Genomic DNA, 1,153,433 nt, shown 5'->3' with positions numbered 1-1,153,433 from the left:
AGTTTTGGGTACATTGGAAAGTACCTCTATAGCTTGAAAATCCACATCCTCGTGCACCCCGGAAGGGCACTTTGCAATACTGTAGGGTACCTAATGCATTGGCTGTGTCTGTATCCAATTTGATGGCTAGTAGAGCCTAGTCTATGTGTTTTCCAAATAGACTGTCCACATCGTACGCCATGTCCAAAACATACAATTGCACTTCTGGACAGAAGGACGTTGCCCTAAGCCATCCTTGGCGTCTTAAAACAGCTGCACCAGTAAGTGGACGAAAAACTGTTTTGGCTATGTCCATGGCACAGTCTATAATTTCGGAGGCTGTGCGCTCTCCCTCAATCAGTACCTTATGAAATTCCTGTTTATTTTCCTCTGGTATAAACCCCAGGATGGCTCCGATATCAGACCACATTTGCCGGTCGTAGCAGCCCAGAATGGCTAGTTCATTAGCAGGCTTGGCAGAGATTGCGGACATGGACAAAAATCTCTTACCAATGGAATCCAAACGACATCCTTCCTTGTCTGATTGAGATGTGATGGGGGTGGAAGTTTTTTTAAATCTTCTTTGAGCCGCTTGGGAAATCACAGGGTCTGGTTTGGGATGTCCCGTAAGGCATGGGGGGAATCCTCGGGCGACCTGTATTTTTTATCTAGTCATCGCGGTACCAGCACTACAGTGGCCAGTGTCTTCATTACTTTAAGTCCTTCCTGCCCGATATGGTCTATAATGGGTATAGATCTTACCAATTTCCTTGATTGCTCTTTAAAGTCATAAAAGAAACAATCTGTTTGCTTGACTATTGTGGGTAGATAAAATGTGGACGTAGCCCTGTCCATTAAATTATGAACAACTCCAATGTCCTTTGGAGGTGAGTCAAAAGGACGCCAAGGAGGAGGAGATGGTGTAGGTATAATATAGTTATCCCATTCATCTGTGGGTGGAGAAGGATTGCGAATTTCTCCCTCTTCAGGCTCTTATTTAGAAGTGGATGGATATTCACTAGGAGGAACAGGGATGATGGGTCGTGGCATCATCCTAGGAGTGGCAGGGGGAGGCAGTATTGTGTAGGAGGTGCTACAAGTGGTGCTGATGGAGGCGGCACAGTCACGTGTTCCTCTTGGGATAGGAACCTATTTCTGTAGTCCGTGAGCATGGCCTGGAAGTCTTGTATTAAAGAAGAGGGTAATTGAGCTGGTCCTTGTCTTGCTGGATCAACATAATATCTAAAATGATGATACTGTGTAGGAAGAACTGGATAGTGTTGGTAGTACTGTTCCTCGTCATAATAATTCTCATCCTCTTCTTGGCACTTGACATTAAGTTCAGTAGGACTATGAGCAGTTCCAAAGGGACCATCATCATCTGGTTCCTCTGTGTCTAGAAGGTGACTTGGAAGGGTTCACTGATAGAATATCGATGTTCATAATATTGATGTTCAAAATATCGGAAAAAATACATAGACTACAAAAATATCGATTCCCATACCTACACAGGTAAATACAAAAATATCAATGTAAAAATTATAGCAGTAAAAAAAGAATATATAAATATTAAATGTATTAAATATTAATAATAATTTTAACAAAATAAATTACATTTAATATATTTTTTTACATATATTTTTTTTACAAAACATTACAAATAAATGTAATTAAAAAAAGAAAAAACAAACATAATTTCTACATATATATATTTACTTTAAAATAATGAATGAACTACTATCTTAAATTTTTTTTTTTTTTTCAGAACAAAATTTTATTAGGTTTTGGCAGTTGACAGCATAATAGAATTAATCCACCGCTCCCTAAGAAGCAGAGAGGCAGTGGGCACAGAGAAAACATCACATTCAAATACAGTCAGCTAATAATCCCCCAGGTCCCACCCACCACTAACCCACCCGGAACCCTCCCTCCACCCCGCACGGTGCCTGCATTGTCCATCTAGAGGAACCTAGCATGTGAGCCAAGTCACCCAAAGTCAGTAAGGACGCGATCTGCGTAGGTGACCCGAGGCTCCGGGGGGTCCAGTAGAAGGCCTCTGTAGTCAGCCCATTTCTTCCAGATCTTAAAATGTTTTGCAGGACACCCCTTTGCCTCAAATATCGGACGTTCTAGTCCCATGTTAAAGTCTAAACCTCGTTTCCACACCTCCAGCAGTGGGGCTCTAGGAGCCTTCCAGGCCCTGGCTATATCCCTCTTGGCCACTATGAGGCCCAAGAGGAGCAAATGCCGCTTGTACAAATTCCCCCCCACTTGTTCCATGACATGGAGAAGGCCCAACTTCGGCGAGCGGGGGAGCTCCCAGCCCAGCACCTCCTCCAGGCACTCCCACACTCCGGTCCAAAATCTCTGCAGTCTCACACACTCCCACACCGTATGAATAAAGGAGCCCACTGCACTGCCACACCTCAGACATTCCGGGGAGGCAATCAGTCCCGCCCTCCACAGTCGTTCCCTCGTGTAGTATGCCCTATGGAGGTACTTGAATTGAATGAAGCGCAAGCGCACCGCAATCGCTGCTCCCCTAGGGGCCTCCAGGGCCTCCCTCCAATCCTCCTCCTCCAAACTCCCCAACTCTCCTTCCCATACCAACCGCAATTTGTCAAGAGATGGGGAACAATGGGTGACCAGCGTCTGGTATATACTGACATTTTTTTTGTTTCCAATTCCCCCATGAACAATTTAGCCTCAAGAGGACTGAATTCCGGCAAAGAAGTCAGGTTCGCTATGGTAGGGGTCAGGGCGTGTCGAAGCTGCAGGTATCGAAAGAATTGGGATTGGGGCATGTCGTACTCATCCCGCAGAGCCTGAAACGACTTCAGGACCGAGCCCCTCATAACGTGACCCAATTGCGTCCCAGCCACCAAAGCCCCGCAGGGAAGCTAAAGCCGGCAGCCGCCCATTGTGCCACAGCGGGGTTTCCCCCGTCAGCCTGTTCCACCATCCCATACGGCGGAGCGCGTTGCGCCACACCCGGAAGAACGTCTGCGAGACTGCCGGGAGCCTTTTGCGGAGTGCCACCGAGTATAAAATCGTATGGAGTGTGTGCTGGTCCATCAGGTATCTCTCCAGGGCGTAAGTCGGGTCGCCGCGATCCCCATACCACCATTTACTGAGGACCAGCAGGTGTGACGCTTGATAGTAAGACTGGATGTCCGAGGCCGCTAGACCTCCACAGTACGTCGAGAGGAAGCATGTGCGAAGCGCCACCCTCACTGCCCCCCCCGTCCACAAGAACCGACCCAACGCCGAGTCCACCTGCCGAAACCACTGCCTCGATACCGGGTATGGATAATTTTGAAGCTGATAAAGGAGACGGGGAAGGGCTACCATCTTAAAGATGGCCGAGCGTCCATAGACATTCAGCGGCATCCTGGACCATACTTGCATGTCCGATCGTATTCTATCCCACACGGGTAGAACATTGCGGGACCACGACACTCCCGGCACGTCCGTCAAAAAGACACCTAGATATTTAAGGCCTCCCACCGCCTCCTGCAGGGCCGAAGCCCAAGGACCCAAGGCACTACCGTCTCCCAGGACCCACAGTTTTGACTTCTGTACATTAAGTGTGAGGCCGGACACGTCGCCGAAGATGCGCATTATGTCGAGGACCCTGGGACCGGATCTGTCCAGGTCCGTAAGAAAGAAAAGAACATTATCGGCATAAAGCGCGATTCTGTCAGTCGGACCCCCCACCCATTCCACCCCACGCAACTGTGCATCCATCCTCACCCAGGCCGCCAGTGGCTCCATCGCTAGTGCAAACAGGTAGGGCGAGAGGGGGCACCCCTGTCGTGTACCCCGGCCTATCATAAAGGAACCGGACACCGGTCCCGCTACCCGCACCGCCGCTGTCAAATCGGTATATAGTAAGTGAATGTAGGACAGAAAACGGGGGCCTAGATTGAGGCATAGAAGCAGCGCCCGAAGATACGGCCAGCTCAGGGAATCAAACGCCCTGTCGATATCCGCCAGTAAAAGGGCCGCCGGGATGGCCGCCGCTCGCGCCGCCTCCACCACCAACTGTGCCCTGCGAATGTTATGTCGAGTCGCCCTGTGGGGCATAAATCCGGCCTGATCCGGATGGACCAGGTCCGATATATAGGGACAAAGGCGTTTTGCCAAGGCTTTTGCTAAAATTTTCGCTTCGAAGTTTAGCAAGGAAATCGGACGATACGACTCAGGGCGACCCGGCGGCCGCCCAGGCTTGCAAAAGACTACCACCTCCGAATGTCGCCAGTCCGCCGGAAGGCGTCCACAGTCCCGAGCCACCTCTAGCGCCTTCCTGTAGCGCATCCCTAGTTGGAGATTAAACGTTTTCATAAATTCGCAAGGGAAGCCATTAGGCCCAGGGGCCTTTCCAGCATTCAGTTCACCCAGAGCCTCTCCCAGTTCCTCCGCAGACAACGGGAGGTCCAGTCAGGCTCGGCCTTCATCCGAGATCGCCCGAGGTGGGAGATCAGCCAGGAATCTGTCAATCTCCTCCGCCGCTAGGGACTCCCGGGGAGCGTACTGCGTCTCATAGTAACGAGCAAAGGTCTCAGCCAGGACCTCCGGGTCAGTGATAGAGCTTCCCGCTTCGTCTCGGAGTCCAGGCAGGGGCTGGGCCTTAAAGGTACCTTGGCACAACCTGTATAGCATCGAGCCGGACTTGTCCCCCCATTGACAAATTCTACTCTGCATAGCCAGCCAAGATTGGCGGGCCTCATCTAATAGTAAGGAATGATACATCTGCTGGAGATAAAGCAATTGCCCCACCGCTTCGCCGCTCTCTCCCGACGTGCAGTCGGCCTCCCGTCTACTAACCCGACTCGCCGCCTCCGCTATGGCCCGCCCGCGGGCCCTACGGTTCGCTGCGCACCACGCAATATCCACGCCTCTGAGCACTGGCTTTAGAGCCTCCCACAAGGTCACGGCGTCCGTATCAGGGCCGTCATTTTCGGTCAAGTAGTGCGCTATAGCCTCCCTCATGTGCGACTGGTAATCATCGCGCTGTAAGTGCCATGTAGAAAGGCGCCAACGAAACGGCTGTCGCTTCGTGTTTAAAAGCAGCGTCAAAGAAACCGGGGAGTGATCCGACAGACCCCTAGGGAGTATTGAGGTAGAACCCACCCGTCCTATCCAGGGCTGGGGGACAAAAAGGTAGTCGAGGCGAGAAAAGGATTTGTGAACAGCAGAGACAAACGTGTACTCACGACCACATGCATGCTGATAACGCCAGGCGTCCACCCAACCCAGCCCCTGCACCAATCTGCTCAATTTTGTCGTAGCCTCAGGCAACTGGTCACCCCCTGGCCTACAGCGGTCCAGTCTCCCATTCATCACGTCATTCCAGTCACCGCCCACAATAGTTAACACATGCGGGATTTCAGCCCAAACATCAAACAGCCGTTCCAACAGGGCGTCCTGCAGCGGGGGCGGCGCATAGACACTGCCAAACACCACAGGCTCCTCCCCCACCTTTCCCTTGACCAAGGCAAACCTACCATGCGCATCTAGCCACTGCGTTTCATGCGTATATTGTACTCGACGGTGTATCAATATTGCAACCCCTCTGGATCCCCTCGCAAACCCTGCATGGAACACCTGATCATAACCATATCTTCGTAAGCTAAGGATTTTGGTGTCCATGAGATGCGTTTCCTGGAGGAGTAGAACATCTGCCTTTTCCTTCTTCCCCATACGCAAAACTGATCCCCTCTTAATTCTGTCGAGCACCCCTCTTACATTCCAGCTCAAAATGCGCAGTGAAGCTCGCGGGGGTTCCGCCCCCTGTCCGTCAGCCGCCATCAGGGGGCCAGAGCTCCAGTCCGTCGGGCATCAGAGGCCACACACATACGATTACCTTCCTCCAGACACCCACATACACCGTGCATAACCTAGGCCTACCCACTCCCACAACTCCCCCTACCCCCCGAACCCCTACCCATCCCCCAGCCAACCCCCCCCCCCTCAAACCATACCAACAACCCCCCCTCCAACCCCCCACCCCATACCTCAGCAACATTGAAGTACCTGTCGCGGTGCAGGCGATCCCAGACCCCCAACGGGAGGTCGGAGATCCACAACACCAATGGATCCCTCCCAACTACCCACCAAGTGTCCAACTACCCTCTACCCAACGTGGGGACAAACTCCGGGAGAAGACCCGCTCTCTCTCGAGCGTCTCCCGACCCATGAACCACCCACATATTGCCATGTATAGAGCAGTAGTCCAGATGGCATGTCCGATATCCTAATCTGTCTGTCCTGCACCTATAAACATCCTCACGGCCCCTCGAGCCGGAAATATCTGCTAAGGCCAGCGTGACACAGGGACTCAAGACTACAGAGGGGAAGAATCCGTCGCTTCAGTTTCCTCCACAGTCTTCTCCTGGGGAGGCGGGCGCTTCTGGGAGCCCGCCCTCCAGTTACTCCTGCTGCGTGATCTGCGGGGCGCCTTCTTGGGCTCCGACGTGGATGACGAGTCCGAGCCCCTCCTCGGAGGAGTGTGCACCTTAACCCGCACCGTTTCGTCCGTCCATTCAAATACATCCTCTGGAGAGTTGAAGAATTGAGTGCGAGATTGAAACACCACCCGCAAACGGGCTGGGTAGAGCAGGGCATACGGGATTTTCAACTCACGAAGGCGTGCTTTCGCTGCCGTGAAGGATTGTCGTTGCTGCTGGACCAGTCTGGTGTAATCCGGGAAAATCAGGATTTTGTGGTTTTCAAACATGAGGGGGTCCTTGGCGCGAGCTTGACGTAGGATGGTGTCCCTGTCGTGATAGTTGAGCAGTTTGGCTATCACGGTCCGGGGACGAGCCCCGGTGGGCGGCTTCGGAATCAGGGCCCGGTGTGCCCGCTCGATGATGAAGCAGCGCGAGAGGGATTCCGGAGGAAGCCACCCCTCTAGCCACTGAGTCAAGAAGGCCTTCATGTTCCCTTTCTCACAGTCCTCCGGAAAGCCTACAAAGCGCAAGTTATTCCTTCTGGCCCGTCCTTCCGCGTCCTCCACCCGCAGTGCCAGGCCCTTTTGGATTCCCTCCATGGCGGCTACCTTCTTCTTGAGGATCACTACGTCGTCCTCTACCTCCATGATCCTGGGCTCAGTTTCCGTGATACGGGCGACAGCGTTGCGCAAGTCCTGTCGGAGCAGGGTAACATCAGCTCCGACCGCACCGATCTTCGCATCCAGCATATCTCTAGATTGCGTGATGGCTGCCATTAGCGCCGCATTATCCGGTCACGAGCTCTGCTGTCCTCCCGAGGCCCCCGCACCCCCACTTGGCCCCCTCAAATTTGTCCATCGGGCCCTGCTTGGAAGAGCCTCCGCTGTTGCCTCCTCTAGTCATTGCGCTCGTGGGGCCCACGCCTGTCAGCTGGGGAGGGCGGGGTACAGAGACAGCCCCAATCAGACCTGTAGTGTTCAATGAGGAGCACCCTCAGCAGGCCCGACGCACTGTGCCACAGGAGGCGTCCCACACCGCCAGGATATCCGAATGCGGCTGTGCCCACTGTCTCGGGAGACGCTGAAGGCAGCTCTGGCCCCCCCTCGTGGCACTCGGGAAAGGCGTCCGCCAGCAAGCCACAGGTGCACGCGAGGGCTATCGTAACTGGCCAGTGTCCCCCACCGCGGTCCGGCCCGACCGCCGAAGGATGGGTTGTGCCCCACGGGCGCCCAGGGCACAGAGGGCTGGTGTAGGATCGATGAAAGGAGGTGGGGTGGGGGGGGGGGTTTGGTTATGGTGGGGATTAGCGAGAGATCGGAGGACAGCCGTCTCCCTGCGCTCCGAGGTCCACAAACCCCGCGGTCCGAATCGGCCGCCGATCGGGGTCAGGCACCTCCGCAGGAGCGTCCCCTCCCCCACCAGGCCGCACACCACGCGGCTCCCCCTTACCGCACAGATGAAGTCCAGGCGCCGGTTCCACCGCCGGGAGGCCGCTAATGCCGCTCACTCGCCGGTCCCCAGGCTGCACTCGAGGATGGCTATGCTCCGCCGCGGCCCCCACAGGTCGCGCGGGCGGGGCGGCGCTCCACACCCCAACCGGTCCGGCGTCGCCTCACTTCCGGGCGGGGCGCCCACAAATCTAGGCCCCGGCTCCGGCGCCCAACGTAGGCCTCACCGCCGTCTCTGCTCTGTGCTGCCGAAGGCGGCAGAAATCATGCCTCCAGGACACCCAAATTGCTGTCGGACCGTCTCCACCTGGGTCCGCGGACAGCCACCCACTTTAGGGCAGAGATAGGTCGGGGCGACGCAGGATAATGGGAAGGATTGCTGGCGGCGGGACGGAGCTCGCTCAAGCCACGTCCGCCATGCTCGCCGTCTTGGCCACGCCCCCATCTTTAATTTATTTTAACACTTATTATATAAAAATAAAATATATATATATATATATATATATATAAAAATAATTTTAAAATACAAACATTAAACTATGAAAAAATATTTAAACTTCCATTGCCCAATACATTCAGTGCACCAGTAGGAAAAGTGTTGGATAGCGAACTAATTAAATTTACTATTTCAACTCCAGTGAGTGCAACAGTAGGGAAAGTGTTGGATAGGGGAGGGGTAAAAATTACTATTCTTACTCCAGTGAGAGCAACAGTAGGGAAAGTGTTGGATAGTGGAGGGGAAAATAATACTATTCCCACTCCAGTGAGTGCAACAGTAGAGAAAGGGTTGGATAGCGGACGGGTAAATATTACTATTCCCACTCCAGTGAGAGCGACAGTAGGATAAGTGTTGGATAGCAGAGGGGTAAAACAATGTATTCCCACTCCAGTGAGTACAACAGTAGGGAAAGTGTTGGATAGCAGAGGGGTCAAAATTACTATTCCCACTCCAGAGAGTGCAACAGTAGGAAAAGTGTTGGATAGCGGAGAGGTAAAAATTACTATCCAGACTCAAACACTTATAAAAAATATTAATTACAAATAAAAAATATAAAAAGAACACATATTATAATATTGATTACATATAACAAAAACCTACAAATATTATATAAAAATAAAATAATAAATATATTTACAATAAAATAATTATTGTAAACTAGAAAATATTTACAAACAAAAACTTTAATTAAAACATAAATGTCTTTATTATATTGCCTACCCTATAACACCACACCAATAACAAAACACTTCAACGTTTTTTATCAGATTTATTTACAAAATTAACATAATTAATAATCAATTAAAAATATTAATAAAAAACTAATAAACATTAATTGACTACACACACTTTAACACTATAATATCCACAACACACACCTAAATTAAACTATAAAATAATAAAACACAATTAAAACTTATTTTAAAATTAAACATTATTACTATTAACAACTAATAATTAAAATGTTTTTAATACCCACCCTTTACCTCTTTAAAAGTAAAAACAACACACACAAACATAAACAATTACCCAAAATAAATATCAAATAGTTAACATTAATTAACAACTATATATTAATTAATTAAACACAAGTTACTCTCACCCTTTACTCCTATAAACACCACAACACACACCTAAAATTAATTACACAAGTACCATAATAAATTAACAAAAAATTAAATAAAATTAATTAACAACCAAATATTAATTCATAAATTAAAAATAAATTACTTCCCACCCTTTACACCTATAAACACCACAACACACACCTACAATTAATCACAAAATCACCAACATTAATAACTAATTAATTAATTAAAATTAATTAAATAATTATTAATTCAGAAATTAAAAATAAATTACTTCCCACCCTTTACACCTATAAACACCACAACGCACACCTAAAATTAATTACACAATTACCATAATTAATTACAAATGAATTAATTACAATTAATTAACAGCCAGTTAATAATTAATAAGACATTACTTTACACAATTAAGACTATAACATCTCAATTCAACAAATATTAAGAAATAAAAATGAATCAATACATTTAATATAATTAAATTACTTGCCAGCCTATTCCCCTATAAACCCACAACCCACTATGGAACTAAAAACACAAAATTCAAATAAAAAAAATGAATAACCACTAAAAATGTAACATATATTAAAAATACAAACAATTATTATACAAAAAAAATACATCACATACATATAAAATATATACTAAAATACATAATAATAATAAACGATATTTAAAAAAACTATGGGGCAGATTTATGAAGGCCTTGCGCCGCCGGTGCGTCACTTTTTCCCATGTTAAAAGTGGCGCACCGGCGGCGCAAGGCCTTCATAAATCTGCCCCTATATTTTTGCAAACGATAATAAACACGATATTTTTAAAATCAATATTACTTACCTTAAGTCGATATTCTTTACCACGATATTCTTGCTGTCGATATTTTTCACCCATGAAATTAATGATTCGATATTTGTGAAACTCGATATTTTGTACTCGATATTCTGTCTCTGCACCACTTGGAAGTAGAGGCAAAATCTTGCCTGGCAATTGGAATCCAGGCCATAGTGATGCTCTGGACACTCTGGTGTGAACTGCATTTGAAGTGATTTGGTCGACGATTGGACCGTCGGTGACCCTGATTTTCTTGTTGATGGCAAAACCATTGTTGTTGTTGTCGTCGAAGCTGTCGACGTTGTGCTCGTCGATGGTGGAACCATCGTCGACTGTGATGGGGTCATCGTCACCGGCATCGACGATGGCAACCTTATTGCTGAGGTCTTCGTCAACGATAAGGATAGTGTCGATGATATTGGGGCGTCAATGCTCGCCATCGCTGTCGTAGGTGCCGTCGACGGTCTCGACGACAAGAGAGTAGTCGTCGTTGATGTTGTTGAAGAGACGTTTGGTGACGGTGAAATCGACGCTGACACAGATCTTTGGCTGGATTTATGCCTGGAAGTTTCTGAAGACTCCAATTTTGCATTAGGAGTCTCAGAATGATGAGGCAAGACTAGCTCCGAGGAAACTTTAGATTCTTTCTCCTTTTTTTTAGCTTCTTTGGTTTGGTCAGATGGGAGGTTTTAGGGTGTTTCTTGACCTCCTCAGGCTGACCCTCAGGTGACCTGTGCCTCTTATGGGATTTAGAGGGCGTGTCATTCTCCTCCTCAGAAGATGCTCTGTGTGTCTTCTTAAACCACAACAAAAGTCAGCCCTCTCTATCTCTAAGAGCCTTAGATGAAAAAGTGCGGCAGATTTTACATTGCTTTGCCTCATGATGAGGATGAAGGCAAAAGATGCAATCCTTATGGGCATCATCAATATGAACCCTTTTTTCCCCCACAGGATTTACAAGGGCAAAAAAGTCCTTTCCTGTCAGACATTGTCCAGTAAGAAAAATAAGACTTATCTGATAGAAATGTTGAAAAACTGAGCAGAGAACGGTGAGGGAGAGCGACCCTTGACCCTGCCTTCAGGCAGGTCCCTCCCCCTTACCGCTCAGCTCCACCAGTGGGACGGTGTGTCCCTGCTGCGTCCTCCACCGCCGCCACAGGTTCGAGGCTCCTCTCTGCCTAGGTAGGCAGGTCCTGCTGACTCTCGTTGCATTTTTGCTTTGCTTTATTTTTCACTGCCTTTACGTTGTTTGCTGTTTATTGTATCCCTGTGTTGCTTTATTTTTCACTGCCTTTACTTTGTTCACTGTATCCCTGTGTTGTTTTCCCTCGCTACCCCTGTGACCTTTTTGCCTTCTGTTACCCCTCGCCTCTCCCGTTTCCTTCCCGCCTCTGCGTCCCCTGCGTCCCCGCCCCCTGTACTCCCATTCGCCGCCCGCTCCCGCCTCCCAGCTGCTCCTCCCTCCCACCTCCCTTCATATGGCGGCCTCTGCGTGACCGTGCCAAAGGCAAGCCCATCCGCGCCTGGACAGCGCCCAGTGCCAGAAACCCTAGCCCCCGCAAACTCTACAACACCCGTCACTGCTACGACTCCAGCACCCTCCACGCACCCAACACCGGACAATCATGCACCTGCTACATGGCCACCCCGAAGTGCACCCAAGGACCCTTCTCCTGCCAGAACTGTTGCTTCACCAAGCCACCGACCAGGAAAGAACCTAACTACCTCAGATGCATTTTCCTCAACACCCGCTCTGCTCGCAAACACGCCGTCGAACTCTGGGACCTACTCGACTCCACGGCCCCAGACGTCGCCTTCTTGGCGGAGACCTGGCTGAACCCCTCCTCGGCACCCGACATCGCTGTCCTGGAAGGCTACAAGATCACCCGCAGAGACTGCACCAACGGAGTAGGAGGAGGAATCGCCTTCATCCACAGGAACACTCTCAGAGTCTCGACCAACACCGACGACAGCCTCAGCACCGCCGAACATCTACACTCCCAGATCCACACCGACCCCAACACCACCCTCAGAGGAACCCGCTCTAAAGATCCCCCGGACCCCGACCACAGTTCAGCGACTCCATTGCCGACTTCGTCAGCACACACGCCCTCGCCTCCAAGGACTACATCCTCCTCAGGGACCTGAACTTCCACCTCGAGAACAACAACAACACAAACTCCACCACCCTGATTGACAACCTAGTCAACCCCGGACTCTGACATCTCCTCACAACAACCACCCACTCCGCCGGCCACTCGCTTGACCCCATCTTCACCGCAAGCCCCCACGTCTCCTTCAACTATACCACCGAACTCCACTGGACCGACAATCGCTGCATCCACTTCACCTTCCGGAAACCCACCACGCACCACCACACCCAACAGATACCTTGCCGCTGCTGGAGCAAAGTCACCGAAGACCTGCTAACCACAACCCTTGCACTGAGCCCACCGACCCCGACACTGCCGCCCACAACCTTAGACAGTGGACGGACGACTGTGCCAACATACTCACCCGCTCAAAAAACCCTCCAACAGCCGCACAAGCAAGAAAGCCAGCTGGTTCATAAGAGACCTCCAGGCCTCCAAGCAAACCTGCCGAAAACTGGAGAAGAACTGGCTCCGTGAACGAACACCGGACAGCCACGCAGCCCACAACAACGCCAAAAAAAAACAAAAAAACAAAAACACAAGAATGCCACCCGCAGACACCACCACCTCATCAGATCCGCCAAAAGGGCCTCCTTCAAAGACCACCGAGACAACAACACACACAACAGCAAAGAGCTCTTCAACATCGTGAAGGAACTCTCCAACCCCACCTCCAACACCAAGAACATCCCACCTTCGCAAGACCTGTACGACTCGCTGGCCACCTTCTTCCATCTCCCAGTTGCTCCTCCCTCCCACCTCCCTTCATATGGCGGCCGCTGCACGGTGAAGAGAGCGACTCTTGACCCCGTCTTCAGGCAGGTCGCTCCCCTTCACCGCTCAGCTCCACCAGTTGGACAGTGTGTCCCTGCTGCGCTCTCCACCGCTGCCGCAGGTTCAAGGCTCCCCTCTGCTAGGTAGGCAGGTCCTGCTGACTCTTATTGCATTTTTGCTTTGCTTTGCTTTATTTTTCACTGCCTTTACTTTGTTCACTGTTTACTGTATCCCTGTGTTGATTTATTTTTCACTGTCTTTACTTTGTTCACTGTTTATTGTATCCCTCTGTTTTGTTTTCTCTCACTTCCCCTGTGACTTTTTTGCCTTCTGTTACTACTCGCCTCTCCCGTTTCTTTCCCACCGCTGCATCCCCTGTGGCCCGTCCCCTGCACTCCCATTAAGCTGCCCCGCTCCCGCCTCCCGGCTGTTCCTCCCTCCCACCTCCCTTCATATGGCGGCCGCTGCGTGACCGTGCCAAAGGCAAGCCCGTCCGCGCCTGGACCACACCCAGCGCCAGGAACCCTGGCCCTACGAACGCCACAACACCCATCTACAAGTGGATCCCCACCAAAACAAGAAGAGCGGTCACCTCCGGCGGCAGATCGTTCTCCCACCTCGCCGCCAAGACCTGGAACACCCTCCCCATCCACCTATGGCAGACCCAAGACCTGCTGACCTTCAGACAATTCCTCAAAACCTGGCTTTTCGAGCAGTAGCAGCATGCCACATCCCCAGCGCCTTGAGACCCACTCGGGTAAGTAGTGCGCAAATTATATGATTGATTGATTGAACGTGCAGTGAAAATCTGAGGGATTCAGCCTCTCTTTGGGAAGGTTCTAGAGGTGCTGGTTACTGATTGGTTGTATTTAAGTTTTGTCCTTTTTTAGAAAAGGAGGTAGATAGGCTATTAAATGCATGGTTGCCTCCATGATAGCCTATGAAACTTCTTTAATTACTGCTTTATTTATATTACCGTGGGAATCCCACTTCAACGACTGGGAAAGATACAAGAATGTGAATCTATGAAAGATACCAAAGGAAATGATGGACGGAGCGTTGACAATACAAGCACTCACCCCAGTCAACTGATCTGGGTTTAATCCATCACCATTCTTTAGCCCACTCTGCCACCCCAGTTCAGACATGGCCATATGCAAATCAGTCTGACCCTGTGCCTCATGGGAACAGTCCAGCCCGAACTGCCAAGCCATGCCTTCCCTGGACCGGAAACAAGCTACCGAGGACCGGTTTCTGGCATTTCAACCTTCTTCAGCCCGGCTTGCTTGAATCCAGTGGCAAAGTGAGCAAGGGACTCACGTCTGAGCATACCCTGCCAACTTATGGCGAACAAAGAAAAACCAAAGGAAATGATGGACGGAGCGTTGACAATACAAGCACTCACCCCCAGTCAACTGATCTGGGTTTAATCCATCACCATTCTTTAGCCCACTCTGCCACCCCAGTTCAGACATGGCCATAGGCAAATCAGTCTGACCCTGTGCCTCATGGGAACAGTCCAGCCCGAACTGCCAAGCCATGCCTTCCCTGGACCGGAAACAAGCTACCGAGGACCGGTTTCTGGCATTTCAACCTTCTTCAGCCCGGCTTGCTTGAATCCAGTGGCAAAGTGAGCAAGGGACTCACGTCTGAGCATACCCTGCCAACTTATGGCGAACAAAGAAAAAACAAAGGAAATGATGGACGGAGCATTGACAATACAAGCACTCACCCCCCAGTCAACTGATCTGGGTTTAATCCATCACCATTCTTTAGCCCACTCTGCCACCCCAGTTCAGACATGGCCATATGCAAATCAGTCTGACCCTGTGCCTCATGGGAACAGTCCAGCCCGAACTGCCAAGCCATGCTTTCCCTGGACCGGAAACAAGCTACCGAGGACCGGTTTCTGGCATTTCAACCTTCTTCAGCCCGGCTTGCTTGAATCCAGTGGCAAAGTGAGCAAGGGACTCACGTCTGAGCATACCCTGCCAACTTATGGCGAACAAAGAAAAACCAAAGGAAATGATGGACGGAGCGTTGACAATACAAGCACTCACCCCCAGTCAACTGATCTGGGTTTAATCCATCACCATTCTTTAGCCCACTCTGCCACCCCAGTTCAGACATGGCCATATGCAAATCAGTCTGACCCTGTGCCTCATGGGAACAGTCCAGCCCGAACTGCCAAGCCATGCCTTCCCTGGACCGGAAACAAGCTACCGAGGACCGGTTTCTGGCATTTCAACCTTCTTCAGCCCGGCTTGCTTGAATCCAGTGGCAAAGTGAGCAAGGGACTCACGTCTGAGCATACCCTGCCAACTTATGGCGAACAAAGAAAAACCAAAGGAAATGATGGACGGAGCGTTGACAATACAAGCACTCACCCCCAGTCAACTGATCTGGGTTTAATCCATCACCATTCTTTAGCCCACTCTGCCACCCCAGTTCAGACATGGCCATATGCAAATCAGTCTGACCCTGTGCCTCATGGGAACAGTCCAGCCCGAACTGCCAAGCCATGCCTTCCCTGGACCGGAAACAAGCTACCGAGGACCGGTTTCTGGCATTTCAACCTTCTTCAGCCCGGCTTGCTTTAATCCAGTGGCAAAGTGAGCAAGGGACTCACGTCTGAGCATACCCTGCCAACTTATGGCGAACAAAGAAAAACCAAAGGAAGCTTGATTCCGGTCCAGGGAAGACATGGCTTGGCAGTTCGGGCTGGACTGTTCCCATGAGGCACAGGGTCAGACTGATTTGCATATGGCCGTGTCTGAACTGGGGTGGCGGAGTGAGCTAAAGAATGGTGATGGATTAAACCCAGATCAGTTGACTGGGGGTGAGTGTTTGTATTGTCAACGCTCCGTCCATCACCACCTTTGGTTTTTCTTTGTTCGCCCTAAGTTGGCAGGGTATGCTCAGACGTGAGTCCCTTGCTCACTTTGCCACTGGAGTCAAGCAAGCCCGGCTGAAGACGGCTTTAATGCCAGAAACCGGTCCTGGGAAGCTTGATTCCGGTCCAGGGAAGACATGGCTTGGCAGTTCGGGCTGGACTGTTCCCATGAGGCACAGGGTCAGACTGATTTGCATATGGCCATGTCTGAACTGGGGTGGCGGAGTGAGCTAAAGAATGGTGATGGATTAAACCCAGATCAGTTGACTGGGGGTGAGTGTTTGTATTGTCAACGCTCCGTCCATCACCACCTTTGGTTTTTCTTTGTTCGCCCTAAGTTGGCAGGGTATGCTCAGACGTGAGTCCCTTGCTCACTTTGCCACTGGAGTCAAGCAAGCCCGGCTGAAGACGGCTGTAATGCCAGAAACCGGTCCTGGGAAGCTTGATTCCGGTCCAGGGAAGACATGGCTTGGCAGTTCGGGCTGGACTGTTCCCATGAGGCACAGGGTCAGACTGATTTGCATATGGCCATGTCTGAACTGAGGTGGCGGAGTGAGCTAAAGAATGGTGATGGATTAAACCCAGATCAGTTGACTGGGGGTGAGTGTTTGTATTGTCAACGCTCCGTCCATCACCACCTTTGGTTTTTCTTTGTTCGCCCTAAGTTGGCAGGGTATGCTCAGACGTGAGTCCCTTGCTCACTTTGCCACTGGAGTCAAGCAAGCCCGGCTGAAGACGGCTGTAATGCCAGAAACCGGTCCTGGGAAGCTTGATTCCGGTCCAGGGAAGACATGGCTTGGCAGTTCGGGCTGGACTGTTCCCATGAGGCACAGGGTCAGACTGATTTGCATATGGCCATGTCTGAACTGGGGTGGCGGAGTGAGCTAAAGAATGGTGATGGATTAAACCCAGATCAGTTGACTGGGGGTGAGTGTTTGTATTGTCAACGCTCCGTCCATCACCACCTTTGGTTTTTCTATGAAAGATACCCCAATACTTGAAACCAGGCTACTAGACTCCCTCAGCCAACCACAACGCTGCTGATTGGTCTGAGAGTTGTGGTTCAGCGCTCAGAGATGGACTGGGAGCCTAGGCATATTCTCCACCCAGGCTGTGCAATAAAGCCCAGTGGAAACATGCTGAGTGCGCATGACTATTTGGGCAGCCCAAGGCGGCCGGCCAACCTGTCATGCGCACTTACAGAGTGCCACCACTCCTTCCCCTGCTCCTCTGACACAGCCGCGCCCCATCCAGCTGAGCAACTATGGAAAAAAAAATGATAATAACAATGTGTTATTATCAGCATGAGTGACATTGATAACTCCTTTAGGACGGCAATGATGGTGATGTATGACCACTATGAACCATTGATTGATTAGAGGTATAAGGGACTAATTGATTTTAAAAAATATTGATCTTGGAAAAAAGACCATCCTAGAGTGCCCCTATTTTATAACCAAAGATCCATAAAGAAGCCTCTGTCCCCCGAAAGAAACAGTTATATACATTGACTATTTCCTTTTTGCAATTCCTCTGAAACCGGCCCTCATTTATTGAAGACAGTGGGAGTTTTTAAGAAGAATTTACAGGATCACATGGCAAAATGAATACCTAATGATGGCATTAGGCATCAATAGTCTTTATACCAGCATTAGACACAAAGATTCAAAACAGCAAGTCGCCTGTAGCGATCTGACCCTACAGGTACTGACTTTGGGAAGAGTACCTCGTTTTTGCCCGGAGCACACACACACTCTCCATCCAGAAAGAGACCACCGCAGCTACGGATGGTGTCCTAGATTATCACATTTTTTGAGCCACATATAAGAAAAAGGCAAGCACCTTACGTGACCTTTGACCTGCTCCAGGCAGGTCGCTCCCCCACGCCGTGACAGCCGGCTGGACTACTGTAATGCCTTGCTGCTGGAGGCTCCGAAATATCTCATTGAGAGACTGCAGAGATGTCAGACAATGGCGGCCAAGATGGCCCTTAAGAAACCACATAGATCATCAGCATCCATGGTCTCAGGGAACTTCACTGGCCCCCCATGATACAGAAGATTCAGTTTAAATCAATGTGTATAGTCTTTAAGGCCTTCAACAGACTGGGGCCTAAACCATTGCAGCAAAAGATTAACTTGTATACCCCTAACAGAAATCTGCGCTCGTCCTCAGCTAAATTAATAATAGTACCCAAATATAAAAGGACTAAACTTGGGGGTAGAGCCTTCAGTGTGGCAGCTGCCAGAATATGGAACACATTACCATATAGCATCAGACAGACAGGAGATCTCTTGGAATTTAGAAAAAAACCTACCCCTTCCCCACTGCTACTGTATAACGTTGTCCTTCTATCAGCTAGGCGCTTGATGCAATTTCCGTGCCCGGCTAGACTAGGGTACTCAGCGCCAGGATGCCCGTTGGGTGACAGTGCGCTATATAAGTCGGAATAACATTAACATTAACACCACCTGTTGTGTCTGTGTTCCCCTGCTTGCTGCTGCTACCACTGCCGCGAGTTCGAGGCCCTCCTCCACGCACAGGCTACCACCAGCGCCTCATCCCTGGTGGCCAGTGGCTGGCCGCAGGTCTGCTTGCACTGTTTTGTTTTGTTGTTTTGGTGCTTTGTTTTATTGTTGAATTGCTCGCTTTTCTCCTCCTTCGGTTTTTACCACTGTTCAATTCTGTGCGCTGTGCCCTCTTTTGCCTTCTGTCCCCTCGCCGTTTCCTGCCCCGTCTTTCCCGCCGCTGTCCCCCATTGCCTCTGTTTTTTAATTATTTCAATTGCCCGTTTTACCTCCTTTCCCTTGGACTCTGTGCCATGTGCCCTCTTTTGCCTTCTGCCCCTCGCTGTTTCCTGCCTGTTTTTCCTGCCGCTGTGTCCCCTGCGGCCCCCCCACTCGCCCATTTGTCCATTCCCTCCTCCCAGCTGCTCCTCCCTCCCACCTTCCTTTCTTATAGCGGCTCCTGTGCGGCCGCTGGCGCTCCGAAGGGGCGCCTAAGGCAAGCCCGTCTGCGCCCGTCCGCGCCTGGACCGCGACCAGCGCCAGAACCCCTGGCCCCGCGGACCCCACAACGCCCATCTCCGCTACAATGCCAACACCCTCCTCACACTCAACACTGGACGATCACACATCTGCTTCCGGGCTGCCCCAAAGCACACCCAAGGACCCTTCTTCTGCCAGAACAGCAGCTTCACCAGCCTCAGATCCGCCAAGCCACCCACGTGTAACAACGCAACCACCTCAGATGCATCCTTCTCAACACCCGCTCCGCCCGCAGACACACCGTTGAACTCTGGGACCTACTCAACTCAACCTCCCCAGACGTCGCCTTCCTGACGGAGACCTGGCTGAACCCCTCCTCGTCACCCGACATCAACATAGCCATCTCAGACGTCTACAAAATCAGGGACCGCGCCAACGGAGTAGGAGGAGGAATCGCCATTGTCCACAGGAACACTCTCAGAGTCTCGACCAACTCCGACGACACCCTCAGCACTGCCGAACACCTGAACTTCCAGATCCACACCAATCCCAACACCACCCTCAGAGGAACCCTCGTCTACAGACCACCCCGGACCCGACCACAGTTCAGCAACTCCATTGCCGACTTCGTCAGTACACACGCCCTCGCCTCCACAAACTACATCCTGCTCGGGGACCTGAACTTCCACCTCGAGAACAACAACAACCGCAACTCCACCACCCTGATCGACAACCTCGGGCTCCGACAACTCGTCACCACCGGGAGTCCTGCGCGCTGACCCGTAAATCCCCCGGGATTTGATGGGGATGACCCGGGGCCTCTTTTGTTGCACGCGACCTCTCTGAGTGCATGTCATTAGGCATTCTCCCTAAGACTTACCACATGAACAATGCAGGTTTGGTTGTTCGCAACCAGGGCATTCTTAACGCTCTCCCTTGGTTACGGCCCACACACGGCAACCAAACAGCATTGCCTTTGACTTTGATCCTGACTACTTCTCCCCTTCCTATTCAGGTACCGACTACTTGTGGTGCCAGCACACTAGAGAAGACCGGTGACGCCCTTCTTGGTCCTAGTAGGGTGAGATTGTCAAGTAACAGTTTACCATTTTTTAATTGATGTCACCAGTTTTCAGTAACCAGTAGTTAGTCGCACCAAGCCTATGCTTACCTTTTAAATTTTAATTAATTTTTCATCATTGATTTTGCACTTTCTATTCTACTGAACAGAGTGGGTACCTTCGTGCCCCCTGTTCATTGTTTTAAACACTGTAACTAAGCTGTGGTGACCTTCTCTGACCACAGAGCAAACTGAGGGATAACTCTCATCCCTTCATGTCTCCCTCTCTTAGGTCCCACCTAGACAGAGCAGGACCTCCCGGCCTGCGCTCCCTCCCACTTCAAGAGGAAGGTAGTATTCGCCCCATCCTCACTGTGTAGCACTATTTCATTTTTAGGTCCTGACGAATTGCTCTCAAAGCATGAAACGTGTTGACCTTCGGGTAGAAAACACACTGCTGGATCTTTGCACCAGCGTGTATCTTTGCCTCACTGTTTTTAGCAAGGTGGTGAACCACACCAATAAAGGTTGCCGTGGATTCACTAACCTTTTTTAATCTTCACCACTTTCATACACGTCTACACTTCCCCTAAAGCCCTTATACCCACATGCACCAACTGGCAGGAACAAAAGATCTCCGATAAAGAGCCCCTCTATGGGTGCCCGTTAGACATTGCAGCACCAGTCTGACAAGGAGCAAAACCCATATGATGAAGCATGACACCTAGCTTGCTGGGTGTGTGAGGGTTTCAATTCCGAAAGGGGAATTTCCCCTCCTTGCTGCTTTATCCGCTTGGTTACGCCGTTTATCACTTCTTTTTGGGGAACAGTGTATTTCCTTTTTGTTGCTATAACTCGTCACCACACCCACCCACTCCGCTGGCCACAAGCTCGACCCCATCTTCTCCGCAAGCTCCCACGTCTCCTTTAACCACACCACCGAACTCCACTGAACCGACCATCAATCATGCCATTTGTATAGCGCACTACTCGCCCGGGAGGGTCTCAAGGCGCTTGGGGGGAGGGGTATGCTACTGCTCGAACAGCCAGGTCTTGAGTTGTTTCCTGAAGGCGAGATGGTCCTGGGTCAGCCGAAGGTGGATGGGGAGGGAGTTCCAAGTCTTGGCAGCCAGGTAAGAGAAGGATCTTCCTCCGGCGGTGGCTCTTCGGATGCGTGGTACGGCTGCGAGGGCGAGGCTGGTGGACCGTAGCTGGCGGGTGGGCGTGTAGAAGGTCAGGCGGTCATTGAGGTACTTGGGGCCCAGGTCATGGAGAGACTTGTGTGCGTGGGTGAGGAGCCGGAACGTGATCCTCTTGTCGACGGGGAGCCAGTGCAGGTTCCTCAGGTGGCTGGAGATGTGGCTGCGTTGGGGGACATCCAGGATGAGTCGGGCGGAGGCGTTCTGGATGCGCTGGAGTCTTTTGTGTAGCTTGGCTGTGGTTCCGGCGTAGAGGGCGTTTCCGTAGTCCAGTCGGCTGGTGACGAGTGCCTGGGTGACAGTCTTCCTGGTCTCGGTCGGGATCCAGCGGAAGATCTTGCGAAGCATACGCAGGGTGTTGAAGCACGATGAGGAGACGGCGTTGACTTGTCTGGTCATCGAGAGGGAGGGGTCCAGGATGAAGCCCAGGTTGCGTGCGTGGTCGATTGGCTTGGGTGCGGTGCCCAGGGCTGGGGGCCACCAGGAGTCATCCCAGGCGGAGGGCGAAGATCCCAGGATGAGGACTTCCGTCTTGTCCGAGTTCAGTTTCAGGCGGCTGTCCTTCATCCACTCGGCGACGTCTTTCATCCCTTCGTGTAGGCAGGTTCTGGCGGTGTCGGGGTCTCTGGTGAGGGAGAGGATCAGCTGGGTGTCGTCGGCGTAAGAGATGATGTTGAGGTTGTGCTGGCGTGCGATGGCTGCGAGAGGTTTCATGTAGATGTTGAAGAGGGTGGGGCTGAGTGAAGATCCTTGCGGGACGCCGCAGATGACTTCGGTGGCCTCGGAGCGAAACGGGGGGAGGCGGACTCTTTGTGTTCTTCTGGCGAGGAACGAGATGATCCACTCCAGTGCCTTCTCTTGGATACCGATGTTGCTGAGGCGCTGGACTAGGGTGCGGTGGCAGACCGTGTCAAACGCAGCGGAGAGGTCCAGGAGGATGAGGGCCACTGTTTCCCCCTTGTCGAGCAGGGTCCGGATGTCGTCGGTGGCTGCGATGAGGGCGGTCTCTGTGCTGTGGTTGGCTCTGAAGCCGGACTGCGAGGGGTCGAGGGATCCGTTCGTCTCGAGGAAGGTGGTCAGCTGTCTGTTGACGATCTTCTCGATAATTTAGCAGGAAAAGGGAGGAGCGAGATCGGGCGGAAGTTTTTGAGATCGGTGGGGTCCGCTGTAGGTTTCTTCAGGAGGGCGCTGATCTCGGCGTGCTTCCAGCTCTCCGGGAAGGTGGCGGTGTTGAAGGAGGCGTTGATGATGTTCCGGAGTTGGGGTGCGATGGTGGAGTCGGCCTTGTTGAAGACGTGGTGTGGGCAGGGGTCGGTCGGTGATCCGGAGTGGATGGTGTTCATCGTGCGGGCTGTGTCTTCGGTGGTCACGTGGTCCAGGTGCGAAGGGTGGCGGTGGGGGGCGTTGGTTCGACGGTTGGGTGCGTGGGTGGGGCGCCGAAGCTGTTGTGGATGTCGGCGATCTTGCGGTGGAAGAACGAGGCGAGGGAGTCGCAGAGGTCTTGTGACGGAGTGATGTCGTTGGTGCCGGTGCTGGGGTTGGAGAACTCCTTGACGATAGTGAAGAGCTCTTTGCTGTCGTGGGCGTTGTTGTCCAGTCGTTCCTTCAGAGATCCACTTCACCTTCCGGAAACCCACCACGCACCACCCCCCATCGCTGCTGGAGCAAAGTCACTGAAGACCAGCTAACCACCATCTTCGTCCGGAGCCCACCTGCTGACCCCACTGATCCTGACACCGCTGCCCGCAACCTCAGACAATGGATCGATAACTGCGCCAACACCCTCGCCCGATCAAGAAACCCTCCAACAGACACACCAGGAAGAAAGCCAACTGGTTCACTGAAGACCTCCAGGCATCCAAGCAAACCTGCCGTAAGGTAGAGAAGAAATGGCAATGCGAACAGACACCGGACAGCCACGCAGCCCACAAGAACGCCACACGCAGACACCATCAACTTATCAGATCCACCAAAAGAGCCTCCTTCAAAGACCACCTAGACAACAATGCACACAACAGCAAAGAGCGCAGACATCCACGACAACTTCAACGTCACAACCACCCTGACAACCACTGAGACCTCCGCCCCCATGACCACCATCTGCACCGACCCCCTGCTGTCCTGGACCAACATAAACAAGGACAACACCATCAAGATCATGAACACCATCCACTACAGATCTCCATCAGACCCATGTCCACACCACATCTTCAACAAAGCCAGCATCACCATCGCACCCCATCTCCGGAAAGCCATCAACATCTCATTCGAGACAGCAACCTTCCCGGAGAGCTGGAAGCACGCCGAGAACCACGCCCTATTAAAAAAATCCAAGGCTGACCTCAAGAACTTCCAGCCCATCTCCCTGCTCGCGTTCCCAGCGAAGGTCATCGAGAAGACCGTCAACAGACAACTGACCCGCTACCTCGAGGAGAACAGCATCCTGTACCCATCCCAGTCCGGGTTCCCCAGCAACCACAGCACAGAAACTGCCCTCATCGCCGCCACCAATGACATCAGGGCCCTGCTGAACAACGGAGAAACCGCGGCCCTCATCCTCCTGGAACTGTCAGCCGCCTTCGACACCGTCTGCCACCGCACCCTATGCACACGACTCCATGACGCTGAGAACCGAGACAAGGCTCTGGACTGAACCACCTCCTTCCTCTCCGGCAGGACTCAGAGCGTCCGCCTCCCCCCTTTCCGCTCCGAAGCCACCGAGACCATCTGCGGCGTACCCCAGGGCTCATCCCTCAGCCCGACATTGTTCAACATCTACATGGCTCCGCTCGCCCACGTCGCCGAATTCATGACCTCAACATCATCTTCTACGCCGACAACACCCAGCTGATCCTCTCCCTCACCAAGGACCCCCTCACCGCCAAAACCAACCTCCACAAAGGAATGAAAGACGTAGCCGAGTGGATGAAGAACAGTCGACCGAAGCTAAACTCAGACAAGACGGAAGTCCTCATCCTCGGCTCCACCCCCTCGGCCTGGGACGACTCCTGGTGGCCGACTGCCTTGGGAAGAGCTCCAACACCCACCGACCATGCACACAACCTAGGGTTCATCCTCAACTCCACTCTCTCCATGACAAAGCAGGTCATTGCTGTCTCGTCCTCCTGCTTCAACACCCTCCGCATGCTCCTCAAGATTTACAGGTGGATTCCCACCAAAACAGCAAAAACGGTCACCCAGGCCTTCGTCAGCAGCAGGCTGGACTATGGAAATGTCCTCTACACAAGCTCCTCACCAACACACACAAGCCAGACCACAACACCGGTCCAACATACCTCAACAGACAACTCTGCTTCTACACCCCCAACCGCCAGCTCCGCTCCACCGATCTCGCCCTCGCCACAGTACCCCGCATCCGAAGAGCGACCTCCGGCGGCAGATCGCTATCCCACCTCGCCACCAAGACCTGGAACATCCTCCCCATCCTCCTACGGCAGACCCAGGACCTGCTAACCTTCAGAAGACTCCTCAAGACCTGGCTATTCGAGCAGTAGCAGCCCCCCCCCCAGCGCCTTGAGACCTTCATGGGTAAGTAGTGCACTTTACAAATGTTCTGATTGATTGATTGATTGAGGGGGAGTTAGCAACCACTGGCAATTTAAAGGTTTCCGGTTGGGTTAAATGCATGGAATTTTATCTTACAGCCAAGTCCTGCATATTTGGCACTCATTGAAGAATGTTGTGCTCTCCGGATTTAGATCAACTAATCAAAAGAAAGAACATTTGCAGACCAGTGACTGCCACCTTAAAACAGTTCAGCAATGAAGTGTGGGAAGTTTATTAATTACTTATTGAAAGATTTTCAGCAGTGTGTACATAGATACAAGGCCATCAAAGTGATTTACAAAAATAAAGGTGATAGCAGGGCACCAGCTCTGAAGCATATTTTCAGAATCTCTGGCAAAATCATGTTCCGCGTTTGGGAAGGCTCCTTCTCCCATAGCATTTAGGCATTTTCTGAGGCCATTTGTAGCAGTCTGGCACAGTCTTTAATTTGTAAAGAAAATAAGTGAAGGGGTTCTCTTCAGGAGGCAGCTTGCACCAGCCCATTTCTCCTAATAGCACTACCTAAAATAGAACTAACAACCATGAAAGTGGGAAGATGATGTAGTGTTATGGCCAGAGCTGCCGACTTCGGAGCTGGGGAACAAGGTTTGAGTCTCAGCGTTGGCTCAACATCCAGTGATTCTGGGGAAATCACCTTATCTCCCTGTAAATTATTGTGTCCTTAACTGCTGCTCATGAAATTGCGCTGGTGTTGATGATTAAGTGCTGGTGTTGGCCGGCATCATCTTGTGGCCTTTCATTGGCAATGCACTAAGGCAGCTGCCTGGTGTAGCCCTAATACAACAGTAATCCTGTGGAGCAAACAACAAAAAAATGAGGGTTAACAGTCCAGAAACAGGCTGCATAACACTGGATAGAGAGTCGAGACGGACTAGCCCAGTAGGTGAGTTTTCAAAAAACGAAACTATAAGATACCATGAAAAAAGAATAGGTTTGTCAATCCTTCTAACTCTTTTGGAAATGTATTTAAAAAATACAGAGACAACACTGGAGAATGATGGTATTAAACAATAATTAAAAAAACGTGTTTTGTAGGCAAACACTTGTTCAATTATGTCAACAGGAAGGTTTGTAAATAATAGGTTTTACCAAAGCTAAATTCTTATTAGTCAGGGGTCTTTTGTCTACACAAATATTATTATTAGAATACTTAAAACAAGGTTCGTCCTATCGCCTTTGCCGATCCGAACTGCCTATCCGATTCGAAGTGCTTACTCTCTGTTTTCTGGTTACTATATTGTCCCGTTCTGATTATTGGTTTCTAAAATACTTCTTTTCTAGTACTGTTTACCTGTGGTTATGAACTGCCTATTTCTTTTGTATTTCCAGTTGCTAATTAGTTGTTTTATGATGCTAGTTTTCCGTAACCCCCGTCTTGCTCAGTGTTTAATTTTTTTTAATAATGAGTGGCGGTGCCCAAAGCACTGCTCAGAAGCCCAGGGTCTGCGTTACTAAATGTCAGCGTGCCGAATACCAAGGCTTCATATTCTTGAATCCATCTCATGCCCCTTTAAACCACTGTCAGGCACTCTCTGCCCCTTCATCTCACTATTGTCATACCCGCTTCCTCCTTTGGTGACTGTTTTTCTGTCTTTCTGTCCCTCCTTTCACGTTTGTGTGTTTTACGCTCTTTTGCTCTGGGGAAATGTCTAATAAGGAAAAATAAATGCTGGTCCCCAAAAATGAGTGTCAGTAGCCCCCCCCCCCCTGGCAACCACGACCTGAAATCAGGCACTGGCTTGCTCCGTGTTCCTACTTTACTTCTCACAGGTGCTGAGACGGGTCTCTATTGGGTTTTTGCCCTCACTGAGAAAAAAAAAGCTTACTGCTGCAGCAAAACCAACCTCCACTGCTTTAAAAGAGATCCGTTATAGATCTTTCACAGTCTGCCTCTTCATTCCAGAACTGAGGCATTTTCAATATTATCCACAGCAAAGCCAAAGTTGTTGCTTATTTCTCTTATGCAGCTAACAAGCGTTGACAAAGCCAATACTCCAGGCTTGTTCTAAGTGTGATGTTACTCGTTATATTGTTGACAAAGCCAACAGTCCAGGCTTGTTCTAGGTGTGATGCTACTCGTTATACTATTTATCTGGTACAATGACAGAAGCAGCACCTTTTTTGGGCGGGACGCTATGCTAAGTACAGATTTTTAAGCTTATGTGTTTTAAGCCACGTCCTTAATTACATCTGCTATGGCCCTTGAAAGACACCCCCCACCTGTTTTTTCATCACACTTAAAGCCATGGGTACTTCTGTCAGTCCTACGTGAATGTCTATGACACCTGTCCCGGTTTTTTAGGTCTCGCCTGAGACAGAGCATGCGCTATCTCTTCGAGACATTTAGTAAGTGGCTTTTAAAAGTGCCACCAGAGGCTTTTGCTGGCCTCCAGCTTGCGTTCACGAGCTCGTGCACGTGCACAGCTGCCATCTGTGTTTTTATTGCTCTAATCAGGCTCCTCTGCTTGCACTCCCCCTCCCTTCTCCCCCTCCTCCCCCTCCTCTTCCGTAAATTTCATTTGTGTCTTCTATCACTGTGAATGCTCCTGTTTCCACCAGGCACACACACCATCAGTCGTCAGTGCACACTTCCACCAGGCAAACACACCACCAGCCGTCAGTGCACGCTTCCACCAGGCACACACACCACCAGCCGTCAGTGCACGCTTTCACCAGGCACACACACCACCAGCCATCAGGACATGCTTCCACCAGGCACACGAACCACCAGGGGTCAGTGCACACTTCCACCAGGCACACACACCACCAGCTGTCAGTGCACGCTTCTACCATGCACACACGCCACCAGCCGTCAGTGCACGATTCCACCAGGCACACACACCACCAGCCATCAGTGCATGATTCCACCAGGCACACACACCACCAGCTGTCAGTGCACGATTCTACCAGGCACACACACCACCAGCTGTCAGTGCACACTTCCACCAGGCACACACACCACCAGCCGTCAGTGCACGCTTCCACCAGGCAAACACACCACCAGCGGTCAGTGCACGTTTCCACCAGGCAGAAAAACCACCAGCCGTTGGTGCACGCTTTCACCAGGCACACACACACCACCAGCTGTCGGTGCACGCTTTCACCGGGCTCAGGCACAACCAGCCATCAGTGCACGCTTCCCCCAGGCACACACACCACCAGCCGTCAGTGCACGCTTCCACCAGGCACACACACCACCAGCCGTCAGTGCACGCTTTCACCGGGCACACACACCACCAGCCATCAGTGCACGATTCCACCAGGCACACACACCACCAGCCGTCAGTGCATGCTTCCATCAGGCACCCACACCACCAGCCATCTCTGCACGCTTTCACCAGGCACACACACCACCAGCCCTCAATGCTCGCTTTCACCAGGCATACACACCACCAGTCGTCAGTGCACACTTCCACCAGGCACACACACCACTAGCCGTCAGTGCACTCTTCCACCAGGCACACACACCACCAGCCGTGAGTGCACGCTTCCACCAGGCACACACCACCAGCAGTCAGTGCATGCTTCCACCGGGCACACACACCACCAGCCGTCAGTGCACGCTTCCACCAGGCACACACACCACCAGACATCAGTGCACGCTTCCACCAGGCACACACACCACCAGCCGTCAGTGCACACTTCTACCAGGCACACACACCACCAGACATCAGTGAACGCTTTCACCGGGCACACACACACCACCAGCAGTCGGTGCATGCTTTCACCGGGCACACACACCACCAGCCGTCAGTGAACGCTTTCACCAGGCACACACACCACCAGCCGTCAGTGCATGCTTTCACCAGGTGTACACACCACCAGCCGTCAGTGAACGCTTTCACCAGGCACACACACCACCAGCCGTCAGTGCACGCTTTCACCAGGCGCACACACCACCAGCCATCAGTGCACACTTCCACCAGGCACACACACCACCAGCCATCAATGCACGCTTCCACCAGGCACACACACCACCAGACGTCAGTGCCCACTTTCACCGGGCACATACACCACCAGCTGTCAGTGCACGCTTTCACCGGGCACACACACCACCAGCCGACAATGCACGCTTCCGCCAGGCACACACACCACCAGCCACCAGTGCACATTTTCACCAGGCACACACACTACCAGCCGTCACACACTACCAGCCGTTGGTGCATACATCCACCAGGCACACACCACCAGCCGTCAGTGCACGCTTTCACCAGGCACACACACACCACCAGTCATCGGTGCACCCTTTCACCGGGCATACACACCACCAGCCGTCAGTGCACACTTTCACCAGGCACACACACCACCAGCCGTCAGTGCGCGCTTTCACCAGGCGCTTACACACCACCAGCCATCAGTGCATGCTTCCACCAGCCGTCAGTGCACGCTTCCACCAGGCACACACGCCACCAGCCATCAGTGCACGCTTTCACCGGGCACACACACCACCAGCCGTCAGTGCACACTTTCACCAAGCACATACACCACCAGCCGTCAGTGCACGCTGTCACCAGGCACACACTCCACCAGCCGTCAGTGCAGCAGGCAGGCTCTTCTCAGAGTTTCTTGTTAAATATGTGTTCCATGCCAGGGATGGAGTGGGTCGAATTTCCTTAAACCATGCTGAGTATGCAGGTGCAGTGCATGAACTCCTGTGTGAGTGAGTCATGCTGCCTGAGGCTCACTCATTCCACACTTGTAAATTACGCCTGCACCAGGCTTTTTCTCATTTGCAAAGTTCTGCGCATGTGCACAGCTAGGCAGCCCCCACACCCCCGGGAATGACGGCTTCCTACAACCAGAATGGAAACAACATTCAAAGCAATGAAAACAAGTTCATTTGATGCAAAGACCTGTTAACAAAAACCATGTCCAGCTATTGTAGATCTGGCAACTTAAACAAAACAGCAGCAAAAAACAAAAGCATTGGCATAGCCAATAGGTCTCGCTTTTTGGAGCCTATAAGTATTTACTTATGCAGAAGAATATCCTTGGTGCAACAACACCAACTGTTGCATGGCTAAACACTTATAAGGTCCCAAATGCAGGACCTATTGGCTATGCCAATGCTTGTTGCTTTGAGAATCTGGTCACCCTACCTTGTGCCAAGTCCAGGCTATAGAAACATCAAAAATAAATAAATACACATAGCTATGGAGAAATCAGATAACCCAAGAACCAGAAAGAAGTTCATACAGGGGTCTCTGTGACAGTGACAAACCTCTGCACCTCCCAGGCTAGTGTTTTACGGTGCCACTCTGAAAAAACAACCTAAAAACATCTATCACTGAGATAAGAACGTCCGTTCCCCGCAACTTTGTGGATTGAAGTCATAAAAAATCGCTCTTCTCCAAACTGAGGGCGTGAGTAAATTGGACTATGTTTCAAAATTGTATTTTGCGCCAACAAGCCACCAAAGTGGCCTCTTTTTGTTGTTGACAGCAGAGCAAGGGTTAAACCCGCCTCTTTCTCTGTTTAAAATGCCTTCCACTGACGCAAAGTCTTATTGGCAAATGATAAATTGCCCAAAACTGTCTTCTGCACTCCACTAATACTAAATGAGCCCAGCTGGGCAGAGGCGTGAGCAATCCGCTCTCCATCATCTCAGCAAGCATCCGTGTCAGTCTATAAATTACCTCAACATCCCAGCCAATCAGAACAGCTTCCCGACACGCCGACGTCCACTGCATCCGGAGTCCTCGCGAGCACGATTCTCCATAGAGTTAAATGTTTGGGTAAAGAATGCCGTGACTGACTGTCCGAGAAGCGGAGTAGGTGATTGTGCGCCAAGCAAACTGTCAGTATTGTGTACATATTGTCATCATTAATCCACGACATTGGTCTTTTTTACAGGCATAAAGGAAAGCGGTGGGAGGAATAAGCATGCCCCCATTTCCCAAATATTGAGTATTTATTTCTACATTTGTGTATTTTGGTGGTTTTAGAGGTGGGGTGGGAGCTGCAGCGAAGAGTAAAGCCCGTTTTGGCAAAATATTTTATATACTGAGAATTTTTTTATCTGGGTCTCTCAGAACTACTTTTGGTTTGCCTTTTTTCAACATTCCCTATAGCAAGGGCCAGTGGAATTATGCAGCAGGTGCGAACCAAACTATGCTGCAGGGATGACTAAATTATGTGGCAACAAAAGGGAAATCATGATGAGGTGTAACGCAGAACATTTTGCGATGGTATTACTTCACTTATTTTTAACTTGTTAACGCTGTCTTAGGATAGGTTTTATCTCACTTAGTTTCAGTTTTACACCTAAATATAGCAATAAGCCATAGGAAGGTTACTGTCAGTCAACCTTTGTGGTGGGCCCTCCACTGCACAGCAACACGTCGTAGCGTTTTTAGTAACGTGTGATCTGTTTGACCTAGAACTAACCCCCAGATACATCAAAGTTATGTTTTGCGAGTCCTTAATAGCGAATTTTAAGGATTCGCTATTAAAGACTCGCAAAACGGGATGCATGTAGGATTCACAATGTTATTTGCGATTCCTACTGATTCCGGCCCATAGGAATGAATGGGGAGTCATTCCTTATTTGCGATTCGCAAGCGAATCGCAAATGTGCCGCAATTTCAAGGGTGCCAGGGTGTCCAAAGGACCCCATAAATGGTAATGTTCACTGGTGTTGCGCACACACATGTCCCAAGGACATGTGTGTGTGTAATACACAACTTAGAAAAATGCACTAAAGTGCATATTTCTAAGTTTTTGCTATTTACCACGTAGTTTGACTTCGCTGTAAATTGCGGCCCCAGATTGCGAATTCGCAATCTTGGAATGGTTCATGCATTGCAGTTAAGGAATCGCAAATTGCGATTCCTTAAATGCAATCGCAATTTGAGAACTCGCAATTATTTGTGAATTCTTAAATTGCGAGTGCATGAACCCTTGATGCATATCAAATGCAATTTTTGCGGGCGCAAACAGCCGAATTTTGCGATTCGCACCGTTTGCGCTCGCAAAAATACTTGATGCATCTACCTGTAAGTTTTTTTTTGTTACACTCTCCAGATTATGCAGCAGATGATGGAGTATGTGGCAAATGTGGCAAATCTATAATTATGTGGAAAAGACCGCAGCTGCAAAATCACATAATTCCTGTGGCCTTACCTTGTCCCCCGTGTCCTAATGTTGCAGGCCTCTTCTCTGGGTACTCCTGCCTCTTCCACAGGAAACCTTCTTCCGCTGCCTTGCCCACACTTCCAATCTGAGAAATCTCAGCTTTTAGTCCCTCCAAGATGCCTGTGTTTTTAAAATACAATTACCATCCTACCCTAGCTGCCCAGCTTTATCTTTTTATTCTTACGGCTGGCTTCCTCCATCCTCCTCGTCCTTCATACTTGGATTGAAGTTAAAACTGAAAACAGAATTCAACGATTCGTTTTTTTTTTCGGTGTAGTACATTCCTCCTTCTAGGAAATGATCAATATCGCTGTTCTATTGTATTTAGTTATAGTGAATTTGGGAATGAATAGTGACTTTCACGCCTAGGAGAAGGACAATGTTGTTCCGTACTCCTGGAGGGATTATTTATTCACAATTTTGTTTTTGTTTTGATCTGTAACAGATTGTCAGAGGTGAACTGCTACCTAGGATCAGTGCTGTGGTAAGAAATGTAGCATGGGATACCCAAATTCGAACCGGCGACCTACCCTGGCTGTATGCATTAAGAAGAGCAGCTGGCCTCTTCGTTTATCCTTCCTTCTGTGTTGCTGTACTCTGATTGTATAAAGCAACTGGGCTTAAATGGTATGTCTTAGTCTGATTGGCGGTATAAAAGGGGGTGGTGATGGATGGAGCCTCTGAACCAATCAAACACTATCGTACCAAGAACGAACTACTTCGGCTACATAATTTACATCTAACTATTGGGAGTAGGACTAATGTTGTAAAGATGTTATTTTTTCCAAAGTTTTTATATTTTTTCCGTGCTATATGTCTAGAATTTTCCCCACTAGTTTTTAAAAATATAGATACTATGTTTTCACGTTTTGTGTGGGGATACAATAGACCACGTAGAGCACTTCGATGGATTACCTTACCTAGAGAACGAGGTGGATGGTCACTACCCAATTTTAAACTATATTATTGGGCCACAGTGCTGAAATACAGTGTCAGCCTATTAATCGCTAACCCGGATGGTCGGAACATACCCACTCCACAAGAACTGATCCTGGGGGATGGGAGCGCTGGCTGTCTGTGGCATCATATAAATGATGACTATTTAAAAAAAGTGAAATTTAAGACCATTTCTAGTGTTGTCAAAGTATGGGGAAAAGTTAAAAAACTAGTAGGTTTAGGTCTGTATTCCTTCTACACCCCCGTGCCACAGAATATGGATCTTCCAGAAATATTCCAGGATGTATGTATGCAGAGATGGATTGAATCAGGGGTTAGACAGCTTGGGTGTTTATTTTCAGTTAACGGAATTAAAGATTTGATGAATTGAAATCAGATTTTAGTTTGACGAATAGGGATTTTTTTAAAATTAATCCAGGTGAGGGACTTTATATTAAAAAAGGGGGGGTGGTCGCATTAAATTTCAACCTTGTCAAATTATAGATAAACTAAGACTAGGAAAAACTCCAAGAATTGGTGAGATATATGTAGGGCTGAATTTATTATTACCAGATGATATGGACAAACATGGGGCGGCATGGCAGACTAGACTCGATGTCTCTCCTCAAGCATCCCTCGACGCTTACGAAATGTCACTCACCTGTTTAATGTCCATGAATCTCCAGGCACAATTTTTTAAAACGTTCTTTTCACTTTACTATTCTCCTGACAAAATAGCAAAATGGGGGACTGGGAAAGGTACAATTTGCCCACGATGCGCACTCCCCGCGGCCGACATAATTCATATGTTCGCCTCATGCCCTATACTAGCAAAAGTATTAGCAGAAGTTTCTGACTTCCTCTCAGTTATCGCACATTGCAGGGTTAACATTACAACTGAAGAAGTCGTGCTGGGTACATCTAGCATCGCCCGACCAAACCAAATACAAGGGCTTATTTTTGTAGCTATGGCCGTCTTCAGGCTTTGCGTCGCATCAGCATGGATAGATCCGTTACCACCTTCGTTTTTACAATGGAGAGCTAGGCTGCTTGCGACATGCAACCTGGAGGTTGCAATTTACAGAAACAAAGGGAGGGATAAGCGGAATAGGGGTATGAAGATTTGAGCGCCACTGTTAGCCTGGATTCAGGAGGAATGATTGTGGGAATAATATATGCTGGCCATTTGTTGCAAATATGATATTTTTCATTCTGTATGTATGTCTTTTCTTTCCTAAAACTGACTATGCTCACTAACATTTTTGATGTAATAAAAAAATTGAGGGGTACCTGTTCTCCGGGGGTGGGGAGGGTGGGGGGTGACCTCTGTAATAAATTTGAAATTCAAATAAAAACTGTTTTAAAAAAAATGAACCAATCAAACACTCACACCCAGTCAACAGATCTGGGTTTAATCCATCACCATTCTTTAGCCCACTCTGCCACCCCAGTTCAGACATGGCCATATGCAAATCAGTCTGACCCTGTGCCTCAGGGGAACAGTCCAGCCTGAACTACCAAGCTATGCCTTCCCTGGACCGGAAACAAGCTTCCTAGGACCGGTTTCTGGCATTTCAGCCGTCTTCAGCCAGGCTTGCTTGAATGCAGTGGCAAAGTGAGCAAGGGGCTCACGTCTGAGCATACCCTGCCAACTTATGGCGAACAAAGCGGTACAAAAGGGGGTGGTGATGGACGGAGCATCTGAACCAATCAAACACTCACACCCAATCAACAGATCAGTCTGATTGGCGCCTCTTTCTTCCAAGCTGCTTCTAATCCCACCCTCTTTAAAAGGCCATTCCTCCTCCTCCTCTTCTCTCTGTCGAAGCACAGCCAACCTTGGGATGGCGGAGCGGATTCCACACGTGGACCCCGAAACCTTCCTACGGTGAATTTGGAATGTGGGTGGGCTCTCTTCCATACCGATGTCTGTCACCTACTGTCCAAGGAAGCCATCCTTGGGACTGTCTCACTGCAGTACTCTGGTCTCCAAGGCAGTGGGTAGTTAGTGATCCTCTTGGCAGACTGCGGGTCTGCACATGCTTTCTAGATAAAACATCCCAAGCAGATTCACTGCATCCCAAAAGGATTACCACTCAGCATCCCATTATGTTATGAATAACTGCAGGAGTTCGTACAGGGGACAAGGAGAATGGGATAAACACCTCAAGTTTATACCAGCTACACTTGAGCTTTATCTAAAGTGTATATTCATCAGTTTGAGTATGAATAACTCTGTTTCCCTTTCTTGTCACTTCTACAAGTTGAGTCCGGGTGACAACTCTGCGTCCTTGCGGCCAGTTCAGACCACTTTGGAAGGCATAAATAATAAATATTGAGAAAATATGCCTCTAAGAAAAATATACAGTATTAAATGGATGTTAGTGATGATAGGAAGGAAGATGTGAAATAGTTACAGTGGCCTCTGCTTTAAAGGGTGATTGTACTGTTGTTATATCTTGTCAGTAGTGAGTAATTCGGTTAGGATACTTGCAGTTGTATGTTGTGGACCACGAGCAGTTTGTGGCCATCCCCCCCCAATGTTACCTAGTTGCTGCTTCTAGTCAATTCAGTTCTTAACCATAGGCTTGAGGGAATATTTGGGTGTCCAATTAAAAAAGTTACTCACCATCGGTAACTGTATATCTGGTGGATCCTATATCTTCCCACAGACTCAGCATCTTCTGAATATTTCAGAGAGCCAGAATGGATCTGCAAATGTTTCTTCTATAGCAACAGCTGTCCAGATTGAGCAGGTGGCACCATGCAGCTTCAGGTGTGACTTTGCCTACCACAGATGTCACAACAGCGAGAGATATAGGGTGCTGATAGACCCGCTGGAGTCAGTTCCTGGTACTTTTACCGCACCCATCCAGTTTGGAGAAGAACCGAGAGAGCATAAATGACTGTGACAGTAATCATAGACAAACTATTGCATACCTTGGGATCTTACTAAAATTGACACAAACTCACAGGGGAAGAAGGAGGCCAGTGAGGAGTATGTGGCAAGTTATAGTATACACCAGATATATCAAAGGTAGATAACTTTTTCTTTCGATGGATACTTCTTCCAGCAGATTCCTCAACTTATGGATGAGTACCCATGCAGTCAACGTAAGGAGGTGGGATTGAGTTGTGCCAATGAATTAAGAAAATCAAGTAACATAGTCCTGGCAAAGTACCTGGTATTACAAGCCTGATTCATGGGTCAATAATGTTTAGGAAAAATGTGTAATTGTGGCCAATTGGTAAACGTCAGACATCCTTGCTGAGGTAAGTTTAGGTGGGGGGGGGGGGGGGGTCTGGATACCATCAGGAGGATCTTTCTGGTCAAAGCAAGAGCAGATCTTATGGTGATTGGTTACTTCTTTGCTCTTCTTGGCTCCAGCGAAGTCCACAAAGAGCTGATCATCACTATGTTCTGTTGTGTGCGATCAATATAAGAAGACATGCAGTCATGCCCCCCTTAAGATGGGAAGAGGAGGAGAAAAAAATGATGGAAAGATTGGTAGGTAAGTCCATTTGAAAAGTAGACAAAACTTTTGGCAGAAAAGCAAGGATATGCCTTGAGAAACGTGAAGACAAAATTCACATCCCACTGATAAACAGTGATCGGAGTGAGAAAAATAATCCACCATAAGTGGCAGCCTATATAACAACAGCTGGTCTTGGGGGCATATTGAGTCCTAAAGGGCAGATAGCCCTTACATCAGAAGAGTGGATCCAAACTTGTACTACCCAACCACCCACATAAATGGATTTCATTCTGGGTTTTCAAGTCATCATGGCCTCCCCTGCTCCTGAGACTACACAGGCCTCTAGTTGGCACTACCCAATCTCCATACATGCAGCAGTGGCATAACAGGACTAGTAAGGAAGACTGGAGACTGGAGCACCAAGCTGAGAAAGCAGGTCCATCCTGTTGGGGTCCATCAGATTGAGGTGCCAAATAACCCTCGCCCGGTTTTGGATGGTCAGTTGGGCTCAATCCTATTCCACCTTCTGCAAAACTATTGCATAATGAGGGAGAACATGTAAAGCAGATCCTGGGACAAATGAAACCCAATGTAATGGCTCACCTGAGTTTACTGCAGGGGTGACTGGATGGACACAAGGCTAAACCCAAACTTCCCTTTCCCACCTCCTTCGCCCAACTAAGTAAAAGCCAACAAGGGAAGGTGGGGAAGGAGTGAAACAAAACAAGGGAAGGAAGAAGGGGTAGACGTCTGCTGGATCTTCTGAGAGAATCTTCTAGAACCTGAAAGGAGAAAGCACAAGGTGAGTACTATACATGGGTAAAAGGCAGTTGACTATGATTACCCCTCCCCTGTTTCTGAGAGATACCTTGAATGGAAGATGCCAAGTATGTGCAAGGAAACAACTCCCAGGGACGATGGAACACCTCCCCTGTCTAGGACGGACAAGGGTCAATAGGTAGTAGGACTGCAGAAGTTAGCATTTGAAACAAGAAAAGGACGATAAGATACAAACCTAGATTAGAGAGACTGTAGGAGTGGTAGGACCTATAATCAAAAATAAGAATGTACCCGCTACTCCTGCAAGTAGGGAAAAACCCACAAAACTAATTTCCCTAAGCAGGAGGAAGCACGAAACAAAAAAGGCAAAAAAGGCAAGGATTAAAGCTATGCAAATTGCAATAGTGAAGATCTGGAATATTTTGCAATAATGATTATACTTTCTTTCTTTACAGCAACCAGAAAATAAAGAGAACCTCCAGTAATGCACAATAAGAACACAGGACCATCAGATAAGTACAGTTCCCAGTGCTTTAAATGGGCCGGTACTGAGTACAGGCACTTCTTCAATGTATCACTCTGAGTACCAGCACTTCTCTTCTTCCAAGGAGAGTACCGGTACTCATGAAAAGGTAGGCTCATTGGCTGTGCTGGTGAGCAGGAGTGGGACGTGGCTCTGGCAGCCAAGGCGTCGCCCCCCCCCCCCCCCCCCCCCCGCCTGCTGAGCTCCAGCAGGGCTCCTTTGAATAATGTCCGGTGCTCGCCGTCATGCTGTGCTTGACAGATCAGGGTCGAGATTCATTTTACCTGCTAGTGTGCGCGTGTGATTTTCAAAGCGCAGCACTTCAGGTAGTGAAAAGTCAGTGCAGGGTAACACTTTGAACATAGAAATGTTATCAGAGGAATCTCACACGTCCTTTCTCTTGATCTGAGGGTTAATGCCCTGACATTGCGATCGAAGAGGCCCCTGGAGCGCTAATCTAACTGCTTTCTGCACTGAGACGCCCACCTTCCTAATGCCAAATGCCTCAATTGGCCGGTCTGTTTCTTATATGCCAATGCTGTGGCAGGATGTTTCATTTCCTGCCAGCCAGCCAGGCCCCAGTGCTCCCATGAAAGTCCCCTGCTGCATGCAGTTAAAGGAGGAAGCCGGTGTTCGAGAATCGATCACCTGCACACCTCCTCCTGACCTCGACATGATGTGCTATTCCTGTGCCTAGCAGAGCCCAACTTCTGCCCTAGACTCACCACGCCATCGTGAGTCTCATAGTGGGAGCAGGTGGCACAGGCAGAGACACTGCACAGGGCTCGCTGTCTGACTCTCTGAAGAAGAGACAGGCAAGATATCTCCGCGGTGCCAGCCAGCAGCTCCTCTCGGTGGATCGTCCTGACAGCCGTAAAGAGATAATTTAATAATATCCTGCTGCTGACATTTAAAATGTTTGTTACGAAAATGATTAGGGGGCTGCAGCATGGCATAGGGCCTTGCAAATGGGCACACTAGAGTTGTCAGTCTGTGCTGAATATGCGCTACGTTTTGTCTAAACTAGCAGTTTTGCTGATTTATTAGTAGTGCAAAGTGTTTAACATCCCTACTAGACAGTGACACTACAAAGCAGCCCTTTATTTTCTCAGCACAGTTAGACTTGCTAAGTCAGAGATAACTCATGGGATCATTTTTGCCGCTGGAGAGAGGTCAGAGTTTTCTCTACTGACAGTTGGCACTCTGACCATTAAGTAGCTTAGATGGGTAATGTGCCTTCAAAAAGGCATAATGTATTGTACTATATTGTATGTGGATAGCTCAGTGAGTTGCTGTTTTTGTCACAGAGATCCCTTTGTTACATGTGATTTGGCCGCACCTGAAGCTGAGGTTGGGGTGGAGGGGGCTGATTTTTATTGAAATTAAATAATAGCTTCAAAAGCACCTGCTGACGAGTTTGACTTCCTTGTTGCTCAAATGAGTGCGATTTCTGATATTTGTCTATTTCCATTGACTTCATTCCATGATTTTAGTGCCAAGAAAGTGCCCCTCTAAGTGTTACACATCTAGTTGTTGCCTGACTCTCGTAAATCCACTGAATCTATGAAAATGTGACACATAAGCAACCTGAAACATTAGCAGCTATACTCAAATGAGTGTCATTTTTTATATTTATATAATTCCCTCATTTTGCTAGTGAGAAAGTGTCACTCATGTCGTTGAAATATCACTCATATTTACAACGAAAATATGAAAATGTCACACATAGTCATCTGAAAACTTGGCAGCTATGGGGTCCATTCAGGCAATGTGCTGTCAACCACATACACACCATTCTCTGAATCCTGGCAATCCCCTGACAGTGGCAATTAAAACAAGCATTTACAATGCAATGGTTTCGCCTTTGGAAAAGTTAGAGCTATTGGCATTGTAAATGTTAAAATTTGTATTTATGATTTGGTTTTAAATACAGATAAATAAATGTCATTTGCATTTACATTGTCATTAGCTTAATCTTTCGCAAATGTGAGACCTATTGTACCCTACGGACGAGCTCAGCAGACAGCAATTACTACCACACACACACACCCAGAGCGCCACACACACACACACACACACACCCAGAGCCACACACACACACACAAAATCCATTAAAATCCATCTCCATTTGCATTTTGGGACTTGTAGTTTCATGCTGTTGGAGCCAAAACGCGGAAAATTGAAGGTGGTATTTATGGAAACAGAGGGTCACTTTTAAGACTGTAAAAGTCTGATTAAAATAAAGTTTCGGGCAAACTGCAGTCTTTAGGACACAAACCCCTTCATATAGTCTGGACAGGGACTGTGGAGGCCGAGGGGGAGGCGCAGACTGTTATAGGTCACAACTGAGGAGGGTGCAGCTGGGGTCGGGAGGGGAGAGCGCTGCGCCTCAGTGCCTTGAACCTTCACTGTGAAACGAGCGGCAATGGCGTCACCAGCTCCAACAACAGCAGAGCGGTTCTCAGTAGCTCTGTGGGGCTTCTTGGCGCTGGCTGCAATATATTGGGGCCCAAGACACTTTCATAAACAGAACAATCACCAACATGAACCCCCACGTAGTGAAAGCACAAAAGACAGCTGTTTTCTAGAAATAAGTACTTTTGGGGCTTCAGATGTGAGAAGAACGCAAAAACTGTTTTAATATCAGTAAACAGAAAAAGACAAAGGGTGTGCTGAAATGTGATCTGACATCATGGAAAAGGTGTCAAAGTAGAAATGAAACATGGCTGTCAGACCGTGGCTTGGAATTTTGAGGCACTTGCCCGTTAGCAATCACTCTCGGCGGGTGGCTGCGGGTTTTTAACTGAAGCTCACATTGTGCAGATTGTAACAGATGGCCAAGGCCGTCCCACCTCACACACCAGAGAACAGCGTCCTCGCATATGCAGAGGGTTTTTACAACAGTCAGTGTGCCAAGAGTACAGGAGATATACAAGGTTCTTTTTCTGTGCTACAGAGAACGATCGCTGCTTGCTATGCCAATGCTTATTACACAGGCTGCCTAATGCCCCCCAAGTCACGTGTAGCAGTTTCAGCCGTTATGGTCTTTCTTACAATCCATCTCCATTTGCATTTTGGGACTTGTAGTTTCATGCAGTTGGAGTCAAAACGCAGAAAATTGAAGCTGGTATTTATGGAAACAGAGGGTCACTTTTAAGACTGTAAAAGTCGGATTAAAACAACATTTCGTGCACACTGCAGTCTTTAGGACACAAACCCCCTTCATATAGTCTGGACAGGTATTGTGGAGACCGAAGGGGAGGCGCAGACTGTTATATGTCACAAGTATGAGGAGGGCGCAGCTGGGGTCTAGAGGGTAGCGCGCTGCAACGGAGTGCCAGTGCGAACAAAATTTGGTACCGCAAAAGTGTCACACTGTGAAGAGCTTTAATACCACATATGCCAAGATACATTCAGCCTTTTCATAGGTGAAGAGTAACACAGCAATGATCATCTTGCTGTAACCCAATTAATTTTACAGCTTCTTATGGCATTAATTAACATAATTAACAAAGTGCAGCGCAAACAATGAAAATTGTATAAAAAAAATTTAAAAACATGCAAAGGGAGAGACACATAAGACCACCCACATGATTTTTCATCTACTACTAATTAGTTTGAATGACAATTCTAGATACATGATGTTCCCAATAATAATCATCTATTGCATCCCAAAGTTGATCAGATTTAGTCCAAGTTGTATGTCGACGCGTTTCGGTAGATAACTACGAATTTAACCACCTTCTTCAGGGCAGAATGATATCTCCCAAACATATATACATAAAACCAGTTAAAACCTGAACAAAAATAGCCAAAATTACTACAATATTCAAAGATTTATTCAGTAATAAATAATTACTTTCTCCAAAATTAAAAGTCTGCACAAACATAACACAAAAGTGGTACCACAGGTCAAAAGTTCAATAACCATGGGAATTTCTGATCTTCTTCACAGCTGATAGCATTCACACTCCACTGCGCACTACGCAGACAAATTAGATCCATTCATAACCAGTCTATACAACGATTCATACTACACTCCTGCAGATCTTTATCGCTCTCTGTCCCCATTTACATTGAATAGCAACCAGATGCCATTCTGTTATGCTCACCCACCTTGTATTCTTAAGCGGCCCTACTAAGGACACAGCTTAATAGTGGAATCCAGACAGGACATAATACATTTCAATCTTTTAGAATTTAAAATCCCAGAGGTATAGCAAAGGAAACTACTAAAAAAGGAAAGGGAAATTCTAAACATCCAAATTATAACACTATCCCCCTCTCTCTTTTTTTCCTTCTTGTAGTTCTAGTGTTCTGCCTGTTTGTAACCCACACCATACACCCACCCGTGATGGGTGGGTGTATGGAGGTAAATGGGCTGGGCGCACGTGCCCAGGCCTGTTCTAGTACCACACACTATGTGTCAGTGGGGTCCAAGGAGGCTCCCCAGCTGTCGCAGGTCCCATTGTGCAGACCCCAAAAAGAGCATGCCTACGTGCGCTGGCGAAGAACAAAGGCCACTGTGGCTGCTGGACGCACTACACGCTTGTTTTTGTTTTGGCGCTAGGCGACCATTCAATTTACAGAGACCTATAGGACTGGCCAAAATAAAAAGAATACTAGTTTTAGAACGGGGTGGGGCTGCATAAGAACGGTAAGCAGACCGACTCCTTAAATTGAAACCATCTACTCAAGCAGGCCCACTCAGGCAGGAAAGTTCCCATTAGCAGGCTCCACACGAGCTGATATTTTTCTAATAATATCTGGACGGTAAAGCGCCGACATGGTGCAAATCGTGACTGATAGCACAGTAGCAATAATGAATGTTTATAAAGCGGCTGGGGCGGGGGTTTGCGTGCCGCTATGCACACCGGGTCCCCTTTTAGAAAGGTAATTCCAGGAATATTTGTATTACACAACAAAGTGCCTTTTGTGCTAGCGCTTGGAACTGAAAGAGCACGGCAGTGCCTGCCGTGCTGCGTTAAAGCTGCAGCTTACACCCGACAAATGTCTGCATTGTGTTAGCCTATCAAAGCAGCTCTGCTCCTGAGTAGAGCGGTGCCGCACAATTGTGACCGGTGCCGCACAGTTAAAACCCACGTCTAGGAATTGCCGTCACTTTCAGTAAGCCCTATAGGGATAGTCAGTGCTGGGTGCACGAGTTATATGGATGGATCTAAAACTCAGACGATTCACACAAGTATCAAAACATGCCCAGCCTGGAGCAGTTTGCTGTTGCGCCTGGGATCAAATCTGGTCAAAGTTGGGGGTCGCAGTCCCACTCATCGCTTCGCAGCACAAATGTACACATTGGTATTCATATACAGGATTCTAACATAGTGAAATAAACTTCTTTCAAATAAGGGCACCTCTGTTTCACTCAGTTGTGTGATCCTCGGCAAACATCTTTGTTCTCGTTCCCCACCCTGTATACTCCTCAGACCAACAGTAAAGGATCTGACAGCGCAAGTACACCCAGTGAAAGAAATATATAGAAACACTGACCTCGAGGACTAGGCCCCGCCCATCGCTTCAATGTAGGCTTCCAGTCCCCCTTAACAAAAGATGCAGACAGCAGTCAGCAAAATAGCTGACCTGGAGGCTGGAGCTATTCACGGCGACACATACATAGAAACGCCCAACATAGTGCAAAAAAACATAATCAGCATTCGAAAGTGCTAGGATATACATTACAGAAAGACTAAAAACCTTATCACAAACTCGCCTCTCAGTGTCTCTGTTCGCTCTCCTTCCCAGCTCCGCGGAAGAAGACAGGAAGACGAGGCCACCCTGAGCCCCCCACCCGCCATCCAAAGCAGACAAAACGAAAAGCACGCCCACCTGGCGAGGCCACAAGGATGGCAAACAAAAGCAGCCGTCCACAAACACATGCGAACAGCAGGGGAGAAGAGAGGCACCGGGGCACACGCGTGCCTCTTTTGAGGACCACAGACTATACAAAGACAGAGCACCGGCACGGCACCCTAGCACCACGTGCACCTGCCATCTCGAGCCTTTGCGGGGAGCCAGTCACTCGGCCTGGGGCATTTACCGAAAAGGACATTGGATTAAACCGCACATCGCACCTGCCAATCGCACCAAAAGAGGGCAAATAAATCAACCCGCAGGTGGAACGTGTCACAAGGGAGTGGAAGTCAAATTGTACAGAAAACAGACATCACTGCTATCCAACAACAGAACACAAATGCTTAATTAAGATAGCTGACGCGTGGACTCCATCGCCGGGTTGGAATGCAACGCCCCGTGCACAAAATTCAGGTATCCTCAACTCACACGCCTTTGGACGACAGTACTGGTAAAAGTAACACTACATGCGTGAGTTCAGACAGAGAATAAGTAAGCGTGATGTGCGCAGCAAACACTGCCCGCACCCTCTCACCATCACTCAACACACCATTAGAGCACAGCAGCGAACATAAACCAGTCGTGCAAAACCGAAACTCACATACGAGCCCTGCCCAAGAGTACACACTGTTCACTCAAAGCTGTGGAGAGGAGGGGACCGAGGCTGACACTCCTATCTATACCAAATGCACTATAATAAACACCCGACACCCCGCGCTACAGACTTCAGTGAGGGGGTCCAGCCGGATAAGCAAAAGGGTTGGCAGAGGACGACCGACCCCAGCCCACACACTCTGAAGGACCAGCCGAGCGCAAACATCCCTAGCACCCCAGGGTCGCACCCTGTTCGGACTGCACGGGAAGGAGAAGCCACCGTTGCACCTTTCGCGGTGGGCAGGACGCTCTACATCCCGGTTCGCTGAAGGGTCCCCCGGATGGCACAGGCCTGCCCGGGCACTGTCCCGTGGGATCTGGTACTCCAGTGACCAGGAGGTACCCACGCGTGTGCCTCTCTGCCCGCCCTGCCCCATACCTGGCAGGGTCTTGTGCGCCGTGTTGCCCATGGCTCGGGTCCATGAGCCACGGCCGACTTCCCCAGCTGCAGCTCCCGCAGTCTCGTTTCTGGAGCCCCAGCACCCCGTAGCTCCCGGCTCGCGCTGCCTCCGCCGGGGCTCGCGCTGGTACTGCCACCGCCTCTCAGAGCAGCAGGGCTGGCGGAGCTCCCGCGGAGCGGGCAGGGCCTCGACGACCGAGCTCCGCCCTCGCTGCATTACTCACCCAACGACTCCCCGCCCTTGACTTCATAATTCCCTTGAAGCAGCCCCCGCACTTCGATACAGGACACGCCCAACATAACAGGCACGCCCACCCAAACAGGACGCTTAAACTCACACAGCCCCCTGCTGCTTTACAGAGAAATTCCCAAGCCTGTGTACCAAACCATACATTTTGTATTTGCGTAGTTTTGAAGCAGTGGAACCGGGCCACAAGGGTGTAGAATCGCGGCCCAGCAGTAGAATAGATACAGTAGAACTTGTATACGAAAGGGGTTGGCGTTACATTAGCAGGATTTCAGAGCGGGGCACACCGGAGAGCGGGAGGGGGGCGGGAAACAGACAGGGGGAGACACAGACAGCGAAAATACACGGAGAGCGGAAGGGGGGCGGGAAACAGACAGGGGCGGGAAACAGACAGGGGGAAGAAGGCACGGAGGGAAACAAAATACACGGAGAGCGGGAGGGGGGCGGGAAACGGACAGGGGGAAGAAGGCACGGAGGGAAACAAACACGGGCTTACCTTCACTGCAAGGAGAGAAAATGGCGGACACAAGCTTCCGGATTTTGAGGATTTGTGGGCGTGGAGGGGGGCGGGAGAGGACACGAACGGCGGGAGGGGGGCGGGAGAGGACAGGGGGGGCGGGAGAGGACACGGACGGCGGGAGGGAGGCGGGAAACGTGCACAGGACAGCGAGGGGGGGGCGGGGGCGGGGAGGCACACGGAGGGGGGCGGGAATGGACAGCGCATCTGAAATCACTTTCAGTGAAAGGGGAGGGAACGGGAAAAAACGAAACTCCGCCCAGGGAAAAAATCTCGGGAACGCCCCCGAATCTGGTCCGGCCTTGACGGACAGATCCGGCACCCAATGGCTAGCCTCCATTTATGGAGCTAGCCAATGAGAGCCGGGGGACGTTCCCGAAGTGCTTATTGTCGACATAGGATTTCACCTGCGCTGAAGAGCTGCGCAGAGCGCAGCCTTCGGCAGGCGAAACCCAAAAAGCCATGCTGAAGAGTATAACATGGCTTTTAACATACCGAAATCGTTTGTGTGTCTGCTTATGTTTGTGCGTTTGCCTGCATTTGTATACCTGTTTATTGTAGGAAAAAAGTTAGAGAGAGAATCAAGACACTCTCAGGAGGTATTTTAAAGAAAATGGGTGGCCCTTTGTGTGTACATGTCTGCTCGGCGACAAAGGTTCATAAATAACGTAGTAGGGAGGGTTGGTGAGTGAGTGAGTGGAAGAGTGAGCAAGGGTGGATGTGCAGATGAATAGATGAGTGAATGGATGGATGGATGTGTGAATGGGTGGATGGGTGAAAGAGCGTGGATGATTGGATAAAAGGGTGACTAATGGGTGGATAAGTGAAATATTGGATGTGTGAATGAAAGGGAGGGAGGATGGATGAAAGGGTGGATGATGGATGAGTGAAAGGAGGGATTGAGTGAAAGGATGGATGGAATGAAAGGGTGGGTAGTATTAAGGAGTGAAAGGGTTGGTGGAGAGATGAGCGAAAGAATTGATGGATGAGGGAAAAGATGGATAAAGAGATGGATGAGTGAAAAGATGAATGGATAGGTTTAAGGATGGGCGGATAGGTTTGGATATGAAGGGTGGACAGACGAAATGGTGAAAATCAACTGAATGATGGATGAAAAACTGAATAGACAACAGAATGTAAAGGGTAAATGGTGGACATCAGCAGGTAAATGGTTGGAAAGGTGGGAATGGATGAATGGATAGATCGATGGAAGAGACAAGAGATATTTTCTGGGGAGGGTCATGATTTGCTTCATTTGCTTGGTGCCATAAGAGCTTTGGTTCAAAGTGTGGGTATTTTTAGTTTCTTCCTACTCACTTGCTCAAAAATATATAGTACTGTGCTAAACAACAGCAATTAACAGTATGGCATTAAGAAGGTGCAACAATTGCAAACACGCATTTGCAATGCAATAGGTCTCGCATTTGCAAAATTTTTGCTATTGGTATGGTGTTTTACAATGCCAATAGGATAAAGTTTCTGAAATGCGAGACATTTTGCATTGCAAATGCTTGTTTGGTTAGGCTATAACTTAAAATAAATAAGTATTTAGTTATGCAGCATAATATCCTTGGTACAACCACATCAACTGTTGCGTGGCTAAACACTTATAAGGTCCCAAAGGCGAGACCTATTGGCTATGCCAATGCTTGGTGTGGTTGTGTGTGTGCCTGTATGTGTGTGGTTGTGTGTGTGTGTATCGCTGTGTGTGGTTGTGTGTGTGTGTGTGGTTGTGTGTGTGTGGTTGTGAGTGTGGTTGTGTGTGTGGGGGTGTGGTTGTGGGTGTCATTGTGGGTGCGTGTGTGTGTGTGGATGTGTGGTTGGGCGTGTGGTTGTGTGTGTGTGGTTGTGGTGTGTGTGATTGTGGTGTGTGTAGTTGTGGTTGTGTGTGGTTTTGTGTGTGTGTGGATGTGTGTGTGGTTGTGTGTGTGGTTGTGTGTGTGTGGTTGTGTGTGGTTGTGTGTGTGTGTGGTTGTGTGTGTGGTTGTATGTGTGGTTGTGTGTGGTTGTGGTTGTGTGTATGTGTGTTTGTGTGTGTGGTTGTGTGTGTGGTTGTGGTTTGTGTGTGTGTGTGGTTGTGTGTGTGGTTGTGCGTGTGGTTGTGTGTGTGGTTGTGTGTGTGTGTGTGTGGTTGTTGGGAATTTTGTATTATGAACTATCTGACAATCTAGCTGGTGTGAATTAAAGGCTGCAGAATGTCAGCTTTTCTGTAACACAACACATTTAAATACCTGTAAAAGAACTGTCAAAACATATAAACATTTATCAGTTAGATCATTTCTATTAGGATCAAAACAATCAAGACACATTATTACTTCATGATGTTCAAATTATAGATATTTGCTGAAACCCAATTTCCATACATTATGTTCTGTGCCCAATATAGTTTTATTAGTAAAAGTGCATCTCAGTGCGAATTTGGCAGCCAGTTCAGTGGAAACCCACCACTGGCTACATACAACACCTTTACCACTTGACTACTGAATTAGCGGGGTCATATGCTATACTTATTCTTTAATCAGCTTTACTTATGCTGGGATTTTTCACAATCACTATTACTTCAGTGATGTAACATTAATGGCAGCAGGGCTTTAAGTGGGATAAATAAACTGGGGGGTCTCTCAAGGGGCCGTGGCTGCTGTAATTAAGGGTGGGGCTTAAACACTAAAGCTAAAAATCTGTGCTTAGTAGAGTGTCCCACCCCACTGGTATTTTGCTGCTTCTGTCCATTTATCCAGACACATAACACAACAAGTAACATTACACCTACAACAAGCCAGGACAATTTTTTTTGTCAATGGGTATTAGTTGCATAAGATAAATAAGCAACAACTATCACTTCGTTGTATAGACTATTGAAAATGCTAGCTGCACTTGTGGGCAAAGTTGTGGCATAAGGAACAGCTGACCTTCATGCTGAGAAAACAGGTTCGAGTCTGACGCCCTATGATTCAAAAAATGAATATACCCTTGTGTAATGTAGCTGGTGCAAAGCGCTCCAAGTTTGCACTACATAAAACTGAAAAAATGAGTCTCTTAGAAGTTACATCAAAGGCAGTGACAGTTTGTACTATTGCAGATTTAAGGTTTTTTTTTCACCCTGACTGTAAAAATGGAGAGCCCGATGGGGAACCATTATGGCACCTGCTTTTAAAAACTGCTGGTGTTGAGCACCGGCAGGGACCCCCATTCATCCCAAGACCAATTAATATTTTTTTTTTTTTGTAAATTTTTTATTTTTGGTGTCAAGAATACAAAACAGGAAAAAAAAGACAAAATCATGAGTGACACCCTGCAATGCAGATTACATATGGGCACAGCAATGTAGGAGGCTAGCACCCCGCAGGTCCAAAGGCCACGTCTAGAATTCTGCCAAGGAGGGTAGCCGGAGCAAAAGCAGGCAATAGCATGCATTGATCGCTGAGTCTTTTCAATTGTACCAGGGGTGTCATATGTCAGGACCAACCAACAAAGAAGCCCCCCTCCCCACCCACCCCACCCCCCCGTGGTGATGACAGCCATTCATACATACAGACATACCATGCGTACAGTTTAAAGCTGAAACAGGTGGAGCGCGCGCACCGAGGAAGGGCAGACTGCTGATGGCAATCCCTGTGAAAGGAATCGAACAAGTGGGCCCCAGCGGAAGATGACATTTTTAAAGTTGCCTAGGAAGATGTCCGCCACCCGCTCCACACTCAGGAGTCTCCACAGTCGGGCGTGCCAGAGAGAAATCGCTGGAGCATCTGGCTTCTTCCATGCTGCTGCAAGGGTGAGTTTAGCCGCTCCGAGACAGAGCCAAAGAATCTGCTTGTCGGCTCCCGTCTGGTGTTGGAGACCGGGGTCACGAAGCCCGAGAAGGACATGTTCTAGAGAGTCAGAGACTGGGTAGCCTAGTATGTCTTTGAGGTGGGACAAAATCTCCCCCCAGTAGGGGCGAATGACCAGGCAATCCCACCAAATGTGGTGGAAATCCCCCAGGAAACCACAGCCCCTCCAGAGCGGTCTGATGAGGTTGGGAAGATACGGTGTAGTTTGGATGGGTACAGGTACCAATCCATCAGTGTTTTGAGATGGGCTTCCCGAAGAGCCACCGAGCGGTTGTGCGCCGTGACATCCCGCCAGAGGCCTGCCCATTCTGCATCGGTGACGTCTCTTCCAAGCAGCTCCTCCCAATGTCCCATATACCGCGGGCGGGGCGATGCCGGCGTAGTGAGCAGCAATTTATAGAGAAAGGAGATGGCTCCCTTCATGGTGGCAGTGCGCAGGAGAAAGGCCTCGAAGACAGACGGCGGTCTTGTGGCCGCATCTCCCACCCCGGTGGAGGTAGCCCAGTGGAGGAGCTGGAGATGGTGATACCGTTCAGATGGAGGAACCCCATAATCTCTCATGCAATTAGCGAAGGTAAGCGGGACGGTACCATGGAAAAGGTGAGTGAGTGCTCTACAACCCCCCTCACGCCACAGTCGGAAGGGACCGTCCTGCAATGCTGGGGGGAAGGCCGGGTTGAAATGAATGGGGGTGAAGGGCGACGGGAACTTCGTCCAGCGATCATCGCCCGAGACTGTGTCCCATACTTTCAGCACCGTGCTAGTGGGGGTACTGATATAGGCATTCCTGGGCCTATCACCCTTGGGCTTCCAAGCTAGGTCCCACACTGACCGACCCGCGATACTCCTGTCCATATGCAGCCAGTGTTTTTCTGAGAGTTGCTGGGACCATTCCACAAGGACCCGTAGTTGTGCTGCCTTATAATAGAGGTGCATATCAGGAAGACCCACTCCCCCCTCCGACCTTGAGCCGCGCAGTGTAAAAAACGAGAAACGGGCTCGCCCGTCTTGCCAGATGAAGCGAAGCATCAAAGTTTTAAGGCGCCTAAAAAAATCTAGATCCAGCGGGATGGGAAGGGCCTGAAAAAGATAAAGAAACTTGGGGAGGAGCACCATCTTGATGGCATGTATTCTGCCTAGCCACGAGATGTATTTGGGCTTCCAGCGGGCCAAGTCAGCTCGCATGGACGTCAGCATCGGGGGGAAATTGGCTGTGAATAGGCCTCCCACCGTAGGTGTCAAGCGAACTCCTAAATACAAGATGGAGCTGGTCGCCCAGGATAGGGGGGTCAAAAGCCGCACACGCTCCATTTCAGTCGGTGATAGTGTAAGGTTAAGGATATATGACTTCCCAAAGTTAACCCTAAAGCCGGCAACCTCCTCAAATTCGGACAGGACCCTCTGGATATGAGGGAGCGAGCGGGCCGGTTCTCCAACTGAGAGGAGGACGTCGTCCGCAAAGAGTGAGATCTTGTGTTGTTCCCCGGTGAAGGGGAGGCCCCGAATCCCCTCGTGCTCCCTCACCACCAACGCCAGCGGCTCAATGCTCAGCGCGAAGAGCAGAGGGGAAAGGGGACAGCCCTGCCTGGTCCCGCGGGAGTGGGAGAAAAAGGGGGATAAGTGGGCGTTAACCGACACCCTGGAACGGGGAGTACTGTAGTTCGCCCGGATCATCGTAATAAATGTATCCGAAAATCCAAAGGCCGCCAGGGTACGGAACAAAAATCCCCAGTCCACCCGATTGAAAGCCTTCTCCGCATCCAGTCCAACTAGTACTGCCGGAATGCGGAATCTGTTGGCTTTTTCAATCAGATGGATCACCCGCCGCAAATTGTCATGAGTCTGTCTTCCCGTGATAAAACCCGACTGGTCCGGGTGTATGAGGACCGGCATTAAATCCTGGAGGCGTCGCGCAATGATAGCGGAATACAGTTTCGCATCAATGTTTAAAAGGGCAATCGGCCGGTAGGAGGAGCAACTGGAGGGGTCCTTCCCGGGTTTAGGAATGACAGAGATCACTGCCTCGGCCATTGTGCCAGATATGCCCCCCGTCTCAGCCATCGCGTTGAAGAGTCCAACCAGATAGTCACAGAGGTCGGCAGAGAAGGTCTGGTAAAAAAGGGCGGTGTAACCATCCGGCCCCGGATCTTTGTGAGGTTTCAAGGCTTTGATGGCGTCCAGAACTTCCTCCAGGGAGAAGGGGGCCGTCAAAAGGTCGTTTCGGTCAGCAGAGACCTGAGGTAGGGACAGGTCTGCGAGATATTTCTGTTGCGCTTCAGGGCCGAGGACATCGCTTCTATAAAGGTCAGCATAGAAACGGCTTTTCCTCGTCCCGATGGAGCGGGTCACCCGCCTCACCGCGCATGCCCCCAATATATTCTCTTTCTCGTTTGTCCCGAAGCTGACGGGCTAAATGTCGCCCCACCTTGTCTCCCTGCTCGTACGAGGTGTGTCGCAGCCGCAGTAGCGTAAATTCCGCCCTGTTGTTATAGTGGGCCCTCAGTTTTCCCCGAACCGCCGTAAGGGGGCGAAGAGTGAGTCGGGTGGGGTTCAATTTATGCACAGCTTCCAGGGAGGCAAGCTCCGCTTCAAGCTTCTCCCGTTCCTCTCTGCGCAGTTTGTTAAGATTAGCGTTTAGGGAGAGGCATGTGCCTCTCAGGGAGGCCTTGCAGGCATCCCAAGTATTGAAGATGGAGGTATCCGAGACGGGGTTCAGGGCCAAGAAGTCCCGGATGGCCGTCCGTAGTGCCTTACACGAAGTAAGGCAGCTGGGAAATACCATTTGCGCAGCCCGTCTCCCTTCGCCGACTAGCGCAACCCAAGTACCAACAGGCTGTGATCTGAGACAGAGAGTGGGAATATGCTCGAGTCGTGGACATCCCCCCCGTAGGGCCTGGCTGAGGAAGATGTGGTCTAGACTGGAGTAGGAGCGATGTACTGCAGAGAAAAAAGTGTAGTCTTGGGAGTGGGGGTGTAGCGCGCGCCAGCTATCAATCAAACCCAGTTCACCAATCTTACTCTGCGTGGCTGCAGAAAACAGTCCGGCATCGGCCCTAAGAGTACCTGAACTATCTAGAGTTTTGTCCCATACCAAATTAAAGTCCCCTAAGAAAATCAAATGACCCTCAACAAAGTTCTCAACTCTATGGAGCAGATCCTGAAGAAAACCATTTTGCCCCGAGTTAGGAGCATACACCACCACAAACGTACAGAGCCTTTCGTGCAATAACCCCTTTACCATCAGCCATCGGCCTTCTCTGTCACCCTGCATTCCCAGTGGTTGAAAATGGAGGGCCGCTCGAAACATAAGGGCCACTCCCCTATGTTTGGTGGGGGCCGAGGACCTATAAATAAGAGGGAAGTGCCTATGTTTAAGACGTAGCTCATCTTTACGCGCCAAGTGGGTTTCCTGTAGGCCCACCACATCTAGCTGATGATCAATCAGATATTTCCAAATTTTCTGGCGCTTCTGCGGAGAATTCAGGCCCTTCACATTCCAAGTAGCAATATTAAGTGGCATAGAACCGGAGTAGTTCCCCCTGCTGTGCAGTCATCTCATCCACTCGTCTCCCCGCATCAGCCAGCACATCAGCTAAGTTCCCCCAGCCCCTCCAAATCTCAGTGTCCCTCCCGCCACCAGAGCCCGCAGAATCAAGAAGTGTTCTATAACCTCCGCAGAACCCCAACCTCTTAGGACAAGGAATTAGTTCCCTGGTAGAGTCAACATACATAACAACCCAAGCATTCCTGTCATCACCACCCCCTTGAACAACCCGCCCGAACGCCCCAACCCCCAACCCCATTCTCCCCACCACAACACCTCCCGAAGAACCCACCCCACTCCCATTCCAACTGCCCCCCTCCCCACCCCCTCCCCCAGAGCCCCCCCCCCCCACCACCCCAGCACACCAGAAACCCCATAGAACAAACACTAACTGTCCCAAAGGAGTAGAATAGTCCGAAGGACCTCCCAGGGGACGGGGTCGGGGACCAATCGTAGGGCCCCCCCAGGGCCAAGGACCGGGGTGTCTTCTCAAAAAGTACAAACATACCCTCGGTACCTGAGTTCAAGTGCCCCTCCGGCACCAGACGGCCAGCAAAAAGTTCAGGCCGCCCCGGAGCTCTGCTGGGAGGACATCTCTGTTACCGAGGCCACGGATGCCACCGCAGCCCCTCTCTCCTGCAGGCTAGTCGTGCAGTCCGGTCGTCTGCGGTTCGCCTCCGAGCCCACTCTGTGCCATGATGAAGATCTGCGCCGTCGTCGCGAAGGCGGGCTACCAGTTCCGGGTGTAGGGGACGTGTCTTCTATGCCCAAAAGCTCTTTCGCCTCTTGGAGAGAACGAATCTGCGCCAGTCTGTTTTGCCATCGGAAGACAATGCGGAAGGGATGGCCCCAAGAGTAGGAGATATTATGTTCCCGCAGATAGGCGGTTACTGGCCGAAATTCGCGCCTCTTTTGGAGTGTCGTGGCTGCCAAGTCCTGATACAGATGAGGTCGATGCTCTCGGAATTGCAAGGAAGGAAGGTCCCGCGCCTTCCTCAGGATTCGTTCCTTCAGCTGGAAGTCATGCACGCAGACCAAAATGTCAGGGGGCGGTCCGCCCCCACGCCTGGGCAGTCCCACCCTGTGCACTCTGTCCATCCTGATTTCTTGCAAGTCCTCTTCGTCCAGAATCTGCAAGAAGAGTGCCTGCACATAGCCTCTAAGGTCGCCCGCCTCGCCGTCCCATGGTACCGCCCGTATCCGGATGTTGTTCCTTCGCGAACGGTTCTCCAGGTCTTCCGCGTGGGCTTGCAGGACTAAGTTCTGCTCCATAAGGCGCAGCACATCTTGCTGCAGCAGGTGAACATCATTCGCCATGCTCAAGTCGTGGTCCTCTAATGTAGCCACACGTTCTCCAACACTATCGACATCCCGTCGCACTTCGCGGAGATCGGACGCTAGTTGAGAGCGAAGCTCCGAGATGTCTTCCTTGATAGATGCGAGGAGCTCCGTCATGAAGGCCTTGGTAGCAGGGGCCTCATCGTCCTTCTGCCCAGGTGAGGCACTAGGGCCAGGAGATGCTGGTGGCTGGGACCCCTTGGGCTGGCTTTCCTTGCCGGGCTTCCCTTTGCGCTGTGAGGCCGACATCGTCGCTATTCCAATTCTCTCGGTAAGGCAGGCAGGAAGCACTGTGCAACCACGCGGACCTCGCTAAGATGGCCGCCTCTGGTCGCAAGTGAGGATGCCACCCCCACGACCACCGACAACGACAAAGCCCCCGCAGCAGAAGCAGAGGACCCAGGCGGCGTGTGTCGTCCCCCGTCTGTGAGCCCCAGATGTAGACAGCCCGGGTTCCGGAGAGACAGGGCGTCTCACTTGTAGCTACCCCTCAGCAGTTCAACCTACCCTGCGGCCACCAGCCGCTGAGGCAGGGCGGCAAGGAATGGGCAGGATTCACTGTCCCACCCGGGGCCTCCAACTCAAGGTCCGGGACCGGTCATCCAGTGACACCCCCACGATCTATTGGTCTCTACAGTCATGCTGGGGCCGTCCCTCCTAGTTGCTGCCACTCCACTCTCAGGCAGGATACATGCGGGAAGCTGGGGGGGGGAACAGGCGGCCCCCTCGATGTTGGATCGCACTTTCTTCGCTGGAGGCTCCCCAAGGGCACTCACGGTTCAAATCGCCGCTCTCCTGCCCACCCGAACGGCTCCACGCCGGTCCCTGGTCGGCCAGACGCGGCCGGGCCTCTTCGTGGGAGCACTCGATTCCAAGCGCTCTTCACTGTGGCCTTTGGGGACAGCACCGGGCACCGCCACTCCACTGCAGTCGCGCCGGGGGCCCAGGATCACGGCCACCCCTGGCTGTCCCACGTAGCTCTCAGGACACCGTGCCCCGCTCCGCTGGTCGAGAGGCCGGTCGGCACAAGTGTCTGCAATGCGGTGCGAGTTCCCGTACTTCTCTGTAGAGCGCCGAGCCGGGCCGCAATGCGCCGGTATTTGTAGTTCCTCTGGCGCAGGCCCAGTCTTTTCGGCCCAGCTTCCGCGCCCAGGCCTCAAGCCCCGGACTTGCCTCCACTGCAGTCCGGGAGGCGGCTCACCACGCGTCACTGCACCGGCTCTGCTCCATCTCCGGAGGCCGCTGCTCCCGTGTCTCGACAGGGGGGGTTCGCCTCTTCACCACAGGAGTCCCTGAGACCCGGTCCGCCCCCGAAAGCCGCTGCTGCTCACAGGTTCCGTCCCCGAAGTCGGCTCTTCCCGGGGTCGCTCAATGTCGCAGAGCGGCCGTCGGTGCACCCGCCTCGAGCACCGCGCCGCCTCCAGGCTTCGCTGCACTTGCTCCGGTCAGGCACCGGACTCTGCCCTCAGGGGGACTCAGGGGCGTCCAGAAAGTCAAATAAGAGCCCGGGGCAGAAGCTGGACAACGCTATGCAGGGCCCGGCGCCGGAGGGACGGAAAACACGTCTTACTCCGCCGCCATCCTGGCCACGCCCCCCAATTAATATTTTAAAGAGATGGGAGGCTCAGCGGCCCCGTTCACATTCTGCGGGGGAGGGGTGACATCATTTTACGTTAGTTCTCTGCTGCCGGACCCAGTGCCACGCGAGGAAATAGAGGTGCAAGGGATCGCAAAATGGAGGCGGTTAACATGCTCGGCACCTTCTCTCCATTATTCAGTCGGGAAAAAAAGTACACGCAGTTAATGAGATTATCCCACTGCTCGTTTTCTCTCCATCGGTAATGAGGTCTTCATTGGGTTAATAAAAGGGGCTCATAATGACGCTTTCTGTTTTCTCTCCATTATTGTCGTCCCTGTTCATTCAGCCTCGCCATCTGTGAACAGGCATGAGCAGTATCACGGATACCGTTCTTTTCTTTCTGCTGATACACGCCAAACTTGTGATGTCATCTGCTTTCCCTTTTCTTTCTTGCGCCTGCTTCTTGTTTTAACTCTGAAAGTTTTCACAGTCAAGCAGGGAAACAAGTTAACCTCTGTGGCTCAACTTGGCACGTCCCAAATAGCTTGTAAATGCTCCATGCGCTCCTAGTCCAGCTGTGAATGTCAGCCCAAAAATAGGCTGTTAAATTGTGGTAGATTTTCATCTCACTGCTTGAAAGGTATTACTAAACAGTGTTCAAGGCAGTCTGGAAGGAATCTCAAACATGAGAAATCAGGCAGCTTCCGCCTTTACGTTAGGTCTCGTCAAAAATCCACGTTTTTTATTTATTTGCACTTTTACACCGCGCTGGAAACACCTGTTTGGTTATGCTTTTTGCATTTTGATGTGCACCGAATTTATCCAAAAGGTGGCTTCATGGCAAGAGCAGATATAAAAAACAAGCGAGTCCGGAAAACAAAAACGAAAAAAAGAGGATTGCGCCGGAGCTTACCTTTATGGGGTCATGTGTATGAAAACACATGGCCCCATAAATATAAGAATCCTTTTGCGACGGGAGTAAGTCAAGTGAGCCCGTCCAAGTGGGACGCATGGGCGTAACACAGGCCCCTGCAGTTCCCGCGGTGCGGGGGGGGGCCCTCACCCTCCAGGGGGCCCCCTCAGCACCGCACTTCTGATGGGGAGCTCTAGATTGAGTCCGGAAGGGGCCCCTTCACTTACCTTGCAGGGGGGCCCCCTCAAGGTTCGTTACGCCACTGGTGGGACGGCTCAAAGAGAGAAAACTCTTTGAAACAAAGTGCTCTTTCCCAATAGCTGGCCGCCGTTTAGCATAAACTTTGACGCCGGCCAATGGGAAAGAGGGGCGGGGCTTAAAACCCGCTAGTGTAAGCGACCAAAAATCATTCAATCTCATGAGCGAGACTGCGGATGTGCGCAGTCCACGCCAGCTCGACCTAAAAAAGGAAATGTTAACATATTATTGCATTTCTCTTCCATTTTAAGTAATGAGTTAACCTGCTTTGTTTATATAAACACATTTATCATGTGTTTTGGAGTATGCTGCAACTATTATAGAAGTCGTTAAGGATCATCATGTCATGCACTTAGCACCGCCCCTAGCCCCGCCCACTCACTACACCTCTAGCTCATTTTAATGAGTACCTGCACTTATTTTTTCCCATTTAAAGCACTGACCGTTCCCATTTAAAACATAATTCTGGAATTAACCAAAACAAAGAGAATGTTATCCTTTAAAAACCCTTTGCCTAATTCTAGCTATTTCAGAACCAGGATGCAAAGGGTTAAGCCAAACAGAAGCTCCTTTGCAACATTGTTACCCGCCAGGAAGGAGCAGCAAGTCAACCAGCCCCTGAATAACACCGGAGGCCCCAGGAAGCAGAAGAACACAACAGGAACCAAACAACACAAATGAGAGTCCGGAGAAGAAACCCAAGGTCAAGCAAGGAGTCAGGTAAGCCGGGAATCAGAATGAGGTGGGAGGCCTGGCGGGATCCGTGTTGGAACGCGAAGCGCGTTACCAGTGTGGATTCCGTCTTTAAATACCCCTCAAGCGCCGCCCTGTCCACTGACAGGAAACAGCGGGTGGGGCTCTCATCTCCGTACTCGAGTACGGGCGCCGCCGGGTTCAGCGCACTCCACGGAGCCCGACACCCAAAGGCATTCCCCAGTGAACCATTAGGGAAGAGTGCATTGCACAAAACAAAGGACACTTCCTGCTCATGATTAGGGTAAAGAGATCCATACATGGACACCAGAATGTTGAAAAGATCATGTCTTTCACTTTGGGATGAAGCTCCTTATAATGGTCCTCTAAAGAGTGACCACTCAGTGTCTGCCCTCATATTGAGGATGGCGCAAAAATAGGCCTCTGGTGTGTCGGTTGATATAAAAGTTGTCAGGTGTCCAGAAGACTCTGAATGGTGCTTCTGGACATGGACAACAGAAAGGCCATCAGAGCATGGCACACCACCTGCGATTCCAGCACATATATGTGCAATAACTCCTCCGACAAGGATAACAGACCCCTTGATGATGTTGTCTAGATGAGCATCCCATCACAACAAGGAGGATGCAGTCATAACCATACTAGCCTACAACTCCTAAGGACTGAAGGGATATTGTCAGGCCCCATTTGGGTGGGCCATAGGGCAGATAAGGGCTACTGGCACACAACTATGGTGGTTGGGGTAATTTTCCTTTGGTGTCCTACCATGGCTCTGCAAACTGGGCTAGGTACACCCTTCCACACTTGGCTCTCAAGGTAGCAAAGATGAGCAGTCAAAGGCTTCTCAGGGAGATGGCGTCATAAGGCAGAGTCAGCACTCAAACAGTGAAATAAGAGATACATAAATTCACTGCCCAGCAAGTACTTATACTAAAAAGAAAGTATTTTAATGTCATAGCAAAAGAAAATACTACACAACTGGATGGTGGATTCAGATACAAGGTACCACAAGTGCACCTAAGGGCTGTAGTTAATTGCTGCACCACCTACAGTGCTCTATCCCAATTTGAGGGTGCCCATCCATGCCTATGCTGACTTATCAGAGCTACGGTCATAGGCAAAGATTACACACAGGTGCGAGTTCACTTCACGAATACCACATTGAGTAATTTGTAGGTCAGTTCGTTCAGTTCTTGAATCAAAGAGTTAACGCTGGCAAATGGTAACTTCCTAATGGCAAATTTATCTTTGTGAATTGAAGACACAGCCTTACAGTCTTTCTATCTTAGGTCCTTGTTACCAGCTCATCGGAGATGGAATTTGGTGCAGCACTGAATCGTGCCATCTATAGGATCGCACTAGTGGCTTCTGCGGCGGCTCAGGACTAAAGGAAGTTGCATGCTTTCTCAGTTGGGCCGTTGGGATGAATAGTGCAGGTTGCATCGGCAGGGGCTCTTGTTCGGGAGTTGCCGCCTTTGGGCTGGTCCTCCACTACAGCAGGGATGATGGCTCTTACAGGATATTCCACATGTCGGGCAATGGCAGAACAAGTCCTTTGGGCACGTCGCAGGGGTGCCCAATGGCATGCTGTGGTTCTGAGTAGTTAGTTTTCTCATGCAATTTGCCACATGAACTGCACAGGGTGATTGGGTGATGTCCGCCTGTTTTCAGTAAAGAAAATGGTGCTGCATTTTTTTTTAAGGTTTTAGATTTTTTTTAATGTATTTGTCTCTTGCACCTCTGCCTACTCTCCAACAATTTTTTTTTACATTCAAAAAAGGAAAGTCTCAAGGGGACAAATTCCCTTTTTTTGAATGTCTTACCACTGCAACTTGGATTCTGTACATTTTCAATGTCTTGCAACTGGATTTTGGTGACAAAAGATTGATAAATCACAAACCGATTGGGCATTTGGAAGGGGTGCCTTTAACACTCCCCTTCCAAAAGGCAAAACGGTATAGATTTGATAACTCATCTTAGCAGTCAGTGAGATTTTACTGACAACTAAAACCGGTCAAGTACATAATAAAAATATTTTTGAGGTCGCAAACAGTGATTCAGACTCTGTGGCTGTAGAAACATTTAATAGATGTGGACCGTAATGCACCTTATAGTTGCAGCTAGGACATTTAGGTGTGACATACAGCAGCATCCTTGTTTTCCTTCCTCAGTTTCAGTCACAAGGAGCTCTCCCACAGGAGCAACGGCCGGGTCTAGACCTACATTCTGCAGTACGAAATAACCACAAGGTCAATATTTTGCAGCCGGCAAAACCGAGATACGCTGCTCCACCAGAGATGTTTTAAGGCATGGGCAAAGTGGGCTCTGGACCAGGGCCCGCCGATCCCGCCAGCTCAGTTCTGCAGAGCCTTGCCCTGCTGAACGTGAATAATTCTTAAACAGATTATTTTAAATGTCATTTTCTTTTAATTTATTTTTAAAATAAGTGATGTGTGAGAGACTATTACAGACATCTTGCAGAGAAATGGTGGGTTTATTTTTCATGCAAAGTCCATTAAACATAGTTTATTTTAGATCAAAATAGGGCCACACACATGAGAATTGGGAGGGTGTCACAGAGATTATTTGCAGTAATTAATATCAGTGAGTTGACATGGAAATCATATGTCACTATCCCTGAATATTAGATGCAAACACATTTGGAATTTGGACAAGTGTGCCTGTGCACCGATGGTGACCTGGCCAAAGGGGGCAAGAGCTGAAATTGAATCATAAATTCGAAACGGTTCCGAACAGGGGCCCCAAAAATACATCTGGCCCAGGACCCCCAAAATCCTGAAGCTGTTCCTGCGCCCCACAGCACTGGCTTTTGAATGCTCTCGGCTGAGTCGCAAGGAATCCCCCCCCTCTCCAAACAACTGCCGATATCCGATTAAAATACAGATGGCGACCAATAAACCCGAGTAATCAATATCTATTTTACTTCTGTCGCACGGCGGGGGTAAAGAGGGGCGTGGGGGTGGACACTAAAGAATTACACATGATAATTGTGCAGCCACAATTAAATTATACATAAAATGGAGGGGGAGCTGGGCAAATTGGGCCGCATGTGCGCGCCTGATGATTTAGTGGCGGGAATGGGGGAGGGGTACCACTGACGCGAAAATCCAGGCCCAGCGGTTTCCGAGGTAATTGTGTTTTTAGGTGGCGCAGATGGTGCCAGCTCCGTTATTCCCTATAAAGGAGACGGATCGCTGTCAGGCAGAGGAGCAATCACGGCAGCGCCGCTGCTTTCATTACGCGCCCAATCCATCAGCCCGCTCGAGGGGCAGGTCCTCTTTCCAGCCAAAATATTAAAAACAAACAGTGGAAGGAAGCGGCTGCCGGCCTCTCATCACGGACTGTCGGGCTAGTTATGTTTTTAATAAATGCAGGGCAGTGAACGGGGAAAAAAGCGGGTTCGTCGGAGGCTGAGGTGGTTCGGGGTGACCAGGGCGGTCTCATAAATTGACACGTGGACGCCCCTCCACTGGAACAGGCTAACCCGTGTTCTGTAGGACACTGAGGCGTGTCGTGTACTACAGGGAGGGCGCGCCACCCCGGGACTGCTGTCCGTTTTGGGGAGAGAGCCCTCAGACCATGCCTGGATTCCTCTGCAAACAAGCACTGGCAAAGCCAATTTAGATTTGTCAATGTTTTTGTGGACATGTTGCACAGCTGCTCTTGAAGTTAAACAACAGCAGCACTACGACGCGACCAGCATTGAGGGTGTCATATCACCTTTTTCTTTTAAACCACGTTGCACAGCAGTTTATTTTTATTTATTTTTATTTAATGCGATTTTATATAGCGCAAACTTTACCCGAAGGTGTCAGAGCGCTTTACATAAGAACCAGTTTCAATACATAAGGATTTAGGATTACATGTGTTACATAAAAGATACAAGCAGAATTTTTTTTTGAAAATGTACAAGTTGTAAAGTCACAAGGAAGAGAGTCACTCAAGGAAGCGATACAAGTGGATAAACTCTAAGCGTCGCATAGGAATGGTAGAGAGTACAATGGTCTACAGCATATACTAGTGATTATAGTTATCTCTATATACATATATATACACAAGTAGTACATTTGGGTGGGAGTAGAGAGGTTGGGAGGGATACAGGGGTATGGAGAAAAGGCAAATCAGAAACATTTGAGGATCGTCAAGGGGGAAACGAGGGAGAAGGGTAGAAGCAGAGGGAATGGACAAGATGGTGGGCCAGGGTGTTGTGCAATATGTAAAATAGCTTAGAGTGGTGGTTAAGTAGCACGAGGATGGGGGTTGGGGGAACAAAACAGAGAGGGTTCCGGTGAAAACGGACAGTGGGGTAAAAGCAGAGAGCCAGGGGGAAAATGGATGGCAGGCGTGGGAAAGGGAGATGGAAAGGACAGCAGAGGGAAACGGCTGAGGGGGGCGCGAGGGGTAAACGGACGGCAGCGGTGGGGAGACTGTACACTGCCATGCACTCTTATATACTGCCCAAACTTTTTTTTTTAAAACAAGACCTTCAGGAAAGCACAGCCAGTGGAAGAACAGTGGCCGTAAACAGGAAGCTATGCTGGGTCCAATGCTCCATAGCGTGGACAGAAATCCATAGAAGACTGTAGGAGGAGGCAAGCAGCCAGCAGGAGGCATGGCCAGTAAAAAGCAAGAAAACGAGAGTGATGTCGATTCCAACCAATGGTAAGTGCTGGTAAGTAATGGGCGGCCTCTAAGCCCATTTTTAAGCTTTTTTTTTAAAAACAATAGCTTTTTGCTGACAGTAGGCGAAACCTAAAAAGGGGACTTCTCTGCTTTCTTTACAATAGATCATTATCAGGTACCTGTAACTTTTAATTGTCCATTGTTTTTGAGAGAAGGAGAAGTGGAAGGGGTGTGGCGCAGCGGCCAGGGTGCCTGACTGTGGACCCCGGGGTTCACGGTTCAATCCCCGGCGATGGTGGCAGGTTAGCCCAGCACCATGTGACTCTGGCCAATAGCTTGCTTAATCTTCCCGAGGGCCCCCAGCACCAGGCCACCTCTCCGGAGGTAGCTGAGATCTTTCCAAATGCTGATATTTCAGTTCATTTGATGTGGTCTAGCGGCCAGAGCTACCTACTGTAGAACTGCGGTATCAGGCTCAAGTACTGACCTCTGCTCAACATCCTGTGAATTACGGCAAATCACTTAGTCTCTCGGTGCTTAAAAAAGTTTAACATAATCTGGGTCTCATGCAACGTGCGCTAACAGCCCTTTAACCAACTGCGGGATCAGTTCTAGTAATGCGCTGCGCACTTGCAGTGCCTTTAGAAAGACCCCACAGGAACCGCACACAGGGCATGGAGGACTGCAATGGTGGTAAGACATTGCTTACATGCACTGTTTACACACAGGGGTAGGCCTTCTTTCACACCCTTTGTTTGGTACCTGCGCCCATGCTTCATTAGAGCTAACAACAGGGCTAGGCTTTTTGACCATGTCTGTTGCATAGAGTCCCTACCCACGGGCAACAGGCACTGTGAATATGGCATGATCATCAGCCATGCTTTGTGTAAGGTACCACTGCTCACAGTACAGGCCTGTGATCACGTGTAGCAGACAATTGCACAGGGGCTGGCTTTCAACCATGTCCTCCACACAGTACGCACAAGCATCATGCACTATGCACAGGCATGCTTGACCTGGTTACACTCAGAAAAGCATTTTACTTCTATCTAACAAGTACTTCCACACCACATTTTAATGTTATTAAGGTCTTCTGAACCCAATCCATAATTCAGAGCCTCAACTTGGATATCTCTACCTCGATGAGCAGATACCACACTTACCTATGCACGCTTCATAGAGGCAATGCTATGTTATCAGCATTGAATAGTGGCTTGTACTGTAAGTCTGGCTTTGTGAATAAGCCATGGCATTGTCATGTCCTGTGGGCAATCCTCCTAAAGGTAGCACCCACATGGGATGGCCTACGCCAGTGCTTGCAGGCACAGGATGAAGGGCATAGCCTGTCACCACGGTCACTGTCCCATGCTCTCCAGAAGCACATGTGGCAAACTCTAACTTGTGGGCATTTAATATCCCTTCTCCAGTGTACACAAGAGTCACACATAAAGTCAGCCTTTTTTTCAGGACATTGCAGCTTTTTCCATCTCTCTTGGCGGTGGCATGCGCCTACCATGCCCCTACCATGGCCCCACAATTTAAATAAGTGGCATAAGGTGTGAGGACCTGCCAGCACTCTCAAAGCTCTTCTAGCCAATTAGCCCAGATTCACATTTCCTCCCCCCAAACCCAATGACAAATATGGCTCCAGTTTCCATTTTTCGACGTTGGACGAATCAAAAACGCACACAAAGCGCAAGACCCCGTCTTCGTGACTCTCCGTGCTGCGGTTTGTTGCTATCATTGACAACTTCTCTATAGGAATTTGGAAATCAAATACAACTGTTAGAACAGCCCTTAGAATAACCAGCGCTTCCATAACCGAGCTGCACTAAAGTTGCGTTGAATGCACCGCCCTCAAATGGGACAAAAGTGATACATACAAAAAAACGCTGATCCTTTCAAATTCATTGAAGCAGAACTACATAGGTCCTACCATAAACACACACACACACACAAACACATAGAGTATCCATCACCCTGTCCAGATTTTTCTTGTGAAAATATGTAATTTCTCTCCTCTCAAAAAGTTCGCTACACAGGCCAAAAAGGAATACATTATAGGAACCCCGTATAATCCAAGCCCTGGGGGAAACAGATTTCCATTAAGGGCTTTTATAGCCTGCTTATACATCTTAAAAATACATGAGCCAGGTTTTCAGGCACACAAAGCCAGTGCATATAAATTGAAATTTTGAGGCGGGTCCCGCTCCAGCCACAGAGCGCAGCTACCCGACTGTCGATTTTTCATAAACATGCGCAATTTATTTCCTTAAAAAAATAATGACAGTGGAAATGATTTGAAATGAATTGAAGTGTTTTTTTTTCTCTTATGGAATTGAGAAGGCAAGAGGAGAAGGTATGGGGAAGGGGTCGAAAAGATTTGAGAGAAATAAATGGTGGAGGAGTGGAAGGGAGCAGGATAGGGAGAAAGTGAAAAAGGACACTGAGGAACAGATGGTCATAGAGAGATGAGAAAGGAAGTGTATTTGAAGAAGGGAGGACAACAGAAAGTGTATGGTTAAAGGAGGTACTGGGAAGGAACAAGGAGGGACGGCCTTTTAGTGTGAAAAATTGAAAAGGATATTTATTATTTTGCATATTGATAAAAGAAGTTTGTTGGAAGGGTATCAAGGACCAAATATAGGTGTTTACGTGTGTGTCTGTCCAGCTGTCTTGTAAAGGAACACGCAAATATATGTGTGGTTTTTTTTGTAGCGCATAAATGCCACCTTCAAGTCACCCTACCTAGGACTCTGGTCTGAAGCAAAGGCTCGCGCCCTCCCAAGCAGCGCTGCTACACAGGTGCTTAATGGTTGGGCAGGTCTGTTCTTGACCACACAGGCTATGTTGCCACCTCATTGAGGTTCATCGGCTCCAGTTCCATCTTAACAGAGGTGCTCCAAAAAGCAATTCTCAAGTGCAAACTTTCTTCAAGAGATTCGTCTTCGGAGTGTTATTGAAAGATGGCATTCTGGGCAGTTTTCTCAGAAACTCAGGGGCATATTACCAAGGGTGGCGATAGGCAATTATTGCCGGTTTAGCGGCCGTTTTCGGCCGCTAAGCGGCGATAATTCTATCGCTCTATTAGCAAGCTGTCGGTAACTGATGTTAGCGACAGTTTTTAGGCGATAGCGAGCGGTTTGGGGCCCGCTTTGCATGTCAGCGATATTTATCGCTAATAACATGCAAAGTGGGCGTACCCAACCTGTTAGTGACTGAAAGCAGTCGCTAACGTCGCTGTCGCCTATTAGCAAGGCAGGCGTAGCGATGGAAATATTCCCGCTATCGCCAAAAACTAACGCCTGCTCAGACCAGTTCTTAGCCATGTTATCCAATAGGAGGTGGATAACATGGCTAAGAGCATTTTGTCGCTAATGCGTGAATATCGCTGTATTCTCAGCGATATTCACGCATTTCGCCGCTATCGCTGGATATTTTAGCACAATGGAGAAAAACGTTACTAATAGCATGTTTTCTCTGCTAACATATCCAGCGATAGGCAGCGATAAAAAAATCGTCGCTAAGCCTATTTAGCAATAATTATCGCTACTTGTTTGTAATATGCCCCTCAGTGCATGGCAGTTTGACAGTGCCAAATGGGGCAGCTTGAAAGGACAAGTGTGTGGGTGTTTTTTCGGTTCTATCTTAGTCCCGGTCCATTTACTGGCCCTTCCAAGCCAGCCCATCTGCCACTGCCAGAATGACAGACTGCAAGACAGTCCAGTGCAACACTGCCCAGGCTTGATACACGAGGAAAGAAGCAACGCGTGTTCATTTATTCAGCGCCAGCCCGGCTTAAAATATAAATACAAATAACATCACTTGTCGGATCTCCACTAAAACATCACATTGACACAAACATTACTCGTTGTTGTAGATATTGAAAGCATGACAACGAGCGCTGGAACCGAGAGATACATGAGAATCCATTTCAGAAACACGAGGGAGAAAACAACATCCTTTCAAGTAAGCAAAGAAGACTGCTCTCCTTTAATACTCATACAGATGCCTAGATTCAATATCAGAAGCCATTGTAAATGTGTTTTACAGGAACAGAGTGAAGGCCTTCAGATAAAAGCATAGGAGGTTCTAACTTGAGAACGCTGCATCTTGCCTGGAAAAACTCTTTGCGAACATCCAATTGCCCAAGTAAGCAACCCTCTTTCAGAGGTTGCAGAATTTGATAACCTACATCTGCAACCATTACTCCATAGGTACTTGAACACTCAAAGCTTTTTTCAAATGAAAAAACAGTTACATCGATTGGACAACCTTTTCTAAAGTACAGGTACAATATATTCTTTACGTACTAAAAAAATGTAGTTGAGTAGGAAGTCAAACAGGCACATGCATCAATATTGCTTTTTGCGATTCCTTAATTGCGAAAAATAAGGAATCGCAATTAAGGAATCGCAAAATGCAATGCATCAAGAAATCGCTAAAAATTTGCGATTTCTTAATATTCCTTAATTACGACTCGCAAATTGCGAGTCGCAATTAAGGAATACCTCCCCATTTATTCCTATGGGCCCCATAGGAATGAATGGGAAGACATTCTTAATTTGCGATTAGCAATTAGCGCCCCTGAAATCAATCTGTGCACATATGGTGTGCACACACATGCCCTAAGGGCATGTGTGCACAACATGAAACTTTGAAAAATGCACAAAAGTGCATTTTTCAAAGTTTTCGCAAATTACCATGAGGTTCAACCTCATGGTAATTTGCTCCCCCTAATTGCGAAATCGCAATTTTTAAAAAGTTTCATGCATTGCATTTAAGGATCCGCAAAATGCGATTCCTTAAATGCAATCGCAATTTGCGAATTTGCAAATATTTGCGAATTCTCAAATTGCAAGGGCCTTCATCCTTCATGCATTCCAAAAGCAGATTTTGCGATTCGCACCGTTTGCGATCGCAAAATCCTTTGATGCATGTGCCTGAAAGATCCTAAACATTTCCCTCCCTTTTTGATTTTCAGATTACACCGTGGTTCAGCCCTGACAATAATCCCCAAAGTCACATGGGGATTGGAAACACGTCGGCATTTTCCTTTTTCATCTATGACGGATTGTAATTAAATAGGACTCTCAAGAGGTTGCCAGCATAAATATGCCCTAGGAGAGACCCTCCAACTCCATTCTCCCCATAGACAGCTCGTCTCTAATAAGTAGAAAAGTATAAGGTCTTCACACTTAGAAAGAGCTTATGTAACATAATTCTTGACTGGTGTAATTATTTGCAATGTTAACCACACAAGATTTGTACTGTTATGTACACAATTGTCAATGTTATTTGTAGCAATTTCACAATATTGTTTACATGGTCATTTGACCTTTATCTGTAAAATGAAACATTTGTCTTTCAAATGCTCCATTGAAAAGTAAAAAGGTTACATAAATTGTTTAAAAAAATATTTTCAAGTGATGAAGTAAGGGACAGTGACTAAATGCGCTGCATCGTAGTCTGCTAAAATAACCAGCAGTTTTGCAAACTGGTGGCCAGGTTCCACATTTTTGTAAACTTTATTACGTCCTACCAGGCCTCCGAGACGGGCGTGACCCCTTTTGTCCAAACAGGCTTGACATGAGGCACTCTAACTAAGGGTGTGGGCTCAGCACTGCGAGGTCCTTCCTCATTGTCATGTTTCTTGCAGTTGAATGTGGCCTGATGACCAGCAGAGACATGCGCTCCTGAAGGGGAGCTTTCAGGGCGATGACAGTTTCTGCTGGGATCCCAGAGCTCTGCCAGGGCAGAGGATTCTGAATCCAGTGGAATCTACTGGAGCACAGGAAGGCTGAGAGGGGTAAGATCCAAGATAGATCTTCCAGATGTCTAAGTGGGACTTATTTACAAACTATACATGGCTATCCTGAAAATCTGACCTGGATTCGGAACCGACGCTGGCCACCCCGCGCTACCACTCTTTTGCATCTGGGGTAATGTGGTCAGACTTCTTTACATTGAGTCATATCCTGGCTTGGCTTTAGATTCTTTGGAGAGAGCGGATATCCTTGTTAGTCGCTCTGCAATCATTTTTCAACAGTAAACCAGCTGAGATAGACACTAAGCTCTGGGAAGCTTGTTACAGTGCTCGGTCTTAAGGAGTAGGACCATCATGAAAGTTTGCATTACTTGGTAACAGCAGAGACCTCTTGTGAGGAGGAGATGTCCGCGCCAAAATAGATCTCTATGCTTTTATATTTCTGGGTGGGATATGGGGTTGTGCCCATTTCTGGGTGCCAAGGGAATGGCATGGGTGCTGGGATGATCCACCATTCACCAGGGTATGCGTGTCAGTGCCATTGAGAGATAAGTGCTGGCCTTTATCTTGCAATGTGTGTGCTAGGTCGGATGTCATTTTGTTATGATGTTCTCACTTCTTCGGTAGACAATGGAGGATCTGGGATGTTGAAAATGCATGTCGCATTATCTCTGCAAATGGCTGCATAGAAATATTAAAAAGTTGGGACAACATATCAGACCCTTAAGGGAACTACAGCCCTAGTCAATGGTGTTGTTTTTGAATGCTCTGTTGATTCCATTCTGACAGAAGGATTAGAGCCACCGTAGGGCCCTACCAGACATGCAGGCACAGTTTCACAGGCAGTCTAGAAATGTCAAATGGTACATGTCTTATAATCGTCCAAGTCTAGCAGGATGAACGCCTGATGCTCTCTTCTGTTCACTCATTATAGGAGGACCTCTCTCATGTTGGCCAATGTGGCGGCTTCACTTCCTGTTGCTGGCTGTCCCGAAGATTGTCAGGTGGGGTTGCAGCTGATGTGAGCCGGTTTCACCCTCCATGATCACTCTAGGGTGTGGGAGGTTGGATATGTTGGATAAGTTTACCACAACTTTTGTGTCCCCTAATAGTCCTTCAGTGAAGAATTTGTATTGCCCATATGAGATCCCTTCGAATCAAACCTTGTTTAACTGAACCAAATCGACAGCTCCAAGATGTCTGGGGCTGAGGTTTGACTGCGGCCATTCCTATTGCTTCTAAAAAATGATGATCTTTCTTTAGAAGCAACAAGAATGACCGCAATCGCACCGTAACCCCAGACATCATGGCGCTGTTAACCCGATCCGTGATGCAGGAGTTTTGATGCCTTGATTGCTTTTGCTGCCTAAAGAACCTATGCTGAGGTCCACTGTCAGAGGTATGATGTGCTCAAAGGGAGATATAACCTGGTTCTCAATTATGGTTTCTGTTTTCATTGAAAGATCGGAGCTTTAGTGATGGGACCCATGGTTACCTAGAAACAAGACACACATGTCTTTGATCTGCGGGTGAAGGGACACTGTAGGCATTGGCAGCTGGTACAGAACACAGGTGGCGGGGGGAATAAAAGACATACCTCAGCACGGCCGCCATCTCTCCTCCTTCATCTCTCCTCTGCTTCTCTTTCTGACTCCCGGAAGCAGGAAGAGCACAGGCTCTCCTAAGCCAATCACAACGCTGCTATCACCAGCATGACTGCAGCGTTGTGATTGGTCTGAGCGGCCTGGTTCGGCGCTCAGACGGAGTGGGAGTCTGTGCATGTACTCCACCCAGGCTGTGCAATACAGCCAGATGGAGAACATGCTAAGTGAGCATGACTGTTTGGCCAGGCAAGACGGCTGTCAAAACCATCATGCACGCTTAAGTGCACTTATTTCTGCCTTCCCCTGCTCTGACAGTCCAGCCCCGCCCTAACCTGGCTCGCACTGAAAAATTAAATGATAACAACATTGTGTTATTATCATTTTATTTTTCCTTTTTTGCACTACTAAAAAGCAGTGGGCCGATGCAGCTCCACCTCAGCGGACAAGCCGCCGCTGACTGTAGAGCTATTGAGACAGGGTTGCTGCATAGTTATTAGACAACCTGTTGCATTCTGGGTGTTGTAGTCTTGCTTTGTCTCCATTGAACCAAATGTACTAACATGTAACAAGTGTCCCAGAGAAGGTGAGTACTGGAAACATGGCGGCTTGGTGTTATTCAATATATGTGACCACCCTTGGATATGTTTTGGCTATTGTGTTGGACGGCAGTATCTATTTCAATTAACAGTGGTGTATGATTTTGGTATTGAAGAAATCTGCCCGCAGCACTTTACTGTTTGCTTAAGCATGCCTTAACATAACATTAGATCTCACATCTTACTACCAACAAATGGCTGAGTGAAGATGAGGAGGAAAAAAAAAAACATAAAGCGGACAATACAACAATATGGTAGCGGGGAGAGGTGTACAAGCTGTGCTGCACACATACTTTTTGCGGTTAGTCGCTAAATCCTTGGGTTGAAAGCACACCTAGGAAATGAGTAATATTATTAAAACACTGCAGCACTTCTTCAAGATTTAGTGCATGCCTCTAAGTGCAGTTTACACCATTAATCAAGAGATGTTATTGGACTGAAAAGGTCCTGCCGGGCCACCTCTGTGATAGGAAGGCTGAGGAGCAGTGTGTGTCAGATATTGGTGCACACTATTACCCTGTGGGGCGTCTTGGTCCCTGAACCATCTTCCTCTTTGTAAAGCCATTTCGAGAGGGCCTTTAGTGCACAGTCCTTGCTAGCTCTAAGCCACGCCATGTGACTCCCGGGTTGGATAATTCCACTGCCTCTGCCGTTCATCCTGTCACAATAGCTCGACAGTGCCCACGTCACCCCAAATCAAAGGCCTGTCAGTCTTCTTTCGAGTTAATCCTGTGCCCGCGACCTCACTGAGGCGCGACATTCGAAGGACTGCAGGAATTGAGCACGGCCTTATCTTCTGAAACCCTTCTTAGGACTCACGAAGGTACAGTTTTTTTTGCCCAGTGCCCACTTGAAACTAAATCACCTCTAGGAGTATGAGAGGGTTCTGGAGGTTGGGTGTGCAGTGCTTTAAAAGGGGCTTGATTTCAACAGCGTGGTTATTTTTTAATCTTCCACTTCCACCGTTTGGGTGTTAAGATGGCAAAATCGTAGAGATAAAATATTTTTTAAAGCAACACAGGCCAGTGCAAGGGAACTTCCCTCAGCTCTACGGATAGAATAAAGGCATCTCACATAGTCGTGGTTTTAACTTCTCGCTCGCCACTTCAAACCTACAAGACCCAGCACTGAGCCAAATTATTCTTAACATTGCCTCTGTATTGTTTTTTGTGTGTGCATGTTTACATAGCGCAAACTCGAGCCAAAGGTATTGGATCGCTTTACATGAACACCAGTTAAACTGCACAAAAACACATTTATTTTTATTGTTTTTTGGGCATGGGTAGGTTATGCGATGTGCCCAGAATCACAGGATGTTGAGCCGATGCTGAGACTCAAAGCTGGTTCTTCTACTAGAACCTGGAATTATATAGGAAGCAAGATCCGAGCTCAGTGTACCTGGCTCAGAGTGACATCTGTCGACAAAACATAAATTACACAGCTGCTATTCACTTTATAAGATTGCTGTCGCCAGCAAACACAGCTGTATACAGTTTCATCCGTACAAAAATACTTCATCTGGCGCTTTTGAGAGCAACAGAAGTCAGCTGCGGCCAGACAGCCATCTTGGGCTGCACACTCCTGAAGCGAGCTTTATGTCTTATACTGTGACTCTCTAGCCTCAGTTTCACAAATAAGAAAATCAAAAAAGCTGGTGGAACGGCAAAACGAATATTAACCTCTGGAAATGCTCTTAGGTGGCATCCCAATCCGGGTTTTTGTTCTCTGCGTCAATAAAGAAGGTGACTAAGTGTATGTGAATGAGTCTTGGCGCTACAAGGGGCCACCTCAATCAGAAATAAGAGGTAGCCATGATCCCTCTGAATTGGAGCACAAACAACACAAAAAACTTTTGGACTTCTTGCATCTCACTTGCGAGGTGCTGCCCAAGTCCTTTATGGCGCAGATAGCTATTTCACGCTACCCTACTTAAAGTGTTTCAGTGAGACAAACAACAAGCATTTACAAATCCAAATAGGTCTCGTTTTTAGTGAGTGCCAAACTATATGTTTTTCCAATGCTTGTTAAAGTATTGTTTGAAAAAAATGTATGAAAAACCATGTAAAAGTACTGGAGGAAATGTAAAAACACATCTTACAGTACCTCAAGAGTAAATTCTGAAATCAATATTTTCAGTTTTTATAAACTACTTGCTTTATTTCACTCGGGAAATCCTGAACATTCTTTGACCCCCACCAAGAAGGAGCAGGGGGTCAGGATACCTACCATTCCGTATTATTTTTTTACATTTTTTGGTGGGTTCTCAGGGACTGAGTACCCCAAGTATTAAGATGGCAGACACAACTTTTCCTTCAGGTTGCCACCAGCAAATCATAATGCACGGTTGAGTTTGTGGATCCGCGGATCGATCTCAGATCCTTGTCAGCATGAAATATGCATAGATTTTTAGCCTTATTTTCTCAACAGCTAATGAATAGATTTGCACCAAACCACAACCGAATATTTTCTGGATAAAGATCCAGCTTTCTGACAAATTTTGTGTAATTCTGTTCAAATGTTTTGCCTGTAGCGGTGTCTAAAGTTCCTATGGAAAATTGCATCAGGGAAATTCGTTTTGGGGCCCCCCTTTTTCTCAGCCCCTGCTTGACGGATCACCCCGATACTTTCCAGGAAGAAGCTAAGGAGGATGATGAGATTTTTTTTTAATGTTTCGTCAAAATTCGTCAAACAGCACCAAAGTTATTAGCACACCAAAAAGCAATTTCCTACTGAAACATGGCCGTAACTGTGGCCCTAACTATAACTTCCCAGTGGCAACATCCACTGGGTAATATGTGTAATTGGGTAATATGTGTGTGTGTGTCTATGTGTGGTGTGTGTGTATATATTCACACAAAAATAAAGGTTAAAGGGACATTATAAGTAGGTGAAAATGTCAGTTCAAACATTCTATTTTAAAGTAACAAAAGCCCCAAAATTCACCAGTTATAATGACCTCAATTTACTGTAACTTGTGCTGTAAAGTAACTATAACTCACAATGCACAGTGTTATCAATGATGTAATTTCAGATGTTGCAGTGATGTTTTCAATTATGTCACAGAACAAGTCATGAGTGATTAAATATGTGATGTAATTAGCAGTGCATGATGAGGTTGCCAGTTATAGTTACTTTAAGGTACAGGTTATAATTACTTGAGATAACTATAACTGCTGAATTTCAGTGTCCAGCGTGGGGTCGGGCTCCTAATACCTCCTCCCCCCACCCCCCCAAATCATGCAGCCAGGCCCTGTGGCCAACCTCATAAAGTGTGTCATTTCAAGTAAGGCAGACTTACTGGTTTTGTCAAGGGGGCAAAATACAAAAAGTGGTTTAATTAAACACATTTAGAAGAGTGGCCCATTTGGGCGCACGATATCGCCAATTCGGGAGAAGTGTGTCCGCATGCTCTCTTCTGATTGGCCCCTGAAGAAGAGATTCTGATTAGCAGGCCCACAGCCACATTAAAGTCGAAAACCAGTAAAGCAAAAGGTGGGGTTACCATAGGAAAGCAGACCCTACTCTCCTACAGGTGTAATCAGTAATGTCATAAATGATGTCATAGAACATGTAATGATTGAAGTAATATGTGAGGTCATAAGCAGTACAAGGCGGGGGTGCAAGTTACAGTAAGCTGTGTCACCCCTATCAGGTAGCTTTGTTTCAATAATAATGCTCTTCTGGATAGTTAAGGCACTAGTACTCATGTGCCATCAAATATTTATTGATTTTCTATTTGTGAAAGACAATTGTGCTCCCACCAGATGGGTATTGTGCACCATCCTTGGTTCCACCAGGCAGGAGTGACCCAAATCAGGTTTTCATTGAACAACTTCTTTGCCAGTAATAAAGCTTCTGCCAGATAGTGTTAGTAATCACCCCAATGACAGCCTAAATACACTGATTGAAATGAATTTGCTACAATAGGATACTTGTAGTTTAATCATAAGATGCTATAAAAAGTAACCCGGAGTTTATCGCCCACTTGCTACAATGTCATTTGCAGTTTGCCATATAAAATGAGTGTGGACTGAGGAATTGAGAAGCAGGCTCTCCATTATGAGATAATGGTCTCCCTAATGGGACACCTGGATAAGAAACATGTTGATCGCACTGTGTCTTTCTTAAAGTTTCCCGCTTCATTATGACAGAAGAAAAGATCTCCATCAAAGGGCCCCCTCTGTGGGTCCTGTTGGGCATGGTAGCGCCCACCCAACGAGGAGCCCAGCCTGATGATGAAGCATGCCACCTTGGTGACTGAAGGCTTGTGCAATACAGAAAAGGATGCTCTGTGGCCATTGAAAAGCATATGAACCCTCAAAATGGGTCTAGCATCCCATGATTGTGAGAACTGCACACTGGATTTGTGTGATATGATTACCGGAGGAGGTGTGCTGGAACGAGAATTCCTCTCATAACCCCTCTTCCTTCTTAGATATTCAACACTTGCAACACATTTGGTTTAACCTTGCTACAATAGATGTCCTGGAATTTATTTATCCTAATTCTACAACAAAAGATGTCTTGAATTCTGTGCAAGATTTGCTATAATGGGTGACTTGGAGTTTATTCAAACCTCTGTATGAAACGTAACTTAGTAATTCAGTGCTTGCCACTGTGGTACTTTTGGAATTTATTATAATTTGTTATCATAGATAACAGGAATTTATCCTAAAGTCCTGTTTTGAGTATATCTAAGACTTAAAGTGATGTAGAACGAGTGATTGGGCCCTAAAGCAACCAAATAAAACAGTGCCCCTACACCTGTTATATAGTAAAATATATATATAGGGGTGTATTGTGCTTTTTACACCTACGGGACGCAGCGCCACTACTCCTACTTCAATAATGAAGCACCTAAAGACTTGTTAGGATAATTTACTTTCAGTTTGCAGAAGACTTGCTTCAGTTGGTTGTCTGGAAGATTATCCTACATTTATAACAGCTGGTGATTTGTCATTGAACATGATGTGGCAGGATAGGCTACTTTTAGTAAACCCTAGGGTTGGTAGGATCGTTCACTGGGAGTATATCCAAGACTTCCTCAGATAGCTTATTTTCAGGTATCCAACACTGTCTAGGATATGGAGTTTGAAGGTTATTCAAGACTTGTTTTGGAGCATGTTTTGTAGTTTATCCGAGACTTGCTCAGGATACGTGTCCTGGAATTTAAGAGACATGCTATGATGATTAGATGACGTTTAACCAATACTTGCTATGTCAAATCATTTAGAGATAATCAAAAACTAAACATACGGTCATTGTTCACAAGACCTGGCAACAACAGGGACTCATTCAGTGGGTGGGGCCTAGTTATTGCACCTGCGCCTGACCCAAGACCACCTCTCCTTCAGGAAGAAGCTGAAGACCTGGCTGTTCGAGCAGTAGCGGCACCCCCCCCCCCCCCCCCCCCCCAGCGCCTTGAGACCCTACGGGTATGTAGCGCGCTTTATAAGTGTCACTGATTGATTGATTGATTGAAAAGCTATAGAGTGTTGAGAAATTGACTAAACTCAGTGCTATGGGTGTCTCCATTGACATGGGTTAGAATAGGATAATTGCTGTTAATCTATGCCCTATCTCCAAGCTATGAACCTACCCGGTCATGTTTTCTGGCCAGTGCCCTTCTTTAGCCTTTAACTCATGTCTGTCTGAAGGGGTGGTGTGGGAAGACGCTCCCCCACCCTACCACCTCATACCAGACTCTCTTTGGCCCTTGTTCCGTCACACAAATCAGATCAGTGAAAATGAAAAAAGAAAATATAAAACAAATATGGAAGCCAAGTGACCTTGCAGGGTCCTTTATGACATTGGCAGATGGGTCCCTGGTTATTCCTCCCCCTCATTTAAAATCGACATATTAATGGTGGCGTGTCACGCATTCTCCCACACCCCCTTTTGCTGTACGGTAGCGGAAGACAATGGCGGCTTGTGTCAATGACAAACAATGTGAGTGTCTTCAATCATTGCGGTTTATAGAATGTGAACATTTTTTTCTTTCGTTTAATTTATAGGTGCTTGCGTTGTCCCCACAAAGCACTACTGTATCACTGGAATCATCAGCCGTAAAGCGCAAAAAGGAGCATAACTTGTATTACCTACCCAGACCACCATGCTCTGCTGGCTCCATAAATCTGGTGGCCAGGCTCGCCGCGCCCCTTCGCCCAGGGAGTGAGAGGTACATGGGATGCAGTGTGCTGGGATGGGTGCCAGCACCCCCACCCTTCCGAATCCCTCCTCCCAACCCCACAAAGTGCCCATCCTGCTGGAAATGCAATTCCTTCTCAAGAGATCCCTCGGGGGCTTGATTCATGACCGGGTTCCAGACGGATGGAGCCGAAGTCGCCCATTGTCCGCAGAGAATTGTCCCATTCATGGGCCTTCAATGGCGGGAGGCTGGAAGCCCTCCCTGCAGCAAAACGCGCACTATTCAGGGCCTCGAACAATCCGCCCTCTCAGGCTCCGCGCGCCGCCCGCTGACCAGTGCAAACGTGCTGACGCGGGACGCCCGGGTGCGTCAGCCGCCCGGGCGCGTCAGCCGCACGCACCCCTGGCGTGGCTGCACGCACCCCTGGCATGGCTGGGGTCTATTTTCGCATCCCACAGCAGCATTTCGGAACCGAGATTTCATTCGAAATGCGCGGATTTCACCCCTTCCACTCGGGTTATTTATTCCACGACCACTTCTGCAGCGCATTGTATTGCTTCGGCGTCTAATAAGAAATCTTCTCGTGGTATACGCCACTGCGCAGCGGGCCACGTGGGCGACGCAAGGCCTCCTGTGGGAGCAGCATATATATCTTGTCCACCGGCCGTACCTGACTTGCTGCTTCGGAGAAATAACGCTGCACGCCACTCTGCCGGCCCCTGAGATACTGGCCTATTTCATTGCTTTCTCTTCAACATTGTCCGCAATCCCACGCCATGCATGTTTTCCCAAAAACCCGGCCTTTTCAATGGAGCCACGTCATATGCTACATATTCGTAAAGTTACACTGACAAAGGAAACCTTTGGGCATTCTTACATGCCACTGCAACCGAGCATGGCGGGAGACTCCAGATTCTTGCAGTGACATGTGGTTTTATGTTGGCTGTCACCCGCCTGAAATAGACTCCGCTTCAATAGAAATCAGTGGGGGGAACTGCATCCTCTGGCTTTTTTTTATATCTACCACTTCCCTCTTCTAAAATGTTGCCATGTAGGTCTTTCTGTTTTTGGAGGCGGGCTGCAAACCCTCGTCCTTGCCACTTGAAGGAAAGGGTCGCTCGCTACCTCACTCGACACTGGGATAGACGGAGAGCATGTGCTGTGTCTGGGGCCGTGCGTAGTTCCCAGCCCAGCGCACCGCAATCAGTTTGTTTGTTGTTTTAAAACGTGCTTTGAAGAAGTCATTTTATTCTTCGACGCACAGTATCTGCGAGGGCGCATCTTGAATGAAGGATGACTGAATAAAGAATAAAGCGCGCGTTAGTGGCGTGGCGGGCCACGGCTATTGACTTCTGCTTATTTGCATTCGTTTAGGAGTCCAGCGCTGCATGCAGAGTTTTGTATAGCTATCTGAGGTGCACTTATCTGCACACAATGGCAAAGCCAATAAAACCGGTGTTAAAAAAGTTCCTTTTAATCCGCACAATTTGTCCTGCTTATGTCATAATAATAGCGTAAGCATTATGTGTTGCAAACTGAAATTGTACACCTAAAATGAAGAAGTTCCATTTCATTATTTTGCTTTTACACTGTAAGTAGTGTAATGGTATAGACAATTTATATGTGAAAGCAGGCACTTTCAACAAACTCCTTTCCTTTTATATTACTAACAAACCTCAAAAAGTACAACATTTGTATGGTGTGTTTATACAAGTATTTACCGAGCACGATTTAAACTGTTACACATTTCTTTTGCACGTGTCGAATTATTTTTTAATAGTAAACGCTGTTTTTATCAGTCTGTCACACAGGCCGTAGAATCGTATGTACAGAATTTCCCGGCTGTTTTGTTCAAGAAAAAGCATCGTTAACATAGCACCGCACTCGACCAACACTCAAAGGGGTAGGGCACATGGTTTAACGCCAGAATGGGCAGTAAAAACACATGCATTTGTGTGATGGATCTTGACCGTTCAGCGATGCACTACATCGAAACAGGACATTCCGGGGGCACGAACGCCTAGCTCCGACGCAGAATCTAACGGGGTGCACCAAAGATCTTCCTCACACGTCACCGGCTTTCTCCTTTTGGTAGGGTGGTGACGAACTGCCATTGTAGGCTGGCCCGACCTCGGAGATGAAGGACACCGATCCCTGCAGCACGCACAAAACCCGCTGTGTAACGGTGGCTGACACGTGGGACTCATCCTGTGCGACGCAAGTCACACGGTGTTGTTGAGGCAACAACCAAAACGCCTGAAATGCCCCCGCTCCATCTGCCTCTGTCTTGTCTGGCATTGTCTAATGGCACTAGGCGTAGATCCTGATGGCATGTTCGGCTCCCGGGCTCATGCACACTGCCCTGTGTACTGCCTAGCTCCGCCCGTCTCGGCATTCCTAAGCAAACACACACAGGGAATGCTTTTCCCCGCCTCTTCACCTTTCCTTTCTCACATCTCACTACTTCCCCGTGTCACTTTCGCAAGACAAGCACCCCTTCTTACTCTTCAGGACGCTGTGAACATTTCACGACATTTCACGCGGCATCTCCCCCTTTCACTGTATTTACGTGTGCAAAGGAGAAAAAAACAGTAGGTCTCTGTGTTTTACGATGGTAATAAGCATTGAATGCTTAGTGTAGCCACGTGAAAACTGATTACTGTGCAATTTGTATCATGTGCTCAGTGCAGCCGGACACAACTGTAAACAACGCATCATTCGTAGAGTGTTCTTAATGGGTAAGACTTAGGCGGCACACACTGGCACATCACACTTAGAGCACTAGACAGACACACATAGTAAACACTGCAATGTTTGCATCATGTGCTCAGTGCAGCCAGACACAACTGTAAACACTGCATCATTCGTAGGGTGTTCTTATTGCGGTAAGACAGGATACACACACTGAGTTATGTGTGTCACGTTTAGAGCAGCACACATAAACACTGCACTGTTTGTATAGTGTTTACTGCAGACACAAAATACATCTGTAAATAGCGCACTATGTGTTTCATATGTTAAGTGCAGACAGAGACAGGCTGCAAACATTGCACTAGGTGTTGCCTGTGTAGGGCAACCAGACATATGTACTGTAAAAATTGCACTATTTGTATCGTGCCTAGTTTGGGCACACACATAATATACACTGCAATTTGAAGAGCATCCTATGCATGATGCAGCCAGACACCTGAACATTATCTGTAAATACTGCACTGCGTGTATGATGTGCTAAAAACACATGTAGACACAGTCTCCAACCAATGCAAGATGTTTATCATGTACATAGTGCAACCAGATACACACACAAACTGTAACACTGCATTGGTTGTATCGTATGTTTTTAAGTTAGACACAAACTGTAAACAATGCACAACTTTCATTACATATTTAATCCAGCCAGACACACAGATAAAATATTTGTCATTATGTGCCCAGATTCGCACTGGGATAGAAAATACGCCTGGGCACCACAGTAAAAGTAGCCCTCATTACTCCTTTCTGCCAGATTGCCTTATAAACCAGCCTGGCACTGTATGTGCCTGGTGGAGTCACACATTAAACGCGGTCCTCTGTATCATGTGGCTAGTGAAACCAGTCACAAATCTGCTGTAAAAAATGCAATCTTTGTGCTCTGTCTTTATTGCTAGATGCAGATCCGAAACAGGACACTTTGTATCATGTGTTATATAGGTTGGTACATAGTCTGTAAAAATTGTAATCTTTGCATCATGTGTTTATTGCAGTTAGACACACATGTAGACAATGCTGCATTGGCATCATGTATGTATATTATACACCAGATTTGTACAGCTGGACCTTCTTGAGTTAAAACTACAGAAATGGACACTTAACTAAAAGCATTTATCATCATGACCAATCGTGTTCCTGCTGACGAACCTGTACTAGTTCCATATCTGATGGAAATATATAGACTGCATCTCATGACCATCAACTCAATACATTTTGCATATTGGGGGTTGGGCAGTGTTCAGTTGACCCAAAGAATGGCTTACATTTATTTTACATATGACTGAATTATTACTTTTTTACTAAATTAACCAGCAATTTTATGGTTTTATACATGTTGATTTTATCTTCCTTCCTGTTTTATTATGGAATGAATTAATAATTCTAATGGTTTTTAATGACTTTGCAATAAACACCTACATTCCTTAAAATGTCCACAGTGCAACCACTCGCATACACTGTAAACACTCAGCTGTTTGGGTCATATGCTGTCTATCAAACACAAAAGGGTCAGGAGCATTAAGGACTGTCAGGGCAGCCTCCAAGTAACTTCAAAGAACCACAAAAGAACGGTCTGCCTTCATTGTGTAGGAACGGCACCAGTGCTTTAAATGGGAAATTAGAAGTGCTGGTACTCACTAATTAGACTGGGTAGGTATTTAGGGGCGTATCTGGGGGCGTGTCTGTGAGCCAGGAATTGAATAATAGCCACATAAGTAAGCTTTAACGCAAATGCTCTGATTGTCATGTTAAGCGCTTAAATGCCCATGGTCCAAATTCGCGCAAAATCAAACTGCCTCCTTACATAAGAGACATGGCAAGCATCAGCTTCTATGTCATACATGCAGAGCCTCATTTTTGACAGTTTGATATTGCGCAAATTTGGGCCATGGGCATTTAAGCGATTTACATACAATCAGAACATCTGCATTAAAGCTTACTTTTTTAAGACCCCTGGTTACAGGATGATGAGCGGACGTTGGGATTCGACCCTGGTTCTTCAGTTCCACTTTCGGCACCTCGGACCATACACTCATTCTTGTTGTGATGCCAATGAGAACCAGAGCCACAACTAGAGTCAAATTTCGGGGGGGGGGGGGGGGGTAATTATTTCACCAATTGGCAGCAGAGATGCAGGGGCTCTAAGAAGGGGTGAGAAACAACAAAGCCTAATGAAAAAGCAATTGGTCTTTTAAAGACCTGTGAAGTACTCGGGTGCGGCTGTGTGCGCGCCCTGTAAGCTGTCTCATCCCGGGCTGCCACACGACGGGGCAGGGGGGTGGGGTGTCTGAAGCCCTTTGATCCCTATGGGCTTGCTCGCCTGAATGGAACCTAACACTGCAGGAGCACCCCAGCGCAGAAATACACATGCTGCCTGTTGCCAGCCAGAGCAGCACCTCATCACATACCCGTACTTCAGGGCCTGAGCCCTGCTGCTTCATGGAGTACCGGTACTCCGATAACAATTGAATATAGGTAGGGACCCTACCTATATTCAATTGTTATTGCGGTTCTTCTAACTGGGGGATTCTTTTTTGAGCTGGAGTACCTGTACTCTTCTTGAGCAAAAATACATTCCGGTACTCAGGGGGAAAACACTGAGAAGTGCCGGTACTCAGTATCGGTGAGTATCGGCCCATTTAAAGCACTGAACGGCACAATAATAGAAAAGGTAACTAGATGGGAAAACCTTCATTATTTAAGGAATGAAGCCCTCACCTAGCCAGTGAGTGGCATGCTTCATCATCGGGCCCCTGCTGGCCCCTCTCCAAAGGAGTAGATACTTCGCTATTATCCATGCGTTTATTGGGAAGCTTAGGGAGCAATTAAAGATAGATAATTATCTATGCCACTTGTCTAGTTTGCAAGGGTGTGTGGGAGTGCAGAGGGGAAAAAGGAGTATGAATGCGTGTTAAAACTATCTATTGGGTGGAATTTATACATTTTATTGAATCCCTTAGTGGCAGGATAAAAGAAACTTGGGGGATAATTCTACCCACAAACAGAGGTCGACAGGTTTCTGCCCATTCAACCCTCCAAGGAGGTGTCAGTGGCATTCCTCAGGACTAAAGTTACCCTCCCTGCTAGCACGGTAAAATCAAGGCACTAGTTTTATACACTACCCGCAGCTGTAGGTATGTATGATGTCAGGTATCCACTCCAGTAACTGAACTATAGGTCTGTAACGAAAACCAAGATACTTACAACATCAATACAAGTTTAAAATAAGGATTACAAGATGGCTGAACCCTGATGGGCTCTTTATGTTGAAAATGTACCAGTGGTGGGCGTTTTTGCCCACAGTGAGTAGCGTCTGTGTCCCAGCAAGGATGCCAAACCATCTTCCTGTTGCCTATCTGGATGTCTTTATTCCTTATAGCGTCCAAAAGAATTAAGAAAATGCACTTAGTGAGGTGTTTGCATAGGTAGTAAAATGCATGCTGCCTACTTCCAAGATGATTTACGGAGTGCCAAAGACTGGCACGACCTTTGACCTTGTGAAGCCAGAGGCTACTCGAGTAAGCGACCATGTTACGCAACGAACGTAATAGATACGTATGCCTGGGCTGAGGTGCGAGATAATTAGGGTGACCAACCGTCCGTAATTTTCATGGACAGTCCGTAATTTCGGCCGTCTGTCCGTTGAGGATTATTTAACGGATGCCATTTGTCCGTAATTTTAACCGGGCACCGGTCGCACCACCCTAAAGCCGGCACAGCTTCCACCCACCTCCCTTCTTGACTCCGATGCTGTTGAAGTCGGGTGTAACAGACTCCGATGCAGTACCAAAACTCAGATACCCAGCAGCATTGGAGAGGCACAGCGGGATGGCAACCCTCACACCTTCAGCCCTTGATGAGCTGTTAAAAGGTGCTTGAAGGTGACTGAGAGGGAGGGGCGGCAGCTTTAGGAGCAGGGGCATCTATTCAGATGCAAACAGGCCTGAATGCCTCATGTCTCTGCAATTTAGAGGGGCCTCACACATTCCCTTTCTGCCCAGGGCCCCAAACATCCTAGAACCGGCCCTGATTACACCGAGGGAGCACGTGGTTCAAACAAACCTCGGTTCTTCAAACATGCAGTCTATAATGTAATAAAATAAAGAAAAGGCGGAATCACACCCACACTGATTAACAAAGTATGGAGGACAATCAGGTAAATCAGTTCTCGTGGAGTATCTCCTTTAAGTACCGTTTATCACAGTGGGGGATGGCAAAAACGAACATTTTGGAAATAGAGCCTGTCTTCTCGTTGTCTTGTCCAGGAGGTTGTGATGAGCCCTACCCCACCCTGGAAGAGACCAAGATGATACTAGAATATTTATTTATTTATTTATTTATTGAACTTTTGTATAGCGCTAGCTGGACCCAGAGGTATCAGAGCGCTTCACAGCAAATATACATAGAACAACAACAAGCAGGAAATAGAGTCCGTGCAACAGTAACTTGAGCGGAGTAAGGGATGGTGATCTGGCGAGAATCAAATTGTTCAAGGTTCCGCTAGAAAGCGGACTACCATTGTCCCGTATGAGGGTCATCTTAGGCACCAGAGTGTTCAAGGAAGAAGGCTTTGAGTAGCGATTTGAATTGCGGGAAGGAGGCAGTCATTCTGATATGAGGGGGGATGGAGTTCCAGATTCTGGGGGCATTCCCCGCAAAGGATTTATTAGATGTTTTTCGCTTCTGTGATTTCAGAGGGATGAGTAAAAGTGTGCTGGAGCTTCTGAGGTTCCTGGACTGACCCGCCCTTTTGAGTTTAGAAGCCAGGTATTCCGGTTTGCCTGTATGTAGGGCTTTATGAGTGAGGCAGGCTGTGCGGAAGTTGGCTCTTTGGACAATCGGGAGCCATTTCAGTTCTTTGAGTGCTGGGGAGATGTGGTCAAATTTCTTTGTTCCTGTGACCATTCTTGCTGCTGCGTTGAGGGTGGAGGTGAGTGGTTCCAGGTGCGTCTTGGCCGTTCCCGTCAGCACTGCGATGCCATAGTCTATTCTGGAAAGCACAAGTGCCTGGGTGGCCTGTTTCAGGTCTTTGGGGGGGAGGAAGGGTTTGATCTTGTGTAGAAGTTTCAGGTTCAGGAATGCGCTTTTGGCGGTATTAGAGATGTGTTTGTTCATGTCCAGTTTGGAGTCGAGGGTGATTCCTAAGGATTTTGCGGAGTTTGTTGGTGTCAGAGAGACATTGAGAGCATTTAAGGCTTTGAGCCATTCCACTATTTGTGGGTTTTCATCTTTGTTCGATATTAGGAGAACTTCTGTTTTTTCTTCATTCAGTTTGAGGTGGTTGGCTGTGAGCCACTGTTGGACCTTCATGAGTGTCGCATTTAGTCTGTGAATGTCTGCTATCGAGGTGGTTTTCAAATATAGTTGGGTGTCATCTGCGTAGAGGTGGAATGGGATGTTGGAGTTCCTTAGGAGTGAAGTGAGGGGTTCCATGTAGATGTTGAAGAGTTGTGGAGAGAGTACTGACCCTTGGGGGACTCCTCTGCTGACGGGGAGGGGGTCAGATTCGAAGCTGTTGATCTTTATTTTTTGGGTGCGGTTGTTCAGAAAAGAGGAGAACCATTTTAAGACTGTCTTTTCGATGCCCGCTCTCTCTCGGAGGGCATTAAGTAAGAGGGAATGATCCACGGTGTCGAATGCAGCCGAGAGGTCAAGGAGGATAAGAAGGCTGCATTGGTTGGAGTCGAGTGACATGTGCAGATCATCTAGGACATTTAGGATTGCGGTTTCGGTGCTGCAGCCCTTCCTGAACCCTGATTGGTGCGGGTCCAATAGATTGGAAATCTCCAGATGTTGGGTTAATTGTGCAAGCACGCATCTTTCCAGAATTTTGGCTAGGAACGGAAGGTTTGAGACCGGGCGGAAGTTGTTCAGGTCAGTGAGATCAAGGCCAGGTTTTTTTAGAAGAGGAGTGACTTGTCCTAGTTTGAGGCAGTCGGGGATGAAGCCCTCTTTCAAGGAGCTGATGGCTCCTGTACCCCCTGTGGTGGATCCTGTCTCCACCGTGGATGGCTTCTGCCCCAGTCCTGGAATGGCTCCTGCAGCGAGGGTGAAGTTCTTGATGGGCCTCTTCTCAAAAAGGCTCAGCTCAAAATTAATATGAAAAGGTGGGTGAGTGAGTAAGTGAAGGGATGGGTGGATGTCTGGATGAATTATTGAAAGGGTGAATGGATGAATGAAAGATTGAATAGATGGATAATGAGAGGATGGATGGATTGATGAGTGAGTGGAAGGATGGAAGAGAAAAGGTAAATAGCTGGATGTATGTGTGGAAGGGTAGCAGGATGGGTAAAAGGGTGGATGGATGAGTGAAAAGGTGGATGATGAGTGAGTGGGTGGATGGATGAGTGAAATGATGGATGGATTGATGAATTGCTAAGTGCAAGGGTGAATGGATGGACGGATGAGTGAAAGGGTGGATGTACGGATGGATCAGTGTGAAAGGGAGGGTAGATGGACAAAGGGATGAATAGATGAGTGAAGGAGTGAAAGGATAAATGGATGAGAGAAAGGATGGATGAGTGATAGGGTCAATGGATGGATTCATGATTGGATGAGTAGATGGATGGGTGGGTAGATGGATGGAAGGAAGGATTGCTAAGTGAAAGGTTCGGTGGAGAGAGAAAAGGAGGATGGATGGATGCCTGAAAGGGTTGATGGGTGGAGAGATGACTGACTGGGTGGATGGATAAGTGAAAGGATGGCTGGATGGGTGAACGGGTAAATGGCTGGATGGATGAGTGAATGGATGGGTGGATAGAAGAGTGGATGGATGAGTGTACAGATGGATAGGGTGAAAGGATGGATAATGGATGGATGAGTGAAAGGATGATGAAGCGATGGATGAGTGAAATGATAGATGGAAGGATACTTGATGGATAGGTTTGCAAATGGTTGAATATGTTTGGATATGGCTGGGCTTACTTATATATTATTGCGCGACCTCTGATGTGTCTGTAAAACGTATCTAATTGTCCTGAAGTTTTGTCCTGAATTTTGACCTCCTGTCCTGAATTTGTGTCCTGAATTTTGACCCTTTGTCCTGAATTTTTACACTCATCGTCCTAAATTTGCACCAATGCCAGTTGGTCACCCTAGAGATAATAGGAACACGGACTGCAGGGGCGTCTGCGCATGCGCTGTCCATCCGCCAGCGTCCTTTCGAGTCTCACTAATGTAATATTTCGAGTGTGAAACAAACAAGGCTGGAACCGCACTCAAGCGACCTAATGTCCAATTCCTGCAGACGCTTTCCCCTCCACTGGTCGAGCCCCAGGCATGAAGTAATAATCCTATAACTTCTGATGCCAGCCCGTAATTAAAGTAACGGCTATCCTGCAGCCCCCTTGGTCAAACCATTACACGGTTTATAGCCTGCTTGTCACTATCACCGAAAGGGATACGCAGCTCAAGGCAAGCCAAAGCTGGTTACAGCATTAAAATGGCCTCCGCATCCAGGCAGCTGGTTGCTGACGTCAGCCTTCAGACGCGCAGAGCAACGTTTGTGAAAACATTTTAGACTGCTATCGTGATTTAAATTAAGATTTTCATCTCAGCAAGGCTGGTATAGTAGACGTTTTCTCATACATGACGACTAGAAAATACCAAGGGCGCGTGCTCCACTCTGAGCCCTCTGAAAGACATCCAGCAACGCTCATCAAAGGCCTAACTAAGCCAGTCCGACCACATCGCCCCAAGCCTGAAGGAGATACAGCTCACCTGCGAGCATGCATCACGGTAAAGACCAGTGAACAATGTGCATCATGTGCTTAGTACAGCTGCACATACACTCACATGTATTGACACACTCTGTCAATTGTAGACATTGCACTATGTGAAGTCAAACACGTACTTGCTGTAAACATGTAGAAAATATCCCACATACTGGAGCAACAGTTCTGTCTCTTTGTATCCCTTCACTTAAAAAAAAAAAGGCATCTTCTTTTTCCTTTGGTTCTGCAAGTGTGTTGACATATGAGTTCCTCCTTCACACACTGTCATATAAAATGGTATTTACACTTGTTACATTGTAATGTGTGGTTCTATTTACAATGTATTTTATGTGTAACTCTTCTATGTCCATTGGTGTCTTGCATGGTATGTTCCACGGCGCGCACTTTGCGAGGATGTATTCTTTCAAAGATGTATCGCTCGTGGTATCTGTGCACCCAGCGTCTCCAACTGATGAATGGTTCATTCGTCAGTTGGATACTCTGCGGAACAGCTGTGCTCCAGTGATTGTTGGATTTCTTCAAGAAATAAACTGCTTCTCTTGAGTTTACATCTCTGGCTTCGACATCATCATTTCATTTAATCTTAAAGAGAAGTACTTTACACACATATCTAACCATTGCTTTGTGGGCCCTACAGAGACACCAGGATTTGCCAAGGATTGGATAAGCGTTTAGTCTGATGAACACCTTCATAACCTGGTGATAAACTGTGAGAAACTCACACTGCCTTCAGCCTCAACTCCAGAGCTATCAATTGTGCCCCATCATGAACACACAACCTCGCTCAGAGGTCACTCAGACACCTAGTCGTGACTCATTTCACAGTAAGCAATATATAAGTGTCATATGTTAAAATGACAAAAAAAAATACAGGAACACATCTGGAAAATGCAAATAATCGTCGGGAAATCAAGATGAAGAAAATGTGAAATGCAGGGGCTTTTACAGTAATTGCTGAGAAATCAATCGATGTTTTTAGCTGTAAAATTAAAGAAATTAATATAGGACCCTGAAGGGACTGATTTCAAAATCAGTTTTTTAAATACTGCTGGGTTTGAGACCTGATGGGGCCTGCCCTGCTTAAAGCCCTACTCGAACTGCTACAACCATCCTGCAATTCAGAAAGTAACCAGAGACACCCCCTGTCAGTGAACACTACATCTCCACATGGTTGGTACTTATACCCACAATCACTCCAATTTCTGGTAAACAATGCTGAACTGTATATTTAGGCTCCGGCCTACGTTCAGCACCGTGTTGCTTTCTAGCTAGGTACGCCCTGCACAAATATATCCCCGCACACGTACATACATTCCACCATTTTCATTGTGTATGTGGGCACAGGACCAGACAAGATAAGTGGGTGCTAGGGTACTTTATTTCACTGTTGGCACACATTTTAGAGGAATGAGCAGAAAAACCTGGTAACTGCCTTAGTACCAGTGCCCACAATCTGGTACATGCTGAATTTGTGAGTGCTAGGCTAAGTCCCTGCCTTAAACATCTAAGAAAGAGCAAGGTGTAGATAGAAATAGTGATAGCTGTTCTGAACCGGGAAACATCATTTACAACGAAGTCTTTTCCACGCATGACGTTATCAACGATCCACTTACCCCGCAAACGTCTCTTCAACGCGGGTGCCTTCCACGACCGTCTTTACCACGCAAGTGGTATTCCTTTTGGTCGTCCTGCTTGTAAGTTCTGCGTGGCCTTGGGGTGGTTGGGGGGGTTTCCCCCCCATAAAAAAATTAAAAATAAAACGAGCAGGCTACATACATTAAAAAAATGCACTACAGTGTCATTTAAAAGTAAAAGAAAAGAGCCGCACCAAAGACGTGGCGTGTACGTCATAATTGTAGTCCTTTTTTAGTTTTGGTAGATGTGTTTTGATGCATATTTCCATGGTGGATGGAAGTAAGAGCTGCTGAACGTAACGTTTTTTAAATGCGATGTTAGAACTTGCGTTCTAAAAAGCTGCGTGGTAAAGCCACTTGCGAAGGAAAATTCGCGTGGTAATGCCATGCGGAGTATTTGTATTCGTGGTAAAGTCATATATTCTTCTGAACCTAGTTAAGTGAATATTCCATTTCTGAACGGTTGCAATCTCATGACAGATACATTCATAATTCCACAGAGCCATTCACACTTGGGTAAAACTAGGCTTATTCTCAACTTCAGTATCCACAAACTGTAATATTTGTTTACTTCTGCTTGTTGTAAATTCAATGCAACACGACAAGGCCGTTAGCTTTCAACACACAGTGAAACAGAATTACTGATTGAGGTCCATGAATGACAGCAGCACATCAGACAGGCTCAATGCGGGTAAAAGGGTGAGAAAGTATGGATATACAGAGATTTAGGGAAACTCAGAGCCATGGAGAACCTAAAGCAAATTAAGTGCCACGTTCTGCCAGCACTATACAAAACATGGTCAGGAACACATTTAGAACATTCTGTTTGGCTTAGTCATTGCAGAATTCAAGGTGCAAATTAATTGTTGCTTTAAGCATTGGGCCCGTGTGAAGTTATGTGACTATAACTCCACACACACCGAGTGATGTTATGTAAGAAACTTAGAATCTTAACAACCTTTGCTCTTAAAAAAAAAAGTGAGGATATTTGCAATACTTGATTTTTCGGGAGAAAGCCCGCAGATTACACTTTTTTGACTCATATTTCTGCCTAACAATCGAAACCTCCACAGAAGACTTTTCAAGTGTTATTTTACAGAATAGTTTTCCTGAAAAAAGTTTTTTTTGCTGGAAAGCCTCTTGAGGGAAGTAATTACAAAATAAGTTTAACATTTTGCAGCAACTGAAAGTGTAGATATCACGAACATTGGCAGATTCGAAACCTCACCCAAACTTCATTATGCCCAGTTATGAATGGGGTTTTGGGGGGGGGGAGCGGCCGACCAGCGGGAGGCCTGCCACCCTCGGGGGGCTTTGGGGCCAGGAGGGAGAGGGGGGGGGGGAGAGAAGCTAGGAGACCACGGGGGATCTTGGGAATTTTGGGCTGGTTGGGCTGCCTTGGGTGGTTTGGGCTGTCATAGGACTTGCTTTGGGCTGGTTGGGCTTCTGGGATTAAATACGTCCATGTTGGGTCACTGGCCACCATTTTAGTGGTAGTGACCCAGCAGTCGGAAGGGCTCCCTGGTCGCGAGTTGTTTCGGCGTTGCGTAGGGTGCTGGTGTGGTTCTGTGGTTGCGACGTGTGTCGTTGTTGCAGGCGAGGGCTTTTGGTTTGGTGTCCGGTGTTGCTGTGCGGCGATGGCGCGTTTACTGGACCCGCGCGTTATGGAGGCGGTGAGGCTGCTCGGCGATGCGGGGCGGCTGGATCTCCTACGTCCAGAAGTGCAGGTAAGGCCGCCGCGGCGCGCTGCCAACGGCGCCGCGGCGGCTGTGGTGGCATGTGAGCCCCCGCAGTGTCGGCCGCGGAGGGCTCGCGGGTAGGGGGAGGGGCGGGAGCAACGCGGAGGGCGAGGCCGCGAGGGGCAGAGGCGAGGCGGGAGAGGGAGGGGGGTGGGGGGAGCATCAGCTGGCAAGACGCGGGCGGGCAAAAAGAGGAAGGCGTCGCTGGCATTTGTGGTGGGGGCCGGGGGGGCACCGGGTGGAGAGGCAGTGGCGGTAGGCCCACAGGAGGGGGGGGCGGGGACAGCAAGGCCGCTGGAGGAGGTGGAGGAGACGGGCCGGGAGGGCCAAAATGCAGAAGGGGGGGCAGGAGCAGGGAGTGGGGAGCGAGGGGGGGATGGGGGCGGGACGTCGCCATTGCTGATCGAGGAATCAGTGGAGGAGGAGGGGGAGGGGGGCGGGGTGGGGGATGCCTTGGTGCTGGACTGGGGGGCTTCGTCCGGTGACGAAGGAGACATGGTGGGCCCAAGCAGGCCGCCGTCCCTGGTGGGGGGGGCCTGGGGAGGGGAGATGGGGGGGAGGAGGGGAGAGGGTGAGAGGGGGGTGGTGGGGATGTGGTGGAAAACGCAGGGGGGCAAACAGACTGGCGTCATTGGTGGGGGGGCGTGTAGAGGAGGGGAGGTGGGGTGGGGGGTCACGGGGAGGAAGGGAGTTGGGGGGAGGCCAGGATTGTTAGGGGGGCTGGGCGTTGCCCGGAGGAGGGGCGGGAAGGGGGGGCTTGGAGTGGCCAGAGCGCGACAGGTTGGGGGTGGGGGGCATGGGGTGGTGGGCCGAGTTGGGGGGGTCTGGGATGGGGACCTGGGGGTGATCCGCGGCAGGCGCCCTGGGGGGAGTGGGGGGGTTGGGGATGGGTGGGCCGGGGGGGTGTGGCACGATAGGCCGGTGACGTGAGGAGGTCATTCGGCAGGATGGGGGAGGGGACCGCAGAGGGGATGGGGCGCAGGGGGAGACGTTGGGGGGCAGGGGGGCGTTATTTCCCTGGCATGCTGGACTCCACGTTCTTTCCTTGGCTGAAGCAGTGGGTGAGTCGCTCGGGTGAGCAGCTTGTGACTCCAGTCCACCGAGAGGATGGGCCGGCTCTGCCTTTTACGGGCGGTCGCGCTTCAACGTGGGACCTGGCAGGAGAATGCGACAGGATGCAGGGCGAGAGGTCCCCGCCCGCTCACCCCCGAAGGGTTGCAACGGCCGCCGGGGGGCAAAGGGCATGTAGCGAGCTGGTGAACATTGAGCGCGGGTCATGTTTGGTCAACAGACGGAGAGTGAGCGGCGATCTGGGTGCGTTGATGAGTGTGTGCAGGGAGATGGCGGGGTTGAGTCGTGTGGAGATCCCGGTGAGCGAGCGCGAATGGTGCGGTGATGGAGAGGGTGAGTCAGAGGAGGAGATCAGGGACGGGGGGGAGCAGTAACGGTGTTGACAATGTGTTACAGGTTCGACCGCAGCTGGACGCGCCCAGGGTAACGGCCCCCTCAGCTCCACTGGTTAGGCGGCGGGATCCAGAGAGTACGCCGACCTTGACGCCAGGTAAGATGGGAGACGGAGCGGGGAGTGATTTGGGCAGGAAGCGCAGTGCACAGGTCTCGGTGGGGATGGAGGCGCGGGAGGAGGACCCGGTATGGTTGGTAAAGGGACGCTATGTGACGGATGCGGGGGTAGGCACGGACGGGGCGCCACCGGTAGGGGTGGTGTGGACGCCAGAGCGGGTGGAAAGGCTGGCGTGGCGGAGGGGAGCGCGGCGGCGGGCTCGGTCGCCGGGGGGAAGGAGAGTTGCGTGGTGCCAGTGCGTAAGCTCACGTACATGTGGGTGACAAAGCCGTTGGGGGCACATCTCTCCTTGGCAACGAAGGAGAAGATATGGAAAGGGGATTACGTTGAGATGTTGAAGCTCCTGCACAGGGAGCTCACGGCCAAGGAGGGGTCTAAGGAGGAGGAGCAGGAGCTGGCCAGGTGCCCTAAGGTGCCGCTGACGATTGACAGATGGTCGGCGGCTTTCCTTATATACGCTAGCGTATACTGCGAGAAATACCCGGACAGGTCCGTGGCATTGTTCAAATATATGGACGTGGTCCGGAGGGCGCATGTGACATATGGTGGGTAAGCGTGGTCACATTATGACGAGGAGTTCCGGGCGCGAATGGCGGCGGACCCGGAGACGATGTGGGGGAGCTGGACTCCGACTTGTACCAGCAGACGATGGGGGGGGGGGGCGAAGTTCGGCCGCACGGTATATACGGCGAGCGGGTTGCCTTTGGTGCCGACCCCCTTTTCGGCTCCCCCCACCCGGGGAGGGATGGGGCAGGGAGAGATCTCCGGCCAGGGCTCCATCGGAGCTTGTTGGGATTTCAACAAGGGGGCATGTGGCCGGCAAGTGTGCTGTTTTCGACACAAGTGCTCCAAGTGTGGACGCCGACACCCGGTGTTGCGCTGCTGGGGACTTGGAAGCGCCCCGGGACAGCAGCATGCGGCGGCAGGAATGCAACATACGGCAGCGGGCAATCAAACCGGGGGGCGGGGGGGATGAAGGGGGGGGCAGGAGCTGTTGGAAAAGGCTCATACGCCGGTTAGGTTGGACAGGCTGGAGCCGTTGCTGGCGGCATACCCGAAGGCAGGTGCTGCGACGGGGCTTCGGGGAGGGTTTTCGGTTGGGGTACGAGGGACCTCGGATTGCGCGCTGGGCGGAGAATTTGAAGTCGGTGCATGCACGAAAGGGTGTGGTGCGGGAGAAGCTGTTCAAGGAAGTGAGGGAGGGACGGATGGCTGGCCCCTTCGCTGAGCCGCCGTTTCCGAACCTGATCATCTCCCCCATCGGAGTGGTCCCCAAGAAGGAGCCGGGGCAGTTCCGGCTGATACAGCACCTGTCATGGCCGGAGGGGGCGTCGGTGAACGATTTCATATCGGCGGAGCTCGCTCCGGGGGCGTTGATGGCGAAGTGTGACATCAAATCGGTGTTTAGGTTGCTCCCGGTGCACCCCGAGGACTACCAATTGTTGGGAATCCAATTTGACAGCGGTATCTTTGCTCGATTTCATGTGCTTTGTTTGAGCGGTTTAGCTCTTTTCTGCAGTGGGCTTTTTCCTGGCGCACGGGCTCTGAGACGGTGATGCACTATTTGGATGATTTATTTTTGGTGGGACGGCCCAGGTCGACGGATTGTCAGCGGCTGCTGCACAATTTTCAGGACTTCATGGGTTACCTGGGGGTTCCCCTGGCGCCAGAGAAGACACACGGTCTGAGTATTGTGCTGTCATTTTTAGGCATAGAGCTTGACTCTGCAGCCATGGAAGCACGCCTACCGGATGACAAGAGGGAGGCAATGCTGGCGCTGGTGAGAGGCATGTTGGGCAAGCGGAAAGTGACGGTAGGTACGGGAGGTGCAGGTGCTGTTGGGTCACCTAAACTTTGCGTGTCGGGTGGTGCGCGCACGGCGAACGTTTTGTCGGCGGTTGGGCTTGGCGTTATCCGGCCTGGCGTTGCAACATCATCACGTCAGGCTGTCGGCAGAGACGAAGGAGGATTGCGGATGTGGTTGGCTTTTTTGGGTCAGTTCAATGGGGTGCCCATGGTGCCTCCGGAGCACTGGGAGTGGGACGTCACGATGTTTTCAGACGCGGCAGGGGTCGGTGGTTTTGGTTTTTACTGGGCAGGCCGCTGGTGCGCTGAACAGTGGCCGCCCCAGTGGCAGGCGGGAGGCTGGAGCATCGCTTTTCTCGAATTGTTCCCATTGGTGGTGGCAGTGTCGGTGTGGGCTCGGGAGCTGGCCCATAAGCGGGTCCTTTTCCGAGTAGATAACATGTCGGTGGTGCAGATGGTCAATAGGCAGTCGGCGCGGGACGCTCAGGTGCTGAAGCTGTTGAGGGTGTTTGTTCTGCGCTGCCTTGAGCATGACATTTTGTTTCAGGCCCGGCATGTGGCGGGCGAGGACAATGACATTGCAGATGCTTTGTCTCGTTCGCAGTGGCAGAGGTTCCATGGTCTAGCCACGGAGGCGGAGGAGAACAAGACGCCGGTGCCGGGGGAGCTGTGGTCAGTGGGAGATGCAGGGTCGTTCAGCTGGTGAGGTCGTCAGTGGCGGCGTCCACTTGGAAGTCGTATGTTCAGGCCTGGGAGGAATTTCAACAGTCAGGTGCGGTAAGGCAAGGGGACCGATGGCGGCGGGAAGAGCAGGTGGTCCGTTTCATTTTGGCTTTGATGGATAAGGGCTTGTCGAGGGTGACAATCGCGGGGAAATTGTCGGCGGTGGCATTGATGGGGAAGTTGTGGTGGGGGTATCGCCCGTCGGCTGGAGAGTGGGGGCACGATTGTTGGAAGGGTGGGTCCGGGAGAGAGGCGCGCGGGTGAGTCAGAGACGGCCCATTACAGAGGAGATGCTGGGGGGATTACTGCGGGCGTTGCCTTCGGTGTGTCGAGATGAGAGGGAGACGGTGTTGTTTGCTACGCTCATGTCTTGGCTGTTCTTTGGGGCTTTGAGGATTTCGGAATTGGTAGGCCTGAAGGGAGGACAAGGGGTGCAAAGGGGGGTTTGTGGAAATGCGAGCGAAGGAGGTAGCGGTGCGCTTGCGGTGCTCCAAGACGGACCAGCGTGGGGTGGGGACCTGGGTGGTGATGGGGCCGGGGAGGCTGGAGGGGGTGTGCCCGGCGGAGTGGGGCGAACGTTTGGCGGCGGGACGGAGGACGTCGGGGGAGGAGGTGTTTGGACGCGGATCGGACGGACGAGTTACGGCTGCTCGGGCATTGTGGGTTCGGCGGCACACCCTACGGTACATGGGTGAGGACCCCAAGGCTTTCGGAATGCATTCCTTTAGAATAGAGGCAGCGACGGACGCGGCGCGTCGGGGGTGGGGAGCGGAGGATATCAAACGTCTGGGCAGATGGAATTCGGATTGTTACAAGACGTATGTCCGGTTGCGGGGGTAGGAGGGACGCTGTAACAGGGACGTTTTCCACCCTCTTACATGTGTGTCTTTGCAGGTGCTGTGGCGGGACCAGCGGCGGAGATGATGCAGATATACATTGTGGGGCATTCATTTGTTAAGAGAGCGGAAAGGTCTGAATGGGACAGGCATCGGAACCTGAATTTGGAATTGGACGACAGAATGTTTAGGTGTCATTGGCGGGGCAAAGGAGGGATGCGTTGGCACGAATTGATGCCGGTTTTGAACACTGTGGTGCGAGGGGGAGTGTGTCCAGATGTGGTGGTGGTACACGTGGGGGAGACGACTTGGTGGTGAGCAAGGGTCTGGCCTTAGTGAAGCAAATGAAGAGGGACCTCCTGGAGATTAAGAAGAAGTGGGCGGGGTGCCACGTCATATGGTCAGAATTCATCCCAAGGAGGGTCTGAAGGGGGCGGAGCGCCTGGGGGCCATAGATAGGGCAAGGAGAAAAATCAACAGAGACATGAAGGACTTTTGCACGAAGGAAGGGATTGGGCGTATGGAGCACCCGGAGCTGAGGTACGGGGCGGTGTATTTTTTCAGAGAGGACGGGGTTCACTTATCCCGTTATGGGATGGAACTGTATATAGTTCAGATGAAGGAGGCACTGGATTTGGCGTTAGGGGTGCGTAGATATCCAAAGGAGGGGTTTTCCTATGGGGGGGTCGAAAGCCACTAAGCGGCTTTCGAGTGGCGCTTTTCCTAGAGTTAAAAGGGGGGAAAAGGGTAGGAGGCCTGGGCTTATTATGAACAAGGGGGGGATCACTGAGTTCAAGGAAGGTCCAATTTGGTAACGAGGGATGGGTCAGGTGGTATGCTGTGGTTATGTTGTGGGTGTTGTTTTATGTGAAATGGGGACAATCATTTAGGGGAGGGGGAGGGGATTTTGGTCAGGTGGTTCTTATTTAGTGAGGGGTAGTTTTGTTCGGCACAGGCCAGGTTTGTTTATTTAGGATGCACCTGCTTCCAATAAAGCGGCCTTTGTCACACTTTATCACTTGTCTGTGGTCGTTGTTTCCCCCCCCCGCCCTCCTGGGTAGGCCCCAAATCTCAGACCCAGAAGGAAATAAAGTATTAACCAATGACAAAAAAGTGACAGTGTTATGTCCAAGCACAGATAGGTGTTCCCGCAACTTAATCAAAATTGATATTGAAGCAAATATTGTTTATAGTCAGGGTACTTACAACCTTAAGAGAACTCCTGTTTGCAGAGAGTTAATCCCGTTTACAGTTGGGTAGGGAGTCACAGCTAAAACCAACGGACCCAACTGCACTCCTTAGCTACAAGCACTTCTGTATTAAGCAGCAATGTTTGAAGAAGGACAACCTCAGATCACTAGGCCTGTATCAATGCGCTGTGAACACTCCAAGTTACGTCTATTAGACAGACAGAGAGTACGGAAAGCCTTTTATGCAAGTGAGTTCTTTCGATTCATCGTGTTATCGATAGAAGGATAGTGAATCCTGCAATCTTGGCCAGAAACTGGTTAAGGTCCAGCCGACACGTGTTTCGTTCCTACTGAAACTTTTCCAAAGCTCACAAGGCTAGTAGTACAATGTGCTGAAGTCATAGCGGGCATGCAGGTAAATGTAAGGAAGAACATGGACCATGGAACGCTTCAAGAAGTCTGGGTAGTCCCATTTTGAGTTCACATCCTGATGAGGTTCTGTTGTAAGTTCTGACTGATATAAATCATTATAAGCAGATGGGCATTCAAGGTACACAATTTAGAGTGCTCTTTTGGTAACAGTAAAATCAAATGCAGGGATCAACGTATTGAAATTGGACTTGCGATAGTATCAAACTGGTCGATACACTGCTGTTTAATAAGGTTCAATGAAATATGATTTTTCCATGTACGAATAGAAGCAGTAAACTCTTCCAAAATTACTTTTGATTAACTTGCAATTAAGTGGTGCACTACCTTATTCTTTTATGGGAAACAAAGTAATGATAGACAGCAGAAGAGCTACCTACAAGACAAAGGGCATCAGCGTGAAATCGCCCAAAAGAGGAACTTAATTAACTATATATTAACATTGCCTATTCCATCAGAGCCAGAAACCCATGCCTAGTTTTAGGACATCCCAGTGCGTGCTGTGGAAGTGTGCTGCTCATTGTCTCAATAATAAACAGATTTGGAAATCCGATAATGCAATATAATGGACAGTAGTAAGCAAGCCAGGAGCCACTAGACAACATCTCAGTTACGATAGATCTAAAATGCTCCCAGCATTATGCAATACTTTTGTTTTATGTGCAAAATAGTTTTGCTTTTTTTAAATTTGGTGTTTTTCTTAGAAACCCTTGAATCATTTTCTCGTAAAAAGGTACTTACAATTTAGAAGTCCTTTTAATCAGCATTCCCGGTCCTCCACAGCAGAAATCTGCCCCAAGGTTGATCTCCCAGCAGAAGTATTGGAGTTCTCTCAGACCTGGCAGGGGTAATGGAAGACATCATCGAGTGGGGTCTGTTCAGTGGTTCAACTTTACACGCGGTCAGATGCAGCATCTGGAAGACAGGCCTTCCTTCACGTACATCTTTCTCAAGCACATCTGCACCTGTCCTAGGTTATTTCACTTCAAATTAAATTGTGTTTGCGGGTCACTTGGACTCCTCAGCGTTTGAACTCGCATCGTACCAGCAGTTAAAGATATGGGTGGTCCCAAAGCAAGTTGCTCGGCAAGTCCTCACAGCCTTAAATCCGAAAAACGAGGAGGTGACATTCAGATTTATTTCACTGTAAAAGGGGGCCTAAGAGGTGATCTTATTTCTTTTAATATCGCACTGGATGGCCTAAAACTGCCTTTACACAGAGTCTCTCCTATTACCCTCTAGTGACCTGCTGGGCAATAGAAACGTGGGAAGCCCTTTTCCCAAAATAAAGCAAATGCTGCTTCATCTCTGACCGACAAATCTTCTTGTCACTTGTCAGAGACTACCTTCACACTCAAATCACAGTATCACATTCTCTCCCCCCCTTTCCTAATAGCAGTTTAGGTAAGTGTGCCTTGCAGTCTCTTTCAGCTCGTCTTCTGAAAAGCACTGCATCTCAAACATCCCTTAAAACCATACCCACAAAACAGCTGATTCAAAAGTTTGTAGAAACAGTCCTTTGAGGCCTCCAATCATCTCTGTCTTGAGGGCCATGTAGTTGCAGCAGGGATCGCTGGTATTATGAAGTGGTGGGGCGGGGGGAGGGCGAGAGGTAACTAAGGAAAAAAGAATGTGAAATATTAAAATTACACTTACCTGCTCCGATGGCAGCCACCTTCCTCCCGGTCCTCGTCTCCCGGACGTCCAGGAACTGCTGCGCACTGCGCGGGCTCTCAGCTCCCAATCCCAGAGCTGCTCACATGATGGGAATGCTATTCACAGCATGTGAGCAGGGCTGGGATTGGTCTGAGCGCCTCGGTTCGGCGCTCAGACATGGGCTGGGAGCTTGTGTTAGTTTCTCCACCCACCTGTACAACACAGCTAGGTGGATAAAGGCTAAGTGTGCATGATGGTTTGGCAGTGCCCAATACTCCCCCCTCCTCCCAGGTGCTGCTGCTTAAGCAGTGTCAAGATGAATGGCCCCAACCCTCCCTCGGCTCGCAGCCTGTAGGACAACAAATAAAATGATCATAAAAATGTTTTTTTGTCATTTTATTTTTGTTGCCACTGCTGTCATTTAGCAGGCGGAGCGACGTTCCTCCGCCATAATGGAGGAGCTTCCCCTGTGTAGTTGTATTCCATTGGCCAGACGCTTCCTTTTGAGCCTCTTGGAATGTGCCTATAAGATCATCTGTCGGGGGGGAGGAGGCGTGGCTACGCAGCAATGAAGACACATGTGCTCGAGTAGAGCTCCATCGGCGGCTCCCCTCTCCAGCTGCATTTTTCCATCCAAATGCATCCGCTGAAACCGGGTGCCTTATTGTCATCATCCGGAGTGCACCGGATGACCTATTGAAGGTTGTGGCAGCGGTGGCGGCTGTGGACTTCCGCGCCGCGTCCGGGGACGCCCAGTGGACGGCTGCTTCTTCGGGGACGAACATCATCACGCGAGCCCGCAGGCAGGGCCCGCCCACTAGGCCTCGCACAGTAGCGCAGATTGCAGCTCCGGGGTCTCCTGCCGCTGCCGAACCTGGTCACAATCCATCTGCCGCCGATCGGGGGGGATCCACGTGGCGCGGTTCTGCTGTATCACGGACCGTCGATTTCCAGCACCTGCGTGTCTGCACGGTCACATGCCAGCTGGCGTATAACAGACTCAGCGCTCCTTCTTCACGAGCCGCTTGGACAACTGCCCTTCCCTGCGAGCGGGAGTAGCCCTAGTTGCCTGGAGACATGGGTCAAGAGAAACGATATCGCACACAGCAGATCGTGAGGTTAGGTGGCGCTTCTGCAGGAAGGGAGGGGGCGCCTGGTGGTGGAGGACATCGGCAGTGGAGATAAGGAGGGTGCAGGATTAGTACGCCTGCAGGAGGGACCAGCCGCGGACTGGCACAGAACCCATGTACTGCCACCCTGAGGGGCTACAAGTGCACGCAGCAGGCCTAAGAATTTCTGGAGCGGCAGCCTACAACTACATATCCGGTGCTCTGCATGGGCACAACCGCCTGCCTGTGACACTCGCAGTGCTGCCCTGCCTGCTGCTGGACCTCCTGCTCGGGTGCCCTGGGACTCATGTTGCGCAGAGGCCGCTTGAAATCTGGTACTGGGGGCACGCCAGCCTCACCCCCGCAGACCCAAGCCCAAGCAGACAAGATGGCGGAGGCAGGTTCACCTGATCCGATGTCCAGCAAGCTGGAAGCCATGCTGGCGGCGGTGGAGAAACTGGGTGAAACGCAGAAACAAATCCGCACTTCTCTGGAAGATAAGATCGAGAAGGTGGTCATTGACCTCACCTTACTCCGCGCGGACAATCGAAAGCTCACGGATCGCACCACCACTATTGAAACCGCTATTGCTGACATTTCCACGTGGGCAGACGCAGCGGACAAGCACATCCAGAACCTCATGAATCATGTGGAACATTTGGAAGAACAGGCCGAAGATGCCGAAGGCCGGGCCCGGGCAAACAACGTCTGAGTGGTGGGCCTACCAGAAGGGATGGAAGGAAGAGACTCAGTGACCCATGTCGAGTTCTGGCTCCGCACGCTGCTGCCCCACAATCCACACATGCTGGAACTAGAATGGGTAGGCGGTACACCACTGATCCCCATCTGGCGCCTGCAACCTGACACCTTGCTTTTCGCACCATTCCGTGACCTATTGGCGACAACAATAGCACAGTACTTTGAGGAAAACACAGACATAGCTTCGACGTCATTGATAGAGGGGGGCGCTTTTAAGGTGGCCGCAAGGGGACATTGCTTGGAAGCACAGGCGGGAATGCGAGTACAGCTAGCAAAATATCTCACCACCCTAGAGATAAATTGGTTGCTAGTGAAAGGGAGGCGGTTGAGGGCTCCGCTGAAATGCTAACACGGAATTGAGCGAAACATGCTCGATTGTTACAACGGCTTTGATGCCTCAACTATGCAGCGCACTCAGCACGGACGCACCACATGGGGGACATGGCAGGTAAATTACTGACGGGGTTAATACGCCAAGATGAGGAGACGTTACCGGTGACGTTTGCTACGCACTCCACAGGGTATTATGGTATACTCACAGCAGGACATACACAGCGAGTTCACACTACACTACGCAGCATTATACAATTCTCACATGCAGGCCACTTCAAATGACGTGCAGGCCTACCTTTCGGAGATTGCCCTACCACACCCTACTCGCAAGCAGAGAGCAGAATGGAATGACCCTCTTCTCCTTGAGGAAGTTAGAGACAGTATATTTTCGCTGTCACCGACTGGATGAAGATCAGCCGACTGAAGCTGAACACGGACAAGACGGAGGTCCTCATCCTTGGCTCCTACCCTTCAGCCTGGGACGACTCCTGGTGGCCTACTGCACTGGGAGCAGCCCCGACACCCACCGACCACGCACGCAACCTGGGAGTCATCCTCGACTCAACACTCTCCATGACCAAGCAAGTCAACACAGTCTCCTCCTCCTGCTTCAACACCCTCTGCATGCTCCGCAAGATCTACAGGTGGATCCCGACAGATACAAGAAGAACAGTCACCCAGGTCCTCGTCAGTAGCAGACTCGACTATGGAAACGCCCTCTACGCGGGAGCCCCGGGCCAAGCTCATCAAACGACTGCAACGCATTCAAAGCGCCTCTGCACGCCTGATCCTCGACGTACCATGGCACAGCCACATCACCCCCCACCTGAGAAACCTGCACTGGCTCCCCGTCAACAAGAGGATTTCCTTCAAGCTCCTCATCCATGCACACTAGGCACTCCACAAGACCGGCCCAGCCTACCTCAACAGACAACTCTTCTTCTACTTCCCCAACCACCAGCTCCGTTCCGCCGACCTCGCCCTAGCCACCGTCCATCGCATCCGAAGAACAACCACCGGCGGCAGATCCTTCTCCCACCTCACCGCCAAGACCTGGAACACCCTCCCACCTCGCCTACGACAGACCCAAGACCTGCTGACCTTCAGGAGGCTACTCAAGACCTGGCTGTTTGACCAGAAGTGCACCCCCTCCCATTTTCCCCCCAGCACCTTGAGAACCCCTCAGGTAAGTAGTGCGCTCTACAAATTCTTGATTGATTGATTGGGTTGTCTAATGGTAGGACGCCGGGACCTGACGGCCTACCGGCAGAGTTCTACAAGGCCTATGCACATGTACTAGCACCACAGTTGCTGAAGATATATGAGGCTGCTGTAGACAACTCTACTCTTACTGACACACAAAATGCAGCGCTGCTAATCTCTCTCCCCAAACCTGGCAGAGACCCTGAGTCCCTGGGATCCTATCGTCCACTAGCCCTCTAAAACACCGAATATAAAAGGTTTGCATCCATACTAGCCAAACCGGTTCAGGGAAGACCTGGCATGGCAGTTCGGGCTGGACTGTTCCCATGAGGCACAGGGTTAAGACTGATTTGCATATAGCTGGGTCTGACCTGAGGTGGCGGAGTGAGCTAAAGAATGATGATGGATTCAACCCAGATCTGTGACTGGGGGTGAGTTTCTGAAAAATTTCAGTGCTCCTCCATCATCTCCCTGTATTTGGTTTGTTTGCCCTAAGTTGGCAGGGTATGCCCAGACGTGGGTCCTTTGCTCACTTTGCCACTGGATTCAAGCTAGCCTGGCTGATGAAGGGTGTTACCCAGAAACTGGTACCAGGATGCTTGTTTCCTGTTCAGGGAAGACCTGGCTTGGCAGTTCGGGCTGGACTGTTCCCATGAGGCACAGGGTCAAGACTGATTTGCACATAGCTGGGTCTGAACTGAGGTGACGGAGTGAGCTAAAGAATGATGATGGATTCAACCCAGATCTGGGACTGGGTTGTGTGTCTGAAAAGTTTCAGCGCTCCATTCATCATCTCTCTGTGTTTGCTTTATGCGCTGAGGTGGCAGGGTGTGCCCAGACGTGGGCCGGCTGATGAAGGGTGTTACCCAGAAAACGGTTCAAGGCTGCTTGTTTCCGGTTCAGGGAAGAACTGGCTTGGCAGTTTGGGCTGGAATGTTCCCATGAGGCACAAGGTCAAGACTGATTTGCATAAAGCTGCATCTGAACTGAGGTGGCGGAGTGAGCCCAGATCTGTGACTGGTGAGTGTCTGAAAAGTGTCAGCGCTCCGTCCATCATCTCCTTGTGTTTGCTTCATACTAGCCAAAGACCTAGCCCCGTTGGTAGAAATTCTGGTTCACCCGGACCAGAATGGTTTCGTCCACACTAGAAGTACCTCCCTCAACATCCATAGGTTTTTCAGGGTACAGAAATAAACAATCTGGCTGTCTAGTGCTAGATTTGGAAAAAGCTTTTGATTCCCTGGAATGGCCTTACCTGGCAGCGGTGTTAAGTAAATACGAGTTAGGGGATCACTTTATGAGTATGATTCAATTGCTCTACCAGTGTCCCACTGTCAGAGTCCAGACAGGACGGCTTATTTCAGACTCCATTCAGGTGAGAAGGGGTACACATCAGGGCTGCCCCCTGTCCCCATTGATTTTTTTCTCTAGCCATGGAGCCACTAGCGACGCTATTCCGAAAGGATGGCGATGAATGTAGCATACGAGTAAGAGACAGTACACATGCTGTCTCTTTATATGCAGATGACTTACTGCTGTACATAGGGGACCTACAGGCCATTCCTACGACTATAGTAGATACCCTCAGAGACTTTGAGAAAATTTCAGGGCTCCGGGTAAACTGGGCTAAATCTGGAGCGTACCCATTTAGTGAAAATATGGTGGAAATAAGCGTATCTATAAATAGCTTCACCCTTTCCTGGTAACCAACCACTTTCCGTTACTTCTGCATTTTCATGTATCGGTCCCCCACAGACATATTAGAAGGAAACCCAATCAGAGCAATTTCCGCAGTTAGAGCTCAGGTACACTTTTGGAAGACTCTTCTGTTAAGTGTCATGGGCCGCATAACACTGACAAAAATGATTATACTACCAAAACTGCGGTACTATTTTTCGAACCTCCCGGTCTATGTCCCAGCTAAAATATTTAGAGAACTGGAAAGTCTATTTCGTGACCTAATCTGGAATAGGGACAGGCCCGAGTTGCGTTGTGGAAATGATATGCCCCCGCCAGCCAAGGTGGGCTGGCAGCTCCAAATATGGAACTGTATTATTTAGCGGCCCAGCTACAGTGGGTAACGAGATGGTTAATTGGGACAGGGTTGGGTGACACAGCTGACACGCAGCAGCCGTGGTCTAAATCTCTGGTCTATCACTTGTTTCACCTCGCTGCTCGTCTCCTACGCCCACCCCAGATATACCTGGCACTGGCGCACAGGTGTTATAGGAGAGGACTATACCTTACACAAAGCGTGACCCCCTATGCTCCACTGATACCGCTCACAGGGACACCTAGAGGGAGAATGGGTACATCAGAAGGGGCACTCATGCACTGGCACGGGGCAGGCCTAGAGACACTGGACGACCTTTATGTTGATGGCTCCCTGTTCTCTTTTGAGGCGGTGACGGCAGACTATGAGCTACCTGCTACGGTGTGGGGAGACATAATGACTGAACTAGAAACACACTTGTTGCTGCAGTACTTACATATCATGGGTGCAGGCTCTAATATAGTACACTGGTTGGTAGAAGCCCTCCTCACGCATACACTCAAACCCATGTCGAGCCTCCGGGAGAGATGGGGCACAGACAGAGGACACCCATGGACAGAGAAGGAATGGGGAATAATACTCACCAGTCCCTCATACATACTGAGGAGCTCGAAATTTAAACTCATACAAACATACATAATACAGAGGGCATATCTCTAGCCGGGCAAAATAAATAGGTATTTTAATACCACCACTTCTGCGTGCCTGCGGTGTCAACACATAAATGCAGATCTCCTACATATGTTATGGTCCTGCACCTTTCTCGACACCTACTGGTCTGTGAACACCGAAGCACTTAAGCACTGCACAGATGCACCACTGGTACACTCATGGGAGGTCTGTATATTAGGCCTGTATACTAGATCCAAGAGAAACAGGGTCAACTCCAGATTCCGAGATTTGGGATTGATTGTGGCGAAGCGCCTCATTACAAAGAGATGGAAGCATAGCGCCCCTCCCCCCGGTAATATATAGCTGGGTGAAATCCCTTACGGTATGGTCACAAGCAGAAAGCACAACGCTGCATCGGTAGGAGACTGCGGTACTATGCAAGTACCCGATAGCGCAGGCCTGGGACACTATAATCACAGTGTTTACACAAGGACACAAAGTAGACACCATTGCCTCTTCACAGGAAGCTAATGAGAATACTGTGGCCACAGACCCATAGATGTATTGTATCTCATGCACCTACTGGGACCTATAACTATACCAGGGTACAGCCTACACTCACTGACACAAGCAACATCCATAGTATTACTCGTGCGCCTGCTGACCCAGGTACCCAGTCGAAGGTACAAGCCAACACATCCCCCCAACGAGCTACTGGATAGTAATACACATAAACCACATGAACCTTGACCTAGCTGTGATAAGTTTTTGATTGCAGTTTTAGTTAAGTTAATAGTTTGATAGTTCAAAATACATATATCTTATTTGCATGATCCATAGACCCCTTGCTTGCAAATGGTGATGTCCATTTACAAGCTACCCCAAGGTAATATACAAATGACCATTGATCATTGTAATTAGCATCAGCCGTGCTTTTTTAACGACTGTGTGGCACATAGGCGACATCACCCGTGACTATAGAAGTGACATGGGATGCAAAGGACATGGAACGAAGTTGCTCTATTTACGATGTTATATGCAGAAAGAAATAACTGTGCCTTGCATTTGTAATTGTATTGCGAACCACAAATATATGTACCATTTAATATTGAATATCCATGTATAACTAAATGCACTTCTGAATAATTCTTACATGATTGTACAACCAAGTATAACAAAAAAAGAAGAAATACAATAAAGATATATATTTTTTAAAAACAAGATAATCTATCGGACCAGACGTCCCTCTTTTAGAACCTGTTCATCAAGCGCACATCAAAACCTGCAAAGATGGATTTCAGGTTTATGGCATGCCTGCTAAAGTTAAAAACAACTGCTTATGTGGGTATGCAGATCATAATCACATGGGACAGGACTCTGGGACTGGCGTCTTCCAAAGCATATACCTTGGTGATTCTGCAGTCCACTTCAGTGACAAATAGAAATTCCACCTCTGATGTCAAACAATCAAACATTTCTGTCCACCAGTCTAGATACATGAAAAAAGCCAATACTGCCCTCAATTCCCCTGACATTATTATGCCCCTTCCTTAATGGTGCATTAAAAAGAATATTCAACATTATGTGTACAGGTTTAGGGATAAGGGTGGCTGCCAAACATGGTGTCAATGCGATAAGATCAAACATTAAACTGACTGTTTGGAACGGTTCATCAAGATGAATGTTTGTATTTGGTATTCCTAGCCAAAAGGCAGCAGAGCAATCTACAGGGTAAAGGACAAGCATAAAGTAAACTAGTGATAAATGAGGTAGATGGCTTGTGAACTATTAATGCACTGTGATGTAGTGTTCTTTAAACATGTATAGCTTCAACTCTTTCCTAAATTGGAGAAGAGATAGGGCAGTACTGATGGATACAGGGATATATTTTTAGATCCTGGGTGCATAGATGGAAAAGACCTGGGGTATTGTTTTTTCTTTTTTACACTTGTTAGTCTGCAGCTGTGCTGAGAACCACAAGTGATGGAGAGCTTGACTGCAAGGCAAGTGAGGCTGCTCATCACGTCAGCTTTGTAAACGATGTATCTGTTTTTGAAGATGGTGCGGGCCTGCACAGGAAGCCAATGGAGTTCCATTAGCATGTAGGTGATCTGATCATATTTTTGCAGGCCCTGGATCAGATGTGCTGCAGTGTTTAGAATGCCATTAAGTGGTGCCAGTGTGGAGCATCGGAGGCCATGGATCAGTATGTTTCTACCATCCAGATGCATACAAGGGCTTTAACAGCAGTTCTGAAGTTGCTTTCTGGTAGAAAATGTTCCACTTTCTTTAGAAGTGAGAGCTGGTACCAGGTTATCTTTGTTTGATTTTGCACTGTGCTCATTGAGGGTGAGGGTGGTATCCATGGTGAGTCCAAGTAGCTTGGGATTCAGTGAAAGTTGAGGTTCAAAGTCATCAAGATTCATGTCATTGAGCCAGGCTTGTAGTGTTTCTTGTTTCTTGTTCTTGACAAATAAAAGTTCTTGGATGGGTTGAGCTTCAGGTAGGGGCTGGACGTCGATGTCTGGATCATGTGCAGCCACTGTTGGAGGCATTGAATGTCTGAAGCAGAGAAGACTTTAAAATAGATATGTGTGTTATCAGCATATTTGTGTATTGTGATGTGGTTATCTGTGAGTAGAGCATCAGAAGGCTCTGCACAGAAGTTGAGGATGGCTGCGACAGTGTGGAACCTGGGGGACTCCAGAGGAACAGGAATATTTTGGGACCTGGCGGTGCCCATGTGAACAAACAGGTGCCAGTTGAAACATAGAGAACTAGAGAAAGCAGGCGCGGCCGGTCCATTTGGGCAGAGGGGTCCCGCCCCTCCACCCTTTGCCCCGTAGGCACAGTGTCTGTCAGGCTGAACAAAGGTCAGCCAGGAGCCAGACATGCACATTTCAGCTTCTCTCCCTATTGGTTTAAGCGCCGGGACGCCCCTTTGCTGGGGCAGCTATGCGCTATAGAAATCTATATAACATAACATAACATAACATGTAGCGCTGGCTCCTGGCTGCCTGAACTGAAATTTGCTAAGCTGAAAAAGTCAGAGCTCCGGTGGGTGTGACGTTCTCAACTCAGCAAAGGTTGCGGAAGCCCTCCCCTCAGTGATGAGGGGTAGCATTACTGCTTGTCTCGCACCTGGGCGCTTCAGTTTTAAGCTCTGATGGGCCCAGGGTCGAGTGTCAATCAGTGAGACTTCATCACAGAGTGGGGTGGGGTCAGTAGTCTCACTGACTCCATCCTACTGTGTGATGACTTTGGGACTGCTGACTTACCTTACTGGATGGCCTTAGGTCAGATAGGAAGGAAGGCAGCAGTCCCAAGCCTTCTAGAACCGCTGAGGCAGCACAGAGCGGGCTGAAGGAACGTGTGTTTTGTTTTCTTTTTAAATTGTTTGTTGCATGCGTGCGTGCATGTATGAATGTTTGGGAAAGAGTGTTGTGAATGAATGTGTTTGTGTGCGTGTGTGTGTGTGTGTGTGTTAGTGTGCGTGTGTGAATGAATGGTTGTGAGTGTTATGCGTATGTGTGCGTGTGTCCCGTCCGCCTCCTTCCCTCCAACGCTTACTGGCCACCACTGAGTCAAAGACATTGCCCATGATTTTTACTTGAGACTCCAGGGTGTTTATGCGGGTGGGATGGTTGACTGGGCCAAAGTCAGCTGAGAGATCTGGCAAAAGCAGGAAGCAGGGGTGATCTTCATATGTGGTCAGCAAGACATCATCTACGATGTGTAAGGCAGCAGTCTCTGTGCTGCAGTCTGATCTGAAGCCAGATTGGTAGTCGTCAGGAGATTTCTTTTATTATAACCTTCATTTGTCATTTTATATACACATGCCGACTGACAACAAAGCAGCAACTCAACGAGACAGAGTACACATGCAGCAAAGCCATCCAGACCCAAATCGATTTCCACATTACAGCAATAAGATACATTAGGGGAGACAAAGACACATCTTGTCATGATAGTAAACATCACAAAGCAAATACATTCAGTTCTTGACACCCAGACACAGCCCTACCCCTCACCGCTATATTCACCCCGTCATCAGGAAATGGTTAGCATAATATGTAGCTGTGCCCATCTTGGTTTGGGATGAAGGAGGAACAAAGTGTGAGCTAGATTTATATATTTCATCTGAACCTGCTGTCTAGATTTCCGGTAAGTTCCCTGGCTTCCCTTCATCATCACAGCCAACAAGTGCTTTGAAGAAAACACAGGGCCGATGTGTAACTGGACACAGATACCCTCAATTGTCAACCCCAATACACTGCATCAGGTCAGAGGAGATCCACTTTGGCAGTGCCACATTCTGAGATGCAGACCACAGCAGCAGGTCCCCTGGTAGATTAAACTATCAATTACAGTTGGATCCCGGGAGGATGGCACACAGAGGGGCCATGGTGCAGCTGAGGGACGACCCCTGCCAGAGGTTCCAACACGCTGATAGGCAAGTCAAAGCTGGTAGCTGACTCACAACAGTAACGCATTTCGGATGCCCATGTAACGGACAGCGGACAGTGATATTTAGAGGAAGACAAACATTGCGGCTTGACCACAGGTCTGCCTTTGTGAAATTTCAGAACGGTTTAATGGGAGATGCTACTAGTGCCACGAAGCATTTCCTCTTGAGCGGAGATAAAAAAATGGCGGTGAAAGCTCTTGGGCATAATTGATCGTGAACTTCAGAGGTTGAGTGGCCTTCATGATCTAGGTTCCTCCGGTAGAGTACTATCAAGGCCACGCTGTTCCTGTATTTATAATCTTTAATTAATAGCATCAACGCCATTCCACCAATTTCAGGAGTGCCATGTAATTTCAAACCTCAACAAGTGTGGCATATGCCTTCTGCTGGTCTGTGCAGCTTGAGTGAACCAGAATATTACAATTAGTGACTGGGCTTCTAATCTGAGTGACAGTGTGTGTGTCTGATCCAGAAAGGAAGAGGTCTAATGGGATCTGAAGCAACATACAGGTTCAGTGAGTATTTTATTGTACTGCAGGATTTATAGAGGGCTTACTACCCTTATGTCTGATGCAGAAGTGCTTGCCTACATGAGTAACATGCTACACCATGCAGAGTGTGTGGTTAAAATGATGCTGTCTTTGTTTTGATCCTATGTGGAAAGTGTTTCTATGCCATGCGTGATGACCACCAAGGTGCGGTTCTCGTGTAACGGGATGCACCGCATAGTAGGGTGTTGAATGATGAAGTGTAAGAGACAGAAGTGCAGGTTTATGGTTTTCAGCATGCAGGTTGCTTTGAACAGCCCTGTGAACCATGGAAGGTGGGCTTGTGCTCTGGCAATTGTTCGACAGTCTTGGGAACCAAGTGGATCCTACACCTACATGTCTGATGAAATAAGGGGGCAGTGTTCAGATTAGCACTAATAACTTTACAATGGCAATTAGGTGGATTATCGACAACACTGATAACTGAAGCCGTCTAAATAGGCATTGCTTTACTTGGGGGAAGAAGCAGTTTGAGCTTTCCCACACTCTCCCATGAATACACTTTCAACCCTTGAGGGACCCTGCAGGAGGGCTGAAAGAGGGGTTCACTTGTCCAGACCCTAACAGCCCATGGCCTCTTTCCTGAAGCTGCCAACTGGGGTACTAAATGGTCCTTGGTCCACCTGCCCACTGTGAAATGGAGCCACACCACTGCTTTGTGTTACATGCTATAAACTTGCTTTCTGATTACGACTTAATGGGCGAAGACAGCAACATCTGCCCCTGGGTTAGTGCTGGGTATGAGCTGGGTCACCCATCTCAAGGAGGCAGACAATGAAGGAAGGCTCTCTCGGAGAAGACGACGACTGTCTATAGAGCATGGGGCTGACGCAGAGTGGCTCAAGCCACCTCTGACCCAGACAGTTGCATCGCCTTGAGAGACGCTAACCCAGACATGACCGACCGGCCTCAGGCCTCGAGTGTGGTCTCAGCTCTCGAACTCAAGAGTCCATCATTTTCCCATTGGCCATGTAAGATGGCAGCCTCCCGCCATTTGAACTTCACCAATGACCCAGCCATGACCCGGAGCTGCCCCGGCTCGGGTTAAGGAGTCTTGTTCAAATTGAAAGTAGCCCTAGACGTCTTCTGAGATGAGGATTCTCTCGTGCTCGGCTCGACTGAATTATGGCATTCCCTTTTTGTGATGCAGATTGGCGGCCACAGAGGACGGGGTGACCGCAGGACCCCACGCTGGTCGCACACGCTGGACCCTGATCTCAGAGGTGGCAGATCAACAATCTTATTTCCAAGACTTCCCAGCACTCGTTTTGCACAAAAGCTTTGATTTAGGAGCGCGGGGGTTCATATAAAGTTGGTGACTAAGGATGCATGTGCTTATGAACATCGCTTTGAATGAAATTGTGTTTTCCACCTAGATAAAAAGCATCAGAATTTAGTTAATTCATAAATGAAACTTTTCTTTAATTCATTTTAATTCCTAATAGAGTGGCATTAAAATGTTGTATTAAAATAAAACATTTGATTACAATGTACGAGTAAAAGTACAATGTACAATGTACGTTTAAAAGTATTTTTCCTCTTTTATGTGTTTCAGTTTCAATTTGCTCAGGAGTAGAGATATCAAGAATATTCTGTAGTTTTTGAGATCAGACAGGTTTCTAATCCATAGAAAGAATTGTGTCCTCCCAAAAAATAACATTCTATTCCATAGTTGAACCTATTTTGCGGACTAATGGCATCGCAGTCTACCATGCAAAGAATTCTTCCTTAGACCATCCCTGACATTCTCACAGTTCATGGTGGCCAAATAACAAAAAAAGAAAAAGAACTGAAATTAATATGTTTTCCCTATAATTAAATAATTTGGGCACAGGCATGATAAGTGCAGTGCGGTGGTGTTGCACAGAGAGGGAACCAGTGTTGCAGCTACCCTGACATCATAGACAGAAATATTCATTCTGGGAAATTCAAGAAGCATTTTTGTTTGCTAACATAAGCATCACCCTTACTTTAAACCTACATCACAGCTTCACATCAACATCTACTCTACTTTTATGGCTACATGACCACTCGACGTCATCAGCACCTTGTATAACCACATCACCACTTTCCATTCATATCACTGATCTAAATTGGACCTCAACTCTATGTTTGGTATAAAATACTACTCATCCTATTGGTATAAGAATGCGTATAAAGAGTTTCTTGTGCCTTGGCGCGACATTGCTTGAGCTCTGTTTAGTGATGACTTTTTATTTCTCCTACACTCTCTGCATTAGGCAATGCCTTCTGTAGAAACTCATGAGCGGGTCACAGGTTCCAATTCTAATTATTCCATTCAACAACCAAAAGTGTAAATGAATAACAAACACCAGCTTCTTTTTATGCAGCAGAGATTGATTCAGCTAGTATATGGTCTTCCTTTGTTCACCTACACTTCCAGATATGATTTTTTTTCAGTATGTGCAGTTACCACGAAGAATCAGGTGGTGTAACGGCAAACAAGCCTGGAATTTGAACTGTCCCATGAACCTCTGGGTATAATCTCTGTAAATCTACATAAAGGATTCCAGGTAAGTGCCAGATGTTGGTGTTTTTAAAGACTGGTCATGTTTTTGCCTTGATTTGTCACTGCATGTCGTAGGGTGTGATAAAGACATAGGGGCATATTACAATAAGTGGCGCATCCCTGCATATCAGCAGGGATGCGCCACTTATTGTGCGCCATGCCTACGCCAACATGGTTGCGCTGCATTTATGATGCGGCGCACCATGGGGCAAAAACGGCACAGATGCGTCACGCATCTGTGCCGTAAAAGTGCCGCATTGCTGGAGTTGCGTCGCAAGCACGACGCAGCTCCAGCAATGCTCGGGGGCCCTATTATTCCAATGCTGCGTCAATCCTTACGCCTGCTTCAAGCAGGCGCTGGCTTTTGACGCAGCATGGGCACCAAAATGACTCAGTGAAATCTTGAAACGCCCCCCCCCCCTGCGCAGGAACGCCTCCTTCTGGCGCAGAACTTTACAACGTGACGCATCTCCCAGATGCGTCACGTTGTAAATACCCCGCGCCTTGGCGCATCTTTTGCGCCGCCGCTGGATCACAAAAGTGACGCAACGGTGGTGCAAAAGCGGCGCATGGGGCTCGTAAATATGCCCCCTAGAGCTTCCTACTGTTTGTTGCTGCATGCTGTTACACTGCGCTGCGAGAGCACAGGTGTGTCTGGACTTTCGGTTATAAGTGCATGGTGTTTCTGCGCCGCACATGTGATATGTACATTGTTTGCCGTTGAACTGCATGTTCAGAGTGCTGCGCATGTAAATAGTCTGTGTGCAGTGCTATTGCAGCACGCTGTCCAATGAGAACGTGGGGCTTGTGCAGTAAGTAAAGTCGATTTGACCTGCGAAGCGTATCATGTGCACTGTACACGGTAGTGTGTGGTGACGGTGTGCAGCATGATGACTAGTGTATGTTGGCATGTGCGCACCACGCTTTAACGCAGCATGCTGCACCGTATATTGATCATGCTAAGAGAGCAGCACATGTGCGTGTGAATTGTTTTATGCTGTTATACCATGAATACGTGGAGTGCAGTGTGTGTGTCAGTGCACTGCGTGTCCACCTGTGAATTCTGCTATGCCGCGTTCTCTCTGTCCCTGTCTTCATCCTCACTCTCCCCATGTCTCTTCTCTTGATGCCGCGTGTCAGCTCACACACGTTTACTAGTGGAGTCCATGTCACTCGATACACCCTATCCAGTGCAGGTTTTCCTTCTATAAGCGACTGGAATATAGAACTTTAGTCCACGTAATTTGTTCCCATATTAAAAGTGATGCACCGGTGGCGCAAGGTAGTTGTAAATAAGCCGCATTGCATTCTGAGAAGGAAGCTTGGGACTGGAACACGGTGTCCGTAATAAAGCTGAGCCACCTTTTAACCTTAGCACTACCTGTGTGTTTCCGCCACAAGTACAGATGAAGAAAGAACAATGCAGGAGAGTAAACGTACACACAAGTGAAAACGCAATGGCCACAAATGGGTCAAGTTAATATAAAACAAGATTTGTCTACACCAGGTGGTCTTGATTTTTAGTTCTCTTCTACAGTCAGCGTTCAGCTGCCTGTTGTCGCAAACATATTGTGTACAATATTTGTATTTTCAGTGGGTTTTAGGCCAGCCTACAGAATAAGATGCAAGCAAATGAGATTGTCAAGCAAGCCAGCTAATAGTAAGCAATGGGCTGATCCAAAGCGCACTGTCAGTATTGGTACTGTCCACAATAGGTCTTCAGCAGCAAACATAGAACAGCTTTCTGAAGGTGGGACCTCTAAAGAGTCCCCTCAGTCAACAGTGGAAGGATAAAACTCACCCAATCACAACATTCTGAGACCAGAAAGGTTCTGTGCAGGATAAATACAAGAATTAGGGGAAAGCCACTGAATTAGGAGCAGACAGCTGAGATAAACTTCAAAGCCATCCAATCATGAGCATAATGTTTACAAAAGCCTCTAAGTATATGTAATGTATTGGAAACATAAGTCTGCCGACAAATAGCTGAAGGTATTTGTATCAAGACCCAAAAAAGCACAACAGTACCTAACAACAGTTTAAAATAAAACATAACAAGGCTGCCGAAAGCATTATCTTTGAAATTGTGGTTGGTTTGCGGTTTGAAAGCATTTCATTTCACAGCTATCAGGGAGAAATGAATGGGCTGGTTATGTTACCTGGCTCCAAAACCTGCTGGCAAATTATGTGCCTTTCACTAAGTACAAACTGCACACCTATGCGGTCATCGACAGGCACACTTTGATCACATTTGACTCTGAGTATCATCTTTGTTCAGCTTTTATGCCCTGCCAGCAGAATCCCTGGCAGCAGACCCACGCTCCACCATCCCTAGAGCCACCAGGCATAAATAAAGATGAGGAGAATTGAATTACTGCTAATGTGTTTGATGAGACAAAACAAACAGTGACACCTAAAGCAACAACAGCGACAAACCAGGCCCGGGTTAAGCTCCCGCATGGAAGGGGCAAGCCTGCTCCCTGCACACAACCCACCAGCTCCAGTCCTGGACTTTATATGAAAAGGGTCGGAAATCAATACCAGGCACCCGCCGCCTGGCACTCCTCAAGGCCCCAACGGCAATCCTTCACCACTGAAATAGCAGACCTTGCCTTGTTCCAGCTAGAGGCAAAACATTTGCAAAGTTCAGAGAAATTCAGGACTAGATCAATCTTAACTATTCAAAAAAGTCTTGTACCAAAGAATTGCTGTTCTTATTAGTAACAATAACTACAACAGCGCTGTCAATATTAATAGAAAGAATGTAGCAGACCATTTCTATGGCACACATCATACCACTTTCACGTTGTTCTGAATTAATCCTGTATTATTGGTAACCGTCACATTTTTAATTCCCTGCCCTCTTTTTTGGGTCCAAAGTGTGTCCGCGCAGACCTTTAGCGAGGCACTCCGCTGCGTAAATGGAAAGAAAAATGAATCTCCTCCTTGAACGCTTGAGGGAAGACCCAACTCGCAGTCTTTGCTTTGTTGTGTGCAAGGACTCAGAAGTTGAAGCACAAGGTCCCTCCATGAGAGAGGGAGCAAGGTAAGGATTGAGGCAGGAAAGAGAAAATCTGAGATTAGAAGCAAGCAATCAAAATAGCAAAATGATGGAAGGGATTGCATGACTCAATCTGAACCTCTGGTATTCGGAGAGGGATCATGCGATTGGTTTTAGCTTGCCTACGCCATTAAAAATGGTATTCAGCCACAATGAAATACATCTTGGCCCTGCCACAGCATGAAGAGTCCAACCTAAAATGCTAGGCTCGCCCCTCGGGAAGTAAGGACTCCATTGGCTCCTTATCCTCTTCTTCACTCTAGTCCGTATTGACAGGAAGATGGCATTCTTTCTCTTTGACCGAGATATAAACATAAACCCTCTGCAACAGAAGCAGCTTGTGGATTTTAATCAAAAACAAAAGGCACCAACTCTGCAAAACCCAGACAAGTGCCTTCTATCCAAGATCCACTCACACCAGGCCTTCCACTTCAAATAACAGGGAGTGCCCACAGGCACTTTTACCAAATGTCCAGAGGACAGACAGTGTTTGACATGAAGTCACCACCCCCATTTCTACCTGCAGCAGCGGCCCGTGTAGGTAAGAGCAGTCAGGTGGTGGTGGTGGGGGGGGGGGGGGGGTGGTATTTTGACTGACGATGACGAGGGAAAATGTATTATTTATTTAATTTTCCCTTGTGGTCCTCTATTGAATCCCTTCCAACCCGGCCCCACCGCTCTTACCTGCACAGGCCGCTGCTGCCGACCTGTAGGGAATTCTCTCAGGCAACTCAATTTGAGCAATGGAGTACGGCACTGGAATCCCAATTGTAAACCAAAGACTATGAGTGGCCATGAAGGGCTTACGGCCACCTCGTAGCATCCCTCAAGTTGCCAAATACATATGAAAATGGCAGAGGCATGCTGTCCTCAATAGGATTTTTGCACACCATGCAACAATGCAATGCCACCAAAAATCCTCCTCTTATTCCCCCTTCTACAACACCGCCTACACTTCTACCTCTGAGGAAGGTATGAAAAAGATGGGGGAAAAGAATATTGTGAGCTAAATTAAGATAAACTACTTTAGGGAGGAAAACTGTTTCTGGCGAGTACCAGATTGTCCAGAAACCTCTTAATGGACTGGAAGTGGTGACAGACAAGTTCAAAGGGACACCTAGAAGTACTTTGTAAACTGTGATTATTTTCACAGAAAGACATTTACCAAAGGCCTATGAAAGTAGCTCAAAATTTGAATCTTGAAAAACAGTCAAAGTTAGTCGCACGTCCCAAACAGGTGAGAGAAATTTGTCGGAAAAGCTCTTCATAAGATGAGCCATGTAGAAACTATTAGCAACCAGACACTCACAAAGCTCCCTAAACACCCTAACAGAGGACCACCTAACTCACTGCATGAAAAAGGTAGTACTTTATCACACCTCTTCAGGATCTTAAAGGAGCACTGGAGCTGGTCAACACCAAGGATCATATGACTCGGGAGATACTAACGTTGGAAGGGGATCCAATGACAGTCTTCGGCCCTTAATGATGAGGCCATATTCGAGGATTGATTGGTTACTGCTAAGTATTGACCCCTCTAAACTTTCATACTCAAGTAAGTGCAGTGCCGATTCTAGAGGGCAAAGGATGTAAGCGGTGCTGGATCCAGCAGAAACACCTACTCCAAAGATGAGGCTAACTTCCATAAGACTACAAATCCCAACATCTCTGTCCTGAAGGTGACCCTTACCGCAGTGGCGTGGCTAGGCTTTGTGCTGCCCATGGCGGTCACTGCTTTTGCCGCCCTGCGGCTGCGTGAAAGAGCAGGAGCAGGGTGCTGGCGCGTCTTGCCTTGCCGCCCACGGCGGGTGCATGAAAGAGCCGGGTGCCGCTTGCTATGCCACTGCCCTACCGCCATCTCAGCCCCCTCCCTCTGGATCCAAGCAAACCACCTCAGGATGTAGTGGAAGACATAAAACAGGCATAGGGGGCACGGAGGACATCAACTCACCTCATGTCTCCTACTCAAAACAAGTGAGGAGTGCATTTTTCCTGTCGACAGAAAGGTTGACCTACATCAGCATAAGACAATACATGTCAATGGGGTGATTAAAAAACTCATGATGGGCTTGGGGCTATCACTCTACTTAGGCAGGCTACCAGAGTGTTGTCCACACCCCTGACATGGATCACTAAGAGATAAAATACATGCATCTCACCAAAAATAAAACAAGCATGTGCAATGCAATAGGTCTCGCATTTATACCAGTTTGAGCTATTAACATTGTAAATGACAATGCCTTTTATTTTTGTTTTCGTTTTTTAAACATAAATAAAAGTCATTGTCATTTACAATGCCAATAGCTTAAACTCTCGTATACCGAACACAAAGGTATTCTATATATCTGCAGTGATAGTGATCTCACACCTATATCTGCAGTGATAGTGAGCTCACACCTATAGCTGCAGTGATAGTAATCTCACACCTATATCTGAAGTAATGGTGATCTCACACCTATATATCTGCAGTGATAGTGATCTCACCCCTATATCTGCAGTGATGGTGATCTCACATCTATATATGCAGTTATGGTAATCTCACACCAATATCTGCAGTGATAGTGATCTCACCCCTATATCTGTAGTGATGGTGCTCTCACACCTATATCTGCAGTGATAGTGATCTCACACCTATATCTGAAGTAATGGTGATCTCCCACCTATATCTGCAGTGATAGTGAGCTCACACCTATATCTGCAGTGATAGTGATCTCACATCAATATCTGCAGTGATGGTAATCTCACACCAATATCTGCAGTGATAGTGATCTCACCCCTATATCTGTAGTGATGGTGCTCTCACACCTATATCTGCAGTGATAGTGATCTCACACCTATATCTGAAGTAATGGTGATCTCCCACCTATATCTGCAGTGATAGTGAGCTCACACCTATATCTGCAGTGATAGTGATCTCACATCAATATCTGCAGTGATGGTGATCTCCCACCTATATCTGCAGTGATAGTGAGCTCACACCTATATCTGCAGTGATAGTGATCTCACATCAATATCTGCAGTGATGGTGATCTCACACCTATATCTGAAGTGATGGTGATTTCCCACCAATATCTGCAGTGATAGTGATCTCACACCTATATGTGCAGTGATAGCGATCTCACACCTATATCTGCAGTGATGGTGATCTCACACCTTTTTACTGTTAGCACATCACTACAGCAAGGCCAATCAAAAGGAGCCCCTTGGGCGTGAAGGGGCGTCTTAAGACCTCATTAACAACAAAGGAAGGCTGGACTCTGGTGTTGAGCAGTGACTAGTTGAAGAGTTGAAAGGAGCTTCGATGGCTGGCAGAGGGGGGGGGTGGTGCACAGGTTTGTTCTGGAGGCAGAGGGGGGAGATGGTGTATGTATATCAGCACAGAAATCTGTTTAAACTAAACATTTGATTTAGGGTGAGGAAAAATACAGAAGTGTGAACGTTTTATTTCAGTGTAGACTGCGCGGTGCCGTTTTGTAATGTCATTACTGGCAGACATAATCATATTTAGAAAAAAAAACCAGACTTCGGAAACATGATCCGTCACTACACGCCTCCTTTAGATAAGAAATACCCTCACGACAGCCGTTAAGCAAATAATCCAGTCCGGATAGGCCGTCCCAAAAGGAGACAGGGCGGTAACAAAGAAGCCTCATTTTCAATCGGAGGCCACCGTTTAGCATAAATGATGACGCCAGCCAGTGAAAATGATGGGTGGGGCTTCAAGTGCCCTTCTGAAATCTCCTCTACCACAATATGTCTTGAAGAGCGATCAGCGCATGCGCACATAGATAGATAATTTTGGTAACCATGTTTTCTGTGTAAACAGCCACTGCTTGACCCAGACCTATGCAAACAAAGTTTTCCCCTATACAAAGAAAGGCCCATGATGGAGAAAGCACCCAGGTTAGCCTTCCTATCCGTAGCCTTAGGCTTCCATTGTAAAAAAAAAAACTCCCCAGAAGAGATCTGTGATACCCATTGAAGAGGCAGATACACACGATAGGCGTACCTCGGGTCTGGGAGGCGACGCACAGAGGATACCTTACTAGGGCTCCATTACTTTAGGATACAGGGTGAAGATAAAGATAATAGCTAACTTTGGAGGTGTGTGTAAGAGGGTGGGAGGGAGGTTGGCGCCTACATATTTGTTGCTCTGCTTTACTGTTTGGCAGAAGCTGGTAAAAGTCCATTCTGGAAGTGCAGTCTGTCTATTCAGTGTTCACATGCCTGTATTCTTTGGTATTGTTATGAAAGTCAATAAACACAGAAGTACCACGGAAGAGGTCTGTCAGCTGCACTCATTACTCAAAAGACATCTTTGATCTTTCCTGGGGCTGGCACTGGGTCCTAGCAGCGCTGAGAGCTTGGTCACTAGAAGCAGAAGGATGGCGGGTCAGTAGAGGAAGGTGAAGCTGGGCCAAATATACCGTGAGAAACAGATGCAGCCTACAGGGAAAACAGAATGGCATGCTATGGCCGATTTATGACGGGTACCTGTTTGCACATTCAAAAGTCACTAATGAGTGTGACAGAACTGATGTACTAATCCGAAGACTACAACACACTGCCATTGTATATGATTGTCTAGAACAAGGTGCCAAACGCTTGATTTAACCCCTTGGGCGCGGCCGCGATTCTGCGCCTGTGCGGCCGTTTTTAAGAGTGGGCAGGATCATGACGGCCCCCAGCCGTCATCAGCACACGCCCACCGTGATGCATGACGGATGGGGGCCGTCAGCAGCATAGAAGGGGTTAATAATATTGATTTCAGCTTTTTCCAGAATAGGTGGTGATCCTCTTCCTGCACTGAGAAAGATTCCCTCTGGGTGATGGCCTCAGAAAAACTCCAAACCTAAGGCCAACCAGAGGAGAAAATCAATGGCCCAGAGCCATTATTGCATGGCATGAATCTGATCTGAAATAGGAAGACGTGCTTGAGCTGTTGCGTAAGATTAAGGAATCTGGGTGCAGTGGACTCAGTCCTTCATATCAAAACCGGGGGAACATGTTTTAATCCTTTAACTACGTGCGAACCAGGTCTTCGACTGAGGACCAAAGTGCTTTTGGAAGTGATATGGTATTTTTAGTCAGTTATTCTAGACTCAGCATCCTTCTTATCCCACATGTAGACTTGTCCGAGAACTTAAACCAAGGAAATGTCTTCTGGGGCACTCAGCCCATCACAGAAGCTTTCAGATAGAAATCAGAACTGCAACAATATCCGAAGAAAGGAGTTTGTAGCAGGCTTCACCCTTTCGTTTGTCATCCGCAAGAGACTGACAATCTCTTAACAAAGAACGGTATGGACATTCGAAAGAGAAGTCACCCCCTGCCAAGGAGTACTATCGGATCCGCTGTGCTGCACCAATACAACTCTGTGGGATAAGCAGTTGGCCAGAGGAAGTTCCTTGGTCCAGTCTAGATAAAAATAAAGAACTTGCCCAAGATCAATGTTGAGGAAACAAGAGTGTGAAATAAATATCAGTCAGTTGGATGGTTTCAAAGAACCAAATTGTCCAGGTGAAGCAGGTGCGTGGTTTGAACTGCATACAGTCTGCAGGATTCTATTGTGCCTCACAGAAGTAAAGGCAACCTGAATATCAGCTTTTGGTCACATGAGGTCAAAGGCTTAAATGTTTTTTGTTGGAGACAGGGGCATGAAGCACAATATTCAAATCTCATGAGACTTTATGCCTTCCGACCATAAAGTGGGAAGCAACAGACTGTAGAGTTTACAAGCCTTAACAAAGGCGGAAAAACCACTCATCCTTTTCATATGTAGGTGCCAACTGGTGACGAATCCATTTGAAAGTGTCTATTTGTATGCTTTAATATGTCAGGGTACTAAAAAAGGAAACAGCAGCAGGTTCTTCGCTAGAGCGAGGGAGCGTGGTCGCCGCCCGCTGCGGCACTAAACGTAAAGAATACAATGACAATGAAATTATTTCATTGCCTCTTTATTTTTCACTTTTAGCAGTGCAGCACCCTGCAGCCGGGATTGGTGGAGACTGGAGGAGCAAGATGGACCCTCCAAAGTGCACATCAAGTGACATGCGCACTTTGGAGCTCTCAATTCAGCTGTCTTAGACAGCTGGGTGGAGACCAAGCACAGGCCTAACGTGCCAGAAGGAGCGTCCAGCCAGGATGTTCCTTCTAATCCTGGCGCTGCTCTCATGCTGATCAGAGTAGGGCCAGGATTGGTTAGTGGAACTTCCTCAAGTCTGGAGCCCCCTGAGCAGACAAAGGAGGGAAAGTAGAGGGCATTGGATGCCCAGCGGGCAATGTAAGTGACTTTATTTTTTATTATTTGCCACTTGCCTTGCCTGCATGCACGCAACCACCCACCCACCACTTAGTTTCCCGCCTGCCTCACTGGGGCACATGCATGCCAGCCGCCCCTGGAAGGAAATGACAATGTGCGCTGAGCACCTGAAAGGATTAGTGTCCATGGTCAGGCCCAGACGTAGACCCTCAGCCACTAGCTTAGGAGCATTATGGATTCTATGGCAGCCTCCAAAACACCCACATGGTGAGAGAGAAGCACACAGTGTGCAAAAGATAATTTCTCAGGATCCAGGTGCTGAAACAGAGTGATAATATATACAGGGGGATCATGGCTATCCTGAGGGAAATGTTTACTCAGAGAAAGCTGAACAGACATCCTCAGACTGAGGAGAAGCCGTTTGGAAAAAGGCCAGAGCACCCTGGGCTGCCCTTAATCTATTGATGGAGCTAAGAACGAAGCAGCACAAGGGGAAAGCATACTTACATTTCCACGACCAGTCATGATACTGTCCTCCAAGGATTGGGAACAGCCAGACATTCAGAGGCACAACAGTCACAGTTTCAGCTGAGATGGGCTGCAAAATATTGGTGCCCCTTTGACACCTGGGTTCAAAACTGAAGCTAAAGATTATCTGGTTTATCCTGCACTTGTGGTGCATGTGTACGCGTCTTCTCAGACTTGCTAGCCTAAGGGTGCGCATCCAGCAATTTGAGACACCTGGCAAAAGATGTCCTTGAAAAAGGTCCTCTACAGATGTGTCATCACCAGCAACCAGCATGTGGAGTGTGTATCCCCTATTTCCTGATGTAGCGAGATAATTGTAATCGAGTAACTAGATTACCATATATCTATATATATATGGATACGTCGTCAACATGTATTCAGCTCTCTGGGCCCAGCCGGGTCTGTAGAGCTTTCGTCAGGACAATAGAACAAACATAAAACATACATAAGGTACTCACACTATTAGTGTAGCTTCCTTTCGCTATTTATAGCGTTTCTTTTTTTGCCACCTTTAAGGCTGTTATTTCATGCTTCAACAAGGGTGCAGGAGTAGCTTTGCGGGGTCTCTACCTCGTGGACCGCGTTATGGGCCCTGTGCTGACTCTGCCCTTGGTCAGCACAGGGCCCATAACGGCTGGGCCCAGAGAGCTGAAACATGTTGACGACGTATCCATATATATATAGATATATGGTAATCTAGTTACTCGATTACAATTATATCGCCCTATTTTTAACCAACAGTGTTATCTCCCTTTCCATTAAAATATTTTTGGAGATTCACTGTTTTTACATTTTCTACACCCTCCCCATTATTTCTGGACACTTCTATTTGGACCAGAGGTAGCCTCGGGTGAGGCAGGCATACCACACTTTTTGACTACCCTATGAATATGCCATGACACCTGATGGGGCGGAAAAACAGATATACCGCATCGCAAAATCAGGTTGCCTATGAGGGTTGTCAATTTCGAACCAATGGTTCTGTAGATACTAGTGTCCATTCCAAATCTTTATTTGATTAATTGTGGATCTGATCAGGGGAACTGAATGGACCGACTATCCTCCTCCCTCTTTGTGTGATTGAAGCCCCTTCAGGTAATGCAGGGGGCGGTGGTGTTCATAAAATGTGTGCATGGGGATGTGAAGGACTACCCGGTGGCGTTTCTCCCCCTTGAAGTAGAAGGAAAAGACACGATGGTTGTGAAAGTGGGGGTCCTGAACACACTCCCAGAACCCCTGATCCTGGGTACTGACAATCCCCATTTCCTGGATCTCTTCAAAGACCAGACACAAGGAGAGGGTAGAGACAAAGTGACCGTCCCCGCCCTAGTGGCTGCCGGACCCTGGGAGGGGGATAGGAGTTTCCGCTTTGCCCAGGCCAACGACACCTCACTGTTCAATGCATGGGAACAGGCCCATAGCGAGACGGCCACCACGCCTGAAACGTACCCGCGCTTTGTAATAAAAGACGACCTCCTATACCGCCAAGCCAAGCAGGAAGACCCCTTGCAGCTGCTGGTACCGTCCTGTTTCCGGGAACAGATCATGTTTTATGCCCATACCCACTTGCTAGCAGGGCATATCGGGAGCGAAAAAACAACACAAAACGTGCTCCGAAACTTTTATTGGCCAGGGATATATCAAGATATCAAAGTACACTGCCAGACGTGTGACCTGTGTCAGAGGAAAAATACACAGAGACCTCCAGCGGTTCCTCTGCAACCCCTACCAATAATAGGAACCCCTTTCGAACGGGTAGGGATGGACCTGATCGGTCCGCTACCACCGACCAAAAGAGGACATAAATATGCACTAGTCATAGTGGACTACGCCACTCGTTTCCCGGAGGCGTTTCCCTTGAAAACACCCACCTCTCGTAACATAGCGGAGAAATTCATGGAGTTGTTCTCACGAGTGGGGTTTCCCAAGGAAATACTCACGGACCAGGGAACCCCATTCATGTCCAGGGTGATGAAGGAGGTATGCCAGCTGCTAGGACTACACCAAATCAAAACCTCGGTGTACCATCCCCAGACCGATGGTCTGGTAGAGCGTTATAACGGGACCCTAAAAGCCGTGTTAAAGAGAATGTTGGCCGTGAACAACACGGATTGGGACTCTCTGTTGCCGCTAGCCCTCTACGTCATTCGCGGTCAGAGACAAAGCAGCTTGGGATGTTCAGCATTCGAGATGTTATACGGAAGACAACCCAGGAGTCTCCTTGAGATGACGAAAGAAGTGTGGGAGACGGAACAGACGGGGGAATCCCGAACCCTGTTGGAATATAGCACGAACCTAAAGAACAAACTGGGTAAAATAAGGGAACTCGCTTTCACTAACCTTGTGAACAGCCAAACCCGTCAACAGGCACAATATAACAAAGGGAAGAAATGGAGATCGCTGCTGGTGGGTGACTGGGCCCTGGTACTGTTGCCCTCGACGGCGAAGAAATTCCGGAACGAATGGCAGGGTCCCTACGAAGTCATCGAGACCATCGGGAAGACCACCTATCGCCTGCGACTCGCCGGGAGGAAAACCCAGATTTTCCACATAAATCTATTAAAAAAATGGCTGGGACCTAAACCGGTGGCGGCCCACCTGGCGACTCCTGCAGCGACCACCACGGAAACCACGTTGGGGGATCTAGTAGTGAACGACGAACTGTTTGTGAACGAACGGGCGGGGTTACAAGAGACCCTTCGCCCCTTTGCTCCCATATTTTCGGACCGTCCCGGCATGACCTCCCTAGCAGAACACCGGATAGAGACACCAGTCGGGACCACCGTCAAACAATGACCATACCGGATACCCGCAGCCAAGAGAGAGGCCATAAGGAGAGAGGTGGAAGAAATGTTGAAAATGGGAGTCATCAGGCCGTCCCGGAGCGAGTGGTCCTCACCCATCGTAATGGTGCCAAAACCAGATGGCAGTAGCCGTTTCTGTATGGACTTTCGGGCCCTGAACGCGGTATCCTCCTTTGACTCGTATCCGATCCCTCGGATCGATGAACTTATTGAAAAGCTAGGGGAAGCCAAGTACATCAGTACCCTGGACCTGACCAAGGGATATTGGCAGGTGCCGTTACGAGAAGAGGACAGGAAAAAGACTGCCTTCGCCACCCCGGACGGCCTCTTTGAATTTAATGTGCTGCCATTTGGCCTCCATGGTGCCCCGGCCACCTTCCAGAGGTTGATGAATAGGGTATTGCAGGGGCATCACCGATACAGCTCGGCCTACCTTGATGATATCATCATTTTTAGCCCATCCTGGGAAGAGCACTTACAGCACTTACAGATAATACTCCAACACTTAAAAGACGCCGGCCTCCACGTGAATTCGAAGAAATCCCGGATTGGGTACCAGAAGGTCAAGTACCTGGGATATCTCTTGGGACATGGGGCCATAGAGCCGCAAATAGAAAAGGTGAGGGCAATCTCCGACACCCCTTTTCCCAAAACGACCAAAGACATGCGGGCCTTCCTAGGGCTCGTAGGATACTACAGGAGGTTCATACCATCATTTTCGGACGTGGCCACACCTCTGACGGACACATTGAAGAAACAGCACAAACGGGTGGACTACCACAGCCCCACCCCTGCCATGTGGAACGCCTTCCAAACCCTGAAGAAGGCCATCACGACAAGTCCTGTATTGACATCCCCAGATTTCAATAAACCCTTCATCCTAAATACGGACGCCTCTGACTTTGGCATCGGGGCAGTGTTGTTGCAAGATACAGGGGTGGGTGGGGAAAAACCCATCCTCTATATCAGCAGAAAGCTCTTTCCCCGTGAGATCCGTTATCCGACTATCGAAAAAGAGTGTCTTGCCATACGTTGGGCCATCGGTAAACTGAGGTATTACCTGGAGGGGCGTCCGTTCGTGTTGTATACAAACCATGCCCCCCTATTGTGGATGAGCAGGAACATTTCCAACAATCCAAGAGTCATGCGGTGGTTCCTGGCCCTACAACCATTCTGCTTTCAGGTCCGCCACAGGAAGGGGTGTGATAACGTCAATGCGGACTTTCTGTCCAGGTTTCCTCTCCCCGATCGGGAGATTCCTAGGGGGGTGGTGTGTGACGATGGGGACCCGGATGCGGGCCCCCCTGGCTTACCTAGTAATGTGTCTCCTCTCTTTCTTCAGCATACGGAGGCATGGAAAACCCCTGACGTCATCAGCAGCCGGCCGGAGGTGTCCGCGCTGCGACCCTGCACCTTTAACTGGGCGGCACCTGTCCTGGGACACACCCCCTACACCGCGGTAAAACCCGTCCCAGAAAGCACACAGGTGTGCGAGACACCCGGAGGAGGCGAAGGAGACTGGTGGCGAGAGTGGAGCGAGAGCGAAGAGGAGTGGAGTTCGAGGGAGCAGGAGGATCAGCGGAGGAGGGAGGAAGAAGAGCGGAGGACGGAGGAAGAGCAGCGGAGGACGGAGGAAGAAGAGCGGAGGACGGAGGAAGAGGACAGACAAGAGGAGTGGAGAGCAGCGGAAAAGTATCCTGAGGAGGAGCGGAGGTCAGAGGATCCGAGGGCGGAGACACCGAGGCCAGCGAAGGCGGGAGACAGAGACGGCGGCAACATCAACAAGCCGGGAGGCCAACGGGACAACGCATCGCCCAGCCACGCTTCCCGCGAAGTGTGGCTTGACCAGGTACGGTCAAGATTCAGCGGGTGGGCGGGCACTAGACGGAACAAGCCGTCCTGAGTACACACACTCTAACCCCTCCTCAGCACTAAAAGCCCCCCCCTCACTGAACCCCATCACTTGACAGGGGTATTTGTGCGCACGTGTGTATCCTCACCCCTTTTCCCTGTACCAAGTCCGAGAGTAAGGACAGTCTGCCTGACACTTGTTTTACTTTCATTTGCCGGTACCGAGAGGCATCGAGACGGCGGAGAGACGGCCTACAACCCCCAGGAGGCAGTGGGAACGGCGGTCCGGAGCGGGAGCCACCACGTCGGAGAAAGCTGAAACCCCGCTCCCATTCTACAGAGTGCCTGTACAGAAACGGAGATTGTGTACAAAAATAAAAGCCTCCTTACCACGAGCCCCCGTGTCTGTCAACCTTTTCGATACACCACTGGAATCCCCACAGTATCATTTTATTTTTCCCTATCAGCTTTCTAGGTATGGGGAAGGCTGGGCTGGGCTTCCCGCAGGGGAGGAGTGGTAGGCACTCTTTAAGTTCACATGACGGTTTGGCCGGCAATCTTGGGCCGACCAAACAGTCATGCGCACTTTGCATGTTCTCCACCAGCTGTAATGTGCAGCCTGGGTGAAGAACATGCACATGCCACCAGTCCCCATCTGAGGGCTGAACCACGGTGCGCAGACCAATCACACGTCGTCATTGGCTAGAGAAGTCTGGAAGCCTGGGTGCTTCTTTTTCCTGCGTTGTGGCAAGAAGGATGGAGGAGAGGAGGTCGCCAGTAAGGTACGCTTAATTTTCTTTTATTTTTCCTTTTTTTTCCTTCTTTTTTTTTAAACCCCATCTCACCACTGCTGCCCTGTATTAACACCCGAGATTCATTGACAAATTAAGACTAGCTTGGGAAAAATATATGTTCATGACAGATGAGGACTGAAGAAATACCAGGATGGCTCCGCAAGAGTCTACAATAGCATACCAGTTTTTTCTTCTCCATAAAAATATACCTCCATGGCACTTATATTACCGGATCAAGACTCCCCCTGGCATGTATTAAATATAGAAACTACATTGGGGATCTCAGCTGCAAACTGAGTCCGTTTTGAGAAGGAGTCCATTGTTCACTAGGAGAGGTTCTGGAGAGGACACTGGCAAAAGATCTAGAGATAGCATTGCTTCACTTAACTATTAATCTGGATCCCAACAGCTATAAGATGGTATTCCTGAGGATGGGGCTAATTGTTGCTAAGAGAGACACGGCTAGGAACTGGTATAAAGAAGAGCCCCCATCATCAGCGGCGCGGAGGAAGGGACTGGATTACTCTATGACCTCTATAAAGCAAGAAGAGGCCCACAAAAACATCTTAAAATCTGAGGAGACTGGTGTCAAAACAGAGGGACTGACTTTAAACAACCCATGGACACATAAAAACTAACAGACTTTAAGAAGAGGTGGGGAATATGAGAGGAACATTTTTAGAAGTCAAATGTGAAATTGCTATTGCTTTACTTTTTCTTCTTTGACTATGTGTTAAATTGCCAATAAGAATGTTTCCTAAAAACTGGTTTAGAAATAGCACTTTATGTTTTGAGGAGATAATGGTAAAACTGGCTGAATTGAAAGTGCTTACCACTGGAAGAGAAAATGTTCAGACTTGCTCCAACAAATAAGGTACCATTGTAAAGCCAGTTTATATATGGCCTACAGATGAACAATAATCAGTGGCAGTGTTGCTGGCATTGCCATGTTTGGCTGCGCTCATGCCGGACAGAGTGCACCGTACTCTAACCCAGGGCTTGGGGAGCCAATGGGGACATCAGAAGCGAGGGTGTCCGCAGTAGGTAGCTGAGCTCTTGTACCTAGCTGCCTGCATGACCCTCCACTTGTGCAATGAGCACAGGCACTATAGAAACTTCAGCAAATTAAGGAAGGAGTGTGGTCACTGACCGCAGGTGGTCAGTGGCCCTTGGAACTGAGCAGGAGGCTACTTTAAGACTTGCCACTCGATGGGCAGCCCAGCCAGCTGAGAAAGCAGCCTCCCAGGTTGTAGTCCCCAGAGGGAATGCCCAGTCTCAGGGATGTGTATAAAGCATAGGGACTTCCTTTTACGTAACAATGTTTGTCAATTATTTTTAACATTGAATGTAAGTCAAAACACACCACATGAAAAACATACTCAATATGTAAATATATATTTTTCATGTATACGCTTCATGTTGTATATGGCTGTTAGATATATAAACCACAAAACAAACAGCAGAAAATAAGTGACTTGAGTGATCAGTGTGAGAAAGTGCCACAATGTTCTGTGCAAAATCACAAACAAGCGTGAAGTTCCTAAAAACAAACCCCCAGATTCATGAAAGTCATGTTTTGCGAGTCCTTAATAGCGAATTTTAAGGATTCGCTATTAAAGACTCGCAAAACGGGCTGCATGTAGAAATCGCAATATTTTTAGCGATTTCTACTGCTTCCTTATTTGCGATTCGCTAATTGCTCATCGCAAATAAGGAATGGCTTTCCCATTCATTTCTATGTGCCTAAAGGCCCATAGGAATGAATGGGGAGTCAATCCTTATTTTCGATTAGCAATTAGCGAATCGCAAATAAGGAAGCAATTTCAAGGGTGTCCAAAGGACACCCTGTTGCACCCCTGAAATGGTAATGTACACTGGTGTTGCGCACACACATGTCCCAAGGACATGTGTGTGTGTAACATACAACTTAGAAAAATGCACTTAAGTTTTTGCTATTTACCACGTAGTTAGACTTCGCGGTAAATAGCAGCCCCAGATTGCAAATTCGCAATTTTGAAATAGTTCATGCATTGCATTTAAGGAATCTCAAATTGAGATTCCTTAAATGCAATTAATCGCAATTTAGCGATTTCTAAAATTGCGATTTTTGCATTTGGGATGATGCATCCCAAATGCAAAAATACCGCTCGCAAAGGGCCAGATTCTCAGAATCTGGCCCTTTGCGAGCGGATTTTGGTTTGATGAATCTGGCCGATAGATAGTACCTATAAACAAATGTCCGTCCTTTTTATGTGCCTGGAGTTCAGCAGACACCCTTTCTGCCCATTAGTATTGATTCTAGGGTGATGTGACTCAGGACGTGGACTGATTAAGGTTGCATCAAAGTTTCCACCCCAGGTGTATGCGTTAGTATGTGTACATCACGTTGGGTCTTCCTCAGGACAGGTCTAAAACATGTAGACAGCCAAAATGTAAGAATTAATTAAAAGAAACTCCTCCTTCCCCCCAGATTGATTATCATGAAAGTTGTTGCGGCTGAGTTCCAGTCCACATTTACAACAATAGACAATTAATGGCTGTTCAGTAATGCTTCTGGCTGATCAGTGGCAGAGACACGGCCTCACATCAGATGACAACGAATTATGGATGAAGGGGACTCCCGTCTAATGGTTCTACTTCATATCTAGGCAGAACTCTTAACCACACGTTCTCTCATTCGGAATAGGACAAGATGGAAATGTTCTGAACTATTGCCAGGCTTTCCTCACATTTAGATACCTAGGGGCCCATTAGGATGTCGGGCGGATTGCCCCCTTCAGGCTGGCGGTAGCCACCGCCAGCCTGGTGGGGGCAATCCGCCCGACATCCTTCCCTGAATTCCCCCCGCCATATTAGTATGGCGGGGGGACCACGGCGGAAGAAAACACCACCCGCCACTTTTCCGCCCCGGTCGCCTTGCGGCCGGGGCGGAAAATGTTGAATATGGTGGCGGTGTCTATGAGACACCACCAGCCATATTACAATGGGCATTTTGCAATGCTTTTCTGCCGCCACGGAAAGGCATGCGGTGGGCCCCCCTGAGTGACGGCCAAAGGGGGGGTGGCACACGGGGGGTACCTGTGGTACCCCCCTGCATTTGCATAATCGCAGCGGCAGGCACCGCGCGGTGCCTGCCGCTTCGATTATGCAAATGCGTGTATTTGTTTTTAACATTGTGGCAGGCGGTGCAGTGAGCACCGCCCGCCACAATGTTAAATTGAGGAATGCGCCCGCCACTGTGGCGGGCGCATCCTAATGCCAATGTCGGGACCCCCGCCGTTTAGGCGGGCGGTCCCGATCTCCGTTAGGGTGGCGGGCGGACAAAGTCCTCCCGCCATCCTAATGGACCCCCTAGTATGTAAAGATGAACTTTTCCGACCCTTCTACACTTCCACTAAACTCAACAAGGCTCGATTTTATGACTTTCTTTTTCGACTGTTACATCTTAAGACGATGTTGATAAACACATATCCCTTCATCAAAGCACTAATGATGCACAGCTATGTCTCTGACTCTCTAATTTGGCTAAGATAACTTGCTCACCACACTTCCTCAGAGAGTTCATTATTTGGATAAGCGGCTGTTCTTAAAACTGAACACTGCCAAAACAGAAATTCTATTCCTCCACTCCTTCGACTCACCACCCTTTGGCCCAAAAAGGCTCAATATTCTATCACCCTGGAATCTCTCCTTCTCTGGTTTGCTTGGCCAAATATCTAAGATGTTTCACCGATCAAAGCTGCAATACAACATAACATGTCCACAGTGACAAGGTCTGCTTCCTTTTTTTGTGCCATATGCTTAGGAAGCCCAAACCCTCCATCCCGCCCTCTGTGTTCAGGGCGGTAGATCAAGTGATACTATTAATTCATCCCGAGGGCTGCCAAATGCTGATTATGTACCTTCCTAAATCCTGTATGGCACCTCTCAAAGCCATCTTAAATTTATCTGCCTGATTGGACCCAGGCATCAAGGAAATCAGGCCTCACCACCCCTCCTCGAAAGATCTTCACTGCCTCTCCATGGAGGGAAGAATTAACTTCTAAGTAGCTCGCATAACACAAGTCTTCTCATGCATGGGTCCTATGGGGTGGCAACTCACTCCTGAGCACAGGAGACTACATCTGAATCTTTTATCGTTCAAAAAAGATTTGAAGGCTCGCCTCTTCAGAATACGCCCCCTCCCGCCCCTCGGACTACCTGGCTAATTTCTTAACTTTTTGCTTTTGTGTTCCATGATAATTGTTGCACTTACTTTTTGCAAAGCATTCTACTGCCCAGGTGGCTAGCTTCACACTAAAAAACAAATGTACAAATACTATCGTGCCCCAGCTTTCTCATCCTTTTACTCCTTCAACACATTACTTCATCCCCACCTCCAAAGTCCAAACATGTTTTCTCTCCTCCCCCACCCAACTTCCCCAGTTTCAATATTTCTCACACTTCTGAGACCTTTTCCTCCCCCTTTGCATCACTGCACCCTTATCATCTCAGTCTACCACCAATTGCCCTTTTTTCTGCACCTTCAATCTTTTTTTTCTTACCCGTATCTTACAATTTTCTTTTATACTGATACGCGTGAACTAAAACTCACCTGTTTTCACCCCCTACAGCACTCCTGTCCTGAGAATTCGAGCAAGTTCACGAAACACCAGAAAGCAAGGAAAAGAGGATAAAGAGACCTTATGAAGAACAGTCAAACCTTTTATTGGGGGGCGAAAACGTTAAGTTAGAATATTCACAGGTGGCCAAAAACAACTAGCAAGTTAACCTATGTCCTTCTTCAGGGAAAGCAAGCCCACTCAGTTATCAAAATGCTGTATTAGTTTTATCCTGAATCTTCAAGAAAGGAAAAACAATTCACATCTATTACTAACAGGTTCAGATATCACTCCAATATAGTGATTCTTGTAAATGTGAGACTTTTTACGAAATCACCCATCTCATTACAGTAATACATTCCATTACAGACTGCAGATATGCACCATTGGAAGTGCATGACCAAAAATGTTAAAAAGAAAAGTACCTGCAGGAGCGCGTGACCAGTGGAAGGACACTGGCCACAGATTGGAAACTGTACTAGGTCCATGCTCCACAGCAGGGACCAACACTAGAAGCGCCTGTAAAGGAAACAGAATGGAACACAATGTACTGTCCAATAAGAAGCAAGGAAATGAGTGGCGATGTCAATGTCAATATGATTGTTTTAGTGAATAAAAACTATAACAGTTTGTATCCATGCAATACTAAAATAACCATCCATGTGCTAAATTTGCTTAGATTAAAAACCATATTTAACTATTGTATTATATTGTAATTGCATTTATATAGCTCTTACTACCCCTGACGAGGCGTCGAAGCTCTTTTTTGGCAAGTAGCACACTACTACAGAAACCATAAGTGGTAAGTGGTGAATTAGTATAGAGGAAATATGAAAGTAATTTGAGTGGTGGATATGTTAGTTATTTGGATTGAGAAGGATAGTGGAGGGATAGAGAAGGGAAAAAAGGTTTGCATTTATATAGCTATTGCTACTCCTGATGGGATGTTAATGCGCTTTTTCTGCAATTAACACGCTACTCTGGAACCCATACAGTGTTAGTGGTGAATTAGTATAGTGAAATATGAAAGGAATTTGAGTGAGTAGCATGCTACTCCGGAACCCATAAAGGATTAGTGGTGAATTAGTATAGTGAAATATGACATTAATTGAAGTGGTGGACATGTTAGTCTGGTTTTTGGATTGAAAATGACAGCGGAGGGATCGAAGGGAAGGATTTAACATTTTTGGTTTTTGTTTGTTTTGGAACTCATAGCAGTAGGAGAAGGCTTGGGATGAGTAAAAGGGAGGTGGAGGAAGTGAGTAAAAGGGAGGTGTGGGGGAAGAGTCAGAGGGAGGGTTCGGAAAGGCTTGTTTGGGGGATCGGAATAGTAAAAAGAGGTATGAGTTGAGGCCAGGAGGGGTGGAGCAGGGAAGAGTCTCGAAAGGGTTATTTTAGGGATCATAGTAGTGGTATGGGGTTTGGGATGAATGAGAGAGTGGAGGTAATGGGTATATTGATAGAGGTATAGGATGAGAAATAGGGTAGTGCATTGGAAAGAGTAGTAGACAGAGGTTTGAGATGAGTCAGAGAGTTGAGCTAGAGAATATATTGAGAGTGGTATAGAGTGAGAAATAGGGTAGTGCATTAGATATGCTGAATTAGAAGAAAAGTGAGAAATAAGTAAAAGTAATAAATATATAGATCGAAAAGTAATAAAGATATAGATCCATAAGTACTTTAAATTAGTTGTATTTATTTTTCTATATTATATATATATATATTTGAAGATCAATAGTAAAGCAATTGTAGATAAACAGTTCTGATAAAAAGATTTACTTATTTATGCAGTCACTTATATACATGTTAAAACATAGAATAATGTAACCACCAGTAATATGTACATTTGTTAAGCAGAACTAATGAATATCTAGATATAATAAAAAAAAAGTAAACATAAGTATTCTACACATTTATACAAAGCAATACACATATATAGGTACATATATATAGTACAAATAAATGCTTACATACAGAGAGATATGCTGTATATTTCTATATGTTTGTGTACGGTAATTATGTGGGTAAGAGCCAATTCTTGAGTAGTTTTTAGGTTTCGCCTGGCGATCCGCTGCGCAGCAGCGTTCGCGCAGGCGAAATCTTTTGAGAACAGTCTGGGGCTTTGTCCCGCCTCTCTGTTCCATTGGCTAGCTCCATAAATGGAGGCTAGCCATTGGAAGAGAGATCTGTCCGTCATTGCCGGAGCAGATTCGTGGGTGTTCCCGCGAATTTTACTCATCCCAACCCTTTTCGTACGTCATGCGGCGGTGGGCGGGCGTTTTTTTTTTCCCGTGATGTTTTGGCCATTTTGGACGTGTGTTTTGCAGGGGTGGGTTGCGCGATTTCAGTCCTTTCCTTATCGGGTAAGCAGCATTTTGTTTATTTACGTCTTTGCGGAGGGTTGCGCGATTTCAGTCCTCTCCTTATCAGGTAAGCAGCATTTTGTTTATTTACGTCTTCGCGTGTCTTGTTGCCGTCGTCCTCTGTTCCCGGATTGCCCGCCTCCTGTCGATCGCTCCCAGTGCCATCCAGCCACATTGCCCAATGCCCACCCGTCCAGTATCATCGCTTGTTTAATGTTCCTTTGGGTAATGTCCGCGCTATATAAAAATGCCCTAAATAAAAATAAGCCTGTGAGCAGAAATGATGGCTACCGCCCGCACGGCTGCTTATATGGAGGAGCAGCGGACCTGCGCGGGAGCTCCGAGCGGCCAGCCCTGTGAGGCGGGAGAGCCCGGCCCCGTCCCGTCCTGCCCTCTGCAGGGAGCGGGGACTGGAGAGGCCGTTGCCGTTTGAAAAAGAGCAGGCTCCCTGCCCGCCTTTGTAATGGGCTGGCTCAGCAGCTGCCGCCGGTGAGCAGATCACAGTCAAACACACCCCTTCCCGCCCCTACTTGTGACCGCGGCCCACCTAAACCTCTCGTTCCTTCCCCCCTCCCAATATGAACAGAAGCCTTGGACATATTTTATTGGAGCCCACACACGTTAACAGCCTCACCGGCATCACCCCGCTGTGTGTGGCCGCTGGCCACCCCGTAACACTGTCCACGTCTCGCGCCCAAGGCACCTCCCTTCCCGGCCCCCACTTGTGACCGCGGCCCGCCTAACCCTTTCGTTCGGTGCCCCCCTCCCATTATGAACAGAAGCCTCTGAAATGTTTTAATGGAGCCCACACACGTTAACGGCCTCACCGGCACCACCCGGCTGTGTGTGGCCGCCGGCCACCCCGTAACACTGTCCACGTCTCGCGCCCAAGGCACCTCCCTTCCCGGCCCCTACTTGTGACCGCGGCCCGCCTAAACATCTCGTTCCTTCCCCCCTCCCAATATGAACAGAAGCCTTGGACATATTTTAATGGAGCCCACACATGTTAACGGCCTCACCGGCGTCACCCCGCTGTGTGTGGCCGCCGGCCACCCCGTAACACTGTCCACGTCTCGCGCCCAAGGCACCTCCCTTCCCGGCCCCCACTTGTGACCGCGCCTGCCTAACCCTTTCGTTCGGTGCCCCCCTCCCATTATGAATAGAAGCCTCGGGCATGTTTTAATGGAGCCCACACACGTTAACGGCCTCACTGGCACCACCCTGCTGTGTGTGGCCGCCGGCCACCCCGTAACACTGTCCACGTCTCGCGCCCAAGGCACCTCCCTTCCCGGCCCCCACTTGTGACCGTGGCCCGCCTAACCCTTTCGTTCGTACGCATTATTCACACATTCAAACTGTAATACACTTGTGCATTCTTCCACAAATGCACACAGACACACACTTACATGAGTGCACATGCACGAACACACACGTACATTTTGGATTATGATTGCATAGATGAGCAGGAGAATGAGTTGCTGACATTTGTTGCATATTGACACCAGCCCTTCAAGGCCTTTTGCACACTATCTCTCTCTTTCACACACTTACCCTCACACATGCACGCACTACTTTCAACACATTGCCACAGATACAAACATATGCATTCTGACATTCACTTGCTTTCACTCACACATGCAGTAAACATTGTTTCTGGTCCATGATTGCCTCAGAGGGCATGATGAAAAAATCCTTGCAGACCAACGAACTAGAGGGGCACATACATTTTTATGCCTTGTGGATCCATGCATATGCACACTCACTCACATGCGCACATTCATACACACTCGTGAACATTCATTCACACAATGATCATGCACACACACCCGTGCACATGTGCATACTCACGTGCACACGCGCACACACACCTACAAACACACACACACCATCACTCAGGGAGCTCCTAATTGAATGTGAGCATTGCATGTCAGCAATACACACGTGCACACACACACACCTACAAAACACACACCATCACTCAGGGAGCTCCTAATTGTCAGCAAGCTGTTTAATGACTGCAACTTAAGGCAGGGTTTTTGGTCCTTTGATAAGAAGGTTAGTTATTAATCATTTTTACTGTTTGCGAGAGATTAAGCTATTGGCATTGTAAATGGCAATGCCATTTATTTATCTGTTTTCAAAACCAACACATAAATAAAAAATTTGTCATTTACAATGCCAATAGCTCTAACTTTCACAAAGGCGAAACCGTTGCATTGTAAATGCTTGTTTTAAGATACGATGGTTATCCCTGGATCTTATATTGGGGGGTAAAGAGTTCCACCATTTGGCTGCATGAACAGAGAATGATGTGCCACCCATTGTTGGTACCAGGGGTGCCTCATGGCGTATAAGTTAGAGTGTTCTCTAGAGACTGCGGCACGTGTTATGCCACCCTGAGTGGGACACAGTAAACCACGACTCCCGGTCTGCCAATGCAGACATGAAGAGAAGAGTAAAACTGCTAACTCAACTTTGCCATTTAAAGTAATATCAAAGCCCAAACTTACCTTTTTTAATGTATGTAACTCACCCTTGTGGCAGGCTTAACGAGCCCCAAGACAGGGCGCTGTGTGTTAAAAAGGGGAACATGTACTTTTACCTCTCCCAGAAGTAAAAACCCTAAATTGTCGTTTTTTCCTGTAAAAAGGCTAGTAGCCGCATTGACAAGTACAGAGTTACAGGCTGGCACTCCAGGCCTGCTAACTTCTGAATGGCACTACTAAGGTTGATACTGTAAGGTATCAAAAGATTTAATGAATTAAATCCGATTGTGCTTCGATTTCTATACTTGTGTCTGGATTTTGCATTCGTTCTACCTTTAAATATCTGTCTTAGCTCTGTGCTTGTTTTATCCATGACTTAGCATGTCGTATGAGTTAAGTACTCGGTGGAAGAGTGCAAGAGAGAGAATGTGTGCGACAGTGTGTGTGCGAAATCATTTGGCCTTCTTACCATGGCGGTATGTCTGACCGTCCGCCTGCAGATTGACTCCAGTGGGGCATTTGGGAATAGGAGCCAGAAGGCACAGCTCATCTCTCCCCCGTGTGCAAAGAAGGCCCCTTAAACTAATGTGTCTAAATGGCAGGAACAGCAAAGACAAAATGCTTCATATAGTGCAAGAAGATGGTGTGCTCAGAGGTAGCCCCTTAGTGAAGCCACACAAACGGCAGAGTTGTACAGTCTAAAGCCTTTGCAAACTTTCCGCCAATTAAAACACAAAGTGCTTTGCATATTGCAGAAGGCTGTTTCACTGGAAGGCTGGCATCTGAGCGAAACTGCAGAAAAACATGCAGGTTCTAAATGGGGCCAAATCCCCCCCGCCCAAAAAAAATGTGATCTGTCACAAAGGACACACGTTTGAAAAGGGTGTTTAAAAGCCAGTATTGACAATAGATCTTCCCAAACCGATATATTTTAGGTGGAGCAAAGAAGGGTGGAGAGGCCTTATCATATAGAATCCTGGAGATTTTAATATTGCTTAGATATGAATTTACCTCAAAGAAATTAAAAGACAAGAAGCGCTTAGCAAAGCAGGAACAAGTTGGTTTAATTAAACGCAGCAGCAGGGAGAGTCTTGACAGAATGCGTCTATGGAAAGTGTCTCGGTGTACAAAGTTTTGGCTGACATTGAATACATCTCGTGAGGTACAATAAAGTAATTTCTGCATTCCTGAAAAGCATCTCAGTCATAAATTAACAAACTCAGGCATCAGATAAAGACACAGATGGCTCTCCATCTCGGGGAGAGATAGTGTGGGCCAGTGTGTATGTCCAGATGTCCTACATCAGGAGAGCGTGATTAGTACGTGTGGTGTGCATTTCGTGCCTGATTGGCTGAGTGTTCCTATTTACATCGAGAAAGGCGTCTGCCAAAATGCGTCTGGTTGCGTGTGTGAGTCGGTAATAAATATATCTGGACTCGCCCCTGTGAGTGCTTTTCCTTTTTGAAAAAATAAGAAGGCTGGAAGCTGGTGGTATCTAGCTTTGTGGGATTTTTGGGGAACGTGAACCTTTGGCCAAACATGTTTTGTTGGGACCAATTTCCTCAGACCTGCTTGTGGTGTAACTATCTATCTGTGGGACCAATCAGTGTTTTCCCTGGGTGCGTGTATGTCTCTGGGTTAAGAGAGACCCCATCTGTGATCTGTCACTCGATAGGTGTGGGTGCGGTTTGCAGAGCCTGCCTGACCACATATCTCTGACTCAGGGTTGATGGGGAGGTTGCCTTGGGTAAATACGACAGCAATGATGGAAGTTCTTTGGAACTCAGGAGAAAAATATGCCAGTCCCTGGTATTACTTTTATCAACATTCTCAACAGTGTGTGTGCAGTTGTCATAGCGTACATTGACATTGTCTTTACTGATATTGATACAGTCATGCTTTCCTAGGTCATAGCGTACATTGACATTGTCATTGATGCATGTCATTCATGCATGTACGATGGCATACATTGACATTGTTACTGCCAGTATCGAGACTGTTGGGTGGGCATAGATTAGGGCATAGATTGACATTGCTTCTTTGAGTGTAGACATGGTTATGCAGGCACAGGTTATGACATACGTTGAAATTGCATTAATTGGTGTTGCCGTTGTTGGGCCCGCACATATCATTGTTTTCATTGATATCGTATTTACTCATTCCAACATTACCATATAGAATCATAATCGCCGAGAAGTAAATTCAGGTATCACAGAGCAGAGTTGATTGCAGTTTTCACTGAGGGGGCATGACAGGAAATGCGAGATGTGAGATGTCGCGAGGAGCAAGGCACTGGCACTCCGGGGCCCATAGTTCCCCCCCGTCGGCCCCAGCAATCAGAAAACCATAGCAGAAACTTTGCAGTGGTGAGCCACTAGAGGCCACGAGAGACAAAGGCAGAGGTTAGAGAGGGGGCACTAAGTTGCAAGCCGAGTCAGCATCACCTTCCACATCCCGAGGCACGTTGCAGTGCCATTGTCGACCTAAACTACTCCTAGTTTCCAGCTACTCTTCAACCTGGGGCCAAATAAAAGACACAAGGCATCCTGGGTAAGTGCTAGTGATAGCGCACTGTGAGTGGGGTGAGAAGAGTGAGGGAAGAGATGCGGTTAGCCACGTGGCAGCAGGTAGAACCCTGTTATGTAATTTGAATTTATAGGGCGCACAGCCACCCCGAGGGGTTTCCCGGCACCAGCCTGGTAGAGGAGGAAAAGGGAACAAAGACATTTCAGATTAAACAGCCATGTTTTTTCACATCTGCGAAAATTCCCATAAATGGTTTCCTTACGTAATGAAATGGGGAGAGAGTTCCAAAGGGAGGGTCATAAGTAAGCAAAGGATCGACAGCGCATACGTTTGATTCTGGGGACAGTAAACTTAGATTGTGCGGTGGAGCGGAGGGAACGTGAGGGCAAATAGGGTTGGACTAAAGATTGCAGATATTGTGGGGCTAGACCAGCTTTGATTTTGAACATATAGCTCAGGGTTTTGAATTTGATACGATTTTCCACCTTTAGCCAATGAAGGTCGTGGAGAAAGCCAGAGATTGGGGCTGTCTTAGGAACCTGGCAGAACAATCTGGCAGCCGCATTTTGCACCACCTGCAACATTTGTATTACAGCTTTGTTAGAAGCCAAATAGAGGACATTGCCGTAGTCCAGCCTAGATGTGACCAGGGCCTGGACTACTGTTCTCTGAGTGGAGAGGGGTAGCATCCAAATAATTTTCTTTAACCATTTGAGAAAGGTGAAAGAAGTTGAAGCCACCTTAGTGACTTGTTGTTTCATCGACAACTGTTCATCAATGATAAAGCCCAGGTTACGAACCTGATGACCAGGCTGGGGTAAGGCACCCATTTCAGGGGGCCAATGCTGGGGACCCCAGAGATATTGTTGCTTCCATAAGATCAAAACTTCAGTTTTTTCTCCATTGAGTTTGAGTAGATTATTTTGCATTCAAGACGCAATTTTTCTTAAACCAGACTGAAGAGTCGATGATTCAGATTCCTTAGATGAAGAGAGGGAAAAGATTATCTGTGTGTCATCAGCATAGGAGAATAGGGACAACCCTGCCTCTTCGGCAACATCTGCCAGTGGGCGAACGTAAACATTAAACAACAAAGGGCTCAATACAGAGCCTTGAGGCACTCCATAAAGGGACAGATGGGATTTAGAGCTGGCAGTGGAAGAGAAACCTGAAACGTGCAATTAGTAAGAAAGGAGTGGACCCATTAAAGAGCTAAGCCCTCAAGACCCAAGTATTGCAGAGCTTTCAACAACACAGTGTGTAACACTGTATCAAATGATGCACTCAAGTCAAGTAAAATAAGGGCCACCGTGTCGCCAATGTCCAGTCGGTGTCACAGCATTTCGGTGACTCCTAATAGAGTATATTCAGTAGAGAACCCAGTTCTAAAATCAGATTGAGAAGTGTGAAGGAAGCTTTGGGACTCAACAAAGGAGGAAAACAGGGAATTCACATGTTTTTCAAGAATTTTGGAAAAAGCTGGGAGCAGTGAGATAGGTCAAAAATTGGAAGGCTTAAATGGATCAGCTTTGGCCTTCTTTAAGAGAGGGCGTACCATAGCATGTTTGCATTCTGGAGGGACTAAGCCCCCCTGTGAGGAGGTGTTGATGAGAACCATAATTAGCGTACATATAGGAGACTCAAGCTGCTTCAGCACAGAAATAGGAAGTAAATCACAAGGATAACCAGATTTAATGCTAGCCAGAAGTTGGTTGAAAGAGCTTGTTTCCAAGAGAGATCAAGCTTCCAGTTTGTTGATGAATGTAGTATTCGTATGAGTCTCCAGCAACGTGGCACTGGTTGCATTAGGGGTGGTATCAGACATGTGTAAAGTGTTAGACAGGTTGTCACTAGACAGTGCAGAATATATTTTTTTGACTTTGCTCACAAAGTAGTGGGCAAGATCCTCATATTGCATTTCAATGAGGGTGAGAGGGGTAGTCTGACTTTCCGACCCGGATAGTTCTTTAACCACCTTGAACAGGGTCTTGGAGCAGTTCTGAGCTTGAGATATTGTAAGAGAAACATACTCAGCTCGAGCTGTTTTGCAGAGAGAATTGTAGTCCCTTATGGCCTTTTTATAGGTCAAGTTGGCGTCAGATGTATAGTTCTTTGTCCATTGTCTTTCCAGAGTTTTGCATTTAGCGTTTTCATTCTTGAGCCTCTCTGTAAACCAGGGGCAGGTGGTTGGTGATTACTAGACCGTTTATTGGATAAAGGGAGACAGGTATCTACTGATTGTAGAATCCAACTTTGGATAGCCCTAAGATCTGCAATTGGCCTCTGTTTGATTGCAGGTGTGCTGTTGGCTTAAGAATTGTTTAATGCTCCAACATCAAGCCTTGCCCAATTTCTAACTTTGGACTTTGCTCCCATCAAAGCTCCCGGGGAAGGGAGCGACTTTTATCAGAAAGGTAACAGAAAAATAATCCAACCAGCACAGGGGGAGGGACGGGGGCAACAGATATCAGGCAAGTTCGATAAAAAATAGGGTCTAGCAAGTAACCTGCCCCATGAGTTGAACCTGAATTGTGGAGTTGGATATTCATTGCTTCAAGATCGGCAATGAATGCAGCACTTTTTGTACATGCAAGGTCATCTAGATGGAGATTCAGATCACCCAAGATGGTAAAGTTGGCGGCATTCAGAAAGTAAGGAGTTATTAAATCAGGGAAGGACAAAGCCCACGGTCTGCTGGACCAGGGGGACGATAAACCAGTATACCCGAAAAGGTGAACTTGGGTGTAAGTATGATTTTGAATAAGGAGGCATCCCAATCAGTGGTAGGTAGATCCTCATTTACAATCAAAAGACCTTTTGTAAATGATGGCAATGCCCCCCCCAACTTAAGTTTCCTGTCCTTTCTGACGATGGAATAATTTGTAGGAAGTGCTGCAGCTACATCAGGACCTGAGCTGTCGTGTAGGTCTCTGTAAGAGAAACAGGATCAGGCTGATCGTTAAGCAGAAGGTCAAAAATATCCGCCTTGTGTTTCGAGATTGAGCAGCAATTAATGCTATAGAAACTAAAACTCTTTATTCAGTGAAGGTATGTTTTTGAGCATAGTATTTCCCTGCAGCTCCGTGTGGATTGAAGTCCCTGTATCACTATGTTTAATTCAGTCTACAGTTATAATCAAGGTTAAACATAGTGCAGTTAGAAAGGGGATTCATGCGATACTTTAGTAGTTGTTTAGCTGAGTAACTAAGTATCTTTGTCCTAGCTGGACCAGTGGTCATGGCCCCTGGTCCCGGTCAGGCGTGGATGGGCACAGAAGGGCACAGATGGGCGCGCCTTTGGCACTCCCGCTGCACGCGTACGCTCTCGGGCCATTAAATAGTGGTCCGAGGCAAGACGGCATGCTCAAAGCTAGAGCGCTAACGTGCAAGGAACGCGAGGCACAACAAAATGGCATCCCGGGGAAGAAAAGCCCTGTATTAAAGTGCAGGTGCAGAGAAAAATGCTGAGTATAACTCACTTAGAGCAAGACACAGATTAAAATAAGCCAACAGTAAAAACACGGCATTTCAGCATTAACAGTGGTCACATAAAATCAAGTTACATGTGTGCAAGGAGAGCAAGTAGGTGAAGAACCTTGTGCACTACGGAAGTGGCCAGACTAGGATTGCATGCAGCTTGTGGAGTCATGTGTACTCCTGCCCCCTTCAGCCACCTCTACCATCTCTTCACTTTTCCCCCCTGAGTTTGGCGCCTCCCCACTGCTGTAAAAAGCTACAGATGAGTTGCCTCGCATTCCCTCATCTTTTGACTTGTTTCGCCTTACTCTGGGCCCAGAAAACTGGGCACCAAGGCCCAGAAAGACTATAAGGACTAAGGCAAAGACACTAAGGGGTCTAATATGATGGCTCATCGCCCAGGGAAATGGAACCGTCCGCTAAGGGTGCGGCGGTCCTGCATGGGCAATTAGGATGCGCCCACCACATTGACGGGCGCATCCTGCATTTTTTGCATTGCGGGCGGCGGTGCTGTCAGCAGCACCCGCCGCATTTCAAAAAAGGCATTTGTGCATTTGCATGCACAACATGGCAGACACCGGGCTGTGCCTGCCACGTCGTCCATGCACATGCAGGGTGGGTACCATAGGTACCCCCCATGTGCCCCCCCCCAACCTCCTGGGGGCCCGCAACGGGTCCCCAACTCAGGAATACGCATGCCTTTCCTTGGCGGCAGAGCACCATTAAACTACTTAATAGTCAGTGGTGGTTGGTGACATTTGAAAGGGATGTGTGACGTATTCACGCATGCTTTTACAACAAATGCCTTTAAAACAGGGGCAATACAACAAATGCGTCATTGCCACACGTTCCATTACAACGCAAATCATTACAACGACTTGCCTTAGGGATGCGCTGGACTTTGGAATAGTATATTTTACTATTCAAACTCCAGTCTGTGCAACAATAGGGAAGGTGTTGGATTTAAAATCCCACTATGCCTTCCCTAAAGCAAGTTGTTGTAACGACTTGCATTGTAATGGAATGTGTGGTAACAGCGCATTTGTTGGCGCGTAAAAGTTCAGGATGAGATCCCCTGTGGCAAGTGAGCATAGCGAGCGAGCCGGACCATGATAAGGGGGAATCTCCACCTGTGAAAATTTGGAAAAAAGAGTGGGAATATTGTGCTTTTTCAAGCAAATTTAGGAAAATAAGAAGGTTTAGTAAAGCAATTGTGAAAGTTCAGTCATGATATCTGTAAAGAGATTTCATATGAAAAAGACATAGGTAGCTGCTTATTCAGTATAACCAAAGAACTTCATACCAGACTTTGAGATAACAATGCTGCGTACGGCACAGATTTCTTTCTTTATTGATATTATTTCTTTATTGACTCTGTTCCATATATGTGATTCTGAAAGGGTACCTTACATTTCTTTTTTTTCTTTTGCATGCGTGTATTCTACTTTTCTTTTACATGCATGCATTCTACCTGCACTTTATGTCTTCCCTGTGTGTAAATGTTATTTAATAGATATTTGAATTGCGTTTGGACTGGTGTTACACACGCAAATTGTTTCAGATTTCATAATGAACAATCATGAACTGAGAGCATTAATATATGCAGTTGCTGAATTACTAATAAAAAATAATTACAATCCACAGCCACCCTTTTTTTTACCTTAGACTAATTAAAGTAGCAGAAAAAAACTAAAAGGTTCTAAACCTATGCCTTGCAGTTTGCATGCCACAGTTTGCTGCTGGTTCATAACTCACTGTGCTATATTAAGATTGTAACTTATGAGCTGCAAGTAACAAAAGGATCTCTGTTTCAAAAGCAGTAACCAACCCACTGAGCTATCCAGTCTGTGAATTGCATATTATGTATTGTGCTTTGCAGGAGGCACATTAACACTCTACAGCACTTTAGGATAAGCCAAAACTGCTGCTAAGCATAAATCTCCAGCAGATACATTAATCACCTGCGTTATCTTGACATTTGTATTATGGGCTGGGAACATAAAGAACTCTGCTCCAGATGCCTTTACACCCTGGATGTTTCAAGCTGCAGCCACCCACCAGGGTGCTGTGTCCTGAAGCCTGCAGCACTAGGTCGTGAAACGCAGCAGGGTCACGTTTATTGAGCCTGAGAATATCACAGTGACGATTACATAGAATATGAAAACAAATTATTATTTATGGAAATCAGACTGTGTCTACCTGGTTTTAAAAAACACATCCAAAGTGTGCTCTGCTGCAAAACTGTATGTTCAGCAATGGAATGGGTTACCAATATTTGCACAAGAAGGGGTGGGTTTACAGGTGTTCAGGGATGGCATGGCTGTAGGTGTGCATTATGCTCTAGAAACAGTGTGTTATAATAAAAAAAGGTCCAGTATCCGAGGTGTAGGTTATGAATGAAGATTTACTGATCTTAGTTGCAGGTAAGTATGTAGCTCTATAAAAAGCCTTATGATAGGCACCACCAGAAGCAGCCTCCTTGCTGTTCAGCCCATACTCAGACTGACACTCGCAACTCCTCACAGGCACCCTAGCATTCCATTGTGTCCCATGCACCAACATTCCACACTGCACATTTATACTGGCTGAGCAGCAAGGACCAGAGAATCAGGGAAGATGCATAGTACAATACACAAGATATAGCACAGCGCAGCTCATGTGCATTTATTTTGCATCAGTTAAGCCAAATGTTTCCAGGGCTCAGTTGGCAGTGTTCAAGAGAGCACCTGCACACAGACTGGCATTCAGTGTGGAAAGTAACCCTTGCACTAGCGTCTTCCCTTGAGCTAGCACATGTGGAAGAGGCTTGGCCATCAATCAAGGGTAGCCGCTGCTATCCCTGGCAGTCCTTTGCTACCCCCAACACTGGCTTTATTACTCTGTTAGATTATGCTCCCTGATGCTCTTTAATGCCATGTAGAAGTTAGCATTCGCTATGCCATTTTCCTTTAGATGCCATTTTCCTGCAGTTCGAAACTAATCCTGCTGGATTCCGAGAAATGCTCTTTGCTAAGTTTTGTTTCTGTAACAAAGAACTGTTAGTGCCAGTGCACAGCTTTCCCTCTCGGTAAAAGGCCTTCTCCCACCTGTCTGGCAGTTTAATCGCAGCGCAGGGTGGAACGGCCTTGAAAATGTTCTGAGTTGTGCAAGATACGGACTAGAAGTATTTTCTCTTTACGATGTTCGTCCACATCTGTTGGGAATATTCCACTGTGGGCATGTTATTAGTTGACCATGCAATGCATATAATGGATCTTAATGCTTAGAGTTTCTCAGTTCCCACTGTAACACTCTCTCGAGATTGTGCAGATGGGGCCCTGCTCTGAGCATGTACAATACATGATTATTGGTGTATTTTCTCTACTGTTTTCTCTGACTCTTCATTTGGCATGGAAGGCTGAGAGGTGGTCAGTGGTGACCTGGAAGGCCCTAATCGGGTTGCTTCCTTCAACTTCTGGTCACAGGGATCATGACAGTAGCCGGAGGGGCGTGATGAAGTGAAACCTGTGATGACATCGGAGGCCCTGACTGACTGCTGACATTTCCACTACTCCTGGCACTTGGGTGAATTGATGAAAACAGAGAGAGAAATGGAAAGCATGGGAAGTGAGAGAATGAAAAAAGTGAGAGAGAAAGGGAGAGAAAAAATGGATGGGGAGAGGGAAAGATAGAGATAACAGAAGGAAGGTACTGAAGAATGGAGAAGAATGACTCAGACATGGAAGTGAAGAAAGATCTACTAGAAAGGAGAGGAAGAGAGAGGATGAGAGAGGATGAACGTAAATCAGGAAGTGGGAGAGAGAAAGAAATAGAAATAAGTAAATGGAATGAGAATGGGGGATAAGAGGAAGCATGAGAAGGAAAGATTGTGTATGTGAGTGTGTAAGAGAGAGAGAGAGAGGGGTGAATGATTTTGAGAGTACTGGAGTGTCAGTTTCAGTGTGCACCGATAGCACAAAAGTGCATTTGAATCTCTGCCTTCGCATGCACTAAACCGTACGATGTTTGCCTTGTCTACTTCCGGTCATGTTATCTGCCTCTCACTCCGGATCTAATACCGACTGGTGCGGCTTTGCTGTTCGCATCCTGCTGGGAAAGAAACAAGCACTGATCTGTGCAAACTTTCCCCTGGTGTTAGCGGGTGGCGGAGCGCGATGCATGGCAAACCTTCTCTGGGAACGCTTGTGGGTGAGGCAAGGAAACAATGTGCCCAGCCTCAGTCCCACAACAATTCTAAGAAGTGTAAACAAAGAAAGGGCTTTAAATGGTCTTGAGACACAAACTGGTGAAAAAAAGGCACGAAGTGTAGAATGAACAATTGTTAACACCCATGAAAGTCTGATAAGAGTAGGTTGGCTCCCTGTCATACAGACAGGTAGTGCCTTGAAAACAACCGATACAACATGTAGGCACAGCGACTGAATGATGTAACAACATGCTGGTTGCAACAGAGACTGACCTGGAAGGTAGAAAGCAGCACAGTGTGCCTTGACGTCTTCCTATCCTGGAAGAGCGTCGGTCACCGGTGCTGGCAGACGGCTGATGTCTCTGGTCTTAGTAGGATACAGATGTCTCTGGTGCTGGAAGTGGGCACAGATGTCCTGCAGAGGTGCGGGCCAGGCTGCACTCACCCCACCTTTCCTCTCTTGCAACCACACACACTACCATGAAGAACACCTACCATCAGGCCCGGCTCCAGGAATTGTTTTTTGGGTGGGCCAAGGGTGCATTCGGGTGGGCCACTGCGGGCCTACTTTGTCACTTCTTGTGGTAGCCTACAAGCCCTAGAACAGCCACGGCCCGTGGAGGGAGTTCCGGTGGGGCAGAAAGGCGGGGCAGGGGAGGAGCAGGGTGGGGGGGGGGCTAAAAACCAGAATATGGATAATTGGAGGTAAGTAAACAATTTAATAAATAAAACGAATTCCGTAGCGCGCCCAACGAAATTCGTTTTATTAATTAAATAGTTTACTTACCTTCAATTATCTATATTCCGGTTTTTAGCACCCTCCAACCTGCCCCTCCCCCGCCCAACCTGTCTGCCCCACCGGAACTCCCTCCACGGGCCGCGGCTGCCCTAGAATACATCATATCTACTTGCAAGCTGTCACCATGATAAAACGGATCAATTCTGTGTTTATATGGAGCATGTGGAGAGTTATTTGAAAGTAAGAGCAATGTCTGGACCCAAGTGCAAACATTCAAATTCCAGCAAGCCAGGATTCAACACAAGTTCTTCCCTGACTGATTATCCACTTTTCTACCATTCCTCTCCTGTGCACCTCCTCTCACAGCTGAACTTGGGCCCCAGCCCCATATTAGCCACCATCCAGCTCGACTTTCATTATTCCCATAAAATACATTAGTAAAATCACCTTCAAATTTAAAACATTGAATATAGCAGTAAATATAATTAGCACACACTTTAATATGTTCCACACTTGCCCTAATGACCTGACTGCTAATTAAATAAAAACAGAAAGGCCATGACAGGCCTTTAGTGCTAGTGCAATAGTCTTTTGTTGTGCCCCACCAATGGCCTCTTTCTCCGCACATACCATTACTACCATCCTCCAACAGTGCCCTTCATCTCTCCATAGCCACTCTCTCATATGCATTTCATTTGTTGTATAGCGCTCCTCATATCAGTGTAGGGCATCACTACTTTACACCACTTACACATTATACAGAGATAATGAATCTACAAGTATGTAAATCAGCCTATAGGGAATGCCACATACGCCAATGAGGATTACAAGGTGTAGGAATCACATGTCATCCATACTGGTGGGTAGTATATTTTAAGAGGGTTTGGGCTGGAGAAGCACAGTCTCCGGATTGAAAGCATACCCCAGTGGTTGGGGGTTGGCTTTACTAATACAAATTTATATCGGCCCAAACTCTTTTTAGCAACATTAAAATAATGAAAGACTGGGGAAGTTCTAACTATATAGTAACACAAAAAGTGAAGTTCTAACTATACCATTCATGTTTGTATGCAGTTCTTTGATGACAGTTCATAGATCACTGTCCTATGTTAGGATTGTAACTTCTGAACTGCAAGTAACACAAGAATCTCTGTGACAAAGGCAGTAACCCACTGAACTATCCACATAAAATAGAGCTTATCTGCATTTCAAAACTACCAACAGGCAAAAGATTGCTCTTCAGCAAGATCATTAATCACCAGTTATCTGGACATTTTTATTGTTGTCTTGCATCCATGGCCATGATAATAATAAAACCAATTTAAATGAAGCATACACAAAGTATATGCCTTGCTGGGCCTGTGCAGATTTAAAAAATAACAAGCATTTGCAATGCAATAGGTCTCGCATTACTTAAAGTTTGAGCTACTGGTGTGGCAAATTATAATGCAATAGCAATTGCTCAAACTTTCAGTAACGCGAGACCTATTGCATTGCAAATGCTTGTTTTTTAAATAAAACTACGCACTCTCAGTGAAACGAGCTCTTTAACATGTATGTTTTTGTGGGCCCTGCTGTCAGAGTAACACAACACAGATATCTACGCCAAGCAGGCAGAAAGCAAGGACTAACTCTTTTATATTCACAGACTCCTTCCCGCAATGTTTACATTTTTATATATTTGATGGAATTAATAAATGCTTTTATTTCTCTGTGTTAAGTGATTTGAATGTGTTTAGCTTCTAAAGGCGTTGAAAGAAGCGATGGATAAAATAAACTTAAAACATATGGTAGGGGCACTGTAAGAAAAGTGTCAGCTACAATTTGTAAAATGTCCTGTTTTAGCAACCTGTTAGTGTCCAATGACTGCTGGCAGCCTTTGAGGGTCGCTAAAGTAATATTTGTGCTTTAAGGGATGCATTTGCGTAAGCTAACCCTATATCCCTTAACTTCTCTGCTGCCACGTTTTGTTATACAGTGCTTAACCGGCATTAGAGTGCTTTACACAAGCACTAGGTAACGTTACAGAAGTTCAGATTCATGTCTACAGGCACGGGTTGATTAGGTATGTTGCATGGAATCACAGGATGTGGAGCCAACACCAGGACTCGAACCTGGTTCCCCAGCTAAAGAATTGGCAGTTGTGGCCATGAGGCCACAACCCATTTGTGCTGAAAGAGGCCCTAACGGTGACCAGTCAGTGACAGAGCAGTATACTCAGACTCAGTCTCAGACTCAGACTTATTCCTAACCAGCTTCAAAAGCAGGAGGATTCTGTTAAGTGACTCTTAAAAACAAGCCTGGCAGCTGTCTGCAGCAGTGTGAGCCTCACACAAATGCTAGCAATAGATATGCAATGCAATAGATCCCGCATTTGCGAGAGTTTAAACTATTGGCATTGTAAATGGCAATGCCTTTTATGTATCGGTTTTGATAATTAACACATAAACAAAAGACATTGCCATTTACAATGCGAATAGCTCAAACTCTTGTAAATGCAAGACCTATTTAATTTCCAAAGAAGCAGGCGCCATTGTCCCAGGCTGCTTGGATAGGGAAAACGCACATGGCCCTCTGAATGTTGCAGGGAAGCATGCCGTGTCTGCAGTAGGAGAAACTCATTAAAGAAAATAGTGCTTACAGACTAAATAAAACATACTGTGTAACAACAGAAGTAAAAGTGCCAGTCCTCATGGGAGGTTACAAATGAAGACAAGGCGGTACCAAGGAGGGACTAACAAGCCTAAGAACCAATCAGAAGCCAGCATTTACGAAGGACAATGACCCAAGACAATGACAAATATGGGCGGAGAGTGGTACGGGCTTCAAGTCCATACTCTAATACAGCATATCTCGCAGAGCAACGCATGCGCTGCTGGTCTCGACCTAAAAACCATTTTGTACAAAACAGTGTTTCCAATGGACTCCAGCACTCAGTTATTAAGGCATACTGAAGAACACACCACACATGAGCAGGAATATTACCCACATGTCTGAAACATCATGAAGGCAAAGGACCACAGTTCAAGGAGACCTGTACCCCAGAGAGGTAAAAGTAAAAAGGCCTATGCCCTTGACCAGAGACTATGCTGAGACCCCTGTCAGTCTCCGTCATCTGGCTAGAGGGCAGTAGACACTATCGCAAAGTTAAAGTGAGGGCAAAACCAGATTGGCTATTTTAGGAGTACAGAAAGTACTTTTAAAAACTTTCAAGATAGCAAGTGGATTGTCTGATACTGCATGTGCTGCAGTTTTGAAATTAAGGAAAGAAATGTTTTATATATTTTCTAGACATCTGCTGCGTATCATGTGATGTAACAAAGCAATACTTTGTGTCAACACAATGCGTCAACCATCTTGCAATTATAGAAAAAAAAGTCTGTCCGCCACTATTGACTTTACCAATAGCCATGGATTTAAATGCCTACAGCAAAGTCAATAGTGGCTACCCAATGACAAGAGGGGTGATGAGAGGGTAAAAAAAATGTAACAACATTAGCAACAGAATGATACATAAGGCAACGAAACAAAAAGCATGGTGGACGAGCTATGGTCTAGGGGTAGGACAAACAGTAGGGAAGAAAGCAGCCAATTTAAAACTACAATAATATTAAAGTAGACACGAGGGCCATCCAATGAAAGAAAAAGTATAGAATTCAATGCTGCCTGCAAGACACAGCAAAAGCTGTCCATAGCAAGACCAGCTAGTCTCTGTCGAGTCACTAGTACATCAGGGAAAACACAAGGGGGCCCCTACGACACCAGGAATCATAGTACACACTATTGAGATGCTAGAGGGGAGGGTTTGGTTTACAAAAAAAGTTAAAAGCAGAAGGCGGTTGACCACTGAATAAGCCACCACTGAGTAATGTGGAAAAGTGTTAATTGCAATCGTTGCCACCCGGCCTCAGGGATGCGGGTTACGAGGCTGTGTACATACTATTTGGTTCCATGGTGAGCGCTAAGGTCCCGCGCAAACAAAACTATGTATACACTATCGTGTGAATTTTGGAATCTGCAATAAAAACTGTTTTACAAAAAAAAAAAAATCAGGGAAAACACAAGGGGAACACCAGGTTTTATTACGATATAGGCCACAAATACGGGCGCCCACAAATAGAAATCATGGGTGTTACAGACAGTTGGACAACTTAATGGGGCTTATTTAGAGCGAATGAAGGCCAGCCTGGTCGGAAATCCGCAGGTAACGCACAAATTCCTACTGCATATGCTCAACACACTGAGCTATCTTACTGTTGTAAAAACAATGGGATGCGTTTTAAAGTATGTTTATATCTGTAATAGGATGACAGTTCTTTAATCAGTGTGCAAGCATGTACGTCGGTCATTCCCGGACACGTAAAGCCAGCTGGACAGTTAGTACAGTCCAGACTCCGACAAGCAACTACAACATTTTTGTTGTAGCAGGGACGTCTTAAACACGAAGCGCTGCAGAAGAAAGGTGTGGGGCCTGCCTGAGACCGGACTGCACATCCGGGGTTGTGAAGATGGTCGTCGGGTGTAGGACGATGTCTTCAACAGAGCACCAGCCGGGCAACTTGACTCCTAAAACACCCCTACAGCCCGGCACTGCTAACAGGTTTTCTAGGCAAAAGCCTTGATGGCTAATCACAACGTCGCCAAGCTTTGGAATCAATGCTCTGTACTCAGGCCGCCTAATGAGCGATACTCTGAGGCTTCCGAAGCCGGAACACAAAACGTCTGTAGAGTAATAATTATTTCAAGAGGTGCCGGGCACCGGCACTACATGGGTCTCTGCATTCAAATGCCGAGCCTGCTCCAGTGGCATACTGTGTGGTCCTTGTACGGGCTGTGCCTGCAGGGACTCAGCCATGTCACGTGCCTCCTGTGGGGCACAGTCCAGTCACGCTGCAAGTGGCGTAGTGGGGATTTGGGGGGGTGGCCGACCAACGGGAGGCTCGCCCCCCCGGGGAAGTTTGGGGCACCAGGGGAGGGGGGGGAGGGGGAAGTTTGGCACACGGGGATCGCCGTAGCGGCGCTTTTGGGCTGGTTGGGCGGTTTGGGCTCCTTTTGGGCTGCTTCTGGACGGGGGGCTATATAGCCGGCCATTTTGTGTCACCGCGCACGTTTGTGGTGCGGTGACACAGCAGCCAGGTCGCAGGAATATTTTGTCGCGTGGGAGTTGGGGCCCAGCGGTTTTGTGTGGCGGCGGTGCGCGGTTTTCCGAGCCGTTGTGTCACGCGGGGGCGTGTGAGGCGCTCAGGCGGTGTGAGGAGTGGTGACCTGTGTCGGCGGTAGGGGGCGTGCGGACTATTGATGGCGGCGACGGACCCGCGTGTCGTGGAGGCGCTGCGGCTCTTGGAAGAAGCGGGCCGCATGGACTTGATGCGGCCCGACTTGAAGGTGAGGCCGCCGCGGCGCGCTGCCATCGGCGCCGCGGCAGCTGTGGCGGCGTGCGACCCGCCGAGGTCGCGGGTTGTTCAGCGGGGGGGGAGGGGGGGCGGGGGGGATTATGGGGGCGGCCGGGCGGCGAACAAGGCTCCGGCAAAGGCTACTGCGGAATCGAAGGGGGGGGCGCGGAAGGCCCGGCAGGCGGGGCGGAAGAGGCCGCTGGTTTTTGTGACCGGAGGGGAGGGGGGGGTGGGGGGAGGACGCGAGGAGGTGAGAGATGTGTTAGAGGCACGGCCGGGTGGCCTGGGGGGTGTGGGGGAGGGGGGTGGGGCCCGGATAGTTGTGGCTGGGGAGGGCGGGAGCATTGGAGGGGGGGGGGCGGGGGGGTGTAAGTGCGGCGGGGCCTGCGGGAGGGGAGGGCACAAGTGGCAGTGGGGAGCGCGGGGAGCTGGTGGGGGTAGGGCTGGGGGGGGCGGTTTCGCCGCTGCTCATTGAGGAGACAGATGTGGAAGAGGAGGGGGTGGGGGGTGGGGGGGGGGAAGACACGGAGCTGGACTGGGGTGGGTCATCGGCGGAGGAGGGGGGGGTGGGGGCGAGGGGGCGGTCGTCGCCGGGGCAGGGGGGCCGGGGGGGGGAGAGGGGCCGGGAGGGGGAGAGGGGCCGGGGTAGAGGGAGGGGTGAGTCGGAGGCGATGGGAGGCGTGAGGGGAGGCGGCGGCTCGACCGGCGAGGGGGGTGGGTCGGGGTGGGCGGTCGGGAGGGGCGGGTTTGAGGAGGGGGCCGGGAGCAGGGCTGGGGGCCCGGGCGGGCTGGTGGCGAGTTTTGGGGGGGGTGCGGGGGGCAGTGGCGTGGCCTGGGGGGAGGCAGGGGGAGTGGGGCGTGGAAGGGGGGTGGGGCCGAGTTGGGGTTTCGGGGGGTGGGGCGGGCCGGGGGGATGGGCAGGGGAAGGGGGTTGGGAGCTAGGAGGAGGGAGTGTCCCGGCGCGGCGCGGAGGCCATTCGGCGGGATGGGGGAGGGGTGCGGCGATGGGGTGGGGGTTTGGCGGAGGGGGCAGCGCGTGGGGGGGCGACGGGGGTGGTTTTTACCCTGGCATGCTGGACTCCACCTTTTTTCCTTGGCAGGAGCTGTTGGTAAGGCGCTCGGGGGAGCAGCATGCGGCTCCCACCCACCGAGTGGATGGGCCGGCTCTGTTTGGTGCGGACGGCCGAGCTCCAGCGAGGGACCTGGCTCAGGGACTTGGCGACTGGAGGCGAGACGCGTCTCCGCCGGCCCCTCCCCGATGGGTCTCTACGGCCGCCGGGGTTGGGGGAGTAAGGATGGACACGACTATTTCTGAGTTGCCTGCGAGTGTGGTGCATAGGAGGGGGAGTGTGGACTTGATGGATTTAATGCGGGTGTGTCGTGAGCGAGCGGGTTTGAGCCGGGTGGAACTCCAGTTGGGGGGCCAAGGTGGTGTGGTACCGGCGGATGGTGAGTCTGAGGAGGAGGGAGAGATTCGGGAGGATGGGGGGGCTGGTAATGGTGTTGGAAGTGTATTTCAGGTGCCGGCACGGCAGGAAGCACCCAGAGTGACGGCCCCCTCGGCTCCACTGGTTAGGCGGCGGGATCCAGCAAGGACGCCGACCTTGACGCCAGGTAAGACAGGTGACGGCGCGGGGAGCGCTAAGAGGCGTTGTGTGCAGGTGTCCGTGGGGTCTGGGGGCGATGGGGAGGATGGGTGGCGGCTTGTGCGGGGACGGTATGTACAGGACGCGGGAGTCGGTACCGAAGGCGCGGGGTCGGGCGGGGCTGCACCGGGCGAAGGAAGCGGGGTTGAGGCGGCGGGCGACAAGGCGTCGGGCGGAAAGGAGGCGGCGGGGGGAAGTAAGGAGAGTTGTGTGATTCCGGTGCGGAAGCTGCCGTACATGGGGTTGACCAAGCCGCTGGGGGCACATCTTTCCGCGGCTACGAAGGAGAAGATTTGGAAGGGGGAGTACATCGATATTTTGAAGCTGCTGCATAGGGAGTTGACATCGAAGGAAGGGTCAAAAGAGGAGGAGCAGGAGTTGGCTAGGCGCCCAAAGGTGCCCCTGACGCTGGACAATTGGTCTGCGGCGTTCCTCATTTACGCGAGCGTGTATTGCGAGAAATTCCCGGACAGGTGCGTCGCGCTCTTTAAATACATGGATGTGGTCCGGAGGGCGCAGGTGACATACGGCGGGTATGCTTGGTCGCACTACGACGAGGAGTTTCGGGCACGCATGGCGGGGGACCCCGAGGCCCAGTGGGGGGAACTGGATTCTGATTTATACCAGCAGACGATGGGAGGGGCCAAGTTTGGCCGCACCATCTACACGGCCAGCGGTTTGCCGCTGGCGTCCCCCCCCTTTGCGGCGCGCCCCACCCGTGGGGGGGTGGGTCAGGGCGCCTCCGGCAGCCAGACCGCGGTCGGGGCCTGTTGGGATTTCAATAGGGGTGCCTGGGGGCGGGCGGCGTGCCGTTTCCGGCATGAGTGCTCTTCGTGCGGACGGAACCATCCGGCGCTGCGGTGTTGGGGCACCGGGGGCCCCCCAGGCCAGCTGCCTCCGCAGGGTGGTGGATTTGCCAGAGGGGGTTCAGGCGGGGGGAGGGGTGGGGGTAGAGGGGGGGGAGCAGGGGCTCTGGGAAAAGGCTCGTACGCCGGTTAGGATCGAGCGGATGGAGCCCTGGTTGGCGGCGTATCCGCGGGCGGAGGATGCTGCAGTGCTGCGCCGGGGTTTTCGGGAGGGTTTTCGGTTGGGGTACGAAGGTCCCCGGATTGCTCGCTGGGCGGAAAATCTGAAATCAGTGAACGCGCACAAGGGCATAGTGAGAGAGAAACTGTTCAAGGAGGTCAGGGAAGGGCGGATGGCGGGCCCCTTCACGGCGCCGCCGCTGCCAGGTTTGATCATTTCCCCCATCGGGGTGGTGCCTAAGAAGGAGGAAGGGCAGTTCCGACTGATACAGCACTTGTCCTGGCCGGAGGGGGAGTCGGTCAATGCGTACATTTCGGCGGATTTGGCGTCTGTGACGTATTCGTCGGTGGACGTGGCGCGACGTCTGGTTGCGGCGGCGGGGCAGGGTGCGCTGTTGGCAAAATGCGACATCAAGTCGGCTTTCCGACTCCTTCCGGTACACCCGGCGGATTACCAGTTGCTAGGGATCCAGTTTCAAGGTCACTTCTTTGTGGATAAGGCGCTGCCAATGGGGTGTTCCATTTCATGCGCACTATTTGAGCGGTTCAGCTCCTTCATTCAGTGGGTTTTTTCCAGGCGCACAGGCTCGGAGTCAGTGACGCACTATCTGGATGATTTCTTCCTGGTGGGGCGGCCCAGTGCGGCGGATTGTCAGCGGCTGCTGGATGGTTTGGCCGGGTTGATGGGGGAATTTGGGGTTCCCCTGGCGCCAGAGAAGACGTGCGGTCCCAGTACGGTGTTGTCCTTTCTCGGTATCGAGCTCGACTCGGTCGCCATGGAAGCACGCCTGCCAGAAGACAAACGGGTGGCGATGTTGGGTCTGGTGGATGACATGTTGGCGAGGAGGAAGGTGACGGTGCGGGACGTACAGGTGTTGTTGGGACATTTGAATTTTGCGTGCCGCGTGGTGCGGGCCGGACGGACGTTTTGCCGGCGTCTGGGGCTGGCGCTGTCGGGTTTGCCATTGCCACATCACCATGTGCGCCTCTCGGCAGGGATGAAGGAGGACCTGCGCATGTGGCGGGCTTTCTTGGAGCGTTTCAATGGGGTGCCGATGGCGCCGGCGGAGGACTGGGAGTGGGAGGTCACCATGTACTCGGATGCGGCGGGCGTCGGTGGTTTCGGCCTGTACTGGGAGGGAAAATGGTGTGCGGAGCAGTGGCCGGACCACTGGCAGGCGGGCGGGAGGAGCATTGCGTTCCTGGAGTTGTTCCCCTTGGTGGTGGCAGTCACGGTGTGGGCAGGGGCGTTGGCACACAAGAGGGTGCTTTTTCGAGTGGACAACATGGCCGTCGTGCAGGTGGTGAACAGGCAGTCGGCTCGGGATCCGCAGGTACTGAAACTGATGCGGGTGTTTGTCTTGCGGTGCTTGGAAAATGACATACTGTTTCAGGCGCGCCACGTTCCCGGTGTGGACAATGACATTGCTGATGCCTTGTCTCGTTCACAGTGGGAGAGGTTCCATGGGCTAGCCACGGCGGCGGAGGAAGTCAGGACGCCGGTGCCGGAGGAACTGTGGTCGGTAGGCGAGGCCGGGTCTTTCAGTTGGTGAAGACGTCGGTGGCTGTGTCGACGTGGAAGGCTTACGAGCTAGCGTGGGAGGAATTCCTGCAGTCAGGTGCGGTGCGGCGTGGGGACAGGTGGCAGCGCGAGGAACAGGTGGTAAGATTCATGCTGGCGCTTATGGACAGGGGCTTGTCGCGGGTGTCAATTGCGGGAAAGTTGTCGGCGGTGGCTTTCATGGGGAAGATGTGGTGGGGTTACCCTCCGTCGGCGGGGGAGTTGGGAACCAGGCTGCTGGAGGGGTGGGCGAGGGAGAGTGGGGCGACGGTGCGGCTGCGCCGTCCCATTACGGCGGTTTTGCTGGCAGGAGTGATTGGCGCGCTACCAGAGGTGTGCAGGGATGTGGGCGAGATGGTGCGTTTCTCTACATTGATGTCATGGCTTTTCTTTGGGGCGTTTCGAGTGTCGGAGCTGCTGGGCGCGAGGGGGCGGCGGGGGGTGTTGTGGGGAGAGGTGGAGGTGCGGGCCCAGGAAGTGGCAGTGTGTTTGAGGCGCTCGAAGACGGACCAGCGGGGGGTTGGTACTTGGGTGGTGCTGGGGCCGGGCGACAAGGAGGGGGTGTGCCCGGCGGTTTGGGGCAGGAGGTTGATGGCTGAAAGTGGCGTGTCGGAGGGGGAGGTTTTTGGGCGGGGTGGGGGGGGAGGAGTGACGGCGTCTCAAGCATTGTGGGTCTTGCGGCGGGCCCTGCGGGTCTTGGGGGAGGATCCCCTGGCGTTCGGGACGCATTCTTTTCGGATTGGGGCGGAGACGGAGGCGGCACGGAGGGGTTGGGGTAAGGAAGAGATACAGAGGCTGGGTCGGTGGAAATCGGACGCTTACAGGACGTATGTGAGGTTGAGGGAGGCGGATGGTGCGTTGTCGCAATGATTCCCGATTCTCATATATGTGTCTTTGCAGGTGCTGTGGCGGGGCCGGATGTGGCTGTCCTGAATTTGTTTATTGTGGGACATTCGTTCGTCAAGCGGGCGGAACGAGCGGAGTGGGACAGGCATCAGGCTCTCAATTTGGGATTGGATCCGGGGTTGTATAGATGTCATTGGAGGGGGAAAGGGGGTAGGCGTTGGCATGAGTTATTGCCGTTGTTAAACACGTTGGTGAAAGGGGGGGTGTGCCCGGATGTGGTGGTAATTCACCTGGGCGAGAACGACTTGGTGCAGTGCAAGGGTTTGGCGCTACTCAAGCAGATGAGACAGGACCTGCAGGAAATCAGGAGGCAATGGGCGGGCTGCCATGTCATATGGTCGGAGTTTATTCCCAGGCGGGTGTGGAGGGGAGCTGAGCGCCCAGGGGCCATAGACAGGGCTCGTAGGAAGATCAATCGTGAGATGCGCGCTTTCTGCGCCAGGGAGGGGGTGGGGAGGATGGAGCACCCGGAGTTGCGCTATGGTGCAAACTATTTCTTCTTGGAGGATGGGGTCCACCTGTCCAGGTACGGCATGGAGCTGTATATAGTGCAGTTAAAGGAGGCTTTAGATGGGGCCCTGGGGGTGGTCAGGTATCCCAGGAGACAGGAGTCCTAAGGGGGGGGTCGAAAGTCGTAAGCGACTTTCGAGTGGCGCTGTCCTAAGGAAATAGGGTGGTTGGCTGGAGGCCTGGGACTGCATGGTAGCGGGGGTTTGGGGTCATGGAGGTCATTAGGGGCATCTAGTAGAGGGGCAGGTTGATGAGCGTATGTTGTTGTATTACTGTTGCAATGTTCGGGCTTACATTTAGGGGTGGGGGTGGGGGGCTGTTAGGCAGTTGTTAATTAGTGAGCAGTAGTTTTGTGCGGCACAGGCCAAGGGGGATGTGTTATACGTGCACCTGATTCCAATAAAAGCGGCCTTTTTCACACACTTCTGGTGTCAGTGTCTTTGCTTCCCCCCCCCCCTCACCTACTGGTGTGCCCCAAAGTCTAGTTCTGGTGGCTGCTCCTGTCGGACAAGCTCCCCAAAACTCTGCCTGTCTCTGTAGGGCAGAATGCAGTGCAACACCTTCTCCTGCAGCAGGCTGTCCTGCCATCATGCCAGGTGCTCTTGTTGCTCAATGCTCTCTCGCCGTGCCTGCTCCAGGAGAGAAAATCCAGTCGCCGTGAATTCTACATTGCCAGATCCACTCAGTGTGCCTGGTGCCCTCTGTTGGTGCAGCCAGCGCCCAGTTACTGTGCTTGTTCAAGTTGCCCCCGAGCCCCTCTTTAGCCCTTCACGTGTGACATGAAAACTCTTCCCATATAGAGCCAAAACAAACAAGCATCAGTTGGGGAAACTGAGCGCAGCAAAAGAAATGATGCAAAGCCGCATTGTTAAAGATGAAGCGCGGCATGCCACGTGGCAATAAAAAAAAACACTACGTTGAGCAAGCGACGCCCAACAAAAGAAAAGACAAGTGGCTGGCATCGTTAAATATTAGGTGCAAACGTTTAAAAAAAAAAATGTTACCTTGCACGCACTTCTACGGAGCAGCACACACTAATGAAACTGTAACCATTAACAAGCATTGGCATAGCCAATAGGTCTCGCCTTTGGGACCTTATAAGTGTTTAGCCATGTAACACTTAATGTTGTTGCACCAAGGATATTGTGCTGGATCACTAAACACTTATAAGGTCCCAAAAGGCGAGATCTATTGGCTATGCCAATGCTTTTTTTTTTTAGCTTTCTGCTTTTGTGAAATAAGCCACTACATTATAAGTATTATTTTTAAAAACATGGCGTTTGTTATCTCTACACAGAAAGCAGTCTAGGTATGCAAGGGTTTGAAGTCAAGTGATTTTTTTGTACCTTTCATCGACCAATCCTGTCCTTTCTGGCACTTGTATAATGGCAGGGTTTCGAAGCTTCATTAACATACAGAGCAGGGACATATGACGGTCATTAGCAGTGCCAGCTTTATTTGCAAACAGACCTGTTAAAGTAAAGTGCGCCGCAGCACAGCTGTCTCCGCAGCCCCTGTAAGTGGACATTTACAGCATAAAGGATGACAAGCGAAGGGAACCAAGAATAAGAGTATGAGAACTAGAGAAAAGAGAAGAATGGAGGAGAGTGGGCATGAGGGTGGGGAGGGGAGGGGAGTGCGGTGACATGGTGGGGGATTGCGAGTGAGGCCTAGAGAGCCGGAGAAAGGGATGCACAGGGGGTGAGCGGATAGTAAAGGGAGGTCGGGCAGGAAGGCAGTGAAAGTGAATAAGACTAGAACGAGAGTGTGAGGGAGGGGAAGGGAAGGGGCGAGAGGGGTAAGAAAGGAGGAAGAGAGTTGGATAGAGAACAGTGAGACTGAGAGGTAGAAGGCGAGGAAGACAAATGAAGTAAAAGAGGGAGGCAAGGAAGGTTTGCAAAGGAGAGAGAGCAGAGGAGAAAGTGGATTAACAGAACAGAGATGGAGAGCGGGAAGTAGAATGGGGATGAGAAAGGCTTAGTGTTAGTGAGATGGGAGAAGGGAAAGGGGAATGAGTTGGAGTGGAATAAAAAGAGTGTGTGTGTGTGTTCGTCCGTCCGTCCGTTGAAATCCAGTATTGAGAAAGACATAAGTAAATAACAAGGAGAAACACGAGAGACGGCCTGCGGCCGTCAAAGTGAAAGTACGAGGAGAAATGCGACACGGCGGGCAGGGGAGGGGGCGGAGCGGGGAGAGCGGCATGAGGGTGTGAAGCAGCAGGGGCCTGAGACGAGGCCGGCTTGCCTTTGATGTGGTAATGCGAGGCAAGCGGCTGGTGGCATTGTGCACGCGCTTTCACGTGCACTGGAAGAAATCGCCTGGGAATCGCCTGATCTCGGTAAGCTCTGTTTAAGCCACAATATATCGAGCTCCCGCTCAATGCGCATGCGCATTGAGATAGGTCGCTCGACCTAAAAAAACGAGTGGTGCGAGCGCGCCACAGGAGACGTGTTTTCAACTATCGCGCCCATGTGTGAGCACGATAATTGAAACCACGTGACGGCCTATTGGTGTCTATTACGCGCACCAAGTGCGTAATAGACACCAATAGGCTGTGGGCAGAGCAATGCGCCCGCCTTTGGCCAATAGCATGCAGTCTTTCATTAAAAGACGCACGATAAGGCCAATGGGGTAGGCGAAATAAGGGGTGGAACGGCAATGATAGAATAAAATACGCGAGACTCCCTTAAGGAATAACAGAGTCCTTTGATTAAAAAACTGTGATCACTTTGTATATGTAAAACGCAACTTCCGCATAATAAGCGTTGTCACAAACCTCAAGGCTCTCTAATGTATTGTATCGAGCTAAGCCAGGGGTGTCATGGCAACGATAAAATTAGACTTGCAACAGCGGATTGTGTCATTACATTGGCCAGTCTGTAAGATGATACTAACGCTATGTAATACCAAACATGCGAGATCACTGTAAATAGAAGTCGGTTTAATATTACCATGAGCTCCGCGACCTCTTTAGATCAAAAATGACTCTTTAGTCTAAAAACGATAATGGCGTAAGAACTGATAATACAATTAATTGAAAATACTGCATTACATTATAGATCTGGATGAAATACGGATCTAATACCCACACAATACGGACGATTGTTCACTGAAGGACACTGCAATTCGTAACGCTGTTGTCAAGAGCATCCATTTAGATGTCTTTCATTTTACTACCTAATGGTAAGTCCCACAGAATAAAACCTTATGTGTGATGAGGGGAGGCGGGTAATTCATCAATTCAAGTAAAAACCCTGACGGTTTCCACTCCCCCGTTTTTCTCCCTGGATGATAATTAGAATAATCATCTCAAAAAAGACCCCAAAAAAAGAAAACGGTGGCTTCCTCGACCCTCAGATGTAAGGATTGTGCAATAAACAAAAGGTAACTAGAACGATCCTGATAAGCAGTCAACTGTCGTCTCAAGTTGTGTCCTACAATATTTTAAGATGAGACCCTTTATTGATTAATCCTTAGAATTCCTCACACACTGTACTGATGCCAGTGTATGAATGAATGGCCTAAGAAGAAAAAACACCTCGAATTGATAAAAGAGGACCTCTGGCTATTCCCTTTTTGGAAAACATAAGGTACAGCAGTACTTTATTTATCATTTATTTTTTATTTCTCACTTTCTGGAAGGTGCATGCATCCAATTAGCACTTTTAGCCTATTCGCCCTGAACAATAGAGTATCCTCTTTAAGTACCACACGGCCCTAAAGAAACCATATGATAACAATAAAAATAGTCTTATAGCATTCTGTAAAAATACCAGGAAGAACTTACGTTTAAATTGTATAAAGGACATGATTTGATAACAATGTATAAAAAACAAAATATGATTACTGTTGATCCTAATTGTATGTTTCTTTCTTAACTAGAAAACTGTCCTGATGAAGGTGTAAAAATAAAACCGAAACGCTGCGTCGACTTGTGTGCAACAACTATTGCTGTTTTTAATATTGATTTTTGTGTAATAATCATTGTTGTTTTTAATCAATTTTGTCCTTCTTGTATCATTTTTTTATATTGCAAGCACTAAAAGTGTTAATGAGTATACGATATTTTTAAATAAATTGTACAATCGTTTCTAATTTTAAGCAACATTGTGTTTGTTTCATTTAGCAAAAACATTTTTTAAACTGTGGTTTCGTAATGTCCAGGGTCTGTGTGTTTCTAAAAGAGTGGTACTGTCACAATTCTCCCAAAGTTGTGGAACACAGGGACTCCCCTCTTTTGCTTTGACTTTTCTCCTTGTCCCTAACTGGAACATTAAGGAGACCTCCTTTCTATTTTTGACTGGTAGCTGAAAAGGAAACACACACGCACGAGCGTGTGCGATTCCAGGTCAGCTCTGATTCTCTGTTTTTCACCTGCTAGAGGTCTCGCGACCTGCTCGTGCACTGCTGTGCAGTGCAACGCATGTCGCGAGACCTAAAAACAAATATAACACATTCTCTTACCTACTCCGTTAGTCAAACTTTGTGTCACAGCCTGATCTGATAAGTAGCTGCAGGGGCCAGGAAAGGTGAATCAGAATAAACTAACTTCTTTTCTCCAGCACTGAACAGAAAACGAAATATCCTTGCAGGATGGTACCTAATAAAGAATTTGTCCCCTTCGCCATGACCCTATTGTTCCTGCACGACACAACCCACCTTTCTAAAAGGAGTTGGGTGATTGGGGATGGCTGTGAGAGAGAGCCCAGGCCCAATCATGCAACTCTCAGAATAGGGAGAAAAACAAGGTTCGGAGGAACGTTTTAAATTATAGTGACCATTTGCTATTGGCCTGCTTGTCTTCACTGCGAGGGCCAAGTCTCATGTTTGGGTGGGCCTGGCCCACCTGGTGGCCCACCTGGCCCCCACGCTAGAACTGGGTCTGCCTACCATTGCCAGGCGGCTGTCTCTCTCCACCAGCGACCCCGCCATCTTGTGTGCTGCAGAGCAGTAGAGCCCGAGACGGGCTTCTGTTTTTCCTTGATGGGCCAGAATGGCAATGTTCTAGCTCAGTCTGGTCCTGACCTGATACATGCAAAAACAAAACACCCTGTTCTCATCCTCACCGACCCGCTCTGCCAGGGCACAGCCCAAGAGCCCATGACGTACAACACCTGCAGTTAGGGCTTTAAGTGAGATGAAAAAACTGGAGGGTCTCTCAAAAGGGCGTGGCCGATGTAATTAAGGGTGTGGCTTAAACACACATACGCTAAAAATCTGTGCTTAGCATAGTGTGCCTCCTCACTTGTATTTTGCTGTTTTTGTCTTTGCATCCAGATATATGATACAACAAGTAACATCACACCTACAACAAGTCAGGACTATTGGCTTTGTCATTGGTTGTTAGTTGCATAAGATAAATAACAGCAACTATAGCTTATATATAATATTGAAACGCTTCCGCTTAAAGTCCTGGTGACACCACGACAATGTTGCTGTTCCTGAATTTCAAAAAGAGAAGGGAAATCTAGAGAGAAAATGACCCTCTTTAAAGGATTTCCCTTCCCCTACAACGCTCCCCTGGCATGATATCATGCCGTAACTTGTCCACTAGTGAGAAGTGAGCAGTGTGAGCACGTGCACATCGATGTGCCTGCTGTCAGGGCACAAAACAGAGCTAGAAAGAGACCTGCATCGAGGCCCGCTTCAAAAATGTGCCCGTGCTCAGCACCGGTGAGACCAGGCCCATTTAAAGCCCTGCCTGCAGTGATAAAAATCCATGATCTGCTTGAGGGAGCTGTAAGATCACACATAGTACATCACGTGACACCCTTGTAAATCACTTTTCAATAGCCGCCAAGGTGTGCAATAATGTCACCAGCAACTAAACCATTCCTGATGCTGTTTTCATATTGTTTGTATTAGTGAACAGCATGACAGCAGCACCCGGATTGGATAGGGCAGGCAGACACGGAGCTCATATAGAGACCAGGAGTCTGCATCTATGTTCCCTCGGCTCACTTGTACAGCATAGGTTGAGACAAGCTGAAGTATGCATGTCAGGTTGGCCGTGGAATACAAAACAGCCTAACTGACATGCGCACTTCATTTCACTGCGATGGGCAGATAGGCTGCCAATCATTATGCTTGGACCAGCCCAAACTACATAATCGGGCATGGTGATAGAAGTCATGGCCGGGCCATAATTAAATTCACTTTAAAACTGCAAAATATATATTTTTTATTTGCAACAGCTGGCGCACAGCGAGGCAATGCTGTGGCGCTCCTATTGACGCACCTCCCTTGGTAATAGCGACACCAAAGACTTACAGTGCTTAGCTATGGCAGAAGGGAGGCATGAAGTGAACCTTAAAAAGAAAGCCAATGAGCAAACACGCCTAACAGCTAACGACAATAAAAGGAGAATAAGTGCCCCACAGAACCCACTGCCCTCCTATCTGCATTGCTCTACCACGAATAACAAATGAGCAGCATAGACATTCTTGTTGCATTAGAAGGCCCTCTACTACTGCTGCTGCCTTAGCTGAAGAGGGAAATGGGAAATACATTATTTTATTTAGCCAAACTCCCTCCCAGCTGCCGAAAAAACACAGTTTATAGAAAATATATTCCCAATGATTAAAAAAATTATATTTTTTTCCCATGTTTTTCATCTCTTCAGCAATACTCTTGTCACAAGGGAGACTTCGTTTTTTGCTTTCAATAACAGAAATGTGCGTTTATGTATTTATTAGCAGTTTTATGGTATTCAAGGTGAAAAATACCCAAGGGGGTGACACAGCGCATACACAGAAGGAACAAAACTTAGTCCTTAACGAATGAAAAGAAAATAAGCCACAGGGAGTGCACATTTACTCCGCTTGTCTATGCTCTGACAAATGGCCCCTTGGGTTCCATTTTTTATGAATATATGCAGATTTCCGAATTTAAAAAAACGCAGCAGTGCATCTGTATGACGAAGGCCTCGAAAGCACAGGCTCTCTCCCGCCAGTAGAGAGGTGAACGCCTGTCCCAGAATGCAGCGGGCGCGTTTACTTCCTGGTTTGGAGAGTAGGTTGACTGTCTCCATCCACAACAATGGCGCTAGTCTCTGCCGGACTGAGTGAGCTTAGAGTAGTGGGTAGCGGGCGCCACCAGGAGGCAAAGGAAGGCCTTAGAGGTTCCGGACGTGTGTCCATAGGTCACAACGCCAAACTCTACTATCTTTTAGTCACGAATCCACCGGAAAGTTTACAAGGAGCTTGATTAGGAGATGCTTCTCTAACGGCTCTCTCAGGCCTTCCCCGGCTGCTGTGCTGCCGGTGGTTTGTTATCGCCACATTTCTCACACTGTACTCTGAAGGTAAGATGTCGGAGCTGTCAGTCAAAGTCTATGGCTCCTCGGGAGATGACGAGCTGTCAGTCACGCTCGGCTGAGAAATTGCTCTCAGGATCTGCAACAGTGCTCCCTCTCACACTGGGGAATGGGATTATCCCTCTCCACAACAAAGCACGCTCCTGCTTCCTCCTTCTTTTGTTCAGCTCCCATTTAAAAATTCTACCTGCCAGGCATCAGTAAAGACCACCCTAGACGAGCCGCCATTTTCAAATTGTGTTCAATATTCTTTGTTTCCCCCGAGGAGGGTGGATGCGACTCACACAAACCATGCCATCACCTTGTGTGCAAAGGTCCAGCCACCTGGTGAGAGGAGCACAGAATACCAAATCTGCCTTGAGACACATGCCTGGTGTATTCTACGTATATTTTTTTAATTAAGGGACTATATATTGTGTTACACCCTCGCTCCGAGGTCTCTTCCGAGTGCTAGGTTTGTTCACATCAAGAGAAGACAGTCACAAGCCAACAGAGTCCAACCAGATTTGAGTGAGGATCCAACAAGCATTAGTCTTGTGTGGCTATCCTCATAGGTTCGGGGCCGCAGACCACTCTTATGGGCATAGTGCGCTGTATGTGCGACTGTGAGCAGAGCAGCGGAAGGGAGATGGGAACCAGGATGTTAACAATCTGACACAATTGCACCAAAAAGATGCACATTTCTAAAAATACTAAGTACAGACTGTATTTGGGTTACTATGAATGGGATTTCAAACGAAAAGTAGTTTTGTATTGATGTAAATAACTTCTAATATAGAGCTACAGCCTAAGAGAATGATGTGTCCCTAGTTAATGATGCTGCACACTACTGTTTGTAATGCAAGCATAGCGTACTCCGTTATTGTGCTTCACCAAAGACAAGTGACAAAGTAATTATACATATTGAGACAATTTTGAACTTAATCATACCAGTGAATAACCAAGAACCTTTTCGGTGAATAAACGGTTTATTTTAAAAATCTAAATTTACATCTCTGAAATGCACACAGCACAACAAGAGCTTTATTTGCAGAGAAATTATTTGTGATAAAAGTCAATGTTTTAAGTAGCTTTAGAGAAGTAAATCTGATCTATGCATTAAATATCATAGATCTATTTCCTGTGCTGACGGGACTTACCAACTAACTAATAAAAACTCTTTGGAACTTTGAGAGGTTCAGGGAAAAAAACTGCCATAGAACCACAATGTAGCACATAAACCTAGGGCTGAAAATGAAGCTGCAGATAAATAGAGCCCAGTCAAATACAAACCATCAAAAGCGGTAATTCGAACTTTAAAATGGAATTTGTGGGGAAATGAGCTCAAAATTGATCAAATTTTATTGATATTCAAATTAAATCACATTTCACTGAGAAGTGATCAGCTCTATATATAACATACAGGAAACAATGCTTCTCTTGAAGAGGCAGCCAGAGAAACTAACAGCAGGATCCCCGCCCACACATACTGTGACTGACAGCATGGGGGCCTGCCTCGCGACCAATCGCCATGAGACAAAGCTGCATGGTACTTTATCATGTTGCTGGATTCATGAAGTCAGCCACATGGTGAGTGTTTAGCACAGACCTGGGAAAGCCTTAGCTAAAGTTAAAGCGGTTAGAGTATGGGACTGCAGATACACCATAAGAGTGTCAAAGCCACCTAGAAGCCAAGAAGAAAAGGAGCTGCCAGTGAGACACGAGCCAGTTTTCAATGCTGTTGGGTGGCCTCAAAAGGTCCTAATGAAAATGGAGTATAACTTTAGTTATGAAATCAATCCTGGGAGAGGGTTTTTGCAAGGTATCATACAAGTAAAATACTTTATTAATGTTTTTACAATTAACTATTTTATATTTCAGGTGCTCACACATGTGACAAAGTGCTTATAGTGACTGAGTGAGAAATTATTAAAAAACAGTTATATACAAAGTGTCACAAACAAGGTTATTCCCCACAAAAATTATATACAATGGAGTAGGGGAGTTTCCTTGAATAGGTCGACGGCGTTTCGATCTAAACAATTCTAGATCATCATCAGGACGTGAGCTTTCTTCAAAAGTTTATTGACAGAGGTTTTCTCATCAGATATTTGGAGAACAAGGTACTGCGGCTGTTGTGACTAAATCCAACTGCCAATATTTCGATACTCTAATCCCAATGTATTGGATGAAGAGAACAATCATGCGAATTCTGATCCGAAATTAATGGCTGTGCAGGGTCCCGACGGGAATTAATCACCGCGGTGCGCGGCGCCGCTATCTGTGCCTCGCTGCTTCGGCGGTCAATCGAGCACTACTGTTTTTTTTTAATAAATACTTCAACCCCAGGTTTTACTAATGGGGTACCCTTGTTTTCTTTAACTAGTTTTCAATGCTGTGCATCTGGTATGCCAGTGGTATTACCACCTCCAACCCCCACATAAAAACTCATCTCTGACACAGTGCCATAATGGTGACCATTTCTTCATTGTCCCGGCATAATGATGAGCCTCCCAACATTTTTGAGCTACTCCGATATAATATTGAGGTCAAAATATTGCAAAGAAATATCATGGACAACAATAGCCACTTAACATACTTACAATTAAAAGTGAAAAATATCAAGCACAAAAATACAGTGGACAAAAATATTGTTATTATATAGGTCAAAATACCGTGACACAAAAAATATTGTGAAAAACCATCCTAGAAAAAAACAAAACATATTTAACTGCACTAAATAAAAAAAATGAAAACAAATAAAAACTTTACAAACTTCAACATAACATTTATGAAAACTAAAATTTTGAGTAATCAAATTCACTATTCCGACTCTGATCTAAGCAACAGAGGGAAAGTGTTGGACTTTGGAGGAGTCGGTGTTACTGTTCCCACTGTAACCTAAGCAACTTTAGGGAAAGTAGGACTTAGATTTACAATTCCTCCTATAGGTTAAGCAACCATAGGGAAACTGTTGCACTTTGGAGGTGTCAGATTTACTATTCTCACTCCAACCTAAGCAACAGATGGGAAAATGTTGGACTTTTCAGGGTTCAGATTTACAATTCCCAATCCTAAATTAAAAAGCACAAAAGAACACACTTAACTACTGAAATGTGTAATTATAAAATATATAAAGATAGTTTCAGCTAATATATTAAACAATCTAACTTAATTTACAAATAATGTTCAGACTATTAATACAAATATTAAAAAGTAACATAATAAATATAAAAATATAAATAAAATAATGTAAGAAAAAAAAGTATTGATTGCGTAAAAAATATAAAGATATCAAAATATAACATAACAAAAGTAAATATATATTAAAATATAAATATATATTATAAATTATATTTGTGTGAAGTAAACTATATTACTAAATACTAAATACAAATACTGCAACATATAATATATATAACAAATAATAAATTACACATTTAATACAAATCTATTTTATAACACTAACTCCATACTTTCCTGCACATCATACAACCCCCCCAAAAAATAATAATTAATAAAACATAAGAAACATAATATTCAAAACATAAAATAACAAAAATATTTCAAACATATTTAACAGTCAAAACAAAACAAAATATATTCATAAATGTTTTATAAATATTTATATTTACTAATTAAAAACAGCATATATATATATATATATGCATGTATATATATATATATATATATATATATATATACACATACATACATACTCACATCTCTGCAACGCACATCCTGCCTTACTCTGCTAAAAACCCAACAGCCTGCAGAAAAAATGGAATATTACAAACACAATAAATAAGTAAAATAATAAAAGAATTAAATATTTCAAAATACTTCAACATAATACATTAAAATGGAATAACTCGGTCATGCCAAACAATTAAAACAACTTAAGTAATTTATGATTACTTGGGTCCCGTGCTACTTGTGTCACTGGAACTAACCTACATCTGACCGAAGAGCCCTAATGAGGGAAACATCAGCCTTGGCTTCCTTTTCTCTGGTTCAGAGATGACCTGGCCCGGCACTGGGGCTAGATTGTTCCTAATGGAGCAAAGTCAAGATTGATTTGCATATGGCTGGGCCCAAACAGGCATGCTGGGCAAAAGACGGATGGGTTGGAATGCTAACCCAAGCGATTGCCTGTGGTTAGACTTACTGCAAGCATTTCTCCCATCACCTTTTGTGTGTTTGAAGAAAGGAGACAATATGGACTATTATCCATTAAAAATGTGAAGTCTGCCATAATTATATGAAAAGAGGCTGAAGACGGGCTATGGTCTACCTGAAAATTTGCACCTAAATAATCCTTAAGTGATATCATCCTTTAAAGAAACTGATTGCTTGTTTTTTTTAATTATCAGTATTTTAAACGAAACTAGGCAACAACATCACCCCTTCGCAAGACCTCTGCAACTCCCTCGCCTCCTACTTCCACAACAAGATCGCTGACATACACAACAGCTTCAGCCCACAAACAACGCTCCCCACGACCGCACCAACGCCCCCCACCACCACCCTCTGCGCCTGGACCCAGATCAACACAGAAGACACCATCTGCACGATGAACTCTATCCACTCCGGATCTCCGACCGACCCCTGCCCCCACCACGTCTTCAACAAGGCCGACGCTGTCATCGCACCCCACCTGCGGGACATCATCAACACCTCCTTCGACACAGCCACCTTCCCTGAGAGCTGGAAGCACGCCGAACTCAGCGCTCTACTAAAGAAACCAACAGCGGACCCCACCGAACTCAAGAATTACCGCCCCATCTCGCTCCTCCCGTTCCCAGCCAAAGTCATCGAGAAGACCGTCAACAAGCAGCTGGCCGCCTTCCTCGAGACGAATGGATCCCTCGACCCCTCACAGTCTGGCTTCCGAGCCAACCACAGCACCGAGACCGCCCTCATCGCTGCCACCGATGACATCCGAGCCCTGCTGGACAACGGTGAAACAGCGGCCCTCATCCTCCTAGACCTCTCCGCGGCGTTCGACACTGTTTGCCACCGCACCCTAGTGCAGCGCCTCAGCAACATCGGAATCCAGGAGAAGGCACTGGAGTGGATCATCTCCTTCCTCGCTGGAAGGACACAGAGAGTCCGCCTACCACCGTTCAGATCTGCAGCCACGGAAGTCATCTGCGGCGTCCCTCAGGGCTCCTCGCTCAGCCCCACCCTCTTCAACGTCTACATGAGCCCCCTGGCGGCCATCGCACGCCAGCACAACCTCAACATCATCTCCTACGCCGACGACACCCAGCTGATCCTCTCCCTGACCAACGACCCCGCCGCCGCCAGAACCAACCTCCACGAAGGGATGAAAGACGTAGCCGAGTGGAGACGACCAGCCGCCTGAAACTGAACTCAGACAAGACGGAAGTCCTCATCCTGGGCTCCTCGCCCTCCGCCTGGGACGACTCCTGGTGGCCCCCCGCCCTGGGCACCGCACCCAAACCGACAGACCACGCACGCAACCTGGGCTTCATCCTGGACTCCTCCCTCTCCATGACCAGACAAGTCAACGCCGTCTCCGCGTCCTGCTTCAACATCCTGCGCATGCTACGGAAGATCTTCCGGTGGATCCCCACCGAGACCAGGAAGACGGTCACCCAGGCCCTCGTCACCAGCCGACTAGACTACGGCAACGCCCTCTACGCCGGAACCACCGCCAAGCTCCAGAAGAGACTCCAGCGGATCCAGAACGCCTCAGCCAGACTCATCCTCGACATCCCCCGACGCAGCCACATCTCCGGACACCTGAGAGACCTGCACTGGCTCCCCGTCAACAAGAGAATCACCTTCTGTCTCCTCACCCACGCACACAAAGCCCTACACCACCAAGGCCCGAGATACCTCAACAACCGCCTCAACTTCTACGCTCCCAAACGCCACCTCCGATCGACCAACCACGCCCTCGCCGCCGTCCCCCGCATCCGAAGAGCGACAACAGGAGGAAGGTCCTTCTCCTACCTGGCCGCCAAGACCTGGAACACCCTCCCTACCGACCTCCGCCTAACCCAAGATCACCTCTCCTTCAGGAAGAAGCTCAAGACCTGGCTGTTCGAGCAGTAGCGGCACCCCCCCCCCCCCCAAGCGCCTTGAGTCCCTCTGGGTGAGTAGTGCGCTCTATAAATGCCTTGATTGATTGATTGATACTAAGCTAATGGATTCTAAAGACTGCAGCTACTAATTAGCTCATCACTTCAGGAGCACTGGAGACGAAAGTGCTGGTGGCAGCGCTGTGCTCAGACTCAGGAGTAATCTCAGAGATTAAGGCTGAGAAATGCATAAGCAACACTCAAATCCGACCCGATGATTACTTACCACCATTAAACCTAGACACTATGTAGGATCATTAACTGCGGTCTAGGAAAAAGTGGCAGCGACAGGAAAGTTTGGATTTTCACATCATATAGCAGCAGGGATACAAGTAAAAGAGCAAACAACAAAACAGAACCTAATATGCTAACCATTCCTGACAGGTATAATGTGAGATCTCTATTCAGAATTTGTCCAATGAGCCTACGTGTAAGAAACAAATCTGACATGACTAGTACACATGGAAGAAGGAAGCTGAGTGGCTCAACTCCTTTTAGCAGTCTGTTTACAAATAGTAAAAACATTCTTATGAGGGTCTAAAACCCTCATAACGTTGGTTTTAGCAACTCACAATGTTGAGTTCTGAAAGTATCAAAGTGAGATGAGACAGTGTTTGCATTCATCCTGTAAACTAGTTACCGCATGGGTACATATTGTGGTTTTTTTCTTACAAAAATAATTGCTGACAGCTTGATTGTACCAATTGTTTGGCGAGTGCAAAAGGCAAGAGTGCCCTCACAAAAATGGTAGAAAGAATTTGCCATAAAATAACACACGTGCTTGCTTGCTTAACCGCAACAAAAAGGTGGCCTATGAGGTTGCTCAAGAACATTATGTCAACAAATATGTAAAACCACTCCTACCAAGTATGCTTTCGCTGACATATTGCTACTCAGATATCTTGATCTTACGGTATATCAACTGTACTTATTAAATGTAAATGTATGTATACTTGTAAAGTGCACTATCACCTTTCAGGCATCTTGGCGTTGTATACCACTGTGGAACCCTTCCTGGCTTTCCCTGTGAGATGCCCCTACTGGGCACCCCCAAGGTGAAACCAGGCATCCTAGCGCTTTCGAGGCCGTTGTGGAGATTAAACAAGCTATTGCCCAGAGTTGCAGAGTGGGACCCATGATTATAGTAGGCACCAAGGCGAGAATTATCGAGTCCGTGGACATTGAGCCCAAGACCCTGCCGCGTCGGGAATTGAACCCTGGTCCAGGGCCAGACCTCTGCCTCAGGGTCTGCCGCTCTAATCGGTGAGCCACACTCCAATGAAAGGAGCAGCAGGGCGCATGCTCGACACCCTATGACTGACAGCGTGGGAGCTGCATCTCGACCAATTGCCATATTTGTATCAATACTGCAAGTTAATCAAAGTTGAGGACAGAAGACGAGCAAAGAAGTTTAACAAAAAAAACACCAGACGTATATAATTTTCCCTGTAACACAGTACAGTAGTTATTCAGCAGTATGTAAAAGATATGGGTTGAGCTGGAAGGAAGAAAGTAAAACAGACTTGCTACAGGTAAAACAGAATGTTGGGCAAAGTCAGAGATTCCCGACGGCGATGAGAACTATCGTCCCTGGGACAAGCCAAGTAATATCTACATTAAAAAGATTCGTTTTCAATATGACAAGAGAACAGAAAATGTGCAGAAATCATAATGGGAAAAAGATTACAAGTTCTGTAGCTGAAAAGCATAACAGAAAACAAGGGGTTTCTTAAGAAAACAGTGGAGGGGACCGAGTCTTGTTGCTATTTTAACTATAGTTAAAATAAAAGATGTCACTGACCCTCCAAGTATATAGATATGTGCATATTTCAAAGCTGTATGAAAGAACCTCTCAGCAACTGAGCAGGCTGCAAAGATGGAGAGTTAAGGGATCAGAGAAAAAATGGAGCCAAGTGCGTTGTACCTTTATGGACCTCTGAATTTGTCGCAACATCATTGAGAAACAGCCCAAATTATCCCATTTAAAAACGGCAAAGGAGTAAAAAAAAATCAGACATGCCTCATCTAGCAGCAAGGACAATTCTGAACGTGTGAAACTATAAAACAGGGAGATCTAATGCTGAGGCCCAGAACCGACATAGATCCACACGGGATGAAGGTACAACAATCTGACATAGCTCTCATAGGCCAGAGTTGGACACCCCGCTATTAAAGATTAAGCCTGAAAAAGAGCAAGCGTGGCACCAACATGCTAAACTCAGAAATGTTCAAGGAGATAAGCATTATCTCAGAAAATAGAATCCCACTGCATGGGTGCCAACAGCGGATAGCCTGGGGTAACACCCAATCCTCGTGGCCTTCTCTTTGGTAGGGCAGCCACTGCTTTACCCACCACAGGTATCAAGACCGTGAAGGTTAGGGGCAGGACCAGAAAGGAAACCGGACTCTAAAACCCCACGTCACTTCCTGTAGTTTTCACTGCTTGCCATTCCCCTGGCTCTTCAGCCGTAAGAGTTTCATAGGAGAAAGAGCTCGACAGACAGTCCTAACCAATAATGTCGAAGAGATGTTTGATATCACTCCTATTACCCCATCCTTTTTGGTGAATTCATGGCAATGAATACTTGAGGCCGTATTACATTAAGTGCACCGGAGGCGCAACCGGCGTTTGCGCCCACTTTGCGCGCCCGCGGTGTTTTGGCATTACAGAAGTGGATGCAGATGCTTACGCGGCCCCTTCCGTAATTCCGATAGAGCGGGAGCATATAAAGGGCCAGCGCTATCTTCAAGTGGGTGTTTCCTCATTTGCATGGGAGTGTGCCCCATGCAAATGAAGGAATCCCTCTGCCTCTGCACCCGCACCGTATTACAGACGTGGGCGCAGAAGCAAAGAAGCTGTCAGGAGGCGCACTGACAGTGCGCCACCTAAAACCGCACTGTCAGTGCGCCCCCTGAGAGCAGACCTCTGGTGGGGAAGGGGGTCTTATGGATCCCCCAGATATCCCCTTGCAGGCAGGTGCAGTCACTCACTGCACCCACCTGCAAGAGGCTCTCTAATCCCTCTTCAAAATACAAGCGGGTTGCCGCCTGCACTGTGAAAACACGGAGTGGCTTTAAAGCAGCAGCTCAATTTTTCACATGAATGCTCTGCACCCAGGGCAGTGCAAGTGGGCGGCTGCCCTGAGGGCAGAGCATTCATCATAATACAGTGCATTTTCCTTCACTGCGCCTGATGCACCGTTTTAAAGGTGCGCCCAGCACAGTGAAGGAAAATGCGCCGCATGTATAATGCGGCCCCTGAACTATAAATTTCCCTCTTAACATGTTTTAGTTGAAAATTGCGTTGAAAACGACTTCACCTTACAAATCGTGCCATGTCGCTAACGACAGCAGAGAACAGCCATTTCCAGATAAACTACATGTTGGGATGACATTATATTGTGTATATCCATAGTAGGGGAATGTATTTAATTTAAGGGTTTTGGAGCGGTGAAGTGCTTACATAGATCACTTTTATTGCCTCGCAGCACCTGAACGTTATTTCATTTCAAAAGTTTTCATTATTTTTCAAATTGATCTTGCCAATGTCCTTAGCATCAGGACATTTCAAAATTATCAGTGCTGACAGAATATAGCAATGGATAAGAGTAAACTTTCACAATAGCGGAGTTGATAATAGTTAATTGGGCCGGATTCAGCGCTGATGACGCCCGGTGCTACTTTCTCTTTTGGAGCCCCCTCAATGACCTCATTCTCTATGCATTTCCCTCAATACCACCCTACAACAGTGCCCCTCATCTTCCCTTATCCTATTTCTCACATGCATTTCAATTGTTTTATAGAGCTACTTATACCAGTTTAGGGTGTCAGAGTACTTTACAACACACACATTGTACATAGACAATGAATCATACATGTGTAAATCAGTCTATAGAAAATGTTTAATGAGACAATGAGGATTTCATCCATACTAGTAGGTAGTATATTTTAAGTGTGCTTGGTCCCGAGAAGCACAAATGGAACAGTGGTTAGGGTTGGCTTTACTAATAAGAATGCATTTCTACCCGTATGAACACTTTTAGCAACATTAAGAAAAGGATAGACTGAGGAAAAACACAATGCTCTAACCTGTACCATGCAGTCTGCATGCAGCCCTTCCTTTGATGGCAGTTCATACGTCACTGTGCTGTATTAGTATTGTAATTTATGAACTGCAAATAACAAAGTGATCTCTGTGACAAAAGCAGTAACCCACTGAGCTATCCACATAAAATACCGTTCTGTGATCTGCACGGTTCACGTTCTATGCAGCAAGCATATTAACCATCTGTGCTACTTTAAGATGAGTCAAAACTGCTACTGAGACAAACTCCATCTTACTCCAGCAGGAACATTATTTAACAGTTATCTTGACATTTTTACTGTTGCCTGAAAACTGCTGGACGCGGAAGGAACTCTGTAGCAGGTGCTGTTAAACCAGCAAGTTTTTTCTAAACACAGCCCCCCCCAACTCAGCAAAGTGAGGCTTAACCAGTCACACCGCCCTAAAGCCTGCCCTGATAGTTAACTATCTGATCAAGCAAATTAACGCTGTTACACTTCACTCATAGTATTGTACAAAGGGCTCGGATGAAACCAGATCACAGAAATCAGGATGTGATACCAGCCAATCTCCAGCTACTAAAGGAGGAGATAGTTTTATGCATCCCGTTCCTCCATGCTGCTCACTGGACCATAAATAACGTGAAAGTTAAAGGTAGAGAGGTCGCAGAAAACACAACGGTAGTTAGTCTAACTGTGCTGCCGAGTTCTACTTCACCAGTCGCAGAGGAACCACCGGGCGCAGCACTGTCAGCCTAAATCCACAAAACAAATTCGAATCCAATTGTGGTATGTTGCCGCCGCCTGCTGGAATAAAAGAATAAATGCACACCAAACAGTGTTCTGCTCACCAGCGCCCTACAAGCACAGTTTAACTTTCATAGAAATATTGTTTGTCGAATAAAATTCATATACATTTCTCCAAAACTATGTAAACAGAACCACTATTGAAATTACTGAGTGGTTCTGTCGCATACGTAGTAAAGACAATGTAGACCCTCTGAATGGGAATTCGGTAGCACTATTAGCATGTTTGAGCTTTTTGGATTCCAGAGTTCCTTGCAGTCTTCTTGAATCTTCCAGCTAGCTCGTATATACCATCCCTGGTCATGGCATGCCGTCCTTCCTTCCCAAACTCCCCAATTTGCCTACTTCTGCTCGTGCCCCCTTTTCACCCTGACACTTCCTGTCCACCAGGGCTTGCAGTCTAGTCTGCCTTCCTCTGAGGCAACTGAACTTCCGCCTCCTATTATTACCTCAAAAGACACCACTCATGCAAGCAGAGGGCACGCCACAATCTAATTGCTCTAAAAATGAAGGGGCATATTATCAAGCCTGGGCGATATGCCGATAAAGCTGCGATAATGGGCTTGATAATATGCTCTATGGAATTCCAATCGAAGCCCATGTTAGATGTGAAGATATCTAACATGGGCTTCGATTGAAATTCCATAGAGCATATTATCCAGCCCATTATCGCCGCTTTATCGGCAGCTTTCTGCCGATAAAGCAGCGATAATTTTATCGCCCAGGCTTGATAATATGCCCCTAACTGCCTTCGCTGGCAAATACTGAAAAAATGACAGCAGGCCCAAAACTACGCCTCCTGCCTTATGGATTGCTTAACACCCCCTACCGTAGGGGTAGATTTTCAAACATTTTGCATTGGGTTTGCGAGCATCACAAAAGTGAAGCTAACCAGCACAACGTGGTGCTCAAAAGTACCCTACAATTAGCGCAAAGCTTTGCATTATTTATCGCCAAGGGGGTGCTACATGAGTGGTACAAGGACGTTCCAATGCAACCATGCATGCCTTTTGACACAAAACCCTATCTACAAAGAACTGTAGACCAGGTTTAGTGCCAAAAGTTAATGCCACTTCAAAGGAGGCACTAACAGGCAAAATGTTTTTATTTCTCCTTTCTTTTCGGACTTTGCATGTGTGGTGCACTGTGCAGCACACATCAAAGTGGGAAACGCTTCGAAACTTGTCTAGGCATGATATTTAAGTATAAAACCTATGCAAGACTCACAGACACACCCTAGTGCTATGGCGCTAAGGTGTGTGCGTGGTGCTCGGCAGCTGATGGTCAGCACCAGCGCTGGGGAGAGGGGAGGAGAGGCGAGAGCCATATCTCTGTAGATATGGCACTCTGCTGCTCCCTCCCTGTCACGCAATGCAGTACAGCCTCTTTGGGTGCTGCGCTGCGTGCATTTTGTGACAATCCGACCCTTAGACCATATCATTCCCACACAAATCTGTGGTCTTCCTACCAATAAAATGATACATCGACTTCAAGACACTCAAAGCAATTTATGGTCCACACTCCTAGCAGACGCCTTGCAAACCCACCAGCCACCAAGGTGCCTAATCTTAGCTTCCTAATACGTGCTGACTTCTATCCAGTAAGAACACATTCTCAAGTTAGATCAGTCAATCACCAAAGGTTCAGCCAATGGAATCCACTCTCGCACCGTCTCCACTGGGACCCAGAAAGACTGGCATTCAGAGGTTATTGAAGACCATTTTCTGTCGCTCCGACTGTGGAGTAGCTAAGCAAGCAGTGTCAATACTGATTCCATGTGCTGTCTCACTCTGGTTCCTTCTACTATAGTCCTCAGAAACAGGCATATGCCAGTATAGGCACTCATCAGATCAGCAGGTGCCCAATGTTGGTATACTTTCTGAATCCATCCCATTTGTATCAGTCTGACACAGCGAAGATAACCTTCTGATCTATGAATTGAGGAGAAAAGGCATTTTTATGGGCAATGCCTTTTAGATATCAGTTTTTAGACAACTTTAAATATATGTTGAAAGCCTTTCATTAAAGTAGTCAGACCACCAACAATTCATCAAGTATCAAGAGCTTTATTAAACGGTGCAGCTCAGGTAAACGAAACAGTATGAGAAACAGCCAGAAGGAATGGGGTACAATCCCCGATTTTCACGTGCTCCCAACTTTACCGAGAAGGGGTACATCGATTTTACCCTGCACAACAATACAAGCATGCAGAGCGAGAAACAAAGCTTAGAATTCAGATGGTTACTGTTACAATTCAGGAGCGTTTACAAACAAGCAGGATTTCCATGTGGGGTCCAGCACATAATTTGTCATTAAAACAATAGGTGCCAGGGCTCTAGCCAGCAAGCCACTTCCGCTTGCACTGCCCATTGCCAATTACAGTAACAGCATGACTAATAAGTCACACTCCTACAAGTGTGACAATTCTGACAATTTGAGTACCCCAAACGTATAAGAATGGCTTTGGCAGCAGGTATTAGTCATTCTTATCGTATATTGAATTAATAACCAACAGTTGTTGTGCTCATCTCTGAATTAAAAAAACAGTGCCACTATGTAGCAGACCCTCATAGGTACTGGTGTTGACAATTAAGTGCTGGTGCCAAGCAATGGAAACCACTGGCTCAAATTAAGCACTGGTGGGGTGAATCCTATTATGTGGAGATGTAATGTTCTCTGAAGTAGTCAGCCTTCAGCTCCTTTGGGAAGATGAAAGGGTTGTGGCAGGTTTGACACGGATAGGCCTCAAGAGAAATCACAGAACCAAAGCACTCCCAACTACAGTCCACAAAGAGCAGTTTCACCCTTCACATTATTTCATATTTCTCCAATTAGAGACAAGAGCCAGATGATTGTTGAACGAAGCTTGTATTTGAACCAGGAAATATGGTTAGGGCTCTTGTTCGAGACCCTGAGAGCAAAGATAAGAAAGTCTTGACTTCTGTTTTTTTGTTGTTGTTGTAATTTTTCTTTCCAGTCTGGTACACTGACTTAACTAAACTGTTCACCAGTAGTGGATGTCTGCTAGGTATGGTGGCAATGTATGTGATGCAGCTTATCTTGAAGATTATGCAGGCTTGGAGGTGGAGCCAGTGCAATTTGGTCATGATTAGAGGGATGCACTGAAACTTCCTTAGGCAACTGATGAGAAATGCTGCTGAATGAAGGATGCTTTCAAGACGTGGTGTCCAGGAGAGAGCCAATTGGGGCATTACCCCATCTAGGTGAAACAGAACTACGACGTAGTCAATTGTTAGGAAGGCGGTGTCCGAAAGTACAGTTTCACTTTAGGAGGGAGTCTACATTCCATGCTTTCTTGGTTTTCTTGTCAATAAGTAGAGGTCAATGTTAAGAGTAAAACCATGTGACGTTAATGTTTGGTGTCAACATGGAGATGAACCAGTCCAAGTTCATTTCAGAGAATCTGCCTTGAATTTGTGATTGTTTGGCACAATTGTCAAGCAGGAGTTTTTCTGGCTTGGCTGGAATGTGTTTTAGGTAGCCTCAAGGCACCCAAATTTGAATGAGATTAAGACAGGTTTTAAGTCGACGGAGGTTGCAAGCTGTGAAGATTTTCAGACATATTTGTAGGTCATTGGTGTGTCAATTGCTTTTAATGCTGTTGTGGGGAAGTAGAGTTTCAAGAGTTTCATGTACAGGTTGAGATGATTGATAAAAAACTGTCAAGCTGTCTACAGAAGGAGGACAGTGCTCAGAACAAGGGACCTTTGCAAAAGAAAATCCTTAAAAAAGGACGGATTCCCATCACTCACCGAAGTGACATGCTTCTTCATCTGGGTCTCCTCCTAGTCACCCACTAGTGTAACCAAGGGCTACAACCTTCTCAGTCGGAGAAGGGAGCTCACAGATGTTTTCAAACTAGTGTAAAGAAGGAGAAGAGAGAAAGCTCTCTGGGATCTCACAGATGTGAAAATGAAATTATGTAAAAGTGATGGGCGCAGTGCATGAAAGTGAGAGTGAAGTTAAAAATGGATAGCAAGAGAATTTTTAAAAATAAGTATCCCGTTATCCATATTAAAAACAGTGCAAAAGCAGTTTTGATAAAATAACTTCAATGATGTAATAACTAGGTCTACATGTTTCAGCCAACCGGATTGTTAATCCTCGGCTTTCTTCAGGACCATAAAAACCTATATTGCTACTGCGTCGTGACAAACAAAAACATATATAACTATAATATGCGAGGTTGGAATAAATACAACCATCTAACCTGGCTTTCAGGTATTCAAATCCTCCGTAGTCCACGGGATGCTGATGGCACCCGTATCTTACGAGGAGTGGACCCCACTTCACCTGGCGACAGCTCAAGAAAAGAGGCCCCGCTCTGTCCATCGGTACCCAGGGCTCCAACTGAGCCGTATGTGGAATGGGGTATCAGCATCCCGTGAACAACGGAGGATTTTGAAAGCCATGTTACATGGTTGTATTTATTTCAGCCTTGCATATTATAGTTATATATATATTTGTGTTTGTCACGACGCAGTAGCAATATAGGTTTTATGGTCCTGAAGGAAGCCAAGGATTAACAACCTAGTTTTTTTTTTTTTAACGACCTTTATTTCATACATTTTATAATAACACAGCTGTTGGCCTACAACCCACCGGGCCGGCCGCATCACTTTCTTACTTTCATAAACATTGCACTCAATACACAGCCCTGTAGCCGACATCCCTGGGGTCCGGCGTCGTCGTAATGAATGACATATATCTGTTATTTAGAAAGTATATCAGAGTACTGAAAAAGGTCTGCATTTTTCTATTACAGTCTTGTCACATAGTACATTTATATAAAACTTTGCACAATCAAACTCGTCGACACACAACACAACAGTAATCCCCTCACTTGTGAGAGTTAAGGCACGCCCATGATCGGGTTACATCTATGAATTTACCATCTAGTGGGATGCACCACGAAGTCCACCATGGCCCAGAAGGATTCTGTCTATTCCTACTCCTCCTCCATTTCCTCATCCGAGTCAGTGTCATCATCTTCCAGTAGTGGATCACACAGGTCACCCCTGTATGAGTTCCACGAGGACCAGACCCCATTCCATTTACGAGGACATGCCCTGTTCACGTATACCGTCCGTTCTGTAATCAGTAATAGGTCCATGTTCCTACACCACTGCGCCACTGTGGGGAGCTCAGGGGATCCCCATTTCTGCGCTATGTCCCGCTTCGCCACCATCATGGCCAACGTACTCCACAACAACCCGTACCAGGATAGATCGTTTGGCTCCCAGATGTTCAAGAGGCATTTTCGCGGTTTGGGAGTCAGTGATATACCCAATGCTTGCGACATTGTACGCATTACTTGGCGCCAGTAGGCGGCGATTAGTGGGCAATCCCAAAGGGTGTGAAATAAAGTACCCTCCTCCCCGCAACTCCAAAGGCAATAGGGGTGCGGAGCTATATGTAGTTTATGTAGCGTAACCCTTGTGTTGTACACTCGATGTAGGATTTTTAACTGGACTAGTTTGAGTCTAGATGAGATTCCTACCTCTCTTGGAGACGCCAGCGCCTCGTTCCATTCTGTCTCATCCATGTCCCCCAGCTCAGCCACCCATTTGTCGCGCAGTTTCAGTGCCGGGTCTGGTTGGTTATTTAGTAGTTTCTTATAGGTGAGGGACGTGGCGCTGTGCTGCATATAGTCTGTATGTTTTACCAAAAAGGGGTAACCCTGTGTCCCTCAGAACCTGGGTAAGTATGATTAAAGACAAAAATGGTTCTGTCGGGTGAAGGAATAAATTGCTTTTGAGTAAAGGCTAAGTTAGCTCATAACACAATATAACCAATAAAATTGATTAAACCTCTCTGAAAACAGATATAGTTCAAAACTTTTATATAAGAAACAAAGCCACATTTACAAAACACCGGAATTACTTCATTCCATTTCAATTTCAAAAACATGTGAAGAGTGACTATTGGTGAGCAAAGTGAATGGTGCAACAAATTCAGTGACACTTATTTACAAATATATACAGTATTATACACGGGAAAAAGGGGGGGGGGGAAAGATTTTTTGGCGTCAGAGTTCTAAGTTAATGCTCCAAGGAGACAGATGGTTACTGTGCCCGTTCCCGGAGGTTTCTTGACCAGTATTGTGTGTCGACGTTTCGACCCTAGTGTGCCCCGATTGGTGGTCACGGCGGGTCTTTATCAAGACAGGGGGGGGGGGCAGGGGGGTCTGGACTCACAGGAGGCAAATGTCACACACTGTGGGGAAGGCCAGTAAGTCGATCCCAAGTTGAAGGAATGCTTTCTCCGGATGAGCCGAGCACCGACTGTCATAGATTGCAGTTGCATCCATGTCCCCCAGCTCAGCCACCCATTTGTCGCGCAGTTTCAGTGCCGGGTCTGGTTGGTTATTTAGTAGTTTCTTATAGGTGAGGGACGTGGCGCTGTGCTGCATATAGTCTGTAAGCAGTCTATCTTCTAACGGGGAGTATTCTGGGACCTCACTGTCAGGTGGTATCGCCTGCAGTAACGCATGCCTTATCTGCACATATCTGTAGGCCCAAATCATACTGTTGCTGAAGAAGGGAAAATGGCATCACCGCGCCCTTGTCCCACAGGTCTCCCACCGTGGATATGCCAATGTTGTCCCATTGTGTGAACCCTTTACTCTTCCTCAATTGCCCCAACGCTTTAGTGTCCCAGAGCGGTGTAAGTTTAGTGATGGTGTCCCTCCATCCCAGCTGCGCCTGTGCCACGTGCCACAACATGACCGTGTACTTCGTGGGTCCCACCAATCGGGTCATCTGACTTCTGTTATAGAGTGTTGCAAGCATACATTCCGCGCCTAGCTGTGCCCTATCTGCCCTGTAAGCAGGGTCATCTCGGGCGCATGTATCCACTGGTTGATGATTTTAAGTTGGGCGGCCCAGTAGTATAATTGCAGGTTAGGCAGAGCGATCCCCCCCTCGTACCAGCTCTTGGTCAACTTGACCTGGGCGATGCGTGCCGGTCTATTGTCCCAGAGCAGGGCATACACCAGAGCCTGCACTTGTCGGAAGTAGGTCGCCGGGACAGGGTATGGTGAATTCTCCAGTGCGTACAGGAACCTGGGAAGTGCCATCATTTTATATAGCGCTGCTCTGCCTAGGAGTGTCAGCGGCAGTGAGGCCCAGTGCTTAACATCCACACTGAGTCGGGTCTTGGGTGGGATTAAATTTTTACTGAGGTAGTCCGCTTGATTATCAGTTATGTAAATACCCAAGTACTTCAAGGGGGATGTGGTTAATTGCAGCGGGCACCGTGCAGTAAGTTGAGGATCTGGCCCCTTCAGTACATAAAGGACGGATTTCGACCAGTTAATAGTATATCCCGAGTACGTCCCGTAGTCATCACACAAGGCCAGTAAGGCCGGTACACTACTATCTGGGTCTGTAAGGTACACTAACATGTCATCAGGGTATAAGGACACACGGTCCTCCCACCCCTCTCTCCATTGGATCCCTCTGAACAGCGGCGTACCTCTGATCAGTATCGCCAATGGTTCTAAGACCAAGGCAAATAATAGTGGAGAGAGGGGACAGCCCTGTGGAGTCCCTCTGGCCAGACGAATCGTGCGGGAGATATGGCCATTTGCCGTGATGTGTGCGACTGGATTAGTGTAGAGGAGACGTATCCACGCTATGTATTTGGGCCCGAAACCCATACGTGTCAGGACTGCAAAGAGGTGCCCCCACTCGACCATATCGATTGCCATCCTTGCGTCTAGTGAAAGAATCACAGCCGGCTCCGATAACGACGGAGCTCTTGCTATCACTCCATGCACTCGCCTGAGGTTGAGGGCAGTACTCCTGTTTGGCATGAAGCCGGACTGGTCTGGGTGTATTAGCTGTGTGAGGCAGGGCATCAGTCTCATGGCCAGTACTTTCGCAAGGATCTTAGCTTCGGCATTGATTAGAGATATTGGGCGGTATCACGTACTTGTTGCGGGTGGTTTACCAGGTTTCAAAATTGATACAATGGTGGTAGTCCGTTGGTCTACGGGGAGCGTTGCCCTGTCTCAGCTCTCCATGTACATATCTAGTAGGGGCGTTCCAAGCGTGTCCGCCATTAGTTTGTACCACTCTATAGGAATTCCATTCGGGCCTGCTGCTTTCCCTGATTGTAACGCGTGGATTGCTGATTGTATTTCCTCGACTGTGAGGTCTGCTTCTAAGTCTTGGGTTGTTTCTGGTGTAAATGTTGGGATTTTTATATGTTGCATACTACTCAGGGCATCATACTCTGTGATCTCTTGATTTGGGGTGTATACTGTCTCAAAGTGATCCGCTAGTGTGTTCACTATCTCTTCTGGGTGTGTATGTAGGTGCCCCGTGCTGGTGTATAATTGCTGAATGCCCCTTCCACTCCTGTCCTTTTTGTCCAGCCAGGCTAGCATCTTCCCTGCCTTGTCTCCTACCTCGTAGACTCTGTGGGCTGTAGCTGAAATATTATTCATCACCTGCAGTCTAAGATGTTCCCTATGTCGTTGCTGACATAGCTGTAGTGTGTGAGTTGTGTCTGGCGTGGGGTTTGCTGCCTGCGCCGCCGTGGCCACTTGTAAGGAGTGTTCTAATTCTTCAAGCTCCTTCCTACGCGTTTTCCTATGCCCTGCAATAGAGGCAATTGCTTGACCACGAAAAACTGTTTTATATGCTTCCCATAAGATCGAGGGGGAGGATACTGAGCCCCCATTCTCGGCAAAATAGTGCGTTGTCACTTTTATCAGGTCTTTCCTGATATTTGGGATTTTTAAATGGTTAGGATATATAGGATAAATTCTCCTTCGAGTCTTTTCCTGACAGCGCATTGTTAGCATTATCGGGAGTGGTCCGAGATCCCACTGGGCAGGATTTCGACAGTATCAATGCCCCGCATCCCATCTCCTACCCCAAAGAAATAGTCAATCCGGGATAAGCTGTTGTGTACTGACGAGTGATAGGTGTATTGTCTCGCTGTTGGGTGCCATTGGCGCCAAAGATCTATCAGGCCCATTGCCCCCAGGAATCCCTGCAGGTTAGTGGGACCAGGTGCATGTGTCCTAACTGGGAATTTATCTAACTTGGGGTCTAAAACCGCATTGAAATCTCCACCAAGGAATGTCTCCCCTACTGGGAGTTTGAGTAGGAACTTTCCCAGTGCCGGCAGAGCTACCGCAAGGAGCGCTGGTGGGATGTAAATCGATACAATGTTCGGAGTCGACCCTCCCACTGCCCATGTATTGCAGCAAAGCGGCCCTGGTCGTCCACCACCTGGCTCAACAATATAAATGGAGAGGTCTTCTTTAGGAGAATACCTGTACCTCTAGAACCAGAAGTGAACTCCGCGTGCGCCACCATTTTGTATCCTCTACGGTCAAGTCGTTCCTGTGAGGTGCGTCTCCTGTAGTAGCACTAGATGTGGGTTCTGGCGATTAAGAGCCTGCATTACTAATCCTCTCTTTATTTTACCACCCAGTCCCCGCACATTCCAGGTCATTATTTTCAGGGGTGGGGTGTCTCCTAGCCGTACTACCCCGTTAGAGGCGATCTCCTGTGAGCGTTGTGGCATGGTAAGGTGTATTTGATTTAAGTCTCTGAGTTGCCCTTATTCGTGTCATGAGTCCTGCTTCTCTGTGGGTGGATCGTGTGTCGTTATGGTCGTGACGGGTCTTGTCGCACAATTCAAAAACGAAAACATTAAAACATTCCCTTCCCCTCCCCCTCCCTGCCTCCCTGCTACACGGACTTAGAACCGCCCGCCTCCCCAACTTAGCAGAGCGCGTAGTCCCTTCCCAACCCATTGTACTTGCTTGTAGGGGGTAAGTAGTTCCGTGATGATAGCGGCCCCAGTTGCCCTCTTTCGCCTCCTTCAGAGTGGAGTCCAAGGGCCTCCTGCCCATCTTGCTAAAGAGTTTGTCACCAGTGTCAGTGTATCCGGGCGTTTACGACTCAGGTTGTTCTCTGTCCTCCAGACCCGATTCCGCGAACAGGTCTTGGTGTGTCCTGGTGATGTCTGCTGACTCAGCTGGTTCTCTGTTATTTGATCTTGTTGTCCCCTGCCCGTTCGCCGAGGAGCCTCCACGCGCCTCCAGCCGTCCAGCCATTCTCTTGCCGCTTCAGGAGTGTCGAAGAACCATACTTTATGATTATCAACTACTCTCAATTTTGCCGGGTAAAGCATGGAGTAAGGTAACTCTTTTGCCCTTAGAGCTTTCTTAATGTCCGTAAAAGTCTTTCGGCGCCAGGCCACCTCGGCTGTGTAGTCTGGGAAGAAGGCGATGGTGGGATTCTGTATTTTAATAGGCGATGAGATCCTTGCTGCTTAAAGTATGGCGTCTCTATCACGGAAGTTAAAGAGTCTAGCTAGTACTGGCCGTGGCGGCGCCCCCGGTTTCGGTACTCCACCGGGGACCCGATGCGCTCTTTCGACAGAAAAGAAGTGTGAGAGGCCCTTTGGTTGTAATTTTGTCTTGATTAAGTCCTCTACGTAGAGATCCATCGTTTGTTTGCCTTCTGACTCTGGTATGCCTAGGATTCGGACGTTGTTCCTCCGTGGCGCCCTTCCTGGTCGTCCAGCCTTTCCTGAAGCTTCTTGGTGACCGCATCCATGCGCTCCACAGCCAGCTGCAGTTCAGAAGTGTCCTCTACTAATGATTTTGTGACCACCTCCACCTGCGCCACCCGTTCTGTCATCTTGTGCAGATATGCCCTTAATAGGCCAACGTCTGGAGAGATAGAACCCACCGTCGCCTGCACGTTGGATAGCATTTTCATTAGATCTTTCAGTGTCACTTTCTTGGCGCCATACCCCTCCGGGCTCTTGCCAGTGGAAGGGCGTCCTTCCGGATGCTGCGCGGTGGCTTTGTCGAAGGCGTATTTTTCAAGTTTTGATTGTGCCGCATTGCCCCTGGGCCCCCTTCCCGCCATGGTTCCTGGCTGTAGTCCCGCTACTGGATTGAAATTGCCGTTCAGTTGTATGCTGGGTACACAAGCCTCTCGTGGTTCAAGGCAACGGAGACAAAATGGCGCCTCGTCCCAGGGTCTCCTTGGTATGTCAGGGTGTGCTGATATGGCAGCGTAGACAGGCAAAGTCACACGGTAGGAATGACTCCACTGTGTCTCCTCCGATGTGTCCACAAGCCTTTTATCCCCCAATTGCCAGTTAGCACCTCTGGTCTGCCTTATGGCAGTATATTCTTTCAGCCACACCGCTCACCTCGAGTCTTGGCTCTGGGCACCCCTGGAGTCCACAGGTGTTTGCAATCAGTCCCCGGCCTCTCGGTAGAACGGTCGGGTTCCCCGCCAATTGGTACCGCGCGTCTCCGGTACGTGAGATGTCTCCAGCGCATGCCCTTGAAACCTGTTTGTAATATCGCCGGCCACTCTGGGTTCTGCCAAGGTCTCTTATTGGGTGTCCCGTGCACCACTGCCTTCCAGAATTTTAGGTGCCTCCGGGGAGGGGGGTTCAGGGAGACAGGATCAAGTGCCGTAATTGAGGTCCGGCAGTAAGGCGGCCGGCAAGCCTTCGAGTCCCGGTACTTGCAGCGCGCTGCAGTCGCACCGCCGTCGGGCCTCCGTGTACTGACTCTCCGATCAGTGGGCAGCAGCGCCGTAGGGTGTCAAGGCAGTCGTCACCTTCCCTCTACCCCGTCTTATGTGCCGACCGCTCCCGTGGTCTACTTCCGTTCCGCCTCGACTTCCGGCGAACGTCCCCGTCACCTGGGCACTTCCGGGCGGCTCGCGGCTCAGCACAAGGACGGTGCCCCGGATGCACGGCAGGGCCCACTCCGTCTTCCCGCTCCACTCCCAGTTCCTCTTGTCGGATTTTGGCCGGAGTTGTAGCGGACAGTGTCCCTCTGTCCCCCCACTCCAGAGCAGCTCCCAGAGGTTCAATTTTGCCGGATTATTAATCGGATTGACGTAGTTAGAGCCGCCTCGTTCACAGAGCTCTTCAGCTACGCCGCCATCTCGGTCGGCTAGTAGCCACGCCCCTACAACCTAGTTTTTTGACAGTTAATATTGGGGAATAGATTTGCGCTTGGTCTTTAAACGTTCCCTGAGACCCTTCACTCCTTGTTTGTTGTTTTTGGAAGATAATTGATGACAGAATGGAGCCCAGGGGCACCCCACAGAGACAGATAGTCTCTGGGATTTTGAGGTCCCATTGTGGATAAAGTCATGGTAGTTGGGGACATAGGAAATGAACAACTACAGGGCCATGTCAGGGAATGCCTATGTATATTTACAGCATGTGGAATAACCTAGTTCGCTGAAACATGTAGACCTAGTTATTATATCATTACAGTTATTTTGTCAAAACTGCTTTTGCATTGTTTTTAATATGGGTAACAGGGGATACTTATTAAAAAAAATTTATCTTGCTATCCATTTTTAACTTCACTCTCACTTTCATGCACTGCGCCCATCACTTTTACAGCAAAGGTCCCTTGTTCTGAGGACTGTCCTCCTTCTGTAGACAGCTTGACAGTTTTTTAGGTCTTTAGCTATAACAAGAGTCTTGGTTGACTCAGTAGACCCACGGATTCTTTAATTGTTTTGACAGTTATTATTGGGGAATAGATTTGCGCTTGGTCTTTAAACGTTCCCTGAGACCCTTCACTCCTTGTTTGTTGTTTTTTGAAGATAAGTGATGACAGAATCGAGCCCAGGAGCACCCCACAGAGGCAGATAGTCTCTGGGATTTTGAGGTTCCATTGTGGATAAAGTCATGGTAGTTGGGGACATAGGAAATGAACAACTACAGGGCCATGTCAGGGAATGCCCATGTATATTTACAGCATGTAGAATAATGCTTGGTGGTTGATTGTTTCAAAGGCTGTAAAGTTGTAATGTAGGCTTAAAAAACAGTGGCCTTTCTTGTCAGCAATCAGGATAGCATTGCCACCTATCTGAAGAGTGGCTAGTCTCTCTGCTGCAACAAGGTGTTGCTTGAATCTGAATTTACCTTGAAAAAACAAAGACAAGAGGCATATGGCAAAACAGAAACAGTTGGTTTAATTAAACACATCAGCTGGGAGTGCAACCCACAGAAACAGGTCTGAGGACTGACTCTAGGTACAATCAATTCATGCTGGCTTTTATACATTTCTTTGGGTTCATTGAAAGTACATTCAGTGATCCTTGTTTGGTAAAACAAATGTGGGCCTTGTCTGTGGAGTCATAAATAAAAGTAAAAAAGAGAGAATGAAGGTGGCCCTCGACATGGGGTGGACACAATGTGGGCCAGTGAGTTGTCTGTCCAGATGTCCGGCCTGAGGGGCACATGATCATTGTGTGGACTGTGTTTACTGTGTCCTGATTGGCTCTGTGTTTCGTAACTCCATGTGGCATCTAACTTTATGGTGTTCGGGAATGCGTGCAATGTGTGCTTTATTGGGGCCAATTTACCTGGACCATTGTGGTGTCGCTGCGCTTATCTGGGGGATGGACCTGAGTTTCCTGTTCGAACGCTTGTCTGCTGGCTACGTGCCACCCCACTTGTGACCTAACAATCAGTTACAGCGGGCCTAGGTTGCCTTTTCACGTATTTCTGAGTCAGGATTGATGGAGAGTTCATGACAAGTGAATTTGATAATAGTGATGCGACTTCAATCGTGTATGTGAGTGTATTATTATATGAATAGGCATTGAATTTATGAAAATCAACAAAGGTCTGAAGCCAGACTGGTAATCTTGTAGGAAGTTATTCATGGTGATTTGATCTTATAAGTCAATTTCGATTTATAATGGAATAGAGACTACCTTCTAAATAGCTTTACAGATAAAAGGTAGGTGGGTGATGGGATGATATGTGGCTTAATCATCATAATTTAGGGTAGGCTTTAGCAGGAAAGGAACATTGCCTTTGTCAAGCGTGTCTAAGAAGTGCTTGCAATTCTTAGGCGGAGTGTGAGAGCATCTCCACTGAGGGATTTCATGAGGGTGGATGGTTGACAGTAATATTTGTAGAAAGTGGCAGTCATAGTTGAGGAAGTTAGTGAATTCAGTGCATGAGAGAAGGGCGAAGGCAGTCCACTTGGAGGTATAGTAGTGGTGGATTGGAGGGAATATAGTTGCTACTGCCTGGAAGAGCACATGTTTTTATTACTTGCCTAGCTAATGGTAGTCTTGTAAGCAATGTGTGTGATGATGAAAGATGTGCATGTAGATGTAAGTGCTTTGAGTTGGTTGAACTAATCAGGAACTTCTGTTTATCTCCAATTTTTTTCATGTCTTCAGTGGGAGTTTTTGTTCACTGAGAGGACTTGTGAGTACCCTGGTGCTGACAGTTTGTGTGAGGAGGCTCGTGTTTTGAGTGGTGCATTGAGGGCCACAAACCTTTTCATGCCACTGTTCTATACGTCAAGGAATTAGTAACATGTAATGTAGATTGGATGGCGGGGCAAGTCTGTTGTATTCATCTTGGGGAAGTCCTTGAAAAAGCAGTAAGTTTATTTTACTCTCTTTGGTTAACCTTGGAGCAATGGAGTGATACATAAATAGATAGGAGGGTGACAAGATTACTTGTTCAATTCAAAGGTAATGGAGACTTGCATTGGATTGAGGATGAGGCAGTTATGACGACACAGAGAGAGTTGACAGTGGAGGCATGTGTTGCTTGAGGCCTATGATTTGAGCAGTGTGTAAAGTGATTCCTTTATTATCTTGGTGTTAGCTAAAGCCTCCAAAGAATGTGAGCTGAATGGACTATGTGGAGGCAGATGTGATGCGATTGATGACTTCTTCAGAGAAGGATATGTGTCAAGTCGAGGTGTCTGAATATATCTGGTTGACTCTGGCTGTCTTGGATGTTTTTGTTTGTTTTTTAAACTTTTTATTGAGCAGGGCATTAAGTTCATGAAAATACATGATGTACTAAAACACATTTTCACTGATACTAACATTAAAAGCAGTTACAAAATTAGATTTACAACCAAAAAATACATAATAGAAAAAGACAAGGAGCTAAAGCTAAAGCAGCTGATTGTGTTTTCATTCCAGGAAAAACAAATACAACTTTGTCCTGGGACACAGTAGCAATAAGAGAACATTCCCAATACTTCTACGTTGTAATACAGATAAAGTGCTAGTGCCATCTTATCGCATAAGAACCAACATAAATACAATACGTTTATATTACGTTTATATTTGGTGGGAGTATCGGTTTCTTACATCCTAGGCCAAAGTGCAAAATGCATTCTATAAAGTATAAAGTGCCAGAAAAGTACAGATGCTGTTAAAGTGCAATAAGAAAAAAGCGCTAGTGCAATTTACCAAAAAACTGCTACATTAATTAGCCATCCCTGGCACTATGATCTCTCTTTAAACTCCATCTGTTCATTAAAAAACTCCAACCCTCCTTGCATAAGCTTCCTAAAATTTTTGAGTTCTTTTCATTTTATTGAACCACTTCAGATGTGAAGGTATTTCCCTAGATTTCCAATTCTGTAAAATTAGGGAGCGAGCGACCATACATGAAATAAATAGGAAGCCCTTTTCTTGCTGGGATAGTATCTTTTCATCTCGACTGGTACCGAACAATACAGCTTCAACCTCAAGCAAAATATTCTTACCGATTGCTTGGCCAATATCCGAAAAAAATTCTTCCCACAATGGCCTGAGTCCTGAACATGCGAAGAAAATATGATGCCACCCACCCTCCCCATCTATTTGGCAACGAAAGCACCTATCTTTTACGCCTGGAAATCTTTTATTTAAAGTGGCCAGAGTTAAATAAGATAGCCATCGTGATAGGAAGGCCATCCTTTTAAAATTTGCGGCACGCAAGGATTTACTTCCTAGAAGACATATAGATTCCCATTTCTTCATATTCAACCTACACCCGGTCTCCCGAATTATTTTGTCCAGATGAGTCTCTAATAGACTATGTCTTTATGTCACCATGGAATTTTGCCTTAGCTAAGGATTTTAGAACACTTTTAGAAGCAATCACAACCCCCGGGAGTTAGAGCTCTTGGGGATCCACCTGAAGCCCTGTGATAAAGTTATTGATCAAGAGATGGGATACCCAAGGCATATTACAACGAGGCTAACAGATGAATATATAGGAAGGCTAGAAAGATTACAACAGAACCTTGATCTGGGAAAAGAGAGAGGACAGGGACTTGACTGGTATGTGGACAAATTAGAACAAGTGGTTTAAAGCCTCTGAGTAGAACATAGAAAAGATAGAAAAAACGTAAAGAGTCACCAAAATGTAACAAAGAGTCATGGAAAGTGGTTTACTGAGGATTGCCTAAAAAAGAAGAAGGAGCTAAAGAGAGAAGTGTGTAGATTAAGGGTAAAATATGATCAGGAAAGGGCAGAGAAACTGGCCCATTTAAAAAAATATATAATATGTTATTAAGGAGTGCAAAAAGGTCCTATAAAGATTCATGCTGGGTACAATTACTGGAGGCAATTGAGACAAAGAATTCACGCCAGTTTTGGAAGCTGGTACAGTCAGCAGCAGAACCCCCACCCGCTTCAATGAATTGTGTGGTGGAAGAAGCGGTGTGGGTGGAATACCTGCTAGAATTGTATAGCCCGGGAAGAGAATCGGCTGCTGGGGAGCCTCAGGAGTAGAGCGAGCTAGTCGAATAGTACAAAGCAGATTTCTTACACCAAGTGTCAAATTTACAATAAAACCCTGAATCTAACAAGAGCAGCAGGACCAGGCAATCTCCCAGCTCTGATAATAAAATCACAACTGAATTGGTGGGCAGAATTCTTCTCATTTATGTTTCAAGTGATCTTAGAATCCGGGAAAATCCCTAACAATTGGAAAGGAGCAATAGTCAGACCGGTGCATAAGAAAGGCGACATGCATACACCAAAGAATTACAGATTAATAAATCTGTTAGATATTGGTGAAAAGATCTTTGCGAAAATAATACTAGGAAGGCTCAAAGGTTGGGTGGAACAGTACTCGAATATACCGGTAGAACAGGAGGGTTTTAAAGAAGCCCATTCCACCATGGACCACTGCTTTGCCCTTTGGGCACTAGCCCGGAAGTCAGTAGAGCAGAATGGGAAACTGTATTGCTGTTTTGTTGACTTCCGGGCGACATTTGACTCAGTGGACCGCAAGTGTCTTTGGGAATGCCTGAGTAAGTATGGAATACCGGAGGGCTTACTGGTTATTTTAAAGGAACTACACACAGGAAACTGGGCCCAAGTAATTAAAGACACACAAGGGGCATTAACACACACAATAGTGGTAGGGAACGGGCTGAGACAAGGCTGCGTTCTGGCTCCTCTATTATTTGCTTTATTCTTGGCCGACCTACCCAAAGTTTTAGAAGTGGAAAGAAGTGCAAGCCCTAGAATGAACGGAAATAAAGTGGCATGCCTTTTATACGCAGATGATCTTGTGATACTCGATCAAATGGAGCTTGGGCTACAAAGGAAATTAAATGTTTTTGACTGACTATTGTGAAAATAATTTTTTCGTTGTAAAAATGGACAAAACAAAGATTTTATGCTTCAGGAAAACACAAAAAAAATGTTGTTGGTTTTTAGGGATATCAAACTGGAGATTGTAAAAGAATATAAATATTTAGGCCTCTGGTTTGACAGTGCCCTTATATGGTGAACCCACATTGAAGCGCAAAAAGCAAAAACTTTTTCCTCAATCTGTGTGCTGAAAAAGTTGAATAAAGAATATGGAGAAATGTCCCATAGACCTATGCTAAACGCATATGATGCTATGATACCTCCGCAGTTTTTGTACGGGGCTGAAGTCCTGTACCTAAGCGGCAAATGTAGATGGGACCAGGAAGAAGGGACGATCCTAAAAACCTTACTGTCTTTACCAAGCTCTGCTATGATCCAGGCTGTAATCAATCAATCAATCATAACACTTGTATAGCGCATTACTCACCCGGAAGGGTCTCAAGGCGCTTGGGGGAAGGGGTCCGCTACTGCTCGAACAGCCAGGTCTCGAGTTGTCTCCTGAAGGCGAGATGGTCCTGGGTCAGCCGAAGGTGGATGGGGAGGGAGTTCCATGTCTTGGCCGCCAGGTAGGAGAAGGATCTTCCTCCGGCGGGGGCTCTTCGGATGCGTGGTACGGCGGCGAGGGCGAGGCTAGTAGATCGTAGCTGGCGGGTGGGCGTGTAGAAGGTCAGGCGGTCGTTGAGGTACTTGGGGCCCAGGTCGTGGAGAGACTTGTGTGCGTGGGTGAGGAGCCTGAACGTGATCCTCTTGTTGACTGGGAGCCAGTGCAGGTCCCTCAGGTGGCCGGAGATGTGGCTGCGTCGGGGGATGTCCAGGATGAGTCGGGCGGAGGCGTTCTGAATGCGTTGGAGTCTTTTCTGTAGCTTGGCTGTGGTGCCGGCGTAGAGGGTGTTTCCGTAGTCCAGTCGGCTGGTGACGAGTGCCTGGGTGACTGTCTTCCTGGTTTCGGTCGGGATCCATCGGAAGATCTTGCGGAGCATGCGTAGGGTGTGAAAGCATGAAGAGGAGACGGCGTTGACTTGTCTGGTCATCGAGAGGGAGGAGTCCAGGATGAAGCCCAGGTTGCGTGCGTGGTCTGTTGGCTTGGGGGTGGTGCCCAGGGCGGGGGCCACCAGGAGTTGTCCCAGGCGGAGGGCGATGGTCCCAGGATGAGGACTTCCGTCTTGTCTGAGTTCAGTTTTAGGCGGCTGTTCTTCATCCACTCGGCGACGTCTTTCATCCCTTCGTGTAGGCTGGTTCTGGCGGTGTCGGGGTCTCTGGTGAGGGAGAGGATCAGCTGGGTGTCGTCGGCGTGAGAATGGAGACAGGAACAACAGCCTGCAACATGCAGATCCAAATGTCACTGTTAAGATTCTGGAAACGCCAGGACCCCGGGGTGTGAAGAAGGTCTCACAATGGTGTAGGGAGGAGATCCGAAGTAGTAGCTTAAAGTGGGCAAGAGAGGTAAAAAAGAAGATCTTAACCACAGCGAGACATTGAATGTGAGTTTAAATCAACACACACTGGAGATAGAATTTACCAAGGCCTCACTTAGATCCCAAGTTCAGGAACAGTCTATGAAAAAGACTTGGTATACCTGAGCACAAAAAAATCAGGGAAAGAGATAAGACATTCTTGGGTAAAAGACTCATGGTATCCGTACCTGGACACCTTGCCAAATTATGCGCTTAGGTGTGAACTACTAAGAGTACGAATCAGAATCAACCCGTGGCTATTGGAGGGAAAAACTAAGGGTGAAATGTCATATGCTGATGGAATTTGTAAATGTGGCCTCGGAACTAAAAATTATATTCTGCATATATTGGTTGATTGCCTCGCGGTTTTAGGATTGAGGAAATAGTTTTTACGTCCGATTTTTTAAAAATATGGAATAAGCTCAAGAGCCCAAGCTATAAATATACTATTAGAAATGTCAAATCTTAATATAGCCATCGCTTTGAGGAACTATATGAAAAGCATAAAAACCTTCCTGAGGGACAGTTCGAAGGGGGTTTAGCAATTCTATCCCTCCTCCTCTTTTTAGTTTTCCCCATCTAGCTTAGGCAAAACATTTTAGACAAAGATATATCTCATTGAAAGGAGTGAAATGTAATAATTACTGCTATTTGTGTATGAATTTGGAATGACGTTGGTTTTTGTAACCTTTTTTTGAATTTTACTGTAAGGGATTTTTAATGTATTGATTGTTTTTATCGTGATTCTTGCAGTGTTTATAGACCATGGTCTAAATAAACAAAGTGTTTCAGTTCAGAGTCTCTATCGCGGAAGCCTGTCCCTCCTTATGTAGCAACTTACACCAGTTTCCCACCCCTTTAATATTGGCCCCATAAAGAGCTATCATGAATTGACTAGGAGTGTCCAAAATACCACTGGTATTCGTTATCAAATTGACAAAGCGTAGATATTCGAGAAAAGTTGGCTTCCGCCCTTGCAGTTATTTCTTGCCAGAAAATGCCTTAACTCGGAAAACCCACAGCCTTCCCAGATACTTATATGCCTCGATTGTAACTGGAGGCCGAGACTCATACATTCTCTTAATTTTAAGTACGGGAGACCAGATGAGCCCGTCTTCTTAAAAAAGGATTGGAGTCTAAGAGAATAATCTTTTAAAGTCTTATAGCGTGTCTTTTTGGGAAGTTTAGAAGTTTTTAAAAACACTTGGGTTAGAGATCCAATTTCTTGTGTCATTTTGTCTATAAAAAAGCTGTCATTAGTACAATTAGATCCTATGAAGCCAGACACTAAATTCAATAAGGCAGCCTCATAGTAAGTCCTCAAGTGAGGTAGTGCTAAGCCCTCTTGTCCTACAGATAATTGGACCACATTTAATTTCACCCTCGGAGCTTTCCTACCCCAAATAAATTCCCTAAGTATAGTATCGATTTTATTAAAATATGACTGATTTATTTTAATCGGGACATTAGAAAATAAAGACATAAGCAGAGGGAGTACAGACATTTGAATCATTGAGACTCTAACCACAATCGAAAGTGGGAGTAATGTCCATTGTTCTAGCAGCTTCTTATTCTTGCCCTTCAATTTTAGATAATTCAACTCAAATAACTGATGATACTGATTAGATACTGATTAGATACGTATATCCCGAGATATCTTATGGGATCAGTTTTTGTTGCTTGTATCCTTAGACAAGATGGAAAGGAATTCACATCAGCATTAAGGGCCAGAACCTCGGTTTTTCTGGCATTTATTTTATATCCGCCTATTTGCTCAAAACTCTGAGAATTCCCTCATAGCTGTTTCGAGGTTCTCTCTGTCGGGAATCAGGTATAAAATAATGTCCTCGGCAAAAAGTTTTAATTTAGCCATACCATGTATCGGGGGTTGGATAGCAGCATTGTTTCCAATCTTTAAAACCAGAGGTTCTATAAAAAAGGTAAAAAGTAAAGGCGAAAGCGGGCAGCCCTGCCTGGTTCCACGGTTGATATTTATGGCTCCTGCACAGTTTGAGTTAATTATAACCTTGGCGGTGGCCCCCTGGTATATATTTCGTAGCATATTAACTACCTGTGCAGGAAACCCGAACCAGCCCAAGGTAAAAAACAAAGTCTTCCAGTTCACAAGATTGAAAGCTTTTTCCGCATCAACCATTATTATACTAGCCGGGATGGAATCCGTGTTAAAATAATCGAGTGCATGTATTAAAAACTGGGTATTAGTTGCCATTGATCTCCCGTCTATAAAGCCGGTTTGATCACTGTGGAATATTTCTTGGGCGGCCCGTAAAAAGCGTTCTGCCCATACCTTCATCAAAATTTTATAGTCAGAATTCAACAGACCCATTAATGGGCCTATATGAATTCACATCTTCCGGGTTTTTATTCTTTTTTACAAAAGAAATCATTATTGCTTCTTTAAAAACCTCTGGGTCTTCACCACCTTTCTTAACAAAGTTAAATAAGTTTTTCAACGGGGTAGCAAGTTCTTTTAAAAAATACTTTATAAAACTCGATAGGAAAGCCGTCCTGCCCACAAGCTTTTGCCCCAGCTGTTGTTTTAATGGCTGTTAAATTCTCAATAGCTTCTACTTCCCTTCCTAATTCACCAATCTGATTATCTGATAATTTGTGGACATTCATATTAAAAACATATTCCTGGATTTGGTCCTCCTCCACTAAATACTCAATAGAGTATAGCTAGTGAAAATGTTCCAAAAAAATCTGTGAAATATTACGGCTATCGGCTATTTCTTGGCCAGTCAGAGGATCCATGATTTTAGTTATTATAGATAATTCTTGTTTTTTCCTTGTGGAGTTTGCCAAAAATTTACCAATTAACTGGCTTTCTTCATAAGCCTTCTGTTGAAAAATTTGTGAATTGCAAACCTCTTCTAAAATAAACAAGTTCCTCAGCGCTATTCTTGCCTGCTCATATCGATTTGGAAGAAGCTGAAGTTGGAGAGCATACTCCCGATCCACTTCGGTTTGCAACTGGGCTATCTTAGTCCTCCGGGTACTGGACTGGGCGGCCGTGTAAGCTATTATCTGTCCACTGGCTGCTGCCTTAAACCCCCACCACACAGAGAAAGGGGAAGCTGTATTCTCATTAATCAGAAAATATTCCAAGATCCACTTTCTAAATCCCTGAACCCATTCAATAGGGTTTGCAATAGGAGACGATCCAGCTGCCAACTTGGACGTTCCCTACCTCTTCCCCCAAGCACCAAATCTATCCCAACATAGGCATGGTCTGAAAAGGGGTTACAGCCTATGCATACATCTTGAATCCGAAGGGATCTGGAAGTGAGAAAGTAATCTATTCAAGATGCTGTCCTAAAGCGGTGTGAGTAGCAGGTGTAAAATTCTTTATCTAGATGGACTTTCCGCCATGGGTCCACCAATTGGTATTCTTGAATAATGGTTCCCATTATTTTCTTTGTATTAGGTTTTAGTTGTTTTTTATTTTCATTCAAGGTGACTTTCCTAATATCCTGTATATAATTAAAGTCCTCAGCAAATACCACCTGCCCGGGGATCCTAACAATAGGTCATTAATCTGAGTCAGGTGAACAATATCATCTAAGACAGGACCATAATAATTTTTAAAATTTAACGTTTCCCCCTGTAACTTGGCTGCTACCCATATCCACCTCCCATGTATAGCCCTATGTACTTGTGTGAATTCCCAGGGAATTTTGCTAGAAAAGTAGATTGCTACCCCTCTAACCGCAAAACCTGTAGAAGCAAAAAAAGCTTTAGAAAAATCTTAGGTATAAACAGATTAGGAGAATTAGATTCAAAATGCGTCTCCTGTAAAAACAATACTTGGGGATTTAATGAAGATAACCATCTAATGAGAGCACCATATTTCCTTTTGTTTAATAAACCATTAGTGTTGACTGACAGGATCTTACATTTACTGGTCTCCATAATTGGCCCTTACTAGTGCATTTCTTATACTTTCGGAACCTTTTACTCGTGCTCTTTTTCCTGCTGTGCCCCGGTTCCCACCCCAGATAAGAAATACCCACCCCTTGAAATGTGGAGAAAAAAAACAACACCCATCCTACCCACATTTCACCCCTCCCATCAGACTTCCTGGGTGTCATGAAATTACACCCTCAGTGACGCTACAGACCCCTGCCCCCCTCCCCCCCCGGCAATCTTAAAGAGAAAAAATCCAACTTAGTGTATACCAGAGTCAATACGCTAAATATTGCCATTGCTACTGATAACTCTCTCTCTATATATATATATATATATATATATATATATATATATATATATATATATATATATATCAATATTCACATGCTAGACCCTGTTGAAATGTCTTTTATCAAAGCCTGTGCTTCTTCCAGGTGTGAAAACATAAAACACTTTCCTTTAACTAAAACTCTTAGTTTTGACTGTTGAGCGATTGATGCTTGCGCGCCATGGGCTTTAAACAAATGCAAGATTTTAACAAATTATTTTCTCCTGCGTGCAGCGGCAGCAGTCATATCTAAAAATATGCGGCATTTGTTAGTCCCATCCACAGGAAACTGTCTTTGCTGAATCACTTTTGTCAGAACTCTCTCCTTGATACGAAAGTCCGCGAAATTCAGCAGAATCGTTCTAGGTATTGTAGAGTTAGGAAGAGGTTGCGCTGGAACTCGGTGAGCTCGTGTAATAGTAAGGTCACCCTCGAAGTCAGGCGGAACCTTCTGTTTAATAAATGTGTTGACCCATTGGAGGGGTTGAGAGCCTTCTATCCCTTCTGGAACCCCAACAATCCGGAAGTTGGACCTCCGAGAATGATTTTCCAGTTTATTCTAAAGGTAGTTTTTCTTTTTAGCCGCCTCTTTTACCTCTCCCATGATCACATTCATTTGATCCTCCAGTGCGGAAATTCGAACTTCTGCCTCCTGCAATCTAATGGGAAAGCCAGATATTACTTCCTCAATTTTTCCCAATCTTTGGTGCAGGGCAGTGATTTTCATTTGCTGCGCTTTTTTAATCTCACAATATTTCTCCCAAGTTTAAATTCAACATGTATCTGATGTCTAGTTGATAAACCCCCGAGGTCTCCATATTTTGACTGGAGTTACTTAGTGAGTCATCAGTGCCAATCCTCATACTGCCCACCTTCGGATCTACCTGTACTAATGCAGCTTCTGGCCATTCCTGCCCTTGAGGTCCTGATTGAGGTTGGAGTTGGGATTGTTGATGCGGCTGTGATGACAACGAGTTTGCAGAGATTTCAATCAAGTTATTTTCAACTTTACCTGCCGAATCTAAGACCTGCGAGGGATTTGACCTAGACATAGTCTTTTCTTTTGCACTCAAAGAGGCAGAAAGCGTATAGGGTGCTGCTATGGCCTGCACTTGAGTTAGATCCTGCTGTTGCTGTTGCACTCCTAGGTGCTCGGTATCAAGATTTTGCTGCATCGCTGCCTGGTCTTTAGGCGCTGATGATCCTGGTGAGATTGATCTTATCTCCGGCAGTGGAGTGTTGGGCAATATTAAAGCTGAGCCCAAGATCAATTAAGAGGGTGACGAGGAGGATTGTTGCTGTGGAAACTGTTGAGGTTGTGAGGTAGTTTTTTTTATAAACAGTGGAAATTTCTTCACTTCTTTTGCGCCTTTTTTTCGGGACGCCTTGAACTGGACTAGTTGATAGAGCGACCGCTTTCATCTGCGCCGACTTATCGTTCTCCTGTTCAACCACTGATTCTACTAGTTCGGGCTGTCCCTGCCCTTGTCCCTGTCCCCGTCCCTCACACTGGGGAGAGGCTGAGGCTAAGGTGGGAGAGGGTTCATCCTCTGAACTCTCAAGAGTGCTGTCAATACCAGGGGAGGAGGAGTTGTTATCCTTGTCTTTATCCTTGGCGCCTCGCAGTGCAGCTTTTTTTGCCAATGCTCGGCGTGTTTTCACTTTAAGGCGAGCTGCAGCATCTACTTTATTAGGTTTACTAGCAGCATTTCCGTCCTTCTGGGGCTTTCCCATTTCCCCCCACTACACTCTTATCTTCAATATGCTGTAATCTTCTGTACTTCTGCTGCTGCCCCTGTAATCTCTCTTTCCACTTGACTCTGGCACTAGATTGCCATCAGATTGTTATTAACTTGCGAGGGATTTTCCCAAAACTTTTTTTTTCCCCTTTCTTAATCGCAAACGTCCTCCCACAACCTCCTCACCTCCTTTCCTGTCTCCTTTACTCCGGTTTTATCTCCTATGTGTCAGCAAAAAAAAACACGCCTCGCGATTCTTCCTGCTGCTAGAATGATAGCAGCCGCAGAGGGGAGGAAAGCCTGAGCCACGATGCACAGTAAAGCTCTGAAGGGCTCTGTCCCACAGGTTGTGTGCGCGCTGACCTCCCCGATATTGCCTCGGCCGCAGCAAAAACCACCTTGAGTGCGGGAGACGTCCGAACCTCGGCGCCCTCGCTTTATTCAATGCGCCGTATCTCTAGGCCTCCGGGCCGAAAGAATAAAAATCGCTGGTATTGTCCTCCAAGAGCAGCACGCCGGTTTGTTACCAGGTGAGCACCGCCATTGCAGGGGGGCGGGGTCTCAGGTCACTCACGGCTACACTGAGGCGTGGTACTCCGTAGCCGGCATCCCCCATCCGCATCGTCTCAACGTTGGACAGACAAGCGACGCTGTCTTGGATGTTGATGGGAAAAGTAGAAGGAGAAAAGTCAAATGATTTAAATGTTGATTATTTCCTTATGGTGCAGAACCAAGTTAACAAACTGTTATCAAAGGACTGGACAATGATTTCCAGAAATACCACCACACCTTTTTCAATCTTTCTCATCAAGAGTTGAATACAGTACAACATCTAGGGAATGATCCTGAATTGATTATAAACCCAGCCGACAAGCGAAGTGCTATAGTACTTTAACGAACAAAAGAGTATAAAGATGAGTATTTGAGACAGTTGGGCAATACCACATATTACCAGCCCTTAAAATCCGACTCCACAAAATGGTTAAAACAGATGATCAAAAAACTAATGGAAGATGTGTGTGCACAGGGCTGGATTTCACTTCATGAATCAGAGTTCCTTCAAGTGGAAAACCCTAGAACCTATTACTTTTATACTAGTCCCAAGATCCAAAATAATAAAATCCCCTCTCCCAGGGCACCGATTGTGTCAGTCATATGATCCATTTTCGAACCACTTTTCAATTTTATTGATGTCTTTCTTCAGCCTCTTGTTCAGTCTATGCCATCATATTAAAAAGACACGAAGGCAGCACTCAACGTACTCCAAGATTTAAGATTCAACTCTGCATCAAATATTTTGGCAAGGTTGGATGTAGAATCTCTTTACATATGCATACCTCAAAAAGAAGCACTTGTAATTGTAAAGCATTTTCTCGAGAAGGGTAAGGCCACAGCAATTACACCAGTGCACTTTGCCATGTGCTGTGCAAAATTGGCATTGACTGAAAATGTTTTCCAATTTGAAGAGCAGTTATACCTACACACCATGGGGACTTCAAGGGGCAGTACATTCGTCCCTAGTGTAGCGAATTTGTACATGCACAACTGGGCATGGGTAGTGGAAACGGCTTTACAATAGATTTTTCAATATGAGCCAAGTAGGTGGGTTTTGTAAAAAGGAATGATTAAACCATATGGTACTTTGTTTTAAAATAAAAGCTTTATGGTAAAGAAAAAAATCTGGGATACCGAATCCAGCATTACGTTTAGGCATTTTACATTTTTTATAACTAATACGAGGTGATTTGTTGTTACAAAGAAATTTGGAGAGAAGTTTATCAACGTCTTTATAGAATTTTAATGAAAATTGATTAGGAATCATGGCAAATGTGTAAAAGATTTTAGGAGCAATATTCTTTTTAATAGATTCCATTCTACCCCACCATGGAAGATGCAATGATGACCATTTAGTTGTTCTGTCTTTAATATAATCTAACACAAAATTACTGTTTAGAGTCATTGTTGCTTTTATAGATGAAGAGAATAAAATACCAAGATATTTAAATGTATTCTTTTGCCAAATAATTTCATTCATGGAAATCATATCAGGAGTACAATAAATATTTAAAGGAAAAAATAATGTTTTATTAGTGTTTAAGTTATACCCAGAAACCATAGAATACTTTGTTATAATCTCGACTAAAGAAGGAAATGAGGATAATGGGCCACTGATAAATAAAAGTACGTCATCAGCATACACTAAGGTTTTAATAATAACATCCTTAATATTGATTCCTTTAATATTATCACAATTTCTTATAGAGGTAAGAAAAGGTTCAATACCAATTAAAAACCATAGCGGAGAAAGGGGACACCCTTGTCTTGTAACTCTAAAAAGGGAGAATTGATTTGAAACTTGGCCATTAATAAATAAACGAGCAGTAGGAGCAAAATATAAAGCTGAGATCATACGGATAAAAGTGTCACCAAAATTGAATGATGATAAAGTATGAAATATAAATTGCCAATTAAGTTTATCAAAGGCTTTTTCAGCATCCAAAGCCATAATTCCTGAAGGAATAGTTAACGTATGACCTTGTTCAATGAAATGTAACAAAGTTCTTATATTATTTGCAGAGTATCTATTTTTCAAAAACCCAGATTGATCTTGATGTATGATAGAATCTAATGCAGGGGATAATCGTGTGGCCAATATTTTAGCATATCATTTACCATCTTGATTATTTAAAGGAATAGGGTGATAATTAGACACAAGGGTGGGGTCTTTATCTGGTTTAGGAAGAACAATAATTAAAGCCTCAGTAAAAGAACCTGAAGTAATTCCTGATGAGCCAAATGTTGTAAAAAGTTGAAAAAGTAAAGGTAAATGGTTGGGACTGAAATTCTTTATAAAACTCCGCTGGGATACCATCAGGACCTGGAGATTTTTTTTTTAAGAGATTTTATAGCAGATAAAATGTCATCCTTAGTAATGGGTGAGTCAAGCCCAATTTTATCTGATTTCGAAATCTTAGGTAGACCACATGATGATAGAAAAGAATCAACCAAAAAATCATCATGAACATCAGGTTTTATTATATAACTTAGTGTAAAAATCTCAAAATTCATTAACAATATCTGTATGAGAAAAAGCAATTTTACCATTGGGGCCATGGATAGAGTTGATTTGGGTTTTATCTTTTTTAATACGTAGGTAATTCTCTGAAAGTCTTCCAGATCTATTTGCATTAAAACTAAATTTAGCTTTGGCCTTAGAAATCTGAATGCCAGCACTTTTACTAAGAATTGTATTAAATTCATAGCGCAGCTGTTGCAGCTTAACTCTATATTAAGGATCATTAGATGTAATAAAAAGTCGTTCATATTTCGCTATTTGTTTTTCTAACTGTTTAATATTTGCATTAAAGGTCTTATTTTTGTGGGCCATAATAGAAATAAGAACCCCTCTAATATAAGCTTTAAAAGCATCCCATCTATTAACCATTGAAGTAGAACCTTCAGGATTAAGCTGCAAATAATCATGAATGGCGGATAAATGTTTTGGTTTATTATGTTCATTGAGAGCTATACCAGAATTCATTTTCCATCTAGATTGTTTAGTAAAGTTTGAATTTAAGTTTAAAATACAAGAAATCATAGCATGATCAGAGACATCAATATTACCAATCCTAGGGGTAATGAAAGAGTTAATTAGTTGTCTTGTGACTAATATATAATCAATCCTAGAATGAGCATTGTGTGGGTTTGAAAAAAAAGTTACTTTTTTTTCCGTAGGGAAATGTAGACACCAGATATCAACTAACTTAGTGGTTTGAAGAAATGATTTAAAAGCAAAATAAACCTTAGGAGGATGGTATTTAGTACAAGATAATCTATCTAATAAGGGATCAGATATGACATTAAAATCACCTGCAACAATTAAAGGTACATTACCAATTTTTAAAACCTCAGTTGAAAGAGTATTCCAAAAAACAGGGTCATCCGCTGAAGGACCATAAACATTTAATAAAAATATGATAGAATCAAGAACTTTAACTTTAACGATTAAATATCTCCCATCCGTATCTGTAATTTTACTCAAAATTTGGCAATGTGATTTTTTTGCAAATAGTATAGCCACACCATTTTTACTTGACATTAGCAGGAGAAGAAACAATATTGTCAACCCATTTTTTCTTCATATAATCTAAGATGTTATCATCTACACGAGTTTCCTGTAAAAAAAAAAAATCAGCTTTGCAACTACCTAAATAATCTAACATTTTTGTACGTTTAACTGGATGGCGTAAACCTTTAACATTTAATGAAACTAGTTTAATATTAGCCTTAATGGAAGAAAAAGAGAGAAAAGGTTAAGAAGAGGAAAGTAAGAAGAAAACACGTATGCAAAGAACAGAGTAGCTCCAGAGCACACGAAAGGGAAAGGAGAAAATAAAACAGAAAAAGAGACAAACAAAATACATAAATATGAACAGTGAAACACACACGCTCTATAAGCATGGCCGGAACCGTTGGAGCCCAAAATATGATGAATTGTTTATGAAATTGCCAGAAGAGATCATACTGGAAAAAAGTTAAGTAGTAGGGCCATGAGTGTCCATTGAATGCTTTAATTGTTGATCTAGAAAATGTCGAAAATCTTCAGGACGCTGAAAGGATTTTGAAAAATTATCCTTCCAGATGAGCATTGTTGATGGATCAAAAAGGCCATATTTGTATCCAAGACTTCTTAATTGAGGGCGAAGACCAGTAAATTCCTTGCGTATTGCAACAGTTTCTTTAGCAAAATCTTGATGAATAAAGATTTTATTACCATTGACCATCAATGACGGGATTTCTCTTGCTGCTTTTTGATCAGAACCAAATGATGATGACGGAGAACTTTAAATATCATTTGTCTAGGCTTGGTATGTTGAGGGTTGCGATGGGAAGGAATTCTGTGAGCCTTATCAACTTCAAATGTTTCTGGACCTTTGACCCTGCTTGCAGGCAGGTCGCCTGGTATGTTGAGGGTTGCGATGGGAAGGAATTTTGTGAGCTTTATCAACTTCAAATTTTTCTGGACCTTTGACCCTGCTTGCAGGCAGGTCGCCCCCACACCGCCACTCGTCACCTGTTAGTCGGATTGCCTAGTTCCTGTGCCCCTTGCTGCCTGCCTCCTGGTTCCTGGGCTTTCCCTCGCCCTGCGCGCCAGTTTCCCCCCCGCCCCCCACCGCTCCCGACCCGGCCTTCCCACCGCTGCCTCCCCAGCACACCCATTGGCCTCCCAGCTCCCGCCTCCCAGCTGCTCCTCCCTCTCAAGCCTCCTCATATGCAAGCTGAGAAGTGGCCGCACAGCGGCCACGCCGCTGGCGCGCCGAAGGCGCACCAAAGGCAAGCCCGTCTGCGCCCGCCTGCGCCTGGACCGCGCCCAGCGCCAGAACCCCTGGACCCCGCGAATGCCACGACACCAGAATCTACTACGAAGCCAGCACCGTCCTCGCACTCAATGCCGGCCGAAACCACACCTGCTTTCAGGCCGCCCCAAAACGGACCCACGGACTCTTCTCCTGCCGCACCTGCAGCTTCACCTGCGACAGAAACACCAAACCTCCAAGGACTGGACCCAACCTCCGCTGCATACTCCTCAACACCCGCTCCGCACGCAAACACGCTGTCGAGCTCTGGGATCTGCTCGACACCTCCGCCCCAGACGTGGCCTTCCTGACCGAGACCTGGTGGAACGACTCCTCGGCACCTGACATCGTCATAGCCATCCCGGACGGCTACAAGACCACCCGCAGGGATCGCGCCAATGGAATCGAAGGAGGAATAGCCATCATCCACAAGTCAACCGTCAAAGTCGCCAACCATGCAGACAACACCCTCAACACCGCTGAACACCCACACTTCCGGATACACACCGACCCCAACACCACCCTCAGAGGAACACTCATCTACAGACCACCCAGACCCCGGGCTCAGTTCAGCGACTCCATCACCGACCTCGCCAGCACCCACGCACTCGCCTCCACGGACTACATTCTTCTTGGGGACCTGAACTTCCACCTCGAGAACAACAACGACGCCAACTCCGCCACTCTGATCGACAACCTTGCCAACCTCGGCCTCAGACAACTCGTCACCACACCCACCCACGCCGCCGGCCACACGCTTGACCCCATCTTCTCGACAGGCTTCCACGTCGCCTTCGATCACACCACCGAACTCCACTGGACTGACCACCACTGCATCCACTTCACCTTCAAGAAACCAACCACGCACCATCGCACCCAACAGCTGCCTCACTGCTGCTGGAGCAAAGTCACCGAAGACCAGCTGCTCACCTCCCTTGCCAAGAACCCACCCACCGACCCCACCAACTCTGACGCCGCAGCCTGCAACCTCAGACAGTAGATCGACGACTGCGCCAACACCCTTGCCCCGCTCAAGAAACCCTCCAACAGCCACACCAGCAAGAGAGCCACATGGTTCACCAACGAGCTCCTGGCCTCCAAAAGCGCATGCCGAAAACTGGAGAAGACATGGATACACGAACGCACACCAGACAACCACGCAGCCCACATAGACTCCACCCGCAGACACCACTACCTCATCAGAGAAGCCAAGATATCCTCCTTCAAAGACCGCTTGAACGACAACGCGCACAACAGCAAAGAGCTCTTCAGCATCGTAAAGGAACTCTCCAACCCCAGCGCCAATGCCAACATCATCCTGCCCTCACAAGAACTGTGCGACTCACTAGCCATCTTCTTCCACCGCAAGATCGCGGACATCCACGACAGCTTCAACACCACGACTGCCCCAACTACGCCAGACTCCACCTCCCCTGTGAACACCACCAGTGCCAACCGCCTGACCTCCTGGTCCAACGTCAACGACGACGAGACACGCAAGGTCATGTACTCCATCCACTCAGGATCTCCGTCTGACCCGTGCCCACACCACATATTCAACAAAGCAGACGCAGCCATCGCACCCCAACTACGGAAGATCATCAACATCTTGTTTGAAACAGCGACATTCCCGGAAAGCTGGAAGCACGCCGAAATCAACGCCCTCCTCAAGAAACCCAAAGCAGACCCCAAGGAACTCAAGAACTTCCGGCCCATCTCCCTGCTCCCGTTCCCAGCAAAGGTCAATGAGAAAATCATCAACATGCAACTGACCCGCCACCTGGAAGACAACAACATCTTGGACCCGTCCCAGCCTGGATTCAGACGAAACCACAGCACTGAGACAGCCCTCATCGCCGCTACATTCGACATCAGACGCCAACTAGACAACAGCAAACATCAGCTCTCATCCTCCTGGACCTGTCAGCCGTCTTCGACATGGTCTGCCATCGCACTCTAAAGACAGACACGCCTCCTAGAAGCCGGAATCCAAGAGAAGGCCCTTGACTGGACCACGTCCTTCCTCACCGGCAGAACCCAGAGCGTCCGCCTCCCACCCTTTCGATCCGAAGCCACCGACATCATCTGCGGCGTCCTCCAGGGCTCAGCACGACGCTGTTCAACGTCTACATGGCCCCCCTCGCACTAGTGACACGCCATCACAACCTCAACATCATTTCCTACGGCGATGACACCCAGCTCATCCTCTCCCTCACCAAGGACTGACACACCGCCAAAACCAGCCTTCACGAGGATGATAGCCGTCGCCAACTGGATGAGGAGCAGCCGTCTGAAGCTGAACTCAGACAACACGGAGGTCCTCACCCTCGGATCCACCCCCTCAGCCTGGGACGACTCCTGGTGGCCGACCACACTGGGAACAGCACCAACACCCGTGACCATACACGCAATCTAGGATTCATCCTCGACTCCTTCCTCTCCATGTCTAAGCAGGTCAACGCTGTCTCCTCCTCCTGCTACAACACCCTCCGCATGCTCCGCAGGATCTACAAGTGGATCCCGACCGAAACAAGAAGAACGGTGACACAGGCCCTCGGCAGCAGTAGACTGGACTACGGCAACGCACTCTACGCAGGAATCCCAGCCAAACACCTACGACGACTACAACGCATCCAAAACGCCTCCGCCCGAATGATGGTTAACGTCCCCCGCCGCAGCCACATCACCCCTCACCTGAGAGAGCTACACTGGCTCCCCATCGACAAGAGGATCACCTTCAAGCTCCTCACCCATGCACACAAAGCACTCCACAACACCGGACCAGCCTAACTGAACAGAAGACTCAGCTTTGACCCGCTCCGCCAGCCTTGCCCTCGCCGCAGTCCCCCGCATCCAACGAACGATCTCCTGCGGCAGATCCTTCTCCTACCTCGCCGCCAAGACCCGGAACACCCTCCCTACCCACATATGGCAGACCCAAGGCATACTCACCTTCAGAAGACTCCTCAAGACCTGGCTCTTCGAGCTGTAGCAGCACCCCCCTCCCCTCAGCGCCTTGGGACCCCCACGGGTAAGTAGCACAAGTACTCTGATTGATTGATATTTAAAAGACCAGGAATTAGATTCTCTAAGTATAGTCGACAGTTAGTTCCCTCAACCTCTTCTGGTAAATTAAATATGCGAAGGTTGTATTGTCTATTACGATTTTCTATATCCAAAAGATGTGAGTACATAGGTGATATTTTCGCCACAAGTGAGGTAAAAGCATCCACTTTGACTTTATTAACTTGTATTTTAAATGAGTTATCAGAAATTTTCATTGACAAACAAGCCATTTCTTTTCGCACATTTTTAACTTCTGTCGCAATAGTATCTGTAATAGCACGAAAGGACTTGAATTTCTTCCAGAATTAAAGATAGTGAAGGTTCAGATGACTCTACCACTTTCGATTTTATTGGAGGAGGTGAAACCTGCTGTCTCCTTTTATTGATGAGAGGATTTTTATGTTAAATTTTTGTGAAGAAATAATTAAAGTTGAATATAAATGAACAATTTGTGAATAAATATAGTAAAAAATAAGAAGCAATCCTCAAAATGACTGGTGCAGCAGCTAAACTGGACTGTGGGTGTGGCTAGGCCCAAGCCAGGCCCTTTCCTAAAATATACTCCGCCCCCTTGACAGACAATCTAGGCAGTACCTTGATGCAGAGCTGGGAGCAGGAACCAGGGAGCTGAAAACACCACTTCTGACTTTCAAAAGAGCCTGAAACCTCCTCACATTGCAGGTAACCTCATATTTAAAGCAGCGACCTCATTTGAAGTAGTATTCTGACAGAATTTCGTCGTTTTGAAAGAAAAACGGGCGAAACGCGGAGGAGCTCACCGGGTGGCGGCCATTTTAATTCGCACACTCGCGCGTCTCTCTCCTGAGATGTTGATAGAGATGAGGTTCCGTGAATTCTGAACCCGTTTCATAATTGTTATCATATCATGACGATTTTAGTATCAGCAGACCGAAAATGGCGAGTATGATATGTACGAGTATTTTCGTCATGTTCGAGTGACGAGATCACCATGAAATCAGGGATTCCGTTCCGAACCATTGGGTTCCATTTTGTGGACGGCAGCCATTTTGTGGTTGCCCTCACATAGGCCGATGACTAAGGCCGAACGGGTCCTTGGGACACGTACACCTTTAGCTGACTTCTGTGTGACCTGGGCAAGCTGACTCCGTTGTCCGAAGCCAAACTTGTTAGACCAGTTCCTTTCCCAGTAGTTGATCAAGATTGAGGATCAAGGCGTAGGATATCATAAACCCTTTATTGCACACAACTATGTCTTATCTTACTTACACCTGTCTCTGCTCCTTTCTTTATGGCCTGTTATACGATGAGGAGGTGCCCGTTTTTATTAGGGGTCCGTTCGACTTATCTGATGAAGAGTGTTGGGCCTTCCCGAGAAATTGATGGTGGGCTGGACAATGAAACGTGGGTTTGTCATGCAATGCTTTTGTCGTGTACACATGGGATTGGTCAACTGTAAATAAGGAATGTTTGCCTGGAGCACAATATTTGGTATAAAAGGGATGGCCTGCTTTGTAAGATTGAGCAGTCTCCTACGAATATACAGCCTTTGTACTTCGTGGACCTCTGTTACTGAATGCAGCCAACAAATTTGATCATTGACGTCACCAAGAAGAGTCCGCGTTTCTGTAATTCTGAGACAGGTGAATCCGGAGACTTTGGGTGTGTCCCCTGGCACCGCTGGGTTCTAAATAACCCGGTTCTTCATTTGGCGCCCAACGTGGGGCGACTTCAGCGGTACCGGTCCAAGCCTGATGATCGTGAGGAGCTTCGTGTGAAAATTCTGGAGGAAGGCCAGCCACTTAATGAACCCTGTATGTCGTCGTGGTCCGAAAGTCTTTGCTGCGAGGTTCCCCGCTTTCCGACGGCTACGAAGGACTGCTGCCCTGACTGTCGCCCTGACTTGGAGCCTTAGCCGATTTGTAGAGCGAGACGATAGACGGTTCTTCTGGTGACGTCATCGATACCTCAGTTAAGTATGAGTGGAGCGTCTCCCAGTCCTTAGTTTTTTTTTGGGTAGCCCCTTGCGATCTTTGATTTGGAACTTTCAAGTACCAAAGCCGAGGGACTCGTGTATTCACGAAACTATCGTATTCGATAATCCTTCGAAGTTTGAAGCTAGACTAGTGAGCGAAGATGCCTGGTCTTAGCAGACTTGGAAATTTGTTTTGTTGTGGTCAAAGTAGGGATTACCAATTGGAGGACTCGTGTCCGGTTCCTCCGATTGGAACTCCAACCTATGAGCTCTATGTGAAGCATGGCATGGGCCCTATCACGTATAATGAAGTATGGACTAGGTACACTAGGAAGGACGGTGTCCTCAAATGGCCCCAATATGGTAGTTTTGATACGGAAGTTTTAGATAATTTAGAGGTTAAACTCTTTAAGAAGCAAGCCCGGCCGGCGATGTTTGACTCTTTCCGCCTAAGGCGAAAGGAAGCCAAACAGAAAGAAATTAAATTAGCGAAGAGAAATAAAAGAGAGAAGGGTATCTCGATAATGCAAGCTGCCATACAGTTTAAGGATAACGAAGAAGAACAGGTGAGTGAGCAGTTGCACAGGCAACGTAAAATGGCGATCGATAAATGCTACCCGGCTTTGCCGCTTCTTCAGCAAGATGCAGTGAAGGAACTTGAGAAAGATCCCTTGATGTCACATTTGTTGAGTTCGCCACCCCCTTATGCGCAGAGTGCTACAGCACCTCCGCAACCTTTAGTTGTGCAACCCCCAGTTATGCAGCCTCTTGCTATTCCACAGCCGCCAGCTCCCCTTCAGTTGGCTCCACTCCTTTGGTCCTGCCTTCTCAAGGGCCACTGACTTTGCTACCTGCTCCGTCTTTGATTCCTGTGACTTTTTCACCCGTTCTTGCTACCTCCTCTACTACTGCTCCTACGTTGACCTTTTCTCAGTCTGCTTTATCTCCTGCCCTGTCGACCTCTCCTTCTGTTCGACAGAGAATGACCAACACTGTTACTAGTCTTTTATCTCCTTTCTTTGGGTCACATAGTACGACCCCTGTTTCAGAACGCAAACAGTTGCGTAGCCAACTGCCTGATTCTCGAGAGAGAGAAATATTGGATCGTTTGATGCGTAAATGGGTTACTCGTCCTTTAAGATACGATGTAGAGTCTGTTATGGATGTCTTCCGTCAATGGGAAGCACAGAAGCAGAGATATGTTTTCGATAAGGTGTGTACTTTCCTTCGTGAAGAATGGGAAGATGATGACGTGGGACAGACTCCGTCTGAGTTGTTCCATATACAGTCTTAGTTTGCAAAAGGTACGATTGTGGGTTCCGATGTTGAGGAAGCAGTTGCGACGTTGTTGTCATTTAGGAGCGAGTCTCCTTCTCAGCCGCTGTTTGAGCCTGATCCCTCCGTCAGGAGAAAAGTGAAACAGTACCCGATGAGAGAAGTCCCTCCTGTATGGAAGGACGTTGTCGCAGCCGATGCCCCTAATAACATTGCTGCCGTACCGGCTCATTTTCAACATGTTTGGGTACATGTTCCATGGAAGCGTGCAGAAGTTTTGGCTCTTAAACAGACTTTGCCTGACCCCCGTAAAAATCCTGCAGGATACTATAAGGAATTATCACAGACTGCAGACTCATGTGTTATGAATCTAGCTGATATAGACATGTTGTTTGGAAATGTAGTTCCACAGCCTTTATGGGGTTTGATTCGTCATACAGATCATGCGCAAGAGTTAGGTGACTCATGGGTTAATATTGCGGCCGACAAGTTGGTGGTGCTAAACCTGACCTTTAGTAGCAGAACTCCCTGGTAAGATCGTTACTTACATGAAGACTTTAATGCCTGCGATGCGTGTAAATTGGGATAAATTGTCCGCGTGTAAGCAGAAGAAAGAGGAAACCGTGTCTGATTTCTTCACTAGGTTTGAAGAGACGTTTATTGACCATAGTGGTCAAGACATGAGTACCGAGGGTGGTCAACGGTTGTTGGTTGATAAATTTGTACATAATTTACTTCCCGAATTGTGTAAGAAGTTGAAGGATTCAGAGAGTTCTTGGGCCGTTTCCTCCTCAGCACAGATATTGGCTACTGCGCAGTACTACGAGAATAGGGATAAGGACGAGAAGATAGAGCAGACAAGAAGACTAAAGAGTTGAAGACAAAGGTTCTTTTACAGCAGGCGTATCCGCCTCGTGGTGGTCAGCGTGACTACCAGCAACCTCAGCAGTTTCAGAGAAACTCACAAAGGTTCGAGTCTTCTCAACCACGTTTTTCTGTAGGCCCTAATCAATGTGCATATGCAAAGAAGAGGGTCATTTTAAAAGTAGCTGCCCTGTTTTGTTACAGCGTATGAATGGTGTTTTTAGCACAAGAGGTCGAGGTGTTCCACAAGCACCTAGAGGTAGAGGACGTGGAGGGTTCCCCCAGAACGCGCGTTCCTTTCCTCCACAAAATTCGATGAGTAGTTTTGATCAACAGAATGGTGCATCTGGTAGGACGACTCAGTACTATGCTGACGACTACTATGTCGAGGGTGAGAATATGGAAGGTGACGATTGCTAGGACGGCCATGGACAAAGAGAGGGAGTTGTTTCAGTTCCAGTAGATCAGAGTGGACCCTATGTTGAAGTGATTACATCAGGTGTGTCAGAGCCTTTTCTGTTGGATACTGGTGCTACGAAGAGTTCTATCATGCACTCTAAACTCCCTGGCGCACCTTTGTCTGGCTTAACGAATGTTTCAGTAGGTTTTTCTGGCGCCCCAGTTAGGAACCCAATTTCTAATCCTTTGTCTCTTTCTGTTGGACCTCGCGAACTTGAAGCATCCCTTATTCTGACGACAGGTTGTGGTGAAAACTTGTTGGGACTGGATCTGTGGAAAAGATTGTATGCAACATTGTATTGTTCTCCTTCGGGAGTACAACTTACGCTGGGTAAGAAAGTGGTCTCCCCAATGTATTTGTCGAAGGATAAACTTCCGACAGAATTGTCTTCGCTTCCTGATATCCTTTGGGCGACTGGCCTAACGATGTAGGTCTCCTGGAGATACCGCCATATGTTGTGACGTTAAAAGCGAATGTTAAAATGCCACGTATTCCCCAATATAGGATCTCTAGTGACGGTGAAAGGGCGCTTCTAGCGATCATTTATGATTTGATTGAGAAAGATGTGATTGAAGAAACGAGAGGTAATGTTTGTAATAGCCCTGTTTTGCCTGTCTTGAAACGCACCGACTCTTCTCAGCCACCTGTTTACAGGTTTGTGATTGATCTTAGAGAGGTGAATAAGATAGTCGTGCCACAATTTCCTGTTGTCCCTGATATAACTGCCTTACTGACAATGATCCCGGCTTCGGCCACTTGGTTTTCAGTGAATGATTTGAAGAATGCTTTCTTCAGCATCCCGATTGCCGAGGAGAGTAGGGATATTTTCAGCTTCTCTTTAGGAGGTCGAAGCTTCCGGTTTAAGCGCGCTCCTCAAGGTTATTGTGAGAGTCCGTCAATCTATAGTCAGGCTTTGAAAACACAACTTGATGCGATTGTATTACCTGATGGTGCTGCTCTTCTTTAGTACGTCGACGACTTGTTAGTTGCTGCCGATACTGAGGAGATCTGTAAAGTAGCTACTTTGTCGTTGTTGCGTCATTTGTCTGATTTCCACCACAAGGTGTCTCTTTCGAAGTTGCAGTATTGTCGACAAGAAGTGACCTACTTAGGTCATCTCTTATCGAAGGAGGGAAGAAGATTGACCCCAGAAAGAATTCAAGCCATTGCGAAAATGAGTGTGCCAATTACACAGAGAGAAGTGCGTGCTTTCTTGGGTATTACGTCATATTGCAGACAATGGATACCAAATTTTTCTCTGCTGGCCAAACCGCTGGTGGCATTGACCTGTAAAGACACACCAAATCCCCTCCCGTGGTCTGAAGATTGTCAGAAAAGTTTTTCCGAATTGCGAAGCGCATTGTGTTCGGCTCCTGTGTTGGGTACCCCCGACTACAGTAAGCCCTTTACGTTGTATGTCCACGAGAGAGAGGGATGTGCGTTGTCAGTGTTGACACAATTTTTTGGGGACAAGCAGCGTCCATGTGCATATTTCTCGTCGACTTTGGATCCCGTAGCTAGAACGTTGCCGAGTTGTTTGAGAGACACAGCGGCAGCAGCTGTTTCTATTGGACAGTCTGCTGGTTTGGTGATCAATAATACGCTGGTTGTGATGGTTCCACATGCAGTGGATACTTTGTTAAACAGGACCAAGACACAGCACTTAACTAGTACTCGATTGTCGGGTTATGAACTGACACTCCTAGCGAGTCATGTGCACATAATGAGATGCAATACGTTGAATCCAGCCACGTTGTTGCCGATTTCAGTAGAGACAGATGTTGTTGAGCAACATGATTGCTTTCTCAGGACAGAGGAAGAAACAAAAGGGAGAATAGATCTTAGGGACACTCCTCTTGCTAAGTGTGATGGTACCTTATGGGTGGATGGTTCATGCTTCAAGCTTCCGAATGGTGATACGACTGCGGCATATGCTGTTACGACTTTGCATACGATTGTTGAAGCTGCACGTATCCCACATAATTCAGCCCAAGCAGCGGAGTTGATTGCACTTACGAGAGCGTGTGTGTTGTCGAAACGAAAGAAAGTGACCATATATACCGACAGCCAGTATGCGTTTGGTGTGGCTCACAGTTTTGGACGTTTGTGGAAGGAACGTGGGTTCCTCACGTCTCATGGAACGAAGATTCAGAATGGTCAGTTGGTGAATGAGCTCCTGGAGTCACTTACCTTGCCATTGCAAGTTGCGATTGTGAAATGCAGTGCACACAAGAAGATTACCGATGATGTTGGTCGTGGTAATGCGTTTGCGGATGAAGTTGCGAAAGATGTGGCGAGGGATGTGATGAGTCGAATGTATGTTTCAGGTCCTGCAAGATGGATTGGTGACGTCGGAATGTGTGAAGATACGATAGAGAGTGTGAAGTCGATTCAAGCTGAAGCTACAGAGAAAGAGTTGAGTGTGTGGAGAGAGAGCACGGGTAAATTAGATGCGAATGGTTGTTGGGGTGAGTTGTCAGAGCATCAGCGATGGTTGTTACCTGATGCGTACGTGCTTGCAGTGGTTACGATGGCGCCTGGAATGGCTCATATCAGTGTGAAAGGGATTTGTAAGTTGTTGGCTCCAGTAAGGCAAAATGCTGAAATTCCTAAGTGCGCGGAGAACGTGGTCAAGAATTGTATGGTTTGTCTGAAGTACAATCCTGGTAAGGGAACTCCAACCCCAGCTGGTCATTTTGCTCCTCCGACGTATCCGTTTGAGGTTTTGCAGCTAGATTTTATTCACATGGAGAGATGCAACAACGTGAAATACGTACTCATGGTGGTTTGTGCCTTCTCAAGATGGGTAGAAGCATATCCCCTGAAAGATAATACTGCCTTGTCCACAGCTAAAGCCCTTGTCAAAGAGTTTTTCCCTAGGTATGGTTTGCCGAGAATGGTCTGGAGTGATAATGGGAGTGAATTTGTGGGTCAAGTAATGAAGAGAGTATGTGAAGGGCTAGGAATCCGCCAAAAGTTCCATGCTGCAAATCACCCCCAATCAGCTAGATTAGTAGAGTGCTATAATGGCACTCTTAAACTGAAACTGGCCAAGATACAAGCGAGCTCTGGTCTTAAATGGCCTGATGCTTTGCCATTAGCACTTTTGTCCACAAGAATGACTGTACATTCCCGAGTGGGACTTAGTCCCTACGAAATCATTTTTGGTCGCCCGGCCAACATATGGGGAGTGCCGAGGCCGACGAAATTCAGCGAGACACCCTGTACTGCTTGATTACTTACATGATTTGACGGCTAAATTGCGTGTCTTACACCAACAGGTTCATGATACACTGCCTCAGGCTTCTGAAGATCCAGGTCATGCCATCGATCCTGGCTCGTGGGTGCTGATAAAGAACTTCCAGCGGACAAAGAACGATCAGCCCCGCTGGATTGGTCCCTACTTGGTGCTGTTGTCAACGCGATCTGCAGTGCGAGTGCAAGGAAAAAAGAACTGGATCCACGGCGTACACTGTAAGAGGGTCCCTTTGCCTCTGCCGTACGCCCGGTGGGTCCAGGAGGGTATTGTTGATTCTGAGACTGAGACTGTGCCTCGTTTTCTGCCTTTTAGCAACGCACATTTAATTGGGACAAGCTCTGAACAAGAAAGCGACGATCTTCTGCAAAAAGCTGTGCCACCGTCAGTTCGTTTGGACACTACTGAGCCTGAACTCCTGTTTCGAGATCAGACATTGCCTGGGAAAAGTCGTTATAATTTGCGCCCAAGAGTCATGGACAAATAAACTAAAGAGATTTCCTTTTATGATCTATTTTTGAACATACAGCTCTCCCATCTGAGAAACTGTTTTGACCGATTTTTGTTTTTCGAACCGCCATCCGGGTTCAGCTGTAGGGTCGCGGCGTCAAGTCTTTGGAGAGCAAGCCGAAGACACAAGGTCGACGGTTCTGGATGGTCCGAGGGCGTTCCCTGGACTGACAGGCGCATTCCTTAGCACGGAACACCCTACCTCCGCGAGCAGCACGGTTAGAGGATGAAGTTTTTCGAGATGGAGAGACCTGTTGAAGAAATGAATTTCAGAGCCAAAATGTGTACAATCATGAGCAGAAAATGTTTTTTAATATTGTGTCTTTGTATGTTGCTTAGCGTAATGATGTTTTTGATGGGATATATAATATTCTCTTTTCAAGTGACGTTTGCACCCACTACACAGCCCATACCCTCCTTCTACTGTTTCCTCACATTCTTTCCACACTCTGCCTGAACATGAGTCCATTAGAAGATTGGAATTTGCTAATAACTCCTTCGTTCAGCTTCTGCACCAACACCAATTAGTAGTGAACACGACTAACTGTTGGGTGTGTGGTCTTATGCCTCATACTACTGATAAAGGTATTCCTTACCTGGTCCTGCCATTTAGCTACAATGGTTCTGTGTGGGCATACAGAACGATGTTCATCTATGCTCGTGAAGTCCACCCCCTACGTTCTGTGAAAGACAATCCGAAGAATAGTGCTCTAGTTAAGGGTATAGTAGACATGATTAGAGGAGCTACTTCCTATGAGACTATCCCGAGAGATGAGACACTAGCGTATATTGGATGGAACGTAACCGGATATGGAGTTAGTCTGAGTGAGAACCAGCGAGCGAAAAGATCCTCTCCGATCTGGATCGTACCCCACCAGGGTCATTACTGTCTGCAAGGTAATGGCAAGAATCCGAGCGCTCAGCTAGGGAAGAGTATCTGTACTGAGACGTATGTTTTTGCATCCCAGACTTCCCCATCATTTCTAGCAGCTAAGGGTACCTATTTTGTTTGCTACGATAGAGCGTACACAGGGTTGCCCCCTGATTTCTCGGGCACATGTTTTGTCTCGTTCCTGTTGCCTCCCACCTACACAGCTGCGGCAGATTACCACAAGACAAGAATTGTCAGAGGTGTCTTCAGTAAGGAAGATACTGCAGGACAAGAATTAGGAGATTTTTTGAAGGGTTTTCTGCCGTTTTGGGGACCTATGGTTAACAGCAGGAACATACGGCAATTGACGAGAGTGGTTGAGTCCACCGTAATTGAAACTGCCGGTGCCCTTAGTAACTTGACTGCTGAGCTCCAGTCGGATCGTCTTATGACTCTCCAGAACAGAGTTGCGTTAGACGTCATACTTGCAGATCGAGGTAGGGTATGTAAAGTGATCCAATCAAGTTGCTGTGTTTTCATTCCAGACAACGCTCCGACAGTGTACCAGGCCATTTCCAAACTGCATAGGATCTCCGAATCTATACACGTGGATAAAGGAGATTGGTCATTGATGGGATGGTTTTGGGAACTGTTATCCGCGTGGGGATGTAAGATTCTGATGGTTATTGGGATGATCTTAGCCGTCCTTTTCCTGTTCTGTCTTTGTGTGCAGTGTGCTCCTGCTATATGTGGCCTTTGTGCTACATCGTGTGTAAGGAGACCTGTATCAAAAGACGTGCTAAGTAATAGGATGATGCTACAACAACATCTTGATGATCTGATGAGTATAGACCTAGATTCAGACTGACATGGGTTTAGGTTATTGCCTATGTAAGGGCAAAAGGAGGGTCTGAGGTTCCGTGAATTCTGAACCCGTTTCATAATTGTCATCGTATCATGACGATTTTAGTATCAGCAGACCGAAAATGGCGAGTATGATATGTACGAGTATTTTCGTCATGTTCGAGTGACGAGATCACCATGAAATCAGGGATTCCGTTCCGAACCCTTGGGTTCCATTTTGTGGACGGCAGCCATTTTGTGGTTGCCCTCACATAGGCCGATGACCAAGGCTGAACGGGTCCTTGGGACACGTACACCTTTAGCTGACTTCTGTGTGACCTGCGCAAGATGACTCCGTTGCCCGAAGCCAAACTTGTTAGACCAGTTCCTTTCCCAGTAGTTGATCAAGATTGAGGATCAAGGCGTAGGATATCATAAACCCTTTATTGCACACAACTATGTCTTATCTTACTTACACCTGTCTCTGCTCCTTTCTTTATGGCCTGTTTTACGATGAGGAGGTGCCCGTTTTTATTAGGGGTCCGTTCGACTTATCTGATGAAGAGTGTTGGGCCTTCCTGAGAAATTGATGGTGGGCTGGACAATGAAACGTGGGTTTGTCATGCAATGTTTTTGTCGTGTACACATGGGATTGGTCAACTGTAAATAAGGAATGTTTGCCTGGAGCACAATATTTGGTATAAAAGGGATGGCCTGCTTTGTAAGATTGAGCAGTCTCCTACGAATATACAGCCTTTGTACTTCGTGGACCTCTGTTACTGAATGCAGCCAATAAATTTGATCTTTAACGTCACCAAGAAGAGTCCGCGTGTCTGTAATTCTGAGACAGGTGAATCCGGAGACTTTGGGTGTGTCCCCTGGCACCGCTGGGTTCTAAATAACCCGGTTCTTCATTTGGCGCCCAACGTTGGGCGACTTCAGCGGTACCGGTCCAAGCCTGATGATCGTGAGGAGCTTCGTGTGAAAATTCTGGAGGAAGGCCAAACACTTAATCGACCCCTGTATGTCTTCGTGGTCCGAAAGTCTTTGCTGCGAGGTTCCCCGCTTTCCGACGGCTACGAAGGACTGCTGCCCTGACTGTCGCCCTGTCTTGGAGCCTTAGACGATTTGTAGAGCGAGACGATAGACGGTTCTTCTGGTGACGTCATCGATACCTCAGTTAAGTATGAGTGGAGCGTCTCCCAGTCCTTAGTTTTTTTTTGGGTAGCCCCTTGGGATCTTTGATTTGGAACTTTCAAGTACCAAAGCTGAGGGACTCGTGTATTCACGAAACTATCGTATTCGATAATCCTTCGAAGTTTGAAGCTAGACTAGTGAGCGAAGATGCCTGGTCTTAGCAGACTTGGACATTTGTTTTGTTGTGGTCAAAATAGGGATTACCGATTGGAGGACTCATGTCCGGTTCCTCCGATTGGAACTCCAACCTATGAGCTCTATGTGAAGCATGGCATGGGCATGCCATGTACTTCGTGGACCTCTGTTACTGGTTGCAGCCAATAAATTTGATCTTTGACGTCACCAAGAAGAGTCCGCGTTTCTGTAATTCTGAGACAGGTGAATCCGGAGACTTTGGGCGTGTCCCCTGGCACCGCTGGGTTCTAAATAACCCGGTTCTTCAGAGAATGCCAATTACAAAGTGCTGATTCTGTTTTTCTGAATGTGTGATCTACTAGTGCAGGTTAACATAATTTAAAGTTCAAATGACTACCCTATTCATTTAGAAGGGTGTTAGGAGGGGCCCAATAGTGAAGCATGCCACCCATTGGGTGGGTGAGGGCTTCTGTCCTTAAACATTAAGAATCCTCCACCCCTAGGATTCCCTATTCCTTGGATCTTATGTCCCACATATCGCATACGGTCAGTTCTGGTATGTTTCTGACAATTGTGGGGTACCACGAAAACCATAAGAGGAATTATTGCAGCATAAATGTAATATTGCTGACTGTTATCAAAGTTCAAAAATCATTTTTCATCCAGGTAAAAAGGCTTTGAAAGGATTACCCCTTTCATCAGGAGCATGCCAGACGGTAGTTTCAAGAAGAGGTTCTTTGCATGCAGAATATACTCATGCAAGAGTTAGCTTTACCTAAGGTGAGGTGCCTTGAAAGTCCAGTATTGTGTAAACTCTGGGGTTACTTCAAAAATATGATTGTAGTAAGAGGATGTGTCCTGTCCTTAATTTGTAAATGAATGAGAGCTGTTGTCCAAAGTTCTGTTCAAAAGTCAGCAGCCAGTGCTACTGAATGTCAGCTTGCCAAATACCAAAGCTGTGTAGTCTTGAATCCACGTCATGCCTCTTTAATCCACTACCAGCAGGGCCAATGGAATTATGTGGCAGGGGTGCACCAAATTATGCAGCAGTGTTGACTAAATTATGAGGGAAGACAGGGCAAATGATGCGGCATAATGCCACAAAATATTTTATAGTATTACTTCATTATTTTGTAATTTGTATACATGATAATACTGTCCGCGCAAAGATTTTATCCCATTAATACCAGTTTAACAACCAAACACATAAATAAGCATCTGAAAGATGACCAGTTAACCTTTGCAAAGAGTCTTCCAACGTGTGCAAATACATAGCGCCACATTTTGAGTAACCTTTGATCCTTTGATCTAGAAACAGTTTTTTTTGGTTAAAATCTGCAGATTATGCAGTAGATGATGGATTATGTAGCAAATGTAGCAAATCCTTATTTATGCGAAAAAAGCAGCGGCCGCTGAATCACATAATTCCAGTAGCCCTGACTACAGACACTCCCTGCCACTGTGTCTCACTCTTGCAGGTTCCTGCTTTCTACTTTTGTGGCGTTTTTTCAGTCTTTCTCTTTCTCCGCCTTTCTGCTATGTTTTTCCCTCTTTTGCTATTGGTGAATGTCCGATGCAGAAAAAATAAGTGCCGGTCCCTAGGAATGAATGCCGGTGGGCACCACCGGCAACCACCGGCTCAAATTAAGCACTGGTCATGCTGCAGATTATAGTTGCTGTAAAATTCATAACAAATGGAAAGCTAATCTACAAGTTTCTGCTTTTACGTCTTCGGTTTCTTGTAGCATCCAACCTGCTGCTCGATGTTTCTATTATTTTGTGGCAGATCTGCCTCCATCTTGGAGATACACATTCACATCAGTGATAGTGGATCCAATTTCAAGAATTTCCCACACGGATCCACTGATCTAAAGTCTTTAAGAAGAATATATTTCTAATGTCTTAGTTTATTTGAGATTGTACCTTTTAATCACAATGCAGGCCGTTTTACATTTCTAGAACAGCTCCCATGGGGATGATGAAACAGAGCTTAGTAAGCAACTTCTTGAGCAGTACCTTTGGAGTTACTGTTTTTCTCATGATGAAGACACACATGGCATTTGGCCATGACAATCTCTCCATGTTTGGCCCACACAGATAATTATATCAGGATTGTGCCCATTGTGACTACCCTGTTGCTGCAGGGTGTACGTGGTTTGCCAGCACTCGGGGCTAGGCAAGCATTGCCTCCCTAACCCGTGGACTGTTAACAATTCCTGGCGCAAAATTCTAAGAGAAAAAAAAATAATCCAATGTTTTTTCAATTTTAAAATGTTACAGCCCCTAAGAATTTTGCGCCCGGGGCAACCGCCCCGTGCATTGCCACCCCCTCGCTGCACTACTGCCTGCAGGTCCATGGCATCGCCAAAAATTAGTATTTATGCAAACCATTGAACCTTTCTCTGTGCTAGTCTACTCTAAGCCAAAGCTGGGGTGAATGCATGTGTAGATAAACACAAAAGACTAGCACCCTTATGCTCCCTTGGGGATTATAAAAACACACCTGTACTGTGACCTCCACATGCAATAATGTGTCATTGATCCTTATCATGTAAAGCACACACGAGTTCAGACGTGTGAGAAGCTTTGGGGAGGCCTGCGGCCAAACATTTGCTGGGTCTTGCTTAGATTTCTGATCCAAAAAGCAGCTCGTAATATCTTTTTTATTTTTTGTAATTTTTTTATTGCAAATTACACAGTTTACACAGCTGTTTTGCGTACAACCCTGGGGCCGGCGGCGTGCAACATATCGATTTCAACGTAACTAACACAGCATTTACGCCGATATCCCAGGGGACCCGCAGCGATTCGTAAAACTTTGCATTTATAGTGTCTTCATTTCAATACGGCTGCAGGTATGACTCAATATATTTGGTCTTGTAAACCAACAGTAAGAACAAAGAAACTCCCCCCTCCCCTTCTGCCATTCCCTCAAGTTACCAGACTAGTACCTGCCACACCTTGGGACAATTTGCTTATGTTTGTGATATGACCCAGCTACAATATTCCACCAACACTATCATCTACAAACAACCAGAAGCCACATAGTATATACTCCTTATATCCCGTCTCAGTGGTAATGACATCGAACCCGCAGTTATACATGTTACTTCACGTGGTGGGATCGCCCCGGAGGTCGCCCCCCAAGTCCAGCCAGCTCGCAAAGGGTTCCCATATATCTATGGGTCTGGGTCTGCTAGGCATTAGTTCCCAATAGAGGGACAGTTGATCTCTGCAGTATGTGGCAGCGTTTAGCCACTCGGCTATCGTAGGAGGATGTTGTTTCTTCCAGTGTATTGCCACCTGACGCTTTGCTAACAACAGCAACATTGACGTGAGTTTGCGGGAACCCTTTGGGATGTCTAACACAAAACCCAGCAGTGCTACCAATGGTGTTACCAGTAATTGAGTGTTAGTGATACAACCAATATGTCTAAATACTTCTGCCCAGAATTGTGCTATTGGTCTGTAGTTCCATGCCAAATGTGTAAATGTGGCGTCCCGAGCTCCACATCTCCAGCACCGTGTGTCTGGGTGTAGGCCCATGCGATGTAATTGAGGCGGTGTGCGATACACTCTGTGCAGAAAGTTGAAGTGGATAAGACGCAACGAATTAATTTGGTGAAAGGTGTTCCAGTTGTGAGCAGCAGAAGTGCCATTGGTTGTCTGTGAGTGATGTGTCAGATTCTTTTTCCCATTCTGCTTTAGACGCAGTGGAGATAATAGGGGAGTCTTCCTGTTTTATGCTATAAATGCACGTTAACAGTTTGCGGGGAGATGGGATTGACAATATATTTTCTAACACTGGCAATGTGGGAGGCTCTTGGGGGAAGTCAACATATCTAGCCCTCGATGTTGCCCTAAGCTGATAATACAATAGCATGTCTGATGCTGAAGGTGTTTGCGATTTGCACATTTGCTGCAGTGACATAAAAGTGGCGCCTGGATACGATCCACTGCCCTTCATCAATTCATGAGCCCTCACCCTCATTGTGGTAGCCTTATCTGTTAGTGGCTACAGAAGCGGATTTCCCCCTCTTGGAATGGGTGGTGCATATAATTCCTTTTGGCCTGCTCTTTTTGCTGTTCCTCTCCATGCCCAAAGCGTTGTTTCCGCAGTGTCTATTTCTAGCTGTGGTCGCTTATAGGGTTGATATACCACCGCGTTAAGTGGGATAGGAGCAACTCTATTTATTTCTATTGCCACATGTGGCTGGTATGGAGTTGGGTGCTGCCAGAAGTGTAGGTATTGCACTTGTGCGCTGTATGTGTAAAGCTCAAAGTCAGGAGCTCCTAAGCCTCCCTGGGCAAATGGCATAGTCAGTAAATTCCATGAAACCCGAGGTTGTCTACCCGCCCTGACTAACTCAATGATGATAGTACAGAGTCGTTTGAAAAAGTGGGTATTCAGTGGCATTGGAATATTCACAAACAAGTACAGAAGTTTGGGTAATATCACCATTTTTGTAATTGCTATACGCCCTGTTAAGGATAACAACAGCTGTTTCAATCGTTGTATTTTGCTTTCTAACCAATCAATCACTCTCCCATAGTTGGCTGACCATATTTCTTGTATAGACCTACTAACCCAATACCCAGATATCGTATCTGGCCCTCAGCCCACTGTATTGTAAATTCTGTGTCGCATGGAACAGTGTCATCTGTGAGTGGTAACAGCATGGACTTTGCCCAGTTGATCTGTATTCCCTTTAGCCCTCCATACCGAATCAATTCCCTCATAACTACATCAAAGTTATCTCTAGGATTCACTAAGTATATAGTCATATCATCCGCGTACATTGATATCAGAAGGCCTCTAGAGGTAAATCCTATACTCCTTTGCGTGTGATGTTGTCGGAGCCTGGCTGCCAGTGGCTCAGTGACAATTGCGAATAGTAATGGCAATAGGAGGCAGCCCTGCCTCGTTCCGCTTGTAATGACAAATGGTTCCGACACCTGCCCATTCACCCTTACTCTCGCCACGGGATTCGTGTATATTATTTGAATTTGTTTAATAAAGATAGGGCTAAGTCCCATTCAGGTCAGTAGGATGAAAATGAATTTCCATTCTAAAGAATCAAAAGCTTTTGTGGCATCCAATAACGCAGCCACTGCCTGTACATGGGGGGCCAGGTGATGTAGGAGTCCAAATACCGTTCTCAAATTGTGAGCGGTTGATCGACCTGGTATAAACCCAGATTGATCCGGCAATGCAGTCTGCGGGAGCATCGGTTACAATCTGTTTGCAAGTAGTCTGGCATAAATCTTAGCGTCCAAGTTAATTACTGACAGCGGACAATAAGAGTCTAGTTTAGTTGGGTCCTTATCAGGTTTCAGTAAGGTGATTATAGTGGCCTCTCGTAAGGTGGGGGGGGGATACCTGTGTCTATTGCCTCCAGATACACCTGCAATAAACGGGGAGCAAGGATATCTGCATATTCCTTGTAAAAAGAAGCAGTTAGCCCATCCGCTCCCGGGGCATTGTCAGCCGGCATGCTACTGATTACTTGCCTAACATCGTCCACTGTAATTGGCAGTTCCATATATTCTCGGGCACCTCTTTTGAAACATGCCAACGCCATAGTATCTAGGTATTCAATTATGTTTGACTGGGATGAATTAGTTTGGGATGTGTATAGCTGTTGATAGAATTGGGACATTGTACATAGAATGTCCGGTGGTGTTCTAGCCACCTCGCCTCTGTCTGTTTGCAGTTCAGTGATGTAGTCAGATCCCCTCGGAGACCTTAGTAGACCCGCCAGTGTTTTCCCGGCTCATTCTCCCTCTGTGTAGCGCCTCGCCTGTGTGTATTTATGCATATATGTCGTTTCCCTTTCTGCCTCCTTCTTAAATTCCGTCAGTTTAGTTCTAATTTGTGCTGAGGTAGCAGGGGATGGATTTATTAGGAGTGATCATTCTAGCTCTCTAATTTCGCGCTCTAAACTATATAGTGTGTTGCGTATGTCCTTGAGAACCCCCATTTTAAGGCTTCCCACAGCGTTCCCGGCGAATCTACTGTTCCCTCATTTAATGTAAAGTATTCATCAATTTTTCATGTAATTCTTCCCGGAAGACCTGGTCTAAAAGTGCACTTGATGGAAATCTCCAGGTAAATGGTTGTATGTATGGCGCTGGTATTTTTCGAACACAACCCCTCTGCACTCTTTATGAGGTCAGAGATCGAAGTACATCACAAGTTGCTCAATTAGCATACGATAAGTTGCACAAATACAGTTTTGCCCCAGGGGCCTCACAAACCATATACTAAGTAAGTGGTATAAGAAACACTTCAGGAATAGTGAATAGGCCTAGGGCCTAGGGAATCGCTGGGGCTACACTACACAACCAAAGGTTAGGGAGTAGGAGACCCACGGGAGACTTGTGCAGTGTCTAAACCCAGTCGCGAGTTACTATTGACTTATAATGGAGAACAAAGAAGTTACAAAGTTACTGTTCTAGGGCACTTCCGGATGGACTACGACAAAACCCCTTTAAACTAGAACACTTGGATAGTCAATACTCACGGGAGCATCAGAGTACTCGAGTTACCTCACCCAGGGAAGCCGGGTGCATAGGTGTCTTTTCGTGTCGGGTTTCGTCGATGCTTTCAATGGAGATCTGCAAAAGAAGTACTGCAGGCGGCCTATGGAAGAGTGTCCGGGTGGATCCAAGGGTGGATCGAAGAACTGAAGAACCTGAAAGCAGAGGGGACGGAGTCTGAGTCACTAGCCAGTGACCAGGAAGGAACCAGGCGACGTCGAGTTGATTTCAGGTGAAGAGGTGAAGCTTGTCTCTGCAGCCACGAGGACCAGGAGGTGTCGACGATGACCAGGAGATGGATTCGAGCTGTCCCACAAAGTATCTAGTTGACTGCGGTGTCAGCATCCGGATTGGACCCAACAAGCCTTGGCAAACGCAATCCACGCAGGAAGTGAAGATTGGCTTCAGGTCAGACCAGCAAGGTCTGGGGAGCTTCTCCTTTGTAGGGAAGCTGGAGCAAGCCTGGACCAACCAGGAAAGCAGTTTAGTTTTAAAGGTTCGTCTTCGGAGGGCTCACTAGCCAACGGGCTAGCAACCGGGAAGACGCGGTGAGCTGAAATGCAGGACTGGACCCTACGCGGCAATCGTGGAGTGTGGAGGGCTGAGCTTCGGTGCAAATGGCGCTCGGGTCTGGGGCTTCTCATACCCCAATGCACAACTGCGAGGGTCCCTTGGTAGTTGCACAGTTAGCAAAATGCAGGATGTCCAGGGTGCCAGGTCCCACGTCTTTTGTGTCCGCCACGGGTCTCAGCTTTGCTGTGGATGTGGGTCAGACTCAGAGAAGTCTGAGAGTCCAGTTCCTGAGTCGCTGAGTCTTCGGGATCCATCGGGAGCGTCGACAAAGCAGACCGGCAAGTTACTGGTGGTGCCTGTTTACACAGGGTGGTCACTCCTTGACCACAAGGGAGATGTCTTCAGTCTTCTAGTCGGTATAGAATGTCGAAGGTCCAAGAGTTTTGTTTCAGAGTTTCGTTCCAGGATAATCTAAAGTCCTGGGACACAGCACCTATCTTTATGCTAAGAAAATGGGCTGGATTACCTGCTAGGTCCCTCCTATGGGTGGACCTGAGAAGGGGGTGGTTACACCCCTTTCCCTTTGTCCAGTTTCGCGCCAGAGCGGGGCTGAAGTGCCCCAGCAACTGGTTTGAACCGGGCTATGCATGGAGCACCTTGTGTGCCCCAGGCAGTGTCTGGAAAAGCATCTTTCCATTCAACCCACCCTGCCCCAACACACTACACTACACCTCCCTCGACAGGAAACCTATTGTCCAGGCCTCCCTTTCTGGAGTTTCCCCCAGCTGCAGGAGGTCAGACTCGTGTCTGTGGCAGCAGCATCCATTTTGTGATGCTGAGGCTCTGTTTAACTTTAACCGGGTAAAGCGTAACATACAGGTCTTTTCCCTCTAGAAGGGTGGAATGCTACCCCCGCCGCCAGAATTGGCGGGGGGGGGGGTAGTATTCCAAAGTGTTTGACACCTTACACAACATGTTTTGATAAAGCCAAACCAAAGTTAGCATTAACCGCGAGGATTATAATGCACTTAAGAGTATATGGTATGGCTATATCATGGAACAGCTATAAGGAGATGGTTCCAAAAGCTGCAGAGGGGCTCATCTCATGCTAGGGCACCCTCTCACATAAAACCAATCACTCTGCCTCCAGGATTGTTAAGGCCTGCCATAGGAGTGACTTATAGGTTACTATGTGTCTATATATAAGGTAGATATAGATATACTATATCTAAGTAAGAGGTAATTACACCACCTTACCCAAGCTGAGTGATCAGCCTGTGGTGTCAGTTTGGATGGCCAGCCAGGGGTGGCATAATACATGCGGCAGCCCCTGGTAGGCCTTGGATGCACCTATGCCCTGGGTACCTATGGTACACTATACCGGGGTATTCCAAAGCAATTAAGGAGACCATCAATATGGAGCAAGGAACGACTTCACTTAAGGCGTTTAGAAGAAAGCCCTCACTCACCACCTAGTGATGACATGCTTCATCATCGGGCCCCACAGAGGGGATCTAACATCCCCTCTGTGTGCTGCAACGCCAGATCTACTGCGGAGCGGGTGGTGGGTAAGGACAGTGCTGTGCAAAGAATATTAAGTGAGTGATGTGAGGTTTAAAAAAAGTCTGTAGTGTATCAAAATTAATTTTATTAGGATCACTAAGGACTTATCAATAAAATGATGTGTAGGAAATACGTCCACAATTATTCAAGTGGTAGTTTCCTTAAGTCAGTCGACATGTTTCAGCCACGAAACGGTGTGAATTTACCTGGCATTCTTCAGGACTTGGTGTGAGTAAACCCTGGCGGTATGGACTCGCTAAGGTCCACCCTTACCTAGGGACGTGAAAGTGAAAATAAATAATGAAAAAGTGCAAAAAATTAGAAAGAAAAGCTGTCTTTCTAATAACTCCTGGTTTAGGAGGCTTCCGATATTACGGTTTCTGCACCTGTTAGGGAAAGAAAGGACAAGGACAAACAAAAAGACAAAACATACAATCAGTTGTATTGATGATCGCCTATTTACAGTCCATTGTGCTCCAGTTGGTGGTATCAGAGACATCATGTGGTTGAATAACAGTATAGTTAACACCACCTTGGTCCCCAGAGTATAGAGCGTTATGGGTAGGTAGTGCTAAGTGCTATACGTGCTATGTACAACGCGTGATATTTACAGGGGTTGTGGGTTTAAAACGCTATCAACCTAAAAATATTGGCGCGATCAAGATCGTGCCGAAAAATTAAAATCAGGGTAATTTCTCACTTTGATAGTGTGATGGTTTCACACCATGGGTCACAGGAGGGGGGTGGAGGCGTAATCGGCACACCCTGCAGTCATCAGAGATAGAATAAAATAAAATAAGGCAATTGCGCGACTCAGATCGGTACTTAGCTCAGTAGAAGGTAGAAGGTTTGTGGCTTTTCTGTACTCACGCCCTCGACGCTCGGCACCCGCGGTATACCTGTAGCGACCCTCTGCTGGACCCCGAAGATGTCCGCTCGAGGCAGCGAGGTCGTTTAAGTAAACACTACGTTATCCTGCTTCCGGGTGGGCGCGGTCAGTCTGCGTCAGTGCGTGATGGCGGACCAATCAGTGCGCTCTGGCGTCAGATGTATTCAGCCAATGGTTGCCGGTAGCGTCGTTGTTAATGGCAACCAGTGGTATGTGCCTTGCCGAATTAATGCAGCGTGGGTCCGCAGCTATTTTGTACACGGCAGTGGCGTTAATTTCTGATCAAGATGTTATGACAAAGGAAATACGATGCCAGAGCATTCATTAGGAATACAAGAGACGTTAGCAGAAACCTGACTGGGTTCTGTATTTTTTTAAACGGCAAAATGCAGGGACGTCATGTCCATTACTAAGTTGTCTGTGAATAGTGTGTAGAAACAAATATTAACAGTTACAGTTCAGGCATAGTCCATATTGGGGAGGCACCCTCAGGATTAATTAAGGACAGAATTCCAAGGAATGTCATCGTTCAGCCCCTGGAGGTGGGTCCCAAGTCTGTAGACCCATCTTTGTTCTTTTTCGAACAGACGGCGATTAATGTTGTTACCAGTACCAATGTGTTCTATTATTGTCCATTTCATATCGTTGGTAGTATGGTTGAGTTCCAGGAAATGTCTACTCATTTTCGTGGTGGATTTTTTGCATCTGATATTTGAGCGATGCTCGCAAATTCTCTGTTTTACTTTCCTCCCAGTCATGCCCACGTATCGCAAATCACAAGGACAAGTGATGAGATAGACCACATTATTAGTGTTACAATTCGTGTGAACTCATTGGGTCCAGGTTCTGCCTGGTTCCAGTTCCAAGGTTTTTGTATGTGTGGTCAGATGGCAGACACTACAATTGGAGCAGGGGTAATGACCCACCACTTGAGGGAGACCCCAGGCGTCAGTTATTGACCTTGGAGTATCAATGATCGTTGATATCGGTCTAGTGTGGACCAAGGCGTCTTTGACGCTTCTACCTTTCTTAAAAGAAAACAAAGGTTTTTCCCAGGTTTTATTGGTACTTGTTAGAATTCGCCAGTTCTTATTGATGGATTTTTTCATTAAGTTAGATAAGGTACTGTATGTTGTCACACACGTCAGAGGAATGTCTCTATCCACATGTGTCTTATCCTCCAGAAGGGCCTCCCTTGGCTGATTGCGAGCTCTTTTGTAGCCCTTATTAAGGATTGCAGTTGGATATCCTCTGGCCTTCAATTTGGTTGAGAGTTCAGTAGATTGTTCCTTGAAGTCATGTAGCTCGGAACAGTTGCGTCTCAGACGTAAATATTGCCCGTAAGGTAGGTTTTCTTTTAACGGGCGAGGATGGAAGCTGGTGTATTCAAGGAGGTTATTTCTTGCAGTCGGTTTGTGGTAAGTTTTGGTTGTAAGTTTGGTTCCTGCGATCTGGATAGTGACATCCAGAAATGTGGCCTCAGTCTTACTGGTTGCATGAGTAAATTTCAGATTGGGGTCAAGGTTATTGATCCAGAGTAGAAATGTCTGGAGGTTTTCTTCGTCGCCTGTCCACAGGACCAAGACGTCGTCGATGTAACAGCGCCATATTTGTATTGACTGGAAGAAGGGGCTAGTAGCGGGTAGGATGTATTTAGCCTCGAAGTCTGCTACATAAAGTCCTGCCACGCTCGGGGCAAAGGTACTGCCCATCGAGGTCCCGGTACATTGAAGATACAGATTACCTTGATATGAGAAAAATTTTTCTTTGAGTGCCAGAGTCGCACACTGTAGAATGAAACTTTTTGAGGCTTGGTGGGTCCAGTTGGTAGAGTCTAGAGCTGCTCCCAGGACCTTGATTGTATCGTCCTGGGGAATGCTGGTGTACAGGCTCTCGATGTCGAGTGTGACAAGGGTAACAGTATTTTCGGCAAAGCTTAGACTCTCCAGTAGTTGGAGGAGACTCTTGGTGTCTTTAAGATAGGTTGGCGTGCTCTGTACCAGCGGCTTAAGGTAGAAATCGCAAAAGCGCGACAGAGGTTCGAGTAAGGAGCCAATTCCGGAGACGATTGGGCGTCCGGGCGGTGGCATCCGATTTTTATGAGTTTTTGGGAGGGTATAGAAGTAAGGGACAGTACTCTCATTGATATTAAGGAAGTCTGCCTCATTCTTTGAGATAAGTCCGTCCTCCTCTGCTCTCCTTACCGGCGCTGAGATCCGTGATTTTAGATCCTCGCTGGGATCGGCCAGCAAGGGTTTGTAGTTTTTTTGATCGTTGAGCAGTAATTTGCAGGCTTTGTCAGAACCTGGACCCAACGAGTTCACACGAATTGTAACACTAATAATGTGGTCTATCTCATCACTTGTCCTTGTGATTTGCGATACGTGGGCATGACTGGGAGGAAAGTAAAACAGAGAATTTGCGAGCATCGCTCAAATATCAGATGCAAAAAATCCACCACGAAAATGAGTAGACATTTCCTGGAACTCAACCATACTACCAACGATATGAAATGGACAATAATAGAACACATTGGTACTGGTAACAACATTAATCGCCGTCTGTTCGAAAAAGAACAAAGATGGGTCTACAGACTTGGGACCCACCTCCAGGGGCTGAACGATGACATTCCTTGGAATTCTGTCCTTAATTAATCCTGAGGGTGCCTCCCCAATATGGACTATGCCTGAACTGTAACTGTTAATATTTGTTTCTACACACTATTCACAGACAACTTAGTAATGGACATGACGTCCCTGCATTTTGCCGTTTAAAAAAATACAGAACCCAGTCAGGTTTCTGCTAACGTCTCTTGTATTCCTAATGAATGCTCTGGCATCGTATTTCCTTTGTCATAACATCTTGATCAGAAATTAACGCCACTGCCGTGTACAAAATAGCTGCGGACCCACGCTGCATTAATTCGGCAAGGCACATACCACTGGTTGCCATTAACAACGACGCTACCGGCAACCATTGGCTGAATACATCTGACGCCAGAGCGCACTGATTGGTCCGCCATCACGCACTGACGCAGACTGACCGCGCCCACCCGGAAGCAGGATAACGTAGTGTTTACTTAAACGACCTCGCTGCCTCGAGCGGACATCTTCGGGGTCCAGCAGAGGGTCGCTACAGGTATACCGCGGGTGCCGAGCGTCGAGGGCGTGAGTACAGAAAAGCCACAAACCTTCTACCTTCTACTGAGCTAAGTACCGATCTGAGTCGCGCAATTGCCTTATTTTATTTTATTCTATCTCTGATGACTGCAGGGTGTGCCGATTACGCCTCCACCCCCCTCCTGTGACCCATGGTGTGAAACCATCACACTATCAAAGTGAGAAATTACCCTGATTTTAATTTTTCGGCACGATCTTGATCGCGCCAATATTTTTAGGTTGATAGCGTTTTAAACCCACAACCCCTGTAAATATCACGCGTTGTACATAGCACGTATAGCACTTAGCACTACCTACCCATAACGCTCTATACTCTGGGGACCAAGGTGGTGTTAACTATACTGTTATTCAACCACATGATGTCTCTGATACCACCAACTGGAGCACAATGGACTGTAAATAGGCGATCATCAATACAACTGATTGTATGTTTTGTCTTTTTGTTTGTCCTTGTCCTTTCTTTCCCTAACAGGTGCAGAAACCGTAATATCGGAAGCCTCCTAAACCAGGAGTTATTAGAAAGACAGCTTTTCTTTCTAATTTTTTGCACTTTTTCATTATTTATTTTCACTTTCACGTCCCTAGGTAAGGGTGGACCTTAGCGAGTCCATACCGCCAGGGTTTACTCACACCAAGTCCTGAAGAATGCCAGGTAAATTCACACCGTTTCGTGGCTGAAACATGTCGACTGACTTAAGGAAACTACCACTTGAATAATTGTGGACGTATTTCCTACACATCATTTTATTGATAAGTCCTTAGTGATCCTAATAAAATTAATTTTGATACACTACAGACTTTTTTTAAACCTCACATCACTCACTTAATATTCTTTGCACAGCACTGTCCTTACCCACCACCCGCTCCGCAGTAGATCTGGCGTTGCAGCACACAGAGGGGATGCTAGATCCCCTCTGTGGGGCCCGATGATGAAGCATGTCATCACTAGGTGGTGAGTGAGGGCTTTCTTCTAAACGCCTTAAGTGAAGTCGTTCCTTGCTCCATATTGATGGTCTCCTTAATTGCTTTGGAATACTCTTGTTTTGTTTATTAGATTGATACTGGGGTGTTAGAGTATCCCACTACCCTACCTCTCCTTTTGTTTTGATATACTTAGCAGCGCACAGCTGTGAGAGCTCGCTCAATTAGAAACCTCTACACTGGTCTCTTATTGAGCTGTTTTAAACCGTAATTTCTCATAACCACTCTCTGTCACCATGTCAAACCTGGGTCTAACGTATTCAGAATCAGAGATAGCTGACATCATCTCTGACACCAATCTATTCGCTGACCCTGCAATCTCACAGGCAATTGCCCATACCTCAGAATGGGAAACACTAACTGAAGTGAAACGTGAGAGGATACGCACTATCCTCCACGGCACTATATTGAAACAATATCTAACGAAGAATGCGGCACCAAAAGGGCTGTTAGTTACTAATGCCCCTAGGATTTTCTTGAATGATGCCACCTTCAGGAAAGAATGGGCCATGATCGCGTGGCATTGTACCCGCGACTGGCTCGTTCTCATAATCAAGACAGCACTGAGGTTATCAGAGACCCTTATGATTGAGATCCAAGAGACTGAGACCCGGTTCAAAACAACGATAACGGGCTTCAAAAAGAAGTTAGATGAAATAAACAAAGACCTAAATGAATACAAAGAAAATTTATTACAAGCCAAAGTCACCAAATTCCAAAAAGACCTGGATAAATTTGAATTTGAAAAAATTTACCCATACTCAGCTGCTGCCTTCACACCACCTCCAAGAAAAGCATCTAACAATGCCCAATCCGATGCGGATTCTTCCATTAGTAGTGGTTCGAGCACCGGCTCCTACAAACAAGGCAAAAGGAGAGGCAACAGGGGGAATCGGAATAACAGAGGACACCCTGGATTCCATAACCAACCCCAAGGATGGCCTATGCCCCAACAAACAATGGATATGGGACAACAATTCCCTTTCCAACAACCACCCTACCCCATGATGGGATGGAACCCGGCCTTCATGCCGCCAACCAATTTCAACCCTCAATACCGCCAGCCTTTTTTAGGAATGGGCAGGAGAGGAAGAGGGAAAAGAAGAGGGCCCAACCAAGTATCGTGGGAGAACACGGACATGGTGAGCAATCACACCCGCAACAAGGAACAGCAACCGGGAACGAGCGGCACCTAAGCCTGATAACAAATCTCTCTGATAAAAGACTATCTCTAACAGAAACCAAGGTCTTAGAAAAGGGACTAGGCTTCATTCCCACCTGCCGACCAGACAAATTCAGACTCCATTGTGAGCTGGGTGCTTTTTTCAGGAAACTGAAACTTAAGGCCTTCTTTGAAGGAAAAGAGGATCCCAATGAGGCCCTACGTAATGGTGACACTGGTCTTAGATTGAGCTTTACCTTTAATCCCCCACCGCACACTGTCCCTGCGGCTATCACTGCATTTGAACAGGCTGTCTTTCACGACCTTGAGAACTGCCAAGACCCTAAATTATTCAATAACTTTACCACTGCAGAATACCACGCATTGCAAGCCCTGAAAAATGATCGTAGTATCACCATCAAACCCGCAGACAAAGGCGGTGGTCTAGTCATACAGAACACCACGGACTACGACAAAGCCTGCAAATTACTGCTCAACGATCAAAAAAACTACAAACCCTTGCTGGCCGATCCCAGCGAGGATCTAAAATCACGGATCTCAGCGCTGGTAAGGAGAGCAGAGGAGGACGGACTTATCTCAAAGAATGAGGCAGACTTCCTTAATATCAATGAGAGTACTGTCCCTTACTTCTATACCCTCCCAAAAACTCATAAAAATCGGATGCCACCGCCCGGACGCCCAATCGTCTCCGGAATTGGCTCCTTACTCGAACCTCTGTCGCGCTTTTGCGATTTCTACCTTAAGCCGCTGGTACAGAGCACGCCAACCTATCTTAAAGACACCAAGAGTCTCCTCCAACTACTGGAGAGTCTAAGCTTTGCCGAAAATACTGTTACCCTTGTCACACTCGACATCGAGAGCCTGTACACCAGCATTCCCCAGGACGATACAATCAAGGTCCTGGGAGCAGCTCTAGACTCTACCAACTGGACCCACCAAGCCTCAAAAAGTTTCATTCTACAGTGTGCGACTCTGGCACTCAAAGAAATTTTTTTCTCATATCAAGGTAATCTGTATCTTCAATGTACCGGGACCTCGATGGGCAGTACCTTTGCCCCGAGCGTGGCAGGACTTTATGTAGCAGACTTCGAGGCTAAATACATCCTACCCGCTACTAGCCCCTTCTTCCAGTCAATACAAATATGGCGCCGTTACATCGACGACGTCTTGGTCCTGTGGACAGGCGACGAAGAAAACCTCCAGACATTTCTACTCTGGATCAATAACCTTGACCCCAATCTGAAATTTACTCATGCAACCAGTAAGACTGAGGCCACATTTCTGGATGTCACTATCCAGATCGCAGGAACCAAACTTACAACCAAAACTTACCACAAACCGACTGCAAGAAATAACCTCCTTGAATACACCAGCTTCCATCCTCGCCCGTTAAAAGAAAACCTACCTTACGGGCAATATTTACGTCTGAGACGCAACTGTTCCGAGCTACATGACTTCAAGGAACAATCTACTGAACTCTCAACCAAATTGAAGGCCAGAGGATATCCAACTGCAATCCTTAATAAGGGCTACAAAAGAGCTCGCAATCAGCCAAGGGAGGCCCTTCTGGAGGATAAGACACATGTGGATAGAGACATTCCTCTGACGTGTGTGGCAACATACAGTACCTTATCTAACTTAATGAAAAAATCCATCAATAAGAACTGGCGAATTCTAACAAGTACCAATAAAACCTGGGAAAAACCTTTGTTTTCTTTTAAGAAAGGTAGAAGCGTCAAAGACGCCTTGGTCCACACTAGACCGATATCAACGATCATTGATACTCCAAGGTCAATAACTGACGCCTGGGGTCTCCCTCAAGTGGTGGGTCATTACCCCTGCTCCAATTGTAGTGTCTGCCATCTGACCACACATACAAAAACCTTGGAACTGGAACCAGGCAGAACCTGGACCCAACGAGTTCACACGAATTGTAACACTAATAATGTGGTCTATCTCATCACTTGTCCTTGTGATTTGCGATACGTGGGCATGACTGGGAGGAAAGTAAAACAGAGAATTTGCGAGCATCGCTCAAATATCAGATGCAAAAAATCCACCACGAAAATGAGTAGACATTTCCTGGAACTCAACCATACTACCAACGATATGAAATGGACAATAATAGAACACATTGGTACTGGTAACAACATTAATCGCCGTCTGTTCGAAAAAGAACAAAGATGGGTCTACAGACTTGGGACCCACCTCCAGGGGCTGAACGATGACATTCCTTGGAATTCTGTCCTTAATTAATCCTGAGGGTGCCTCCCCAATATGGACTATGCCTGAACTGTAACTGTTAATATTTGTTTCTACACACTATTCACAGACAACTTAGTAATGGACATGACGTCCCTGCATTTTGCCGTTTAAAAAAATACAGAACCCAGTCAGGTTTCTGCTAACGTCTCTTGTATTCCTAATGAATGCTCTGGCATCGTATTTCCTTTGTCATAACATCTTGATCAGAAATTAACGCCACTGCCGTGTACAAAATAGCTGCGGACCCACGCTGCATTAATTCGGCAAGGCACATACCACTGGTTGCCATTAACAACGACGCTACCGGCAACCATTGGCTGAATACATCTGACGCCAGAGCGCACTGATTGGTCCGCCATCATGCACTGACGCAGACTGACCGCGCCCACCCGGAAGCAGGATAACGTAGTGTTTACTTAAACGACCTCGCTGCCTCGAGCGGACATCTTCGGGGTCCAGCAGAGGGTCGCTACAGGTATACCGCGGGTGCCGAGCGTCGAGGGCGTGAGTACAGAAAAGCCACAAACCTTCTACCTTCTACTGAGCTAAGTACCGATCTGAGTCGCGCAATTGCCTTATTTTATTTTATTCTATCTCTGATGACTGCAGGGTGTGCCGATTACGCCTCCACCCCCCTCCTGTGACCCATGGTGTGAAACCATCACACTATCAAAGTGAGAAATTACCCTGATTTTAATTTTTCGGCACGATCTTGATCGCGCCAATATTTTTAGGTTGATAGCGTTTTAAACCCACAACCCCTGTAAATATCACGCGTTGTACATAGCACGTATAGCACTTAGCACTACCTACCCATAACGCTCTATACTCTGGGGACCAAGGTGGTGTTAACTATACTGTTATTCAACCACATGATGTCTCTGATACCACCAACTGGAGCACAATGGACTGTAAATAGGCGATCATCAATACAACTGATTGTATGTTTTGTCTTTTTGTTTGTCCTTGTCCTTTCTTTCCCTAACAGGTGCAGAAACCGTAATATCGGAAGCCTCCTAAACCAGGAGTTATTAGAAAGACAGCTTTTCTTTCTAATTTTTTGCACTTTTTCATTATTTATTTTCACTTTCACGTCCCTAGGTAAGGGTGGACCTTAGCGAGTCCATACCGCCAGGGTTTACTCACACCAAGTCCTGAAGAATGCCAGGTAAATTCACACCGTTTCGTGGCTGAAACATGTCGACTGACTTAAGGAAACTACCACTTGAATAATTGTGGACGTATTTCCTACACATCATTTTATTGATAAGTCCTTAGTGATCCTAATAAAATTAATTTTGATACACTACAGACTTTTTTTAAACCTCACATCACTCACTTAATATTCTTTGCACAGCACTGTCCTTACCCACCACCCGCTCCGCAGTAGATCTGGTGTTGCAGCACACAGAGGGGATGCTAGATCCCCTCTGTGGGGCCCGATGATGAAGCATGTCATCACTAGGTGGTGAGTGAGGGCTTTCTTCTAAACGCCTTAAGTGAAGTCGTTCCTTGCTCCATATTGATGGTCTCCTTAATTGCTTTGGAATACTCTTGTTTTGTTTATTAGATTGATACTGGGGTGTTAGAGTATCCCACTACCCTACCTCTCCTTTTGTTTTGATACACTATACCGGGGCTCACATAGGTGACCCAATACCCAATCAGTTATGTACCTAAAGTACATGGTATCAATTTAGAGAGAGAACAGCTGGGCTGTGGGTCTGATTAGCAGGCCCACCGCCACACTAAAGTCGAAAAACCAGAGAATCACAGCAAAAAGTGGGGGTGACCATAGGAAGCAGACCCTACTCTCCTACACCCGGGGCACGCTTCCCCCTCCCGCAGACTCACGATTTTGCACTCGAGGAAGGCTCACCAACTTGCTGTGTGCCCACCTGGCAGATACAACTATTTCCGTCGCTTGTCCTCCGGTCCCTACGCTCCGTGCTCAGGGGTGGCGCAACTCGAGGTCCCGGCTTTGTTTGGCGGCCTCACGGATAGGCCTCTTTCCGTTTCAGTTTCTCTGCCTGCCAGCCTCTCCGTCGCGGCCGAAAAGCATATCCCCTCACTGCCGGCTTGTTCTTAAAATGTTTCTCTGTGAGTGGACCACGGTCCCGTGTAGAATGAACGGATTTTGGCGGATTATTTATACTCGGCCGGCGGAGCCGCTCTAATGTGCGGCCATCTCGCTGCACAGAGAAGCCACGCCCCCCCAGCTCGTAATACCTTAAGGAAAGAAATTCATGAGAAAAAGTGACAACCCAGTGTATGGTGCCGCCTAGTGGTACCAACGCCTTTCCTGCCTTAAGAAGAAATGGGTCAGGCCTGCTTTGTTATTAATATACTATATACAGGAGAGTAGGACCCCAAAACGTGCGGGGCATCGGGCAAGAAACCCAGGATGCTCTCCCCTTGTGACAGCCCCTCTCCAGGTCATTTTACACTAGTTCATCATCTGCAAAGGTGCTCTATCGGTAAAATGTATTTTAACCTTTCCAAAAATATAATCATCCCTTTCCCACGCCTATTATGGGTCAAAGGCAAACAATATTGAATATGAGTATAAGGATATTTACATTGTGCTTGCAGAAATCATCAATTATTGCTTCTGGCAATCTGGGAAGTGCGTGGGTCAGAGGACGCCCCCAGTGCACAGTCAATAATGTTTTTGCTCTGTTAGGGATAAGGGCCTCCTCTGAGATGCACTGCGACACTGAAGTGTGAGCATGGAGGAGCGCATGCTGATTGGGCCCGCCAAGCTATCCCTAATATCCAGTCTTTACACAACTCTTCAGGACTGGTACCGGCCAGCGGTACCTACCAAACAAAGAGTCACATGCTTACTAGACATGTGCTGGGGGCAGGCTTGTGTGTGCTGGGTAATGCAGAACAAGGGTGTAGGAAGCTGGGTTTCTGTTGCAGTAACCCCCCCACTTTTTGACAGACTATTGATGCACTTTGACTTGATGTGCCCTGGGTCCCTGCCAATTAGGTTCCCAGGGCCTGTGTTCTTTCCCAAAACTGTACCTTGTATCCCCAATTGGCACCTCTGGCCACATGTCAGACCCTTGTAAAAGGTACCACCACAGGTACCAAGGGCACTGTGGCCAGGTAAGGCCTCTAAAGGATGCAGCACTTATTGTGCCACCCTTAGAGGTCCTCACACACACACACACACACACACTGCCATAGCTGGCTGCATGTTGTGATGCAGAACAAAGTGAAGAGTCGACATGGCACACACCCCTGTGTGCAATGCCTACAACCCACTGCCCTGGCATAGGTCCACCACGCCTCTAGCTGGGTGCACTACACCAGTGGTGAGGGTACAGGTGCTTGAGCCCTGTACCCATTACAGTGTCTAGACCAGTTCTTAGACACTGTAAGTGCAGTAATGCCATTAAGAATATATGGTGCTGGGAGTTTGTCATTACAAACTCCACAGCACCATAATGGCTTTGCTGAAAACTGAGAAGTTTTGTATCAAACTTCTCAGTACATTAAACCCACACTGATGCCAGCGTGGGATTAAATTTAAAGTGCACTCAGAGGGCATCTTAGAGATGCCCCCTGAAAAACGACCAGCTTCTGGCGGGTTCCCTGAATGGTACACACCAGCCTGCCACCACGAGACATGTTTCTGGACCCCTGGGGTGGGAGCCTTCGCTCCCTGAGCCCAGAAACAAAGCCTTTCCTGTGCTGAGGTTGTCACAAATGTGGCAGGGGAGCTTCAAAGGCCTTGCCGCCTTTGTAACGTGACACCAGCCTCTCCTGATATCAGGAGCAGGCCCCCTTCCTATCGCCCCTCCTTTTCAGTGTGAAGACAGGCGGGAACAATTAGCATAGTCCAGAAGGTGTGCCCACCTCTTACAACCCCACCCCTCGGTGGGGGAGGCGAGGTGAAGCCCACTCTTCAGTGCCCGCCATCTTGCACCTAGCAGGCAATCTCCAATCAGGATTAGGGATTGTGCCCACTCCCCCACGTGGGGTGGGGGAGTGGGTCAAAAGCCCATTGACTACTGACCTTGAGACCCCTAAAAAGCCCCCTAAATACAGTATTTAGGGGGCAGCCCTGAACCATAACAGATTCCGGCAACGGACGAAGTAGAAGGACAAAAGAAGATGCCCAGCAGAGGAGAATGCAGAGAAGAATTGACTTGGCCCCAGCCCTACCAGCTCGTCTGCAGTTTCCAGAGATCCTGCGTCAAAACCCGCCTTGTCCTGCAGCCAGCGACCTCCAGAACCCCTGGGAGAACGGACAGCCTTCGACAAAGACCAGATCTGCCGTGAACAGCAGCTCTGTTCAAAAGCAACAGCCAAGAAAGACTCTGAGCCTGCTCAGGACAAAAAAAACAGAAGCCTGAAACCACCACTGCACCCGACGGTCATCTAAGAGCTGCATGCAAACTGCAATGTATGAATTAGAACGTTATGTTTTTCTCCCCAGTCTTTGATTATCCTAATGTTGCAAAAAGGGTTAATTTGGATAGAAATCAGTTCTGATTATTAAAGAGAACCCCCAACCATGGTATTACGTTTTAAATTCTAAGTTTGTATTTCTGCAGACCAATCACTGTTAAACTATACTGCCTACTAGTATGGTTGTCATGTGACTCCTACACCTTGTAGTCCTTTGTCTTATGTAGTATTTCATATACAGTAATTTACACATGTATGATCAATTGTTTCTGTGCAACGTGTGTGATGTAAATTGCTCTAACACCCTACACTGGTTTGAGTGGCGCTGTAAATCAATTTAAAACAGCCAATCTACAGTTGTTCACAAGGAACTCATTTAGAAAAAGGAATCATTAATATTTTAGCAAGGTATTACTGTCTTGTATTGATTTAAGCAGAATTAGCTTGCAATGTAGTCAATATGTATCACTTTTGTTTTTCTTTTAAGTTATGCTCAATAATTGACTTCAAAGAACACGACTAAAGAAAACTTAGCGCCACAAAACGGTTCTCATGCAACACTCACTTCAGCTTGAGTAAGTGCTTTTATTTTAAATTGTAGACAATTTTCGTAAATTTATACCGTGTATTGACACTATTTACACTTCGCATTACACAGCTGGTACTAAGTGCGCCATGAGCTGAAGTGCACGTGCCACTGGCATCAGAGCACCAGAGGCACGAGGCCCGGAGCAGCCAATGGCGGCGAGGACCAAGAGGGGGATGAGGGAGGGGAAAGAAATGTATAGTGTATAGGTGGACCGGAATAAGGGGCAAAAGATTTTAGGCAGGTAGGTGCTTTCATTTAACTTTATTGGCACGAGAGCGCCGGGAACCGCGTCTGTGTACTTTCGCGGTCTCCGCGCGTCTCCTGAAAATGGCGGCCGCGCTCCGCTTTGTTGCGTCACACCGCAACGACTAGAGCGCGACACTACATATCTCCCCCCTTTAACAATTAAATATTTGTGAACGGAAAGTCCCCAAAGTCTATGTGCTTCCTGGAGCGTCAATCTCTCCCATCTCATAGTCTCTGTACCTAGCCGGTCTTACCACTGTTCTGCCAGCTTGGGTGTGTATCACCGGGGTACCGGAAGTGATCTCAGTGTCTGCTCATGGAGTTCTCGGCCATGGTCTGTCTCCGCCCACGGGCCTGCTCTTCGGCGTCGCCTCTCTGGGACCTACCTGGTGTCCCAGTGTGCACTCCAGATCACTCCTTTCTGCTGACACCATCTCTCTCATGGCTTTTCCTGAGGTTGCTTCTTCTTCCTCCAACGGGAGGACCTCTGCCTGGTTGTCATTGAAATGTTCGTACTGAGCTTCTTCCTCTTTGGTCCACTGCAGTATCTTGTTGCACTTGGACATTCGATCCTGAGACCAAACGTTCCCATCGCTGAGCAAGGCCGCTCTGTTGTAAACCTCCTTCACTTGCATGGTCGCACTGAACTTCCTGTCACCCTTCCTCTTCAGTTGGGCTAGTTTGACTTGGACCCACTCTCCTCTTTCCAAGTTCGTCTCCTTCATGTTCCGCCTTTTATTGTAGTGTTAAGTGTACACTCTTTGTGCTTTTTCCATATTGTGGTGTACCACTGCTAGAGGCCACTTGCTCACTATAGTGCGTTCCTTCCACGCTACATTGTCCCTGGTGAAGGGGTCCCGTCCCCTGAGAATCTTAAAGGGACTGTATCCTGTGCTGGTGGGAGTGATCCTGTATGCCCATAACGTGTTCCTCAACTCTGTTTCCCAGTTCTTCCCTGCACTGATCTCCAATTGTACCGACCCCATGACAACTCTGTTAAACCTTTCGGCTAAGTCGTTGCCGGCTGGATGGTACACCGACGTGTGCTTGACTTTGATTCCATTCCTTCCCATGTAGGCGTTCCACTTCTCTGACGTGAACTGGGTCCGTTGCCACTCAGGATGGAACGCGAGATACCTTCCCTTAGAAATACGGCTGTAAGGAACTTCAATACAGTTTCCGTGTCCATGTCCTCCTGTATGTCGATTTCAGGCCATAGAATCTGTCCATGAGTACCACCACGTACTTTTGGATGCCTTGTGCATCCAGCACCGGACCAAGGATGTCTATCGACAGCTCCTCCCACGGGGTCGTTGGATTGTTGAACTTCCCTAAAGATGGTCGCATTAAGCTCTGGGATTTGTCAGCATTTTGGCATTGTGTACACTCTCTGACGTATCTTTCTATTTGGCTGTCCATTGCGGCCATCAGTACGTTTGTTTCACCCGCAGTTTCGTCTTTACAATGCCTAAGTGTACTTCACTTGGATTGAGAGTAGGCGGGCTACCAAGGTATTTGGTGGTACTACTTTATCTCCTCTGAGTAGAAAGGTGCCCTGGTCTCCGATGGACAATTTATCCTGCACTTCGTAGAACTTCCTGTGTTCAGTACTCAGGCGTCTCTTTTCCGGCCAGACTTGTAGGATGTACTGCCCGACCGTGGTGATGGCCAAGTCGTTCTCGTAGGCGTCTCTCCATTCTTACGCACTGATCACCTTTTCGTGGTCGTCCATGAATGCCACGGTGACTTCCTCTTCTGCATTGCTGGGAGGAGCTTCCTCCATGGCAGAAGCTCTGCTCAGGTAATCTGCCACTTTGTTCTTTGGCCCTGGTATATATTTTACGCCGTACCTGTAGTCCAGCAACTTTAACGTCATTTTTGCAATCCTGGGGGTAGCGTTCGCATATCTGCTTGAGGTGAGCACTTTGACCAGTGGTTTGTGGTCTGTCCGGAGACGGAGCCTCGAGCCCCATATAAACTGGCGGAACTTCTCCATCGCCCAGACTGCCGCCAGCATCTCCTTTTCCACGACACTGAACTTCTGTTCCGTAGGGGACAAGGACCTGGATGCGAAGCTGATGGTTGACACCGCACCGTCTTCATTTTCCTGCATTAGGACGGCGCCCAGTCCCTTTTTGCTCGTGTCCGCGGTGAGTCCGGACAACGCCCGCTGGTCGAATCCATGAAGGGGAATTGCCGCACAGATGTCTTCTTTGATGCTTTGGAACTCCTGTTCTGCTTCCTTCGTCCATACAAAAGATGTTCTGTCTCTGAGGAGGTGGCGCAGGTTGTGTGTCTTTGTGGCGAAGTGTGGCACAAATTTGCTATAAAACTCTGCCATGCCTATGAAAGAGCGAACCTCCTCTTTGTTTGTTGGTGGCGATGTATCCCGTATGGCTTTGGCATTGGATCGTTTGGGCGTAATCCCCTGATCGCTGATTTCATGGCCCAAGTACGTGACTGATGACATTCTGAAACGACATTTCTCCCATTCAGCAGTGAGTCCATACCTCGCCAGAATGTGTAACACGTGGACAGCTTTGTATCACGGTCTAATCGGTCCTTGCCCATTATCAAGATGTCATCTTGAAAATACTGTACCCCATCCATGTCCTTAAACAACCTATGCATCAGTTTTTGGAAGACGGTTGCCGCTGATGCTAGTCCGAAAGGCGTCCTGTGGAATTGGTAGCACCCGAATGGAGTGATGAAGGACGTCAGCTTATGGCACGTGTGATGGAGAGCTATATGGTGGTACGCTGACGCAAGGTCGATGGTGGGGAACCATTTCACACGTTTGGTTTTGGCCAGCATCTCATCGATTCGTGGTAGCGGAAACTTTTCTACTACAATGTTTTTGTTCAGCTCTCTCAGGTCCACACATAGGCGCACGTTGGCATTGGGCTTCCTGACCACCACCAGCGGGGCCAACCATTCCGCGCTGTCTATAGGTTCTATGATGCCATTGTCCTCCAGCCGTTGCAGTTCCAATTGTACTGTTTCTCTTATTGCCAACAGGATGTTTCTTACTTTGTGGCGCACAGGTTTGGCGTTTGCTTTGAGGTCTATTTTATGCGTACATTTTGTCAGCTTTCCTATTGTGCCTCCAAACACAGTGGGGAACTCCTTCTTCCATTTGGTGTCATCTGGCTGCCTTTCAGGGTCTTTCATCAGGACTTGCATGATGCCACCCGGGTTTAGTTGTATGCCTAGCTCGCCCTGGTCAATCCATCCTAGGACAGAGGGTCCTTTCTCCGCTACATATAGCTTGCCTTCTGCCTTCCGGTCCTTGAACTCAAATTGCAGGACTCTGTACACCACCATGGGCATTGGCTCACCCGTAAAATGTGACTGGTCGGATATCTGGAGGTATCAGGTGGGGCCCTAGATGCTGTCTGATGAGTTCGTCCTACACCTTACGTTGCACTATGGTGTACAGGGACCCTGAGTCAGCCACCACTTTTATTTGCACTCTGCAGAGTCCTGTGCGACATACTTGACCGCGGGTCGCCTTTGTTTCCGGCGACACACTTTCTCATAATGCCCCATGATTCCACAGAACATACACTTGGCCCGGAACACTGGGCATCATTTGTCCCCGCTAGCGTGAGATTGACTCCCACACCTGTAACATGAGTTCTTGTCTCCGTTCGTGGATTTCTTCATGGGGCGCTGTCTGGGAACATATCTAGTAGGCATCTTTGCGTTCCCTGCTTCTCCTTTGCCCCTGTCCGGAAGTTCCGCATCCGTGACTTTGTTGACCATAGGTTTCATGGGGTTCTCCCGTTTTGCGGCCTCTGTGCATCTTTTCGATAGTTCTGCCTTCTTCACCATTGCTATGACTTCTTTCAAGGACGCATCTCCACTGACCCATAGCTTGTCCTGGATTGAGGAGTTCGTGGTGTGCATGACAATCTGGTCTTTGATGAACTCGTCATGTAACGCGCCAAACTTGCAGGTGACCGACAGTTGCTTTAGTGCAGCCACATAATCATCTAGAGACTCTCCTGCCTCCTGTTTTCTTTGTTGGAAGTTGTACCTGTCTATGGACGTGCCCACCACCAGTCTATAATGGCTGTCTAGATCTTCAATCGCGTGTTGAAAGACGTCGTCGTTGTCGGCCTGCCGTGCTTTAGGTACTAGGTTTTGGAAGACCCTGATGCCTTCAGGGCCCAGGTTATGGAGTAGTATCCTCTTCTTTCTTTTGCTGGGAAACTCCCCGCCGCTTTCATCTTCCAGCGCTTCCAGGTAATTCATAAAGTATACCTTCCAATCATCCCACTTCATTGAGGGTTCCCCGGGTCTGATCAGGAAGGGGATTGGCGTTGCGAACGAAGAAACTTGGGCACTCATCTCCGCTCTACGTTCTTGGAGCTCTTCCGCCCGTCTGGGACTTCCTGTCGCATTGGATCCATGCTGGCGCGGGGGGCTCCCGTGGGGCGCAGACTCTCCGCCCGCACTATGCTGCCGTGCCTGCTCCGCCAGGGCCGCGGGGGAAAGTGTTGGCGTTGCCTATGTGAGATATGGTCGCCGCGCAGGGATGGAGGGCTGGGTCAGGAGCATGTGGTTGCGTCTCCCCTTAATGCTACACCCGGGCAGCAGTACTCACGATGGTCGCTGCCTTGATGCTTGGTTCCTCTGTGGGTGGCTGTGCGTTGTGCAACTCCCAGGAGGTGGGTCTGTATTCAACTTAGCCGTCAGGAGATCAGACTGACTTGCTCCCTCCTTGTCGCGCTTGTGGGCTTCCCTCACCGGCCACTGGTGTCTAGCTTGCCGGGGTGTGGGGACGTGGATGCGGGCTCACTACTCTGCCACGGTCTCTGCCAGTTAGCCACCTGCAGTGCCTGGAAGTTGCAGTCTCATGGTCCTATACAGTCCTGGGTTGGCTGCCACAGTGATCAGCAGTGGTGGTGCCCGTTTTCGCCATCCTCGTTGCCAATTTGTAGTATATAGGTGGACCGGAATAAGGGACAAAAGACTGTAGGCAGGTAGGTGCTTAATTTAACTTTATTGGCACGAGAGCGCCGGGAACCGCGTCTATGTACTTTCGCGGGCTCTGCGCGTCTCCTGAAAATGGCAGCCGCGCCCTGCGTCGCTGCCTCACACTGCAACGACTAGAGCGCGACACTACAGAATGAAAGGGCCAGTTCAAATGAACTCAACACCAAGCATCAGCAGACTCTGTAGATTCTGGAAAGGGAGAGGCTAGAGGCACGATCACAGGTGGCATGAAGCAGCAGGGGCACAGTAGGCATGAAGAAACAGGGGCACAGCAGGCATGAAGCAGCAGGGTCACAGGTGGAATAAAGCAACAGGAGCACAGCAGGCATGAAGCAGCATGGGCACAGCAGGCATTAAGCAGCAGTATCACAGGTGATATGAAGCAGCAGGGGGCACAGCAGGTATGAAGAAACAGGGGCACCGCAGGCATGAACCAGCACGGCACAGCAGGAATGAAGCAGCAGAGGCACCGCAGGCAGGAAGTTGCAGGGGCACAGCAGGCATGACGCAGCAGGGGCACCGCAGGCATGAAAAAACATGAGCACGGGAGCATGAAGCAGCATGGGCACAGCTGGCATGAAGCAACAGAGGCAAGGCAGGCATGAAGCAACAGAGGCACAGCAGCCGTAAAGCAGCAGAGGCATGGCAGGCATAAAGCAGCTGGGGAACAGCAGGCAGGAAGATGGTGTGGCACAGCAGGCATGAAGCAGCAGGGGCACGGCAGGCATGAAGATGCTGTGGCACAGCGGGCATGAAGCAGCAGGGGCACAGCAGGCATGAAGACACAGGCACAGGAGCATGAAGTGGCAGGGGTACAGCAGGCAAGAAGCAGCAGGGGCACGGCAGGCATGAAGCAGCAGGGGCATAGCAGGCATGAAGCAGCAGGGACACAGCAGGCATGAAGAAATATGGCACAAGAGGCATGAAGCAGCAGGATCACAGGCGGAATAAAGCAGCAGGTGCATAGCAGTCATGAAGCAGCAGGGGCACAGGAGGCATGAAGAAACATGGACACAAGAGGCATGAAGAAACAGGGGCACAGCAGGCATGAAGCAGCAGGATCACAGGCAGAATGAAGCAGGAGGGGCACACCAGGCATGACTCAGCAGGATCACAGGTGAAATAAAGCAGCAGGAGCACAGCAGGCATGAAGCAGCAGGGGCACAGCAGGCATTAAGCAGCAGGATCACAGGTGGCATGAAGCAGCAGGGGTCAAAGCAGGCATGAAGAAAAAGGGGCACCGCAGGCATGCAGCAGCATAGCACAGCAGGAATGAAGCAGCAGAGGCACCGCAGACATGAAGTTGCAGGGACACAGCAGGCATGAAGCAGCAGGGGCACCGCAGGCATGAAGAAACATGAGCACGGGAGCATGAAGCAGCATGGGCACAGCTGTCATGAAGCAACAGAGGCATGGCAGTCATGTAGCAGCAGAGGCACAGCAGGCATGAAGATGCTGTGGCACAGCAGGTATGAAGCAGCAGGGGCACAGCAAGCATGAAGACACAGGAGCATGAAGCAGCAGGGGTACGGCAGGCATGAAGCAGCAGGGGCACGACAGGCATGAAGCAGCCGGGGCACAGCAGTCATGAAGCAGCAGGGGCACGGGAAGCATGAAGAAACATGGACACAAGAGGCATGTAGCAGCAGGGGCACAGCAGGCATGAAGCAGCAGGGGCACAGCAGGCATTCTTTATGCCTCCCGTGCCCCTGCTGCTTCATGCCTGCTGTGTCCCTGTTGCTTCTTGCTTGCTGTGTCCCTGCTGCTTAACGCCTGCTGTGCATCTGCTGCTTCATGCCTGCCAGGCACCTGCTGCTTCATGCCTACCGTGCCCCTGCTGCTTCATGTCTGCTGTGTCCCTGCTGCTTCATGCCTCTTGTGCCCATGTTTCTTCATGCCTCCCATGCCCCTGCGGCATCATGCCTCCCGTGCCCCTGCTGCTTCATGCCTGCTGCGCCCCTGATGCTTCATGCCTCCCCTACCCCTGCTGCTTCATGCCTGCTGTGCCCTGCTTCTTTATGACTCTTGTGCCCATGTTTCCTCATGTCTCCCGTGCCCCTGCTGCTTCATGCCTCCTGTGTCCCTGTTGCTTCTTGCCTGCTGTGTCCCTGCTGCTTCATGCCTGCTGCTTCATGCCGGCTGTGCCAGGCTGCTTCATGCCTCCCGTGCCCTTGCTGCTTCATGCCTGCTGTGCCCCTGCTGCTTCATGCCTGCTGTGCCCCTGTTGCTTCATGCCTGCTTTGCCGCGCCCCTGCTGCTTCATGCCTCCCGTAACCCTGCTGCTTCATGCCTGCTGTGTCCCTGCTACTTCATGCCTGCTGTGCCCCTGCTTCTTTATGCCTCTCGTGCCCATGTTTCCTCATGTCTCCCGTGCCCCTGCTGCTTCATGCCTGCTGTGTTCCTGTTGCTGCTTGCCTGCTGTGTCCCTGCTGATTCATGCCTGCTGTGCCCTGCTGCTTCATGCCTCCCGTGCCCTTGCTGCTTCATACCTGCTGTCCCCCTGCTGCTTCATGCCTGCTGTGCCCCTGCTGCTTCATGCCTGCTGTGCCCCTGTTGCTTCATGCCTGCTGTGCCCCTACTGCTTAATGTCTGCTGTGCCCCTGCTGCTTTATACCTGCTGTGCCCCTGCTGCTTCATGCCTGCTGTGTCCCTGCTGCTTCATGCCTGCTGTGCCCCTGCTGATTTATACCTGCTGTGCCCCTGCTGCTTAATGCCTGCTGTGTCCCTGCTGCTTGATGCCTGCTGTGCCCTTGCTGCTTCATGCCTCCCATGCCCATGTTTCTTAATGCCTCCTGTGGCCTGCAGCTTCATGCGTGCTGTTCCCCTGTTGCTTCATGCCCGCTGTGCCCTGCTGCTTTAAGCCTGCTGTATCCCTGTTTCATGCCTGCTGAGCCCCTGCTGCTTCATGACTGCTGTGCCCCTGCTGCTTCATGCCTGCTGTGCCCCTGCTGCTTACTGCCCCCATACCCCTACTGCTTCATGCCTGCTGTGTCCCAGCTGCTTCATGCCTGCTGTGCCCCTGCTGCTTCATGCCTCCTGGGCCCCTGCTGCTTCATGCCTCCCGTGCCCCTGCTGCTTCATGCCTGCTGTGCCCCTGCAGCTTCATGCGTGCTGTGCCCCTGTTGCTTCATGCCCTCTGTGCCCCTGCTGCTTTATACCTGCTGTGCCCCTGCTGCTTCATGCCTGCTGTGTCCCTGCTGCTTCATGCCTGCTGTGCCCATGTTTCTTAATGCCTCCTGTGGCCTTCAGCTTCATGCATGCTGTGCCCCTGTTGCTTCATGCCCACTGTGCCCTGCTGCTTCAAGCCTGCTGTATCCCTGATGTTTCATGCCTGCTGAGCCCCTGCTGCTTCATGCCTGCTGTGCCCCTGCTGCTTCATGCCTGCTGCGCCCCTGCTGCTTCCTGCCTCCCGTACCCCTGCTGCTTCATGCTTGCTGTGTCCCAGCTGCTTCATGCCTGCTGTGCCCCTGCTGCTTCATGCCTCCCGTGCCCCTGCTGCTTCATGCCTGCTGTGCCCCTGCAGCTTCATGCCTGCTGTGCCCCTGCTGTGCCCCTGCTGCTTCATGCCTGCTGTGCCCCTGCTGCTTCAAACCTACTGTGTCCCTGCTGCTTTATGCCTGCTGTGCCCCTGCTGCTTCATGCCTGCTGTGCCCCTGCTGCTTCATGCCTGCTGTGCCCCTACTGCTTCATGCCTGCGGTGCCCTTGCTGCTTTATACCTGCTGTTCCCCTGCTGCTTCATGCGGGCTGTACCCCTGTTGATTCATGCCTGCTGTGCCCTTGCTGCTTCATGCCTCCCATTCTTTTTAATGCCTCCTGTGGACTTCAGCTTCATGCGTGCTGTCCCTCTGTTGCTTCATGCCTGCTGTCCCCCTGATGTTTCATGCCTCCAGAACCCCTGCTGCTTCATGCCTGCTGTGCCCCTGCTGCTTCATGCCTGCCATGCCCCTGCTGCTTCATGCTTGCTGTGTCCCTGCTGCTTTATGCCTGCCGTGCCCCTGCTGCTTCATGCCTCCCGTGCCCCTGCTGCTTCAAACCTGCCGTGTCCCTGCTGCTTCATGCCTGCTGTGCCCCTGTTGCTTCATGCCTCCTGTGCCCCTGCTGCTTCATGCCTGCTGTGTCCCTTCTGCTTCATGCCTGCTGTACCTCTGCTTCTTTATGCCTTTCGTGCCCATGTTTCTTCATGCCTCCCGTGCCCCTGCTGCTTCATGCCTCCCGTGCCCCTGCTGCTTCATGCCTGCTGTGCCCCTCCTGCTTCATGCCTGCTGTGCTTCATGCCTCCCGAGCCCTTGATGCTTCATGCCTGCTGTGTCCCTGTTGCTTCTTGCCTGCTGTGTCCCTGCTTCTTCAAGCCTGCTGTGTCCCTGCAGCACAGGTCTGCTGTGCCCCTGCTGCTTCATGCCTCCCCATGCCCCTGCTGCTTCATGCCTGCTGTGTCCCTGCTGCTTCATGCCTGTTGTGCCCCTGCTGCGTCATGCCTCCCGTGCCCCTGCTGCTTCATGCCTGCTGTGCCCCTGCTGCTTCATGCCTGCTGTGCCCTTGCAGCTTCATGCCTGCTGTACCCCTGCTGCTTCATGCCTGCTGTGCCCCTGTTGCTTCATGCGTGCTGTGCCCCTGCTGCGCCCCTGCTGCTTTCTACCTGCTGTACTCATACTGCTTCATGCCTGCTGTACCCTTGCTGCTTCGTGCCTCACATGCCCATGTTTCTTAATGCCTCCCGCGGCCTGCAGCTTCATGCGTGCTGTGCCCCTGTTGCTTTAGGCCTGCTGTGCCCTGCTGCTTCAAGCCTGTTGTATCCCTGATGTATCATGCCTCCTGAGCCCCTGCTGCTTCATGCCTGCTGTGCCTCTTCTGCTTCATGCCTTTTGTGCCCCAGCTGCTTCATGCCTGCTGTGCCCCTGCTGCTTCATGCCTGCTGTGCCTGTTGCGTCATGTCTGCTGTGTCCCTGCTGCTTCATGCCTGCTGTGCCCCTGCTGCTTCATGCCTCTTGTGTCCATGTTTCTTCATGGCTCCTGTTCCCCTGCTGCTACATGACTGCTGTGCTCATGCCGCTTCATGCATGCCGTGCCCCTGCTGCTTCATGCCTGCCGTGCCCCTGTTGCTTCATGCCTGCTGTGCCCCTGCTGCTTCATGCTCCTGTGCCTGTGTCTTCTTGTCCGCTGTGCCGCTGCTGCTACATGCCTGTTGTGCCACAGCATCTTCATGCCTGCCGTGCCCCGCTGCTTCATGCCTTCTGTGCCACAGCATCTTTATGCCTGCCGTGCCTCTTCTGCTTCATGCCTTCTGTGTCCCAGCTGCTTTATGCCTGCTGTGCCCCCGCTACTTCATGCCTGATGTGCCCCTGCTGCTTCATGCCTGATGTGCCTCTTTTGCTCAGAGGCTTCCCCCTCTTCATACTGTCATGCCTGAAGGCATCCTGCATACTGGTGGCCTGATCCCGTTCAACCACACCACCTCAACACTGATGTAACTTCCAGGCCTGCATCATTTTCCCAAGACTTTACTTTTTAGATAGGTACAGGAATAGAAACGCAAGCGTCAGGGACTACCAGCACCATGAGCACCAGGACTGTAAGCACCATCTAATGCTACATCTCTCAGGCTGCACGTGAAAGGACCAGTACAGGTCTGTTGGCCAATGAGTGAACCCTTCCCCAAGACAGCTGAATCATCCTTAAAACCTTGTGCATCATCTACAAGTCCAACAGAAACAAAACCCTATTCCACCTAGCAGAGGTGCTACCCATCTTGTGGGACAATGCCACACCAAATGCAAAGACAGTCCAAGCTTGCCAAAAGGAAACACAAGATACAGAGGACCAGAATGGATCATAAGGCAAACCTTCTCAATCTACGCACCCACTTCGAACAACATACCCATTTGCAACCAAACCGCGCTTACCCTCCTGCGACTCAGGAATTACCTGAAGACACATCTCTTCTCAGAACATCTATTAGAGCCACTAGGTACTCCCTCATGCAATTCAGGAAGAATGTGAAGACTCATCTCTTAATTGAAGACTGTCTCCTTGTGGGGTTGCTCCAGTGACGCAACTGGAGCGTCAGGATTGCGTTAATGTGCCTCAATGTTAGGGGTGTTATTTCATTGCCCCAGCGAGCTGAGTAATATTTGGTTTGCCCCCGTACCTCGTGGGGTTTAGGAATAAAGGCTGCCTATGCCGGGCGTGGCCTCAGAGGAGACCTGGACCCGGGCAAGGTGTGAACAAACCAGACCCGCCTCTGTGTGATCTGTTCACTTGTGTGCTTGGGTCACAGAGTCTTGTGGCACTCCTCCTGAATTGCTTGGGTCACAGAGTCTTGAGGCACTCCTCCTGAATATCGCAGCCCGCTCTACCGTCACTTATGGGTCCCCGACACAACACTCTTCACTATTAGTTACCCACTTTTTCTTGCCTCACTGTAAATCTTTGCAACAGTGGACCATGGCTCTAGCTCTAGTGTTCCGCACTCAGTTTGTCCCCAGCTGTTTGGCTATATTCAATTCAATTGATCTTTATTTCGGCACTACATGGCCATAAAAGATTTACACAGCAAACACATTTCATGAATAAAATACATATCAAACCCCGTTTTTAAAACAACTGACGAATATGGTTAATAAAATCAATGCAGTTTTAAAAAGACAAATATGTAACATAATAGCATGCCTGGCTAATGAACATTTGAACATGGAGCTGAAGAGATTACCATAAAAATTCATACAATCAAGCCAATAAAAGAATAAAACCAAGTAAACAAGTGGTATACAATTTTCCCCTTAAAGCTTTAGGCCTTTTTTCCTGCGCGCAAAGTGAATAGAAAGCAAAAATCTGCTGACACTAAATACCATTGTTTGGGTTGTATCAGATTTGATCATTCTTAGTGCCGTCTTACATGACCTTATTCCCGAAAGGTTGCATAAAGGTCTGATCCATTTTCTTCTGGCCGACACATAGGCTGGGCAGAAGAATAGGATGTGCTGGTCATCCTCCTTAAGATTACCCTCGCACATAGTGCATATTTCACTGGTCGTTGGGTCATCAACAACATTGCCCCTTCTGGACCAGCGTGCTAGGGTTGAGTTGGTCAAGAGGTTACCATATCTTAGTTTCATAAAAAGGGTTTTAGCTAGCGGGGGCTCAACTTCGTCTAGAAAATTCTCAAAAAGAGGCTCGTCCTTGAAGCTGGGAAAGTTGTTTACTAGAGTCCCTCCGCTATTTCCATTTATCATTTGGTTATTGATAAAACCCCAAAAAGCCATTTTCACCATTTTTTTAGAGTTATACAGCAACTTTTCAGGATTCTCCCAAAATGGAGATAAACCTATCTTGGTAAACCACAATCTAACATGTTTTAGCCAAGCATTGGAATTCAATACATCTATACCCATTAGCTCTCTTAACCCATTTCTGTAGTCAAGCAATTCTGGTGTTTGCCAGAGTCTCACCCAGAGCATTAGAGGCCGAACAATAGTGTGATGGTCAGTTCTTTTAACATTTAGGTACAACTGAAGTGGTACTAAAGGAGTGCCTTTTGGGGCCCTTACAAGGCTTCTCATGAACTTGTTCTCCAAAATTGTAAAAGCATCCTTTGACACTGGCCCCCAAATCTCGGCACCATAAAGAGCTGCCGATTGAACTTTAAATTTGAATAGTTCTAGTGCTGGTGACACAGCTTTGCTGATTCTTGCACCCTGTTTCCTTAGAATGGGTATAGTGTTCTGAGTAAATATTAGCTTACTTTTCTCAATTTGGTGCCTCCACGTAAAGTTAGAGTCAAGGGTGATCCCCAGATAGGAAAAGTTTTGGACCATTTCCAATTTCTGGCCATTTAATGTTAGATAGCCTTTTTGTGGTTTGATAGGGTTTAAGGCCATACATTTGTTTTTTTTGGGATTGATTTCCAAACCTTTACTGTTGCAATAGTCACTAAAAGAATGAAGTAGTGCCTGTAGACCTTTCTTAGTTTGAGAAATTAAAATGGTATCATCCGCGAATAATAGCGCGGGTATCCTTTCCCCATTTAATTTTGGGGAGTCATTTTTACAACCCTCTAAGTGTGTAGGAATGTCGTTCACAAAAAGGGAAAATAAAGTGGGGGCCAGGACGCAGCCTTGGCGAACACCACGCTCAATGGGTATGTTCTGGGTCAGTTCCCCATTGGGGCCCCATCTCACTTTAGCAAAGTTATTGGCATGCAACCCAACTATCTGAACCAGCAGGCAGTTGGGTAGCCCTGCCGCATGGAGGGTCCTCCATAAAAGATCTCGTGCACTAGATCGAAAGCTGCTCTGAGATCTACGAAAGCAACGTATAAATGTCCCTTTTTGATCTGAACGTATTTCCAGTAAAGGCAACAAAATCTAAAAACTTGGTCAATGGTGCTCACTTTGTTCCTAAACCCAGCTTGAAACTTCGTGAGGACCGAGTTATCTTCCAACCACAAGTTTACACGAAATAAAATATGCCTAGAATACATTTTCTGGAGAATATCCATTAGGCTTATTGGTCGGTAATTAGAGGGTTCCGACCGATCACCCTTTTTAAAAATTAAAACAATCTCAGCTCTCCGCCAACTTTCTGGAAAATCTACACTACATGACAGCATATTGCACAAGTGATTTATGTAAGGTGCCCATACCTTTAGGTCATGCTTGTAGAGATCCCCAGGAATTTTATCTAAGCCAGGTGCTTTGCCATTTTTCACTGCATTGATGGCTGTTTCAGTTTCCTCTATTGTAAATTCCAGGTTAGCATTGGAAGGTGTGGACCATGGAACCTCCTCGCTAGTGACGTTCATGGCTTCATCGTATTTTTTATATAGGGTAGTGAAGTGGTTAACCCACGTGAGTTCGTCAAGATAAACATCTTTGACAACTCTCCCTTCATGGTTCCCATTTGCAACCAGCCTCCAGAATGACTTTGGCTATATAAATACCCTGACAGATATACAGTGTTACAAAAGATGATCATTTGCAGGAGGGAAGCAATAGTTGGACATGGAGACCGAGGTAGAAAGGATTTCTCTATGGAAAGGCGAAATATTGATTAGGTGTTGACATAAATCTTCCCTGTACCACAAATTTGAGTTAATCAACAAAGGGTCTAAGGATTAAGGGATCCTAAACCTATACCAATACCTCTTTCCGTCCGATCTATGTTGTATGGGGCCTCAGTGTTTGTTGGCTGTGTGTTGAAGTGTAGACAAGTATTCCCAGCTTGCCTGTTTACCATTCCTAAACATCTGCTGAGCAGGGGCGTATTTTCGGGGGGGGGGGGGCATTTGGAGTGTGACACCTGCTAAATTAATGAATCCTGAGAGTTGGGTCTAGGGGCCCAGAGTCAGGTCTCCTATGCTGTTGTTGGTCCTCGTTTGTTATTATTATTTATTTTAATCATGAACTTAGACAGCGGCATACCTACTGCAAATCAGTGTTGAACTAGTTCCTCATGGGAAGTGCATCCCATACCCTGGTCATCCCTCCATCGTCGGCATATTGTTTTTAATCGGGATAGTTACGATTCGCACACACTGAAACCCCCTGATTAAGCTGATGAGCACTGATGCTTCACACAGTTAGCCCTATCCCCATTGGTTTATATCTCCAACCCTATGTCTCTCCCCCTTTCTTTCTCCTGGGGCCAATTTTCTTTCCTGTTACATCCTTTTGGACAAGCAGACACAAAATGTTGTCTATCAACTGCCTCTCGTTCCCATTTGGGGGAAGAGCAGGCCATTCATTAGGCACATGCCTCGCTCTTCTTCCCTCCTTTCCATCCTCCCGTTACATCAGGCACTTGTAAACGGCGTTCCCCCAGCATAAAGTGCTACACAAGAAAGCAATGTGACACGTCTGGTGGTCTGTGTCTATGAGTGATTGCATGTCAAGTGGTTTAAGTGCATGGATGCCTGTGGCGTGGTATGCATGGGTGCCTGTTGGTCTGTTGAGACATGATGCAGTGGGGTAGAAGAAGCAGGGAGCTCGTGAACAGGAAACTGGAGCACAGGACTCAGGGAGCAACAACTGGAGAGCTGAATTCGAGTCAAAAGCAGACGCACTGACACAGAGGGCAAGCCATTGCAAGCGGAAAAGTAAGAATGTGAGGACACACCAGTGCTTAATTTGTAATAAAATATTTGCCAGGGCCCTCGCCAGTAGTCCACAGCAGCTTTAGCCATCCATTGAAATACCTATGCAAATACCAACCACAACACTCCTATAAGTGTGATTATTCAGACTATTCCAGGTCCAAGGCTATAGGAATGACTTGAGTGCCAAAAATGTATCGTTTTTAATGTATTTTGAATTAAGAAACTGCTGTTGTTCTACTCATCTCTAAATTATACACACAGCGCCACCACGTGGCAGACAGTTATAGTGCCGGTGTTCACAATTAAGTGCCGGCGCCGAGCCCCGGAAACCACTGGCTCAAACTAACCACTGGGACACACACTCAATGCAAGAGCAGGAAGCTCTCGAATCCTAAGACATATATATGCTCTGTAAAAATGACATAGCCAGGCTGAGAGGCGGCACTTGGAGAGCTAAATGTAAACTGTTGGTTCCATGTCTAAATGCAGATAAATCACAAGTCATCGTGAACCTCAGACCTCTGGAGATTTTAGTTATTCAAATGTCATAGAGCATGGATGCTTTCAGAACCACCAGAAAGTGCATTGAGGGAGCTGTAGTCCTTTGAGTCTGGCGCAAAATTCTGACACGTTTCTGAAAGCAAGAAGGCAGTTTAGGGTTGGCGAAAAATATATGGGGTGTCCCTTACTCATGCAGGACAAAAATGGCCTGCACCTCAATATGGGTAACCTGTATATCTCCAAGTACTCAAAGTTTGGGACCAAACCCTATGGTTTTGAACAATATCCAATCTTCAATATATGATACGTTAACAGACTATATATATTATATTGTTTTCTGGGTTACACGTGTGTGCAGTTGCAAATTACGAGTTCCAATTACACCAACAAATTCGTCTGATATCAGGTACATAAATTTATTATTCCTTAATACAAAAATATATTTCAAAACAAATTTTGCAGAAAATTTTTGGGACATGTCACATCTTTAGAAATACATATCTATGTGGTCAACACAATTTTATACATGAATCATGATTTAAAAACACATTTTCATACACAGTAAAAAACGTTTAAAATACACAATTAAAAAAAGTCAATACGAAAGAATCACAGTTTTTGGTCGACGCAGCGTTTCGGTTTTTCTTATCTCACACCTTCTTCAGGACTGATTCTAGAAAGATTTTTATTAAAAACAATAAGATTACTGTTTGTTGACCAATGTCATATTTTTAAGTTACATCATTCATTTTGTCCCTAATTTTAACTCGCCCACACTCTTTCCAAACGTATCACATTTTGTAGAAATGTATCCAAAATACAGGTCTGTTCTATTTTTCTACCCTTCTGTATTCACTGTTCATTCAACTTACAATTTTTACATAAACAAGATTTCATACATGGTTATCAACCCCTATTGCGGTACTTCGGAGATATATAGGTATTTCTGTGACTTAGGGTTCACGGGTGCTTGTAGGACACATATCCTATCTATTGACATATGTCTATTTGGGTGTTTTAACCCACCATGGAGGTATATTTCTCTCCGATAAGGGCCCAATGCAATCACCTTACCTTTAAAGCTAGTCTTTTTAATTAGTTCCACCTAAATTATGGTGCCGTTTTTGTGCCACAGTCTTATCAGAGCTGGTGCCGGTAGTCATACATAGTACCGTTTCCGAATATCTCCTATGGTGAAAAGAAGGCGTAGATGTACTACTATAGATTTTACATCCTTCTTGTGACATAATGTGCAAACATGTGTTTCCTTATATATATACCTGATCTGGTTCAGGATCTTTTCTTCCACACTGTGCGAGGAAGCCACCGTTAGATTGCAGGACGTAAAGAGTCCTTAAAGTATAAACATAGTGTCATTATTTAAATGGACTCTTAGTCAGGCTTTTAATTAAGACAGTTCTTACTCCGTGGTACTCACCTAATTATTAGTGGTTCAGACTGAATGTCGCGATTTTCACTCAATTATCGTCGACTGCAGGAAGCTTTGGATTTTAATTGTCCTTCTTGCTCCTCTAAGCCCACTGTACTCTATAAAATTAATTAGTAAAGAATTTTAGTCTAAAATATTACATTCTTTCATCTATAGTTCTGTCTTACTAGTTCGCTTTATTTGTTATACGTCCTCCTGGGACTAGAACAGTTCTTATTTTTAAACCTTAATTTTTATTTTTGGTTTCCGAATTTTAGACTCGTTTTTATCACTTGCTCTGTTCAATTAGCATCTGTTGGCATGTCATTGCGCAATTCTTGTTGCTGTATTTCGCTACCACACTATTCTATTCTCCTACAGGTAGTCTGTTCCTATTCTGCCATCTACTGCTGCAAGGACTTACTTTTTCAATTGTATTCGGCCTCCCTGCTCCTCGTCACAGCGGCGTCCGCTCCGTCTCTAGCTTCGGTTTCTTTGCGGGTTCTTGCTGTTTTCACAGCGATTAGTTGCCTCTTTTTAAGCTCCATTGCCTCATTGGTTGTTTCTTTGCCGTGTTCTGATTGGGTAATTTCTATCCTCCCATTGCCCGGATGCAGAGTGTTGTTAACGCTGTCACCATGGTGTCGCGTTGCTCTAAATACGATCTTCTGATTGGTGATACTCTAGCCTATCCGTGCTCGAGCACTCCACAGAAGACGCCATTGCTATGGTTACGTTTTTCTTCCCGTACTTACGCTTTGCATCGGGGCTTCCCGCACCTAATTGGTCGATTGGAAGCCTGTTTGGTGTTTGCAAAACCCTCACCTTCTCACTCCCTATTTATGATTCGAACGCTTCTCCGTTGGGCCGCAATATGTTCCAAAAAGGTTCTAAATTATATATTGTGGATGTTATATTTTATTTTATATTCTATAAAAAACGTCTGTTTGGAATGGACCGGTATCTTCATGATCATCAATTGACTATTCTCTTTAGGATCATACCGGCAATTTCGTGACGTTTTGTTTTTTAAGACTTCCCACGCCTTATTGGTCCATTGGAAAACCTTGAAGATGTTTAGAAGGCTCGCGTTCGCACGCACTGTTTATGTTTCCAGTGATTCTCCATATTCCCGTGATGCATTCTATAGCGGTTCTAAGTCATATGTTCAGGGGTTACTTATTAAAAATAAATAAAATGGTAGTTACAATACCCTTGGTTGTCTATTCTCATTAAATTAAAATTCTGCCGGGAATTGCCATAACCATAATCTTGACATTTTAGTTTTGTTATTGGATAATTCTTTCCCAGTCCTCCTTACTGTTTAGTCCACATCTCACACTGTTGAATTTGGACATGTAAAATTGTTCCCTCTTTTTTCTCTTAGTATTGCTGTCGCCTCCTCTTAGATTTAAAATTACAGTTTCGAGGCCGCACCAGCTCAGATCTTCTACCTTATGACCTGCTGCTACCCAGTGTTCTACTAGGGGTGCACCTTTCTTGTGATTTCTTATTGCAGATTTGTGCTCATTAAGACGAGTCCGTATTTCTCTAGATGTTTCACCTATATAGCATAGTTTGCATGGACATTGTATTAAGTATATAAGGTTCTTCGTACGACAATTAGTGAAGCTTTTGATCGTTACTGTTGTATTTTTAGTCTTAATGGAATTCCCTTTAATGATATTTCCACAGTTTACACATCCCTGGCACGGGAAAGTACCGCTGGGCAGGGGTGCGTTATTGATACATGGTTGTGATTGGTTGGTGCCATCTCTGTAGGTGTGCACCAGCCTATTACGGATAGTTCTGTTTCTCCGAAAGGAGAACATGGGTTTTGGTATTCTCTCGGATGTTTTGTTAGAAATAAGATGCCAATTCCTGTTTATTATATTCTTCACCTTATTGCTGACTTGACTGAAGTTGGTAACAAATATCAGGGGTTGTACTTTGTCTCCTACTGATGTTTTTTCTTCAAAGAAACTGTCACGGTTGTAGTACTTTGCTCTCTTATAAGCTTGTCGTACCAACCTTCTTGGATATCCTCTTTCTAAAAATTTGGTTTTGAGTACTTCGGCATGTTTCTCATAGTCTTTTAAGGCGGTGCAGTTTCTTTTTAACCTCAGGAACTGACCGAATGGAATATTGTTTTTCTGGCATGGGGGGTGGTTACTGTTGTAATGTAACATAGTGTTTCTATCTGTTGTTTTCGTGAATAGTTCAACACTGAGTTTACCATTTGTGTGTTTAATGATGATATCCAAGAATTCACACTGTTCCCGATCTATATGTGACGTGAATCTTAGATCAGTGTCTCCCAAATTAAGCCATTCCAAAAATTCAAGTAGCATGGTCATTTCCCCGGTCCAGATAAAAAAAATATCATCTATATATCTGGACCATTCACTAATGTTTTCAAAGAAGGGCGCTGCCTGGTTGAAGATATGTTGTTCCTCGAACCTAGAGACATACAAGCAGGCCAGGCTCGGCGCACAGGTAGCCCCCATGCTCGTGCCCTTGACCTGCTTGTAGAGGTCTTTCCCAAATAGAAATATATTGTTCTTGAGGACTATTCTGATACAGTCTACAATGAACTGATGATGTGTCGTCAAATCCTGTCCCTCTTGGCTCAACATGTCTATTATCATATTGATTGTTTTATCTTGCGGGATGTTTGTATACAGCGCCTCTATATCTAGAGTCACTAGGATTTGATTTTCCGGATTAAAATGAAGGCACTCTACTTTCTTAATCATTGAGGTGGTATCTTTAATGTAAGCTTTTTGTTCAACCACTAAAGGTTGGAGAAATATATCCACGTACTTACTGAGTGGTTCAGTGAGGGATCCTATGCTCGATACTATAGGCCTCATTGGGGGGTTCTCTAAGTCTTTGTGAACCTTAGGAAGGCCGTAGAGAGCTGGAATAATGGGTTTGTTGTTCATTAGAAAGGCAAATTCTTCCTCGCATATGACATCATCGTCTTTGGCGTGTTGCAGTAATCTTAAGATATTATCTTGTAAGTTGGACCACTCATTTCTATTAGTTTTACTATAGTGGTCCGTTTTATTCAATAGTTTGTTCATTCTATTCTGATAGTCTGTAGTTGCCATTATTACGATACTACCGCCTTTGTCGGCGGGCTTAATCGTTAGGTCCTCTCTTTGCTCGAGCGTTTTTAATGCATCATTTTCAGCTTTATTGAGATTGAAATTGGTCCAGTTCTTTTGGTTAAGGAGAGAGTCTATGCTTTTATCCACTACTCTTTCGAATGTTTCTATGTCTTTGTTTACCATATTGAGGGTCGGAGTCCATCCAGATTTATTTTTCAGGCCAGATTTGTTGGAACTGGGTTGTCTTTCCCTGCCCTCAAATAGGACACTAAGTCTAATCTTTCTAAAAAATTGTTGCAAATCTCTTTCTAGTGAGTACCTATCTATTGGAGAGCACAATGCATATCCTAATCCTTTCTCTAAGACCTTTGTTTGAGTTGGTGTAAGATTGTGTGATGATAAATTAATGACAGCTGCTTTATGTTGTTGATTTAGTCCCAATTCTTTTGACTCCTTGTTCTGGGACGTTGAGGGTATTGGCCCTGTTGGTTGTAGTTTGTTCGGCCCCTCCCCCTCCCTCTCTGCTGTCCATGGTTTTGGTGACGCTGTTCTAAAAAAGATAAACCTTCTTTGTTTGGACCTGCTGAGGTGTCTCTCTCATTTGTGTTTCTCGCCTCATTGTTTTGTTCTCCCTCTGATTCCGAGCTTGTATACGAGGTATCAAAAAACCTCACTCTTTTCTTGGAATGATTGCGTGGTTGTTGCTGCCACGGTTTGCGTGTTTGGTACTGATCTCTAGGGCGGTCATAAAAATCTTTCTGTAAATAGGGATATACTATTTCAGGGTTATAGGCTGCAATGTCTTTGTTGAGTTTATTGCTTTTTTTGTTCGCCAAGTAATCACTATACCCTGACACATCGTTTTGTATATCACGAAGTTTAGATTTGGCCTCTTCTAGGGCTGAGCTATTATTTAATTTTGCCTCCAAATCCTCAATTTCCTTTCTTTCATAGACCAAAACTTCCTGCGCCGTCTCGATAATCAAGAGCATCCAGTCGCGGCTGCATCTGTTTGCCACCAAAGTCCAATTTTCTATGAACTTTCTGTTTGTGATAAAAATCCCGGGCTCATTAGTAATTTGTAGCCCCTTGGGAATAATCCCATTCTTACAATATTCGACTAAAAAATCCGCATGTAACTCTGCCCGTACTACTTTCTTTTTAAGGTTCCATAGTGTTCTCCACTGTTCCTCATCAGATTTATCTAATCTTATCGTGGTGATGTTTTTAGATGATTTATGTATCAGATTATTAAATTGATCTTCCGAAAAACTATATGTTTTAATGCCCTCCATTCGTCTTTATCTCAATTTCGACTGATGGATGCCAAGACACGTAGTCTATGTTTGTGTGTCAGACACGAATGCCTCCCCAGCTTACTAGCCGAGTTAAGAAGTAAAAAAAGTGATGGGAGGCCCCCTCTTACTGGTTATGTGGGACCAGGGGGAAATTGCGAAAAATATATGGGGTGTCCCTTACTCATGCAGGACAAAAATGGCCTGCACCTCAATATGGGTAACCTGTATATCTCCAAGTACTCAAAGTTTGGGACCAAACCCTATGGTTTTGAACAATATCCAATCTTCAATATATGATACGTTAACAGACTATATATATTATATTGTTTTCTGGGTTACACGTGTGTGCAGTTGCAAATTACGAGTTCCAATTACACCAACAAATTCGTCTGATATCAGGTACATAAATTTATTATTCCTTAATACAAAAATATATTTCAAAACAAATTTTGCAGAAAATTTTTGGGACATGTCACATCTTTAGAAATACATATCTATGTGGTCAACACAATTTTATACATGAATCATGATTTAAAAACACATTTTCATACACAGTAAAAAACGTTTAAAATACACAATTAAAAAAAGTCAATACGAAAGAATCACAGTTTTTGGTCGACGCAGCGTTTCGGTTTTTCTTATCTCACACCTTCTTCAGGACTGATTCTAGAAAGATTTTTATTAAAAACAATAAGATTACTGTTTGTTGACCAATGTCATATTTTTAAGTTACATCATTCATTTTGTCCCTAATTTTAACTCGCCCACACTCTTTCCAAACGTATCACATTTTGTAGAAATGTATCCAAAATACAGGTCTGTTCTATTTTTCTACCCTTCTGTATTCACTGTTCATTCAACTTACAATTTTTACATAAACAAGATTTCATACATGGTTATCAACCCCTATTGCGGTACTTCGGAGATATATAGGTATTTCTGTGACTTAGGGTTCACGGGTGCTTGTAGGACACATATCCTATCTATTGACATATGTCTATTTGGGTGTTTTAACCCACCATGGAGGTATATTTCTCTCCGATAAGGGCCCAATGCAATCACCTTACCTTTAAAGCTAGTCTTTTTAATTAGTTCCACCTAAATTATGGTGCCGTTTTTGTGCCACAGTCTTATCAGAGCTGGTGCCGGTAGTCATACATAGTACCGTTTCCGAATATCTCCTATGGTGAAAAGAAGGCGTAGATGTACTACTATAGATTTTACATCCTTCTTGTGACATAATGTGCAAACATGTGTTTCCTTATATATATACCTGATCTGGTTCAGGATCTTTTCTTCCACACTGTGCGAGGAAGCCACCGTTAGATTGCAGGACGTAAAGAGTCCTTAAAGTATAAACATAGTGTCATTATTTAAATGGACTCTTAGTCAGGCTTTTAATTAAGACAGTTCTTACTCCGTGGTACTCACCTAATTATTAGTGGTTCAGACTGAATGTCGCGATTTTCACTCAATTATCGTCGACTGCAGGAAGCTTTGGATTTTAATTGTCCTTCTTGCTCCTCTAAGCCCACTGTACTCTATAAAATTAATTAGTAAAGAATTTTAGTCTAAAATATTACATTCTTTCATCTATAGTTCTGTCTTACTAGTTCGCTTTATTTGTTATACGTCCTCCTGGGACTAGAACAGTTCTTATTTTTAAACCTTAATTTTTATTTTTGGTTTCCGAATTTTAGACTCGTTTTTATCACTTGCTCTGTTCAATTAGCATCTGTTGGCATGTCATTGCGCAATTCTTGTTGCTGTATTTCGCTACCACACTATTCTATTCTCCTACAGGTAGTCTGTTCCTATTCTGCCATCTACTGCTGCAAGGACTTACTTTTTCAATTGTATTCGGCCTCCCTGCTCCTCGTCACAGCGGCGTCCGCTCCGTCTCTAGCTTCGGTTTCTTTGCGGGTTCTTGCTGTTTTCACAGCGATTAGTTGCCTCTTTTTAAGCTCCATTGCCTCATTGGTTGTTTCTTTGCCGTGTTCTGATTGGGTAATTTCTATCCTCCCATTGCCCGGATGCAGAGTGTTGTTAACGCTGTCACCATGGTGTCGCGTTGCTCTAAATACGATCTTCTGATTGGTGATACTCTAGCCTATCCGTGCTCGAGCACTCCACAGAAGACGCCATTGCTATGGTTACGTTTAGGGTTGGCTCCGGTGATAAACTCCAAATCTTCCATAGTTTAGAAATGGTTTCTCCTAGTGGCCAAATGTCAGCCTTGTCACAAAGACACTGTCTTGCCAACTTCTCTTGCACTTAGTCTGGCAGTGACTGGCAGTGTTGTTGCCTTTGTGCTTGATATTTTATTCCTCTTCTGGTGAGGAACAGGGCCGGACTGGGAACCAAAACCGGCCCTGGCAAAGTGGGCCCAAAACCGGCCCCCACCCGTGCGGCGCACTGGGGGATTGCCCAGTGCCCGCTATGGCCAGTCCGGCCCTGGTGAGGAATCATTCCTTGTTCGAGATTGGGAGAACCTTCGAATATTCCAGGATGAACCTCATGGTCCGAATTTTTTAGGTCTGTCTACAGACAGCTTTAGCTTCCATAGCTCACACAATCATCATAAAAAGAGGTTGAGTAAACTATACCAAGAGAGGGGCTTTGGCTCCACGCCAATGTTGATCATGTTCTCTGCAAACATTTCAGCGGACAGCAGTTGTATCAATCCACACATTAAGTAGTTCCATTGCTAATTTCTGGCAAGTCTCAATACCCTTGGTTAGTATCTGCCGCCCACAACGGGCAACACTGCTTGCTGAGAATACAGCAAGAATGCAGGACAGGGCTCCCTGCCCTCAGGTAGTTGTTTGCCAAAGCTTAGTATGGCATGGCATTTAATCCCTTATAATTATTTGTATAGTATTTACAACAGCTGAAGTGCTAATATTATAGAATGGAGAATGCCCATGTTTCATTCAAATCATGACCCTAGTGTCTGCAAGGTAACTGCACTTGTAAGTGCTTGTTTAGTAATAAAATATAGCAAATACAATGGTAAGTGGGCTTCCTAGACCTTTTGGGCGCCTGTGCCACTGAACCTGCTGCACCATTCAAATCATGACCCTAGTGCATGCAAAGACAAAAGAGGAAATCGTTTATAGCCAGTAATACATGTGTTCCAATAAAAGCACAGTTAGAGACCGACTACATAAATATTGTGTAGCTAAACATAAACACAAAAGCTTTCATAAAAAATGCCTTTAAACATATCCAACTCTCCAAAACGGGTTGCTTCAGATGTCATAAATAAAGCATATGCGTTACACATCAAAGTGAAAATGAAGCTTAAATTGTGTTACAATGTGGCTGGCTCTTTCCTGTAAAAATATCTTAGCCTGTGCTCGACAGTGAATGGGCCATAAACAGTGTAACTGGCCCAACATCATCATATGTTAGGCTGACTCTGAGACTGAAATGCAGTTTTGTACTTTGTTCCTGAAAAGGCTGTTTCACAAATTAAATGAACTCACAAAAGTAGAGGAATATTGCAAGAAAGGTGCAAATGTTTTTTTGCAGCTGGAGAAAGAGATACCATTTGAGACGGCTATGTGGTGGGAAAGGCAAGCAAGACTCGATCCAAATGTCTGGCTGTGGGTCGGTCCTTGTCCTGTGGGGAAAGGCGAGCCTAAATAGAGCCAAAACAACATCCAAGCACTTGAAGCTCACACAGTCTGAGATTGAGTTGAGTTTGAGTTTCAGGTAATAGCATTTCAAGCACACACATGAAAAGTGAAGACTTGCCTCAAACAAATATATTCTGTTACTGTGGTTTCAAACAGCACACTTTTAAAACTTATGTCAACGATTATCCATCCATCCATCCATCCATCCACCCACCCACCCATCCACATGTGTGTGTGTGTGTGTGTAGTGCCAATTTGATAGTTTGATTTAAGCCAAGGTGTGATGGTGTGATAATACTAAATCCTGAAATGAGCACAAAGCATGGCCATTTGGTGTTAAAGCGAAGAAAGAGAGGTGTACCCCTATGCCAAATGGCCAAATTGCACAATGTGTAGCCAGAAAGCCCGTTCCCAAGTCCTGGGTTCCCCTCATGACCGAAGTGTGTGATCCAAGGCAAATTGCTTTACTTTACTATGTATCATTTTCCTTGACCAACCAATGTGAGTGCACATTGAGGTAATTCCCTTTGGGATCTGGGTATACAAAAACCTCCCTTGTATATGGATGATATAATTTTGCATCACATGTAATAAAAATGTAGGCCATATGCACCGAGAACATGACAAACTGACATGTCTTGGGTAAATCCTGGCATTGTCAAGACACGTGGGTATTCTGCAAAATGTCATGTTTAAAAACAAAATTTCATTTAATTGCACTGAATGCAGAGATTCCATCGTATGTACTTACATGAGACACTGGTATGTCAAATATACATTTCTTCGTTTTAAAGAGACTTTATCCTATTTTTGTCTGACTTACATGTTGAATCTTTAGATGGCTTGGCCTCTAGCTCTTAGCTTCGAGACATACCCCTGCCTCGGCTCCCTCTTTAAATTTGATGGCTTGCACACCTTTTGTAAAGAGAGGCACAGCAAAGAAGGAGCAGAAGAGGAACAGGTACACCATGAATGGGCGCAAGATGAAGCCACGAACAGAAAATACACAATGAACTGAAAAGAAGGAATGAGGTGTCTCACCAAGGACGGAAACAAGACTCATGCGCTATCTGCAAGACTTACTTTAATCGCTATACAGAGTGTAATCCCACTTGCAAATGGTTTACTCCTGCATTGCTTTTGTTTCCTGACTCCTTATTGGTTGGTGCTCCTGATACATCACTTCCGTTTCTAGCTCAGGAGCAGCGGCCAACTACAGTTTCCTTACGTTTGCAGGTGTTTATGTGTTCCTTTGGAGACTGCTTATTTTATTTCCTGCTAGTGTTACTGTGTGGTATGAGTGTCTGTTGCTAGTACTTTGCACTGTTTATTTTATCACCACGTTGCCCATTTTACCACATGCATAACTTGTATGTACATGGGAGCCGTACTTTATATTTAGCACAGCACCCGCTTTTATGTTTTTTTTACATTTCCATGGCTCCACTTCACGGGCGGCCATGCGCATAAGTTTTATGTACACGGGCATCACACTTTGTTTCAGCACCGCGCCTGCTTTCATGTGTATAACGCCAATATCTCTAAGTCCCGCAAATGTAAGACCTATTGCATTGCAAATGCTTGTTATTCCCTCCTGGCGAACGCCATTGTGAGGTGCACCAGAAGCTTGTAAGCGTTTAAGGCCTGGATACACCAAGGAAGGAGAGAGGAGACATGTCACCAAAAGAGGACGCTGTCTCATTTAGAAAGCAAAGAAGAGACACAAGGGGAGTTGAGGTATAGAGAGAGAGGTGGAGGTATATCCGAGAAGTAAAATGAGGCAAATCAGAAACCAGAAAGGGGGCAAACCAAAGGAAAAAGGAGTAGCACTGAGGAATAAATAAAGAATGAAAGTCACAAAAAGTTAACCCCTTCCATGCGCATGACGAGCTGAGCTCGTCATGAGTTGCGCCGCTCGCATGCCCATGACGAGCTCAGCTCGTCATGTAACGCGGCTTTTTGCAAATTGCCGCACAGCGCAAAAATAGCGGCCGCACGCATACGGTTAAGATAAAGTGCAACATGTTTTCTTTGAAAGAGCGCTACTCTCAGTCCTTTTGGAGAGTGCTGCAATAAATCTCTGATGTAGAGCCAGCTAATCAATGTCTGCCTCAGAGACATAGCTTTTAATCAGCGTCTCAAAGGATTGACTCATGGATCCAAGTACTATTTAATTACAGGAGTAAATCCAAATAAAGGTTGGATGAAGTCCTGGATTACAGGCAAGACTGTTCGACGAAGCTGCAGATCCGAGAAGAGCGCCTGTCACATTGTGCGGTGAATTGTGTTGTTATCAGCTTAAAGTAGCTATGCAAACCATCAGCCAAAGCTGTCTCAATAGGCTGATGTTGTCCCCAGGTCAACCCTTAATAGCTAAAATTGTTCTCAAATATGCTTGGCTACAGGACATGAACACAAAACGATAAAGAAGGGTCCTAGGGCATATTTTTAGAGCTAGCATGGACACATCCCCCGACATTCAACATAGTAAACACAGAGTGCCCACGGGTCTATAATAAGTAAACCTTAATGAGACAAACCAACAAAATCAACAAAATCAGAGTGTGGAAAGAGTGCCCTAGAGGTACATCTAATGGATAAGGATACCCATCAGTCACTGTCCGATACCGCCCTAGTCATCATCCGGGCTTCCTTACACCCCTCTTACCGTGAAACATAAAAGCTGTATATGAGGACTAGATGTGTATGTCCAACAACTTCATTATGAAACACGGGGTAGGTAGGGAGATGTTAAGTCAAGGTATCAAATGATGAGTGAAAAAAGATTGCACTGCATACAAGTGTGTGAATTAGTCAGTGAGTTAAAATTGGGTAAATGAGAGAAACATGAATTTATTATTATCACAATTGCCCAAAGCTAAAAACAGTGCGAAAACATGGCAGTTTTAACAAATATCTGCCAATAAGGTTAGTGTGGTCAACATGTTTCAGCAGAAAAAAAGGACACCATTGTCCTCTGCCTTCGTCAGGACCTTAATAAATGGTTGCTACTGCAATAAGTGAATAACAAGAAGGAAGTGATAAAAACAATGAACCATTCCACCTGGAATCCTAGGTATCTGGACACACCTCCTGTATGCGGATTTCGCAACCACTGTTGAGAAATAAAGTTGGTTCCATGACATAAAAAAGGAAAACAGAAAACATAAAATATTGGTGTCTTTATGTATCGACATCCTAATATGGCACAATCACCATTCAGCCCGGGGACAACTTACCTGATACGCCGACACCGCCAGGAGTCACGAGAGGGGCCAGGTCCAAACGCCGCCACCGCCAGGAGTCACAACACGCTAAGTATCGCGCCGCCGCCCCGGGGACTACATTACCCGGCAGGCTAAGCGGCGGCGCGCAATTCACATGGGACTAGAGCGCCTGAAGGCACACTTAAACAGCGGAGATCCCGGCAGGAGCGGGGGACAACTTACCTGATACGCCGACACCGCCAGGAGTCACGAGAGGGGCCAGGTCCAAACGCCGCCACCGCCAGTAGTCACAACACGCTAAGCATCGCGCCGCCGCCCCGGGGACTACATTACCCGGCAGGCTAAGCGGCGGCGGGCAATTCATACGGGACTAGAGCGCCTGAAGGCGCACTTAAACAGCGGAGATCCCGGCAGGAGCGGGGGACAACTTACCTGATACGCCGACACCGCCAGGAGTCACGAGAGGGGCAAGGTCCAAACGCCGCCACCGCCAGGAGTCACATCACGCTAAGCATCGCACCGCCGCCCCGGGGACTACATTACCCGGCAGGCTAAGCGGCGGCGCGCAATTCACACGGGACTAGAGCGCCTGAAGGCGCACTTAAACAGCGGAGATCCCGGCAGGAGCGGGGGACAACTTACCTGATACGCCGACACTGCCAGGAGTCACGAGAGGGGCCAGGTCCAAACGCCGCCACCGCCAGGAGTCAAAACACGCTAAGCATCGCGCCGCCGCCCCGGGGACTACATTACCTGGCAGGCTAAGCGGCGGCGCGCAATTCACACGGGACTAGAGCGCCTGAAGGCGCACTTAAACAGCGGAGATCCCGGCAGGAGCGGGGGACAACTTACCTGATACGCCGCCACCGCCAGGAGTCACGAGAGGGGCCAGGTCCAAATGCCGCCACCGCCAGGAGTCACAACACGCTAAGCATCGCGCCGCCGCCCCGGGGACTACATTACCCGGCAGGCTAAGCGGCGGCGTGCAATTCACACGGGACTAGAGCGCCTGAAGGCGCACTTAAACAGCGGAGATCCCCGCGTCGCGGGACGCCGGGCGAAGCCCGGGCCAAGGGCGGGCCTGTTTAAGCCCGTTCAAGACCAGACTTGGCCGGGTCGGGCCACCCCCCTGATATTGACCACGCAGACTGCCCCTGTGAGTACTCTGTCATATGGTTATAATCGTATTATAATAGAGTTTAATGCAATGCCCCCTAAGGAGGTTAAGGAAAGAGCGGACACAGCTAATTTCACGGGAGCCATGGATCAATTTATTACAAGGATGAACTGTGTTGTTGACGAGGGGATTTCCATAATGGAGCGACATGTCTCCCAGGAACTGGCTATTGCAAGAAGATCCTCTATGGGACATATTGCGAATGCACATACTCCAGTCAATTTAGGCATAAATGTAGTTAGAGACGCCTCACCAATCTTAGAACTCCCCATTCCACAGCTCCCATTATGTGATTTATCACAGGCCTCACTTGATAGTCATTCTACGGCCTCTGAATCTTTGCTGCTATCCCCCCAAAGGTTGCCCATTGTGCCTAACACAGCAAAGGTGCATAACACTAGACAACAGCGTGGGAAAGACCCGGGGGCAATTCCAAAAAATAAGCAAGGACAAGTAAAAAACACTGGTGGGAGAAAAAAGAATGCTTCTAAAATTATGAAAGAAAATCCGATTACCCTTGAGCAGCCGATTGTAAACCTTGGCCAGGGTCCAGCAGGTCTATCAGTGCCTAGTGCGGCGCACCTGGTAACAAGTGCTGCTCCAATTCAAGGTGACCGGGAAGGGGTGATGATGAATGAGTCAAATGTTATTTATGAGACCCTTAGAGCTCTTTTTGCTCCTCTAGAGGCTAGGTTGACTAATATTGAGGTCCATTTAAAAAGGATTGAACGTGACCTCAAGGGAATAGTAGAACCCCCTCTAAAGGATAGTACAACTAGAACTACTAAGTTACCAGCTAAAACACGTGGGGATAAGGTTCCAGTTGTAGCTGTCCAGAAGGATGCAGTAGCATCGAACATAGCCCATAAGGCTTTGCTACCACTTCCAGTTGTACCCCCCAGTAATGATATAGAACCAGTTAAGATAAATAGATCTCAAGGACATGGCACACCGCAAGATAGCACAGGTGGTGAGATTGCAACCGTCCATTCTAATATAGGGAAAAACATCTTTTACTTACCACCACAGGTCTGCCCACTTGTGGTAATCCTAGCCGGGGTTCCGGAGTTGCATAAACGTGAGGTGGAAACCCCTACTAAATTATACAACAGGGTTGTACACTGGTTAAATTCGAACAGACCATTGCCTCCCCACCTTGTTGGTCAAATACTCATGACCCGGAGGGTTCCATGGGTTGGCCACCTGGCAAAGAACATAAAGGGTGATTGCATTGTGATCAATTTTAATAACCCAAGAATTGTTGAGCATATTTGTAATTGGAGTTATCCTAGTGCAGGTGCATCTATTCATTCCCTTCCATTGACTTATTTTTACCCTCCAGGTCATTTTGCTTCACAACCAGATGGTTGGTCACTGGCACAGCGGAAAAGGAGGGGACCATTACAGGGGGGATGGCTTATGCCTACATTTCATTTGGACCCTATTCCCAGTAACAACCGGTTTGACTGTCTGGAGGCGGTTGATTGACTTGATGCTGAAGTACAAGTACTGGATAGTCCCTCTTCTGCTTTGGGTGGTTGCTCTGCCCATTCATCTGTGTTTCTACTAAGTCCTGAGCCCTTAACTTCAGTCCTGGAAGCTTCAGGGGTTACTAACATTGTAACTAGTCAAAATTTAAGTGTCATTACATGTGTCCCGAATCCCGACAATGTCCATATTAACAACCTCAAGCTTGTTTCATGGAATGTGGCAGGTCTGCGAAACAAGCTTTTATTGCCAGACTGGAATAATTTTATTGAAGGGTATGACATATGTATGTTTCAAGAAACATGGTGCCTTGAACCCTTATACAAACAGGGATTCTCGTGTTTTCATATACCTGCTACCACGGTTGGACGAGGACGTCCCTCTGGTGGGCTTATGGTTTGGGTAAGGGTTGATCTCAACCTGAAGATTATCCATCATATATGCACATCCTTGGACATTATGAGACTCTCCATTAGGGACCCGAATGGTGCTACCACATGGGAATTCTTTAATGTATATGCAAGAGGCACCCAAGGGGGGGCCAAATCGTCCACCATTGCTACTCTATGGGATCTGCTTAAATTGTGTTCTCCTGACTCCTTAGTTCTGATTGCTGGGGACTTTAATTGTTCATTTGAGCCTCTGGCAGCAGATGACATCCTTGGAGTGTATGAGGATGATGCTCGGTGGGGTATCCCGCCACTCCAGCTTACGCCCATAAGGAGATGGTCCCCAGTTGTCATCCAGTTGAATGCCCTTATGTTAGAAGCAGGACTAAGAGCTCTAAATGGTCGTACCACCTCCGATGCTCAGGGGGCAAACACATATAACAGAGTATCGCACAAAAGCAGAATAGATTATATAATGGTGGATGGGAGAGCATGGAAGTTAATGGTGGGCATGGTTATTATACCGTCAGAGGAGAGTGACCACAACCCCCTATCCCTTACACTAGCGGATGTATGGCAGAGAAATAAGAGTATTGTGCCAGATAAGGCGAGGTTGATAACCAAGAGAGTGGTACCATCTAACTGTAAGAGATTCCTCAAGTGGCCCAAGTTTAGCATGGATGAAACTAGATTAGGTGCACTAGATGGAATCCTCTGTGAGCAGTCCTCAAGGCTTGCAGCAGCCTGTAATGGTGCAGCTGGGCCTGCGGAGGTAGAAATTACTTACACTGACACTATGGATCAGATTGGCAAACTCTTCATAGTTTCAGGAATAAGTGCTCGACAACTGTCAAGCCACTGCAAAAATGGTTTGACAGCAACTGTAGAATGAGGAAGAACAACTTGATCCTTGCTATTAAATCGAGCAATCCAGTTGCTGTTCGGGTGGCCAGATCGAACTATAAACAAGCAATAATAACAGCTAAAAGGGAGTGGGAAGAATCCCATTGGGAAAGCCTCAGAGCTGCAAGCCATGCTAAGAACGGTGAGCAATTTTGGGCCCTAGTTAGAAGATCTAACGGGTGTGACCCGGACCTAATCCCCAACCATATCACTGACACTGAATGGTTTGAGCACTTCAGCAAACTCTATGGGGGTGGTGAACCGTCCGGAGCTCCAGAGCATTTGAGCGGTGCCCTGGCTGTTGATTCCGGAGGGATCCCCCTAATTAGAGTTGATAAGAAAGAGGTGCTGGTGGCAATATCTAAGATAGTATCTTCTAAAGCCCCAGGGCAGGATGGTGTACCGGGCGATCTTTTTACAGCTAATCCTGAAGGCTGGGCCTCTTACTTTGTAAATTTAACGAATGCTCTGTTGGAAGGCGCACCTGTTCCCAGTTCATGGAAGGGGGCTGAAGTGATCCCTATCTATAAGAAGGGCCCCAGGGAGGACCCTGCCAACTATCGTCCAATTAGTCTTATAGATGCAGGACAGAAACTGGTTGGCAGGGTACTCCTGGAGAGGATCATCTCCTGGGCTGACGAGAATAATATCATCTCACCCTTTCAGGCGGGTTTTAGGGCCTGCACGGGCACAATAGATCAGGCTTTTAGGCTGGTGCTCCTACACGGGAAGGTGGTTACCATTGGCAAAGGCGGTCTTTATTTGGCATTCATTGACTTAAAGACCGCCTTTGACTTGGTTCCTCGAGACCGCCTGGATGATACTGGAGGAGATGGGGATTCCCATACCCATAGTGAATCTCCTGGCACGCATGCACGATGGTACCTACGCCCGTATTAGATGGGGCACACAGGAGCAAAAAACTAACAGAATCCCTGTGAATCGTGGGGTACGTCAGGGCTGCGTGTTAGCCCCAACACTCTTCACGCTATTCGTGAATGGTGTAGTCTCTTTTCTGCTTGATATCAATGCTGATGCTCCGGCATTGGCGGGTGATACAGTCCCCGCACTGCTCTTTGCGGATGATACGCTGTTGGTATCAAAAACCCCCGCAGGGTTGCAGAAGTTGCTGGATCGTTTCTGTCTGTTCTGTAAGCTTAGGGGCCTTGTAATTAACACCTCAAAAACTAAGCTCCTTTACTTCAACCCGAGTAGGTCGTTAAGATCCACCCTTTCCTTGGATGGGGTGCCATTGGAACGTGTACAGGAATTTGATTACCTGGGAATCAGAATTTCTGATAAAATGAAATGGCAGCCACACATAGATAAAATTACTTTAAGCCACAAAAGGGTAGTTGGAGTGTTGGGGATGGAACACCGTGCATCTACGTCTAAGCCCATTGCTCCTGCTCTTGATATCTATGCAGCGAAAGCTGTAGGCTGCGCTCTTTATGGCGCAGAGCTCTGGGGCTTCGATTGTATGGATGCCCTTGTTACTTCAGAGAACAAGTTTTTCAAGGAACTAGCTTTGCTCCCGAAGGGCACACCTACTAAACCACTACTGAGCGATCTGGGTCGCCATTCTATTAAGCATTCAGCCACTCTACGCCCTCTTTTATATTGGGCTCGGCTATGGAGGACCCCGGAGCTCTCAAGGTACGTAGATGGTTTAAGAGAGGTTATGAATCTTTGTGGTGCCCACAAGATTAGTTGGATTAGAAACATAAAAAAGCTCTTACTTGTAACGGGCCTACCAACAGAGTGGGAGCCTGGGGCATCGCTACCCAAGGCCGAAATCAAGCGAGCTTATTGGTCATGGGTTGATAACCAAGAACAGAGGGACCCAAATCTAGGTAGGCTGACTGAGGCATTTTATCAGCATAAACCAAAGCCTCGTCTGGAGCCCTACCTAGATTTTATCAAGAAACCAAGAGATAGATCCCTCTTTATCCAGTTTAGGCTGGGAACACTTCCCCTCCGTGACCGTACTAGTAAGTGGAAGCCCCCGCACCAAACCCCTTCTGACTGCCCCTTTTGTGAAGGCACCATTGAAAATATCCCGCATGTCTTCTTTGTATGCCCAGCCTATGCTCAACCTAGACTAAAGTGGCTTAAACCGGTGTGCCTATTGCTTGGAACCAGGGACCACTCCGCTGCACTAAGAATTCTTATGGCAGATGTTAGCACCACCATAGTGTGTGGGGTGGCCAAATTTCTGAGCTGGGCCTGGTTGATTAGGCTTAAGGCTACTTGATGATCCAACTTCTGGTTGATTCTTTTTTATATTTATAAATCCTTACAAATCTGCTAATGTTTAATATATTTTTTAATTATTTATTATAACATAACTGAATTTTATTGTAACTTTTGTCAAAAATTTATTGGTATGAACTGTGATTTTATAATTTTATGTGCTTTTATGATATCCTGTATATCGAAATAAAGCTTTGATGATGATTCAGCCCGTGTTATCACATGATTAACAGCCAACAATACAGCATTATAAAATATACAGCTGTTCCTGCTTACCTAGTTAACAGGAGGGTACGGCCTCACCTCACCTGGCTGTGGCTCAGGGGGATGAAGCACGCTCTATTAAAGACAAAAAGAAGGCAAAGGCATAACCAATGTCGCAGAACCTACTTCTTGTGGTAAGTATGTGCATGTCGGGACAATTTTTACCATCCCTGTCAGTAGTGGTTGTCTGGCAAACTTAGCCATAATGAGTCTCATTTAGTCCATCAGAAAAAGTGAGTCTTCATTACTGATCATTATACCTGCATAGGACTCTATCCTTTGTATTTTAAAATGGAAGTCTCATGAAGCAGTTGCATGACCATTTAGTCGCATATAGAGTGCTTTGCTTTCAATGAGCACTCTATCTATATCAAAAATATATAAAACATATGGCACATTTGCAATATCTGTCCGCAACCAAGTAGAAAGATATGCCGTATTGCACTGAGGAGTGGTTTAGTTAGTGCTGCACACCTTGCCCTTGTATACCCCTATCAGAAGAGTATGTACAGTGGCCCGACATGGAAGGACCACCCGATAGTTATGATAGCCCGGTTCTTGCAAAAGTCAGACCGAGGAAAAACAACATGCTCCTACAGCAGTGCCCAAAGTTATACAAAAGTCACACGCCAGCGCCTCCTCTTATAGTAATCATACACTGCCGACTCACCTCTCCGTCGGTATGTCTGGCTGCCTGCCGAACCGTCTCGGGGAGGTGGCCGACAGTGTGAGGACGCCATCTTTATCATCAGATAACGTGACGCGGAACGGCAGTCACGAGATCGTGACCCTGCGTACTTGGACACACGGGTAATGACGTTTTTTGCCCAAAATGTACACTAATTGTGACTACTTAGTCATAAACACGTCGTGATTAGAAGACATTTCTCTGTTTTACTCATCTAATAACGTGTATCACCACCATTCCTTCATCAATATTATTGTTGATGTACTCAACATGCACATATATACATCTGCCATTGTGCATGTTCATGCACGATAAACTTGTCAATACAACTTTATTAAGAGGGTTGCAATGAACATGATTTCAATGTGCTGGTTCTATGCAACTCTGCACCTGGATAATGATTATAAAGCATTGTTGCTTAAGTCTTAGGACAACACACATTCAAGTCTCAGTGTGTTCACCATCAGTCCCAAAAAATGTTTTAATGACAGAGTTGGAATAGACCCGATTGCAAGTGGGCTATAGTGGTACCATACCAAATTAGCATATTGTGGAGCAATAATGTAACCAGGATTTTTTTTTATAAAAGGAAGGCAAGTAGCCCTAACATGATGGGTGTAACTCTGCACTTGGATAGTAATTATAGAGCGTTGTTGCTTAAGTCTTGGAACGACACACATTCAAGTCTTCGTGCGTTCACCATCAAACAAAAACTTCAATGACAAAGTTGTAATAGACCCGATTTCCATCGAGTTGCAAGTAGGCTATAGTGGTACCATAGCAAGTTAGCATATTGAGAAGCAATTTTAAATTTCAGGTTAAGCATCAATGTATCCAGAAGTTCTTTTTAGGGGAGACAGGTAGCCCTAGCATGATAGGCGTAGCATTATTGAGAGAAGTGATAAATAGAGTTAAGATACACTCTCTTCTGTTGTTATCTTAATCAATAATTCTAGAAGAGAAGAGATGAGTCTTGTATGATGGTGTTAAATGTGCACAGTCTACCTTCTCATGAGAATTGATTCACTGCATGCATTTAATGTGAGGTCAACAGAAGAGCTATTCGTCTGAGGTGTTGGTGCCATATAGGAGTGGAAAATTCATGTCTTGCCTTACAGTCACATCCAAGGAATTTCGTTGTTTAGACCCTCTTTATCTGTCCCTGGTCTGAACACCCATTTCTGTTCCTTGATCAGCAGATATTTATAAATATCTGTCACATGGTCCGGGATGAATGGCTGTTCTAAAACCGTCCACTCAAATTCAGTCGGACCATGTTTAGCGTCTAAGAAATGGCTTGTCAGTCTTGTCACTTGTTTCTTACAGCGTATTGGGTCACCTGTGAGTCTAAATCCCATATCTGGTGCCCTAGAATTAAATTACTTCCATTGTAAATCTTTTTGCCACATGATTTACACAGTGAGCTTCACCTCCTCAAGAGAACCCTCCAAGCAATTTTACGCTCTAGTCTTCCCATCCCTCCCAAACATGGCCAACCTCCTTCCCCCTTGACCCAGTACAAGAGGAGTCATGACCCACCCCACTTCCTGTTCAACTACCAATCCTAGTAATCAACCACATGAAGTCGATAGCCAAACAGAGAGGGAGGGATAGTAACTCATGTCGCAAGGAAAACTATACTCGGAGTAATGAAGTTTATCAGTAAGTAACTGGGACATTCTCCAAAGATTGAGCTGTGGGGTCCATATCCGGGCGGAAGTAACTGTGAATCTGAATGCTTGCTTGGTGACGCTCCCTGCTAGCCTCCACTGGGTGGTGCTCTGGACGCGAGCTTCGCGAGGATCCATTTCTATGCTAGACGGTGGGGAATTAATGAGGCCGGCTGTTTGCATTAAGCACATTTCCAAGGAAATTTATTTTCATTTATTATTTAGTGTTTTAAAAGTAAGTGCATCAGTGAGGGGAAAATGCGTATACAATCTTCCTTCAGAGAGGCGATCAAATGAGACTCAAGCTTGCATTGATCAGCCCTCGCTAATTCCTCCACTTTACTTCTGGCTTTCGCGACCCTTTTTGGGACACACAACCAGGCCCTCTGCTCTATTCAAGCACAGGAGTGCATCGTCAATAATTTCACGCAAGCAACTAAAGACAAGGTTCCCACATCATCCTTTCTCTTTCTATGCTTCAGAAATGTTATAGGGAATAAATACTTCAGTTCTCATCGAGAGCAGCCACCTTGGGATTGGGGGAATGTGGGGAAATTGCTCGCCACACCAGCAAAATGAATTTTTTGTAAAGCAATATATCATCAGTTGTGCATATAAAAATTTGTGGTGTTTCTTCGAAAAAAATTTCCTTACTTGACGCTTCTGAAAATTGAGCTAGGGATTTAGACCAAATATTTATTGGAAAATAAAGGAACGAGTACAGCTTAATATTTCAATTTTAGCCATACTGGGGGTTACACTTACAAGCCCCTAACACCACTGGAGCGTCAGTTTTTTGACGCTACGGCGGCTTTACGCCATTATCCATATTTATTAGGTGGCGCTAAGCCATTTAACATGGCTTAACACCACCTTATAAATATGCTCTTTATCGTCGCAGTCTGCTGCAGGAAAGAAGCGTGTAATGGGTGTTGCTCTGGGCGTTCCACCACACCACTCATTGCTTTTTGATGCTGCCCCAGATTTACAATGCTGGGGCAGCTCTAAAAACTAAGGCCAGGTAATGCTTGGTCTTAGAATGGCAATACAAGGAGAATTATTCATTTCTCCTCATTGTTTTGCTCTTTCTATGTGTGCTGCATTCTGCAGCACACATAATTAGAGCACATCACCATTTTTGATTGTTTATGTGCAGGAAGGTGTCCCTTTTTGCACATGAACAATCGCACCTGCAGCACAAGCAACCTTGCAACAAGGCACAAGGGTGCCTGTGCTGGCGCTAGGCACATTTTTTAGTGCCAGCGCAAGGGGAAACGCAGGTGTGAACTGTATTTTTGTAAATACTGTGCATCCCTGCGTTTTGAGAATGTCAAATTTGGCGTAACACCTCGCTCTGACACTTTCTTGTAAATATCCCCCTTGGTTTTCTCGCCCTGGATGTGCTTAGTGGCTTCAGTCTGTGACAAGCCTCCCAGTCAGTTAGAATGGCCATCATACATTCTAAAGACTACTATAGGATGACTCATTGTGGCTAAACTGCAAAGCACATACAAGAGCAGACACCTTCTTAACAGATAGCAGGTCGGCTTCTATAATTACGGGGAAGCACGCACTTCAGGCACACGCGGATCTCAACTCTAAGGGGCATATTTATGTAGAAATCACGCAGAGCAGTGCAGCAAGTCGCCTTGCTGCGTGACAGGGAAAGGGCAGGGCAGGAATGCACCGTATTTAACACAATACAGCGCATTCCTGCCTTTTCCCAGTGCAGGCACACAATATGCTGCCTAGCGCCAACGTTGGCAGTCCTCAGCATGGTGCAAGAGTGCCTGCGTTGTAAGCAGGATTATTTTTGTGTAGGAAGGGGCACATTCCTGCACAAACAATCCCCAGACTCATTTTCCTTTTTAGGTCTCAGCCTGCGAAAGACTGCGCATGTCTTAATGGATCTGCATCTCGATCAATTCACACGAAGTGTGGGGGAGGTCCGGGTCGGGGGTGGCAGCACCTGAGTGAATCATGGCTGCTGGCAGGGCGCTGGGTCCCGGGGAGGCAAGACGGCAGGGCGGCACGTAGCTTGGAACACCGTCGTCGTCGTTTGAATTGATCGAGATGCAGATCCATTAATTGGACTACACCCCCGTACCCGCTTGGATACACGCCCCGCTTCAAATCTAGCCCCGATCGGCTCCCAGGCACCCGAAACCAGGGTGGTGCCGTTTTTGCACTCTACTAATTTGACAACCCCGTCCTGAAGACGATCCCTAGTAAAGAGGATCGAAACGCCGTCGACACCACAGCGCAACCCTTTGGTGTATTTCTGCTGTTCGGCTCATGACAAAAATGGAAAATAATGAATGCGATTGATGTAATTTGTTATTCTTTTGAGCCACCACTGTATATATATTCACCTTGCGCCGCTCACGCTGTTCACCTTGTTCACTTGCGTCGTCACCTGTTTCCACTTGTATATATCACTATACACCAAGTGCCTACGGGTTGTCATAGGATTTTCTCTATACAGTGCTGCTTTAACTGTATATTCCTATGTAATTGTATGTGATACACATTGGTGATTAACAACCCTAAGACAAACCAAATGAGTCTCCTTGTTTCCTGTTTCTGTAATGCTTCCCACATACATGAATAATTGTCTTTTGAATTGATACCTGTTGGGATATTGTTTTCTTAGTAAAAACTGTAGTAGGCTGACAAGACTATAGGCCTAAAAATGCCCAAATCTTAGTAGCCTTTCTACCTCCTTATGTAAAGAGAACTGAAAATAGTTCCAACCAATCAGAAGCACCCTCTAGAACCTTCCCTGCAGAGGCAGTTCTCCTCAGATTTTCACCACACGTCGTGTGGAAGGGTCTCTCCCTGAGTGCCTACTCAGTTTTTTCCTTTTCTCTTCAGAATGTCTGAGAAGAAAGCTCACTTCAAGGCCTGCATGACCTGTGACAAGAAGAGGGTCCATGTAGATGATCAGCATAAGGACTGCATCTACTGCCTACATCCCAATCACATTGTCAAGGATTGTAGGATTTGCCGAACCTTCCCTGCCAAAACCATCAGGGACAGGGAGGCAAGGGTTCTTTTGTGGCTCAAATCATCTTCTACGGATGATGAGGACAGGGCTTCTACATCTAGTAAAAGAGCCAGATCAAGAGACAGCTCTTCTCCTGAGGGGAGGAAACATCATAAATCCTCACATAGAGCTGCTGAACCCTCAAGGAGGCCGTCTTCTCCTCCTTCTGCATCACCCATATCTCCAACTACAGGATCATCCAAACCGCCAGCTACAAAGACAGTGAGTAAAGCCCAGGTTAAGACTCTTTCTCTGGTGTCTTCTCACACAGTTTCTGTCACCTCTTCTACTTCAAGTACTTCATCTACAGTATCTATAACTTCTCCTATAGTGTCCTCAAAAATTTCTACTTCTAAAAAGTCTTCTGGACCTAAGGAGGCATCTTCTGTCACTCCTTCATCGAAATCACCGTCGACGGCACCGTCAGCGTCAGTTCCGTCGACGAAGTTTCCTTAATCTTCAAAATCTTCGTCGACAAAAACCCCGTCGACGTCGAAGTTACCGTCGACGAAGAGTCCATCGACGGCAACGCCATCGAAGAAGAGCCCGTCGACGACAACCCTGTCGACAACCCCGGCGACGACAGCCTCGTCGACGACAGCCCAGTCGACGAAAGTACCTTCGACGACAACAACGTCGACAACAGCACCGTCGACGAAGAGCCCATTGATGGTGACACCGCTGACAACAGCACCGTCGACGTAGAGCCCATCGACGGCAGCACCGTTGATGACAATTCCAGCGACGACGAGCCTGTCTATGACTATCCCGTCAATGTCTCACAAGACCACTGTCAGTGAATTGTCTCTTAAAAGCCATGACTACATCTACGAGAGTTTTGTCTACGCTGCCGCAAACTCAAACCGCAAACTCAAACGTCACCTGTCATGTACACACACTCAAAGTTAAAAACATACCATAGACAGGACTATTCTAATATATCTCCTCTGTTGCCATCGCATATACTGGAAACATATGTAGCGGAAGAGGATTCTGATGAGGATGACGGTGAGGAAGAAGGCCCCTTTGGGATTGCACGCCATCCCTCAGAGTTAAGAATAAAGTTTCAGGAAGAGGATGAAGAAGATGACTACCAGGAACATTATTATCAAGAGGATTTGTCTATACCCGTTCATAGACAGTCACATAACGTTCCAAGACAGGAAGGATCAAGTGATCTTCCACCGTCATTGATCCAAGATCTGCAGGCCATGTTGGCTGATTATCGGCAGAGGTTCCCACCTACATCAGCTGCCAATGTTGAACCCGCCATTCCGGTGACAACACCTATGCCACTTTCAGCAATACAGGACTCTAGTTCATCAAGACACCCTGCAGAAGATATACCACAAGGGGGTCAAGATACATCGTCATCTGATGAGGATGACAGAGAGGAAGGTGAACTACCTCATGATAGCGTACCTGGGGATCCTTGGGATGAATATAGAATCCCCATGCCTTCACCTCCTATGCCACAACCTTCTGATTCTCCGCCTGAAGATATTGGCAGGTTTCATAATATTATGCAATGGGCTGCTACACGTTTTCAGCTTCCGGTTACTATTGAACAGTCTGATTGCTTCCTTCAAGGAAGGTTATAGAAAGGTCACTACAGCTATACTGATTGTAGATTTCATCTGAAAGGAAGGTCTGAATATTATGAAGACTGCTTCCATACCTGCAGTCCTTCCTAGAATTGAAAAGAAGTATCAAGCACCGCCAGGAACTCCGGCCTGTCTAGTGGGACATCCGCGCCCGGACTCTGTAATTTCGCAGGCAGCACAATAGAGGTCGAAGAATCCATCCACTCCCATATCTACTCCACGAGATAAAGAGGGCAGACGATTGGATTTAATAGGCAACAATTTTTCCATCAATGCTGCATCATCTGTCAAGGCGGCACATTCCCTGGCAATCTTAGCTTGTTATGACCGCCCGATGTGGTCAGATTTATTGGAATTTATAGGTCTTATTCCGGAAGACCACCAGCAGGAAGCACGAAAGATAGTGATCGAAGGAGAGAGGGCGGCGTCAGAAATAATTGACTGCGCCTTAGACATTGCAAACACCAATTTCCGGCAACTAGCGGGTGCTGCGGTCCTCAGACGCCAGGGATGGCTTAAAGCAACCTCTTTTAGACCTGAGGTACAGACTAAGATATTAGATATGGCTTACAATGGCGACTCTCTTTTTTGTAAGCATATTAACGATGCCCTGTTAACCATCAAAACAGATACAGATACTGCTAAATCTATTGGCACCTTGCAGTATAAGAGAGGATAGGATCTTTCAGAGCATCAAGAGGTCGCGGTTTTTCTTCGAGAGGAAATTACCACAATCAACAGAACAGACAATACCAGTCTCAATATAAACAACCGTATTACCAGTCCACTTACAGACAGTCGTCTTCGAGCAATTTCTCTCGCCAGGGCGGAAGACGACGCTCGAACAACCAAGGCCATGACTCAAATAAGAGACAATGAGTTTTGCCGGACGCCAGTCACGCCGTCTCCCCTCCCTGTGGGTGCAAAGATTTCAGCCTTTTCCCACCAATGGCGAAAGATCACGTCGGATCAATGGGTCCTCGACCTTGTTCAAAGAGTACACACTCTAGACTTCTTGAAGAAACCACCTACGACTCCGCCCAAGGGTCCCCCTCCCTCTCGTCTTCACTTATTGTTCAAGGAAGCTCTAAAAATGTTCCGCAAGAATGCAATAGAGAAAGTTCCAATCTCGCAGAAGGGGAAAGGATTCTACTATCGTTTCTTTCTCATAAGTAAAAAATCAGGGGAGTGGCGTCCAATTCTCGATTTGCGCAAGCTCAACAAGTTCCTGAAAAAACAGAGTTTCCGAATGGTGACTCTGGCAGAGGTATTGAGATGTCTGAACTAAGGGGACTTTATGGCTTCTCTCGACATGGAAGACGCCTTAATCCATATCCCTATTCATCCCAAACATCGCAAATACCTAAGGTTCACGGTAGCTGGCGTCCACTTTCAATTCAAGGTGCTCCCATTCGGACTTAAATCGGCACCAAGAATATTCACAAAATGCCTAGCTCCAGTCTCTGCAACGCTAAGGTCTTGAGGTATTCAGGTCTTCCCATACCTCGATGACTGGTTGCTCAAAGGTCCATCTGAACTAGCTACGAAACAGGCAGTCAAAAGTTGCCTTCATCTATTGTCAAGACTGGGACTCACTCTCAATACAAACAAGTCACAGTTGCAACCCCTACAGGTTCTAACGTTTCTGGGAGCAACATTGGACACCAAACAATGCAAAGCGTTCTTATCAGAAGATCTGCAGAACAAGTTGCAAAGCCTGGCTCAGTCAATTTCAAGAAGAAGGTCAGTTTCTGTCAGAACATTCGCTTCTATTCTGGGGATGTGCTCTTCGGCAATCAGCTTGGTCCCTCTAACACGGCTCAGAGTGAGACCGTTACAGGAAGAGCTGCACCAGCAATGGCAAGAGGCCAAAGGGTCATTCGACGATTCCATAAAAGTGACAACACGAATGATTCATGCTCTTCGCTGGTGGTCAAAGAAGAGCAACCTGTCTCCGGGTCTCACATTTCTGACCACTGCTCCAGAGTTTGTTCTGACCACGGACACATCCATGGAAGGTTGGTGAGGACATCTCCAGGACCTACAAATCCAAGGTCGATGGTCTCGACAATTTCAACAGAAGCACATCAACAGTCTCGAATTAAGAGCCATCTTCTTCTCTCTGCAAGCATTCCTTCCGAGGATCAAGAACTCCTCAGTGCTAGTGCGTACGGACAATACCACCAGCATGTATTATGTCAATAAACAGGGGGGAACAAGGTCTCTCTCCCTGTCGCAAGAAGCCCAGGAAATGTGGGAATGGCTTATAAAGCATGGCATATCCCTCAGAGCAGAGCATGTCAAGGGAGTTCAAAATTCTTTGGGCGACAACCTCAGCAGGTCTCTCACAGGTTGCCACAAGTGGGAATTGGAACACAAACAAGTGCAGATGATTTTCCGGATGTGGGGCACACCGACTCTGGATCTGTTTGCTACACAACAGAACAGCAAATGCCTTTATTACGCCAGCAGATTTCCTCAACCGGGATCAAGGGGGAATGCCTTGTCCATGCGATGGTCAGGGATTTATGCGTACGCTTTTCCCCCGATACCATTGATACCGAGAGTTCTGCAAAAGATAAAGAGGGAACATTGCAGTCTCATCCTAATTGCGCCTTGCTGGCCGAGACAGTACTGGTTTCAGGAATTACTCCTGTTGTCACAGCAACGTCCAGTGCGTCTGAAACCAACACTCTCAATGCTAACAAGAGAGAGAGGTCAGATTCTGCATCCTGATCCACAATCGCTTCACTTGCACGCCTGGCTCCTGACTTCTTAGAATTCAAGGATCTTAAAATTTCCTAGGACTGTAAGGATGTTCTATCTAGAGCCCGTGCTCAAAGTACTGTTAGGACTTATCGCTTTAAATGGAAGCGCTTTTGTCACTGGTGTGAAGCAAATAATGTTCATCCGCTCCAGGCTCCACCTGAGGATATACTTCCATACTTACTATCACTGGCTAAAGCAGGGCTAGTATTTTCATCTATTAAAGTCCATCTTGTGGCGATTTCTAGATTCAGAAGGAGTTCTACCAGACCATCACTCTGTTCTTCGTCACTTGTAAAGCAATTTTTGAAGGGGCTTTTCAGGACCTTTGATCCAATCAGACCTCCACCTCCGGAATGGGATCTCAATACAGTTTTATCTCAATTGCTGATAAGACCATTTGAGCCAATTCACAAAGCCGAGCTAACATTTTTAACCTGGAAGGTAGCGCTTTTATTAGCTCTCACCTCAGCTTGGAGGGTCAGTGAAATCCAGGCTTTCACAATTTCGGAACCTTTCCTGCATTTCTCTAAGGATTATGTCACACTGCGAACAAATCCAAAATTCATTCCCAAAGTACCGTCTCAATTCCACCTTAACCAACCTATAAAGTTGAAGACCTTTTTCCCGGACCCTGTTACACCGGCAGAGAAGGCTTTGCATTCTCTTGATGTAAAACGTTGCTTGCAGTTTTACCTACAAAGGACTAAGGACATCAGAAAATCTAATTAGTTGCTGGTTGCTTATGGTCAAGCCACGCTAGGTCAAGCCGTAACAAAAGCAACGGTAGCCAGATGGATATCTTCTACCATACAATTTTTCCATGACAAAGCCAACAGGCCTTTGCACAGAAGGGTCAAAGCACATTCCACCAGAACTATGTCGGCTTCTACAGCCTTATTTGCTGGGGTCACGTTGGAGAACATTTGCCGTGCTGCGACATGGAAGAATGTCCACACGTTCACTAAGCAATACTGATTACAATCTGCGTCGCAAGACGATGCAGCAGTGGGACAAGCTGTTCTTTGGCATCTTCTCCATTAAGGTTAGACTTTTGAATATCTCTAATGTTGCATTTCTAATGTTTCTGGTTGTCAAATGCTGTTCTTAAGTATGAAGTATGTTAAGTGATTATAATTATTTCATTTTAGAAGGTTTCTGCATTTATATGCATGTACATATTCTAGTGCTCTATAACCTTCCGGAGCAGTAGGGGATATGTAGATTTACGCTTTGTCTCCCACCTTCCGCAAACGACATGTTTAGGTTTACTGCTTGCTACTCTGATTCAGGCATGTGAATCTATGAAAGATACCCCAATACTGGATAAGAAAACAAGTTACTTACCTGTAACTGCAATTATCCAGTATTGGTACCTTTCATAGATTCACATGCACCCAACCTCCTCCCCGGGCAGGACAGTTCTCTAATGGGGATACTTACTCCTCACTTGTGCTAAGAAAATCTGAGGAGAACTGCCTCTGCAGGGAAGGTTCTATAGGGTGCTGACTTCTGATTGGTTGGAACTATTTTCAGTTCTTTTTACATAAGGAGGTAGATAGGCTTCTAAGATTTGGGCCTTTTTAGGCCTATAGTCTTGTCAGCCTACTACAGTTTTTACTAAGGCACTGCTTTTGTATGTTATATTACCGTGGGACTCCCGCCTCGGTGACGGCGAATGATTCAGGCATGTGAATATATGAAAGATACCAATACTGGATAACTGCAGTTACAGGTAAGTAACTTGTTTTCTTATCCGGGTGAAAAGGCCAGGTGAAGGGTCACACCGGGCAGAGTGACCGCACCAAGGCCTCTTTCCAGACATCAGTGGAGGAGGCTTATCCGGGTGAAAAGGCCAGGTGAAGGGTCACACCGGGCACAGTGACCGCACAAAGTCATCTATCCTGACAACAGAGGAGGGGCCTTATCCGGGTGAAGGATGAGGTGAAGCGTCGCGCTGAGCACAGCGCTGGCCCCCAGACATCTCCAAATGACATTGTAAATCTCACCACTATCTATAACTGAGGGACAGCGTTACGGGTTATTTTTTTTGCTAATTTCGTTAACATGAACCCTAACAGAGATTAATCCATGATCTAGATGTAGATTTAGACATCACTGACTCGTCAAAGAAAGGTGGTGGCTTGGTGTTGTGTGTGTGTCTGGCTCTGTGTGTGTGTGGCTCGGTGTGTGTGTGTGTGTGTGTGTGTGTGTATGGCTGTGTGTGTGGCTGTGTGGCTCTGTGTGTGGCTCTGTGTGTGTGTGGCTCTGTGTGTGTGTGTGGCTCTGTGTGTGTGTGTGGCTCTGTGTGTGTGTCTGTGTGTGTGTGTGTCTCTGTGTGTCTGTGTGTGTGTGTGGCTCTGTGTGTGTGTTGCTCTGTGTGTGGCTGTGTCTGTGTGTGTGTCTTTGAAACACAAATAAAACGCGTTGTTATGTGCAATGTCAATAGCTCAAACTTGCGTAAATACGCGACCTATTGCAATGCAAATGCAATAGGCCTCCCATTTGCGAGAGATTAAACTATTGGCATTGTAAATGACAATGCCATTTATTTATCTGTTTTCAAAACCAACACATAAATAAAAATGTTGTCATTTACAATGCCAATAGCTCTAGCTTTTGCAAAGGCGGGACCGTTGTATTGTAAATGCTTGTTCTAAGTGTGATGCAGAATGCAGCACACATAAAGGAGAAATAATGATATTTCTCCTTATTACACCTCCCGAGAAGGCCTAGCATTTTTGCGCATTCCCAGGTCTACCAGTAATGGTAAATCTGCGAATGCACCAAAATCCATGGGTGTTGCATGGAGTAAAGTAATACAACATAGCGGTTTGCGCTGCGCTGCATTACTCTGGACTTATCAAGCCACTTAGGGCCATGCATGGTGGTATTACCTTGAGTTGATGAATCGCATTTTAGGGTTGTGCCGCGTACGCGTGGTGCAAAGGCCATGCAACCCGTACATAAATATTGTCCTATCTACAGTACACAATTCCAAGACTTCAACCATGAACTACAAGCCTTGAGAAACCCCTAGGCCCACAAGCTACACAGGGCAAACATGCGTTGGCTGGCTTTCAAGCATCAGAAATAAGAATTCTGAAGACAAGAATTAAAAAAAGCCTCACAAAGAATATCTCTTCACATGGCTTCTGCATTATGTTCATAATTTATTTTAACAGAGGAAATTATGTCCATATTGATGATACGGAAAATATATCTATACTCAAATAATGAAGTAAATATTATCCTACTACCCATCGATTTACATATCTGTACTATCAACAGGCAATCACTCCTTACATATATTATCTAACTACAGGAATAGAACCTGAGCCACAACGTGGGTTTTGGAAACACCAAAAGTAACAAGACTATGAATTAAGGGCTTAGATGGCTATAACAGGGTTGCCCCATTGGCTAGACACTTTCAGTCTGGCTGAACCTATAGTCAAATTCTCCCTAAAATGCTTACTATTCCCAAAAACCCTTGATGAAACAAGAATTTGCAGAAATTAATAAAAATATTTCAAACGTGTAATGCATTCTTTGTCAGGCACTCACCTTGTGCCCTGAGCTTGTTGACAATCGTGTGTAGTGTATTACAAAAATTGAAAAACAAATTAATAGAGAAGTATCACTCAAACAACTTTCCTTGCTGGGAGGACTTTTGGAGCAGGCATGGAGGTTACCTGTCTGAGTGTACGTGCAAACTGTCCTCATTCTGCCTAATTTACGGCAAAGTGGTCCAGCTTGAGTCTGTAGGAGGGCCAGCATGCTAAGCCAGTGGCTCTTAATTTATGGTCCAAGAATTCTTGGGAGTCCACAACTCATACTCATGGGGCCTGCAGCTGCATAAAAGATTACATATTAACAGATTAATAAAGTACATATACATAAAAAGCAACATTGAAAGTTTTAAAGCACTCTCTAAACGAGAAGGAATTTGAAACTGGATACAAAAATTAGTATACCTATTTTGATTATTGGGAGCAGCACAAGTACAGCATACAGAATCAAGTCATGATGACTGGTGGCCTCGAGAGAAGCAGCACTGCTATGTGCTGACAAAAAGAGAGCATGCGTTAGAAGCAAAAAAGATAAAGTGATATGGTGGAATGTATCATATCATGTAGTCTTTTCAAAATAAAACTACATATTGAAAAGCTTCACCCTTCTCATTAAAATTCACATTTTTGTATTAGTTTGTTTGTGAATTAAATCAAATATTTTATAATTTGTGCATTTGATATGTTCTTGTTTCTGTATTTGTGTGCATAGTTATGAGGATCAAATCGTAGAAATTGCTCAGGAGGGTGTCTCCTGACTTCAGTACTGATTCAGTGGGGGTCCACAGAGATTAAAAGGTTATAAACAACTGCGCTAAGCCAACTTTCAAGAAAAGATGACACTCACACCCAGACGTGGGTTCCGTGCTCACTACACCACTGGATTCAAGCTAGCCTGGCAGATGAAGGATGATGCCCTGAAACCGGTCCCAGGATGCTTGTTTCGAGCTGGCTTGGCAGTTCCAGCTGGACTGTTCACACAAGGAACACGGTCAAGACTGATTTGCATATGGCTGGGTCCAATCTGGGGTGGTGTGGTGAGCAAAAGAATGTTGATTTAACCCAGATTCTTGTGACTGGGGGTGAATGTTTGCATTGTCCAGCATTCCGTTTATCAATTGTTTCTTTTGCATATGTTTCCCGAAGTGGGAAGGGTATCCCCAGACGTGGGTCCCGTTTGGTGAACACCCATTACAATGCCGGCATCACTACGCATGGCTTTACGTTGCATACATTACAGCGCAAGCGACATTACCACGTGTACACATTGCGACACGTACCATTACATTGCATGCGCTTTTAAAACGCATGCGCTTTTAAAACGCATGTGATGTAATGGCGCTGGAGCAGAGACTGCAATGCTGGAACTGGGAGCAGAGACGGCAACACTGGAGAGGAACCACGAGGAAAGAGAGGTAAGGGTGATTGTGCTTGGGGTGGGAGTAGTGTGGGTAGTGGTTTAGGGTTTAGGGTAGTGTTGTAGTGTATGATAGTGTTTTAGGGTTTAGGGCTTAGGGTATAGGGTAGTGTCAGGGGGTCGTAGTGTATGGTAGTGTTTTAGGGTTTAGGGTAGTGTTAGGGGGTCGTATGCATGAAGGAATGAAAGATGTAGCCGAGTGGATGAAGCACAGCCGTCTGAAACTTAACTCAGACAAAACAGAAGTCCTTATCTTAGGTACCTCCCCCTCCGCCTGGGATGACTCTTGGTGGCCAGAGGCCCTTGGAAAAGCACCCACCCCGACGGACCACGCACGGAACCTGGGCATCATCCTGGACTCCTCACTCTCTATGAACAGACAAGTCAACGCCGTTTCATCATCTTGCTTCAACATTCTTCGCATGCTCAAAAAAACATTTCGCTGGATCCCCACCGAAACCAGAAAAACGGTCACCCATGCACTGGTCACCAGCCGCCTGGACTACGGAAACACCCTATACGCAGGTATCACTGCAAAACTCCAGAAAAAACTCCAACGCATCCAGAACGCATCAGCCAGACTCATACTAGACATCCCACGTAAAGACCACATCTCTAATCACCTGAAAAACCTCCACTGGCTCCCCGTCAATAAGAGGATTACTTTCCGCCTCCTAACCCACGCACACAAAGCACTTTACGAACTTGGACCCGAATGCCTCAACACACGACTTTCCTTCTACACCCCCTCCCGCCAACTACGTTCCTCCAACCAAGCGCTTGCTACCGTACCTCGCATCAATAAAACCACCATGGGAGGTAGATCCTTCTCCTACCTCGCAGCTAAAACCTGGAACTCACTCCCCACTCACCTTCGTCTCACTCAGAACCACCTAGCATTCAGAAAGCAACCTAAAACTTGGATATTCGACAAGTAATTCCCCACTCTTCTTCAAGCGCCTTGAGACCCTCCGGGTATGTAGCGCGCTATATAAATCTTTGACTTGACTTGACTTGACTTGTGTATGGTAATGTTTTAAGGTTTAGGGTTTAGAGTAGGGGGTTGTAATGTAGGATAGTCTACTGTTTTGTACTGTAGGGTAGTGCTGTGGAGTGTGTGTTATTTAGGATACTGTGTTAGTGTTTGGGGGTTATTTTGTGTTGTAAATACATGCAGGGAAATGGGGTCCGTTGTAAAGGCATTTAGTATGCATTTCAAAGGAAATGCGAACTAATGCATCTGTTGTAAAAACATGCATTGTGATGGTACATGCAAACTAAAAACCGCATTGTAAAGGCACACGTTGTTTTGGTTTGCGATGTATTGTCATACATCCGTCCCGTGCTCACTAAACCACTGGATTTAAGCTAGCCTGGCTGATGAAGGGTAATGCCCTGAAACCAGTCCCAGGATGCTTGTTTCTGGTCCAGGGAGGACCTGGCTTAGCAGTTCCGGCTGGACTGTTCACACAAGGAACAGGGTCAAGGCTGATTTGCATATGGCTGGTTCCAAACTGAGGTGGTTTGGTGAGAAAAAGAATGATAGATTTAACCCAGATCCTTGTGACTGGGGGTAAATGTTTGCATTGTCTAGCATTCCGTCCATCAATTGTTTCTTTTGCAACTTTCTAAAAGTAGCATTTTCAAAATTGTGACTTAAAATCCAACTTTACCAATAAAAAGGGTTTTAAATTATAATTCTGTATACATCAAAATCAACATTTCCATCTACTCCGATTCAAAGTAAGTACTTAATAAATGTGATAAGGGGACCCAATATTATCCTGTAGGAGAGGTAGGTGTTGCATATCTAAGGTTTTTCCTATGTCCATGTCACATGCTTTTCCTCGGGTAGCGCTGTTGTACAAGCTCGAGACATGGCAAGGTATTGTATGGAGTTAAAGTAGTGCGTGCAGTGGCATGGAATTTTATGGGTTTAAAGTTACGTGCGCAGTGTAAGAATGTGTTATAATTTGTAGTGGAATTGTTTGTTATTGAATTTGTGAGAGCTTTGCTGGGATGGCTGGCGCATCAGTTGAGTCCGTTAACTCTTATTCTCCGATGCAGTGGCTGTGTTTGCTGTGGGCTCCGTATCGAACTATACATTAAATACAGATTTTTCCTGGAATCATCCTTTGGGTTTATCTTCATTAAAGTGCAAATGCACTTTCCACAGTAGGCCTCACAGTAGTGAAAAACTAATTTAGGAGTTTTTTACTACCAGGCAATGCAAAACTTAAAACGTACACGTACACACAACTTAAAACGTACACAAAACTTAAAACGTGCACCCTGCCCTATGGGTAGTTTAGGCCCTACCATAGGGTGACTTAAATGTATTGAGAAAGGAGGTTTGGCCTGGAAAGAGGTTTATCTTGCCTGGTTGTAATGTCAGGTTAAAAATACACACACAGACTGCAAAGGTAGGCCTGCGACATGTTTAAAGGGCTACTTAATTGAATGGCATAATAAGTGCTGCAGGCCCACTAGTAGTATTTAATTTACAGGCCCTGGGTGCCACTGGTACCACGTTGCTAAGCACTTTGAAGTAAATTAAATAGACCGAAATGTTGCAAGGCCAGTAGAATTATGCTATTGTGCGGCTGCAGATTTTTTTCGCAAAATTAAGGATTTGCTGCCAAATAAACTCTGAAGATTAAGCATCAGATGATGGGTTAACACAAATAATTTAGTTTCTAGCTCAAACGGATCAAGCTTTACTAAAATGTGGCAATATGTGTTCACTTGTGTTGGAAGACCTTTCACAACAATAAACATGCTGTGATGCAGGTTGGCATGCAGAAATACTCAGACAACACCATTAAATTAGGAGAGGGTTTATTGTAAGTTATTGCAATACCTGCTGCTCAGCCAGTGTGACTGGTGTGTGGAATGTTGGGGTGTGGGGTGATGCTTTGGAATGTTGGATGAGTGAGGGGCAGTTGTAGAATGGGCTGAGCAGCAGGAAGGCTGCTCCTGGTGGGGCTCTTCATGGTAACATCTTAATAAACCTAGTACTGTATTTAAACATGGATATATGTCCCCTTCTTCATTTGATTACAACACTTTGTCGATGATTTGACAAAGAAGAACCTGCATGTGGGAACTGGATGAGAGGGGACATTATGGAAACAAGACCTACAAGAAACTAGAGCTTAAAGGAACTACAGAAGGAAGATCCTTAAATGAAACTACATGAGGACAATTTTTTTTAATGAAACTAAGAATTCCTAGTGCATTATATAGTTCTGCAGCCCTGAGCCCCACCACAGACCTCAACATCAGTCGGCCCCAACCAGGGCGTGCTTGAACTACTTACACCAGCGTACAGTGGATTCAAGTCTGTCCGTGAGAAAGAAAGCACTACTAGCAGCGTAGTATCTCAATAGACAGAACGCAGCAGCACTTGGAGACATCTGTGTACATCTCTATTGTGACTAAGAGTTTCAAAGCATTGGTACACTTGCAGGATATGTACTACAAAGATTTTCAAAGGGAACAAGAGTTTTATAGCCAGCTGTGAAGGTATTGGTGATAACAGCTACGTATTTGTGGGGTGATAATGCTGTTCCGCTAAACGGTCTTTCACCGCGGGAGCCCGCACTTTTAAAAGAGTCAAGGAATAGGACATTAACACCCCTTCAGGTGACGTTTTATCTACAATCTTCGGCTGTAATGTCAACTATTTCGGTGATAACAGTTGTTCCAGGCTCACTTTAAAAAAAAATATGCATAGGAAGGCACTCACCTCAACAGTTTTCGCTTGCGCTCATGGAATTTGGGAGCTAGCGCGAGTCCAGTCATTTGCTCGCGCGCCAGGTTTCCTTCGAAGCTAGGGTGTTTCCTGTCATCGGGATATCAAGTAATGGTGAGGAACTCTGGATCAAAACGCTGTTCAGCACGTACGTGACTGGAACCACACGGCGTGCTTCTAGCGTACGTCTGCTGCCATTTTGTCAGCTGGAGTGGCCCCAGAGTATGTTTCCCCAGCAACTGCACTTTCGTCCAAGTAACGCTCTACTAAAGCATAAAGCTAACATCGGGAATGTGGAAAAGCTGGAACTGCAAAAGCTATGGTGGTGGCTTGCGCTTTTAGTGTCGTATGGATTAAAATTTTGCGAACATTCGTGACAAGAATTTTCAATTCTATTAAGGACACAGAGGTGAGGATTATGCTTCTCAATTTTCTTTACTGAAAATTCTCAGCAGCCAATCAGAAAAGTGAAAACAAAATACATACTACAATACCCATAAACCCTAGAGGGTATCACATGGTAACCATAGAGTAGACCGCTATATAAGGAGTGTAAGAGAATAGTACATCCTCTTTCTTTGTGTAAAATAACAGTTAAGTCCAAACAATAATAAACATAGTCCGATATCAGGAAAGAAGAATCCATCCTTCAGAAGGAAATCCACTGGCCAACAGGCAATAACGAAACTTGAAGGTATCTTCAATGAAACAGCATCCAACGTGAGGTCACGAAGAGTCTCTGCAGAGGTGAACGACACCCAACGTTACTTGAGGTCAGAACCTGAAACCGAAAGACAAAGCCGTAATACCAGATCCCCAATAGGAATTACATCATAAGGGAAGGGTAAAAAGAGCATAAACATATACATTATAGTATAAACATTTCAAATCAGACATTACAGTACTGAATTATGGGTGGGATAATCCTCACCTCCGTGTCCTTAATAGAATTGAAAATTCTTGTCACGAACGTTCGCAGATTTTGAATTCTATGTCAGGACCGGAGGCTCCGATTATGCTTGTTCAAAGCTGAGCCACCACAACAGATGCAACATTAACAATAGGTTTGTAATAAAACGTTTTAAATGTAGAGTCAGAGGACCAATCAGCTGTTTTCATAATGTCCAATAAACTGATTCCCATAGAAAAGGCTTTGGATGCCATAGCACCACGAGCAGAATGAGCACCAAATCTAGAAACATCAATACCTGCTTCGCCCATGAGCCAACGCACCCATCTCGCTAGTGTAGCTGGGGTCACTGGGCAAAAAGGCTTCTGCAAAGCAATCAACACTTGACCCGTCATATTTTGACGAAAACCTGCAGTACTCACCTCATAATCTCGGATACATTGTACCACACACAGTTTTGGATTGTCAGGAAATGCAGGATAAGTGACGGAAGAGGTGTTACATTTAGTGCGTCTTGTAAAAAAGTAACACCATCTGGAGAAAACCTACGACCCGCCAGATCAAGAGCACGAATATCAGAAACGCGTTTACAGGAGACTAAACATAGCGAGTTTGGCAGAAAGTTGCTTATGAGACAAAGATTGATTTACCGGCCAGGAATCCAAAAAACGTAAGACAAGGGAGACGTCCCAAAGCTCTGAATATTTAGAACAGGGAGGTTTAACCAACCGGATACCTCTAAATAGTTTACACAACAATGGATGTTCCCCAATATGTTTGCCGTCAATGGGCACATGACCCGCTGAGATGGCTGACTGGAAATTGTTAACAGTGAGGTAAGCAAGACCGGAAGCGGCTAAAGACGCCAGGAAGTTCACTACCAGGGAGACATCTGCTGAAGTGAGATCCACTTCCCGTTGAGAGCACCAATCACACCAACGTTTCCATGCTGTAGCTTTACGTTTGTGGGTGTTGGGCGACCAAGCTTCGTTGATAAATCTGGTAGCGTCTCTCGAAAGGCCTGGGACGTTCCAGCGATCCCCGAAATTCGCCAAGCGACCAGCATGAGTTGACCTGACGTTATCAACGGATGGGGAGATTGGAGAGGGTCTAACAACAGATTCCACCGCTGGGGAAGTAGGACTGGAACCGCACACAACATCTCCAGAAGCACCGGGAACCATGCTTGAGCCCTCCAAAGAGGAGTGATCAGAATCAGTTCCGCCTGATAACACTTGGTCTGGGCCAGGACACTCGGAATCATCACAAACGGAGGGAACGCACAACAAAGAGCCGGAGCCGGGGGCGTGTTATCGAACAGGGCTCGACCGTTCCACAACTCCATATGTTCTAGCCACCACAACATCTCCCACCTTGCCTCCTCCGAGAGAGGAATCTGATCGGAATACCTAAGGCCTTTCTGGAGATGGCGTATCTTGAGCCGTTGAAGTGCTCTGTAATGAAGGGGACCCAGGAAGATCGCTTGTATAGAAGAAGCTAACAACCCGACGACCCGGGCTACCGACCTCAAGGACACAGTCTGCTTGTTCAAAATCAACCTCAACTCCCTCTTGATTGATCTGATCTTCTGAGGGGGCAAGAGGAGTTGACAAGAGAGGGAATTTACCAGAAAGCCCAGAAACTCAACAGTTTGAGAGGGAATCAACACAGATTTCTGAGGGTTGACCAGAAATCCCAAATTCTGCAATAAGTCTACGGTCCAGGCAAGATGTTGTAATACCAGACGAGGACACTGACCCATGATGAGAATGTCGTCTAGATAAATGATGAGGCGAATGCCTCTGGTACGAAGAAACTCGACTACAGGCCTCAGAAGTTTCGTGAAGCAACAAGGTGCTGACAAGAGGCCAAAAGGAAGGACGTTGTACTCGTACCACGTCCCCTGCCATTGGAATTGAAGAAAACGACAATGAGGTCTGTAAATGGGCACTGACAGATAAGCATCTTTCAGATCCAGAAGGACCATCCAGTCCCCTTCCTGAAGAAGATCACGAAGAAGATGGATCCCCTCCATCTTGAAGTGACGATATACAACCCATCCATTGAACTCCCTGAGATTTAAAACAAGCCTGGATCCATCCCCCCTTCTTCTGGACCAGGAAGATGTTGCTGACAAAGCCCTGGGGATGATGAACCGTCCGCACTATGGCCCCTTTCTGCAGCAGAGACTCGATCTCGCTGGAACTGAAGACCTGATCCTAATGGGAAAAGACCATCGGACGCGGGGGAAGAGTCTGAGATGGGGAATGAAGAAATTCAATTCTGTAACCCTGAACCGATTCCAGGATCCACGCATCTCTTGCCATTTGTTGAGAAAAAACTGGAGTCGACCTCCCAATTGAACCTCTGAAAAAGGAATAAGGCTCACCTGAAGCAGCGGTATAGCGTTGACCTCCCTGGATACCACCATAGCGTCCCTTCTTGTTTTAGCTGCGGGAACCACGTGTGGGATAGAAGTTGGCGGAGGAATTGGAGTCTTGAAATTTTCCATGTTGGGAATTATATCCTCAATGGGTGCCTCATTGGTAACTGCGGCTGAACGACCGCCCCCTATGTCGTCCGGCCCTTCCAAAAACCGGACGAAAAGCCTGTTTTAAGGAACCTTGCACTTTGTCTAGGCCACTGAAAGTGGCGACAAATTTCATTAATTCTTTCAGAAATGGCTGGCCAAATAAAAGACCTTGCGCCAAAGGACCCGACTCAGAGGAAGATAAATCCGCTAATTTAGGGTCAAGCTTCAGTAGAATAGAGCGATGGCGCTCACTAGACATTGCACAGTTGGCATTGCCCAATAGACAAACAGCACGTTGAGCCCAGCCAATTAAATCATCAGGATTGATTATTTGCCCTGAAGCCTTTGATTTGAAACCCAAATCCAAAATGTTTGTTAGGGGGGGGGCGGTCAAATCTAGTAATTTGTCCTGGCAGGACCTCCATGCACGATCTATACCTTTCTTAGGATCCTTAGTATATTTTCTCAAATATGTAAGCATGGAAGGATCCACTTCCGGAGTATCTGCCACCTTGTCCGCCAAATCTGGATGCGGACATTCTGACCGCAAACGCGCCCTGACATCTTTGTCAAAGGGTTGTCTCAAATGGGACTATACGTAATCAGCAACCTCAGTAGAGGGAAGCCAAAAGGAAGAGTTAGGATTAATAATTGCAGTGGGATCAAATGTCAGCAAATTCGGATGAGAGGGAGCGTCAATGAACCGCTCTTTGCTTTGCTTCTTGGCTGGGGGAGGAGAAGCCTCTGAGTCAGACGTCAAAGCAGAGGAGGAGGTATCACCATCATCCCTGCGAGGCGAGTCAGAACAGTTGTCCTTGCTCGTAGATACATAAGAGTGTTCAGAAGACAAGGTCTGTGTGAGCTTGGCAAAATCTGATGAGTGTGGGTTCTTAGATGCCTTAACTCCAGAAGAAGCACAGGACTTAGTGCCAGGTACCCAGCCTTGCTGTACAGCATAATTGCATAAATGGCGTTTTAAGGGTTCAATAGCCCTGACTATAGCCTTTTTAACGGAGTGCTGAACTCCCACATCCAGAGCTTCAATAAGCTCATTCTCCAATACCCCAGAGGGTCCCTTCTCAAAATAGTCTGCATCATCATAAAAATATTCAGACATGATAGGCACTGGTAAGTGACAAAATTCTACCCACAGGAGGAAAAGGAGACAATAAGCACTGTCAGTGGCACAGAATAACCTAAATGTAATGACAGTGACAAATAAGGGGGAGTGGCAAAACCCCAGGCAAGCCAAGCAACACAGGAACGTAGAATCCTAAGAGCACAAAGATATTAAAGCGTGGAGGGAGGGCTTGCCCAGCAATACCACTCTAAGCAAAGCCTATGCAAAAGTATCCAGCTCAAAGCCCTACAGCATGACCTGGGCGTCGCCGGGAGGCTGAAAAGGTTGTGGGTTTAAAGCAATACAAGCGCTGCTCCTGCGCTCCAGAAATACCGGTAAACGATGTTTTGAAATTGCCGTTATACAGAAAATGGCCACCGCGCATGCGCGGAACGGCCGAAACCTATGCCAGATCGAAGTCGGCGCAGTCAGAGTGCGCGCGACCTCGCTCTCCATCTCCCGCTCCACAAATGAGCCTGCGGGCATAAAGCGCCCGGGAACCGGGAGGCTGACCGCGCTCCCAACGGCTTGTACAGCCCGTAATCACCACTCGAAGAACAAAGAAACAGACCGCGATACAGTGGTGAAGCATGTGCAGCGAAAGCGCTCGGGACCGGAGATGAAAGAGCACAGACGGCGGGGCCCGCACATAGACTAGGGCCGCCGTGTGAGAAACGTTCTGGAAGGCAGTGAAAACTGGAGCAAACACCAGAGGCTGAGCACGAATAACCTCAGCAGGAGCAATATGAGTAAAGAGAGCGCCAGGAGCGTGCAAACACCAGTAACAACTGCAGCGCACACAGCGTGAGCAAACAACAACACACAGGTAACAGTGAATAAATTATTAGCGCACAAATAGAGTAATCAAGTTACAACATGAAAGCACTAGTAAAAATGATGAAATGCACTTAACTGGCTGCGGAGCAGCAAAGAAAGAGGATGTTCTATTCTCTTACACTCCTTATATAGGGGTCTACTCTATGGTTACCATGTGATACCCTCTAAGGTTTATGGGTATTGTAGTATGTATTTTGTTTTCACTTTTCTGATTGGCTGCTGAGAGTTTTCAGTAAAGAAAATTGAGAAGCATAATCGGAGCCTCCGATCCTGACATAGAATTTTCAATGAGGGTTGCGTTGTGCTCCAGTTCGGCGGCAAGTATGTGTGCCGGAACACATTGGAAAGTGACAGAGTCAAAGTAGTAAGAATTTCATACATGGCTTCATTTCCCATTGGGCGGTTAACTTAAAGCATGGCGTTATAGGAAGGACCACTCGCATGCTGGGATAGGGTCAGAACGCCCTCTGTAACTCTCATGTCAATTTCTATTCCAGCCACTGTGAATTCAACAGACTTGTATCCTTCAAGTGAATGGTTTTGGGTAAAAGAAGAAAGAGAAAACATCATGGACATAGTGCGGCAGTTTTTGCTTATGCTTATGTGGTATATGGAAATATTGGCTATTGTGTTCATAGTATGGTCTTCCTTAATGAGGTTCTCTTTAGTGGGTGGTCGATTGTTCTCAGTGTTATGGCCGTGGTGTGGTATTGGATACGTTTTTGGCTGGGGCGTGGCATTGGATACGTTTTTGTGTATTATTGTTAAAATTAGAAAGTATATGTATTCGAGAGGACTTATTATGCATAGATTAGTTGAGCATGTCTGTCGTATGAGATCTAGAGGTGATCTTGAGCGTTACTTGGTACTAGTGAGATATATATATATATATATATATATATATACACACACACACACACACACACATTTATATAAATATATACTCTGCCTGGGTGTTAATGTTTACTAAGGGTGTGTAGGGTACCGTATTCAGTATTTCTGCCACAGTGTTGTTTCTGGGGTGAGACATGCACACATTTGGGCCACGTTTGTGAGGGATCTGAAATGAGAGTCCTATGGTCCTTAGGTGCACCATGTTCTAGCCACATGACTGGTGGTTGAAGTTTTTATTCCACCCTTCCTACGGGGTAATGGTGAAGGGCAGTGTTTAGCCAAATGACTGGTGATTGAAAAAGTTTTTTCCACCCTTCCTATGGGGTAAGGGTGAAGGGCAGGGTTTTAGTAAAATTACTTGTAGTTGAAATATCTCTTCCACCCTACCTACGGGGTATGGGTGATGGGCAGGGTTTAAGCCAAATGTCTTGTGGTTGATTTTTATTATTCCACCCTACCTACAAGATAAGGGTGAGCGGCATAGCTTAAACCCTTTTACGGGTGATTGGAGTGGTATTCCACCCTTACAGTGGGTAAGGGTGAAGGGCAGTGTGCATGCCAAGGTGTTTTTTCATTCCTATGATATCTTAATTCGCTATGGACGGTTCCCTACTGCGCCTCCAGTGGTTGATTCCCTGCGTGCTGTCTTATATGTCAGCCTGGCCAGCTGGCTTGTTGTGGCATTAGGGGTTTGGTAGAGGATTTGTGGTGTGGTAGAGTGTATGTTGTTTTATGGTTAGGAGAGAAAATGAGTGTATTCCTATTATATGCCTATCTTCAGTTTCTTTCTTTGCTGTGGTAACATGCATGGTCCTTTGCACTTAATATGTAATGGCATGTAGCTTATTCAGTTATGCAACATGTGTGCAGTGTTTTCCACATGTTATTTCCATGCACTTTGATACCTATATTTTGTTTTTTTTGCTGTGGTACCATGCATGGTCCTTTGCAAATAATATGTAATGACATGTTGCTTATTCAGTTATCCATCATGTGTACATTGTTTTCCATATGTATTTTCATTCACTTTTAATTGCATCTCTGTTGCTTTAGTGCAATCTTGCATGCAAGAGACTCTATTGTTATTTTGTCTTTTGTATGCACTTTCCTTCCTCTCGTTTTTGCAATCTGATAGCCTCACATGGAGTAGTTGCTATTGATATGTTTGCTTGTGTAAGAAAGGGAGATGTGTAATACCGGCTGTTCAGCCAGTGTGGCTGGTGTGTGGAATGTTGAATGAGTGAGAGGCAGTTGTAGAATGGGCTGAGCAGCAGGAAGGCTGCTCCTGGTGGGGCTCTTCATGGTAACATCTTAATAAACCTACTACTGTATTTAAACGTGGAAGTATGTCCCCTTCTTCATTTAATTACAACAGTTATATTGATACATAAATGACCCTACCTGGAACAGATGTGGTTCGACGTTCATCCCCGGTCTATCTGGCTCAACCTCCCTCTAGGGAACCCTCATAACACTGACATTCCATGACTTCATTGGGTAACCTGACAAGCTGATTACCACAACATGTGTCCTCCCCAGTTGCTTATTTATGCATTTGGCTGCTAAACTGGTACCAATGAGGTGAAATCTTTGCCCAGACAGTTTACCAGGTGTAAAAATAGGATGTATGACGGTACGACGCGGGCTATTACCACGCGTACCATTACAATGCGGGTTTTACAACGCAAGTCGTTACCACGACTTGCGCTGTAGGGTGCAGGCTTAGGAATAGTTTAATTTACTATTCCAACACCAGTCCCCGTGGATAGTAGGGAAAGTGTTGGAATAGTAAATTAACAATTCCTTGTCCTTGAGCGCCCTCCAGCGCAAGTCGTGGTTACGACTTGCGTTGTAAGAGACGCGTCGTAATGGTAGCGCGGGGTAACATCCGTGTCATGAAGGATGTTCCCCGTAAAAATAACATAATGAAGTAATACTAGAAAAACATGAGTCATAGCATGCAGCATAATTTGCCTTTTCTTGCCTAATAATTTAAACAACCCTGCCTCATAATTTGGTGCTACCCGGCCACATAATTCCAGTGGAAATGGGTGGTAGCCAATTTTACCATGTTGAAAGGAAAGACCACAAGCGCTTTAGCACCAGTTAGCAGTGGCAAAGTGTGCAGAGAGTCCTAAAGCCAGCACAAAAGAAGTCTGCAAAAACAGGAGGATGGAAGGCAAAAAGATGGGGGGAAACCATGCCAAAGATGTCATGTCCAACAAAGACACTTCACACCCGATTCTAAGTCTGAAAATTAGTTTGGCAGATACAACATTGTCAGTCCGTAGGTTGTCTCCACGCTCTCCTTAGTTTCCCTTTCCACCTGTTCAAACAGTTAACAGATTTTTTCTAGGTGATTCCCTATTCAGACTTATTTCTGCATTTTTATTTTCTATTTGTTGCTACAAGATTTGGTCAGGCCCAGATTGGGTACTCGACCACTACCTCTCTCCTGCTACCCAACATGAGTAATACAGAAACTCTAGGTCGCGTTTGACTCCTCCGTGTCGCTCCGCCCACAAGGTAATGCCGCGCGGAGGTATATTTAGCTCGCAGGGCTGGGGAATCAAGTTACGCTCTGGGGATCTGGTGCTTAGTTTTAATTCTTTGCACTAATTCTTGATTCCATGTTGTGTATTATCTATACAATAGCACATTTAGGGCTCCATTGTGACAACCCCGGAAGTGTAGCTGGTAAGTCTCCCCACACCACCGGCTTCTTGAGATAGAAGGTGAACTCTGTGGGTGTGGGATCACCAGGCCATTACAAGTTCGACTCAAGAGGGCTTCTAAAAATGTGGAATTTATTTATTTATTTATTTAGCGATTTATAGAGCGCCTGGTGACCCGGAGGCATCCCGAATCATAATTTCCGGTCTTATTCCTCATTATCCACCGTATTTCACCAGGAGAATCCAAGCCCAGTGTACTAGAGAGCAAGAAATAGACACTGACAGAGACAAAATGGAGAGATGTAAGAGGGCGAGACCGGTGTTGTGTCCTCATTGCCATGTTCATTAGAACGTCATGGTGGAATCCCTGTAGTGTAGGGGTTCCATGCGGAGGGTTCGGGGTCTGTCAGCGGTACAACCGGCTGGCTCAGGAGGACCGATCAAACTTTGACCATCAAAGCCTCAGGGTTGGGGTTACTAATAAATGACGAAACATGGGCGACTACGTAAAGTGGAAAAAAGTCGACTTAGCACACGAGGAAGGAATAAGACGACTCTGGCACTTCACCCACAAGCTCAAAACCGCTGTCGCTAAAAAGCAGGAATGTCATATGTCTCAGAATAAAGCGCCACACATTTAAGAGTTGCAAAGACTTGCAGATCTGCAGACACAGCATCTTCAACAGCAGTAAAATCATTTCAGCAGAAAAATAGGAACATTATGCACAATTCAATACACTCGGAGAGTACCAAAGAGAACAGCTGATGCAACAGAAGAAACCTAGCACTGACTGGCATCAAGGTCAATGTTATCAGCAGCAAAAAAGACAAAGGAACGCAAGATCAGGCATCTACCTACCCCTAAGACTTTCTCAAGTAAAGTGTGATCGGTCACAAGTCAAAATGAAGTTATAATGACTAGTCACAACATACAACCCACCAAGGAGAAGAATCGAAGAAGTCTCTCTAAGAGAGCAGTCAGGACATGAAATAAGAATTCTCAGGAGAAAGCCTGAGGACAGGAGGTGGAGCTGTTTACCTGTGGATTAGAGCGAATAAACGCACTCATTAGCAATCAAGGTCTAATGAATGTGTATTAGTTGGAACATCAAAGACCCAGTCAGCTGTGCTGTGGTCAGGTGGTATCACCTTTGGAAGCAGCCGCAGACCGGACTTCTTGTTAGAGAACAAGCATTTGCAATGCAGGTCTCGCATTTACGCGAGTTTGAGCTACTGGCACTGTAAATGACAATGCCTTTTATTTATGTTTTGTGTTTTGAAACATAAATAAAACGTATTGTCATTTACAATGCCAATAGCTTAAACTCGCGTAAATGCGAGACCTATTGCATTGCAAATGCTTGTTAAAGTCTGACATGGTTTCGGTCCTCCTGGACCTGCCTAGGACAATCCTTATTAAAATGATCAAGAGTTAACAGAGGGCAGGTGAGAGAATTATATCTCCGACCTTTGAGGCAAAGAACACCAGTGAGAGAACACGAGACAGGGAGAGAAAGATGCAGAAATAGGCATGGGGTTGATGATGGGAGAGATAAAGAGGGTGGGAGAGCAAGACGCAACAACAAGCATTGGAAATGCAATAGGTCTCGCAGTAGGAAAGTTTGAGCTATAGGTGTTATTTATTTTTTTGTTTTTTATTTATGTGTTGTTTTTTCTAAATAGCTAAATTAATAGCTTTCTTATTTACAAAGCCAATAGTTATAATTTTTGTAAATGTGACACCTCTAGCATTTGTAAAGCAACATTTTTTGTATTAACGGGACTTATATGTGACTTATATGTATTGATATAAAAAAAATCAATGGCTTTAAAAAACAATTAATAATTAATACGTAAATAAAATGGATTTTATTTTATATTGCCAATAGCTTAAAGTTTATTAAATATATTTAGTGAAGATGCTGTTGTTGCGCTGAGTGAGGGTGAGTGAGGGTGAGGTGAGTGAGGGTGAGGGTGAGTGAGGGGTTGAGGGTGAGTGAGGGTGAGGGGTTGAGGGTGAGTGAGGGTGAGTGAGGGTGAGTGAGTGTGAGTGAGGGTGAGTGAGGGTGAGTGAGGGTGAGTGGGTGAGGGGGTGAGGGGTTGAGGGTGAGTGAGGGTGAGGTGTTGAGGGTGAGTGAGGGTGAGGGTGAGTGAGGGTGAGGTGTTGAGGGTGAGTGAGGGTGAGGGTGAGGCGTTGAGGGTGAGTGAGGGTGAGTGAGAGTGAGGGTGAGTGAGGGTGAGGGGTTGAGGGTGAGTGAGGGTGAGGGGTTGAGGGTGAGTGAGGGTGAGGGGTTGAGGGTGAGTGAGGGTGAGGGGTTGAGGGTGAGTGTGGGTGAGTGAGGGTGAGTGAGGGTGAGGGGTTGAGGGGGAGTGTTCGAGGGTGAGGTGTTGAGGGTGAGGGGTTGAGGGTGAGTGAGGGTGAGGGGTTGAGGGTGAGGGTGAGTGAGGGTGAGGTGTTGAGGGTGAGTGAGGGTGAGTGAGGGTGAGGGGTTGAGGGTGAGTGAGGGTGAGTGTGAGGGTGAGGGTGAGTGAGGGTGGGTGAGGGTGGGTGAGTGAGGGTGAGTGAGGGTGAGGGTGAGTGAGGGTGAGTGAGGGTGAGGGTGAGTGAGGGTGAGGGTGAGTGAGGGTGAGTGAGGGTGAGGGTGGGTGAGGGTGAGTGAGGGTGAGGGTGAGTGAGGGTGAGTGTGGGTGAGTGAGGGTGAGTGTGGGTGAGTGTGGGTGAGTGAGGGTGAATGAGGGTGAGGGTGAGTGAGGGTGATGGATTGAGGGTGAGGGGTTGAGGGTGAGTGAGGGTGAGGGGTTGAGGGTGAGGGTGAGTGAGGGTGATGGATTGAGGGTGAGGGGTTGAGGGTGAGTGAGGGTGAGGGGTTGAGGGTGAGTGAGGGTGAGGGTGAGTGAGGGTGAGGGATTGAGGGTGAGGGGTTGAGGGTGAGTGGGGGTGAGTGAGGGTGAGGGTGAGGGGTTGAGGGTGAGGCGTTGAGGGTGAGTGAGGATGAGGGGTTGAGGGTGGGTGAGGGTGAGTGAGGGTGAGTGAGGGTGAGGGTGAGTGAGGGTGAGTGAGGGTGAGTGAAGGTGAATGAAGGTGGGTGAGGGTGAGGGGTTGAGGGTGATTGAGGGTGAGGCGTTGAGGGTGAGTGAGGGTGAGGCGTTGAGGGTGAGTGAGGGTGAGGGTGAGTGAGGGTGAGGGGTTGAGGGTGAGTGAGGGTGAGGGGTTGAGGGTGGGTGAGGGTGAGTGAGGGTGAGGGGTTGAGGGTGAGTGAGGATGAGTGAGAGTGAGGGTGAGTGAGGTGTTGAGGGTGAGGTGTTGAGGGTGAGTGAGGGTGAGGGGTTGAGTGAGGGTGAGGGGTTGAGGGTGAGTGAGGGTGAGGGGTTGAGGGTGAGTGAGGGTGAGGGGTTGAGGGTGAGTGGGGATGAGGGGTTGAGGGTGGGTGAGGGAAAAATGTGCAATAGCCAGGAAAATCAGCATAGTTACTTTAAAAATGTCATTGAAGTGTTGCACAATATACGTGTTCTAAATTGCGGACTAGTGCTTTATGTTTTGATAGGACGAGAATAATCTTAGGCAAATAATTAGCATCTCAAACTCAAATGGTAAACTATTTTAAACGCGAAAGGGTCTTATCGAGGTCTATATGTAGTCATCAGTTTTCCACAACGGGCTAAAAATAATACCCGCAGATGCAACCATTACACACAAAAGAGCATATGCCTGGCTGTTGCAGTAAAGAAAAGTTATTTTTTTCGATCTTCATGTTGTAGAAGTATAAAAAGCACAAAAACAGTATACAATGGCGGCCTGCAGCCACTACAAAAAGAAGGTGTCATCACTGAATTTACCCACCCCCATTTAGAAACTGCTTGTAACGTCTAATACAACCACCATCTGGCCAGCGACTAAAGTGTCAGCGGCTACAGTACTAAAATAGATTTAAGCCACTAATTCTAGTAGCCCTAATGCCGACATTTCACTTGTGCAAAACTATCATGTATCTTTAAGGGATTTTGATACTTTTAATGCATGTATCTTATAACATTTTATTCGGGACTGTGCATAACGCGAGCAGCTTTTAACACAATTAAGGATCTACATAAAGGGCAAGGAGAGGTTTAGAAAATCGAACACTCGGTGATACTATGTCCTGATGGTGCTTAAGCCAGAAGTAGTATCCTAAACGTGAACCGTATGAGCGAGGTCATGTTCTCAGCAACAATGTTAAACAAAGGCATGCAACAGCTTGTGTTTAGAAGTTGAACATATCGAGGGGAAAAACACCAGAACCCACACATGTGAGTCCAGGTAGGCTTTACCGGAATAGTAGAGCAGACTGTCCTTAAGAGTAGATTTTGAATGACGGAGTGGTAGGCTAAGACAGCAGGGAGGCAGGAGTGAGATGGATGCATAGAAGAGTTGAAGAGAAATTCGAAGGAGTGGAATGAGTGGTACGAGTGGTAATGGGGAGGACAAGCACACGGAGGAGAAGCTCGCAAAGAGCGGATTATTAACTAGATACGAGGGGCTGAGGACGAACGCTTCTGAGTACCACCAAAGGGTCATTAATAAAAGGATTGCACCGGACCGGATACAAGCCAGCACAACCTGGCGGGTGTCAGTATGGCAGCACGTCTGTTCTTGGGCTGACGGGGAAAGGCGCAAACTGCAAGCAACGCAGTCTTTAAACCAGACATGGGTGTGCGATAAGGGTAAGATTATTTAAACCTACCACACAAGCCAATCACCACAAGAGCTAAGCCTGTGATATTGCATTCTGGCAATTCTTCAGGCCACTGAGGGTGCATGGGGAGGGGGGAGGAGGGAGGAGAAATGCGTCTCGGCCGGAGCAGGGGGCGGAGCAGGGAGAGCGGGCTTTGAAATGCACTTCACACGGCCGGCCGGTCGTGAAACTGAAAGCATGGCCGGCCGGCCGTGAAAGCCTTTGATGCCGCAGGGGGTGGAGCGGCACCAGCTGGGAGAGTAGGCAAGGCAGGCGGCTGGGGGCATGTGCACACACCCCATGTCAGAAATGCATCCCAACAACCCAATGTCCACGTGCAGGCAAGAAGGGTTCGATCATTCCAGTCCCACACAGCAGACATACTTGTGGATGTGGTTTTGCTTTACTCTTCTGCAACTTTAACTGGAAACTGGGGAGAAGATACAAGTTATTTGGTTCCGGAGTGGATTACAAAAACAAACCCAGTTACCGTACCTGTGTCTGGGTGAGGGGTTACAGTAAAGCTGTCCTTGCTGCAAGTGTTAAGGGGGTTACAGTAAAGTAACCTGTGCTTAAACCCTGAGCACATCTTCCCTGTAAAGCTGGCACAGTCTGCTGTCGGCGAAACTCCTGCTGTCAGTCCTATGGGGGCTGAGGGGAGGGAAATAAGCAAGAAACAGAGAATCTGCCAGAAGTTTTGAAGTCTGCGAGAGGCAGAGAGATACGAAAGGCCAAGACTACGGGGGAGAGTAAAGGGATCAGGCACCCCCAAGATAGCACAGAGAGCAGACAGTCAGTCGGGAGAAATGCACAAGGCGGTCAGGGGAGGGGGCGGAGCGGGGAGAGCGGCATGTGGGTGTTAAGAAGCCGGGCCTTTGAAGTGAAGCTAAGCTTCACTTCAAAAGGTGTCGGAGGAATGCGGCTGACGGCGATTGCGGCTGTGCACGCGCTTTTAAGCTCAATGCACATGCGCATTGAGCTTAAAAGTCACGGGCACTGCAAGGAATCGCCACGATTCCTTGCTTCTTAGTTAAAAGTTGTTTAAGCCGCAATAGGCTCGCAAGCTCGATGCGCATGCGCATCGACAGGCGAGACCTAAAAAGGAGACTAGAGAGAGAAAAGAACAGGGGTGAACAATGAGGAAAAGGGGAGCTTGAGCAGGGGGAAAGAAAGGAAGACATTGGCGGGGCAGGAAAGCCAGCAGAGAGAAGACTAGAAGAGAAGAGATAAAGACGCGTGGGTGTAACAATACAAAAGAAAGAGCAAGAGATAGTACATAGGGATGCTGGGCAACACTGAAGGGTGCAAGAGAGAACAGTGCAAAAGAGATCATGTAGGCCTGATATTGGAGAAGAGCATATGAAAGCCTGCACATCCATGACCACAAGAGAAAGGATGAACAAGTGACAGTAGACGGGAAGGAGGAAATGTGACCGGCAGCAAAAGACAGGGAAGAGAAAAAGAGGGAGAATTAAGTAGTAAGAGAAGAAAAAAGAGCAAAAACAAAAAATAGAAAGCGTATGTGGATATTTTGAGCCTTACAGTGTAAATGAGTTTCGTCTGAAAGTGCAAATAAGCAATGGCCGATTTTCTATACATGCATGCACAGGGCTGCACTCAACATGTAATAGATACAGAAGAGTTAACCAACAGAAAAGTGCATGGAAATGTGTGAAAAAAGTAGTGTTTCTTGGCCTGCCCGTGTTGTCAGCATGACTGTAGAAGCAGTTGTGTCCTTCCGTCACTTGCAACCCACCAGACTTGGCCTGGGGGCATGCCAATAATGGGATAGGCAGGTGCAATTCACAATAAAATAATCAGGACAGGTCCTCCACCGCTTATGTATGCGTGGAAAGAGTTGGCGACCCTGCTTTTATATATTGTTTCTTTCGGCAGCTTAGCTTCCAAGCAGTCTGCGTTTGTGAAGATAGGAGAAATCCGACAGCTTAGTTGACAGCCTCTTATAGAGAAGACTGCTCTCTAAGTGCTCTCTTGTGAAAGACAGGGCCTCACATGCACACACACCTCACATGCACACACACAGCACTGAGAGCGACCAGAAGGCAGCGATAAGTGTCTAGACTTTTCAACAGTAGTAGTAAGAATAAGACTATTAGGGGGAAAGAAAAACAAGGACATCAACAGTTGACACTGTTATGTAGAGCTTTCTGCCACTGCTGTGTTTTTTAGTACCTAAATAAACAGTACTTATATTACCGACCTCGGAAGGATGAAAGGCTGAGTAAAGTGCTGAATTTCAACGCACGAGTTAAAGGCTTCACATGGATATATCTCTTGGTGACCAGACAGTCCGCCCTCTTACTAAAAGGGTCTCTAGTAGGGGTGTGGTCTACGCGCCAAGGGAAGATGGCGGACCTGGGGTGAGCTCCGCCGCTACGCGGAAGTCATTCACCGTTTTTGTGCCTCTATCCCTGTTTTCGTGAGCGCTGAGCGACAGTCTTTTGCCCTTAAAGTTGCGGTGAGACTCATGACTGCTTTCTGGATGCCTGCACATCGTCGTTGAGCCACTTTCTTTTCACAGCAATTTCTCCTGGTCTGAGACGCGAGCGGCCGCCATTTTAGGTCGCTGCGCTCGCGTCCAAATTCCTGCTCGATATATGCCGTTTTTGAAGAGGAACTTATTCTTATGCCTGCACATTATTGTTTTTTTGTGCAAGAATGATGCTTCTTTATGCCTTTAACGTCTAATATGACCGGCTCCTGACCTTTTATGGCGGATTTTTGACTTTTGCTACCTCAATATTTCTTGCCTTTCAATCTTTCCGCCTGTTTACTCTTTTGTTTGAGGAGATGATGCTTTGCTCTCTTCTGGTGGTCCTGCTTTTTCGCTGAGATGCCTTACCGTCTTTGAGCTGCTCCTAAACTACGGCACTTCTATCCTGTCAGAGACGTGAACGGCCGCCATTTTGGGCCGCTGAGTTCACGTCGGAAGCCCTGACCTATTTTATGTCGCTTTTTGAAGAGAATCTTGCTATTCTGCCTGTTCATCAACACTTCCTTGCCAGAATGTTACTTCTCTGTGTCCTGGATGTTTAAAATGGCCGGCTTTTGGCATTATATGGTGCTCCCTATGCATTTTTTTTTTACAATCTTCACTGCTCCTTGTTCCTACATATTTCCACCTGCATTGATTTGAGGAAGTGATGCTGTATTTTTTTTCCTTCTGGTGGTGCTGTTCATCTTTTGAGATGCCTTCATCTTCAATGAGCTCTTTCTACTCCGCGGCACGTTTATCCTGCCAGAGAAGTGAGCGGCCGCCTTTTTTGGTCGCTGCGCTCGCGCCTTGGTAGGTTACCACTGTTTAGCCGTTACTCTCCAATAATATGAGGTCTTGGAGCAATTTTCTTGTTCAATTATTGCCAATACTCAGTTTTTGAGGAACTTTATATATGTTCTGTGATTATTACTACATTTTGGAGGATTTTTTCAATCTGATCACATCTTCAGCAAATTGATCGATATAAGTATCCTAGTTTGGTTGTATTACGGATCTTCTCTTTTGCTACGACTGGTGATGTCTGGTGCAACTTACAATGGCTAATGACATTCATACTGCTAGATCGTCCATATCTGGGACAAAACCGAAAAGACATAGGAATGATCCGCCTTCTCCCATTCAGTCCACTCAGAATCCTGTTTTAGACTCTATACTAGATGAAGTTCGCAGTCTCCAACCTTTCATGTCCACGACCAACGAAAAATTAAAACAGATTGAGGAGAGATGGATTGTTATGGAAGGTAAAGTCTTGGATCTGGAACAACGTGTTAGTGACTTACAGGATGTTTCTTCAAAGGTCCCTCTACTAGAACAAGAAATTCATAAACTAAAAATCCACACTGAGGACCTTGAAAATCGAAATCACAGAAATAATTTACGCCTTTATGGTCTTCCGGAAAATGTTGAAGGTCCAGATATGGTATAATTTCTACAAAAATTAATTCCAGATCTTCTAGAGCTTCAGTCATCAGCAAGTCCCCTCAACATACAAAGGGCTCACCGCCTGGGTCGTTTAAACCATAATGCTTCCAAACCACGTGGTATCATTATGCTTTTTCTTGAATTCACCGAGTTGATGCATGTACTGAAGACTGTGAGACTTAAACATCGCCTCATTTGGTCTGGCCATAATATTTTCATTTCTCAAGATATCTCCAATGCAACAAACGCACGTCGTAAAGAATTTTTAGCTCTATGCCCTCAAATGAGACACCTCAACATCCAATATGGCATCCTTCACCCTTGTCTATGCAAGATTACGCATAATGGTCGGTCACGCTCCTTTGATGATCCGGAAAAACTATGATTGTATTTACAGAATGCTTCTTCTAATGGAATGGATACTAATAATTGACTTTTCTATTTTCTAGGAATATTCCTTTGAATCCAATTTGTATGTTTTACTCCATGTTCTCATACTATTTGTTTTTTCTCTTATTTAATGAGGTACTCTTTCTTTTTCTCCTCCTATTTACCTGTTATTGAGGTCCGTGTCCTCTGACGTCACTATGCTCCTGTTATTTCATCTTTTTCTTTCTTTATCAGATCTGGCCGCTATGCCTTGATCTGTTCTCTTGCTTCTTTTTTCTTCTTTCTTTCTCTTCCTTTCCTCTCTTTCTTTTCTCCCTTTTCTATTATATCTTACCTTTTGGTCTAGCCTCTACCTGTATTTGTTCAATATTGGTATTTGTCATTGCTTTATTTTTAATATATGTTTGTATTGTGGATTTCTCTGTAACATTTTACATATGTAATCCTCTTATGTGGTGTGTTTTTTCTTGTAGTTCCATCCCTGCAGTGTATCACCTTCACCGTGTTATACCCTCCTAGCCTTCCATTATGTGTAAGTTTGTCACATGGAACGTCCGTGGTCTTGGGAATCCAGTTAAAAGGCAAAAGGTACTGTCCCATTTATCCAAACTCAATTCTCAGATTTATTTTCTTCAGGAAACTCATTGTAATGAAGCAGCGTCTCTTCTGTTAAAAAGACAATGGGTGGGTCAAGTTGTTTTTCTCCTTCATCCAACAAAAAGGGGGGCGTTGCTATATTGTTTCATAAAGCATTGTCAGTACAAATTATATCTACACAAAATGAAGTTGATGGACATTGGGTAATGGCAAAGATTGTGGTACAGAACAAAACCTTAGTATTGCTAAATATTTATGGCCCTGTTAAACCAGATCCTAAATTATGGAATGACATTAAAATTCTACTCTCTTCAGTGGACTGTCCTAATATTATTGTTGCTGGTGATTTTATCCAATGTTTGGACCCCTTTTCTGATAGATTGTCCAAATGTAAATTTCATCCTGATAAATCTCATAAAGCTTTTCAATCGCCCATTGCCTCTCGTCCATTGTATGATGTTTGGAAGACTTGTAATCCTGATGTGCTTGAATATACTTTTTCTTCCAATGTGCATCACACGCATTCTAAAATCGACTATATTTTGGTCAGTAAATCCTTGCTACCTTCTATTCAAACATCTGAAATTGGATCAATTTTTATATCTGATCATGCCCCTGTTCAAGCTATACTAGACCTTTCATTTACTTCCTCCCATTTTAGTCGTTGGAAACGTAATCATTTTTTATTATCAGACACTATTTTTATTAAAGAAGCTACCACTTTTATTAATGATTTTTTTTAGTATCAATAACCCATTAGACACTTCTGTTCCTAACAACTGGGTTGCCTTTAAGGCCGCTTTTCGTGCCTTCACAATTTCTTATGTATCGAAAAAAAAGAAAATTACAAGGAAAAAATATGAGGATCAATTACTAAAACTTAAAGGCTTAGAACACACGTATTTTACTTCTCGATCACCTTCTGCCCTTCATGACTTGATTAAAGCAAAAACTGAGCTTAACAAATTAGCAACTATTGAAGCATGCAATATTTTGCTTAAAATTAAATCTAAATATCATGGAGGTCAGAATAAAGCGGGTAAGATGTTAGCTAATTATTTGAAAGTTTAATTTAATTTAATTTAATTTAATTTAATCTGAACATAAAAATATTGGCCCTATCCTTAATGAATCCACTAATAAACTAGTCTCATCAGATGAGGATATTGCCGAGGTCTTCCATGAATACTATAAATCTCTTAATTCCGATGACATATTTCCAACTAATCAATATTTAAATACCTTTTTTTCAGGTCTCCCTCCCCCACCGTCTCTATCTGATGAATTTCATGCATCAGAGAAAGACATCACTCTTCAAGAGATAACTAATGCTCTTAAATCTTTAAAAAAGTCAAAAGCTCCAGGACCCGATGGTCTATCTGTAGAATTTTATAACACCTTTAATTCGATTTTTGTCACAAAACCTTTGGCACTTTTTAATTCTTTCATTGCAGACGCCAAAGCATCAGGTTCTTTCATGGACGCTTAATTGTTATAATACCTAAACCTGATAAAGACCATTCTTACTGTAAAAACTATCGTCCCATATCGTTAATAAATTATGATTGCAAAAGTTTTGCCAAAATCCTTTCATCCCGACTTGAAACTATCATTCCTCTATTGGTTAAAACTGACGAAGTTGGGTTTGTGAAAGGCAGATTTGCGTCTGATAATGCTAGGATGTTTGCAAATATTATTTCTTATGGCAAAAAGTACAAATTTCCCCTTGCTGCCCTGTCTCTGGATGCGGAAAAGGCATTTTTTTTGTAACTCTTTTTATTATTAATAAAACATAAACAAACAAGGCAATAAACGCAATACAGCTGGATATGCGTTCAGGGAGGAAGGAAAGTGCAGTACAATTTAATATAAATCATCAATGCAAGGGTGGGGCAGAGGGGAAATCAGAGTCATAACACATTGAGGCTTAAACAACACTAGGAATGTCGGGTCAGGGGGAAAGAGGAACATCTGGAATATCAGCGAGGGGAGGTGTACATATATCACCCCGGTAGGAGTTCCATTGTTCCAGATTTTACCCCACTTCTTAGGTCTGCCGCGAGCCACATACACTTCTCTCTAAACATACACCAGTCCATGTTCTCCTTCCATGGCGAGACCGTGGGCGGTCTCTGGGAACCCCACAACTGCTCAATGTCTCTCTTGGCAACCATATTCCCAAGGGTCGCCCACTGCGTCTGCGCCACATCATAGTCATTCGGTTCCCATACATTCAACAGACAACGCCTGGCTTCAGGTGACAGCGCGACACCCGTGACCTCCTCCATAACAGCATGCACTCGATTCCAAAACACAACCACTTCCGGACACTCCCAAATTATATGGAGGAAAGTACCAATTAAACCACAAACACGCTTACACAACCCATCCACAGAATAACCCATACGAATCAGGCGAGGGCCAGTCACATAAATCCGATGCAGGATCTTAAGCTGGACGAGTCGGAGACGGGCCGGACTCGCGACCTCCTTGGGTGAGGATATCGCCGTTTGCCAGTCCTCGTCATCCAACTCTAGACCGTCACTGGTCCAGGCCTCTCTGAGGTGCGCCAACAGGTCAACTCAATCGTTAATCAATTTCTTATATATCAAAGAAATAGTGCTGTCGGGAACATGTCCGTCAAGCACCCGATCTTCGAGTGGAGATGATTCCGGGATAACAGTACCTTCAGGAAAACCCGAACTTAACGCGTGGCGAATCTGTAAATAACAGAAGAACTCCTTGTCACTCAGCTCGTATTCTACCTTCAACTCCTCAAAGGTCTTAATCCTACCCTTGGCCCAGAGATCACTCACCCTGCAAATACCAATCATATCCCACTTCTCAAAACCTTTCGTCTGCCACAAGCTTCCCAGTCTGTCAGACGCATAGAGCGGAGTCGCCCGGGTCAGTCGATCCCTCCATCCCATTGCCGCATTCGCACATTGCCACACTCGCACAGCTATCTTAGTGGGTCCCGAAAGTATCCGTTCAGCAGATTTGGAATAGAGCGCCCTGTTATAATCACCACCCGGTAGCCGCCACTTATCCATCGCAAACGCAGGGTTTAACGCAGGACCATACATTGCATGATTAATCGCCCCCAGCTGAGAGGCCCAATAGTATCGCCTAATATTCGGAAGTGCAATACCGCCGTCATACCAGGGAAGCGTCAGTTTGGCGAGGGCGATACGCGAACGCCCATCCCATATCAACCGCCTCTGCAAACTCTCCACCTCCCGGGAATAGCTCGCCGGAATGACATCAAACGTGTTCTGAAGCGCGTATAAAAAACGCGGCAAGGACATCATTTTAAAAAGAGCTGCACGCCCGAGGGGGGACAATGGCAGTTTGCGCCAGGCCACAACGTCAGATTTTAACCGTTGGAGCGGAGGAAGCAGATTACGATCATAACGGACTGCGGGGTCTAATGTAATAAAGACCCCCAAATACTTAAATCCCATCTGCGTCACCTGCATGGGGCAACCGCGCGGCAGAGAGGGAGCGTCACCGGAGAGTACGTAGACACAGGACTTGGTCCAATTAATCACAAGGCCTGAGTTCCTCCCGAACGAGTTCAATACATCAAACAGTACAATCAGCGACTTTTGAGGCGACGTGAGATACAACAAGATGTCATCTGCATAAAGTGATATTCGATCCTCAAAGTCTGGGGTCCACTGAATACCCCTCATCGATGGCTCCCACTGCAGCCAGGCCGCTAGAGGTTCCAAGGCGACGGCAAAAAGAAGCGGGGACAACGGACATCCCTGCCGCGTTCCCCTCCCAAGAACAAAGGACTCAGAAACTCGACCATTCACTACAATCTGATCTGATCTCCAAAGGTGATGTTAGTTGGGTAAAAACAAATTTTTTACTATTAATGGCCCAGGATCGTGAGTCTGCGGAGTTAAAAAAACCTACCGTTAGGGCTCATTTTCTTCTAATCACATCCCCCTCAATAGAACCTTATTTAAGGCTAGTAACCAAGCCGTTTCATCGCTGGCTACTGACAAGGTTTCGTTTTAACCTGATTCATTTTATCTCGGGGAATTATCAGGTCTGGGCCAAACCAGAGGAGGCCGCTTTTTGCGAGTGTGATCACAGCTCCATTCAAAATACTGCACATTTTATACTGTTTTGTGACTCATACTCCGAGCCTAGAAAAAAGTTTATTCTACCACTCTTAAAAGGTAAAGGGTTTCTCCAGGTCAAACCAGCCATAATGTACCTGCAGCTTCTGAACACCCCATGTGTTATTTTTAACATCGCGAGTTTTTTGGTGGCAGCTGCTAGAAAAAAGAAAATAAGAAGCCCTGTACAGATTTCCTCTTGACTATGTTTTTATACCCATTTTTAAAATATTTATATTTGATTAGATGTTTTTCCTTTCTTATGATATTTGTCACTTTTAATCATTTTTGGTCTCCCATTTGCATTGAAATGTAACATGTTTGATGAACTTTTATGATTTTAATTAATCGATTAAAGTGATTTTGACTTGACTTGACACTACAATCTGAGCCAACGGTTCCGTATACAAAAGTTTCACCCAGCCAATGAAACCAGGACCACAACCAAACTTTGCAAGGGCGGCCCAAAGATACGGCCATTCCACAGTATCAAAGGCCATCGTAGCATCTAAGGAAGCCAAGATGGCCGGTTCACGCAGTGACGCTGCTCTCGCAAGAACGCCATGCAAGCGCCGCAAGTTCAATGCTGTGTTATGATGTGGAATGAAACCAGATTGATCCGGATGGATCAGGTCACTGATTACTTTTATCAAACGGTTAGCAAGCAACTTTGCGAGGATCTTGGGCTCCGCATTTAGCAGCGAAATAGGCCTATAAGAAGCACAGCAATCCCGCAGCTTCCCTTCCTTATGTATCACCACAATGGTCGCAAGTCGCTGATCACGGGGGAGGGAGCGATGTCTCGCGATTCCAAAAACATATCACGAAGATACGGCGCCATTTTGTCAGGACGCAGCTTTTAAAGCTCAATGGGGAGACCATTAGGGCCCATAGCTTTTCCCGAACGGACGGAACGAATAGCGAGAGCCATCTCGTCAACCGAAAGTGCTGCGTCCATCAGGTCCCTGTCTGAATCCGACAAGCAAGGCAATGCAATGTCTCGTAACAGCTGATGTGAATCTTCCTCTGGTCTATCAGAAACTGGGGAATACACTTTACGAAAATGTTCAGCAAAACACTCAACAATCTCAACAGGGTCAGTCACTCGCACTCCTTCTGTTTCCTCAATCACAGGAACCACACGACTCGCCCTCTCCTTTCTGTCTAACCAAGCAATCAATTTCCCAGCCTTGTCTCCCACATCATACAGCCGTCCCTGCTGCTCTCTACTCATAACTCTAGCAGCGTCTGTTACTAACGCCCTATAGTCAAGCTGTTTGAGACTGAGGACATGAACCCTATCATGTGTGATACCCAACTCCAAATCCCCTTCCAGCTCAGCTATTTTGGTCTCGAGGCGGACCACCGCTTAATTTTTGCTTTTCTTGGCATCAGCGATTAATGAAAGCGCTTGTCCACAGATGACCGTCTTGAAAGCCTCCCACAGTGAAACAGAAGAGGAGACAGATCCCACGTTCTCAGTAAAATACTGATCCAGAGACTTGACCAACTCTGCCCGGGTTTTGGGGTTACGTAAATACCACAGATTAATCGGGGCCACTCGACCTTCAGCCCCCGACCTTGTGTCCATCAAAAGCCACAGTGGGGAGTGAACGGAAATACCCCGAGCCAGGTGTCTAACTTCCCTAACTGACAAGGCCTGTGCTGCTGGCATCAAGACATAGTTGAGTCTAGAAAGACTACCGTGAGCACCAGAGTGGAAGGTGTATTGCGCCTGTCCCGGATGTAGCAGCCTCCAACAATCTACCAGTCCCAGCGTCTCCAGAAAGCTACTCAGCCAGGATTGTGATCTCGTGAGGTCCCTGGGGGGGGGGGGTAGCGGTCTTCCCTGCCAGAAACAACAGAATTAAAATCTCCACCCATCACCAGAATGCCTTCTGGAAGTCCCAGAACTACTCTCCCCAAATCAGCGAATGTCGTGGTTTGCAGACCAGGTGGGACATATACAGAAAGCAATGAGACAGTCTTCCCCTCCCACCTACCAGTTAGAGCAGCATAACGGCCCCTGTCGTCGAGAATGATGTCATCTACCTCCAGGGGGAGGGAGCTCCTGACTAGGATACCCAACCCCCTAGAACCGGTAATGAATCCGGAGTGTGCAACAAGACAATATCCTCGCCGATTCATGGCATGGCATGTGTTTCCAATCAAATGTGTCTCTTGCAATAACACTATATCAGGGGAGAGGCGTCTCAGTAGCTGCAACACTACCCCACGTTTTATCCTATCCCCCAACCCGTTAACATTCCAACACAGTAACTTCAACCCCCTACCCCCCATCCCAGAAGTAAATGCAGAACCCACCCCATAGCGAACACAAAACCCAGATCCAGAAGCAGAAAAATACGTTGCCTTGAGAAAACATGAAGCACACCCAAGACATCCTGTAGAGTCAAATCGTCCGGCGCAGCTGAGCCATCACCTGCCACTTCCAGAGACCTACTCACTCCACCGGGGATCTCTTAGGATGGGTATAGCGATCCATAACATTCGATTGAATAGTGCGCCCCCGGGGAATGGTCTTGGTATTTCGTTTCTCGCTATCGGGTTTGCCCGTCATGGTAGATGGTGCGCCCCGGAGGGGCCTTTGAGACCTGGTAAAAATGGCTCCACACAATTCACCCACCGGGATCTCCAAAAGCGAATTTCAGCAGGATATCACCACAACCATAAACACGCAGCAGTTGGTCCACGGTGGGGTTGCGGGGTCCGGCTGTACCCCGGGCTACCAGAGCAGTCCTGAGATGAGAGGAGGCCAGGGAATCAAAAACGAAACCGAAAGTTAACTCCAAGGTTGTGGGCAGAGCCCCGCAGGCCGATGTTGTTCAACTACTGCCTGGGCACCATAATGACTCGAGCCCTGGGCAGCTCCATGGATTAGGCCACAAAAGTTCAAAGTATCGTAGTTGCGGTTCCCAGAGTCCAATTCGATTTCTGAAAGCAGCTATTATATCAGCTGGGTTGCGTCTCCAATAACCCGTCGTCGTAATCAGGATAAAATTCAGGATAGATGCGGGAGGTGGCGAGGGTCTCGGGAGCCCTGTGCTCACGCGGCCATCTCGGATGCGCGCGAAGCTCCTCCTCTGCAGAAAAGGCATTTGATCGTATCAATTGGCAATTTATGTTTCAAACTCTCCAATGGTTTGGTTTTGGACCTTCTTTTATTTCTTATATTAAACTTTTGTACTCTTGCCCTCGAGCCAGTATTTTTGTTAATAATCATTTTTCAAAGTTTTTTTCTTTGTCCAGAGGCACAAGGCAGGGATATCCTCTTTCTCCTTTATTGTTCATCCTATGCCTTGAACCATTTCTAGAGCGTTTCCGTGTTAACTCGCAGATCACTGGCTTCAAACATAACTCTGTAGAAACTAAAATATCTGCTTACGCAGATGATATATTCATTTACATGTCTAATCCTGTTGAATCCCTTCCGCATTTTATGAATGAAGTTCGATTATACTCCAGTATTTCCGGCTATAAACTCAACCTCTCAAAGACAGAAGTCCTACCTTTAAACTCCATACGCTATCAATTTATGTTTAATGACACTAATTTTGCCTGGTGCCCTTCAAAAATCAAATACCTTGGCATTTGGTTTTAGTTATCTCTAATTACCACAATTAAATTCACATTTCATGCACTACTGAATAAAATCCAAACACTTCTCCTTACTTGGTCCCCTCTGTATCGTCACTGGTGGGGCAGGTTGGATACCATTAAAATGATGATTGTACCTCATGTTCTTTATACATTGCCTAGTCTGCCTATTCGAATTCCCAATGTATATTTTTCCCGTATTAATTCTGCTTGTATACAATTTTTGTGGAACAACAAACACCCACGAATTGCTCTAAATAAACTAATTCATCCCAAGGAGGAGGGTGGTGTGCGTTTCTCAAACTTTAAAGCATATCATTCGGCTTTTTTGATTAAGCAAACCTTCGCTTTAGCATATGATTTTGTTGATACTTCTATTCCCAGGTGGGTCATTTTTTAACGTTCCTTATTAAAAGACCTTTCTTTTCAGCATGTAATTTTTATGTTGAACTGCTCCTTTATATCTACTAACCCTGTTTTAAAGTACTCCAGAACTCTTTTATACAACATATTTTCTAAGGATTTTACTCCTCTTCAATGTTTTTCGTCCTCCACTCTATGGCATAATACTTTTCTCAAATATAAAGGTAAATCATTCTTCTACAAATATTGGAAGGAAAAGGGTATTATTTTTGTTTACCAGTTTATTCACCAAAATGTTATTATTCCATTTCATGTTTTACAAGTTCAGTATCATTTAACTGATTCTTGTCTAAATGAATATACCATCATTGGTAATGCCGTACAATCCCATCTTGCCACTTTTCCCCTCCCAACTTACACACCATCTTTATCCCCTTCTACTCCTTTATACCCCTTATTTTCCACTCACAGACCTAAACCTGCTCTTGTATATAAGTTATTGTCCCATATTGAAAATGCGTGGAAAACTGATTTGTCCGTTTCTTTTCCGATTATAACCTGGGATAAATTGTGGTCTAAGTTATTCAAAATTTCTGCTGCTGCTCGTATAACCCAATCTTTGTATTTTATTTACCATAGAGCCATTATTACTCCTGTTTCTATTTCTAAATTTTCACAATCTTCCTCTCCATTATGTTGGTCTTGTTCTAAAGAAGCGGGCACGTTGAAACATCAACTTTATGAATGTTCTAATGTTTTATCCTTTTGGAATTCTGTTTGGAATATCTGTATGTCAATTTTTAAATGCGATGTTACTTTATCATTACAAAATGTTTTTCTAGGTTCTTTATCATCTGATGTTGCTGACTCATCTTCTGTTTCCATGTTATTTGAACTTTTTATTGCATTAGCTTTTAAAGTTATTCTATCATCCTGGAAAGACAATTCTAAAATATCTTTAGTAACTTGGTGGAATTTTATTTGTGATGAACACAGGATTGCTACTGTTTCCTCCATTTCTCTCTCTCACAAAAGTAAATCTGATCTTCTTTGGCTACCTTTCACTACATATCTCTCTACTCATCCTCCCGTACACTAGTTCTTCTCTTTTTCTTTATACTATTTTCCTATGCAATTTTAGTCCTTCCCTCTCCTTCTTTTTCTCTATCTTTCCTCTCTTTTTCCCTTCTTCCTTCTCTCTCTCTTTTGCTTCCTTTCTATCCCCACTTATTACATTATTATTAACTCACATGTTATTTGCCTAATATATTTCATTTATGCTATGTATGTTTCATTATTGCTTCTCCCTCTTCCTACATTTTATTGTCTCCATTTTCTCTTTTATCTTCTGTATTTGAAAAACTCAATAAAAACTTCTTAAACAAAAAAAAGGGTCTCTAGACCCCCCAATGATATTCTGGTACAAAAGGGGGTGGTGATGGACGGAGCATCTGAACCAATCAAACACTCTCACCCAGCCAACAGATCTGGGTTTAATCCATCACCGTTCTTTAGCCCCCCACCCCTTTTGTACCACCACCCCAATGATATTCTAGCGCTCGCATAATTTTTAAGGAACACTGGCCCCCAGTGTGAGAGCGACAAAGAGACACTGTCAGCCGAGGACACCAGCGATTTTTCCCCTCCCCCATGGCTCTACTTCAGGATACCCGAAGAAGCACTGAGTGCCCTGTGAGGGGTTCAAAGAGGGTAGGCAGCAGTGCACAAACCCGCAGTGCCAAATCCCACGAGAGCGCTCGCTCCAGCGCCATCACACCCAACCCCTGGTGGCAAAACACTCGGTAAAAGGCAAACAAAACAATCCATAAATAAGCAGGGGATTACTAGGCAGGAAGTAACACACTACTCACTCATGTCGCCATAGGGCGCATTTTATGACCGCTGAGAAAGAACTTCAATTTTCTTGCCCTTTCCCCCCCCCTGAATACGGCAACGGATGGTGCATTTAATAGTTTGAGGTGAGGTCTTTGTTCAAAGCATCTCCTTATTACGTTCAGAATCCTGCAATATGTCTTAACTCACTGTTAACTAACCTTCTTAGGTCTCGCCTGAGCCAATGCGCTTGCGCATTGCTCCGGCGAGATTATAGTAAGCGGAAAAGAAAAGTCTACCAAAACGGCTGCGGATCGCATACAGTTCATGTGATCTATGCGCGTGCACGGCAGCCACATAACACACCACCATTTGTCTGTGCCTCGGCATCAGACTTCAATGGCTGCCGCTCCCTCGCGTGCACATCGCGCACCACCATTTGTCTGTGCCTCGGCATCAGACTTCAAAGGCTGCCGCTCCCCTGCTCCTCCCACGTGCACATCGCGCACCACCATTTGTCTGTGCCTCGGCATCAGACTTCAAAGGCTGCCGCTCCCTCGCCCCCGCGTGCACTCCACGCACCACCATTTGTCTGTGCCTCGGCATCAGACTTCAAAGGCTGCCGCTCCCCCGCCCCCCGCGTGCACATCCCGCACCACCATTTGTCTGTGCCTCGGCATCAGACTTCAAAGACATCGGAAGTGAATACTTGCACTGCTATCGGCTCAATGTGTTTGCTTAGCTTGTAACAATTCACATTCACTGGTTATTAAAGAAGTTTATTATCCTAACAAATTTACAGTGAACCGCTGCGGCGCTGCACAAGGCATTACCAACATTACGTCCTTATCCGTGTACATCTCTCCCCCACTTGCGCTCTATATTTCTCCCACTTGTGTGCTTCTGTGATATTCACTCTGCCTTGTGCTCTCCTCCCCAACCTCCACTGCCCGCCGTGTGCTGTTTTTTTCCGTTTCCCGCCCGCTCCTACATTACGACCGCTCTACCTCACACCAGCTTTTTTCTTTATTTTAATCGGAGCTTTAAGAAGTTTACAGTGAACTGCTGCGGCACTGCAGAAGGCATTACCAGCGTTACGTCCTTATCCGTGTACATCTCTCCCCCACTTGCGCTCTATATTTCTCCCACTTGTGTGCTTCTGTGATGTTCACTCTGCCTTGTGCTCTCCTCCCCAACCTCCACTGCCCGCCGTGTGCTGTTTTTCCGTTTCCCACCCCGCTCCTACATTACGACCGCTCTACCTCACACCAGATTTTTTATTTATTTTAATTGGAGCTTTTGTGCTAAAAAATATTTATTTTTCTATTTGCCGTCCTCCAAACTGAATTGGAAAATTAAAAAAAAGAAAACTGGAGCAAAACGCACCTATGTAATCTCAGTGAAGTGCGCATACATTCTGATGCATGCGTTTGACAGTGGAATAACTGCACAGCCATTGTGTGGGCATTTTTTATTTTTTGTTATACATTTTTATTTTGATGATTGTGGGCAGTGTCTCAATGCTTTGCAGCCCCACCAAAGGCAATTGGCACAGCTAATACGTTCCAACGACCTGACCTATTTGGTCTACCAATGCTTTTTTCCAGTTTACCCTTCTAGGGATTTTTGCAAGACGGAGGCACAGACCCAGTCTGATTGTAGTGATCGGCTAGAAAATGTCATGGATTATGTTCTATGCCCTCACACCCCCTCACCCTCACTCCCCCTCACCCTCACACCCCCTCACCCTCACACACCCTCACCCTCACACCCCCTCACCCTCACACCCCTCACCCTCACACCCCCTCACCCCCACACACCCCCTCACCCTCGTACACCCTCACCCTCACACACCCTCACCCTCACACACCCTCACACCCCTCACCCTACACCCCTCACCCTCACAACCCTCTCACCCTCACACCCCCTCACTCACCCTCACACCCCCTCACCCTCACACCCCCTCACCCTCATACACCCTCACCCCCATCACCCTCACACACCCGCACCCTCACACACCCTCACACACCCTCTCACCCCCCTCACACACCCTCACTCAACCTCACACCCTCACCCTCACACCCCCCCACCCTCATACCCTCACCCTCGCACCCCCTCACCCTCATACCCCCTCACCCTCACACCCTCACACGCCCTCACTCACCCTCACACCCTCACCCTCACCCCCCTCACTCTCCCATCCCTCTCACCCTCACACACCCTCACCCACACACACCCTCACACCCTCACACACCCTCACACACCCTCACTCACCCTCACTCACCCTCATACACCCTCACACACCCTCACCAGCATAGCATAACAAAACATAGCATAGCATAAAAAAACACAGCATAGCATAGCATAACAAAAAAAGCATAGGATACACAGCCCCTAACCCTCACAACCCTCTCACCCTCACACACCCTCACACATCCTCACCCACCCTTACCCTCACACACCCTCACACACCCTCACTCACCCTCACACACCCTCACACACACCCACACACACAAACCAGCTTAGCATGACAAAACATAGCATAGCATAACAAAACACAGCATAGCATAGCATAACAAAAAAAGCATAGGATAGCAAAACATAGCATAGCATAACAAAACAAAGCATATGATAGCAAAACAAAACATAGCATAACATAATAAAACAAAACATAGCATAGCAAAACACAAGAAAACATAGCAAAACACAACAAGACATAGCATAACATAATGAAACATAGCATAACATAACAAAACAAAGCATAGCATAACAAAACATAGCATAACAAAACATAGCAAAACACAACAAACCATAGCATAACAAAACATAGCACATAAATAACAAAACATAACATAGCATGCATAACAAAACATAGCATAGAAAAGCATAGCAAAACATAGCATAGCATAACAAAACACAACAAAACATAGCATAACAAAACACAACATAGCATAACAAAACAAAGCTAAGCATAGCATAGCATAACAAAACATAGCATAGCAAAACATAGCATAGCAAAACAAAGCATAGCATGGTAAAACACAACAAAACATAGCATAGCATAACAAAGCATAGCATAGCAAAACACAACAAAAAATAGCATAGCATAACAAAACACAACAAAATATAGCATAGCATAACAAAACAAAGCATAAGATAGCAAAACTAAACATAGCATAGCATAACAAAACAAAGCATAGGATAGCAAAACAAAACATAGCATAGCATAACAAAACATAGCATAACATAACAAAACAAAGCATAACAAAACACAACACATAGCATAACAAAACATAGCAAAACACAACAAAACATAGCATAGCCTAACAAAACACAACAAAACATAGCATAGCTTAACAAAACACAACAAAACATAGCATAGCAAAACAAAACATATAATAGCATAGCAAAACATAGCATAGCATACCAAACACAAAAAAACATAGCATAGCATAACCAAACATAACATAGCAAAACAAAGCATAGCATAATAAAACACAACAAAACATAGCATAGCATAACAAAGCATAGCATAGCAAAACATAGCATAGCATAACAAAACATAGCATAGCATAACAAAACACAGCATAGCATAGCATAACAAATCAAAGCATAGGATAGCAAAACATAGCATAGCATAACAAAACAAAACATAGGATAGCAAAACAAAACATAGCATACAGCATCACTCAGCACCACCACAGCATCACTCAGGGGCACCACAACATCACCCAGCGCCACCACAGCATCAATCTGTGCAACCATTAAACAACAACTTGTTCAAATATGTTATCTCAATGTTTCAAGCTTTATTACAAATGTATCAAAAAGATGTTAATATTTCACTTCTGTCCTTGGATTTTCATCACAATAAAATACACTGAACATAATCTTCACAAAAGTTATTTACAAAAGTTTAAGCTATTGCCATTATAAATTACAATAACTCTTATTTAAGTATTAATTATTAAAAAAATTAAAAGCCATTGTTATTTGTAATATCAATACATGTAAGTCACGTAAATACAACACATATTGCATTACAAATGCTATAGGTGTCACATTTGCGAAAGTTATAACTATTGGCATTGTAAATGACAAAGCTATTAATTTCGAAAACAAAACATAAATAAAAAATGTGTCATTTACAATACCAATAGCTCAAACTTTCCTAATGCGAGACCTATTACATCTGCCTACTCTAGGAAGAAGGCTAAAGTAGCAAAGACCCAGTATTTTAAGGGCGGGAAGCCTACTGTAGGAGGGGGGGGTGGCACACCCCTTCATGTACCCCCAGTTACTGAAATAAATAGTCCGAACGACGATGAGTCTAGCCTGGTTGCAACAGAAGGGGAGCAAGCTTTAGATTTAGTAATTGAAGGTGAGAATGACGGGGTACCTGTGTGTGTGGTAGAGGGAAGAGATGTGGAATTTTTGAAAATTGTTTGGGAAACGTTAAAAAAACTCCTAACCCCTCTGGAAGTTAGATTATCACGCATAGAAAATCAGCTGCTTGAGGCAGAAAAGAGCATTCTAACCTTAGCAACCCTTAGTATAGTGGAAAATAAATCTAACAGCATACCTGGTGTAAATAAAACCACACCAGCACCCACTGTTATTTCATCCACAATACCTGTGATCAAACCCATACCTAAACCCCGGTCTAAGGCTCTCGAAACCAAAGTTAATAACATAGTAACTGACGTATCTAAACACTTGCCTGCACAATCTGTAACAGCTCAGAAAGATACGGCTGCCCTGAAGGTTAAAGAACCTAAGACACACCAACATAATCCACAGGGGGTCAAATCTAGTGAGAAACAGCGTGGGGGTTTTATAGATCTTCCCCCAGATGTAAGGCCGTATGTAGTGGTGCTAACAGGTGTACCGGAAATTACCAATCACTATCAGGAAAACTTTGGGTCATTGAGAAATAAGGTAACACACTGGCTGAATGAAAACAGGCCGCTACCCAATCATCTGAGAAGTAAAATTCTAATGGTGCGAAGGGTACCAAGGATAGGTACTTCACATAAATCTATTCCAGGTGATTGTATTATTGTCTCATTTGAAGACCCAAACACAGTACACCATATATGTTCATGGAACAACTATGGGGGGAACTCGCCCATTGAAGTTAGACCACTTACTTTCTTTTATCCCCCGCGAATACGCTCTAACTACGGGGGGAATTGGGCATCGGCTAGAAATTATGTTCGGGTGGGACTGGAGACGGTTGGCAGGGCACTCAAAGTTGGGGGAATGGGGCACCCACCTACAATAGATTTAGATGCCTTGAAGAAGTAGATTGACTCACCCCAAAGATAGTTTGTTCAACTTGTCTTGATGACACATTCTCTACATCTTTCCCTAAGCCCACGTCCATTTCACGCATCCTTGAAAATAGTAATCCACCGGCTAGTATGGTTTTGATTACAGGGGGGGGGAGCTTCCAAATTGTCTAGATATTGACACAGCCCCCAAGCTCTCCAGCGATAAGACAGCCCTGGCAGTACCAGTCGAACATGGCGTGAAGGGTAATCTCTCTCAAAGGGAGGTGTATGAAATATGTAGGTTGCCCTACGATGTGATGACTTTTCCGGTGCCAACAAACCATCATATCTACTAAGTCTGCTTTCATCTCTGAGAGAATCCTAACAGCTCCCAACAAATCTAAAGAGATCTTCAAAGTCCTTGGCGAACTAACATCTGACGCCAGGACACTCCCCAACCTGCATCCCTCTGCTGAGTCATGCAACGCGCTAAACTCTTTCTTCATCGAAAAGATTACCACAATCAAAAACTCCATTCCCCATTCCCCTCCTTAACCACAGCAACACCTCCCCCTATCAATCCATTCACCCTGGATCGATTCCCTATACTCGATTCTGATTCCCTTGCCAAGCTGTCCTCGCGAGTAAAATCTGGCTCCCCGAAGGACTGCTGTCCCCCGTCTGTGCTTCGTGACATCTGTCACACCCTCCCTCATTGTATCCTTCCCTTACTCAACTCTTCCCTCAGTACTGGTACAGTCCCTAGGTCATTCAAGGAGGCCGTATTGGTGCCCCTGCTAAAGAAACCTGGCGCGGACCCAGCGGTTTTTGTGAACTACCGGCCCATCTCCCTCTTGCCTTTTCTGTCTAAGGTCTTGGAGGCACATGTCACCACTTGCCTCTCGCATTTCATCGAGGAGTCCAACTTCCTGGCTTTCAACCAGGCCGGCTTTAGACCAGCCCACTCCACAGAGGCTGTGATCCTCGCCGTGCTGGACAACCTGAGAAGTAAGGCTGACAGAGGATTACCCCAGGCATTAGTCCTTCTTGACCTATCGGCGGCATTCGACACGGTGGATCACAACATCTTACTCCATCGTGTCGAGTCCGCCGGAGTCCGTGGGCCTGCTTTGTCTTGGGTTAAATCCTTCTTAGAGGGGAGATCTCAGGCAGTCAGGCTGGGCCCTTTCAGCGCCACCAGTGCTTCGTCATCTTGCGGGGTCCCTCAGGGCTCCTCCCTGTCCCCCCTCCTTTTTAATTTGTATCTTTTACCCCTCCTTCATTCTTTAAGCAGGTGGGACGTCACCATGTTCAATTACGCGGACGACCTGCAAATCATCTTTCCCCTCACCTCCCCTGATGCTGTTTCCAACTTCCAGTCGGCTATGACACACATTCAGCACTGGATGTACCAAAACCAACTAAAGCTCAATCCGGGCAAGACTGAGCTCCTCCTTCCCGGGAGTAGCGCCACCTATTGGGGCCCTCAGTTCTGGCCTAGTGAGCTTGGTACACCTCCCTCTCCCGCTGACCGTGTGAAGAGCCTCGGGGTCATTATTGACTCCGGCCTCACTCTCAAGGCCCAGGTGAGTGCAGTAACATCTTCCTGTATGTTCCAGCTATACAGGATTCGGAAGGTCGCCCACTTTCTAACCCCTGAAGCACTGCTACAAGTCATCATAGCCTTGGTGATGTCCCGCCTGGACTTCTCAAATTCGATCTATCACGGCCTCCCCAACTCCTTGCTATCCAGGTTACAACTCATCCAGAACCAGGCTGCCAGACTCGCGTTCAATCTTTCCAGATGGCAGTCGGCTCGACCCCTACTGTATCAACTTCACTGGCTTCCAGTCAGTGAAAGAATAGCTTTCAAGGTCCACTGTCTGGTCTTTAAAGCTCTCACTGGTCCATCTCCTGTTTTCCTTAAGTCCCTGATCACTCCCTATTGTCCCTCCCGAGCCCTCAGGTCTACCAATCTTCATCTCTTAGTTGTCCCCCGCGTCAAACTCACTAGATCCGGCGGCCGCAGCTTTTCTTATCTGGCCTCTAAGCTGTGGAACTCTCTCCCTCTCCCCCTCAAGACCTCTTGTTCCCTTCTCGCCTTTAGGAAATCTTTAAAAACTCTGCTTTTCTCCCATTGCTATTAAATTCCTCTGTTATAGCTTCAGGATCCTTGCAGCGCCAGGAAACTCACGGTGACAGTGCGCTCAACAAATACCATATAACATAACATAACATAACATAACACCTCTATCGGATGTAGCTACCCGAAATGAAGGATCTCCTGGCACCAGTCCCAACTCGTTATTGTTGTTGGCTATGGGGAAGGTCCCTGAGGGGGAAGTCCTATCCTTGATTCCGGATGAGGCCCCTAACATTGTCTCTGACCCTCATTCGAGTGATCATGTGCTAGGTCTGGGGGGAGTGGGTGGCGAAGCGCTGAAGGTGCTTAGTTGGAACATAGCAGGCCTTGCACGGAATATTGACATACCCGATTGGAATTCATTTGTAGAATCCTTCGGGATTTGCTTATTCCAGGAGACCTGGTGCTTGGAACCACGCCATAAGGTGGGCTACACCACCTACTTTGTGCCTGCGTTACAATCGCCCGGAGGGAAGGGCCGCCCCTCCGGCGGCCTACTAATTTGGGTGAGCATCTCCCTGGGTCTCTCCATCAGGCCTATAGCCACTAAATCACCTGACCTACAGATAATCTCAGTTAGAGGGCCATGTGGGGGAGGAAGCTCGAATTTTTTAACATCTATGTCAGAGGAACAAGGGGTGGGTCCTCCACACTGTCCCTTACGGGCATTGAGGAGGGTCTTAGTTCTTGTGGTTCTGACTCCCTTGTCATACTAGCCGGGGACTTCAATTGCACATTTGAACCCCTGGCTAGGGAGGATATATTGGGCACTAGGGATGATGATGCTAGGAGAGGTATCCCCCCCCTTACACTAGCCCCTAACAGAAGCTGGACACAAAATGCCACTGACCTAATGCCCTCTGTTTGGAATATGGCCTCAGGGCAACCAATGGCAGATCAAACTCAGATTCCACAGGAGCACATACGTTTAATAGAGTGGGTCACTCCTCGCGAATTGACTTCATTCTTTTGAACTATAGTCTTTGGGTCCATCTGATAGATATGGTGGTTTTACAGTCTTCTGTCAGCGACCATAACCCTCTATTTTTGTCCCTGTCCTCCCTGTGGACGGGTGCGACCCCAGCCCAAACCCCACACGCGTGGAAAACAACGCATGAAGTATGCCCCTCCAATTGTGGTAGGCGCCTAAAATGGAATACCATTGCTGCAAATGAGGAAAAGATCATGGGTGTAAAATCTATAATGTCGAATACCGCAATGCGTTTAGACTCCCTTGGAGTCAGCATGCTTGAGGTTCCAATTTTGTTTGCCGAAACAATAAACGCGTTAGGCGAACTGTTCATGGTTCGCTCCCCAGGCACAAGGGGCAATGCAAGAGGTAGACCCATGGGTAATGCGGGCTGGTTCTCCTCTGCCTGCCGTGTTGCCAAAAGGGAGCTAATCAAAGCAGTGAAAGCAAAGGATGGGGCCCAGATTAGTTTCGCTAGGCGTAACTATAGAAGGACTTTATCGAAGTCAAGGGCCGAGCATGAGAACCAGTTTTGGCACGATTTGAAGGCGGCCAGCTCAAGGAAAGACTCTAAGGGTTTTTGGGACCTAATAAGAGCTAGGGACAAACCCGTGGACTCTCTTATAACATGCAACATAACTGAGGAAGTGTGGTTTGATCACTTCTCCAAGCTCTATACAACGGTTGCGGGCTCCGAGGTTACCCTGATGGAACAGCACCCCATGGTTCGTACAGAGCCCAATGAGGAATTCCTATTCACATCTAAGGAAGTAGAAGGGGCGATTAAGTGCCTTGTCCCCAATAAGGCAGCAGTCCCTGACGGCCTTCCGGGAGACTTGCTCCGCGTTAACCCAGTGGAGTGGGGGAGACTTATTGCCTCCTTAATGAATGCTGGCTTGGCTGGTGCGGCTCTCCCGGATTCATTGAAAGGCGCAGAGGTCGTCCCGATCTTTAAGAAAGGGAGTCGGGATGACCCTGCTAATTACCGCCCTATAAGCCTCTTGGATTCCACGCAGAAGGTGGCAGGCAAAGTGGTTCTAGGAAGGGTCTTGCAGTGGGTCGAGGAGAACCATATTCTTTCAGACTTTCAGGCTGGTTTTAGAACTGGTATGGGGACGATCGAGCAAGCATTTCGGTTAATGATCTTTTTCTGGAAAGTGGTTGTACTGGGCAAAGGCAGTTTGTACCTTGCATTTATAGATCTAAGGACTGCCTTTGACCTGGTCCCACGTAACCACCTCTGGAGTGTAATCGATGCATTAGGTATCCCCCCATACTTACTAAATATGGTGATAAAGTTCCATGCAGACAACTTCGCACAGATCAGGTGGGGTAATCAGGGACAAAAAACATCACGAATACCTGTAAATAGAGGCGTCCGCCAGGGTTGCGTGCTAGCCCCCACTCTGTTTTCATTGTATGTCAACGGAGTGGTGGAGCATTTGCTGCAACATCCTGCAGACGCACCATCCCTGGCTGGCAGGAGAATACCTACCCTCTTATTTGCAGATGATACCCTCCTGATCTCCAAATCACCAGCGGGTCTGCAGAGTCTCCTAACCAGCTTTAAGACCTTCTGTGACTCAAGGGGACTAGTTATAAACACAGGGAAGACTAAGTTCCTGGTCTTAAATCCTCCGAAGAAGTCAGGTAAACCACCTACCCTAGATTCAGTTCCACTCGAGAGGGTCAAGGAGTTCGATTACCTTGGCATTCGTCTCTGCGACTCTATGAGTTGGAAATCCCATCACCAAAAGATGCTGCTGACCCACAAGAGGGTGGTGGGGGCCCTCCTTAAGGAACAACGTGCCTCTTCCCTCAAACCAATTGCATTGGTTCTCGATATCTACAGGGCACGAGGTGCCAGCGCAGCTCTTTATGGGGCAGAACTATGGGGTGTACAGAATGTGGACCAGTTGGCCCGCTCTGAAAGTAAATTTCATAAGGACTTAATGGGCCTCCCTCACAGCACACCAACTCTTCCCCTTCTTTTAGATATGGGCACCCGCCCTATTAGTGATCAGGCGAGGTTGCGCCCACTCCTTTTGTGGACACGTATTTGGAAAGTCCCAGAAATGTCCAGCTACGCAGAAGGTTTAAAAGACATCCTCCTAATGCCTGGCTGGGCTAAGGTCCATTGGCTAAGGGAAGTCAAGTGCCTTCTAATAGACCTGGGCCTTGAAGATGCCTGGATTACTAGAACTGCCCCGCCCAAGTCAATCCTGAAGAATCTATTTTGGAGCTGGGTGATTGATGGCAGAAATAGTAATGCCAACTTGTGCAGGTCCACGGTAGAATTTCTTTTGGTTAAGGAGGTGCATTTCTGCGAGCCGTACTTGGATACTATCCTAAATACCTGGGACAGGGCTCTATATTTTAAATTTAGGGTAGGCTTACTTCCAGTGGGGAAACTCACTGCCAGTTGGAAGGTCCCGGCGCAGACAATTCCCTTTTGCCCTTGCTGTTTGAACAGAATAGAGTCAGTTTCGCATCTATTGTTCGAATGCCCGGCCTACGCAGTCCCTCGCCGCAGATGGCTGAAGCCACTCTGCAGAGAACTTGGGACTAGATCCCATAAGGAGGCCTTAAGAATCTTAAAAACGGACCCTCGGCCCCTGTTTGCAAGTGGACTGGCGACATTTTTAGGCTGGGCATGGCGTATTAGATCCAACAGGCTTTCGTACCTTGTTTGATATGTATCTTAGATTGTTTTTATGTAACTTTCTATGTATTTTGTTGTTTGAACTGTATGTTATTACTCATGCACTGGTTTTTACTGTTTTTTAATGTACATGTATTGCTTTTATGATATGAACTATATCGAAATAAAGCCATTTACTTACTTGCATTGCAAATGCTTGTTAGAAATAGACACGTTGACACAGTCTAAGAGACACAGAATGTTTTAACAGTTCAAAAATCAAATGAGAAAAAGATCAAAGAGGACTCAACTGTAGTGAGAGAGGAAAGGTACAATGGGAAATTAGCAGCGGGAGTGGAGTAACGAGAGATGGAAGATGAGATGGAAGGCAACCAGAGGGAACTATGGGAAAATAATGAGAATAATGAGTTGCGCGTTTTAAACTCTGCTTCGGTGACAAGGAATAGTGAAGGGCGCCCACGCTGCAGAGCTCCACGATCTGTTGTGCTTTGAAATGTTGCTTTTATATTTTCGTGTTGTTTGGTTCAATTTACTCACATTTGCGTTGTGGCCCAATGCGAGCACCTGACGTAATCCCCTCAACACCGAGTATAGGCAGACTCAATGCTTTATTGCATATTTAGACAATACATATTCAGTTCATAACACATCTTCTTATAATGTGAATTAATTAACAATGCACCAACACTACACAGGGGCAAACGCACTTGCATGAAAAGCTATCTAAAACTTTAGAGCATGTTGCTATGAGTATGTATTACCTGCGTGTGCTTTGAAAATTTGCACTGGTGCAAGATTATGCTATGTTGTACATTGCACATTTTTGCATGTTGTGCACAAATAATAGAAAAGCTGCTTTAAACTAATAGCTTTTGCTAGATGATAACTACTAGTATGGGGGAGGTAAACCTTAATGGGTTACATTTCATATATTAATACTCCTTTATGTTTGTTTTGTTCATGGGCCCATCATAAAATGACTGCCTGGGAATCCAGCCTGCCTGAGAATTGTGCTGAAAAAAGAGACACATGCTCAGAACTGCTAAGTGCCTCAAGCAAAGACACAAAGGAGTCAAGGCCACAGTGAACTGTACATTCTTGTTATTGTGCCAATGTACCAGTGTTTGAATAAAGTAGAATTCCTGCATGTGATGTGAAAGGAAGGAGGAAATGGACTGATACATTTTTCTGCCTTAATGTTGCATATTTGTATAATTATTGCTGGTGAAACATAAGACTGTATTAAGAATTAACGCTTCCTTTGTTAAAACTGGCATGGGTTGGATTTCCAATGAGAACAGGATGGTGAGACCCTCATGTCATCTATGCTAACCAATTACGTGCAAGCTTTTCTGAAAACTGCAACATTATTAGTATAGTCAGCCAATTATTAGAGTATACATAATTACCTCTTAGGGGGTGTGTTTGCTTGCTTTTTAGGCCTTGAGCCTCAGGGGGCCTCTGTCTGAGAGGGAGGAGAAGAGAAGAAGCAGATGAAATCAGATATCATATGGGTTAGGTACGCGAACGTCGCAGGTGCAGTCTGGGAGGAGATTGCGCCCGAGGAGAGATAGAGGGAGGTGGGGGTTCTTGCTCATATTTTTTCAGAGAAGTCCTTGCACATCATATTTTTGGCAAGGCAGATCACATTCCTTTGTGGTCATGTGAAGGACGGACTGTCTCGCTCATTGTGAAGCAGCCTCCCTCAGATTGAACAGACCAGGGCAGAGAGTGGAGCTTGATAGAACAGGTTGAGATTTAGATGCTAAAACTCTAAATGTATGCTTTGACTAATTAATTAATTTTGAAAAGATTTATTTGTCTTATGCATTCATTTCTCTTTATGGGAGATTTTTGCCAATTATTAATTATTGATTAGCCTTCTGATTGCCATTTGATTGCTTCATTCCCTTCCTTTATAGAATACTTTGTATGCAACCTATAAAATGTTCTGTAGTTATTCTATTTTTCCTGTTTTCCAAATTCTGTAACCTGATTGATATTTGACTAATGAATAAAGGGTCAGAGAACCTTGACTTTTAACTTGAAAATAAAACCCTTTAAAATACTCACCAACTCTCTTTATTGGCTTAAATATTATTTGTATTTTGATTATTCATGTTTATGTAAAGTCTCCTGAAGGTAATACACGGTTCAAGGGCCCAACACCTTTTCAGCAGTAAAATAGAGGTAAATGAGGTTTTGCCTTGAGAAATTACAGTGAAATTATCGCTGGATCACTCCTACCTGGCAGTTGAAAGCAGCGGCAGAAGAAATTGTGGGTGATGCATAACATAACATTGTAAATGGGTTAAAGTTAATTAAGGTGATGTTTTTCACCTTGGGTTCTGAGCGACATCATAGACAACTCAAGCATCTATTTGAGGTCGATCAGAACCTCTTAGTGAAAAACATCCCAGTAATTCACTGTTACTCATCTATAATTCTATGTTTTTCTCATTTACAAAATACACATTGTACTAGTGCGTTCTGAGAAATTAAACAATGTTTTTCCTTTGACATATGTGGTAATCCATCAGTTGAAGTGTCTTGTATTTTGTTACATTCCAAAAGGCCTTTTTGTGCTTGCAAATGGCCCGATTTCTCGAATCAGACCTTTTGCAAACACAAAATGCCTTCACATATCTGCCCTTTGATTTGAAAACCAGTGATCTGCTATCGACTGCAATGGGTGGTCCTATTAAATACATCTTTCTTTATTACCTGCCAATATTGAGTGTGCTTAGAAGACGTGATGTAATCAGGAAAGACACGAAGGCTGGTAACAATCTTAGTAGGTTTATTCTTTACAACACATAGTCAAGCGTCCCTTGTGCCTCAGCCAGCAGCAACTGGCAAACTGGCAAACTGCCAAGGTCGCAAGGAACGCCATATAACAGTCGAACATTTGGACAGTGAGATTCTACAGAGGCGCGCAGCCTCAAATACAACGGAAATCATAACATACCCCCTTTTCCTCTACACACAGGTAGAATCTAACACTGAGGAACAAATGGGAAAGATATAGAGGAAAGTGTCAGAGCGGGAAAAAGCGGAATGAAAGATGGAGGTACAGGAGAAAACATGAGAGTCTAAAGATAAGTAGAGGCCAGTGAGAGTAAAACAAAAGAGAAGCAGAGAGGTGTCAAAGAAATGCTTAGAAAGAAGAGGAAGGGCTAAGCCACCAGGAAATCCTGAAAGTGGTGAGGAGGCCCCTTGACGCGTAAGGGTCTTTGATAGCATTGAGTGGTTTGAGAAAGGTGTAAATCTAGATTTTAAACATTGAGACTCTGGCGAACACCCAAGTTGTCACCACTGGGACCAGGCGCTCTCACCTCTGCACCAGAACGTTCAATAATTGATGATCATGTGCCAACATATAACCTGAACAAGAATCTCTACCCACACTAGTCCTAGGTGGATTGTCTCGTGAGCAGTACTTGGCTACTCTGCGTAGATTCCACTTCTCCCCATTGATCAAATAAACGTGCCACTGGCGAACCTCTTTAACTTGGAAAGGGTCACAGAATTTACGTACACCCTTAACCCAACGACCAGATCTGACTTTGACCCAATCTCCCGTTTGAAGATTGGTGTTGGACCTCACCTGGAAATGAACAAGAGTGGGTGCAGAAGTGGGTTTAGATACATCACCAACACACACACTCTTCCCTTCCAATAACTCTCTGACCCAAGCGGGTAGTAGCCTGGTAGAGGGTTTCCTTCCATGCATGGCAACAAAGGGAACAACGCCTGTAGTGGTATTTTCAGTGGTGCGGTAAGCCCACACTAATTTGTTCAAGGGTTCGTCAACATCCAGGTTATTGGCGAGAGCAAGACCTATAGCACCTTTAATCATATGGTTGACTCTCTCCACAATACCATTGGATTGGGGATTATAAAGTGCAGTGAGAGAGTGTTTAATCCCACAATGGCGTACAAATTCACACATTTCACCAGAAGTTAACTGTGTGCCATTGTCTGTTATAAGAACAGTGAGATAGCCTTCTTTTTTATAGATACTGCGCAACACTTTTATGGTGACTTCTGGAAGAAGGTACACGATCAACCATCTAGTGTGAACATCCATGACAACCATTGTAAATCTCTTTTTGGGAATAACCCCTGACATCGGTCCAATTAAATCAAGGCAAACACTATGCCACTTACACCAGGATCATGGATGGAACTCGGGACAGACTATGGTCCAACCTTCAACCTCTTCTCACACTCTTTGCATTCGCTTCACCTTTTCAAACCACTCAACCACCTCACCATCCATTTCCGGCAACCAGAACTCGCTCCTGGTCTGCCCCAGATGTCCTTTGTGGGCAATGTCAAATAACCTCTTGCGAATACCAAACGGTGGAACAATCTTTTCACCTCGCATGACAATCTGGTCTGCAACAATGGATAGTTTGTTAATGATGGCATTAACAGGCCTCACATTACAAGGCAAGGTGCTCTCTCTTCGCCCGCCTTTGAGTATGAGTTTGAGAACAGAATTGAGTACCTCATCTTGTACCAAAGCACTCGCCCACTCTTCTTTGCTGACCACACCACAACTCCTATGAACAACATCTTCGACACTGGAAATGGCACCTTCCCTTGCACTCTTGGTCACTCCAATTTTATCTACTTTCTCCCACTCCAAAGACAAACGCGAGGACACTCAACACTGTGGCCCAGTGTAAAGTGCGTGCGCTCTCTGAGTGCGTGTGGTGAGATTGGCCTGCCCTCCCATAGGAATGCATGGGGGATATGTGTGTCCACGGTAATTCTTGGTATGAGGGGAGTGCAGGGTAGAGTTTAGTATGTTGAACTCGTGTGAATAAATGCTGCGCAATAATGTGCGCTGATTTATTGTGGTTATTTTTAGAAATGCCACTTTTAGAAGTTGGCATTTCTATGTGCTGTGTGTCTGCCTCCATGATGTGAATTGCATGTCTGGCTTGTGAGTGACAGGTGCTGGATGATGTCGGTGGCTCCAGGAGCCAGGATGAGTCTGCCCAGTGGTGAATAGAGAGATCTGCATGTAGATTGGAGGGAGGATTTGCACCTGGGACCTGAATAGGACTGTGCCTTCCCCCCACAATGCCGGCTCCGCCCCCTGTGGTGCGTCTGATCCCTGAGCCCCCACCTGACAAAGGAGAGAGGAGCTGAGAAAAACAAAGTGCTCCAAAGCTCCCCATAACCAGTTGTATCTGGTTCTCCCAGGCCCTACACTTTTAGACAAAGGAAATGTCTGTATAAATATAGGGGCTGTGACCCCATGTAAGTGTTCAGTTCTGGAATGCAGTTCCTGCCAGGGCATGCTGCGGCTGGGGCCCAGTGGGGGCTACCATGAGGGCATGCCTCCCTGGGCCCTGCCTTGACCTTTTTCACCTTTGAGGATATCTTTTGCTGGGACTTATTCTTTTTGATTGCTGAGAACATTTTTTGCTGGGACCCCTTTTACTTTTCCTGACCTCCAGGACCTTGAAGGGACTTTGTGCTTTTACCCCTAGCGCCTGGGAGTGCTTTATCTTAATTTGCCCTTTACATTGAGAGGGACAGCCTGGGGGCTGCGCAATGCTGAGCTGCCGCCCCCCCTCTGGGAGGGAACCCCCACCACGGGGATTCCCCTGTGATGCCGGTCTTGCAGGTGCCCATCCCGCATTCCTTGTTTATTGAGCGGGTGCCCCCCCCCGCTTATTTTTATATTTTAAAGCGGCGGGTGCCTACCCTGCATTTTTCTTTCTTTCATGGATGCCCATCCCGCGGGGATGCCCTGGTTGCTTTTAACTAACGGCGGGTGCCCACTCATTGTGATATTTTTATTGTGGGTGCCCACCCCACATGGCCGCGTTATATTAATTTTCAAACGCGGTGCCCACCCCATGTTCTTCTTGGGAAAGATCACCGCTGCAGCCCGTGCCGCAAAACCAGAAGTCAGGCAGCGTCATGCCTGTCGTGGGGTGGGACTTCCGCCTTCCAAGGGAAGCCCCGCACCCAAGGAATTGGCACAAAGAGGAGGAGTGCAGCCGGAAGCTGTGGTGCATGCTTGGGGGAGGACTGGAGCCTATCCCACCTCCCGAGTCCTGGTGACGAGTCCCGGGTCCCAGGAGGGGGCCCGGGTGAAGAGCTGGACTGCCGTGACCCAAGGAGGGACTCCCGAGTGAAGAGGGAGTCCCGCGGGCAGCCACAGCGGGACTAGAGGAGATGGCGCCAGCGGAGAGAGCAGCCCGGTGAGTACAGGCTGAATCCTGCGGTGGTTGGGGGGGTGGTGTCGGGGCACACTGTTGGTGCCCGCCCCCCTGTACCCATGCAGATGCTCTGGTCCCCTGAGCGGCCCCGTTTGCTAGAGGGCCGCTCCAACGTGGCCACCATTTGCGTTTTAAAGTGCCCGTGGGAGTTTGGGGGCGTAGTTGTTTTCAGAGCCCCGCGTGGCTCCAACGATGGCCGTAATTGTTTTAGGAAGGCCCAGAGGGGCCCATGCTTTTATTATTTGGGCACATCTGTCTTCATGGCACAGTGGTGCCAGGGCCCTTTCCCTACTCCCAGCTGTGCCGCACCAGAGCGGGCAGCTGCAACGTTGGCACACTGTATCCAAGGGCACATTGAGAGCCCAGGCCTGCAATTGATTCCCAGCTGCCCAGCAAGTAGTGGGCAGCAGCAACGTTTAGGTCTTTCTTTTCTTTAGGGGCATGTTGAAGTTAGGAGTGAGACGCACTCCTTCCCCCCATCCTTTCACAGCTGCGCAGCACTTAGTGCCAGCTGCAACGTTTATGTCTGAGCAATTGCACACCCCTGATTCCTGCTGCATTGGCAGCCGCCCTGACTTTTAGACCTAGGGCATTTAAGCCCCTAAGAGATGGCCAGTTGGCCCAGGGGACTACTAGGTTTGTAGGGTGCCAGGCCCTAGCGTGATTATAGGGTGCTAGGAAATGTAATTTATGTGGTATGTTTTATGCACCCTGATTTATGCCTCTTGATGTGGTTTTATGATTATGAGGTTTTACCTACAGTGTTATGTTTTATTTTTATCTTCTACTGTGGTTTAGGTATAAGTAATCCCCTACTGCTGTTTATGTTAGTACGTTTATTTCCTAATGTGAGTTATGTTTAGGAGATTATGGTCTACTATGTTTAGGCTTATGAGGTTGGCGCAGAATATATTTCTCGCCTGATATGATACTGTACATGATATGATATATGTTACAGGATGATGTTGAGTATAGTGTTTGCCAGTAATTACTGGATGTGGTCTACTTTTATGAGATGTTCTTACTTTTACTATTTTTTACCAAGTGATGATTCTTACAGTAGCCCACGTGGCCCTGTCATGTGTAAATAATCCCCTGTAAATATTGCCCAGTGCCAGTTGGCACAGTGTATATTGTGTGATTACCATCTAATGTGTTTTATGATAATACAAAGGCTATTTCTATATATAACATTTGTTGTGTTCCTAGTATGTTGTTGCTGTGTGTGTTGCGCAAATGCTTTACACATCGCCACCGGGTTAAGCCAGACTGCTCGTGCCAAGCTACCAAGGGGGAGAGCAGGAGTTATCTTTGGCGTATAACTCCCTTGCCCTGACTAGAGTGGTGGTCTCTGCCTGGCTTTGGCGCAAGCTGTAGCCAACCAAAGGTCCCATTTCTAACACTTGAGTTTTATTTTGTGAACATAACCTTCTAGGTTTCCAAGTTGTTCTCTGAACACTTTCATACCTCCCTCCAAGATGTCCTCAAAAGTGAAGTCATCCACCACCATCACTTGCTCAACACCATGGGGTCAATCTTAATATGTAGGTCATACTGGTGGTACCAACCCAAGATGGGAGGCCCTGACTCAGCCACGTAAACTTTTCCCCTAACAGACCTACTCTTATAAGAAATGTCTGTCAAAATATAACCCAGTATGTCTATCTGCTCTCCTTGATATCCACCTGGATTTATATCTTTGGTTAACAAACTTACATTGGGCCATTCTTTTTGGTATATCCTCTTGGGTACGATGGTGTAAAACAACCCTGAATCTACCCTAAGGGCAACCTTTTTGTTAGCAATCACAAACTCTGCTTTTGGCCTGTATCTGTATCTTCTCTTATCATCTAAATATGAAGAGCTAGTAAGAAGAACCTCCTCATTGTCACCTACTTCAATTTGTGAAGGTTCAACACAAAGAATTCTGTCAGGCCTAGACAAGCACTCACTAAAGTGTGTCTCCTCGGTCAACATGGCAACCTTTCCTTTGTTAACTTCTCTACACATTCTAGAAAAATGACCTTTAGGGCCACACTTCCTGCACTCCTTGCCAATGGCCCAGCAGTTTTTTTAATCTGCTGTGTGATAAGTGCTACCACACTTGCCACACATCTTATTACCAAACTTGCTGGGATACAACTTGCTGCCAAGAAAACTCTTACCACCTTTGCCACAAAATCTGGTGGACGCAGCCACCTCCCCTTCACTTACCTCCACAACAGATGTTTCCCCTTCACCAGTACTGTTCATTTTGGAATCTCTGCGATCCATCTCCTTCATACAGAACTCTGACTCTTCCATTATTTTTGCTATGTCAATGGCATCCTTTAGAGTGGGATCTTTGGCAGCCCACAACCGTTCTTGAGTCTTTCTGCTTCTGCATTGCACAATCAGTTGATCCTGTATCATTTCCTCAGCCATGGGACCAAATCTACATTTTAGGGAGAGTTTACGCAGTCTTGTAACAAAGTCATCGATCGATTCCCCAAATCTCTGTGGTTGAGTATCGAATTTGAACCTCCTCATGACAACATTTGTCTCCTTCGCAAACCTCTTCCCCCATCTTTTCTGTGCTTCTTGATAAACATCTTCAATAGGTTGGCCACGTTCGTTAGTGACAACTGGAAGGTAGTTGAAAATGTGTTGACCCTTTTTACCCAGACTGGTAAGTAAAATCGCTCTTTTCCTACTGGAGCTAAAATCCTGAGCATCTAACGCTTTCAGGTAGTTGACGAAGATGTCGATCCACTCATCCCACTCAATGCTAGGACTACCAGGCTGAGTGAGAAAATGTGGAAGAGAAGAAACTGCTGTGATGTCCAAAGCTGTGACATCCATATTTTAACTGTTGGATTTCAAAAGGAAATGATTAAAAAAACCTGACTAGCACACTCTGGCAGAACAAGTTTTGCAGTGCTGTTTTACTAAATGGAGTGAAAAAGAAGCTTCTTAAATGCTGGTAAACTTGCAAAAAGGGGTCAGCACTCAAAAACAAACTTCCCCTTTACCCACGTGAATTGACATGTATGCAAAAATGGTGCTACGCGAGACTTAGTTACACGAAAATGCCAGAAGACCGACAATAGGAGTCTGTCACTTTAAGAAATGAAGTTCCTCCCACTTATGGAATATGGAAGAGGTGTGGCGCCGCGGCCAGGGCGACTGACGCTGGAATCTGGGGACCACGGTTCGATCCCCGGCTCCGGCGGCAGGTCAGCCCAGCACCATGTGACTCTGGGCAATAGCTCGCTTAATCTTCCCGACGGCCCCCCAGCGCCTAGAGACCCTTACGGGTGATTGTGCGCTTTACAAATGTGGACTTTACTTTTACTTTACTTAGGTGTGTCTCACTCTGCTGCTCCATAATCAATCTCACACACATTCCTCTGAGACGAACCGCTTTACCTCGCAAGTGGCAATACAGCCAGGCAGGACTGCAACGGAACAATCAATGTGGCTCCAGACTCTCCAAGACTGCAAGCGGGATTCGCAAGACAACCAGAGTCTGTCAGCAACAATATTAAACTGTGAAGCTTACAGTTACATGGGTACTGATGGGTCGTGTTGGGGGTCCATTCACCAATCTTCTTACCCCTCAACCAAACAACTTTTAAGACGGTGCCTGGGTAGAACGGCGCTCTCCACCATCGGGTAGGCACTAATGCGGCACGTTGGGGGTCAATTCTCTCATACTTTAACCCCTCAGCACAGCCGCTCTGTCTGCAGTTCCTTAGTTCTTGAGCCATGGCACACGTAGATTCTTTGCTGCTGACTATGTACTTCGCTGACTGAAGCTCGTCACCAAAAAGATGTTGTAATCAGGAAAGACACGAAGGCTGGTACGTCCAGAGCGGCAAAGAGGCCTCCACAATGGGGCAAGGGAGATAAGTACCCCTTGAGGCTCCTCCTAGCCGCCCCGGACGTGCGTCAGCGACCCGCCTCCTTCCCACCGGGCAAGGCCTGCCCTGGTGAGGAGTGGCTGGCCACATGAGTGGGCGGGGGCAGCCCTCTGCGACTAGGGGCCCGCCCTCTTTATGGCCACTGTGTGGCCTCGGGCAAGCGCAGATTCTTTGCTGCTGACTATGTGCTTCGCTGACTGAAGCTCGTCACCAAAAAGATGTTGTAATCAGGAAAGACACGAAGGCTGGTAACGATCTCAGTAGGTTTATTCATGACAACACATAGTCGCAGCGTCCCTTGCGCCTCAGCCAGTAGCAACTGTCAAACTGCCAAGGTCACGAGGAACGCCACATAACAGTTGAACATTTGGACAGTGAGATTCTACAGAGGCGCGCGGCCTCAAATATAAGGGAAATCATAGCGATGGGTATCACACACTCCTGCATACTGGATTAAAATAAGGGTGGGTACTCGTTGTACTGTGTCTTCCCTACTTCCTGCTTTCATTGCTTTCGTGCTCTGCGGCTTGTGGGTGCAAGGGCAATGTTCTGTCTTCTTCTTTATTGTCACCGCTCTCGCGCCTCTGCATTCTGCAGGCGCCAGAGCGGACTGGATTTCCTGTTTCCATTGTTGATGTTCAAACATGCGTGTGTGCTCAGACACTCCTTGTCTGCGCACAGATGCACGTTTGCCTTTGAATTACTGGAGGGTTGAATTGGTAAGCGCTGTGTCAAATGCAAGAAACGTGGTCATTTTCATGGAGTCTGTAGGATGGGTAACAATCAATCTAAAGTCAACAGTATTGAAGTTCCTTTGGATATTGAAACCTCGGAATTATGGAATTATCCTACCAAGTACTAAATCTTGATGTATTACAAGTAACCCATCTGTCAGGTTACCTTAGGAGGCAAATTAACCTTAGACATGATGTGTGATCCTGGGGCCCCTATTTGTTTTTTTTTTAAACATACTTTTATTAGAAATTATCGATACGGTACATCGCTGGGCGTATACTCCACTACATCCATAATACAACGATACATATCATATATCAAACAATAATGTCCATTGTAAAAAAAATGTGATTTACATATACCCAGGTTTTTTCCTCCTTCCATTTTTTGAAGAAAAAAACAAGAAAAGCCATGGGCCTTGCCCATTCTTTGTACATTGCTGTAAGGATAAACCTTGGGGCAAGGGTCCAGAACCGGAGAATACTGCACCAACGTGCTACATAGCATGAAACTTTGAGATAAACAAAAACTCACTTGAGGAAGGGGGGACATGACGGCCGGAAGCTAAAGGCCGTGACGGAGCTCCTCCCACTTTGTGCATGGCGTCTAACTCTGTCAGCGCGCTCGCGGCTTAGCGAGCTCCGATGTTTGTACCGTAGTCGAGTTACCTGGCGATCCGGAGATCCGAAGTTGGTTTACTGTGGTGGGTAACGCTTTTATTCGATATTGTACGGCAGCACGATCTTAATCCGAGTTAAGGCGGTGATCCTGTCAGCGCACCAGCTCCGCAGCGGAGGGGCTGAGCCTCACAGAAAGCTTCTCCTGTATGAGGTACTCAACGCTCTTCTTTTTTTTGTTGAAAGAAGGATTTGTCCGGTTTTTTGGAGAGGGGGGCCTTCTTGTATGGTGGGGGAGCCTCTATTGGATAGCTGATTTTGTGGACAAAAATTGAAAAAAAAAAGTCGGGTGCAGTACTCGGAGCCTTCAGTGGTGTATACCAGATATACGTGCAAATTTTCGCTTTTTTGCAGCTTTTCCTACGTGGTGCCTGCAAGCAAATAAAGGGCCAGGCAGGGTTGGGTGAAAATAAACTGACATTGATATTGGACACTAGATAGTGGAAGATACCATAGGCGGATGGTGACGAGAGGGGGTGGCGCGCCCTTAGAGCCTGCCTGGTTCCGGGAATTGGGGGCTGTTAAGTCCTGGAGGTGTAATCTGGGGAGGCCGCAACAAAAAATAGGCAGAAGGATAACCTACTCATTGAGAACAGTAAGCCTGCCCCCTGGCAAAATACATGTTACTGGATGTTTTTTGAGGAGTGGGGGCTGTTACCACGATTCTATAACCTTCATTTTGGGGGTTTCGGCACAGTTTAGAGACACCGCTCATTATTCAGCAGAATAAAGAGGGAGTAGGAGACATCTGTAGAGGCATCTTAGATATCGCACCCCACGTCCCTACAGTGTTTATTTATCCCTCAGGGATTTCTAACAGTGGTGGAAGAGGGGAGCATTGTATGGAGAAAAACAATCAGGACAATACTCGCCTACACCCCGGCCTCTCCCCAGATAAGTCAGATAAACCAGGGTCTGTGGTATCTAGGACTCTCCCTCCAGTTGGCAGGTATACCCTCCGCAACCGGGCTTCTAACTTAGTGCCAGGTATCTCTAGACCGTCAATCCCCCCCGGTAACTCTTATCACAGCAATATCACAGAAAAGAAAATTGAAGGGGAAGGGCGATCACAGTGGATCAGACACACCGCCAGGAAAAGGGAAGAGCAAGAAAAAGACAAAAGGCGGGCCACCAGCTGTAGTGAGAGTAACTCCATCATTGAAATCCTATTATAAGGTTCTCTCTACTACTACATCAAGCGGGACAAAAGAGATGGCAGTGGCAAAGGCAACAACGAGCGCAGTGAATGAAGATGCAGATGCAAACAGGGAAGAGGCTCCCTCAGAGGAGTCAGCTAAAGCAAATCCCTCATTTTCATCTGCATCCACGCCTATTCAGTTCTGTCCATCTCCGCAACCGTCTCTACTCTCTACAACCAATATGCTTCTGGCTGTGGAACTCTCTAATAGCTTTTCGGCTCTGGATATCCAAGATGTAGAGCAACCGTAGGAAATATCCGGGCACAAGGAGGACATTTCTAACAGTACCTCCCCGGACATTACAACATCTGCACCAATCGCCCCGCAAACTCTGGCAGATATTTTATTGGGCCTAAGAGAGGATATAGGGAGACGGTTTACCACATCAGAGGCTAATCAGACGGCTATCCAGGCCTCTTGTGAGGCACTTGCCCAAAAAGTGGAAGAAGTCTCAAAAAGGACAGACGCCCTAGAAGCAGAAATGCCTAAGATCAAAGAAACCCTTGCTACATCTGTAGTTAATATCGACAAATTGGTCCAGCAGAATTGGGAAATGAGAGAAGATCTCGAAAGACTTGAAAATCATTCGAGGAAAAACAATTTAAAATTCCTGAATATCCCTGAGGACCTTGAGGGAAGGACATCAAGGCATTTATTGTTGCAGTGCTTAAAACGACAATATTAAAATATTCCTCTGACTCAGATCAAGAACTAATGGATGATATACAGAGAGTCCACCGTGATCCTTTCAGGCGAAATACAGCGAAAGAGCATCCAAAAAAGATCTTGGTCAATTTTCTTCCATACGCTATCAAAGAGAGGATTTTGTCGTTGGCCCTCAAAGCAGGCTCTATAAAATCAGTGTCCTTTTCTACACCTTTTTCCTTTACAATCCGCTCTGATATATCACACATTACAGCATCAAGGCAATGGGAAATGGGGAAGAGAATGACAATATTTAATTCTATGGGGGCACGCGCTCAACTGAAATTTCCTGCTTCACTCCGGGTGATGTGGAACAACCACATGCATATCATTTGACATGTGGAGGAAGCGGACAGTCTGATCGAAAAAATAAGATCAGATAATAAAGGGCAAAGTGGAGAAGAGTGGCAGGTAGTCGGGCCGCAGGAAAGGGGCGAAATACATAGTTACAGTAACATGGGAGAGAACTAAGTCGGGCAATTAATTGTTAGATTTGAAGTATGTTACACACCGAATGTATGACGTTACAACGCATACTTTTACCACGCATGCATTTACAACGCGGTATTTACAACGAATACCTTTACAACGCATAGTGCTTTGGGGCGCTGGATATTGAATAGTTTAATTTACTATTCCAACTCCAGTCCCCGTGGACACTAGGGAAGGTGTTGGACAGTAAATTAAACTTATTCCCTATCCTAGAGCGCCCCCCAGCGGGTGAACAGCCTTTACAACAAAACTTTTACAACGCACTACCATTACGACGCAACTTTTACAATGCAAACTATTACAACGCATTGCTCTGGGGGGCTCTCTAGGATAGGGAATAGGTTAATTTACTATCCAATAACCTTCCCTAGTGTCCACGGGGACTGGAGTTGGAATAGTAAATTAAACTATTCACTATCCAGCGCCCAAAAGCACTATGCGTTGTAATGGACTGCGTTGTAATAATTACGTTGTAAAGGCATGCGATGTAAATGCATGCGTTGTAACGTCATACATCCACCCCAGCGCAATGCGTTGTAATGGTTTGCGTTGTAAAAGTTGCGTCGTAAAGGCACTGCGTGGTAAAAGTTGCGTTGTAAAGGATGTAAACCTTACAGACCTATTCCAGGTAACAATCGATGCAAAAAATTTGATCATTTATAATTTGTTGTTTTTTCTTTTTTTCACACATCTTTTTACAACATGCACTGGGTGGGGGGGAGGATCCGTCTAAGAGCGCAATGCTCAGAAAAGAAAGGAGGGTTCCCCAGGGAGGTAGCGAGGGTTTAGGGGGGCAAAAGGGGGGTGGGGAGGGTGCAGAGGGAAAAAAGAATAAAAATATGTCCTCGTTATGCAGACACTCACAAAGACCCCAAATTAAACAATACTGCGTAGATGGTTACATCGCTATTAAGGCAGGAGGGAGGAGAGGTGGATCTTCCTATGACTCATAACAGTATGGATTTTATATCCTGGAATGTTAACGGCCTTCGCTGTATAAGGAGACGCAGGGTGATATTAAAGTATCTTGAGCAGTCTACTGCGAAAATAGTCTTACTGCAGGAAACCCATTTGAGTTCTGGTGAGAGTAAGGAGGTCTTTGGGAAACTTAAATGGATTGGAGCCTTCTGTTGTTCTGAGCAGTCGACATTAAATAAGGGTGTAGCAATTTTAATCAAAGCAATACAAAAGGGGATGATGGACGGAGCGTTTGAGCAAATCAAACACTCACCCCCAGTCAACTGATCTGGGTTTAATCCATCACCATTCTTTAGCCCACTCAGCCACCCCATTTCAGACATGGCTATATGCAAATCAGTCTGACCCTGTGCCTCGTGGGAACAGTCCAGCCCGAACTCCCAAGCCATGTCTTCCATAGACCGGAAACAAGCATCCTGGGACCGGTTTCGGATTCATAATCCTCATCAGCCAGGCTATCTTGAATCCAGTGGCCAAGTGAGCAAGGGACTCACGTCTGAGCATACCCTGCCACACTTAGGGCGAACAAAGCAATACAAAAGGGGATGATGGACGGAGCTGATGATGACATGCATGTTTTAGATACTACATTGTGGGAAAAACAATGCAATTGTTTTACAATGATTGTACTGACAATTTCCTATTGCCTCTTGGGGTTATAACAGTTTATATGTTGGGGAATGGGTGGAGGGGGGGGGGAAGGAAAAAGCAGATGTAAAAACTTCCTGCCGAACAGTTGCAGTTGTCCTTTGTTTTTATGCTTCTATCGCTTTTCGGGTTAGCGCCACCCGACCTCCGGGATCTGGGTTTACTGGCTGTGTAATGTTTTGTCTAACGACCCGCGCATAGCTACTGTCGGAAACAGGACTGTCGAAAAGTAAATTTCTGTACTATACAAATCTGCAATAAAAATATTTAAAAAAGAATGTCCTGGAGTCAGGTTTTACATACTTTAGTAAAAAGCATGGGCATGCATCAAGACTGGACTACATTTTGATGGATAGAGTCTGTCTAGAGGCCTTGCTAGATATTAAAATTTTACCTAGTATTCTGTCCGATCATGCCCCTATTTCCTTTTCAATCAATATGGGGAAGGCTAGGATTTCAAGTAGTCGTAGATGGACCCTAAAAAAAGGACAGTTCTGAATGATCAGGATATAGTTACAGCGATTGCCGTTTCCTCTAATAATTATTTTTTGGATAACACAGGGTCTGCCCCGTTTGAATTTGTCTGGGACGCCTATAAGGCTCATATTCGAGGTCAGTTTCTCAGCCTAACTAGCCTTAGCAACAAAAAAGAGGCAGCTAAATTTAGGACAATAGAAGAGAAAATCTCATCTTTGGAGGCGCGGAGATTAGACGCCCAAGATGATGCCTTGGCACAAGTCTTGGCTGAAATAGAATGTCTACGCCTAGAATATCGAGGTTTATTAGATCAAAAAGTCAAGGCCCAGTGGGCTGCATATTCAATGGAAAATTATGAGTTTGGTGAGAGGGCCGGTGCGGTATTGGCAGGAAAGATAAGAGCAGACCGGTTCAGAAACAACGTCAATAAGCTAATAATCGATGGCCAGGGAACTAGGGGCCAGATGTAGGTAATTCCTATTTACCGATTCATAAATACCGAATTTTACCGATTCGGTATTTATGAATCGGTAAATATGAAGGGGTGAGATGTAGGACATTTTTTTTATTTGATTTACCGAATCGGTAACATTCGGTATTTACCGATTCGGTAAATACCGAATCGGTATTTCCCATTGATTCCTATGGGCTGTGAAGCCCATAGGAATCAATGGGCAATACCGATTCAGTATTTACCGAATCGGTAAATACCGAATCCTGAAAGGGTGCAGGGGGTGTCACTTTGACACCCTCTAGCACCCCAAATACAGGTATGTGTGCCATGTGGCACACATACATGCCCTAAGGGCATGTCTGTGTGTCACATGGCACAGGTGTGCATGCACAGATGTGCATGCACACCTGAATTCGGTATTTTACCACCCAATAGGATTGGGTGGTAAAATACCGACTCTTAAGGGCCTGTGGCACTCTGAAGTGCCACCTACATTTGGATTTACCAAATCGGTAAAAATACCGATTCGGTATTTTACAGAATAGGTAAATTTACCGAATCGGTAAATTTACCGATTCTGTAAAATAATGGCCCCTACATGCCGATTCATAAATACCGGTCGGTAACGGCCAAAATCGTCCGTTACCGACCGGTATTTTGGCTCCTACATCTGGCCCTATATCTTATAATCAGGAAGATATGGAAAAATGCTTTTTTTACCTCTTTTCGAATTTATATCAAGAAGAGGCCTCTCCAGATTCCACCACGACTCGACAGTGGCTGGAAAGTAAGGCTCTCTTAGGCCTAACAGAGGATGGCCGCAATATGCTTAATAGTCGCTTTACAGAAGAAGAAATAAAACTATGTATAAAAAAAATCTAAAATAATAAGGCAGCAGGGCCTGACGCCCTTCCCGGCGAAGTCTATAAAACGCTTCAGGATCTTTTGGTACCAAAACTCTGTGAACTATTTAATTATATATATAGCCCTCAGGGTAGAATTCCGCCGTCTTGGAAAGAATCTACCATTGTGTTAATTTTAAAACCAGGGAAGGATCCCCTTAGGGCGGACTCTTACAGGCCAATCTCCCTGCTGAACGCAGACTATAAAATCTTTACTAGAGTTTTGGCAGGGAGATTGGCCAAACTGGTCCCGTTTTTGATCAACCCGGACGAGAAGGGTTTCATCCCGGGAAGATACATCCACGAGTTAACCTTACAGTTGATCGGTAATATTGATCTTGCCGTGACGCGGTCGGAGCCTTTAGCGGTGGCAGCCTATGACGCGGCGAAGGCTTTCGACCGTGTCAATTGGGGTTTTCTCTGGGATGTTCTTACTATCATGGGGTTTGGAGAGACCTTTATTCAAACTATAAGAGGATGATATGAGGGTGCTTCGGCGGCAATTTTACTGAACGGCTCTTTGTCATCACGCTTTGATATTAGGAGGGGTACAAGGCAGGGGTTCCCCATCTCACCCCTCTTGTTCGATCTCTATATCGAACCTTTGGCACAAGCATTGAGGCTAGACGATCAAATTACACCTTTCAGAATAAAGGAATACTGCTGCCAGTTGGCATTATATGCATACGACCTACTGGTTTATACTCTCAACCCGGTAGAGGTTTTCACCAGGGTCGAGAAGATTATGGCAGACTATGGTCGATACTCCGGTTATTTATTTAACAATACAAAAACAGAAATAATGTGCTGGGGTGTTGACCAGTGGGAGAAAGCAACAAGCAACCAGTTCAGGTATTTAGGCATATTAATTACATCTGACCTTAATAATATAGCGAAAATAAATCTGAAAAAGGTGGCTAAAGATATTGACCATCTATTTTCGAGATGGCAAAACCTTCCCTTAGCAATATATGGTCGCGTTAATCTGGTCAAAATGGTCATTTTGCCCAAAATAACCTATCTATTTAACGCGATTCCCTTAACATTCCATGATAAAATCTTAAGGAAGATCCAGGGGAAGATAGGTAGTTTTATCTGGGCAAATAAGAACGCCCGAATGTCCTGGAAAAAACTGAAAAGAAGACTGATAAAGGGGGAGTTGGCACTCCCGGACCTTGTGTGGTATGCCTTTGCTTTCCAGCTAAAAAATGTCTGCACCCTTTTAAGTAGTCCAGATAACTCTCATTGGGGGCAGATTTTGAATACGATGTTAGATCAGGAAGGGGGTGGCCCTGGATTTTTGTATAAATTTGGCGCGCCAAGATTTTACAAAAAGGTTCGCCTAAAGGTATTGAAATCGGCCTTGATTCTTTGGAACAGAGTTAAGGGGTATTGGGGTATAAAATATTATTCAGATTTTGCCCCCATATGGGACTCCCCGGGTACTCCGCAATGTCTCCAGGATAGCCTATCTCTAGTAGTCAGGAGAGCGGGAATAACAATCTGGTCAGACTCAATATCATCAGAGGGTGTACATCCTTGGGAGGTGTTGCGGTCTAGGATTGGGGACTCCCTTTCAAAATTTAAATATATTCAACTCTGCTCGTGGTATTCCTCTGAGAAAAACCACATAGGTGGAAACTGGGACATCGAGTCTGCACTTTTGGCCCCAACTCATAGGAAGAAAGAAGTGGGATTTTTGTATAGGGAGCTGATTGAGGCAGATGAAATTCGAGCTCCACCATTACACCTTGTATGGGGACTTTCTGTCCTGGAGGTCCCTTCAGCTGATATGTATAATCTCTCCCTTCAATATCTATATAGATTTGTTAAATCTGCTCCCCTTAAAAAGAATCACTACTATGTTATAAATAGGCTTTATTACACCCCTAAAAAAATTGCAAAATTTGTCAACCCACCTCCTGTATGCCCCAGATGTGACATGCCAGAGGCCGATGATATCCATGTCTTTTATGAGTGCCCTATGATTGGCTCCTTTTGGGCCAACATTGAGAGGACACTGGAGAGTGTCTTTAAGATGAAACTTAGTTTCAACGCTGCAAGGGTCTTTTTTGGTTTGGACACTGATCTCAAAAATGGGTTAAGGGAGACACAGGTGGCTTTATTTTTTACTCTTATTCTAATTGCATGTAGGGAAATATGTAAAGTCTGGAAGGATGTTACCCCTCCCCTACACGAAAAATGGCTTCAATCTGTACTAAGAATAGCACGATTAGAAACTAGTACACCACACAATAGGAATAGCACAGTATGGCAACCTCTGATGGAATGGGCCAAGGAAATGAGGCTGGTAAGAAACCCTGAAATTGTCCAATGATTACACCTGGCCCCGGAATAAAGGGGTAGCCGGGTCGGCTCTGGGTACAGCAAGAACTTCACCCCGGGGCGCCCAGGATGGACAGTGGGTTGCGAGTGTTCATTTGTACGTGCCAAGGTGAGATGAGGACAAAAAAAAGAAACTCACTTACATCCCCACCCACCTCCCTCCCCCGTAGACTCAGCAAACAAGAAATTGTCCTATCACATATTCAGTCCAGCTCAGCATATTATTCTAAATACACATTTCAGTATTCTGGCCCCTGGCATTTACCCATTGTACACTACAGGACTCTATCACAGCCCAAGGTCTGTACATCCTATTCCCCATCAGAGCACGCTGTAAGAGCATTACTCTAGTATGTCTACAGCACCAAGCTCCCCCATCAACATATTACATTCCATAGATATAGGTGTCTTACGCAATCCACGTTGTTCCTCTCTTTTCAATTCTGCACCTTCCGACCTGCCCCAACGCATTAGCCCTTCATATCAGTCTTTCAGCGCCGGTGGTCTAGCAGCTTTCCATTTCCTTGTGATATTACGTTTGGCCAAAATGAGTGCCAAATTATTAAATTTAGTGACCGGGCTACCTTGGGGCCCAGCCCCAACATACAGTATTCCAGACAGTCGTTACTTCTCACTGGAGCTATATTTGTTAAAATCTCACAGACTGTTACCCAGTAGTGTCTTAGTCGTGGGCAGTGTCATAACATGTGTATCAGGTCTGCCGCCGGCGATTGACATCGCGGGCACACATCCGATACGTCTTTATTCATGGGGCCCCTATCACTATTATATCTGACATCTTGCTCAATATTAATTGGTTAAACTGTGTACAGTTACAGACTCCAGATGTACAACCTAAAGCATATGGAGATCAAGATATTGACAGGTTGGGGTTTTTCAATTATTGGATTACTTGTTTGGGTAGGTCTGTTTTTACAAACATTTACTTTGCAAAGAAAGGCAGGTCTATTGTGTGTTGGAAGGATTTAGCAAAGCTTGAAATGGTTCCTGGAGCTGATCCTCCAGTCAGAGTTTCTTACATACCTCTTGCATGTGTTCAGTCTATTAATCAAGAAGGTATTGTATTATGGAGCAAATAATTACCACAAGTATTCAGCAACTCTGTTGATTGTGTGAAGAATTTTCTTCATACCATTGTGTAAAAAAAACACCATACCTGTGACTCACAAGACCCGCCCTATTCCTCTTAACATTAGAGATGGACTTAAATCTCTTCTTGAACAAATGATCTGCAAGGGCGTAATTGAAAAATCTGAAGCTTCTGAGTGGGTCAGTCCCATAGTTTTTGTGCGAAAAATGGACAGAAGTATTAGGCTCTGTGCGGGCTTGCGCAGATTAAATAAGTGCATTGTGGTTGAAAGTCATCCGTTACCAAGGACACATGATTTGTTGGCTAATATTGGTGATGCTTGTCACTTTTCCCTTCTTGACTTGAAGTCAGCATATCACCAAATTCCATTGGATTTTACTTCCTAGTTACTTACCACGTTTTTTACCCCCTTTGTGGCATACAAATTTACCAGATTGCCTTTTGGCCTGGCCTCTGCTGCCAGTGTTTTTCAAAGGTTGATGGACACCATTCTGGGGGGCATTGTGGGTGTGCAGGGCTTCCATGATGATGTTCTGATCTTTGCAAAGACACTTGCTGAACACAGTTAAATGTTTAATGAAGTGTTACGCAGATTTAGTGAATATGGTGTCACTTTAAGATCTGATAAATGTCAGTTTAATGCTCAAAAGTTTGACTACTCAGGTCATTCTATTAGTTCTGAAGGTATTTCACCCAAACTGTCTCTTATGAAGGCCAGTCAAGGTGCCCAAATCCCCAGGACAAAGATTCGCTGAGATCTTTTTTTATATCTTAGCGAGTATTATTCCAGGTTCGTGGATGGATATGCTTATGTGGTGCAACCTCTTAGAAATCTTTTGAAGAAAGGTGTGAAACATATTTGGAGTGATGATGTGAAAGCTGCATTTAATTGAGTGAAAAAATGTATTTATTTCAGCGCCTGCCCTTTCCCCTTTTCAAGCAGAAAATGAGTGCATTATTACAGTTGATGCGAGTCAGGTTGGTTTAGAAGCTGTTCTAACTCAAAATATTCAGGGCTTCACGCTTTCTCTCTTCAGCTGAATCTCACTACAGTACTAAAGAATCTGAGGCATTAGCATGTTCCTGGGCAGCGGAGAAATTCAAAATGTTCTTGTGGGGTCCACACTACACCTTATTCACGGATCATAAGCCATTGCTTCATCTTTTAAATGGTAATGGAACTGGTAAATCCTCATTCTATTTAGTAAGGTTCTTGTCCTGGATGCAGGAGTACAATTTTGTGTTGAAGTACATTCCAGGTGGGATGAACACAAGAGCGGATTGTCTTTCTAGATTGCCCATTCAGGAAGATTCTACAGAAAAGCTAAGTAATAATGAATGTGTCATTGCCCTGGTGGATGATGTTGTTTCTAGTGCAGATCTCATTTCACATGAAAATTGGTTGCAGGGAGCAGCTTCAGCTGGGAGGGTCGTTGCTTCATGCTGATAGCAAAGCCGGCCGCCCTCTCTCAAAACCCTTTCTCTAAGGGCCAGGTTACATCTGTTCACCGAAAACCTACACAACCCTTTCGCAACCAAAATGGCTGACCAGCTCACAGAGGAACAGATTGCTGAATTCAAGGAAGCTTTCTCTCTATTTGACAAGGATGGTGATGGTACCATTACAACAAAAGAACTTGGAACTGTCATGCGATCGCTGGGCCAAAATCCGACTGAGGCGGAATTGCAGGATATGATAAACGAGGTGGATGCTGACGGCAATGGAACCATTGACTTTCCTGAATTCTTGACAATGATGGCAAGGAAAATTAAAGACACAGACAGTGAAGAAGAAATCCGTGAGGCCTTTAGAGTCTTTGACTAACAAGGATGGCAATGGTTACATCAGTGCAGCAGAACTTCGCCATGTAATGACAAATTTAGGAGAAAAGCTAACAGATGAAGAAGTAGGCGAAATGATCAGAGAAGCAGATATTGATGGAGATGGTCATGTCAATTACGAAGAATTCGTACAGATGAGGACTGCAAAGTGAAGATCCCACCCCTCCAACTCTTTCCCTCTAGAAGAATCCAATTGAATCTTGTACTTACCTCTTGCAAAAATGTTCATTACTCATTCTGTTTCTGTATAGCAAAACTGAATGTCAAGAAAATCTACTGTCCACACAAATCTGCATGAATGGTTGGTGGTCCTGTTCCCAAAAGATCAAGTTAAGCATCTGTTTTAGAGTCTAAATACTTGTTCGACCTTGATCAATAAGGAAGCACTTTGTGGACTCCTTAAAGTTCCATTTGCTAACTACAATGTTTGGGCTGGCCGGTTTTTCATGCATGCAGCTTGACAATTGACCACAGTCAGACTTTTATACAAAAAAGTCCACTACATTCTAGGGTGGATTCTATTTAAACTTGTAGTATACATTGTCATAGCTGGTTTACTAAAATGGTTTACACCTCAAAATGGTATGCAGCAAAATGGTTGAAGGGTGCATATTTTGAGAAATCCTAAATGCTGAAAGGTTATTCTGTACTTGGCTGAGTTCTCCCAAAAATAAAATTTTCGATGGCATGTCTGTTTAGAATATTGATTGAAAATTGTCTGCATCGCACTGTAGTGAAACGGGTGTTGGCCTGTTAACCGTTCACCCAATTTTCTAATGAACTATCAAGGGAGCATCTTGGTACTCATGTTTTTAGGTTTCTGTAACATGACTTGGAGCTGGTGGAATACCTTAAATATCTGCACAACAATTAAACATGGCTGTTCAAGATATTACAATTATGACCATTCCAAGTTGTAAATAATAGTCTCCTTTTCCAATAAAAGACCATTAACTTAAAATGTTGTTCTAAAAATGTATTCTTTAAAAAAAAAGTGGTAAATTGATAAAATAGTCTGTTACATGTTTTTATTTGTGCAATTAGGTAATGGGCTCATCTTGAACCAATTGGGCTGTTGAGTAGAGATGGGTATGATGAGGTCTCTATACCTTGTCCACAATTTTTAGGAATTGAAATGCCTTTGGCGTCTTTTGGCAAAGTGTTTACAGAGCTACCCCTTAATAAAAGTACATACATTTCATGTGGTTGCTCTTGGGCAGATTTTACTTGCTCAATATTTCTGAACAGTCTACTCTACAGCTTTAAGCTATGTAGCACTTTTGCTCTTCAAAACAACCTGGATTGACATTACCTATTGTTGGGACGGCCAAAGGCATTTCTTGTGAAATCTAAAATTTATTGGTTGCCGGAAATTGGAAAACAATGTGACTTATTTAGTGGTTTATGAACCATTCAATAATGCTTCAACCAACTGTAGCTTTTTGTCCTTGTTACTGCTAAGTAACCAACATACTTTTCATATCCAGAATGCAACATGCATTTTTTTTTAAATGCCCAGTTTCCTTAGGATCACTTATGCAACGAAGTTGGACCTTTTAGGTTTGATTGAGAAATGGGTGTGGAGGGGTAGGGGCCAGAAGAGGGAGCAGCAAAGAATGCATACCTTTTAGTGCGGGGTCTTGACTTTGCCATGGGTGATCATCAAAGGTTGATGTCTTAAACAGATTATCTTGTAAAGTATTTCACAAATTACTCAACTGCATTAAAACTTGGCATACTGGGGTGTGGCTTGCAGCCGGCGAAAATGGCCGCTTGCTGAGGGAGCTCCGGAGTGGAAGTGACCTTCCCTAAAAATCCGACCAATTATCCTGACAAATACCGGGAGGCTGGAGCGCCCGTGTGTTCCCGTGATCGAGCGGCATTGAATGCCACAACTCCGGGGAAAATCCGCAGCTGCAGTCTGGAGTAAACCGAGGCTGTGGAAAGGGGGCCTGCTTCCGTGACGGGAGCCGGGGCCTCGAGTGATCTGCCGGCCCGGAGACTCCACCGGAGGAGGTGCTACAGAGGCATCGTCGGAACGCGGAAGGAAGGTCGGCGTCCACAGTTTGGCGAGTCTGTTCCCCGCACCGCTGGTAAGCAGCACGACGCGGAGGTGGAAGCGCACGACAAGAGCCAGTAGCGCGGGACAGGAGAAGCGGGCGGAGCAACGATCCGCTGGCCGGAGCAGACGCCAGAGGACTGTACTCGGAGGCCCGTCCAGGTACTGCCGCGCACAAAAGCGGGGATTCACAGCGGGTCTGCTCCGAAGGATATCGTGAGATCCTGCGCCTGCCGGCGGACGACATAGGCCGGAGAGTGCAACCGGGGCCTCGCGTGATTGCACAATTCAGACGGGCTCCACGATCGGCGGGGCAAATGGGACGCACTCCGCATTGGGGGCCAGTGTGACCACACCACTCAGGAAACCTCACGACACATCACGGTGGGGGCACTACTGAAAGGCCGGCCTAATTAAAACGAGGTACCCAGAATAATAAATAATTGAGACTGGACCAGGGGGGGGTGAAACAAGTCACGCACTTCTCGCAAGGAGCGACAAAAGACGCCAAAAAGACTCCGGGTGCGCCCCTGGGCAAAGAGGACTATCATACAACAACTACTGAGGACATCAGCACTCGCCAACCGAGGGAGAATTGGCAAAGGGTAGGGAAAGAGCGCAGTTTTGGAAACGGACAGACCCCTGCCTATTGTACCTGCCCCACTGCACCCCGCGTATTACCCAGTGACGCGGCAACTTTGCCCTATCGAACAGCACTCCTCCCCTGGGAAGACAGCATTTATCCGCACTGTAAATCAGGCGCAAACGTACACGGGGGCATACCCACGCTTCTCCTCCCCCTACAGGTCGTGACTCTATCAATAATTCAGGACTGTGGCACAGGACGACAAGCAAGGGAAAAAACTATATTGTAGGGATCTCAAGACCCGCTGGCCAACAGTTGTGGATAGTGACGCAGCCCCTGCAACTGAGCTGCAGTGCCACAATGTCTGGTAGAGGCCCCAGAAACCTTACGACGCAGGCCAAACTTGATAAATACGCCTATAATAAAGACTTTCCCCCAATGCAGGAGGGGAGGACCTCGTCGAGCGGAGTGCAAGGGGAGGGCGCGCCCAAAAAAGTGACATTGGAGGACATAATGGCGGCGCTGGCTGCCGTGCAGACTACAGTGGGCTCAATTTCAACGGATGTGTTGTTGCTCCGTGCTGATTTCCAGAAATTTACCACCAGAGTTGCGGAGGTGGAGCTTACCACGAAATCGCTAGTAGGCGACACAGAGGCACTAAAAAAAACGGTCTCACGACTCGAGACTGAAAACAGAATGCTAACCGAAAAGCTGGATGACCAAGAAGGGCGCTCCCGCCGAAATAATGAGCGAATTTTAGGTATTCCGGAGAGTGAAGGCTCCCAGGCTATGGACCTATTTGTCGAAGAACTGATAAAAACTAGACTGCAGCCCAAGGGGCTTTCGGCTTTCCACCTTCTTCTCCATAGAGCGGGCGCATAGGGTGCCCGGCGGAAAAGCTAAGCCAGGGGCGCCCCCTAGACCGGTGCTCGCGCGTCTCTTCAATTTCAGAGACAGAGATGTCATTCTCCAGGCAGCACGAGTCTCCCCGCAAATCCGCCTACAGAACTCTTCAATCTCATTCTTCCCTGATTATACGGCAACGGTGTCTAAACGGCGTCGCAGTTTTCTGGAGGTCAAAAAAGCCTTGCGGTCACGGGAAATACCCTATTCAATGCTGTTCCCTGCAAGGCTTAGAGTAGCAGCAGAGGGGAAGACTTGGTTCTTCGAGACTCCTGAGGAGGCGTATGACTGGCTTGAAGGTTGGAGGAAGAAGGATGGACCCCGTCGTGGTGGGAGAGACCGCAGTCATCGCACAGAAGAAGCAGAGTTGGGAAGCCCCAAACTCTTCACTCCGCATGATGAGAACTCGCAAAGCGCAGAACAGGGAGCCTCTGGATTGAAATAAACCGGGCAGAAACGGGAAAGACTTAGACTCAGACTCGGCGTATAAGATACAAAATACAGTATCTTATACGCCGGCTCTGGACATGGGGCAGAAACGGGCCCAGCCGGTAAGAGAAGGGTCACGCGCACTCTGGACTTCGTAACCCCTACACGCAAGTACAATGTTGGGGTTTGGGATAGCGCACTCTGCTGAGTTGGGGTGGCGGGCAGTTCTGAGTCCGTCGGGCAGGGAGGGGGTAGGCGTTGCGGGGTGGGAGAGTTCGAAGTTTTAGATTTTTTGTTGTAATTCTTCACAGACAAGACTACAAGGCATGGTGTTTATTGAATAGTACCTCCACACAGGGCATAACAAGGTTACACTACTTATCTTCCACTCCACTTCGACGGAATGATCGGCACACCCGGCATTAATACACAAACAACGTGTCGGGTGGCCCCCGTGGCCCCACTCACGGTGGTCACTTGAAACGTCCACGGATTAGGGGATACAATTAAAAGAGGATTAGTTCTTCGAGCCCTAAAGCATCAGGCCCCTACCCTAGTACTCCTACAGGAGACTCACCTCACTGGAGCGATATGTAAATCAATGGATAGATGGGGGTTTAAAATGGTGGTACACGCAGAATTCTCAGCGGGGTCTAGGGGGACAGGTATTTTAATAAGAAAGAACTCTCCATTTATAGTCAAACAAACAAAGCATGATGACCAGGGTAGATTTGCAGCTGTACACGGTCAGTGGGAGGGCAGACTAGTAACCGTAGTGTCATTGTATGTCCCCCCAGCTTTGCAAAAGGTGGCACTTCCGGCCCTCAGCGATTTCCTATTGTCGCTGCCAGGTGGAGACTTACTAGTGGGTGGGGACTTTAACGCCACGATGGACATTAATATGGACAGACACCCAGCACGGGCGACAACGAATGGAGTCTCTCGCCTACGGAGCATTGTGGAGGCAATGGGACTAGTGGACGTCTGGAGGTATAAACATCCATTAGATAGACAATACACCTTTCACTCAGCAGTTCACAATAGTCTATCCAGATTAGACTATTTCTTGGCGCAGGATTCCACCCTTTCCAGTGTAGAAAACATCACTATTGGCCCGAGAGGAATCTCAGATCATTCCCCGGTAACTCTGACACTTTCCTCCTCCCACACCTCTCACAAGCGAATATACCCAATATATCCAGGCTATTTACAAATACCACTAATACGGAAGGAACTCCGTAACACTACAAAGCATTTCTTCACCGAAAACGCAACCTCAGTAAACTCACCAACGGTACTGTGGGAGGCCTACAAGGCTGTTCTCAGAGGTCAGGCCATTTCCTCCATAACAGAACACAAGCGCGCAAAACACAGAGAGTTCTCGACCCTTGAACGGGAGCTCCAAACAGCTGACACTGCCCACTCGACCAATCCCACGCCGGACTCGGCCCAAATCTCTTTTGCTAAAGCAACAACAACACAAGGAACACCTCAGGCTAGAAACAATGACAGCCCTCACAGCGACAAGGCATAGAATTTATGATGTCGGCGATAAAGCTGGGAAATTGTTGGCGTGGCTAGGACAGGAGGGAACGGGGTAATCATACTATAGCACAGATTCGGACGGCAGAGGGACGTTACACCTCAGACTCTGGGGAAATTGTGAAGGAACTAGCTACACATTTCAGTAGGGTGTACGCATCTTCAACGTCAACCACGGAAGTTGATGCCGCAAATTTTCTGCGGGAGGTGGAAATGCCCAGACTCGAACCCGAGGCCACTGAGGAGCTAGAAGCCGACCTCACTGCGGAGGAGATCGGAGAAGCAATCAAATCCCTTCAATCCGGTAAAGCGTTGGGACCAAACGGTATCCCAATGGAACTTTATAAACTCCTAACACCCGCCCTCACCCCGCACCTACTAGCAATGTACAATGACAGCTTGGAGCAGGGTACGCTGCCTCTAGATCAACGGACGGTCACCATCGTAGCTATCCCAAAACCAGGGAAACCCCCAGTGTAATGCCTCTCATATCGCCCTATATCACTGATTAATGCAGAGTCCAAAATACTGGCTAAGTTAATTGCAAATAGGCTGCAAACACACATCCCTAACATAATTCACCCGGACCAGTCGGGCTTTATGCCAAACAGAAACACTGCACTTAATCTCAGACGTTTACATAGTGTGCTGGCGAGGGAACGTAGTCTGATGGAGAAGGCAGCAGTCCTCTCTCTAGATGCCAAGATGGCCTTCGATATGGTGGAATGGCCATATCTTTTTACAGTTCTTCCACATTTAGGATTTGGCCCTAAATTTTGCGCGTGGATCCGGCTCCTATATGCAGACCCAGTGGCTCGCGTGGCTGTGAACGGGCGACTTTCAGACGTCATCACATTGTCAAGAGGGACACGACAGGGATGCCTATTGTCACCACTTCTTTTTGCACTGGTTTTAGAAACGTTTAAATACCTGGGCATACACATAACAATGGACCCTGCTGCCTTCTTCACCAAGAATTTGGTTCCCCAGCTGGAACGGCTGCGGAGAGATGTCACACATTGGGAGTCGCTGCCCCTTACATTATTAGGTAAAGCTGCCTTATTTAAAATGATGGCCCTGCCCAGATTTCTGTACACGCTGGAAAATACACCGTACCAGGTACCCATAAAGTACTTTAGACAAATAACAACACAAGTATCTACACTCCTGTGGGGTAACAAACCAGCCCGAATTGCACAGGTTAAGCTATGCCGCAGTTGCTATGATGGCGGCATAGCACTCCCTAACATACGCCTTTATTACTGGGCTGCACACCTCAAAGTAATAAATCAGTGGATACACACCCCTCGGACAGACCCAGCATATATGGCTGATTGGGCTCAATAAGGCACAGACAACATGTTAGCGGCCCTATATAACAGGCGGCGTGTGTTGGCACTGGCGGGCCCGACTAAACACACGGTCATGTTGTGGTATGCAGCACTGGCACATCTTGGGTGGAAGGGGGTTATAACCAGGCTTACACCCCTGTGGGACACGAAACAGTTGGGGACCCTCAGAAACAGCAAGGGATTCGAACACTGGGATAGCATAGGTATCTCCACAGTTGGGGACCTATGGGACAAAGGGACGGTCGTCCCATTCGACCAGCTACAGCAGCAATATGAACTTGCACCAACGGAGACATACCGTTATATACAAATTAGACACGCACTCCTAACGGCTCTTCCACAGACCGAGAATTTGCCGGAGGCGTCCCCATTAGAGGATAGGCTCCTTACAGACTTTATGCCTAAACGAGCCACTTCCTTCACCTACCGCAAACTAATAAATAGTATGTCGGACCCCACAGTGACACTAAAAGAGAAATGGTCGTCAGACATTGATGCTATGGATGAGGCAGAATGGCAGATGGCACTCGCCTCTCCTAGGGAGGTGGGAATCTCAGCCAGGCTCCGACTGGTACAATTTAAAATTCTGCATAGAGCCTATCTCACTAGATCCACGCTTCATAGAATAGGTAGGGTGGAACATCCATATTGCCTGCGAGGCTGTGGCAATGAGGGAACCTTTTTTCACACAATTTCGGACTGTCCTCGATTAGCTGAATACTGGCGCCAGATACTGCGCACAATATCTCAAGCACTGAATGTTTCCCTGCTGCCTGAGCCGCGTAGATGCCTCCTCGATATCTGGGAGCCGAATGACTTATCTCGCTATGGGCAAACCTGGGTGACTCTGGGCCTCATGGTGGCCAAAAGGAATGTGGCACAAAAGTGGGGGCGGCAGAGTTACCTTCCTTGGGTGTTTGGTGTAGAGACATGGATACGACAATGATTACAGAAAGAGCTGTATATAAAATAGGAAGTGCCCTCGCAAATGGAACAAAGTCTGGGCTAACTGGAATACATGGTACATTGGTTAACGCAGGCACTGTTATCACACACGCAACTTACTCTGCAGCCATTACGTGACAAGTGGGCGGTAGATAGGGGGAAAGAATGGTCAGATAAGGAATGGGCGATGGTAATTGCGAGCCCCAGATGCATCCCACGCAACGCACGCTTTAAGCTAATACAATTTTACATATTGCACAGAGCGTACCTCTCGCCAGACAGAATCAACCACTACTTCCCGGGTGCCTCAGCGAAATGCCCGAGATGCATGTTGCCAGGAGCGGACCTGCTGCACATGTTGTGGCACTGTCCGCGAATCCAGACGTACTGGCAGACGGCACTTCCCTTACTTGAGCGTAGCACGGCCATGCCAATACCACATACATGGGAGGCATGTCTACTCGGCCTATACAAGAGGACTAAACTTAACAGAGTCCCCTCCCGCTTCTGGGACTTAGGCCTGCTCACAGCCAAGAGGCTCCTCACCAAACATTGGAAGCGCACAGAACCACCACTGGCTGAACACTGGCGCGCCTCCCTGGACAACTTGGCGAGAGCGGAGAGCATAACCCTCCATAATGAGAATACCGCAGGACTGCGGAAATTCCCCATCGCGACTCTATGGGACGAGACGCTGGGCTCCTTCCATCGAGAATGCCAAGCACAGGGAATCCCCTCGAACACTAACCCCCCTGACACACACACGACATAACCAACAGGGCAGACGTCGCGAGACACGGGCCCAACGACCCCATCGTAAACATGCATGAACTTCCAAATTGAGACACCCCTTGCCCTGATGGCAGTGCCTCGGCCTAGCCTGCGAGGTAGCATCCCTCACCCTCACCATGGCCCTCCCGCTGACCGGCATACTGCCCTCCCAACAACGGACAAGCAGTCATGAACGACATGAGACGGTACCTCCTAGCTCCCACCACCTTGACACGCTCTCACCATAACACACGATACACACCTCCTAGTTGACTATCCGATACCCCCCTTCCATATCCCCCACCCAGTTTCCTTTTCCTTCCCCAACTGCATCCCGACTTACCCTTCTCCTTGATTCTCCCGCCTTCTTCACTACTCCTGTCACGGATCTCCCCCTCATCTCCTAGCCGATCTCTTGACCGCACCGACAGACTATCATGGGCTATAACTGTCTATGAGGCGGCTGACACTACCGACCGCTCCCACAAGGAGATGGAAAAGCATTGAATCAACAGAGCGGGGGAGATACACACTATCACATCTGGCATGGCGTTGATCGCCACTGACAACCAGGTTTAGGACCACACTGCGGTGACGGCAGGTTCTCCTGCTCGCCCCGACACATGAGCATGTCGCGACAGTCCCATATCCCGGCCCTGCAGCTACCGCAGCAATATCACACCAACTGCAACGCTAACATCGAGGTATGCGATACCAGACAGTTCCCCCCCCAATAACCGCGACCTCGTAGCGGACACAAGGAGCAGGGACCACTATACCTCACACGTTGCATAACTATTGGGATTACACGTGTACCATTATAGAGCGATTGCATGCGCCATGAACCTGGTGCTACACGGAATGTGATGTAATGCTGTATTTCATGAAATGACCCTGTGGAGATACCATACATTGTTTTAATGTACGTTACAGGATGATGCACAGTTTGTGTTTCTCTCTCTTTTGTGTGAAAACAATAAAGATATATTAAAAAAAAAAAATGTACGATGGCTTAGTACCACAAGAAATTGCCAGTGCTTAGACTATTTTGAAACATTCCTTCCATCGCCTTTTGTGTTTATTGGACTAATGGAATAAGTCACACCTGCTTATAGCACAATCTTTGTGAATCGGGACATACTTTTTAATTCAGATTAATCCCTGACTCCATACTTTAACACTTACTTTATCAAAAGTATTGTACATCACGACAGAAACCATAAACTAACTTGTTTGCATTGTTAAAACATAAAAACACTCAACCATAATATAAATATTTATGTACCTATGTCTTATGTGAGAAATTTCTCAATCTCCAAATCCGTGGCAGGCTATAAGCATCTCTTTGGCAAATATGCCTTCCTTTCTCCACGCAGAAGTTGTGCTCATGCACGCTACCAATACACATTACGTTATTTTCTCGGACACGATTTTCTTTGTTGTGGAATGGAGAACTGCAGGCTTCAGCAGAATAAAAAACAAATCTATATGAATGCGAGAAAAGCTTTGTCTGTATCAAGAGAGAATAAATACTTAACAGATGCGGTGCCGAGTGAGGCGGCTTAAGTGCTCCAACTAAAAGCTGCGGTATTTGTTTCGAAGCAAACTAAAAACAAATCAAATGGAGGAGTCAGGCAAGGTGAGCGCAAATGGGAAGCTTTGTAACAATTGGCGCCATGATGGGAGCAGAGCTACGGGGGTGCGGATTTGTGTCATTCCTGGAGCGCCGAGGACAAACGTTTTCGAAGCCAGCATTATGCTAACAAGGCGCAGGCCTCAGTCAACTGTAACACACACTGTAGTCCACGCATATATTTTCGTATGAGTGATAAACTCTCACACGTAGGAAGTGCACTGCAATTTTGCTGTAAATCTGGCAATTACACCTACAACAGCAGCGAGGGTGTAGGAGTCTGTAGAAATAAATGGGAGCTCGCTGGCCAGAGTAATGTGCTGAGGGGGCCCCATGGAGCTTGGAGGGCCCTCCGCACCGCGGGGGCTGCGGAGAGGGGGAAGCGGGGGGGAGGGGGCTTGTGTTATGCCACTGCCGCGTAGACTGGATAATATGGAAGAACCAAACTGCACTAAAAAAGACAACAGCGCATTTCAAGCACGTACGTACGGCACCCTCATGGGTCCTTTATGTATACTATGAATAGGAAAAACTGTTTTCATGCATGCCATTTGTAATCAATGTATTTATTTCTCACTGGCGATAATCAGAGTTTCTCCAGATGTCTGACAACTTTAAGGGAGCTTATAAAACGAGAAGTGGAAAGCAACACTTGGGAAGGAAGCAGTACAGAGTGTGTGTGATCACTTTCGCGGCCGCTTCGATGTTCTCAGTGGACTGCGCCTCGCTGAGAACATCAAAGCGGCCGTGAAAGTGATCATGCAGGCTGACAAATGGTGCGCGCACCCTGCGCACATGCACTGTACCCGATCCGTCTGCAGACTTTGGGAGCACTTTCAGAAGCCCCACTAAATATCTTGCAAAGCATCGCTTAAGCGGAAGTCACAGACAAAGAAAATCCCCATATCACTGGATGGCCACAAACTCGATGAAGGTGTAGCCATGCACATCTTTTCAGCACAAGTAGGGGCTAGAAGAGACCATCCAAGGAACATTGTCTAGAGGAAACAAGACCTGGGCTGCATTTGGAGCCTACACCAGCTCCTGAACTACCCTGATAAATCAGGACCTCAAACTACTTTCCTTTTTGTTGGAGAAAGGACAATGCTACACCTATAGCGAGTGTGAATGAGTTGGGATATGAGATATGTTTGAAGCATGGCCAACCCAAAGCCCTGTTGGAGCCAGTTTCAGGCTTGTTCCACAACAGATGCTTCAAGTTTGAGAAGTATCAATCATCAATCGCACAGTACTTGTAAAACACAGCTTGTCACCCGTGAGGGTGACCAGGCGCTAGACTGCGGGTTTCAGTAGAAGAGCTAGGTTTTGAGCTTCCTCCTGAAGTCTGTCAGGGAGGGTGATGTTCGGAGATGTAGGGGGAGAGCGTTCCAGGACTTGGTCGCAAGGTGGGAGAAGGAGCGTCTTCCGCTGCAGCTGCAGCAGATGCAATGTGTCTGTGCGAGGGCGAGGTGGGCGGAGCAGATGTTTCTAGAAGGTTGGTGGAAGTTCAAGCAGTGATTCATATATGCAGGTTCTTGGTTGTGATGGGCTTTGTAGGCATTGGTCAGGAGTTTGAAAAGGCATCTTTACTGGATGAAGAGCCAGTGGAGGTTTCTCAGGTGCTGGGTGAAGTGGATCCTCTTGGAAAGGTTGAGGATCAGTCTGGTTGCTGTGTTCTGTATTGTCTGAAGTCGTCACAAGAGTTCACTGGTGGTGCCTACATAGATTGTGTGGCTGTAGTCCAAACTGCTGGTGATGAGGGGGAGCTATTTGAAGAGTGTGGAAGCAGGCTGAAGAGACGGCGTTGACCTGTTGTTTCATGGAGAGTTTGCTTACCAGAGTTATGCCGAGGTTGTAGATGTGGCCTTTCGGTGTGGGGGTGGGTCTGAGTTATGATGGCCACCAGGATTCCGTACAGAGGGCAGTGTGGCTGCCAAAAAATCAGCACTTTGGTTTTGTCCAAGTTGATCTTCAAGAAGTTCTCCTTCATCCCGGCTGAGATGTTCTTCAAGCAGTCATGGAAGTTGGACTTCATGGTGGTGGTGTCCGCTGACAGCGAGGGGACGAGCTGGGTGTCGTCAGCATAGGAGATGGTGTTGATGTCATGGGTTCTGACAATGTCTGCTAGCGGCGTCATGTAGGTGTTGAAGGGGGTCGGACCGAGGGACGCTGCAGAGGGTGCGCTTGGGTTGTGAGGTGAAGGAAGGGAGGCATATTTTCTGGGTGTGACCCGTGAGGAATGATGCCATCTGAAAGTGCCCTCTTTGATTTCAATCTGGTGCAGATATTTGATGAGTGTGTGGTTGAAGACGGTGCCGAAGGTTGCAAAGAGGTCGAGAAGGATCAGGGCTGCTGATTTGTCTCTGTCGAGTAGAGTGTGCAAGTCTTTTATTGTAGCGATCAAGGCCGTCTCAGTACTGTGGTCGTCTCTGAATCCTGATTGGGAGGGATCCAGCAGGTGTTTCTTTCCAGGTGTTCGGTGAGTTGGAGGTTGATAGCCTTCTCCAAGAATTTGGCAGGAAACTGGAGTAGCGAGATGGGGCATTGGTTCTGGAGATTGCTGAGGTCTGCAGAGGGTTTCTTGGGGAGGGTCTGACCTCTGACTATTTCCAGGCATTGGGGGAGGTGGCTCTGCTTACGGAGGCGCTGAGGATGGTGGTGAGCTGGTGACTGATCTTGTCACTTCCGAGGTTGAAGAGCTAATGGGGGCATGGGACAGAGGGTGGTCCCAAGTGGATAGAGTTCATTAAGGCAGTAGTGTTCAATGTGCTGAGCTGTTCCCATTTGGTGAGCTGGTGGTCAGTGGCAGTCTTTGTGGGAGTGGGGGGACTAGTTAGGGGTAGAAGTCCCTGTATATGTTAGCTATCTTGCTGTGGAAGTGGTCTGCTGGAGCATCGCGGAGTCCCTCTTAGGAGGGGATCGAGTTTTCAGTGGCTGATGGGCACGTGAATTCTTTGACAATGGGGAAGAGTTCCTTGGTCTGGTTGGTGTTGGCCCTGCTGCGGCTTGCCAGGGCCTTCTTTTGGCATCTTTGAGTCGGTGGTGGTAGATGTTGAGGGCAGACTTGAAGGTGGCTCGATTGGTGTCTTGTCTGCTGGCGCGCCATTTCCTTTCTAGTTGTTTGCATCTGCATTTCACAGCACTGAGTTCTGGGTGTACCAGCTGGCGTGTTCACTGGATCTACGTGTTTTGGCTGGTCTGGTGGGGGTGACTCGGTCTGCGGCGATGGTGATCCAGGCGTTGACGTTCTCAACTGCCTGATCCAGGTTGGTGGAGACGTCAGGCTGGGTGATGCTTAGGGAGTCTGCCCATTGGTGCTGTGCAACTTTGGTCTAGTTGAGGAAGGAGGCACTGTGGCGGTTGGGGTAGGTGCAAAGTGGGTCAGCCATGGTGAAGTGTACAATGAAATGGGAGACCAGGTGATTTCTGGGGTGTGGCTATATCTGACTCTGTTGCTGGATGTGAAGATAGAGTCCAGCGGGTGTCCTGCTCTGTGCATGGGGGCTGAGACTAGTTGCTTGAGGCCGATGTTGTACATTTGTTCCAGGAAGTCAGTGGAGTTGATGTCTGTGGGGTCGTCGAGGTGGAAGTTGTGATCTCACAGGAAGACGCAGTGTTTGGATTTTCTGGCGAGCGGGGTGATGAATTCTGTGACAGTATCTCTGAGGCCTGTTCTTGGTCCTGGAGGTCTGTTTGTGAAGGTGCCTTTGATGGTGGTGTTGTGGTCGATGTGGAGTTGGAAGTTCAGGTGTTCCATGATTGGTGATGTGCCGTCTTTGGTGATAGTGCAGGTGATTGATTCCTTGTGTACGATGGAGATCCCATCTCCATGTCTGTTGCTGCAGAGTCCGTGTTTCATCTTGTAGCTGTAGGGTGTTGAGATGGTGATGTCCAGGGTCGTAGCTGGGATGAACCAGGTCTCCGTGATGAAGGCCACATCGGGGGCGAGGGTGGAGATGGGGGTCCCAGATTTCGGTGGCGTGTTTGCAGAGTGATCTGGCATTAAGCAGGAGATATCAGAGTGGTTCAAGGGAGGTATCAACTGGCAGGGAGGGTGTGGCACAGGTTTCTGCAAGGGGGATCGGTCCTGGGATGGAGGTGAACCGGTAGCGGAGGCAGGTGAACGGTCTCGCTGTGGAGCGGGCAATGCGCGGCAGCAGTTGTCGCATCCGGGTTCCAGGGCATGGAGGTCTGAGGCAGAGTACCTGTGGTAGTCTGAAGGGCCTGGGTACCTGGCGCTGGGCGCGGTCCAGGCACGGACAGGCACAGATAGGCACAGACAGGCTTGACTTTGGTGTGCCCGCTCTGCGGTTTGCATTTAATAGGTCAGGAGGTTAGAGAGGGGCTGGGTAGATGGGAGGCGGGAAGAGTGGGAAAACAGCATGGGGGAGCAACGGCGAGGCGGACGAGGTGGCACCTGGGCACTGGAACCCGGGCCTGGAGTGCAGAGGTGCAGGAGCTGGGGCAGAGTCTGCTAACTGTGGGACTGGCTTCTGAAGTAGAAGCAGAACGGTGGTCCTGCAGAAAGAAGCTGTCAGTGACCTGAAGGGAGAACTGGCACTCTGGAGTGGGGGGTGTTGGATAGGTTTTTTTTCTGTTATCCTGTTATTGAGTCAGACTGTATCAGTAACCCCTACTGTGTGAACCCCATTCCCCAAACTAATCACATCCATACCACACCACCGATCACATTCAACCAATTACAAATAGCCATTTTGGACACAATCAAGAGGGGGTAAGTCCTCAAAAATGCCTAGAGGCTCGGGCTGACCTCATCCTCCTGCAAGAAATACACCTTTCAGGCAACAAAACTGCATATCTTGTCCGATACAGATGTGGTCCATGTGGTCCATTTGGGGTTTGTGATCAACATGTATGTTCCTCCTCCCCTTGTGATGACATTCCTAGAGGTCATCACAAGATTAGTTGGGAGAGGTCTGTGAGGGGCCCGGGGTGGTGGTGGGCTTGCTCCCTTGGAACGGAGGACCATTGTCTGTCTTAAGTCGGTGCGGAATTCCAAACATGGCGAAGGCCTTGCTCAGGATCGGTTGTACGTTCGTGAAACTCGTGGACTGCGCAAGTTCCACTATGGGATATTTTGTGTAGCTGTCCATTAGTACTACCGTAACTCTCCCATCTGGGAAGCTACCAAAATCTAAGCTGACCCACGCCCATGGTGATGGCGCCGGGTCTTCGGTGATAATGGGTGCGGGGACTTCCGCACCACTTGTCATCTGGCATGCTCGGCAGTTCTGCACTACTGAATCTATGTTGTTCTTGAGATTGGGAAACCATACTTTTTCGCACATTCTGGCTCTCATCCTTCTTGTGCCCTGGTGTCCTTCATGGGCCAATGCCGTTGCTTGTTCTTGCAGTGTTAGAGGGATTACTACTCTCGATCCTCTTAGGATAAGACCATTTCCTGCTATACTTAGTTCGTTGTGTACCTTCCAGAACTGACCTAGGCGCAGGCGGTCAGCTTCGCTTCCCCCTTGGACTTCTTTCAGGAAGTTTTCCCACGACCCGCTCTGGATCGCTTCTGTGACTCTTTTCAAAACCACATCATTGGCATACTGTGTCAGGATTGTCTCAGCGGATAGGGCTTGGGGACAGGCCCATTGCGATATCATGTTCACAAATTCTTCTGTTTGCTTGTCTGGTTCTTCCTCAGATGTCGCGTCTATTGCCGGGTGTCGAGATAAGAAGTCCGCAGGATTTTTTGATCCGGGTCTGTATACAAGGTCCATTTGATATTGTTGTATCTGAATGACCCAACGCTCAATCCTAGGGGGTGGATGTGGCGCTGTGCCTTTGAACAAAGGAATTAACGGTTGGTGATCTGTCACCATCCTAAATGGGTGTCCAGTGATCTAAAGGTGAAAGTGATTACAAGCCCATTTCACTGCTAGGGCTTCTCTTTCAATTTGAGAGTATCTTGCTTTGGTAGCAGTGAGTGCCTTGCTTGCGAATGCCAATGGAGCCCACAACCCGGGTTCTGTCTGTTGTGTGAGCAGGGCTCCTAGCCGGACGGGGCTAGTGTCCACTAATATTTCAGTGTGCCTCACAGTGTCGAAGTAGGCCATGGTGGTCCCGTCCAGGAGTGCCTCTTTGATTTTGGCAAATGCTTCCTCTTCGATGTCCGTCCATTTCCATGGAGCTTCCTTTTTTGTTAGGCTTCTTAGGGGTTCAGCAAGGGTGGCAAGGTTTGGGATGAACCTGGCACAGTATTGGGCCATGGCCAGAAAGCTTCTCACTTCCGATGCTGTCGTCGGGGCGGTAGCATGTTTGATAGCTTGAGACTTCCTGGGGTCCACCTGAACTCTGTCGGAGTTGAAAACGTACCCAAAGAACTCTATTGATTTTTGGAAGAATTTACATTTGTCCTTATGTAGAGTTACCCCATGTTCTGCCAGCCTCTTGAGAGTGGCTTTCAGTCTTCGGTGATGTTCCTCACTGGTTTTTGAGTGTATTAAGATATCATCACTGACGTTTAGTACCCCTTGTAGGCCGGACCGTATTTCTTTTATGGTGTTTTGAAATATTTCGGCTGCTGACGATATACCGAAATTTAGCCTCTTGTATCTCCTTAATCCTAGATGAGTCGAGAATGTTGTTATGTATCTGCTTTCTTCGGCAAGTCTTAGTTGGTGGTATCCCGCGTTAAGTTCTAGTTTCGAGAACCACTGGGCTCCATTTAAGTCTGTCAGTATATCGTCTACCGTGGGTGTGATATGTCTTTCTCTTTTTATCGCTTTGTTTGGTATTCGCATGTCTATGCAGATCCTTATCTTTCCTGGCTGTCGGGGTTTCTCGGCTATCACCATGGGCGACACCCATGGTGTCGGGCCAGTCACTTTTTCAATGACCCCTTGCTCTTCTAGTTGCGCTAATTCTTGTTCGACTGCCATTCTCAGTTGAAAGGGAATTCTTCGGTGCTTTAGAGCAACTGGTTGGATGGCTTTGTCAATGTGTAACTTCACGGGCTTATGTTTGATTGTCCCTAGCCCTTCAAATAGTGATGGAAACAGCTGCAGGATATCTTCAGTCTGCAGTACTTTGACAGCGTTGGCAAACGCAATGAGGTTGAGGTCCTCTGCAGTGTGGCTCCCGACTAGGAGGTCAGCTTCTTTGTCGACGACGTGAAACGTCGTCATAACTTCCTTGTCTTCCGCTTTGACTTGTACCATCATTTTGCCTCGCAGGGGAAGTGGTGTTTGGCTACCATATGTTAAGATTCGGACCTTGGAGGGCGTTAGTTTCGGCCTAGGGTGAAGGTTTTTGTAGTGTTGTATGCCCATCACATTTACCGTGGCTCCTGTGTCTATTACTCCAGTGACCGATGAACCATCAATCTGAATCTGGCATTTTGGCTGGGGTCTCCGCCTCCTCTTCAGGTCTTTCGTGAAGGACACGAAGTAGCATTCGTCGTCCTCTTCGGTGGAGGAGTCATCCAGGCATGTGTGGCGGTGGTGTTGGTTCGTCGCCATCGGCTGTGATTGTTGAGTGTCATCAATGGCTAACTGTCTGACTGCCACAGCGATTGTCCTTTTCCACGACTGGTTTCTTCCACGGAATCCTCCTCGGAATACGCTTGCAAAATGATTTGGCACTCGCAGGGCAGGGCAGCCATCTTGATTGTGTTCTTCTCGTCCACAGTAACCACATGGCGGCCGCCATGGTGGTCTGGACGGCCATCTTCCTCGCCCACCCCGGCCTGGGGTGCGGGCAGCGTCTACCCTTTCAGTTTTCACGTTGGTCCCAGCCTCAGCGTGTGGATTCAGGGTGGCTTCCATCGCTGTGGATCGGGCATCAGACAGTTCATGCGACCGTGCTAATATTAATATCTCATCTAATGTGATGCGTGGTTGACGTAATATTAACGTTCTCAGTGTTTTATTCCGGCACCCTTGAATGAGTTGCGCGGTGACTTCTTTTGTCTGGTCATCCTCGGTACATGTGCTCGCTAGTTCCCTCAGACGGGCGTGGAATGCATCCATTGTTTCTCCTTCTCTTTGCCTCGACTGGCAGAATTTAAATCGCTCATAGTGCGGGTTGAGCTGGGGGTCAAAATGTGCATTGAGTGCTCGCACAGCAGCATCATCATCATTAGCGGCTTCAGTATTTGGGAGGTGGGGAAACAGCTTGTAAATTTCAGTCCCTCCAAAGTGGAGCAATAGTGATTTTTAACTTCATTGTCCTTTTCCCGGGTAGCCACGAAGAAATTATTTAATTGCCCAACCCACACTGCCCATCTCGGTGCCGCTGTCACGGGGTCGATTAGCTCGCTGAAAGGCGGCAAAGCTTGAATCTGGGAATGGGATGACGGTACAGTCGGAGGTCCTGCTGGTTGTGCTGGGGCTACTACTTGTTGTGCTGGGGCCACTGCTTGTTGCTGGTTCCCCGCTGCGGCATTTGGCGGGTTCAACATTGTGATGTGTCTCTGTGTACCTTCTCAGTGTCTGGTACTTTTGCTACTTAACTGTTTATTGTGATTTGGCTCTTGGTTTTACCAAGGTTTGTTTTGTGTCCTTGTTGTTTTATTCAGTGCTTGTTTATTTGTTACTTTGACACGCTCACTGTATTTTGCTCATGGGGGCACTCTTGGGCTCTCAGCCGCTTGTGATTCCCGTTGTCCGTGTTAGCGCAGGGCTCTCCTAGTTGCTCTTCCCGTCAGGGCTCCCTCGCGCTCTTTCTTGCTGGGCCTCGCCGGGTCTGCGCATGCGCGCCTGTTACAGCCGGCAACCGGGCCTCCCAATGACACGGGCTCACCGCTGGCTCTCGCGTCTCTGCCTCTCACCGCGCCGGTGTTCCCACGCAGCTCCTGACACACGCTGCTCATCGGTGTGGTCGATGACGTCGTCGAGTGCCTCGGTCCGAACGATGTTCGCGGCGCTGGGCGCCTCTCGTTAATTTGGTTCTTCGTTTGCCTCGAAGCCTCGTCAGGGTCGCAGGTAACGTGTCTCGCTTCTCTGGGGTTTCTATTCTTTACCGCAATCCCATCCTCGTTGCCAGTGTCAGGGTTCAAAGACGCGGCAATGCAAAAGGGGCTATCGTGGAAAGAATGTACGCAGACACTATAGTGGGCTAGTTGGACCGCAAGTCCCGAGCGACTCCAGCCCATTTATTTATAGCCTTCTGGCCACGCCTGGCCAGAAGGTGATACAATGATGTACGTGTTTCTGGCCATCGATGGGGCTTGGGTAGAACTACTAGAGCGCTACACACACCACCTGTCCTTTTGTGCCAGTAGACACTATGGGGTGGGTGCAGCGCGCTCGCTCCAGTGAGCCTTGAATTTTTATCCATTTTGCACAGCCCAGTGCAGGCGAGCGACTGGAGGATTTCTGCGCATCAGGGGATAGGCGCGGTGCACGTGCTCCATGTGGGTCAGCTTCTCACAGTGCGATGCCAGTGAACGCTGGGGGAAGCACAATGGCGTTAGTTCTGGGCAAGTTAAATGTGGCAAGTCCACGTCTAGTATGTCAGCATTTTCTCTTGTGGCTTTTAATAAACTTCAAGCTTAGCCTGTGGTGGATTTTGGCCTGTGGTTTCCACATCAAATATAGATGATTTGGCATGCTTACCTGACATTCGATATTATGCCATGTGTATTCCTTTTTATGGCTTTGGTACACATGTTTAACTGCATTATCCTATTTGCGGCTTGTCGAATGTACTGTTACGGCGGAACAGTGCTGTGTCTAAATCTTCTCCTGTTTTTGCCAGCAGGCACATTGAGATACTGGGCATGCCTGTTGGAAACTGGCCGGGTAACTCCCTTTTCCATGTTATTGTGTTATAGTAGAATGCAGAGACGTTTTAAGGCATGGGCAAAGGGGTTCTGGCCCAGGGCCTCCATCTTTCTAGGGCCCCATCATTAAGCATCCAGGACAGTCCCAGACAGTGGCATACATTATAGGGCCACCTACACAATATGAAAAGGGGACACCCAGATATCCAATATCTGGTAAATATTCTGAGGCTTTGCACTGAATGGGGGCCCCCTGAAGGACTGGGGTCCCCTTGAAGGTTTTTTGAGCCATCAAAGAGGGTTGTTGATAATCATACTAGAGCTGCTGAGGTTTTTTATGATCTGAAAATGGATAATAAGTTAAGAATTGTTCTGAGCAGGTCCCCAAATAATGTTTGGCCCGGGGCCCCCAAAATCCTTAAGATGTCCCTTGTGGAATGGTCTTAAGGTCTCACACAGTTATGTTCGTGCTGCTTGCATACGGCTAGAGGTCTGCAGTGCATTTCTATGGCCTGGTGGGAATATCTGGGTGGCCAGGGTGGCAGTGTCTCCTCAGCTACCAGGTGATTGGTCCATGGGGCTCTCTGTGTTGAGCCAAAACGGTCTATTGACAGCAGCCTGTGTAGCTATATATTGCTGGCCATGGGCAATTTTGGTTGGGAGTCTACCACGCTGCTGCCGGTGCTGGCATTATGGTACGTTTAGTGTTGCTGTTCCTCGGGCCAGCAAGTGAAGCGGCGCTCCGCTATTCTGTTCGCCCATTTGGTGATTTGAAAAGCCACTCTTGGGCCGGGATGAGTATGTTTGGGATGCCGTGGCTGCCTTCTGATATCCTGGTGCTTTAGCTCAGGATCATTAAAGAAAAGGGTTGATAATGATAAAACATTTTGTTTTGCGCAACAGCTACTCCTAAGACTGTCCCCGCATGTGGGAAAAGGTCTGAAGATCTAAAACCATAACTAATCCTGCACAAAAAGTCAAGTTTTCACCTTTCTTTTTAAATGTTGTACTGTTCCTTGTGGCTCGAAGCTCCTGAGGTGTCTTATTCCATTCTGCCGCTCGTAGGTAGGTCACTGACCTTCCTCCTGTTAGAGCCCTTATTTTGGGCACCGCCGCCAACAGTTTATTAACTGATCTCAGGTTTTTTTTGTGGCAAGTAAAAGCTAAATCTTACTATAAGGTAAGCTGCTCCAGCTTGATATAAAGCCCATGGACTAAAACTACATGCACTAAAACTAGTGCTTCAAACTAAATCCTTTATTTAATGGGGAGCCAGTGGTTATCTCGCAGATTTGAGGACATCTGCGTTCTGATTGGTAGATTCAGAAGCAGACGAGCAGGGGCGTTTTGGAAAACTTGAGCTTACCTACAGCCACTCTGGTAATCCAAAGTATAATGCATTGCCATAGTCTAGCCTTCAGAAAAGGGGGTGGTGATGAACAGAGTGTCTGAATTAAGCAGACCACTCTTACCCAGTCCAAAGATCAGGGCTTCATCCATCACCGTTATTTAGCTCACTGCCCCATCCCAGCTCAGAACCTGGCTATATGCAAATTAGTCTGTCCCTGGCCCAGTGCATCATGGGAACAGGGCAGACCAAACTACCAAGCCAATTCTTCACCAGAAAGGAGACAAGCTACCGGGACCGGTTTCTGGCATTTCAGCCTCGTCGGCCCGGCTTGCTTGAATCCTGATGGAGCAGTCAGCAAGGGACTCATGTCTGAGTATACCCTGCCACACCTATAGTGGCCAAAAACGATTCAGAAAAGGGGGTGGTGATGAACAGAGTGTCTGAATTAAGCAGACCACTCTTACCCAGTCCAAAGATCAGGGCTTGATCCATCACCGTTATTTAGCTCACTGCCCCATCCCAGCTCAGAACCTGGCTATATGCAAATTAGTCTGTCCCTGGCCCAGTGCATCATGGGAACAGGGCAGACCAAACTACCAAGCCAATTCTTCACCCGAAAGGAGACAAGCTACCGGGGACCGGTTTCTGGCATTTCAGCCTCGTCGGCCCGGCTTGCTTGAATCCTGATGGAGCAGTGAGCAAGGGACTCATGTCTGAGAAGCTTGTTTCCTTTCCAGTACAAGAATTGGCTCGGTAGTTTGGTTTGCCCTGTTCCCATCATGCACTGGGACAGGTACAGACTAATTTGCATATAGCCAAGTTCTGAGCTGGGATGGTGCAGTGAGCTAAAAAACGGTGATGGATCAAGCCCTGATCTTTGGACTGGGTAAGAGTGGTCTGCTTAATTCAGGCACTCTGTTCATCACCACCCCCTTTTCTGAATCATTTTGTCCACCATAAGCGTGGAAGGGTATACTCAGATGTGAGTCCCTTGCTCATTGCACCATCAGGATTCAAGCAAGCCGGGCCGACGACGCCTGAAATGGCAGAAACCGGTCCCCGGAAGCTTGTTTCCTTCCCAGTACAAGAATTGGCTTGGTAGTTTGGTTTGCCCTGTTCCCATCATGCACTGGGACAGGAACAGACTAATTTGCATATAGCCAAGTTCTGAGCTGGGATGGTGCAGTGAGCTAAAAAACGGTGATGGATCAAGCCCTGATCTTTGGACTGGGTAAGAGTGGTCTGCTTAATTCAGGCACTCTGTTCATCACCACCCCCTTTTCTGAATCATTTTGTCCACCATAAGCGTGGAAGGGTATACTCAGATGTGAGTCCCTTGCTCATTGCACCATCAGGATTCAAGCAAGCCGGGCCGACGACGCCTGAAATGGCAGAAACCGGTCCCCGGAAGCTTGTTTCCTTCCCAGTACAAGAATTGGCTTGGTAGTTTGGTTTGCCCTGTTCCCATCATGCACTGGGACAGGAACAGACTAATTTGCATATAGCCAAGTTCTGAGCTGGGATGGTGCAGTGAGCTAAAAAACGGTGATGGATCAAGCCCTGATCTTTGGACTGGGTAAGAGTGGTCTGCTTAATTCAGGCACTCTGTTCATCACCACCCCCTTTTCTGAATCATTTTGTCCACCATAAGCGTGGAAGGGTATACTCAGATGTGAGTACCTTGCTCATTGCCCCATCAGGATTCAAGCAAGCCGGGCCGACGACGCCTGAAATGGCAGAAACCTGTCCCCGGAAGCTTGTTTCCTTCCCAGTACAAGAATTGGCTTGGTAGTTTGGTTTGCCCTGTTCCCATCATGCACTGGGACAGGAACAGACTAATTTGCATATAGCCAAGTTCTGAGCTGGGATGGTGCAGTGAGCTAAAAAACGGTGATGGATCAAGCCCTGATCTTTGGACTGGGTAAGAGTGGTCTGCTTAATTCAGGCACTCTGTTCATCACCACCCCCTTTTCTGAATCATTTTGTCCACCATAAGCGTGGAAGGGTATACTCAGATGTGAGTCCCTTGCTCATTGCACCATCAGGATTCAAGCAAGCCGGGCCGACGACGCCTGAAATGGCAGAAACCGGTCCCCGGAAGCTTGTTTCCTTCCCAGTACAAGAATTGGCTTGGTAGTTTGGTTTGCCCTGTTCCCATCATGCACTGGGACAGGAACAGACTAATTTGCATATAGCCAAGTTCTGAGCTGGGATGGTGCAGTGAGCTAAAAAACGGTGATGGATCAAGCCCTGATCTTTGGACTGGGTAAGAGTGGTCTGCTTAATTCAGGCACTCTGTTCATCACCACCCCCTTTTCTGAATCATTTTGTCCACCATAAGCGTGGAAGGGTATACTCAGATGTGAGTCCCTTGCTCATTGCACCATCAGGATTCAAGCAAGCCGGGCCGACGACGCCTTAAATGGCAGAACCCGGTCCCCGGAAGCTTGTTTCCTTCCCAGTACAAGAATTGGCTTGGTAGTTTGGTTTGCCCTGTTCCCATCATGCACTGGGACAGGAACAGACTAATTTGCATATAGCCAAGTTCTGAGCTGGGATGGTGCAGTGAGCTAAAAAACGGTGATGGATCAAGCCCTGATCTTTGGACTGGGTAAGAGTGGTCTGCTTAATTCAGGCACTCTGTTCATCACCACCCCCTTTTCTGAATCATTTTGTCCACCATAAGCGTGGAAGGGTATACTCAGATGTGAGTCCCTTGCTCATTGCACCATCAGGATTCAAGCAAGCCGGGCCGACGACGCCTGAAATGGCAGAAACCGGTCCCCGGAAGCTTGTTTCCTTCCCAGTACAAGAATTGGCTTGGTAGTTTGGTTTGCCCTGTTCCCATCATGCACTGGGACAGGAACAGACTAATTTGCATATAGCCAAGTTCTGAGCTGGGATGGTGCAGTGAGCTAAAAAACGGTGATGGATCAAGCCCTGATCTTTGGACTGGGTAAGAGTGGTCTGCTTAATTCAGGCACCCTGTTCATCACCACCCCCTTTTCTGAATCATAGTCTAGCCTTGACATTATTAGGGCTTGAATTACAGTTGGGAAAGATAAGACATGTAGAAATGTCCTCAAGAGAATGTAGGACCCCAAAACAAGTGCCCACCACTGACCCAATTTGAGACTTAAAGTACCAAAAAACAGAACCAGTTTTTTCTGCAATGCAGGGCTTACTTGCACCTGGATGCCCTCCCAGGTTATTAGTGTGCTGTACAAATCAACATAATAACTGATTATGTACCATCTTATTGTGTATGGGTCTCCAACTACTCCCTTCTATTGTGCTGATCTCCTATAACGCTGTTGTACTGTGTTTCGTGGCCTTCTTTTGTTTAGTTTGGACTTAAAGCATTTTCTGCCGCTTGATGAGACGTTGGTCTCTGTCTCGTGATTAACCTGTGCCTTAGAGGTACAGGTGATGCTGTTGCCCCATTCCACCTGATTGGTTCCCTCTTGTTGACAGTGCTTCATTAATTCAATCAGGTTAGGGCCTTTGGTTCATGTGGGTCACAGGGAGGATGATGGTCTGACATAGTCTTTCACGGTCTCTGGTTGGGTGGTAAGGGCAGCCTCATATGGGACATTGACAGCGAAATCCTTAGGGAGGGATTTTGTGGCTATGGCAGGGGTTATTACAGCGGGGGTGAGTGTGTTTGATGTCCGGGTTCGTACGGATCGAGAGATTGCATTCCTGGCTGTTGCGTCGGCAATTCCGGTTCATGGCGTCCTCCTCTGCTATCATGGCCTTATGGTTTCTCTGGTTGCAGGACTGGTAGGCGGATATGGCTGCAACTTCTTCATTTCTTAGGCTGCCATTGGGAGTGTCTGGCTGTTTGGTGAATGGTTGAGTGGTCTGCCTGGTTGTCCTTCATGGATTGGTTGCACGCCTGGTCCTCTTCTAGTGATTCTTCTTGTTTAGCTGCCTGGGTGCCCAGGAGTTTCCCACATGCCGACCCCCTATTTTAATTCCTTCCATATGGGCTGTCTCTGCCCAGATGGGTAGGGGGCAGGATATCTTTCCCGATGTGGGTCCCTCGGGCAGTGCTCCTGGCTTGGGGCTTTGGGCTGTACGGTCGGCACATGATCTGTGGAAGGTAAAATTCTCCGTCTCTTCCTGCATGGGTGCTTGACTTTCCGTCTCGTGGGTGTGGAGCTTCACTTGGAGCTGCTATCTTATCGACTTCATCTTCCTTCCTCCAGTTACGGGGTTCCTCCCTGCTCTTGTTCCAAGGTGGGTTATCCCAGTTTCTCTGGTTTTGATCGGTCTGGGGTGTATGCTGTCCTTTTTCCTGGTTCTGAAGGTTACCGCGGGAATTTCAGTCAGGGGTATTTTAGCCGGTATTAGGTCTGTGGTGCTTCATCTAATGGGTCGTGCCCATTCCATTCAACTTGTATCCTTACAGCAGCTACTTCTCCCAAGGTCTCTTGGGTTCCTCATGGATGCAATCTTTTTGCAGGTAGTGTTCCTACATGTTCCGGTATGTCTGTGTCTTCAGTGGTTTCTGGGGTTCGCTGTGTGTGTGGGGGGAGTGAGGGGTTGAGACTTTTCCAGTTCCTGGTCCTGTCGTTCAGGTTGTAGGCCTATCTACTGATTTTTGCCATAATGTTGGCTCCACTGATGGCTGTTCTTCTGTCTCATGACTTTTTAGTCTTTGCAGGGCAGTTGTTTCTATGGGCTCCTTCGTCCTTAAGTTCTTCTGGGCTTTCTTGCTCAGCAAGTTCTGGACTGTCAGTCTGTTCACCTGTGCAGGGGGTTTCATTCTCTCTGGACTTTTGCCCTTCTCCTCACATGTTTGCCAAGGTGTGTTGGTTGTGGGGTCGCTCCAGGGTGGACCGGTTTACGTGCCCTGGCATTGCACTTCTTCCCTGGTTTTGTTTCCGGAAGTTGGGAGCATTGGTTTTGAGATTGGGTTCCCAGATGGGTCCTTGGCCTGTGGGCCTAATGTTTGCTTCCCTCCGTTTCCTTGCTCCCGAGGTTTCTGTTTCGGGTTCGGAGGGGGGAGGCTCAGGTTGTTCTGGTGGCTCCTGTGTGGCCAGTTCTGTTTGATTTCCTCTGTTGATGTAGTCGGTGGGGTGTCTGGAGTGGCGGGTTCCACTGGTTTGCTCTGCCCTGTGGTTTCAAAGTCTCTTGGTGCCCTCTCTGGCGATTCCAAGTTGGTGTCTTGGCGATTGATAGGGGTGGCATCATGTTGCAGTCTCTCTCGGCTTCTAGCTCCTCTTTTGTGCTGGCATCCAGAGGGTGTCTGCCAGGTATTCTTCTGTTTGCAACTGGAAGTTGTTTGGGGTTTGGTGTGTTCAAACGCCTGTGGTTCCATTTTCTGTTTCTCTACTTCATTCCTCCAGGATGGGCTTTTCAGACTTTCCGGTCCCCTTGAAGGGGGTCTGGTGGTTGTTCTGGGACTTCTTAGAGAGGTTGTTCATTCTACGTCCATTCCCTCAGGTGGTGTGCCCCTCCTGTACTTTACGTCTTGTTCTGCAGGCTCCTCAGTATGCCCAGTTTGTATCTCCATCGTCTTTGGGACTGTCCCTTCAGACTTTGCAGGTGTTTTTTTCTGATGGCTTTAAAGTCGGCTTGAAGCAGGGGCATTACACAGCCCCTGCAGCCCCCGCTGTGCGGGGGTCCCCAAACTCCAGGGGGGCCCTCGGCACAGCACTTCGGACGAAGAACTCCTGCTAGAGTCCGGAGGGGGCCCCTCCACGGTCCGTGAAATTTATGGACGGTCGGTCACTCTAGACCGGCAAGATCCTATGGCCATTATGGAGTCTAAAAGTAGAAATACTGTGCCCGGTTGCTATGTCACCTTGATAGCCAATCGGGAATCAGAGGGAGAGGATAGCTCATCAAGCACTTCCTCTTAAAATCCAAAAAACCCACGACCAGTTGAAAGGGCCTCTCTTGAAATCCAACGAAAGCATTCCGAAGCTAACCCAAGATTATGCGGCACCAGCAGCACTCTCCTCGAGCATTTTGTAAAACAAAGGAACTACAGGTTATCGCACAACCAACCGCCCTAGAGGAGTAAATAATATTCTTGTGACAAATCAATGACTATTGCCAGCCCTTACCACATAATACTCATATGGACAATCCCCTCTATACGTTGGGAATTTACATTTGATCACAATAATTTAAAAACAATTCAACCTTAAATCTTGTATAATATGTCTCCCCATTCCGCATACCACAACAAGGAACTGTAAAGGCTATCCTTCAGATGGGCCTTGCTTGTCACTTAACTTGGCGTACTTTAATAGCTGCATGTAGCATTGGCTCACTAATCCAATGCTACATGCAACCCAATAAGCAATGTCTATTCTCACAGTACTTAAGAGGGTGAAGGCCTTACCACTCTTCTGACGTAACAGAAGGTTCCTGATTGAAAATGAATACCTACAAATATTTAAAACGGGTGTGAGTTTAAAAGCTGTGCAATGTTTGCATACAGACACACTGATGAGCAAATCCAAATCGCTGTCATACCGTGTTGAGCTATCTTCTTATGTTTCTATAACAAGCATGAGAGAGTGAGCAATAGTAAACAGTTAGGACAAAGAAGACATTTTGAGACCTAACATTGTACATCTTTGCTTCCTGTCTATAGATGTGTTGTTCATCATTCAGGCCTGAGAGGAGGAGGCTGACTGTTGGATGCACAGATACACCGATTGTTGGAAGATGTATATTTTTCTCTATAAATCCCATCCCTCCTTTTCCCCTGGAGTGTCCCATGGGCTATGTGTTAGTGTCAGCAGGCCTTAAAACAGCTCAAGCTGAAGCTTGATCTAGCATCTGAATGCATCTTGTCCACTGGTCAATCTTTTGACACTTTCTAAAGAAAAAGTAGGCTCTGAGAAGTAAGATTTTGCAAGGATCCTACATTTTGATATATATATATATATATATTACCCGGTGGCAGTTGCAACTGGATAGCTATAGTTAGGTCAGTCGTTCCATAGGAAAAGCAGTTTTTTGTTGCTAATTACTTTGTCCCCGTTTGACGAATCTCAATGAAACTTTCCAAAAGGGTGCTACCTTTATACTAGTTTGTGCATGGAAAGCTTTTGGGTGATCCGTCAAGCAGGAGTTGAGAAACAAAGGAGGGTCGGAAACTCAAAAATTCTCATGTATTTTCTGTAGACTTCCTTAAAAAGTGGTACCACAAAAACTGCTGAGCAGAATTACACCAAATTTTTCAGGAAGCTATATCGCAGTCCACAGATTGTGCTTCTTGTGATTTGGTGTGAATCCGTTCAGTAGATTGTTTTAGAAATGAAGGGTCAAAAATATTTGTATATCTGGATGGTTGGGTCTACAAGAGGTTCGAGAGACTCCTACGAAAGCGCCAGTTCAAAAATAGAGTGTTCTGATTGGCCCAGGGAGCTTTATTTCTCTTGGGTCAATTCGCTCCTGCTGGAGCCAGACTCACGCCTTTTCCTACAGTTCACTCCTCTCTTTCGCACAGCCTCTGTGCAAAGATTTTTGAGAACATCAGCCAAAATTACACATGGTCAGTCTCACTTCCACTACGCTGAGAGATACACACCTATATATAGATTTTGTCGACCTTAGAGCTGCCTTCGATCTAGTTGGGTTTATGGGCCTCGCTCAAAAGGCTGGGGGTTCCTGAAGCGCTGCTGCTCCTATTAATAAGGCTTCATCAAGACAATGATGCCAAAGTATGATGGGGTTGAGAGGGGCAACTAACTGACCGAATCCCAGTTCGTAAAAGGGTGAGGCAGGGGTGTGTCTTAACCCTCACCCTTTACTCACTCTTCATAAAGAACATTATTGGGTCCCTACTCAAAGGCAACATAGATGCCCCTAAGTTAGAAGGGGTCTGTGTACCAACTCTCCTATTTGCAGACAACACCTTGCTAATCTCACAAACTCCCATGGGTCTGCAACAATTATTAAAGAACTTTCACGATTTCTGTTCATTCGAAGGGGCTAGAGATTAATATATCAAAAACTAAATATATGGTAGTTAGACTCCACAAGTCCTTTAGAGGTGACATATATTTAGACAAGGAGAAAGTGGAATGCGTCGCCAGCTTTCAATATTTGGGAATCATGCTGGATAGTAAGGCTTCCTGGGCACAGCATATCCAAAAGCGGAGGGACGTTCTCCAGCAGCAAGCAGGCACTATTCAAAAAAGACATCAGGTATCATTCACAAGAGTTACAATCCCTGCTAAGCAAGTATATAAACTTAAGGCACAACCTGCAGCACTTTATGGTGCTGAGAATCGGGGCCCTGCCAATTGTGAGATCCTGACCCTAAGTGCGAATAAGTTTGTTCGGTCTCTCCTTCATCACCTCAGGAATACCTCCCTGATCCCATGTTCTTTGATCTGGCACTGAAAAGGGTGGGCTGCATCACCAGGTTAAGATCTCTGCTATTTTGGGTGAGGCTCTGGTCAACTGAGGAACTTGTACTTTATATGAATGCTGTGAAGAAACTTTTAATTCTAGACAACATCAACATTTTTTTTATGGTTCAGATACATACAACAAGGGTTCTCGAGGCTGAGCCTCAACAAGTTCTGGACTAAGCCACAAGATTTAACTACGTCTTCCAAACAACTAAAACACATCTACTGGGAGTATGTCATAGCAAAGTACCATTGTAATCCCTCGTTAGGAGGGATTAACAGAAGAGTTTTTATCTGTCAAGGTCATTCCATGTTATGAGACATTTTTGGACATACTGCAATAACAGAAGGCAAAACGTTTATACTAAAGTTTCACTGTGGTACATTTGAAATAAGCTCTTTCACATCTAAGTGGTCAGCAGAAGCAAAGGGGAACTCATTGAGATATGTCCAATATATTCCTTAACTTGTAAGGAAATAGTGGTAATGCACTCTTATTCTGCAAGGCCTATGTAACTCCAAGAGCAAAGTGGATCCGACCTTTATGCACTAGGCTTGGTTTTAGATGCCATAGCAATGCTTTAAGGGCCTTGAAGAGGGACACATCAATTGACATTGTGTCCTCTTTGAGCAGGTACTTGTTTGCGGTGGGGATATTGAGAGAAAACAAGGACCTGAAGTTTTAGGCCATATCGCACCGGGCATCTATGTTCTAACTAACTTTTGTTTGCTTACAAAACTTTATATTGATTTTAATTGACGTATAGTTCTTATTCCTTCTTTGATAGATAGACCAATTGAAGGCACACACTTGGAGTTTACTAGGCCCACCATTAGAATGTTGATACAATACCCTCTACATTTGTCTGAAAAATCTTTTTTTTTTTAGAGGGCTAAAGCACTTTATTATGATTTTAACAGAATAATATTGTGTATTAATAGACCTTGTAAACTACTCGATGGTTTTGGTGCCTTTACTTTCTATAGTTGTAGTGTATGTGGGGGCTGTAGATCATATGACCCTCTGTTTTTATGGTGAAAGTGTGTTTTATTTAATGACAGTATTTATCTATGAAGGTCTTAACTAGTGATATATTATTGGATTATTGTCTTTTTTTATGCATTGTTTGTTGGATGAAATTCTGAATAAACATTTGCCTGACCAGTCTCACTTCCATTTTATGAGATCTTTATTGGAATCTGTAATCCCCTTGTGGCACATTAATACGATTTCCTTAATGCAGTGCCAACTCTACTTGCACAATCACATGTAGCTGTTATACCTTGACCTCCAGTCTTTATATGCCTCATCTGCAGAAGTGCCATATAGATAAATCACCATGGCATATGACAACCCTATTTTTCTCCCTTAAAAGAATTGAGAATTATGCTGATTTGATTGCATGACTGAGTAACTCTTTCTCTGGCTGGCCGAGGACAGCCCTTGCTTCAGTTCATGCCAGCTTCCGTAACCAATGGGGTTAACCCAGTATCCCTTATGAACCTGGGCAGCAAATCAATATTATTAACAGTTGGTTCATACGGGTGCAACGTATTTCTTTCACTATCTCAGTGATATCTGTAACATCCAATTGACACTTTACTAAATAAAGATATTTCAACGAAAGATTCTTCCTAAAAGACACTTTCTTGAAAAAAGACACTTTCTTAAAAAACAGAATCCAAACCATCTATATCTTCATGTAACGTTTTATGAATTGTATTCATTCATGTATGCTTCAAACATTCATCATTTACAAAAGGCTGAAAAGGTGAACAATAAGTGCGATTCGTGACATTTAGTGCTCTGTGCTCACGGCGCAAGTGTGACCAGCAATATATACAGGTATTATTTACAAATGGGACATAAAAAGAGGATTTATCATGGCCTATATTCTCCAATATTCAACTGTATAATGCCTTTGTCCATATTCAATACAGGATTTTGTCATTATAGGTCCAATATATTATACGTCGACGTTTCGACCCTCTGGAAGCGCCCTTTTTGGCGTCAAGGCGGGTCTTCCTCAGGACTGTGTGGGACGGGGGAAACAGCCTTCTACCCTTATGCCCAGCCGGGCTTCTGGTGGTGAGGGAACTGAAGGAATCAGCTCTGTCGGTGTGACAGCGACTTCTGTCCCCGACGGTGACCTCGTTAGAAATTGCTTGCTCAATTATGCCAGCAATTGCTCCTTTCTCAATTCTGGTCTGGTGCATATAACCAGCGATGATCATCTGTAAGTATTATCCCATCTGACTCGGAAATTCCATAGTTTCAAAACGCAAAAAGTGCTCTTTCCACTCTATTTAAAGTAACGGATGCAACAACCAGGGTTTTCTACTCTTGCCCTTCCCGGCGTTACTCAAAGGAGTAACGATGATCATCGCTGGTTATATGCACCAGACCAGAATTGAGAAAGGAGCAATTGCTGGCATAATTGAGCATGCAATTTCTAACGAGGTCACCGTCGGGGACAGAAGTCGCTGTCACACCGACAGAGCTGATTCCTTCAGTTCCCTCACCACCAGATGCCCGGCTGGGCATAAGGGTAGAAGGCTGTTTCCCCCGTCCCACACAGTCCTGAGGAAGACCCGCCTTGACGCCAAAAAGGGCGCTTCCAGAGGGTCGAAACGTCGACGTATAATATATTGGACCTGTAATGGCAAAATCCTGTATTGAATATTGACAAAGGCATTATACAGTTGAATATTGGAGAATATAGGCCATGATAAATCCTTTTTTATGTCCCATTTGTAAATAATACCTGTATATTTTGCTGGTCACACTTGCGCCGTGAGCACAGAGCACTAAATGTCACGAATTGCACTCATTGTTCACCTTTTCAGCCTTTTGTAAATGATAAATGTTTGAAGCAAACATGAATGAATACAATTCATAAAACGTTACATGAAGATATAGATGGTTTGGATTCTGTTTTTTAAGAAAGTGTCTTTTTTCAAGAAAGTGTCTTTTAGGAAGAATCTTTCGTTGAAATACCTTTATTTAGTAAAGTGTCAATTGGATGTTACAGATATCACTGAGATAGTGAAAGAAATACGTTGCACCCATATGAACCAACTGTTAATAATATCAGTTCATGCCAGGGCAGATAGTTGGTTCGTATGGGCGCATGCTCCTGCCACCTAAATCTGTGTCATCTGTCAATCTCCCAGCCTTTATGTCATCTGCCCAACAATACAATTGTAGTGTAGTTCCTATATTCCCAATAGGCTCTGCGCATTGGAATAACATAAACGATAGTTTAGACCTAGGACTGAGGTCGACTAGGTCTCTATTGAATATGTTAGACTTAATTATGAATACCAGCTAGCTCAGAGGTCACTAAAAACTTTCTCGAATGTTCAGGAAGGAGTTAACTTTCCTGATTAGACAAGAAGGGATTAGTTTCTGACAACCGCATAAACATGACAACTTTGCTCCCTCCAGAATAAGGAGTATATTCTCCAGAGTCGTATGAAAACAATAGATAGCTATTTCACTCAGTCATTAGTGCATACTTAGTTTCACCAGGAGTGCAGAGAAATAGAGAGACGGGCGTTTTCAATAAAAGGTGTTATTTATTGAACAGTCCTCTTTCTCATGCAAGAGAAGTGAATTGCCACAAATGCAATACTTATCATGAAGTAAAGTGCGTACAGTAAAAGGAGTATTATGAAATAATACTGTAAAAGCATTGATATGGTTTCTGAGCCATATGATACTTTAAAACGGATAAAATATATACATACATAAAATCATTGACTAAACGTACTCAACTGGTGCTTCTAAGATACGCCTACCCCGGTGTACCTGACCTAAGCCTAATACGTGGGAAGGAGTAAGTAAGTTGCAGTTTAAGTTAAGTTAGTTTTTGCCAAGAATCTGAATCAAGAATTCTCTTAAGGATCTAATCAGCTCCGTACCTTGGTTATAGAATGAAGGAGGTCTTGTATCTCTTTCTCAGGACTCGATCTCCCAGCAACCCGCAAGGGTGACTGGAAACACCGGAGCTGGATTTCTCGGCTGGAGAAAAGACAGCGTCTCTCTCAGTGCGTCAAATGGGAGGGTCGGCTTCCTTCGGCACTCACATCAGCTGGGCGTCGGGCAAGTAGATAGCCGCTCTGCTCCAAACCACTGTGTGTTTGCTTAAGGCAACTGTTGGTATATTTATACCTGAAAGGTGCCGAGTTTGACGTAAGGTTGGACATAAGACGTCACTAAGAACTTACAGTTCTTTCTGGACTCCAGGAGTTCTTGTTCAAATCACAACAAAAGCAGGGGGATTTCCTGGGCTGCTGGAGGCTTGGTTTGTTTAAAGAACGCGTTGTACTTTCTAGGAGTCTATGGGAGTAGCCTTGCCGTATTTGGACTGCATTGGCTATGACTAAATATGGATATGATTCTTATGCCTTAATAAGGATATGATTTGTTATAACCACACAAGGGCATGAATCGGGAATATTTAATTAGGGTCCTAGATACATTCACAACACCCACTCCACGTATAATGTCCATCATTACTAAATACTAAGCAATACTAAACATATAACGATGCATGTGTTTTCCAACCCACCCCAAAATACATAAATTGCATTTGAAATGGTGTATGGTATATACACGAAAATGAGTATTTATACTGTATGTTTTTTCAAGCAGTGGTATCATTCAGATAGTGCATACATAAATAGTGGCTGAATGAGTTGCGAAAATTACATTTATGAAATGGCTCTTAATACAGAAAAGAAGGTCGAGACCATTTCATCACATATTTATAAAATACTGTACATGTGCTAGAGGCTAAGTCAAAATATTATCTCTAGAGTCTCAAAAAATAGAAATTCTGTTCTCTAAGAATAGTTCTACTTTAAGCAGAGTACCATGTGCCAGAAAAAGGTAAATATTTTGGAAATGGAAAAAATAATTTCGCTTTCAGGGGAAAAATAGTTCCAATTGTTTTCAGTAGTGTTGTTCATCAAAAACTGAAGGCCGAATTCAGAGTTCAGGGAACGCTGTGTGCTTAAAAGTTATTCTCGTTGTTGGGTGAGAACATCAAATCAGACAGGCTTGCTAAAAATTGGTCTACAACATCAGGTGAAAGTTCGACCAAGTTCGAAAAAGTGCATATGTGGGAATCATTGCCATCATTGATGTCTGGATCAGCAATGCTCACAGAAGGTTGTACCTGTGTGGTGCTGCTTTCATCTCGTACTTCACCACCACCTACTTGTAATGGTAAAGTCTCAACGAATGCCGTCACCAGAATAGGTAGCCGCTGGGGACAACACGTTGCATGAGCCGTTACCGAACCAAGCAAAGTATCGATATCCGTTGGTACTGCTGATGGTAGTGTAAGACAGACGTCCAACACGTATTCTTCTCCGCATAGCAGACATCGAAGCACAGGTAAGATGCAATCTTGCCAGATTGGTCGGAACGAAAGAAACCAGGTAGTACTCAGATCTCTTAGCCGGGCAAAGCCAAGGACTTTAGTGATCCGTTCTCGGTATCGTATAGCTAGGATCATTTCTTCCATTGTAGCCTGAGTTTTGTCTGTGGCTGGGCTTGCCATATCGGAGCAGAAGGAACAAAAATACATTTCCTGCTACGAGTTCCAAAAGAAGAGGCAGGCCGCCGAATACTGAATGCACAAAATTTGGGAAAATGCCAAGAACTGTTTCAAAGGGTGCTAACAGTCCCGAAAAAATTGTCTTAAATACATGTGCGATGCCACTGGTATCTGATATGTTTAAGATTTGGCTTAACATTTCTACGAAATGCACGGGGCAATTTGTCGATAATAGGGTATGTATCTCTGCCGCTGTTCTTGCAACTTGCAGATCATACGTCTCTTTGGACGAGGTTAAAGGCACAGTTGTCTATAAAAGAATATACTTAATTCTGCTTAGAGTATCAATTCGAATAGAAGAGATATTCAAAGAAGGCCATATTGCCGCCTCCATGTCTGGATTTCTGTTTGGATACAATACTTGCATACAACAAGTGACCATGGAAGTAACGCTCACAAGATAGGCTTTTCCTGGCACCATGCCACAACAGCTGCGATCACTTATTATAATCTAACTGCCGTTGGAAAGCTGTCTGAAAAATGACTTTATCCGTGTTGCAGGAGTGCCATGCAGGTGACATGAAAGGTTGTTTGATGAACCTTTGCAGGCTCCATGCAAGTTAATACCTTGACACAGAAGTGTACCGCTTAGTGATTTTTTACAATTGTTACCACTAAGAAATACCTCTTTTTTCCCTTTACTATAACATTTGTGTGTATAAGGTAAATTCCAGGTTGATTTGATGTATCCTTTACCCAACCTTTCATACAGGCCTGCTGGTATATATTCTTGGCAATACTGAAACTGAAAAGTTGTTATCGGAATTGTAATTGTTCCGTGTATTATCCATTCAATGACAGGTCTTTCTGACATTGTAAATTGTAATCTCTCAAGTTTTTCAATGCTCAGGATCGTATAGTCTGCTCCTTTTTGTGCCAAACTGATTTTTTTATCAGTAATGTTAAAGATAGAAAATAATGACGTTGTGTTGATTAGACGCCATGGCACGTAGCCTGAACGCAGATTTTGTAACGTCCAGCCTAACTGTACAATAGAACGCAATTGAGACTGACCATGTTGTAACATTAGTAAGTCCTGCTATATTATATCAATAGCAGAAGATACAATGCTGTCCAGTGAATAAATTCTGGAGGACATTGTCCACTACAGAAAGTAATTTTTCCAAATTAATACGATCAATTTCTCGTATTTTTTCAGCAGTTTCAATTTGCATTACTTTCCAAGCTTCGTTGTAAGCTGCGTATATACCAGCGTATATGAAACGTTTTTGACGCTGTTTGCGAGGTCCCAGTATGAAATCTCGCAAGTCAGCACCGTCTTTAAGTAAAGTCAAGTGTTGCTTAATTTCAGCCAGTGTGGATTTCTGTAGCCATTCGAGGCATAGTTTCCCTACACTGTATGTTGTAACTATCCCTGGATGTTGTCTCTGGGAGTATCTTGGGTCTGGCCTGGTCTGTTTGAACCCCTGTATTTTGTTCAGGAATCTATCTTGACAGTTATTTGTGTCTGTGGGCCGGATCAACCATTTTTTCCAATCAGGATTTGTTCTGTTTTGGTGTAAAATATGGGATACATCTATCTCCACATCTGTAGTGCTATTACTATCAGGTATGGGCTTTGGAATAGACGGTTTGTTTAAGTCTTTTATCTTGGCTAAGCCGAGACAGGTTGTTTGTTGAATTTTGTCATTCAGGAATATTATCTGTTCTGGGAGCATGCAGGCTCTGAATAGGGTTTCTAAACCTTGTACCTGCCAGTCTTTTGTACCCCAGATGGTTTTTGTTTCAATATTGTTTTTCCAAAATTCAAAACCAAATGTAACCATTTTTTCATAAAATGTTTCAGAGTAAATCAATTTAGTATTTGTCAACATGTTTTTCATTCCTGTCTTATTTAACATTTTGAAATAAAACGTTTCTGGATCAGTTGTGTTAAACCCTGAGAAGTATGGGAATTTCTCATAAAATGTTTTCGAGCTGCCTTTTGGCGGTGCTGGACAATGTTCCCATTGGTTATAAGTAAAACATTTCTAGGATTAGCAGATTTATGCAAATAGTGATGACCATAATGATTATAACAGTAAATTTCTTCATAGTTTGCTGAACCCTGCAAATAATCTTGTTCTGTGAATTTTGCTGACATTACTAAATCTGACATCATATTATTAATATTTTCAAAGTCCCAATCATCAGAGAAAGTACTTGGTTTTACAAAGTCACTTAATGAAATCTTGAACTGATGTGGATATTTCAAGAGCTCAATCGGGCCATAGATTTCATAATCCGTTTTGTCCCATGCTACCCCACGAGTATTGGATTGGCTGTGATGTTCACTGATGACAGTTCTCTTTTCTCGATGTGAGAGGATCTGTGAGGCTTTAGGACCAAGTTGATGTTCTGACTTGCTGTGTCCATTGTACTATATTTTCCATCAATAAATCTACCCAAACATAAAACCATGATGAGCCAAAGCAGGAGGAAAAGTACACCTAACACAATCCATACTTCAATCCATGGAGAAATTAGATATGTTTCTTTGAGTTGATGAAAGAGTTCAGTCATTTTTTGTTTAAAAGTTTTTGTTACTGGTGTTTCTTCATGTTCACTTGGATCATTAGAAAAGTCATCAAAATTGATGAAGTAGCCAGATGCTGTTCTGTCAATTGTTGGAATTGCTTCCGGATTTTCTTTAGTCTTTGGATCTTTCTTTGTTTCATTAGTATAGTCTGAAGCTACATCATTGTAGACAGGTGTTTCTTGACGAACTGTTGCAATTTGGGTTTCAAGAGGCACAAGTTCCATGGCTTTGTTACATAGTCCTTTTTTATTTACTGCAGGTTTATCAAAAGTGATTAGTCTTTCAGTTTGAACCTCTTGGATTGTAGTAAGGTTTGGTCTTCTGCTACTTCTTGGGAGTCCACTGAGCCTACTACTTATTATTGGCCACATGATAGTGGTTTTACCAGGTCGATCGATACAACTCTGTTCTCCTTTTTACCTGCAAGGGTCGGTAGTACTACTGATCTTGTTCCGCTGACAGCTAAGACAGGTACTGCTTTTTTGTAAGAAGGCCCAAATTCCTTCTTCACTGCGATCTTCTCTCTGACTAGATCCCCAATCTTTGGAATCCAGACAGGTCTTGCTGGGACAGGTGGTTTTTCTTCAGTGGCTGTTGGCTTTAACTTTGTGTTACTTAGACTTCTTCTTGTTTCATTTAAGTCCTGTAAAACAGCCAAACGATCTTTGATATCAAAGCATTTTTCTTTCACCACTGAAGTCTGACAATCTAAGTCCTGGATTATCATTCTAGTACCGAACAGTAGTTCGTATGGAGTGATACATTTAAGAGAATTTCTTGGCAGATTGTTAAGACTACGTTGGACACTTGTTAAATGTTTGACCCACCCATCACCCGAACCTAATACCCTCGCCGTTATAGATTGCTTTATGTCACGTTTTTTTCTTTCCACTACCGCATTTCCCTCAGGATGGAAGGGAGAAGAGTACTGCAATGCAATGCCCATGCTGGCCATGGCCTCTTTGTAAGCTCGAGAGCTAAACGCAGGACCCTGGTCAGAATGTAGCATGCCAATTGCGTATGTGCCGATAAAGACTTGCAAATCTTTTAAAACAGTTCTGGCGTCAGCCGAGCGCTGGGGCCTACATCTAAGTGAATCTCGTCTTAATAATTATGGAATCGCATTTCTCCAGCTGGATTTCTGCGTATAGATAGCCTGATGCTGTCTAATAGAGGTGTCCTGGCAATTGTCTGGTCCGGTTCACAACTGCGATTTTTATTGCAGTTCTGACAATTCATTGCAAAGTTATAAATTTGCACGCTCATCCCCGGCCACCAGTACTGTGATTGTAATTCTATTAGAGATTTCAAGATCTCTTGGTGCCTCAGACCCATTCCCATGTGTGCTTCTTGAATCAAGTAAGCCCTCCGGTTCGTGTTTGGAATTACTCTATCCCCCACTCCAGGGATTTGAGCAAAAGGAACGGAGTTCGCGTCAATTATGTATTTATTTCCGAGTGGATAATTTAGAGGTAACGCCGCATAGTTGCATTTCATTGAGACTTTTACTGCTAGTAGCGTTTCACCGTCTATTTGTTTTTTAGTATGCTTTTTTGTAGCTACGGAAGCCGGTTGAACAGCTGCCGCCGTGGCTCTGTTAGCCAATGAATTCTCCGCAACGTGAACGCCATCACGTTGATGACTCAGTGTATGTATCACGTGAGTCTTTTGTAGTTCTTTCTGTAAAAGAACTACTTGTTCCCAAAGCTTTTTAGGTCTCGCGACCTATCAATGCACGCAAGCGCATTGAGGGAGCGAGAATTCAAGTGCTCAAAAAACTCGTGAAACCAAGGGTTTCGTTCGTGCGGTTTTCATTAAGTTCACGTGAATCACGTGAGCAAACAAGCACGCGCATTCACGGCCGCACAGCACATCAAAGGGCTTTGCCCAGCGTGCGTTCTGCGGCTTCTCCTCCCCTAATTAGCAGCTTCTCCCATGTCTCTCCGGCTTCCCTCCGGCCATTTGCCACACTCCTTGCCTCTGTCTTGCCTCCCCCTCCATTCTCCTCCCCTCGCTCGCATTCCCGCCCCCCACCAGGCTCTGCTCACAACAGGCAATCCCCCTTGTTTTTAATTCTTTCCTGCTTTCTTTGGCGCTTGTTTTTTTTTTAACCCACGAATTGTAGGAGACTGCTCTCGTCTTGCAGATATAATCCACATCTTGTCACTGTTGTAGGTTATAATATTTACCCAGCTGGGTCAGAGCGTTCTGTCACATTGTAACCTCCACATAGTTGCACCAACAACATCTCAATTGACATTGCAGTAAGTCAGCATAGTCATAGGCATACATCATGGCCATCTTAAGTACTCGCTCATCTCGGAGGTAAAGCGCACTCCTACCAACGACTGATAACACCATAAAGAAGCCAGAAACAAAAAGCATTTGCAATGCAATAGGTCTCGCAATTGCGAGATTTAGATCTATTGGCATTGTAAATGACAAGGTCTTTTATTTACGTTTTAAAAACAAAAACATAAATAAAAGTAATTGTCATTTACAATGCCAATAGCTCAAACTCGCGTAAATGCGAGACCTATTGGCAACGCCAGTGCTTGTTATGCTTTATTGTTGCACCAGTCTCATCTTTGTAACCGTTTTTGATCCATGTCTGCATGTCAATATTGTAAGACTTGACGCAAAAATGCGAATCGCACACTATTAGTGTGGGGAACTCGTGATCGGCATTTTCAAGCGCCATCTTTAAAGATCTTATTTCAGCTCGCTGAGCTGTACAGTTTCTGAGTGATTCAGTTTTAGTGACCATCGGTCTGAATTTACCTAAGCGCCAGCGACCTTTAACAATCGCGCACGCTGCATTGTAAGATTTGTTATCCACATCGTAGTGTTGTGCAAATCTGTCCGTGTAGATTACACAGGTGTACTGTTCTAGAGGCAGAATTTCGATTGGCAGAGGATATTCATGTTCGTATTCCAGATTTTCTAGTTTTTTCATTTTCGGATCAAAAGCGTGTTTCACGTCTTCTGCAGCAAGATAATTTTACCATTGTATCCATTTTGGATCTAATGCCACAGGATTCGGAATGAGTGGTCTTGTTACTGCCTCAAGGGCTGATACTGCTGTTAAAACAGATATGCTCTTGCCTTGGGCTAGGACTCTTTCTTTTGCTACAGCAGTTTGAATCGCAGTTAGAATTTTTTCAGTAGAACTGAATTTCATTTCAGCTTGTGTGTACAAGTGTGATTTATAAGCTATTGGTACCGTTTCTCCCTCATTAGAGGTCAGGTACGTGAATCCGCATCTTCCTGGGATGACTCGGATTACAAGGTTGCGTTCGTTTGCGCGTGTTTGCAGTTTTGTTTTAGTTAACAGGTCTGTTTGTAATGATCTTAACATTTCTGTGTGTTTCTGAGTACAATTAATTGGCTTGAAATCAGGTTTTATTATTTATTAGAGAGGTTTAACCCTCTCTGCATAATTTAGAATGTATGTTCTTCCGAAATTCAGAAAACCTAGTATTGATTGTAAGTTCTTCAGCGTTTTTGGAGCTTGGAGTACTGCACACTTCTCTAAGAAGTTGTCTGCTAGGCTTTTGCCTTCACTTGATAATTCATATCCTAAAAACAGGACAGTTAGGTGAGCAATTCGTGACTTTTTAAAGTTGAATTTGTACCCTTCAGCTGCGAACCCAAGTATTATGGTGTTCACTCTTTTCAAGTGTGTCTCCAGGTCGTCGTCTGTAAGATAGATGTCATCAACATAAGATAATGCCTCATCATCATACATTTGTAGTAACTCCGTTACCCTTGCTGAGAATAATCCTGGGCTATTCTTGAATCCCTGTGGGAGACGGCAAAATACAGGAGAAAGCGGTCAAATATCGGCTTTCTGGTGCTATATTTTGACAGAAGAAACCATTTGAGATATCTAATGTCGTTTTATATTTTTTGCGCACGATGTTATTCATTAGTGCTGCACTGTGTGAGTTTTGTACTGCAAATGTTTTGCAGCAGGAGTTTAGGTGTCTGTAGTCCAAAACTAGACGATATGAATCGTCTGGCTTGGGGACAGGAAACAAAGGATTGTTAATTTGTGAGGTGCATGTTTCAATCACCCCCTGATATTCAAGTTGATCTAAGATCTCCCTGACTTGTTTTTTAGCTTCTTGCTTAACAGGATACTGCCTTTGTGCAGTAGGTTGATTTTTTAACTGAATTTTATGGTGAGCAGAATCCTCATCCCATCCTTCATGATTTTTATATAATGCAGGAGCTTGGGCCACTGCCCATTTTCTAGCAAATGTGTATTTTTTATGAATTGGAATGTGATTTGAGAAGGCAGGCATAATCATTTCTTCGCCATGAGGGCACTCCCTGAAAAACTCTGGTGGCCAGTCTTTCTCAGCTAACAGGATATCATAGCCGTTAGATAAGTTATCCCAAAAGAGACCTCTTATTTCACTAGTTTTGTCCCCCTCTATACGCAATGTTATTTCATATAATTTATGGGGTTTGCTAACTCTGGTGTCTGCAGTTTCCACTTAAATGTATTCATTCGTGTCCACTGTCTCCAGAAGATTCATCAGGATCTTGCAAACTATGGTCACTTCTGCTGCGCTGTCTAGCATTGTCTGGACCCACTCTCCGTTTTTCAGTTGTGTCCTCAGAATCCTCGGCATGTTTTAATTTAATACTAGCTACCTTCTTTTTTGTAAATTTTAATTTTTTACTTTGATGAGCAGGTTCCTTGTCTTTGGACTTGACGTGCTCTTCCTTGTGTTCTGACCGTCCTCTTCTTTCCGATTTCTGTGAGGAAGTCTGAAAAGATCGAGAGGGACGTGTATCAATATCTTGATATCTGTCAGGTTTTCTCAATGTATCCTATCTCTAAGGTTGTATCTTTTCTCAGAGGGCTCCCTGTGGGGAGACTTGCTTCCTCTTTCTGGAGATCTATCTCTCCGTTGAGGGGACCTTCCTCTGGACTGAAAACTTTTTCTCTGGGAGTGGATTGTTTATTACCCTCCCAACTCTTTTTTGGAGTGTTCAGATTATTTTTAATTAAAGTTTTTTCAGGATTTTCAATTAGTTGTGGTTTTAGTTGTTTCCCACCCACACTATCTCTACCTAGTTCTTTATAGGATTTTTCTATGATTCTGGCAAGTTCAAAAGGTTGTTCTGCTATATCTGTTTCTTTCAATTTCTGCAGGTATTTTGTGTCGTCAATTGCCAATTGAACTAATTCTCTATATGCCTTTGTTAATTCTTTTAGTTTAACTAAAAGTTCTTCGCTTGACATTTTTTCACTGTCGGTATGTGGTGTGTAGCTGGCTAGAACCGGCCATGTGGCTCCTGGTCTACCTAGTGGACCGAGCCTGGTAATGTGATTTTGATGTTTTAGGGCACCATTAAACCAGAGCAGGTGCTCTTGGTATGTTAGTGGAATTTCAACGTCCTCGAAAGGAGCGTATTCCTCTGGAGATTCCTCTATTTTGTAATAGTGGAATTTGTGTGTCACAGCAAGTGCTGCTGGAAAATGTATCCAGGAATAGAATACCTGTGTCTGCCGATATTCATGGGCCTCTACCACAAATATGACTGTACCACCTCTCGATGATAGTCCATTTTCTATAAGTTTAATAGTTATAGTTTTCCTTACATTTACCGGAATGATTATAGCATTCGGGTCTTCATTTTGGAGACTTGTGTATTCCGTTGAAAGTTGAGCTGCTATTCTAGCTCTATCCCTTTCTTCGTCACTTTCTCCCATTTTACTGATAGAAAGTTTTTTGTTGCAGAGCAAGTTTCAAGGAAAAAAGATTAGGTGCACAATATTTTGGAACACTGTATCCTTCAACGTTGACTAAACCAAAAACTAATACATAGGATTTTCATCCTACTAAGTTCTGGCGGATATTAACCTTTTACCCACTCCAGACGTCTATTGGAGTTTTTACGGGAAAAAGGGGTCTGTGTGAAAAGCACGACTGAGTTACTCTAGTGTCTTGCGTTAGATTATCGCCTTACCAAACGTTGGGCGCCATGTAGTGTAGTTCCTATATTCCCAATAGGCTCTGCGCATTGAAATAACATAAACGATAGTTTAGACATAGGACTAAGGTCGACTAGGTCTCTATTGAATATGTTAGACTTAATTATGAATGCCAGCTAGCTCAGAGGTCACTAGAAACTTTCTCGAATGTTCAGGAAGGAGTTAACTTCCCTGATTAGACAAGAAGGGATTAGTTTCTGACAACCGCATAAACAGGACAACTTTGCTCCCTCCAGAATAAGGAGTATATCTCCAGAGTTGTGTGAAAACAATAGATAGCTATTTCACTCAGTCATTCGTGCACCCTTAGTTTCACCAGGAGTGCAGAGAAATAGAGAGACAGGCGTTTTCAATAAAAGGTGTTATTTATTGAGCAGCCTTCTTTCTCATGCAAGAGAAGTGAATTGCCACAAATGCAATACTTATCATGAAGTAAAGTGCGTACAGTAAAAGGAGTGTTATGAAATAATACTGTAAAAGCATTGATATGGTTAGTGAGCCATATGATACTTTAAAACAGATAAAATATATACATACATAAAATCATTGACTAAACGTACTCAACTGGTGCTTCTAAGATACGCCTACCCCGGTCTACCTGACCTAAGCCTAATACGTGGGAAGGAGTAAGTAAGTTGCAGTTTAAGTTAAGTTAGTTTTTGCCAAGAATCTGAATCAAGAATTTTCTTAAGGATCTAATCAGCTCCGTACCTTGGTTATAGAATGAAGGAGGTCTTGTATCTCTTTCTCAGGACTCGATCTCCCAGCAACCCGCAAGGGTGACTGGTTTTACCGGAGCCGGATTTCTCGGCTGGAGAAAAGACAGCGTCTCTCTCAGTGCGTCAAATGGGAGGGTCGGCTTCCTTCGACACTCGCATCAGCTGGACGTCGGGCAAGTAGATAGCCGCTCCGCTCCAAACCACCGTGTGTTTGCTTAAGGCAACTGTTGGAATATTTATACCTGAAAGGTGCCGAATTTGACGTAAGGTTGGACATAAGACGTCACTAAGAACTTACAGTTCTTTCTGGACTCCAGGAGTTCTTGTTCAAATCAAAACAAAAGCAGGGGGATTTCCCGGGCTGCTGGAGGCTTGGTTTGTTTAAAGAACGTGTTGTACTTTCTAGGAGTCTATGGGAGTAGCCTTGCCGTATTTGGACTGCATTGGCTATGACTAAATATGGATATGATTCTTATGCCTTTATAAGGATATGATTTGTTATAACCACACAAGGGCATGAATCGGGAATATTTAATTAGGGTCCTAGATACATTCACAACACAATGATCTAGACTTCTGCACTGAACAGCAACCCGAAATGATGCTCTGGTAAAGTTATATGCATACAAAAAGAGCTACCCGAAATTTTTTATTTGACTAATTATGCATCCCTTACAGTTCTACTCAACATGATGTTCATTGTTGGTCATGCACAAAAATGTGACGGGTTGTCCTCACACACCACCAGGTCTTATGCTTCATCGTAGGACAACCTATGCTCTCCAAAACCCCGGATGATGGACAGAGGGCCTTCACTTGGAGTCAGGGAGGCACTTCTAACTAAGAGTGGAACCGTGATCTAAGTGTATTAAAAACCAATGTGGCATCCTAAAAACCTTTTTATTCGTTAGACAGGACACTCAGTATTGAAACCAGTCGTGGGGACAAGGGAAATTAGTACCCCTTCACCACTTTACCATCAACATGTTTGTGCCTGTTGGCTCATGTGAGTATGTGGCATTCTTCAGGATGTAAATACGGGATCCTAGTGTGGCAACCAGCAGTGGCTAACAGGGCATCAGCCCCAACGTCCCCCCCGTGGTGTTTCCCAGCCCAGGCTGCTGCACCTCAAGCTGCTGTGAGCTCAGCTGGGCACTGTCTGGAGTCTTATCTCCGCTACACCCAAGTTTTTTACAGGTCTTTGTAAACTGGCTATCAAGACTTAGTTTTTTTTCTAGTTCCAGTACCCCTTTGCTCCCACTCTGCCTATTCCTTACATTTGTACTTTACATTTACTGCCATCATGTGAGTATGCATAGTATGAAAAGGAATATAAAGTTGGGTTACCAAAATAAAAATTCCAGCCACTTGTTGTTTAAAGAGCCTGCAAAGGCCTTGTATTGACACTAAATAGGGTTATAAATAAAATAGTATGTATTCATTTGTAATGTGAATTATCAGTCATCGATCATTCAGACAGCCCTAGAACACAATTATAAAGGCTTTCTATTTATATTTACTGTTCCAAGTATGCTGAAAATAGACTTTAGGTGACTGCTTATTTTTGTACCGTCTAGGACATCAATATAGGGAGCTGGCAACCCTAATTGCAAGACAGGAAGTTTGTTGCAGGATGAGCACAATATAGATTTCCTCCATCCTCGATCCCTGGACCCTGAATAATGCCATGATAGCAATAGTTTAACATATATCTGAAACGCTACATTAGCCCTCGATACCATGCTGAGTTACTTCAAATGTCTGGGAACACGCCCTGCATTCAGACAACTCACTCCTCATTCTCGCCCTTCACTTTCACACTCACCCTGAACTGACAGCGATCACAATGCACTCACACTGATCACCATGCACTCACACCATTCACCCACTCACCCTGCACTCACAGTGACCGCACTGAACTTATGCCACTTGCCATGAACTCACACCGTTCACCCTCCACTTACCCTGCGGTCACATGAGCACACTGCTCACTCTGCAGTCACAGTGATCACTCTGCCACTCACAATGCACTTGCGCTGTTCACCCTGTACCTCACCCTGCAGTCACATGAGCACACTACTCACCCTGCACTCATGTGACACTTCACTCACCTGTCCCCCTCACTGCTCACTCTGCAATCTCACTCAAACAAGCGCATCATTAACCATACACTCATTTGTCCCACTCTGCACTTCCATTCACACCCAAATTCATATGGTCACCTCAGTCACCCTGCAGTCACTCCTCTCACCCTACTCTCACACTGTTGCGCCACTCACCGTGCACTAACATGGGCACTCCCGTCACCCACAACGCGCAGAGGGCTAATGTGCCTGCTACAAAGAATGTGTACCATGCAGATCACAGAACTGAGTGTGAGTAAACTACGGGTAGCCCTATAAAAAAATTCAATGTTTTCCAGAAAGGGGCTTGTGAGGGATATGCAGAAAATAAATCTGGGAGGCCGTATGTGCTTCTTAATGTTGGCGTTTATTTTGAAAGTCAATACAATAAAAATATAAATCTTGGGCAAAGCATAACAAAATTATTGTTTTGGTTCTGTCATCTGTTCCGGGTTTGCCAGGGCTTCTGCACTCCTTCTTCTTGTCCATTTCTTAGGTCTCAAGTTCAGTCTCCAAAGGTGCATCGTCCCTGTATTACCAGGAGCGAACACAAGGAAAATTGAGGTAAGTATTAGGATCTGTCCAATTGGTGAAGTAATAAAAGTGACCGTCGCCACATCCAGGTGTACATAGCACTTAAAATCACTTTTCTTTGGATAATTATCTTTTATAGCTTCTAAACCTTTCATAAGGAGGGGTGAGGAAAGGAGGGCAGGTTTAGTGCACAAAGGAGAGAAAGAAAACAAATACACACATATGTATATGTATAACTAATTCCATGTCACTTTGTTCTCTTATTTTTAAACTGATTATAGGGACTCTCTTTCAGTCTTCCTGAATCATTTTTATAGCTCTCGTTACGCTATCGCTTTAACCCTTTCACCTGGTGCTCTTCATTTATATGTTTGTTTGTTTCTTTGCTTTCCTTTCTAAATTCTTACTATTTGAAATGAAAAGGGCATTTGTAGAGCGCATGGCTACCCGGAGGCCTCCCAGCGCTGAGACTGACCCACTGTGTCTTCTTGGGATCTATTCTTAATCTTTGTATTACATCAGAGGGCTCTTTTCGGTCCCCCTCTTTATACTCTTCTCCCCGCGTTTCCCTTCTCCACCCCATACTCCCCCCTCAAAGGTACCGTCTCCCCCTGTCCACGTACTGGGTAAGCCGCACCTTTTCCCTGAGTCGCGGTGGGGACTTCAGATCTCCCGGGGTTATACCCTTCTGGAGCCTCGTCGGCACTGTTCTCCTGTTTTCAGCTGCCGAAAGTGAACGTCCGTCTTCTTGCTCCACCTCTTTATTCCCTTGAGTCCTGACTCCTCCTTTCTTTCTGAAGTCTTCCAGATTCCGCCTTCTGTCCCAGGTCCAAGCGTCTGTCCCTCCAGGTCTGTGCTCGTTGCTGATTAGTCTTCTATGCTCTTGGCTCCGCCTTCCAGGGTGGCTCATCCTCACAGGGCTACAGAGAGATGAGGTGCATTGTCGGTGAGTGTTAGTGAGGGAATTCATGGAGAGGGAGGAAATGGGGGAGGGGGCTTCAAAAAAGACTGTTGCACCGTGCACGACCAGTGTTAGAGCCAGCCCTGGCTGGGAATGTTAGCCCCTCCACCGAAGTTCGGATCCAGTTGCAACCATACATTAGCCTTGCCACTGAAACATAAAGAGTTACCTGTGTCTATCTCTTATATATCTGGCACATATGCAGGGCTTTAAGTGGGCCGGGTCTCACTGGTGCTGAGCACCAGCAGTTTTTTAAAGGGGGGCTCGAAACGGGTCTCTATTGGGCTCCGTTTTGTGCCGTGGCACAGACGGTCCATTTTTTCTCAGACTGCAGTGACAGCAGGCACATCGATGCACGCATGCTCACACTGCTCACTTCTCACTTGTGGTGAAGTTACGGCATGACGTCATGCCAAGTGAACATTGTAGGGGAAGAGAAATCCTTTAAAGAGTCGTTATCTCTCTGGATTTCCCTTTTTTTTTTAAACTCAGGAGCAGCAACATTGTCTTGGTGTCACCAGGGCTTTAAGTGGAGCGTTTTCAATATTATAAACAAGCCATAGTTGCTGTTTATTTCTCTTGCCAACCATTGAAAAAGCCAATAGTCCAGACTTGTTGTAGGTATGTTACTTGTTGTATCATATATCGGGATGCAGTGACAGAAACAGCAAAATACAAGTCGGGCGGCACACTATGCTAAGCACAGATTTTTAACTTACAGGTTTTTAAGCCACGCCCTTAACTACATTGTTCACGCCCCTTTGAGAGACTCCCCCAGTTTTTTCATCCCACTTAAAGCCCTGCCCATATGTACCACACTGTTGGGTCTTCTGGGCCCATGGAAGAAGGGCTCAAGAACCCCTGCAGTTACACTTTTATCAAGGTGCGTTCCTCTCTGCAAGCCTATTCGTGTCTGCTCCTTCCTCCCAGTGGGTAAAGGTAAAGTTAGCTAAAGCCGTTTTAGGTTTCATCCCTATATTGCCCTGGTAACACTTCAGTCTTTGGAGTTGGATCATCATACTGAGGGGCATATAATCAAGAACGGCGTTAAAATTATCACCGATTTAGCTGCAGAAAACTGCTGCTAAAGCGGCGATAATGGGCTTGATAATATGCCCTTGAGAATTCCAATAGAAGCCCTTGTTCACACCAGAACATGGGCTTCTATGGGAATTCACAAGGGCATATTATCAAACCCATTATCGCCGCTTTAGCAGCAGATTTCTGCCCCTAAAGAGGCGATCATTTTAATGCCGTTTCTTGATAATATGCCCCTGAATTCTTTCACAAACGGTGCCATCACTGACCCCATCTCACCCAGTGACTGGTTGGGAAAAGGTGAGATTAAATCATGAGAGGCTGTAAGGAGAAGCCGAGCACTGGGGTCAGCAGGGCGCATGGGTTTGATGTACATCAAAGGCATACGTTGCACTTGCGGGCCCCAGGGTTCAGCTCCAAAAACTGGAGAGAACAGAGTAGTAAGGAGAAACGTGTAAGGGACGGGATGAGACAAACAGCAGAAGAAAACAGAGCTGAGAAGCACCTCACTGGGCTACAGGAGGGCGGCCCGGGGGAGACTGGCAGAAAGTGAGTGGAACTGAGGAGATAGTTTTGAGCGTACGAGGGCAGTGGTCAGGGCACAAGTCCTAAAAAGAGAAGTGGGGGGATGCTGACGTCACAACAGGAAGTGACGTCACGAAAGGTAGTGTGCACTCAGTTGCAGTTTATAGTTATCAAGCTCCCGGTAAAATAAGTGGGGGGACGCCGTCCACCCGCGTGGTACCCCGACTCGATCCCTGGCAGTGGTGTAATGCGAAATGATTCCCCCCCCCCTGCAGAATGGGATGAGGGAAGCCCAGTTCATTGACCTGGGCTAATTGGGGCCCCTTGAGTGTTTGGGGGGCCCTCATGCGCTGCAGGGGCTACGTCACACCCCTGAGCGATGGGGCTTTCAAGCTACAAATGTCAGAATCTACGGTTTAACACCATAGCGGTAAAACTGCAGACACTCAAGGGTGACCATGGGCCAGTGTTAGAAGTGGGCGGGATCGGAAGGGCACGGCGTGCCCCTACTTTTAAAAATCATTTCAGTCTGTTCCCCTACTTTGTTTTAAAAAGCGTCCCGGGACTGCAGGAATAGCCCTACTTTTAAAATTGCAACTTTATCTTTCAGCCTGTGTGGTGCACATCGAGGAAGGCCTCTGCAGTGCCACGACCTCCTCCCCCTTCCCCTCTGTGTCTAGAGGCCTGCAAAACAAAACCTAAAGGCCCATCAGTCTTAGGATAGCGCGAAAGCGGCTACCTCTGATGGCCCTGCTGCTGCCGTGAGCCCGTGATTCACACCTCATTTAGTGGGGCCCGCTACTTGCCTGCACCCACTGTGACCAATACAATGGTCACATCAGGATACTTTGGTGTCCCCGCCCTTGACCTCCTCTGTCCTTTATTTTCAGGCTCACGCAGACTGACGATCGCCACCAGGAAAAAACAAGCATTTGCAATGCAACAGGTATCGCATGTTTGCAAGTTTTAGCTATTGACTTTGTATATGACAATGCCTTTTATTTATGTTTTTGAAACATAAATAAAAATCATTGTCATTTACAATGCCAATAGCTTAAACTCGCATAAATGCGAGACCTATTGCATTGCAAATGTTTGTTTACGCTGGCTGTGGGTAATTTACTTGTAATTTTTCTACTTTGGTATATATGTTTATATGGTGGTGAAGCTATTAGTATTCCAAGCCATATGTTTTCAGTTGTGTGTTAACCAGGAGGGCAGGCCTAGGAGAACTCACCAACAACCAATCCATTCTCTGACAGGACTGTCCGACGCAAATGATGTTACTGTATGTAAGATTTGAAGGAGGAGTTATGAGGCACCAGTCTATTTTCTTTGCAGCCTGGAGCCAAGGGAAATCTATTGGGTCCCTGAAATTTCAGCTTGCAGCAAAGCCTTCTATCACGCTGTGCAAGGGATTTCTACTATAAGAGCCCATGGACGGAATGGGCATTGATATTCTACTCATTCTCCACTTTGAATGCGAGTTCCTGAGCAAATGAGCTCAGTTGAGTATTAAAATATACCAGCGCCCCAATGCAGGAATGAAAATCTGCATTACTCCAAGTCTTCCTTGTCCCAACCTTTGGATTCCATCCCTCTTGCTCAAGGACCAGTTTCAAACTTTCCCAGATTACATATTGCTTGGTAGTGAGTCCTTACTGAAACAGGATGACAAGGGGCAACATTTAAAAAAACAACTGAGTTATTTTATTTTTCTAAAGTTCACATCACTCAGTAATCCTTTGGACACTCCGATTCACAACACCTAACAAAGTAACCTTAAACAGAAGTTCAGATTTGCCAGTAATCATGTGGGAAGCCCTCAAAGAATGAGAGATAGTATCGAGTAAGAATCAAACAGGACCAGGTGATAGAAACACAAACTACAAGGCTAGCACCTGCTGTTCATGGTGACTGTCTTTCCCCCAGTTCTAAAAAATGTTTCCTCCACTTTATGGCCTTTGACTACTAGATGTGAAAGGACGTACCAAGGAGAGGCAAATGACTGTATGGGTGCCAGCATTCTGCTCTGTTCTCTACTTCTAATTCTATTTCCTGTGCATAGGTGTACATGAAACCTACAACTATTCATCCATACAGCCTTCTGCCCATCTTAAAATCATCTCTCGAATACTCCTTAGGCGTTATCTGGTACTGTTCGTATACGTGAATTCTCTTCATATGAGACACTCCGGGTTGAACTGTTACGTGCCCGCGCCTGCGTTCAGCTGTGTACATGGGTGACAAATGCTGGCGTTCTGCACGCAGGGTGCATGTAGGTTTCTGTGCAGAAATACATTAGGGTTTCGTGTTAGTGTGCGTAGGTCATAAGGGGGGTGTTGCTAAACGTGAGGGGACACCTAAACTACAGTATACGAGTCATCTAAAGCAACGGCGGCGTCATGCATCACTGTGGGAATGCACGCGCTGTAAAACGACAACCTGCTCGTGGTTTCTCTCATATTCAACAGTTTTGTTCAGTGTTACAAGTTAGTTACAACGCACAGCCTCTCATCTTCCCAAGTAACGACCTATCACCACCTTCCAGCTGATTAGTCCAAACCACCATGGTTAAGAAAACAAGCATCAATCTCTTGTATTTATGGGGCCATGTGTTAATATTTAGAAACAAATGGCCCCATCAAGATAAGAAAGTGCTGTGCGACAGCAGCAAAGCAGGCGACCCAGTCCGGATCGGAAGCCAAAGGGCGTCAACAAAAACCCCTCATTTCCAATGGCAGGCCACTGTTTAGCATAAACGGTGACACCAGCCAATGAAAATGAGGGATGGGGCTACAAGTCCCCTTCTCAAATCTACTCTCCTACAAAAGCTCACACCCAGTGACAGCGTTTTGCGCTGCAACGCCACGCAAGACCTAAAGAAAAGGGCTTCACTGAGGACTGCGTGGCTTGCTGTAAATCAGCTCTCCACCCAGCCAGCACGGCTGTACAAGAGGCCCTCAGCTGGCCCAGCCCCACCAGCCTCTCCTGGAAGCTGTTCGCCATGCCTGCCCAGAGGTCCCCAGCCCCTCCTTAACAGCTCTGCTCTTTTATCTGCACCGGGGCCTGCAAGAGAAGCCTGGACTGCCTCTGAACTCCACAAACATCAAGTAAGTTGGGAAAATGAAATACCTGGTGCATATTTTTTTAAATAACTTGAAAATGTCGAATAACTTATCTGCTATTTTTTAATGTTCTTTTTTTAAATGTGTACCACTCCTTTGTCTGTGTTTAGGGATGTGGTCTTTTAAAACAAGCATTTGCAATGCAATAGGTCTTGCATTACTGACAGTTTGGCCTATTGGCGTTGCAAATAATAATACACGCCAAAACCTCAAACTTTCAGTAACGTGGGGCCTATTGCATTACAAATAATTGCTTTTTTAGGCATGAAGAGACAATCTGGCAGATGCATCAAAGTTATGTTTTGCGAGTCCTTAATAGCGAATTTTAAGGAATCGCTATTAAAGACTCACAAAACGGGATGCATGTAGAAATCGCAATGTTATTAGCGATTCCTACAGATTCCTTATTTGCGATTCGGTAATAGCTAATCGCTAATAAGGAATGGCTTTCCCATTAATTCCTATGGGCCTAAAGGCCAATAGGAATGAATGGGAAAGCCATTCCTTATTAGCGATTAGCTATTACCGAATCGCTAATGTTCCGCTATTTCAAGGGTGCCAGGGTGTCCAAAGGACACCCTGTTGCACCCCTGAAATGGACCTGTGCACAACTGTTACACACACACATGCCCTAAGGACATGTGTGTGCGCAACATGTAACTTTGAAAAATGCACAAAAGTGCATTTTTCAAAGTTTTAGCAAATTACCACGAAGTTCAACTTCATGGTAATTTGCTCCCCCTATTAGCGAATTCGCTATTTTTTGGGGTTTCATGCATTGCATTTAAGGAATCTCATTTTGGGATTCCTTAAATGCAAGAGCAATTTAAGGAATCGCTATTTAGAGATTCCTTAAATTGCGATTTCTGCATTTGGGATGATGCATCCCAAATGCAAAAATACCGGGAGCAAACGGCCAGATTCTGAGAATCTGCCCGTTTGCTCCCGGTATTTTCTTTGATGCATCTGCCTGTAAGTGATTTGCCCAGAATCAAAGGATGCTTCAGCCTCCTGCCAGACCCGAACCTGGTTACCCAGCTTCAGTCTTGTAGGACACCGACATATGTTGATTATGGCTACTTCTAAAGTTGCCCCTCAGTAGCAACCTTGTTCACTCTGAAGCAAGGTGTCAGACAAACAAGGGCTGAAAAAATACTGTAAAAAGGAAAAAGAATCAGTTTCTAAGCATGTGAGCTGTGCTATTGCAAAGCCAGCATTGCAGCACCAGCCTATGGTTCGTTGGTAAATTGCAACATCAGTTCAACTTGACTTGTGTACACATCAATATTAGTTGCAAATTGCTTTAAACCACTTCTGCCACTTCTAAGCATTATGTATCCAATTTAGTGATACTCAAATTAACCGACCTGGGAAAGATTAATTGGTTTTGTCTGCGTGATCCATACACATGAGATGTCAACGACTAGTATTAATTCATTGAGTTATGTTGGCACCTTAGAAATACTGTCCATAGTGCCGGCCGGCTGTTTCCGTCTGCATTGTGTTGGCTACAAGGTGGAAGCCATGCATGGCACACCCTACCACAAGGGTTGCACAAATATGGAAGAGCGCATTTACTCAGGTAGAGAGAGGCACAGGGGTGGAGCTTTATTGAGAACAAGGTCAAGTGTCAAAACATGTGTAATTAACCTGCTGGACAATTTAGTACATGTTTTGACAACATTTTACAGTGATAGTTGTACTGACGACCGCTTACAAATCCAAATTTGCACTGATAAATCAGCTAAACATAACATTTTATATTTCTACCAGACGGAGGGTCTAACTGTTGGTCCAACAATTCCCAGCATAACTACATGCCACTTGTGCAGATCACGAGGCCTGGTCCATAGTGTTTCGCACCTGAGCCTCTGAGCTCAAGACAGCCAGTAAAGTGACTGAGCTGTCCCTGTTCTGTTCATGATGAAGCCTGCAGCCAGTGCTTAATTTAAGCAGGTGGTTGCAGGTGCAGATATTCAGAAGGTTGGTTCCATGAGTTAAACACTCACCGCTGAGATCTGTGGGCCATTAGCCATGCAGCATAATGACTCACTTTTAAAAACACAAAAATCACTGCAGAGTTCCTTATAAACCCAGTCATTTTTCTGCAACAATAAAAATCTTAATATTGTTCATCTTCCTGCTGGAGTGAGATTGGAGTTTTGTTTGTTGGCAGTTTTTAGTTTTGACTTATCTAATGTAGCGCACAGGGTTACTACACCTGCTGCGAAGAACGTGTACCATGCATATCAAAGAGCCATATTTTATGTTCAAAGCTCAGTGGGTTATTGCTTTTTGTTCACTTCCTGAATGAAATTATAATTTTGCCTTTTACTGTCAATATCGCTCTCGTTTTTTGTGAGTAGAAGAGTTGGCCAAGCAGGACAATTCAAAAGGTATCCTTTGCAGGACACTTGAATACATATGAACTATACTATGTTTGAGCAGCTAGCTGGCTGACATGAATATGAAGGAGCCCTTGTGGGTTTCCGTGAATCAGATCAGATTCTTTTGAAGAGGTCTTTCCTCTTCTGAGCCCTGCTTAACACATGTGTACAGGAAGAGCCCTGTATTCATGTTTGAGACAAATAAATACTCATTGATTTCTGAACAATGAGAGTAAAAGTGTTAAGGTAACATGTCGTTCCTGCTTATATTTCACATGCTTTACATAATCCTGCATTCCCTATGAGTGTTTGCCTTTCCCAGAATGTTGTTACTTTTTATAGGCAGTGCATAATTTGAATTGAGTCACATCCAGGTGTTTATAATGGGGCAGAATTGGGTTGTAGCTGAAGACAGTGCGAGTTTCACTCAGTGGGGCAGAATGGTTTTCGGGGGGATAGGATGTGGCACTATGGCCAGAGCTATAGAATTTGGAACTGGGAAACCTGATTCAGCCTTCATGACCAGCCCATCAGACCACTCTCCTGAGAGAGCACATTCCCCTACTAGACCTTAGAAGGACCTACTAGACCTTAGAAGCCCTGGTCTTTTAGAACCAGGCGGTGGACCTTACCGGTGGCCAGTGTTGGTTAACCTTGAAGCCCTGTCCACCACAATCCACACTGAAGTTCACCTCCAGTCTTGCGGGCAGGCCTACAAAGCAGCACACCCTAGAGCAGCAGTGACTTTGCCACTGAGGTCATATGACCCTTGAGGCCAGTCCGCCTCACCCATTGGTGCCTCCATTTGCCTTGTACCAGCAGTACTAATGCAACTCACCATGGATTGGCAATACAGGATTTGCATGCCCACCAGACTAAGGGGAATGTTTACAAGGGCCTTGCATCATGCTTGCACCTTGCAAAGTGCTACATTCACAACGCAAAGTTCCAGGTGGGTAACCTATCCAGAAGGCTGCTGCTGCGTGATATAACCATATATGAGGCGGATCGTTTAATACAGATGCAGATTTTAGTGTTTGAATCAATGGCTGATTCACCTGGGCCCTTTGCTACAACTGCATTAAATGCTGCTGAACGGATACAGTTTGATGGTGTAGGACAGCAACAGAACAAAGCCTGTGTTAGCATCAATAGGGCACAGTTCTTTAGGAGCTTAGCAAATAACCTGCGAAAAGGATGACAATGACTATGCCTTTAATGTTTCTAGATGCACAACCACAAACAATGACGAACTAGAATACAAAGAGTTGGTACATAGAATGAAACTCCTACAACCAGTTTATTGGCCAGATCCAGTAGACATCTTATATGGTGAGGGGGAATTACAAAACCTTTGCAGCAGTTTGCATGTATTTTATACTAGGTAGTACATCCTTGGTTTCATTTCAGAGAGTACAAACAAAATAAAAATTGCATCCCTGGAAGCCCGAAACCATTAGTGCACATTATAGACACCTTTTGTACCTCCACTCCTGAATGTAAACGGGGCTTTAGTGTAATGAATGAGGCGCTCACACCACTGCGGAACAGAATATCAATCAATAGTCTGTCTTCTACAATGTTCAGAAAAATCATGGGGCCTCCTGTCATAGAATTTAAACCTGAATTTTATGTTCAGAAATGGTTAGAAAAAGGGAGGAGAAGTGCAGATGAAAGAAACTGCATGGCTCGGACACAAATGGCTTGGAACATTCTGTGCTGCGTTGGTTGAGTGGGCCCATGGGTGTCTTCCTGACCCCTCCCACCTCTCCGGAGGTGGTGCAGGTCGAAGAGTAGCGGAGGCAGGGCCGCCATCATTATAAACCTAACCTTGTTTAATGTAGATGCTTTATTTACATTTTTATAGACAACTGTTATTGTCTAGAACGAATTAATCAATTTTTTTCACCTGCCTTGAAAGAACAAAAGGCTGAGTTTCTACAGCTGAAAACGAAATATGCCATATGTCCTCAAATCGCCCCAGATCTCCAGACTGCACAGTAAATCCACCGAGCTGCACCTATTTTCCGGGTGCCGAGCATAGACTATGCCTTGGAGTGCCCTGGTCATGCCAGCGTGCGTGCCACGTCATGCCCAGGTTACCTCTATGTTGGGAGTGTATTGGGCTCTCTGGAATGTTCCAGGGGTGCGACCCCTGTCCAGCCGTGCAGAGTTCTTGCTCCCGTGCCGCAGAACATTAATCGCAGAGGCTTCACCCAAAGGGGGCTCGCAAGCCGGCGCCATAACCCAGCGTTGTGCCCCGGACAGAGAAGGGCGGGGGACCACAGTTTGTGCGTGAAGCAGGACAAAGGGGCAAGGGAAGCCCTTGGGTCCCCCCCCCCCACCTGCCACAGGACTATGCTTGCGCCACAACCCCCCCCCCGGCCAATGGGGGCCAGGACGGGATTCGAACCCCCCAACAGGGGGGAACCGACGCTAGAAGGCGAGCTCGGGGGGGGGGGAGCATATAAGCGCTACTCCCCCAGGCAAGCTCCTATCTTCAAGGAGCGGGAGAGCAGCACAGCGAGAGCCTACGATCTTTAACAAATTTAATTTATTTTATTTATTTATTTTATTTATGCATTTTTATATAGCGCGGACTTTACCCGAAGGCGTCAGAGCGCTTCACAATAGGAACAAAAATGAAACATAATGAGAAACATTACACAAGAACAGATTACAAAAGCATACGTTACGTTACATAAGGTAATAGTGACAATTGTGAGCAAACAAAATACATGAGGTAGTAAAAATTGTGAGCAACCAAAAATACAAGTGCACAGGAGGAAAAAGTGACAAGTGTGCAGTTACAAGAGAAAACAAAGTATAATTTGAGGTATAATACTGCAATAGGTGCTAGACGCCAAATGCGTTTCAGCTTGTGCAATGAAATTTGTTTTATTTATTTATTTATTTACATTACTCTGGTTGGCCGTGAGCTGGAGTTTACTACCCCCCACCCCACGGCACGGCACTCCCTCCACAAGCCACTACTGGCTGGCGCTATATGTGCGCCAGCTCTATCTATATTACCGAAACGGCCGTACAAGCGTCTGCAGCCCTCTCTGTGATACCAAAGTGCCCTCGGGTCACTTTCCATGATACGGCCCAGAGGTAAGAACTGCTGAGTTCTGAGCTGCCAACAAAAAAGCCTATTCGCATGACGCAGTAAATAAGTAATCGTGCAGGGCATTGGAACAGCTTCTCCTGCAGCTGTTCTTGTGACAGGGGCGAATGGACAAAGGAGGCAGCCAAAAGTACATCCTGGCTCACCCCAGACTGCACCTGACTCACAACATGTGCCTGGAACTCAGGTGAACACCATCGATCAGCGCTCCAGCTGCCTCCCGCCTACATCCGGGTCAGCCTTGTTGTGCTTCAGCAGTTTACCTGTTTTTTTTCCAGGAACTGCAGAAATGACAAACACAATGTGTAGTTCTGTTTTGAAGCTTCATGCACAAGTAAGTTTTCACTTGCAGTTAACAAATACTTCCCAAATACTCTTGACCTACACATCATTCCACCTGATGGTCTTTACAAAAAATGCCTTTACAGACAAACCTCAACGGTACTTTATTTAACAAGTACATAAAATGTAAGAATTTTCTTTACCATTAAAATGTGTTTCACCCTTTCTCTGAGAACGGTAGCCTAACTAAACTGAACATTTGCCGTAACCCTAAAATAACCCGTGCCCTAAACTATAGTCTTAGCGTCCTCAGCTTAATTTTTTATACATGTTGTTAACCTATATAGAAGTAAATATTTATCTATTGGGTTTATTTTTCTGATGAGTCCTCTGACGTGGTTTCCCAATAAGGGTGTTTCTCTTTAATGACGTACTCTCCTTTCACCATCTACTTATGGGGCCTTCTCTATGAATTCCCTACCTCCTCTGATCATCTAGGTCCTTTGTAAGCAGGAACTCTACATCCCTATGCTGCCCAATCAGCAATACTTATTTTGTCGGCACTTTGCTTGTGGTGGGAAATGGCAGGACTTTTTTACCCGTTTCTTTTTTAACTACCAAACTTCACCCAGAGCATGAGAGAGAAAGGCAGAACAAGGAGAAAAGAGGGGGAAGAGAAAAATATAAGAAGCCCATGTTAGATGCCTTCACATCTAACATGGGCTTCCATTGGAATTCCATAGAGCATATTCTCAAGCCCATTATCGCCGCTTTATCAGCAGTTTTCTGCCGATAAAGCGGCGATAATTTTATCGCCCAGGCTTGATAATATGCCCCTCTGTCCCTTACCACAATGGATGGAGGAGGGGATGGCGTCAGGCCCTCTCCCCACAATTCATCTCTCTCTGCATCAAGGTCTGGGATCAGCAGTTCCCAAAATGCCAATAGCATTCATCTCTGGACAGGCAGTGAAATGCCAGTGGCATCAAGTTCCCAGCCAAGAACTCCTGGCCTGTATGATAAATCTGAAAGGAATATTCAAACAAAAGTATACCCTTGCACCTTATGCTTGACACTGACAGGTGTCAATCAAATTGGTCAAGTCAGCGGAGGTCTTGAGAGCCCCCACGGTAGCATGTCATAGAAGAGACCTGATGGTGCATGTACGCTTTAGAAATTTTCAATAACATAACAGAAAAGAACGGATACATGTGGCCACGTCGGCAGAGGACAAAAATACCTTTATGCAGTTTAAGTATCCTTGGTCTGTAGTCTCCTTCACATGATCAACCTGTCAGTCCCCTGATTACCAGGGTTAAGAGAGGCCGGAAGCTGTCTCTAGTGCTGTATTTATTACAGAGATTTGCATCCCAGTTCGGGACGGGAGGTACACCAGTATCCCTGGGCATATGGACAACCTTCTAGTTTTCTTCAATTTAAAAAAGGTGTGTGATTTCTGACCGAAGTTAGATGAGTCAGCAGAAGGACACTAATAAGCATTTGCAATGCAATAGGTCTCGCATTGACGAGACTTTGAGCTATTAGCATTGTAATGTCAATAGCTTAAATTCTCGCAAATGCAAGACCTATTAATTGCAAATATTTTTTGTTGCTAAGCACCCCATGCCATGTTTGTACATGTATGGCTTGGCAGTTCGGGCTGGACTGTTCCCATGGGGCATAGGGTCAAGACTGATTTGCATATGGCTAGGTTCAAACTGGAATGGCATGGTGAGCAAAAAAACAACGGATTTAGGCCCGGATCTCTGTACTGGGGTGAACGTATGACATTGTTCTGCATTCTGTCCATCAATTGTTGTTTTTGCATTTGTCACCCCGAGTGGGAGAGGTATGCTCAGACGTGAGTCCCGTGCTCTCCATGCCACTGGAATCAAGCTATCCTGGCTGATGAGGGCTGAAAGCACGAAACCGGTCCTAGGATGCTTGTTTCCAGTCCAGGGAGGACCTGGCTTGGCAGTTCGGGCTGGACTGTTCCCATGGAGCACAGGGTCAAGACTGATTTGCAAATGGCTAGGTTCAAACTGGAATGGCATGGTGAGCAAAAAAACAATGTATTTAGGCCCAGATCTACGTACTGGGGTGAATGTATGACATTGTTCTGCATTCTGTCCATCAATTGTTGTTTTTGCATAAGTCACCCCGAGTGGGACGGGTATGCTCAGTGGGACGGGCATGCTCAGACGTGAGTCCCGTGCTCTCAATGCCACTGGAATCAAGCTATCCTGGCTGATGAGGGCTGAAAGCCCGAAACCGGTCCTAGGATGCTTGTTTCCAGTCCAGGGAGGACCTGGCTTGGCAGTTCGGGCTGGACTGTTCCCATGGGAAACAGGGTCAAGACTGATTTGCATATGACTAGGTTCAAACTGGAATGGCATGGTGAGCAACAAAACGATGCATTTAGGCCCAGATCTCTGTACTGGGGTGAATGTATAACATTGTTCTGCATTCTGTCCATCAATTGTTGTTTTTGCATTTGTACATGAATAGACTCCACGCCCCTTTCTTTGGGCGAGCCGCTTCTAAAGTAAGGGGCGCGGCCACCATTAAAGCTAAAGCGCGTTATGTGGCATGTTTACCAAAAAAGCATTTGTTTGAAAAACAAATGCTTTTTTTGTAAAAGCGCCCTACACATCACCTTAATTTTAATGTTGGCCGCACCCCTTTCTTTAGATGCAGCTCATCTAAAGAAAGGGACGTGGCCTCTATTAACGTGCAAGTGCGGCATGGGCTGCTTGGAAACAACCCCAAAAAATAGTTGCATAGCAATAGGTCTCGCTTTAGCGAGAGTTGAAGCTATTGTCATGTACAATGCCAATAGCTCAAACTCTCATAAATGCGAGACCTATTGCATTGCAAAGAAGGGGCCACCATTCTCCCAGCTGCTTGGAAAGTGAAATCACTGATGGCGCACTCAATGTTGCTGGAAAGCATGTCGTGCCTGCAGTAGGAGAAACTGATTAGAGGAAATAGTGCTCTCAGACTGTAAACAAAGTAAAAGGGACAGTCCTCATGGGAGGATACAAATGAAGATATGGCAGTATTAAGGAGGGGCTAACAAGCCGATTACTGAATCAGAAGCCAGCATTTACAAAGGACAAAGACACAAGCCAATGGAAAATTTGGGCGGAAAGTGGGCAGAGCTTCAAGTCCATACACTGTGGCTGCACAATGAGTCTGGTTTAGCCCACATAGGATATATCTCCGAAAGCCACAGGCCTGACATCAGCTTTTCCATGGGAGACTGCACCCAACACTAGATGGGATTAGGCTCATGCAGAGTAGCACTGGGTGGCACAGGAAGTTACTCATCTAGCAGTGGTGGCTTTTGCAGCTCCATGGCATATACCAAGACCCCAAAGGTTGTAGATAGCTGGCCGGACAAATGGACATCCCTGGGGTTGGTCCAGATGAAAGAGCAATGCATACTTGATGTTTACTATGTGTAGCGTCTCCTTAGTTGAGAAGTCATGGACATGTAAAGAATGTAAGAAGAAAGATCTCTTCATTCAAATAGAAATCTGAAACTACTGTGTCCCAAGATATCATTGTTTAAAAGTCCAGTGTATAGGCCTGGCAAGAACCACATAAAGTTCCCATGGGCAGCAAGAGGCCATACTGAAGGAATAAAATGCCTCTGGCCCATCAGATGCCTCTTGCCAGCATTGTTACCTGTGCAGGATTCCCCAGACTTGTTTCCATGGACCCCATTGGTCACATGGAAGGTCTTGCTGGTATCCACCTGCACTGTGTCTCAGCAAAGTAGCATGAAAAGGACATGACATTGTCAACAGAGGATGCAGGCATATGATGCAATTCTCTAAAGCTCAGGCAGGGACCAACCCCTAATCACTTTCGGTTCAAGGGAGGATTTTCTGCCAACTAACAGAATATCAAGTTTTTTGGAGAACATGTTTTGATGTTGAAAGGTCAACTCCTTAAGCACCATCTTCTTAAGCTGATTGATGGTACGGAGGGGTGTAGCCTTCTCTTTCCCAACATGGACAAAAGCCTTGTCCACTCGGGTGGTGAAGGTGGTACCAGATCCAGCAAGATCACTAAATACCCTGTGCTCCATCCAGTCTTCCTGAGAACTCTTGGAATAAGGGTCAGAAAAGGCACATTGAAACATCCTTGTACAGTCCATCATCAGGATGTAAACCAAGATATGGAGTCAGTCAGTCAGAATACTTTATTTCGATAAATCAATATCATGAAAAGGCAATAGTACTATACAAAAACATGCATACAATACATTAATTTTACACAATAAAAACAGAATAAAATACATTAGTTATACACAGTAAAAACAGAGTATTAACCCTTTGAAAATGTTCCGTAATAGTTCATCTAGTGAGATCATGATTAAAAGAATAAAAAACATCAATCAGTTTAGTTACCCTGGCTACCATTTTTCACTGTGCAAACATTATACAAAGTTACATCCAAGTTCATCGAGAAGCAATTAATCAATCATTTTCCTATTTCTGGACCTAACAGCACCCACTAAAAAGCTAGCAACATGAAAAATAATCCTCGGGGTCTGTAGTAATTGCAAGTACAAGAGGGCAGGCTTAACCTGCAAGAACCCAGCCTCCTTTAAGATTGGGACCAAGAATTTCAACCTTAATTCCGTGTAGTGACCACAGAACATCAGGAAATGCATAGTGTTCTGGGTGGAAAAATTGTCACATGAACACGGCATAGCATTTTCAGGGGTGCTCCAATTAGGAAAGTAACCAAGGTTCAGATGAATCATGTTAAAACGAAAGCGTGTTAGAAGAAACCTATGGTATGGGCGGTTCACCAGGTTAAGATAAAATTCAGGTCCTGGTGGGCTAGATATAATAAGGTTGGCCCTCACAGTGTTTTTTTTTAGTTCCAATTCTTCTCTCTCCAGACTCAGCATTTGACCCATTGCACCCTTGATCAGTGCAATGTCCTTTGATGTTATTGACTCTGGTGACGAAAAAAGCTCTGGTCTCCCTAGTTTAAAAAGACTGTTTTTAATAAATGTCAGCCATTGAATCTTGTTGTTATTATCCAAATGGAGACAATCTTTCAATATAATATGATTCAAGGGAATTTCCTGATTTAACCAGGTCTTCATCCAACATATTATAGGAGCCATTCTTATCGTGTCTGAAATGAAGCCCACCCCAAGTTCAGAGTGAATGGTGTAAGAGGGAGAAGACTGTGGCACTGAAAGAACAGATCTCAAAAATTTATTTTCGGTAATCTGTAAACAATCCGGGGCAATGTAGCCCCAAATTGGGCTACCATATGTGGCCACTGCAAGGCATTTTGCTTTATAAATCTTCATTAATGCTGCTATAGGCCTAGCTCCCAATTTTTTTGTAAAACCATGGAGGGCAGAAGTGGTCCTTGCGAGGGAAATGTTTCTGTTTTTTAGCTGCGGACCCCAGTTCCCTATCAAAGGTAACCCCCAAATAAGGGAATGTTGGCACTCTGCAGAGTTCTTCTTTGCCACAGAAAAAAGTTTTAGATTGCTTCTTCCTAGAGCTTCTCCCCATGATCATAATCTGGGACTTCTTAGCGTTTATTTTAAGGTCCAGGGAGCCCATGAAATTCCCGAAGACATCTAGCAGCCGTTGTAGTCCTACCCCGGTCCGCGAAAGGAGGACAGCGTCATCGCGTATAGGAGAACTGGGATACCAAGTTTCCCTATACGCGGGATATCAAGGGTGGCCTCCTTTAGTGCAGGTTCTAGGGCATTGATGTATATCGTAAAAAGAAGGGGAGCCAAGATACACCCTTGCCTGACTCCTCTTTCTGAATTAAAATGGCTGTAACAACGCCCCTCGGTAGTGACCCTGACGGAAGCTAATAAGCCTGAGTGTAAATCCGCCAGAAGATTAACTAAGGCCCTATCGAGTCCCATGTTAAGTAAAATTTTCCACAGCTTTGGACGATTTACTAGGTCAAAAGCCGAAGAGAGGACCCCTCCTTGGCCCTAGTATATTTATCCAGTAACAATTGCAAATTGAGACATTGGTCCAATGTGCTCCTTTTCGGTCTAAACCCATATTGCACATTGGACAGGACCCCTCTGTCATTCACCCATTCATTTAGCAAAATAACCCGTCCCAGAATCTTGACCGAGGAGTCCATGAGGGAAATGGGTCTGTAACAAGAGGGGTCCTGCCTGTCTCCCTTCTTGAATACTGGGATGATAATGGATTTTTTCCAAGAAGCCGGGATGTTATTTTGATTTAAAACGTTACAAACATTGCACAAAATCTTCTACCAGAATTTTGGCGCACATTTGAAGACATCTGCGGGGACCCCGTCAGGGCCAGGAGCCTTGTTTTTTAAAGACAGTTCGATCGCTCTTTCTACTTCTTTGTCCTCAAAAATTACATTTGAGCCCTCGAGACCAGGAAGGATATCACCAATTTGAATTTCAGAGTCTAGGTTAGAGTATATTTTACTAAAGTGTGTTATCCAGGCCTCATCTGTAATGTTAGCCTCAAGTGACGAGTTCTCCTCACCCGAAAATAACGGTTGATTTACAATTTTCCAAAACTGCCCACTATTTTTAAGAATATCAAGGGCAAGTAATTGTGACCAGGCCTCGCCTTTCAGCTCTTTTTTCCTATCTAGGATAGCTTTCTTGTAGGCAGATCTTAGGCTGGCTATTTGAGCTCGGTCTTTAGGGGTGGCCTTCAAAGCCTTAAGTAAATCACCATGTGCCCTAGAACATCTTTTGTTAAACCATCTCTTACCACAATGTGTCTTCTGTTTTGAACCGGCCAGCAGGCTTTGGTTGATTTGCCTACAGATGTTATCAAAAGCGATAACCACATGCGTGTTTTGAGCCTGTTTCTCTAGGCATATGGCCACCTCGTCCTCCACTTTAACCAATACTTCTTGCAAAAAAGTTTCAGGGACTATATTTGACCATTTTAGCCTTTAACAACCATATTTAGGCCACCCTTATGTGTCGCAGTTTTCAAGGTTAAGAGGTCCACAGAAATTTTCTCAATTAGCACCGGGTTGTGGTCACTGAAGACCGAAACCTCAGTCTTATACATTAAAACTTTACTCAACAAAAAAGAAGACATAAAAATATAATCAATAATAGTACCATCGTCTGTTCCTTTAAAAGAGGGCGACCTAACTCCACCTTCCACACATCCCGACTCGTAAAGATTCCATCTTGCAAGGAAGTTTTCAAGGGCCTCCCCCTGTTTAGAATGTTCGAAATGCATGGGAGAAGAATATGGGGGGCCTTCTTCTTCTAAACTGATACACGGTAGGTTACAGGGATGAATGTTAAGGTCCCCCAGGATTATTATTTCAAAAGTATTCACCTTAATACTATAGACTGATAGAAATGTCTCCAAAAAATCCAGATTATGGCTCGTGCGCTCATAGGCGCTTGAATTATAAAAATTTATGAATAAGATCTTAGGGTTATCCGGAGTGGATAATTCCACAATTGAACAGTTCTGGCATCCTGAATCACACTGAATTAGTGTACCCTTTAGGTCAAGTTTAAATAGAATTAATAAGCCTCCCTTAGCTCTACCTGCAACACTACTAATTGCTGGGATGCAAACATGTCTATACCCATCTAAAGAGAAGCTGTTTACCTGGTCCCATGTCTCTTGAAGTGCTATGATGTCATAATTTTTTAATGAATTAATCCAAATATCATTCTGTGCTTTAGCCTTAATGCCAGCAATGTTCCAAGTCCCAATTCTAAAAATAGGTAGTGAAGGCTGTGCATTTGTCCTCAATTCATTTGACTGTCAATCATTTTCCTCCAAAGATGATAAGGGGGAATAACGATTGGTCAATGGAAGAGGTTGATCAAATTGGTTATATGGCCTGGCCAACCTATAACAATATGGGTCCAGTCTATTTGAAAACTGATATCCGCTTTGCGGAGGGGTAACAAAGCCACGCCTTGGGTTGTTTTCGGGAAGCTTAGACTGATCAGAATGTGAATACAGAGTATTATTGAAATGGTTATAGAAAAAACCAAGCGGACGAGCACAAACCATATGATCGGCAATAGGTAAAGAGGCTGCTCTAAGTAAAACTGTGGCAACATGCTGCGGATGCCTAAAATTAACAATGACACAGTCCCCTTTGTTGTACTTCCTGGAATTTCCTATCCAGCTCACTCTTCGGGTGGAGATTATGTCATTGGAAAAGGCAAGTGGAAAACCACAATTTCTGCTCAGCCATGATAGTGATTTATTTTTCAAGGCCTCGTGGGTTTCAAATCGAGAGTCAGTAAGTTGAGAATCCACCTCCGGTACATTTGTTAATACAACAGTATATGGGACACACTCTGGGGGAAGATTTACTGATGCTATTCTCTTAGCCACGCTCCTCCCTTCATTATTCCTCCCTTCATTATTCCCCCCACCCATAATAGGTTGAATACTTGGGGGGGGGTTGTGTAGCTGATACAGAGGGAGGTAGAATGGGTGGTACAGGGGGTGAATGAGCTAGTGCCGCTAGTGTAGTTTGTGCAATATGTGTGACCCTATTCCCCCCGTTACTAGAAGCAGCTGCATCCTTATTGACATTATTGCCAGCCTTGTGGCTCTTCTGTGTATTAATCAAGGTAAGATGAGAGTTCAAGAGACCACCCAGTCTAGATACTTCATGTGTTACCTGATCTAATTTTGCCACAAGAGGTTTAATCATGAGTTCTAGTTTAGATTCTATAATACTGGCCAAGAGGTCAATAAAGTCAGGGTTAAGGTTAGTCATCTCTGCCTTATTTAGGGGCTCATTTCCACCTCCTGTGCTTGTCGAAGGGGTCCCAGCCATTTTGGTTTTCCTTATCCCCCCCGCTTTGCTGGAGCCTTCCTGCAAGCCTGTACTACTCTTCGAGCTGGTGAGGATACCAGTGAAGGTGTTGGGGAGGATTGTAATGTGGTATCCGCAATTTTATCCGACACTTCCAGGACAGCCTGACTCTGTTCTGGGAGTGTTTGGTGGTCACTAATTAATTCCGGGCTTTCATTACAACTACGATCTAGAACAGGGGTAGCTGAGAGGGCGGGCACGCTTGTTAGTGAAGCCGGTGGGCTTACCCAATTTAGTGAGAGACGCCTTTCTTTGTTAATTTTACTCACTACCTTGACCAGGTAGTTGTCCATTGTACCCATCTCAAGAGGAGTTTTGGCCGATCTAAGTTTCGACATAGTTAGGAGTCAAGATCACAGTTACAGTTACAGTTTCAGAGCAAAGTTTTTTTTTTTTTTAGAGGCACCATTACTGTTACGACACACAAGCTTTTCTAAGGATGGCAACGAATAAGCTTACACCAATAAGGGTATACAATGCATAAAAAAATAGTCTCACGGTTTTTGGGGAATCTGGAAGCAAGGAAAGCCAAAGTCCCTGGCCCAGCCCAGCCTCTTCAGCCACGGACGGCCACAGACGGCCCCGCCCTTGTCCCGGGCTTCTCCCGGCGCCTGCCCGCACGCGTCCTGCGGGACGAGGGACTGGCGGTGCCTTTCTGCGCCTCCTGGCGCTGGTCTCTGGCGTCACTGGTGCTGGTCATGGGGTGGGAGGGACCCGGCGGAGCCAAGCCCGGCCGGTGGAGCAGGCTGAGCAAAGCCCGGCCCTCTGCTGCTGGTGCTGCGGAACGGCGGAGCCAAGACCGGCCCTCGGCACCAGCTACAGGTACGATTCCCCTCCTGTCCTCCTGTCCTCCGCACCGACGGTGCCTTTATGCGCCTCCTGGTGCTGGTCTCTGGCGTCACTGGTGCTGGTCACGGGGTGGGAGGGACCCGGCGGAGCCAAGCCAGGCCGGTGGAGCAGGCGGAGCAAAGCCCGGCCCTCTGCTGCTGGTGCTGCGGAACGGCGGAGCCAAGCCCGGCCCTCGGCAACAGCTACAGGTACGATTCCCCTCCTGTCCTCCTGTCCTCCGCACCGACGGTGCCTTTATGTGCCTCCTGGCGCTGGTCTCTGGCGTCACTGGTGCTAGTCACGGGGTGGGAGGGACCCAGCGGAGCCAAGCCCGGCCGGTGGAGCAGGCGAAGCAAGCCCGGCCCTCTGCTGCTGGTGCTGCAGAACGGCGGAGCCAAGCCCGGCCCTCTGCAACAGCTACAGGTACGATTCCCCTCCTGTCCTTCCACCACCCAAGAAGCAAACTCATTATAATTGCTTTTGTGATGGGTTGCAAGACACATTTGGAATGTCATCTAGAAAAAGAAGATGATTTGATTAGAGTTTCTGTAGAGCCCACAACTTCCCAGGAATAGTGTGAGCTGGTTCTAGCATGCAGACAGTATAATCATCTGCACTGAGATTAACTTCACTATCTTGATTCTCAAATATAGGATACTCCAGGATTTGGCAGTGGCCAAGGAAAAGTTACAAGGAGCTTGATTGGAGAGTCCTACACAGGGTGTATAGTGAGAAAAGAGAAGTTATATCATTTCTTGGAGGGAGATTGTGGAGAGGGCTGTAACAGAAGCAGAGATACTTGAACAGCAGCGCTTACAAAGAGGTAACCAGTGAAGACATTTTAAATAGGTGGAAATGCAAGTCCTTTTGCTTAGGCTTACATTGAGGCAGGCAGCCACATTTTGTATCAGCTGATGTTTACTGAGCAAATATCCAGGAAGACCTACAATTGCAGTAGTGAATTGAAGTAGTTCAAGATAAGACATGGGGTGGGTTAAGGCTTTCCTTCTCGAGCAGGGAAGCAGTGGAAGGATTTTCCTGGTCACTTTCCTCATTAAAAAATGGTCGACTTGAGTTTGTCTAAGTGTGCCTCGAAAGTCAAATACTGATCAAAGATAATGGCTAAATTACAAGCTGGGGAGACAGGGATTGGGAGAGAGCAAAGAGGCTTAGACCACATTCTGTAGGACCACATTGAAGGAAATCCAAAAACAAGGATCTCTGTTTTGTCGGTGTTTAATCTGAGTGTATATTAGAGTGCACCCAGTGAGCTACTGAGCAGAGTTTTTTAACTGGTTTTGTAGCCTAACCTGATCGCCATTGAGTGAGACAAGAGTAATCTGCGTAGGTAACAAACCTGAGTTAATGAGAAGCAATCAGCTCTGTATGGGGTGCATGTATGTATATATGGACCCAGAGAAAAATTCATCCAAACATTACTGGATTTTACTGATTTCTGCATGGAGTTCCCAAACTTTACTATCCTGGGTACCTTGAGTAACTTCAATTTTCATTTAGAGCTACTTGAAAATAGTGACACAGAACATATAGTCGATAGCCTTCATAGATTTGATCTCACACAGATAGTAACTGTACCAACCCATCAGGCTAACCATACATTAGACGGAGTATTCACCAACAACTCTGATTTGAATCTAGATAAAGTTCTGCCATTATTCTGGACAAGCCATAAAGTTTTTTTTCTCACACTTAAAAGTCCAAACTAATAAATCCCTTATTCTTAACACTTCTACCACGTTCAAGTTTTGCCCCCTGAACTCTCTTGAGCTGCAGTCCTATATAAGTAAGTAACATCGATTCAGCCACAACCAACTTTCTTAGTTGTATTGACTCCACAGTCACCTTAATGGATCCCCCAAAAATGTAACTAACCGCAGGAAGAATCTGTCTGCCCCTTGGAACTCACCGGATCTAAAAAAACTCAAATAAAAATGTTGACATCAGGAACATAGATGAAGGAAAAACGACTGCTCTGATGAAAAAGTCAAATACAAATCTCTCCAAAATGATTATAAATCATTAATTATCTCGAAAAATCAGGATAGTTCACAGACAAAATAAATACAGCAAAATACTCTACCAGTGAGTCATTTAAAACAGTAAAAATCCAATCCACTTATAATAATAATGTCATCTGTCCTGATCAATCCTTACGCAACAAATTAGCAGACTTCTTTCAGTCTAAGGTAAATCTCATCTTTCAGGATTTTACCTCTAATCACAAGGTTTTCCCCACAGATGCTCATATCCAAATTGGCACCACCTCATAAGTCTGGAAAGCTAATATAGTCATGCTCCCAACGTTGCATATAAGTTCACCTCACCTCTCTGAGGAGAAAGTAGCCAAACTTATTGAATCCACCAAATCTGGTGTGTCTTCTGACCCCTGCACTCCCCATGTTTTACATGGGGTTTTCAACACAGTCAGTCCATCTTACTGAACTGCTGAATAAAATACTGTTCTCAGGACAATTTCTGGCAGCATGGAAAAAAGCCTTGTTATTCCCATTGCTAAAAAAACCTTCTCTTTAACCCCAGGCTGTGAAGGGTTATTGGCCCATTTCACGTCTTCGCCTGTCGGGCATGATATTGAAAAAGGCGATGCATGAGGAGTGCGGTAGGAGAGCAAGTGATGCTAACGCGCAGCGCACACAAGTAAATCGGCTCGGAGGGAGGGAGGAGCAACTGTGAGGCAACGTAACACACAGTAATGCTGCACATTTGCCACATGCAAGATTTGTCAAACATGAATCCCAAAGTCGCACACATCCTACCCCACCCCCAACAAGCCACAACACATTGCCTAAATGCAAGCAGATGACAAACAAATATTAGGGTTGAAAGCTCCTTTGTCTGAATTATCAGGTGGGAGCACATCAATTGGTTACACATAATAACCCTTAGCAACTGACTTCTACCCCCATTCTGCTTAATGCCAGTTTCCTTAGTAACAGTTCATGGAACATTCAACTAAACTGACAGGTCACAAGTTCACCATATTTTTAAGTTCACCACACAATGTTGCAAATGCAAACAGCAGGTGTGGTTGACTGCAAAATATGACCATATCCTTTCTACTGTACCTTTCAAACATTTTTACTAACCAATAAGAAACCTGTTTTTTAAAGAAAGTAAAATGCACCCTATTTTTGAATGTACAAAGTTCTTAAACAGCCAATCAATTCTCTACTTTCTTAAAAACAGCATCTTGTCCATTTTAGATACCTCTCATTCTACCAACTGACTACTTCAGCTACAGACACCTTTTCATTACTTCCAGTCATCCCTTGAAGATGCTTTCAGTGTGGATTGTTGGGCACAGCTATGTTTTCTGGTGCAAAAGCTATGCTGAATGCAGATGTATTGACAAAGACCTAGCTTTGAAAAAAGTAGACATTAAAGGATTGGACAGGGAGGATTAAAGTAGCATCAATTAATGCCTTTGGTTAAAACCTTTTTGCATCTCCAACCCCCTGACCTCATGATTGTGCACTGTGGTGGCAATGACCTAGGCAGATTGACTGGGGTAGGTCTGGAAATGAAGGACACCTTTGCATAATTGATGTTGCCTTTCCCCAAACTGTCTTTGTATACTCTAACAAATGCCAAACACAGAAATGGAACTGGTCCAATCAATTTTGTCCTTAGATTGAGAAAGCTAGAAAAAATGCCAATAAAGCTGTTTCTGCTTACCTCAGAGATAATAGGATGGGCTCCTTCTATAACAACAATCTATGCTTCCATATGGATAGCATCTACAGAAGTGATGGCGTACACTTCACTGATCAAGGCAACAGAGTGTTTCTCAACAACCTGAAGCTCTGCATCCACACTTACATGTAGCTACAACAATCTCCCAATAAAAATAAGGGCTCTTTTTAGAGCCACCCAAGAACCCAACATATAACTAAGCTTTTTAAAAAAAATCTTAATTATTTTTGCTTGGAGCCGCGCACCCATCTCCTTCACACTAGGGGGCCACGCTGGGAGCCGCGCACCCATCGCGATCACACTAGGGGGGCGCGCTGAGCGCCGCACTCGGGTCGCGTCTCCATACTTTGGTGAAAAATAAATTGTCTACTTCCATTAATTTATATTCACCCCAGGGATCCCATCTCCCAGGGCATCCCCAAATGTTTTAAAAAAAAATAAAAGTAGAGGGGCTGAGTGGGCCCCCTCCCGGGCCGTTTTTGACCCCGGGGTCCCCATCCCCCGAGGTATGACCACTCGTTGACTGTGGGGGGAGCCCCAATGCCCCCCCTCTCAGCCTCCTGCGGGAGCCGACATTGCTTTTGAGCAAGGGGAGCTGCTCACATGCAGCTCCCCTTGCCCAAAAGCAATCCTGCTTAGCTTCATTGAAGCGATAGCAGGTTTCCCTGCTCTCGCTTCAATGAAGCAAAGCAGAGTTTGCTATGGCAGGGCATGAGCCGCACGACCCTCATCCTGCCATAGCAAACAACAGTGTCCCAGGGTTGGGCACCCGGGACATTGCAGGAGCCAGCCCTGGTTGGTGGCGGTTCCCAGTGCCACTATGGGCTCCAGGAGGGGGGCCGCGCAGCTCCCCATCCAATAATTCTTAAGCCCCGGGGAGGTGGTGGTCCCCGGGGCTTGAGGGTCCGTAATGGACCACCGAGTTTCAATTTTAAGTGCCCCAGGGAGTTGGTGGTTCCCGGGGTGTGTGGGGGGGGCTCTTTCCCCCAACACTCATTTTTATTTTAAAACAGATCCAAAGGGAGATGGTGGTCCCCGGGGCTGCGGGTGAGACCCTGTGCACCCCGCAGTTTATTATCAAAGCCCCAGGGAGGTGGTGGTCCCCGGGTCAGCATGTAAAGTTTGGGACCCCCCATGCATTTTTTTTGTTTCAGCCCTGGGGAGGTGGCAGTCCCCGGGTCTGCGGGTGGCCCCCGCAGGCCAAAGCAAATTATTTGCTGAGTGCCCCCGGGGCCTGGCCCGCCCAAGGCTTTGAAAAACGAAGCGCAGAAACCCTACTTGTTTGATTTTTTATTTTCAAGGCATAGTCGCCCACCCAGCGCAACTTCGATTTTTTTTATTTAATTTTTTTTTATTGGAGGCCCTGGGGGTCCTTGTGGGATCCCCTGAGCAGGCCTAGGGGGTCACGGTGTTCCTACCCTGCCCCCATTCTTCCTTTTCATCCTCTTTTCCAGTTATCTTCTGACTCGGTAACCATGTCACAAAATGGCTGCCATCACTTCCTGGTTTGGAGTGTTGGCAGCCAATCAGATTGTAGCTCATGCCCGGGAGGGTGCGCGAACCCTCCTCGGTGCTCAGATATCTAATTTTTTCTGAAGCAAGGGCTACCTTATTGCCAAATTTGGTGTAATTCTATTCGGCAGTTCGGGCTGTAGCTTTATCTAAAGTTTCCTTTGGAAATTTTGGGGCCCCCCTTTTTTCTCAGCCCCGCTAAACGAATCACCCCAAAACTTTCAAGACAGAAGCTGACTCGAGCTGGCCACTTTTTTTGAAAATTTCGTGGAGATTCATCAACTGGCACCAAAGTTATTGGGAAAAGAAAAAACGATTTTCCTATGGAGACTAGGTCCTAACTATAGCTACCTACTGGCGACTGGTATTAGGTTATATATATATATATATATATATATATATATATATATATATATATATATATATATATATATCCATCCAAAAGTGCAGGTACCCATTTGGAAGCAACAACATACACGGACTCAGTGTCGAACTTAATTTATTTCACGCACTTGCCAGCAGGCTTTCAAAAGTAAGTCTCTTCATGTAATTCGAGTGCCAAATGCATTTCGAGAGCAAAGGCTCTCTTCCTCAGTGGCAAATTTCATCCAGGTGCTGGAGCACTCCCATAAATGTACGTGACCCCGCCCTCTGAGCTTTGTAAAGAACAGCAGCGTTTCTGGGATTAGTAGTCCTTAGTAAGGAGGGGAGCTAATCAGCGAAATTAATGCAAGTAAAAGCCCAAGTGGGTTTGAAGGCACATTACCATTGTCTGCCTGCCCCGCTTTTCAGTCCGTGATTAAGTGTTCAAGGGGCACTCCTGCTGCGCCCAAAGACGTCCGTGTCCAAGCTCCTCTTTACTCCTGAAGAGCTAGCTCTGCCCTGCAGCATGTTGCTTCCACGACCGGGCGGCCGTCATAAATCCATCCAAAAGTGCAGGTACCCATTTGGAAACAACAACATACACGGACTCAGTGTCGAACTTAATTTATTTCACGCACTTACCAGCAGGCTTTCAAAAGTAAGTCTCTTCATGCAATTCGAGTGCCAAATGCATTTCGAGAGCAAAGGCTCTCTTCCTCAGTGGCAAATTTCATCCAGGTGCTGGAGCACTCCCATAAATGTACGTGACCCCGCCCTCTGAGCTTTGTAAAGAACAGCAGCGTTTCTGGGATTAGTAGTCCTTAGTAAGGAGGGGAGCTCATCAGCGAAATTAATGCAAGTAAAAGCCCAAGTGGGTTTGAAGGCACATTACCATTGTCTGCCTGCCCCGCTTTTCAGTCCGTGATTAAGTGTTCAAGGGGCACTCCTGCTGCGCCCAAAGACGTCCGTGTCCAAGCTCCTCTTTACTCCTGAAGAGCTAGCTCTGCCCTGCAGCATGTTGCTTCCACGACCGGGCTTTTACTTGCATTAATTTCGCTGATGGTCCAGTGGAAGGCAGGAGCCGAAACGTGTAGACCGTCCATTTGATGCACTTTCTTTTTTGCACTGGTGTGTAAATAAATAACGCAAAAAACTATCTGTTGCTGTGCCGTGTCTTTGGTCTACTAAATGTAGGAAGAAGAAGCTGTGGCAATATATATATATATATATATAAACCAACAATGAGGTCCAAAGATCGGAGGGCGCACAAATTAGCTGGTGCTTGCGGCAAGGCAAGACAAGTCCTTGAACATATATTTACCACCAAAAATATCACACAACACTCTCCAAAGGTTTTTTTCTCTTTTAGTTTATTGAGCCATCCTTACTCCACCAAAGTAAGGATGGCTCAATAAACTAAAAGTGAAAGAAAACTTTTGGAGAGTGCTGTGATGATTTAGGCGTACAACGCTGAAACGCGTCAGGACTTGCTGTGTGTCACGTGCTGCAGTGTTGAGACTATTAAAGTCAGCTTTCAGTGATAAGACGCAGTTGGGCTCTTTTTGTTTTGTGAAAAGTTACCAGTGGCAGGATTTCCATTCCTGTCTTGCAGAGCCCGCCCTGCAGGGTCGGGCCCCCCGGCAAAATGGAACTCTTTGTTGGAAATACTTAGAGGGGGGATGACCCGCTTCCAAACGCTTCCAGCCACATTTGGATTTTCTCGGCGACGTGGCATTCTGTTTGAAGAAAGGGAGAGGAGAAGGGTGTTTCCTTTCTCCTGCAACTTCGCAGCTGAAACATACCTGTAACGAATGCTGCAACATTTCTCGCACTTTGCAATGATGGCACAATGCACTGGGGAAAAGAATGCTATTACAGCAAAAAGCCACTTATGAACACTCACCTGGTGCATTCTGGAGCCCGCAGTTGAATCACTGCGGGACAAGGTCCACTTGGAATAAATTAAGGACACACCCACTATGATTAAGGCGTACAACGCTGAAACGCGTCAGGACTTGCTGTGTGTCACGTGCTGCAGTGATGAGACTATTAAAGTCAGCTTTCAGTGATAAGACGCAGTTGGGCTCTTTTTGTTTTTGAAAAGTTACGAGTGGCAGGATATCCATTCCTGTCTTGCAGAGCCCGCCCTGCAGGGTCGGCGCCCCCGGCAAAATGGAACTCTTTGTTGGATATATATATATCGCGAGTTATAGTGAGTCCAACTAACTATAACGTGGGAATTTCAAAGGTTTTGTATGAGTAAAAGGTTCAGCTAACTATAACTGGTGTGAAACCTATGGTTTTTTCAGTGAATTTCAAAGGTTTTTTAAATGCGAATTCCTAACTATAACGAGTGTGAAACCTATGGTTTTTTCAGTAAATTTCAAAGGTTTTTTAAATGCTAATTCCTAACTATAACGATTGTGAAACCTATCTTTTTTTTAGTGAATTTCAAAGGTTTTTTAAAAGCTAATTCCTAACTATAACGTTTGTGAAACCTATGTTTTTTTCAGTGAATTTCATAGTTTTTTTAAAAGCTAATTCCTTTGTATATCGACTTTGTAACCTACGATTATGTTTTTTTTGTTAGCTGTTTTTTACAACAATTAATTATATTAAAAAAAATAATAATTATTTGTTAAATGTATATATTTTTTTAAACATTTTTTCCTGGTGCGCGCACCGGTAAGCTCTTCCGAGAGCGCACCGAGAGCGCTATTTTTGCGTTCGTAAAAAAAAATATGTATGAAAAGTAAATAATAATGGAAGACATTTAGTACCATACTTATAAAAGCAGTATTTTTGTCATACGAAATGAAAATGATTCTGCATTTCCGTAAAGCTATCAAAACGTCACTCAGACGCGCCGCGTAAGCACCCCCGGAAGCGCTCCGGTGCGCGCAGCGTAAGCGCGTCAAGTCATGTGACCTTAAAATAACTCTTTTCATTGGTTGCTAACAGTTTTTTTTACAAAGGATAAAATCCCCACCCATTTCCTTCACTTCTTCTTTCACTTTTGTGACTGCAAGACCTGTCTTTTTGCTATCGAATCTATCTTGGATTATCATGGCTGCCAGAGCATCCAGCAGTGAAGATGACAGAGAGGGATTTATTGATGAAGAGGTTCCTCAGCCGAAGATAAAAGAACACTTCATATGGAAGTTTTTTTCCATTCCAAATGATCAGAAAAAAGTATATGCTCCAAAGGTGGAGTGCAGGATTTGTCACACTGTCCTGTCACGGGGTGACCCCATCAAGAAATATTATTTTGGAAACTCCACTATGATTGGCCATGTGGAGAGGAGGCACCCCCAGAACTATGCCCGGGAGAGTGTCAGGGCTCTGGCACGAGAGGCTCCCAGTGATGGGGCCTCTACTTTAACCGGAGGACCAACTACATCAGTGAGGGGGCGATCACAAGAGCTGATCCCTAACATTCAGCCTGCTTTTAATAGAGGCGTACTTAAATGCTGAGATTGTGATCAGCTACTTTGCTATGGGGGACAAAGTGTTCTGCTCATGGTTCGAGCATTGGAGAACCATCGCTGCCGTTCCCAGCCCTAATTTATTTTTTTTTTGCTCCTGTTGAGCAGTTTACCATTCCCTGTTTTTGTTCAAAAAAAAGGAAAAAAGAAGAAAAAAATAAGTTCTTTTCAGAACTACCTCCAAATCTCATCAAAGAGCTGTATTCTTAAAAAAATGAAAAAGAGTAAGTGAAGTGGAGTGCATTGAGAGAGGAGAGGAAAATGAGTGGGAAAGCAAAGAACGGGACGAGAGGAGAAGGAAAGTAAAGTAGGGGGACTGAAAGAAGGTGAGTGTGGGGAAGGAGAGTGAAGAGAAGGAGAGTGAACATGGGGAATGTGGATACGTGAAGAAAATGTAGTAAAGGAACGGGGTGTGGAAGGGTAAGAAAAGAGCAGTGATGTTTAGGAAAGAGTGGAGATACAGACTGGATAAAGACAAGTGAGTGTAAGACCAGGTAAGTAAGGCAGTAAAGAAACAGAGAAAGTGAAAGAAAAAATAAGAGTAGAAGACTGAACGCCTCATTTTTGCACCTGCCTCACAGTAGGCGTAACACTGACTCAGGCCCTTTAACATGGGCCTGGCCTCATGTGAAAGGATGCATTGCTGGGGTTGTGTCACTTTTGTGACACACTCCAGCAATGCATCACTTTTGCGCTTACAGATACGTCAGAAATACTGACGTATCTGTAACTCCTTGCGACATAATGCGTCATACATTAAATATGACGCATGAGTAGAAGACTGATTTATGAGGCCATGTGTCACTTTTACGCCACCGGTGTGTTACTTTTTGTGACGCACCAGTGGTATAAAAATTGCACCTTGTTGAGTCATATTTACAAAGTGACACATCTACGTAGATGCGTCACTTTGTAAACCCTTGCGCCACATTATACCTGCGTCAGGTGTAATATATGCAAAGGGGGCGTATTGACGCAACAAAGGGTCGTAGAGGTGACGCAGTGAAATCTATGAGATTTCACTGCGTCACTTTTAGGACGCCGTTGCGTCAAAATCTTGCGCCTGCCTCACAGCAGGCGTAACACTGATGCAGGCCCTTTCACATGGGGCTGGCCCCATGTGAAATGATGCATTGTTGGAGTTGTGTCACTTTTGTGACACACTCCAGCAATGCATCACTTTTGTGCTTACAGATACGTCAGAAATACTGACGTATCTGTAACTACTTGCGACATAATGCGTCATACATTAAATATGACGCATGAGTAGAAGACTGAAGGCCTCATTTATGAGGCCATGCGTTACTTTTACGCCACCGGTGCGTCACTTTTTGTGACGCACCAGTGCTGTAAAAAATGCACCTTGTTGAGTCATATTTACAAAGTGACGTATCTAGGTAGATGCGTCACTTTGTAAACCCCTGCGCCACACTATACCTGTGTCAGCTGTAATGTATGCAAATGGGGCGTATTGACATAAGGAAGGGTCGTAGAAGTGACGCAGTGACATCTAAGAGATTTCACTGCGTCACTTTTATGACGCTGTTGTGTCCAAATCTTGCGCCTACCTCACAAAAGCGTAAGACTGACGCAGGCCCTTTCACATGGGACTGGCCCCATGTGAAAGGATGCATTGCTGGAGTTGCATCATTTTTGTGACACATTCCAGCAATGCATCACTTTCCTCTAAACACTCTACATTATTTTTTTTACTCTAATTTTTTACACTGTTTTTCCCCGTGGTGCGCTCAGGGTGCGCGTACCGGAGAGCGCACCCGGGAGCGCACCCAGCGCTTACCCCGCGAAAATTAAAAAAAAAAAAAACTTTTTTTGCCCTTCAGGGTCCTTCTAGGCCCCCCTCAGAAAACCTAGGGGGTCAGGGGGTGTCTACTCTGCCCCCTTTTAATTATATCCCCCTTTCTTTTATACCTCTTGTGTCTCGATTCTACCGAGACACAAGATGGCGGACTCTCCGGACTGTTTAGAATGTTGACAGACACCCAACAGCCAATCAGCTTTCCGCTCACGCACTCCCGTAGCGCGCCGGGTGCGCTCCCCGATACGCGTACCCGTGAGCGCTCGGAGCTCGCCTATAGATATATATGTGTTTTTGAAGTTAATTTTCAAAAAAACACTGGAGCAATTTTCAGCAAATATAGCAAAGGCACATCTGCGTACCAGTCCCTACAATTTTGCCAAGTTTTCGTAATTCCGTTCAGCGGTTCGGGCTGTAGACTTGTCAGACCGTCCTATGGAAATTAACATGGGGAAAACACGTTTTGGGACCCCCCTTTTTTCTCAGCCCCCACTTCACGAATCTCCCCGAAACTTCCAGGGAAGGAGCGGAGCGGAGCTGGCCAACATTTTGGAAAATTACACGCAAATTCCTCAACCGGCGCCAAAGTTATTCCCAATAGAATGTTGCAGATTTCCTATGGTAGCCAATCCTAACTATAACTACCTACTGGCGACCGCCAGTAGGTAATTATATCTATAAATATATAACCAATTTACATGATTATTAAACAATGTAATAATTAATCAATTTTTAAAAAAAATTTATTTCTTACTTAACTTCACACACTATACCCCGACAAACCTAGCAGCACACACTTAAAATATAAATAAAAAAAATAAGTATAACATAATTTACTTGAATGATAATCAATTATGTAATTAACAATTAGTTATTTGTTAATTAATAATTACATAATTAATGTTTCGCCCAATACCCTTAAAAACCTAGCAACCTGCAGCTAAAATATAACTAAAATAAATCAATATAACATAATGCATATCATTTATTATGAATTAAATAGTTAATAATAAATACATAATTGATCATTATTACTTACCTTCCCACCCTATAACCTTACAAACCTATCAGCCCACACCTAAAACATAACTAATATATAAAGTTATTACACAATATACATAATAATTAATTAAATAATGAATACATTAATACTAATTGTTAATTACTTAATTAATTTCCCACCTATAGCCCTACAAACCCAGCAGCCCGCACCTAAGATGAAACAAAAAACAGAATGATTACAGAATTTACATATTTAATAATCAATTCAATAATAAATTAACGATGAATTGTTAATTACTGAATTAATACCCACCCTACTCCTCTACAAACCTAGCAAACCACTAAGATACTACTATAAATTACTATTAGAAATCGCTTAAAATTACAAACCATTGTTAAAAATATAACTAAAAATTATTCAAACAATAATAAGAAATACAATTATATATGAACTAAAACACTTTTAAGATAATCAAAAAACTATATTTTTTACAACTATATTAATAAAAACAATATTAACAACAATGATATTCCAAATAATTTTACCTGGAAAAAAATCAATATTTTTGACAAAGATATTTCGACATCGCAACATTTTTGTATCTCAATAGTTTTTTTCCTTCTATTTCTGTATCCCAATATTTACAAATCAATATTTTGTCCAGGTACCTACAAATATAAAATATGGACAAAAATGAGATACTATTAAGACGATTAATACTTTTTTTAACAAAGCATAGGTAAAAAAAAGTCAATTGTCAAGAGAAAACCGGGAAAAGCAGCTTTCAAAGTAATGGACTTTTTCTTTTCTGACCCTCTTTAATCACTTAGCACCTCACAAGCTGTGCTCCACATTGTAAAGCGTGTTGCAGTGCAGAGATAAATAAGAACACCCTACCAGTCGCCCACCTTAGAGGGAACAATGTATCCTCACCCCAGACACAGACTGATATTCACATTGCGTCGTCCTTGTTCAGAACAGACTCTAGGGGCTTTTCTAGAACCTGTCTCCGATGGGATCCGGTTCTCTTCCTTCATGTAACTGTATTGTCCCAAGTGGTATTACATGGCACTCTGGCAGTGGCATAACAAAACAGGAGCCCCCTCACCCCCCTGCAATATATGCTGAAGGAGCCTCTCACACTCACATCAGTAGTGTTGGAGGGGCCTACCTTCAGTATGGGTAAGCCTGGGGGCCTCCCCGCACCACTGGGGCTGCGGGGGCCATTGTTATGCCCCTTCGTTCTGGTCAGCAAATCCCTAGGTCAGCATGGTCTGTGCCTAGGGAAATGCCTAGCAGTTTTGCTTCCGCTTCTCATTTTAATGGTAAATTCAAAAGCAAGGCTAAGGGAAAATGTTCTAATACAGAAAGGGTATCCCTCAACTAAGGGAATGGTCAAGGGAAGAAGAGGAAAAGGTTAATTCGTACTTCCACTGCACTCAGAGGTGGGAAGATAAAAACATATTTTTTTATTTATAACCCTCACCCACTATAGTAGTATTATGCTTCATCATCAGGTTCACCCTCACTCCTAAAGGTCCGGTGGGCTTGGCCATATTCCAGGGAGCACTTAGAAGACAATTAGTTTTTAATGTTAGGGTTTTTTTTTACATTAAGTTAAAATCCCTAACTCACCCCAGATATCCCTTTATTAGCGGGGTGAGCGGGAATAATAAAAAGAAAAAGAAAGGGGCACTGCGGATGTTGCAGTTTTATGACCCTAATATAAATGCTCCAACATGTTTCCGACCTATTTTATTGCCCTCCGCTGTAGACAAGAAATACTCATCAGTGGGTGGTGGTAGGAAGGCCCTGTAGTCACACTTGCTCCAAGTGGCCCAAGCCTCAGGCAAACCTATTTGTCCTGACCGCTCCCTCCGCTGGTGTATAAGGGCAAATGTTCACCTGTATCTAACTTAATCGTTCCTCAGTTTTTCAGTGACCGTCAAAAGTGTTGACATTGGAGGTTAACTGGTTAAATATCTTGCAAGGATGTGCAATCACAACTCTGACAAGAAATACATTAATTTGCTCTTGCAACCTTAAAAGCTCCTTGATAGGTATGTACCACTCTTAAATCTGATCCCAGCCGAAGCACCCTTTCCATTTGCATGTCTGGGTGGTCCATCTCTGAGTGGGAAGAAAAACAAGCCAAACTGAAAATGCTTCTGGGTTTAGGCCCTCTACAGCACTCCTCGAAATCCTTGACGCATAGACAGTCCTCACGGGAATTATTTACTCAAAATGTCGTTGCTGAGACTGCTTTGGCCTGAAAATGGAGAAAGTTCAATTCCTCTTCAAGGTAAGTATTTGCACTTTCGAGGCACTTCATCTTATCCGCCATCTCCAACACAATTGTGTCTAATGAGTCAAAATCTGATATCTTGCCTATGAAATCCGAATTTACATACCCTTTTGCGATTTCTAAATTGCGATTTTTAAGGAATCGCTATTTAGAAATCGCAAAATGGAATGTATGTAGAAAATCGCTATTTTTTTTCAATTTCTTAGTCTTCCTTATTTGTGAATTCGCAATTAAGGAATATTTTCCCATGCATTCCTATGAGCCAGGAGGCCCATAGGAATGATTGTGCAATATTTCTAAATTTGCGAATCGCATTTTGGGAATTTGCAAATTGAGAATAATTTCAAGGGTGCAGGGGTGTCTCAAAGACACCCTGCTGCACCCCTGAAATTTACATGTGTGTGCATATGGCGCACATACATGCCCTATGGGCATGTATGTGCGTCACATTCCACCTTCACAAATGCAAAATAGGGCATTTTTAAATGAAATCGTAAATTACCACCAACTACAAGTTGGTGGTAATTTGCGATTTCTTAACTCAAATTCACAATTTCTAAAACCCACATACATCACATTTAAGGAATCGCAAAATTTGCGATTCCTTAAATGCTTACGCAAAATAAGGAATCGCAATTTGCGATTCCTTATTTTGCGATTTTGTGATACATTTCAAAATAGGCAAAAAAGCCTTTTGCGATTCACAAAGGCCGAAATTCGCTGAATTTCGGCCTTTGCGAATCGCAAAAGGCTTGATACATCTACCCCTTAGCTCTTTAGGAGGTCCTTGGTTTGGTTTGACTTTATTTCTAAATGCAATCACATTTTGAAGGCATGCAGGCTAGTAACGAAGCAGTCCTTAATTAGGGCCTTTTTAATTGGTGGGGTGGTTGGGTGATGTCAGCCAAAGAAAGACTTCATCAGGAACCAGTGTATATCACTGATCGGCAGAAGTAAAATAACTTAAGAACCCTTCTGTGCATGTGCTTCTTTATAAGAAGGGCATGCTCAACAGAGTGATGATGGCACACAAATTATTGAGGAGACCAAAAGAGATGCTAGAAAGACTGGGGAACTGCATCACCTGACCCTTATATTGCAATGCAGGTACAAACTCGAATGGTCCTCAATGTATTCTCCCACATCAGATTAATGCTCAGAGGGTTAGTCCATAGAAGAAACGACAGAAGGTATATTAAGTCAAAAGCAGGGCAGCAACAATCCTTCCTCCAATGTACACAGATGACCCCTGTGCTTTCAGTAGGTACTTATGTAGGCCAACTTTAAAGTGTTGATACTGTTGCCCATTGAGGTGTGGTAGAAGGTGGGTACCAGCAGGCACCATATAGGGGAATTTAGCCACCTCCCACCCTTTCAGGATGCCTCTAATGTGTGTAAAACAGCCACATCCAACTCCTGAATGGTGCACTCAACAACCTGGCTTTTAAATCATACAGGGTACTCGTAGGAAGCACCTATAATCCTTTGTGTGACCTGCAGTTCACAATACCAAGGTGCTCCCTGTTGCAGTGGCATCTGATATCTTCTTTTCGGGCCAGGACCACATCTCAAGCAGGTACAGGCGAGCTAGGTTGGTGCAGTGCTCCCCCTCCCCCACCCCAGCTCCTTGTCTGTTCTTCATCCTTAGCGATATTGAGTGTGAACCAGTCCACCCCAGGTATCCTACCTACTGGCACTACATAATGCTGTGGGGATGGATACAGCAGGAGTCCACTTGAGTGAGAGAATCTAAGGTGTTCGCAGGCAGTTAACAAGAAGGTGTGCCATGACAGATGCAAACCTATGATCAAGTTACTATTTACACATAGATATATATGTGAGAAAGGGCACTGGTTTTCCCGAAACGCGTCATGGCGGTGGTGCAGGGCGTTATCTTCACTAAATAAAGTATTGCACCAAATCTTGGGTCTGCGTCCGTCTGTTTGGACAAAGAGGAACGAAAAACGGAACTATAAGCATATATATATATATAAAACTGTGGTGACTACAGACGCAAGCGACAAGGGCTTGGGAGCTGTCTTGGCGCAAGAAAGGGAAGATGGTGCCAAGGAAACGATCTGTTTTGCATCCAGGGCGCTGTCCCCGACGGAACAAAGGTACAGCGTAATTGAAAAAGAGATGCTGGCGGTCACGTGGGCGTTGAGCAAGTTTCGTCAGTTCATATGGGGCACGAGATTCAGACTTCAAACGGATCACAAGCCACTTATCAAAGTGTTGACATCATCGGGTCATGACACCGCCACCCCGAGAATAGCGAAGATGACCTTGAAGTTGCTAGACTATACATATGATGTAGAATACCTTCCAGGAACGCAGAACAAGGTAGCTGATTACCTCAGCCGGGCAGCAGCAATGGAGGAGGCGCCGGGTGAGAACCCGGACACAGAGGAGATGGTGGCCAGCATGGAGGATCACGAAATGTCAATCAGTGCACAGGAATGGCAGGCAGCTTACGAGCTCGATGAGGAAAAGATGGAAATAAGGAAACACCTTACCGTGGGCTGGCCGGACAAGAAGAAGCTCAAGGAGGGTGTGCGACGATTCTATGAAATAAGGGAAGAATTGTCCCTGAGTGACTCGGGAATATTCTTGTACAGAGGAGAGAAAGTGGTGCCCCCAGTGACACTGATACCAAGACTGCTGAAATTGCTCCATGAGGGGCATTTGGGCATCGTAAAAACCAAGGCGCTGGTCAAACAGATGTATTGGTGGCCTGGAATGGATAATCACATTGAGAGGCAAGTGAGGGAGTGCGAACAGTGCCAAGGAGCAGATAAGGTGCTTCGCCCACTCAGACCAGCTCTGGGGAAGTTCGACACCCCACAAGGCCCGTGGGAAGAAGTGGCCATTGACATTCTGGGGCCTGTGCTGGACAGCAGAGGAGTGAATAAGTACATTTGTGTGATAATTGACAAGTATTCCAAATGGCCGGAAGTGGACATACAAGAGTCGATGGACACGGAGACGATCCTTAAGTTCCTAACCTCGGTGTTCCTCAGAGAGGGAATACCTAAATCCATTCTTAGTGACAATGGACCGCAATTTGTGTCGGACAAGTGGGGGAGATACATGAAGAGGAATGGGATCGAGGTGAAACACACGGCTGTGTACCATCCGGCTTGCAACGGCCAGGTCGAAAGGTTTAACAGGGTGCTCATGGGCTCCATTCAGGCGGCCATTTCGCAAGGAAAAGACTGGGAGGTGGAAGTGATGAACATGCTGTGGGCCTACCGGATAACGCCCTCGGTGGTGGGGTACAGTCCGTTCCAAGTGCTTAGGGGACGTCATCCCTTCACCCGGGACAATGTAGCATGGAGGGAGAAGACCATCACCAGCAAGTGGTCCCCAGCGGTGGTGCAACACAATCTGGAGAAGGCCCAGAGGATCTATGCAGCCCACTATGACAAGCGACGCAGCACGAAGGACACGGCGTTGGAAAAAGGGGAGTGGGTTAGGATCAAACTCCCCACTCTGCAAAAGAAAGGCGAAAGTAAATTTAGCCAGCCGCTACAAGTCAAGGAGGTGCGTGGTAGGGCGGCTCTCCTCAGTGACGGAAAGGTCTGGTCGCAAGACCGCATGGCCAGAGTCAACAAAATATTAGTCTGGCCCAAGGTTGAGGTGGAAGAGAGTAGCATGAATGACCAGGAGGCCAGAGCCCTCTCGGAGCAGGGCACAGACAACCACGAAGAAAGTGCAAGGGACGACAGTGAAGCGGAAGCCCGGGGAGCCAGGATTTCCGACGGCGGTGATGCACAGGCGAATGCAGAACAGAGAGCAGATGCGAGAGAAGCTGGGGTGGCCCGAGGAGAGACAGAAGTGGGAGAGAACATGCCGGTAAGACACACCCGCAGCGGAAGGGCAGTTATTGTGCCCTCTCGTTATAGAGACTTTGAGATGGAAGGACAATAGCTGGGTGCTGCCCTCCCTGGGTGCCCCACCTAGACAATTCACAGTTGAAGGACATCCAACCTGGTGGGGGGGAACGCTTTAACCTTGTTTTCATTAAAGGGGGGAGATATGTGGTGTGCGCTCTAGTCTATGCGCGCATACGCGATGACGCGGCACGCACTAGACTAGAGCGGAGAGGCGGCGCATGCGCAAGAGGTGGAAAGAATAGGCGCGAAGGACAATAACGGCAGTTGGCGACCGGAGCTTGGGACAGTTAGACGCTCGGCGCCCTTAGCTCTTGTTATTCCCAAATGTTGTGAAATAATAAACCAGTGTTACTCACCCTACTGCTCCAGTGTGCTCTGTGGGAGAAACAAACATTACATATCGCAAAATCCACAGCGTCGGCGAAGGCAATCCTGTCCCCACCGCAGCAACGTAGACACAGACCAAAAATTTGTGCCGAATATTTTATTTGTTGCAAACTGCCGCCATAACGTTTCACCTCCTCAGAGGCTTGTTCACATGACAATGTTTTTCAGGTAAACTGCAGTTTTTAAAGTGAAAGTGCCAGAATTGAAAGTGCATCATGTGACAGTACTGATCATAGACATAAACAAAATACTTACGTTAAACATACTTCGTTTTGTATCTATGGCCTCCAATACTTGTTATGTAATTGTTTATTCTGTAGCCCGAAAAGATCTAGATTTGCCAATGTGAAAGCCAAATGCATCATAAAAGAATAAATATATAAACATGATGATAACAGTAAAATACTTGATCATAAAAACAGTTATTTAAAAAACATATAAATAGAACACATTTTAAAAACTGAATGATCATTAGTGCAAAAATTGCAATTGTGCAAATTGAGCATGTCCACTGAAAGGCGGATGATAATATATGCTTGTCGGCCCCTATGAGTCACCCCCTGTTCTCTCTGTGGAACTCTGGGTGTAATACCTACTGTAGCATTGTATAGGGCTACATATTTAGATTTTCAGGCTCTGTATCTTACATAAAGATAAGGGAGACCAAGATGATTGTGATGGAGTTCACCCCCCGTAATGGTTGGTAAAATACCCAGATTCACAAGTAGCATTTCCAGCCGGATTCGTCTACTTTTCTGTGCCTATAACCTCAAATATACACTGGGTGCTGTCAATCCCCATTCTGGTGTCAAGTAATAACGCCTGTGGCTTGTCTGATCGCCGAACATCAGGTATGCGTATCAATCAATATCAGGATAAATCCCTAGCTTCAATTGGCGAATCGTCATAGTGCTACAAAAAAATCAGGTCACCTGTAAAGGACTGACACCCGTTCAAGTAGGCTGAAGTGTGTATTGTTATAAACAACTGGGGTCTACTGTAGTCTGTCATCTGTACTGTGCAAAAAGTGCTCATCAAGTGCTAAGTGTCAAAAAAACTGGTTTAAAAACTGGGACTAATTCAATATCCGTTAGATAGACTTCAAACTAATTCCATAAATAGGTCACAGGTCCCTGGACTATTATAAAATGTTGTAACTATATCTTACTATGAATGTAGGCTGTGAATATTTGGTACCCCAAAATGGAACATACATATATACAGTGTAAAACTATAAAGTGGTTATCAAATCGCTTTGTAGAATATCTCATTGTTCAGGAATCAAAGGTGAAGAGTAATGCATCCGCATTGCTCCAATCACTTAGCTAAAACACGTATACTGCTACATCTTTACATCAACAGACATCACAGCATGGGTTGCCTTGCCTATAAGGTAACTAGAAACTAATACTTGATGTAATATACTGGGGTTAGGATAGGCATGTATGCAAGTCCTCAGTGATGTTGAGGCCTCCTGGGCTTTTGGAGTCAAGCTGAAGAATGTGTTGAGTTTCTAATTTTCGCAACTTAGACTCCCTGTCCCCGCCCCTTCTGCTTGCATTGACTGCATCTATAACAAAGTATTTTAAGCCTGAATTGTCGCTGCTGTGTTTCTCTTTAAAGTGCCTAGCTACCGGGTAAGTGTTATCATGGTTAGCTATGGCCCAAAGATGTTGTAAAATGCGTTTGTGCACAGCAAGTTTAGTACTGCCCACGTACTTCAATCCACATGGGCAGATAAGAATGTATACAGTGAATTCAGTCTTGCATGTCAATACTTTGTTAATATGATGTTCCTTTTGGCTGAAAGCATCATTGTACACTTTGGTATTGATGCCATGAATACAGGATTTGCATATCTTGCATCTATAAAAACCCTTGTTTGTCTACGACCAAGAGGTTTTTTTGATCACCTCGGGACTGGTGTTAACTAGACGGTCTTTCATAGAGGGTGCTCCGCTATACATTAGCGATGCTGTACGAGGTAGAGTAGGACCAATGACAGGGTCATTCAAAATTATTGACCAGTTACGGTTAATAATTCTATATATGTCAGCATGTTGTTTATTATAGCCGGTAATTAACCTGAAAGGGCCCGGTTGTTTCTTGGCTGAAATGGCCATTGTTCCCTCATTTTCCCTGTCCTTTGGTTCTTCCTGACTGTATATGCTGAGGAGCTTGTGTCTGTCTAATGTCATGGAATTGGTAATGGCAGTATCAATAGTTTTTTCAGAATAACCTCTCTCAAGAAATCTGGATTTACGGTTTTGGGCAAGATGGCGGTCGAGTGAGACCGTAGTGCGGATGGACCGGTGCTGGGGGAAGCTATCGGCAGCCCTAATGTATACACACTAAGCAGGAGAGGATAGGAAACGATATCGTATTCTCTCGTAAGAAGAAGAAAAACTCTAAGCATAACATGAATCGACTGGCATACCAAATAGAAGAATAAAGGAATCAATTTTGCGAGGACTCCTAATGGCGCTGGAAATCGGAACGACGCTAGGTTCCAAGTCCAATGCAGCGTCAGGTGCCTACCTGAAGACTCTTGGCTCACTTATCGGCCTTTCTGTTATCCGCTTTCTCTGCCGGGAGCAGCTCTCTGAGCCCAGGGCGCCTAGGAAGACGGTGCAGGCTGAGAGAACTCGGGGAGCCCCCGTCCAGCAATCTTATCGGGATCCTGTCAGGGAAAGGACCGAGATGGCTCCGAAAAACGCCAGAACCACCGCTGCGGCCAAGGCGAGGGCTGCGGCAGCGGCGGCGGCAAGGCAGGCCCAGGCACAGCTACAGCGTGAGGATGCTCTGAATGAAAAACACCTAGCCGGCAGTAAAGTGGATGCAGGCTCCGGCGGTAAGACTCCGAGGCAGGGATGTGCGGCGCTGAGAAAAGGGAGCACGACTGGCCCTTCAGTTGCTGACCTCCTTCGCCGAACACCGGGGGGAGCACTTCCAGGTCAAACGAGGCAGAGCAAGCCAGAAGATCCCAGTACGGAGAAAGCTCTGCAGAACTGCCCGAAGAATCCAGGGTCCCCGCAGGTATTCAGATGTGAAGTAAGTTCTGATTTACCTACGGGGGGAGTGGTGGGTGTGAAGGGAGCGGACTCTGCAAATCCAAATGCTGCCATCCAAAATGAAACGCTACACAGTTTTCCCTCTATACTTATACCTCCATCTCCAAAATCAGCTGTAAGTGTAACTACAACAACTGCAACAACTGTTATTAATGACAATGATATGGATCCTAATGAGACTGAAACTGATGAGACTCCTGCAGTAATACTTGTGACATGTCCCAATGACATTTTGGATGATATAGTTAGTAGGGATGCGGTTCCACCTAATGAGACTAATACTATGGGTCCTGCTGGCTCTAATCATTCTAATGGGTCCCAAGTCAAATCTTTAGATAAAATGATTCGCAGTGCTAAATCAAATAACACAAAAGCGTTAGATACTGATGCCGAAAAAGACCCTAGTGATTTTTATTCATTTTCAGATGAACCTGAATGGTCCGATGAGACATGCTCTGTATCAACGGAGGGGAGCGATAATGATAATGAGATTGGCCGCGGACCCCAAAAGACAGTACTTAGAAAAAGAAAGGGCCATCACGGCACGACGGAGCTTGTATGGGACAGATTCTGAGAATCTGGCCCTTTGCGAGCGCAATTATTGCATTTGGGATTCATCATCCCAAATGCAATAATCGCTATTACAGAATTCGCTATTGTGCGAGGAATTGCATTTAAGGAATTTCTATTAGAGATTCCTTAAATGCAATTCATCAACCAATTTTAAATTGCTATTTCGCTATATTTGGCCGCTATTTACCACGAAGTCTGACTTCGTGGTAAATAGCGAAAAAATAGATTAAAGCACTTTAGTGCATTTTTTTCTTTTGCATGTTACACACACACATGTCCTTTGGACATGTGTGTGTGCAACTCCAATGTAGATTACATTTCAGGGGTGCTACAGGGTGTCCTTTGGACACCCCTGGCACCCTTGAAATCGCTATCTTATTTGCGATTAGCAATTTGCTAATCGCAAATAAGGAATGTGTAGGAATCGCATTTCTTTACGCAATTCCTACATGAATCCCGTTTTGCAAGTCCTTAATAGCGATTCGTTATGAATCGCTATTAGGGGCTCGCAAAACGGGAGATTGATGAATCAGGCTGTATACCCCTACAACCCAACTTACGGCTCAACTAACGCCCCAACAACCAACTCAACATACGCCGAGTAATGCTTTACATATGGCTCACCATTCTGCTGAACCATCGTCTGGCTCTGGCTCATCTGCTACCCTGGATACAGTTATGGAAACAGTTCTTCAAGCAATTGCAGCACACAGGGAAGAGACTGCACACGATGGGCGCAAGGCCCAAGCCACTCTCCGGAAAGTGCAAGGGGTGGTGCGTAGACTAAATAAAACTGTTAGCTCATTCGGAGACAGATTGACTGACTTGGAGTCTCGTATAGTTTCTAATGAAACTGAGATCGCTGCAAATCATGAGCTAGCAGAGTCACATGAATCAGAGCTGTTGGATGTAAGATGGAAGCTGGAGGACTTTGAGAACCGCCTCCGAAGAAACAACCTTCACGTCCTTGGCGTGCCAGAAACACTGGAAGGGGAGGATGCTGATTACCAGAACTGTCTAATTGGAAATGGGACTTAGAAATACAACGAGCTCATCGTGTGCCTTTGTATGTAAAACAGTCTGCACGACCTGGGGGGTATCCACGAGCAATTCTTGTTTACTTCGGCAATTTCCTCCTTAGGCAGGTAATCTCTGAGAAGGCCAGGCCGGGGGCGAAGCGTGTTAGTGGTGCTATTTCTTATTTTGTCCGCCCCGATTTCTGCCACGCCACTGTGGAAAGGAGATGGCGTCTCCGCCAGTTGATTAAGCCTTTCCAGGAGAAGAAAGTGGCGGCCTACTTGAATAATCCTGCCCGTCTCAAAGTAGTTAATGGGGGCGAAACAAAATTTTTCACATCTGAAATTAAAGCCAAAGAGTATTTAGAGCGTCTTTAGTTTTGGTTTGCAAGCTAGTCCCTCTAAAGTTTATGCCATGGCAGGAGGTATTTAGAAATTCGCACTAAGGTATAAGGTGATTAGTGATAACTAAGGTATAAGGGCATTAGTGATAATACAGAGGAGACGTTCTTGGGGTATTTTCTTCTTCTTTTTGTTTTCTCTTCTTTGCTTCCGCCCTCTATTTTCTGAGCTTTTGGCCCAGGAAATAAAGTGAGCTGCCGATTTAAGTGAAAAAGGCTAACACAAGGGTGTTCGTTTATGGCTCTAGCACTGGTCCTGGGAAGCACACCCATCAAATAGACTCTTATGGAGTCTAAATGCCTTATTTTGGGTGCGGGGGGAGGGGCAGGGGGGGTGGATAGTTGGAAGGGGGGAGAAAGCAAGGGAAAAAATTGCAACTTCATATGTATACTGAATTGTAAAACAATAAAGAGAATGCTTCTTAATAATGATAAAGAGATATTTTTGGAAAGTAACTGTAAGATGCTATGGGGAGGATGAAAATATGCTCTTGGAATGTGGCGGGGCTCAATGATCGAGCAAAGAGAGCTAGTATATTCGAACTAATCAAACAAGGGTCTTTTGACGTTCTCTGCCTTCAAGAAACCCATATTACATGGGAAGATAGGGACTTACTAAGAATACCTGGGTATAACTTGTTAGCGACCATCTCACAAACCTCAAAAACTTGTGGTGTAGCCATTTATGCCAGAGGATTCTTAGGGCAAGCCAAGCGAAAGCTAGCAGACTCCTCGGGTAGATGGGTCATTATTGAGCTAGAGCCCGGAATTACAATTTGCTCAGTCTATGCCCCCAACCATGACGACCCACGCATATTTGAAAATCTAGAGCTAGAACTAGCTTCCTGGCCCAAAGTACTGATATTATGTGGCGATTTGAATATTTCTATTAAGCATGTAGGAATGCCATACAACCAGTTTATGACCACTTATACTGGAAGAAAACCTAAAGTGTATAGAGCGATTTCCCAACTTATGGGGAGCCTGGATTTAGTAGATATGTGGGCTCTTAGGCAACACTCTGATCCGGGCTACACATATTTTTCATTTCCGCATAATAAATATGTGCGAATCGACTATATCTGGGTGGTCAGTGATCATGCTGCTGCTGCAGAAGTTGATAAAAGTCCTAAAACACTCTCGGATCATAATATGCTCACTCTCACTATTAATCTCACTAATATCCACAGGCCCCGTTTTAATTGGACATTCGACAGGAAACTCCTCGCAAATAGAGAATATATCGACCACATAAAGATTTGGACACAGGGGTATTTCGATTGTAATCGATATAGCGCGTCAAGGGCTGTAGTGTAGGACTGCTTCAAGAGGAGAGACTATGAGTTTCGTAGCCAAACAAAGAAAAGAGGCAAACCTGGCTAATCAACAGCAGATGCAAGATCTTGCCAAAGCTGAGCACTAACATACAACTGCTATAATAAAAGGGGAGGAGCTTCATTACGCAAACTGCTAATTCTTAAAACCACAATCAACGGCAGGCTCAATCAGAAGGCAGCTGAGATCTACCAAACTAGCCGCAATAAATTGTACAAAGATGGAAAAAGGGTTGGAAAACAACTAGCCTTGCGCACCCGACAGAAACAGTCACTCAATAAAATCAGCAATATCCATGCAACCGGTAGGATATATACCGAACCTGGTGAGATACTAGAAGTATTTAAGGGATATTACGAAAACCTTTATCGTAATGAAGAGATCCATGAACTATCTGAAATTAAGGAATCTTTACGGCTTTGGCTAATGGAATGTGGCCCAGATAATATTCTAGATGCAGTCACCAGGGATGATTTAGAAAAGGATATTACACAAATAGAGCTACAAGTGGCTCTAGCAGAACTTGCTTTAGGCAAGGCAGCTGGTCCGGACAAGATCCCCCTTGACCTTTATAAAATTTTGGGAGAGATCATTATACCATACATGTTAGATCTTTGTACAGGCATTCAGTGTAATGGTAATACGCCTGTATCTTGGAAGGAGACCAACATAGTGATATTTCCCAAGAAGGGCAAGCCCCCTGAACTTCCCACTTCGTATCGCCCTATATCCTTGATAAACTCAGACTCTAAAGTATATGCAAAGGTCTTGGCTAATCGGCTCAGGAGGGTGGTAGAACATCTGGTCTCCCCGTGGCAGCATGGTTTTATTCCCCGAAAGGGAACTACGGATCATACCCGTAGGGTTATTTCACTATTCGATATCATGACTGCGACGGGGGGCCAGATGTCTATGATCCTCCTTGACGCCGAAAAGGCCTTTGATCGAGTTTCTTGGAAATATCTGTGGGCAATACTAGAGTTTTATCACATGCTATCACAGGGGGAATTTGTGCTCGGCCGGGCTTTGCTCCGCCGAGAACACATCACCGTCACTTTCCACTGACCTCTGCACCGGCCGGGCTTGGCTCCGCCGGCCCGGAACCACCACTCCCAGCAGCCCCGCAGTCAGGCTCCAGGTGACGCTGCTGCCCTGCCCATCAATCCGCGCCAGGAGGCGCATAAAGTTCAGTGCTGACCCTCGTCCCGCAAGGACGCGCGCGGGACGCGCCGGGCTAAGCCCGGGCAAAGGGCGGGCCCTCTGTGGCCCTCCGAGGCACGAAGAGGACGGGACGGGGCCACGCCCCCTGACTTCACCACATTGCTAAGGTACCATTTTTCTGAACTAACTGACAATTTGGCTAGGGTTTACAAACTGGACCTTAGCTGTAAATTCTCTAAAATCTTCGACTCTCTTGAGGCTTTAATATAGCCTAAACATTACACACCCCATGATGACTCATAAGGGGGCGACCAAGAAATCAATCAGCCAGAGAGGCTTGAACGTAGGGCCACAAACTCTAGGAAGGCCATCTCCGTCCACCGCCATCATGAATGATTCTGCCACTTCTAGCATATCCATTGATCAAACGGCCGACCCTACGAATGGTACAGTGCAACATCTTTCGCTGTTGGATGAGTTAAATTTCCTCTGCAAATCAAGCTACGAAACTGTGGAAGCTAGAAACGTAAGCACAAGTTCGTCCCCTTGCCATGCTAAACGTCCCAGTATGTCAACCCCAATCGCCAGTCCTCTGGTACAAATTCCCCAATCCAATTCCAAAACACCACACACTACTTCTCCTCTATCCTCATCTAGTAAAAGGAAGTGGGATGGGGCCAAGCCCATAGGGAATAAACCAAAACAACAAAAACTGTGTTTTAGCTCTCCACTGACTGCGACTAACACCCTTCTAAAATTGGAAGATAAAATAGATCAATGGATTACCTCTTTCAATGCGAACTTTCTGGCCCAGATTGAACTAATGGTTGGCTCACTCATCTCGCCATTAATTGCTAAAATCGCCACCCTAGAGGATAGGTTGTTGGGAATGGAGAAAAGCATTAAGGCCAACCTAACTTGTTCTGAAAATTCTGTAACATCAATCTGTTCCAATCCACCTAGTACTATCAGCAACAACCAATCTCAACCATTGGTCCCTACCCTTCCACCCCCCAATGCACCTAAAGTCAATCATAAACCGGGTCCTTTACAACATACTGGTATAAGAGTAGAACCAAAAAATAACACAACTCACATTCAGCTACCCCCGGAGGCTGCACCCTTTGTGTGTGTTCTAGCAGGAGTTCAAGTAATTAAAAATGGAAAAACTGAGCGGGAACAAGACTTACTCAATAAAGTCATATACTGGTTAACAAAAAACAGGCCCCTGCCCATGGGTTTTGATGGGACCATCATATCTGTTAGAAGAGTGGGCTGGTTAGGCCCCTTACAAAAAGACATTGATGGTGACCTCGTTCTTATAAAATTTAGAAGCAGTTCAGTCGTTCCCTACCTGCGATCTTTGTACCCCCGTGAAGGTGTTGGCCCTATATCCATCTGGGACTTATGCGACTTTTATCCAAGCAGGGTACTCACCCCTCAACTAAAACCAAGGGCAGAGCCAGCACACATGAAGCGCAGTAACTTCCGTGCACTGTGTGGTCATCGCTTTTCCGCCTCCAATCACCCTGTAACAATGTACATCGGCCATGGGTTTGGGTAATCACGAATGCAACTATGACGCAAGGAATTTATTTACGTAACATGGACAAATGTTTTATCTTTATGCCATTTTTTGTTCTTGTACGTAACTCTTGTTATGAGTGTTTTAAATGTATGCTTTTACAATTTTTAAACAATAATCAAACTAAGCTAAAGAACAGATAGAACTATGCCTTTTTAGTTCTTAGCTTAGTTAAATTACGATTGCCAAACTTACCGATACCTTCTGTAGGAGTACAAATTATGTAAATGGTAACTGTATGTAATGTCTGTTTTCTTTTTTATGCATCTTTTATGGTCCAACTGGGCCGAAATAAAGATTGGAAACTGAATTGAAATACTAGAGTTTTACAACTTTGGGGCCGGCTTTGTCAGATCGATACAAGCAATGTATCAAGATCCAATTGCCAAAGTTCAGACGATGGGCTTAGAATCTAGATCATTTAATATTCTAAGGGTTACAAGGCAGGGGTGTCCCTGCTCCCCGATACTCTTCGCCCTCTATATTAACCCGCTGATTTTGAAGCTATTGGCAAGTACCGTAATAAGACCGATTAAAACAGGCATGCATGAAACTAAGATACTTGCTTACGCCGATGACGTGGCGGTAGTACCATCAAACCCCACTGAGGCAATTGGAGAGATCGGAAATATAACTCAGTCTTTCGAGGTTATGTCTGGATATTCTCTGAACCGTGAAAAAACTGTGGTTATTTGTACAAATAATACTCTATTCAATGATCCCAGAAAGGCAGCCAACGCCGTCTATCTTGGCGTTTCTATATCCCCGCAGATTGAAAATATTAACAAACTTAACTACGAACCCCTGTTGGAAAATATAAAAAAGGACCTTTTGAGGGTCAATAGTTTATATCTTTCAATCATTGGTAGGATCAATTTTGTCAAAATGTAATATCTTTCCAAAGAGATTATACTTTTTCCGTGCAATCCCTATAATTGTTGAAGATAAGATGTTAATGGCCATGGAATCGCAAATCTCTAAATTTATTTGGGGGTATGGCAAAATTAGGAGATCCGCGAAATTTCTATCCCTACCACAGGAAAGAGCGGGTCTGGGGTTGTCAAATATAACCCTTTATCTTTGGGCTAGTCTCCTCCAAGGGATGTCTCCCCTATTGAATACAAACCCAATAAGTAATAATATAGCTGGGGTTAGGATTCCCTCAATATACGAGCTAGCTGTAGGAGAGAAAGCAAAGGGCCTTTTGCTGAGACAGATAGAACCATCCTATTACAAGAAGGTCAAGTCCAAAATCATCAACAGCGCTTGGAAGGTATGGAAGAAAGTATCTAAACATATGGATATCTCGAAGATCAACAAATATACATCATTATGGCATTCCTTTCTGCTTTCCAGGCAAGTCAATGACGATATTGCTAAGAGGTGGGAAAGCCTCGGATTGGTATCAGTGGGGGATTTTATAGACGCTGAGCCTGCCGTCAGGTTGTCTAGCCTCCAAACAAAATTTAACATACCGTCGTCTGACCTTTTTAAATACATACAAATAAACACCATACTATCAACAAAACTCCCAAACATCTCAATGTCGAATATACCTATTTTTGAGCTCATAGGGGGCAAAAAAATATTTAGGATAGGCACACTCTATGAATTAATGCTGGAACAACAACATGATGATTTGGAGAGAACTGAATCACGTTGGTCATCAAAATTGAACAATCCGAATGTCGACATTGATAAGGTCCTTTTGCTCTCTACTAGGTTATTTTTAACATCAACCCTCAAGGCCCAACTCTATAAGACTATATATAGCTTATACTTTACACCGGCAAAACTACATACATGGGGGAAAAGAATAGAGGACAATTGTCCCAGGTGCGGTATAGGTCCGGCCCATCTAATACACATGTTTGTGGAATGTAGTAAATTAACTAACCTTAAATTAAAAATTTCAGAATACTGGGAAGAGGTGTTCGGGCATAGAGTCTCTATGTCCCCAACTCTGTTCTTATTAGGATACGAGAATACCCTTGGGCATAGCAAAGAAGAAGAAATATGCTTGTTCCTAGGTATGGCTGTATATAGGTTAATTTTGGCTACCCGATGGAAAGATCCCGATTCTCCTAACTTTCAAGTTTGGTTAACTCGGTTTCTGGGGATATTTAATCAAGAAATGGCAATCTATACAGCTAAGGGTAAAAAGGCTAGACAGCGTGGGTTGCAAATCTGGCACCCTATTACCATCTGGAAATATCGGTTTTAGCCGTATCCAAGGTGTAAAGTTTATTTATTATTTATTTAAACAACAGTAAATAAATATGTTAATGTGATATATCCCTGTGCCAAGAATCTATAGTTTTTATATGCATCAGTATTTTTTCTACTGTATTATGTATCTCTTAATGAATTTAAGTATACTATTGAAATATTTTTGTAACCTTTTTTATATTCTTGTATGCATTGAAGTTGCTAAATAAAAATTATTTAAAAAAAATCTGGATTTACTGTCACATTGTGCTTGCTTAAGATCATTTATTATTTATTATTTATTATTTATTTAAAATATTTATAAAGCGCAAACTGTCACCTGGCAGGTATCCTGGCGCTGGTAGCTACTCTTGTGGTTTATTGACGAGGGTGGACTAAGGCTGGGCGATTTTTTTTTATTTATTTTTTTTTTTTTATAGGGGTGGAGGAAAGAGCCATGTTTTGATACATTTCCTGAAAGGGAGGAGATGAGGGATATGGCGAATGTCGACAGGTAGGCTGTTCCATAGCTTGGCTGCAGCTACTCTGAACGATCTTCCTCCCATCCTGGCCTTCTTGCATCTGGGCACTCTCACAAGGCAGGCAGTTGTGGACCTAAGTGTTCTGGTGGGGGTGTACCAGGTGAACAGACGTTGAAGAGGTCTGGGTCCTATTCCATGTAGTGCCTTGAAGACCAAGCAGAGGGCCTTGAAGGCAATGCGTTGCCTCAAAGGCAGCCAATGCAACTCGGCCAGTGCGGCCGTGGCCGAGGATCTCCTGGTCCATCCGAGAGCCAATTTGGCTGCTGCCGACTGGACTCGTTGGAGTCTGTCCAGTAGTGTCGCAGGAGATTCGAGCAGCAGGGCGTTGCAGTAGTCAAGGCGGCTAAGGATAGTACACCTGACTACTAGTGCCCTGGCGGAGGGTGGAAGTAGGGGCAAGACTTTGCGCAGTGAGCGCATAAGGCCAGAGCAAGTGGCGACTGTTCTTGAGACCTGTGTTTCCATGCTCAATTGATGGTTTAGCATGACGCCCAGGTTGCGAACGGTGGTGACTGGTGGAGGGTTGTTGGAGTTCTCCGGGGGCCAAAACTCAACGGGCAGAGGGCGGGGTATGCGACTCGCAGGGCAGTACATCACCTCGGTTTTCGCGGAGTTGAACTGAAGTGAGTTCCGGTGCAACCAGCTTGCCGTGTCTCGTAGACAATCATGGAAGGCTAGCAAGGAGATGGAATCTTCGCCTTCCCACGAGAGGAGGAGCTGGGTATCGTCCGCGTAGTTTACTGTGGTCATGTTATGTGACTTAATTAACGTGACCAGAGGTTTTAGGTAGACATTAAAAAGAATCGGACTGATAGAGGAACCCTGGGGAACACCGTGAGGGACCGGGGAGAAGACCGATTGGAAAGGGGGGAGGGAAACAGCCTGTTTTCTGTCACTGAGGTAGGAGTGGAACCAAATCAGGGCCGTGCCGTCGATCCCTGCCTCTCTCAACCGCTCGAGCAGGATCCTGTGGTTGACAGTATCGAATGCGGCAGATAAGTCAAGTAAAATCAGGGCCACAGCTTGGCCCCTATCTGCACGCAATCGAAGCTCCTCCATGGCCGTGAGTACCGCGGTTTCAGTGCCATGGGCTGGGCGAAACCCAAATTGGAATTCGTCCAGAAAATGGTGCTGCTCGAGATGGGTTGAGAGGCATTTACTGACCCAGCGTTCAAGCACCTTCACCGGAAAAGGCAGGAGTGATATGGGGCGGAAATTGGACAGACAATCTGGGTTTAGCGTGGGTTTCTTTAGCAGCGGGGTTATAAGCGCTTGCTTCCAGGAGCGGGGAACAACGCCGCAGCTCAGGGATTGATTACAAATCATCCGGAGAGTGTGAAACAGTTCGTGCCCACAGGATTTCCATATTTTCGGCGGCAGAGGGTCAAGGGGGGAGCCAGAAGTGATGCCCTGTGCAACTATTTCAAATTCTGTTTGAGAGATACGAGGGAAAACCAGTAGTTTATTCATAGGAGGACAGGCAGACCTCAAAGATTCAGGAATAGTGGGGTTGATTTCGGGGAGGGTGGGAGAAGTGGATGACGGGGATGATGCCAGATTATTAATGATAGTCTCGATTTTGTCAGTAAAAAACTGAACGAGGCTGTCACAAAGAGGCTGAGAAGGAAGGATGGGGTTTTTGACACAGTCAGGGTGTAGGATATTGTCCAGAATCTGAAATATACTTTTTGGACTGTTGGCCGCATTGGTAATGGTGGAGCAGTAGTAGTTCGCTTTACTCTCTGTAATAGCGGACTTGTAGTCACGGAGTGCCTTCTTCCAGAGGATTTTGTTGTTGTTACAGTATCCGTGTCTCCACTTTCTTTCAGCTTGTTTGCAGGCTGACTTAAGGGTTTTCAAAGAGTCGTTGTACCAGGGAGCCGGAGCTCTACCTTTCGGTTTACAGAGTTTGAGAGGGGCAGCAGAGTCCGCAAGGGAGGTGATTTTCGAGCTAAAGGATCTGTAGTTATCTTCCACCGAATTGGTAATGGCGAAACTGTCCTCCACCTCGAAGATTCTGGAGGAGGTGCTGAGTTTTTCTAACGCTTTCCAGTTTCGGTACGAGAAATGCGGGGACGGGTGAGATTTGGCTTTGCTTGTTGTGGCATTATTGATGTAGAGTTTAATGAGCGAGTGGTCAGTCCAGCTCATAGGCAGGATGTCGCCTACTTGGGTTAGACCTGGGCTCGAGAAGATAAGGTCGAGTCGGTTGCCTGCGGAGTGAGTGGGGTCCTTTATCAGTTGTTGGAGGCCCACACTATCACAGGACAGCCGAAGGTTGTCTAGACCTGTGTCTAGGCTGCCGTTTGGCCAAAGGTTAAAGTCTCCTAGAAGTACTAGTTTACTGTGAGAAGTTGCCATGTTGGTAATAGTCGTGAGAAGGGCTTGCTGTTGCGAGAGAGAGAAGGCCCCAGGTGGGCGGTAACAAATGATTACCGTAAAGGTATCTCCTTGATGGCAGTTTATAGACAAACCAAAGAGCTCGATTCCGGGTGTCGGGTCTATGTCTAAAGTGTTTGTTTGCCACGAGGCTTTGAAGATGACGCCAACTCCGCCACCGCGGCCTTTGGGTCTAGGAAGATGGAGAATGTTAAAGTTTAGCGGACAGGCGGCTGCGAGGTCGGTCTCACAGTTTGCATGTGTCCAGGTCTCAGTTAGAAAAAGTACATCTAGATGGTGTGACTCAATAAGAAGATTGATTTCGGTGGCGTGTTTTGGTAAGGATCTTACATTCAAGAGGCCTCCTACAATTAGGTCCTTGTGTGTGAAGTCAGTTAGTGGGAAGGCAGTTTCTTCGAAGGTGAGCTTACCTTCAAGCGCATACCCTCGAAGATCGATCAAGGCAGCCCGTGTATAGCCGCGGGATGATGGGCTGTGCCGGGCAGGGTTTGTGGCGCTAGGCGCGTCCTCGGCGCGGACGAGCGCAGACGAGCCCGCCTTAAGCGCGCCTTCGGCGCGCAATCGGCGTGCCCGCTGCGCTCGTCCGCTGCGCTTCCGATATTGACACATAGTTTATAGTCGTGACGGGTAGCGTAGGAGGGGGTGTGGCCAACAAGAGGTGGGCGTGGCTGTCATCTCCCTTCGGCGGTGAATGGCGCCAAGAAACGAGTGGATTCTGAGTCCCAGCAGCTAGAATTCAGCTGTTATGGGAGTCAGGAATTGTGCAAGTCAGGCAAGTATTTTTAAAATCAATACAATACACAAAGCAGGTTTAAAAACGAATACAAACACCTCCCGGCTTTTCGCCTCAGGAGTAGCAGCAATGGAGCAGCGTTTGAGTGCAGCGCGCTCTATTTATGTCTGCGGAGGGGGCGTGGCCAACAAGAGGTGGGCGTGGCTGTCGTCTCCCTTCGGCGGTGAATGGCGCCAAGAAACGAGTGGATTCTGAGTCCCAGCAGCTAGAATTCAGCTGTTATGGGAGTCAGGAATTGTGCAAGTCAGGCAAGTATTTTTAAAATCAATACAATACACAAAGCAGGTTTAAAAACGAATACAAACACCTCCCGGCTTTTCGCCTCAGGAGTAGCAGCAATGGAGCAGCGTTTGAGTGCAGCGCGCTCTATTTATGTCTGCGGAGGGGGCGTGGCCAACAAGAGGTGGGCGTGGCTGTCGTCTCCCTTCGGCGGTGAATGGCGCCAAGAAATGAGTGGATTCTGAGTCCCAGCAGCTAGAATTCAGCTGTTATGGGAGTCAGGAATTGTGCAAGTCAGGCAAGTATTTTTAAAATCAATACAATACACAAAGCAGGTTTAAAAACGAATACAAACACCTCCCGGCTTTTCGCCTCAGGAGTAGCAGCAATGGATCATTATTATTGCTGCATACTTTCCTCAACCTCAGCTGCTCCCTGTAGGGATGCTAGATATTAAATGGGCTGGGTGCGCACTTGTGGCGTGGAGAATCATGTTCCCCGCAGTACTTTTGCGATACAATCTGGTTTCTATTGTACCATTGTTAATAAAGACCTCAGTGTCTAGGAGAGGGACCAATTGCTGGCTCATATTAGCAGTAAATTGCAGGTTAAACTCATTGCTGTTAATATCCTGTACAAATTTCTCAGCTTCTTCCCTTGTCCCCCTCCACACAACAAACAGGTCATCGATGTATCGCAACCATTTCACAATGTTTTCATCCCATATTTTCTTGTACTTGACTTTGAGAACCAGTTCTTCTCAGCTGCCCATGTGGAGACAGGCGTAGCTTGGAGAAAAACTGGCCCCCATTGCCACACCTTGTAGTTGGCGATATAGTAAGTTGTTGTACATGAAAAAATTGTTGGTTAAACAATGTTCCAACATTTGAACAATTGTCTTTTTATGTTCCTTGTATTGTTCAGATCTCTGTGAGAGGTAATATATATGACTGCCTTCAAACCGTCCTCATGCTTAATACTGGTATACAGTGCAGAGACATCTAATGTTAGCATCCAAAGGCCGTCTTCCAAGGTTGTTTGTTGTACCTTCCAAAGGAAATCTCCTGTGTCCTGTACATAGGGTTCAAGTACTTTGACATATGGTTGCAAAAAATAGTCAATATAAATTGATCTCTTTCCTAGCATTCCCCCTCTGGCTGATATTATGGGTCTGCCAGGTGGTGTGTAATTGTTTTTGTGAACTTTGGGGATAAAGTAAATTGTGGGCATGATCATCTTTTCAGTTTTCAGATATTTGAATTCATTTTCCGTAAAAAAAAAATTGGCCCGCCATTTGGACAATTTAGAATGGTACTCTTTGTGTGCCAACTTCATGATTGTTGCCGAGGTCCGCTCATAGCACTGTCTATTGTTCAATTGTGAATATGCCTCCTTATCATAGTTAGATTGAGTGAGCAGTACGATGTTTCCTCCCTTATCACTTGCCCTGATTACCAGTTCTTTCTTTTGACTCAATTTCGTGATAAGGGCCTCATATTGTTGAGTTTCTTTGTCATATTTCCGTTTTCAATTTTGTACCTTTCTTTGAAGCTGTTTAAGTTGATGCGTTACATTATCGTGAAATGCATCTACTGTATCTCGAGGCATCATAGGATTGAATGTTGACAATGGCTTGAATGGTGTAATGTCTGGAAATTGAATTGTGTTCTGTTCTCCCACTGTTATTATGTTGTCGTTTACATATGGTACCGAGTATCCCGCACCTTCAGTTTCCCAAAGTTCAATCAGTTCGCCGGTGTCTGATGCTTCCGAAGATGTTACCTCTTCCTGACTAAACACTGTATCAAGCGATTTCTTTTTGTTGTCTAACATGAAATGCTTACGGAGCTTCAATTTGCGGATTGCTTTATAAACATCAAGTCTGGTTGTAGCAGAGAGAATTTAAAAATCATCCAAAATAAATTAAGTCACTAATTAAGTGCATCTCGAAATGATCTCACAACTTGCCATAGGCAAATACTGGCAACTGTTGTGCAGACAATAGTTTATTCAGTTAAAATGAGTCATTAAAAATCCTGAACTGACAGTGCAATTGTCTAGTTGCTCTGAAAGCCATATATATATATCATATATATATATATATATATATTCACTGAAAAAACCATAGGTTATAGACCATATATAGTTAGGGATTAGCATTTAAAAAACCTTATTTTACTCACACAAAACCATTGAAATTCCATATATAGTTAGTTGCACTAACTATATATCGCGCACCCGCAATCCACTGCTGATGATGTCACATATTACATCATTCATGACATGGTCAGTGACATCACTGATGACATCACTGATGACATCTCAAATGACATCACTGATGACATCATCCAGTGACTGTGTGTTTCTGTAAAGTTTAAATATGTTTTACATATTGAAGAATGAGTAGATGTAGAAGTGTCTGGATGAAGGATTTAGTAGGTGCGTGACTGACTGTATGAGTGAGTGATTAAATGTGTCTCACTGAGTGCATGGGTTAGTGACTAAACTGTCTTAATTTGTGCATCATTATGTCTGTTGTTCTGTAAACTGCTGCATGTGTTGGTCAGTAGCTATATGAGTAACTATATGGGTTATTGATTGATTGCCCAAGTATTTGTATGGGAGACTGAGTGTGTGTGTGGCTGGCTGGGAGGTGTGTGACTATGTGCAGATCAATGTGTACTTGTATCAATGATTGTATAAGAGAGTAAGTATGTGTTAGTATATGTTTCAAAATGTAAGGTGCTCTATGTTTAACTGTATAGATTAGAAAATGGAAGTGTGATTGATTATTTACAGGACTGACTAGGTGTGTGAGTAACTCCATGGATGAGTGACAGAGTGTGAGAGTCTGTATAGGTGTATGAGTGCATATGATAGTGTTGTAAAGATGAGTGATTGTATGTATGAATGATTGTATGGGTAAATGAGTGAATGTGTGTGTAAACATAGGAATCACTGAGTGCGTATGTAGTAACTAGTATTGGTGTGTCAATGGTTTCAAAAATTATACTCTGTATTTAACACTGGGTGTAACAGAGGTTATATTAAAGTGTGAGGAGATGCATTGTATTGTCACATGAATGATATCATCAGTGATGTGGTCATTGATGTCAATTGAGATGTCATCAGTGATGTCATTTGAGATGTCATCAGTGATGTCATTTGAGATGTTATCAGTGATGTCATTTGAGATGTCATCAGTGATGTCATTTGAGATGTCATCAGTGATGTCATCAGTGATGTCACTGACCATGTCATGAATGATGTAATATGTGACATCATCAGCAGTGGATTGCGGGTGCGCGATATATAGTTAGTGCAACTAACTATATATGGAATTTCAATGGTTTTGTGTGAGTAAAATAAGGTTTTTTAAATGCTAATCCCTAACTATATATGGTCTATAACCTATGGTTTTTTCAGTGAATTTTCAAGGTTTTTTAAATGCTAATTCCTAACTATATATGGTCTCTAACCTATGTTTTTTTCAGTGAATTTCAATGGTTTTTAATAGCAAATATCATAAGCTGTCGAATGTCAAGTACGTGGTAAGTAAAAACATTTTCGTGTTTATGCACACTGATCTGCTTTGAATGCTGCCCCCCCCTCCCCCTCATTTCTATTAGGAGTACTCTCTCTTTGCAGATAGTGAAGGGTAGTTAACGCAGGCCTTTGCCCTCGTTGTAATCCGTCGTGCCTGCTTCTCTCTCCATTTGATTGATTGTTATCCAAGCATTTACTGTTTTAGAATTGGTTCTCTTTGGTTCATTCTCTATTTACAAACAAGCACAGAGTCGCAATACTCTGTTTAGTCTTTGCAGATAGCGAAAAATCGTGTAAAAAAACAAAAGGAATCGAGCAAAATCAGTAGGCCACTAATGGGATCTCTTTTTGACCTCGCTAAAATAGAAACATTAGGAACAACCCCTCATGACAAACACGAAACTATTGAGATGAACTGAACTCCACACCATGATGGCTGCAATACAGCTCGGCTCCGCCACCCACCCCGCCCAAAATAACGATAAACTCTATGCAAATATTACAAATATATACAACACACCAGCAAAGTAACAGGGTAAAACATTTTATTAAACAACTATTTACATAACTATTTTATACTTTTTGTTGCCCGATCCGGCTAGCTCAATCGATCGAGCATGAAACTCATGCACTCTGATGGTTCAAAGTTTTGAGGAGTGCTTGTAACACTGTCTGAAGCCTATTTGCACTTGCTTCAGCTTCACTATTCTCAAAGTAAAGTGGGGGCTGTTTGAGGACGTGACTGCATTTGTGAACAATGTAATGCGGTGCCACCCTGAACCGCTTGACGGAGGCCCCCGAGGGACGGTGTGATGGCGCGGACTCGGAGGGGGCGCTTGGCTCCGGCTCCCTCCCCAAGTCGTGTTCTCCTGGTGTGGCCTGAGATCGCCCCCGACATAGGTGGCCGGCTCCCGGGATCAAGCAGAACTTTTTGCCTTTTGGTAACTCTTCCATTCTTGACCTTGTCCCACAATCCGTTTCACCTAAAGACACGCTGTAGTGGGGCGCCCCTTTACCATTTCAGTTGCCATTCCGCCCGCTTTTGCTACACTGTGCCTCTTCCGCTATTCAGCTGTTTACCGCCCGCTCTTTCGACTACAGCGTCTCGCTCACCATGTAGTTGAGTTGCTCCCGCTCTAGCGGTGCAGCGATAGCCGGCTGCCACAGTACTCTCAAAATGGCGGCCGGCTCTTCAGATTTGGGCGTGGTCCACTAAAATTGCCCTGCGACACCTTGGAACTCGGACGCTTGTCTGCTAGAGATTGGGCTCCATTCTCGAAAGCGTCCCCTCAGCCTTGAAGATTCTACAAAAGTCTTGGGGGCCCCCGACTCCCGCAGGCTTCTGGTGGGGAGCGGCTAGCATTATTGCTCGTGGAATGTCCACGACGGAGCTACGAAATGGTGGTGCTCTCATGCTAACGCCAGCTTCAGTCTGAAACATCCAGAAACACTGTAGACTACCAATTCGATCAGTTCCGGTAGCGCCCCAACGTGACCCGGTAGAGAAGAACTAGCCCTCCCCTCTTTGACTGATGGTTCTTGTTGCCTGTCCCTTCTGTTGTCATTTAACAGAACTATTTAGCCTGCTGAAAGGGGTTGTGTTCCGACCGCTGGTTGGTGGAGACATTTTGACTATATTCTGGACCAGCGTTGTCGCGTAATGCGTCATATGACGCGCCGCGTTAGCGCATCCGGAAGTGATCCGGGGCGCGACGCGCAGCGCGTAACGTAAGCATAACAGGTCATGTGACTTGTTAATAAAACTTTTCATTGGTTCATTTTACTTTTCTTATTCTAATGATGAAAGGCTTGGTCATATGACCTAAAAATTACGCTTTTTATTACTTTCGAACATTATTTTTTCTTAAATATATGTTATAATGTTCCAGGCTAATGTACTTTCCCGGAAAATTTACAACTGTCCTGCAAGTAAAATATATTCCTTTTTCGAGAAAAAGGGCGTTTCTTCGTCCCATGACGGAGCCGTTGAGCAAAAGAGGGTCGGCCTGCTGTCTTAGTCGCCGATACGCCTGAATATGAGATTCTTATCGATCACTTTATGTTGCAGGAGTAGAAAACACAACAGCCCTTGACCATTTATCTTTACTGCGTTCCTGCGTATTATACCTTTTACCCTTCATGTAATTGGTCTGCTTTATTTCACTTGCCTTTTACTGATTCTAAAACAGTGACTATTATTAAAAACTTTACCAATGTATATACTACTACCATGTTTTCTTTTAAAAACCTTTATTGTGAAAATGTCATTATACAAATACGGGCCTATAACCACGTGGGCCGGCCACGGAGCAAACTATAATCGTATATGATGAGTAGACATTTACACTGTAGAGGAACGTAACGGGCGGGCCATTAGGTTGCAAGAACTAAAGTGTCTAACAGTTGCGGAATCGGTGGACGTACATTTTATGATTAAAATACGACAGGGCCAGTTACAATAAAATTATCTAGATATACATTTGTGGGCAAGTACCATGGGTGACGTTAATTCGAACTTTCAATAGTACAGTAATCAATAACACATCAGAACTTAATATCAATAGGGATATCGAAATATTCAATCTATTCTCGTCCCCGCCCGCCATGTGCTTCAAAACTGCATACGTATCTCGTGATATCAAGGTTGTGCAACCAGTACACAACAAGGAGTTACGAGTCCCATTTATTCCGGCGCCATTTTGTGCGAGGACGGGCAGGTCCAGGATATAGTCAAAATGTCTCTACCAACCATCGACTATGATGATGTTCATATGCTGTATTTATTAGAGTAACACTCATCTGTCCACATGAAATTAATTTGCCACAATCTAAACATGTCATTTTAATCTTTCCAAAGTTCTTCTAAATATTTGGGACCATTTCCCTTGCCTCTGATGCTGTCAGTGCCACTTCTTTGATGAATGTACTGGCAGGTCGGGGTTCTCCTCCAAATCTCTCTTTTATGCAGCACTATAAATAATCGGTGCCACCTCTCCATATGACGATGCATGGTATAGTTACCATAACTATATTTTTTTTCGGTTCCTCTGGAGAGTACATCGTGGCAGATGAAGCGTGTAACGTACCGGGCATTTACCTTTTTTTGCATGTAGAGGAAAGGAAAAAAAATTCGAGCGTCCGAGTTCTAAGGTGTCCCAGGGCCATTTTAGTGGACCAGGCCCAAATCCAAAGAACAGGCCGCCATTTTGAGAGTCCTGTTGCAGCCGCCTGTCGCTGTAGCATCAAGAGCGGCCAAAACTCAGCTGAATGGCAACTGAAACGGTAAAGGGGCGCCCCACTACAGCAGACGAGCCTCCACCTAGGAAGGCCCGTTCACGCCGCCTCCCCCCCTCCCCCCTTCGGGCACCCCACGCCGTTATTCGGGCAGGATTGTAAGATGGCCACACCAGTACGGCAACTTGCTAGACACCACCTCGGTGCCTACCGAATCTCACCGCCTTGTGGTGTCTTCTATTCAGAAAACATTGTTGTACTGCCTTCGACCTATTCGCCGCAAGTGCGCACGCAACTCAGCTGCATAGCTTGCTAGACACCACCTCGGTGCTAACCGAATCTCAGCGCCTTGTGGTGTCTTCTATTCCGAAAATATTGTTGCGCTGCCTTTGGCTCCATTCGCACATCGGTCCGCTACTGACACCATCTCACAGGCCAACGGGGCGCCCCACGCCGACTTTCAGCATTGTAGGATGGCCACACCAGTGCGGCAACTTGCTAGACACCACCTCGGTGCCATCCGGATCTTGGCATCTCAGCGCCTTGTGGTGTCTTCTATTCAGAAAATATTGTTGCGCTGCCTTTGGCCCCATTCGCACATCAGTCCGCTACTGCCGCCATCTCACAGGCCAACGGGGTGCCCCACGCCGACTTTCAGCATTGTAGGATGGCCACACCAGTGCGACAACTTGCTAGACACCACCTTGGTGCCATCCGGATCTTGGCATCTCAGCGCCTTGTGGTGTCTTCTATTCAGAAAATATTGTTGCGCTGCCTTTGGCCCCATTCGCACATCGGTCCGCTACTGCCGCCATCTCACAGGCCAACGGGGCGCCCCACGCCGACTTTCAGCATTGTAGGATGGCCACACCAGTGCGACAACTTGCTGGACACCACCTCGGTGCCATCCGGATCTTGGCGCGTTGTGCTGCCTTCGGCCTATTCGCACATCGGTCCGCTACTGACGCCGCCTCACGTGCCAACGGATTTTCTACGCTTTTTATACCCTATGCCGCATAACAGGTCATGTGACTTGTTTATAAAACTTTTCATTGGTTCATTTTACTTTTGGTTTCCTAATGATGGAAGGCTTGATCATATGACCTAAAAATAACACTTTTCATTGGATGAAAACTTTTTTTTTTCCCAAACGATGAAAGCCCCACCTTGTTTCTGGATGTTTCAGACTGAAGCTGGTGTCAGCATGAAAGCACCACCATCTCGTGGCTCCGTCGTGGTCATTCCGCGAGCAATCATGGCAGCCGCTCCCCACCGGAAGCCTGCAGGAGTCGGGGGCCCCCAAGACTTTTGTAGAATCCTCAAGGCGGAGGGGACGCTTTCGAGAATGGGGTCCAAGACCTAGCAGACAAGCGTCCGATTTCCAAGGTGTCCCAGGGCCATTTCAGTGCACCAGGCCCAAAAAGGAAAGAGCCTGCCGCCATTTTGAGAGTCCTGTGACAGCCGCCTATCGCTGCACCGCAAGAGTGGGCGCAACTCAGCTGAATTGCGGATTTTGACACAGTGGACCAAAAGCGGACGGAATGGCAACTGAAACGGTAAAGGGGCGCCCCACTACAGCAGACGAGGCTCCACCTGGGGAGGCCCGTTCACGCCGCCCCCCCCCCCCCCGGGGCGCCCCACGCCGTTATTCGGAGGGCGGCAACTTACTGGACATCACCTTGGTGCCATCCACATTTCAGCGCGTTCTGCTGCCTTGGAACTATTCGCACAACAGACCGCTACTGACGACCCACCCCCCGGGACGCCCCACGCCGGATACCCAAATCAGTGCGGCACCCAGGCAACATCACCTGGGTGCCGTCCAGAAATCTGGACGTTGTGCTGCCTTGGGACTATTCGCACAACCGACCGCTACTGACCATTGTTCCTTCTTTTTCCCTAAAAATGTTTAAATGTTTTTACTGTTTTTGTTTTGTTGTATATATTTATAAGTTATTAAAGTTTTATAATCCTACTACTTCTTTGGAGTGCTATATATTTTTAATGTGACACATAATTGTAAAAACGTTGATGTACAAAGAGTCATCCCTGGTATCTTCCGCTTCAGGCTCGGTCCCCTCCCCAATCACAATACAGGATGGTTTTCAGATAGTAGGAACGCGTGTGGTGTGACGGATCTCATCGGGTGTGGGCCTTGATCTACTATAACTCCTTTGAAGAGGGGTGATTCTTTACAGCTGGGGCCATAAACTACATCTGCAAGGCTAGCTGATAGCCTGGGACCGGCCTGGACAATCGGACACAGAGGAAGAGGAGTGTCAGAGGGTGCGGTAGTGAATAGGGCGAAAGGGAGGTGTCGGGCGGGCACAGGGTGTGATTCTCAGGGAAGAGCAGCGCAGATGGGGGGGAGGTTTATTGCCCATGCATAAGACAGAGAGCGGGGGTGACCAGTGCCTGGGGGAGATGCTTGCGAGGGTGGGGAGCCATGCTAAGGATCGACAGCGTGCAGAGAGTGGGTCTGGTCAAGTCATCTAAAATGGCTGCCGTGCACGACAAAAGTGTGGCATTTGAAAAAAGGCAAGATGGCGCAGACAATGTTTTTCAACACTTCCTGATTTCCTTCGAATCGAACGTTAACAGACGTTGGGGCATATTACCAAAGTTAAGCGATATTTATCCCTAACGATGCTTAGCAACGAATTTTTTACCGCTAAGCATCGTCAGAAATTATCGCAGATAAACCTTGCTATTATCAAGGTTTATCGCAAATGCGATAAAAAACGGCCGCAATGCATTAATATCGCTGAAAAGTCAGCGATATTCATGCATTACCGAGCTAATGCTCTTAGCCATGTTATCCACCTCCCATTGGATAACATGGCTAAGAACTGCTCAGGGCAGGTGTTACTTTTTGGAGATATTCGCGCTTAGCGCGAATATCTACAAAAGTTGGTAATAGGAGATAGCGATGTTAGCGACTGTTTCCAGTCGCTAACATCTTGGCATGCCCACTTTGCATGTCATTAGTGATAAATATCACTGACATGCAAAGTGGGGCCCAAGATGGTCGCTATCTCCTACTAGCGGTCGCTAACTGGTGTTAGCGACAGCTAGGTAATACGGAGATAATTTTATCTCCGCTTTCTTGGCTTTTAAAGCCAAAAAAGCGGAGATAAACCCCCTTGATAATATGCCCCGTTATCTCTCCCACACTACCGGTCCCCCTGGGCTTAAACGCCGAGATGGTAGGGACTGCATCCCGTGAAGATAGGCCGAGACGTCACTCAGCAGAAAAAAAAGTAAAAAAAAAGTCTATAAACATACAATAAGTTAAAAGTCAATCATTCTTCATTCCTTGTAGTACGCTCCCCAGTCCGCTTCCCGTTACGCTAACCGGGCGCACCCCACCAAAAAAACGATTTTTTTTTTTTTTTTTGCCCCGCGGAGCCCTTTTAAAGCCTCCACATCAAACCTATGGGGTCAGGGAGGATCTACTATGCCCCCTTATGGTCATTTGCCCCTTCGCTTTGGCCTCCTCTTGTCTCTCGATCCTACCGAGAGACAAGATGGCGGCCGCTACGGACTGTTTGGAATGTTTACAGACGCCGGAGAACCAATCAGCTTCGCTTCACAAAGCTCCGTAACGCGAAAAGTACGCAAAGTGGAGCGCTGCCCGGAGCGCTGTTACAGATATATATCTTTTTTTGAACGTTAATTTCTCAAAATCCACTGGAGCACATATATTGAGACCTAGCAAAGGCACATCGGGCTACCAGTCCCTACAATTTTGCCAAGTTTCGTGCAAATCCATTCAGCCGTTCGATTATTATTATTTTATTTTTTTTTTGCCCCGTGGGGCCCTTTTAAAACCTCCACATCAAACCTAGGGGGTCAGGGAGGATCTACTATGCCCCCTTATGGTCATTTTCCCCTTCGCTTTGGCCTCCTCTTGTCTCTCGATCCTACCGAGAGACAAGATGGCGGCCGCTACGGACTGTTTGGAATGTTTACAGACGCCGGAGAACCAATCAGCTTCGCTTCACAAAGCTCCGTAACGCGAAAAGTACGCGAACTGGACCGCTGCCCGGTCCGCTGTTACAGATATATATCTTTTTTTGAACGTTAATTTCTCAAAAATCCACTGGAGCACATATATTGAGACCTAGCAAAGGCACATCGGGCTACCAGTCCCTACAATTTTGCCAAGTTTCGTGCAAATCCATTCAGCCGTTCGGGCTAAAAGTGAGGCCAACCGCCCTATGGAAAACTCAATGTTAAAAACACGTTTTGGGACCCCCCTTTTTTCTCGGCCCCCCCTTGACGAAACCCCCCCAACTTTTCATGGGCTGCTCAGAAACAAAATGTTCCATTTTCCTGAAAATTTCAGCCAATTCCGTCCACAAACGCCAAAGTTATTAGACATAGAATTTTCAAAAATCCCATAGAGAAAAAATCCTAACTATATATACCTACTGGCGACCGCCAGTAGGTAATATATACATATATATATATATATATATATATAAGAGAGAGAGGAAGAGAGAGAGAAAGACCAAAGGAAAAATGTGTTTGGAATCGCTGTGCATACACAGAGTCAAGGCATCCTTACAGTGTCTTATCGTATGAGCAATAAGAAGCGGGCGGAGGTAGTCTCTCTAGCTCTCAGGGTAAAGGACAACGCAACTTAGTGAATTGTAGACTCTTTCCCCCCTAATTCCGCACATCCGCAAGCAGGTTACTAACTTCCACCCTTTTTCCAAGACCTAATATACTGTTCCACCGGCAGGGTGCCGAGTCTGAAATAGATATAAAAGGATATTTTGTAAGGGGGAGGTGGGTGAACATGTCCAGGTACGGTTAAAAAATGAGGGCGGGCTTGAGCGTTCGAAGCTGATCTACCTTCTTCCCTGACTGATTGTTGAAAATTTAATGTCAGAACCTTTCCTTTACGAGCTTACCGTTTGCAAAATATAATAAATTGAGGAATTTAAAATGCTCCCAGAATACTCTCATATGTATTTAAATACATACACATTTTAGCATGAAAGAAAGATTGGCGATTTGGTCTCGAAATAAAACTCACACAAAAAATTGCAACTTCAAATAAAAGCCTTTTACTTAAAAGTCAACAATTTTAGATTTCACTTCTTTGAGGCATCATTTAATGAAACATGTTTGATGCATGCCAATATTGAAAAAACAATACCAGAATCCATGTAAAACCATTATGAGCAACATGAAAATAAAGCAGAGCCCAATTCTAAAAGAAAGTTGCAAAAGTGCACCCCCAGGTGTATGTTCTTGCATTGGTTCAAATTTATGACTTTCAGGAATTCACAAGAGTTTACAGTAGTAGGCATTCCAGCAAACGTGTTTGAAGTCTATTTTCACATGAGCAACTATAAATGCATATTTGTTTCTCATTTAACGTTCTGCTGAGATATTGCAATTTCATTTTCCCTACACATCTTTAATCCCCCACCCTGAAAAAAGTTTTACTCCTGCCCTGTTCAAGATTACATTTTTAACTTTTTATAGAAAAGAGATTGTAGATGAGTTGTTGAATACCCTTAAAAATGTTAGTTTGTGGGTGTGCACAGACTCGCAAGACATTCCAATCCTGGTACTACAGCTTTCTGCTTACCTCTAGCCCCTGTATGTTCATGTATAGTAAGGTGGCAAAATCAGAGCTTCCATAGAATTCGAATTCTGACATAATAGTAGTCCTGACATAATCAGGGAGGCTATTATCTGAGCTGCAATATAATGAGTGCACTACTGTAATTGTCATCTCGCTGCAGGGCATCAACAGGCACTAGTGGAATTTTTTTATAGAACAACTATATTACTGAAGCATCAAATCCAATCCCTTGGACAAGCAGATATTTTATAACATTTCAAAAACCTGATTCCATCATATCCCATGGCTTTTTATGTTTCAGATGGGCTTCCTGGGTCTCAGAGGGTCTTCACTCGCTGACGCTCCACTTTGTAACAGCCTACTGCATAGTGCTGCAGCATAGCTCCATTGTGGTGAAGGAGGAACAGTCAGGAAAGAAGCCTACCATATACTGGCACTGCGACGAACAACACTCACAGGAGGAGCCACACTCAACTCTCCAGGACAATTCTCCACAGACACTGGAGTGAGTAGAGGCTTGGGTCTCTGATCCACACCCACTTATGGAAAATGGCTCAGTCACTCGGTCCAATAAACCTGTGATATTACACCCAGAAGGAAAGACTGTTCAATCAACCCCTCAATGCAAGATTGATTTGAGGATATCCAGATGACGCGCTGTGCTCCATACAACAGTGTTCCTAGAGAAAGATCTGGTCGAGATCCTCAAAGAATTCACTTCTTCCAGTGTTTCACACCATTTCCTAGGATCATAAAGACAGGGTCAGAACTCCCCTCAGCTCTTCAACACTGAACCTAGAAGTAACTTATGTCACAGATCATAGAAGTAACTTATGTCAGGCGGGTGTCCAGAACCATGATGTACCAGCTAGCCTAAATAAACAAGTTACTTCTTTCGAAAACACTTTCTCTGGTAAAAAGTTTATCTATCCGCAGATTCCTTACCATAGAATTTCTGCAGAATCAGGAAGATTTTTGAGCCGGAACCATGCACACTGGTAGGTAGCATTGCTTGTTCTGTCCACACCGGAGGTGCCTATATCACTGGTGCGCTAACTGATGGCAGCGCACCGGTGACATAGGCAACACACCGGTACGCTGACATCAGTCACTTTTGTGACTTTCCATGCCAGGAGTGCAGAGCCACTGTAAGAACTGACTACTGGTGTTGAAAAAAACTAAGGTCCTGAGAAAGATGTCTACAATCGGCTCGCAGGGTGGGGAGGATGGGAGGGCTGGTAAGGAATCTATGGCTAGCTGGAGTCTAGGACACGATTCCAGCCAAACCACCAAACATTCTAAGCACAAAACAAATAACCTCAAAAGGAAAACACGGAGAGGAAAAAGAAAAACGCAGGAAAAACCTAAGGAGTCAGGACAAAGTTTAGTGGTCAATATTTCCTCTGTGACATTATCAGAACAGCAACTGTCAGTGTTGAATAAGGGTACATCGTTCGTTTCCACATACAACACAAACGTCTTGGAGAGTGAAGTATCTCTATTTCGATTTATGAGAATATTAAGATCTACTCGAGCTCGGCGGAGAAGGGTAGGTCATGCAGCCAAGGCACAAGAGATTGGAGTTTTGACCCATGGACTCATCCTTGATGCCTTATCCCGCCGACCCCTCAGGTGGCTGGTAGTTCTTGACTGTTAGGCATAGGACAACCCCCACAGAGGTAATACACACACCAACTCACACATGACACCAGCATGTTGTAAATCACCTTTTTATAGGTCCTGATGAATCGCGGGTAACTACTGCCCACTGCGAGAAACATGTCGACCGTCTTCACCACTAGCCCCATCTAGGTTCACCTGACCTTACTCGTTGACTCCTAGTGAGCTAGCACCCTGTTTTTAATTGCAGCCAGGGGACCCCCAGAATAAAGTTCATTCCGGTACCCTTAGCTACATTTTAATATCCCTTTTCACTATCACATACCACCCTGCCCACACACCCACACCTCACCATAAGGCTGTTGGAAAAAAGATCTCCGCCAAAGAGCCCCTCTTTGAGGTGAGCCCGTCGGGGATTGCACCGCCTCCCCGACGAGGAGCAACCGCCGATGATGAAGCATGACACCCTTCTGGGTGTGTGAGGCAAATCCATCCAACAAAATGGATGCCCTAGGGTGTTACACTTACACCTTTGGTCACGCCAGTTAGCTCTTCCCTTAGTCACGCATAGGAACAGTCCAGCAACCCCTCCTTGTTGTAAATATTAAGATTGAGGCATTTTTTTCACCATGTAGTTCCCTCTAAGGAAACCATGGAGGTCAGTGAATACATGGAATTAAACTTAAAAGCACATTTCAGGCCCGACCACCCACAAATTGTTGGATACATTCGAAGTATTCGTCAAAAAGGATTTGCAAGATCTTAATTATAAATTGAACAAAAAACTGAATTTATTAAGAGAGACGAATATACTAAAATCCTTGACAACTAATGGCGAGTTAACATTCCAATCAGCAGATAAGATAAGAGAGGAGCTTCAGTGGTCATGGATATTACATTTTACACATCTAAAGATGAAGAACACATGAATGATTCCTCAACATATATGGAATTGGACAAAGATCCTACGCTTGAAGTGACACAAGTCTTGGCCACCATTCTTCAAAAGGCGGAAGACTCAGGATGGATCAGTTCTTCTCCTAAATGATTTCTAACCATGCCATATCACAGAAGACCACAGATATACATGTTGCTCAAGATACACAAGAACATTACAGACCCACCGCTCCGACCCAATGTATCGGGATGTAGTTCACTGTTCGAACCACTGGGTAAATACCTATATACATTCTTATAACCATTTGTTCAAACGTGGAGTTCATACATACAGGACATTACACAGTTTCTCAAGATCCCCCATCTTGAGGGGATAGAGGCAGTTGAATGGGCACTACTGAGACAACCATCCATCAAGGCACACAAAGAGTTCTTATTGGAACTCTTACACTTTTGTCTCTACCATAGCTAATTTTTCATGGAAGGAGAAATGTTACCTTCAGCTCAGAGGAACTTCAATGGGATTTGCTGGGGCTCTACGGTATGCCAACACATTCATGGCGAAATTTGAATTTGACCACATTGTGGAGAAATCGAAATGGCAACAACATTTGATCATGTACTGTGGCTACATAGATGATGTTTTCATAATCTGGATAGGTACACCAGAAGCATTGCATCACCAATTCAGGGGCCTGAATCAGATTGACTCAAGAATTTAATTCACTAGTACCATTAATCACACTGAAATTTCCTTCTTGGATTTCTGGATCCAAAAAACTGAGATGGGTTTAAGCACTCGTGTTTACAAGAAACCTACAGATAGAAACAATTATTTGTTTTACCACAGTTTTCATCCCCTGGATTTAATTCAAAACTTACAGTTTTCTCAATTTCTCAGAATTCGGAGAATCACCTCTGATATGGAAACATGCTGGAATACGATACATGAAAGCAAAGTCAGATACCTTGAAAGACAATATCATGCTCAATTACTTGATGATACTGAGGACAAAGTCATGAAAATGGATTGTCGACAACTGTTGATAAAACAAACTAAAGAACCTTCCAACAGAGTTGTGTTCATTTCAAAGTTTTCTACAAAGTCCTTAAGCATCAAAAAAATTATTAATCGAAGATGGGAACTATTACAGAATGAACCAAAATTCAGAGGACTATTTGACATCAAACCTCTTTTTGCGTACACCAGAACTAAAAATCTTAAAGAATCCTTAACAACATGTAACACAACCATTACTCTCAACTATTCAGGAACCAAAACATTTCGGAAGTGCATTCACTGCATCAGAGAGGGAAACACTATTTCGCACCCCAGATCAGGAGGAATCATCAAACTTCGACACTCCACGGATTGTAATTCACAGAACGTGGTTTACATTGTAAATTACCCATGTGACATGCTTTACATTGGAAAAACAGAGAGGAAAATCAAAACTCGAATAACCGAACATAAGAGCATGATTCGGAATGAAAACATCAATTCAAACTTAGCTTTACATTGCTTAGAACACAGGCACACTAATTCAAATAATAGAAGCAGTACATACATACATAGGACGCAACAACGCTCAGTTTTTGCTGCAAAGAGAGGCATATTGGAACAAACGTTTTGATATGTCAGTCCCAAAAGGTTTAAATGATAAAATCAACATGAGTTGTTTCTTATGAGTAACCACAATGATTATCAAATATTTGGTATTCAACACCCAGGCATTCACAGGAACACCTTTCATGAGCACATTCATTTTCATATACTGTTGGGTTCTATTCTGTTTTCTTTTTTTTTATCTGATATTTTCACCTGTCCACTTTGGGTATTTTCATACCTCCCGGTTTGAAATTGGGTAATTCAGGCTAGCTCAATTTTTTGTACGATCGGCAGCACCTTTACTATTTAACGTAAACATGAACAATGGACTTTAACGTTTGAGATTCCATTTGTATTTCTGGGACTGAATATCTTATGTTTTTTTTCTCATTTTTCACTGTGGCAATAATGATTTGCATTGATATTTCTGCTTTTGTATCGCGAAATGGGTATAGGAATAAAAATGGCGGCCGTATATGTATTGAGGCATAGGGCAGAGGAATAGGCTTTTTTTTATTGTTCAAGATCTTTGAACGTTGCTCATGCATGATACATTATACAAGTGTGTGATTGTTTCTTACTTTGTATGTCTGAGACGGGACTCCATTTTAAAATGTTTTTGTTAAACTGAAGACAGCCTTTCATTGACACTTGGTATTTGTATAGCTAACCGGATACATAGTAAAATGGTAGCTGCATTTTGATGCACAGGGCAGAGGAATAGTCCTATTTTGAGGTTTAGGAACGATGAACGCCACCCACAACACACCGCCCAGACATATTTTACGAGTGTATGAATGTCTCTTACTTTACATGTACGAGACGGGTGTAGAGGTCTTGACGGATACGCTAAGAGGTGAGCTATTGTTGCAGTATTACGTCGTTATTTTCTAACGTCAAAGCTCTAATTTCTTCGGTGTTAAGTTTACTTAGCCACTTTCTCACCTGTTTACTTACCAGATTGAGAACATTTAATACATAGCAGGAGTCTTTGTGGGAGTTTCCTCGCTTCTAGAAGTGGTATGTTTACTTAATATGCATTAAATCTTGTTGAACATAATTTACCAACAGGATGACTTAGGCTATAGTACAGATATAACAGTTTCTTTTCAGCTAAATTAACGGAACGCATTGATGCAATGTTTATTTGTAAATCTTTCAATTTACTTAGAGTTCCAAACACATTTGTTTTACACTTAACGGTCTCTTGTTTATTTTACTGCACACCCAGATTGCCACTGATTTATTTTTCACTGCTGACATGGATATTGCTCTAGTTGAAGTAATAGGTGGTTTTGGGTCTATCTTCAGCTCAAGTATACTCCTGGGACATGGATGCCCCACATTGTGTTCTACAACACCTACAAAAATTGTAATTAAGTACACAGTTTTAAATCGTATGTAAGAATAGCTTTTTAACGGTTGTTGCTGGGTTCAAGTTCAAAATGTTGCATTTGTTTTATTTTTACAGTTATTCTATACAGGCCCTGAGGAAGGGAGTTTGTCACAAAATGCATTGGGCAAAACACTGTTTGTCTAGAGCATAATATGAGATAAACATAATATATGATAAAAGAATGTGTTATCAACAAATTGTATGTTTGTGAATGAAAATATTTGTTTTTGGAAATTTAGGAGTGGTCTCTGTATTAGCAAAGATTGCTTGAAGAATTTGAAGATAAGAAAAGAAAAATATGATGTTGGAACCATAAATAAGTTTGTTTATTATTGTGATATATTTCCAAAGCAGTGCTTGCTGTGTCTAAGATACTAGCAGTTCTTAGCTCTCACTTTGTAGATGGAGTCCCTGCCAGATGAGGCGTTAACGAAGGTAAGTAACTTATTCATCTGAAAGAGACTTCTAGCCACAGATTCTCTACCTTAGAATAGATACAAAAGACTTGTCTTCTCTGGAGGTGGATATGCAAAGCTAATTCTAAATCAAAAAGTCCTGCAGAACCGAGCGGGCGAAGTGCCCATCGCAACAGACCTGACTGTCCAGGCAGTAGTGTTTGGTAAACCTGCACAAGGATGCTCACGTTGCAGCCTGGCAGATGCCCAGGACAGGAACTCCGCAAGTTAATGCAGTGGAACAGCCTTAGCTCTGGTGGAATCAGCAAGCAAACCCTCAGGGTGTTGCTTCTTGGCTAATGTGTAGCAGATATTGATACAGAGCACTATTCTGCACAGCCTTCCCCTTCTTAGCTCTTGTGTACCCAATAAAGAGTTGATCGTCCAACTCTTTTGTACGATCTAGACAGGACGACAATGCCCTTTTTGGATCAAGAATCCAGAGTGGAGTCTCTCCTCTTCTTTAAAGAGATGAGGCGGAGCAAAGAAGGTACGCATGGTGATGTTTTCACCAACATGGAAGAGATACACAATAAACCATACAAAAAAGTAATGGATGGAATGTTTGATGTAATCTCAGCCACTAGTAATTACTCAGGGCTGCATCCCAATCCATCGTTATTTTGCACTCAATGCCACCTCAGTTTGGACCCAGCTATATGCAAATCAGTCTTGACACTGCTCCAATCTCAACAGTCCAGCCCAAACTGCAAAGCCAGGTCCTCCCTAAACTGGAAGACTTGCAATTCAGGACCGGTTTCACCCTGGTTATGGGCTAATCAGCCGGGTACAGCTTAGTTTCTACATGGTAGGGAGTCACAACCTGTGGAAGGAAGGAGGCATGTCTCTGGAGGTCCAACTTGTCCTGGTAGACGGTAGTGTATGGAGTTTGTGCCAAGAGTGCCTGTAATTTGCTGACTCTCTTAGCTAATGCCATGGCCACTAGAAAACAGTTTTGATGGTCAAGTGCCTAGCAGAACAATTGTGCAGATGCTCAAACAGTGCACACATCATGAAAGTGAGAACCAGGTTCATATTCGACTGGGGCATAATGAATGGCCTGGGAGAAACATGTGCTGCCAGCAATTAAGAACCCTAATTACAACAGGCAACTTATATAATGAAAGTAGATCCAACAACTGTAAAAAAACAGAAATTACTGAAAGATAACCTTTAACTGTGCCCAGAGCAGACTCCTACTGAGCTAAGCAGAGAGAAAATATAACAACCTGGGATAGAGATGCTGTGGGGGGCGGGAATGTTGTGGGAATCACACCATGTCACAGACATATCCCAACAGGAGGCATAATTCGACATGGTGGAGAGACACTTGGCTGCTAGAATAACATCACAGACTTCGGGAAGAAGGTTGAAAGCTGTCAACTGACACCGCTCAATCTCCACCCATGAAGGTGAAGGGTGCGCAGGTTCAGGTGCAAAACCCTCCCCTGATGCTGTGACAGAAGATCCTTTTGAAGGGGTAGCCTGAGTGGAGGACTGATAGTCATGCTCAATAGTTTTGGGTACCAGACTCTCCATACCAGATCTGGAGCCACAAGAGTAACTTGGGCACAGTGCCCCCAATCTTCTACCAAACTCTGGGACCGAGTGGTATTGGCTGGAAGGCATACAGGAGGCCGGAGCTCCACTAGAGATGAAAAATATCTCAGAGTGAGAGTCGTCTTGGAAATTCCAGTGTGTATAACTGCTGACATTGTGAGTTCTCGGCGGTGGTGAACAGATCTACCGAGGCTCTCCCCACTGCTGTAAGAGCATTTGCATCACCTCCGGATGGAGATGCCATTTGTGATCTACTATGCATCTTCGGCTGAGTTCATCCGCTCTGGTGTTGTGAGTACCCCAGGTGTTGAACCAACAGAGAAATGCCCTGGTGTTCCAGCCATGTCCAGAGACGCAGAGCCACTTGACAAAGGGTCCACGACCCCCAACCGCCCTGTTTGTTGCAAGGAACAAAGGGTTCCTTTCCAGAGAATTGATCACAACATTATCAATAGAAAACAAAATAATTTCTATAGCAGCCTAGAAAAGGATCATATACATAGTTATTTTAATGAATGTTTTAAAAAAAGCACAAAGCCAAAGGCCGGCTTAAGAAAGAAACAGGAAAAAAAAAATGAACAAATTATATACATATAAAACTCAGACATTTGCAAGAAGGTGTCATAAATATAGAAATAGCACCACATAATGTTATTTAGTGCCCATGCTATTTATATCAAACTAAAACATTTGAAATAGTCATGGTGCTTTACGGTTGGGTTGCCTCTAACCATAAGGGCCCTGACTCATCCCATTAATTTCCCTCGACTAGGTCTATCAACAGTAAAAGGCAATGGTCCTGGTCAGCAACAGACGACTGCCCATCCCGCTCCATGTCTGAGTCAGGAATGGAGCTGCCATAGGGCATCAGCAGCACTGGAGCACGCATCAAGGAAGGTCTCGGTCTTCCTGACGGCTCAGCTCTGGATCCAGCAAGAAATCCATGGGGCCCGAATGGCGCACACACGGGTGGGGATAATTTAGGGCCCCTCCTGAACCTATGGGGCCTGAAGGTGTTCCAGAGGGGTCAGCCCCCAAATATCAGGTGCATGGCCTCAACAAATTCTTTGAGTTGGGCGCGGGTCGATCCGGCTCATGGAAAACCAGGGAAGCGTGGAGCAGATCCTGAGCTTGAGGCCTGGGTAGCTGATGTGCCCTCAGTCGAACGACTTTGACGGGTGCGGTGAAGTTTAAGACCTCTTTGTAGTCTCAGACTTTTTATGCTTGTGGGACTTAGGTGAAGTCCACAATGACAGAGTGCGAGGACGGTCACCAGGTGTGGCTCTGCAAATGATCCTGGGACTATCCTCGCGCCGGGAAATCTTGAGCGTCGAGGTCTCACAAGGAGCTTGAGGGATCGCAATATCAGCACTTTCTGGTGCATGGCACGGCAGTACTCACAGGTCTTGAAGACATGGTCACACTCCAAACCCTACAAACACATCTAGCTGCGACAGGCTCCACATGGTTTGAAACCAGCTGGGAAAACTCTCAAAAAGAGTTTATAAAAAGTCTCAAAAAGCCAGTAAAAAAAATTACTGAGGTTAGCTCAGACCGAATCAGCGTAATTTGGTGCAGAAGGAAAAGAAGTGGTGTCAGCGAACCGGGGTGGCACCTATTAAGGTACTGCGCATGTCCGTTTGGGCGTGGATGATGCAGAGCCAAATTACGTGAACTTCCAGTGTGCAGGGGTAGTGCTTAAAAATCCTGCAGATCTAGTTTGATGCCTGAGGATATTCTAAGGTAAGAAATCCGTGGTAGAATCAGATTAGCTATATTATTGGGGGAGGGGCTGCAGGGAAAGTCTGTCTCTTTCACCGATAAATGACAATGTCACAGCCTGAATGCCCATGCAACCAGCACTATGGGTAAAAAGAGATTGCAGAGCACCGGATATTCACTCAGGGCAAAGGGATGCCCTAATCAGCTCTGAGGTGAAATCTTCCATGCTAGAAATGCAAAAGAGGCTCCATGCCATTAACAAAAAAACAGACTAGTGCCTACATATCAAGACCACCCGACCCTGGTTAGTGCGACTGCTCGCCCCCGAGCAGCTCCACCACTAAGTACTGCCCCCTAAGCTCACTGTTGCAGGGTGTTTGATGCCCTCTCCACCTGCAGGCTCCTGCCTGTGCCGCCTCATCCCTGGTGATCCAGTGGGGGAGCACTCTGATCTTCTGCTGTTCTGCCTCTCTTGCCTCTTTTTCTCATTCCTTTCCTTCACTTCCTCTTTCCTCTGTGCCCTCTTTTTCTCTTTCTTTTCCTTTTTCTTGATACGTTTTCCCTGCGTTTTTCACCCGCCACTGCCCCTCCCCCTCCAGTGTGTCCTTCCCACCTCACAGCTGACCCGCCCTCCCGATCCCTACTTAATGGCGGTTGCTGCGTGGCAAAAAGAGCAAAACCACTGACCTGATCAGAGCGACTGCTCTTCCCCTTGCAGCTTCACCACTGAGTACTGCCTTGAGTACTGCCCTCCGAGCTCAATTTTACAGGGTGTTCGAGACCCTCCTCCACCCGCAGGTTCCTGCCTGCACCTCATCCCTGGTGGACCAGTGATATATCACTCTGCTCTTCTGCCTCTCTTGCCTCTTTCCTTTCCATCTCTGCCCGTTTCATCTGTGCCCTCTTATCCTTGATCCATTTTTCCCTGCGTTTTCCCCCCGCCGCTGCTGACCCGCACCTCCTTCGCCCTCCAGTGTGTTCTTACCATCTCCCAGCTGACCCGCCCTCCCCCCGATCCCTACTTAATGGCGGCCGGTGCACGGTACGTAGAGCAAGACCACTGCTACTGCTCTCCCCCCACGCAGCTCCACCACTAAGTACTGTCCCCTGAGCTCACTGTTGCAGGGTGCTCAAAGCCCTCCTCCATCTGCAGGCTCCTGCCTGCGCCTCATCCCTGGTGGTCCAGTGGAAGAGCACCACCTGCTCTTCTGCCTCTCCCCTTTTTTTCTCCTTCCTTTCCTTTCCTTCTCTGCCCTCTTTTTCTCTTCCTTCCTTCTTTTCCATTTTCTTGATCCATTTTCTCCTGCGTTTTCCATCACCGCTGCTGCCCCTGCAGCCCCTCCAGTGTGTCCTTCCCGCCTCCCAGCTGACCCGCCCTCCCCGATCCCTACTTAATGGCAGTCATGCCGCAGGTGCACAGCTGCTGCGCTAAAGGCAAGCCAGCATACGTCCAGACCGCGATCAGTGACAGGGACCCTGGTCCTCTGACCCGCCTCCGCTACAACTCCAGCACCCTTCACGATCTCTACCCCGGACCCAACAACAACTACCAACCCTCAATTGCAAACAACTCCCAAAGCCCTCTCTCCCGTCTTTGCTGCCACCACACCTTCACCCACCTCCATACCCCAGCAGCATCTCCCAGCCTACCGGACATCACCGCTCACCAACCCCCCAACTGCATCCTCCTCAATGAATGTTCCCTACACAGGCACACCATAGAAATCTGGGACCTCCTTAACTCCTTCTCGCCCAACGTCACCTTCCACACAGAAACCTGGACCAACGTCAACTCCGCACCTGACATCTCCACTGCCATTCCCGAAGGATAAAAGATCCTGCACGAGGACCGCCCCATCCGTCCAGGAGGAGGTACCTCAGTGAAGGCATTTAAACACAGGTTGCCTACCGCGCAGCACAGCGCTGACTCCTGGAGTACGGGTTGTGTTCAATACCCACCAGGTCACGCTAGTTTTATTCTTTATTGCTGCTATTCACGTTGTTATTTCTGCAGGGCTGCTATCTTTGACATTTTAATGAGGATATTTCACTAAGCTTACCGGGTTGCAGGGACCACCATTGTTGCCCGTCCTTCCGGACGCCCTGTAGACGCCGAGCAGGGGGGCTGATGATTGGAGGGATAGGAGGCGGGGAGCGTGGCTGTGATTGGGTGGGCAGACTCAGTAATGGTATTTAAACACAGGTTGCCGCGACCGTGCAGCGGACGCGCCACTGGCGTGCCTAAGGCAAGCCTTCCTGCGCCTGTCCACGCTCTGATCGGGCTCAGGGCCAGTCTCCCTGCTTCTGGATCATCAGATGTGTTAAGATATTCACCAAGCTTGCTTAGAAGCTTGGATCCAGAGGGAGGGAAAGCTTGTAGCCCGAGGTTTTCACCTAGCATTAGGCCTGGAGAGTTGGCCGTTATGTGCACTCGCTGTCTTCGACCTCTGCCAGAGATCCGGGTCTATCCCAGCAATTTTCCTTTCAGAAAGGTGAAGGGCCTTCGGAAGCTAGGCGCAAATGTCCCCCTCTGAAATGCTTATTGTTAAACGCCAGGTCGTTGGTTAAACACAGCCTGGAGTGCAGTCTGTTTATTGAGGATTACCAAATCATGATGTTTTTTTTTTACTGAGACATGGACGGATAACATCTCAGGCCCTGATATTGTGAAGGCCCTGCCTGCAAACTTTGTGTGCCACACGTTGGACTGACCATCCAGAAGAGGGGGAGGGCTTGCTGTTATCTATCATAGTAGCCTTGAGCCCTCTTTCTCTATAGCCTCTAATAATGCATGTGAAGCGTTGTCCATCAGTGTCCGCCTCTCCCCCCAGAATACCTTTAAAGCGATGTTAATTTATCGTCCTCCAGGGCCTAGAGGCATGTTTTTGGACTCGCTCAGCGCTCTGTTGGAAGAAGGGTTATGCACAAACTCCTTCACGATTATGGGAGATTTTAATTTTTACCTGGAAGATGCCTTAGACATGGATAATAAAAGAGTTATGGATCTTATGGGAGGAGGAGGGCTAGACCAAAGGGTGGTTGGCCCGTCACATATAGCTGGGCATACGCTGGATGGCATTTTTTCCAACAATTCCGGCCTGGATATACTGGAAATTCTACCCCTTCCGTGGTCAGATCATGCAGCTATCATTTTCACGCTCTCCCAGCTGCCTCAGAATCCAGCTATTCCCAAGCCTAGGGAAAAGATTTCTGTCCGGGCATGGAAAAATATAGATGGTGCTGAGATGTGTAATTTCCTGACATTGAATATTCCCAGCTTTCCAGCAAATGTAGACAAGGCAAAGGAGATGTACTCAAGGTGGATTGAGAGCGTGTGTGACAAATTCACGCTGGTAAAACTTTTCACTCCCAGGAGAGCCCAGCCCTTGGCACTGTCGCTCTCCAACTCGCTACAAAAGCACAAAACAGATTGTAAGAGGCTTGAGAGGATTTGGATAAATGGGTATTGCACCAACAATAAAGAAAAGTATAAAGAAATCCTCACCATATATAAGAAACTGATGTCAGAGGCAAAACGAGCTTATTTCATTGAGCAGATACAGAAGGCCAACTCATCCTCCAGAGAAATGTTCAGGACCATCTCAAAGCTGACTATCCCTACTAAACCTAGCTCTCATAGCAGCCCAGCATTGTGTGAATCACTAGCCTCCTTCTTTAGGAATAAGGTGGAAGGGATCTTTTCCTCCTTTTCCAATGCCCAAGGGGAGGTGGGGGAAGCAGCAAGGAGCCTCGAATCAAGGCAGAGGGTGTCTTCGGACAGATTAGAGGGTTTTAGTCCCCTACATACCATGGAGGTCTTAAACCTACTGCGTGCGGCTCGGTCAGGATCCCCCAGTGATCCTTGCCCGGTTGTGGTACTTAAAATTTGCCCTGAGGTCATCGCATCCACACTTACCCCCGTGTTTAACACCATCACTGACGTGGGTGAGTATCCTAGGAGGTGGAAATCCACTTTGATACTTCCCTTAATAAAAAAAACTAATTTGGATGAAAACAATCTTAATAGTTACAGACTAATATCAAGACTCCCGCTTCCGGCCAAGTTGCTGGAGAAGGCTATATATCGGCAACTAAGCGCTTTCTTACAGAGGACTAAGGCACTCGACCCCACGCAGTTTGAGTTTCGTGCAGGTCATAGCATGGAGCTGGCCTTTATCAAGGCCACTGAGGAGGTTAGAGCGGCAGTTGACTAGGGAGGGGTGGCTGTTTTGATTCTGTTGGATTTGTCGCCAGCCTTCAACACGGTCCAACATGGGGTGTTGATGGACCGGTTGTCTAGAGCGGGGGTGGATGGCTCGGCCTGAAGCCCCCTGAAATCCTTTTTTGCCAACAGAATGCAAACAGTTGACCTGGGGTTGGACAAATCTAAACCTTTTGCCCTCCCTTACAGGGTGCAGCAGGGGTCCTCCCTGAGTCCACTTTTTAATATCTATGTCAGCCCGTTGGCGGCCTTGATAAGATCTTTTGGTCTGCAACTTAAATCCCATGCAGATGACACACAAATTGTGTAATCCATACACTGAGGGTCCCAAGTGGATATGGCAGCGAGATGCCATGATTGTCTAAAAAATGTTGCTGGCTGGATGGCCTCCAACTGCCTTAAACTGAATGCGGGAAAGACCGAGGTCATCATATTTGGGAACAACCCCAACATCTGGATCCCTGATATGTGACCTGAGGGGGAAACATCCTTTACAACACAACTTTTACCACACAGTGCCTTTACGACGCAACTTTTACAACGCAAACCATTACAACGCATTGCGCTGGGGGGCGCTCTAGGATAGGGAATAGGTTTAATTTACTATCCAACACCACGGGGACTGGAGTTGGAATAGTAAATTAAACTATTCACTATCCAGCGCCCCAAAGCACTATGCGTTGTAAAGGCATGCGTTGTAAAAACAGCGTTGTAAAGGCATGCGTGGTAAAAGCAAGCATTGTAATGTCATACATCCGGCCTGAGGCCTTGGGAAAGCTACCAGTCCCCACTGGGAAAGCAAAAAATCTGGGTATTATCATGGACCAAAATCTTGACTTCGGGGTTCAGGTTAGTGGAGTGGTTTCGACTTGCTTCCATATCCTTAGGATATTAAGACTTTTTTTTTCTTCTTACAGTCGATGGTTTCTGGACAGCAGTCTCAGCCCTCATTTTGTCGCGCTTGGACTACTGTAATAGTCTGTACCTGAATTTGAAAAAAAGAACACAGGTACAGATTGCAGCTGGTACAAAACGCGGCGGCGAGACTGCTGTCTGGGATCCCTAGGTTGGCCTCTGTACAAGAGGGTCTCCGGCAACTACATTGGCTGCCTGTAACAAGACGTGCACAATTCAAAGCCCTGTGCACTGTCTTCAAAGCTCTGATGGGCAGTGGCCCAGAGTTTTTGAGTAGGTGTTTTAAGTTGTACGTGCCTGGGAGAGCGCTTCGCTCTGCCGAAGGCAGACTAGCTGCGGTGCCACGAATAAAAAAGGCCAGTTGGGGAGGAAACAGCTTCTCCTACTGTGCAGCAAAAGCCTGGAATAGCCTGCCGGCGCATCTCAGGAATGCCTCGGAGCTCCTATCTTTCAGAAAGGGGCTTAAGACCTGGTTATTCAGGGATTAGAACCTCGCATGTTCTCTCGGGAGTCAGTATGTAGTGCCAGGACGCCCTTGGGTATCAGTGCGCTTTATAAGCTCCTAATAATAATAATGATAATAGTAATACTAATAATCGTCTAAAAAAGCACCCTCCGCATGACCACCGTCCTGGATGACAACAACCCTCAAAGAGCACCTCCACTTCCAGATCCAGACCAACCTCAAAATGACTCTCTGTGGAACCCTCATCTACAGGACGCCTGGCCCGCGCACTTCCTTTACCGACGCCTTCACTGACCTCATCACACGCCATTCCCTCGCCTCCACAGACTACGTCCTAATCGGACACCTAAACTTCCACCTGGACAGCCACGATGACTCAAACACTGCCTCCCTCCTTGCAAACCTCACCAACAAAGGACTGAAACAACTAATCACAGCCCAAAAACACACTGCCCCACGCACACAGCGGGACACTCACTTGACCCCGTCTTCGCCCAAGTAAGCAGCGTCTCCTACAGCCACAACACGGAACTCCTCTGAACAGATCACCACTGTATCCACTTCTCCTTCAAAAAACCCACTGTACTCTAGCACGCCCACTGCCTCCCCTGCAGAAGCTGGAACAAGGTCACCGAGGCCCAGCTCACCTCTGCCCTCATCAGCACCTCACCACCGACTAGGCCAGATGCAAACACCGTGGCATGCAACTTCCACCGATGGATCACAAAATGCGCAAACACACTCGCCCCCCTCAAGAAAGCCACAGGAAGACACATTAAGAAACCAAGCTGGTTCACCCCTGCATTCCAAGAATCCAGACGCTTCTGCAGATGACTTGAAAAGACATGGAGGAACAACACCGCCTACAAAGCAGCCACCACCGCACACCACCATCTCATCAAATTCACATGGGAGAAATCCCTCCAAGACAGAATCCTCACCAACGCTCACAACATCAAATAACTTTTCTCCATCATCAAGTAAACAACAACGTCCCACCCTCCCAAGACCTCTGCAACAGATTCAGCACCTTCTTCCACCTTAAGATTAAGATGATCTACAACAACTTCCACAACCAAGACCACCTCACTGCTCCAGCTCCCACTCTATGCTACGCCACCCAACAGACCCTGCTCAAATGGACCCCACTCACGACAGAAGACACCCTTAAGACCATGAAAAGCATCCACTCCGGAACCCTCAGAACCCTGCCCACACAACATCTTCCACAGAGCCGCCTCTGCCATCGTACCCAAACGTCAATCAACTGCTCCTTCAAGACCGCCACCTTCCCCGATGACTGTAAACATGTCAAAGTCAACCCCCTCCTGAAGAAACCCTCCACAGACCCGACGGACCTCAAGAACTTCAGGCCCATCTCCTTGCTTCCTTTCACAGCCTAGTTCATACAAAAGGCCCTCAAACCCAGCTTGCAAACTTCATTGAAGTTCTCTCAATCTGGATTCTGCACCACAGCACTGAGACTCTGCCTCGACCAGGGCAAAACGGCAGCCCTCATCTTCATGGACTTCTTGGCTGCCTTTGACACCATCTCCCACGGCACACTAGCCACCAGAGTCCATCATGCTGGCATATGCGGCAAGGCCCTCAACTGGATCTGCTCCTTCCTCACCTGCAGAACTTAGCGAGTCAGACTCCCTCCCCACCTCTCAGAACCGACAGAAACCAAATGTGGAGTGCCCCAGGGCCCCTCCCTTATTCCCACCCTCTTCAGCATCTACATGGCCCCCCTCGCAACCATTGTCAGGAACTATGGGCTCAACATTGTCTCTTACGCCGACAACACCCATCTTAACCTCTCCCTCAACAACAAACCCAAAATCACCAAGCACAACTTCCAAGCAGGGATGAAAGCAGTCGCCACCTGGACGAAGAACAGCTGCCTGAAGCTCAACTCAGAGAAAACAGACGTCCTCATCCTTGGATCCATCCTCTCTGCAAGGGACGACTCCTGGTGGCCCTCCATCCTCGGAAATCCCCCACCTCGACAGACCATGCACGAGACCTCAGCATCATACTAGACTCATCGCTTAAAATGAACTGTCAGATCAACACTGTATCCTCGACCTTCTTGAACACCCTCTACATGAATCAAAAGATGTTCAGATGGATCCCATCCAAATCCAGAATAACTGTCACGCATGCCCTCATCAGCAGCAGACTGGACTACGGCAAAGATCTCTATGCCAGAATCGACACAAAACGCCAGGCCGTCCAGAACGCCGCAGCCAGACTGACCCTCGACATCCCTTGTCGCAGCCACAGCCACATCACCCAACAACTCCGCAATCTCCACTAGGTCCCAGTCGAAAGAAAAATAACTTTCACACTCCTCACCCACGCATAAAGGGCCCTTCACAACACCGGACCCACATACCTGAACAACCGCCTCTCCTTCCACGCACCCAAAAGACATCGCTGATCAGTCGATCTCTCTCTAGCCATCGTCTAACGTATCTACAAGACCCGAACAGGAGGAAATTCCTTCTCCTACCTTCAAGCCAAAGCCTGGAACAATCGGTTGACCCCAGCACTCAACGGAGCCAATCCCCCCCCACCCCCCACAGTGCCTCGAGACCATAACGGGTGAATAGTGGCGCTTTACCAACTTTGATTGATTGACCTACATTGACATTATTAAGGAGTTACTGGATATGCAGATGACCTGGATTGATAAGGCCAAGAGCTAACAGCCTGATTCATGAAGCGAAATAGCGCCCGCAATGGCTGCGAAAACGCAATTGCGGGTGCAAAACACGGAATCGGCATTCAAGTACGAAATAGCGAAATCGCTAAAAAATAATAGCGAGCGGAATAGCGATTACGCTGTAAAAGTCGCAGACTCCGGGAAGTCGAGCATTAGCGATACTGAAATAGCGACCAACCACGGAATCTGCGAATTGAATAGCGAAACGCAATATTGTCTCAATCGGCATTCATGAAAGAAATACATTAGCGAAAAAGCGCTAAATCGCACATTTGCGCGGCGCAATTTAAGGACAACTCAAAGCAGGTGGTAACCATAAAAGCCATGATTAACCAAAATTTGAAAAACTGTTAGCCAATCACCAACAGGTCCAGGCCTGACCAATCACACATAAGGACATTCAGCAGCAGCAATAGGCGTTCCACAATGCCTGGGATGTACATGGTGGTGAGGCGGCGAAGGCTACAGCGAGCAGCACGGAGGAGACGCATGAGGCAGGCAAGGATTTACCGGCAGCGGGTCACCTTGCTGGTGCAAACCAGAGAACAGATTTATGCTAAATACAGGCTGAATGGGGAAATGATCACCTGGCTGATACAAGAACTCGACCCCATCATGCAGCACCCAACAAGGCGAAACAATTCTGTGCCCACACATGTGCAGGTATTGTGCAGCCTGCACCTCCTGGCATCCGGCAGTTTCCAGGGCATAGTAGCCGCTGCTGGGGGGATATCCCAGCCCACCATGTCACGCTGCCTCCACACTTTTGTTGACGCCATGCTCACCCAGCTCCACCGGCACATCACATTTCCCACGAGCCAACAGGATTTGGACCTCACAAAACTACAATTTTATAATGTTGCCCATTTTCCCCATGTCCTTGGCTGCATAGACTGTACCCACGTCGCCATCTGCCCACCAGCTGGCACGGAGTATATGTACCGCAACAGGAAGTCGTACCACTCCCTCAACATACAGATGGTCTGCAATGCCAAGACCATCATCACTGACATTGTGGCCCAGTACCCAGGGAGTACCCATGACTCCTTTATCTTCAGGCACAGCGGACTCCACACACGACTGATCAGGGGAGAGTTTGGGGAAGGACACCTACTTGGTAAGTACACTTTGTCGACAATGTCACATTGCTATGAAGTAACTGCGCTGCACAGGCAATCAACATCTGCTCCTCTCATTCAGGTGACAGTGGCTACGCCCTACGGGAATACCTCCTGACCCCTTACCTCAACCCTGCCACACCTCAGCAACGCCGCTACAATGTTGCGCACATCCGGACAAGGAACTGTATTGAAAGGACATTTGGCCTGCTCAAGAGCAGGTTCCGTATACTGCACAAGACAGGTGGGGCCATGTATTACAGTCCTGCAGCGTGCTGCGGCATTGTGGCTGTCTGTGCAATGCTTCATAACATTGCAACCAAGCGCCGGATACCAGTTGACATCTCAGGCAGTGAATCTGAGGGGGACGACCGGCCACCAGCACATGCGCACCATGCACGCGGGGAGAACCCAGCTGAAGGCCACAGACGTCGCAACCACATCACAGCTAACAATTTCTAGCCCACCCCCTTCCCCCACCCCACATATCACAATTGCATGCAAACTGTAATGATTACACAAGGCGTATGTGTGCAGCAAAATAAATGTATTTGTTTGAATCACAAAAAAAAAAGGGTCATGGAAACAACTATTTACAAAATGCAGTATTCATGCATACTGCATGAGACGGTTCATGGCAGGCTTAACTTCAGCCTGCGCCTGTGTCCCTGACACAATGTCATTGGCGCCTCCAGCGCACAATTCCCAGGCGCCTGTGAGGCTCTTCCTCATCCTGGGCAGCTGTAGCAGGCGTAGCCCTGGTGCTGCGCCTAGGTGGGGGGGCCTGCGTGGCAGAGTGGCTGCTGACACTGGAGGCACCCTCACTAGCATCATCACCCCCCACAATTGCCGGTAGCACAGGTGCATGCAGTGCGGTGACGGCGGTGGTCAAGTGCTCCAGCACCCGGGTAATATCCTCGCAGCACTGGACCAGTTGGTGCTGCTGGGTCAACGAGCGCCGCGCAAGCAGGGAGGTGGCATTTGCCGAGACATAATTGGAGCGGCTATAGGTGGACAGCCGGCTCAGCAGCTGGTGGTGGCGCCTGCTTGCAACACTGCGGTGCTTCACCAGCGCTACAGTGTTGTCTTCCATAGCCGCCGTCATGCGGTCCATGGCCGCCGTCATGCGGTCCATCCTCTCGCCGACTCCAGCCACATTGCGGCCTATCTTATGCAGCTGGAGCTGGATGGCTCCTTGCTGCTGGGACTGGCGCTGGTGTATGCGGAGCATGCGCCGCTCCACGCTCATGCAGGCATGGAGATGCCCATTGCCCCGCCTGCTGTTGGGCCGCTGTGTAGCGGATGTGGCTGGCCCAGATCTTATTGGACGTGCTGCAGGTGTTGTAGCAGCTGGTGTTGCAGGTGCGGCAGCCACTGGAGGCACATTGGTGGGGTGCCTGGCTCTGGCAGCCGGTGGGCCTGCAGGTGTTGTAGCAGCAGAGGCGGGGGGCCTGGCCTTGGCAGCCGGTGGGCCTGCAGGTGTTGTAGCAGCAGAGGCGGGGGGCCTGGCCTTGGCAGCCGGTGGGCCTGCAGATGTTGTAGCAGCAGAGGCGGGGGGCCTGGCCTTGGCAGCCGGTGGGCCTGCAGATGTTGTAGCAGCAGAGGCGGGGGGCCTGGCCTTGGCAGCCGGTGGGCCTGCAGATGTTGCAGCAGGTAAGGTGGGGGGCCTGGCTGCTGGTGTTGGCGCTGCTGCAGGGGCTGGTGGCTGGGTATCAGGTAGGGATTCCTCCTCCTGGGCCTCCTCATCGATCAGCAGCCTCTCACTGTCACTGCTATCACCCGCACCTGTGAGGGTAAGTGGATACTCATTAGGTGCATGTGACTGTCAGACGTGCAGATGTTACATGCATGCTGGGTGTCATTCCCTGGGTGGCTGTGTATTTGCGCACTTTGGAACCTTTCTGGCCGCATTGTGGTACTACTACATTGTGGACATACTACGTCTCCCACAATGCTTCAGGGCATTTCCTGATGCACAACATAGGCATGACTAAGGGCCAATGAGTGAGCCTATTTGGTCAGGGGCGGTCATAGGGGACAGGGTCGCAGTCGCATGCCACTTACCTTGGGTGTCTTGGGTGGGGCGGGAGGAGTCCAGAGGGGTCACGCCAACACACGCCTCCCTCTCCAAGGTGTCCTCTACCTGGTCCTCCAGGGGGGTGTTGGGTGGGACAGTCGGTCCACCACCTCCGGTGCCTGATGCCTCACCAAGGCGCTCCGCCACCCTCTCCTTGGCACGCCCTCGGAGGTCGTACCACCGCTTTTTAAGCTCCTCCAGAGACCTGTCCGCAACGCCCACAGAGTTGACACTGGAGGCAATCCCCACCCAGATCCTCCTCTTCTCCTGCTCTGGGACCCTCTGGGAGTTGGCACCAAACAGCTGGTCGTGGTTGGCCACCACCCCTTCTATAAGGTTCTCCAGCTCCTGTTCGGAGAATTTCAGTTTGCGCTTGCGGCCAGCGCTGTTGCTGGGGCCTGGCTGGGGTTCGTCCGACATGGCGGTCGCTATTTCGGCGGGGTTGTGAGTCGCTAACGGCGGTTTAGCGGCAGCTTTCGGTCGTGAACACTCGACTGATAGCGTCACTGTGTTGTTTGGGGGTGGGATTTGGCTGCTTCCTGGTTGTGATGTCATCACGGTGCTCGTAATGCGTCTTCCCGTTTTCCAGATCCCGCGAGATTGCGACTCGCATTCCCGATCGCACGGGATTGCGAGTCGCTATCCCGTGCGATCAGGATTGCGAGTCGCTATCCCGTGCGATCGGGATTGCGAGTCGCTATCCCGATCGCAGGTAGCCGGAAATAGCGATTTTTCTGCGTTTTTTGTCGGTCGCTAACGGCTTTAGCGCCCGCGTGCGAGTCGCTATTTTTTCCCCGAAAAGTACATGAATGCCGTTTTGCGTTTCCTCAATAGCGAGTCGCTATTAATCGCTATTAGGGACACGCAAAACGGCCCGTACATGAATCAGGCTGTAAATTTCTCTATTCCTGAAGATGAATAAAACTCTCACAGAGAACAAAACTTTGAAAATGGATTAAGCTCTAAGGATGAGTTGGGCTACAAATAAAGGTATGATTGAAGGATATGTTGGGGGCAGTACTAGACAGATCACACTTTTCCAGCTTGTTCAATCTGATCTCTGCTCATTTGCACCAAAGCAGGTTTCTGGAGGGCCATTCAGGCCAAGTATAGCTCATTTGCTTAACAAAAGGAAACACAACACTGTGCGTTTACTGGCTTGAGAGAAAAAAACTTATTAACCCACAATGGCAGAAACTGTAAATTTTTCCTAATTTCATATTTTGGTGCAGGAGGCCCGGATATCCTTCAGGAAAGTCAAGATGAATATTAAGTAGTTAAACCTGGACTGTATCATGTTCTACCCACCACACTGGATCCTTTTCTAAAATTCACAGGCTCAGTGTCAAGCGATAGCATCCCATTCCTGGATCTACGAATCTCGTTACAGGACGGTAGTTTACTTACCACCAACTACAAAAAGACTACTGATAGGAACAGTCTTCTCATGTACCAGAGTCACCACCCCAAGGCATTGCGAGATAACCTCCTGGTGGGATAGTTCTACGCCAACAGAGAAATTGTAACACCCTGAATGACTTTGAAACCCAGGCCCAAATTCTATCAGACAATATGACAGCAAGACAATACCCGAAGAGAATTATAAAACACGCACACAAAAGAGCTAAAAACAATTATAAGGAAGCCCTCCTGGAAAACTAAAGAAAAGAAAACTGAAACAATGACATGTGTGACTACATTCACACCCAATTCAAACACTATCCAGAAGATTGTTAAAAGACATTGGAAAATTTTGGAAACAGGGGTTTTCAATCCAGACCCAGCACCCCTATTTGCCTTCAAGCGGACGCAGAACCTAAAGGATATTTTAGTACACACACGTCCCGCGATACCTGCTCAGACGCAATCTACTCTGTAGGCGTTACCTCCGGTAGTAGGACACTACCCATGCGGGTCATGCTCTGCCTATCCCCAGACAACAACAACCAAAGAGATTAATCTGGGAATGATGAGGCTGTGGAAGCAGAAGCGCCACACTAACTGCAACACAAAGAATTGCGTTTACTTGCCAACATGCCCTTGCTCATTGAAATACGTGGGTCATGACCATGAGACCGGTGAAGGTTCGCATCGGGGAGCATAATAGTACAATCCGATGCCGAAAAACGACCATGAAGCTACAGAATCACTGTCTTGAGAAAAAATCACACACCTGAAAGCCTGAGATGGACAATAATTGACTCTAACCCTCAGTGGAGCACTTCTGCACTGTTCAGACAAGAACAACGATGGGTGTTCAGGCTCAAGAGTAGCAAAATGACCCGAATGACGATATCCCGTGGGTGGAACTAGTTTCTTGAGCAATGGGAACCTGACCACCCCATTTCACCAACACTACATGATGGATCTTCAGCTCAGATCCACTGTAATCGTGACGGTAAGGCACCCGGAATGACATGGCACCCCATTGTGAACATCATCTGGATACACACATAACCGCACATATGGGACATGATGCACAACAAATGAGAATGGCCAGGGCTGACAACCTACCAGGCACACCATCATGTATGCCAACAACAGAAACATACTTTATCTTCCACAACAGCTAGAAGATATGAGCACAGGTAGGGTATATTTCTATTACAGAACGTTACAGAGGGAACACCGACATACCCACAATAATTCGCCCATATTCCAATCATAACTGCCTATATAGAAGGACACACCGAATTCAGATCTCCTTGTTTCACCTGTCTACACATGAGGGAAGTCTCTTTTTACACACCAGCTATTCAAAAGCCTTTGCAGAATCAAAAGAACTACTTCCTGTAATTTCACTGACTTTAGGCATAAGCAAACATGGTATTTCAACACCTTCCAATATGGCCACCAAAATAGCACTCCACTCCACTAATAACAACACCACGTCACTACGTGCGCCGATACCACGTGATGACACGCCCGCCCCTCGCCTTCCCGAGAACACGGAAGTAAATGGCTATATTTACCAACCACAAGCGAAACCTGATCAGGCGACAGGTATACAGGCACTCTAACGAGGAAGATACGGTGAGTCCCAACCGCTGCCAAACACTGCAAACTGGGTAATTTAACTGCACCTCGTTACGAGATGCTTAACTTTGGGTGACACATAAATACCTTGCTGTGGGCGCTAGGTGGCACACGAACGGAATGGCCGCCGAGAGGTGAGGCTCCCGTTGACCGGCTCCATTATCCTTTAATTATCCTGATAGCTGCCTGAAATATAAGCCCTGACCTGCGGGAGATGAAAGCTGAATGCCCTGCGCTACTGGCAGTGTAATAATCCTGGCCGCGGACGAAGCCGCTGCACTCTGCAGCGTGAGGAACTTTTCGGGCGCGCTGGCATCGATATGAGCCTGGAGCTGCGCGGCGGGGAGAACGTCTACACGAGTCCCCGGTCAGCCATGAGGAGTGTTGGCCTGAGGAGGTACACAATGGAGGAATGCCTGACGCAGCTTGCTGAACAAATGCTCCACAATATCGGCCGATAGGAGGCTGTTCCTGAGGCCCTGTGGAGTTTGGTCATGACCTCCGCTGCGGATCTGTGAGCGGCCATCTTGTTGCGGACGGCGGAAAGCGGCGGAGGATGTGGATGCCCGACATCTCCTATACCAACTGGTGAGGATACTAGCAGGGATCCTTGGAGGGGAATGGACTGCTCAGGAATGCTGCTAACAATTTGAGAGGCGTAGCGGGTGAACGCCATGCCGGACTGGGAGGCGGTCCAAAACAACCGGGGTTGGCTCTGATCAGTAAGGCTGAGTCTAAATAACTAAACAACAGAACAGAAGTGCCAATACTGATACTCTATTTGATATATTATTCTATCCACCAAAAGAAGTCGCCTGATCAAAGATGGGAAATGCTCTTCAATAGCTATTTTATTTTACAAAATAAATTTATGAAAGTACATTTATTTAAACTTTCAGCATATACTGTCGAGAAACAGAACATTTTATATACAAAATGAGAAAAGGGACACAAAACAGGGCAGTAAAATCAACCATACAATTCCAAAATCAATCATATCACACATCATACTACAAGCATTCATACATTCATACCAGAGTACTTAACCTAAATTGGATGGGGGATAAACCAATGGGCTAAGTATTCGGTCTGCTGTATAAATAAAAGAAATTTCACAATAATTTGATTTAAATCTGATGAATTATAAAGATTAAACAAACAATGGGTGTATAATTCACAGCAGCTAGTGCGGCAACAGATCAACACTAGGGCAATACAAGGAGAGCAGACACTGGACGTAAGAAGGCCTACGCGTTTCGAATCCCTGCGGGTTGGGAGGGATTCTCATCAGGGCCAGATCGCTCTGGAAAAGACAAAAAGGAAAGACCTCTGTGTAAAATTGTTTTTAGAAAATAGAGAGGGAACACTAACGAGCACTACAACACCCAGAGTAACCTCTGCTTACCACAATGGAAGTTATCCAGTGAGAAGGATCAAAGCATAGATGTCACCTGTTAATACAAGTCATAAAAACAAATAAAAGAAAAGAAAAGGAGAGAGAAATCGGAGAAGGTGTGTAAGCTCCTGTTCTTTTAGGATGCCATATAAAAAAATGGGTGATATAAAAGGTTCTTAACAATTACCTCTGTATTACATGGTGGAGTGTCCTGGAGCGTGAGTTTTGGGCAGAAAAGTTCGCCTACAAGGAAATGGGAGGCGGTGGCATCGGAGCGGTTGATGAGCTGCCATATTGTCCCCCATTGGTATCGGACACAGAGATTGGGCAGCTGCAGCAGTGGCATTCAGAGCTATATGGGTCCTGTTCTTTTTCTGTTGTTGGGAATACAGCTGCGGACGATTGCTGAAGATAAAGGCACCCTTCTGTGGACTGCGAGATAAGTGGTATGCTGCGACATTTGTAGGTTGCCTGGGGGGTTGCTGATAGCTACTGCCTTGTATGTGGGCAGCCTCGTTGGGACTGTGAGGACTGAAGAGAAGCCTGGTGTTGGGGATCATGCGGGATTGGGACTACTGTTGCATTGGCTGCCCCAGGTTTTTTCTGGTTAATAGCACTATAGTTGGCGGAGGTGCCTGGCGACAGTCAATTTATACAGTGGTCCTTGTACATGGAGGGTGGCTGTACCTAGTGTGCCCGCCTTGAGTGTTACGCTGGGCAGGCCTGAACAAGATTAAATTCATGCCCTGTATCTGATGGAGGACCCTGTAGCTGCTGGCACTCAGTGATATGGTGCGCTTGCTGACAACCCTCAATACATCTTGGCTGCAGTGCTGTCGTACACTGGAGAGCGACCATCTGCGGCTGCCTTGGTAATCAACGCCGGGCGAGGCTGAGGTCGCGGGCATTTGGCTACTGCTACAACATAATATTGGTGCCCTAGATGAGTGCCGAGATGGGGCGTCCGGATACGCGCCAGCCAAAGCTCACATTCGAGAATAAAAAAACCTCCAAACACCAGCATACAGAGGAGAGTGCTCAGGCGAAAGCCCCTCAGCAGGACTCCACATTCACGGCAAATGAGGATCTTCAATCGATCCTCACAGAAGTCCGGCAGGGATTTGCCACTATGGCAGAAAAAATAGACACGGCGTCTACAAGGATGGATGCAATAGTGCGCACCATTGAGGGGCACGAGACTCGGATTAAGGAGGTGGAACATCGCGTCTCTGAAGTTGAGGACATCAAGAAAGCAACGTCACAGATGGATTGACTGCTCAAAATTATAGCGGACAAAAATGAGGATATTGATCCCCGAAGTCGCAGGAACAATATTCGGGTCCTTGGGATTCCAGAGAGTAATAGCACAGGCCGAATGGAGGAGTATATCGAAAAGCTGCTCCGAGCGGTGGTGGGCACTGAACTGTTGTCCTCTCAATTTGTGGTGGAGAGAGCCCATAGGTCGTTGGGACAGCACCCTCCTCCGGGCAGTCCCCCCAGGCCTATCATTGCGCGCCTCTTGAACTACCGGGACAGAGATGTGGCCCTAAGGATTGCTCGGTAGAAAAAGCAACTGACCTACGACAGCCTGACATTTACAATGTACCCGGATTTCACGACCCATGTTCAGGAGGCGCGAAGCAAATTTCAGGGGGTGAAACAAAAGCTCAGGAAAGCTCAGATAGACTATGCTCTACTTTATCCTGCTCGCCTCCGCATTACCCATCAGGGGACGCAACACTTTTTCATCAATCCGCAACAAGTGTAGGATTATTTGAAACAGCTCAGAAGGTAGAACCGACTGCAGCGAGACCAGGAAGACTCACAAGAATCGCTATCCCCAGAAGGGGATTGAACATGTTGGATTATGTTGGAATGTTGCATGCAGTACTGTTAAAGGTGACAATACGTTTGAAAATGAGAAAATTATCTTAATTCCATCTTGCTTTTTTGATTAAGTCTCCAATAATTGTTAGCATATGTAGAAGGTAGGAGAGATATCTGAACTGCCGGTCACCCTCGGGCTAGACCCTGCAAGGCAAATGTGGTTAGAGTGCAGCTGGGTCTGGTATGAGGGGTTGTTGTGCTACCTAGTTATGCTTCCCATTAGGGAATACCCCATTATAATTACAATGTATTGGGTTCTTTGTGCTCCCTTTTTCAGTTCATGTGGAGAAGGTATGTGCTCGTTTGGCTCGCTTAAGACAGAGTTGAGTACAGGCGGGATGCATTGTTATTATTTGTTGTTGGGAGGGATGGGGGGACCACAAGATTCTGGCATGATTGGGATGCTTCAGTGGGTGGGGGGAGGTAGGGTACTGGGACTTCGCAGCATTGATGACATTGTTTGGGATTTCATACATGTGACGAGAGACATACACTTTGAAGGGGCGTTGAATTATCTTCTAGTGATGCAGAGCTGTATTGGTTGTTGCAAGACGTCTGGGAAGGAGGATGAAGTAGATTTGCGGATCCTATCCTGGAATGTGAGAGGGCTGAATGATACCAGGAAATGTAGACAGGTTTTGGCCTACCTGGATCGACAGCAGGTACAGGTGGCGCTATTACAAGAGACACATATCCATCCTCACTCACATAATACCTTCGCTGTTAGATGGGCCAGTTTTAGACCCTTCTCCTCGTATGCACAGAGGACGGCTATCTTGATTAAAACTCGCGTCCCTTTTGCGCATGCAGGTACACTGGCGGATCCACAGGGGAGTTATGTGATTGTCTGGGGCCGGTTAGGTAGAGATTCTGTAACAATTGCAAACTACTACGCACCTAACGTGGATACACCTGAATTCTTCACAACATTATGGGGCAAGATCTTAGACATAGGATCGACACAAATCTTATGGGGGGGAGATTTTAATGTTGCACTGGTTCCGGCTCAGGATAGAGCTGGAGCAGCGATACATTACAATACTAGGGCTTGTGAGGCGATGACTGGCATAGTGGAAGAGGGGGGCTGGTGGATGGCTGGCGACACTTGCACCCGACACGCAGAGAAGGGACGCATTTTACATCGCACACAGGGACCTGGGTGAGACTTGACTATTGACTGCTTTCTAAGGGACTGAGTATAGGGTTGCGAGATGTTAGACATCTTGCTAGGACATATTCTGATCACTGTCCTGTTAGGGTTACACTCGAGATTCCTGGTTATGGTAGGCCCAGGCCGACGTGGTGGTGCCTCCAACCGACTGCGCTACTTGATCTGGTGTTCTGGGCCGCGTTGGAGGAGGAAATATATGAGATTTCTTTCTACGTAATAAGGGATCCGTGGACAGTGTAGCAGTAATTTGGGAGGCTTTCAAAGTCACAATGAGAGGGCACTGCATTTCCAAAAGTCATGGGGCATGAGGGACATTCAACGTACACTGACCCAGATAGAGAAAGACCTGAAAAGACTAGAGGAACGGTTGCAGAGGGGGGACACTGGGAGAGTACAGGAGGAGTTTCGTTCCAAAATATCTGCCTATGAAGAAGAAGCCGCCAGGGAGGTCCACTTCAGGGGGCGTTATTGGGTGGCACGCCGCTACGGGGAGGGGGAACGCCGAGGCAAGGCACTAGCTGAGATTACACGCAATCCATGTTTCAATACTAACATACTGGAAATTGAGACCTCAGAGGGAGAGCTTTGTCAAGACACAGCAGGCATTCTAGATGCTTTTACTTCCCATTATAAAGTGTTATTCGGCGATGTGGGGAGGTTGACCTTGAGGAGCTCTTTGGGGATGTGGCCATATGCTGGCTTAGCGATGTTCACAGACAGTTCCTCAGTGCCCTCTTCGAGCTTGACGAAATTAGGGACGCCATTATTGCGTTAAAAAATGGTAAGGCGGCAGGTCTAGATGGCCTGCCGGCTGAATTTTACAAATGCTATATAGACATTATGGCACCAGTTCTATGGGAAGTGTTTGAGGAATCCTTGGCTGACGGGATCCTTCCCTCCACGATGCGTGAAGTGGTCATCACATCTTTGCTCAAGCCTGGCAAATCTCCTCAACATTACGATTCCTATAGGCCGCTTTCACTTATTAACTGCTATACTAAGACCCTGGCGAAGGTTTTAACGACGCGTCTGACACTGCTTATGAATGTGATCATTCTCTCTGGCCAGTCTGGATTTGTTCCCGGTAGGGCCACATCACACAATTTACGAACCCTCTTCTCACTGATACAGACAGTAGCGCCGGATTTTGAATTGGCGGCTGTCTTCCTAGATGCCTCTAAGGCGTTTGACTCCGTGGAGTGGAGTTATTTATTCAAGGTCGTCCAGAGGATGGGATTAGCTAAACTATATATTTCCTGGGTGCAGTTGTTGTATAGTCAACCCTCGGCCAGGGTGCTAATTAATGGACATATGTCCACAGCTATCTCCATATCGCGGGGCACCCGACAAGGATCAGATCTTTACGCACAGAATTAACCCCTTGCATGCTGATGACGGCCCCCATCCGTCATGCACTACTGGGCTCGTGTGCTGATGACGGCTGGGGGCCGTCATAAACCTGCCCACTCGTGATTCTGCCGCACAGGTGCAGAATCGCGGCAGCATGCAAGGGGTTAATACGTTTATTATGGGGAGGCAAACAACCACGTCTCTCCTGGGCGATCCTGACGAAACCATACTCTAAAGGGGGCTTCGACATCTCTGATTTTGAGTCCTACTATATTAGTGCGCAGGCGCACTATGCGTATCATTGGATGATGCCCACGCCCTTTATGCCTCAGCTGGCAGTGGAAGATTGGTTAGCACACCCTCTCCCGTTGAGTGGTCTCATACATGGTACTGTAAATGTTTTGGAGCCACCACTCACGACTGTGGTTTGTACGGTGGATGCCTGGAGGCGCATGGCACACATGCTGCAATCTCAGCTATTATATTCACCGCGACTCCCACTCACATATCATCCTAAAATGATACTTCTCAAAGAAAAGGAATTCTTGGCCTTATGCAAGCGTTTACATGTCACCACATGGGGGATCTATTCTGTGATGGAAAGTTTCATACTATAGACCACTTGTTTCAAGGCATACGCCCTACACCTATGGAGGTTTTCCTATATATACGACTGCGTCAGGGAAGGAGGGCGGTACTTCCAGACTTTCCCTATGAACCAGAAATGTTTGCCCCCTGCATTTCCTTCTCAGTTCCTCTGACGGGAAACACTTGGTATCGGGAGTGTATGGAAGTGTGAGAGCACATCAGAGGGGGGTGGAAGGTTCTGCTCGCAGGCATGGAGTGTAGACATGGGACAAGAACTCACTGATGACCAGTGGCAATATTGCTGTGATATTTCGGGTTCTGTGTCGGCTAGTTGTAGATTTAAGATTATTCATTACCGGTTCTTACAGCGCCTCTACTATACCCCCGCCAAAAAATTCAAGTATAAGCTATCTGACAATGACAGATGTGAGAGGTGTAATGCAGCTGGAGAGGGATTTATGCATCTGGCGTGGAATGCCCCAGTGTGTGCGAATGTTGGACACAGGTGCATGAGGCCATAGCCAGTATGTTGGATACTGCTTTTGAGAGGGACCCACTGATCATGCTACTGGGTTACACGGCGCATATCCCTAGGCACAGCAGTAAACTCTTGGATATTTTATTGTTATAGGCAAAGCGTAGAGTGGCATGTCGTTGGGGCAGGGGAAGGGCCCCCAAATTCAAGGAATGGATGCAAGATGTCCTATACTGTCAGGAACAAACTTCGATATATGCTGAATTGATGCCGCTGTCCTCTAGACCAAAGGACATATGGGGACCAGTGCAAACTTATCTCCTGAGTGGCAATGAGGAGGGATTTGACTCGTCCATGGTGCCTGGTTGTCGTAATTGGCATGGCCGCGTTAGCGATTAGCTGAAACTACACGCTGTCCTCCTTAACTTGGCTATGTATGAAAACGCCATTTTGAATGTTGCGGCGGCCATCTTAGACCATAAGCGGCCTCGTGGCCGGCGTGCCCTTTAGTCCGTTGTCCGTTCCACTGACCACTTCAGTCTGCCCAGCAACAGGCTATTTTTAGTACTGGTCAAGCTTGCACATGCGCAGTCCCAACTGACCAGTAAGCCTTCAGGAATGTGCGCCAAACTGACCAGCGGAGTTGTGCCCCCTCCAATGAGCTGGCAGTGTTCCAAAACATGACCATATATGTACATAAATGTGTCCTAACTTGTGCCGCCTACCTTTTATTGCCCCAAAACTGTATATAAATCGGGGTCACACCGGTGTTCGGTGTGATACCTCTTGCATTACCGAAGGGTGCTGTTTGAGTGTACCACCACCCCATGGGGTCTTAATAAACTTGTTCTTTGCCTTTTACAGTTTCCGTGCCAACAGTTCTTGAGTGTAAGTGGGTTATCTTCGGTGCATGTAGGCCTTGGGAACCCTGATTACTTCAAATTGGCGACCACGAAGGGACTCATCGGTGACTCGGATGCCCGAAGGAGAGGTCGTGACGAAGGCTTGGAAACTCGCCATGGACGCGCGCTGCCACGAGTGACCCGAGTCTTGGCTCCCACGGTGTTTCTTCCTTTCCTTCCGATCTGACCTTCCAGGTGGCGCCGGTCCCCGACTGAGTTTTCGATCGTCTGTGTTGCCGGGAAAGTGCCGTTTGGCTGATTTGATCACAAGACCTTGGCAGTTGGAATCTGGACATTTGAGAATTTGGGTAAGAGTTGTGTTCGGTAAGGTAGTCTTCGGACGCTTACTGAAGTTCTATGATATGTGTTCGGTAAGGTAGTCTTCGGACGCTTACTGAAGTTCTATGATTTGTGTTCGGTAAGGTAGTCCTCGGGCGCTTGCCGAAGTCCTACGATCTGTGATTTGACTTGAGTTAGCTAACGTTTGTGAATTTGTGATCTTTGAACTTATATGTGTAGTGCACTTCACATAGGCAGGCATGTAGAGATGTTTCTCTAACTTTGTTTTTTTCCTCTGAGCGGCACAGTTGTGTGAAGTACTGTAAGTGCCATTTTGTACGGTGTCACGCTTTCGTGATACTTTTTGAACATGCCTGTTTTTAGCACACTCCGAGGGATGTGCTGTCTTGGAGAGGGTACCACAATTAGGTTAGCGGAAGCACAGCCGGCTCCCCCAGAGGGAACACCAAATCGCGAGATGTACATCAAACTTGGCCTTCCCCCTATTATGTACAGTAAATTATGGCATAAGTACACAAAGGCCGATCCTGAATTGCAATGGCCTCTACATGGGTCATTCGATTTACGTAAAGTACAGTTTGTAGAGCAATGTTTGTTTCAACGCAGGTCTAGACAAAACATGTTTGATTGTGTGCGAATGTGGGAGAAAGCGGTGCGTGAGCGTATGAAGCGTGAAGTTGCCTTGGCGGACAAAGAGCAGCGCAAGGCTGCTCGGGATAAGGCTTTACAGCTTGAGGAAAAGGAGGCTCAGGAGAAGAAAGAGAGGGAGGAACGGGAACGTAAATTGCAAACGACTGGTCAATTTCCTATTCGCCGACCGCTTTATCCTGTCCTTAATAATGAATTTGATGATTTTTCATTGCTAGATCGGTCACCGCCTCCGTACGTTTCGCCGACGGCTCCAGCTGAAGATCCGGGAGATGATGGGCAGGATAAGTCGGAAAAGAAAGGTGTATCCGCTCTCAGGTTTACTGCGGAGAGGTCCGCACATTTACGTAGTTGGGCTCGTAAAGTGAATAAGAACTGTGTTTCTCAGTCTGAGGTGATTGCAGAGAGGGGTAAATGGTCGGAACTTGAATTAATGTACTTTTTGTCTAGTTTGGCGGATGAAGTTGTTGCCGCGTATCGTGATCTTTCAGATACGTTAGAACCTAAAGCTTTGTCAGTGCATCGTGAGAATTTGGATAAAGGTTTATTTGATCTTGCAGATGTCGATGGCCTATTCAAGCAACTGATCCAATTGCGAGATGAAACGACCAGATTGCGGGAGGAGCGGAAAAGGAGGCAAAAGGAGGCCGAATCGGCGCCTGATGAGCAGATTAAGGAGTGTTCTCTCCGGGGTTCAGATAAGAGTTCTGCGTTGCATGTTATGCCTATGCGTGAAGCCGCGCCCTTGTATGTTCCACCTAAAGGGGAAGGCACAGATGATGATAAATCGTCAAAGGATGCGAAAGGGTATTTTGTATATAACTGGGTATACACGCCTTGGAATAGAGCAGATGTTATGGCATTGAAAAATTCTCTACCTGATCTTCGAAAAAATCCGGCGGCATTTTATGAAGGGGTGGAAGGGGCTATTTCGTCTTGTGTGATGACTCTTGTGGATATAGATTTGTTCTTTGGGTTAATTTTACCACCTGATATGTGGAGGCAGATTCGTAAAAATAATGATGAAACAATATTGGGGGGCACATGGAAAGAAATAAATGCTGCCGATTTAGATAGGGAACCGGCATGTAAGCCTTGTCAGTTAATTCTAGATCTTCCGGCAGCTATTTTGATTAAATTAAAGACGCTTGTTCCCTCTAAAAAGATCGATTGGACTATGCTAACGTCGTGTAAACAGAAACCCGATGAAACGGTTTCAGATTTCTTTACACGTTTTGAGGAGGCATTCCATGATTACAGTGGTCAATCTTTAACAGACGATACGGGTCGGCATCTGTTTGTAGATAAGTATGTGGCTAATCTCCTACCGGAGATTGCAAAACGATTGAAGTCGAGTGAAAGTTCCTGGGCCACGGCGACCCCAGCGTCTTTGTTAACTATGGCTCAGTACTATGAGCGGCAGGAATTGGAGGCTAAAGAAAGTGTAGAGAAAAAGGCGAAGGAATTGAAAACGAAGGTGATGTTGGCGCAGGTTCGGGGAACACAGGGTAGAGGGAATGATAGAGGTAGACGAGGTGGAGGAAATACGTCGTATGGTCGTACGGACATAGTGGAGGATCCGTGCGCTTATTGTAAGGAGTTTGGGCATTGGGCCGAAGATTGTCCGGTACTTCGTGAACAGCGTAGTCAGCGTGGTCGAGGAGGCGGAAGGTCGAGAGGAGGTTATGCGGGAGCGAGAGGTGGCGGAAGTGATCGTGGAAGGGTTGAGGAGAGGGGCCGTGGCCAGGATGAACGAAACACGTTTGATAGGCGGAATCAATATCAGATTTCGGAGGGTGAGAATGTGGAGCATCAGGATTATGTGCATGCATAGGACTGCGTAGGATGGGGTAAGGAATCAGTTGAAGTGCCGGTAGATCAGCAGGGTCCATATGTAACAGCGGGTATTCTGGGTTCTACTGATCAATTTCTAGTTGACACAGGAGCTACACGTAGCGCTTTGTCGAAAAACTTGGTTCCGAGGGCTCCCCTGTCTGGCGAAATGATTACATGTGTAGGGTTTGATGGCACACCCTCCCCCAGCCCATTGTCCAAGCCCCTTGCACTATGTCTTGACAAATACTTTAGTTTTGGTCAATTTTTGTTATCACCCCATACACCAGATAATATCCTGGGTATTGATTTGCTTAAATATTTTCGAGCAACGATACGTTGCGCTCCTGAGGGAGTGAGGGTTATCCTGAATGACAATTATCCTGACCCCGACAGGTTTTACGCCATCTCAGATATTCCAGCCTTGGCCTCTCTGCCGCATATGTTATGGGCGACCTCAGATACGGATGTGGGAGAGATGCGTATTCCACCAATACACATTACTGTTAAGGAGGGGGCCCCTCTACCACGAGTACCACAGTATAAGATCTCGAGAGAAGGTGAACTTGCATTGACACATATTGTTCAGGATTTGATTTCTGCAGGGGTTGTGGAGGAGGTCCCTTATAATGTTTGCAACAGTCCTATTCTTCCGATCCTTAAACGAGATACTGACGACAAAGTCTATCGCTTTATTATTGACTTGCGAGAGATCAATAAAATTGTCATTCCCCAATACCCGGTGGTGTCCGATATTACGACTCTGCTTACGCTGGTCCCACCCACGGCCACCACGTTTAGCGTAATTGATTTAAAGAATGCGTTCTTTTCCATTCCTGTTCATTCTGATAGCAGATACTTGTTTGGCTTCACGTTAAATAATAAATCGTATAGATTTTGTCGTGTTCCCCAAGGTTATACTGAAAGCCCTAGCATCTACAGCCAGGCTTTGAAAAGGCAGCTAGATTCATTTAAATTGCAGTCTGGCGTTGCTCTCATCCAGTACGTGGATGACCTTCTGCTTGCTGCTGACACTTATGCACAATGTGAGGAAAGTACACTTGCGTTGCTTTCCTTTTTGGCACAGAACAATCATAAGGTTTCGAAAAAGAAACTCCAATACTGTAGACCTCAGGTGACCTACCTCGGTCATCTGTTGTCTAAGGAGGGGCGTGCATTAACATCTGATCGAATTCAAGCAATTTTAGATACACCAGTCCCCCGCACGCAGAGAGATGTACGTGCCTTCATAGGATTGACGTCTTTTTGTAGACAGTGGATTATGGGTTTTTCACACATCATAAAACCCTTGCTAGCATTATTGTCCAAAGCTACACCAATGCCTCTAGAATGGACAGATGATTGTCAGAAGGCTTTTGAACAGTTGAGACAGGCCCTTTGTTCTGCACCCGTGTTAGGCACACCAGACTACACGAAACTTTTCACATTGTACGTGCACGAGAATGATGGGTGCGCGTTGTCAGTGTTAGTGCAACTACACGGGGATAAGCAGAGACCATGTGCATACTTCTCTGCCATTTTGGATCCTGTAGCACGAGGGTTGCCTGGGTGTTTTCGAGCGGTAGCAGCAACGGCAGTGGCCATACGACAGAGTGAGGGAATAGTGTTATCGCATAAACTGCTGGTGTTAGTTCCTCACGCAGTAGATGCTCTGCTAAACCAAACAAAGACCCAATACCTCACGAGTGCACGGCTAACGGGATACGAGCTGACACTTTTGGCGCCACATATTACACTAAAAAGATGCGCTACCCTGAACCCTGCCACTTTATTGCCCTATCCGGCCGAGGAGGGTCAGGAAGAAAAACATCATGATTGTGTTTTCCTGACCGAGGAACAGACAAAGGGTCGTGTTGACTTACAGGATGCGCCACTTCCAGATGTGGATGGGGAACTGTGGGTTGATGGATCGTGTTTAAGGCTGCCAGATGGCACGACTTCCGCAGCTTATGCGATCACGACACTTAAGACAGTGGTAGAAACAGCTAGGATACCACAGAAATCGGCTCAGGCAGCAGAGCTGATAGCTTTGACAAGAGCCTGCGAATTGAGTGCTGGCCTATGTGTGAACATATACACAGACAGCCGGTACGCCTTCGGAGTAGCACATGACTTCGGGCTACTCTGGAGGGAGCGTGGGTTTCTGACATCTCACGGAGAACACATTATGCACGGAGAGCTAGTGCGTGATCTCCTAAATGCGTTGCTTGGCCCAAAGAAAGTAGCGATAGTAAAATGCAGTGCTCATAAAAAGATCACGGATAAAGTGGGCCAAGGAAATGCCTTTGCAGACAGCATAGCTAGACAAACGGCTATGTCCCGAACTAGCTCCCCCATGTATGTGATACAATCGCAGGCTGAGCGATTGAGTGATGCTAGAGCAGAAATATTGGACATTCAAAAATCAGCTACTGAATCTGAACTTGCGGTATGGGCAGCAGATGGGGTACTAGATGACGAGGGTTGTTGGAGAAGCAAAGACATGGAGAAATGGAAATTGCCTGCGGCTTACTTGCAGGCGATGGTCCAGATGACACATGGACTGGCGCATGTCGGAGCTCTTGCAATTACTCGGCTGTTAACACGAGCTTGGGAACATCCTGAGATCGCTAATACTGCGAAGAGAGTAGTGCAGACCTGCCTGGTTTGTTTACAACACAATCCCGGAAAGGGGACCCATACTCCGAAAGGAGGGTTCGTTCCACCTTCTGCACCATTTGAGGTACTCCAAATGGATTACATCCAACTCGAGCGCTGCAACAACCTGAAGTATGTCCTAGTGGTGGTATGTGCCTTTAGTAAATGGGTTGAGGCCTTCCCCACGAAAGACAATACGGCTTTGACCAAGGTGTTGCTTAAGGAATTCTTTCCTCGCTTTGGAGTTTGCAAATTTCTGTGGAGCGATAATGGGCCTCATTTTGTCGGAAAGATTGTGGAGTATGTACTGAAGGGGTTAGGGATTCAGCAGAAGTTCCACGCTGTATTCCACCCGCAGTCGGCAGGTCTGGTTGAGCGGTACAATGCTACGTTGAAACTTAAGCTTGCCAAAATTGTGGCGTCTACATCGTTGAAGTGGCCAGACGCTTTGCCGCTAGCACTGCTCTCTCTTAGATCAGTACCCCATTCACGAACTGGCCTTACCCCCTATGAGGTGGTGTTTGGGCGCCCCATGAATATCTGGGGGGTGCCTAAGCCGCGATTAATACATGATGTGCCTTGTGTTATGATGAACGACTATTTGGCACGATTAACAAATGATTTACTCTCTATTCATCAACAGGTTCGAGAAGCGCTCCCTGACAACTCTACTGGAGAGGGCCATGATCTCCGTCCTGGGGATCACGTCATGATTCGGTCGTTTGAGAGAGCAAGCAGTTTGGAGCCCAGGTGGAAAGGCCCCGAACAGGTCCTCCTTGCAACCCGAACAGCTGTACGAGTGACCAACAGGAAGCGGTGGGTGCATTCGACACATTGCCGCCGTGTCTCTCCGGATCTGGTGACCCCTGCTGTGCTGACCGACTACAAGGAGGTTTTGGAGAAAGAAAAGAGCCCAGCTGTGACGTCGGCCGAAGTTGAGGGAGCCTTCCCGGACCACGCTGTTGCCGGACGAGAGCGCTACAACTTGCGTCCTCGATAAGAAGATTTTTTTTGTATTTTTAATGACTGGTTGGTTACCGCTCCAGGTTTGTGAAACGGAAACCGGGAATTCCAAGGGGGGGGGATCAGTTCTGCCAGTGTAGCGACACCCGTCTTGGCCCGGAGAAGAAAACAACGGCTACCTCGGAGTTCAGCACCGCATTTTTCTTTTTTTTTAGGTATACACGTACGTGTATCTGAGACTCTGTGAACAATTTGTGCTATTTGAGACTTTTGCATGAGTATTCCTGAACTATGGAATCAACGGCATCACGAGATAAACGAATATTGGGTGCCTTTCTCTTTGTTCTGACTATTGTGGTGATAGCTGTAATAGCCTGGGTAGTTGAACTTGTGGTGCCTGTACGTGAACATTTGCTGCCGACTACCCCGGCTCCATCTGAACATTTTCACTTTACATTACCCTATCACGAAGAACGACATCGGCAAACCTATCTGAATAACAGTTTTATTCAGATTCTTCATCACACACATAATATGACCAATACCTCAAATTGCTGGGTGTGTGGGATGTTGCCAGGGCACCAGAAAAGAGGGGGCACCCCACTCATTCCACTCCCGTTTTCGCACAATGGATCATGTAACGCCTGGTACACCCTCCTCTTTACCTTGAGATGGCCAACCAAAGGGGGGGTGCTTTTCCGTTTGAACAAAGTATGCACCCATGACAAGGATGGGTTTCCGCGGGCTGAGGGTACTCGATTTGAATGGGAGGAGTACAGGCCTGATAATATGTCTGCCCCACGTGTGTACAGCAACCAGAGAAATGTAAATGTATCCAGCGCACATGTTATTAATGTTATTGCCACTAAAGCCGATTTGTGTATTAGGAATAAGGGTTCGATTGCAGTGGGGAAAAGCGAATGTAACACTACCCTTACTTTTGATAGTCCGAATGGCATCTCATTTGTAGCATCACGAAACACGTACTTCATTTGTGGAACGAAGGGTTACCATCAGCTTCCATTGGGATGGTTGGGCACTTGCTATGTATCGTTTGTGCTACCTCCTGTATTCATTGCCCCACCAATGTATCACAATGATTATACTTTGTATCATGATTTCGTCCTGAATAGGGTTAAACGGACTGTTGTTTTGGATGACATAGACCAAACCGATACTGCTTTGCAACAGTATGTGGACTTCAATTTGGGACTATTTTCCTTCGTGGGGGCTGCACTGAACAGCCGGAAAATAAGACGACTGACACGTGTTGTTGAGGCTGTAGCGAATGACACTGCCATTGCCTTGGGAAACATCACTGAGGAACTACAGATTTCTAGAATTGTTACGCTCCAAAACAGGATGGTGTTGGATGTAGTTCTGGCTGATCGTGGGGGGGCATGTAGAATCATCGGAAGCAGCTGCTGTGTATACATTCCGGGCAATTCTCCATCTGTTTATGATGCCATATCCAAGCTCCACAAGATCGCAGCTGAGATACATCCGGACAATGGAACTTGGACACTTTCAGGATGGTTCTGGTCCATGCTTGCTACCTGGGGCTGGAAACTGTTGACGATTCTATGTATAATCGTGGGAGCAATGTTTTTCATATGCCTATGTATTCAATGTGGCCCAGCCTTATGTTCTATGTGTCTATCAGCTTGCATACCATCAAGACGAACTCTTGCTCATGACAAAATGATGCTTCATAAGGAAGTAACACAAATAATGTTAATAGACATCGAGGACGAACATCCTGATTATGTTCACTATGAGGTAGATTCAGCTAAACGCTAAAAGGGTCGTCTGTCGTAATTGGCATGGCCGCGTTAGCGATTAGCTGAAACTACACGCTGTCCTCCTTAACTTGGCTATGTATGAAAACGCCATTTTGAATGTTGCGGCGGCCATCTTAGACCATAAGCGGCCTCGTGGCCGGCGTGCCCTTTAGTCCGTTGTCCGTTCCACTGACCACTTCAGTCTGCCCAGCAACAGGCTATTTTTAGTACTGGTCAAGCTTGCACATGCGCAGTCCCAACTGACCAGTAAGCCTTCAAGAATGTGCGCCAAACTGACCAGCGGAGTTGTGCCCCCTCCAATGAGCTGGCAGTGTTCCAAAACATGACCATATATGTACATAAATGTGTCCTAACTTGTGCCGCCTACCTTTTATTGCCCCAAAACTGTATATAAATCGGGGTCACACCGGTGTTCGGTGTGATACCTCTTGCATTACCGAAGGGTGCTGTTTGAGTGTACCACCACCCCATGGGGTCTTAATAAACTTGTTCTTTGCCTTTTACAGTTTCCGTGCCAACAGTTCTTTAGTGTAAGTGGGTTACTTTCGGTGCATGTAGGCCTTGGGAACCCTGATTACTTCATGGTGAGTGATGGTGAAATATGCAACCGTGTACCTGGTAATGCCCTATTAGGCTCCTGTCCTTTATATGTTAACAACACTGCCGGTGCAATTGGGGGGAAGTCCACCTACTTCTGTGATTGCTGATAAGTGATGCATAGAAGTGATAACTTCATGTGCCTCTGTGCCTGATTGTGAGTTTCTACGGAATAGCTCTGTATATTGGTACAACGATAGCTAAAGCTAGACCCAGGCATGAATATGCTTCGATACTTCCTGTAACTTGAGCATTATATGGTAGTTGAAGGGAAAAGTAAAGTCTCGATCTCATGTTTCTATATCGCTATGTATGTCACGATGCACAATTTTGTAATGTTGTTTTTCTTTCTTATACTTGAAAAACTATAAATAAAGTTTATAAAAATAAATACCTTGCTGTTCTCCCACATGCAGCCTCTTTCCTCTGCAACCCGACTACTCGCCAATGCGGCCCTTCTACAACGTGGGGAGGGTATGATCACGAATATTATCTGGTGTATGATGTATTTTAGTTGTAAGATGACCCTGCGCCTATATCACTACTATGTTTTAACCCATTCGCTGCAGCGGCAATTCCGCCGCAGCGCTAAGGGGGTTGGGGCGGCTGCGCGGCGCTCCGACGCTTATGATGGAACTGCTCTGTCATGGCCCTCGGGTGGGCTGTGCTTGTGACGGAGCGGTTCTGTCATGGCCCCGCCCGTTCTTTAGAACGTCAGCACAGGCGCGAAATCAGCACCGCGCAGGCGCGGCGAGCGGGCCATGACGGAACCGCTCCGTCACCAGCACAGCCCACCCGATGGCCATGACGGAGCGGTTCCGTCATAAGCGTGGGAGGAGTTAATTAAACACCGCTGTATTTTTAAAGAGGATGAACGTGGCAGATGCGCATACGACCCACTACCCTTACTGCTATGGATTCTTCCCATGTCTATATGTATCTTACGTCACACCGGCACTGTGTGATCTGGCCACATAATTAGCCTGAAGCGCATTCACTGTTACTATGGAATACGCCCTCGCTGCTGCACCCCTCTCATGTACTTGGTTATGAATAACTGACAACACACCTTGACCAAGTGATATGGCCATAAAATAACCTGAGGAGCAGTGCATCCACTGTTATTAAGGAATAAAACCCAGGCTACGCCGTCCCATAGAATGGATTTGACTATGAATGAACACCGGCGCTCCAGGCATTTGTATGTATGTATGTATGTATTTGGCATTTATTAGGCGCATGTATCACCCGTAGGTCTCACAGCGCCATTTAACTTACCTAAGCCAAACTTACCCGTCCATTGCAATTAAGTTTACATCTTTACCCATGTCCCCCTACATTGGCCCCTTCTTGACTAATCGTAACTGAATCGATGACACCTTTTGTGACAAGACCAGCACCACTTAAAATGAAGCAATCGCTCCATTACCCACTAACAACGACAGGGTGATGGACTTATACCCATTATTTATACGTCGTCTTAACGCCTGCCAAATACCTTGACCTTGTGTTTATGCCTGACACCATAGGCTCTCTGTGGGCCTATCACCCAGAGACCCTTCTGCCTGTAGTTGGTCGAAAAAGAGCTTAACCAACAATCACATGAGTAATTTTGAATACGCAATTTGTGCGCACTATACTATGAACGACAGGGCCACGTAATTAGTGGACCCTATCAGTCAATGGAACCTTCTTTCCACACTTCTTATGTTAACAGAGCTATTTGAATAAATCCCATCTAGCTCAGTAAGATCCATTTTTTCTCTTCTTTTCTCCTTTTGTCTCCAATATGTTCGGGTTTTGAGAACACTCATAACACGTGTCTCGGACGCAGAGACGTCTTATCCTACATGACGATAGGTAAAGTTGAAGTATAGGGTGTCTTTTCCTGACTCCCACTAGTTATCTCCTAATGCACATGGTCCTGATGAAGCGCACAGGGATCCAAGAGGGACCAATAGGTTGCACGAAACATGTTGACCCCCCACTCACTTTCAGTACACCACACACTTTTCTCACGGTTTGAGAGCGGTGGGAACACACCGGTCCCTCCCTTTATTTAGTCTGAAGGAGAGTCTCCAAACACAACTACCCTTTAAATTTACCTTAAGGACCCATTATTAAACTTATCTGGGTACCGAGAGGAAATTTTAACTTCACCTGCACCAACTCACTTGGCCAACACACCCACATGCACAAGTACAGCACCCCCTAAAAAGATCTCCATCAAAGAGCCCGCTGGTTGGGCCCATGAGGGACTGCAGCGCCACCCCCACGAAGAGCATTGCCCAATGATGATGCTTTACACTCACAAGAGTGTGTGAGGGCACAAAAGATATCAGGAGGTCTATCCCCACTTCAAGCATGCTCAACAGTTATTTGGAGAAATTCACAAGTCACTCAGAACCATAGCTTGGTTGTGGAGTTCTTGTCCTCTTTTTCTTTAGGAACTTTTACCACTTTGTTATATCATATTCTACCCAGCCAGACTAAAGAAAATCCACTGAGGAAAGTGCTCGTAGCTGAAGTCTCATCTCCGTGTGATTTGTGCTTATCCAGCTTTCCTGCTTGTTCGCTGACCTAAGGGGTCAAGAAGATACAGAAACCGCCTGTGAGGCTGTTCGTCAGCAAGGGCTGGGACTGCGAGACCCAGGCTGCAGCGCAGGACCACCAGAGCGCACCTGGAGTCTCTTCCCGCCCTTGCTCCTTACTGATTGGCTGTCTGCATCAGAGTGGCCCGTGATTGGCTGCCTACCACCTCAACAGCTCGCGGCCCCCGCTTCGCGGGTGCCGCTCGTAGCTGAAGTCTCATCTCCGTGTGATTTGTGCTTATCCAGCTTTCCTGCTTGTTCGCTGACCTAAGGGGTCAAGAAGATACAGAAACCGCCTGTGAGGCTGTTCGTCAGCAAGGGCTGGGACTGCGAGACCCAGGCTGCAGCGCAGGACCACCAGAGCGCACCTGGAGTCTCTTCCCGCCCTTGCTCCTTACTGATTGGCTGTCTGCATCAGAGTGGCCCGTGATTGGCTGCCTACCACCTCAACAGCTCGCGGCCCCCGCTTCGCGGGTGCCGCTCGTAGCTGAAGTCTCATCTCCGTGTGATTTGTGCTTATCCAGCTTTCCTGCTTGTTCGCTGACCTAAGGGGTCAAGAAGATACAGAAACCGCCTGTGAGGCTGTTCGTCAGCAAGGGCTGGGACTGCGAGACCCAGGCTGCAGCGCAGGACCACCAGAGCGCACCTGGAGTCTCTTCCCGCCCTTGCTCCTTACTGATTGGCTGTCTGCATCAGAGTGGCCCGTGATTGGCTGCCTACCACCTCAACAGCTCGCGGCCCCCGCTTCGCGGGTGCCGCTCGTAGCTGAAGTCTCATCTCCGTGTGATTTGTGCTTATCCAGCTTTCCTGCTTGTTCGCTGACCTAAGGGGTCAAGAAGATACAGAAACCGCCTGTGAGGCTGTTCGTCAGCAAGGGCTGGGACTGCGAGACCCAGGCTGCAGCGCAGGACCACCAGAGCGCACCTGGAGTCTCTTCCCGCCCTTGCTCCTTACTGATTGGCTGTCTGCATCAGAGTGGCCCGTGATTGGCTGCCTACCACCTCAACAGCTCGCGGCCCCCGCTTCGCGGGTGCCGCTCGTAGCTGAAGTCTCATCTCCGTGTGATTTGTGCTTATCCAGCTTTCCTGCTTGTTCGCTGACCTAAGGGGTCAAGAAGATACAGAAACCGCCTGTGAGGCTGTTCGTCAGCAAGGGCTGGGACTGCGAGACCCAGGCTGCAGCGCAGGACCACCAGAGCGCACCTGGAGTCTCTTCCCGCCCTTGCTCCATTAATAAATATATCCAGCTGACGCACAGCGGGACGCGTGCGGGACGCCGGGCTAAGCCCGGGCAAAGGGCGGGCCGTCTGGGGCCGTCCGGGGACGCCCGAGGACGGGACGGGCCACCCCTCTTTAATCTTGCCCACCTGCATAGTAACCCACTACTTCAAGGTAAGAAATTAGAGCAATCCCAAATTACCTACAACTAACAAAAGTAATAATAACTGTTCGCACGTGACAACTTACATAAAAACAACAATAAGATTAACAAATGGGCTTCAAAAAACTACGTTCCCGTACAATCTTTATGAAAAGAATGGGGACCGACAATGCTATACGGAAATCCACTGACAAAGCCATAAAGCCCGGTCGTATAACTCAAACGCCGGCAATCAGTACATACTTTACTTCACTTACAGCTAAAGTCACGCAAACATTGAATACCACAGCCCAAGAAGACTCTCTCAATGCTTCTACAAATACTAAGGAAACTGAAAGCACTCCAAAGTTGCCAAACGCTCAATTTCAAGCGGATCAACTGGACCCCGTCCTAAGTAACAAATTATTACATACCCCAAAAGATCTAAAAAACCTCGAACGGGAACCGTCTACCCTAATAACTTCGACACCTTTAAAAAATAGAGGGACTTCAATGTTATTCGGAGACTCAAAAGTCACCAAATTAAACCAAGGCTCACAAAATTCGGAACATACAACAAGCCATAATACGCAAGAAAAAATATCTCCTCCCATTACTTTACTTAATCTTTCTTTGGATCCTTTCATTCTTAACACAAACAATAATAATATTAATACATCTTTACCCATATCTAAAGCTTTGTTTTCGCTGCAAGAGATTTTGGAATCAGTCCTCTCCTTCCTGGGAAACATCCTAGAAAATTCCGACCAAACCTTGGATGTTCAAATAGGGATTTTAAAACATCTAGTAGATGAGAAAAAGAAAAAAGATCTCTTCATAGCAGGGGAAAATAAAAGCTCAGTGACAATCAAACACGATCAAAACGACTTATTAAAAGAATACAATAAAGTTCAGAAGAATAGAACACGCGATTCTGGCACTCAAACCTCCGAGACTCAAATACAACAAATACAAAATCCGGATAACTTAAATGACTCAGTTGTATATTCCCTAAAAAATCTCTTCAAAGAAAAACATCATCAAAAAATTACGCATTATCCAATATTTTTAAAAAAAAAAAGTGTAACAAACTCTCCTGTTAAAGATACTATACTTGAAACTCAGGAAATTCACACTCCCAATATAATAAATCAAGAAGAAGGAGAAAGGATAACCAAAACGAAACAGGAAAATAACTTAGAAGGAAGGGAAAGAAGGAGGAAAAAACCATTAAGAAGGATTCAGAAAAAGAAATCTTATAAACTAAAATTTCAAAAACCAGTTATATCACAAAATTTAGAAGAGGATCAAGTCGATAATATAACAGCATCCGTAAACACGGAAAAGTTAGTCTCTAGCAAAAACTTTGCAGAAAAAACACCACAACTGGATCCAAGAGCTAAAGAATATGTCCCCATCAAACACCCAGAGGAATTAGATCAAACCAATAACAAAAAAAGTAGGGAAGCTCCAAATAGGCATAATCAAAGATATAAAGAACCTTCCTCCAAAATCCTACAATTTGAGGAACTCTTTCCTAGCGATCCAGCTCCGCTTAATAGAGGAAGGTTAATACATTTATTACGACACATCGAGCCATTACACTCATTGAACAGTAATGAATTAGATCTAGTCTCCTTTCCCTGCAAAGACAATGTTAAACTAACAAGGGTAACCTTCTGGTCGTCTGTTCTACCAGAGATCATACTAAAGGAAAAGGAGACACTACACAAACACGGCTATGATGTGGTGGAAAAAAAGGAACAAGTGGTCTGTAAAGATATAATTGGGTACAATGCTCAAATTTATGCACTCTCCAATTCACAAGGGAACCAATTCCAAAGAAATTTCGAGGCGACAGCAGATCAAGTAACGACACATCCCGATCTACTTTCTACTGGGCAAGAAAAACTAAAAATTCTGGTGAATAAAGGACAACGAGCAGTATGGTACCAAGCTCCAAAAAAACCCGAGAATGACAATAAAATTAAATCCTGGGCTTGGGTGTCAGAAACCCTGAATAGTAACAAAACCAAAACCACTCATCAACATTCTGTTTAGCACTGGCACAAAAATTACCTCCTGGAATATCGCAGGTGGCATAAAGAACAAACTGTCCACAGCCATGGGTTGTCTTCCGGATATCCTGTTCTTACAAGAAACGTGGGCAGTCGAATCTATCACTTGCAAAAATTACTTTGTTTACGAAATCCCGGCAACAAATTCTTATAGAGGTCATGCTAAAGGTGGTTTGGCCATTCTACTGAGTGAAGAATTTCTCTGGGCACAGGAATTAGTTGAAACTAACCTAGAAAATCTACAGTGCATTAAGATCTCCACTATGAAACACAGTACGGCCCACCCCAATACAATTCTACTCTTCAACGTTTACGCTCCCCCGGGTAAAAAGCATGACATAATATTCCTAAACATCATGGAAAAAATTGAATCTATAACCGAAAATCATCCTCACTCATCCTTTTTAATTGTCGGTGACTTCAACAGTAAAATCTCGAACTCAGCAATAAATAACTGGGTAAAACAACAGTTAGAAGAAGGCAAGGAAATCACAACCCCGCAATTCCCGGAGGGTATACTTAGCGATAAAAGAGGGAATCTATTATTGACAACATTGACAAAACTTAATGGTGTAATAGTGAATGGCAATATGGAAGGGGATACTCCAGCAAATTACACCAGGCGGGGCAATGGGACTCCATCTATTATTGACTACATAATCAGCAGTGCGGATCTGCTAGACTCTGTCACACACTTGCTTAGCCAGTTTTGCCAAGAAAGCGACCACGCTCTAATGCATTTGACAACAGATTGGCTTCCTAAATCCTCTGCAGCCTGTCACATTATCTACCACAAAAGCAATATAGTGATAAACAGAGATAAAAGACGTATTTTCTGGAATTCCTCGACCATCGACAAAATCACATCACAGATTGATCATACCCAAATTTTGATGAAATCATTTTCTGAAAATCCTGTAGAAAACTTTGAACACATCATAAAAGACTTTAGAATTCTTATCCTAAATATGACAACAAAGGACGCAGCGGGTACCAGTAAGAAGAAGGATGATAACAATAGGCGCACATCCAAGAACACTGAAGTTAAGAAAAAATTAAATAGATATATACGCGCCCAATATATGAGTCCCACACCATACTTAAAAAAGGAAATAAATAAACTAAAAAATCAACTGAGACGCGAGAACCAAAGAAATAAAAAAACTCTACAGGATCGCAATTGGGTCGACATTCAGATCGCAGCGAAAAATAACAACCAACGCAAATATTGGTATCTAATAGGAAAACTCACTGGATCAAAAAAGAACTTACAACCTATCCCGGTCCCTCCAAACGACTGGGAAGTTTTCCTGTCAGATCTTTATAAGTCAAATCCTACTGCCCTATCTGAAAGTAGCGAGGATAATAATAAAGGAAAAGACAAAAGTCCAATATATAAAACAACAGCATTATCGGTTGAACTACACATACGCAAAGCAAGAACCACGGGCGCTTCTGGCCCTGACCAGATTCCAATCAAAGCACTGCAAGTTGCCCCGAAGGAATGGAGTCAATTGCTATATCCGCTCTTTAATTATATTTTAGATACTGGCCAGGTTCCAAAATCATGGCAGGGAAGTATCATCATCCCCATCCACAAAAAGGGAAGTAAAACCTACGCATGTAATTACCGCCAAATAGCACTCATAGATGCCGTGGGCAAGGTATTCGCTGCAGAAATTTTACACCGTTTGAAAGAATGGGCTTTTTCATCAGGCCTGATCCCGATGTTTCAAGCAGGATTTAGACCCAATCATTCGGTAACAGATAACATCGCAGTTATCCAGGTCATTCTTGACAAATATGTAACCCAAAAAAGCCAGGTTGTTTACGCTGCCTTCATTGATTACTCTACAGCGTTTGACCGAGTAGACCGACCAACGTTGTGGAGGAAACTGAAGAAGCTTGGAATACAGGAACAGCTGCTTCAATCTATTGTAAGCCTACATACCAACACTTGGTGCCAAGTCCAAATGGGAGGAGAAAAAGGTTATACAGAAAAAATTAAAACCGAAAATGGACTAAAGCAAGGGTGCCTTCTAGCCCCAATCCTATTCTCCCTCTATTTAAGTGACTTGTGTCATTACCTGCAATCGGGTTCCAACCTACCTCCGAAAATAGCAAATCATAAAATAAATGCACTGCTATACGCGGACGACATCGTGCTGCTGGACCTTACCCCCTTTGGCCTACAAATATCTCTGGATCTGCTGCACAATTACTCCAAAGAGAACTATTTAGTTCCAAATATCAAAAAAACAAAAGTGCTAGCTTTCTCTGGGAGGAAACAAAGCGCAAGATTCAGCTGGTACTTAGGTGGAGAAAAAATAGAAGAGGTGTTGGATTATCCCTACCTCGGCAGGACCCTCTCTAAAAATCTTTCTAATGTAAAGCAGATAAATAACCTACAAAGGAAAACAGATATACACACTGCGGCCCTTCAGAAACTCTATAGCGCAACAGGAAACAGACACTTTTCCACTCTAATAAATATCTACAGAACAAAGATACCACCTGTACTATCCTACGCGACTGAGTATATACCCATCAAACAATGGGCCTTCATGGACCGCAAAGAGGGAAAGGTATTGAGGAAAATTTTGAAACTGTCAGACGCAGTACCAGTCCAAGCACTAAGATTGGAATTATCTGTCACAAGCTCATATGCTGTAGCAATTGCAAATATCATTAGGTGGGCTTACTATCTATTGCATGCAAAAGAGAATACTTTAAGGTCGCTGCTGAAAAAAGAAACCTTTGGGTCTGATACTAAAAAGCAAGTTTTCCAAGAGAATATGACCGAAGCATTTCGTATTGCAAACATTGGTACTGAAGTGTTGCTTACTTGGTCACCAGCACAATTAAAACTGTTTTTAAAATGCTTCACCCCAAAATTAAGCTACGAGATGGACTCTAGGCATTGCAATAAACTACCCACCTATAAACCCTTTGTTGACCTATTAGAATATAAACAAAGTCGGTCTTACATCGGTTTAACCCTGACTCATGGCGCAAGGAGAACAATTGCTATGCTTCGACTGGGCATCCTTCCCGTACTTTCATATACCTCAAGATGGCTTCCGGGAGGATCTCCTTTATGTACTTTGTGCGAAGGCGGCGTTCAGTCTCTGGAGCATGTTTTATCTGTATGCCCGAATCAGAATGTAATTTTAGCCCGTAAAAGATTTCTAGAGCCCATATATCGTTCCAGCAGAATCTCGACGGTGAGAGACCTTATAAGTCTGTGTAAACAACCCCCGAATGAATTTGTCTGCTATAATTTGTATAAATTCTTGAAATCATTTTTACCTTTGTATTGAGAAACTGAATATTTTTAAATATGTAACATGTGGATAAATATTTGTGGTCCTCAGTTGAGTACCAGTACAAAATAAACTTTTTGACTTTGACTTTTGACTTTGACTCACTGAGGAAAGGTCCATGTGTTCAATGACACAGAATCGGCTCTATCATACCTAAAGAATCAGGCTGGCTGTGGCACACTACTCGAGTGAATTAACTAGCAGATGGTGCATTTCCAGTTGCAGCAACAATAACCGCTCGTCCTCACTTCACCTAAATGTCTATAGATTACTATTAGTTGATCTCTCTGCTGGTTCTTTATATGTATATTTTGGCCAACACCCTGGTACTATTCTTCATGTGTCATTCTTTCTTCCCATCAAGAGTAGCTTACATGTCCATGCTTACCATTTTTACTCATGGAATATGTTTTGGAGGGGACCAAATGTTGCTACATTATATGAAACATGTGGTCTTGGAGCTCTGCAACTGTTGGTCTGATGTCTGCATCAAAGCACAGCTCATATATTATGCACCTATAAAGCTTAAACCGACGGCCCATTATCTGCCAAATTTTCTACTGTCTCTTACACCGAGCCTCTATTGAGCATGTCATGGGGGAGGTAAGGATAACATGGCAAAATAAATTCATTTTTGGCCCTCATCATAGATATGTAGACTGGTGCTGGTGACCAGCACTGCATGGCACTCAACATACATCGCATAACCTGAAATGTGAGGGTGATAAATGAAGCACAAAACTAGCATTTTAAACAGACACAGGACCAGCATCTACTCAAACCCTCCTGCCAAGTTACTGCCAAGGGAAAAGCCATAGTCTAAGTCAGAAATTTCAACTGAACAGAAGACAAAGGTTCAAATGGCAGGCCCATCATTAACACGGACACCACATTTTAAGCCAAAGAGGAAACTTTTGGTAATCTTTCAAAATTCTTGAGACAATTGGACGTTTTGACCAATGCACTATGATCTGGAAAAAATATTGCAAAGTGACACTGCAGCTAAATAGCCTTTCATCATAAAAACAACAAGATAGATTTTTGCCAACAATAGGGCAAACTAAAAAATCTGCACCATGGTAGCTTGAAAGGGGTTTACTGCTATAGCCTGGTTCTAGTCTGCATGAGTTGTCCACCTACGAGAATATACTGCCCTAGCAGAGAGACAAGGGACAGGCAGAATATCATTCATTATCTTCTGATAGGTGCTGTTTGCTCACCTTTCAAGTTTTCAGCAATATTAGAATTTGAGTGAAATATACTTCTCCCTCTATGAAATAGATTACCCAGGACAGATAGATGAAATTGGGAAGTAAAACTCAGCTGCAGCAGCTCTGCATATCATGACCATATGGACAGCGCCCAGCGCCAGGAACCCTGAATCCCCCTTCACCTGCAACTAACCAGCACCAAACTCATTGCCTTGAACAGCAGGCACCACAACAACTGCTGCTGCGACTCCATGCACAACAACAGGACCTTTTGCATGCCCCAATGGTCATCTCTCAACCACTACCACTAATTTCTGAAAGAGACCAGAAGGAACGCCCTTGCCGACCTGTCAAAGCCAGCTCCAACCACAGCAAAGAACTCTTCAGCATCGTCAGGGAGTTCTCTAAATCCTCAGCTACGGAAAAAATCAGCCCCCCTCCTCCGAGAAACTCTGTGACACACTGGCGGACTTCTTCAACAAGATCTCCACCATCTACAAAGACTACGAACCTCCAACCCTCGCCCGCCGACATGCTAAGCCTCCTCGCTCCCTCAGTCGCAATCTCCGACAACCGGATCACCACTTGCGACCAGCTCACCACGCAGAACACCACAGACATCATGCACTCCGTTCACTCTGGAGCACCCACTGACCCCTGTCCGCACCACATGTTCAACCTCAGCAACAGAACCATCAGCAACAAGTTCACAGTCATCTTCAACACATCCATCACCTTGCCCACCTTCCTAGATTAGTAGAAACATGCAGAGGTCAATCCCCTCCTCAAAACACTGACCACCGACCCCAACAAACTCAAGAACTGCCGGCCCATCTCCCTGCTCCCCTTTCCCACCAAAGTCCTCGAAAAGGCCATCAACCGCCAACTCACGGAGTACCTTGAGAACAACGATCTTCTGGACACATCCCAATTCGGATTCTGCATGAACCACAGCACCAAAACCGCCCTGATCCCAGCCACTGAGGACATCAGAACTCCTAGGCAGGGGACAAGTGGCTGCCCTGATCCTCCTCTACCTCTCAGCTGCCTTCAATACTGTGTCCCATCATATCCTGATCAAGAGGCTTCATTAGATCGGAATCCAGGAGGACACCCGCAAATGGATTGCATCTTTCCTCACTGGAAGAACACAGAATCCACCTCCACCGTTCACCTCGGAGCCCAAGAACATTATCTGCTGCATCCCTCAAGGTTCAGCCCTCAGTCCTAACTCTATTCAATGCCTACATGAACCCCCTAGCAAACATCGGCAGACACCCCGGACTGAACATCACCTCCTATGCAGACGACATCCAGCTCATCCTCTCGTTATCTCACAACCTCTCCAGATAGACCCACATGATTCCTCACCTAAAGAAACTCAACCGCATCCCGGTCCACAAGAGATGCCAATTCAAGATTCTGACCCATGCGTACAAAGCCCTGTACAACCAAGGACCAGCATACTTCAACCCCCGCATGAGCTTTCATCAACCCTCCAGACTCCTGCGCTCCACCTCCCTCTCTCTCTCTCATACCCCCTGCATCCGCCAGTGTAACAGTGGAGGACGCTCTTTCTCCTACCTCACGGCGAAGTCCTCAAACAACCTCCCCCTCCATCTCCGGACCTCACTCTGCCTCGAGGAATTCAGAAGATGGCTCAAGGCCTGGCTTTTCAACGGATGCCACCTGAGCAGACTGGCTCTCAGCGCCTGGATACCCTCGTGAGTGATTAGCTGTGCTTTATAAATCTGGTTTAATTGATTGATTCTAAACTCCTCTCCTTGTTCAAACATAACACAGCAATCTCGTTGTATGTCAGAATCAGTTTCTAAGAACATCTCCACTACCGCTGAAAAACATATTAGTGAATTCCTGCAAGACAATGAATGACTTATTTTCCAAATGTTTAGCCAGTCCTGGAGTGAACCTGATGCAACAGAATTCTGAATGGATGACCTGACAATAAAGATGATAGAAAAACATCTTTTAGATATTCAAATACTGGTCACACTGCCACATACGTTATCACAGCAGTCTCACCTTTGTTCTTGCATGAAAGAATACAAAAATGCAGCAAGCCAAGAGTCACAGAACTTCTGTGTCGACTGACATGGTGATGCAGTGACTTAAAACAATATTCCTTATGTTCACTAGTGTGTCCCGAGTTGGAAATGCCTTTACCTTGAGAGTATCCCTGACTGCAGGTCTGAACTGAAGACACCAAGTCAGAAACAAACTTCTTCCCCGAGAAAGCCAAGACATGCAAAAGCATGTCTGTATTGCGCACATGTTCTCACGAGGAGGAACAGACTATGACCTAAGGAGACAGCCATCCATATATGGATAGAGAAAATAACCCAGACTATTGAGATGAGCCACCACTCTAGAAGCACCTTCGTAGATACTCCGTGGGCTGACTTCTGGGCAAATGGCAAGGTGGCAAATTAATAATGCTCATCTCAAACTACCAATATTAAGAATGGTCTGTCTTGATAATAAAGGGAACATCGAAGTACATGTCCTTTACTTATAGAGACACTAACTAATCCTGCTGTTGCAGTGCTTGTAATACTTGCTTGATAGCAGCATACAGAATGTCTCTGTTTTGATTAAAAGATTCAAAAACATGAATCCAAATTCGGATGAATTTCCTGCTTGTTAGATTTGGGGGTCTCTAGTTGGCACGGGTAGGTACTTGTGACAAATAGAGACCCTTGCCTCTAGTCAGGGTAAGGGGGTACACACCTAAAACAACCCCTGTTCACCCCCATGGTAGCTTGGCACGAGCAGACAGGCTTATCTAAGAGGCAGTGTATAAAACATTTGTGAACACATACAGTAATCAAGTTACAACACTATAGATGGACACCACACAGGTTTTATATAAAAAATAAGTATTCTTTATATAGACTTATCACAAGACCACAAACAACAAAAATCCACAATATTGTACTTAAACTGGTAGAATTAGCTTAGTTCTCTTTAGTTCTTAAAATGCGACACTTTGAGTCAATGTACCTTAAGAGGCAACACGCAGGGCAACGAAAGTGTTGCTACTATGGAAATGTGTCAAAAATCCGGTGCAAAGAAATAAAGATGGCGCTTTCTCCTTGATGCGACACGCTTCCCGGTGAGGCGGCGGCATCTGCAGCGACGTCACTCCTCTCCCCGGCGATGCGAGATGCTTGACACGATGCAAGCCGCAACAGGCCCTGCGACACACTTCCCAGTGATGTGTCTGCGGCGACGTCGATCCTCTCTCCTGGTGATGCGAGTTGCTTCCACAACGATGGGAGTCGCGACCGGCCCTGCGACACTCTTCCCGGTGATGCAGCGGCATCAGCGGCGACGTTGATCCTCTTCTCCGGCGATGAGCCGCAACAGGCCCTGCGACACGCTTCTCGGAGATGCGGCGGAGTCTGATGCGACATCTATCCTCTCCTCCGGCGATGCGAGGCGCTTTGTACTGCGAATCGGCAGCGGCAGTTCTGCGACACGCTTCTCGATCTTGAGTCGCGTTTCCAGCTCCTTGCGACACGTAAGTCCCCAAAAAGTCCAACACAACTGGAGGCACTTCAGGAAATCTCTTGAGGAGCAGGTGGGTGAAGTCTGTTGTCCCTGAGACTTCAGCAGGAGGTAAGCTCTGTTCCACACCCTTGGAGATCCTTACACAAGTTGATGAAAGTACACACAAAGTTCCTCTCTCCATCTTGTTTGTCCAAAAGTGATCCAATTTCTTGGGATCAGGGTCCCAATATTTATACCCCAAAATCCTTTGTTCTCTGAGGGGAGAGGGGCCTTTGCCTAGTCCAAACCAGTTCCTGAGCACTTTGTTTACAGGACTCCTTCCTTCTATTCACTGTGCAGGGCAGAGACATCAGCCGCCCCACAGGAGGTGGAGCCAGCACAAGGGAGGGAAGGCACAGCCCTGAGGCACTTTGTTGACAGGATTCCTTCTCTTCTTTCAGTGTGCAGGGCAGAGACATCAGACACCCCACAGGAGGTGGAGCCAGCATTGTAGAGGGAAGGCCCAGCCCTATTCAGGTCCCAGGTGCAACTCCTCCCTTCCATCTAGATGCAGATCTCTCTATTCACCACTGGGCTGCCCCAGCCTGTCTCCTGGAATCCCCCAGCCCTGTCACTCACAAACTCCAGACAGAGGAATACACAATCCAGCAGAGGCAGGCTTGAAAGGTTAGGTAAGAAAATACCTACTTTCTAAAAGTGGTATTTTCAAACACAGAATATTAAAACCAACTTTACTAAAAGATGTATTTTATTATTCTGAGTTCAGGCATACTAAACTCGAATTTCTACCATGTTCTCGGAGTCAGTTAGTATTATAAAATATAACAATTCTAACAGCCCATTCTGGCCTATGGAGAACAGGTAGCCTTGCAATAGTGAAAAACGAAAATGGCTGTAATTCACTATTAGGACATGCCACACACGACAGGGCATGTCCTACCTTATATTGACAATGCACCCTGCCCTTGGGCCTACCATAGGGATGACTGATATGAAGAAAAGGGAAGGTTTAGGGACTGACAAGTGGGTGCACTTGCCCAGTCAGCATGACAGTGCTAGACTGCACACAGGCTATGCAATGGCAGACCTTAGACACATTTTACAAGGCTGCTTCTGTTGGTGGCACAACCAGTGCTGCAGGCCCTCTAGCAGCATTTGGATTACAAGCCCTGGGCACCCCTGGTGCACTGTACTAGGGTCTGACAAGAAAACTAAACAGTCAATCATTGAATCACCAATGAATGCATTCATTCACAATAGGAAGCACTTGCACTGTGGCACTGAACAGCAGTGGCACAGTGCCCAAAGCATCTAACACCACCAAAAATACATGAGGCAACAGCAAAAAATGGAAGGGAGACCCACGGCAATGATGCCAGGTCTAACACTATAAGGACCGCGCCCAGCGCCAGGAACCCTGGATCCCCCTTCACCTGCAACTAACCAGCACCAAACTCACTGCCTTGAACAGCAGGTGCCACAACAACAACTGCTGCTGCGACTCCATGCACAACAACAGGACCTTTTGCATGCCCCAATGGTCATCTCTCAACCACTACCACTAATTTCTGAAAGAGACCAGAAGGAACGCCCTTGCCGACCCTGTCAAAGCCAGCTCCAACCAGAGCAAAGAACTCTTCAGCATCGTCAGGGAGTTCTCTAACCCTTCAGCTACGGAAAAAATCAGCCCCCCTCCTCCGAGAAACTCTGTGACACACTGGTGGACTTCTTCAACAACAAGATCTCCACCATCTACAAACACTACAAACCTCCAACCCTCACCCGCCGACATGCTAAGCCTCCACGCTCCCTCAGTCGCCATCTCCGACCACCGGATCACCACTTGGGACCAGCTCACCATGCAGAACACCACAGACATCATGCACTCCGTTCACTCTGGAGCACCCACTGACCCCTGTCCGCACCACATGTTCAACCTCAGCAACAGAACCATCAGCAACAAGTTCACTGTCATCTTCAACACATCCATCACCTCGCCCACCTTCCTAGATTAGTGGAAACATGCAGAGGTCAATCCCCTCCTCAAAACACAGTCCAACGAACTCAAGAACTGCCGGCCCAGCTCCCTGCTACCCTTTCCCACCAAAGTCCTCACAATGCACTCTGCCCTTGGGCCTACCATAGGGGTGACTGATATGAAGAAAAATAAAGGTTTAGGGACTGGCAAGTGGGTGCACTTGCCCAGTCAGCATGACCGTACCAGACTGCGCACAGGCTCTGCAATGGCAGACCTTAGACATATTTTACAAGGCTGCTTCTCTGGGTGGCACACAGTGCTGCAGGCTCACTAGCAGCATTTGGATTACAAGCCCTGGGCACCCCTGGTGCACTGTACTAGGGTCTGACAAGTAAACCAAACAGTCAATCACGAAATCACCAATTAATACATTCATTCACAAAAGGGAGCACTTGCACTGTGGCACTGTACAGCAGTGGCACAGTGCCCAAAGCATCTCACACCCTGATGTTCCAGCTATGTCCAGAGATGGAGAGCCTCTTGACATAGGGTCCACGACCCCACCCTGCCCTGTTTGTTGCAGTACCACATGGCGGTGGTGTTGTCCGTGAACACCAATCAATCAATCAATCATGCTATTTGTATATCGCACTACTCACCCGGGAGGGTCTCAAGGCGCTTGGGGGGAGGGGTATGCTACTGCTGGAACAGTCAGGTCTTGAGTTGTTTCCTGAAGGCGAGATGGTCCTGGGTCAGCCGAAGGTGGATGGGGAGGGAGTTCCAAGTCTTGGCAGCCAGGTAAGAGAAGGATCTTCCTCCGGCGGTGGTTCTTCGGATGCGTGGTACGGCTGCGAGGGCGAGGCTGGTGGACCGTAGCTGGCGGGTGGGCGTGTAGAAGGTCAGGCGGTCGTTGAGGTACTTGGGGCCCAGGTCGTGGAGAGACTTGTGTGCGTGGGTGAGGAGCCGGAACATGATCCTCTTGTCGACGGGGAGCCAGTGCAGGTTCCTCAGGTGGCTGGAGATGTGGCTGCGTCGGGGCACATCCAGGATGAGTCGGGCGGAGGCGTTCTGGATGCGCTGGAGTCTTTTCTGTAGCTTGGCTGTGGTTCCGGCGTAGAGGGCGTTTCCGTAGTCCAGTCGGCTGGTGACGAGTGCCTGGGAGACAGTCTTCCTGGTCTCAGTCGGGATCCAGCGGAAGATATTGCGAAGCATACGCAGGGTGTTGAAGCACGATGAGGAGACGGCGTTGACTTGTCTGGTCATCGAGAGGGAGGGGTCCAGGATGAAGCCCAGGTTGCGTGCGTGGTCGGTTGGCTTGGGTGCGGTGCCCAGGGTTGGGGGCCACCAGGAGTCGTCCCAGGCGGAGGGCGAAGATCCCAGGATGAGGACTTCCGTCTTGTCCGAGTTCAGTTTCAGGCGGCTGTCCTTCATCCACTCGGCGACGTCTTTCATCCCTTCGTGTAGGCAGGTTCTGGCGGTGTCGGGGTCTCTGGTGAGGGAGAGGATCAGCTGGGTGTCGTCGGCATAAGAGATGATGTTGAGGTTGTGCTGGCGTGCGATGGCTGCGAGAGGTTTCATGTAGATGTTGAAGAGGGTGGGGCTGAGTGAAGATCCTTGCGGGACGCCGCAGATGACTTCGGTGGCCTCAGAGCGAAACGGGGGGAGGCGGACTCTTTGTGTTCTTCCGGCGAGGAACAAGATGATCCACTCCAGTGCCTTCTCTTGGATACCGATGTTGCTGAGGCGCTGGACTAGGGTGCGGTGGCAGACCGTGTCGAACGCAGCGGAGAGGTCCAGGAGGATGAGGGCCACTGTTTCCCCCTTGTCGAGCAGGGTCCGGATGTCGTCGGTGGCTGCGATGAGGGCGGTCTCTGTGCTGTGGTTGGCGCTGAAGCTGGACTGCGAGGGGTCGAGGGATCCGTTCGTCTCGAGGAAGGCGGTCAGCTGTCTGTTGACGATCTTCTGGATGACTTTAGCAGGAAAAGGGAGGAGCGAGATGGGGGCGGAAGTTTTTGAGATCGGTGGGGTCCGCTGTAGGTTTCTTCAGGAGGGCGCTGATCTCGGCGTGCTTCCAGCTCTCCGGGAAGGTGGCGGTGTTGAAGGAGGCGTTGATGATGTTCCGGAGTTGGGGTGCGATGGTGGAGTCGGCCTTGTTGAAGACGTGGTGTGGGCAGGGGTCGGTCGGTGATCAGCACTACTCTTCCCTGGACAGAGGGAAGGAATGCCTTGAGTGCAAGATAAATCGCTCGAAGCTCCAGAAGCTTGATATGGAGCCCGGACTCTGCTGGAGACCAGAAGCCTCTGATCTCCGCCTCCATGTGGCCGCCTCATCCCAGAAGTGATGCATCGGTCACCACTGTGAACTCTGGTTGAGGAAGGGAGAGGGATCTCCTGTTGACCCAATCCTGGTTGGTGAGACACCCCTGCAGTTGGCGTGCAGTGCCCCTCGAGATTTGGATGCAATCGGACAGGTTCCCCTGATGCTGTGCCCACTGGAACTTCAGGTCCCACTGCAGAGCCCACATATGCCATATCGCATGATCCACCAGCAGGATGCAGGAGGCCATGAGGCCCAGTAGCCGGAGGGTCATCCTGACTGAAACCCGGGATAGAGGCAGAAATATTGGAATCATAGCCCGAATATCCCAGACTCGCTGTTCAGGAGGATAAACCCGAAGCTGCGTTGTGTCCAGAACCACTACGAAGAAGAGGAGCTTCTGAGAGGGAGTCAGGTGTGACTTTGGCAGATTGATGGAGAACCCAGCAAATGCAGGTTGGCCGTAGTCTGGAGGTGGGAGACGACTGCCTGGGGCGAGCACGCCTTCAACAACCAGTCGTCGAGATAGGGAAAGACTGGAACCCCTGATCTGCGCAGATGAGCTGCAACCACGGCAATCACTTTCGTGAACACCCGAGGGGCGCTGGTAAGACCAAAGGGGAGTACAGTAAACTGAAAGTGCTTGTGGCCAACCGTGAACCGCAGGTAACGCCGGTGGGCCTGCAGGACGGGGATGTGACAATAAGTGTCCTGCAAGTCCAATGCTACCATCCAGTCTCCAGGGTCGAGTGCAGACAGGACCTGAGCCAGGGTCAACATTTTGAACTTCTCCTTCTGGAGGAAGTGGTTGACGTTCCTGAGATCCAAGATAGGACGCAGGCCCTTGTCCTTCTTGGGTACCAGTGGGATTAGCAACCATGACCTGCTACTGGGGCAGGAACTTGTTCTATGGTGCACTTGGCCAAGAGAGCAGTAACTTCCTGTTGGAGAAGGGCTAAATGATCCCCCGACATTCGATTGTACTGAGGTGGCATGGCTCAGTGTGGGGGGGGTAGTCACGAAGGAGAGGTAGTAGCCCCTTTGGATTGTCTGCAAAACCCACCTGTCCGATGTGATGGTACGCCAGTGGGGGAGATGATGGCAAATGCCAACCACTGGCATGTGATGGGCCTGAAAGGTCGGACTAGGAGGGTTCAGAGGCTGCTGCAGAGGGGGGCGGTGGTTGACTACGGTGGTTCCCATGTCCCCGGCCGCTCTGGGGCTGAACAGATTGCGCCCGCCTGTGGGCCTGGAAGGAACGTTGTGCGGCACTCCCTCTGTAGCCACGAAAGGGGCAAAAACCAGACAATGCAGGGCGTGTGGTGGAGAGGCCCAAGTACTTGGCAGTAGACCGAGAGTCCTTAAAGCGCTCTAGCGCACTGTCTGGTTTGTCGCCAAACAGGCGACGGCCATCAAAAGGCATGTCCATCAGGGTGTTCTGGACATCCACAGAAAGATCAGTCAACCTCAGCAAGGCATAGCGTCGAAGGACTACCGACGTTGAAATCATCCTACCCAGCGAGTCGGCGATGTCCAGTCCACAGCAGATGGTAAACTTTGCTGTGTCTCTCCCCATGGCAACTGCATGGGAGAGCACAGCCCAGTCCTCCTCCAGGCACTGAGGCTGCACTTGTGTCACTGTATCCGGCCCAACAGACATGCAGTGTTTACCGACCTTAGTCCCAAGCTGGAGGAACAAAACATTTTCTTCCCAAATTGGTCCAGCTTTTTGGATTCCCTATCAGGTGGAGCGTTAGGGAAGGCGCCTTAGAATGTGGAGGCTTGGACCACCAAGCTCTCAGGGGTGGGGTGTTGGGAAAGGAAAGTGGGATCACCCGGGGCTGGGTGGTGGGTTGGGCTATCATCCTATCCACAGGAGCCCCTGTTTTGGGCCTGGACCAGGTGCCCAAAAGGATGTCTGTTAGGGTTTCATTGAACGGCAGTAGGGGCTCCAAAGAGCTTGCTGCCGGCTGAAGCACCTCTGTCAGGAGGTTAGCCCTACGCAACACCACTGCGTATGACGCTCCCTCCTCCGTAGCCACGGTAGGAGGAGACAACATGCCTAGGTTTGTGGAGGTATCCCCAGGTTCCTCTCTCCAGTCTGGATCATAATCCAACTGGTCTGTTAAAGGGTCACCTGACCCCTTCCAGTCTTCCTGACCCTCCTCTGGCTGCCAATCTGGCTGAAAGTGGCCAGGGTGGAACACAGGCACAAAAGTACCCAATGGCGTCAGTCGATGCCGATCCGGCTCCGTGTCCACATCGGAGCAGAAGCCGATGTCGACGCTGGCTAGGGGTCCGACCGGCATTGGCTGCGGACGTGGAGCCGGTGGAATCGGCACCGGTGGAGGTGTAACGAGGTCGACCGGCGCCAATCCGGATCCAGGCCTGGATCCAAGGGGGCCCTCCGGTGCTGAGGCAGAAGCCGCCGGCGTCGAAGGCCTAGGGCCCGAGCCGAGTCCGTGGGGCCTGAAGGCGCACCGGCGGAGTCAGGCTGCCTTGCATTGATGGAATGCATTGCTTAGTAAAATTGATGAAGCTGGGCAGGGGTAGCTCCCTGTCCTGGGTAGGGAGGGAAGGCCGGAGTCGACCCTGTAGGCTCCGCACGTAGAGCAGCAGGAGGGGCACCAACCGCACCCTTCGTCGCGCCGGCCGACGGATGAGGGGAAGTCTAAGAGCGACCATGCCTCTTCGACTTCTTCTTATGCTTTGACTTACCTGACCCGAGTTCGAAGACTTGGAAGAGGAGTGAGGATGACTCCACGATCGGTCCCTCGACCTACCACGTGACCAGGGCCGACTGCCGGCCCTCGAGGACCTTTTGTGACCGCTCCCGCTAAGCCGTCGGGGCCATGGTTCGGCATTAGGAGCACGACTTGGGGTCATGGTCGTGCTTCAGAAAGTAGAGGCACACGCGGTGCAGATCCGTCACTGACATCAGTTGGTTACAGGAACCGCATGCCTTCCTTGAATCCAGGCATCCCTTGTGCACCAGGAGTCGATAGACTCCAAAAACGAAGTCGACAAAAGTCAAGAAAAAAGTCAATCAAAAAGTGACTGGAGGTTTCGCTCCCTCCGGATCTGTGCTTGCTGGCGCGGAAAAAGAAAGAACTGACCTCAGCGCGCGAGGGCGGTGCCTATGTAGCTACAGCGACATCCTCCCGGCGACCAAAACCGATGATGAATGCGGAGTCGACCGACGCCACCTTCCGATGCGCAGGGGTACTGCTGATTAAAAACTTTGCGAATCCAGTCTGACGCCTGGAGGTAATTCTAATGTAAGGAATCTATAACTAACTGTTTCTTTCAGATGTTCCTCCACACTCCTGATCCTTACTGTAGTCGCTCTTCTTCTCTACCACTTCCATAGTTTTGCGTTCCCGTTGGCTCCTCTGTCTGCTTTTTCTCCCCTTTTCCCTCTGTTACCGGCGTCTCTTTATCAGCCGTTACTCCTCCCTCCGAATCCTGGTCTGCCGGCAACTGGCTTCCGGCCTCTGCTGTGTTGCATAGAACGCAATCCTCACTTCTGGGCCAGGGAATTGCAGGAGCCATGTTGGACAGTTCCCCGCAAATGCCTCGGATTGTTCACAGTCTCACTCTGCAACCATAAGCTGGATTCTTTGTGGCCTTCTGTCCTTTTGGGCCTAGCCTCATGGACGAAGCCAGGGACTCCTGGTTTTCTTTGTCCCGGCACTCTCCACGGAGATTCTCACCTGGGCCTTGTGTGACCCCATCTACGGGCCATCTAAGGTCACTCCCCCAAGGAGCCTCACCCAGCACTGCCACCTGCATAGATCATTCTGGTCAGAGGCCTCTAGAACCCAGTGCTGTATCTCGCCTACAACCTTCTTCCTCCGCCGACTTCTGTAGAGAACCTTCGGGCCCACCCAAGGACAGTTGGGGCCCCTACGAGCGCCAGGCCTGCCCTGCATTGCTGACTGTCTCTCCTGATGAGTGGACAGCACTCCTGGAGACCTGTCAGAGATCTCTGAGGTGGGTGTTCCCCCTGCTTCATTCCTGGGCGTGTTCTCTCTGGCTCCCGGTCACTGAAGCGGGATCCACCAACTGACTCATCTGACTGGGTGGGGGTGCTCCCCTGTTGCAACTACTGGGGCCCTTGGTTGGACCAGGGGCCAGTCCTGTTCCTTCACTCTTACCCGGATACTGTGTGATCTTTTATAGAATGGACACAGACTCTCGGGCTGTCCCTATTTTTCTCTCATCCTGATGTCCTCTGAGGGGGATTGGTGCTGAACTTGGTGCTGAACTTGGGTGGACAAAGTGGACTGTGCCACATCACATACAGGGGTATTTGGGGGAAACCCCCTGAGCAGGTTTTACTATGCATTAGTCTCTTATCTGGCTGTGGCATTGCCCCATCCACTAAGGCCAGGCTTGTGGTTTCCAGACTCATTTCATCTCAGTATGGAGAAATCCTGAGCAACCGCAATGATCATCCCCTCTGGTCAAGAACCAAAGCCTTTTGTGGGCACAGTCAACAACATGTTGGAGCTGATCCTTAAGGGTATCAATGCCTCACGGTTAGCATTGGAAGCCACAATTGACTCCGTTGTGACAGATGCTGGGCTACTCCACGCAGACCAGAGAAAGTGTGTGTAGCATGTCACCCTGACAGAGAGAGAGCTACAAGACCTTCTCCCAACCACTCAAGACCATCACCGTCATCTCCTGGACTTGTCAGACCATGTCTGGGTCCTCGAGGGCAGAGCGGAAGATGCAGAGGGCCGCTCCCAAAAAAACAACATGCTGGTGGTTAGTCTCCCAGAGGGGGCTGAGGGCGAAAACACAGCAATGCTGGAACTGTGGATAAAATCGCTCATGCCAGCTCCAAATCTCTCACCCTTCTTTTCAATTGAGAGTGCATCACATTCCATTCAAGCGGCCTCCTCCAGATGCCCCCCCCCCGGTGCCCTGACTGTTACAATAGAAGGACAGGCACAAGACCCTTCAGGCAGCCCACCTGACGGATCGTATTGAATAAAAGAACCACCAGATCCTACTTTTACAGGACTGTACCATGGTTGTCTCAACATCAGTGCACCTCCTCCTTAAGTTGAAGAGAAAGCTTAGAGACAGGGGTGTTAAAAACTCCCTCCTCTTCCCGGCTAAACATAGTCATGACTGATTGACAGACTAAGTCTTTTTACTGAAGCAGAAGCAGCCTGGGACTAGGTTGATGGGCTTCCTCCCAGACAGGCGAATCTCACCATAGGCCCTCAAAATATATGGTCTGCCACCGGCACCCTTGACCATGATCTTGTCCTCTCATGCCTCTTCCCACTGTTTGGCTTGCCCCGATGCTCTTACTATCTCCTTTATGTGACTAGATGGCTTTTGATTTTCCTGCTTCCACAGCCTGGGGTCTCTCCTCTCCACCTGTCATGCTTGCCCTGCAAGTAACACATTATACCCTTTTGTCCTGGAACATCTGAGGAATACACACAGCTAGACTGCACTATAAAATGTACTCATTTCTAAAGTGCAAGAATACCCATGTTGTGTTTCTTTAGGAGACTCATACTACTAACCCAGAGGTGTCCTTACTCCAATGGTGTGGGCAAATCTTTTCCACAATCTATTCTGCGTTCACACAAGCGTCTCAGATTTGGGTTCGCCCAGGTGTCCTTTTCATGCTGAAGACCACGGTGGTAGACCCTAGTGGTAGATTTGCCATAGTATAAGGTTCTCTGGATGTGGAACCCCTAGTCCTTGGTTGCATCTATGCCCCTAACATGGACCAGTCTGCCTTTTTAGCTATCTTCTCACTCACCTTATCTTAATGGGCGTACCTCCCATGGGCCATTGGTGGGGACTTTAATGTGGTCTTGGCTGTCACCCTCAACAGGTTGCAACCCCTACTTCCTAAGGCCCAATCAGTTAGTAATGCCAAATCTCTGACCTCTCAGCTAAACCACTGGTCCCTTCTAGATCTCTGGCAACATATTTTTTGAATATCTATATCTTCCTCTATAGTTTCCCTTGGTAAATTTAATGCTGCTGGTATGCATTTTTAGGATTCATGTTTGTAAACATTTGGTTTTTAAGGTTCTATTTGACTTTTATTTATAGGTAGGACTGTAGAATTAACTCCTACTCTTTTAATGCTTTTTCTTTTGTTATCTACTTTTGTTTTTTCTTTATTTCCCTTTTCCAATATGTATGTGTCCCTACCCATATGGTCTCACATAACACTAGATAGGATATGCCTATTTTATATTCACCAAAATGTTGTTATAGGCTTACTGAGTACTTTACTCAGATTGAATTTCTCCTGCTTTCAACAAATCATGAAACTTTCCAAAAAAACAAAAAAAGTTCCCTAAATAATTCATAAACGAAAAAATCATAACATATTTTTTCTGCCATAAGACTTATCTTATTTTACAGTCATATGAGTAGTTTAGAATCAAGAAGTGTAATATCATGTATTTTTGTTGGTGTTAAATCATATTTGTAAATTCTCATATATATTCTCTTGTTTCCAGCCCTGAAGAAGCAGTCTATAATCTAAACATGTGTTGGCAACTTAAGTGGCTGTATAATTTTCAGTCCTTTGGTGTCCCTCCCTCTCAACCTACGACATGAAACGGCTCATCTCCCTTTCAGGAAGGGACTTAAAACATGGCTTTTTTTTTAGAAGATCAACTGCTAGCAGTCCCTCTCAGCCTTAACTGCTGCTAGCACTGGGATGCCTCAGGGTAGCCATGCGCTTTATACATGCTAATTAATAATAATAATAATACTTGAATTATAATAATTTCTTTGAATGTTATATCACCAAATTGATGTAGTATGTGTTTATATCTTTCAAATAGAATTATGTAATATAAAACTATTCTGTTGTACTGTGAACTTGTACCTAGACTCCTCATGACACCTTGTTTTTTTGGTTTAATATAGGGCTCGGAAGGATAACTGACTGTGGGTGAGGGTGTTGGGCCCTGGACTCTGGAGTATCCAGGGTTACTCTCAAATATTTTTATAGAGGTAGGATGGTCCCACAAATGAAGACGGATACTAGCCCACTAAGACCCGAAGCATGATCGAGCCATGGAGCATCTTTCCAAGTGTGACAGCCAGGAGTCTGATGAAGGATCTGAAGCAATGGGGCAAAGAATGGCAAGAGAAGTGCAAAGACACTTCATGCACCTGCTGGGTGACAGGTTTCGGGCTGGGCACCTTAATGCAATGTGTATATAAACTGAATTCATATGATGTTAATAACACTCATTCTGGCCTCAAACATCACTCAGGAAGCAAGACTAAGAAAATTGTCTGATTTCACACTACTGTGGTAGTACACTTATGGAAAACAAACCACAGGGTTGTAAATGGAGTCCCACTCAGCCTTTATTCACAAAAACAGATAAGACTGCCATCCATGACAGCAAAGGTAAGGAAAGTGGATGTCTGGACCTCTATATTGCTAGCCTCTCTGGCAAAACAAAGAAAACCGTTGGAGCTTTGGATAGTGCCCTGAAAAAATGACTTCATCCAAAAAATGCTAAGGACTTCCAACAATGACATTCCGTGAACATCAAGGGTAACAAGCCAAAATGAGAGGATTTGAAAATTTGAACAAAAAAATGGCACATGGAACTTAAGTTACTGGAGTTTTTGATTCAACGATGCAGAGTGCTTCTGACCTTAGTTCCGAGATATGTGCCCAAAGAGAAGCGGGCAAAAAACACAATTGAGTGGAACGTGGTCTGAATACTCACCAGTGGCTGTGAGTGCAACTGGTATGCCCAGACATCGGTCTTGTGCTTAATGTGCCCTCGTACTAAAGCTGCACCTGACTGACGAGGTCCAAAAGCCTGAAACTGGTCTGAGGTTTCTTGTGTCGGCCTCCAGAGGTGGCTGGTCTAGCAGTTTAGGCGGGACTGTTCCTATTGAAGAAGGACCAGGACTGATTTGCCTAACGCTGGCCTCTGTTTCGAGTGGCATTGTGGGCAAAAAAGGATGTACTATAATGTGGCCTGGGTAATTACCAGAGGCTGAGATTAATTCAAGAGTTCCAATATTCACTATTTGGTTCTCTCAATATGAGGATGTGCCAAACATCTGATAGGGTGTGAATAAAGACACCTGTGGCACACCAGGTAAGTGTTATAGTTTCCGACCAGAACAAGACTTGTGAGTTTGTTCACAAGCAAGGAAGTTTTTGCAGGGAAAATAATAAGTGACGTTTCCTGAAAGGCCAATATTGTGATGTGGTGCAATATACAACTGCTTAGGAACCAAAAGAATGATGATATTAAGGTTTCTGCTCCTTTGATCTTTTCTTGCTTCACCCTGTAGATTCAAACAGAGGGCCCACAGAGATCAGGAGATGAATTATGTATTTGTTGAAGGATCCTGAGTACTCTGCTAGTGAGGGGTTTGGAGCTGGTGGAGTAGTTTCACCCTGTTTCCCCTGATCTGCCGAGGATTGTGAGGACGTTCCCGGTGGAGGGTTTGGAGCTGGTTCATCTAGTAATATCACAATAGGATCTAGGTGTAAGAGGTTTGTTGGGACCCCTCATGGTAACAGTCTAACATCTACGCTTAAGTCCACACGAATCCAGCACTTCCTGAACTTGTCACCTCAATGTTGCCCTTATGTAGAAGTTCAGGTAGGAGTGCCGTTTCTGGAAGCGGACAAAAAGGAATCATATACAGAACTGAAAAACAAAAGTTTGCCACTGGCTTTCACAGAACACTACATTTTCTATGTTCGAGTACAAAGACATCTTATTTTTCAGGAGAATCGGGTGGTTTGGCTCTTCGCCTAAAACAACAGAGTGGCACTGTATAATTATTATTTGTAGGTATCCAGAACAGGCATACCGGTTGATTGATTCTGGGTCCACGGTGGGGTCTGGTTCAGGGTCAGGTTGTGTGAATTCATCCATTAAAATTGTCCAACTGGTCTATTTTTACAATCCGAGCCCAATGTGCCTACTTTCTCAATCTAGTCGACTGGAAAGAACAGAAGAAAGCAGTTGTCGACTGGAAGTAGTGGGTGTCCCACGAATCACTACTTCTAATAGATATTTGCCACTTACTGGCTTGGATATCAATGACTGACTTGTATGCTCTTGGGAGGTACAGAGAGATTTTGGAACCCTGTCTAATGGAGAGGTTGAATCTGGACCTACTGCCTTTCTGACTTCCTCACATGTGGAAACCAATTTCCTGCATTTGAGTATTTGTTGAAGCAGATTAACAATCACAGGAGGTTGCCACTTGTGTAAAGTAATAAGTCAATGTTTTTGCATATTGGAATCATTATAACATGACGTTCTTTAGTTTATCCTTTTTAAAAGGAAAACTAATAAATGGAAACATGTAGGAGGAATATGCTTTAGAGTAAAAATAGTAGACTAGGCCACCTTACGGTAACCAGGCTACTCCAGCGTTCAGTAAAGCACTTCTATTATGTATAGTTATATCTATTTATGAAAGGAAGTATTAAAGAAAAAAAGATGGCAGATAAAATGAACTGTTAACGTAATCTTATCTAGTTTTCGGGAAAAGGAAGAATAAATCGCCGAGACAGTTTAATGATATGGATTACTGTGTCAAGGTTCATGAGAACTTAGTCCGAACTTTGCCACCATTTTGAACTTTACTTTTTTTCCCCAAGCCTCGTTATTATCTCTTTATGAGGCACCTCGTGTGGACAGATAATAAAAGTGTGCTTTTCCAGGTCCTTTGGTGCAGTTGCACCTAAGCAAGATCGCGTGTTTCAATGGTCTGGTGTGGTTTCAGGAACATGGAGATCCTCACAACCTCTGTAGGAAAAGATTTGGTTGAAGGCCTATCATCCGGCTCTTCGTTGGAAGCCTAATGTACGCACAGTGCTCCCCTCATGCCTGGATCAAATGGGGGAGAACAGCTCCATAGTGCTATCCGTCCCTTGTCTTGTTTGAAATCCTCCTGGTTTGAGAGGGCCTTCTGGTACCGGAGTGCCTCAAGAGTTGTTATTCTGTGCCCATCCTCCAACAGGCATTCACACGAGGGCACATGAAGGATCTGAAAAAAGGGGGCGATTCTCTGATCAGCACTAGCAGCTAATGCCAACTCAAGAGACTGTGCAGTTCCCAAACCTTCAAACTTAAATGAGATGGCTATCATGGTGCAACAAAGTAAAGTAGATCTTCTTTGTAACTGTTAATGACTGTTTCTTAATGACCTTTTATCAGATCTAGTCCAAACGAATGAGAACTCTTAGAACAAATATGAACTAAGAATGAAGCACAGGCCTTGGAGGGGATACCTACAGAGAATGGCTTGGGCATCCTGGAAACAGATGTTAAGCGCATATATCGACAAATGAAGGAATAATATATAATTTTTTTTGAGAACTCAATTAAAGAAAAAGGTTAAAAACCTTTCCGTCCGAAATGGTGAACAACACTGCCTGAAAAAGGGAGGGGCTGAGACCTCCATAGAGTCTGATAGGAAAATGAATAGGTGGGATGCTGGTGATACATAAGCTGGCCCTAAAGGTTTGGGGAAGCACTGGAAGCCGATGCTGGCGCTGCCAATGAAAACGGTTAACATCATGCAGCTTATGCTTTCTCTCGTCCTGCATGTGAGTGCTGGAACATCTGATTGGCAAGATGCCAGAGAACAATGTACATCATTGCATCGAAGCAAGCAGCTATGATATGCAAATGTCAAGGTAGCTAAAAGTACAATGTGAATGCAAGCCTTAAAAGTGAAGCTTATGCATTGCATGGAGGATGCAGTATGTTAATATTACTGTTCCCAAACTGATTGAGAACATTAAAATACAATTCATCACCACACAATCTTAAACATTTCCTTTACATGTCCGGTTATAATACTGGGGTATAAAGATTAAAAAATGCAGGTATACAAAATACACATCTACTGTATTTAATTACAGAGCACAGAATGCTAAGCTTCTATATGCATGTATTTCATGTGCAACTCTGGTATGACCTTAATGCGTGGATTTGCATTACTGACTATCAGATCATATTAAGATTGACTAATAAGTATATATTTTATGTCTCCCAAATTCATGGAATGCTCCACTGGTACCCGAAGACAGGTACACTTTGTATATTCACTACTGGGGATACATTTATCAATTTAGCTCAAGTCATAAAAAACACAGTGCTTAAAACCATAAAATGACTGCGGCTTCCTTGATCCTGGTTGTGGCAGGTGCTTCCTCGCAAGCAACGTAACCATGAGGCATCTAGTACAACTAAGTAGGGTACGTCATCAGAGCCGTTTTATGTATCAATACCGCTCTTTCTTTACAGTTAATATGTAGCAGTATAATAGACCTAGCCAAAATGTCTTCCCTAAATGTACGTAATCCACAGATAAGAGAAGACTGCGTCACAATACGCAAGTACAACTGAACAATGTTTATTGACTGCGCTTGGTAAGATTGTTCTAGCCAGATTAATGTGAAACAATACATGGTTATTTAATGACGGACATCTCAAAACCGGAATAGGAGGGGGGAAAGCAGATTTTTTCCCAAAAAGACATAATAAATAAAAAGGAATCGGATGGTTCCAATGAAACTGAATTTGCTGGGCACTAACTGCAGATAGTTGTTTTGCTCCAAAGCATGGGTGTTAGTAGTTTTTCAAGCATCAAATGGGCAGTATAAAGCCTATGATTTTTCAAGAATGGGCTTTAAGGATTATTTCTTTTCAATCCTATTATTTTCAAATGTGCTGGGGCAATTTGAGGTCTGGACTTTTAACTGCAGAGCTTGCTGGCAACTATCGTTCACATAGTATTACATATAGGACCATTGTCTCCAAGTTCATTAATACACTAATTTCTTGCTTCCATTAACAGTTACCAATTCATCTAGACTGCAACCTATCTTGCCTTTTTCATCTACTCTTGTAGTCTGTCGCAAGCTACTTAAAATTATTATTTCTTCTGGAAACTTACATTTTTAACATGAATGTCGAAATTCAAAAAAACTTGAGGGAAAAAGCATACCTTTTATTTACCTCTTTTTCCTCTAGTAACAAATATAAAAGAAACGGTGTTTCTGGAGAACGTGGCAGAAACATGTTGGGCTTAAATGCAAGTATATCAGAAATGTAACCATCTATACCATGTCCATTATTGTAGTGTACAGCTAATAACTAGGAGTGCACAAAATAAGGGATTTCACTTCCACAGATTTAGCAGAATACTATAAAAAACAATATCATTGAGTTTATTTTTTTGATTTTGGGAAAACAAAATTAAAAAGTCATTGCAGAAGGAAACTTTCACAAACTTACCTTTTCCAAAATGTTTTTAACAAAATAATTTTCTGAAAACAAATGCACATTACTTTTTACAGAGGACGTTTGTCTCCGAAACATAGGACCTTTTTGCTAGTGGTTTAATTCAAATATAGTGCAAATGTTGCAATTTCATGAAATAATATAATGATTCATTACACCCCATTGCACTGGAAAATTAAACTTTTGTACACTCCTATATGAAATAGGGATCAAAACCCCTATTGCGTACAAATAGTTGACATGCTACTGTGGTCAAAAGGAATTTTGGCATAGTCACTGTGTCATTCTACAATAAACCAGGTTCACTTCAATCAGTTTTAATAGGTAAATCAGAGCAAACTAATAAGTGAACAAAAAGAAGAGGCAGGCAACAAACAGAAGGCGCACACAGACAGCCCTGCCTGGTACAGTAAAAAGGGTAATGTTTATTTGTATTCTTCCTTTTGGCTCATAGTAATAACGTAATTTTTTAGCATGTTTGGGTAAGAACAGCATTAGCCACCATGCATTTACTAATACACTACTAATCTTTTCTATTGGCCTTTGACATAGTCTACATTTCATTGCGGCAAAAAGAAATTAAAACTTGGAAGAGGCTTCACTGCGCCGTGTTAATTTTTTGCATCTTTCATAATAGCTTCTGTATCAAATGTGGATGTTTTAGGAATTGTGAGCACAGCTGTCCATAAACTTCCATCCTCTCACACTGCATTGATTTACAAAAGTGTTGTAAAGACCAGCTCATAAAATGAAGGTGTAAAAGGAAGACGACGGAGGCAATCACCTTGCCTGACCCTTTGGCTATGCTTGTAAATCAACAGCAGCGCTTCAGTTTTGATTGCGGGTGTTTACATACTGCATTAAGGACCTTGTAAGAAAAAAATGCATTGGTGCTTTAACAGATGCTGCATTTCTGACTGACCTCTTCGTGAATTTCGATTTTATATCTTTTTTTGTATTTTTTATTCTGTTTTTTACTGAAGCTTAACCTCCCTCCCTTTTTCCCTCCCCAACATCCCACCCAATGAAGACATACAAAAATGTAAGACAAATTTTCAAAGCCTGTTAACTGCCTGTAAACTGCTGGTGAAGATGTCATTCTGCTACTAAGAATGAAATCAATTGATCGATGTAACGTGCGTGACACAGGAGTGGTTTTTGAGGGTTATAAAGCATTCAGAAAACCACACCCTACAAAAAACACAGCTACATGATCACTGAAGGACCAAGCCTATTGGAAATGGCTTTGTGACAGATGTCACTTTTTTTGCAGTATGAGTAACAGATACTCAAAGGGCAGATTAAATTCGAATAAGGGATTGTTTACATAAGAAAACACTATGTGTGGGGTCATTCTTAGCAAGTTGTTCCAGTAGCCTGATGACATCACCAGCATGAGAACTAGATTTACCAATCTTTGCATATGGATCCAGAGCCCACTATGGGACTCAACATCAAGTATGAAGTTTAGCCAAATCTTGCATAGAAGTGGTCATAATTTATTGCACACTGGATAAAGAAAACAATTTATATTTTAAGACCATTTGCAACAAAGCTTTTTTGTCTGACTGTTTCGGGATGTACATTGGCTAAAAGCTTCAAAATTCTAAAAAGAAATAAAAAAATAAAATTAAACATGACAATGGCATTAGCCAGAAGCCATTCTATTTAATTTGTAATTTTGTATTTACAAAAACATGCTGTTGAAATAAAAATAATATATTACAGTATATATATATGTATATATATATATAATCCTCTTAAAAAGTTCAACCACACCTTCAGCTTTTTTGTGCTGTTAACGACATTGCCTTTACATTTGCAAGCTAGTGTTTATTATACATGATAGCTTAACTTACCGGGGACATCTAACATGGTAGATTTGCTCTTCTCTGGTATCTAATACAGTACAACAGCTCTATTGAGGAGTTCACTGTTGACATTTTTTTGCTAGACTAAGAGAACACGAAGTCTGAATTGGCACCAATGTCTAAGCAAAAGAGGTTCTGCAATTTTGTATGGGCGGGTAATTACGACTGTTTTATTTTTGCGGTTCTACCATTGTGTAATATTCATTTTGGTCCAACACAGCAAGTGAAGATTGGCAATGGTATTATTTTTTTATATACTTTCGGAGTGCCCATGGCCCACTGGCTACAACACTTATGACCAACCTGCAATGAAGATTGTTTTAACAAGGTGGAGTAATCAGCACCTCCTTTCCAAATTGCAGATAACACAACAAAACCAGAGTTTTTGCAGAATCATATCATTCTGGGACATGGAAGAATAAAACTTAATATAAAATTAATTTCCGTGGGTTTCCCCCAGAAAATGCATTCTCTTTTGCAAAGATGACCTACAACAAAACGGTCAAAAGTCCAGGTGTATCTCAGCGTTTCAAATGGCTAGCCGGCCACCTTGTTAGAATGCTAAAAAACAAAACAGAGTTGGGTAGGATAAATTGTCTTAAGTAAGGCCGATCATGAAATAAAAGTTTGTTTCAAACAAATGGAAGCGTTTGCATATTTAAACTACAGTATGACCACAGATGCAAAGAAATCCGTACAGCTTAAAGCACCAGCTTGAAACCACCAGGAAAGTAAAATGGAACAATCCCGGGCACACATGCCTCCTCTCCATTCAAAAGAAAAGTGTCAATAGCTGATGTAAATAGGATATGGCCAAAAGAGCATCATCTATATTGAGGTGTTTTTGCAGTTGGCATGACCAAGGATAGATACAATGTTATGCAAGGTCAACTACTAAAAGAGAAGTAGCAAATTCTGCAACCTGAACTGACCTTGATAAGTCTATTCAGCTAGCAAGGGCCCCTACTTCCCCCAAGGAAGTTAATAATGAGGTCAGAAATCCAACCTAATACAGCACTTTTCACACTATAAACACATTTCCTCTTCAGAATGAAGTGTGAATAACAAATACTGCAAAATACAGAGATTTGTTTAAGCCCTAGGTTTTGGTTTACCAGTGACACTGCAGTACAAGTTTTTAGTGTTTACAGCCTCCTCCCAATGGGAGGAAGCGGGCAGCAGCAACAAGTTTGTTTTAATGTGCGACAATGGCTGTATGTAAAGAACTTTATTAAACATACACAAAATTGATTGATTGCTTGTTCCCATACAGAGGGTGTATGAAAAGTTTAAGGATTGGTAAATATTTTGAAGGGCATATATTAAGTTGTCTCCAAATACAGTGCTCAGTATTCAGTGGAGTGCCTTCAACTTATGGCTTTGCCACTGCAGTGGACAGAGTACTGGCGCCTTTGTGGTCTATGGTTCTTCATGCATGATTCCTGATCAGAGCATGCCATCATGCAAATCATTTCTATGCATTGAACAAGCACATTTATATTTTTATATTTTTTGGAGTCGGCCTGAGCAAGTCCTTCTCAGCCTGAAAGAAAACCTGATTTCCCCCATCTTCCAAACTAAGTGAATCCCGTGTCGTTAAACGTATGAAGGGTTACCAAATAAACCGCGACAATTAAGTGGCATGAGCTGAACGCCTCCTTCCGAGTTAGTTTGTTTTCTGCTTAACTAAATGTAACAATGCAAAGATAGTTATTTGTGTGAACAAACATACCCCTTAAGTGGTGCTTTCTGTATTTGACAATCAATAAAATGGAAAATAAATAAATTCCATTGGACTGCTTGGGAAATATACCCGATCCCAGCAGACTTTTCTTGTTGTCTTCAGTTGCACTGACTTATGTGGAACATGCAGTATCCACCTGCCCAAACCAATATAAAATCCTTTGTTCATTACAAGGGTCGCATTATACTCCTTTAAACAGGTGGTGTGTCACTGCTTTAGATGCAACAATGTCACATGGGAAGCAGACTAAGTTTGGTATATATCCTCAGGTAAGTATTTCCATAGCTGTTCTGCATTGATATATTCATGATGTCTGTAAACAATCTTTGCTTGTGAATTTGAATAGGTAAATTGTTTCAACACTTAGATTCCCTGACATCTTTTAGTTTTTTCACTCGATCTCTTCTTCCTTCTTCTGTTTGTTCTTGTTTCTCCTTTTCAGGTTTTGTTACACTGTCATAGGATGGGAGGGATGCAGTGGATGGGGTACCCTCCTTTTTGTCCGGATTTGTACCTCCATTTTCAAGCTTAGTGGAGGCTGGCTTCCGGCAAATGAAGCCCCGGTTAGCCAAGTGCCGCCTGTAGGCCCTCTGGATGAAGATAGCAGAGACATCTTCCTGTTTGCGCCTGAGCGTGGTTGTAATGGGTTCATAAGACACTTTTGATGGGTTTGACGCCACAAACCTCTCTTCCATCTGCTGCCGCAACATATCCAGCTCATCACTGTCACCCAGTACACGCTTAGTGAAGGCAAAAAGAATGTCTAAGCAATGAATCCTTTCCCCACTTACCATCGGCAGGTCCATGGCTATAAGTTCAATGGTGTTTGGCTTAGGAAGTCGAAGAGGATGCTCCAGGGCATCAGCAAAATCTGAGAGTTTACTGTACTGAATGAACTGAGTGGCATCGGGGTCAAACTTCTCCCATATTTCATAAAAGGTTTCAAAATCATCCTCGCTAAGGGGCTCTGCGCTTTCCTCAGTGGCCACGCCAAAGTTCTCTAGGATAATGGCAATGTACATGTTCACCACAATCAGGAAGGATATGATGAGGTAACTGACAAAGAAAAATATCCCCACTGATGGGTTGCCACAGTTTCCTGAGGCAGGGCTCCCGGGGTTCTCAGTCTTGGGATCACAGTCCGGTGGCCGGTTTAAGATGGGCAACAGCAAGCCATCCCATCCTGCAGAGGTAGTGACCTGAAATAAGCAGATCATGCTATTGCCAAATGTTTCAAAGTTAAACATGTCATCGATCCCTCCCTCCTTCTTGGCGTAGGCAAAGTTGGACATTCCAAATATAGAAAAGATGAACATAACCAGGAAGAGCAGCAAGCCAATATTGAACAAGGCAGGCAAGGACATCATTAAGGCAAAAAGCAAGGTGCGGATTCCTTTGGCTCCTTTGATCAGTCGCAGTATACGGCCAATGCGGGCCAACCGGATGACTCTGAATAGGGTGGGTGAAACAAAGTACTTCTCAATGATATCAGCCAGGAACATTCCTATGAGAGAAAGAATTGTTAAAATTTGCTGTAGTAAAAATAAAGGAGAAAAGCTTTTTCTACAATATTAGATTTTCTCTGATGCACAATAATGCTCATTCTGAAACACAAAATCACAGCGCAATTGATATAATAACATTCTTGTTAGTGAATATGATTGATAGAATTGTTCTGTAAACATAGGGCCCGATTCACAAAACTAACTTAAGACAAAATCCTAATCTTACTACCATTTTGGTATTCACAGAAGGCACTTACTCATTTTGATATTCACAGAAGGCACTTACTCACTTCGGTATTCACAGAAGTTAGGAGTCCTAACTTTAGGACTCCTAAATGCCTTCTGTGAATACCAAAAGTCTTAAAATTAGGATTTTTCTCAATTTAGGAGTAGTAAAGTTAGGACTCCTAACTTTAGGACTCCTAAATGCCTTCTGTGAATACCGAAAGTCTTAAAGTTAGGATTTTTCTCAGTATATGAGTCCTAACTTTACAACTCATTAGCTGAGAAAAATACTAACTTTAAGACTTTCGGTATTAACAGAAGGCATTTAGGAGTCCTAAAGTTAGGACTCCTAACTTCTGTGAATACCAAAATGAGTAAGTGCCTTCTGTGAATACCAAAATGGTAGTAAGTTTAGGATTTTGTCTTAAGTTAGTTCTGTGAATCGGGCCCAATGTACTTTTAACTGATACACTAGAATGTGTTTTCACCAAGGACGGAAGAAAACTGGGGTGAGAGAGGGCCTTGCAGGTACAGAGCTATCTATCGTGTTTATATTGGGTATCTTTTAAAGTCTATTGAAGCAAGCTACTGACATCTAGGGGTAAAATAAAACTACAAGCTGCTTTTGCTCCTTTGTAGCCACAGAACGTTAGAGACTCAAAGGCAGAAATGCAAGACGAACCCAAAAAAAGTTATTAATGTGAATATCTGAGAAGAACAAGTTACTTACCTTCAGTAACGCCTTATCTGGTAGAGATTATATCTAGCCACTGATTCCTCACCTTTGATTTTCCTCACACGTCAGACTTGATCCGGAAATAAAATTGTGAGCAGGACCCCTGCGTGCCGGTAGGTGGCGTTGATTATCTTGGTGTGTGACATCGCAGTACCTATATAGGCATGCTGACGTCAGTTTCTCTTCAAGACTTTCCATACCAGGAGCGCAGAGCCATGAAGTACACTGACCACTGAGGTGAAAACTAGGGCCCTAAAAGGGGTTAGCCTTGTCTCTGGAAACCCGTTAGCAGAGAGGGGAGGATGGGTGGGTCGGTAAGGAATCTGCAGCTAGATATAATCTCTATCAGATAAGGCTTTAATGAAAGTAAGTAACATCTGATAGAGACCTCTAGCAACAGATTTCTTGACTTTGAATAGCTACCCAAGCAAAACCACCCCCGGTGGTGGATCTGCCGAACAATGTCATAGGAGGAAGTTTGGCAGGACTGAATGGGAAAAGGGCCCATCCCTACGGATCTGACTGCCCAGACAGTAATCTTTGGTAAACGTGTGCAATGAGGCCCATGTTGTTGCCTGGCAGATGTCCAAGACTGGAACTCTGCATGCTAACGCAGTGGTTGCAGCTTTAGCTCTGGTGGAATGAGCTTGCAAGCCTTCAGGAGGTTGGTTCTTGGCCAGTGCGTAGCAGATTTTGATGCAGAGCATTACCCTTCTGGAAATGGATTGCTTCGGCACCACCAGACCTTAATTCACACCAGCAGACCTTCCTTCACAACAACATACACCATGAAGAGTTGGTCGTCCACCCGGAACTCTCATTTGTGGATAAGGTAGAACGACAATCGTCTTTTTGGGTCCAGACGGTGGAGTCTCTCCTCTTCTTTAGATGGATATGGAGGAGTGCAAAAAGTAAGCAGAGTGACAGATTGACCTACATGAAATGGTGTGACCACTTTCGGTAATATGGAGGCCCATGAGTAAAGCACTACTTTGTCAGGGTAGACTGAGAGGTATGGCGGCTTAGATGATGAGGCCTGCAGCTCACTCACTCTGCAGATGTAATTGCCACAAGAAAGGCTGTTTTCAATGTTAGAAGCCTGAGGGGATAATTGTGGAGAGGCTCGAAAAGAGTACACATTAGGGATGTTAAGATTAGATCAAGTTCCCACTGAGCCATGATAAATGGGGAAAGAGGGAAAAGATGGACAAGACCCTTGAGAAACCTATGTACAATGGGGGACTTACACAATGATGGTTGATCAGGTGCTGCAATTAAAGCAAAAAGAGCAGACAGATAGCCCTCAAGAGTCCCCAGAGCAGAGCTCTTCTGGGCAAGGGAACGTATGAAGAGAAAGACTTCAGAAAGAGGAACAGAAATGGGATCAATATGTTTTTCTGCACACCATGCTGCAAATGTTTTCCAACAGCGGGCATATGCCATTTTGGTGGAGGGACGCCTGGCTGCCAGAATTGATATGACAGACTTTGAGAGGAAGGTTAAAAGCTGTCAACTGCCACTGCTCAATCTCAACACAAGATGGAGGAGTGGATAGGTTCAGTTGGAGAACCCTCACCTGCTGTGGCAACAGAAGGGGCAGCCTGATCAGAGGATTGATGACCATGCTCAGTAGTTTGGGATACCAAACTTTCCGTGCCCAGTTCGGAGCCACATGGATGACTTGGGCCAGGTCGTTCCGGATCTTCTTGACAACTGTGGGCAGGAGTGGTATGGCCGGAAAGGAGTATAGGAAACATGAGCTCCATTCGAGACGAAAAGAGTCTCTATGCGAGGGCCGCCTTGGAAACTCCAGCACACAAAACTGCTGACATTGCACGTTCTCAGCAGAGGCGAAAAAATCTAACCAAGACTCTTATCATTGCTGAAAAGATACCTTGTGCCACCTCCGGATGAAGATGCCATTTGTGATTTACTAGGCACTGGCGTCTGAGTTTGTCTGCCCTAGAGTTTAGAAGACTCTGGTCTCTGATGAAATCCAGACTCCACATCAACATGCAGAGCTTTGAGCGATCTGTCTGGCATTGAAAGCCTTTCTACCCTCCTTCAATGGAAGGCTAGTGCATGTGTTAACGTACAACACCACTGCCATGCAGTACTGCAACTAACAGGGCGGAGTGGGGTCGTGGACCCTTTGTCAAGAAGCCCTGCACCTCTGGACATGGCTGGACCAGCAGGACATATCCCTGTTGGTACAACGCCTGGCTGTATCTCTGAAAGCCAGGGCAGACAAACTCAGGAGGGCTTGGCGGCTGAAGTTGCTGAGGAGTGATGGACTGACCAGACCACTGGCTGGTACCAGACCCACGAGGTCTGTGGGTACCGAGCATTCGACCAAACAGAGGCTGGGAAGAATGCGCGGCCCATAGGCTTTAAGTAAAATGGCATTCCGTAGCCACGAAAGGCAGATTGAGAGTGACATGGGGACACAGAAAGGCCAAAGGACTTGGCCGTAACCCGATAGTCCGTGAAGCGATTGAACACCGAATATGCCTAGTCTACAAAGAGACAGGTGCCATCGAAGGGCAAGTCCATAAGGGAAGCTTGGACATCCCCTGTATAGAAAATCATTCTCAACAAGGCATGCCGCCTCAGGGCCACTGTTAATGAAACCGCTCTGCCTAGTGAGTCAGTTGTGTCGGGTTCACATTGTATTGTGAACTTTGCTGCATCTATCCAATCTGCCTGAGAGAGGATGGCCCGGGCCTCCTCCAGGACCTGTGGCAGGACTCGCACAACCAAGTCCAACATAGTGTGGGAGCAATAGCCCAAAAGGCATGCAATGTTCACAGTCCGCACTGCTAGACTGGTGTAAGAAAACAACATCTTCCCCAAAGAGTCCAGACTCTTGGATTCCCTTTCTGCGGTTTGGTAGGGAATGCACCTTGGAATGTTGAGTCTTGGACCACCAAGCTCTCCGGGGTAGGGTACTGGGTGAGGAAGTTTGGGTCCCCTAGGGCTGGGGGGGGGGGGAGGGGGACGACAATCGTCAGATTCAAAGGAGCCCCTTTGTTGGATTTGGACTAAGTCCCCAAAAGGACATCAGTGAGTGTGGCATTGAATAGGAGTAGGGATTCGGATGAAAAAACTCCAGATTGCAGTACCTCTGTCGAGATCAAAATGTTCGTCTTCACTGCCTCTGAGGGCAATTGAAGGTCAAGGACCATAGAGGCACTCTGCACCACCTCTGCATATGAGGATCCCTCCTCCGTAGCCACGTTAGGGGAAGAAAGCATACCAGTATCTTGAGAAGTATCCATTCCACTGACTTCACCCAGCTCCAGAGGAGTTGGGCTGCCCAAATATGAGGCGCATGGGCTCATGGAACTCTTTCAGTTGGATGGGGGTGGGGGGTTCTCTTTGGCTCCGGGAAGTTGGGGAGGCTCCGAGGAACCAGGTCTTGAATGCAGACGCTCCCTTGTCATGTTGGCCAACAGATGAGTAGAATTCAAAGACCAATTCAACTTCTTGCTCCTTTTCTTGTGCCTCGATTTACCAGAGTGCCCGGGGACTTGAAGTGAGACGATGACGACTTTGGACTCCACAACTGCTCCTTGGACTTTCCTCTTGACCGTGACTTTGATTTGCATGCAGGGCCATCATGAACTTTAGGGACTGCTCCCTCAACGTTTTCAGATTAATAGCAGGTCAATCGGAGCACAACTTCAGGTCATGATCGTGCTCTAGATACCACAGGCAGACAGGGTGTGGGTCTGTTACCGATACCAGTCAACGACAGGCTCCGTAGGGCTTGAATCCTGTCTTCCTAGATAACAATCTTCTAACAAACCATGAGAAAAACTTTAAAAACGCTCAACAAAATGTAAAAAAAATCCAGTCAAATAGTGACTGAGGCGTAGATCTTCTCCTGATCAGCTCAGGCTGGCGTGTAAAGAAAAGAACGGATGTCAGCGTGCCTAGGTGGCGCCTATGTAGATAGCTCAAGGTCACTTCTGGCACGGAAAATGCTGATGACGCACACAAAGCAGACTAACGCCACCTACCGGCGTACAGGGGTACTGCTAATGAAAAATCTTCCGGATCCTGTCTGCCTACTGGGAAAACTCAAAGGTAAGGGATCTGTAGCTAGAAGTCTTTATCAGAAAGACAGAGCTGCAGGTGAGTTTTTGCACAACAGACTGCAAATTCAGAGGTAGATCAAGAACAATTGTGAAATTACTCTTTCTTTTGTTTTACTGTTGCCATTTCAAAGGTGTTTCTGATAATCCACAGTTTAAAACTGGTGAAACGTGTCTTAAGGGAGAATAACAGACTGCCATTACAAAATTTTATTAACCAGAAAGAAAAATCCAACGAAAGTTAAATAGGCAAGGTTAGAGGAGATGAATTGGGGATAGTCTCAAGAGCTTAATGAAGCTGAATTTGTTTAAAGGACGCTGGGAACTGAGGTTCCTTCGAAATTATAAAAGAAATGAAAAGATCTGACAGTCTTCTAATATGAATATGACGGCAAATGTGCTGCAACATATGAACTTTAAGATCACCTTTAAGCCCACACCAATCTTGTTCAGTCTATTGTTAATAAATTAAAATAGAATATAAGTGCCTTAGAGGATACTGGGAAATGTGAGGCAGGATTTGGTCAGTGGTTTAAATTCAGATGAAATCTAACAATTGAGGTGAGATGTTTAAAGAACGAATTTCCACAATTGTGATGGATTTATTGCAAGACAATGGGAGCAATGTTTCTGAAAGAAGTTGAAAAAATAATTGGCTGGGTTTATCTGGAGTTTTAGCAATTTATATACAGTGCAATGTAAATTATTTATGTTAAGTGTTACTTTCAGGCCAAACCATTAGACATTAGAGTTGACCTTTATCCAGCAACTTATTAGCCCGTGCATATAAACTGTAGAACATTACTGTTATAAGAAATCCTTTCAGAATATTTGCGTAACTGTTAGAGTGCCAGTATGCTCATAGTGTCAAACAGAAAGATGATACATAACCAGATTAATAAATTTTAGATGGTAGTGGAAGGGATGTTTCACTCAAGTTACCAGAGAAGTGACACAAATACAATCTCACATATTAGCAAGTCTGCCAACTAATAGGAGATCCATATCATAGTGATTGATCAGACAATACCAAACTCAACGAATGTTGATAAACTGGTGTCAGAAAACATTGAAAGGGGTGGAAGGCTTAGTTCTCAGGCCTTCTAACTTTGCAGAGTTTGCAAAGAATATTTAAAGTGAGTCAGGGCTTAAAAATAATTAAATATCTACTACTCCAAAGAGCAAAGAGTACCGTTGCATGGTTAAATATATCAGGACAGAGATAATGCAGAGTTACATGTTGTCGGCTCTTTTAATTGTAGGCTATGACGTTTTTATACCAATAGCATCTTCAGTTGGAAGTAATAGCATGGGTAATTGTCATTTTGATAGAATTTATTGCTGACCAGGGTAACTAGTTCATTTAAGATAAGAAGAATGTTTTGCTGATGGTCAGACAGAAATGTGGAAGTATGCGTCCTTCAAGTCCAACGCTACCATCCAGTCTCCTGCGGTTCATGGCAGACAGGACTTGAGCGAGCGTGAGCATTCTGAACTTCTCCTTCTTGTGGAAGTAACTGAGAGGACGTAGGATAGGAAAAAGGCGTCTGTCCTCCTTGGGCATCAGAAAGTGGGGGAATAACAACCACAACCTAATTTAAGCATCAGCATCTTCTATATGACTTACTTGGCCAAGAGAGCCAACACTTGGTGGAGCAAGGAAAGATTGTCCTCCATCAGCTTGTCGCAAGTGGGTGGCATGGGTGGAGGGGAGGGAGTAGCCCCTTCGAACGATCTGAATAACCCAGCGGACTGATGTTACTGACCTCCAGTGGGAGAGGAGATGGCGTATCATGCCTCCGACTCAGTTCCCAAGATGGTGTGAGGGCAAATTAAAGGGGTTTAGAGGCTGTGGCTGCTAGGGAGGTGGTGGACTGGCCTGACCTCTAGCTGCCCGACCCACGGGCCTGTGGATACTGCATCCTCGGCCACGCAGATTCTGGAATGCTTACACTCCATGGTGGCTGGGCATGTAAAGACACAGCTGGAAATCCCTTCTGTGGCCGCGAAAGTAGCGAAAGGCAGACTGGGGTTGGTGAGTGGCCATGGAAAGACCAAAATACCTGGCCGTAGACCTGCTGTACTGAGTCTGCCTTGTCTCCAAAGAGACGTGAGACATCAAAGGGCAGGTCCATAAGCAACGCTAGGACATCCCAGGAAAACCCAGTTGTTTTCTGCCAGGCATGGCGTTGTAAGACCACCGACGAAGAAACTGCTCTGCCAGTGAGTTGGCTGTATCCAGCGCACATCGGATTGTGAACTTGACTACAACACTCCCGTCAGCAATATGTTGGGAAGGTGTGGTCCAGACGTCCATCTGGACCATGGGCAGCACCTGCGCTACCGAATCCTACAGAGCATGGGAGTAACTTACCAAAAGGCAAGCAGCGTTTACAGACTGCAGTGCCAGGCTGGTGGAAGAAAACATTTTCTTTTCTAAGGTGCCCTGCCTCTTGGATTCCCTATCCAGTGGACTGGCAGGAAATGCACCAGGATTTACACAGGAGGTGGAAGCTTGGACCACTAAGCTCTCCATGGTAGGGTGTTGTATGAAGAAATTGGGGGCCGCAAGGGCGGGGCAGTGGCAGGGGGCAATCATCCTATACACAGGAGAAGTGTGGCTCACTGGTTAGAGGAGGCAGACCTGGAAGCAGAGGTCAGCCCGGGACCAGGGTTCCATTCCCGGCTCGGCGGGGTCTTGAATCCTAAAATGTCCATGGACTCGACAATTTTCGCTCCGGTGCCTACTCGATTCACGGGTTCACACTCTGCGACTCTGGGCAATAGCTTGCTTAATCTCCACAACGGCCCCTCGCGGCGGGATGCCTGGCTTTCACCTTGCGGATACCCTGCCGGGGTTATCTCACAGGGGAATACCAGGACGGGTTCCCTAAGCAAGTGCTTAGAAACCGCTCGGTGATTATGCACTATATAAATTTCTGCACATTTATATTTACAGGAGCCCCTATGCAGGGTTTGGCCAAGTCAGAAGCAGCACGTCTTTGAGTGCTTTATTAAATAGGAGAAGCTGTTTTGAGGGGGGGTTACTCCAGGCTGAAGCACCTCCATCAAGACATTAGTCTTGACTGCCACTGAGAGTAGGCTAAGGTCCATGACCACTGCCGCCCTTCACACCACCATAACGATTCAAAAAGGTCGTGGTGATGGACAGAGTATCTGAGTTAATCAGAACACTCCTACCCAGTCAAGAGATCAGGGCTTGATCCATCACCGTTTTTTAGCTCACTACACCATCCCAGTTCAGAACCTGGCTATAAGCAAATTAGTCTGTCCCTGGCCCAGTGCATCACACCACCATAGCAAATGAAGCTCCCTCCTCCGCAGCCAGGGTGGGAATAGAGAAAATGCAATTATCAGGAGAGGTGTCCAATCTGCTGGCGTTCGCCAAAACCTCACTCCAGTCCCTATTTGGGTCTAGGGGCCGTTATTATTCAGGATCCAGGAACCCCTCCCACTCCTCCTCAAGTCTCAGACCATAGGAATAGGACTAATAGGGCTCATGCTCCAGCCTGAAAGTCTGTATCAGAGGCGGCATCGGACAATGCCCCTCCGGCTCCATGTAAGAGTCAGGGATGAGAATTGGGTTGGCGGCTCCAGCTTGCAATGGAGTTGACATCAGACAAATTTTCTCCGGCTCTGTGTCAAGATTTGGGGAAGAGAATGGGATTGGCAGTATCGGGACCGGATGAAGGTTGAGGTGGTACGAGCAGTGTCGGTCTGGATCCATCCATGGATCTAAGGGGCCCGACTGGAGACAGGCATAAAAGCGCTGGTGGAGAACCAGTGGGGACCCCTCTTGAACCTACCGGGCCCAAAGGCATGCCAGTGGGAATGGGCCACCCAAATATGAGGTGGATGGCCTCATAGAACTCACAGAGTTGGGCCGGGGTTGCTCCGGGTCCCAGAAACTCGGGGAGGCACAGAGCAGGCCCATGTGTAGGCTCAACCGAGGAGTAGGTCTTGAATGACGACGCTCCCTCGTCTCGTCAGATGACTTCAACAGACAGGGTGAGGTTGAAAACCTCTTCGGCTTCTTACTCGTCTTCTGGTGGGACTTAACTGAAGACAACTTTAAGTGTGACAAGGATCTTGGGCTTTGCGACTGATACCGGGACTTTGCTCTCGACCGGGATCAAGGCTGTTGCGGCATCGCACTTCGAGCAGTAAGGCGCTTGAGGGAGCGCTCCCTCAAGGCACTGGGGTGCATGGCGTGGCAGTCGATGCAGGTCTTAACGATGTGGTCGCGTACGAGGCAACAGAGGCAAACAAGATGCGGGTCCGTCACCGACATCTGTTAGTGATAGACACTGCAGGGCTTGAAGACAACTTTCCTAACTGACATACCAGCCACACCAAGAGAATCTCAAAAAAGGCTTTGACAAAAATGAAAATAGGTCAGTCAAAAAAATGACCAGGTGTAGTAGCTCTCTCCGGATCTGCACTGACTGGCTCGGAAAGAATAGAAATTACCTCAGTGCGCTGGGGTGGTGTCTATATAGGCACCACTCATGTCAATTCTGGCACAGATTACACCACACGGAATAAAACAACTACAGGCACGTAGGGGGTACAGCTCACAAAAATATTTCCGGATCCAGATAATTCTACGGTAAGGAATCTGCGGCTAGAAGTCTCTTACAGATGTATTTTGAGTAACAGTATTGAAGTAACTCATGCCTTTGATTTTTGAGCGTCACGCTTTGCTTGCTGAATAATCAGGTAACACTTCATACATTGTTCATATAGGGCTCCTATTCTTGAGGATATTCATATAAGTGGAGGCAAGAATTCCATCACTCTTTTTCTTACCACTCAGATGAAAGTGAGGAGTGGTAAGAAAAAGAGTGATGGAATCCTTGCCTCCACTTATATGAGTATCCTCAAGAATAGGAGCCCTTTATGAACAGGTCTTTGTATTTATATTGCATGTTGAGAGGAGGGCAACCTGTTTGTTTCTTTCCCTCTATAGCTCCTTATTGATTGAATGAGAACACTTCATACATTGCCTGACTCATTTTAGGAACTGGTTAGCAGTTCTGAACGGCATATAAAAACATATTTTCCAATTGTACTTCTTGACTAGTCAGTAATCACATGAATGGACAAATCCAAGACCAGAGTATATTGTTCATGGGTAACAAAAAAAAAACATATTGCTTATACATATTTTTATCTTGATTTTGCTTAAATTACAGTGAACTCCAAAACCATACAGAAATTGAATGCAAATGATAAAACCCATTTTTAAAACAGCACATTACTAGAAATCCCATCAAATCTATGCATATCATTTCTTTTATTCTTTATATTAATCATTTATAAATGACCATAACTAAATTAAATTCAGTCAAAGACCTGCTCAGATACGAGGGTTGAGAGATTGCGTGTGCTGGTTGCAAAATCAATAACGGGACACCCTTCAGATAGTTACAGTGTTCCCATCAGAGTTCCATCCTGTACCGCCCTTCATCATTTGGGAAAGCCACCATAAGTACACAGGGAAACCCAATGTACGATTTGGCACAGCGTGGTGGAAAACAATGCCCAATGAAATTATGACAGGTAGGTATCAGGATGTAACTAGTAAGCAGTGCTAAATAATGAAAATAAAAGAATTTTTCAAAAATGTGGTGATGTTAAAAAGGGGTAGAAGAAGGAAAATAGATTTATTAGCAACCTTCAACTCCCACTCTCTAAAAACAGTGCAAACAGGTAGTGTCAGCAAATTACTACCTCGACAGTTTATATAGTCACGGTCGACATGTTTCTGCAGCTTTTACCTGTGCCCCGGGGTCACTTGCTGCTTCTTCAGGACCTATCCTGCTACTGCTTAATTAGTGCAAACTAAACAAGGAAACTTAAAATAAAGTAAATGTCACCTTAGATTCTCCTGATGAGAGGACCAGTGGATTTCACAAAACAGCACACACATAAAAAGAAAAAGAAAGAACAAGCCTATTAGCAAAGCTCTCGGGCGAGACTCGAATACAGAGCACAGTCTCGCAGTTAATGGTTTTTAATCCATCCCTTTCCACACTTATTTTGAGATATCAACTTTTCCCAAAAGAGCTCGATTACCACTTGTGTAAAAAAACACTCACCCCATATTATGGAGAATGTTGCCCCACCTCACCCGGCCTTAGCTCAGGTACTACGGAGCCCCGCTCTGTATGAATAACAAACATATAAAAAGAATCAATTGAAGGAAGTACTGTTAGGTCAAGGCAGGCCACTCGATATAGCGTGGTTCACAGAGGCGTCTATTTCTGTCTGCTGACTCACCTATCCGTCGGTACTCCAGACGTCCAACTGGGCTGTCTGTGGGAGGTACCGGCGGTCGGAGTCCGGTTACTTATATAAGCTATAGATCTTGTAAGCCTACATGCACATACCGGAGAACGGGGACGCGCTCCTTGCTGCTAGCGTCAACAGTCCTCTTCCGGGTATTCCCGAGGAGTGTTCCGATTGGCTGACGCGGAGCGTGACGCGGTCGCGTCGCGCCAGGAACTCTGGGCTCTGTGGTTTTGGAACCCCCGTGTATAGTCTGACTAATCAAATCTATTATCTAAAAGGTCTCTTAATCTCCAAATATTATTAACACGCAAAACCGGCGTCATCCCGCAAATTGTCGTGACGCCTTCGTGTGAATAACAAAAAATTCCTAAAAGTTTATACAACGTTTAAAACAGCATGGCGGCAACTTATAATTGACATAGATAGAAGCGCCAACTTCATGTGTCATCAAGACCCCTTCTGTCTCATTTACAAGGTCTCAATCTGTGATGGATGTCCATATCATGTTTAGCCTCTCAGCACATCCGGGTAAGACACAGTCAGATCTTGCCTAGAATGGCCATTGTAATCGCGCTACTCCTGCGCTGTATCCATTGTAATGGACAACAAACTACTAAGCATACACGCACCCAGGCAGCGAACATATTTTCGTCTCCCTTAGTCAACATGCTGGAGGTGCTCTATCTAGAACATCCCCTCCAGTCTCATTCATCTCGTTCTTTAGTCTGAACAAAACATGTATAACACACGTCATACACGATGTCTACAATTGATAGGGCCCCCTCCGGTACCATATCGTAATATGGGAGTAATACTCATAACCCACTCGCCATATAATCATAAGGCACTAATACTCATGGGAAGCAACAGATAGACCTCACTCCGGGCATATCATTCATTCATGTGAAAGCACTGATTATCTGGTGCCTCTAGCTCTTGAGTGACATCCAAGGAATATCCTCATTCAATCCTTGCTTGTCTGTCCCCAATTTGTGTACCCATCGCTGTTCGCGCTGGAACAGGAAGCTCTTAGTGTCGGTGATATGGGCTGGTATCAAAGGCTGCTCTATCACAGTCCAATGCAGCTCAGACGACATATGCTTAGCTATTAAAAAGTGGTTCGTCAGTCTGGTCGACTGTCTTGAGCACCGAATGGAGCTTTTATGTTCACAAATGCGTGTCTTAATTTTGCGAGTAGTCATTCCCACGTATCTCTTATTGCATGGGCAGCTAATTAGGTACACTAAGTTGGAGCTGTTACAATTTGTGAACCTTCGCTGCTCCCACGGTCTCCCAGTCCCTATATCAATAGTTTGGGATTTTGTTGTATTCGGACAGGCTGCGCAGTTCCCACAGGGATGGTGTCCTGTGGCCGCAGGCATGTCCCATAATGTACCTAAAGCTCGTGGTATTTCCCCTTTGGGACGCGTGTGGACCAGTTTGTCCTTTAAACTCTGCCCTCTTTTAAAGGCGAACAATGGAGCTGGAATCGTGTCACCTCCAGTATTCAAAATGCACCAGCGTTTCTTTATTATTTTCTGGATAGCATTTGATTGCGTAGTGAACGTGCTCACACAGGTCATTCGATTTTGAATGGGTTTAGGTGGCAATATCTCCAATAGCCCCTCCCGGTTGTTGTTGGAGGCTCTCTTTTTTGATTTCCGAACTAGGCCTTTGGGATAATGCTTTTGTGCAAGATCTTCTTTTAGGCAATCGGCATGATGTTCAAAACGGTCTTTAATAGAACAGTTTCGTTGTATGCGCAAAAATTGCCCATAAGGTAAATTATCTCGAAGAGATTTGGGATGACAGCTGTTATAGTCTAGTAAAGAGTTACGCGACATCGGTTTTCGGTACAACTCTGAGGCCAAACCGGTAGTCGTGGGTGTAATTAGTAGATCGAGAAACGCTAGATGGACTCTACTCTGCTCCATTGTGAAGCGTAGAAAGCGATTTCTCTCGTTCAGCCATTCGTGGAACCTTGTTAGTTCTTCTTCACTCCCTCTCCAGATCACTAAAATATCATCAATATACCGCTTCCACAGACGCACCTTGTCTGTGAAAGGGTTGTTGTCCGAGAAGATGTGCTCTGATTCAAAGTTATGAACATACAGATTCGCTAACGACGGCGCAAAAATGCTGCCCATGCTCGTTCCACTGACTTGAAGATAGAGCGAGTCTTCAAATTGGAAAAAAATTTCCGTCATGGCTATATTAGCCAGAGTCATAATGAGATTGACGGGAGTGATGGAATCTAGATCTCTCTCTAAGAGGAGCATTTCCATTACTTCTAATGTCTCTTTCTGTGGGATTGAGGTGTACAAACTCTCCACATCAAATGATACTAAGATGTCGGTGTTACAATCAAAATCAATGTCTCTCAACAGTCTTAAGACATCCTTAGTGTCTTTGAGATACGTGGGCATTACACTTACCATTGGCTTTAAAAACACATCGACAAAAGTCGACAGGGGCTCCAAAAGGGAGCCGATCCCCGAAATGATAGGGCGACCTGGTGGTGGACGCTGGGGTTTATGGATTTTGGGTAAGTGATAGAAGTAGGGAATTCTCGGGTTAGCAGTGCAAAGGAACTGTCCTTCTTTAGCTGTTATCCAGCCCTCGCTGAGTGCTTCCTCTACTATCTGTGCTATTTGCCTTGTCAATCTAGCAGTGGGATCTGTGGTCAGCTTTCGATACGCTTTGGTGTTTTCTAGTTGGCGAAGACATTCTTGCCTGTAGGCATCAGAGTCTAGTAACACCGTAGCCCCGCCTTTATCGGCCGGCTTGATGACCAAAGAGGAATTGTTAGCTAAACTCGTGACTGCATCTTGTTCTCCTCGAGAGATATTCTGAAAAGGTCTATGTTCTCTCTCGAACAGTTCTTTCAGATCTTGGTCTACAGCTTCTTCAAACGTGATAACTTTAGCTGGCATCCCTACTGTAGTGGGATTAAACGTTGAAGGTCGTTTTAGGCCAGTGTTATCGTCTCTCATAGTCAATTGGCTAGAATCCTGTTGTTTATGTGCAAACAGATAGTGTAATCTTATTTTCCGATAGAACTTGCCCATCTCTATTTGGGTGAGAAAGGGATCACTCCTGTTTGTAGAGACGAAGCCTAAACCTTTGTTCAGAACTTTCTCTTCCATCACTGTAAGTTGGTGCGAGCTAAGGTTTATTACGATGTTTGACCGCTCGACGTCCCGGCTTGGTCCTGTCCTACTACCTTCCCGCTCCTCAGTCCCATTGGCTGAGCTGGTGGTGGAGGGACGCTCCAGCGCACATGACCTTGTTGCGCCGTCCGTTGGCGTCCTCGCCCTCTCCGGCCAGACCCTAAAAAAGGCTGCTGACCATAATTTTGAAAGGTTTGGTTTGGATCATACATCCCCATCATTGGAGGGTAGGGTCCCCAAGGTGAGGGTTGCCACCAAGGTGGTGGTGGTGGTCCAAACTGTTGACCATAACCTCTCCAATTCCTCCTGTTGTTACCTCTTCCTCTCTGTTTCTTGGAGGGGTCTCCCTGTTGAGGAGTATCCGAATCACTCGATCCGGTGTCGGAGGCGGAGGAACCATAATTAGAACTGACTTTCTGGTTATTTTTGTTATGTGTTGGCGGAGAGTAGTTATCACTAGTGTAGGGATAGATCTTGGTAGTACTGAAGTTCGCCAGATCTTTTTTGAATTTCTCTAGTTTCGTAAATAGAGTTGAATCCCGAAAGTCCTTACTAGTCTTGTTGCCTTCCTCCTGCTTCTTCGTGAAGACTTTACTAGAAGATAGGGTCGCTCTAATTTGCCCTTCTAGAGTCTGGATCTCTACCAGAATGTTGTCCGCTGTTCTTTTGGCCGTCTTGATAATCAAGACAAGCCAATCGCGTGTACAACGCCACGCTATGAGATACCAGTCTCTGAGGAAGTCCTTATCCTCTAGGAATAGGCGAGGGGCATTGGTAACTATCAGCCCACTCGGGGCGCAATTGCCACGCAAGTACTCTGCCATTACAGTGCCATGCACACATACCCTCGCTTGGTTCTTTTTAAGTATGAGAACTTTGGTCCAACCTTCATCGGTATTCGTTTGTGCGATGGGTACACAAATTGGGGACAGACAAGCAAGGATTGAATGAGGATATTCCTTGGATGTCACTCAAGAGCTAGAGGCACCAGATAATCAGTGCTTTCACATGAATGAATGATATGCCCGGAGTGAGGTCTATCTGTTGCTTCCCATGAGTATTAGTGCCTTATGATTATATGGCGAGTGGGTTATGAGTATTACTCCCATATTACGATATGGTACCGGAGGGGGCCCTATCAATTGTAGACATCGTGTATGACGTGTGTTATACATGTTTTGTTCAGACTAAAGAACGAGATGAATGAGACTGGAGGGGATGTTCTAGATAGAGCACCTCCAGCATGTTGACTAAGGGAGACGAAAATATGTTCGCTGCCTGGGTGCGTGTATGCTTAGTAGTTTGTTGTCCATTACAATGGATACAGCGCAGGAGTAGCGCGATTACAATGGCCATTCTAGGCAAGATCTGACTGTGTCTTACCCGGATGTGCTGAGAGGCTAAACATGATATGGACATCCATCACAGATTGAGACCTTGTAAATGAGACAGAAGGGGTCTTGATGACACATGAAGTTGGCGCTTCTATCTATGTCAATTATAAGTTGCCGCCATGCTGTTTTAAACGTTGTATAAACTTTTAGGAATTTTTTGTTATTCACGCGAAGGCGTCACGACAATTTGCGGGATGACGCCGGTTTTGCGTGTTAATAATATTTGGAGATTAAGAGACCTTTTAGATAATAGATTTGATTAGTCAGACTATACACGGGGGTTCCAAAACCACAGAGCCCAGAGTTCCTGGCGCGACGCGACCGCGTCACGCTCCGCGTCAGCCAATCGGAACACTCCTCGGGAATACCCGGAAGAGGACTGTTGACGCTAGCAGCAAGGAGCGCGGCGGCGCGTCCCCGTTCTCCGGTATGTGCATGTAGGCTTACAAGATCTATAGCTTATATAAGTAACCGGACTCCGACCGCCGGTACCTCCCACAGACAGCCCAGTTGGACGTCTGGAGTACCGACGGATAGGTGAGTCAGCAGACAGAAATAGACGCCTCTGTGAACCACGCTATATCGAGTGGCCTGCCTTGACCTAACAGTACTTCCTTCAATTGATTCTTTTTATATGTTTGTTATTCATACAGAGCGGGGCTCCGTAGTACCTGAGCTAAGGCCGGGTGAGGTGGGGCAACATTCTCCATAATATGGGGTGAGTGTTTTTTTACACAAGTGGTAATCGAGCTCTTTTGGGAAAAGTTGATATCTCAAAATAAGTGTGGAAAGGGATGGATTAAAAACCATTAACTGCGAGACTGTGCTCTGTATTCGAGTCTCGCCCGAGAGCTTTGCTAATAGGCTTGTTCTTTCTTTTTCTTTTTATGTGTGTGCTGTTTTGTGAAATCCACTGGTCCTCTCATCAGGAGAATCTAAGGTGACATTTACTTTATTTTAAGTTTCCTTGTTTAGTTTGCACTAATTAAGCAGTAGCAGGATAGGTCCTGAAGAAGCAGCAAGTGACCCCGGGGCACAGGTAAAAGCTGCAGAAACATGTCGACCGTGACTATATAAACTGTCGAGGTAGTAAATTGCTGACACTACCTGTTTGCACTGTTTTTAGAGAGTGGGAGTTGAAGGTTGCTAATAAATCTATTTTCCTTCTTCTACCCCTTTTTAACATCACCACATTTTTGAAAAATTCTTTTATTTTCATTATTTAGCACTGCTTACTAGTTACATCCTGATACCTACCTGTCATAATTTCATTGGGCATTGTTTTCCACCACGCTGTGCCAAATCGTACATTGGGTTTCCCTGTGTACTTATGGTGGCTTTCCCAAATGATGAAGGGCGGTACAGGATGGAACTCTGATGGGAACACTGTAACTATCTGAAGGGTGTCCCGTTATTGATTTTGCAACCAGCACACGCAATCTCTCAACCCTCGTATCTGAGCAGGTCTTTGACTGAGTGTTACTTGTTAGTTGGTGTTCAGTACTTGTGAGGGACGTAGCATTCTTGGTCATTAAACTTTCCCTCTGACCCTCCCTAGTGAAGTTCATAACTAAATTAAGCAAGCACAATTGTACATTTTCAAATGGTCTACTGATCATTGAATTCTAGGGGAAATTGCTCCCAGTGAAAGCAAGACATATAGGTGTTTTTCTCATAGTATAAATCAGACATCCGTCGAATTAAATGTTTCATTTGAGAATAACCAAACCCAGTGATTTCTTATTTTCTGATATGGGGAGATGGTGCAGGTGATACAATGATGTTTATGATAAAAGTGCCAAATAGCAAATGGATGTGATACATATATTCATGAAAAAGGCTTATTTTAGGCAGCTTAAAATTCACTTACATAAAAGGGCAACTCTATGCATGTTTTACATGGTCATGGTCTTAGGGACCTCCCCAGCTCATTTGAGAAGACTTAACATTGTTATAATAATAACTTTAGTTTACATCAACAAATACAAGTATACCCGAGCACTGTAAATAAAACTACATGAAAATGTTGAACTCATTTTGACAGCCTTTTTCTTATTACCAAGTGGCTTGCCAGAGTTGACTCTGAATTCAAGCCTGTGAAATGTAGGTTATATTCTCTGTGAAACATAGGTTTTAAACCCAAAAACTTAATTATAGGTTAGGGAAAACTTTGGTATCATATAGATGTGAGAAGTTGTATGTGTTTGAACAAACTAGTAGATCACAGCAGAACTGACAATCAAAAGAAAACCCTCTTGGATGGATTTTACTTACCTACAATAGAAAGAATCACAACCACAAAGTCGAAAATGTTCCACCCAATAGTGAAGTAATAGTGTCGTAACGCAAAGAGTTTTAGCACACACTCAGTGGTGAAGAAGACGATAAAGACTAAATTGATCTGGTACAGAACATTTTCCATGTATGGGCTCTGGTCATCTGTTTCCACCATCATGGTCACCATGTTCAGGCAGATGAGAATCATTATAAAGATGTCAAATGCTTGCTGGGTGATGAAGTCAAACACAAATCCTTGAATCTTGTTCTGTTGGAATATAGAGGAATTAAAAATAAAACAGAAAATAGTGAAGACAAATTAGCTAAACAGGTCAGGAGAAAGAGATTGCCTTGCATCAAAGATACACAAAATAACAACAGTTGCTGAGTTGAAATGAAATCAATTATTGAACACTTGTAGTCTCTTGTACACCCTGAATTTTCTTGAGCTGTACAAGAACAGTGCTGATTATATAGTCAATGACAAGAACGCAGGAATTTATTAACACGAATAGTCTGTTACTATGTGTTTGAAAAGGACGCATACCTAATAAACAAGTTACTTACCTTTGGTAACGCATTATCTGGTAGAGACTCTATCTAGCTCCAGGTTCCTTACCTTTGAATTTCCCAGGTGTCAGGCAGGATCTGGAAACTTTTGCTTAGCAATACCCCTTACGTGCGACGTCGGGTGGCTCCACTCAGCTCTGCGTGAGGTCATTGCCGTCGGTTATGACGTTGCGGAGCCTGTATTTAGGCGTCACCCAGGCATGCGGAAATCAGTACTTTAAATTTTTTTCCACGACAGAAGCGCAGAGCCACGAAGTCGCTGACGTAGTTGTGTGCAAAGCTAGGACCCTGAAAGGGGGAAACAACCCTAGTCCTACAATATTAATCTGCAAAGCGTGAAGGCATGGGTGGGGCTGTAAGGAATCTGCAGCTAGATGGAGTCTCTACCAGATAATGTATTACAGAAGGTAAGTAACTTGTTCATCTGATAGAGACTTCTAGCTGCAGATTCCTTACCTTTAAATCAGATACCTGAGCCATACTGTCCCAGTGGTGGGTTGCGGACTCACGGCCTAAACGAAGAAGTCTTGTAGCACTGAATGGGCAAAATGTTCGTACCTGCGCACCTGACCATCAAGGCAGTAATGTTTTGCGAACATGTGCAAAAAAGCCACGTCGCTGCCTGACAGATGTCTTGGAATGGGGCACCCCGAGTCAAGGCCGTAGTCGAGGCCTTTCCCCTGGTGGAATGGGCCCTTAATCCCTCAGGGGGTGTTTTTTTGCCAAGGAATTACAGATCTTGATGCAGAGAATAACCCTGCGAAAAATGGTCCTTTTCTGCACTACCCTTCCCTTCTTTGCTCCCACATGCCCCACAAAGAGTTGGCCATCCACCCGGAACTCTTTTGTGCGGTCAAGGTAGAACGGCAATGCTCTTTTTGGGTCCAGCCGGTGGAGACACTCCTCTTCCTTAGAGGGATGCAGGGGATCAAAGAAGGTGGGCAAAGTGAAAGACTGACCCAGATGGAATGGTGTCACAACTTTTGGTAAAAAGTATGCCAGGGTGCGAAGCACCACCTTGTCCGGAAAGGACATAAGGAGGCGAGCAAGGTAACGCCTGCAACTCACTCACCCTCCGTGCAGATGTGATCACCACTAAGATGACTGTCTTGATGGTCAACAGCCACAAGGGACAGTTGTGCAAATGTTCAAAGGGACACAATAAGATAGGTAAGGACCAAATTTAGGACCCACTGCGGCATAACACAGGGCGTGGGTGGAAATAAGTGAGCCAGCCCTTTTAGAAATCAATTTACAATAGGAGACTAGAAGAGAGAGGGCTGGTCTAGCAGCTGCAAAAAAGCAGACGGAGCAGAAAGGTAACCCGTAAGAGTTTCCAAGGCAGAGCCCTGCCGGGCAATGGTTAGAATGAATCTAAGTACAGTAGAAAGAGAAGCAGAAAGAGGGTCAATGGACCTTTCTGTATAGTATAATACAAATTTCTGCGAATGGCAGGCGTATACCATCTTAGTAGAGGGCCGCCTGGTTGCCAGAATAACGTTACAAACTTCTGGAGGAAGGTCAAAAGCTATCAACTGTCACTGTTCAATCTCCACGCATGGAGGTGAAGAGTTGGCAAGTTCAGGTGGAGAATCCTCCCCTTCTGTTACAGAAGATCCTCCCGAAGGGGCAGCCTGATCAGAGCATCAATACTTATTCTTAGAAGCTTTGGATACCAGACTCTCCTTGCCCAGTCAAGATCCACAAGAATGACTTGGGCCCGGTCGCTCCTGATCTTCTTTAGAACCCTGGGCAGGAGTGGTATGGGCAGAAAGGCGTACAACAGGCCAGAGCTCCTCTCACGACAAAAAGCTTCACCTAGCGATAGCTGTCTTGGAAACTCCAGCTAGCAGTATCGCTGAAATTGTGCGTTCTCTTCAGAGGTGAACAAATCTAACCAAGGTTCTCCCCACTGCTGAAAGAGACCTTATGCCACCTCCGACTAGAGACGCAACTCGTGATCCACTAGACATTGACAGCTGAGTTTTTCTGCCCTGGCATTCAGAGAACCGGGTGTTGACCCAACAGGGTTATGCCCTGCTGTTCCAGCCATGTCCAGTGATAAGAGCCTCTCGACAAAGGGTCCACAACCCGACCCAGCACTGTTTGTTGCAGTACCACATGGCAGTGGTGTTGTCTATGAACACCTGCACTAACTTCCCCTTGACAGAGGGAAGCAATGCTTTCAATGCCAACCGAATCGCTCAGAGCTCCAACAATTTATGTGGAGCCCCGTCTCCGCCAGACACCAGTGTCCCCTGCTCTCCACCTCGCCCAGGTGGCCGCCCTATCCCAGAAGTGATGCATCTGTCACAACTGCGAGATCTGGTTGGGGAAGAGAGAGGTCTGCCGTTGACCCAACCGCGGTTTGTTTAACACCACTGCAGATATTTTGCTGTTCCTTCCCAGATCTGACCAACGTCAGTGAGATTTCTCCGATGCTGTGCCCATTGGAACTTCAAATCCCACTGCAGAGCCCGCATATGCCACCTGGCGTGTCTTACCAACTGGATGCAAGAAGCCATGAAGCCCAACAGTCTCAGAGTCAGTCTCACCAAAATCCAGGATAGAGGCTGAAATATCGGAATGGCAGCCTGAATATCCTGGACTCGCTGCTCATGTGGCCAAGCTTGACACTGCACTGTGTCCAGAACAGCTCAGATGATGCTGTCTTAGAAGGAGTCAGGTGTGACTTCAGCACGTTTATAGAAAACACCAGCGAATGCAGAAGGCTCGCTGTAGTCTGGAGGTGGGAGACGACAGGCCGGGCCAATGATGCCTTCAACAGCTAGTCATCAATGTAGGAAAAGACTGACACCCTTTAACCTGCGCAGATGAGCTGTGATCATCCCCTTTATGAACACCTGAGGGGCACTGGTAAGGCCGAAAGGGAGCACGGTAAACTGAAAGTGCTCAAGGCCTTCCTTAAAACACGTTACACAGGTGTCCTGGCAGGATGGGAATGTGAAAATACGCATCCTGCAGGTCCAACTCTACCATCCAGTCTTCTTGATCTAAGGCAGACAAGACCTGAGCCAAGAGTGAGCATTTTGAATTTCTCCTTTTTGAGGAAGAGACTGACGATCCAAACATCCAAAATGGGCTGTAGCCTTTTGTTCTTCTTCGTAATCAGAAAGTAGCAGGAATAACAGCCACTGCCTACTTCTGAAACTGGGACCCTTTCTATAGCTCCCTTGGTCAAAAGAGCCGTAACTTCCTCTTGGAGCAACTTTAAATGATCCTCCGCCAACCGTTCCAGATTTGGCAGAATAGGAGGAGGAAAAGAAGGAAAAGATAGAAAATAGGCCTCCTGGACGATCTGCAAGACCCACTTGTCTGATGTTATGGATCTCCAGTGGGGGAGATGATGATGAACTCTCCCATCAACTGGAGTAGTGTAGTCCTGCAGAATCAGCCTAGGATTGCTTGGAGGCTGCGGTTGCTGAGGGCAGTGTGGTCGACGACTTCTGTCCTCCATTACGAGATCGGAATGCACCGCATCCACGTCCTCCCAGGGCTTGGGCAGTCTGTGCGGGACCGTGGCTGGGTGAAAGGGCTGACGCGGCTGGAAATCCCTTCATTTGCCACAATAGGGGTGAAAGGAAGACTGGCCACGGGGGGTGGAGGACAGGTCCAAGGATCTGGCTGTAGCTCGAGAGTCCTTGAACCTGTCCAGGGCAGAGTCTGCCTTTTCCCCAAAAAGGCGGTTTCCCTCATAGGGCATGTCCATCAAATTTGCTTGGACATCACCTGAGAAGCCAGTTCTTCGAAGCCAGGCATGGTGCCTCAAGGCCACCGTTTTTAAAATCGATCTGCCCAGCGAATCGGTCATATCTAAGCCACACCATATGGTGAATTTTTCTGCATCTCTCTCATCCTTGACAGCTTGGGAGATCACAGCCCGGGCCTCCTCCAGGACTTGTGGCAGCATTTGCGCAACCGTCTCCCAAAGGGAATGGGAGAAACGGCCTAATAAGCATGCGGTATTCACTGACCGCAATGCCAGGCTGGAGGAAGAAAACAACTTCTTTCCAAATGAATCCAGCCTCTTGGATTCCCTATCCGGAGGGGCAGAAGGGAATGCGCCTTGGGACGCAGTGGCCTGCACCACCAAACTCTCTGGGGTGGGTGGGGGGGTGTGTAGGGGTTGGCTGATGAATTTTGGGTCGCTCAGAGCTGGTCGATGGCGGCGTGCAATCATCCTATCAACAGGAACCCCTGTGCTAGGCTTGGACCACGTTCCTAGAAGGACGTCTGTAACTGCTTCATTAAAGGGCAACAGGGGTTCGGAAGTGGAAGCCCCTGGTTGAAGCATCTCAGTCAGGAGATTAGTCTGACCTGCACCAAGGAAAGATCCAATCCAAGGACCGCGGCTGCCCTCTTAACCACTATGGCATAAGATGCCCCCTCCTCCATTGCCACTGTTTGCAGAGTGCATGCCAGTATCTGAAGAAATATCCAAGCCACTGGCCTTCCCAAGTTCCCCATACCAGTCCAAATTCTCCTCAGAGACCTCATGGGTTTCAAGAGGGTCCCCAGACCACTACCAATCCTCTCTTGAGCCTAGCACATCCTCAAAGTGCTCAGGTGACAACATAAAACGTCTGGGTTCTGTCAACGTCGGAATTAGTGTTGATCAATGTTGTACCGGCTCTGTGTCGTCATGATAAGGATGAGGCTTGCGCCACCGATGGGCATCGGTGATGTCGCAGGCAACAACTACAGATTCGATGCCGGGGAAGGTCACGTTGGCATGACTGGTGTCTAACTGGATCCGGGATCGGATCCCTGAGGCCCCATCGGTGCCGGGGCCAGAGGTGACGGCGTCAAACACAATGGGGCTCCTTCCGACCCTGCAGGCTCACCATTGGGGTCGTTCCCCTCAAATACGCGGCGCATGACCTCGTAAAACTATTTAATTTGAGCAGGATTCACTCCGGCTCCCAGAAAGGGGGGGGGAGACGTGAATTCGGCTCTGGCTCTGGCTCCGTCGAACCGTGTCTAGAGCGTCGGTGATCCTTACCTCTCTCGACAAAGGACGCCAGTTGAGGTGAAGATGAAGACTTCTTCCTCAACTTATAGCTCTTCCCCGAGTGTCCCGAGGACCTCGATTGGAAGGAAGAGGACATAGGGCTCTGGGAGCGGTCTCGCGACCTCCGCTTCTTCGATCAGGACTGTGACCTCCTTGGAGTCCCGCTGGACGGTGTTGACTGCCAGGCCGCAAGCATGTTCGCCTTCTCCCTCAAGGTCTTCGGAGCCATTGCCCAACAGTCCGAACATGACTTCATATCATGGTCACGCTCGAGACACCAGAGAAATACGCAATGGGGATCGGTAACCGACATCATGCGGGACCAAGTCCTAAGTGGCTTGAAACCTATCTTTCTTGAAGACATCTTTCGCACACAAAGTCGGAAAAATTCAAACTTTTGACAAAAGCCTGCCAAAAAGCGACAGATGGGTAGCTCTTCCTGGACTGGCGCTGAAAGAAAATATCTGACACCCGCACGCCTGGATGGTGCCTATATAGGCACTGCGACGTCATAACTGCCGCTGACGACATCACAAGGAACCAAATGGAGCCACCCGACATCGCGTGCATGGGGTATTGCTCAGCCAAAGTTTCTGGATCCAGCCTGACACCTGGGAAATTCAAAGGTAAGGAATCTGCAGAAAGAAGTCTAATATATATGTATGTATATATATATATATGTATATGTATATATATATATATATATATATATATATATATATATATATATATATATATATATATATATATATATATATATACTCCAATTCCCTCGAAAGGGATCAAATCCCAACAACAAGGAAACGACTCAATACAAATTACTTTTCTTGTGCTTTATTAATCCGCTGTACCATTACTGCTTTGGTCACACATGGAGCGTTATTTAAACATCCTATTTAAAACCCCAGGAACCTCCGGTAACATGATTACCAGTACCTATTACAACTGAAAACAGACTCGTGTTTTACTTTTCCTACAAAGGATTTTCCACACTTCGTCCACATACTCCAAACCGGAAAAACAACATAATTAAATTAAATTAAATGCATCTTGTTTCTGCAAAAATCATAGTAATCATCTCTTGAAATTAATTAAATTCGACATTCCAAAAATATGCTTTCATTCCCATTGTTTGTCATTGCTGTTCGTTCCACATTGTATCCATTACAATGAGAATTTCAAAATGTTCTACATCATAAAATACAAGTGCACATTCAAATTGTCAACATGTTATAACTCTTGTCACTCGGACTTCTCATGTCTCGAACATTCTTATAGATGCTTCTACCCCATTGGGCCACATATTAATAATCATATGTAGGAATGTAAACTAGATTGTCAGCACTAAAGTGCAAGTGCAATACTTAAATGGCATTTTCTGAAATGTTAACATTTCTAAATAAACTACTGTTACAGTAATTTTCCGTTGTCGTTCACTAAATACTGTGTATCTTTTTAGATAAGATCTCAAATAAATCAACAACATAACATGCAAGTGCAATTGTTTACGCCTCACATTGTGAACCATATACACAAGTGCAATCTCCTGCTGTCAGAACAATAAAGTGCAAGTGCAACACTACCTCCTGCATATCTCCATATTATCATTCTAATGATCACAAATTACCTGAATGGGAACGTCCTGGTGCAAATATATAACATACATAAATGAACTGTAATTATACACAGTTAGAACGGCGGAGTACCGTTTCTTCTCAACATGGTTAGTTCTGTAAAGATTGATGCTATCTTTGCAGATAACGTTTCAATGCCACAAGGACTGACTTTTAATGATATCGCTATTATCTGGCTAGTGATTTGAAGTTATTTTTGATGAATATACTACACATGTGTTTTCTGCTCATGCAATTACAGATTATGCATGCCACCTGATACTAAACTAGTTTGAGCTTCCTCTGTTTTTAGGTCACTCTACCAAATACCTTAAATTAGCGTAAATGCTACCTCTGGCCTTATTCAAGGTGTTCCAGTGTTCATATCTCTGTTACTGCACCACATCTATTTTCTAAGAGCAGTAGATATTTCACTTACATTTAAGTCCACATTTTGAAACCTAGGTAGACCTAGTTTCACAAGATTTCTTCATGGTGAGGGTCTTAGTTCTTTCTCCATTGAATAAAAGACAACCCGCTTCATTCATTCTTTGCATGTAATCGGACAGACCTTGATACAATCCTAATTTGCACTTAAAGGTCTGCACTCTTTCGAACAAGTTTCTGATGCCACCATTAACTCGACTGGAATAAGGTACGTGGCAAAGCTATGTTGCTCAAGTTACCTTATTATGGGTTGTCAAAGGGATATAAACTTATCAACATAGCAGAAATAGGAAAAGGACTATAACATAGGTCTGTTCTCAATTTAACAGATGTCATACACTGTTGGAACATTCCCTAAGGTTTTTCAAATTAATAAGCACCAAAAAGGATCCACAAATGAGTTCATGACTTATGAAGAAATCATGCGGTTGTTGGGTAATCCTATAAAGAAGTCTTGTATTGTAGCATTTGTATAGTGCTTACTACCCCTATGGGGAACACTGACATGTTTACCCACATGGATACCAAACTACATCATGTTTATTGTGTGGTTCGAAGGGTGTCATATTTGTTGTGAGTTTTTTATGGGAAGTGTTGTCATGTACAGTAATTGTGGTATGTATGGAGTGCAGCACCTAACGGTGTGATGATTGTGTCTGAGAGAAAGATGCATAAATTATAGTTGTAGTAAGAAATAACCACCATAGCCACATGGGCAGGTGGATGCTGTATGACGTTCACCAAAAATGGTAATCCATAGAGCGACATGCGCAGGGCAGAGATAAATGAGTAAAATGAATGTGAACAAATTGCATAAGCAGTAATAGTACACCACTTTATTTTAGTTATTTCTTGAAGGCAGGGACACGGGCTACTGCTGACCAAATACACCTTGGAAGGAGGAAAGATGTGAAAGAGCAATCAAGTGTTAACTGTCTGCTGTGCACGGAGGTTGAACCATTATGTCTTTTCTTATTGATAGCTTTTAAAGATATTTGAACCTCCAACCTATATACACATGTAACTATCTTTTCTAAATTGACAGATTCCCCTTTTGAGCTATGCATAAATCCACATCCTTCACAAGAAGCATCCTTCATAGTGACTAGTGCTTCAGCACGGATTCTAGCCATACAATCCTATAAATAAAACATCCTATGGCTAAACATCCACAGTCCCCCCACTATCAGGGCAGCGGATGGGGTGACCTAGGTGCCCGTGCTGTTGGGGCAAGCGATGATGCTTCAGTGCGAGGCGCGCGGCTTACCCTGCCCCCAGCATCACCTGGTATAAGGATCTATGCCCCATCATCTCCAGCCCCAAGATGGCCTACAGAGAGGGCGGGCGAGCCCTGGAGTTTACAAAGCCCAGGTGTCTGACTCCGGCTCGTACACCTGCCACGCCATCAACCTGGCTGGCACGCAGGACAGGTCTTACCAGCTGAAGGTGTACGGTAAGCGTGGCATGCTCCTGGGAAGGTATGGGGAGTACTATGGGATCAGAGGGTCTTCTCCCCATCACCGAACCTGTTGCTCTTATTATATATTAGTAGCTGCTTAATTTGTAAAACAATATGTACAAGGGACCTCGTCAGGAGGGCACTACAGCTTGCACCGCCTATGGCCCCGGCCAGCGCTGCCAATGACTGTACCAACAAAACTACTAACCATCACAATCCTACAAGTGAGGCAATTCAAAGTATTCCAGGCCCGCACAGCTGCTGTAAGGATGGCTTTGGCAGCCAGTATTAGTCCTTTCTTAAATATATTGAGTTGATAAACAACTGTTGTTGTTCGGATCTCTAAATTAACAAACGGTGCCACCATGTGGCAGGCTGTTATAAGTACCGGTGTTGACAATTAAGTGCTGGTGCTGAGCACCGGAAACCACCGGTGGAAATAAAGCACTGATAGTAGACCAAGGTAGAGACAAAGGACTGTATATGGCAAGAATCCATCGGCTCCTTGTGACCTCCGATGCGACTATCCAGAACTCATAAGGGTCTCTGGACCCGTGGCTTTCGGTGTAGCAATCATTTAAATTAAATTAGAAATTTGGGACTCTAATACTCAGGGGTTCTGCAAAGCCTATGCAGAGAGTCTGCATCTGTTTAGAAATTTGAATATTAGCAGTTCAGTAAAGTATATGTGCATAAAAACCAAAATGCTAAATAAATAAACATCAAATCACTACACTATAAATGTGAAAGAAATTTAATTTGAAGCCTACAAATTAAGTTGATAGCCTGACTCTTGGGAACTAACATAAATATAGCAAACAGAATCTAGTATGCATGATTGGTAATCACAACTGGAACGCTGGTGTGGGCCGACAAGACAGAACGCATTCGTAGCAAGACAAGGCATATTGCGATGCTTGAGTTCAGCAGATCACTTCACCTCTTAGAAATAACATTTTACTTTGAAACACTTTATCCTTCTAATTATAATACAATTGCAATTGTTGTATGTTTTGTTAATGAATTAATAATAGCACATTTATACATTTATTACCATTGCAGAGGGAGGGGAGAGTCATCATGACTCATTGGAAGCTTCGTTTTTTGTGAGGCGTAGCCCCTTCCAACACTTCTCAATGGTAATAAATACTATATTACAATCTGCACACCTTCATGTGTGTGTGTGTGTGTACGTGGACATATATATATATATACCCCAAAACAAACCTTTCTAAACTCTTCCCTCTGACTCTTCCCCTCCAAAACCCCTTTTTACTCATCCAAAAGGCTCCTCCTACTTCTATGACCTAAAAAAAATGAAATCACTCACTCTTCTATCCCTCCACTATCCTTTTCAATCAAAATAACAGCCTAACATGTTCACTTCTCTAACTCCATATTCCACTATACTAATTCACCACTAATCCTTTATGGGTTCCAGAGTAGCGTGCTACTCGCCAACAGAGCGTTTCAACACCTCATAAGGGGTTACAAGCGCTATATAAATACAAACCCTTTTTCCTTTTTTACCCCTCCCCCACCCTTCTCAAACCAAATAACTGACTAACATATCCACCACTCAAATTACTTCATATTTCACTATACTAATTTTCAACATTAATCCTTTATGGGTTCCAGATTAGCCTGCTACTCGCCAGAAAAGCGCTTCAACACCCCATCAGGGGTAACAGGCGCTATATGAATGCAAACCTTTCTTTCCCTTCTATCCCTCGGTTATCCTTCTCACTCCAAATAACTGACTAATATCCACCACTCAAATTACTTTCATATTTAACCAAACTAATTCACCACTATTCCTTTATGGGTTTCCGGAGTAGCTTGCTACTCGCCAAAAAAAGCGCTTCAACACCCCATCAGGGGTTAGAAGCGCTATATAAATACAAACCTTCTTTCCTCTTCTATCCTTCCGAATCCAAATAACTGACTAACACATCTACCACTTAAAATGTACTTGCATATTTCACTATACTAATTCAACACTAATCCTCTATGGGTCCCGGAGTAGCGCGCCTCGTCAGGGGTAGTAAGCGATATACAAATACAATACAATACAATAAAATATATTTCATAACTATGAAATGGTTTTGCGGACAACTCCATCCTTGTGTCCGAATTGTAGTATGTTTCATGTTGGTTAATATAAACCTCTTCCGAACTTCTTCCAAGCCCATCATCTGCTGAAAAGAGAGGCTCCCACATCATTGATGTTAAAAGTCTTACGAGTTTTCTTAAACAAGACAAAATATATTTGAAAAGCTAAACAATGTTTTGTGAATTATGAGACCGTGAATGACTATTTGGCAACATCTAAAAGGTCTACTGCAAGATGGACAGTCTTGTCCATACTTGTGAAAACAGGGAGGAGCGCAAGGAAGATATGCCCTACTCTTTATCCTTTTGCTACAAACCAATACAAAGAACACAGCATGTTCCTTTTATGAAGTGGGAACAATCTGTATAATAGTGGTTGTATGGGAAACAAATGTTTTCGTTTAAATAATTTTGTAAAATTGCTCACCACTGTGGCATGCTTCATGCCTAGGCTTGATCCACACCCCATTTCAAATGCATAAACAGGATAGGAAGTGAATGTCTTTGGAAGCCCTTTAGAGCCTCACGATAATGGAATAATGTGGCTCCAGTCTTACGGTGTGCCCAAGAAAAATATTGGTAACACTAACTTGATTACCTCCGAGCTTGCTAGAACCTCATGGCTTCAGGAATATATTACCATTACCTAAGGTTGACTAGTATTTTTTATTATCTAGCTGTAGTAGAATTTAAAACCTGAAAGCTTACGTACAGCATTTTAGATAAGGAGGATCAACATGTTTCTTCTGCCAGTCAAGTGCCCGAAGAGAGGGTCAAGTGGCTATCGCGGACACTGCCTATGAATAGCAAATATTTTGTTGATGTCTGGCTATGTGCAAATTTTCATGTTAAGAAGTGAACAAAGTGTCAAAAGAAATCACACCAGATGGCCTGTGTCCATCCTCTGTGATGTGCTACAGATAACTCTTCTTGAAGGATCTAGGCATCATGACATTTTCAGTGAAGTCAAACAACCCGATACTCCCCAGTGGTAGCAATGGGATGGTAATTCATACAAAATGAATTGACATCTCAATCACTATAGCTAAGCATGGCAGTGGAGCCACTGGCTCTATTAAGGGAGCAGTGTTTGTTTTCAGATTTTACCATAAAAATCCAACGAATCAGATTACCCTTAACTTCATTTCAGATTTTTGCAGCTGTTGCATATCTGACGGCATTTTCTTTCAATGCTCTTTTGACATGGACAGCCTTCTGTTATCCCTTTAAAATAATTTTAGACAAGAACTGGCTTCGTCCAAAAATACTTTCTTGTATCCTTTAAGTTGCATTTGCACCCAGATAGGTAAGTATTTAACAACATTTTTTGAAGAGAATATCTCTGCGAAACTGTTAAAGGATCCAGAGCAAGGAAAGGAATATTGGCATTTGTGGTCAGTAATGATTTCATGATTAATAAAAAGTTACTTATTTGTAACACCAGTTATCTATATGGATATTTTTATAAAACCGAAACAAGCAATGTCTCTGTAAACATGCAGAATCACACAAAAAATCTATGGCTCACTGATTTTGGTATGCCACCGATAAAGGAGACAACTCACACCTACCCCCGGCCATTTGTTTGCAATTCTGGACAAGACAGTGGGGCAGGTGGTAGCTGTTGCACCCTCCATGGCTCACAAAAACCTACAGGCCACATAGGAGTGAGCAGCTCTCAACTCAACGTGGGAGGTGGGGTGTCTCAGGGAGCTGGGGCAGTGGGCTCAACATTCTCCGCTAACTCATCCACACTCGTCAAAGCAGAGGATATGGGGGTGTAAAAGACTACCAATGCACCCACATGCTTTGACTTAGAGAGGGGGATGATTAACCCTCTGCCAGAGCTTAGGCAACGTGGTTGGTGAACCTTAAATTATTATTTTTATAAAGGGCGGGGTCCAATTATTTCTCCACTACAACTCAACAACTTAGTGGAGGGTTTATGTGAATTCATACCACAGCATGACAAAACCTGCCAGGTGTATTGGTTCCTCCATTCAACCCAAACTCAACAACGTTAAATAATGCAGCACTGATTCCCAGGCTGCTGTAAGAGGGGCGGGAAGAATGATTCTTCAATGTGCACGTGACAACATCTTTTTTTCTTCATTCACAATAAACTGTCAATTTGTGTCCACTGATCTCAAATATTTACAGAAACAGATCTAGTTGGTGCATGTGCACTGCAGTGTTTCATTTTCACGTACTCAAATATCAAGTCATAAATCCACCAAGAAATGGTACCAAATAACAAAAAGGCTGTGGAGTCACTAGTATTTTACTCAATAATAGAAAATTCCCGGTCACCTGTATAAAGAGTTTATTATATAATAATAAACTGACCCCACTCACTTAATTCAATCATCTTACTTTATTTTCTCAATTTATTTAATCAAATTTCAACAATAGTTTACAAAATACATTTCTCAATTCGTATATGTACGGTAATCATGATTTACATAAATGTAAACCCTACAACCAACCTTCTACATACATACCACACACACACACACACACACACACATACTCACACATTGATTCACCAACTATCAACTTTCCCCAAATAACTCCTATTGGCCCAATTTGGAGAAGGATAATGTTACTTACCCAGTAAGCATCTGTTTTTGGCATGTAGAGCTGTAGATTCACATGCTTTGCATACTCCTGCAATCTACTGTTGGGTCCAGATCTTTGCAAGTTGTTTTTCTTAGAAGAAGTCTTTCGTAGTCACGAGGTAAGGTGACTCCTCCTTTCGGTGATAGTGCGCATGGGCATCGATTTCATTGTTAGATTGTTTTCTCGCAAGAGGGTGAGACTGGAGTAAGTAAGTGTAATATAGAGCTGTCCATGCTTATAAATGTATAATGAAGAACTGCACCAACTACAGGTACCTGGAGACGGATGGGCGCATATGAATCTACAGCTCTACATGCTAAGAACAGATGTTTAATGGGTAAGTAACATTATCCGTTCGAGGCATGTGTGCTGTAGATACACATGCTTTGCATAGACTACAAAGCAGTATACTCCCCAAGCGGTGGCTAACGTGTAGATGTTGCAGTTGTTTGGAACAGTGTTTTTAGTACTAGTTGGCCTACATTAGCCTGTTGACATGCTAACACATCTACACAATAGTGTTTGGTAAATGCGTGTGGTGTAAACCATGTAGCTGCCTTACATATGTCAGCTAGAGGGATGTTGCCTAAAAAGACCACTGACGCTCCTATTTTGTGAGTGGAATGCGCTCTAGGGGGTATGGTTAAAGTTCTTTTAGCTTTAATATAGAAAGTTTGAATACATTTAACAATCCATCTGGCAATTGCAGATTTTGAGTTAGGATTGCCTTTGTGAGGTGGAGCAAATGCAACAAACAGTTACTTTGCGAAAGTCTTTTTTGTCCTATCTATGTAGTACAGTAAAGCTCTTTTAACATCCAGAGTGTGAAGAGCGCGTTCTGACACAGAATCAGGTTGAGGAAAGAAAACTGGTAACTCCACCCATTGGTTTATATGAAAGGCAGAAATTACCTTGAGAAGAAATTTTGGGTTGGTGCGGAGAACTATCCTATCTTTGTGTAGCTGACAAAAAGGTTCTTCTAAAGTTAATGCCTCAAGCTCACCAACTCTCCTCAGTGATGTGATAGCAATGAGGAAAGCAATTTTCGATGAGAGGAATTGTAAATGGCACTTGTGTAATGGTTCAAAAGGTGGAACGATGATCCTTGTGAGAACAATGTTGGGATTCCACACTGGGGTAGGTGGAATACTTGGTGGTATTACCCTTTTCAAGCCTTCCATGAAGGCTTTGATTACTGGAACTCTAAATAGTGACAGATGTTGTCTATTCTGTAAGTACGCAGCTACTGCTGCAAGGTGCAAACGAATAGATGTGTAAGCTAATCCTGTTTGTTGTAAATATAACAAGTAACAAATAATGTTTTGAATAGAGGCATCAAAAGGATTGAGTTTGTTGTTATTGCAATATACAACAAATCTTTTTCAGTTTGCTGCGTAGCAAGCTCTGGTGGTAGGCCTTCTTGCTCCTTTCAGAATATTCATACAGTCTGGTGGTAGATTTAAATAACCAAACTCTATGAATTCAGGAGCCAGATCGATCGCTAAATTCAGTTCTTTGGGATTTGAGTGTCTGACTTCTACAGGGTTCTGTGTGAGGAGACTGGAGGTAAGGTGCAGTTTTTGATGTGAAACTTGTGACAGCTCCAACAGGGTGGTATTCCATGGTTGATGGGCCCATGTTGGAGCTACCAGAATTAGTGTGGGGGATGTTTGCCTGAGTTTCCGAACCACCCACGGAATGAGTGGGAGAGGCGGAAAAGAGTAGGCAAATATCCCCGACCAGTTCATCCACATGGCATTGCCCTTTGAGAGAGGGTGTGGGAACCTGGAGCCGAAGTTTGGGTATTTTGCGTTTTCGGCTATGGCGAATAGGTCTATTTGTGGAAATCCCCATTGTTGAAAGTACGGAAGGAGAACATGGGGGTGAAGTTCCCTCTCGTAAATTTGCTGCCTTCTGCTGAGGAGATCGGCAATTTGATTGTTTACTCCTGGGAGATGTTCTGCCAAAAGATAAATCTCGTGATGGATCGCCCGATTCCAAATGGCTTGAGTGAGTGTTGACAGTTGGCAAGCGTGTGTCCTCCCTTGCTTCTTCACATAATACATTGCTGTCATGTTGTCTGTTCGGACTAGAAGAGTTTTGGCTATGAGGTGAGTTTGAAAAGCTTTGAGTGCTAGAAAAACAGGTAAAAGCTATAGATAGGTGATGTGGAGGGCCTTGTGCTTGTTGCTCCACTTGCCTTGTATGGTGTAATCTTTGAGATGAGCCACCCAACCGGTTAGAGATGCGTCTGCTGTGAGCACCATCTGTGGAATATGGTAGATGAAAGGCCGACCTGCTGATAAGTTTTGTGGGTTCCACCCGTGCAGAGAGCGATGGGTACGGCCGTCTACCAACCCTAGATCGGTTAAAAGACCCTGTGATTGATTCCATTGACATGCTAAGCACTCTTGTAAGGAGCGCATGTGAAGCCTTGCAAGGGGTACAATTGCGATGCAAGATGCCATCATTCCCAGCAGTTGCAAGAAAACTGGCTGGTAATGTTTGGTTTTGTTGAAACTGCAGAATTGTAGTTTGAATATTGCATATATTGGCTACCTTGGGAGAGGCTAGAGCTTTGACTGTGTCTAGAATGGCTCCTAGATAAGACTGCATCTGTGAGGGATGCAGATGAGATTTTTGAGCATTGATTGTGAACCCAAGTTGATGAAGTAGATCTATTGTGATCTGTGTGTGCTGTAGACATTGCTGGTGAGTGCTGGCTTTGATAAGCCAATCGTCCAGATAGGGGAAGACGTGAATTTGTTATCTTCTGAGATTAGCAGCTACTACTGCCAGGCATATGGTATAAATTCTGGGTGCTGTAGTCACTCCGAAGAGAAGTACCTTGAACTTGTAATGCTTGCCTGCCATCACAAATCTGAGGTATTTGTGATGAGCCAGATGAATTGGAACATGAAAATATGCGTCTTTTAAATCTAGAGTAGACAAAGTCTGATCCATCGACGGAGGTCTAACCAAGCACGGTTAAGCCTCGCTTGGTTAGCCCTAGAAGGCCGTCCACAAAGCTTTCCGATAGAAGGTCGATTCCGATGTCAAAATGATACGTGGAGAAGTGGGAACGCGTACAGAAGCAATACAGTTGAGGTAGAGAGGATTGCGTGTCGAGGGGATCCCAAAGACTGGTTTCAAATCGGAGCGCAGCAATATACGTCCGAACTCAAGGGCGGAAAAAACCAATCTAACAATGGAGTCGATGCCCATGCGCACTTTCACCGAAAGGAGGAGTCACCTTACCTCGTGACTAGGAAAGCTTTCTAAGAAAAACAACTTTCAAACATCCGGACCCAACACTAAATGGCAGGAGTATGCAAAGCATGTGCATATACAGCACACATGCCTCAAACCAATATTTATTTCTTCAACAACAGTTGTGTCTTGGCCAGGGGAATTTCACACACGGTTGACATAGGTTTCCTTGGGATAGTTGATAAATACCATCTTCTTCAAGACCTAGTATAAGTTATTGTCTTCCCTCCTAACAATGGGTGGCCAAGATCTTGGTTGACATTAATGGCAGGCATGAAATAGCTCTATATGGCTCTTCCATTCAACAGTGATGGATGCTCAGAATTGTCGGAAAAACTTGGTGACCTACTTAAGACATCAGAGGAGAGTAAGCAATGAATTCAAATGACAATCACTGGACTAGACACTAATCTTCAGGGCAGCCTCACAGACCTATTATAGTGTAGGCTCTGTGGCCTCAAAAGCTATTGCTGGACTCGCTACACTTCTGATCTTGGCAGGCCTCACAGAACTACTGCAGGATCAGTCGATTCTAAACATTTGTGAGTGTTCATCACTTACAGATCATTTTGAGGCCTCACTGACCATATTCTCAAGCAAGGCTCTAGGGAATCAAGGAGTCATTGCTAGCCTGGCTACACCTCTCACCCGAGCGTAACTCACCAACCTACTACTATAGTCTGTGTTGACTCTAATGCTAGTGCTAGAGTTGCTACAATTGCACATCTGCAATCTCTATGTTTCCTAAAGCCATCATAGAGGTCTTCACTTACACATCTGGGTGAACATCATACACCTACTACACATTAGACTTCTGAAGCTGTCACTAGACTAACTACCCTACTCATGTGGGTGGGCCTCAAAGCTACTAAGGTACTAATACTAATGTAGGCTCTGTGGGTTGCACAGCTACCACCAGTTCTTCACTTACACACCTGTGGACCTCATTAATGCACTGCTGCAGAATCTGAAGATTCAAATGATAAGTAGCTAGCTACAGTTCTCCATCTGAGTAAAACATGGACATTAAAATGTAGGCTCAGTGACTTTAAGAGCCATCACTAGTCTAGCTACACTTTCTTAACTAGGCATGGCTCTGTGGATTTTAAAGATATTGCTAGAGTCCTTTCATTTCCATGCAACAGAGGCCACTCATTTAATTTACAGACAAGATCCCCTATGCTCAGCTAGCAGATTACCAACAAAATGCCAAAGAAGGAAGAATCACAAAACCTCATATCAGACCCCCTGGAATCAACTGATCCCATCATAAATTCCTTCTAGCTACCCAAACCATCCAGCCAAGGTACTAACCTATCCTCCTTCTGCTTTTAAATGTTCTACCATTTCCCCATTCTTCCTGTCTTCTCTCTCTCGTCATTTCAGTATATTCCTACAATGACAGACTACCTACTATCATCCCTACTCCACTGTTACTTTAACTCCCCTAACATCTCCATGCTCTGCTAAACTTTCCATCCTCTTCACCCTCTGCTTACCCCTCTACACTCACATCTTCTGTGGCTATTACATCTACTGCCCATGCATACACATCAAACCCATGACTCATAATTTTCCAGCTCCACCCCTAATACGTACTTAGTAATATAATGGCAGTCATAAAAGAAACAGACTAAGCCATGGCAGCTGTAGCCTACCTCCCCTACTTGAACAACCTGCAGCCTCCAACTACCCAATTCTAGTGTTCACACCTTTCCTCACTCCTCCTCGTCCACACTCCACTGCAAGGGGTAACCAAAACCGCTGTCCAACTGCTACCAAATCAGCAAACAATCACACTTCTCAGGTTTTTCCCACCCTAACAAATATTTCCTCCCTCTCTTAGATGAGCATCAGCAACGTAACTAAAAAGCCTGCCACATTGGCAAAGAGAAAAAGAAAAACCTATATGCTCTCAGAATGAAAAGATCAGACAATGATGGAAGGCCCTCTGACGGCAAAAACAATGAATTTTATGTTATTTATTTTATTTTTTATTTATAAAGTTTTCTATAGCGCAAACATGACCCAAGAGGGTATCAGAGCACTTTACATTTAGGATTGTTACGTTACAAGTTACATCAGATACAAGAGCATAGTAAGGTACAGTGCACATAAACAATGTTTCAATAAATCGTAGGAGGGAGGGGAGGAATGAGTAATAGCGGGGAGACGAGGAGGAACTATGCCCAATGTCCGGCTGGGTAGGTGACGGTCAAGGGGGAAACCGGGGTCAATCTCCTCATTAGCTGTCAAGCAGCTCCACCGGTCATCAGCCATGTTTCTCAGGTCTCAGCGAGCAGGAAAAAACAGTTTTTAGTTTATTTAATTTGGAAGGTGATATAGCGCTATCTAGACCCGGAGGTATCAGAGCACTTAACCAGGGGACCGTTGCATTAGAAGGTACATCAAAATGATTATAAAGCGCTGGCAAGACCAGTAGGTATCAGAGCGCTATAACAGAGGAACATTGCGTTACAAATTGCATCAATTGCAATAGCGTAATAATGTACAGTAAACAACCAGGTTGAGAGGATTTATAGGAAAGGAGGGGAGGGAGGAGCCCTAGCAGGGAGACTAGGAAGAACTGTGTCCAATGTCCAGATGGGTAGGTGATGGTCGAGGGGGAAACCAGGGCCAATCTCCTCATTAGTTGTCTAGTAACTCCTGCGGGCATCAGCCATGTTGCTCAGGTCTCAACATTCGGGGAAAACAGTTTAGAATAAATGTACAGGCAACGAGGATAGAAGTAAAAGAAGAAGGTGGAGGGGAGGGCATAGAAACAAGCCAGAGAGGAAGTTGAGACACAACGGGGAGACAAGGTGAACTATGCCCAATGTCCGGCTGGGTAGGTGATGGTCAAGGGTGTGAACCAGGGCCAATCTCCTCTACAGCTATCTAACAGCTCCACCGGGCATCAGCCATGTTGCTCAGGTCTCCGCTGTCGGGAATACAGGAATAATCAATTTTGAGTAGGTATATTAGCTACAGTTACATAGACAAACATAGAATACAAAGTCCCCAATAGAGAATAGAGGAGAGGACACCATGCTGGGACTCCACGCTCAGGGAAACATCCCCGCTGGATGATGTTGCTGCTGGAATCAACGTGTAGGCGGAGATGGTGACGCTTGGTGTAGTTCATTTCGGTATCAGAGAAGGAACTGGGGTCTGACATAGTGGCTGCCGGAGAAACAAAGGCAGCAGAGGTCGCCATTTTAAAGTCAGAACTGGGGTGGCAGAGTGGGCTAAAGAACGGTGATGGATTAAACCCAGATCTTTTGACTGGGTGTGAGTGTTTGATTGATTCAGATGCTCCGTCCATCACCACCCCCTTTTGTACCGCCATTTTAAAGTCAGGCACGTCAGGACTGGGCCTATGTAAAACCTTGTGTAAGCGTAGATGAGGTGGATAGGTCTCCACCATGATGAAGCCCTGCTCGTGAGAGACCACAGACGGCCCGGATTCCAAGCTGGTGCTGAGAGACCTGGGGCAGAAGAGGTGGGACTTATCAGTCTCAAAAACATCAGGAGCTAAATCCCAAGGAACAATTGGCACACCCACTAGAACCATCACGGAAAGATCGATGTGCCACTCTGCTCACTTAAGTCACACCCAAATCAACAAACCCAATTGCCAGAGGGGTCAGCTCATCCCTTGGCACCCAACACCAGTAAGCACTGGTCCAATGTATCATGCAGCCACTGTGTGACCACTAATCCAAGAAAAAAGTATCAACATGACCATAACAAGTAAAGACTACACAATCTTCCACTTGTAACGAAATAATACATAAGTGATTCCAGTCTACACCTGCTCTTTTTCACAGAATATTGGATGGGAGATGACCCTCCAGTCATTTTACATCAAGCCATTCCAAAGAATAGCTACAACTCTACATAAATAGACCAAAGAGGTGCGGTGAAAGAACAGCTGCAGTCTAAATAAAAATCTGCCCAGCAACTACTAAGATCAAATACCAGTCAACACCAGAACACCAATCCTTACTTTCTAATTTCCGACCTTGACCACCTAATTCCTTATAATCTATGGAGCACCTCCACACAATACAAAACCAGACTGCCTAATGATGACAAGCCTACTCAATAATTTAAACCACTCAACGTCATCTCGTTACTAGCCTACACATTCCTTTGATGTCATGTTTGCATTAAAGGATCTTCTCTCAGTTAAGGAAACACTGTCTAAAACTTGGAGGAATCACCGTATCATTTACTTCAACTTAAACCAGTGCTTCCACTCACAGCAACACATTTAATAACATTTCCTTTAATATCCCATGGAAGAGCTTCAACATCAACGCATTCCTGATAGAATTCCTGCTGGTGCGAACCCATAACTCAATGTTAGTAAGCCAGTTCCATAAATGTCTCTCAGAAGCCCATCACACAGTGGCTCCTTGTAAATCCTCTAGACAGAGGCCACCACAGCAGAAGATGGGATGGCTCAATTGGAATGATCTACAACAAAAAAGTCCAAATTATAGAAGAGGTGGAAAACGCATGGCTGGAATGACAAAAACATGGTACAAAACCAATATATGCTGCACAAGCGGACCAGAAGAAGCCAACAAATCTCATTGCTCATAATACATTTCAGATTTAACCACCCTGACTAACAAAAAAAGTATTCAAATTCTTAAGCTCAAGACAATGCTTCGCTGCATTTTAGCTACGTTCGGGCTACAGGAATGCCATATACATAAATTGGCAAACACAGAAAGCCATACTGCACCCTAGATCATGCCAATAACTTCCCAGACCTGTGCAACTCTGTAGAACACCTGCCAAAAACGAAAAGGGTCTTGGGACACACATTTAACTGTGACAGCCAGTAATAACATCACTCTGTCAGTTGGGTGAATTGTGCAAATCAACACATCCAAAACTATTCTTGTTTCACCTTCTATCCATAAAAGGAGCAACTTTTATCATGAGACAGGCTCAGCCGTCTGAGCTGAACACAGATGCCAGAGCTAGAGGCTGCTGCAGGGGGGACAAGCGGGCAGTGCTGCATATAGTTACAGATGTCACTCTCAGATGGAGTAGGTTGGTTTGCAATTTTGTAAAAATATTTCTGCTATGCTTTTATGTTATTAATACAAGTACCTTGGCATAAGTCTTCTTTTCCATAGAAATTATACAGTTCTATGTTGGAGCTGGTTTAGACCTGTTTTTTTTTGGGAATTTCAACAAGGCCTTTTTTGACTGTTTGCAAAGTTAACACAGCAGGGTGCCTACATCCCAGCGGGCCGGCACTGCGTCCCATTTGAGTTCTCATCTGAGGGGGTGTGGGAAGAAGCACAGCAAGCCGCCTACAACCCATCGGGCCGGCCGCGTAAGGAGGGCATGCAAGTCAGTCGGACAACTATACAGGTCTCCAATAAACATAAATTTCCCGAAAAACATGAACAGGCCACAGTTCTCTTGCCACTGGTCTTCTACTGGGTCAACTATCACTGCCACTTTCCCCCGCCATGTGCCACCATCCCACTCAGTTGCCGCTTCCAACCCTTCAGTTTGTGCAGCGCCAGCCAGCCCGTCTCCTCCAATATCTCATGAGTCCATCTCTTCTCGGCGTCCCTCCCCCTCCCGTCCGCCCGCCTCCTCCGGTAGGTGGTCTTGGTGTGTTGCATCAGTATCAGTATGTTTCAGGAGGTAAGTTTGCAGAGGGGCCCAAATGTCTCGTGGGCGAGATGTAGGTGGCATAAGTTCAGCATAAGTATGAAGTTGGTCTTGAAAGTGTATAAGATCGTTCAACGACTCTTTAAATTTGGGAGCTCTTCCTCTCCCCCAACGGCAGGCAATCCATCTTTATGCTAACAAAAGGGCAGAAGAAGTGTACTTACGAATCTTAACAGGCAGTTGCTCAGTGTACCCCAAAAGCTCTACAAGGAGAGTATCAGGCATGTGCTCCCCGGTCATCTCGTCCAAAGCGCTAAGGACCTCCCTCCAGTATTTCCAGACCAGTGGGCAATCCCAGGCTAGGTGTCCAAACCCGGCATCCTCTGCTCCGCATCGGTCACAGCGGTCGGTGTCACGCAGCCGGAGTCGATGCAGTCGGGCAGGTGTATAATAAAATTGGTGTAGATATCTATACTGTATGAGTCGTAATCTGCTGTTAGCCGAGATGTCACCAGTCTGCTGACAGCAGAAGGACCACTGTTCCTCCATGAGGGGGTGTCGATGTCCCCCTCCCACCTGTTCTTGGCAGGGACGGGGTCCCTCACCCACTCCCCCTCTGTAGTGGAGTATAGCCGCGAGACTACATGCTCTGGGGAATTCTGGTGTAGTAGGACATGCAAAGGGGCCATGATGGGCGGTTCGTGTGGGAAGCAAGGAGCGAGGGCCCGAACATCCTGCCCGAGTCGTACATAGTAAAGGCGTTCCAACAGGGTGGGGGAGGAGGTACCAAAAAACTCGTCACTGGTGCAAAAACCCCCTTATGTGTACAGTTGACCCCAAGTGAGACGAGAGAGCTTTCGTAACATCCAACATCATCCTCCTTCTTGGGTAACGGGTATATTGTGCCGCCCTCGCAATGGTACCAGAGGTGAATATAATAGGGGGCTCTGGAGCCTCCGCGCCAGGTCCCGCCAAGCGCTAGTAGTGCATTGGACGGTAATGGATGCCAGGTGTCTAGGTACCGTGGGGACGCTCAAATATGCAGAATATGGGGTGGGAGCCATATACCCATCCTCCACCGCCAGATGAAGCATGTATGGGGGGGGGGTGTATCTAGTAGGCTGCAAAATGGGCTTGAGCGCATGTAAAATATAATTCCATGTCAGGTACCTCCGGGCCTCCGGCGTCAAAAGGACGCGTGAGGACCTCCCAGGCCAGTCTGGGCTGCTTCCCGCCCCAGGTTAACTGATCAGTTGTGATTTAATACTGTTAAAGAAGTGGCGACTCGGAGGTTGCTTGGCGCCCTCTAGCGCCCCCCTTAGACAGTTTTTTACTTTTGAGTTCTATTCAATTTCAATGTAAACTTTATTTCGATCTTTAGATCATAAAAGTACACAGTAAAAAGAGACGCAAATCAACAGGACATAATTCCGTACTACAATAGCGATAGTTACAATAATTTGGTTCAGGGACATACAGTTAACAATCCGTCATAAAAAGAGTATACTATTAAGATCAGGTAATTCATTAATACAAAAAATAAGATTAAAAAAAGTTAAAAACCCTACATAAAATCTTAAGAAGGCACAAGAAAGCGTATAAACACTTATCTCGACATTATCTATCAGTGACATGCAAAATCTAATTCTCCACAAGAAAAGAAAGATCATCATTATATTGAATCAGCGGCTTGCAACCCTTAAAACACAGGAACATAGTACAAAATACTGGTATATTGGGATGATTTTTATAATTTCCATCCGTTTTTAGCTCTAATATACATCACGCAAGAGAGGACTCTTGATACACAAAAAACTATCAATTGCATAGTTTCAGTCCTCAATACACGTTCTGCCTCTCTACACTACCTTAAATTTAAACTGATACATAGTGGTTTTATCCATCTCGTTCTTGGTGTATCATACTAGGGGCAGAAAAAAAGTATATGTGCATCATCTTCCTTCACTTCACTACGGTGTTTGCAGAATATACATTTGTCATAATCCTTGACGTCCCTAGTACAATCCCATTTTGATTTGTTTCTATTGGTTTGCAGTACCCCATACCTAAATTTAAGGTACAGTGATTTTGCGATTTGTGGGCATACCTCATCCAATAAGGGCTCAAATGAGGCCGTATCTTTGAACAGGAGAAAAGCAGTGGATAGAGAGCCCAGTTTAGAATCATGTAAAAAACGGCTATTAATATAACTCCAAAAGGATAGTTTTACAATTTTACTACATGATCTAGTCAGGTTTGAGGGCTCATCCAAATAGTGAGATAGTCCTATTTTGTTTAACCATGACGATACATGTTGTAACCATGGAATTGCCTTTGAGGCACCAGCTCTCATTATCTCCTGAAGGCCTTTTTTTTATAGTGTACAAGCTCTATTGTGGCCCAAATTCTTACCCAAAATAGGAGTGGGCGCAGTACTGCTAGGTTATCAGTGCGTTTTAAATCAAGGTCAAGCATTACAGGAAGCACCGGTGTCCTATTAGGTAAAGACAGTAACTTTTGAATACATTTTTTTCATTGATTTCAAAATTGGGTTTACAATAGGGACCCCAGAGTTCTCCCCCATATAGGGCGGCCGACTGCGCCGTAAATCTGTAAACTTCTAAGACTGGTGAAACTGCCTTTGAGGTGCTCCCTCCATATTTTTTTGTAATGGGAACACAGTTTTGGGTGAGAACTAATCTACTTTTTTTCTAATTGTGGCTTCCACATTAATTTAGAGTCAATTGTAATGCCTAAGTAGTTAAAACTATGTACATATTCCAGTTTATGGCTATCTAATTCCAGTTTATTTTTAAAAGATTTGTGGGGGTTAATAGACATATATTTGGTCTTGCTAGCATTAATTTCCAGACCCTTGTTAATACAGTATGAATGAAAGGAGTTCAGCAAATTCTGTAGCCCACGAGGGGTTTGCGAGATTAAGATGGTGTCATCTGCAAAAAGTAAAGCTGGAATTATTTCCCCAGCCAGCTTAGGGGAATCATTTTTGCAACCCTCCAGGAAGCTTGGAATGTCGTTTACATATAATGTGAATAGGGTGGGCACCAGGACGCAGCCCTGGCGCACGCCCCTACTCACATGTATGTCCCTGGTGAGTTCGCCACTAGGCCCCCATCTCACTTTTGCATAAATCCCCTCATGCAACCTGATTATCTGGACCAATAATTCGATAGGTACTCCCAGGTCCTTTAGACAAGCCCAGAGGAGTCTTCTGGGTACCAAATAGAATGCGGCCTTCAAATCGACAAAGGCTATATATATAAGCTACCTTGTCTGAGGGTTATATATTTCCAGCAAAGACACTTAAAATCTGAAGACTTGGTCGATGGTACTCGTCTTCTTCCTAAACCCAGCTTGATATTTGGAAAGCAACCCGACTTCTTCAATCCAATCAGTTAACCGTAATAATAAGTGCTTGGCATACAACTCTGGTAGGGCGATAATACGCCGGATCGTGTCTGTTACCCTTTTTAAAAATTGTGACTATTTCTGCCCCCTTCCACGTATGTGGTATTGGTTCAAATTTGACTATCGCATTGCACAGATGATTGGTGTATGGACCCCAGACCGTTAGGTCATGCTTTAAAGGGTCACTGGGAAATTTGTACGGCCCCGGCGCTTTACCGGATTTGACAGACCCAATATTGCGAATTGAGTTCTATTGACAATTATGTGAACAGCCTTTTTTCAGCGGTTAAACACAGATAGGTGGACATTTTTGTAAAAAGTTATACTAATTTTTTAGGCAGGCACAATGGAACAGGGACAAATGTTATAAGTTCGAGAGCAATCATTGGAGTCGAGTGGGAGCTGAGAGCAGACCCCACAGCTGCTAATTCTGCAATATTGGAGGCGGGCAAGACACTGAAAGCCCATAATAGGCTCTATTAAGCCCAATGCCTGGATCTGGCTCAGCTCGAGGTCCTCTTGGAACCTTCAACCCAAAGTGGGCTGAGCTTTCACCAGAGGCGACATGGCCTAGCTGCAGACCATGCAACAAGGCGGACCCAGTTTGAACTCTGGCAAAGCTCACCATGCCAAAAAAAACTGTAAAGTTGTGAAGAGCTCTTGTGTCCTTTAGCAATGTTCATGCTATGTAAAATTGCAAAATATAAAATGTAGATTCTGCCTCTGATCCACGCTATTTTCCTTCCTCCAAGAATTAGGAACAAAGCATTAACCTTTGATGTCAGAAAGAGATACCTCATCAGGTGGCTGAGTTGAACAGAGAGAAACTAGAAAATCCAGGATTAATCCAGACTTTTAGGCTTTACAAAACTGTGTGATCCTAGGCAAATACGTTGTTTCACTGAGCCTCCTTATTATTATATATGAGAGCACCTTCATAAGCATGAGTTCAGGATGTAAACTGTACAAAAACCTCTCATGTTTGATTAAGTAATTGCAAAGTTGCTGGGTCACATATAGGATACACATGACCGCTTACTTTCATCTTAGTTAACCCACAGCATTGGCATCAGGGCGGCCAGGAATATTTGTCAGTCACGAGATAATCGTAAGTACTAAGGTGAAATGAATCCGTGTGTTAAAGAAAGCCACATTATTATACTCTACTTCATGCCTCCTCGCTGTGCCTCGCTGCTCTCTCCACCGTCTTCTCTAGAACAGTAACAGAGCACTCAGGCTCCCTTGAGCCAAACACAACACTGCAATGCAGCGTTGTGATTGGTCTGAGCACAGATAGGTACTGGGGACCTGGGCATGTATGTTCTCCACTCAAGCTGTAATACAGCCTGGGTGGAGAAAATGCAAACTGCGCATGACTGTTTGGCCAGCTCTAGACGGCAGGTCAAACATTGGCCACTCGGCTCAGTTTCCTTTGCAAACCAGCAGCAGCTCATATAAAAGAAACACTGGCCACAGGGAGGAGGCCCGCAGCCCGAACCAGGGCATAAAAGGCACTGCAAACTGGACGTTGCAGCTGAGTTGAACTAAGACAGGCAGAGCCTCCTGTGTTGGGGAATGGTGAGATAGTGCTTGTCGCGCTGATGTCGCCAGGATAGGATGCACTGACCAGTGAGTACGTGTGCGACCATCCTCACTCCCTAACTCGCCCTGCTGCTTTTTTTTAAGACGCCGGAGTCCCTTGCTGTGCTGGAATTGGAAAAAAATGACTTCAGGAACCTATAAACTGGGGCTCAAGATGTGGCAGAGGAAAGGATGGAGTCAAGAGGAGCGGAACATGAAAAGCACAGTCTGAAAGTCAACATATACATTTATTTAAATAAATTAACTGCAAAGAAATTCCCAACAAGGGCATATGGACAGCAAATCTGTTCTTGATTACCAATCAATCAAAGAGGATTACTTAATTGGTCGCAAAAAGGCAGCATTTTAAAATAATTTACACGGTAAAGACACCTGCTGCAGAGATCATTGTGGGCCCAGCAATTTTGAGGGTATGGTAATAGCAGTAAGATATGTCTACTGATTTACCCAGTTCTAGGAGAGTTGTGTGTGTTGTTCAGATACAGTTTTATAGCTTAGAGGTTAATGTGCCTTCTGCAAAGCACATAGTGTAATATTAAGATCACAGATTTGATTTTTACTTAGATAGGTAAGCAAGTCACTGCTTTTGACATTGAGATCATTAGGTCTTGCAGAACAACTTGCTTGCCCTGTTTCAATGAGGGGTAATTTTTACAGCAAAGTTCTTGGAGAGTTGGAGTCTGCCAACTACTTGCCATTTACTGGCCGGATTGTCATTCTTTGAAGCAGCCTCCAAACTGGCCACCATATGCCTCACATCACTTCCTTTTATTTATACAGAGTATGGACCAAGTACTAATGAACAAGTTACTTACCTTCGGTAACGTCTTACCTGGTAGAGACTATCTAGCCACAGATACTTTACCTAGGAATTATCCCCAGGTGTCAGACTGGGTTCTGAATATTTTTCGTGAGCAGTACCCCTGCACACCAGTAGTTGCCGTTGTTCTGCTCTGCATGGCACTGTTGGCACCTTCACACCGTAAGTGATGAGCGCGGTGTCTATATAGGTGCCAACCCAGTGCACTGACGTCAGCTTTTTTCACAACATTCCATGCAATGCTTTGATCAGGTGGAATGAGCAGGCAAACCTTCTGGGGGTTGCTACTTGGCCAATGCGTAACACACCTTAATGCAGAGTACAATCTATTGGGAGATGGTTGGTTTCTGTACGGCCTCCCCTGTTTTGGCTCTGACATATCCCACGAATAGTTGTTTGTCCACCCAGATTGGTTTTGTGCAGTAAAGGTAGAATGACAATGCTCTTTTTGGGTCCAGATGATGCAGTCCCTCCTCTTCCTCTGAGGGATGAGGTGGAGCGAAAAAGGTAGGCAAATGATAGACTGACCTATGTGGAAAAGGGTAACCACCTTCAGTAAGAAGAATGCTCAAGTCGGAAGGCTCAGTTTGTCTGGGAAGAAAGACGTATGGAATTTGGGATGATAGCACCTGTAGTTCACGAGCTTAAAGGCCTTGGGGTAGCTCTTATCCGGATCTGTGCTGACTGGCATGGAAAGAAAAAAACTGACGTCAGTGCGTGGGTGTGGTGCCTATATAGGCACCACACATGTCACTTCCAGCATGGACAACGCCACATGCAGCCGAACTACGCCAACTACCATTATGCAGGGTACCGCTCCTGAAAACATTTCCAGATCCAGTCTTACACCTGGGGATAATTCTAAGGTAAGGAATCTGCAGCTAGAAGTCTTTATTAAAAATGATTTAATTTGACTAGTGTCCTTCCGCTACTCACGCTGTGATTCAAGGCACTTTTAAATAATTTTTCTGACAATCATTTCCACTTCCATGCTTCACTTGTGAGTTGCTTTTAACTTCCCTTCTCCAAGTTTGTCTTAATTCGTTTTGGAATTCGGTGCTTCTTTTTACAGCACAAAACAAATGGCACAGACTATTAAAGCAGTTTGTGACATAGTTTTACAGTTCATAGCTTGTTTTTATACTGCCAAACAAATAGCATAGAACATTGATTTTTTAACGTGCCTCAAATTTAGGCAGCGCTGCAGTTATCCATTTGTCCTTAAAACCTGTGTCCTCTGTTTTATGTGTTTTGTAAAGCTAAATATTTAATGAGGTCCTACACCCATGCCCGTCCAAGAAAACTGTCTGTCAAACACATTAGGGGGAGTAGTTCCTCATGAGTGGAAAAGTCAACAGGGAGATGGAATAACAAAGCCAACCACCAGGATCTCGGGATCTGCAAGGTCAGTTCTTAATGCCCTCACACACCTGGTAGGGTGTCCTGCTTCATCATTGGGCGCTCCTCGTCAAGCCGGTGCTGGAATTCTTGAGGGGCCTGGGTACTGTTTTTCGGAGATCATTTGATCTGTTTCCGTTAGATGAATGCATGAAAAGGGGGCTTGTGTGAAAGATAGGGTGGTGATAGGGGTGTGTGTAAAATAGTCTATGGTAATCACAAGAACATTTTTATGAGGTTCAGGTACCTTGACTAAGTAAAAACAGAGGAGCTATCCTTTAGTAATAATGTAACAATGATAGTTACCAATTAAAGTGCAAGAGCATGGTTGACATGTTTCATGCCTTAGATTGTCATATGGCATTTTATCAGGACCAACAATGTGTAATCCTACCCTATAAAAATCTATAAGACACCCCCCAATTAAAGGGTGCCCATTTGTGAAGTACAATACAGCACCTGATTAGATGCATGAAGTGGATTCCACCTCGAAATAATTAAGTAATTGCCCCTTAGGTAAGGCAGAGGATCCCGGCGTAGCTGCGGAACAGGCATAAAGCGCAGGACATTATCTTATAGTAGAGGTATAACCTTACCTTAGACTATTTTACACACACCCCTATCACCACCCTACCTTTCACACAAGTCCCCTTTCATTCATACAATGCTGATAGATCAAAATATCACTGAAAAATATCCCCTAGGCCTGTCGGGCATTGAAGCGCTGGCTTGACGAGGAGTGCCCAATGATGACATATGACACCCTACCCGGTGTGCGAGAGCATTAAGATCTGATCTTGCGGATCCCCTGAGGGCCCAGTGGTCAGCTTCGTTATTCCACCTCCCCGTGTACTTTTCCACTCACAAGGAACTACTCCCCCTAATGTGTTTGACAGGCAGTTTTCTAGGGAGAAGCATGGGTGTAGGACCTTTTTAAATATTTATTATCCCTCCTTTGTTATTTGTATTTCCACCTCTTCTCGACGCAAAAAAAGTATGTGTCTGTTTAAAGTGCTTCAGTCTTGTGCAGTGGAGCAACTACAAAACTTCTCTTTATAACCCATGCCTAAGTCCTCATTCTCATGCACTTGCAGGTGCCCTAAATTCATATGCACTAAGAGGAAAGAAATGTAGCCTGACAGCCACAGCTCTGCTCCGCTCTACTCCACCCCACTCCATTCCAATCTACCCCACTTCATTTCAATATACCCCACATCAATCTATCCCACTCCACCGCAATCTACACCACTCTGCCCCAATCTACATCATTCCAATCTACCCCACACCACTCCAATCTACACTAATCTACCCCACTAAACTCCAATCCACCCCTCTCCACTCTAATACACCCACTCCACTTCAATCTACCCCACTCCACTCCACCACAATCCACCCCACTCAAATCCAATCTATCCCTCCCTGCGAATCTACCACAATCTACCCCACTCCACACTACCACAATCTACTCCACTCCCCCACAGTCTACCCCATTTCACTCCAATCTTTCGGAAAACAGCCTTTACAACGCGGCTGTTTCCACGCAGGACCTGTACCATGCAGCCGTTACCACGCATATATTGTTACCATGCTTAGCCTTCACCACGCAATGTACATTGGTGAGGGCTTATGCTGGTAACAGTGGTAAAGGCACCTATGTGGTCAAGGCTATCGGCGTCGTTATGAGGAGCAAAGAGATCCTTCCGCTTCCTCTTTCAAGAGTTGCCTCGTCGTCGTCCTGTTACGGTAAGGAGGATTATTTTTGGGATGGCTTTTGTTGCGGGTATTTTTTTGTGATTAGGGCAGGGGTTGGGTATTTTTTAAAAGAGCAGAAGGCTGTGTGGGTCGCACTGGTTTCTAGATGGTGGGCTTAGAAAAACGGGTGGGGGCACTGTGGGTGGTGCTGGAGTGTATTTTTAGTGATTAGGACAGTGGTTGGGTATTTTTAAAAAGGACAGGGACAGTGTGGGTCGCGCTGGGTTCTAAGTTTAGGCCTTAGGGCAGGGTCGTGTATTTATCTTTTTAAAAGGGCGGGGGTAGTGGGGGTCGTGCAGGGGACTATTTTTAGGGATTAGGGCAGGGGTTGGCTATTTTAAAAAAGGGTCGGTGGGGGACGTTCAGGGTCAGGCTTGAGGACTGAGGGCAGGAGTTAGGGAACATTTTTATCACGCCTGGACCTTTACCATACATGGTTTACAACAAAATAAGTTGTAAAAGCATGTGTGGTAAAGGTTGCACGTGGTAAAGGCATGCGTTGCAACGGAATGCAGTGTTGCATCATACATCCCAATCTTTCCCACCCCACTCCACTCCACCCTAATCTACACCACTCCACTCTAATCTAGGGCATTCCACCCCACCCCACTCCAATCCACCCCATTCAACTCCAGTCTCGCCCACACCACCCCAATCGTCACCAATCTACCCCTATAATCTACACAAATCTACCCACTCAAATCAACCCCAACCTACCCCACTCCACTCTAATCAACCTCATTTCACTCTACCCTAATCTAACCCACCCCACTCCAATCTACCTTCCAATCTAAATCCACTCCACTCCAATCTACCCCACTCCAATCTTCCCTGCTCCAATCTACCCCACTCCACCTCAATCTACCCCCACTCCTGTCCACCCGAACCTACCTCACTCTACCCCACTCCACCTCAATCTACTTCACTCCACTAAAGTGGATCTACTTTAGGCTTTGTGGTCAACAAGACGAAGTCGCTTTTAACGCCCTCTCAGACTGTGACCTTTCTGGGGTTCGTAATAGATTCCACCACATCCACCCTAAGCCTTCCTTCCAGAAAATTGTTAAAGATCCGGCACAAGCTAAGACGTACCCTCACCAGACACCAGGTGTCTCTCCGACAACTAGCTCTGGTGGTGGGTCTCCTCTCTGCATCGATTTAGGCGATCTTCCTGGAACCCCTCCACTATCGGGCTCTGCAGCGCCTGACCTTTGCAGAGGGTGCCCCTACTCCCAGAAGGTGTTTCTGTCCGATGAGGCTCGAGAGGAGATCCAGTGGTGGTTAGATCACATGGAGGCCTGGAACGGCTGCACAATTTTCGGATCTGCACCAGATCTGGTCATAGAATCCAACGCCAGCAGGACAGGCTGGGATGCCAGATGCGGCGCTTTCTCTATGGGATGTTTGTGGTCTTCAGAAGAATGGAAATTGCATACCAATTGTTTGAAACTACTAGCGGGTTCCTTCACTTGTTGGACGAGTGATTCTGTTCAGTCATGCATCCTTCTTAAGATGGACAACATCTCAGCGGTCCGCTATATCAACCACTCAGGGGGCACCTGGTCAAAAGCACTTTCAGACTTCGCCACGAGTTTCAAGTATCGGTCACAGCTGAGTACTTGCCCGGATGGGAAAACCAGGAGGCAGACTTCCAGTCCTGCAACATTAGGTATTCCAGCCTCTGGAAGCTCGACCCGGAAACCTTTGCAGTATTGAATGAATGCTGGGGTCCATTCTCTGTGGACTTGTTTGTCTCGAGGCTGGACCATCAGCTACCCCGCTTCTTCAGCTGTAGGCGGGACCCACTGGCAGTGACCACGGATGCCTTCCTCCAGGACTGGAGCCTAGAGAAGGGGTACACTTTTCCCTCTTTCGCAATGATCACAAGGACGTTGGCTCAGGTCTGGCAACAGCAGGCGGAGTTGGTCATGATTACTCCCCTTTGGAGGTCGCAAGTTTGGTTTCCAGTTCTTCTGGAACTTTCCCGGGATTCTCCAATCCTACACCCCCAATTACCAACTCTCCTCTTGAGTCCTGACAAGACTCCGCATCCTCTGGTGCAAGCAAACTCATTGTGGCTCATGGCGTGGCGGATTACAGGGGATGATGGGAGGTCCCAGGCTTTTCGCAAGAGGCTGAAACCTTCATGTCCAAGGCTTGGGCAGACGGTACTGTCAAAAGATACAGATCCGCTTGGGGCAGATGGTCCCATTGGTGTATGCGGCGGGGTCTTGATCCCCTGGACGCAGATGTAGTGCACATTCTGAACTTCCAAGCACAGCTAGCTTCCAGTGGCATGGCCTACAAATCAATAAACACCTTTCGGTCAGCCATTTCTTCCGGCCATATACCGATTAATGAAGTGACTGTGGGCGAACACCCCCTAGTTTGCAGATTGCTACTTGGTATCAGGCTCTCTCTACCTCCAGAACCTCGCAACTCTGCCCTATGGGATGTGAACCAGGTTCTCAACTTGTTTCTCTCCTGGCACCTGAACCATTTTCTCTCTAGGAGAGAGTTGTCTGCTAAGTTGGCTATACTCCTTTGCCTCACCTCCTGCCCTTTTGTCTCGGATGTGCGGGTTTTGAACATCACAAGCAGGATGTTTACCCCTAATGGAGTGACTTTCACTCTCCACAGAAAAACGAAGGGCCACACTAGAGTTATCACCTACCCGGAATTCCCGGACGCCCCAAAATGTGCTGTTGTCAGATGCCTCAAGGAATATAAAGAAATGACTGAGACGTTCATCCTCCGGGAGAACGCCAGCTCTTCATTGCACTGTGTAAGCCTTTAAAGGCAGTATCATCACCCACCATTGCTAGATGGGTTAGATGGGTGATGCAGGAGGCCGGTATTAGCCTTCGAGATCCATTCGGACACGAGGTGCAATGGCCCCTAAGGCATTTGGCTTGGGTGCCCGTTTGGAGGTATCCTCATCGTGGCAGACTGGTCTTTGGACTCTACCTTTAAAAGGTTCTACTTCAAACTGGTGCTGGATATTCCTCGCCTCGTTGTGAGCAAGCTTTAAACTAGCATAATCCTTGCCTTCAGTCCTGACAAAGAATGAAAAATGTCCTAGTTATCGTAACGGAAAGTTTCAATTCTATTAAGGACTCAGAGGCGAGGATTATCCCACCCTAGGGATTCCAGAGAAAGACAGCCCTCCCCGTATAAGAGTAAGTAAACCTGCTTGGCTATAAAGAGTTTTGTTGGACATGTTTGTTCTATTGCACATTAACTGCTTTCACTGCATTTTGGTATGGAGGCTTTAGTAGTTTGTGCTCAAGTAGTAACAGTGTACTCTGTAGGATCTGACGCAAATAAACAGGATTCATGAAGGTGATCCAACGGCTGACATCGCGTGACGAAAGAGGGCGAGGGCCCAGTGAGAGAGGACTATGTTGGGGCTATGGGCCTCCTGATTGGACATTATCAGTCTGCTCTGATTGGATATTGTTGTTTTTTCTCACTACCTTTTTCCCAAGTGTTCATGGGAAATGTAGTTTTGTTTACCTTTAAAGTTGGCTGCTATATGAAATAAAGTGAAAAAAGAAGGCTTAATCCTCGCCTCCGAGTCCTTAATAGAATTGAAATTTTCCGTTAGGATAGCTAGGAAATTTTTCATTATGGTGAAGTCTGACTACCAGGAATGTAACTCACATGAGAGAAGAATAACATCAATAGTAGGCAAAGTATTATTAACCACTTGACTAGCCTCCAAGGCAAGTGGCAGATTAGATTTCACCAACAAATTGAGAACCTCAATATAAGGTAATGCCTTAAGTGCAGTAACCTGTTCCCATTTGTGTCTAACAATCCACAAACCGCAGAGTTGATATAATTACATTAAGGAGCATTGAAATTGCCCACTTAAATAATATTAACCACTTTCATTGTTTTCCTAATAAAATTATCAATTGCTGATTCCAGTTTGCTTAATATTGGGCTAGTTCAATGATCAAGCAAAGATAAAAGTAGCACAGTCCAGCCTCCTCCGGCCTTGGACGAGCCTGTCTTTGCCCGGGGACGTCCGTGCTGCAGGAGTGCCCCAGGCGCTCTATAGCATCATCTTTGCTGTGGGATGAAGTGTTGCTACTGGATTAACTTTATGACACAGCACTGAGCACGAAGTGTTCTCACATTGCTCTGCATTTTAATAATTTAGACCTGTTTAGACCTGTGTTTAGGCATTTTAGGTTGCTTGACGTTTTTAATGTAAATTGTTGTATTTTAAAACGGAATAATTGTAGCAGTCTGTTGAATTGATTTTGCGCATACTTGCACTTTACTCACCCTTCCACATCAGAGGGAATAGGCATTTCGAATCGGACTCGTCCTCGAGCACCACCCGCCATCTTGGGGCTGCCTCGGGACGCGTTCTAGCTCTTCTCCACTTCCGGGAGAGAGCTACTTAGACCGAACGAGCCTGAGGCTCCGTGATAACTTTATGACACAGCACTGAGCACAAAGTGTTCTCACATTGCTCTGCATTTTAATAATTTAGACCTGTTTAGACCTGTGTTTAGGCATTTTAGGTTGCTTGACGTTTTTAATGTAAATTGTTGTATTTTAAAACGGAATAATTGTAGCAGTCTGTTGAATTGATTTTGCGCATACTTGCACTTTACTCACCCTTCCACATCAGAGGGAATAGGCATTTCGAATCGGACTCGTCCTCGAGCACCACCCGCCATCTTGGGGCTGCCTCGGGACGCGTTCTAGCTCTTCTCCACTTCCGGGAGAGAGCTACTTAGACCGAACGAGCCTGAGGCTCCGTGATAACTTTATGACACAGCACTGAGCACGAAGTGTTCTCACATTGCTCTGCATTTTAATAATTTAGACCTGTTTAGACCTGTGTTTAGGCATTTTAGGTTGCTTGACGTTTTTAATGTAAATTGTTGTATTTTAAAACGGAATAATTGTAGCAGTCTGTTGAATTGATTTTGCGCATACTTGCACTTTACTCACCCTTCCACATCAGAGGGAATAGGCATTTCGAATCGGACTCGTCCTCGAGCACCACCCGCCATCTTGGGGCTGCCTCGGGACGCGTTCTAGCTCTTCTCCACTTCCGGGAGAGAGCTACTTAGTCCTCTCTCATCAGGATGCGCAGCGGACGTGCGCAGCAGGCGCGCGCCGAAGACGCGCCTAAGACAAGCCCGTCTGCGCCCGTCCGATCCAGATCCGGGCGCAGGGCCACCCCCCCTTGCCGTGCTGCCATCCATGATAGTATACCAACATTAACCTATACCTCCAGCCAACTAAGAGGTATGAACCCTGGATTAGGTAGGTCCTGCATTATGCTTACGCCTCCTAAAGATCTTACTCCCATAGTTTCATCCTGTATGGGCTGTCATTATACCCTCCCGCCGCCTGTACTTGCAGCTAATTACACTTTACATCTTCCTCCAATTAGCAATGCTCATTCTCGAACTGTTCAGTACTTCAGAGCAGCACTTATCAACTCTCGCTCCCTCCCCAAACATAGTCTATCTATTAAGGACTGTATCATTAACCAGGAATTGGACATTCTGTTCATCACCGAATCCTGGGGTGACGAGGCCTCTGGTCCTGACTTTGTCTCGGCCACCCCCGAAGGCTATTGTGTCGTTAGACAAGATAGAACTTCTGGGCGAGGTGGTGGCTTGGCCATCATCCATAAAGATGCTTATCGGACAAAAATTGAGCTTATTCCAACCCCAAACTGCGAAGCTATCGCGTTTGTTATTAATCTTACCCAGAAGCAAGCTTTTAGAGGGACATTGGTCTATAGGCCACCGGGTCCCCGAACAAAATTCTTAGCTGCGCTTGCAGAAATCACTGAAGCGGTCATAGGATCCTTGGATTATACTATCCTTGGAGATTTTAACTTTCCGCTGGAAGATATGGAAATTAAGGACACTGCCCAACTTATCACAGACATGCAAGCAATAGGAATGCAACAGTTGGTAAGGGGTCCCACGCATGAAGCGGGGCATACACTGGATGGTCTGTTTACAAACAATCCAGACATTGACCTGATAGCAGTACTACCATTGGTATGGTCTGACCACCAAGCCATCATCTTTAGAATTCGAGCAATACAATCCAACCCCCCCCAGACCAAAGCCCGGTTATCACTGGGAACACGAGCCTGGAAAAACGCCGATATTCCACATCTCTCAAATATCCTTAGGACTTCGGTCCCGGAAAGTTCTTGTGATCCTGAAAGTTTGTCTACTAACTTTCAGGGATGGTTATTAAAGGCAGCCAATCAGGTGGCACCTGAGAAATCTTATTGCCCAAATAGAGTTACACCATCGGCCCAGTGGTTCACAGAGGAGTTGCGTCTCCAACGTCAGTATTGTAGAAGTCTAGAAAGACGCTGGAGAAAGCACTATAGCCCCTCTGCTAAGCAAATTTATAAAGATGCTCTGGCGATCTATAAGAAAGCTATCATTATTCAAAAAAATACATTTTTTACTGGTAAAATTGAACAGGCCCAGAACTCAGCGAGGATGCTATTCCAGGTGGTAAACTCTCTCTCTACTCCTCCCACTGGCCCTGCAACTGAACATTCTCAGGAATTCTGTAACTCGCTGGCCAATTTTTTCACCACTAAGGTAATGGACATTTATTCCATTTTCCCACAGCTACCAGCGGAAATTAGGACTGATCCATCCTCCCATTTGGCTGTGACCCATCCTTCTTTTTCTGGTTTCAAGCTAGTGACAGAAGATCAGGTCAGCATTTTAGCTGCCAAGATCAAATCGGGTTCTCCGCTTGATCCATGCCCTCCTGATATAATGAATCAACTTTACAATACCATCGCTCAGCCGCTCACCACCATTTGTAACGCCATCTTTAAAACAGGCGTCTACCCAGAGATCTGGAAGAAGGCCATCGTTAAACCTTTGCTCAAAAAGCCTTCCTTAGACCCCACGGCTACAGCCAATTACAGACCCATTGCTTGCCTTCCCTTTCCCGCTAAAATCGTAGAGGCCATCATGACCCAACAGCTTTCAGAGTTCATTGAACATCATGAACTCCTGGATGATACGCAGTTCGGTTTCCGGAGGGGACACGGAACCGAAACTGCGCTGATAAAGGCCTCCGATGAAATTAGAAACATCTTGGATTCGGGAGGAGCAGCAGTGCTCATCCTGTTGGATCTCTCGGCGGCCTTTGACACGGTCGACCATGCTATCTTGGTCGACCGTGCCACAGACCTGGGGATTAATAATTTGGCCAAAGATCTTATAGCCTCTTTTTTGACTAACCGCAAACAGGCAGTCAAACTGGGCAATTATTATTCACCGACTTCTAAACTGCCATGCGGGGTCCCCCAAGGATCGTCGTTAAGCCCTGCGCTTTTTAACATTTATGTTGCAGACTTGGCAAGGGTCATAAAATCTCATGGGATGCGCCTAACTACTTACGCCGATGACACCCAACTTGTGTTGGCGGTCCATAAGAACGGCCCAGTGGTAGCAGCTAATTTCCAGGAGGGGATACTGGAGGTACAAGCATGGATGCACAGTAATTGTCTAAAACTGAATGCGGAGAAAACGGAGGTTATGACCTTTGGTAACATCTCTCCAGAATGGTCCCCAATTTGGTGGCCTACTCAGATGGGTCCTCCTCCGGTCCCAGTCGCAAAGGTCAGGAATCTTGGAGTGATCTTTGATAAACATCTGTCCTTCAAACACCATGTAAATAGGGTTGTCTCAGCTGCCTTTTTTACGTTGAAAAAGATAAAAAAGCTGCTACCGTACTTACCATCATCAGCTGGAAAAACCCTAATTACCACCTTGGTGTTTTCCAAGCTTGATTACGGAAATGCCCTCTTTCTCAACACTCATAAATATATCTTGAACATGCTTCAATCTGTTCAAAATATGGCAGCCAGAATCCTTCTCAACATTCCAAGGCGCCAGTCCATCTCGGCAGCTATACACCATCTTCATTGGCTAAGAGTGGAGAGCAGGATCAAATTTAAGGCCTTATGTATTGCTTATAAGGCCATTCATCATACTGGCCCGAAGTTTTTAAGAGAGGCATTTCAGCTATACACCCCTATAAGGAACCTAAGATCAGCAGCTAGCTGTTTACTATCTGTGCCCCGAACAAGAACCTCCACTTGGGGAGATAGACGATTCTTGGTAGCAACTCCCAGACTGTGGAACTCTCTCCCTTCACATATCAAAACTGCCCCCACTCTTATCTGTTTTCGTAGGGCTTTGAAGACTTGGCTCTTTAACCAATAAGTTTGTGTGCTGATTACTGTTTCCTAAAGCATCATACTGCGCCTAGACACCCTCGGGTATTAGCTGCGCATTAAAAATTCCATAAATAAATAAATAAATAAATAAATAAATTAACTCTCTCACATGGTGCAATTCATTAAAAGGTCTTCAGTGTTGCAACCATACACTATGATTGATTTATTGCAGTGAGGTCGTGTAAGTAGTAGATATTGCATGGCTGTAAGAACCAGAGGGGGCAGGGTAAATTATCAGAACATGTCTCTCTGAACATGTTTCGCTGAAGCCATGCTGCAATATGCCTGTCTCCTTGAGGCACTTTAACTTGAAGAGCAAACTCAGTTAGGCTGCAACATTTGCTTCCTTAATTATTTAATTGTGGCTAGTGATGCACACAGCCTCTCGTAAAATCATTCTGCTTGTCAGACCGGGTAAGCCAGTAGAGCAAGGTAAGACAGGAGATAATATTTTATGTTAATGTTACTGCTGGCTGGCATTGCTTGAGTAAAAGAAAGGGTTGATAAAAAAGAGAAAAGAGGAGTAAAGAGACTGAGCACTGTCGGATCAGTACTTCTCTTTCAAAGTAATGCTGCTGCTCAAATAAAATAAGAGCGTTGAGGCAGACAGCCCAATCTCAGACCCTGCTGTGTCCAGAGGGTCATTTACATTTATTGTGGTACAAAATATATTGCACGAGGGTCATCCCTGCGAACGGATGCATATGGCGACCTTTCGTGAGCCCCAGCTTGGTTCCTCTTTGTCATACCGCAACGCTGTTATGCCAGGCTTCCCAACGTCGTCAGTGACGGCCATCATGCTATGACGGGAGGGGGCGGCATCTGAGGCACCGCTTCATTCTCAGAGTGGTACAAAAGGGGGGGGGGGTGATGGACGGAGCATCTGAACCATTCAAACACTCACTCCCAGTCAACAGATCTGGCTTTAATCCATCACCGTTCTTTAGCCCACTCTGCCACCCCAGTTCAGACATGGCCATATGCAAATCAGTCTGACCCTGTGCCTCATGGAGGTGGCGGCAGTGATGGGAATCCATCAACTCCAGTGCTTCCATTTACTTCCACCCCCACTCATGTAACCCTTCATATTCCTCCGTGTCACTATTATTCTCATCAATGCCTCCACCACTATTTCCACATCAGTCCCCACATTTGCAGAGTGCTCCATTCTCTGCAATGCTTTTACCGCATCCACCACCTCCTCCTTCAGGCGATTTCAATGAATCTCCTCCATCTTAGTCTTAATGGAGCTTTTCCTCAGAGAAGTATGGGTTAATTGCCACTCTCAATGATATTGGTTTGTGTGATCTGCAGCTTTTTTTTTTATCCGGTTATTCTTTCCCTTCTCTTCAATATATTCATTTATAGGTAAAACAATAAATACATATTTTTTAAAGCTGTGAACGCTATATTTTAAGTATATTTGTTATCAGTTACTCCTTTTTGGGCATAGGCAATGAAAGATATTAGAGATGACCTGTAAAAAATGTGTTTCAAAATTACCGTTACCATCTGTTGGCCAGTGCCATCCTCATTTGTTGACTATGTAGCAGTTCAATGAGTATACAACAATATATACATGCCTCTGCACCCTGGCTCTAATTTAAAAAAGTGCTCCTTATTTAGATATTGATGTAGGATTCAGTCCTTGGGCCCCCAATTATAAGACTATTTAGATGCATCTATTCTGCTATTTAGATGTCGTAATCCATGTCCTTTATAGAAGCTGCCAATGGTGTGGCCATACTTGTTACCTGATTGCAACATGCTTAATTGAAAAGACAGGGCAACAGTGGAGCCCGTCGTTTTACTTTTCCTTTCTTTGCCTTAGAGGGTCAATGAAGGTTGCCCCAAACCCCACGACCCCCCTCCTGCCCACATGCAGCTTGGATGCTATTCCTCTGATATTCTTGTACATTACAAATAATAAAAAAACTGAATTCTAGGGAGAGATCATTCAAACTCCCTGGATCCACGGGAGTGGAAACACGGGTCCAATCACAACTGCACCATGGGGGTTACAGCAGTCCCTAGCATTGCCTTCTGTGGGGTGCTAGTAAGAGCAGATTTGCTCCTTGGCTAGGATTTGTGCAGTAAATTTTCCTCCCTTTTAGAAAGGTCTTTTAAAATTCGTGCAGCGTAATGAACCTTCAGTTTACTAAGTACTTTGAAAATTGTCTGAAGTTGGTTTCTTTTCTTACTAAGCTGAATTACAATGTTCACACCGATTATGAAATGAGTAGGGAAATGCCAATTTTAACTTGCAATACATTTTCAAAATTTACCAAACAGAAATATGTTTGTACTTGAATATGTATTCCTTCTTCCACCGTTGTGGTTCAACTTTGTCAGTGATGTATTACGTACCCATCCATATATATATATTTTTGAATAAATCCACATCTTCTGTAAAAAAATAAGACATTTGCAGCAAAGGTGTTTCATATTTTTGGGATCCATTTCACAGGGGAACGAATGGAGGAAAGGGGGTATGAGCTGTTCCTAGAAATCAAGTTTTTCAGCAAGTAAGGAGGAGCGAGACAGATACAGAAAGAGATGGAAAAATAGGGGGGGGCTGACAGCAGCAGAGCAGGAAAAGTGGACACTGTCCTTGTCTTCTCTGGGTAAGAAGGAAGAGATGAATTCCTCTTCCTTCTCTGCCCCGCCTGTCCCTGAACTGCCAAGAATGGCCAAGCCTTATCCATGGGCCTTGGTTTTTTCTGCCATCCAAGGATGCATTTTTAAAATAAAAAAGTGGGGGAACGGTTTCTATAAAATTAAAAAAGTAGGGGCACGCCGTGCCCTGCCGATCCCGCCCACTTTGACCACTGTCTGTTCGGAGCTTGCACTAAGCTTCATATTAAGATTGGGCGCCTCCCTGTCTTGGTCCTCTCGTTGTTTCTGCATGCCCTTGCGGAAAAGGGGAATACAGAAGAGGGCAATTAGAGACTGCTGGGGAAACGAGAAAAGAGCCATCCTTTGAATCTTGATACCATACCTTAAGGCCCCCTACCCCAGAAAATGCTATCCAGGAAGCGGGAGGTGGCCTCACCCATCACAAAAGAGGATCTACAGTTCTGCCGGGGGGGCACCATTACACACTAGCAAATATGGTCATCACCAAGATTCAAGCTCTGAAATCGGATCCGGCCTCAGCCGTAGCAAATATGCAGAAAGATTTACAAGCACTGGCAAACAGTCGCAACAAATCAAGATGACATAATAGCACTAAGCCAGGAGCAGGAGAAAGCTCAGGATGCCCAAGACAAGATGGAGGAAGATATAAAGGCTCCGTTGGGCAAATGCGCAGACCTCGAAGATAGATCACAGAGATATCAGTTCATACTAAGCTCTATTGCCTGGGTTTGATTTGCTGTGGTCTATTGAGACGATTGAGCATGACAAGTTGTCCACCTCCGGCTCATGACCTACTTACAGGTAAGTTTGAAGAATGCTAACCAAGTTTGTTTTTTTTCCAAGTAGAGAAGGGTTCATAGCCCTACAAAAGAGCTGTAAAGAGAGACAGCAGTTCATAAAATATTACGTTTTCCTGGTTCTACTGGGAGGGGCAGAGTTTGATTCTCATGTAATGTAAGGTGGATTTGTACAGCGCTGCTTGTCACCTGTGAGTGTATCCAGATCCCACCCCCTTTGCCAGGAAAGGGGGGGGATAAAGGAATAAAGGGGAGTTGCAGACAACAACACGTTCAACATCATGTTGGGATGGATCTGATTCCACTTCAAGGGCAGTCAGGTCTCAAGTTTGAGGAATGATTAGAGGGGGTCAGAGGGTGAGAATGAGTATTGTTATAGAAGTGTACACAAGTTCGGTGATGACAAGTAGGAGTCTGTCCACTATGTATTTACATGCACAGTTGTAAAGATTTAATGACTAGGGTTGCTACCTGTAGGCTGAGAATTTTTATCATTAGCACAAATAGTTAAGAGAATTTCCTGGAATGTTAGGAGAATACACTCTCCAGTGAAGCTGCTCAAAAGTTGGCAGAAGGTTACCAACTGGTAGTCCCATATTTTATGTCTACAGGAAATTGAATACGAACTATATGAAACACAGATTATACTCCACCCACTATTTTGCAACAATCTAATTTCTGACGGGTAGAGGCAATCTGGCAATACCTCAAGAACATTGAATGCCAATCCTGTTACTGGACCTCTCAGCAGCTCTTAACACCGTGAACTACAAACCCCTTTTCAAAAGAATAAAGGATACAGGAATATGTGGTACAACCCTAGAATGGGGTCCATTCTGCCTCACAGGAGAACTAAAAATGTTATCTCTATCTTCATACCCATCAGTACCATATCCTCAAAAGACAAGTGTTCCTCAGCGTTCAACACCATGACCTTGTGTAGTCAACATATACTTTGGCACTGTTCCTAACCTTCTAAACTCCTTAAAACAGTTACAGCAATTCATATGACACCGAGGTTATTCTGAAACAAAAGACAGCCAGACCTCGACACATCAGAATTTACTAACTCCCTAAAGGCAGTTAACAAATTGATGCTATTAGACTTAAACACTCCAAAAGCGAGAACTTAACTTGGGGAACATGGATGACTTATGACCCAACTATTGCCTTGCCAAAGGCAAATAGATCTACTCAGACCATGCCAACAGTAGTAAAGACGATGGGGGTGATCAGGGACTCAGAACTCACACTTGAAAGACAGGTCAACAAGGTGACAAAAATGTCTTCAGCATCATAAGAACTTTAAAACAATATTTCCCATAAGTAATCCCAATTGAACCGGATTCATTTTAAAGCACACTTTTTCAAAGAGATTGTCTAAAACCAGTAGGGTTTACAAGCTGTTCTGAAAAAATAATATTCCAACACTTCAGAGTAGCCACAGTAAACAGGAGCATTATTTATTGACAACCACAAAACTGTCCATATGCCTATAGGAACAGATGACTAGTCTATTAGGCCTGCTTTCAAGACTAACGGCTAGATGGCTGGTGCACTCACAGACAATTGGCCTAAAAGCAGCCCCCTATTCTACAGGTTGTAGTGGATTCCCCTGTATCTCTATATGGAAAGTCCAAATATGGCCAAACCGCAATAGGCCTCACAGTTTCATATATTGTGACCGATTCTCAAATAATCTGCTCACAGAGCCTATCTTTAACAATATTAGTCGACAATTTTTACAAGTATTTAAAAGCTGAATGTATGTGGCACAATTCAGGGAAATTTCCTAAAACTCCAACCAAAAATGAGTATATATTCATTGGGACTCTCAATGGCTCCCCACCCCACTGCCTTTCAAAGTACCACCAGTTGTGGTGTGGAAAAAGAAAGTGAGAGAGTAACTGTGCCGCCTGGGTGAGGTTATCCCTTCTGGTGGGCTTGATGACATTTCTGAGCAATTCTGTTGAATTGAATGTAGTGCTCACCAGCAATCCGAAAAAGGTAAGTTTATGAGATCCTAGACCGACAGACAGATATTCCAAAGGCAGTACATTTAAACAAACTAGTATCTTTAAAAACATTATTTGTGAGTCACTTCTGAGAATAAAGAGGTAGAGTGCACGTTTGAAGAAGAAAAATTCCAAAACGATAATGGAACTCCAACAATTTTAAAAAGTGTTTCAGCCAATATTGGTACCATTGGTTGAAGTAAAAAGATGAGACAAAGTCACATTCAAGATATAGTTGAGTTCAGGGTTATTTTGAGTGTGCTATCATCATATAATTCAGAATTTTTCTGCATGACATGAGGTGTAACAGCATATCTATGTTTTATCAACCACTCTACATGTTTTACTTCTTTCCAAATGTTCTTAATTGTAAATGGGAAACTTATTTTCTCAATTTGGCCAGAAACTCCTGTTTTTGCCAAAATCTGGATTATGACGCGATTTAGATACAGTCTATCCATGTAATATGCAGCAATTTAACAAAGCAACGTGCAGGGCTGACTCTTAAATAAGGTGAAGTTAGGCTGCTGCTACATGACACTACCTAGTTGTAAGAAAAGGACACAGAAGGAACTTTTTGTGAAAAGAAATAAGCTTATATTGCCCAAAGCACCAAAAATGCGCGCACAGTAAGTGGCAGTTAGCTGCATGAAAATTAAGCTGTAGTACTCAATATGTTTACTCACCAAGTTAGAAGAGATCATATATAAATATTTTTTTTTTAATAGGACAGGATTATTATCCTAAATTATCTTTAACAACCACATTAACCAAGAGCATACTTACTAAAGGCCTGGGAATTGGCTTCTGTGGCTTCTTTGATCCTAACTTTTTCATAGCGTTGTAGTATTTCTTTTGCTCCTCTGTCATGAAGATGTCTTGACCTCCAAAGTAATGGGCGAAAAATAGAACTGGTTACAATCCCACAATTAACACATGAGAAGTTGTTAGGTTCTTCATAAGTTCTGGCAAATGCAGTTAAAAGGGAATTAAACATTTAGAATATGAAAGATTCCCAATTCTAAAATATGGATTTCACTCTACTACAACTTATAATTATTAAAAAACAAAAAACTAGGTGGGACTGACTCAAATCCTCCAATGCCAAAGAAATCAATTAATTGTTAATCAGAGGCATCAAAACTGACAGCAAAACATTATGCCTTCCTTTTCTTATCAGTCTCTCAGAATAATGCAATCTTCTGTATGTCACATTTGTTTTGTATGGCAACTGATTGTTTCACCTAAATACTTCTCCTGAATGGCAGTATATAACATTTTCTGAGACGATCCTGCCCATCTTATTAAAAAGTTTGGCCCCAGATCCTGCACTTGCCAAATCATCTTGTGTGGTTTCCATTTTAAACTTGTCTGTTTCTTGAACAAATGGAAAGGAGAACAGTAGGAATATGTTTTGTCTTCAGCTTTCTTAAAATTTAAAGCAGTTAGAGAGAAGATGTAAAATAGAATAGAGTTTTGGACCACCTATGGGTGGGTTTTACCTACCCAACCCTGATGTACCCCAATAACCCATAAGGATAAAATGTGACATCTAATTTTGGGAGGGCACTCAACAGAAAATCTCTAAACCAAAACTATTAAGGGCCTCTGTACAAGTTACTTACTCATAATGTTAGCTGTCAATCAAGGTCATATTCACTGAATCAATGAACACTGAATAGTTTCATCTATGTGTAAAATCATGGAATTTATTATGATGGTTGTGTCTAGGAAAGGTCCATGATTCTTGACAAGTGGACCCAAAGCCCAGTCCTTGTATCTCTCAATAGTGGTAATTAATTGCACATTAAACTCTGCACATCTGCATATGCCATAGCATTTCTCAGGTGAATTTGTTATAAAAAAATTTAAGTATCTAAATAAAACCAGGATGTTAGGGGTTAAAAATTATGCAGTAAGATAGAAACACATTGAAGAGGCCTTGTGGCTATTAGGAGGTGTGTTTCTCTGTGTAAAGTCATTGTATCATGCAATCTTTGCTTTTATCATGCCACTTTTGATGTACTGTGGTAGCACCATGGAATGTGACCACTGAACTGTGTTTATTAGTATGGTTGCTCCAATTAATGTATTCACGAGTCACAGTTATATTCTCTGTCATGGCACACTCACACAGACAAATATTTTACACAGTGGTGGACACCACTGTGTGGTTATAGGTAGGACCTAGTTACCATCGGTAGAGTGTTTGGTAAGCTAAACATTTGATGCAGTTTGATGACTCTTCAGGAAACTGTCCCAAACAAAAGTTGAGCCACCTCAGCTCCTTCTTGCAAAGTTATGGTGTAATCTGTCAACAAGGAACAAGGGTGGAGGAGGGGGGCAGATGGTCCCAAAATGCTATTTCCCCATGCTGTTTTCCATAGGAAAATTGAACAGTGATCCTGCAAAGACAGCTGAGCGGAATGACACAAAATTTAACAGAAAGCTAAATCTTGGTCTGGAAAGCGTATTGTGATCTAATGTAAATCCATTTAAGGTTAAAAAACGTTGTCTACCTAGACGGTTGGGTTTGCGGGAAGCTTGCAAGAGTCCCGTGATCATGCAACCTCAAACAATAGAGCAATTTGATTTGCTGAGGGCATTTTTTTCCCCTTCAGATGCCTCACTCCAGCAGGAGCAACAGTCTCCCGTAAACTCCCTCTTGGACTGGCCAGGACTTGGTACCGTGCCCAGAATCTAAAACAAAAATAAGGTAGAAGGGGCAGCCTCAGGGTCCCCAGACTCGCTGGACCTTGTATGTGGAGGGAGGTAAAGTTTAAAAATAAAAATACATTTTTGGGGTGCTTCCGCACCCCAATGGACTCTCGCAGAAGTCCCACAGGAGAGTTGGCTCCAGCAAGAGTCTTTTGCTGGGTTAAAAAAAATGTATACATTTTTTATTTTTTATTTATAAAGGGGCAGGGTTTCAGCAGTGGGCTGCCACGCACAGGCATAGGCCGTGAACGGTGGAGACCGGCAGGTCAAAGCCACACTGAGCACAGCTTTGTGCAGCTGGGTGGTTGCTAATGAGCGCCCTCGCCAAGCACTGCTAATGAACTCACATACTGCAACACTCATCATGTTCTGTGACATCACTAATAAAAAAACTAATGACAACTGAACTCACAATATTGACAACACTGTGCATGGCGGGGGTACAAGTTATAGTTGCTTAATACATATTACTTTTGAATGTTTATTTTTAAATTTGTAAATGTTACATTTAAACTGACATTTTCACTTATGTCACTTTACCCTTTTTCACTGAATTTCTGAGTTAAAAAAAATAAAGTACGATATCATTACCATACCCAACAATGAAGTCAATTTAACTCTTGTTTTTTTCAGTGAATGTATGTATGTGCACACACTTACATACGCAGACATAAGTATATAACTGGGTTGGCGATAGCAACTCTGTAGTTATGGTTAATTCTGAGTTTCCATGGAAAAGAATATTTTGTTTAAATCTTTGGGCACAGTTGACGAAACTGCATTGAAATTTCCAAAAAACAAAAAGATAATTTAGCATAGTTTTGCCATGACAAGTTTTGTTTAGATCCAACCAGGGACGAAATAAAAGGGGAAGGAATACAAAAGTGCGTTTTCATTTTTGTTTTGCTTTCAAATGTTATTGCTTTTTTTAACGAGTATACATCAGAGAAAGCAATACAAAGGGTTCAATTGAAATCATAATGATACATACATTTCAGGTTGAAAGGTGGGGATGGCATCCTTTCTTTCAATTGTCTGGTGCTATATCGGAACAACAGCTATCTTCGGTGTCACAAATTTGCTTAAAGTCAGAGTATATCTAGAAAATGCATATTATCTTATTTGGGTAGTCTTCTAAATTGTGGGGGCACTATATCTATTTAGGCAGCTCTACTGGGTATATAGGTATATGGTTTATTTAGATAACTAGGTGTTTCCCTGCAATTAATCAAAGTTATAATCGGAGTACTGGTGTCATGGGGTTCGGATTTCTGCAGAAACATATTTATTTTGTTTCCAGAGGCAGGGAGGGAAGTTAAGTCTGAAAGTATTCTGATGAACTTATGAATTATGCTCTCAGCCCTCTTCTAAAACAAACACCCGGCCTCCCAAGTATGGTGAGAAATATTTGAGTTCTTACGCTCAAATAATGTAGTTTCAATACTCAGAGTTATTAATACATTTGAGAGTAGGAGTCCAGGCGCCACGGGCTACATTTATACAATGAAAAGAAATGCCTAAGCAAAAGATATTATTCATGGTACCCACCACAGGGGTCTGCTTTTTGCAATAGAAGAGCAGACGTTCCATATTTCATAGAGATTTTAGTCACTTCCAGCAGTTTGAAAGGTCTAACTTGAACAGTCTTTTTGGAGTCGAAAATTATCTTTGTATAGTCCAAGATGTATATTGAATCAGTAAGGTTGATATTTTAGCTTTGACAGAAATTTTTCAATTATCAGACCAGATCTATTTAGCTGGAGGATGTAGGTAGTTTGAGACACAAATTATTCTATTTCTTTTAAATTAGAGTATTGCCTTTTACGTCACTTCTGTCTATGAATTTATACATTTGTGTTACTGTTTGTCCTAGTGAGTATATTTGTCTTAGAAAGATAACAAGATCTGTGTGTGTGTGTGTTTGTGTGGTTTCTTTAGTTTGCACAGCGTTACACTGAGCTTCAGGTAACTATAACCACCAACTTCAAATACATTGTATCTTTGTGGGAGCATCGCAAAAGAAATGGGCGTTTGCGGGGAAAACTTAGCTCTTTCATTTTTAAGATTCCTTTCTCAGTCCAAGATTACCAATGGTTCTTTTTCCCATGTATTTTGATGTAAGGGTGGCACCAAAGTGACGCTGGTTATGAGTCTTATCTTTTATGATAACGTTTTTATCCAGATATTGCAAAGCAGAGATTTATTTTTTAATAATATTACAGTAAAGAGATCTCTTTACATTCTTCATTGTCGAGGTAGGTATAAGGTTGAAGGGTTTTAATTGACTTGTCTCAATTTGTGCCAAAGGTGGTAGATCATCTTTGCCAGCTTGTATGCACGATGTAGCACGATGTAGCGTGTCTAAGAAAGCGATTTGGTACCTGAAAAAGTTTAGTGGCTAAAGTCTTTGCATGTACCTTTGTTTGTAGTTCAATGAGAGAGATGCTAGATTCTTTTGTTTTTTTCCGAAATAAAGTCAAGAGAAAAGCTTATCCAATATTTTATAAATGTTTGTAGACAGCTGGAGGGGGGACAGACTGGTGATAAAGGAACCTTTCAAGGGCAATTATTATTTCATCACACTAATCTACCCCACCACACCATTTGAAAACTTTTGGTGACCAAGTATCAGTTAATTTTTGGAATATAGGGTATTTGCAATATGTTCTCCCAATTCTTAGAGGCTGTTTTTGAACCAGATACCAAGATATTGAATTTGTTTGGATTGTCACTTCAGGGCAGTGTTGTCAAATGCTGATGGAAAACATAAGTAATGTATTTAGGGGAAAGAAGTCCGTTTTCTCATAAGTTATGGAGTATCTTGAAACTTCTGAGAGGTATTCATTTACTCTGATATCACCTGTCGGCTGGGTATACAGTGCTAACACAATGCACTAGATGGAAGACCCCCAAGTTCAAATTGAATTTCACTGAATGCAGGAAGGTCTATGAAACCTTTCTGAAGGCCTTCTCTGGGTCCAGTGTCATGGCATTCGTGAGAGGCTGATATCTTGGATTGTTCCAAAACAGGACCTAATAGTCTTATATTATATATTATTATCAAAGGCCTTGTCTCTGCGGGGTGTATTAATGTTAGAAGGAACTGCTCTAATCTTAAGGCCAAAACTTTAGTATAGAATTTATAGTTTACAATGAGGACAGAGATAGGCTGATTGTTGGTTAGTTTTTATAGAAGTTCACATTAAACCAATTTCCATGTTTTAGTAACTGAATTGCCTTATCTCTGAGTAGTTGACTCTTTGATTAAGCTATACATTATTGTTCTCACTTAATGAAGGCAGTTGCAAGGTATTAAGATCATGTTGATACTCTTTAAGGGGAGCGCAGTAGGGTCATAAAGATTTGAATATTATTTGTGAAAGCAGTCCAGGATATTTTATCATCAAGTAGGGGTTTCCCAGATTTATCTTTGATTACAACACTGTGAGATGTTTTCCTTTAGGTTTGAGAAAATTGATGAAGGTCCTCCTTGCCTTGTTTGAGGATGTTTTCCACATTGCTGTTATTAACCCACATATGGGCTCTACTGCTGGTAATTATTTTACACTCATGGGGCGGAGCTTGCCTGGCCTCAAGATGGCTGCATAGTAGGCAAGCTCCCGATACCGTTGTAACTATTTGACAAGAATCCTCACAAATCCATCAATCAATAAATTGATCGCTACAGAGGCGAACTGAACAGCTGTTGGCGGCCACAACAGAACGGTGCCTTCGTGATCCTCATATGCTCTGTGCGACGGCGTGGCCTACATGGCGCTGGGGCTGCTTGCTGCTATGCTTGCTGTGGTGGGGGCAGACCTGGGCGTTCGTTGAGTCAGCGGCAGCGACCGCCCAGGAGTCGGTGACGATTGTACGCTGCTGGTAGTGGCGTCTGGGCCGCTGGTGGGACGCGGCGTTGCTGATGAGGTTGCGGCCCGTCTACACGGAGAAAGCGTAGAGAGCGGAGACTGCCATTGGGTCTTCGGTGATCCAGCAACTGCTGCACCAGCAAACTATTTGAGACCACAGGAGTAGCCGACAGGCGCATAAGACAAGCACATGAAGAGCAGACCGCTCCTGCAGCGAAGGGCCCGCTCCCCACAGTGATCCAAAAGCCAAACAAGGTGAGGAGTGAGAAGGTGCCCCTTGTGGGCCAACTTAGCCGCCTGGGATTATTCGTACTGACGCATGAGGCGAGTGTATGAAGAGCGGGCCGAAGCTGTAGCGAGATGTCCCCCCACTGTGGTGATCCTGCAGCTGTGTGCAGGGAGGAGAGTTTGAAGGGATGCATGAGTTGCATCATATAACAACTTGAACATTCCTCAAGCAGACTCACACCTGCTCCTGATATCCAGAGGTAAACAGTGATTGGGGTACTCGTGAGTCTTGTAATCGGGGGGCTGGAGATCGACACTACCTATACAGGCTTCTACTGACAATTAGGGCCATGCAGTGAGACCCCTCTCTCGACGTCATTACCGCGGATACAGAGAAGGGCAAGCACCTGGTGCACACTGAACACTGGTGAAGGCTGTCAACATTACAGGTGAAACCATAGAGCCAAGATGGGGAAACCTGATAAGACACAGTCTAAATTTCAATTTCAACAGCGAAAAACCTCAAGAATCAGGGAAGAAGATACAGAGACAGATTTGGAAGAGCGGGGTGCCCCGGGGTCATGGATGGGAGGTGACCTACAGAGAAACACTAGAAGGAATGAAATGAAGCCTTTCCACAATTGATGGGAAAATAGATTCTCTTTCGTACCGCATGGATCGCCTGACGGAACGTTTAGATAAACATGCGGAAATAATCAACATGGTGGAGTGCAGAATTTCGGAGGCTGAGGAAAAACAAGAACAAACCACGAAACTCAGAAGCAAATAAACTGCTGGACACGCTGCAATCCAAAGCTGAGGACCTAGAAATGCATTCTATAAGCAACAATCTACGCATAGTGGGTCGGCCGGAATCCACATCAACAGGGAATATTGAACTTTGTGGAAAAGCTACTAATTACGCTATTGGGACAACACACTTCTTCATTGATATTTGTTGTGGAACGGCGCTTCGTTCCTTAGCGCCTAATCCGCCCCCGGGGGCGCCTACGCCCGTATACTAAATTACAGGGACAGGGATGCAGCGCTGCGTAAAGCTAGAGAATTACAGATACTTCGCTATGAGGGCGCAGACTTATCCCTGTATCCGGATTTCATCCCCAAAGTGCAAGAGGCGAGACATAAATTTGCTCCCTTGAAGCAGAAACTGTGAGACCTAAATATTGACTATGCAATGCTCTATCTGGCCCGCCTAAAGGTCCCAATGCATGGTAAGTCCAAGATATATTTGGACCCTAAAAATTTCCAGCAGGTGCTCGAAACCACTAAGGCCAAACCCAGCAGACAGACACCAGAGGCCAACGAAATGGACAACCTCAGCCCCAGCACACTGGATCAGCAAGACTGACAGAGTGGGCAAGCTCCTCTCGTTTGTATATCACCAGAGGTAATATTAGCCGGCAGGTAACAGGCCAGTTATATTACGAGCTGTATAACTCTATACCTATGGCTGCACTGTAGAGTACCAAATGCAACAAGATAAATGTACATCACCACTACAAGGAGGGAGAAATGATGTGTACTAGTATTGGGTGCACTCCCAATCAAGATAGACTTTGGAGATGCCCTATAATGTGTTTGGAGTCTTGCACCCTCACAGTTAATGTTTAAAATATAGCAAATGTAATGGATAAAGAATATAAGCAGATTGGACAGTAGAGGTGGATCCAGAGCTTTGGCAAGCTGCCGGACATTCACTGCCCTCATGTGTAACACACACCTTTATGGGAGGTATAGTTGGAATGTTCGAAGGGGCCATTTGAGGTGTGGCTAAAAAAGACATGTTGAAGTTTGGGGGCATGCAGTGGGAGGGGAAGGGGGAATGTTATACATGGAACTGCACTGTAGAAGTAGCCATGTTGATATGTTGGAGAACAACCGGAGAAGCAGCAATGTAATAGCAGAAGTAGTCACATACAATGAGTGGAAGTGACAATCGTAATCAGATTTCAGGAAGTTGTGGTGCTTCACTAAATTTTTTAACATGGAATGTCAGAGGCCTTAATAACCAGCGTAAAATACAAAAGGTGGTGTCATATTTGCATATACACCAAATCAACGTAGCGATATTGCAGGAAACCCACCTTGCACCTCACAAAGGCTTATTAACGCAGAGAAGAATGAAAGGGATTTGCGTGGCAGCTGGATTTACATCACACGCACGAGGGGTGCTGATTTGGGTGTGACAGAGAACCAACATTAACATACAGGCATTAGACACTGACCCAGAGGGCAGATATGCAGTAGCACAATGCCGGAAGGATAACTTTAATGTGCAAGTGGTTGGGACATACAGGCCTAATTATGATAACCCCCAATTTTATCGTACGCCATATAATAAAGTCGCTAAATATTCGCTGATGCCTCTACTTTAGGGGGGCGACTTCAACTGCGTACAATCCCCTGAACTAGATTGGTCAAGAGGACTGGCGGGAAAGGCCTCATCCGCCACTAAAGACAAAGCTGCAATAGTGGAAGCAGACGGGTTAGTAGAACTATGGCGTCACTGCTCACCTCAAGGTAGGGAGTACACCCACTACTCCTCAGTATACGACATACACACGCATTGACTACTGGTATACTACACAGGATCTGGTACCATATTTAATGGAATGTGAGCACCTACCGCACACATATTCAGATCACTCCCCAATGAAATAAAAATAAAAAAAAGACAAGATATTGCCCAGGATGTGTATGTGGCATTTCCCTCAGTATTCCTTATTAGATATAGTATTCAGAGAGGAGCTCACTAAGGAGATAGACCATTATTTTAACAGTAACTTGGGTAGTGTCCCTAAGATGACCACTATTTGGTTAGCATTTAAAGTTTATATTTGCGGGTGATTATATCTAAACATGCTGGGGTGCTCCACTCTATCAGGGGCAGATTACATAAACTGAAAATGGAATTAGCTGAGTTAGAGAAAAGATTACTGGAACGCTTCACTCCAGAGGTGTTAGTTCTGATTAGGAAGAGGATAGATGAGTATAATGAAGTAGCGCAAACCGATGTGACACACCTGGAAAAATATGCGACAGCTAAAGTGTACGGGGATGAAGACCTAGCACTACGCTTGCTGCACTGATGCGCCCAGCAATCGGTGCAAATAAGGTAACAAAGATAAGGGTGAGAACGGTGTGTTGATACACGATGCATCAAAAATAGTTGATCGATTTCATAAATAATACATAGACCTTTACACCTTTCGCCCCTCAGGCTCAGAAGAATCAGCAGAAGACTATTTATCATACATTCAAATTAGCTGGCAGGTCGAGACCCTTAGAGAGCGTCTGCTGGCTCCATTGCGTCCGTCTCAAATCATTGCTGCACTCAAAGGCATGCCTAATCACAAGGCCCCCGGCTCAGATGGGCTCACCGTAGCCTTTTACAAGTCCTACCGAGATCAACTAATTCCACATTTGTTAAACCTTTTTGAAGAAAAGGCCAAAGACGGTGCCATGCCCCCCACTATGAGAGAAGCTACAATAATTCCATTATTAAAACCTGGTGAACCTGCGGAGCAGTGTTTATCGTACAGGTCGGTGCCTTTACAGCTCGGATACGTGTGAACGGGTTATTTTCTGCCCCAATTAAGATTACCAGAGGCATTAGACAGGGATGCCCGCTCTCTCCCCTTTTATATGCCTTAACGGCTGAAGCTTGTGCCATAAGAGAATATCACAGTCACTGTGGTTTGCAAATCCCCCAATATATGTTAATATCTGCTTACGCAGATGACACTTTACTGCATGCATGGAAGCCTGAACGGAATATGACACCAATTGTTCAGGAGGTAGAGCAATTCAGGCACCACTCGGGACTTGAATAAATTGGAGTAAGTTACTTGCGTTCTCATTTACTGCAATCACTGCCTCCTATCAGTCAGGCTACCCTATAGTGTGGACCTCAGATCCCATATGCTACCTGGTGGTGCAGATTCACTCTAATCCAGAAGTGGTAATTTGGGAAAATTATGACCAGGCAGTACAGAAACATATGGAGGCAATTGCAAAATGGATCCAGTTACCGTTATCACTACTAGAGCGCATATCGCTCATGAAAATGATTGTTTTTCCACATTTCCTGTTTCATTTTGTATATATCCCAACCCCATTGCCAAGAACATTTTTACACACTTTACACTCTCTAATGATCGGACTTTCTTGGACTGGGAAGGAACCGCAAGCACAATGGGAGACCTTGACCAAGTCATACTGAGCAGGTGGCCTGAGTGCACCGGACTTTGAAGCATACTACTGCGCAACACAACATATGCAAGCATTACATTGGATACACGGACCTCATGAAGCCCACATTTATACATAGAGAGGGAGGAGGTAAACCCATTAACAGTCTCGCAGGATCTCCTCGGTAAATCCAGAGAAGATATCATGTTAGAAACCCAGTAGGGGATACTAGGCAGCAACTACGCCAGGCACCTGATATGCAGAAGATCACACTCCTTATTCACCGAAACTGCCATTGAACGATGCGAGTGGTACAGGTCAGTCGAGAAAAGGCTCTTATAAATGCAATGCACACGCTAAATTTAAGAAGCATGGGAGACTTCTTTTCAGAAGGGTCTGTTAAGACATGGGAGCAGTTACAGGTACCGAATGTCTGACATAATATCGACAGACAGAATATCTACATACAAAAATATCGACACAAAAATATCGAAATTATATCTACATAATGGTAAGTACAAAAATATCGAAAAAATAATATCGTAGTACAAAAATATCGAAATTAAAAATATTGTTTTTTTAAATGTATTAATAATAATGTAAAAATAATTTTAAAATACATATAATTTAACAAATATTAAATAAAAACATTAAAACAATAAAAAAATTAAAAGTAATACATATACATTTAAAATAAATTAAAAACTTAATAATTTAATGTAATTTTATTTTTTTTAATTTCATTTAATTGATTTAAAATAAATTTACATTTATTTTATTTTTACCCTGTACGCCTGTACCCCAAAAACCCAAAACTTACCCTGAACCCTAAAAATACCCCTGTACCCCAAAAACCCAAAACTGACCCTGAACCCTAAAAATACCCCTGTACCCCAAAAACCCAAAACTGACCCTGAAGCCTAAAAATACCCCTTTACCCAAAAACTGAAAACTGACCCAGAACCCTAAAAATACCCCTTGACCCAAGAACTGAAAACTGACCCTGAACCCTAAAAATACCCCTTTACCCAAAAACTGAAAACTGACCCTGAACCCTAAAAATACCCCTTTACCCAAAAACTGAAAACTGACCCTGAACCCTAAAAATACCCCTTTACCCAAAAACTGAAAACTGACCCTGAACCCTAAAAATACCCCTTTACCCAAAAACTGAAAACTGACACTGAACCCTAAAAATACCCCTTTACCCAAAAACTGAAAACTGACCCTGAACCCAAAAAATACCCCTTTACCCAAGAACTGAAAACTGACCCTGAACCCTAAAAATACTCCTTTACCCAAAATTAATTAACATTATTTAATTACCAATTAATTATTAATTAACAATAACAATAAAGTAAATATATTAGCACATTAGCTATAATTATTTTAATTTACTAATTAATATTAATTTTTCCCAAATAATTAATTAACAATAAAAAAATTATATATATTAAAAAATTACTCTAATTAATGTAATTAACTAATTAATATTAATTAATTACCAATTAATTATTAATTAAAAATATGTACAAAATTATATTAATTAATTAACTAATTAATATTAATTAATTACCAATTAATTATTAATTAAAAATATGTACAAAATTATATTAATTAATTAACTAATTAATATTAATTAATTACCAATTAATTATTATTTAAAAATATTTACAAACATATATTAATTAATTAACTAATTAATATTAATTAATTACCAATTAATTATTAATTAAAAATATTTACAAACATATATTAATTAATTAATTATTATTAAATTACTTCCCACCCTATTCCCCTATAAACCCACAACCCGCTCTAATACTAAAACGCAAAATGTTAACAAAATTACTAATTTTCAAACATACATTTCTAAACATATTTAGCAAACATATAAACAACAAAATAAAATACATAACACTAAACAACAAAATTTCGATATTACTAACATACATACCTTAATCTCGATATTCTGTCTGTCGATATTATGGCACATCGATATACTATACCATCGATATTAAAACATCGATATTATTGTATATCGATATTTTAATTTCGATATTTTGTCTGCCTACCACAGGTACCACAGGCAGATGTAACGCACCTCACAAGATATGATTACCACCAAGCAAGACTGGCACTTCACTCTGCATTGGGGGAGAGTATGCATGAGCCACGGGAATACAACTTACTGAGATTTCTGTTACAGACCCACTCCCCTCAGCGCACAATATCAACACGCTATAAACATATTAGATCGGAAATTAACTTCAAGCACATAAAGGCGATGCAGGACTGGAGTGATGAACTAGGTATAGACATAACAGAGGAGCAGTGGTTGTACTGTTGCTCTAGCACGAAAGATGTTTCACAAAATGGTAGACACCACTTTACACATTTTAAATTCCTGCAGAGTATATAATATACACTGGCTAGACTGTATAAATATAGATTGAGAGAGGACGATAACTGTGCAAGATGCGGAGCTGCAGGGGGACACTTCACACATTTAGCGTGGGTCTGCCCTGGGAGCCACAAATATTGGTCAGAGGTGTTTGGGGCTCTGCAGCAAATGGCGAAGACTCACTATACCTGTGACACCATTGTTGGCACTTCTAGGATACACTAAGTACTTACCCAAGTGAACTAGGAAACTGACAGCGGATGGTATATTAATAGCCAAAATAAGATTTTCTATGCGATGGATGAAAGGCCCAACACGTACACTGACAGAGCGGTTTACAGACCTGTCCTTTTGTAATACACAATCAGATAATTATAATGCCCTTATATCAAAATGCTGCAGGCCTAGGACCATCTGGGGACCATATCAAGCACACCTTGCCCTGAGAGCTGCTGAGGAGGAGGATATGGAAGGGCATGACAGATGGGGATTGGATAGATATATTTACAATTGTTATACCTGCAAGGTGCGAAGTACTAAGAAGGGAAAATACTGATCTGCAGAATGTAGCGAGTTGACACCACAGTGAGGGAGCTGAATTATTGAGTAGGCACTGTGCTAAGAAATACATCAAATGTAATTATTCAAGAAGAACATTGTAATGTGACTTACGAGTTAGCTATTTTGGGATTATAACTTAATGTGATAAGTAACACTGCATACTCTTGGTGGATAACGAGAGTACATGGAGAGGGCTACTGTAATGCTTGTATGTATATAAAATGAAAATAAAGCGAATGCATTTTTATTTTATTTTACACTCATACTTCAGGGTTTTTCATTTGTGCATGCCTGCAAACTAACCACTGTAGCTATGGATCCAGCCATTGTGTCAGCTCAATCTTAAATTCTTAACAAATTTAAGGATCTGTTAAGGTGGGACTTGGCATGTTTTTTCGCTGCATCTTAGTAGAGCTCTTTACTGGTACCTATGGAGGAGAGGGCATGGTGGAGAATACAACTCATCTCTTCCCGTGTTTATGAACATTGGACAGGACAGGGTGCAGGACCTGAGTTGGAAAGCAGGGGTCATGCCTCAACTGAAATACAGAACTATCGAGGGACGGTGGAGTGGCGATAGCAAGGAAAAAGATCAGCCCCTCAGCCCCCCACCGCCTCGCAAGAGAAGTAAGAGGATTCACAGGGTGGCAGTTGTGGAGGTGGGTAGCATAAGGGGAGAAACAAAGAGACCAGAAGAGGATACCCTTAATTAGTGACAAGACGTAACTCGGTACCAACAAGCCCTTAAACATAGAGCTAAGTCAGAGAAGCAAATTATCACTGCGATTAAAGAAAGGAGGCATAATTTGGAATGGTGCCCAGTGAGAAGATAATGGGCGAGGGGCCTGGATAACACCTCATGTGTTCACAGAGTTGAGAGACAAAGTAATGTATCCTGTCCACATGGCAGCCAAAATTAGAAGAACTAAGTTGAGCTGTTGATGGGGCCTAAAAGTAACAGTTTGGGCTTAGCACCCGACACCAGCACTTAGCCCCCAGCTGATTTACAATTCTTTTTTTCGTTCAACAAAATTGTGCACCTCTAGTAAAATGTGCCTATAGTAATTATGTAAGTGACAATCCTTAGTTGTATGTTGTTATGGTAAAGTTTATTCAAAAGCAGAAAATCAAGAACATATGGCTTAAAAAAAAAGAAGAATGCATGCTCCATGGTTATAATTCCTTGACATTTCTCTAAAGCAGGAGACTCCTATGTCAAACAAATACGATATGGCCACTGGGAAAGAAGGGGAGGGAAACTGACTGTAGTCTAACAGCTTTCTCTCTGCAAGTCACTACAACGGGCGCTATAAAGAATATGGGAGAAGTGAAAACAGTCATTAAAAAAAAGCTGTCAAAACTTCTACACTGCAGAAGTAGTACCTCAGTCTTCAGAGAGTCTTACTTTCCGTACAGGACAAATTATGGATAATCACTACAAAGTATTGTGGGATACTTATAAAGTTACAATTGTATTCCCTCTTTATGCTTGTCTGCATATTACCATTGTTTTTCTTTTTTTTAATCAAATATACGCAGTGGAAAGATAAAAGCTGCATCACTGTATTTATTTTCCAGTTTACATGAAAATTGCCCAGGTAAAACAAATCCAAGCGGGCATTTGTTATTTAGGGGATTTTGAAAACTGAGATATCTTGCATAGCTGATATGGGCTCCTCATCTAGCTCAGGATAGTCATTGTTATAAATAATAATGAACAACTCGCGATGGAGAACGTTAATTTTCTCAACTGTCCAATTCCTTGCTAGCTCCTCTGAGTCTTGACTGTAAAATCTACTGGAGCATCAATAAGAAAGTTACTTTGCATTGAGAGTTTTAACATGTAAACTTGAGATATGAGGTGGACGTTTGCATGTGCCCCCATTGCACCATAACCCATAGTCTTCAAGCGATGCTGTGCATGTCCGCACTCCCCAAGTCCTGTATGTGACTACAGGAGCCCGGTGTGCCTTCTAGTGCATCTGCACAACATACAGGTCTTACTTATACTCTTTTGTGTTGTTAAACTTCATCAATTATGCTTGTACCTGAGCAAAGTATAAATATATTATCAATGAAATCCTTTTGAAAATGGTAACATTGAACCTTTGGCGCTCATCCTAACTATTGCCTTTTGTAACAGAGCAAAGTAGGCAAACCAGTCACGGTGGGAATCCATTCCTGTGCTGGACAGTCCCAGTGAATCAACGGATTTACAAAACCTTTGTGTGCATGGGCTTCTGTGTACTTAAGATAAAGATTAAAAGGCAACAGACATTCTGATGCTAGCTCCCCCAAAATTCTGCCAGCCACTTTAGTTAATCAGGGGATCTGTGCAGTTGTCCGAGTTGGTGCCAGAAACGCAAGCTCCCATTTTGGGTTTGACAAGCTTGTACACACTTTAGGTCATCTGCCAAAATGTGTTTTAAGTAGGTACGTGGCAGTATCTCATCACACCGTCACTGTGAATGCGTCATCATGAAGCTATGACCACCTTGCAAGTAAGGTAGGCTAGAGTCATGATTGTCTGCTGATGTGTCCTCCACCACAAACCCAAATAAACCATGCTTAACATGCTCTTGCTCCTCTGTTTCACAGTATAACCAACTTTCTATCAGTACACAAGGGTTCATTAATAAATTATAACAAATGCATACTATAACTACATTTTTACATGCAATGAAACCTTGTAACATTAATTGAATTTGCTGAAATAGGACAGGATTAAGGGAACTATCGGGTAGACTCAAGTAAATTAACAATATGTGTTTGGCATCCTAAAACAAAGTCTGACCATAAATTCTAAAAAAAAAGTGGACTTATCTTTTTCTTTTGTTGATTGAAGTTATCAATGATGACACCAATGAAAAGATTGAGGGTGAAGAACGATCCGAAAATGATGAAGATCACAAAGTACATGTACATGTATATGTTGTCCTCGTACTTCGGTTGTTGATGCACCTTAACAGGAGACAAAACGCATCCAACTGTTAAACATAGCTCTAAATGATGATACGCAATACCAGTATTCACTTCCTGTGCAACAGAAAAAGAACTCCAGCTTCCTATGGTGAATTGACAACACTCATAAATCTGTGCACCAATGAAAAACTGATGAACCTGAGGAGGCTAGCAATCACAGCAAGCTTTTAGAGTATATTACATAAGTGATGCACCATTAGTTAGCAACAACATTTTTTGTGTGTTTAATCAATAGTGCATCATTTGTCGTTTACCGCTGATGTCTTGCGGTCCGTCCTACTATTGCTCTGCAACATGGGTCAAGTAAAATCCTTTCAGACCTCGACTCTCAACTAGCAATGGCGAGCAGTCACAATAGTCTCCGGAAGTGTAGTGTGGGGTACAACAAGCTCAGCATTCAACAAACACTCAACAGTATAACTGATGGCCCAGCCCACAGCTTGTCTTTTTAAAAAAGATAGTACTTTAATATACTTTACAATTCGATGCTACACATTACAATATGCAGGTACTCAGTCTCTGGCACAAGGTCAATGGACCACGCAAGGGTATCACCTGTGCTCACCTTCCATCTCCCCTTTTACATAACATAGGGCAAGTCTAATGTAGGTCTCAGGCAAATGAGCAATGCCTCATCCTCCCCACAGACTAAGTGTGCACTCAGTCTCTCAGTCCTAGTTTTCTCACCAAATAGAGTTGTTGTGCTTGTGGAAGGCCTTGCCACTTGCTAGTGCATGTCCTCACTCTGCTCGGAGTAAACACACTAGTTCTCGGCACCCAGTCCAGAACCAGATATGGGTGAGAGGTGGCTGGCGGGAGATGCATAGCAAAGAACAAAGGTGATCTCAGTCAGGATCACATTCGGACATCAGAGAATCGGCCCTCGTCTGGTCATAAGGTGAGTCAGTGTATAGTTGGAGATCACAGGTCATCGCAGGGTCCTTCTTCCACACAGGCTGGCTAGTGAGTCTGCTGCTCCGCTGGAAGGTCCTGGGGTTGAGATAGCAAATAGTCATCTTCGGTTCTCGAGTCCAGCTGGCAGCGGTTGGACCATTTCAAGGTGCTCCACAGTTCAGCAACTGTGTCAAAGTCCAATTGGGCACACTTTGGGTAAGCGCTTTAGCAGCCACAATCAACACTTTCAGCAAGTGCTGTGGACTACTCATTTTAGAGTCCATTCAGGAAATATTCAGCCAATTACCATGGGTTTACCAGCAATGAGGTTCAACAAAACTGCTGGCTAGGACGCACTGTAGGCAAATGCAGCGTGCTAACCATTGCAGAGTACATTGGAGCGGATGTATGTCATCACAACGCATGCTTTTACTCCGCATGCCATTACAACGCAGTTTTTACAACGCAAGTCGTTACAACGACTTGCGTTGGGGGGCGCTGGATAGTGGAATATTTTAATTTTCTATTCCAACTCCAGTCCCCGTGGATAGTAGGGAAGGTGTTGGATAGAAAATTAAACTATTCCCTATCCTACAACGCCCTCCAGCGCAAGTCGTTGTAATGACTTGCGTTGTAATAGCTGCGTCGTAATGGTAGTGCGGAGTAAAAGTTGCGTTGTAAAGGATGTTTCCCCACTGGAGCACATTTCAGGCAAGTGCCATGGGCTTGGCAATAGTATGCTGAGGCACGTGTGCCATGGACTTTGCAACAGTTGGTTCACAAATATGATCCACTCTGGCACATTTTGGGCAGCTGCTGTGGGTCTAACCCTTCAGTGACGGTGGCAGGCCCGATCTGTGAGCATGCCAGTCACACCCTAGGAAGTCTGTTGGGTGGATCTCTGCCCTAGAGTCAATTGCTTCTTGCCTATGCTGGCAGTCAGCTCCTCCTGTAGGGTTGGCTCTCTTCTTCCCTCTTCTCTGGGGAAGAGTTCTTTCAGGTGCCTCAGAACTGGGTGACAACTTTTTCTTAAGATCAGACTCCAGGTGATGTCTTATAACCTCTGTGGAGCTGGCTGTCAGGTAGACAGACACCAGCCATGGTTGCACTGCAGTCCTCTGGGTACTCTGAAGAGCACACCCATCTTGGTAAAGAGAATTTGGAACAATGAGTGGTTCAACAGCTCTCACTTTCATAAAGAAATAGCAGCCAGAGAATGTGTATGCTATGTCTGCACCTTCAGAACCGGTTTCAGGTGCCCTTCTAGGTTGTCGTCCAGACTATAGTTTTGAGTAGAGTAATGCTAATCAAAGCAAGGCATTCTCCAGACTGGAGCACACACAACAGAAACAAAGAGAAGTGTGCATTTCACACCTGGCTATCAACAGCCACACCGGCATTGATCAACAAAAGAGGAAAAAAGCTGGCCTCAACTATAGGACCCTTCACTCTAAACAAAAAAGTCTACAGCCCCACCCTTCAATCTCATCTTCTATAAAATGGCAGTGCTAGGAAGATCAATCAGCAGCCCTCTGCTGTAAAATTATTTAATCAAATTTCTATGGGCAGAGCTATCTCCTAATCCCCCACTTGAAAGTCTAAGCCACTTCCCTCGAGTTGAATGTCAGACATACACTTCCTCTGAGAAAACATCACCACCTCTATCTGGTACATATGAAAATGCTAGGGGCTTCCAAAACATAAACTGCAGGCCTCTGTCACTCTGGTTCACCTATACATCTTCCATGTGTGTGTTGAGAAGATCATACACACAAGGTTAGAGATATTAGCACTAGGATAGGGTTAGCCTGTAGCAGAAGAACTTTACACGTGGGAGCCAGAAGGCTCTCTCTCTCCCGGATAACACAGGAAAAAAAGGTCTTTTCACCACCACTAATTTGTGAAAATATAGTATGCTGCTTTCACCGCTCTACATATTAACTCCTGACAGGGATGGTAGTTCACTGTTGCAAAGCAGAGGGCACTTGGTGCACCCCTCCAGGTCTAGGACAGATCTAGGACCTCATGTCAAGGAACATGCCTAGGCCTTCATGCACATGTTAGATTAGTGTGAGATTGGGTCAGACTGCAAAAACAAGGATACCAAGGACTCACAATATGAATGCACACCATGCAGAGGGGATATTCGTATATCTACACAGGAACTCCTAGAATTTCTGCAACACCATGCTTGAATTTTCATTCTTAATCACAATTATTTTGATAAATGCTGAGAAGGAACAACCCACAGCTTCATATACAATATTCCTGTATTTCAGGTAACATGCTCGTCTTTCCCAATTTGCTCAGTGTAGAGGGCTTGCCCATCAACATTCAATTTTATAATAAGATTTTAAAACATAATCCGTGAATACAATACATGAATTAAAAGATCTATCCATTTGTGGCTTTCAGGATATTCTCTACAGCACCAAGATTCGAAATAGGGGCTGTAGGTTGACATGACAAGCTCAATACTGCTCATCTGCAATGTTGTGGAAGTTAGGTGCAACAGGTCAAGTAGCGCAAGTCCGTAATGTATGTCCTTCATGGCGACCATCCGGCGGTCCCCCGGAATTGCCCGATTAAGATAGCCACAGATGGGTTTAAATACCTGGGGATTTTTGTCTCCAAAGACACGGCCACCAGGTATGAGAGGAATCTCCTGCCACCTCTGCAATGGTTCAAGAGGGACTCGGCCTCCTGGCGGAAGCTACGGTTGTCCCTACTAGGTAGGGCGTCACTCTTTAAAATGATGGCGTTGCCGAGATTTTTATATGCCCTGCAGAATTACCCAGACCTGGCTCCGCAGCCATATTTTGCATCTCTCGAGACCACGCTGCGAGAGCTACTGTGTTCCGGGGCGCCTCGTAATTCCCTCCAGAAGCTTACATTGGGCTGGTTTGATGGAGGCATAGCGCTCCCGGACATTCGTAAGTACTACTGGGCTGCGCACCTCGCGGCCATTAATCAGGGCACGTACTGCGATGGCAATGACCCAGGGTATGGAATGGACCGTTGGCTCTTACCGGGGGGGCAATTTTGAGGCCACGCTGTACTCCAAACCTGGCAGGTACCCGCTTACCGGGTCCACCAACACTCAGTACAAATATGGCACATAGTGCAATGGAAATTGGGCTGGGCCGACACTCTAACTATGGCTACCCCGTTATGGGCTTCGGAAAGACTGGGCACTCTGAGCCGCACCAAAGGGTTCCACAACTGGGACTTGATCGGGATCTCCCACATAAAAGACTTATGGGGTTCAGGTGGTGTTGTGTCCTTTGCATCACTCCAACACACGTATGAGCTCGCTAAAGCAGAATATTACCAATACTTGCAGGTCCCTCCAATCCAACATCCCCCCGGGGACTCTTCCCCCAGCCTCGTCCCCCTTGGAGGACAGATTACTGGATGGCCACCTTCCCGAACATGCCATCTCCCTCACATATAAAAAAATTATTAATAACTCCCCAGACATATTGCAATCCCTTAAAGGGAAATGGGAGTCTGATGGGTTGGAAATAGACGAGGAAGAGTGGAGAAGTGTGCTAGCGTCCCCATAGGAAGTAGCCATATCAGCCAGACTTCGCTTGATTCAGCTTAAAATTCTCCATCGAGTTTACATTTCTGAGACAAGATTGCAACTGATGGGCCACAGTGCAGATGGGCTCTGCAGGAGGGGATGTGGAGAGGTAGGGACATTCTTCCACATTATATTGGAGTGCCCATTGCTCCAGGTTTATTGGTAACGAATACATCACTGCATGCAGGAGGTGTGGGAGGTGGAGATACGAGTCGAGGCAAAGAGGTGTCTACTAAATATTTGGGAGCCCACTGACTTGTCATCCCGTGGGAGGAATTGGGCCACACTGGGCTTCGCAATCGCAAAAAGGAACATTGCTAGGTTGTGGGGGGCAGCGGGGCCTCCGAAACTTGGTCCCTGGAAAACGGACATGGACTGGTGCATGCTCCAGGAGAAGACAGTCTATGTAGCCAGGGGATGCCCACAGAAATGGGTCGCTATCTGGTCCAAATGGAATGAATACAGGGGCCACATTTGCGAACCCCCCCAGACTACCGGGGTTGACGAACCACTCGCATTGTTGAATGTATAATGATGAACTGTAATGAGTAATATCAAAGGTAGACAACCCTTTTTGCTTTGACTTTCCTAAGGTACAATTTTATGTCTTTAACTGTCTGATTGTGACGATCACCACTGTTTTCTGCAAAGTTAATAAAAAGATTTTATTAAAAAAAAAACAGGCCAAGTGGCTGGCTGTATGCAGGAAGAGGGGTCCGCGGATCTGGCGAAGTTTGCTCTTGCAATGGTAGGGACAGCATATAGTGCCTTTTCTGTGTAAATTGCCTGTTAGGGGGTAATATTTTCGGTGCCTTGCATTTCAGACTGCTCGCCCCTACTGATGAACATTGGTGAGCAAAGTAGTGGGATTTGTGGAGTTTAGAGATTAGAAGTGTGGGATTTAAAACACAATGTACTGACTCAACATAAGACTACAATTTCTACTAAGTTTTTACAGGAGAATAAGGGATCAATGCACGAATACGTTACTTAGCTTTGGTGAAGCATTCTCTGGTAGGGACTCGAACAGCAGATTACTTGCCCTGCGAATTTCCCAAGTCTTCTACTGGATCTAGAAGATTTTCATGGCATCTCCCTCGCACGCCGGTAGGTGGCATCGTGCAGCTCTGCATCGGATCGTTGCCGCTGCTGCCGTAAGGATGGCAGATTGTCCTTTTCGGACTCCACCAACACCTCCTTTGCAGATGCAACATCTGGGACACTATATCGGCATCACCTCTATGCATTGACGTCACTTTCTCACTGATTTTTCTTTCATGCCTTTGGGTGCATAACCCATAGCAATGAAAATGTGCCTGTGTGCAGATCTCTAAAGTTGGAATCTTGCAGACTGTATGAGTCCCTTCAACAGATAGATAGAGTTTCTTTAAGAAATGGCTTTACCGATAACTTACTTGTTTTCCTGATAGAGAACTGCAGATTCGTCACCTTGTGAATAGATACCAATGAAGTACCTCCCAATGTAGAGGGCATGTGGAATGGTTCAGACCAGGAAATCTTGCAGGACTGATTGGGCAAAGTTTCCCTCCTGCTGGGCTGGACTATTCAGGCAGTAGTGCTTAGCGAATGTGTGGAGGGATGCCCATGTAGTAGCCAGATAGATGTCCAAGACTGGCACGCAACGTGCAAGCACTGTGGTAGCAGACTTTGCTCCTGGGATGAGAAAACTAGCCTTCTAGTGGCTGCTTCTTGGTTTGCCCATAGCAGATCTTTATGCATAATACAATCCATCCGAATATGGCTCTATTTTGCACCACTTTCTCCTTTCTAACTCCAGGAGAGCCCTCACAAAATTAATTGTCTAATCGATGGTCTCTGGCCCAAATGATGTAAAAACTGAGGGCCATGTTAGGATCAAGATGGTGGATCCACTTGACTTCCTGATGAGGGTGGAATTGCAGCAAAGTGATGGATTGCCTTATGTGAAAGGAGATGACTATCTCTGGCAAGAAAGCCACCCTCCTCTGGAAGAGTTTAGGGTGGGCACATGTGAATCAGCCCTTTCAAGAACAAGTTCCCGACAGGGTGAACTGAAAAGACATGGCTGATTGGATGACCATAGGAAGTCTGAATGCGACTGAAATATAACCCTTAATTGACACCACAGCAAGGCCTTGCTGGGCTAGACAAAGACAAAACAAGAAAACATCAGACAACTGGGCCTGTAAAGGCTGAGTGTCACAGACAACAATCTTCTACCAGCGCCCTGAACATTTTTAGTGGGAGGAAGCTTGCTGCAGCTGCGACATGAGGTCACCCCGAAGGGGAAGCTGAATCGGAGGACATATGCTCATTGATAGAAGTTCTGATTATCACACTCTCCTTGCCCAGATGGAGCTAATAGGATGATGTGAGCCCAGTCTTTCTTGCTATTTTTCAATACTCTGGGCAGAAGTGGTAGAGGCAGAAAGGCGTACATGAGTTCCGGGCCCTAGATCAGATGGAAGGCGTCTCCAAGGGAGAAACAGCTTCTTAGGAACACCAGCATGCAGAAGCTTGAACACTACTTATTTTCTGTGGTGACAAAAAGACTGAACCCTGGTTCTCCCCACTGTTGGAAGACACCCTGTGCCACCTCCAAATGTAGCTGCCATTACTGATCCGCTAGGCAATGTAGGCAGAATTTGTCTGCCCTGGCCTTTAAAGATCCTGTTAGGTGCTGGATGGCCGGAGACATGACTGAGCTGTCAGCTACATCCATAGATGTAGGACCTTGAGGCACATGACCAATGACCCCCCCACCGCACTGCTGGTAGCAGTACCACATAACGGTTGTGTTGTCTGTAAGAATCTACACCCATCCCTCCTATGACGGATGGAACAAATGCCTTCAGTGCCAAGCGAATCACCTGCAATTCCATCAAGTTGATGTGGAGACGGGTCTCTGCCGGAGACCAGAGCACTCTGATCTCTACTTCTCCCAAATGACCTCCTCAATCCAGTAATGATGCCCCAACTTGTTCAATGCATACATGATCCCACTTGCAAGCATCATCCGTGCCCTCGGTATCATTATATCCTATGCTGATGACACCCAGCTCAGACTGAAGTTGACAGATGGATCAAAAACAACTGCCTCCAGCTCAACAGAGACAAGACTGAAGCAGTACTATTCAGCAAAGACACCTCACTCTGGGACTCCACCTGGTGTCCGGTGGAACTTGAACCCACACCAAACCCATGCAAAGAACATCAGAATAGTAATAAACTACCACCTCATCATGACCTGCCAAGTGAACACAGTCTACAACTCCTGCTTCCACACATTTAAGATGCTCATAATCTTCAAAGGGCTCCCCACCAACTCGCAGAACCATCACCCAAGCCCAAATCACCAGCAAGGTGGACTACGGCAATGCACTGTATGCTGGAATCACCGCTCAACTGACCAGAAGACTCAGACCATACAAATCTGTGCAGCCAGGCTCACATTCAACCTCCCACCCCACACTCACATCACTCAGTACCTCAAAGAGCTCTAGTAGCTCCCACTCCACAAACAAGCACTCTTCAAACTCCTTACAAACATACATACAAAGCCTCCCACAACATTGGGCCCACATATCTAGAAACCTACCAACATTTCCACAAACCTACGAGACACTTCTGCTCAGCCGGACTCCTGCTTGCACACATCCCTTGCATATGCAGAACTAGATTTGGTTGCTGTGCCGTCTCCTATCTCTTTACTAAAGTCTGGAATGACCTGCTCCTGCATATCAAAACCTCCTTCTAAGTTCTTGAATTCCGCAAGAAGCTGAAGACCTGGCTCTTCACATAGCCCCGATCCTGCTCAGCCCATGCAGCTCCTGCTTCAGTGCCAGGATACCGTCCAGGTTGAGTTGTGCGCTGTACAAATTCACATAACATCTGTCCCAAACATTGGTTCTGGGTGGGGTAGGAAGAGGCATCAGCTGCTGGTTGAATTGCAGTCGAGCAGCAACCACTTCAAGTCTTTTGCTGTCACCTCAGCACCTGGATGAAATGCGAAAGGTAATCTTAGTTCTGACCCACTGAAACTTCGGATCCCTCTGTAGAGCCTTCATGTGCCCCCTGGCATGCTCCACAGTCAGGCTGCAGGAAGCCAAGAAGCCTCAGAGCTGCTCTTACTGACATCCATGGCAAAGGTGGAAACCTCTGTCTCATTGCTCAAATGACCTGAGCTCATTGAGGCGGTGGGAAGGCCCGGAAGAGCACCATACCTATGATGGCTCCTATAAAGGGGGACTGTTGTGCAGCAGCTGGGTGTGACTTCGGCATGTAGATGAAAAAGACCAATGATGTCTGGAAGGGGTCTACGATTGATTCAGGAGAGTTCGCTAGCAGCAACCAGTCATCGAGGTATGGGAGGACTGGTATTCTCAAACACCGCAGATAGGCTACAACCACCACCATCATCTTTGTGAACACCCAAGGTGTGCTGGTAAGGCCAAAGGGGGGCTCCAAGAACTGAAAGTGCTCTCAGCCTACCTGAAACTGCATAGAATGAATGCAGGACAGGGATGTGGAAATAGGTGTCCTGCAAGTCCAATACCAACATCCAGTCTCATGGATCCATGGCAGACAGAACTTGAACCAGGGTGAGCATTTTAAACTTGTTCAGAAGGCGAAGATATAGGATGGGACAAATGCCTTTGTCCTTTATCTGCACCAGAAAGTAACAGGAATAATAGCCAGTCCGATCTCTGACACCAGTACCCTCTCTATGGCTCCCTTGACCTGATAGCCTGAACTTCCCCTCGGAGCATGAACAAGTGGTCCTCCGGTAGGTGTTGTGGATCGCATATCTGAGGGATATGAAACAATGGGCAGGGAATAAATGTGTTTCACAATCTGGACAACCAATTGGTCAAACCCAGGGAGTTCAGAAAAGTGATATGACCTCCCACTGGCGACGGTGTGCTGCCTGAGGGGGACAAAGCAGTTCTGTGGTAACTACGGGCAGAAGATCATTTTACTTGTTTTCTAGTAATGAAGAGTTGTTTTCCGATGTGTGCGAATACAAAAACATTAGGCTAACACACTGAGGCCAAATAGGTTTTGCATTCCAGTATGAATTTAGAAGTCTACAGAACAGTGGAAGACACACTTCTACCTCTGCTATGATTGCTACTATCGTACTCAATCAATCAGAATAACTGCAAAGCATTTGTCTAAGGAATTTTCACTTACAGTTACACAAAGGGAAAAAGATAGCAAAGAAGCAAAACACCATCGGCCAACTTTGCTTCTCAAAGTGGGCACAACACATCCAGCAAGAAGGCAATGCATTGCCAGCTTGTTAGATACAGTGCCAACCAACATCGATTTATACCAATGTGACTGTAAAGAACGAGTGTGTAGGACATCGTTATGATTCTGGAGTTCTGAGCAGTCCATAGATTTTCTGTCTTGAAATTGTAATCAATAATGAAAGGCAGACATTAAGTCAAGATTAAAGACATGCTTGCACCAGGGCACCTAGCTTGCCACTTGCCCTTGGCCTCCAGCTCCTGCTTGTTCCAGTCTGATCCAGTTTCCGCTTTTTGACCAAGTGACACCGTTAATACCTGGGTTTTCCCACCCAGCTTTTTCCCATTCACCGTTCTCCCCGCCAACAGAAGACCTGCCCACCTCAGGATCAACTTAATACAGGCTGCACAGCTGGCGAACCAAAGACAAGCCCGTCTGCGTCTGGACCGCTCAAGGAACCCGGCCCCAGGACCATCCAACACAACACCACAACTGCCACCAGAGCCAATGAACGCCTTCACTACTGCTACTCCTCCGTCATCTTCTGCGAACTCAACACACACCGGCAAACACGCTGCTGCCGCGCATCCCCCAGCACCACTAAGATCTTTCTCCTGCACCTATTGTGATTTCACCTGTGACACATCAGACGCTGACACCACCACCTTCAAACAACTGACACATGCCGCCACCCCTCACCAACTGTAAGCCATGCTCCTCAATGTCTGATCCCTCAAGAAATACTCCACTAAAATCTGGGATCTTTTCTTCCTGACCGAAACATCTCTGAACATAGCTTCCAACTTGAACATTGCTGCAGTCATTTTACCCACCTACAAAATCATACACCAAGACCGAACCCACAAACCAGGTGAAGGACTCGCAATCATCTACAAAAACACAACTGACTGCACCACCTCCACAGACTCGGCACCAATCTCATGGAACACCACCACTTCAAAATACAAAAAGACTACAGCGCCAACCTTAGAGGAAACTTTGCCTACTGTCCCCATAGTGGAATTCTGCAATTACATCACAGACCTAATGGTTCCCCTCTACATCTGATCAACCAACTACATCCTCTTTGGGGACCTCAATTTCCAGAGAACCTAACTCCATGGCCATCCTCGACAGCCTCAGCAAGCTCGGACTCAGTAGCTCACGCTCATGACCCTATTTTCTCAAACAACAAGATCACCACCACCCACACAAGCCCGCTCACATAGCCTAACCACTACATCATACACTTCAAGATACCTGCCCACCAAGCCATCCCACGAGAAAAACTCAAAGCACAATCAAGACACTGGGACAAAATATCAGAAGAAAATCAGATCAAGACCCTACATGAACGCCCACCCAAGAACTTCAGGAACCTCAATGTCAACACCAAGCTCTTCAATAAATGGCTAGCTGACTGTGCTAACCACACCGCTCCCTCACGACCTACAAAAACAACAAACGACCCAGCTGGTACACAAACGACTTTAGGGAGTCCTAGCACCACTGCAACCAACTTGAAAGAAAATGGAGACTCTTCAAAAACACAACCACAAGATCCACGTACAAAGCCACCCTCAACCTCTACCACCAACTACGAGATGCAAAGAAAAAAGCCCTAACTCTCAGACTCAAAGCCAACTTCAACAATGGCAATTAACTCTTCCCCATCATCAAGGAGATCTCCAACCCTGCACCTGGTAACATTGACAACAACCCATCACTCTCCATAAACCTCTCATATGTCTTCGAAAAGAAGATAGCCAAGATCTACAAGACATACCACCAACAGAATTCCGATTCAAACTCCTCCTACCAGCTGGATAGCTGCTTTATCACCAAACAGCAGTTAAGCAACTGGAAGCCACTCTTGAATAAAGAAACAACCACCCTGATGAATGCCTTCAACTCAGGAGCCCCCTCAGATCTCCAAAACCACCGCAACCTTCCCGTTGTACTGGAAATACAGAAGTCAATGCTCTATTGAAGAAACCAACAGCGGACCTCAACACCCTCAGCAGCTACAGACCTAAAAAATCAGAAAGTCCTCAATATCCAACTCGCAGACAACCTAGAACTCCATCAACTCCTAGACAGCTCTCAAACAGGTTTTTGCACCAACCACAGCACAGAGAGCGCTCTCATTGTGGCCACTGATGACACCAGAAGCATCCTCGAAAGAAGAGAAACAGACACACTCATCCTTCTCGACCTCTCCGCAGATTTGGATATGGTATCCAACAAGTCACTCATCAGAAAGTTTCAGCATTTAGGTATCTGTGGACCGGTCTTCAAGTGGATATCCTCCTTTCTCAAGGACAGAACTCAATGAGTTAGACTTTCCCCCTGCACTTCAGAAACCAAGAAACTCCTCTGCGGAGTCCCTCAAGGATCGTCGCTGAGCCCAACACCCTTCAACGGTTATATGATGCCCCTCGGGGATATCGTCAGAGCCCACAGAATCAACATAGTATTCTATGCTGTTGCCACACAGCTCATCCTCTCCCTTACCAACTCAACCAGCATCGCCAAAGCAAACTTCTCCAACTGCATGAGAAATGTCACTGCTTGGATGAAAAACAACTGCCTCCAGCTCAACACAGACAAAACCGAAGTCCTAAACTTAGGCAACAACCACTCCCTCTGGGAGACCACTTGGTGGCCCCCCCAAACTTGCCCCCCCCACCTCTCCATGAGCAGACAGATCAACGCCGTCTAATCATCATGTTTCCACATCCTGCGAATAACACTTAAGATTTTAAACTAGGTCCCACTGAACACCAGATGAACGGTCTCCCAGGCGCTTATCAAAAATAGACTTGATTACAGAAACACCCTTTACATTGTAATCCCACCCCATGTCCTACGCTGACTCCAGACCACCCAGAACGCTGCCGCCAGACTCATTCTGAACATCCCAAGAAATAACCACATCTCTCCAAACATCAAGAATCTCCACTGGCTACCAATTGAGGAAAGATGTAACCTCAAGCTACTCACCCACGCCTAGAAAGCTCGGCACAACACAGTTCCAAATTACCTCAACCACCGCCTCAACTTCTACCGACCCACCAGGCACCTTCAATCTGTGTCACAGCCAAGAGCATACCTCCCTCTGATCAAGAAGACCAGAAGTGGAGGACCCTCCTTCTCATACCTGGCATCCAAAACCTGGAACACCTCCTGAAACACCTCAGAGCCTCCCCTTCCTCATAAACATCCGAAGGTACCTCAAGACATGTTTCTCTCAGAAGAAACAGGCATGCTCTCCTCATCCCCTTCATCCTGCCAGACTCAGCACCTGGATACCCTCACGGGTGATTATACGTGCTCTACAAATTCACATAACACAACACGTCGCACAACGTATGTGCGGTCTTATTTCTTACAAAAAATAACTGTTGTTAACTTGCAAGATTGCTTTACTTAAGAGGCATCTCTCTTTGTCTTTGCTGTGCAGTATGAAGTTAGAACAAGACAACCACAAGTTTTACTCGCACAGAACCATTTATAAAGGCTTTAACAGGGACAGTAAAATCAAGCCAATATTTTAAGCTTATCTTGAGAGAGTCCAAGAAGCAGATGTTTAACCGTAAGCAGCTGATTTTCTACAAATGAATCTAATCCAATCTCTGCACATTTAAAACAAGCCGATAAACCTCGACGGAAGGAGGTCTGTGGCAGCAATTTGACACACCCAACAAAGCATGATGCAATTAACAATGACCCTAGAGGATGGCCACAATTTTAAACCATAATGGTTATGGATAAGGTGAATAAGTTGACTCTCTCTCTCAAGGGCTGTGTATGGTACACTACATAAACCCGCATTTTCCCCCCATTTTTTGTGTTTTAATTCTAATGAGACGAGACACATTTGCTTACTGATTAATAAGCCACATACATATTGACCTTCTGCATATTGAACTTCTTTGGACACTAAATAACAACAAATATAGAAAAAAGGCTGCATCATTTTTCTTCTCAATATTTCTGCTTACAAGTGTCTTCTTGCTTACATAAACATGACCTTTACACATTTGGTATATGACATAAGTCAGTTAGCTGGTTTAAAAATCTCACACTTCCAAGTTAAAATAAATATTTCATGCTGCACTTATATCAGCATTGACAGTGCATTAATTCCCAAAAACAAGCACATTTTGTCCCACTAAAACACAAATCGCCCATGTTTTACAACCTCACATTACAAGTTGTGCCCTAAACATATATACAAATACCTTTCTCTATATTACGTATAAAACACAGTACATAAACACTGAAACAATCAAACTATGCAGAAATGGGACCAGGACCTTGGTAAACCGCCATTGTCAATATATGGGATTTCCAATATTTCGTAGGCATAAGTTTATAGCAAACATAAAATATGAGGTGATTTATTTTGCAATCTATCAACTGTGTGATATACAACAATATTTCTCTTATTTAGCCTTATAAATTTGATGCCCTGAGTGATGGACATTTGGGAGAACTATCCTAGATTAACAAATGATTGCAAATAGATTTTTCAGCACATGATTAGTGTATACCAGTAATATGTATCTAAAGTATCTTTAAAGCTGCAACTCAATCTGGTTACAAATCATAAGCTATTATGCTTGACACACCCATTTAGCCAAACAACCATCATCAAGCAGGTAAACTAAGGCACTCAGTGCCCAAGAGGACAGGTATCTAGTGCATACATCGATCAGCCATATATGGATGGAATCTTGGAAGATTTTAATAACGTCTGTGCCTGTAGGTTCCTCTCTCGCCCCTCACCATAATCAAAGCCAAATACACTGAAGTGCTATAATTGCCTTCAAACAATAACTGCTCACATAAGGGATGCCTCTAAGGCAGGCTATCCATGCAGACCTATTGCTCCTCCCTCAGCTGGCCACCGAAGATTTGCTGAGTAGAGGACTTATTTGCTGTATCCATCATAGAAGTTGTATTGAACTAAACAGGGTCCCTTTATAGTACTTTATAGCAGTAGCTGACAAGTGGAGCATGCCCTGTCTTTGGGTGGAACACAGGCGGAAACATGCAAAAATCAGCACAGCACTGTAAGTCAGATTCCTGCACATTATTGCCCCAAAAATTCCTATTTGCCACTATACCACTCAACAAAAAATTACGGAGACCGCAAGTAATGTAATTTCATGGAAGGGAAACAACGAGGATAGTTACAGCTCGCTAGTAATGATGGCATTAGGATTTTTCAAATAATTTCAACTTTTCATCTTCCAGACACAATATTTCTGTAAAAGAAGTAAAACATGTTTAGCAAGATTGAGAGATAGTCGCCTCTACATCACGAGGGTAAAGACCAAGCTACAATGTACAGTTAATTAGCCACAGTGCCGAGTGACCAAGTCAAGGTGGTATTGCGGAGAGCACACTGGGAAGTGTAGTGCCTCTCATGGTCTTTCCCTTCTCCATTGCCAGTCTTATGCAGTGATTAGTAAAAGCTAGAAGGAGCAAAATATAGGAACCCATCCATATGAAGTATGACTAAAGTAGCCTTCTATTAGCTTAGGGTCGCACATTAATGTTATTGATGTAGTAGGAGCATCAGTGTGCAACAATTATAACAAACTCAGTAGGTGGAAGGTTAGTATTGTCTAAACCCAAAGCTGGTAGGGGCCACCAAGACTACCCTGATCACCACAAACTAGTTGGCCTACAGCAACATCAGACCCTGAGGAATAAAGAAAATGCCAAGGAGGTCACCAGAGTTACTAAGGGTGTCCATCCACGTACGTAGTGTGCATTCCATTTGGACACTAACATACTTATCTTCTGCTTGCTATCAAGTACCCAGGAAATGGCACCTAAATATTGGACTAGCTAATCTGGGTCTCACATTCTATTGTCTAAATGCAGTTATTCTGGTGAATCAAGTTTCAACACGAGCACAAGAGTTTATCAAGAAAGTCCCTTCCTGTTCACATAGAAGGAGAAAAATTGCTGGAAAAATGTCATTAAGGAAAATGCAGAGATTCTGGTCTCCTGTTGTATGAGGCCACACATTGAGTGTTTGCATGGTCACAGATTCATGCCAGGAGTGAATGAGCATGGACAAGAGACACACAACAGTATGATTACTTATTAAATGGACGAATGAATAGGTTACTGCATGGGTGAGTGAGCTCATATGCCTGTTTTCATCCATCTATATTCACTTAGTTGTTCACCCATCAATGTACTCAACCATTCATACATGCACTCTGCCACTCACTCATCCATCTCATTACGTACCCTTTAACATTTTTTCATTCACGCACTCAACAACCCACATGCTCAAATAAACAAAATCGACAATCAATGAAGAAACACGTTCTTTGAAATGAATACCAGACTTACTGGCCTTGCCAATGCTTATTTATCTTGATGTGGCTCAGATAGACGTCTCTTTCACACATTTATGCTGAAAGAATTATGCAGCGTTTATTTTGATTTCATAGCCATCAATAGAAAAACAAGCAAACTTTACGTGTAAAAGGTAATCCCGAAGCGTGGTAAAACCAGATATAACTGAAACCAACTTACCTTCCTAGAGTCTACAGCAGCATACATGATGTCCATCCAGCCCTTGAAAGTAGCCTGAGAACATAAATGAATTTTAGTTAATGCCACTGCTACAAATTAGCTAAATCATCAAATCTACCAATAACATCAGAAGTTGCACATGTAATGATTTTTACACTTAAATACAGACGGAAATAATCTGCTTCCTTTGTCTGTATATATTTCGAAAATAGATACATAAAAATTTGATGATCTTATGAGTGGCTCGTAGTACTGTCATTAGTAACTGACAGTCAAAAGCTGCGCATATTGATAAGGAAGCTAACTACTATGTGACATCATTTCGTAAGGAAGAAAAAAGTTACTTACCTGTAACTGTAGTTCTGCAGCGTTGGCTTCTTTCATAATTCACGTTAATGAATCATTTTGCATTGTCGAAGTGGGAGTTCCTAAGTAACTTTAATACAGCAGTACAAGGCACTTCCTGTCTGGCGAGGCCCAAACAGCGCCCCTTTATTAGCCCATTCATGTCGATATAAAAGGCCCAAACTAAAACCAATGGTATGAGAGTGCTCCTTGTTTCACCCCTTCCAGAGGTCTTCACACCTCCGATTTCTTAGCACAAATGTGGACTATAAAGAGTAATTAAATGTTTGAGTTGAGCCTCTAGTTGGGCAGGAGTGCAGGCAGCATGTGAATATATAAAATATACCAACGCTGGAGAACTACAGTCACAGATAAGTAAAATTTTTCTTCTCCAGTATTGGAGTTTTCATAGGTTCACATGCTTGAATAAGAAAGCAAGTAGTACTAAAAACGTAGATATATATCTATAACAACAAGAGGACATAGGTGGGCTAAAATAGTTAATATCACATTACTTTAAAAGAGGCCGTAGAACTGCTTGCACCTTCGCGACTACCTCCAAGCAATAGTGCTTTGTGAAGGTGTGCTTGTTTCCCTATGTTGCCACTCATCAAATATCAATAAGCTGTACACTTGTGTGAAGTGCTGATGAAGTCGCCATGCTTTTTGTGAGATGGGTTTTAACTGTACCGCCAGAGGTCTTCCCATTTTTCCCATGGCAGAAACTAATCGTTGCAACAACCGATCTAGAAATTACTTGTTTTGAGACTGGCAATTCCTTACAATGAATGGAGAAAGTAAATAAAAGTTAGGATGATTTTATGAAATCTTTTATTCTGCTCAGGCAGAATGTGATACAACTTTTAACGTCAAGTGAATGCAACATTCTCTCTGGAGCGTTGGAAGGATGTTGAACAAAAGCTTTTACAACAACAGATTAATTCATATGAAAAGTCTGCAAGTGTTACTACTGTCTTAGGCAAATTTTAAGCAGGGTTCCATAAATGTGAAAGAAAATAAGTTACTTACCTGCAACTGCAGTTATCCAGAATTGGTATATTTAATAGATTTGCGTGCTTGAATCATTCCCGTCCTGGAAGTGGGAGTTCCACGGTACAATAGTAAAGCAGTATGCAAAACTATCATAGGCTATAATGGCAATAGTCCATCAGTTTATGTCCTTTTTAAAAAAGGACCACACTTGAACTTACGACAAATCAGGTGCTAGCACCCTCTAGAACGTTTCCAAGAGAGGCAGAGTGCTTTGGAATTTCTAGCACAAGTGGGAATAATATCCCTAGGCATAAGGGGAGCCTCTCGGGGGAGGATGGTGAGTCACATGTGAATCTATGAAAGATACCAACACTGGATAACTGCTGTTACAGATAAGTAATTTATTTTCTTATCCAGTATTGGATCTTTAATAGATTTACATGCTTGAATCAGCATAGGAAGGTAGGTAATTGAAGTACCCTTGGAGGATGGTGAGTAACAAGTAATGGGGCTGTCGTCGATGGAGTCTGTAGATACATATAAAGTTATACATACTGCTTTACTATTGTACCATGGGACTCCCACTTCCACGACGTGAATGATTCAAGCATGTAATATATATGCATAGAGTATATCTACAACAAAGACATATCTTGAAATTATAAGTGTTCATGTCTATAAAACATAGATAAGTAAATATGAATGGAATAACCAAAGCAGTAATAAACAGAGCCTGAAATCCACTTGAATTTGATATGAACAAACACCACTATAAAAAAAGAGGCTCATCTTATTGGATGAGATGGCGTAACACCTCCTGGCCTACGGCTGCGTCACTGTGCTGCGACGACTCCAGGCAGTACTGGTGAGTGAACGTGTGGGCAGTCTTCCACGTCGCAGGACGGGATATCTTTTCCAGTGGAACTTCTGCAAACAGACCAGCAGAAGTGGATACTGCTCGAGTAGAATGAGCTTTAGCTTTCATTGTTAAAAGTTTGCCTACTTTAGTGTCAAAACTGGATTGTAGCTGAAACCCATCATGCTATTGTTGCTTTTCTTACTGCAGTCCCTTGACACGATTGTCCAAACAAGACAAGTAGGTGATGTGTTTTGCGAATATTCTTTGTTCGGTGTAGGTACAATTCGAGACATTGTTTAATGTCCACGGTTTGGACAGCCTTTTCAGCTGTTGTGGCAGGATTGGGGAAAAAAGTTCAAAGTATTACATGTTCGGTGAGATGAAATTGAGAAGAAACATTGGGAATTTATTTTGGATGTGTCCCGAGAAGTACTAACTCTACAGAGAAATTTAGAAAAGGCTCCTGTGTTGTACAGGGCTGTAATTCACTGACCCTTCTTGTGGACGTGAGAGGTAGTAACAGAGTAACTTTCCAGGTGAGCAATTTTAGATCAGCCTTGTGAATGGGTTCGAAAGGAAGCTTCATCAGTTGCGAGAGAGCCAAATTGAGATGCCATTCTGGTGGAGGAGCTCTGAACAGTCTTTTTATAAATTGTTTTATGACTCTTGTTGAGTAGAGAGATAGAGTCTGCGATGAGTGTCTGCATCTTGAAATTGTGGCAAAGTGAACCATGACTAAAGCATGTGCAAGGCCTGACTTGGCAAGTGAGAGGATTAAGGCAAATTCAGATCAGGAGAGGCTTCAAACGGGTGTAAGTCATTTTGTTGACACCAGGAATAGAATAATTTTCATTTTAACTTGAAGGTTATATTTCTGCCTTCTGCTCTTACTTTGCATGTAATATCTTGGCATTCTTGAGTAATCTTTAAGTTTCAAAACTCATAGAAGTCATGCGTACAAGTGGAGAGAGGCTGACTCTGGGTGTGGTATCTGACCCTGGTCCATTGTCCGGAGTGTTTGTGTTGGTGTCAGGCATATGGGACTGTTCTCTGATAGAAGAATGAGCTCTGTCAACCAGTGCTACCCAGGCCACTTGGGGACGATCAAGATCAGGCAACAGTGTTCTGCATTCATATTGTTGAGAACCATGGGAATTAGTGAGAAGGGGGAAAAGCGTATGCATATATTCTGGAGCATCGCTTTGAAAGGACATTCCCCCATGACCCTGGGAGGGGGTATCGACTGGCATAGAACTGGAATTTGGTGTTATTGTTTGTTGCGAAGAGATCCACTGCTGGTTTCCCCCACATCAAGAATAGTTTGTCCAGCAGTCGTTGGTCCAGTTCCCACTTGTGGCAACTGTCTTTGGCCCTGCTGAGAGCGTCTGCAAGGGTGTTGTGTACTTCAGACACGTGCTCGTCATTCAGGGATATGTTGTTAGCCATGAGCCAACTTCAAAACTTGTGAGCTTCATCAGAGAGTGTAAGCGATTAGGTAACTACTTGTTTGTCGATATACTACATGGTGGTTGTATTGTCCATATGGACCAGCACCGAGGATCCCGTTATTCTTGGAAGAAAAGCTAGCTGGGTGAAGATGGATTTGAGTTCCAGGCTGTTGATATGCATGCACCTGTAAAGTGATAACCACTTTCCTTTGAGCTGTAGGTCCTGCAAGTGACCCCCCCCAGCCTTACAGTGAAGCACCTGTAGCGATTACGAAATGGTGTACCAATGGTAGAAACATGAGACCCTGAAACAGATGAGATGCGTGAGCCCACCAGGTTAATGTGTCTATCATCTTTGGGGTTAAGGAAATCAAGTCCATGAAGGACCCTTCTGATTGAGTCCATTAGAGCAGCAGTTCTTACTGCATTGGTCTCATGTTGAGGCATGCCAACAGGACTAGGTTGATCACAGATGAAATCATGTACAGTGGTGCCTTGCACAGCCTCACAGAAACTGACTTTTTTCTTGATATTTTTCAAGCCAAGTCTGTTACCCTTTTTGTCTTTCTTGGGAGAGACTTTGTTCTGGATGGTATCGAGGTCGGCTCCTAGAAACATCATAGTTTGACTGGCAGTGGTGGAGTATTTCCACAGATTTACAGTGAGATCCAGCTTGCGGAAGAGGGACAGGCAGGCTTTTGTAGTTTTGGCAGCTTGCTTTTAAGTTGAAACTTTGAGCATTCAAAGTCAAAAAGGAATCCCTGGACTACACACACTTTTCTTCACACTCTTAATATTCATACACACCAAGCTATAAGAGCAACAACATTTTTATATATGTATCAAACCAACACCAAGATATGATGTTTACAGTCTTTGTATTTTATTAGTTTATGTGTCTTACTTTAAAATTCAGAAGACTTTCTGAAAAGCATTTTATATAAAAAAAGATATTAAAAAACCCATACATAATATATCACATTTGAGACAATTGTTCACAATATTTCATAAGACATACAGTTTTAAAAACAAAATATAAGTAAAAACACAATTTTCTTTTCACTAAACTATCAAAACTTTACAGTACATAGTAAATCACATTAAACAACCCCTTTTAACCCGTAGGTTCAAAAGTTCCTACTAACGTGTTTCACTGACCCAATTAGCCTCATATTATTTTCAAGACAGAAATTACAGTATCCAAACTTTTTGGTATATCTGCTATTTTGTTGGGCTTTTATTGGATTCTATTTTACCAAGCGTCGACGCGTTTCGGTGTTATTTCACTGGTACAGTAACACCTTCTTCAGGACAACAAAATTCATGGGGTCATCGTTTCTAAGTTTCCTTTCTGTGTATATAAGACAATAATGAAATGACAGTTTAAGAAGAGAGTTCTAAAAATTCTCTTTTCTGTAATTTCTGTCTTGAAAATAATATGAGGCTAATTGGGTCAGTGAAACACGTTAGTAGGAACTTTCTGAGGTTGTGGCCTTCTGCACTGGCCTTGCTTGGTATAACTCACTGTGGATGGTTGACGATATGCTTGTTGTTGATAAGCAGGTCTGTATTAAGGCTGGTAGGACTGATATTGGTGGGAATGTTGGTAGCCACCTCTATAGGTTGAGAAAACTCACCCGCACCCCTCGATAGGTCAACTTCCTGTACTGGAGGGTGCCGAGGGACTTCGCTGTGTACGTATCGGTTTTAATTGCAAGAAGAGCATCGTCAATGTGCTTGCCGAACAGTGTGCATCCATCATAGGCCATGTCTAATATCTTGCGCTGAACAACCGGCCTAAAAGAAGTCGCTTTGAGCCAGTCCTGGCTTCCTAAAACAAATGCTACTGCCAATTGACCAAACCCTGTGGAGGCGATGTCCATGGCGTATCTATGATCTCACCGAAGGTGCATTTGGCCTCCTGTAAGATTGTCTTGACTTCAGTTCTTCTGTATTCCAGGATGAGGTCAATGAAGGAACTTTTATCCGATCACATTTGGTTGTCATAGAAGCCCAGAATAGACAGTGAGTTATCTGCATGAACTGTGATAGCAGACATGGTGGAGAACCTTTTGCCAATGTTGTTTAAACAATGCCCCTCATTGTCCAGCATCGCCGATATTGGAGCGTAAGGGTTCTTGGATCAACGTTGTGTAGCCTGAGATGTGTTTGGGGTGTCCTATGAGGTATGCAAGGGAACCCTCTGGTGCTCTGTACTTTTTGTTGATCCAAGGCAGGACAGCTGCCACTGTAGCAGAAGATTTCTCTTCATAGTTGATGATTGTTATTACTCAGAGTGACTTTCTTGTCTGCTCCCTGAAATCATAGAGGAAACAGTCAGACGGTTTGACTGATATAGGAAGGTGGAAACTGGTTAAAGCTCTTTCTATGAGGTTATGAAAAAATCTGATGTCCTTTGGAGGTGAGTCGACCGGGTGCTAAGGAGGTGGGGACGGTGTGGGTATGACAATCATCCCAGTCATCTAGTTGAGACTGAGGTTCAGGAAGCTCACAATCTTCTCTTTCATCATAAGATGGATCATCCCTCTGTGGTGCTACTATAACGGAAGCAGGTGTAATTCTAGGAGTAGCAGCTGGAGGAATAGGTGCCAGAGTAACAGGAGACATAGGATGTGATGGCGTCACCTGTTCCTGAGGTGGTTGAGGGAAACGTTTCCTGTAGTTTGACAGCAAAGCTTGAAGATCCTGGACTAAGGATTTGGCATAGGAAAGTCCTCCTGTCAAGGTGGAGGATCAGGGTAGTATCTGAAGGGATCCTAATGCCTTTGAGCAGGAGGAGGATAATAGTGCTGATAATACTGTCCAAAGTCTTTATAGTCTTCTTGGCATTTTACGTGTAGCTCCGAAGGACTTTGAGCTGTTTTGAAAGGACCATCGTAGTTTAACTCTTCAAGGTCCAGTAAATGACTTGGAAGCAAAGGTGACACTTTGCTGGGCGAAGTAACCTCTGAACACAGGTTATCTATGTGATTTTGACCCTCATCAATAGTGGCGTTGAATGTTTTGGTCAGAGCAATGTATGTATTGTGCATTGATACCTGTGTTGGAGATGTGCCACTCGTAGACAGCATCGTCAAGGGGGCTGTCATAGACGGAGTCATGGTCGACGGGATCATCGTCTGCGGGATGGTCATTGACAGTCATTGTCAATGAGATCTTGGATAGGACCATAGTCGATGCAATCATTGTCGACGGGGGCGTCGACGAGATTTTAGATGATGGTGCAATCTTTGTAGATGAGATGAGAGGGTATACAGAGGCGGTTGTCGTCAATGCCATAGATGGTCTCGACGACGAGACTGTTGTAACAGTCGTTGTTGAAGATCTTGCGGTCGACAGTGTTGTTGATGGAGCCTTGAGGGAGGATTTGTGCTTCATCGACGGATCTGAGGAGGTGGAAAAATGTGGCCATTATGCCTTTTAGGAGGTGTTGATTGCACAAATAAGCTGTCTCTGAGGAGAATTGTTTTGGTTTCTCTTTTTTCTTAAGAGTCCTAAGCCTGATGAGGAGTCTTTAGGGATTTGTTGCTCACCTCAGAAGTCCCTTCATGGGACCTAGTTCTCCTGTGAGACCTGGAAAAGTATCACACTCTTCATCAGAAGATGTTTTTCAAGCTTTGGCTTTTTAGAAAGTATGACAAATCTTGCGCTCTCTTACCTTTTGGTGGGGTAGAGGCAGTATAGGCAATCTTTAAGTGGTTATCCACATGCACTCTTTTCTCCCCACAGGTCTTAAAGGGACAGAAGAGGCCTTTTTTATTAGACCTCATCGATATAGAGCAGGTTGAAATATTCTTGTAGAAGAAAACTGAGCAGAGCTCAAGGAGACTCCCTTCACACACAACATGCGGGGAAATCTGAGGAAATCTGCCTCTCTTGGGAAGGTTCTAGATGGTGCTAGCACCTGATTAGTCATACGTTCAAGTTTGGCACTTTTTTTAGAAAGGGCATAGATAGGCTATTAAACTGATGGTCTATATCCATTATAGCCTATGATAGTTATACGTACTGCTTTACTATTGTACCGTGGGACTCCTGGATTTCACTTACTATTGCAGCAGACATGTTTGCCAGTAGAGTTGCAGTTCTCCATGTGAGATATTTTATATGTGACCTGTGTATTAGTTCAAAAGGGTTTGACATAAATTAGGAAAGAACAGTACTTCATTCCTACACTATTGGTGAAGTCTTTGAAGGGGAATAGACCTTTTAAGATTTTCTTAATGATCCGATATGACCATAGCAATGGTTCACTTGGGGAGCATTTATAAAATGAGATTGCCTCTAGGTGAACTCTTATTGAAGCATGTCTCAATCTTGATCTAGCCTGTTGAATAAATGAATGAGGGATTTATACAGCGCACAGCTACTCTGGGAAGTGTCCCGGTGCTTAACAGGAGGAGCCCTTGGGTACATGCCTCAAAACACAAGCTTATCTATCTCCTAAAACATAAACAGGTTTTAAGTTTCCAGCAGAATGCAGTCTTCAGTGGAATCAGAAGCAGATCATGTGCAAGTTCGTTCCAGGCTTTAGCCCCCTCAAAGGAGAAAGCTTTACCACCCCTTTGGGGCTGTTTAAAGTGGGGAATCGACAAAAGCGAGGCAGATGCAGAATGCAGCACTCTAGTAGGAATATACTGTACACATCTCTTTGCCAGATATAAGGGGCTGGACAGATATACAGCTTTATGAACCAGGACCAGGGCTTTGTTCTAACACCTAAGGTAAGATCTGGTGGGCTTATCCATGGAAGGTGTGCAGAACTTTAGAGGCACACCATAGACCAAACATTTTCCATTTGGAGGTATAGGTTTTATTAGTTGATAAAACTATATATGGCACTAATACATTCCTATGTATCTCTGAGAGACCTCTGCCCTAAAACTCATCAAATTCAGGAGACAAGCTGTCAATCTTAGAGACAGTTTGTTAATGGTAAAATATTTGGCCCCAACATCTTGATATTAGGTCTGCCCTCAAACCTTATAGAATGGGTGATAATTCCGCAAGAAGTGGAGGGTCCTTAAACCAGTACTGTCTCGACCATGTGGGAGCAATGAGAACGGGATGTATGAAGCAACAAAGAAAGTCTTCACACCGAAAACTTTTACAACAAAAGCGAAAAAATGAGGATAGCATTACCATGCCAGTTTCTTTGTCGAAAACCAATATCACTTCATCACACAGGGAAGCATTTCAAATACTGAAACAACAAACCTCATTTTAACGTAAACTTTAACTTCGACTACCATTGCAACGCCAAATTGTAATAAACAGGAAAACATGTTCAAAAGGCATGTACAAAAAAAAAAACTTTTCACCATTTTACATGCGAGGAATTTGGTGCTATGCCAATCAACGTAACCGTGTTCAGGAGAGAAACTGTTCATATCCCGGGGCACTAAAGAGCGCAGTGTCTTATCAGAGGTTGGGAAATTGTCTTTCTTTACAAACTTGTGAATGATCGCAGGTCCACAAGCAAGTATTGTCACAGCTGTGTGCCACTCTATTGAGGTGAAAAGGATGTATGGACGTGCTACGTTATCTTCTTCTGTTCTATTCACAGGAGCCCCTGTGCTGGGTTTGGACCAGGTCCCCAGAACAACATCAGTCAAGGCGTCATTAAATGGCTGTGAGGGGTTAATTAGTGGAGACACCAAGCTGCAGGACCTCCGAAGCCCTATGCCCCACCATGGCAAAGGAAGCTCCCTCCTCCATGGCCAGGTTAAGAGGGGAAAGCATGGCAGGCTCTGGAGCAGTATCCAAGCCACTGGCATCACTCAGTTCCTCATACCAGTCCATTTCTTCAGTATAAGGCGTGACTTCTGAGGGGTCCTGGGTCCCCTCCTACTCTTCCTCCAATCCTAGCACTTCTGAATAAGGCTGAGGTATACGACATGGAGCCCAAAAGCTCCGTCTGTGCCAGTCTCGGCGTCGGTAGTCGCCCGACGGGCTCCATGTAGTTGGCGATATGAATGGGGCTGGAGCCTCCGGCAATGCCAGGAGTCTCGGTGTCAGACACGGAGCCAGGGAAGGTGAAGGAAGTATGACCAGCACTGGTCTGAATCCATGAGGAGCCATGGGGACTGGGGCCGGAGCCGCTGGTGCAAAATCCAATAAGACTCCGTCTGCTGAGCCTGCAGGGCTGGAAGGTGTGTTGACAGGGTTAGACCACCCAAAAATGGTGCACATGGTATCATAAAACTCCTTTAATTGGGCGGGGGTCACTCCCTGTCGCAAAAAGGGAAGGGAGTCGACCCCGGCACATGCACCGCCTCGAACATCCAGACTCCTCCGCCACGTCGGATGACCAACGGAGTGAAGTCGAAACATGCTTCCACTTCTTGTGATGCTTCTTACCAGAGGACTTCAAACGGGAGGATGAAGACGTGGAGCCCCCAGAGCGGTGCTCGTACCTTCCTCTCGACTGAGACCAGGACCAGGAATGAGACCGAGACCTCTGAGGAGACCTCCGAGGTGCCTGACGCCGGGCCACAAGCAGCTATAGGGCCTGGTCTCTTGACTCAAAGCTTTATGAGCCATGGCCTGGCAGTCGGGCCATGACTTTGAACCGTGGTCGTGCCCCAGGCACCGAAGACACATGAGGTGGGAATCCATGACCGACATGGTGCAGTGACAGGCGCTGCACAGTTTGAATCCTGAAGCCTTTTTAGACATGATGGATTCCAGTACACTAAAAAAGGTCGACAAAAATTTTAAAAAAGTCTGTCAAAAAATGACAGGGGGTCGGCTCTTTTCAACTGTTCTGCGCTGGCTGGTGCGGAAAGAAAAGAACGGACGTCACCTCGCTGAGGTAGTGCCTATATTGATGACGCAGACATCTCGAGGACCGAGACGACGCCGGCGATCTCATGCAGAGTTGACCGACGCCACCTATTGGCGTGCAGGGGTACTGCTCAAGAAAAATCTCTCAGATCCATACTGACACCTGGGACGTTCACAGGTAAGGAATCTGTGGCTAGATATCTCTATCAAATAGTTTCTTTTTACAATTGCCAGCTGTCTAGCGTTGAGCATTGTGTGAAAACGACAGGTGTGTCTCAATAGCGGTATAATATAATATATGGATTATAAAATATCCTGCATTAAATCCCTGTGTGAATTTCATGGTAAAGACTAGTGTTGTCAATCACAACAATACATTTCGCTGTAGTGACATGCGTTGAGACGTCTTTTGTAGTAGTGAATAATTCGGAGTAAGGACAGACGTTGTAATGACTCTGTCATGGTGTCGGTTTCGTAGTTAAGACTTTTCGTTGTTAAAAAGCATGTTTCCATTAGAATGAGACTGCAGGGCTCAATCTTCATTTGGCAATTACTTTGACCAGAAGTAGAATTGGTGGAAAAGCGTTAGCCAAACATTCTGCATCATCTTATCAAAAGAGCATTCCCCTTTGAGTTTGGCTGGGGATGCTTCCATGCATAGAAGCAGCATTTGTTGTTGTGTGTGGCAAAAAGATCTATTTCTGGCCTGGGCTGGGCTCAATCTTCATTTGCAATTACTTTGACCAGAAGTATAATCGGTGGAAAAGTGTTAGCCAAACATTCTGCATCATCTTATCAAAAGGGCATTCCCCTTTGAGTTTGGCTGGGGATACCTCCTTGCACAGAAGCAGCATTTATTGTTGCTGTGTGGGGCAAAAAGATCTATTTCTGGTTCTGCATGCAGCAGTTTGCTCAGAATATTGTCTTTCAGTTTCCACTTGTGACAATTCTCCGAATTTCTGCTGAGATAGTCTGCTTGTTCTGCATCTAGCCTGATGTGAAGGTGAAATACCAATGCTATAGTTCATGCGATTCTAGTGACAGTATCTGGGAGTGTGCTCCTCCCTGTTTGTTGATATAAAGTATTGTTGTGGTGTTGTCTATCTGGATCAACATCATGGAGTGTCGTATAAGTGGTAGAAATTATTGTAAAACTTTTCTTACAACACGCAATTTGAGAACGACTATGTGTAGGTATTTTTCTTGAGAGGACCACTGGCCCTTGGCTGACAGTTCTATAAGATGGGCAACCCCCTCCCTCCAAATGACTGATCTATTGTGATGACAAAGTGGGATTGTGGCTAAAGAAACATGGGAAACATCATACATGAATCGGGTTGCACTCCATTTTTTAATGTTGAAGTTTCTCATATTTTCAAAGTTCCTCCTCTATGCGTGCGCACTGGTGACGTGCCTAGCCCCAACTGCACGTTATTACTAAACATCATCATAATGGGGTTATCTTTTAACCCCAGAACCAGTGGCACAGCCTATACTGCATTTGCAAATGTTCATTTTCCTTTTTAGGAAGAACTTTGAAAATATGAGAAACTTCAACATTAAAAAATGGAGTGCAACCCGATTCATGTATGATGTTTTCGATGGTTCTGCCCTACCGGGTTAGCACCCACATTGTAAGAACATGATTAACCAAGGACTCTGGGCAATTGTGCCACCATCCCATGCAAGGCGGACCATCGTTGTTTTCATCAAGCAAGATTATGTTGAGTTTACGAGAGACTATGAACACTGAAATCATAGAAATTATTTTTGGACACCTTACAAACATGTTTTTATTAGGTTTATCATTTTTAGAATTCTGTAAACAGCATGGAAAAGATGCAATGGCTGCGTTTTGAATAAGTATTGAACACTCATTAATTACACGGCAACAGTTAGAGTAAGCAGGTGAAGTGTATTATGGGATTTGGAGTGTTGTAGAGAGATTAGGTGATTACCGTTGGTCCAGGAGAGATAACATCACGTGATAGTAAGGGGAGGAGTAGAGCTTCCGTTTAAATCGAGGAGGGGAAAACGCCCAGTTAATCTTCCGGTGTATGATGTGAGGAGGACGAGTTTTTCAACAGCAGGTATGAGTGGGTCACAAAGAAGAAGTGGATTATATAACTACAGCTTGGGTGTGGTTTACAGAGGGTTGACTTAGAGAGTAGGGAGAGGGGACATGAGCAAGTGTGCAGAAAGGAGACGTAATGAATAAGGAGTAGGGAAGAAAAGAACGGGGGACTAAGAAGGAAGGAAGTAGGTGGTATAATGCACGAAGGGAAGGTAAACCAGAGAAGCTAAAAGAAAGGGTTGGTACACAAGGTGAGGTATATGGATGAGACCGGGAGGATTATACCGCAGGTCATGGAACATGTAAGGCGGCATAGTTTGAGGTTTAATATGAGAATGAAGTACTGGATTCGTTTTTTTTTTGGATCAAACGTAGAGGTGACGCATATAAATTATGAATAAACTGTTACAGTCTGGTGAATATTTGTTTTTTTAAATTGTAGTTATTGAATTTGGATCTAAGGTGTTTACATTTACGAGGTGGTGAGCATTCAGCACATTTATAGAACATAATGAAATTGCACTTTTTCAAGATTTTAATTATTATTATTATTAAGGAAATTTCTAAAGCGCCTGGTTACGCTCACCGGCGTGTTCCCGCGCTATGATGAGAGACAGTGAGGAGGCCAAACTAGAGCCACTACACAAGTGTTAAGCGGAACAAATGGGTTTTAAGAGCTCTTCGGAACTTAGCCTCTGAAGGTTCCAGGCGCAGCTCCAGCGGGAGCATGTTCCAACTCTTGGCTGCAAGGTGTCTAAATGATCTGCTCCCATGCGCGCCTTGTTAATTTTGGGGACAGCTACCAAGCCAACACCAGTGGATCTAAGTATCCGCTTTGGTCTGTAAGGTGTGATAAGGCTCAGTAAGGGGCTAGGCGCCTTGCCCCCAATAATGCGGTGGCATGTGCATAGTGCCTTAAATGCAATCCTCTCCCTGACAGGAAGCCAGTGGAGATCCTCAAAGGCAGCTTTAGAGGCTGCTCTTCTAGGGAGCCTCAGCACCAGCCGGGCTGCGGCATTCTGTAACACCTGAAGGCGATTCAGACTTTTGACCGTAGCCCCCAGATAGAGAAGGTTAGCATAGTCTAGTCGCGAGGTTACAAGGGCGTGTACCAGCGTCCGCCTGGCACCGACAGGAAGCAAGTCCAAAATCTTCCGCAGGTTTTTAAGGATGCCAACACACATCCCAACCACACAACCAATCTGGGGAGTGAATGAAAGATCTGAGTCAAACATTACCCCAAGATTTTTTGCCTGCTGACAAGGCACAGGAGTAATGCCTAGGCATGCTGGCCACCACGCCGAGGACCACACAGACGGGCCACCCCCCACCACGAGCACCTCAGTTTTGGCACCATTCAACTTCAGGCAGTTGTTAGACATCCAGGAGGCAAGCTCCTGCATGCAGGCACTGAAGCTAGATGCCGCAACCTCAGGCGCCCGTGACAGCGAGATGACCAGCTGCGTGTCATCGGCGTATGACACAATTTGCATGCCATGGCTCTCCACAATATTCGCTACGGGGGACACATATAGGTTAAACAGGGTTGGACTCAAGGCAGAGCCCTGTGGCACTCAGATCCAAATTGATCATACGAGAGTAATACTCCCCCTGTCTAACCTGAAAGCCCCTATTGGACAGAAAAGATTGAATCCACTTCAGCGCTGTCCCAATAACTCCACCCTTGTTCAGACACTGTAGCAAGGTGAAATGTGCTACAGTGTCGAACGCAGCGCTCAAGTCAAGTAAGATGAGGGCCATCGTCTGCCCTTCATCTACCCCTTGCCTGATGGTTTCAGTGGCCATAAGCAGCGCGGACTCAGTAGAGTGGCGAGATCGAAAGCCAAACTGAGTTGGATGAAGCAGGCTGGCCTTCTCCACATGGGCCATCAGCTGAAGATTGGCCACCTTCTCTGCTACTTTGGCCAGGTAGGGCAGAAGAGAAATAGGGCGGAGATTGTCCAATCTTTCCCAACTTACATTTAACTTTTTTTGAAGCGGAAGTACCACTGCTTGCTTCCATCTGTCAGGTACGGTATGAGTCCTGAACGATACATCAAGGACATCCCTAATATAGGGCTCCAGGATCTCAATACTCCCCACGAGCAGTTTAGGCGAAGCCGAGTCGCGAGGGGATCCTTACTTGATGGAGCAGCATATCTGCAGCAGGCTTTCTGGGGGAGGAGTGAGAAAGTTCTCCAGCCTATTTTCACCCACAACATCCTGTTCAATCTCTCTGAAATCCGAACCCCTTCTGTCTCCCCCCGAAAAAGTGGAGTATATAGCAGCCACCTTTTCAGAGAAGAAAGTAGCAATACGATTACATGAATCCTCTGAGACACTAGACGGGTCAACAAATGATCCACGGAGAGAGATTTCTTTATAGATCTTAAATAGCTCTTTAGCAGAATTTTCAGCTTCCCCTATTCTTCCTGCAAAATAGGTGGCCTTGGAGCGCCTAATTAAGCTATGATAATTTCTCCGTTTAGCCCTATACTCCTGTTTAGCCTGATAAAGAAAGGCAACCCTCCACCGCCTTTCGAGTTGTTTACATTCCGCCTTAACTCGGCGGAGCTCATTGCTAAACCAGGGGGCGGATTTCTGAGGTCTACTACAAGGGTTCTTTAAATACAGAGGAGCAGTAATGTACATCTCGTTGTGAATTTCAGTTATCCCTGATAAAGGGCCCTCGAGGCTTGAAATGCATTGGATACCAATAAAACTGATTCTGATGAAAATTGCTTTTGTACGTGTTATTGAAGAAGAGGTTCGGATGGCCCACTTTAACATGAGAAACTTCGGGAAATTGCAGATACTTGCATTAGGATGAAATAATCAAAGGGGAAGAGCGAATTAAACATGGAATTGAAAGAGTGAACATGAGTAAAAAGTAAAAAGGAAAATGAACATTTGCAAATGCAGTATAGGCTGTGCCACTGGTTCTGGGGTTAAAAGATAACCCCATTATGATGGTGTAAAGAAACATGGGCCCTAGTGTTGCATTCTGTGCCCACATGTTATGGAATGTAAAGATTTCACCCACTACCTGGCCTGAAGCCTTGCGTGGTTGTAAGATGGTAGCAATGTCAAACGGCTTCTACCTCCCAGTAACAACTGCACGTTTGTTGGACAAAAAATGTTGGTATGGTGCCAGACTGATTCTATGCACCCATCAGGATTCGCTGGCCTGTAGTCCTGCTAGTTCACAGTGCCAACATAAGTACCCTTAAAACCTAGGAGGCTAACAAATGGATTGGGCAACCTCAGAACATGAAAACCCTGACTCTCCAAGGAATGGTGTTAACTAATCTAGAACCTGTTCGCTCAGTCACTTGTGCATGCCAACAGAGATACACAAGAAATACACAAAGAGGCATTTTAATATTTATTGAACAATTGTGATTCTATGGCAGGACCAGAGGTGAGGATTAATGCTCTACTTTCTTTATTTTTCACAACCAGCAGTGTTGAACATTAATAAAAAAATAAAACTATCTTTCCCATGGATCCTAGGGAAAGGTCAACAACAGAGGTGAACCAATAGGCAGCGCAGGCATCCTGAAAGGCACGGGCTGCTGGGATATGTCCTCTTTCTTTTCCTGCTCCACCAGCAGTTAAGTCATTGCCAGTAATGCTTATTATGTTCAATGCTTTTGATCTAAGGATGATTTCGCTCATTTGCGCCAGAGATAATGAATAAGATGAATTCATTGCCTGATGTGGTCCTGGCATCGGCCGACAGGTTGAATGACCAAAATATGCTTCCCCATCACATCAAGAAAATCAAGGGAGATACTCTTTTTAAAGGCGCCCCATCTTTAACAACAAGGTTTTGTTGAGAATGGTGACTGGCGAAAAAACAGTTGCAACTTACGATACAAGCAGCTTATGGCATTACATCGGCCAGGCTTTCAATAAAGTTTTCCTCATTCCTGATTAAATAGATCACAAAACACAGACAATCCTCAAAGAATCCTGCAATTGTCAATAAAGTTTAGCACGAAACTTCCAACAAGTCACATGATCTGGACTCAGTGATAACGCTTAATATACGCGCACATGTCTGCCGGAAACTCACTTGCTTCAGTGATATCGTGGCGAGTGTACGCGGACCATTTATTCTGGACTGAAGGTAACTTTACTAAAACGTAGCAATCCTACCGCTGTGCTTTACTTATCCGGTATGCGCATATGTTAAGCTCTTTGTCTTTCACAGACTGACCCTACGGTCCATTATCATCATCAAAAAACCGCCCGCTGCGAGAGGTAAAATGTTTTGACGTGGTGGACGCGGACCATTCATGCTGGATTGAAGGTAACTTTACTAGAACTCAGCAATCCTACCGCTGCGCTTTATTAATCCGAAATGCGCATATTTAAAGCTCTTTGTCTTTCACAGACTGAACCTACAGTCCACTATCATCATAAAAAACCGCCCGCTGGGAGATGTAAAATGCTTTGATGCGGTAACAGCAAATATTAAGGTACGCCAAGTGCTGCTTTTTCGGATTTCAATTGTAACGGTAGACTGTTTTTAAATTTTTTTTTTAAAACAGTCCTTTTCAAAATCAGTTTATTCCAAAGTAGTTCCACCTTGTCTTTGTAGTTGAAGCCTTCTGTGCAAATTGGTTGCCCGAATTTAAAAAGATGATTCAAACAAAAGCTGGTGCAAGTAAGGTAATCTAATGCTGATAGAAAACATGGCTAATAGATGCTTGACCCGAAGTGGAGTCTGGTAGTGATACTGTCTCTCTTTTTTTGGTTTTGTTTTCAATGTTTTTAGAAAATACTGCATTCAAGTGTGACATCGTTTTTGTGTATATCAAGGGCCAGCAACGAAAAAATATGAGGTAACGTGGTTGTAACTAATTGACAATTTTAGAGTGCTTGATATTGCAAAGTGATGGTAAACACTGCACTTTTTCATTTTTTATTCACAGCTCTCATTCCAGGTCCTGAGGAAAACCCTCAAAATAAAACTTTGGGTTTGAAACGCGTAGACCTTTCTTTTGGGCCTAAACAAGTTCTGTTTGTATATAGAAAAGTATCAGGTCGCTAGCAATGTATGAGAATTGTTGAAATTCATTTTTTCCTGATCTGAATACAAAAACTGTTTAACCAAAAATTCCCCCAGGGTTTGTGTTATTACTTAAACTGGTACCTGTGGTGTTTGTTCTTTTGCTTAACCTTTCCCTTGGTTTTTCTCTCTTCTCCTTTACTTTCTTCCAATGCGGTGGAATTTGAGCTTACTCAAATTTATGTATTGTATTGCTATTTATTTATTTATTTATTTTATTTATATGCTTCTATAGCGCAGGAATCGACCAGAGGGGTATCTCCGCGCTTATGATCTTCCAAGATGCCAGATCGAAATCATAATCATAAAGTGCCCTAGATCTTACGCAGCCGGGAACAGGTGTCTCTTCAGGGATTTCTTGAAGGCATAAAATTTAGTGATTTGTCTCAGGATGAGGGGCAAAGTATTCCACAGAGTAGGGCCCTTGTCTTGCCTTCTTAATACGAGGAACCTGGAGCAATGATTGGTTGCTAGAGCGCAACGAGCAGGTCGGAATATACAGCTGAAATAGTTCAGCCAGATATTTAGGGCCAGATCCATGGAGACATCTGTGGATTACACAACACACTTTAAACTCAATCCGCTGACGAATGGGCAGCCAATGGAGTTTATGCAGAAGGGGGCGTGAAGAGGACCTAGGAGGAGCGTCAAGAACTAGTCTGGCCGCAGTATTCTGGACCACCTGCAGACGGCTCAATTGTTCCTCATTGGCAGATAGGAGCAGTCCATTGCAGTAATCCAGCCTACTGACGGCCAGTGTCTGAACCAGCGTTTTCCTGTAGCAATCATCCAGGAGCGGGAACACACGCCTCAGGAGTCCAATGGTCCTGAAACAGGTTCCCGCTACTAGATTCACATGTTCCTTTAATAGTAACGCCTGGTCAAGCCGTACCCCTACGTTTTTTACTGTCTGCTTAGGACAGGGAGCAGATCCTAGATCCAGGGGCCACCGTTCAGGTGACCATAAGAGGGGGGCTTCTCCAAAAAGCATGACCTCCGTCTTGCCCACATTGCATTGTAGGCAATTGGAGGCCATCCAGTCAGATACTGCTCTCATACCGGTGGCAAATGAGTGTTTAATTGCCAGGGTCGGGTATGGAAGGGAAACAAAAGCTGAGTATCGTCAGCCTACGATACTGGAGTGAACCCATATTCTCTCACAATATCCGCCAGGGGTGAGCCATCTTCAGCCCTGCCCCGGACATGGTTATAGAGACCGAGAAGAATATCATGTGAGACCGTGTCAAAGGCAGCGGACAAATCCAGCAGCACCAAGATCATAGAACCCCCTCTATCCTGTGCCATCCTGATGTTATTGGTCATGGAGAGCAGGGCTGACTCGGTGCTGTGGTTAGGTCTGAACCCAGATTGAGAATGGTCCAGACCACCCGCTGCCTTGATGAACTTAGACAGGTGGGTATTCACATGTTTCTCGGTCATCTTGCTGATATGAGGAAGGAGGGAGATAGGACGGAGGTTGGAAAGGTCTGACCATGGCAGGGCTGCGTTCTTTCGAATAGGGTTCACTACCGCTTTCTTCCATTCACCTGGCACATGCCCTTCTCTAAGGGAGAGATTGATCACAGTTTGAATTCCAGGTAGGAGCAGATTCCCTAGAGAGCCCACCATCTTCGCTGGCAGAAGATCTAGAGGGGATCCTGTTTTAATTTGACTGGCCAGGGAGGCGACATCAGGAAGATTAACCTCCAGAAACGTGGTAAATAGAATATTACCATGCGTGGGTGGCAGAGGTGAAATAGGTGATATCGGGGAGGAACTAACGGTATTGCTCCCAACAATCACTGCCTGTTTAATTTTCTCGTACATAAGCTCTATTTTATTCTCGAAGAACGACGATATGTCATCACACAGGGCTTGAGAAAAGTCATCAGGACTCTCACAGGCCACTGGTTTTACAAAGGACTGTAGGATCTTATAGAGTTCTCTGGAAGAGTTGCCTGCTTCAGCCAATTGTGTAGCAAGACAACTCCTCCTGGCCATCTTTATGTTTTTATGATAGGCGGCCAGGGCATCAATATACATTTTCTTACTAGCTTCCGTGTGTGATTTCCTCCAAGCTTTTTCGAGCTTTCTACACTTCTGTTTCTCCCCTCTAAGCTCTTCAATATACCATATCTCTTGTTTAGATGCTGGATACTGTTTGTGTAGCTTCAGAGGGGCCAGTAGATCCACTGCTTCTAAAAGAGCTTTATTATACTTGGTTAAGCCGGACTCAACATTGTCTATCTCTGTAATGATGGGTTCCTTCCATACCCTCTGTAATTCGTCTAGTGTTACTTTATGCCACGGTCTCCGCAAAATAGCGGGAAGGGATTTTTGATGTGGTATGGCAGGACCACAGAAAAAGAATTCGACCATGTGATGGTCAGACCAACACACTTGAGACGTTGACCAATATTTAATTTTAGGACAGTTGGTGAAAATTAGGTCCAAAGTATGTCCACCGATATGTGTGGGACCCTTATTTTGAATCACTAGCCCTCATATTGTGAGATCTGACAGTAATGATGCAGTATCGGGGTGACTAGGGAGGTCTGCATGAACATTAAAATCTCTGAGGAGAATAACATCTTCTTTGGCTTTTAAATATGGAGCCAGAAATGTTTTTGTCATTGAGCTATGTTTTTGTCATTAATGTAAGGTATTGTCTTCTGGATGTATAAGTTATTGTGGTTCGCGAAAAAATGAATAATATGGACAATGCTTGACAAGAGAGTCCTTTTGCCAAATAATGAACTTTATTAAAAATAAAAAATAAAAAAAATTAAAAAAAAATAAATAAAAAAATAAAATAAAATAAAAATATATTTATTAATTTTTTCGATTGTGATTGTTGCTGAATGAGATGAAAAATAAGGTATCAGTACTGGAGATGTTTTTGTTGTCTTGCTTATAGTTTGGTCCAGCCTTACTGTATTAGGGCCAGAACCCTTTATTGATTGTTTTTTTTCCGCTCATTTGAAGCCGCGAGCTCCCCGAAGCCTTTAAGCCTGCTGGAGTGTTCTCATTGCTCCATTTGCAGATTCTTTCATGGCGGGCAAAGCGTTAGCGCGAGCTACGTGTCGATGCACTGCGGGGACACACGTACTTTCCTGTCAGAACTTTTCCTGTCAGCAGTGCATTCTCCTCTGAGCAGCGGCCAGCGCCGCATGGAAGCCAGACGCCTGTGTGTCACGGGTCTGTATGTGTATATTTAGGCAGCCTGGACGCCCGTTTTAATGAGTCTGTATTACTCCCTTCTCTCCCTTCCTAGTAGGGCTCACATTTGGAACTAGCCTGACGCCCGTTTTAACGGGTCTGCATAACTGTGCTACCACCTTAATAAGGCAATCATTTGGAGCCGGCCCAGGCATACTATTAATCCCTTGATAAGTGGGTGAGTTAGCCCTGGGGTCCTAGTTCGCCTAATTCCCGCGCTTCACGGGCAAACAAATATCAGGGCTTCTAGCCCGCCAAAAGCCTTAGAATCTCAGGTACGCCAAAAACATTTGAGACAGAGGGACACTAGCATTTAGGGCTCAGTCTACCATGGAGGGGGATTATGTTGGAGGAGTCCCTGCAGGTCCTCTCCCTGCATGACGAGTTTTGTGAGGCGGTGGATGCCCTCATCCACCAGGCAGTTGCGGCAGCCATAGGTCCCTTTGAGAGACACCTCATGCAAATAGCATATTTCTATGCTGAGGGTCCCCCCTCAAGGGGCCACTTTCTCCCCTCACTCGTCCTCCGAAATGCAAGCTGGAGTCAGCTATAGGCCCTTTTCTCGCACGCCCATCCCCGGAGTACTCAGGAGCGTTAGATGAGGTAGCTCCCTTGTCCCCATATGGATGGGGATGATGAGGGTGATGATTCCCCCATGAATTGCACTGAGGAAGCGGGCCCCTCCCGGCCCTGGCGCCAGGCTACTGGTGGTGCGGACCCTCCCTTGGACATGTTGGTCCCGGAGGATCTCCTTCACCCTCGCTCTATGGATTCTGGGTGATAAGGTCACTCTGTTTGTGGCGACCCGCCTGGGAAAACATCTGGAGAAGGAGGTTAGGGTCTGTCTGAGGGCGGAATGCCCACAACCCACCCTCGCGGGTAAGGTGGTGGTCACACCTGAGATTGACACTAGGATGGCCACATTCCTTCAGAAGTATATCCGCGACCCTAAAAAAGGGATAGATAGGTCCTGAAAGGCATGCCAGGACAAGCTCCTGGACGCTTGCGGGTCCCTCACTAAGATCTTGGACCTTGTAGAGGAAGCTAAGGCATGAATACAGCGCTCTCTCCAGAGTCTGTGTCCAGCTTGGGGCCAGCGTGCCATCGTGTTTCTGGGAAACGCCAACTGCGCCCTCTCAGCTGAGAGGAGACACTCCCTACTGTTGAAGGTGGACCCAAAGCTTGGGGACCTTGCTTCCTCTGAGGCCGGTGCTGTGGCTGACAGGGGCTCTTCGGAGAACCTTTCGTTAAGGAACTCACTAAATTTGTGACAACCTTTACCACCTTAGACAAGGCGCAGGCTTCCATACAGGTGTTTCACCCGAAGGTTTTCGTCGGGCCGGACGTGGCAGGGGGTGCTCAGCTGGCCGCTTCTACACCCAAGCCCCATCCAGAGGCTTCAGGAAGACACAGAAGCAGTCCGAGCAGTAGTTCTTCCAGTCCAGTAGAAACAACAGGGGCAGAGGCTCCAGAGGCACATCCAGAGGTCACTTTGAGACCCAATCAGGTGAGAATATCACTTAACCTCCAGTCACAGGTACCACTGGTTCCTTCAATTTCAGTGGAAAGGGCAGGTTTACAAGTTCACCACCCTTCCTTTCAGTCTGTCTTCCACACCTTGGTGCTTCACCAAGGTCCTCAAACCCACGATAGAGTACCTCAGAGCTCGGGGCTTCCGGCTCATCATATACCTCGACGATATCCTTCTTTTGGCTCAGTCACCAACACTGCTAACAAGCCAACGGAAGACGACTGTGGCTTTGTTGCCGGGCTTTAGCTTCATTATCAATGAGAAGTCCCTCCTCACAGTGGAAAGACTAACTGCATTCCTGGGTTTTGTCATAGACTCAGTCAGCAAAACTCTGAGTCTACCATCCAGGAAGGTTTCGAAGATTCGGCGGGAGCTCAGGAGAACCCTGGCCAGAACTACCATTTCCCTCCGGCAAGTCGCCAGAATAGTGGGTCTCCTGTCATCCTCGATACAGGCCCTCTTTCCGGGCCCTCTCCACTAAATGGCCCTCCAGAGACTCAAGGCCACCCACCTGAGGAAGGGTCTGCAGTACGCAGAGCAGGTTCCTCCTACAGAGAGGTGATGTTAGAGATGCGGTGATGGTTGACCATATGGTGGCCTGGAACGGGTGAGCCATCTTCAGCCCCGCCCCGGACATGGTTATAGAGTCCGACGCCAGCCAGTCTGGCTGGGGAGCGTGCTGCGGGGATTCCTTTACAGGGAGAAAGTGGTCCACAGACGAGCAGCGGCTTCACTTCAACTGCCTGGAATTATTGGCAGGTTCCTTCGCCATCAAGTGCTGGACGAAAGACAAGGTCAGCTGCAGTGTCCTCCTCAAGATGGACAATGTCTCTGCTCTCCACTACATAAACCACCTGGGTGGCACAAAGTAATAGCAGACATGGTCAAGGAGTTCTGGACCATTTGCCTCGAACACAACGTCTCTCTGACAGCGGAGTATCTTCCCGGGGCATCTAATGTGGTCGCCGATTGGTACTCAAGAGTATGGTCGGGTGGGAGTCTCTGGCAGCTGGAGCCAAGTTTTACGGAGGTTGCACACCCTTTGGGGCCCGTTCTTGATAGATCTTTTCGCCTCTCGCCTTGACCATCAACTTCCCAGGTTCTTCAGCTGGCAGCCGGACCCCATGGTGGCGGCCAAGGACACCTTTCTCCAAGATTGGTCAAAAGAGGCAGGTTATGCCGTTCCCCTGTTCGCCATGATAATGTGCCTCTCAGCTCAGGTTCGCAGACAGCAGGCGAAGGTGGTGCTGATCACGCCTTATTGGAGATCGCAAGTTTGGTGTCCAGCTCTTCTGGAACTTTCCTAGGATTTTCCAATACTTCTACCTCAAGATCTGATGACTCTTCGGAATCCCCAAGGAGATCAACATCCCCTGATCCTGCAGAATTGGATGCCCCTCATGACCTGACGGTTTTTCGGCAACGCTGGAGACTACGGGGCTTATCAGGAGATGCTCAGAACATCCTGGCAGCAGCATGGGAAGAAGGCACCAACAAATTATATAGATCGACATGGTCCAGATAGGTGGGTTGGTGCCTTGGGAGGAGTCAAGATCCTGTGGGGTGCAAATTGGTCCACGTTTTGAATTTCCTGGCCTCCCTGGCAACAGACGGTCTGGCATACTGCACAATCAACTCTTATAGATCCGCGATATCGGCGGGCCATGTCCCAGTGCAAAGGAACTCGGTGGACAAACGCCCGTTTGTTTGTAAACTGATGAGAGGTATTCGCCTGTTGCTGCCTCCGCTACCCAGATATTCTAAGCTGTGGGATGTCAACAAAGTGTTGAATCTTTTTAAGGCCTGGCAGTCGAATAAATACCTGTCTCGAAAGGAGTTATCGGCCAAGCTAGCCATGCTTCTGTGCTTGGGGTCTTGCAGGAGAGTGTCTGATGTGAGGGCCCTGGACCTCCACGGTCGTGTTTTTACTCCCCAAGGAGTCACCTTCCATATTTCTCGAAACACAAAGTCGGGCTCTAGGGTGATCTCGTACAGGGCCTTTGATAAGCACCCCAAGTTGTGCATTGTGCATTGTCTGAAGGATTACGAAAGTTTGACGGACGAGCATCACCCCACGGTGAGAACCCAGTTACTGATATTTCTCAGGTAACCCTTCAAGGCTGTTTCTTCTCCCACCAACGCAAGATGGATCAGATGGGTCATGCAGGAGGCAGGAATTGATACCTCACACTTCGGTGCCCACTCAGTCAGAGGAGCAATGGCCTCCAAAGCCATTTCCCTCGGGACTAGCCTTAAGTATATAATTAATGCAGCAGACTGGTCTTCAGATTCCATGTTCAAACGATTATATTTCAAGCCCGTTGTGGATATGGCCTCCCTGGTGGTTGACAAGCTTTGAACGAGCATAATCTTCGCCTCTGGTCCCGCCATAGAATGAAAAATCTCCTAGTAAACATGAAGGAAAGTTTCAATTCTATTAAGGACACAGAGGCGAGGATTATTCTCGTCCACAGTTTTTCCTGAGAATATCAGTCATTACTCCCACGCATTGACACAAATATATTGACCTGGAAGTGTCCTGGCACTCCGTATGGGAGAAGTATGAGCCGCCTTGTTTTTTTGTGGTCCTATGCAAGACTGTATTTAATGAAACTGAAGTTTTTTGTTTTTTTAAAAATTTTTATTAAATCAAACAAACATACAAAAGAAAAAAACAAAACTCACAAGGCAAAAGTACAGTGTTACATGATCATGAGTCCATGCGGGCAGAGCTCCAGAGTTAGATACATGTATTGCAATCAATTAGCTGGGGTAAAAGGGGCGGACAAGAAAACAAGCAAAAATATGGACGATAAAGGAAAGCTAGATGCCAATTAGGGGGATGTAGAAACATCAGGGTTTACATCCTGTGGGGGAGTACATATATTCCCTCGATAAGCGTTCCATTGGGACCAGATCCTACCCCATTTCCTGGGCCTGCCCCGGGGAAAGGTACACAGTCTTCTCCCGGAACATGCACCAGTCCATGTTCTCCTTCCACTTGGAAATGGTGGGCGGTCTGTGAGATCCCCAAAGCTGAGCAATGTCTCTTTTTGCGACCATATTTCCAAGGGTCGCCAATGCGATCTGTGCGGTGCTGTAATCATTGGGCTCCCAAACATTCAACAGACAACGCCTGGCCTCGGGCAGCAGCGACACACCCGTGACATTCTCCATCACAACATGCAATCGGGACCAAAACTCAACCACCTCCGGGCATTCCCACAATATGTGGAGGAAGGTGCCATACATTCCACAGCCACGCTTACACAACCCATCCAAGGAATAGCCCATTCGAACCAGACATGGCCCGGTAACATACACTCGATGGAGTATCTTAAGCTGGACGAACCTCAGGCGAGCAGGAATAGCGACTTCCTTGGGCGAGGACAAAGCAGATTGCCAGTCCTCGTCATCCAGTTCTAGTCCGTCAGCGCTCCACGAGGCCCTAAGGCGCACCAGCAAGTCAGCTCTATTATTGATCAGTTTCTTGTAGATCAATGAAATCGTGCTGTCGGGTACATGGTCATCAAGAATACGGTCCTCCAGGGGAGAGGATTCAGGAATATCATCACCCGCAGCAAACACAGATAATAGAGTGTGACGGACCTGGGCATACCTGAAGAATTCCGTGTCACCAAGCTCGTACTCCACTTTCAACACGTAGAAGGACTTGACGGTACCTTTTGACCACAGATCACCCACCTTGCTTATACCAATCATATCCCATTTATCGAAGCCTTTGTTCTCCAAAGATGTCCCAAACATTCAGAATCATACAATGGGGTAGCCCGAGAAAATCTGCCACACCAACCCAGTGCCGCATTCGCATCCCGCCACACCCTCACAGCAATTTTGATGGGACCAGTCAGTGTTCCATGGAGTCCCCTGGAGTACAACGCTCTGTTAAAGGTCCCCCCTGGCAAAATAAATTTATCCATGGAGAAAGCCGGGGTAGGGCCCGGTGCGTAGGTCGCATGGTTAATCGCACTCAACTGAGATGCCCAGTAATAACGCCTGATGTCCGGGAGGGCAATACCGCCATCATACCACGGAAGCGTGAGTTTAGAAAGAGCGATACGGGCACGCCCATCCCAGACCAGTTGTCTCTGCAGGCTCTCCACTTCACGAAAATAGCCCGAGGCGATCGGGTCAAAGGAGTTCTGAAGTGCGTATAAAAAACGAGGCAGCGACATCATTTTAAAAAGCGCCGCTCTACCGAGGGGGGATAACGGCAACCTACGCCAGCGCGCAACATCCAGTTTGAGCCGCTGAAGGGGGGTAGCAAATTACGCTCATATCGCCTAGAAGGGTCCAGGGAAACGTAGATCCCCAGGTACTTAAAACAGGTCTCAGTTACTTGAATCGGAAATCTACAAGGCAGTGGAGGGAGATCTCCTACCAAAACGTAAACGCAGGATTTAGCCCAATTAATAATGAGACCCGAGTTCTTTCCGAAGGAGGTCAGAACATCAAAAAGTAAATTCAGGGATTTCCGAGGGGAGGTGAGATAGAGAAGGATGTCATCCGCATATAGCGAGACTCGATCCTCGAAGTCGGGAGTCCATCGGATACCCCGCATAGAAGGCTCCCAACGGAGCCACTCCGCCAGAGGTTCCAGAGCGAGAGCGAAAAGCAATGGAGACAGAGGACAGCCCTGCCGGGTACCACGCCCAAGCGTAAAAACGCAAGACACTTTCCCATTAACTACCACCTGAGCCAGGGGCATCTCGTATAGAAGTTTCACCCAGGCAATGAATCCCGGCCCAAACCCGAACTTCGAGAGGGCCGCCCAAAGATAAGGCCACTCGATGGTGTCGAAGGCCATGGTAGCGTCAAGGGAAGCCAAAATGGCCGGTTCAGTGAGTGTCCCGGCTCTCGCGAGAACTCCATGGAGTCTGCGAAGATTCAGAGCAGTATTGCGGTGCCGGATAAAACCAGATTGATCTGGATGGATCAAGTACCCGATCACAGTAATCAAGCGATTAGCCAATAATTTAGCCAAAATTTTTGGTTCGGCATTGAGCAAAGAAATGGGTCTGTACGAAGTACAACAATCCAGCGGCTTACCCTCCTTGTGGATAACTACGATGGTAGCAAGTCGTTGGTCCGAGGGGAGGGAACCAGACTCCAAAGCCTCAAAGAACATGTCCCTTAAGTAGGGCGCCATTTTGTCGGGTCGCAGCTTGTACAATTCAATGGGCAAACCATTGGGGCCCATCGCCTTACCGGAACGGAGGGAACGAATAGCCACAGCGACTTCGTCCACTGTGAGCGGAGCATCCATGAGGTCCCTGTCAGCGTCAGAAAGGCAAGGCAAAGCGATATCCCGCAGCAGCAAACGAGAGTCCTCCTCATCCCTAACACATACCGAGGTGTACACAGTCCTAAAGTGGTCCGCGAAACACTGAACGATCCCCACTGGGTCAGTAACACACTCTCCATCAGGCCGTTCAATCACGGGAACAACACGATTCACTCTCTCTTTCTTGTCCAACCACGCAAGCAATTTACCCGCCTTGTCTCCCACATCATACAGCCTGCCCTGCTGCTCCCTATACATTATTCTCGCCGCATCACTCACAAGAGCCCTGTAATCAGCTTGTTTCAAGGCAAGGGAATGCAACTTCACACTGGAGACGCCTGTCTGAAGATCGTGCTCAAGTGCGGTTATCTCCGATTCCAATCGCACCACCTCCACATTTGCAGCCTTCTTAGCAGCGGCAATCAAGGACAGGGACTGCCCACGCACAACTGTCTTGAAAGCCTCCCACAATGAAACAGCAGAAGAAGCAGACCCCACATTTTCGTCGAAATAATGTTCAATAGCTTTCACAAGTTCAGAGCGGGTTTTAGGATTGCGGAAGTACCAGGGGTTGATAGGGGTGACCTACCCTCACTGCCCGCCCCGAACTCATAGCGAAGCCACAAGGGGGAGTGATCAGAAATACCCCTAGGGAGCTGACGAATCTCTCTAATGGAGGAGGATTGGGCCGATGGCAACAAGATGTAATCCAATCTTGAAAGACTACCATGTGCCCCAAGTGGAAAGTGTACTGTAGTTGTGTGGGGTGCAGTAATCTCCAGCCGTCTACCAGCCCGAAGGTTTCAAGCAAATCACTCAGCCACATTTGAGCCCTGGGCAAATCCCTAGGAGGATGACGATCAGAGGTGCCGGAGACAACCGAATTAAAATCCCCACCCATGATCAGAAGGCCCTCAGGAAGTTCCAAAAGGACCCTGCAGAGATCAGCGTAGCTCAAGGTCTGTAGGCCCGGGGGGGACATACACAGAGAGTATGGACAATGTCTTCCCCTCCCATCTACCAGTGAGCGCCGCATAGCGCCCCCTGTCATCAAGCCTTACTTCATCAACTTCGAAAGGGAGAGAGGACCGGATAAGAATACCGCCCCCCTGGAACCAGAAGTAAACCCAGCGTGGCCCACCAGACGATATCCACGCCTGTTCAGAGCCTGACATGCATTGCCTATTAGATGCGTCTCCTGCAGGAGAACAATGTCGGGAGAATGACGCCTAAGGAACCGCAACACAATCCCACGCTTAATTCTGTCACCCAATCCATTGACATTCCTGGATAACAGTCTCAACTCGCCACCCCCCATCCCCGAGAAGTACGCAGAGCAGCACCCACACAGGGCCAAAGGATCTGAGCAAAGGAAGAAAACAATACGATGCCTCGTGAATAAAAAGAAACACATACACACACCCCCACCACCCCCCAACTTGAACCTGTTACAACACCCCCCACCCTGCACCCCTGCGTACGACTCCTAAGCCACCCCAACTTGCAGTGTGCCTGTCGCCCCATTATTAAACTAAGCTACGCAAAGAACCCAGGAGGAGGAAGAGTCCCCATTCACCCCCCGCCACCCCCAGGCTAATCTAGGGTTAAAAAGAAGACCAAAGTCCAGACTCCGCTGAAGAATAGAAAAGTTCAGACGCCAGGATCCACGGGGCAACCTTCACTCTGGCGCACCCCCGTCGGCGCCTCCGGGGTGCCCAGTACGTTCGTCTCTTCTAGGCAGGGAGTCAAGCCAGTCACTAACATTTTCCGGGCGATCAAAGAAAAATGTACGCTCTCCATATTCAATCCGAAGCCTGGTCGGGAATAACATGGCGTACTTGAGGCCCAAGTCCCGCAATCGTCTCTTCACACCTTGAAATCCAAGTCTTTGTCTCTGAACAAGCGGTGAAAAGTCAGGATAAAAAGAAACAGAGGCATTTTCGAATTTCACTGGGCCCTTATCCCGAGAGGCCTGAAGAATAGCATCCCGGTCCCTAAAGTGGAATAATCTGGCAATAATGGGCCTCGGGGGAGCACCCGACTTCGCCTTCCCGCCAGGGACTCAATGAGCGCGTTCAACGGCAAAGAATTTGCTAAGTCCGGCGGGAGCAAGATAATTCGTAACCAGATCCTCCACCAGAAGGTCAACCGCCAGCATCTTGGGATTCTCCGGGACACCAATAAGACATATACGTTATTGCGACGGGCTCTGTTTTCGTAATCCTCGAGACGACGAGCCATCAGGTCGTGTGAGGAACGCAGATTACCAATCTCAGTCTGGGCCTCCGTGACATCCGTAGTGAGACTAGAAGTCTTCAAATCCAATGACTTGACCCTCTCGTTGGTCTTCGCCAGATCCACTCTAATCAGCGTGATGTCGACGGCCACCGTGTCGATCTTGGAGGCAAGGGCCTCGTACTGCTGTCCCATAGAGGCCTGCATGTTGGTAATGGCGCCCATGACGTCCTGCAAGGATATTTTCGAAGGCGCTGAAGAGACAGTCTTAGGAACGTCTGAAGTGCGACCAGAACCGCCAGGGGACCCCTTTATCTGCGAATAGTGGTCCATAATGTTCGTCTGGGTTTGGCCCCCACGGAGAGGTGTTTTAATCTTGCGCCTCTCGGGAGCAGGTCCGGTGGCCATATTGGAGACGGGACCCCGAAGGGGTCCTCGCGACCTGGTAAAAATGGCCGGTCGTGGAGTGGCCAGACAGACAACAAGACCAGATCAGATGTGCATAGGCGCCAAGAAAGTCGGAGTTTGGGCACTCAATAGGGCCAGCACTAAACAGCAGAGAGACACCAGGCCAGCCGAAGGTGGATCAGGGCTGCGCTTCCATCAATCCGAGCCGGGAGTAGAAAACGAAACCGAAAGTCAAGAGGGGGTCGACCAGAGGGAGACCCCCTCAGCCGTTGTTGTTCAACTACTCCCCGGCCTGCCAAGCAACTGAGCCCCCGGTCTGCCTCGGGGTGGGCCGCAAAAAGTAGCAGTGATGTAAAAGCGGACCCCAGCGTCCGAAATCGATTTTTCAAAGGATAGGAAGATCAGAGAGGATGTGCGAACAAAAGCCCATCCTCAAAATCAGGATGTAGTCAGGATATCCGTGAAGGGCGGCGCGGGTCCGGGGAGCTCTGTGCTCACGCGACCATCTTGGATGCCCGCGAAGCTCCTGGTGAAAACTGAAGTTTTAATTGAACATTACAGATGACTGTATCCTAATGTTATGCTTTATCCTGAGTGGTATGTTTTTTCTTCAAGATTCCAAGGTTTGAAAGTTCGGGTTCATCTCTGTATCCTATGGCTTCTAGTAGGGTCTAAGCCTGCTAAAATGGCCTAGTGGAATTTGATGAAGGCCAGACGGTCGCAGTCAAGAAAGAGGACATATCCCAGCAGCCCATGCCTTTCAGGACACTTGACGCTGCCTATTGGTTCACCTCTGTTGTTGACCTTTGCCAAGGATCCATGGGAAAGATAGTTTTTTTTGTTGTTGTAATAATGTTGAACACTGCTGGTTGTGGAAAATAATGAAAGTAGAGCATAATCCACACCTCCGTGTCTTTAACAAAATTGAAACTTTCCTTCATGTTTACTAGGACATTTTTCATTCTTGTGTAGAATATATGTGCTGCAATGATTAATAGACAGAAGCAGATGAAAGTGAGCAGTAATATGAGAACAGTGAAAAGGATAAACAATTCCACCATTGTGCAAAAGCAGTGTATGTATATATGCTGGCATATAAAAACTGTGTATAGGGCCATTTGTATCAAAGGGTTTTACCCATTCTGTGCCTACAGGGTGATCTAACTCCCCATTACATGAAGGTAAGTGTTGCAGGTTCCCGTCTTGGGCAAAAATTGGACATCCCTCCTCACAGAGGGAAAACAGGAATGAACTGGGCTGAGACTCTGACAACAGCGACCTCACAGTGACAGCATAGTGCTCCTCTCATTTGAACACAGAAATTTGAATGTATTTATATTAACAATAGCTATGCTTCTGAGCCGAGACCTCAGCCAGGCTGTCATTTTTTAACCTCTTGTGATAGCTTTGCCGCTTTATGGATAAATAACAATTAACATTTGCACAATGCACGTTTAGCCCTTGTACTAAATGTTCAAGGTGTCGTGATAGCGTACTTATGAAGTGGAAATGTGGTTTTAGAGAAACAAATCTTGCAATGTCACACAGTGTGTCAAAAGTCATCATATAGAAAAGAAGGCAACTTAAGAAATGTGTGCATGTAAAATGGCAATGTTTCTTCCTGCTACGTGACAGCCGGTGACTTGTAGCTGTCAATGACGGCTACCATGCTGACCTCTGTGTTGCCCGCTTCTGTGCTTCAATGAGGCTCTACTGTAGGGTTCGGTATGGGACTGTCTGCAGGGCAGTGTTGTTGAGGTGTAGAGTATGGTCAATACTGTTGCGGTTGATATGATGGATATCAGTACGACGGGTATGAATCACAGTGTGGGTACTGTTTTCTGCACCCACAAAAGGATTGTGCGCAATAATGTTGTAATGTTCCTAGTGAGCTAGCTGTTTCGGTTATGAGTTTTAATATTCTAGGGTGCGTCATCAACATGTTCCCCGTAAAGCAGTTCTCTAAAAAACAGCATGTCCATGATTTTTGATTTGACTTGTGGCCTAAATGAAGTGGCTTTTCACCACTCTTGCCTTCAAAAGGGAGGCCAATTAAGCTAATTGGCGGAAACCAATATTTGGCACATCTGTGGCCGATTTACTGAGCACAGCGGAATCCTTCACCTTCTTGTAGGGTGGCCTTGCCTTTTTTTCTTTTTGTTGTCCGCCAACATGTCCAGATGCAGTGCAATGTCTGACCACGTCTGGCCATCACTTACAAAAGCCATTCAATTGGCAGCTCTGATGGATATTGCTGCCATTGTTGAAAATCTTTCCCCACAGATCCATTCTATACCTTTCGCCTTCGGTTGGTGGTGAGCAGGGTATCACTGGGTTTAGTGATCACCACTGAGCACATTGCATTAAGACAAAGTCTGTTTTAAGACAATCTGATGAATTGTTTGGGATTTTAGATTTCTTGGCCAGTCTAGGAATCATTGCTGCAACATTGGCTGTGGTGTACATCAGTTTGACTCCCTCCTGCCAGATGTGATCCATTAGATGGATGGCTTAATTGGCCTCCTCACCAGCTTTTATAGTCATGTATGATATAGCAATTTGGTTGTGACTGCCATATGAAGGTCAAATCTCTCGGTGGCTCTTTCCACCAGGGTATGGAGTTTACCAATGTTGTCCGTTGGTGAGTTAATCAGTGGAGGTGTTGTCGTATCTGACACAGGCAGGACGGACCCATCTCATTCAAATGAGGCAATTTGCCCTCTATATCAGTATACTGATCAAAAAGAACAAACGATCAACAGAATTCTGAACAAATTAAACATTCACCCCCATTCACAGACATCAGTTTAATCCATGGTTGTTTTTTTGCTCACCACACCACCCCAGTTTTGACTGGACTGTTCCCATGGTCAAGACTGATTTCCATATGACTTCCTCAGGTCTGTTAAACGTCAAATCAGTTCACAACACATCCTCCTAAAACCATGTACGATTTTTGAGGAACCCAATCCTTTGATTCTCATAAGCAAATATTTAAAAGTGTGCGATTAGGGCTTCCATGCGAAGTACCCAGTGGCACAATTACCAAGGGCATGCCCTCAAGGTCTGCTCTCGCCGTATACACAAGTTCAATGCAGTAAATTACAATTCTCCTCAGGTCCCGACCGTTATCTTAATATGAGGGTGTCCTTGTGTAAGCCTCCGGAGGCTGTAAATTAGGGTCTCCTCGTGTAAGCCTTTGGAGGATACTTACATGAGGAGACAATCATATTAAAACAATAGTCGGGACCTGAGGAGAGTTGTAATTTACTGCATTGAACTCGCATACACGGTGAGAGTGGACCTTGAGAGAATACCCTTGGTAATTGTGCCACTTGGTACTACTCATGGAAGCCCTGATCACACACTTTTAAATATTTGCTGATGAGAATCAAAGGATTGGTTTCCTCAAAAATCGTACATGGTTTTAGGAGGAGCTGTTGTGAACTGATTTGATGTTTAACAGCCCTGAGGAAGCCGTAAGGGGTACTTTCCCGCTGCGACGAAATGCGTTGGCAATTGGCTACAAGAAAATAAAGAACACAAAGAGGAACAAGAATCCCAGCATCTTTCATTAATTTTGCTAACTGTAATCTGATTATTGTTGTAGTGTGCCTTGAATTTGGTAAAATTGTTTGTTCAATCTTTGGATTGATTAGTTTGGGGGAAGCAGGGTGCTTTCTCCTAATTTCAAGAGCACCACACAAATTTGACGAGTTGTTACAAAGTGGTGTATTACCATGTACAGTGCCTGAGACTCGAGCACCCACAACAGTAGAAAGATCTACCATCTCATTCCAGGTCCTGACATACAGTAGGACATAGTCGATTTTGCTTTTATAGTTCCCCCATTCTAAAAGTTGGTTTAGCCTCTGAGCCCCACATAGAGCGTCCATTGCACACTCTTAGGTCATAGGCTGTGGACAGGTCTACTATTTGAAGGGCAGCAGAGCTCATCTTCATGTGTTTTCTAGGGCCAGTATAGGCTGGAATCCACAATCATTCATTCTCTACCCTGATAAGCTCTAATAGGGGAGTATAAGGCTCAAGGGAAGTATTGATTTCACCTGTGCTAACTGAATGATGGTAGCTTTCCATAAACCTATAAGAGTGCAGAGAGGGATTTTAGAGTTAGAGAAGATTTGTTAAAGGGACTAAATCTGTTGTATACAATGACCAAAAGGTAAGGTGTCCCGGATTCAGGTAGTAATTTAAGTACTAGAAGATCGGGGCAATTAGTGTTCATAATCTTTATAAGACAGTTAAGGGATGTTTTGACCCATACAATGAGTCCTCCCGAAGGCCTGCCAACTAGCAGAACTGTAGCTTCAATGGAATATGTAGTAAACCCCTGCCTATGAACCATTTATACCGCTCAAGTTTCTCGAAAGAGACAGATCAGGAATTTGTTAATGTAATTTCCCCACTCAGGATCAGGCCACTTAGATTTGATTCCCGCTATATTCCAGATAACGAGTTGTATGTAGGATTGTAACTGTTGTCCAGGACGGCTAATGCTTTGATTGGGGGTCGGACCTGCCAATTAGATTTCATAAGACTCAGGCATGGCAGAGTGAGACAAGAAAGTCTCACCTCCAGCAGGGGCAGAGATAATCCCACCTAACCTAGGGGAAGTCTGCAGGTTTAAGTCCAATACCACCAGGACCCTTTCTACCACCCAGGAGGACAAAGAGTTGCTTAGTCAAACAATCTCTGTTAGACCTCTGCAGCTGGGGAGTACTTGGAACAGGGTCTGCAGCTGTGAAGCACACCAGAATTTAAAGATGTGCTGCTGGGGACCTCCATCATCCTAGGCCTAGTGTCTATCATTATATTCTCAATCTTGCTCCTCCCAGTGATGTTAAGGACAGTTAAGATGTAAGGATCCCATATTGGCTTTTCCATAATACAATTGCTCTTCTTCTGTGTCCTTGCTTTGAATTCTAATTTGTAGTGGGGTATTTGCTGCTCCATATGGATCATCAGGATTGGAAGAGAGGTATTGTGCCAGGATAAGTGTGCTCCGGGCATAAGCCCCATAAACTTTTGCTTTGAGACTTTGTAGTTTTACAAGGGGATGCTGATGTGGATGGGGCGCTAAATGATGGTGGTACTGTCTCCTCTGAGGTCAATTGTCAAGTCAACGGTTCAGTCATCCATAGTCTCGTCGACATTTCGGTCAGCTCATCGGCAGGGCAAGCGTCAAAGACATCTATAGCAATTTTCCTTTCTGCTGGCATGCTAACTGTCTATGGCCTTTGACTTGTAGCACTGACGATGGGTCATCGACCACAGTCTTTGGCAGAGCCATTGATGGTATTGCAGACTTTGCCTTTTTTGCCTGAGAAGAGGAAGGAGGAGGCATAGACGTGGGAGAATGCCTCTTTATGTGTTGCCTTTTTGAGTCCTTTCTTGAGGCGTTTTTTACATGGCTCATCAGAAGACTGTTTCTAGGTACCATCCACTTTGTGGAAGCCTAAAGAGTTACAGCTTCCTTTTTGCTCTTTTTGTCTCTTTAGACCTATGGAAGCTCGATTCAGACTTATCCCCGAGGAGGGATGTAGCCCAACGTTGGCCTTTTGGAGACATCTCAAGGGACTTCCTTCTTTGCCCATGATAGGTTTGGAGAAAACGGTCTGCAAATTTCTCAGCCCTTACACGTGTAGTCTGGAAACAAGCAACCCTTTTGTGGCGGTCATCTGTGAAAGCTCATTTTTCCACAGGAGTCACAAGGCTTGAACTGGTTTTTGTTCGATTTGTCAATAACATCTTTTTTTCCAGTTCTTTACCTTTAAACAAGATGGTGATGGTTGAAAAACTACACTTCACGTATGAAAACATCTTTTTAACCCCTTTCTTAGGAGATGTGTGGACGCAACTGATACGGTAGTGGGACTAAAGCTCTATACCTCCTTTCCACACAATGTTGATGTTCAGTAGAAATCTGGGTAGTGAAGAACTCTGGAAGGGGTGAGCCAAGGAGCACTCTCACCTCCTAGGCTGAAGTTTGGGACTTTTACAATTTAATGAATGTGCTAAGAAAGAGGCAGTGTTTGGGACTAACCAGGCATACTTTGCCTGATACGGCTATGTTAAAGTTACAGATTGACTGCTACTTCAACGACAGAGAATCAGTCAAGCATGTGAATCCATGAAAGATCCAGTGGTGCAGAACAGGATTTAAATTTTTTGAAACCAGATCTGAAAAGCACAGAAGCAACAAATCTAAGAAAAGCCAGAGGAATGTATCAAAAGTCAGTAGAAACAAGGACTGTCTATAAAAAAACAAATTAATTCATTAAATTAAAATATCCTCGTCAAAGAGTCTAGAGAGACAGCCATCCTTTCGTACATTTATGGAAATGAGAAAATTAGTGCTAGCAGGTAGGAAGGGTGAAGGCAGTAAAGAGAAGAAGGAACTCTTAAGTTATTTGCTTTCTAAGCCTCAAAAGTGCAGGTGCATCTGATCCTAGATACAATCCTTATGCAATCCTCATCTGAAGTACTTAAGAGGCTTAGGTAAAAGAATGCATTTAAAGGCTCATTCAAATGTTTGCCCAATCCGTAACAGTAGCAAAATGTTAACAAAAATTCTGATAGAAGGTAGGGTCTTTCACAGGACTGGTTAGTCATTTGGCACACTAATTCGATAAATAGTTAAAAAAATAATATCATTAAAATGCTCTGCATTCATCCTTTTGACAGACAACAAGAAACCAATCGTGACACTGCACAACACACTAAAAAGCATAGAATAACAAATCAATAATTTACTATTATAAGTTTGAAACCCCTTTTTTTCTTAAACTATAATAAAAATGCATGTCATGTAATAGTGTATCTCTAAAGAAACACTACCCAATATGTTTTAAATCTTTTGATTCTCCTTTGCATGTATTCTATCCATCTGCACATGGTTGCTCTTCAACAATAGCTCTTATTTAGCATATTTTCAGTCCCAACGTAGCTTATATATAAATTTCTGAACTACATTTTTAACAACAAGAATCTATGTTGGTCCAAAAAGAATACACTGTTAAAACGAATGTAAACTTACTATTTGAAGAAGTGCAAGGTATCCAGCTCCAACATTGTCGAAGTTAATTTTCACATTTTTCCATCGGATTTCTTCTGGGTTTGTTTCAATCAATCTAAAGCATTCGGTCTCATTCTCAATCTCTTCTATTTCAAAACGTGCTTCTGCGGTTTCATTAAAGCAGTAATAGAACTTCCCAGCAAACAGGTTAACCCCCATGATGCTAAAAATCAGCCAAAAGATAAGGCAGACCAGCAACACGTTCATAATGGAAGGGATGGCCCCTACCAAGGCGTTCACTACCACCTGTACCAGAAGAGGAAAAAGATGGTTGAAGTTATGTCATGACTTAAAAGCCACCATAAATCATTCTTACAAGGAAGAGGGATGCTAAAGACCACTAATGATCAGTTACCATTCCAATTTATGGCAGAAGTCATCTGCTATAAAGACCTAGGGAAAAGCATTGGTTGGCCAACATACTTCATTCAGAAAGTTTTGTTCATAAATAGGTACAACTTATTCCTAGAATTCTGGTATATTTCAGGAGTAAGTCATTCCTACCCACACAAAGTCATCCCCTCAAGTGTCAAAGGTTAATTTGGAGACTTCTTCCTAAACATCTCACTTAACATGCCATCCAAATCTGAGTCCGCATTTTTGTTACTATCATTTAAATTATGTGTCGTGCATGTAACAAAGATGGTCTAGGCTACTTTTAAAAACAACAATAAAGTGAGAGACCATCTGACACAGACAAACTTGAAGGCACATTAAATGTTAAACGATACTTTTATCTAGATCTGTTTTAGTTTATTATCCATTTTAGTTTATTATCCATAAGTGTTTTAGGTGAATCATGAGCTATATATAGGGTAATGTATATCAGGATGTGGTCTTTAGCAAATCACCCCTTATTTAAAAGAAAGCCATCACAACACATTGATTTACCTACCCTTTGAAGTACACAGTGACTTGGTGATAGAAATATTATGTGCTATGCAGGCCAATCAAGTTGTCACAGGCAAATAGCTGAACATGCAGTTAATGCTGGCTCAATGGAGAAAAAGCCACATTCCCTCCTTTGGAAAAGCAACATATGGTTAGAACAAAATAAAATGTTTACACATGAAAACATTTTCCTTCATGAAGCAGTAGCGTTAATAATCATTATTCTTTTAAATATATATTATTGCAATGTCCTCTTTTTATCCACTATCTCAGCTAAGATGTTCCATGAACTAATGTCCTCATGTTTTTCCAGATCCTCCTTTCTGCAGCCTCCAATTGCAGCCTCAGACTGCTTCTTCATTTAAAATCCTGGCTTTATTTAGCTCATTTATTCAATTTAGGTACTTTAATGTCTATAAACCTATAACTTCCTTAGTTTATTGCCTCCATTTTGAGTTTGTGAGGCTTTTCCTGCAACATGTGGTTTAAAGCAAGCTTAATACATCTGGACTGACTTCTATTTATCATAATGAAGATGTGGCCTCGACATCAGAAACGATATGTCAGATAGAGCCCCATCTCAGAAACAATCTCCATCCTCATCACCCCATTTTGTTTGTTGCTCCTCCCACACCTTTTTCACATTAAGAGCAGCTTTTCGGTTATCCCCATCTGTTGGAAAAGCCTAACCAACTTTGCAATCTTTAAAACCTTTCCGTTCATCTTATAATTTCCCCTTGATTTTTGGGTCTTATGTATAGCCTTTTCACTTGGAAACACTTAACTTTAATTGCTTTCTCCAGGACCAGTTCACTTCCACAACTTTTTAAGGTGTCTTCTCTCCTTCTAGAGCACTAACCATTCAGTAAATGTTAGCATCATTTGCAAGCAGGAACAGGTTAATGTCCAATCCCTCTGTAATTCACCTTGTGAATTAAACTGTGGGGACCAAGACAAACAAGGGATCCTTGGTCACCTCACACTGGTGAGAATCAATTTAATGCACCCACCCTCTTTACCACTAGTTGATCTTCAAGTTGCTAACCCAGTTTCCTACTCTGTCCCCTCCAAGACTGTTCTTCTTCTTAGTATCAGATAATATGAAATACCATCATCAAAACCCATGCAGAAAATATCTATCAGCCCTGCCATTTTATATGTTCATCTTACCCGGTGACAAAATCCCAGTGATATTTCTCAGGTACAACTTTCTCATTGTTGAACTGTGCTGCTGTGTGTCCTGTAAATCACTGGTTTATATACATTTCACAGTGCTCTTCTCTATAACAGATTTAACTACTTCATTTTCCATTTGGGATCAGATGATTGGGTTGTCCTACAGCTGTCAATCTCTTCACAACTACCATGTTTATTTGGCAGTATGAGACAAGTTAACATTTTCTGTGTATGGGGAACTTAAACAGTATTTGGTATAGGCACTCTCATGATCCATTAAATATCCTGCTATAGAATGTATGCAATCTCAACCGGTGACCTATCCACTGGTTAAGAAAGCAACATCCTTTGTGTAGGTTAACAATCAACTTCTCAAAATTCCATAGAAGTTACTGATTCAAATACTCCTCTTTTTTCTACTCACTTCATGCTCACTCCTGCTTTGTCCCTCATACCATCTAACTAGGCCTGGTATACATTGTGTTAAAAAGGCAAAATCTTGCATTAATTCTAAAGGTTGGGGTTTTAATAACCTTCCCCCTCTAAAGGTTTAGTTTTTTTACATATTTGTTTTTCCAATGAAAGACTGATTTGAGCAGAAAATGTGTTGCAAGAACTGTAAACTGAAGCATACTGCAGAAGCCTACAGACATTTTCTGCTCAAACCAGTCTTCTACTGGAATCTTGTGTGACGCGTGTGTGTGATAGGCCACTGCATGCATTTTTCATGCAAATGCCTGGTGAAATGTATTTCTTAGAATCTTTGTGAAAAATATGCAAGGTAAAAAAAAATGTCATTTTGTCCAGGTGTGCACTAAACTGATCGTTACACAACTCTTCTTACTTTTGCTCAAATACATACATTTTATCTTTTTGAATCATGAACCTAATATTTTCAGAATTTATATGAGACTTTCCTCTCCAGCATTCTGCCCATAGACCTATTCATTTTATCAACAATACTTTCCATTCATTCTCGGCTACATTCCTTAAAACACTGAAGTGATGGCCACCCTTCCCCACCTTAACTTGTCTAGTGGAACATAAATGCTTTTTTGTTCTTTCTTTGTTTTATCTGCATGATAGTTTTAAAACGTCTCCTGAACGGCTCCCTTTCTTGACTGTAATATAATTATGTTGGTTGTGCTTGTCTGAATTTGAGAAGTACTGTCTTTTAATGTATTCAGTTTGTGGTACACCAAGTGTGGTAGTTTATGTGCTTTGCACACACATGCACTTTAAAAAATGTAGAATTGCTTGGTCTATGTTTAGAATACGAAGTGATATTTTCAGTGGCAAATCTTAATTTATTTCCCCTTCCCACTGGAAACGGTATAACTATCTTAGAAACGTAATATGATGGAGCAAACAAAACGGGTGAGCTCCATCATATTACAGAATTACAGGAAGCAACAATAAAGACAATAAGGTTTAACCTTATTAAAATAATTCTAAACATAACCTGTATACAAAATGTTTAAAATATAGCTTCAGACCTAGATAACTGTACACTTGCATTGATAAACATATAATAGTTCTGTGTAACAGCTTTGACTTTCACCCACAAACAATGACTTTTTTGTGTTGTGTAAAGGGTAACTGTAGGCAACTGCAAACCTATATATTCCAAAGTGCAGATAGGTAGCTTACAAGTTCACTATGATGATTTTCTTTGAATGGATACCATGGAATGACTACTAAAAAAAAGTCAACCCAGTCCGCCTTTTCACTGAAATTATATGTTCTCTGTCACTCTCACTATATATATATATATATATATATATATATATATATATATGAGATGAAAAACTACTCTTGACTAAAGCATGATTTCTCTTTCAGAGTCAAGAGGAGTTTCGTCATTAATTTGGGTCTCGAACCCAAACACACCATCTCTTCTGGGGCAGGAGTGTGTGTAGATATGCATGCATTTGTGAGTGTGTGTGTGTGTGTGTGTGTGTTTATATATATGTATATGTACATATATATATATATACATGTGTACATAGATACATACATATACATACATATATGTACATATAATACACATGTGTGTGTGTATATATATATATATATATATATATATATATATATATATATATATATATATACACACACATATATATATATATACACAAACTGACTGGAATGTGTTTTTACCTTGGCAGGAGATACATGCCCACTTATGATCTACTAAAATGTAGGCCCCAACAAGAAGCTGTGAAAATGACCTGGCTCATGAAATAAGTAAACAAAAACAGAGCAAGCATTGCCTTTCAACTAGACAACTAAGGGTTGGAATGGTATTCTATAAAAGAAAAGCTGTCTGTAGCAAAGGATGAATCCCTGCCCACCAAGGAGGAGAAAGGAGGCTATGCACTTTCTTTCCCTGAAATAAATGTCCCCCATCACATTTCTTGTCACTCTTCACTGATCTGCCTTTCACAAATCGCCTCCTTATTTTTTTATTCTAATCTTTCAGTTGTTTATAATGTTGCACTTTATTTAAGGAAAGCTGTTCATTTTAACTTGCGACAATTGTCTGTACTTATTTATGTATCAAAAGGTTAATCTTGAATGAATGGTAATTCATATGAAAATGAAATATAATAGCACGCTGTAAAATGGGTTAATGGTTATAACTTAGCTGTATTTTCTATTTCCAGATGCTGTTTTCTATTAGATCTTTGGATCTCATTGTGCATTTCGCAGAGAATAACTATTCTTAATACGAATCCTTATTTGTGATGCATTTCAACTTTTGAAAAGATGAAGAAATAGGAATTATGTAAATACAATTCCCCTTCTTTATTAATAACCACCAGTACTGAATTGGCAGTTATACCATTAATAATGCCAAAGCACACCAATATTGATTTGGGAATTTAGGAAGTCTATTTTGTATTCCATTATTATTTATACAGCACTTTCCATATAGCTTCCAAGGTCTGAGGTGCTTTGAGAATTTTATACAGCTATCAGAAAATGGAAGATCTTATACTTTCTTGAATGTGAACAAATGTGCATTAAACAATTGTTTCATCTCATCTACAATGTTAAAGCTAACAGTCTTTACACTGTGTCTTTGTAGGAATTACAAGATAATATTTTACTGGGTTAGCATTGGCACTTAGAAATCATGATCAAACATAAGAAAAAAACATAGTAAGAACCTTCCATACTTCTTTATATGCATCCTAACAATCGAATGGCTGAGCTGCAGCCAGCTTACAGAACATGATGGAGGGAACATGGCTTTTATGTGCATATTATGCGATGGCAACAAAAATGCATGCATGATTTCTAATATTACTATCACATCTTCCAAATCATTTAGAAATGCATTCTCTTTAAAAGCAGACCACTATTAAGTAAAGTCAAACAATACAATTATAGTTCATAATTCCTCTGCAAACTTTACAAGCATTTTAATGTACTTTCTTCAACCCAACAATAGATGGAATGATGCCATTTCACGAGAACAAGTCATCAGCTTCTACAGTCAAATTGAAGAAATGACTATCCGGAGATTTTGATCGTTTTATGGTAACACTGTTCCAATACACCTCACTGTATTAATTTATGTATTTTCTGATTTGCTCACAAATTACAATTACAACTATGGTCCGAATTCTTCAGGAAGCCTTTGGTTAGACTTTGTATTGAAAAGGTTGAATGTCATAAAGTTATCTGACCAGTCAAGTACAACAATACAAAGACACTGCTTAGCACGAGACTCATACAGCACAAAAGCACACGCCATACTGGCAAAGTAAAATATGGACTGTTATTACGACAAAGGGAAGATAAGGAAGAGGAACTTTGCTTGTGCTCCATCAATTCACCTCATGTTTGTAATAAGGCTCCTTACAACAAACTCAGGCAAATCTGGACATGAAGAAATCCAGTCAATGAGTGGGTTTCTTCATCATCTGAACCAGGAATTAAGTTCAAGTAAATCCAGGTAGACTAAGATGCACGTTAATGTTTAATAACAAGGTAGAGAGGAGGTGGAACACGCAAGGCTCCTGGCAATGTTCATTATTACTTGGAAGGGGCTGTTGTTCACTGTGCACTCGGGGACTTGTTTCCTAGTTGAGATAAAAATGCAATTTCAATAGTTTGAAGTATGTCTAAGTGAAGGAAAGACAATAAATTCTCATTTTTTGTAAGTTGTGTTAACACCTCCCTCACCACCCCACAAAAATCATGAGCTTAAAGTGGAAAGTTCATGAGTTTCAAGAACACCTAGCCCTTGATATAACTGCAATTATTCTGACCAGACACACTATTGAACCTTCAGTCTGCATCTTCTGATAGGTGAGAATGTAATGTAATGACATTCAAGTTTTAAGAAGGACTTTGCCACACCCTTGTTAGGATAAAATACAATTTTAAGTATGCTATCTAAGTGGATGAATCGCTTCATGCTACTCTGTGTTTCTGGCCATCAGAGAGAGCTGTGATCACATCTCCACACGCAGTGTGGTACCTATGAGAAAAATGTGTATTACTAACAACAAAGACATTTTAAAAGATCTGCTTCAACATAGCCACTGTTTAGTACAACCATCAATACTATACTGGATAGCTGTCAAATGCCAATGGATGAAACTTTACCAGCACTAGTTCAATGATAAAATGCACGAAATGTATCAAGTTTATAAAGGGTATCCTGCAAGGATGACATCTTTATGCAGCCTATGCAGAAAGGTTGCAGTCTTTAACTCAAAACTACCACGTTTCGAAAATATTTAGTGATTTAAGAAGGAACCGTGATACAAACTAAGCCCAAATAAAGAATAAATGTATCTGAAAATAGATAAGATACAATACAGGTTTAGACAAATCTGTTGGTACACCCAAGCCTGCATGATAGGTCATAGTGCTCACAACCTTTTCGTGCCTTCATTCATCGCTTTACCTTCATGTGGTCTCATAGGCAAGACTTCCATGCCAAACCCATCACTTTGACAAAACATGAGGCACTGAAGAAATATACTTTATTAATTGACAACTAGCCCAGTAAACACAATCTTGTTCAGTGCATTTGATAGACAGAAGTGCTGTTCCTAGTGATTCACAATCCAACTTATGTTCCAAGAGGAGGTTTCCTTTTCATTTGACTGTCCAAAAAGCTCTCCCCAAGCATGGAGGGGTAGAGTGAGACTATCATCCTTTACTGTATCTACTACCATCATAGACTTTTGGTTGTCAACTCATAATTTATTCTCAAATTGTCGAACTCTAATTCAAAATGATAGTTTGAAAGTATTGCTCTCACAAGGATAGTATGTCCACATCTCTTCCAATTTTGTGATCTGATAATTAGAATTCAGATTTAACCTGAGAGTTGGGGAAATCATTGCTGCCCACTAAAGAAATATGTATGTGCTTATGTTAGTACTAAAACATATTGAGTGAACATAGCTAAGGAATATGAGAGAGATGTACAAGTTAAAAAGGTAGGAAATGACTCAAGACTGGAAACAAAAAGAGGATGGCGAGAGAGACAAGGCAGCTTCCTTGGTATGGTACAGCCCTAGAAGTAGTAAGGTGCTGGCAGTTTCCTTATTGGGGGGAATGAGCGCCCTTGAAGACACAAGTTTGCAGCTTCTTTTTGTAGTCAAGCAAGACTCATCCATGGAGGTATGCTTTTGGGTGCACAGCTTTATTCACTTTTCCCTGTTCACGGGTTGCCTAAAGAGGGACCCTAGCTTTTCATCTATTTCCAGTGTCGAAATGATGCCTAATTTGTCTAAAAATGAAATACAAGGCACATATGCATTCCTTCTTTCAGGTGAGAGCAAAAGACATCAGGGACCACTAGTAATGGGAACATATATCATACTGTCGAGACACCTGGATAGGATCTTGATTTTAAGTTGGATAACATCTAGTTTTCGGAGTGACAGTGGAGTTTTTAAAAAAGGATTACCCCTTGGATGCACCTTTAAGAAGTTTACATTCCTGATTCTAGCAACTGGATGACTAAAAGTGCATAATTCAGAAGTATCCTGAAGCATCCTCACCCAATGGGTATCTTATCACTGTTGCTAGAGATATGCAGGCCAGCAGTAGCTGGTGACTTTTGTCATGCAAGGTACTGGTCCATGACAAGGATTTTAGTAAAGGAAGATTTACATCTCAAAAAGGCATTGTTCTGCAGTTTGGACGATGTTACAAAACTCTCTTAATGGATTCTGGTGGAACTTTAAGCTACAACAGAAATTTCTTGATTTTAAAATATACAGCTTTGGAGGACGCCCAAGAACTGCTAAAGTTTAAGGTTAAACACCAGCAGGGGGGAAACCAGCACAACCGTCCCATTGGGTTAGTGGCATCAGATTAGATGCCCCCTCCCACCACTTTCCCACATCGTTTGGGGTTCAACTATTTGTAGACAATCTTTGCAATAGAAAAAAACAAAAGCAAGAAAACATGCACAAATAATATCTCAAACCCAAATTGGTAACTATTTCTGAAGGTAAAAATATAAAGTTCTTGTGGACAAAGTTTAAAGCAGCATTTTTGCCTCTGCCAGACAGACTGTCAGTGGTCAGTAAGAAGCCTCTCATGTGTCCCTATTTACCAAGAAACCCTTTAATTCAAGCAATTCTTTTGTGGTACCTTTAAAGTACAGTGACCTCAAGGCATCACAGATCAAAGGGTGGGAATAAGATCAAAGGGAGGATTATCCAAAGTAACACCAATAAGAAAGAGGACATTCAAGCTGGCAGATAAAATCTGTACTGCATGCCATAAAACATGATCCAGATATTCTCTTCTTCCACTCAACAATCAGAAAGAATTGCAATAAAAAAATACTCTCAATACAAGATTGTGTCTCAGGTAACAACTTAGTGAGAAGTCTCATCAGCTCAACTACACTCAGTTCCTTCTGAACAAGACAATAGCCATCTTCTGCACTCAAAGTATTTAACTACTTTAGTAATACAGTTAAAGCATGACCACCATGTCACACATCCATACATCAGCGGGTGTGAAAGAACAGCCCTCACCTCCATGAAGGCCCCACTTTTGAACAGGAGTGTGGTTTGGACTGGAGCAGAAAGACCCAATGCTATCACTTAATCCAAGTAACTTCACAGCACACACCAGATTAGCCAAGAAAACTTCCACTAACTATAAAAACTGAAAAAGTACAGGTTCCTAGAAATGTTTTCCTGATTACTAAATAAAAGAATAAGCCTCAAGTGCCATTCATATTAAGAGCTCTGATCTAAAGCTCGGTCCGGGAACATCAGAGAGCATTACAAGTGAGGGAAACACAATACCTCACTACGAGCAGCGATATTCACTGTTCTTTTGTTCAAACATCTGTAAACCGAGGGCTGGAGATAGCAACCATGATCACTCTCAACCTCTAGAGTTCTCTCACAGACTTCAACTTACAACCTTGCTTTTCTCCTAGTATTTTTTCGATTTTCAACAATTTACCTTTCTTCCCCTGTAGTGTTCAACTTCTAAACACTCATTATTATATGTATTTAAAAACTTGCTGAAAATGTCAATCCCAAGAATGACCTTTCTTTAGCGTTTGCTTCACATCTTTGTTCAGAATGGTGTCTTAATTTGCGGTTAGTTGTTTTTGCTAAGTTAATTGCACTGAAAAATGCAAGCTTTTCAGCTATTTCTTCCTGATCATTGGTCCTAGCAAACCGTTTGGATCATTTTACAATTACACAAGGCCATGTTTCAGTTTTCCTAAGATGTAATTCAATAGGTTGCTATCATTCCTTCTGCGAAAATGTTATTAACAAAAAAGAATACCCTGCATCATTCTATTTTGTACATTCATTACATATTATAACAAACAAGGGTGTTTTAAAAATAAGCCAACAATTTAGTGCAAGCACATAAATCTAATGGTGACCCTTTCAGTCCTCAATATGTACATATGTCATGGAATGCATTGAGCTCCTGGTAGTGAAGGGGTTCTCATGCATTCAAATTGAGTTAACATTGTAGAGGATGAATCTCAAAATGCCTTTTATTAGTGGCATTCAATGGTTAGGCTGTTCAACTTCAATAACAGAATAATAACAGTCATTTCAGAGTGACAGGACAGGGTACCATAAAGCATGGTGAAATAAGGAGAAATCAGAGAGGAAAACTTCACTATCAAAAAAGGCCACCAGTCACTAGGGGACTGGACTGAGAACAACAAGGTGCAAGAAGAGGAATTAATCCAAAGGGATTTGCAATTTAAATTTCAAAGATTCAATTTTTCTTGCCTTGAAATATCATATGACCCCTTACCTAAGCCCACCCGTGTCCATTTTCAAATTGCATGATAAGTGTTCTCCTACTTTGAGAACTCACCCACTCGGCCAATAGCATCATCAGCTTGCAGTTTACATTCTTCTTCTTAGCACCTGGTGATTCTCCCTAAACATCACAGCAGGGAAATCCTCTCAAATGCAAGAGGTACAAGCCAGGCCAAATGAGAACAGCCAATGTTTTACGGCAACGAATGGCATGTCGTTTTGGGCCAAAAACAATGTGATGAGGCAGCTGAATGCATCTCCCTTTCTCTTACGGCAAGGGAGTAAAAACAGAAATAAAGAAACCAAGGAGGAGAGATTAAGTCAGCAGCTGCATCGTGATTCTGTCTTTCAATCCAGTTTGATCAGTTCTAGCATGCTTAAACTGTTCCATAGGCATGCAGAAGGATCAGCTGCACATGGCATCTTACCCTCATCCCTTCAAATCGTGACAAGGCTCTTAGGGGTCTCAAAGCTCTTAGTGTCCTAAGGGACTTAATGGCACCTAGTTCCGAGAAGCCCAGGGCATTAGCTACAAGGCTGACTATAGAGACCTATACGGAAACAGAGAAGCAAAAGAAAGGTTCCAGAGTGTTAGAATCGAGCCCTGGCACAGATGTCACAGCCTGATTTCAAGCCTAAGGGCCCCAGTGGCACACAACACTTGGCTGAATCAACCTGGAAGGAAATATGCAGTTGAGAGAAGCACAAGAAAAAACAAAGGGGAACAATATGAAAGAGAGACGCAGAGACACAGACAAAAAAGGGAGGGTCTGCCGAAAGAGGAGCCCAAACAGATGACAAGAACCTTACCCTCACCCTTTACTGTCTGCAGGTCCAAGCAGCTCCCATTAAATTAAGCCAGACCCATTAAAGATACCTGTGAGAAAGAATATGGATGAATAAACACTGTACAGACCCCCTCCGATTAACTTCTTCAGTGGAGACACGATCATACTTCTGGCTGCAGCTATAATCAAGGCTGTCGCAGATCAGGGAACAGGGCTTTCTTGGGAGTATAAGCAATTAAACCACAGTTTCTCAGTGCTCACCTTACATTAAAAAGCACGGTTTCTAACCTCTTGTAACAAACTAAATATTCCATAGCAAAAGCATTCTCCTCTTGTCGACGATGCTGGACATTGCTTGGCTTAAAAAAAAGGTAAACAGAAAGGGCTACATATTTGCTGGTGAAGAAAAGAGTTGTTAAGCACACCCTTATATGCAATAAACCTGTTCTCTTTTTGTGCAAGACAGGGTTAGTATAATTTTAAATATAAAAGCATGGTGTGACAGATGTATGACGATTAGAAATAAACAGATGTTTTAAAAATCAAATATGACAGGCAAAACTGCATCATATTTAAACCTGGTAATTACATAACTATACAAGACACTTACCTGTAACATGAATTCTCTCACATTATCTCCAACATTTGAATAATACATTAGTAGGAATTCTGATATGATAACCATATTTTTTAGCAAAATGAATTACAAAATGACAGGAGGGTGTAACAAAAAACACACAAGCCAATTGGCTATCCACTGTTTTGTCCAGAAGCTGCTCCAACGAAAACAAGGCACTCTGCGAAAAACTGAATATCTGGCTAGGGATCATTCATTAAGGCATGTCAGAACGCCTAACTTATTAATGATTATGTTGACAACCAATGCTCAAAAATATGGTTAAATATTTAATTACATAGGACAGCTTGAATTAAAAAAAACATCTATTCTGAAGCCTTGTTTTACATTGCCTTATAGTTCTAGTAGCCAGAGTACAAATTTCCTTAAAAAAGAAGTTGCACGTTAAAGCCGTGTCTTCGACTTTAATTCATTGTGTATTTGCCTCTGGATTTAGATGGCCATTAATGTTTCAGCCAAAGCACTAACAGACAACAGGCTTTCCCAGGTGGTGGAATATCCCTCATTGGCTAACAAGCAACTGTTACAGTCTAGAAGTCAATGTGACCATAGAAAATCCTGACCTTTAATTTGTGCTATTATTGCTGATGAAGCAAGCGGGAGGTCCTAAAAAGCTGAGAAGAAAGGGTATCTAAGTAGCTGATAACCTTAGACTAATCCCAAAGAAAGCTAAATCCCTGTGACAGTCATCAAGGATTTGAAAAAAAAAGAGCCCTTTCAGTTGAAGTAATGGCAATGGGGAAGACTGATTTCAGTGTCACAAACTGAATGCCGGGGGTGAGACGCATCTAGATACTGAAAGAATATTAGCTCATATTCCTTTTAAATGAGGTCAGAGCATTTCTAGAAAGAAGGTGCAACGAATCAGATGAATATTTTATTCATGAGTTTCTGTTAAATGTGATCTATTGGATCTGCATCTGCAGGAAACACTCACCAATAAATGTACTTGATAAAAAATGACCAACACAGCAGTTGATTTTTAACAGCCTCCGCGCCTTATCCACCCTATTCTCATGATACCAGCAGAACGCCATTCTCTTTCATTATTTCTTAAAGCGTGGCTAGCAAGAATCACTGATCTCTTGACTCTGTCTGACCATAAACGACTGTGTCTGGCATGGGTGGAAGTCTTGAGGGTGGGGGCTATAGGGGGGCTTAATTAGACTGCTGCAGAAATGAGGGGCAGCAGAGGTACTCAAGCACAAATGGGATTATTTATTTTGGGATAGTTTTATGTGAGGTTTTACTTTCAATCTCAACCTATCCATACAAGACATTGTTTCTTCTGCTACATAACTCTGTGGGCATGGGCAGTATTATTCAATACCCAGCGGAATATCTGTGACATGCATTACTTCTCAAGATGAAGGATTCAAAAGAGAAGTATTTCATCTGCACCATAACCGTTTAGGTAGACAATTTAGTCTATTGCACAAAAATGTTTCTCCAGCTCAGCAATACAATGTGCTTTTGTCAAACAAACAATTGTTTTCGGGTCATTCCTTTATTGTGTAAGGGGTATAAGAACTAGGTGGTTGACAAGAAAACTGTTGGTATATGGAGAATGCAAACTTTCAATTCATAATGGGCTTTTTCCTAATGCTTTTGAATTCATTTGCTAAGGAAACTGTGCTTCAAAATATTGGCTACATCCACAAATGCTATTTTGAGTAAACCCCGGGTGTACCACTTCACAATTATACCTAAAAAAGATCTATCACCGAATGGAATGAGTTAACATTTGCTTTAAATTGTTTAATTCTTGAGAAAAATATAGTGGAGGATAACATCCACAAACCGTGCTTTAGAGGACTTTATGTTAGTGTCTTAACTACAATTATGTACCTTTGAGTGTTTCAATGTTAACTTGCTGAAGTAAGAAATGTTTACGAATAATTAATTCATTATAATTTGTTATAAAATGCATCACTCAGCATTAACATTTTTTTAAATTGGAGTTCTATAAACAAACGGGAGTACCTGTAGACTAGACATTTACACCCCAATCACTTGTGCCCATTTAGATTTGTGAATGAAAATTCAGGTTCTATTTTGGTTCACAGCAGGTCTTAAACTGGTATGAATCTACAGAACATAGGTGACATGCGTAGTATAAGATGCGATCTGACATACTTTAGTTTTTAGCTCAAGAGCACAGCTTGGTCCCATACTTGACATGTGGCAGGTGGAGCTGTAGAAAACTCACATGTTCTCTTTCAAGCATTACTGAGGCAGGTGAAATATGTGTGTTGGAAAAAGCAAAACAGAATGAGTGTGTAGTCAGTTTAAGGCACAAAGCCTCTAACGTAAAGGTGAGGAACTTTTTCACCACCAAGGTGACTCAGAGAGTTAATTTATTGCTGCTGACATCATGTGTAAATCTCAGAAAGGAGAATTCTGCTGTGTATCCTTCTTTAATCAGTAAACGGAATACCATTATATGGGACAATAGTAACATCTGTTATTGACAGGACTTAGAAACAATCGAAGTGTTATATGAAGCAAAATATGAAAATACATGTTATGACAAATATACCATTTTAAGTGCTAAATAAGTAAAGGGTTTAACGCTGGTTTCACTAATTAGACATGGCAGTGAAGACTTTCATGCATCTGTGAACTGGGCAGTAACATTGGAAGTGGCTCCCTAGTTGTCTTTCCAGATTACAAACCGAAGGAGCTATGTGAAGAGATACATTACAACTGTACCCTGAACGATCAGAATGAATGACAAGTAATGTTAAGAAACAAAGTCCGAGAAGCTATGCCTTGTAAAATTCAGAAGATTTGGAATCACTTGTTCCGTAGATTTACAAAACCAGACAAACTAGACTAAAAATACAGAATAATGGAGCATATAGCCAGCAAAGTCTGGTAAACAATGATCAGAATAGGGCACTTCAAAGTACCGCAAACTGACAAAACACATGAGACTTCAACTCAGAATTAAGACAACTAAGCATTTAAAAGGCTGGACAGGATAACAGAGGCAATAGGCATAGGCAGGGGCTACATGGGTTTGCTGATGCCCAAGAGTTGAATATCTCAAGAAACATGAATATTTTTCTGGTACTCACAACTTACTTAGACCTTTTAGAACATTTCCAGTAGACAACAGACTTCCGAGACAACCTTCCTATTGCTCTCCATGGTTGATCATAGAAAGACAAACTAAGCAAGTTGATCAAATATCTTTTAAGCATCTTTGGACCCAGATTTGAGAACCTACAGCTGCCTTTCTGCTTGTGACATTCTACTGGTTGCTGTCGTCAACTAGAAAAGGGAATTCATGTATGAAATGAAGCATCAATTTCTGCCCTAAGTCCAACATGATGAAAGAGATGCAAAGCACTGTATAAAACAAACGAAATTGTGTTGACAAACATTCCAGAGATTGTGACACAATTGAAACGTATGTTAAGAACAGCCTTCAGCACAAGAGAAAGTATAACTTGCAGGCAGATCAGTGGATATTCACAATGACTGGTGGCAATCCTTTGATAGCCCAATCACAGGCCTCCAGCTAGTTGTTCTTGAATTTTGCTAAAAAACATGGTTTTGGGTCCCAACATGACAGAATTCCACAACAACTTGATAACACGAAGAGAGACTGTCTTCAATCATGTCACATTTTAGGCATGCTAAATACATACATTAACAATATTTCTTTTGACTTTACTAGTCCATTACTATTTCAGTAACTATTTGGTCATGCCACCAAGAATAAGGCAAGCAGGTGCCATTAAAAAAATAAAACATGAATACTTATTCAAAAAAACACAAACACATTTACCCATATAAAGCAAATGAAACCTTAAGTAAGTTGATAACATCACTTCATGTGCATACACTGTCTGGTAGATTTCAATTCATTAATTTCCCTGGGGAAATGTCAACAGATTTTTTTACTAGCCTAATTAAGGAAACCACAGTATATTTCCTTGGGAGGAACTATAAACATATCATGCTAAGAAAACAATGTATGAAACCTAACTTAACTAACACGTTAGCAAACAGCCACTCACAAAGATGATAACCTTACACTTTTCAGAGTCTCTTGCTGACGCAAAAATGGCCACATGATAAATTAAGCCAATCAGTTGTAATGTGTAACAGCGTTTGGAATTCAGTTTTGTGTACCTACATCTCAGACCACCGCTATTCCATCTTCCTCTCTGCGTTACACAATTGAAGTTAAATACTGACAACAGGATTTTCACTTCTAGAAATCACAAGACGGGGCTCTCCGCTTAATAACATTAACAGATGTAATAGAAAGTTGGCAAGTGGTCGTAACATGCACAATGTTTTAGACACCCTATTGTGGTATTGTATGTGGATATACTACAACATATTGACTGCAATCGCTCTGCCGTCATCACCAGTGCAAATCAACATGTGAGACAAAATCCTGCTCTAAAGGGAAAACAGGTTGACAGAAAAGTATTTTAAAAAATCCATAAGTGCAAAGGTGAGAACCTTCTGATTCAATATTAAAAATAGCACATGGCCATAGTAATTGTATGCCACAGATGCCGCAGAGGGGAATTTTAGGATGATTAACATATTATATCTTACTGTAATCGGGCAAACTGTGGTAGGTTTAATCCCAATTGCCTGAAATGATCATCTTAGTTTCTCACTTTGTTCGCATATATATAAAAATCTCCCAAAATTCCCATGAGAAATATTTGGTGAGTTTTATGGATGTAAAACAAAAGAGATTCCGTATATTTTACATCATTAAATACAATATTTTTGCACATTGATATGTTTGATTGTTTCTGCTCTCTACCTCTGAACAAATAACACCTTGGATGTTGGTGGTTATACCCCACTTAAAGTGTAGGGTATGGCATAACAATACATCTGGTCAGACTGGCTAAAGTCTGTAGTGCAGCAAGCAGGATTTCAGACATGTTTGATGTCATGTGAAAATAGCTCCCTGTCAGTCTGCAGAAACAAAGTAGGTTCTGTGATCTTTTGATTTCAATGAAATGAAGGTGGTACTCTGCGACCAAATCTGGGATTAGCTCTGACAGGAACAATGCCTTATAGGAATGCAAGAAAGACCAACTGAAAAACCTGCATGTCACCTATTTACCTAACAGAGCAGATTGCCAGTAAGAGAGCAATTTTCTAGGACAGATGTTGATTGGAGTTCCAAAGGAAGTAGTTGAAATGTGCCAACATTATACTGGACATCACTCTTAGGGCCAAACAGAAAAACACCTCCTTTTCATTACCTAAGTCCTCCAAATGGAAGGTTTCCTATCTGCCTGTAGTACCTGTTACAATTGTCAAGAGGTCTGCCAAGTTGAACTCTTATGTCCTGAGCATCCAAGCTGGGAAGTGCAAATAGCAGGCTGTTATTTAGAACCTGTCCTTTGTTAAGTGATAACCGAAAATGGTCTGATTTGCACTGGTTTGGTGTCTGTATCAACATTTCCGAAAACCAGTGCAGTCTCATTTAGACAACTACTGTAGTTCCCTCTTCGATTTGCACAATACCATGAGGATGAGCAGAATTAGATGAAAGACCAAGAAACTTGCTAAACCAGCTAATTGAAAACTGCCCACCTTAGAGCACAAACATGGTAATACGTTGATAAACAAAGGACCCTGTGTTCTGGTCCGGAGCAAACGGTTCCTAATAAGGAGTTCCCCAGCTCTGAAATTTGAGGGACAGCGGTTTACCTATTTGTTGAGCAGGTCTCCTACCTGCTCAGCACATTCGTACAGCTGTTTTTGGTCGTGGTGCACCCTCAGCTGAAATTCAATCTCCAAAGCCGGTGCCAAACGTGAAATGCTTTCAAAGACAACAGAATAGACCTCGTTCCTCTAATTTGCTGGATGCTTTAGAATACGTGGTCATTCTGTCATTCATGCAGGCCACTGCATGAGAGTTTTTCATCCATGGGAGGACTACCTTAAGAGCTAACCTAACCGCACGGAGTTCGAACAGGCCGATGTTTTGGTTTCTATTTAGCTTCACAAAACATTGACATGCATGTCCTGTAGGTTTCTTTCCTACATTGTTAGGTAAGGTTCCATTGCCGGAAGGCTTGGGGAGTGGAAAGAAATAGTGCATGGCCTGTAAAAATCTGGTCACTCTTCAGCCACCACTGGAGTTCTTTCCACAAATGCAGAGTGGTCATGGTGAGATAATACAAGTCCCCACTGGCTTGCTACTACAGCATGCTTAGTTTCTTTGTGATAGGCCTCATGTGGAGGCAGCATTGTAGGTGAAGCAAAATGTGGGAAGGCCTACAGCCCAAGCTGTTTTGAGCTTTCTGACAGTAACTGTCCTTAGGAACAAATCGGAAAACCCAGGGATAAGGGTTAATTCTTTCTCTCTGTGAAAGGGTACACTTCAAATTTAGCAATCCTAGAGCCTGGAAAGATTATGTCTTTTAAACGATGCAGAATAGACTTCCTGATGTTGAGAGCAAGATCCAACTTTGATACTAGGAGTATAGTGGCTTGCACTACCTAGTACACCCTGGCAGGGAGGTTGCCACAATAAGCTAATCATTAAGATACAGGTTCCCCATCAGATCCTGCCTATTTGGTTAAACTGAAATTGGTTTTTTGTACCTGCTCAATATCCAAGGGGCAGACGGGAGAGCAAGGGTAGTGCCTGTTACTGGAAATGTTGACATGAACATGAAGATTAGGTACTTTTAGAGGGACGGGTGGATTGAAAGTACGAATCCTTCAAGTCAATGGATACTAGGAGGTTATTTTCCATGATGAAAAAGAGGAGCCTGTTGTTGTAACTTATCTCCTGGTTCCTTCCCCTTCTTCCTTTTTCCCCCTTGCCTTCTTCCCACTTGGTATGGCCCGTGCTGTTTCCTGAAGGCTGCAGTAGAATGTTGGTTTGTTACTATCCTGTCAAGCAGGGAGCACCAGTGTTGAAATGAACTGAATAAACCGTGTTGGAACCCTACAGCGTGTGGAGTTTATTACTACATTTTGGCGACGGAGGAAACGGAGCTGAGCCAGGGTCAGTGGGGTGCTCTCCCCTGGAATTGTATGAGCTTGGACAAGGAATGAGAATATATGAAGAAATGAATTGATGATTTACCTCGGGCGTTCGTATTGATAGAGCAAGCTTCGCATCGCGACTTGCTCGAGTCATGAACCTCGCCTGTGTGTAATCAATTAATAAAATTTGTACGTCTTACTAATCTTTTATTTTTATACTCGAACGAAGTAGAGGAAGCTTGCTTGTGTGTATTTCTAATACAACTAATCCATGTCCCTAAAACATGGCCGCCGCTTGGAAAATTGCTTCTGCGCATGCGTCAGTCACACTCACGTGACCTGACGTAGTTATAAGTTTGGTGGGAAAGGGTGCGCATGCGTAATACACAGCTTTCGTGAATAACGTGGTGATGCTCTTGTGAACGTGTATATGTTGCTAATATTTCGACTGCATAGTATATTTTTATAATGATAAGTTTAAAGTACAAAATCGTGATGTGTTTTATCAGCATTCATTTCTATGTATTAATTTGTTCTCGCTTACTTTTCATGTACTGCGGGAAATGGGGGTCCGAACCGGTTGGGAGCCATATTGAAGGTCCCTTCTGCGCATACTCGTGGTGCACTGAAAGGTGGCAACATTGGACAGTGGAACTCAGCCAGCTGGCAGCCACAGTCAAGATGCTCATGGGAAAGTCACCTCTGCCCTACGAGAATGGAGAAAGTTGCTCCTTATATGATACATTGTGTGTTGCGCTATTGTTTGCTGTACAGCTTCCCATGGGAACCCCAATCTTGCTAGGCGGTACCCAGAGATGCAAAATAGGCCTCCAAATAGTCTGTTCTGATTGGTGTGTTACCCAAATCCTACCTTAGGACCAATCCAAATTGAGGGATTCTGACACTTTGCAACATTGGGGGGTGGTACACCGTCCCAAAACAGTATATCTACCCTGGGTTCACCTAGGGAAATTGTCCGACTTGTCTGGTTTAGCTGACCTGTCACTGACCCAACGCACTCAATAGGTGACTGAAGATACAGAGCGCTGCGGAGCACTCTGTCCGAAATTTGACCATAGACTAAGGTTTTACTAAACCTTAAAAGTGCTGGCGGAGCACTTTGCTGGGAGTTCGCTGACCCAATCGGGGTCCTGATCGATAGCTGCAGAGAGGGTGGAGCGCAGGCGTTGCTTCCGAACTGCGGGTGCCGGTCCTGTCCTGAGGGTCCTGTCCTGAGGGTCCTGTCCTGAGGGTCCTGTCCTGATTCTAATCTGGTCTTCCTGTCCTGTCCTGGGTGTCCATTCTGCACCTGCTGTCCATTGAGGGGTACCCTTCCTTGAGGGGTTCCTGTCCTTAACTGACCCGTGGCCAGGGTTTGGTTTCCACACCAGTCTAGGTAAATATCACTCTGAAAACTCTGAATCTTGCACCTTTCTGAATTTCTGTCTTTTGCTTTAATAAAGACATACCTTTGCATATGTTAATTTTCCATGCCTTTTTTCCGCAACCATTGAATCATAAAGTCATTTGCATTTGTTTCATAACGTGTTCCTATGTCACCCTACCTGTTAGAAATTATATTTTGCATTGCAGTTTGTCATTTCCTGATATGGTCTAGAACATCTTTACTTAAACTATCTAAAGAACTGTTGCCTTAATGCATAGCGTGTTTTGTTTCTCCTATAGTTATATAGGATCATAGAATTTAACATAGTATAAACTTATTCCAATAAGGAATCTTTAGTACGTGCATAAGATTGTTTCCTTAATGAATGTCCATTCTTAAACTTTCTTCTAAATCTGCATAGCATATTCCCGTTGCATCTCATATCAGAATTTCAATGATTACCCTGACATTATTTCTCTATAGTTATGTATTTTTCATTATCTTGATTATTGACTGTCTTATTCTGGTAAATCTAATGATTTCTGAGAACGAACTTTAGATAAAGACTTTAAAACTTCCAGTTGTCCGTGGTCATTTACAAAGAATTTGAATATTATTTGTTGGGTTTGTATTTTGCTGCCTTTCCTTTTACAGCTAGCTCCCTGATCCATTGTGGTCATAGGTACCCGCATCGGTGGATGGTAAGTCGGGTATTCTGAAGAATAACGAAAGGAACTCACAAAATTATTGATAGTAGAACGTGAGGTCATCCGATCAATGTATATGGTGATTTGAAATATATGGGCCCGAAGCCGGAAGTGGCGAAATTATTGGTCGGGTGACCCGCGCGCTCTATCAGTATTTTTTTGGTAGCAGAGTTATGGTTAGGGAATAGTTAAAGGTTAGGTAGGACTAGTTAAGCTAGCCAAGTCGGTAGCTGATAACATTATTGCTGCTATAAGAGCGACCATTTCGGGGATTTGATCACTCTCTTGAAATGCGTTGCTTTTGAAATTTATGAATTGTTTGAAAATTGTTATTCTTGTTCTTATATTGTTATATGTATTAATCCATGCGTATGTAAAACGGTTTGTTAAGTGTTGTCGGAAATCCCCGGGGGAATTGAATGGCAAGTGGTGAATAGAATCTACTTGCCTCGAGGTCGCAGGCTCAAGGAAGGTTAGGTGCAGGTTAGGTAGAACCGGAAGCACTAACTAGGGCTTTTTCTGAATACATGTGTGAATAAATGTTAGTAACGAGGTTCATTGGCAAAATTCCCATAGTGGCGTAACCTAATAAGGGTCACATCAGAAGAGTAGCAGGTTCATCGGAGCATCGGAGCTTGGGTGAAAGCAAAGGGGTCCGCTCGGATATATCCCGGAAAGAGTGGATGGGTCTAGGGAAGTAACAGGTTCACTGATGCTAGAGTGAAGGGTAGGCGGAAGAGATCTACCCGTAGTGTGTGAAAAGTAAATGGAAGTAGTTTACTTGCAGTAAAACAACTCTTTCCTGTCTAGACACTTGAGCACTGTGGCGAATGTGTATTCGTCGTAAAATAACCAAGTACTAAGCACTTTAGAAAGAAAGAAAGTTTCCGTTACCTTGTGAAGGGAGGGAGTCAGTCGCGAAGCGTCTCTGACGTCACTCCGTGCCGCGCTGGGGTTGGTAGAAACAGCGGGCGGGTAGCGGGGCTGGAATTGTGAAGGAGGGGTGAGCACCGAAGCGTGAGAACTGTCTCGCGAAAAGGCCGCGCACCCATTGGCCGAAAATATTTGAACTCGTGCACCCCATTGGTCGCACGGAATTACAAGACGCATTCTGATTGGAGGTAATTTTGTAAACAAAGTTAAGCGTAGGAATCGTGTGTGGCACTCGTATACTCCAGAGACTAGACCCGATCCAAGAAACCTAGGGTTTGAAAGGGATCAGTGGAAGGCTAATAGATACGACATTATGTACGGAAATAAGAGAAAAATGTCCCTTGTAAATAAGGTAAAGAACTACTTCAAAAAGGACAAGCCGATTAAAACTAGAGAGGGCATTGTTATTCCACCACCAAATACTCCCGCCTCTTTCATGATGTTCGACAGAGGGTACAATACATGTGTGTGGTTAGAAAATTGGGCGAAATACACACAAGATGACGGAATAATGGCCTTTCCGTTAGAAGGTACCTTTAATGGTAGGATCTTATTCAATTTAAGAACCCGAATGAATGAATTACATCCCAGACCGAGACTAACGCAGTATGAGGCATTAGAGGAATGGGAGATTGAGGCTTTCCAAAGAGAAAAGCCCCGAATGGACAAAGGGCTGACAAAGTATTACCCAAAACTGAAACAAGAAACCCGAGACAAAAAGATGAAAGAATGGAGACAGAGCATGATTGTTGAGGGACTGTTTCCCATGATGCCAGCAGAAGATCCTCCTGGGAGGGGAAAAAGGACAGAGAAATCCAAACACTGGGGGCCCCTCGGAGAATCAAATGACGAATTGTTAGATGACATATGCATGAGAAGTCCGCCTCCTTATAATGAAGGACACCGACCTTCGAGTGCAGGAGATATTCCCCGGAGACCCCTACAAAGGGAAGAGGTCAGGTCCGCAAGTGTAGGAGGGGGTTATCTAATTCCTCCTTATACTGAGAGTCTAGGACCCGTAGAAACCAGAAGTATTTACCCAAGGAGACCAATTGGTGGGGAGATGGGACATTCACGGGAAGGAGATTTTTGCTCTCGTCCCCCCTACGGAGGTGAGGTGAGGTCCTTAGGTTCAGGAATGCCGTTATTACAGCCCCAGAATGAGGAAGATCCGAGGATTCTAGGCACAGGAAGTTTGTTTCAGAAACCTAATTATGGCGGAGGACCAAGTGAGACACATCCCACTGCCCCGAGTTATGCTCCCATTCTAACCCCGCAGGTGTTACATGACAAATCCTTGGACAGGTTATTAGAAGAGAAAGAGCGGGAAGCGCTAGCAAACCAGAGAGCTGAGATAATACAGAAAATGTCACAGCTAAATGCAAGTCCTGAAGCCTTAACGATCCCAGTAATGATCGGACCGGTGGTTCCGTTGTACGGGGACCGTCAAGGAAGTCCGAAAACTCCAGTAATTACTCCTGTCACTGCACCGAACAGACCAGAACCATTAATTGTAGATGACCAGACAAGTGAGTGCGAGTCAGAGGTCTCGCTGCTAGATCTGCCCGTTAGAAATACAGGAAAAAGGATACAGAAAAGACATAATCCTTTTAACGCGAGGGAAATTCAGATGGAATCGACCTCAGGTACTAAGAGTGTCACATTGGTGACTCCTGAAGAAATCGAAAGATGGAGTCAAGAATTTGAAAAACAAGCGTCCCCAACGAAACATTTAGATCTCTACAAGCTGAGAATAGAAATAGAGGAATTGATGGCAGGAAACGTAGGATTAGACAGATTAAATACCTACTCCGAAGACGAAATGCTGTTTATCTGCAAGAGTCTCACCCGAAATACCCGAGTGCTTCATGAAAAACTGACAGACACTGCTGCTAGCATGGGAATAGATATTTCAAAATCAAAACCACTGCAGAAACCATATAGGGCAGATTTCTTAGACAAGGATTTGGAAAACTTGAATGTTTCAGGGAAGAAAGCACAGGTCAAGGAACTATTGACCGTATTGCAAAAATGGGGAGATGTGGAAAGGTGGAAAGCCAGATGGGTCAAGAAAAAGGATGAGGCCAGGTCTAGGCAGGCAACTCCCGAATTCTTGCTAAAGGAACCTGGCAAACCAGAACAGTTATGCCCTATGCGCGAAGTACCAGGTGGAAAGTATGTGCACGTTCCATGGTCCAGACAGGATATTGTGTCCTTTACTAACGATTTCCCGAAATTACGAGAAAAGCCCGTGGATTGGTATAGGCAGGTGGAAAGGTTTGTAAAAGTGCAAAAATGCCTGTGGAAAGACCTGGATGGGTTTTTCGATATAGTGGTCCCTGTAGATCTGTGGACCGAGTGTAAAATAGCCATAGCTTGGCCTAGTGAGGAATACACGAGAGATGAAAAAACAGGGGAACCATCGAAGGAAGTAATGAGAAAATATGAACAGGTAATTCAGCATCTGAAACTAAAAGTGCCAGCAAAGGAAACTGATTGGACCAAGATAGATAGAACCACCCAGGAAAGAGACGAGACTGTGCACTCCTTTTATGAAAGGCTGTTGCAGGTGTTCAAAACCTACAGTGGTATAGATAACATCGAGATGAAGGATATGACACATTTTATTTACAGGTTTGTAAATGGTTTAAGACCCGAAATTTGTCAATGGATAAAAGATAACAAAATCTGTTGGCATACTAAAAAGATGGATGAGGTCCTACGGTACGCAAAGTACTGTGAGGACGAGATGGCAGAAAAGAAAAAGGCTCTCAAGGAGAAGGTTATGTGGGCTCAAGTGAAGCTCGCAGAACAGCAGGAAAAACAATTGAATAAAATGGCCAAAACTACTCAGAATCCAGGTCCTGGGGGTGGGGGTGGAGGAAAGCCCCGGCCCAAAATGAGCAGGGAGGAGGCTAAGAAGAAATTTCCCTGCCACCAGTGTGGAGAAATTGGACACTGGCGAGACGAGTGTCCCTATTTGCAGGATGATAACTCCCAAACACCTGATTTAACTCCACAGACGCAGAATGAAAGACCAAGAAAGACCCAACAACAGGTAAAAACGATTCAGTTGCCCCGAGCACCAAAGCCAGTATTTAAGGGAAAATCCACGCAGGGTGAGGACGTAGAAATCTGGGGGAGCAATGAGAACAGAAATGCAGCAACTTCGCAGTATTTACTAAATGATACCTTCTTCTGTGATGACCAGGACTGACGGGGCCTGAGAGGGGAGGACGAGGAGTGCGTACTTGGCGCCTCCTTGCCGGTAGACCAGTCAGGGCCATACATTGAAGGAAAGGTTGACGGAAATGATGTCACTTTTCTGTTGGACACTGGCGCTACCCGTTCTACTGTAAGAACAGTGGACGTTCCAAACCTACCCCTCTCGGGAGAAGCAATCCAAGTAGTGGGGGTATCTAATCAACTGATTAGTACTCCTGTTACCGAGCCCATGGAGATATCAATTGGAAACTTTAAAGAAATGCATAGATTTGTCGTTTGTGATACTAGTCCAGTGAACTTACTGGGACGTGATTTGCTGTGCAAAATGAACTGTACCATCTTTTGCACACCAAAGGGTGTTGAAATTCAGACCCCAGATGAAGATGGCATTTATAAATTAATGTTAATCAGACCCGACTCAGAAATTAAACGAATGACTATGCAGGATTTGCCCAAAGAACTCCAAGAAACAGTGAAGCCAGAGGTATGGGACTTTACCGGGAAAGATGTAGGATTAATGAAAAACGTAGACCCCATACAGATAGCAATAAAGGACAATGCAGTATACCCTAATACTAAACCCTACAGAATGAATGCAGAAGTGAGAGCAGGTGTTGCCCTGGAAATACAGAAACTGCTAGAAGGAAACATCATACAGGAAGTAATGAGTAGCCCATGCAATTCACCCATTATGGGCATCAAAAAGCCTAGTGGCAAGTACAGAGTAGTTCAGGACCTAAGAAAGGTAAACAAGATAGTGGTTCCTTGTTGTCCTATTGTACCGAACCCAGCCTTGATTCTGTATCAGATTCCCTGGGATGCTGAGTGGTTCACTGTGATAGACCTATGTCATGCATTCTTTTCCATTCCCTTGCATCCAGACAGCAAATTTCTTTTCTCATTTGCTTTCAACAGTCACGTGTATGTCTGGAATAGGGTCCCCCAGGGGTACACAGAGAGCCCCCTCTATCTTTAATCAGATCTTGAAAAAATGCTTGGAAACTTTGGTCTTACCTGGAAATTCTGTTCTGGTGCAATACATTGACAACCTCTTGGTGGCGTCCAAAAGTCATAAAGATTGTGTGATTGACACCATTGCCCTACTGAATCACCTGAGTGAGAAGGGACATAAAGTGGCTCCTGAAAAATTACAGTTCTGTGCAAAATCAGTGAAATATCTGGGGCACCAGATAGAGAAAGGCATCAGGAAAGTAACGTCAGAAAGAGTGAGAATAATTCAAAAGATGCAGTTACCCCGTACTCAGAAAGTAATCAGAATGTTCCTTGGGGTGATAGGATACTGCAGGCAATGGATTGTGGGATTTGCAGTCCTAGCTAGGCCTTTGATAAAAATGACCAAGAGAGGAACACCGGATATCGTAGAATGGGATGATGAAAGCTTAACAGCCTTCACAAAATTGCGAGATTGTCTGTGTACAGCCCCTGCGTTGGGAATGCCAGACTATTCCAAGGAATTTGCCCTGTTCTGTGACACTCGCGATAATTGCGCGTTGTCAGTCCTAACACAAGAGCATGGCACAACCAGAAGGCCAGTGGCATATTTCTCTGCCACCCTGGACCCAGTGGCTGCTGGATTACCAGGATGTCTGAAAGCAGTAGCTGCTACTTGCACAAGTTTAGAGCAGAGTGAATCCATTGTCATGGGACATCCTGTAACTGTGTATGTTCCGCATGGAGTGGTGATTTTACTAACAAGAACGAAAACTCAGTATCTCACCCCTAGTCGGCTGACTAAATACGAGAGGATTCTCGTGGGTGCTGCAAATATAACAATTGTCCGGTGCAACATTCTGAACCCCGCCACTCTGCTTCCCAACTCAATGGATATGGAAGATGGGGAGGAAGATGAGCATAACTGCATTGATTTAACAGAATTTTGCACAAAACCACGCCCAGACATTAAAGAAACACCTTTGCCTATACATGACAAGGAATTGTTTGTGGATGGTTCATGCCTAAGACATGAACAAGGAGGCCTGAATGCTGCCTATGCTGTAGTCTCCTTAACCAAAATTGAAGAAGCAGGTTATTTATTTGGAGTAAAGTCTGCACAAGTAGCCGAATTGATCGCCATGATAAAAGCTTGCAAATTGGGAAAAAACGAACGCATATCAGTGTATACTGACAGTCAGTACTGTTATGGAGTTGTGCATGACTTTGGCCAATTATGGCTACAGAGGGAGTTCCTGACTTCATCAGGTACCCCTATTCGAAATGGAAAAGTTGTTCAAGACCTTTTAGAGGCAATCCAGTTACCAAAGGAATTGGCAGTGGACAAGTGTGTTGCTCATAAGAAGGGCCTTGACTCTGTATCTTTGGGAAATGATTTCGCTGATCGAGTGGCAAAATTATGCGCCACGGATCGACTGATAATCAATCCGAAACGGGGGGGGCCGGAAACAGCTGCCAACTTCGAGTGTTTGAAGAAGTGCCTACATGGGATGAAGTGAGAGAATGGCAGCAGGCGACACCCTGGCAAGAGAGAGAGAAGTGGAAGGAAGAAGGGTGTAGTCCAAGACGTGAGGATGGTGTCATCTTGGGCCCAAATGGTATGCCTGTGTTACCCAGACACTTGCTTGGCACAATGGCTAGATTGATACATGAAGGATCACACATTGGTAGGGACGCCATGATTCTGGTATTCCAACAGACTTGGTACAGCAAAAAGTTCAGGAAAGTAGCAGAGTCCCTCTGCCAGAGGTGCTTGTCATGTCAACAGTTCAATGCAGGCAAGAGAACAATGGTGGAACTAGGGAGAATTGGGAGGTCAGGAGGTCCCTTTGTGAAAATACAGGTTGATTTCATCACCATGCCACGTTGTGAAGGGAAGCGATATGTCCTTGTCATTGTCTGCCTATTTTCAAAGTGGGTGGAAGCTTACCCTACTCCCCAAAGTGACGCACTGACCGTAGCAAAGTGTTTACTGAAAGAACTGATACCTAGATTCGGGGTTCCAGTCACTATTGAATCAGATAGAGGCCGACATTTTCAGAATGATGTGATCGACCAACTCTGTAAGGCATTTGGGATCTCGCAAAAACTCCACTGTGCATATCATCCAGAGGCTTCTGGAGTGGTGGAACAAATAAACGGGACTATCAAAACAAGACTAGCGAAATTGTGTGATGCATCTGGCATGACCTGGGTAAAGGCCCTGCCTCTGGTTCTGATGGGACTCCGAAGTATTCCAGACCGGAAGACAGGCCTGAGCCCCCATGAAATCCTGATGGGAAGAGTGATGAGACAAGCGTGGGTACCAGGAAGCAAACTGTTGAGTATTACTGATGATTTGGTGCTTGAATACTGCAAGAGATTGGGTGACCAAGTGCGTTATATCTCTCGCCAGATCGGAGAAGACGTCGTCGCCAATCCAACGACTCCTCTCCACAAACTGGTTCCAGGGGACTGGGTCAAAATCAAGAAGCATACTCGGTCGAGCTGCCTGGCACCAAAGTGGGGACAGAAGCGCCAAGTAATCCTGGTAACGATCACAGCAGTGAAGTGTGCAGGTTTTCCCCATTGGATCCACGCCAGCCGCACCCAGAAGGTACTACCAGACAAGGAGCCTGGAGAAGAAGGCCGTCCAGCAGAGGGGCCTGCAGAAGCAAGACCAGAAGTAACTGGCGACGTACAGCCCAGTACCAGTCAAGCTGAGGGGTCCGCAGACGTTGGTCCAGGGGTAGTTGATGACGAGCTACCAAGAGTCAAGCCTGCTGAGGGGTTCCCAGAAGTTGGTCCAGAAGTAGCTGATGACGAGCTGCCAAGCATATGGCCAGATGAGTGGATACCCTTGATTGACCTCATCGAAGACCCCATCAGAACAAGGGAGCGAATTTGGGAAGGTAGAGAGTGGAATAGAGAGGAAAAGCAAGGCACAGGCGAAGAACCTCAGACTATTGAGATTCACATCAAAACTGAGGAAGGAGAAGGTCAGACAGGGACTGAGCAAATAATTGATACACCTCCCCAAACTCCAGAAATCGAAAAACAACAGATTAGACCTAGTAAAGAGATTCGAGCGGAAGAAAATCAAGGGATCGAAGTGCTCGAACAGGACCAGATAGGATTAGAAGAACGTGTTCAGGAAACAGAGGCAGAGACATTTGAAAAGCAAAAACAAAACTCTCCTGAACAAGGCCAGTTTAGTAAACAGGCAGAAGAAACAGATACGAGCCCTGGAACTAGTCAGATAGGAAGGGAAGAAAAGGAAGCAGAATTGCCACAAACAAATGAAAATAAAAGGGCAATAAAAGAAAACGAAATCCGAGTGCCAACTAAAAGACTTAAGAAAAGAAAGCACCTTGAGCCTGGATTCATAAAGAAATTGAGGCTGAGGATAAAAACGGTAGAAGAAAAACGTGCAGAAGAAAGGAGGAGTTCTCGCATAGCAGAGCAACCAGAAGACACTTCTAAAAGAAGGAGCGATCGAATAAAAAGACAAAACAAAAAGTACAAGTCTCCTGAATGGACGCTCGTTTTGGAAGAATTTGAAGATCTTGATATAACTGACGACAGCGACGGAGAACCAGTTGCTGAGTACTCTGCCGAAGAAGAAGACGAGCCACCGTGAAATTGCACAAAGTAAGCTACTCGTACAGAGACACAAAGAGGGGTCGAGAAACTTCTTCTGAGCCAAAATGTCTGATTCAAACGTGAGTGGTAGACCTAGTCGCAGTTGTTGCAAAACATGCTGCAAGGTATGTGTATGTAGTATAATTATAGTGATATTAGTTTGGATAGGACTAACAGTTTTCATTCCTTTTGCGTTGAGCAAAAATACTAATGTTGACCCTACTGAGATTGTAAATACTGACAATGAAGAGCTGACAACACAGAGTGTAGCAAGACATGAGAGAGCACTCAAACAAACAAAACGAGACCTAGAAGCATCAGATGAGGGAGGACTACATTATCATGAAGTTAAGAATAAGACACATTTAAATGTTTTCGCAAACTTGTTGGTACACTATGTAGAGACTATGGAAATTGAGGATTGCTATGTCTGCATGAAGCTACCTACCTCTGTGGCTGAAGGCATGACATACCATCACCTGCCCCTGACATACGGAATATCCTGTAGCATTTTAGCAAGCTTATTTTACAAAAGAGGACCATTACAGTACTATTACTCTAACAATGACGTGATCTTTTCTGAACTTCCTATACGTGGGAACCTGAATCCTGTACATACCAAAAGTGACGTTACTCGCTATATGGGCGAATACTTTCTGACTATAGGTAATATAGACATAGGTGACGCACACAGAGATAATTTGACCTGCTCTTTACGTGAGCAGAAAAAGATGTTCCTGAACATGGCAGAGAAGAGGAGAATAAAAATACAAAGAAAGGCAGATGACGAAAGACAGAAAACGGCAAAATGGGCTGAGGACATGGAAGGCACCTCAAAGGGTGGGGCGGGACCAGCTCTGTTGCTGGATTTTGAAAGGAAAGGAAAGCTATGTCTTCACCGCGAGAAGACTAGCTATTATAATAACATTTTCATTGGTTCCAGTGAATGTGAACATAATTACAAGGTAATTGGAGGATGGGGTTTCAAAAATGGGTCAGAGCCTGTGTTTCCTGGAATCTATTATATATGTGGAGACAAGGCTTATTTCAAATTGCCGGATCACTGGTATGGAAGCTGCTATTTTGGCATTGTCTTCCCGAAAATATACCATGTGAATGAAGTTGCTGGAAGCAGTGAAAATACTAATGGCTTAGTGCGTAGTAAAAGAGAAAGCGTAGGTGAAATAATGGGTAGTATTTTCAGTGCACTGATACCTGGAGTGGGAGTGGTTCTGAACAGTCACAGAATTTGCAAATTGTCCACCATAGTAGATGTGTTGTCTACTGACACAGCTCATGGATTTCTGCTGGACAATACCGAAATGGTTGCGATCAGATCAATGGTTTTGCAGAACAGACTTGCTCTTGATACCTTATTGGCAAAAGAGGGCGGAGTCTGCCGGATGTTGAAGGCGCAACATTGTTGGACTTATATTCCGGACAAAAGTGTGCAGCTCAAAAGATATGTGAAAAACATTACTAATTTGGAAAAGGAACTCAAACCACTCGAAGTTGACAGTGCCTGGAAGAGACTGGTAGATGGTCTCTCAAATGTAGGTCATTGGCTTGCTAGCTTAGGTAAAAGCTTATTGTTTAAGGTACTGATGCCAATTGGAATTATAGGTCTTTTCCTATTTTTCATATTTGTCTGTTGCAAATGCCGTAAGCACACCAGAAAGCATCAAGTGAATGCCAGAGGAGTGAAACGAAGTGTGGATGAGCTTGAATTAGAGGAAATGAATAATCAGATATACAAAAAGGTGAAAAATTCTCACCCTACCAAAAATCAGAAAGAGAAGCTGAATCGCTTGCTGGAAGAGATAGAGTTGTATAAAGTGTGAGAAGTTGGCATCTGGTTCCATTATTTTTGTGATGATAGTAAATATCATCAAAGAGGGGATTGATAGAGCAAGCTTCGCATCGCGACTTGCTCGAGTCATGAACCTCGCCTGTGTGTAATCAATTAATACAATTTGTACGTCTTACTAATCTTTTATTTTTATATTCGAACGAAGTAGAGGAAGCTTGCTTGTGTGTATTTCTAATACAACTAATCCATGTCCCTAAAACATGGCCGCCGCTTGGAAAATTGCTTCTGCGCATGCGTCAGTCACACTCACGTGACCTGACGTAGTTATAAGTTTGGTGGGAAAGGGTGCGCATGCGTAATACACAGCTTTCGTGAATAACGTGGTGATGCTCTTGTGAACGTGTATATGTTGCTAATATTTCGACTGCATAGTATATTTTTATAATGATAAATTTAAAGTACAAAATCGTGATGTGTTTTATCTGCATTCATTTCTATGTATTAATTTGTTCTCGCTTACTTTTCATGTACTGCGGGAAATGGGGGTCCAAACCGGTTGGGAGCCATATTGAAGGTCCCTTCTGCGCATACTCGTGGTGCACTGAAAGTTGGCAACATTGAACAGTGGAACTCAGCCAGCTGGCAGCCACAGTCAAGATGCTCATGGGAAAGCCACCTCTGCCCTACGAGAATGGAGAAAGTTGCTCCTTATATGATACATTGTGTGTTGCGCTATTGTTTGCTGTACAGCTTCCCATGGGAACCCCAATCTTGCTAGGCGGTACCCAGAGATGCAAAATAGGCCTCCAAATAGTCTGTTCTGATTGGTGTGTTACCCAAATCCTACCTTAGGACCAATCCAAATTGAGGGATTCTGACACTTTGCAACATTGGGGGGTGGTACACCGTCCCAAAACAGTATATCTACCCTGGGTTCACCTAGGGAAATTGTCCGACTTGTCTGGTTTAGCTGACCTGTCACTGACCCAACGCACTCAATAGGTGACTGAAGATACAGAGCGCTGCGGAGCACTCTGTCCGAAATTTGACCATAGACTAAGGTTTTACTAAACCTTAAAAGTGCTGGCGGAGCACTTTGCTGGGAGTTCGCTGACCCAATCGGGGTCCTGATCGATAGCTGCAGAGAGGGTGGAGCGCAGGCGTTGCTTCCGAACTGCGGGTGCCGGTCCTGTCCTGAGGGTCCTGTACTGAGGGTCCTGTCCTGATTCTAATCTGGTCTTCCTGTCCTGTCCTGGGTGTCCATTCTGCACCTGCTGTCCATTGAGGGGTATCCTTCCTTGAGGGGTTCCTGTCCTTAACTGACCCGTGGCCAGGGTTTGGTTTCCACACCAGTCTAGGTAAATATCATTCTGAAAACTCTGAATCTTGCACCTTTCTGAATTTCTGTCTTTTGCTTTAATAAAGACATACCTTTGCATATGTTAATTTTCCATGCCTTTTTTCCGCAACCATTGAATCATAAAGTCATTTGCATTTGTTTCATAACGTGTTCCTATGTCACCCTACCTGTTAGAAATTATATTTTGCATTGCAGTTTGTCATTTCCTGATATGGTCTAGAACATCTTTACTTAAACTATCTAAAGAACTGTTGCCTTAATGCATAGCGTGTTTTGTTTCTCCTATAGTTATATAGGATCATAGAATTTAACATAGTATAAACTTATTCCAATAAGGAATCTTTAGTACGTGCATAAGATTGTTTCCTTAATGAATGTCCATTCTTAAACTTTCTTCTAAATCTGCATAGCATATTCCCGTTGCATCTCATATCAGAATTTCAATGATTACCCTGACATTATTTCTCTATAGTTATGTATTTTTCATTATCTTGATTATTGACTGTCTTATTCTGGTAAATCTAATGATTTCTGAGAACGAACTTTAGATAAAGACTTTAAAACTTCCAGTTGTCCGTGGTCATTTACAAAGAATTTGAATATTATTTGTTGGGTTTGTATTTTGCTGCCTTTCCTTTTACAGCTAGCTCCCCGATCCATTGTGGTCATAGGTACCCGCATCGGTGGATGGTAAGTCGGGTATTCTGAAGAATAACGAAAGGAACTCACAAAATTATTGATAGTAGAACGTGAGGTCATCCGATCAATGTATATGGTGATTTGAAATATATGGGCCCGAAGCGGCGAAATTATTGGTCGGGTGACCCGCGCGCTCTATCAGTATGAAGTTGAGATTGTAAAGAGGAGTAAGACCCGATTTGATGATCTACCTCGGGCGTTCGTGTGAAATTGAGATTGAAAAGAGGAGTAAGACCCGAGTTTATGAGCTTTGGAAAAGGCGAAAGTTCAGGAGGTGAGCAGCTTAAACTTATGAGGAGAGCTGAGCGGAGTGGGGAACGTATTTTTAATCGTTGTCACAGTGTCTTGAAGTTTGAAAAGAAAAATGAGCCTTGGTGACGGAGTTGAAAAGTGAGCGAGGCAAGGGTACGAAGTATTCTCTGTTCCCGCTAGTTATTTTGAGGTGATTCAGCGCAAATAGCGTTCGTAGTGAAACTCTCCTCAGCTCATCGCAGCGCAAGCCTATTGTTCCGTCATTATTATTATAATTCTCCTCAAATTTACAGCGCAAACGCTAGACCAATTGTATAATGCACTGCCGCCGTGTGGCCATTTTGAGCATGAAAGTGCATGAAAATATCCAGTAAGAGCGGCGCATGACAATTCTACCGTGTTTTGGGAAAGTGAGGCACAATCAGTGGCGGTTTCCCTCTTTGGTGTAAATCGCCGGAAGGAAAGAAGTGTAACTCTCCTCAGTGCTATGCGTAGGAACGTAACCACACCGTAGCAGTAAAGCAGCTTCAGTGAGTTTCGACTGAAGGGAGTAAGAAGACCCGGAGATTACGCACATGAGTTACTGCGAAAGGCTTTTGGGTGAGTCTTTTTGGCTGGGAGCGATCTATTCTCTGAAACCCCATTTTGAATTTATGTCAAGCACGCCTGAGCGCTAGTGGGAGCCACCCTATGGAGAATTGAAAGGTCACCGAGTCTGAGTTGAAATTGAAAATAAATAAGAGCAGAAGCAGCCAGGCGCACAGGAGAGCGTATGGTGGTAAAGAGACTTTGAGTATTCAACATTAAAACACGCTGCGCGAGGTCAATGCTCATGGAACAATTACATTAAAAGCTGAGCAAAATTGTTATCATAGCAGATGTTTTCCCTTTGAGATTCTAACTGAACAAGAGCGCGTTTGCGCTTATTAAGAAAATAATAGAGGATTCAATTATATAACGCGACGAATTGGAGCAACAAAGGAAAAAAAAAACAGCTTTGAAGTATAATATTCGAAACTAAGGGAAGGAAAGGTGAAGGTAACACTTTAAGCGTTTCAATCGAGTTTCCCCTCGGATCTCCAGCGGTCAGTCTAGAGCTTCCGTCATAACGTAATTGCGTCTAAAGGCCATTTTGAGTAAGGAAGACACCTAGCAGGGTTGAGAATTAAACGTGGGTGTCATGTCCGTTAGGGTACCTATTCCCAAATTGCACCAGTCGAGTGTATAAAGATTAAAAGGATATACAGGTTTGAGTAAAAGTGGACTGTATTTACAAGGTGAATAAAAGGTAGGAATTTCTGGAGACAAGTATATGTTGTCAAACTTCAAAGGAAACGGGAATAATACAGGCTGTTAAAAAGGAAAAAAAAATGTAAATAAATAAAACAAAAGTTGTTATAGGTACCTAGCAAAGTATTATCGGTCCATCGTTGTGAATAGAATATATATATATATATATATATTTTTTTTTTTGGTTATCAGAAGTTTCGGAAGTAATTTTTTGAGGAGGAATCTTTTATAGCTACTTATAGTGAATGACAACTGTGCTCCAGAGCTATCACGCCATCGCCATGGGTGGCATTGTGAGAATTTAGCTTACCTACACTCTTCACCAATTGCGTGCATAGCTATTAACATAGTACCGTGAGTAACTTACTTATTGAGTTCTACATTTCCGGTTTTATTTCAAAATCAACATAGTTATAAACAAAAGGTATAATTTATCACCGCCTGAGCCATTTTTTGAAAGGGATGGTATTTCTACAACTACAAGGGAAGAGTGGAAGGAATATTTTCGCAATGATGTAGCAATAATAGAAAATGAGGAACAACCATCATCTCCAAATGAAAAGGTGGAAATATTGTTGAATAAATTAGGTGCAGGAGGGGAAGAAGTCTACATTAACATTGAAAAGAAGGACCAGGAGGGTGCTGGAAGGAATGTTGGTGAAGAAATGATGGAAAACACAGGGGATTATTATATGCAACTGATGTCTCTTGATGTACAAAGTTATGAAGTTAACAGGGATAACAAGGATGACAAAGTGGGGATGAACGTGAGTAAAGTTAACCCTGTGTGCACTATCAACTTAGGAGGAAGAGAAATTGTTGTAGTCGCTGATTCTGTGTCACAGTATTCTACGGTGAACACGAGTTTGTGTAGTAGTAAGTTAGCTGAAGCATTGGGATCAGAACTCAAAGAGACCATCATATCCCTTAAAACGTACTTAGGTGATAACATTAACATAATAGGGGGCAAAGAGTTGGATTTGAGATACAAGAAAAGAAGTACTAGGAAAACTATTTACATCACAGAAAATGAACCCTCAGATCTGGGAGGGGCGGAACAAAAGAAATTAAGAATAATGATATACCTAGAAAGTAATGAACACAGGAGTGATCTGGAGAGAAACAACAGTACACGAATAGCCGGGTATGAGCGGTTAAACGAAAGAATACCACCATATAATGTCGAGGTGGCATGGAAAGGAACTGCTTGGAGAGTGGAATGGGAAAAAAATGTGGTTATGGACAAACTCAAACATGGTACTTATAAAGGACTAGAAAGGAGAAAGAATTTGAGCAAGGAAACTGTGAAGGAAAAAAGTGAAGAAGTTAGGAAAAAAAGAAATTAATTTATTAGAAAAGGTAAATGTATGGTAACTTCAACTAAAGGAGTAAAGGAGGAAAAGTGTAATCCTATTCGACACAATTTTTGGAGAGAGTGGCGTGTAAGAATATGGAATGAGCCCATGTCCAGTGGTTCAGGGTCGGAGTATGGAAATAGACCCGAAGTGAGAGGATGGTCAAGACCAGACAACGATGATGTAAAGGTGAATGAGGCCTGTGGTGTTACAAGGCGCAGACGCAGTGCAGTCTGGTCCAGGAAACTACCCAAGGAAAAGACCTTAAAGTTATTATCATTCACCTGGATGGAGGTGATGTTACGAGGGAGAGAAGTATGGAGCACAATAGTAAAAGAGTTCCCTAGTGTCTGGGAAGATTATGAGGAGACTATGGAGGAGTGTAAAGAGGCTCACCATCTGGTTCAATGCCCACTCCTCAAAGTAAACTTATGAACTGACTGGTGGCTGTCTGGTATAGCGGATAAGCAGGAGTTCTAGGTATCTGTTGGTCCTGCAGCACCTGCTGGGGCAGTTCATGTTTCCACTTTGCACTATGGCCTGGACTTTGGTTGGCCATCACAGAACTTATAACTCTTGTTGACAGCAATACCAACTGCGAATTCTTAACTGAGTTTAACTAGAAGTCTGAAGTGTGGGCTCCTTAGGCTATGTCATTGGGGTAGTCATCCCTCTCCAGTGTCCACATTATTTCCGTGAGGACTGTCACTTGTATTATAAGGAGCTTGATGCCTTACAGTTATTTGTTTTTGAATTTAGGGGCTCGGGTGGATGGGAAGTTGGGGGTGTTTAGCCCTCGTATTTCCTTTCTTTATTAGATATTTCCGGGAGAGTAAGTGGATTCATAGTCACATAATAGTTGGTAGGTACGGGGGGGGCAGAGAAGTTAGAGCCTCAGTCAAACCACCCCGTCTCTTTATTTATCTACCCCCCCCCCCTCATAAACAGTTTCTCTTGTTCATAGTGGCCCCTGCCAGTTCTGGCAGAGGTCCTGGGTTCATCCTTCTACATTGACCCCGGTGTTTTCCGGGGCTAAGGTCCTCTGTGCAGGACCCTCTGTTATGCTGGTTAGCGCTTTTGCACTTATCTCATCCCTCTATGCCTTCTTTGTCTTTCTCTCTCCTACTCATTCTTTCGATCTTCCTCTCCTTTTTCCCCGCTCTTTCCCTTTCTCCACCCCGCCTCGATTTACAGTTGTCCCCTGCTTTTTTCCCTTTTCCCCTGTGGCCTCCCTAGGGAGGATGATGTGTTGTAACTTATCTCCTGGTTCCTTCCCCTTCTTCCTTTTCCCCCTTGCCTTCTTCCCACTTGGTATGGCCCGTGCTGTTTCCTGAAGGCTGCAGTAGAATGTTGGTTTGTTACTATCCTGTCAAGCAGGGAGCACCAGTGTTGAAATGAACTGAATAAACCGTGTTGGAACCCTACAGCGTGTGGAGTTTATTACTACACCTGTGAAGAGTGATTAAGAGCCCTTCATCAAAATAGCTTTTGCCTACATATTGTTCTCTGGTGGTTTCTTCATAAAACTGGAGATTTCGTGCCTAACTTGCTTGTCATAGTTTGTCAAGATTGCTAACACCTTAGGCATTTTGTTAGAGGTAGCAGCCATCTGGTTACCACTCTTGCCCATAGAGATCCTTTGTGATCATCTTTATCTGGTGAAAGAAGATTGATGTCTTGAATCATGATTGCTTACAACTGACATAATCTGTCTCCACTTGATTTAAAAGGTAGGCAGGGGGTGTGTCAAGCCTTATATTCTTCTCTAGCCTTGAAAGGATAGCTGAATCTGGGTTTTCATTTGTGTCAGACCTTCCACTCACATTGATCCAAAAGAGATAGCCTTTAAAAATGGTTTTTTATTTAAAAGCACCGTTTTTCAGTTTATAGTTTTTCAGGCTGAGGTAATGTGTCATCCGGTGGAGAATATGTATGACCTCATTTTCTGTATGCTCCAGCTGCTGGCTTGGAAGTAAACTGGAGGGGCATGCAGCAAAGGTTGTGGTTTCTGCTGAGGAGAAATAAATTAAGACAAGGGCAGATGCAGCCATGAAGCAGGTGAACTGTGCCTGATGGAGAAGGTTTGAAGCAGGAAACCGCAGATTGATATTTTCAACTATACATTGGAGGGAAGTTTATGGGTCTAGTGGAAGTTGAACATCGATACGTGGGGACCGTTATATTGTCTTTCATCCCTATGATGAGCAATAGAAGTAGCTCTAAGGAATTGTCCATTCATATGCTATGAATTTGGTATAATTCCTCTTCCAATTAAAGTTGCACATACTAAATGTATAAAGCTAGAAGTCTAGTGGCGTTCCTGTCCTCCTTATGATCCTTCAACCTTGTTGAAGAAAGCTTCAACATGCTGTACATCCTGCTTCTTAGCATCCACTTCTTGATCGCCATCCCCCCCTTCCTATCTATAACAGTGTATCACTGCCACAGTCTGGAGGCTTAAGAATGATGACAATGAGACTAATAGTGCCTGTAAAAGGGATAGTGGATGTAGTTAGTCAAGTGGCTATAACAGAAGTCTCCAAAAGTTGGCAGCTGACAAATGGATCACCAACGGAGTCACTGTCAAGGAGAGAAGAAGAAAAAGTTACTTAACTTTATAAAAGAACCTTCTGGTGAATACTCTGCCCATCAGCAGATGCCTCACCTCTTGAATGTCCCAGGTACTGCAGTGGTTCTCGAAACTTCTGACGCAACTCTCCTGCACTAGTAGGGGGCACTAGCTTCATCTTGTCTATAAAGTAGAGTAGCAGTGATGGCACTGAAACCATTTAACACCCACCCCAGAGCTATGTCACTGATTTCAAAACAGTACCTGGAGGAAGAGGGAAGAGGTGTGGCGCCGCGGCCAGGGCGACTGACGCTGGAATCTGGGGACCACGGTTCGATCCCCGGCTCCGGCGGCAGGTCAGCCCAGCACCATGTGACTCTGGGCAATAGCTCGCTTAATCTTCCCGACGGCCCCCAGCGCCTAGAGACCCTTACGGGTGATTGTGCGCTTTACAAATGTGGACTTTACTTTACTTTACCTCCACCCAGCAGAGGCTCTGAAAGGAAATGTCAGATGAGGAAAACCTATAGAATACTGAGCAAATTAAATGCCAATCCCTTCTCACTCCTGAGTCCAAGCAGTAGTGCTCGGTGAAGGTATGATGAGATGCTTATGTCCCCGCTCTGCATATTTCAACCACAGGAACAACTCTGGCCAAGGCTGAGGAGAAAAGATCTGTTGGAATGTGCTTAAATACCCTTCGGCAACTCCTTTGCAAGGGCCTAGAACATTTTGCTTCCCTTGTACCCTATGAAGAACTGACCGTCAGACCTGATTTACTTTGTGCAGTCCAGATAACTAACTGATCACCTGGAGACGAGGCGGTGCAGACAACTCTTCTCTTTGTTTGAATAGGATGGTGGGTAAAAGGTGGGTTGAGTGATAGATTGACCGAGATGGAAGGGAGTCACCACCTTGGGGAGGAAAGCAGCTTTAGTTCTAGGACAAACATGCTTGGGAACAAGCATGTGAACAATAGCAGAGTGATAAGTGTCTGCAACTCAGTGACATGTCTTGCACTGGAAACAGCAACCAGAAAAAAGTCTTGAGGGTCAGTAAACATAATAGGCAACTGTGAAGGGACTCAAAATGAACACCCATGAACAAAGTCAATACCAAGTTCAAATCCCATTGGGCATTCCAAAGGGGACGTCCCTTGAGGAAGATTCTCCTCAGTCGATCACAAGCCCACTGCAGAATCCCTGGAGATCAAGATCAAATCTGCAAGATATCACTGGTGTTGAAACCACTGCCTGAGGAGGCATCCTGGAGGGCCCTGATGTGCCAGTTTGTGTGTATGGCCATAAGGATGCAAGGATCCAACAGGCCCAGCAGTCACAAGAGTGTCAGGAATGATGTGCAAACTGCCACCTGAAATATCAAAACCCTATCCCAAGTGTCCAGGATCCTGTACAGGAAGGCATGCTAGGATAAATGTACTATCAAGTAACTGCCTGTATGAATGAGTGATGCTGAGAAGGTTCTAAGAGAGACGTGGGCACTTTGATGAAAAATCCCAAGTTGAACTGCAGGTATGTGGTTAACTGCAGGTAATACAACACCACCTGTGGGGAGCAGGATTTAAACAGCCATTCCTCGAGGTAGAGAAATACTGGGATTTCTGACCTACTGAGATGGGCTGCAACTACTGCCTTCACCTTTGTGAACTCCATTGTCAATTAAAACCGGAGGACCACGAGCTGTACCCTTCCACAAAATGCAGCAACCTTTTTCGACAACCAGATGTGTATGTGGAAACACACACCCTGCAAGTTGAGAAACACCATCTAGTCTTCACCTTCCAGTGCCAAAAGAACCTGAGCCAGGTTCAGCATCTTGAACTTCTCTTAGCGTAGGTAAGAACATCAGGAGCATGATCACTTGGTTTGGGTAAAGCCCCCTGTCCTTCCTGGGAGCTAGGAAGTACCAAGAGTAGCATCCCTGGCCAATTTCCTGCTCTGACACCAACTCCAATATTCCTTTCTCCAGTAGGGCTGCCACTTCGTGATGCAGTATTTGCAGGTGGTCCTCTGACTGAAGGGACTGCTGGGAAGCAATATGGTGAGTTGCTGTTAGGGGGGGTTGATTATACCACTTTTTACAATTTGAAGAACTCATTGGTCTCAAATTATGATCCTCTGGCCTACAGAAAAAAGGAAACCCATTGTCCCACTGGGCGCGCATTTACTCCTCACAAGACAAACTACAGAGACTTCCTTGGTGGAGCTGGTGGGGAGTAGGAGGGCTGGTTCTGGCAGCCCCTTCATTGTGCTTGCACTGCCGCACAAAGGTGTTTTCTGTTAGCTTGTATGAGTAGGTTGGTGTTTTGCTCTGGTACCCTTTCAAGAAGCCTTTGAACTTCCAACATGGATGAAAATATTTTGATGAAGAGTGCAGTCCCAGTGACTTGGCTGTAGATCTTCCAGTCTTTAAGCGCTCTAATACAGCATATGACTTTTCTCCAAAGAGGTGCTAACCAAACAGAATGTCCAAGAGTGTGGACTGGACATCAGTCAAAAAGCCTGTAGAGTGCAATTAGGCTTGATGGCTTAGGGCCCTGGAGGACTTCATATCTCGGCCCACAGAGTCGGCAGTATCAAGATCCGCTCTGACAATATACATGCAAGTGTCCTGACCCTCATAGACAATCTGCACTAGATGAACCTAAAGACAGTCAGTGAGGTCATGACACCACCATAGCTGCCATATACCATAAAGAATGGGTTTAGCAGCTATGACAGAGTGGCATTGAGGGATAGTAATGCCAATCACCCTTCAGAAAATATCTTATTGCCCTCTCCTTGTAAGTTCTTGAATTCCCTGTCAGGTAGATGGATAGGGAAAGATTCTGGATTGGATATGGTGATCGACAATGCTTGAACAACAAGATTCTCTGGGGATGGATGCAGACAAAGAAAGAAGAGAGGCCAGATACCCCACTGCCAGCCTGTTGGTTTCTCCCAGATCTCTTTCATAAATTCCAAATGGGCTTCATTAACAGAAAAGCACTGCTCTGTAGAAGTAGTTGCACACTGACTAACCTCAATAAGAATATTTGGCTTGAACATGCCAGAAGGCAGGGGCAGCTTGAGCACCTTCATTGTTTTTCTACGAACAACCCTTCTCGTTCCTTGAGGTAAGTCTATAGCAGTGTCAGCTGATGTATCTAGCCCACATGCATTCTGAAAGGCTAGGTGGTCTGCATTCTCAGATGTGGGGATGGGAGGGACAAGCTCCCTCCTATCCAAAAGTATTGTTTACAGTGTGCTAGCATTATTGGTGTGCACCAACAAGATCCTCCCTACATTTCTCTTCCTCCAATACACGCTAGGCCTCCATCCATTATGACAATTTCTTATTTGGGCCCAGAACATTTTCCTAAGAAAGGGGTTGATGTGGTTGAGAAGGCAATGCCAATGGAATCAGTAGTGGGGCAGGAGGAACTGATGAGGACCACTGGGTCGGAATAACATCATAAAGTGTTGGAAAAGGATCCAAAGGAGCCAAATGGATATTCAGTTCTAAAGGAAACCCTTTTGGCAACCCCGAGCAGAGCCATGTACAGTCCCTTGGGGCCTAACAGCGTTCCAGAGGGGACCGAGGCCCATTTGAACAGTTCCCTCATTGCGGCGATGAACAAGTGGGTCAGCACCCAGTGCCAGGAACTCAGGGTAGCCTAGAGTCAGTACTGTCAACAACACGAGTGGTGGAAGCAGCACCTCAGTGTCATGAGGAGGAACCATCACCATTAATTTTGGCTTTGAAGTAAAAAAAAAGAGGCAGGTTACAAAATCAAGGTGGGGACTTACTGTTTGACCTCAACCACCTCCTAGGAGAATTCAAAATGCTTCTTCTTGTTTTAATGTTTTTTACTCTTCTCCCTGGAGCACTTGGCACTGGTTAAAATCTGGCTACATGTCTCGCTACTCTTCTCACTGTCATCTGACCATAACGATCTTCAGTGGCACGGGCCATATAGAGTTTGGGTTCATCCCAAAGATAAAGGTTGTAAGGGTTAGAGTAATTTCTTGAAACCACAGACCATTGTCGTACGGGTCTGTGATCGACATTTGAATGTAGCACCTGCAACAGGGCTTAAACCTTGAATTCTTTGATGGCAGATAGGTTCCAAACGTACTTCATTATTCATAAGACAAGATTTTTGGAGAGCAAATATCACAGCAAAACAGAGGAGAAAAGCACCTCACTTGTGTTGAAAAGTGCAGATACAACACAACTGATATCAGGGCTCCAGGATTTAAGGTCCAGTGATGCCATGGCAGCTCCCCTTCTGGGGTTGAAATGGAGCTAGTGGCACGAATTGGCGGGGGGAAAGCTATGTCAGAAGCTCCAGGATATAGTCTACCCCTTTGGATTCCCAAGAAGAGAGAAATCTACACGTAAAAGTATCCAGCAGAAACAGTGATTGAGAAGCAGGCAACTGACAATGAGGAGAATAAACCTGGAGAATGGGGAAGGTCAGTGCTGAGCTGTGGCTGCAGACTTAGGAGCTAATGGAAAGAGGCAGCCAATTAAAGTCACAACTGATGCAGTGACAGATAATGATTGAAAAGTCAACACTTAAAACTGGTTTTGCAACCAACCAGTCAGCCAATGAGCTTCTTTAAAAGGCATTTTTATTGAGTCTAGTGAAACAAACTTTTAGAAGGACCAACTGAAAACAGTATATTTTTCTTTTAAAAGTCCCAGGGTTAGGCGTGTCTTCAAGTCTGTGGGCTTTGTTTGCAGAAAAAGTCACGTCCAGGTTGAAGGAAATAAGTGAACAAAGTGTATGGGTCATACATTCCCACAGTAACTAAAGGCTTTGAAGATTTTTTGATTTGTCATATTATGAATAAACTTTCGTGGCACAAACTCCAGTCAACATAAAAGGTGAAAAGTTCTCACTGTTCCCTTCTTGTTTGACAAGAGGTTGACAAAATGGACAGGAAGTTAAATATTGCTTAAAATGTCAAATCAAAACAATCTAAGATCAGAACTTCACAGGAGTCACTTAGAGTTGAGCATGTAGGAGAAGAATTTGTTGAGCCTCAGAACACTGTCTTTGAACCCCACTGGCACAAATGTTGGTCACCTAATGAGATGGAGAAACTACGAGTAGTATGTGGGTTTTACAATGTTAATTAAGTGTGAATGTAGATTCTAATGGAAACACAGACTACAAAGGGATTCCAGTATGATGTTGGAGAATAATTCAAATCAAGCAAATCACATATGAAAGGTCCAATAGTGGAGAAACATCCTCTTCTGAAATGCAAACTCTGCTAATAGCAATGACATGACACAGGGTATTATAATCATTTAGACAGTGGAAGGCATAATAAAGGCACTGAAATGGCTTTACTACAAGGCCTTCAGATAAGAGTTTGAAGGGTGATTATATTTGAAAGTTGGAACACTGATATTTATAGTGGTGGGTGAGCAAGAGAAACATTTTAAGTGAAAAACTGGGGTATTTCTGTTGCACTTGGAGATAAATTCAAGGTTAGATCAATATCATCAAGATTTTCAGAAAACACATTCCAATAGAAGCATGCTGTAAGTTGTGGTATCAAGCCATTGGAAGCGGGTAAGAGATTCCTCTGTGAGTGCTATTCTTAATATTTTTGCTAGGTGCACTTACTTGATTTTTGGAGGACTATATGGCTGGTGGTACTATTACTGACATGCCTGAGTTGCAAGTTCAAAGTTTACTACATCAACGATGAGCTTGCCCTAACTTATAATAAGGCTAAAGGACGATTATGCACTGGGATCATTATCAAACTATTTGGAAAATGCAGTTCACTTTTTGGTAATTGTTTCTAGCTTCCAAATTCTTACTTTCTTGGTTTGTTTGTGCTGCCACTATGAGATGTGACTGCTGTAATGGAAGCTGCTATCATTAGTTGCTGCACAGACCAGTTTATGCCAGAAATGGGAGGGCAATGAAACTACAGTTTTTAGGAGCTGAAGTCAAACAAGAGACTCTGCTAAGGATCAAATAAATGGCTATTGGAACATGGCATCTGAAAGCCGACTCAATTAGATAGTGTCACTAGAAACTGTAAAGTGCAGTGCATGCCACCTAAGCGGCTGAGGCTTATCATTACCATCCATGAGGTACTGAATAATGGTTGTTTTGGGACATGGGGCAAGGGTCATACTTAACATGGTATTAATACAAAAATCAGAATGAATCTTGTACTATCATCGCCCTTTAAAAGGTAGCATTACTTGCACAACTTTGAAGCTAGGAATGTGAATACGTACAGCAACAATGAGGAAGTCCAGCCAGCACCAGGCGTTGGTGAAGAACTTTACAAATCCGTAGGCGAGCCACTTCAACAACATTTCCAAGATGAAAATGTAGGTGAAAACCTTGTCCAAGTATTCGAGCATTGTTCGGATAGTCTTTCGTTGTTCTATATAAATATCTTCAAAGGCCTGCAAAAAAAAGGTTTGGTTGACGCACAACTTTATAAATAATGGATTGAAACTTCATCTTCAATCACATCTGACTCACTATGTTGTGTGATTCATTGTGTTAGTTTCTGAGCCATGAAGTAAAACCTTAAGTAAAAAAGGTACAATAGTTCTAGTTAAAGCATTCAGACCCTAAGTAGCTTACAAATGTCTCCAGGGACAAAAACTGCAAGCCATGAAAAGCACAAAGATTTTCTAGTCCTAATGAACGCAAATTTAAGACATGTAAACTAAAGGACAAGTGTACACTTTTGTAACTCAGATAATTGGGAGAAGCGTTCATATCCCTGCCCTTAGGAACTCAAATGCTAAACAAACACCAAAACTTGTGGAAAGAGTTTTCAAATACTATTTGTCAGGTATATTTGAAATTAGGAGTGTCAAGTAACTTTTTGATAGGGTTTCCGCACTGGTCTACCCAGCTTTACAACTTAAGGGATAATACACAAAATTATGATAGTTTTGCAAGGTTTTGCAGCCCACCCAAATGACCTCACTAGCCCACAAGTCACACACAGCACAACGAGAAGATGCAAGGAAAGGAGAGGATTCTTAAGCACTGAGACAAGTTGGGAGGGATTTCACAAAGACTAAGATGATCTGTTTATGTCTGGAGGTGCTGGAGAGCTGTCAGTAAGAATGAGAAAACACATCGCGATTTAGTAGGGAGTGTGAAAGTGAGGAACTAAGCCAGGATCGTGAAGGTCAATGTATGGCCTTCAGGTGTATTATGGAATTTAGCACTGAGGTTTAGAATGTAGAGTGAAGCAAAGACATAAAAACAAGTAACAAAAGCACTTCTTACCAGGGCACCACTACTAAGGAGAATCATGAAGATGATGAATGTTTCAAACCAATTGTGCTCCACTATAAGAAAGCAGGTCTTTCGCAGGGTCCACCATTGCTTTCCAAAACCATCATCAACGCTGACCTGGCAGACCTTAAACCGTGCAACACAGCCTAGAAGAAACAGGAAGTTAAATAAGTAACATAATAAAATGGTAAGGTTTGAAAGACTTAACCAACTGTCTGTTAATATTTGCAAGGGCATCATTAGTAAAGCGCACAGCTGTTGTTGATGGGTAAAAAAAAAGATTAAGCGACAACATAGAATATAAATATGACATAAATAAAACCTTTGAACATTTTAGTTTAACACCATATTTGTAACATCAGGCACCCTTTTTGCGCGTTTTCACTGCTCATTAAGCTAGAGTTGTAACAGGTACTCTAAAAGGCGAATATGGCCCCACCACATCACCAGCCCTCAGCTAATACATTGGTAAGACATTTGCAAGAAAAATGTTAAAGTTTACTTCTCTTGTGAAAGAGAAGTAAACGCTTCTCTTTCACAAGGCACAATCCCAGATTGCCTAAAAGCAGCCCAGGTATCTCCTATTCTAAAAAAAACTAAAGCAGACAAAGCTGATCTCAATAACTTCTGCCCTATCTCCAACATCCCCACCCTAGCGAAACTCATAGAAAAATGCGTACAACCTCAACTTTGTGCTCAAATAGAGAATTACCAACTCCTTGACCAGCATCAATCTGGCTTTCGAAAGGGGCACAGCACCGAATCGGCGCTCACTCACGTCATGGACGACATCTTAAAAATGCTTGACCAAAACAAAGCCTGCCTCCTGATCCTCCTCGACCTTTCCTCCGCATTCGACATGGTTAATCATGACAACCTCCTTGCCATTTTGATTAATAGGATGGGCTTCTCTAGCCAGGTGATACAATGGTTCTCGTCCTTCCTTCACCACAGATCTCAAAGAGTCAAGGCAAATCACTCACTCTCCCAGCCCTCTCCAGTTCTCATGGGGGTTCCCCAAGGGTCTGCACTATCTCCTATCCTCTTCAACCTGTTCCTGGAACCTTTAGCTAACTCTTTAAACTCCACTAACCGTCTCTTCCACATGTATGCGGACAATACACAACTCTATTTGAAAATCTCTTCACCGGAAAATATCACCTCACTCAACACTACCCTAACATCTACCCAAAACTGGTTAACTGAGAACCATCTCCTGCTCAACACCTCCAAAACAAAATTCCTGCTCATCTCCCCTCCCAACCACATCCCTCAGCTAGACATGTGGCTGAGTCACCTCAATGCCTTCAACTGCACTCCTCTCACCATAGACTCAGCCAAATCGTTCGGAGTCACCATGTACAAGCACTTAAATATCAAAAATCATATCAGCAATGTGTGTAAGGGAGCAAACCACTTGATGAGGACACTCAGAAATATCAAACCTTTCCTTACACAAAATTATTTCAAGCAGGTGGTCCAAGCGCTGGTCTTGCCGAGGCTGGACTATGGCAGTGCTACCCTCTGTGGCTTTCCCAAATACACCCCGGCTCTACTAAGGGCATCACTGAACACAGCGGCTAGACTATGTACAGGCAACAAACGATGAGCACATATCCTCAGTCCTAAAATCTTTTAAATGGTTGCCCTACTAAGCACAAATTCAGGTAAGGATTACTGTTCTGGTGCACAAAGTCCTTCACTTCAATACTCCCAGGTACCTTGCGCAAAAACTTGAGCTATCTTGTGGTAAAAGAGCCCCAAGAAGCGCCATTACTTTCCTCCTGAAACCACTCATCCTTAGCAAAAAAAGAAATTGTCAAAGAACCTTGTCTGGCGCTGCCCCAAAGTTATGGAACTCTCTTCCACCGGAAGTAAGCAGAATCTCCTCAACGACGGCGTTCAAATTGGAAGCCATAAGATTCCTTATGAATACATTCTTACCCTAATTGGGCTAGGCTCATCTGCTCGAAGACACTGTTTTCCTACATCCATTGTACCATCTTTTGTTACTGCTCCTCGTTACCGCTTACTGTGACCCCCTTCATTGCCCATTCATACCGGTTTTATTGTATTATCCTCCATTGTGCAATTGTCCTGGAATATGCGATTAATCCTGTTTTTTGTCTTTTTTACCCCTACTTGATGACATTTGAGTATTTATGTCCTTCCTTCCATTCTATTGTAAAGCTCTCCGATATCCCTCGGGATCTTGTTCGTGCTATATACAACTTTATAAATAAATAAACACCTTCACACTTTGTGTTCTATTGATCCTTAGATGGAATACTAAAGTAATACAGCTATAAGCAACACTATAAATTATTTACAGAGACTGCTGGTTCCTAAAGCATGGTAGAAAATCTTGAGGGGGCTGTAAAACACAGATAAGCCTTCATAAATACTACACTCAGAACACAGTATAGAATTCCCTCAAAATAATTTTACACCCCACATCCAAACAAGCACAGCATGGAGCACTGGCAAAGGAAAACACAGCCTACATTGTATAAAGTGGAATAGGACCACTGAGTTGTCTACAAGATGAAGTTACTTTGATGGTGACCGATACTGCATAGGCTCTTTCTTATTATAAATGTGTGGATATCCATGCCACCTTGTGAAGAGATCAGAAATTGCATTAATTACTACACATGTGTATATAAAATGCAGGAGTTATCCCATTCCTTGCACCTCCTCACCAGTTCCCTCCATAATAAGCAAAGCAAACATGTGTGTTTTTCAGGCCTCTGGATGAAGCCTCAATAGGAACGTACTTGTAAAGGAAAAAAAATCAGCAGATCAGAAGAGACAAAAAATAAGGCAACTTTATTCTACTCCTTTGTCCTGGGAATTTCTTGCTCTCAAGGAGCAGGAGATTTCCATAGTGACTGAGCATTAGAGAGGGAACAGGATAAGGGTACACAGGCACTTTGGTTTTGAGAAAAATTTACCGCAAAATAATCCCAAGAGCCAAATGCACGTGAAGTAGTGCACATGGCTGTCCTGCAAAGGACAGTTCCCTTTATGACTTCTCCATTACTCGCATTAGCAAGACTCATCAAATTGTGATTATCCCTGCCAACTGTTGTTAGGATGGAAACTGCTTCTACTGCGGTATTAATGCAAAGGCTTGCAGACTAGTACACTGTACACATACCTAGGCTATACCTGGCATGTCCCATTCTAAACAAGTATGAAAGCTCTTTACAGTTTTCCTTCAGACTTAATACGAGAAGCCAATCAGTGTGACTTAGGTACAGGATTCTCTTTTAGGAACTTTGAATCAGAAGAAGCATACTACAATTCTCAGTGTTCTTAGTGGTTTCATCAAAAAAAGTTAGGTAAGTGTTCATCATAGGTTCCAGGAGCTCAGGAAACTGGGGATAATAGGCCTGGATAGTTTAGTTTCTGGATAGTCTTGCAGATCATCATGGGATGAACTGTGCACTCTAGTGGGGCTTTCATGGAGGGCCACCATAACAGCAGTAGGTGAAACCTGGGTAGGAATGGAGTATGGGGATGAATGAGAGAGCAGAAAAAATGTCTTCAACGAGTAAGCATTTGAGAAACGTATTGCTGGGCTTTTCCTTTTTTGGACAGATTTAGGAGAACTATATCCTGGCCGGTCCAGAGAAGGATGCTTGTGGTGACGTTCCTCTATATGATCCTCCACTCTAGGCCCTCACACGTGTGTTTAGGAGACATTTCTGCTTCTGATCTTTTAGAAAAGCCTTTTCTAGAAAGTGGAATCTCTTTTCTCTGCATAGACTAAACAAGAAACAGATGGCCGCGGACTTCAGCTGGTATTGGAGGACGGACTAACTCAGGAGCATTTAAAGTGACATCGGAAGTAGCAGTGTAGATAAATAGTTTTCAGGTGCAGAAATGGCAACAACACCTTTAGTTGCAACCTTCAGACTCTGGTAATTATGAGACAGACCTTATCCATTCTGTGGATTTGAATGTGGGCAACAAAAAATGTGCCATCAATTTTGAAAGCTAAGTACTAGGTGAAAAGGAACCTCCTTTTTAGCAATGGTCTACTTGTACTGACAAACCTAGAATGAGGATACTAGTTAGGACTGCAGGAGCTGCATTCTATGAAAACGGATTTAAAAGGCATTCAAAAAAGGCCAATCGAGACACTCAAAAAGTATACAATTCACAAATTGCCTGTGACAAAAGGCTATGCCAATAACCTCTTTCTCTAGAGACAGCAAGGCCACTATGTTCACAGAAAATTTATGATTGAAAGGAGAATGGCTATGTGGAATGGCTGGTTGCAGGTGTAGGAGTGGTAGCAGACAAACCTTCAATTATCAAAGTGGAAGCTCGCATTCCTATACAATCAAAAGACACGTCTGTGAGAGGACTTGGGCAGATGTGGGTGTGAGCATACTGTCCATTTTAGAAAGAGGCTGTCTCCATACCAACTTTACTGCAAACATTAAAACCGGAAACATCAGCTCAGCCTAAGCAAGGCATTTTATAATAGAAGAATTGTTTTTTATCTGTTAAGCAGTTCTGGCTGAAGATCCAGTAGCTTAGGTCCCCAGTTGGCTGAAAGAATGCAGATTTGTGAATCACAGTTTAAGCTTCAAGCAAGCATGAGCAGCTCTGTGGGAGCAGACTTTCAAAAGAAAGAACAGTTCAGGGTGGCAGGACAAGGTTCTGACCACACATATAAGCTCCTTGTGTTCAGTTCTTAGCCTGAGACAGGACTGAGCGACCAATGTTAAGTTCCCGTGAGAATTAGAAAAACAAATATTATTTAATCCTCATCCTCTGTAAGTTTTTGTTCTTTTGTCTTACAAAGACTTAGCTGTTTCACTTTCTCAAAGTAGTTGCTAAATAATTTTTAAGAGCCTACAAAGTATGGCCCAAGAGTAGTCAAGGTATCAAAACAGCCTTCTAATAAACACTCAGAAGTGGAAGAGACTAGGCAGGTCCCTTCACAATGCCAGGCTAGTTTCATATTATCCCAAAATCTATATTAAGCAATATGTTTGCAATCCAGAAAGGGATACTTGCAGCAAAATCAGCAGTAATTGTATTCTGAAAAACCTGACAATTGAGTTTGCACACAACAATGACTATCGGTTTGAAAGAAGTCACGAAAAATAACAGGTTTAGAATATATTCATTTATATACATTTGTATCCTGTCCATAAAGTAGGCTGTAATTGGCATATACCATATGTCCTAATTATGAGTGCTACAATTACTTGTGCAGATCATGGTAGAGAATAGATATTCTGATAAAGTACGTGTGTCACTCGGGGCTACAACAACTGCAGAAGAATAGGCATATTAAATGAATCTGTCCGTGAAATACCTGATTCAAACAGACCAAGCAAGTTTAATGACCAAAGTGAATGATATAATAAGATAAAAGGTTGCTATCATGATGCCAAATATGTTTTTAATTGTTTAAAAGTTAATCTTTCTTTCCAATCTTTATTTCGACCATATGGTCATAAAAGATACACATACAATAAAATCACTTAAATTCTGTCACAGTCATTAAAACATCAATACATGGTATTAAAATCAAAACCAGAAAGTACAATAATTGTTAAAAGTGAGCGATTCTGCAGTCTACCCAGCATTTTTTAAAAGACGACTACGCGTATGCCAAACATTCGTAAAAAATTTGGAAAGTGCAAAAACAATTGGGCCGGAAACATCGCATTTTAAAATTCTGTACATCGGTGCATATTCCCTGCCACCCAAATTCTTGATCAAGGGCAGCAGCCAGTACTTTCTGGCTGCCTTGTATGCTGGGCAGAAAAAAATCACATGCAAATCATTTTCCTCTTTGTCAACGCAAAGAGGACAGAACTTGGCAGAAGGGACTTGTGACCAGGTGCTAGTAAAGGACCGTAAAGGCAATGTGCCGTACCTCCACTGGAGAAATAACTTTCTGGTGAATATGGGATAAACGGGATCAAGGGCTTTCTCAAATATATAAAGATCCTTGATTTGCAGGAATGTGGAGGAAAGGGACCCCTCTGTCTGGGTAGCTATAGCCCTTACCCTTTTGTGTTCGTGGAACAGATTCGCCAGTGCTCTCTTAGAGATTCTTGGTGCTGTATTTGCTGGTTCGGTCCACAATTCAGGGAGCCCCACATCTGTGCAAACTGACTGGATATTTTGGACCCAGGGAATACTGAGCGCCTTAGGGTGTTTTAGTAGTTTGACCAGTTCCGCCCTGTAATCGGCGAGATCGTCACTGCTCCATAGCCTGCGCCAGAAGGCAATGGGTCTTAGACTTATCTCGTCGGCGAGTGGCCGTAGCCCTAAATCAAGCCTCAAATGGAGAAGCGGGGTGCTAAGGGGCAGTGCGGTAATTTGTCTTAAAAACTTATTTTCTGTGCAAGACAAGTTCCGACATGGAATGTGGCCCCACAGTTCAGCCCCGTACAAGATCGCCCCCCTTGCCTGTGCCTTATATATTTGAATCAGGGCCCCCAATGGGCGATAGGTCGAACCGGTCATCATCCGGGAAACACCCCCGGTAATTTGTACTAATTTAAGGTTAGCCCTAGTTTGATGGCTCTCCCAGGTCATGTTTTCGTTGAGCGTCACGCCGAGGTATTCGAACGTGGCAACTCTTTCCAGTCTCGCTGCTCCCAGTAGGGGATTCGGGCGCTGTTTGGGGCTTGGGTTCAATACCATATATTTGGTTTTTGTGGCATTGATTTCCAGCCCTCTATCCTGACAGAAGGCCACAAAGGCATCAAGTATCTTTTGAATGCCCATGGGCGTTTTGGATATCAACAGTGTGTCGTCCGCAAACATTATTGCGGGCACACTGTTGCCATTCAGTTTAGGGGCGTCTGTATAGTCGGTGGCGTTTAGATGAGCGATTATCCCGTTGACGAAGAGGCAAAACAGGGTCGGCGCCAGCACACAACCCTGTCTTACCCCTCTGCCCACGGGAAATCTATCAGTCAGCTCCCCCGACCTCCCACACCTCACCTGGGCATAATTATTATGATGCAGCCTCTGCAGGGTCAATAAAATATCTGGTGGAACGCCCATCCCTGCTAAGATGACCCAGAGTTTTCCCCTGGGCACGAGGTCGAAGGCGGCTCTTAGGTCCACGAAAATCGTGTACAGACTACCGCCCTCGAACCTCACTGTCCTCCAGTAGATCAAATTCAGTCTAAAAACCTGGTCCACAGTCGATACCCCTTTCCTAAAGCCTGCCTGATATGGACTGAGGGCGCCCACCTCCTCAATCCATTCCTGAAGCCTGTTCAGGAGGACCCTGCCGAACAGCTTCTGTGCTACATCTATCAGGCTAATCGGTCTGTAGTTGGCTGGGAGCAGGGGGGATCCTTTTTTGAAAATCGGGACCACCTCGGCCCCCAGCCAAGTACTGGGGATTTCCATCCCACCGAGGACACCGTTAAAAAGAGCTGCGAGGTAGGGCGCCCAGACGGTGGTCTCCTGCTTATACAGGTCTCCCGGTAGCCCGTCGAGTCCAGGCGCCTTCCCTGAAGCCAGGCCTGAAATAGCAGCCATAACCTCGCTCAATGTTATTTGATCCACCTGCAAGCCCTGTCTCACTGGTTCAATTGATACAGGAAGTTCTCCGGACTCAGCGCTATATAGCGACCGGAAGTGGGCCTGCCATACTCCAGGAGCTATATTAGGCACCACTGCCGAATGTAGACTCCCTGATCCCCCATTCACCATTCTCCAGAACAGGCGTTGATCTTGTACTGCTAGGGCCTTTGTGAGCTCTTCCCACTGATTTTCCTCCCATTCTATTTTGGCCTGTGCAAGGAGTTTCTTATAGGCTTGTCTACATTGCTTGAGACGTTCCCCTCCTTTGCCCTCCTTAATTACTCCAAGGAGTTTTGTTTTGGCCCTTCTACAGGCTATGTTGTACCATTGTGTTTTGCCTTGGGGCCTCTCTTTTAGCTTTTGCACTTTGCATGAAAAGTGGGGTGCCGCCGCTTTTATGAGATCTTTATGGGCATCAAACAATTTACTCCTAATATCTATTTTGTTTGCCACACTATCAAGGTCCCCAACAGTTTCCAGGATGGGGGTAATCTCTGCATAAAGCAGTGGGAGTTTATCCTTGTTTGTGACCATATGCTCCCACCTAATTCTTCTCCTGTTGTTATCCATAAGGAGTGTGGGATGGTTCCCTTCCTCATGGATCGCTAGGCCCTGGGGTGCTGGGTGGACGAGGTCTAGCTCGAGAGCATTGTGGTCACTGTCCATCCTATCAATTACCCTAAAATCCTGTACTGTTGACCACCTTGCTAGTTGAACCAAAATGTAGTCCAAGTGTGACTCCCTTCCCTGGCGATTATAAGTAATTTTGCCTGGAGTGTCGGAGTTAGTGCGCCCATTACACGCTCTGAGCCCGTACCTTAACGTGAGGGCAGTAATTTGCAGCGCTAGCGGGGTCCAAGCTTTCGGAGATGGCACATCAGCCCCTGGTACTGCCCACCTATCTTCTTCTACTGATAGGAACCCTTCCTGGAGGCCGGGGAGTGGCTCAAAGTGAGAGTTAAAGTCTCCACCCACCACATAGTATGAATCAGTCGACAGTTCAGATAAAAAGTTCGAGAGTTCATTAAAAGTCGGTGATTCTTTTGCCTTTCCCATTGGCCTGGAGTAGATATTGACCAGCAGGAGGTTAACTTTGTTTGGCCATGTTAGTGAGACCGCGAGGATGTCATCGGAGCTGCATGGGAGCCGTGTTGCCACACAGCCCAGGTGAACAGCAATCCATGTCGCAAGGCCCCCTGATGGTCGGCCTTTGCCTTCCCACCTAGCTGGGATAAAAAAGGATGCGTAGCCTTGATGCTCATAGTCCTCTCTGGCCCAGGTTTCCTGAAACATGCATATGTCACCAGCATACTGTCCATTTTAGAAAGAGGCTGTCTCCATACCAACTTTACTGCAAACATTAAAACCGGAAACATCAGCTCAGCCTAAGCAAGGCATTTTATAATAGAAGAATTGTTTTTTATCTGTTAAGCAGTTCTGGCTGAAGATCCAGTAGCTTAGGTCCCCAGTTGGCTGAAAGAATGCAGATTTGTGAATCACAGTTTAAGCTTGAAGCAAGCATGAGCAGCTCTGTGGGAGCAGACTTTCAAAAGAAAGAACAGTTCAGGGTGGCAGGACAAGGTTCTGACCACACATATAAGCTCCTTGTGTTCAGTTCTTAGCCTGAGACAGGACTGAGCGACCAATGTTAAGTTCCCGTGAGAATTAGAAAAACAAATATTATTTAATCCTCATCCTCTGTAAGTTTTTGTTCTTTTGTCTTACAAAGACTTAGCTGTTTCACTTTCTCAAAGTAGTTGCTAAATAATTTTTAAGAGCCTACAAAGAATGGCCCAAGAGTAGTCAAGGTATCAAAACAGCCTTCTAATAAACACTCAGAAGTGGAAGAGACTAGGCAGGTCCCTTCACAATGCCAGGCTAGTTTCATATTATCCCAAAATCTATATTAAGCAATATGTTTGCAATCCAGAAAGGGATACTTGCAGCAAAAGCAGCAGTAATTGTATTCTGAAAAACCTGACAATTGAGTTTGCACACAACAATGACTATCGGTTTGAAAGAAGTCACGAAAAATAACAGGTTTAGAATATATTCATTTATATACATTTGTATCCTGTCCATAAAGTAGGCTGTAATTGGCATATACCATATGTCCTAATTATGAGTGCTACAATTACTTGTGCAGATCATGGTAGAGAATAGATATTCTGATAAAGTACGTGTGTCACTCGGGGCTACAACAACTGCAGAAGAACAGGCATATTAAATGAATCTGTCCGTGAAATACCTGATTCAAACAGACCAAGCAAGTTTAATGACCAAAGTGAATGATATAATAAGATAAAAGGTTGCTATCATGATGCCAAATATGTTTTTAATTGTTTAAAAGTTAATCTAATAACAGAGCAAGCAATACAACATTACTTTAAAAAACATTTTATAAAACTGGAACAAACGTCTGTTATAAACACATATTTGAAAGTTAGCATTTAGCAAACCTAACATATTTGCCCAAAAAAACAATAATAACATGATTACTGAATCCACAACTAATTTAATATATGTATATATTTTTTTAACTTAGATTGAGTTTAGAGCAATGACTTTCCACATTTCTGGTTTGCTACTTGAGCATAGAGTGTTGATAGATGTAAAGATCCAGAAGTATTCTTCAAGGACAGAGACAATGCCACTCTACAGATGACGCCCATGTTAATTTGCAATGCATCCTTAGCACCGGAGCATGAAACTCTCACTAACTGTAACCTCTGCGTCATCACATTTACCTAATTTCACCCACAGAAAGCCTCCGGCTGCTGGAAAAACATTACGTCAGTTGACGATCTAGTGGGCACACTCCCTGGTTACCTAAAGGTGAACACTCACATACTGATAAATATAACATTTATCACTCGATTAAAAGCCTATATTAAAATATGAGACCTTATTACCACTCACCAATCAAACATTTGCCTTTTCACCGAAACCTGGTTTCATCTGTTGGCCTCACACAGTATCTCTACAGCTATTGCTGCAAACTACAATCTGATAAAACTAGATAGGAAGATCAAAAAAAAGGGGGCGGAGTTGCTATCGCTTCCCGGACCCGGTTAAAGTCCCTTCAATAGACACCATGCATGAGAACTGGGTAGAGCTCTGCATTTTTAACCTATAAACTATTCCCTGTGAATCATGGAAAGGTGCCCTAATATATTGCCCCTTGGTCCAAAAAAGGATCTCAGCCATAAAGTAACAGAATGCCTTGCTGCCCACGTACTCGCCTCCAAACATTTCCTTTTAAGAAGGAGATTTCAACTCCCACGTGGAACTAGGTTAAGATCCAGAAACACAACTACTTCTCTCTGATCAAGAGATGTTAGAGTTCAATCAGAAAGAAACTGGCCCCACACACACTGCGGGACATAGCTTAGATCTTATTTTTTAAAAATGTCCCTAACCTTTAGGTGTGCAATTAGCATCCAAATCCCTATCAAAGAGAAACAGCCTAGTGGGAAGAAAGAATCCCTTAAAAAGACAAGACTGTGGAACAAAATCTCCAATTCCTAATTTCTTCCATCTTTACAACCCAGTATCTCAGTCAATTCTCTGACATAAATAATGGCCTCTCAAACTTCCAGGAGTCAATTTCTCAGACACTAGACGTAGTCACCTTTCTAAAGCTAAACCGCTTTAACTCCACCAAGCTGTTTTCCCCTTGTTTCTCAGGAGATCTAAAACAGTAGAAAATAGCCTGGAGGAAACTGGAGAGAGGGTGGCTCGCCTCCAGATCCCTCCGTGACAAAACCACCCACAAATTAGCACTAAACAGCTATCATAAAAAACTCAAAGCAGCCCAGAAGTCACACATTGTCAAAAGAATTGACAATGTGGGGAACTTATCAAAATAAGGAATATGCTACTTATCAGTATGCATCTGTTCTTGGCATGTAGGGCTGCTGACATTCATATCTGTGCATAGATCGCCGCCTAGTGTTGGGTCCGGATGATTGCACATTGTTGTCCTGGAAGAGTCTTCGAAGTATCATGAGATAGGTGGCTCCTCCCTCGGACTATAGTGCGCATGGGCATCCTCTCAATCCTCAGATTGTTTTTCGCCATTGTGGCAGAGATGGAGTATAGTACAGTAAGAGATGTCCATGCAAAGAGTGAATGCTACAGCTGCGTCAGGCACCGGGGAGGCGGGTGGGCGATATGAATGTCAGCAGCCCTACATGCCAAGAACAGATGCATTCTGGTAAGTAGCATATTCCGTTCGAGGCATGTGGGCTGCTGAATTCATATCTGTGCATAGAATGTATAGCAGTATCTTCCCTAGCGGTGGCCGCCTGTGCCAGCTGCAGCAGTCTGAAAAAGAGTTTTGAGAACAGCCTGTCCTAGAGCAGCTTGCTGTTTGGAATGTACATCTAAACAATAGTGTTTGGTAAATGTATGTGTGGTTGACCATGTGGCTGCTCTACAAATTCCGTGTAAAGGAATATTTCCAAGGAAAGCCATGGATGCCCCTAGCTTGCATGTGGAATGCGCCCTAGGGGGAACTGTTAAGGTGAGTTTTGCCTTTAAATAACATATCTGGATGCACTTAACGATCCATCTGGCTATACCTGATTTTGAAATAGGGTTGCCTTTGTGTTGTGGTGAGAAAGCAACAAACAACTGTTTTGTCTTTCGAAATGCCTTGGTTCTATCTATATAATATAGCAGAGCTCTCTTGACATCTAGAGTATGCAAGGCCCTTTCAGCTACTGTTTGTGGGTTTTGAAAGAACACAGGCAGTTCTATGGTTTGATTTATATGGAAATGGGATACCACCTATGGCATGAATTTAGGGTTTGTTCTGAGAACTACTCTATTTGCATGTACTTGAATGAATGGCTCTTGAATAGTTAGGGCTTGCAGCTCGCTAACTCTTCGAAGTGAAGTAATGGCAATAAGGAAAGCCACCTTCCAAGTAATAAATTGTAGTTCGCATGAGTGTAGTGGTTCAAAAGGTGGTGCCATAAGTCTGGTTAAAACAATGTTCAGATTCCAGACTGGGGAAGGTGGGTGTCTTGGAGGAATTATGCGTTTAAGTCCTTCCATAAACGCTTTAATTGCTGGCACCCTAAATAGTGAAAGGTGTTGCCTGTTTTGAAGATATGCTGCTAACGCAGCTAAATGTATCCTGATGGATGAGTAGGCTACATAGCAACGTTGTAGGTGCAAGAGATAGCAAATGATGTCTTGAGTAGAAGCATCAAGTGGGTTTATATCGTTGTTACTACAGTAAATGACGAAACGTTTCCACTTAGCTGCATAACATGCTCTGGTAGTGGGTTTTCTTGCCTCTTTGATAATATTCATGCAGTCTGGGGGCAAGTTTAGGTATCCAAACTCTAGGATTTCAGGAGCCAGATCGCCAGGTTCAGCTGTTGCAAGTCTGGGTGTTGGATTTCTCCATGGCTCTGAGTTAGAAGATTGGGTGTGAGTCGCAGTCATTGATGAGGCACCATTGACAGTTCTAGGAACGTTGTGTACCATGGTTGCCTCGCCCATGTGGGAGCAACTAGGATCAGCGTCAGCGAATGTTGGCGCATTTTGAGTGCCACTAGCGGTATTAATGGAGCTGGGGGAAAAGCGTACGCAAATTTGCCTGACCAGTTCATCCATATCGCATTGCCCTGCGACTGCGGATGTGGGAACCTGGCAGCAAAGTACTGGCATTTTGCGTTTTCGCTTGTGGCAAACAGATCTATCTCCGGGTGTCCCCACTTCCGGAAGAATGGTTGGAGCACTTTGGGGTAAATTTCCCATTCGTGCATCTGCTGGCTGTGCCTGCTGAGCAGGTCGGCTACTTGATTGTCCTTGCCGGGGAGGTGCTCTGCCATGAGAAACATGTTCCTCTGAATGGCCCATTTCCACATTGTTAGAGCTAGGTGCGACAGCTGTGGTGAGTGTGTTCCTCCCTGTTTTTAAATGTAATACATAGCTGCCATGTTGTCCGTCCGGATCAACACAGCTTTGTTGCATAAGTGTGTCTTAAACGCTTTTAGGGCTAGAAAGATCGCCATCAACTCCAGAAGGTTGATGTGCATCCTCTTTTGTTGTACAGTCCAGAGTCCCTGTACTGTTTAATTTAGGACATGGGCTCCCCATCCTAGCAGGGATACGTCCGCGGTTAACACTATTTGTGGGACAGGCTCTTGGAACAGTCGTCCTTTGCAAAGGTTTTGTGGATTCCACCAATGCAGAGAGTTGTATGCGCGACTGGTCACCAACACTAGGTCCTGTAATCGCCCCTGAGCCTGGTTCCACTGCCTTGCTAGGCACTCCTGGAGCGGACGCATGTGTAGCCTGGCATGAGGGACTATGAATATGCACGACGCCATCATGCCTATTAGTTGCATAAACACTCGAGCTGGTAATGAGTGTTGAGGTCTGAACCTTTGGATCAAACGTTTGCATTCCGTTGATCCGTGCTGCGTTGGGATATGCTTTTGATGCTAGTGTATCTATTGTTGCTCCCAGGTACTGTTGGACGTGGGAGGGTTGCAGGTGCGACTTTGGGTAGTTTAGCGAAAAGCCTAAACTATGCAGGAGATGGATGGTCTTTGACATGTGGTTGGCACATTGCTGGGCTGATGGCGCGTGTATTAGCCAATCGTCCAGATATGGGGACACATGGATGTGTTGTCTCCTGAGATGTGCCGCCACTGTAGCTAGGCATTTGGTGGAGCTGTTGTGACACCAAATGGTAGTACTTTGAACTGGTAGTGCTGTCCTTCAATGGTAAACCTTAGATACTTTCTGTGAGCAGGGTGTATTGGTATATGAAAGTATGCGTCCTTGAGGTCTAGAGTTGCTAGGAAGTCTCCCTGGCGAAGCAATGGTAAGACTTGTTGGAGAGTGAGCATATGAAAGTGCTCTGACAAAATGTACAGGTTGAGGGGCCTGAGGTACAATATTGGTCTGAGAGAACCGTCCTTCTTTGGAATAAGGAAGTATAGTGAGTATACTCCTGTTCCTTGATGTTGGAGTGGGACTGGTTCTATGGCCCCCTTTTGCAGCATACTAATGACCTCTTGCTGTAGTAGCATTATATGTTCCTGTGACATTGGACGGTGCACGGGTGGTATGTTGGGTGGTGTTGAGGTGAGTTCTAGGCAATAGCCATGTTGGATAATTTGCCTGACCCACTTGTCTGTAGTGATATTTAACCAGACTGGCAGAAATTGTTGTAGTCTTCCCCCGACCGGTGTTATATGGTCTGGGGTAGTGCCAAGAAGTCACTGTTTGGTGTTAGTGGAGGATCTATTTGCATTGCCTCCACGACCTCTTCCTTTGGTATTATTTCCTCTGTATCCACCCCTGCTAGAGTTCTTGTTGTATGTGGATTGCGTGTTACTTTTGTAGGTGGAGGATTGCTGTGATGTATTACTGCGCGCTCCTCCTCTATAATTGGAGCGACGAAAGGAGCCTCTGTGTTGTTGGGACTGAAGGGCTCCCATGGACTTCGCCGTTTCTGCGTCCTTTTTCATTTTGTCCAGAATTGAGTCAACCGCTGGACCAAACAAAATCTAGGTTTATGGGCTGATTAAGAATAGTGGATTGGACTTCATTCTTAAAGCCTGATATGCGAAGCCATGCATGTCGCCTAAGCAGTACGCTTGTGTTGATAGATCTGGCAGCTGTGTCTGCCGCGTCTAGAGCACATTTAATTGAGGCATTTGTGATGAGCTTTCCCTCCTGTATAAGTTCAACTGCCTGATTCTTGTAAGGCTCAGGTAAGCGTTGGAGAAGTTCCTCTAAACTATCATAGTGGGCCCTGTCATATCTGGCCAGCAAGGCCTGTGTATTGGCTATTCTCCATGCGTTTGCTGTCTGAGCTGCTACTCTCTTGCCTGATGCTTCTAAAATCTTGGACTCCTTGTCAGGAGGAGCAGCCTCTCCAGTAGTCTGTGAATTTGCACGTTTTCGTGTGTTGGATACCAAGAAGGAGTCTAGAGGTAGTTGTCCCTTGATGTATGTGGGGTCTATAGGTGCAGCCCTATATTTCTTTTCAATTCTAGGGTTTATGACACGTGCCCTAGCAGTGTCCTTAAAAATGTCATTTGCGTGCTTTAAGACGCCCTTCAACATGGGGAGTGTTTTGACATTTCTTTCCGATGTTGTTAATGTATCAAATAGAAAGTCTTCTTCAAGGGCATTAGAATGCATATCTACATTATGGTAGCTTGCTGCTCTATCTATTAGAGAGTTAAAAGCCACTGTATCTTCTGTTGGTGATGGCTTAGTTGGGTATACTGTAGGGTCTGTAATGGGCAGAGTCCCCTCAGTGTCTGGTTCACCTCCCCCACCCCATTGCTGTGAGTTGGGGTTTTCATATGGGTTTTGTGGATAACCAAACCCCACATCTGCTTCCTGATCTTCATCTGGGTTGTAGTCAGAGCGTGCATTTGAGCCTGGGGCATGTGGAGTAGTAGGCATAGCTGGAGAGATAGGTTCAAAAAGTATAGGAGAGGTAGCACAGTCTCTCTTTTTCTTGAGTGGAATTCTAGAAAAGTCTTGAGTAAGCAGAGGTCTTTTCTTTTTTGTGTAAACAATCACTTTCCCAGTTTTTGGGTCAATATATAGTTTTGACTGGTCTTCTGTGGAGGGGTCTGGATGGATAATCTCTTCTTCCACAGTTTTTGGCCTTGGTGCCGTAGGTTTTGGTTTGACCTTTTTCGGTTCGATGCCTTTAATGGGTTCGACCGCTTTTGGTGGTTGGATTGGTTTTTGAGTTTTTTCGACAGGTTTTGTCGGTTGGACGTCTTTTACAGGCTTCACCACCTTCTTTGGACCGAGCGGTTTCGTCGGTTCGGCAGCGTGATTAGGTGGTATCGGTGTCTTCGGAGCCTGCGGCTTTGGCTCAATGCCCCTCTTTGGATCGATGGGCTTCGGCTCAACCGATTTGCTTTGGTCCACCTTAGGTTTCACTTTCGGTTCGACGTTTGTCTTGGGCGTCGCCCTTTTGCTGCCGTCGACCGTTTTTTTGCCTTTGTCGATAGTTGAGCCAGATTTGCTCGATTCGACGTGCTTTGTCTTGCAGGTCCAGTCGACGTGCTTCTGTTTGGGGGTCGATTCGACGTGCTTTGGCCTCGAGGTTGACTCGACGGCTTTTGGCTTCGAGGTCGACTCGACGGCTTTTGTCTTCGATGTCGACTCGACGGTCTTTGGCTTCGAAGGTTGTATTGGAATTGTGGCCTTCGGGTCGACGCCCTTCAGCTTAATCACCTTCGGTTCGACAATATTCGGTCCGAAGACGGTATTGTCGACGATTTTCGGTTTCGATGGAACCGGTGTCGTATGTCGTGTCTCAGAAGGCTCTTTTTGTATGTTCTTAGCCGGGCGGTATGGCGGGGCTATAGAACCAGTATGTTGGTCTTGGCTAAGGCCTGCTGGCGATGCCTCGACCGGAGTCTCTGATATCGGTGTAGTGCCTTTATGGGGCGGTGTACTCACGGTTCGCCCCTTGTCGTCTTCGGAGTCGTCTTCGACAGCTACGATGTCTTGATCGTATCCCTCGAGATCGAGGATTTGTTCTTCCTCGTCGAGGTAATATTCGGAGTCGTGCTCCGAGTATTGTTCTTCGTCTTGATCCGAGTTTACGGCGTTAACTAGGTCTTCCTCATCGTCGAAGATATTCTCGGGCTCTGGTGCCGACCTCTGCATTTCTTGCCTCGCCGCCCGTCGATTCCGGAACGTCTTTTTTGACCGAAACTGGGCACAGGCTAGGCAACTATCTTCATTGTGATCTGGAGATAGACATGTGTTGCACACTGGATGCTTATCTGTGTGCGGGAACTTTGAGTTGCACTGCGAGCAGTATTTGAATGGACTTCGTTCCATCGACGGTCGGTCCACGTGGCGTCGAGAAGGCCTAACGGCCCGATTCGACGACCGGAGTACAACAGATGTTGAAGAAGTGTATCGGTACCGAGCGCTTAACAATACCGACGGATCCGAAGGCCTTTTGGCCGTTAGAAAAGTTTGTGTTGATTCCGAACTTGGAGTGCTGGAAAGTACATCCGAACCCAATGGCAGAAAAAAACAATCTGAGGATGGAGAGGATGCCCATGCGCACTGTAGTCCGAGGGAGGAGCCACCTATCTCGTGATACTTCGAAGACTCTTCCAGGACAACAATGTGCAATCATCCGGACCCAACACTAGGCGGCGATCTATGCACAGATATGAATTCAGCAGCCCACATGCCTCGAACCTATTTAAAGTCTTAAATGAGTTTATGAGGCCTATGGGCTGTACATCTTCCACCCCTGTTTCCCAGGAACAATTTGGTGTCCTGGCATACCATTTTGATGAAAAAAATCGCAACTATCTATATAAACCTCTCTCACAGTCTCTCATTAAACAATACCCTAACCACCATCTCCCCTCCTACCAATCTCCCCATTTCTGTGGAGCACCTCCAACTGTTCACGTCGGAACTTGCGCTGGAAATGATGAACAGAATGAAATCAAGTTCCCCCTCTGACCTCTTCCCTCCCCACATTATGAAGACACTTGCTACCACGCTGCTTCCTGCCAACACAGCACTACTTAACCTTTCTTTAAGCACTGCAACTGTTCCTCTCGCTTGGAAAATGGCACAAGTTTTGCCCATTTGGAAACAAAATAATGCGGACCCTCTGAAACTTACAAACTATCGATCCATATCACTCATACCCTACCTAAGCAAAAATCTGGAAAGCTTAGTGAAGCAACAACAAAAAACAAATGCCATCCCGGACTACTCTGAATCAGGCTTCAGAGCCTCACACAGTACAGAGTCCGCATTGATGGCGGTACTAGACACCATCAAGCTCTCCCTGGTGGTTTTACAGCCATGCTGGTGTTACTCCACCTATCCGCAGCATTCAACACCATCTCACATAGCATCATGGTCCAGAGACTTTTGCCAGTGGAAAGGCTCTGGGATGGCTTCAGGACTTCTTCAGCAATTGCACCCAGAAAATCAACTTAGGACCATTTAAATCTTGTGTCATGCCAATAGACAAAGGGGTACCAGAGGACTCTTCGCGGAGCCCTATGGTTTTTAGCAAATAAGTTGCCCCACTGGCTCAGGTGGTAACAGCCTGCGGCCTAGATGTAAGCTCATATGCAGATGGCACACAAATAATCATCTCCATAGGGCCAAACCTGAACCTGTAAAACTCAAATTCAGAAAATGTATGAGGAAAGTTGCATCCTGGATATCCCACAATTGCTAGGAACTTAGCAGCAACAAATGTGAGATTCTGCTGTTTGGTAAAGCCCATGCACATTGTCGGATGACTGATGGCCGTCCAAACTCAGTATAACTTTACAACCTGAAAGGCGGTAAAGAATTTAGGCATTTGAGTAGACGATAATCTCATGATGAGGAAGCAAGTAGGCTTTTAATGTGGCACCTATTTTGGAATTATGCACATGCTTAGAAATGCATTTCAGTGGTTACCCCTTCACTCCAGAAGAACTCTCACTCAGGCTCTTGCGGTCAGCCACCTGTATTATGGAAGTGCCCTCCTGGTGGCAGCAACTGAAACACTACTATCAACCCAAAACATCAATGAAGAGGGAAAGAGAAGCACTATCCACATGTCCGTTTGACATGTTACTAAAGTACTCGCCCTTTGTTTTCCCCATGAACTCTCTCTAGCCGCACTTTAGCTGATGCGCCAAATGGACGCCTGTCTGTGTCTGCCTCAATATGGAATCATAGCTCCTGTGCTTGGTACGCAGATCCCTATCGGGCAAGGTCCCAGTGAATCTTCAAAACAAACTTCACCCCATCTCCCCTCTTCAAATATGAGATCAAAAGATCAGCTATTGTTCTGTTCCCCCCACTTTCATATATCCAAATATGGCAGCCGATCTGTCTCTTACCTTGGCCCACATCACTGGAACAGATTACCCGTACACATTTGTGCCGCCCATTTCAAAAAGCTTCTCAAAACCTGGCTATTTTAAATTCCCTATACTCTTGTTCCCGTCTCCTACTTGGATTGTGCTCCAGCCGCGAGATACCCCTTCGGGGGTGATTCACTGTGCTATAGTAAGTGTATCTAACATAACATGGCTGATGAGTGGATCTGATTCCCGATTTGTAACCAGGGCTGCTCAATTCATCTTAACACTGATTTATCAAGCAGAGCCTCCGTTGGCTAAAGCACCACTGGCAATGCAAGTAAAAGGAAAGGCATTAGAAATTCACACTTATTGGTCAAACAACATTTGACACAACATCCATCATATGAAACTCAGAAAAAGCACTTACAATTTGATGGGCTCCCTTTTACATTAACATGATAATCATTATCATTAACTACCTTCGGTAAAACAGGCATCAGGATCCAAATATTCCTCTGGTTGATCAACTGGTATTTCTTCTGCTTCTGGCTTTATGTCAATTGTACTTCCTTCCGAAGAGCTGGTGTCATCCGTTTTCTAGCTCAAAGACAAAACAATGGTTATAGAACATTTCGCAATTTAATGCAATTATGAGTCATAAAGTGTGCACTAAAAGCATCAATACTTGCAAAAACATCAACATATGTCAAAAAAGAAGGAGCAGCCTAGATGCAAGACTACTCTCACATAATTGAGATGAGGCACATGCCCCTTTCCTCTCTCTTTGGTGACTGCCATCTTTTGAGAGACTGGTGACTGAGCAGAGGCGAGTCGTACAGCTGTAGACCCTCTTCACAACACATCTGAGGCAGCGCAGGTCTCAAAGCCACCAGACATGGAGTCCAAAGCTTACTTTTGTAGGCAGTGCTGGGCAAAAGTTTACCTGACTGCCAAAAACCATGCATGATATTGTGTCTGAAGCAGGATACTGCAATACACATTTTCTGCTGTTTTTTGCTGCTTCTACTTGATCAGCATTACCAGTATTTCTTTTCATTGACCGTTTATTATCTTCTATGCAGATACTTTATCTTTGAACAATTTCACTAACAATGCCTAAACAACTTGAATCAAGAAAACTGCCTATGGCTGTGCCCATTAGGGTGTACCTGCAAAGCTTAGCAACCAGACTCCCATGTGGCCAAACTCCACTACGCAAGGATTGTCTGTAGGACGTGTCCTGTGGCCAACCTTCGCCCCAGGTGCAGATAGGCTTGGTCAGCTTTCAGTGTAGCTAACTCCCACTGTGCATTGCCTTTGACTGTGCACAGTGGTTGTAGGCAGCAGGGACTGGCCTGCAGACATGCTCTGTGAACAAGTTACTTTGTTAACCTCTCATGCGGAGCTGACCATTTGGCATGGGCAGGGGGTATTGGCTACAGGGACTCACCTAGAGCAGGGTCCTATGATACAGCAATCATGCACTCAAACCCTGCTATCCATGTCCCTGAAACAGTGGTTCAAGGGTAGTGTGCAGTGGGCTCTGGGCTGTGCCCAGAAACATGCCCAGCACCAGTCTCAGTGTTCACTATCTTTGACTATGCAGTGTTGCACTGTTTGGTTTCCATTATTTTCACGAGCCTCATATTATAATGGTACAGTTTTCATTTAATGTGCCCATCAGTCCAAGGTTTTGAGGACCTAATTCCAAGTCTGCGAATCCTACAGTGAAAATTAGATTTGTTTTGCTTTTCTCTTTGAATTTTAAACCATTCCCAACTTCACCCTGTGGTCAGGGGATGTTCCCCCGAGCACCCTGAATGGCCGTACAATTTTACCTCAGGATGAATGATTTGGTGCCCTGCAATTATTTGTAAATACCCATGTCCATCCAAAATGATGGACACCGGTGTTTACAAATAATTGCTATGTGTTACTATGCCATATGATTGAGGTGCAGTGTCGGTGCGAAATAATAAAACTTAAAATCACAACAGCTATACAAAAAGTGCAAAAGATATGAAGTGGGGAAAACCAATGTTAGGGTAACACATAAGTGGCATAATGTGTTAAACCCACATACTATATTGAGGAGTTACTCAAATGTACAGAAACTAATGCTGATTTTTATTTGTATTTTGTCATAAGAATTTTCCGATGTATTACTATAACAGGACAGTTAAGTGTACACAATAATCCTCACCTGGGAAATATATAGTAGGGAGGATAATACGGGATCTACATCCTGAGGAATGCCATAGACCCCTAGGGGGCTAGAAAAATTGGTAAGAGACATGTCAATGACATGAAGCAGAGAGGGTGACAGGGACACTAATTCCCTTAGTACACCCGTAATATACATTTTTTAACCCTATCAAGAAGGACCCAAGAATAAAGTAATATAGAGGGTAACCCTACTAGATAGTTTTAACCAAAACCACTGCCTCTGCATAAATGGATCCCTAGAGTTTTCCCAAAAATATTTTTTTGCTCCACCCTGTATGTTGGCCAGTAGGGTGTAGAAGCAGCCCTATGATGAAGCATTCCACTATCTAGTAGGTGAGGGCAGTATTAAAAACCCTGAGGGTTTTCCCAAAAAACAGACTACCAAATTATCACTGAATTCAAAGGCCTTTCCTTCTTTATGTGTGTGGTAAGGCATTTTTGAGGGAGGACTCGGGAAGGTCTGTTTCCTCTCGTACCTCTTTTTTAGAGTGTGATTAATCCTGTGCTGGTTACCTGTGGCTGCCAGCTAATATGACTGCCTGGATCCTCAAATTTGCCATGGATCTGCATATCAAGTATTAGATAGGGAAAAAAACTTTTAAAATTTGATACATTTTTTTAACATTTTGGATCTTCAAATCCTCCACAGTTCTGGTTCTGTGAAAGATCCACAAATTAACTGACAAGATACACACATTTATCTCTCCAATTAAACACTTGGTCTGCCATCCAGCATAGCATTTCATCACAACTATTTAAGAAAATCTAATGAATGTATTTACATCAGAGTAGAAAAACGCCATATGCTCACTTAAGTTGCAGCTTTGTCAATGCTGATAAGCATGTGGTGGTGAAAAAGCTTGCACGTTTTGTTTCCCCTCCCCAAAGACAGATAAGCAGAAAAACTGACATGCCAGAAATTAATCATATGTCCTTAAGAGAGTGCCAGGTTTCATTCACTTTCATGAAACGGGCCCAAAGCTACAAGCACATGAAAACTGAGCCTTAGCAATAACTACAGAGGCGCTCTTGCGGACACAAATATACATTTAAGTCAATCATGATTAGGGGCAGCGGGATTGGTGACCAATTATTCAGAAACGGTTACGAGACATTAAGACCAATTATTTCTAAAAGGTGACATTAGTATTATCATTTACTTGGTACCTTTTCAAATTGATCGAGGGCTGTTGAAAACACACTAAAGAAGAAGAAAACCCTGAAGACAAAAGTTGGAGCAGGATTCAATTTTTCTATAAGGGCATGCATACACTTTCACAGATTGCCACATTACGGAAAGAGACCTTGCTTAAGTAAATCATACTTTGAACAATTGAAGATTCTAAACCAAAGGTAAATTTACCTCCCATCAGATAAAAAGGCTACTGCCATGTTTAACTCAATGTAATCAGTCCAATAAATCCTACAGAAAAAGTGGGAAATAAGGGATTCACACAAGTCTGACCAATGTTTAGGCCACACTTTGCTACCGATGCATCCAGATCAGTGGCCTGCCACAAGTCATTCAACTATTGCTGAAACCCAGACTAACTGAAAAAAGGCTTCAAAGTAACAATGCATCTTTTCAGTTACATAAACTAGAAGCTACATGGAAACCATGGTTTACAGCATAAAATACCAATGTTTTAAAAATGTACTTAGCCCCTTCTACAAGGAATGCTAAATATTTTACTCATGAATAAATCAATTCATGCCCAGCTTTTAAATGTACGGCATAAAACAACATCACCTCAAAGCCTAATATACTTGAAAGCGAAATCTTACATCTTTGCCTTCTGCATCAGATTCACTGCTGAATTCCTCTGTATTTAGATTTTCGAAATCAGATTCCCCTACTGCAATCGGCACTCGGACAGTCAAATTGGGATTGTGTATAAAGGACATATGGTCCCCCTCAATGAGGTACTTTTCCATACTGCTCCCGATGCCGCTGGTCGTGCCGTTGCCATTTTTCTGGTAATCCATGTCCCTGTTGATGTCCGCCCTTGTATGGTTAGCGATGCAGTTGATCTTTTTTTCGTACAACTCATCCAATGGTTTGATTTCGTCCGCATCTCTCTTTTTGAAGTGAGTCTGTATAAACTCACGGACTTTACTCTTAAACCAAGCTACCCCTTTTTTAATCCGGATGACAGAAATCTGAAGGTTGTTCATTTCTCCATCCTCTTCAGGTGCTGCTAAATTGTCTGCGCTAAAGGAGCTCAGTAGCAAGGCCAAGAATAGGTTAAGCACCTGTAAAACAAGAAGAAAAATTAGAATCTACAAAAATACTCTGTCAATATTACACCAAGAAAAACATATTCTGGAACATGATATATTACAGTGCATGTGTATGTTCATTGAGCTTAGTAGTAGTGAGTCGTGTTGTTTGCTGGACCCTGAACATAAGACGACAATAAGAGATGACATGAAAACTGAGGTGGCACCATTATTATATGCAAGATGAAGGGGATCAGAGGAAACTAGGGGCATGTCTCTCAACAGGAAATAATCATCCAACCAGGGCAGAAATCTACATCAAAATGGATACGAGTCACAAAGAAATTAAATTAAACTTACGTACATATATGTCATATGTGCCCATGTCTTCAAAGCTCATTTGATTACAGACTGAAGTGCACCTATTTCAAGAAATCTAGCAAATAAATGACTTTGTTGCCGTAATTCTTGACATTATTCAAATGAATGATAATGTATCTTCACTTTGGCTAACCAAGTACACAAAACCTAAAAACCTGAACTCATACATACATATGTATACATCTAAACACACACATTTATATATATATATATATATATATATATATATATATATATATACACACACACACACACACACACACACACATTATCTACTAGCAGTCGCCAGTAGGGAGTTATTGTTAGGACCTAGTTTTCATAGGAAGTGCATTTCTTTTGCCAATAACTCTGATGCCGTTTGAAGTATCCTGGCAAAATTTTCAAGGGTAGTATGGCGCTGACTTCAGCAGCTGTCTTGAGAGTTTTGAGGTGATCCATCAAGCTGTGGTTGAGAAAAGGGGGGGGGGTGTTGTCTCAAAACACATTTTCCCCATGCAATTTTCCTTAGGGAATTTAGACACAGCTACAGCCCGAACCGCTGAATGGAATTACACCAACATTGACAGAAAAGTAGCTGTTGGTCTAGAGAAGTGCCCTTTTCAGATTTGTTGTCAATCCATTTAGTAGTTTAGAGATATTAACCGAAATCTAAATTTGTATCTATGGACGTGGATCCTCTGAGGATCCGACAGTCCCATGCTGAAATCTGATTGGCTGCCAACACATCAACCAGAAAGCATTGGCAGCCATCTTGGGACTCAGCTTCAGCTGAGTTCCACAGAAAAAAGTTTAAAAATAAGAAAAGGGGGCAGGGTAGGAATACCCAGATGTGGTGTTGGGCTTTACTAATGTTTATGCCCCAGGTGGGCCAGGTCCTGGGGGCAGGAGCAAATATATGCAGGAAGAGGTGCATGGCACCCCCTTCTATGTCTTAAGGAAGCCCCACGGACCGCCACCTCGATGGGCACTGATTTTAATGTTTGCAGGGGATACCCCTGTGCACACCCCGCACCCTGGGAACCGCCACTTTCCCAGGGCAAATGTTAAATAAATGCAGGCATGGCCCAAGCAGCCCCCCTGCAGCCTTGGTAAATTATACCTCCCTGGGCTAATGATAAAATGAATGCGGGGGCCATATGGCCTCCCCGCAGCCCTGGGAATGGCCAACTGTCCAGGGTTAAAGATAAAATGATTGTGGGGGAGGAGCTCCTATGGCATCCCACTCAGCCCATTGGACTGCCACCTTCCTGGGGCTAAAGATAAAATGAATGTAGGGCCCATACAGCCTCCACCACAACACCAGGGACCGCCAACTCCCCAGGCTTAAGATGAAAAGATTGTGGGGAAGGTGCCACTACGGCCTCCCTCACAGCCCCAAGGACTGCCACCTCCCTGGGGCTACAGATCAAATGAATGCGGCCCCCCTCGTGGAGTCATGGATGTCCCTGGGGACCGCGACCTTCCAGGGCCGGCTTCTGCTACCTCCCGTGGTGTCCATCCTTGGGAAGTAGTGTTTTGATTTTACTTGGTAGGAGCTAACAGTTCCTGTCAAGCAAAAGTAAGCATAACTCCGCTTTCTGCAAGCAGGTGCTGTGAAAGAGCTCCGGCTTGCCGAAAGCAGAGTTTTCATCTGTTTCCTGGCACGCAAATATGTGTGCAGGTATACAGATGAAAACCATTGCTCCCGCAAGCAGGGAGTTGCTATTTAAAGCAGCTTCCTGCTTGCGGCAGCAATGCCGGCTCCCGCAGGAGGAGGGCAGCCGGCTGGGACAGCGGGGACCTTGAGGCGCCCCCCGCGGTACCATTGCACACTGGGTGCACCCAAGAGATGTGGACAAGGGAGGAGTTCTGCGTGGCCCTCCTCCCCATAATATAATGGCTGGGCCTTGGAGGATGGGGTCCCCGGGGTCAAAATCAGCTCGAGGAAGGGGACCACACGGCTCCCCTTCCCCATTCAAATATGGTCTAGCCACTCCCAGACCCACACACCCATTCACAAACCCACTCAGAGACTCACAGTCACTCACACACCTAGAGTGATACTAATGCAGCCACTCCCAGACCCACTAAGACACACACACCCAATGACAGGCCCATTGAGACACTCACACACACACACACTGAAACACTCATGCATTCACTCACACGCTCACTCTCAGAGGTTATAGGTCACACATTTAGAAAAGAAAATTTAAAAACCTTGGAAATTCTCTTTAAAAAGAAAAGTTACAGGGCTGTTATTATGGTTAGGAAATATAATTTAAAAAAACAGTAGAAATTCATTGGAAAAAAACAAAGGTTACAGGGACGTTATAGTTAGAAAATAGAATTTAAAAAACCTTAGAAATTCACACAAAAAACTAAGTTTACAGGCACATTATAGTTAGGAAATAAAATTGAAAAAAAAACCTTAGAAATTCACTTAAAAAACTAAAGGTTACAGAGACATTATAGTTAGGTTCACATTTTACTCATACAAAAACAGTGAAATTCAGCAGTTATGGTTACCTTAGCTAACTAAAACTTACACCCCCTGAATGCACAGCTTACGATCTCACATATATTACTCAAGACATGGTCAGTGACAGCACTGATGACATCATCCACAGAACTACTCACACATCCACTCACATCCCCATAGAACCTCTCATACACCCACTCCCACATAACCCATAACATACCCTCTCACAGACCAATACCAGTGCTTACACAACCAATCACTCATCCATAGAGCCACTCACATACCCACTTACTCACACAGCCACTCACACACCCATACAGCCACTCAGGCACCCACTCACTCACCAATACAGTCTCTCACAAACCCAGTCATACACCCTTACAGCCACTCACAGACCCACTTAATCACCCATACAGAAACTCACACAGCCATTCACTCACCCATACAGGTATTTGCACACCCACCCACACACTCACCCAAACAGCCACTGACACAGCCACTCACTCACCCATACATCCACTCACACAACCACTTACATGACCATTTACACATCCATACTACCACTCACGCACCCACTCACTCGCTCACACTTACAGTCACTCGCACACCCACTCCCTCACCCGTACAACCACCCACACAGCCACTAAATCACCCATACAGCCACTAACACACCCACTCACTCTCCAATACAGCCACTCACACAGCTACTCACTCACCCATACAGCTACTCACATACTCACTAACACATCATACACCCATACATCCACTCAGATATCTACTCACACACTGATACGGTCAAACAGCCATTCAGATGAGTTATGTTAGAAATAGTATGTCTTCTAGTACAGAAAGAATAATAATTTAACTTATGCTGTAGCTTAGTATATATCTTCAAGTCTCAAAAACATTTACAAAAAACTTACACTCACTGGATGATGTAATTTGAGATGTCATCATGTCACTGACCATGTTCCGAGTGACATAATATGTGAGGTCATAAGCAGTGCATTGTGGGGTGTAAGTTATAGTTAGCTCAGGTAGCTATAACTACTGAATTTCACTGGTTTTGTAGTGGCTTGCTTACAGTATATTATCTAAGCTGCTAGCAATGAAGTATGCTATTTATGTCTATTGTATGTTTAAATGGAGCAACAAGATGGCACAAGTTTAGATTGATAAAGGCAGGATCACTGCCGAAACATATCTATATACAAAGCTAGAAAGGGGATATATAATGTGTCATCACATAGTATGATCCTATACTGCCACTGAGAGATGCTAGTGACATTATAAACCACGAGGCAAAAGTCAGGTGATTGTATATGTCACCTGAACCTTAAGGCGCCATTACGGAACCATATTATGTTATCCGTGGAGTACATTTTATATCCAAAGTTGATTTAGGTTTACTTAGCTTAAAAATGTGTGTGGGGGGTTCCAAACAGGGAGTTGTTTACCGAAAACAGTGAGTGAAATGGTGGGTTATGCCAATTGGTTGTCTGCAGCAAAAAAGGGGAAATACTGAAGTAGTTAAGAATATAGGGCTTCAGGGAAAAAGCTTTGCTTTATTAAAACACGCATTCTATCTGGAAGAGTCAGATCTCAAAACCTGCCTCCTTCGAGATAGAAACTATAAGAGAATACAGAATATTGGATAGAAACGGCATTTCACAAGAAGGATGTCATTTGTGGAAAAGAGGAAAATATTGCATAAGTATGATATTATCTCAATGAAACATGGATTTTAAAACAAATGCCTTTTGTAATTAAAGCAGCCAAACAGTTTTATGTTGGGCTGTTTTTACTACACAAAAAGCTAAGTTTACGAAATCGATGGTTTAGGGTTCTAAAGGAATGACGCCAGGGGTGTGAATCATTTTAAAAAACGACTTAATACAATTAAAATTAAAAATGTATCAAGTGAGAGGTCTAATCTCAGCTAAATTTCCTTCCCTTAAAGTTGGTTAGTCTCAGGCTCAGCATGAGTGTGCATTTAGACAATAACAGCACCAGGTCACTTTTGAGCTTCACCACTGCTCTTTCGTTAATTAACTTCCTCTTCATGGAAGGTAAACACCACATACACATTGTTTTTGCAATCAGAATCCAATCTAAGTTGAACTCTCTCCCGAGAACCAGATTCCCCACTCAATTCTACAGACAGAATGTACTTCAAAGCAAGACATGTCTTCACTAAAATACATTTTCACAATACAACACGTACGCAGCTAAACAGCATATTCCAGTATTCATTCAAGTAATTGTTTTAAAATTATATTTCCCTCTTAGGAAGAATGTCTTTTTGTGCCAACTGCAAGAAAATAAACTTGTAAAACACAAAAATACATAACGGGTAATGTGCACAATGAATCAATCAATAAAGCACCTCTACTGTGATGGAGACATTTGCAAACAACTTGACCTTTGTCATCAAGCTTTATTTTTGTCACAAGAATGTCTTAATGGCATCATCAAACCATGGTAAAGGTACCCATTATGCATGTGCTTGTGGATTGAGTCAGTTGAGGATAAAGTTAGTGCACTCATCTCATCACAGTAGTTCTCCAGTAGTGTTTTTACTCCAGGATTCATACGCCTATTTGATTCCTAAAGCTGCCAGGCCAGAAAATAGAATACATTTAAATTTGAAAACAATGTAATATTTAAAGCAAAAACATGTATAAACCACTGCATACCAGAGAAAAGAACAAGAGATCATGTTCTCAGGGCTCACAATCAACAAGTGAAAATCCTCAATGTATCCCATAGATTGCCTCTCGCATGGGCCACTACAGGTTCTAATAGACGGCTTAAGGTATCTCGGCATCTGTGGGACATGAAATTCGCAGAGGGCATGGGATCGGAACATTCAGCCCCAGTTGGATCCACTGCCCTGTAACCTCGGGAGCTGGACCGAACTCCCCTTGTCCATTATGGGACACGCCTTCAAATATAAGATGGTTGTCCTTCTGTATCAACTTTATGAACTACCTGCCATGTTCTCCCTGCCACGTTCCTTTTTCAGGAGAGCATTCTCTCTCCTGCTGTACTTCCTGTGGAAACAGCAATGCTCGAGAATTGTCCTATCCTAATGCTATAAATCTACATCTGAAGGTTGGTGATGTGGCTATGCCCCAGCTACGCAGGGGCGTAACACAGGCCCCTGCAGCCCACGTGGTGCGGGGGGCCCTCATCCTCCAGGGGGCCCCGTCGGCTCCGCACTTATGCTTGGGAGCTCTAGATTGAGTCCCGAGGGGGCCCCTTCACTTACCCTGCAGGGGGGCCACCTCAAGGTTCGTTACGCCACTGCAGCTACATTCCTCCACATGGCGTGGCATTGCACCAAGATAGCCGATTTCTGGATGCAGATCTTTGAGTCGGTGAACAACATATTAGAGGTGTCGCTGGACCCGTCCCCCACACTTGGCCTATTGGGGTATGTAAAGGACACTCCGCCCAAATTCCGTAAACTGCATGCCCTTCTCCTTCTGTTTGCAAAGAGACTGGTCGCTGTCCACTGGGGCAGACAGCGAGTGCCCTCCATTAAAGACTGGGTTAGGGACATTACATACGGGCATGCACAACTGAGTACATTTTGGGAATTGATGCCACCCTCCTCTAGACCCCTTAATATATGAGATCCGTACTTAACTTGGAACGCTGGTTCACAAACAACAGCTGTAGGGGTGGCGTTGGAGGTCTCGCAGACTACATCCCACATGTGATATATGAACACCTCACACCTACTCCCAATTTTAGAGTACAGGAGACGTTGTCTCTGGCAAATGGTTGGATGTGCAAATGTAGTAATGGCCCTCTTAGGGAAGGCTATGTGTAGCATAGCTACCTTTGTGTTAATACGGATAAACTGTGCGTAAACTCTACTGTTTAATTAATATTATGCTTGCGGTTTGTGGAAGATGGATACAGTGTAATTTGTCTTTTATATCATGTACTGAAGTGACTTTATATGTATGCGCTCCTTTATTGATCCCTATAAGACTGGCTTGTTGGGTTGTATTGTTGTTGTTTGAAAAGTCAATAAATAAAAATTTTAAAACAAATCTACATCTGAAGGAAGCATTGTCTCTTTCCCCAGCCACAAAGGTGGAGAACTTGACCAAAAAGTTTGTCCTGTGGTTTGGCACCACATTGAGACAAGTGTCAGATCTACAGAGATTCGAGTTTTGGCATACTATCTGTATCTCTAAGCTGGGGACTTCATTTCTGGTTTGGCGCTAAAATCCTTTGCAGAGCCACAGAGGAATATGAGCTACGGCAAAGTCCGCTTTTTTAACTACCTGCACTCTGGCATGCTTTTACGCCCTACGTAGCAGACTTAGAAGAATAACAGGACAATAGCCCGATAGAGGCTAAGATCCTACTTGACGAGTGACTGTCCATACTTATATACCATTTACACTATTCATTGGTAGTTAATTCAAAAGACTTTGGATCAATTACAGCTGGCGTGGGCTGGGGACTCGGGATCGCTAACGGATGATGAATGGAGAGAGGCTCGAGCCTCCTCACGAGAAGCAGCAATTGCCTCACAGTTTAGACTCACCTGAAATACTTAAACAGAGTTTACTATACGTGGGAAAGTTAGTGGAGGATGGGAATGTTAGCTTTGCCAAAATGTCTGAGATGTGGGGCCCAATGGGGTAACTTGCTACACACTTTCTGGGTGTGGGAAAAACTGCTTCCATTCTGGAAGGGTGTACTTTCGTTTCTGGGGGAGAATGCCGGGATCAAGACTTTCCAGAGATTCCAAGTTCACTCTCGCTCCATATTACAACAGACAGCGACAGTAATGGATATCAGGCAGCTTTGGTGTTGTTGGGACTGGTTGTGACTAAAAGGGACATTATTAAATCTTGGAACTGTGCAAATCCTGTGTCATTGGAAGAATGGAAAACAGGACTAGACCGTTGTATGAGCATGGAAATTCCCATTGATGCAGTCAGAGGGTGTCCGCAGAAGCATTACAAAATATGAGCCAAGTGGTGCCAATACAGTGGAATGTTCCTTGAATGACTCGGAGGCTCGCTCTGTTCTCTGGGTGATTACATTTGGACTAACGAAAGTAGCATGTCAGCTTGAAACTTGGTGAGGGACGGGCAGAGTTGGCAGTTATGCAATGAGCCTTTTTATGTGATCACCCACTAGGCTGCTTTCAGACTGGAAATTATGCTATTTATTTGTGAGGTGCACTTATGTGACTGTGGCCTTGTTCCCAATTGATACGTCCGAGAAAAAATTCAATAAAAAGTAGCATTAAAAAAACACAAGGGATCATGTTCGCTTTGGACTACTAGGAGCATTAGCATAAAGAACGCATTTTCAGTTCATTTTGCAATATTTTGGGGTCCCATTTTAATGGGGGACAGACGTTATGAATCTGAGGAAATTACTCTTGCTGGAGAACAACCGTTCCAGTTAACTGATGTGTCCTTTGGTCTCCGAAGAGTATTCCTTTCTTTTAAACTTTAAAACACATTTCATAGCTGCACTCTTACTATTTAGAAGGGAATGTTTGGGGTGAGTCTACTGTTTAGAGAGTTACAAGACATGTCTGAATTTTTTGCCTACCAGATCTTGTGGAAGATTCAAGGCGAAACCGTTAAAATATGCTTCGGGGTTTATAAATAATAGGTAAGTGCCAGTAAAAGGAAAAATGTTAAAAATACATTTGAGGAAATACATGAAATATTTACGATACCCACCAGGTTGGAATTTAGTACTAATGAGTCAATTATAATTAAAAATATTTTTTTTCAAAGAAAGTTAAGAAAGGTTCGGGTCTATGCACCATGATGACATAATGCTACATTTCACCAAGGAAACATTCCTAGCAGTGCTAGAGTCTGAGTTCACTTTTTGTGGGGGGAGGGGATCTTTTGGGTATCACGCGGAGGCCCTATAAGCCTTTTGATGTCATATGTTGCATCTTCAAATGTAATTTTAACACATCGCTTACATCTTGTGATTTGGAAGAAATGATGCAACATCTGTCTCACTTTCTAAAAATCCTTTATTGTGTTTGAATTTGAATTTTAAAATATTTGTAGAGCGCTCTTTTACCGAAACGGTTTCATAGCGCTAGATAGCCGAGGGTCGGTGGGTAGCGGATTAAGCTGCAGTGGATCTGGAGAACAAGAAGGTCTTCAATTGTTTGCGAAACTCCAAGTAAGAAGGGGACATCCTGAGGGCGAGAGGAAGAGAGTTCCAAAAGGATGGAGCCAGCACTGCAAATCTGGCCCCCCCGGCCTTCTGTTTCCTAAAACGAGGAACTGACAGGAGGGCCTGGTAAGTGGATCGAAGTTCTCTATCGATTTCATTCATAAAACGTATATAGACCTTACATCATCTTAAGGTGCCCACACTATATTGTAGTGCCCCTCAGAGCATCTATAATATGCAGATCCTGAAACTGTATAATTTGAATCTAGTTCAGATGATTTTAATACACCTTTTCTGTAAGAAAGAGGAGTCACTTTTCAAAACTACTTTTTCCTTATGAGAAACCATGAAAGGTTCACTAATCAAAGTCTGGATCTCACAAACCTTTATGCTGGTAAACCACCACAAGAAACTCATTTTCCAAGTCAGAAATTTCAGATTGCTCATATACCCAAGTTCAAAAGGAAATTATAAGCTTTGCATGACCTACATGCAGTTCCTATGTTGGGGCTGCATTCCAAACAGAAGGACATTTCAATTTCTAACCATTTGGCAAACAATAAAAACAAGGGAATCTGAAGAGTGCCATTGCCAATGAAGACATTTTGTAGCCTTTCATAGCTTACAGAACAGACCTCAAGAAGTAATATTTTGCCACAGTCGTACCAGATGCAAACAGTGCAGCAGAAGTGCTTGCTTTACACAAGTAAGTGTATTACAACTGTTGTCCAAGCACCAGGTAAACATCTCTTCTAAGCGTGGTTCATTGGAAAGCTTCTTGGCCTACTTTACATTTTCCAAAAATGACTCCAGTATTTTTACCCTACACAAATGGAACGCACGTACCACAGTGATCATCTGAGCGACTACAGTTTGTGTTACACAATTCTTCCTCACTCCTCAGTAGGAGGTTTGATCTGTCTGGAGTGCTTACAAAGGGAAAACTGGAGCAAATCCAGTTTGAACAAATATGATCATGGTAAATCCAAAGTGTTTCAATTTGATAAGAGGGAATGACTAAAAAGCATACTGCTTAATCTGTTAAAACACAATTCCCAGAGACTGCCGTTATGGCAGCATGAAGGCATATGATGAGCTTTGCAGCCACTTCTATGAACAGGAATTACAGACAGGGACAAACAACAAAAGATAAGGAGTCTAAAGCCTTTTAATAAAGCTTCATCCAGCGGCATGCCTAAGAGGTCTGCCTTTTTCCTCTACATGGACAAAAGATGCTGAACCACACGGGTCCGAAGTAGTTTACAGTCTTGAAATGCTCTAAGGATCTGGTCACATCCTGGTGCTATGTAGAACATACTGGCTGATGATATCTTCACGAGGACCGGTTTTCCTTGTACAACAGAGAACAAATCTTGAAGGGCTAATCATGTTGCAGTTAATTCCAGAATGTTGATTTCCATACCGTTGCTTTCTTTGACTTGAGTATCTTGGTCATTAGGCGTCTTATCTGCATTCTGCATTATTGTGCTGAGGCATCCTTCATCATCACCTCAGGATTAGGAGGTTTGAGAAGGGAACTCCTCTAGAGTCTGCAATTGTTTCCACCAGTTAGAGAGAGTTCAACAAACGATGAGAGATAGATATGGAGTCCTCTCTTTGAATGGCGGCTTTGTCCTATTCGGACCACAGGTACTCTTAAGGGATTCATAAGCAGGTGAGCTTTAGGGAAGGTAAAGAACATGCACAATGACCTGAGGTAAAAATCACTGGCCACTGGTTGAAATGATGAGAATCCTTTCTGAAGCATAGCACTAAGCTTCATAATCACACCACACAGGACGTTTGTTAACTTTGACTTGCGGACTGAAAATCCCAGTATCAACAGCAGTTTAATATTTGTAATGAGTGAAAGCTAGATACTTGGAAAAAATAGAAGGTAGAAGTCTGAAAAAGTTATGTTCCCCCCCTTAACAGAGAAATTATCGTTCTATAGCGTGGCACTTTTGTTTCTTTTGTTACCATTTTTAAAATGCTCCCTTCGATTTGTTTACACAGTTCCAGGAACACTTGATATTTTCCATGCCACTTATATCGCAGAACAGTTGTCCCTCAGGGCTTGCACAACTTTTTACGGGATGAGCGGAAGAAAAGGTTACCGACTGAATGAAAAAAGCCATCAAAACTAGCATTAGGGAACTCAAAATTAAAACTTAGTAAAAGAACATCTAATCCATGAAGGAGAGAGTGGGAAATAATCACAGTTTCCAATATGGAAAAAGTACTGGAGAAGCGAATTCATGCATTCTGCCTGGTAGAAAGATTTGTATTTGGCCAGGGTGCAGAGCTAAGGCGTGTGGACTCACATTTGTACATGGAAAGATTCAAAACATTTACAGGAACAAGGATCTTTTATTCCAATATTTTCAGATCAGTGTAAGGAATTCTCACCCAAATAAGGGAGGAAGCAGGATGATAAAGAAAGTCATTTGTTGGTAGTGCTTCTCTAGAAGTTTAATGAGTCTCCAAGGTATTGCAACAAGAAAAGATGGTGCCAGGTGAACCGGTACGTGGACTTAAAGGCTGCCCTCTGTAATAAAGATGCAATTGATGATGAGTCCAATCTGGGGAAGGGGAGGGACAAGATTAAGGATTATAGGATAATGAAAAATGTACCCAGTCGCCTTCAAAATTCTCCAGCACACTAGGATCCAATTTTCTAAACAAAGGTTCTGAACAGAAATTCAGGTAATCTACGCCTGTAGCTTATCGGTGACAGACACAAATTATGGCTTCTGTGGCACTGAAAGGCATAGCCTAGAGACTGGCTTTTCTACAGAGTTCAGCAGTGATAAGGATTCTGTTGTTTGCACTACGTCTTGGCAGAGACATGATCTAGCTCAAAAGAGATACCTGGTCATTGTTTTAAGCCTTCTCCCACCACTGTCAGATCACTCTGACCAAACAGGTCTGGAGTAGGAGAGCAAGTAGTTCTCCAACCTTCACCCAAATCACTGTTTGTAGGGGGGTAGGTTCCACTAAACTTGAATCAATCGTGCACAGTCTCCCAGCATAAGGTGGTTTCTGTCTGTAATTTCTTTCCCTATGACGAGTGGAAACCTGTTCAGTTCACATTCCCTGAAGGTGCTGGTTTCCACGTTTGTATATTGTTAACATGCAATGATAGCATAGTCGAACAGTAGTGAGAAAAAGCATAAGTACCTCTCATCTATTCCCCCTAACTTTCAATCACACTCTGCGCATATCTACAATCAAGTTCTCCCAATGCTATTAGTCCCGCCTTGTCACATATTAGAGAATATGTTAAAAAAGGAGACATTGAAAAAGCAATAAAATGGAGAAAACAGCAGCATTACTCAGAAGTAGGACAAAGCAACCTAATGTGCAACACAAACTAGCGTTCAGGAATCCTGTCCTGCCAATGCAATACAATTATTTGATAATGTTTCCTTGGTAGTGAGAAGTCTTGGAGTCAAATAAGTCAAAGTCAACTTTATTCGGCTTTCTAATGTGAGATGTTTCTATTTTTGTTGACATTACTTTTAAAAAAAATATAATGAAGACACTTTATTGGATTTATATTTTAATTAAACCATTGTTTTCTATGGCCAAGCCAGGTTCCAGGGACTTCTTCTGAGGCTGTGCAATTTTTTTGTCTAATCAATCAATCAATCAATCAATCAATCAATCAATCATGCCATTTGTATAGCGCACTACTCACCCGGGAGGGTCTCAAGGCGCTTGGGGGGAGGGGTATGCTACTGCTCGAACAGCCAGGTCTTGAGTTGTTTCCTGAAGGCGAGATGGTCCTGGGTCAGCCGAAGGTGGATGGGGAGGGAGTTCCAAGTCTTGGCAGCCAGGTAAGAGAAGGATCTTCCTCCGGCGGTGGCTCTTCGGATGCGTGGTACGGCTACGAGGGCGAGGCTGGTGGACCGTAGCTGGCGGGTGGGCGTGTAGAAGGTCAGGCGGTCATTGAGGTACTTGGGGCCCAGGTCGTGGAGAGACTTGTGTGCGTGGGTAAGGAGCCGGAACGTGATCCTCTTGTCGACGGGGAGCCAGTGCAGGTTCCTCAGGTGGCTGGAGATGTGGCTGCGTCGGGGGACATCCAGGATGAGTCGGGCGGAGGCGTTCTGGATGCGCTGGAGTCTTTTCTGTAGCTTGGCTGTGGTTCCGGCGTAGAGGGCGTTTCCGTAGTCCAGTCGGCTGGTGACGAGTGCCTGGGTGACAGTCTTCCTGGTCTCGGTCGGGATCCAGCGGAAGATCTTGCGAAGCATACGCAGGGTGTTGAAGCACGATGAGGAGACGGCGTTGACTTGTCTGGTCATCGAGAGGGAGGGGTCCAGGATGAAGCCCAGGTTGCGTGCGTGGTCGGTTGGCTTGGGTGCGGTGCCCAGGGCTGGGGGCCACCAGGAGTCGTCCCAGGCGGAGGGCGAAGATCCCAGGATGAGGGCTTCCGTCTTGTCCGAGTTCAGTTTCAGGCGGCTGTCCTTCATCCACTCGGCGACGTCTTTCATCCCTTCGTGTAGGCAGGTTCTGGCGTTGTCGGGGTCTCTGGTGAGGGAGAGGATCAGCTGGGTGTCGTCGGCGTAAGAGATGATGTTGAGGTTGTGCTGGCGTGCGATGGCTGCGAGAGGTTTCATGTAGATGTTGAAGAGGGTGGGGCTGAGTGAAGATCCTTGCGGGACGCCGCAGATGACTTCGGTGGCCTCGGAGCAAAACGGGGGGAGGCGGACTCTTTGTGTTCTTCCGGCGAGGAACGAGATGATCCACTCCAGTGCCTTCTCTTGGATACCGATGTTGCTGAGGCGCTGGACTAGGGTGCGGTGGCAGACCGTGTCGAACGCAGCGGAGAGGTCCAGGAGGATGAGGGCCTCTGTTTCCCCCTTGTCGAGCAGGGTCCGGATGTCGTCGGTGGCTGCGATGAGGGCGGTCTCGGTGCTGTGGTTGGCTCTGAAGCCGGACTGCGAGGGGTCGAGGGATCCGTTCGTCTCGAGGAAGGCGGCCAGCTGTCTGTTGACGATCTTCTCGATGACTTTAGCAAGAAAAGGGAGGAGCGAGATGGGGCGGACGTTTTTGAGATCGGTGGGGTCCGCTGTAGGTTTCTTCAGGAGGGCGCTGATCTCGGCGTGCTTCCAGCTCTCCGGGAAGGTGGCGGTGTTGAAGGAGGCGTTGATGATGTTCCGGAGTTGGGGTGCGATGGTGGAGTCGGCCTTGTTGAAGACGTGGTGTGGGCAGGGGTCGGTCGGTGATCCGGAGTGGATGGTGTTCATCGTGCGGGCTGTGTCTTCGGTGGTCACCGTGGTCCAGGTGCGAAGGGTAGCGGTGGGGGGCGTTGGTTCGACGGTTGGGTGCGTGGGTGGGGCGCCGAAGCTGTTGTGGATGTCGGCGATCTTGCGGTCTAAAATAAACAATGCATGCAAAAAGACCGAGCAAACTTAAAAACAAATGAAACCACATACATTTAAAAGGAACAGTTAACATTGCCCTTTTATGCAGAATTTTTTATTTATTTGAGAAATACCTAAAAAAAACTCTTGGTACCTAAACACACTGGGATTCGGATCTCGAGACTCGTGTACTAAGAAGGTGGGAGAGGAGGACGTCACCTAATGCAAGGCACAAGATTTGTATTCCAAAAGGAAGAAGAAGAGGAATAATACTTCTGGGGATCAACCTGTGCAGGGATTGGAACTATTCATCAAACGTGGTAAAGCTGTGACTAAACTGAGTGTGTGCTCAAGGCTCAGTCAGACTGGGTACAAGCAGAGTGTGGCCCTCTCAATTGGTTAGAGAAACTGATCAGCCAGAGGATCAGTGAATGGATTAAAAAGAGAAGACTAATAGAGACCACAGACAATTTAGAGTATACAGTCAGTCAGTAGGCTTTATTTCGATAATCAAATCTAAAAAAGCAGTGCATTCAATATAAAAGATTCAAAACAGTACATTCTTTAAGATTTCCATAAAAAGATAACATTTATAAATTAGCTAAAACAGGCGCAATTAATAACTCAGATTAAATAATTAATTTAAGCCTTCTTGATCTGATCACCCAGGCCCAACTTAAAAATGTGGCAATGCCACACACAAATAAGGGCCGAGTTTCATGCTTTAAAATTCTCAGGGCTACCATACAATGCATCGTACCCAAATCCCTGCAAATAGGCTTTAGCCATCTAGTTCTAGGGGCTTTATAGGCAGGACATTCAAAAAGTAAATGAGGAACCGACTCAGTCCTCTAGGGGCAAAAGGCACATGTGGAAATAGTTTGCACCGGGATTTTCCAGGTCGTAGTCAATTCTCTCACTGGTAAAATACCCAATCTAAATTTAATAAACAGGGCCCTGTCTCTAGATTTTGATATTACATCGAGATAGGGTTCCCGAGAAAACACATCCTTTACCAAAATAAAGTCCCTAGAGGATCTACAAAGATCGGGGTTTGAGATTCTCTTCCCCGACAGCCAATCCCAATAAATCCTTTTCAGGGTAGATTTAGGCGGGGCAGTCCTCGAATACCATGACTCCCAAAGCCCTAACTCCCCAAGCAGTGATTTTACATCCCGCAGCCAGCCAATCTTTGACCATCCAGGCAGTTCTAATATCTCCCTAAGACCCTCTGCATAACTAGAAAGTTCTGGGACTCTCCACAGGCGAGCCCAGAGGAGCAGAGGGCGCAGCTTTGCCTGGTCTTTGATGGGGCGGCATCCCAAATCCAAAAATAGTGGTAAGGTTGGGGTACTGTAAGGGAGGGACAGTAAATCTTTCAGAAATTTGGATTCTGAGCATGCTAACTGGTCAACATTCTCCGAACCCCATAGCTCAGCGCCGTACAGGGCCCCACTAACCCCTCTGGCTGAATAAATGTCCAATACAGGAGCTATAGGTTTAAAGGATGATGAGTGCTGCTCTTTAAGAAGAGCCCCTACCACCCTTTTATGGCTCAACAACATCTTTTGAAGGTGTGTTGACCACCTCATAGTGTCGGACAGACGGATGCCCAAATAATCAAATTCTTTGACCCTTTCCAAATGTACCCGATTTAATAATGGTGGTTTCCCAAGCTTTTTCGGAGGATTGAGGATCAAATATTTGGTTTTATCTGTATTAATTTCAAGGCCCCTTTACTCACAGAAGAGTTGAAAACTGTTGAGGAGAATTTGTAAGCCCATAGGCGACTTAGAGATGAGCAGGGTGTCATCGGCGAAGAGTAGGGTGGGAACTCTCCTGCCCGCCAGGGATGGTGAGTCGGTCGGATTTTCCAGAAGATGATCCACCACTCCGTTCACGTACAACGAGAACATAGTGGGGGCAAGCACACATCCCTGGCGGACACCCCTACTTACCGGTATTTTTGCTGTCTTCTCACCCTGCTTACCCCACCTCACCCGAGGAAAGTTCCCCGAATGGAGCTTAATCACCAAAGATAATAGATAAATGGGCATTACCAAATCAAGCAGAACCTTCCACCAGTGGCTCCGGGGGACAAGATCAAACGCCGTCCGCAGATCAATAAAGGCGAGATATAAGCTGCCTTTGCCCAATATGACCACTTTCCAATACAGAAGCATCAGTCTGAAGGTTTGCTCGATGGTCCCAGTACCCGACCTAAACCCAGCCTGCAGATCTGAAAGAATTTTATTGTCCTCTATCCATTGGAATACTCTCCCCAGAACCACCTTCCCTGCCACCTTCTGGGACGAATCGATTAGGCTTATAGGCCTATAATTCGCTGGGTCATCCCTATTCCCCTTCTTAAAGATAGGAACGACCTCAGCTCCCATCCATGAGTCAGGAAGGACTGCACCTCAATAGGAAGCATTGAGTAATGAAGAGATGAGTAGCCCCCATTCAGTCAAATTTAAACGGAACAAATCCCCGGGTACCCCATCCGGACCCGATGCTTTGTGGGGTACTAGAGAAGAAATTACCCTCTCCATCTCCTTAGGTGTAAAGGATTGAATTTCACTAAACTCAGCCGGACTCATTGGAGGCAGGACAAACAACCCGCCGAAGTCGGCCTGGGAGGAGGAGTAAAGTTTAAAGAAATGGTTAAACCATGCCTCCTCCGGGATATTACGAGTTAGCAAGGAGTCGACCGGCCTATTTCTTGACCTAACTAGATTCCAAACCCCTCGGGTCCCTCCCGGCACCAGCCTCTTTCAGGTCTAAACAAAACTGGTCATCCCACTCTTTTTTAGCATTATTAATGGCATTTTTGTAAGCCTTCCTAGCCACCCCAATCCTCTCCGAACTCTTAGACCTTACTGCTTCTATCAAGACCCTTTCGCCCTCCGACATTTCTTAGAATACCATCCATGAGACCCTCTAGATTCTCTACACAATTTCTTAGGAGGATCCTTATTGCGAATCACAAATAGCTCACCCAGAGCATCAATAGTATTGCAAAAAAGGGAGGAAACAGATGAAAAAGTAAGGGGACTACCACCAAGACTAGTCATAGCCTTGGACATAATTATGCCTATTCCATGGACCTTTCCCTCATCCAAACTGACCTTTTGCCACTTAAGTCGCCTCCCACAGTTAGCCGGACAAACTTCACCAGTTGTCCGCAAGACTGGAACTTCCCGCGACCGGGAAAGAGCCGTCAACATGGGCAAAAGCGACAAGGAAAGGGGATTATGATCGCTTTCTGTGGAAGGAATAAAAGCCATATCAGACATAAAAGCCCAAAGCTTATAATCCAATAAAAAATAATCTATTCTAGATGAATGGCCAACCCTATTAAATGTATGCGAACCATAAGGGTCCAACTTGGATCTGCCATTAGCCGCCCTTAAGCCATACTCAAGAACTAAGGCATTCAGCTGCATAGCACGTTTAGACCATCTTTTTATGGGTGCTAATGCTAGAGGTGGAATGCCCCTCCTCGTGTCCTCCTCTGCTATCCCAAGGATATCATCTGCAGGAAGGGGCTCGAACGTGCAGTTAAAATCACCTGCAACCAGAACGTACATGTTGGGAGTACACAAGCTAAGATCGCGTTCCAACCCCAATAAAATGGGAGAGGACAAGTCCCTACAGCCGCCTCTGGCGTAGATGTTAAAGATTTCTAAAGACCGGCCTCTAAAGGAACCACTAAGAGAGAGTCTCATTAAATCAAGTGACAGGGAAACACACTGCCTAACATCAAGCCCAAATGAAATGCTGACCCAGATAAGTAGGCCCCCGAAGGACGACCTTTTCCTGAGATAGAGGGAGTAGCCGGAACAAAGTGGGAGGTATACCCTACCTTATAACAAGGCTCGAGGCACCAGGTCTCCTGAAAAATACATATTCCAAAGGACTCCATGAACAAATTCCAGTCCGGATGATCTAGATTCTTGGCAATGCCCACTATGTTCCAGCTGACAATTTTCAGGGGACTAACAGTTTCTCCCTGATCTAATTGCAGCTGACAAATAGACGGAGGTACGACACCAGACACAGAAACAGAAGCTACGTCCCCCAAAGATGCACAATTGCTCTCCGGGTGGTCCAAAACCAAAGCATCCTTGCTAAAAGTACCAAAAAACTGGGTGGGCACAGGAGCCAGAGGGGAAAGAGACATCAATCCATCCCTAATCTGCACCATAGAACAACTCTCAGGCCTAACTATTGGGGCATGTGGCCTCCCCTCTGTGTGGGAAAGAGCTGCAGGTCAACAACCCCATCTCGGCCACTGAGGTGCTGGCCCAACAGAGTGTGAAAACAAGCTATGAGGAGGGAGTTTGTGGTTGGAATGCACCTTGACCCTACCCCCCCAGTTTGGCGTATTCACTTACTGCGGAAAGGCTTGACGAGGGTAAAAGTAGTTCAGCTCATGTGTATTGATTCCAGATTTACCATCTTTGGGAAAGTGATTACAGATAAAACCAGCTACTCTGTCGTCCTTAAAGTTTACTATTATACAATCTCCCCTCAGGTCTTTCGGCCTAGCACCCAACCAACTAACCCGTCTAACATGGAGAATAAGACCATCCAGAAAACTGGGTAACGGTCTATGTTCCCTCATCCAGAACGTGGTCTTATTTTTTAGTTCACCATAAGATTCGTGTTTGCCTGGCTCCAACACAGGAACCCCGGTCAAAACCACAACAAAGGGTTGGTAATCAGGGGGGAGATTAGCAAGGGGAGTAATAATAGTGGAACCCCCCCTACCCACTGTCTGCGTGTTAGGGAGCAAAACTGGATTTTGAGTAGGCCCCCCATTGGGTCCCTTACGAGCTATGTGTAAAACTAGATTTGTCGAGACCTAAAGGCCTTTTGGCCGTAGTGCGAGAGTTGTTAGTATTTACAGGGACTGTCGGTTGATCATGGGTACTAGGAACAGCTTTTCTAGGAAGGGCGGATGTAGATCCTAAGGGAGATACTGCTGTGCTCACGACAGGGGCCCCTACCCCCAGCATTGGGATTTGATCAGACGCATTATCCTGAATAGGAGTACTCTGAGGGGACGAGGTCACCACCTGCCCAGCTTCCCTGATTTTAATTTGAGAGAAAAGAAGTTGTCCCTGGTAGTTTGTTCAAAACTATCCAGCCTCTCTGCCAAACCCTTTACTCTTTGCAGGACTGGAGGATCAAGGATTTCATAAGATGTTCAATCTGAGTCAATGTGAGAATGACAGGATGGGGACCTGTAACAGGGTGAGGCCCTGTAGAAGGATGGGCATGCGGGCTTAAGGCCGGATGTTTGCCCAGTAAGCCAGTAGACAGGTCCCCCATCCGACCTTCTGGACTCATAAGACCCTCATTTACCTCCCTGCCCTGCACCACCTCACCCATGCTCCTCTTAGGGCAAATTCTAGACTTTTTTGAAGGTTTGGTGGTTCTCCCTTTTCTTGGGCTTTTTGTACGTTTCTTTTTGGAAGCAACTAAACCAACTGACCTCTTCGAAGCTGTTTCATTACCACAAGGGACTCTTTTTCCTGGGTAAGCGGAGACAAGGAGACCGGGGGTACAACTGACTCAACCGACCTCTCTTCAGGGATTGGGGCCGTAAGATCCATGGGCTTTAGAGTAGCAGACAACCTATCCAAACTCTTCCTTATAGCAGCGACTCTATGGTCATCCACCCCTGGGGAATCCAAAATCAAAGCCTCAGACACCTGAACAGGGGAAGTGGCTAAACCTATAGGACCCAAAGATGAACATTTGTGGGAGAGAGGCTCGCGGGAAAGACGACGCTCTGTAATAGCAATCTCCTTCTCGATAACCAAGAACGCCCTAGTAATAAACTGGTCCATTGTCCCGCTAATCGAGCCGCCCACCCCCTTCAACACTTTTCCTGAGCGTGTTGACATCAGAAACAACTAGGATAGGAAGAGGTAAAAGAGAGAACAAACTAGCTTTCACCCCAAAAATAGATCTATATTATAACAAGCAGTAAATCATTAGTGGTGGCAATGTCCGAACACAAACATGTACAGCCAGACCTTAACAGGGGGTAGCCCAGTCCAGTCTCCTAAGTCCTCTGGGGGCCTCAGAGGGCCCGCCCTTTGCCTCGGCTTAGCCCCGGGGTGCTCCCGCACGCTCCCGCGCAGCAGAAGAGGCTGTATAATAAGTACCAGACGGCAGGGGGGGGCGGTGCTCCAAGCCCCTCTGCAGGTGCGAGTGTCGGTGAGGCTCATGGGAGATGGAGTCCTTGTTTAAAGATGCACGTTGGATCGCGCCTATGCTCTGCTCCCCTCCAGACGTGAAAGCAAGTTCTTAATTAGCCCCAGCAACAAACTGTCGTCACCAGCGGGAAACGCACTCCACAAACACCTTATGCTGCGGCACCCCATACAGAAAAGACAATGCTAGACTTTAGGAACACAACCTGTTATTAATGACAGAGAATAAAATGTAGGGTTTCTGCCAGAAAATATACTTTTTCCTGGGAAAATCTGCTGCAAACACTTTTCTTGAGATATTTTGCAAAAGCATTTAATTTCACAGGTAGAATTATAATTTTACACAATTCAAGTCATAATGCAAACATGCAACCTTAATAAAGTAACACAGCAGGCCATAAGATATTTCAAGTGAAATGAAAGATAAAGGGTTAAGCAAAGGCAGTCAGGAAAATTTAGTTTTTACAATTAAAGGAAAAAAAGGAATTTGTTACGTACCACCAAGTTCCCGATGACCATGACCATCATGAAGACGCACAAGCACATGGCTTGTCCCGCCACCTCCATACAGTCCCACATGGTTTCAATCCACTCGCCACAGAGTACACGGAACACAATGAGGAAGGAATGGAAGAAGTCGTTCATGTGCCACCGAGGAAGAACACACTCCGAGTTGATTTTGCAGACACAATCCTTGTAACTTTTACCAAACAGCTGCATGCCTACCACAGCAAAGATGAACACGATGATGGCCAAAACCAAAGTCAGGTTTCCCAGGGCTCCAACAGAATTCCCGATGATTTTAATCAGCATATTTAAAGTTGGCCAGGACTTTGCCAGTTTGAAGACTCTTAGCTGCGAAGAGTGAAAAAAGATAAATCATTTAGTTTTTCTCATTGCTCGCTCTCAAACATGAAGTGAAAATAACATTTTAGTAATTAAACACTGAAAAAAAAACATGTCACGATAAATGTTGAGAAATACAGATCTTTTCTACATCCTATTTCAGGAGTTGAAATTCGACATACATATCAGTGCTGTGCAAAAAGGTTTTGTATAGAATAAACAATGCATACAAAAAGACCGAGCAAACTTAAAAGCAAATGAAACCACATACATTTAAAAGCAACAGTAAAATAAATTAAATTTAATTTTACACAAGTGTAGTCAAAACATAAGAAAATAAATTGAGCTAGACACATTTTAGTTCACACCAATGCTTTTATCAGTACATATTTCACAGTGGTAACTTCTTGCTCGCATTGTCAGTAGACGTTACAGATGAAGAACCCTCAAACTCCTTCACCCCACCTTCTCTCACCCGCCTAGCTCTTTGTAAAAGGGAGGACTCTTGAACATGCAGGTCCTTTAGGTTTCCTTGCAGCAGTTTTCATACCACTGACCAGACATGGTCTGTGAGGGTGATGAAAGCAGCTTGATAAACATCGCTGAAGGTACAGTAAAACTGACTAGAAAGTGCCAAGGTGCACATCTTTAATGAGTCACTCACTTTTATGCAAAGACACAACACTCTATCAGAGTTCTAGCCATTTGAAGCAAAGTGACAGAAGTGGACACAAGCTGCTTCACCAGTTTCTAAAATTGCAAATCCAATTGCCTGTGCTTGGAGGAACTGTTATCAACACAGCACGAACATAGTCTGTTTAAATAAAATGGAACAGTAATTTGTCAAGCTTGGGAGGCGTCCACTTGCTGTCATGGCAAGAAGACACAATAGCCAGTGCATGCTACCCAAAATGTCCTGCTGCAAGTGAATATTCCGAGGAAGGCTTAATCTAAGCACCACATAAGGTCACAACAGGCGTTAGTTTATGTAAAATTCGAACGGAAGTTGAGGGCTGCCGGGGCGTAGCAGAAAGGTGAAAGAAAACAAGTTACTTACCTGTAACTTCAGCTATCCAGTATTGGTATCTTTCATAGATTCAGGCCTGTATTTAGGCCCTACTACTGTAATTTACTTTTGGCACTGCTTTTTTATGTACCGTGGTACTCCCGCCTCGGCCTCGGGGAATGATTCAGGCATGTGAATTTATGAAAGATACCCCACTACTGGATAACTGTGTGAAATGTGGGTTAGCACGTGGTGTCACTATTCTTGGATGATGCTCTAATAATATATCGTTTATGGAACAATGCCTGCCCTACTATGAGCTACTATTAGTATATCATTGATAAGGATTCCGCTTAAATATATGTAATGAGGAGCAGACGTTTTCTGGAAGGACAGTCTGCTCACCACCATTGAGCTGTAAACTAGCATTAGTGCACACTTACAAATGGCTGGGCACTCTGTCATGCTGTCTGGAGAGTAAACGTTGCTAATTTTTCATTAGTCCATATTTGCTGGCTTACACTAACACACACTGGAGACATTTTAACAAGTTGTGAATGGCTAATGGCTTTCAAATAATTCTCATTTTGAAGAAGCGCAACACATGACCTATGATGTAATAGGCAAACACAAGGAGATGATGGACGGAGCGCTGAAACTTTTCAGACACTCACCCCCAGTCACAGATCTGGGTTGAATCCATCATCGTTCTTTAGCTCACTTCGCCATCTCAGTTTGGACTCAGCTATATGTAAATCAGTCTTGACCCTATTCCTCAAGGGAACAGGCCACCCAAACTGCCAAGCCAATTCCTCCCTGGACCGGAAACAAGCATTCTGGGACCGGTTTGATATAAAAGGAAAGAACCCAAGATTTGTGCATGTAATCATGGTTATGCAATGTCGCGGCTATGTCCTGCAAAATCAAGCACATTTTTAAAACATTATCTGCTTGGCACACAACTTCAACCATGCCCACAGACGATAACATGCTTTTACAAAAGTTAGACAAGCCTCACCTGAACTAATCAACCACACCAGCATCAGTGATCCCCAAGACTAGTCTGAAAATGTATTAGTAACGCCTTTAACTTTGGCCAGAGGCTGAAGGTGTTGCTAGAACATTACAAGAGCATGGCTTGCTAAATGAGTCGAAAGCACCATCCGAATTACCGTTCGGATTTTATCATCATTCCCCCGGGCAAATTTTAGTCCTTAACAGTGAATACATAGAGAAACGGAACTGTGCAGAACTAAGCCGGTTATTCTGTGATGGTCTATGCACCGGAGTTTGTCAAGATTTTATAAAAAAGGAATGGTGGAACTACAAACTAAGTAAGATCTCGATTTAAAAATAATCAAAAAGGAGCACTGAAAATGGAATACTAATCCACAGGCCCAACCATACAGAGACACTAAGACAAGAGCAAAAGATCACCGTAGCCGCCATTTTACATACAAATCAGCAATTAACAGTATTAAAAAGTGTAAAAAGAAACAACAGTATTACCCTCATGGAAGATTTCTCGCCCTTGGAGCATACAATGGATTATTTACATACACCTCAAATTTCACAGACAAATGTATTTGTATCAAAACAAGGTACTGTATAAAATGCATTAAAGAGAATATCAACAGTAAAGGAGTAGACAGATCCAACGTTTAAGAAGGGTCTCATGTTTGGTGAAGATAAAAAAAATACTTTTTAGAATGAAGGTAGCAATATTTATTCCAGAAAGACTCAGACACGGTGAGTATTTAGGTTGCTCCTGGAGGAGAGGAGGGAAGGTTTAGTTCTGATATCGACTGGAAGTGAATTCCATGCCATAGTCGTAAAATCAGAGAAGAATCTTTCTGGACCAATGAAGTTCTGAATCTAGGTCTCGTTCAGTGCCGTGTATTCTTCTTAGACGGGCGAAGATAGGAAGCAAGACATACGAGTATGAATGGTTGTTTTGTTGTACTGCTTTACAAACCTGGCAGAAAAGTTTGGAACTGATCCACACATTTAGTCCATGAAGCTTGCAATAGAAATGTGTTGTGGTTAAATTTCTGTGATTTAGTAGCCAGGCTGCTGAGTCGAGAATTGCTTTCAGTGGTGCCAAAGCTGCAAGTGCAACACTTACTAAGGGTGCATTTCCATAATCAAGTCTGAACATGATGAGGGCTTGTACATCAACTTTCCCGGGGACTGCTGACATAATATGTTTACCATTCTAGGCCAAGAGATTTTACAATGGGGGAAAGTGAGTAAGAGAAGGAATATACTTTCAAAAAATCCAATATTATTGGGACAAAGTTGCGCTTCTACTGGGAACGCAAGAGGAGGGAATGGGTTGAGCAGCAGGAATTTTTCTGACAATTAATTACCTTTGGTACGCCTTATCTGGTAGAGACTCTAGCCCTAGAATCCTTACCTTAGCATATTCCCCTGGGGTTAGACTGGATCTGAAAAATCTTAAGCAGTATCTCTGCGTGCCAGTAGGTGGTGTCTAGCGGCATCCACATCTGCAGTGTTGAAAGTGATATGCATTTGCCTATGGAGCCACCACCCAAGCACTCTAATAGCAGTTTCTTTTCATTAAATTTCCATGTCAGAAGCACGGAGCCACATCAGAATGCTAATTATTTATTGTATGGCACTAACTAAGGACCTACAGGGACCTTTCTAAGAAGAAAAACCAGTGGGCAGAAGCAGGGAGGTTGGGTAAGGAATCTGCAATTAGAGTCTCTACCAGATAAGGTGTTACCTGCTCATCTGACAGCGACTTCTAGTCGCAGATTCCTTACCTTAAAACAGATACCCAAGCAATGCGTCCCCAGGGGAGGTCTGTAAATTGGCTTGGGCCAAAGATTCCGGGAGGACCTAATGGGCAAAGTCCCATCATGACAGACCTGGGAGTAGTGTTTGGTAAATGTGTGCAGAGATTCCCACATAGCAGCCTGATATAAGTCCTGGAGAGAGAGTATGCAAGCTAACACAGTGGTCACAAACTTGACTCTGGTGCAGTGAGCTCTCAGGGCCTTAATATTTGGCCAATGTGTAGTAGCTTCACCTTGGCGAATTCATCGAAGAGTTGGTCATCCACCTGGTGTTCTGTGGTGCAAAAGTGGTGCAATCACTGTAGAATAACAACACTCTTTTTTAGTCCAAACGATGGAGTCTATCCTCCTGTTTAGTAGGGTGAGGCGGAACGAAGGAGGCCAGCAGGGTGATGCTTTGCCGATGTGGAAGTGAAAGGCCTGCATTCATATTCTGCATCGTCCGCACTGGAAGTGATGTCTCGGTACATATATAGGTGCCACCCAGGTGCGTCGACGTCAGTTACTTTTCATGACTTTCCACGCCAAAAGCGCAGACTCATGAAGATCACTGACTACTGGTGTGTCAAAACTGCAGCCCGATAGGGGTCAGCCCTCTCCCTAGAAATCCATTTGCCAAGCTGGGAGGATGGTTGCGTCAATAAGGAAGCTGCAGCTAGAAATAGTCTCTACCAGATAAGGTATAACTGAAGGCAAGTAACTTGTTCATCTGATAGAGACTTCTAGATACAGATTCCTTACCATTAAATAGATACCCAAGCAATAACATCCCCAGAGGAGGGTCTGAAAACTAATTTTAAATGAGAAAGTCCTGCAGGATCGAACGGACAAAGTGCCCATCCCCACGGTCCGGACTGTCCAGACTGTAATGTTTGGTAAACATGTGCAGTGAAGCCCACATTGCTGCCTGGCAGATATCCAGGACCGGAACTATGCTAACGCAGTGGTCGCATTTTTAGCACTGGTGAAAAGAGCTTGCTTTTATGGATCTCGGGAGTTGGATAGTTCACTTGTGTACTTCCTTGTGTATTTTCACACTGACATGAGAGCCAGGGTCAGATTTTGTGATAGGAAAAGTATCCAAAGATACAGAGGTTTGTAGAGACAAAGCTGTGTGCTCGCTCCCCTTTTATGTATTTTATATATTAAATGTCTTCATCCTTTTTTAATGGGAATTACGGGCGATGTTTCAAAGATCAGTGGGAGACTTGTACCTACATTTTTATATGCGAATGATGCAGTGCTTATGGCACACACTCGGAAGGCGCTGCATTCATTAGTGCATGCTTTTATTGAGTTAATGGCGTTACAGGATTTACATTTCAACATATCCAAGTCTCATATTATGGGCCCATGTGTAGCCAGCTCTCAACCCTATTGGTGAGCCCTAATTGGTTGACCAATCTAAGAACCTTACCGTATTTAGGAGTCACGTTCTCTGCTTCGCGGTCGTGGAACCTCAGCATTACCCAAAGCAAAGTACGACTATCCAAGGAACTTGGTTCCCTTCTTAGTCTTTCACAGCCCCTGGACAGTGGCCAATTGATGCCCCTGATGCAGATATATAAGTCTCAGTGTGTCCCTACTATGGGGCTGAAGTTTGGGGTAGCACGACTTCAGAGATACTTCAACGGGAAGAAAAGAGATTTTGTAGACCGACATTAGCATCCCTGATTTCAACTTCTCATTTTACTTGCCACAAAGAGCTGGGTTTGGGTCATCTTGAGGATTACGCAAGAGCCCTACCAATATTACTATGGCTGCAAATCTGGAAGAATGAAGATGCAGCCCTATCCAGAGAATTATAATGGACTGTCTCCCTTGTGACAATGGTCTTTAAATCCCTTGGTTGTCATTTGTTAAAATGGAAATTAGCAAAATCGGTCAGCACGGGCCTTTCGCTGAGCCAGATACATGTATAAGTCTTATTTTTTTAAATGTCACACTTGCACTTTGTGATCATGAGATTTGTTGACTAAGAAAAATGGATTGAAATATGCAGGTAATGGCATCTCAATCTCTGAAAGCTCTGAATTGCCCACACAAACTATCTTTGACTGTGGCTGGGACACTGGGAACGTTCACTCCTGTCCTGCTTAAAAGCTTACATCGTCAAATACCTGTTGTGTTAGCCCATTGGTTTAAAAATATATCTTACTGTTATTCCATGTGCTTGTGATGGGAAAACAGGTCAAACAATGATGCATTTTATGTTTTTCTATACATTTTATGAAAGCCAGGATGCTTTTAGTGCCACTTTGAAAAAAAGAGTTATCAAAATATTAGGCATGTTAAAGACGCATTTAGGCTTCTCCTGCAACTATCTGACAAAGAGGTTTGCTTCCATGTGGCTGCTTCTTGAAATATGCTGTAAGGGCTGAGGCACTATGCTGCTATAATTATGTTGAGTTGTGCTACTATTCATCTTTTAAATGTTGTATGATATTTTTAAATGTCTTCTTCTAACGGATGTATTTATTTATATTACTTTTATGGGTGAAATTTCACCTGAATAATGTTTATTTGAATTGAACTGAACTAGATTGAGGTTGCTTATTGGCCATTGCATAGCAGATTTTGATGCAGAGCACGGCCCATCTCAGGATGGAGCACTTCGGCACTGCCCGACCTTTCTTTGCACCAACAAACCCCACAAAGAGTTGGCCGCCCACTTGGAACTCTCAAGTGTGGTAAAGGTAGAACAACAACGCTGTTTTTGGGAGCAGATGATGGAGTCGCTCCTCTTCTTTAGAGGATGTAGAGGAGCATAAAAGGTAGGCAAGGTGATAGATTGGCCTACATGAAATGGGGGGACCACTTTTGATAGAAAGAGGCCCTTGTGCAAAACATCAGTTTGTCAGAATGGACTGAGAGGTAAGGCAGATTAGGTGAGAAGGCCTGCAGCTCACTCACTATAACGCATCCAAGGACAGAGGCCAGGATCTGATTCTTACCTGCTTGTTTGTGGAATGTGCATCATGGTAGTGTTGTCTATTTGCACAACACCGTTTTGATGTTAATGTGAGCAGAAAATCCTTCAGCACTAGGTGAACAGCTCTAAGCTCCAGGAATTTGACATTGTAAGAGTTCTAGTTTGACAGGCCATGTTCTTTGGACAGACAAATTGCCCAGGCGCACCTGCCTACTTAAAATCAAGACCTCTCTCACTAATGCCTGAGATGGTAGGCTCTGTTGCAACGGAATGCCCAGGAAAAGATCGCTGCTCTTGCACCACCATGCACATGTCAATCTCAGTCTATCTATTTTCTATGACCACTGATCTCCCAGGCTTGTGGACTATGCATCATATGCAATTGGGCATTCCAAACAATAGCAGGAAGCCATGAACCCAGAAGTTACGAGATTTGATGTGCAGTCGGATTCATAGTGCCATACTGACATGTCAGTAAAATAAATGGCACTTTGTTCTCCGAAGGTTACACTTCTCTTTGAACAGTGACTAGAACTTCTCATAGAAATGTTATCATTTGGACTAGTGTCATGATTGAATTCTGATAAATTATTTGCAGCACCAGCAGATGAAGTCTTTTGTCAATTTAATTTGGGCGTTTGCCTGTATTAGCCAGTTTTCAAAGTATGGGTATATGAAAATATTTTGGTGGCGAAGGTGGGTCGGCACCAATGCCATGCATTTGGAGAAAGTCCGAGGCGTATATACGGTCGCAGGGAAGTTCATGTTGTGGCTTGGATCAGGTTGCTATGTGTGGAATATCATGTATGTCACTTCATGATGGCATAGTATTCTATGCACCAATGGGTTCTAGGGTTTGAACAAGCGACAGTAAGTTGGAAGATTGTTCGCTGTCTCCAAAGGTTTGTGGTCTAATGCTGTAAGCTTCAAATAAACTCTGAAGTGGTATCATTGCTGGAACTTTACATTGAGGATGAGGAAGAAAGGGCACTATGCTTGTGTGTGCAGAGGGACTACACAACAGGGTGTGAATTGTGTGGAAAAGAATTGTGTTAAATGTGAGAAATTATAGAATGCTGATCCCATTGAGATGCCAGAATGTGAGACTGTAGTTGGTGGGAAAAGAATATATGTACTTACTGACTCAGCATACTATATACTATGGTTGGTGACAAAAATTGGGACTCAATATTTGGAAATGAAAAAATCCCATTATAAACCCTTGACATAAATCCTATGGGGTATGGTGGTAAGAAGAAAGATGTGCTGGGATATTTTCTAATGAAGATTCAATTTGCTGATCGAAAAACAGTGGGAAAAGTATACGTGGCAAAAAGGGGTGATAACCTCTTGATTGGAGACATCAAAGGGACGTGGTGATAACGCCATCAAAATACTAAACAGAAAGCCTTATTAATGGCAAATGAGGAGTTACCGGATGAAATGTTTTTCAAAATTTCCTAAAGTATTTGGTAATGATTTGGGATTACTGAGAAATCTTGAACATAAGCTTGTTCGGAAGAATGGTGCAGTGGCAGGTGTACCTAAATTGAGGACAGTTCCTCATATGTTGCTAGCCCCAATAGAGCAAGAAATAAAAAAATTAAAAGAGAAAGGTGTGATTGAAAAAATTAAGTGTTCTGAGTGGTTTGCCCTTATAGTGTTCACTCCCAAGAATGGTGGAAAGGAGTTTCAAATGTGTGTTGATCTGAGGGGGTTGAATAAACACATCTGGGTCGACAGCCAGACATTACTGAACATTTTTTAAATGGTGCAGCTGACGCAAAAGTATTCAGTGTGATGGACTGGTACTTAGCTTACTGCCAGGTTATGCTCCATCCTGACTCTAGACCTCTGACATCTTTTGTTACCCCTCTGGTCACATTCATGTTCATTTGTGTGCCTTTTGGTCGTGCTTCATCTGGGACATGTTTCCATAAGGTTATGAAGAAAGTGTTAGAAGGATTGGACAAAGTGTTTTTTTCCCAGGATGTCTAGTTCATGGCAAGGATAAGCAGGAGCATGATAGTATAGCATGAAATGTGTTGGAGCAGTTGCAAAAAGCAAGGTTCGTTATTAAATAGGAGAAGTGTCAACTGTGACTTACCTGGGACACACCATCTCAGGCGAAGGTATAAGTCTAAGAATTGATTTAGTGAACAGTGTATTATTTGGGCCCCCAAAACAGAAAATAAAGATCAAGTGCGCTCATTTCTGGGGTAGCAGAATTTTGTTCAAAATTCATTCAACATTTTGCCTATCTTTCTAAGCCATTTAGGATCCTACTCAAAAAGAGTTCTCAATTCAGTTGGACTGAGGAGTGTGATTAAGCTTTCAAGAGTACATTGGAAAGTTACCAACTTTGGAACATTTTGATGCCAGTAACAGAATAATTCTATCAACTGATGGCAGCATCAAAGGCTTAGTGGCAGTGTTGGCTCAAGTGGTCAGTGGGGGCTAAAGGTGGTGGCTTTTGCCTCTCATTTATTAAAGGGTGCTGAAGAACGGTATTCCTTTACTGTGCGAGAGGCATTGGCTGTGTATTGGGCAATTCTCCACTTTAAACTTTTTTGTGGGGTATACCTCTCAAGGCAAGGTCAGATCGTCGACCACTTACTTATATCTTCTTCAGCAGAGAGACTGAAAATGTGTCCCTTAGGATTAGATGTTGGTCAGAAGGATTGTCTTGTCACAATTTCATTGTTGAGCATGTACCAGGTACAAAAAATAGTATGGCGAACTGACTATTGAAGTTGCCAATTGATCATTGTGAGGAAAATCGTGAAAGTGCATTAGTGAATTGGGTATGTGAGCCAGCGTTGGATGACAAAGAATGGGTGAATGCCAATTCATATCATTCAGATTTGCTGGTATTGAATGAGTTCATTGTGAAAGGGTGGCAGGCAAGAAAGAAATACTGTCCATCTTAGATGGATTATTTAGTGTTAAGGATGAACCAACCCTAGTGGAAGGAAAAATATTCAGGGGGAAACGTGTGGCACCCCCAACAGTTTTGAGAGAAAAATTGATTAATTTGGCCCATGAAGGGCATTTAGGAAGGAACATGACAAAAGCTAGACTAGGTGAATAGTATTGGTAGCAGGGAATGGATAATGAGGTAGAAGGGGTTGTAAAAGACGTTTGGCATTGAACAAATAAAGATGAAAAAAAACCTCACACTGTTCTTCTTCCCCTGGTTGGTGATCCAGTAGAGGCTTAAGTCTAGACATCGCTGGCCTCTTTGATATAATAGCTCACGATAAACGGTATGTAATATTATTGGTATGCAGCATTTAGAACGCAAGCATTACCACGGAATACCGTTACAACACGGGCGTAACAACGAAAGTTGTTACCACGCATTGCACTGGGGGGCGCTCAAGGATAGTACATGATTTAATTTACTATCCCAACACCTTCCCTACTATCCACGGGGACTGGTGTTGGAATAGTAAATTAAATTAATCAATTTTGCGCCCCCCAGCGCAATGCGTAGTAACAACTTTCGTTGTTACGAACGCGTTGTAAAGGTACGCGTTGTCAATGTATGCGTTCTAACGTCATACATCCAATATTATTAGTAGATTACTCATCTAAGTGGGTAGTCACCAAATGTGTGTCTTTTATAAATGCCAAGACAGTCATTGAATTTTTGAAAGAGGAATTCTCTAAGCAAGGTGTTCCTAAAAGTCTTGCCACAGGTAATGGAGTATAATTTGTGTCACAGGAAATGAGAGATTTTCTCAAGGAACTGTTCATAGTACATTTCAAGATAGCTTTTGATTCACCTCAAGCTAATGGTTTAGCTGAGAGTATGAATAAGACAGAGAAGAGCTATGCGCAGCGTGTACTTCTTAATAAGAAATCCCTGAAATATGTGTTGAGAGAAATGTGATGGGCACACGGTGCGAGGTCTAATATTGAGACATCAATATCTCCATTTGCTTCACTTAGAGGTTGGAAACCTCACAATAAACTTAACTCAGTCTGGTTAAAGTTGACCACAGAATTAGAGTGACATAATTCTAAAGAAGATCTGGTTTTGCATAGATGGGAATACTAAGACATGTATAAAGTGTATTTTGATGCAAACAATTGTATAGAAGAAAGAAGGTGGGAAGTGTGTGATAAAGAAGGGGCGTTCAAAATTCATAGTACAATTTTAAAATAACTTCAATTTAAAAAACTGTTGCAATTTTGGATTCATGAGATGTTTGGAGCATGTCCATGGTAATAAAACTGGATGAATCAACTTTTCAAATTGTGCAATCTAGGAATCATACTATTTAGAACCTGAGTTGTATTAAGTAACTTATAACAAGAAGGATGAAATTCAAGCCTGGTTGGCAAAAAAGACTATATACTGGATTAGCCTTTAGATAACAACTAGCGTCAAGTTCATGATTTAATATTATACAATATTGCAATGTATTTCTACATTTTATACGTTTGATTTGTTACAATGCATTTTCGCCTTCTTTTTAGGTATTGGTTATTATCGTTATACTTTAGGCAATCTTTTGTTATAGTTTTAATTTTTTGTATACCATGCAGGCCGGGAAGGGGATCGGGAAACATCGAAGGTTGTTTGTAAAAGGTGAACCACTAGATAGAACAATAACCTACCCATACCTGGGAGTAGTAATAGATGAGAAGTTCAAGTGGAACCCAGCGGTCAATGCCAGGAAACTTACCTTTCTGAGGGAAATTGTCTCACTAAAAGCATTCTCACAAAGGCTGGGCCAACGTCCAATACAAGAAATGATAAAAATATACAATGCAAAATGCATATCTACAGCAATAGATGGGGCGGGACTATGGGGTTTTGTAAACGTGGATGTGATTCAAAAGATTGAAAATTCTTTTTTAAGATACCTACTTGCGATCCCAAGGAGTACCTCCACATATGCATGTCATACAGAACTGGGATTAGACTATATAACAGACATTATAAAACTACAGCCAGTAATGTTGTGGCGTAGAATATGGGTCACTGATCAATGCCATCTCACGAGATCCATTATTGAAGACACTCTGAGCCTTGACCAATGTAAAAAAATCAAATGGTTAGCCTTTGTCAAAGCAACACTAGCGGACTTGGGCTATAAAAAATACTTTGACTATCCTTCTAGGATAAATTAAATTTCTAAGGTGGACCTAAAAAAGGAATGTCTCGCACATCTGAGACAGCTACGTTTAGTAACAGAGATCCACAAACAATCTGTACAACAAACCATACTAGTGCAGACTGTCTTTGCATCGTAACCCTATTTGTCTTTTAGTCTAACCCAATACGAAAAAATGCTGTTAACTCGTTTAAGGCTTGACATGTTTCATTTGTTAGTCTCCTTCCCAATCCAAAATGACTGGGCGTCAACACGGTCATGCTGTCCGTGTGATTTGGTATCTACACAATCAACCATACACACTATTTTATTTTGCAAATTCTTTGTAGAACCCCGTAGACATTGGTTACTCCCCATTCTAAAAATTTTGGGGGCTTCGTCAATGCCGCCCTGCATTCTTGGCACTCCAATATTTAGAAAATGAAAAATACGCCAAAGCAATTGTACGTTTTCTCAAATTTTGTATTCAACATCGTCGCAACCTATGAACTGTCTTGACTATGAGCGACATTAAGAAGGAGTACAAATCCTCAGGTTCTCAGACGAATGATAAATTGTATGTCACATTTTGCTGTTTTTTAACTGAGTTGTCTTTTTAAACCAATTCTTTTTTAAATTGTTTTTAGTATCCCAAAATTGTGATTTTATTATATAATTAACTTTGTAAACTGTATTTCATGAACTTTTATGGTGTCCTTATCAAATGAACTACCGAATAAAGTATTTTTTGATTTGATTTGTATATTGCATTGAAAATTGTAAGGGGAAGATATATGATGGCATGGCAGGTTGCTATGTGTGGAATATCATGTATGTCAGTTTGTGATGTCAGTATTCTATGCACCTGTAGGTTCTAGGTTTGAACAAGGGAAGTTTAATTTAATTAAATTTAATTGCGGGTTTATATAGCGCTAGGAATCGACTCCCGGAGGAGTATCTCCACGCTTCGACCGCTGGGGAACCCGTCCTGGCTCACCCTGAGAGATGGTCCCTGATGGGTATCTCTAAGGTGCGACCAAGCATCCCCGGCGGTCTGGGAGGGCCGTTGTGAAGATGAGGCAAGCTGATGCCCAGAGTTGCCGAGTGTGGTTTCTGACTAGAGTAGGCACCGAGGCGAGAATTATCGAGTCCGCTGACCCTGGTCCACGACCCTGCCGCGTCGGGAATCGAACCCTGGTCCCGGGCTGTTCTCTGCTTACGGGTCTGCTGCCTCTAACCAGTGAGCCACACTTCTCCACTAGTTGGTTAGTTGGTAGATTGTTTGCTGTCTCTAAGGATTGGTGTTCTTATGCTGTGAGCTTCAAAGAAACTCTACAAATCATCTTTTGAAGTGGTATCATTACTGGGACGTAACAGTTTATCTGCAAATTTCTGCACCGTTTCTGATAAGGAACGATCATATCTTCCTAGGAGAGCCGTAGCACTACTGGCTTGTGAAGGATGGTCTGTGGATTTTCTTTCCAGTCTCATCCATACTTTTGTTCTCTCTATCAAAGACAAGAAGTTGTCCACCTGCTCAAGTACATTTCTTACAAGCCACACCCACAAAGAGTCTGGTTTTAGATCAATAAGGAGGAAGGCTGGAACTTACGCCAGAGGCATATATATTTTGTAAATTAAACAACTTAGACGGTCCACAGTGAAGTGGCTGGTCAACACTGTAGTGTCTGGTACCACAGGGTTTATTAACAGAACTCTCACACACCAACCTAGTTGGTGTCATGCTTCATCATCGGGTTCCCAGCTGAGTAGCCGAATGCTACTCAGCTGTGCTGCTACACCTGACTACAGTGGAGCTGTTCTTTTAAAATGTTTTTGTGTGATAGTGATGAAGTGGTGTAGTTTAAAAATACCTCTGGGAAACCCACTAATAGTTACTTTATTTCCAGTGGCCCAGGGTATATTAAAAATGACGAGTGGACAATATTGTAAGACTTGTAATTTGTGTCTTAATTATCCTTGGTCTACATGTTTCAGCTCTCATTAAAAAAATTAAAATGAGCTTTCTTCAGGACCTATCTACAATAAATATAGGTGAAAGTGAAAAAAAGTGTGTGGTAAAACGATTTTTAACCACGCGTTAATGCATCTTTTGCACACGCGCTAAGCTGTGCATTATATGCTTTGTGAACTGCCTGTAAATTTGGTCCTCTACTGTGCGTATTCCTGTGAAAAGAAATTAGGACAAGACGAGGCTTTCTCCTCCTTTTTTCTCCTTACTAAGCATGTCCTTCTATTTCCCTCTTAGCCTAAGTCCCTCGCTATTTGAGAGGATTCTTTTTAGGTTGAAGCCTACTAGGCAGTGCAGATGTCTGGTTTCTCTAACAACATCTTGAGGACATTCCGAAAGCTTCACTAGGATTGTATTTCGTCCCATGCTTATCATTGGCTTTGTAATTTGTAACTCACTTTTGCTCGCTTTGTATTTGCTGGCTTTATTTGTTTTAGGTTGTCTAGCTCAAATTCGTCCCTTCTCTTGCCCAAACCCATTTTACTGTATTCGATCACCAGTGCTCGATTTCTGTAAACCGGCTTTTTAATGTTGTTTTTATCACATCTGCTGTGCTTTCAAAGACTAATGTCAAATGTTACGCTCTGTCTACCAGGGAGCTTGGTGTTTACTTTCCTTTCTCTGACTTCAAAGTAAGAGGATTTATGTGACAATCATGCTGGCTCTGGGGAGCGCTTTAGGAAGGCTGTAAGATTTTATTTTTGTTCTAGCACATAACATTTAAATGTTTGTAAATGAACTGTGCAGATATTTCAGAAACAGAAAACCCCAAATTAAGCACATTATTTGGTCATTTTAAAGTGTGGTGGAAACAAATATTTTAAAAAGATCGAAATAAATCAATACAATAGATTATGACATTTACCACACATTATCGTTTATGCGCTGTATTCTTTTATCCATAAAACTGTATGTGTCTGTGAATATTTAATGGTGATTCCAATTGAAGCATAGCAGTCTGTAACACAATTGGGCTACCACACTATGCATATTATGCTCTACACCACTCCTGTCTAAGCCACTCCACAGTGTATGACTGCACTTTACTCTGCACAACTCCACTCTTCGCCACTTCATTAAACGCCTCTCTATTATACACCACTCTACTCTATGCCAATGCACTCTGCTACGCACCACTGCACTCTACGCGCTGCACCACTGTATACAACTCTACTATGCAACACTGTACCCTATGCCACTGCACTGTATGCCAATGCACTCTACTCTGTGCCACTGCACTGTACACCACTTTACTAAAAACGAATGCACCTTACGTCACTGCACTCTATGCCAACTACTCTACACCACTGCACTCTGTGCTACTATACTCTGCAATACTCTATGCCACTATAAGCTACTCTGCAACACTTTATGCCACTGCACTCTATGCCATTGAACTCCAAGCCACTCTATTGACTCTGCACCACTTTAATCTTTGCCACTGCTCCCTACGCCCCTCTACTTTGCACCACTCTACGCCACAGTGCTGCTAATTTGGAAAAGGGGTAAGTGTTAGTGACAATGTTGCTTGATTTTTAACAATTTTTTTTAACAAAAAGGCCTAATCGAGACAGAAATATTAAAGCATCCTATGTTTTTACTGTATTAGTCTTGAATTTTAAGTCCTTAACTTGTTATTAACTGTACATTGGTGTGCTAGGGCGTCGGAAAAAGTTTGGGGATCGGCTGATCCAAATTTGTAGGTGTTGGATGATTGCCTCCTCCCTAGGCACCCAAAAACGAGAAGTATTGGATAACATAATATTAACCGTCATTTGTGAGCGCCAGTTATATCCGGGGGTATAATCATTCCAACAATTCTCTCAAAGCAACATGGGATTAGAAACCTTGGGCCAAATGTATCAAACAGTTTTACCCGTTCTGTGCCTTTGAGAAAATGTGTTCGTACATCTGGCCCCTTATCTTTTAAAAGATACAGGCTGCCTTTTCCCTTAGCTCTTTTAAAGTTGAGTCCACCAGGCCTCCTTTTTCTAAATTTGTCCAAAACTCAGTCAGCAATTGTAAAACTTGGACGCTTCAGTGCAGTATTTTTTAGGAGGGCTGAGACAGGAATTGTGCTAAAATCAAGCAAAATAAATCTGCCAGGGATAAGCATGACGTATGCTGTTTTCGTGAATCTGATTTGTAATTTAAGCTTCTGGGGGTTCCGCATGAAGCTGGAAATCATTCTAACATTTTGCTTCAATGAAGATCTTCTGCTGTAGGACTTCTATTGTCATGAAGCAGGCAACCACTCTACGCCTTCAAAAGACAGCTACTGCACAATGAGAACGTATCATTACGGGACTGTTTCCCACTCTCCATGTCTCTGCCACAACCTCTAATGCCGAGAGGAAAACAGCTGCCTCTGGTAAACTGCCACAACCTGTAACTTTAGAATCCCTCCTGCAAAACAACTGTACCATCCTCTGTCCCTGGCAGAGTCACAAGCCTCAATAGCCCTTTCCACAACAAGGGCACACAATGATTGATTCCTCACTGGGCACAGGGTGCCCTCTATATCACTATCAACTGAGGGAGTGAATGACTCAAGAGCAGCAAAGTACTCCAGTAGGAGAACCACCGCCTCACCTACAGGGGACAGGTACCGCATATAAGACCCCGCTGGTGTCTGGTGCCACAACTAGGGGAGCACGCTGGAAGGAATTATGCCGGCTTTCCAGTATGATCAGCTCCACCCCACAAAGATAACAACACAACAGAGTTTAGAGAAATAAGCACAAAAAAAAAAATTCTAAGAAATGAGAAGGATTCAATAAAAAAAAAGAAATCTGCTCCTTGATTTCTAAAGCTTTTTACCCTTCTGACAAAGGTATTGGTTATTTATTTAAAACTAAGGACAGATATGCCAATCTTTGCCAGCAAGTGTCCAGTCCTGAGCATAAGTAGATAAATAAGAGCCGTGAAGCAGAAACACAAGCAGCCGAAAACAGGGCTGACGGGACTGAGGACACAGGAATTGTTTCTTTTTATTATCTGACAAGCTCTCATGTTAGTCATTTGTGAAGATGGATTGCTTCAACTTAGATGCTCTAATCATGCTGATGACATTACAAGCAGTCTAAGTTATTGAAAATGAAAAACAGACCACAATAATGCTCTAATCGAACAGTCAACCCTGAAAGCTTTACAGCACTCAGGCACAAGCTTTCTGGGTATTTCCAAAAATTATGCCCAAATAACTTCAATAGTGAAGGAACTTCACTGGCTACCCATGGATGTCAGAATTAAGTTCAAGCTTGTATGCCCTACCCTCAGAGCTCTCAAACAACAAACAGTGCCAAAAACCTCAAAATCAAAGACGTCATTTGGCGAGACTGAAAAAGATTCATGTGCCACTACGCTGCCACCAAATACTTGTCAGATGTGGCACCCTCCTTGTACAAATCACTACCTGATCGTTAAGCATGTCAAGAAATCTTTACTCTTTTCCAAAAAAAGTGATGGCTGGTATTCAGCTCCCATCGAAGAGTTTTACCGATGTATAGCCTTCCCTCAACACCTTTTGTTTCTTTTCCTTTATTGCCTCCACTCCCACCTGTCTTTCCCTTGTTCTCTATTTTAAAAAGATGGGGTAGCACCGGGCTCTGTGCTATTAATACAAACAAATTGTGCGCTAATCATATCCATTGGCTAACTTAATAAACACTGTGACTGTCCAATTACAAGGATATATTTCATTTTTATTGATATTTGTTTTTTTCCAATATAAAAATATACAAGATATATAATATTCGTTTATCTGATGTATACAGAAATTGTCACACTGTAATCAATTTCATACAAAAACTTCATGCCATATATAGATGATGAGGTATCTCTCAATAAATTTGTCATGTACATCAATGAAAACACTTACAATCTTAGTTTCACATCTCATCACAGCAAAAGCAGTGTAGATTTTCTAGACATTACCCTATTTGTGAACAATGATAAATTGGAAAGTAAGTTATTCCGAAAAAGCACTGCTTGTAATGCAGTTTTGCATGCTAGCAGTGCCCATCCATCTGCACAAATTAATGCAATTCCATTCGGAGAGATGACGAGATTGCGACGCAACTGTAGTCGTGAAAATGATTTCCAAGGCGAGATAAGTAACCTCAAACAACGTTTTATAGTAAGAGGATATGATAGGGCAATATTAGATAAAGCACATGATCGTATTAACAAAGTAGCGAGATCTGAAATCCTTAAACAAAAACCTAAGAGAAATAACAAGAAAAGAAATGCAGAGAAAGTAGCGCTTATCACTCAGTTTAATTCTCACAGCAACCAGGTGTACAAGACTATTAACAAACATTGGAATATTCTTAGGATGGATCCGGACCTTGGACCATACCTGACGAACAAACCCAGAATTGTATACAGGAGAGGACAAACTCTTAGAAATCAGATTAGTCCTTCGATAATCAAGGAACCTGTACCAATAAGAAAAACTCCCTTGTGGTTTCCAGATAAACCAAAGGGTTTCTTTAAATGTACACAATGTTGTGTTTGCCAATTTGCTGATGATAAAAAGAAAAGTTTCAAATATAATTCCCAACAAACTCACAAAATTGATCAATTCATAAACTGCAATACTAAGTTCACTGTGTACTGCATAGTATGTCAGTGTGGACTTATTTATGTTGGTAGCTCCACCAGACCACTCAAAGAAAGAATTCAAGAACACATAAGAGCCATTCGTAACTGCAACCAAAGTTATCCCTTGGCAGTTCACTATAATACAGTCCATGCTGGTTCTGAAATAATTGCGATTAAATTTCATGGCATTACTGAGGTAAAAGCAAACCCAAGAGGAGGTGACAGAACCAGCACACTTCGGAAATGTGAATCTCAATGGCTTATAAAATTACGAGCGGTTGACATGGGGCTTAATTCTGACCGTGAGCTTCATGTCTTTCTTAAAGACTAGCTCATCAGTCATATGTACTTCAGTGTTTGTTATTTCTACATACTGAACTGAGATGTTTTTACAATAAAGTTTTTCACTTCTATATATAAATATGGGGATCTCGCTGTGGACTTTTCTGCAACCAGTATGCATTTATACTATTGTTACATCGTGATGTAGTGTATGTCATTTTCACTCTGAAGTGATTAATGCAGTAATGATAATATGTTTCTTGTTTGATTCGCAACCTTACGAGTTAACACCTAACAACCTGATTATTTGCTCTATCCGTTCTCTTACATGCACGCTTTGGTCTGTTTGCTTACCAGGGGAAACGTTGAAAACTTGATGTTGCTGTTGCCAGTGTCAAAGTAAAATTATTTAAACGTGTCCTTTTAGGTCTAAATGTTAGGCGCAGAGATTGTACTCAATGTTCTATATTATATATTTTCTATTTTTCACTGCACGCTCTAACACTAACATTGAATACAGGCGTTTGCACCCTTTTTTTTTTATATTCAAATATGGATGCCGCCGTTCCTCGGGACTACTCGGCATCGGACTAGTTAGTCCTTCTTCTACTCATTGGGGGAACTCTTTCCCACGCGGGCTATGGCGTTTTTGAATAATTGGTTAGCATATAAAATGCTGCGGGGAACTCGGCTTCGCTTCGCGATATTGAGAAGTTTTGGGTACAGAAATGTGACGGCAGCTAGCTCGGTAAGCACCGATGGGTTTTCTCACTTGCACGACATTAGTTGGCTAAGTGGGTTTAACCTTGATAATACTCTTATAATGTGTCATCTATGTCGTTTCAGCTTCCCAACTTACCATGGTTGTAAACTGACTTTGTGAACTACTGTCCTTTATCGAGTGTTCATATTTGGAACCCGGTTGCAATGATATACCTTTACTTATTGAACTACATAATTTGTTACTAGGTGAGTTTATTTCTTTGGAGTCGCTCCTTACTTGTAGCTTTTTAACGGATACATTTGTGCCAACATATTCACATATTGTATACCGCTCTGTATAAGTTTTGTTAATTTGGTTACTTGTTCATTATATATTTTTAGAACTTGGTCTGGTCTTTTTTGGAACTCACAATGTTCTATACTCATATTGGTGGCACTTCTCGTTTTATGAGTTGCAAATTTAGTTTGAGCCTTACGTGACGCTCACGTTTTTTTTTTTTTTCTCTAATTGCTCGTCTATAGTGTATTTCGCTGAGACGCCTATTCACCTGCGGAAAGGGTGCAACATACCGGGTGACCCTTTCCATCCCCACTACGTGCCGCATTTCTCACCCTGATACACAATTTTTCGATCTTGGGTGAGTTTCTGTACCCTATACCCTATTGTTTTACCTATTTTAGGCAGCTTATTATATCTAGGCCTTGCCTATATTTAGTCTCCTCGCTTTATCCGATACATAGTTTTTTTGTATACAATCTCTGTGTGGCTTTAATACTGGCAGACGTTTGTTTTGACAAAGGCATCAGTAAGCATGGGTTTTTCAACTGTGATCCTTACTCTCCTCTTAATTCATTATATCTCCTCAGATACTAAGCTTCAATGAACATACCATGATTGGTTCTGCTAAATTTTGATGCTCCACACTCATCTTAGGTTGTCCTACTTATGGTGGGTGTGCTTATTCATACTTGTATGTTTTTAAACGGTTTTGTATAGTGTATATAATGACAATATGGAAATCACATGGTCACCCCTTAGAGTTTGGTGTGCTATATGGTGATATCTTTCTCTCATCTGGGACATGTATGTTTTATGCTGTTACAACTTTTTGGTCCATAACAATGCATATGTCATATGAGTTATTACACTGTTTTTCTAAACAACATCGCAAGCAACTTTGTGTAATATTTATTGTAGGCATGGTTAGCATGTGCTAACGTATGTACATATATAGGTTTTTTTAATAAATTCTGTTTAGAAAATGTATATATATGTATAATAATTTTTAAACTTGTTATCACATTGTACATTGTTTATATATTTTTTCCAGCCTTGAAAAAGTCCTTGTGTAGGACGAAACACGTGTTGGTGATCTTTACTTATTGCTGGGAATACCTGTTTTATGAAAAATGAAAGAATAAAGATTGAAGAAAAAGAAATAAGTGGACTATATTTTTGAACCCCCTGTTTTGACAAAGATTTATGTTGATATCATTGTGTCATTAACTCTCTTTTTTGCATAACTCTATAACTAATAGAGCCGGATACATTTGAGATGAGCAGGGCCTTTAATTTATGCCCTAACGGTTATGATCACTTGTTTATAGGAGTGCTGACAATAATTTCTCAAAATTTTGCTTGATGCCATATATAGAATCAACATATTCAAAATTACAATATATTGTGAACATAAACACAAAAAGGGGGACAGAAAGGACACTGGTAGTGATATGTAGAATACCACCAACGCGTTTCGGCAAATGCCTTCTTCAGGATTGTTCTATTTACCAGTGAGTACTGTCTGAAATGATCCAAACTTTTTTAAGTAAATGCTTCTTTCTCTCAGTTAGGGGACGGAATGAACTCCTATATGGTTGACTGAACTATGCAGGCACTCCTCCAAAAAAAAATGCTTCTTAGTGCAAATGATAATCCAAGATTTGGTAGTAGCCGGTATATTTTCTGTATGCGAACCACTGTATTTAGCACTAGAATTAATCAGGACATGTTCCTCCAAAATAGTAAAGTTCTACATATGCAGGGCACGATGGGTGCAACAAGACTGTGTTCGCTCATGGATCAGTTCCCTTGTTAGTCTGTCATCTCTGCACTAGAGTCTGTATCTATATCCAATGGGTTGAATATTTAGGCCACTTTAGAAAATAGAGTACACAAAGCTCTTCTGAAACCTGTGTTATAGAGCCAGTGTATTGTATCAGAGGTTCAGCAGACAGAGAAATGTGGCATAATCCAAACAAGCATTTGCAATGCAATAGGTCTCGCATTTACGCGAGTTTAAGCTATTGGCATTGTAAATGACAATGCCTTTTATTTATGTGTTAAAAAAGAAAACAAAAATAAAAGGCATTGTCATTTGCAATGTCAATAGCTCAAACTCATGTAAATGCGAGACCCATCGCATTGCAAATGCAATGGGTCTCCCATGGGTCCTTTCAAGTCAGCAGTGATGGATAAGCGGCACCTTCCAGTCTGCCAGGACAATGAGGCTTCCGTCCTGCACCCCTCGAAATCGGCCCAACGATTCCTGATGTGACCATTCTATTGGTCACGCAGTGGGGGCAGGCAGGCAGCATCCTAACAAAATGAGGTGTGAATCACGGACTCACGGCAGCAGCAGGGCCATCAGAGATAGCCGTTTTCGCGCTATGGCGCACTGATGGCCCTTTCAGTCTCACTTTGCAGGCCCTTAGGCTAGACACAGAGGGGAAGGGGAGGAGGTCGGGCGCACTGCAGATGCCTTCCTCAATGTGCACGTTGCACCACACAGGCAGAAAAAAAGAACGTTCCCGGTATGCTTGTTTAAATACAAGAAGTAGGAGAACGGATTAGCATAATTTTTAAAAGTAGGGGCACGCCGTGCCTTCCGTTCCCGCCCACTTCTAACACTGTATAGGACCCAGAGGTTAGCAGTGTGATGGGTGAAGAAGTGTGAGAGCCAGGCGCGCATTACGCCCCATCCGACCCTTCACCTCGCACATAGGCTGTTTATGCTAAAAAAAGCCTCTGACTGCAAAGCAGCGAGGCCTGCTCCGCGTTAGCCGCAAGCAGCTGTCCTCCCTCACCTAAAGACTGACTAATTGCGCCCCCTCGCGCTCAGTTTGTGTGGTTATAAATATTTCATTTCTGCCCTCAGCTCCTTAAAGCTGTTTACCGCGCAGAGAGCCTTGTCTTAATACCGCGCAGCAGGCCTGGAGCTGCACTGCGGGAGGGCGCCGCCCACGCCGGATTTCGAGGCAGCGGGGTGCTGGCACGGGATGGACAGGCTGTGGAAAGGTGGCACTGGGGACAGTTTATCAATACAGCCAAGACGAGACGAACCTGGCGGCACCGAGGTGGCCCGATGTATTGGTGCCTAGGAGGAAAAGAGAATGCGGGAGTGAAGTCGGGGTCTGCTGCTTTAGAGACAGCAAGGGTGACTACCAGGACCTGACTGATGCCCGTGTTCTTTCATGGAATCTGTTCTCGTTGGTAATGCAGAAATCAGTGGCGAATGTATCTGTGTCCTACATCTGCCCTATGAAGCTCACTGATACCCGCAGCAAGGGTCTTGTTCGCGCTATATAAAACCTTCAAAATAAATAAATAAATGTTATTTTGTATTTCACCCCGCAAGAAGGGGTGAGGAGGGGTGGTTCGAAGGTTTACCTGTTAGTAAAGCTACTGGTGATTTAATGTTCTTAAGGCCATCCAGGGCTTTACGTGGTATTAAAAAGGTGTTGGAGGGTTTCTAAAAGGGGTTTAGCCAAAATAAAAGTGAAACTAGGAATCTTTTGTGACATCAGTTGCCTTTTTAATTATGTTGCCTAAAACATGTGAAGTAATACCTGGAGTGGCACACAGCGTGCCCACCTGGCCAGTATATGTGCCTCCCTAGGTTAGTGCATCCAGACATATTCCATAGCAATAAAGAAACACATGCCTTAGACCTGTCAAACATATTGTTTTTGCCAATGCTGGTTAATAGTATCGGATAAAAATAAGAACAATTTTGTTGTGAATAATTATATTTGAAAATGTTTCAGTTCAACAAATATGGGACACTAATTTTAATGTAATGACGTGGAAGCGGCAGTGGTCATTTTCCAAAAATGTCCATCTGCATATGTCACACACCACCTCCTTCCTCTTCTGTTACTGTCCTCTCCTGTGGACCCCGGGTCAACTCCCCTTCGCCAGGCGCTCTCTCATAATTGCACATCCATGGCTTGTTTCTCACTTGTAAACTTAGCATTTTGATTTCCTTCCAAAAGGCGTTTACAATTTGCATGTATGTAACCGACACCCTGTGCGCTCTACAGAGAGGCCAATGATTGGATGAGCATATAGTCTGGACACCTGCTAGACCCCCTAGCACTCACTGAGAAAAACTCTCACTGCCTTCAGCATCAACTCTGGAGCTCTTAATCGTGCCCTCTCATGAACGCCCGATGACCTCACTCAGACACCCAGGCCCTCACTACAAATGAAGGGATCATAATGTGTTCATGGATTAGAATTACGAGTTGTGTCATAATTGCCACACCGTCACAGTTGGATCCCCTGAGAATTCAGGTATGCCAAACCTGCTGAAATTCATCAGGGAAAAAGGAAAAAAATCTGATCTGGAATAGTGCAATTGGGGTGCGCCAGAACCACACATCCCACGGTGCATTGGGGTGAATGAGCAGGTCTGGAGCTCGGTGCACCTGTGGGCATGGCGCCCGGTTTCGTCACCTGCCTCTTGCTAAATGCATTATTGTGACAGGTCCCAGTGGTGCACGTGCCTCGTTATCGGCTGGCTCTGATTGCGGAATGCAGTACCAGGAGAGGAGGGTTAATCATTGACGGGCGCGGGTCAAGTTTCACGAGTTTATCTGGACAGCACGGAGTGATATGAAACAATCGCGTCATCAGGCGCAGGTTGACGTTTGTTTTAGGAAGGCCTCGTGCACCCTGGCAACGCGCACGTGAACGGGCACACTTCTGCTCGTCTTTGAACTTGTTTTCCCTGCCCTGGCCTCATCCTGCGCCGAGGTTGTGAGAGTAGAGCGCTCTCCTGTCACTTCCGGGTGAGTGTCTCGAGAAGGGACGGCAGCGTCCGCAGGTCCAGGGTGCTGCACAGTGACGACAACGACTCTGCCCTGGGACTGACTTGCATGGCAACTTATCTGCCCAGCTCCGCGTGAGGCCCTCGGGATCCTGAACGCGCCTCCGGGGTCCGGGAGGCGCCTGCGTCACCCTCGGAAATGATCCACTCCACCAAGCGCGGCCCAGGTAAGCTGCGGGGGTTCGGGAGCTCGGGTGCCAGGGGCAGCTGCCACGGGGCCAGGCGTGGTCTGTGCCAGGGGCGAGCAGCGACGGGGCGAGGCGTGGTCTGTGCCAGGGGCGCACCGAAGTGTTCAGGTGCCAAGTGCGCACCGAGCATGCACATACCGCGCCCTGTCCGATATTAGCCAGGCTGAGAGTGGGAACACCCTGCAGTGCCATGTCGCTCCTTTTCCTTACATAGGTACGGATGCTCCCTGTATGCCTTTACTGCGCATTTACAAAGCAAGAGGGCAATAGGCTCGAAGGATGAGGCTTTCTTTATATGTGAACCACCGCCCCTGCCGCAGAAGGGACTGCAGTTTCAATGTTCAGGACTTACTGATGATGCCTCGAGTGTACGTACAGTGCGTGCATCTAAAATGTTGGGCTTGTGGGGCCTCTGACGTAAAATGGCAGCGTAAGTACTCGCGTCCCCTGGTGTCAATGACTGTGTCGCTGTTCAGGCTCCGACTGGGACAGTAAATATGCCCGGGCCATAAACAAAAGTGACCCTGTAAGTGAATTTCAAAGCTAAACAAGACTTTAGAATGACGGTAAGTGGGGCTTGGGGGGGGCGCTTGTATGTATGCGGCGGCTTGGGGGGGGGGCCCTTCTATGTATGCGGCGGGGGGGTATGAGCGCTTCGATGTATGCGGCGGGGGGGGGGGCTCTGTATGTGTGTGTGTGTAGGTGCGCTCCTGTGTGTGTGCGGCGGGGGGGTGCCGGTGAGTGCGGGGAAGTAGGGGGGGTGCGCGCGTGTGTGTGCCTTCCTGCCTGCGTGTGCATGTGTGTGTTCAGGGAATCTGTGCCAGGGGACGTGCACGGCGCCGGGCTGGGCGTGCGCGCCCACGAGGTCAAATCTCGGCCAGAAAAAGCTCGTGACAGTCTGCTGTCCACATTCCCCCAAAAGTAACTACATAAGTTGTCTCGCATAGACAGCAAAAGCTTCGCTTTTGCTTTCGTCTAGCGAGACCTAAAAAGGAAGGGTGATGATTTTTTGCAGGTCTTCTTGGTGAATTATAAGAACGGTAAACAGCTACAATGACCAACCCTTGTTCTCTACCTTTGGAGAGATTTTCTGTTTTCATTGATGCAATTTCCTTCTTTGTTTCATGCAACTGTTTCAGAGATCCTAGGTTGATCATTTTGTTAATTACGAAGCACATTGACAATGGGTTTTGGCTGGAGTGACGCGATGTCAAATCCTAAATAAATACCTATATTAATTATTTGTATAGGGAAGGTCAGTAAAAATTGTATTCTTGTTTCAGAATTTTGAAATCTGTTCCAAACATCCAGAGGAAAAATACATCGGTTTTAAAATTAACTAAGGATCTTTGTTGTGAATGTTGGAACCTTTCCAGTAATTAAATAACACAAAGATTTACTCTTAGAATCATTACTCAGTCTAATAGCAAAGCACTTCCTTGATATTGTAAAAGTTTCAAAATTATTTAACATAAAACGTATGTGGAGAAATAAACAGCTGACACTGGACACAATATAGCTATACGACATTAGTCATGTTGTGTGTACAACAAAAAAGACAAACTGATTCATGTCCCATCTTTAAAGAAGCAGTCCAAATATCTATTGAACAAGAGGGAATAATGCATTTCTGTTTGCTCCCGCAATCATCTTAAAGTGAAGGTAACGCCAAATAAAACCAGAAGGTTGAACAGTGGAAATTCCTCCCGCTATACATACAAAGACAATGAAAATAGCATCATTTTCATTTTGAAGCAGACACCTTTGTTGTAGGTGTTCATTGAAGGATGGGGTACACAACCAGCATATTTGCCACAATTACTAAAAACAAAGATAACAAGGTGGATAATGTGACCTTATGGTAATAATGAATGTTATTTACCTTCAGTAATGTCTTATCTGGTAGAGACTGTTTAGCTGCAGATTCCTTGACATAAAAATATCCCCAGGCGTCAGACTGGATTCGGAAATTCTTGAGCAGTACTCCTGCATGCCGATAGGTGGAGTAGTTTGTCTCCACGTCTGCGCCTGGATGTGACATGCATGGTGTGCCTATATAGGCACCACCCAAGCATGCTGACATAATTTCTGTTTGGGACTTTCCACGCCAGAAGCTCAGAGCCACAAAGACTTCTGACGCACTGGTGTGCTGTGTTAAGAGATTTGGAAGGGTAACCCTATACACAAATCAGTTCACGGTGAGGATGGGAGGGTTGATAAGAAATCTGCAGCTAAATAGAGTCATTACCAGATAAGGCGTTACTGAAGGTAAGTAACTTTTTCAACCGATACAGACTTCTAGCCACAGCCTCTTTATCTCAGAATAGATACCCAAGAAATACCCCCTCGGGGGGGAGTGTGTGAGCAGATTAGACCAAAAAGTCCTTGTGGACCAAAATGGGCAAATGCCCATAACAACGGATCTGAGTGTCCAGGCTGGAAGGTTTGGTGAATGTGTGCAGTGACGCCCATGCTGCTGCCTGACAGATGTCCAGGACAGGGACTCCACTCAGCGAGCTAACACAGTGGTTGCAGCCTTGGCTCTGGTGGAATGAGTGCAAAAGCCCTCAGGGAGTTGCTGTTTGGCCAATGGCCAACATATTTGTATGCAGAGTACCATCCATCGAGAGATGGATCGTTTCTGCACAGGTTTCCCTTCTTTGCCCCCAACATACCCAACAAGCACTTGATCGTCCACTGGAAACTCTTTGGTACAATCAAGGTACAATGACAATGGTCTTTTTGGATACAGGCGGTGGAGTCTCCTCTTCTTAAGAAAGGTGAGGAGCAGCAAAGAAGGGTGACATGGCGATATTCTGGCATATGCAAGAAGTTCTTACAACTTTCGAAAGGAAGCACAGGTCCTCAAAATCAGTTTGTCTGGATAGAAAGTTATAGAAGGAGGGTGTACAGAGAGTACTTGCAGTTTACTGACCCTCCTGGCTGAAGTTATGGCCGCCAGAAAAGTTGCTTTGATGGTGAGAAAGGCGAACTGTGCAGTTGTACAGGGGCTCAAGGGCGTGCACATGAGAAATGCTTCGATCACTTTGAGATCCCACTGGGGTATGATGAATAGTCTTGGAAGGAACAGATGCTGAAGTCCATTAAGAAACCTAGACACAACTGGTGACTTCAAGAAGGTTAGTCTGGCAACCAGGAGAAAGACAGGATAGCAGATAAATAACCTTGAATAGATCAGAGCCCTGCCAGCCCAGAGAAAGAACATAAAACTTGGGAGAGGGGTGCCGAAAGAGGGTCAATGTTTTTGGATGCACACCAGGTCACAAACTAGTTCCAAAGGCAGGTGTATACTGTCTTCATGGAGGGATGCCTAGCTGCCAGAATAACATCACAGACTTTGTGAGAAAGGTAAAAAGATATCCACTGTTGCCTTCAATCTCCATGCATGAAGGTGGAGGGTAAGCAGGTTCAGGTGCAAGATCCTGCCCTGCCCAAAGGGGCAGCCTGAAGACCGACGCTCATGCTCAGGAGCGCAAGATACCATAGTCTTTATGCCCAACCTGAAGCCACAAGAATGAACTGGGTCTGGTCGTTTCTGGTCTTCTTGAGCACGCTAGACAGGAGTGGTATCGGCGGAAAGGTGTGTAGGGGGCATGAGCTCCACTCAAGAGAAAAAGTATCTCAGAGTGAGAGCCACGAAAACTCCAGCATGCAGAATTGGTGACATTGCACATTCATGGTAGTGGAAAACTGATTTAACCATGGGTCTCCCTAATCTTGAAAGAGACCTCGCACTATTTCCCCATGGAGATGCCATTTGTGATGTCTAGGTATCGAAAGCTGAGTTTGTCTGCCATGGCGTTCAAACCACCAGGGAAATGCCCTGACGTTCCAGCCAGGTCCAGAGACGCATGGCCTCTTGATAAAGAGTGCAAGACCCCACCCTGTTTGTTGCAGTACCACAAGGTAGTGGTGTTTTACATGAACACCTGCACCAGCCTTCCCTTAATCAAAGAATGAAAGGCTTTCAATGACAACCAGATCACCCGAAGCTCTTACAAGTTAATGTGGAGACGGATACCGCCGGAGACCAGAGTCCTTTGATCTCCGCCTCTCCGAGATAGTAGCCCCAGCCAAGGGGTGACGAACTGTCACTATAGTCAGCTCTGGTTGGGGAAGGGAGAGGGGTCTGCTGCTGACCCAATCACGGTTCATCAGAAACAACAGCAGGTCTTTTGCATTTCCCTTCCAGGAACAGGTTGGAGAGATTTCCCTGATGCTCCGCCCACTTGAACTTCAGATTCCACTTCAGAGCCCACATATGCCAACGGGCATGTATCACTAGCAAGATGCAGGAGGTCATGAGGCACAAGAGTCTCAGAGTCAGTCTCACTGAAATCTAAGATAGAGGCTTAAACATTCGAATCATAGCCCGAATGCCCTGTATTCACCGGTCGGAAAGATAAGCATGAAACTGCACTGTGTCCGGAGCAGAGATGATGAAAGGGAGCATCTGAGAGGGAGTCTTTGTAGTGAACCCCAGCAAATCCAGGAGATCCGCTGTAGTCTGGAGGTTGGAGACAACTGCCTGGGGAAAGCCTGCCTTCAACTGCCAATTGTCAAGGTAGGGAAAGGCTGGAACCCCTGACCTCCATAAATGTGTTGCAACAATCACCATCACCTTGGTGTATATTTGAGGGGGACTGGTAAGGCCAAAGGGAAGCACAGCAAACTGAAAGTGCTCTTGGCTCACCATGAACCACAGGTAACGCTGTGGGCCGGTAGGGTGGGGGATGTGAAAACATGCACCCTGCAAGTCCAACGCTACAATTCAGTCTCTAGGATCCAGGGCAGATAGGAACAAAGCTAAGGTGAGTATCTTGAACTTCTCTTTCTTAAGGAAGAAGTTGAGAAAGCACAAGTCTAGAATAGGATGGAGGCCTCCGTCTTTTGTGGGAACCAGAAAGTAGAGGGAATAGCAACCACAACCTACTTCTGATGCCAGCAGCCGCTCGATGGCCCCTTTGGCCAAAAGGGCCAACACTTCCTGACGAAGTAAAGCAAAATGGTTGTCATCATCCAGTTGTAAGTGGGTGGCAAGGGTGGGAGGCGGGTTTCAGGAAAAGTATGGAGTAGCCCCATCTGGTTGATTTGTAAAAACCCCATGTCCGATGTTAGGGATTGCTAATGGGGCAGGTGATGGCAGATCCTGGTATAAGGGCAAATAGAAAGGGTTTTTAGGCTGCAGGTGATTGGGGCGGATTGGTTACTAGCTTGAGCTCTGGCTGGTGTTCTCACATGGTTTGTTGGAACCACGGCCACAAAAAGACTGAGAAGTCTACTGATCTTGGTGCCTGAGTGAGAAAGGATGAGGTTGGTACCCCTCTCCTGTAGCCACAGAAGGGGAAAAAGGCAGACTTGGGTTGAAGGAAGCCATGGAGAGGCGTTAAGACCTGGCCGTAGCACTGCTGTCTTTAAAGCACTACAGCAATGAGTCTACCTTTTCATCAAAAAGGTATGAGCCATCAAAGGGCATGTCCATGAGGGAAGATTGAACATCCCCAGTAATGCAATTGCTTCTCAAACAGGCGTGGAGTCTAAGTGCCACTGATGACGCAATCGATCTGCGTTGCAAGTCAGTCGTATCAAGCCCACGTCTGATTGTGAACTTTGCTGCATCTCACCCGCTGGAAATGGCTTGGGTGAGTATGGCTCGAGCCTCCTCAGAGACCATAGGCAGCGCAACCGAATCTCACACTGTGGGAGTGTATCAGCCCCAAAGGCAGGCGGTGTTCACAGACCAAAGTGCATTTGCTGGCTGAAGAGAAAATTCTCGAGCAAAAGTTTTGAGCTTTTTAGATTCACTATCTGGTGGAGTGGTAAGGAACGTGCCAAGTTTGATCCTGGAAGTGGCAGTTTGGACCACTAAGCTTTGCTAGGTGAGAAAACTGGGGTCCCCCGAATCTGGAGGATGGCGGCAGGTATTTGTCCCGTGCACAAGAGTCCCTGCGGTGAGCATGGATCAGGCCCCAAGTAGGACATTCGGGAGGGCTTCGTTGAATGAGAGGAGAGGTCTGAAGGGGTAACTCCCGGTTAAACCACCTCTGTCAAGATCACTGAGAGCAAATGAAAAAACCGGACCCTTGTTGCCATCTGGACTGCCATTGCAAAGGAGGCTCCCTCCTCCATAGCCACAGTAGGGGGAGAGATCAAGCCAATGTCTGGTGATGCGTCTAACCCACTGGCATCCCCTAATTCCTCATAACAGGTGTCCTCTGGTTCATCTAGGGGGTGATGGAACTAATAAGGGTCTTCAAACCCTTCCTAATCATCTCCCTCTCATGCCTATCAAAAAAAAATACAAAATGTTCCTTTAGCGTTTATCAAAATAAAAAGACACTGGCTCCGACTCGGAGGACATGGTACCGGCCGGCGCTGGTGCTGACACCAGGAGACGCCGAACAGGATCTGTATTGGAGTCAGGAATGACACTACGGTTGGTGGTGCCGCTGCAGGGCTTCGGTGCAATGGGAATGACAGCACACGAGAGGACTCTGGATCCATGGGACCTGACTAGTACCAAGTGTGGACCTGCCGGCGTGTATCCAGAAGGTGTCCCTCCCAAACCCATAAGGCCCGAAGGCACGCCAAAGTGATTAGACCACCCAAATAGAGGTGCATCGCCTCACAAATTCCTTTAGCTGGGCGGGGTCAATCTGGTTCCAGGAAACAGAGACGCAGAGCATATCCAGGCACAAGCTCCGCCGATGACCTCGAGCTGTGTCGTTCCCACGCTTCATCCACTGACTTGGACCAGAGTAGAGACATCTGAAAGTGCTTCAACTACTTTGAATTCTTACATCTGTGGCACTGAGACAACAATCATCAGGAGTGGCTCTACAAGTGGTCCCAGGACTTTCAAAGCGTCCGGGTTCGAGAGCATCACTGGATTGTTCAACGTAGGGAGGCAAAAGAGCTTCAGGGAACATTTCATCAGCGCCTTTGGGTTCATGGCACGACAGTGCTCATAGGCCTTGGATTCGCGGTCCGCTCCAAGCACCACAAACAAACCAAATTGTGGGTCTTTCACAGACATTTGCCTATGACCGGCACCGCAGGGTTTATAACCCGTTGTTTTTTTTAGTTGATATCTCTCACACACACCTGGAGAAAGGATTCTCCCAAAAGTCCTTTAACAAAACTTCAAAAAAAAGCTCAGTCAATAGGTGAGTGGGGGTAACTGTTCCAGATTTGCGCTGACTGGCTTGAGAAGAAAATAACTGATCTCAGCCTGCTGGGGTGGCTCCTATATAGGCACAGTGCACGTCACATCCAGCGCCGATGCCACCCACGCAAACACCACCACCTACCAGCCTGCAGGGGTACTGCTCAGGAATTTCCAGATCCAGTGTTGTGCCTGGGGCGAATTCTAAAGTAAAGAATCTGCAGCAAGAAGTCCCTATCAGATATTTATTGTCCCCTGAAGTCATGGTTTTACACAACTAGATAACTCGATAAACCTAAAGATAATAAAGAGTGTGATTCAGCATGTTTACAAACGAACATCGTGCATATGACACATGAGCACCAGAACTTGTAAACAAAACAAAGGTATCAGGGAATCATTCATAAATTGTCCCTCACAAACTATCAATTGATCCCGAACATAGTGATCCCCAACATAGTGATCCCCAACATAGTTCAAGACTATCTAATGAGGCACTCTGCCTGGCGATAAGAGAGTAACTGTGAGATCAGAAAGCAAGAATGATCTTGAATAAATTTCACGTGAGGTCAAAAGACAAGTTGTGGATGCCATACCCTGTTACGAGTAATATCAATATAAAAATGCACACACTTCTCGCAAGCAAACATACTTTCCTTTTGGGATACATTCGACTGAAATATGTAATTAGATAATGAGCAGAAGCATATTTGGCTTTGAGGATTGCAAATGTGTGCAGCATTTAATCAACTGACCATAGAATTTCACTGTCCTTGCATGGACTAAATAAAGTATGGGACAAGCTGATGTGAGTAGTTGAAGACCTTGAGATACTTTCTTCCCAATTATCAGGCCTACAATATTGTGTAAAAATGTAAAATGCATCAAAATAATGGTTTCAATGAACCTTACTGTAAAAGGTAGAGATCAAAGGGCAGATGCATGTGTTCTGGGATTCTCTCAGAGTCAGAAAAAATAATTTTGGGGCTGTCACTGTGTGGTATGCTGAGATGAGGAAAACAAGGGTCGGCCTTAAAGTGACAGCACTGTTTTATCTGTCTGAATGCATTACTTGTTAAACATTTCCATAAAATGTTTATGTTTTTTCAAAGAGACGAGAAAGTGTTTGTTTTTTTAGCATCAAAGCTATTTATGTCATTGGACCCTTTCTGATTCAAGTTTTTATTATAACATTTTTCTGATTCTTTTGTTTTTGATACGAGTTTTTCCCCCTCTTAATTTTAAAACTGTCTAAAAATCCTGCACACAGACAGAATTATTTTGTGCTAATCAATCTTAGTGAGGATTCTTTGCTTGACAACCATGAATCAAGGCAGTTTTCAAAAAATTTAAATCTCTCTCTTTAAGGCACGACTGAACTCTTAAATTGAGTTTGTGGTTTGAAATGGAATTATAAACTCATACTTATGGCAATCAATCAGGGGGGTTTAAAGCATGCTACTCACCAAGAGGGTCTCAAGGCGTTGGGGACGGGGAGTGGGGGGGGGGGTTGCAGCTCCGGGCAGCCGAAGAGCCAGGTCTTGAGGCTCTTCCCAAAGGTGCGCAGAGTAGGGGAGCGTCTGATGTTGACTGGGAGCTTGTTCCAGGCTTTGGCTGCGATGTGGAGAAGTGTGGCTCACTGGTTAGAGGAGGCAGACCTGGAAGAAAAGGTCAGCCCGGGACCAGGGTTCAATTCCCGGCTCAGCGGGGTCTTTAGTCCTAAAATGTCCATGGACTCGACAATTCTCGCTCCGGTGCCTACTCGATTCACGGGTTCACACTCTGCGACTCTGGGCAATAGCTTGCTTAATCTCCACAACGGCCCCTCGCGGCGGGATGCCTGGCTTTCACCTTGCGGATAACCCTACCGGGGTTATCTCACAGGGGAATACCAGGACGGGTTCCCTAAGCAAGCGCTTAGAAACCGCTTGGTGTTTTGTGCTATATAAATTCCTGTACATGTAGGAGAAGGCTCATCCACCCGCTCTGGTTTGCGGATGCGCGGGGTTTCTGCCAGGGCGAGGTCGGAGAAGTGAAGGTTCCTTTTGGGTACGTAAAAGGAGACTCTTTCATTGAAGTATTTGGGTCTGATGTTGTGGAGGGATTTGTAGGCGTGGGTGATTAGCTTGAAGGTTGTTCTCTTCTGGGGGCGTGGCCACGGCGGCGAACGAAATGGCCGCACTGCCGTGAGGCTCCTCCACGCAGGCTCCCAGTGGCTGCGAGTGGGATGTAATCTGCCACTTTTTCTTCCCCCTGCAACGCGGAGCCGGCCCCTGAAGCCCATGAGACCCCTCGGGCGAAGTTTCAACGCAGAGGGAGCGGTCTGACACGGAGAGGACGGCGGAGGGGATCCGAGGCCTTCGGACCTCGGCGCCATCTTCCCTTCTGCGTGGGCGAGCCAGGTGAGTACTGCTCGGCCCTCGGCCGCAGCGCTTCATTCCCCACTGGCTTCCCCCTTGCTGGTCTCTCGAGAGGCGTCGCCCTGCTGCGCGGTCTCCGCTTTCACGGGGTGCTTGGGTCCCGGCGGGGAGCAGTGGCTTTAGGCCCTGGGCGACGCCGGGGCCGGGACCTTCATTCGGGAGCCGTGCGGGCCTACAGGCGGCGGCTGTGGGGACTGGCTGGGGGCGGTGGGGGTGGAGCGCGTGGCTGCTGGGGGTGCCGGCGGCGACCTCCGGTGTCGCACCGCGGCCCCGCCGTAGGCTGAACGACCTGCAGCCTGCATTTCTCCGTTCCCTCCGGCGCTGCGCCCGTGAGAGGGCTGCTCCCTACACGCCGAGCCTGCATACAACGTGCCGCCCGTTCCACGGAGGGGCCATTTATCCAGGGCTACGTGCTAGGTGTCTTTGGCCACTGCAGTCGGACCTCTTTCACCCCAGCTGGGTCCTATTCCCGACCACCAGGGCTGCTCATCACTCGGTGACAGTGGGATAGGAGCTTCTGTCGGACACACTGGTTCTCTGCCCTCCGGCCCTCGCTCTCACGTGACATTGGCTATGGGGAAAAAGGACCTTGCCCAAAAGAAGCTTACCTTCGACAAGACGCCTTCCCTCAACACTGACCCCCCGCCCGGAGCGGCTGCTGGCGCTTCGGGAATGCAGGACCGTGGTAACGCAGCGTCCATGATGGCCGCCGTGCTGGGGGAAATGCGAGCCGGATTCAAGGCCTTGGACACCCGTTTTGACAGCCTGGACCGGAAATTGTCGGACATCAGTACCACAGTGCAGGCCCACGATCGCCGCCTTGACCTCGCCGAATCCAGAATATCGGATGCGGAGGACGGGTCCTCAAAAGCACTAAAGCGGCTGGAACGTGTTGAAAAACTTCTTAAGGAGGTGGCCATTAAGAATGAGGACTTGGAGGCGCGTGGCCGGAGGAACAATATTCGCATCCTTGGTGTGGCGGAGACGACTGCCACTGGTCGCTTTGACACCTTCGTAGAGCACCTCCTCATTGAACTGTTCGGGAGAGACACTTTCACCCCAGGCTTTGTGGTAGAACGGGCGCATCGGTCTCTAGGGCCTAAGCCACGCACGGGGCAGCTGCCTCGCCCCATCATTGCCAGGATTATGAACTTTCGGGACAGCGACGCTGCGCACCGTGCCGCACGTGAGATGGGCAAGGTGCAGTGGCAGGGGAGCAAGCTGTCCTTCTTTCCGGACTACACGCTCATGGTTCAAGAGGCCCGACGGAAATACACCAGCGTCAAAGCCGCTCTCCGCAACCTTGACTTGAAATACATCATGCTTTATCCGGCACGGCTGAAGGTGGAAGTCAACGGCCGATTCCGTATTTTTGAATCCCCGGCCGAAGCCCAAGATTTCTGTCACGAATACAAAAAACGGCCGGGCTCGGCTCCCGGGTCCGGCTCAACCTCTCCACGTCCTACTGACTCACAGGGAAGTGCTGACTTGTTTGCTAATACTGGCCTGGGCTGACTATGCGAAGACACTGTCGAAACCAATCCTTGCCCGGGGTAGATGATGGCTCAGCCTTGCTGGGGCAAATTTACTAGTATTGTCTCGCACAACGCGCTGCTGGGCTGCCCGCATGGGGGCAGCGTTGCTTCCCCCTATGGCGAATGCCTGTTTGTTCTGTTTTTCTAAGGGTTTGATCCTCTACAGGCTGCAGATTTGTTACACTGCTTTGTATTGCTGGCTATTTAACCGCTGCACCACTGTTCAGGTCTTGTTTGGGTTCTGCCTCTCCGGGGACAGCGGGAGGCTGGGTGGTGGGTGGGGGATGGGTTGTATGTTTTTTTTTTTGCGACACCTTTTATCTATATGTTTGATTGCGAGGCTTGTAGTATTGGCTTGTTTGAGGGTCATACATTGCTCACTGCTTTTTCCTTTCTGGCATGGCCGGGTTAGGTTTGCAGGCTGGCCCCTCCAGGCTAACATTGATGACATGGAATGTCCGGGGTCTGAATACCACCCGTAAACGTAAACAGGTTTTGCACTATGCGGATCGCCAAGTGGACATTCTTTTCCTACAGGAGACCCATATGGTACAGGCAGACACTGATTCCTTTGCCAGGGGTTGGGGCACCCACAAAGTATTTTCCACGTATAGTAGATATGCCCGGGAGGTTGCTATTTTGGTCCACAAACGGATACCCTTGGTCGTCACAGAATGCAAGGTGGATGGAGAGGGCAGATACGCAATACTTTCAGGTGTGCTATATGGTTACAGGGTGGCATTGGTGGGGATCTATGGTCCGAACACAGACTCACCTGCGTGTTTCCATGACCTGTATCTAGCGTTGCTCCACTCAAACGTGGACCTTCTGACGCTGGGGGCGATTTCAATCTATTGATGGACCCTTGCAGGGATAGCACATCTTCTTCCCCGGATCGTAAACCGCTTACTCGAGAGGCGGTGGCGGCCATCTGTTCCCATTTCTCACTGATAGATGTTGAGACCAAACTTCATGCAAACACCCCTGCTTTCACTCACCACTCTAGCTACCACAAGACAAGCACCAGACTCGACTATTGGCTGCTCTCACCGGGCCTGGCAGGATGGGTGACCGATCTCTGCACACTTCCACGTACTCTTTCTGACCACTCCCCGGTGGTGCTTACTCTTGCTGTCCCTAGACTGGGCGGGTATGAACGGCAATGGCGATTCCCGGGCAGAGCCCTAGCAGACCCGGTCTTCACTGAGGAGATCCGTTTGGCTATAGAGGAGTATTTTGACATCAACACTGGCTCTGTGACCACCTGGGCCACTCTGTGGGAGGGGTTTAAGGCTACCATCAGAGGGGTGTGTATCACCAAGCATGTGGGGGCACTGCGGGAGGTCCGGGCCACTCTGGGTCGGCTGGAGACCGAGCTGTCGGCAGTGGAAGCTGAGATCCTTGCTGACCCTTTGCCGAGCCGAGAGGCGCGCCGCCTCAAGCTACTTTTAGAATTCAGGGAAACAGCGGACAGGGAGCTGCGATTCCTGGGAAAATACCACACAGCACGCCGCTACGGCGAGGGGGATCGGCCGGGCAGATTATTGGCCCAGCTGCTACGCCCGCCACGGCAAACTGCGTACATCACTGATATACTAGACACGCACGACAGACACCATTATGCCACCCCTGCCATTTGCGACACCTTCTTGACCTACTACCGCCACCTATACACGTCCGCTCTCACTGAGGATTGCCGGGACCCGGGGTCTTATATAGATGAAATTGCCATGGTGTTTTTGGAGAAATACATGCAGGATTTTCTGGCCCATCCTATCACTCCAGACTCGATCATTGAAGCTATAGATTCCCTGAGGAGTTCCTCAGCGCCTGGGCTTGATGGCTTCACAGCCGATTTTTACAAAGAGTAATTGGTTCCAAGGCTAGTGGAAGTATATGCGGAAGCTCTGGAAGCTGGTGTCCTCCCCCCCACGCTCAGAGAAGCGGTCATTGTGCTGCTGCCCAAGCCGGGTCGCGACCCCACGATGTGCGGCTCATATCGTCCGCTGTCGCTCCTCAACCTCAACTATAAGATCTTAGCGAAAGTCCTGGCGATACGTCTGGCATTACTGGTGGACGCCATTGTGTCACCGGCACAGTCTGGCTTTGTCTACAGGTCTACATCCCTGAATCTCTGAACGCTCTTCTCAGTCCTTCACAGAATTGACCACGCTACTCCGGCAGCTGCAGTTTTTTTAGACGCCGAAAAGGCGTTTGACACCCTAGAATGGCCCTTTTTTCTGGAAGTGATGCGGAGGATGGGCATGCCCCCCATCTTCGTGGCGACGGTGGAACTGCTGTATACAGCTCCCACGGCTCGTATTCGCCTGAACGGTACCATTACCAACCAATTCCCACTTTCTAGAGGCACCCGGCAGGGATGCCCTCTTTCCCCCCTCCTTTTTATACTTGTGATGGATCCCCTGGTGAGCCACTTCCAGGAGAGACATCTCCACAGGGGACTCCAATTCCGCACGGGCCCGCTTCTGGTGTCACTCTACGCGGACGATATGGTCCTATACGTCCGTACCCCGGAAGCTAACCTACAACCTCTATTGCTGGAGATAGCGCGATTCGGCGATTACTCGGGCCTCAAGGTCAACTGGCACAAGTCGCTCCTATTCCCCCTTACCCCTGCCACCACACGATGGCCCTGCGCCCTCCCATTGGAGTGGTGCGAGGACTCTATCAAATACCTTGGGATACATATGCACCTCGACACAGTGTCCATCATTCGCCTGAACTATGGACAAGCCCTAGATTTTTGGGAGGACAATACAGACAGATGGCTTCGTCTCCCCCTGTCTATGGCTGGCCGGATTGCCATTGTTAAGATGGTAGTCCTCCCCCGTTTCTTGTACCTTTTCAACAATATCCCGATTCCCCTCACTGCGATATTTTTCCGACAACTACGCACTGCCCTGCTACGGTTGGTATGGGGTGGGAAAACCCCCCGAGTGGCCTGGCGCACCCTGACACTGCCGTATGAAAGGGGCGGCTTTGGGGTACCAGACTTTTACCTATACTACTTAGTCGCCCAGGGGGCCTACGCTCACTCTTGGTATCACCCAGATGCCAGGATACTGCACCTGCGCCCGGAGGCGGATGCGGCGCTCCCGCTGTCACTTAACGCCATCCTACCCAAAGGTCTCCCTCGAGATCCGCATGACATATACCCGCTAACCACGACGGCTTGGGCCTGGGACAGGCTGAGACGTCTCCTGCACATGGACACTCTGTACTCCTCTGCCTTTCCTCTGCCCAATCCACACTGGCTTCCTATCACAGGCGAATTGGTGGTCTGCCGTTCGCTATCCAAGTTCCAGCTACACACGATCGGTGACTTGTTCCCCGATGGTCACGCCTTCACGCTGACCGAAGACCCCCGCTTCGCTGATCGTACATTCATGGATGCATTCGCACTCACACGACTCAGAGCGATGTTGCGCGCCGTATTTCCCACATTTCCTCTGCCACCAGACGACAACCCTGCACTTACATTCCTTATACAGAACACTTTGGGTGCACACGTGGTGTCCAAACTATATAAACTGTGCTTGGCGTCTCTTCCGTCGTCGGACAGAGTAGTGCGAGCTGCCTGGGAGCGGGATCTGGGCACACAGATTTCAGATGAACAGTGGGAGGCGTGTTGTGCGGTAACCAGGGAGGTCTCCATGAATAGCAGACATAAGCTCATTCACTTTAAATTCCTGCGCAGGATGTATCACACACCGGCATTAGCTCACAGAATCGACGCCAGTAGACCCCATGCTTGCCCCAAGTGCAGCGCCCCTCAGGCTGACTTCGCACACCTGTCTTGGACATGCCCGAGACTACACACATATTGGGTTGAGGTACACAGGGTTTTGGGTGAAATACTGGGTCTTCCGCTGACGGTCACGCCAGAAATTGCGCTGCTGGGCTATGTTGCAAATTTTCCCCGCATGATTCGTAAGTTAGCGTCCATATGCTTCCTCTTGGCCAAGAGAGAGGTAGCGCTTCTCTGGTGCGCCACACGTGGCCCAACGTGCGCCTCATGGCTTCGGAGTGTGGCACACTGCAACGTGAATAGTGTTGAATATTCGGAACAACTACCTACTTCTTCCCGCCCGACTGACATATGGGGGCCGTATCGCCATTACATTGCCAAATTGACTCACGACACGCCATCCCAATCACTCCATCCTAACATACCAACTGGGGTGGGCTAGTGCTTGCGTGTACCTTTCGCTGCTCCTGGTTGCACATGATACCAGTGCGGCTCACATTTACACCTCGACACTGGAGAAGAGTTGCACACCGACTGAAGAACCCTGGTTCTTTGCTGCCCCTAATGGTTCCCGCCAGCGCTGCTGGAGACACTGCCTTAGGCTTGCCCTATACACCGACCATGATAGCTGACTCTCGGCCAGGTAAACTACATCGAGCTACCCATGCCTGTAAGATGCGGTACACGAATCCGTTTTATACGTCAGGCCCGGATCGCTGTCCGAAGCGGTGACCCACACATCAAGAGCTGAACTACTGTACTAGTCTTGCAATCTCGTAGATATGATTTTAGTTTTTGTTTATTTGCTTTCGCTTTTGCAATGTTTATAATTTGTTTACTATTTGAGTTGCCGTATTGGAAAATGTTTCATGTATCACACTCAATGCTCTATTATGCAATCCAATTCTGTACACTGCAGTATCTCCAAGCACTGTTTGCTATGTGGTTGTTCAATTTCTGCAATTGATATGTCCGTGGTATTTAATGCTGTGGATTGCAGCAGCTGACTCAATAAAATGTTAAAAAAAAAAAAAAAGGTTGTTCTCTTCTGAACGGGGAGCCAGTGGAGGTCTCGCAGGTGTCGGGTTGTTTGCTCATGTCTGGAATGCTGAAGATGAGTTTGACCTCGGTGTTCTGGATGGTCTGGAGTTTGTGTAGCAGGGATTTGTTGATTCTACCATAGAGGGCATTTCCCTATTCCAGTCTGCTTGTTATGAGTGCGTGGGTGATGATCTTTCTGGCTTTGGGGGGGATCCACTTGATTGTCTTGCGGAAGATGCGGAGGGTGTTGAAGCAGGTGAAAGCGACAGCATTGACCTGTCGGGTCATGGTGAGGGAGGAGTTGACTATGATGCAGAGGTTCCCGGGCGTGGTCAGTGGGTGTGGGAGGAGGTGGGGGTGCTGAGGGCGGTGGGCCACCAGGAGTTGTCCCATGCAGAAAGGGATGGTCCAAAGACTAGGACTTCTGTCTTTTCTGAGTTGAGTTTCAGACAGCTGCTACTCATCCAAGCTGCAACGTCTTTCATTTCTTCTTGGAAGCTGAATCTGGTGGTTTTGAGGTCCATCATGAGGGAGAGGATGAGCTGAGTGTCGTCGGCATAGGGTACAATGCTCAGTCAATGCTGTCTGACGATGGTGGCGAGGGGGGCCATGAAGATGTTGAAGAGCGTGGGACTGAGCGATGATCCTTAGGGTACTCTGCAATTAATCTCTGTGGGTTTGGAGAAGAAAGGCAGGAGTCTGATCCTTTGGGTTCTGCCGGCGAGGAAGGAGGGGTGCAAGTCAAGGGTTGTTCCCTGTATTCTTGCGTCACTGTTGAAGGCTGTGGAGAGGTCAAGTAGAATAAGGGCTGCGGTGTAGACTTGGTCGAGGAGCGTGCGGATGTCGTCCCTGGCGGCAAGGAGGGCTGTGGTTGCTGCGGAATCTGGATTGGGAGGGGTCGAGGATGGAGATCTCTTCGATGAAGTTAGTCAGCTGGGCATTGACGATCTGTGACTTTGGCTGCGAAGGGAAGGAGAGAGATGGGTCGGTAGTTCTTCAGGTCCGTCGGGTCTGCAGAGGGTGTCTTCAGGAGGGGCTTGACTTCTCCGCGTTTCCAGTCGTTTGGGAAAGTGCCGGATTCAAGGGTGGCGTTAATGGTGCATCATAGCTGGAGCACTATGGCAGCTTTGTGGAAGATGTGCGGGGGCATGGGTCCGTGGGGGCTCCTTAGTGGGTGCTCTTCATGGTCATTGTAGTATCTTCGGTGGTGACTTGGTCCAGGCGGTGATGGTGGGCCAGCTGTCATCGCTGGAGGGAAGAGTGGTCTCGGGAGTCTGCTCGCTGAAGTTGTCATAGAGGGCTTTGATTTTCAGGTGGAAGTAGAAGCAGAGCTTGTTACAAAGGTATTGGGAGGGAGTGGCTTCACTGTGGGGCTTGGTGAATAGCTGGATGATGTTGAAGAGTTTCTTTGAGTTGCTGGAGTTGGTGAGGATTTTTTTCTGGATGAAGGTCTTCTTTGTGGATCTTATGCTTTGGTGGTAATCTGTCATGGCGTTCATGTAGGTGGTCAGGTCTTCCGTGGTTTTGCTGTTTCTCCATCATTTTTCGAGACGTCTGCAAGAGCATCTAACTTCTTGGAGGTCGGTGGTGAACCAGGTGGCCTTCAGGAAGCGTTGTCTGATGTTGGTGCGGAGGGGTACGAGCTTGTCTGCGCAATTAGTGATCCAGTGGTGCAGTTCCTTGGCTGCAGAGTTGGTGACGGTCGAGTCGGGGGGGTCGCGGCTGAGGGTGGAGTTGAGGTGCTCCTCTGCTACCTTGCTCCAGTTCCTTCGTGGAGGGCGAGGTGTGGGTTTGAGAGTGGTGGAGGTGTTGAAAGAGAAGTGTTCGCAGTGGTGGTCCGTCCAGAGGGGCTGCTTGGTGTTACTGAAGCAGATGTTGTTCCCACTTGCAAAGATGGGGTCGAGGATGTTTCCTGCCTTGTGGGTATGGGTGGTGACGAGCTGTTTCAGTCCAATGTTGGGTAGGTTGTCCAGGAGGGTGGTGGAGTTGGGGTTGCTGAGGTTGTCAAGGTGGAAGTTCAGGTCTTCGATGAGTATGTTGTCCGAGGAGGCGATGCCATTGGGTGGGTGGGGGGGGGGGGGGGGGCACGAGGTCAGCAGTAGTAATGACAAACGGAGCACAGGGTCCAGGGTGATCTGTAGGTGAGGGTGCTGCGAAGAGTGGTTCTAGGGCTGGTTTGGATCTATGAGTCATTTAGAACAATAATTTCAAAAGGTATAACCCAAATCCCCACAAACATAGTATAAAAGGAAATGTGAATTATTGTAATGCTAGTTTTGCATCGTAGGGATCTTCATTAAAGTCATAAGCATACATCCCAGGTCATTTTGTGAACAGGAATTACACTTACAACTTACATCTCGCTGTATTCCTTAATCAAAATTGAATAGAGATTGTGAGGCAACGTTCGGTACAAGGTATACTTGGATATAGAAGCTGCTGGTTCCGTAAAGTCCCTTTTCGGAGCATTGTGTTTCATGTTTATGTTTTTCCTTCATGCACTTTCTTTCTGAGTTTACAGCTTTCATTGTTTGATCACAATGCACAGACACTCATGCTGCAATGCCACCTTATGCATTATTGAAGGTTAAATTTACAAAAAATCTATATTGTTAAGACTTTGGAGGTTTTTAACCACAGTTTAAAAATGGTTGATATGCACCTCTCACGGATATAATGTGATATGCTGAAAGTGAAGTGTTCCGGGATGTATTCCAGCAGGAGGGAATCATTTAGGTTTATGACTATCAGTGAAGTTCCTATGGCACAGAAAATTGTCTCAAATTTTCATTTGGTCTGTCATCAAAACACTACAATGAAGGCAATAACAAATATTATACTAAACACTTATGTTTTAAAATCCATTAACTTATATCTCACACTAAAAATTATTGTACAACATGAAATCTCAACCTACCTATTCTTCAAATTACTAGATGTTAAAGGGAAAAAGAGTAAATAGATGTAAGAAATGACAATATGTAAAAAATAAAAAATAAATGTAAATACGTATAGCATACCAATCGAAAAGATCGCAATACAGAAAGACCTTCCACATCCTGCAGGCCCAGCTCCATTAAACTGAGACTGACAATGAAGCCGTCAAAGATGTTCCAACCTTCTTGGAAATAATAATATGGATCCATGGCTACTAGCTTCAGGAACATTTCTGCTGTGAAAATACCAGTAAAAACCTGAAAAAAATAACATTAACTACATTAAATGATCCTTCAGAAATACAAACGTTATACTTTTCAGCAATGTAGCATCTTCAGTCCCATTACTACCAAAGGCTGTCACCCTAAATTTGGTCTAATCTGTAACACAAATCCAGAATTCCGGGGCCACATGCAAGCCATTTAATGGATCTAGAATTGCAATGGGTCTCCTTTAATATTTGTTTTATTCCTAATTACTAAAGTTTAAGAGTTTTCAAATTATACACAACGTCAAACAAATGCCCCAATGCTGCCATCATGGCATGGATACATATCGACAATCCTTCCTGGGCAGTAATGTGATTTTGGGTCATAGTCCTAAAGAGCTCCCAAAGAAGTACTAGGTATGCAAGCAGCATGTTTAGTTTGTACATGTTTTTACATTATATGCTCAAGAGATTGTCCTTATGCTTGTTGATTGACATTTTCTTTTCAAATAAATAAATGTAATGGGTAATTGGTAAACATACACAGCTGTTTAATAACTGCACTTCACAACTCACACCTTAACATTTTAACAGTTTTTCCATACAACTTCAGAAGGCTTTTACAATAAATATCGAAAATACAGTACCTTTACCTTCAAGGTGATGAAATTTCACTTAAGTAAGATATAAGAAAGATATTGTGTCTTACTACATTACAACCTAGTACAAAAGCTAAAATATATGACAAAATTTGGACATAAAACGTTTTATTATTCTGTCTCTATTTATTTTTAAATAATGACAAAAATGCAAATTGTTTGTTTAACAGTGATTCCAAATGTCAGTCAATTCTGGCAGTCTATTAGTTATGCTGATTCACAGGTAATGGAGTTAAAAAGGAGAGAATGTTTCCAAATGAAGCTAAAACAACTTTCCCTGTGCCAGGTTGATACTAAAATGTGCATGTGTTCATCTGAGGTTATTGATTAATCATTTTTGGGTATTCACATTTTTTAAACCTATTATGCATTCAAAAATGAGCATACATTTCTTGGTTAGATCCTTGTGAAACCAAACTAGTTTCTGCATCACTTTTTCACAAATACGAAAATAAATATGGATAAACAGACGGAAATGTCAAAATGTAAATACCTTTCCATGCTGATGTTCAACACTAGAAGTCCTTACCCCTAACACTCCTGGGACGGGCCGCTCACTATAAACTGATGGCACATCCCCGTATTGTTTATGCCTTACAAAACACGCCTTTTTGGTCCCACCTCAATATTTTCTATCCATTGACGCTGAGGTACGTTCCATACTGTGGAATAATGGGACACCCCGAATTGCCTAGGCCAAACTGACCAAAAGCTGGTATGAGGGTGGAATCGCTCTCCCAGCGATTAGAACCTATTACTGGGCCTCGCAATTGGGGGTTCTCAACCACTGGATGCATCGACCCATCACTGACCTGGCATATTATCTCAGGGCACTATATGGGGGAAAAATTACATACCTAAAAATACCCCAACCTCCACTACAGTTTCAATTTGGCATGCGGCAAGGGCCGCGTTGGGCTGGAGAGGCAAAATTACTCAGGCTGATCCTCTGTTTGACTCCAGTCAATTAGGCCTACTCTCGCAACAACCAGGGTTTGACAAGTGGGATCTCATTGACGTTTCGAAAGTGGGCGACCTATGGGTGAGGGAGGGAATTGTCCCGTCTGGACACATACAAGCCCAATATCAACTCCATGAGGGTGAGACTTTCTGATACCTCCAGGTATGACACGCTCTGCATAAAGCAATACACAAAGGCTCGGATCTGCCGGTCTCCTCCCCATTAGAAGACGAAGACAGACTATTAGATGATTATGTCCCAGAAAAGGCGATTTTGTTAACATACCGGAAAATTCTTAATAATTTACCTGATGCCTCTGAGAGACTATGCTTGAAATGGGCTGGGGACGTTGGAGATTTTGACGATGAAGACTGGTGGGAGGCCCAGGCATCACCACGGGAAGTGGCTATCCGCTCCCGTTTTAAGCTTATCCAGCTTAAAATACTCCACAGAGCGTACTACACCAGTTCTGCGGTAGTTAAAATGGATCTGCTGCTGTCCCATGTCTGCCCCAGGAGTGTGGGCAACTAGGTAATTTTTAAGGGCTCGCGTGCGAATGCAGCACAGCTGCTTCGCTAGCGAGCTCTATTGCTGCCGCTTTGGTGCGCGAAGGGAAACAGAAGGTGGCACGCGCAGACAGGTGATGTGTACGCGTAGGGAGTGCACATGCCATCTCCTCCCTTCGTGCACCAAAGCCACAGCACATCTCCTGCAAGCGCGCATTCACTTTCCCTCCCCGCCCCCCGCCCGTTGGCTCTTTGAAGTCATCGCAGCTGGTAGATAGGGGCACATAGAGGGCTCTCCGTGTGGTATGCTCCGTCTCCCTTTGTTTGTTCAGTCGGCGCTGAAGTTACCAAGGAAACTTGACAGCTTGTTCTTTATTTGTGTTGTGAGAGAAGAGTCGTAGCTCAAGACGGGCTTCTCCCTGTCCAGCAATCGCGCTCATCCGTGACAGTGTTGGTAGGTAGGGCTTCTGCACACCACGGACTTCCTGATCTCGAGTGCAAATCGACTTTACTGTGTAAAAAGGAAAGATCCAAACTAAAGTTTGTACCCGGCATGAAATTGAGCAAACTAATTCCCCACTACTGTTAGTCTGTTTAAGTTTAGGAAATGGAGAAAATATATTTTCGCCACTTTTCAAATCTTGAATAAGACCGGGTTTAAGGCAGAATGAGTCTTCATATTCTTAGGTCGAGCCTGGGCAGCGTATGCTATATTGGAGTATGGACTTGAAGCTCCGCCCACTCCCCGCCTATATTTTTCATTGGCTTGTGTCTTTGCCGTTATAAAATGCTGGCTTCTGATTCGTTAATAGGCTTGTTTGTCCCTCCTTAGTGCCGCCTTGTCTTCATTTGTAACCTCCCATGAGGACTGTCTGGCCCTTTTACGTCTGAAGTTACATGGTATGTCTTATTTAATCAGTAAACACTATTTTCTTTTAAGAGTTTCTCCTACGTGCTTTCCTGCAACATTTAGCACACCAAGCGCACTTTCACTTTCCAAGCAGCCGGGACAATGGCGGCCACTTCTTTGAAATGAAATAGGTCTTGCATTTACAAATGTTTGCGCTATTAGTATTGTAAATTACAATGCTTTTTATTTATGTGTTAATTATCAAAACAGATAAATAAAAGGCATTATCATTTACAATGCCAATAGCATTGCAAATGCTTGTTGCATCAATGGTGGGAATGCCCGAATCTCCAGGAATTCTGGTCAAGGGTAGTTTCAGCGATGTCTCGAATATGTCATAAACCGCTTGAAGCCTCCCCCCGACTATGACTTTTGAATATCTGGGAGGCCACAGACTTAACAAGATTTGAAAAGATTTGGGTTACACTGGGCTGCGCGGTGGTAAAATGAAATACTGTCAGAACATGGAAGGGAGGAGTGGCATTGAAACATGCTGATTGGTAAACCAATATGGATTGGTGTATGCAGGGAGAGATGGCGGTGTACAAAAGCAGGGGGTGCCCGGGAAAATGGACCAAAATATGGGGCCCATGGAACGAGAGCAGAGGATTTCTTTGTGCCCTATTGGGAGATGCAACCTCAGTCTTGATAGAGAATGTGACACTGTAAAGGTGCTTTTCTTTTGATCCAATGTGCTGCATGGTTTCAACTGTAATTCTTCTTAATTTGGTAATTGCTTTACGTTTGGGGACTGCATTTGTTTTGTTTGAGTTTGATTTATGTTTTCTATCAATAAAAAGATTTATAAAAAAAAATGTAAATACCATAAAACCAAGAGCTTACACAACTAAAGTTTAAAGGAACAATTGTGTTTTACTTTTGCTTTGGCAACACACATCTTGAAAAAATCAGCACCAGAATTAGACAAAAACAGAACTATATTCTTTATTTCTATAGATGTAAGTACTAGTACCTGACTCTATAGCGCCTACATTGGAGACTCTGCCTTCAAGCTGGGGTGCCTCCCCTTTTTGCCTGCCGGTGAGTGGAGACTACATTTGATCATAGAGGAGCCCTGCTGCATTGCCCTTGTCCTCTGTGCCTCCTCTCCGCCCACCAGCACATGCATGGATTCTCAGTGTAGCACCTCTGCACCGTCAATGCTGATTACACCCAGCTCTGTGACAAAACCTTCTTCAGAGGTATCGCTGTGACCCCTGGCTAGGTCGTTCTACACCGAAGGTCTGCACCGCTGTTATTGCAACGCCCTCTCCGATCCACATCCGCCGGCCCGAACCCTACTCGCTACCTCCTTGGTAGGGACAGAAGCACTTGGCGAGCTGACTGTCTGCAGGGGGCTGGTGGCGTGCTCTTTGATGCACACTCTCTTCCCTCGATGCAAAACTCACTGACAGCACTGCCATTATCTCTCAACGCAACCATTAGAAGGACTCCACGTTGATAGACATATTTGCCTAAAAGCTCCCGTATACTGACAGAGTTACTGAGATTACAACCACCATAAATTACTGTTTAGCTGACACCTCGGCCACGCCTATGGCGCTGCTATTGGAATCGCTGAAGGCAGTGGTACATGGTCTGTTTATAACTATAGGGGCCTGCCTCAACAAGGACAGAAGTACCACCCGAACACACCTGGAGACCAAAGTTAAAGAACTGGAAGAGGCCCATAGGCGTACTGACTCGTTTGCAATGCGGCGCCAACTTACGGCGGCTCGCAAGCAGCTTAAGGCCTTGGACATAGATAGGGAAGAATATGCCCTGCTTCACACTAAACAGAAATATTAAATTGAGGGAACTAAAGTAAGTTGCCTGCTAGCACACTGCCTTTATTCGCAAGCTGTCCACCACAGAGTAGGGGAGCTTCGGGCCCGGACTGTACCATTATCTACTAGGATGAACTTATTGCACAAGAGTTTGGATGCTTTTATGCTGTACTCTACACAGCCGAAGAGCTGGACACCGGGCACATTGACTCCTACCTTGCACAGGTTCATTGACCCACCTCCCACAAGGGGATGCCTCTGCTTTGGATAAAGACATCACCCCTAACATCACCTTCAATCAGGCAAGGCTCCTGGGCAAGACGGTTACAACTCTGAATTTTATCAAATATTTTGGCCATTGCTAGCTCCCATACTCTTTATATAACACCTTTAGCACCACTGGTACCTTGACGGATACCATGCTACTTGCCACAATCAAAGTAATCCCTAAGCACAGTAAGGACCCTGCATATTGCTCCTCCTACAGTCCTATTTCTTTACTTAATGTGGACGCCAAGATTTTACTGGCATCTTGACACATCGACTCGCTCCCTATATGCAAGGCCTGGTGGATCCTGACCAAACTGGCTTCATTCCCCGAAAGGGGCTTTAGCGACAACATGACACATATGTCATCTGCTGGAGAAGACGCTCCACTATTGTGTCCAGGCCCTCCTCCTCTATAGATGTAGAAAAGGACTTTAGCATCAATAGGGGCACCCGACAGGGCTGCCCCGTCTCCTTTTCTGTTTGCCCCCTATATGGAGCCTTTGCCGAAAGGATACATAACATACAAGATATCTCTGGAGTATATATGGAAGACAGAGATCACAAGCCAGCCTTATATGCCAAAGATGTCCTGCTGGTTCTGTCGAACCTAGAGACCTAGAGGTGTTCGGGCTAGCTTCTGTGTTTAAAACTAACCTACAGAAATTTTCAGAAAGAGCAAGCAAGCACAACTCGAACACCAATTCCCATTTGTCTGGTCCTCACAGGGGACACAGTACATCGGCTTATGACTTCATGCTACACCTTGGCGCACTGCTGAACACAACTAAGCTGCGATCTTGGCGACAACATGCTATGATCACTCTAAATTGAAGTGCTATGTTCTTTCCTGGTTAGGGTGCTTATTGGCTGTCAAGATGGCGCTTCTGCTAAAATTTCTTTATATCATGCAAACCATACCACTATAATCCTCCCCACCCTCAAACAGGTAATGAAGAAACTATAACTCCTTATTGATGATTTCATAAGGGACAGGGAGAGGGCACGCATGGCCCAGCAGCAGACGTACCTATCACAATTGGAAGGTGGGCTGGGTATCCCGAACTTATTATGCTAATATCAAGCACCACACCTGTGTTACATGGTAAAATGGTCTCGACCTAGCACCGAAAAGCACTGGTGCGTTATAAATCAAGAAGTGGCAGATATTCATATTTGGTAAATCCCCTGGCTCCTGGAGCAGCACCGACTGACCAGAGTCCATGTCTCCCCATTGCTCTGGGCTATGATGGAATTTTGGGATAGAGTGTAGGTATCTCGGAAATTATCCACTCGAATTTCACCCCAGACGCCAACTATAGGAAACCCTGATCCCCCCCCCCCCCATACTACATGGTTCTGCGTTCACTCAGTGGCAGGACGCTAACTTCAAGAGGGTGGACGACCGTATGATATTGTTGGGCTTATGGACTTTATACAGATTCAGTCTGCCTATGGTCTCCCAGCTGCAGTGCATTGACAACACACAGCTATCCGCCACTGGATATCAAAACCCGCAATTCCCTCTCACGCAAGTAGGTCTCATACACCTTTTGAAAAATGGCTCATTACATGCTCCTCGGACAGACGCCTTCTCTGTGATAGGTACACATTTCTTAGCACTCCACTAACGACTTCAAAATCACCACCACAGTGTTGATGACAGGAAGAATGTGAACGTACATTCACCACTAAATAATAGCGTGAGTTTACACCGAGCTCGGGCTTCTGCCTGTAGCACTTCCGGCGAAGAAATGTTCCTCTAAATCACACATTATTGGTAATATACCAGCAAGGGTTGCCAGATGGAAAGTGGTGGGAGACAGCAAGTGTTGAAAACACTGTGAACAAACTGGCACTCTCAAACAATGTCTTTGGCACTGCCCCAAAATCAAATCCTTCTGGACAGAGGTATTGGCAGCCGTAGATGAAATGTATGACACTAAACTCCAGAAATTCCCCAGCTACATCTTGCTCAGACTACCAAACCCCTTGACATGTCCTTTGAAATCAGTGAGGGGCCGTGCCAATGCTTGCTGCCAAGCAGCTTTTACTCTCTCGATGGGGCTCAGATACAGTCTAGACGAGATTATACTGGCTGCATAAACTATGGGAGCTCCTGGGGATGGAGAAACTGACAGCGGTTGTCACACATACATTACCACTGTCTGATTAAGTGTGGAGACCATGCATACAATACCTCTCTGAGGATTTTAGAGAATGGACTAGCAAAACCTACCTGTGTGTCCGCCAACTAACTCACTCGGATTACATACCTGCTTGAAGGGGTCTCTGCTGAACTACCCTCGGCTCCTCTTACATCATCCCTTCTCTTTCCATTATGAGTGGTGACCCATGTTTTATGGTTTGTCGACATACCCCAATCCCTTCTCTCACCCTTTTCTCCCTTAATGTCCTCTTCCTGCCTCTCTTGTTACCTTCTTAAGTGTTCCTCTTCTGTTGCCCCCTCCACCGGCCACTGGATGTAAGTGGGATGATTTTTGCATTGCGCTGTCGCAAAATTATGAATGAAAAGATTGAAACTATAAAAAATACAAACTTGACTGCATCTTCGAATTTGTAATCGTGAATTGTTCAGTGGCTGAAATTGGGGCTAAATTTTGGGCTTGCATTGCTGTGGCATAAAGCACTCAGTCACTACTCAAAATGTCTTAATCTATGTACTCAGTTCTTCAAGGAGGTTTGAAATTAATAGTCTTGAGTGCTAATCCAGTGAATGATACAATTCACATTTGATGGCATTTTCAATGCCTGCAATGCAGCAGGTTCATCAGTGGAGCCAATGTCCCTTATGTGGATAATGCACTAGACACAGAATCATTTTTTGTTATGATGGGCTGACAGAATACCCTACTATGCTCTATGGAATCACAACTTCAGTTCAGGTGAGTCCGACAATACTCTATCTTGATGACATGCTAATATGAGCTCAACATGCCCTAGACTCTTTAAAACGCTCAAACAGCTTCGTACTTTCCATCATTTAAGAGGAGTCACACACATGACAGAGATTCTACTTAAGGCGAGCAGTTCTTTAAGCCTACTGTTATAACACTCTGAAATAGTGCTTCATTCTTTATTTCATTCTTGAACACAATTGTGGTGATTCTGTGGTGCTGATGCATATAGGCAACTCCCTAAGCTAGGTTAAATATCTGAACTTTCCGGTGCCATTTACATCTCATTGAGATCACTCCTGTAAACTTCAAACAAAAGATATTGCAGTTTCTTTTCAAATACTGTATTCAGAATCCAATTTTTGTGAAGTGATGTTCTTTCCCATCTCCTGAAGTCAATTTAATGATCATGACATATTCATCAAAGTATATCAGGGGAGCTAATTTGTACAACATCAGCTCTGTGAGATCTGCACCTATCATTACTTAGTTTCATAGCAGTTACCTGGAACCTAAACCTATGTTACTGATCCTGAAATGTCTCCTCCCTTTCCCATTCATTTCAAATAAGTGAAGTAGTACAGGCCTTTATGACCCATACAATAACCACGTTTTCTGTATCAAGCAAGGTAAGACTTTCTCTCACTCCGCTCAATAACAATAAAAGCTTGTAGAATAATAGCTATGTAGTGTGATACTGCACTTTTACCGTTTCTCAGTACAGTGAATAACAGACACAACTATTACCTAATGTACAGTACAGTTCTCAATTCCTCCTCCTTGGAAATATGGAAGGCTGAGAGTGCCATGCAGGGATTAGAACTTATGCCCTTCAGATCACTACACTTACCGGCACCGAGCATTCAGCTCAACGAGGTATGCTACCTGTAGGGAATTCTGTCAAAATTGCAATTTCACTATTTTTGCCTACTGTCTTGCTTGATCTGGAGGTGAAGCATATGGATGAAATTGATCCAAGCAAAGGTGTTTATGCTCCATATAAACAGTAGATAGTAAGGAAAATGTTACTTACCCTGTGACATGTAATACCATAGATTCATATGCTTAGCTATTCGTAGCATGTAGGACTGTAGATTCATATGCTTAGCATACTCCTGCCATCTAGTTTTGGGCTTGGACGTGGAAGTGTTTCAAGCCATGAGGTAAAATTACTCCTCTTATAGTCTGTATTGGTAATGGACATCAGCTCTTGTTTGATTGTTCTGGTTCATTGGGTGAGCTTAGGATAGGAGCAGTAGAGAGATAGTAAAGATGAACATCTACGTTATAGCTTGATAAAAATACGTGTTTCAGTAGAATAGTATGTATGTCAGCCAATGGCTTCCAGGGAGGAGGGTGGGTGCATATGAATCTACAGAACTACACGCTACGAATAGATGGTTACAGAGTAAGTAACATGTTCCAGTTGTAGCATGTGTTGGCCGTAGACACATATGCTTAGCACTGAATGTAAAGTGATGCTCCCTTAATGCGGTGGCCAGGGAGTGGCTGACCTAGGTTGTTTGAAAGAGTGTTTGCAATACAGCTTTACCCACTGTAGCTTTTTGGTTAGCTAAGATAATAACACAGTAGTGTTTTGTGAATATATGTGGGTTATTCAATGTAGCTGCTTTATAAATATCCATTAGTGGAATGTTTCCTAGGAAAGCCATAGAGGCTTCTTTTTTACGTGTGGAATGAGCTCTTGGAGCTGTAGATAGCAACCACTTAGCTTTGTGGTAGCACATTTGAGTGCACTTTACTATCCTCCTTGCAATCCCTGCTTTAAATATGGGTGATCATTTGTGAGGTATTGAAAAAGCTACGTCAAGTTGTTGAGTTTTACAAAATGGTTTCATTCTGTCAATGTATCCATAAGCCTGGTGAGAACTGTATTAAGATTCCAGGCTGGTGCTTGTGGGATAGAAAGAGGAATGACTCTCTTTAATCCCTCCAAAAAGGCTTTAATAACTGGAATTTTTAACAAAGTTGTGTTGTTTGTTTCTCATGTAAGCAGCAAGTGCTGCCAAGCGCAACCTAATAAAGGTGTATGCAAGAAATGTTTTTTGTAAATGTAGTAGGCAGCAAATAAGGTCTTGTACTGTAGGGGAGAGTGGTTGGATTTGTTTTGCTGAACAATAATGCATAAATCTTTTCCATTTATCTGCGTAGCATGCCCCTATGGTAGGTTTGCGAGTTTGTTTTAGAATGGTTAAACATTCATGTAGAAGATTGAGGTAACTGAATTTGAAGACTTCACGAGCCAGATTTAGTTGTTTGGCGATAGGGTGTGTGCCCGATCCCTGGTCCTGAGTAAGAAGACATTGCCAAATGAGCAGCTTCTCATCTGGTAGAACTGATAGTTGAAGTAGGGTTGTGAAGCATGCCTGTGGAGCACATGTTGTGGGTATTCGAATGAGTGTGAGGGATATGTGAGGGATGTCTGAGTGACACTCTGAACAACGTAAGGAATGAGTGGGAGAGGAAGAAAAGCCTAAGCAAATATTCCTGACCAGTTGATCCACAGGGTATTGACTTTAGACTGTGATTGAGGAAACCTGGAGATGTATCTTTGGCAGTTCGTGTTCTGCTATGTGGCGAAGAGTCTATCTCTGGGATGCGACACACAAATTATGAGTGGAGCACTGTAGTATGGATTTCTCACTCATGTACCTGCTGTTGCATTCTGCTGAGCATATCTGAAAAGTCGTTTTCCACCTCTGGTAGGTATTCTGCTAGGAGATGGATGTTGTGATGTATGGCTCAATGCCATTAGGGCTGAGCTATCCGCAAGGGCTGTATGGAGTGCCTGCCCTTCTGTTTTTTAATGTAGCACATTGTTGTCATGTTGTCTGTGCGGACTAGGAGAATCTTATGGAGAGGTTGTTGAAAAGCTTTGAGAGCTAATTGAATTGCAAGAAGCTCTAGGTGACTGATGTGTAGAGGGTTCTGCACTGGAGACCACTGTCCGCGTACTGTAGGGTCTAGCAAGTGATCCCCCCCAACGGTGTAAGGATGCATCTGTAGTAACAGTTACTTGCGGAACAGGCGTTATGAAGGGTCAACCCTGCAACAAATTGTTGCTGTTCCACCACTGCCGAGAGTGGTGGGTCGCTGGTCCTACCATCACTAGATCTTGTAGTTGCCCCTCCGCATGAGACCATTGTGATTTGAGGCATTGTTGTTTGGGGTGCATACGCAGTCACATGTGTGGTAATATGGAGACACATGAAGGCATCTTACCTAAAAGACTCATTATTGTTTTGACAGTGAAGTGATTACGTGGTTGGAAAAGAGGCAATGCAAGTTAGAACATATGTACTCTTGCAGGACTGGGATAATCTTTTGCTGGAACCGAGAAATAGCTGCACAAGTAAAGGATGGAGGTGGAATTTTGTAGCAATGAGCGTGAAAGCCAGCTGGTGTAGAAGGCTGATTTCCTTCAGAGTGTCTGGTAGATATTGTTTGCTTGCACTCTTGATCAGCCAATCGTCTAGGTATGGGAATAGGTGTCTGTTCGCCCCTTCTGAGAGGAGCACCTGCTACTGTGAGACATTTTAGAAATATTCTAGGTGCATTAGTCCCCTAAAAAGGCAACACTTTGAATTGATAATGTTGACCAATTACTTGAAAGCGTAAGTAGCGTCGATTGGCTGGATGTATTGGTATGTGAAAGTAGGCGGCTGAGTTTTTTTTTTTTTTTTTTTTTTAAATATATTTTTATAGCAGAATCAGGAATAAACACATCCAACAAGCCAACCCAGACACCAACGGCACCCAGCATTAGGCGGCTGAGTTTTATGGCGGTCATGAAGTCTCCTTGCTGCAACAGTGGTATGACATCTTGGAGCGCTACCATGTGGAAGTGCTCCAACAGGATGTACTTGTTGAGAGGCCTGAGGTCTAGTGTGGGCCTTAAGGTGCCATCTTTCTTTGAAATGAGGAAATACAGCAAGTACAGCAATTATACCCCATGTTCCTGGTGTTGCTTTGAGACCGGCACAGCTTGTACTTCCTCTTGTGGGAATAGGAGATATTCCCATGACATTGCTTGTGCTCGTGGTCGGATATTGGGTGGCAGAGAGGTGAGTTCTAGACAATGCCCATCTTTTATTAAGGAAACGACCCACTGGTCTGATGCCATTTTTCCCCAATCTGCGTGGTAGTCCTATAGTCTCCCCCTACTGGTACTGAGTAGGGGGGGGGGGATGTGGACAGAGTCCCTGTTTAGCGGAAGTGGACCCCTTGGCAGCGGATCCAACCGATCTCTGTTACCTCTGTATTGTGTTTTGTAGTATGCTCCTCAAGTGTACTGTGGTTGGTAGGAGCTGTGTTGCTTTTGAGAGGAGGCTGTGTCCTTCAAGGTAGCATATTTGGACAACTCTCGGTATTGGCCTCTCGAAAGGACCTCTTGTGAGGATAGGACTAAAGAGCACCCATGGCTTTGGTGGAGTCAGTTTCCTTTTCTAGTTTTTCCAACATTTCATCTACTCATGGGCCAAATAGGTGTTCCCTATCAAATGGTATGTTAAGGAGGTATTGCTGGACATCAGGGTTAAAGCCTGATACTCTTAGCCAAGCATGGTGCCTAATGAAAAGGCTGGTGTTACCTTCCCTTGCGATGGTGTCTGCTGCATCCAAGGCACATTGAATTGTTGCACTGGCTATGACCATACCTTCCTCTACTAATTCTGAGCCTCTTTGTTTATACTGATTAGGGGTGGTAGGTGAACTCCGCTCTGCCGGCGGAGCTTGCTCAGTCTTTACCACTCCATGCTCAGCTTAGTGAGTGGAGATTGTCAAAAAGTCCACCGCCGCATAGCAGAGTTTACTGGTGCTGGGCCACCACTAATCCAGAGTTACCTAGAATTGGTGTATTCAGACACCTCAACCAATCCTATCCCATCCCACAGAATTATGAAGTACTGATTGGCTGTGGAGTTGGCATGCGCCTTTGTCCATGACGTTCTTCTGTTACATTCGGTGGTTGTCTCTCATTTTGAATTTTTCTTAGGCATGGGGTGATTGGTTGCTTGTGCCGGGTCAGGCGCGCCAGCCTAAGCTGTTGGCACTTACATTTCTGGATTGGAGGAATACACAGAGAAGGGAGTAGACCAGAAGGGGTCAGTGTCAGTGGCAGCTCTCTCGCTAAGGCGGAGGAGCATCGCCCCACTGAGCAGGTCAAAAAATAAAAAAATAAAAGGATAATAACTCATTGTTATTATTATTTTGTTTTTCCCCTTGCTCAGCTGGGTAGGGACGCGGCTGCTATGCTCAAAGGGCAGGGGAGGAGTGGTTTGCCCACTCCAAGTGCGCAGGACGCGTTTTGCCGGCTGTCTCGGGATAGTCAAACCCTCATGCGCACTTTGCATGTTCTCCATGCAGGGTCCATTACAGCCTGCATGGAGAACACGGTCAGCCTCCCATTCTCTGGCTGAGCGCCAGACCACGGCCCTCAGATCAATCACAATGCTGCTTGCAGCATTGTGATTGGCTATTGGGAGGTTGGGAGCTGGGTGCTTCCTGCCCTACGGTGGGCAAAAAGGACAGAGAGGAGGGTGCAGCGACGACAGTTAAGTGTTTATTTTGTTTTTTTCTTCATTCTCTCCTCCCCCCCTCCAGCCTCTGCAACCTGCCCCCCCCCACGCCGTTAAATACCAGCCACCACTGGTCAGTGTGAAAAAGAATCTGGCATTGTGTACAGCTGCCGACCATTGTGGCTGTATACATCCTGTGTGTCACGTCCTTTAAAGCATATTAGGTTTGTCACAGTTTACTTGTAAGCCAATTCTTGGAAAACATTTACAGGAAGTTGTTACTTTGAAAGCATGCATCGTGTAGCTGTGTATTTTTCTGACCTGAAGATTGGATACATTATTTTGCAGTGCAGTGCTCACTGCCTCCGTGTTTTATAGTACAGTAAACCATAAGGGTGCCTCCGCCTGGGACGACTCCTGGTGGCCCCCTGCCCTGGGCAACGCTCCCAAGCCAACGGACCACGCACGTAACCTGGGCTTCATCCTGGACTCCTCCCTCTCGATGACCAGACAAGTCAACGCTGTCTCGTCGTAGTGCTTCAACACCCTGCGTATGCTCCGAAAGATCTTCCGATGGATCCCCAACGAAACCAGGAAGACGGTCACCCAGGCACTCGTCACCAGCTGACTGGACTACGGAAACACCCTCTACGCCGGAACCACAGCCAAACTTCAGAGAAGACTCCAACACATCCAGAACGCCTCCGCACGACTCATCCTGGACATCCCCCGACACAGCCACATCTCCGGACAGCTGAGAGACCTGCACTGTCTCCCCGTCAACAAGAGGATCACGTTCAGACTCCTCACCCACGCACACAAGGCTCTCCACGACCTAGGCCCCAGGTACCTCAACAACCGCCTGACCTTCTACACTCCCACCCGCCAGCTGCGATCCACCAGCCTCGCCCTCGCCGCCGTTCCACGCATCCGCAGAGCCACCACCGGAGGAAGAGGAAGATCCTTCTCCTACCTGGCAGCCAAGACATGGAACTTCCTCCCCATCCACCTCCGACTGACCCAGGACCACCTCTCCTTCAGGAAGCAACTCAAGACCTGGCTCTTCGAGCAGTAGCAGACCCCCCCCCCAGCGCCTTGAGACCCCTCCGGGTGAGTAGCGCGCTTTACAAATGCCCTGATTGATTGATTGATTTGATTTAACACTGAAGTAAATAATGTTTTTCTTTCTTCTTTTTTGTTATTGTCATTGCCACGATTGGTGTCAGTCACAACCGCACCATATCAGTCTTTGGCACCTGGCAAATTAAATTTAAGTTTTTATTAGGTCACCGTCTTTCCAGACTGTAAATCTGGCAAACAAACTCTGCTTTCCATGAGAAAAATGCTTGGGTTTGAGAGTTTAGGGCCGTGCAATTTTAACTGCAAACTATTTCAGACTGTCTCACTCTCTGCCCAGTCACCATAGCAGCCTGAAATGAAACACGTTAGTGATGGGCACTGGGCATTTGGGGAGGGCTGATCTGAATCCCGTTAAGTTGATGGACAGATCTGATGAGATGATATGGAAGTAAAAACCCTGAATCAGAAGTACAATCACATTTCCAGCAGACCATTTGACTCACTGTGTGATCTGGGACTATTCACACCTGCTTTGATGGTTCTAATACAGTCTATATGAGATGCAAACACCCTATTAGGGGAAAACATTTGGTGTTATAATTTACTGCAACTTTTTTAACAAAGAAGCATTTTTCTGTACTGCGGCGATATACATGTAAAACTGTTTGGATTTTATTTTTAGTATGATCGTACTTGTGTTGGTATAATTACTGACCACTGCTGACATCTTAGTCTTAAATCCAGTAGCCGAAATATTTAACACAGCAGATACATCATGCTTATTTATTTTAGTGCATGCCTCTGACTTCTAAAACAACCCTTTCCGTGTCTCTTTGGTAGCAGTAGTGATCACGTTGCAGTGCAGTACAGGTGTGATGTGCCTCCTCAAATCTTCTACTTGCCCGAATACTACTATAATGCAGAAGAGTAGGGCGGAGCGGACTTTGTGGCATTCCATGGAGTTTTTTGCAACTCTGCGGAATTCAGCCTAGTGCAACTCCACGAGCTACGCCCACCCCTACATTTACTGATCAAGGTGGTTTTGGAGCAATTTTTGCATTTCTACCTACTGTGCTCTGTTGTATCTGGCGAGGAGGCCTACAGAATTGGTGATCCTTAGGTGGTTTGCTGCCTGCGCTGCTGCACGCTTACCTGCAACATCTTATTTCCTTGTCAGTAGGTGGAGCATCCCCAGTGGCTTGTGAGTTATCCCATTATTCGGCCATGTGCAAATGTGTAAATGTAAATGTGTTTGTATTTATATAGTGCACTTCTACCCAGAGGTCTCGTAGCACTGTATTCATACCGCTGTGGAACCCAATCTGGCTTTCCTGTGAAATGTCCACTTCTGGACACCCCCAAGGTGAAGCCAGGCATCCAAGCGCTGCTGGGGCCGTTGTGGAGATTAAGCAAGCTATTGCCCAGGGTCACAGAGTGGGACCCATGATTAGACTAGGCACCGAGGCGAGAATTATCAGGTCCGGGGAAATTGAGTCCAAGAGCCGCCGAGGTGGGAATTGAACCCTGGTCCCGGGCCAGACCTCTGCATCAGGGTCTGCCGCTCTAACCATCGAGCCACGCTTCTCCACATGTGCACCACTAGAGAATCCGGTGTAACATGCAGTTTGATGTAAGCAGGGTCTGTTGGTGGTGGTTTGTATTTCTTATCGATCCGTGGTGTTAGGACATTTGATTTTACGGCGGTTTAAAAATCTCTGAGGTGGGTTTTAGCATACCTTTTAAGCATTGGTATAAACTGGACTGTGCGTTCAGGGGTTGGTCTACGTCAAACGTTCCATGGTTGATCTATATTGAGGGAGTGCCCTGTGGGTCAGGGAAATATGGTCTGCCTTAGGTGTCAAAACAATCCCCTGTACTATGCTCCCCTATGGAAGATGTAGTAGGTGACCCTTGTGAGTGGCAGTGAGGAGAGGAGAAGGTTGTGGTGAACCTGGAAAAGGTGCAGGTGCAGCTGGTACTGGCAGCAGAGGCGGTGGAGGAGATGGTATAGGTAGTGGTGGAGTTGAAAACTGAATGGGGCTGGTGCCCTTATCTTTATGCTTTTTACATGGGGCTTTTGTGGTTGACCTCAAAAGTTTTTTTTTCCTTGGTAATGTCTTTGTAGGTTGGAGAGGTGGTTTGGTTATAACTCTTCCTCTGTCTTGGTTTATCACCAAGATCTCGGTTTGGCGTCAAGCTTTTCCTGTAATTTTGTCAGGATTGGGTGAATTGGGTGCTCTTTTGGTTCAGTAGGCGTTATTTTCAGCGTGGAGAGTGTTTTTGGTGGTGAGGCTTTGGAGGCTGAAGATGTTTTCGGCACACAGTACAGTTTAGGTGCCGAAACTGTACACGCAGGAGTTGTTTTTGACTCCAAGCGTGTTTTCAGCACCTGGGATGTTTGAGTAATGGCTTCAGCTCCAAAGGCTTTTCCAGTGTTGATATTTGTGTTTTGGACACCAGCACTGAAACTGGCTTCGACTTTGTGATGGTCAGTGCCTTTATCTTTTGAATGCCCTTATGTGTTTTGGCGAAGGGACAATAGTCTGATTCTTTGCCTTGTGCCGGGTACCTCTATGGCACAAGGGCATTGGGGTTACCGAAGCCTGTGTATGTGTGTCTGTGTGGGATTGGGAGAATTTTGTCACAGTACTCACGTGCCCTGTCCAGGCTTCGGGGTCGTAGTGAGATTCAGAAACTTCCCCACTGCTGGCGAGAAGAAAGGGAACATACATTGGCACGCCTTGTGCTTCTGCCTCTTCCTTAATGTGGTCCTCAGCATGGAGGGCTTGTGGCTGGATATCGGGTACATCTTCAGCTTGGTGTGACTGCATTGTGCTATGGGCCCAATGCTGCCCTCTTCGTTGCTGAAGTTTTTTCTTGTATCGGAATTCCATGCACGCTTCACACAATGTTTTGTTGTGTTCTGGAGACACTTGCCTTAGCATCTGGCCGCTCAGTACAAAAGGAAATTAAGGAAATGCTGTGGGCATACCGCACAACGGTTCATAGCAACATGTCAGTGACACCCTTTGAGCTCATGAGGGGGAGGGCAGCGGGTACGAAACTAATTCCTACCTGGCTGCATGAGAAAATAAACAAGGTGGGGTGTAGCGTCCCGGGAAAATGTGTCTCTACTAAAATAACCGAAGGGGACCTAGTAAAAGTGAAACCTGGCGGTAACCAGAAGTTGTTCAACAAATTTAGGGGGCCCTACCAAGTAAAGTCGGTAGTTGGCAACTACATTAAGTTGCAGAATGGCCAAACGTGGAACCTCCGCCGGGTGGCACTTTATCAGAAAAGGGTAAAGCCGGTTCCCTCTGTGCAAATCTCTAAGAATATTGTTGCTGATGGGCCTTGCAGACCTCTTCGCCGCAGGGTTGCTCCTGCGTATTTAAAAGATTATGTGTAATCTTGTTTGTTTAAGGGAGGATGTGGGGTTCAATGGCCTGTTTTACATGATCCTGCATTCTCAAGGGAAAGAAATGTATTCATTGCTGCATTGTTTCACTTTGTGTTTCTCCGGTTTTATTGCAAAAGGTTGCTATTAGCTTTTGTCCAATTTGTTCTGTTGCATCCTTTTCATTATCTGTTTAAGGAAAGGAGATGTGTTATATTCACTCTGTGCTTTGTGTTGCTGCCCAGGTCGCGCGCTGAGCTCGCGCTGCCTGACTCTGTGACATCTCCAGTGTTCGGTCCAACGGCTGTCAGTTGCCCGTTTGGTCCCGATCTTGGTGGTTGGGTTTTCCTACATCTTTACTTAAATAAAGACCCAAATCAACACGACGTTGCTGTGCCGCATGTCATCATTTTACAACATAGAGGTTGCAGGCCGGATAGTGATCCTGCCTGGAATGTTCAGCGTGGCACTTAGGGATGAAACTGAAGGGAATCTTTTACATCACTCCTCCTGTGTCGAGTCCGAAAAAATGGAGGTGAAAGTGTGACAGCTGGAGTCAAACCGTGCCTGAGCCCAGGCAGGCAGAAGGAAGCCGTTGAAAAAACAGTAGTTGGCTGTGATTTGTTGATTTCCGTTGCAGGGTAATGAATCAGCGTCTGAAAAAGCTGCTGGTGAATGTGTCGAAGCTTCGATCCCGGAACTCTGAGATAGAAGTCCGAACCTAATGGCAAAGAAAAATAATCTAACAAAGGAGCTGAATACCATGCACAATACAGACTATAGGAGGAGTCACTTTAACTAGTGACTTGAAAGACTTCTTAGAAGAAAAACAACTCCCAAACTTTCAAGCCCAACAGTAGATGGCAGGAGTTTGCGAAGTATATCTATCTACGACCAACACATACTAGGCACCAATGATTTAACTCTTCACCACTGAACTGAAGGGCCTCATTGCTACCAGGCTAGCATGTACATATTTTGACATCTCTGAAGAAGGACTGCTGTTCTGTGTGCTGTTAGAAAACAATCTAACAGGAATCAATACAGGGGATTAAGGTTAAGCTTATGATACTGGGCACTGAGGAGGTGGGGTCAGTATTTCTTTTTCAACAACAGTGAATGATGATACACCCTTCATCTCAAATGTAGCCAGTATATATTGATTGTATAAAGATTATCAGTCTGCAACTGCCATCTACCTCAACAGGCTTCAAAATACTTTGCATATGACAATTGAAACCACAGCATCATTCTGATTTTTTCCTTCCTCATCATCCTGCAATTGGAGCACCCACCTATATGGTACATCCAAGATGCCCATGACCCTTAATGTATGACAATCAGTGTACTTAACTATTAGATATTGCATTCCTGTAGCACCAACAAATAAAAAAACACACTCTAGGTCTTATACCAGTCCAACATCTCAAGTAAGGACCAATTGTTTTCATTGTTTGAAGACCAAGAGCTCTCTTTTTGGTCAGTTGGCAGAAAAACTACAGCTCTAACAGAATTTGAAATTCCGGAATTATTCCCCTTCCCATTTCTAATGAATCTCAAATGTGAAAACTCAAGATGGACACATTTTGGTATCCTCAATAATAATCAGTATAGATTCAAATCCCATTATTATGTATACTTTGCTTAGGTATGTAGGCACAGCATACTAATAATGAAGACTTGAAAAGTAACATGAACAAAAATAGTCCTCCTAAAGGATAATTGAATCAACTTCTACAGGCATTGTTTTACAAACATCTTACCAGATTTCCTACAGATAACACTCCCTCAAACTGTTCTGTCATAGGGTAGTGTTCCATTGCCATGAACAAGGTGTTGAGAACGATGCAGATGGTGATGGCGAGGTCCACAAATGGGTCCATGACAAACATGTTCACATAGCCCTTAAACTTTATCCACATGGGGCAGCACTCCCAAATCAAGTACGTGTTTGCAAACTTATACCAGAAGGGAGGACACTTTTTCTGGGACTCTTCCAGTTCTGAAATAAAAAGGAGAAACGCAACAACTGTTAATTTCAGCCACAGACAAAATTTGATTTAGATGAACTAGCACTATTTTAAATTATTCATTTTGTAATATACAACAAAAAGAAGATTGCAGCTTTGGTAGTGTTTTACGAGATTTCAGACTGATCACGTCAAGGTAGGAGTTAGCAGTCTGGTTGCATATCTCAAATGAACAGCTTAGTAGGCGTCCCATCTACAAGAGACCAACAACCTGATAATGCCAATAAAGCAAGGAGTTTTGTGAGCAGACATTTGTAATGGCACCTTCATACATCCCCATGTAAACGCTTCCGTTTGGCTTTTTTTTTTTAAACACATTTTTTTTGTCTGAACGGACATATAATGCATAGCTCCGACATCCGGAGTCTGCTGCAAACAATAGTGAAGCAACAATAGCATCTACAGACTTTTACAAAGGACACAAACACCCCATCCCTCCCCCCCAGTTGCGCTGCTGCCAATACTTAAATACAATAGAATATCTGCAAAAAGACATGCCAAGTCCATCAAGACACTTCACGAAATTGCCAAAGATCCAGCTGTCAAAGTGTCAGGAGGGTGGCCCTCTCAGGCGGAGGGTCCTAGTCCAGCCTACGGTCATCAGCCCACCTCTTCCAGATTTTAAAGTGCTTACGGGGGCACCCCCTGGCCATGAATATAGGTTGCTCTAGTCCCATGCAGAAATCCATGCCATTCCTCCAAGCGGCCAGTGACGGGGCGTGAGGCGCCTTCCAAGCTTTGGCAATGTCTCGTTTGGCCAATGTAAGGCCCAGGAGTAATAAATGATACTTGTACCGGTAACCCCCGACCCCTTCCATAACATGCAGCAAAGCCAATTTGGGATCATGGGGAAGCTCCCATGCCAGCACCTCAGATAAGCATCGAAACACCCCATTCCAGAATCTATGTAGCGCTGAGCACCCCCATGAAGTGTGTAGAAGTCTGCCCACCTCCGAACCGCACCGGAGACAGTCAGGGGAACCAACCATGCCCGCCCTCCACAGGCGCTGTCGGGTAAAGTAAGTGCAATGTAGGTACTTAAATTGTATCAGTCGCAGGCGAGTGGAGATTGCTGCCGCCCTCTGGCTCGCCAGGGACTCTGCCCAATCCTTGTCCTCCAAGTCACCTACATCCCTCTCCCACGCGGACTTAAGTCTGTGTAAGTCAGAGGAGCAATGATGGTCTAGTGTCTGATATATACGTGAGATTTTCTTATCCGGCAATTCCCCCATGAACAGTTTGGCCTCTAACGGACTATATTCGGGAAGGTGCTCTAGGTCAGTCAAGTATGGCGTCAGAGCATGTCGAAACTGGAGGTATTTAAAAACTGGGAGCGGGGCATCCCGAATTCGTCTTATAAGTTCTGAAAAGACTTCAGGGAGCAGCCCGACATCACGTCACCCATTCTGCGCAGCGCTTGCCTCCAGACGTAGAATACCACCTGTGTGGCAGAGGGAAGGCACCTCTGAAGTGATGCAGAGTACAGCAGCATATGCACGGACGCCGAGCCCATCAAAAACCGCTCGACCGCGTAGGCCGGATCGCCACTATCACCGTACCACCAGTCGTTTAAGACCAGCAGGTGTGCTGCTTGGTAATAAGAGAGCACGTCCGATGTGGCTAACCCACCCCCCGTGTAGGAAGATAAAAAGCACGTCTGCAGCGCCACGCGCGCAATCCCCCCCCCCCCCTCCCACAGAAACCCACCCAGCACCGAGTTGATTTGTTGAAACCAGCGGGCGGAATCCGATGCGGATGGTTTTGTAGTTGGTACACTAGGCAAGGGAGCGCCACCATCTTAAAGATGGCTGACCTGCCATAGATAGTCAATGGCATACAGGACCATACCTTCATGTCCTCGCGCGTGCGATCCCATACCGGGGTGAGGTTGTGTTCTCGGGAGGCAGCCGCCTCCTCCAACAAGTACACCCTCAAATATTTCACCCCTCCCGACGCTAACTGAAGGCCCGACGCCCACGCTCCCACCTGCCGCTGTCCACCGAGTATTCACAACGTTGACTTACCTGGATTCATATAAAGGCCAGAGGTTTTGCCAAAAATCTGCAGAATGCGCAACAGCCGAGGCCCGAGCGATCCAAATCAGTGAAGAAGAACAAGACGTCGTCCGCGTATAACGCTATTTTATCAGCCAGACCACCGAAAGCCTTTAAGTTGGGCATCTATGCGCACCCACGCCGCAAGGGGCTCCATGGCGAGCGCGAATAAATAAGGGGAGAGGGGACAGCCTTGACACGTCCCACCCTGAACAGAAAAAGATCAAGAAACCGCGCCCCCACGCGCACCGAATCCGTACATACGCCAGCTGTACATACGCCAGGAAGTGCGGGCCAAAGTTGAGGCGTCGCAATAGGGCAAACACATACGTCCAGCTCAGGGAATCGAAAGCTCGGTCCTTGTCCGCCCAAAAAAGCGCTGCCTGCTCCCCCAAGCTCCTCCAGGCCGATATCGCAACATGGGCACGCCGAATATTGTGGCGAGTAGCCCTCTGAGGCATAAAGCCCACCTGGTCCGGGTGGACCAGGTGCGTAATGTGGGACTTGAGCCTATTGGCCAGAGCCTTAGCCAGAACCTTGGCTTCCGTATTGAGCAGCGAGATCGGGCGGTACGACGCGTGACTCCCCGGGGGTCTACCCGGCTTCAGAAAGACCACCACCTCCGCGTGTCGCCAATCCGGAGGAAGCACACCGCCCTCGCACGCCTCTCCAAGACCGAACGGAGGCGCGGACCCAGCTGCACGTAGAACCGCCAGAAAAATTCGCATGGGAAGCCGTTGGGGCCCGGTGCCTTACCAGGATTCATCTCACCCAGGGCCGTGCCCAATTTGTCGTCGGACAGGGGCCTGTCCAGGAGTTCCCGCACTTCATCCGAGACCGCATGCGGGGGGAGATCATCAATGAATCGCTGTATTACATCTGCCGCCAAGCATTCCTGAGGTGCATACAGGACCTCATAGTACGCAGCGAAGCTCTCCGCAATTGCTGGGGGCTCAAGTACGGGCACCCCCCGGGGTTTAAGATTTGAGGCAGCGGTTGGGCATGTAAAGTGCCCTGACACAGGCGGTGTAGCATCTTACATGATTTGTCCCCCCACTGGTACACTCGACTACAAGTGGCCAGCCAGGCCTGCCGCGCCTCCTCCATCAAAACCGCGGTATACTGCTGTTGGGCCAAGACTTACTGTCGTCTGGAGGGTCCACCACCCACCTCCCGACTTCTACGCTCCAACGCCTCCAGATTCACCTCGCGCTGCACTAAATCTTTCCGTCGCTCCCTACGGGCCGCCACGCACCAGGAAATATCTACACCCCACAAAGTGGGTTTTAAGGCCTCCCAAAGGGTAGTCAGGGAGTTTACGGAGCCCACATTGGAGGTCAGATAGTGATCTATTTCTTTGGTCATATGCTCCCTGTATTCGTCCTGCAGCAGGTGCCACCCAGACATGCACCACCGAAACGGTTGTCTGGCCGGGCCTACGCTAAATGTGAGGGCTACCGGTGAGTGATCAGACAGGACTCTCGGCAGAATATCCGCTGACAGGATTCTATGGGCCAACCCCCTTGGAACGAATATGTAATCCAATCTGGAGAATGAGTCATGTACCGTGGAGAGATAAGTGTATTCCCTACGTGAGCCATGCTTGTACCTCCAGGCGTCCGTCCAGTCAAGACCTATAACCAGGGCATGTAGTTTAGTGGTAGGTCCCCCCACCCCCCCTCCCTCGTCAGCCGCCCCACTCCGCCACCTATCACTACCCAGTTCCATTACATCGTTCCAGTCCCCCCTACAATAGAGAGGGTATCAGGCATGGCACACCAAAGGGACATGAGCTTCTCCACCAATGGCCACTGTAGCGGTGGCGGGGCATACACACAACTAAGGGTAACCCTGTCTTCCCCTACCCTGCCCTGCACAAAAACATACCTGCCCTGCGTGTCAGTCCAGAGTTTATCATGCACATAGGAAACGCTACGCTGTATAAGAATAGCGACCCCCCTAGATCCCCTCGTGAATCCCGAGTGGTACACTTGAGTAAACCCAAACCGTTGGAGGCATAGTGCCTTCGTGCCTAGTAAATGAGTCTCCTGAAGCAATAAGACATCCACCCCAGCCCTCTTAGCATATTGGAAGACAGCCCCCCGTTTCACCTTGTCCAACACCCCCCACACATTCCAACTCAATATGCGCAAAGCGCCAGGGCCTACCCGCCCTACCTTCTCAGCAGTGGACATAAGACAATTTGACTGTGAAAGCTACAGGTGCCCCCGTGGCTCAGCATGCAGAGAACATGGCAAACAAATAGCAGCGAAAAATGCGCAAACAATCCCCCCAACCCGATCCCCAACACCAACTCCCCTACACCCCGTACCTCCCAAACATGGAAGCACCTGTCGCGGTCAGATCGCAGCCTAGTCCCCAACGGGGGAACAAGAACCACTCCCTCCAATGGATCCCCAAGTGACAACCCATAATAACGGGGCTCTCACTCCCTCCCACCCACTCCTGCTGGGTCAGGCTCCCAGCCCTAGAAAACTGCGCTCCTAAGCATCCATGTTTACCATACATACAGTTCTATACAGGAGTCCCAGGCTTCATGTCGCGTCTGATTGCTGTTCCGGCGCCGGATCCCCCCGGCAAGGCGCAGAGCCAGAGCGTGAGCTGCGTCCAGATTTCAATCTCCTGCGATGGCGCTGCTGACTCCTGAGACCCTCACGGGCCATTCCACTCGAGGAGGAGTCCGATTCTCCACCCTGGGCCGCGTTTACTTCGATATTCACTGTTTCATCCGTACAATGGAATACTTCCTCTGGGGAATCAAAGAACAGTGTGCGGGACTTGTAGATAACTCGCAACTGTGCCGGGTAGAGCAAGGCATACTGAAGCTTGAGGCCAAAAAGGCAGGCCTAGGCTGCAAGAAAGGATTGACGCTACTGCTGCACCAACCGCGTATAGTCCGGGAAGATGAGGATGGTCGCTTTATTATACGTGAGGGAGGCCTTCACCCGCGCCTGCCGCAAAATTATGTCACGATCAGAGTAATTCAGGAATTTGGCGATGATCGGCCGCGGGTGTGCTCCAACTGGGGGCTTCTGCATAAGAGCCCGGTGGGCCCGCTCCACCACAAAGCAGCGAGATAGAGTGTCCGGGGCAAGCCAGCCCTCCAGCCACTGGGCCAGAAAGCGCTCCACGTTGTCACCTTCACAGCCCTCCGGAAATCTCACAAAGCATAGGTTGTTCTGCCGAGCCCGCCCTTCCACATCCTCGACCCTCATGGCTAGGCCCTTTTGTATTTTTTCCATGGCCGCAACCTTTTTTTTCAGCACGGACGCATCATCTTCCACCTCAGATATGAGAGTCTCTGTGCCGGTGATTCGCTCCACCGCATTCCTCAGGTCCTGGCGGAGCAATGTAACATCGGACCCCACGGCCCCAATCTTGGCGTCCAGCATATCCCTGGACTGTGTTATGGCCGCCAGCAACGCCGCATTATCGGGTGCCGAGTTCTGTGACCCTCTGACGCCAGCCGCCTGGCCCGCCTCCGTGAATTTGTTGAGGGTCCCTTGGTGTGGCCGCCTCCAGTACGATCCCGCGTCATCGTGACAATGCAAGATATTTCAGGCGATAGGACTCCCCACTCCAATGCCCGTCACCGCCGGTACGTCAGAGATCAGTTAGACCAACAGGTAAGTTAATAGGCCCATGTCTACAAGCTGCTGACCGCTCGGACTCGGCGCACACGGTCACAGGAGCAAACCCCCGAGCTCCGCAGTGTTGGGCAACCTGGAAGGGCTATGGACCAAGGCGCCGGGCCCCCCGCCAGGGGACCGAAACCAGCCGGCCCCAGTAGGAGCCCCAACGGGCCCCGGCACACAAACCACTCCACAAGCCCCAGGGGTTTCACCAGTCTCCCACGGGGGCCCGATCTAGCCCCCGAGCTCCACAACCGCAGGAAAGGACTGTTGTCCAGGAGGATCGACGTGGGAGGGAGAGGGAGAGGTGGAGGGCTGACGCACCCCACCTCTCTCTGCTGGCCCACTCCACTCACCGCAGTGCAAAAGTCACAGCAAGTCCCACCGGGCCGCGACCACCAGCTCAGCCGGACCCCGGGAGGGCCACCGGCACCACGCCACAGCCAAGGGGCACAATTCGTCGACCAGTAGCGCCACGGGCCCCCTCCTCACTCCAGGCCCACTTAAGCATATGTGTATGCCTCAAGATGGCGGCTGCTCCCACCAAGCCGCCCCGGAGCAAGGCTTCTCTCGGCCCTCATGGGCGTCGTCTTTCCTTCTTCACCACTCCTGCGGCAACACCGCTCCTACGCTGGCCAGGATCCCAGGTGCGCTCAGCCCCTTGCGTGTCAGAGCGAGCCGCACCCGTCTGCGTCCGCCTCGCTGCCCCCACAGGCGCCGCCAGTCAGGTGCCTCCCGCAAGGCCGCGTGAAAATTGAGGTCCCGGCTTCAGGCCTCGCCAGACCCCGCAGGCCGCTCCTCGCCGCCGGAGCTCCGTGTGTCTTCCGGGCCCGAAAGCGCACCGCTGCCGCCACCGGATAATTCCCTCAGGCCAGACGACCCCACAGGAGAATTCAGCGCCCTTGTGGATGCTCAGGGCCAGGATATTGCCACAGGATAGATGATGGCTGGTCGGAGCTCTCGCTCTACACAATCGCCATCGTTGCCGGCTAAGCCACGCCCCTCTTCCGTATGGCTTTTAATAATTAACACACCCGGTGGAGAGATTGAATGAGGTGGCAGTCCTCCATTGTTCCTCTGAAGAAGGGTGTGGATGAGGACACATGTACTGATTACGGAAGGGAAATACCTCAGAGTCAATACCGACTGCAGATGCAATGGCTTCATACGGTATGCAGGGATGATACTTACATGACTTGACACAAACAAATTACTGAGTCCTAATAAATTTTTCAATCAATATAAAAAGCCCCCGGTTGAGAATACATATGTAGAGAGCAGGTAGGGGCTAGACTAGTTGAACGTGGAACGTAGGGTGTGCAATGAAATAGGCTTGAGGTTTTCCTAATGTTTATTTTAATATAAATCATGACTGCTGAGATCACCATGATAATTTCCATCATACCAATGCACAAGATTTATGGCCTAATAAATAACAGCATGCTGTAAGTTACCAACAACTGTGTGTCTAACATTTCTAGGGGCCATGGTATGTATCCATATCTATATACAATACTCCCCCTGCAGATAAGAGTTACTCTGAGAGGGTTGTCAGATTCCTAACGCTCCTTATATGACAAGCATAACGTGTTGTACAGAGCAGTGAGACAAACCTGCCAGTTTTCTCTGAAGAGGGTGCATTAGGTGCTCCTCTTCTTCTTATCTGGGAGAGCTACCTCGCTGTGTCCCTAGGATAAGGGTGTCACAAGAGTGGGCTCTTTTTATACACACCTGGCAGGCCGGAAATATGGATCCACTGTCTGAGATTGTAAAATCAGTTTAGGACAGTTCTCCTTTAGAGTGTTTTTTACAGGTTGGGCTCCAGACATAGCCTTTGTATAGAATGATGCCCCAGACAGGGTCATCTTTATCCTGAAGCACCAACAACAGAGGCACAAATAGGTGTCACATTTCTGCACCTAGCTGTAATCAGCCCAACTAAAAGAAAAATCAGGGAAAGAGAAAAGGACTGACCTCACAAGAGTCGGCAGTTGCACTCTTCCCCCCCCCCAACAACCAACAAATATCAATGTTCTTGAACAGTGACTAGCAGCTCCTTGCTACCAAAAGGCCACAGTGAATATCTAAAAGGAGATGTGTGCCCTCTCCGCATGTGTCAGGGTCTAGGTATCCTCCTGGCAACTACAGGAATGTGAGAAGTATAGTACCAATGTCTGGGAGCACAGTCCTCACCTCCATCTTATACAAGGCCAGGCCAGGGGTATCCAAAATAGACCAAACTGGCTTCCATTTCTCTGGCTGACTCACACACCATTCATGTATAATGCAGGCTACCCACATTAGAACACTTAACATGCTGTTTGGATGTTAGTGGAAAGGACTGGCTAATTGCACAGAATTGGACTTTACATGAGTGGGCCAGAAAGCCTTCACTCTAATATGGCAATGCTATTGTTTCTTAAAATATGGTATGCTGCCAACACTACTTTATGTACTAAACCCATGAGAATACAGTAATCCATTGTCACCAAATGAGGGCAGGCTAGGTCAAGTACAATTTTGTGACCTACACATGTCAGAGACACGCCTAGGCCTCTGTGAAAATGTTCAATTAGCATGACACCAGGTCCAAAAATCTTAAATACTAGATGCAAACAGTCTTCCACTTAAGGCAGGTGAACACGTCTCTATATCATGCTGGTGACATTTCCACCCCGCCAAAGGGACGTCTGTAAAGCAAGACTAGTTAATTTTGGAACCATTTCAATGCCTCTTTCTTTCAATATCACTGTTTTTCTATCTTTCTCTTCCCATTCTTGTTCACTATTCGTGCTTTTTCCTCTCCCAGGGAGGTAACATCTTAGGATGAAAAACAAGTTCTGATTGGCAAATATAAGAGCTGGTGCCCGCCACCTGCACCCACCAGTACAAATTAAGCACCAAGCATCCCACTTAATCCATAACACATCTTACTTTGCCATGCTCAGCTCATAAACACCTTTAGACTGTAGGAAACCAAATCTACCATTACATCATGCATGGACAGACTGGCAGCCAATGCACTATATAATGTTAGACAATTTCAACTTATGAGCAAGTGACCTATCCTCCTGTTTCTCTGCAATAAGTAAGCAGAGCCACAATGAACCCCCTGTAAAAGCAGTGAAATTACTGAGAACATTGGGAGGGCAGAAGAATTAACATAAGTGACTTTATAACAAGGCAACGTAAAATTAATATTCTATTCATTCTGCAAGAAATGCTGTATACAGCACACCATGGTACACAAGGTGGAGATCAGTATGGATTTATTAAATTAGAGATACGGCTGAAGGTACAGTAGGTAATGCAATACACATACTCATATTTCACAACGTAGAAGCACATTTCTCGAGAGGTCATAATTTCAGGTATCACTATCCACATTACAGCATTTTAAGAATTAATGCAGGTAGAACATTCCAGGTCCCAAAATTAGACTACTTTAAGAAAAGTACTACATTACATCTTGAAGAGCACAAGGAAGGTAACAGATTATGCAGAACAGATGGGAATATGAATTATCATTTATTATTGTTCATTTGTTAAGGGTGACATTCACCTGGCAGGCATTTTGGCACCATCAGAGTTTTTATCCAGGATCCAGAATTGAAGTAAGAGTTACCGAAGTTTTTAGGTCCTTTCTGAAACTGAGTAGTCGTCTGTTTCTTCTAAGAGAGAGGGGCAGCTTATTCCAGGTTTGTGCTGCCTTGACCTGAAAAGCTCCACCTCCTACCCTGGTTTTCCTGAACCTGGGAACATGTACTAGGTTAGCTGAGGATGATCTCAGCCTTCTTGCTGGTTTTTAGTAGGTGAATTTATCCTGTAGGTGTCTAGGTCCAGCTCCATTCAAGGTCTTATGGACTATGCGCATTGCTTTAAATATGCCTCTCCCTTTCACTGGCAGCCAGTGCAATAGCTTTTTGAATTCTTATCTGAAAGGAGGGAGAGAGATAGCTTGCCATCTCTCATAAAGATAGGATTCAACCATTTTTAGGACGGTGCTGTCCACCCGATCTCTTTTAATCTATTAAGTAAAATTCAGAGGTTGACTGTGTCAAATGCTGCTGACAGATCTAATAAAATCAGGACTGCTGACTGTACCTCATCGACTCGTCTCCTCAGTTCGCCGAATGCCATTATTAGGGCTGACTCCGTATCGTGGGCTGGTCTAAAGCTCATCTGTTCAGGTTTGAGTAGCTGATTAGATTCTAGAAATTTTCAGTATTTTACTGGTGTGCTTTTCTACAATCTTAGTTGGATTGGGGAGTTGTGAGATTGGTCGGAAGTTGCTAGGATGTTGTGTTTCCGCTTGTGGTTTCTTTAATAAGGTGGTGATTAGTGCTTTCTTCCAAGCCGCTGGAACTGATCCAGTCCTACGTTATTGGTTGCAGATTTTCCATAAGGTCAGATATAGTTCAGGGTGACAACTTGTTTTTCTGTTGATTTGTTTTCATGATAACGTTGATAAATTGAAATTGTGCTTTTTTTCTAAGAAAAATCTCTCGGAGATTTATCTGTGGTGTATGTATTTCTCTATGATTTCCCTGATCACATATATGAAAATAACAATGCCAGATATGGGTCCTTATTCATAGGATATTAAACACTAGTAGAGGAAATTATTGAAGAAATATAGCAAGAATAGGAATATTAATTTTTTATTATGCAATGTTGATTTAATTATATTGTGAATCTGGCTGGATAATATTTTATGTATTGTAAGGATTGTTTATGAGATTTTATTGATGAAAAAGAGGATTTTTAATAAAAGACTAGATATTTTTACAAGAAACAGGTCTCCTAGCTTGGTTGATAGTATGATGAGTGCTGATTAAATGAAAAAAACCTATGATTAAGGAGATACAAGGGGGACAAAATGTTGTTGAGGGATATAGTTAGGACCCCCTCTCTTTCCAAATTTTGTGTGGTATGGGGGTCTAAAATAGAGCCAGAGGAGATTGACAGCGCTAGTGCCATGAAATCTTCCTCATTTAACAGATCTATTTCCGCCAGCTTCGTGCAAGGCTCTGTCTGCTGTAAGGTTATCTTGGGTAGCTCTGTAGTTTTAGTTTTAGGATTGCCCCCCTCTTTTGTTGGGTTCTCTTTGTTAATTTATTTATTTATTTGTGAGTATTTATTAAGCGCAACCTATCGCTCCGAAAGGAGCATCTTGGCGCTGAGAAATTGTGTGTAGATGGAGTTAGATGATGGAAATTCTAAATAGCGGCCATGACATAGGCATCAGATTGCTGATAGATCCAGGTCTTCAGTTGTTTCCTGAAAAGGCTCTCAGTCTCAACCAGTCTGAGGTTTAGGGGCAAGTTGTTCCAAGCCCTTGCTGCTAGGACTGTGAAAGTTTTTCCGCCCCTAGTTTTATATTTATACCTCGGGATCTTGGTAAGGTTACCACCGGAGGATCTTAAGCTTCTTACAGGGTCGTAGTGAACAAAACGGTTGACAAGGTATTTAGGACCAATGTTTTTCAGTGCTTTGAAGACTGTAAGTAGAAGTTTGAAGAGGATCCTCTTGTGCAAGGGCAACCAATGAAGACGGTTTAGTGCAGCTGAGGCTGAGGATTTCCTGGGGAGTTTTAACACTAGTCTTGCAGCCGCGTGCTGCACACTTTGCAACTTCTTCAGTGTGGACTTTTTCACTCCAGCCATCAACCCATTGCAGTAGTCGAGTCGGGAGAGTATTAAAGCGACCACGACCGATTTCCTAGACGCAATGGGGAGGAAGTCAAAACATTTTTTAAGGGTTTGATAAGTCCGAAACAGCAACCTGCCGTGATCCTGACGTGATCATCGAAGGAAAGGGCTATATCGAATTGCACGCCTAGGTTGCGTGCAGAGGTCACAGCACTAGGCGGGGCCTCTGAATCTTTGGGCCACCAATCCTTCGGACGGAAGGGCAGATTTTTACCTAATGGTATGATCTCTGTTTTCCCACTGTTGCACTTCAAGTGGTTTTTATTCAACCACTGAAATACCTCCGTGAGACAATTCTGGAAACGCAGCTCTGTATCCGTGCAGTTTTTGTCGATAGAGACGACAAGTTGGGTGTCGTCAGCGTAAGACGTGACTAGGATCCCATGAGACTCTATAACAGCTAGGAGGGGTGCCATATAGATGTTAAACAATAATGGACTTAATATGGACCCCTGCGGTACTCCCGATGTAATGGTTTTTACGCTGGATAGATAGGGACCTAGTGACACAGATTGGGACCTATTAGTCAGAAAGGATGTTAACCATGCCAAAGCTGTGTCTGTCACGCCAATCTCACGCATCCTGTCAATCAGGATGACATGAGATATTATATCGAACGCTGCTGTGAGATCAAGCAGGATGAGGACGGCTTTCCTCCCCTCATCCTGCAGGAACTTGATGGAATCGGAGAGTTCTATAAGGGCTGTTTCGGTAGAGTGACTGGGGCGAAAGCCAGATTGCTGTGGATGCAGAATGTTATGGTCCTCCACAAAGGCTTTCAGCTCCCAGTACACTATCTGCTCCGTGATCTTACCTAGAGCAGGCAGGAGTGAGATAGGGCGCATGTTAGTCAGGTCTGTGGGGGATTTATTTTGTTTTTTCATTAAGGGTTTCACGATGGCCTTCTTCCATTCGTTGGGAACTACCCCTAAGTTTAAGGAAGCATTAATGATAGCGTTGATATTCGGATTGACTACCTCAATTAAATGATGCAGTATACGAGGGGGACAGGAGTCAGTAGGTGCTCCTGATTTGCAGGCCATGATCGCTTTACGGGTCTTCTGGAGGGAGACTGGTTGAAACCTGCAGAGGGAGTACTGATTGTCGGCTACCTGCTTCTGGAGTTGTTGAGGGGGAATGGTCAGGGGGGGCGGGAAATCCTTTTGAATGGTAGCAATTTTTTCCCCGAAGAAATTTGCAATATTGTTGCACAAAATTTCAGAGGGAGGGATTTCAGGCTGTAAAGCTTTGGGGTGAGTGAAGGATTTTATGATTGAGAAAACCGTTTTTTGCTTCTGGTGTGCGTCGTTGATGGCTTTAGTGTAGTACTCTTTTTTAGCGGATTTTATGCTTGAGAGGTATAGTTTCCTCTGTTGAACATAGAGGGCTCTGGATGCCTCATCATATGTTTTTCGCCACTTCCTTTCTTTTATCCTACAAAGTAGGTGGCTCTCCGTTAAGGCCTGGGTATACCATGGGGCGCTTGGTTTCCTTCTGGAACACTTCAAGCGGTCACCTTTAGGATTGGAGTTGTCCGTGACGATTTGATTTATCCAGACATGAAAATTATATGAGTCAACCGACACATCACCCACCAACTTAGGTGCCTGTACCAGTGGTTGGAGGTTTTGCTTAATACGGTCGGACACCTTTTTCCAGTTTATCGGGAAGGAGGGTTGAGAACACTTTATGGTTGGTGGGGCTTGGACTCTTTGTTCAATGACAAAGGGTATAAGACTATGGTCGGTCCAGATTTGCGGAATAGGAGGGGACATGGATATAGTGCCTAGGTTGGAACAGATACCGTCCAACGTGTGACCGGCTAGGTGGGTAGGTGCGGTCACTAATTGGGACAGTCCAAAAATGTTGAGGGTATGTTGAAAGCAGATGGCGTGTGGGTCGTCACACGACTCTAATTGCAAATTCATGTCTCCCATTAGAGTGAAATGAGGGTAGCGTAGCATGAGTGACCCCAGTATTTCACCTAAGGAATCCAAGAAGGGGGTGGCATTGCCTGGAGGTCGATAGATTAGGCCTGCCGTGAAAGAGGTGGAGGGATTTAGCTTGATAGAGAAACCAATACTTTCACTTCCTTTAAGATGGCCTAAGTCGAATGTGTGGCACGAGAAGGATTTTTTTATGATGAATGCTACCCCACCTCCTCGCCCGATTGGTCTGTCCTGTCTGAAGATGGTAAAATCAGGGGGAAGGGCAGTGGCCAAATCAGGACTAGAGGAGTTATTGAGCCATGTTTCAGTTATGAAAAGAGCGTCGAGATCATGGCACATAATTAAATCGTGAATGTCTTGGCTGTGACAGCCCAATGAGCGAGCATTAATGAGACCTCCCTTGAAGGTGTTGCCACTATACTTGGGGGGGGCGGCGCTTTTGGGCATCACTGTGGACATCCAGGCGGATGTCCATTTACAAAGTGAACATGAAAAGGGGCCCCACAGTTGGTCGGTGGGGAAACAACCCTTACATGTGTCCCCTGTCTTGGGAAGTAGTGCCAACAGTTCCCCGCTGTCATACATGGTGATGGGCGGAGATTGTCCAGCATGCCCTGCGCCCGGCGCGGTCCTGGCGCGGACGGGCGCAGACGGGCTTGCCTTTGGCGCGCCTTCGGCGCGCCCGCTGCGCCCGTCCGCTGCGCCTCCAGGGTAAGTGCTCCATTTTGTAGTGACCGAGGGCGGGAGGGCGGGAGGGTCCTAGCGCTAGACTGGAGTCCCTGTTCCCAGCTCCTCACCTGAGATGGCGATCCCCCAGGCAGCGTCCGATCGGCTGCTGGAGGTAAGGTCAGGCAGGGACTGGCAGCTAGATCAGCCCTGAAATGACCGCTAAAGTTCCGGTTTTGGGATGAAATAACACCACTAAAGGTGCGGCGAAATGAGGGCAAGTAGGAAACAATTCTGTCAATATATCCGGCAGAAGTGCAAACAGGTTTTAAAATACGGCGAATATAAAAGAAATAGCAGCATAAACTGACACAGTCCCGGCTTTCCGCCTCAGGACGATTTTCACATTCAACCAGCACACTCAATTTCATGTCTTTTATGATTAGGTCTACTTTGTTATGGAATAAGTCTGATAGTATATTACATAATTCTTGCATTGGTCCTACTATTTGTTTAATGCAGTGTGGGTGGGTGAGTTCCTAAACAATCTTGATGATCTTTTTTGTTTTCTTATCTGCATAGGTGGTGGTGCTGGTATAATAGATTTCCTTCGCTATCCTGATTTCGGATTTATGGCATTTTAGCCCTTCGTTCAATCGTAACGTGTCTACCTCTGAGTATGATCTTCGCCATTGTTTTACTTGTTTTCCAACTTCCAATGTTGTTTCCTTCAGGGCTTCCATATACCACGGGGCTGAGGGTTTTTCTTTAAGTGTCATCAGTTTTATTGGGATATGTTCATTTGATGAGGAAATAATTTAACTCTGCAAGAAATAATATTTTGATTCTACTGACTCTTCTCCCTGGAAGCAGTGTGTAGTGTTAAAGATAATCCCTCCGTTCAGGTTCCATTGTCTTGCCCAGGCTCTTCCCTGTATCTTTGTTTTAGCAGATTTCAAGTATTGTTTTTGGTTAAGTTCCATTAATTTGAATTTGATCAAAAATTGATCTGCCCAGCTGACAGGGGCCACATCCTCTATAACCACCAAGTTGTGAGGCGCCAATATCATGTCAAAGGTGTGTCCTCCTTGGTGTGTAGGGCTTTTAACTAATTGCTCTAGTCCTAGTGTTTCACATGATGTGAGGAAATCGCTAGTTTGGGTTTTAGTACTATTTTCGGCCCAGATGTTGAAGTCTCTGAGTACTAGTAGTTTTGAGTGAGTTAGAGTTAAACTGGAAATTAGGTTTAATAGGTTTTGCAGGTCATTTATGGGATCACCTGGGGTTCTATGACAAAGAACCCCTGTTAGTAGAGTCTCCTGTTGTCCTTTTAGGGAAAAAACCCAAAATGTTCTATTCCCTTAATGTCCTCAACTGGGAGTATTTCCAGTTCCCATTTCTGTTTGAAAATTATTGCTATTCCCCCTCCTCTTTTGTGGGTTTTAGGCCGATTTATTGCTTTGTATACTTGCGGGCAGGTAAGACCCAAGTCTATCTCAGCACCGTTGGGAATCCAGGTATCTGTTGTTAAAAGTATGTCCCACTCCGATGAGTCTAGCAGCAGGTTGATCTCTTGCGTGTGCTTTACTAGCAACCGTACATTGATTAGATCACATTTAAGGCTCCCCTCTATTCCTCTATTCTCTTTTCTACTCTTGGATAAACACTGCGCGGTCGCTCCAACTTGCGTCCTAAATACCCTTTCCTGTTCCCAACATGGAACAGCTAGACCGCTCACCTCGGCTGTGCCAAATTTGCAGCCATCAAGCGGTTCCGGTAAACCAGCCTGGGGAAAGGAAGGAAAAGAGGTAAGAGACCTACTGTATTTCCCACTCCCTTCTTTCAATTCAATTGCCACAATCAATATTTCTCTCTAACTTCTTCAAATTCAATTGTCACAGATTCAATTTCAAATGCTAAAAAACACAATAAAAAATAAATAAATAGACCTCCGATTTTATGATTAAAAACAGTGCAAGTTTGAAAAATTAAGAAACAGTGCAAGTTTCGAGTAACGCCTAAGGTTAGCATGGTCTCGGTACTTTCAATCTCCTAGATAAACTTATCGGACAAGAATTCTTTTATAAAAAAACATTTTCACCATAATTGTGTCCAAACCATTACAGAAATCTTGTGGATTTTCTCAGATAATAATGTTTCTATCGATAAGTGTGTCTGCCACCTTTGGCATCCCACCAGTGCTACATCTGTTCCACAAGGGAATAATAGGGAATTAAACCAGCAGAGTAATAGATGCAATGAGACATACGTAAAATTGGACAGGAAGGATTAGATTCAAACCAAATGACAGTCTTGAATGGAAAACAACTACTAATGTAAAAATTGCTATAAAACAACTTCCAGCACAGATCAAGGGAATAGAGGCTCAATAAAATTCAGATTTCATTATGACATTTTGTAAAGTCTGAAAAATGTTTTTTTACAACAAGTGTTAAACTGGTTTCTCGTTTAAGATTTGAGTTTTATAGCTAGATAAGTGTGTGGCTTGAGAGACTAGGAGTAGAAGTCTGGGTGGACGAAAAGGTAAGGGCTGGAGTAGGCTGCCCACCTGGGACAGGGAGAACCCTGGCTGGCAAACTAATCAGGGACATTTGATTGATTAGTGTAGATGTAGCAGGACTATACTTGTCATCTGGTATCAAGAGTGATTATAGTAAGGGCAGCACAGTAGGAACCTACCCTTTTTGAAGGCAGATAACCGGATCAAAGATTAGAGGAGTAAAGGTTAAAACAGCTAATGTTCATAATAGGACAGGTAGTACAGAAGACTGGAGAGGATGGGCATATTAACAGAGATAAGTAAATAGGTTATTTCAACAATCTCCACACAAGGCATAGCAAAGAGTTAGTACAGGTGAGGGAAGAGTAGGGTTACATGACTTTCAGGACTCAGGGAAAGGTAATTGAAAATTATTGTGTATTAAAGAAGTAAATTAATTTAATTTATAAAAATATTACATTTGAAGTTAATTAAATATACTAGCAATGTATTTTTTAAAATTAAAAATAAATTATAATTGATAATTAAATTAACTTTTGCGAGGCAAGGAGCTTAAGGAAGTCTCTTCAGCCTATAAATATGGAAATGCAAAATTAGAAAGAAAAAAAACACAATTCACTCAGGTAGTGCCATGTCAAGGTATATCTGAAATTGATGATCCCTGCAATTGCTCCAGATCCCTCGCATCCGTTTGAAGCGTACTGGAGGCAGAGCTTTTTCCTACCTGGCGCCTAAGTACTGGAACAGCTTGCCTAAGGCCCTGAGGGATATTCCTTCATATGGAACCTTCAGGAAACACCTAAAGGCTTTCTTGTATTAGATTACTACAGCCCAGGACACCGCTACCAGTGACGTTTCTCTAGGCAGCGCCGAGATGCCCCAGGGTGATTCGTGCGCTATAAAAGAGTAAATAACATAACATGATAGGAAGTGAAAGTGGGAGGTGGCTGTAAACATTTCTCATCCAGTCTTAGCTGATGGCAGAGGAGATGAAACAACATAATTATTTAATGATCTATGGCAGTGGTTCTTAACCTGTTGTCTGAGGACCCCTAGGGGATCACGAGGCCTACTCAGGGGATCCGCAACACTTTTTCAAAATTAGATAATATTATAATTAATAACGTATATATAAATAAAGAAAAATAATTGAAAATTGTAAATCTTTCTATATTTGATTGTGAGTCACACAAAATATTTAAAAGTTTGAACATTTCTTTGATGTATACTTAATATTTGTTTGTTTGGGTATTGTTTTGAAGTTTATATCATAGAAAGTGCCTAGACCTGGTGTCCATGGCTTCCAATAATGAGTCAGTGGGGGTCCGCAGATTCCATTAATTATTCTGTGGTGGTCCACAGAAGTCAAAAGGTTAAGAACTGCTGATCTAGGGGATATATGGCATTGCAGTGGCATGTGTTTTACCTGAAGTTTAAGCTCTGTTGTAACACAATAGCTTGATTTGATAAAGAGCTCCGGCTCATACAACTTGATAAAAAAAATGATTACAGATCTTGGACGGTAAATATAACTTCTGCTCAATCAAATCATGTACTCCTGTCCACCAACATGTGGTTGGAAACAAAAGCTTTCTCAGTAGTGCTGCTGAAAGCTCTTTTTTAAGTTGATCACATAAGCAATGGCGACAGGTGCACCATCAAGCCAGACCTAAAAATGCCAGTAAAGACAGAAAATCCTGGCACACTTTGTTATCCTAACCAGAAAAAGCCTCCTCAACCTACCTAGTCAAACAGAAAGATATTTAAACTATGTGCAGACAAAAGCTGGATTCATTAATACCACCCAAACCAGAATCATCTTTCCTCAGCCAGGTAAGCTTGTTTTTATCTTTAATTGTTTTCTACTCCACTCAACTTGCCTCCACCTAAAACGCCATTCACATGACACAACTGTAGGAAGCTGGCTCTTTATATGGTATACCAAAAAGAGGTATGCTGTGTAAAGAGTCCAGGTATCCCTTATAAGTGGACATAGGCTTAATCTAGCAATCCCAAGGTGCTCTATCTAGGGTGGTGTGGTTGAGCAGTCTTGGGTTTATCAGAGAGGAGTGTTAGACATAAACGATGCACACACTCAAAAAGGAAATCCACACCAATTTAGAAAAATAAAAGGTATCTTTATATATATTTTGAACCCAAAAACTTTCCAAACAGGCAAGTACTTTTTCAGAATAGACTTTTACCAACTGTAGCAATGTTAACCAACAGTGCGTTTTTACGTGTATTTCATTCCTATGGGTGAAAGAACATTCAATTCATGCATATACTTGCAATGCATTTCCATGGGATCCCGTTCGGTCATGAGGTGGTAGGAGGACAAGGATCAAAGTTCCACCAGCAGATGAGTCGTATTTGCTTTGGTGAGTCTGGGTACAGAGGTGCTTGAAGGGTTGGTAGCCTTGCACGCTACGAGGTAGAAAGGAAGGGGGGGCACCTGTAAATAGGCCGCAAAGGGAGCTCACAAAGGGGGACTCGAGTCGTGAGGGTCCTAGGAGCACGAGGGAACAGTGGGTTCCCTTAGGCCCGGGCTCTGTAGGCAGCTGGCTCTTATGCGTCAAGGCTCTCACTGATGTCGGTCAGAATCAGTAAAGGAGACAAAAACGGGACAGCTGGGCTACCTGCGGTGCTGGCCTCTGCAGTGCTGATGCCCCTCATTGGCTGGTCGTCGGTGAAGTCGTTGGAGTCCGTACTGGACTTTCAACTACCTTTGGATGCAGCAAGGGTCCCATACCCAGGGTTCTGGTGCAGGAAGGTTCGTGGAGGTCCTGGAGTCTTCAGACTTGTCAGGAAGATGTATCTGACCTTCTTGAGTGTACTGAACGTTTCCTGCGCCGCTACTGCTTGGTAGATCCAGTGGACAAAAGCTTATTTAAACCGGACATCAGGGTCAGTGCCTGCAGGCTAGTAGCACCCCTATACAATGGAGATGCTGGTGCATTGGCGAAGTGCTGGTAACCCTCCAAGGCTTGTGGAAGATGCATAACTACAGGACTCATTGGGTCTTAGCAATTGTCAATTGTGCGGCAGGCAGGGTTTGGCGCCATAAGTCCACAGCAGTCTTCAGTTCTTGCAGGGTTCGGCTCTTCAGTGTCCTCTTCTTCTTTTCAGTCAGTGGAATCTGAAGTTCATGAGTCAGGGAGCCCCCTAAATACTAAACTTAGGGGTGTTAGGGGAATGGAGAATAGTAGCCAATAGGCTATTTACCCTTGGGCCACTTCACCCGCTATATGACCACATTCCGTGTAAAGTGGCATAACCCTGTCCTAGGTACCTAAATTCTGCCATCACCAAGATGGCTGAATTGTACTGCAGTGGGGCACAACAGGCAGCTCACATTAGCGGTGTGACTGACCTGGGTGTGCTCTACCCCTATTTCGCGCACTAATTTCCCACCTGGCCTGGTGCCAAATTAAAAGATAAAACTCGCACTTCAAGGCCAACCCTACAGCTTGGGGTTACCTACAGTAGACCAAAATGTCACACTTGTTTAAGTGTGATAGTTAGTGGGTATTGTTGGCACTGCTATTCAGCAGCAGTGGCAGGAGTAGTTGGTGGTATTGGCTGCGGTGGACTACCTTGGGCCCTGGAATTGATATTTTTAGAAATTAAGCACTGGCTAAGGGGTTTAGTCCTCACCTAACTTTCATCATCCTTCAACAACCAACACATTGCCCTTCAATATTGCAGGTTGGTGTCCCCATAAAGATCCATTCTCTCCTCCACTCTTTTCCATCTATATATGGAACCACTGGGAGGGCGCTAGAGGGCGCACGAGCAGCATGGCCGCACCTTCGTGAGGCTCCTGCAGCCTGTGCCACTATCCGTTTACATATCCTGCCTTAACCACCTCCAATGTCGTTGGTGAGATAGTGCAAGACTCCAGACCCAACACTCGGTGCAAGTTTGGTGCGAATCGGACAGTGTGGAACGGAGTTATGCTGATTAGAAGTTTGTACCGGCTGTGATAGCGGAGCCTGGGAGACTACGAGGCGGGGCGCTGTCACTACTGGACTCCGGTGCTTCCACGTGGCACACAGGCCGCGGCCGTTGGAAGAGTGTGCATCCAGTGAGCGCGCTCGTTTATGGACACGGTGCAGTGGGCTTGGAACGCATTTACAGCGGAGAGATCTGCGGTAAGAAGCGCCATAGGAGGAGACTGATCTAGCGCTGGTGGGCTGCCTGCGCGTTCCTATCGGTGATCTGCGCCCCCCCTCCCCCACTCCTTACTCCCGTGGGGACGGCTGAGCGGGGTAACGGGACGGCGACATTACGGAACGTCCACCCGAGGATTGAGGGCAGCGACCGCCGAGGGAAACGACGGCAGGTGGAGTGGCTGCAAAGACAGACGGAATTTGCACGATGCCTGCAGTGGAGATGGCGGAAGTATAGTGTGCGACCTGAACTGTCTTCTCAGCGGCCCTATGGTGTAGGAGCGGTATACTAGTGACAGCGCAATATATCAGTAGAGACGGTGTGCCTTATACAGTCATTGCATGGTCCCGGGGCCGGTAGGGAGTGGACCCAAATACGGAGCACAGAGCAGTGGTGAGGAGACCTGCAAGGTGCGCTGGCGCAGCTCGATGCAAGGCCTGTGCTAGGCCTGAACGAGATTACATGCAGGATCCTGGTGCTGGACTGGTGGCTTTTGGTGGCATTACACTTGGGTCATAGTGAAGTGCCCTTAGCTATTACATCGTGCTGGAGTATTGGAACATCGGCTAAATAGGGACTGAGCTTGCTGTGGTTTCGATAAAGGGGTATTGCCTCAGCAACGCAAGGCGGCACAGCTGTAGTGTTCCTGGGTGCCGGGTGGTGTCACGAAGGATTCAACGGATCTGGCGTGTGGGGCCTGAGTGGTTTGAGATGCCGAGACAGCGGTGCTGATCCCTATGCGCTAAATACCCACTGCATTGGATTGACATACAGTAGAGAAGAGCCACGCAGAGCTAGAGTGGGGCTCGGATTGGGCCAGGCAGGATATCCGAGAATAAGCCGCAGGGACAGAGTGTGGTAAGGGCCGCGCAGATGATCCGTGGATCCCCTGGTGCTTGGTAGTGCGAGACGTTCGGTACGCGCCACTACATGCCCGGAGCCTCTGCATCGCCACGAGGCGGGAACACTAGTGCATTTTCACTACCTGAGGCGCAGTCAACTAAGGGGACCACCATGGGACGACAGGACACTCGCCAACCGAAACTCTCTTTTGACTCGGCCCCAGCGTCGAAAAAGACTGTGAGGACGGTGACGGACTCGAACGGTACTCAGAACCCACCAGCGGCTGGACCTAGCCGAGAGGTGACTGCGCCGGACATGCATCTACTATTGCAGGAAATGAAACAGGGGTTCGCGACGGTGGTGGACAAGGTGGATCGTTTATCCTCCAGGATGGATGCCATTGCGCAGAAGATGGACGTGCATGAGGAACGTATCACGGAGGCGGAGAGGAGGATATCAGACAATGACGATGCCACAGCGTCTCATGCTACCAGACTGTCGCGCATGGACAACATCCTCAAAGTGATAGCTGCAAAGAACGAGGAGTTGGAGGCGCGCAGCCGCCGCAATAATGTGCGCGTGGTGGGTGTGCCGGAGTCCACGAACACTGGGCGTATGGAGGAGTATGTGGAACGCATTCTTCAAACGGCGATTGGGGAGGGCGCTTTTTCCAAACAATTCATAGTCGAACGCGCACACCGTTCCCTTGGTCCTCAGCCTAAACGAGGAGCTGCGCCCCGACCGATAATAGCTCGGCTACTTAACTATCGTGACAGGGACACGGCACTCCGAGCTGCAAGAAACGCTAAGCAATTGACGTGTGATGGAGTTAATTTTTCGCTATACCCGGACTTCACGCCTATTGTGCAAGAACAAAGGAGAAAGTTTATAGACGTTAAAAAAAAGTTAAGGGATTTGCAAATAGACTATGCTCTACTATACCCAGCTAAGCTTAGGGTCACGCATCAGGCAAAACAGTTCTTTTTCTTGAACCCACAGCAGGTGGAGGATTTCATAAAAACACTGCGTCGTGAGCGCAGTAAACGTCCTGCGGAGGAGGAAGCGGAGAATGAGGAGGACTGAGGATTGCGCTGGGATTGCCGAGGGGTCTTCTAGCCTGCTGTGACCTAATGTTGATACTGCGTAGTGGGCTGATGTCGTGCTGCTGCACTGGACATCTCAACTGCAGGACTACAAACTTGAACAATTGAGTGCGACGACGTTGGCATTGGACTACAGGTGGTAAAGTATGCCAGGCAACACCCCCCCCTCCCTCGATTTGCCCCGCTGAGGGCGGTTCGGACTCGGGGAAGAGGAGTAGAGGGTGTCAAAGTGTGTCCCCTAGATGACCCCACCAGGGTGTGCCCCATTGAAATTGTTCGTTACACTGCAGCTGTTGGGGTGTTTGCTAGCGGTGATGGGTGGGGGGTGGGTCGGGATTGCTGGAGAATTGGGGATGCTTCAGTGGGCGGGGGGAGGACTGTGGTCTGAGTTGAAAATGTTGGGTGTTGGTTGTCTTGAAGGGTGTGGGGAGGGAACGGACGTGATTGGATCTGACGTCGATCCTTATTGGTTGACGGTATTCTGGACAGAGGTGACCTGTATTCTCTGGATTGGAGGGGATGGGCGCTGTGAGGGGTTTCTGACTGAAGGGAAGCTTCATCATGTGATGTACGAATACATGAGGAATGCATGGGCAAGGGGTCTGGGGTGGGGGGTACTTTGGGGTGTGTTTAAGTTAGTTGAGGGGACACATGCGGAAGGGGGAATGGCAGAGTTGTTTGTTTGCACTAGACAGAGGTTACACGGGACATTACGGAGTATATGGAGAGCATGTTCTGGCACGCAGGGGCGGTGGGTGGCCTGGGCGGGTAAAGAGACTGCGGCTGCTGTTGACAAGGATATATGACGTTACCACGCGTTCTTTTACCACGCAGACCATTACCACGCATTTTTTACAACGCAGGACCCTTTACCACGAATACCTTTACAACGCAATACACTACAACGCAGGTACTATTACAACGCATACCATTACAACGTAAGTATAGGTAAGTAAATAATATGGTAAAATAATGTAATTATTAATAATATTTTTTTAAATTAATAAATTATTATTTTAATATTTAATATTTTAATTATTTATATTAATATTTATTTATTAATTTTTAAATATATATGTTAAAAATACCCCTGTACCCCAAAACCCAAACCCAGCCCTGAAACCTAAAAATACCCCTGAACCCCAAAACCCAAACCCAGCCCTGAAACCTAAAAATACCCCTGTACCCCAAAACCCAAACCCAACCCTGAAACCTAAAAATACCCCTGTACCCCAAAACCCAAACCCAGCCCTGAACCCTAAAAATACCCCTGTACCCCAAAAACTGAAAACTGACCCTGAACCCTAAAAATACCCCTTTACCCAAAAACTGAAAACTGACCCTGAACCCTAAAAATACCCCTTTACCCAAAACTGAAAACTGACCCTGAACCCTAAAAATACCCCTTTACCCAAAAACTGAAAACTGACCCTGAACCCTAAAAATACCCCTGTACCCCAAAAACTGAAAACTGACCCTGAACCCTAAAAATACCCCTTTACACAAAAACTGAAAACTGACCCTGAACCCTAAAAATACCCCTTTACCCAAAACTGAAAACTGACCCTGAACCCTAAAAATACCCCTTTACCCAAAAACTGAAAACTGACCCTGAACCCTAAAAATACCCATTTACCCAAAACCCAAACCTAAAATATTTTAAATAAAATAATATACTTACCAATACTTACGTTGTAATGGTATGCGTTGTAAAGGTATCTGCGTTGTAAATACCTGCGTTGTAATGGTATGCGTGGTAAAGGGTCCTGCGTTGTAAAAGTTGCGTGGTAAAGGTAGGTCGTGGTAAAAGTTGCGTGGTAAAGGTTGTATACCGTTGACAATGATGATGGCTGAAGTGGAGGGGAGCAAACTGATGGTAATGTCCTGGAACGTACGGGGCATTAATGATGCCAGGAAAGGCAGAAATATTCTTGCATACCTGGACAGGCATAATGTACATATAGCCCTATTACAGGAGACACATTTCCGCCCCAGGTCGGATCCTAAGTTTGCTAGTAAATGGGCCTCGATCAGGAAGTTCGCTTCTTATTCATCGTACTCAAGGGGTACTGCTGTGTTGATCAAAAAATCTATTGCCTTTCATTTGTTGGGTGAGCTACTTGACCCAGATGGCCGCTATGTGATATTGTGGGGTAGGTTGGGCACTGATACTGTTACTATAGTGAACTGCTACGCTCCAAACACTGATACACCGGAATTTTTTACCACGCTGTGGGGGCATGTATTGGGAGCGGGCGCAACACACATCATTTGGGGTGGGGACTTTAATGTGGCACTGGTGCCAGGCATGGATAGATCGGATGGATGCGCTCAATACAACAGGCAAGCTAGAGATGTGCTGCTGGGAGTCGTAGAAGAAGCAGGTCTGGTGGATAGTTGGAGATATACCCATCGAGCATGTAGAGAAGGCACGCATTTTACTTCACACGCTAATACATGGGCACGATTGGATTACTGCTTTGTAACAAGGGGACTTAGTACGGGTTTAGGTAAGGTAACACATTTGCCCAGAACGTATTCAGATCACTGCCCAGTACTGATGGCTTTGCTGATTCCAGGTCACGATAGACTAAAACCTCCATGGAGACTGCTCCCAACTATGTTACTAGACACGGTTTTTAAGGCAGAGCTAGGTGATGAGATTGAGGAATTTTCCCCCAGAAACAAGGATTCAGTCAATAGTGTGGAGATGGTATGGGAGGCTTTCAAGGTCACGGTTAGGGGGATCTGCATCTCTAAGGGCGGGGGTATATTGAGAGACATTCAAAAGACACTGGGCAAGTTGGAGCGGGAGCTTAAAGAATTAGAACTTGGGATGGCAAGAGGTGGAGACCTGGAGCTACATAACACATTCCGAGACAAACTTTCTGAGTTTGGAGAGGAAGCGGCGCGAGAAGCCAAATTTAGGGGCAAGTATTGGGTAGCGCGGCGGTACTGCGAGGGGGAACGCCCGGGCAAAGTGCTGGCTGCCATAACGAGGAAGCCACGCTTCAGCGCCACTATATTGGAACTTGTTGCAACAGGCGGCACGAGATGTCAAGATACAAGGAGCATTCAAGAGGAATTTCTGGCACATTATGAGAAGCTATATACTTCTCAGCAAACTACCGCGGTTGATATGGGATGCTTCCTTGATGACATTGCGTTGTGCTGGCTCAGCGATGGGCATCGACAATTCCTAAGTACACCATTGGAAGTTGATGAGGTACGAGATGCTATCATGTCGCTGGCCAATGGCAAGGCGACGGGATCGGATGGACTCCCCGCGGAGTTTTATAAATGTTACATAGATATAATGGCACCGGTCCTTAAAGAAGTCTATGAGGAGTCGTTTGAAGTTGGGGAATTGCCGGGATCAATGAGGGAGGTGGTTATTACCTCGTTGTTGAAACCGGGTAAGGAACCGACAGATACGGACTCGTATAGGCCCTTATCTCTCATCAACTGTGATGCAAAGATACTCGCTAAGGTTCTTGCTACGCGCCTCTCGTTGATTATGACTAAGATCGTATTGCCGGATCAAGCTGGCTTTGTGCCGGGGCGCGCCACTACGCATAATCTTAGGACACTATTTTCTTTGATACAAACGACTGCCCCGGAACTTCCAGTTGCTGCTATCTTTTTAGATGCGACGAAAGCGTTCGATTCGGTTGAATGGGCGTACCTGTTTACTATATTACATAGGATGGGGTTCCCCAAATTGTTTGTCAGCTGGATTGAATTGTTGTATACCAAGCCGACTGCCAGAGTGGTTGTTAATGGATCACTATCGGCCCCGATGCTGATAACGAGGGGCACTAGACAGGGGTGTCCTCTCTCCCCCTTGCTCTTTGCTATGGCAATTGAACCTCTGGCGTGCCGTATTCGCCAGCTACACAAGGAGAGCGCCTTTACCTGCTTCCAGCGCCAAATTGGCGTCTCTTTATATGCAGATGACATCACGCTTTATGTGAAGCACCCTCAATCCAACCTGAATCCTATTCTGCGGGAGTTTCTGGTATTTGGAAGACTGTCGGGGGTGCGTATAAATTGGAAGAAGTCTCAGTTCTTCCCACTTACGAGCGCCGTCACGAAATTCCAGTTGGATTATCCACTTGAATGGTGTGATACTGATCTCCGATATCTGGGTATAGTGGTCTCTTTGGATAGGGATGAGACGCTCAGAGCAAACTACGGTGTGGCCATCACAAAACTAGCTGATAATGTCACACGATGGAAGGCTCTGCCATTATCGATGGCGGGAAGAGCATTGTTAATAAAGATGGTGGTACTACCACAATTTTTGTACTTATTCCAAAATGTGCCGTACTTCCCTGGTGTGTTTTTCTTTAAACAATTACGATCGGAACTCATTCGACTCTTTTGGGGGGGAAAACAACCACGACTGCGCTGGAACATTCTTACCCAACCTTATGAGAGGGGAGGTTTCGATGTGCCAGATTTTGAGACCTATTATGTCACTGCCCAGGCGCAATACGCCTATCATTGGCTAAAGCCCACTCCATTTATGCCGCAAATTGCTGCCGAGGATTGGATAGCACGCCCTCTTCCTCTTAATGGCCTCGTACTGGGTACGGTTAAGGATATAGATACGCCGATTACCACGGTGACTTGCACCATTGATGCGTGGAGTAGGGTGGCGAGGATCGTTGGTGCTCTACCATTGTATTCCCCGGTACTTCCTCTTACGTATCACCCTTGCATATTGCTATTACAGGAGACAGGATTTCAGGTGATGTGTAGGCGCATGAGAATAGCCACATGGGGGGACCTGTTTCTCAACGGCCGGTTCCGTACCAGGGAGCAGCTGTTTCAGGCAAATACACCTACTCCCCTGGAGGTGTTCTATTACATCTGACTTCGGCAGGGCTTGAGGGAAGTGTTGCCCAATTTCCCGGAGGAACCGGAAGTAGTGGTATCGTTGCATGCCATGATTCTATCAGACAGCCGTCACCTTGTTTCTAGACTCTATAATAATATTAGGATGCAACGCCAAGAGCCGGAGTGTTCTGCACGGCGTCACTGGAGCATGGACTTAGATCAGGAAATTACTGATGATCAGTGGCGCTACTGCTGTGCTCTTACTGCTAATGTTTCGTCTAGCTGCCGGCTAAAGATAATTCATTTTAAATTTCTACACCGCTTCTACTACACACCTGTGCGGAAGCTACGCTTTCACTTGGCAGATACTGATAGATGTGACCGTTGCAATCGAGAGGGGGCGGGATTCTTCCACTTAGCGTGGGAATGTCCAGGAGTTTACGAATATTGGTCACAAGTACAGGCTGCTTTGGGGATTATGACGGCCGGAGCAATTGACAGAGACCCGTTAATCATGCTATTGGGATACACTAGAAATGTGCCTAAGTCTATTCGGAAATTCACGGATGTTGCATTATTACTGGCTAAAAGGCGAATTGCATGTCGCTGGGGCAGGGGAAGAGCTCCCAAGTTCAAGGACTGGATTGATGACTTGGTTTATTGTCAGGATCAGAATAATATATATGCCGACATGACACCAGTGCACAGCAGACCCAAAGATGTCTGGGGACCGCTGCAGATATATCTATTACAAGCTGCGGCGACGTCTACAGACTCAGATGATGTCACATGAGTGCTCAAGACGCAGCTGGCGCTTATGCGTGATCATCTACCTTCCTGATCCAGGAGACACACTAGGGCACACTGGTGCGGGACACTAGGGAGAATAGATTACAGGGGGGACCTGACTCATATCGGAACGTTGCCTTTCAGGGGATGCACATCTGCATTGTCTGTGCTCTATGTTTTATTTGCCTAGACAATATGTGAACCCGATTGTATTGCTGTAAATTTAGCATAACGCTCTACAAATTCAGGACTGCTTGATATGACTGTTCGGATTGCATAGCTGTGTAAATGATCCTCCTTTTTCTGTTTTTCTGACTTTAAAGTAATAGCTACATTGATATGTATAGGATATGCTATGATAATGTTCCCTACCCGATTTACCTGCCTGCCTATGAACGGTGCCTTAATGATATTCACTTGATCACAAGATGTACCTGTGTAACCTGATTGATTGTTTCCTCTAGTGCTGTTTTGCTGAGAAAATTAATAAATAAAGAATTAAAAAAATATATATATATATATGGAACCACTGGCCTCTAGCCTAATACACTCCCAGATTGCATACCACTTCTACGCAGGTGACCCATAACTCTACTTAAAATCTGCATCTCCTAAGGAAATCGAAAATGCAGCAAAAAAACTAGCTGATGGGCAACAATGGATGGCAAGCCATCAATTGAGGCTCTGCCCACCCTTTTGATTGCCCTGCCAAACAGAAAATCCCAATTGCAAACATGACTTAAGAATGCACAATGTTGGATTATTAACCTCTATTGAGGGATGCATCAAATTACCAGGCTTCTTCAAGGATAAATATTTTAATCAGCATTCTCACATCAACTCCTTGGCCAAAAAGGGCAGAATGTCAAATAAAACTATTAGAAATAATTAATCCCTTCATTCTGGAAAATTACTTTAAAGAAGTGATCCAAGTACCAGTGTTCTCCAGGCTGGATTGTGGAAACTCAAAGCTTATTGGAATCTCTTAAATACACACTGGCCTTTTGACCTACCCTTAGAAAGAAACTAAACATCTCAGGTGATCAGAGAGAACACTGGAGCTCAATTCCTTATTGCTTGAAATTTCAGCATTCACAAAGTCCCTAAATCCATAATTTTTTGTTAGTTCGCTGAGGAGCTGGAGGGAACGCTATTCCTTCAAAACATCAAGCAGGACATTACTTTCCGGAAATATAATAATAAAAAAAACCTCAAATATCTGATGCAGCAACCCCTCATCACTTCTTTATGTTGGGTGTTAATAACATTCTGCAAGCTGAAATTGTTTGTCAGCATGTATCAACAGCACCTCCCTCAATTTGGTGAAAAACCTAAGTAGTTATTTATTTGATAGATGTGGATATAAAATGTTTTTAATGTATCCACAGTAACTTATATTTTGTGCTTTACCAATGTAATCCTTTTGCCATTGAAGCAATTGTGCTGAAGTAAAATTCTCTGTCAACCATTGGGTCTAGTATGCGCAAAATAAAACTACTAATGTATAAAATGTATGGAGCGAAAACAGCATGGCAACATCAAAATATGAGCAGGTGAAAAGCAATGGAATCTACAGTCTCCTGTTTGCTGTAGCTCCAGGACAGATAGTCTAACTGGTCTCTTGCCCTAAATGAAGGACAGGGGAATCAAGATAAAAATATACTAGTGGTGTCCTTGACAGCCTGCGATCCCTTGTGAGGGACTTGACAAAGGATTGGAAAACAGTCAGAAACCGATGCATATGTCAAATACATATGGATGAAGACATATGTTTTTCATACCTTCAACTAGTGTGTTGGGCAGAACACTCAATGCACTATTGGCTCGATCTTTTCTTCCGAAGGATGCATTCAGCTGGTCCATGGATACCCGGAGAGAGCGTGAATTGGTCTTTTTAACATCTACCTCCGTGGAGGCCTGCAAAGCGACCACAATGTTGGTTAGTGCTGCCATGGTTGTTCACAACTAGAATCACAAGCACAAGGTAACAACGTGAAAAGTACTTATTACAACTGTGGCTCCTTTTCTAGCCTTGAGGCCTGAGATGTGCTTATGAGCTCATAATTCACTATACTACTGGCTGCACTAAATAAACAGTATTAAATTCCCTAATAGAAACCTGGTGATTATTCTTCCTTTGTTCACAACAGACTAAAAATAAAATAGTGCATGGGTGTAGATTACGGGACATGGCTCCCCCACATACATTTAACTTGCATATTATACACACCCAGACCAAGATGGTACATTGGATACAGCCTGATTTACTGTTCACCTTGAACAGTTTCTACATCTGTTATACACTTCTTTCACTGAACACCACTTTTATGGTAATGCTGAATCCGGTTTACAACCGTTTACCGCCATGCTGATCACTGGATAAGAATTATCAATAAATATAGTTAGATACTTTAAAAAACGCCACCTTAAGCTTGTTTGCCTGAAGTAGCATGTAAAATAACTTCTGTTGGAGACCCAAAATGGCTTAGATGCTAAGTTCCTTTTCAGGCATAAGACTAACAACTACTGAGAAAAAGGAAGCATTCATAAACAGATTCAAATGCATAACTTTAGATTTTTAGATTGAGAATGCCCATTAATGTTTACATGTTTAGTTCTGCTCGTTTCTATTGTACATGATTGACCTGTACAACCTGTATCAGTTGGCTAATGTTGAGATAAACAGAATGACGTCTTGAGTGTCACCATTAACAACACTTTATCGCACCACATTAACAGAACTATCCAATCTTCCAACCTCTTTCTTCCTTAATATAAGATCAAGTAAGTAATTTCCTCTAACCACATCAAAACTGCTGCACATACACTAATCATCTTTTGGCTAGACAGAGGAACCCTATTTTGACTTGCATTTCTCAATCATAGCTCACACTGATCATGACTCAAACGCCACGGCTCGCCTTATCTACTCTACGAGGAAGTTCAACCACATCTCTCCAGTGTCTGAAAGTTCTTCAATGAATGCTAATGGAGCGCAATTATAAATGTAAACATTCGTCCTCAGATAATAAACCAGTTATTTGGATAACCACCCTTTCTAACCAAACAACTGAGTCCCTGGGGAAAGTGATGAGTCAAAAGCAAAGACTCTGTCTTCTTGAGAACTTGAGATGTCTCCTGCGCTAAGTCAGTCCAATATGGGTGCTACAAAAAGCCTCTAAAACCTCTTCCCAGACATTAAGAACTCATCCAAACCTTCTGTAACTCCAGGAAAATGCTGAAAAAGAACCTCGTTAAACAATATCAGAATTAGCCCTCAAGCCACAATATTCATCCCTTTCTCATCATCGCTTTAGTTTTCTCAATTCATGTTGCATTAAGTGATAACTCTCTTCCACTGAGAAATCAAATTAACATCTGCTAATCAGGAAAATGATGAAAATGAACCTCTTTCAACTACATCCTTGTTAACTTCTTAGACACAATCTCCATCGCTTTCTCATCATCTACTTTGTTCCATTTCACAATTCATGTTTGATTTAGTTACAACCCTATCTCTTGTCCTCCAGCTCATGTTGTGTGTCACTGTTTACGAAATATTTTGATCCAATTTAAATATGCTGGTAAATTCTTCAGAATGTTTCTGTAGTCCCCCTCTGACAAATATTTCCTTCCGGCAAAGCTTATTACAGAAGAACATTAAATAAATTACTTAAGAGTAAAGATAACCCCAATAAGGACGCACTGTCTCCTAGGGGAGTTATCTGGATCCTTAAGGGTTGCACAGCATCCAGGGTTGGGTTTATTGATTCCCTGCAAATGGTACAATGGTCCTAATGCACATGTAGGGATAGATAATTAGTCACATCAATGGAATCACTCTGTAGGAGTCAATAATGGGAGTGATAACAAGAGAGTGGATTTTAAAGACCTGTTTTGTTATCCCACAACAGGGAGACAAACATAAACAAGCTTTGGCAAAGCCAATAGGTCAGGCTATAATTTTGGAGACAGATATATAGCCAGGTGCCACCAGGATCATACAGAGAAAGCTATAGCTGTAAAGTGTATGTCATGCAGCTCAATGGAAGCACTGGAGTGGAGGTTTAAGGATACACCTAAAGAGCCACTAGCATTAGGGGACATTTGAATATTCCACTGTGCTAAGCTTAGAGGTGATAAACAATGACTTAAGCCAATGGTTGAAAGAGCCTGACCTAAGAAAGCCAACAGATGAAAGGGGCAGCACCAAGGAACACTGTGTATTGTTGGCAATAGGTCTGTTCGACAGATGCATTGTCAAAAAATCAAACCGAAGAATGTAAAACAAATGCTGGTCACTAGCTTAGGCGGCATGAAATTAGTTCAAGCAAATATGCACAGATGTATGAATAAACCGATCTGTGTACAATGTGCAAAAGTCTATACTAGTTCCTTGCAAGCATTTTGCACACTGTAAGGATGTATGTACTATGGGCGTGGCTAGAGTCTACATGTGCCTCCTTGTCAACTATGCCCCAGTATGGTTTCAAGAAAGAAATGCATAAAGTCCACTTTTTGATGCGTCTTAACATTTGAGGGATATCATGCGGCGATAGACTGCATGGAAAGAAGGGCTCTTACCAAAGCCTAACCAGGCCCTGCTGCTTCGGTGCTACAGAACTGGCAGAAGCAAACTCTAGACCAAACCGATCACTGCCCAGTTCAAAGTGGACTATTTGCACATCTGTTCGAGCCAACTGTCTTATATGAGGAAAGGAGATCCAAAAATTGAACAGATATGGGTACTCTTGGACATACATTTCTGAAACAACAGTTTTGTGGAAAACATGCACCATGCTTAACATACATTTCCCGTGCTAGGTAAAAGTGGAGAAAGAAACAGATTAACATATTAAGCTAACATGCTAGTTTATCTGTGGGATGTGACAGCTAAAGCTTGACAAAACTAATGACAGAGGAAAAAATTATTGGTAGGATTATGGGATAGGATACGATTTAGGCTGCAACTACACAAAACAGCTTGGATTTTACGAACAAGATAGCAATGCAAATAATCAATTGGTGTACAGGAATTGTTACTGAGTGTCACTACCACAAGGTAGAACATTTATCTATCGATTAATTTTTTTGTTTGAGACAGACAACGACTTCTTACAGTTCACGCGGCCTTTCCCAGACTTTCGTGTATTCTGTAGCCCGTTTAGTCTGAAGGAAAAGGGTCTTGGTGCATGTTCAACCAGCAAATCTACAGTGTATTTTTGGCACTTGGGAGATGTGTCTGAGGTACTTTGAAAATGATATAGTTCCCCCAGGTCAGGAGAGTCTGCAACCTACACAAGAACAGACAAGAAAGAGAATATCAGCCATCAGGAGAGCGCTGAAGACAAATCTTTCCAAGGAACCATTCACACTACATAAAACAGCCTTTGAACTAGTCCCTTCATTGAAGGAGAAGGAGCCCACCAATATCTGCTCTTTGGACCACAATTAACCTTCAACATAATCTAGACTTGAGAATCTTCTTCAGCATCATATGTTTGAAAGCTCTGAGCACTGCAAAGCAGCAGCTGGGCGACAAGCTGACTTTATACAACACAATATATTTGAAAAGTATGAAGCCACCACATTTAGGTTTGTGATCAGCGAAAGAAACAGTATAAACTCGGATCAAGGCAGTCCATAACAAAAATAAAATATCTGAACCGGCGCTCGCCATATGACCCAAATTGAAAGAGGAGACATGTGATTTACATACACACTGCAGTTGTGCAACACTTGCTCGAAAGCAATTTCCAGAGGGGATTTTTAGCCAATTATTTTGCCACCCCGGTTCCTTTTGCAATATTACTGCAATTGACGGCAGTTAAAATATAAGCTCAGTCAAGGTCATTCAATCACTATGAGAATTACTGAAGATGAATGACGAGGTATATTGAGAATTAAACTCTGCTAGAGTCGTTTATATTTACTGGCTGCCTAAAGTATATTCCAACATCTTTGCTAAACCTGGACAATTAAAAGGCAGGCTATAGTTTTAAGTGGTTGAATTGATTAGCACTCACCTCAAATAAACAAGATTATCTATCCGTATCCAACCTGTGCAATACACAAACTTGGCATTTGGACACGACAAGCAACAATATTGACTGATAACCAGCGGTTTTGAGCATTACCCCACTCGTAATAGCACTGGTAGTGTCTTAATTTGTGAAACTGAGATTTGTGCATTCGTTTTTCAGTTTCTAATTCAAAGCAAAAATAAAAAGTGAAGTCCTCAGCATCAGTGAACGGGTTTAGGGCGACTTAGGAAATGCCATCAATGCCATCTCTGTGAGCCCACATTTCAAAACCAATTTACCCAAGAGCTTCCACCAAAAAGACAAATTACTCCGGAACAGGATCTGACATTTAGCAAGATGAAGCATGAGAAGTGGCATAGCCCTGATCCTCTTCGTTTATTATCTAATGAGCTAAGACTACAGCCTTCTACATAAAAGTTCGCCACCAATTAGAGTCAAGAGCCAGCAAGTGCTAATCATCATAAGATTTCCCACTCTGTTTTGCACTAGGCGTTATTTCATTTCTGATCCAAATCATTTCCAGGTTTCATTTTGTATTCACGTTTGCTACCAACTCTTAAGCTCTCTTGAGCAAACATGTATTTGGCTGTGGTAATTCTGATCGATTTTGCGTTGCAATCCAGTTATTAAATTCAAGCTGTTTTTTTTCAAGAAGGGAAACAGGGGTCCATTTGTTAACTGAAGTGAAGGCGTAAAAGGTAACTATTGAAAAATAAATAAAAGGCATAACCATTTTGAACCAGGTTTCCAATCACATTCTCATCCGAGGTTAGGACAAACCAATTATCATTCCGTTGGAAAAGATCCATTTTGGTACTGGAGGGCGGCATTCAGAGGAGCAGAAGGGGCTGACCGCCATGCCTAGACTATTCTACTAACAGACTTCCTTACACTGTCATCGGTAGCTGCCTTATCTATTTTCACCTCAGGCAGAAGACGTCCACCAGGCATATTAGCACCTGGACCACCGATGAGGGACACCACGCCATTACAATCCACGGTGCTATTCCTTTTCATGTTCCGTCGCAGGTTCGGGAAGATGCGGGATGATCTACTTCCTTGGCTGTACCCACTGTAACTGTTCCTCCTCTCGTTGGAACGAAATGGGACAAACAGGGAGTCTCTCCTGCCTTCGCTCTCCTCAACCGTGCTGTGCTCGTCATCCGCAAATTCATTTTCTGAAGCTGGTTCTCTGAACCTGCCTTTAAAACTGAAGACGCTGCTTTTGCTGTTTTGGCGGGAAAGATAGGGAGATCCTGGAATGCTAAGCAAAGACTGCAAAAAACAAGAACATGAAATATGAACAGATTTTTGGAGGAAGTTAACTGCGTGATTAAAAGAACAGTGACCCTTTGCGGGTAACGAAGACATTAAGTTCTAAGCAAGAAGATCATTCAAAATAAACATGTAGAAAGTAAGGGAAAAAGTATGCTGCTAATGTTACAATGTCAGAAAATCTCTACAAGAACACTTAAATAACCAATCACGCGTGTGTCCGCTTCCTTTTTTTTCATTTGATTTTGGCTCATACAAAAACAGACATATAGCTCATACAAAAGTTAAATCAATGGCCATAATAAATGTATTTAATCTCTTCTGAGAAAGAGAAGGGAGACTATTCCCCTTTCATTGTAGTTCACATACTTGATTCCAGAGAGCAAGCATACACCTGTTAGAAGGATACAATCAATATCATCATTCACGTCCACAAGGGGCCACAATAATTTGTCTTTTTCATATCTGAATTAAGCCTCAGACACATCAAAAGTGATGCCCTAGTACAGAGCTTCTCAGGCCAGCCCAAGCAGGGCAATCAAATGAGCCCTGCAACAACACAGATGACAGCTCATATGGATTTCTCTGCCAAGCAAGTTACGTCCTTCAGGAGAAAGCCCTAAATCTGAAAAGCATATAACATGGCACTGTACTGGACACAAATCCATTCTACAGATAGGCCTTCCTATAGTTACATTCAAGAGAATATGTTGTAGAAGGCTTTCCCGTTAGTGATTTTACATCAGCATATCTTGAACAAACAGAAATTCTGAATCTAACTAGTGCCTTAAATTGCGATTATGTTGTATAAACTGAATAAAAAGCGTGTTTATTTCAAACAGCGATGCTCAAATAGCCCACAGCTTTAACCAGACTCCTCAAAATTGGCTCATCGCTTATGATTGTCAATGTAGTTAGAAGTGACAGATGAAATAACCAGATCCAGCTTGTGCCTGAGCTTATTTATGTGACATTTTGACTCTTATTCCCACATAGGGGATGGTACTCCTTAGGGACAGAATACATTCACACAATGGCATTTCCAATTTATCAAAATCATAAAAACTACCGATTGAAACCTTTTACCTATCTTGCTAGTGGACTAGAGCCTATTTCTTTAACTCCAACATGGGTTGCTACTTTAATCTGTGGTCAACTGACAGCCTCAAGTACTTGCATCTAGTACCTACTTTGAGCTTATTATTGCAGTCAAGAAACAAAAGCTAGTGATCACGTGAAGTGCACTACTTGCACCTGATCCATACTTATGATCAAACTGTTGTCCAACACGTATTCAGCTTATCTTTACCTTGCTGCTTCTCCACTGGGGTCACATCAAAGTAACAGAGGAAAAAAAAGAGGGCAAAGACGTGCCACGTGCCTTGGGCAGAAATCTTCCTAATTTTACTTGAAATTCTGTCTACATTTTTGGCAGAATATCTTGTTTCTATTTACACTCCACAAGTTGAGTCCTTGGCAAACAGTGTAGCCTATAGGCACTACATAGTCAGTTTGTTAGTATGGTTCTCTCCTGCCTCCAACTGCATGGCAGTTTAGAAAATCAGGACTTTCTTTACAAGCATCCTAACAGAGGCTGTCAAACTCTAACTTACCCGCATGTTCACCTGCAACCAGAGCGCAACTAGCCAAACATGTGACTAATTTGTGTAGGTCTAAAGTTATTGAAACAAAATACCAGTGTTCTATGTGTGTATGCTACACAGCATTGGATCTGTAGGTAAAAGTGTCTTTGATATAGCAGACTAGGCCTTGTACACAAAGCCTTCCCCAAACATTGTTGGACACTTCTTCTTAAACCTTTCATGATGTTTTAATGTTTGTCCTGTGAACGTCTGATCCCTTTCCCTTTCAAGCCCTTAGTCTCCCTGTTGATGAATGTAATTTCTTTACACCTAAAACAAAAAAATCAAACACTGCATATACACTGACAGTTGCTGTTTCAGCAAATTTTCAAACAGGAGTTGAAAGAGGAAGTTTAGTATTATTAGTTTGAACTTTCTGATTCTTACAAAATAACGACGCTCACTCTGAGCATCAGAGACAGGCATGCATAAGGTGCCGTCTTCTAATTTTTCAACGTAAGTACAAGGGAAGGATGTCTTCACGTCACGAAGCACAGGCTAGAACTGACTCAAACGGTATAACATTTCAAGATTTAGAATTTTAATACAAATGCCTCTTGTAAAATACACTCCAAATCAAATAGCCATCATAATCCATACTCCCACCGAAAATTAGCAAAATATCCTGATCTGATAGCACTACAAGGAGAAGGGGTCTGAGAGATTTGAAATTTGCAAACAGCCAGGTTCAGATCCCTTTCACTGAAGGACGATGCACAAAAGCAGAATAATTTAGACCACAATGGAAGGACATAATCTACGTAAGAATTGTTCTACAATAAAATATGTTATGGCAGCGGAACTACAGGGGCTAATGCTTATACAACCTTTTCATTCTAATATCATCAGAATTGGCATTTTATCTCTGCTAAACATTGACAGGGAATTGAGTATAGTTGTATCACAATGGCCAGAGTTTGGGTTTGGACAGATACCGCTGTCTGAAACCTACCTGGTTCATGATGGAGAGCTTTCTTCCTAGCCTGCTGTCAAGACGAAAGCCCCTACGTTTCATCCCATCATCAGACTCTGATTTCACAGCTTTCTCATGGTCTCCTTTCTCTTCCCCTTCAGACAGATCTTTCTGTTTTTTCTTCTTTCTGCGGTTTCTTCGTTCCTTAGCACTCTTTGAGCTGAATTTAGAGAACTCGGAGGAACTTCGAGACAACGTTCCTTCACCTTCCTCTTCGATGGCATCTTCAGAGACAGTTCCTGCTGAGGTAGCCACAGCAGCCTGAGAAATAAAGCAAAGTCATACTGAGTTATGCTGAAAGGACCATGCAACTTTAATCTTTCTGCTGTATAAGAAAAAAATATGCACATGGGGGTTGTCATTTCAAGTTAGAATGGGCACTAAAGATTGGAAACAATATGTATTGTAAGTTAAACGGGTATGTATAGAACACAAATTCTACATAGGTAAAAATAAATGAACAGTAAATTATGTTGGGACGCAGAGCTGACTATCTATAAAAAAGCAATACTGATGCCCAAAATCCACAAGTAAGTGTATATTGCCCTGCTAGATATACATATACTCACAATATATACATATATATATAATATAAATATATAGATTAGATATCTATACACATATCTGTGTGCACGTGTGTGTGAGTATATATAGTGGTGCACTGTTGCCAAACCCATGCCCCAGCAAACCAACGCCCGGATGGTTGAAGCGTTATGCGGGGACTCAAGGGGTTCGGATGCCAGAGTATTCACCTCTACACAACTGCCAAGCTCTACTAACGCCCATGAACACAGAGACTCAACTCGTGTTTCCCCCGTCACGCTACACCAGGTATACAGCATTCTGGGAGTTGGAGTTCTCCACAGACTCTAACACAGCAGATGGTCACATGAGTGGGGGCGGCGTCAGTAAGGAACTGTATAAAGGTTGCCATCATTCGAACTTGGCGCTTTGGACTGGAGGTACAGCAGCTAAAGGCGTCTGAAGAAGGATAATCATTCCGAAATGCATTATGCCCAGCTGTAAGGATATACAATAAAGAACCTCACCTGTATTTCCCCGCTTGGGCTCCTTTCTTTCAAGTGGTTGGAGGATTGTTAATATATATATATATATATATATATATATATATATATATATATATATATATATATATATATATATATATATATACAGACTCACACACAATTTTTTATATATATATAAAAAAATGCAGTCTGCTTCGTGTTTTCAACTTTCCCCTCCCTATGAATAAGATGCTGGAGCATTGAAACGCGTAAGGGACATCGAATTCAGCCGGAAAGTGAACTGGTTTTCAATTAATAAAAGGAGGTTTCCTGATTCTTTGTGGAGTGGCGTCTCTGAGCTCGGGGGCAATCTGGAGTGATATATATATATATATATATATAGATATAGATATATCTATATATATATCAAATTAAACAAGCTTTGGGAAGGGTCTGTCCAATCCAAGTGCTCTGAATTAGAGTCCACACTACAAATGGACTGGCGACAACTAAAATTACTATTGGGCAGTGTTAGTCTTAGTCACCTATTTCAGGAGATTCATACAAGACTCAAGGAGGCCATAAGAAACTGCATTTCATGGTCCTCAGAAGCTGATGTAGCATTTGGGGACTTGCTACAGACTCTCGCTTTCGAGCCTGACTGACCATGCTCAAGCACATACTCGCCTTTACTCTACAAACTGATGCTTCCAACAAAGGATTAGCTGCAGACCTCTTCCAGAAAATTAACAATGTCGAAAGAACCAATCTTTAATCAGTTGAAGACTTCTGCACTGCAGAAAAACCTATTCAACAGAAGTAAAGTTTATTATGAAAGCATGCTATTCAATACTAATACATAGCATAGCTAGCTGCACTTTTGAAACCATCACTGACCATGCCTCATATGCTTGGCTGGAACATCACAAGGACACAAATCTCAGATGCCTCCATTGGTTTCTTGCTCTGCAGCCATTCAACTGTTGGATCTCCCATGGGAAAGGATGATTGCAGGGTAACAGTAATTTCTATTACTCTCTCTGCGCAATGGCACATTTATGCTCCCAGCAGTTCCCATTCCATGGAAAGCAAATAAAACGCATAGTGTGGTCTTTTCTTGCAAGGGACGTGGTGTGGAACACCTGTCCGGGAAGGGAAACAACGTTTACATCACTTGCGCTGCAACGCATGTGATTACAACGTGGTTGTTACAACGACCGCATTGTTGTAACACAAGCCATTACATCGCAAGTCATTTTTACGACTTGCTGTAGGGGGCGCGCTAAACTAAGGAATAGTATAATTTATTATTCCAACACCTTCCCTACTGTTGCATACGCTGGAGTTGGAATAGTAAATTATACTATTCCTAAGTCGAGTGCGCCCCCTACAGCAAGTCGTAGAAACGACTTGCGATGTAATGGTTTACGTTGTGACAACGCAGTCGTTGTAACAACCGCATTGTAATCGCATGTGTTGTAGTGCATGCGATGTAACATCGCATATTCGTCAGGGACCTATGCATTGCTGTTCAGAGATAGCAATGTGGCGGACATGACAGGTCAGCATGGTTCAGTTGTGAGGCACTGATGCTGCTGGTGAGAGGCAGTGGAGGGACCAGCTTCCTGAGTAACAAGAGGATAGACAGAGGGAATGTGCTTGCTGTTTGCATCCTCCTTAAAGGGATAATGAGGATCAATCCTAGCTTCCCCTTTGGGCATGTCTTTGGCTCTGCGTACCCGGCGGATCAGAAGAAAAGGTAAACAAATCCTTCTTATAAGCCACAACCCCTCCAATACTCAAAAGAGGGAGGGTAAGAGCTCTGTCAGAGGGGTTATTCCCTATGATAGGAGGTAACCCACCTCACATAGACATTCTTGTCACCCTAGGGCAGTAGGGCAAATCCATACTACACATAACCGCTGAAGTATTAATGTCTACAACTGATCCTTTAAGACTGCATATTTATTGGAACACTAAGGTAGCCAAACAGAGGAGGTGTCTCCTGCTCTTTGCATCATTTTATGACGTCTGCAACTATAAGCTGCCCACAACTATGCTATAATAATTGCGGGCTGCTTCTTGTGGCAATCTGTTTAACCTCATGTGGTTCAGAAGTCCAGATAACCCACATCACTCACAAACCAAACACAAAAGAATTGGCAATTCCTCATACCAACAAAGTCACATAGTTGACAATGCAATGTTCCTCAAAAGTACAGTATTCTTCACACATACGAATACTCACTATAACAGTACGCTTCTATTCTGCACTCACGTGCACACAATAAGACAACAAAGCCATCTAGTTGTTAAAGAAAAACCCTCCACCAACAAATCTAGCTCGTCAAATATGAATCTCTCAAAGAATCAGCTATACATTTTAGTCAAACCATCACACATGCACAACACTGTTAACAAAATATTTCAGAGAGAAACAAATTTCACATGCAAATACCCGCTTTGGCAACTGAACACAGAAGAAAGTCCATCCACATCCTCTGCACACATCGTCAAAATAATTTAGTTGGCAGTAAAGGCACCCTACAAGCTCATCCCGCTCTCTGCCTGCAAACATTCCTCAAACAGCTAGGAGAACACCTTAATCAGGTCATCAGCCACCCTCACTTCTCAAACAAGTACTACATCATAGCCATATTACTGGCAATTGGGAGCCTCCAAATTATTACACAACCCAGCATAACAGGCAGGGCCAATTGGCAAGTAACCATACTCTCTCAAGGACTGAAATAAAAGGGAAAAAAGATCCATGGTTCCTTCACCCAGACTCAAACACGATCATTGCTCACACCACAAGAATCCTCTTGCAAGCACATCAGGAAAAAGAGTTGCATTATATGGTTCTGACAAAATGCCAACAAGCCACAATGACAGTTATCAAAAAAGGAAACCCCGAAACCGTAAGAAAATGCAACCCGAATTGCTTCTACTGTGTCAAATGGCAGAAATACAAATGCTGATGACACTGCTCTAACAAGACAGATACTGAGTTCTCTGCCATGGACACCAGATAGCAAGGGGCACTGGGGGAGGACAAGTATTTGGCTTATGCCCAGTGCCCACTAAGACTAATATATCGTGCAGGAGAAATCCAAATCTTTGGAATATACACAGTGCCTTGTAAGGCCTCCTGGCTATCAGGCATTAAAAAGGCTACAATGCATTTTTATGTGTCATCTCTAAATCAACATGAATCTCAAATGAAGAATCACTAGCAGTTAAGTGGATGGATGGATGCACTATGTGCTCACAAACAGTATGAGCCTTCCATAACAAATTAAAATAAAGTATTTGTAAAAGAAGTAAAGTTAAAGAGAAGAGTTTGGGATTTCTATTTAAGAGATACAATTAGATCCTTCAACCACAACTAATGTGAGTGACAGTTACCTTATAGGGTATTTTTAGGAGCATAATAGCACATTAAGGATTTAATGTCTAGCCAACATACGAAAGAGAAAAAAAACGTTAACATTGAAAGCCCCATAAGAAAATCTTCGAGTCCTAGGGCATGACTGCAACCATGTAATAAAATGTAAAGCCGCCTGGCAAGGTAAAATTACCTTAGAACCTAATAGAGCCGAATTCCACTGAGCAAAAAGTAGAAAGACTACAACGCTGCTGTGCTGGGAGATGTACTCATGGATGGAGCAAGTGTTTTTGGCACTTTAGCCAAGGCTAACTTAGTGCTTTGGGGGGCAATCTAGTGGCCCCTACTAAATGCACTGAAGGCAGCTGTCAATTTCAGCAACACCAGACTGCTGTAATTCCAGAGCAGTAATAGGAACAGTGCAGCTCGAGTCAACCTTGGTTTGCAGTTCGCAGCAACCTCTGGAAGTCTAGTTCCCCCTGCACAAGTGGAAGGCGTTTGCTGGTCAATAGCTCATAACACCTCAAACACAGCAGGGTAAATCAATATGATTTTCAAAGGAGGATCAGACCTCTTGAAAATGTAGTAACCAGTTATGAAAAATTCCATTTACTTAACATGATTCCATTGGTTTTTCTTTTGGGACTCTGGAGGTTCAGCTATGCTGTGGACTGAGGCTTGCTAAACAAACCTCTACCTCTTGGTGGTGTGCTAAATGGAATGTCTTGCAGGCCCTATTACTGTAGGGCTGACCTTATTTCCTGTAAGTACCTTAGACTGACAAGGGACCATGCCAAAGTAAGTAACAATTAGCCAATGTAAAGTCACCAGTACAAGAATGGGCCACTCTGCCTTATACATAGATAACAGATAGATATCCTCACATTTCACAACAAATATCATGCAGCTTAGACCTGTGCACCGACTACCATGCTATAGACTCAATAATGCTGACAATAAATGAATTCTTAAATTGGATCTGAAGAATAGTAGCAGTCATTTTTAGAAAATGTGAATCCAAGGGTAATATGTTCTGAAAAGATGATAAATCTGCTGACAAATTGTGGTAGCCTGGTTTACTTTTAATAATTAGGAGATATGGCAAATGGTTTGCTTTAGATATCTTAAGTGAATGAATACGATAACACCACCTTGGATAGAAAAGCAACACAATTCACACTTAGTAGCTCAGAGGCAATATAAAGGAATGAGTGAGGGGTTTTCATTAGCTTAATTTCTTCACATTTGTCACTGAAACGTCCTGCTAAAAACTGGCCTACAACTTTGCTGTCACTGAGGAGCCGGAATGCCTTTGAATTGAACTGACGTTGTCAAAATTTGGTTTAAAAAAAGCAAATTTCCTGACCTAGATCACAAACTTATTTGGACCCAACCCTCCTGGAGGCAGTCCAGTTTGCTAACAGAACTTGTGTCATAGGAGGGTGCCACTCAAGATGATGGAGAAGATCAAGTACCAGAGGAAGCTGCTTCGAATTTCAGAGTGTACTGCTGGGAAGACTGTCTAGTTGTAGGGAACCTGCTACAGTTCATTTAAAAAAGACAGACCTATGGGGCCGAAAGAGCAGAAGAAAATAGTTAGGACCAGGGATCTCTGATCTTAAGAGCTACTGCAGTTCAATTAAAATCATCCGAGCTACTAATACTAGTGTTGTAATAGTGACCACATTAGAGAAGATTACACTAGCGGCCACCGAATGCAAGATTACTAGCAGCAATCACTTTAGAACATCAGGCAGGGTTGGCCAGCATAAACAGCTTTATGAATTTGAAAGGCCTATACATGGGTAATGTGAAAAAGAAAATTTTCGTCTTGAACATATGCTTTTTAATTTTGGTATACATATATGAATTCAAGAAGCAAATGCTTCTAATTGACTAGGCTGGACTACACACTGGACAGATACTAACACGTAGCTGGAGAGCTGGATTTCTATAATATCACAATGAGATATATATATATATATATATATATATATATATATATATATAATATATCTATATATATAAAAAAAATCACTGAAAAAACCATAGGTTTCAGACAAGTTATAGTTAGGAATTACCATTTAAAAAACCTTAGAAATTCACTGAAAAAAACAAAGGTTTTAGGGGTGTTATAGTTAGTTGGACATTTCACTCGTACAAAACCATTGAAATTCCCGCGTTATAGTTAGTTGTACTAGCTATAACTCGCGCGCCTGCAGTACTACGGACCTTTCCAAAATAATAGATCTCCTCAACAGTACACTAGCTCAATCACCAGAGATTTGGCAGCCAAGTATGTATACGGGAAAGAACTCGAACATCAACAATATTGTACACAACACTAAGACTACCAGTGAAATACTATACACAATTCATTATAGAAATCAAAAACTTTTCAGTGTGTACATATACCATTGATACGTGTAGTGTACTGAATAGTGGACGCAACCATATTATCTCAGACACTGGGGAATATTACGGCCATGAACCTGTGTTCACCCCCCTCCTTTGACTCCGAGTATTTTATTTTTTAGTATGCAAGTATTTCTTAATGATTGAAAAATGTAGTATAAATAATCTTTCGAGAAAATACTTTGCAATAAAGGAGAATACTCTTTATCTTCTAGAGTGAAAATGGGTTAAAAGTATTTATATTAAGTAGTGCTTTCACCAATTTTCACTCGTGAAGAACAGGAGGATAATCTTCACAAGCACTTTTTTCAACAAAATAATATAATTGTGACTTCAAATGTTAATGTGAATATTAATTCTTTTAATTTTTAAAAATGATTGTAAAATGTAATAATGACATGAAATGTACATAAAAAATAAAGATGAAGTAGTAAGGGAGTGTTTGTCGTAGCACTTGTGTTCTACTTTATCTGAAAGTAAAAAAAGCCCTAAAATTTAAAAAAAGATGATGGGGCAACACTCATATAATGTAAACTTAAGAAATGAGTGCTTATGATAAAATGAAAGAAATGTGGTCCAACGCGTGATACTAATGAATGAAAAAAAAATTGCATTTCACCCATGTGATGAATATAAAAGACTAAATAAAAATATTTTGAAAACTTGTGCATTTTTCTTTCAAGGATTCTTTGAAGAATTATACATGTAATGAAAGGACAAATTACTCCACGCTAAAGGAAAAAAGTCAGAACAATTATGATACAATACAAAATATAATAATATTTTCCTTTACAGTCAACAAACTCGTAAGCAGAGTACACAGTTTAAGTTAAAAACACCCTACCACAACAAGTTTTTGAAACACATCGTAAAATAAAGTGCGTCACAAAATGGGCTACATACATGGTGAGTGTATCATAACGTCACATAGAAAAAACAGGCCAATCAACATTAGGATCAGGAAGGTAGACTCAGCCACACAACAGCCAATCAAATGTTTTTCAAAATCTGCGCAAGGAAAGTTATTGGTCGCTAATACGTCTTCTTACAATGCTTCACAACCAATCAAAAAAAGGTGTTGCAAGTTTCTGTTTTTAACATACGAGCAAATCAGATAACCTTGCAAGTACACACAGCGAGAGGCTATTATTAAAGATGACTTGCTTTCGCAAGACCCCGAAAGACTTCTTCCAGAATAAGTACACACTTCACTGCCAGACCCCATTTAATGATTATCCAGGCTCTCAAGCCTAAACACGTTACAAATCATCTCTCGTCACTTTCTCTTCTTTTTTAGTGTATTGTGCGAGGGAGACTGCGTGACCCTATGCCTAGAGCCCTCGAAGGCCCTGGAGACTACCACACCCCAGGGACAGCTCCTACAATGTCCCGGGGTGCCTACCCCCGGGACACTGCTGTTTGCTATGAGAGGGCGTGAGTCTCGCGCCTTTCGCCCTCCCATAGCAAACTTAGTTAGCATTTTGAAAGACACAACAGTGAAATCTGTTCTCACTTTCAAAATCCAAACCAGATTGCTTTTCCACATGCAAGATAGCATCTCCCCATGCGGAAAAGCAATGCCGGCTCCCGAAGAACACGGGAAGCCAGTGGGACCGTGGGGCATTGTGGCTCCCCCCATGGTCCCCAACATTTTGTCACAAGACCCGGGGGATAGGGTCCCCAGAAATATTAGAAATTACTGATAGGTACTACTTTTTTACTGTAAAATTAAAAGCACAAATTTTCTGTCAAGCGGTTGTAAACATTCGAAACCAGGAACTGTTGGCAGCCGGGGCTAAAAAAAAAATGGTTGTGGGGCGAGGGGCTGCAAGGTGTTGAAAGTCCCAGGAACCACCAATGCCCGGGCTTTATGTATTGTGGGAGGGCCGGTTCCTGCAGTGTCCTGGGGTGTCTATCCCGCCATCCCATAGCAAGGAAATCTTTTCTCTCTTTCAAAATGTAAATGAGATTGCTTTTCCACATGGCGAGCTGCATGTTAGTGGGTCTCCATGTGGAAAAGCAATGCCGGCTCCCAAACGCATACAGGTTTATTTATTTTATTTTGAAAGATTTATATAGCGCGAACAAGATCTTTGCAGATATCAGAGCGCTTTACAAGTACAAGGGGGTGATAGAGTAGTAATTGAGGTAATTAGGTACAAGGTGCATGGTTACATAGGTAGGTCAAAATACAAGAGGTAGGTCACAGGTGAGGTAGTGTCGGTCCAAGGAGCATAGTCAAACAGTTGCGCCAATAGTATAACAGTACAAAAATAAGGAGCATATACTTGTTTAAGCGTGCTTAAAATGCTTTTGGAGATAGCATAAAGGCATAGTTGAGGTAGGTGTGTGCAGGGTGTATAGTCACACAGGTGCATCAGTAGTACGAGAGTAGGGTTAAGGTGGTGTAGGTAGAGTGTGCAAAGTCAAACAGGTGCGTCAACAATATAAAATATACAAAGTGGGAACGTATACAATCAAATAAGTCGATAATACAAGTAATACAAATAGACCGAGGGGTTAGGCAGGTGGTACAGAGCGGATTCATGCGAAATACAGAATAATAGATCATGTGTATTTAGCCATGAGGATCGCTTTTACTTCTTTCTTAAAAAGTTTGTTGGAGGAGATGAGCCTGGTTTCACTAGGGAGTGAGTTCCAGATCCTGGGTGCCATTCCTGAAAAGGAGCGTTTATAGTTTTTTTCCTTCCGAAATCTTCGAGGCTTCAGCAGAAGATTGTTTGTGCTTCTAGTAGTTCTAGAGCCACCAGACATTGTCAGCTTTTGAGTGAGGTAGGCGGGTGATTTCATGTGTACAGCCTTGTGCGTCAAGCAGGCGATTTTCAGATGTATTCTGGCTTCAAAAGGTAGCCAGTTCAGGGATTTAAAGTCAGGGGAAATATGCAAGTGTTTTTTTGAGCCAGTGATGAGTCTCGCTGCAGCGTTAAGAGTCGATCTTAGGGGTGCCGTTGTAGTTAGGGGGAGCCCGCAGAGGGCGGTGCTACCGTATTCCATGTGCGGGATGACTATAGATTGTGCTGCAGTTTGGAAGTCTTTGGCAGGAAGGAAGGGTTTAAGTTTTCTCAAGGTATTGATTTGGAAGTTCGCTCCTTTGGTTGCCTTGCTGATGTGCTGCTGCATGTTGAGATTGGCGTCAAGTGTTATGCCTAAAGATTTTGCTGAGTCTACTATGGTCGGTTGTACATTTAGAGCTGTTAAGTGCTTAAGCCATGTTTGAGCCGTAGAGATTTTTCCGGGAGGTGAGATCAGGAGGAACTCAGTTTTCAGCGCATTGAGTTTGAGGTGATTCTCGGCAAGCCAGGATTGGGTGTTTCTGATCGTGGTGTTCAGATGCATGATGTCCATGGGAGATTGTATTTTGAGATAAAGTTGGGTGTCGTCGGCATACATGTGAAAGTGAACATTGGATGTTTGTAGCAAAGTAGTGAGAGGTTCCATGACTAGGTTGAACAGTGTTGGGGAGAGGGAGGATCCTTGAGGGACGCCTAGCGATACAGGTACCGTATGGCCGTGGCGTCCGTGAACACCTGCACTAGCCTTCCTTTGATGGAGGGTGGAAAGGCTTTCAATGCCAGGCGGAAACCATGGAGATCTAGCAGGTTGATATTCTCTGATCTCCACCTCTCCCAGATGGCTGACCCATCTCAGGAGTGATGCATCAGTCACTACAGTGAGAACTGGTTGAGGAAGGGAGAGTGGTCTGCCTGATCCAGTCGTGGTTCTTCAGCCACCACTGCAGATCTCGTGCAGTTCCCTCAGAGGTCTGGACCATTTCAGGGATATTTAACTGATGCTGCCCTCACCGGAATTACATGTCCCACTGCAGAGCCCGCATATGCCATCTGGCATGTGTTACTAACAGGATGCATGAGGCCCAGTAGCCTCAGTCATTCTCACTGAAGTCCAGAATAGAGGATGAAACATCAGTATCATCGCATTAATATACTCAACTCAAAGCTCGTGAGGATAGGCCTGAAACAGCAATGTGTCCAGAACTTGTTTCTGAAGAGAGCGAGGTCCAGAGGTCCTGGTACTGGATAATTCCTAAAAATTGCAGGAGGAACTTTTGCTTGAGGCTCTGGACCCTTCCAACCTCATATTAAGCCAATAAAAGTAAAGGTGTAAACAAGTGTTCCTCTCTTCCCAAGCGTTTTTTTATTAACAGAAGGATTGCCACTTGCACGGATTTACCCGGGGACTGATAGTGATCGGACACCATTTTGGCTGCACAAAACTTTGAATTTTGAAGCAATTTGGAAAATAAGCAACCTCTGTTAAAATATGCGTTTGATCATACATGATGTTTAGCCTTGAGAAAGCCCTGGCTACATTTGCCACATAGGGCGAAACACGTGTCGGCTGCTCCACTCTATAAAATCTGGCTATACAAAAAAAATTAAATGAGTGAAATGGATTTATAAATTAACCTATGCAAATAAAAGAACCAACTTTATAAATCAGTGTGGATCTCTGTGTTGTACTCCAAGTAAGGACTCATCCTTCTGTTAATAAAAAAACCGCTTGGGAAGAGGAACACTTGCTTAATCCTTTACTGTGTCCAGAACTGCTCAGATGAAATCCAAGCATTTCTTCTATATAGTGATACAAAAGGGGATGATGGATGGAGCGTTTGAGCAAATCAAACACTCACCCCCAGTCAACTCATCCGGGTTTAATCCATCACCATTCTTTAGCTCACTCCGCCACCCCAGTTCTATATAGTGTCACAAATTGAGTGCTTGGGCACATTTTTTCATCTTAACTGTAGATTCACACAGAGCGAGATATGTTTATTTTAGTATTTCATAGAAATGAGATCTGGTTGTGCACCAAAGGCGCCGGAGTCGCGCACCCTACAGATTATGAGTCGCGCATCCAGCGCGTGCACACCAGGGGGCCGCACTGAGCTAGGAGTAACGATCCCCGAGGCTGAAGAGCCCCTCTGAGCCCCCCATAAAATTTTATAATTTTGCTACCGGTATTTAGCCCCCCCGAGGTCTAATTATAAGGGCCCCCCATAAAATTAAATAATTTTGCCCCCGGTATTTACCCCCCCAGGGGCTAATTATAAAAAAAGCTCAGTTTTATTTGATTAATTTTTCAGCAGAGTCCGCGCACCCTACACACACCTGCCGATTTTTTTTCTGGGACCCCCATGCAGGTCTAGAGGGTAAAATTATTTCTACCCTGCCTCCTTTCTCCGTTTTGCACACATATTCCACTGACTTCCTTAGCCTCGCTTCTACCGAGGCACAAAATGGCTGCCAACAGTTCCTGGTTTCGAATGTTTACAACCGCTTGGTAGCCAATTAGCATTGAGCGCGTGATCCAGATGGTGCGCTTATGTTACGATGCCAATCCTCGCACAATCTGTAGATTCACCGCGCCCATAGATATATATGTGCTTTTAAATGTAATTTTCTCAGAAATTCCGTTCAGCCGTTCGGGCTGTAGCCGTGGCTAAAGGTCCTATGGGAAATTGCCTGGGGAAAACACGTTTTGTGACCCCTTTTTTCTCAACTCCCGCTTGACGAATCTCCCCCCAAACTGTCAGGTAAGGAGTGGAACTGAGCTGGCCAAAAGTTTGGAAAATTCGACGCACATTCATCAACCGGCGCCAAAGTTATTCCAAATAGAATGTTGCGGATTTCCTATGGATAGGTCCTAACTATAACTACCCACTGGCAACCGCCAGTAGGTAATATATATATATATATATATATATATATATATATATATACAATGCTATCTATATATTTATCTCTATCTCTAGCTAGTTCTCTATAGCTATTTCTATATCTTTAAAAATACATGTGTATGTGTGTATATATATATATATATATATATATATATATATATATATATATATCATTTTTTCAACAGCATGAGTGCAGACAAAATGTAGGCCACGCCAGAGGGCACTTTTTTCCTCAGCTTATTCCTTGCAGAAAACTTGATGCATTTCGACTCATTGACGTCTTGATTCCACACTTCAGATTGACTGTGTGGGGAAAAGGGACTATAATATAACCCGAGGTTGGGTGCAGGGCCAGGCTGCAGGTCAGGTCCTGTGCCCAAATCCATGCCGCGCACCGCTAAGATGAGGCACGGTGGGCACATAACTTCATGCCATGCACAGCGATGCACATCTTATTTTATGTTAAGAAAAAAAAAAGGAAATTGACTGAAAAAAACAAAGTTAAAGAAGGTGAAAGGGATGTTATAGTTAGGTGAAAACGCCAATTGAAATATACAGGTTTAAAGAACAATAACACAGGCATTCACCAGTTATACTTATCTCAAGTAACTATAACTCGTGCCCTAAAGTAACTATAAGTTCCATATTATATCACTCATGATACATTCTAGGTAGTTTAAAAGAGTATGTATTAACTGATATTTTTATCTAACTATAACATCCCTCTAACATTTTTGTATATATATATATATATATATATATATATATATATATATATATATACACACGCACACACATCTGGCCAAGAGTGACCTCATCGGACAGCCGTAAAGCTTTGTCCCACTTCGTTTTTTATTCTCACAAACAATATCAGCAGATGGCTCCTACAAAACCAAATTATACTCACAAGCTCTCGTCAAGTGAAGTTAGCACCTGTTTTGTAGCTCCAAGATATCCACAAAGAGCAAGCCCAAACTGAACCATTTAATAAAACGAAATACTACAGCCTATAGGGCCACAAGTGCTCTTTGTCCTACTTTCTTTTCAGGTCTTTTACCACTAGCAAATTCTTATTCCAGAGCTCCTCCACACTCTAAGACTTCTTCTGAGATACTGCCTCTATTTCATTTGTGGCTGAATTGCTTGTGTTCATTCTTCAGAAATTACTTTTGTTGTTTCTATAGTCAGATCAATTTATAAAACATATGCGCCTTTAGAGTCAATAAAAAAATGTGCAAATGATTTACCTGCGCATCCTCCTGCTGCTTCTTTAGCTGTTCCAACATAGCTTTGAACTCTGCCTCCTTCTGCTCAGCTTCCTCCAGCGTGGCCTGGTTTTGCTCATCATAGGCCATAGCCACCACAGCCAGAATAAGGTTCACCAGGTAAAAGGAGCCCACAAAGATAACCAGCACAAAGAAGATCATGTAGGTTTTACCGGCTGCTCGCAGGGTCTGGAAGAAACAAAGCATGTTTGTTTGATTCTTTCTTGAATTAGTAGTTTTTTATAGCGGTCCTCTATAAAGGTTACATTTGTTGAAACATTTCAGAACAGACCAAAGTGTAACTTCTCAAATGTAATAAATAAATATAATTAAAACATTAAGGGCCAGATTACGAGTCTGGCGGTCCCAGGGGCGCCGCAGTAGCGGATCAAGTCACCGACGCACTGGTGGTCTGCCCGCCCGATTAAGCAGTCGGACTGCTGGCCCCGCCAGGGAACCGCTGTTCCCTGGCGTAAGATCGGCGGTCGGAGACCGCCATGCATATTATGAGAATAAGCAGTGAGCTACAAGAAGTCACAAGGTCAGGTTTTCTTGGCAAAGCTCTGGAAAACAGATTTTTATTTTGCTACGTCAGCCTAACTCAGGAACTATGTACTTCTATGAGCGGACTGCACTCTACATCACCTTAATATCCTAGTAGCGATGACGGGATCACTTTAGTCAAATCAATTGAGCAACTCGCTGGTGGGTGCACTGCTAGAATGCTATCCTGTGGAGAAACAGGAAAAAAACTCCACATACTGGACGATCCCAATTTGAATAAAATCCTGTATGGTCTAAAATACTCTGTAGCCCCACCGAACAGCTTTATAGCGGAAGTATCGATCTCTATGAAAAATGGGGTTGTTGGTTGGCAGGGGTGTTAGCCCTAGTCAAGCAACAGCCACAATCCCTGACAGGGTAAACCACAAAAAAGTCACTAAATTAACCAGTGCTTAACCTTGGGTAGTTTCTCAAAATCAGACCGGCTTTACTTCAAGCAATGTGTAAAATATTTATGCAGCACTCAGACAGAATTAACATGAAAACACAACACAAGAAACATTTCACCCCTACTTAGAAAAATAGAATCAATTTCAATATATTATTTGACCCCAAAATTACAAAAATCCAATCTGAAGAACCAGCGTAATTAATTTTAAAACTTTTTAGTACAAACTAGTGTCTAAAAAATCAAAGCGCCAACCGCAGACATCTAGTCGCACAAGACCAGGTCAAAGTAAAATAATATGGCAGACCAAGATGGAGCACAGGTCAGATACAAGAAGTGGATTGGGCCCGTTCGGTGCTTACTTTCGGACTTCAAAGACATTTTTGATAAAAAGTTCTGAAAAGGTAAAGTTCATCGAGGCAAGGCTACTGGGGAAGGAGTGTTGCCATCAGGGAGATGCTGGACGAAGTTGCCATGAAGATTTCTACGTCAATTTTTGGAAGTGGAAAATCTCCAGCGGGATGAGTCAGGAAGCTGTAGCCAACGACCTTTCCAGAAGTCCAGATACCCCTTTGAAGAAGGACCTCTGAAGAGGATTTACTGCGGCAGAGAAGAACGTAGTGGAAGGTACTGCAAAGAGAGGCTGACTGGTAAGGCACCTTGGGTGGATCAACAAGCAGGTTGGTCCTGGTCTTCCCTCTGGTCTCAGAGCAGCTTTTTGTCAAAAATGCCCAATTTCCCAAGTTTTGGATTTTGGCTATCTGGCCACTATTAACACCACAACCAAGGGTCCAGGACTGGAGGGAAACCACCTGGGAGCGGGGAGGGGTGTAGGAGTTTAGGACTCACTCAGGCTGGGTGCGGGTTCAAGAGGATGGAAGTCTGTTATGCCCCTGTAGCTCTAAACAGGAGGCCAGTAACTAGCCCTTGGAGTCCCTCTGGTAGTTCTGGTTTCAGGTGAAGAAGCAGGGCTCAAGCAGTAGGGCAGACCTCTGAGGGTTCAAGGTAGACTCCATGCAGAAAAGTAGCCCTTCTAAGTGCAGAAAAGCAGTTTTGTGGAGTACAGAAGAGTGGGTCTAAGGGCCCTATGTTTATACCTGGTGCCTTCTCTGAAGTAGGAGACGTTTCTAGAAGTTTCTCTTTTAAGTGCTTGGGATTTTCTGACTCCCCTACCCTGGCTCCAAACTGGCTGACATGCTGGTGACAAGCCCTTTGTGTGAAGCCAGAGCGCAGCCTATTCAGTAGCAAGGGGGTCTGCGCCCAGCTAAGCCCCCCATCCTGCCAGCAGATAGCCCATTGTGACACTCCTAATCCCTCTATTGTGTGACTGTCTGGAAGTAATTCACAAAGTCTAATTGCCAACTGATTGATTGATTGCTTTATTTTGATATGCATATATCATAAAAGCAGTACAAAAGATAAAAACAGCATGTCGAAAAAAAAGTATGACTGTACATTTGATATAGGAATAAAACACATTAGATCAGCATAAATTAATTTAAAAAGAGGATTAAATTGATATGGACAGTCTTCTAAGTCTAATCAACCAAGCCCATTTTAAAAACTTAGCAACAGCACAAACAATGGGAGGGGCTGTGTTGGTTAAAAGAATCCGGAGGGCAACAGAGTACTGACGGGTACCCAGTTCTCTGCAGATAGGACCAAGCCAACGTGATCTGGGGCGACCATAGTCCGGGCATTCAAAAAGAAAGTGTGGCACCGTCTCTGGTTTATCGGGACAAAGAGCGCAGAAGCATGATAGGGGCTGGGATTTATTCCACCTGGAGCAGAAGTCGGCCAAGGGTAGGGTTCCTAACCGGAATTTGATGTACAGGGACCGATCCATGGCAATTGTTATTATGTCCATGTACGGCTCATAGGTGACAGCATCTTTTAACAACAGAAAAGCTGCGGTGGTTTTGCAGTGCCGCTGGCTACTGAAGCGCTTCACACAAACCCACTCCCCAAAAAGTTTTTTTAAGGTCTCCTTCGGGGGAGCGGAGTGGCTATGCCAGCAGGAATCCAGGCCTAAGTCCCCTAAAAGATGTTTAATGTCCTTCAGCCATTTGATGCTATGCCAACCGTCGGAGTGCATCACCTCAGCTAGACCATTGGCATAAGGTTTTAGCTCAGGCACCCTCCACAGACGAGCCCAGAGCAAGAGGGGTCGAAGACGGGCCTGATCCCTTATAGCTTTGCAGCCAGTATCCATGAGCACTGGGATGGTCGGGCTACTTGATGGGATGGCAAGGAGATCTTTGATGAATTTGTTTTCGGCCTTGCTCAGTGAGTCCACTTTGCCCAGGCCCCACAGTTCTGCTCCATAGAGTGACGCAGGGACCGCACGTGCTTTGTATATATCTAGTAGAGGGGCAACACAGTGTTTTGTTGAGTTGTTGAACTCCTTAAGGAGGGCCCCCCCCACCCTTTTATGGGCCATTGTCATTTTATTGATGTGGGCGGTCCAGCTCATCGCGTCGTTAAGTCGAATTCCCAAGTAGTCGAATTCTGCCACTCTTTCAAGGGGTATGGAGTTCAGAGTGGGAGGGCGGCCAAGTTTGCGTGGTGGGTGCATAACTAGGTACTTGGTTTTTTCCACGTTGATGACAAGTCCCTTGGTGGTGCAAAAGTCCTGAAAGCGGTTCAGAAGTGTCTGGAGACCTTGGGGGGTTTTAGAGATGAGGAGGGTGTCGTCGGCGAACAGCAAAGTTGGAATTTTTACGCCTCCCAGAGTGGGAGCGTCTGCTGGTTCGCCGAGTAGATGATCTACCACTCCATTAATATAGAGGGAGAATAGGGTAGGGGCCAGGACACAACCCTGCCTTACACCCCTCTCGACCCTGATCTTATCGGTCTTTTCCCCATTCAGCCCCCATCTGACCTGGGCATAGGTGTCGGTGTGCAGTTTAATAAGGAGGTTTAGTATATACGGGGGCATCCCTAGACCGTGAAGCACCCTCCAAAGTTCCTCCCTAGGTACCAGGTCAAAGGCAGTCTTTAGGTCAATGAAGGCCAAATAAAGACTGCCTTTGCCCAGTTCCACCACCTTCCAGTATAGTAACAGGAGCCTAAAGACCTGTTCGATAGTTCCTGTACCTGAACGGAACCCAGCTTGCATATCGGACAGGATATGGTTATCGTCCACCCATTGAGAGATCCTCCCCAAAATGACTTTCCCCGCCAGTTTCTGGCTCGAGTCTATTAGGCTTATAGGCCTATAATTCCCAGGTAGATCCCGGCTGCCCTTTTTGTAGATGGGGACCACCTCCGCACCTCTCCAGGAATCTGGCACGGGGCCTCCCTCAACGATTGCATTGAGGAGTGCAGAGATTAGTACCCCCCATTCATCCGGATAGGCTCGGAGGATATCGCCAGGTAGGCCATCCGGACCAGCTGCTTTTAATGGTACCAAGGTTTTAATCTGCTTTGTAACATCCAAAACAGAAAAAAATTCCAGGTCTTGAGCTAGGGTAAAGGGCGGGAGGTTAAAAGGGTCGTTTAGTGAGCCTTCAGCGGCAGAATAAAGGTTTTGGAAGTGGGAGAACCATGTCTGGGTACAGGTCCTCAGGGTGTCGTCGGGACGGTTCCTATTGCCCACCAGGTCCCAAAAACCTTTGGCGTCTTTCCCACGACTGGCAGCCAGGAGGTCCTGCCAGAAATTATCCTCCCACTCCATCTTAGCGTTTTTTTGGCAGAGTGCATAGTGTCTCCTGGCCTCCCTAGTCCTGGACGGTAGTTTGGACTTAACTGCTTCAATGAGAAGTGACTTCGCCTCCCTGCACTTCTGATTGTACCAGCCCTGCCAACTACACCCAGTCATGCTGCAGGCACCAAGTGTCAGAGAGCAGGAAAATGGCAACTTTCGAAATGTGGCATTTTCAAGAATATACTTTAAAAAACAGAATTTATCCTTAAAGAGGATTTTTAATTACAATGTCAGATACCAAACATGAAATGTTTATCTGTTTCCAATCAAACGCTAGCACTTACTAAATATAATAAGGTATCTTCTGTGAAAGGAAGGCCTCACAGTAGAGAAAAACGATTTAGAAGTGTTTCAGTACTAGGACATGTAAAACTTAAAAGTATATGTCCAACCTTTTAGATACAATGCAGCCTGCCCTATTGGGTTACCTAGGAGCTATATGCAATAAAAGGAGGGTTTAAGGCTTGACAAGGGGGTTATATTGCCAAGTCAAGTTGGCTGTTTTAAACTGCATTCAGGCATCAATGGCATGCCTAAGACATGTTTTATGGGGCTACTTACGTGACTGGCACAATAGGTGCTTTAGGCCCACTGACACCATTTAATTTATAGGCCCTGGATATATGGTATTACACACTACAAGGAGCTTATAAGTAAATTAAATATGCCAATCAAGTGTAAGCCAATTTCTCCAAGTTTAGGGCAGTGAGCACAAGCACTTCAACACTGGTTAGCAGTGGTAAAGTACACAGAGTCTTAAGCCCAACAACAAATTATTCCAGTAAAAACGGAGGGAAAAATGCAAAAGGTCTGGGGGATAACCACCCTAAAGCTGACAGACTGGTCTAACAATAGTCATCTACAAAAACAGTACCATCATGAACCAATCCTCAGATTTCAATCTGAGAACATCTGATCACCATTTAGCAACACTGTTTGGTCTTAGGGCCATAAAACTATCACATAGCTTATTATCTGCTACTCATCTCCCCGACTGCTTCCAGAAAGGGATACCTTCACCTTTTAACTACCTATCTCTTAACCCACTCCACGGAAGAATGCACCTTCCTCTTTGCTGTGACTCCCAGAAGACCAGCCGTCACCCACCTGCCTAGCTCTAAAAAAATCAATAGTCAAGTCTTGTTGCAGGGATTCTGCACATACACAGAACTATGCACAGGAAAACAAGACCTCAGTGTATAGGGGTGTACCAACCTATCACATAAGTACCCAAAATCTCAAACCAACTAGCTATAGTGTTTCATTCGTTCTCTTCCAAATATCACAAATCTACAAATGATTAGACAACCCATAACTCCAGACTATCTCAGGAATCACCCTATGCAGCTGTTGTGAGCTCAAGTTATCCCACTTGTCCCAAAATCGACAATTACAGAAGTGACCCCTCTCTCCAAACATGTTGACTTGCTCTCCATTCAGAAAAGTGGTTAATCTCCACACTAAACCTATATCCGAAACTGTTGCTTTCCAAGCAACTAACAGTGGGCCCACTCAAACAAAACCTGCACCCAACCCTTCAGCTGAAACAGCACAATTGATAAATACTCACAACTCTCTCCTACCTCCACCTCTTGGAGAGTACATATCCCCTGCTAAAATCTCTTTTTCACCCACACCAGAAAACCTTACCACAGGATCTTTTCCCCTGGCACACATCCCTCTAAAATCTGTGACAAACTACACTGCAAAGAAGAACAAGTTCCTTTCCTTCCGTAATGCCTTATCTGGTAGGTACAATATCTAGCTGCAGATTCCTTTCCCTAGAATCTCTCCAGTTGTTAAGACTGGATCTAGAAGATTTTTTGAGCACGGTACCCCTGCACACCAGTAGGTGACGTCGATCAGCTCAGTCATTGTCGTAAGCGTCCGCTCCGGAAGTGACATCTGCGGCACCTATATAGGTGCCACCTAGGCGTGTTGTCAGTTCTTTCTTTCCACGCCAGCCAGCGCTGATCTGATCGGCAGAAGAGCTATCCCTCGGTCATTTTTTTTACTCGATTTTATTGCCTTTTTGTCAAGAGTTTTTGTTCTTCCTCCGGGTGTGCGTAGGATATGTCATACAGAAAGACAGGTTTTAAGCCCTGCGGAGCCTGTCACCAACCGATGTCAGTGATGGACCCGCATCTCCACTGATAGAGACTTCCAGCCACAGATTCCTTATCATAGAATAGATACTCAAGCAATACCATCCCCAGTGGTGGGTCTGCGGACCAATTTCACACAAGGAAGTCTTGCAGGACAAAATGGGCGATTTGCCCATCCCTACTGACCTTACTATCTAGACAGTAATGTTTGGTTAACGTGTGCAGTGAAGCCTTCGTTGCTGCCTGATAGATGTCCAGGACCGGAATTCGGCATGCTAAAGCAGTGGTCGCAGCTGTAGCTCTGGTGTAATGAGCTTGCAAGCCTTCCGGAGGTTGTTTTTTGGCCAATGCATAGCAGATTTTGATGCACAGCACAACCCAGCGAGAGATGGTTTGCTTCTGCACTGCCCAATCTTTCTTCCAACCAACATACCCCAAGATTAGTCGGTCATCCACCCAGAACTTTCAGGTGCAGTCAAGGTAGAACTACTACGCTCTTTTTGGGTCCAGACAATGGAGTCACTCCTCTTCTTTAGAGGGATGTGGAGGAGCATAGAAGGTAAGCAGGATTATGGACTGGCCTACATGAAATGGGGTGACCACTTTCGGCAGAAAGGAGGCTCTTGTACAAAGCACCACTTTGTCAGGATATATTGAGAGTTAAGGTGGCTTAGATGATAAGGCCAGCAGCTCACTCACTCTACGGGACAGATGTAATGGCCACCAAGAAAGCTATTTTTAATGTGAAAAGCCTTAGGGGACAGTTGTCGAGAGTCTTGAAAGCAGCACACATCAAAAAAGTGAGAACTAAACTTAGATCCCATTGAGGCATAATGAATGGTGAAGGGGTAAACGTGGACGAGACCCTTCAAAAACCTATGTAAAATAGGGGATTTAAATAAGGAGGGTTGGTCAGGCAGCAGCAAGAAGGCAGAAAGAGGAGATATTCCCTACAATTACCCAGAGCAGAGCCCTGCTGGGCAAGGAAAAGAGTGAAGAGTAAGACTTCAAAAAGGGTGGCAGAAAGGGGATCGATGTTTTTTTCTGCACAACATGCCATAATTTTTTGCCAACGGCAGGAGTGTACCATCTTGGTAGAGGAAAACCTGGCTGGCAAAATTGCATTAAAGATTTCAAGAGGAAGGTCGAAAGCTGTCAACTGATGGAGCTCAATCTCCACACAAGAAGGCAGAGAGTGAGCAGGCTACGGTCGAGGACCATTCCCTGCTTTTGCGACAGAATATCCTCCTAAATGGGCAGCCTGATCGGAGGATGAATGCTCTTGTTCAGAAGCTCTGGATACCAGACTTGCTGGGCCAGATTTATTAAGCCTTTTTCCCGTTTGTAAACGGGCCGATTCTCATGCCCTTAGGGCATGTATGTGCTCCACATGTGCAAACATGCATATTTCAGGGGTGCAACAGGGTGTCCTTTTGGAACACTTGCACCCTTGAAATTGCATACGCAATTTGTGAGTACCTATTGGGTACTCGCAAATTGTGAATGTCTTCCCATTCATTCCTATGGGCCTCTAGGCCCATAGGAATGAATGAGAAGGTATTCCTTAATTGTGAATCACAATTTGCCATTAGCAATTAAGGAATATGTAGGAATCACAATTATTATTGCGAAACCTACATACATTGCATTTTGCGAGTCCTTAATAGCGAATCGGGAAAATTAGCTTTAAAGGACTAGCAAACTGCAATGAAGATACATCTGCCCCTCTGTGCCCAGTCCAGAGTCACTAGAATGACTTGGACCTGGTCATTTTTTTATCTTCTTGAGAACTCCGGCAGGAATGGTAAGGGCAGAACGGCGTACAGGAGGCCTGAGCTCCACTTGAGACAAAAAGCGTCACTGAGAGAGAGCCGCCTTGAAAACTCCAACGTGCCAAACTGCTGACATTGCGTGTTCTCGGAGGCAAACAGATCTAACCAAAGCCCTCCTCATTTGTGCCACCTCTGGGTGGAGACACCATTCATGATCTGCTAGGCAAGGACGGCTAAGTTTCTCCACTCTGGCGTTCAGGGAACCAGTCAGATGGGAACCACCAGGGATATGCCCTGCTGTTCCAGCCATGTTCAGAGGCGCAAGGCCTCTTAACAAAGGGTCCATGACCCCACTCTGCCCTGTTTGTTGCAGTACTGCATGGGGGTGGTGTTGTCTGAACACCTGCACTAGTCTTCCGTTGACGGAGGGCAGGAGGGCTTTCAATGACTGTTGTATCGCACAGAAGGTTGATGTGGTGTCCGGATTCCGCGGGAGACCAGAGTCTTCTGATCTCCACTTCTCCCAGATGTCCACCCCATCCCAGGAGTGACACATCTGTCATTACTGTCAGCTCTGGTTGGGGAAGGGAGAGAGGTATGCTGCTGACCCAATCTTGCTTTGTATGCCACCACTGCAGGTCCTTTGCAGTTCCCTCTGACATCTGGACCATGTAAGAGAGGTTCCCCTGATGCTGTGAACATTGAACTTCAAGTCCCACTGCATAGCCCGCATATGACATCAGGCATGTGTCACAAGTAGGATGCAGGAGGCCATGAGTCCCAACAGTCTATGGGTCTGCCTCACCGAAATCCAGGATAGAGGCCGACACATCGGTATCATAGCCTGAATATCCTGAACTCGCCACTCAGGAAGATAATCCCAGAACTTCACTGAGTCCAGAACAGCTCAGATGAAAGGAAGCGCCTGGGACGGTGTCAGGTGTGACTTTGGCACCTAGATAGTGAACCCCAGCAAGTGCAGGAGGTTCGCCGTGGTCTGGAGGTAGGAGACGACAACCTGGGCAAGCATTCCTTCAACAGCCAGACTTCGAAATAGGGGAAGACTGGCACCCCGGATCTCCACAGATAAGCTGCAACCACCGCCATCACCTTGGTGAACACCTGAGGGGCACCGGTAAGGCCAAAGGGTAGCACAGTAAATTAAAAAATTTAGTGGCCTACCGTAAACCGTAGATGGCGCCAGTGAGCAGGCAGGAAGGGAATGTGGAAATAGAAGTCCTGCAAGTACAACGCTACCATCCAGGTTCCAGGGTCCAGGGCAGACAAGACCTGTGCTAGCGTGAGCATCTTGAATTTCTCCTTTTTGAGGTAGAAGTTGAGGGTTTGTAAATCGAGGGTAGGATGAAGGCCCTTGTCCTTTTGGGGACCAGTATGCAGAGGAAACATCAACCACAGCCTACTTCTGACACTGGAACCCTGTCTATGGCTCTCTTGGCTAAGACGGCTATGACTTCCTTGCAGACTAAGGATAGATGATCCTCCGTCAGGCAGCCATGAGAGGGAGGCACATGGGGAGGTATAGACTTGAAGGGGAGGTAGTAGCCCCTTCGGACGATCTGCAAGACCCATCTGTATGATGCTATGGACTGCCAGTGGGGCAAGTGATGGTGAATCCTGCAGCCAAATGGATTCCCATGATCATAAAGGAGCAGATTAGGAGGGCTGTAGCTGTGCGAAGAAGGAGAGCGGATGGACCAGACCACTGGCTACCCAACCCACGAGGTCTGTGGGTACCATCCCCTTGTCCACGTAGATGCTGGGTAGCATGCCCGGCTCGGTGGTTAGGAGGATATTGGCACGGTTGGAAGCCCCTTCTGTAGCTGTGGAAGGCAGATTGGGGTGATGCGGGCAGCCGAGGCGCCCAAGAACTCGACTGTAGGCCACAAATCCTTAAAGCGCTCCAGCGCCTAATCTGCCTTGTCTCCAAAAAAACGAGTGCCATCAAAGGGTATGTCCATAAGGGAACTTTGGACATACCGCTAAAAGCAAGCTATCCTCAACCAGGCGTGGCTAGGGCCACTGTCTATTAAACCGCTCTGCCCAATCAGTTTGTGGTGTCCAATCCACAGTGAATTGTGAACTTTGCTGCATCTCTCCCATCGGCAACAGCCTGGGAGATGATGGCCCGTGCCTCCTCCAGGACCTGTGGCAGCAATGCGCAATCGTTTCCCACAGAGTATGGGAGGGGTGGTCAAAAAGGCATGCAGTGTTCACAGACCGCAATGCTAGGCTGGCAGAAGAAAACATTAGCTTCCCCATAAAGTCCTGCCTCTTGGAGTCCTTGTCCGGTGGAGTGGCAGTGAATGTGCTTTAGGAAGTTGAGGCTTGGACCACCAAGCTCTCTGGGGTAGGGTTTTGGGTGAGCACGTTTGGGTCTCCTGGGGTAGAGCGATGGCAGTTGGAAATCGTCCCTTTCACAGGAGCCCCTGTGTTAGGTTTGGACCAGGTTCCCAACAGGACATAGGTGAGGCCCTCATTGAATGGGAGTAAGGGTTCAGATGAGGAGACTCCCTTTTGCAGCACCTCCGTCAAGATGTTGGTCTTGACTGCCACGAAGGCAACTGAAGGTCAACGACCTCACTCACCCTTTGCAAAAGCATTTTATGTGAAGCTCTCTCCTCCATAGTCATGGTGGGGGGAGAAAGCATGCCAGGATCTGGAGAAGTATCCACTCCACATGTGTCACCCAGTTCTTCGGCCCAGTCCATAGGGTTCTCTTCGTATGGCTGGTATTCTTCAGGGTCCAGCAACCCCTGAGTCCAAGTCCACAGGAATAGGGCTCAGGCTGCGGTCTAAGAATAAAGGTCCTGCCGGCGTCGGGCGACACCCCTCCGCCTCCGTGTTAGGGATCACAATGGGGATGGTGGGTGCTGGGAGCATTGGGACCGGCATTGGGGAAGGTCGAGTTGGTACGACTAGCATCGGTCTAGATCCCAGAATGGATCCCTGGCGGCCTGTAAGAGCTGCCTGCGAAGAATGAGATAGGGCCCAGTCTGACCCCACGGGGCCCGTACGCTCATTGCAGGGTTTGGACCGCGCAAATATGAGGTGCAGGGCATCATAAAATTATTTGAGTTGGGCGGGGGTTGCTCTGGCTCCTGGAAAATCGGGGAGGCTTAGAGCAGGCCCAGGCTCCGGCTCCATAGAAACAGGTCTCGAGTGATGGATGCTCTCTCATCTCATTAGCCAAGTAGAAGACATAGACAGCTTTAACTTTTTACTTTTCTTCTTGTGCCTCTTACCTGAATGTCCTGAGGACTTGGAGTGAGAAGATGCCTTTGGGCTCCGGAAACGGTTACAGGACCTTCCCCTCGACAGGAACCTCTATTTTCGCAGAGTCTCACGCCAGGCCACCTTGAGCTTCAGGGACAGCTCCCTCAAAGCCTATGGGTTCATGGCCCAGCAACCGGAGCACGAATTTGTGTCGTGGTCATGCCCCAGAAACCACAGGCAGACGAGATGTGGGTCCATCACTGACAACGGTCAGTGACCGGCTCTGCAGGGCTTACAAACTGTCTTTCTGTATGACATATTCTACCCACACCAGGAGGAAAACTCTTGACAAAACGTCCAAAAAATCCAGTAAAAAAATGACAGAGGGGTAGCTCTTCTCTGGATCAGCGCTGGCTGGCATGGAAAGAAAAGAACTGGTGTCAATGTGCCTAGGTGGCACCTATGTAGGTGCCACTGACATCACTTCCAGTGCCGACGACGCACACAGAGCTGATAGTTCCCACCTACCGGAGCGCAGGGGTATTGCTCATTAAAAATCTTCCAGATCCAGTCTGATGCCTGGAGAAATTGTTCGGTAAGAAATATGTGGCTAGAAGTCTCTTGCAGATATACATCACTATCCCAAGATCTAAAATCCACAAGCCTCACAACGTTAAAGACTGAAAAAAAATTATATATCCTAGTAATCTCATCTCTGTTCCGATACTGCCTCCAGCTAGCACTATACTCCACACTGAAATACATGCCACATAACTGCAGATCATCTGCAAAACACTTCAGAGTCCATCCAATCCTAAGATTTCCTGTTTCTCATTAAAACCTGGTTAAATTAATCTTCTGAACTTCTGATCTACGTACTGGTCCCAGCTAACAGCCTAATAAAATGACTAAATCGACAGGAATAGTCAGGGGGAGGTGTCTCAATCATCCACAGAAATTCTATACAACTGTATTGCTTTAAAACTGAGAGCTACTCCACGTACAAGCTCATGGGGTTTGAAATTAGCACTGCTGAAGTAAATCCCTCAAAAATACACATTTATCTATCATCCTCTCGGGGACAACAAAAAGTACATCAAACAGGAAGTCATTTATGCAAGGGACATGAACCTCACAAGAGTGACCCCCAAAGACTCTCCAGTATCTCAACCAAACTTCTTTCTAAGAACTTGGAATGGATAAGTTGCTGCACAGCTCGGACCTATGTAAAAGGATCCACTCTCACCTTACTGCTCAACCTACTGGCTGCAAAAGATGGTGTCTTAGCAATAGAATCCCAACTTCTGGCTGACTAGTCAGATCACCAACTTCTTCCCTTTTCCCTTAACTCGTACAGGGTTGTAACTAGAGGCCAAATAAACATTACAAAGAAATAAGTCAGGGATACAAGCAACATTACCAGACATGAGCTTTCCTCAAAAAGCAGGTCTCAATCCCAGCTCACAATTGAAGCGGATACAGTGACCCACACGATAAATCAGTACAACAAAACCTTGGGCAACATAATAGAAGAAGAATCACCCACAAAACTAAAGAGGTAATATAAATGATTCTATTCCAAATAGTACAAAAAACCTGACAGTAGAAAAAAGACAACTGAGGTTAGCCTAACAAAGATGGAGGCAAGACCCCTAATCTAAATCTGGCCAATCTCAGATCTGGAAGAAAAAAATACAAAATCAGCATCTTTGAGGCCAACAGTTCTTTCTTCAGCTAACAGTTATACCAAGTTATACCAAGAAATGGACCCAGGAGACTGTGTGATGTGATCAAACCGCACATCCTTTTAACCACAAGTACTGATGCCAACAACTCTAAATAAAGATGTGAAGAGCTATCCAAATGCATGGAGAAGATTAAGAACATTGAGCAATCTCTACAAAGTAGCTAAGATATACACCCACACCTCTCTCAAGCCCCAAAAGAAATATGATTTGGTGTGAGTGGAAGGAAATTAACATAAGTAACCTCATCAAGACTATATCTTACACAAGACCTGCCTCGCACGTCTCTAATCCGACCCCTTCTACCTCAATAAAAGATCTCTGCATCCACATTACCTACAATGGGCAATGGTTTATGAAACCTCAATGACCCTAGCTGAAGTTCCAGACTACCTAAAATTAGTGCTAGTCACCCTACTCCTGAAGAAACAAGGAACAGAAGGGGAGATATGAACACATTTCACCCAGTTCATATCTCTCATTCCTAGAAAAAAAACTGGAAACCTGCATTTCTTCCCAACACAAGCAATGCACGGAACACCACAACATACCCAGCAATCTTAAGTCTCGGTTTAGAGTTGACCATTGCACCGAAACAGCATTCCTACAATTAGCTTAAAATACCCTACTTCTGGACAAGGAAGAGCGCGGTATCCAACCTGTCCACTGCGTTCGGCATGAACAATCACTCCATCTTACTAAAAAAACCTCAAGGGAAGAATAGAGATAATAGGAACAGTACTGAATTTGTTCTGCACATATCTGGAAAACCGCTTTGAAAATATAAAACTAAACTCTATTCTATGAAATTCAGCCTCTCTAGTCCAAGGGGTTCCACAAGGCTCGACTCTTTCCTCTACTCTCTAAGATACATTTGCAATGTCTGCCTTCAATTCTAAAAACACTGAACCCTCTCATATCACCTCTATGTTGATGGCATTCAGCTATCTAATAGTGTTGTCTGAAGAAGACAGTCATATCGGGACCAAATTCTAAAGCACATACAATCCTGGTTGTCTCTCAATCACCTGAAACTAAATTTTCTAAAGATAGAAAACCTCCGTAACTGACAATACCACAGCCCGACCCCAAGAAAAACTCAAATGACAATTATGGAATCCACAAAATCTCAGAATCACTTGACAAAAACCTGAACCTACTCAAAGCTATAACAAAATGTGCTCAGCACTGACTTCTCAGAAACATCAAACTGTTCATTTCAAAAGTGGATTTTAAAACAGAGTTTTAACCCCTTGTCACTTCACTTCAAGACTTGACTATGGTAAGGGGCTACTCACAGGAGTCCCTAATATTCATCTGTCTCCACTGACAGTAACCCTAAATGCTGCATTGGGACTGACACACTCAGAACATCACTCCAGTGCTTATCTCACTCAAGTAGCTCCTGATAGAAGCCAAAAGCATTTTTAAAGTGGTCTGCATTACCTATAAAGCCTTAGACCAAGGCACATTGAAGTACATGGAATATTAACTTACTCTCACCGGAGGCAGCCAATCACTATGTAGTTCTGAATCCATGCTCCTTGAAACTTCGAGATTAAAGAAACAAAGAACCATCTCTCAGTCCTTCTTTGGGAGTGCTCCTAGTAGCTGAAATGTGTGCCTTCTGAGTTATGGAAAAATCCCTCTTTTGAAGCATTCAAGAAGAAGTAAAGGCCCTGCTGATCCAAAATCCCTTTCCAAGTTAACTTTCTTACATTCTTTTCTCAAACCAAACTAATTGTATAATTGTTTCCAATCTTATTGTAAAGTAGTCTGACTCCCCCTGTGTATAGCTCATGCTTTATAGAACTGCAAATAAATATTATACTCGTTGGAATGAGGAATAACACAAGAGTTGAGAGGCAGGATGGTCAGCAATACGAAAATGAGTTTCTTACCTGTAGTTCTCCAGTATTGGTATCTTTTATGGATTCACATGCTTGAATACCCCCTGTAGTCATAGTGGGAGTCCCACAGTACTATCATAAAGCAATGTGTATCACTACAATAGGCCACAATGAACCATAGGTTTTAAAGCCTATCTATGTCCAAAAAAGGACAAAGCTATAAACTTTACCCAATCAGGTGACAGTACCCTCTAGAATACTCCTGAGAGAGGCTTAATACCTCAGATGTTCAAGCACAAATGGACTACATTAGTCTTAGATAAAAGGGGTGCCTCTCAGTGGAGGAGGGGGGGGGGTTGCATGTGTATCGCTCGCTTAATGATACCAATACTGGAGAAATACAGTTACAGGTAAGTAACTAAATTTCTTCTCCAGTATTGGATCTTTCATAGATTCACATGCTTAAATCAGAATAGTTAGCAGTAAACTATAGTCAATAACAATAGCATGATACAAAGTGGGCGGTGGGAAAGAAAGATATGAAAAGCTGAAACAGATGTTGCAATACTGCTTGCCCCACAGCCATACCAGTCTTGTCAGCCCCATCCTGGTAATAATGCAGTGGAAAGGTGTCCCTGCTAGACCATGTTACTGCTCGGCAGATGTGCAGGATGGGCACACCGCCAAAAAGAGCTGTGGAGGTGTTGATAGCTGTGGTGGAATGGGCTTTTACTTTGTCTTGAAATGGTATTCCAGCTTGTTTGTGACAGAATTGGATGGTGGATGCAAACCATCTGGCAATGTATGCCCTAAAGAACATAAATAAGTGATTCGCCTTGCGGATTTGATGGGTCCTGTGTAAACAAAATTTGAGACATCTTTTGACGGCTAAAGAATGCAATTATTTCTCTGCAACAGTTTGAGTATTTGGGAAGAATGTCTGTAGTATTACTGTCTCATTCAAGTGACAGTCTGAATGGACCTTTGGGATGAACATAGGACTGGTCCAAAGTACTACACTGTCTGATCTGAATTGAAAGAAAGGTTTTTTTATGGTGAATGCGTGAATGTCAGTCACTCTCTTGGTAGATGTGAGAGCTACGAAAAGTGCTGTTTTCTAAGTGAGGTATTTTAATTCTCCATTTGTGAATGGGCTGAAACGGTGTTTTCATAGGCTGTCCTACCACTACATTAAGGAGCTAAAATGACAGAGGTCTCCTCACTGGAGAAAATATACTGACTAGGCCTTTGAGGAATTGTTTTATAATTCTGCCAGAACATAAAGAAGGTGCATTACTAAGTCCTCTAAATCTGGAAACTGCTGCCAGATACACTCTGATGGAGGAATGAGTCAAGCCGGATCTTGCCAAGTGGCGTAGATACAGGAGAATTTGCTCTGGTGGTAGATGTGAAAGGGCTAACTTTGGATTCAACACACCAGATGCAAAAATGTTTCCATTGGAGTTTATAAGTTTTGTTTGTGGTGTCCGCCCTTGCTGTTGCAAGTATTTCCCTGCAGTCTGAAGGAACATCTAGCATGGCAAACTCATTGCACTCAGGAGCCAGGCCGATAAATGTAGCGATGACGCGTTGGTAGGACGTACCTGGCCTTGGCTCATTGTCTGCAGTGTTGGTATCGGTTTGAGCTAAATGAGAGGTTGTTCCGACAGGAGCATAGGCTTCATTAACCAGAACTTTGTGGACCACTTGGGAGCAATGGATAACTAGGCAAGGCTCTATCTTCAGATTGTTGGGAAACCTAGGATCAATGGGATCGGGGGGAAAAGCGTAAGCAGAGATTTACAACAACCTCATCTAAAACGCATTCCCCCACCATCCCTCCTGTGGATGCCAACTTGCAATGAACTGGTATTTTTTTAATCTCAGGCTTAAGCTTTGTTAGTCCCAACAATGGAAAAGGTTGTCCAGATATGTTTGTCGAGCTCCCCTTCATAGCAGGTGAGATTGGTCCTACTTAAAGAGTCTGCAAGGATACTGGCAACTCCTGGCACATTTTCTGATCTGAGCGTTATCTGGTATTGAATAGCCCGATTCCAGATGTCTTGCGCTTGAAGAGTGAGCATATTCCTCCCTGTATGTTAATATAAAACATGCTAGTAGTAGTGTCTATGTGAATTAGCACAGATGACTGTGCTATCTTGGGGAGAAAAGATTTTAATGCCAAGGATATGGCTTTCAGCACCAGCTGATTGGTGTAAATTTTTGTTTATTCGAGACCCCATTTGCCACTCATTTTTAGGTCTTGGAGGTGAGCACCTCAACCTTCCAGGGCGCATATGTTGTTATGACATACTTGGAAATTTGTGCTATATACGACAGGCCTCTGGATAGATTTAGTGTCCACCAAATCATGATTTTGCTCATTGTTGGAGTTATTTGAATGACCTCGAACAATCCCTGGGCCTGTAGCCATTGTTTGTCCAATTCCTTTTGAAGTGGACGCATCTGTAGACGGTAATTCGGAATCAGAAGGATGCAAGAGGAAATCATTCCGAAGAGCGAATTGTAGATCTGGACAAAAACAGATTTTTTGGTGGAAACTTTTTGAGCTAGTTTGCAAATTTGTATCTGCCTGTCTTCAGAGGCAAAGGCCTTGTTCTGGACTGTGTTCAGGAATTCTCCCAAGAATGTCAATGTGTTGTAGGATTTTAATGAGATTTCTGATGGTTGACTGTGAGACTTAGTTTGTTGAATAATGAGAGACATGTTGCCGTGACCTTTGCTGCTTGCTGATGTGTGGGTGCCTTTATCAGCCAGTAAACAGGTATGAAAAAAACCTGAACTCTACTCTGTCTGAGATAGGCCGCCACTGGAGCTAACATCTTGGTTAAAATGCACAATGCTGATTTTAGTCTAAATGGAAGGACCTTGAATTGGTAGTGGGTGCCGGCTACCGTGAAGCACAGAATTTGCGGTGTTTTGGGTGGATTGGGATGTGGAAGTATGCGTTCTGGAGATCTGTCGTGATCCCCTTGGTTGAGAAGGTGTAGTATATTCTGGAGTGTAACCATGCGGAAAGATTGTTTCTTTAAAAAATGTGTTTAATCTTCAGTGGTCTAGTATAGGACGCCAATCTCCTGATCTTTTCCGGATAAGGAAGAAGCAAGAGTACAAACTGATTCCTCTCTGTGGTTTTGGAATCACTTCTATCGCTCCTTTTTTCAGCATGATGGATATTTGCAGCAGGAGTGGTTTTAGTTAGGTGGGTGTTCATGTTTGTGGGAATTTGAGGGTATGCCCCCAGGCGATAACATCGAGCACCCACCTGTTGAATATTATATGGCACCAGTGGTGGAGATCATTTTAAATTCTGCCCGCAATTTGCATTGGTGATAACTAGGGGGGGCGGAGGGGGAGGGGCAGGCGGCACCATGCAGGGGTCATTGCTTTTTGTTATAATCTCTGCCACTGGAAGACAATTTTCCTTTGGCCGAGTGTTTATATGCTGCTGCTGCTTGTCTGTACTGTTGTGAGGACTGTGGATCGTACTAAGTCTGGAAAGACTGATATTGGTGTCTGTAGGATTGGTAACCTACTCTAAAGGAGTAAGCTCCTCTGCATCTGGCTCCATGAAAATGCTGCTTCCTAAATTGAAGATTTCCTATGGACTTTGCTGTGTCTGTGTCAACCTTAATGGACTAAAGTGCATCATGCATGTGTTTGCCAAACTGTGATTCGCCATCAAAGGGCATGTCCAATATTTTACTCTGTATTTCCGGGCGAAATATAGTGGTTTTCAAACATCCTTGTCTGCGGAGTACAGCCACTCTGGCAAGTTCTCTGAACCCTATAGAAGAGACATCAATATTCTTTCTCCCTCCTGCAAAACATTACGAGCTTCTAGTTTGGCTTCTTCTGGCAGTAGGTCGATGTATGAGGAAATATATGAACACATTTGGGGGTCGTAACAGCCTAAGAACGCAAGGAAGTTTTCAGCTCTAACTGTCGTGGCTGCCATGGAAGAGAATCTCTTCCCGATATTGTCGAGTCTAAGACCATCTCTGTCCGAAGGAGTGGAAATTGGAGTGGACAGATTCTTAGAGCGACATTGGGCCGCTTGGGATACAATCTGAGTCTGGTTTCAGTTGGCCAATCAAATATGATGGAAATCATCTGGCGCCTTGTAATTTTTGCCCAGTCTGGGGATGACTGCTGAAACTGTAGCTGGGTTTTTTATGGCAATGATACAGATTTTTGGGTGGGCGCTTTAAAAACATAAATCTGCTTGTTTAGTGAGAAGCAGAAGTTCAAACATCTTGGCTGCCCTCTCCATAAAATTATGGAAGCCGCTGATGTCCTTCAGTGGGGAATCTACTGGTGATTGGGCTGGAGGGAATGGAGTTTGGTTGAGATAGTCATCTCACTCATGAGGAACTGAGGAAGTGACTCTTATTTTACCCTCTTCTCTGTCTACGTCAGTGGAAGGAGCACCGTCAGCTGGGAGGTCAGCTAGTGTATCTGCTAATGTTGGTAGAGGGATTGCAGGTGTAGTAAACAATCGCGATAACCGCAGCAGCGCTGTGCGAATTTGAGGAGATAGCGTAGGATTTGGTGTTTGTGGCATTGGAGTCGCAGTTGTAGATGTTGGAAATCTGCAGTAATAGTGTTGGAATATACTTTGCAAATTGCTCACTAGAGACATAGGCATCTGAATGGATGGTTCTTGCTTGGCTTGCTGATCATGAACTGAATTGATCTTGGGATAAATTGGCCCAACCTGTGCATCATAAACCTCTGGCTGCCCATTTACAGCACCGCAACATGGAGAAGGGATAGGAATTGCCTGCAGTTGAGGTAATATTTACGCCTTCCCTAGACACTGTTACTTTGCCATTAAGGAAGAACGAGCAAGCAAATAGCATTCAAATAATGCAAGCATATATCTGATGCGGAGCAATGCTTCAACTTGCTGAAGCACCCGATTACTCCAAGAGTAGAACCAAAGAGTCATTATACACCAGCCTACAACTGGCATAACAATATGTCTCTAAAAGAACACTGAAGAAGAATGCCATGCAACCTGCATACTGAACTGTTTCGAACAAGCATGCAACTGACCCGCTTCCACACAGGAAGTCACCTCTCGTAATGATAGCCTCTTGAGCAGAAAGCTTATCCTCAGAGGTCAGGGAACAAAGGGAACTTCCCTCAGTCATTTACATCAATACACAAAAAAGAAAATGGAACTGCGGTTATAACCACCGCTTGTCACCGGAAAACTCATGGTTGTACTGAATCTGAAACTGGACGTATACAACGTCCTAATAAGGCTACTCCTTGTCCAACAAAATCATATATCCCAAGCCTAGGGACAAACAACGCAACACAGTGACAGAAAATGTAGGACTACGTCTCTGTAGTTCTCCTCCTTCCATGGAAGCGTCTTAACACCACATCTGCCTGATCCCCAAAAAGTTGCCCACCATCAAATGGTATGTCAGCCAAAGCTATCTGGACAGCTTTCGAAAAGCAAGAGGATGATAACCAAGCCTGACGCCTTAGGGCCACTGCAGATGCCATGGCCCGACCCACATAATCCGTTGTATCCATGCCACACCTTATGGTAAGCCTAGCAGCCTGCTTACCATCTCTACGGTTATCCGGAAGAGATGGGAGCATGCTCTGTCAAGAATCCCTTAAAGCATGGGAAAAACGCCCTAACACACAAGATGTGTTGGTGGCTCTCAATGCTGAGCTGGCTGAAGCAAATATGTGCTTACCACAAGCATCGCGACCCCTAGGATCCTAACCCAACAGGGTTTTAGGAGTAGAATCTACATCCTGAGAAGACATTGCAGCCTGAGTCACTAGGCCATTAGTGGATGTCTATGCAAACAAACTGGTTCCCCAGGTGCAAGCAAATGCCTACTTGCAATATCACAGTCCACTGAGACCCTCGACTGAGGCTTGGCCCAGGCACCTATCAAAATATCAAATAGGGCCTCACTGTACAGAAGAATAGGCTCTTCTCCCATCTGTCCCTGGCAAAGAATTTTGAACAAAGGGTCTGTATTCTTCTGCACCGTGGGCAGTGACAAGTCTAAAACTGCAGCCACTTTCCTCAGCAAGTCCGCAAAGGAGGAACTTGCCTCTGTGGCAAGACTAGGGATAGAAAGCAACCCCGAGGCTGGCGAAGAATCCAGCCCTCTGGTTTCACCAAGAGCTGTAATCCAGCTCTCCTCCACCTGAAACATATTGGTGTCGGAAATGGGCTGAAGAAGTCCTGCCCTAGTCGATACAGGTGGACCTTCCTATCATAGCCACATCCGATGCCGTTTGCCAGTGAAGCGGCGCCTTCATGACGTCGACTAGGGGAAGAGAGACGCCTTCGACCAGCGCCGCCGATATCACTGTCAGTAGATCAAAGACTGGCGTTGTAGGAAAAGATCCCGAAGGACTGTGAGCCTGCGCCAAAGCAACGCCAGGCGACGTCAACCGGCGTTGATCCATCGACTCCGATTGCCCAACCGTTACCAAGGACAAATCCTCTGACAGTGCTCCACTCACCTTCTTGGGGCCTAGGGGCGCTCCAGAGGGAGATGGGGTCCCAAAGATGAGGTGAAAGGAATCATATTATTTCCTCATCTGAGCCATCGACGCACCGACTCCCGGAAACCCGGGAAGATGCGGTGCGGAGTCGTGTACGGCTTCCTCAGCTGTAGAGCAGGAAGAGCCATTGCAGATGGGGTCTCCACACAGTGAAGTCCGAGAATCCCTCGAGTTCAACCGTCCCTTACCTTTCGACGTCCCTGGACAGCAACGTCCTACAGACTGGCTTCGGCTCCCACAAATGCTCTTCCTGGGATGATGAAGTCCAAGGCTTGGAGCCTCCGAGGATGAAATTAAGAAACTGACGTCCGTGCGCCGGAGGGGACTTATATGGCCCACTGACGTCATGATCAGAGTCGACGCCATCACGGAGCCGTACAAGACCGTCACCCGGCTTGCAGAGGTACTGCTGAAAATGTCCGGATCCAGACTGGCGCCTATGGAGAATTCAAAAGTTAAGGAATCTGGGCCTAGATGTCTCTATCAGATAGTTCCATTTGGAACCATGCCGGTTTAGCTACAGATCTCTGAAATGACCCTGCCATACTATCAGGGTGGCATCTGAGATAACATGTGGTGGTAACATGTGTAAAACGACTCAACGTCAAATAAATAATCATTTCAGAACTTATGAAAATATCCATCAAATCTAAATAAAAGTAGGTAGCTAATTCCATATTTTCGTCACAGTTATTTCAGATTCACTTTGAACAGGCTACAAATTCACCAGATATGTAAAAAACAGGAAAGTTGTTCATCAACAAATAAATAAAGAAATGCAACCCTAAAATATCTGTATTTTAATGAGAGCTTAACCGGTTTTATGCACACAACATTAAAAAATTATGACTGACTACAATGATAAATAAAGCTTTCAATCACTTAGGGGTTAATGGCTAACACATCCCCTCTCTTCCAAAAAATTAAGCCATTAGTTTGATATGTGGTGCAGATCGCTGCCAATCCTTCATAGTTTTTTTTAAAAAGAAAGTTATATCTAGGCCAAATTGATTCTACACATGTTGGAGGGACTGAAAAGATACTCACGGATTGCATTACTTTGGAACAACTAGACAAATTACCCAAAATATGGCAAAATGTTTTGTTTAAATTAAAAGTGATGTGCAAGAATATTTTTAATTTCAGGAGATGACAACAAAAGGTGCTAAAATCACACTATTTTCAGCTTACTAAAACAGTTTGAATTAAAAAAGGATTATGTTACTTACCGAGTAAGCATCTGTTCTAGGCATCTAGAGCTGTAGATTCATATGCTTTTCATACTCCTGCCATCTAGTGTTGGGCCCGGATGTTTGCAAGTTGTATTTTCTTTAAAGAAGTCTTCTAAGTCACAAGGTAAGGTGACTCCTTTCGGTGATAGTGTGCATGGGCTTCAATTCCATTGTTAGATTGTTTTCTCAGAAGGGGTGAGAAAGGAGTAAGTAAGTGTAGTATAGAGATGTCCATGCGCATGGATGTATAAATAAAACTGCAACAATTATAGGTGCCCGGGGAGGCGGTGAGTGCATGTGAATCTACAGCTCTACATGCCAAGAACAGATGCTTACTTGGTAAGTAACATAATCCGTTTGAGGCATGGCGCTGTAGATACACATGCTTTGCATAGACTACAAGGCAATATACTCCCAAAGCGGTGGCTAACCTGTAGATGTTGCAGTTGTAGTTGTTTGAAAAAGTGCTGCTTAGCTTTTGGTGTGCTAACAAATCTATGCAATAATGTTTGGTAAATGTGTGTGGTGTAGACCATGTAGCTTCCTTACATTTGTCAGCTAGAGGAATGTGACCTAAAAAGGCCATAGTAGCCCCTGTTTTGCTAGTGGAATGCACTCTAGGGAGTATAGATAAAGTTATTTTAGCTTTCACGTAGCATGTTTGAATCTATTTAACAATCCATCTTGAGAAACCAGATTTAGAGATGGGATTGCCTTTGTGAGGTGGAGTAAATGCAACAAATAGTTCTAACATCAAGCGTGTGAAGAGCTCCTTCTGCTACCGAAGCAGGTTGAGGAAAAAACACAGGTAACTCGACTGATTGGTTAATATGAAAAGCAGAAACTACTTTGGGAATGAATTTTGGATTTGTGCGAATAACTACCCTGTCTTTGTGGATCTGAAAGAAGGATTCTTCTAAGGTTAATACCTGTAGCTCACCAACTCTCCTTAATGAAGTGATCGCAATGAGGAAAGCTACCTTCCATGAGAGAAACTGTAAAGGACAATTATGCAAGGGTTCAAAAGGTGGACCGATAAGTCTTTAAAGGACAATGTTAAAATGTCACACTGGTGCAGGGGGAATTTTTGGTGGCATTACCCTTTTCAAGCCTTCCATGAAAGATTTGAATACTGGAACTTCGAATAGGGATAAATCCTGTCTGCTCTGCATGTAAGCAGCTACTGTTGCAAAGTGCAAGCGGATAGATGTATAAGCTAATCCAGTTAGCTGTAAGTGCAACAGGTAACAGATAATGTTTTATACAGAAGCATCTAGAGGATTGATTTCATTGTTATTACATTAGGCAACAAATTGTTTCCACTTTGCTGCATAACACGCTCTGGCAGTAGATTTTCTTGCTTCTTTTAGAATAGCCATACAGTCGGCTGGTAGATTTAAATAACCAAACTCTACGGCTTTGGATGCCTGATTTCTCAATGGTACTCAGTGAGGAGCCTGGAGGTGAGATGCAGCTTTTGATGTGGAATTACTGAAAGTTCCAATAGAGTGGTGTACCATTGTTGACGGACCCATGTGGGAGCTACTAGAATAAGTATGAAGGAGGCCTTAGCTTCCAAACCAGAAGCGGAATGAGGGGGAAAGGTGGAAAAGTGTAGGCAAATATTCCTGACCAGATCTTAGATAGGGCATTGCCTTTGAGGAATGGGAACCTTGACTTTGCGCTTAGTGCTAACGCTGCTCTAGCGCTGCGCGCATATCGCTCCTTGCTTGTAGAATTTTAAGCTTCACTTGCCTTGTTTTATGCAAATTGCGCCGAGCGCTTCGCGCTTTTAACTAGTATTCTTCTACCGCTTAGGGGGAAATAAGGGAGTCTTACCCGCACCATAATTCGCCACACACCCACATTTGTGGGCTAGAAGGGACTCGGGGGCTCTGCAGCATCATCGCGCCGGTTGTGAGCGCCATCTTGGAGTGGGGAGAAGTCCTTCCACTCTCAGCGCCATCTTGGTGAGGGAGAGACACTCGCCCTGCCAGGACCCACGTGACACCCTGCTGGCCATTTAAGATGGCCGCTAGACAAGTGCGCAGCGACGGTGCGCAGCGGGGGCGCCGTAGGGGCGCCGGAGGTGCGCCAGAGGTAAGCCCGTTTGCGCCCGTTCGCGCTACGGACGCGCTTAGGGCCGCTGCCTCTGGCCCCTCCGGTCCAAACCGTATAGCTTACACTCGGAGTGAGCTTATCGAACTCAGACCTGGGCAGGACCCGGTCAGACCTTCTACCTCCAAGCCAATCACCTGTGGTTTGCTTAATGTCAGATCTCTCTGTAAGCACCACACGGAAATAGCCTTCCTCATTGAGTCTGAACAGCTCGATGTCCTCTTTCTCACAGAAACGTGGACTCGGGAGGACTGTGAGGTCGAGCTGGGCTTAGCCTGCCCTTCAGGATATATAATTAGTCACTCACCGCGCCCACTTAACCGAGGAGGGGGAATCGGATTCATTCATAGAGACTCGCTCACCCTCTCCCAGTTAAAGATTCGAGAGGTACCGGGATTTGAACTGATGGGTTTCTCAGTCAAACAGCAGGAGTCGATCTGCTGCTCGGGTGTTCTTTGTTACCGTCCCCCGGGACCAGCACCATCCATTCCTCTTCTCATTGACCTGATCTATGAACTTGCCAGCTCCCACTCCAGGTTATTAGTTCTTGGAGATTTCAATCTGTGGGCAGGCAGCTCGCTGGACAATGCATTTTTCTCTCTTAGCCAAGCCTGTACAGATATCAACTTAGTACAGCTGGTGAATGCCTCCACGCATCGGAAAGGCCACACTTTGGACCTGGTGTTTGCGGATCCTCAATGGGCATCGTTCGTGGACATCAAGTGCCAATATTGGACGGACCACTTTCTGATCAGGTTTTCCCTTTGGTCGGAGGACCCTTCTTCGCGTAAGGCTGGACTACCTCTAGCTAAGCTAGAGAGACCTTGGTCCCGCATCCTAAACACTGTCCCATTGCCGAACATCTTAGATGAGGACTTCAAACTTGGCAATACAGTCGAAGATAGTTATACCCTTTTCTGTCAGTCCATAGCTAGCTCGCTGGATAAGTTAGCGCCCCTTCGGAAGTCGCGAGGGAGAGTGAACCGAGCTAGTCCTTGGTACACGAGCGAACTTCGCCAGCTCAAACTCGACTGTAAACGCGCGGAAAGGGTCTGGAGGAAGCAGTACCTAGACTCCGAGAAAATTGCATTTAGGTCTGCTATGCATAAATATAAAGCTCAAATTAAGATAGCGAAAGCGATCTTTCTTGAACTCACTCTGAATCAGGCCCCAAACAAGGCTCAGGCCCTTTTTAAAATCGTTAAGGACCTGGCTCACCCTACGTGTGTGGCTAGTGCCGTTCCCTCGTCGCAAGCTCTCTGTGACTCTCTTGCGGATGCCTTTGAGGAAAAAATCCGTAAAATCCTAGCAGGTCTGCAGGACCCACGGAACTCCACCACTGAGGAGGGAGCTCCAGAGGAAATGGCCAGTCGACCCCTGCAGAGGGCTACTAATCTCTGTCAGGAAGCTCCGGTCACGCCCTCCAGTCGACCCCGACTAGATGAGCAGCCCCCCAGCTCGGGAGCTCCGGCGGCGGAAGCCAGTCGACCCCAGCTGAGTAGCCCTCCGTTCTTTTTTTTGGATCAGGCCCTCAGCTTGGGAGCTCCGGCGACTGCGGCCAGTCGACCCCAGCTGAACTGCTCTTCCCTCGCAGCCCCTGATTCGGCTCCCTGCTTGGGAGCTCCGGCAATTGTAGCCAGTCGACCTCAGCAGGGCAGCCTTCTCCTTCTTCCTGTGGAGTCAGCTCTCAGTCTGGGAGCTCCGGCGAGCGAGGCCAGTCGACCCCAGCTGAGTGGCCCCTCTGTCCCCACTTTGGATCAGGCTCTCTGCTTGGGAGCTCCGGAGACCGTAGCCAGTCGACCCCAGCAGAGAAGTCACTTTTCTCCTTCCTTGGAGCCGGCCCTCAGTTTGGGAGCTCCGGCGAGCGAGGCCAGTCGACCCCAGCTGAGCGGCCCCTCTGTCCCCACTTTGGATCAGGCTCTCTGCTTGGGAGCTCCGGAGACCGTAGCCAGTCGACCCCAGCAGAGAAGTCACTTTTCTCCTTCCTTGGAGCCGGCCCTCAGTTTGGGAGCTCCGGCGAGCGAGGCCAGTCGACCCCAGCTGAGTAGTTTTCCCCTTCCATCCTTGAAGGAGTTCGGCGACTTAGCCCTGACGATTTCTTCTGGCTCGCCTTTGGATCCTCTCCCTCCAAGACTATGGAGGGTGTTTCAAGAGGACCTCTTCCAGCCCCTGCATGCCATCTGCTGTCAGTCATTCGAGACAGCTACTGTTCCAAGCTGCTGGAAGAAGGCAGTGGTATCCCCGCTTTTAAAAAAACCTACGCTCGACCCTGCCTGCCTCTCTAACTATCGGCCAATTTCCCTGCTCCCTTTTCCGGTTAAAATTATGGAAAAGCTGGTCACCCGTGCTCTGTCCAGTTTCCTAGAAGGGAACAGCTGGTTGGATGAGACACAATTCGGCTTCCGCCCAGCGCATGGGACGGAATCCGCGTTGGTGACCGTGCTAGACAATCTGCGGGCGCGAGTCGACAGTGGTCGGGCAGCATTCTTGGTGCTGCTCGACATGTCGGCCGCGTTCGACACGGTCAGCCATCCCACCCTGATTTCTAGACTGGAGGAATGCGGGGTCAGGGACAAGGCCAGGGATTGGTTAATCTCCTACTTGGACTGCCGTCAGCAACGGGTTTCGTTACCCCCCTTCAGTTCAGAGGAGCGGAGAGTGGGACAAGGAGTACCTCAGGGCTCGGCCATCAGCCCCATACTCTTTAATGTCTACCTCCGCCCCCTAGTCCAGCTCATTAAAACCTTCGGTATCTCTGCATTTAATTATGCAGATGATACCCAGCTGGTCTTCTCTCTGGAGGGACAGGATGCAGTCACACTGGAGACCTTTCATCGGTGCATGCAGGCGACAGCGGAATGGCTCCGGTTGAACTCGTTACAGTTCAACGGAACAAAGACGGAGGTTTTACACTGTTCCACTGATCGAGTTCCTCGCGACCTCCCAGTAGACTTCTGGCCTCCGTCCTTCTCAGAGACGGTGTCTGCGGCACAATCAGCGCGCAATTTAGGCGTCACTTTTGGGCCTAACCTGCAGTTGGATCTACATGTGAATAAGATCTCTTCAACATGTATGATGCTGATTCGTATGCTGCGCAAGGTCCTTCCTCTCCTCCCTGCGCAAGCCAGACCAGAAGTAGTGCGTTGTACCATCCTAAGTCGACTTGACTATTGTAACGCACTACTTCTGGAGGCCCCGGTAACACTCTTGGGCAAGTTGCAAAGGGTGCAAAATATCGCTGCTAAACTCGCCCTTTCTCGCCCCTATCACAGTTCTTCTACGGCAGCACTGCAAGAACTTCATTGGCTGCCAGTTCATCTACGGGTGCGCTACAAAGCAGCGTGTATTGTGTTTAGGGCTATTCATGACCTGGGCCCCATTCCTTTGCGGCGAATGTTTGCCTGGTATTGTCCATCTAGAGCTTTACGCTCCTCGTCTTCCAGGCTACTGGTAGTCCCACGATTCCAGAGAGTGAGGATGGGGGGCCGCTCTTTCAGAGTAGCGGCAGCCAAACTCTGGAACTCTCTGCCTATATCCTTGAGAAGCCTTGGAGATCTTTTATCTTTTAGAAAGGCTCTAAAAACTCATCTTTTTCCCAGGATAGGCTGAGCTACTGTTTTCATTGAGTACGGGTCAAAGCGCCAGGATGCCCTTGGTGGTGACAGGTTGCGCTATATAAGTATGCCACAATACAACCTGGAGGCAAAATGTGGGCATTTTGCGTTGTTGACTGTGGCGAACAAGTCTATTTGTGTGAATCCTCATTGTTGGAAGTATTGAAGGAGAATCTGGGGATGAAGTTTCCACTCGTGAATTTGCTGCCATTTCTGCTGAGGAGGTCAGCAATCAGATTGTTTGCCCCTGGGAAGGTTTTCTGTTGCGATGGATTGCCCAATTACAAATTGCTTGAAAGAGGCGTGGCAGTTGGAAAGAGTGTGTCCCCCCTTGTATTTGTACATAGTACATCGCTGTCATTTTGTCTGTGCAGACTAGGATAACTTTGCCAACGAGGTGAGTTTGAAAGACTTTAAGTGCTAGAAACACTGCTTGAAGTTCTAGGTAGTTGATGGGGAGAATTTTGTGATTGTCGCTTCTCAAACTTAGGATTGTGTAATCTTGGAGATGGGCAACCCAACCACTCAGAGATGCGTACGCTGTTAGCACGATCTGTGGAATAGGGTCGATGAAGGGCCGCCCATTTGATACATTTTGTGGGTTCCACAACTGCAGAGAGTGATGGGTGCGGCCGTCTAACACTAGATCGGTTAATTGACCCTGCGACTGATCCCACTGACGTGGGAAGTATGTGAAGTCTTGCATGAGGTACAATTGTGATGCAAGACGCCATCATTCCCAGGAGCTGCATGAATAATCTGGTTCTAAATGTTTGGTTGGGTTGAAACTGTAGTATCATAGACTGAATGTTGTGAATTCTGGCTAGATTGGGAGAGGCTAGAGCTTAGAGAGTATCGATAGTGGCTCCTAGATAAGACTGCATCTGTGAAGGATGCAGGTGAGATTTATGTGCATTGACCGTGAAGCCCATTTGATGAAGTAGGTCTATTTTGGTCTGAATGTGTAGCAGACAGTCTTGGTAAGTTCTGGCTATGATGAGCCAATCGTCTGGATAGGGGAAGACATGAATATGTTGTCTTCTGAGGTGAGCTGCGATTACTGCCAGACATTTGGTAAATACTCTGGGAGCAGTGGTCACTCCGAACGGGAGTACTTTGAACTGGTAATGCTTGCCTGCTATCATAAATCTGAGATATTTGTGATGAGCTGGATGAATTGGAATGTGAAAATATGCATCTTTTAAGACTAGAGTAGACATAAAATTGCCCTGCTGTAAAAGAGGAAGTACCTGTTGAAGGGTTACCATGTGAAAGTGTCCTGAAAGTAAGTATTGATTTAACTCTCTGAGATCCAGGATAGGTCGTAAAGAGCCGTCGTTTAGGGGATCAGAAAGTAGAGAGAGTAAATTCCTGAACCTTGGTACTGTAATGGAACTGGTTCTATGGCTCCATTTAGTAAGAGATGGCACTTCTTGTTCTAGCAAGTGCAAGTGGTCTGGCAACAATCTGTCAGAGTGAGGTGGAATATTTGAAGGATTAGTGGTAAGCTCCAGGCAATAACCATGATGAATAATTCCAATCACCCATTTGTCGGTTCTTATAGATTGCCAAATGGGGAGAAAGTCTTGAAGTCTTCCCCCGACCGGTGTGGAATAGTCAAGGGAAGCGCGAGGAAGTCACTGCTTACAAGAGGAAGGGGAGTTACGGAGTGTGGTGCCCTTACCCCTTCCTTTGGGGTTGTTTCCCCTATACTCTCCTCTATAAAAGCCGCTTGAGGAAGAGGACTGGTTGTTATTTGTAAGAGGAAGTATTCTGATCTGAGGATGTAGTTGTGGACCCTCCTCGATAAAAGTAACGTCAAAAGGAGCCTCTGTTCGAAGGACATTGGAGAGCTCCCACAGACTTTGCCACTTTGGTGTCCTTTCATTTTCTCAAGAGCCTGATCCATCGCAGTACCAAAAAGATGTTTTTTATCAAAGTGGTTATTTAAAATAAATTGTTGGGCTTCTGGTTTAAACTCGGAAATCCTTAACCAAGTATGTCTTCTGAGTAAGACGCTAGTGTTGACCTCTCTAGCTGCGGTATAAGCAGTATCTAAAGCACACCTTTTGAAGAGTTGGAAATTAGCTTTCCTTCTTGTACTAAGTCTTGCGCTTTAGCTTGATGCTCATCTGTGAGATATTGGAGCAGTTGCTCCATTTCATCCCAGTGCACTCCGTCATATCTTTTTAAAAGGCCTTGCGCGTTTGCAATGCACCAGTGATTGGCAGCTTGAGCAGCTATGTGTTTGGAAGAAGCGTCTATTAGCTTGGATTCTTTATCTGGGGGAGGAACATCCCCAGAAGTTTGGTAATTAGCTTGCTTACAAGCATTTGACACTACCAGTGAGTCTAGTGGTAACTGTCCCTTAATAAATGCAGGATCTGTTGGGGAGGGTTTATATTTTTTATCGACTCTAGGTTCCGCAAGGAGGATGTGGCATAGGTGAAATTGCATTTTAAGAATTTCTTGATGTTGGAGCGAGAAGAACAGGAGCTATGTAAACCTTTAGTTACGGCTCATTCCTTGTTAAAAACAACTATCAATATGGAACCCTATCTGCCATTGGTAAACAAGCCTTATCATCGCTGGCTCCTACTTAGGCTCCGCTTTAATTTGATTCACTTCACATTGGGGGATATTCAGGGATGGTGTGATCCCGTTGCCGCAGAACCCTGTCATTGTGATAACTTCTCATCACAGGATACTTTACATTTTATGATGTTCTGTGACTTTTATTCCAATATTCGTATGAAATTTTTGATACCTATCTTGAGAGGTAGGGGTTTTACTCAGGTTAGACCAGCGCTAGTCTTTTTTACAGTCACTGTGTAATCCAGGCGACATCTTTAATATTGCATCCTTTCTTGTAGCTGCTGTGAGGCGAAGGAAAAAGAGAAATTTGTCAATGAATTCTTAATAACTAAGATATTTAATGATTGCTGTAATTTTGAGGTCCTGGAAATTTGGATAAGGCATTTGATTTTGTGACATTGTTTTTTAGACACTACTCTAAAATGAATTGTATTATTGTCTAGGTATTTTAAACATTATGTCCTAACGATGTATATTATTGTTTATGTATTTTGATATTATGTTCAAATGCTTTATAATATTGTCTTTGTTTTTGTACTTTTATGATTTTAAATAATCGAACAAAGTAGATTGACTGACTGACTGACTCTAGGAGTCAAGATGCTTGCGTCAGCGTGTCTCATCCTATCTTTAAGTATAGGGAGTGTCTGGCTCGACCTGTGTGTAGATCCTAGTGTTTCAAACAAAAAATCCTCCTCTAAGGATTCTTTGTGCATTACCACCCCATGGTATTCTGCGGTCTGGCAATGAGTTCCTGATAAGAAATATTGTCATCCGGTGGAGATGGTATGGCAGAGTAAAGGTCTTGATCATTGTCTAATGGAGGGTCAATTGTGTAATCCATCCATGGATCTACTGGCATGTCATCCTCAACAATATCTTCCCTTTCAGAATGAGATTGAGGAGAATCCTGAGGTGTGATGTGCAAAGGATCTAAAGTTGGAGAAGAGGGTGGTAGTGGATGAGACGGACTGGTACCAACATTCTTCCTTTTTAAAGAAATCTTGTAATGACTGTCCTCATCAGGAAACTTGTGTTTAAGAGGCAGTTTGGTGTGAATATGTCCTGTATCTGGGTTAATATAAAGTCTCTTTCGTTTGGGATGCAATTTGGGAGGAGCAATGTCTAAATTTGGATCCGAAGGGACATCTTTCGGTTTTGGCGCCAATGGTTTCGGTGCTGAGATGGAGTGACCTTTGGATGGACGTGGAAGGTTTCGGCTCCGAGGGATGTTTCTTTTTCGGCGTGGAGGGTTTCGGCTCCGAGACGGATTTGGGCTTCAAACCGGAGAGCTTTGGTTCTGAAAAGAATCTGGGTCGACTTGGTCCAGAGCCAGAAGTCTTGACTGGGTGTTTCGGAGCTGGGCCGAAAGGCGGGGCGTTGGAAACGTCGTCTCGGTGCCAACCTTAGACAGAAGGCTGAGGTGGTGCCAAAGCATTAGATTTTTTGGGAGTGGGTTGATAGGACAAGGGGTCTTAGGCAATCACGTCACCCTGACCCTGCGGAACAATGGAGTAGATGACAATGCACACTATCACCGAAAGGAGGAGTCACCTTACCAAGTGACTGGAAAGACATCTTCGAAGAAAAACAACTTGCAAACATACAGACTCAACACTAGATGGCAGGAGTATGCAAAGCATGTGTATCTACAGCACACATGCCTCGAACAAACATATTTTCAAACATTATTGTAGCATTTTAGTACGTAGTGGTCACTATTTCCTATTGCTGTTGCTCCTAATGCTTGGAATTCATGGGGGAGAGGAAGCCAAGTGTGAACCAACAAAGCTGTTCACTCCACAATCTAGACAGAATTCTGTATATAACAGAGGTCATTTGTGTAGATATATCAATAGTTTCCCAAACAAAATCTCACAGTATTAAAAAAAACAGAAATGGGAAGGGAAAAAAATTACAACTGGTTGACGTTTCCATCAGTAAATCTCATATAAAGAAGGCTGATATATTACAGTGGTAAACTCACATTTCCTCAGTTTTCCATTCATAGACATGTACACCTTTTCCCCGCAATTAGGCATTGTAAAACACTCCGCGTTTGGGGGGACCTTACCTTTCTGTTGTGCTGCTTCTCTCTGTGTTTGCCCTATGGTCTACAGCAGCCTCTGGCTGATTGTGTGGAAAAGGCACTCTGTTCTCACTTCCTGGTTGCTCTGATTCGGCCACCATCTTGCGAGGTTGGCAGGCTAGTTTCCTGGCCAGTCGCACCTATTTAAGACACAGGCCAGTGCGGACGCGCTGCCGGACCCTGCCTCTCTGCATGATTCAGTCATTTTAATTAGCACTGCAGAGAATTGAGTTTTGGGGACAGGCTGGAGATTTCAACATACAGTGCTTTGGTAGAGCAAAATGTTATGAAATGAAATTCTTTGTCAACCTACAGAATTAATTTGGGCTGTTACACTCCCAATTCTATTGATATGTACACATGTGACATACCCTCACACCGTACCTAAATGACCTAGATGCACTTTGAGAATTAAACCCTCTTAAGGTGAAACTTAGAACATCCATCCTATCTGGACGGAGGAAAATATCAGTTATACAAATCAGTAATGATAAATGTAAGCAACACCTTCCAAGTTATTTTACAAGTTATGGCGCTAGATCAGGCACTCCTCAAAGACAAAGACTGCCAGTTTACTCTCATGGTCCTTCGGTACACTATTAATTGTCCACTTATAGGCTTATTCAACTCAAATACTTGCATTGGATTACTTTAGCAGGCAGCAATTATGGCACATGCAAAGAGACTGCTAAGCTACATGTTTTAGTCGCCACAAAGAGCTAGGTGGTTTTTTCACACTGTAAGGACCTGCAATGTTATTTGAGTCGTTCAGAAAGCAGCGGATAAAGTACTGCAGAGGTAGTAGAATGGCACATTATCTTAACTCCTCTATTTCAACTCGCCGCATCTGCTGCCTTGGAAGCTGCCGGGAGGAGAGCCATGGCCGTTCTAGTTATGGCTGGGGGACTCCAATCCCCATAATCCCTCCTACCATCCAGGCCATTATCCTCCGGCTTAAAAGCGCACCACAGGCCCGCTGCACTTGGGACTCAACTTGCCGCATTTGCTGCATTGGAGGACTCCACTCCTCATAATCCCTCCTACCATTTGGGCCATCATCCTCATGCTTAAAAGCATGCTGCAGGCCGGCTGCGCAGGATGCACCCATGGCAACAGCAGGCCTGTCTGTGAATGTCAGCAGGCAGAAGAGGCCGGGCCGCAACTCCCCTCTTGGCTCGTAAGGTAACTGAGCTTGACAGTTATTACATAGACAGTTATTACATATCATAGCAAAATGGGGAAAAGAAAGATGGGGGAGGGTGCCCCTGAAGGTGACACAATTACCACTGTTGACTCCTTTCTGGTCCGGGCGGCGGGGATAATTGCTAAGGAAATTCATTTGATGGAAAGAATTCCCTCGCTGAGATAGCCAGGAGCGATTTGGGGTGGAGCTTTGGGGCCATTGTCCTATGAAGGGCTTGACTTCAGCCGAGAACAAGTAGATGAGATATTTGTTGAATCTTCCGCTAAGCACCCCCCTTGTTCCTCTCCATCTTGATCTGGGTATTAGACCTATTACTGAAGAAGCGGGACTGTACCCACTGACCTTCTGGTGCAGAATTTGGTTGACTCCTGAGCTAGCCTCATATAGGTCTGAGCTTTGCTCGATCCTGGAGCTAACTGGGACAGGGAAATTTCCTTGGCTTGCATATATTAAAGATCTTTGTGCCAAAATTGGTCATTCATACCTCTGGTTTAGCCCAGAGGCTTATTGCACGCAGATCTCCCGTCTTGACCTGGTGAAATCCTATAGATTGTATAGGCTCAGGGCCCTGCAGGAAAACAACACCTTTGGCCAACTTACAATAGATTTTTTGAGTTTCAAAGACCAATACAGGTTTGAACCTTATATGGATGAAATCCAACCCACACTGGCGAGGAAGCTATTTATACAATTTAGGCTGGGCACCCTTCCTCTTTTTGATTTTACAAAGAACTGGGCAAATTCTACCGTAAATACATGCCCAGCATGTAATGGTCCCCCCGAGACAGTGATACGTGTATTATTTTTCTGTCCAGGGTACAGATCATTAAGAAAATATTGGCTCATTCCACTTTGTAAAAATATGGGGTTCACTCAATGTATTGCTTCTTATCGAATTTTAAGATCTGAAACAAAAACTGTTGTGGTATTTGCTGTTTCTCGTTTCCTTCTCTCAATGTGGAAAAGGCGCCAAAAGTTGCTGAAAACACTACTGTAATTGTGCAATTAATTCTCTTTATATCTCTTTTTTAATGTAACGAGCTGCTGCTAGTCGATGCAATCTGTAAATAACTACTTTTTAAACTTTTATCTAGTACTATTATTATCGTATTTTTATCTTTGCGATGTGTTATTATGTGACTTTTATGGCCTCTTCTGGCCGAAATAAAGTTTATAAATGGAATGGCGATTTGGGTGTGTCTCCTCAAAGTGACAATGCGGCGGCTGAACCCCCACCGCCAGGGTGAATTCCTTTGCCTGCTGGTTTGCAGTCCACGTTAATTGAGGATTCTTCTGACATGATTAACTCTCCCCATGCTGAACCCCAGGTAAAAAAAAAAAAGACGGGGTGAGGAGGAAAGAAGGTGATCCAAAGCCGCAAGGAGGCGGTTGCGAACTTGGATCTGGGTGATGTTTGCCAAGTCGGAATAGCCTTGGACATGCTTCTTCCAAAGTTCGAAGTTTTGATAAAAGGACTATTGGCATCGTTATTAGCATGTCTTGATGGGAGTGAGACAAAAGCTATCTTATACCCAAACCACAGCCCCTGTTTCGAAGGGAGTTGTCAATACTGAGGCTCTGCTCCTTGTACCTCAAGGGACCGGTATGAGTGTAGAGGGAGTGAACTTATGGGTAGCAAGGGGGCGTTGGGGTATAGGTTCACAGGTGATGACAGAAGGGTCCAGTAACACTTTGTCAGTTGTGTCAAGTGTGCTGCCATCCTTGCAGGGGAGCAGGGATGGGGCTCTTTGTGTTCCACATTTTGATATATCCAATGGCCAGAGGCTCATGCAACAGAGTATTGTCAAGGAACAGCACCAATAAAACCCCAGCTTGTTGCCCAAACATCAGGGGGGTGGTACTACTTCGTTACATCTTCCCCCTGAATTGGTGCCGCGAGTAGGGTTTTTAAATGGTGTACCCTCTATTAAAGCGGGCACAAGGGAAACAATGGCCTAACTCATGTGCATGGTGAAACATTGGTGAGATCACACCCTAGTGAATGGGCCCCATTTTGTCACATCACAATCATGGGGAGAAGAGTTGAATGGGTAGGTTGCGAAGGGAAAGTATTGAAGGGGATTGCGTTGTAGTTAACTTAAGGCACCCTAGGCTTCCAAAAGATCTAATTTAGGATTGATTGATTATCCATAAAAAGGCCTGATCAGAGTCCTTCCTTTGCACTATTTGTACCCCACCCCCTCCCATTCTGTTGACAAAGGGCTACCTTTACTAAATTTGCACATGAGTGCAGGGGGCACTGACCAGCATAGAGAAATAATGCTTGAGAACAGGTTTACGCCTCTGTGTGGGTTGGAGGATAACGATTGACTGGGTCAATTAGGTCAAGACATGTAAGTCTCACCTCCCCTAGTGCTCAGGAAAGGCAGGAAGAGTGTATTTATCTGCCTCAACCCTCTCACAGACAGAAATCCTTGTTAAAAGTTATGAGTTGGAACATCGCTGGGCTGCGAGCCAAAAGGGATGATGCTAGATGGCTGGATATTTTAGTTGGGAACCACAGTGGGGAAATGGAAAACTCTTTTTATTTAGATGGATTTTCTTCCATTTTTTAAGGCCCCATCACCTTCACCCTCAGAGCGAGCAAAAGGCGGCCTTCCCACAGTAGGGTTGGTATTCAAGAACAACCTGTCCCTACTGGTGGTAAAGTTTTATAATTAATTTGTAAGGGGTGTATCAACAACACCCAACACACTTAAATTTTTTTTAGAAGGGTTTGGCGAGAAAAGGACCTGATTATATCAGGTTTTAGTCCTTGGTGATTTTAATATTCATTTGTACGAACAAGGCTGTGTTTCAGACGAGGGTCTTTTGATGTGAGTTCCTATTCAGTGCATTTTTAACATTCCGCGCAGGGTTATTTCCTAGAGGACATCATGACGAGTAGTAATCTGCACTGTATTGAGCAGATAGGAAAGGTTAAAGTTATTCTATCATTTACAGACAGGGGCTGTCACTCTATCATTGAATTTATCATTGTATCAGCCCCTCTTGCCTCCTTAGTCAAGAATATGAAGGTCGAATGGAACAACTTCAGTGATCATAACCCCATATTGTTAAATCATGCCTGGGGCTAGATTTGGAAGGAAATGCAAGGAAAGGTCTCTCCCGGCGTAATATCAGCCCCAAGAACCAGGCACAGAGACGTAAGTGAGACAGGATGATTCTGAGGTCTTTTTAGAGAATCTCTATTTAGCGAGTGGGGCGGATATTGCCTTGTGTTCAAAGAATGTCACGCAGGAAGCAGAGGTCTTGAATGCCTTTAATAGGTTATGTGGGCAGATTTTGTTTAATTACATGACCCGGGCAAGAAATGGTAAAAATGGTGAGGACAAATGGTTTGATCATAATTGCTCCAAGGAACAAAGAAACCTGTTGGCTGCCTTGAAACAAACACCAAGAGATGATAATAACACAAGGGCACGTAGTAACGCAAATAAATCAGTGACTATTGTCAAATAAATTATTGCTTAAGCCTGGCAGGAGTTATTCCAGCCGAGTGTCCTACATAACAGGGCCAAATTTTAGGAAATTGTAAACAGACAGTTCTTCTTTGAGGCGTGGAATTCCAGGTTGGACTATAATATCATCCCCGGTAAATGGGTTTTACACTTTCAGGGGTCGTATAGCAGAGTGACTGGAGGGGTAACGGGGGCGCGGTGGGGGGTGCTGGGGGATATCGCCTGGGGGCCTGGTCAAGATATTTCAACACTGACCTTTAGTGAAGAGGAGGCCATCATAGCTACCACAGGGGGGAAAGCCCTGTGCCTGGAGAGGGTCCCCGCAGACCTTTTCAAGGTCGACCCCCAAACCCGGGCTAGCATCCTGGTGCATGTATTTAATGCAGCATGTAAAAAAGGCTTTCCCATATTTTCGTCTAATTCAATCACCTTACCCATATTTAAGAAGGGATGACCCACAATGTTATCGTTCCATCTCCCTTATTGTAATCTGGGACCTCCAATATGGTTTTAGGCAGGGGGGAGGGACATTTGACCAGTGTATCAACCTTCAGAAGACTGTTGGTAAATACACCATAGCCAAAGGGGGGTGGCTTTATGTGGCCTTCAAGGACTTCACCTCAGCCTTCCACCTGGTAAATAGATCTACGCTCTGGCCCTTACTTATTGAGATGGATGTTGAGAACAATTTAATGGCTTTTTTACACAGTCTTCACTCTAACCTCTCGGCTGCTGTCAGGTATAATGAGGATGGTAGTTTGTCCGCTCACTGGGTAGTTCAAAGGGGGGTTAGACAGGGGTGCATCTTGGCCCCTCTATTATTTACCCTTTATATAAATCAACTGGGTCCTGTGTTAACAGCCACCTGTAGGGACATTCCAAGGGTGGCATCTAAATGAATCCCCACATTATTGTATGCAGTTTTGATTGCAAGGACCCCAGTGCCTTTATTGATTTTATGGACTCAATGGATCTTTCAACAAACTATGCTAAGTTGCATACAATGATGATTTGACTTCGTAAGATAGCCAAGAACAACTTTTTTGGCAATGGTGTGGAATTTACCAAAGCTGCCACATTTTCGTATCCGGGTGTTCTTTTTGATGACTTGGATACTGCCAAAGATCTTGAAACAGAACATCCTAATGACAGCAGTGGCTAGGACAATGTATTTTGCCAAGAGATTAGGTACCAAACCGCTGCAGGCACTGGTTAAGGTCTTCCAAGAAAAATTTATTCCAATGGCAAGTTATGAGTGCGACATGTGGGGGTATAAAGATACCAGGGAGCTCCAATTAATAGAAAACATTTTTTTGCAAAGGCTCCTGGCTGTTCCCGCAGGCACCAAATCTTTTGTGGTACATGAAGAATTAGGTATAGAATACCTTTCAGATCTCATTGCACTGGCTCCTGTAATGCGCTGGCTCAGAATATGGGTTAATCCTGCACTTGTACTCAATCAGATGGTGACTGATGACTATAGATCGCTGAGGGAGCGATTTGTATCCCTGGGTTGAGATATATCAAATATAGTTGGAGAATGTGGGTCGTCCAAAGTTATAAGAGAATACTAAAACTCTGTGGATAAGGGATCTGCTAGAGTTAGAGAGTTTGCTACTCTTTTTTAGGATGGTAGTAAGAGAGGGGAGGGAGCTCTGAGCCATTGAGGAGATCATAGATTTTGCTGACGAGGGGCTCACTAGGTGAACCATATTTGGCGATAATCGTCTTCATGACCGTTTCATACAGACGAGATTTAGGCTTAATTTAATATCTTGGCTCTTAGCTGTTCCAAAAGGTTTTCATAAAACTGGGGAGTGGAAACCTTGCTTTTGTGATAATTTCTCCCAGCAAGTTACTATATATTTTATATTTGTTTGCAATTTTTATCAGGCACTGAGGCAATGCTTCATTGTTCCGTTGGTAACAGAAAATCAATTTGTACAAGTTAAACCAGTATTGATGTATTTGCAAATTTTTTCGTCCCCCGTGGTTTAGTTTGGGATTGCAAGCTTTTTTTCTGGTGCCCTCAGAGTCAGGAAAAGGTTATTAGGATGCTTTCATATATAGAGCTCAAGACTTTTTCCTGACGTGAATTATATAAAACCTGGTTTTAGTGGTGTTTTAAGTAATTGTTCTGTGTTTTTAGACTTTATCACATGCATGTATTTCTCTTTTTATATTTAATACTGCATGTCTTTTAAGAGATTGTCGCCTTTCTATGGTTTTAAATTACCAAATAAAGTATTTATGACTGACTGCCTGACTGAACTCCTCTATTCCAGAAAATTTAGGCCTGAAGAGATACGGTGTTGGATCTAGCCCTGATCTTTTGACTGGGTGAGAGTATTCTGCTTAATTCAGAGACTCTGTCCCTCACCACCCCTTGTTGTAAATATTTTTGTCCACCCTAAGCGTGGAAGGGTATACTCAGACATGAGTCCCTTGCTCATTGCACCATCAGGATTCAAGCAAGCCGGGCCGAAGACGGCTGTAATGCCAGAAACCGGTCCCCGGAAGCTTGTTTCCTTCCCAGTGTAAGAATTGGCTTTTGTAGTCTGGTCTGCCCTGTTCCCATGATGCACTGGGCCAGGGACAGACTAATTTGCATACAGCCAGGTTCTGAAACTGGGATGGTGCAATGAGCTAAAAAAACGGTGTTGGATCTAGCCCTGATCTTTTGACTGGGTGAGAGTATTCTGCTTAATTCAGAGACTCTGTCCCTCACCACCCCTTGTTGTAAATATTTTTGTCCACCCTAAGCGTGGAAGGGTATACTCAGACATGAGTCCCTTGCTCATTGCACCATCAGGATTCAAGCAAGCCGGGCCGAAGACGGCTGTAATGCCAGAAACCGGTCCCCGGAAGCTTGTTTCCTTCCCAGTGTAAGAATTGGCTTTTGTAGTCTGGTCTGCCCTGTTCCCATGATGCACTGGGCCAGGGACAGACTAATTTGCATACAGCCAGGTTCTGAAACTGGGATGGTGCAATGAGCTAAAAAACGGTGTTGGATCTAGCCCTGATCTTTTGACTGGGTGAGAGTATTCTGCTTAATTCAGAGACTCTGTCCCTCACCACCCCTTGTTGTAAATGTGAATGATATAAAACCTGGTTTTAGTGGTGTTTTAAGTAATTGTTCTGTGTTTTTAGACTTTATCACATGCATGTATTTCTCTTTTTATATTTAATACTGCATGTCTTTTAAGAGATTGTCGCCTTTCTATGGTTTTAAATTACCAAATAAAGTATTTATGACTGACTGCCTGACTGAACTCCTCTATTCCAGAAAATTTAGGCCTGAAGAGATACGGTGTTGGATCTAGCCCTGATCTTTTGACTGGGTGAGAGTATTCTGCTTAATTCAGAGACTCTGTCCCTCACCACCCCTTGTTGTAAATATTTTTGTCCACCCTAAGCGTGGAAGGGTATACTCAGACATGAGTCCCTTGCTCATTGCACCATCAGGATTCAAGCAAGCCGGGCCGAAGACGGCTGTAATGCCAGAAACCGGTCCCCGGAAGCTTGTTTCCTTCCCAGTGTAAGAATTGGCTTTTGTAGTCTGGTCTGCCCTGTTCCCATGATGCACTGGGCCAGGGACAGACTAATTTGCATACAGCCAGGTTCTGAAACTGGGATGGTGCAATGAGCTAAAAAAACGGTGTTGGATCTAGCCCTGATCTTTTGACTGGGTGAGAGTATTCTGCTTAATTCAGAGACTCTGTCCCTCACCACCCCTTGTTGTAAATATTTTTGTCCACCCTAAGCGTGGAAGGGTATACTCAGACATGAGTCCCTTGCTCATTGCACCATCAGGATTCAAGCAAGCCGGGCCGAAGACGGCTGTAATGCCAGAAACCGGTCCCCGGAAGCTTGTTTCCTTCCCAGTGTAAGAATTGGCTTTTGTAGTCTGGTCTGCCCTGTTCCCATGATGCACTGGGCCAGGGACAGACTAATTTGCATACAGCCAGGTTCTGAAACTGGGATGGTGCAATGAGCTAAAAAACGGTGTTGGATCTAGCCCTGATCTTTTGACTGGGTGAGAGTATTCTGCTTAATTCAGAGACTCTGTCCCTCACCACCCCTTGTTGTAAATGTGAATGATATAAAACCTGGTTTTAGTGGTGTTTTAAGTAATTGTTCTGTGTTTTTAGACTTTATCACATGCATGTATTTCTCTTTTTATATTTAATACTGCATGTCTTTTAAGAGATTGTCGCCTTTCTATGGTTTTAAATTACCAAATAAAGTATTTATGACTGACTGCCTGACTGAACTCCTCTATTCCAGAAAATGTAGGCCTGAAGAGATACGAGAAGGCTTTTTTGGACTAATGCTACCAAAATGGGGTATTGCACAAAACTGGAGACAGAGGAGCAACCCTGGTCAAGTGGAATGCTAGATATTGGAAATGCAGCTTAACAAGGGCCGCAGATACCAACAAACATCAGAAGATATGAGATAACTGGCCGCATAAAAGGGTTTTTATGCGAAAGGGATTCATCACTGTAAAATTTTACAAAGCTGCCTACCCAAATTGCCATCCCAATGCTGAATACCTCTGCAAAACACACAAGCTGAAAAATCAATTAAAAGAGCAACAAGTTGCCTGCATTTTTTTAAATGAACATAAAACGTTTTATTTGGGGAAAAAAGATCTGCTACTTACATATAACTCTGACATTTCACAACACAATGCAATCACTGCGTTGTGAAATGGTTGAGCAACATTTGAGTATCAGAAATTATTTTTTAAATTATCAGTGGTTTTGCTTGTTTTAGAGGCCAAAATCTACATCTGACCCCGAGTTCCTATCTGCACATGTTTACGATTAAATCACTAGGTACACTAGGCTCTACCTCGCGACATGCAGAACCAACACACATGTTCCATTCCAGACCTCTTCGGAGAAGATTCGGAACAGGAAACCAGAGAAGCCATAGGAGCCGAAGAACAGGATCCCATCTCCGTCTCGGAATCTGGTTCCGATGGAGACAAAGATATCCCACAAGGGCAACTCATGTAACTATGCTCCAGCAACTGATGTAACTGTGTAACTATGTTCTAAAACAATGTTCTTCCTCATGTAAAGCGATCTGATACCTCTGGATCTAGTGAGCGCTATATAAAACTTTTCAAATAAAATAAATAAATACCACCCAGAGAATATCATAGTAAAAATATACACAACATAGATGCAGTGAGAAATACAGTTTTCACAAGTACTTACTAACTGGTACACGTTTTCCCAATAATCCTGTGTCATGAGACGAAACAAGGCCAGGAAGGCCCAGCCAAACGAGTCGAAGCTGGTGTAGCCATAGTTGGGATTTCTTCCGGCTTTCATACACTGGTACCCTTCTGGACATTGACTGAAAATCAACAAAAATAACCTGGTTGGTCAAAATCGCAATCAAAGCCCAGTGGCTTACATTTGACACATTTATAGGATATGGGAGTTCTGCGATAGCTGCAGAAAGGAAAAATGCATTATCATGGTCAAATATGTTTTACTACAGTTAGAAGAAAATCATAAGAATTACAACTTAGCGATGACGAGAGCAGTTCATATTTAAATGACTTGCATAATAGCGTGTCTGTAAATAAAATCCCTCGATTTTCACAGTTTTGTTATAGGGTCTTTTTCTTGGCCCTGCCAAAACCGACTTCTAGAAGCAGTGAATGGCAGTTGGGCCATCGGCAAAGGAACGTGGGTTTAAACGTTACACAGGTGTCCAAATCATTTTGTAGGAACAGAAACCAATGTTCGATACGACTCTGGGATTTATGAAATGCATCCTTATTTTAACTAATCCCAACTTTTAGTGGCGTCTTTACAGGGGAGTGGGGGGCAGATGACGCCCGTTCCCCAGCTCTATTTGTCCGGGACACACTTTGTGCCCCACCACAACATCTGTTGATTGTGCCAGGAGGCAACAGAAAAAAATAATAAACACTGCACCTAGGCACACAAATTCATTTGTCCAATTACCTTTTATTGCAATAGAGTGATGTTTGCTTTAAATGGTTAAATCTGACTGTGTGTATATATTTATCTAAATATACTAATATGAACAAATTGCTTACCTTCAGTAACACTCTCTCTAGTAGTGTTCTTTCTAACCACATATTCCTCAACTTCAGAATATCCCCAGGCTCCAGACTGGATCTGAAAGATTTTTCAGCAAAGGCCCTGAACACAAGTAGGCGGCATCATGCACTCTCTCCTGGCAGTGGTGCAGTCCATGAGGACCTGAAGTAGCCTGCTTAAGGTGGATGGCAGCAAGGCATTCAACGCCAAGTGAATGGCCCACAGCTTCAGAAGGTTGATGTGGAGATGGGTTTTCCTTTCCCAGAGGACCCCCTTAACCCAGCAGTGATGCGACTGTCACCACTGTGAACTTTGTGTGGGGTAGGGAGAGAAGTCTGTCACTGATCTAATAGCGGACCAGCATCCACCATTGGAGGTTTTTTACGTTCTCCTCTAAAGCCTGGATGAATTCTTACAGGTTCCCTTAGTGCAGGGCCCACTGAGACTTCAGATCCTACTGCAGAGGACACCTGTGCCATCTCACATGATCGAGGAGCAGGAAGCCAAAAGGCCACAAAGCCTCAGAACCAACCTCACTGAGATCCAGAACAGAGGCAGAAACATTGGAATAGTATCCTCAATGTCATAAATTCGTTGGTCCAGAGAGAAGACCCAAAAGTGCACAGTATCCAGGATGTGTCAGATGAAAGGGAGCATCTGTGAAGGAATCAGGTGTGACTTTGGCAAGTTGATTGTGAATCCCCAGTGATGTAAGGAGGAAGCAGTCATCTGGAAGTAGTCCACGCCTGACTGTGGTGAACACAACTTCAGGAGCAATTCATTGAGTTGGAACAAGACTGGTAACCTGACCTCCAAAGGTATGCTGCATCCACCACCGTTATTTGCACCTGAGCGATAGTAGTGATGCTGAAAGAGAGCATGAAAAATGAAAAATGCTAGTAGCCCTCCTTGAACTATAGGGCACACCTGTGGGCATGCAGGATAAGAACATGTAAATATGTGTCCTGCACATCCAATGCTACTAGTCAGTCTCCTGGGAGCAGGGCAGATAGAACCTAGGTCAGCGTGAGCATCCTGAATTTGTCCTTGTGCAGGAAGAAATTGAGGAGGGGTGGAAGATCTAGGATAGGATGGAGGTCTCTGTCCTTCTCAGGTTAGAAATAACAGGAATAGCTTCCAGTTCCAAAGCTGGGACCCTGTCTATGGTTCCTTTGTCCAAAAGAGCTAGAACTTCCTGCAGCAAAATGGACAGATGGTCGTCTGAAAGATGCTCTTGTGAGGGTAGAAGAACAAGGGGGATGGAGAGGATTGACACGGCATAGAATCATTAGACTGTTTGCAGGACCCAACTATCAGATGTTATGGCTTGCCACCTGCAGAGAAAATGACTGATTATGCCTCCCACGCGGCGGTGTTGGGTGTACCGCGTTACGGAAAAATGAAAAACAATCTTGAAAGCTGCTGCAGGAGAGTAAGGGGACTTGGAGGCTTTTATTAGGGGTCATAGAACGTGATGCTGCTGTCGGCGAAACCCATAGCGATGCTATGAAGGTCTCAAAATTGTTGGGGATACAGCCTTGTAGACATGGATAGACTGATGGAGTGCGTGGTAGCTCTACTTTCCCTGAAACGCTCAAGGGTGGAGTCAGCCTTCTCGCAAAAAGGGCGAGGTTCTTCAAAAGGCATATTGATGAGCGATGCTTGAACACTGCTGAAAAGCCTGTGGATCTTATCCCTGCTTTGGCGCTGGAACACCACACTAGTGCCAACCACTCTGTCTAAGCCTTTGGTCGTGTACAAGCCTCACCGCATGATATATTTGGCTGGGTCCTGGCCATTGTGCATGGTATGTTCTTTTTTTTTTTTTTTAAGTTTTATTTTTGATATTTTCAATACAAGAAAAACAAACCACAAGAGGCATCAGAGTGACATTCATAGCTCATATCGTACCCATGACACAGCATGATGGCAATTCGACAGGCATCGAGGCATGTGATAGGTCAGGCACTTAGATTCCTGAAGAGGCTCAGTATACGAACAACAGCTTTACACAAATCTAATTGTCGCAGCTATAATGACATATTAAATTTAGAGGGCATCAGGACAATCGTACGTATAGCACACATTGTAGTAACAAAGGTAGAACAGTGCCCGAGTTTATCTCCATAGGAAAGTTAACACCCCCACACAATGAACAGTAGCAACATCCACTATTGGCATACATGTTTAGAGTACCACATCCTCTCCATCAACTCTTTGCATCTCCCCCAGAGCTCTGTCTTCATCTCCGCTACCTCGGGAAAGCAAGTATGCGGTCAATGGTCCCTAGATGTCTCTAGGCCTACTGGATAATGGCAGTGTCTCGGCAAAGATTTCAGATTGCTCCTGACAGTATATCACGTCTGCCAGCCATTCTTTGAATTTCGGGGCCCTGCCACAACCCCAACGACACGCAACTCGTCGTTTTGTCACGAGTTTGGCGATATCTAGGAATTTCCTGCATGTTTTCGGAATAGACAGTGTGTATCCTAGAAGCATTAATAGAGGGTCAAGATTTATGGTCTCCTCAACCATGGTCTTGAGGGCACCCTGCACCTGTTGCCAATAATCCTGTATGGCAGGGCATTTCCAGGCAAGGTGAAGGAAACCAGCATGTTCCGCATGACATCGCTCACACCGATCGTCATTAACCAATTGAAATTTATACTTCTTGACCGGAGTGTAGTATAATCTCTTTAAGAATTTACAGTGGATCATTTTGAGCCTGCAGCTAGCAGAAATCCTAGCAGTGATATCACAGCAGTAGAACCATTGTTCATCAGTGATCTCAATCATTAGGTCGGCAGCCCAGTGTGATCGTGCAGAGGTCTCAATACTCAACTTGGAAGTGCGAACCCGTTTGTACATACCTGCCACCAGGTGTGAGCCGTCCTGGGAGCAGAGCATAAAGTGCATAAAGTGCAGAGCATAAAGTGTAGAGGGGTCAGAGTTTCTGGTTCACGGGGAAAATCAGGTAAGATCTCTCTCATTCCCTCGCGCAGTCGTATATAATAAAAGAGATCAAGTGGAGAGGGACTATGAGTTTTAAAAAACAATTCTCTGCCATGGAATTGGCCGTCAGTGAACAGATCGCCCCAAGTGGATACCTGCAAGCGCCGACACAATAGTTGAAAACCTTTTTCTTGTAAAAGCGCCAGTTTAGGGTGATATGTCAATGGCATCCAGGGAGAATATATCAAGGCGCATCCCAACATCTTAGCTATGCGTCGCCAGGCATTGATAGTGCATGTGACCGTTGTAAACGGCGTTTCAATGGCCGTAAGTGGGCATTGTATAAGACCATTCAGAGGGAGAGGATTTGCAATCCAGTCCTCAGCTGCCAACTGAGACATGAAGGGCGTGGGGACCAGCCAATGATACGCGTAATGCGCTTGAGCACAGGCATAATAGGCTTCAAAATCAGGAATGTCGAAACCACCTTTGTCATATGGCTGTGTCAATACCGACCACCGGAGTCTCAGCTGCTTTCCTCCCCAGAACAATCGGCACAGCTCAGTCCTCAATGTCTTGAAGAAAAAAGTGCCCTGGTAATCAGGAATATTTAAGAACAAATATAAAAAGCGGGGTAGCACTATCATCTTGATAAGTGAGGCTCTACCTGCCATGGAAAGGGGGAGGGAGAGCCAACGATCAACAGTGGCGGTAAGCTTAGTAACTGCCACACCATAGTTAAGCCTCAGCGTCGCATCCTTATCCGTAGAGATTTGGATTCCCAGATAGCGTAGGTCGGTGCGACACCATTCCAACGGGAAATCCAGCAAAAAATCCGAAACTGCATTTGTGAGGGGAAAAAATTGCAACCCCGACAATCTTCCAAAGACCACGAATTCCCGCAACAAGGGATTTAAGTTATGCATCGGGTCAGTGACGAATAATGTCATGTCATCTGCATATAATGACACCGCGATCTGAAAACAGCGAAATGCCCCCTCAGGATGCAACTGACGCAATCGGCAGGCGAGTGGCTCCACTGCTATCGCAAAAAGGAGCGGGGAGAGCGGACACCCCTGTCTGGTGCCTCGCGTGAGGGCTATTGAGGGGGAAAGTCGGCCATTTATTAACACTTTTGCAGATGGCTGCATATACAGCAGCCGGACCCAGGATATAAAAATTTTGGGAAATCCCATACGCGCCAAGACTGTAAATAGATAGTTCCATTCAACTGAATCAAAGGCCTTGGTGGCGTCTAAAAAAATCGCAGCAATGGGGAGCTCGGGATGCACTGTCCGGATCAAAGAGAACAAGGTTCGAAGGTTATGGAATGTGGATCTCCCAGGGACAAATCCTGACTGATCGGGCAATATTATTTTCGTCATTAAAAGGGACAGCCTGGTGGCTAGGACCTTGGCTAATATCTTCATGTCGCAGTTTAGCAGCGACAATGGGCGGTAGGAGTCGCAGGCACAAGGGTCTTTACCTGGCTTTAAGAGGGATGTGATCATGACTTCCCACATTGAGCAGGGCAGGATCCCATCGGCAAGAGCTTCTTCAAAGAACTCACGGAGAACAGGAGCCATGATGTCGATATATGCCTTGTAGAATTCAGCAGGGATTCCATCCAAACCGGGGGCCTTACCATTTTTCAGTGACATTATGGCATCTCTGACTTCGTCCAGTTCGAAGGGGGCACTCAAGAAAGTTCTTTGCACGTCACTTACCCTGCATAGCGCTACATCGCTAAGAAAGGGATCATAGTGCACGTCGGGTGTCGTAACAGTGGTATACAATGTACAGTAATGTGTCGTGAAGACCCCCATTAGTCCTTCAGCATCCCTGATGACCCGACCCCCATCATCAGTAATCTCAAGGATCGTGTTAGTAAGGTGGGGATTGCAAGTCAAAGTTGCCAGGGCCTTGCCAGGTCTGTCACCCTCACCGTACTTCCTAGCCGACCAGTATTTCCCCTTAAATTTGGCCTCTCTGGCTGCCTCTTCCTCATATTGCGTCAATTTTTGTCTGAACTCTGCATGCGCATGGTCTCCCGTCACCATCTGTTCTTCCAGGCTCTTCAGATCCCTATCGAGTGTGCGTAATGTGCGTTGTATATCACGTAGAACCCCGAAGCTTTTCGAAATGCAGTGTCCCCTGACCGTTACTTTGAATGTTTCCCAGATAGTCTCTACAGAATCCACCGTTCCTTTATTGCGAGGGAAGAAATCAGCTATTTCTTCCCCTAGCTCCGTACGAAACACATTATCCAACAGGGCTGCAGGTTGTAGTCGCCACTGAGGTTTTGGAGTATCCCAACCAGGTATCTGTAGGTGTAGCAGGACTGGACTGTGATCTGAGTATGTTCTGGGCAGGTGTGTCGCCTTTACCAGACCGGCACCCAGCCCTCTAGATAATAGGTAGTAATCGATTCGTGCCCAGGTACCTGTAAATGATGTAAAGTGTGTGCCCTCCCTTTTGAGAGGATGGAGATGTCTCCAGGCGTCTATCATGTCGCCCTCCTCCATCATACCCAGCGGTGCATCTCTAGTTCTAGTTTTGTATAGAGCCGACCCATCCGCCCTATCTTGTGTAGCCACTAGGGCCACATTGAAGTCACCGCCCCAGATGATATGCTTGGAACCTATGTCCACATCTTTACCCCATAGCATCGTGAAGAAGGTAGGTGTATCCACATTAGGGGCATAACAAGTCACAATGGTGATAGTGTCTTGCCCAAGGCGGCCCCATAGTATGCCGTAACGACCCTCAGTGTCAAGGATCTCACCGATCACCTGGAATGGCACGGTGCACCTGATCAAAATGACAACCCCTCTGGCGTATGTGGAATAAGATGAGAAGGCTCGCGTGGCAGCCCATTTACTGGCAAATATAGCTCGTGTCTGCGGTGATAGGTGCGTTTCTTGCAACATGGCAAGTTGGACCTGATGCCGGTCCAGGTATGCAAGCACATTACGACATTTCCACGCATCATTTAGGCCTCTAATGTTCCATGACATGCATCTCAGTAGTGTGTCCGTCCCTACCCCCGCCACAGCCTTGCATATATTGTAAAAATAGGATAAGTCTCATACATGTCTATAATGCGTACATTCCACATATGCCACATGCCCCCGATTGGAGTCCGACTCCGTCCCGCCCCTCCTGCAAAGTGAAAACCCGTAACTGTGTTTCCCCGCCCCCGCCCACTACTGCATCCCAATCATGCAAGCAGCCACCTGTCCCCACCCCCCCTCCCATTCCCACCTAATGTAGCAACCACAACATGCTGAACAGGAGAATTCTTCCCGCCTTCCCGCCCCCCCAGCCACCCTCCCATGTAAGTCAACAGTCCACGATATGCAAGTCCCATGACTGGGGTATACCCGCAGGGGAAAACACATTAAGAGCGCACAACCACTTCACCCCCCTCTAGCCTCTCATACTGTGCCACCCTCGGTTGAGGCTGAGGAGGGATAGTGGTCCCTGGAATACTTTACCACTGGTAGAGTTCGAATGTCCCCGATGTCCATGTCGTATTTGGAACTTCGTCATAATGTTCTCAAGTGCCGCTCATCCAGAATAGCATCTGAGGTTCAAGTCATGTAAGAGGCACCTTGTTTCAGGAATCTTCATCCGCTACCTGCGGGTCGTCCTCGTGCTCGACATTCCTGCCCTGGCCTCCCCTCTGTGCTTTCTTGACTGCTTTCAAATATTCCTCCACTTTTTGCGGGTTTGTGAAGAATCGTTGCCGTCCTTGATGTGTTACCCGCAGTTTCGCTGGGTAGAGCAATGCATAGTCTATCTAAGCTTCACGCAGTTTCTTTTTAACATCGATGAATTTGTGTCTTTCCTCTTGCACTAGCGGAGTGAAATCAGGGTAGATGGAAAAGGCAACGCCATTATAGTTCAAGTTTTGTTTAGTGCGGGCTGCTCTCAGGGCCACATCACGATCACGATAGTTTAGCAGGCGTGCGATGATAGGACGCGGCGGTGTGCCAGGCTTAGGTACTGGGGCCAGTGATCTATGCGCGCTTTCTACAATGAATTGAGGTGAGAAGGCTTCCTCTCCAACCGCCGCCTTGAGGAGTTTCTTCACATACAGTTCCATCCTGCCCGTGTCCGTGGATTCCGGTATGCCCGTGACGCGGATGTTATTGCGCCTACTGCGGGCCTCCAAATCCTCGTTCTTGGCCGCTATGATCCGCAGCAGATTGTCCATCCGGGCAAGTTGTGTAGTATGGGATGCGGTAATATCATCATTGTCCGAGATACGTTGTTCTGTCGCCGTTATCCGTTCCTCGTGTTGGTCTACTTTGTGCACTAGGGCATCCATCCTCAAGGACATTCTGTCCACTTTGTCAACCACCGTGGTGAATCCTTGCCGCATCTCCTGCAGGATTTGTTGCATGACTAACTCAGCGGGGGTGGGTCCTTGCCGGTTGCGCCCGCTCCGCTCACTCTAGGACCTTCCGTCATCATCGACTGCCCTTTCTTGGCCGGTTCAAATGTAATTTTTGGTTGACGGTTATCCTGTCGCACCATCGTGGCACCTCGCCTCATTCAGCACCCCCTCCTCAATTCCGGTGCACAGCTCTCAAGCACTATTGTCTTGTAGTGGGCTCACGGTTGTCTGTGTCACACTAAGGCCTCGGCGCAGCAACCAGTGAGGTCGTGATCGCAATCGTATCTTCTCTGACACCACTCTATGCCAGGGCTTCGCAACAGTTTGCACAGTCGGAGTTTAAGAGCTTGAGAGGTAGCGTATGTCGTGTGTTCTTATCCCGCTACCAGCCTTCACGCAGGTATTCGTGGCACTCCCGGCATCCGCCCCCAGTCAGCAAACGCCGCATGCACTCCGCGTAGTGTGATACGCTTGTACTTTGTGTAATTATGGCGGCCCTAGCTCCTGTACTTGTGCTATTTACGTGCATAGGCACATCAACCGACAGTAGTTGTTAGCCTCCAATCGATAGCACTATATGGAAATACGGAAGTCGCAGGACGGTCAGAGCAATGGCGCCTCTCATAGAATATTACAGTTCGGGTCAGCCCCAATTTCAGTATTACGCCGGCTTGTACAATGTTAGTTTCTCATAGCAATTCTCAGCACCGCTGGCGCAACTGTGCTCTGTTCTTACCTGGGGGACAGGGCCGCACCGCCGGCAAGTCGCGGCAGAAGCTGCTTCCAGGTGCTATAACCGCAGCCCAGTGTCAGCAATGAGTGTCCCCCCTACCTCTCTCCGTGGCGGCACAGCACGTACCGGATGACTTCCACGGCGCTCCACTGTACCTCGCTGTGTCTCTCCGCCGGCTTTATCGTCCAAACCCGTGCACACGCCGCGTCTGCTAATACATGTCTCCTTCTCCCCCCGTCAGTACTAGGATCAGTTTTCCCCGGACCACCACTACGCCCAAGGGGCACGATGTACTTAAGGGTGAGATCGGGGGGGCCTGCACTCCCTTCTCGGCTCCAGAAACAAGCGCCGCGGCGTCCTTAGCAGAACCCAGTAGTCAGGGCCTGCCACCTCATGGCGATCCCCAGACTGTCGTGGTACCCGTTGCCCGTCGCCTATCTCCCAGCAGTTCCAGCGTCAGCTCCGGGGGTTATCAGCAAAGCTCTTTACTCAGGCACCCCTGCACGGATCTTCACCAAACCCGGACCGAGTCTCGGATACAAGGTACACTGCAGGAGAATCCACTTTTGGGACCCTCAGCACACCAGGAAGAGCAGTGGCGCCTTTCACAGAACATTACAGTGCGGTTCAGCCCCAATGTCAGTATTGCGCTTGTACAATGCCAGCTTCTCATGATAAGTCACAGCACCGCCGGTGCAACTGTGTTCAGGTCTTAACTAGGGGACTTGCACTCCCTTCTCGGCTCCAGAAACACGCGCTGCGGCGTCCTTTGCTTAGCCCGGTGGTCAGGGCCTGCCGCCTCGTGGCGATCCCCGTACTGTCGTGGTGCCCGTTGCCCGTCGCCTGTCTCCCAGCAGTTCCAGCGTCAGCTCCGGGGGTTATCAGCAAAGCTCTTTACTCGGGCACTGCGGCACGGATCCTCACCAAACTCGGACCGAGTCTCGGATACAAAGTACACTGCAGGAGAATCCACTTTTGGGACCTTCAGCTCACCAGGAGAGTAGGATTAATTTAGGATATATGCTCCAGGGAACAGGAGCCGCACCGTTAGGCGGCCATTCTGTGTGTGCGCCCTCTAGCGCCCCCGTGCATGGTATGTTCTTAGCTGGCACAGAATTCTTCTGAGTCAGCTGGCCAAATTTCAGCAACCATGTATCACTATGCATGGGAGTAACTACCCAGCAAACGGGTGGGAGTGATTGAACTGAGGGTAAGACTAGCAGAAAAAAATAAATCCTCTCCCCAAATGCTTCCATTCTTTTTGATGCCCTGTCTGGAGCACTAGTAGGAAACGCATTGGGGTCACCTCTGCTAGTGGAGGCTGCACCAGTATGCACCTAGGAGTGGGGATCTGCGTCAGGACAGTAGGGTCACCCACTGCTGGTCAGTGGTGACGAGCCACTTATCTATTCACAGGTAGGCACATGCAGGGTTTAGCACAGGTGCCCAAGAGGGTGTCAGTCAGGACTTCATTGAATGGTAGAAGTGGTTCAGATGAGGCCGGCCCATTCTCTGAGGAAGTTGGTTTTCATCCCAAATGAGGCCAACTACAAGAACAACACTTCAGTAGCCAGTTTACGGACAACGCTGAACCATGCAGACTCATCCTAAGAAGGACCATGTGTCAGGAGAAGTGTCTGCTCCACTGGCCTCTCGTATATCCATATAGAATGTGTCCTCATTATAATTGGGGCAGGGGGGCAGCTCATCTTCCACTATCCCAATCATTGCCATCATCACCAAAAGCTGGTTGTCTCTAGTCAGAGACCGATCAGTACAGTTGCTGGAGCACTGGAGGACAGCTCCAAGGTAAAACCACTGTCTTTAATGAGTCAGAATGTATTGGAGCCAGCTGCCTCAAAACTATGCTAGAACGCAGCTTCATCCAAGGTTGAGAAAAATTGAGGCTATAGAACAATGGGATCAGTGTCCTCCTCCAGCACTGTAGCAGACATTGATAGGGCAGGACCTAATATGGACCATGGTGCTCAGTATGGAATCAGCTTCTAAGTCATTGCTAAACCCGAAGTGGATTCAGGAGGCACAGACTGCGCCAAGGGCAAACCCAACCAGCAGTAATCCTACTGGAGGCCTCTGCAGGTCCATAGGGACCAAAGGAGCACCAAAGAGAAACAATAGAGTGCCAAAAAGCAGAGCATGCCCTCCTACAATGTCAAAATATGTTGTGGCATTGCCAGTGGCCCGGAAATTCAGGGTACATTGGGATCAGCTGCAAAATTAGCTCCTCAGTAGGGGACTAGGAGCATCTCATTCCTTCTCGGACAGAGAGTGGCGAGGCTGGGATGAAGCCTTCTTGGACTTCTTTTTTGACTCGGACCTTGACCATGACAAGATGTAGAGAGACCAGTCCCGGGAACAGACCAGTGTCCTTTACTATGAGAGGGAACAGAGCGTACACAACTTCCAAAGTTGCAAACTGACGTAGAGCTTTGTTTTGCATTCCCTGTCCGCCTTCGGGTTTATCATGGAACACTTCCCACATGACTTGGAGCTGTGACTGGAGCCCAAACACCAGAGAGACACTGTGTGGGGATCTGTCATACATTTGTTAGCAACAGACCCTACAAGGCTTAAACACTGTAGTTTTAGAAGGTGACATGTTCACATGTTTCCTTGCACGCTGGAAACAATTTTGAAAAAGGATCGAGAAAAAGTTAGGAGCTAGGTCCGGGTCCGCATATGAAGATGCTTGAAGAAAGCAAATGACAATAATGCTTTGGGGTCATTATATGTGACTCCAGCCATCCCTTTGAAAGCAGAGCTGAGACAAAGCAAAGTCACATGACTCCACCTACTGGGCTATGGTGAAAAATCTTCTGGATCCAGTTTGGTGCCTGGGGATAATCTCAAGGTGAGGTATCTGCTGCTAGAAGTATCCATCAGAAATAAAATATATATTTACAGAAAAAAACAAAGGTTACAGGGACATTAGAGTTAGGCTCACCTTTCACTTACGCACTCGCAATGCACTGCTTATGACTTCACATATATCACTCATGACATGGGCAGTGACCTCACAGGTGACCTATCAAATTACATCACTGATGAAATCAGGGATGACATCATTCAGTGAGTGTAAGTTTTTCCTTAGAGTTTGATTGCTAAACATATATAATAAGCTACTACAAACGTTAAATAAGTATCCTAGGTGCACAACTAATGAGTGATACTATTTCTAATATATATTTATGTGAGTGGCTGTTTGACCATGTATTCATGTGTGAGTGGGTGTGTGAGTGGTTGTATGGGTAAGTGAGTGGGAGGGTATGCGTGTGAGTGGCTGTATGTGTGAATAAGGGGGGTGTAAGTAGCTGTGTGGGTGAGTGGCTTTGTGAGTGGCTATAATGGTGAGTGGGTGTGCCAGTGGCTGTATGGTGAGTGAGTGGGTGTCTGAATGGCTGTAGGAGGGAGTGACTGGGTGTGTAAGTGGTTATATGGATGAGTTAGTGACTGTTTAAGTGGGTGTTTGGTTAAGTGAGTTAGTATGTGAGTGGCTGTATTGGAGAATGTTTGTGTGAATGGCTGTATTGGTGAGTGAGCAGATGAGGGAATGCTTGCATGGATGTGTGAATGGGTATGTAAGTGGTTGTGCAGGGATGTGTGTGTCTGAGTGCTTGTATGAGTAATTGAGAAGCCGTGTTGAGAGGCTATATGGGTGGGTGAGTGGGTGTGTGGGTGGCTGTATAGGTGAATAAGTAGGTATGTGAGTAGTTGTATGGGTGAGTGTGTGGCTGTGTGATTGGCTATAAGGGTGAAAGATTGGTTGTATGAGTAGCAGAATAGGTGAGTGAGTGACTAGGTGAGTGGGTGTGTGAGTGTCGGTATATGAGAGTGGGTTTGTGAATGGTTCTATGGTTGAGTGAGTGGTTGAGTACTTGTGTGGGTCTGTGAATGGATATGTGAGTGGTTGTGTGAGCGAGTGTATGAGGATGCACTGGGGTGTGAATTGGTGTGTGAGTGGTTTGTAAGGATGATATTATCAGTGATGTCATTTGAGATGTCATCAGTGATGTCACTGACCATGTCAGCAGTGATGTAATATGCGGGGACATAAGCAGTGCATTGCGGGAGCATAAGTTATAGTTAGCTGAGGTAATTATAACTGCTGCATTCCTCTGGTTTTATACGAGTGAAATGTAAGCCTAACTATAATGTCCCTGTAACCTTTGTTTTTTTCAGTGAATTCCGTGTTTTAAATTTTTTTATTTGGGTCAACGAGTGGATCTGTGAGCGGATACATGAATCTCTGAGAGGGTCAGTGAATTGGAACATGAGTGTCTCAGGGGGTCTGTGAGTGGGTGCGTGAGTGTCTAAGTGGGTCTGTGAGAGCATGCAAGAGTCTGAGTGGGTGTGTGAGTGGGTGTGTGGGCCTGTGAGTGGGCATGTGTCTCTGAGTGGACCTGTGAGTGCGTGTGAGTCCCTCAGTGGGTCTGTGAGAGGGTGAATGAGTTCTTCAATGGATCTGTGAGTGGGTGCATGAGTGTCAGTGGGTCTGTGTGTCTCTAAGTGCCTCTGTGAGTGGATGTGTGAGTGAGTCTGTCAGTGGGTGTGTAGTAAAAAAAAAGTAGGGGGGCAAACTAGAGCAGGTCCTCATGCAAGATCCTCCTGTGGCGGTCCTCCTGTTCAGCTTGCCTGCCTCCTCTGCTCGCTCTCCTGCCATCTATGTTCCCTCTTTCTGCTCATTATTTTGACCCTTTCTCCTTGCTCCTGGCCTTTATTCTGCCTCTTGATACTTGTATCTGACCACTATTCTGCCTTTTGCTACTTGTTTCCCACCTATATTTTGCCTCTTTCTGCTCAAGCTGGCCATTATTTTGCCTCTTTCTGCTCGCTCCTGACCTGTATTTTGCCTCCTTTTGCTCATTTCTAAATGTTATTCTACCTATTTCTTCTCGTTCCTGTCCTTTATTCTGCCTTTCTGCTCGTTTCTGACCTTTATTCTGCATTTTTCCGCTCGCTTCTCACCTTTATTTTTCTTCTTTCTGCATGTTGCTTATTTTATTTGGCCTCTTTCTGCTCGCTCCTGCCCTCTATGTTGCCTCTTTCTGCTTGTTTCTGACCATTATTCTTCCTCTTTCTGCTCATGTCTGACCTCTATTCTGTTTCTTGCTGCTCGTTTCTGTTTCTCAACATTATCTTGCCACTTTCTGCTCACTGGCGACCTTTATTTTGCCTCTTTCTGCTCGTTTCAGTCCTCTATTTTGCCTCTTTCTGATCTTCAATCTGCCTCTTTTCTTGCTCCTTTCTGACCTTTGTTCTGCCTCTTTCTGCTGTTTTCCAACCTTTATTTTGTCGCTTTCTGCTTGTTTCTTAGCTTTATTCTGCCTCTTTCTACTCGTTCCTTGCTTTTTATTTTGCCTTTCTGCTCGTTGCTGACCTTCTTATTTGTCTGTGCTAATTTCTTACCTTTATTCTGCCTCTTGCTGCTCGTTTCTGACCTTTATTTTGCCTCTTTTGGCCTATATTCTGCCTTTTTCTACTCGCTTCTCACCTTTATTTCTTCTTCCTGCTTGTTGCTGACCTTCTTTTGCCTCTTTCTGCTCACTCCTGCTGTTTGTGTTACCTCTTTTTGCTCATTTCTGACCTTTATTCTCCCTCTTTCTGCTCATGTCTGACCTCCATTCTGCCTCTTGATGCTCGATTCTGCCCTCTATTTTGCCTCTTTCTGCTCCTTTCTGATATTTATTCTGCCTCTTTTTGCTCCCTTCTGACCTTTGTTCTGCTTCTTTCTGCTAGTTTCCAACCTTTAATTTGTCACCTTCTGTTCGTTTCTAAGCTTTTCTGCTCGTTGCTGACCTTTAGTTTGCTTTTGTGCTTTTTTCTTACCTTTATTTTTCACTCTTTGTGCTCGTTTCTCACCTTTATTTTGCATCTTTCTGCTGGTTTCTCACCTTTATTTTGCCTCTTGCCGCTGATTTCTGACATCTATTTTGCCTCTTTCTGCTTGTTTTTTACCTTTATTCTCCATCTTTTTGCCCCCTTCTGACCTTTATTCTGCCTCTTTATGCCTGTTTCTGGCCTATACTCTGCCTCTTTTTCTTGTTTCTGACCTTCTTCTGCCTCTTGCTGCTCGTTTCTGACCGCTACTTAGCTATTTTCTGCTCATTTCAGACCTTTATACTGACTTTCTGATGGTTACTGACATTTATTTTGCCTTTTCCGGCTTGTTTGTGACATTTATTCCACCTCTTTTTGCTTATTTCTCACCTTTATCTTGCCTCTTTCTGCTCATTGCTGACCTTTATTTTCCCTCTTTCTTCTCTTTTCTGGCCTTTATTTATCATCTTTCTGCTGGTTTTCCACCTTTAGCTTAAGGAAGCTAAATGTTGCAGCTGACCTTCATTCAGCCTCTTTTTGCTCATTTCCCACCTTTATCTTGCCTTTTTCTGCTCATTTCTGACCTCTATTCTGCATATTTCTGCTCGTTTCTCACCTTTATGGTACCTCTTTCTGCTCACTGTTGACCTTTATTCTGCTTCTTTCTGCTCATTTCTGAGATTTAGTTTGCCTCTTTCTGCTAGATTCTGATCTTTATTATACCTCTTTCTGTCCCCCAGGATCGTGGGGGGAGCCTCAAGGCCCCCACGGTCCCAGCCGGCTCCCCACCTTCTGCGGGACCAGGACTGCTGCTGCAAGCAGGGAGCTGCTGGAAATGCAACTCCTTGCGTGCAGGGGCAATACTTTAATTTCTTCCACAGACACGGGCAGGGAAAGAGATGAAACCTCCAGTTCCAGCAGGCGGGAGCACTTTGATTGCTCCCGCTCACTGGAAACAAAGTGTTTCCTTATGCTTGGCGAGAGCTGTCAAAGCTCCCGACAACCATAAGCATCCCGCAAAGCATAAGCCAACATCTATGTCCCGAGGGTGGGCACCCTGGGACATAGCAGGAGCCCGCCTTGGGTGGTGACGGTCCCCTGGGCCTTGTATGGCTCTAGGAGGAGGACAGCGTGCCCCCCTCCTTTCTTGTGCACGAGCTGGTGGTCCCCGGGGCCGAGAGCGGGCCGGGAGGGGAGGCCACACGTCCCTTCTCCAGTTCTTTAAAATATATATCTGGCCACAGGAAGGTGGTGGTCTCTGGAGCCAAGGAGGTCTGAGGGGTCCCTCTATTCTTGTCATTTAGCCCCAGGGAGGTGACGGTCACTGGGGCTCGGGGGGCGGGTCCGTGTGGCCCCCTCAACAATGTTTAATTACCCCAGGGATGTGGTAGTCCCCAGGGCTTATAGAGCCTCAGTGGGGGGGTTCTATGGGACCCTCCTTTTAATAAACAACGCTCCTGGTACCTGGCCCACCGGGGGGCTTTTTCCGAAACAAGCGCTGGAGTCAGCACTTTTTTTTTTTACTTTCACTGGATTCGCTGCTTTTTCGGCGTAAATTTAGATAAAATGCTTTTTGGCTCTGCTGGGGGCTCCAAGGGGACTAAACCACGAAGGGAACCCTTTGCGTTCCACAAAGCTGCACAACCCCATTGAATCCAATGAATCAAGTTCATGTATTTATACTTTTGCTTAATTATTTATCCGTTCATTTTTCCATTCTTGTTAATTCAATTCATTATATTCAATCTTTTCAAACAACCATCTTCAAAGAAAGCTCGAGAGCATGGGATGAATTGCATGCCAAGTTTTATTTTCAAAAGGCCCAATGCATTTCGGGATTTCATACTCCCTTCATCAGGGGCATCTGGGGGTACAAACAAAATGTATCATTTAATATAAATTTTGCCAACGAGGTATATAATCATTGCATAACACAGCATATGTTTCAGAAAAAAACTGCGATGACCCATTTCTTTTTAAAAAAACGAACTGCAAGAAGCTATTACCAACTCTACAAATGTGCCTGTCTAATTCTTTCCCAGTTACCTGCCTTACTGCGGAACTACTACATTCCAAGAGTTGAGTGCGCCCCTTAAATGTGTTGCGAGTCCTATCCATCTTAAGCAAACAAATTTAACCACCCATTTCTTGAAATAACTTTCACTTACCCTGGCATGCTCGAAACTCTAAACCATCAAATGAGCGCTCTCCGCGCTATTTCCAGCTTCTCACAACAGTAGTTTATTTTTTGCATTTCATAACGTAACCTCGTACACCTGTTTCATTTAGCTGCGAGTGTATTCTGCTCTCCTAAGCGCATTATTTTATACCTCTCATGGTCCTGAATGGGTGTCTGCAGGTGAATGTTATCTGTAGATGACGCAACCCTACGTTTCTTAAAGCTATAGGAGCCAGTGTTTTTCAAAAGTTTAGCATTGAAGTTACTTCATTACCCAGAATGCATTAACATGGATTATTATTCATACGGTAAACAACTCCGTTTGCTGTTGACCTCGACCCGCTCTCAACTGGAATTATTCTTTAACTCAATGAAACATGCTCTATTTAGTATACCTGTTGTTTATTTACACTAAAGGGGACCCCAGGACCAGAGCTAGAGGGGTCAGGATATCCTTACCCTGCCCCTTTTCTTTTTTGTACTTTTTTTGTGGGACTTGGCTGAAGCCGAGTGCCAAGATGGCTAGCAACAGTTCCTAGTTTAAGTGTTGACAGCCAATGTCTTTTCAGCATGGAGACTGTCAGATCCTTGGAGGATCCACGTCCCTATATATACAAATCTGTCTTTCCCTAATGTATCCAAAACTATTGTACGAATTTACATCAATTTACAAAAAGGTTGCTTTCTGAACCAAAAGCGGTCTTTCTGCCAATTCTGGTGTAATTCTGTTCAGCGGTTCAGGCTGTAGCTGCCTCTAAAATCCCTACGGGAAATTGAATGGGAAATTCGTTTTGGAACTCCCCCCCACCACCACCACCCTTTTTCTCAGCTCCTGCTTGATGAATCACACAGAAACTTTCAAGACAGAAGCTAAAGTGAGCATCACATTAGTTTTGAAAAATTCGGGAAGATTCTTCAAACGGCGCCAAAGATATTGGCAAAACAATAAACATTCTTCCTATGAAAACCAGGTCCTAATTATAACTACCTACTGGCAATATGAAATATATATATATATATTTTTATACATAAAACAAAAAGGTCCTGTCCGCCCCACTCCAAGGAACGGCAACAGGCACGGATCTCGCAATTCCTCCCAGGCAAAAATCAACGGCCTCCACACAGATGTATGTGGAAAAGCAGTGCACAATTTATTTCGGCATAAATTAACTGGGACAAGTGCCCTCCATGACGCGTTTCGCTCCTCGTCGGAGCTTGGTCACATGATGCGTCCTTTTTCGATGACGTGTTTTAAAGTGAAAGCAGTGAATAAAGTGCACAACTAACCTTAGAAAAAAGGCTAAAAGATTACTTATAACACTAGAAGACAGACTGTGGCATGAACATAAGAAGTTAAAAGTCAAACGCTCCGTGTAACCTCCTAATAGCAAATATGCACTTAGCAAAATAAATACATAATGCATTAAAATCCATATATGGTACAATTAATAAATAATGCTTAGTAGTGTAGACATTATATCTCCTACCATTACAGCAGATAATGAGCAACTGTGCAAAACATGCTATAGGATAAAGTGCAAAATACAAATATCAATACCAGCATTTCAATAATTGCGCAATTCAAAGAACCATAATAAAATGCGTGTATATAGATGCTCAGAGCATTACTCTAGTATGATGTTATGTTAAACCTTCTGGAGAGCGCTATAAACAGAAATGACCACTTCCACTTCCTATGATAAAATCTACATAAGTGTGCATAGATCGTATAATCCATTTCCAAAGTCATACTAAATAAAGGGCAAGTGCATCTTCAATTAACTTCTTGACATATGCAATACTCCTATCTAACGTACTCATACATCCTCAATTAACAGCATGACATATGCGATATGTTCTTACCATAAGTCACAGAGAATGATCAATAAAGTGCAAGTGCATGCGTAGATAGGGATATTGGAAGTGAAAACAAGGATTTAAGGAGGGATTGTTTATATAGGCTAAAATAGAAGAGCATGCCAACTGTCCGGTCTGTGCAAAATAGTGCTGTGCATATATATAATGTTAATTTATGTAAGCATCTATTTTTGGCATGTAGTGCTGTAGATTCACAGGCTCTGTACACTCCTACCATCTAGTGTTGAGTTTGGTGTGTGCAAATTGTTTTTCTTCATAGAAGTCTTCTGAGTCACAAGATAAAGTGACTCCTCTTGGTGATAATGCGGAAGGACATCAACTTGTGGACTTGTTTCCGCATCCTGTTGAAGAGGTCAATGATCCAATAATTGGTCCTAAATTACCCTAAAAGACCGTCCATAACCTATAGCAGAAGTCGCTCCATGAGAGATGACCTAGTTAAAACAAGTCCTGAAGTCATAGAGTCAGCTAATTGGCTACAAACCCATACTGGCTTTTTAAATGCAAAACATGCAAGGCATGCCAACAGGGAGAAAATAGAACAAGTTATACTACTCCCTTTGATGAGAGAAAACACAAAATCTCCAAACTACTTACATGCAAGACAGAATTTGCTCTATATATGTATTATCATGCCCATGCAACCTACTTTATGTAGGAAGCACCAAGCTTCAAGTTCATAAAAGGATATTACAGCCCTTGAGGGCAATTAATAACCAAGATAATACATTTCCCGTGGCGCGCCACTTCAAAGCCAAACATGAGTCCAGAAGCAAAGACCTCAAATATTTTGTTATAGATTCAATCTCAGCGAGTGGGAGAGGCAGAAACAGAGAACATAGATTACGCAAGTTGGAAACCAGATACATTTTGGAACTTAATACAAAATTTCCATCAGGTTTAAATATAACAGAGGATCTTTTTACATGTCTTTAGATATGAATAATTGTCCACCTAGTTATACTGTAAATTTTAGAAAAATCTTGAGTTTAATATTTATGAGATTCTAATGATTGTGGATTTTACATGTGTTTTTATTGACTATTTATCGACATTCTAGTGATTCTTTTATACATATTTATTGATTGCATATATATGAATATTTAAGAAGATTTTATCTATTTTGGATTGCATTACTTTGCTTATATGATATTTATTACATATGTATTTAATTATTTATGTATGTGAGGACTAGGGAAGGTCGGTAGGATCTATTTTGACACTTTATTTCCTATTTATCAATCATACACACAAACAGTATAAGGATCAACAATGCCTTAAATGAAATATTATGAAATCTGGTATTTAAACCGACATTTTTACCACTATCTGACCAACATCGATCCATAACAGGTGCACAAAGAGGACCACCGTAACCTTTATCTTTATGTTCTGTATGGGTTTACTGGGGCTCCAGTAACCAATTTATAAATACTCACCATTAATAATGGCACTAATTATTTGCGTATTTACACAGGAACTCTGGTGTCACAATATGTTAAAGGTTAATAGTTGGTCTATTGTTTTCATTTTAGTTTACCAAAGCACTTTTTGCACATTTTTGCATTAAACACAACACTTTGCACATTTAAAAATGATTTTATTTTTCTTTCTCAATAAAAATGATTTGAATTCAAAAAATGATTTTAGCGTAATTATATCTATATTATCATGGATTTGGCCTTTTCAACTGGTTTAATTTTATGATAACATTGTTTCTTAAAAATAGGTTTTTAATGGTCTCATGATTTTATGATCTATATGTCATTGCTAACTAAGAAAGACTCGTAGTGTTCCACCAGAGAGTCTTTCATCAATGTTGATCATGTTTGATTTCTATGTACCAACTGTTACGCTTGCACTGTGACTGAGACATTGTTGGGCTAGCCATTCCCACAGTGCACGCATGTGTAACCATGCATGAGGAACTATGGCGATGCATGATGCCATCATCCCCAGTAGGCGCATGACAAGTCTTACTGGGAATTGTTGATATGACTGAAATTGTGGCATCAGCGTTTGACATTTTTGGATTCTTGCTGTATTGGGATAGGCTAATCCCACCTGTCTATTTAGGATAGCCACCAAATATGGTTGAATCTGTAAAGGCTGAAAATGAGATTTTTGGAAATTGATGGTAAAGCCTAGCTGATGTAGCAGGTTTATGGTATTTTGAGTGTGTTGTTGACACAGAGCCAGCCGTCAAGATATGGGAAGGCATCAAAGTATTGTCTGCGTAAATGTGCTGCTAACACTGCAAGGCATTTGGTGAATACTTAAGGTGCAGAAGTTACTCTAAATGGGAGAACTTTGAATTGGTAATGTTTGTCTGCTATCACAAATCTTTATTTGCTATGTGCCGAATGTATTGGAATGTGAAAGTAGGCTTCCTCTAGTGAGATCATGTCTTGGAGAGTGACCATATGGAAATGCTCTGACAGAATGTAATGATTTAAGAGCAGTAGATCGAATTTTAGTCGCAAAGATCCATCCTTCTTGGGGATTAGGAAGTACAAGGAGTATACTCTAGAGAGAGCCTAGGAGTGTGAGGTAGAATTTTTGCAGACAATAACATTGGATAATGTCCAACACCAGCTGATCCGATGTTATGAATTGCCAAGTGGGGCGAAACTGTTGCAATTGGCCCCCGACAGATGTAGAATGATAGAGGAAAGGAAAAGAGACTCACTGCTATGTGGTGGGTGCAGCACCACACGGGAGAAGCACCTTTGCCTCTACCCTTTGAATTGTTGCCCCTGTAGCCTCGGTGAGAGGAGTGATGACTCTGACCTCAGTGATATTTGAGGAACAGGCCATAAGAGATGTTGTCTTTGAGCCCACCCTATAGGAGGAGCGGTGAAAGGAGCCACAAGGACATGGTGTTTGTAATGCATCCATGGACTTTGCAACTTCTGTGCACTTTTTCATCTTCTCAAGAGCCGGGTCAACCTGTGTGTCAAAAAGGTGTTCCTTATCAAAGGGGACATTTAACAGGCTTTGTTTCCTGGAAGAAGGGTCTGAAGAGTCAAGGGCGCAACTAATGGAGGTATTAGAAATAGGCCGGCCCTAAAACACAAGCTCCCATCCTTTTTATGCTCCTATGGGAGGTGTTGGAGGCGTTCCTCCATTTTGTCCCAGGGGCACAAGCGTATTTAGCTAATAATACCATGGCATTAGCAATATGCAGGTGATTGGCAGGCTGCGCTGCTACTCTTGTCAGAGGCATCAACAAGCTTACTATCCTTATCAGGAGGTGGAGCGTCACTGGCAGCCTAGAAATTAGCCCTTTTACGGGCATTGGAGACAAAGAAAAAGTATGCCCTCTAATAAAATTAGGGTCAGAGGGTGAGACTTTTGCATTTTTTTTTTATCGACCCTGGGAGTGATAATATGAGCTTGGGCAGGATCTTTAAAAATATCAGAATGCCACAGCATACCCTTGAGCAAAGGGAGATATGTTGCCCTATGTGTTATAGAAAGGGTTTCAAAAAGGAAATCCTTCTCCATAGGCTCCTTATAGAGCATTACCTGATGGTATGTTGCAGCCCTGCCAATAAGCTCTTGATAAGAGGTGGTGTCATCAGGAGTAGATGGCCTAGCAGGATACAAGTCGGGATCAGTGTCCCCTGTAGGGTCAGTGCCATAGGCTGACTAAGGATCAGGGGGCTGTGGTGCATCAAATGTATCATCCCATGTCCCATGCCAACCTAAAAATGAATGAGGGGGATCCCTGAGGAGTGATGTCTAATGGATCACGCATCAGAAGGAGGTAGTAGTGATGGTGGAGAGAAAATGGTGTAGGAGGGCGCAAGGGATTAGTGGCCTTGTCAGTTTTCTTCTTTTTTGGGTGCACCAGCAGATCAATGGCATCTTCAAAGGAAAGTTGGTGTTTGGATGGAGGGGGCACAGGAACTAAAGTCTTGGCCAGAATACACCCAGTGTGAGGCTATATCTGGATTTGCCTCCGGAGGACATCAAGTTTCTCCTGCATTTTGTGGAGAATAAATTCCACTGTAGTACTAGAATCAGATCTCAGTGCCGATTTGGAAATCTTCGGAGCTAAGATGGATTTGTGTTTCAGAGCTTAAGTGGTTGTTTGCTGAAGATGAAGCCAGTCGGCTTGGTACCGAAGTGGTCGGATTCGGATGGAGTTTCGGTGTAGAAGGCGGGCATCTGACTCGGATTGTCGATGCTGCTCATGGTCTGATGGCAATGGTGGCCTGGGAGCTTTTTTCCCATACGAGACGTATGTTTTTTCGTTAGCAGGACGGGGACTTCAGTACTCACAGTACACTGACCCGCTTGAAAGTTCTGCATCTGGAGGTTGATTTCTTCGATGGAAAAAGCATCTTTCTTGGCAGCAGAAGCCTCGTGGAGTTCCTCCTCCTCCTCTTCCTCCTCCTCCTGTTGCCTGAAGATGTCCGGCATATTGTTGATCCCTCTCTGCTGCATCTCCCTGCCACATGCCCTTGGGTACCGTAAGGTTTTCTTTGACCAAAACTATCAGCAGGCCTCGCAGTCTTCTCCCCTGTAGTCGGGAGACAAGCACAGGTTGCAGACCTGCTGAAGGTCGGTCCGTGTGTACTTAGTGTGGTACCTCGGGCAGAAACAGCACAGCATCTGTTCCATCAGCAGGGCTTTCTAAGTCGAAGCCGAATTGATCGAAAGATAGGCCCGGAATTGCAAGGCCCAAAGGGCTGCTGTTCGAGCGTGTTGATCTAGCAGTGTCATGATCCAGTTTGGGCGCTAATGAAGGAATTCTATATGAGCATAACCAAGAGACTACATCTCCCATAACTCCCTGTGCCTTGTGGTGGATCATGTGATGCATATTTAAACATGTGACTGACCAGGAAGTACGTCGAATATTTTGCTGACTGAATGGAGGTTGCTTGTGGATTCTACCACCTTCAGGATAGCCTTGTTGGATAATCTTTGTTTGCCTTGCTTTAGCCCGATTCACTGAGGTGCGGCTGCACTCAGTCTGAAACGATCGGCTAAATCGCAGTGTTTGCCCTCTGTTGGTGAGCCGCTTGTGTGCTCGTGCAGAGGACGAATTCTTGTTGGTCTTGAGGATAAGTGCTTTGGCCTCTGTATGGCCCCCGTTGGTGAGCGCTAACTATTGGCTCTTGCGGGGGACATTAGTAACGGAGATTCGGGTGGTGTTTTCGGCCGCCGGGGGAAATAGCTAATCATTAGCTGGATTCCAGAAGGGCTTTATCAGATGGCGTTTTCGGCCGCCTTTGATTCCTGGGTCCTCCGTTGGCGAAATCGTTTTCCAGGAGTTCATGCGGAGGACGATTTCTTTTTTTGTCTTGATTGATACCGGATGGCTATCTACTGAATCAGGAATTGTTTATTGTTCTTCCTTTGAACAGTGCCTTTGGGGAAACGGCGCCTTAGACTTTATCACCTTGGAGTGTATGAACTTCGGCTGTGAAATACCTATCGAACAGCTGTGGGTTATAATCTTTGTTTTATTTACCTTCTTCATTTTCGTACCGTGGAGAGAATACTTGAGCACCATATTTCCTGATAAATACGACAAGGAAGGAAGGTAAGAAAGTATTAGTTTCCTAGTTCCCTGGTAAAGTCTTGGGTAAATACGAATAGCTTAACAGTTGTGTGTCACCATACAGGGTCATCTCATCTGGTCCAGTCTGTCCAAGAGAAGACTTCATTCTTTTGTTCTTCAGAGAGTGCACCTAACTCCGCTCTGGTATTAATGGGGACAGAAAGTGTGTTCTGGTTATATCTATAGTGTAATAGCGGAGAAGTGATTGTTTGTTTTGTCGTTTCAGATCTCCCTCCACGCAGATCCCTTCCCTTCCTTCCCTCACTTGATCCCTCCATCGTCCTGTGCCATTACGGTACTACAGGCGTCGTTAGGTCAAGAGGTGGACCCCATATAGCAACAAACGATCCTGACGACTGGAACCTAACAAGCAGGCAATAGTTTTCAGGTTTCGAAACCCAAAGGTGGGAACGCCTTCGATAACAATACCGATGAAGGTGTAGTGTCCTGCTGGACACGGTCTAGTTGTTCTACTGATGTAATCTACACTTTGCTCCCACCCACCACTGGTGTCACGAGTCAGGTGACCCAGTCAATAAAGAGGGCGGAGCGCACGTGCTCTGGGCCATTCACTAGCCAACTATCCCGGTGTCTGTTGTGTCCATTCATAACCATAATGTGGGCCTAGGGCCCAACATTACACTGGCGACGAGGTGGCTGTACCCTGGCGTGCTACAGCCCAAGAAGAAGGGGGAGAGAATGATGCCTGCCTAAAGGCACCACCCCCTGCGACGATCGGGGATGGCTGCCGAGAGGCCTGTGGAGCGAGTGCCTAACCCGAGCCTACACATCAAGGAGGAGGTGACTGGGAGACCACCCCGCACCTCTCCAGCCCTGCCGAGTGCCGCCGTGCCGAGGAGGGCGCACAGAGCCACAGCGGAACGACCGGAGCCCACCCGTGTCGGGCGCAACTGAGCCCCCACTGCGTGGAGACTGACGCGGTGCCTACCCGCGAGGCAGAAAGGCCCGTAGGCCGGAGGTGAGCCCTCGTGCTGATAATGCCCTTAGGGTCGTGCGAGCCAGAAGCGCCCCCCATTGACACTGTAGCAATAAGCGAAGCCCACCCGCTGTAAAGCGACAAACGTGGCCCCACCAGTGCATCACTGACACTGGAGCCGGCCAATACTCCCCCGTAGTGAAGCAGGGCCAGCGGAGCCCACCTGCGGCCTGCCTGCAGCGCCCACTGTCCCCCGCCGTGCAGCGCGTGTGGTGTGAGGCTGCGGCGGCGGGGTGAGTTGAACTGAAAAGAAAGGAGGAAGCGCCCGCAGCGTATGGAGAGCTGCCGGGCGGAAACGGAGTGCAAGCGGAGCCCACCCGCTGTGGCAGGAACGGAGGTTATGGAGGCTGCCTGCAAGTGCCCCAAAGAACCCCCAGGCCAGCGAGAGCCCACCTCCCTGCACCCGGTCTGAGCCTGCACTGATCTCCCCCGCCGCGCAGCGTGTGAGCTGTGAAACTGCAGCGGCCGGGTGAGGGATTCTCAGAGGAGCGGCAGCAGCGTGTGAAGAGCTGCCGGGCACCAAGAGACCAAGCGGAGCCCACCCCGAGCCAACACATGAGCCCCAACCTCCCCCGCCGCGCAGCGTGCAAATGTGAGGTGAGCTACGGTGACGGGGTGAAAGCGGCAATGGCGGAAGGGCGCAGAGCCCAAGTACAATACTCAAAGCGGAGCCCACCCGCAAATGGCCGAAGCAGCGCCAGCACCCCTACGCTGCCCTAGAAAGGTGCAGGTTAGCAGCGTGGGGCAGAGCGCGGTAGTGCTGACTGTCCCTAACGTGGGTGCCCACCCCACAAGGAGGAACATTTCACAGAGATGCCCCACCTCTCTGTCTGGCATCACAAAGGAAGTGCCTGTGTCCTCCTGCCTCTCGGATGTACAAATAAAATAAAAGTACTTACCAGGCATCCTCGAGGCCTGTCCCAGCACACCAGTGTAGCCAGAGTGGCTCAGCACCTCCTGCATCCACGCTGCACCGGCAGCTCCATCAGAGCGAACGGAGGAAAGCTCCAGAAAAGCACAAAACGACGTGGACTGCCAACAAAGCTATCCAACACTGCCACCTAGTGGCCAGTTCTCAGAACTGCAGGCTAAAAGGGACAAACAAGCCTTTAACAACCCAGGAAACACTGCAGCTAAGCCAAGCAGACTCCCAGCAGAGGACCACAGGCGGGGAAGCACCCATAGACAAAGCGCAAGAACACTGCCATGCTCAGGTGGCGCCAAGTGCAGCACGCACGTTGAGTAGCGCGATGACGCCAGCGAAAGTCACAGGAGGGGTGGCGTAACCCTCCGGAAACAGAGAAGCACCCGACGAACGCAGACAAAAGCGCGCCAAAGCAAAAGCATTGCAACAGAAAAGAACAGTGATCACGCAGATCACCGGAAGCATGAAGACTCACCAGGAGGACGTCGACCACCCAGTCTGGTCGCAAGAGAAGAAAGCCGACCACCCAGTCTGGTCGCAAGGAAGGCAAAGCCTACCACCCAGTCTGGTCGCAAAGAAGAGGAAGCCGACCACCCAGTCTGGTCGCAAGGAAGGCACAGCCGACCACCCAGTCTAGTCGCAAAGAAGAGAAAGCCGACCACCCAGTCTGGTCGCAAGGAAGGCAAAGCCGACCACCCAGTCTGGTCGCAAGGAAGGCAAAGCCGACCACCCGGTCTGGTCGCAAAGAAAGAAAGCTGACCACCCAGTCTGGTCGCAAAGAAAGAAAGCAGACCACCCAGTCTGGTCGCAAAGAAGAGAAAGCAGACCACCCAGTCTGGTCATAAGGAAGATAAAGCCAGATGATAGCCCAGGAAGAAAAGAAGGATCCGACCAGCATGATGGTCGCTTACGATGAGAGACCTGGCAGGAGATCTGATCAAAGGGAAGTAGAAGTCCGTGGAGCGGATGTCCGGAAGAGGACCCACAAGAGATCCACGCAACTGAGCCCCCACTGCGTGGAGACTGACGCGGTGCCTACCCGCGAGGCAGAAAGGCCCGTAGGCCGGAAGTGAGCCCTCGTGCTGATAATGCCCTCAGGAGGACCGGAAGAAGACGGACGTGACACCCGTCAAGAACCAGAAGTAAAACAGTCAAAGGAAGAAGGTCGCGGCGACCGGTCCAGTCACAGAGTGGAAAGAAGACAGTGTCCTAGAGCAAGGACAAGACCAGAAGGAAACGGACGGAGTGCACGCCGCTCGGAAGAAGCCTGGTCAGGAGGACAAGAGCAGCAAGATGACCGGACCACGTCGCGAGGAAGAAAAGAAAAGAAGAAAGGAATTGAAGGGCATAGTGCCACCAGAAACAACAACGTCTAGGAAGATGGAAAACGAGCGGCACGACGCCTCGAAGAAGAAATGGAAAGAAGAAAGGAATCAAGTGGCATAACACCATCAGCAACAACAACGTCCAGGAAGATGAGGAGAGGTGTGGCAGGTCCACCCACACACCAGAAGAAGAGGTGACACGCGCCACAACATCGAGCACAGTGACATACATATCCAGGAGAACATCGGGGGCACGAGGAGAAGAACAGGCATCTACTTACAAGTCTTCTGACAACCCCTCGGCTGCAGGAATGAACAGGCTGGACCATTGACAACACCCACCTTTGGGATAGAGCGGAAGTCTGGATGGGGAGAGCACCCAGATGTCCTGGCAGGAGGAGAACTGACCACTCCACACCAGCCCGTGGATATCCAAGGGGCAAAGGCTTCAGGGACACCGGTGGCAGAGGGTCCCGACAAGAGAGATGGATCCATCGCCGTCTACCCTGCACGTCCCGGGAAGAAGAGGAACTTGTGCGCAAAGGTAGGAGTCAAACAACCACCCTCCTGGTGGAGATATGGACTTCGTGGTGACACTCTCATCATCTCCTCCATTCACACGCAGACTGTGGAGTTGGAGCAACACTGCGGAGAACACCCGGCCCAGTGGAATCCTGATGAAGAGGGCCTCCGGAATATCTTGTGGCAGAAGAATACCCGCGAGAGGGGCGTCCTAGTGAGAAGGATGTCTTTCCACTACTCCCTCCTTTGCAAAGAGAAGCCACGCTGCCTACACTAAAGAAACCAGGACTGATTGGTAGAAAACAACATCCATCCAATCTACCATCTTGTCATCTGTTTGTCGCCACCACAAGAGTGAGGCTGCAAGTCCTGAAGAGCACGCCCACCGAGAACCAGGACGTCGAGCCCAAGAAAACTAACATTTCAGCATCAAGCTCCACCGGCGTCATCTAGCAAGCAGCTGAAGAGACTCCTTCTAAAGTTATGAGATTGCATATGTTGTGTTTTTCCTCCCACAGGTTCGGACTTTGTTTTGTCTCAACTTTTATTAAAGTTTGGGAGGAATGTAGGGTCCGGCTGGACACGGTCTAGTTGTTCTACTGATGTAATCTACACTTTGCACCCACCCACAACTGGTGTCACGAGTCAGGTGACCCAGTCAATAAAGAGGGCGGAGCGCACGTGCTCTGGGCCATTCACTAGCCAACTATCCCGGTGTCTGTTGTATCCATTCATCACCATAATGCGGGCCTAGGGCCCAACATTACAGAGGGTAAGGGTGAATTAGAAAATGAAAGGAGACCCGAACGGTCTTGAACCTGAGCATAGAAATACACGTCCAAACCAGACAGCGGAAAGAAAACAATCTCGCAATAGATTTTATGCCCGTGCACATTACCAAGAGGAGGAGTCACTTTACCCTGTGACTCAAAAGACTTATCTTCGACGAAAAATACCTTGTAAATATCTGGACCCAACACTAGATGGCAGGAGTATGCAAAGTATGTGTATCTATAGCCACACATGCTTCAATTATGTGTGCCCCCTCCCCCCCAAAAATTCCCTTATATAGATGCTACTGTCAACATTTTAACAATAGGTACATGCAAGCGAGAACAGTTCATCATACACAAAACCAGATTATAAAATTGAAAGCTACAGATCAAATACCTACATTTCTGAAATGCAGTGGGTATATGTTTAGCATTTTTGTGCACCCTCCTCACGGATTCCAATCAATGAAAATCTAAATCCACAATAAAACAATAGCTCATCCTGAGACTGGCAAATCGTGGACAAACAATAATCAATGTTAAAAAAATAGGCTCTCTCCTCGTAAATCAGACAGATGCAGTGGACATCTAGTGCATTGGAAGCTGAATGTGTTAAAGATAGAAACACTTCTTTAGAAAACAATAAGAGGCTATGGTGGGGCAGTACCACCATAGCAAGGTAAGATAGAATACCATTTTCTCTACTTAGCATTTATTCCCTGCATGCAATCACATACAAGTCCCAGAGCACAAAAGCATCTTCTTAAAGGAACAATCCTTCATCCTTACTTATATTACCCTACTACCCACAGCTACATACACATTACATTACTCCTCCTTACATAGTTGGTTATACACTGGTGTTGAGAATTCCTTTCCTTCATGACATACCAGCAAAACAAGAGAAACATAACAAAAGCAGAGCACAGAAACCATTGTGAACACACGAAAGGAAGAAACAGCTAATGTTTTGGAAGACACCCGACCAACAAGGAATGCAATTAAACTCTGCCTTCATTATTTCAATCCTCTTAAAATGCTACTTTTGTTTAAATGTTTAAAAACTTCAATAAGGTAATATACTGAAAGCATGTTGTACACTGGTCTCCCAAAGAAACACACTGCAAGGTTACAAGACTACCTTAGAGTGCCTAACGCTTTGTATAATATAGTGTGTTTAGCTACAGTTTTTTTCACTTGCACGTTATCAAAGCAAGGTAATTACTGCTGTAGAGGTAATCTGTATTATTCTTGGGGGTAAGTGTGTTTTCCTGTGGTAGGGGTTTTACCTCGCTGTGGCGCCAGTTTTCTTTTTGCAAGGGAAGAGGTGAGGTGAGGCAGACTTTTTTCCTTTTTGCGGTTGACTAGAGGCACCATTCTGGGGAAGCTGGCGTTCTAGTCGCCAGAGGACTCGGATGACCTTGCCTTACTTTAAGGAGGACTAAGGCACAGACACACCTTGGATTGCAAACAAATCTTTGCTGCATCTGATATGGAGGACGCCATATTTTAGGTTTTAAATACTTTTTGTTCCGGTTTGTTTGTTTTGATGGTTCATGTGCCCTAGTTTGTATACTACAAAGTGTATTGCTACAGTTTTTGCTCTAGTACTTTATCATAGCAGGGACATATAGCGTTGTGGGGGGAACCTTTCTTATTCTTGGGGCTGAGCAGGTCTTCCTCTGGTGGAGGTTTTACACTGCTGATGCTGTCAGGTCTGTTTTCTTCTTGCCGGAGAAGAGATCAATCTCATGGGCGACTAGAGGCACCATTTTGAGAAGTTAGCACTCTAGTCGCAAATGAGATCTTATGGACAATCTTTACTCAAGGAGGACCGTAGCATGGACGTGTCACTGGTGCGCCAAATGCAAGCCCATCTGCACCCATCCACAACCATTCCGTGGCCAACACCAGCCATGCTGCATGTGGAGGTTCAGCTCAGATGCCCTGCAACACCCTGACAGAAGTTTATGGCCTTTAGGCCCCATATGCTAGGTCCTCATAGCTAGCTGTGGATAATTGTTTCAGGGAGTTTATGTGTAGGTACTGTCATAGAATCTTCTCTCTCAAGAACAGCACTGCGCGAGAGATGAAAAGGGGGCTCTGTCATTCTAGTCTACATCTTACCTCCCAGCAACTTTTAGCTATATTGACTAATACCAGCTCCTTGCACATGCAAGCTTTGTATATACATTGTCTTTTGAGTAACTTAAAAATTGATTTCCATTTCTTGACTGAAACATGGATGTATGATTCAGCTGCTCTGGACATAATAACTGTCAATCCTTGAGGGTATTCTTTTGTGCACCTGAATAAGGTAAACAGGAAATCCAAGGTGGGGGAAAATTGGGTGGGGGAGATTAGTGATTGCTTCCAAGCATGCAGTTCACTGTACCACCTTTCAGCTGCCTGAACTATTGGGGGCCAGGGGTCTAAGTTTTTGTTTTTCAGTATCTTGACAGCTTTCTCTAGCAGGTGCTTTGATCTAAAGAGTCACTGGGCAAAGTGGGTGACTTTATCAACTCACTGGACGAAGCTCTGGCTCAGCTGTCCCTTCAATATGCTAATTTAAAAACTGTTATGGGATTTTAATCTACAGACAGATACTTCTACGGATAGACGTGCCTATGCCTGGGAAGGAAAGCTGGACACCCTCAATTTCACCAAAGTAGTAACCACTCCCACCCATGAAGCTGGACATACTGTTGATCTGATTTTCTATAACCTTCCAATTTTTATCAAAGAGCCCCAAGTGGTTGTTTTGTAACACCATTTTGTCATTCCTTTTGGGGGGTTCCTTGAAGCCAATCCTCAACAGGCCAGGCCTGCAAATAGACAGACCTCTCGAGTTTGCTATAACATAAGCTTATTGAGTTCTTTCCCAACACAATTCCTTCTCTTTCAGGTGCCACTGATCATGTAGCTAACTCAGTCAACGGTTGGCTTCGGGCAGTCTCTGGCCCAACTCTAGCCGGAGGAGGACAGCAAATGTGGCCTTTTTGTCCCTAGGTTTTCTCCCTGTCTTGCCTTGGGAAGAAGGGATTCCAAGGAACTGAGGAGGGAGTGGCTCAATAACTATTCTCCTGTGATTAAAGTCATCTATAGGGCAGACTAAGGACCTATCATTCCGCTATCAAAACGGCACAGGCTTCTAATTTTGAATTTAAAATCAGGTTGACTACCAATGGTCCTCAATACATTTTTCAAAGGGGTAACACATTGCTAACAAATTTACCTTTTTTTCAGGAACTTTGCAACACGCTTGCAGATTCAGGACAACATCATGAAAATTCAAAGGAATTTACATGACCTTTTTATTGCCGAAAGGAAAGGCAGCTGGCTGACTTACCTGCTTGTAAACATTACGATCTTTCTCAGTTCAGCCCTATTACTCTTGAGAAGTCTGAAATGGCTATACTGAACTGTAAATCAGGATCGCACCATCATCTACCTTAGCGCTTGCAGTCAGGGTGATCAACCCAGTTATGAATAAGGTTTCAATGCTTTGTTATCTACAGCCACAGTGGCAGCATCCTGGAAGCAAGCTAAGGTAGTTACGTTATTAAAAAAAACTTTCGCTGGACCCCAACCTGCTATCCAACATGCAGCCTATTTACCTTATCCATGCATTATCCAAAAGGAAAATGTTACTTACCCTGTAAGCATATGTTTGTGGCATGTAGTGCTGTAGATTCATTTGCTCGGAGTGCATCTGCCATCTAGTGTTAGGTTCAGATGTTTGCAAGTTGTTTTTCTTTAAACAAGTCTTTCAAGTCATGGCGTACAGTGACTCCTCCTCTCGGTCATAATGCGCATGGGCATCGACTCCATTGTTAGATTGTTTTCTCACAGGCGGATGAGAATGGAGTAAGAGTAAGTATCAGTAAAAAGATGCCCATGCAAAGAAATCAATGTGAAGGAATGGCCATAGGTGGTCGGGGTGGAGGGTGGGTGCATGTGAATCTACTGCACTACATGCCACAAACAGATGCTTACAGGGTAAGTAACATATTGCATTTGAGGCATATGTTGCTGCAGATACACATGCTCTGCATGGACTGAAAAGTCTTTCGCTAAAAGCGGTGGCTAACTTGTGGGTGTTGCAGTTATTTGGAAGAGAGTACATTGATCTGCCTGACCTACATTAGCTTGTTGGTGTTCTAAAACATTCACACAATGTTAGGCTGAAAGTGTGTTGTGTAGACCATGTAGCTGCCTTACAAATCTCAGCTATTGGAATATTGCCTAGGAAAGAGATGAAAGCCCATTTTGTAAGAGTAGAGTGTGCCCTATGGGGTGTAGGTAAAGTCCTTTTGGCTTTGGCATCATCATGTCTGAATGCATTTGATTATCCATCTAGGAATACATGATTCAGATATGGGCTTTCCTTTGTGAGGGAGAGAAAAAGCACCAAATAGTAGTTTAGTGTTGCACAACTATTTAGTTCTGTCATTATAATACATTAGAGCTCTTTTGACATCTAGCGTATGAAGATCTCTTTCTGCAACTGAATCTGGTTGCGGAAAGAAAACAGGTAAATCAACTGACTGATTGATATGGAAAGATGAAACCACTTTTGGAAGAAATTTTGGGTTAGTTCTGAGTAACTCCCTATACCTGTGTAGCTGGAAGAAAGGTTCTTCCAAAGTTAATGTCTTGAGTTAACTGACACGCACGCCTAAGTGAAGTAATGGGCACTAAAAAATTGGAGGGGACAGTTATGCAATAGTTCAAATGGTGGAACCATAAGTCTGGTAAGTATAAAACTGAGATTCAATGCCGGTGCAGATAGAATTCTAGGTAGAATTACTCTTTTAAGGGCTTCCATAAATGCCCTAATAACTGATACCTTAAAGAAAGATAAGTGTTGCCTGTTCTGTACTTGGGCAGCAACTGCAGCTAAATGTAGAGGTATGGACGTGTAAGCCAGTCCTGAATTTTGTAATTGAAGAAGGTAGCAAACAATATTTTGCACAGTTGCATCAAATGGATCAATTTGTTTACTGTGGCAGTAGAGGACAAATCTTTTCCACTTTGTTGCGTAACATGATCTAATGGTAGGCCTATAAACATGTTTAAGAATAGTCATACATTTAGGTGGAAGATTACAGTAACCGAATTCTATGACCTCAGGATCCAAATTGTATGGTTGAGCTCCTTTGGATTTGGGTGCTTGATTTCTCCATGGTTCTGCGTGAGAAGGTCTTGGTTAAGGGGAAGCTTCTTGTGGGGAACTACAGAGATTTCTAGGAGTGTGGTGAACCATGGCCGGCCCTAGTGGGAGCTACTAGCAAGAGGGTGAGAGATCTTTGCCTGAGCTTACAAACCAGAAATGGAAGAAGAGGGAGAGGTGGAAAAGGTATGCAAATATACCGGACCAATTCACCCATAGAGCATTGCCCTTGGATAGAGGTTGTAGGAACCTGGAGGCTAAGTCTGGGCATTTTGCGTTGTTTGTGGTTGCGAACAGGTCTATCTGTGATAATTCCCACTTGTGAAAGTATGGGAGGAGGACTTTGGGGTGGAGTTCCCACTCATGGACTTGTAGCCGCATTTTGTTGAGGAGGTCGGCAAAGCGGTTGTCCATCCCTGGGAGATGTTCAGCCACCAGTTGGATGTTGTGATGTATTGACCAAAGCTGAATCGTGTGAGATAGGCGTGAAAACTCTAAAGAGTGCCCCCCCCTGTTTTTTGTGAATAGTGCACTGTTGTTATGTTGTCCATCCGGTCCAAGACAACTTTGCTTGTCAGGTGAGTTAGAAATGCTTTTAATGCTGGGTGAACAGCTTGAAGCTCAAGGTGGTTGATGTGGAGACTCTGGTATTTGGTATCCCAAAGAACCTGAACTGTAAGATTTTATAAGTGAGCCTCCCATCCTGTAAGGGATGTATCTGCTGTAAGAATGATCTGGGAAACAGTGTCAAGAAAAGGCCACGCCTTTGATAAGATTTGGGTGTTCCACCACTGCAGAGAGCGATGAGTGCAGCTGTCTAACACCACCAGATCTTGTAGCTGACCCTGTGACTGAGACCATTGGCAGGCCAGACACTCTTGCCGTGAGCGCATATGTGGTACTATTGCAATGCAAGATGTCATCATGCCTAATAGTCGCATAACTGTTTTGTGATGAGTGGGTTGAAACTGTTGTATGAGTGTGTGAATACTTTGAGTTCTGGCCAGATGTGGGTATGCTAAACCCAAATATGTGTTGATGGAGGCCCTTAAATACGGCTTGTAAAGGTTGAAGGTGTGATTTTTATATGTTGATAGTAAACCCAAAGTGATGCAGAATATGGACAGTAGTTTGAGTGAGTTGTTGACAAAGGAGAAGTGTACTGGCTTTGATAAGCCAGTCGTCCAGATATGGGAAGACATGAATGTTCTGTCTGCGTAGAGGTGCAGCTACCACTGATAGGCATTTGGTAAACACCTGTGGTGCAGTAGTGACTCCAAACATGAGTACTTTGAACTGGTAATGCCTTCCAATTACAGATGCTCTTTATCAAATGGTACATTTAAGAGGGTTTGGGGTACCTCTGGCTTTAGGCCATGGATAAGTAGCCAAGCATGGCTACGTAATAGGACACTTGTATTAATGTCCCTGGCTGCTGTGTCCGCTGCGCCTAGGGCACACCTGATGTAATTGGTAACGATTAATTTGCCCTCATATACAGTCTGGTCTCCGCTTTTGTTATACTCCTCAGGGAGATGTTGGAGGAGCTCCTTCATTTCATCCCAATGTGATCTATCATATTTTGCTAATAGAGCTTGGGTGTTGGCAATTCTGCAGTGATTGGAGGATTTTGCTGCTTCCCGCTTCCTTGAGGCGTCAACAAGTTTAGACTCTTTGTCAGGTGGAGGAGCATCTGCAGATGTCTGTGAATTGGCCCTTTCACAGACATTAGATACCACCAACAAGACTGGTGGAAACTATCCCTTGATATAAATAGGGTCTATAGAGACTGATTTGTATTTCTTGTCAACCCTGGGTGTTATGATACGTTACCGCACTGGGTCCTTAAAATGTTGTCAGAGTTACGCAGCATGCCCTTGAGATTAGGGAGATATTGGCATGATCTATATGTGCTAGTCAATGTCTTAAAAAGGAAATTGTCTTCGATAGGGTCTTTAAGTAGTGTTACCTGGTAGTAAGTTGCTGCTCTACCTCTAAGCATTATCAATGGTTTGGCCAGGTAGAGATCTGGGTCAGTATCACCTGGGGAATCAATGTCATAATTATCCCAAGAAACCTGGCCTGTGGATAAGGATCCTCATCTCCTCCTCTATGATCACCAGCGGAAGACCGTGGAGACTCCTGTGGTGTAATCTCCCTCGTCACATCATATAAATGATGTGGTGGTGATGGTGGTGAAGAAGGTGGAAGAGGGGATGTAGAGGACTTGTTGCAATGTCCTTTTTAGTATGTGCAGGTACATCTATGGCCTCTTCAAAAAGAAGTTGGTGTTTAGATGGCTTGGGTGCTAGGTCTTAAGCCAAAATACAGCCGGTGCGAGGCTGTATTTGCAGTCTATTCTGCTTCAGATCAAGCCGCTCCTGCATTAGTTGGAGGACTGGTTCCGGAGACAACATGGATGTGGAGGCCAACATTTTCGATGTCAATACATGTTTCTTCTTTGGAGCCGATGTGGTTGGAACAAAAGCGGGCGACAGCGAGATGCTCGTAACCAAAGCGCTAGATGGTCAGCTTGGTGCCAAGTCTGGCTGGTTTTGGCTTTGCTTTTGGTGCGGAGCCTGAGGGCGGGGCATCCATAGCAAATAGTCGGTGCCTACCATGCCCGGCTGGGATTGGTGGCCCAGGAGCCAAATATTCAATCAAAACCAAGTGTTTTTTAGTAGGTGGAACAGGGGCACGGGTACTCATGGTATGCTGGCCTCAAGGAAGATCTTGTGTCTGCATACTGTCTTCAAGGTCGGAGCCGGAGCCAGACTCATGGATGGAACAGGCCTCTTCTTCACCTGCAGAGGCCTCCAGAAGCTCTTCCTGTTCGTGTTCGACATCCTGTGATCGAGAAGCCTCATAGTCTGCCTCCTTATGGTATGGGGACAGACATGAGTTGCAAACCTAATGGAGGTCGGTTCTTGGGTTCCTCGCATGGCACCTGGGACAGAACGAAATGGAGTCTGTCCCATTAGCAGCGGTTTCTTGATTGAAGCCGAAGATGTAAAGAGTAGGCCCGAATTGGCAAGGAGCAAGTTGAATCAACGTGCAAACATTTTCTGGGGTTCAGTACACGACAATCGAAAACCCTACCGAAACAATACTGAATTTCGAAATGAACAGCGAACCAAAGCAATCCTGAGACTGTCTCGAAATGGAGCGCGACACAACAGGTCCAAACCCGACAGCGGAAAGAAAACAATCTAACAATGGAGTCGATGCCCATGCACTTTACCACCAAGAGGAAGAGTGGCTTTATCTCGTCACTCAAAAGACTTCTTTCATTCTTCAAACAAAAACAACTTGCACACACCCGGACCCTAGAACACTAGATGGTGGAAGTATGCACAGAAGGTGTATCTACAGTCGCACATGCCTTGAACTCCTTGAAATGTTTGTTAATAACCAGCTCTTAGATTTTCCGAAGCAGCACAAGCTGTTGCATCCTAGCCAATCTGGGTTTCCGCAACATAGCACAGAGATTGCCTTGTCTGAAGTGTTCGACTACATCAAGTTGACACTCCATCAAGAGAATAATGCAGCTTTGACCTTACTTGTCGTTTAGTGGTATTCAATAAAGTCTCTCATTGCAACCTTTTGCAAGGTTTTGCGAATTTGGGGGCTGGAAGTCAGGCACTGGGCTCGATTGAGTCCTTTTTGGACTCCAGGCAGCAGGCAGTCTGGTTGGCTCCATTTTCATCGGCTAATAAACCCTGTGATAAAGGTGTGCCAGCAAGGCTCTATCTTGAGCCCTACTCTAATATATACATGGCTCTGTTGTCCACATTGGTTGAGCCATTTGGGTTTAAAATCATCTCTGATGCTAATGATACCCAACTGTGTCTCTGTTTTGAGTAGTAGTTCAAAAACTGTTAGTATGTGTTTTGAAGCCTGTTAACATGCAGACTTCAACTAGATGCACAAATCAGGTGAAGCGCAATTCAGAAAAGACTGGAGTTCTTTGGTTTGGGTTTCATACTGCCAATTGGTGGGAGTCAGGCTGGTCAGCAGCTTTACCAATCCCTTCACCACCCACCACAGTTGGAAAAAATCTTGGTCAAATTCAACAAAACTTTCCTTCCAACCTCAGAAGTCTACAGTGATAGGCACTTGTTTTGCGTTGCTTTGCACCCTCAAGAAGTTTTAATGCCCCACTGCACTCCAGTAAGACAGTGGTTCATGCGATGATACCCTTCAGACTGGATCACACTAATGCTCTCTAGCTAGGGATCTCTGAAGGCCTTATTAGACGGTTGCAAGTGGTCCAGAAAGCCGCATCTCACCTAATTTTTAAACTACCCTGGCACTGGTCGGTTTTTATACATCTTAGATCCCTTAATTGTCTACCAATCATGAATAGGATCCTCTTCAAGTCCTTGGTACTGGTCAATTGAGCCCGTTTTATTTCATGTCACCCATATCTTTCCATAAGGTTTCAGTTCTATCTTCCTTCCAGAGTTCTTTGGTCAGCCACGGCAGCCTTGGAGGAAGTGTCAAGGGTCAGGCAGATGAAAATGGGGAGGATGGATGGCTCACTCTTTTTCTTTCTTAGCAGCCAAGGCATGAAATCAGCTCCCTCTTGTAATTCAAACCATTGGCTCAGAGCTGTTATTTCGCAAAACAAACAAAGACATGGTTGTTCTCCTCTTTCTTAATTGTTATGCAATCTTAAACACCAGCACACTTCGAGGATCAGCTGTGCACTTTATAAAACAACCACATTCATTGATTAAAAAAGTGATAACCCTGCACTGCCCATAAAGCACTCAACCAATTTCCAATGGACGCAAGGAACAAGATCAATATAATCTTTACGGTCCACAAAACCTACTGGGTACTGGTGCAGGCTTCTTGAAAAGACTAGAAACATACTATATCTGTCCCAACTACAAACCGTCCCTAAGCAATTGCATGCCTAATTAACCAATAAACCTTTCAGGTTTGTTTGCTTCTTTGTTTGTATGTTCTCTGCACCGGTCCTATTTAACCTTTGAGCTTAATGATGTGCCAAAGACTGGAACTCATGAGGCACTGGGCCTTCATTGCCAGTAGATTCTCTACCGGTTTTTAAAGGTCCATCCTGCTCCAGCTGATAGAAGCCTACATCACTGTGTGACTTGAGTGAACTGGGGAGTTTTTTCATGCCCTGGAACAGGATTTTGTGCTAAATAGAATAAACAGTTTCTAACCTGGAGGTCAAATAAGGCAACAAAGATTAGTCATGCCAACCGATGAAAAGAGTTTTATTTCACAGATATAAACTTAATGTCTCCAAACAGGTGCAATAGACCAAACCTTGTTCAATGACTTGAAATACAAGGTAATAGCATGACGAAATGATGCTAGTAACATGTTATTACCTCAGTCACAGCTTCTCATGCGTATACAATGTCCAGCTTTCTCCTACATTCTTTGATTTAATTATTATACAGAAAGCCTGCTAGCAACCTCTAGGCATGAATTCAGTACCAATGAAAAAAGTAATAGTATAGATATGAAACGAGTCAACACTACCCTTAGGCCTGTGAGAAAGGTACGCATACTTGGTCAAAAAGAAAGCATGGGGGTTGGATCCCAAAAATCACAGAAACAATTTCAAATCTGTACTTCATGTCTGACTGGCTTACCTTTCTTAGGTGTCTATGGTTCCTTCAGGCCTCTTGTAATCTGCAATCCGATCTCTCAAATTCTATGTCAGGACCGGAGGCTTCAGATTATGCTTTTTCCCTTCTTCGCTGTTTATTAACAAACCAATCAGCAGCCAAAAAAGCATCAATATAAGCCTTATACCTCAGAACAAAGGATATAAAGGCTATCACAACTTAGAAAAAATTCCGAATAAACTACAAGTCCCATGGTCATCCGCAGAACAGCCTGCAATATTGTCCTTCGTTAGTGTCCATGACATCTAGATAGGACGTCCCTCCTATGACCACTTCCTCTTTCTTCGCTGCTTCGCAGCCAGTTAAGTGTTTTTTGTTGCTCTCCACACTGGGTTTCTACACCAAGATCCATTTTTCTTAACTTCAGAAGAAGAGTGAAACGTAAAAGATCATCTATCCCGAATGAATTCTAATCCCCGTCAGAAATGTCCAGCCTATGCACTAATGCTTTTTATTATTTGCTCTAACTGCTCATCGCCACATTATTGTATGTTTTAATCCTGCTCCTATGTAATATGTACTCACAGTTCCAACTGAAGTTCACCAGTGCCTATTTTGGTGCAGACGTGCTACAAATGAGCACTAAATAAATAGACATGGCCACTCCGGGCTCTGTCACACAGTTTGAGGGTAGTCATGAGAATAGCCGTAATATGGCAGTGCAGGCATAATGAGTGGGTGTCTCTATCAGCAGATTCTGATGTCTGCCATGCTGTTGAGCATCAACAGTGGTTTCAAAGGCAGTCAGAGGAAGGAGGTATTTGAACTAAAGCACAATCCTCCTGATCCCAATAAACCAGTTACAATTTCCAGAGAGGAGCTGCACACATATTCTTGCTGGTTTCAGTCCATATTGTGGGTTAGGTTTTAACTGACTGAGGCTAAACATACATACTCTGATTATACACCATTATATTGCCAAGGCACGGGCACGAGTCAAGCAGATATGCACAGGAGAGAATGTGGTTCCCCCCTGATGCAGTAATATCAGAGGCAGACCACAGAAGTCAAGTCAAGTCAAGTCAACACTTATATAGCGCACTACATACCCAGAGGGTCTCAAGGCGCTTGAGGAAGGGGGGGGGGAAATTTTACTTATCGAATATCCAAGTTTTTAGTTGTTTTCTGAAGGATAGGTGGTTTTGTGTAAGGCGGAGGTGGATGGGGAGGGAATTCCAGGTTTTGGCCGCTAAGTAGGAGAAGGATCTTCCCCCTATGGTGGCTTTGTGAATGCGCGGAACAGCGGCGAGGGCTTGATTGGACGATCGCAGTTGGCGGGTAGGGGTGTAAAAGGATAGGCGCGTGTTGAGGCATTCAGGTCCAAGTTCGTAGAGGGCTTTGTGTGCGTGGGTGAGGAGGCGGAACGTTATCCTCTTGTTGACGGGGAGCCAGTGAAGGTCTTTCAGGTGACCGGAAATGTGATCTTTGCCGGGAATGTCTAATATGAGTCTAGCTGAGGCGTTTTAGATGCGTTGGAGTTTTTTCTGAAGTTTGGCGGTGGTTCCGGCGTACAGGGTATTTCCGTAGTCCAGCCGGTTTGTGACCAGTGCGTGGGCGACCGTCTTTCTTGTTTCGGTGGGGATCCAACGGAATGTTTTTTTGAGCACGCGAAGGATGTTGAAGCATGATGAAGATACGGCGTTGACTTGTTTGGTCATCGAGAGTGAGGGGTCCAGGATGAAGCCCAGGTGACGTGCGTGGTCCGTCGGTATGGGTGCGTTTCCCAGGGCCGGTGGCCACCAAGAGTCGTCCCAGGCGGAGGGGGATGTACCTAAGATAAGGACTACCGTTTTGTCCGAGTTCAGTTTTAGACGGCTGTTCTTCATCCATTCGGCTACTTCTTTTATCCCTTCGTGTAGGTTGGTTTTGGCGGTGTTTGGGTCTTTGGTGAGGGATAGGATCAGCTGTGTGTCATCTGCGTAGGAGATGATGTTGAGGTTGTGTTGTCGCACGATGGTTGCGAGGGTGCTCATGTATACGTTGAAGAGGGTAGGGCTGAGTGATGATCCTTGTGGTACGCCGCAGATGACTTCGGTGGCCTCTGATCTAAAAGGGGGAAAGCGGACTCTCTGCGTTCTTCCGGCGAGGAACGAGATGATCCAGTCCAATGCTTTTCCTTGAATTCCGATGTTGCTGAGTCGTTGTATAAGGGTGCAATGACAGACTGTGTCGAAGGCTGCGGAGAGGTCAAGTAGGATGAGGGCGACTGTGTCTCCGTTGTCCAGTAGTGTTCGAATGTCGTCTGTTGCTGTGATGAGGGCGGTCTCGGTGCTGTGTTTGGCTCGGAAGCCGCACTGAACTCGCAATGCAACAAATCTAAATTAAGTTGCACTGATGTGGCCCTGGGCAGCAAGGGTCAGTTAGTTCCCTTTGTAGAGACAAGCAAAATTCTCACTGGTTGTTTGTAGCCATTGAAGAATGTGCCATCGACGCATACCAACTGCAAATGACACTGGAAAGGAGCTTGGAGTAAGCCATGGTTGAAAAATATAATCATGCCCTGGACTGTCAATCCCTTTGTTGTGCTGCTTTAGTTCTGGAAGGTTTATTTACACAAGTTGGTGAACATTCGGGCACGGAAAATAAATTAAATGTCAGCTGTAATTCTAGTTCAACATCAAGTTACCTTCCCATTTTATTTTTACTGTGGCGCGCCACCCAATCAATGTTTTATGTTATTTGACATATTGTACCGATTGTCAATGCTATAATTTGTGTGGGATATCTGCAAATTGTATTGTTAACTTATTATTTTCTGGGTTATCATCCTCTACTCAAATCCATGAATTTGCCAATATGCAAACATGTATTATTTTCATTCTTGTTTTTTCTTTATAGTATAACCATTTTTAAGATACTTGATCATTGATATTGTGATTTGAAACAGAAACTATATGGATTATTTTACTTCATGCATTTTCACTCTATTCCCAATTCTGTGATTGACAAGATTATGATTGATACGAGTTTCTGTCACACCACGTTGCATTTCTTGATGGATGAGGTGTACATTTGATTTCTCTTTATATTGTTGTCTTCTTTACAAGTTAGTTCATTACTTTTACTTGTGACCTGTCATTCTATTTTTGCCTCCTTTACAGTATTTTACATCTGACTTTGCTTTTAATATTATGCGCCAGAGCTCAATTTTGCACACTTGACAGCTCTTTCACAGACAAACTAAAGATACATATGGCATGCACCATCCTTAGTCCAGTCTCCCGGTGCAAATGCATTATATTCCAATACAAGGTGTGACTCTTGGCAACATCACCTCCTCTCCATGTCACAACATCTTGGTAAATCAAAGCAGCCAGAAAATTGGAATCTATTGAATATCTCTGATTGCATTTTTCATAATACATAACCACTGGATGAGGCTTGTCTTTTTTTTAATTATAGTTCCCGTGCTGCATTATGCAGAGTTCATGTTAAAAGTTCATTAACAAACACGCTTCTAATTCTGTGTCACAGGTTATGCACTGTTTTATGGTCCAACAGACATCATGTAGGTTAGGGATACTTTTTGCCATCACCGCCTAGAGAAACCGATTCAAATGACCTCATTTGTAGAAACCTTTCCTTACTTCCCTTCTAGGCACCTTCTGAAACGCAATGGAGAGATATATTCCTAATCTGGTATCAACAGTATTGTCTATCATTAATAAAAGCCAACGTTTGCTAAATATCTGGTTAATTTGATTCTCTTTCAATACAGAACAAGCGCAAATGTGGACACTGAAGATGATCCTTAGGTCTTGTCATTTGCCTAGATCTCCTTCGGTGGGAGTCCTTAGGTGATGAGAGCAGGGTGGCAGTGGAAAGAGTGGAAGGAGCTACTTCCTTGGGCACTGCATTTCAGCCTCCCCCCGCCTCCTTGCATCTTTGCTTCTTAAGATCATCTTTCCCTCAGACGAATGCCTTCACTATGTTTCAGGGTCCTCTTTGACATCTTCAGATAGAAAAGGCATTCATTCACAGAGCATGAGATGGTAAGGCAGCGTACACAAAGGCCCTGTGAGTGATTGCAGGCTTTTTTCCTACCATATCTTGGCTTTTGATGAAGTTTGAAATACGGATAAATGTCTGGAAACACCATCACTAGCTAAATATGTCTCATAAAACCAATAAGATTAGAAAAAAGAAACAAATGTGAAAACCACAGCCAGGTACTCTTCTCACATGACCCAGAAAAAAGAACTGTGGCTCTGGAACAAATGCCAGTTCAGGGTTTGATAGGATACAGCAACTGCCAGCTCCTTAAAGAACAGCCTCTTTTAACTTTTCATGTCTGCTGCCTATCTGATGGCTTGTCCTTAAATTGACATTTAGTTTTGGGCAACGAGGAACCTATGTCACTTGGCCTTAAGGAATCCAGTGACTACACAATAATTTGAGCCATTACATAGAAGGTAAACCGATTAAGTAGAAATCACAAAAAGTGGACATGTTTTTCGGTGATTGGCTAGGCTCCTGATGACTTAATTCTGCTTAGTCTGGGGGTGATGATGTGGATGGTCTAGCAACCAAACAATACAGGCCCCTGAATCCAATGCACTGCTACTACAATTCACTGGATCCAAAATGACAACATTACTCCTTCAACTGCCACATTTAAACACCTGGTGTAGACTAGGGAATTACCAAACTAGGGGCTCCAAATTTAACACATACAATAAAGCGATTCAAGCGATCCAGTCCTGGTTTTGTGAGTCGCTAGTGAGAGCGGGAAGCAGGTAGCAGAGAGAACGGCAGCGGCAGGACAGAAGGTTGGGAACAGAGAACCGTGGGGGATCAAGAAACCGCTATGCCATAATACCACAACCGCAAAGTTGTGAAGCCGCCTCGGTGTCAGGGAGAACCCCTGGAGGCCGTGGGAGAGCTCTGGTGCCCTGGAGCTGAGGTGCAGAGGACGGCAGAGCAGTGCAGAGCTGAAGAGCAGAGCGGGGCATGCGTCAAAGAGGAGCAATGAGCCCTGGACTGAGCACTGCAGGGAAATCAATCAATCAAGAGATTTATATAGCGCGCTACTCACCCCGGAGGGTCTCAAGGCGCTTAGGGAGGGGGTCTGCTACTGCTCGAACAGCCAGATCTTGAGTTGCTTCCTGAAGGCGAGGTGGTCTTGGGTCTGACGGAGGTGGATGGGGAGGGAGTTCCACGTCTTGGCTGCCAGGTAGAAGAAGGATCTTCCTCCCATGGTCGTCCTGCGGATGCATGGAACGGCTGCGAGGGCGTGGCTGGTCGATCGAAGCTGGCGGGTGGGAGTATAGAAGGTCAGGCGGTTGTTGAGGTACCTGGGGCCCAGGTCGTGGAGGGCCTTGTGTGCGTGGGTGAGGAGTCGGAACGTGATTCTCTTGTTGACGGGGAGCTAGTGCAGGTCTCTCAGGTGTCCGGAGATGTGGCTGTGGCGGGGGATGTCCAGGATGAGTCGTGCGGAGGCGTTCTGGATGCATTGGAGTCTCTTCTGTAGTTTGGCTGTGGTACCGGTGTAGAGGGTGTTTCCGTAGTCCAGTCGGCTGGTGACGAGTGCCTGGGTGACCGTCTTCCTGGTTTCGGTGGGGATCCATCGGAAGATCTTCCGGAGCATGCATAGGATGTTGAAGAACGCGGATGAGACGGCGTTGACTTGTCTGGTCATCGAGAGGGAGGAGTCCAGGGTGAAGCCCAGGTTGCGTGTATGGTCCGTTGGTTTGGGTGCGCTGCCCAGGGCCGGGGGCCACCAGGAGTCGTTCCAGGCGGAGGAAGATGTTCCCAGGATGAGGACTTCCGTCTTGTCAGAGTTGAGTTTCAAGCGGCTGTTCTTCATCCACTCGGCTACTTCTTTCATCCCTTCGTGTAGGTTGGTTCTGGCGGTGGCTGGGTCGTTGGTGAGGGAGAGGATCAGCTGCGTGTCGTCGGCGTAGGAGATGATGTTGAGGTTGTGTTGGCGTGCGATGGCCGCGAGGGGGCTCATGTAGATGTTGAAGAGGGTGGGGCTGAGTGATGATCCTTGTGGTACGCCGCAGATGACTTCGGTGGCCTCGGATCTGAACGGGGGGAGGCGGACTCTCTGGGTTCTTCCGGCGAGGAAGGAGATGATCCACTCCAGGGCCCTCTCTTGGATTCCGATGTTGCTGAGGCGCTGCACTAGGGTGCAGTGGCAGACAGTGTCGAACGCAGCGGAGAGGTCCAGGAGGATGAGTGCAGCTGTTTCCCCGTTGTCGAGCAGGGTACGGATGTCGTCAGTGGCTGCGATGAGGGCGGTCTCGGTGCTGTGGTTGGCTCGGAAGCCGGACTGCGAGGGGTTGAGGGATCCGCTCGTCTCGAGGAAGGCGGCAAGCTGTCGGTTGACGGTCTTCTCGATGACTTTGGCAGGAAACGGGAGGAGCGAGATGGGGCGGTAGTTCTTGAGGTCGGTGGGGGTCTGCTGATGGTTTTTTCAGGAGGGCACTGAGTTCGGCGTGCTTCCAGCTCTCCGGGAAGGTGGCGGTGTTGAAGGAGCAGTTGATGATGTCCCGGAGTTGGGGTGCGATGGCGGAGTCGGCCTTGTTGAAGATGTGGTGGGGGCACGGGTCGGTTGGTGATCTGGAGTGAATGGTGTTCATCGTGTGGATGGTGTCTTCGGTGCTGACCGGGGTCCAGGCGCGGAGGGTGGTGGTGGGGGGCGTCGGTTCGGTGGTTGGGTGCGTGGTCTGTGCGCCGAAGCTGTTGTGTATGTCGGCGATCTTGTTGTGGAAGAACGAGGCGAGTGAGTCGTAGAGTTCTTGCGGGGGGGTGATGTCGTTGGTCCCGGCGCTGGGGTTCGAGTGCTCTTTGACGATGTTGAAGAGTTCTTTGCTGTTGTGTGCGTTGTTGTCTAGTCGTTCCTTGAATGCTGTTTTCTTGGTGGCGTGGATTAGCTGGTGGTGTTTGCGGGTGGCGTGCTTGAAGGCTGTCATGTTGTCTGTAGTCGGGTCTTTGCGCCAGGCTTTCCCGGGGGTGCGGCAGTTCTTCTCGGAGTTCCTGAGATCGTCATTGAACCAGGAGGCCTTCTTGCTGCCGGGTCTGCTGGGGTGGTTTTTCAGGGGTGCGAGGTCGTCCGCGCAGTTGGTGATCCACTGTGTGAGGTTGTTGGCTGCCTGGTTGGGGTCCGTTGAGCTGGCGGGAGGATTCAGGTTCAGGGATGTGGAGAGCTGGTCGGAGGTGATCTTGTTCCAGCTCCTGCGGGGAACCTGTTGCGGGTGGTGGTGAGTCGTGGTTCTTCTGAAGCTGAAGTGGACGCAGCTGTGGTCTGTCCAGTGGAGTCCGGTGGTGTGGCTGAAAGAGACGTCCTTGCTGGAGGAGAAGACGTGGTTAAGCGTGTGTCCGGCGTAGTGGGTGGGGGTGACCGGGGAGGGAGGCATCTGGAGCCAGCACATACTGCAATACATTGCACAAGGTGGGCTCAAGAACGTGAGCGTAATAAGAGCTTAATCACAATGGCAGGAGCCAAGGAGGGGCTGCCCGGCGGGGGGGGGGGGCTACGCAGTGGAGCAGTTCCAGGCAGGAGCTGCATATTAGAAGGCTTGCCTAACTCAGACCGAACCACAGACCAGAGGGTTGCCTGTGCCTTGCGATCCTGATATTACAGTTGTAGTATAAATTGCAAGACTGTAAACTTCGGTAAACTGTGACTGCGATCTTCGTGTCCTGCAGGCTGTGCTCTCTCAGGGAGAGTTACAGGAGACCCAGAGCTGCACGAGCACCGTCATTGGAAAGCGAGCTTTGTAAACTTCCATATAATATTCCTTGGCTTGTACTGCCTATATTGTGGCGTATATTGTGGCGCATAAGAGAACACACATACATTGGCAGAACAAGTACTAAGACATTTTCTTGCAAAAAGGCGTAAATAAGGCTTACACTGGAAATGCGCTCAGGTAAAGAAAGAACCTTGGGTACCCGGAAAAGACGTGCCCAAAAAAATCAAGCACCAAAAGTGTTAAAAAAAGCTAAAGCACAAATTAAAGGGGGCAAATCAAACGTTAATCTCACCAATAGCTAGGATGCTGAAAGATCCACAAAAATTCCACAGAAATTTGATTTTAGGAGAGATCCAACGGCGGCACTCATGTCAATGCAATGTAGAGTCAAAAAGTTTACAAACCCCGATAAAACCAACGAACAAGTTAAAAGAAAATAAAGATATAGTTTATATAAATTAGGAAGGGGACCAGGCTAACGTAGGGCAAACTAAAGGTCTAGAAGGACAAATAAAAGAGCAAATAGAGCAAATAATGAACCCATTACATCCATTACATCAAACATTGCCGCCAGAAACGGGAAATAGAGAGATGGACAAAAATAGGATGGAAATACCAATGAAGGAATTAACACAAATCGATAAGACCAAGAACACACTCACTGCAGGAGCTCCATTACCACTAGAAGTTAGGGTTGACATAAGGAAATAAAAATGATGATCTAGCCAGTGAGTATACATTATACAGCAATTCACCATACCAAGAGAACAGTGAAAAGAATAAAACTTAACTTATATCAGGAAACCAACATAAAAAACTACTGGTATAACTAATTCCATATATGGGATAACTATGCGAATAAATGCATTTGGAGAAAATAATATGGAAAAGAGTTATGAAAACCAAGAATTGGACTCAATAAATCAATCAAAAACACCAGTTAGTAGAGAAAAAATTCTAAGAAGCAATGACCAACCTGTATTCAAAAATTAATATTCTGCTAATAATAATAGTATGGCTAAGCCAAAAGATGCATCAGCACATAAAGAAAGTAGACACGATGACATCAATATTTCAATTTGTACTAAGGAAATATATAGAGACAAAAAAAAAATTCTATCAAACATCAGTATTAACTCTTGAAGCTCTAACAGCACAGTCAAATAAAATGGATACTCAAATTGATATACTTGGAGTTATGGCAAATGCAGTCGCCGGGATCAACCATAAATTGGACGAATTAAACAATCTAATAATTAAAGCCCAAAACGAACCAGCCTCAAATTATCTTGATTGTACATGTGCTCCCTTAATTAATAAATTGGTAACTATTCCGGATGTTGTGAATACAATATTAGAGGATGTTAACGATATCGTCCGCAGGAAAAATGAAAATCGAAATGAGGAGTGGTGTCATTCAGATGAAAGGGTATCTGCCTTTGCAGAATGAGAAAAACCGGAGCAACCGGGTGAAAAAACAGATACTGAGGTTGTTATTAAATTAAGCACGGCAACAACTCAGAGTACAAAACAAGATATAAATAAGACAAAAGGATTTGAAATACTGTCTGATTCTTCAAATCAGCTGAATAATGAAGAAGATGACGAAGATTCTATAGCTTTCGAAATAACAAAAAGACAACGAAAAAAACTACGTAAAGCAAGGAATAAGGCGAAAAAGGAAAATGCAGCAGAAATAGACATTAAATTGGAGACATCTTCAAAAAAGGAAAGTCCACCAACAATAGACATTAAATTGAATACATCTTCTAATACAGTTAAAGAAGGAGGAAATCGAAGGAAAAAATCAATAGGAGACCAAGACAGTAATGTAACTGGGAGGAAATCTGCAAAAGCATTGGATAAAAATGAAAAAATATGATGATATTTTTTACAAAGTCTGGGAATCACCTTGGCGAACAAAACTATGTCCCTGAAAAATATAATTACATTATTGGATATTACTAACCAATTGCCTTGTGCTTCTGAATTTGAGGTAAGGAGGGCACAAGAAAAAGAGCTACATAGAGACAATGGAAATGGTTGTGTAATAAAAGAGGTCACTTCTTGTGATATCCAAAGCGATCCAACAAAGAATATGAACCAAGTTATGAGGCCCTTAAATATTCTTGAACCTAAAATTGTGGTACGTAATCAGAACGAGGAACAAAACTATATGGGTCCTTTGATCCAGAAGACAATTTATTAAGATCAAATACTGCACCAAGCTTAGGTTGGAACACAAACCAACAAAAAGATAATAGAGATAGGAACAAATTGTGGGTCGATAAAACTACGAATAATTCTTTGAAAGTAAAAGAATTGGTAGAGGACACAAGGTATAAAAAAATGGGACAATCTAGTGATTGTAAGAAGTGGCCATAACAAGCAAATTAGATATGAGAAACACAAAAGCATTGAGGATAAAAAAAGTGAAGCAGGGTTGCCGAAAAAGTCAGCTCAAATTATTTTTACATCATGACTCACGGGACAATCATTATATTTTGAATAGAGGACATATCCTTCGGCTGTTGAAATCAATAACAATGTTAGAAAAAGTAACAACTGAAGATATTGAATGTGTAGGTTTTTTACCAAATCCTGAAGGCAGCTATCCTCTAACGTTGGTAACAGTGGCCACTGTCTCTACAGCGGATTTAATCATGCAAGAGCAAGGAAGCATTCAAAATTGGGGGATATTAATCAGTCAACCAACTCCAAAGGTTTATCCAACACCTTTTTTAAAAGAAGAAAGCCCGACAAAAAGGACAAAGCCAGAAAAAGACGATTTAGTCTTTTCTATATTAAAAAATCCCTTTGGAAAACATGTCATAAAGATGAAAAGTCCTCTAAAGAAGTAAAAGTAGGAAACATAAATGGAATAAATGAAAAACGGATAGTGACAGCTTTACGTGGTAACAAAGAAGATTGACAGAACACATCACAGGCACTAGTAGAAGAACAGAATATGGACAGTTTTATAATAAGGATGTGTCATGGAATATAAATGGGATATGTAAAAAACGAAAAGATGCCCAAATAGATGCATTATCAAATTCCAGTCATATTATACTATTGCAGGAAACGTGGGCAATGGACCCATTTATGTTACAACGATAAAAAGGATACTTTGAACCTCCAATCAAAAAACACAAATTTGGTCATCCATGTGGGAGGCTAGCAATATTCATATTGATTGATCTGAAAGTTAATCTCGAGCAGCTAGTTATAAATAATTTGAATCTCCTTGCAGTAAAGTTGCGATATATATTTGGCAATGGTAGGATTCCAAAAACCCTCATTTTAATTAACATATATATTCCCCCAAAACAGACCTGTAGGAAAGATATGTGTGCTGCTCTTAATAGTTTTCTACTGGAGCAAATTTTGGAAGAGCCTTTAGCAGATTATATTGTAACAGGTGATTTTAATATAAACTTGTTAATATCTTTCTTACGGGCTCAATGGGCAATCCCTGAACAAACAACGGAAACTAGTACAAATATCAAACAAAATAGAATGGGGAGAAACTTTTTGATGGATATGGAAGCATTGGGACTATTATTATTATTATTATGCGTTCTTATATAGCGCTCGATTACCCGTAGGCATCTCGGCGCTTGCCTTGGGAACCCGTCCTGGCTTTTTCCCTGTGAGATACCCGTACTGGGCATCCCCAAGGTGAAAGCCAGGCATCCCGCCGCGGGGGCCGTAGTGGAGATTAAGCAAGCTGATGCCCAGAGCTGCAGAGTGTGAACCCGTGATTCGAGTAGGCACCAATACGATAATTATCGAGTCCGTGGATATTTTGGGCTCAAGACCCTGCCGCGTCGGGAATTGATCCCTGGTCCCGGGAGTGACCTCTGATTCAGGGTCTGCCTCCTCTAACCAGTGAGCCACACTTCTCCAATATTAGAATATAAGAATATTGAATGGTAGATTTCCAAAGGACATAACACCAGCTTGGACATTTCACTCACAAAATTGTAATTCACTAATTGATTATACAATGGTAGCATTATATACCTTCAACAAAGTAATTTCCTACCATCTGAAGTGCCTGATAGCGACCTCAGCCAACAAATAATGAATATAAATGTGTCCTGTCCAAAACCTCGAAAGTATTTGACAACGCAAGGTCAGACATGTACTGTCAATTATAGGAAACTCATATGGAAATCAAATAATGCGGATGTTATAAAGGAAAAAACGCAAAATCTAGTTAAAGTGTGTTTTAAAGATATAACCAGGAGGACTGTAATTGAGCAATGGGAACATTGTACACAGAAGATTTATTAATGAATTCTGCATTTGTAAAAATTGTATGTGCTGTTGGAAAAAAGTTGGAGGTTTTTATCTGAATTTACTAATGGATTGTGTTAATACATATGATATACATTAAATGTTTGGGATATAAAATTTTATATGATTAATAGTTTTATACTTTTTAATTTTCGTGATATTTTAGCCATTAAAAAACAAATAAACTTGAAACACATATAATCAACAGCAAATAGGGTTAGGAAGTATGAATACAATCTATAGAATGCACCGTGTATAACTCACTCATAGCTGCCCATATTAGCACAGCATGTGAATTCACAAAACATTATTGTTAATACCAACCATAACCTATGTAAATAGTCTCTTATGTCATGTCACTATAAAGCAGTGCAAGACCACATTCCGTTCTGCCATTAGCAGGTTTATCGCAGCACTGTTTCCATGCTTAGCTTTGGCCCATTTTTGCTGCACTGTCCTACGATGTAGCTGTAGTCTCCCAGTGATTCCCTTTACTCTTTGCATAGGGTTTTAAAATAAATTTGGAGCAAAAATGTAGTTCTAGTGGACCATTTTTTCATGAATGGGGCGACAATGTCATTGACCTCAGATCACATATAGAGGGTCTCCTCTGCAGTGCTGCAATGGTGGCAATGGGTGTGAATCTTGAGGAAGTGTAGAGACACGTAGGGCGTCACTCAAAATGGTGTGAGCATGTTTAGGGGAGTGCTATTCCATGAACCAATGTGAAGACTAGATTGAGCATTATTTACTAGTTTACATTGTAAACGTGAAGCCTGCTGACCTGATGCCCAAAAAGATATAGGAGGGGCATGAAATTGGCTAAACTGGGTGTAGGTGACAAAGATGAGATTCTATTTACCTGTTGGGTCATCCACTGGCTAGTGGTGGCCCTGCTGGTGAATAAAATGAGCAGGAACAAATCAGTCCATCCCCCTAATAAAAGAAAACACTCATTTGGGGTCAATAAATAGGTGAATACCATGCCTCCATGGTGGTAGAGTTGTCAAAAAACAATACCACAGAATTGAGTTTGGGGAACTCCGATCATCAAGGTTGAGAAGGAGTAGCAACTGTTATTGTAACGGGGGCCAGAGGTGGTGATTCTGCATAACAAGTGAAGGAAAGATGGTTCATTGTGAATGAAGAGAGGGTTTTGATTTTTAGGAAGAGTAAGACACTCAGATGTGGCAAGTAATGGATCAGCAACTTAATTTGGAAGTGGAGGGATGAACATGGAAATTTAAGAGGAACAGGGGAAGAGGATGAAGGGATAATCAGTAAGGAGGACAGTTATGAGTATCAGGATTTGGGCTATTGTTGGAGAGAATTGAGTACTGAATTCATATGCTGAAACCATGGACTGAATGGCTGTAGTATATGAGGTGGTTAGGAGCAATGACTCAACTCCGAACAATTTGTGAGGGTGGTTATGGATAAAGGAGGTACGTGTTTGAACGTAAGAGGACTAAACCCTTCACAGACAGTTTTGTAAATCACTGAATTACACTGTTTTCCAGAGTTATCACTGTTATCTTAGCCACACAATTTACTGAACATGTTTCTGAAGCCCTACTATTTTGAGCTGATAATGTAAAATATTCATGATCAGCATTCTGTAATTATATGACAGCGCCAGGATACTATCGCAGATATAGTACGCTTTACAAATGCACAACACGATTTCTGGCTCCTCTTTTTAAAAATACACGGGTCAATGTCGTAGGTCACTGTGTTTAGCAATATTTTGCTCCTGCGCAACCGCTGTGAAAAGTTCTATTTTACTATTATGAATAGCAAAGCTAAATGAATGGCGTCAGGTTGTTTTTGATTTCATCGACTATGGTTACCAAGTTATATTTGATCATGCTCAATACCAGCAACGTCGTACAAAGAAAGCAACCTTACCCTGCATCTGAGCTGTTCCCACACAGTAATGGATCCAAGGCTCCATGGAGGTAATAAAAATTTGCTGAACAGCACATGTTGGAAAAATGAAAAGTGCATTTCAGGTGATGACAAATACGTTTAAAGAATTAACATGCATGAATTTCTTAGGTGGATATATCATTATTCTCTAAAAAGTAATCAGCATAACAAAAATGATACCATCCATAGTATTATAGATTATTGCAATTTTTTGACATGATCGCTATTTTTAAAGTTCATATCAAATTTCTGAGATAAAAATACTGTTTGGACAATAAACATTTTTTTAGAACAATGCTCACTATAAATGAGGAAGCCTAACTGGTTTTAATACAAGGTGGCTTTGGTTGGAAGGGAACCCTCTTCATTACTGAAATAAAGCTGGGACTCTTCTGAAGTTGATGAACCCATTCAAGTGCTCGTTAGCAGAATCTGCAAAACCCTATTTTATGGAAAAACAATGACTAAACATTCTCAATCTCTAAATGTCTGATGGCTGTTGGAAGTTGTAATGTTTGGCTGAATACTCTATATTGCTAGCAGAAAAAAACAGGTCCAATACAAGACAAGGTTACCAGCAGGATCACCTCAGGTGAGAGCATTGGAAGTGTCAGATAAGCTGTTTCTTGGCCCTTTAGGGATATTGGGACAACGACTGATCGGTATCCACATAGATATAAAACAAAGTCTTGTAAGACTGGTCTAATGCACTATGCTTCCAACTAATCTATTGTTTGTAAATGCGCACTACTCTTAATGCATGTTTCAATGGATTTCTAAATAACACTTGATGACCCAAAGAACAGATTAATTGGAAATCAGTGGCATACTCAAGAGTACCATTACTCTAAAGAAGACAAATGACAATTTCTATACCCTATTTATTCTCCCATTTCTGATCCTTGAACATGCTGGGAGTAACAACCAACAAGCATTTACAATGCAACGGTTTCGCCTTTGCCAAAGTTAGAGCTATTGGCATTGTATCCCGAGCGACTATAAGTGATGTGATAGTCCATCAAAGACTGTCAGCAGTAAATACATCAGTGCATTAGGCAGGGTTGCTAGCAGTAAAGTAAATAAACACTATAAATTTGCATTGTATCTACATTGCTTATGCATAACAGCCATAGCAGCAGTCACCATGCACCAGGGTAACAATATGAGTGATACATCTCTCCAACTTAAATAACAGCTTACATTTATTTTGAAGATGTAAATGCTTTTTCTCCAAACATCACCCTGTCAGTTCTGAAAACACACACATTTTCGTCTCAAATATATGCATTTAAATTTTGACAAACTAATAAAATGTCGACCAAGCAAAGGCTTTCATGTTTAGTAGGCTGCACATAAGAGAACTACTCATTGGTAGGCGGCGAGCTACTGGTAGCTCACAAGCCACTTGTTGGAGATGCCAGGTTTAAGTAGAAGGGAAAGCACTGTTGTGGAACTTGGCTGGTTCAATGGACTATGGGAAATAGGGTGGCCACTGTCAGTCCTGGTCTGAGGCTAGATTTACAGTACAGAGAAAGGGGAGGTGAAAGGCCAGGCCATGGCTATTCTGAAAACGTTGCACCAAGGGTTACACGCCCTCTGTATCACGATCACCCGTCCCCTCACTTGCTTGTTCACTCTCTCTACACTCCTCCGAATCTCTTCCGTTTCTATCGCGATCTCCCATCTGCTCACCCCCCTCTCTAAGTCTTTTCCCCGTCGCTCTCTCTCTTCCCCTCTATTCACTCTCCCCTCTCTTCTTCGCCGCCCCTCTCTCTCCGGCGTTATTCTATTTCTATCCTGCAAGCCTCTCTTCTTGTTCCGCGGTATCCATCGGGGATTCACCTGTTATCGAGCGAAGCTGGCCTGTTCAAAACTTTTGGATTCCAGCGTACCGCAGCAGCCCAGTGAGTACTGACCAGCGGTACCAGTGGGGTCTACAGTATGAGCACAGGAGCACTTGCAACTCTACAGTTTGATTTCACACGTGCAGGAGCGCGCTTTCAATACTACATATTGTCGAGCGTAGGAACGCTTACATTCCTGCATTTATTTTCACACCTGCAGGAGCGCGTTGTCCTTTGTTGCCAATTGAGTGAGCACAGGAGCGCTCACCTTCACACATTTTATTTCTCACGCGCAGGAGCGCATTATCATATCTACCTATTGTGCAAGCGCAGGAGCCCTTGCATTCCTGCATTTGTTTTCACAAGCGCAGGAGAGTGTTGTCATTTGTTGCCGTTTGGGTGAGTGCAGGCGTGTTCACATTTACACATGTAAATACACATCAAATATAGCTCTTAAGCACAGGCATCTGTGGCCGAACCAAACTTGAGCACCTCTGGATCTCCCCGCTACAGAGCAGCAATTATTCCCGCGAAACCGCACCCCGACCAACAGTAGCCTGGCCTCTGTCAAGCCATTTACAAAATATATATTTTCCGCGTCCATGGTTTTGTTTGACAAAAGAACGACCGGATACCCAGAGGATGTTACGCAACCGAGCGGCAACCGACAGGCCAGCAAACGGGCATGGTTGCGGACCCTCCGCCCCGACCCACACCATCCCGACGGGGGCACCCGAACCGGAAGAAACGGCACGCCAAAACTGAGGACACCACCACCACTGGCGAAACACTCCGTCCCCGCACGGCGGTGCAAACAGCCGTCCCAGCACGGGCGGTGGAAACAGCCTATCGTGCCTGCCCGTGAACCCCGATGGCCAAATATAATATTTTATGTACCGTTTCTAAGCACTGTAGACCTCAGCAGCAATACTAAATGCGTCGCTCCCCCCTCGGGATCCCCACTAGTGATATGCGTAACACTTCAGGGGCAGTCAGCAGAGGCAAAGCATTTCCCGAGGCAAAGCATTCCCCGAGGCATCACCCCAAAATGGCCCCTGGGGGTGGGGGGTTCACACTCCGTCACACACCCTCCCGACCGCCGCACACTCCGCGCTCAAGACAAGCATGACCCAGTCACCCTCCCTCGGTGCCGCTGATAAATCTGCCGCACGAAAACAACACCAGCATGAGGGGCGGGGGTTCGCGGATCTCTCCGGCCCCGACCCCTGACCAACAACACCAGTACTTTCAACACCCACACGGAGCCACAAAAGGAAAAGGGGGGCCCACCGCCACAGTGCCAACACTCACCAGAATGAACACGACGCAAGACAGATCAGCGCAGAGCAGCCAGGGACGTACAATGCAGTGTAAACAGGGACACTATTCCTAAAAGTATGAGTGGGGCGAGCGAAAAAGCATCCCTCAAAGAAAAAGGTGGAGAGAGAACCAAGAGACGATAAAGCAGAGGAGTGAACTCTGCTGGGAGGGAGGAAAAACATCACATGAAACGATGTGGGAGTGAACATATTCGAAATCGGACAATAAGCTATCCGCAGTAGTGAAAGACTAGAAAAAGTAACAAGCACCACGAGCACAGGGAGGGAGGGTGGCGGGAACGGGCACAGGACAGGGGGGGGGGGGGCGGGAAGCGGGCGGGAAAGGACCCGAGCCGAGCTCCAGAAACAAATCCCTTTCACACGGGGAGGGGGCGGGAGGGGGAGGAGGGGGCGGGAAGGCAAGATTTAACACGCACTCACCAGGGCTTCCTCCGGCGGCCGTGGTCGAAAAACGGGAAACGTGCACAGGACAGCGGGGAGGGGGGACAGCGGGAGGAGGGACACAGAGTAAGGCAGGACAGCAGCAAGCACGGCCCGGCCGGACCAGATTCGGGGGCGTTCCCGGCTGACGTCGCGTGACGTCGGCAAAAGCCAAAGAATCTCGGGAACGCCCCCGAATCTGGTCCGGCATTGACGGACAGGCCCCTCGTCCAATGGCTAGGCTCCATTTATGGAGCCAGCCAATGAATGACGAGGGCCGACCCAAAGCCACACTACAGTTCTCATAAGATTTCTCCTGCGCAAAAGCTGCTTGCGCAGCTTTTTGCAGTCGAAACCTAAAAACTAAATACCCTGCACTGGGAAACTTCAGGAACAAGTCTGGCTTCTCTTACAAAGAAGTGAAAATAACTTTGAATAAACATTTGCAGCAACACAAATTGCATGTAGGTAAAGACTTTGTATCCTTTGCTTAGGATGAGTCTGGGCCCATTCCGTTCAAGAGTTAGTAGATAAACTCTCAGGGACAGCAGCGAAGACAAGATCGACCAGCGACATATTTTATGTAAACATACTTCTCTTATTTATGTCAATTATAACATTGTACAAATACAACGCGTTTTCACAACCGAAGCCATGCAAAGCGGTTCATAATGTTTCACATCATAGTATAAAACAAAACCTTTGACACCTATTTCATCAACTTATGTAGGTTACAGTCCAAAACATAATGGCCCACATGCATCAACGATAATTGCATTCGCAAACGGTGCGAATCGCAATTTTCGGCCGTTTGCGAATGCAATTATCAAAATTGCAATGCATCATGTATTTCGCAATTTTAGGAATCGCAATCATGTTGCGATTTCTAAAATTGCGATTGCATTTCAGAAATCGCAATTTCAGATATCTGAAATGCAATGCATGATCATTTTAAAATTGCGAATTATCAATTTGGAAGCGGTAAATTAGCATGAGGTTGAACCTCGTGCTAATTTACCGAAAACCTTCAAACATGCACAAAAATGCATTTTTGAAAGTTGCATTTTACACACACACATGTCCTTGGGACATGTGTGTGTGTAAATTGCAGTTAAGTTTAATTTCAGGGGTGCAGGGAGGGGTTCTTTGGACCCCCCCTGCACCCTTGAAATTGCATTTTCAAAATGCGATTCGCAAATTGAAAATCGCAAATTGTAAATGCCTTCCCATTGATTCCTATGGGCCTCTTGGCCCATAGGAATCAATGGTAAGGGTTTTCCTTAATTGCGATTCGCAAATTGTTAATCGCAATTAAGGAAAAATACCGATTCACTTAAAAAAAATGCGAATTAATCATGCACTGCCGTTTGCGAATCCTTAATTGCGATTCCTTAATTTTCGCAATTAAAGATTCGCAAACCGCAACATTGATGCATGTGGCCGCATACCTTTTATACAACACCTAACTAACAGGACTTGGTGCAAATGAAAAGAATGTAAATAGGCCAGGCAGAAATACTCACTTTCATTGTGGATGTACTCTTTCCAATCAAACCCTCTGCTGCCGTTGCCAAAATAGCTGTCATTGAAGTTCACTGGCCAAATGACACACTTGTTCCGCAGATTGCCCATGAACAGCTGTAGTCCAATCAAAGCAAAAACACTAAGGCAGAAAACTGTCAGAATCATCACATCTGACAGCTTCTTCACTGACTGGATAAGAGCCCCCACAATAGTCTTCAAACCTGCAGAAAGAAAAGGGCACTGCAAAATTACGGCCACACTGTTCGATTGTCTGTCACAATCTCATCAGTGTGAAAAGAGAAAAGGCATGTCTCCTCTGTCCCTGTCTCATTCTTCTCATACACACCAATTAGCCCCCAGTCACAACAAAATAAATACAGAATTCAGCAAGTGTGAAAACTGATGTAAACATGCGATATTAACACTGATCAATGTAGGTGTTGTACAGTGTGCTAGACTTACTGACTTTTGTCTGCTTAAGAGCGTTTTGTCTGGGGTAACTGAGGCAGGAATTGAATAGCTGCATGGGGATTCTGAAGGTAGCTACAGTAGCAGACACAAGGAGAAGATGGACGGAGCGCTGAAACTCTTCAGACAATCGCCCCAGTCACGATTAGATCTGGGTTGAATCCATCATCTTTTTTTAGCTCACCTCACCACAGTAAACTAGAATATTTCCTTCAGCACGACAGTTGTTGGTGGTCTTCTATTCTCTCATGTGAGACCCCATCACTCTGTAGGTTCTACTTGTAGAAGCGCTTCTATGATCTCTCACATCTACAGAAGCATTGAGCTGGTTCTCACCACCAGGTAACTGTTTCAGTGGTGAATGAGTGCCTCTGAAAAACAGGCTTTGTACGATCCTAGTAGGTCAACGTGGAAGCCACACTGAGGTGGCAGTGGATAGCGCTTGGGACAAACGTGACAATTTATACAGTAGCATGGCTGTAAATCACTTAGCAAATTAGATGTTCTTTATGGCTCTAGCTTATGCTGAGGCATTTCAGCTTGCTAAATTCCTCGTGGGCAAGGCAGTTCCATCAGAGTCAACACATCTGACCTAAAGAAATTCAAGTTTTTACTAAGGGGTTGGGTTGTTGAATCAAATCTATTTTTACACAAAGCATACGGCATACTTGTGTACATTTTTTCAACTATTTAATCAGAGGAGAAGACACACACTGCAAGCTCCATTTAACTTGTTTCTCTCCACCCCAGCGACTGCCTGCCACAGCTCCATCTTATTCTTACCAGGGGTAGAAGAAGAGCACAACACAAACCATCCAGTTTTCTTCCCTGACTTTTTTTGGTTCAGAGTTGTGTCTCCTCCTTGCCCAACCTCTCTACTTGCCATTTAAAAAAGTTGCTGCCTTTTCCATTTCTCCCTCCTTCTCTTCCTGCCATCCTTTACCATTCCTTACTCATGCCGTCTCTGTTTCTAGATGGGGTCGCAACTAATATCGAAGACAGTTTACCGTAACATGATCTGATGTTTTGCCTTACTGTTTTTTTTTTTAAAGTAATAATCCTTGCAGTTCCAGTTATATGAATTGTGGGACTCTTTTTTTACCCATATGGTCTCCACGCCTCCAGCCTAAAGGGTTTGCTTTCAGCAATTCTTTAACTCTTTAATTCTTCAAATATAATTTGAACAGCCATTAACTTGAGCTTAGTCGTTCTGCCCTTTAGTCAAATTATATTAGTTAGCAGTATTGTGATAATTTTGTCAAGTCAGAAATAAAATGACCTGTTCTTGACATTCGATTAGATAATCTACTTTCTTAGAAGCCCAATATCCATACTTTCAAAGCCTTCTGTTTTCTCAGTTCTATTTGTTCTTTCAGTTTTGATCTTCTTCGTTTATACAACCAACTTGTTTTACTTAGAAATACTACCTCTGAATTTACATGCAGGAAAAGTATTTCCTGTTTTGTTTTTAATGAGGTAAGTTACAACAATCATTACTATTAAGAAAATGAATCTTCCATTTCTGGAGGTTTTAGAAAAACTGCACAAAAATCAATTTGGCTACTGTTGCTCTTTACTCCTTAACACGACCATTAGTAAGCAGTACTGAAAAAGTCATCAATCTATAGGAATTGGTCTGTTCCGCACATACTCTCATTAAATTTAAATTAAACCCACTCAGACATTTACTTTAATTCAACACTCAAAAGTATGTTTCAATTCCATACTTCAGGTGATCCTAAAGTCTACAAAATCCATGTGACTGAAAAGTTGTTTGTTTGTTTTAATGTAAACACAACTTAGCAGGTGATGAGGTGCTGAGTCAGGTAGATGTTCAGCCTCTCTGGAACCTTGCGACTAAGCCAAACATCTGCAGTTTTAAAATTCGCAGAAATCTTCAAAATGATAAATGAGAAGGCAGTCCTTCCATGTTTTTTTTTAAACTCTTATGCAGTCAGGAAACAGGGTTTGTTTTGTTGTAGAAAATTGGTCGAAACAGTAATTTCTACTGCTGATTCACTTATAAATAAGTGTAGCCGGGGAGAACTTTTACTTTGCAGATGACCGTTAATGTCTACAGAGGTTCTAAATAGATTAAAGGAAATTTTATCGTAAAAAAATAACATGTTTTGGTGGCTGTGTGGTAAAACATGCTAAAGTATACGAAAAAGTGATAGATGGAATGCTTGATTCAATCTCAGCCACTGGTAATTAACTGGAGGCCGTATCTCAGTCCATCTTTATTTTGCACACCGTGTCACTTCAGCTTGGACGTAGCCATATGCAAATCAGTCTTGACCCTTCTCCCTTAGGAATAGTTCAGCCTGAACTGCAAGGCCAGGTCCTCCCTGAACGGCAACACAAGCAAACAAAGACCGGTTTCACCATAGTTAGAGCTCATCAGCCAGGTATAGTTTGGTTCCAGTGACAGAGTGCACAGGTCATTTATTTATAGGTCCAAGTACTTTTCAAAAACTAGGATGGAAAATTAATAACAAGAGATGGCCTTTCCCTCATTACTTGAGAGAAACAACTGCCTCCTCCTCATTACAAAATTAGGCTTTTTTTAATAAGGTTTTTTCAATTGTATTGAAAAACATTTTACAACTATCTGTAATTAGATTTTTTACACAAATGGCCTCCGCCAAACATTCTTGAGAAAATGACCCAAACAAGTGGGAGGCCAGGGTAACTGTAGCTTTAGAAGATGTAGCACCTAACTATTGCAGATAATCTAGATCACCCACAAGTCTCACGTTATCTGAAACCCATACACTTGGTCAACACACCTGTGTGAGGAAGGATTTTAAAGGCAAGCCTTCCTCACTTTTGGGTGTCTCTATCGGTGGAAGATTTGACGACGTCAAGTTTGCAGGGGATTCCTTGGGATTATGTTCCCTCATCAGTGATTCACTGGCAAAATTGTGCTTCCTTCTATTCATCTCCTATTGGACCTGTGAGGAAGAAGCAGAGAAAGACAAGCCAGCAAATACTATGTGCTGAAGTGGTTGGGCTTTTTTCGGCTAGTGAGGGAAAAGCCAGAAAGGAGAATTACATATTAATTTACGTCTGAAAAGCTCCTGGATGTCTCTGCTTTGGATAGACTTTTCACCCACCTTTTGACCAAGCATCAACAGATATGCAAATTCTGGTGCTGCAGAAGCAAAGCACATTTTACAATGAAATTTGTGAGCCACTGGGCACTCATTAAGGTCAAGACGTAACTAACTTTTCAGATGCACATTTCTAAACTTTAGGACACCACCCTTTTTGTCCTGAAGAAGCAAATTCCGATCACATCCATCTCAACTTTTGTTGAAAAAGATTGAATAGTGCTCACTTTATTCCCCCTACGAGGGTCCTACGAGGGTCCTCATCTTCTTGCCCACGTTGGAAGTGCATTTTTGGACTTATCTTTAGTAAGCGGACCAGAAGGGAAAGTCAGCACAGATCATGGAGCTGGCATCACACTAGAAAAGTGGGCTTTTGAACTGGCACCATCACTGTAAGACTGCCACAACTGAAATTCTGATTGACTGGGGTAACCCTCTTGGGTGACTAAGGCAGCAGCCCTTGTGATCACAGGTGAGGCGCCGAAGAAGGAGGTTTTATAATAATTCAGCTCTATGTTATCAACTTTTACTAGGTGTTGGCTAGAACTCCTCAACATCAAAGTTACCAAGGATATCCTCGCCTGGACTTCGAGGCCTTTGATGATGAAGAACAATTAAACATTGAGCGCGAGGTCATTACAATTCTTGTAATGGAATGCATCATCATTGAGTGTCTAGATAAAGTATGCCTCAACAAAAAACCTCTCAAAGTCCAGCAGGAACACCAGTGGGAAGGTCTGGTATTGGAAGTGGTCACAAATGGGGCAGATAAGCAGGTTGAAGGGCCCTTTGCCCAGTTAGAGCTGGTCAGCCGCATTGCAATGCTCCCTGCTTTACCTTGCTTAGCCCTAAGGTGCAGTATCTCTCTGTCACTGAGCCTGCTGTAAGGCATCTCAAGAAATATGTGGCAGTACTGCTATCAGTCCAAATGGCAGATAACTGATATGTCATGCTCATCCATCCAAGTTGTATCACTACAAGAGGGGTACCTATCAGAAAGTCAGCATGGCGACTACAGGAGAGGTCTGATGAGAGTTTACACCTCTAAGGAAAAATTTGAAATGTGAAAAGACCCCACGTGAGGCATAAAACCCGAACTCAAATTGAGATTGAGGTACAAAAAAATAGTCTTGAAAAAGCACAGTGGAAACAAAAAAAGGTAAAGAGAATAGATTGCCTCCATTATCCATGTTTTTCAAGTGTCTTTCATTAAAAAAATATAACAAATATATTTCTAGGAATGCTGGACATGCACAGAGATAGTCTCCTCTTTACTGGTGTCAATGAGACTCCCGTGTCAGAGATCCTCCTTTCCAATGGGAGAGTAGGGGTCAAAAAAGGGTTATCGACCGGGAAAGTATGTTTTTCCTCCTGAAAATATGTAATTAGGCAAAATAAGATAGATGTTACCTAAACCTGCTACAACACAGGGTTTCTCGAAAGGATTAAAACAAACTATGCTTAGAATATAATCTTCCTAAATCACCAAACCAGATTATTCAGCATTTGCATAAACAAAGCCAGAATGGCTATGGTTAAAGGGCAGAAGGTCAATTAAAAATGTCCAAGTGCATACTCTTTTCTTGATCAACCAGCCCTCAACTGCATCAGGATTACCTTATCAGTAATACTACGTTGTCATTGTCATGATTAAAATTATCAGAATTGTACACTTGTGAACTTACTCCAAAAGGCAAATGCACATATTTTTCTCTTTATGAGCCACATTAGCTTTGAAATGATCTACAATTATGGAGTACATCAGTGCCAGCGTGGCATATTCCATGATGCTGAACTCTGACCCCTCTGGTCTAGTTATTCTAAGTATCCCCTTAGCATAGAAGAAGCTGGTACCTAGCATCCCAATCAAACTGAAGGCACTAACAGAATGTGGAGGTATTACAGAAAGTGGGGCAGGTAGATCACGGTCTGAAACATGTCAGAGCCATGGGGAGATGGCTTAAGACCAGGATGCGTCCATACTAGACACATTTTGAGGGGTATTCTGTGTTCAGCAGATGATTTAATAAACTTCGAACAAAGAATTGTTTTCCAAAAAGGCAAATATTGTTTCTCACAAAGTGGAAAAAGAGCAGAAGCCACTGACAAATGCTAAAAAGGAAAGATAATGTTGCTCAAACTAAAAATTAACAGAAAAAAATATGTATTAAAAAACCCTGTTCTTACAGATGAAATAAACACAAATGATTCATTTGTTGCTAAGTTTAAAAGGAACATTAACAGCCTCTGAACATTTTAAAAGAAGCCAAGGGATTTTTTATGAGAATCCATGAACGAGGATTTTTCACAATCTTCTCTAATTTGATGACTTAGAAGTTTTTTTTTTGTGATAGTTAAAATAATCGCTCACCTGGCTATTGGGAATTGTTTCTTGTATATAAATCGAGAAATTATCCCTTGCTACAAATGCACCATTACTAACTATAGCTTGTCAGTTAGCAACATTGCCACCCTTCCAAAAAGGTATTTTGCATGAATTTTGTCTTTGCTTATCTCCTTTTCTCCTTTATTCCAGTACTATGCTACTTCAGAACTCCATGCTAAATAGCCTCTCAGGATTTAGCCGAAGGGGCTCACTAGGCTGTCGAAAGCAAGCAAAAACTTTAGCCCTTATCATGTTGTTTCTGCGCAGTGCTGAACGCCATTTTCTTTGCACTGGAGATGTCTAATATTCAAACATACAACTCAACATGTTTCCGAGTTAATGAGTGAAATTTATACGGAACAAGTCAAACAGAGAGGCACTCTCTGCTCATTGCTTATGACTTGTTCTGTTTCAAGTTCATGCTTTAAGTCAAAGAAATTCTGAAGATAATTCACTCTAAGGAAAACAGGCACTCGGCTATGAGCAGAGCTATCATGATATAGCCCTTGGTCCATTCTTTCCCAAAGGTCCAGCTTACACTAAGTGAAATACACTTTGATCCCTTTTTCACAATATCTGTTTTCTACCACACCATCCCTAAATACAATGTTGCATTATGTTTTCAACCTCTTTTGTGTGCAACGGCAAGGTTGAAAAACGCTTAATATAAAGCTAAATGCTGAAAGTTCCTCTTAAAACAGATCTCCTATAGGAAAAAAACTATATCCAGCTATTTGGCTCTTTGCTAATCGCAAGCGAGGTATGAGTCTGGCATGGCGATGGACTTACATTTACAACAAGCCTGAGAAAAATATGGGAAGCAATCTACATACATCCAATAAACTGCTTAGATATTACCTCAGCCACAACTCTAATGTGGCTAACAAAGAAACATGGGTCTTTTCAAGCAGTCAATAATTCTGTTTGCAGTATCCCCAATTATCTGAGACTTGCTGTAAATTTATCACATTCCTTAGACATATTTTGTGAAAAAATAGGTGGACTTGACTATGAGATCAAGAGCATATACTTCAGCATTGTCTAAGGTACTCTTACTGATTGGCTTGCTACCAACCTTTATCAGTTATATGCCCATTACTTAGCAGTAGCTTCTGTTCTGGTCAGAAAAAATAAGTCTCTTCTTTAGACCTCAGTATGCCACCTACACTCAAGAAGACACTTTTTCAACAACTGAGCTTTGGTTTCTCTGTCCACAAATGACAAAATCTTACCTCACAATCTAAATTGTGATTCAAACTATTTATATTCCATTTTGAGATAAAACATTGGCAATAATGTATTTAACTCTTGAGTCCTAAAAGATCCCTGTATGTCTGAGAGCTGCATTTTGGCCCACATGTGTTGAGGTAGTCAGTGTCTGTTTAAATAGTTGACCATATCATCTACTGTCGTTCACCTGCCTGTCTGGATTGCTTGTGCCACTTATTGGATTACACCCATGTTATCAGTCATTTCTCATTTCAATGGTCATAACCGGCATTTAGTGGTCCCAACAGCTCATGAATGTCACCAGTCCTGCTGAAAATGTATGCATAGACTGCTGCAACCTCATCTACCACATGGCCTTTAATTTTAATCGCATGCAGATAATCTGACCCATCTTGCATTGAATGTGGATCTGGGTGTCAAAAGCTTTCAATTCCAACGGTTGATGAACGCGATCAAGGACCAGATGAGTGGCCACTCGCTGAAACACCACATAAAGACAAACATAACAGTGTGAAAAATAGCAAGGAGTAATATTGAGATAGTTAACCACATGCCATGAGCTTTTAACATATCGATGTTTCTGTGGTGCAATATCTGGCCTGCAAACTGGATGGGGAACTACAAGTATACCCACAGATAAAGCCAGCAGCCTCCTTTTGTGTTTACCATCTACAAGTCTAAAAAATACTTTCTCTCTCAAGAGGTATGATCTTCTTTAGTAGTATAGTAATGCCATGTATTTAGGATTGCTTCAATACCAGCTGTAACAGCTTCAATTTGTCCAGAATATAGCACTCTGCTTTTTGACATTAGAGAACAGATTGTATTTTGACTTTTTCCAATGCCTTGCACAGATTGAGGCTGAGCAACAAGTGCAGACTAAGGTTCTTCACTTGACACATGATATTATTAAGGATCGAGCCAAGCTAAACATGGAAGTCTGCAATTTCTGATTAACGTCGTGACTGAAAAGTAAGATGACCTGTTTAATACACACAGGTGAACAATGTTATAAATATGCTGTGCGCTTGGAGTTACAGGTTTATTGGTGCTATATGAAGTTACTAATTTTGATCCTAAGCTAAAGGGATATTTTGGTGCCTGCATGCTCCAATTGTAAATAGTCTACCAAATGTAGTGGGTATCTGGAAAATGCAAATGCTAGAATTTCTATTCCACATATCAAGATTCTTGTTGGACAAGTGAACATTTTGTGCATGATGTTGCATAACACATTGGTTCTATGTATTACTATTTATTAAGACAATGGCTCAATTGAAGACTCTGTTATCTCCAGCATTGTGGAACACCCTTCTTTACTCACGGCATGGTATAGATCATTGGGCCACCAAATACTAAGCATTAAGTTAGGTTTTTCAGGATGTTCACAATACAAACATCAACAATAACGAAAATTTTAAGTATTTGTCAGTCAAAACTTGACTGTATTTTAATATTTGGCAGCCTAAGAGACTCACTTGACTATTTTTATAAAGGCTTAAAATGTTTCCCTTAGTAAACGGAATTAATTATACTTAAATGTTCATCGGTATTCAACCTATGCTTATGGGAATTAGAACTGGAACCATACAGAATGACTGATGGAACTGGGCTCTGTTCCAAACCTAGAACATGAATGTCCTTAAACAGTGAATCAAGCATGCACTATAGGGTTTCAATAACGGTATTCATTTTGATTTCAAGACTTCACCCCTTGACCATTGTATTGACAACTCATTCATAACTTCTTTCCCTACATCAGAAATTACCACAAAGCTCACCACAGTAATAAAGAAAATCATAGGAAACATTTATTGGCAAAGTGAACAAGCAATCAGCAGTTCCAAAAACAAATCACACCATGCACTATGAAAGACCAACATTAAGAGTGAACCACATTTCCCTAACAGCCATGTGGTTTCCGGAAGATGCACGATACGTAAGGGAATTTACAAACACCGGGAAAGTTAATTTCCCTGGTAACGGAGTAAAACCAAACAAACATTGATCTAAACAAACTGCAGGTGCATTGAGTTTAGAACATTATAACATACATCATTTGCAGAAGCTCAGACACAACAATATGAAGCAAATGCAGCTGCATAAGCATGGATTCGAGCAAGAGCTGCAATATATACGCATGCAAGTCATTTAAACTCCAAGGCTGAGCAAAATCAAATTCACTTTCTTAATTTCTTATGTTTTGAGCATTTCAAAACTGGTTGACCTGAAAACTGATCAATCCAAATTGCAAGCACACATCAAGTCAATGCATTCTATGAAAATCAAGAACGAATTCATAAAAAAGGTGGTTTTGGATATTGGATTGATGCTGCCATGCACGTATTAGAATTTCGCTTGCAAAAAAACAATGATCAAAAGTGTTTAGTGGTTATCTGTTAGTTATAAAAGAGGCAACTACGTTGAACTCGTTTTGCAAGCAGTACTGTTTAGCCAGCGCATACCAGCCTTTATCAATCAGATAGGGAATGCAAGATAGACAAATCACTCAAGGAAAAAAAGATAACTTCACTATATGTCCTCTCTTGTGCAGAGCATTGGCAAACATAGATCAGTTATCAACAATGAGTTGGTGTGTTGGTGAGTTAGAGTGTTGATGACCTAAGATAGGACATTTTCTAAATCTGTCTTATATAGTTAATATGTTAATGAAAATCCTAAATAAGATACAGTTTGTGTAAAACGTTTAGGTGTCCAATAGGTTGGAGCACTTCAATGGCATACTGTAATAAACATTTAATTGTAGTGCTATTGTTCAGGGTAGAAAACTTTCCCTGATCTGTGGACCTGCGGACGAGACCACATAACATGTTGATGGATACTTAAAACACAACTTTATTTGGTGATTCCCCTACATATGTAATCAATTGCAGTAAATAATTGGGGATAAAAATAAATAGGTTGTAGCTAGCCTAAGTTTAAAGGCTGCTTTATCAGATTTCATGCAAACTCTTGTGTTAGCAAAATGGGGGTATGGCTTCCTCCTTGGGAAAATAAAGTATAAACAACTGTGCTGCAGGTGGTGTTCCTCTACAGATACTGCAGAAAACAACTGCATCATGTCATTCAATTTGTTAATGGATAGTGACTGACCTACAAGCACAATAACGCACAGTACAACAATTGCAAAGCTACAGTCTAGGATGGTCACCATAAGCTAGATCTATCACACTGTGTTTTTGTTTAACCAGAAAAAAAGAATGATCATAAAAAGGCTGAGCTAGGACTTAAAATATTAAAACCTGTACTCCCATAAAGAGAGTAATACTGGGTTTCATGTATGCTGTCACAGGCTGCAATTTGGAGGAGTTTATTTCAGATTTCCAACAAAAGGGTATACACAGAGGGTGTCTAATGAAAGTGAAAGGGGGATGGGTTAATACCAGATGTTCAGAGTAATCTCTATGTACATAAATTCGTTTTAGATCAGTTGAATGTAAATTGAATCCTACTTTAGAATACTGACAATCTGGCAAGAATCTGCCCCTCAGGACCTACTATGTATGGAAATATGTTACACATTCCACTCTCTCACTTCCAAAAGTCAATATCTGGGAAATACAAATGCTAAACTCTCCAGAATGATCGTCATGAAGATATCAAAATTCTCACACAAACCTGTGCAACAAAGTTTATTACAATCTATTCACTGTTTTGTTCTGCAGTGTTTAGTCGTCTTAAAAGCCATTAAAGAATGTGTAACCATGCAATCTATAAAAGATGGCTGATGCAAGCCATACTCTGGCAAAATTGTGAAACACTGCTGGCAACTGAACCAGGATTTCCTGTATGGTTGGAGAGGGGGAGGGAATGATGTGGAGGGGGAGAATGTAGGGAAGTGGGGTGTGTCTGTGTGTTTCTAGTGTGACGTTTTATCCTTTTTTCCTTGCTTGACTTTTGATAAAAAATATTTTGGATCATTCAACGTAATAAAAGCGGATGATCATTTAAGAGCGTCATGCAGCAAATGTGTATTCATTTATTTAGGCTTGGCAGTCTTTGGTGAAAAAACTCAATGAAACAAGCATTTAAAAAGCCAATAGTTCTGCCACGTGTTAAGGTGGCAAATAGAATGTTTTCTTTGTTATTTAAAAAAATTATTTCTGCTCAAATCATTTCAATGGAAAAAGGAGAGGATTCTTTTCAGATCCAAAACCATCACTCTTAAAAATCAAGTAATTATAAACCTGCAGCAACTTGAAAGAGTGCAGTGGCTGCAGACAACAGGGCTTGTTCGGCCAACAGGCTTGGACAAATGCCTAACTTCCCTATTTTCCTCTTTTTTTCTCCCAAACTTCTGCTTGAGTGTGCCATCATCAGAAGATCTGATTAATGATCTCATTGACAGACCAGAAATATACATTTTATTTGCACTGTTACTATTTCTTGCTTATTGCTACTTTTTACATTAAGTACAATAAGAATACGACCATCCCTGCTATGCCGGACAAAGGCAGAGAAGTAAACAAAAAGCAAATTAGCCATCACGTTTTTTTTGGGATATAGTATAAATAATAGGCCGTCTTGGTAGAGAACAGAAACCATGCATTTAGGGAACAGAGTGAGAAAAAGAAGATCTATTTTAAGCATTCTTAAACATCACTCGCCTCACAGCTCCAATTAGATTCAAAATGGTGATAAACACTAAATACTACAGAGTAAAGATGATGCAACACTAAAGGAGAAACTATAAAATCCTACTCGTCAGTCGGTTCTTCCACTATTCTTGGCCAGGTACCTATATGGTATGGTGGGCGCTAAGTGAAAAATTACTCATCTTGATTCCACAGGAATGTGCTGCAAAATATGCCATCGGTCTCATGACAGCACAACTTCGTAAAAGAATACATAGAAGCCCAAATTACAGGCTGTGACATGTCCTTGTGACAAATGTCTGACAAAAATATTTCAGGTTGCCTTGCAGATCGTGGCAGATGTGGAAACTGCTTCAAACAAAAAAGAGTTGCAGCCAGCTCAACTTAGTGCCAAACTGCACTTGAGTACCCTCTTTGTCTGTCAAACAAAATGGTGGTTGATGGCTTTCAGTAAATGGAAACAACACCTTGGGGCTGAGAGTTGCAGATTTACAATGACAGTCACATTTCATTAGTCTTATGTCCATTTTTTTTGCTATTCCTAGCTGACAGGAATGGACTATCAAGAAGAAGACTTAGGCAGGAGAAACCAGCGTAGGAAGTACAGGCGACAAGTACATATGATAGATCAACCATGTCAAGTGTGAGGTGTATAAAAGTCCTGTTGAAGCCTTCGCATGGCAGACAGAGATTCCACAAACACAACAATCTCTGGAAAGTAAAAAAAGCTGCATTAACTGTTAACAGGAATGTAAATAAACCCTTTGGAGCAGAAAACCTCAATTTTGAGATAGAATAATAAGAGAATGCCAACAGTGGCTATTAATGTTGTTGGAACCCTGCCGACCCCATACATGTTGAATATTTGATTTCTTTGGTTCAGTGTAGACTATAAGCAATTTCATTCTTCTAGAGTGAGACATCTGGAACATCACAACAATGGAAATGGTCTGATTTCAAAGACAGCCCTGTAAGCCAGAAATACCAACAGCAGAATCCAATGCACTTGATGCAAGCTCCAAACGTTGCAAATTTTCGTGGGGATATTCCTTCTAATATAGGAATAAACACACTATCCTACAGAAGGGGTGACTGGGCAAGCTGACTTGTCGAATGCAAAAGCAGGGGAACCAATATTTCAGGTACTCTAAATACTGTACCAAAACCCTGGAAGCAGTCATTGTTAATTACTATGGTGAGTGTGATAAGCATTTGAGCGATTAAGGAATTTTCTTACTGCAGTCACTATCGATAGCATTAGACTAAACATCAGCAGGACTGCCAATAAGGCCTACTGACACCATTTGTGTTGCAGAGAAGAAAGGTGCAGAGACTGTAGGTTGTAGCCCAAAACCAGAGACATTTGTGCTGGGTTGGTACAGACAGTCAATAAATGGAGTTGATAGTGGCCGGCATTTAACCATCACACTCAAGTAAAATTCTCTACTTGGAGAGTCGTATGAGGTTTCCTTGCCCTATTTCCTGCGAGATCCAAACACTTTGTTATTCTGGTGCAAGCTGTCACATAGATGCAGGTAGGTACTAATATTTTATTGACTATGCCTTTCTGTTAGTCCCAAAGGCTGTGACCCATGTGTTATTTAAGTGAGCTCACAAATGCTCTAGTTACAAGAATATCGGTGAAGGCCTTGGTGGCCATATTCAGATTGAAAAGAGGGGCCTTCTACAGAAGACAGACACCACAACAACTATGGGAAAAGTTAAATTGCCTTAGGAAAGAGATGTTTGTCATAACAGTATAGAATGGCTCTAAGTCATACCATCATTCATGTTAACTAAAATAGCAAAACAGACAGTCAAGAATCCCATTGATACCAGTTCTTTAGATTCAAACTCAAGACATGCTCACACTTAGCAGATTTGGAGATCATACAATTTAGGCAGCAAAGAGGTTGGTGCACGGGATGTTGGTGACTGCATGTCTCTGAAGCAAACAACCTGCGATGCTCTCAAGTTAATGTTTAGAAGAAGCCACACATGTTCCTCCTTTCTACAAAAGGAATGAGTCCCTTGGAAGGCAAATGTAAAATAGCTGCTCCACACACTTTTGCCCTTTGATTATCTTGGAACTAATGTTTTAATGTGGGCTAGGCTTGGAATTTGTTGCATGGAGTTGAGCGAAAACAAGCATGCCACTGAACTGTCTGACTAGTCAGTGAGTGTTGTCACAATCTGTCTTGAAAACTGATTACACACTTTTTGAACATTTATGTGAAGGAGTTCTGCATATCTGCCCTAGGCAACCATTAACTATGTGTGTATGTTGAGGAAATTTCAGCAAGGGGGATGAGGTGGTTTAGATAAAACACCTTCATAGGTAGCTCGAGGACCTTATGGGAAAGAGCAGGAAAGAAAGATGAAGCCTGAGAAATTTAATATTTGTTAAACATGAACGAGCACCTGAGATGGGATTCCAGGTGAAGGAGGAAACTTTCCTCAGAAGTGAAAAGAGCCAAGATATGATTTAACCAACTGCAGAGAAGTCCCTAAATCAAATTCAAGAGAACAAGATAAAAAGTACACATAGTACATCACAATAAATTACTTGTAGTTGTCACATCTGCATAATTTGTTTGATTCTACTGAACTGAATGTAATTGTTATTGAAAGAAGAGGAGCTCAACTTTAGTCATGACAACTTAAGCAAGGTAAGTTTAAATGACTTGAGCACACTGGTCGAGGATGAAGAGTGGAGACTGCCATGGTGTATGTAACAGAGAACACGGAGGCCTGAAATATTTACTTTGATCACGCTTTTCTATTGCTTGTCCAGTAAAGATACAGAGGGCTTCTGGACAAGGGGTGCATTACTTGAAACAAAGTTCTTTAAAAAGTCTCTCTCCCCTTTGTGGTTATATTCTCAACCAAGGTACGTAAAGCTGATGGAGATGGCTTAGTGTGACTCAGTCTCAGGAAAGCCTGTACTTAAAAGGAGGAAGAAAAAGCCTGAAGAAAAGAAGACTTGATGTTCAAAGACTCAGGAAATTAGGCAGTCAATGGGCTCTCTGCGAAAGGATCTGGACAAAAGGCAAAGTGCACCAGATCAAATTCAGGGTATCCCTAACCTACTTGACTTTATGATGTACTTATTCAATTGCCAATACCATGGAGCCACGTCTGCGTGATCAAGTCATTTAGTACATGAGGACTTAAGATCTTTCATCAGCGGAATAAAGATGGACCTTCATATCAGTGTATGGTCTAGGTTTGATAGTCTTTAAACAGCCAGAAGTAATTTCATACACATGCCATTTTAGATATGGAGTATGATGATATGTGATCGGTCCTAACAAAGACAGCTCAAGCTAAATATATGAATGTCCAATGTTCTCAATCTACCATCTGCAATTTTAAACGTCCTTGGGTAATTTAAACATACAACAGGAAGGGCGGGCTTATGCCTCTAGTTTGAGCTAGCCATAGATAACTATCTGACTGTGTCATGCAAAAAAGGTTGAAGCTATATTTCAAGGGGATGCATCAATAACTGATACCAGGAAAAGAGAATGTTCAAAGTTAGTCAGAATTTCCTCGGCTCAGATTAAAGCAGAATGGCCCTGATATTTAAGAACACTAATGCCGCTGGTTGCAAAAAGAACAGTAGGAAAATTAAAAACTCTTTTTTCAGTCCTCCATTTGTTGCGGGAAAATAAAGAACAGAGGTTGCCACAGAGGAGATGAAACAAGATGGTGGGAGTGGTCACATTAAGAGACATTACCTCCCATGCATTCTAGAATTTTCACGAAACAGGTTTTAGTCCACCCGCTAGCTAATGGCAAACTCAACAAGTGCAAAACAGTGAGAGTCATACATGGATGTGATATTATTAAAAGGGTTTCAATAAATACACTGTTAATAAATAAAATATGTTTTGCTTTGCTACACTAGTAAACTATTACCTGTCTTACCCAAGAAGACCAAATATATTAAGATAAAAATTCAAGACAGAATGGTAGGGAGTTACCACAATGATGATCGCTGTTTCTACAATATGATAGCTTTAAAAGAAATGTGTGGATCTTTGAAGAATTAGAAAGAGGGCAAGCTTTAGAATTGTGTAATTCCTCATTACAAATATCCACAAAAGAACTACCAGGATTATGTCTCTCATGCACGCTGATATGCTGGCCTACTAACTATAAATTGTACAGCTAAGTAATCCTTATTGAGAAAACCCTAATCCAAAGGCAACTGTAAAATAAAGCTTCATAAACAGAAACAGGTTTTTACACTGAGGCTTTTTGCACATCGTGAGCATGGTCCCGGGTTAATTAAGGTTTCGGCTCTGCATAAGTTCCGATTTACAGGAGACCCCTGAGCATGCAAGTGGCAAATGCAGCTCCACAAGGGAGAGGGGGCAGGAATATTAGACTCACTGGGGTGGCAAAAATCTTTCCTCATTTATTTTTTCAGGTTTTTTGAGGCACTAAAAACAAATGTAATAATTTTCTGAAATCTCCTGTTCTTATTAACAACTTAAATCTCCTCTAATTTACTTTAAGTTGTGTACTTATATTTGTCCCTGTATGATCTACAGTCCTCACCTGAAGCCTGATTGCAATTGTCTGACACAACATGTAAAACACAGCTGTTGTCAACCAGTACATGGAAAATTTGTGTAAAAATAAAACATATTTTTTGCCCCTCTATAGTAGTCTCAAGGGCACTTATATTTCCTCCTGCGAAATAAGTGGACATTGTAGTCAACAGACATGCGGTCTTCAGTGGAACTGCAGGTTTATATATGCAAATATTTTCACAGCCATTACAGAAGTATAATACCATTTCTTACACCAGAGTCCTCACTTGCCCAAATGTTCTGCCTTTGCTGATTTAAGTTGGTTACAAGGGGGAGAAATGTTTAAAATGATGCCTGCATGTTTTCAGGATCAGGCTTGTTTGACTACAGCTCACCATTCATCATGCAATTGGTCTTACTCTAAATTCACAGCAGAAATGTCGATTACATTAATTTGCTTTGCTTGTTAGTAAATGCAGACTGCGAAGCCTATCAAAAATGTATCTGTACCATTTTTGAAAGAAAGACAAAAAACGGAAAGACAAGAGATCAGCCTTAGTGTTTAAACTGTTTCTCACCTGGAATGACAGAGATAGTTTTCAAAGCTCGGAGAACTCTGAATGTTCTCAACGCTGAGACATTCCCAAGGTCCACAAACTCTGTCACATATCTGCAATAAGGGAGGTCACACACAAACACAATGACAAAACACAAAACAACATCTACAAGAAAATAAAATGTCACATGGCCTACCGAACACCTAACACCAACTGCAGGCCACCTTACCTGGGATAACAGAAATAGTTTTCAAAGCTCTCAGTACTCTGAAAGTGCGTAGAGCTGAAAGATTCCCTAGGTTTACAAACTCTGTTATATACCTGCAGAATCAAATCAAAGTTATTCTTGATGGCATCATTGGTTCAAGAAGGCAACAGTAGCAGTTTTCACAGCCAAGGACAAATGCTCTTTACTTGACTGTGAAAAGAGGAGCTAGGCACAGACCATTTCCCAGCAGAACTCTGTTCTACATGCACCGGGCCAGCTGCTAAAAAAGTCCATCTGTCGAGTAGTTCTACGGTATGTTAAGTCACTCTTCTTGCGCCAGATTCTACCACTGATCTTTTACATGAGTAACCCTGCAGTTACCTGTGTCTTGCAAAAGGCAGATGTAAGAGGGTTTTATAGTGAATGTAGCAGTTCAAATTTTTGGAAAATTGTATTGGATCATGTACAATTTGATGCAATGAATGAAACATAAGTTAGTCTACATTACAGGTGTGGCTTACTTTAAGTCTTGATGTAAAATATGTTTTATCTCCACTAAGAAAGGTTACCTATTAAATAGCTATACTGGTATAACTAGCCTGCTTAGCGAGGCAGTTAGTCAAAAGCAAATTAAAAGCATTACAAATACACTACTAGCTGAAATGGCAAGATGTTGCTGATAAACACAAAATAACCTAGATTTATTTAAGCAAGATGAGTTATCCTACTCGCCACGTGGACTTTTGAAGCATTGGCTGCTTTGAGAGGAGCAGAGTTTCCATATAACATTTAATTCATTTATTTAGTCTGTAACAGAACTGCATCATTCGACCAAAGAAAATTCTCTGTATTCTGGCAACGGTGACCAACCACAGTTAGAAGTAGGAAATCACAGCAAATTTATGTGTGTATCATTTAATATTCAATATCTTTTGTTCACATTTGAATGCTTGTCAGATTTCAGGACTTCCACTGCTCAAAAATTCACACAGTGTTCAAAGGACAGACAGCGATCTCCAAAATGAGCACTAGTAATGCATAGGCAACCCACATTATAACAGGGCACTTTAGTTGTGGCACTGAAAATGGCATATCAAAGTAATACTTATCAAAGTAATACTTGGACACTTGATGTCTTCAAGGCAACTCTCCACTTTCGAAGAGTTTTAGAAACTATTCAAATCAGCCATTTTAGCATGAATTGAGTAATGTCAGCCTCAAATTCATTCCATCCTCCCGCAACCTAAACATAATTCTTATACTCCAACTATACAGGCTATGAAACCTAGCCTTGCCTAACCAATTAGGTCCTTTGTTTTCAAGCTCGTGGTTCTGAAAAACTCTCCTTTTGATTGGGCATTGTAAAACTACCAGTTACTGCATTCAACAGCATCTTGCTGGGTGCTAATTTAAAGCAGAGTCTTGGAAGACCCTTGTTACCAAATCTGGTCTTTATTTTTTTTATGGACTTTGTGGTGGCATTCTGGAATAGTTATTTGTTCAATGGGGTGTGCTTTCAAATGTTTGTTGCAATTTTTCTGTGTTCAGGTGAGTATGTGAGGGACTAAAAATGAACTAAATAGCTCCCATGGAGAAGGTGTGCGGTGCTTACAATCAGCAGCAGAATTATAACATTTGTTCTTGAACCGATCCCAAAACATGGGACGGTCACTGGTCATGGACTAACGTGTCCTGCCAAGGCAGTAGCTCACCCTATTGTTCAGAACCCTCACTTTCAATAATTTAGGATTTGTTTCTTTAACTCTAGCAGCAACAATAAACAACCACCTACTACTATGGCCTTTTCTCCATCTCCTAAGATAACTATAATGTCTGTTTACACAGCAGCTGCCCAGTAACTTGTCACCCTGCTGTAGATTTTGAACATGTCACAAAGATTTCTTCAGCTACTAAGGGAAGGGAACTCAGGATGGGAGACAAAGGGTGGAATCGCAGTTAGCATAACCGCTCAGAAGAGTAGAATGCGGAAGGAGTTGGGCTCATCGTCACTGTCAGTGGTTCTTCTCTTGGTAAGTAAGAATAGTAGTTCACTTTCATCCTCTTTAGAGAGCTATAGGTATAGGCCTTTACATCAGCTGTGTATGGCTCAGAGCAAGGGGCTTTTAACCCTGCCAATTATCAACTGCAAGGAATCTTTTTTTTTAATTTAAACTGCTGCTTGCTTTGAGTGCAACCATTATGCCAACTTATTTTGAACTAGGCTTTAAAGATAGCCCCTTTAGTATCATAATAAATACAGCTGTGCATTGTGTATGTGCATGGGCCACAGAGGAGTTTATGTCTCATTCACTGGCCTCAGAAGAGGGGCTGTTCACATATGGATCATAGAGGGTTCCACAACTCATGTCCATATAACATGTGGGAGCGCGTAATCTCCCTAGAATGTATTGTATTTTATTTTCGGACCTTTTGCTCAGCATGTAGGAAGCTGGTGAGCAGCAGCCCAAGCACTGTGGGTGCAGCAATCATTTTGATGGAAACTGTCCCTTTGCAGAGAGAGTGCTTGGGGGTTCGCTCACACTCCCCCCTTGTGTGTTGGAACGAAGGCAGCCTGTCCAAGGTAGCGTCAAGGAATATGCAATGCTGGTTCATTTAAGAAACGAAAATAATGTATTTCCCAGCGGAAGCTAAAAAAACTCGTTGTGTTGGCTCCTCTACCTTTCTCACCCGTTAAAGTAATAATAGTTTAGTTTTTTGGGCTAGCCAGTGCCGTTAATTCCTGAAGGCTGCATAAACACAGCTGCTAAAATACTCGATGTCATGTGCCACACCACCAATGCCTGCTTATGTAGCCTGAAGCGGATTGAATTCTGGGACATGAAGTTTATTCTTCAAAATTGAAAATCCCAACATGCTAAGTTCTATGGCCTAAAATTGCAGGCCCAGAAGATTCTGTCACATATGACACATGACTGTGTGTTGGCCATTTAAAGTGTTTTCAGGAGAAAGGGACAAGCCCACATATTACATGGGATAACATATGTCCTTACTGTACATTATAAGGATTTTGCACATTACCTCGGACTTCCATGACCAATAAAGGCATTTTGCCTGCAGCCTATATGGTCAGTGAGCTCCGCTGTTAATTGCAATATGCCTATAATTTACAGCTCTCATCCCATATATCCTGTGTCTTGATACCTCAGGCTTCACATGTGAATGGCTTGAAGCTAGGTGGATTACACTGTGGGTGATCTGTACCCTCAAAAAGGCATTTTGATATGGAGCAACGTAAGGGAAAGCGGAACATAATTGCAATGTACTCCTGGCCACAACAAATCTGCTGAACAAATCTGTCCCTGAGTTTGAAACACAACTTAATGAATTGGAGCTGCCTCTAGTGAACATGCCATTTAAATATTGAGCTTAGGGATTTATTTATTTTAAAGTATCCGAACTAACATTCTTAGTTACTCAACATTTATTCTGAACAAGAAGTTTAGTTGTGGGATTGTTATGTTTGGAAAGGACCATTAAATTGGGCATTATCTAAAAGCACAAGGAAGACGTGTCATCAACACTAAATCAGATTTGGATTTTAACTGAACATATGTTATTTGCATACAAAAATATAGGTCAGCCCAATAACTCAGATAAAGCAGGGTCAGACAATATCTATAGAATCAAGTGCTTCCAAATTTTCATTAATCAAATGATAAATTTCTAACATTGTTTTGACAATAATTGCCTGGAACTAACAAAAATACAAATATTGTATTTACATATTTATTTGAATAAGTATGTATACTTATAACAAGACACATCAGGCGAGAAGAAGTCAACACACAAAGAGTGACAAAGATTAAACATAAAAAACAACATATAATAATATATAAACAAAAAATGTGTGGTGGAGATCTGCATTCTGGTGACAGTTAAGGAATAATGATAAATTGTCCAGGCGGCTGCAAAGACTGGAGTTGACCGGAATGGTTTGTCAGTTGTTTTCAGCATTATTATACAGTGAGCCTAGATGCTCGCTATTACTAATCTATGGCAACCATTTTATTGGTCAGAATTAATAGTCTTTGAGATGGAATGCCTATTAACATATATCAATTGTGATTGTACCTTGCGTCTTAAACTTATTACGAACAGCAATAGATTAGCTAGGTTCTTGGATGCTTCGTAGGGTATGTTGCTCTCTCCTTTAGTAGGTATGTGTCTAAAGGAAGTATGTATTTATAGAGCAAACCTATGAAAACGGCAGCGGAGCACTGTACATGGTCAAAGAGAAGCATAAAGTCAACTAGTAATAGGAGAGGAAGCTGGGTTGTCAACGGTTAATGCATTGTGATGCAGTGTTCTTTAAGATGTGAGTCTTCAACCCTTTCCTAAATTGATGCCACATTGGGGTGGTCCTTATGGATAAGATGTTGTTCCCAATCCTGCCTGGGTGCATATGTGGAAATGGCCTGCAGTCATGGTCTTTTATTTATCACATTTCTTAGTCTGCCAGTTGACAGTGTCCCTGGCTGCGGGTGTGCAAAGAACCACCAGAAAAGAGTCTGTCTGCAAGATAAGCAAGGGTGCTTTTCGTGATGGCTCTGTAAATTATGCAGCTGGTTTTGAAGACGGTGCAGGCCAGAGAGGGGAGCCAAGAGGGTTCAATCCGGATAGGGTGATGTTATCATATTTCCTCAGGCCCTGGGTTAGAAAAGCTGAGACGCGAGGTGTGTGAAATCTCCTAAATCCTATTTGGACTCAGTGGAAGCACTTTCTTTATGGTCCTTGCATGTTTCGTAGGCCTTGATGCGCTCTGTTAGCGTGAGAATTATCTCCAACCACATATGGCTTCAATGAGAGCCCTTTCTTTCCTTTGAGGACTTTATTGTAGGAATGCATGAGAAGGATCTTATGCATTTTTTACAACTTCTAACTATTAACACCAGATTTGATATGATTATGAGTGTACCTACACCACTTGAATAAACTGCTTAGATAGACAAGAATACATTTAATAGAAAGCAATACAATACCAAAAATATGTGATGAACATGTGTTATCTATGTTTAATCTTTGTTATTTATGTATGTGTTGGATTATTGTCCGCGGATGTCTTTTATAAATATCCGGAGCGGCCCATGCAAGTAAGAGCGGTAGGGTGGGGAGACTGGAACTCAACAGACGACCACGAGTCCCCTCTCATCCCACCCAACGGCTCTCACCTACTCGGGTCACTCCTGATAAATATACATACTTATTCGCCCAAATATAAATGAAATATTTGTCTTTTTGTAAAGTATTAGTTACAGGGAATCATTTATTGTCTAACAAAGCAGTGATATGAATTCATTTGTTGATTAATGAAAATATTAAAAGACTCCTTTGGAAGCACTCATATATACATATATTATTTGTAACTCAGTTCAATTCAGGCAAGAGGTGGTCTTTTTGAGAGCTAACATTTAAGATGGGTGTAAACGGTTATTAGCAAGTATAGTAAAATACTAAAGTACTTTAGTATTTTGTGCTAACATTTTAAGAGTATAAATATTCTTTAAGGTGATATTATGGTTAGCCATCTACTCATAAGGTTTGTGTTACATTTCTCAGTTCATATTATTGATAAGTTTTACTCAATACGACAAAGTGTTTCTAAATATCTATACTTTACAGCTGTACAAGGCTAAGCTCAAATATAAAGGAGTATCAACTTTAACATGAAACTACCAACAGTTATTCAATTAACATCTCTTAATTTGAGAAGAAAAATACACAGATAAAGGGTTGATTTAAGTTATTTTTTTCTGAAAATCTATGCTTACATTATATACACTATGAGCCCTCTTTATTTGCTGTACCGCTAGCTGTTTTCATGAGCCCCAAGAGCATAGGGGGCAAGGGAACTGCCAGGTATTATATGTGGCAAGCCGGTGGTAGACTTTCTACCCCTGACAATATCCAATTTATACCATGTCAGGGACAATTGTCACCTACTCTCTTGGACCATAATGTGAGAATCATTCGTAGGAGACATTCAGACATCTAGTTGATGAGACAATTTATTTCAACCCTCTCTATGCTGTATTAGCAACTTCTGGTTAAGCCCCTCTGCTCAAAATGGACCAGACAGGTGGTGAACAAATCTGCCAGACATTTGTAGTAAATGGCACGTATTGAAGTGCTGAATTAACAAATGCAAATATCTATCACGTCAGTCTGAATTGAAAATTCTAAATGCCTGATTTGAAAGCCCACCCCAACACATCTTAAATTTAGAATTTTGAGAATGCCAACTTACGCCATTGAAATGACGCTGAAATCCAGCCAGTTCCATGGATCGCGAAGGAAAGTAAAGCCATCTATGGCGAACCCTCTAGAAATAATCTTCACAAGAGATTCAAATGTGTAAATGCCAGTGAAGGTATACCTACAAAACGAAGATTGTGAGAGGAACAAGTTAAAAAAGTAGTGATATCTCAGTTAAAACACTGGCACTTATCATTACTCTTCTTGCACAATGAACACGTTACCAGCTCTCGTTTTATGTTGATGGCATCCTTGGTGTAAACAGTCAACCCAGAAGGACCATGATTTAACCTTACCTGTGACTTTTTATTTTACTGTGCATTGGTAACTGCTACATTGATGGACACATTCACCCTACCACACAATAAACAAACCGCAAAATGGCGCTATGTGTAGACTGTATCAGAAAGTTTTTGAAAGTCATCAGGAAGTGTCAGAGCAGCTCCAAATAACTCACTCATCAGAACACATAGGGACTCCAGGTCGAGACGTGACCTACACATCTTTAGCTACAGAGTGACGTCTACCCACACCTCAACCACAATCTTCTCCCAGAAAATGCCAATAGGTGGCAGAACTATTACTTGATATGAATCTGAGCACAATCTCCTACTGGGGCAGGATGGGAGAGCGAGAAAAATGTGTATGTGCTAAAAAAACTATCCAGAAGACAAAAATCCAACCAAAGGCAAATTGCATGTTACTCACGTGCATACCGTATTCTAGCATTTTTCTCGTCTTATGGAAGGCAAACATGGCAGTAACCAGATCATAAAATGAGAGGAGTGGTGATGAAGCAGCAATCACAGCCTTAAGCCTGATATTATGAAGAATCCCACACCCAGAAAGAAAAAGATTCCCACACAGCTGTTATCTTGTAGAAATTGCAAGTGAGTGCTATCAGACAGGTAAGGATGCCATCCAAACCAACTTCCGAACAAGTTACTAACAATGCTCAATGAAAATTGCAACACATTGTGATCTCATTTATGTGAAGATTGCACTCTTCTTCTTTGATCCTGAGAGGCTAAGTAAGAAAAAGTTAGCAATCCTTCTGAGTCTTGATAAATTAACAGAAACAAACCAACCAATGAAGTCTCTCCTTTGCATGTGAAGAATGTGAAGGAGGATAGTATCTAGTCAAGGTAAACCCAGACAAGTCCATCTCTAGTGAAAACTGAGATTAAGAGACATCCTTCAACAAGAAAACCACCACCCTCTGGTATTTAACACAGGACTTTTAAAAGGAATGGCGCTACTTTTTAAAAGTCTGAATTCTGATCATCAGTATTTATGCTAAAAGGTGCCCATCACATCATCCAGGATGGTGATTTAGATTTGTGAATCTTACACGGCATTCACAATAATATATTGCATTATACACTTGGCCTTACTCCCTTCAAAATATTTCAGATTTTCCTACTTTTTTTCAAACCTATTGTTTTCTGCAATGAGGTCACCTCATACACTTGATACACGCCTTTAAATATTACCCAGATAAAAACAAATGTGTAAGTAACTCAAACAAATGATTTGTTAATTACAGGTCTATCTGCACTGGTTCGGCTTTCTCAAATTCTCTATAGGTAAACGAACAGTCATTTGCATCATGACTGGCTATCAAAACGCAAGAAGAAGCGTTAGGGTTAATCTAGAGCCTAAACAACAAGAAGTAAAGTAGCCATGCATTCTCTGTCTAATGTTCTGATAATGAGAGATACCAATTAACCAACTGGAGTGCAGTTCACATTTTGGCCAGCACTGCTGCACAGCTTCTGACTCCAAAACTGATACTTTCGTAGGCTTGGTAACTCTTTGCAATTTGCTTATTTAATATAACTATTAGGTATTTCCCAATCGTCAAGCTTGACTTGCCACAGTCTGTGGCATGGCCTTGCTATTGCATTCCAACACGCACAAATAACACAGAAGAATGCAAGGGATAGTTACTTGTAATTATAATACTCCACCATGGCAATCTTTAACTTCATAAACAAAGCCCCCACCCCCTTTGCAGTAAATCAGGAGCATATCTTGGAACTAAAAACCGTGGTTGGATCTTTCAGCCTTGTTTGTCCTATTTTTGAAGGGAACATAAATTGGTGTTTTCAGTTAAACGCTTACCAAGTGTGAGGTACTAATTCTAATTAGATTTAATATTCAGAAAATAAAATGTTGCCCATAGGCATTGATAGTAATAAAAAATATATATTTTAAAAAGGCCCATTTAAAAATGGTTACACGACTGGGACATAAACTGAGACAGTGCAGTGCATAGGAATTAGAAAGGAGGATACCCAAGATGGTGAAACAATTTTAAATTGCCCTGCCCTTTACCAACCAATAGACTAAGCAGCCAGTAGGAAACCTGGTTTCTAGAAATAAAACACAAACTCTTGCATACAGCAGGAATTATTGCATGTTCTTGCAAGAGAGCGTACCCCATTCTTTTCCACATTCAAACCTTTTGTGAGGATATGTCATGTAAAAACAAGCCCTTATTTAAGAGTTGTGATTTTCCATTAAGTTTTCCCATTTCATAAGCAAAACAAATGGTAAAAAATATATATCGGGCCCATGACAGTTACTTTGTCATTCGTAACTGCATACATGCATATAGTGACATTCTCCAATCTTATTGTCGGTTATTTGTGCATAGACTTATCTAGAAGCAAGTTAAACTTATTGCATTCTTTGTAAGAATATTATAAGAGGCCATCTTGTCATATTAAACAGCCTCCAAAGTTGTTTACAAAATGACAAATCCTTCCAAAAGTACCACAAAAAATGTGTGGCAAAAGTGTTAACTGCTTTTTTTTTTAAATTAAAAACGATTGCCGTACAAAAATAGGAAACATTTAGCATGCCTGGCATCAATATCATCAACAATAAAAAATTATCTTTCTGTTAGGGGAGAATGTTTTAAACAAACACATACAGGCAATTAACATTTTATATATAGGTCGAACAAACAGTCAGACAAAGAGCTGAAATAATACTTACTCCACTTGCTTCGACCACTCGGGGGGATTACTAAAAGTCATGAACACACAGTTGGTCAAAATAGTGCACATAATGATCATGCTAAATACTGTATTGTAAGGTCAAGGAAATAATATTGTCCACAGAATACAACAAGACCTAATTCACCACAATTTTAAGTAAACATTCATGCATAATTCAATATCTTGCGATTTACTTACTCTATTGCAATTGAAGAGTTGAGGTTTTACTTAGCTTAGTGACGTGCCAGTGTCAAGTAGGTACATGTTCCGGATTCACAGCTCATTATTATGCGCATAGTCGCTGCAAGAGGTTGCATGGCCGTGTGCAGAGCTGTGGAATGAATGGGGGCTAGGCAGCTGGCTACCCACATTTAGGTTCAACTTGAGTTTTCAACTATGGCTTGTATCAGGACAGAAACCGAAAAAAAGCAGAGATGGGGTGTGAAAACGCAGATCAGTAAAACGGGGACACCAAACCAGAATACTAAAATTAAAGAGGGAAAAAGGTTACCTCACTCGAGGGATGATTTATAGTTTACAGCAGGTAACTGTACAGTGTAAGTAATCTTACAACCAGCAACAGAATTGACTAAGCATTGTTTTCTTTCAATATAAACAAAGGACCTGATTCACAAAGGTAAACTTAGACCAAAAGTCTAAACTTAGACCTGAAGTCTGAGTTTAGACCTAAAATCTACCTTTACTACTAGTAAAGTTAGACTTTTGGTCTAAGTTTAGATCAACAGTCTAACTTAGACCAAAAGTCTAACATTACTACTACTAAAGTTAGACTTTTGGTCTAATTTTGACCAAAAGTCTACCTTAGACCAAAAGTCTAACATTACTACTACTAAAGTTAGACTTTTGGTCTAAGTTTAGACTAAAAGTCTAACTTAGACCAAAAGTTGAACTTTAGTAGTAGTAAAGTTAGACTTTTGGTCTTATTTAGACTTTTGGTCTAAACTTAGACCAAAAGTCTAACTTTACTACTACTAAAATTAGACTTTTGGACTAAGTTAGACCCGTTTCAACATCCTTTGTTCTCAAACATGCATTTTCCAGCTATCTCATAACTCTGCGCAGTCTCAGCTGGTTCGGTGTAAAAAGTGACACAGCCATTATGCAGGGGACTACATCTTTTAATGAGTTCTGTAATAACCCCAGCTTAAGTGCATCATTCACTAGTTGTCCGAAACGTACTGTATAGCACTGCACTTCAAATGAGAAGGTCCGCCATTTTAGAGTCATATTTGCTTCCAAGTCATGAGACTTATACAAGAGTGAGTGGGCTCTATTCCATCACCCCCTCCACGCGGTCTAGGACTTACAGACGACCATTCGTGGTGCTCTGCCTCCTCCTCGCGGCCTCGTGGCCTCCTTCAACCTAAACAGAACTTTTTGCACCAGACTTTAAAGGTAAATTTACAGCAGGACTAACGTGGTCCTGGTATCCGACAACTTTCCTTCACGGTTGGCCTGAACTTGTGACTTCTCCCCAGTTTAGTGAAAGCTGAAGACGGCAAGTGGCGATTTGTACTTTTAGGTGCTATTTTCACTACCAATTAGATTTTTGTTGTTCTGGTATTTTATTTACTAAAATTGACTCTTTGTCTGACTTGGTTTGGGATTTTGGGATCTTGTGTTGTGTTTTCACTTTATTACTGCTTGAGTGCTGCTTAAATACTTTACACATGTCATCTAAGTTAAGCCTAACAGCTTTTGTGCCAAGCTAATTTTGGTGGTTCACCCTGACAAATACTGTGGTTGTTGCGTAGTTGGGTAACGAGATACCATCACCAACAACATATCAAATGACAAGTCCTATATGTTGACTGAATAAGCAGTCTGTAGATATTTCAAATGCCTATCTTTTACTTCCTTCTGTGATGTACTGACTCTAAAAGGCATTGCAGGTGCTAACCACCAGGCCACTCCCTTTGACAATGGGGAATAGGAGGCCACAAAGACCTGTCCCATCCTTCATTAATACAGCTTTGGTATTCTTCAAAGAGTGACATTCTTATTTTAAGTCTGAGTATAAAGAACCTGTATACATGCCGCAGGTAGCAGCAGAACAATGGTTGGCAGACCCTATCCCGCTTGTGGGAATGATTTGTGCCGTCCCTCAGCCAAGGGACAAAACATCCACAACGATCACATGCATGGTTGACGCCTGGCACCGCATCCTTACATTACTACGAGGTACCTTGCTTTACTCTCCACTACTCCCACTGTCATACCACCCCCACATGCCATTGCTGCAAGAGACGGGATTTCCTAAACTACTGGAACGGATGAAAATCGCAACTTGGGGGGACCTTTATCTCAATGGGACATTCAAATCGCTAGAGCAGATATTCCTCGATACTCAGCCCTCTCCATTAGATATATTCCTTTATGTGCGGCTCAGGCATGGTATGCAACACATTTCCCCAGCGTTCCCTCAGGAGCCCCCTACCTTGGCCCCTCTACACTTGGTTTTACAGGCTAGTTCTCCACGGCATGTAATCTCCAGACTCTATCACACCATTCACACACAGCAGGAGGTAGCTCCTTGCCCTTCTCGCGATCACTGGAAGACAGAGTTAGGTTCTGAGCTCACAGACGAACATTGGGCTTACAGCTGCTTACAAACGGAGGAAATCTCGGGCAGCAGCAGACTCCGCATTACTCACTTCAAATTTTTGCATTGTCTATATTATACCCCTGTCAAAATGTATAAATACAAACTGAAAGACTCGGATCGATATGATAGATGTGGTTCTGCTGGGGCAGATTTTCTTCATCTGGCCTAGGACTGCACCGTGGTGAATGAGTATTTGAGGCAGGACTTTGAGGCTCTAGAACAGATGACAGCACTTTCTTTAGAGCCCTCCCCACTAGTGGCTTTATTGGGCTACACTGCATGAATAGTGAGGCCCCTTCGTTGCTTCCTGTCAATTGCTTTGTTATGGCTAAACGCTGTGTCACTTGCAGATGGGGCAGAGTCAAAGCACCGAAGTTTAAGGATTCGCTTTCCGATCTAATATACTGTCAAGAACAATTAAGTAATTATGCAGAGCTACTCCTCTCGACTTCCCTACCCAGGGATATCTGGGATTCCCTAAAAATTACCTTAACGCACATCCCCCGGCACCTCCTATTATCACTGAAGACGAACCAGTGGCATAGATATTTAAGAGGGAAATGTGCATAAGATACTTTCTTTGTACACTTCGCATCAACACTTCACCCTCACTCTCTCAATGCTTATTTACGGATGTTCCAATGTTGATATGGGGATACTGGGATATGGATCCTCTTTGTGTTAATACTATTTGCCCCCTCAGTCCTAACCTAGCTATTATCGTTAATGGGGTTTTGATTACCGCAATGCCTGCTTTATTGGGCGAGGCCCAGAGAATACATCAGAGCTGGGGTGGTTATTTCCTTTCCATTATAAACTGCTTCTGTATGTACTGACTATCATATGTAGAATCAAATTGCTGTGTCTGTCTCTGATTGATTTTAATGCTACAATGTTATGTCATTAAAAATCAATAAAAACAAATAAGAAAAAAAAGTTGCCCAATGGCACTGTTGAAGGCAACGATTATGAGGAGAAAAAAAAGTCAGAGTATAAAGAAACATAACCAATATCTTTAAGAAAAACAATTAAGGACAGAATATTCCAGCATATTTACAATACTTCATACTTTGGGTACTAAAACATGGAGCCAGAGCCCAAGATTATACACACTCTAGATCTAGTTGGGCCTTCTCCTTTCACATCATCCCCACAATTAGCATTTACATTTGTCAGTGTCTTAAACTTCCTAATCTCCTAAAGCAGGCAGTTATTCCCAAAAGAAGAAGAGACAAACAAGTTACTTACTTTCAGTAGTGCCTTATTTGGTAGAGACTATCCAGCTGCATATTTCTTGCCTCAGAATTATCTCTACACGTCAGACTGGATCCGGAAATTTTTCTTAAGCAGTACCCCAGTGCACCGGTAGGTGGTGTCTTTCTGCTTCGAGTGGCGTCGTCCGTGCCAGAAGTGACAGGCGCAGTGCCTATATCGGCACCACCCCAGCACGCTGACATCAGTTCTTTTGTTTCCGGGCCAGTCAGTGCAGATCCAAGAAGAGCTACCCCGTAGTCAATGTTTGACTAACTAGCTTTGACGTTTTGTCAAAGTGTTTTGAGGTTTTTTCCAACTGGTCTGGCAGGAATGTCATCAAAGAAGGCTAGCTTCAAGCCCTGCAGGGTCTGTCATCGGTCGATGTCGGTGATGGACCCGCACCTAGTTTGCCTTGGGTGCCTCAAGAGCGACCAGGACCTGAAGATCTACTCCCAATGACCATGCCATACACCCGTAGGCCCGGAGGGAGCGATCTCTCAAGCTCCCGACGGCTCGACGTGCGACATGGAACCCGTCACGGATTCCGATTTGCACTCAGAGTCATCGGGTCATTTGGATAAGTCCTGCTAAAAGAAGAAGTCACCGAAACATGCTTCAACATCACCTCATCTGTCGGCTGACGAGACAAGGGAGCGTTGATCATGGCCTAGCTCCATGGTATCCGGTAGCTGGACATACCCTGCCCAATTGTGAGAATTTTATGAAGCTATGCACCTCATACATGGGAAGTCCATTCCCTCCAGCGCACCTTCAGGCCCCACGGGTTCGGGAGGGGCCCCTACTGGATCCATGCCGGCAGCTCCGGTACCAGTCGGGCCCCAGGGATCCGAAGATGGTTCCACTTTAGAAGCCCAAAGCCTGGGCCAGAGTACAAGATGGTGGAGAGGTTACTTTTTCCTGACAGTAGATGTGTATAGCTGTTCCCTTCTAGCGGGGAACGGGCGCACCCGACACTAAAGTGAGGAAAAAATAATGGCTTTTTGTACAAGTACCTGTGCCCTCCCTGATATATGGGGCTGTAAATGACTCTGATTGCAGCTACTATTATTTAGAAGGCAGGGGGGTACATGGTGAGGCCAGCAGTATCTGTTCCTAGTGAAAGAAGTTCTTTGAAGGGGAACAGATTCTGGTCTCTCTAGCTGATCCCTGTGAGGAGGGGTCGTAAATAGCTAGGTGCACCTTGCTCTCACCCCTATGCACTTCTGTGGTGGGCATTCCACCTAGAGACTGTCATACTGGGCAGAGCATCCTTGCAAAGGCCATGCCTTGAAGATGACCTGGCCCAGACACATGAAAAGGGAACAGATCCAAACTGGTTGAAGGAAGCAGACCTGGAATACACATCCTTCGTCTGCTAAATCGGTACATAGGGAACTCGAGACATCTGATTTCGCTGGCAGCAGAGACATTGAAATAAATGTGTAATTGCTGAATATTCACTTTCTTCCAGAACACCATGAGCATATAATCTATTTATAGATCATGTCGGGGGGGATACACCTGCACTAGAAAATGTTTTGTTACGACAATGTAAATTTGGGGCTTCAAAGAATAGTGTGGTTTTTATCATCAAGTTCATAGGTGTCCTGATACATTAATGAGGCTAGCTAGAGAGAGGGTTGTGGGATAAGAGAGTTAATAACCAAGGCAGCCAATTTGGAATTTTATCCTAACTTCAATGAGTTGGTGAAGGTCCCGTGCATAGGCCAAAACCATCTGCGTTTAGCTTGTGCATGCAGTACATTGTCAGCTGCTAAGCAAAGAGGGAGTAAGGATACTTCTTTCTAGTCTCAAGAGGAAAATGATGAAAGCCATAATTTTGGCTGTGTTATTTAATGTGTGGTCTGCAAGTGCATTCCCTGCTCAGCCCTGCAGCATTGATCGTTCATGAGGCCACCATTTGTCGCAGACTATTCCACTCACGGTGCTTTCCTACATCATCCTCAGCTATATTTGCTGTCTTGCGATGTCCATGTGAAGCAGGTGCATAAGCATACCATCTTCCAATAGCACACTACCCTGTTATACCTTCTGCCACTCCATCACAGGTGCATTTCCCAATGAGATGCTCTTGGTATGAGAAGAGGTCTGACCAAGGTTTGTGGACAGCTCCTCGAATCTGCACTGTCATCTCTTCCATCCTTCCAGATAGTAGTATACACTTCATGGACCAACAAACGTCTCAGGAAACAGCATAATGTACGCCAACTCTACAGCCAGTGTGAGAGATTTCAGGAAACTTTATCGACCCATTCAAATGACATAGCTTTTGCACACAATGGGTGTAAAAAAGTGAACACTGCAATCCTTCTGCGCTCAAAAAAGGGAAGCTTCACGCATTTAGTGTCTTGCTACATGGCATCTCAGATGCAAAAATTGAACAGTCTGGATATAGTCTGTGTAGGCGGGCACCCGGTTTGAGTGGGCACACAATTATCTGCAACTTGCTTACATTTGCCAAGCTGCTCCTCTGTTTCTTCTGTCTCCTGTGCCTTTTCCGTAGTCCTCCTCAGGCACACTTGCAGCAGATTGACATCATGTAGATATTATTCATTCTAGGTTCAAATGACAATGTCAAGTCCTGTATGGCTTGTAGCACACAAGAAGATGCAGCTTCTGCAGGCCATCTCTCTGCTTCTGGGGACTAGTCAGTATGCCAAATGATCTATGGCTATTGTGTACAGTTCTAGACTGATGTTTCTACTAGTTTAGAGCTGTAAGGTGCAAATAAAAAGAGGGGTCCGCAAACCATCCTGTATTTAGGTCTCAGCTGCTGACGTCATGTCAATTACTTCTATTTCCTTTGCAGATCAACCTATCTCCAACGGCTTCTAGACCCTATCTTGACACAGCATGTAAACATTCAGCCCCAACAGCAAGGCAAGCAAGTTCACAGTACTTAAAGTGCAAACCCAGTCAAAAGACAACAGGTTGCTGTACAGGGTCAAAGACTAACATAAAGACAATAAGACATAGGAGCGGTAGCTGGTTTGTGGACTACTGATGTGTAAAAAAAAAAAAGATCAGCTCCCATGTCCTGTAGCAAATATGCTGACCAGGTCAGTTCCTCAATCATTCCTGTGATAGGCAATGACCCTTTAATTGGCCCTTACAACAGCCTAGGTTGCCAAAATCAGCACTATCCTGAAACAGTACATCAGGGGGACTGTGGTAATCTCATGCCCTTCCACTGCCTGGTCTACCAGTCTCTCCAGGACTGCAGTGTGTTCATGTCCTGGTATGGGAGATCTGTTCCACTTTGCGCTATCTCCATCGAAGCACCTGGCATATACAGAAATATAAGATGTGGGAGACAATTTTGCTATTGTAACCTTCATAGAATAACAGGAAATCCTCTGGCCTTATGCTCCTATCATTTGTATTGGTCTCTCCTGATTTCCATGGCAGCACCCCACCCACACGTACACCACAAACCCAATTTTAAAAGGTCACTGTCCTGTTTTGTATCAATGGGTTGTGATACCTTTCTCCTGTCCAATTTACAATGGACACAGTCTCATGATCCGACTGCACACTGCAAAGGTGCTTAATCCGCATGCTAGAATATACTTTCAATGCAATGCCAGTTAGAACGTACATAAAGAACTCGCCCTAGGTATTAGGCCCCACATTACGATGCTGTAGGGTGCCCTATATGCAGCCCAGCAATTTGAATAAAGCAATGTTGTACATAAAGCTCGGCAGGTAATGGTATACAGTATAGTTTTCCTCTGCATCAAAATGTTCACATTGCAGTTAAGAAGATGTTGTACATGTCTACAAGATAAAATCTTAAATATAAAGTGACTTCAATTTTGAAGCTAAGTTGCAGAGGTAAGAATTACTAGAAGAAAATGATTTTTGGGGAAAGTCTTTGTCTTGTCTAAAAGCCGCAAAATACTATGAGAATGTGCGGTTTAAGCTAACTAGAAACCATAAAAGATTTGATTCAAGAGGTGACAGCCTGGGATGGTGGGAAAAATGGAAATTAAGATGGCTACAGAGATTAAGGGCATCCAGAAAAAGTTGCTCACTTTCATGTGGGAGAAGAAGTCTGCAAGTGGGCAGAGATGCACATTGGAAACACAGGCAAAGATGTTTTTACCTTTCTTGAACACCGATATATATATACTTTTATCAAGAAGTGAGGTAGATCCTGGAATGAGTAAACCCTCAAGGTTGTACATTTTGGGTGCATCCAGAACAGCAATATTTATTATTCCTAATGAGAATCGCGCCTCGGTTTCATTCTTAGCAGAGGAGGGATACCTCTTCTGAAGTCATCAGACATTGCTCCTAACTGCTGGGTGGTGGAAGGGGATTCACTTCTCCCACGCTATTAACTCAATACGATTTCCAAACTGGTATGATGGATGCAGCGTTTCTAAAGTGGTTAATCAACTTGCATGTAACTGAGTGATCTTTTCCGTGAGGGGACAGTGAGCTCCATTAAGTGCCTCACAGACTTCGGTTTACCTGGGATCAATGCCTTCTGAATGCTACAATTGAAGTATTGGTAAATAAAGAGAAGACAAAGATGGGTCTTATGAGAGAATGGATGCCTACAAAAGGTTTACTAAAAAAAACTACCAAGCCAAGAAGATCATATCCGTTATGTGTATTATTTAAAACATTGGAAAACACAAACATATTTCAAACACATCTAAATGACCAATTGGGAGAAGAACTGGAATTGACATAAGCAGAATAGTCCACCATCCTTTTAAGGGCTGTTTCCGCATCCAATGGTTACCATCAGAAGTAAAATTTATATAAGATACTTTTAAGTCGGTACTTCAACCTAGTACTGTTCGGAAGGATGCTTGTGGCTCAGATTCATGTTAAAAATGGTTGCACAGGTGCTGGCGCCATGCTACTTATGTGGTGGTAATGTAAATGCATACAACCACTTTGGAACGAAATTCTGCCATATATTCAAGATAGCATAAAATGATATGAGCTATAATCAAGGCTAATTGATACTGTGACTTTATGTTCATTAGTAACATGTACGATGTGTTTTAGTTACCTATATTTTACCTAACATGCTAATAAAAATGATTTGAGGGTAAAAAAAAAAAAAGAGTACTGAAATGGCGCTTGATCTCCGTATCTTGTTACTAGGCAACTCATGTGAGGATGAAGATTTCTCATTCACTACATTACCAAGGATGTTGTTGGCAGCCTGCTCCTGACGACGGCCTGGAAGTTATTGAGATCTCCACAGACTTCTATGTCATGATCCAAATTATAGATCCCATATGCTACGCACAAACACCCTTTCACAATATGCAATACAATGAGCAAACATGGGTCTTTGCCTAAGCTCTTGATCAAATAGGTATGACAATGCTGAATGATTATAACACCTAAACCACTCTGCCACATAGATTACAAAGTTGTGGTTATTCTTCTTAAGTCCATTTGAAATCTGACTGTATTTAAACTGTAATCTCTGGTCACTGTGCTGGACGTAAAACAATTATTATCTATTTACTCTATGACTGTTTGTTTTTCTTGTATAGCTAAAAATAAACTTGTTAAAATAAATATTGCTTCACAGAATGGACTTTCACCAGCAGAGGAAGCCAAACTGCCAGCCCTGAACTCTTTCTAAAACAAAAGGTTCTGACGTATTTCAGCCGATTCTCTGGGATATAGTTATATATATATTACATCAGAACTACTAACTCTGGAGATCTGCAACAGTGAAGGCATAGTATGAAAATGGGAATTAGAAGGGGATCTATTCCTCTGCTCCATGCACCTCCATGCAAATCATTTTCCTGAAATGTCTCCAGCCCTCTTGATAAATCTTCATAACGCACATAACACCTCTTACCTACTCCCTCACATTCTTTGTGACACTTCCCTAAACAACTTAAATTCCAATTAAGTATTACGATCAGTCAGGCTTCCTTAAATGACATGCAGCAGAAAACGGATCAGCAGTTTCTCATCTGCAGTCAAGATCAATGCATTCATTAACAATCTATTATTTAGTCTGCTAAGCTGGAAAGTGAACTAAACAAAATTCAAACTACGAGGTAAAATAAACAAATAGTAAACTGCATAACCACTGCAATATTTTAGCAAGACTTACAACAGAATGGAATGAAGGCAATCAAGAATATGAATTACAATACAAAATACCAGTACATAAACAATGTGTTTACATCCTTTGATAGGTTTGCTAATGTAACTGTTAATTGCACATTAAAATATAGATCAGTTATTGCGAAATCCAAAAGATGTAATTCATCGAATATACTTCATCATTTAACGATTCACATATTCAGGTTCATTATTCAAAGTAAAACGTAATGTTAGTATATGCAACAGACAGTTGTGTATAAAAGGATATGAGTGTATCAAAATTTTAATAGCGAATCTCCTGAATGGATTAAAAGGACTTATAATGTACAAGGCAGGTGTGGCACTAAATCGAAAGATTGTTTTTCCTCTGTTTAGTACTATAAACGTCTGTGGAGAAAAAGAAAAACAAGTTGTAAGAGTTAGCCTCAAACATTGACATTAAACAGCAGACATTTTTTAGGCATAGTAAATAGAAAAACAAGAAAATTATGTTAAGTTCTATCATTTTCCATTGTATTTCACAGATCAAACTTCAACTTAGCTACATGCAGGTGAAAACATCAAACAAAGGCTTTTCTACACAGGACAGAGAACAGTTTCACATTATGTAATACTTATATATTACTATGACAGACAAAAAACTACAACGCAGTTCACATTACAAACAATAAATCTCATTCAAAAAAGCTAAATACCAAAGAATTTGATAAAAACATTTTCCCCTGAATCAAATCATGCACTTCAAAAAAGGCCATTATGAACACTAGCAAAATGCCTTAAAACTATACATAGATCAGGATTGATTCATAGGCATGCAATACAAAGGCACAAATTCAAACCCTATTTTGAAGAAACAGTTCTTTAAAAAAGACACCATTATTTAAACAAGATCGACAAGGCCAATAGGCCAGGCTGACAGACTTTTTTCGACTTGATCAATGCTTGTTTTGTCATGGCTTTTTTATATCCTCATTTTAGTGAAAATGTTGCGTCCTCAGCAATATACAGAAAATTACCGGCTAAAATTAAATGTATTCTTTTGGTCTCAAAAGCACACATTGCCATAGTAGTTCCAAGCACTTGAGAGAGCTACTTTGTGTATATCTGCTCTTGCGGAAAAGGGCTGAATGCCATGACTCAAAGTGAAGTAAGTCAATGACTGTTGTGGGCTGACCCATTGTGCAATGTTGTGTGCAGTAGTGGGTGGACTAAATTGTAAATTATGACAGCTCAATGAATGAAGAGGGATGGCTGACAGCTCCTTTAACATATTATACTTATAAAATATCTTGGTTAACACCAGACCTACAAGGGGCATGACAATATATGCATCAAGGCTTCAAATCCCTATTTACAGAAACAATAGTACATCGTATTCCTTTTTTTATTTCAAACCATGCACCTTCTAAAACAAGAAGCATGAGATATTGAAATCTATATCCAAGAAATGGGGTCTAGTATCTGTCATCTAGAATATTTCAAATCCAATCCCCTTCATTTTTTGTTTTTGTTTTCCGATATGAAACACCAGCACCTCGACATTTTCTTCTGCAAAGAACAGATGGCAAAATAACTTTTAATCTCTTCTCGAGGTATCCCCTCCAAAGGAAAATCTGCTTCCATTCCAAATCCCACAAAAAAGAAATGATAAATTGACAAGTATTTTCCAGGATTGTCCCCCTCCCCAGACACCTTACAACACCCAGTAGACTCCTGCTATGCTTTTAGTACAAATCAGATTAGGTACGATCCACAATATAAAATACTCTTGCAATGCCCAAATCTATGTGGAGAGCAGAACAATGCACAGCATTTCTACTATAAATAAGAGTTCCCAGAGACAATATTTCTACTTTCAATAGGCTACTTGACCATCACCGAATACAAACTTTCGTCTCATGAATCAAATTGGTAACACTAAGATTGAACAAGATAAGTAGTGAAGGAAATGTATACTGATAAAAAGTCCAAATATCATCACAGCCTTCATAATTGATAATGCTAAGCATCTTGATAGTATTTCAAAGAAGTCTAGAACAGATGATTGCAAAATAAGTGCAACCCTCCACAAATTCTAATGTAATATTGTTAATGTAGTAGATTAGTTTAGAATTTGAACTTTCAAACTTCTTTAATTTGGATTCACCAAAGTAGTGCATAAGCAAGATCAGAAATCTAAATTAGATAATGAAGGGACCAAAACAAGACCCAGTTTGAAGTAATTTTCAGTTTGCATACAATTTACACTCTGGCCTTAAATCCCTACTCTAAATAATAATCAAGTGTCCATGTAATGCAAAGAAATACAGGAGAAAAGGATTCAATCAATGACCCCACCCAACTCTTTTTACCAAAGTAATTTCTGGTTCCTTGATTGAAGGACTGCGCAATAATCCAAAAAACAATAAAGCGATGACTGTTAACATCAGGGCATTGGTGGTCAAACATATAAATATCTCACGCACTGGTCACTAACTAGTCACAAAACTACATGTGCACATGCAAAAGACAGATGTATAACCATTATATCGCAGTTAGTACATCGTAGTTAAGTATACTGAGATTCTTTTACATTGCAGGTGAGTACTCTGTAGGTTGTTTTTAGTACCTTTACATTGTCGTGTTTTACATCACATGTAAGTAGCTTTTTAAACGGTTTTAAGTGACATAACGTTACGTTTATGTGTATTATACATACATTAAAATTTTATTTTTTACATTACAGCCTTTAAATAGGGGTTGTCAGGGACAGGTAGAGTTGAAGGGGGATATATAAAAACCCCTTAACTCTACCACACATACATATATGTATTGGTTATTCTCGTGGCACCAACATCTGGTAAGGTCCACTAGATGCATCACATGTATGTAAAGGTTCGCTTTACTGTCATTGGTCCCTTCAGAGCAGTTCAGAACTTCAGAGTCTCAATGCGCCACGTCTCACTAAGGGCCGGTGGGAGAGGGACCTTACCAGATGTTGATGCCATGAGAATAACCAATACTGTGACAATGTATTTTTACTTTAAATAGCGGAGTGAAATATATATTTTGTTCCTGAAGAATGCCATGAACCTTTAGTCTTATACAGCAGAAACATGTTGACCACATAATAGGCTAATATCTATAATCCCTAATTCGCCTAGCTCTTTTTTAACCATATCCATTGGGGGCACCAGATAAAGATTTCTCTCCCACCAAGAGATAGATTTATTCACCTTTCCCTAGGTAGTTCTGCACTCTGCCCCTTTCTCCCCACATAGGAAGTAGTAATCACAATGCTTGTGACACCCCCGCTCGTCTCGCGCGGGAGAGTTTTAGCCCACACTGGGAACCTTGCGGTCCCAGTGTGAAGAGGGGACCATATGATGAAGCATGTCACCCTTGGGTGAATGAGGGTTCTCTTCTTAACACAGTAGTGCTTTCTCAGTCCTACTTTTCCCACCCCGTACATAGTGTGAGTTTAATTATGGTAGAGCAGTACGATTTTTATTGGGTGGCTATTACTCCTATTGGACACTGCCTTTGTGTGAGATAAGATATACCCTTTATATAGTAACATCACATAATCAGTGTGCGCTTCCATGGGGATTTGGGGACAGGCACTTTGCTAAACACCATGCTGTACACAAGAGTTGCGTGTAGGGCCTTATCTGCAGGGGGTAGGGCGCCAGGCCCGGAGGCCAAAACCCACACAGCACACGGCCATTGAAAAAACACTAGAAATTCACTTCACATTCAAAGTGACGTTATAGTTAGGCATGGTAATAATATATTGCCTTGCATTAAATACAATTTTAAAAAAGTAGACATTCACTAAAACTATACCTTGTGCCCGAAGAAACTATAACTTGTGCCTTTGCTATGCACTATTACCACCAATATTACATCACTCATTCTATGATTGATACCATTGACAACATCACTGCAACATCTTAAAAGACATCATTGATGGCAACACTTGGCATGGTGGGTGCACGAGTTACCTTAAGGCACGAGTTATAGCTACTAGAGATAACTATAACTGGTGAATTTCAGAGGCTTTGTTTAATTTTCACCCACCTATAACGTCACTTTACCTTTGGTGCTTTCAGTGATATATATACACACAAACACACACACCATCATACCATTTAAGCTGTGATGTAAAGGTACCACGAGGTTAAATATTGTGATGTAAAGGTAATCACAATGTGATTACCGTAATGTAACCTATCACAATATACCAACATGCAATGCAACAACTGACAAGATACTAAATAAATACAAACATTCAGACAACTCTTTTAAAGGTGTACAGTAATAAAGACAAGCCAACAATTATGATTTACTTTACTCCATGTGGACTCTGGCTCCTAGGAATAAACACGGTCTCTGAACCCTTACTGGTGCGAAGAAAACTGACGAGATTACACGTTATATGGGACTGCAGGGAGATCTGAAATATATTGTGAAAAACACACACCCTAGAAATGGTACTGGCCACTTTAATTATCACTCCCGACCCCACTGACACTCACTCCAATTCACTCACATAGTACCCACATTAAAAAGGTGCTCCAGCGTAGTCGCTTGTCGCAGCACTGCCCCGTCCCGCAGCGGGGCGGGAAGACCCCGATGATGAAGCATGACACCAAGGGCCCTTTTGGTGTGTGAGGGGTATTTTAACACACTCAGTGTATTCCATCAACATCAGAATATACACTAACTTCATATGAGGTGGTCTTTGTTGATTATGGGTGCTAGCAGGTGTCATAAAAAGAGATGCAACAAGGCACGTCATGGAAGATATCTGACCCTCCACAAATCCCCTCTATTCCTTGTCACATTTTTACAGAGGTATTTAATAGACCAACCTCTCACTAAGTCGACCCATCTCCAATCCAGTCTCCTTCCTCACCCAACAGGTGCCTAACCGTGTCCAACACTTCCCCAGGTATACAAGTATACTACCTACAACCACACAATGAACGAAGGCTTCTATAGATCTAACTGGAACAGTGAAGGACTGCAGCACATTCATGCCCATCATGAATTTTTGCAGCATCAATGGGTTCCTCCAGTACCCTTGCCATGCACTTTGAGTGGTCATCAAGTTGCATGCATATAGGTATAAATCCCAGAATAACTGAACAGTAGTTTGCCGGGGCGGGTCCTATGTATGAATGTTTTGCTGCTGAGGACCAAGAGTGTGTGAGCGCATATGTTCTACTAATGAAATAACATGCTGTATTTGAATTGCTGCAAATGCTGAACTGGGTTTACATCGTCCTCCGTCTTGTTTAAACGTCATTCTATGTCACATGATATTATTGTTGATATTGTCACTACAATAAGCCTTAACAGTCAGCAGAGAACATTCTCAGAGAACGCTGCTAAATTTACCAAATGAAGTATAAACCATTCCTACAAGTACTATTATAACCAAGATTGTGAGAACAATAATGTGTTGATGGTAAAAAAATCACTGCATGTATTCTATGTAGAACTGTTTCCTTTAGACTTTTTCCTATTTTGTTAAGCTTTATGAATCATATGTTCCCATCAAATGTATGAACCCATTGTTCAAAGTCCTGTATAAGAGTGTGTGTATTTCTCTCCCAAGAGACACCCCTACTCCCATTCTTAGAAGGCAAATCTATGCCGGATTGCTTACTGAATTTATGATTTATATGCTATGCGGCTAATATACTGATGGCATATCTTGTATTTTTACTTTAATACTTACATAAAGCATTAAAAAAGATCTACTGTCTGTCATTCTTATGAGAATGTTTCAGAAATATTATGTGGCCCCTTATTGAAGGAAAAGTAACAGTTCCAACAGAGTAGCACCAGAGTCCAAGGTAGATTGACTATACCGCTCCGAAGAATAAAACTGTGGCGCTGAAATAGTATGGCTTTATTTAAGAATCTTGAAAGGGTTCTTTTGCACCAACAGATTTTGGCAGTATAAAAAGCACCACCAAGAGTGTAATAGAAATCTGCGAATCCCCATCTGGGGGTTCTAATCAAGGGGTGGAGGGACAGGACACAAAGTATGAAGAGTCCAGCATCAGAAAGTCAGATATCTTCACCAGGAAACATCTTCCAAGTTGACGTCATCTTGTTAAGGCAGACCCAACGATGTATTACTCACTGCAGGAAAACACAAAACCCCTATCCTCAATTTCTGAATTATTAAAGGCCCAATTAACACCCCTTTAACGTGTTGCTCATGCCCCGCCTCCCACCACCACCATTAGAGGCCTCTATGTTGAGGATCTATTAAAAAAATCATTGAAAAAAATAAACGTTGAATGAGTCAGCGTTTAATAGCGCAAACGAGTCATTCCAAGACAGTGCTAAGGATCTTGCTGCTGACTTTACACTGGAACGGTATCAATACCAACACTTTTGATAGAACCATAATTGAAGATGTATTTGCCTTGTTACCTAGCACTAGTGTGGAGATTTCAGGTGCTGGTAGTAGAGAGATCATTCTGATGGACATATCGTCCGAATGAGCAAGTGTCTGACCAGCCTGCCAGGCGTTTCGGGAATATATACATCAATACAGTTTAACCCCTTCGACGCTCATGACGAGCTCAGCTCGTCATGAGGTACACCTTTCGTACGCTCATGACGAGCTGAGCTCGTCATGAACCGCGGGTTTTAAAAAAACTCAGCGCACCGCGGTAAATCCTACCGCGGCTAAGGTGTTAACTCTTATTTATTTATTTATTTATTTATTTATTTATTTATTTACAGACTTATACCGCGCTAGGAACTCGACTCCCTGAGGAGTATCTCCGCGCCTTTGGCAACATCTGTGAACAAAAGCCCTATCAGATGTATAGCAATTGCCCCATCAGGATTAATAATTAAACAGGAAAGTTTTTAATTTTTTCCTAAAAGGAAAATGTTCCTTACAGATTCTGATATCATGGGGGAGATTATTCCAAAGCTTTGGACCAGCAACTGACAAGGCCCTACCCCCTTGTCGGGACTTCCAGAACCTAGGGACACAAAGCAGTTCTTGATCTCCCGATCTCAAAGACCTTGAGGGGGAATAGGGAATAAACTTTTTGGTTAGGTAGTCAGGGCCTTTTCCAGTAAGGCATTTGTGAATGGTACAGCATATTTTAAACACCACCCTCTGTTTCACGGTGAGCCAGTGAAGTTTATTTAATAATGGGATTGAGGGGGTGCGGGCCGGGGCACTAAAGACAAGTCGTGCAGCTGTATTTTGCACGACTTGTAGTCTGGCAATAACCCCCTCATTGGCGGCTAGCAATAAACCGTTACAGTAATCCAGTCTGCTCAGCACGAGCGACTGAATTAGTGTTTTTCTGGTGGTATCAGGTAAGAGGGGAAATACCCGTCGTAGAAGGCCATTAACATGGAAACAGGAGCTTACTACTTGATTAGCATGATGTTTAAGGGCAAGCTCCTGATCCAGCTTAACTCCTAGATCTTTCACTACCACTTTGGGAGTAGGGACTGGGCCGAGATCTTGAGGCCACCAGTCAGGAGTCCATCACTGTTTGGCTTCCCCAAAGAGCATAACCTCAGTCTTAGAGACGTTACACTGAAGAAAATTAGCTGCCATCCAATGTGCCACCTCTTTCATTCCCTGTGCAAAGGAGTTACGCACCTCAGGAGTCATGATTTTAAACGGGAAGAGGAGTTGGGTATCGTCTGCGTACGATACAGGGATAAACCCATGCGATCTCATGATGTTAGCTAGGGGTGCCACATAGATGTTAAAAAGCATTGGGCTCAAGCAAGAGCCCTGTGGCACCCCCTTTGAGATCTCAACCTCCTCTGACTGGTAAGGTCCCAGTATGACTCTCTGAGTGCGATTGATGAAAAAACTCCTTAGCCAGGCCAGCGCCTTGCCTCCCAGACCGATGTCAATGAGTCTGGAGGTCATGATGTCATGTGACACCGTGTCAAACGCCGCTGACAAATCTAAAAGCACCAGGACAACGGAAAAACCCTTATCCTGAAGCATACGAAGATCGTCAGCGACGGACATCAAGGCGGTCTCAGTACTGTGCCGGGGTCTAAACCCCGATTGGGATGGATCGAGCCCCCCCGCACTTTCGATGTATTTGGATAAGTGTCGGTTGACAAACTTCTCAGTGAGCTTCCCTAAGAAAGGGAGTAGGGAGATGGGTCTCAGGTTTGTTAGGACTGTCCACGGAATGGAGTTGTTCTTCCGTAGAGGTCTTACCAAAACACGCTTCCAACCAAGGGGAACTTCCCCTGTGCTCAGAGAAAGATTGATAACCTGCCGAATTCCAGCCCCCAGCTCATCACTCAAAAGTGCCATCACCCGTGCTGGGATGATGTCAGAAGGGCAACCACTCTTTGTCTGAGTGATTAGGGTGGTTATCTCCTCCATTGATACCGGTGGGAATTCTGCAAGTTTATTGATCTTATTTTCTACTGAGCTAGAGAGAGGCTGAGACATGCCCTCAACAGAACCCATATTATCAACAGTGGATTTTGAGGCTAAGATCTTAGCATAAATGCCTTCAATTTTTCTAACAAAAAACTGTGAAATGTTATTACACAGTTCCTGGGACTCAATCCCATCCAATTCGCAGGCCGAGGGCTTGGTAAATGTTTGTAAAATTTGGTAGAGTACTTTGGAGTTATTACCAGCTGCTGATAATTGGGCTGCGATATGATGTTTCCGCGCAGCCCGAATAGCTTTGTGGTAACGTTTTAAGGAGGTCTTGTGATTTTCTTTGTCCTCTACTTTGTGTGTAACTCTCCAACGTTTCTCTAACTTTCTCGTAATGAGCTTTAACTGTCTGAGATCGTCTGTATACCACACTTCTTGTTTAGGGGCAGGCCGCACTTTATAAGTCCTCAAAGGAACAACCTGATCAATGGTTATAGTTATAGCTTCATTGAATTTAATTAATGCAGAGGTGACATTGTCCCCATATTCAACCCAATTGGGTTCTAAATATTTCCCCCTGAAGGCCTCTGGAATTAATTTATTCCAGGGTCTTCTGACATCTGCCATAGTCCCCTGGATACCTTTTACCTTATGGTTGGAGCGGGTGTAGAATTCAATGATAGCATGATCAGTCCAATCCACCTGGTGGGGAGGAAGGCATTTTATATAAGTAGAATTACATAGCACAAGATCAAGTGTATGACCCGCTATGTGTGTAGGACCCTGATTCACTAGGTTCAAACCAAGTGTGGTCAAATCATCCAGGAGCATCTGTGCCTCGAGACATGTCGATAACTCGCTGTGGACATTAAAGTCCCCTACCACAATAAAGTCAGAGTTCATCTGCATATGAGGGGCAAGAGCTTCCACAAGATGGATGGAAAAATTCCTCACGGGACCAGGGGGTCGGTAGACTAGTGCTCCTTTCCTAGATTCCCTAGAACTAGGGTTGATAGTAAAAATCAGGAGCTCCATTTGTGAGTTACAGACCGTCTCGGTAACCACCACCTCTATTTCCTGTTTAAAAACAATGGCTCATCCACCCCCAATTTTAATAGGGCGGTCCATCCTCACAATTTTGTACCCTGTCGGCACCCCCATAGTTATAGACGGGACAGTGTGGGGCTTGAGCCAAGTCTCAGTTAAAAAACAGAAATGTGGGCTCTCTGAAGTTATAAGGTCCCAAACCTGAGTGGAGTGAGACACTAATGAGCGCACATTGCACAAGAAACTCTTACAATCTAGAAGTGGGGCATTAAAAGGGCTAATAGTAGTGTCTGTGGAAAATTTAATGAGTCCAGATAGGGTCGGGCGCTGTAGATATGGAGTAATAACAGCGTTGATGGTGAACTGTGTGGAGCATTCCCTGCAGGTAAATGGTCCCTCTAAACAGTTCTCAACCTTATGGGAGCACAACGTAGAAACAAACCTGCCCATATCCAGTAAGGACTGACTAGAGTACGTTAGAGCAGAGCGATAAAGCGGCACCGAGTGACTGCTAATATACGCCATAGGCCCCAGCCCCTGGCCCCGTCCTGTCGCGGACGGGCGCAGACGGGCTGGTCTTTGGCTCGTCTTAGGCGCAGTAATAGGCGCCACACTGCGCGTCAACACTGCGCGTTGGGCCGACGAGTTGCTTTATAGCCCTCGAGTAGGGGAGAGCTAGAGCGCTAACCGCTCGCCTCCCTGGCTGTTCCTGGCTCTGCCCCGCCTTCCGCGCCCGTGGTTGGCTGGAGGGTCGGACTGGGCGTGCAGGCACAGGTCGAGCTACAACAGAGCAGATCCCTCAGTGCGTGTAGGTAAGCGGTAATTTTTTACAAAGTGCAACTAGTAATCAGTATGAACACAAAGTCAATTATTCCCCTTTTAAAAGCGCTAATTCAAATTGCAGTCTAAAATCGTTCACGAGCTCATGGAGCAACAATTAAAACACAGGAAGAGCAGAGTGCTCAAAGAATGTCACCAAGCGGGGTCGGGGAGAAGCTGCCACCGTCCCCCTTACATTTCATCAGTGGCTTAACCACTGTTCAAGGATTGCTGGGCAAAGAGAGGTAGTCCTTGGAGAAAGGTGAGAGGAGCGGGCTTTGATAAAGACTCAAATTCTTCCGGGACATAGTTGGAAATTAAGTAAAAAAAGACAACTTGAAAAATCATCAAAAACAAATAACACCTTCCCTGAGGACTCCTGGAGTAAAACGATACCCACCACTGAAACAGATCCTACGTACTGAAAAATAAATATGTCAGAGATTTTTCTTTACCGAAAATATACATTTTAGAAACCCCCAAAGCAACATTCATAGCAACTTCGTAAAAGACAAATGAACCGGCCAGTGTTTAATTTGTGCCGGTGCACATTTTTTGGGGACCAGAACTTATTTCTCCTCATCAGACAAGAGTGTCTGACAGTGGTGGATTAAAGAGAATGAGATGGATTCAAGACAACACAGCTTTGGAATTCAGCAAGCCGACATTTAATGGCACCAACCATAGGCTTTAGAGCAGAGCTTTGGGTACTAGCACACATTCTATTACAAATTAAGCACTGGAACTGTCAATGACCCTGACGTGCAGTGGTGGGGTTGGGAAATCTCTTCCCAAATTCTCCCTAGAGGCTTTGTCCTGAGAATCCACAAAACAGCCCTCAAACTATAGCAGCAACTGTGTGACATTTTAGTTATGACTGAAATTTGCGAACTTTTGATTAACAAAATTGACAAAATGCACAATCTTCTTCTATGGAGGATTCATTTAAACAGCAATTGTCTTACAGGAGACATGTTTTACTGAGTCCAGTTCCCTTGCTGGTTTCTCATGTAACATTTGAATAGGAGGCATGCCCTCACCTTCAATTTGTGAAGGAAATACAACAAAATACATTTTCCAAAATTAAAACAATGTTGCCTAATTTTTGGGGATATTTTACAAATACATTTTCTCAATTTTACACTGAACACATAAGTTCCATAACAGAAGTGTATATCTGATGTTTGACGGAGTAGGACACACGGAGAAATTTGTCCGCCCATTAGTGAAGTGAGCGAGCCTGCGAAGCCGACGGAGGCTGACGGAAGCTTCTACCCCGGGTCGTATGGGCGGTGCAGTGCGCTGTGAGCGGTGTGCTGCTGGTGTCTGCCCCCGCCTTTGCAGACTCAAGCAGAAGAGCAGGAGAGAGGAAAATTCTGATAACGGAAAGCGGAGGGCTCGCTTTCCGACCGATCGCTGCATGCTTCAAGGAGGAGAGGGGGGCCGACTTATGACTCAACGATCCATGGTGAGCTGCAACCGAGCTTGGAGATAGGCGCCAGAGAGCGGTTAGCGGTCAGCGGGCCTCGTACCAGCACCTGAAAAAAGGCTGTCCCCCCCACATGAAATTAATTTTGTAACCGCAAGCGCGGCCGTCAACAGTCGGCGGCTGCTGTGAGCGGCCCCCTGGAGACCCACAGAAGCGGCCCAGTTAGTTCTGGGAGCAGATTGTGGGCTTCCAGGGGGGCCCCACTCGCTTTACCTAATCGCACCGATCAGCGCTTCCTTCCTTGGAGATGTGGCCCTTACCTTAAAAAGATTATAATCCCTACAACAGCCCCAGTTTAAGAGGTACTGGGGCAGATTCCAACTGTGGTTGCTGCCTCACCTCAGGTGTTGGTGAGTACACTGCAACCACGCCCTGTACCTGGACCCTAACCCAGGCATCTCAATCTGGGTCGGGTGTAGCAGCACACTGACATGAGGGCCGCTAGGACCCGGTGCAGCTTGTAGCACCTCTGGTGAGTCCCACTCGCTTGGTTGACGAGTATTTCAGAGAAATTGAACTGTATCAGGACTACTGGTCCAGTGACCCAGGCCCAGGTTCAGTACTGAAAATATAGGCGAGTAGGCTTTGGTGTGGAGTGGAGAATAGCGCCTCTCACCACAACTCACTGTAATTCTCATATTGCAGCCTGTGTAATTGGAGGAACTGGTGAAGATAACCGTGGAGCAAAGTAGAGCAGTTTGGAGATTACCTGAGCTGAGGCTGGTTTCAGCTACACCCATCTATATCCAGCACCTGGAGGATTTTAAAATAACTCTGCCTTTAAGCCTTTAAGGTAGCCTATACAAGTTTAGTCGCTAACTTTTATCAGATATGTATTTGCTAGTCACTATTTCGTATGCATTTATCATATTGCCTTTTTGTGCCTTGGAAAGCGCTCTGATACCCGCAAGGCTCTTGTTCGCGCTATACAAAACTGTTAAAATAAATAAAAATAAGCTCCCTTTCTCTAATTTCAAACTCTACTCCTGGTCTCTTTTTGCTATTAGCTACCAGGTCTAAGCCCTGAAGCTCAGTACTTCTGCGGCTAGAAGCGAGGTGGTTGGACTTGGTTTTGTATCTGGACAATCGGTTCTAAAGTTACCTCAGGCCGCCCCTCAGTTAGAATTAGACTGAGAGCCAGTCGAAGTTATGACCGCAAAAAAAATGTGTTCAGGAAAATTGGAAGTGTACATCTACTGGTCTTTTTTAACTCCCTTCAGCATATGTCTGTGATGTACCACAAGGAATGGAGTAACAGAAGTGTGTTCTTAAGCATGGTGTGGGACTGCCATGATCTAACCTGTGGCTGAAGTCCTCTAATATAGACTAGCGTCAAGATGAGACTTTCTGTTGAATTGCTTTAGATGTGAATCATAAATTCTAAATTTAATTTTGAGGAACAGTTACAAAATGCTGTGGCGAATGAGGTCATCGAAGAACAAAAAAAAAGGAAACCAACAAAATAAACAGAGATAGAAATCAGTGCACAAAAATAAGCGATGTAAGAAAAAAAATTTGTTTTTTCTTTTGCTCCAGTTTCGGACCACAGAATCAAAAAGCAAGACGGACACTCTTGCACTTTCAAACTGAGCTGGCCCATCTGGCAGTATCAGAGTGCCAGATTGCCTAATAGACCAATCCAACAGTTATCATAGTCGATACAAATGTAGATAAAATATCAATGTACTTCAAGAGGGCAAGCAAGCTGAAGCAAGTACAGACTGAATAAAATGGCTGCCTGTACCCGACGTAGCCACTGAAAGTAAGGATGATGCAATCCATATAAAATAAATGCAAATCTTTACTCATAGCTCTTTGCAAGAACGTAGTATACTCTCAGCTTTCTCAAGCTCAACCACTGAAAACATTTTGATTCTCAGAAACAATTCTAGAATGCATCAGTTTCCAGTAAAGGTTAAAGGAAGTGTCAGCAAAATACACGAAAATCAATATACTTGTATCGCTGACATAGCATGTGCACAGGAAACGGACCAGGAATGCTTCCAAGTGTATGCATCACTTAAAGCCTTTAAAAAGTGCAGAAAAGGACCAGCCATCTTCCACTTTAGAATCCTCCTCAGTACATTGTCCCCAGCTTTTAGAAAAACAAAGCGCTGTCGTGTATGGCTTTTGTAAGAAAGTGCATAACCTTAACCTCTACTGCGAACACAAACAAATTGAAAAAATCGGTGCAAAACTTTAACCGCTACTTCGAACACAAACAAATTTTAAAAATCGGTGCAAAACTTTAACCGTTACTTCGAACACAAACAAATTTAAAAAATCGGTGCATAACTTTAACCGCTACTTCGAACACAAACAAATTTAAAAAATCGGTGCATAACTTTAACCGCTACTTCGAACACAAACAAATTAAAAAAATCTAAGACAAGGTATCTGATTTACTTGAGATCGCAGTAACCAAGCCTTGCACGGATTCAAGGATAGTTGAGGGGAAGACAAGGGTGCCGCTCTTGAAGATGGAGGACAGTGACAGCTTCGGCCACTGAAATGTAATAATAGAGCACTCTAGCGGTCCTTCACCAAAGGGAGGACCGCTTCAGAATAGGAAATGCTCCTGCCATCACACCCCACTGGGTGCATTGGGTGCCTCTTGTTTCACATGAGCCCTCCTTGCTTGAGCCGTAACACATAGATTTAATGACCAGTTTACCACACGGGAAAAAAGCCTGGTTCAAGGTCAGATTCACTATCCCTTTTTTCCAACTAACTCAGTACAGTTGGAGATGTGGCACCTTTAGCTTCTCTCTAAGGGCGACAGTGGCTCTTAACCCTTTCACTTCTGGGAGCCCCACTCAGCCATTACTGGTACCTAGGGACATCCACTGAATTATAATTTGAATCATATATATATATATATACACACACACACACACACACACACACACTTCATACTGGCAGATTTGCTGGCATCAAGGCACTTCTATTCATACAGATAGTGAATTGTAGACAATACCAGCACCTTTTAGTGGTTATATGATGTTACAACGCATTCCGTTGCAACGCATGCCTTTTCCCCCACGCATGCATTACAACGGAATGCCATTACCACGCATATGGTTTACCACGAAAATGCCTTTACCACGCATAGTTTAACAACGTTTTTCGTTGTTTAACTATGCATGATATTGGCATTTTCATGGTAAACCGACTGCATGATTGATTATGTAGTTCAAATATATATATATATATATATATATATATATATATATATATATATATATATATATATATATATATATATATATATATGTGTGTTTTTTTAATTAAGCCTAACCTATTAAATTATTATAATTGAAAAATATACTTACATTTTCTTTCAACGGTATTCTCCTTCTTCTAACTCTTTAAGTGGTCCTTTCTCTATTTTTGATGCAGTACGTAGATGCACGTACGTAATCACGTCTGTTAGGGAGGCTCTTTCCATGAAGGACAGAGGCACAGAAGAGCGTGTTTTAGGTAATTTTTTTTTTTTTAAACCCTCTCGTTTTTTGTTTTTTTTGGGGGGGGGGGGGGAGACCCCCCCAGCCCCCCTTTTTTTTCGTCCTTTAACTCACATTCCTTTACTACGTATTTCGTAGTAAAGGAATGCGTGGTAAAGGTTATAGTGGTAACCACGCATGCGTTGTAAAGCATGCGTGGTTAGTGCATTCGTGGAAACGGCTTCGTTGTAGTGGCTGTTTCCCCCTTTTAGTACGATCAGATCAAGACTAACTTTTCATCCCCCCATTAAGGTACTAGGCCTAGGCAACTGGAGAAGACTCTTCCATGTGATTAGAACTCCTATCTGTTCACCGCCCATCTGGTACTGTGAGAAGGCTACAGAGATGGCACTGCAGAGGTCTAACTAAATCCTGAAAAAAGTAAATAGCTTGACAGAGCCTCCCCACACAGGATTCAATAGTCCTCTCCACCCAGTTTGTTGCAGTACCACATGACAATGGTGTTGTCTATCAGCACTTGAACCAAAATCCTCTTGATGGGCAGGAAGGAGGACTACAATGACAACTCCATAGACTGATGTGTGAGCATGTCTTAATCGGAGTCGAGACTCCTCTGGTATGCTCCTCTCAGACGGCCTTCCCAACCCAGCAACAATGCATCTGTTACAACAATCAACTATGGGTATGGTAGGGAGAGGTGTCTGCCACAAGTCCAACTGTGGTTGAGCAGCCACTTGTGTAGGTCTTCCAGAGCTTCCTTCAAAACCTGAATGTAATTAGACAGGTTTCCTTGATGCTGAACCCACTGAGACTTCAGATCCCACTGCAAAGCCTACATATGCCACATGGAGTGTTCTACAGCAGGCGGCAAGTAGGTCAAGAGGCTTCAGAGCCGCTTTCACTGAAACCCAGGGCAGAGGCTGACACATCGGGATCAAAGCGTGAATGATTTGGACCATATCCAGAACAACTCCTATGAACTGGAGCCTCAGGGAAGGAGTAAGGGGTGACTTCAGCATGGTGATTGAGAACCCAAAAGACGTGAGGAGGTTAGCTTTTGTCTGGAGGTGGCATCTGATAGACTGGTGAGTCTGCCTTTAGCAACCAGTCGTCGAGGTATGGGAAGACTGATTTTTCCCAACCTCCAAGGATGTGCAGCAACCACCACCATCAATGTCATGAACATCATAGGGGCTCTGGTAAGGCTGAAAGGGAGCACAAAGAAATAAAAAGGCTTAATGTCGACCTTGAACTACCTGTAGGAAAGGGATATGAAAATAAGCATCCAGCAAATCCAACGCTTTCACCCAGTAACCTGGATCAAGGGAAAAAAGAATCTGGGAGTGTAACGCTTGAACTTACCTTTTTCAAGAAAGAAGATGAGAGATGAGGGTCTAAAATAGAATGAAGGTCTCCACCCTCCTTCGGCACCAGGAAAAAACAGAAGTAACATCCAGTCACCATATACCCTCTCGATGTCCTCTTTGTCCAAAAGTGCCTGGACTTCCTTCTTTAGGATGGAAACATGGTCCTCCGGCAGCCCCTCTGGTGCAGGTGGGATATGTGCAGTGGGTGGCTCAGGATGGGTGTGGAATGGCAGAGTGTATCTCTGCTAAACTATATGGAGAATCCGTCTGTCTAATGTGATGCTGTGTTACCTGTGGAAGTAATACCTTAACCTGCCTCCAATAGGATGACAAACACCACAGCGGGCAAGCTAAAGAGGTTTGGAAGAAGTGGCTGGCAGGGCCGCCAACATCTGCATGGTGGCACCTGGGCACCCACCTATTCACAAAGGAGGACTCATGGGAATGGGGCCAAAAGCTTTTGGGGGAGCTTGACCCCCCCTCCTCTTTAAAAAAAACTGCCATTGGGAAGCAGTTCGCAAGGACTAATAAGCCTCTGGGAGGAGGGCCATGCAGCCCCCTCCCCTTTCAAATTAAAAGAGAGAAAGCCATGGGGTCCCAAGAGACTAATGGGGCTTGAGGAGGGGGCCACATGGGTCATTCAGTCTGTTCACTGGCTGCTATTATAACGTTAAGGTTAAAGTAACGCTATAATAGCAGCCAATGAACATTTAAGTTAAAACTGAAGATTAGCCTTATTTCTCCGAGCACTCTGATTCTTGATAATAGATATATTCAACTACCGTTTCTAAGACTCCGGAGGTCCCAAAGGCCACAGCTTTGCCTGCAGTAATAGCAGAATATGCCCCCACAACAGTCAAATACTGTTTGCCAGACCAAGGAGGACATACATTATATGTAGAAAGTGATGATCATGAGCTCAACTAAAGTGTAACAAATTGTTCTGAAGCTTATGTTACATGCTTTGACTTAACAAAGGCATCTCAGAAAGCACAACAAATTAATTTCACACCATGTCACACATTAACATAGCCCTTGTCTCAAGACTTTGGGAATGATTACGATGGCGGACGGACTTCTGTTCGTCCGCCATCGTCCTGGGGATAGGGACCGCCCTCTTATAAGGCGGTGGTCCCACATATGGCATTATAATGCTGGCATCACCACGGCGGACGCAAGGGTCCATGTTTTTTTCCATTGAGGTGGGTGCTGCTGCTGCAATGGAAAAAAATGCAAGTTTTGCATTTCCCCGCACTACGTGGCCGTCACCACGCGGTGCCTGCAACATGGTGCAGGGAAATGTAGGGGGGCATAATAGGTGCCCTCCCAGTGCAAAAAAAAACTGCCCCTGCTCAAGGGCCACCAAAGTCCATATGGCTAGTGGAAAATGGCCTCACAATTGCGGTGAACCAGCCACTGACAGCCTGTCAGTGGCAGGTTCACCGCCATCGTAATGACCCCCCAAGTTTCCTTCTTAAACTTTAATGCTTTATGAACAGTAAGAACAGACTTCTAGTACAAAGCAAGAACTCTATTTCATGAATGCAATCATAAATTAGACATTGTTGGTGCACCAGGAAAAGTAATGCTGTTGTTCAGTATCCAGCTGGAAGTTTTTATAGAGATACACATAGTATCAACCGTCTTTAATCAATATTAATATATACATCGAAGACTTCTAGAATAAGAAGTAATTTTCCTCAATTTACATCAGCTAGAAATATGCACCTGTGACTTATCGCCCAACAACCATCTATATCGGTAGTTGGCACCCGACTGTATTGAAATTATTCAAGAATAAAGAATCCCTTGAACCAGATGACTTTCCAACAAAGTATTATAAGTAGTTTAAGGCGAAAATATCAACCAACACCCCGGAAGAGAGGCCTTAACCAGAGACCAAGTATGAGGCACACTGATAAATAAATAAGACAGGAAATAAAACAGCTTTCAAGAATACAGGCTGGAAAAAGCTGAAGAGCTCATGCAAAAGGTCGAGATCATCTGGGGGATTAGGAAGGTTCTCTTCATTTCCTTACAGACAAAGAAAGATCCTGGGTAGAACGGAGTGACTATACAGATGTCTAGCTGAGATTTTCTCGACTGGAGCCAACCCACTTGAACCAGCTCAAACAAGAAACAGGAACAAGACTAGGTGGTCTTCCGATGCATCGCTAATTTGTTAGACTATTGAAGCCACCAACTTAAAGTGTCAGGAATGACGGTAGTGTAAAATAAGAGAGTATTGTCAGCATATAGATAAAACATTTAAAACAGAAGGAAGGTGGAAGCACACCGCCTCACATCCCAGCACTCAATTTTTCCCAATGCATCACAGTAAATGCAGTACATTATACCACTTACTTCAGTAGTATTTACATTTTCACCCTTGTTGGTGCAGCCTGCGCTGTGTAACTCTAAACATGTGTTTCTGGATTGATTCCTTCATCAGTAGAAGTATTACAGATTACTACTAAAGTAAGTGCTACTGACTGAAAAGGCTCATTTGAGCTACTGAGTTGACAAGCTTGTGTTGATGCACCTGCGCCCTGTGAGCGGTACACAGACCGAAGAAGAATTTGGGCGGCATTTCTAGCACCCCCAAAATGACCTGCTGCTCTGTCGAAGGAATTGATCCAAAAACACGTGTCTAGAGTTACACAGCACAGGTCGCACCAACAAGGGTGAAAAATTAAACTACTGAATTAAATGCTATCATGCACTGCATTTACCATGATGCATTGGGGAAAACGGAGTGCTGAGATGTCAGGCAGTGTCTGGTAAGGCTCCCTTGAGCTACTAAGCTGACAAGCTTGTGTTCATGCACCTGCACCCAGTGAGTGGTACAGAGACCTGAGAAGATTTTGGGTAGCTTTTTCAGCACCCGCAAAACAACTTGTTGCTCTAATGATGAAGGAATGAATCCAGAAATAAGTTTCTAGAGTTACAGTACAGGCTGCACTAACAAGGGTGAAAAATTAACGACTACTACTGAAGTAAGTGTTATTATTCACTGCATTTACCATGATGCATTGGGGCAAATTGACAGCTGGAATGTGAAGCGGTGAGCTCCCACCTGCCTTCTGCAGATAAAACATTCTAGTTTGTCTAGTCCTAAAAAGATTAGCCGTTGCAGAGAAACATGTTTTTGCTACATGCGGGTGACAATTTTCTTTCACAGAGTCTGCTGCAAATTTCCATTAAAATCTATAAAACACTTCTAGAGTAATATTTCTGGGCATACAGAAAACTGAAGCAAGACAACTGAGTCCTGTGGAAGGGTTGTGACTGACCTGGAAGTGCTCCGCTTTGAAATTATTTGACAAATTCACTTGAATACTTGTTTGAAATGTGAGGTGATCCAACTTTGGCAATGTAAGTATCAAATATTCAATGTAAACCAAACTAAGAAAGGTCTTTCAATATGAGGTTGTTTGTAAGACCATTGAGTTGAGTGGTGAGGCAAACAGGAAGAAAAGATAGCGGAACCCTAGGTTGGATAGACACTACGCTTGGGCCCTACTGTATACAGAAGATGCTGCAGTGTCCCAATCAGCTCAACCCGAGTACCCATCTGATTAAATACAAACTTCTAAATGTAAGATAAAAAGGTTAACTAGAGCCCTAGAGCACACATAATCGTAGCTGTTTGTTACAGCTGAATGAACTTTCAAGACATTTGAACACCTTCAACCTTCCCTACAAGAAACTGGTAATATTTCCTGCTCTAGTCACACAAAAGGGTAATAACAATTATAAGAATAACATGCGCTGTTGTACAATATTTAGCGCCAGGTTAGAGTGCGCATAAAATCCAATTACCCGTACAGGCCACCGACTCAGAGGAGAAAAGAAAAAAGAAAAATCAAGGGATCAACAGAGTGCTAGAAACATGTTACGCTGTTTTTTGTCAAAGAACAAACAGTAGTGCGAGAGCCTACATTCAAGCTGGTGTCCTGTAAACAGCATATTTGTATGGGACCAATCAACATCTTTCATATGTCGCTAATTGAGGTTGGGAGAGGTTAACAGGGAGCTTATGCTGGGTGATTACATGATGTGTTTTACAGCAGTAGCACAATGATTCATTACTTTAAAATGCATTTTATGTGTTGATGAAAACTATTATTGAATATTGTTAAAAAAAACAGTACAGCAGATCCTACATAAGGGTAGAAGGGAAAAGAAAGGCTTGGACCGTCCATGTTTAGAAGATACATAATGCTGCAAGAGATAAGCTTGTTGAACATAATCGTTTATAAAGCAAAGGAATGAAGTCCACACTGGTCTGTGACAAACTCAGTGAGCATGCAAGAACCACGGAGCTTGAAATGGCTTCAGAAAAGATCTGGAGTAGGTCACATGAGGCTGTGACGTATGATTCTATTGCCAACGCAGCACATATAGCGGGCGCCCAGTTAAAATCCCAAGATTCCAACAGCATGTGCATAAAAAGTGAATAGTCATACATCCAGGCCCCAGCAATTAACTATAAAATAGACAGTCAGGTGCAGAGCAGTCACAGCAAATGAAAAGTGTGCTGAACAGAGTTGCAATGCTAAAAGCACGATAAGGTAAGAGGCGGGTAGTGATGCCAGAGAAGATGGCCGATTTGCCAGAAAAGACACCTTGGCAGAGTTGCTTTCTGTGATCCAGGACTTGCCCTAGTCTCCGAAGGCTGTCAGAAGCAGAGTGGCCGACTTAACAGTGATGTTGAGCATGATAAAATGAGTATTTGCTTTCATATTATTTTTTCTCTTCAAATGGGAGACAACTAGAAGAATGTTTTTGTCAAAGAATAATTCCCAAAATCAAATCACTTCAAGTCAAAGAAAGAGCATTGTCAGTCTGTTGTTCCAAGAAAACATCGTATTGGCCATCAGAAATTCAAAAACCTCACAACAGGGACAGAAAGGAAGAATTTCGGGCTTAAGAAAATTGGAATATCTGTTTTTGGCTTTCAAAGAGGAGAGATGCCCGAAGGCTTTGCCAATGTGATGCCCGCCACATCAAAATGAAATGTGTGGGAACTGTAATTGAGGCATAGCAGCTTTAAATGGGGAACACTGTAAAGGGGTTGCCTCCCGAGTCATCCATTAGAAGAGATTCAAAAGCGCATTAGTAGATTTCAAGCTATTTGACCAAAACTCAAAAAGCTGATTCCAGTCTAGTGAAATGTTGAGCCTTTATCTGCCACCTTGCCAAAAAAACAACTATGCAGGAGGCCGAGTCCCAGAGGCCTCTGAATACATAACGTCTAATTCATTGGACATTTGCAAAAGTGTTGACTTCTTGAAGGTGGGCAGAATTGTTGAGAGGTGTTCCTGCTAGGCTCAATAATGGGTTTACTACAGCTCCTATGAATTCTCTAGGTTGAAGCCAGATATTATTTTTATGATGGAGAGAAAAATCCCATACTATGATGTTTGTTGTAAATCTTTGGCTTGCTATTGTTCTAAAGGCTGAATAGTCACGTGCCACATATCTACCTAAGGGAACGGGTAAAACCCCACAAGACAAACCCGGACCACAGAACTTAACCCCTTCCATGCTCATGACGAGCTGAGCTCGTCATGAGTTGCGCAGCTCGCATGCTCATGACGAGTTCAGCTCGTCATGTAGCGCGTTTTTTTTTCAAAATGCCGCACAGCGCGAAAATCGCGGCCGCACGCATGCGGTTAAACACGCAGCAGAGTTTAGGCCGAAATTGGGAGGTCTGTACTGAAGTGTAAGGTCCACTGATGTCATTCAGTTTCCCTTCTCCATCACTGCTTGAGTTCAGTGTTAAAGCCACTATGTCAAATTAGTTAATTAGGAACTGCTTCAGGGTGTAATATGTTTACAATAGGCTTTATGGCTTTAGGGGACAAGACAATACACGAAGGAAAATGTTGGTTACCTCCATTCCCTAGTATCAACTTGAATAAATTGTGAAATTTTAGATGTTCTGGATTGACTGGAACAAGGCAGGGCAGTGGTCTTCAAACTTTTGTTTATCCCCCCCACCCCCCAGTGGAAAAAAGCCCATTGGGAGCCCCCTTAGAATTTCTTACAATTATTCTACTAAATTGGCAATTTATAAAGATGTCTAGACTTAATTAAACATTGCAATTTTGTTACCATTGAAAAAAATACAACCAAATACTATTCTGGTCAGGCAGGCATTACTAACATGTAAAGGTATCCACAGTGTGATCATTAGAAATGGAGGTGGGGGGTTTAAAGAATATTCAGAGTCTTCTCCCGTTTGCCACATACTCCCAGCTAAGATATAAATAACAAAAAATGTTAGTGATGGCCCATTATAGAGCAGCTTACTTGTGCTCATTTCTTTCTGCTTAATACAAAGCACTGTCATCAGCTAAATGCTTCATTTGGCCAGAGCCTGGTGCCCCCCCGGGTTCGCTAGAGGCACTCCTAGGGGGGCCTGGCCCCCAGTTTGAAGACCTCTGAGGTAGGGTGTACAACCCTAATTGAATGTTGTATACATACATACATACATCTATTAACGGTAATGAACTCCCATTGATGGTAAAAAGACAAACTTGCAGTCCATGCCCGAAGTTGACTACAAACTTGTTGCACTCCCAAGGCGATGTCAAAACAATGTTTTTCTGTTGGCTGGCAATGGGTTACTGGTTGGAGTACATTACTCTCTTCAGAATTCGGTATGGTTTTAAAGAAATTTTGAAGTCAAGGAAAGGGTGGCAAGTACCTTACTTGGGACAAGATGCAGTGGCTGCATTAAAAAATATTCACTAGCACATCCCTACTCTTGTGTTTTTTCAAGCTTCATCTGTCAGCAAAAGGCAAAATATAAATGTTGGTCAAAGGTTAATTAGATGACCTTACCATGAATGTCACTGTATAAAAAGGATGAGCCTTACTAAGCATGTCTACAAATACATATAAGGATGTCATCACTCAAACTGGTCTGTCAGCCAAAATAACTATTGTTAGCAACTAAAAGGATAGGAAGGAGTTTGGCATTCACATACAGCTCCGCAGTGGCCCGCACAAACTGGCCCAATGTAAACTTCGGTGACAAATGAATGAAAGTCGCCTACCTGGTGGATAGCTGAGGGAGGTGTCAACATTTCTCGGAGTGGACTCTGCTGGAGGAGGGACCTGTCTGAGGACAGCTTGAGCCAGCAGCTGGGCTCATAGGCAAAAATCCTGCGCTGTTGCTCACAACCCACAGTGGAAGTGGGGCTGCTCAGGTGCGGGCAGATGGGAACAGAGCTGCGTCAACCGTGACAGAGATCCTCTGGAGCAGATGAAAGGATTCCTTGAGGGGCCACTGCCCCTTCAACACACCTTGGCTGCTACAGTAATGAGCAACAGAAAGAGGACTGCCGGCAGTCATCTTGAAGAGGCCTGCCCACCTCCACAAACACAATGAGACTGATCATAAGCACCCCCATGCTGGCACATGATTGTCATGGAGCTCTGACAACATTAGAATAATAGAGCTAAAACATGGAGGTACTTCTGTCCCACCATTGGACATTGTTGTAAACTACTATACTGTGACTTCCTAGTGCTGACCTAAATAGAGTATGCACATCAGCGACCGCAAACCCACTAAGCCCGAGTGACTAAATCCCACTACAAACCTTTCCTCCATGCATCATCTGCTTACTAATCAATCAATCAATCACTCACCTCCACATATTCTGGGAGAATGTTATCTCATCCTACTAGCAGATGATAGATCAAACCCTGCAGGGCGTAATCTTCATTTATCTAATGGTCTTCCTCTTCTCCACCTCGACTGCTAGATGTCAGTTACTATCTGTCCAAGGCTACATATCACAGACAGATGACTTGGGAGTTCTAAGCAACTACCGACAGTACTGATCTGGGAACTACTATACACAAGATATCCAAGCTGCCACACCAGCTCTTCTTTATGGAGGCAGTTATCAGGAAGACTTAGTTTCACCTGCAATTGAGCAAGGGGCAATGCCGTAGGATACCGCCCTATTTACCATTCTGAGTGAATTAGTGATCCTCAGAACATCCTTGGAAAAAGCGGATGATAACACAACAAAACCACCTGCGGAAATTCTCTCCATGAGATTTGATATTGTATCCTTGAACACATGCCTACGGGGTTTGTGGGAGAACAGATCTGCATAGATGGAAGCGAAGATTGCTGTCTTGATCAACTAGGAACAGGAACATTTCTTCATGCACAGAAAGATTGTGGAAATGGAGGACAAAAACCTCAAACAACCTACGCTTTTCTGGAACGCCAAAGCAATTAGAAGGCGGACACACAATAGCGAATCACGCTCACTTTAAAGCAGGAATCACTAACTTAGCATTTTAACCCCCCATTAGAATTGCAGCAAGCTCATAGCCTAAAATCTAACAGCACACCAACAGAGACCGGCCTCGCGAGGTAATTGCCCATTTCCTCAGGCACCAACACACACAATTAATTATTTTAAAAAACAAGGTACTGGGGCCCCTTCATATATACGATGAACATTTTTGTCTCTCAAGACTGTTTACAGAACATGCTGAGACCCTGCATAAAGAAAATAGGCAAATTTTACAGCTTTCTAAAACCCACTGCTGCACTAATCACTTATGATACCTAAACAATGGACTATTATGACCCGGGCCAGCTTGAAGGCTTTCTGGATGCTACAAAGTCTACACACAAGGATCTATAATTACCTGACTCACAACGGGGTGAAAGACCTGGCTAGAAGATGTCACAAGGCAATGGTCCATGGGGCTCAGACTTAAAAACTTAAGTAAACCTACCCCTGTGAGAGACAAAGTCACAATCTTCTTAGAAATCCAAGCAAACACTTTCTTAGAAACAGTCTTCCATACGCAGACACCTCAATCAGATCGATAACAGTAAAGAACAGACTATCTTCTATACCCATCTGCCCAATGGAGGGCACATGGGGAGAGCTCCAAACAGAACAGTAAATGCTATACTTGAGCTGGATTGAAGGGCCACAGACTCCCTCCGCCTGTCCCTTCAAGCGGGTAAGAGATGAGAGGGAAGAACCACAAGCACCCAGGATTTGCACATCACCCATCATTTGTTTATCCATGCTGTAACAAGTATAGTATTTTCCAGCCTCATACTTTTATATCACACGTTAGGTGATCGACCACTGCTTAGACGCTCTGACTAGGTGTCAGGCAATCTTTCCCATGCTGCATCAGGCTTACAGGGAGCATCTACCAACTCATGTGGCCGATAACTCCCTCAACCAATGAATTAGAGCCCCCTCTCAAGTTTGATATTTCTCTGAAATATTCCTAGTTTAAGGACATGATATTTTCTATCAAAGCAATGACTAAACACCAACCTCTACTCACAGGCCCAGTTTATAAATCGATGCACGAAAATCATGAAACCTTCAGTGGCATCACCAAAATACTACTGTATAAGACCAGATCCAAGTACTGGAATTTGGCATTGGACTCCCTATCTAGATAAATCAGGTCAATAATATGACAGCATACTGGCAGAGGCTCGCTGGATGACTTGCTAACTGTTTTCACACTTAAGGCCCCCTGGAGATAGATACATGTGACCAGGGATTACACGTATACCTCCTGTGATCATGGTATGTGCACTTGTATTAATTACTTTGTAACCTCAGAGCTACTTCTGAGTACACTGACTGACACAGCCATACTGCCAAACAGTGTCTCAGACCACAATGCCATGCAAATCCAACTACTTAGCCATTGGAAAACTCCCTATGGGACAATGGTGACTCAACATGTCAAGATAAAAGTTCCTTCATGACAAAAACATTAGAAAAACACCACTCCAAACATACTTGGAAGAAAACAAAAATTATATTTCCATATCCTCTATCTAGACTGTCTGGACAGCTGGTAAGGCCTATATACTGAGTGAGGGGATGCAGGACATACCGAAGGCACAGCATACACAACATAATCTGAAGCATAAAACAAGAGTTTAACGTTCAAATAGTCTTCCATCCACTCATGAGAGGTCCTACACCAATTTCTTAAGGTGAAATTGGACCTTTACATAATATACACTTCAACGGTGGAAATTGCGCTGTTCCACCTCTAGCTGCAACATTATGAACAGGATAAGAAAGTGGGCTGTCTCTTAGCTCTATAGTTCCAAGAAGCGCATCATGCTATTCCTGCAATTTGAAATGTTCAACATAAGATACCTACACACCCTGCAGACATACTTTGCACATTGTGACTTCCTCAGAATTCCTTGACATCACAACAAAGACGTTTGAATTTCTATCTTCACTTCTTATACGGACACTATTGTCTGATCAGGTGTTAGGTCTGGACAATGAAGAGGAAATCTTCTCTACCATCAAGTGCCAGGGTAGATGGCTACTCTTTGGAATTCTACAAACTCAAAAGGATCTTACAACACTTGTGTTGAATGAAATAGTCAGAGAAGTTTAAGAAGGCACAGACCCTTTAAAAGAATCCAATAGGTTAGGATATCCCACCTTCTCAACCCTGATTCAGATCCTTTTTTTCTAGCTACAGACCAAGATCTCTGAATAGCGTGAACACGAAGATTTTAGCCAAAGTATTTGTCTATTGGCTATCAGAGGTACTGCCGTCCGTAATCCACAGAGCTGGCCTTTGTCCCGTATCACTCCTCTGCATCCCATTGTTAATATTGGTGAATGCGATGTCAATGTACACTATGATCTATGCACTCATAACAACATCAATACTAGTAAATGCAATGTACGCCATAGTCTATGCATGCATAGCAATGACAATACCAGTAAACACAATGTTGGTGTACATCATGAGAAATGTACGAATAATAATAATGAGAATGTCAGTATACAATATCAATGACCGCCATGTTATATGTACGTAATAATAAATCATTGTTGTTGAATTGATCTGATTTGACCTCCCCATCAACCCCGAGTCAGAGATATGTGGTCAGTCAGGCCCTGCGAACCAAACCCAAGCCTTCTGATTGATAGGTCACAGGTGGGGTTTTACGTCGTTCAAAGATAAACGCGTTAAACAGGAAAACCCTGATTGATCCCACAGATAGGCAGTTACACCACAAACAGGTCCAGGGAGATTAGCCCCAATGAAACACGTTTACCAAAGGCGCGCGTTCCCTAAATACCAAAGTCTGAAGCCACATATAGTTAGGAACACTCAGCCATTCAGAACACAACATACCTACCACATGCAGTGATCACATTCTCCCCATGCCGGACATCTGGACACATACACACTGGCCCACACTAGCTCTCCACGAGGTCAAGAGCCACCTGTGTGCCCTCTATCAGATGGTTGTATTTTTGGTTCACGATTAGGCCCGGATCTACATGCTTTACAAGAATATATAATCGTTTTATTGTACCTCAAGAACTGTATATATTACCGGCCAAAACTTCTGTACATTGAGACTGTCTTAAGATACGACTCTGGTGATGCTCTCTCGGCAACTACGTTTAATTAAACCAACTTGTTCCTGTGTTTGCCAACACCTCTTTCTTTGTTTTTTCAAGGAAAGTTTATAACTGACCAACACCATTGGAGATAGCTTGCTCATGTGCTCTCGTAAACAGATGTTGCAAAAGAAAAAATGTGGCGTCTCACTGGACGCAGATAGAGCCTTTAAAGAGTGGAATGGAAGTATTGTTCTGGATAATGTTAAAGATGGACATGGGGAAGAAATATCTAACAAAGGTAAAATGTTAAACACTGAACTAATGGCAGTGTTAACATGTAATGGTCACATATTCCCCGATTTTGAAATAAGGAGAGGTACTAGACAGGGTTGTCCTTTCCTTCCATTGCTTTTTAGAATGATGTGGGAACCTCTAGCAATAGATATGTGCCAAGCCAAATCTGTGGAAGGGATAACACCTGTGGGAGAACATATTTTGGTCCATGCGGACAGTGACCTTAGTCAACTCAAGCAGCTTCCTTATAGCTCTCACATAAATAATCCCCTCTTTCTCTTTTTTATCAGAGTACAGAATTAACTTGAAGTAGTGTGAGAGCTCTCACTAATAAGACATGCCACTGTGATCGAAGAACACCCATTCAAGTGGAGATCATCCAATTTAAAATACATAGGAATTGGCTTCACCTTAACATGAGGCGTGTACACATAAATGAGGATGACATTAACACCTTGCTTATGACACTCAGTACTGATATATCTAGGTGTTCCCCTTTCAATCTATCACTCTGGGGAAACATACTGGTAATTAAAATGAATGTTATAACCCAATTTAACTAGCCCTTTTTACTACTTCCATTACTCTTCCAAAGAGGATTCCTTTAGCTTCTTTTTAGTTAAAGGAGTCCTTTTTTATCAGGATGAGGAACCAAATATAAAGATGCTAGAAAAGAAACTGAATTTACACTACTGTGAAATATGTCACAAAACACAGGTCGAGCGAACAAGATTTGTCAGAAAGAGTTCCTGGTACTAAATGACCTAGAGGTCGTACATGTGAGAGCTTTCCCTTATCTTGGTGAACTAAAGCAATTCAGCGGTTTTGCATTTCACCCAAATTTACCGGAGATGAAATGATGAAGTATTAATAAGAACGATTAAACTATTTTGAATCTAAAAATGTAATTCCACTCAAACTGAGGTGGTCTTGGATTTTGACAGACTATTTCTAGTGAAGACTTGGCAGAAAACCATGTTGATTTTAAGTCCTTAAAAAAGTGTCTGGTACGAGATTCTGTAAAAGTTTGGATTTTTCTTTTTCATTCTCCTTGTTATATTTCTGTTTACAAACAGAAAGTAACTCCACACATATAGGCTATGATTAGTACTCAGGCAAGGATTGATGTTTTAAAACTTTGACAGCAATGACTAGAGGTACACTTTTCAGGACCAGCAATTTTGTTTTCCAGGATGCTTTACACAATTACACCAATCAAAGGCAGACACTGTAATACCCTTCTTGGGAGATCTGGAGATGGCGCTAAAACAGATGTTTAATCCTCTTCAGTAAAGTTTTGAGGAAGAGGCACCTCTATGTGGCATTCTCATCATCTTATCTTGTTTTTAATATTTGTCAGGTCCCACAGGATATTATGTCTTTTGTTTTGGTCTTTCTGCCAAGATGACTACACCCACCAATGTGCTCCAAGCCGCTTTGGTGAAGTCTGAGGGCAAAATACCTCTCTTTGGAACTTTCAGAATTTTCTGTTGATTAAAAGATTTTCTGACAATATAGGAAGTATTTTGACTGTGATCCTTGCAATGCATATGATCAACTGGAATCCACTCCTGAATGGGCGATCAGGTGCTTGCAGATACACCAATTTAGCTAGTTAGGAATGACAAGCTAAAAAATAATTAACGCCTAGTGCTTCTAATCAAGGCATGGGAATGAGAATCTGCTACATTGCAGCTCACCTCACAAACGCCCCAACCCTGTGCATACACTTAATACTCAGTTCAGTTCAGCCATGGGACCTGAAAAGTTTGAGAAACTGAAAATGGGAGACTGTAAGATGTTGTCAGACATGTTTGCTGTGAACAGGATAAAATTGTTAATGACTTGAAAAACAGATTTGGGCTTTCATGAGGAACAAAGAGTGAGCCATTTACAACTAAGGCACTTGGCTCAGGTGCTAGACAATAGGGATGCTGGAACAAGGGTCATCACACGTTCAGATCCTTTCAGGTTATGTGCCTCTTCAAAGGATATCACATGTGTCATTTAAAGCTCACTGGGGGCACAGAGACTGAAGCTGGATGCCAACAATGACCACGTTGAATTTTACTTCACATATCTAGACCTACTGGCACCCCTACTGGTTGATATGTTTAACATAACACTGAAAGAGTATTCCTTAATGCCAAGACCCACTAGGCATTACTTGTGTCCATATTGAAGCCTGAATGTGAACAGACAGATATTTCTTCGTACAGAGCTCTGTCGATGCACATCATCAAAAACATTAAAGAAGATCCTGGCCAGCAGATTGTTTCAATAAGTCCCACAACTGATCCACCCTGACCACTGTGATTCATTCAAGGGCGTATAATACCTATGAATATTGGACGACTGTGCGGACAACAGACGTTGAAAAAGCATTTGACAGCCTGAGTTAGAGATACTAGTGAGCTGTACTGAACAAGATGGGGTTAGACCCTGATTTTCTTAGATAGGTCTCGCTGATGTACATTATGTCACAAAGAGGGTTAGAATGGGCCATGTTGCTCTGCTTCATATGTTATTGACATGAGATGGCTACCTTGTGTCCCTAGTTATATTCACCATAGCGGTGGAGCCGTTTCTGAATATACAGTGAGATGAGAATAAAAGCATTATTGTTGTGGAGAGCCAAAACTATGTTGTCTCATTATACGCAGACATGTTATTTTTAAATGATATACAATATAAAGCTTACCTAACCGAATATGCGCAGGAAGACTTTGGAAACATATTAAGGCTCCAGTAGAACTGAAATATATCTATTATATTCCAGATACACTCAGACGTGAACAGAATGGCATTGTCTGTAACATTCCAAAGATTGAAATGGGAACCTACCATGTTTTGCTATGTGAGGGTGCAGATAAACTACTGTGACCACAACCCGGGTGAAGGAAATATCAGGGAGATGCTAGAAGCAGTTAAGGGAAGCGTGTGTTTCTGGAGGACGCTACCATAATCTGTGGCAGGAAAAAAAGATTTGTCAAAAATGGTCATCCTCCAAGGTAGGAGGTACTGCTTTGCAGCTTTCCAGATTTCTTTTCCATTTCTTCAGTGAGGTAGATATTGTACTACTGGACTTGATGAACAAGTTACTAACCTCGGCAACTCCTTATCTGATAGAGAATTTTAGCCACAGATACCTTACCTTAGACTGTTTCCAAGGCGTCAGACTGGATACGGAAATGTTTAAGCAAACCCCTTGCGCGCCGATAGGTGACGTCATTCGCGCTGGAAGTGATGTGCACAGAGTCTACATTGGGGCCACTCCAGCGCACTGGCCTCAGTCCTTTACTGTTGTTCTGCACCAGAAGCCCTGAATCAAGATGAGGAGGAATGACTAGTGAACCATAAGAGAGATCCTGAAGGATCTCTTTTATGTGAGTAGACAGATCGCAAAATGGGGAGAATGGGAGAGTCAGTAAGGAATCTGCGGTTAGGTAGAGTCTCTACTAGAAAAGACATTAGCAAAGGTAAATAACTTTTTCATCTGATAGAGACTTATAGCTGTGGATTCCTTACCTTAGAATAGATACTAAAGCAATTTCTCCCTGGAGGTGGGTCTAAGGACTGTGTTAAACTAAGGAATCCTGGAGGACAGAATGGTAAAAGTGCACATCTCGCCAGACCGGACTGTTGAGGTAGTAGTGTTTGGCAAACATGTGCAGTGATGCCCACATAGCTGAGGATGATCCGCTGAGAGTGGTTCTCTTATGAATTGCCTGGTATGATCAATGCAGAACAATAACATTCTTTTTTGATCCGGGCAGTGGAGTCTCTACTCTTTTTTAGAAGGGAGTGGGGGGAGTAAATAAGGGGATGTTCTGTTCGACGTGAAGAGGTGTGACCACCTTTGGCAAAAAGGATGCTCGAGGTCTAAGAACCTGCATGTCTGGAAAGAAGGAAGTGTACAGGGGTTAACGGAAAGCAGCTGAAATGTTCTAACCCTCTTGGCACATGTTATTGCCACAAGGAGGACAGTTTTGAGAGTTAGGAGCAGAAGTGGCCAACTGTGAGGGAAACACATGAGAAAAGTGAGAACTAAATTCAAGTTCCATTGGGGAATAATGAAGGGTGCGGGAGAAATCACATGTTGCAATCCTTTAAGGAATCTAGTCACAAGAGGTGACAAACAGGGAAGGTTAGCCCAGCAACCATAAAAAGGTGGAAATGGCCGACAGATATCCCTTAACCGTGTCCAAAATAAAGTCTTGTCGGGCGAGGGATAAAACAAACAAGAGAACTTCAGACAAGGGTGCATACAGATGATGAAACCGATTTAGACACACCAAGTCACAAACCTATCTGATTGGCAGGCATAAATAGTTTTAGCGGAGGAAAGCCTGGCTGCCAGAATGACATCACACACTTCAGGAGGGATATCTTAGACCCTCAACTGTCTCCTTTCAATCTCCACGCGTGAAGGTGGAGAGTGGACAGGTTCAGGTGCAATACCCTGCCCTGTCGCTGCAACAGAAGATCTTCCTGAATGAGCAGCCTGACTGGAGGACAGATGCCCATGCTCAGGAGTTGAGGGCACCATACTCTCAAGTCTGGAGACTTGAGAGTATGACTTCGGCTAGGTTGTTCTTGATCTTTTTGAGAACTCTGGGCAGGCATGGTATCAGCAGAAAGGCGTATGGACGTCCTGAGGTCCATTGGAGACAAAATGTGTCTTGGACCGAGAGCTGCCTTGGTTTGTTCTGGATCCCAGGTAGATATTGCTTATCTCTGCCATATCAAACTAAATTCTGGTCTAAACTGTGAAAGAGCACAAAACTGGAAGATTAAATATTGTACAAGATGCGGTGCATTGCGCAAAGTCAAGCCAAAGTAACACCATGCCATGAAAGGCAATATGGCTAGGTCAGAGTGGGCATCAATTCTGTTAAAATTGGCATGGGGAAAGGTTTGAGGGAGCGTGATTTTTTTTCAATTTAAATGTAGCATTCTCAAACCATAAATAACAGTATTTTACTTTATCTTTAAACAGGGTCAATGAAATGTGTGACCACCATTTTTCTCAAACCAAGTCCCAAGGTAGTAATACTTTGCGCTTTGAACTATAACCATGTCCCCTATGTTCCAGTACTTCTTTTTACATTTATTTCAGCCAAAAATGTTAACTGTGCAATTGTTTCCATTTACCATCTAGCCATTTTAGTAAATAACACTGGTAAAGAAAAGAACAGTACAGCATTTTTATAGTTGGTGTGGTCAACTATAACCGTGTCATCTGCATAATGTAAGACATTTATCTGGAAATCACTCAGTCTGGAAAGAAAAGATCTTGCCTGGAGAAGTTTCTCAGTATAAACAATACTAAAAAGGTGTCAAGAAACAACACTGTTTAAGGTCATGGTTTCCATACACCTTCCAAGAAAGCAATGTTCTCAAGCTTAACTTAATCCTTACCGAGACATTAGAGTAGAAAGATTGAACAGCAATTAATAATGGAGCTGGAATTCCCCAATTATATATTGTTCTCCAAAGTGAAGAGCTATTACATTTGCCCACCTCAGATACTGATTTGATTTTGATTTGAATTTAAATTTTTAAAGCGCTCAATTGCCCAGAGGCGTTTTGGCAGCAACTGATCATACAGACATATAATTTAGATTTAGTACTATGAATTGCATTGTGTTTCACAAAGAAAAGGTCAAGGTGTTACTGGTCATGTCACTAAAAGAACGAAACACTATTTGATAAAAATGGAACTCATTTCTTAGAAATAACCTCTAAATTCTTCAATGATGCTTAGATACTTCACTAACCGCTATTTCCTCTAATGACCCAAATTTACAATGAGACTCCCCAAATGTTCTGGCAGAGCTACACAATCCTTTCCAAATACGAAGCCATTTATTTCCGGAAAACTCATGTTTTACTCCCAAAATGGTCATTCTAGGTGAGTCAACTTGACTTGGAAGGCCAACCATTACTAACATACTTCATGACGTTTTATGAAACATAGTTCCCATAACCCTGCAAGCATTGATACATGGTAATGGGGTAATGGAAGAGAAACCACTGTCATGCTACTTAATATTCATTCCACAAATTATGCATGCACTCTTTTTGTTGAAAAGGTATTTTTGGCAGAAAATCCACAATTATGTTTTCCTTTGTTCGTACATGTAAAACTTTACACACAAAATCCTGTAACCTTATTGAGAATCCTGCAATCCTTGAAGAGGTATTAATAGTGGCCTCTGTAGACAACATTTTTTACAAGACATTGGTGATCGCTTCTCACAGTGAACAATTTCCCCCATGCGAATGCTCTGAAATGTTCCAAGGCCCATACACACCTGACAGTTTCTTTCTATAAGAAAATCATTTTCTGCTGAAAATGTCAATGAATGTGACCTATGTGCAATATTCTCTTTTCTATTTCTCGGTCCCTTGAGACAAGACAGCTTCCCAATCTCATGTTGCTAGAACTACTTGTTATGATACTGTCCGTATTAGGATCAGAACCTTTCAATGGGGTTTCTTTGACGATGGCATTGTTTGAAGATTTCAAAATTATCTTGCCATAACCTTGAAGGAATCGTTAAAAACATCCAGATACTTGTTTAGCATAACTTTACAACTTATCTCGCCCTCACCCACAACCAATACCTGTTCCAGACTGTTGGGGTCTAATACAATATGCAGGACCTTTCTTAGCAATATAATTTGTCAATCATATGTCTATTTTTAAAACGTTTTTTTTTTTTTACAATAAACTAATCTATGGATTGTTTCAGCACCCTACTCTTCAGGTCGTATGTCTGGAGAAACAATTTGTAACCTCTAAATTCTTCAATGATGCTTAGATACTTCACTAACCGCTATTTCCTCTAATGACCCAAATTTACAATGAGACTCCCCAAATGTTCTGGCAGAGCTACACAATCCTTTCCAAATACGAAGCCATTTATTTCCGGAAAACTCATGTTTTACTCCCAAAATGGTCATTCTAGGTGAGTCAACTTGACTTGGAAGGCCAACCATTACTAACATACTTCATGACGTTTTATGAAACATAGTTCCCATAACCCTGCAAGCATTGATACATGGTAATGGGGTAATGGAAGAGAAACCACTGTCATGCTACTTAATATTCATTCCACAAATTATGCATGCACTCTTTTTGTTGAAAAGGTATTTTTGGCAGAAAATCCACAATTATGTTTTCCTTTGTTCGTACATGTAAAACTTTACACACAAAATCCTGTAACCTTATTGAGAATCCTGCAATCCTTGAAGAGGTATTAATAGTGGCCTCTGTAGACAACATTTTTTACAAGACATTGGTGATCGCTTCTCACAGTGAACAATTTCCCCCATGCGAATGCTCTGAAATGTTCCAAGGCCCATACACACCTGACAGTTTCTTTCTATAAGAAAATCATTTTCTGCTGAAAATGTCAATGAATGTGACCTATGTGCAATATTCTCTTTTCTATTTCTCGGTCCCTTGAGACAAGACAGCTTCCCAATCTCATGTTGCTAGAACTACTTGTTATGATACTGTCCGTATTAGGATCAGAACCTTTCAATGGGGTTTCTTTGACGATGGCATTGTTTGAAGATTTCAAAATTATCTTTCCATAACCTTGAAGGAATCGTTAAAAACATCCAGATACTTGTTTAGCATAACTTTACAACTTATCTCGCCCTCACCCACAACCAATACCTGTTCCAGACTGTTGGGGTCTAATACAATATGCAGGACCTTTCTTAGCAATATAATTTGTCAATCATATGTCTATTTTTAAAACGTATTTTTTTTTTACAATAAACTAATCTATGGATTGTTTCAGCACCCTACTCTTCAGGTCGTATGTCTGGAGAAACAATTTGTAACCAATTTTATTAACAAACTAATCCTGCCATACTTCTTCATTTATAATACTGCATGGAGACCAACAGCCTGCAAATAATTTGTCAAATTGGCACCACCAATTGTCAAGCATCACTCCGGTTCGTACTTTCTTTTGCAAGACTCATTGACAAACAAATTTAGATTTTCACGCAAACTCATTAAATCATTACCCAAATCAACTTCTTCATCAATAGATATTTCATTTTCATCTCCCACACACTTAATTTTGTCTTTTTCTTGACAAATCTTAGCATAATGTCCTCGTAATCCACAATTACTGCATTTATGTTTTAATGCACAGCAACTTTTACTGAAGACTGAATGATCCTTGCTATCATATTGGTAACATCTTTTGGAATCTTTGATTTGTTTTCTTTTCAATTATTATTTGTAAAAGATTTACCCTTTCATCTCTCATTGTTGCCTTTTATTTTACTCCTCACTTCACACTCGTAACTTCTAGAATCATTCTTTAGCGCACTTGCATACCTATCAACCACTTCAGTTTGTGGACAAAAGCTAAAATGTCCTTTAGCTCTGAATTTTCATTATCCCACAATCTTTCTCGAATAGCAGGATCACATACATGCATAATCACCTGGTCCCTTATAAGCTCTTCATCCAATGAACACAATCTACAATCTAATGCAACCGTTTTAAGTGCTGTAATATAGGTGTTGGTTGACCATTGATTGTTTTGTTTTCTGAATAAATTTGTATCTTGTGATCCCAATGCAAACTGAATTACAGGACAAAACTCAACTTTGTGATAATTTAACAAATTAAAGTTGTACATAAAATGATTTACTCCTGCTATAAGAAAGCAAGATAGAGTGAAGTCAAGTAAGTTTATGGAGTTATTCGACGTGTGAGCCAGGTAGCAATTTATTTCAATATGTTTTCAAGCTCTTCGCAGGAACACAGCCAAGCAAGCATTATGAAATGGCACAGCAAATCAAACAAACGGAAATCCTAACCCAAAGGATGTCCCACCCACAGGAATGATTATGAAGAGCTAATTTCAAGTCAGGACCAGTCACTGGAAGCAACCAATAGGAAGTAACACAAGGTCCCACAAACAGAGAGGAAAAATATAGTGAATCCAAAGTCAGCACCATTAACTTACAAGGAGGGTTATACAAAGGTTATCCCAAGGCAGCACAAAACAGTCATTTTTAATACTCTGATTAATTAAAATTAGCAAATCACAAATCAAGATACAAATCATTTAAAATAATTTAAAAGGTAAAATACAAAACGAAAGAATAACATTATAAAATGATGAAATAATATCTGTTTAAAAGATTTATTTAACTCAATGACCATGTGTTGGACATGGCCCATCTTAGGTGATGTCCCTAGAACCTTTTGCTTTTTTTCCTACTGGTTTCAGCCGATTCTCTTTTTGTGGCTTTAGAACTCTGGGCACTTTCCCACTGTAATGCAGTGTGAAACCGCGCGCGCTCTTCCAACACATGCTAGGAAGTGGTGCTTACCTGATTGGTTTAGGTGCTGTATATGTGAGTACCCTGTAAAGTGGTATACCACATACCCAGGGCAGGTACTGCACTGGCTAATAAGGGGACGCAGCACTGGTTGTGCCACCCACAAGAATAGCCTTTCAAACATGTCTCAAGCCTGCGATTGCAGGCCTGTGTGTGTGCGAATTTGCGATTAAGCTCAAGTTGGCACATCTAAAATCATTAGTCAATGCTGAATGGGCCGTTAACTTCCATTAGGACACCCCTAGGGTAAGCACTGAGGGGTGGGGCAAGTGGTAGGGGAAAGGCAGGGTAGGTGCACATTTTAACTCCTCTGGTAGTGAATAATCCCCGTAGTGGGTTTCCCTACCTAGGAAGTCTGCCCTTCCCATGGGTCAACATCGGGGAAATTGCTGAATGACTTTTAAACTACTTACAGCAAGGAGTAGCCTCTTGGGGGTTTCAACCATGTCTCCAGCCTGCCATCACACGCCAGTGTGTTTGCATTTGCACTTATGCTTGGTTGGCCTTTCTAAATCATTGGCCAATGCTGAGGATACCTTTCACTAGAGCACCTCTAGGGTGAGCCCTGAGGGGGTGGAGCAAGTGATAGGTGAACCGCAGGGCAGGTGTCTGTTCCTTGCCCAGGTAGTTAAGAACCCTCATGTGTGTTTTCCCTACCTATGATGTTTGCTCTCCCCTTAGGTTAACATGGGGAAATAGCTGAGATTAATTTAAACTGCAGTGGTGGCTTGCAGTGGTTCAGCCTCATAGTGTTTATTATTGTCGGATTCACAATGGCAAATCCTGCCTTGTGGTAAAGGTGGACTTTTCATTAATAGCTTCGAAGTGCCACTTCTAGAAAGTGCAGAACACAAAACAAACCCGGCTCCGTACTACCCTACACTCCTACTACTCATGGAGTAACGAACAGTCAACTCTTTTATCTGTCTGAATGGAATTTTTATTAGACCATTCCTGGATGTTATGTTATGTTATCAGTGCTTATATAGCGCACAGCTGCCTCAGCAAAGGGGCGTCCCGGCGCTTCCAGCATCAGAAAACAGACCTAACCAACACAACAGGACAACTCCCACAAACAATGACCAGGTGCTGCCCCAAGGAGCGCAGCTGGCGGGGGGCGAACATACGGGGTAAGCAAATTACCGAGCAAGCTAGGCGTAGCGAGCTTCAGTATTTTGAAAGAAAGACACAGCGTCTTAAATTGGATCCGCTCCGCCATGGGAAGCTAATGAAGTTTCCGAATGGTACCAGAAACAGGGCAGAACCGAGGGAGCCCCAGCAAGGTTCTGGCAGCAACATTTTGAACACACTGCATCCGAGTAATTCCACCCCGATTGGCCCCCAACAACAGAGAACTGGCATAGTCCAGTCGAGATAGAATAGTCGACTGGACAATCAGCTGGCGTGTCGGTGGTTCAAAAAACTTCAAGAGGGGCTTAGGACCTCGCAGGAGGCCAAAGCACGTGCCAGCAACTTTTTTGGTATGGATTTAAAAGCTGAGAGAAGAATCCATCAAAACCCCCAGGTTCTTAACCACCTCCTTGGGCTTAGGAGTATTACCCAGGGCACTTGGCCCCCAGTGCTCGCCCCACAAGCTTGCGTTCTTCCCTACTAACAAAACCTCGGTTTTATTAGCATTCAACTGCAAGCAGTTGGTGGTCATCCAGTCATATGTCAAAGAAGGAGGGAACATTCTATTTTAAGTGGAGGGCTTTTGTGAAGGTCCTACGTACATTCCCGGTCATAAATCAACAATGGAAGGGTACGTAGTTCCTAAGTGACAAGATCGTCACAGGACTCCTGCTAGTCAGGAGTTGTCTAGCGGAGGGGGTCAGAGAGGTGCTGACCTGAACATTGGCTAAATAACAAGTGGAAGGAGGAGGGGAATTCCTCCTTGTGGAACTAGGGCTCTCACACACCCAGCAAGCTAGGTGTCATGCTTCATCATTTGAGCCTGCTCCTCGTTGGGCCGGCGCTGCAATGCCCAACGGGCACCCTTAAAGGGGCTCTTTGTCGGAGATCTTTTGTTCCGCCGTAAGGGTGCAGTGGGGGTGAGGGGCCTAGCCTAGTGTAGATGTCGGTGTCTTGAGTTAAAATTAGGTTAAGGATTCCTTCGTGATACTTTATTCAATTAGGTTCCTTACCTAGGTTAAAATGTGACAGGGAGGGAAATACGTTCTCTGGTTAATGTACAGGAACCTCTGCTCTACTCCCTAGTGGTCAACATGTTTCTCGCCATCTAGTAGTCTAGGAGAGATCTGGGGCGATTCTTCAGGACCGGGTGAAATAGGTGAAGTGGTGTGTGCTATCTACAATATTGTGGTGGAAAGTGTTAAAGTAATACTTGCCACTTGTTAAGTCCAACTAGGGAAATCCTTCTAGGGACAATTGGCCACCTGTAAAAATAAGAAAGGGGGGTATGGCAGAGCTGGCATATAGCAAATTGTCGCGGTAAATACAATACATAGAAATATCTCAGTGAGTATCCCCGGGTTATGCTAACGCAAGATGCCAGTTAAAAAACACAAACAGAAGTTAGACTCTTAAAAACCAACTCAACTCATGATATCTCAAATATTAATGCTAGGTATCAGCACCTTTGAAATGGCTATATTGTTATGACTCACCTAACTAGGTGTTGGGACCAGCCTCATCTGGAAGCGGCGGTGTAGAGACACGCAACAGTAGTGTCCCTCAGTTAGGTAGTAAACAGACACAGTGGTTGGTAATGTGTAAAGTTCACCAAGTCTATTCTGGGGTGGTCCGGCTGTTCCAGCGCACCACCCCTTAATGCCACCAGGGGTTCCAGCAATAGCCCATAGAGCGCCCGAAAATCCCAATATGCCCATTGAGTATTGTACATGGTGGCGGCACAGAGGTACGTTTTCTCTAATGTCACCCTTAGGGGGGGGGGGGGTTGCCTAACTCAGCACCCTCTTACAGTTAATGGAAGTTGAGCACAATCGCCGGAGACGACGAGTGGCCTCTCCTGGGGATCCCCGGCAAGTGGCAGATGTCTCTGCGGTCTCTCAAGGTACCCCCAGGAAGATAAGCTCACCCTCATGTCCCCGACTCCTGCCCAACCTCCCATAACCTGCCCCAGATACAGCGTATGTCAGGGGTGGGGGTAGTGGGGGCCGCGGAAAATGCAGCGCCATTCGACCAACAAAGCCCGAAGAGGGTGCAGGGTCAAGCAAACCCACACAGGAGTCGGCAAACAGGGTCCTTCTCAATGTGGCCATCCCTGGACCACTCCGTAAGCAACACAAGACTCCCCGGTCACCCAGTTGAGCTACCCTGCTCCCTCGTTCCGTGAGGGGTACCGCCCCGGTCCAGTCCGAACTGTTGCCCCGGTATCCGGAAAAAACTGTAACCATGCTTACCTCTGTCATAGCAGAGCCTCGCTACACGACCTACCCAAACCGCCGCTCATCAGGGTGGTAAAAGGTGATTCCGGTAGCAGCCATAAGTACCCCTGGGTTGGAGTTGTGGCGCGGAGATTCCGCAAAACGAGGGGGCGTGGCTACATGCATGGAAAGTTACGGCCCATAGATGCCTGAGAGTGTATGTACAGGCGTCGGCCATCTTAAAGTGTAGTAGTTACTCACAATGCTGTAGTTATTAAATTATAGCCGGTCATTGAACCGCTAATAATCATAATCCGTTATGGTGCTGCGTCATTATTAAAATCACTGTTTCTTATTACTGTCAATAGTCAAGGAAAATAACTATATTAATAATGTAAGTTAATCTGTGTGAAATAAGTCCTGACTATGTTCTTGGTAACAATAATGAAAAATCAGGGGACGGGGGGGGCGCCATGTTGGTAATTAGGGTACTCCTGTTTATGTTGGAGTAAAACCACTCGTAAGTACCGTAGTTTCCCGAGCAAGACCTTAAGGGTGGTCAACACTCATCTATAGATGTCAGGTGACAAAGAGCTTTAGAAGTCACGAAATAGTATGATACCGATTGTTGTGTTAGTGTCAGCAGTAGACTGGTATCAAGGTTGCTCCCAAGGGTGGCGGCCATCTTGGTGAGGGAAGTGAGGGAGTTCAAAGACATGAGTATTACTCACTAAGTGTACATGGCAGGGACTGATGGACATAATGAAAATTACATAGGAATATCTGTCATTGTCATCTCTACGTGTTCAAGACAAAGCAGACGATAGAACTGATACCCCGACCTCATCTTGTCAAAATGCGTTTCAAATCATACTTTATGGATCATCCAGTCAGCCACGGCCATCAGGCCGCCTCTAAACCTGGAGGCATTCAAATTAGAACCTTCAGCCAGGGCCACCACTAGCTGTATGTCTTCCGCATATGAGACCATGGTAAGGTCCCACTGCATGGTGACTGCTGCTAACTGCTGAACGTACAGGTTAAATAGTGAGGGACTCAATGCCGAGCCCTGAGGCTCCCCCTGATCGATGGAATGAACCTGGGATAGAAGCGGAGGGGGCAGAGACTCGGCAAGATCTTCCGGACAGAAATGATCGGAACCATTCCAGAGCCGAGCCAGTTACACCTGCCTCCTCCAGCCGCTGTAGCAGAACACCATGCAAGACCATGTCAAAGGCGGCACTAAGATCCAGCAGGATCAGTGCCGCCGTCTGACCGGAATCAAGGATGGTCCTAAGATGTTCAGTCATGGCCAGGAGAGCAGTCCCTGTACTGTGGCCGGAGTGGAAACCATTTTGCGCTAGATCCAGGATGTTATTGGAGTGCAGAAAATTGGTTAATGTGTTGTTAACATGTGCCTCTGCTCTCTTAACCACCCAGGGGAAGAGAGATATAGGCCTGAAGTTTTCAGATTTAGCAGAGTCAAGCGATGGTTTCTTAAGAATGAGGGACACCAATGCCTGTTTCCACAGCACCAGCACCGTTGCTGAGGAAAAGGAGGAGTTAATTATCTGGCAAAGCAGAGCCAGAAAGAAAGAGAGTGACTCATTAAACTGAGCTGGCTTTAAAGGGTCAGCTGGAGAGCCAGATTTAATTTTTCTACTCAGCGGGATCTGTAAAAGTTAATCAAAACAGTTTTTACTACATTTTGTATATGATGTAAATTTTTCTAAAAATGTGTTTTGCATCAGATTAATGTATGAATTAATTTGCTGATTTTGGCATGTTGTAAGCTATTGCTAATAATTTTTTCACAGTGTCAAAGTCCATTTTTGTCTTTAAGTGTATGTTATTGTGAATTGTATATACGTGTAAGTTCATGTGTGAAGTCTATGTTTCTTTTTCAGGCCAAAACATATTTCTTTGATTAGAGGAGACATATGTGGTTCAAAGGGGAACCCTTTGACGCACCCCCAACTTAAAAGGCACACTAAAGTAGAACTACTGGTGCCATACTTCAGCAGGGCAGAGATACACTTGTGGGGACGTGGGATCAGACATACTGGACTGCGTTGTGAACACTGCCAGAAGAATCTGTTGTGCACAAGGAGAAGACCACCATTTGAAAAGACTGGGCACCCTGCCTGAATAGTCACTGGCCAGGGACAACTACCTGCTGCTATGTCGCACCCTCACGTGTGCTCTCCAAGGGCTTGTTGGCTTGACCCTTGTGCTTTGTGGAGGTCTCATGGACATCAAATAACCCCCATGACGGACCTACAAGTCTATGTGTTTCACCTGGAGAGCAGTGCTCTCTCCAGCGCCTACTTCGTCTGCTGGATCCTGACTGCACGGAAACGTGGAACTAAGTATTGTGCCTGGAGACCGAATTGCCTTGAGCAGAGCACCCAAAACGTGCCCGCATCTAAGGAGTGTGGCTTCTGCATCGTCGGTCCTCAGCACACACAAGCGTACCGTTGGTGGTGAGTTGATTTACCGGTTGTGGGACTCAGCATGGCCTGCTTTGATATCCGTGCTGCATCTCTCTTGTGCAACACACTCTCTAGATGCTAATTGCGTGTGGTGTATGATTCACAAGTTGCGATCCTCTGAACGAGGGCGCATCAGCAGTAGGGCCTCATTCTACCTCGAGTGTTACTACTGAAATTACGACTGTGTGTGGGACCGGATTGTCGGGTGCAACTCGTATCATCGTGCACCAGACCGTGTGCCTCATTCCAGGGAGGTAAGGCAAATCCAAACGTAAACCGATTGTAACCGGATTGTCTGGTGCAACTCGTATCATCATGCACCAGGCGTTGTGCCTCATTCCAGGGAGGTTCGGAAAACCCAACCGGGGGCTGATTGTAACCCTGATTCTCTGTTGCGACTCGTATCATTGCACACCTGACATTGTGCCTCATACCAGGGAGGTACAGCAAACCAGACCATGGTATGATCGAGGTACATTAGAGGAATGGTCGATATAGTGAAAACATTTAACAATACTTAAAACAGTAGACCATACAAAGAGTTACGTTTGTATTTAAATAAAAAGGAATTTAATTCATTCAATTTGATCATCAGATCTTTGATACATGCTTCTAATAAATCAGAAAGTTCATGTATATGCCCAAGCATTTTCTTAACAGTGTCAGTATATACAATATAGTACAGTGCTCTAGGTGCAAGAAAAGTTGGAAAGGAATAGGGGTGGTTGGGTCTGTGAAGGATGGGGTAAAGGTATAGTGATATGAACACAATTCAATCCTGTTCAATAAAACCTTCACAGCCTAGGTTCGGTCTGAAAGTCCCTTCAGAAACATTACACATAGGAAAGCGTGAATTCGATTTTCAATCCTATGGTGTATGTCAGCGTGTGAAAGGTTGTCGACGTTTCGACCCCTGGTTATAAGGGTGAGTGGGTCCTCATTCTGGGGTCTTCCTCAGGACAGGTAGGTAGAGCACACAAAAGGTCGGCTGCGGATGCCCGATCTTTGTTGGTGGCCGTCAGGCTCATTCCTATCAGTATTCTCTTTTCAATAGATCCAATTCCATCATGTTCTGGGGGTGTGGCGGTAGGTCGACACCCAAATCCGAGTCAATCTGGAGTATGAGTTGGTGAATGTATCGCCAAAAGTGGGCGTCTTGCCTTCCCTCACCTGGCCCAATAACTTCGTCTTGCCAGGTAGGATCGCCCAGATCAGACCTGGGTGGTGAGAGTAAGAGACTGGGCAGAGGAAAACTTCTGCGAGCGATTGGAATGGGGTTGAGAGACTGCGTGACCCCCCCTTGTGCTTCGCAGAAGGGAACACTTGATTGAACTGGGACAGTCTCTAACCGGTTTCTGCTCCGCATAAAGTGGGTGAACATCCGAGTGGTGGCCAACTCCCCATTTGTCGACTATTGCCTGGTTACACCAATAGTTACTCCAGCTTTCTCCCCTGGGCCACTGACTAAGTGTGACTCCGGCCTCAAACTGGTATAGTAAGGGATGGGGGTTTCTGACTCTAGCCTGTGGGCAGAGTAGTTGAGAGGGTAACTGAGAGCTGTGGGAGGGATTGTGCCACAGGGTCCGCATTCATATTTTCTTTTGCACCACGTTACGGTGCCAATTGCGTGTGTGTGCTAGTGAGCTTCACATGGACGTGTCAATATCCTTCACACTACGGTACGGTGCTTTGTGAGTATGGGAGAGTGTGCCGCACGAGAACAGCCTGCTAGTTGCACCGCGCAGCGGTGTGGTTTTACTTGTTTGTTTAATTACTTAACAAACACTCTGTTGTGACATTGGTTTTGGCCCACGGTGCTGCTGAAAAGTAAAATTAATTTATGTGTGTACACATTCCTGATATCGTTGTGCCCTGGGGTGCACCCTAGAAATGTGTAGTTTTTAATTGTGGTATGTGCCAGGGTGGATCAATATCGGACAACGTATCGCGCCGGCTTGAGTAGAATAGGATTCTTCCCAAGTGTGCATATTACTGATGTCATTTTAACACTGTTGGGCCGAGCACTGCTAGTAATATTTCTAAGTGTGATTTATGCCCAGAAATACATGTACAAGTTGGGTTAATTAATGTGTGTGCTTTACATACACCTCGTGTGAAGTTCCTTTTTGTGACGCTCAGTGTATTTATTGGGTTGGAGTGCTGTGCCAATGTTTTACACATTGCTTCTTTGAAGAGCTTGACTGCTCAGAACCAAGCTACCCAAGGGTTAGCGCGGGTTACACAGTGAGTGTAATCACCTAACCCTAACAGGAGTGGCAGGTTTGACTGGCTAGGGACCGCATCAGCCAACCAGAAAGTACAAGTTCCAACACCAGGTATCAAAGAAAACATTAGTAAAGCCAATACATTTACTAAACAGGATGCAATTCTTGTGTCTAGCCCAGTAAGTGAAAATATGGGCACTAAAAAACAGGTTCTAATTCTAACTTCACTGAACAAATATATCAATATATCTTTCTGAACATAGCCAAGACAGAGCAATTACAAATCAAGTAAACTAGTGTTTCAGATTTAGTCTTACACACCCTGTGGTAACCAATAAATAAATAACGCTCTTCTGGATGGCTGGATGAATTGAAAACTGGGAACAGATCAAAATAAAGGAAGCAGAATCTATTTCCCCATTTTAATCTTCACATTGGTTGGGACAAATGATCTGGGAGAGATCAAAAGCTGTAAGATATGTAGGACATATAAAGATCTCCTCTTGGTACTAAAACCATTCCAGTCCAATTGCAATGAAAGATACTTAATTTTATTTCTTTACCACTAACTAAAAACACATTTTGGTCTAATGTTGCTTTCCACAATTTGCAGCACTGCAGATCAAAGAATATATTTTTGAACACTATTTCTTTCAGACTTACAACTAATTTGTGACTTTATTAATGGCTTTAATGAACCATCAGGGCAATTGGAAAATGCATCCAGGGACTTAGAAAAAGCCTATCTTTGCCATATTAAACTGAACTCTGGTCCAAGCTGCGAAAGAGCACAAAACGTGAAGATTAATTATTGCACAAAATGCAGTCCTTTGCGCAAGGTCAAGCCAAAGTAACACGTTGCCTTGAAAGAAAATCGGAGCAGGCATCGATTCTGCTGAAGAAGCCAAGAGGAAAGTTTTGAGGGAGGGTGATTTTTTCCAATTTAAATGTACCATTCTCAAACCATAAATAACTGTGTCTTTAAATAAGATCAATAGAATTTGCGACCACCATTTTCTCAAATTAAGTCCCAAGGTACTAATACTTTGCACTCTGGACTATAACCACGTCCCCTATATTCTAGTGCTTCTTTTTACATTTAGTCTGCACAAATGTTAACTGTGAATCTACTACCAGACCATTTTAGTGATTATAATGATTAAGTATAGTAAGCCATTTTTATAGGCCATTGGCGGTGTGGCCAACTATAACAGTAACATCTGCATAATGTAAGATCTATTTATTTGGAAATCACCCAATCTTGAAGTAAAAGAACTTGCCTAGAGAAGTTTCTGAGAATAAAGTATACTTAAAAAGGTGTCAAGACATAACATTGTGTAATGTTTTGGTTTCTATAAACCTTCCAAAGAAGTCATGCACTCAAGATTAACTTAATAATGACAGAGACATTAGAGTAAAAAGATTCAATGGAAATTAATAATGGAGCTGGAAAGCTCCAATTATGCAACTTCCAACTGGGACGCCTTGTGCCTCACGGAGACATGGCTCAATGAGGACAACTTGGCTTCCATCTCACTAGCAACCCCGCCAGGCTTTAAACTGTGCTTCTCCAATAGAAAGGAAGGCCGAAGAGGTGGAGAAGTGGCTTTCATTTACAACGAGAAATACACCTTGTTGTCCTCCACTCCTACCACATTCCCAGGCACAGAAGGGCTACACTTTTGCCTCCAAATTACCCCCCAACTGTCTCTTACAGGCCTAATTATCTACAGACCCCCGGACTGCCCGGCATCATCCTTGAGTGAGCTTATGGACTTTATAGTCCTAAACTCTCTTGCCCACCCGCATTATATAGTAGCCGGTGATTTCAATCTTCACGCCGACAACCCTGACTGTCCACAGGCTACTTACCTCATCTCAACCCTGCAATCGGCCAATCTAACTCAGGCTATCGCAGGCCCCACGCATCGTGCAGGGCATACGCTGGACCTTTTCTTTTCCAATATATTGAACACAACAGCTAATTCTCCGATACCACTGCTTTGGACGGATCACTACTTAACTACTTTATCCATCTCAATTCCCTCCCAGTCTCAGATCACAGGGAAACGCTCCTATATGCGAAGAAACTGGGATAATTTAACAACGGACAATCTCTGCCTGGCACTTCGAGCAAACCCCCTACCCCTTAGCTCGGATGTTAACTCCGATGCTATATCACGGAATTCGTGGATTAGCAATGTAGTGGATTCTATTGCTCCGGCCAGAATCGCTATGTCACGCAGAGAATCTCCCTCTGCTCCGTGGTTCTCCCCTGAGCTGATGGCCGAAAAAAGTAAATGCAAAAAGCTGGAGCGCCTTTGGCGAGAAAATTATTGCGAATCAGCCAAAACCAGTTATAAAAAAGCCCTCCATGCCTTACATTTATCCATAAAAAAAGCTAAAAAAAGCTTCTTTGCGACCTCAATCCAGCAGGCGGAACAACCGAGTAAAGAAGTCTTTAAGATAGTTAAATCTTTCTTTAAGCCAAGAGCCATCGAGACGGATATTATTCCATCCGCTAGACTTTGTGAAACCATTTCTGATTTTTTTAACACCAAAATATTAAAAGTGTACGATACTTTCACAAACCCCGAGCCGACATCTATGGATGAGTTTAGAGTTTTTGAGCCACCCGCTTCCTCCTTATTTCAATTTCAGCCCATCACCCTCTCTGAGGCATTGAAAGAAATAAATAAATGTAAATCTGGGGCACCTGATGATCCATGCCCACCTAAACTCTGGAAATTAATGTCTGACGCAATCGCAGTCCCCCTCTTACACATATGGAACACGTCCATCACAACAGGCATGTTCCCGGATTGTTGGAAACAGGCCACTCTTCTCCCGCTAAAAAAAACAACCCCAAGGCGCGCCGGATGACCTGAGCAATCTCCGACCCATCTCCCTTTTAGCAGCCCCTGGCAAAATGCTCGAAAAACTGATCCAACGGCAGATTAACTGCTTCATTGAAGAAAGTGATGCCCTACATGAAACTCAATCTGGCTTTAGGGCCGGCTTTAGCACCGAGACGGCCCTCATTGAGGTTGCCGAGTCAATTAGGTGGTCCTTAGATTCAGAGGCATCAGCTATGCTGGTGCTCCTGGATCTATCCGCTGCTTTTGACACGGTAGATCATAGCAGACTACTGACTCGACTGAGGGACATTGGCCTGGGAGATAAAGCACTTAACTGGTTACACTCCTACCTCACAGAGCGGTCCCAGAAAGTGGCTCTGGGCCCCTTCTCCTCTGAACCTAAAGGCCTCTGGTGGGGTGTCCCACAGGGGTCTGCACTCAGCCCTCTGCTGTTCAATGTCTATTTGGCCCCGCTTTTCACCTTGATTGCTAAATGGGGGGTCAAGGCAATATCATACGCGGATGACACTCAATTGGTCTTCCCCTATACAGACACGTCAGAGGCAGCTTTTAGCAAAATCAGGGGCTGTCTTCAAGACGTGGCCAAATGGATGAACACTAATAAACTCAAAATGAATGCGAGCAAAACAGAGGTCTTATTTTTTGGAAATCTCAAACACCCCCCTCCAGACCTTTGGTGGCCTACGGAAATGGGCCCAGCCCCATCTCCTGGTACCCATGCAAAAAACCTTGGAGTAAGGTGGGATGAGAACCTGTCCTTCGTACCGCATATACAACAGCTTACCGCTGGCTTCCTGCACAAACTCAGAAATCTGCGAAAATTCCTGCCCCTGCTACCAGTCGAGTGTCGAAAAACGGTTGTTCATGCAACAATCACATCTCGGCTCGACTATTCCAATGGCCTTTTTCTTGGTCTGCCCAAATATGCGGTGCAACGCCTACAGATCGTGCAGAATGCGGCTGCGAGATTGATAAAACGGGTCCCTTTCAGGCAGCATATCTCTCCGCATCTGCACGAGCTGCACTGGTTGCCAGTGGCCAGCAGAATTAAGTTCAAGGTGCTTACCTTGGCTTTTAGAGCACTAAAAGGCTCATTTCCCAACTACCTAAAACTCCGACTCCCCCGTTACCTCCAAGAACGAGAGCTCCGCTCTAACTCCCTGCTCAAGCTAATTACTCCGCGCGTGAGGAAAGCTAGACTTGGAGGCAGGTCCTTTTCTGTGGGCACAGCTAAACTTTGGAATACCTTGCCCCCTGTCATCCAATCTGCCACTACAGAAGATAGCTTTAGGAAGCTCCTAAAAACTTGGCTCTTTATGCAATAATCTTGATCTTCCCCAGGACTATGCGTTCTTGGCTGTAGGACTCGCCAGCGCCGGGACACTTCACCTGAGGTAGCTGTTCGCGCTTTATAAGTATCTGTATTATTATTATTATTATTATTCCACCAAAGCGAAGGCCTATTAAATTTGCCGCCCTCAAATGCTGATTTGTTATTGATCATACATATATATAATTTAGATTTAGTGCTATGAATGGTATTGTCTCAGAAAGAAAAGGTCACAGTGTTACTGGTCATGTCACTAAATTAACAAATCACTGTTTAACAATAATGGACCTCATTTCTTAGAAGAAACCTCTAAATCCTTCAACAGTAAACATGAATAAAATGTTGCATCTGAATTAAGCAATGCTAGTTAACAGTAGGAAGCTGGAGAAGAGAAATTAAGTTTTGTATAAGAAGGATGCAAGATCAGTCTTTGTCATGAGTCAGGTATTAGTGCATAACCATAATTTAATGCTCTCTGTATCACCTTTAAAGCCCTGAAACTGTCTTCTCCCTACATCCTGGCACAACTTCTTCTGCCCTATGTTCCCTCACGCCATCTTCGTTCCCAGTACCACATGGCAGTAGTGTTGTCTGTAAATACCTGCATTAGCCTTCCATTGATGGAGGGTAAAAAGGCTTTCAATGCCTGTTGGATCGCACGGAGCTCCATAATGTTGATAGGGAGTCCGGAATCTGCCAGAGAACAGAGTCCTCCGATCTCCATCTCTCCCAGGTGGCCACCCCACTCCAGTAGTGACACATCTGTCACTACTGTGAGATCTGGTTGGGGAAGGCAGAAGTGTGCGCCTTTGACCTAATTGTGTTTCATTAGCCACCACTGCAGGTCCTTTGCAGTTCCCTTCGAGATCTGGACCATGGCCGAGAGATTCCCCTGATTCTGCACCCGCTGGAACTTCAGGTCCCACTGCAGAGCCCGCATTTGCCATCTGGCATGCATCACCAGCAGGATGCAGGAGGCCATGAGGCTCAGCAGCCTCAGATTCAATCTCACCGAAACCAAGGATAGAGGCTGAAACATTGGTATCATAGCCTGAATATACAGGACTCCCCACTCAGGAGATTCACTCTGAGTCCAGAACAGCTCTGATAAATGGGAGCATCTTGGAGGGAGTCAGGCGTGACTTCAGCACGTTGATAGTGAATCCAAGTAAATGCAGGAGATTCACTGTGGTCTGGAGGTAGGCAACAACAGTCTGGGGCGAACCCGCCTTCAGCAGCCAGGCGTCAACATTGGGGAAGAATGGCACCCCTGACCTGCGGTGATGAGCTGCAACCACCCCCATCACCTTGGTGAACACCCGAGAGGAGCTGGTAAGGCAAATGGGCGCATGGTGAACTGAAAATGCTCATGGCCTACGGTAAACAGCAGGTAGTGCTGATGGGCAGGCAAGATGGGAATGTGAAAATAGGCATACTGCAAGTCCAACGCTACCATCCAGTCTCCTGGGTCCAGGGCAAACAAAACCTGAGCCAATGTGAGTATCCTGAAATTCTCCTTTTTGAGGACGTAGTAGAGGGTTCGGAGATCTAGAATAGGACGAAGACTCTTGTTCTTTTTGGGGACCAGAAAGTGGCTGGAATAGCAACCATAGCCTACTTCTGGCACCGGAACACTCTGTATGGCTCACTTTGCCAAGAGAGACATGATTTCCTTGCGGAGCAGGGACAAAAGATCCTCCATCAGCCGGTCTTAGTATAGAGGCATGGAGGCAGGGGTGGTCTCGAAGGGAAGGGAGTAGCCCCTTTGAACAATCTGCAGAACCCACCTGTCCGATGCTATAGACTGCCAGTGGTGATGGTGGATCATGCCAATTGGGCACCCTTGATCCAAAAGGGCAAGATTAGGAAGGTTTGGAGGCTTCAGCTGCTAAGGGGGGTTGGCTGGACCAGACTGCTGGCTACCTGATCCACGACACAGGGAGGAACTGTGCCCTCATCCATGCAGAGGCTGGGAAGCTTGCATGGCTTGGTGATTGGGTTGGCGCAGTTAAAATACCCTTTTGTGCCCACAAAAGGAGCAAAGGGCAGACTGGGGATGATGTGGGCAGTCGAGAGGCCCCAGGACTTGCCCATCGCCCATGAGTTCTTAAAGCACTCCAACAACGAGCCTGCCTTGTCTCCGAAGAGACGGGTGCCATCGAAGGGCATATCCATGAGGGAAACCTGGACATCCCCTCACCTGGCGTGGTGTCTGACGGCCACTGTAGATAAAACCGCTCTGCCCAGAGAGTCGGTTGTGTCCAATCCACCGTGTATAGTGAATTTCATTGCGTCTCCCCGTCTGTAACTGCTCGGGTGAGAATGGAATGGGTCTCCTCCGGGACCTGAGGCAGCACTTGCATAACCGTTTTCCACAGTGTGTGGGAGTAGCGGCCCAGTAAGCATGCAGCATTCACTGACCACAATGCAAGGCTGGCGGAAGAAAACATTTCCCCAGCTATCCAGCCTCTTGGATTCCCTGTCCGGGAGAACATCAGGAAAACGCTATGGGAAGTGGACGTTTGGACCACCAAGCTCTCTAGTGGAGGGTGTTGGGTGAGGAAATTTGGATCCCCTGGTAGGTGGCAACGGGTAATCATCCTATTCACAGGAATGCGCTGGGTTTGGACCAGGTTCCCATAAGGAAGTTGGTGAGGGCTTCATTGAAAGGGAGTAGGGGGTTCAGAGGAGGAGACTCCAAGTTGCAGCATCTCCGGTAAGATGTTGGTCTTGACTGCCACCGACGGCAACTGAAGGTCGAGGAGCTCAGCAGCCCTCGGCTCCACCATTGCGTATGTAGCTCCCTCCTCCGTAGTCATGTTAGGAGGAGAAAGCATGCAGTTATCTGGAGACATATCCACTGCCGCAAGCATCACCCAGTTCCTCACACAAGTCCATAGCCTGATCAGAAGGATGGTATTCTAAAGAGTCCAGCGCTCCCTCCCACTCCTAGGTCTTTGGAATAGGGCTCAGGCTCCAACCGAAGACACAAAAGTCTTGTTGGTGCCGGAATCGGTGTCAGTCGACATGGGTCTGGCTCCTTGTCAGATTCATGGATCACAATGGGGCAGGCACAGGCGGCACAGGGCGCATCGGCATTGGGACCAGTGCTGGAGAAGGTCAAAGTGACACGACCGGCACCGGTCAGGATCCATGAGGGTCGATCAGAGCCAGAGCTCATGGCGCGAAATCAGTTGGGGCCCACTCTCATCCCGAGGGGCCTGAAGGTGCACCAGAGGGGTCGTGCACTCAAAAATGCAATGCATGAACTCATAAAACTCTTTAATTTGAGTGGGGTCGCTCCAGAAGAACCAGGTCTCAAATGCTGTGTTCTTTTGTTGCATCGGCCAATGGACAAGAAGTTGGAAAGCGCTTTGGCATCCTGTGTTTTTTGTCCCTTTTACCTGAATGCCTCGACGATTTCAAGTGGGACGCAGAGGACTTTGGACTCCGGGAATGGTACTGAGACCTTCTTCTCGACCACGACCGTGACTTCTACGGAGTCGCATACTAGGCTGCTAGTAGCTTCAGGGACCACTCAATCAGAGTTTTCGGCACCATGGCCTGGCAATCAGAACATGACTTGGACTTGTGGTCACCCTCTAGACACACAAAAGAGGTGTGGCTCCGTCACAGACTTGGTGTGGTGACAGGCGCCACGGGGTTTGGAACCTGTCTTTCTCACACATATCCTCAACACACAAGGAAGAAAAATTCTTAAAAGAATTTGACAAAATGTCACATAAATCCTGTCAAAAGAGGGGTAGCTCTTCTCTCAGATCAGCCTTGGCTGGCATGGAAAAAACAAATGTCAGCAAGCTGAGGTGGCGCCTATAAAGGTGATGCACATTTCCGAAGCGGACGACGCCGACTGGTGCTGGGGTACTGCTCATGGAAAACCTCCTTTTTTACCTCTCATGGAGGTCTATTACTTTATACCCACTTGATTTCAGTATGCATTCTTTTTCCTTTCCCGCATCAATTCAGGTTGTTATCAGGAAATGCCAAGAGTATTAAGCTTAATCGTAGATTTTCTACTTGAGTCCAAGAAGACAGAGCTAATGACCCAGCCACAAACAACATTAACGCTGTCACAGGGAGAGGCTTTATCAAGCAGCAAGGATGAGCTTCATCTCAGGAAAACCCACCTGAAATGGCAACTTACCTCTGGATTTAACTTCCAATTTAATCCTTTTCCATTGTCCAAGCCCCACAAGCTCTCCTACATTTTGTATTTTATCCTGAGTAAACACATTTGCTTTTAAAATAATCGCCCGGGCTACATGGCTGCTTTCTACTCTCTGGTACATGGAGAGAGATACAAAGTTATAGTCTGTCACTACACTTCATAGTGGGGAATAATGCATATAATTATTTGGATTAAGAAGCACTTTTCCATTTATCGATCGCAATATAATGGTGTGTACAAATTCTATTAACTCTCCTGCCAGCTTTCTTTGCAAGAGCAATAAGGACTCTGATCATTTCTAGCCAATGTATATGCTGACCTGATCCATATCTAGTAAATCCCATATAAGATTTAAACTAAAATCTCCTGTAAAGTGTCTTGAAACTTCCAGACTACAGGTCTTAAATTCAAAAAGCATGTGGCTCTTAAGATTTTGTGGCTCAATAAAAATAAAACTTTAAATAGCAATTCAATTAAAATCATGTGTTCCTCGGATATGAAAGGCAAGAGGACACAGATGGCCCTCAACCTCTGGGACGGCTAATGTGGGCCAGTGTATATGTGTCCAGATGACCGGCATGAAGAGCACATGATCCTTATGTGTGATGTGCATGTCGTGTCCGGTTTGGCTGCGTGTTCCTATCTACACGTTGTACCCAACTTTGTGGTATTTTTGGGGAATGCGAGCCTTTGGTCAAGCGTGTTTTATTGGGGCCAATTTCCTCGGACCAGATTGTGGTGCAACTATCTATCTGTGTTTGTCTTTGGGTTAAGAGAGGCCCCCCGTGACCGATTATTCAATAGGCGTGGGTGTGGGTCACAGGACCTGCCTGACCACGTATCTCTGACTTGGGGTTGATGGGGAGGTCACCTTGGGTAAATCCAACAGCAATTATACGAGTACACGCAAACTCCTGAAAATAATATGCCAATTACTGGTGTCATCTTAAATCAACATTGTGCGTACAGTTGTCATAGTGTACATCAATATTGTCTTTACTGATATTGACATAGTTATACATGGTGCACAGACATAATATCGACTCCAAAATATCGTCTGGACAGAATATCGAGTTTTAAATATCGTTTGGAGAAAATATCGACTAGACAGAATATCGACAGCCAAAATATCGTTTTTAAGGTAAGTGAAGTAATATCGACTGTAAATAATATAGACAGTGAAAATATCCAAGTATATAATCTAGATAGTAAAAAATATAGTTTTTTAAATAATATTTAATTATTTATAGTGTGTTTATGTTATAATATGTGTGAAAAGTGTCAATTTATTATTTTTTTTTTTTTAATTAATTATTTTTTTAATTATTGTGTAATTTAATTCTGTAGCGGGTTGTGGGTTTATAGGGGAATAGGGTGGGAAGTAATTTAATTATAATTAATTAAATATGTAAATTTATTAATTGGTAGTAATAATTAATTAATTGGTAATTAAATAATATATGTTAATTATTTAAAATTTAATTGGTAATTAATTTTATTTAATTGATTAATTGCTAATTATGTTAATTAAAATAATTTATTTTCTCTAGCGGGTTGTGGGTTTATAGGGGAATAGGGTGGGAAGTAATTTAATTATAATTAATTAAATATGTAAATTTATTAATTGGTAGTAATAATTAATTAATTGGTAATTAAATAATATATGTTAATTATTTAAAATTTAATTGGTAATTAATTTTATTTAATTGATTCATTGCTAATTATGTCAATTAAAATAATGTATTTTCTCTAGCGGGTTGTGGGTTTATAGGGGAATAGGGTGGGAAGTAATTTAATTATAATTAATTAAATATGTTAATTTAATAATTGGTAGTAATATTTAATTAATTGTTAATTAAAAAATGTTTGTTAATTAATTAAAATGTAATTGGTAATTAATTTTATTTAATTGATTAATTGCTAATTATGTTAAATGAAAGGGGTATTTTTAGGGTTCAGGGTCAGTTTTTAGTTTTTGGGTAAAGGGGTATTTTTAGGGTTCAGGGTCAGTTTTCAGTTTTTGGGTAAAGGGGTATTTTTAGGGTTCAGGGTCAGTTTTCAGTTTTTGGGTAAAGGGGTATTTTTAGGGTTCAGGGTCAGTTTTTAGTTTTTGGGTAAAGGGGTATTTTTAGGGTTCAGGGTCAGTTTTCAGTTTTTGGGTAAAGGGGTATTTTTAGGGTTCAGGGTCAGTTTTCAGTTTTTGGGTAAAGGGGTATTTTTAGGGTTCATGGTCAGTTTTTAGTTTTTGGGTAAAGGGGTATTTTTAGGGTTCAGGGTCAGTTTTCAGTTTTTGGGTAAAGGGGTATTTTTAGGGTTCAGGGTCAGTTTTCAGTTTTTGGGTAAAGGGGTATTTTTAGGGTTCAGGGTCAGTTTTCAGTTTTTGGGTCAAGGGGTATTTTTAGGGTTCAGGGTCAGTTTTCAGTTTTTGGGTAAAGGGGTATTTTTAGGGTTCAGGGTCAGTTTTGGGTTTTTGGGGTACATATACAATATTGCCTATTATTTAATTAAATGTTGTTACTATATATATATGTTTTAAGAAATATGATTAAAAATATATTTTTTTTTACTTTCATTAAATATTTAATTATTAAAAGTTATTTTAAGTATTGTTAATTATATTTTAGTAATTAATTTTTTATATTAATGTAATTAAACATTATTTTTAGTAAAGTCGATATTTTTTACAACGATATTTTTGTAAACGATATTTTGTAGTCGATATTTTTGTACTTACCTGTTTGTACATACAAACTCGATATTTTTGTAGTAGATATTTTCACCTCGATATTTTGGGTACTCGATATTGTGGTAGTCGATATTCTTTCAGTGATCCGTTATACATACCTAGATCATGGTGTACATCAACATTGTTTTCACTGTCATTTGTGCAAGGATTAGGGCATACATTGACATTTTTACTGCCTGTATCAACACGGTTGTGTGGGCACAGGCGATGGCATATGTTGACATTGCAATTATTGGTATTGCCGTTGTTGGGCCTGCACATAGCACGCATTTATTGACATCGTGTTTACCCATTCCAACACATGAATGAAAACTAACCCATTACAGTTCAACTGTTTCAACATTTGCTTTTCCAATATCCAAGGTCATGGCCTGACAATTAAGCTGAGTAGCAATACAAATTTTCAAGCCCACTTTATGGTGCCCACTGCTAGCTATACTTTTTGCTTCTTTAAGAAACTCCAAATAACCTGGTAATATGTTACTTAACTGTGACCAGGTTGCTTGTAACCACAAAATCTGATACTTACCTATTCCAAGCTATCCAGGCTCCTCAAATGATGGTCCCACCCAGAAGCATTCCAGGATAAACTATTGAATTCTGGAGTATATTTTTTTTCCATTTCCCCTTTTATTATTAGGAGAATTGGGGTAGGCCACAACATGTGTTTGCTACGGTTCCTGCTAACAGATTCCAAACACCTTCATGGACTTCTTTAAGGGGCCCACTGTACGATTTAGGAAGTGTACTGTTCTATCATTCAAATTTTTGCAGGTTTCACTAATTTAGATTTTTTAAAATCATCTGTGCCATGAGCTTGCCTTAGCAACGACAACAAGGTCTTTTTAGGTTGTCTATTTATTTAAATCCCCAATATTGGAACAAAAACGGCACTTTAACTTAAATGTCTCAATCAGTTAACTGACCCCTCTTATTTCAAGCGCTGAATTTGAACTTAAAATCTGACCACACTATCTTAGTTGATTCTTCTAACTGAGGAAACACTACATGCCATAACAGAATATATTCAATGTCTGTGTGTATGGCTTGTTCTAAATAAGGCATGGCTGAGAACCTTGAGACTAACAATCTGGATTAAAAAGGAGTTCTAAGTGATTATAGAGATGTCATTTAACATTAGCCTCCAGTTCTTTTATATTCTTTCCAGTCCGTGGGAGCAATTTTAAAGAAGGGTGATTTACCGCTATATCTGACCCATCATTCTGCGTTTATGTAAATAATTTAGCAGGTTTGGATCAACTAATAACAGGCTTTCACTGCCAGTAAGTAACCTAATTAGAAGAAAATTAAACTCTCTGACTTGAGGATTCAACGAAGACCACAAGCTCATTTTGCTAAAGGAGGGAAAATCTCTTAATTTACTCTGAAACACGGTCTTGAGATTGGGTTACCTTAACTTCATAAATTACTTCACAAGAATTGAGCTTTGATGTAGAGCATTCCTCAAACAGCTCTACTATTGTTTTCACTTGCAGGAGCATTTTACCCTAACAACTTGATTAACCCCGTCGTGCTGGCGTCGGCCAACGGCAGTCGCGCGCCCTACCTTCGTAGTGCTGCGCACGTCCGTTAGCCGACGCGGCCCCGCCCACTGCGCTAAACCGCCGTACCACAGCGGAATTGCCGCTGCGGTTAAGCGGTTAACTTCAATAACAGGAATCACTTGTGTCACCCAAGGCTACCTTCTCTCAGTCAAGGATATCATTGAGAATGAAAACTCAATTTGTTGTGCCTCACATTTTATTCTCTATCACAGGTTCCATATCCTCCACTGTGGTCGTGAACAGCATGCCGTGGACAGCATAGTCCGAATAAGAGTATGAGTATTTGAGAATACTGGGAACAGTTTTCTTGCTAGTACACATGTTGATTCCCTTTCATTCTATTTTTTTATTTCAAATAGTTTTTAATAATATTTTCAAAAATTAAAACAACAGTGAAAGCCATTCTTCCCATAACTTGAAGGAGACTGCTTTGGAGTTCTTCCAGTTATTAAGAATTAGTTACATTACAAGTGTAAGAATTAAGTCCATGAGAAAGCCGTTATTTTCTTTTTGTAGTTGGGGGTCCAGAAAGCCCACGAGGATATAGGAGAATTCCTTGAGGGCTTGATACTAAGTATGTTTTTATACAGCTAAATATTTGGTTCAAGCAGGTTGTAAAGTAGGGCAATAGAATAGCATGTGGACTAAATCTCCTTCGTGTAGATTGCAATTCCAGCAGGTCGGGCTCAGATTGAGTTTAAACATTCTAGATGGATGTATGACATTACAACTCATGCTTTTACCACGCATGCCTTTACAACGCGGTATTTACAACGCATGCCTTTACAACGCATAGCGCTTTGGGGTGCTGGATAGTGAATAGTTTAATTTACTATTCCAACTCCAGTCCCCGTGGATAGTAGGGAAGGTGTTGGATAGTAAATTAAATCTATTCCCTATCCTAGAGCGCCCCCCCGCGCAATGCGTTGTAATGGTTTGCGTTGTACAAGCTGCGTCGTAAAGGCACTGCGTGGTAAAAGTTGCGTTGTAAAGGATGTTTCCCATTCTAGATGGGGTCCAGTATGTTCTATTGATTATCATGAATTTTGTTTGGGATAGTAAGGATGAGAGCTTGTTTGAGAAAGGGGTTTTATGTATCTTAATCCAGTTAAAGGAAATATATTCCTGGAATTAGGATCTGATTCCCATTTGAGTTTGTTACGAGAATGTGTTTTGCGCGGTTTTGGCAATAGCAGTTTATAGATTTTAGACATGATGTGACCCGATTTTTGGAGATGACCCAATAGTGTAAGGATCGTCAGATTTATAGCCTGTACTGAGTGTGTCGTTAATTGGGCTTTAAGTTTCAAAAACTTGAAAAAGTCCATGGTGTCTAGTCAAAAACTAGCTTGTAAATTGGAGAAAAGTAGCGGTAATTTGTCCGCAAAGAGGTCTTTGACTAGGTTTATACCATTGTTCAACCATTTTTGCCAGTGTATCATTTTCCCGTCTATTTTAACGCTCTAATTGTACCATAGTGAGGACAGATTGGACTTGCTAATCTTACATCGGATTGGCAAACTAGGCGTAGAAGGGCGCATCTCGTGTTTTGTATGATATACCTGAATGAGGAAGGTGTGAAATGTTCATTGTTAGTAATGCGAGTAGGGGAATGTTGTTTATGAGCAATTTCTCTATATTTACCCATGCCAGAAGATACTCTGGATCATTTATGAACCGGTTAAGTCCTTGTCTGCAGAGGTATGCTGTTTGGTAATTTCTGAAGTTGGGAAGGCCTACTCCACCTTTTTCTTTAGCTAGTTGGAGTTTTTTTAAGAGAGATTTGCCCTTGCCAGAAAAAGAGTTGAAGATGTAGTCTATTTTTGTTAGGAATTTGTTAGAAAGGGTCATCGGTAACCCTGGGCGAAGCACTACGCTACGCTCGCGGAGTTTGCGCAACTTCGCACTACGCGATCTGCACGTAGCACAGTGCGAGCATGCGAAGTGCAGCGTAGCGTAGTGCAGCGGTCATTTTTTGCTTGTTCGCGGTCCTGAACGTCATGTTTGCGAGGCGAGCAAGCAAAATGACATCCCGGCGAGATTCTCAACGCGGGGAGGTCAGGTTTCTCATTGTGAGTGGTTGCGCATGCTCGCGACCGCTCTCAATGAGAAACTACCTGTTCACGTTGAGAAAGCTGCCGCTCGAGTAATAATCTACTCGAGCAGCAGAAAACTATAGCTCGCACTGTGCAAGATGCCGTTTTCAATGCTTGCACAGTGCCGGATGCTTGTCCGCACTGTGCAATCATTGAAAACGCATCTTGCACAGTGCGAACATGCTACTACGCAGCTCGCGTAGTGCTACGTGAAGTTCGCGTAGTGCGAAGTGCACTTCGCGTAGCTTCGCGTAGCGCTACTTCGCAAACTACGCCCAGGGTTAGTCATCGGTAGCATGCTGGTTAGGTAGTTGACTAGTGTGGTGATCATCATTTTTAATGTTTCAACTCTTCCACACCAAGATAAGAATTTGGGTGACCAGCCATCTAAAAGTGGGGTGATTTTTTTGATAAGGGCAATTTCGTTAACCTGTAAGTTGATGATCAGATCGTTTGTGAATTCTAATCCTAAATATTCGATGCAGCCTGGTTGCCATGAGAGGACTGAATTTCCAATGATTTCTTTGTTGCCAATATTATTGAGTAGTTTTATCTTTGTTGAGCGTGTAGCCATATATATATAAAAATCTTGTATTGAGGACATTAAGGCCAGGGTAGCTGGAAGGGAACTGACGCGGACCGGAAGTGATCTTAGGGACGTCTTGTAGAAACCGGATCAGAGGACAGCAGTCTAGCCGCCCACCACGCCCCATAAAACCGATGCCTGCCTTGGCGCACAGCGGACACGCTAGAGGCAACTGAGGTGACACAAATCAGTACGGTCGGTACTGCAGCTTGCGGAGTGCCTAGTAAAGGGCTCCTTGATACTTGTGTATTTTCGTGTTCACTCTATTCCATTTTAACTCACTCGTAATCCAATTGATTTTAACTGTTTTATAATGTTATTAACTCAGACTCCTCTCGCCTCTAACGCTGTGCCCTGTTTCTTATTGCGTGCTTCCCTGGTCCACCGCGGATTGATCCGATTGTGTGGAGGGAACTGACGCGCACCAGAAGTGATCTTAGGGACTTCCGGTAGAAACCGGATCAGAGGTCAGCAGCCTAACTGCCCACCTCGCCCCATAAAACCGATGCCTGCTTCGACGTGCAGCGACACGCTAGAGGCAACTAAGGTGACACAAATCAGTACGGTCGGTACTGCAGCTTGTGGAGTGCCTGCTAAAGGACTCCTTGATACTTGTGTATTTTCGTGTTCACTCTATTCCATTTTAACTCACTCGTAATCCACTTGATTTGAACTGTTTTATCATTTGAATGACTCAGACTCCTCTCACCTGTAACACTGTGCACTGTTTCTCATTGCGTGCTTCCCTGGTCCTTTGCGGATTGATCCGATTGTGTGGAGGGAACTGACGCGCACCAGAAGTGATCTTAGGGACTTCCGGTAGAAAACGGATCGGAGGTCCGCAGTCTAGCTGCCCACCTCGCCCCATAAAGCCGATGCCTGCCTCGACTCGCAGCGGACACGCACAGCAGGCGCGCCAAAGCAAGAACCCCTGCCGTTTTTTCCCAGGTTCCAACTAGGAGAACTAGCGACCTTCACTCCTACACTAGCCATGAGCTATTAAGGATTAAACATAGCTACTTCTCTAGACACCCTGTTAATACATGCACTATACCCGCAATGATTGAAGGACCCTTTGTATGCAGGTCCTGTAGATTCCAGTGCACGGAACCAGAACCGCCCCAGGCTAAAAGAATTCCACCAAACCAGGGAATATGCCAACACCCACTATACCAAGGGAAAGGAAGGCTCTCCCCAGTACATATATAACAACAGAGGCTGGAACTGCTTTTTGGTTAATGTTAGATCTCTCCCCAAACACGCAGTCAATATCTGGGATCTGCTCTCCACCAACCTCCCTCACAAAGGATTTTTGACAGAGACCTGGACTAAACCCTGCTCTAACCCTGCAATTGCGATGGCTCTCCCAGAAGGCTATTGCATTCTGGGAGAGCCACAGTCCCACAATAGCTATTCCCCCACCCACAGGGCGGGTGGGGGAATAGCTATTATCTAGAGAATAGCTACTATCTAGAAAGACCCCCATCAGAATCGCAATCCTAGACCAATTATGTAACAACATAATGGAAACACTAGTCTTTAGAATTGACCTACACCCTCAACTCAGCTGGAAAGGAGCTCTTGTATATAGACCCCCTGGACCACTCTCTAACTTTGCCCCACAACTGATGGAACCTATTTCCCCGCATGTCATCTCGACTAGAAACTTCTTACTCTTAGGAGATTTAATGTGCATTGTGAAAATACTGCTAACCAAGAGGCATCTTCACTACTGACAGATCACTACACACTTGAATTAATCAAGATCAACGACGGCCCCACTCACTCGGCAGGGCATACGTTAGATCTAATTTGAACTAACTCTCCCAACATTTCTTGTGGAGAAACCTGCCCTCTGACTTGGTCAGACCATTCATTGATCGAATTTCAAATCAGTGGTGCTAAGGAACATACTGTTCCCAATTCACATCCTAAAAGGTGGCACAGACAGTGGCATAAACTCATGCTCAACCAGTTTCAAGACCTTTTCATGCCACCACAGAATTCTGATTCCGATAGTGTGGAGGAACGCTTAGCATCTTTCAACGCGAGTATGGAAACCACTGTTAATCGCTTAGCCCCCTTAAAACAGTGCTCAATATCTGCCAAACACCACCAGACTCCGTGGTACTCCGGACTGAAAAAATTAATTGCAAAAAACTGGAACGCCACTGGCACCTCTCAAATGACCTACAAGGCAAAGAAAGAATTAAACTAGCACTGACACAATACCATAAAAATCTGAAATCCGCCTGTAAAATGCATATTCCATCGAAACTTGAACAAGCAGGGAACATCCCTAGAGCACTCTTCCAGATTTTAAAAGCTTTCACCAACCCTAAGGCATGCGACACTGAAGAGGCTCCAACCCAAGCCCTATGCAATAATATAGCAAATCATCTCACCCAGAAAATTGAAACAATCTACAACAAAATCACCTTGACTAGTGACTCCCAGAAAGACACTAAAATAGATTATCCACCATATACTCCAAATGCCGTAACTCTGGAGAAATTTCTGGCACTTGCGCCTGGATAAGGTAGAATCCCTTTTAAAAATAGTTAAATCTAGGTCCCCATTAGACCGTATCCCTGCTAAAACCACTTCCCTGCTATCCAAGCAATTCGCTGCCCCATCTGCTCAATTCTCAATAGCTCATTGAAGGAAGGAAGTCTCCCTTCAGAGTGGAAAGCTGCATAGATTATCCCCATCAGGAAAAATCTTAAAGCCCCCTTGGACGATGCATCCAACTATCGTCCCATCTCCCTGCTCCCTTTACAGAGCAAACTCCTAGAAAAGCACATCAATAAGCACCTGTCTGAATTTGTCGAAGATTCAAACTGCCTTCATCCCTCTTAGTCGGGGTTTAGACCCAGACATAGTACTGAGTCTGCACTGGTGGCAGTTACTGATAACATCAGAATATCCCTAGATAATGGTCCAGCAGCACTTCTGGCGCTGCTTGACCTATCTGCAACCTTCGATACCACCTCTCATCAGACCCTTCTCAGGAGACTTAGGGACAGTGGCCTCCAAGGGAATGCTTTAAAATGGTTGTCCAATTTCCTGGCGGATAGAACCCACAATATTAACTTGGGCCCTTTTCGTTCCCAGACCACAACAGTGACCACGGGAGTACCGCAGGGCTTCTGTTTGAGCCCTACTTTATTCAACATTTATGTCGTTCCCTTGGTGAGGCTCCTGAAGAAATTAGGATTCTGTCCTATCTCCTATGCTGATGACACTCAGCTTCTACTCTCCTTCGACAAAACTAACCCTAACACTCAGACCACCTTTACGGAGGTCATGAGGGTCATCGCTGACTGGATGAGGGATAACTTCCTCCAGCTTAACGCAGGAAATTCAGAGATAATGTTGTTCAGAGTTGCTGTGACAAAGTGGTCCCCTGGATGGTGGCCAGAGGAACTAGGTTCTGCCCCAATCCCAAAACAGGTAGTTAAAAATCTAGGCGTTCGTATAGATCAAAAACTAACACTAGAGGAGCATGCCACCACTATGGCTGGGGCTTGCTTCCACACACTTAGTTTCCGACGTAGAGATTTCACTTTCTTACCTTTCTCCACGCGGAAAACTTTGATCCAGACATTAGTGCTAAGCTGCCTGAACTACTGCAATGCTCTGCTGATTTCAGCCAAAGAAGTTTCCTTGAATAAATTGCAGGTTGTCCAGAACACTGCGGCACGCCTGGTTGCTAATGCCCCTCCTAGAACAGCTTCTCTTCCCCTACTTCAAAAGCTCCACTGGCTTTTATGGGCTCACTTGACCTAAAAATAAACGCGAAGAAATCCCAAATTATGTTTATGGGCAGCGCAGGAAGGAAAAACTGTCATAAAACCTTTTTTTGCGGACGGGAGAAGCTTGCTCGAGTAGCTTCCTTCCCTTATCTAGGGATTACATTCGATGAAAAGGGTAACTGGGGACCCCAGCTAAAGAATAGAGTAATCTCGTTAGCAAGAACATCTTCAGCTAAATGCATTTCAGTTGCATCCTATGGCAGCTCTATTTGGGGTTACAGGGGTTTAGATTCCCTACAGACCATGGAAAAGAAATTTTTCAGATCTGTTCTTGGTGTCCCACAGTCAACTCCGTCCTACACTGTACACTTGGAACTTGGGGAAGGCTACATCACAGACTTGATAAAAACAGCACCTCTAGTAGCTTGGCTGAGGATGTGGCTTAACAAAGAAATTCCCCTAAATCATATCATCATGAAAGACTGTCTGTGTTTGGATAAAGTTAATAACATTAAGTGGTTGACTTACATCAAGGAAAACTTCGCTAAGTTGGGGAGGCCAGAGTTATACTCAGTAAAAGAGTCCATAACACCCAAAGATATTGCATTAACAAAGTGTGCAATGAGAGAGCTTTTATCCCTGGAAAGAGAAGAGAGTGAGCTGAAAAAACCAAGCGTTAGGGCCAGTTTAATATTATCTATACCTGACGGCCCAGAAAGCTACCTGAACATGGTGACCCATCCTTACCACAGGTTTATTTTAACTCGGTTTCGTTTTAATCTGATACATTTTAATCTTGGTTTTTATCCTGTATGGCGTACTCCAGAAAAGGCGCTACCATGTTCCTGTGACCATTTCTCCGAACAAAATACTATGCACTTAGTGATGTTCTGTGGGCATTACGTGGAGGCGAGGAGGAAGTTTCTTGTGCCTATCCTAAAGGAGGCTGGATTTATTCAAGTTAAACCTGCTCTTATTTATTTACAGCTTTTGCAGACTCCTAGGATCATGTTCTATGTGGCTAGCGTCCTAGTGAGTGCTATTAGGAGCAGGAACATTAGGTTAAAAAAATATAATAATCCCCCTTCAATAGCACAAACTTAGTATCATAAAAGGCACTTTGTGACTACAATAGGATTGTACCAGGGACATATCTGGTTTTAGATTTGTTTTATTTTGAGGCTCTTAATACCTTGTATGTTGTACAATATGTATGACTTTTTGTATGATTTTTATCTTTCCTGTATGTATTTTAACTGTTTTTAAACCGTGTATTTATTGTATATGTATTGTGCCATTGTCTTTATATGATATTAAGTTATCGCAATAAAGTATTTTGACTGACTGACTGACACTTTCTTACCTTTCTCCACGCGGAAAACTTTGATCCAGACATTAGTGCTAAGCTGCCTGGACTACTGCAATGCTCTGCTGATTTCAGCCAAAGAAGTTTCCTTGAATAAATTGCAGGTTGTCCAGAACACTGCGGCACGCCTGGTTGCTAATGTCCCTCCTAGAACAGCTTCTCTTCCCCTACTTCAAAAGCTCCACTGGCTCCCGGTTCGGAAGAGGATTAAATTCAAGATCTGCTGCATTGCTTACAAGTCTTTAAATTACCTGGGTCCCAGCTATCTATCAGACAAATTTATCAGGTACCAGCCATCCAGGTCCCTCCCGTAAAGGGTCCAAAGCACTTCTGCACATCCCACACTTTAAAAAAGTTTGCATGGGTGGCAAAGCTTTTTTCCATCTAGCTCCCCTTTATTGGAACCAACTTCCTATCCACCTACGCCTTTGCACTGACTTCCTGGTATTTAGAAAGCTGCTGAAAACCCTATTGTTCTTAGTAGTCCCTCCCTAGTTGGTTACAGCAGTCAGAGCATGGAGATACCCCTGATGGGGTGATATGTCATCTGCGTATGCAGTGATCTTTATTGTGCATTCACTGAAACGGATACCTGAGATGTCTTTATTTTCCCTTAGCTGATATAAGAAGGGTTCTACAGCTAGCAGAAATAGGGAGGGTGAGAGAGGGCAGCCCTCTCTGGTATCTTATTTTAGGTAGAAAGGTAAGGAAACACTGCCGCCAGCTCTTACTCTAGTGGACGGTTTGTAGCACAGGGCCATTATCATGCAGATTAGATCCTCGCAAAGATTGTATTTTTTCAAGTGTTGCTCTTAGGTATGTCCAGTCAGCTTTGTTGAACACCTTCTCAGGATCCCACGTGATCGCTACTGTGGAGGATTCTGTTAATTTGGGCTTCTCTAAGGTATGGCACAGGATTCGTGTATTGTCGCTTGAGAGCATGCTTGTTAAAAAAAACACTTGAGAGGGATGTATAAGTTTGGTGATGTGTTTCTGTAGTCGATTAGCAAGGATCATTGCATATATCTTATAGTCTAAATTTATCAGCGAGATTGGTCTGTAACTTTTAGGCTGTAAAGACTCTTTCCCGTCCTTGGGTATTACTGTGATGATTGCTTTTGCTGGAGTTCCTGTGACCTGGCATGTGTCGGCAAAATGATTGAACAGGGTCAAATGAGGAGGAATTAGAGGTGTAGCAAATGTTTTTAAAAATTTGGCATTATACCCATCTGGGCCAGGAGCTGCCCCTGTTTTAAGTTTTTTAATTGTGTTGATGATTTCTTTTGAGGTTATTGATACATTGATTGATATTTTATCTTGTTCGGATAGAGTCAGCAGCTTGCATTTACTATGGTAGCTTTGGATTTAGAGGCATTCAACTCTGAATTTTTTTCATATACATTTTGATAGAATTCTTTAAATATTTCCAGTTTGGGCTGGTAGTTTGAATTTCAAGTAAGAGGACAGTCATCCCACCTTTGTTGGATTCACAGAGTCTGATACTTTTTTGTTTCTTAATCCACACCCCTGCTCTGGAGCTTATGATTTTAGTATGCTCTTATTTCTTCTTCACTATTTTGTTTTTGAATTAGGCTATCACTTGAGGAGATATGTTTTTTCTCAAGTTCTATGATTTCTTTTTCTAGTCTCAGGAGATTGCTATTAGCTTCTTTATTCATGGCGGCTCTTATTTTGAGGATGTCTCCTCTAAGTGTACTTTTGAGTCCCTCCCATTGCGTGAGGTCAGAGGTGTCACCTAATTTATTTTCATTAAGAAAATTACTAATCACATCTTCAATTCGTTGTCTATTTGTTTCTGACACGATGACTTCATCATTAAATCTCCAAAGGGGTTGTTTTTTATGAGGAGCCTGGTCAGAGATGGATAAGGTGATGCAAGAATGGTCCAATATTACTCTTGGTTCATTCTTGAATACCTAAATATGCTTTTGTGTTTTATTTATTGTTTAAAATCTTTTCATATTTTGACATGATTACTGATTTGAGACTAAGGCTTGTTTTTTCTGTGAATTGGAATGAGGAATCTGCTGTTTTATTACTGGCATGTCCATGTCCTCTTTAGAAGAAGACCTTAGAGACAAAAAATTGACCAATACTGGATTGCGTCTGACTCCCATCATCCACAGACTTTACCCAAAAAACAGCAGCTTGACAAAAAGTGGTCCACTTTCTTAATACAAGACTGACTGCCTTGGATGCCTTGGATGTTATACCTTTACTTGACGGCATTCCTTTGTTGTACAATTGACTTTCCAAACCATGTAAGGACTTGTCTTTAAGTCTACTAACCAAGGAGGAAAGATGAAGAGAAGAGAAATTAAAATTTACCATACTGGGGAGCAGTGAAAGATTAAAAGAGGGTGAGGTATCGCTTGCATTCATTGCGCCGACCTCTCCGTTACGCAGTTACGCTCTGACCCTCTTGACTCCTGCGAATACCTCGCACTCTCCATAGGTAACGACTCAAACCAACTATGCAAACTGCACACCTTCTACCATCCCGCAGGTAAAAATGACCCATTCACTGACCACCTCATGGTAATCATTGTAACAAATGCCTCCCCACACACCAATGCTATATTCCTAAAAGAATGACCTCAATGACGCTCAGGTCAACATCCTTAAAGACTTCCTGGATTACCAATCACTTACCCAAGCCTGCACTCTACTCACACATTCGAAAGGAGGCACGCTGTACTGGATCATCTCAAAGGATACGGCGGTCAGGCTAACTTCAGTTGCTCCTTTCGACTGGTCAGACCAACATGCTATTTCCTTCCAAATACCCAAGAAAAGATCAGTGCAACCAGTGAAACCGAAAGTATGGATCCGGGACACCAAAAGCCTAGACTCCGAGAAGCTGGTAGCGCGATGCGAGATGCATCTCCCCCCTGCCACCAATCTATCTACGGTCAATGAACTTACTGACCACTACAACTCAACAATGTCAGATATAATTGACTCACTAGCCCCTCTTAAACAAAAAGAGTTCAGACCAAAGACAAAAATCCCTGGTTCAATGGGGCCCTAAACACCGAAAGGAGAAATCTTCAGCTAATAGAAAAGAATTGGAGATAACACCCCTCCTCCCCCCAACTAAAACTTCTTAGAAAGACCAAAAATGTGTACAATAAGAGCATACACAATTCAAAAAAAGAATTCTTCAGAGCAGAACTTGAAAACGCTAAGAACAGACCTCGCAAGCTCTTTTAATTGATAAAACAATCGAATAAAATGGCTAAAACCTCTGAAGAGACAACCAAATCCCTAATAAGCTCTGATGAGTTCTCCTCCTTCTTCTCGGCTAAAATCAACTCCCTGGGTAATGAGTTGTTCTCTGGCGCTACCATCCTCCCACAGTCCGCGGGGACTCTTCAAAATGGCGCTACACACTCCCCACAGATGTTACCCAAAAACCAAGCACACTGGATCACCTTCAACCTTTAAGACGAGCATAGCATAGCAAAAATTCTATCATCCATTAAACCGAACAACCACTTCATTGACCCGCTTCCATCCAACTGTTTATCTGCAGCCAATCATTTCATCATTCCCATCTGGACTGCAATAATCAATGCTTCCCTAATGCAAGGGTCTATACAAGACCCATTAAAAACGGGACAAGTCATCCCTATTCTAAAAAAGCCCTCGCTAAACTATGCTGAACCAGACAATTTCCAACCAATATCTAACATTCCTCTACTTGCGAAACTACTTGAGAAATGCGTGCAACAACAACTTAGCCTACACATCGCCACTTTCAACTTGCTAGATGAGTGCCAACCTGGATTCAGACCAGCCCACAGCACTGAAACTCCTATTCTCCACATAGTAGATGATGCCCTCCAAGCCCTAGACCAAGGCAAAACATGTCCCCTAGCTCTGTTGGATCTGTCCTCGGCGTTCAAAACAGTCAACCATGAAAAGCTTCTAGAACATCTGGAACTCAGGAACTCAGGATGGGCCTAAGGGAAACCGTTCTTAAGTGGTTCAAATCCTTCCTACAGAATCGCTCCCAGAGATTCTTAATTAATCACTTTCTATCCTCCGCTTCCCTGATTACGATTGGCGTCCCCCAAGGGTCAACTCTCTCCCCAACACTCTTTAACCTCTATCTTGAACCATTAGCTGAAATCCTTCACAACGCCAACATCTTTTTCCACATGTACGCTGACGACACCCAGGTCTACATCAAAATCTCTTCTCTAGAGGAGGTCCAAATAATGAATGACGCTCTGAAACAGACAGTTCACTGGCTTGTCAGCAACCAGCTCAAACTCAATGCGCAGAAAACCGAGTTCTTGCTAATCTCCCCTCCGAAAAGCTCCCCGACATACTTGAATGAACCAATTCGATCACCGCCCTGAACTGCACCCCGACCATAGTGGACTCTGCCAAATCACTAGGAATCACACTGGACAAAAACCTGAACATGCAAGCCCACAAACACTCTGGCTGAAAATGCCAGGTTTCACCTCAGATATCTGAGAAATCTCAAACCATTCCTAGACACTTGGGACCTAAAAATGGCAGTTCAGGCCCTAGTTATTTCTAGGATCGAATACGGATGCTCAACCGTATCTGGCCTACCAAAGATCTCTACAGCTCCCCATAAAAGCCTGTCTCAACGCAGCTGTAAGACTCCTAACTGGCTCCAAAAAATGCGATCATATCTCGCCGTACCTAAAGGCGCTGAACTGGCTACTGTATGAACCTAGAATCCAACTCAAATTGGCCTGTATCACTCATAAAGCTGTACACTCCAAGTCTCCTGCATACCTTGCTCAGAACATTGTGGTATCCGGAGGAGACAGGCACTCTCAGTGTGCCAGGGATTTTGTGTTGAAACCACCCCTCTTCCAGAAGAAGAAAACATACAACAGAGCTTTCCCTGGGGCTGCCCCGAGAATCTGGAACTCACTGCCGCCTTACATCAGAAGAATACCTGCCCTATCATTTTTCAAAAAGGAAGTGAAGACCTTTCTAATGGACAAATTCCTGCTCTAATCTCTCTCAGTGCATCTGCAGTTCCAGCAGCATAGCAACTTGCATTATCTCGAATTTGAACTCTAACAGGATTGTCGACTCTTCTTTCATGTTTGCATGATCCTTTTTGTATCTAACTTGTTTTTGTTAATTCTTGTAATTAATGTAATTACCTACTAACTGCTGTAAAGCGCCCTGATACCCTCACAGGTTGTGTTTGCGCTATACAAAACACTGGATTAATAAATAAATTAAGGAGAGTAGTTTGGATTCTTCCCCAATTAAAAAAAGATTGGGCTACTAATTCAGTCTGTTATCTATGGAAGAAACTAAAGTTGCCTGGACATGTCCACATGCTTTCAGCTTTTCTGACTGTCAGTTAATTGCTGCAAGAGAAGCATCAAGATAGTTAAACAATGCTCCCAACTGTAACATCAACATAATCTTGCCTCTTGCTAAGAGGACTTGACTTCTCAAATGCTATACTTTTAATCAGGTGTGTGCATTGAGGAATAGTAGCTGTGCCTGTATTTGTCAAATCAATCAATAAAAAGATTATGGGAGTTCACGTCAGAATCATCCTTTTGCTGAGTCTTTAAATCACTCTGTGATTCACTCTTTCCAAAATTGGGTGGTTGACGGAGTCAGCAACCATACTAATAGAACCAGTCATGCTGTAATAAGAGGGAGGGTTTTTACTAACCCTGGGCGTAGTTCGTGGAGTAGCACTACGAGTAACTACGTGAAGTGCACTTTGCACTACGCGAGCTACGTCAACTGCATAGTGCACTGTGCAAAATGCTGTTCGCACTGATTGCACAGTGCCGGATGCTTGTCCGCACTGTGCAATCAGTGCACACTCCATCTTGCACAGTGCAAGCGGTGGTCGTTTTCTGCCGCTCAAGAAGATTTCTACTCGAGGTACAGCTTTCTCAATGCAGACAGGTAGTTTTTCATTGCGAGCAGTCACGAGCATATGCGACCACTCGCAATGAGAAACCTGACCTCCCAGCATTGAGAATCTCGCCGGGAGGTTTATTTTCCACGCTCGCGATCGGCAACTTGATGTTGCCAATCGCGAATGAGGAAAAAGTCTCGCTGGGATGTCATTTTGCTTGCTCGCAGTCGCCAACGTGACGTTGAGGAATGCGAGCAAGCAAAAAATTAGCGCTACGCTACGCGTGTTTGCACTGTGCTACGTGCAATTTGCGTAGTGAGAACTAGCGCAAACTACGCAAGCGTAGCATAGTGCTTCGCCCAGGGTTAATTTTTACTCCTTTCCCAATATCCACTCAGTTGGTAGTTATATGCAAGTGCTCATTCACAGATGATCCACTTATTAGAGCTGGATCACCTTCATAGCCTGGTGTGAGACACCTTTTGTAGTCTATAAAAAGAAAACTATCTTAGGGTGACATGAGAATGCTTGGGCTGGAACCAGTTTACCAGAGCTTTTGCCATTCGTAGCTTGGTCATGCCATAAATGCACTTTGTGTACATTCACACAATGGACGTGCCACCGTCATACCACTCTGTTGTCTGTGCCTTTTTTCGAGTCAACCTCCTATCAGGTGCAAGAGCCCACCCTCCCCCTAGATACTCTCTAATTCCAAAGTACTTTTTCATCCCATGCAGTCAGATGGGATTGGAACTGGACTTCAGGGATTGTAGAGGAAAGTTCAAGCTGCTGCCAGCAACAAAAAGAGGATACCAAAATGCACTTATATGTGAAAATCGAAGGAGTCCAATTAATCGAAAAGCAACGGGAGGTTCCTTGAACAAGAAGTCCATGCAATAAGAAAGACAAGGAATAAATTCATCGCTAGCACAAATACCTTGAAGCAGCCATAAAAGTAATCTATAATGAAATTATTTACTTGGTGGAGTGCAGGTCATTAACGTTTCAAAAATTGCCGTTTGGATGCACAAGTGCTCCTTCTTGTGGAGAGCCCTCGTAGATGAATCCATTTGAATATTTTCAATTCCTGGGGGCCGTGCTGGAGGGAGAACCAGCCGGATGATAGGTAGAATGCAGCTTGGTGTTGATTCCTGGGCATCAGGAGTGTCACCTGGGTTGGAAGGAGCTGCACAGGCGGCACATAAGTCAAGTATGAATGACTGGAGTGAATGCCAGGCATTTTGCTTCACATTTAGAGCACCCAAGGAGTAGGAGTCTGAACTAAACATGGAGAACAGCACATGGCCATGGTACTGCAATGAGCTCCAACAAAGCTGGGATGGGTCGGGCAATGTTTTGATGAAGCTGCTCCTGATCGAGTGGGAGAGACAAGTCTAACCAGTCAACATGGACTTTCCCTTTCATGAAATGATAGGGAAGAAGCAAATGAATCCTGAAAGAGAGTGTGTCAGTACAGCTTGAGACCGGTGAGAACCCGAAGTCTTTGGTTGCACCTGTGAGGTTGGTGCCAAGCCTTCATTCGAGGTTATGATGCCCTTCCACTGCCAGAGTCCCCTAGAAATAAAACTGCTACAGCTGGCTGGTATGATAGACAGTTTAGTAGGGGGAGTGTATGAGTAAGTAGGCATGCTTTGCCTCCTGTGTTTCGGTGTTAGTGGGAAAGGTAATGTGTTCAAACACTGCTGGATGCTGGTGTCATGTTTTGCAACCAGTCATCTCCCACTCAAAATTTACCTGCAGAGAGCAAGCGCTCAACTTACCCACAGGCGGCAGTGGGCACAGGAGAAGAAACAACCCGATCAGTTTTGGGCTCAGTCAGAGACCACCCACAAAATGAGCTGGGCTCTTCTCCCCAGTGCAATGCTTCAAAGTCATTGGAGAGAATTGATGCCAAGTCCTTACCCACACCAAGGAATGACAACTTGACTGATCTCTCAGTGCATCAGTCCTATTACACCACGCCTAAAAGGGAAGACTGCCTCAATCGTATGGCTCTTTATGCCCAATGGTGAAGCAGAGCCTCCTAGAGGAGGAGGTCCCTGAAAAACCTCTGTTCCTGAGTACTTAATAGTCATTCCATGAACACGGCATCAACAGATAATCCTGAAATAAGGTGTCTGATTCTGTGGGGAAATGGTCAAGCAAAATGGTGCTCTGAACTCATCTGGGTGTATTTACACTACTCGTGTAAGGCCAACAAGAGTAACCACCACACTGGAAGAGAAATGGCCCTTGAGTGAATCACTGCGTCACTAGCAGCAGTGCTTGGCACTGCACCACTTACACAGGAGCCTGTACTTATACCATACCTCTTCTCCCAAATGATAAAATCCAATGTTTTGATCAGATATGTGCACCCTTAGTGTGCATGCAACCCAGGCATTTGCAGAGGATCTAATACCAATGGTAACACACACAGTGTAGGCTTGCTCATGGTGATGTCTCCCCAATCAAAAAAAAAAAAGTGTAAGTGGGTCAGCTCCTGCACACATTCAGTGACATGGCAATTGTGTCTTAATGCCACAACAATCCCGCATAAGGTTAGCAAATGGACAGGACGAGGCAAAAAAGATTTCTACAAGTAACTAGACTTGTAACCAACAAAGAGATCCCTGCCTTTTGAGGAATGAGAGAGGAGGATGCCTCATGCCAAGTATGAATAACATGGTGCACACTCAGGAAGAAACTGAGGGAGATGGGTAGAGGTAAAACTGTAGACATAGAGGATGCGAAAGAGCTCTTACCATGAGGCACGGCATCAAATATTCAACAACGACTATTGATGAAAACAAGGATTGCATGCTAGGCTCACTCCACCTCTCTTCATACTCCCCTCCGAATGTGGAGTGAGCCAGGGTGCCTGATAAATATTCTAATAAAAAATCCTACAGAAATGCATCCATTGGAAGGCGGAAAATCAAGGGGGTTTAAATTTGCAGGAGGTGCAAAGAAAGGTAAACAGTGTTACAGGCTCCAGGGTTAGGTCCTACACAGTTTGGAGCACCCTCAGATATTAAACCGCGTTTAGAGGTGACAGTGGTTATCAGCAATGCACAAGAAACAACCCAGAGCCGACATCCCTGGGATGATGCTGGGTTCAGAAAACGAAGGTCCGAGTCTGCACCTGATGGCAGGAGTTTCCCTCCCACTTCAGGAGCATGACTAAGACTCAAGCGTTTGCTGCAGAGCAAGTAAAATTCCTTTGCTATCACTTCCTAATGGCATTAGTGCGCTTTACAAACCTAATAGCATAAACCGCATATTAATGTGGGAGTAATCAGAAACACTAATAACTTATTTATGTACCCAGAGTGCTTGGCTCTTAAATTAATGGAAACCACGTAACTGCATTTTGCTCCTTTAAACTATTATAAATGAAAATGTTTCATACATTTTTTTATATAAAAAATGTTAACAACTCCCAAGGAACTTACTACTCGGGAAGCATTGTACCTCTGTATCCGAGATGAAGATAACGCTATGTCTTCTACTTCACTGGTTGTGGTGAAACGGGGTTCAATGGTGATATTATGCAAAGCGTCCCAATAATTTTTCATGACCCCGTTTGAGGGATGTTCCTACATGACGACAAATATTTCCTCAAACATTTTAGGGGTTCCATTCCTTACCTCATCAAAGCCATACCTCTTGAAGATGTGCTCATCGGTATGTTAATGGGTATTTGTTCAAATGAGAGAAACTCGCTAAAGCAACTCATGGAGAATATAGGGGGGTGTGATCAGTGTTGGGAATCAATCAATCAATCAATAATAGCATTTGTATCGCGCGCTACTCACCCGGAAGGGTCTCAAGGCGCATGGGAATGGGGAACCGGCATATGAAGAACAACACTTAATAATGTACAGTGAACTTTGAGGGTACCTTTTGGGTCTATAGAAGCGGGGTTTCCTGCGGAACACGTGTTGGCTGATTACATCGCAATTGGGTGGCAATACAGAAACTGACTGCCAATATAGAAATGGATGGCTGACACTGTCAAATAAAATACTGTGTGGTGTGTTAATCAGTATTGATACCACAAATAGATTGTTGATACATGATCAATTTTATAAAAAATGTGTCTAGATTGATGTGAAATGTTGGGTATTATAATTGGTGGAATATTATATGACTTTCTATAAGATTTAGTGAGGTTGAAGAATACTTTATGTAATTTTTTGTTATTTCCATCGTATTCTCCTTGATTTCCGTGTTATGTATTTAGGACATTGTGCCCTGTGTGATTTCTAGTATTTTTCAGGTTGAGGGTAGCAGAGCTATGAGCGGACTTAAAATCCCATTTTACACTGCACTGACCTAGAATGCCTATTCTGCCTCGATTCATATCAGCATCCCCCATATACACCATTGTGGTACCTCCTGTAGTGCCTGCACATGGAATTTTTTGGCTGTGGCACTATACTTCTATCAGTAAACAAAGTAACAAGTGCAAAGTGGAATAGAAAGATGTGTAAAACAACAACATTGCAATGATAGAGAAAATGCTTTTTAAATGTATTCCTATTTGAGCTCCCATAAGAAATTGTGCTCTAAGCTACCTCCCAAAGTGCTTAATGAATTTGCACCAAACTTGACATGAAACTAGAACCTTACACAGAAAACATACTTAGGATGGGTGGGTGTAAATCAGTCGAGTCGTTTTTCAGATAGAAGCATTTAAAAAAGTTGCTGAGTAGGCTTTAACATTTACGTATGTCTGTAGAGGGAGAGATACTGCTTAACCCCAAATTTGTGCATTGGGAGTACCAGGGGACATAGGTATGCCTTGTATGAAACTATCATTTTGTACTGTAAGAAGCCATCTCTTTATGTGAGTTTATGCATTAAATGAGAATAAAGATTAAAAAATATATATAAAAATTACACACTTCTGTTTCGTGTGGGTTTCAAAATCCCTTGCCAAATCCCGAAATTACAAAAAAAAATTATTCAGATTGGGTGAAGAAGCTTTTCTCCAGTGATCACTTTTGAATGCATGTTTACAAAGTTGTAACAGGGGACCCAACTGATTGGCTGCCACAAGAGAAACATTTCTCTTGTGGCGTACAGTTAACAATATACGGCACAGTTCCGTTGATAAAATTCAAAGGCCATATGAAGGGACATGGTAGGAACACTCTAACCCTCAGGCAATGAGTGGGGGTGGGACCCCCAAAGGGACCACAGCCACTGGGCAAATCTAAAAATAAAAAATGTGGCTTTAGCTCTGCCAATCCTTTTCAAGATTCGCTGAACCCTGACAAATAAAAAGGCAATAGAGCCACAGACCCCGAAAAAGGCACAGTAAATCCAGGGCAAGCTTTATGTGTCTATATGCTAAAAACAGCTGGGTTGGGGCACGGGCCTTGTCCAGGAGCAGAAGTCTCCAACTACATTCCTAGCCCCCAGAACTCATGAATGCCCAGGTTTTGTAAAATGCTAAGCTGACTGGATATGGGGACACTGTAAAAAGAAGGCAACCTCTAAGTTCTATGGTTGTTAAGCCACAAGGCTCTGCTCATTTTGTCCGTTTACATATTTTTGACTGCTTGCCAATGTATGAGTTTTGTAGCAGCAGTAAGGATTTCTTGGCCACCACCCCCATTTTCCAGGAGGGTTTATTTTCATCCAGTGGGAATTTCAGTCCAAGCTGAAACAAAGAAACTGCAAACCAACTTTTTATACCGTACAGCTCCATATTAAAAATCTGGTTCCACCCTCACCTTAAACTAAATTGGGTCCTTGTCCAGTAGGTGTCATTGGTCCAGTGTGTTCCCTTGGCACCAGAAACAAAGCTTTGAATGGTATAAACAGAGATATCTATACCTGGTGTCAAACCAAGGCCCTCCAGTGTTAATCATAAATTGTTGGCTCTTTCATGTACTTTGGCACTTCGAACTCTGTGAGGAACTCACGCTATGTCAAGAGTTAGATCTTGAACCTTTATCCTGAAATGTTCAGGAACTAGAACTAACACAATAAGACTCTCTCCAATACCTACAGGTCCCTTCAAGTTGGGTATGTTCTTCAAGGGAGGTTGGCCCTGAGTATTTCCCCTCACAGCCCTTGGTAAACTTAAACATAGTACCCTGAACTGAACTACAGACCAGTTTATCTGCCTGCATGCCGCGAAGAACCCACCCACCTGAGGGACCACCCACTGGAGGTTTGAAATAATGACGGCAAGCACTGCAGGTTCGTAGCAGAGTGACATCGCATGGCATACCTCTGATGAATTTGACTAAAAAGTGTACGGGAGCCCTTTGTAGTGCGACTCCAATACTTCAGGGGATGAAGTGGTGGCAACGATATGGTACGGCTTGGTTCAGCCGTGGGAGTGACGCACAGCCAGAGAGAGCGCCGGTATTCCCTGAAAAGAACCGAAGGTGAAGACTCGCAAACAGCGGAAATGGGGAAGTGGCTGCCACCGGAGACCGGCTCCGGTATGACTCCTGCTCAGCCTGCAAAGGGGCTGAAATAGAGCACTGTGGCTCAAAAACATGAAGTAAAAACAATTTAACATTAAAACTGCATGACCCACCAGAGGGTTATTATTTTACCTGCACACAAGGACTACAAGGTCCAGCATGCCGCGAAGAACCCACCCACCTGAGGGACCACCTACTGGAGGTTTGAAATAATGACGGCAAGCACTGCAGGTTCGTAGCAGAGTGACAACGCATGGCATACCTCTGATGAAGTTGAAGGTTGAACGAAATGCGTAAGGACTGCCAGGTGGACATATTTGAATACAAAGTGTGCAGGAGCCCTTTGTAGTGCGACTCCAATACTTCAGGGTATGAAGTGGTGGCAACTATATATATATATATGTAACATAAAGTAAAATAACTTCTCTGTCTCAAGGCTATGAGCCACGAAAAGTTGAGAGAACAGTTAAGCAAATATTTATAGCTTTAAAATCTAGGCTTGAAAATATACTTATGCTGGCCAGGTTCACAAAAGGTTTTATGCACCTATATGTACATGGTTCACCACATTAACGATATGGAAACACTTGAAAACATTAGAACCACTGAAAATTATCCTGGACAGACCCCTGCTGAGCTAAACGGATCATACGTGAAATTTACACAGCAAGTAGAGAGAACACAAGAGGACAAGTATTTCCCTTATTTGACTGATCCTCTAAAATGACTTTACAATCCACTGTGATTGACCGTCTCCTTCCTGGTCTTCAGGAAAGAACTCAACATAGTTCTCTTCTCACTCCCCTCCCTTTACCCCTGGACTCGATTACACCATCTGCTTCTGTAATGTCTTGCTGTTATGTCACCATGTCTAAGTCAGATATGCCCTATTACTTTTGTAAAAGTTAGTCTGTGAATTGGTAATGTTCTTACTCTGGAATGCACCTTCCTAACCTATGTACAGCATCCAGCTGCCTCAGGTCCTAAGTCTGCCCTAAGTAAAAACCCATATAAGAATAAAATTAATCTAATACTCCTGTCGGGTCGGTTGCGCAGTTCAGTTCAGTTCAAAGTTCAGTACAAAATAATTAAGGAAAAAATTAATGTGAACATAAAAGGTGTTCCTTTTTAGGTCTCACTGACAGCACAGTTGTCAGCTTACTAAGTGTTTACAACACACATATATTGGGATTTGGGTTAATCCCTTAAATCACTGAATTGTTTGGGTCAACCTCCTTCAGCCACTGCTCTGAAACTGCATTTTTCAAATCTTGGATCAGCCCAGAACAATATACATCTCAAACCTCAGCATATTAGCTGTTTTGGTGCATCCTTCCACCTCCTAGGAAATGCTTCCACTGCAATGCATGAGGAAAAACTTTACATCTGGAAACACTGAGCTAGTCAATTCTCTCTCATCCAAGCACAGCAAACAAAAAGGCAGTCCTTTTTGGTATTTAAATTTCAATACATGGCACGTTGGTTCACTTTACAGCACAACATATTAATTCCAATGCACGGCTAAAGAGAAGTTACTGTAATAGTTTGCCATTAGAGAAGTGACTTTGGCACCCACAGCAACTACATTAAGATGTCAATTTCTCATTAAAATGTTAGTGTACCAGGTTTCGCTCATGCCGCCAGGCTACTATATAAATCTGACAACACCATGTGCTTGGTCTCACAAATGAAACCAAACTCACAGGCTTTATCAATGCTTGAATCAATCTTGTACATTGAGACACCTAGCCTGTGAATAAATGGGTGCCTACCTTCAGATACTGCAACATAAAATCTCTAGAGGAGACTGCCAGGGGGTTATCTATTGAACTTTTTGTCAGATTTGTACAGGCACACAATTGCATTTTATGTTTGTCAGCATTTTGAACATATTCCTTGTAAGGAAAACGTTTAGTAAGGCAGTGCTGCCAGCATAGAAGAAAACGGTGTGCCAATCCAAACTCTACTATTTAATAAAGACTCAGGAGGTCTTAAACAATGAGCATAAGTGGGATGTAAGATGTAATGGAGCCATAGCTTTGTATTCAGTGTTACACTTTCCGCAGAGAAGGGTACATTCTATAGTCTATGTGTTCTGCCACTCAGTAGACTACCTTGAAACTAACCAGCAGAGGATTAAATGCCAGAGGTTGAACAGGGACCTAATCAATAAAAAGATATCTGCAGAACAATACACCGCCCTTTCACACCTGTTATTAACTAGCTTCACTAAAAACGTATTAGTAGAAAGCTGTGGATATAAACACTACACAAGAATCTCTTACCTTTATGCTTCAACCCCCCATTAATAAAAGTAGTGTAGATTTTAGGTAAGTTGAAATGTGACCCAAAACGTTTGATGAAGGATGTAAGCTTGTAAATATTCGACGATGGCCTGCTATGCTTATATCAGGCAAGATTCCAGTTCTATCAAATAAGCATAACACAAATTCTGCATGAACACACATTTGTCAACATTGAAATCAGACTGTTGATGAATACCATATGGAAATGTAAAGCCTGAATGTAAACGAATATACACTCAAGACAAAAAGTGTCTTGTATGGGCAGGCTAGCTTTTAGGATTGTACCAATACTTTGTGAACCTCTCCTATCAAAGAAGCAAGCGAAAAATCAGGCAAGATCCCTGAGAGCTTTCTCTGGCAAACTCACTTTCTGGTTGTAATAATAAGGGTCCAAGTCCTCAATTGGCGTAGCAAGCATTTCTGAAGGGACGTCGCCATAAATAAATGGCACGTTTTTGCCCGCTTCCAGGTCGCTGCTTGGTTTTGGTTTATTTTCGTCATCATCATCATCTCGGTGACTGGTGTCTGGCTTTGGAGGTTTCTTTGCCTTCTCCTCAGCAATGCGCTTTTCAATATTTGCCAGAGATTCGCGGGTGAATTTTTTGAAACTATCAGGGCCCGGTGGTGCAATAAGCTGTGCTGCCATCTTTTCATCCTGCAACACCGTTGTTAATTAGGTCTTTTCCAGGTCAGGTCAGCTCTGTGGGGTAAAAAGGACATAAAACCATTAGCTATGTAGAGACAAGAAAAATATCTTACTAAGGATCTTCAGTATGATGCATATTACAAGTAACAGAGAAGCAGTAAAAAAATGCAGACACTTCATAATAGTGGTTAGCCTAACATGTCCTCTCTTCCACACTACCTTATGAAGCTTTATTCACAAACAATAGCTTAGCTATCTAAGACCAAATGAACCGCAAGCAAAGCCAAAATATTGCAATTGTTTTTCATCAGTAGCAGCTTGCTTAAAACAAATTCATACTAATGGGAGGCCAACATAAATAGAGCAAAATCATTAATTATGGGTAAAATACATTGCACTAGGAAGCAACTTTCCTTAAAAGCATTACTTACATTAAATCGTACTAAGTCTGGAATTCCTACACAACCCCTCTTAAAAACCGGCATTTTTATAAAGAATACAGAGAGGGTCTCTGGTGCTATCAGAAACCGTGGGTGGGACAGTCCTGGCCTCCGTGTACTTAATAGAACTGAAGCTTTCTTTCAATTTAGCTAGGATTTATTTCGGTAGATGTCAGGGCCGAAGGTAAGGACTATGCACATTCAAAGCTTAATTACCAACAGAAAGGCTATATCCACAACATTTTTAACTAAAACTTCTTGAAGGCGATATCAGAGGACCAGTCTTTTGCATTCATGATGTCCTCCAGCTTCACTCCCATAGAAAAAGCCTTAGATGCCATGATCCCTCTGGTCAAGTGGGTTCCAAATAATCAATGCCAGCCTCTAGCATTATTCACCAAACCCATCCAGCAATGGTGGGTAGAGGACACAGCCTTAAATGGAGCTGGTCTAACTTCCTCCTTCACAGCCTCATATGCTTTTAGGCATTCAACCACAAACAATGTTGGACAGTCTCTTAAGGGGGATATGAGATTAGTCTGGAGTGACATTTTTTGATCCTACTCAAGTTAAAGGTGATCCTCTCTGGGGTGAGCATCCTACCTGATATACTTAGGGCCCATGCATCCTAGACGCTACTGCCGGAGACACTGCAAAGCAGAATTGCCAGTTTCCCTGACCATTCATCCATAGTCAAGTATCTATTGTGTGGAAAAGAGGAAGAATTTCAGGATTTTACGAGGTGCAGTGACATAGCCCTGGGAGTCGAAAAAAAAGTCTCATAATAGCCTCCTTACCAACAGGAGGTTACCTACCTGCATGCCATCAATCGGTATATGTCCAGCTGATATGAATAAAAAGAACTATTAACTGACCTGTAAACCCCACCCTACATAGCAAATTTAAACAACAAATTTAGATTATGGACCATTTTTGGCCACAAGTGATCCAGCTGTCGTTGAATACACCATCTAAGCCATCTTTTCCATCTTTTCCAGGACAATCTATATTATTTGACTGTGTTCTCTGCCAATGCCTTCTGGATGAGCTCTTCAGCTTGTGCTGATAAGCCTGAGATCTTTTCGTGCCCCTGGTTATCCCCCATGCCATCCATTGCAGGCTGCCGTCCAACACCAGGTGGTGAAAAATACCCTTCAAATTCTGATTGATGATGGGGGAAGAGGGATCAAAGAATTACAGGAAAGTTCTACAAGAACTAGATTTCCAAATCCAGGCCTAAAAAAATAATAAATATGGTACCAGACCTTCAGGTCTCATGACTTAAATAATCTACTCGACCTATCTGTAATGCTCTTGACCCATACAAATCTCATATTGTGTTGTGGTGGGCAAATATGTTATTTCTCCGAGCCACATTTTTCTTGATTATCGCATTTGATGGCACACTCAAATATGTGAGTTCAGCTTGCCTGCTGTACAAAAAAAATCTTGTGTTTTATTGAATACACTAAACTTTGTCCTATGTATAATAATAATCTAGCCCACATATAGGGTACAAATGACCCCTGGCTTGCCTCTTAGTTCACTAACAGCATTATCATAAGGGGAGAGGCAGGAATGTTTCTCAGTTTATGTTTAAAATCTCCGAATTCTAATGATTATATTACTAACACATGATGTGGTAGCGCACTGTCAATTACAGACAGCACACTTTCCATTAAATTGGCCACAAAATGTATCACGGGTGTGCAGTTTTACTGATAAAACTACAGAGCGTACAAATGCTAATGAGTGAAAATAGAGTTTCATAAAATATTTATAATTTGCACATCACCAAGTAAAGTGTTTTGATTAGTTTTGATCTTATTTAAATCTTTGTTCCCATCATACCACTGAATTACAAACAAAATGTGCTTTTCTAACAGCTGATATATTTTGAAATATTTATACTGTTCATTTAAAAGCTATTTACATTTTGAGCGTTATATAAAAAAAAGTGATATCGTACAACCTTTCATTTCACACTTCCTGTACCACAGCAGGACTGTCAGACAGTTCACTTCACAAAATAATTAAACTTCAGTTAAAAAAAGTAAACAATTCTCCAGGATAAAATCTGCAGTAATTTGTAAGAGAAAAGCTGATATTTGACCTCTGCATTGAAGACACAGCAAACGTGACAAGATAAATACAAGATGTAAAAATATCTTTACTGCACACTCACATTCTGAATGACCAGTACGCCTGTTCTTTGCCAGCCTGAGCTCTCTAGCCATAACATGCCATTATGCCCTAAAACTAGCTCACCCTGATATAATCTGACTCGCCATAACGAGTACGAGAGTAGCTTTTACGAGGCTTGCAATCAGAGTGGCCTTCTCTCTCCTGATCGGGACTGTGATGCTCGTGATCATGGCGAGCAGTGGGAATGAATATCCCATCTTGGCTCCAGTAGTGTAGGAACTCATCCATCGCTGTTGAGGTGAATTCCAGTCTCTAGCTGACGTGATGGTCCAGCCATGATGTAAAGAGGTCAGAGAACAAACCCTAGGTATGTTCCAACGTGTGCAAGACCTCCGGGTTCAGCTTTTTGATTCCTGTAGCTGTCAGGAGTGCCAGTTTGCCATCGTAGTCTCCATACCTGAAAGATATTCCGCGTTCGCCTGGTTGTTCAGGCAAAGATGCCAGAAATCATTGGCTATCTCTGTCAGGATTTTTTACTTCGTTCACCTCAGGTGGTTTATGTAGAGTACTGCTGAAATAATGTCCATCTTGAGCAGTACACAACATTGCGTCTTTTCCCTGGCCTAGCATCTGGCCACAAAGGACCCCACTAGAAGTTCCAGACAGTTGATGTGAAGGCTGAGCTCCTCTTCGGATTAACCCCCCCCTGTAGATAACACCCCACAGTGTGTGTCCCGGCTAGTTCCACTATCATCCTACTCTGATTTAATGTGGGTCTGATCCGAAGATGGCCCGTCCATTCCATGGCTCCATGTGGGCCAGTCACTAATGGTTTTCTTCCTCAGCATCCAACGAAAGGGGTAGCACTTCCAAATAGGTTCGGCCTTGAGTCTCTGCAGAACTCTGTAATGGAGCGTTCCTAGGAAAACTGGCTGTATCAAGGAGGAGAGCAGTCCCACATAGGGAGACTGTGGGTAGTTTTTGGAAGTTTATTACAAGTCCCAAAAAGATCATCTCCTGTGAAGGGCTCAGCAAGGATTTTTTTTCCTTGATGGCAAATACGAAGCTTTCCAGCACGTTAACAGTCTTCATATGTTGGGCTGCTAATCTCTTGGGAACCTATCTATCAGTAGGATGTTGTCCAGGAAGACGATGAGACATATGCCTTATATTCTGAGGTCTTTGATTCCCAGCTTCAAGACCTTGGTGAAGCATCATGATGGGCAAGGAGAGGCCGACGGGTATTGTATTGAACTCGTAGATTTGTTGTTTCCAGGTGAGTTGGAGGAAACTCTGGTGTGATTTGAAGATGGGGGATCATGAGGTACACATCCTTGAGGTTTAGACAAACCCATCCAGTCCCCTTGAAATAGGATGTCCAGAAGGAAATGAATGCTCTTCATTTTGAAGTGGTGGAACACTAACCATTTGCTGAACTGTTTCAGGTTTCAACTAAGAAATAATTGCTTAGAAACTCTCATGGATGAGCGTAGGGCCTCGAGAAAGCACATTTTGCTTCCAAATCTGCCACATCTCCATCAGGAGCGGGTCTACTTCTGAAAAGGACAGTGGGCGAGGTCGAGAAGACTGACTTAAGCAACATTAGAAATCTATGTAGAACCCATTAACCCTCTGTAAAATCCAAGGATAGTTTGATAGCTGTCTCCAATTGTGACAAATCTTGGAAATCTGCAGTCTACTGTAACACGTAGGAAGGGGAAGACTTACCAGAATAATGTCTGCAGTAAGAAGTACCAAGAGGTGCTCCCCTGGGGCCTCTTGATCTTGTGGAACCCCTTGAGGGGGAAAAAAACTCGAAATCTACTTTCATTATTTCAGTGGCTCTTACTGAGTTATAGTTGGCATTGGGGAGCATTGCTGGAGCGGCTGGCCGAGCGCATCATCCAGCCTCTGAGTAAATACTTCTTAATGGAAGCCTGAGCTTTCAGCAAGGAAGTGAAAGGGAAGAAAATTTCCCCAGCACTTTAATGATGGGGTCACCGAATAGTAGAAAATATGATATTTAAAAATAATCATGGATTTTTGAAGAATATCAATTTATGAAATTGAGAAACCTTATTCTAATATTCTCTGAAAGCATTAAGATGATTAATGAGTGTTTGAATTTTCATATGAGAAATTCTTTTTATTATCCTTTGATTTAAAATTATCTTTTCACAAATTTTTGAATAAAGATTATGATGTATATTTTTTCATGTTGATTACAACCTTGAGAAAGTGGTCCTTCATGAAATGTGCGTCTACTGTAAGCGTAAATATATCATATTTTAGACAACTGTACTGTTTGGATTAAAGTATTTACCAATAAAGATATTGGAAATTCATGAATTAGCAGACAGTTATTTAGGATGGTTCAACATTTACCCAAACTGTAATGGATGTGCCAATGACAGCTTTGTATGCTAACGTCCTATACCAGTGGGGACTGGTAGTGAAGGCTTTCGCGCTGGGCTATATAATCTACGACCCCAGCGCTTATGTGTTTTGTTTAAAAACATATTTGCTCACATCATTTGTTATTTACTTTGTTAATAAAAATAAACCTTGGAACAAGAAGCAATCCAACAATTACATTATTAATAAAATCGACATCTCTCTAATGGTAGGACTTCCCTTACAGGACAATATAAAAAAGAAGAGTAGAACAGGGTTGTAAATGTGCCAGTTAAACAGTTTAGTTATTTAATGGCCATGATTTACCCACAGCGCTGGTGATTAAAGCTCTTCCACAATGTCTTTCTGACATTTTGCAAGAACATTTGTAAAGGTATAACCTTTGGATGACCAACGCACACCCGAAAGGACCAGCTGCCATAATAAATTTACAGGATACCAACACAAGAATTTTACATTCAGTTCATCTGAAAAGAACTCCTCTACTTATCCAGTGCCCACCCTTAAGACCTGGAACAGCTCAGTAAAAAAGAGAAGAAATAGAACCCCAATGCATCTAGAAAATGTTAGCCTGTCTTCAATTTACTGCTGCAGCTTCACAGGCAGCAGACTTATAAACAACAATATTAAAATCCTCATGCTTTATGTATCGCATTTTTTATTCCCGTGGCCCAAAATATGTGGGCAGCGTATGCACGAGATACACCCCTTACCAATCAATTAGATCTAGAAAAAAATTTGATTTGCTACTCTTAAATTTAACTTGAAGATAAGGGGAGAGCATTTCTAATTAATTGTGTCCTTTTATGAAATTCAGTTCCCCTGAACTTGGTGTAATATTTTCTTCTGGGGGATACAATCATGTCTGTTCTCAGTGTAACATAACTTCAGAGCTCCTCAATTGCTCACCAAAAAGTCAAGAGTCCCTAGACAGGGTGTGTAACACACTTATCAAATACCAGCAAATAACAAAATAAATAGTGGACACCAAAGAGCTGTAAAATGGAAATAATTTATTCAGAGCTTAGTTCTAACAGAATCTTCTTTCACTTCATATTATAGGAAATTAGGAGTCATGGAAACGTCTGTTGGAAATGGAGCTCAAAGTCATGTGACCCGATAGGCTGGAGTTCTAGTCTTACAATAAGGGGGATGGGTTGTTCAAATATGTCATACTGAATTTGTATTTACTGTCAATACACCTTAACTTTTAATACATAAAGTACTGGGGATCCCCATTCTGCAAACTGGAAACATTCAAGTTTATAAATCTATAAAGAATTCAACACAGAAGAGCAGTCCTTTCTGAGGAAGTTTCCCCATATAGTAGAATCAAAGCAAAAGCATAAAGTCTGCGTGTGCCAATGCTAATCAGTAGCTCAAAGCTAACCATCCAAATGGCAATGTAAAATTAGTTTAAAAGTAGGTTTGACAGCCAACAAATGAGCATATATTTATGCAAGATTTTCAAAATTCTGTTGTTTCCCTTTGTGAGGAACCCAAAGTTAACATACCTCACCTGTAAAGTAGCAAATTATATAACATTATAAACAAGAAACAAATTCTCAAAGTTAGAGCCCACAGTAAAGCTGCTTAGGAAATGGGGAAAATCAACAAGCATTTTAATTCTGAAGTCTCTATATTTTGCTTTAGGACAACTGAAATTTTAAAATGCCTTCTGCAGAGGGTTGATCATACTTGAAACTAAAGTACTTTACTTATCAGAATTCCTGGAGGTTGAAACAATGCTGGGGCTCTGAAGCATCACAGGCGTTGGCTGATATTTAACATCCAAAGTCACATCCTTAAGGCAATGGACTACGTAGGAAACATTTGCTAGCAAAAGGATCACCCTCAGCACCGCAGGAAGAAATAACTGTTCTGCTTTGAACCATCTTTGGTTTCCGTCAACACCCAAATTATGAAACTTGGATGAGAATCATGCATTTCTATCCAGCATGGAAGACTCTGGAAGAAAGAACTTCTGAATCAAAGGGTTGGCTGGTGATCTTTCAGGAAAGTCCAAGAAAACATATGTTAAAAAGTACTCCAACAGAGACTCGAAGAGCGCCAACTGATAAAGAGTATGTTACTTACTCTGTCAGCATCTATTTGTAGCGTGTAGTGCTGCAGATTCACATGCTATGCACACTCCTACCATATAGTGTTGGGCACGGACTCTGCAAGTTGTTTTTCTTGAGGAAGTTTTATGGTCTGCGTTGTGCATCATAGCTCCTCCTCCTCGAGGTATTGCGCATTTTCAAGGGCCCCTTGTTAAATAATGATTTTTCCCCATGACCTAAAGGAAGTGAGGGTATGGTCTGATAAGTTAGCTTTGCTTTTGAACATACTGAATTTGTGTGTATTTGTTCCACCATCTAATACCTGCCAGTAGTCAGAAGGGTGCATGTTAATCTACAGCATTACACGCTATGAATAGATGCTTACAGGGTAAGAAACATACTCCATTCATAGCATGTGTTGGCTGAGGATACACATACTATGCATAGACAGTAAAGCAGTAGCCCTTTCACGTTCGCTTTAGGCATGAGGTGGTGCGTTTGCTTGAAATAATGTGTGTGGGACTATTTGTCCTACTAGAGGTTGTTGTCTAGTTTGCACATCTACACATTAGTGTTAGATAAAAGTGTGTGGGTTTATCCATGCGGCCACTTTACAAATGCAAATTAGCAGAATATTTGCTTAATAGGTCATTGATGCTCCCTTTTTCCTTGTTGAATGAGCTCTTAGCATAGTTGTTAGTGTTTGTTTTGTCATGGTGTAGCAAATTTGTTTACATTGACTATCCATCTTGCTATTCCCAATATTGAGATAGCATTGCCTTTGCGTGGTTTTGAAAAGGCTATAAATAGTTGTTTTTTCCTGAAACACTTTGTTCTTGCCACATGGTACAGAAAAGCTCATTTGATATCAAGTGTACGTAATGCTCTTTCTACCACTGTTTCTGGTTTTGGAAAGAAAACAGGTAAATTCAAAGTGGAAAGGTGATATGATTTTTGGTAGAAACATTGGATTTGTGCGTAAAGGCACGTTGTCTTGGAATATTTGAAAGTAAGGTTCTTCAATAGTGAGTGCATGTATTTTGCGGACTCTTCGTAGGGCGGAAATAGCTACTAGGAAAGCAACCTTCCATGTTAGGAATTATGTTTGACATTTGAGCATTGGCTCAAATAGTGGGCCTATGAGTCTTCTTAACATAATATTTAGAATCCATGGGGGTCCAGGGGTGTACAAGGTGGAATGATCCTTTACAATCCTTCCATAAAATCTTTGATGACAGGTATGAAGAAAAGGGGTTGGTGCTTTCTGTTTTGTCGGTACGCTGCAATTGATGCCAAATGTAGACATTAACATAGATGTGTACTCTAGATGGGCTTTCAGCAGATATAATAAGTAACATATTAGCGTTGTTCAGATGGATTCATGTTATTTGAAGGGCATTAGTAAACAAAACGTTTACATTTAGCGGCATAGCATGCTCTTGGGGTTGGTCTTCAGGCCTCTTTTAAAATATTCATGCATTCAATAGGTAATTATAAGTACACAAACTCTATGACTTTAGGAGCCAGATTGCAAGATTGATTGTTGAGCATTGGGGTGTCTGACTCTGCCCCCATTGTGAGTGAAAAGGTTTGGAGAATTGAAAAGCTTCTCCTGAAGTACTAGGGATAGCTCCAGTAGTGTAGTGTACCATAGTTGTCGAGCCCAGGTTGGAGCTATCAATATCATGGTTAAATCTGTCTGAGTTTCCTGACCATGTAAGGAATGCTTGTTAGAAGCAGAAGAAGCATACGCAAAGATCCCTGACCAGGTCATCCATTGTGCATTCCCCTTGGTTTGTTAGTGTCTGGATACAAAGTTTTTGCATTTTAGCGTTTTCTACAGTGGCGAAGAGATCTATTGTTGGAGTTCCCCATCTGTGCAAGAATTGTAGTAACTGAGTGTGGATTTCCCACTTGTGAACTTGTTGTTGCATCCTGTTTAATAGGTTCGCTAGTGAGTTGTCCTGTCCTGGTATGTTTTGTGCTAGGAGGTGGACTTTGTGATTGTTTGACCAGTGCCATATGTTCTGTGAGTAAGTAAATAAGTACAATGGTTTATATAGTGCACAAATACCTCCTTGTTTCTGAATGTAGTACATTGTTGTCATATTGTCTGTTCGTAGAGGACATTTTACCCAGTTATGGTGGGTAGGAACACTTGAGAGCCATTTTAATGGTTAACAGTTCTAACATATTGATGTTTAATGTGTGTTGTTGTGTGGACCAGTGTCCCTGAACCATAATGTCCTCCAAATGAGCACACCAACCCATGAGTGATGCATCAGTTGTGCTTGTTACATGTGGGATTGGGTCCTTGAAGGCTATTCCCTCTAGTGTGTTTTGGGTGTTCCACCATAGTAGTGCCTGGTGGACTATGGGTGAAACTAAAACTAGATCCTCCATGTTGCCCCCTGCATGTGACCACTGTGATGTTAAGCACCCCAGCAGGGGTTTAATATGTAGTCTTGCGCGAACTATTGCTATGCAAGAATCCATCATATCTAGAATGGGTATCACTCTTTTGACAGGTAGGAGACGATGTGGTGAAAAATAACCAGTTGGTCTGGAGATGAAGAACACTCTGTGGGTTGGGGTATGCTGTCTCCAAGATTAAATTGAGAATTGCTTCGAGATATGGTTGTATTTGGAGCAGTTGTAGGTGGGATTTTGTGGCATTGATTGTAAATCCCAACCTGTGTAATATTGTTGGGTGGACTGGGATGTGAAATTAAGCATCCTTCGAATCTAATGCAGTTATGAAGGCGCTTTCCTGAAGCAATGGTATTACATCCTGAAGCGTTACTATGTGGAAGTGTACTGATAGTACATAGTGATTGAGTGGATGTAAGTCTAGTATGGGATGTAGTGACCCATCCTTCTTTGGTATCAGAAACTAAAGGGAGTATACTCCTTTGTTGTGATTTTTTTAATGGTAAAGGCTCTATTGCACCTTTCTCTTGTAATGCCTTTACAGCTGCCATTGGCAGATGTAGATTATATTAATTTAGTATGTGTCTTCCTGGTGGGATCATTGATGGTTGCTGTGTTAGTTCTAGGCAATATCCCTTCCTGATGATTTCTAGTACCCATTGGTCTGATGTTATGTCCGGCTACAACTGATGGAACTATTGCAGCCTTTCCCCCACATATGTTTCGTGATTGGGGGAGAGAGGGGGGGAGTGGAGTTTTGGTAAGTCATTGTTTGGCTCTAGAGGCTCCCTTTATGGGTGTGCCTCTCCTCTTTCCTTTATTTTTGTAGCCACCTCTGCCTCGACCTGTTTGGTAGTGTTACTTTTGTTGCTCTCTGTGGTAGTACTCTTGGAGATCCCTGTCCCTTCATAGCAGCTAAAGGACTGCTGCTTTTGTGGTGTTGCTTGTAAAGCACCCACAGATTTTGCAGTGTCTGTATCTTTCTTGATTTTTTCTAGCTGTGTATCTACTTCTGGCCCAAAAATATGTTATCCATCGAAGGGAATGTTTAGAATGTGCTGCTGCACCTCTGGCTTACAACCAGATATGAGTAGCCAATCATTTCTACGCAGCATCACTAAGCTGTTAATGCCCCTTGCAGAAGTGTCGGCACCTTCCAGGGCACTTCTGATGGTTGTATTGGAGATTTGTTTGCCCTCAATCACTAACTCTTCTTCTCGTTTTTGGGAGATATTGCATTGGATCCTGCAATTCATCACAAATAGCCCTATTATAACGAGACAGTAATCCCACTGAGTTCGTTTACTCTCCTTGTCAGGAGGTGGCGCCTCTCCAATGCCCTGTGATGCAGCGCCTTTCCTAGCAGTTGTGACCACTAGGGAGTCTGCTGGTTGGTGATCCCTGATATATACTGGGTCTGCAGGTGAAGGCCTGTATTTCCTTTCAATGGGTGGTGTGAGTACCCTGGATTTTAATGGGTCTTTAAATATGTCCTTTGAGACATGTAAGATAGAGCCAAAACATTGGAAGGTATTGCACTGTGTGTTCAGTGCGAGATAGTGTCTCTACTAAAAAGTCAGTTTCTTCCTATGTTGTGTGCATAGGAAGTTTGTGGTACTCTGCAGCCCTTTGGATGATACTATGATAGGATGAAGTGGCATCTGGGAAGGAACTACAGGGCGTATCATCAGGTCTCCCCTGACATGTTATCTCAGGCCCTGGTGAATCATCCTTTCTCCGTCACGGGGGATCTGGAGCTCGATCTAGAGACCCTGCAGTCCTGGCTCTTAGCTAGAGTGAATGAACTAGCGCCTGCACAGCCCCCTAGATCAGACACCAAACGATCTTCGGCCCCGTGGTTCACGGCAGAGGTCGCTCAATCCCGCAGACAGTGTAAAGCCGCTGAACGTGCATGGAGGGCCTTTTATGACGGGGAGGCTAAAGAGACCTATAAGGCCATGATGAAATCATATCATGCTTTAATCTTACAGGCTAAGAAGTGTTACTTTGCTAGGAAAATTGAGGAAGCAGCCAACTCCTGCAAGGAAATCTTTCAGATCGTACGCAAATTCACTACTTCCCGCTCGATCTCGGACCAGGAGGCTCCAGATGAGAGCTGGGCGAATACCATTGCTAATTTTTTTACAACTAAAATTAGACAGATTCAGGAGTCCTTCTCTCCGAGACTGGCAGGGGACCATTTGACTCTGTCTAATGAGATAGCACACCAGCCTATCTCTGGCCCGGCCCTTCTGGACTTTCCGCCCCTCACAATGGCTTCATCTCTAGCTCTGATGAGGAACCTGAAATCTGGCTCACCTTGTGATCCTTGCCCGGCAAAATTTTTAGCCAGAATGGCTGATGTTGTTAATCCATTAGCCAATCCTATTCTGAATCTTTCGTTGAGTCAGGGATTTCTGCCACCTTCCTGGAAACAGGCTATGGTGATTCCCCTTCTTAAAAAGCCCAATCTTGCTCCAGAGGTTCCATCCAACTATCGGCCTATTTCGCTCCTTCCAGCACTGACTAAAATCCTGGAGAAGCACGTTCATAGCGTGCTTTCCAACTTCCTGGAATCTAATGAGCTTCTTCATGCGTCTCAATCGGGCTTTCGATCCAACCTAAGCACTGAGACGGCGCTTCTGGAAGTGTCAGAGATTATAAAGGAGGTGCTGGATGACGGAGGCAGGGTGATGTTAGTCATGTTAGACTTGTCGGCGGCTTTCGACACCGTCCCCCATGAGGATCTCCTCATAAGACTTCATGACATCGGTCTTGGGGGGACGGTGCTGAACTGGTTTTGTTCCTTCTTAGCCAACCGCCGGCAAACGGTCTGGGTCCCTCCTGGATCTGCCGAAATGCCGCCATTGGGAGTCGGAGTTCCCCAGGGCTCAGTGCTGAGCCCAACTCTATTTAACATCCTCATGACCCCTCTGGCGACTTTGGTGGAGTCCTTCGGGGCCCAGATCGTCTCATATGCTGACGACACCCAGCTTCTTTTCACCTGCCGTAAGAGCGAAGAATTCGATGGGGAAAGTATCCGTGAGTGCCTTGGGGCTGTTTTTAACTGGTTCCATCTGAACAGCCTCAAGTGTAACTCGGATAAATCTGAGATACTTTTCTTTGGATGTCCTCTGGAACCGAACTGGCATGATTGGTGGCCTGTTGACATGTTCCCTCCGGCTCAGGCGTCCATCTGGGCTAAGAACCTGGGAATTAAAATTGATAATGGGCTAACGCTTAATTCCCAGGTGGCTACCCTTACTGGAACCTGTTTCGGCATCCTTCGGATGCTTCGAAAGTTTTTTCCTCTTTTGTCCCAGGAACACCGGAGAATAATTGTACAGGCCCTCATCGGATCCAGATTGGATTACGCCAACATTCTGTACTTGGGCCTCCCAGAATACCTTCTACAGCGCCTGCAGGTGACCCAGAACGCGGCAGCACGAGCAATTTTTGGATTGCATCGTCGCTCCAGTGCCTCAAACCTGCTGCAATCCCTCCATTGGCTTCCCATACGGAAGAGGATAAAGTTTAAGGCTCTGACATTAGCTCACAAGGCACTGCATGCCACGGGTGCTAAATACCTACAGAAAAGGTTGGCTTTTTACCAGCCGACGCGATCTTTAAGATCGGAGTCTTTGGCCCTGGCCGCGATCCCGCGTATAAAGAGGGCACGCCTGGGAGGGCGATCTTTTAGATACCTGGCCCCTCAGTTGTGGAACTCCCTTCCCTTGTCGTTGCGGTCCACGCCCAATCTGTTGGCCTTTAGAAAGGATCTTAAGACCTGGTTATTCTCGAACTAGATTTCTTCTGTCTCCTTCCTCTGTGTTTCCTGTCTGTTGTTATGTTTTTTAGCTTCCTTTTCTGGGTCTGGAGCATAAAAGCGCCGGGACACTCCTTTGGAGTAGCCGTTGCGCTATACAAGACCCATATATAACATAACATAACATAACATAACATCTGGTGGTGATGCTTTGATGAGATGGGTGGTTCTGTATCAGGCAGAACCATGTCAATCATCCCATGGGTCTGGGCAGTGGTGGGTATCCCCATGTGAATCATCTGTGTCAATCCTGTTGAGGTATATCCCCTCCTCCTCTTCCTATGCTGGTAAGGGTGATCTTGTTTCTGGGGATTCTGGTTGACTGAATGTCATGGGGCTTGTGGCCCTATGTTCAATTGCCAATCTTCTTTTTGGAGGCTGTGGTACTTCTATGTCTTGTGCCTGCTGTTTTGGAAAGTCTTTTGGCTCTTATGCATATATTTATGCAGTCCTTCAAACACATTACCCTTCTTCTTCAATTGTTACTTGTGTTCATGTTTTGTGCTTCCCTATCACTGGTGGTATGGCTGTGGAATGTGTCTTTGCCATGAGTGTACTGGAAATATGTTTTTTCTTCAGTATAGAAGTTTGACCATGTTCCTTCTCTTTTCTCGATGCCGATGCTGATGCTTTATTGCAGTCGAATGGCTCGAACCTGAGTGCTTCTTTGGATTCAATCGCTTCTTTGGTATCGAAGCCTGTTTGGTTTTCTTCAGTGCCTAAGCATCAGTTGATGCTGATTTGTGCTTCAGTGCCAATGTTGTGTCGGTGCCATTCTCGTGTTTCTGACATCATCATCCATTCGGGATCGAGAATGTTTTTGTCCCTTCTCGGCTCTATGCATGCTCAAAGTGATGCCCTGAGCAGACGGGCTGTGGTGCACATGGTGTGGAGGGTGAGGTGTGTGCAAGATTTTCTTAGCACGTGGTGGGTCAATGGTACTCATGGCGTCGTCGCACAAGTTACTTACCTTCGGTAACGATATATCTCTAAGAAACATTAGTTAGTGTTACATTCCTTACCTTAGAATATATCCCCAGGTGTCAGACTGGACCCGGAAAGTTTTCGTCAGCAGTACCCATGAGCGTCGGTAGGCGTCGCCTGCGGCTCCGCGTCCGTCGCCGGCGTCATGATCGCCGGGATGACGTCGCTGGAGTACTTAGACGCCGCCCTCGAGCGCTGGCGTCAGTTCTGTACATAGCTTTCCACACCAGGATCGCAGAGCCATGCAAGAATCCGACACTGGTGCCATGAAACTAGGGCCCTCAAGGGAAATACCTTAACCCTAGATTTCGGCTCACAGAACGGGGAGGATGGGTGGTAAGAAATCTAACACTAACTAATGTTTCTTATAGATATATCGTTACCGAAGGTAAGTAACTTGTGCATCTGAAAGAAACACGTTAGTGTTAGATTCCTTACCTTAGAATACATACCCCAGCAATACCAAACCCCGGGGTGGGCCTGCAAACCAAAATCACACCAGGAAGTCCTGGAGAAAAGAACGGTCAATGAAGCCATCTCCCTGGACTTGGCTGTCTAGGCAGTAATGCTTGGCGTACGTGTGCAGCGAGGCCCACGTAGCTGCCTGACAAATGTCCTGCAAAGGGACACCCTGTCCCAAGGCAGTGGTAGCCGCCGTGGCCGAGCAGAATGGGCGCGCAGCCCAACAGGAGGCTCCTTTTTACCCAAGGAATAACAGACAGGGCCGGTCTGGCCATAGCGGGCACCGGGCAATCCCCCGGTGCGCCGCACGGTAGGGGCCGGTTTTGGGCCCCTGGGGGCCGTTTTTGTTACAGGGCCGTTTTTGCAGCATAGCTGCAAATTCGGCCCAGTACCAAAATCTGCGGAAAATAGGCCCTGGCAAAGAGCTCGGCGGCACCCCCAAACCCCCCGGGGGGAAAGGGGGTCGGCCGAGGACTTAGCCAGGGCCGGTTGTGGTTCCCAGTCTGGCCTTGATAACAGACCTTGATGCACAAAATGACCCACCGAGAAATGGTCCGCTTGTGCACCGCCCGCCCCTTCTTAGCGCCCACGTAGCCAACAAAGAGTTGGTCGTCCACCCGGAACTGGCGTGTGTGGTCTAGGTAAAAAGAGAGCGCACGTTTTGTGTCAAGACGGTGGAGTCTCTCTTCCTCTTTCGAGGGATGCGGAGGCGGTAAGAAGGTGGACAAGGTAATGGACGGACCAATGTGAAAGGCAGTAACCACCTTGGGAAGAAAGGAAGGACGAGTCCTCAGAACAACTTTGTCCGGATGGACAGAGAGGAAAGGAGGCTTAGATGAAAGAGCCTGGAGCTCACCCACTCTTTTGGCAGAGGTGATGGCAACCAGGAAGGCAGATTTTAGCAGTCTGAGAGGACAATTATAAAGTGGCTCAAAAGGAGCACACATCAGAAAAGTAAGCACCAGGTTCAAGTCCCACTGAGGCATCACGAAAGGAACAGGAGGAAACATGTGCGTGATGCCCTTCAGGAATCTATTTACAACAGAACAGAGTAGGCTGACCAGGAAGCATCAAGAAGGCTGAAATGGGCGAAAAATAGTTCTTGATGGTGCCCAGCGCAGAGCCCTGCTGGGCCAGAGAGAGAAGGAAAAGGAGAACCTCTGAAAGAGGGGCAGATAGGGGATCCACAGCCTTTGCTGTGCACCATGTCACAAACTTGTTCCACCTGCAGCGTATACCGTTTTGTGGAGGGACGCCTAGCTGCCAGAATGACATCACAAACTTCAGGAGGCAAGTCAAATGGCCTCAACTGTCGCCGCTCAATCTCCACGCATGTAGGTGGAGGTTGGACAGGTTCGGGTGGAGAACATTCTCCTGCTGCTGCAACAGAATTTCCTTCCGAAGAGGCAGTCGAATCGGGAGATCGATTGGCATACTGAGTAGCTCGGGATACCAGTACCTTCATGCCCAATCTGGAGCCACATGGATGACTTGGGCCCGGTCGCATCTATGATCTTCTTCAGCACTCTGGGCAGAAGTGGTATAGGCAGAAAGGCGTATAATAGACCGCAACTCCACTCGCAATGAAAGGCGTCGCAAAGCGAGTACCACCTTGGAAATTCCAACGCGCAGAACTGATGACATTGCGCGTTCTTTTCGGTGGCGAATAGATCTAACCAAGGCTCTCCCCACTGCTGAAAGAGACCTTGCGCCACATCCGAGTCCAGACACCATTCGTGATCCATCATGCACCGGCGGCTGAGTTCGTCCGCCCTGGCGCTCAGTAAACCTGCCAGGTGTTGAACCATCAGGGTGATGCCCTGATGTTCCATCCATGTCCAGAGGCGCAGAGCCTCCTGACATAGGGTCCACGACCTCACCCCGCCCTTTTTGTTGCAGTACCACATGGTGGTGATGTCTGTGAACACTTGCACTACACTTCCCAGGACAAAGGGAAGGAAGGGAGCGGCACCGTGGGGGTCGGCGCCAGAGGAGGAGTCGTAAGGTCAACTGGCGTCGACCGGGATCCAGGCCTGGATCCCACAGGGTCCAGCGGCGTCGGGACCGAAGTAGTCGACGGCGCCGGGGCCGAAGCCGCCGGCACGCTAGGATCCCCCAGTCGGCCTGAAGGCGCTCCAGCAGGCCTCAACTAGGAAAAACAACACAGGGTTGTGGCTCTGACGCAGTAAGGTTGAGCCCAAAGTAACCAAATGAACAACACAACTGCCAGTACTGGAAGTCACTAATTTATTTTTGAACTAACCTTTATGAATAAAACATACCGGTCCGGTTTTTAATTTCCTCGACGGCGGGAAGAGAGTCCTCATGACCACGAGGAAGTCTCTAATCTCACCCGGAGTCGCATTGAGTCCAGGGACCGGAGGGTGCGGAACCGGATGCGACTCCTGTGGCTCCGGTGGAGCCATGCGGGTGGTGCTACCCGAACCCGCGGCCGAGTCGCGCGACTGGCGAGGAGAGTCAGAAGAGCCATGTCGCTTCTTCAACTTCTTTTTGCCATGCCTCGACTTATCGGAGTGCAAGGACTTGGATCCCGACGAACGCTGATGACTGCGGCTCCGCAACCGCTCCCTCGACTTCCTCCTCGACCGGGACTTCGAACGGCTCGGAGCCGACTGCCGGATCTCGAGGCACTTACGGGACCGCTCCCGCCTAGCTTTCGACGTCAAGGCCTGGCAGTCGGGGTACAAATTGTCATTGTGGTTGGCCCCCAAACAGTAGAGACACCGGCGGTGGGGGTCGGTAACCCACATCAGTCAGTGACAGGCATCACACGGCTTGAAACCGGGCATCCTACTGGCACCAGGAGTCGAGTCGACTCGAAAAAGATAGACAAAAAGTCCAAACAGGTAGTCAAAAAATGACCAAGGGTGCGTGCTCTTCCCGGATCTACGCTTGCTGGCACGGAAAAAAGAAGAATTGACGTCAGCGTGCGAGGGCGACGTCTAAGTACTCCAGCGACGTCATCCCGGCGATCACGATGCCGACAACGGACTTGGAGCCGCAGACGACGCCTACCAACGCGCAGGGGCACTCCTGACAAAAACTTTCCAGATCCAGTCTGACGCCTGGGGATATATTCTAAGGTAAGGAAGCTAACACTAACGTGTTTCTTTCAAATGTTTTTTGCCAGCCCCAGGTACCAAGCCTTCTGTATGGGGTCCTCGATCTGCACCTACGCCTCTTCTTCCCCCTTGGACTGGTCAGAGGCAACATAGTGGGGGCTTTCGATGACTAACCCACCTTGTGTAGCCATACCGGTAACCGTCTCCTCTTTGCTGTGTGAATTGTCCTGCAAGAATTCAGCCTTGCCTGCCATCTCCAAATTATGTGCTAGTCACCGATTTCTATTCCGCAGTGTATTCTTGTTCTTGAAGAGGTTTCATGTTGCACACTCCTGTGCCTTGTGCTCAGGTGATAAGGACAAGTTACATACGTTATGAGTGTCTGAGTAAGCATAATTTGCCACACACTAAGGCCACGTGTGAAATAAACTTTCTTTTTTGACTCATTCTCAACAGGTGTGTATATTGATTGTGCGTGCGTTCGACTGATACTTGATTCCAACGTGTATCGGATTCGTTTGTTGCTGATCTTAGCTCGCATATGTCGTGTTTCTTCGCCGTAGGCCAAGTGGGCGTCGATACTTGTAGAGCTCTGACGCAGTTCGTCCAACCCCGATGGTGGAAAAAACGATCTAACAAATGAGCCATTGAACATGCACAATACCTCGAGGAGAAGGAGATACGACGCTCAACTAAAAAACATCTTGCTGAGTCCGGACCCAACACTAGATGGCAGGAGTGAGCATAGCATCCGTATCTGCAGCCAACACATGCTACGAATATATAATTTCTGTATAGATAAACTGTTAATTGACCTATTTTCAACAAAAGTCACATTAATTCTTAATGAGTATATACATTGATGACTGAGCAATTGAAATATTCAGCAAGACACCAATGAAGAGATACCAGAAAATGTAAGACATCCTCTTGCAATTTTCCTCACATTTATGACACATAAATGCTCATGTAGGGGTTTCCTGGGAATAGATTAAAAGCTATACTAACGTGTCAATTGCCTGAATACCCTATTGCGCTAGATCTACCACTGCCAGCATAAAAAGGCCTGATCATGCAACTAATATTAGAAACTGAAAAGCATTCGAAAAGGTGTTTTACCCACAAAATAGAGCTGCTATTTTCCAATTACTTATTTGCTATTTTTTTATTTTTTTATTTCTATCACCAATATAGCAGCACAAAATTGATAAAGAATAAGACCCCAAACAATTTGCTTTTTAAAACAAGAAATGTGTCATTTCAATTAATAACTGAGGGAAGCTCAAATGATGTCCAAAGATGGACAAATGTTATATTAGTCGCACAAATATTTGGCTTTCAGTTAGGGAATGAATTACCTCAACAGCTCATCATAGGAAAAGACGGAGAACTGCAGCAAATTAGGTGTACGAAAGCCAACTATTTATCAACTAACAAAAGGTCAAACAAGCACTGGCGTATGCCAATAGGTCTCGCAGTAGGAAAGTTGGAGCTATTACAATTGCAAATAACAATGCCTTTTATTTTTGTTTTCTTTTTTAAAGATTAAAGGGCTTTGTCATTTACAAAACCAACAGCTCCAACTTTCCTACTGCGAGACCTATTGGCAACGCCAGTGCTTGTTTATTTATGCTTTGTTTTTGAAAATAGCGAAATTAATAGCTTTGTCATTTACAATGCCAATAGTTATAACTTTCGCAAAAGTGACACCTATAGCATTTGTAATGCAATATGTGTTGTATTTACGTGACTTACATGTATTGATATTACAAATAACAATGGTTTTTAATTTTTTTAAAATAATTAATACTTAAATAAAAGTTATTGTACTTTATAATGGCAATAGCTTAAACTTTTGTAAATAACATTTGTGAAGATTATGTTCAGTGTATTTTATTGTGACGAAAATCCAAGAACAGGAGTGAAATATTAACATCTTTTTGTGACATTTGTAATAAAGCTTGAAACATTGAGATAACATATTTGAACCAGTTGTTGTTGAATGATTGCACAGATTGATGCTGTGGTGGAGCTCAGTGATGTTGTGGTGCCACTGAGTGATGCTGTGGTGGTGCTGAGTGATGCTGTATGCTATGTTTTGTTTTGCTATCCTATGTTTTGTTTTGTTATGCTATGCTATGCTGTCCTAAGCTTTGATTTGTTATGCTATGCTGTTTTGTTATGCTATGCTATGTTTTGTTATGCTATGCTATGTTTTGCTATGCTATGTTTTGCTATGTTATGCTATGTTTTGCTATGTTATGCTATGCTATGTTTTGTTATGCTATGCTTTGTTATGCTATGCTTTGTTATGCTCTGCTATACTTTGTTATGCTATGTTTTGTTATGATCTGCTATGTTTTGTTGTGTTTTATTATGCTATGCTTTGTTTTGCTATACTATGTTTTGTTATGCAATGGTATGCTATGTTTTGTTGTGTTGGTATGCTATGTCGTGTTTTGCTATTCTATTATATGTTTTGTTATGTTTTGTTAAACCATGCTATGTTTTGTTGTGTTTTGTTATGCTATGTGTTGTTGTGTTTTGTTATGCTATGTTTTGCTAATCTATGCTTTGTTTTGTTATGCTATGCCATGTTTAGTTTTGCTATACTATGCTTTGTTTTGTTATGCTATGCTATGCTTTATTGTGTTTTGTTATGCTATGTTTTGTTGTGTTTTGCTAGGCTATGCTTTGTTTTCTATGCTATGTTTTGTTATGCTATGCTATGTTTTGCTCTGCTATGCTTTGTTATGCTTTGTTATGCTATGTCATGTTTTGTTGCGTTTTATTATGCTATGCTTTGTTTTGCTATGCTATGTTTTGCTTTGTTTGGTATGCTATGCTGTGTTTTTCTATGCTATTATATGGTTTGTTATGTTTTGTTAAGCCATGCTATGTTTTGTTGTGTTTTGTTAAGCTATGCTGTTTTGTTGTGTTTTGTTATGCTATGTGTTGTTGTCTTTTGTTATGCTATGTTGTGTTATGTTATGCTATGTTTTGTTATGTTATGCTATGTTTTGTTATGCTATGCTATGCTTTGTTTTGCTATCCTATGCTTTGTTTTGTTATGCTATGCTTTGTTTTGTTATGCTATGCTATGCTTTGTTGTGTTTTGTTATGCTATGCTATGTTTTGTTGTGTTTTGCTAGGCTATGCGATGTTTTGTTATGCTATGCTATGTTTTGCTATGCTATGCGTTGTTATGCTATGCTATGTTTTGTTATGCTATGCTAGGGTTTGATCTGCTATGCTTTGTTATGGTATGCTATGTTTTGTTATGCTATGCTATGTTTTGTTATGTTTTATTATGCTGTGCTTTGTTTTTTTATGCTATGTTTTGTTATGCTATGCTTTGTTATGCTATGTTTTGTTATGCTATGCTAAACTTTGTTTTGTTATGCTATGCTATGTTGTGTTTTGTTATGCCATGCTATGCTTTGTTGTGTTTTGTTATGCTATGCTATGTTTTGCTATGCTATGTTTTGTTATGTATGCTATGTTTTGGTGTGTTTTGTTATGCAATGGTTTGTTGTGTTTTGCTATGTTTTGTTATGCTATGTTTTGTTATGCTATGGTTTGTTATGCTATGGTTTGTTATGCTATGGTTTGTTATGCTATGGTTTGTTGTGTTTTGCTATGTTTTGTTATGCTATGTTTTGTTATGCTATTCTTTGTTATACTATGCTATGTTTTGTTATGCTATGCTATGTTTTGTTATGCTATGCTGGTGAGGGTGTATGAGGGTGAGTGGGGGTGAGTGAGTGAGGGTGAGTGAGGGGGTGTGAAGGTGAGGGCGAGGGTGTGATGGTGTGTGAGGGTGAGAGGGTTGGGAGGGTGAGAGGGTTGAGAGGTTGAGGGGGTGTGAGGGTGAGGGTGTGAGGGTGTGTGAGGGTGTGTGAGGGTGTGTGCGGGTGAGGGGTTGTGAGAAGGGTGAGGGTGTGAGGGTAAGGGTGTGTGAGGGTGTGAGAGGGGGTGTGAGGGTGAGGGTGTGAGGGTGCGTGAGGGGGTGAGGGTGAGGGGATTGAGGGTGGGTGATGGTGTGTGAGGGTGTGGGGGTGTGAGGGTGAGAGGATGTGTTAGGGTGAGAGTCTTGTGAAGGTGAGGGGTGTGAGGGTGGGTGAGGGGGTGGGGGGGTGAGGGGGTGTGAGGGTGGGTGAGGGGGTGGAGGGGTGAGGGGGGGTGAGGGTGGGTGAGGGGGTGTGAGGGAATGTTATTTCAGCCATGTTGTACAGCAGCGCGGATGCAGTGCAGCTTGGCTGAAAGCTGTTTTTAATTTTAGCCAAGCTGCACTGCATTTGCGCTGCTGTACAACATGGTTTAAATAAATAAATGTTTAAAAAAAACACAAACACTTAAAGGACACTCACCCAACAAGTCTTAAAATGAGAAGGAAGAAAGTTAACAGAACTAAATTCCCTATTGCACTTCACAAGGGACAACTTGTGATCTCTGCACATGAGGATTTCATTATACATTGAAACCCAATATTTGGAGGTATTTTGTCAATTTCCATTGCAGCTATTCCAAATTCGAATGAACTTCCATTTTGTGACTATTGATGTATCCCTAACTAGCCGCCATGCAATGCAAGTACTCTGACAATTAAATGAACGCTGATAAGGGCCATGCTGGCTGGCGCGAGGCACTGCATTGGATTGCCATGGGATAAACCACGGAAGGAGCTACGTTGGGGCTAAAAAGGCAATGCTAACTAAGGGAAGGAATTAAGAAAGAGTTAGCAGAATTTAGAACAGGAAGGTGTGTGAAGGAGCAATTAAGCAAAGGCAAAACTGGAGTAAAGCAGCTTGGACAACAGAAAAGAAACTGCAATAGGCATGGTTGAGCAGCAAAAGGGTGAAAGTGAAGATCGCATTACTTTCACTGGAGCACAGCAAAGAGCTTGATATAAATGAGAGAGACCCCTTCAAACCAGGGGAATAGGGTACTTGTCGAAAGTAAAGTAGAGTTATCCCTTGGCACAATTCATTCATTCAGCCCACATATTAATTTTGAACACTTTGACATTTAAACAAGATAAAACAAACCAGTAAATATATAAAAAACTTGTAACAAATTTATTATTCTGTTAAAAACAAGGAAAATCACATGTTAAAAAATGTGGTAGTACCATATTACAAGTAATATAAAAGAAAAAGGGGAAAAGGGGGAAACCTTTTTCCTTGACAGTATAAAATCAAACCCAACAAACTATATCGACAGAAAAATAACACTTTGAGATCCAACTGACAGTACAAAATGGATTGGTCAAATTATACTACAACACATAAGAGAGAGACACATTAAGACAATACAGTTTTGTCATTGGAGCTATAGCACACCGAGTATCTTAATCTCAGACTGGCAATCTTGGGCACATATACTTTTTGCACTTTACAAAATTGGCACGGTTACTCGGTTATGCAGTTTGTTTTGCGTCGACGCGTTTCGATGGCTTATTTCATTTTCTTGCCATCTTTTTCAAGACTGTTGTGTTAAGTCTCTCTTTATCAGCGGCACTGGATGGTTGCCTTATAATTTGGAAGGTCCTTTTATTTCATATTCAAAGAGGACTTCTCTGGTTGTCCTGCATCGGCATGTTATAAAGCGGGGCTATTCTTAGTTACTGCTGTGGGATTTCTTATTGTTATTTCTGTATTTCCAGGTGGTGAAATCTTGCATCCAACTTGCAGAGGGGATATCTGTATTTGTTGATATCTGTTTACAAAGACGCGCTGATCACGACTGCTTAATAGGAAGCCCCCGCTGTTTTATGTCTTAGCTTGTATCTTACTCCTCGTGTAGCAGCGTCCGGCGTTTCTATGTCGTTCGTCCGATTTCCCCGTAGGATTTCCAACGGGGAAATCGGACGAACGACATAGAAACGCCGCTCGGGAGTGGAGACGCTACAGCGGTACACCTACAAGAGACGACAAACAAAATATTGGGCGCAGCCAAGTATCCACTCCAGTTGAGACGCTGCTACACGAGGAGTAAGATACAAGCTAAGACATAAAACAGCGGGGGCTTCCTATTAAGCAGTCGTGATCAGCGCGTCTTTGTAAACAGGCATTCATTGACAAAGCTGAAATCAGGCCAGCTCAGCAGGCCACGAGGATATTGGAGCACCACAAAACAAAATAACACAACAGGCAGGCTGCAAACTCTGACTCTCATGGACGAGGTGCCATCTATTGTTTTCAGGGCCTGTATTGTTGATTAGCACTGTCTGGCAGCAAACTGTATTTCCTGCTGCTGCGCCCACCGAAACGGCCCCTCAACACTCCAATGCTTGCTGACTGTGTGGCTGTCAACGGCAACAACGGGTAGAAGACGTTTTCACCATTGCGGAATTTGCTTCCCATCTAGATTACCAACGACCAGCCCCATGGACAGTTTGGGTGATGCAGATTCATTTTTGACTCGAGTGTCAGCTTCTCAAAGTGCCCCACCTGCCCTCTAGTTAAGAGAACCACACCTATGTGGGTAGAATGCCCCATTTGGTCCGGCAGATTTCATGGTTGCACATGTAAAAATGCAGCCAGACTCCGGCTTCCCAGACTCCTCAGTTGACCACCCTGCTACAGCAGTTCTGTGCTGTGCAGCAGCACAGAGGCACACAACCTCCTGAGCACCAGAATGGTGTAGTGACTTGGTGCAAACGAAGGTCATCGCAGAGAGCGGCTGAGCAGTGTTAAAGTTATCCGTGGCTGACCAGGTACCCAGGCCTTTTGCTGCCTCACTTGATGCACACAGAAAGGAAGGGGGTGCGGGGAGGGAAATGCTGTGTTTGTGCTCAGAGGGTGGGGGTGGCTCTAAACGCGAAGCAGGAGGGGGGAAAGCAATAATAAACAAACGGCAAGGAATCCTGAAAGTATTTCAAGTCAGCGGAGGCCGCAGGGTGCCTGCATCAGTTCGCACTGTGCATGGGGGCACGCACATAGAGAGCGAGCTCTGGAGTTGAACTTAAAAGTGGTCAAGTGTCTTACATTGCCAGTCACTGTAATAAAGGCCTTCACACTACCGGCTCATCCAGTCCTTGGCCTCTTTGTCGAACCCAAAGAATGATGCGCAGTTGTGCCTACTGCGATCAGGGCCTCATGGGAAAGTGTGTAAAAGTCACAGCTGTTAAAATATTGACAGAGACAAAAAACACGAGCATGCAGCGTGCCTGTGTGTGCATGTATGCGTTATTGGTGTTGTTAGACACACTGCCTGCTGGAAGGGGAGGCCCAGAGGACGTCCTGTGCTGGACGCCGGTATGCACCACTGAGCCCCCACCCCGTGGAGCTGTGACCGGCAGCTCAAGCTTTGCTCTCTGCAGGGGTAGATGCACAGTCCCAGGGCACAGCACGGGGATCATGGAGAACATAGCACTGCGAATAGTTCAGCAGTGTCCGGTGAACTAATATGCGGCACCGCAAAAAGCTCAGCAGTGTTCAGCGGTATGTAAATAATCTAAAAAAGGTACGCAGATAGGGTGTGCTGTCTGTTATTGTGTGAGCCCTAACTTTTCGCTGGGAAAGCAAAACATACCAGAGAATGAAGCGCCGCAAGGAGTTTTAATGTGGCGAAAAACTCCAGGTTAAAAAATGCTCAGCAGTATCGGGTGATATGTGGGCATCGCACATAATAAGGTTCAACTTATTAAAGTGATCGGGGTGTAAGGACATTGTCAAACTGGCCAGGGCTGTCTGTGAGGTACGCAGGCCTCGACGGAGTGAAGGCAATGCCAGGGCCCGGCACTCAGTAGAGAGTGCTGATCAGACGGCGAAAACTGCCTGCAGATGGCAGAGTAGTAAAGGGTAGTAAAGGGATGGGGGAAGCATAAACAGGAGGGAGGGGGAAAACGGGCGGCCGTGAGAAGTGTGAAGTAGGGGGGGGGGGAAGTGGATGCCTGAAGTGAAGCTGCTGGCGGCACCACGCTGGGGAAGCAACAGATGGCTGGCTTTGATGTGGTGATGCAATGGGGAAGCCTGTGGGGAAATGCGCGTGCTTGTGTGCTTGTCTTCGCATGAACTGTTGGATATCCGCCTGAAATTCTCCGATGGTTTGAGAACTTTTTTGGCCACTTGAATTCACCCCTATTTACATTCCTTCGGAATGTCATTGGCTCGACCTAAAAACCAAGGCAGCGCTGGGAGGGGGGCTGGGCAGAAATGCGAGTGAAGTGTGAAGCAGTGGGCGGGGAGGCAGGAGCAAATGGTATGGGGAGCCTTTGAAGAGCAAGCCAGAACCACCAGGGGGGCGGAGAAGCAGATTGCCTAGGAAGCAGGCAGAAGGCTCGGGCTCGTGCATGTGCACATGCACTCGTGGAAAACCTCTTTTTGGGTGACCTTAGTTTAAGTCTTGGTTTCACTGCTATAGACTCGTCCTATTCCATTCCTGCGGAATGGGAATAGGCCGAGACCTAAAAAGCAGGCCAGGGTGGCAGGATAAGGAGACCAATACCAAGAGGGTTCAAGAGAGGGGAGGAGGCTTCAAGAGAAAGAGAAAGATGATCAGCGAGGGGAAATGGAGACAGAAAGTGAGGAGAGGAGAGGAGAGGAGAGGAGAGGAGAGGAGAGGAGAGGAGAGGAGAGGAGAGGAGAGGAGAGGAGAAGAGAAGGGATGGTTGCAAAGAGATCCTGGAAGAGGAAACCAAGGGAGTGAGGATGAATTGAACATTCTTGCTATGGCTACTTTTGGTTCCCATTCCGGCCCTGTGTGGGCTGATAAGAGGGCTTCCCTCTCCTTTTCAATTTGAATTTATTTTTATTATATTGGTGGCTTTTTTTCTTTTGATATGAAACTAAGACACATAGCTCTAAAACTGGATACAGTCCAAAAGAGTTAATTAAGAGGGGCTGTCAAGGCTGTTGATAAGCATGCCTAAGAGTCTTTAGATCAAGCGATATGGGCCTTGCTTGAGGCAAAAAGAACTACCAATTTAGTAAATCGTTTGTAAACGGGCATGATTTATAATGAAAGAAGGTTCACAATCAGGTTCTAATGTTCGCCAGGGGGGAATGATGGGTAGACTGCTTGATTTAATCTCAATCAATGGTAATAGTCATGTAAGGAAGACAAACAGAATTCTTTCTTTAAGGGCTTTCCTGTTAACTGGAGCAAGCCTATCAAACACACTGGTGGCATAGGTAGGAATAGATTGGTAATGGTGCAGATTACAGACACTGAAGTGAAACAGTCTCATTCGAGAAAGAAGCTCTGAACTAAACAGACAGTAGCATGAATGACCTAAGAAATATGGTGGCAACTCTAGTATAACACACAAGATGATGGACGGAATGTTGCACATTGGCAAAACATTCACCCCCAGTCACAGATCTGGGTTTAATCCATCGTTATTTTGCTCACCACGCCACCCCAGTTCAGACATGGCCATATGCAAATCAGTCTTGACCCTGTGCCTCATGGGAACAGTCCAGCCCGAACTGCCAAGCCATGTCTTCCCTGGACCGGAATCAAGCATCCTAGGACCGGTTACTGGCTATCAGCCGTCATCAGCCAGGATAGCTTGACTCCAGTGGTGTAGTGTGCACGGGTCCCATGTCTGGGCATACCCTTCCCACATAGGGCGGACAGCAAAACACACAAGATGATGGACGGAATGTTGCACATTGGCAAAACATTGACCCCAGTCATAGATCTGGGGTACATCCATCGTTACTGTGCTCTAGTATAAACACATTTTACACACAACATGGGAAAAAACACGTCACTGTTCTCAAAAAAATCCGTGTGAACATGGTTTCTCACAATTGATTGGTGACCTTGTTGCAGAACGCCTACAATGAAAACTGTTTTTCGGTCAAAGCCTACCAGACAGTGCAGCTGTCTGATTTGTGGAATATACCTTGGGGACATTCAGAAAGCTTCCCTGGGAAGGCACTCTGCCCATTGCTTAACATTGGCTTTGTGGTTTATAACTCACATTTCCTTGCTTTATTGTTACTGGCTGTATTTGTTTTAGGCTGTCCGGCTTGAGTTTGTCCCTTCCATGTTTACTGTATCCTTCTGAGATCTCCCTTTTTGTAAACAGAGCTTTACATCTTAATCTTGTCACATTAGTGGTGCATTTAAATACAAAGGTCAAATGTCAAGCTCAGGCTTCCGAGGAAGCATGATGTCTACGTTTCTTTCTGTGACTTCAAAGCGAGATCTTTTAAATGAAAGGAAGAGGAATGCAATAACTCTACTCATGGAGCCTACTATGCTTCAGTTTACGAGGCTGTAACATAGCCCTTGAAACAGGCCTGCAGGGAGGAGGTGCATGCGCATTCTGTGGTGGTGCTAAATAAATATTCATGTTGAGGTTCTCTATGCTACTCCACTCTATGCTGCACCACTCTACTCTAAGCCACTGCCTTCTACGCTTATGCACTTAACATCACTTTACTCAAAACCAATGCACTCTACGCCAACTAATCTGCACCACTGCACTCTACACCACTATAATCTGCAACACTCTACGTCACTACACGCTACGCTACTACTCCACGACACTGCACTCTGCAGCACTGCACTCTCACCCACTGCACTCAATGCCACTATATACAACGGCACAAACGTGACTCTACACCATTGTGCTCTACGCCACTCCATTACACTCCGCACCACTCGACTCAATGCCACTGCACGCTACTCTGCACTACTCAACTCTTCGCTACTCCACTATGCATCACTTCACGCCACCCTAATCTATTCTGCACCACTGCACTCTACACCTCTGTCATTCTCTGGTGTGATAGGTCTCCCTATGGCATGTGTCAGATGGTAGTATTTAAGAAACTCGGAGGGGCCATATGGTATGTCTCTCAAAGGTGTGCACAAGGTACAATACCGTTTGCATCCCAGACATCTCCAAAAGTGAAGAGGCTTATCAAGTCCCACCCTCTAAAACCCTGTAGGTTCGATATCGCTGCTAACTTCGTGCCCACCCACAGTCGGGTTCTTGGGTCTACCTCCTTCCCCAGCCCATTTGTCTCAGCAGAGTCTCCTAGATCCTACACACTGTCTTGGTCGCAGCCGGGCGTTGGGATCCAGTTTGCCACCATATAGAATGTGAAGGTAGGCCTTCACCACTAGTGCGTCTCGGTCATGACGATGAGCTAGAACGTCCAGTGCCACGAATGCCCAGTCGTTTATCTTACTAACCTGAGCCGCTTCATAATATTTGCGGCCGTCAGGCAGGGCTATCCCACCCTCATACGTAGACCTGTGTAAGGTATTGGTATTGGTATTGGTATTGGTATTTATAGAGCGCAACTGTCGCTCCGGAAGGAGCATCCTGGCGCTAACTGGAAAATGAGTACGAGGTCGAATTTAGGCAGGATTAGATGGCATCCAGCACATACTCGTCAGATAGACTGTAGATCCATGTTTTTAGTTGTTTCCTGAAGTGGATTTCCTTGGTCAGGGATCTCAAATGCTGGGGCATGGAGTTCCATGCTCTGGAGGATAGGTGGGTAAGTGTTTTACCCCCTTTAGTTTTTAAGTTGAAGTTAGCTGCTTTTAGTAGGTTATTGTTGGAGGATCTCAGAGTCCTCTGGGGGTTGTAGTGGGGGTAGCGTCTGATTAGGTATTTGGGGCCAGTGTGGTTAAATGCCCGGAATGCAACAATTAGGATCTTAAAAAGGATTCTTTTGTGCAAGGGCAACCAGTGGAGGGTTCTCAGAGCAGTAGAGGCTGAAGACCTCCTGGGGAGTTTGAGCACCAGCCTGGCAGCCGCATGCTGAACGCTTTGCAGTTTTTTTAGTGTGACTTTTTTCACACCAGCCATTAGACCGTTACAGTAATCTATGCGCGAAAGGATTAGCGCCACAGCTACCGCCTTTCTAGCTTCCGTTGGTAGGAAGTCGAAGAATTTTTTGAGGGATTTAATGATTCCGAAACAGCTTCCTGCCACCTTCCTGATGTGCAGGTCGAAGGATAGGTCAGTATCGAAGGTGACTCCAAGGTTTCGTGCTGTTGTGACGGTCTGAGGGGGGGCTGTGGAATCCTCTGGCCACCAAAGATGAGGACAGAAGTTGACATTTTTCCCCATGGGGAGGATTTCTGTCTTACTTGTGTTGCACTTGAGGTGGTTTGTTTCCATCCACAGAAAGACATCTTTCAGGCAGTTTTTTAGATTTTGTTCGGCAGTCGTAGAGTTCTCCTCTAGCGGGACTATGAGTTGGGTGTCGTCGGCGTACGATGTAACAGTGATGCCGAATGATTCGATCAGGGAGATAAGGGGAATAAGGTAGACATTAAAAAGCAAGGGGCTTAGGATGGCGCCTTGTGGGACTCCCGATCGAATCTTTTTCTCTGCAGAACTGAAAGGTCCTAGTGTGATGGATTGGATCTTTCTGTTAGGAAAGATGTTATCCAGTCCAATGCCAGGTCGGAGATGCCGATGTCCCTAAGTCTATCCAGGAGTATAAGGTGGGAGATGGTGTCGAACGCTGCTGTGAGGTCCAACAAGATCAATACGGCGTTCTTTCTTTGGTCCTGTAAGAGTTTTATGGAGTCAGTCAGTTCGATCAGGGCTGTTTCTGTCGAGTGCTGGGGGCGGAAGCCTGATTGTTGGGGGTGGAGGATGTTGTTCGTTTCCAGATAGTTTTTGAGTTCCCTGTAGACCATTTGTTCAGTGATTTTTCCCAACACTGGGAGAAGGGAGATTGGACGGAGGTTGGTCAGGTCAGAAGGGGATTTGTTCGGTTTTTTCATTAAAGGCTTGACAATGCCTTGTTTCCATGCACTCGGGACGATGCCAGTGCTGAGGGAGGTATTTACTATTGTGTTTATGATGGGATTAACAGTTTCAATCAATTGGTGAAGGATTCTGGGAGGGCAGGAATCAGAGGGGGCTCCTGAGTTGCATGCTAGAATGACTTCCCTGGTTTGTGCTAGGGTGACCTGTGAAAAGGTCTTTAGGTATCCAGTTGTTTTTCCTTCTTGTTCCTGAGTGAAGGGGGACTGGGGGTTGTGGTATGGAGGAAAGTCTTTCTGAATGAGGTTGATTTTCTCTTCAAAGAAATCTGCTATTTGATTGCAGAGATCTTGAGAGGGAGGTATTTCGGCCTGTAAGGCTTTTGGATGAGTGAAGGACTTCACTATTGCAAACAGGGTTTTTTGCTTTTGCTTAGCCTCATTAATGGCTTTGGTGTAGAACTCTTTTTTGGCGCTTTTTATGATGGAGTGATAGCTTTTCCTTAGTTGGACATAGGAGTTTCTGTCCATACTATCATATGTTTTTCGCCATTTGCGTTCACCTTTTTTGCAAAGCAGATGAGCCTTGGCTACTTCTGGCGAGAACCAGGGGGCGTTCCTTTTGCCTTTAGTGTCCGTTTTCCTAATGCGTTTGGGTGGAGCACGTACTTTGATTTCGTGTAGTATCCAGTTGTGGAAGGATTGGGAGTCTTGTTCCACGTTACCAGTCATGCTGGGGATATGAGTCTCAAAGGTAGGTTTGAGTTTAAAAGAGTCTTCTACCTTTTTCCAGTTGACATGGTTCTCTGGGGATGAACTAGGTTTGGTTGTGTTTTTGGACTGCGGTGTTCTAATGAGAAATGGGATCAGGTTATGGTCTGTCCAGATTTGTGGGACTGGGGTGTGGGTTTCTAGAGAGGGGAGGTTGGTACAGACCCCATCTAGAGTGTGTCCCGCTAGGTGGGTGGGTTGTTTAACCCTTTGCTGGAGGTTGAAGATTTCCAAAGTTTGTTGGAAGTTGAGTGTCTGCGCATCCTCTGTGGAATCGAGGTGCAGGTTGAAGTCACCCAGCAGGGTGACATGTGGATATCTGGTTAGGAGCTGACCAAGGGTATCACTGAGAGAGTCTAGGAATTTGGTAGCGGTACCTGGGGGGCGGTAGACAAGTCCTCCTGAAAAGGAGGTGGACTCATTAAGTTTAATAGTGAATCCCAGGGATTCGGCTCCTTTTAGTGAGTCAATGGTGAAGGTGTGGCATTTGAAGGAGTTGCGCAGCAACAGGGCTACTCCTCCACCTCTCCCCTTCAATCTGTCTTGCCTGAATATGGAGTATCCTTGTGGAAGAGCAGTGGCTAAGTCAGGATTACTATTGTCCGTAAGCCAGGTCTCCGTTATGAGAAGACAGTCAAGGTTAAATTCCTGGATGAGGTCTTTAATGTCTTGGTTGTGGCAGGCCATGGATCGTGCATTAATCAACCCTCCAATAAAAGATGAATTGTCTTCCCTAGAGTTTATTTGAGAGGCTAGAGTCATGACAGGGGAGGAGGTCCATCTGCATAGCTTGCAGCTGAAAGGCCCCTTGATGGTATTGATGTCAACTCTGCAGGCACAGTTTATACCGCTGCGTAGGTTTAATAGAGAGTTGGCTTGGTAACTTATCATGGGGGGCCCGGGTCCAGAGTTTCCTGCGCCTGTCGCGGTCTTGGCGCGGACGGGCGCAGACGGGCTTGCCTTAGAAGCGCCTTCGGCGCGCAAACGGCGCTCCCGCTGCGCTCGTCCGCTGCGCTTGCGCTGGAGGCACATTTAGGGAGGGGGATTGTGGGCGTGGCCTGACAGGGGGCGTGGCCTCGCGTCTGAAGCGATGGCGTCCGTGGTCAAAGAATAACACCAAGCAGCGCTAATTCCGCTGAAGGTGAAGAGCCTGCCTGGCGGTTTTGCCCAGAGAAAGCTTCTGGTGCAGGTACAAAGTTGAGGTACAAAGGTGAGGTGTGTTACCCGTGGTGGTCCGTCCATCCAAGGCAATTTCCTCATGCAGCCACTGATCTTATGGAAGAAAGCCTCCGATAACCGATATGGGCTATTTTGTAGGATATGAATTCATAACGGTAGGGAGATTATTTTAAACAAAGCCGCTCTACCTAATAGGGAGAGTGGAAGTGTCTTCAAATGCATAGCATCAGTCACTAGTTTATGCAAAAGCAGGACCAGGTGATTTTCATTGTGGGTGGGTCCATCCCTGGAAATCCAGAGGCCCAAATATCAGAACTGATCTTGCTCCACTCTGAGGGGCATGGGGAGAATTCCTCTAGAAGGCGGCCAACTCCATGCGCCTATTACAAGCTTGACCATATCACTGCAATAAAATACACGTTCCACATAAGCTCTTAGTGCAGGACCTTGCCTACCAACAGTGAGGCATATTAGTTCTACATTATATAATTTAAAAAATTCAGTTTTACATAGTATCACTTCAGAACGTAGTTTCTCCACTTTCTCACCAGTGACTTAATCTCCTCTTTAATACTCGAAAACTTAGAATCCTTAGACTACTATACAACACATTCATTAGAAACATATGAATAGGGTGCTTGGTGATTACCATTATGTTAAAAAAGTGTCCTTTATCTTATATCATAGTGTGGTGACAAGTCACTCATTACTCACAAATTAATTTATACATAAGTATCTAATATAGCCACGCACTTCTCCTGGGTGAGATTTGCCCATTACAAACTTGAACATAGTGTCTCCATAGACCACACTTTCCACACAAGTTTGAGTGCAGGATATTCTTGATCCAGATATATGCCCACTGTCATTCTATCTGAAACAGTCACTCACTTGCCAATCAAATCATGACTGCAAACCACACAATTGGTCCTCTTTTACCTTTGGAATGCCCCCATCCAAATAAGCAAGAATTCCTACCCATCTTGTTTTGCTGCTCATTGCAAACCACCTCCCCCATGACCACCTCTTGATATATTTGATACATTGCATTAACATTGACATTCTTTGAGAAGTTTGCATTGCCTATGCAAGTGGTGAATGTTTTGCAGCCCCCAACACTTCCCAAGTCTTGAGTCTTCAAGCTGTACAACAGTACCACTAATTGATCAATGGAATATTAATCTTCTACCCAGTCAAGTTACATGAAACGAATAACTCTTTCAAAACAGCAATAATTACGCACATTGCATTGTCCCCCTGATGTCTCATAGAAAATCTGGTGTTCATAATAAACTTAAACTTGCCTGCAATCAGATTTTACAAAGACTTCTGAACCGGAGTCTAGTACACAACCTCCCACAATCTATTATTTAAATATTGCAATGTTAATTCAACTGAATACTGACTAACATTGCAACACACTCTAAAAAAACAGTTATGTTGCTGTAGTGATAATATGCAGAAGGAATAAGCCTCTATATTAAGCATGTGATAGATCACATGCCATTACAACGAAGTCGTTACAACGATTGCGTTGTTACATCGCGCAGCATTACATTGCAAGTTGTTACAACGACTTGCTGTAGAGGGCGCACTGGACTTAAGAATAGTATTATTTACTATACCTATTCCAGTTTGTGCAACAGTAGGGAAGGTGTAAACAGTAGGTAATTGTAAATCCAACACCGTGTGCCCCATATCGCAAGTCGTTGTAATAACTTGTGATGTAATGGTTCGCTGTGTTACAACGCGGTCGTTGTAACAACTGCGTTGTAATGGCATGCGATCTATCGCATGTGATCTAAACGCTGTTTCCCATGAGGAAGTGACTAAAAAATCAAATACTTCATACATCCTCTTGAACCACAGGATCACACGTCCATAACAGAAGCTACTACAGACATCATCACAAATGTCACCAGTTTCTACTACAATGGCCAGCAATAAAGTCCATTCGTCACAGATAACCAGTATTACCTACTACATGACAAAGTTCACCATTCATCTTGTACAAAATACAACAAGTCCTGTTCGGTACAGTGTTCTGAATGCCATGTGTTATTGGGCCATACCTATGGCATAATTAGATTTATGCCATGGCCGTGAAAATAAATGGGGCCAATTATCACGTTATTTGTAACAAGTGCACTAATAAACTCACTTCCATTCATTTAATACTTTAGTGCAAAGGTCAAATTTCTCATATCACCCACAGTACTTAAATATCTGACTTGAGAAAGCACTGGTTTGTGTTTCACACATTCCATTATAGAATCATCTGAAAATGAATACTGGGGCCCATACACACAAAATTTAGTTGGGGAAAGCTGTTTACCTGTAATCCTGAATGTCATGGGCATCCTCTCTTTTTCCATAAGCAATTGGGATATCTCTCTGCACGTGCAGGATCCCCGCAACAACATTTTAAATATTTTGTAAGTGAAAATATGCCAATAAGAACATTTTCTACTCCTTTTTCGGTTTTAAAAGAACGTTTCAATTAGCTAAAATAATATATTTGGCTGAAAGCCCAACTGTACTACCTCATTTAAAATCAAAGAAGCAGGGACACTGCATCCTCTGACCGGGAGGGAACAGAGTACTAAAACAAAGACAGGGCGCCTTTAAAAACTCAGAGGCAGCCTTCCTATCGTGCTGTGCCAGGTCTCTGGTTTTGAACTAAATAAAGAGAATGGCTAATGTAAGAATAGTCTTTCAATAGCCTTCGAAAAGCAGGAGGTGGGAGGGTTATTTATGAATAAAGAGAAAATACCCAGGACTCCTGGTAAACAACTCTTCCTTCTTTGTCATGGATTATCACTCCGATATCCATATATGATATGAAAAGAGTAGCAAGCTAGAAAAATGCATCCTTCCCAGAAGAAAGTTTGAAGGAGAGGGGCGAAGAAGTGATAACCATTACTGGGCAAATACATTTCGCAAAAATGCCTGACCGACCGGAGTATCAGTTCTGGAGTCAAAGTCTATACAAAAATATTTGGCAAAAGTGTGTACAGATCTCCAGGTCGCTACCTGCAAATATCTTAAATTGGTACATTCTATATGAGAGCAATGGTAGTTGCTTTCCCACAAGCAGAATAAACCGTAAGCTTCCCTCATAATGCAGAAAACAAATCATCAAGCTGTTTGGATTGTCAAATGGATTTAGTCTTGTTCTTGTAACAATTTCTAAGTTCTCTTTCAGCTGGAGAATAATGGTGTGGAAATAACTTAGTAGCAGATATCGTCTCAATGGAAAAGTCTGAAATTGGTTTAGGTAAAAAGGCAGGTGAGCCTTTCAAGAAACGTGCCAGTCGAAGACCAGATATGGCTCCTCGGGCAGAGAGCTTGATGCTCAATCGCCCTTTGACCCCTGTTATAGCTAAAGAAAGGCAACTTTCCTAGAAATATGTTGGAGATATGCCTTGTGCATTGATTCAAATGGAGGACCCATCAACTTGGGAAGCACAATGTTAAGCCCCCACAGGGGAAACTGAATATTTACTCGTGTTGGTGGAACCTTTCTCAAACCTTCTAGAGAATCCTTTATCACAGGCATGGTGAAAAAGTATGCAGAGAATGACGTTTCTATAAAATTACATTTGGCTGCGAGTATTGCTTATAGAAAGTGAGCTAAAGGCCAAATTTAGCTCAATAAAAAATTTGAAGAAATTCAGCCTCTTCTTTTTTTTTTTTTTTTTTTAAAACCTTTATTGAGACAAAAACAGGAGATACATGCGCAGGCCCACAACCATCCTGGCCGGCCGCAAAAATAGATGAGAAATAATGGAAAACAGTACATCAATATATAGTCAGGATATTACAAAAGACGCCAGAAGCGACTGTGGGGCGCGCAACTCAGGATAGGAGGTTTTACATTTTTAAATCAAAGAGAAGTGAGGGGGCTGCAACAAGAAGGAGTATATACCTTACATTAAGGGACCCAGAAGAAACGCGGCAAGAGGGGCGTACCCCATGTATGAGTGGAGGTGGGCCATACATGCAGCAATTATACAGGAACAATAGGCAGCAATAAACATGATAACAGTGTCAAGCGTAACCACAGGAAGCCCATCCCAGGAACAAGAGTCAAAGATCCAGTGAAACACAAGAAGAAAAAGGTTACGAGGCCCCGAAACAGCCAACCCCACGGAGAGGAAAGAACCCTCCCAAAGCCGGAAAAGAGCAATAGGGACCATAGAACAAAACAAACTAAAATAACAAACCCCCCCCACACCCACCACCCCGCACCCCTGTAATGGCTACGGCCAAACCCACTAACAGCGTGCCTGTCGCCCCGGAACTGCCCCACAGTAGGGAAAGTATATAAAAGAGTGGAGGAGGAGAGAAACAGACCCGCTCTCGGAGGTCACTACTCGGGTCGCCCAACCCTAGACCCCATCATCAATACAGGATGAACGTAGAACAACCCCGACTATCCATCAGCACCCAGTGGTAATAGCAACAACAGTCCGAACATTGGAGGAGACACCCCCACCCCACCCCCCCACCCCCGCCCGGCGCAATGACAAAGTCCAGCTTCACAGTACCGTTCTTCACCTACAGTCCCAACAGGATACAGTATCACGGTGATTGAGAGGGAAAGTTCAACCTTGTCCCTTGCGATCGAGAATTGCGACGTGGGCCAGCAACACCGTAGCCATCTTGAATGGGACAAACAAGCCGTGTGACCCCAGGAAATCAGAACGCCGTCTAATAAAGTCTGTCCAAACCACTTGCAGGCGTGCAGCAGCGATAGAAAGGTAGACAGCACCCTGGAACAGCCTTCCCGGCCCGGACGGTAGCAGCAGCCGCAGAAGAGCGTAGAAAGTGCCTCTAGACATCAACACTGGAGTATCCGAAGATGGCGTCCGTGGATGAGACCCCACACACTGAGCAAGCACCCGGACATCCGAGCGCTGCACCCCCATCGCGGACAACATTGGGGGGGTATCGAGAGCGCAGATCACTAGCCCCTCCGGGCACACCTGGTCAGGCAGTCCACCGCAATCGGGCACAGGATGAGGTTCGGCGCCACACAGTCGCAAATGTGCGTGGGCAGGAAAGGGCACAACAGAGAGAACCGCATCCAAACTGCGCCCTAGGTCACAGGCAGTGGCACACAAAGCAGTATGAAAATCTTCCAGGGCTCTCAGAATATCCATAAGTCGCACTGGCGCCTTAGGAGAGAGAGATGCAACGCAGCTTCGCACACGGGGCTCAGAAACTTGGAGCAGCCCACAAAGCCGGCCATCCACTTTACCATCACCGAGCTGTGCACCACGCTCGCACATCGTAGAACAACTTCGGTCCAGGGGCACAAAGGGAACACCGCCCAAGTCATACCAAACAGGCGTGAGTGCGGCGATCGGAGCAGCCATGTCAGCAATCGTAGCCCAGGATCGTGAAAAACGAGCTCCGGGGGCTCCGTCTTCAAGATGGCTCCCCCTGCCTCACACTGCGAGACCAAAGGCACACAAAGGCATACAGGAGCCCGGGCGGTGAAACAGTGTAGCAATCGCCGTCAGTGCATCCCCTTCGGATAGAGAAGCCAGGCGGTGAGAAGAAACACACGGAATGCAGCCGCGGCACTCCGTCGGCCGGTCCAGTGTCGATCACAGCGGCCGCTTTCGTGTGTGCGATGGCGGCCACACCCAGGAGAACAAAGACCCGTCCACGCCGGGCAGCGTCAGGAGGAGGCGAGGGTGTCTCGTTGTAACCGCATGGAGCAGCGAAGGAAACACATCAGCGGAGTCGGGGCCCCCTCCCGCGCCCTGAAAACAGCACTTAAAATCAGGATCGATGCCAGGACAGGGTGCGGGGCGGGAGGGAAGCGAGAAGGTCGGCGGAGCCGAAGGATCAGGCGGCCATCGTGGCTGCAGGCTAGGCTCCTCCCAATTCAGCCTCTTCTTGACAGGATCTCGGTCCACTTGTTGTTTGAGGAACCATATGCAGAACCTCTTCCCTTCAAAGGAATATGAGCAGGTAGTAGATGCTTTCTTTACTTCCTTTAGAATTTTCATGCAGTTACCAAAATGCAAGTGCTCATACTGGAGGAACTCAGCAGTCATTTCATCCAGTTCAGCCATTGATACGGAGGCGGAAGACCCTGCTAACATCCTGAAAAGAAGGCTCGGTTTGAGCAGAAGTCTCCTGTGAGATGAAAGCAACAGATGAAACCGGTCTGGGTACCGCCACTGCCTCGATAATTCCGCTGTTATAAAAGTATCATCTTCATTTCGCACTGCATCATTTTTATGACGACTTTGGCAAGCAGTGGCATAGGAAGACATGCATTTGCACAGCAATAGGTCTTGCATTACTGAAAGTTTGAGCTATTGGCGTTGCTAATAATAATGCAATGCCAATAGCTCACACTTTCAGTAAAGCGAGAGCTATTGCATTAAAAAGCAACAACGGCACTCAAGCTTTAGTTAGAAACATTTTAAGCTAAAGCGCGGGTGCAGCCATCATAACAAAGTAAACAAATAGAAAAAAAACGACAGCTGCACATTTTTTTTCCTATTCATTTTTGATACAATAGAAGCACCCGCGATTTAGCTTTAAACATCTTAATCTAAAGCAAATGTGCAGAGAGGGTTTCAAAAGTAAAGGAATAGAACACATTTTTTTTCTATTTGTTTACTTTTAAAGCAATCATGGCACCCGCACTTTACCTTAAGATATTTAAAGCTAAAGTGCAGGTGCCACCATTGTAAGCAAAGGACATAAACAGGAAAAAAGGTATGCGGCGTTTGGTGCCGTAAATAACAAAATAAATGCTTGCCACCATTATTTGAGCCTAGGCGTGCCAAGCTTGTTAAATTAATAAATATTTTTTAAAAAGTAACATTACAGCCTCGAGCAACAGAAGGCAGGAGAAAACCATTTAACAAATCGTGCTCGAGGCTGTAATTAAAACATCTAGAGTAAAAACAGATTAAACAGGGGGTGTCCTCATGGGAGGTTACAGGAAGAAAAAAAACAGTACTAAGGAGGGACTACTAAGCCTATTGACAAATGAAAAGCAACCATTTACAAAGGACAGTGACAGGGCCCAATAAAAAAAATAGGTGAAAAGTGGGCAGAGCTTCATGCCCATATCCTGAATACAGCCTGTCTTGAGGAGGCAGCGCAAGCACTGCCTAGGCGAGACCTAAAAAACCTGGGCAAATGTCTTCAACCAGTCCATCAAAAAGGTCATTGCATCTGGTTCTGGGCTCTGGGTACCTAGACACAAAGGTGTTGCATTTACAATGTTATTCTGTGGAGAACAGATATTTTTCTGGAGTGCCCCAGTAGTACTATGTCTGCTTAGAGACCTGTAATAGCATGACATAATCCCAGGAAAACAAATAAAGATGTTCCAGAAACATGTACACACCAACAATGTCCATAGGAAAGGGCAAAAGAGCCAATCGAAAGCAATGGCTATTAGACAGAACCTGAAGAGCAAAACATGCAGCGTCTTAAAACTCATAAGATGATATGGTTTTAGTTAATAATGTTCTAAATCTAGCAAAAGTAGAGAACATTTACCATCAATCATAAGTAACATCATCTATCCCCTAACGTAAGGCAAGTATTAGGGGAAAAGCCAAAGCTACATAAACTAATGAACAACTTACTTACCTTCGGTAATGATATATCTATAAGAAACATAGGTTAGTTATAGATTCCTTACCTTAGATTATTCCCCAGGCGTTAGACTGGATCCGGTAAGTTTTTTGTCAGCAGTACCCCTGCTAATCAGTAGGTGGCGTTGGTTGACTCCGCATCTGTCGTCAGCGTCGTGGTCGCCGAGATGACGTCGCAGGAGTTACTCAGACGCCGCCCTCGCGTGCTGACGTCAGAACTGTACACGACTTTCCACGTCAGGAACACAGAGCTATACAAGACTCTGACAACTGGAGCACAAAACTAGGGCTCTGAAAGGATGCCCTTAACCCTAGAAATCAGTTCGCAGAATGGGGAGCATGGGTGGGACCGTACGGAATCTATAACAAGCCTAGGTTTCTTACAGATATATTGTTACCGAAGGTAAGTAACTTGTTCATCTGAAAGAAACAGTTAGTTATAGATTCCTTACCTTAGAATCGATACCCCAGCAATAACAACTCCGGAGGTGGGTTGCGAACCAAGAT

The 1,153,433-nt window shown here is 45.2% G+C and overlaps 1 protein-coding gene, 1 long non-coding RNA gene and 1 pseudogene across 3 annotated transcripts; 2 read left to right on the top strand and 1 right to left on the bottom strand.

Moving 5' to 3' along the window:
• Nucleotides 1–300,951: 300,951 nt before the first annotated feature.
• LOC144773904 (uncharacterized) lies at nt 300,952–339,106 on the top strand. Its single transcript, XR_013600073.1, has 3 exons — nt 300,952–302,843; nt 315,939–316,053; nt 338,054–339,106. It is a non-coding gene; the product is annotated as an uncharacterized LOC144773904 (long non-coding RNA).
• A 20,238-nt stretch (nt 339,107–359,344) lies between these two features.
• Nucleotides 359,345–360,051, top strand: LOC144830752 (calmodulin pseudogene; annotated as a pseudogene).
• A 185,792-nt stretch (nt 360,052–545,843) lies between these two features.
• Nucleotides 545,844–1,112,821, bottom strand: SCN8A (sodium voltage-gated channel alpha subunit 8). Of its 2 annotated transcripts, none has more exons than XM_078688933.1 (26): nt 1,112,520–1,112,821; nt 1,031,519–1,031,636; nt 1,021,251–1,021,341; nt 1,018,240–1,018,368; nt 1,011,788–1,011,879; nt 994,855–995,076; nt 989,707–989,770; nt 935,995–936,136; nt 892,481–892,687; nt 878,684–878,965; nt 875,705–876,088; nt 870,551–870,686; nt 840,199–840,437; nt 820,289–820,462; nt 776,167–776,523; nt 754,616–755,083; nt 751,084–751,201; nt 731,169–731,323; nt 730,151–730,324; nt 695,711–695,833; nt 684,886–685,170; nt 647,528–647,581; nt 631,072–631,209; nt 615,043–615,147; nt 568,770–569,040; nt 545,844–550,557 (listed from the first exon to the last, which is right to left on the bottom strand). In XM_078688933.1, the coding sequence occupies exons 1-26, from the start codon at nt 1,112,796–1,112,798 to the stop codon at nt 549,410–549,412; spliced, it is 5,955 nt and encodes a 1,984-aa protein (XP_078545059.1). In that variant the 5' UTR covers nt 1,112,799–1,112,821; the 3' UTR covers nt 545,844–549,409. The 2 variants fall into 2 exon arrangements, with proteins under 2 accessions (XP_078545059.1, XP_078545060.1); XM_078688934.1 differs by having other exon boundaries at nt 875,738–876,088.
• Between the last annotated feature and the right edge of the window lie 40,612 nt (nt 1,112,822–1,153,433).

Source organism: Lissotriton helveticus, chromosome 1_1, assembly GCF_964261635.1.
Source record: "Lissotriton helveticus chromosome 1_1, aLisHel1.1, whole genome shotgun sequence".
NCBI lineage: Eukaryota > Metazoa > Chordata > Amphibia > Caudata > Salamandridae > Lissotriton > Lissotriton helveticus.
Note: the sequence above shows the minus strand (reverse complement) of the source record. Positions and strands in the feature narration are given on the sequence as shown.

What these genes read in the sequence shown, in the direction of transcription:
- SCN8A (XM_078688933.1), bottom strand. Translation starts at nt 1,112,798, where the DNA reads ATGGCAGCACAGCTTATTGCACCACCGGGCCCTGATAGTTTCAAAAAA. An exon ending in GGGAACAGCTCAGATGCAGG is followed by an intron (nt 936,137 to 989,706) that starts GTAAGGTTGCTT and finishes GTTGATTTTCAG; the next exon opens with TCAATGTCCAGAAGGGTACC. An exon ending in TGATGCCTGTTTTACCGAAG is followed by an intron (nt 731,324 to 751,083) that starts GTAGTTAATGAT and finishes TGTTTCTTCTAG; the next exon opens with GCTGTGTTGCACGGTTTAAG.